Below are 1,098,470 nucleotides of genomic sequence, written 5' to 3'. Positions count from 1 at the left end.
GAGTTTCGATCGCCTGCTGTTGCCCCGGATCCGCCGCTCAGGCTGCCACTGAATGCCGACAGGGAGTTGCCGCGGCCACTGTCGTCGGCTGTGCCGCGAAGTCCGCCCAGTACTCCACCCATGCCAGAGCCGGATGCCATCTGGCTGAGCATGCCAGAGGCCGCTGAGGGCGGAGTCAGTGGGGCAAACGAGTGGAGACTCTCCTGGTCGGAGAGGCAGCCTGTGAGCTGGCGACGCGCCTCCTGAAGCTGCTCTTGAAGTCGCTGCAGCTGCAGGTCACGAGCCGAGAGCTGCTGGGCCAGGGCTAGTGAGCGCTCGGCCTCATCCCGGGCCTGCTTGAGCAGCTGGAAGCGCTCCCGATCTCGATCGCCCGAGATCTTGGCATTTGTAGTCTCCGACTCTCGCACCCGCTCCTGGAAGTTGCGGATAAAGTCGCGCAGCTCCTGTTCCTTCTCCTGCAGCGAGGCGCACAGCTGTTTCACCTGTCCCAGCAGATCGGATTTGTCAGTTCGCAGTTTCTTCCGCTCCAGCCGCATGGTCAGCAGCTGATTCTTGACCGTACGCAGCTCCGACTCCAGGCGTTCAATGCGATCCTGTGTGGCTGTTCCATTATTGCCACGAGCATCTGCCTCTGTGGGATCCACGCCGCCGACGGCCCCGTCTGTGGACAGCTCGAGCAGTCGACGCAAGCGAACCAGCTCCGCACTGAGACGATCGTTCTCCTCTCGCAGCTTCATGCCGGATTCTGTGAAATATTGCGTAAATATTTAAGCGGAGTTCCCTGTTGGTTTTGGCTTTCGTTTTTCTACAGCTACCAGAAGCTGCGGACAAGCGGTGTTCATATATGTACGTAACAGGGATGCAAATCTATGCAAAACGAGCCAATGTCGAAGTGCTTTGCACCCCTGCTGATCGATATTCTACTCAAAGGCACTACCGCTAGCTGAAGCCAGCCCACAATTAGTTACGTTCCCCGCGCCCGCTCATCAAACCACGCTCTCTTCTTGCCCAAAGAAATCGCACGCAAGCAACAAACGTAAAAGGAAACCAAAGAAAATAAGCTAAGAACTACATTGGCATACCCAAACCTGTACAGCTAAAGCTACTGGCCACAAAGTGGGAAGCTCCAGCACCAGCAGAACAGAGCCGTGCGCAAAAGTGTGGATGCATTGAATGGAAAGTTCTGCGAACAAACTAAAGTCCGTGTAATTATAACTAAAGCAGGCCAAGGCAACGAATCGACAGGCGGGTTGAATGAGGATCAAGTGCAACTACTTTCCCCACAGGGAACGGGACGGTGGGTGCAGAGGTGAGGGTGCAGTAAGAGGATTGAATGGATTTCGGCATGCGGGCTAATTGTGATGATGATGATGATGATGCTGCTGCTGCTTCAATTAAAAATACAGAGCGGAAATTGGGATGAAAGTGAAAAGAACCGAGCAGAACAGAGCAGAGAAAAGCTGAAAATTGATTGTGCAACTTACCTGAAGCTGGACCAGAGTCTGAGCCCCAGCCAGAGGCACCTCGGAGTCGGACCTTTGTCTCTTCGTTGCGATTGTCATCGCAGGACTCGAGCATGAGGAGGGCTGCCGAGGCAGCGGATGTCGGAGAATGCGGTGGCCCCAGAGTCAGGAAGCCAGATAATGATGGATTCATATTGGCGGATACTGCGGGTGGAGATGGAGCTGAAGCTGGAGCTGCTCTTGCGGTTGCCATTGACTTCGGTTCCATTAATTTCACAATTGGGCAAACATCATTGGCATTCCGCTTGTCGACTGGATATGGCATTGTTCAGATACATATATGTAGATAAAGATGGAGATATTTCGATGGGTGGGATGATTGGGTAGGATGTGGGATGGGGCAACTTGATTCAGGTTGATCCAATACGTACAGTCCAAATAAAACCAAACAACAGAAACCGCAAACAACAACAACAAGAACAACGACAACAGCAATACGAAGAACAAGAACAATAGCAAGAAATGATAGTGATGACGACGAGGATGAGATTGAGCATGAGCATGAGGACACGCTGATTCAAATTGGGCAGGCGGACAGGACAGTTCAGGGGTGGTTGGGAAAGTGCAGGACACGAAATTAGATTGCGACAAACAATGGAAGAGAGAGACCTCAAATACCAAACCGGACAAATAGTAGTATGTAGTAGGATTGAAAAGTAAACAAACAACAATTAAAACTGCTGTGCGGGGAAAAATAAATAAATATCGATTTTCGGCACATTTATCTAGATGCAAACGAACACGGGCAAACGAGTAATTTCAATTATAATGTATTCATAATAATACATTTACGGGATGAACAATTTGATTACCTATTCCCCATAGCACTCACTCCCCAAGCAAAACTCACCCATGTGAATAGCTGATGATGGGTCTAAATTGATTGCACACTCGCTCCTGCCACCGACCTGGCGATGGCGATTCATTCATTCCCCCAACTCACGCACAAACATGTCAACAAATTAATGAGAATGTTTTCCTTTCGCCCATTTCTCCATGTTGAAATTAGTAAAAATATATTTGGATTTATCGCTTGGCTAAGGACTTGAATGAACATTTAATAAGCTCTTAATGCGCGGCATTAAATCATAATTAAATGGCAAAAAACGAGTATATTTTTAGTATACATGTTAATAATCAAAATTGAATTGTTTGGATTGCAAAATAAACAACGTTAAACATTATTCCGTAATTCTCTAATTGCAGGACTCAGATTTTCCCCCTATTAAAAATCCATTTATGTATAGTACATTCCACTGCCGCCACTCTATCCACTCTATCCATGGGTAAATCCTCTGCTTAGTTTCGTATATTTAAGTTTTCAACTTAGCTCGACCGCATCCACTCTAGGATTCACTCCCCCTCAAACTTGTACACCTCCTGTGGGGTAAGGGTAACCCTGACTATGCGCTTCGTTGGCTTTTGAACTCCGCAACTCAAAGTGCTGGCCAGAGAGAATGAGAGAGCAGGGCAGGCCATTACCATCCATTTGTCCGATTTTTGAAGTGTTCATCACTTTGGCATTCTAATCTGATCCGATGCGTTGGGCTGGCCCTGGCCCTGGCCCCAATCTCAGTACAGCACGAAGCCAAAAAAAACTACACTTCACTTATGTACGAGGACATTCTGCAAATCCCGCAGCCCGCCCGCACTTTCCACCCTCTTCATGACTTCTTTCCCGCCCTTCGTTGATGTTGTGTCTGTGGTTTACCCAATATCTGTCGTTGTTGTTCTTCCCCACTGAGGTCCGCTTGACTCTGTGTGGCCTTTATCATCTACTTGCCACTTTCAACATGCATTTTGCCCCGGACAACATTAAATTTGTGTGCGGTCAGAGTGTTTTCCTCTTGGCTTCCGGACAAGACCAGACAAGATGCTCGCACGATATTTTGTTACAACTTTATTAAAAAGACAAACATTTTGTCAATTTTCTCAAAGTCAACTTGAATTTGTTGAATTTTAGAAATTAACTAGAAAATGTATCTATCAGCTTTTCAGAGATTATTTCTGCAATTCAAAAGAGAGAGGATAAATGTACATATATACGAGTATTTGCGGGTTTGCTCTCTGGTCACAAATCTTTACCCACAGATTGCGCCACTAACTTGGCTTTAATTAGAAAATACATGCTGCAACCATATGAATTCAACAATTTAAAAAAATAATAAGTTTCATATCCAACATTTTTAGTAGCTTTTATTGAACAATATGTATGGTATCTGTCGACATGTATGCGGAAAGGATTCAATCAGCGAACGTTGATTTAATTTCACTTTGAACACCGTTGCCATCCTTCTGGAATTTGCTGATTTAACCATTCCCTGCTTTCTCCCCATTGGTCTTCTGCCCGCAGCAATCTGCTGATTGCTCCCACGCTTCTGGCCATTACAAATGCATTTGCATGCATCTTCCCGTGTCCATGTCCATGTCCGTTCCCATTCCCTTTCGCCTTTCCATTCGACCACTCACACTCACACTCACTTGTACGCACACACCCACACTTACCCGCATTTAGTGCACTGCCGCCGGAGGAGCTGTTGGCGGTGGACGTCGAAGCGGAGCTGGAGGAGACGGCAACTCCCTGTGCCAGGTGACCAGCGGCAATTAAATTTGAGTTATTCGCATGGATCATGGCTGGGCCGGGGATAGAGTTCGCATTGGCCGTGCCTCCGAGGCCATTCGGCAATTGTGGCTGTGGCAGACCGACGACCTCGCTCTTCCCAGGATATGATGGTGGTCGATGCTGCTGTTGCTGCTGCTGCTGCTGGTTGTCGTTGGTCATGGGTGGCGTAAGTGTCTGATTGCTGCCATTCGAGCTGGCCGGCGAGGAGCTGCTGTCGTTGCTGGGCGTGAGGTCTCGTTTGCTGGTAAGTACCAGGGGCGATGGCTTGACAGGGGCTCCGCCTACTGCTCCAGCTCCAGCTGCTGCTGCTGCTGCTCCTGCTGCTGTCGCTGCGGCTGCCGCTGATGTGGAGGCGGTAACAGAGTTATCCAGAGAGAGCAGCGGCCGTATAGGCTTATTGTTGTTAACGGAGACGGACTTCTCCTTGATCAGACTCGAGTCCAGTGATTTAACAATTTTCTGCAAAGGAAATTGAAAAGATTTTATAACATCTACTTTAGATTCAATGAATCCGGCCAAAGGTAAATAGCAGATAAGAGAGAAAGAGCAAAAGCAGAGAGATAGCGACAGCGAGAGCCCAGAAGTTGTCAATTAGTCAATGGGTGGGAGATGCAGATGTGGGGAATTTGTTCTACAAAAGGAAGATGAAGTATTGTGCCAAGTAGGGAGAGTGGAAGTGGATGCTGAGGCATGCAATTGGAGAGCCCCCTCCTCGGTAGTGGCCCCACCCTCCTTTCTAACGAGCATTGAATGAGTCCAATTAGGTTCCGTTTTTATATTTTTTATAATTTTGCCTACATTGCGGGGTTTGAGTGGAGGAGGAGGAGGAGTATGGCGGTCCGAAGGGGGTGGCTATGGATTGCGGGGTTGCTTGTGGTACTTACGGATTCGCTGAGCTTGTGCAGTGAGGCATTTATGCGATCCGGATTGCGCGGCGGTGGCTCTGGTGGCTCTGATGCGGCCATCGTGGGTCCGGCAGCGACACCGTTTATTTGCATTCTTCAGAAACACGGAAAAAACCTACTCACACACACACACACACGCGAACGTACGCGCGCACACTACATTAAAAAAACACACACACTCACACCAGCAAAAAAAGTATCGTGTCACTGTGTGGTTGGATGGGTGTTTGTATGTGTATATGTGTGTGTGCGTGTGTGTGTGCTTTTCTTATTGCCGCGCTGGAAACGACTTTCAACTGCCACAAATCGGCTCTAATCGAGGCTCAAACATTCTGACTTAGCACTAGGCAGGACAGACAACACAGGACACAGGGGCACCAGGAAAATACGTACACGAAGCTGCCTAAGACTCGGTCTGGATCACGTTTCTAAGCGAGTTCGCTATCAATTATGAAGGGGGCCCTCTGTCAGCTCTTGACCTTGACCTGCAAATAAAGAAAATGCGAACTATTAGTGACCGCCTGTGATCTATACGTATTTATATTTATCTATGTATTTTATAATTGTTATGGAACGTTGAAGAGGAACAACATCTCTGAATGTCCTTCGTTTTCAAACTACATTTAGCCACATATTCCATCGGATATATGTACATACCTATATAATTAGTAGAATAAAATGAATAAAATCTTGGTAGAGGGTATTTTATAGTCCGGAATAGGTTAGTATTCAACTTTATTCTGCTTCTCCCAATTTTTTTGTCCTCTGGGAATCGGAACTAATTTGAGTTCAGAGTGGACTGTGGACTGCTCCACGTGTGTCACCATTGATGCCCATAAAAACAGAAAGCTTTGCGGTCCCTGTCCGCGAGCAAGCTTAGTGGTTGGTATGTAGGCCAGTGCTAGCCATAAACTTCCATTTGGGCTATTTTTTTGTTGTCAGAGGATTGCATGTCAACACCCAGTTTAACTGCACTGCGGCTTTAGTAAAAGTTGAGTTTCCCATTCAACCTTTTGGGTCAAAGAGAAGACCAGCAGAGAAGAAGAGAAGACTGACATCGTTCACACAGAGCACGAGGAGAAAGAGAGGGGGAGAGGGCTGGCTGGGGGCACTCAAAACTTGGGTCTCTGTTGAGAATCCTACAAGAAACGGAATGCAAAATGGGACTAATTATACATACAGTCCTGTGTCATGACATGACCCCCACACGAAGGCACTGGGGTTCACCAGTGCTTATTGGTAAGTGCCACTAATACATAACCAGCAGCTGAATTGGCAACGCTACCGTCTCTTAATGCTCTAGAAAGCTGGCTGCCCACTCCCCTCCTCTCCCCCACCCTAGAATTTCAATTTTAATCCGCTTTAAGGCTCAGACCAATGGCAACAAAGAGATGGACAGCAAAATATGTTGTGGTCATGTTTTGGTTTCCTGTTTTTATTTCATTTTTTTCCACTTTATCCCCAAAAAATTCATGATGTAAATGGCTGGCTTCTAGCGGGTGAAAAGGTAGAAATGGTGGACTGCCTCACATGCGATATGTCTGACCTAAGCCGCCAAGAGCTGCAGCCTCCACCTGAGCCAGCACTTTGGCAGAGACGCCACAAACATATAGGGATATGGGGTATGTTGTCTAGGGCTTGGGGCCTGTGGCAGGGGCAGGGGCAGGGGCAAGGAAGTAACACTAATGTGGTGCGGGCCACACAAGCAGAAACTTTAATCATAATAATAGCAAGTAACTTTTGTGTTATATCCGAGCCACGGACACGGATGAAGTTCTGTGGAGTTCCGCTTAGGGTAGGGTTGGGTTGGGTCAGTCCCGTGGCTTGCCTAATCGGAGTATTTATGGTGTTCATATGTACACTCATATAGTTTGCTATGTATAAGCATTAGACAGATGGAAAAATGTTTCAGATTATATAGGCTTACATGGAGAAATCTGTCTGACTTGGCAAGCTTTGGGGACTGGTCCACTCGGATTTAAGTTTCAAATCATTGAAGTAATCTATGGAAAATTTTAAGTATGTATCAATATTTTGGCAATCTGTATGCAGAGGAGTTTCGACGACCCGATAACGTGGCCTTTTATATTCATTGCAAGGAACCTGTGAGTGCAGAGCTGCCGGATTGCCTGCTCCGAAAACGCTACCAACCCACCCGCCAGCAACTGGAGATGAAGCAGCAGTTGGCAGCGGAGCGTCGCTCCTTGCTGGAGGATCGAAAAAACTACAAGCTGTCGATGCACTTGGCCAGGGTGTCGCTCATCGTCGATAGACACCGCCGGCACACCGCCAGCAGCTTGCGGGAAACCCAGGACCGCATCAAACGGGACATGAACGAGCATGTGCAGAGGCGCACGGAGCTACTCGACGCCCGTCTGAAGAGGCTCAGCCAGCATATCAGCAACGTGGGCGAGCGCTGCGATCTGGTCAGGCATGAGAAGTTCCTCAAGAATCTGACGAGCATCTACATGGCGAGCAGCTCAGAGACATCCAATTGAATGGGCGCAGAAACTTTCGAAATAAACTGAACTAAAAAAGCTTTTTGTGCCACTGCCACATGCCTTCAAACTTGTCCACTGTCGAGGGAAAACTTTTACACGCAGTTAGAGTCTGTGTCTGTCTTCGACAGGGTTCGACATAGTTGCAGCAAATCGCTTGTCAACTACTCAACAATTCAGAACTTGGGTTTCTAATACCCTCCTTTAGGTGTTCATCAGAATAATGGCAACAATCCAAATGGAAGTATAGGGGTGCACTATATTATTGACACTTTTCGAAGGGTATTTAAGATTTCGGCCATCGAAAAGAGGATTTCCATCTTCTCATAAATGTTTTTAACTGCTCGGAAATAAAGCAGCCACTCTCGTTGTCCGAACTTGGACGGCAGAAACTTCTCTGGCATGCCGTCAGTCGTAATTTGTTTGAGATCTTGGCAAATTAGCCTCCGCCTGAGAGCCACCCTCAGTGCCAGAGTGGTCAGCGTCAAAGGCAGGTCCGGTCCTGTCCCGCTTATGTGCACTCGACTGCCAGCTGATGCTGACGCTGATGCTGGAGTCTGAGTTCGAGTGTACCCACACATATCACAGTTCAAAGTACCTTGTTGGGCAACCAGAGCTCTGCAGAGTATCCTCCTTGTCCCTCTTGTCCTCATATTGTATCTGTGCGTCTCCTCGACCCGACCCGACCCGACTCCAAGTTCAGTTGGAGCACTTGACCTGTTTCTGCTTGGTTATTCGATTTGTGGCCTGCCAGTGACGAGTCTTATGCAGTTGCATTCTTATTCAATTAAACTCTAGGGCTTTTTGTACATCCCCCCTCCTGTGGCAGTACTCTTACCAAAGAGCTGCAAAGTAAGCTTCAAAATGGGTTCTAGTATGTCCCAGGCGGAGGAGTATAGTAGTTAGAGGCCCAAATGGGTTTATTGTACATTATATTCAACTATAAAGAGCTTAGGAGAAATATTTCTGTTTTCCTTTTTTTCCTTCTTTTTTAAAACCATTTTCCCAAATAGATTTCTCTCAATTATTTTATTAAAACTGTGAGCAGGCCAAAGTCAAAGCGAGAAGTATTCTTTTATTATTTAAGATTTTCCATGCATAGCTAAGTTAGTGATACAAGGTATCCAGACGTACCAATTTTAGCACCAAAAATACACAGCTCAATAGGAAAATGCAACTACTAAATCCATCAAAGCCGAATAAACTTTGTTCTGTCAGATTCATTTGGAATTTGCATGAGAGTCGCATCGCAAATGTATGCAAATTAATCCGTTTTTGAGTGCTGCTTTGAGGCAGGAGCAGTATTTTGGCCAGACTTGATTACACTTGCCGCAGCTCAACGAACTCTCGTTCGAAACATGAGGCAAGTGGAAAATGGGGCAGTGGAAATGTAATTGACATTGAGAGCGACAGTGACATCAACATCAACAGTTGGGGGCCAATTCAATTGCAAATTAATAAGTTAAATTAACAGATTTGTGCTGCGGGCGAACATTGAGTAGCGAGAATTTAATGGCTCACTGGCTGACTGATTGACTGACGGATGGATGGCCCGGAGGGGTCTGTCTGGCCTGGACTGGGCTCTGCTCTCTCCTGCCAATTCGGGAGTTGACGTGGAACCACTCAATTGGCTTGAACAAATCATTTTCACGCAGCTAACTTGATTTGTCCCTCAATCTCCGACTGTCTGCCTCATGGGCCAACTCCCGACTACAGTGTGAATTACTTTCTGCCCTTTAAATACATGTACATAGATCTAACTGTTTTTGAGTTTTGGTTGCACTCAGAACCCTTTTTCGCACAGTGTGGCATACATATTTTTCTCTTGACTCTTTCACACGTTGTTATTTCTCATATTACTCGCAATTTCCTGTATGACTCGTTCGAGTCAACAGTTTGATCCTTTCGCAGCCGGAAACTTTTTGATGCAACGGAATGGAATATGTGAGGACGAAACTTTTCCTTTTTATGTTCCAGATTCTTCCTTATCTGAGGAGTTGCCTAGACCAATGCGTAAGGCTTCTGTTGCACTTTCCCCTGGCCCCCCGTTCCCGCGGTAACGGCCAACAGGCAGCCATCAGCCTCTTGCTGTGGCACGGTACGGTACGGATAAAGTTTTGTTGCCGGGAAACTCATTTAGTTTGCAATTAATTAGTGGCAGCATCAGGCAGAGCAGAGTTAAATTTGTGTTTTTAATTTAACCAAATAGAGGCAGCTTAAGACTTTTAAGGGCGTGTACGTACAACATGGGGCATACTTTTCCAGGGAGGCGGAGGCAGAGGCAGAGGCATAGGCAGAGTATGCCTTTAGTATTCGCATCAGGCGCGAAATGTAAATGCTTGACCCAATTGGCAGTCGGGTCAGAGCGGCAGCAGCCACAAAATCATTTAAAATGTTCCTCCCCTGCTTCGACGGGTGGCTTTGGACAGGGGTTGGGGCTCGTTTTGGGGCCTAAAAGTTCGCTGCGAGAGGGGTTGGTGCTGGGGTTGGCAACGGCAACTTGAACACAATTTGATAACCTACATTTGAGGGCTACTGTGCTTGTTCTTGGCAACATTAAAAATTTACACACGAGAGGAGCTCCGGGCGCAGGGTGGGCGGTTGTCGGTTCTCGGTTCTCGGGAAAGTGGAACGGAGCGCTTCCTCGGTGTCCTTGAGCGTATGTTTTCATTTGGCATTAAGAGCATGTCAAGTGAGTCTGGACGGGACCAAGGAGCAAACGGGCAAAGGGGCAAGGAGCAAGGAGCAATGGAGAGAGTCTGCCTGCCAGATGGCAGGAGACTGCGGCTGCGGCTGCCTACTAAGTGAGTTTTCGTTGACGGCTTTGTTTTTGTTTTTTGCCTCTGGCTCTGCCTCTGCCTCTGCCGCTGCCGCTGCCGCTGCCTCTGGTACAGCCGCAGGAGTGGAACCGGAAACGGATGTGTGCGTTTGGGTGTGTCGGATGCCGTCTCCGACAGAACGGGGCTGGGTGGGTGGTATGGTAGCTGGAAAAGTCTTTAAGTCTTTTGCCTTAATAGCTACAGTTTTCCTTCAGTTTCCTGGCCACTGCTCGGCTGGTTCCACATCCTTCACCCTTGGCTGGCTCCTTGCGCTGCACCCTTTTGCTTGTTTCTCACCCTCTCCCCCTTTTTATTCTGAGTTATTGTCGTGCGATTTATTACGCGACGCACCGTTGGTGGCCCTTGCCGCGCCACATGGCGTATGCGTAACGAATAATCGTCATAAAACGCACGTAACATGGTCCCCTTGCACTGAACCGTTTACGCCCCGCTAGGATCTGCCTTTTAATTTATGTGGCATCTGTGATGCATGTATCCTGGGTCAGAGAATGCGTTGCATACATTCGTGCAATGTGCTGGAATTTTATCAGATTTCTGAAAATCGCCAAGCGAAGCTGTTTCCTCCGGATCGGATCTTTTGAATAGTATGTTATTCTGCTATATAACCCGTTGGCAGCATACACGAAACATTTAACGCATCCTGTAATGATTTCTTGATGGTTAACGTACCCGTCAAAAATGCCACACCATATTCTCCCCCTGCCATCAAAACGATTTGTGACACTAACGTAGGCTCCCCCCAAGAGACCGTTTCCGGTGTGTGCTGTCGTGTCTACTGACAGTTACATGTGTCCTGGTATGATTGCTAAAACACGCTGACATTAATCAGGATTCGTATAACCTGTAAGGGTATAAAGGTGGGCAGCAGCAGCAGCAGCAGCAATCAGAGCTCCACAAGCCAGTCAAAATGAGCTTAAAAATATGCTCACATATGTATATATTCATGCATGTATGTGGGTGTACTCTGCACTGTAGATGTATTTTAATATTCATTCACAAATCCCAGAAAGGCCCACAGCAGAAATTCCCCAACCAGCCAGTGGCACAGCAGCAGAATAGTGCGTAATTTATTTCCACACAGATTTTGCTCCCTTTGTTCTCGCTTTCACAAAAACAACATCAGCAAAAGGAACAACCACAACAACAGCAACATAAAATGGCAACAAAATTTCCCTCTTTTCAAACAGCGTACGCACTCAAATATTGACCGAATTTAGCCTGCGGCTCCTGCCTCTCACTGTTCGATTGTTTTCACTGTTTTTCACTGCCTTTCACTCCCATTTATGGTACAGCCTATATTCAGCGAGAGGTATTCCCGCTAGCCGGCAGCCAGCCGCATGGTTGAAACAATTTGTTTATTGAATATTCACGGTATTTATAAAGGAATATTCAATAGAAGGTAAGGCCAGCAGCAGTACGGCTCGGGGTACCCTTTTTTGATAAAGGAACTGTCTTTCCTTAGATTGAGAATATACCTTGCCGTAACTCTGGCATTTCTGTTATTTGTGTGTGTTTTTGTTTTCATCGTGCCTCGGCAGCACTAGCTCGCGTTGAATTTACCTCTGCCCCCGGGGCCCTGGCATGGACCTCTGGCCAAAAAAGCACACTCCACGTGGAACTTAAAGTCAATGTCTGTGTGTGTGTTTTTTTTTTTTTTTTTTTTTTTGTTTTTTTTGCCTAATTTGTTGGATGCTCTGGTGTTTTCATTGAGTTGGCCAAAAGTTTGTGTGGCTGGCTCGCCTGGTCGGGTCTGCACACCGCTCACCGTCTTTTCCTGATTTTATTGACACACACACACGAACGCCCACGCACAGCCACCCCTTTCCCGTCTCTATGTATGTATGTATGGTATGTATGTATTTATGGTATGTATGTATTTATGGTATGTACGTAGGTGTGTGTGCGCGTGTGGTGGAAAATATTTTCAACTGCTTTCTGCACTGCTTGGCACGTCTCACTTGGCGAATATCTCTAACGGCACTGAGCAGGCCGACAGCCTCAGCGGCGAGAGTCCTTGGCATTTGGCTCGAGTACCGTTCGGTTTTTGGCGGCCTGTGACGTCACACGAAGCTCCTTCATCTGCAGTGCAAATGCAGTGGGAGAGCCACACACACACAGAGAGAGAGAGAGAGAGAGAGAGAGAGAGCGTGCCCTTGCGCCTGCGTCTAGGAAAAGCTTTTACAGTGGGGGAAAACGAGACATACTCGCAATCGTAGCCCCGACCTAGCCTCGCCATGGACAAGTGTTTGTTTACGTTTTGCATGGGCATCCTCTTGGATGGGATCGGGATCCCTTGTTGCTCGCACCCCAGCCGAAGGTCAGAGGTTGGTTGCAATTGCCAACCCTCCCCCCGCCCACTGTAAACCCACTCAATTAATCAGCAAAATAAATTGTTCTTTGCAAATGCTACGACCGAAACCGCAAAACATTTTCTCAACAATTTAACTTTGTGGCAGCAATTTCCGTTCAGGTTGCCACAAAGCAAAACTTCTTCCTAATGAAATGCCCGAACAGCTGGTGGTGTGAGCGGAAAGAAAACATTGTCCGAGGGAAGTGCTTGCCCAAAATATTTGAGCTCAGGCTATTGCTAAACCTCCTTTAATCCGTCATCAAGTCAATCCGGAGATGTGGACATGTGTCAGCCTGCGGCTGGAACTCATACAATCCTCCATCCCTACACAAAGCGGTAACTTTTTTCCGACAACTCGGACAACTTACATTTCATTCATATTGTAATTCAATCTGCCGACTCAACACATTCGTTCGTACACTTGCTCATACCTAGTAAAACTATAGCTCTACATGACATGACAGGTCTAGCAGCAGAAGGAGAGACAGGACGATGGCAGTATGGTATGTGCCTATGTCTACGTGTGTCCGTGTGCTTCCTCCGATAGCTTGGCGAGGGGGAGCGACAGAGACTCCACCACAAAGCAGCAGACACGACACAGATGATGCACTCCCATCTATAGAAATCCAATTTATTGTACAAGAACATATTTAATAAGATTGTTGCACCACAAAGACTATACATATATCTGCATCGAATTGCAAGTGAATTATTTTGTGTTTTCAAATATTCCGTAAATCAAAAGGTCACGAAAGCCGCCATTTCCGAAACATAGACTTTTCGTTCGTTTCATTATCGCATCCTGCCATAGAAACTGCGTTCTAGAGCAGGTTTTCCCCCCTTTTCGTCCTCGTTTAATTGCAAATTAGAGACTCTTGTAATGCCTATAATTTGCCTATCTCTGTGATAACACATCCCAGCCAGTATTACGTGTATTAACATCATAATTAGGCCGCTAAGCCCGTCACTAGGACATCATTACGACCCATTCAGAGTCATCAAAGGCGGAAAGGTGAATTTCCATTACAATACGACCCATGATCGTAATGAAATAATCCGCATGAAGCCCATTGAAACGTAGTATCGTATTATCATTGGCTAAACATAGTAATTGCCCCTGCCCCCGATCCACTAAAACTATTTTGAAGCACAGGGAAGTGTCATTTATAAGCCGTGACTGTCACGAATGCCACACAACCGGCGATTGTACCTGACAGAACAGGTCCGATAACTCGTCCTGGCCACAGCCATCCTCCTCCGCCCAATACTGGCACAGCCAGGATGGGGCAACAGTTTGTGTTTATTGTGACTGACAATCATTGTCCTGTCGGTAACAGCCCAAGGCCCGGTCGCGGCTCGGACCCCGTCCCTCCTGCTGTCTGGGACAGGCAAAAGTGCATCCATGAGATAAGCGTGGTCCGATGCTAATAAAATGTTTTCAAATGAATGTCAAGCTGCTGCCTATTCTGGCTTATCCCGGTCGACGCCATCCGTGACAGGATATTCACATCACAAAGCAACACAAAGCCACTCATGGATGCACATGAAAATCGATGTAGAGCGAGTTCATTCAACTCCAACCTGAAGCCGCAGTAGGCCTGAAGATACGCCTCGCTCCGGGGGCAAACTGAAGCAAAGTGAACCCCCGTCCCCCGCGGTGAGAGCAGTATCTGCCACAGGTGACGCGTGAAAAATTTCCCGTGCTATGGAACAGAAGCCCCCGAAGGAGGAGACTTCCATCCTTACGCCTCAATTTCTGGCTTTGTCGTAACTCAAATGTTATTGACAGCAAAATGTCCCACAGACAGTCTTCTCACTCTGTCCTTTCTCCTTTACTCCCCTTTTCCATCCAGCAGAGTCCTTAAAACCTAACGAAGACGACCTCAACCTTAACCAAAAGCAAACACACGCCGGCACTGACATTCGAACGACTATGGTGCACTGGGAGCAGAGAATTCAAGATAAAATGACCTGCGGACGGATTGATTAGATTTGTTGAGATATCCTATGTGAATCTTTTCTACCATCACTAATAGCGAAGAGGCATACGTAGATCCATCAACACGACTACCAGAGGCCCTCTCAAAAGACAAATATCGCTGGCCGGGAGCTCATCCACTGTTCTCACAGTGTACGCCTTTTCTCTGCGGGTACTCTCCGTGTGACAGTCGCTTTGTCAAGCCAAGCAATTGTGGGCATGGCATTGTTATTGCCGTTGCCTGGCATCCGCTTCGTTCCTGGCAAACCAATCCCCCCCACTCACCACACCCCGTCCTTTGCAGAAGCTGCGTGTGGAGAGTAGAATATTGAAGTTGAGTTGGGGTGAGGGAAATCGGCCGTGCAGAGCTGTGGAGTCATCATGACGAAGTTTTGGAGTCATGGAGAGTGGGCATGTTTATCAATGTTTTGTCCTTATCGCCGGCGCGGGGGAGGCTGACAAGTGCAAAACTATATATATATATGGCCCCACTAAATAGAAGGGAGCGGAGGGGCAGTGGCAGGTGGCCAGGAGTAGGGGCATGCTCTGGCTTGACAACTTATTTCAACATCTGTGTCTGTAGCTGCTCTTCCTGTTCTTCGTTTCATACTTCGCATTTATTGGCGCAAACTTTTTCCACAGTTGATGCCACAAATAAGCGAATGGTAGGAGTGGCTGGGGGGCGGGGCAGCACGATGTCGGGAAAGTTTTCTCTATACTGTGTTGAAGCCATTGTTGTCGTACAGCCATTGTGTGTGCATATGAGGAAATATCTATCTTATTGTGAGGCAAAATATTGGAAAACATTTTCGTCTTATTTGAATACGAAATGCAAAACGGAAATCCAAGCCTTTAATGTGAAATTGTAAGCTGATTACTGCAAACTCGTCTTAGAACTGCATTGATTACCTCAATTGATATCCCAGCCCAGGGCACATTTGCCCACTCCTAATTAATCGAATTAGAATGAACATTTCGCTGCCAGAGGAGCAGAGTGGCGAGAGGATTTGAACAAGAAAATCCATTCCCATTCGAGTACTTATGTTTGCACTATTTCCTCGTCCTCCTCCTCGTCCACGCCCTCGCTCCCTCTGACTGTTCCTCAATTTCCACTCATTTTCTTCTCTTTTGTCTGCAGCCGGATGCTGCTAAACGGTTTATCGCACTTGTCCGGAATGAAAGAGAACGAGAGAGAGAGAGAGAGAGAGAGAGAGAGAGGGAGTGTGCGAAGCAGGGCCCACGCGGAAGCAGCGATATATTATTAATGGCCATTATAAGGCGAGCGAAGCCAGTGCGGCGTATGCGCAATATTTTCATTTCTTTTTAGTCCTCGCTTTTTATTACGGTCTGGCCCCAAGGGCAGCGACACATTTCTACCAAATGTTTTGCCATTTATCCTTTTCCTCTCTTGCTTTTCCTCGTTCTCTCTTTCTTTCGTTGTGCTTGCTCTGGACCCACGTCCCCAGCATCGCTTAATAAGTTTTTATTGCGCTCAGTCACGCCAGGAACGGGTATATGGGCTACGAACGTGTTCCCGTGGACTCAAAGCAGATCATCTTCGTCAGTTGCGGTTTCAATTTCAGTGACCCTCCGCCCTCCGCCCTACGCCCCACCTGACTCACAATTTCGGCAATTAAACTGGGGGGAAATTCCAGACATTCATTAAGGGTAAAGGATTTTCGAGTTGATTTGCGTGTATAATCGCGTGAAGTTATGCATCAAGGAATCGCTTTATAATCCCTGACCAAGTATTCAACCCCTTTCCTCCAATGACAAAACACTCGAAGGAATATTCACATCGAAATAAGTTTGAAAGTAGGGAGCTTTTCTGTAAGTAGATCCCAAAATGAACGCAAATCAAACGGAAGTACAGGCACAACATACAAATGTATTCTGCCTGGGGAATTTGCAGTTTGCTTCTGCCCCCCACTCATGCCCGAAATATTTCCTCTCATATTTTTATGGCAACGGGACGTGCCCTCGTAACCGGTTTATATACGAGTTGGCAGGACCATCGATAAATCTACATTCCAAATAAAAATGAAAAAAACGAAAAACATAAGCTACTTTTGTCAGGCACTACTAGGGGCTGATCGAAAGGGAGCTTGGCAAATAAAATTCAATGAAGGCAGCACAACAGACACAGATACAGATGAAGGCACAGATATAGCTACAGATAAAGACGGAAAGAGGGGGGAAAACAGGATAGAGTGGAACCCCCCTCCACCGAATGAACGGATAATAATTGAATGACTGGTTGGCCGTACGACTGCAGTCGGAGCACTCAGAAATGTGATTCCAAGCGCAGTTCTCCACTTAATTGGAGTCTGAATGATGCACAGAACATTTAATCACATGAAAACATTTCCAAATTTCAATGAATTCCAAATGAATTTCCATTTTCAACAGAAATACAAACGGACAGCAACAAAATGCAACTCAAACATAATTCAATTTGCAATGGATAAATTTATGGGTAAGCCGATCAATAACAAGTTTACAGACTTCGCCAGCTTGGGCTTGAAATATTTGACAGATATTTAATCAATCGACTGATTGATTTCAAACTTAAAGGATTTACAGCTACCTTTGTCCAAGCCTTTGTTGCATTTTTTGCATTTTTAAATTCCCATATTTCCTTAAGAGAAGAGAAATTTCCTTAGAAATCTTTAAACTCTTAGCCACGTCTTTCCCTTTTTTCAATATGTAATTTTCTTTTGTAAAATCATAAAATCCGTAAACAGGACATCCTCCTTGTAGTGCTCCTCCCCATCATAAAGTGCGGACCGAAATTAACACAAAAAGGGAAGGATAGAGACTCTCCAGGGAAAGATGTCTGTTGGCTTTGTCTGCTGCAAATTGCTGCCATAAAAGCGGATCCGCCAAAGCGGCAGCTCAACATTAGCCAGGAGCAAAATCCTGTTCCCTGTTCCGTTCCCTGTTCCGTTCCCTGTTCCCAGAGCAGAAACCTCTGTGCACCCGAATGCACTTAAGACGTCACACGAAACTGCAACCTCAGAGGCAACAAAAGCCACATGTGTTTGCCACCAGCTTCCTGCAGCAGCTGCCTTTCTTTTCCCATCTTTCTTCCCCCAGCTTTCCTTTTTTATGCTGGACCATTACTTTTCCAGATGCTGATGCCCCCTTTTATGGCTGGCCAGCGATTAGTTTTACCTCCTCTAGCACTTTATTGCCAAAAAAGGGTCGAGAGAAATGGGAAACGAGAGCGGCAGGACCTGGAACAGGGCTCAAAATGATATTGATCAAAGTTCAAGATAGCATTTCCATATTTTCCACTTTCACTAAAAGCTTTTCCACAAAGAAGGCCCGCATTTTCTCTCTAAGCAAGCACTTGGCCCAGGCTTGAGCCAGTAACCCACATGTCAACCTCCACTGAGGGCTCTCGAAAAGTTCAGTCGTGTCCCTTAAAGGACTCCAGTGCTTAAAGACACAGCAATGGAAACCATAAAACGTAATTGTTTCTGAGTTTATTGCTCGTTCCTAAATTTAAATTTTTAAATTTACAATTTTTCACTGCATATCCCAAGGATACGCGCCACAAACGATACCCAGGCCCACTCTACGCCCATCGCGCTACGCCCTGCGCCTGGCTGTGCACAGCTGGCTGCATCGGGACCGGAGATTATACTTGTCTGTGGGCATAGCCACAGCCACAGCCACAGCCCCTGCAATTATTTGATGATGCCTCCTTTTGTTGCCTGTGTTGTCGGCGTCTCTGGTGTTGTCTTGTGCAGCATTTTAATTGGGTTTTCTGCCATATTAGATTTCTGAGCCTGCCTCTTGCTCTTTGCCTGGCAACAGGCATATTTTGCAGGGAAGTCAAACGCAACACAGAAGGAAACGTAAGCTTGCCTGGCAAAATATTTAAGGTATTTCAACGGTGGGGCGAAAATAGTAGCTAGTATGTATTCCACTTTAACACTTTTCAGTGGGCATGGTCATTAAAGGAGAATAGGAAGTGCATACTCGGCCAGCAGAAATGAGTGAAAGAATCTCTTGAATTTTTCCATTTCCAGATACAGAAATTCACACACAGAAAGAGTGTGAGAAAGGGGGGTGGGGGGCTCTACTATAAAGTACTGCCATGCAAATTTCACGCAAAGCTCAATGGAGAGAGAGAGGGAGAGAGAGAGCAAGGCAGACGGCTGGCGATCCAACACAGTCTGGAATTTCTCCTCTTCGCAGCTCCCCATCTCCTCTGACAGCTTACGTATGCGTGTTCTGTATGCCGTTTAACCGCACTGAAATGCACTCACACACACACACACACACACACACACGTGACACAAGCCAGCATTCATTGGTATGAATATTTCGGGTAGGTGTGCCTTGATTTTTCCTGGATTTCCAGCCATCCATCCATCCATTCGTTCCTCCAGGCTCTGCTCGTTCCGGCCTTGCCTGTCAACATTTTGCTCTTTAATTATCTCCCTTCCACTCCCTACCTGTTGGCTCCATTTACCGTTCGGACGTATTTAATAAGAAGCTTGCCCGCTGCAGCACTATCGTTGCACCTGCCCCAACGCCCCACACTAACACTAATGGCAGTTTGTGAGCGGTTATTTAGCGTAAGTAATGCAATAAGTGTGTTACTTTCCCCATCTCTTTATAAGTGTTTCCTGCCATGTTGCTGCAACCGACTGCCTGCCGCATCGCCATGTCTGCTGCCAAAAAAAAAAGAAAGAGGAAAAAAACGCTTTCCGCGCAGGAAACTATCTTTCACAAAACGGATGACGAAGAAATGCGGACAAAAAACGAGTAAATAATGATGTTGGAATAGTGAATTAGGGCGTCAATGCAACGGTGTCCTACGGTGCCACACCCCCTGCCGCCAAGACTAAATACTTCAACTTATTCTACAGTTCCATAGAATTTTAATTAGCTGTATGCTGAAAGCCAACTGTAAGCAGGAGTTGCCCGTTACTTGGCCAGGTGTTTCCCAAATTGCTGACAACCGTAAAAGTCTCTTTTACATCTTGCCTTTCGTTGTTGCAACACTTTTTAGCAGAAAGTTCTGCAGAAAGTTTACTATGGCAACTGTTTAACTCCGCAGCGACTGACATCGCCAGTCCTTCAGCCCGATACCCATCAAGGACCTGTACTTCTGTGGCTATTTGTTGGGCCAAGTATTAGCTAATAAATATACGCAAATGAACTCCACACAAACACGCCAACAAATGCATCTGAAGGATGTATTATATTACATTTGACAATTATAATTGGCAGCCTAAGCTAACACTCTGGAGACACAACACCAAATCAATACTGATTGGTATGCCTGTAATTAAATGATTTTCAACGCTTTGGAAACGCTCCAACTCTGCCAGGCGGCCACCAATTATAGTAGCTGACATACTCGTATATCAAAATTCATAGGCTCTTCTGGTGCCTTTGAACAGCCTTTCAGGCGCGGGATAATTGATACAATTTTACAATTGAGAATTTGATGACAGCCTTTAGAAGAGTACCTTAAAACATTCACCAGGAAAACTTGCTCAGCACTCAGTGATGGTTTTCATACGGCACTGCCCATTATTGGTGATTTTCAGGAAGGAAGAAAGTTGGCAGCAGGGACGTGCCAAGGGGAGATGCAATATAGTTATATTAAGCCGATGACATCAATTATTTATTATTTAATCGGGAGCGACAGAGCGAGCCATTTTAAATCGATTCGGCTTAAATGGACATCGCCAGTCGACCACATCAGCCAGTGCATCAGCAAATTAATATTAATTTAGCTTAACTATTAGAATAAATAACATGTTAGTAACATTTTGTATAAGGAATTAGTATTATGTTAATCCGAAACTGTTCTATCTACTCTAGATCAGGATGATATAATGATGTCATCTCTCAGCGTATAAGCCAACTACTTTTGAAGGTTTTCTTCTTCGTCTTTGCCAGAGGGCCATCAATTACATCGGTTCGTATATAAAAATTCATACCGAAATGGCAGACATATTTGAAAGACGCAACACAAAACGATTCGCATTCATGGGCCACACCCAGTGAGTGCTAACAGCTCTCGACGTTCGATTCTGGCCTCCGACGAGACAACTGTAAACTGTCCGTATATGGGTCCATGTCAATAGACACCATTTGAAAGAACTCCAAATCGGTGGGAGTGGGATATGGGGAGGGTGGGGGGTGGCGACCGACACGGCACCGACCTACCATAAAAAGAAACTGCGAACCAAACGCGTACGTGACAATAAAATGAAATGTGTAAGAGTCGTCTACGTCGTGGTCGCCATCGCTGACTATGACTCTGCCACTGGCACTGCCTTTGCCACTGCCACTGCCGCTTACTGTGGTGTTCGTGGAGCGCAAAGCTGCTAACGATGTGTTTTCCACCGACTTCCACCAAAAAGAGCAACCTATGGATCGTGCAAACCCTGGAAAATATTCCGGAAATAAAAGAAAAATCCTTTTCAATCGGTTCGCGCCTATAGAGTCATTATTAAGGGTACTCCTGTTGTTGATTTTGTAAAAACAAATCCATTACTAAAAGGTCACAATTTCCTAGCAATACAGTAAAGTAGCATCGGTAGAAATCGTATCGTGTAGAGGCTGTGAAAGTGGCCAGCTGAGGAGAGGAGCCGCTGACAGCCTCACAACAGCTCTGTTTGCGGTGCACTGGGACTGTCGAGAGTGAGTTAGAGAGCAAAAACTGCAATGCAATGGCAACTGCAAGTTGACAAATTTATTTTCAATGACAGTGGCAGGCTGGCTGTCTGGCTGGCAGGCGGTGGGGCAACCGAACCGAACGCGACTTGAGTTCAGATGAGGCAAAAGGAAGCATAACAAACATTCCGTTTGTGCACCGAAGGAATGGTGAGGAGAGGAGAGTGGAGTGGAGTGGAGGATACGTGAAAGATGGGGAAACCTTCACCGCTCGGAATTTGTCGCATTGTGGCAATAAATTTACGAGTATGCTCGATACACTGGGAGAAATACATATGTATGTAGTTCAGAAGTTTGAAAAATACATTAAATGGATTACATTTTTAGTTCGTAATGAGACAATTAATCTCGTATCAATATATTTCTATAACAGCCCTGACATGAGATTCTTTAGTTTGGTTTTGTTTTCGCTTTGGCTGTTTGTTCTGTCTCTGTCTCTTCCGCTTCCGATTGACCTCTCTCTCTCTATGTCGCTTTGTCTGGTTCTCTTCCGAAGACAAGAAAAATGAAATGGAGCCCACGTTCCACTACTCTTGACTCTCCCTCCCTCCAGAGGGATCCACCAGCTGTAACTACCAGTCCTAGTCCCAGCCCCAGTAACAGACCCAGGCCAAGAGCCAGACCAAGAGCTGGCCAGGCAGACAGGCACGAATTTAATAAAAAGAGCGGGAAAATAAGTGAAAGAAAAAGCTGGAAGGAAAGATGAAGAATAATATATGCGAAACATACGAGCGGAAGCCGGGCAAGTATGCAGCCTCCAGGCTCCAGGCTCCAGGCTCCAGGTGTGTCCTCCGGCCCCACCTGTTGCTTGCCATCGCCGCCGCATTTCAATCCCATCGAAATTGCTTAGCGGAAGGCATATGGCATGGTGGGAAACCAACGGATGGCGGGAAAAGGTACAGAAATTTTCATTTAAAATGTCCCCCATAAGTACGCATTACACACACTCAATTTCCTTTTCCATTTTGCCACCCCCATCCCCACTCCAACCACTTTCAACTGCTCCTATGATACTGTAGGGGCTCCGACAGGAGCTGCGGTTCGCATGTGTGGCGCAGTTGCTTATCAAATTCCCCCCCCAGCATTCCACATGCCACACAACCACCCAGCACCAACGCATAACCAGCCAACTCACCAACCCACAGGCCCCCGTAATTTTGTCATTCTGTGCGTTCCTGGCATTCTGCGGCTTTGGCAGCTGCATCTGGACCTGCATCCATGCCATGCCCATGCCCCCATCCCCCAGATGTCTGCGTTAGTGCCGCCTCGCCCGGGGCCGCACTTAGTCGTCCATTTTGACAGCAGGCCTGCTGACTGCCGACGCGTTAGAGGTGTGCAATTCCCATTACATTATCCCGGCACATCCTGTTGTTACCGCACGGCTCCCGTTTTCTGCTGACACTCTTAAAAATCACTAAAATATCACCGGATATATCTTCTAGAACGAATCAATCCCCCTTTTGCCGCAGATACAGGGGACATTTTCGTGTCTGTCAATTGCAATTGCATTTCCAAATTATGGTCGAGAGACCGTTTGGAAGCGCCTAATTGGGAATAGAGAATGTTTCCCCAGGGTCTGGCCAGGGTCGTGTTTCCAGGGGGGCGGTCTAATAGGATTCCTGCCTCCCGCCGTACATTTCAATTAGAGGACACAATCATAAAGGGAATGTATATGTGTGTGTGTGTGTGGTGAGGTCAGATCGGGTTCCCTTCGGAGGTTTATATAGGAGAAAGTGTCATTAGGATGCAGCAATTCACATTCATTATGTGCTCAGAGAATGGAATAATTCATAAAGGTAATTTTGCCTGTAGCCAAAACATTTTCCCGAACACAGAAAAAAAAAGTACTTTAAAAGTGCTCAAGCCTGTATTCTTAGACATAAAAAAGTACCTTCTGCCGGCAAAAGTCAAGACGAAAAGCATGGCAAGAGAAAAGCAAGAGAAAGTGTAAGATAAAGATGAGTTTATGGCTTTTCAATCCACTTCCACTGGTTCCCGTTGGGTATTTTTGGTGCCATATCGACCATCCTCGACCACGGATACCAGAGGCTGGAGCGCATCCAATCATTTCTTGCTAATGGAATTGCTCCAATGCTGATGGAATTTTTATGATCCAACTCGGAGGAGGTGGGGCTGCTGGGGTTGGTGGCCTCATTGAAAAAACAACAACAGTCAGAGCCAGAGAAGCCTCGGGTTCGATGGGAATTTCAAAAATTTTCCATAACATAAAAACTATTTCATTGTAATTTGTCAATAACATTGAACGAATGAATCGAATAGCATACTTTGTCCGCAAATCAATGTTGTATATTTTAGTTTTTTTGTGAAATTAAATGGTTTTTGGGCGAGGCGGAAATTGTTTTTTTCTGTTATTCCTGTCAGGAATAATTTGCATGAATCTGCATAACGATATAAAATTCCGAATAGCAGTTTTTTCGCTCTGGAAAATGCCCTGTGCAAAGGTTGAAGGGTGCTCTAGGGTTGCTGGCACATCAAAAGAAATTAATATACGCAATACATTGAAGGGGAGGTCCTTTACATTGATGCCAGGTCAAGGAAAACCGACACCAAGCAAACATTTTCATATTTATGTACGTACCTTGGACCACTGTGCCCCGAGGCCCGAATTAATGAACACTCTCTCGCGATAGAAGAAGAGAGGCAGCGGAGCGGCAAACAGGCAGACAAGCAAACATGAGCGAACACGTCGACTGCCAACAGCACGTGTCGTCGCTGCGCTGCGTGGGCGGAGTGGGGGGCGAGGGCGGCGTCGGGGACGGGAGACCAGTCAGCCGAAATGTCACTCAAGGAAAACCAAATAAAAGTACGCAAACGAAAAAAAAAACAAATAGAACTAAAGCTAGAGCTTCCCTGGCCGTGTCCCGTGTCCCGTGTCCCGGGACAACCCTGCCAACTGGGCCAAAAGCAGACTGTTGCTTCTTCTGTCTCCCACCTCGCTCTCGCTGCAACTCGCTCTCTCCATTTACTTCTTTTCTGCTTCTTTACTTTGTTTCTGTTGTTGCTGCTCAATTTAGTCCATTGGCCCGCTCCAACAGACAATTACTCATGGGGTTACCACTGGGGGTGGAAGTGCATGACACACAATATCCCTTATATCCCCTCCATTAACATGCACATGGAGCTGGAGGTGAACCGAAATCGTTTTTGTGGCTATCCGGGTGGTGGGCGGTGCTCGGTTGCAGGTTCTCTGCCCTCACTTTTCAGCTCTCGCTCTCTCTAACAAATAAGCAGGGTCGTGTCCGTGTGTGCTGACCGCATTCAAAGAGCCAAGGAGCCTCTTGGCCCCAATATTCCACCAATTAAAGGATTCCAGCCGGATGGAGAGATCAGCAAGCGCAGAGCAGAGCAGAGCAGAGAGCTAGATCATCGTTAGATTTCCCCACACAGATGTCATGGAGATGGCATTTTAATTAATTTAATTAAAAGTTTAATTACATTTCTGTTTTGCGCCGGATTTCACAGCCATGAACTCTGGCCTATGACAAGCTCCGTGACATCTGCGAGGCCCATTAAAGCTGTAAGAATTTCATAATGCCAGTTCGCTGTCAGAAAAGTTTTTTGGTGGAGCCACGCATGAGGGGAAGGTGGGGGCTGATCTCTGACCAGCGAAACATTTTCATTTCTGCGCCGAGCTGCCGCGACCAACTAATTTAATTCTGATTTTGATTCGGATTCGGGTTTGCTTTAACATACATATACTGACCAACAAGCGGTGACAATTTAATTAATTTGAGATTTGTGGCCATCAAACAAAAGCTAAAACAATAGAAAGAGAGTCCAGCGGAGCGCAGATACAATGAAAATTTATTTGATTCGACTTCTACCAAAAACCACACCACCCACCACCCACACGGCAACGCGAACCCAGTCGCAGTTCCACTTCCACCACCCACTGGCCACTTGTATACGTATATGTAACCGCCGTGCCGTCTGGTGTCCATCCTCCCTCCCCTGAGAGGTCTGCTGTGAGCTGGGGTTTATCATTCTGATCACGTAACTTGTGTGTGCCACCAGCACTTTTTCATTTTCATTCACTTAGCTTAACTCTCAGAGAGCGAGAGAGACCGAGAGAGAGAAACAGAGAGACAACGAGCTACTGCTCTAGAAACTTATAGAGTCTCTTGTCTTATAATGATTTCTCTTGACGCTTCGGCGATTTGCGTGGGTTGTGATTTCTGCTCTGGCTTTCGCTTTCGCTTTTGCTTGGGTCTCGCATCATTAACCGGCGATGGCGGGGGCTGTCTCCCGAACCACGGCCCTCTACCCTCAACCCTCGACCCTCGGCCCCCGGACCATCGGCCAAAGTGGTTGGCCAACTGACTGACATTGAAATCGCCGTGGGACTGTCCGTACTCGTATGTGTGTATCTGTGTCTACGAGTATGTATCTGTATCTGTATCTGTAGTTGGGTCTGCTCTGGAATTTGATAAGTTGTAAATTAATTAAAGTTTAATTGGCCGGCAAGCAAGTTTCGTCAACTTATGTATGCAATGAATACTTTATCATTTTGAACATCGTTGAAATTCACCCGAGATTTCTGAGGAACTTGCGGCTTTGTAAAGTCAGTGAACTCTGCTAAATGGCTCAAAACCAAGTTCAATCTTCAAAGGGAATAAGTTTTACAATGAAACCAAAGACTTTTACTGGTAGATCTCAGTTGGTTTTGCGAAGAAATAAGGAATATGTTTGCATCGTTAAGGTATCTTAGGCTAGATCCTTTTGTTCCTGTTCCGACAAAATTTTTGGCTGAAAGATGCAACTGTATCTGTGGATCCCCCTTCACAATGAATCGGTATACCTGGAAGTTTCTTTTGTGTTTCATAAGCCCCACTTCAATTAGCGTTCAACCATTTTCCCCACCCATTCTAGGGGTCTATATTCATTTGTTTTTGCAGGATGTTATTAAATATTTTATTACAAACTTTCTCACCCACTAGGATAATGGGTTTTTTTCGCCTTTTCTTCGTCTGCCTCTGTCTCTGCGTCTGCCTCTTAGCCGGGCTAATCACCGAGCAACGGATGATAAAAGTTTTGCACCTCTCTGCCCGCTTTCATCAGCTTTCAGCCATATTGAAGCTCTAGCCAAGAATTTTTTCTGTTCTTGTGCTGATTCTGTCGGCGCTGGCAGGGAACATTATTAATTTGCACCAAAGAGGAGATTACGATCCCGTGCATAAGTTTTTAACTACTTTTGTGGCGGTGTGGGTCGAACGGGGTGGCTGGACGATGGAGTAACTTTGGAGCCAAAGCTGTCGACAGCGCAGTTTGCACCTGCCTTCTTCTGCCTTTTGGCAACGGGCTTCGGTTCGGTTCTGGCTCTGCACCTGTTTTGTTACCTCTGCCACATGCCACACGCAATCTAATTTAGTTGGAGAAATACGTGCAAAGCGTGAAAATGGGAAATGGAAAAAGACCAAAATGGGGGCAGGCCACACCCCCGCACTGGGCTGGAGGGTAGTGGCATGGGCCCGTCCGTTATAATTCGCCTAATTCTCTAATGTGCTAATGCTCAAAGCCGTCTAATCCGATAAAGCAGCTCTAAAATATATACTCGTATTCGTAGCACACAAAACGAGTGCTGTGCTCCCCTAATGATCAGCGAAGAGTGTGCAGTCGGTGTGCAGTGTGCACCTGTCAAAGGTGGGGCAATGCACGCAGCAATTATTCCAAGGGTAGTGCCACTCCCACTCCCACTCCGACCCTCTTTTGCCAACGTGTTTGCAGGGTCCTCTCAGGGATTTGTGCTCGTTATTTCTGAGGCTATAGCCTCGTTCCGGGTGCCTCTATGCATCTTCAAACTGTATTCTCCATTTGAATTATTCATTCCTTTTGTCGCTGCTGCATCTCCAGATGCCACGCTCGAGGGTTGTTGCGTCCTTCAGGGTTGTAGCAGGCAACAGGCGACGCAGAAACACCCCCCACTCTTCGTTGGCTTTGTGCATTTGGCAGCCAGGCCTGAAAGCCGCCTCAAAGCCAGCCCACGCTAAGCCCATTGTAGCTGTTGCTCTGTTGCTCGGTTGCTCCGTTGCTCGACAAATCCAAAAGCAATTTCAGCAGCATTAATCATTCCGCCAGAAAACACACACCCACACCCCCTCTATACACACTCCACACTCTCCTGTCACGCTTATCTCCCGTCCGGCCATTTCGGGTTAATGTTGACAAAACGCATTTTAAGCACTTCAGAATTTTCCATCTTTTGTTTTACTTTTGTTTTACCAACCGGACAGCGTCACAGAGCCTCTCCATCCACATGTGTGCTTGATTCTGATTTGAATGCTAGGGCTGGCAAATTTGCATTGGAAATACATACATATATGCATGAGCTGGGGGGACTGGAGGACCACAGGATCGCCCTCAATGCTATCCTGACCAAACCAGACCGAAGTGGAATCCAAGTGGCCAGCAGCACCACCACCACCACCATAAGCTTTTGTTTTCTGCGGCCCTTTTGCCACTACTATCATTGTGATTGTGTGTCCATCCCCAGGTCTGTTACTCCCCTTCACCCTGCTGATGAGTGTGTGCCTGTCTAACCTTTTGAAAATCTTCCACATGGGGCAGAAAGAGGCCATAATCGAAACTGGCAGAGGCAGAGATGTATGAGATTTGAAATGGACACTGTGAATGGATCCCCATCGCCACTGGAGGCTTGGGCTCAGCATATAAATTGAACATAGCCCAGAGGAGCATTCTGAAAGGTGACTTTTATTAATTGTTATGCGTTTGCAAATAAAAGCAGATCAATTTGCAATGGCGTATTGCCCCAAGGTAGAGAAAGACAATGAATTTCATGAAAAGGATGTAATTTCTCTCTGAAAGTCTCTAAGTGGATGTGTGTAACACCTAGAAGGAAGCGTCCCCGTCCCTTTAAGTAACATATGATCAGCATCCATAGCCGAGTCTACATATACATATAGCCATGTCTGTCAGCCCGTCTGTTCGTCTGCTCTCAGACGCTTGCTCATTCTCAATCTCCCACACACATTTCCCTTCCCTTCCCACTCTTACAATCATTCTATAAACTCCATAATTTCATGTATTATTGATGAGGATTTGGCACTACATTATCGCATCTGTATTATTTAGGAACTATGTTTATCTATGCATGTGCACACGCTTATCCCTGGAACAGATGCCTCACACAACTCAGCAGATGACACACACTGCTATCCCCCGAAAACAAACCCAATTAATATTCATTTAAGCCAGACTCACCCACAATACTCTCCACCATGCAGACAAATCCCTTAGTTAGTGAGAAAACTTTCGCGTTGGGGTTTTCCTCGTTTTTTATTCGGTTTTTTTCACTATTTTTTCCTCAATTTGTTGGTTTTGTTTTAGCTTGGTTTAGTTTGGTTTTGTTAGGGTTTGTTGTTCCCGAGTTTTCCACTGCTGCTGCTGCTGAAAATGCACGACAAATTAACAGAGCCCAGGGAGCGAGGGAGAGAGGCGGCGGCAGTCAGAGCGGGAGGGGGAAAAAAAAATAGAAAGAAAGAATAGAAAAGATGAAAATGAAATGCTTTCCGTGGCAGCCGTGGTATCCTTCTGTCGGGGCAAGCCACGCCCGCGGCTTGGACAGTAGAAACAACAAAATCGAAAAATACAAAATTTAACAAAATAAAAAAAATAAAAATGGGAAAACTGCGGGAAAACTAAAACTCTGTCACTTATTTTTTTTGCGGGGTGGTGGTTTGGGCTGTGAGAGAGTTTTGATTCGAGCATTTGTCTTTCATATCGACCCCCACGCACTCCTCATCCAGCCCCTCGCTGCAGTTATATTGGGAACCGTCGCACAGCGGGAAGCGTTTTTATTTTGCGGAATCCTATTCTCTTTAGGTAATTGTCTGCGGCACTGACACCTTTAGTCAAATATTTTTCGTCATTTCACCTTTTTTTGTTTCTTTTGCGTCTTAAGCCGTGTATTTTACGGTCTGTTGTTCGTTTCAACCCCCTTTCGGGTTCACTTCACCTCACGCCTACTCACACGCTGGGTGACCGTTCACTTGGCTTTTTGAATGGACTATGCGGACCTTTACCGCTGCCGACACCGCTACCGATACCGCTACCGTTATTTCGTTGAATGAACTGGCGAAAAAAAACAACACCGAAAACACACAATGGAGCTTTGTTACACCAACAACACAACTGTAAGGTGAGCAAAGCTTTTGCCAGCCGCTCTCTCGGCTTGGACTTAGTCTCTGTCTCTCTCTCATTTGCTTACTCTTTACCCCTAATTTGGCAAACAGCAGCCGGCGCAACAACGCCAACGCAACACATACCCTGCTTCGAGCTTCGTTTCCATCCCAAAAATGGCAAACAAGTCAAACCACCCCCCTTTATCCATAAACCTCGTCGATGTGCGCTGCTTCGCTCTCTAGCTGTACGCATGCTCGAAAGCTGCGCTCCAAAGCTCTGTGTGCTGCGAGAGAGAGTTGGGTGGTTGGGTGGGTGTGAGGTATGGCTCTGGGCAGGGTTGAAGCGGGCGTTGAGTGGGTTGTTTTCGTTTGCTGTCACATTGCTTTGATTCCCGTTACCGTTCCCCTCTGCTACTGTTGTTGTTGTTGTTGTTGTTTTTGCTGTTGTTGCTGTTGAATGTGCACTTTGTTGAATGTGCATTGCGCTTCCTCTGGCCGTGTGCTTTTGTTGCTACTGCAAATTGCCTCGTAGCATTTAAGTCGAATTATGAAAAAGACTGTGTGTGAGGGAGGCGGCGATGTCCCCCAGTACATGCCCCGTTCCGTCAGGGGGTTTGGGGGGGGACATGAATACGGCTGCATTTTAATTAATATTGATTGTGAGTTATTTTCGCAGGGGTGTGCAGGAGCAGGTGTGGTTTTAATTTAGTTTTCCAAATGCATATGTGTGTTTGTTTTGTGTGTGTGTGTTTGTGTGTCGGCCGGGGGCAACCCCATAACCCACTTGCAAGCTATGTGATTATGGATAAATGTTTGCCCATTACAGGGTACACAAAGTCAGCTTCATCATGGGGTATCATCATGCAAATGCAAATGAAGGGGGAAGCCGGCGCAGCGGAGATGCCAAATTTGCATTTCAATTCAACAGTCGCTTGGCGCACTCAGCCCTAGCCCCCATCGGCACTCTGCCACAACCATTGGAGGGTCTGTGTTTGCATTGCTTGAACAGCTCTTCGCCCCATCTAGGTCTTGGTATTTTTTCAGTTTTGCTTTAAGTGTGATTCGTTGTTACGCTTGACAGCGCGGTAAAATGTGCACGTGCTGCAAGAGCAACTTTCCCCTGGGGGTGGCTGGGTGGTTTTATTGAACCTGAAGATTATTAGAAATGGACTTCAGTGTATATTTAAATTTTCCACCTAGCGATAAATGGAGCCAAATAATCGAGGCAGAGAAACTGTCTCACGAAACTGGCATAGCTTTTCCCTAAATGAAATCATAATTAGTTTCTTGAACTCCGCGCTGAAATTTTACTTCACCAGCACTCTTTTCGAGTGCCACAGCAACCAGCCTGCCAACACTGATAGCAAGCTAGTGTTCAAAAATTAACTAATTCGTTCCAGGGACATTTATCGGTACTTGCTGTCTGTTTTGGGATTTGTTCTCTTTTTCGTGGAGGGAAATCCTCTCTTCGTGGAGCGATTCCATACATTCCATGTTTAATATAATTGTGTACTTTAATTACGGCTACTTTTAATTACCCAACAATTAAAAAGGTGAAGTGCAATTTCAAATATATCGGAAACTGTTTTGAAACGGAAACGACGGTATTTTTCATTTCAAGCAATGAAATCGTCGAAAATGTTTCTCAAACCGATATATCCCAAAAATATCGTTATCGTTTCAAAATTGCAAACTATATGGCAGAGCAGAGCTAAAAGTCTTAGTTAGTCAGCATTATTCAATGGAATGTCAAAATTGAGCAATAGAAACGATTGCTCACTTACGTTTTGTTCGTTTCACCTTTTTCGCTAAAACCTTTTTGTTTTTACAAATTCCAAAACAGGGAGTACTTAAAATTAGCCATTCATATAGAAAACTAATTCATCAATCGCATAAAATTATGTGTTCAAGGATGGGGGTCCTGCCTATTTATATCAAATCGCATATAAAAATCTAGGAATTTGGTTTCCATTCCTTTCCGGAAAACGATTAACCCATTGTCGACCAAGGGGTAATTTATTATCCAGCGATATATTGAAAATTGAATCGTTTTAGAGCTGTTCAGGTGAATGAATTTGTGTTTTTTTTTTAAGTTCAGAGAAGAGATGGCGTGGATCTACAAGAAAAATGTACAATCAGCAATATTTTACCTGAAGTAGTTGAACTGTTTTAAAACAGGGGGCCTAAGTGGGCTAAGCTTGATCTACGGTGAGGGCAGCACATAGTTTTTTTTGTTTATTCATAAGAAAAAAGTGAAAAATAATAGAATGGGAAAAAGGCGGACGCAATCCCTCATCGACTCGAACTCGAGCGATAGTGATAGCGGATCGGACACGAAATTGGAGTCGGTGAGTAAGCGATGGGGAGAAAACGCCCGTGCCATTGTCAAGGGGCCGAGTCCCAGGGCTGTGTGCAGCCATTGCGATGTAACAAATCAATGGCAATTTTTCTTTAAACACCAATTAAACATGATAACCGCCCCCGCAGGACCTCCTGTCGTTGGCCAAGAAGCGTAAGAAGCCACAAAATGCCAGCAAGGCGAGCTCACTATCCGATTCCGACTCGGATTGGGCAAACAACAAATCTGGTGCGCCTGCCACGAAGAAGAAGAAGCGTCCGAAGAAGGCCAGCAGGAACTCAAGTTCATCGGAGTCCAACTGGGACGATGAAAGTCAGGATGAGTCCGTGCAACCTCAGCCTGTGGAAAAGAAGCCCGAGGAGCCTCCGAAGACAGGCAACCACAGCGAGCATGAGGAGGGCGAGGTCTCCGACAGCGACTCGGACAATTCGAAGTCGAACTCCTCATCTGGCTCCGACTCGTCCAGCTCATCCTCGTCCAGCTCCGACGCCGAGTTCGATGATGGCTTCGACGACGACATGATGGGCGACGAGGAGGATCGCAAGCGCCTCAATGACCTGTCGGAAAAGGAGCGCGAAACGGAGATCTTTAAACGCATCGAACAACGCGAAATCAGGCGCACCCGATGGGAGATCGAGAGAAAGCTGAAGCTAGCCCGGCGCGGTGAAAGGAGCGAAAAATCCAGGTCAAAGGGGGAAAGGGCAAAAAAGAAGAAAGAGAAGAAGGCCAAAAAAAGCAAAGAATTGCCACCGTCCATGCCACAGCCACCGAACTCCGTGCTTTCTGAACTGGAGCCCAAACCGATTAGCGAAGTAGGGAGCAACAGTCCCCTGCCTCAGTCCTCCAATAGGGATGTGGCTTCAACTTCGGCGGCCGTGGCCAGCATTCTTAACGACCGAGAATCAGATGATCAGGCTGGCGCTGGCATGGGCGACTATTTCGATCACAAAGAACGGTCCAAGGAGCGAAAGAAGAATGTGGAGGCCAACAAAACCGATGACAAGCGAAGCAATGCCATGGCCCTACTGAAGGCCAAGCGGGAAGGCAAGGCTAAGAGAGGTAAGCATGTGTATTACTCCCTGCTCTGGAAATGGGGTTATTTGGAATATAATTAACTTATTGCAGAGGAAGAGGAAGCCAAGAGGCAAGCCGAACGCGATCGAGACGACAAAGAGGAACTTGAGAGCGTGTCAGGCTGCAAGTCGGCTGTGAAGCTGAAAGCCTCAGAGATTTACTCGGACGACTCGGGCAGCAGTGACTGGGACGAGGATGAGAAGCCAACGGGCAAACGGTCGCGTTCGATTAGTAGCAAGGCTTCCAGCGAGTCTGATGATGATGACAAGACCACCAAAAGTCCTGTGTTCATATCGAACCGCGAAGATCTGAACAAATTGCGTCTGTCGCGCCACAAGATGGAGCGTTTCGTCAATTTGCCCATTTTCGAGAGCACAGTTCTGAACTGTTTTGTGAGGATAAGCATTGGAAACAATGGCCAGAAGCCAGTCTATAGAGTCGCTGAGATTACCGGCGTAGTGGAGACGGGCAAGATTTACAGCCTAGGCACCACGAGAACCAATCGCGGCCTTCGCCTGAAGCACGGCACTCAGGAGCGCGTCTTCCGGCTGGAGTTCATCTCCAATCAGGAGTTCACAGAGAACGAGTTCAAGAAATGGCATGAGGTCTGCCAGCATGCGCACGTACAGATGCCCTCTATCGAACTCATTGAAATTAAGGCGAACGATATCAAGAAGGCCCTGAACTACGAGTTCAAGGACGAGGATGTGGACAAAATTGTGGAGGAGAAGAACCGCTTCCGCAACCGTCCCACCAACTATGCCATGAAGAAGACCTGCCTGATGAAGGAGAGAGACGCCGCCATGCTCCGGGGTGACTACGACATTGCCCAGGACCTGAGCCAGCAGATCGATGAACTGGAGAACCGAGCGTCTGAGCTGGACAAACGAAGATCGCACACACTGAATCTGATTTCATACATTAATGACCGTAACCGCAAGAAGAACGTTCAAGATGCCGAAAAGGCCATCATGGAGGAGGCCCGGGCCAACAAGGGCCAGAAGATATCAGATCCGTTCACACGTCGTATCACTCAACCGCGCATGGGCTTCAAAGGTGCTAAGAAGGAAGAAGAGGATCCGCAGCTAGCACCACTGCCTCCACCGCCGCCTGGCAAGAAAAGGCCAAACGAGGCCGGCTCCTCAAATGCGAAACCCACAGACGCAAAGGACTTTAGCCTGTACTCGCTGCACGACTTTGATATAGACTTGGATGTGCCTCTACCGGGTGAGTATTGGCTCCAGTAAGCATCGACTTAAATCTCTAAATCGTCGATTTATTTCCCTGCAGTTAACAGCACAAATTCAGTGCCAAAGCCGGCGAATAAGCCAGCCGAAACCGTCTCCAAGCGGTCGCTTAACCTGGAGGACTACAAGAAGAAGCGCGGCCTCATCTAGGGCTTCAGATTCAAACCATATTGACAAAGCTCTTGCGTTTTGCGTCCTAGTTAGTGTAGTTAAGCATACCGTGCATAAATGGACTAAAGTGACATTTGTTAACGGTCCGACAAACGAAAAACAAAACTAAAGTTAGTAAACGAATTCCAGTTCGTTGCAGTTTCTGTGTTGTATTAGATGGACAGAACACAAACCATACTGTTGCTGGAAAGAGGATGATTAGGGATATTTCAATTGTTATTATTTCATCGACTATCTTATCAGAAAATTTCCATTTGTGTTTGTCTCTGTTTATTACTTTTTTTATTAGAATTCAATACTTAGAAAAATGTACTATAACTCCACTCCTTATGTATTCAAATATCACAGTTATTTTACTAGTACTTAAGTTGAAAATTGTATTATATAGCTGCCACCTTCCCAATAATCATCCTCCATGCGATGTTCAATAAATTTATACGATGATGATGATGATAACTTATATAGAATTAGTTAATTAAACAGCAACAACTCAGGCATATGGCGAGATGGTTTATGAGATTCCAGGGACAAATATACACAGGCTGATTTAATGGGATTTATGCAGCAAGCATACTATCCTTTGGTTGTAATCGTTCAATGCTGTACTAGTTTAAGCTCAGTTCATCAATTTTAGCAGCATGCCTATACTATATACCTACTATACACATATACATTAATAACAATACAAATAAACAAAGAATTGTACTATTCAAATCGTTCTGTAATTATTCTTCGTTCTTGCAGAAAAGCCAAGATCTCGGGGTTACTTTTGAAAGATATTAAATACATGATAATTACTGAAACCATAATTCTCTGGCTCTCTTGGCGCCATTTTCAACATAAATTGAAAAGTAAACTTCTAGTGGCAGAGGCTTCCGCGGTCTCCTCTGTTTGGGTTAGGTTAAGGCTGGCTCAGTTGGTGGCTCTCTTAATTGGTTTGCTGGCTGTTTGTGCAGCTGTTGAACTCCTTTCATGTTCTCACATTTAATTCAATTAATTCGATGAAATTGTCTTTTAATTGAAACCGATCGCGTTTCGAGTGTTTTCGTCGGCAGCGAAATAACATTTTCAGCAGAATCCACGCATCAGTGAGGGAGGTTCCAAATTCAACGGTTGATAGCTTTAAAATTGTTCCTAAATGGGAAAGACGGAGATGTATATTTGTGGAACATTTAACTAACATCTTAAGTGCATTCTCTTAACGACTTTTGTAGAGATTTGTACAACTTTCTGTACTCAAATGACTATGTATTGTATGTGGATGGGAATAAACTTCAATTGAATGTTCTATAATGCATTTCCGCTTGAATATTTCCAACATTTCATTCATTCACTGTCAGGGAATTTCGGACGCTTCGGTCCCATCTTCCCATCTCCAGGCAACCAACGAGATCCCATCCCAGAACATATTGTTCCCAAAATGTTGAATGCGACTGATCCGATCAGAATCGGAATGGTGATGATGATGATGACGATGGGGGAGTTGGAGAATCAAGAGCCTGTCGGGTGGGAGGGGAATGGAGAGGCGGCTCTGCTTCCCATTGTGGCACAATGACATTTTATCTCAAAATATGCAACAGCAGCACGTTCTCTGAAGCGGAGAGTGTAATAGATCAGTAGCGGAATCTCAATTCAGAATTCGAAAAACTACCGATGCGTGGCCCATGCAAATGCTGTTCTGCTCTTGTTGTTGCCGCTGCTGCAGCCCATCTGTGTGTATGCGTGTGTGTGATTGGTGCATCTTACACTTACATCTGGAGCTGTTGCATATGTGGGGGGAGAATCCCCTTGAGGGCGACTAATCAACCGGCATACTACCCCAGGCAAGTGGCTTCATCGTCGCCTCTGTCTCTGTCACTGCCCCTCGGCTTTGGCGTCTTTCATTGTCTGCGCTTCGAATCTACAGCTACAGCTACAACTACAGCTCTGTGTGCGTGTGTCGGTTTTAGGGGACAGACAGACGCTTCCAGTGGCCCATGGCAGATCACAGCTCCAGCGATCAGTTCAAAGTTGACTTCGTCGCGGACCAGACCGGACCGAACCCATTCCGGCACGACACGCGACCCTGAATTAGAAAATTATCCAATCTCGGTATAATTTAATTAAAAAAATTAAACAACAAATGAAAATGTTACCCAAAAAGTGCGCCATTGATTGCTGGATATTTGTGGGCCTCGTCCTGGAATTAGTGCACGGCAAACTGGACTTCAACAACGATCTGGAGAACAGCCAGAAGTTCCAGAGTATTCCAACTACAGTGAAAACATTCGAAAACGATACAGTCCTGCTGCCCTGCAGTTTGAATAGTAAGTGGGAGGGCATCTAATCCTTGTTGACTGCTAACTGAAGAGAGCGATTTATGGGTAGATCTTAGACGATTAGCCTTGAAACGGTCAAAGAATTGTCCAGCCAGCGAAATTGGCCATAACAATGGCATTTAATTCGATTGAAGAAATGAGCACACAATGGAACAAATGAAGGTATTATTATCCGTGCATAATAGAGTCCGAGGGAGCGAGTCCAGAAGCGGGGATTCTGTTAATTGAACGCTACACACATAAACCGAACTCATGTCATTCCGGTGACCCCTCCCCGAACAGTAAGCCCAAGCCCTCATCTCCATTAAAGGATTATTGACAGCAACAATTATGTTTTGATGGGGTTAACAATATGAAAGAGATGCAACCATAAAGATGGAGAGAAAGAGCGAGAGCAATGCGGTATTTTGATTTAACAAGATACTCAATAGAGCAATACATGAAATGAAACTACAGATACTCTCATATTACGTGTGTAGTGTAGGATATGTTCAAAGCCGTTAAATTCTATTGCAGCTCCATTCCGATACGTGCGCTGGCACCGAGACGATGTGGCCCTAGTGGACTCCCGGCACCCGGAGATTCTGCCCCCAGACCGCATCATGCTCTGGCCCAATGGCAGCCTGCAGGTGGCGAACGTACAGTCGGAGGACACCGGGGACTACTACTGCGAGATGAACTCGGACTCGGGCCATGTGGTGCAGCAGCACGCCATCGAGGTGCAGCTGGCGCCCCGCGTCCTCATCGAACCCAGCGGATTGACGGAGCTGCAGATTGGAGCCACCTTCGAGGTGGTGTGCGAGGCTCAGGGCGTGCCCCAGCCGGTGATAAGCTGGCGACGGAATGGACATACCCTGGGTCTCCAAGGTAGCAGCACGGGCAACCGGCAGAGCCATATCACGGAGATCAAGTCGCGGAGTCAGTCGGGTCTGATCGAGTGCCTGGCCAGCAATGGCGTGGGGGAGCAGGCCGTCGCTTCCGTCTATCTGCATGTGCTGTGTGAGTCCCATCTGGAAGACGCTCTTTGCACTGAAATCATTGAATAATCGCTGAAATTCCAGTTACCCCCGAGGTGAATCTCCCCCAATCGGTGGTCTACACCAAGCTGGGGGCGCGTGCCCATCTTGAGTGCATTGTGGAGGCGGCGCCGGCGGCTACGGTAAAGTGGTTCCACCACGGCCTGCCCGTGGCCTTGGGCACACACTCGTCCAGCCACGAGACCGAGCTGCAGTCCAACCGCTCCCTAGACCACTACGTGAACGACGTTCGCCACCTGCTGGTGATCAAGAACGTGCGCAACGCGGACATGGGCCAGTACGAGTGCCGAGCAACCAACAGGATCGGTGCGAGGAGTGCCAGCATTGAGCTGACCGGCCGGCCTATGCCGTGCATCTTCAAGATTAATCCGGGCACTCAGAGCTCCACGTCGCATGTGCTGGTGTGGCAGACGGAGAGCCTGATGCCCATCATGGAGTTCAAGCTGAAGTTCCGCCAGATCCCGTCCAACAATGTCACCAGGCAGATACGAACCAACTGGACAGAGCTCACGATCCCTGCCCAGGCCACAAATGGTACTGCAAAAGAACTTCAACCGGCATCGCTCAAAATAACCCACTCCGATTCTTTCTTCCGTAGGACTCATCTACATCACCACGTATACGCTGCATGGCCTCCAGCCGGCCAGTCTCTACGAGGTCTCGGTCCTGGGGAGAAACAGTTTCGGATGGAGCGACAATAGCAAAATCGTACGCTTCGCCACGGGGGGAGAGGGTAAGTGTTTACCGGATATGGGCTTCAGCATTTCGTGTCCTCCATTAAGCTCCCTATTGTTCCGCCAACAGTCGAGCTGCCCAACTATTCAACGGAATCTGAGCTGCTGAACGATGTCACCGAGGAGGAAGACATCCAGAATGAAATTACCCAGAGATCGGATACTCTGCGGGCCAGCATGATGTTCAATTCGGGATCAGCTGAGGGCCGTGGGCTCAGTGGGGCCTTGATCTATTCCATATGCCTAATATTAGTCTTCAAATACCAGTAGGAATCCATAATTCAGAATGCTTTTGTACTGAACCAAATAAATGAGTATCACCAAATTCTTGAGAAGGAAATGCTTGCATCATTAAGGGGAAATGAATCAAGTATCTGCAGTGATAGACAGATAAGGTTCCATGTGATAGTGTGACTAAATACAAACAAAAATGACTAAGATGAGATTATTTACTGGTAGCATAGTCAAATAATCTATTGGCGGTACATTTTCACAAATACTTTCTGACGAATTCTTAATATGTATCTGTAATACTTCTTGATTTAGAATAATATCAGTACTTAGAAAAGAAACTGGTCACGAAGTCTGTTTTAAATTTCAAAAAATGTATTTTTATAACTTATGAACTCGGTATTAGGATTATGGTGGACTAGACCCATGCTCAAAATTAGGATCTATGACTTTAATGCCAAGGTGTCGGGGGAAGTGTTTTTCCCCTGTAAGGAAATCAATATTATGTAAATAATAAGTTTTAAATTGAATTTAAAGAAAGAATAGAAATATCAGATTCCGAGCATAACATGGGAAAATCGTTTGTATGACACCAAAGCCTGGACATCTGATATACTAGTATATATGGCTCTATGCCAGGGCTTCCTCTATGGACCGCTAACATCAATTGACAGTGACATTGCGGCGCAGCTAACGCATCTTTCTTGTTCCCCATCCGCATCTCCATCCCGCCCCAAAGCGCGGGCTTCGCTCGCCTTGGCCCCCGCTTCGTGCTCTATGCCGATGGATACTATGTAGCCCCATGGCTTTTGGCACCACAACGGAAACGGAACACTGTTTACCTGAAACAGCAGCAAACACACACGAGACACAGACAGAGACGTAGAGAGAGAAAGAGAGAAATAGCGAGGGCATTGGGAGAGTTGGCGCTCGCTGGCTCGTTTCCATCGTTTCTGGCAGTGGCGGCGGCAACGGCAGCGCTTTTGGCATCCCAGCACGCGCTCCACTGGCCAGTTCTCGTCTGAAAATCATCGCGTACGGGCACGAAAAGAATCTGAAGCGCAAAGGTCTCTATTAAGTCTCCATCTAACACCAGCAGGCCTTCGGCTTCGCCCTCGCACAACCTTAGACTTTAAGCAACCAAATCACAGCTGTGCCAAAGATGAACCACTCTCGCGGAAATCTGTAAAATTAAGCTCAAATAGCCTTTTAGCCGTGGCCAAAACTGGGCGAAAGCGTTGCAAGTGCAAGTGTTAAACGGTTTCGTGTTCACGTAAAAACGAAAATTCAAAGGAAAACCAAAAACAAAAAAAAACAAGAAACAAAATATAAAAAAAAGCACTACAATACATCGTCTTTTGCCTTTTTTAACGCTTTAACCGAATTTTGTTGTGGTTGTTGTTGCTGCTGCTGCTGCTGCTGGCCGCGGCTCTGCGGCAGCTCTCATCTCTCGTCGGTATCTGGGGGTACGGGACCAGCAAAACCAGTTTTCTTCCTCTAGGCCCAGGCTAAATAAATACAACAAAACCGAGACCAACAACAACATAAAAAAAAACAATCTTCTCATCGCATCCATTCTGTAACTGGCCGTGAAGCCTGCCCCAGACTCTACCCAATGAACCTCGACTCTGACTTCATCTTGTGGCCGTGCTCGGGCTCGGACTTGGGCCCGGTTCGATGATTCATAATAATTGCGCACAAATATGTGGCAAGTGTGACAGATGTGCCCCACATCCTCCGCTCCGCCTTAGAATGCATTTTGGCACTGCACTCAATCTGCAGCCAAAATTCAGATTCAGTTTCAGTTCTCTCTCTCTCTTTCTCTGTCTGCACTCTGCCACATTCTATAAATATGTACGAATATGTAAAATAGTTGTCGCTTTGCCGGCAAACTGGCAGCAGCAGAAATATATACCCGTACGTACTTACATACCTCAAGCAACACGAAAGCGAAGTGAAGCCAAGAAAATCGCCAAACGAAAGCGAAAATATCAGGAGGAGGAAGAGGAGGAGGAGCAGTGGCAGCGGCAGCGGAAGAAGGGCCAGCTGCTGCAGAGGATGTGCAGACGGTAGACGGTGGAGACAGGGTGGCAAAGGTAGAGAAGGGAGAACTGCAAACAAACGTTCAATGGAAAACAAATTTCTTACTTGTTTGGGGCTGATCCATCAGATACCCTTACAGATGGATCGATGCTACACTTCATTCGAGCAAATGAGAGATTGGATTCTTGTTGATATCAATGTGATGTAGTGAAAAAGGGTATATAAAACAAAGTTTTCAATTCATTTTTTCTGGCGGCAAAGTGCAAGTGCAGTACACTGCCCCCCAAAAAGCATTCCACACAGATTGAAGCCAGCTGCTGCAGCAGCCGCTGCTCTTCCGCTCACTCTCCAACGCCTGCACACACAAGTGCAGTAATTGTGCTTGTGTGTGGATGTGTGTGTGTGTAAACTTTCTGAGCGCAATGTAAATAAACAAAACGCCAAAGAAGAAACATCAACAAAAACAACAACAACAAAAAGAGGCACTGATTTGAAGAGAACGAAGAAGAAGAATAGAAGACAAAGCGACAAACAACAACAAAAAGAACTAAGTTTGCACCTTTCCCTATACTCTTCACGCTTCACCCAATCTCTCCCCACACCCAGTCTCTGTTTCTTTGATTTTCTTAATTGTTATACAGCCTGGATCCGTACGATGGCTGGGTGGTGCCAGGGCTGACGTCTGTTTGAGCGGTAAATCTTGTTTTAGTGATAGTCAAGAGCTTTTGTAGTCACGTCGTTAGAGGAAGGTGTCAACGGGTGTACTATATTTGAAATGGTTGACACTTCCAAATGTATGTACATATGTATGTACATGTGTTCGTTCTGTGTATAGTTGTGGGAAAATGAGTACTAGCATGTGAATGTGCGGAAATTACAGCTCGTCAGTTAGTTTTCGCTGTGGTGTGTGAAATGTAGGGGGTTATGTGCTACATGGGCGGGGAAATCTAATTTTGTAGATTCGATGAGGTAGAGATAGTTAGATACATTACTCGATAGCCGTGGCATATGAGATATTGTTTGATATTAACTCCATTGAATAGGTTTATTTTTTCAGACATTTCCTAATAGACATACATATGTATGTATATGTCCCCAGATAATATCTAAGAAAAATCTAATAAATAATTAAATTATCTTGGATGCTCTCTGTCTAATAACCTGATGGAATCATCAAACGAGTATTTCGATGTTGCAATTCTAACATCACAGGGTGTCTGAAGTGGTAGTATCGATGCTCTTATGAGGTTTATTGCGATCTGAATATAATATTTTTGTTTCTTAGATATTAGCCGAATAAAGCCATAGCATACATCTAGGAGAAAGACAACTAACAGTACGATGGCTGAAGTAGTGTAGAAGAGCTGGAAAATATTATTCATTTATAGACTTTTGCTGGCAAAAAGAGTGTCAGTAATTCGACTATACGTGCATTCAGTAGAAACTTTTTCAAATGTTGTTTTTCAAATATTTTTGCAAAATGCATCAGCTATGGATTATGATCGTCAGACATTGCGAAATTGTTTGTTTTATGAGTTGAGCACACGAACAAATATGTGCACACGGACACAGCAACAGACGGAGAGGAGTATTCATGTCGAATCGTGCACTGTGCCTGTGCGGCTCGTATGAGAGCTATGCAAGGCATCTGTATGCAAACAGCTTCTAAATTAGTGGCCCGAATTTGTAGTCTAGTGTTCACTACACGGTCTGTACAAGTGTGGCCTGACTGTATAGGCATTTTTTCATTGGCTTTTCTGGTTGTACAATTTTTTCGCATTTGCACATTAATTTATTTATATGCATAAACATTTGCATGCTATTCGACTTGGCACACCCCTGACCCAACAGAACCCCCTTCCCACTGCAGACCCCACTTCGACCCACTTTACTGGCATTGAGTCGGACCAAGAGAGGGAGAGAGCCTACCATGAGCTGTAAATTGGACAACAGCAGCAGCAACAGCAGCAGCAATAGCAAATGGCGATTTTTCGCATAGAGATCATAATATCTTCGAGATACGACTTATCGACGGAGAGCAAATGGCAAACAGACCAGACCACACCAGCCATGAGTGCGCCTTGCATAACCCGGCCAAGTGTTCGACTGCTCGACGCGACGGTTTACCAAACGATTGAAAATTTGTCCACTCCACGCCACGGCACGGCACGGCAGTAGTTGCGAAAATTCGTTTGTAGTCCGCGCTTTTCCATCAATTTTGTACAGCTCAATTAGATGTTTCCGGCCCGGAGCGCTTTTCGCATATAAAACGCATAAGCGAAATTAAGAAATCATAAAACCAAAAAAAATTATCAATGTCTTCGATTGTCTTGGCGGCTCCCGTTTTGGGGCCGCGCTTGTAGATTGTATTTTGGGTAGCAAATTAATTAAGTACCAACCAAACATATTAATTGCAGTTAACGACCTACCTCCGACAGCACCAAAACCAAACCAAACAGCAACAGAAACAGCCCATAAACCAACACAGAAAGTACAAAATCAAATCAAAAGCAAAAGCAATCAACATGATTAAGGCGAGAGATTCGACGTGGCTGTTGCTCATTTGTCTGTTAATTGGACAATTTTATGGTAAGTCAAGGACTCAGCTTAATGATCTATTTAATCAAATAACTAATTCGAACTAATTCCAAGGGATTGCCACCAAAGGGGGTTTGACATCACGAGCTAAGCGATTGATTGGGTAACCGAGAATCCAGGGGGAATTTTTGTAGTAATAGAAATAGGAATTTCCAGAAAAATGGGAATATACGTTTGGGAAATTTACTGCACTACTACTTTGCACCACTTCGTGTATAAATATACATATAGTGCTCTTTGTGCAAGTCACCTTTCACATATTATATTGCATCGACTCTTCAATTCTTATCTGTCACTTAACCAACTTAAGCCATATTGCACGATCCATAGGTAATGTTTATTTCGGGGATTTCATTCAACTAAACCCCGAGTAAATGATTTTCTTTGGTTGGCATTTATGTTCTCAAAGTGTCACGACCTTTTAATGTCTTCTGTTGAATGAATTTACGTAAGATTCCAGAAATTATGAATTGAATGCCGCCGACACATCTGACGAAAATAAGCATGAGCAATGCTGTTAGCCTACATACAATACCCACATACATATGTGAAAACTTTAGATACGATGGTGTAGGTGTAGTTGTAGCTGCGTGGAGCCCAGTAACCACGTGCGTACCTTAGCTTATCTTTTGCGTAAATTCCACTCACACACTCGAAGGTATCTACAATACATATACGAGTGTGTTTGTGTGTGTGCGTACCAGTGGAAAGAACAACAAGCATATCTTATCGCCAAAGAGGGGCAAGCACTTATCTCTTTCGCTTTCGGTGATATGGCGCAAATTGTTGATAACGGTGAACATTCCGCTTCTCGTACGTACCGGGGAATGCTTGTGGAACGGTGGCTTGGAAAGTTATTGCCTCTCCACACCGCTCTGCATTACCATTATGGGGGGAGTCTGCGGTTCTGGTGGGAGCCATGTGTTCTGTAAAAAGGGGAAGATCTCATGGCAGCACCCCGATTTTTCCATCCTCTGGCAGTACCTTTTAAAAGTTTATTCACTATTTAATGCCAGAACTTCATCTTTGCAAAATTAATTGAAAGTAATTTTGTTTATTTTTTAGGGAGTACCAAAATTGTAATACCCTCTGAAAGTGTATTCAAACTCCAATGAATAGAGTAAATATTTGTTGTGCACGAACGTTGTGCAAAGAATGGCATTTTGATGTCGAATATTTGCTCGTAAACTTCTCGCAGCCAACGTCTGTTGCTGGCTGGTGCTGGAGCTGGGGTACTGTGTCTCTATGTGGAACGCCCCCCACCCACAAATGTTCTATATAATCAGTTGTCTGTCCCGATGCCAGGCCAAAAGGCCATGTGATGTGTATTTCCCTTTGGTGCGACCACCGACAATGAAAAATATTTGGCTTTTTATTAATTTTTTGGTTTTAATTAAAAGTTCCTTTCTTCCAATTTTAGCCATGAGATAAGCCAACTGTTAGCAGCGGATAGCCAAAAATATTCCACAAACGCCAGTCTGTGGGCTGCCCCAAAATACAATATCAAAGAATATTGGGCCTAGAAAACACACACAAATTTGTAAAGACTGTAGGTAAATGTTTCATAACATTCCGAGCAGCCGAAACGAAAATATTTGTTCCTATGATGGATTCTCTGGCAGTTTCTAAATCCATAATTTGAGTTGATAAATACTTGCCCCTAATGGGAATTGTTTATTTACTACGCTGGCGGTCTGTCCAGGGTAACAAGTCCCATTCCAAGGGAACCCAATTAATGGGCTACGAATAACGAAAATAGAGTGCTTTGGTCGGTATATATGCAAAAAGTACATAAGTACTTTGGCTGATTTTTCATTGGATACGTTTCGGTATTTTCCAAACACACAACAACAGCAAAAATTAGAAAAAACATTCTCAAATTACTCATTCGCATGGGGAACGATCGAGGAGACGCTGGCTATCCAAAAATAAAGATCGCATAATAAATCAATGATTTGATCAATCAAAATGTTCCAGAGGGTGCGGAGTGAATGCGTGCCCCTCCCATGATCCCTCGGTTTTTTTGGTTGTTTTTTTTGTGTTGTTTTGGGGAGGGGAATTGATTTGCCGAATCAATTGATTTCATTTTCCATTTATTGTGTGTCTGGATTTTTCGGCGCTTGTTCCTCGTTTCATTTTGTGACTTTATGCAAATTCATGGAATCGAATTATGTACTATGTACATATAGATATATCGGCGTATATAGCCGTAGAACGGAGCCACCTTCTCCTACCCCTGGCATGTGGACTCGACTAGTTCTTGGCACTTTTATGACCTCCCCATCAAAAATCAGATATCCATGGACGTAGCACTGCCATAGCCTGACTATTGCTGACTTTGTCGAATCTGCTCCTCGATCTTTTCGATATTTTGGAAATTGTGCATTTTTGGATTGGCATCTGGGAGTATGCCATAATTTATTTATACACATCCTATTGACTCAGAGATGAACGTGGAGGTGGTCGTGGATGTGGGCCATTCTAGAACTGTTTACTCAGTGACCTCATAGCTCATACGATCCTAAACGGACCATATGTGGGACAGACAGACAATAACAACAAAAACAGCATGATCATGAAATTGCAATCAAACCTATACCGAAAACAGTCTTGAACTGAATCTGGAATCAGAGTTATCAATGAGCCAGTCGAAGCTATGGACTGTCCTCGCTGATATGACGATTGATGAGTGTGACTGGCGCCTGCCACAAGGAGTCTGTATGAGGTGCATATCAATGTACAATGTACACGCAAATGTATATCTGGGGCAATATAATGAATATGCACCCCACAATATGGTGATGCAAAAGTGGGGCTTTCCTTTTGAATTGAATCGGTTAAGCACATCATAGACTGATTCTTACCAATCACATCTGCAGATTTTATAGCACCTACACCAAGAAAGAAGACACATCCTTAGGGAATACCATATCGACAATTCTGATTTGAACCTTGCAGAAATTATAATCAATATAGCAAGAGGGTATTGACAACTGTCAAGCTCCGATTCGATCGAACATGACTTCATCTCGAAAGGAACGGAAAAATCATAAAAGTTGGTCATAGGAATGCGACATGCTCCAGACGACGCCCCAGGCGCAATGCAGGCCACAAAAGGCCATTCATTGTGTACGTATAGCACAAAATTGAACTTTTAAGACAAAGGGAGTGGCAGGCGCAGCAGCAACAGCGTTCGCTGGGGAGCAATAGAGATGAGGGACCAGAGTCTGGAGCTGGAGCTGGCGCCGCGACATCCCGACGCCATTGTTCCACTCAAAGCAGGATTACATACAGCGAGAGAAAGGGAGAGGGAGAGGGAGAGAGCGCCCAAAGTAGCATCCATCCAACCATCCATATGGATAAACTGGCTCTGAGTGGGGGCTGTGGCTGTTGTTCCGTTTTTTAACACATATTTTCAACCCCCAACATCGCTCCAAGGACAATGCGAGCTCAGGGAGCCGGATGACGCATGAGAGCAAGAGCGAGAGCGAAAAGCCAGTCACTTGCCTCTGCCTTGCACTTCTCCTGTGACTTTTGGCGCTGACCCACTTACGGACAACAATTGGGTACGCTGGGATGTGGAACCAAGTCTCTGGATATTGATATATACTACATATATGTACATATGTTTGTACAGTGTAGTTGTGGCCTTGACACGAGCGGAAACAGCGGGCGAAGGCTGCAGCTGAAGATTGCAATTTCGTCAGCTTCCCCCCGAATAGGATGGATCGGGCGGTGAAGGTCACTCCATCCTCTTGAGTTGAGACGATGGCAAGCTGTCCAGGCGGCCACTCCATAAAAGGGGCGTCTGGCTGTGCGTCAAGCGGATGCGACCAGGGGCAGCAATTGGATAAGATAGCTGGCTCCGAGTTTGGCTGCCGTGGCGACTCGACTCGACTCGATGACTCTTGCCGGCTTGAGACTAAGTGTTTACCTTAAAAAGCTTTTATCGGCAATTGATAACGACTTGCGCAATCCACCAATATCCATCGTAGCCAAACGAGTATAACCAAGATGATTATGATGATGATTTTAGCCATGAGTCAGCCCACTTTTACCCGTTAGAGACGCATATGGCATGCAAATAGTAATTGCTAAAACACACCGAGCTGCGGTTTGAAGTGTGACTCAAATGATTTGCATACGATCTGACAGGAGGAGTCACCATCACAACCATTGTATGTAATTCAAGGGGTAATTAACATTCCATAACCAAAGAACCCTCTGCTGACTGCCAATGCGTTTATGGCCGGGAAAATTTACTTAAGGCTTTGGCGAGGATTACCCTCATGGTATCTAGTTTGTTATCTGCATACGAGATTAGTTATTAAGGTGATGTGATGGAATTATTCCATGTATTTTCTATGTGCTGTGTGACACGCAGATGGGGCATGAGCAAAAAGAACCACAGATGATGAGGCATACCTTTAGGCGTTAGTCAGAGTGTCGAAAAAGATACTCACTTACTCACCACACCTTTAACATTACTAATCAATTTTCTGCAAGTTTCTGCAAATATGTGTATCTCCCCCTAGTTCCGGTCCAAAACTAATTTCCGCTTCTGAGCTGCACTCTCATAAATGAGTTCGCTTGTAGTCCTTCCCTTCCCTTCCCGTTCATTGGAAGCATTGCTCTGTTCTTGATGTTGTGTGATTTTTATCAGTTCCCATTAACAGAGGAACAAACATGCACTCATGCACTCCCTGCATATGTACCTTTCCCTACACCATCCAATGACGTAATGATCCACAATGCAACGCTTTCTTTTCTATCTGCAGTTCTCTGTCATGGCTCGCCCATTGAGGAGGAAACAGACTACCAGGGCGATGACTACGACTATGGCGATACGGATGGTGACGATGGTGATAATTTAGAAGGAGCAGATCCCCCCGAGAACCAAGATCTGTCCGGTTCACCGCCATACTTTGACCAAACCGAACTGAGGATCGAGGCCAAACCGGGCGATGATGTGATCCTCAATTGTGATGCACGCAATTTCCAGAGTGAGTTTACCCACAAAAGACTCGCCCAAAAGACCCGAATTGAATAAGTACTCCCTCTTTCGACAGTCAACAACGCGGTGATGTGGTACAAGGGCACGACGATCATTGCGAATGGCCAGAATTCGGTCAGCAACCGCGTGGAGGGCATGAAGAACAACTCGATCCTGTTGAGGGGTGTCACGTCTCACGACTCAGGCGAATATAATTGTGCCATACTTCCGCAGAACGTTCGACAGATAACGACACTGAGGGTGGGCGCCCGGCTGTCGATCCTCTGCGACGATCGCGATGTTACGGATCGCTCGCAGACGTTCAGGCAGGGCGACCACCACAAGCTCGAGTGTCGAACGTACCTGTCCGCAGAGACCAGCATCAAGTGGTCGTTTAATGTATGTTGACCAGGTCCCGAGATCATCCTTACCACATCCACTTACCCGTGCCCCTCCCCCACATTTCCCAACACCTACTTTCAGGGTCAGCGCGTGGAGTCATCCCCCGAGGACACGGCCGATGGGATCATTGTGCTGGACAACGTAGACGAGATGAACGCAGGCGTGTATCAGTGCCTCGGCGACGATGGGAGCCGCGATCCCCCTCACGGCATGGTCACCATCGATGTCCACTATAGCCCTAAGGTCTCCACGCACCGGCACCACGTGAACACGGAGCATGGCGGCACTGCCGAGATGTACTGCAATTATCGCGCCAATCCTATTGCCATCAGCTTCTTCATCAAGGATGGCAAGACGCTGCAGCTGTCCGAGAAGTATTCGATCAAGAACTCCTTCCACAACGGCCACAATCGTACCACACTAATTGTCAAGGATGTCGATGTCGGCGACCTGGGCGAGTATCTGTGCCACGTGGAGAACGCCATTGGCTCAAACGAGGCAAAGATCCACCTCAGCTATGACCCGGAGACGCCGCAATTCGAGGACATGACCATCGACGGCACTAAGGTCACCATGCACTGGCTGGTGCGCAGTCTACAGCCTCTGTCCGAGGCCATGCTCGACTACAAGCTGACAGGGGTAAGCAATCTGGTCCCTCTGGAGCGCTATCGGAGAGATCTGACTAATTCTTTCATCTCCCTGCAGTCGTACACTTGGAGCACTGTTTCGGTTCTGCAAACGCAGCGACATAATCAGACGGGAGGCATCTGGAAGATCACGCATCAGCTGGATCTGCCGGCACGAGGCCTTTGGCATGCCCGCGTCAAGACGAGGAACACCCAGGGCTGGTCCAACTTCTCGCCAGATCATGATTTCCGCCTAGCGGACGATGACGGTGAGTCATCTTCATATAAGTGCTCTCCTAGCCATGAACTCGTATTGCAACCCATTCCCATTTTTTTTCCGTAGCATCCAATGAGCTTATCGATATGAATCTTCCACCAGACCAGATCATGCGCGCCGGCATCGGGGGCTCAGTGGGAGGTGGAGCAGCATCAGCGTTACAGCAGTTGCCTGCTGGCTCGTTCTTCTTGGCAGGTCTCAGCGTGCTCTGGCTGCGGCTGCGGCTCTAAGGGGTGCCGCCACTCTGGGCCATCCGGTGGACTGTACATACGTATTTCCGGATCACTTAGCTGGCGAAAGCAGCGAAAGAAACCAGCATACACACACACACACGCACACACGAAACGCAAATAGGAAAAGAAACTAAAGTATTCTAATTATACAAAATGCTAATGCGCGCTGATCCACCATTGCTTGGGGTCAATGTTAATGCTAATCCCCATATTATAATGCACGCTGGAGCGATCGCCACTGAAACATTTGTGCCAAGCAGAGGATGGAATCAAAAATGGGAGGACTACGAGCGAATTAAAGTTAATTTAGTTTAGTTAAAGTAAAAATGTATACAGTGGATGGGAAGTGGATGTGAATGTGGATATGGATAAGGAAAGAAATCTGCGACGATCGGTTAAAAACCGCCCAAAAAGGATTAACTTTGGATTAACCTTAGCTGTAATATTTATTTGTTTTGTATGTTGTACGAGTATGCATGTGAGTAGTGGCAGTGAGGACGAGAGGGAGAAACTTCCTTGTTACCTGAATCCGAACCGTAAAACGAATATAAAACGAAAGCCCACTTTTTGGGGAGCGCTCACGCTGGTATAGATGTACGGTGTGTACCTCTTCCATGGATCTAGTCCAGTGTGAGCAGGTCGTCCCTTCCCAGGCGGTGGGTCATAGTGTAGATCAAAAATGGGTAAAGATCTAGTGAATTTTTAGGATTTGCCATATGTACACACAATATTTTTGGATAGCCAAGCGTACTTACAGCATTTTTGAGAGCGAATCAGTGGGTGACGGGTGACCGGAGGTCTAGAAGGAGAACGAAAAAGGGAGGCAGGGAGGCGGGTAGAGATCTATCGAATGGCACGCGAATTATTATATAAACTAGACCAAAGCTTAGACATACATATGTGTACCTACCATACCCATATATGTATATGATACCTATTTTTACGAAACCTACGCCACATCAACTCAATGGGAACCAGAAGAAACGATACGAACATTACACATCAGACAAAGGGATGCGTATGTACTTATACTTAAGAGATACTGAACAAATCGATGAGAGCTAAACAGCCATACATATAATTATTCATAATCAGGCCTCAATCAACAAACAAAACACCTTTGTCTTTGATTCTGCTACAATACCTGAGGGGAAATCGCCATAACATGCTGACCATGTACACTATATAGTACGTGCGTATCTATAATCAAATTGTGAGTGTAAGAATATATTTTATATATATTTTATTTAAGAATTATAACATTAAAGCTGATCAATAAACGTGCCAACTGAAGCAATCAAGCGAAATTGATTCTTCCCAGAAATCAATCAAAAGAAAGTTCCATAAACAAAGTTTTGAAAAACAGAACCTGATTTCGACAGCCGACCTTTAAGCATATATGTATACAGAATCATATATACTTACAAATATATATATATACAATACATACATGTGTATATCAAAAAGCCAGTGTCTTACATGGATATTGTAATTTCGTTGAATCCACAAAAAAGAGAAATGAAATATAACTAAACTAAACAAATTTGTAATTCTTTTAATCTCTTAGAGATCGCGATCCAATCGAAGGGAGAACTCAGACAAATATTGATTTCATGCCGCAGTTTCTGTATACTTTGGTTCCTTTTTTATTTAATAAATAAAGTTGATTTTGTCTTTACAAATACACAAATTTACAATCAACAAAGACTTCAAATGCTCATTTTCCTGTGAGAAGAGTGAAGAGTGGAGAGCGAAGAGTGTAGAGTGAAGGGGGGATTGGGCACATACATATCTCTGCAAATCTAATACTAGACTTAACTAACGTCTGCCGAACTTCAGCAGACAGACTCCAGTCAGGACTGGCCACAGAAGGGAGGCGGGAAGGCTGGGCAAACTGCTCGACGCGGAGGTGGAGCTCTCCGGTGCTATGGCATCGAGGGAATGTTCGGCGATGACCACCTTGGTGTTCAGGACGGAGCCCTGGGGCAGGGCCTTGCAGTAGTAGTCGCCGGCGTCCTGTGGACTTGCCTTCAGTATGGTTAGGTCGTAGTTTGCAGTGTCCAGCTTAAAGTTGGGCTGCACCAAAGTGCCGCCATTGGCGATGATGTTCTTCCCAAAGAACCACAAGATGCTCTCTGCAAGGTCAAAGCGGCGTCGTTAGAGGAGATAATGGGCAAGGTTTACTGGAACTTACGGGTGATGTCCAGGTCGCACTTAAGGACCACATCCTCGCCGCGGATGCCCGTTACGGTTACGGTTCTGTTTGGCTGCGCACTGTCGGTCTTGGCTGGAATTTGGCCTGTCTTGGCCTGTTGACTGGACGTACCCTGGTCATCCTGTTCGTACTCAAAGTCATCGTCCGCCATCATTTCGTCCTCATCAGTGCCGGACTGGGGGTATGAGAGCACTGAAACGATGATAAATTAAACGTTTAGACATAAAATTCCAGGATCCACCATTCCAAAACATAATTATAGCCCATTGCGAGCGATGATGCTTCTACTGTTTATAATAGCGGCTGTGGGGGGTCGGGTCCCAGTGGCAGTACCACCACATCTAGTCGGTGGGTTAATTAAGCGAAATTAAATGGAAATTGAAACCAACTCGAAATGCATTAGGCCCATCATCATCCGGCTATCAGCATCTGTGTTTTTTTTTTGTTTTTGTTTGCGTTCCCTCAATTTCGCAGCTCAATTTCGTTGACGAGACGGGAGAGGGGACGGGCCAGACAGCTGCGCTGATGATGGGTTAAAGGCGATTCGCATTCACCGTTTTCCATTCTTCATTATTTTCGTTCTTTTCGTTTTCCTCCGCACACATGCACATGCACACGCATGTACAAACATATTTTGTCGAAAACATTTCGGTAAAATGGGGTCACATGAAAAACGAAAATTAAAATGAGCGTACGGAAAGAGAAAACAACAAGAGTGTGCCTAGTGCCTAACACTAGCATACTCCCCCTCTTTGTCTGCCCAAGGTATATTAAATGGGAGGTGAGGCAGTGCAAAAGAGTGGTTGACTGCCACCCGCACTGCTTTACCTTCCATATAATCTACCTTGGGACTGCCTCTCCCTTCCATCCTCACCCACTTTCCGGGGTGTTGGTATTGGTATTGGTGTTGGTGCAACGGTGTCGGTCGGGCGATCGCCGCCGCACCCACATGTAACGTGCTGACGGGCATGGCAGCAGCAGAGGGACAGTGGGCTACTTTTGTTTTTGGTGGTGTCACCACCACCGAAGCAGAGCATTGAAAGCATTTCACAACAATGTCCATTTTCATAGTGCCAACTGCAGCACTCTCACAAGCACACACACTGGCACACACACCCTCGGAAAAGGGACAGTCTGATGATTGTGAAAAGTTTAAATTTACATTTTGTACATTTGCTTGTGCTCTTGTCTTGTCTTCCTGTGTGCGTTTATTTATTATGGCCACTGTTGTGTCGCTTTTCTGCTGCTCAGCGTTGCGTGGTTTAGTTTACAACGAAATCAAAAATAAAAGAACGCCAGCACGAAACTTTTGATACCCTGACAGATCGATCGTTACTATGGACCCGAAATGTCACTAGGAAGATTACTCTCCCCTCAAAGGCACGAGTACAGGGTGACTTCCAGTTCCAATTCCAGTTCCTGCCATTAAGTGCGAGAGAAAGGATTGAATAAAAGGAATGAATGGGAATTGGAAAGCAAACAGCGATCAACAGCAACTACAGCAGCGAAAGAGCTTGTCGGGCACTCTCTTTCTCTTCTACTTGCATTCCTACTGCGTGCCCTGAGCCATGGCCTCCCTCCCGCTCTCTCACTAAAAAAATGCACATTCACTCACGCATTGTCCGAGCGGGTTGGCTGCTCTTTTGTCGTAAACTTTGGCCATAAAAGAAATTTATTCTCGTATTTATGTACATTGAACCAAACAGCAGACACAGAAATCCCCAAAAAATTATTTTTTTTTTCCCCCATCTCCCACAAAACAATCCATTGAACCAGGAAGATAAGAAATAACAACAACCTTAAAGGGAATTCTCATTGCGGATTTGGGCTGAATGATCTGCTTGCCTTCCGCCCGGACGCGAAAAACTTCCGTAGTTCTAAGAAAAATGTATTTGGGAATGTACAAAAAAAAAACAAAAAACAATAAAAGCACTTCAACATGTAATAAAAAATTGTATTTTGAAAGTAATTTGTGGATTCAATGTATTTCTGTTTTGATAAGTGAAACGGGGGGCCCAATACGTTTAAAGAGAACTTGGGGAATCCTGATACATGCTTACATATAATTAAGGAGCATTTTTAAATTTGATTAAAACATAACTTTACGGTGTAATTTTCCACATGTCTGACTCTGCTATTACAAATTTGTACCCCTCGCATTTGAACTTTTTATAAACAATAATCCCAAAATTATATTTTCCCCGGATTATGTTCACGTCCATGTTTTTTCTATCTGTAGAGATACAAGTTTCCATCCTTCCATCCAACCCATGTTTCTGCCCAACTTTAATTGGTACTTAGAACTGGGCCAAAAGTAATTTATCATAACCATGATTCCGACAAAAAAGAAATAGAGGGAATAAAATGCAGTTCAGAGTCGGCTAATAACCCAAACAGTCGAGTTAGCTTTAATGCCAGTCACTCACTCCCTCCGGCCACTACATCTGGCCTTTGGGCCCTCTGCTGCTGACCGGGAATCATTCAAGTGCAGCATTTTTGTTGTCTTTACTACCTGTGATAAGGCCCGGGGAAATTAAGAGCCAGCTCTCTGATCTTTGATCTCCTTTCTGTGTGTGTGTGTATTCCAGCTTTGTCTGTCTGGTTCGCCCTGTCCCTTGTCCCCGAACGTGACTGACCAGACCCAGACACAGACCCAGCCAGACCCTGGCCCGGAGTGGAATGGAGTGCGTTATATGAGCCGAAAATTGTCTGTGCTGTGTGGCAGGAGGTGGTCTCTTTGCCTGCGTGTGCGAGTGTATCCGTGTGTGTGTGTGTGTGGCAGATAGAGACATGAGACAAGGCGGATAATGATAATGGCATTCTGGTTCTGTGAAAGCGATCAGGTTACGGCCACGAAGCGACAAAGAGAGGGAACATCATAAAACGACCCGAGACTACCTACGCACAGAGGATTCCCAATTGGCCAGGAGCAGAGGGACAGCCATAGAGGGGGTGGGGAGAGGTGGGAGGGTAGCATCGGATCGTTTCGCGCAGATGTACGGATCATTGACAGATGCCCAAAATAGCACACATTATTCGCATTCCGTTCGGGCGTGTGCCTGGAAGGGATTGAGGGATTGAATTGGCCAAAGAGTGCAGACTCTATCCAGGCAGATGCTGCCGTCGCGCCGGCTAGCCAAAAACTAATGGAGCATTTTCCATTTTCTAAATAGAGAAAATATGCAAATCCAGTGCGCATTTCAAATGAATGCTTTTCCCGGCTTCAATTTCTCTAATCGATTCATTTTCCTTTTTATTTTTTCGATGTGCTTGTAGCTATGGATGAGGTCTTTGGGGATGGTGGATATTCGAGGACCGGCATCAAGTGGCTTCAATAAATTTCGATTTTCAGTGATCCAAAACAAATATGTATGTATGTATGTATCCCATCCCATCCCATCCCATCCGAATAGAGAACTTTGATTTCACTTAAACGATTTTCCATTGTGCCCAGTGATCGTCCACTGACGCCTTCAACATACCATTCTGTATGTTCTTTCTGGCACACCAACGTAGACATGCCCCTCTCGGCTGTGCACGTGTCGGCAGCACTTAGATGGGGCAAGTGCCACGGATTGTGCGGGCACCCAGCCAACAGCAGAGAGGGTCGGTACGGCCATATAGACGGCTACTATATAGTCATTCAGCCAGAGTCAGTGCCATAGTCATACGAGTAGTAGTCGTAGATGAGCGCAAGGCGAGGCGCGACTCTGGCTACGCCTAGCGCATATTAAACTGCTCCGAGAGGCAGGGCTCGTGTTTTCCCCATTACCATTCCTATTCCTATTCTGAGTCCCATTCCCATTCAAGTGGCTCTCTCTGGCGGCTTGTAATTAATATGCGGCACTCCTTTCTTGTTCTTCCCCTAGCCAGAAACTATTTGGGCAAGGTTTGTTCTTCGATTTGGGTTATTTATTGCCATTTGGGATGGTTCGAAAACCCTTGGTTCGCCAAAGAGCCGAATCCAGAGGGAGACCCACTATGGGTTCCACAGACATTTTGGCACAAGACACAACAAAATTTGAGACTTTTTTGTGACCAAAATTTCAATTATTTCAAAGAAAATACCAATAAACATATGACGGAAACATAGCGATATAAATTTTAATATTTAAATTTCAGATAATTAAATAAATAACTAACTCGATGTGAAATGCGATACTATTCGGGAATTGGTATTTATTTTTGACAGATTTTTGGCAAATTGCGTGATTTTCTTTTGAAAATGTTGAGAAAATAAAAATAGATTATGGTGAATCATTGGAAATGCCACATTTGCTATAATCCTTTAATGGACTTAACCCACATAAAAGATATTTAAAGCTCAAAAATGGCTTGTATCGGCATATTTCTTTGTAATTTCGGTGAGTACTCTTACTCGTACAGCATGTACTGGGGATGTACTCTCCCCTCATAAGTTGCCACTTCTTCTGTATTGGTCATAAATTCTGAAAATATTTGTATCCCAAGCCGAGGCATCTGCGGCTTTGGGCTTCTGTTGCATCTGAATCAGCATTTCAGTTGAGTTCTTCATTATCGTTCTGATCATCCGAGTTTTATGTACACGTACGAGTTGCTACACATGTACATATATACCATATGTATATGTATATGTATATGATGCCCCACTTGAGTTGCAGCAGCACTCCCTCTTGGATGCGATGCCCGCACCCCGGCAACCCATTCAGCGGCAGCCAATTCGCCAGCAACGTTAAGTAAATTGATTCTTTAATTGTAGAGAATTGGTTACGAGTTTGTTTAACTCGCTTTTGCCGGCTGCCTTTGCCTCTGACTCTGTCGCTGTCGTTGACTCTGCCCCCTCTAGCCCACACCACAAAGCCCCCATCTGTGCTGCAGTGGATGCAGCCGCGTGGCAAGAGAACCCAGCACGAATACCAGGCCAGGGCAATGGAGTAGAGACACACACAGAACCGTGGCACGACCAGAACCGACAACCATCAATGAGTCACATATTCCAAAATAAATGCACCCGGGCCAGAGGCAGTGGAAGATGTGGAGGAGGAGGAGGTATATCTGCACAAGAAGACCCAGACAAGAGCAGGGCCCTCACTGCTCCTCACTCCCCCACATCCCGGGACATAACAAAATCTCTTTTCATGCTTTTCTGGGCTCCTCTTTCAATGTTCGCGGTCATTTGATGCCTCTTTTCAATTCGCACCAAGCCGACTACAAAATGCCATGTAATTCAATCCCCCAAGCGGGAAAGAGATGGCAGAGAGAGAGAGGGAAAGATATATGTGTGTATATGGCAATCCTCGGATCTGATGATCATCAGTTAGACTTGTTGTTTACCCATGTCAAGCATTCAGCAAGACAACTATGGAATATTAAGTAAATATGGTAAATATAGAGAGAAGGAAACACACACATAGCAGAATTCCTTGCGAAACTTGTGAGAAGATCAAGAAGGGATCGTCTTGAAAGAGAAACCCATCCTTAGCCGGGAACGGACTCTTACTCCTATTTGGCAATCCAATCACTCTGATCATAATCGCATTGTTTATGGCTCCAGGGTAAGCAAACAACACCCGGAGAGAAAAGGGTGTTCCAGGTGATCTACGGACACGATCAATAATGTTCTCACGCTTCTCCTTCAGACACGCTTCTTTAGCGGAAATCTTACCTACTGTCTTGCGGTGAGTCGAGGGCTAATTAATACGCGAGACCCCGAGAATCCGATGCCGATGCCGCTGCCTCTATCGCTGCTGATCGCAACCCCAGCCGGCTATCAATGGGATTGTTTTTGCCATTCCGCTGTTTGCTCATTTCCTGGGTCGTCTCGACAGGCACCGCCCGGGACCGCCTGACAATAAGAAGAGTCTGGAATAATTAACAGCCGTAACCATTTCGGAATCACAAATGCCAAATGGCAAATGGCACACACCTCTAGCCTTCGCTGTGCTATGGCTGTCCCCTCCCCAAATGCCATCCACACACACAACGCACACTCATTTCCTACTGAATGAATGAGCGGAGAAAACTTGAATGCATTCAACTACCATTCATCGGATCGGGTCGTGATAAATAACTGAATTAATGCGACAGCCTGCAGTCGATAAATTATTGCATTTACTGTTCGATGCAACTGGCTGTAAAATGTGCAGAAATTAATAATCAAACTACTATCAACAATAAATACACATACAGCTAAAAATATCATTTGTATAAGGCGGATTTTTATTTGCACAGTAGCAAAAATATCAGGAGATGAAAGATCATCATCATCAGCCATGAATCATTGTAATCTAACGAGTATTCCGGGGAACATCCATTGCTCATCCGCTCATCCAAAAGTCCGAAAGTTGAATCATCTAAATCATCCCAATCATGGAATGCCAAAAACCATAAAAAAGCTCAAAGTTCAGTCTAAGATCTTTGCTGGCAAGGGACAAATGTAGGTCAGAACTAGTTTGAAAAAGCAACTCAACAATCACATCGATTTATAGTAAATTCCTGCATTTCAAATCCGAATCTGATGCACTGCGATTAGTGGGCACGGGGTCGGACGGCCTCAAGCCTCAAGCACCCAGCCCCAAGCCCCAAGTCTGATTAGATAATGCCCTGAACACAGCCCACGATTGCATCAGGTCTAACTCTAACCCCACAAAGCCGCTTCACTTTGATTTCCCGCACTTACCCAGGGAGCTGCCCACGATCAGTAGGAGTCCGGCAATTAGCAGAGCTCTTCGGGACATCATTTTTGATGGGTTTTGATCTGCTGGCTCACTCACTACCAGGCGACGAATATGTATCCAATGGGTTGTGTATTTGGTTTTTGTCTAAATCAAAAACTGTGTCACTTGTAGAAGTTTGTTTTTGTTTTTTTGGGAATTATGCCGCGTAATTATGTTGACGGTGGATCGTACCAATTTCCGGCTAGCACTGTCAGCACTTTTCTCCTTGGGGAATTTTTATTGATTTCAGAACTATTATTTTTTTCCAGAATTTTTCCCCGAGCGCACACAAGAACACAGTGCTAACACGATCCACAACCTATTTTTTGTACTTTTCGAATTCGAACTCGAGCTTGAATCGAAATTCCGTTATTACCGTTCGGCACCAGAGCAGAAATACGAATGAACATGTCTGTGCCTGTCCGCTTATGCTTGCTTTGGGCCGCCGCCTGTCTGGTCTGCCATGTTGGCAAAGAGAGAGCGTAAGCAGCGCGCGCTCGCGAGAGAGAGAGGGCGCTCAGAGAGCGCTGACGGTGTGGCGGGAATACATTGTATTTTGAAAACATTCGTTTCAGTTTCAGGGGCTATATTTATAGAAGGAAAGCATTTCCTGGCCATAAATATGAAAGCGAAAGGGCTTTACGGATGTAGACAGAGGAAAATATGGATTAAAATTATGCCAGATTTGGGCCAAGGGCTTTACATAAAGCTCTCCCACGAGCCTTGTTTCATTTCCAATTAAAAACTTAATTATTACTTCATATGTGTAACAGAACTCCCTGGAATTATGCCACATGCTTGAGCTGCATTCCTGCAACTTCCCCTGCCCCTGCCCCTGCCACTGCCCCAAGCCTCAAGTTCCCCTCCAAGATGATTCGCGGAAACTTCTTTGCATCCCCCAAAGACAATTTGCTTAATGGAATCGCGAGTTCTCAGGCATCCATTGGATTCTGCTCCTCGGAGTGTTTGAGTCTGGGAATGGGGGCTGTGCTTGTTGATGGCACTAACAAAACTGTGATTTCCTTGCGGCAGACCAAAGCCATGGGGCTGGATGGGATGACTGGGAACTGTGTACACTTGGGGTGGCTGGATCTGGATATACCCGGTAGTCGTCGCGGCTCACAGGGGTATGTCGCACTCAAGGAGAAATAGAGGCCTTCAGGAATTTTAACTTAGAATTGATAGTCCATAATATTCCCAAATTGATCCCAATTGATCTTAAAATTGATTACTGTCATCTATTGTGTTTATTAATCAAAACTTTATTCTTTTTGTATGTATTCTCAGGCTTTTGCATCCCCAATGCTATGTATCTGCGTAATGGGTACTCTAAAGTCTTCTACCATCTAAAGTTGTCCTACTTGTTTGCTTATTTGTCAGTGTCTGATGACGCCTACATTGGAGACAGGCACATCCAGAGACACAGATACCGATACAGGCAATCCAACAGATGCAGATACAATTTATGCCCTGCCGGCCACAGAGTCAGGCCACAGCGTCAGCATTAAATGTATCTATGTACATGCATACATGCAACATTGGCACTACACAAATAAACAAACAAACAATTAAAATTAATCTACGAGCATAAAACAAAGTGCATTGCATTATGTGTTGTATCTGTATCTACGACTATATGTGTGTGTGAGTGTATGTGGTTATTTGTTTTGTCTTCTGTTGGGTGCCAAGCCTGTAAACATCCGCAAATCTAGAACCATTCATTTGGGGGAGCCAGCCCCCATTCGAGGGGCGTGGTTATTAATCAAATATTTATATTTACTCACACACACACAGAGCACAGCACATACAGAAAAGTGAGAGATTTCTTTTGGTGGCGGCGTTGCATCCCATCCACAGAATTTCCAAGAATTCCATTCTTCTAGAAACAAATTAATCAAACAAAAAGTAAAGGCTCTATAGACGACATTCCGACTTTAAGGTACCCGCTACGAGAGGAGAACTAGCCAATCGCGGAATTGTTAGATAATGTCTTAATTTAATCTTACATATCATCCAAAGTATGGCTCCATCACCTGTCTTAATTTGATTTATTTTCAATGATTTGTTTGAGATCTACGTACTCCAGCAGACAGATCGACTCGTTCAGTCTGATGCTGTCGATCAATGTCGATACAACACACCCCTCGGGCCCCTGCTAGTACAGGGTATACCAAGAGCGACAACAAAGTTAAAAGCCATCCGCAAGAACAACAATAAAAATATAAGAAAAACTATGGCTGTCAGCACAAAATTAGTTGAGAATCGAAATACCCGCCAAGAGCCGCGCAGACTCTCACGGCCCGCAGCGGCAAAGAGAGTGAGCTGCTATTTAAGAGAGCATTTAATTCGGTTTATGCTGGCTCTCAGCAAGACATAGTTGGCAACGCGGTGAAGCTGGAGTTGGCACTGCAATGGGATATTTTATGGGGGAGGTGTGGGCGGTAGAGCAAGCTGGTAGCTGCTGCAATAACTGCACAGTCCAAGGGAATGCTGGAAAGTGGAGCTGCACGAGTATTTGGAATGGAATTGACCTAGGGTCCCTCTCTCTCTTTGGCGTTCGTGACGTGCATGCCGAATGGGAAATTGAGTTCTTCACACTGCAGGAAGCCAGCCGAGCTCTCCCTCTCTCTCTCTCTCTGACACATTTCGGTTAGCTTTCGGTTTCCAATAGGGCACTCCTGCGGCTGTGCAATATATGAGTCATCTCCCCATGGACAACGACGCTTTGCGCTCGCGCCTTCTCCTGTTCATTCGGTTAATGCTGGTCGCTGTCGCTCTGCCTCTTCCCGCCGTGGAGTACATATCCAGATGGTTCGCTCTGGCGGCTCCGCAGTCCCAACGTCGACGGAGCAGGCAACACAACAACCCACGCAAAAAGCACACAAAAACAAATTTCAGTGTCTCGGCAACGCTTTTGTGGCATTGCCAACTTATCCTCCGCCGCAGCAGCAGTACGAACGGGTTTCGATTCGGGATTGTGACCAGAACAGAACATAAAAAACACAGAACAAAACAGAGCAGAATACACTCGTAAAAGTGAAAAGGATTCCAATAAAGTGTTATCGTAATTGGAATTTGCATACTTCTTTCGGAAAGCAACAAAAACAGCACCAACAAAATATGAGGCATATCTGGCTGCTGGCTCTTATCGCCTTTGGATCTTCCCGGTTTCCAGGTACGAATCGGTTGCATCTCCCCTCTTGAACATCTTACATCTTTGCCGCTATATAAACTGCATATATATACATACATACGCTCCTCTAAAAAAAAAAACCACACACAGAAACATATTAATTTGAATTCAATTTACAATCTTTATGAGTTCTGCTCTGAATGGTGCAGCTTGAACTCTGTGGGGGAAAAAACATAAGAACATACAAACATACGATTGATTATGCGGGTTCCACAAACTTCTTCAAATGAACTCTTTACAAGCACGATTCTATCGTCTCGTCAGAAATATTGAACAAAGAAATACTTATAATATTCTTCTTCTGCTTCATGCCCATGTAAATTTGCATAATCTTGAGATTATAATCCTTGGGGAAAATGTCTAGTGCACTTGCCACTGCCTTCGTTTCTATGTGACTAGTGTGGGTCTCGGTATGTGTGTGTGTGTCTGTGTGTATTGCAGGCGCTTAAGTAATCGATGGATTACCCTGCACTGCTTCTCTTCGCTGACCTAATAAGGAAAACCTTCTACAAAAGTTTCTAGTCCCTGAAAATATGAAATGATACAGGAATTGACTCATCGCTCATTACCATACCTGATGAACAACATAAAGTGTTTGATAGTTAGGTATGCATATAGGGTTACAAATTCGCCATCCGTTTATGGGGCCCCGTCCCGTAGACCCGGCACCAAACTCCATAAAACACTTGTCTATGACCCTAACCATCACCAGCTCCGAACATAAGTGCTCGGAAGGGTTTTCACTTTTATGGATAAGCTTTCCTTAAATATCATCTGGGTGTGGGGAGGGGAGTGTTGTCTGTTGTCAGGCAGAACGTGTGTCATTCATTGAATGGATGACAATTCGGGAACCACTTGTAACCAGGGCTTGCCTTGTCACTCTCTTTCTCTCCGATGTTCAGTGCCTACAAATAGACAAATTAGTGGTACTCGGATGTGGGGCATGGAAAGAATTGCGGGATGGGTTCCAGCGAGTACTGTGGAGAAGGAATGGAAGGAATGAGCACATTGTTAAAAATATCAACGTGATTAAAGTGGCTCTTGAATAATTAAGCAGTTGGCAGCGGAGCGGGCAAAGGGAGGCGGGAGCCATCAGATGATGATGGGAATGGCTGAGGGAGAAGTAATTGTCATATCATGGGCGTCTCTCCCTCTCTGTGTGTGTGTGTTTCAGGGTTATTAATGCGGTTTATCGATATTAATTATCATACAGATAAGACAGCAGAAGAGTGTGGCATAAGTGAGTTGACAATTTTCAATCCCAGTGGATTAAGAGAGGCATATCATGCTCATGCCCTGTGACTTTCTGCTTTATATTCATATGTTATATACAATTTTACATTTTTGTGAATTTTTCCTAAAAAAAATAGATGAACTATCCAAAAACTTAAATAATGAATTCTTCGGTGAATCTTTATACCAAATCGTTAAGGTATAGTTCGAATCATATTGAAGTATAGGATCACCATTTCAAATATTGTATTAATAACCATAACCATATATCCAAAACATCTTACATTATCCATGATTACATTGGATCGAAGATAAATAAACGCCTAACTCCATAAGGCTGACCTAATTCCTTGATTCGATTCCCACCGAAAGGTAAGCACAAAATCGCAAACTACGCCAAGGATAAGCAAGGTGTCTTGTCCTGTCTTGTTTCCTTTCCTAACGAGAGAGCAAACAAAACTAATAACTTTGGCACACACACGTCCACCCGCCTAAAAAAAAGCAAACCTCTAAATAATGTATGTATGTATGTATCTCTATAAAATACTGAGTAAAATTGGCACTTTTAGCTGGCATTAAGCAATGCGCTAAACTGGCGAATGACGCAACGCAAAGCGATGTACATCCTTGATCCAAATCTATACATGTACAACGAAAAAAACGTAGCGTATGTAAATGCATGTGTTCGTGCGGAAGGAGGGAGGAAGGAGCGTATACGTATTCCTGCTCAAGTCCCGAAATGAATTCCATTCCGTGATGATACTTTTGACGTCCTGACCTCAAAGCAATGGGAATTGTGGCACGTATGTGTGGCATACTCGCACATCCCGTCCCATTCCATTGCCTCAGTTCACTTGAGTCGGGTTCAGCTGGTTTCAGTCATCCAGAATGGGCGTTGACACGCTCCTCGGGAAAACAGAAAGGGGATTGGCCCGGTTCCGTTAATGGTTTTATGTTGCCAGGGCCTTGGGGCATAGGCAGAGGCATAGGCTCGAACTCAACTATCGCCAGACACGGAAATCTGTTGAGGAGCTTTCTTGGAGTGGTTTTTCAATGCATAATGTGCCCCGAAAATAATTAAAATCTATTCCAGGTGTGCTGACCTTGCCCGAGGCACACCCAGGCAAACCATCATCCGCCACAACCGCAGCTGGAGGCGGAAACGGAGGAGGTGCAGGCGGTGGCGGCGAGGCGAGTACAGACTACAGTGAGTACGATGAAGAGGAGCCGCAGCGGTCGCCTGGAAACCTGGCCAAGTCCACAGCAGGTCCCAAGCTGCCGCTTCCGTACTTCGACCAGCCGAAAGTGGACGTCTATGTGGGGCCCAATGACAGCAGTGTGAAGGTGGAGTGCCCCGTCAAGAACTACAATGGTAAGTGTGGCTAATCAATGCATAGACCGTACACGACTCTAATTGAATCTTCTCTTCTGCCAGCCCAACACCATGCCATACTCTGGTACAAGGATGACAGCGCCATCAGCAACGGCAACACCCTATTCAGCACAGTCTACGGCCTAGACACAAACTTTACATTGACCGTGCCCGTGGCGGCCAATGCCACGGACGGGCAGAAATACTCCTGCCATGTGATGCCACCCGATGTGCGTCGCGAGGTTACCATCCATCTTGGACTGGAGCCAAGCACCCCGGCTCCTGCTTCGGCCACCGCACAACCTACTTCCGCCGAAGGGTCGGCGCCGGTTTTGCAGGATTCTGGCCTATGGATGCTCCTGCTCTTGGCCGCCCTCCAGTTGGCAGTTCGCTACTAAATCTGAACCGGGCCAAGTTCAGTTAACGCAATTCTACCACCGGCACTGAACCTCCCAGCCCGGGTAATGTTTGGAGATGCGCACCAAAAAAAACGAGCTTGTTACTAAGATACAGTATGTCAAGAAAGTATTTTCACATTATTTTGTGTGTGTTTCCCCAATCTGCCTTGTGATTTCTTCTACTATTATCATATAGTTTCCCTAAAGAGATCAGTAATATTAAGATACGAGTATTTTAAACACTTACCAAACATATTCCTTGTAAAAACGCTTTCTTGAAACACTGTATGTTTGTCGGTATATCTAAGGAAGGAATCGATTTCTTGGCGAATTATGTTAGTTAGGTGTTGCTTTGTTATTGTATTATAGAATATACTACTATATTTATGTATGTGTAGATCTTGAGGAAGCAAATCTTCCTAGGGCTACGTTACTGATCAACAGATTTCTGAGTTATGCTTCCAACTTTTGCTTCCTCTTCTTCCAAACTTGCAGGACTACTATATCGCCTGTAGATCTGTATATGTAGATTCCTCAAAGTCGAATACTATTTTTATTTGTAACTAAATAGGTTTTAGTTTTAGCTGAAAAGCCAATTAGGTATCGAAATTTGAACTCTTAGAATGCTATTTAATCGTATAGGATCGAATTGCATATAGAATGCTGCTGGCTTTAGACGTGTGCTTAATGAATCGTATTATATTATAATTCTAATTATTAGTATATAATTGTTTTTTGAACTTAGCGGAACAAACAACGGACAGTTACCGATGCGATAACAAGTGGCTTAATGAATCGTTATAAAGGATATATGAAGGATATGATTGCTATGTGAATAATATTACTATATGTATACATATACAACTGAATGTAATTTTGTCGGATATAAAAGTGAAATAAACTAGAGCTGCTATAGACCCAGCTGAATCCATTCAAAATGTTGATAAAGAGAACGAAACGAAAACAAAATCCACCCCTATATATGTATGGATGTATGGGCAGGATTCCATAGCGCACTTTTCACGCGTAGGGAGGGATGGATTGCGGGAGGGTAGGCGAGACAGAGACAACAATGCGTTGTTGCCCCTGCAGCTGCAGCGCAGCGTGGAAGGAGGAGCAGGAGGAATTCCGCAATGTGCGCAGGGCATGCCTGCCATATGGTTCTCCAGGGTGGTGCTGGTGGTGGCAAGAACTTTAGTTTCCTGCTCAGTCGCGAACTGCATAGCGGACAGGACACACCACACACAGGACACTAGTCAGGAACATAAATCTGCTTCAAGCCGAAACAACAAAGTGAGTTCTTATCGATCAAAGCCAAGGATGCAATACAAATAGTATATTCCCGTTCCCCTAGATGATCCCACAGAGTGAGAGTCCAGCCCTGTTCGAGGACAATTTCGTTGCGGAGTCCCATACTGTCCCTGAGAATTGTGAGCATAGTCACTGTGGCCAGAGCCAGACTGCCCTAGAGGTATACGAGAGAATTCTAAGGCGTCTACAGTCACAGCAGGATGCCTATGCCTCAAGGGTCGACGAAGCCGCTTTGATAAAGCAAATTTGGATTGCCAGCTTTACAGGAAGCCGACTGCAATATCGAATGTAGGAGATCAAAGATCGATTGTTAAAGATTTAGGAAATAATATAGCCATATTTGTGAAAATCCAACTCGAGCGTGTTTAATTTCTTCCACTCCATAGCAACATAATATTTTCAATACAAGAAAAACACCCAAAATTCATTTTGGTTCACGTTTTGTTGTTTATTCAAGCTTCCAACATACATATTCTCGTATAGTTCACAACATACAGAATGGATATAATCAAATGTCGGATACTTACCCATCAATTCACCCGGAGTGAAGCAAAGTTTCTATAAACTTTGGGTATGGGGAAAATATGAAATATACAATACTTGACAAAATGTTGTTATGCAGCATTTTTAATAGTTTATTTAAACGGTTTTTCCTTTTTAGATTTATAAATTCATAATTTTTTATTTGCTTATTTTAAAGGCTGTTGATGTCTTTGATGTCACAAATGGAATTTTGATCTGTGATAATTCAATCAGTTTATAATATTGATTATTTTAATTATCGACTCTACTGCTACAGACTCGTGTAAATATAAAGTATATATTGTATATTGATTATGGGAGGATCAGCCGATTCATTAGATTCGATTAGATTAGATTATATGTAATTGGCTCTGATTGGACAATGCTTTCTTTATATTCGTTCATGATGTTTTTCAGTTTATTACACATTTATGGAGAAGAATAATTAATATATGTGGAAATCAGGAAATCATAATTCGAAACAGTAATTGTTATAGATAATTGATGGGGCGTCTGCTCCGGTCCGCTGACATAAGCAAACAGCTCGAATAGATTTATTGAAATTACGAAATAAGATTAAATTAATATTCTTCGAATTTTATAATTATTCATTATTCATTCATCATTCATCGTATATCATAATCTTGTCATCTTGTCAGGCCAAGAAGCATATCTCATTGATATTTCTTTTCGGATTTAGGTTTTATAAACATAAACATTGTCCTTAATTTTTCATTCATTTATGGAGTAGAGGTGGAATCAACTTGACTTGAGTTCAACTCGGGTTTATTTGAGTTGAATTTTGTGATATTATTTATATTTTTTGAGTATGGTATACGTATTGGGTTTATAGGACTTGATGGGCGGTTCGCGCATACGTTTCATGTCGGTTGGATATGGCTGTGGACGTTTATAAGCCGCTGCATTTGTCGGTATTATTGATGGACGTGCTATAAAATTGGTTCATTATTACTTTTAGTATGTTATGCGTGTTTCAAAAATGGTTTAGGTCGTTAAATATAAAACGTTTGATTGTTATTATAAAATTAGTCATTCTTTTTTATTTGCTTTAGAAGTTTCAGTTTCAATCACTTGTTGTGCTACAAACTACCCCAACGAAACCCATCGAAAGTGCGACCCCTAGAATTTAGAGTGAGGGAAAAGAGGCGATCTAATAGATCTAGTCTATACGAACTACGACTGTAAACAAAAGGCGTTATCAACTCCACTTACGTTTGCTGTACTCATAGCCGGTGGGTGGGCCACGCTTGGGAGGCATACGATGTGGATGCTCGTATGCGTAGACCGCCTCCTCTGCCTCTTCGGCTCTATAAACAACAACATTTTATATTAGCTATGATATGATCAATCTTTAGTCGGGGAGTAAGTTCTGCTCAGATGCAAGGCCGCTCCGGTTGGTTGGGTAATCCTGGTTGGTCAGTAAATTATACAAAATTATACTTTACAATTAACTTACTCGGGCGGATTTTCCGCGGCTCTCTTGATGAGGTTTATATACTTTGGAGCACTGCTGCTGCCAGCCCCAAACTTCTTATCGAATACAGATCTGCAATCAGATCAATAACATAACTGAGAAACCGATTCAATCATTATTAGTTTCAACAATTTACCTGTAAGCCTCAAGATTCGGTCCATGGATGCTTTTGGCTGACTCGGGATCCATTTCCATGAGTTCGCGCAGCTGTTCGTGCGACACTTCGTCATTTTTGTCTGGAATTAGATACTTACGGATCTCGGCCAGGGCGTAGGCAATGCGGGCATAGCACTCGGCCGGGGTAGCCACAGTGCTGACCTCCAGAAACAGATCCTTCTGTAGATGGGAATAACGCGGATCTCCGGAATTTCGCAGCTGCTCCTCCTTGTTGCGATCGCGAATAGAGCTGCGCCCCTTAATGGCGATCTTGCACTGCGTCTCCTCCTGCAGGCGGCGCAACGAGTTGCCCTTGGGGCCCAATATCTTGCCGGTGAAATTAAACTGCAAGTAACAGAGGGAGTCGGATATGGTAGCTGGTGACTGAAAGTTAGGTTATTCCCCCTTACCTTTGGATATTGCTTGACAGGCACAAACACCTTTTGTGTGATTTTCATTGGCTTCTGCTTGTACACATCGGCATAGAATTCTTTGCCAGGAATGCGACCCGTGCAGTAAACACGGTCCACAGCTGTAAAGTTCCAATTTATCGTTAAAGTACATTTTAATAGCTGCACACCTATGCTGCAATTGATTTTTAATCAAGAAGATTTGTACCTTCGTCAATTAGCAGAGCACATAAGGGAAATTCGGCGGACAAACGCTGACGCTCCTCATCTAAGTCGGCCAAAAACTTTTGAGCCACCTCATTCAGGCGCGGCTGATGATCATGCACAGGTGGCTTTTCAATGAATTTCTCTATAAATTCGCCTGAACCTTCCATATTTAAACAATTTGTATCAATTTTTGTGGCACTGGAAAATTATGTGTATAGTGCTAGAGATGATAGACTAATGAGCCAATATATCGATCAAGTTTAAAGGTGCAAGAGGTGATGAAAATATTAACATGGATATTGTTTTTGGGATATATCTTCAACGGAAATCTTATCTGAGTTAGGGCAAATCGGCGCAATTTCTCTGTTGTTTTATTGACGATTGAAATTTCTAGTCCCGCTACTTCTGATTCTAGTTACATGTTTCAATGCCGGGGCTCGATAGTTTTCTGCGATAAGCAGCTCTTAGGATTTTATTTTTATAGATTAACAGATCATTTGTTGTTTATCCTTATTTGGGATTCATTTTATATAGTTATAGATTATTCTATTAATACTTCCTGGAAATCTGGCATTATAAATATTGCAATTAGTTCAAATCGCTCTGAACTAGCTCCAGCAGGCCGATGTCTATCGATACTTATGGCGGCATACATACTGCAAATAAACAATAAACGAATATAAACAATAAAATGGCTAGCGAAGACATATTTCAGACTGAATACTCCGAAGAACCGGAGTTGGAGGTTGAACAAAGAATGGAGACAGAACCACTGGATGCAGCCGAAGCAGAGGATGAAACAGAGGATGTGAATCCAACAGAAGATACGACGCCTCCAGAAAACGCTGCCGCAGAAAAGCCTGGTAAAACAGCCAACTTTTAATAAAATGCGTTTCCACTTCATCAACTCTTTTATTTTAGTTGCCACCAAGTCAGCTGCCGATCACGAGCCTGAGGCAAAGCTAACCCAGTTGCCTTTGGGACGCGTGCGGAACATAATGAAGCTGGATCCCGATATGCATGTGGCCACGCATGAAGCGGTTTTTGCAGTGACCAAAGCTGTGGAATTGTTTATTGCCTCGTTGGCCCGGGAGTCCTACACCTATACTGCACAGTCCAAAAAGAAAACAGTTCAAAAGAGAGACGTAGAACTGGCCATTTCGGCGGTAGACAGCCTGATGTTTCTCGATGGCGCCATGAACTTTTAAGTGAACTGTGATAAACCCTTGGACTTGGGCAGCAGTGAACCCCAATAATGTTATTAAACTTAGTCTCAAAGATGTGAAATAAATATTGTATTCTTTTAATTTGTTATATCTGTATATCTGGGCTTCCTCCAGCCCAGACAAGACAGGATAACTCTGTCTGGGCGTAAAAGTGCACACCCCGAGAGAAAAACAAATAATGTACGTTTCTCTTTTTTTATTATAATTTGTTTTTATTTTAGGGTTGTGTTGCGGCAAACATATTCTGTTGTATTCAGCATAAGGGTTAAATTTTAAAAATAATATTAAAATTAATACAAAACAAACGTTGAATCGCATGAACAGAAAATAATAAAAGTATACTCATACATTGAAAGGACAACGTTGAACGTATCCGAATACTCGTTTCGGGGGGAATAGTAACGAAGCCGGCAAAATTGGTGTTTTTTTTTGTTTTCTTTAATTTGTTTTAATATTTGATGACGAAACTTGTTTTTTGTTGTTGGTTTTTGGGGCGGTCCGTGGAGGATACTTACTTGGTCGTTGGGTAACATGTGCCTGTCTCGACTTTATTTTTTGTTGGTTTATCTTATGGAACAATAATTGGAAAACTTAGACTAACATTTCGCTGTGATGGTTTTAGAAATGAATTCATTTGTTGGGGTTTTCTTGTTTTGTGTTCTGCTCTGCTCTCTTCTTTTGTTAATTGAATTGAATGCGTTTTTGACTATAATAAAATTAAGTTTTGTTTTGCTTTTCGCTTTTGTTGTACAAAGATTTAAGGTTGTATAAAATTTGATGCATTGATTTCTGTTTCGGATTTTCCTTTGATTGCTTTCGGATTTGAACACTATTCGAATATTGGAACAATTGCAATAAATAATTAGCTTTTTTTCATTTTATTTGTTTGTTGAAGGCAATATATTAAATATGTGTGTATGGTTGGATTATTGAAGTTTAACATTTTCTTTTCGATAATTTGTTTGGAATATTACTTTTATTCTTTATGCTTAACGTTGTTTTGTAGTAGTTGTTGTTCTTGTTGTTGTAGTTGTTGGGGTATTTTGGTTAAGCGATGGGTTAACGTATTTTCGGATATGGAGCCGAGCGGTAACGCACGCTTTCACGAGAACGTGATCCAGTTTCGTACTGAGCAGATGAATGTGATCCCGAGCCCGTGGTGGTCGGGCGATATGACGATGAGGAGCGACCGTTGCTTGGTTTTGCTATTTTGAAAAGAATTTTATTTGTTGTTTAGATTTTTCATTGTTTTTGTCTCTGTGGTGCTTTTCTTTTCTTGGTTTGTTTTCTGTATTATTCTCTCCTAAGATATACATATATACAATGGGTAAAACGAAAAAGAAATACATAAATAAATTGCTTAACCGGTTTTGAATGCACTACACCCTGGGAAATCTTTCCTTTAAATCTTTACCTCTGCGATTGCATTGAATTTACTTTGTTTTTGTTCGCGTTTAAAAAAAGTTTTCACAAACTTTGCATCAATTTTTGGATGAAAATTGAGACATATCACAGTTTGTACATATGTATTTTGAGCGTTAATTGCGGTTTCCTTGATGCTGTTTTATGGATTGGTTTTCTATATGTGAATTGAAACATTTGCTTTGGTTGTAGTTTGGTTTTTCGAACTGTTCTTTTCTGGACATACATGTTAGTAGTCTTTCAATTAATGAAGATGATTTCTGGCCGTTTTACTGTTTGGTTTTGTTGGCATAGTGCATTTAAAATCTTGTTAAATATGGTGGGATGGGTGTTTCCGTTGATCATAATTTTGAGACGCGGTTTAATGGCGGTTTCTGGTTTTCTTTTTTAAAATTTACTTTTCTTATGTTTGGATACTTTTGGTTTTCGGTTTTTTTTTTTTTTTTTTGCGCGAGTTTAGTTTAACATTTTAGTTTCCTTTCTATTTGTTACTTTTCGCAATCTCTGTTTTATCTTTGTCCTGCTGTGGGGAAAACATTAATATATCTTACGTAGAAGTCATCTTACCTGGATAGGCCGCCGCATACGATGAGGAGGAAGAGTGTGGATGGTACTCACGCCTGTAGTCACGCTCGTAGGAGGTGCTGTCGTACTGGGCATGGTGCTTCGACGACTGTGGCGGCGGTGTTGCATATCGGTCGTACTCCCCATGATGGTCGTACAGTTCATGGTCCCTTGATCTATTCAACGGATTTGATGTCATGGATTGGACAATCAGGATTTGGAAAATATATTCAGGCTAGCCTACCTATGGGTCTTAACTATGCCATAGTTTGGATCATCCATAACATACCGCGCCTTCTCCAGGATTGAGTAAACTTTCGGTTTGGACGACGCTGGTGGCGGTGTACTGTAAGAAAATTAATCCTCAATAATTGTTAAATCATCAATCGCTTAAAAAAGTCATACCGAGTACTATAGGCTCCGTGTTCCCCATATGATTTCGAATAATGGTGCGATTTCTTATATATCCGCTCCTTTCCATCCATTTCACGCAACTGTTCGAGGCGTATGTCGTCATTGGCATCAGGTATCATGAACTTACGTACTTCCCCAAGGGCATAGCTGATGCGATGGTAGGCCTCCGCTGGCGGGGCCACTGTGGATATTTCCACATGCAGATCACGGCTGAGATGTGCATATTTTGGATTGCCCGAGATCCGCAGCTCCTCCTCCTTGCCATGGTCACGCATCGAGTTGCGGCCCATAACGACCATTTTGCACATTGTCTCCTCCTGCAGTTGACGCAGTGTGTTGCCCTTGGGGCCCAGGATCTTGCCAACGAAATTGAACTTGGGATACTCCTTGATCGGGAAGAGGACCTTCTGGGCCACACGGATAGGCTTCTCGCTGTACACGTTGGCATAGATCTCCGGCTTGGGTATGCGGCCGCTAACCAAGATTTTCTCGACCTCTGCGAATGGATAATCAATCGATTATATGCGCTACTTTTCACGTGTCTTAGCTACGCTACTGACCATCGTCCAACAGACGCTTTGTTATGACATGCTTCTTCTCCAGTGTCTTTTTTTCCTGCAAGCACTCCTGCAGATAACCATTTGTCTTCTCATTCAACTGGGGTGTGTCCCGCAGTCCGGCGTGACTGGTGTTGTGGCTACCGTCCGCCTCGGAAGTCTCCGGAGCACCCCCGCCGGCTGCTGCTGGCTCATCCCTACGTTTCCGCTTGTAGTCTGCTGTGTCCTCGTTGTAGTCTCTATCGTAGTCACGCGGCATATTACTCAAATGTATGCTGCTTTAAGTGGAAGATCGGCCGTATTCCACTATTTGGAAAATTTTTGGAAAAATTGAAAAATATTTGTCTGAAAAAAGTATGTATGGGTAAACAGTGTGACCGGATTGATAAGATATACGGTCTCACCCTCAGAAATATACCAAAATATACCATCTCATTATGAAAATATACCGTAAATATACTGACGAATTCAAGTTATATTTTACATATTCCTCGATTTCTTTCTTCCGTCGAATATTCCCAGCTATATAGAACATTTAGCCGTGCCCACTCTATTTTGTACGATTAATGAATATATTTTCTACTCGACAAGCTTATTTTAAATACTTGACTTTGCTTATTTTTGAATCAATGTTGGTTCTCAACAACAATAGCGTCTAGTATGATGAAAAACCGACCTTAGCCCACTAAAGCCCCCCCTATTTAAATAGTTCAACTACTTGAGGTAAATGGCGGAAAATATTAACGATTGTAAATTCTTTTTGTAGATTCATGCCATCTTTCATCTGAACTTAAAAAAAAAACAATTATATTTCCACCTGAACTGCGCTAACATCATTAAATTTTCATTGTTTTCGGTGGAAAATTGAGATACCCACTTGGCTTTTAATAGGTTAATAGTTCTCCGTCAAGGATTGGACACCATATTGCTCAATTTAGAGATTCCGTCCAATATTCCCAGCTATATAGAACATTTAGCCGTGCCCACTCTATTTTGTACGATTGATGAAACAATTTTCTATTTAACTGGTGTATTCTTAATACTTGCTTTTATTGCATTTTGCGTTAAAAGAGGTTTTAGCGAAATAAGTCAAACAAAAAACTAGTAGCGCAATAGGTCAATCAAAACAAACGAAAAAGGAAATTGCTAAATTTTTATATTCCATTGAATAATGCTGACTAACTAAATCTCTCAGCAATGCCCACATAGTTTTATCCCATTGATGAATAAATGTTCTACAAGATTGGATAGTTTTTAATCCTTGCTTTTATTGTATTTATTGTAAAAAAAAGGCTTAAACGAAAAAGTTCAAAAAGAAAAAGAGTCGCTATATTGCGTGTAAGCCGTAGTATACGCTCTTTTATACCCTATTTTTTTAATTTTATATGAAAGTATATATATTGATCGAAGATAAAACCTAACTAATAAAGACCTTCTCTCAAATTGACATTTTTTAGACATATTCATTTATATGATGAGTGTTTTGTATATATATCTCGATCCTGATACCTATTCTTGGTCTCTGCAAGAAGACAATAAGCTTTAAAATATCGTTGAAATGTTAAAAATAATATGTAATAATATTAAATAATATTAAAATATATTGAAAATAAATTATTTTTGCCTGGGATGACAAACACATTCATAATTCTATAACATCCATTTCCCCCAGGGTATGTGTGCATGGAATGGGACTCATTGTTGTGAACCGGTTATGACGACTAATTCTTGGTTAATCTTTCTTCCGTCGAATATTCCCAGCTATATAGAACATTTAGCCATGCCCAGATAATTTAATCCGGTTAATGAATCAATTTTCTAATTGACTGGTTTCATTTAAACACTTGCCTTGTTTTCCTTTGATTGTTTTTGCATAAATTTTAGTGCATCAGAAGAAATAATTCATGTTTTACATGGTAACTACACGTTAACTACATTGAGATGTAAATATCAACAAAGCCACCTGACGACGAATAGTCACATATTCAACTAGTTCAACTATCGACGGCATGAACCAGGTTTGTCGTAAATATCGAATTAGGCCATGCCTAGGGCTGGTAAGCGAAGCTATGCTGACAGTGCTAAAAAATTAACAATGCCCGCCATATTTGATTTGAATTTAAAATAAAATTGTTTATTTAAACAACCATAAATTTGAATAGGAGAAGTTTTTCGCAATTAAGTAATTTATAGAAAAATGTATATAGAATACTGCTTAAAACGTGTTCACCTATTTTGTATTGTTAGTAGACATATTCCAGCTCTTAGAACTTATGCCGTATTAAATGATCAAAAATAAGTGAATGCATTGTTAATGAAAGTGATAATTGACAAGTTTGGCTGTCCTCGATGTCATTTTGGGCACAACAACACAATAACTCGTGCCCTAGGCCGCACTATCTCAATTTGATAAATGAATGTCGTCCCTCCCATTATCATCGCAGGCATCTAGCATAACATAACCCTTTCCTCCAAAACCAGCCACAACCCCTGCTCCTGCTCCTTTGCCACACACTCGCACACTCGCAGGATAACACAATACAGAACAACCAAACCAAACCGAAAAGAAGAACAATTTAATTAGCGATGACATGTTGCCATTTAATTTTCTTGTAAAAAGTGTAATTAAAAATGTTTTGTCTCGCAGCTGGATGGTGAAGGGGATGGGTATGGGTATGGGGAAGGGAATGTGTGGTTGTGGAAGGGTAGAGGCGGAGCCGAAGGCGAAGGCAAAACAAAGGGGGAACGATCATATATCGGTGGGCCGGTTATAAATCATACTGCGACTACCTCTGGGTGCATATTAGGCTCTAAACGATGAGATAATCTATGGTTAGAGCGAATACAAAATGCTGCCACCGGCAATAAATTTGGAAAATACAAAACATTTGACAATTTTCCAAACAAAGGTAGCTAGCTATGTGTGGTTGTGTGTGCCCCTTTTTGTGTGGTTATGTGTGCTATGTGTGTGTGTGTGTGTGTGTGTCTATCTGAAGGGTTTCTGGGGCCCGTCCAGCACACATCGAGGACACAGCAGTCACGTCAACACTTCCAACTCTTTCGGTCGCCTTTTGTTTCGCCTTTCGTATCCTTTCGGCAATAAAAATTCCGTTTGCTATTTATCTTGATTGTCCCCAAGTCGCCATTGCCAGGATATATTCAGGACATGCTCCGGACACTTCAATGTTGGTCGCAGTTGGCGTAGCCGTCGCCATCGCCATAGCCATCGCGATGCCTGGACATTTTTTGCTTAATGAAATGTACATAAAACTAAATGAAATTAAGTTTGTGGCGTGCTCGTGGAGCAAGTCCAAGTCCGTGCCCCATCTCCTGTGCTGCGAGCGCTGCGCTCGCTAGCTGCGTGTTTATTACCGCGTCGGGTATAAAATGCAAAACGCGTTCCCGAGTCCCGCTCCCATCAAATGGCACAAAATGGCCGCCACTGCCACTGGCACTGGCACTGTCCTCCCCCCAGCGAACCCTTTTCCAAGAACTCGTCCAAGTCCGATTCCCATTCAAATTTAAAGCCTCAAACAGCTGCTGTGGGGCGCACTGGGGTGAACTGAGCTGGCATGGAGAGGGGGAAAGCTCATAAAGTCGAAATTAAATAATTTGTCTTCTTAATTTTCAAATAAATTCTTCATCATACAAATAAAAGGAAAACCAAACCCCAAGCAGCAAAAACAATTGTCAGGCAGCCTTCAAGCCCCGCTCCTGCTCCGAAAAGTGAGCTCACTCAGCCAACCAGAAGCGTGGCGAAATCCCAACCAGCATCGCATCCCTCAGTGCCATCGCACCCCATCCCATCCCATCCCATCCCATCCCATGCCATCTCATACCCTTCAAGAGAAGACGGAGAACACTCAAGATGTTGCCGAGCAGGACCGTTTTATTAAATTCGACCTACGCCATGCCATGAATATGCGAGAGCAGCACCCCTGGTCTCATTCTCATCATTGTCCTCATCGTAGCCCATATCCTTATCCTGTTGCCGCTCTGGGTTCTGATACTGCCGCCCTCGCGACAGTTTTCGTATTGTATTTTTTAATATGTTTGTCTGTCTGTCTGGGTGTCCGTCCGTCCGTCCCTCTATCTGTCGCCCGGCACAAATAATCGTGTACACCATTAATCCTTATTTCACGGCATTGTCCTCCCCGCCCTTATCACGAGCATCCTTCCCCTCCTCAGCACCCCCCCTCAGCAGCCGGCCGCATGGCAAACACCCTCACACAAGGACAAGTGGCATGTAAGCGATTATCGCAAGGACATCACAGCAAGGGAAGAGGCGAGGATATGATATCAGAGGGGAAAAAACAATAAATGTAAAAATAAATAAAAGGGTGTCAATGACTTTTGATAATAGAAATGATTGTCCAAAAAATTCTCAAACAATATTCAATATGAGAATGCACTGCAAGAAAATGGCTTCACGAAAATGTATATATGATTTTTGAGAATTTAAATGTACAAAAGTTGATTTTGATGAAAGTAAATAGTTGATGCGATTAAGATTTCATACATATACATATCGGCACATATTTATTTCTTACTAATTGAAAATGATGGATCATATTATATATATTTGTTTAGTATAATTCATAAAAATGGGCTGATTGGGCTGATTGGGCTGATTCTACTAGGCCCATGATTTTTGTCAATAATACTATGTATAGTACTTGATAGGATCGAAAAATACTTATTCTGGATGTAAAATAGATTTCAGAAATTCCATCTCCATTGTACTCTCTGCTTAAATACCTACATTTCTATCGACTACTCCAAAAAGTTGTTAAGTCGCTCTGGAAGTCGCCACTCAATCAGTTTCCCCCACTGAGCCATACACTTTCTGACAGTGCAGATGAAATCTCGTTTCGGAAAACCAATAAAGTCCAAAGACAGCTTTTAGCAATCACAAAACGATTTGGAATACACGCACAGCCATTGCCATACCCGCACACCCTGCCCTGCTCATCCATCCCCTGGCTGCCTTTCACCACCCTCTCCACCCGCTGCCTGAGCGACTGACTTGTCCTTTTCTATAGTTTCAGCACGCTTTCCGCTTGGCCTAATTGCCGGATCCGGATCCGGATTCGGATCATCGGCGGCACTGAGGCTGCCTCTTCTTCCCCCCAGGAATGTTGGACTTTTCGACATATACAAATTTCGGGTGTGCGCAAAATGAAAAATGACAACACAGGCAGTAGGTAGGAGGCAGCAGGGTCGAGTGACGACCGCACGCACTTTTCCGAGCAGGGGAAGGAGCAGAAGCAGGAGCAGGACTTTGACTGCTTTGTCCTGTTTGTATGCTGTGCCATGTGCCATGCCTGTGGATCCTTTCATTGCATCCTTTTGATGCCGGGGGTGCGAAACGTTTGAATGCGAAATTAAATGATAAAAGATAGCAATGACACACGCACCGGCACACACATCCCCACCCAGACCAACCCACACCACACCACACCGCACCACACACAAGTTCCCCTTCCACTTCAACCGTCCGCACGCTGAAGGTCGAGCACCTGTTTTATTAAAAAGCAAATAAACGAATTTGTGGAACGACAGAGAAGGGTGAGTGCCCAGGCACCAAAGGACCACCGCAGACAACAGGGCAGAGGACAGGCAACAGGACCCCGAGCTACTGTTAATGGCCGGATGATGATGATGATGCCGGTGCGGACTGCAGTGGTGGTGGCTGCCCATTCCATCCTAGATGATCCGTGATCCAGCTGGGCAGGAGTCCTCGTGCTCTGGCTCTGGTTCTGGCTCATGGACTGTCAAGTGGTTGGCGTAGCATAATAATTGTGCATATTTGGCTTTTTAATAAAATCTAATCGTCATGGCATCGCTGTTAGGGTGGCAGAATGGGCCATAGCAGACCCAAACTGGACCAGAGCTCATGGGCGGCAATGAAATTTAATTAAATTTACCCAAACAAACTCCAACTGGCTCTCCGATTGTGTGCCCCAGCCGAGAATTGCGTGAGTTGGAGGAAATTGGGATGCGGGGAGTGGTGTGTGTTCATTGTTCGATATGCGAGTTCCATTGATTGAGCACCACAAATAGATGGTGCGTTATGGATATGGTTGAAATGGCCAATTACCTCTGCCAACAAATGGAAGATATTCCTCGCTGAATACGGAATGCGGAATGGGAGTGAGATATGAAGATGCAAGAGTTCGAGGTGCTCCAGAGAGCCAGAGCTGGAGGCAGAGGAAGAGGAAGAGCAGGGCAGGGGAATAAGCTAAATGAAATTAAATGCCAAACATGAAACTTTGCGAAATGAAATTCTGTTTTTCCTATCGCCTGCGGAAGACGACGGGGCAGTGGCAGTAGCAGCGACAGGGGCAGTGGCAGTGGCAGCGGCAGAGTCGATTCCCCGGCAAACCACACCGGATACTGAGGTAAACGTGAACGATGCATTTAAGATTCTTCCGATTGGTCATTATTGTCTGGCATTTAATGTTGGCCTCGTCTTCGGACGGCTTTTTTGATTGATCTACTCATTGACGTTGCTGGATCCACTCGCCTCCTGCCACATCGCCTGTTCCCCTCCTTACCCCTTCCACACCAGATACAAGAAGAACCCAAGAAGAGCCCAAGACGACGATGGCACAGATGGCGGCGGTCGATAAGCAAAAAGGGAAGAGAGAGGAAAAAAACTGCAATGGCGTTGACAAAATGGATGATGGGGATCCAAGGTTGTCGATGCGAATGTGTGTTCGCCGGCCCAACGCCGCCGCAGTGCCCCCGTTGAGGCCTGATAGAGTTGTATAGGAAAATAGATCATCAATCTGCGGCTGAAAATGCTGGTGAGAGATGTTCAAATTTTACGATTATTATCCACAAATTACTTTATTCCGGATCAATTCCAGTTATGCTGCTTGATCGGCTGAATGCCAGGTCTGGATGGAGAGATCATTATAAGATAGTCAATATCACATTCCAGATTGCTTTTTATTTAAACAGAATCGACTTATAGGCTCTACGGAATTCGAGAACTTTGAAAAAAGTTGAAAAAAGATTTGCGATTTACGAGTATTTCCTATCCCTATATCCCTATCCCTTTATCTTCTGCAAAATTAATCATTCCGAAGAGGCCATTCCAATTCGATGTTTCTTCCTTTTGTTTTTTATTTGAGTTGGAAATATTTATCCTTTAAGTAATTCATATTTCGCAACGATTATTATTTTCTTCTTTGATTTCAATGACTTTTGTCACCTTTGTGTTCAATTTCGTTAGCTTATCATAAAATTTATTTGTAGTTTCCCTGCTTGTCTCCCTCTTCGACTCTCTGTTGCCCTCTCTCTGCTCTCCTTGCTTCAATAGACGAAACTGATCATCAAAAATGCGCAACGTCAAAAGCGTTTTGCAACTTGCCGCAAAAGCAAGAGCCAACACCAACAACACCATCTTGCAGTTGCATGCCCCGGCGTACACAGGAGGCATGCTATGCTCTGCCCCCCACCCTCTCCAACCTCCTCAACTGCCCGCAGAGAAGGGGGAAAAAACGTTTCTCAAGCTGGGGATTGGGTCTGGGATCGATCGTGCGTCATATGAATGTTTCGTTTAGTTGTGGCCGGGCCCGGGCCCGGGCCCTCGTCCGTCGTTGTCAAGAAACAAATTTGGTTGCTACTCGTTCTCGTTCCTTTCATCGTTCGATCGTTCGATTGGGAGCGCACCAAAAGGGTCGAAAGGGTGGGCTGTGGCTGCGGCTATGGTTGTGAGGCAGGGGCAGGGACACAACTGCTAACAACTGCATTCGCGTTGCAAGTTGAGATGGCAGCAGCAGCCTCGAAGCAGGAGAGGAGAAACAAAAACGACTTAAAAGCATTTTGCAGTCGAGCCGACTGCCGCAAGACTTCATCATCTTCGGCGGCGGTAAGGGGAGGTAAGAGAGGGAGGAGGGCATTTAATTCTGAAGATCGGAGTCGTTTGCCCGTTTGGCCATTTGCCGCCGCAGGAGATAAGAAATTTCGCGATTTGCGGTGGTTCTGCAATTGGGAAAAACTAGAAAAGCAGCAATTTGATTATCCCAGATGCACTTCTTCTTCCCAGGAACTCCCCACTCCCTAGCTCGAACTTGCAACAGCGAGCGGCAAATGCCTTATCAGTGCGGGTCCAGGCAGTCGGCGGCGGATCGTGTTCGATACCGAGTCTTAGAAATTTCGTCCTGTTTTGCCTGGTCCAAGAGATTGCCCATCGCTGGCTTTGTCTTTGTGCCGCCCCAAGCGGCCTGGAGTTGGGCCTTGGTCTTGGTCTGGGGTTTTGGCCGGGTCTGGATCGGGATCGGGTGTGGTAGCTGGAACAGGTCCGAGTCCAGGGTTCGGTGTTCGGTGTTCGGTGGGGGCTGGAGGCTAGCAAAAACGCACCGAATATCAAAGTCAAAGCAGAGACTGCAAAACAGAAGCACGCACGGAATGTGAAAAGTTGGTTCCCATGACTCCATCTCCTTGGGACGAGGCGCTGTTCAAAGACACCGAAATTCGTCGTCTCTGTCGTCGTCGTCGTCGTCGTCGTCGTCGTTTCTCGTCTTCGTTGTCGTTCGTGGGTTTTGTCTCTTCCGTCTCTGCTTCGTTTTGTATTGTACGAGTATTTGTTGTTCCAGCTACCGCTCCCTGCCCCACGTCCCACGACCCAAGCCCCATTCCCCACCTGCCGCACACCGCACACCTCTTCCTCTGTTTATCAGCGATTTGAAGGCATTCAACATGCTGTTTGAACTTACATAAAAACATATTGAAACATTTGGCATTGTCGGAGATAAGAAGGTCCTTGGGTTCGGCATATGGAAGGGCCGGGTTTGTACCAGGAGAGAGGTTAGGAATATGTTGCCACCGACGCTATTTTACTGCCGCACTATTCGTATTCGATCCCATTTGGCTTTGGTGGCATGCTAGTGGCATGCCTATCAAAAAATATCAAATGTTCTCTGACGCTGTCTCGCCGATGGAAAAGCATCGGTGTAAAACGTTTCGTGTAACAGCAGCTTTTGTGGTGCTATCGGTGGCAGGGGCAGGCCGTGCCACTAGCATACTTCTGTGCGCATCCCGCTGATCCCGCACCACGCCAGAAGGCAACCATTCGCGATTACCTCAAAGTAAATACTTCGAAAACATTTTCATTACTCCAATTTGTCGTCGTCATCTTGGCTGCTTGGCGGGCGTCTGGTTCGTTGCCCGCCTGATTGTGCTTCAGCTATTCATAACTTCCACGTCCGGATGTGGAAGGCGGCGCGCTCGCCAGCGGCGGGAGGAGGATGTGGCCGGGTAAATAGCCAGGATAGAAATTACCAACGTTGCCATGGATTCGATGCCCCGCAACGTCCTGGCAGTTCATCAAACCATTTGCCGGCGGTGTCTCCTTTGGCACCTTTCTCTCTATTTTTTTTGTCATGCATTTCATTTGTGTGCCATTGAAAGTTCTGCTTGGCTCTTGAGGGGACCTGGTATGTGACCTTCGGCGGTATGTAGAAAAAAACATTCAAGTGGGAGGAATGCCTAAAATGGGTTTATTGATAGTAAATCGATTTAGCCGTCACACACAAAAGGCCAGTGTTGAAAGAGTGAATATGCGGCAGTGCAGTGCTGGAGGGAACACGTCGTGTTCCGCAAACCCCTACATTCCACCCAGGAATGCATTCTCCGCTGACATTTTTAAAGCAATCCAAAATGGACAGGGACGTCGCAGCAGTTTATTCAGGACCTCCAACAGTTAAAGCGCAAAAAGAGGGATACAAATGCGTAACAATCGACAATTATAGATAGTAAAAGTACTGAATACTCTGGCGAAAGAAAGCTTGCTGGACTCTCAAAAGGTAATATCTCACATAGAGGTTTATATCTGTTCCCCAGATAGGTTAATTTTTGTTGAACCCAATAGAAAACCAATCCCGACGTTGAGAGTCTTATAACCGATACTCAATTAAGATATGTATGTAATCCATTTACGTAATTTATACAATATATTTAGAGATTCCCTTGCTAAAGTGTGATATCACACTGGAGTCTGTAGACGGGCAGGCGTACGGGCAGACATGGCTATATCGACTTGGTTATTGATGTTGATCAAGAAGATCAAAAATATGTACATATGTATGGCGGTTGAAAGCGTTCCCTTCTGGGTTTTACATGGGAGTACATCTACACGAATCAGATATATACTCTTTTAGCAACGGGTATAAAAACCACAATAAGAAGGGGAAGCTAAAGGGAAGGATACAATATTTACATGTTTTTACCTATTACCTATTTTTTTTTACCTTTTGGCCAGGGTACTTTCCTTGCCGTTATCGCCCCTTGTTTGCAATCACAATCACATTCACGGAAACACTCTCAAAAAATTAATAAAATAAAAACAATGAATTTTATAATTTATTCATCTATTTCTTTCTTTTTTCGCTCGCGAATTTCCAGCTATTTATTTTTCATTTTTATTGTATAAATGGATTTGGAATGTGCGATTGCAATAAGAGCACATTTATTGGATATATTAATATAAGGTGAGTCTCGATACTTGTTATTTTGTATTGAGCCAGATTGAGAGAGAATCATATCATACACTTGTTACACTTCATATACCATTGCCGTACCTTTGATTGACGTTTTACATTTTTTATGTTTATATTTTTCACAGCCCGAACCCTGGAGCAGTCTACCGACGGAGAGCTGGATGAGCAGTGTAATTGCGTAGGAGGCTTATGTAGTTTAGGCTTCGCTCATTCCATGCTTATTTCATTTAATTTATGTTCATATTCGCTCCATCTCACCTACTAAAAATGAGTCCATTTTCATTGCCGTGCACACACAATTGCAGAGCCAACCGAACAGATGTGTCTAGGGTGCTCTCCATGGAAACGGTATCACGCGTATTTCGAATCCCATCCATTCTGCGTCGGGATATGTGAGAGCTTTTGCATAAATATATCAGATGGATGTGAAAAGGATGGACGGGCTGGATCATTAACAATTTTGTTTTGCGTGATCTATATCGGAATACGACTAGAAAATCTTGGCAATCTTAAAACGTGTCAAATCTGTATAGAATCCTCCGCAGACTAGTTCAATCCCGACCCTGGCCAGCGAATCCCCTGTCCTGTTTACTGAGAATTCCGGATATAATAATTTAATGAACATTCAATGGGCGGCATTTATTCAAACTTTCAGAATGCGAGAAAAGGATATTGCTACAAGGATTTTCATCTGCATGGTTTAGGAGTAAATCGTATATCTATAATGAGAGTATATGTAGATGCTATAGATTCAATAGCATAGTATTTCTATTTCTTTTATTAAGAATCTGTATAATGCGAAAATCAGCTTGAAGATTATTCCGTTTAATCGTATTCTGGGCATCCATTAGATTTGACAAGCGATGGCTAGGGTATCCCAGATTCGGGGGCAGTCCAGCTATAGTGTTCATTATCTTAACAAGCCCAGGAGTACTCGAGTATCCGCATCCCATGCCCGTCCGTGCTGCATATTCGACACAAATGCCGAACGCCAGGGCAGGCATCAATTTCAACAGCTGCTTCAGGGTAGTCGTAGTCCTCTGCGCTGGTGCAAACGAGGCGAGTGCTGAAAAATGCAAATCAAGTTTCAAATATTTGAGCAATAATATTTGTGGAATGCCACCGAAATTACTCAGGCAGTCCGAGAACCCCAAACAGGAGCCCAGCGCGATGGATGGAGGGCATCATACATATTTAAAATGTCGCGTGCCGTTAACTCTGAAATGCCAAAAAGTATAGGGGAGCGGGGAAGGAGGCAGGGGCAGGGGCTGGGGCACAGAGGCAACGGCCATACATTCTAATTAATAGTGAAGGAGCAGGAGAAGAGCTGAGCGGAGCGGAGCAGAGCATAGCCCGTAGGAAGTGCGGCACATTTGAAAGAGGCATTAGAAGCCATCCAGCCAGATGCTGATCCTCCGATCGGTGGTCGCGTCGCTTCGCCCCGGTCAGAGCTGTCAAATGAATGCATTATGCATATGGAATGAGGAGGATACCCTACCCATACCCCCGGGACAGTGTTCCATTTAGACCCAGTCCATGTCCCAGTCATCATCCATCGTTATCAGGGGCCGAAACGGCTACTGCTGTCCGTCGCTTGAGTGCGCCATACTCCATCCTCCATCCTCCATCCTCCATATGCGGCTCCTTCTGGATGGGGATGCTGATTTAACGGGCCACCGGGGCGCCGCACGACTTATCGACGACACATTGACAGGACATAATCGGCACACTTGTAAACGGCTTATCTTAATTGCTACTGACCTGCGCAACATACTGCGAGAACGAGTACGACTACGACTACGAGTATCCATGCCCGTCGACCATCTCAGACGGGGTCTGGGAGTCAGGTTCTTAGAGGCAGTGGTATTTTAAATGCGTTTCTCGAGACTCGAGTGCCCTGCAAAGAGCCCTCTCGCCGTGTGTGTCATAATATTTTGCATATTTGCTCGGGTTCGGATCGTTCCCGTGTTCCCGTGTTCCTTTTTGCTGTTTTCTGCTTTCTGTTCCGTGGTCATTGCTAATTAAAGATTATTCGCTGCGCGTGTCCCCAATGCATTCCCCGGATGGCTAACCAGTTGGGTGGGATTGTGATCAGGTTAGGATATTGGCAGTGCTGTAAATGGCCATACCGTCGAGGTGGATTGCCAGTGGCTCTGCGCTGGTCGCAGCTGAGCTCAGTTCAGTTCAGCTTCGGTTTGCTTTTGTTTTATTCCGCAGAAGTGTAAATTGCGGCTCAATGTGCGAAATTATCATTACCATATCGGGTTGTCAAGAATTTTAACGGCCATTTGTGTGAGTGTAAGCCGAACCAAAGTCATGTAAGTGCTTCTCTGCAGGATTTACGCAGAATTGCAATGCAGCTACTGGCTGACTGACGCTGACTCTATCTCTGACTCGGACTCTATCTCTGGCTCCTCCTGACGGATGGAGTTGCCACAGCAGCACACATACACGCCCGCTCATACAGTCACACACAGACAGTGTGTTACCCTCTAACTGACACACACAGGTGGACACCCAATATGGCTATTGAGTTATTCACTTTGACATGCCGGCAGCGACAGTGGCATTCCATTCCATTGTGAGTGGAGTGAAGTGGAGAGTGGATGATGGAGCCGAGCCCTGACTGAATGCGCTCCTGCGGGTCGGGCCGAGCCACGGGGGTACTACCACGCTGGGAGCCAGTGGCTAAAACTGCAGCTGGAATGCGTATTAGCAATAACAGTGCGCATATTTCATACACGTACACCCCGTACGTGTGTCATATTTTTTGGGCGTGTGGTAGATGGAAGAATTATGATATCATTGCATAGTTGGGGAAAGTATTTTGTATGCGGCAATTAGAAGAGAACAGTGCGCTCCCTCTCCCTTTCCCTCCCACCAAAGCCTTAGCCAAAACCTCCTCCACCTGGCGGTTGCATGCTGAGCCACCATTACCGTCCATGCCCGCTCACCCAAAATTTAATTACGCCCCTTTCGCAGGAGTACTCAACAGAATGCCCGTTCACGCACATTTTTGGCCAATTTTGTTCGTGTTAAGGTCAGGCGCTGGCGCTCTCCTGCAGCATTCGGAGTCGAGTCCTTTCGGCCGGGTCCAACCCTTGGAAAGATGTCTGCCACAGCCACTGCCACTGTTCACACACAAGCATGCACACACACAGGCTCACACTTGGTGTACGCACACAGCGGCATCAAACCGGTTTCAGACACAGACACAACGGGGTTCAACCTCTTTGCCTTTTGGGGCGGAGACTTGAGCGAGGCACTGTTTTGTTGCTTTTTACTTGCTCTTATCTGATGGCAATAAGGCTCTGCGCCTCTCTTTCGCTCTGTCCTCGCTACCCCCCTCTCCCTCTCCCTCTCTCCTCGGCCGATATGCTGCACGAAATGAATTGTGTTTGCGATGCGAATATACATATATATCACGCCAGCAGTTTGAAGTACACTACGGTCGTCTCGCTCCAACGCAGGCCCAGTGCACGTCTACGGATGGTTGGGTGGGAGCGGGAGTGCGAGTGCGAGTGGGAGTGGGAGTAGGAGGGCTGGACAACCGTAAAGTTTGCTTCTTTCGCAGCAAAAGTTTTGCCAAAATGTTGCAATTGTGTGTCCGAGGGTATGATGGGGTATAGTATAGACAGTGGGGTGGGTCGTGCGGAATAGTTTGGGGGGTGGCCATTACCCCACTCTCCCATCACGGCACTGAAATCGATTCAACGAAGTGCACTGCATTTGCGGCACTTGCACTTGGATGCATTTTAAGGCCCAAGAGCCATAGAGCCGTATCATACATACCATACATACAAACAACATACATATGTATGGACATATCTCATACAAAATTGTATTTTTCCAGCAACTTTCAACAATTTCAACAATTTTTATCCGCTTTTGCCTTGCATTGCATCGGGCATTTTCCGTTATGAACTGCATACGTACTCGTATGTGATTGCATATATATGTATGTATGTATGCATGTATGTGCGTGCATTTTTGTGCATGCAGAATCATGCCTGTGCGTGTTTCATTATTAACCAAATATTTTATATCCATCTCTGTTGCGCCTGTCTCTGTAGCCTTTTTTTTACCGCAATTCCGTGTGGGCGGGGCACTCTGGGAATCCCTTTTAATTAACTCAATTTCGTGGCATTTCCTCCTCTCTGCTTCTTCTTTTTTTAACACATATTTCATATCCTTTTTACCCCAGACCACCGCTCATCGGAACGATGATGTTCGGATCCGGCAATAAGTTGCATTCTTTCGGTACATTTGGAATAATTTCACGCAATTTGTTAATCAAACACTGCCGAGAGAGAGGAGAGACAGAGAGAGTCAATGTACAATAATTTATCAATGAAAAATCTGGAAATGCATTGTGTCTGAATCTGTATGGGTTCGACTATGTTCGACATGTACATGTGTACATATATATATACGCTTTTAAGTATCATTAAATGAAGTGCTTATAAATATTCGGTTAAAACGAGTGAAACCTCAGCGGATTCATTCATATTTGGAGAATTTTGGGATTATATTTATATGTATGTACACACATATGTACATATGTATATAATCTGACATACTTCTTGCACCTGGATCTCATATTTCGCTCATATTGGGGACATCTTATCTCTTTCGAAAACTATAACATTGGGAATCTGTTGACTAGACTTCTGTATATCATCGTGTCTATCTTTTCTGAAAATAACATCATTGGGTAGAACGGGCGCACGAAAGGCGATCGAATATAATCCACCGTATAACTATCTAAATGTATGCCACATAGCTGTGTACTCCTGTCTAACTCAAAGCTCCTAACTAAGTCCACGCCTCATTCACTAGCCGAAAGTTAACCAACTCCCGACCAGACCAGAAGTTTCCCTGCGCAAATTAGATCTGATTACGCGGAATATTCCTAATACAGTTTGTTCTCGGTTATCCCCTGCCTGCTTCAGTCAGGGCGGCCACCCTTCGAGGCTGGGGATCCAATGAAGTAGACAGGCCTAACCCGGACCCAGCCAGCATCCTTTGCCAGGTCAAACTAATAAACTTTCCTGGTGCTTTTTTCTGGGCCCCTTTATTCCGCAGAAACCTCAGCCAGGGTCTGCTTTGTCTTCGACTTGCGCCTCATCTAATTGCTGTTTAAAGGCCAGAGCCGGAACCGTAGCCAGAGGCAGAGGCAGAGGCAGACTACCGGAGGCGGAGACCTGGCGGCCCGGAGGCAGAGCAAGTGCAAATGCAGCTACAAACTTGGTGCTGAACATTTTTGTGAATTATTTTCCCATTATGAGCAGATTAAGTTTATTGTGCGGCCATTGGGAGAGGTTGAAAGTCTTGGCAACGCAGCCTGGGACTTGGCCTGTGACTGCGACTGTCAGTGGGGGGATAAAATCAACCCGACATCTTGGCTCTGGCACTGGAAAATGTACTCCAACAGGCATACAAACACACACACACACACATAGAAAGAGAGAGACAAACAGACAGAAGGGGCCTTTGAAAAGGAATCATGGCAAAGTCTGTTCCGCGGTCCTTGGGGCTGGGCGCCATTGTTGAAGGGAAAGCAAAAATGAAAAGCACAAAATGAGGAAGGAGCGGTACGCGAGGAAAAGTATTTTAACGCGGTCTGAATTTCAAAAGTTTTACCAAGGTATATGTATGCTCCTGGATCTTGAGATGTGAATGGGAAACCAGGGGCTGGGGAGTGACTTGAAATTCTTGCTTTGAGGCATTTTCTCTTTATACAAAATGTTATTTCATAATTTTCCGTTTTCTTTTGTTTTACGTGTAAATTAGAAAATGCCTCAAAGGAGGATTCAAAAGTAGCGCTGAGAGAGGGAGGGGCAAACAGATATTTACACACATTAATTAGAATATCAATGAAGCATTTGGTGCCATTGCCTTTGTCACCGATACAGGAAATGTCACCTTGCCACACAGGCACCGCTGCGGAGGGACACTGGGACCCAGGACATACATATACGCAGACGCAGACGCAGATGATGATGATGATGAGGCTGCCTGCCACAGACAAATAAATCACACATAAACGCCACTCCAAATGTGGCCCCGACATGACCGGACCAACCTACCAGCATCCAGTTCCACGGCCACATCCCGATCCAACCAAAAACAACCGGAGAGGAAAGTGGAAAGGAAACCGACCAGATGCACATGCAACCGCAGGCAGCACAAAATGAACCCGAAATGAGGGCAGCAGCGGCGTCGGGGCGGAGGGATTGGGATTTGGATTCGGATTCGGATTGCGATTGCGGGGCAGGAAAATGATGTATGGATTTTTTAACGCTGCTGATTGTCTGCGCAATCGCAGGAGCCACCGAACCACATGGAGCCATCGAACAGTAGGACTGACTGAGGACTGCCGTAATCAACGCCGCATGTGGGGATAAACGGACGGACGGGAGACCAGAACGCAACCAACATATGCTCGAAATGTGTTAATTCAACGTTAATTATAAAAATTGATTTCTGCTACTCGTATCTGTGGTGATGCTCTCATGCGGACTAACCAATATCTGTGGTTCCAGCACCGATCCCCCCATTCAGCATCCCCAATTAGCAGCCAATAGAGTTTGATCAAATTTACGAGACCCATTCGAGGTCCAAGTGTACGTGACGCAACGGGTCTTCCATCCATCCATCCATCCATCCACCCATCCACCGATCCATCCTCCTTCGTAGATGCCGTCCCCAAAGACTCTGGGAAAATTTATTTATTTATATTTTGCGGCCAGTCCTAAGGCACGAACATTCGATGGCCATAAAGTGTCGTCGAGCCAAGTCAAAGTTCCCCTAGAAGAGGCCAAACTCTCACCCTCCGCTCCGGCTAATGCTCCAAAAATATCCACGTGCCACACTTCGTCGTGCGACTTTTATTATTGTTTTTCCATCTTATTTATTATCCAACTTCGGTTCTTCGCGCTTTGTTAACATAATTTAACCGAATACCAAATTGGAAAATCTGTTTCCCCGCATTCTTGTTTATCTGGGGTAAAATTAATTTCCATTTAATGTGGCAAACAGTTTCGTTGACACTCAGTCGAATGGCCAGAGGGAGATCCATATATTAGCGGAACAACTGGTAAGGTCACGCCAAAGATATGTGGCAGAGCTATCCAAATAGACCTGATCAATTCCACTCGAATCCGTATGAATTTTTCTTATGCTTTATCCTTTTTTGCCTTACGTTTGAGAAACAATAGACTATCCACATAATCGAATCTCTCTAATCTATCACATGGCGATAATTGCATTAGAGTTTTCATAGATGTCTAATTTGAACTCATTTGTCGACTCCTAGTTCATATCGTATTCTCATATTTAGAGCTGGTTGCAGTCTTTCTTGGTAGACCCGATGTCAAGTGCAACTCTTCCTGGCTCCGCCCGCTCCTCCACTCCCATGCCGACTCCAGTCAAGCGTAAACCACGAATACGAGTACAACTCATTAGCACACAATGCCACAATAAACAGCCACAAATGCAACCGTTTGAGCTGGCTTTCGGCCACTGTCCACTCGTTCTCCGGTGTGTAGAAGGCAGGAAGGAAGTAGAGCCGCCAAAAACGGAACCATCTGTCCCAAAATGAAACTCGAGTGACAACAAAACGGAAAAAAGGGTAAATAAGAAGAGAGTGGCAGAGGGAGAGCAAAAAAGCGAATTGAAAAACTCAGAGGGAAGTTATTAAAAAGCGATAAACCCAGAGCAAAACGCATTTGGCGAATTGTTGAACACCTTGTTGAAGAGGGGTCTCCGCCGCAGCCCCTGCTGGCCTCCTCCCTGCTCTGGCCCCGTCTCGGAATTATGGAATTCTTATGCTAAAATAATGGACCCGCAACCGGCTTCTGTTCCCGTTCTCCGATCTGCCCAGCCAATGCAGCCACCACAAGTTGGTGGTTCATCGATCAGTAATAAATTTGTTGCGTACACAGCAGAGCCACAGAGGAGCGGGCCCCGCGACAGTGGGTAAAAAAAGTATGGAGCGGGAGCATGTCGCGCGTTTGTTTTATTTCTTTAATTCATGAGCAGGATCGGGGATCCGTTTGCTTTCGACTGGACCAACTGTTCATGGTTCATCGAGTGAGTGAATGAGTTAGGTGCGGTGCAGGGCGGTGCAGGGCGATGCAGGGCGGTGCGGTGCGGTGTGGTGACTGTGTGAGCGTTGGCCAACTGTGCGATCAGTCATTGAAAGTCAATAATATGTCGTCTCCCCCGCGCCCCTTTCAACTTTCATTGTACATCTACTCGTAATAGCGAAAAGGAGAAGAAAGAAGACAGCCCACAATCCTGTCCATCCGGTTGGGGCGAGAGCAGTCACCGTTCCCAGTCACGGTTGCAGTTGCAGCCGGAGTCGACGCTTATTTATGACTTGTGCCACCACTTGGCCACTATCTCAGATTTGTGCTTTCATTAATTATGCAAGATTCCTTTGGGATATTCGTTGTATATTTGTTTGTTTCGGTTTGGGTTCGGCGGGGGCCTTTCCTCTCCTTCTGTTCGGATGATAAATAGCCCGAGATTAATAAGGCGCCTGGCTAAATGGCGTGGAAAGCATTCACATTCGACGATTATGAAATTAGTGTTCTTCTTTTATGATTCTTATCTGATTTGAATTCGTTGGTTAATCAGTATGAAATCATTAGCCAGCAGATTTGAGATGCCTGGGTGGGATCCCTATGGCAGCGGCATCTTATTGTATTGATGTGGATTATACTGACTTCCAATTATTCTATTGACTGAAAGAAACCTATGACTATCAGCCTTAAGAATAAATGACTAATATTTCTGCCTCTTCATTTCCTGATGGATCGATAAGTCCGATAACTCCGACTGCGACCGATACTTACCCCCCCATTAATTAAATAAACGATAGCCAGGGGATTCAACAATTGAAACAAACTTTATTCTATGATTGTATTCAAATTTTGTTTGATTTCTTTTATTTTATTATCTCATTTTATTGCATTTTTTTGCTTTGTTCTTTTGTTGTTTTCCATTTGAATTTCGTTAGCCTAATTTGTGGAAATTGCAAAAATTGAAGTTTTAAACAAAATAAACTCTAACTTTGTTTTGTGGCTTTAAAGTTATGTTAAAGTTCACGTTAACTATACAAGAAATGTCGATTATTAAATGTTATCAACGCAGGCTTCGAGTACAGTAGCAATGCACCCGTGTATTTTTATACGTACATATATGTATTTGTATATTTATTTATGTATAGAGTGTATATGCATTATATATATGTATTTGTATATGTATATGTATAGGTATGTATGTTCTAACTTGCTGATATGGGATGCTAAACTTACAAAACCAAATTACTCTGAAAACCCTATGCTTAATGCGCGAAAAATTGTTTACAATTTGTGTGTAAAATGTACGAATTATATTTAAACGTTAAACATTATGGTAAATTTAAATTAAATTTCGATATCCCTTTGTATTGTTTTGCTCACACAGAAACACAGACTGCAGGCTGCTTAAGAAGCGGTTCCAAAGCCCGACTGAAAGTCTGGCTATTTTTGAGGGGCCTCCACCTCCCAATCCTTAAGATGAGAGAGAGAGCTGGATTCTTTCGATCGGAGTTTATACATTTGCTAGTCCACCTTCTTCGGTCCACCTAGAACCAGTAAAGATCCTTCGACGTCTCCTGCACTTGAGCCTCCAGACCTGTTGGGAAAATAGAGCAGAGCGTAAAGGGGATTACTAAACTTGGTCGAGGCGCGTCCTATTTCGATCCACTCACCTGCCATTGTGGGATAGCTGGAGTACTCGAGAGCATGGGCCGTCGGCTGGTCGTGGTGGAGTCTGCAAAGAGTTGGGAGGAAGATCAAGACAGAATGTTAGTCGCAGTTGCAACAGCCGCATCGATTAGGGGTCGCACCTTGAACCGTGGCTCGCGTACTGCTGGGGCAGCCTGAGCAGGCTACCGTATTGGGCCATATTGTGGTGGTAGGCGTGTGCGTGGGCTGCGTGCGCATGCGCCGCATGGGCATAGGAACCGTAGTGGGCCGCCGCTGCGTGCGGCACCCATGGATCTGTGGCATAGCCAGTGTCCGTCGCCGAGCCATACAAGTCGGTCACCTATGGCAGGGAAATAAGGGGAGATGGGAAATGGAGATCGAATTACAACTTATTTAGAGACAAAGCTGCGACTTCGGCCTCGGTTTCGGCCTGGAGCCCTTGAAGTTGTAATTGCATCACGTATTGCAGTTAATCGGTTTCGGCCTGGACCTGGGCCTGGGCCTCCTTCGCAATTCTAGCGCATTGTTCGGGAGCTTACCTGAGGATGTGTGGGCGCGGGTATGGGGTGCACGTAATTGCTGTTCCAGAACGATGGTGGGAAGTTGCGAGTCGACATGGGGCTCTGGCTTTCTGTAAGACACGAAACGAGTAACACAAATATTTATAGTTGTAGCTATTTTTTGTCTAACTTTCTACCAAAGTTCTTATTTAACATATCATATGATTTGGAAACCAGTTTTGAAAACAATAAGATGTGTATATTCAACCTGTTCAAACTAGAAGTGGTAGAAGAGTCCTACAAGAGATCTTTCTATAGGGGGCATAGCTTCTAGGATATCCCTCTAGTCCTCTATCACCCCGTCCTTTCAGTGCAATTTGAAAGAATCAAATATCTTAAACCCGTTTCTACTCGACTTTCAAGTAGCTTCAAGTCCTCTTGGGGCAATTTCCATTCACTTGCCGGAATGATTAACTGGCAAAGTGCGACAAAAGAAGTGGCAGCATCCCAGGCCCAAGGCAAGTCATGAGGGGATTCGGGATTGGTTGCCAGCTTCCTCGCCTCGACGACGGCGCCACGGCTTGTTGCAAATAACTGAGCGGAATGTTTTCGGTTGTCGCTCGTTGTCGTTGTCGCGTTGTTGTTCAGGATCATCACTTGTATTAAATGGTTGTAAATCTACGCGTTTATGAAATCGCACGACGCCAGCAGCCTCAGCCGCAGCAGCAACAGCAGCCAGGGACAGGCAGAAGAAAGACATCTCCATTATGTGTAATGGAGCTCCCTCTGGTCCCAGGCCACAGGCCCAAAATAGCTACCCAGGAGGGGAACGGAGCCGGCAAGGACTGCAATTGAAGAGAATCCGAGGGAGCCTGATACCAAAAACTTGCATAGGCGCATTTGCGTTGACAACATTCCAAACTCAATTCGAGAGAAAAATATACAACAACTGGAGGCGGAATCGAGTGGAGTGGAGGCTGGCTGCACTGAAGGATGTGGATGTGGATGTGTAATGTTTGTGCTTCGATGCCGTCGCGAGTCGACAACTCTGGCCGGCACGTCTGTGAGTGTGCCATGCATGCTGATGATGCGGCTGGATGCCGCGTGCCTCAGCTCCTGCCTCCGATTGCGACTGGCTCCCTTGCCAGAAGTCGTCATCAGTCCCACAGCGCTGTTGCCATTCACTCACTCGCTCAGCTGAAACCGAGGAATTCCCATTAATGTGCAAACAAGCAAACTGCTAAAGATATTTCAGCTATACTCGTATCTGCTGTTGCCTCGGTCTTAGTCTCAGTCTCAGTTTTGGTGAATCTTGGCTGGCTCTCCACTCGCCGTTAGCATTTCACTTTCATCTTCAAAAGCGAAAGCCGCTGCCTTGCTGCCCGGCTACCTCGCTGACTCTCTCACCTTTCACCTTTATCCTAATGAAGTCACCAGCGACATGGCCAGCAATTTATGGCCCGATAAGGACCGATCGCCAACGATGAACAGACAGAGACGGCTAGACAGATGGAAGGAAAGGAAAAGATTGTCCTAGAAGACAACCAAGTGGAAATAGCTGTGCGACCCCAGCACGGTCTTTGGGCCTCTCTTGCTGTTTCTGTTTCTGTATCGGTTTCGGTTTCTGTATCTGTTTTGTATCTGCGGCTGCTTCTGGGTCTTTTTCTGGTTGTGGTTCTCCTGCTGCAGCGGGTGCCAAGGAATTTTAAATCGAATTCTTGAGGCATCTAATTAAATACTCCTCGTAGCAGCCCAAGCACAAAACAGCCCCGAAAGGGAGCAGATGAATCGAGTGTTTTTGAAAAGCGATACGAAAACGAAAACCAGAGAGAGGCAGAGAAAAGTGCAAGCGTGCCACTCAGTCTCAGTCTCAGTCTCACTATCACTATCTCTCCTCATCTCTGTCTCTCTTTAGCACCCGTCCGTGTGCCGTGTGGCAGGGTGTGGTGTGTGCGGAGCAGTTAATTGAAATGCATTTTTAAATCGTAATGAGGAATCTATGCGGCATTCGGCATTGCCACCGCCAGACGAACCGCAGCACCGACAGCAGCAGCACCAGCAGCAGCAGCAGCAGCATCGACCGCATCGCATTCCGGCGACATTTCATAGCACATTCCAACCAGATACATATACATATCTGTGTATATATAGCAGCAGCACATTGCGATAAAAAATCTATATAAAATGCTGAATAGTTTCAAAAGTACAAATGCAAATGGGCATCGGTGTGCGTGTGTGCTCAAATAGACAAATGACCAAAATGAACTTTAAATACCATTCAGCAGCCTCGACTCGACAGAGAGCACTACTACCAAAGAGGACGCCAAATGAAAACAAAAGGCAAATGTGAAATCAGCGCAAAAGTAAACAACATTGTTTTTATATGTATATTTAACAACTTGAATTTTATTTAAGGGACCGTCTATAATCGGCAATGTGTGCCACTGTGCAGTGCAGAAGCACAGACAACGCGTATGCAAATGACAAGAGCACCCTGTTACGGGAAGAATTTATGGATCACCCTGCATAACGGTAATCCACGGACCAGCGACTAACGATATCGATTAGAGCTAAAGCTGCAGTGCAACTCGGTTTCGAGCTATAGATCTTCAAATTAAAATTATACATAGATCTACAAAAAGCAAACAAATTAATATAGATTTAAAAACCCCGACTGTACCTCTGAAAGGTTTTTTTTGCGTTTATTTTGTTGAATCACAGCTGAATATGTGTAGATATATTATCTGCCGATCTGTCAAATTGAATATCGTTGGGATTCATCTAAACTCACGAAAACAAATTGGCATTGAAATAATTCACTGGTTCTGTAGAATTTAAATATAAATTGTATATTTCAGCATTTAAACACTAAAATCTTATTAGACAAATAGTCGCTGGTGTGTCTCTGAATTTGATATGAATTTAGAAGGGAAGAAAACTCATTTACCGTCAATTAGCAGCCGAATGAGCACAAGAAATTGTCCAATTATCGCAAACCGAACGGTAATTGAATGGGAGCTGAAATTTGCACAATCAAAGTGGAAGTTGGAGAGGCGGTGGGTTGGAATGGCAGCCACAGAAAGTCAATAAAATGCCAGGTTTAAGAGCAATTCGCGGTGGGCGAAGGAATACACCGCAAACTGCTCGAATCGGGGGGATGGAGAAACGGTAAAGAGATGTAGAAATACTGTTAAGTGGGTGGAACACGTACGAAACATTAGCATAGGGACTGCCGACACCTGCTCGGCATTCAAATGAGAAGATAATTGATTGATTGAGCAGTGGAAATGTATTTGCCCAGAAGATATAGATACGAGTACATGTACATTGAATTTCAAAAGGAAGACGATCATAATGGAACTTCGCCTTGCCACTGACATCTGTCTCAAGGAAATCGCATTAAAGGGAAATAGCAGCACATATTAAAAACAAGCCGACAGGCAAAAAGTATACGTAAGTCAGAGAGGGGACATATGTATGTATGTACTTGTAGTATATGTATATGCATCGTATTTATAAGATAGACGGACAGGCAAAACAGACAGGCATGAACAAACGAAACGTTTATCTTCATTAAAGGAGGTAATTAATTTTGAAATCGAAAGAACAAGCGAGTGGCAAGTGGCAACTTGATTTATATGCTTTATTGTGCGCCTGTTCGGGTAGCACTCACATTCACAGACATCCCAAGGAGGGGAGAGGAGTGGAGAAGAGTGAGTGGATTCTTAAAGTGTTTATGTTTTGCTTTTATGCGACTATGCGTATGCCAGCATAAATTCAAATATTTAAAATAGCTTTCGCAGGAAAAAGATGGATGGAAATGGGAAGACCGTATGAGTTTTTAATCAAATTCAATATGAATTTCACTCACTCAAGCAAATCCCTCAGGCGTGCTGTGGAATGTATCGATAAATGGTCAAGCCCGCCGAAACATAAATCAAAGTTGTTATACCGTAGGACACTTAACAGCAGCACACATTGAGAGCGAATAACAGTGGTTTCAATTAGAGGGAGCACACCTGTACCAAGTTCACCTACTATTTAAACCCTTTTATATGCGTATCTTTTACATTTCAATGAAATATTCAAATGTGTACCAACACTCGTCAGAGGTCTTCCAGGCCCTCATCAACTTGGGTTTTAGCACTTGTCATATGTACTTTCAAGTGATGACAGGCCATTCCAAGTGCGTTTTGCTCTCATCTAATAAACTATTATACGGTTTGAGGTCTATCGTATAACAAGCTTTAAGTGAGTTTACCTACCTACTTTATTTTGTATACTCCAGCTGTTTAACACAATATTACTCGTACTTTAAAAATGTATGTGGATATAATATATAATTTCATCATGGTTATACCCCCATTATGCTTGGGCATCACTCAGAACTTGTTATACGGTAGACCACCAACCGTATGATAGTTTATTATATGAGACCAAACCGCAATAGAGAAAGCCTCGACTCTACCGAAGCTATCACATTTGGAATTTATAATTCTCTCTCTCTATTTGTACTGCTGTCGAGAATAATTGAATATTTTTTAATAAAATTTCACTCAACGCTTGTTATACGGTAGAACAATTATGGTAGATGATGAGAGCAAAGCGCAGTTAGTTGACATTAGCGAGAGCACTTGTGTGGGCTGATTAAATCTCTCGCCTCTCATTTCGCCCTACCTCCCACATTACAGTGGCATAATTTGCCCGCCGTAAATTTCCCGCGAACATTTTAATAACTTAGCTGAACTTTTTCCATTTTTTCTGCGGCTGCTCTGTTTTTCACCTAATTATACACGAGTGCCCCCATTGGGGGAGCAAGTGAGGCACGGCCGCCGCTCACATGCGGCAAATCGGGGCAAACACGCAAACTGACAGCCGAGACAAGTACATGACACGAGCGGGTCTTTTGATCAGAGCTACAGGCTCCCCCCACTGAGGCCGGAGATGGAGGAGTGAGAGCTGGGAGAGATGCTTGATGCTTCGTTCTCCTACCTTTAGTGTCCTTGTTGTTGTAGTTGAGGGCGCGGGAGAAATGCTCGTCGACCACGCTGGCCGTGTCGCCCGAGTAGTTGGTGAATACAACGCAGGTGGCCGACAGATACTGAGCTTGCCCCTGGCTATTGCCGCCGACCGGCTGTGGGGCATCCAGGGTCGGCAGTTCCTTGGGTATGGCGCCTGTGGCCGTTCCGCCCGCCGATGATGCACCCACTGGCGCACCGCCGCCGTGCAGCGAGTGGCTGTGCGCGTGCACGTGGCGGGGCGAGTCCGGGCCGGAGGAGCAGGATGATTCGTTGTGATGCTGGTGCTGTTGGGAGCCCACCAAACGTGCTGAAAAGCGAAATCGGAGAAATATTTCACAATCAGTACGGATAATCAAGGGGGTTTATAAAATTTGATATCATTTATTGAATGTTAACTGGTTTGGAATGCGAGTGCCCGTCCGCAATTCAAAGAATTTGTAAAGTAATTAGCGCGAGTGTGAAATGGTATCCACTGGTGCTTTCTCTCTCTCTTTCTATGAGTGACGTTGCCAAAAACTACTGCCATGATATATACATATATCGACATCTAGATATTGGCTTGCAGGCCTCCACTAAAGTACCAACATCAAATGAAATTTTTGAAATTCCAGCGTAATAGAAGAAAGTTTTGTGCTACTGGGGCTACTAGATCAGTTTTTTCAACGATCTTATAAGAATTATGAATACTGTTATCTGGACTATACCGGCAATTTCAGCCAGATACTAATGTAAACAAGCCACAGACAGAGATCGACAGAGAGAGAGAGAAACAATGCGTGTCTCTACTCTATCGATTCGATTCATTAGTTCTCCGATAGAATTTTTTTTTAATTTCCCATTTAGCTGCGTCGAGTGCCATTCAAATACTTTTAAATATCAATGAATCATCCACTCAAATAGGATGTAGCGCATTCGCATACATACTCGTAAATACATAGATTGCGAGCTTACTCACCTTCAGCTTCGCTGCGTGGCACGTTGAGATCCTCTTCTTTGGTTTGATGCGTATGCGTATGCGTATGCGGGTGCGGGTGTGATTGCGTGTGCGGATGCGAATGCGTGTGCGTCTGCGGGTGCGGATGCGGATGCGTGTGCGTCCGACTGTGCAGCGAGTGTCCGGCGGCTCCACTCAGGCCAGGACTCATGCCCAGCCCGACGCTGCCAACACTACTGCTCCCGGGCACATTACTACCCAGCAATCCACCGGCGGGACCACCGACTCCTCCGCCCAGCTGCAACCCGGAGGTGCCGACCTGATTCGCTGCCACGGCAACTGCCGCTGCCGCACTATTGTGCGCCGCCGCCGCAACCGCCGCTGCGGCGGCATTGGCGCTCACCGAGGGCGGAAGAATGGGACTACAGGGGGAGTGGGAGCTGCCAGAGGCACTCGATGAGGCGGCCAAATTAACGCCCGACGAGGAGTACAAATCCTGATTGAACTGCAAGCATAATATAGGGAGAAAGAGAGAGATGTTAGTGGGCTTTATACGTATTTTTCATAGAAGATATAAGAAGAAATATAAGAATTCGGCATTTCTTAAGTATCTATAACTATGTTTAATTGAATTAAGTACACGCTGTATATTCTATAGTACAACAAAAATAGAGATCTTTCGAGCAGAACATCATTTAAACAAAGGACAGTCCTAATGTCCCTAAGTTTAAGCCCCTAAACTCCTAATGTTCTCAAATTTCATGTATTGTATGTACCTATATTTCTAGCGTCAAAGGGTGGGGTGCCTCCCCGTTGACTGCCCCAACCTCTATCGTCGACCAGAGGTGGCAAGTAATGAGTTATGAGACGCGATGCAGCAAATTGAAAATGACACAATACGGAAATTTATGTTGATGGAAAATGCGAGTGAGGCCATTAAATTTACGACCGTACGGCGCATATTATCACGGAGTCATCCAAGGTTGCACCACAGCCCCGGAAGAGGGGGGCTGGGTTGGCCGAGTGGAGTCACGGCTAAGGCGATAATCACGCCGCAATCTTCCAGCTTAGCGGAGTGTCAAACATAATGCGGCGCTCCGAACGATTTACGAGCAGCACCTTTGGCTGTCGCCGTCCCTGTCTAATGAGCCCATTAGGGGCACTGGCACCCCTCCTCATAAGTGGCCGATATAACCCCTTGGTTATATCGGTGCCCTTGCTTCATGCAACATTTGCCGCCGAAAATGTTTCTAAATTTAACTGTGAACTACAATCCAAGCGAGAAGACCCTCCTGGCCCCAGTCGCACTACACTCTAGTGGCGGGGCACATGCCAATTATTATTGCGTCTAAGGGTTAATAATGGGTTAACCAGGCACGAACCATTTGGAAGAGTGCATCGGGGGCATTGACAGCCAGCGGAGGCATTGATTTATGTGCAGCAGCCAAGGGCGTGGGTTGGAGTGGGTGTATCGCAGTGTCTGGTGTCTTGGAGAGGGGCCAGAGCTACGACTTGCTGTATTGGAAAGTTTTCAACTTAATTAGATGAAAGCGCTGACTCACCAGAAGGCTAAGAAGCCCGAAGATACTTTTTGGTGGCTTGGAAATAGATACAATTTGAATTGAGACATCCCGACGCGCAACGATGGAGGGAAACACTTGATACACAGCAAATATGCCCCTCAGATCGTGTATCTGGATCTGTCACCTGGCTTAAGCACATAATCAATGCGTTCCGCCTTATCGCCCAACACTATCAGCGACGACACGACGGCAGCAGGAGCGGCCTGCCTGCCTGGCCAAATTGCCCAAGTGGGGCAGACGAGGATGCCCCAAGTGCAGTAGCCCCCGAGGCGAGGCAGAACAATGCCTGCGAGAGATACAGATACAGAGTGCGTATCTGTATGTGCTGCAATGACCGTCTGTTATTAGGTGCAACGATATTTCGATTATGCTGAGCGGTCAACCCACCGATCACACGGCATAAATCACCAAAAGAGAGCCCGTGGCCCAGACCCTACGGCACAGAACAGAGACGAACCAGCGAGGTTGACTTTTTGTTTTCAAATTTTTCGGGGTTCCTTGGGTCTCCTCTCGTTATCTGATCGCAGCTGTGTCGGTTGACAAAAGGCCCCAGGATCGGGATGCTTGTGGAGCTGGGCAAGAGCATGGGGATGGTGCCCAAAAGCGATCGGCAAGAACTAATGGCGATACACACAATAAATTAACAGAACGGGAACGAGATCGCCAAGGTTTTTGTTTGTTTTAGCTGCCCCAAGGAGTCGAAGGGGGAGTGGGGAACAAAGTGTCGACGGGAGGACAAAATTGTGCGTTGTCCGGCTGGGCCTGGAGGTAGCCCACAGCCAAATAAACCGGTCATCCAGCTCAGCTTGAAGCTGCTGACTCAATCTGCGATTGGCTGCAGAAGACCAGAGCCCAGTCCCGAACACAGACCCAGACCAAGACCCAGACCCTGGCACACAAATCCAGCTCGAGGGCCCGGGTTTATCTCTTATGGGCAACTCTTTATGGGCATGCAAAAGCATAGAATCAGAATCGTGTCGTATCGGTTACTTACATAAAAGGCCAATTTCGATTTGGTGCCGCGGCCTTGTATAATTGGAACTTGCGACACAAGAATTTCTTTGTGAACCAGCGACAGCAGCCAGAGCAAAGTCGGAGTCCGAGTCCGGCCAGACACTGACCAATAGCCCAGCCCGGGGCTCGGGTCGGCCCGAATCGCCTGGCCCCAGACTCCGCTCCGGCTCTGAGGGAGCCCTTTCTGGCATCGTGAGAACTTTTCTGTACTTGTCACAGAAATCACAGCGAAATCTTCGAAATCAATGTTAGCAAAAAATAATACGAACGAACAAAGCCCACATTGACCGATGGAATTCCATGAAATGTTTCTCTTTCTTTTACTCGTTTCTGCCTGTTGGATTTTTATTGTTTCGGGTGTCCCAAATCGATTTGCGTTCTGCGTGAATTCTTATGATTTGTTAGAAGCCTCTAATTATGCAGTTCGAGCAGGCCGAAACAAATTGATTGAAGTCGCGAAGCAGTTCCGTTGATTGGGTGAAGATCAATCAGGTCGAATCAGCTTTGAAGGGGGTACTTGTGTGGCCAAAATATGGCCCATCTCTTTTGATAGCCGATACTCAAAGAGTATAAGAGTAGATTGGTAAATACTTTTCAGAATTGTTTAAATTACATATATATTTCCATAATTAGCTAGAATACAACTTTGGAAAGTCTTTAGCTATAAAAGACACTTCTTAGGCTTGGTTTCTTAAGCAAGCAAAGAGAATACTAGAGAATGCATTCATAAGATAAAATCTACCGACTGTAACTATGCATTGTACAACCTGTTCAGTTATGTTCAATTTGTCTATGTTTATTTATTATGTTATTTGAAAATACTCACCCTCTCATACTGATAGAATGAACGACTTGGTCCAGCGCGCCCATACAGATATGGATAGTAGGCACCGTACATAACTTCGGGGCAGGACACTGCCATTGTCGCAACCGCAATTGCAACTGCGTCGAGTCACTCACAATACACCAATACACAGAGTTATCACAGTTTTTGTACCGATTCGAGTGGAAATTGATTTGGAATCACCAATTGTCAGGGTCGCAACGGGAACCGGAATCGGAATCGGATCAGAATCGAATTCGTCTCGTAATCGGAATCTGCGCCTAGGCCTCTGGGCCCGGCTTGAGCTTCCGTTAAGCTCGTCAAGACACAGAGATAGAGTCACGGAGAGAGAGAGAGAGAGAGAGAGAGAGAAAAGCTAGCTTGGAGTAATTATAAAACCGGCTCTGCTCTCGACAACGACTCAAAGCTGCCCGGTGGTGGCGTGTCTTGTTGTTGGCTGGCGAAATTCCAGGAATGAAAACTCCGCTCGGCTAATTATATTTACATATTGTAAAACACCATCGCGTTTGTATCCAGAGCTTTAATTGCTTTTCGTCTTTTTTGTTTAAACTTTTGTTATTTTTTTGCTTTTCCGCCACAGCTCCTGTTTGCCTCTTTTTCTTCTCTTTCTTTTTCTATTGCTATTTCATTTCTTTTGTTCACAAACTTCTTTTTCTTTGAATTTGCAATTCCCGTTCGTGAGTATTTTCTATCTTGGCTTTCCTTACGCCCCTCGTCTTCACTGCTTTTTGCTTTGTTTGCTCCGCCAGGCAATTGCAATTATCATTTCCACATTGTGGATTGTGGATGGATTGTGGACTGCTGATTGTTGATTGCTACTGCGTTTGTTTTCTATTTTACACGGCCACACCACTCCACGCCATTCCTTGTCATTCCCTTCGGCGTTGGAACTCCAGTTTTCTCTCTCATCCGCGTTTCCGTTGAACCATCGCATGCTGGGGGGGAAAAAGAGGGAAAATGCGTTAACAATTTGTTTAATTGTGCCCAACGTAAAAGTCTGCATTAATGTAAAGTTTTTAATTTTATGTAAAGCTTTCTGGGAGGGTCCGTTATATACTTAAATATTAACCATTGTACTGCAGCATTCCACAATGGGCGTTGAAGTAATGCATGCAGTAATGCATATCATAAATTCCTGAACCCTATATTAACATTTTCATAGAAATATTAATGAATATAATTATTTCAGAATGGGATAAGGCATGACCAAGGACTTTGGTGCCAAATTGACACCTTTAAAATCATGAAGAATTCCTAATTCCTAATTATACACAAACGAAATAAAACAACATAAGTACCTATGGACACAAGATGAATGGAATTCAAATTAAAGGGTTTCGTATATTTTAAAATAAACTACGGCCATTTGAAATAGTAAAAACTAGCTTTGAGATAGATCTTATAACTCCAGACGGTAAGTAAATATTCTTTTTGACTCATTATTTTCTAATCACTCATAGTCTGGCCACGTAAAAAACATGGAAATGTTACATGTTAACAATGCAAATATTTTAAGAGCGTAGTATGCAATACGTTTATATTAACTTAACTCAATTCTTGTCTACTAACAAATTTAAAAGAACACTTTCAGCATACGGTATGTTCTACGACTGGACTTTAAATCTTTTCTTAGAATTCTCAATCGTCAATGGAAATTTAAGCACAGTGTAGGGCGCTGGTTTAAGGTAGAGGGCTTAAGAGGGCTCCCCTCTTCACATCTTCAGGATTTGCATGATTGCATAGTAAAATTCAGTGCACTGAAACTACTCGCTTTTGTGCTTTGTGTGTGTGTCTGAAGACTGGATTTAAGAGGGGACATATAGATATTTGTCTATTGTTCAACTATACTATACGACTTTTATGGAATCCTGTTTCCGAGAACTTATGAATTCAACAATTTTAGCCCTTTATTTATCTATTAATGTATGTATTATTGCTATAAAAGCATATCCTCTGACAGCGTATATTGGCCCAGAAACAGCTCTTTACTACTAAACACAATAAAGACTTTACTCTGTTGTTCAAAAAGGATACGACGGGAATCCCTGAATGTGTTCAGGAGTCTGACTCACTACTCAAACCCTGAAGTGGATTTTATCTACTATGTCTAATATAAAGGTGTAATTTCCTTATCCTTAACAGTACAATTCCTATTCTATAAAAAGCAGTATTTGGGAGTAGTCATAAAAGTGTGCTCTTCATAATTTTTGCTCTAATTTTTCTTGAGTCGCTACAAAGACTTTTCCCGTCGGCTGATAATTAATTAGATATACTAAAAACCATATGTTCAATCCATTATTCATCCGACTAAAGTGTATGTCTCTTCTGAGGGCACACAATTAAAGAGGGATATTTGTGAAGAGGCAGCTAAATCCGTCCGACGGGATTTGAATCAGAGTACAAAACACGACATTTTTTATATAGTATAGTAGTGATTCAGTTACGTGATTCCGATTGGAATGGAATTAAATAATAAATGAAGGGTATACATTTGCAATTGGTTTCCAATTAAACTAGCAACAGATACCCCCTGCCTCCGTAGAGAATTGCTGACAGACTTACCAATGGAAAGTCGTATAATCCACAAAGATTTTCCAGGTTTTTAATACCGCAAGATTTACAGTATTTGTTTTATGATATATATCATGTGTTGTGCACTTTTGGAATATGTAAAAAATTCAACAATTTCACAAATCTGACATGGCTTTCTTTTATATTGTGGGGTAGATTAAAACTGATGCTTTTATGGGGTCGTTTTCCATTTTGTTGTTGCCGTTAATTTGAATAGTAATTAAAATTATACGCGCTGAGAATTTGCACGTGAATATTTGAGATTTTCGCGATACTTTTTGTGAATTTTATTTCTAGCCGAGAGACGACATAACACACAAAACATTTGCTGGGGGCACTCAATGAAAATATTTTCGCTAAATTCACAAAATGCCAAATTCCATAAATTCTTGGCGCAGGCGACGACAATGAAGGCGACGGCGACGGCAGCGGGAACACTGGCACTAGTGGCAATACATTAGTTTGACGCTTGACTTTGGCATTACGAGCCGCATCCGTTGAGCTTGACGGATCCGGAGAAATCTCTATTTTAATTGCACTGAAAAATGAACTGCACTTGCCGCAATCGCTCACTGGGATTCCGTTTCGGGTTTATTTCTTGTTAATTTTCACGTCGGAATAAACGTCGGGGCAACGAAACGACGGACGCGGGCAGCAGATGAGAATCGGAGAATCCGAGGAATCGGTGGAATCGGAGGAATCACGAGGCACGAGCTCCGCTGCCGCTCAATCGGAAGATACAAAACAAACTGGCTTGAGGAGCGCGCGCTGTAGCAGTGTTGCCAGCTGCTGCGCCGGAAGAGAAGGTCGAAAACAAAATGGCATTTGGAGAGAGTGCTCTCTCGCTCGTAGCATGCGAGATTGGTGTGTGCGCGAGCGGGACAACCGCTGTGCGCCATTCAGCTATTCACGGAGGCCCCGCCCATTTGATTGTGTTGAGGGTTATTACTGTTGTTGCCGTTGTTGCTGCTGCCGCCGCTGCTGCATGTTTGGTGTCTGAGCTAAAGATACCCGCATCGGTGTGAAAATAAAATGGAGTGCGTCTCAATTGTGTCTTGAAGTAGACGGAAACTCCTCCGCAACGCCACGGTCAATCGTATGCAGGGGTGTGTATACATACATATATGTGTACATACATACATACATTAAGTAGTATATCGTAAATGTCTGCGTGTTTCTTCTGCTCTATGGACTCGACCATGTTTGATTTTAAAGTCCGTTTCCCGATATCAGGAAGGCAGGCCGCACACACCAGATTGAAAGGAATTCGCATTCGTCCTTTTGTTCCCCAGCGTAAGTATGCGCCAACTGTGTCAACAGTGTTCTCGCAGTGCCCCATGCCCCACAGCTCGCAGCGTGACGTGTACGTATTGATAATAATCTGATTCCAAATGAATACAATTTATTGTGGCGATGGTTTGTGGCTGACAAGGTGCAGACGTTAAGTCCTGAGAGCCTTGAGATGTTCGGCTACTCTTTAATTGGTGTTTTAGATACTTCTAGGTACTCGTAGAAGTTGTACTCAAAATCTTGCTTTAATACAGTGAAATCCTTCAAAGGCCGGCATTATTTCGTTTCAGATTGCCAAGACTCGTCCTTTCCTGGGAGTTATGTATGTGCATATGTATGTATCTAATCATTCATTTAAGATTCACACGATTTTGTTCTTTTGTGGAAGTTTGAAGTTTACCACTATGAGAGGCTCCTTCTCTATGGGTTATATTGGAAAGCCTTATTGGAAAATTAATCATGAATTTCTGTTTTTTCTTAAAACGTTTTCTTCAAAACTTCCTCAAGGGGTTAGGAGTGACATTCATTTTAAATTTAATCCAATTAATTCGTTTAAATCATGATGTCTGTAAAGGATCTGATATGGACAGATGAAGACATTTTAGGAAAAATTTTCTGCCAACTCCCGTAAACGAAAAACTGCCCGTATCGGATTGGATTGAAATCAAATTAAAATATAAGGTGTTTTCGGTATTTTATAACAGTAAGCAGGATGATTCTACCAGGAGAGGCATCGCCCATGAAGTGTTACTTAAATAAATTTGGGAAGTGTCTTGGATGTTTGATTGATTCATGTTTGGGAAAACTTTCGTTGTGTAGCGTTAGATCTGATGGATAGTCCTTCTATGGAAAATGTAGTCGTTCTGAATTCTCCTTTGTACTATTCAGAATAGTAATCCTGGCTGCCGAAACTATTCAATTCTATGGATCAGCATAAGCCCTACGTAGAGTTTCTCGGTTTCTCAACTGAACAATACGTACGAATGAATATTCAATGCTTGTCCAATCGAAATTCTTGTTAGAAAAAACCAAAAACATTTAATTTTCAGTGAATGAAGTACAAAGACACGCGTACAGATTTATTTCCTTACGAATCATCCAATTAAATCTGACTCTAGGCAGTCTTCTCTTGCAGTGTTCGCGTTGTTTAACAACTCTGCAGCATGCTAGTCTTGGCGATGAAAAAGAGGCTGGTCACATAGGTAAGCGGGAATATGGGATCAGCGATTAAATAAAAATAACTGGAGGAAGATTGGAAAGTCACAGGGAAATTAAAACAATGCTTTTTCGAATTTAATTCAAATCGATAGAGTATCAGGGTGTGGTGATGTGTTTAAGGCGTTAGCCGCTTGGGATCGCGTGGGAACATGGAGGTCTTGCGAATGTTATCCAAGCCCAAGTACAGCATGACCACTCGCTCCATGCCAATGCCACCGCCGGCGTGCGGGGGGCAGCCATAGCGGAAGGACTCGATGTATGCCGCAATTTTGGTGGTATCTGAAACAAGAAAGATGAAGAATTGGTTTTCAACAGGAGCAGATAGGGAGCAGCTTCATTCAGAGATACTAACCGATACCATGGTGCTTGGCACGCTCGATTAAGTACTCCGGATCGTGTATACGTTGTGCCCCTGACAGGATCTCCTCGCCTCGCATGAACATGTCGTAGGAGTTGGAGTAAGTAGAGTTGCTGGGATCGGGCATCGTGTAGAAGGGGCGTATCGCCAGGGGGAACTTGTCCAAGATGTAGAAGTCAGTGTCGTACTTGGCCTTGACAAGACGACCCAGTAGCTTCTCATTTGGCGTCGACAAATCCTCCTCATCGCCCGTCTCCACGCCAGCCTCGCGCAACATAGCCACACCCTCGGAGAACTGCAGTATCAGTGGTGGCTCCAAGAACTTAAAGGCGTCCACCTTGTACTGCTGTCCCACTGACTCGATCTCACGGCTGTAATTGTCGCGCAATCCCTTGAAAATCGCCGTGAACGTGTTTCCAATTGTGTGGAGCACCTCGTGGTAGTGGTACTTGAAGGCCATCTCCAGATCAAGACCTACAAACTCTGTCAGATGCCTGTGCGTGTTCGAGTCCTCCGCACGGAACACGGCCCCCACGGTGTACACCTTGTCAAAGTCGGCGGCAATTGCCATTTGCTTGTAAAGCTGTGGCGACTGGGCGAGATAGGCAGAATCCTTGAAATAGCTGACGGTGAACACATTGGCTCCTCCTTCACTGGCTGCCGAAATGATTTTCGGCGTGTGGATCTCGGTGAAGCCCTGCTCGGTGAGAATATCACGGAACAGGCGGCAGACACCAGCCTCCAGGCGGAATATAGCCTGATTAGCCGGCGTTCTCAGATCCAGGACACGATTATCCAGTCTGGTGTCCTGATTGACGCGGATGTTGAGACCGTCATCATCGGCGTTCTCTGGACGCGAGGCATCCTCAATTTGCAAAGGCAGCTGAGCCTTGGCCTGGGAAATTACAAATATTTGTTCGACACACAGCTCCAGTGTTTGCTCCGTGCAAGATTCGATCTTGTTGGGCACTGAGACGGGCTTGGCCTGGATATCGATGATGCTCTCCTTGGGAATACTGCAAGAAGATGATTGGGATTAGAAATTAGTGATCATCCTCGAGCTATTTTATAGGACATACTTTCCCGCGAACTTCACCATCTGCTTGGAAATGATATCGCCCACAGCCAGTATGCACTGCACTGTACTGCTCTGCTGGCGCAGGATAAGGAAGCACTGTTTGCCCTTGGACCGCGAAGTATGGACGCGTCCTCGTACCCAGAGCAATCCCTTTTCCAAGTGGCTGCTCAGCTCGTGCACAGCCACGAAGTTACGCTCACTGCGTTTGTCCTTCGATTGAATCATCTCAGAGAGGCCGTAGCGGCCCAAGGCGCTGTCTTCGGCGCTGTCGCCAGCTGCATTGTTAGCGGCAATAGCTGTTGCCGTCTCCGCCTTCTGCTCGGCTTTCTGTGGAGATAAAGGTACAAGCATCAGAGCTGTTATCAACGCCAAACACTCACGCCACGTCCCCAGAATCACAAAATTACCTTGGCTGCCTTGGCCAGCTTCTTGGCTCCCTTCTTGGAGACCTGCTCCCCATTTGCCACGTTCTCCTTGTCTTCGACCATGTTGGAATGCACACAAATGGCTGTAAAATAAAACTTTATCGTTCAATACAATGCCACAAACAAACTCGTAAACCGCATAGATTCTGATAAGCAACAGGCGACTGGTGGAATGGCAAAAGCAGCGGGGGGGAGCGACGAGTTGCGTCACTATCTTTATAAATAGAACCTAGCGGATGAGATGTCCCATTTGCGAATTAAATGAAAGGGGCTTCCGGCTCTTTCTCAATGCAGGTCAGCAACCCGATCCCCACCTCCGCTTTCCATATGTCTGGAGATGGGCCCTTTGTTACAAGCGGCACGGCACGCACATAACCTAAACGTAAACGCTTGTCTTCGCTGGGACAATGGCTGCACTCGGTATGATTCACCGTCACTTATTGATTGTTCACATAGTTAAGACCTACCAGAAAATTCTCGCCCTTTTAATACAGAAACGAAAAGATTACACGAGCGTCGTGGACGATTGCAGCATGCGAGTCGGCCAAAAAATTCACTAAAATATACCAAACTGCATTGCTGGTATATTTTAGTGCTTTTTTCCGACTATCGATAGTTTCTATGCATTTGCAAGGTGTCGCAAGCCGATTCAGTTTATACTGACGTCATATTTTACAGATATCTATTACATAAAACCATATAAAAAAGTTTTCGGTGGTCGTCCGATATTTAGCTTTCTTTCTTTTCCCATCAAGTTTTTTATGTTTTCTTACTGCCTTCCTTAATTGAAAGTGTAGTGGAACAGTCGTTTTATCAGAATTTGCGCCACCTTTAATATTATACGTTTTTCCACCCTAATCGATAAGTCGATATTCGATAGCTCGCCTAGCACATCTCTAGGATAATTTCGTGAATAATCCATAAAAACAAAAAAAAAGTTTACTTGGTTAAAGCAGTTTTGTAAACAATCCAGAGGTAAATAAATTATCTTAAAGTGCTTAAATCAGTTCTTGGGGCTTGGCTTGTGGCAAGTAATTGCAATTCATGCTCCTTGTGGTGTTCCCTCCGGTATATTTGTGGATCTGTGGCTGAGTGAGTCACCGTTTTTCTGGCGGATACAAACAAACCGCTCGAGTATGTATTATTGATGTGTGTAGACTCCAGCTGCACCAATTTAAAAGCTACGACTAGAAAACAGTGTGTAGGTAAATTAATAAACGGCATTGCCTTTCAAGAGCACTCCCACGCTCACATAGCGTACACGTCACTTCTGCCACAACAAATCCATAAAGCGACCAGGAAGAGCCGAAATTAATTAATAATTGCATGCCACAGGATGGGGGTTTCAAAAAGAGCGGAACTTTTTCCCATTACTGTACTACATTTCATTGCTGCTAATTTAATTAGCCGAACGAACAAAGTGGCTGCGTTGTATCAGCACCTATTTTATGTTATCACTTTCCATTCCATCTCTGCTTGCAGGTAAATTCTCATCGAACTTAGTGCTACTCAGCGACCTCAACAATGCAAGGTGAGTGCCAAGGGGCAAGGCTTGACTAATCGAAAGTTTCTTGGGTCTACTTCACAGCAGCATCTATTAGAGATCTTTAGAGAGAAAGGCCGAGAGCAGAACCCACAGTGCAATGTCGTGGCAAAGTGTCCCTCAATATCCCCAGTACCAAGGTCTATTTTAATTGCAAATTTTTTATCTAAATTTATTGCTTTTTTGGGTTATTGCATGCTTCTGTTTTTGTAACCCGTCTCCTTGTCTCTTTGGAGGATTTCATCAAACCTGCTTCTATGGTGCAGTTTTTCCAGAACTACCCATAAAAAGTTGAATCATTGTAATGCCGTCTTTCCATTAAGAAGTTATATTTGTACTCCCTTATCATGGTTGAATGTGTTTACTCTAGAGAGTTGTTGGATGCTTGTTATCACTGTTCTCTCATTTTTTCGGTAAATACTTTGTGCAGCCCCTCCAAAGCGAATCATTCCGATTTCTCAGTTCTGGGTAGCGAATGCGAGGTTTTTTCCATCTTTTGGACCTGGCCTTGTGGAATGCTCTAGAAGAAAAGTTTGAAAGTTGTGAACGAAAAGAAAGCTAAGTTGAAATGTACTCAACAGATCCAAATCAGCAATACAATTACGGTGGCTATCCACCGCAAGGAGGCTACGGTGGCGGACCTCCGCAAGGCGGCTATCCGCCCTATGCCCAAGGAGGAGCTCAACCTTATCCACAGGGACCGTATGGCCAACCCTATGGACAAGGACCCCCACCAGGTGGCTATGCTCCGCAACCGGGATTCATTCAGCCACCACCTGCAGCAGGGGGCTACGGAGCCTACGATGATCCAGAGAGTCAGCCCAAGAACTTTTCCTTCGACGACCAGAGCATCCGTCGCGGATTCATACGCAAAGTTTATTTGATTCTAATGGTAAGTGGGGTGCAATAGCAGTTTCATTTAAGTTTATGTAAATTCTCAATTTGTTGTTCTTTTAGGGCCAACTGTTGGTTACTTTCGGAGCAGTTGCCTTGTTCGTCTTTCACCAGGGAACAAAAGACTTCGCTGCCAAGAACATGTGGCTCTTCTGGGTGGCTCTTGGCGTAATGCTGGTCACTATGCTGTGTATGGCCTGTTGCGATAGCGTACGCCGCCAGACACCGACAAATTTCATCTTCTTGGGATTATTTACAATAGCTCAGTCGTTCTTAATGGGAGTAACGGCCACTCGCTATGCCCCCAACGAGGTTTGTGCTCATTGAAACTAACGCTTTCACATACCAGCAGCCTGCTAATCGGTACTTTGATTTCAGGTTCTCTTGGCGGTGGGTATAACGGCGGCTGTTTGTCTAGCACTCACGCTCTTTGCAATGCAAACCAAATACGACTTCACGATGATGGGCGGCATTCTGATTGCCTGCATGGTGGTATTCTTGATCTTTGGCATTGTGGCCATGTTCATGAAGGGCAAAATCATCACGCTGGTCTACGCCTCGTTCGGAGCGCTTCTGTTCTCCGTCTACCTAATCTACGATACGCAGCTGATGATGGGCGGCGATCACAAGTACTCCATCAGTCCCGAGGAGTATATCTTCGCAGCCCTGAATCTCTATTTGGACATCATCAACATCTTCATGTACATTCTCACTATAATTGGAGCATCGCGCGACTAAGGATCCCGCGCGTAGACAATCGATTTATTTCCAAATATTCTTTACATTTTAACCGGCTCCAGCTTTAACCGGCTTACATATTGTTGTCGTCTAATCTCATTCGCCTCTAACCAGTTCTGACACTGAGAAACGAAACGGCGGCTATATTCAACTTAAAGATTACTCAAATATCTACTATAAATCTATATCTTTCCCTGTTGTGTTTGGCCAGTTTCCTTATATGTAGTTGGTAATATGTGTTTTAAGGTGAAGTGAATACAAAATTAACATTTTAATTTGCTTTTTGTTATGTAATTCGTATTTAAGCTGGTTTCCGACATGATTTTGAATGTCAAGAATTCCCCCTCAGCCTCTTCGGAGTATTATATAAATGCAGTTGCGAGGATAATTAAAAATACCAAATTGATATGCCATTCACATAAAAACAATAAATAGTCACGTATATACATGCATACATATACATATATACTATATTATATGCAACACGGCTTGCAATTGTTAAATACGTTTAACTTTGTAAAAACTACGGAATCCCGAACTATATTTGTAAATCTAATACCGAACGATGTAAACTCCGCAGCGACACTGAGTTTAAAGTCAACAATAAAGCGCGTCTATTTATTAAGGCTGGATTGTTCTGACTACAGAGAGCAGCCTTTGTAGGTCTTCTCCATGCCGATTTACCCTGGGGGCATTGCCACCGCCAGTGGCATTCAACATCATCAGTTTTCAGTCGACCAGCGTCGCTTGCGCACGGATTACACCAAAAGGCGAACTTTATCAATTAAAATACCTTTTCTTTATCATTTGTTAGTTAGTTGGCCTGACTTTCTTATCGCAGCCACACAACTGTGTGCGTGTGAGTTTTGGTGTCTTTCAAATTTGTGTGTGCAACCGGGTCACCGCCACCTGCGGCTCAGTAGTTCGTGTGTTTTCCACCGATATAGCCGCAATATACAAATAAAATGTATCACTACCAGCAAGGCAAGTACAGGATGTGATGGAAGCAGTGTCGATGGCGGCTAAGCCGAAAGAAGAGTTGTGGCGAGAAAGTGTTCCCGATAAGATAATCGTCGATTGCCAGAGCTCTCTCTCGCTCTCCCTCTGAGACCAACAATTGTATTGCAGGGGTTTATATGTGATTCACCTATTATTGAACATTTGTTGGGCCACAATATATAAATTACTCAACAGCACACACATGTGTGTACATTATCTGTTATCTGCATCTACTGTGCGTCGGCGATGTGTTCGTGTGCGTGTATGGGAGAGTCGATTTGATAAGAAACATGGCTAATCTGCAAATAGTCGGCCATATGGGATACTTTCTGGTAGGGCAAATGGGTTAGACCATCGTCACCTCCAAGCGGAAGAGCTCACACGACACGTAACTATAGCGGCACAGAGAGCGAGCGCATATATTGCATACTATCTATAACAATCCAGCCATGAGCAACCACTTTCAATACGGTTAGTCATCGATGAATTAATACCCAATTCCTTTGAACCTGTCTACATCCATAGGCGATGAAACTGGCGCCTACACAGATGCGGAGGCCGACAAGAACTTCGATTTTGATGACCAGAGCATCAGGAAGGGCTTCATTAGGAAGGTCTACCTCATTCTGATGGTGAGTGAAACATCACTTAATCACGGGATATCTCTAAATCTCACTTATGATGTATCTGACATCCTAGGTACAACTGCTGATTACTTTTGGTTTTGTCAGCGTGTTCACCTTCTCAAAGGGCACACAGGAATGGGTCCAGAAGAACCCATACCTCGTTTGGATCGCCCTGGTGAGTGGCTTCCTTTTACAGGATAGCATGGATATAAAATCTCTATTTTTTGCAGGTCGTTCTCATTGTGACTATGATCTCCATGGCCTGCTGCGAGAGCGTTCGTCGGAAAACGCCACTCAACTTTATATTCCTGTTCCTGTTCACAATCGCCGAGTCCTTCCTGCTGGGAATGGTGGCCGGCCAGTACGAGGCCAATGAGGTGCTGATGGCCGTGGGAATCACGGCAGCCGTGTCCTTGGGACTCACCATCTTCGCATTGCAAACCAAGTGGGACTTCACGATGTGCGGCGGAGTGCTAGTCGCCTGCCTGGTGGTCTTCATCATCTTTGGCATTATTGCCATCTTCATACCAGGCCAGGTGATCGGTCTAGTGTACGCCTCGCTGGGTGCCCTGCTCTTCTCCGTGTATCTGGTATACGACACGCAGCTGATGCTGGGCGGCAACCACAAGTACTCCATCAGTCCCGAGGAGTACATCTTCGCGGCCCTCAACCTCTACTTGGACATTGTCAACATCTTTATGTACATACTGACCATCATCGGATTGGCCCGCAGCTAGACGCCTCAGTGACCGTGTGTGCGGCAGTTCCCATACAAGTTCTAGAAATATGTAATTTAATTTTATGTACGCTATACGAAGAAATACAGATTTGACTATTAGCCCACCAGGTCCGAGTGCTCACTTTGGTTGGGTATTGCAGTGTGGATCGGTGCATCTGTGGCTCTGCTGCATCCACAAATCTCGAACCTTGCCCACGCCGCGGTGTCCAATTAATTAAAACAGATGAAAGGCCGTAATGTAATTATGTTCAATCAGCCCCTGCGGCGATTGCAGCGCGCCAATTCCTGGCGTGGAAGTGGACAAGGCCCCCAGCATCAGCTCTTTAGTTGTGCGCGCGCTTGGCTCGGATGCAGACGACATGGATTTCGATGAGGTACTTAAGGAGGTGGGATCTTTCGGCCTCTACCAGAAGGTCATCATATGCTCGGTGTTACTGCCGGCTGCTCTGCCCTGTGCCTTTCACGCCTACAGGTGAACGTGGCTGGATTCATTCTTCCATCCTTATAATCCTGTGTGCCATCCTTGCAGCCAGCTATTCATCGCGGCCACTCCACAGCACTGGTGTCGAGTGCCAGAGCTGGAGCCATGGACCCAGGACTATGTGCAGTTGGTGAAGAACCTGAGCATCCCGAGGAACCGTCATGGCGCCTACGCCGAGTGCTCCATGTATGCCCGCAACTACAGCGACATTGTCCGGTATCTGGAGTACCGACCGCCCATCGATCTGATCAGGCAAGAGGCTGAGAATCTGCTGAAGCTGCAGCCGGAGACAGCGCGGATAGTGCCCTGCCAGCATGGCTGGCACTACGACAAGTCCATTTACTCCAGCACAGTGGTCCAAGAGGTAGGTAAAACGATCTCAATCAGCTCCTCTCTGACTCCAGACTTTCTCCCTCCGATCGCAGTGGAGTTTGGTTTGCGACAGAAGCTACCTGGTGACCCTAGCACTGGTCATCTTCGGTGTGGGCGGACTGCTGGGGAACTACGTCTTTGGCTATCTGGTGGATATGTGGGGCCGGCGACCGTCCTTCTACGCCTACCTGCTGCTGGAGATTGCGGCATGTGCGGCAAGTGCCTTTGCCTGGAACTTCCCCGTCTGGCTGGGGCTCCGCTTCGTGGTGGGGCTGACAGTGCCGGCCATACTGGCGAGTCCCTACGTCCTGGCCATTGAACTGGTGGGCCCCGATCGCCGCGTCTTTTGCACAATCGTCTCGAACATTGCCTACTCGTTGGGACTGGTCATACTGGCCGGCGTTATATACATTGTGCGTGACTGGCGGGAGCTCAGTCTGGCTGTGTCCATGCCCCTGCTGATGCTGTTCTCCTGCTTCTTTTTGCTGCCCGAGTCTCCTCGCTGGCTGATGGCAGTGGGGCAGACGAAGCGGGCAACAAAGATCCTCAAAGTAATTGCACGCGTGAATGGAGTACGCATCACCAGGGACTTTGTGGAGCGGTTGCAGCATCGACTCGTGACAACGCAGGCCGTGGAGTCGTCGGCCTCCACGCACTATGGTATCTTGGATCTGTTCCGGGGCACTAACATGCGCCGCAAAACCCTGATTATCACCCTTATCTGGTTCGCCAACACCAGCGTGTATGTCGGCTTGAGCTACTACGCTCCTGCCTTGGGCGGCGACGAGATATGGAACTTCTTCTTGGCCGGGGCCGTGGAGCTGCCCACGTATCTGCTTCTATGGCCAGGACTCAGCTACTTTGGACGGCGCTGGATCCTCTTCATATCGATGCTCGTGGGCGGAGTGGCCTGCGTGGCCACGTTCCTATTTCCGAAGATCACGTTGCTGCTGTACTGCGTCGGAAAGATGGGCATCAGCTCGTCCTTTGTGGTGCTGCCGCTGTTGGCCTCCGAGCTGTATCCTACGGTGGTGCGGGGCCTGGGCATGAGTTTCAGCTCCGTGGTGGCTATGATCGGGCCTATTGTCATTCCCATTATTAATCACATGGTGAGTGTCCATTAGCCTTTCCAGATCCCGATCGGTTACCTTAGCATTTGTCTCGTTGCAGGGCCAGCAAATGCTGGCTTTGCCGCTGATTGTGATGGGAGCGCTGCTAATTGTTGGCGGATTCGCCAGCCTACTGCTGCCAGAGACGCGGAATAGGAATCTTCCCCAGACCCTGGAGGAGGGCGAGGCGGTGCCGCTCAGTATTCTGCTTTGCTGCTGTGTGGAGAGCGGAAACAAGAAGAGTCGCCCCGAAAATCGTCGCAGGGTGATTCCCGAGGTCGGTGCGGCAGTTTATCATCGCGTGGAGAGTCCCAGCTCTGGTCCTGCCACCTGCAAGGTTGTCTGCAGTATATGCAAGAAGGAAATGCGAACATTGTAATTGGTTCAAACTTTCAAAAATGATTGAAATTAGATCGTATCGTATTTTAAAATATTGTTTTGTTGTTTGGGCGGGAAAAAAAGATAGCCAGCTGGCAGCACTGTCGCCTTTCTTGCAAGGAAGCTGCCACTTAGTTCCATATCTACAGTAAAGGCAAAAATATTGGGTCAGGTCGCCGAAAGAAGATACGTTTATTGTTTGTTGCAGCCCAAATTAACACTAATTCTTCAATTAAACTATGTACAATTTTGCAACTTGATGTTTATGTACTTGCAATTATACATGTGCATTAACCTTTGCCCTATACATATGTTTTACTGGCGCAACTGATAAGAAAAGCACCCAACCGCAAATTGTAGCCTAGAAGGTTCAAGCCTATCAGCACACCGCAATCCGCGAATCGCAACATTTTAAACCATTTACAATTTGAGTTGGCCGTGACTCATGACAGAAATTTAAAACAAATCGCACCCATACTGCCAGGAACGCATGCCTAACACACACAGAACTGATGCATACAGGCAAACGTTGGGTTTTCGCTCTTTAGCTTTTGCATTTTGCCGCATATTTATGTTATTACGAGAACTCTTGCCAGGCAAAACCATTATTTAACTAATGAAACGCGCTAAAGTTCAGTTCTTGGGCCCAAAAACAGCTGCCGATTGCTTTCAAAGCCCGAATCTCAATGTCAACAAGTTTTGACTGCCGCGTGCTTTTTGCTACCCCCCTCGTCCAAAAGGCGTTGTCAGGCATACACACACATGCGCGCACACCAACGCAGATTATGCAAGAAAAAAAAATTAGAAACGCCAGAAATAAAATGTCCAGAAATATAAATGTTTTCTTTCCAGTTCTTTTAATGTATGTATGATGGTCTAAAAAATACGTTTACAAATTAGAAAAATGTTTTCAACAATTTTGGTTCAAGTTCGATTTAGCTTTGATAGGGACTCTCTTGTTTACATGAGTTTTTGAAGCCGGGGGGATACATCATCATTGGGTTGGGATTTGAATATAGAACAGAGCAGGTTAAGTATGAGCTAATGCTATAAATAAGTATATATTCATCCTTCTACTATCTGTCTCTCCATCAACCTGGCAATGACTTCTTCTGGAGTGTCTGTGTTGTCCCCTAAAATCAGTTTTCAAAATTCAATACCTCCTAAAAACCGTATAAACTGTATGTGTGTTTTTGTGGGGGAGGCGGAAACAATACGAGACGGCGGCGTTGCGGATGTGTGTGTTTTGTTTTTCGTATAGAGGGAAACGTGCTTTAATCGCATTGGAAAATACATTTTACCGTTGTACAATTCGTCGTTTCCAGCTACACTAAGAGTAGTTCTAAGATTGAAAGTTCCCTTATTATATTAGATATAATTATTATATTTAACGTGTTGTGTTTAGCGCTCGCTTGGATGCCGTTTTATTTGTGTTTAGTTTAGTGTATCATGACCCCCGAAATAGAAAAAGGAACCGGGCGGGCGGCGCATCCAGTGACAAACCACATGCCATCTGTCCTACTCCCATCCCACACAGCTATCCAGACGGGAGAAGAGGATCCGCTTGACGGTGTGTTCTGTATGCCAGCCGCTAGCCCCTTCTTTCCTTCTGTCGTCGTATGTTTTGTATGTGTGTTGTTTCTTGTTTAAAGTGTATGTGTGTGTATCTACGCCTCAACATCGTTGACTTATTAGGCCGAGGCCGCCACTTCACCAGCCTTCTCGTCAGCCTTGGCAGCGGCAATAGCCACCTCCTCGAAGTTCTCGACCAGATCGGGCACATCATCGTCACCGGCATCCGCTCCAGCAGCGCCGGCAGCACCACCGGCGGCGCTCTTGTTGGCGATTTCCGTGGCCAGCTTCTTCAACTGATTGATGTCCTGGGGTCCCAGTTGTGTGAGGATGCCAGGCACCATCTCGGTGATCGTCTTGTTCTCACCGTGTCCAGTGATGGCGAACGTGTTGGTTGGCAGCGAAGCCTGCGCCTTGGGGTTGTTGAAGTGGATGACGGTGCCATCATTCTTGATGATGTTCACCTCCTCAATGCCGGGAATGGTATTCACCGACAACTTCTTCAGCGACGACTGCAACTTCTTGTCGTCGGTTGCGGGGGTGGAGTGCACAATCTTCTTCTTGCGACGGGGGGTGCCCTTGCCGCCAATGCGCACCTGCGCTTGCAACTTCTTAAGCTTCTCCGGATTCATCTACACACACGAAAAGTTCAAGGTTTACAGATTAGTCCACGCTATTTTTAACGCCGATTCCAGTTCACTCAGATATTTACATTGCTTTTTACTAAAATTTACACAGAGCTATGCCCGAAAACACGTGCGCCCAGTGGATGTCAAAGTCAAAAGAAAATCGCCATGATAAAAACTAGAGCTGGAGAGACATCGATGTAATCGATGTTTTTTCTCAAATATCGATGTTTGAGTAGATTTACACTAGAAGAATCTCAAAATATTATTAATATGTTTGACGTAATGATTAGTTTAAAGTATTTGCTTGAAGGATTATTTTTTCTCCTTTTCCCTCAGTCATAGGCAGTACGAGCAAACGTAACTGAGACTCAATAACTCAACCTACTGTAAAAGGGGGATTTATAATTCATTAATTTCATGTTTTAGTGTTAACAATAATTCAAAAGTTTTTTTAACCTGGATACTTGTTATAAAATAGAAAATATATACAAAATTTGAAAAACATCGATGTTTCATCGATTTGCCTCAAAACATCGACGTTTCTCCACCTCTATGGCAAGGCATATACGCGGTCTTCCAGAAATATACCGAAATATTTCGACTCATTTAAAAAATATACCAATGACAAAAACGAACTTAGCTCACTTAGACCCCCTCTATTTAAACAGTTCACAGACTTGAGGTAAATGGAGGAAAATATTACCGATTGTAAATTTATTATACTCATTCTTGGTCTCTGTAAGAAGACAATAAGCTGGAAAATAGAGTTTCGATAGCTTTAAAAATGAAACTGACTATTGGAGCCAGATATTTTAAATGTTTTCTTTCGGTGAAATATTAAGTTACACCGTAGGTCTACAATGGGTTAAGGATTGGAAACCATATTCCTCGATTTTGATATTCGATGTAATATTACTAGCTAGCTAGGACTTGCATACGTTAACACTTAATTTATAATATAATATAATATATATATAATATATATATAATAATATAATATAATACCTATTAATGGGGTATTTCTTAAATAATGTTGGAACAAATGAAGTCAAAGCGCAAAAACCTGGAAGGTACAGGCAAGCAACACTGATATTAAGTGTTACTTATCGATAGGTGTTTGATTAGCCCGATGTGGTCTTAAACTGAAACATATAAGCATAGCTATTGAAAATAACATTTTCTAATCTGTTAAGAAAATATAAAAGTGTCTTTTTATTTATATTTATTTTGTTTCGATAGTGTGACGGAACAGCTGCTGCAGTACTGTTTGGCAGTACTGGAAAACACCTCAAGCTTTGCGAAACCTGGCAACACTAACCCGACCGTGCTAACAATTATTGCAAGCGGAGTTTCAGATTAGCGTTGATTAGATATTGTTATTTGAATTGATTAAAATAAAAGCGTGCTTTGTATCGCCAGTGAAATTGCTCAGAGGACTGAACAGTACACGTGTGTATAGAGAATTCTTAAGGCTCAGAGTGCATTTATCGCTGCGCCGCCGATTGCAACAAGTGGAATTTTCGCTTAATATTTAAGCCCAAGAATCTAAACAAACGTAAGTTCCCTTCCCCCATCAGCGCAATCTTTTCTCACATGTGAAATCCGCAGTGGACGACTTCGAGTTTGACGACCTGGACGATTTCGCCATGGATTTCTGGAGCGTTTTCATGTTCTTTGTCTTGACGTTCCTCATAATGAGCTGCTGCGGCTACTGCTGCACCAGCAGGCGCCAAGGCGCGGTGCTCTCCAGTGAGTATAGATCAAATTTCTTAATCAGATAAGAGCGCCGATGACTCATAGCCCCTACACTGGAGTCAGCAGACATGTGACGTCTGTGTTTTCGTTGTTTTCCGGATTAGTGAAAAAGTTAATTTTCTAAGAGATTGCAAAAAGAGGGGCATAATCGAAAAGCTCCCCCAAAAGTTTCTTTGTTTCTCTTTTTGTTTATGAATCAAGTGTGTTCTTCTACGCTGCTTCGTAAACAAAATCAATTATGTTTTCTGTCCTATAGCTCTATATTTGTATGTGTATATATAGGTAATTTGCTTTATCAGTGTATAAATAATTATCTAATTAACTTTATATATTCATATCTTATCGAGCGTATAGATTGGGATTCGCGTTGGAGCCTCAGGCTGTCCGGGAGTCTCCTACTATAAATCTACTACTATTCCCACTCTCTGAGCAGAGCATTTGCTACCTCTAAAAATCGATCTGTTCTATCAACGGTCGCTATCGCTGTCTTTGGGAAACCATTGCAAATATCCGTCAGATTCTATAGGCAGATTGACGCAAAGTCATTTGAAAGTTACCGCTGACTCAAACCCAGTAGCACCACCTTGATATCGCTTCGATTTACTTTAATAGATAACCACATACGTACATACCGTCCTTTGTATGTAGGTTCCATTAATATCTATGGCACATGTCTGGAACACATCGAAAGTAATTGCCTGCAGTACTCACTTGACTTTTAAAACCCACACGTCGCATAAAAAACCCAATCGAAATGATTTATATATACTTCGACATCTGGTTCCCCATTCTGATGGTGTTCTTCATAGTGATGTTGATCCTAGTTCTGATACGCATCCGTCGGGCCCGTCGAATGCGTCTGGCCAATGGTGCTATAGTCTCGAATGGTGAGCAAACAAAAGTGATTAAATTGTCATCATCAGATGATCGGATCGGTGCTCAATGTGGTTTGATTCTGGGAAGAACTTCAAACACAAGAGCCATTAAAATCTAATCGTAGTGCTCACAAGTGGCATAGACTTAAGACGCCATTTGCATTGGTAGAAAATGTATACATATATATTATCGCTCTAATTTACAAATTATAAATGTGGGTTCCCGTTTCGATTAGGGTGTGTTTTGTCCTGTTCGACAATCTGCCTTGAAAAACCTTTGACGTCAACTAACTCGTATGCGTACTAGTAGAGTCGATTTATGTATCTTCTTGATCTGGGAGGATTAAGTATGAAAGATAGCAAATGTATAATAAATTATACCAATAGTTGCTAATTTTAAGGAACATTTTTTTTTTGTTACCCTTTAATCCAAGAGTACAGAGGTACATTGAATTCGTAGATCGCATAAGGTATATACCATATTCTTGATTAGCATTATTAGCATTAAAGACGCAGAAACATGCTTCGATCGGATCATATTTATAGTCTGAATGAACAAAACAATTTCGCGTGGGCGAAAAAATATTTTCCATTGGCAAGGGACAAAATCAGAAGTATGAAAGGTCCATCGAAAACAGACAATATTTCAATGTGGTTAATTTCGGAATGTTGCGCATTGTGCATGTCCCTTTAAAATGGTTTTAATTTTACACAACAATCATTTATATATATGTATATATTTTTTTTTGTTTTTTAATTTAATACTAAGCAGTTTCGTGCGGGATACAAATTTCTTAGGTTAATAAAATTGAAATAATAGTTCGGCTATCGCTAGATTAGTAAATTTTTCTCGAATTTATCATGAGTCATTGGATAAATTATTTTAACTTCTACAAATTTAGAAAATATCGGGACAGAATTATAAGTCCATATGTATATAAAAACTGAGTACCTGGTGGTACTATAGTGTTGCCAACTTTTCGACTAGTTGTGATTAGATACTTGTTTAACACTTCAGATTACAATGTTTTGTAAGGTGGAAGCGAAAATCCTGAAGGGGATATTTTTTAAGTTTCAACCATTGTCAGGTATGGGAAAGCAGAAACGTTTCCTTCCGTGCAGATCACTTGCTTAGTACGTGATTCTTCCATTTATGAAGCTCTGATTTTAAATTCGCCTCAGACTTTCCTGATTCGATCGATGCACTCCTACAGAATTATTATTATTTTTCTTAAGACAACAATCGGTATTCCAAGAAAAATGGTCTGTGGGAAAGGGTAGGATGTCCGCACTCATGAGTATCAGTTTATTAACATAGAATGAGATACCAACAATGGGGTGTAAACAGAGTATTTGTTGTGTTAGCACTTTAGAAGACTTTATGAGACAAAGAATGCATAACATCGGGAATTGTGATGTTTTTCTGGCCTGGATCCCCCTCCACGTGTTGTGATAAGCGTAATTTAATTACTTGATTACTGCTGACGTCTAAGCCGATCGAAGATTTGTGGGAAGTAGACAGCGCACACTTTACTCACAAGAAGGTGATAATCGCTTCAACTTGAGGGTGGTTTCTGTTTACCAATGTATGTACATACGAAAAATGTACATATGTACATATCATTTTGGAATTCGAAATAAAACTCTTCTCTTTTGATTGATTCGAACAATTGACGTAGGTTTCAAGCTGTAAATACGTTGTACACTTGACAGTATTTATGATCCCCACGGCTCCATGCTCTCTTTCAGCTTGGTATCAGGAGAGTATAATCGCATTACGGGCTAAACGTCACAGCCAATGCGACGGCCCCATATCTTATCTGGTCCTCCGACCCCGAAACCCCTCTCAGTCGGGATACAAAGAGTCCGTCTGGGGAGTCTTACAAAAACCTATACGGTGGCCACACTGGTCACTCAGTCAATGTCCAACGTCTGCGCAATGAACAAGAGGAACGCTTTCGATATTCGCCATTCTGTGGAGTAGTTTGAATCCAAACGGACAATTCTGAAAGACTGAAAGATACCATAATCGAATATATCCCAAGCAAAAGATGCCGCATGTGCCCGGTGAAAAGGATCTGACGATCTCAACGATTGTCTTGTGCTCGATCTTCGTGATTGTTCTCTGTGCAATACTGACGGTCATAATACGCTCTGCCATCCGTAAAAGAAAGCAAAGGACAGAGGACAAGGGTGTCATTGCAGCAAGTTAGTATCTCCCCTACACGGCGGTTTCGTTCGACTTGAATTTGGATTACACTCAATGATGATTGTGAAGAATTGTAAAATAATAATAGACAATTGTACCTTTGAAGGGGTGGCTTGATTATCTGAAGAACTCTTGTTGGAAACCGATTCCGGTTCCTTAAATTCTCCTTAAAGTAACCTACAAGTCGAGAGTGTCAATTCCGCTGTTTGTTGTTCGATTAAAGCACTTCTTGTTCTATCAGTTAATATTTAACCAACAAAGAATAACAATATTTAATATACATATACATTATACGTAGGCTACATTTTATATACTTAGCGTATTACAAAAAGAACAACAACATAACATTAAAAGATAAATACCCATTTTAAAACGTTTTAAAATATGTTCGCAGCACTTTTGGCACTCAGAAGGTTGTATCTTCAATGCAAGGACTCATCAAGCTCTTTCGGCGTCGAAAAACATTTACCACTCAATTTAATTCTGCCATATATATGTAGGTACGAGTATGGGAAGTCCCCTTCCCGCTCGCGATTTGGATGATTTTCGACCGAGGCCCAAAAGCATGCTGTGAAATTGTTACTTGTTTTATTTTTAAATTTTCATTTGGGCTTTTAATTGATTCAAAAGTGATGGAGGTTCACCACAAAAAACAGTTGTTCAACTGTTTGCATAGTGGATTCCCTGACACTCTCGTAATTGTTGAAGTTATTGTTCATCAATCGATTGCCAGAGGGCAGGGGGCTTTGATGTTACCGGCGATGGATCATCCTTTTTGCACTTCTGGGAATGCTGCTGACGTGCCTCGAGCTCCTGGCACAAAATGTGCACTCCGACTGTGGCACAGCTGGAGTTTATTGGCAACTGTTTCTGCTTCCAGCTAATTTCCAAATCGGCCAGAAGTTGCAGTTGCTCTTGCACCTGCCTCTAAGAATGGCCTCATTTAATTTGCATTTGTGGCAACCAGTTTCGATTTGTAGATGCAATGGCTTGGACGACCCTCCTCCTGCTATTGGCAGTCGCGATGGTGTTCATCGCCGTTTGGATAGCTTGCTTGTGTCTACGTGGCTGCGTTGCCCTGCAAATCTACGAACAGATTCTGTGTCTTGCCAGTGAGTTTGTAATGTCGTGATTCCCCATTAAAAAGAGAGCGCGAAAGTGACTCGACTCCGAGCATGGGAACTCCCAGAGCCTAAGGCCTGAGCAGCAAATTCTTTTGAGACGAGAACTGACGCATCTACTATACTTCTTAAACTGCATGTTTAGTGCCTCAGCCCTGTTCAATCTCTAGAGAGTTGATCAGTCGCCAGTTTCAGTTCGTTGCATTCAAACGTGTTTTTTTTTTTAGTTTTTAGTTTCTGTTTCGTGTTGTACAGCATGACACATAGTGCTATTGAGAATTACATTCCCTTTCTACTTATCAATATAGTGGTAATCGTAATCATCTGTTCCGGCCTGCATTGCTGCAGGGTTTGGTGCAGACGGAAGAAGGAAGGTATGACAATGGACTATCACGTACATATAGGGACAACTAATCTTATCTTATCTAAAAATTGGGCAAAGATCTTGCTTATCTGAGCATTCAATGAGCTTCTTTCACTTAGTTTGATCTCGTTATTCTGTCGCATTAGAACGGGTTGTTCCGCCATGAACTTTTTCATTTTCGTTCCTTGGGATGATGATATTGTGGCTATAAATGTGGCGTACATTGGCGCTTTCGTGCCGTTTCTAGTGCTATTGGTCTGTGCTTCTTGCTGCTGCTGTGTCAAAAAATCCAAGGAAAGACGTCAAAAGACGGACCGTGAGTAGTGTGTTTTTGTTAGTCTCCGTTGTTATGTTTACAACAGTGTTCTGTCTTGCCAAGAAATTTAGGAGAATGGGTAAATAATTATATAATGTGCTTCTTGCTGCTGCTGTGTCAAAAAATCCAAAGAAAGACGTCAAAAGACGGACCGTGAGTAATTCAACCTGTAAAAACCTTGCAAATAATGGCACTTCAAGAAATATGTAAAACGGTTTAAAATATCTCCCCGATAATCATATAAAATTGCTTTTCAAAACCATCGTAATGTTATTTGTATGATCTTTCACGTGAATACAGAATATTTTCTTATATAAATATTCCTGAAAACTGAGATGTCCCCAGTGTATTAGTCACAACGTTTTCTGTGGATTATCTAAATGTGATACGGAGCAAAGCTACGGCGTTATTTCCCTTATCGAAATGAGATCCAGTAGCAAATGGAAAAAAGCTCTACGTCAGATAACCGGAATTGCATCTGGTCATGGCATGGCAATGCTCTTAAATGACGTCACTCAGCGTTTTCTTGTTAGCTTTTCATGCCTTCGATCATACGAGCGCCGCTTGCTTCTGGGGTGATTTCGGACTTTCCCACCATAAACATTCTTGGCTATCGGCTACCTGTATGACAATTAATTTATTGCCTAAGAAATACGATGGGAAGTGATTCTATTTGATAAAAGACTTTTTTTTTATAATAGAAACACCATATATGCCCGATATATGACGATCGAACATACGATCGTAACTGCATTTTGGTCATTTGGCTGTGCAAAAACCGACAACTAGACAGGACGAAGCTAAGACAATGGATTAAAATCCATACTTATAATGATAATTATCATTCACATACAGGGACAACTAAAGCCATCTCGTATCTTATCTATAAGTTGGGGAAAGATCTTGCATATCTGAGCATTCAGTGAGATTCTTTCACTTCGTTTGATCTCGTTATTCAGTCGCATTAGAACGGGTTATTCTGCCAAGAACTTTCGACATTTACACATATGAAGAGTCATTTTAATAATTGATATAATGAATCCTCTAATAAACCATAATTGTGCCGAAGCAATTAGGAAATTACCTGATAATATATGTTTATTATCCTTCACGATGAAGTAAATTATTTCATTAAATAGCAGAAACACATTAGCAATAATCATTGAGTGACCTTTTTGCATCGTCCGACCAATGTCGGACTAAAGAATATTTCTGGAAACGGTCCCACAGAGCTCTGACATGTATTCTATAACAGAGTATTCCTAAGCTATAAATATAAGCTTAAAGATTAAGGAAGTGTAATCCCCACTAGAGTGTAGACGATGACTCTGGGGTTGTATTGTATTTTCACACTGATAGCAGACTGTGATTGATAAATGACACTGCTGTACTCTTCCAATTGCTTCCAGTTCTACTATTTACCAACTCGAATCATTTTCTAATTATCAAATAGAACCTTAATGTGTTTCACTTAATCATCATATGGCTGGGCTGTCGAGACAATGATTAGGTGAACCATTCGGTTCAGTTGAACCCTGTCAACATGAACGCCACCATATTCGATGTAATCGAGAGAATTTCGCAGCGATTGCATCTGAATTGTAAGTTCCTGGCATTCGAGCTTGGAACTTTGTCTATTTTGGTGGCTCTGGTGGTGGTCTATGCCTGGATCGTGGCCAGAGACGTGATCTAAAACGAAATATGAGCAACCTAACGATGGAAGCCAACTACCAGACTGAAGGGTCCTACCACCACACCTACCTCTATGTGAACGTTATGTGATTTCTCATCAAGCTGAACTTATACTCCGTGAGCAGCTGTGTTCTGGTCAGTGCAGTGTATTTGGGACGTCGCCAACGTCGCATTCAGGCCCTCAACGATCTCCGTAAGTTCCGTGACGGGTAGTTTTACTGCGAGTGCGAGTGCGCGTTCTGATAAGATATCTTTATGATTGCGATTGCCCTTTTCTTTGGCCATTACGGGCACTTTTCCAACTGCGAATCTAGCGGCTTTAGCTTTGCAGTTTGGGTTTAGTCTTTGTGCACTGTTGAGGCCGTGAATGTCGCTCTAAAGTATTAAAATCATGGATGATTCGGGCCTATACTGGATACTCTTCTTCACATTCTCTGTCTTCTTCCTGACCTCAGTGGCGGCATTTCTCACCCGCGGACGCAATCAAAGGGCGCAGCTAACCAAATGTGCAGGTGGGTCTCAGGGGGTTCCCTCCCAAAATACGATTGATACGATCAATCAGCCAATTTCCGTATCAGTCAATTTTGCCATTAGGTTAGCGGCCATAAATACATTAATTCGTTTCGCGTGCTCCAACTGAAAGCATTGTATTTTTTTTTTTGTAACTCGAAATGGACTCCGTTTGGATTCCCATTATTTCATTTATTGTGTTTTTGTTAGTCTCCGTTGTTATGTTTACAACACTGTTCTGTCTGGCCAAGAAGTTTAGGAGAATGGGTAAATAATTATTACTACATTTTTTGCTGAAACTTATCCCTTGGAATCACAGAGCAGAGAAGAAATGTAAACATGTGTATGTCACCCCAAGGCGTAATCTCTTATCGCGTGGCCATAATCGGCCATTGATTAGACACGGTCTGGGTGTGGGAAACAATAGAGCTGTCATACGAGAGCTTTTCAGTTCGTTTCCTGACCTGACGGCAAGGTGTTTGTGTTCTCCGTCTCGCAATGTTGGCGTTTTTCATAGCTCTGTCTATCGCTTGCACGATATTTGTCATTACATCAATTGTGGTTTGCATACGGCGCAAGCAAAAGGCAAACCGAAATATTGGATACACAATCAATGACGGTAACAATCGAAGTGGGGGTTTCCCGTTCGGCTAACGAATTTCACCATGCCTTGATCGTAGCCAAAAACTATACGAAAGAAAGATAATATGTGCTCATGGATAGATCGTAGTCATCGTATTCGCTTATCGGTTCGGTTATACTCGGCCATTGATTAGACACTTTTCGCGTATTGAAAATATAGAGCTTTCATATGAGAGCTTTTCAGTTTCGTTCGTAAGGGATCGGAAGGTGTTTGTGTTTTCGTCCAGTCCTGTCCAGAAATCGGAAATGTCCGACTTATTGATTGGCCTGTCAATCGGCTTTGCTATATTCACCGTTACCACGGCTGTGGTTCTTATACGACGCAAGCAGAAGGCTGCCCGAAATGTTGGCTATACAATCAGTGAATGTGGTAAATTCAAAGCAATAGTCAGAGAATATTGTGGCATACAGATTACGAACATATGAGTCACCACTGAGTTCGCAATGGTTTATCTGGTAGCTTATCTTCGGGAATTGATTAGATACGATCCGTGTTGGGGACGAAAAGCTGTGCTTTCGTATTTATCGTATCGTTTTCCTGACCATGACGTTAATTATTTCCTCCTAGAAGCCAGGACACAACGTTGCAAACGCAATAGTTGGTTCTGGACGCTTCTCAGTCCGGGACTCCATCTGTGTTTTGTTGATAGAGCTTTCAGATTTTTTTGAGGTTTCTTATAGAGAGCGGTTTGTATTCCATCGGAATGCATAAGTCTTTATCAACACTTCGTTCGCTGAGAATGTCGTTTCTTAATTTCACAATTCTAATCTCTGCCGTTGCAGCTCCAGTAGTGGTGACTTCTGCTACACACACAGCCCCTGGAGGTTATCCTGTTACACAATTGCCCCCGCCTGGCTATCCGGCTGGAAATGCCTACGCCGCTCCATATCCGGCACAGACCACTGGGTAAGTGCAAAGAATTGCCAAAATCAAAATGCATATTCCATATCAGCATATCAATGTCTTTCTTCTACAGCAATGTGACTGTTCAGATGCCCATGCCGATGCAACAGCAGCATCAGCAGATGCCGATGCCAGGGTAGGTGCTATGCTCTAGGGCCGTGGTCTGGTCCTAGTCGTAGAAAAGTTCCAATTAAATGCAAATATTAATATTTTGTTTCTACATTTGCAGGATGCAAACGCATGGCGTGGCATATCCCCCGTATCCTGGGGCGGGAGCATCCAATATGAATCCGCCGACATACGATATGGCCGTTGCTAGTCCCGGGCCCAGTGTGATGCCCGCTGGCTATGAGAAGCAGTCGCCCTACAATCCCAACTTTGGGCAGTAACGATGGAGCCTGAGACCTCAGCTGAAAATGATTTAAGGAAAAGTTTTTGATACCATTTTTCTTTGTCGATATACGCTTTCATTAGTTCTGTATCTTTTTATACATCTCCTTATGTATCGTATGTACTCCGATTATCGAAAGTGAATTCCACATTAGTCAACGATTCGATTCTCTCCTCCCATGAGAAAACCAAAGTAAAAGCGACAGCAAAAAAAGCCATTTTTATATTCCTTGTGATGTATGTATCTGTACATATAGACTTATCAGGAGCCTAAGCTTAATATTAATTTATATATCTACATTAAGGAACTCTTACACAAATGAACACACACACAATTACGTGAAGTGCTAATGTTAAACATCATAAAAACAAAAAAAAATAATAAAAACGAAGTGCACATCAATTACACTCCACTGCGATTCTGTATATTCCGATGTGCACTATCGGGGAAAAAATGAAATAAAAACAGAAACAAACCAGAAGTGTGAACAAGTTTTAAATTATTCGATTTCCAAGAGTGATCTGCTGCTATAAAAATGAAATTGCAGTGGAGAGTAAAATATACCATTTTTTATCAGATAATAGGGAATGAATCTGATATTTTTTCCGGCTGAGTCGAGTGCTGGCCCAATTGCTGCTTTTGATATAATTTAATAAAGTGGTTTTAAAGGAATTTGGTTGCAATCTTAAATGGTTCTTTCAGTTTTCGTAGAATGAGAGGGTAAAAAGTGATAGAGTAAAATATTGTTTATATTTTTGATCTATTTATTTTAAAGTATTAGGATGTAATGATGTATTTATACTGTGATTGGAAACCCATTCGCAACTGAATGGGCCTGATTAGGTAGAAAATCGGTAGTCAAGGGTAAAAAAGGCATATGTATGTACATTGTTAGGGAACGACAGAGCGGTAGCTGGTTTTACCTGGTCCACTCCTTCAAGGCGTTACTCAATAAGAAGTGTTCTCTAGAGAGATGTACAGATGTTATACGCGATAATAACCGTGAGATATTTCTAAGGCCAAACGTTTTCACTTTGTTCACGCTTCTTTAAAGTACTTCAGTGTAATTTTCCGCTCAAGCGACCACAGTCTGGGATGCGTGGCCTTCATTTGAGCCAGATTCTTAACTCGAAATGTGGTTCAAGCTTAGCTTAGCGGTCTGTCTGTTCCTGATCAGCGATGGGGTGGGATCCACTGACTACTGCAGCAATGATCTCTGCCCGCCAATGAGTAAGCACATTGCCTGTGAGAATTATGGGGTAAGTTCGCATAGAATTTACTTATTCTGGCGGACAGTGGAAACTTTTTCTGTGGAAGGACTTTGACGAGAGCTGTGGAGCTGGAGCGGCCATCTTGAAGTTTTCCATGCATCTCCGGGCCCAGCTGCTGTCCAGCTTAAACTCATTCCGCAATGGCATAGCTCTGGGGAGATACCCGCCATTCCGCCCAGCCGCCAGGATGACCACCTTGCGATGGAGCGAGGAGCTGGCAGGCCTGGCCAAGTTCGCCCTTCGAGGCTGCGATAATTTGCAAGAGTACTGCAGCAATACGAACGCGTTCAAATATGTTTCCTACATATATGGAAGCACTCGATGGGTGCACCATGAGAAGACAGCAGAGTCGGTTCTGCAGTATGTGCTGAAGTTCTGGATTGACGACCACAAGAGCTGTACGACGGATCACATCAATGCCAAGAGGCCGCCGAAAGATGGGTAAGCCGGATGTGATGGGATGGACCGAATGATCTTAGACGAGCTTCGATTTCAGTAAATGCCGCGGCTACTTCACCCAGCTGGTTCAAGACCAGGCAGACCACATTGGCTGTGCGTTGATTGAGCGGCATGCCGGCAGCGGTAGCCAGCACTTTTACGCAGTACTCTGCCAGTTCTCGCGGGGAAAGATTGCCAGCCAGCGAGTGTACGAAGAGAGTTCGCATCCGGGCGTACGGTGCTCTTCTGGCACACATGCCACCTACCAGGGTCTCTGCTCGCCCGATGAGCATGTCAATGCGAATGCTCTGCAATTAGCCACCCTCCATTGAATCGGTCACACCGATAGCACTGAATAAAGTAAATAAATTAGCTTGATCCGCGATCTGAGTTATACGTGCCACGCTGGCGATGATAAACGGAAGGTGCTACCGAATGATTTGCCCCCTACTTCTGCTCTCAGTGCTGTTCCTCGCAGCAGAGGGATTTCTTGAAGAGAAGCCCACGGTGGCGAGCAAGAACCTGTGCAGACCCGATCTCTGCTCACCTCAGATGACCCATGTGGGCTGCATTGAGAGCAAGGTATGTCTATGTGTACGAGGGGACACACGTGGTGCAGCTCTCAAGTCATTCGCAGGAGTTCGCCCCGGCCTGTGGCAAGGGCAATCGTATCATCTTTGTGAACGGCGGCCTGAGGCAGAGCATTCTCCAGAGCATAAATATCATGCGGAACTACGTGGCCAGTGGTGTGGGCAATTTCTCGGTCGCTGGCCGCATGCCCACCATGAGGTGGGACACCACTCTGGAGAAGTTGGCCAGCCTGCTGGTGCGTCAGTGCAGCATAGAGGGCAAGTACTGCGCAAACACTGAGAAGTATCACTATGTGTCCACCACCCAGCTAAGCGCCACGATGGAGAGGCGCAGCAATGTCGCCCGTCGTGTGGTGAACAAGCTTCTGCCCACATTATACCATGATCTCTTAGGCTGCCACATGGACAAGGATCATAGGATTATGCCCCTGGCCGAAGGGTGAGTGAATGGATTCTCGGCTCGAGCAGTCTCATTTACCTTTCATCCATCCCATGCTCGCTCTAGAGTCTGTGTAGGCCACTACATACCCCTCCTCCAGGACAATGGGAATCGCATGGGCTGCGCCATTCGCTACAAGTCCGATCAGGGCGGCAATGACACCATTACCCTGACCCTTCTCTGTCACTTCTCGCGGGCCAACGTGAACAGCAATCCGCACTACGAGGTGGCCACCATTCCCGGAGAAAAGTGCAGCACCGGTAAGAGCAAGCTCTATGCGTTCCTATGCGATCGTATCGAAGTGGTCGACGCCAATAATGTGGGTGACATTGAAGGGACTGCGTTATTTTAATGACGTGAGGAATGAATAAAGTGAATAAAGTGGTGAAGAGCTGGCACTGCATTGGTCTTTGCTTCCAGAACGTGCTGTGTACCGAATCGGGGCTGGTGGGGTGTCGAATTGAGTCAAGTGATAGATCCGCCTGACCAGTAATCGATTTGGGGTCGAACTCTATAAAAGACCGCCCGCGAGGTCAGAGCTGGCTAAGTTGGCTGCCTCATCGAGATGTTGGACACAAAGTGGCTGCTGCTGCTGCTGTGGCAGCTCTGGAGCACTAGCACTCCAGTAGCGCAGGCCTTCGACTACTGCGATCCTGCCCTTTGTCCCGGCCCCGAGAAGCACATCGCATGCAACAATTTTGGCGTAAGAGTAGGGTAATGGCCAGTGGGTTCGATTCTTACAATGCCTTGACCGTTGCAGGAATTGGCGGACAGTTGCAGTCCGGATGCGCATGTGGTTCGCATCACGCCCACCCGTCGCAACATGATTCTTAACGAGCTGAACGAGTACCGCGATCGGATCGCCAGAGGAGATCTGCTGGGCTTCAGTCCGGCCACGCGCATGGCCACGCTCCAGTGGGACCCGGAGCTGGCCAGTTTTGCCGAGCTGAATGTGAAGCGGTGCGCCCTGGTCAACGATCATTGCCGCAACAGCGAGCAGTTCCGCAACGTCGCCCAGGTGGTGGCCGAGGGCGGCTGGCAGGGATCCCCCGAACGACCAGATCCTGCCTCAGCCACCGATCGTACGGTCGAATACCACACCGAGGACGAGGTGATCAAGGCCACGCTGGAGCAGATGTTTGCCGAGTACAAGGAGTGCACCATGCGCGATATCATAGCCTACAGTCCTCCCATCAGCAGGTAGGGGCTCTGTCGAATCCAACCTACCTCTCATTTGACTCTCACAGAATTCTCCACTTGCGCATCAGCAAGTGCATTGCCTACTTCACACAGCTCGTGCGTGACAGCACCACTCACGTGGGCTGCGGCATCCTGCGGGAGTCCCGCAACACCAGCAACGAGGCGGGTCGGTGGCTGATCAGTGTCCACCAGTACATGACCTGCAACTTTGTGCGGGCCAGCGATGTGAACGCCCCTGTCTACCAGAGCGGCGATAGGTCGGCCACCGATTGCCGCAGCGGCCGCAATCCGATCTTCATCAATCTGTGCTCGGTCAATGAAATCTACGACACTTCTTCGATCATGCAGGGCCTTGGTCTCTATTAAGTTATCAATTATAATACTTTCAAACCATTTGTCCAAGTTTATATGTGTAGGGGAAAATGAATAAGGGTTCTGATAAATTACCCAAATATAAAAGGGAAACTCCCCTTAGGTCTTAGAAGAAGTACGGCCACTCGGAATTCGTGTGCTGAGTAGCGCCGGTTAATGGAATCCTTATGGAAAGTCAACAGATCCAAACACTAGGGGCAGTTCTAAAAGAGCACGGATTTTTCATTGGTAAAGCATTTAAAGGATCCTTCGCCACTTTAGATAAATTTAATTCGAATACATAAAATATTTCTGTGGTGTAGCTTATCTGTTGTACTGTTCAACTTGTGCAGCACTGAATGAAAGTTTCTTTATCATTACGTAGATTTTAATGAACTTAATTCTCCTTTTGCGGAGTGCATTTTCCGCATTTCACCTGCACAGTGTCAAGCAAATTGAAATTTGCTTGCCTTCGGCTCCTTTGGCGCTCCTGCTCTTGCCCTCCGGCTGTCCGTGGCTGCATCCTGCTTGGCAGCTCTCGCACCTCGGCGACCTGTCAGCCAGCGGATGGCAGTCAAAAAAGTTCGTTGACAACTTTAGCAAACAAATTTTTTATCGCGCACGTTCCATGTCTTCTTCATCTTTCCTATTTGATTCCTGCTCTACCTGCTTTATACATTCATGGTATATATATTTTTAGTACTGGAAGAGAGTGTGAAAAAAGTGGCAAATGCAGCGTTAACCACAACGAAATGCAGAAAATGAAAGAGCACAAAAGCAGCGGGAGGTCTAGTCGTTATTACGACCATTAAGATACCCTTAGAGACTTAGAAGAGCTCTATTTCTGGCTGTAATTGCAGGAAAAATTTCACCTGAAATTAAAAGTGTTGGGGTCCCTGAAATGGTGGACGGTCGCTGAAGTGGTATTGACTTTATCGACTTTATGTGGTCAGATAAAATACAATATACCCTTGTACTCTTCAGATACCAGGTACAACAATTGAGTATAGCATGGCTATTTTTATTTGTAATATATATAAAATCGGTTTTTTTTTAACATGATTCATTCAATTGTGAAATGTGCGCAATTGTGAACGGAGTTTTCAATTCAAGTGATGCCCATTATATGTGCAATATGTGAACTAAATGAACAATCATGCATAAGTTGAATTATTTCCACAAGTTTATCCATAGACCCGTTTAAGGACCGTAAAAAATGTGTAAGTTGTGTTGAGTAGATTCTGGAACAGTTCCAAGGTAATGGGACGAACGTTTCCCAGCAATATCTGAAACATTAAAGGAGTCAAGGTCAAATAAAAGTAAATTTTTTATATTTGTTAGATCTCTCACAGAAGCCGGACGCTGGGCCCTCATTATCATGAACAGAATGTTCTTCCGCAGGGGAATTTCGAAGGTGTACCACTCCGTGTCGTACGCAGCCGTGGCCACGGCCAGACTCTGTTCCCTCAGCTCGTTAGCGTACCAGTAAAGCGCCAGGATTTGGGCCAGTATCATGTTGATGTAGAGGCAGATGATAATCAGTTGGCTGGTGGAGTCGACCTGTCAGAATGGGAACTACTATGTATTGGCTCATAGGTATCTAACGCGCTGCCTTCTTACAATGATAAGCATGAAGAGAAGCGCACAGAGTAGGACGGAAAAGGCCAGCAGTTCGAAGAGGAACATCATGGTGGTCAGGCCACTGATTTTGTCCACATACGCTATTATGCTCTGCTGATAGCGAATGCATTCCTTTATCTCGGCAGCCAGGCGCCTCGAATTGCGCTGCCCTGCCGGATGACGGACGGCCAGGAGGCGTAGGCGGTACTGCAGGGCCTTGCAGCGGACAATGCCGAACATAATGAAGGCCACAATGAGGCTCGTGTAGGGAATGTACATGCAACAGCCCATGGGGGTGATGAGCATCTGAAAGACGTACCACAGCTGGTAGTAGGGCGTTGTGTACTCATCGACACCAGGTATCCGGCTGCCAAAAGGGAGCACTGCGGGTGGATGTAAAAAGAAGCCTCTGGCCATTTCATCATTGCTAGTGATTTCCCACTCACCTCTTTCGCTGGAGCTTAGGGGGTAGAGGCCGAAGCCCACGGAGGTGAGCACACCAAAGAACAGATTGCCCCTGGCCATCAACATACCCTGTCGATTCAGGTCGTCCAGCAGGCCGGCGATATGCGGGTCCTTCTCGCTCGCCAGATCGTAGTAGGCGCTGGTCAGGCTCTGGATCAACCCCACATAGCCGTCCTGATCCTGCATTAGTAGGACGGCCCTCAGCACCGTATTGATCCACAGGACCAACATGTAGCCGTTGCGGATTATGCCAGTGATACCCTCTTTGGTGGTCACCATGTACACCACCTGCGTGAAGATGTGAAAAGAAGCCAGGCAGATGCAGACATACCGCTTCACATTTCGGTCGTAGAGCAAGGCCCAGAATCGCAATATGCAGACGTTCATGTAGATCAATTGGATGTCTTCAAACATTGCTTACAGTTGCTTGGGTGTGTGTTTCCAATGAAATGCCTTGCTGACTCGCCCAGCTAGGACCTTTTATAGATTTCACTAAAGGGCTTTGATGTTTGGCCTTTTATACACGGTATTCGGAGGCCAGAAGGATGTATAGCTTTTAGGCATTTGTTTGTGTAGATAGGGTCGCTTCGACCACTAATATAAGGAAAGGAAACAGAGTACAGGGTATGGCTATAGACATAGCTTTTCATTGAATTTTTGTTGTGGCACACGTCTTGCATCGACTCTCAGCTGAATGCAGTTTTTGCCTAAATTGCTGATGATATTGCAGAATTTTTTCCTGGTTTTGTGGATTTTAGTTGTATATTTGTTGCATTTAATTGGGAGCATATTGATTTCTTTTGAAACTTATTCGAATCAATGACGGTGTAGGGCTGGCGAGGGGTGGCCAGGATGGCCAGGATGAACGTTAGCCAAACATGTGTTATTTCAATTCATTTTTCATTGGGCAAATAGGGAATGCCACATGGAACCACATGCTTTTTAATTCATTTCATTCGAAAGCAATTTGTCTAATGGAATTTTTGATTATGTGATTGCCACTGCAGTCAACCGCCAAATAAAACAATGCCACTAATATTTCAGATCTAAGAGCAGATAAAACATTTCGTATTTCGATATGGGTAGTGACCGGAATCCACTCAAAGTCGATCGTGTGATAACACAACGAAGAAAGCTCAAGCTTTTCAGTGGAGCTTTTGATAGCTGAGCGGAGAGAGCTCCCCTCTCTATAACATCATCAGTATAATCGTATGTATCAGTTGATTTCCAGCGTTTCATTTGTGCGGTTCAATTAAGACTTTCTGACATCATGGAAAAATGGATCGTTGTGCTCTCGCTGGTCGCCGTGCTGCTCGTTCTGCTGTACAAGTGGTCCGTGGCCAAATACGGTATACTCACCGAGAGGGGCGTGCCTCACGCCCAGCCCAAGCCCCTTCTGGGCACTATTCCAATCAGGGGTATGTTTACGGGTCTGCCCGTGCTGAAGTATATGATCGAGCAGCACATGCAGTACCAGGGGAGCAGGGTCTATGGTGTGTACGCCCTGAGAGATCCCCTCATCTTCCTGCGCGATCCCGACCTGATCAAGCTGGTGGGCATCAAGGAGTTCGACCATTTCGTCAACCACCACAGCATGCACAACAACGTGCAGGAGTCGATTCTCTCGAAGAGCCTCATCTCGCTGAAGGATGCCCGCTGGAGGGAGATGCGCTACATTCTGACCCCCGCCTTCACTGGGACCAAAATGAGGGTCATGTACCAGCTAATCCAGTCGTGCAGCGAGGAGGCAGTTCGGCATATTGGGGAGCAGTTGGCACAATCGAATACCGGCGCCATTGAGCTGGAAATGAAGGATTACTTTACGCGTTTCGCCAACGATGTGATTGCCACCGTCGCCTTTGGTCTCAGCGTGAACTCATTCAGGCGGAAAGACAACGAATTCTTTCGAATCGGACAGGCCCTGTCAAAGATTAGCGTCTGGTCAATTGTCAAGGCTGTACTTCATGCCCTGGTGCCGCGGCTAATGAAGGTGAGTCTGTTATTCGTAATGAGTCTCTAAATTGGAGTTTCGTTCCCCCAGCTGCTGCGCATTCAGGTCCTGGACTTCGAGAAGATTGACTATTTCACAAGTCTAGTGAAGGTGGCCATGAGGTATCGCAAGGAGCACAATGTGCTGCGTCCCGACATGATCCATCTGCTGATGGAGGCCAAGCAGCTGAGGCATGCTGAGCTGGTGAACCAATCCAAGGACTCCAGTCGGTACGCAGATTTCACCGATGAGGATCTCCTGGCCCAGTGTCTACTTTTCTTCTTCGCGGGCTTCCAGATCATATCCTCGGCCCTCTGCTTCCTCTCCTACGAGCTCTGCATGAACCCCGAAGTGCAGTCTGAACTGTACAGTGAGATTCTGTCGGTCGACAGGGAACTGGATGGCAAGCTTCCCACCTTCGACAGACTGACGCGAATGAAGTACCTGGACATGGTTGTCCAAGAGGGGCTTCGGAAGTGGCCCCCATCCATAGCCACAGATCGCGAGTGCAACAACGACATCGACTTGTGTGACGAGAGCGGGGAGAAGTTGTTCTCCGCCAAGAAGGGCGATGTTCTGCAGATACCCATCTTTCCTCTACACCACGATCCCGAGAATTTTGCCGAGCCGGAACGCTTCGATCCCCAGCGCTTTTCGGATGAGCGCAGGGATGAGATTAGGCCCGGCACCTTCCTGCCCTTCGGATTGGGTCCTCGGAACTGCATTGGCAGCCGACTGGCCCTCATGGAGCTCAAGTCTATCGTCTACCAGCTGATTCTAGGCTTCAGGTTAGTGCCTGCTCAAAAGACATCGACAAATCTGCTCGACAATATCATGGGCCACAATCTGCAGCCGAAGGATGGCTTCTGGCTGAAATTCGAGTCGCGCAAGTAGTTGGATCCTATAGATTGCATTTGATCTGATTAATCGACTGCCGTTTTTCATTAAAACTTGTATGCAGCTCAAAGAGTTTTACATTAATCAACTGAGAAGGGGAGTCCGTGGGAGTTCAGGTTCTGCCGCGGATTTATTCAATTAATTTCTTTCTCCACATCGAGGTCGAGTCTCAAATTAATAGAGAGTAATTTCAAGACTGAAAGGATGGCGAGCCGAAGCGTTATATACCTTTTAAAATACATTACCCCGTAGAAATTATTACTTATAGAATATTGATCTAAATTTGTTGGTTTTCCGGGGTTGTATCCAACTCAGGTTTAGAAATAGACTAGAGAATAGAAGTTGATTCGATGTTGGTGATAATCAGTAATGTAATACCATCCCAATTAGGTGCCGAAAATCATAGAACCCCCTGCAAGAGTATAAGAACACGTTACGGAAGTGTCAGAGACAGGCGCCGTTCCCGTGCGAGAGCATTTGGCTTCTTGTCCAGTTCAGTTGTTGCTCAAGCAGGGCCGCTGACTCCTCCGGCCAGCAGAGAGAAGAAAAGTTTTTGACATTTTCCTTATTTATGTGCTTTGGTGGCAGTATTTAGGTAAAAGTTTGTGGCCCGCCTAAGCAGTTAATACGATATTGATTTATTCGCCAGTCAACAGCTGTGAGATAATAAATATTATGCACCCAAATACATACATATTCGAAATCTCCCGACTTGTCCAAGGCAAAACTTTTTGTTTTGATTTCAAGATTTGATTTATAAAGCGGCCGGCGATTAAGCCTTGATCCGCCCAGACTTTTGCCCAAGTTTTATAAGCTTAAAGTTGGTGGGGAAATGGCCAAAGGCTGTGTGTGGGTTCTGATTCTGGGTCGGATCGCATCGGAGTCTAGGGTGCAGTGAAACTTTCGTCCCCAAAGGCCGCACAAAAAGTTGGAAAGGCGCGAAAAAGTACAAAGTTTTTGTTTTTTTACTGCTGATAATTATTTTGTTTTGCTAGTGACGTTTGAAACTGTTCGCCCGGAAAAGCGCAATATTTTCTGCGTTTTAGTGCGGGTGGTTTGGTTTGAATGTCTGCTTAATTTAGCAGAATCTTGCAATTTGCAATGGGAACCAAGGGAGCCAAGGCAGATAAGGGATGGGGTAGCATACACAGCATCCATGGTCAAGGATTCGACTACTACCAAAGCAGCTTGACCAGAAGCCGGACAATTTGCATAATTATTCATTGCGCAGCATTATGAGCATAAATAAAGTGATGCTTCACTGCACACACCACACACACACACACATACACTCACACACACAGGACACAAGACCCACATGTGAGGATAATGCCTTGTACAGCATAATAAACTCATGAAAGCCCGAGTGCGTCTCGGAGGCTGCAACGCTTTTTGTTTCTTATTTATTGTTGAGCATTTTTTATGGCCCCTGCCACAAAAGCTTTTCTCTCTCTTCCTCTTCTTCTTGCCAGCTATTTTATGACCTGCATTACACTCCCATTGCACTCTACTGCATCGGAATACCAATTGAAATAATCATAGAAAAATGTTTACGTTTCGGTTTCGGATGAGAATATCCCATGGCAAAGAATGGCTCCTGAGTCGTACACTCGCAGAGATTAATATGGAATAGAGCAGGGCAAATTATAGTTTCGAGGGTTTCCAATTCCAGATAAAATGTCGAGTGGCTTGTGTGGTGCCGCCACTTCGCAAAATTAAAGACAAAGTTCCACAAAGCTCCGAAAGCCTCATCCAACTATTCTCATAAACCTGACATCTCTGTGGAGTGCCCGTGTGCATCTGTGTGTGCCGACGCCAACCTTAACACCCAAATACTCAATTAAATAAAGTTCAACTCGAAATTGCATTACATTTATGAACGTATGTAGGTGTGTCTCGCCCTTGTACCAATGCCAATCCCACTCTCCCTGCCGAAGCAAAAACCACAAGCTGCAGAAAGTTTTTGCCCTAAAATATTATACTAGAATGTACATATGTATATTACTCCCCTACATGTGCTACATATGAATAAGTATTTAAAATGGAATCCAGCATATTCCCTGCCAAGTTGGTGAAACATGTAAAACAGTGGAGATCCTGGCACATGAGAGACTCAACTGGAGCAGAGCTTCAACAAAGAAGTTTCAGATCCGGGGTTTGGCTCACGAAGGAATCATCGTGGTCATCGCGATATATTTTTTATATTTTTTGTTCTTAGACACCTGTCCAGACTTTTGACTCTAGTCTTCACTGCTGGGCCTGGGCTGGTGTACATCTTAGACAGTCCTTACTGTGTGCTTTGGATTATGTACATTTGTACTATTCCACTAGTTTACCATTTTTGCCGAAAACCTGAACGATCTTGGCGTGGCGTAAGTAGATTTGTGATTGGTTTATTGGTTGCAAATCCTTTTCTGATAAAATTCGATAATAATTTTCCACTCAATCAAACTACATAAACGGAAATTTAATTAACATCGAAGCGGGCTAATTACTCTAATTGCATTTAAGTCTTTAAACCACTTTGGGGATTTTTGAATTTGATCGGAGGGAGAGGAGGCTCCATGGACCACCTGCGGCCAACGCAATTAATGTAAATGCTCACCTCACTCTACCCTCTACACTTTGCTTAATATGTAGCTGTATGTACGAGAATTCGTAGTTATGTAAGTTTGAAATGTTTGCAGCTGCATTTCACAGTTAATATGCCGCCAATTGTTGGCATTTTGCGGTTTTTGCACAAATGCCGGACTGGGCTTACGGTCCCCGACCTGTGGCCATTCGCACTACTTTGCCAAATTGCCAACTGAGCCCTCTTCATGGCCTGTGGCCATTAAAATTGTATGCAAATAATTTATATCCATTTTGGGGCATCCACTGGGTGTTTGCGCTGGTCTAAATGTGAGATGCTGCAGAGAGTTTTCACGGAGTAATTTATGTCTATGTACAGGAATTATAATCGGATTAATACAAATTGATGAGTTATATAACTTTTGAATCCGCCATTCAATTTCTACTCTCAGGGCCTACGTTTATAAGGTCCTTAGAGCCTCTGCTTTCCAAGTCACTCAGCCCCGAAATGGCCAAACAACCTGAAAACAATCTGGTTGGGGCTTAGCCCGAGCTCTGTGGACCATTTTGGAGTTTTATTATTTCCCTTATTTTCCAAAAGCGGCTATAAATGCGCATACTAACGTACACATCCCGGCATTCCGTACATCCGTATTCCGGCACTTTTATGACAGCCCAAAGTGCCTACTTATAAAATCAAAATCATAAAAAATAATGTTAATTTCAATATTGTCTCATTAAATGCGTATAAAACTCCAGCCGGTGAGCATGTGTGCCTGTGCGCCTCTCTGTGTGTGATGAAAGAAATTCCAGGGTGGCTGTCCGGCGTGTGTGCGGAGGAATTTGTTCATTTAACCTGCCTCAACGTGGCCCAAGCACAGTGGGAGTATTATCTATAATTCTATATATAAATGGAGTGAACAATTTTTGGTGTTTCATCAATTGAGAACGACTTTTGTCGCACTTGCCAGGAGAAGGTTTCTATGTAAGAAAATGTTGAGACAAAAAACACTCCTGGCATTCCAAAAAAATCTCAGCCGAAGACGGCGAAAAGGCAATATAAACAGTCGGATATAAGTTGAGTGTAAGGGATATGTATGCAATTATGCATTTATGAACAGATACATCCATTTTATTCTTTGAAAATTAATAATAAAAAACTGTAAGTGATAGAAGAAAAGCTCGGCTATCGACGGTATAATATGTACATATGTTTGGATATATATATTTAATAATAGATTTATAGACTTGACTCGAGATTTTCATATGAAAATTTTCTCTCCGATTGCATGACGTATCTGAAAATTCATAAAAAACTGGTCTGGTGATGTATTTTTCTCTGCACTCAATTTGCTCAATTTGTCCCACTGTCAGGGTTTTTATTCTCGCTCAAGTATGGGTGCGTGAAATTTAAATAAAACGTGCGATTGTTGAGCAGCTGTTGCCACCTCCGCCTCCGCCTCCGCCCCTGCCTCCACCCCCACCTCCACCTCTTCCGTTTTCCCTTGCCGGAGTGACGTGGCTTATAGGCGGCAGGCACCAGGCAGACAATCCATACTGACGGACCGGCTAAAGAACTGGCAGCTGGGTGTCGCGTACCCACACACGTTTATATCTGTAGTTATATGTGGTGCAGGTTTCCGTACCCGCACGCACATAGGGACACTCACCATGTCCCTCCCACTCACACACGCACACACGCACACACACTCTCTTTCACACGCATAGCGGTGGGGAAATGTGACAGGATGTCATTTTGCAACGCATCCGAAACATAAACACGCCGCTGCCAGAGTCGCTTTTCTTTTGTACTCCGACACACTACGCCACGTATATTTTACAGGGTGGAGTCGCGTATACGCAGATACGTACATATAGAAATGTGAAAATTATGCTGCTAAAAGGCGGCAAATGTTTGCATTAGTCCCTCCCTGTCTTGGTTTGAGGGAAAGTTTTGGGAAAACAAGCGAAACTAGGAAATTTGCATAAGCGTTTGGTCGTTGGCAGGTTCCATTATCGGGATATGTGTGGGTTAGCGTCTGTTTTCAGTTATTTAAAATTCCCCTAATATTCATGGTATGACGCAAGTGCGTGTCACATTCGGGGAACTGAAAATGATGAGTAAAATGGGGAAAACTTGTTGATTTCAATGGACCTCACTCAAGAACTTAAATCAAAGAGCATCGAACATCCGGCAAGACGGAATTTGTAAAAGATTTATTTCGTTATATATGAATACAGTTAACTCGCATCTTATCTGCACCAATTTCCAGCCAGAATCGTAGAAAACAATTGTCATCGTTTAATATATTTTTGAGTAGCATTACTTATCGATACCGATACGATTTATATGTACATATGTATATGTTCTTGTACATTTTCCAGGGGATTGAACATTTATAAATCAATTTGTTTTCCAATTATATAACATGTTACTTTGCTATGCAAAGTATTTCAATGGATTTATTACTACCCATGTTTACTCCCCTCTTCCAATCGTATTTACATTTCTGTTACAAGAATGCCATTCAATATTCCGAATGTCTGTTCACGTAACTATATATTAATTTGCAGTTTTATTATGTGCTATTGATTGGAATTGCTTCCCCCGAGCATTTCTCCACCAAAGACCACCGAAAAAAAAGAACGGATACAAAAAATAATCTATTTTAATATTGCCTGTGCGGACAGTTGGCTTTTTACCAATTGGCCACAAATTCAAATATGCACACAATTAATTTATAGTTTACGGCTTTGTCTAAACAGAGGCGTGTGAATGACGGCTGATTGCATTTGGCCGGATGCAGTAATGCAATAAAGCAGAATTGGTTAGTTAATTGAATTTATATAGAGTCACGGCGGGAACAGAGTGGGTGGATTGTTATACACTGAGCAGAAGAGATAGCCAACCGATCTGATTTGCCCTTAGAATAGTATTCAAGTTGGGATAATAAAATATATATATAAATGCGAAAGCCACAAAATACTGCCTTAATAGACACCAGATCTTATCATGTACATTTTGGCCATTGTAATCCACCTGGATTATTGTACTTCATATTGTATAGATAAACATTAAACTCCTTCGAATTTAGAAAATATTTTTTAATATGTATATTTTCTCTGAAATAGGAATTGTGTGCTCATTGCAGTGCCTAATGTACCGTAACATTGGACAGGCTCACATTTACCACCACAGCTTGATCTGGGGTCAGGCGATGGATTTCTTACTTTGGATATCTTCATCTATAAGTGCATCAGATTTTCTGAAATGGAGCATCCATTTTCTTGATACTTGATGCATTGCAAAGAAAAGGAAATGAAGAGCCAAAATCAAGAATTTAGCTCAATCTTTCGGTTTTACAAAGAAACATGACTGTTTTTTCAGATATGTAGATTCTGAGTAGTATAGTAATGGTAGAGTAGGATTATATCATTGGCTCTACTTAGCACTCAAAACATAATAGATGATACCTGATACATTTTACATAATACATGATCATTGGCTGTGAAATGTAGTTTGAGGCCAATGAAATTTGGAATTTCAATTAACCAGTACCAGTATGTGTGACTGTCAGACAAGTTTGCCGATTTGTTGACATCTGCGCCGACACGTGCTTGGCTTTTAATGGAATTAGTTTATTTGGATCCTACATATTCAGCGATGACAGTGACAACTAAGTTGTGGGGGAAAGGTGTGGAGACAACACTTTGACATGCCCATTCAACAGTGGATACACCAACAAAATGAACTTCGAGGCCCCCCACCAAATGCACACAATTCGAGTAGTCCTTCGTGAGGGGACTGTACCTGTTTGTTTTTGGCAGACATAATTAGAGCAATATAAGCTGTAAAATGTAAAATCAAGTCAGACATCGGAAGTTTAGTCTCTGTAGTAAATACTAAGCTAAAATTGTACAAATACGAGCAATGATAGAGTTTGCCAACTTTTCCCCCAACCCCCAGCAGAGGCTTACCTCCTCACCGTAGCAGAGTCCACAGGGGGAGCGAGTTGGGGCAAACTGTTATTCAAAAGCCTGGGGTTTATTTGCCTCATGTTGTCGGGGCTCTGTCATTTGGCCTATTGATTTTTGCAGGTGGATAACCTTAAATTCGGTAACCAACAACTTTGCCCAAAGACTCGACGTGCAAGGGAGGGACAGGAGCAGGCAAAACACTTGAGGCAGCAGCCCAAGAGCCTAGAAGGGAAGTGCCAGCAGATGAGCAAGTGAGGGAACGGGAACGGGAACCCAGACAAAGTTTGTCTTTTTGAGGGCAAATAAATTTAATAAGCGCATTCAAGTTATGCCAAACTTTGGCCCGAGTTGAGCAATTTGATTATGACAGTAAGTGATTTCTTTTAGAGTGTGTTCGCTGAGTGTGTGTGCATGTGGCAGCCACATAATTAGCCGGCCCAGGCGTTGCATACTTCTCAGCTGCGGCCGACAGAAAGATACGAAAAAACGTTTGGCTTCCTTCTTTCGCTTTATTCTTCCCATATTTCATTAGCCCTATCGCTTCTCTGCCGGCCAGATCCAGACTTATTTATGGCCTTTTTATAGCCACATTGCAGACCTATTAACAATGTGCAGTCAAATTTAATTTCAGCTACAACACTGTCCAGCGGCAAAGTCGAAACTAAAACAAAAACCCCACAGAGAAACCAACAAAAAATCATTCGAATTTATGTGACAGCCTTTGAAATTTATTTGCTGCAACGATTACATGGCGCTCGCTATGGTGCTGGCTATGGCGATGGCGATGGCGATGGCCCTAGTCCGGGCGATTGGTGTCTGCAGCAGTCAGTACTCGTATAAAGTTCCATTGACCCATTTTCGCTTAGTATCAGACCCGGCTAAAGCATGCAAAGTTTTTAGCCAGCCAACAAAGAGAACGAGGGGAATGTTTCCATGAACGAAAACAGCTCCAAAGGCGCAGACGATTAGTACACCATTTGCTAGAGGCTTCGAGCGGGAGCGGTTATGCGGCATCAAAGAGTGTGATGTGATTTTGAACTGACATCGGCAATGGAACCCAGGGACCTATAGACTGCGGGATATCCAGCTCGAAAACAGCTGCCGAAGCATCCCAAAAATATCCTAAATCTGGGAATCGAAGTCGAAGGCGTACGAATGCCAATGGGGAAAATCACATTCTTCGAATGTATACACAAACTCTTTACGCATAAACCTCATTTTATGAGCTATTGTCTGCACAAAAACCCACTGCCACACATACACTAGTGCACTTGGTGCGGCTGCTGTTGTTTACTGTTATTTGTTTAGCCCGGGTCCCTGTTTATTTTCGGGCTTATTTGTTGCTACTGTTGGCTGTCATTGTTCTGGCCGAGACTTTTGTGCTAGCCTATTGGCTGAAATGGCTGGCTGGCTGGCTGGCTGGCTGGCTGGCTAGCTGGCTGCCGACGTCACAGAATGAAATATTCAAGTACGCATTAAGCCTGCATGCTCCAGATCCACGTTCAGTGGCAGTGGCAGTGGCTGCCCCAACCGAGCAGAAATACCGAGCATTGGAAGGCATTGGTAATTGCAAAATTACCACAAGAGTCTGCATGCGGCTGCATGGCAATCGGAACGGCAATGATTTTTGTTGTGCACACTCCCGTGGGGGCCACGTTGCCTCGACCATGGCGAGTCCCCCTATTCGTTCCCACAAACATGGCATATGTTGATTTCAATTGATTCCTGCTGTGTGGCAGCTCTGTGCTGAATCCGGTTTCCATTTTGGTTGCACAATGCCCAACTCTCCCCTCTCCCCTCTCCCTGTTTCTCTGAGTGTGGTCAGGTGCATGCTGCATGCTGCAAGGGGCAAAGGCACAAAGGCAGATTATATATACCGCACTTTAGTCAGTCTACTTCTGCTGCTTCCCATTTGAAATCGCTTACTTAAATGCAGCCATTGAAAGTTTAGCAATTGTTGTCCACTCTTCCATTCGTTCTGCCCCTTGACTCTGCAACATTTTCCAGTTTTTCAAAATCCTCTGGCAGCAATAAATACGCATTTTCAATGGAACGCTCAAGATATGCAAAACTCTATTCAATTTGTCAATTCTCGGCCATTTTCAAATTGTAAATAACATGAAAGAATATTTAGCTAGTTATGGAAGGATTCTTTAGCATAAGCCTTTCAAGGCTGCATAGGTTATGTATTGTGTATGTCAGAATTTGTGGTTTTTGCAGCAGAGAAATTCATATTGCCAGGAGCAGAATAAATCTATCATTCTTGCATATTCGATTTATTCGTACCAATTTGGATACAGTTGCTGAAGCTTAAATACGCGTAGGCATAGTTTTACGGCCCTACGGAATTCATCCCATCATATACCCCTGCCCCTCTATTTTAGTTTTTAAACCTGCTCGAGCTTCGAACGATCACTTTTCAAGTATTTCTATTCAGTTTAATAATTTGTACGTTTTTATACTAAGAACTATTCAAATAAAGATATTGCCCAAGGACTCTTGAGGATATGCAAAAGTATTTCACCATTAAATACCCTTAAACACGTATTGCAGGAACAAAGTCTTCCATCAAGTGTGAATTCATATAAGGTTGCATAAATGAAAGCTACTTAATGATAGTCATAGAGTGAGTGCTTTCACAAACTTTCAAGGGCTCAAAGGGTATGCCTACTGTGCACACCCTTTTCATACGAATTTGCTTTAAATAACTTCACCCAAGTTAATTTGTCTCTCCAATAGCTTCTTTTTGAAAACTAAGCAACTCCTAGAAAGGGAACAGCCCATACATATAACTAAGGATTGCGAACTCGGTCCTCAGCATGTGAGTGCACTACCAACAGCAAACAAATGAGGCATTGTTCCTGGCTGCTGGTCATTTTTTGTGGTGCAGCTCTATAAAGTTTTACACCCACCTCTACCAGCATGAACTATGTGCAATTACTCGGAAGTGAAGTTAACTTTTGCCACTTTCGAGGGGTTTTGTGGTTCGCTTTTTAATCTGCAGAGTTTGCAGTTACTAAAATATTAACTCTGGTAGCCTTTGTTCAATCAAACAACAATGACAAATGACTTGACTACATATTTTACCTTTTTTTTGCAAGCAAGATTTATTGACTCTGGGAGGATGTTGCTGAGAGAGAGAGTGAGAGGGTACGAGTATAAATTAAACTTTTATTAGTGCAAATAAACACAATTAAGTTGAAGGAGCTTACAGAGGCTTTTGGCTTGCTAAATGTTTTGCTATGCAAATTGAAATAGTTGGCGAAAATGTACTAAGTAGAAACATGTAATGGTTGTTGGGGGCCGAGGAGGGATGGGGTGGGTCACAGTAGACACACAGTAGGGGCGGTGGGGAGAGAAGAGTAGGGAGAGGGGGTCGCAATGCATATTTGGGCCAAAACTTGTTGGAGATGGAAGACTCTGTGGCATGAAAAAGGAATATTTAAGTTTTCCTCCCGGAATCTGTTGATGTTTATTAATTTTTTCGAAATTTAAATAGAAACATGGAGTAAATTGAAATATAGAGCAAATGGCAAAAAAGTATTTAGGATTCCAAAAACATATAAATTTAAAAAAAATAAATTATTTCATGGAACATGGACTTTCAGTGCACTGTTCAAGGACTCACCATCATAGCCATCATGGTGTAGTGATCCTAATTCCTCAATCTGCCATTTACACTGAAGCGTAAACACTAAAGCTCGGCATCGTTGAGTCATTGAGGCATTGCCATAACTGAAGTAAATGTTCCTTCCTTTTTGGGGGTTCCTTTTCCGCTTCTGCAACGACAGCCACAAAATATGAGTTTGTGTCCTGGACCTGTGTCTAGGGCTGAGGCCGGTGCTGGGGCCGGGACTGGAGCTGTTCCATGGGACTGTGGCCTGCTCATTGAAACGAAAATTGTGTATAATTGAAGTATACGAAATTTCCAACAGTTGACTGAACAAATCTAACGACGTTGGTCGGTCTCTAACAATGGAATATGCCATCGGGGGATAGTTTGCTGGGTTCTGCCTGAGCTGTACTTGGAATTCGGTGGCGGTGCAGCGAAAATTGATAAATATTGATGGAAATATCCTTCGCTCTCTGCTCTGCTCTGCTCTGCTCTGGTTGTATATTAAATAAAAATGGGGGAGCATTCGTGGCTTGTTTGCCACTTTCCGCTAAGTAGTTTACTTTGCTTTTGGCCATAATTGAAATGCCAACGCTGTGAAGTGTGAAGTGCTTGCACTGCACTGCGTAGTATTCAGGAGTTCATTGTTGTATCCGATTATCGGATATCCTGGGGGGCATATTGTGTTTGTTAACGTTTATGTAACGGGGGGAATCGTGAATAGTATACGATGGCAAGAGACTGTTTGAAGAAAGTGCATACCAGTCGGATACAGTTTTTGCGTTTCTATGTATGTGGGATGGTTCTACGAGGAAGAGACACAGCAACGATTTAAGGCTTGATATAATTCCTATGCCCTTATCAGAAACTGGACAGGGAACATTGGGTAATGGGTGTTCCATAGTCGCAGCCCATTGACACTATAGTTTTGGTTGCTCTATTTATTTTTCCGACTCGACTGCATTTATAAATTGCATTCATTGTTGCTGCTCCTTCTTCTTCCCTGCTCGCATCTTCAGCACCTCCCTTCATTCCTCCTCAATTTTTACTCGTTCTGGTCTCCGTTTTCTCCATCTACTTTTTTGTATCGCATTGCAATCGCATCAAGTAGAAAAACCAATTTGCAGCTATCAAAACGAGACTGAGAATGGGACGAGCGAAGTGGCACCGATTGATCGATTTGTTGCCCTTGTTGTTGTTGCCGTTTTTATACCCAATTCAGAGAGTATTCTGCGTTTAAGCAGCTGATTGCTGCTCAGAGGGAGACAGATGGAGAGAGAGAACTACCTTCGACTCTATAAATTGGTATATTTATTCCTGTTCGGCCCTGCCCATCTGTCTGTTTCCATTCAAATTATCTGCTCTCATATCATCTATTTGGCAATATTATTTGATCGAAATTCTATGACTATACGATAGAATCAACCGATTTGCAAGCGTGTTTGAATCTGGTCTGTTCTGGCCCCCGGGCCTTGTCTATACGTCGAGGAATTTGAGTTGGAGAGTTTGACTGCACAGCAATTTCAGCCCAGTTAATAATGCCATAAGCACAGGAACTGGTAGAGAGAGAGGAGACGATTATTTGATTCCACTTGGCATACTTGGATTCCACATGCTGCCACTGTTTGTGCTGCTTGTGCTGTCTCATTGCTGGCGCCATTTGCCCCAAACTTATGGCCGCATAAAGCTCAAAGACAAATGCACAGATTGAAGTCGATAGCACTTGATTAACGTGTGTGAAGAGGGCCCAGCGTTACGGTGGGAGGGGGCTATGTAAATGAGAGCCCACACATAGGGCTGGAAAGGTGTCGTGGTGGGGTGCTGTGGAGGGAACGGGTCTGCCTTGGCGGTGCTAATGAAGGCAGCGAAGAAACCGCCGATGCCAGCGCACAATCACGAAAGCAAATAAGCAAACAAGCGGCACATCCCACACGGTGGGGCAGATGCGGAGATATACGATATAGCAAGAGTGAGTCAGCCTTTTCTGATGCGGCAGATAGAGAGAGATATAGGGGGGGGGGGGGGGGGGGGGGGAGAGAGAGAGGGCGAAAGAGTGGTGCTGGCGTCCTGTTTACCGTTTAGCTTATCGCTGCTTAGCTTAATTAAAGCGCTTGACGATTGACGATTGGGCCAATTGGCAGTTGAACTTTGATTTTCCGACTATCTTTGGTCTCTGGGCAAAGCTCCAAATAAATATGTATTAACCGAGCTAGGTGTTGGATGGTTAATTAGGGTAGCGTTTCCACCTCCTGCCTCCCCAACAACCCAACTCAACCCAACCCAGCTTATGGAGCTATTCTCCCTTGAAAGCAGAGCATACTTTCCTGCGGGGACTGGCTATTTTTGAAATGGAATTCTCATTCAGAACTCGCCCATTGTTGATTTGAATGATGGAGCAGAGCAGAGTAGGGCAGAGCACAGCAGAGCAGAGCAGAGCAGAGCAGAGCAGACAAACATCCGGCTGGCCTCTTTTCGGCTTGGCTTTGTAATACTGCCACAACAGATACTCGTACAGTAGCGTAAAGTATCATTAATAAAAATAATTCCACAAGAAGAATAGAGCTCCTCGCACAAACGGCAAAGCAGAGCCGAGCCAGGAGTAGCTGGAGTAGGAGCACGAGTGTAAGCAGCAGCATCGGAACGTCTCTAATTGAATTTCTTATGGTCCATTAACTGTCAGGACGAAAATCCTGCTCCGGCCAAAACGACGACCCTCGGACAAGGGCAGGATAGGAGCCAAGGTGAAGTTGCTGCTTGAGGAACCAACGGAATGAGTAAGCAAGGAAAACCGTAAACGTGACAGTTTTTAACAATATTTAAGATGTCAGCATGATATATCGTTTAATTTATGTATTGTGTGTCTGTGTGTGTGAGTGTATTTGTATCTGTATATGGGCGTTGCTTCGTAACACGCCTTCGGCCTGCCATCATCCTGCCCTCTGATGACTCTCAGTCAATGGGAAAATCCAAGTGGAAAATTAAATAAAAACATTTTGCGAGCACTTTTGACGGACGTCGGCACAAACACAGCTTAAGCATTAAAATGTAATTAGTATACAGGTTGAGTGGAACAGAAGAAGGACGAGGAAGAGCGCAAGCCAAAGCTCATGCAGAATGTAAAAAAAAACCATAAAGGATCTGGAACGGGACGAGGAAGCTATGTTCCATAATAATAAACAACATTAATCAGTAGATAAAATAAATAGTAAGGCGGAACGGCATCTCGTTCAGGTTCCGATTTGCATTTTCCCATTTTCTCTTTCGACTATTCACACTATCGGAGGAAAGGGGAAACTGCAACGGGGAAGGGAATGGGTAAAAAGTCACCCAGGTAGAGCTTGAACTTCCTTTTCCTGTTTACGCTTTACTGCATTACTTATGCAAATTCCAGCTGGGACCAGCTTTAAAGACTCTTTAATGCGTTCGCTCCGACTCCGACTCCGACTCCGACTTGGGCTCTGGCTTCTACTCCGGTATTTGTGAATGAGTTTCAGGAAGTTTGTCGCTTCACTGCCTTCGAATAGGCTGGGAAATGTTCAAGCCATTTTCATTGAAACTACAGCTGGCCTAATCCTCACCGGCAACCAGGATTTGGGGCCAGCATCGGTTTTACGTCTCCCTTCCCATTTTCAATTCCATTTACATCGATTTGTGCCCCCCTCTTTTCTCCGAGCACTGCTCCCAAGCCACGAAATAATGAACAATTATGCCCAATTACGAAGGCAATCCGGTTAGCCTCTTTGCGTTTGGATTACACGGCGTATGTGTAATGTGCGTGAGTGTAAGTTGAAACGATAGAGAGCCATCGTCAAGGGCGTGCCAAATATATATCCGCCTTGCCGCTTGGAGCTGCATAATTAGGGTACCGCTTCAGGGGGAGTCACAGGGATCCTGCAGTTCGGCTTACCACTAGTTGCGCCTACAGCGACTATTCATGCCAGACACGTACGGCTGCCTGACCCGCATGCCGCGGGGACGGGAGCCCAATGTCAATGCCAGAGACAGAGCGAGGTTTACGGAAAAGAATGTCCTCCTGGGGGACTGCACCCTGGGGCATAGTTAATAATAATTGCTTGCCTGGCATTGAACATGATCCTTCATCAGTCCGGGGATTACTGCGGTCCGCGTTTGCTAAAGTTGTCACGTCGCCGCAAGTCAGTCCAAATAAATATCTACGAAGGTGTCAGTCGACCACTGGCCTATCCAATAAAGTTGGGTTTTTAAAAATGAAACCCCAGACCAACGAATCTAGCCCCCTACTTCCCCCCCTTCCTCTTGGCCCTGCTGATAATGTGCGGAAACTTTTGCTTTAATAAATTATTGCTTTAGTTTTCGTACACTCAAAGATCAAAGGACCCCAAACTGTTGACTGCGCAGAATTGCTCGAGCTTATGATGTGAAAGCAAATTTCGCCGAAACAAATGCAATTTTCCCGTGGCAATCAGCCATGACGCCAGGCCAAAAGCATACGCACTTAATTAATTTCAATTAGCATCACATACAAAGCTCTACTCATCACATCTCTGGTTCTAACTAACTTTTTGGTACCCTTGCAGAGAGTATCACTATTTTGGCCGTGAAACCGTGAACCCCGTGAGCTCTACCTACTCGTATTTCCGATCACCAGCAACAGTCTAGTCTAGTTGGTTTATATATCTAGACTATACATAAATTTAGTTTTAAAGCATTCAGAAGCTTTCCTCCTTTCAGAACTGCCAAGATTAGATGACTTTTTACTAGCCATTCGACCGATGAAGTGTATAAAATGCTTCGGTTCCGTTTGGGCTTTTCTTAGCCTGATGAGAATGAGAAAGAGAGTGAGCGTTGCTTGAGCGCAAATTGATTGTATTGTGCACGTGCTCGTGCCAGCTCTTCCATATGAAAATTCCTGCTGGGGAGGAAATTTTAAATACGAGTGTACCTATAGGTACATATATGGGTGAACAAACCCCACTTTATACTGGTGGGAGCCTCGTGGATGCCTCCATGTATGTCTGCCGCTAGTGCTTTCACTCGATTCTCCAAGGAGACTTGGCTCTGGCTTATTTTCATGTGCAAACAAATAACTCTGCGGCTTCAGACCCCTTTCCCTCCGCCCCTTTCTCACTGTCTCAATCCCTGCGGTCTCCCTGAGATGCTTTCCCCTTTCAAGTGCAATAAACTTTCCCCTGACTTTGATTGACAGCTCTGGGCTTTCACTTCACCAAAGGTGGTGGCAACAAAAATTGCCATTTTCATTCAATTTAAATGCATTAAAGAAATACCTGTTTCAGAAACACACATCCACATTGATGGACACATAAAGGAAGCACACAAAGAAAAGTTAAATAATTGTGTTTTGAAGCTTATAAAATTAAAATAAATAAATTGTTGAATGACACCAGGACAATAAAAATCAATTAAAATATGTTTAGAAATGAAATTGAAATATTTCCGACATTCAGCATGGCCAAAGGGCCATAGCAAGATGTGGCATGTGCTGATCGAGCAACAGTTCTTCCCTATATTCAGTTCGATAGATTTGCTGATTAATCAATTAGCGGTTGAGCGCTGTTTTCAAGTTACCCTAGCTGTCGAATGGAAACTTGTGCAGTTTCAATAATATTACATTTTCAGATCTCAACAGCCTTAAAGCTCTGACGCGGACTCAGCAATAACTCAGCAAAAATACACTTTAAGGCAAACAATTCCCAGAACGGGGTTTGATTACATTCACTGCACAAACGCAAACACTGCACAAACTGGGAAATAGATTCCGAATCGGTTTCCAGTTCGCACATCTAAACTCAAGCTTGGTAATAATATGCAAATTATAATTATGGCCCCACTCCCACGCTTCCTCGCTTCCACTTTGGGTGTACATCTATTGGAGGTCGGAAACGGCAGAAAGAGACCAGAAATTGCAATGTTTATGCTATGCAAATTTTGTTCCCTAATGTCGAGCCGAACTTCTGAGAATGCCCCACCGAAAGGAGTGTAATTCTAGTGTTTCGCCGGAGAATGAACATCGATCGACCGAAATCAACTCCGCTCTCATGAATAATATATGAACTTGCGCCTGGCACGTTTGCCTATTGAACAATTGGGTACAAATTAACTGAGGGCGTACATATGTGATGGATGGATATTTTAATTACTCATCTGGCTTACGATGTGGCAAATTGAATGTCCCATAGCTCTTGTTGCACTTGACCTGAAGTGCAAGAGCGTCGTCTTGCCAGTGGAAGACTGTCAAACTCTTGTTTGACTGGCAATTATTGTTATTTATTGTGACATGGACTCTGGCTGTCGTAGTCAGAGTACTTTGTGTGGACTGTGCAGAATTTTGATTGGATTTGTACTTTCCTCGTACTGGTGTGGGCCATGTGGTGCCACAGTACCCATGTACGAGTGTACGTTGATGGTGATGTACTCAGATTTGTCTTGCCTACTGCCACATGCATATGACACTCAATGGAATTAGCCATATTATGCTAAGCCAAGGCAGCACCAGGTCCAGTTCAGCACTGTGTGAGTCTGGTCTGGGCTTAAAGCATCTGGGCGTATTTGCAACAATAATTCAAATTTGCTCAGGTCTTGAGTCCGGACTCGACAACAATTGCAATCGCATCAAGAGTTACTCAAAGTTCAGAAGTTGGTCAAGCATTTTGCAAATAAGCCTCTGCCCCAGCTCCGTCCATTGCGGCCATTCATCTGCGGACCAGGCCAACGCATTTATTACTTATTCAAGTTTTCCTCGGCCTGGGTCTGGGCCTGGGTATCGAGCAGGATGCAGGCTCGAGGCGCGGCAAACTTTTCATTAGGCAGCTCGAGGGCCAGGTAAGTGTGCTAATTGTTCGGTTGAGAATGGTAAATTTTTTCAGCAGTTGCCCCTTCAGTGGCATTCTTGGCGGAGTCCCCAGACTGCGAAGAGATTTTCCATTATTGGCAGCGCTATCCAGAGATCGCATCGCACTAATTAATTACTACTTTCGAATGATATTTAAAGTCGAATTTGTTATTCAGGGGGGAACTCTGCTCTGCTCCGTCCTTTCTCAGTGTAATTTGGCGGGAATTTATTTAATTTATGCAAACAATCAATTATGTAGCTGCACGTTTGTAATTTCATTAAATGCGCGTTTATTAATGTCAACAGAAACAGCAACAGAAACAGCAACAGCAACACAAAAACAATATAAGCGGAAAGCGCATAATTAATGCCGTTAAATGTGAATAATTTTGCAAATCTACGGACAGAAACACCCAAACATTGTAGCAACTCCGGGTGCGGGACTTGTGGTGGGGGGGGGCCAGGTGACTGAGTAATAAATTCTTCCCACTGGCATATGCGTTCCTGTGTCTGGGTGTGTGTGCCAAAGGATTTAAGCTTTAAGCTCTTCGCTTTATTAATTCTCATATTTTGTTCAATATTTCAAGGCACCCCTCTCCGCATCGCACTCGACATAAATCATTCGCATTAAAAACTGGTTGATACACGGTACTCGTGGGAGCTCAGGGGTATGCCAAAGGCGGACGAAAGTGTTTTCGATCAACAGCTGGTATCGGATCTCGGATCTCGCAGTCTATAGTCTCTAGAACACTCCATCATACTCCTGGGAAGATCATTATGGAGAAATTCCAAGATAATTACTAATCAGTGGGTATCGCTTTGTCCGAATCTCAGATATAGAGTACTTATTTCGTTTTTGTTGTTTCAATTTAAATACTGAAACAATAATTTTGCATTTGTTGCAATCATAAAACAGCAACGGGGGCTCGAGCAGCAGCTGCTGGAGAAAATACATATTTGTCATATAATAAAATAGTTGAATGGGAATGTGTGTTTTCGCGTGTCGTTTGTCTGACAAGGTCTCTCATAAATGGCAACAGCAGTAGCTTGAATAACGTTTAAGGTTTAAGGTCGTTTTAAAAAAGCAAAGCTCTTAATTGGAGAAATTTGAGAAGGCACTAATTGGATTTGATTTACAGACATGCATAAATCATACAATTATAAATACTATATACTCTGTTTCAGGAAACGGGTATCCGTAGTTTTCCTGAATGTAAGCATATTGAACTTTAACTGTGAAACGGAAACATAACGCAGACAACAAATTGGTAGGGAAATCGGTTGAGTCGGGAAAAAAGATTTTCGGAAATAAGAATCAGCCTGGTTCCGGGATTTAATTAAAAAGTTCAATGGCCTCCGGCCGGGCTATGACCGGACAGTCCAATAGTTTCACTATGCATATACGTACTCGTTGGTTCGACACCCATTCCGTCTAGAGAGTACATGGAAAATCTTTCATGAACTTCACTTGCACACAGTGAATGCAAAATTCCAGTGAATCTCAATATTTAAGTAATTAATTTGAGTTATCCTCGGAGCCCGTTGCTAAATGAATCAATTTAAATAAAGCTGACCGCAAGATTTGCCAGTGAATTATATGAGGAGAGGCAAGCCCATCCATGCTGGCAGTTTCCTTAGTTCCTTAACGCAGTTCCAAGAATACCACCACGCCCGTTTACATTCATTTGGGGAGGCAACTGGCGTGCCGTTTACATGCTGAAAGCATTAAATTAGTACGCCCCGAAGTACACCTCGGTCTGTAATAGAGATTTAGAGCGGACAATAAAGCGGGTGGCACTGCTCAGCTCGTGACATCAAAAGAGATTGTTCCCCAGATACTTTAACAGGGCCAGGCAAATGCTGTCTATCCTGCCTTCCTCACTACCTACTCCCTCTCGTACGGTGGGGATATAGCCATGCTCCAGACTCTCATGTACGTATGTCTGTCTATCTTGTGCCCGTCATCAAAGTGAACCATAAAACTTCTGCAAGGCATTGAGTGAGGCCAGTCGGACAGGCGGAGGCTAATTACGGAGACCCTAATGAAAAATCCAACACTCATGGCCAAAAAACTTTTGCTTTTACATGCGTGCGGCATGAGGCATCAGGCATGCGGCAAGTTTTTAATTAAATAAAGTCGCTTTACATTTTTTTGGCTGTTCCCTTGTCAGGGCCAGAAGTTGGGCGCGTAGTGCGTTTGTGCAACGAAAAACTTAAACTGCAACTTCGAATCAAGTTGGGGCCCAACATTAATTTCCAGGCAGTCCTCTGATGCACATCCACTCTTAAGGAACGATTCGGAATGTCCTTTAGCTGGCTCTGGATTAACTTTGGCTTACTTCATCAAAATGCAAACATTTCTAGGCCAGGCCCAAAGAGAGTGGGGCGGGGCAGGGGGCCGAACTAATAACAAAATATAAACAATTTGCGGCCACATGAAAACTTCCTTTTTTTGGCGCGGGAGGAAAGTGGAAAAAGGGAAATGGCTGCAGGTGGAGTGTGGAATGTGGGGTGCGGTTCTGGCCACGCAGTTGGGGCTTGAAAAGATAGGTAAACAAAATCACGTTGGGCAAATATTATTCCGTTTGCTCGACTCATGAGTCCTGGACTCTCCTGGTGCTCGCCTTTCCCGGCCATCCCGCCTTTGCCGCCTTTGCCTCTGCCTGGGGGGGATTTACTGGAGTTTTCTGTTTTCATTTTTGTATCAGAAAACAAATTTAAATTTTGATATTTCCAGTGTCTCTGTTTGCTGTAGCCATTGTCAGACAGATAATGATGAAAACACAAAAATCTGTGCTCTTGTGGAGCAGGGACCAGGGAAAGGAGTGCCAGAGTTGATCCACATGAAAGTGAAAAACAATTGAAAGCAGAGGGAAAACTGTCCAGTTGCCACCGTAAAGAAACATTTCCAAGCCCATAGAAAATATTTAATTCTTGAGACTTAAATAATACCATAGGAACTGTGTGTGAGTTTTATATTTAGCCACTCTTTTGCCTCTTTTGCCGGTTTCTGTGGTATCCATTACTTTAAGGACATCAGCTTAAAACCCACTAAAAATTCTTCAAAATATCGCAATATAAAGCCTTCCAACTGGTTTAAAATTGGAAATTTGCTCGTCAAATTGGACAAATTATTGTGAATTCAGCAATCGGATTCCGTGCATAAGTCAGAAATCATAGACGAGCATTTTTATGTCATGTCAATAAGTTACCCGAGCACGTTCCACCAACACCGGGTCTTTCCCTCTCACTCTTGACCCGCCAACCTCTCTACCCGTTTGACAATGCGTAGAACGTACAATATTTTGTCGTATTTTCGATTTTTGCACAGCTCCGTGCTCACACAGAGCAGATGTCTGTCTGTGTGTGTGTGTGTATGTGCAGTAAGGACATCTTACTGTCCGGCCATGAGTTATATTTTTGGTATGCCAACTCGAAAATCCTGTCAAGCAGCTGTCAGAACGGGTTGGCGTTGGCAGTTCGGGCTGCTGCTGCTGCTACTGCAAGTCCTTCTGCCTCTGCTCCTGTTCGTGGTCCTCATTTTGCGCTGCATTCAACTGTCACTTGGATTTCCAGGCACAGGCACAGGCACACGTGTGCACTTTTCGTTCAATCTTCAGTTTTATCATGCGGCAGAGGCATAAAGCAGACGCAAATACGTTCAAAAATGGCTAAAGAGAAAAGGGCAAGACACAGATGACAGATTGCCAGCTTCAAATGCCAGCCCGTGAGTCGTTTAGTTCTGAAATGACCAACGTGGAACAAATGACCAAAATGTAGTTACTTGATGCTCTTTTGTAGGATCTTAAGAAGTTAAAATATTATTTCTCCATCTTAAACTAACAGATATGTATTTGTTTTACGACCACTTTATATCCTAAGAGGGGAAATAAGGTTGTTATATTCAAAAACAATTTGTTAAGATTCTGTGGAGAGGTATTACATTTTAGATACTTTAAGATATAAATTCGATTTAGAAAAGAATGTCTGTCTTCCCATTACCCATGAGCAGTTGTTTCACTTATTTTCTCACAACCTGATGTCATATTCCGAAGGGAGACACTTGCCACCCCGTGGTAAGCAATGCATTTGGCCATCCGGTGCCCCCTTTTGGCTTAACATCTCCGTTTCTAAGCGTCTAAGCGCATTACACATACGCACCGAATGCCAATGGACGCTGCATTGTAAAGAGCATTGATACTCGTACTGCTCAAAATCACATTCGTTTCAATTGCTTTCTATATATGTACGTCTCTCGACTATTCACTCAAACGGGGGTTTACTCCCCAAAGAACAGTCATACAGAACTAATGCCATGTAAAATGCTTTGAAACTGTATATTTCTCAGCAACTGCAACAGCATGAAAGGGTGGGGCATGGACTTCCACCAAGGGATAGCGGCAGCTAGTGGCAGAAACGTCTTCTAAGCTGTGGAAAATCCTTGGCGCTTTATTTTAATTTTGATTGCCTTTCAAAATGCCGTTCGTCGAATGGAGTGCAAAAGTGTGAAAGCGCAAACCAAAATGTTGCTACAATTAAGAAAGCCAGACAAAGAGAGAAGGAGAAAGCGATGGAGAAAAAGGGGAAGCACTGCGAGTGAGAGAGAGAAAAGAGGCGGTTAGCTTTCGGTTTGTAAGCTTGCTTTTAGCCCTATTCGAAGTCTATCCGTGCCTTTTACTTCTGGCCTGAGTAATTTAAAACTCGATGGCAGTTGACTGGTAATTTTAGTTTTCCTTGAAGTTTTCCCTTAAATATTTTATATCCTTGGTTTACCACGGTGGTAGCCTGAAGGGGCGAAGGGGAGGCCAGGGGCCGCCCGCCGTCATAAATCAGCAACTGCCTGTCTGCCTGGCGCGTAGAACACGATGGGCAACAAATTGTCGGTCTCTGCGGCTGGTTGATAAATTTGCTCGACAAACTGCATGGAGATCCGCGCCCGTCTTGGCCACGGCCACTGGTACCTCAGTCGGCTTAATTATGGCCAACTTGCCGTCAGCTTCAAGCCCAACCACAATGTAGCTCTGCCACGAATTGTCTCAGACACACGAAGAACTTGTCGGAGACATTCACCTGAGAGAAGGCCACCTAAAGTCACGAACACAGCCAAAACAGCCCACAGTCGGGCTGAAGTGCTACTCTCTCACTCACTCCACTGCCAACTAATACTAAAGCTACCGGAAGTGAGTAAGACAGGCAGATAGACAGACGGAAACATAAATTCGGTGAGGTTCGCCATGGAACCACTCCAAAGGCGGACTGAAACTTTGAATTAGTGCGAAAATCGCGGGCGGACAGGCCGCGGGGCTGCAAGGAAAGTGGAAAGCAGACTCCAAGTGCCACAGCGGCATTAAAAATTATGCAGCTCGGATGAAAGAAAAAATGCACTTTTATATCATTTTGTGGCGATGGCGCGAGTGAGGTAGGGCAAGTGCCAGGGCAAGAGAAGCTGCTGGGGGACGAGAGAAGTGATCTTCTTGTGCCCTCTCGATTCGAGTGCTAATTGCCGGAAATAAAAATGAAAATCGCATCCTGTGCTTCAGCTGGCGGAAACGACCACAGCCGCCGCCGCCATCATCGTCATCATCCTCGTCGTCGTCGTCGTCGTCCTCTCTGCGAATGAATTTTCAATGCGTCGCGAATGAATTTTCATTTTTTCATTCCATGTTCTTGTTGCTGGTTTACTGGCTGGTTCAGGCTTTCCTCCATTTGTTGTGCAGTTTTCCGGTACGTTTACGACGGCATTCGCAGTGCATAATACAAATAAAAATAATAATAATAATAATAATAGTCGGAGGCTGCCGCAATGGGGTTACCGCGTTGAGTGGTCGGGTAAAGCTCTTTAGTTATTTTTCGTTCTCGTTGTTTTGTTTGTGAATGCTGCCTGTGTGCTGTCGCCTAATTTATTTCGCTTCTGTTGGCTGCTATGCCACGTATTGCGTATCATTTTTCAATGTAAAATGCAAGGCCGGTCCTCTCAGTGTGCTTGCATAACAGAAAATCTTCTCTGACATTATTGGCTCACGCACAAACGAATCCGAAAAAGCAATGAAGGCTTTAAATACCTCTGGTTGTATGGAAAATTATAGACAATTAGGGCCTTGTAGATATAGAATATGGCAGTCACCTTTATCTGAAAACTTTTACAATTTTTGGTCATATGGCGATTCATTGAGAACTAATTGGAAACAAAAATAAATGTTGTGTTCCGAATTTTTCAATCGAAATTCAAAGCAATAAAAACTATTTTAGTTAAGTCTGCATTTAACGAGAGTACGAAATAACCTTTTTGCTACCCTCCTTTCGTGCCACCCACTGGCCGCTCCACAGCCCACACTCAGTTCAAAATTGCGTACACGCCGCGTTGCCCAATCCTTTTGGCAATCGACTCTCCATTTACGAATGCTGTCTGGGTTTTGCTCTGTGTTTACTCATTGCCTAATTGCATGAATATTTTTGTGCATGAGCGGCATTCGTTTATTATTATTCTTATTATTGCCATTGCCATTGCCGTTGCCATTGCCGTTGCTGTTGATTATTCGGCCAAAATACTATTTAAAGACCGAATACCAATGAACTGTGCGACGTTTTCAAATTTGCAATTGAGTTAAATATTTACACTTCATTTGGCTTACTGTTTGCTGTTAATTAAATATACATAGCGCCGTCCGCCGTTTAATGATGAGAATCAGTAACATGGTGGAGCTAGTTCAGAGCATTTATGTAAATTTAAAATTGATGACATATCCCCTTTTGCCTCTCTGGGCTAATCTCTTTGAGACTAGCTCCTGTTATTATGCCATAAAAGGAGAGCCAAATAGAGTTGGTTTAAGATAGACCCTGGCCTGTTGACAGCCTTTGAGCTCAAGTCGAGCGGACATCTGAGTGGCCTCTGCCTCTCTTAGCTACCATGCCCTGGCATCGACAGCTGGAGAGTGTCACTCTATACCTCCGGCTGTGCATCCCTCTCCACTTCTGCCTCTATCTGCGTCACTCCCCCTTTTTTTGTTCCCCTGGGGACTGGAAAGTGCATTTTCCGTATAAAAACACTGCACCGCACCGAGTTTGCTTCACTCACTCATGACCCTTGTTGGCTGAGGCCAACAAATTGCTTCTGATTTCCTGTTTGGCTCCTCTTCCATTCGTATTTTGCCATTTTATCCGGACCAACATCTTCTATCTGTCAGTAGGTGCATCTACAAATGTGCCCTTTTATTTAAATTAATGCCATTAAAGTGTTAAAAGCATTTGAAAATGTTGGCACGTCCACTGGCAAAAATTTGTTAAAGAATTAACTGTGCGTGAGATGATTTTTTGGTTCACAGCCAAAAGAATAAAAATAAATGAAATTCCTCACGTATTTAAGCTAATTTATATATGAGGCATATAACCTCATTAGAGCGTGCATGTGTTCCATAAAATTCAGTTTTCGGGTCGGCGTTTTTAATGGCTGTTTTTTGTGAGAGGAAATTACAGTAGAAATGAAATGATGATGCTGGAAATGAGGCTGAAAAGTGTTCACTCATCCAGCCCAGCCCCAGCCCCGGGGGTCCTGGCAATGTCATTTAATTGTTTTTTACTTTCCCTTTTCATTTCGCATCTGATCAGCATTCTCACTTAATTCCACCCAGAGCTCAACATTTTTATGGCATACTTTTCTGGGCGAATTTAAGGAGCCATGAAAAGGCAGAAGAAGAAGGATTTCTCTGTTTATATAAACGTGTGTGGCAACATGATGTGCAGCTGTCTCCGTGGCAAAAACGTGTCAGCTATTCGCATATGTATATATACGTACATATATATATGGCCTGCTCGAAGACGCCTTCATGTCTGTGTCAAGACAAAGCCATGCATAAAATATATATGGTAAAAAACATTCCAAACGAATATCCGCTAGATGACGAAACTCAAAATACCCTTTAACACATGAGGATATGAGTGGCAATATGGCAGGATTTTGTGCAGATTATAAAGTTTCAGAATACTCTCAAGAAGCCTATGAAATGTATTTAAAAAGTTTCCTAATGACTTTCATATCTGAACTGTAGTAGCGGGATAGTAAAGGAGTTTCTCTCTCGAGAAATTGCCTGGATTTTGCATCTGAACCATAGCAGTAGGGGAATATATAAAGGAGCAGTCATAAAGGGCTAGACTTACTCGTAATTTTTCAAAGGGTGGATTTTTCTGGTGTACTGCAAGCTCGTGGCTAAAATTAGAAAACCCCCTAATATGCCAGGGTATGGAAATATGCGTCGGAATACTCGCAAATACCCGCAAATAGATATAAGTACATATACACTTATATAATTCATTACAGGATTCTTTTGTCTACGATTGCGCTGACGAAGAGTCTGCCCCGGGCTTTCACTCCAGAAATTGCGCCGTAAGTGGCCTCGTCAGATGCATATCATATCATAACTCCCACACACTCGGATGGAATCTACTTTTGTATGTTACTTTCCACTGTGGCATGTCTCCTTGACCTTGATCCTTACCTTTCCTTCTTATACTTTTTACTCGTCCTTTGCCATTTCTTTCTGTTCAATTTGGAAAAATTTCATGGTCGTCTGTTTACTTTTCCTCCTACTTTTTGTTTTTGGCAACATTTCACGGCCCGCAACAGTTGAGTCTTTAAGTCAGGGAGCAAACAAAGCAAGTCGAAAACTTTCTCGCTGCTTAATGTAAAGGACTAATTGGGCATCTTACAAGAGTTTTCCGCTGTTCCTGTGTACCAGTTGGCTCCATTTTTTGGACTCATTACGGCCGTTAATTCAACAGCAGTGACTTCATTCTTTTCCGCCCATCCGACCCTGTCTGTCGACTAATTAAGCTTCGATTAACTTTGCCACGAGAACAATAGAGCACTCTGACAGCATCAGGGCCACGGCATCACCCCACCCAATCATTGTTGGGCATGGTTTTGGCCTACAGAAAGCGTCCAGGCAGGGGAAGAAATGTAGAATTCCGAATTGGAATCGCTTTGTATATAATCGAAATATGAGAAACACTTCAAGTGCTTTGGCCAGAAGTTTCCACCCCCCATAACCACACGAAGCGGTGTCATTTGAGTTGAAACTATGCCATGGCTATAGCCATATAGCCTCAAGTGCTCAAAAGTTTAAGATTGTGCACAATTTCAACAATCGAATAAAAGTTTCTATGTTAAATGGGAATTAGAGTAGAAAACGGCACTAGAAGCCTCGACAATGTTTGTGCCGTGGGCCAAGTCAATGAATTGCAGTATGGATCAAATATTAAAGAAAACTTTTGGGCGAAACCAAAAAGCGTTGAGTCCTTACAAATGAAATTGCACCGGTTGTATGTGTACCAAAAAATATGAATTTTTATTCTCTTTCGCTGAGAAAACTACTTTTAATCTTTAAATTATTCTGTGAATTTTGTAGGTCGACAAATATGCCGAATATCGTATCATTTTGTATTCAAGGTATATCCAACCAGAAGGGCACCAATGGACTGTACCATATCAGTTTGTTTAAAAAAAACATGGCACATTTATTTGTTTTGGGTGGGTGGGATGAGATGAGGCGGCGCTGCGGGGGCTTTCAGATCGTTTTGTCCACGACACCTATGCCAATTTCAATCAATTCAATTAATGCCTCAATTCATGGTTTTATCGACCAGCTCTCTGTCTGTGTAATGCGGGAGAAAAAAAGCAAAGCAAAAGAATACTGAACGGAAATCCCGAAACAAACCACACTGGCCGACGGCAGACAATGCAAATTGTTTGAGTGCTGCCACCCTCATTCAACCACCTTCACTCTCACTCTCACTCTCTGTATCCGTATCTGTTCTGTAGCTGGTGTATCTGTATCTGAATCTGCATCTGTATTCGTATCTGTATCTGTAACTGTGGTTTCCGTTTTGGTCTTATTTTTTTGTGTGCTTTTATTTGCATGTGAAGTATTTGAAGTATTTGCGCACTACGCTCGAATGTACTCATTCTCTTTGGGTCGGTGTTACGAAGCGTAGGGAAGGAGAGAATTTAATGTACTTGCAGTTCATTCCGTATTCATGCACTTTACAATTTCTTGTTTCCGAAGCCACTGCTGGCCACACTGGTCGACCCGGGGACCAGAAGGATGTGCTCATTCGGTTTCGTGTGGGCAATCATCTACTCTTGGGCGCTTGAGTGGTCTTTAAGCTATCTGCATGCTTATGATGGATACTCGTAGACTTGGGAATGGGGATTCGGCTGGGGGAACTGCAGCTGTAGCCATGATTTATGTGGACAACTTCTCAGAAGGCCACCGAAGCAAAGAATTGGGTTTCGTCCGATACAAATTTAAGCAGAGCTTTAAGCACATTTATGTGCAAACTCAGGGGGTACAATGCACGCCGTCGAAGGGGAAACACGTGCAGGCTGGCGACAATCATTACACGGACGATGAGCATAGGCGACACAACAGAAACATCATGGCGGACGGAAACGCAAGCACAGCACTCGCTCACACAATCTCGCAATGAACTGTCATCGGAGTGTCTGTGTGTGTCTGTGTGAGTGCGGCATTTACATACCGCAGCACGTGTCGCTGTATTTGTGTCACAATTTATAAAGAGGTCGGACACATACGACAGAAAAATCTCCCATTATGTCAAATGTTTTGTTTGCCTTTTATGGGACATGTCAACGCCCGTTGTTTCCGCTCTTCCACGCCATAAGTCTGCCTGCTGCAACTACCAGCACGTGCCTGTTGAATTGCTAGCGCCACGATTTTGATTTAGTCCGCATTTTTACGGGGCAATCGAGCACAAATTAAGCCCGGATCAAAGGCTTAAGGGTTCCACAAAGCCACTCCGTTCACCGTTCACCAATCGCTGGGCAAGCACTTCGGGCGACTCTTTTCTACTCGAACTTCTTTCTCTCTGGCTCAACTTGAAGCCAAAGTTTTTCTTTCGTCCATCTCTATCCCCCCTCCCTCTAGCGAGAGTAGTAAGAGCCAAGTAAGTAACAGAAGTGAGCACAATTAGGTCAATACTCTGCCAAATTGTTTGTGCTCGAGCAGTCGAGGAGGGGAGGACGTGGTGGCATCAAAAGGCCACCAACTAATCCTGGCCCAAGCCGAGATCTTAAAGCTTTGCAACTTTAATATTCGTTGCCTTCCATTAAATGTTGTCTTTGTCATTGGCCATAATCGATACACCGAAGTGGTTATTAGTCATCCAAATTGGTCGACCACTCCCGCATGGCACAGCTCCATTGTTCGGCAGTGTAATCAGCTTATTATTAAGGCTGCCTCCGTTCCGTTCAATTAAAATCGTACCACAACTTTTATCTCAATATTACTCATACGCAGTGTGTGTGGACCACTGTTGTACCTCCAATTATCTGCGTTTCGAATGGTTTAGAAGTGGATTGCGGCTTCGCTTACATATATGGAACATTCAAGGGAGTCTTTAACTCAGAGCAGGCCTTAAGTAAGGTCTTTGTTAATAATTTATCTGAACAATCTAGGCATACATTTTGAACCGAATTTTCGAGGAAAACTGCCAGACTGCCACCGAGGCAGCCATGTTGATGGCAATAAATCCTGAAGTTCATTAAAAAGTTTATTTAGATTTCACCTGCTGCGCGGGAAGTGTCATGAAAATGAGAGCCCGGATTGCCGACAAATCTTTGTTAGGCTTGACCTTGACTGATGGCATCCCATAAGAAGGGAACCAGAGAAGGGGAGTTCCCTCCAGAACGCTGTTAACGTTTCAACAGAGCAACATAAAGCAATTCACGATAAACAAGATACTCGTGCACAAATAGCAGTAGACTAGAGGGCGATTGGGAGTAGAGATATGTTACGAGTAGCCATCATTATTATGCAGCTGTTGGCAACAAACTCCGATGAAATTTTCCTGAAAAACAAACTGCATGCCCAAGTTCTACTCTTGGTTAATTAATACCAAAATAAGAGACAAAAACAAAATCGAGAGAGAGTGGTATCTATGCCCAAAAATGCATATCCGTTATCTGACTGCATTCAACTAAAAAGTGCTTCCCCATTGAAGTGACAACCAGAGCGACATCAGAAGGAAGCGCTCCAATAAATTTGAATAGCATCAGGACGAACAAACATACTAGTGCGAGTACGAGTCGTATCTGTGTGCATCCTATATTTTATTTGTATGTATAGCCAGAGACAGTGAGGACCCGACTGTTCTTGTGTTAATCCTTCAACCACAACCAGAGCTGCCGAGTGTTCAGCTCGGGCTTTAATTGATGTCCTGCACATTTTTGTAGGGATGTGAATGCAAATTGAGTGATAACAACATAATATGCAAATGGTTCAAGCTTTAATGGCTGCGAAATGATAATTTCATGACAATATTTACTTGCTGTTGTCAATCAATTCATGCCTCATTTATATTTTATTCATGCAGCTGCGGAAGACCGAAGACTCGAGTCAATTAAACATCAATGGACATGCATCCGGCCACTCACCCAGTACTGATTGGCTCCATTAGTCCTGTAGATTACATACAGGACTAAGAGGGAAATATAGGTGATGAGTACGAACAGGAGGGCTATGATGTATACGAATTTCCAACGTTGATCGATCTTGTGCCGCTCCAGGCTGATATTACGGCGCGGGAACATCTTGATTGGAATATTGCCAATTGATGTACGAGTATGTCAAATATCAAACTTCTTTGCCTCCTTTTTCACTTCGACTCTAAATCTTGCTTTGGAATCTGTGCTTTAATTGATTAGATTGTCTCGGCCAACCAGACGACTGGCAAAACAACAGAATGATAACATTTTATTGAAATTACTTAACCGACTCGCAAACAGATTCGTCTCAACGGCAAAAGTTTTGGCTAATTATTTAAGTTAATTGCCCTTTGTCCGCAAAGAGCCACTGCTGGGGTTGGGGTTGGTCTTGGGCTTGGGCTTGGGCTCGGGGTCAGGCCTAAAATATTTGCTAAGAGCCCACAAAATGTCTCGCAAATTTTGTACAAATTATTTCAAACACAACAAGAGTTGCCACAACTCTTCGACGTCCTTACGAGCGGGCAGTCGGGAGCTGGCAGCAGGCAGCAGACAGAAGGCAGCAGAATTCCATGCATAAATAAAGCCATCCCAAGGCCCACACGGAGAGGATGGGCGAGGAGGGTGAAGTCCATAGAAATTACTTTGTTTGCGGTTGAGAGATGAAAAGTCATTTCTCTCCATTATTTGGAAACTAATTGGTTGTAGGACTTTTGTGGAATGGCTTGCCCACAGAATATGGTATTTTGTAAGGTGCCAAAAGGTCGGCACTCTTGTCTGTGGTCTGAGTACTGGTGCATCCATTATATGCAAATGGGCCAAATGAAGAATGCAACTTATTAAGGCAGCTGCCACATTAAGTGCCACTCAATATACACAACAGATCTGACTGGCTGGCTGACTGCCTGGCGTGGGTGGGATTGTGATTGGTCTGGGGTTTGAGGATTGAGGCCGCTGTCCCATGTGGCTTGGCGCCTCTCTTTCCGATGCCGATGCCGCTTCAATTTCAGTTTCTGTTTGATGTTAATGAAAGTTTCCGTCGTGCAAAAAAGGCCAAAAGCATGGAAATCAGTGAAACAAATTGCAATCTGCTTTTTATCGCCCATCGCTGCATGACAAGCAGCGAATGGCTGCCGACTGCTGGCTGCCTCCTTGGGCCATCATCGATTGCCTTGGCTCGCTGCGTGTTTTTATCCTGCGCTCATTCCTTTCCCATTCCTTCCCTTCCCTGTCCCCCTTGCTATACGCTGGGCAGGCTATTGACTTGCTCATTATGGCCCAGTCTTGATGCTGACGGCTCTTACTCCTGCTTCTGCTCCTGCTCCTGCTGCGGACTGTCTGTCTCGCTGCTCGGTTCGGTTCGGTACGGTTCGCTTCACATGGCTTCGTTTCATTTTCGATTCATTTTCAATTTGCTGCGAACGGCACAAAGCATAGCACTTTTCATTCCATATCCGTATCCGCGTACGGAATACGCATCGTGGCAATCAGACTCAGAGACCATAAATTGTTAAAATATCTTAACGGATATTCAATTTCCCATGACTCCCCGGAATCGCCCCCCAAAATGCATTAAATTCATAACAAAAGCTAAGCCGCCTCAGCCCGACACTTCGCTCCTGCTAAAGATGACAGAACTGTTCGAGCTCGAGCATTCTATTATTAAAAATTCAAAGTCGCTATAGAATGGCAAACTTTCTCAGACGGTGGCTCCGGACATAATAATAGTATAGGGCAAAAAAGAATAAAAAAATAATAGAGCCAGAACAGTCAAGGCAGGGACAGCGAGGGGACAACCGGCAGAACTATGAGCCATAGCTATGAAGAAACTGAAAAGCTGGCAAACTCGGAACTGAGAAACTAAGAGACTGCGAAACTGAGAAGTTGAGCGACTGAGAGAGACTCAACTATGCCCAAGTTGTCTGTCCAACTGTTTATTTTCACTAGAGTTCGCCTTCCACTGGCTTCAGCCCTATTACGCTTGGTGGCGCAACCCATTATCTGCATGGCTGGCGGGGGGATGGGTGGATGGGCTCGGGGCAGCAGACAGGAGGCAAGTTGTCAACCAATTTTGCAACAATAATCGCCTACGCCAGAGAGGCAACAGCAGCAGCAGCAGCAGCAGAAGGAGCATCACAGCAATGACAGAACTGAAATAGCAGCTCGTAGATAAGGAAAAAAGCTCTACAGTCGCTATTCCGACAATTGAATACCCCCTGTACTCAGATGTATGTCCTTTTTAATTAAGAAAGATACCGTTGAATTGGAATTGGAACGTCTTTTGTATTATAGGTTGGGTCCTCTAAGACGACATGGACACGGCCAGTAATTGCTGAGTATCATCTGTTTAACGCACCATTTTTGTCCACGAATACTTCGTGTATACCCCTGTTGTACCCTATGCGTACGGGGAGTATGACCAGAAAACAATAAGACTTTAGGCTGACTTTCATTCTGCCAGCACCACCAATGCACTGCGACTTTTGCAACGTTTCCCCGAAAAAAAGAGAGAAAGGTCTTGAAAGGAGCAAAGGCTGTGCATATTGGCTGAGCGCGAGCCAAGGATCCCTTTAGAATATCAAGTGGCTCGGCACAAAGGCGTGATTACTTTCCTTTGTGTTTGGCCAGAGAGAACCAGAGGTGGCAAAGGAGTGGCTGAAGAGAGTGCATATGACATAGCTGGGATACCAGCAAGAGAGAGCGGAGGAAGCCAACTTCCTGGGTGAGATTACTTATGGAACTTAATTGCATTTGAAGATTTTTATCCATGGCCAACTTGCAGATTTAATAAACTCCTCGATTGGCTCTTAAAATGGCAGCCATTGTCTTTCCCCCAAGAGACACAAACATGGCAGTCAGAGATAGTGTGCTTGGCATATGTAGATTTCCTGCTAATTAAAATTAGCATACATATGATTCCCTCTCCCCGGATGAGCGTAAAAGGGGGGGTAGGGTCTGGTGTGGTTCGTTTGCTCCACAGTCACATTATCTGGCTTCCGCCCCAAGAAGACGGGGAAAAACTACGCGTCGAGAGCTGATTAAAACCGAAGGCTAACAAGCGTTCCACATCCACAATCCCCATATGGCACCCGGCGACCCCGGGTTCCCCCACTTCTGCCATTTGCTGCTGTGCCATTTCGGGCACCGACTTAAAGCCGTAAAATTTTATTATATGTAACTTTTTCTGAGCTGTAGAGCTCAAAAGGCATTACGCCTTTTAATTAAATAGCTGAAACGTGTATCAGACCTAAAATAAAATGGAAAATATTAAATAACTTACATATATATATGTATTTAAATTGAACATCCCTCGAGCCCGGAAAAGAAGAAGGGTCGATTACATGGTTTTATATTAATTACGATAATTATGTGCAAGCGTTGGCTGCTAGCGTTTTAATTGCTCATACGCCGCGTTGCACATTTAATATTAAAAATGAAAGGCAACGAAATATATATTTCATAATATAAAAATTAACAATAATACAAATTAAAATAAAAGCACAAGCTCCCATAGATCCCCAAGAATCAGTATGTATGCCTTCATACATTTTCGGAGCTTCAATTCCACTTGGCTTGTTTTTGGAGGATGCATTGTCCATGGCCAAGTCGAGTGGAGTCTGAGTCCGGTTCGGAGCCCTTTCTTAATTGCCGGAAATGCAAATGGGAGAGGCAGTGGCAGAGGGGCAGAATGTGGGAGGCAGCCATTTCGACCATAAATGATTTCCATTTTAAATGCGTGGGAAATGCTTTTCCTTTCTCCATTTATTTACTTTGGAGGTGAGCTGGCTTCTTTTTCGGGACCACTTTGTACGCAATTTCCTTTCCTCTCTCTTTGCCACTTTCCGTACCCTGGCAAAGGGTATTACGATTTCGACAAGATGTTCTGTAACGCTACAGATTTTGTTGTTGATATCGGACTAATCGCAATCGGTTAATGTATTAATTAAGCAATAAATCTGTTAGATGAGATGGTTTTTAAATACATATTACTTCCATTGAATGGATGGATCGGTAAGGGTATCTTAAGCTTCGGTCAGTTAGATCAGCTCTTGTTCTTCCTTTTTTGGGATGATTGCTAGTCTTCACTCCAAATTTGATTTCATTCGCAAGACGCTCTTAGGTTAAATGGTGCAGAAGCTCCTGTTGACAGTCCGAACAGCCGCCGACCCCAAGTTACATCTCGGAATGAATTTAAAAGCCACTTCCCGGGGCTCAACTCACTCAAGGAGCAGGGACACCCCCCCTCTTCATTCGTTTGTTGTCGGTCTATAAATAAATGTCACGAGTCTTACATTTCGATCCGAATGCCCTACGTACGCGTATCCTGTCAATTTGTATGTTCTCTGGCGCATTTGCATAACAAAATTGCCATGCATCTCTCATCCAGCTCTGATTTTTTCAAATATACGCTTTGAACTTTGCAGGAAACACCATCGCCATCGGAATCGAAGTCGAATGCGAGTGCGAGTGCGGAGATGGGGTCGCAGTCAGTTATCCATTTGGAGCTGGGGGAGTTTTGACTGCAGAATGTCAACAAAATAAATGCATAAATAAGGAGATCAGCGTGTCAGGGCATGGCCCTAGTACTTGCCCCTCAAAGCGGATTCAATATAACGAGAAGATGAAAAATGTCAGAGCTTTGCATTATTAAAGTTCTGCTTGGCTGGCGCCGGCACTGGCACTGGCACTGGCAGTTGGCAACTTTTCCCGTGCTGATAAATGGCCCCCAGCTCTCCAAAAGAAAACTATTCCATCTTACTCCGGGTGTGAACATCCTTCAATTGAAATATATCTCCCTTTCTAAGTATACACATGTGGATTTGGATGCGGATGTGGCTTTGGCTTTGGAAGCGAGTGTGTGTGTATGTGCATGACTAGGCAGAGCTCATGCAGCCAGTGTAGCATACTTTTCAGGGCCGATAGGGACTGGGCGAGGGCGGGAATGAAACCATCCCTCAGAGTCGATTACTTAGAATCGGCTCGGATTGAGTTCTTCCTGGTAGTTTAATTAATTACTCCATGCTCATGAAGTCTTCCTCCCGCTATGCTCACAAAATAAAACTCCCAAAGATTTATTCCGTAGTTTTTTCTGTTTTTTTGTCGAGTTTTTTCTTTCACATCAATTTATTTATTGTAAAATAGGGCCGTGCCTTCTGTTTTCTGTTTCCAATTCGAGTTTCTTAATGTACAGGACATAATGTTAATGTATACCATACATATGTATATAATATAGTTCATAACTTATGTTCTAAATGCAAGTTTTAGCTCGTATGGTTCGCCCTTCTTTCACTTCGTTTGTTTGGTTTTTTGGTATATGCAAAACTGCAGAAAATAGTTTCTTGTTTTTTTTTGTTTTGTTTTGTTTTTGTTTTTTGTTTTGTTTGTGTGTATAAATTTGCATACTTTCGTAGGTGTTTCGGTAACTATTTCTGACTTGATCTCTTTGGCATGCGACTCCGTTGGTTTGGGGGGTGGTTCGGGGGCTATAACTCTGAAGCAAACACTTAGAAAGCATTAATGGGGGATCCACATATGGTATATAGACCCAACATTATACATATGATACAACAATTACAATTAAAAGTACAGTTACCAATGCTATATATAGATATATGTATATGCATATATATATATACATATATATATGTATGTATATGTACTATGTATGACTGATATGGGGGGCCCTAAGCTTATCCTAAAACTGCCGCGAAAGTACATGTTTTCCAATTCTAGTATATTTATTATTTGTCTGAGATGAGCCTTAACTAGAGTAGATCGATAGCTGATGCTCTTAATGGTTATAACTAATTAGTGGCGATTATGTCTAGACATTCACTCGGCTTCTTCTCATATGATATTCCCGCACTCTCTCTCTACCTCTCTCTCCTTTTAGAGCTCCGTGGGACTAAAGCCTCTATGAGATCTGCTTGAAAGACCAAAGAATTGAATATTTATACGGTTTGCTTGGGTTGACGACTGATGGACCGACATTTTGACTACGGATACGTCTAGGGTAAGCTCCATTCGACAGATTAATGCTACAACTTAGGGCTGATCGACTATGTACAAGGACTCCACGTCCACTTTACACTAACATAATTCGGATTAGGATTAGGGATCTTTTAGAGCTCCAATTCCATTTCCGCCTCCGCCTCCGTCTCCGCTTCGGACTCTCACTCCCACTCCCACAAACGATCAGTGCACTCCCAACTATAGTAGGCCTGGCTCTGGTGGTTCACTGTAGCCGTTCCCGGTTCCCGTTAGCCCGGTTCACGGGTGGGGGGGTGTTACAGCTCACTTACGCCTGAGCGGCGGCAATGAACTGCACCACAGTACTGGGCGTACTGGTGGATGCCGTCAATGCCACCGACGCCTGAGCCTCTGGGGTTGTGGTTGAGGTTGCACTTGTCGCGGGCGCCGGGCCCGGGCCGCTCGTTCCTGCCTGGCACTCGGCGGCGGGCAGTCGCTTCACCAGCATCCGGCTGGACTTGACCGCTATCCATTCGTTGCGAGCGGCGTCGAACCAAGTCAGCCCCAGATTGTAGCGCCCATTCAGATTGGCGTGCTGGCAATGAGAGAACCACCAGCCCCCCTCATAGTTGGCAGCGCAGTGCGTCTGTGAGATGTCGCGGTCGTCGTCGATGGCCGAGAACTGCATGCCCTGCTGGTAGTTGAGCGCATCGGAGGCGTTCCCGCTGTACTCCCCGATCTGCAGGCGGAAGCCATCGGCCCGCGACGAGATGTAGAATCGGGCATATTCGGCCACCCACACGTTGTCGTAGATGTCCTGCATGTGCACCCGCAGTCGGCTGCAGTTGTCCAGCGTTAGGTGGTGCAGCTGCTCGTTGCCGATCCAGAACTCGCCACCGGGGGTCCCGAAGCCGTGGGCGTAGTCCGCCCACGTGCGGTTGAAGTCGGCACTGCCGTCGAAGCGACGCTGCACCGTGGTCCATCCGTCGGCGGTGCAGTGCGACATCAGGGGATGGTGCTGGCCGGCGGGCGCAATCAGGTGGAGGCCATCCGCCTGGGTGTGCACCTCGCTGCAGTCGTGGGGCAGCTTATTGATGATGGCCTCGTACTGTGCCTCGACGTTCTCCAGCTCGCTCACGAGGGTCTCCGCCAGGGCCGAGTCGATGCTGGCCTCCTGCTGCGTCTGCTGCTGCTGCTGGAGCTGATGGTGCGGACGCTTGTGGGGCTTGTTCAGGTGTGACAGCTGCAGAAGAGACAAGACGAGAGAGAGAGAGAGAGAGGTATATGTAGAGTGTGTGCATGGAAAGGCGGTCAATGTCCGTCTGAGAGATCCGGAGGAGGAGCAGGACTCACCTTATTCTTCAGTTCATCGTTCACCAGCGACTGCAGCCTGTCCACATTCGTCTGCAGACTCTCCACCGTGCTCACGAGCTTCCGTATGCCCTCACGCTCGTCCTGCAGCACGCTCACGCTGACGGCCATGGCCTGTAGGGAGCGGGCCGCATTCTTGCCCTCCTCCCGCACCAGGCTCTGCTCGGAGGTGATCTGGGCGTTGGCGAACTCCAGCTTGGAGATCTCGTGCCGCAGCTCCGGTATGCTCTTGTCCATCTTAGTCTGCAGCCCCTCCACGTCCTCGAGCAGCTCCAGCATGGAGGTGTGCAGCTTGTCCAGCGAGGCGATCTGGCTGCTCAAATTGAAGTTGGCGTTGGCGATGCGGTGCTGCTCCACCTCCAGACTGCGCACCCGCTCATCGATGTGGTGGAAGCGCAGCTCGTTCACCTGCCGCCGGAGTCCGCGATGGGCCAGCTGCAGGGCGTGGATCTGCTGGCTCTGGAACCGGCAGTGGCGGCGTTTGTGGTCGGCCAGAGTGACGCTGGAGCTGGAGCTGGAGCCGGAACTGGACCCAGAGAGCTGTAACGGATAGAGAATGCGTATGGAGATTAGGAGCTTGAAATCCCGAAATGGTTTTTAGTTTTTCTAAAGAGGAGTACTCCTAAGCTCTTCTAGCTCTTTTGTTGTCTGGGGAGGCGCTAGGGATTGGGCGTGTGTGTGTGCGTGTTTGTGTGTTCGGAGGCGTCGCTGGCGGGGATTATGTGCTGGGAATTGAATGCTAAATCCATTTATTATAAATGCATTTCATAACCAGGCACCAGCAGCGGTTGCCTGACAGCAGGTGGGCTTGGGTTACGTTGCGGATGAGGCAGCAGGATGGCGACTGAAAAGCTTGCAACAATAATGTCAGCCCCGTCACCGTCCCCGTCCCCAGCCACAGCAAAAGCGTGTAAGTCCCTGAAGCTGCTGCTGCTGCTGCTGCTGCTCCTCTGCGGAAAAAAGAAGCTGCATAAATTTCCACATACTCGTACCCGCAATACGAGTATGCATAGAAATAATTTCGCAGAGTGACAGTCTCGCGAGCAGCTGTAAACTAAGGTAATGCCATTTGGGTCACATTCTACCATCCTACCATCTCCGAGTATCTGCGACTGAGTGTCTGCGAGTGCAGTGAATGGATTTGCGTGGCCGTGATATGTATCTGTCTCATTCGTTTCGTTCTGCTTTCCTTTCATTAGATGGTTGCTTTTCTCCGCTTTCTCAATGGACGGCCATGATTAATAGAAAAGTCTCTCGTAATTGACTAATAAAGGACGACGCTGTTGGGGACAAAAACCGACTGTAAGTGTGCTGCTAATGAATGCAATGAATGTGTCAACCCTGGAGGGGTCCTACCTGAGCCAGAATTATGGTATATGTGGGGTGTCTGCTTTAAAAGGGTCCAAATCAAAAGAAAAACGAGTTCCTTTTCGCTTCTCCATTCAAGGATTTCCTCTGCTTTGACTTTGAAGATTATTTTCATGAAGAGTTTTCTCTGGGCCAACAATACGTACAAAAAAATTCGCATTTCTCTTCTTTATATTTTATACGTGAAAAAAGTGAAATTCCGGAAATATGAGCTTTTTCTGACTCCAAATGACTTTCTGACTGGAGAAGGAGCTCCACTGAAAGGAATTCTTTAATCGGAGAAAAGAGATTTTCAATATGAGAGAAAATAACTTTCTTCACTTGGAAGCCTTTTCTCGCCAAAAAAATTACTGGCACTCGTTTATCCTCCTCTTCATATTTTAATTAACAATAAATCCGTGCAGAACCCTTAATCAAGCAAATGACATTCATAGCCTTTAAATTGGGGCACTGTTTGACTCTTCCCGAAAGATATACAATGCCGGACTTTTAACACACATTTTATTTTCCGTAATTTGAAGGCATTTCTCTCCTCGAATTCAATTAGTCGCCGAGGCAAAAAAAAAAACGAACAGAAAGCTAACGAAAAATATGGAAAATATGTACGAATTCATGAATATTTATGCCAAAGTTGCGTTTGTGCCTCATCGGGGTTCGAACGATTCGCGGCAGCTCTGGAACGGGCGGCCACATTGCTGCCACTCGCACTCCAGACCGTGGGGCTTCTTCTCACTCTCCCTGCCCCCCTCCCTCCCTCCATCACTCCTTCTTTCTGTGTTTGCTTTGCCCTCACGCACGTGCCGCAGAGTGGTGGAGCAGCGGTGCTGCACTCGCTCTGGGCTGTGGGACGTGGAAGCGACGTTGTTTTATGCGAAAGGTCACGAACGCAGCTAATACGACACGTTCGCGTTTTATATGAACTCTGGACGAGACGGGAAGTGGCCATCAAAAAAGGAGAAATCCCCAATACATACATACATATATACCACATACATATACACGTATATATAGATGTCCGTGTCGGTGAGGTGGCATATAAATTCCGGCCATCAGCGCTATAATTAAATGTGATTTATGCAGCTCAAATTTCTCGCAAGGAGACAGGTTGTAAGCCCCGAGACTAGGAAATGATTTCTTTTCGCGATGGCTCGCCGATGGTCGCGTTAATTGAAATCGAAATTGAAGCATAAATATTTTAAATGGAAAGGGGGTGAGTGGTGGGCAAGAGTTGTGGGCGGGAGGAGCAGTCAACTAATTAATTTCCAGGCGCACACACAAAGCGAGGATGAGGGCGAGAGGCTAGAGCATGCCAGATCCCCAGCTCCTTTCGTGGGTTTGTTCAAGGATTAAAAGTGAAAATTTTACATGCTGTACTTAAGTGAAAGCTAACAAGGATTTGCTATTAGCGTGACAGCTATTCCAGTGGGGCTGATGGGGGGCGGGGGGGCGGTATATGTGCATTGCAAAAGGAAAAAGAGGAAAAATCTGCTCATGCTACTCCGCCTTCAGGCTCTGCTTCGGCTACGGTTTCGGCTTCTGCTCTACGGCGAATTGTCGTAAAAATTTAATAGGACTTTTGTGCGATGCTTGAAAAAGTTACGCTCGGTCGAGGAGGAGAGAAGGTGGAGCAGTTCTAGGGAAGCGGGTGCCACAAAATGCCATTAGGTTAATGCGCATTTGGGGGCCCGGTGCCAGGACGACCTCAACCTCCAGCCCGACCTCAAAGGCAACGTCAACGACAACCTTATCCTTGGCCAAAAAAAAATGGCAGACGTGTGCATAATTTTCCAACTAGAATTATTCCCACAAATATTTCGCTAAAAAGCACATTTAAATTTTCTGTGTAAAATACAAAGAGCACTCGCACTCTCAATGCAAAAAACTCTTTAGAAATTGAAAAGCAATTCGAGTCATGGAGATCCCCCGCTGGGATCATATTTCCATTCAGCCAGAACCAAGCCCCCAACACCAAGGCCCCCACCCACCCGAATCGAGTCCCAAATGCATGCCAAAAGTTTCAATAAAGATAATTCGACTCATGAAATAAATATCAAGTTTGTACAGCGTAGGTGTACATACATGTGTTGGGGGAGGGGGGACAGAAGCAGGGACAGAAGCAGGGGCAGGGGCAGGGGGCACCTTAGGAGCAGCAACAACCTCTTGAACAATCAAACAAATTGCCAACAGCAGCAGCACGAGGAGCAGAGGAAACAGAAGCAGAAACAGAAACAATAGAGGCTTCAGCCAGTGACAGGACGGCTACACTGAGAGAAAATAGCACCAATTGGCACCAAGTTTCAGTTGCAAAAGAGAGGTCTGCAAAAATCAAGCAATGAGGAATTGAGGATATAAACAAAATAGAGCTTATTGGAATATTTCAATGTTGGCTTTCCTTAGAACCTGCGCTGAATCTGAGAACAGGTTACATATTTGTTCGCAGTGTAGCGAAGGGGGAGAGCACGGAACGTATCATGAAACAAAAGCAAAACAAATATCAACATAAATAAGGTAAAAATGCCCGAGAGCGGAGTGTGCGGGGGTGGCAAACGCCGCATGCCTGTCGCCTGGAACCGAAACCGGATTCTCCGTGTCTCAGGCCTGCCATGGGGCTCTTTCTGACTCACTCCGGTCCTGCTGGTGCTTCTGGATGCTGCTGCTACTTATATATACACATGTCTGTCTGTCTGCCTGTCTGTCTGTCGGCCTGGCATTTGTTTGCCTTGCTAATTTAACAGCAAGTCCCTCCGACGAGCAGGAGCATGTACCAGATTCTATTCTTTCCGACTCCTTGTGGCAGTTATGGTAGCATCAATAACCAATGATAAACATTTGCGTTTTTTTCGGTTTCCTCCCTTGCCCCACAGACTCCCTGGCTATCTTGCCAACTGTTGCCAGTGACAGCTTTCATCAAAGCGATTTGTTATAGAACATATGTACATGGATGTAAATCGAAATAGCCGTGTGTGTGTGTGTGTGTGTGTGTGTGTGTGTGTGTGTGCTTAGACATATCTTTGGCAGAAATTTGCAATTAGAGTTGTTAGATTATAGTCAATGCCAGGCTGTCACCGGCAGATGTGTCCCTTGTTCGCGAGGCGTCGACTCCTGGCCAGGAGAATCGATTAGAGCTCAAACGGCATCAGCTCTAATGGCTAAATGGGTGCCGGGTTACGAGGTCGAGAGCTCCCAGAGATTGGGCTACCTCTCAGAGAAGTTGACTCCTATCGAAAGAGCAACCACAGACAATTCGAAGGGAATTTCATTTAATTAATTATGTATTAGATTGCTTCATAATCTGGCCCTTGGGTTACGACTGAAAGTGCCCTTTAATCTGCCGAGCTTTGGGTGCTTTCATCTTTTCAGCCACACACTTTCTGCCACTTATTGTTATTTCTATTATTTATGGCGCTTTTCTATTTATTTTCTCTTAACATCTGACTCCGTCCTTTCCCGCAATTATCCCACAGTGTGCCGCCCTAATCCAAAAAGGGTCTCTCCAGGCTTTGCATATTTTTCATAATTTGTTCTCTTCCGTAGTTTCTCTGGCTTCTCTGTCTGCCACATTTTCGATGTAATCAAATAAAGAAAAGTTGATTAAATTTAACCAGACACACAACGAATTTGTAGCTTTTTCCCCAGCCACCTGAGCAATTTTATTGTTTGCATTATTTTTATTTATTTTTTGTTGGTTCTCCTTGAGCTGCTTTCGGTTCTGCAGGTGCCATCCCATCCCATCGCATCGCATCCCATCGCATCCTCTTCTCTGGTTTCGTTTCTCCGTTCTTTGTGAGCTGTTGCCTGCTCTTTGTTCTAATTTAACCTAATTTCTGCTTTGTTGCGCTTCTATAATAACAGTTTCCAAAAAAATTTCTCGAGGTCCTTGGTTGTGTCTTGTGGAAAGTTTCAGGAACAGGTTTCGATGGTCGGGTCCTGCTCACTTCCACCGATATCGCTTTTGTTTCTGTTTTTTTTCTGTCAGTTTGTGGGACAAAATAAAGCAGACAAAAAGCGAAGCTATTGATACCCTTTTATGTCCATTTATTTGTGCGGTACATAAATGATATTGTAGTATAATTGCAGTCCTTATGGGTGCAGAGAGTGTCCCTCAAACACCTTTCGCTGGGCATACCCTTGTAAGGAAAAGGAAAAGGATCACATTGTGCTGAAGCATCGCTCACATCCCATCACCAGGGTATGGATGCTGGGGGAAAAATGAGGCAAGGCAGCGAGGGAGAGAACTGATTATCGGGGCATTTGAGAGCATCTGCCGTTGCTGCTTTCCCTCCTCCCAGTCTCTCTCTCTCTCCCTCTCTCTATCTGTCCTTCATTTTTTGCAACTCCCTGTCCTTCTTCTTCTGTCGGCTGCCAAAAGTTGGTAAGACAAAAGACGGCAACAACAAGAGTCGCCCCTCTGAAGCCAGTTTCTGGAGCAGCTGGCCGCTGGACCACTTGCCACTGGACCAGCGGGACCCCACGGTCCCTCATATATAGCCCCCCTCCACTCGCTGTTTCCCCCTCCCGCCCTCTGTGTTATCCCTGCGTTTCCATTGAAGGCGATTAAAAGGTGATTTCCTGCTTTTTGTTTTGCAATTTTCAGCAATTTCGTTTTATATTTTGGCAAAGGTTCCGGCCCCCACCCTATTAATGATACACATACACATCCACATCCACACACATACACATGTAGGCCATGTGAACAGCCGCATTGATGCGTGCGTGTGCGCTGAAGGTCCGACGAAAGCCGCTTAAGCTGCCTGGCTGAACATTTAATCCCCCATCGAATATACCTCGTGCTCGAGGAGATCCAGGGTATATGGGTTTCGATTTGATGCGTCCTTTTGGCGCGTTGTAGGTCAAACCTCAGAGTTTTCATAAGAGTTAGCGGGTATGCCGCGGGTTGTGCGTCGACCAAAAGTGTTCCATCTTGTTGTTTCGTTATTATTTGGCTTTAAAATTCTATTTCGCCTTTGAGTCACGGGTAATTGCTTCAGCTCAATGAAATTTCTCGGCTTTTGTGCGGGCGGACACAAAAGGAACACAAAGTATTCGTCTAAGCAAGCAAATTTCGTTTAAGCCCTACTTCAAAGTGAGGCGGGCTGGGGGGTTTAGCCACAACCACAACTGCCTGAGCCACAACAACACCAGAAGAGATGGCCAAAACAGGTGGCAGATAAACCAGTTTTAAGCTTTCCCCATGCGAGAAGGGCCCCACTGACATATTTTGCTGACGGTCGTACGACGCAACCGCATTCTCATATTGAGGCGGACCGACGCATAATCCTTTTAATGAAGCAACTTGGGGAGCTTGTTGCCCCGTTGCCTCGCTATCGTGCAGCAGCAGCAGCCAGGATGCCTGGCTGCCTGGCAGCCCCTTTACCTGTTAGCAGCTGCCTTTTTTGCTTTGCCATTGTTGTTCCCTCCGCGGAACTCCGTTGCCGTTTCTGTGGTCGATGCTGCCTGCTGCCTGCTGCTGATGTTGGCCCTTTATTGACATTAATTATAATTAACAAGGTGCAAGGAAATCGACTATTTGGAATCGCCAGCTCCATCGACGTAGATTTCCAGTTGCATCGATTCCCGCCCTCTGGTATATCGAGATTTATCGGTCTCCTGCTGACAGATCCCATACCCCTAGAAGGTGTGCAAAACGATCCCAAATGAAAGATCTCTAGTTCCAGGCATCTCTTTAAATGATTCACATGGCCAATAAGGCCTCATTGGCTTAGTGGGGAGGCTGAGTGCCAGGCATTAAATATTAAATACGACCACGTCCTGCGGTGCGTATGAGTAATTTGGGCAGCGTATGTGCCAGTGCCCCTGCCGAGCCATTAGAACGGAGGCAGAGGGCCGGGCCTCGGCTCTCGACCCCAGTCAATGCGAACCGTTAGCACATCGTGCCGCATGATGATGGGGCACGCCTCACGCCACACGCCACCCGCTCCACCCCACCCGAGCTGGCTCCGAGTATAAAATAAGGCATAAAACGGCAGATAATGCCCCACCAGGTTGGTGGCGGCTTTATGGGCCCGCACTTAAAGCAGGGCCCTAAACCAGGGCCCTTCACCTGGCCGAGCCCTGCGTGCTTATCTGATCATTAGCATAAAGTGTGCACCCACCTCCTGGCTGCTGCTGCTGCTGCTGCTGCTCTCCTCCTCGATGCTGGCGGAGTTCGGCGTGGAGTGTTCCTTCTGCTGCTGTTGTTGTTGGCGGCTAAGGGCGTGCTGGTAGTCCTCCTCCTGCTGGAGCATCTCCTCCCGCAGCTCTTGCACCAGCACCTCTGTCTGCTGCTGTCGCTCGTGCTGGGCGGCCAGCTCTAGCTTGATCTGCTGGAAGTCGCTGCGGATTGTGGCCAGATCCTCGTAGCCGGCGCTACGCTGCTGCACATCCTTGGCCACGTTGCCGGCGGTATGCTGCAGCTCCGCCAGCTGTTTGCGGATCTCGGAGATGGCCTGCTGCAGCCACTCGACGGTGAGGCGCTCCTTGTTTCCGCCCTGGGAGCCGCGCAGGCTGGCCACCTCCTCCCTGTGGAATACACAAAATCGAAAGTTCAAGCATTAAAATCTCTCTCTGAAAATACGTTTAATTAGCCACGGAGGCTGCAGCGTGGGCCATCTGCATAACGTTATAATTGGAGCTCTGTCTGGCCCCACACCCGAAAATCTAATTTAAATTGACATTTTCAAGCGGACAGGCGACCTAATTGCCTTGCGGTCCGCTAATGGGATTTTAGCCGCCATATAATCAAGCTCCAACACTCACTAAATCTCTCTGTACTCCCCCGATCGTTGCATTTTCATGCACATTTTCAATTTCCCATTGCGGAATAAATTCAGTCATGGGCAGACGGCGCCCCACCTCCGGTGCAAATGGAAATCACAGAAGTCATCTAACAGAAAAAAAGCAAACAAGCAAACAAACTTTAACCAAAAATCCACAAAACGAGCAGAGAGTGGCAGCCACAAATGGCGGCAAGTGCTGGGAAAAACGTTGTTTAAATTTTGATAACGAAAATGTTGTAGCACTTGTGGCAGTTGTAGGCGAAGAAAGAAAAGCTTGAACGCATTTTTGTGGCATTTCAGACAATTAAAGAAGTCAGCTGGAAGGAAGCGGAATGAGCAGCAGCAGCAGCCGGAGTCACCGCAGAAGAAGGGGCAGCAGCACAACAAATTCAAAAGTGTAGGAAAAAAGTTTTGTTTTGGGCACAAGCTGCAGCTTCCTTTCCGGCCTTTCCCTGTCCTTCCTGCTCCTCCCCCTGATCCTCTTGATTTCCTCTGTCAAAGAGCAAAGCTACATAAAATTTTCATCAAGAAACGCAGGACACAAGAACAGGGTAGGGGTGAAAAAAGAAAAGTTGGTCTGCCCTGCTCCCGTTCTCTGGTTTGTACATACGCACATCATATTTGGTTGGGATTTTATTTTCGCCTGCGTATACGCAATGTTTCAAATTGTTTCCGTGTGTGTGTGTCTGTTTTTGTTAATTTTATGACTTGCAAAACTTTTGCTATCCATGTGGTAAAAGTTCTGCTACCAATTTTGTATTATTTTTTATCATAATTAGTTGAGTATTTAATTAAAAAGCGGGCGGGAACGTGGAATAGTAGAGTGAAAGTGTACAAAAGTTTTACGGGAACGGTAATACGGCTTTAAAACTACCAATTTCCAATTTTGTGTAAAGTAAACCAAAAGCAGATTCGCTTTTTTAGCCCCCTCTGTACTCGAAAACAAAGGGTGGAAGTAGAAGAACCCTTACGAATGGAAACTGTTGTAATGTCAAACAAATGGGAACATGCATTGCTTTTTTCGCCTGACTGCCACACGGATTTTCCATCAGCCACATCAGACGGGATGAAGATGTAGAAAAACTCCCAAACAGGGCACGTCATTCAGGTGAAAATTGAAAATGCTGTCAGTGACAAGCGAGCAAATTGAAAACGCAAAATGCTCCACACAGCAGCACTGCTTGGCTGTGCATGTGTCTGCATCTGGGAATGATTTGATGATGGCTGATGGCATCCGCCTCCACATCCACATCCACATTGGATTTCGCATCAGCCTCGCGATTACTGGTCACAATTTAATTACCAAAAGTGAGGGCCCGACTCCGATGCAGGGCTCCAACCAGCCAACGGGGCGTATGCTATCAAATCTACTCAAGCCAACAGGACAGGACAGGACGCACAACATAAAGGACGCTCCACACAGTCGAATCAGATAATGATGTGTGGGGTGGGGGGGCGCTGCTAGGAACTGGCTTAGTGTGTGGCCAGTGGATCACATAAACCACAGTTGACATGACGTTTGACTGGCGGTTGTCCCGGGGAGCTCCTTCCCTCTCTAAATAGCTTATACGAGTACGTTTCGTATGTGTGTGTGTGTGCGCGTGTCCTGAATTATTTACGGTGTCACTGACAAAGTTTACGATGTCCACGACAGCAACAACCACGGACTAACCGTAGCTATTTGTACAGTAAATTAAGAGTGTGTTGTGTGCCGTCTTTACGTATTTTTTACGCCGTATACGGGCACCACCAGAGGACAAGAGAGAGTCCAGAGAGGTGGGGGACTGATGAATGTGTGTTCTGCTCGATGAGACAATCATTATTAGTCAGCCTCAGTCCCACGACAACGAAACAAATCACGAATACTACGCAAACTTGGGCTGGGCTTTTGGACAGGCACATGGCTCGTGGCTTGTGGCTCAGCTCTGATTAGATTTCCTAGCCCCTTCCCCACGACAAGATTTGTTTGCATTAGGAGGAGACAGTTCCCCGCATTCCTTTGGCATTTCGCCCAAGAAACAGACACAAACTTGGGCAACTGGAAAAATTTAAACTCAGCGCAACATGAAAACTGTTGCCTATTTTGGAGGGCCACTAATTCCCCCACTAGCTGCAGGTGGGGAAAAAGTTACCCGACGAAGTTCTGCGTGACTCCGAGTCTCGGGGACTCGCGGAAAGTTGGTTCAAAGTTCTCCCTCTGGGGCCACAAATTAATGGCAAGACATTGACCAACTGCACGGACTCCTAATTAACAATTCAAATGCAATTTAGAGTTCTCCCCTAGAACGGAGACATGGAATGGTTTTAATGATCATCCTACCTGAGTTTGTTCAGTTCCGTCCGCATATCGGCATCGGCGCTGGCCGCGTCCGTGGTGAGCCTCAGGGATTTGCGGAGATTGTGCTCGAGCATCTCGTAATCCTCGCGGCGCCGCATCATCAGGGCATTGAGCTGCTTGGAGAGCAGGCGCACCTGATCGCCCAGCTTGATGGGGGAGGTGGAGTCCGGGGTCTGGGGCAGGGTCTGTCCGCTGGAGAGCATTTCCAGGGAGCCGAGGCTCTCGTCCTCGCTATCCTCGCCCTCTTCGGCATCCTCCACGAAGCGCAGCAGCTCCACACTGGAGGGCACTGCCTGCTCCTTCTTGTCCTTTGCCCTCGCAGGGTTCTCCGAGGTGGCTCGGGCGGCATCACGCAACATGTTGTTCACGTCGCTGAGCACCACGCCGGCGGTGGCAGCTCCAACCGCGGGACAGCTCAGAGCCGCCGCCAATAGAATTAGCCGCAAAATGTTGGAGGCAGCCATTGTTGCAGGGGCAATTTAAATGCTTATTTATGCGAAACTTTCTCTTTCTTCTTGTGGTCTCTGAAATGCCTGGCAATTTCTCATTCACACCGCGAAAAAAACTCGGAGTCAGACGTGGAATTTATGCAAATGGCTCTCACGCATGCCGACACAAACGACTTTCGGTTGGGGTAGGGTTGGGGCCGGGGAGACGCTTCAGGAGGGGCGTGAAAGTTAAACACCCTATAAAGGCGCTGGCAAACAATGTTACAATTATTCCTGCCGCCTGGCCCGCACTTGTTTCGCTCTGCTTTGCACTATGGGACACCCGAATCGAGGCGCAACGAAGTCCACGGAAACCAAATTACTGTACTCTTCACTCGCTTCACTCTTAATGTGTACGGTGTGTGGTATGTGTGGTATGTGGGGTCTGCTCCAAGACAAACGAGGTTGACAGCGCGGCGGTCGTCGAAGGACTTGGGCGCCGCGTCGTCGGCTCTGCCTTTTATACGCGGCTGGTTCGTGCCCGAAGCGGGGCGCACGAAGCCAGGCTTCGGGTGAAGGCTAAGAGAGCCGAGCCCGAGAGAGAAGTTATGGTTGAAGAGCATGCAACAAGCAGCAGTGTTCGGTTCGTGCCAAGGTGTATTTAATCAAGGGCTGGCATTTGCACAGAGAGCGCCTGTTCCGGCTCAACGACAGTTGGCGACTCGAAGAGCGGAAATTTAGGAATACACCTTTTGAGTGCACGTCCCTGAACAGCCGATTCCATGAAGCGCGGCGAAGAGAGCAGCTGCTGGCACACTTAAGAGAGAGGCGAGAAGAGCAAAGCAATCTAACTGCGAAGAGGAGGATTCTCATCATGAGAATCATGATCTGTAGAGTATCTCCCGTGCGGATTCACCTTCAAGGCTTCCAGCCAGACCTAGCCAAAGCAAGCAAAAATGGCGTTTGCATATGGCCCGTTCCTGGTCGTCCTGCTGCTTCTCCTGTTCCTGCTTCTGACACATGGCGCCCTTGCGGTGAATCAACACTCGGACAGGACAGCAACTGCAGCCGCAGCAGCAAACGGCAGATGTTAGGCCCCTGCCCCATAGGCAGACGTAAAAGTGCGAAAACATGTTGGAGTGCGGCGTTGGAGTGCACGGGGGCAGGGGAATGGTCTTTGGCCAGGTCCAAGCAGAGCTGGGAACACAATGTGAAGTGGTAACACGAAATACCAGGCTGTGGCTGAAATGCTCGAGATCTTTATAATAAAGTTTGAAATAAAGATTTGTTGGGTCAGAGGTACGTGTCTTCGGGTCCTGTGCATCTGAATAGGACCTCTTGTGCTGACTCTGTTCAAGAATCTACTTATACACTCCCCTACTTTAGGGGGCTTTGAATACCAGCTTCAAAATCAAGAGATATTTCAATAATTCTCTATTGTTTTCTATCCCATACCTTGTCTCTCCAGTTTTGACCGCAACCATTTCTGATGTGCCCCAAGCTCTCTTTCATTCCTGCGGCAATCTCTATTTTTCTGGTTTTTCTTTTTTCGTAGTTGTCAGAATGGATTGTTATCCTGGCAAGGATTAGTGGATGGCCAGATGTTCTCTTTTTCTAGTCAGTTTCAGCCATAAAAGCCGGAAAAGCTTTAAAGTGCAAAATAGGAATGCAGTTGAAGTCATTCGACAAAAAAGCGAGCAAAATGCCCAAAATGATAGGCTCGGGGCAGCAACATTGTTGCAATGGAGCTGTGTCGTCGGAAGTGTTGCAAAAAATATGCCAGAAATGGTGCCCTACGCATTGAAAAAGCGTTGCGGGCTGTGCATTCTTTTATTTCTCCTACCTATAAATGGTGTAGGCATGGTATGGGGGGTCAGATGAATGGAATCCGCGCATCGCTGCGCACAGATAGGAGTCGGGTCGGGTCGCCTCGGATCGGGTTGACGCGAGTCCAGTAAGGGACTGCCATTTTTGCCACTTGCATGAGCTGCAAAGCAATTTGCAATATTTTTTCGCTTTCGTTTTTACTTTTTAATGTACTTGTATGGGTCACGGCATGGGGTAGGGCATGGGTACGGGTACGGGTACGGTACGTGCTCTTGGACAACCCCTTTTGTGGTGGCCATCATCAATGGATGCATAATCAAGCGCTGACCACATGGCTATCTGGTCGGTCCCCCTTCGGTCTCTTCGGAGCTGTTTGCATATTTTGAGTGGACGCAGTTTAGTTTTTAATTTGATGCCTTTGTTTACTGTCATTCTGTTCTAGCTTGTTGCACACTGCCACTGCCACTGGCAGGGGTGGGGAAGTTGCAGCAGGGTGGTTCACCTGGGAGTGGTTGCTGCCGCCATTTGCATGGCTCCCTTCTCGGCCGTTACCCCCACCCCTACCCCTTTCACATTTGTTTCATTGTCGCCCGTTATTGTTGGCTCCTATGCTCTCTCCGGCCTGGCTGAGAATGGCCTGGAATGGCTCGCTCTATGGTCAGCACATTAAGGTAATGGCCTGGAAAGTCGGACTGGTCTGTTGGCAAGAGTCGAGTCCCTCTAGCATTTGCACTCATATTCGATGGAGATCCTCAACCTTGTACCAATTGGATGGCACCGGGCACCTTTTATGCTGGTTCCACAATCAATGCCGCCTCGAGGTGGACGAGACAGTGGGGGCAGCAGGTGTCTCTGGCCGCTGACCAATCCATTCCATTCCACTCCACTCCTTTCCCTCCCAAATGATGAGGGCTCATCAAACGGCCCAGAGCCATTGTCAGTCAAGCTGCACACACGAGCCGAGTCGACTCGAGCCGTGGACAGGTTCCAGTTCTGTGGCATGCAAGCAAAACTCAAAAGCGAGCACGCGATTATTTAGTCCAGCGACAGTTTTGTTGAAGCAATTGAAAATGCACTGGAAGCTATCAATTATTTGTATCCTCAAGATGGGAAACAACGGAACTGCTGAGATCCATGAGGGATTAGAGACGGAACGGATGATTCTATAGTTAATAATTCCTAATGAGGTCTCCCTGCTTTCATAAGGATGATACTGCTTCGTCTGTTTTTCTGCCAGTGTACCCAAAAAATACAGAAATACGTGCATGTCTCTCTTAAAGGAGTCTCGAGAACGCTGCGCAGGCGCAGTTCCAGGCTGCGCACTAATCATCTGGCTGACAACTGCAACAAGAGCCAAAAACAACAACAGTTAAGGAAAGCAACAGCTGAGGATGAGGCACAAGCACAAGCAAAGGCAAACCGGCTGCCGTTGCTGCTGCCGCTGCTGCTGACGGCAGCAGACTAACGGCAGGTGCAAAACATTTACCACTCGAACGAAAATTTCCTACCTGATTTAATCTGCTGTTGTTGCTGCTTCTCGCGTTGCTTATTCTTCTCCCTCTTGTTCTTCCTTGCCTCCTTCTTACTGTTCCAGGCTGTTGCTGTTCCTTGCTTTTGCTGTTGTCTGCGTTGCCAAGGCTTCGTTACGTGTCGTTTCAACTAGTTGTACTCGGGGCATAGCGTGCCATGTTGCTCCATGCTCCACTGATCACACACACACACACACACACACACACGCAGGCACAAGCCTCAGAACAAGAACAGACACGTCGCTATCACTCAAGGCTGTTGCTGTTGATGCACGGCTGCCTTCACTTTTCGCCGTTTCTCTCCCACTTTGGTTTCTCTTTGCCTTTGACTTTTCCCAACAGCAACAAGCATTAAAACGAAGAGAGGAATGGCATCCCAACTACAAGACACCCTCTACCCAGAAACTGCATATCTATGCAAGAGCTAGATCTATTTCACAGCTCAATCTCCGTATATAAATGTTCATTCCGACGGACTATATACTACATTATACATTATGCATTATATATTATATTTATGTATCTGCTGCATCGGTTATGACCTTTACAAATTTGTACAAACCGCTCCAATAATTTGGTATACCCGTTTACTCAACGTGTACGGGGTCCACCGACGCACCAGTAGCAGAAGCGCAGCCTGTGGTCTCATCTTGGCTTTGCTTTCTGCGCTCTTTTTTTTTGTAAGAGAGACCGGCATCGAGCGGGCACGCATTGACGGGCCATAAAAACAATCCCTACGAGCAGTCCACAAACAGTGGGAGGGGAGCTAATGGTCACAAACAAAGACGAGGCTGGAGAAGGACAAGTAGAAGAAGCAGCGACAGCTGCAGGGACAGCTACATCTGCATCCCACAAGCAGCGCAGCACAAATGCAGTCCAGGCCAGAGCAGTGCAGAAATGGGCGGAACGGAACGGGACAAAGCAGTATCCTAGAATATTTTGTGACGTCGCAGCTGTCATCCCTCCGCCTGGCCTTTGTGACGATTCAACAGATTTTCGGTTTTCGGATTTCAGGCGGTGCCTCATAGTACTTCGGCAGTGCTTTCAAATTGGTTAATAGACAGGTCGAAGTAGAGCAGAGTGCTCGGCACGAAACTGTTGCCGTGCCGCTTGTGCCGTGCACTTCTCCCCTCCTCCCTACCACTGACTGAAGGACAAACAATGCAGGAGTCATATGAGTATGTGTGCGTGTGCGAGTGCGTAAGAGCATGGAAGATGCCAGGCCGTGCAGCTGTCAATACCGACACCCCTCTGGGATTCTCGTTTGGACCTACGGCAGACAATGATATCGAATTCTGAGATGTGTCAGATTTGGGAATGACGGCCTCAGTCCATTCAGGCAGGGCCTGAATCTGTGCACATACGAGTATGTACGTAGACGGTAGTTAGTAGAGACAGTAGAAGTTAAAGTAGACTTTAAACTAGCCTTCCGTTTGGTTTTGTGCTTTTACCAACACTCCTACACCTATTCTCGGATCTAAAGAAATATCTAAAAACAAGGCTATCCTCATGGTTCTATTCACAGACAGAATCACACAACAAATATTCTCCTTTGGGTTTCCTTTGTTGTCGCCAACAATGTAAAGATGTACATAACGTGTCTTTTAACTGCAGATTTGATATCCTTTTGCTTCCGTGAACGGTTTTCGCACTTCCAACACACTCTTTAAGACCTTAAGACCTTTAAGACAGCATCTATAACCTTACAGTCAAGTCGGGGCCAATGACAAAGCACTTAAGACCTGAACTTACTCAGGGGCACATTCCGTATAACAGATGAAGGGAGGTCAGATCCCTGGTATTTAAGCAATTAGCACTTTTACAGCTTTTTCCATTTAAATCACAAGCCTCGCTGCCACATCTGGGGTCAGCCGAAAACGAAAAACATTTCGAAAGAGTTAATAACAAGCTGTAAACAATGCCAAGTCCCTCAGCCCCCTGCAGCCCTTCAGAGTCCCTGCAATCGTCGTCGAAATATTGAAAAAAAGAGGAAAGAAAAACAACAAAAAACGTCCCTGTTGCTGTTTCTGATGCTGTGTGCAATGCACAGATGTCGCTCAGATTACGGACTTAATTGCCCCAGTGCAGGATATGAAAGCCCCGGCAGTCCCGCTCCCGCTCCCGGTCCCTGAAACCGACCAAACCCATCGCAAAAACTGCGCAGATAGAAGAGAACAAAAAAAGCAGCGCTTGGCTAGCCCAAAGCTTCAGGGCAGGCCAACAATCTGGCCAAAATGTCGGGGGCCAAACATTGAATGCGAAACATTTCAGTTCGAAGCGAAATAGTAAAGAGCCTGCGATAGGAGTTCCCTTAAAAATTCCAATGTATGAGCGTGTTTGTGCGGAAAGCGGCTTTTGAATTTTTTATGAGACAGCTTTAAGCCATTTAGATCGAGGCAATGCATGTGCGGCTATAACGGAGGCCCGTTATTCTCTTAAAATATTCCAGCGATCCCACACATGAACTGAATGGTACTTTGGTTAAAACTTTAAAATTTATATTATAGATTAGAGCACTCTTTAGTGGTAAGCCAAACCGCTTCGAGCTCGATTGAATTTCATCGGGACAGGGGAACCGATTTAATTCCCTATTTAATTTAGTATTATATGTGAATCTTTTCTCCAAAAATTACAGATTAAGCAAGTGTATAGTGTGTACTGTTCAAACATCATTTCGCTATCTCCTTGGAAAGGTTATTCACTTCAAGGAACTGAAAGCATAATTTCACATAATATCAGTGACCAGGGATTTCTGGGATTTTCCAAGTCCATGATTGTCCTTCGATTCTAAATTTAGTTCGCAAAAAATACACATAAGTAGAAATGTATATGCCTGAGCCCACTCGTACATTTAAAGACCTTCAGTTTGTGGCGGTCTTATCGGCATTTGCGAGTTGAGTGGTTGAATGGCTCCTTTGCAATGGAGCCTGCATTTATCCTTTGTTTCGCCTGCCATTCGGTCCACGTAAATCTTTTCAATTTGAATCAGCCAAAGCGTTTGTCATTTTGACTAATGGCTTATCAAACAAACACAAACAAACGGGCCGGAAGTCGAAAAGATGTTTGACAAAATTTATTGTATCGTAAATTACGTACAAGAAAAAGAAGCGGGCAAAAAGTGAGGCAGAACAAACTGAAAGTGAAAACTTTTCTGGCTTACAGCTCGTAAATTCCTTGGAAAATGTATGCAAACTTTTCGGTAACGGGCTGTTTTCCTTTGGCGGCTGCCCAGGACAATTGTTGGACCCTTTCTTGCTTCCGTTCAGTTTTTTCAGGTGATTCGATGTGTCTCGGACATGCAAGAATGCTTCAACTCCAGGCGTCTGCAGTCTAATGACTGGCAGCAGGACTTGGAGCAGGACCTGGAGCAGCACTCTGAGCAGGACAGGTCATGCACAGGAGCTTCCCCCGCCACCAGGAGATTGTATTTGTAACCTTTTTCGGGTGTCATTATAAATTAAGAATGGGACTGAGACCAGAGCAGCGCAAATATTTCAGCGTGCAACGACTCCAGACACGCTCCGTTCAACATTCTCCACCAAATGGTGGGGCATTCACCATTTACCGTTGCAGGAACAATAAAAGTCGCATGAGACGAAGAAGAAGGAGATGCTGGCCTAAGGATGACAAAAGTTTCCGCTGTTGTTTGTTCGTTCATTCATTCCATTGGCGGCAACTCCTACACTGAGCAAAAAAGTTGTCAGATTGAGAGAAATCTGAAATCCCATCCCCAAACCATGTCAGTTTTGAGACCACTTTTACAAATGTATTACATATGTTTTTCCTGTGAAAGCCTCTTGGTGGAGTGCTCCCTTGGGCAAACCCATATCTAGTTTCCAGCAATTTATTATGAAAAGCCTAAGAGCTTCCATCGAAGGACTGTTGAGCACTGCCTCAAGTCAGGTTCCACCTAATAGGATGTGAAATAAACTTATGGAAACGAGTTTCTATGGTAAAAATTAATTGATTTTGATTTCAAAGTCCTTCTTGCAAAAGGACAACAGAAAATGTTCCCTACATTTTTAAAATTTAAGATATCGGAGCTCTTAGCAAGGTTTTGATTCCTTTTCTCTGAGTGCACCACCGCCCACCTTGTTCCTGCATTGTGTCAACTGGTCTCTCCACTTAGTCCTGTTCCCCTGCCTGCCCCTGCTGTGCCTTTCGCCCCTCCCTCGTGGGCATATGAAACATTTTCTTTGGGACAAGGAAATATGAATTGCGTGCCAAAGAACAAAAAGCAGCTAAGGAGGAAAGAAAAGTTTCGCTTTGTTTTGTTCGTCTCTGTTATGCTCCCTTTATTTTTTTGCTCTCTTTATTTTCTTTTCGTGTGCTACCCGGTAATCGTGGAGGACAGGGGTAGATTTTGCTCGTGGACACAAGATCTTGGAGACTTTATGAAGTAGAGCCTTCCAATTTATTGGGCAGTTTACGACTAGAGGGTGTCCTTTAGTCGAGATGTCGGCTTAAAACTATGTCTTTTCTTGTTTTCTTATTTTTGGGCTCCTTTGAGCTCTTGTTGCTGCTGCTTTTTCGTGCGCTATTTTTGTGTTTTTCTGCTGGCGCTGCTTGTTGTTTGTGATTTATTTATTTTGTTGTTTGCCGCTTTGTTGTCACTTTACGCTTTTATTGTGCCACCCCTCAGTCCCACAACCATTCTTCCATCCGCATCCCCATCCACCATCCTCCACCCTCCCGGAGGAGTCACAGCCGCATCGAGTATACGCCTCGTTGTGCTTTGCTCTAAGCCAGAAATCATAAAGTTAAACTTTGCTGATTACCCCTGCCCCGCCCTGGCAGGCCACTAAGCCGTGAGGATAATGGGTTGTTGTCGGGGCAGCGGTTCGGGCCGGAGGATAAGCAGGTAACCGGATAGCCCGTACCCAGGCCCAGAAGCAAAAGCAGAAGCAGAACCAGGCATCAATTGAAAGTCAAATCATAAGCCGGAAATCGTTATACATATCACCTGCTGCTCCTGCTGCCGCTGCCACAAAAGAAGAAGGAAACAAATGCCAGGATCAGAGCGAAATGTGTTTTTGCTTGAGGTTTCCTGCACATCCGTTCGATTTTGCCTAAAAGAAATGCGGTCGGGGGATAACGACTCTCGACTGTCAGCTGCCGGTGCTGAGCATCTCGTTTCCGTTTGCAAATAAAACATATGCTTGTTCCTGGCCCGATTCCTGGCTCTCTCCCCGGGCCCTACTTGCGTGCCCCCATAAAAGGTAAATTGAACAGAAGGTAAGGCAGTCACAAGCGTTTCGCCGAACCTAATTTGATTGCCACTCGCTCCTTCGTTGTCAATACTTGGGCTCAGCACTAGGTGTCGTTTCAACTGACTGCCTCACCTCCTCGTTAACAGAGCTTGTCCCCTTGTGTGCTGGTTCCTCATTCATTTCGATGCCACATATTTCCTGTATTTATTTGAATAGCTAAAGGGCTTCACAAGGATACCGTCCACCGTCGAGTGGCTTGATTTTTATTTATTTTTAATTATGAACAATTTTCAGCAAAATATTGCCGTGGCAAAAAATAAACAGAGAGAGGTATAGGGCCAGATAGAAGGGAAAAGAGAGAGAGGTGGAGATAGAGGGAAATGACACAGAAATCACATATTTGTTGACTCTGAACTTTTGATTTATGCGTTCGGGGCAGAGCCTGAGGGAAGAGGCAGCAACTTCATCAGTTGGCATCCGGGTGTGGCAGCCACATATCCACACCCACACCCATCCATCCACCCATCCACCACACGCACTGCTGAGCATGCAAAGGATGCAGCCCGGCAGGCGGGCACTCGCTTACCGCATTGTCCTGTCAGCGTCATTGAGAATGAAATATGAACAGGAGCCGGAGCAGGAACAGTGGCTAGAGGAGGGGCTAGGGCTGGAGCTGGGGCCCGGGTGTGGGGTGGAGGCCATGTGAAAAGTGCGAACATTGAGCGGCAGTCTCTGTTGTTCATTTCCAGGATTGCCACAAACACAGAAGCACTGCTCCTCCTCTCTTTGCTGGGCAGTGTGTGTGGATTCAGTGTGTGTTTTGTGTGTGTGTGCCTGGCCAGAAGGTGGCACTGCAAGCGGCAAATTGCATGCGGTCCCAGTCATGGAAATCATTTAAAATGTTGCATCCGAAATGAATGGACCCCACCGCAGACCAGTCCGGCTCCACCTGCTGCATCCCCCTCATTTGTTTCGGTCACCGCAATTTAAACGTTGACAGCAGGACAGAAGGCGGAGCACGAGGACGAGCAGGAGCCACGAGGAGGCCGCCCCGGGGAAAAACCATCGAATTATGGTATGAACAGGCAGTGTAAATCGCTATTTAGCTCTGGCCTCAATTAGTCGGAAATCCAGACCAAAGATGATGCCCACTGGCCACTGCCTGGACGGGGGTTTCGCTTTCAGGTCGGTGGATATATGTATGTATACTCGTACTGGTATATTTTGTTCGCTTATTATGTTTCATTTTTTGCTTTCCTTCACATTTTATTGGCGGCCACACGCAAAAGTTCCACTTCGTTAAGCAAAAAAACGGCCAAGCGAACATTTTATTGGGGTGCCAAAAGGACTCTTGACTCGACTTGTCATGTCCGCATCTCCGCGAGGGATAGGGGGAGGCGGACAGACCCACGGACACACACAGGCACGCAGACAGCGTAAACTTGGCATTTGTCTAGCTGCCCTTCCCTTCCAGCCCAGTCAATTTCTGGTATGGTCTTCTCTACCACTCCTCCTTGTTCCGCTGCTTCCTCTACTCCTCTACTGCTCTGCGCCACTCATCTTCTGGTGTTATGTTTGCTTTGGGATAAGCAAAAGAATGATGGGAAGGAGCGGGGGCGAATCTCCTATAAATTCCATCAAATTGTAACAAAATAAAATCAATATAATGGGGGAGTAATGCTCATCAAATTTAAAGAGCTTGTTATTCAATTTGTGACTCTGGCGAATGATGGAACGAAATTAATTTGAAACTGGATGAATGGAAATATTTGTGGAGTAATATTCATAATTGAAAAATATAATTCAATTGCCTACAAAATATCCAAGTTTTACAACTATTCAACTTACATGAATGGAGAGAAGACTGGTTCCATTCAGTGAGTGATGTGAATCATGTGAAGACTGCCTTAAATTGGTATTTTGTGCTTCATTCAACTGTACTCCACTGTAATCTCTCTGCTCACATTCAGACCGTATACATCAATGTTTTCTCGAACTCCTTGGATCCAATTATACTGATAATCTTCCTTTTATTTCTGTCTATTCAAAGCTGTCGTTTGCCATCTGCTTTAGTAAGAGTTTCAGCTTGCTGAAAATCATTCCCGATCATCTTTTCTGGCTTGTCCATGGACCCAAGCCCTCAGATGTCTATCGCAGACACACATTTCGCCGTTTTCAGCGGGTATTCAATTAAAATGAAAGAAAAAAGGAGCCCAGTACCGGCAGATCGCATAACCAGGGACACTGAGACGCAGAGACAGGACCATTCAAGCAACCCCTAAGCGAGAAAAGGGAGCAGCTGCTGCCCGTGGCATTGCTTTGGTCCTGCTTGAATCCGTACAACAGTCTGTGGGGACTGTCGCCCCTCCTTGGGACTGGCAGATGCGGCAGGAGCTTCATTAAAATTAACAAAACTTAATTGCAGCTTTCGTGGCACGTAGCATGTTGCAAATGCGTGTTCCAATCCGTTTGATGGGCTGCCCAATCGAGGGAGCCCAGCCAGCACCTGCTGACGATCGGCGCGGCCGAGCTGCCAAAGAATTTTGATATATTGCTATTGGGGCCGATCCTGATACTGGGATCCTGGCTGATTGCAGCTGCAGTCGCTTCGGGCAGGATTATCCGGGCCTGGCAAGTCCTGCTTAGCCTGTCACCGCTTGTAATTCTGAAATGGAAATTGGCTAACTTTTGTCATGTCATTTGGCATTTGCATCCCCACACCCCCTCCACCCTGTTACTCTGGTAACCCTGGTAACCCTGGTAACCCGCCCTCAAACAATTACCCAAAAGTGTACCAAAAGTTCATTGTGCCTCGGCGGACATTCAATTCCTTTCAGCTCTGACATTTGTCTGGTTTTTGCGCCTGCCTGCCCCTCGGACAACTTTCCAAAACTGCCATCAATTTCTGTGGCCAGGCTGGTCATTAATTGAATGCCCCATGTCCTACGCTGCAGTGCCCTGAATAGCCCGCTGCTGGGCCTTCTCCTGCGGAATCATATCCATAAATTGTCGGGTCACACTTGTGGCCAACTATTTAACATAGCCGGCCGCATATGGCGGAGTGAGCTGACACCGACGCCGACGCTGACGCTATCGCTGTCCCTACCGCCCTGTGTGTGTGGTCGGTGGTCGGTGGTCTGCGGTATCGATGTCCTGGCAGCAGCTCCAACAGCAGCGGCAGCAGCGGCAGCACCAGCACCAACAGCAGAGCAACCGGCAACAGCAGGAGTGCGGCAGTTGGGGCTGGTATGGCAGTTGTTTGAAGTGTGCCTCGATAAGCGGCCAGTTGGTCAGCAGCACAATCGAGCGATCCGGTTTCAAAACAAAAGTTTATGGTTACACCCGAAGCGCATCCATGTGGATGATGATTAAATGTTGGAGGGAGTCGGAGAGAAGGAAAGCCACTCGGCCACTGCCACACCCCATTGTCTTACGACTCGCATAATTCCCGCATTAATGACGTCGATTTCAATAAAAACAGCCAACATTTTATGCCTGAGCGAGCGCGTTTTAATGCAAAAGTCAAACAGACACGAGATAAAATAAATATAACTCATACGCCCTGTCTGCAGCAGGAGCCAGGAGCCATGAGCCATGCGGCATGCGGTATGAGCCAGGGGCCAAAGCAGCCACAGAAAGAGCAACAGAAAGAGCAGCTGCCCAGCGTTATTTCCGGTCCCAAACGGAGCAGTGCGTGACCAATGTGGAAGGGCCGGGCCACATTTGCGGACCAACTCCCAGGGAACTGCAACAACTGCAAAAAGCCAGGGAATGCACTGGAAGAAAAAAGTTAGCTGCAAGCAGCCACTGAGAGGAACTAACATTTGTACACCAAGATGAAGCCTCCCGCACATCCGACCGAGAGGCGCTGCCGCATGACGAGCGACATTCGATTCAATTGAACTCTTAATGTACAATAAGATAACAATAAGCCTCAAAATGTCGCACAGTGTAGGGAAAGGGAGGGGTTAACACGGCGAACAGTGAAAAGTCCGTTGAGTCCATTACAATAATAGCGGTAAACTATGTCGCATACGCTCTCTCTCTCTCTCTCTCTGCCTCTTCCTGGCGACTATTTGCATGGAGCATTTTTCGCAGGGGGGCTCAGCGCAATGTAATTTAGATCGTCAGATAAACAGAACTAGAATAAACTAATTAAGGATAAAATGCCTGCCTGGCCACACGTGCAAATACATAGTACAAACATACGTATGTACCGATGGATGAATATTAATGGCAATTTTTCTGCTGGTAGGACTGCTGTCCAGACAATCCATCAATCAATCAATCAAAGTTTATCAATAAAGGAACATTAAATGAGCATTAATCATTAAAACGCTACCAAGCACTCCAAGTGTAGCGCATGGGTGGAAAAACGCACGTCTAACCTTATTTTTCTGTTAATTAAAATTCAATGGACAGCGAAAAACTCTTTGATGCAAGCAGCGAATAAATGTTTAAGCACTCGTACGAGTCTTTTCAGCATGCTCGTTCTTTATACCCTTGCAATAAAATGCTCCCATCTTTTTGAGACAGATCGGGACACCGTTAAATAGGATTAATTTTTGTATTTACTTATTTTGACTACTTAGCCAAATGTGCATATTACACAGTGGCACTTCAAACTGTACATCTACAAGGGATCCAAAGCCCCAGGCCTTATAACATAGCCATGACTCCTCGCTTGCTTCTGTCCACTCCTCTGCCTTCCGCTCTTCCGCGCTTCCGTGGGTGGCTGTAAATCAAACAGTGGCCACCCACGCGCCCAAACACCGCCAACCTGCGCGTGTGCCCCTTCGGTCTGGTCTGGCCTTTTGCATAAGCAAATACGCGCAATTCACAAACACGTGACGCCTCTCTTCCACGCTTTTCCATCTCCCTCTGTCGCCCGACTGGGCTGGCTGCCTGAAAGAGTGGTCGAGTGGGTGAGTGGATGAGTGGACGAGTGAATGAATGAGTGAGTGAGTGAGCGATGGCGATGGTGACCAGTTCATGGTTCAATGACAAGCAACTTTTCGTTGGTTCTGGTTCTGGTTCTGGTTCCTGGCCATTCCTCTACACTGCCCTTTCACTCTTCTCCACAGTTTTGCTTTGTTTTGCGTGTGCTAACTGTTGGATCTCCATCTCCCCTCTCCCGTCTCCACTCCCATGCCACTCCACGTCCGTGTGTCCAGCCATCGACTATTTGCCTGCGGTTTGGCACTCCCACTACTGCCACGCCCACCTGCATACACCCGACGGGCTCTTGTTACATTTCTGTCTTTCTTTATTTCTTTTTTTTTTGTGTGCGGCTTTTGTCTGGACAATCGTTTAATTATGCACAACATTTGGGCGGGCAGGGGGCGGTAGTTGGGGATTATGCATGTATGGGTATCGGCAGACCACTTTAAGTGATATAATTCTGTGATGTAATTTACTTTGGGGGGATATTTGAGCCAAGCACACAGCTCATAATTGTATGGGTAATTTTTGGGTATCATGGTAAATACCACTATTTAATGTTTTCTAAAGTGAAGTTAAGCAAAGATTAACAACCAAATGAAAAGCCTCATATCACATTAGCCAATAGACAACGTCCAGTGGATGGAAATCTAATCTGAATTAAGGGTAATGGGGCTTGAAAAAGGATTAAATGTGCTATCAGTAATATTTTCCCCCTTTTTCGCTCGAAATCAGTGTTCGCCGAGCTTAAATACCAAATGAATAGACTAATATCGCACCAGCCAATTCCAGCACTTTCGATAGCATTTCAAGCACACATTCAATCTAATCTAATAACCAATATTGACCCACAATTAGGCGCAAAGTAGTTTCCCCCGCTCCTGGCCCCACACACCGACGATTCCAACAACGATTTTGATGTTAGTTAAACACGCCAAGTTTGGTACTTCAACATTGATTTGTGCCCCGCAGGACAGGATCGCAAGATACCAGGATTCCGGGGGTAGCGCGCAGAATATTACCCGAATTGGATCATATAAACATAACACTACCGATTTATGGTCGATGCAATTGCCCCGCCTTCCTGCCAGAAAAGGCATTTGCATAACGAGCTGGCCATTTTATGTGCCATATAACCCACGACTATTTCCTGCTTTCCCAGCTATCCCGCTTGCCACGTGACAGAAAAGCGTTAAAAGCCATAAAGGACTATGAGTGCGAGGGGGGCGGCAGTCCAAAGTTAATTGAAAATGGCGGCGGAAAACAAACGGAGCAAATGGAAGAACCTGTTTAGATGCCTCAGAGCTCCAGCATCAGCTTTGGAATTTTATTTCCTTGGCATATTTGATTGCAGGCTCCGCTCTGATACGGCGCACGTACACACACCCATTCCCAAGCCTTTGAATATCAGGTGTCAAAGACTTTCCTATCAGAAATTTTTGCAGCAGTTCCATGTCAAAGCATTGAAGCGAGCGGAGCAAAGGAAATCATTGAAACGTATGTATATCGTATCAGGAGATATTGCTTCAGTTTTCTCGCAATAGTGCATCTCCTGGCCGTAGTATGTCTCTTGGATCAGGGAACACATCCCGGCACATCCCGGAAGGTCGCGTTCCTGTGGCGGACACGTGAAACCATCATCAATCTAGAAGCACTGGCAACGACACTTTTAACGACTTCTTGCGGATTACTTCAAACAAAATAACCACTTTGTAGTAGAAAATTTTATGTTGCCACGGTTGGTGTTGATGGCTTTCGGCTTCAGCTTCAGCTCCTGCTTCAGATACGTCTACGGCCACGGCTTTGGCTTCTGCTCATGATATTTCACTGCATTTTTGCCAAAGTTTTGCTGCGTGCCCCGAAAGTTTACACCTTCCCCCTCCCCCAACCAAAAACATACATATCTACGTGTCAGTGGGCAACCGCAGTGCAAATTGTTGGACTCCGCCTGGCTTAAAGGAGCAACAGCCGCAGAGTGCGGCAGATAAATATTTATTGATACTGCAGCAACGGTCCGTAATTTGCATACATTTATGGTTATGGTCCATTTAGATGCAGTAATTTTAGGCTGAGGACCTCCTGCAGAAGACGGCAATGGGTGGCATAAATGTTTTATATAGAGAAAGTTTCATGGGGGGAATCAACGGATTTATGCACAGCTGCAACTGCAAGTGGCTGTAAAATCTCGCATGAATGTTTATCCTGAGATAGTTATTAATTAGCTAATCATCCCCTCTCAAAAATGTATAGTCTATTACTCGTACTAAAAACATGAAGTGGATAAGTGTCTCCAAGGAAAAGGATAATATCTACATGATATCTTCATCATTGTGGCGCCGAAAGCTCTTTCGCGTGCACAGTTAAACAGGAGCTTTCTTTGTTTTCGTTTATGGAGCTTTTGAAACCCGTTACTCTTCACAATGTAAGCATTACAAGCATCGTTTGAATGTTCATCGGAATAAATATAAATTTATATATTTATTATTTTCTACAGCAGCCTATAAATCCGTATGTTCCCAGAGGTTTTCCATCGCCCGGACTAATGTTTAGTCGAAGATACCCTCCTCGGCGGCCTTGTTGACCAGACCCTTCAGGCCAGCCGCAACCTCGACACCGACCTCGGTGATCTGGTTGGAGGGCAGGAAGAAGCCGTAGGTGCCCTTGTCGCGCAGCTCTACGGTGCAGGTGAAGGGGATGTTCTTCACGCCGTAGGCCCAATCCTTGGCAGCGCCAGAGACGACATCTGAAGGTGAGTGTTGCGGTCAGTTGGGAAATCGAAGGGAAAGCAAATCGTAATACTCACAGTTCAGCAGACCGCTGGCGCCGTAGGTGAAGGCTGAGCCGTAGGGCTCAGACGCAGCATCGGAGAAGGCGGCGGCGATGCGCTTCATCTGTTCGTAGTTGGGGGGGAACTCGGTGTTGCTGTGGCCGTAGGGCAGGAGCACGTACTGGCCGTAGGCGTGGAAGGCCATGTAGGACCGGATGTAGCCGTCCTCGAAGGAGCTGACGAAGGACTGCAGGCTGAGGATCTCGATCTCGGTGTTGGGCTCGTGGCCGCCGAACCAGTGGTCGCAGGGCTCGTCGATGTTCCAGCCGGCACCGCCCCAGTGGTAGTCGAAGTTGCGGTTCATGTCGATGCCGTAGCAGGGGCCGGAGGAGTTTGTGGCGCCATTGGGACGTCGGTTCTTGCGCCACAGGCGCTCCACTTCGTGGGTGTAAACGAAACCGTCGGGGTTGACCATGGGCACTACAATCCAATCGTACTCCTCGCTCAGGCGCTGCATCTCAGGGTCTTCGGAGTTGATCAGCTCGTTGAGGAGGAAGGTGACGGTGGCCGAGGAGATCCACTCCATGGCATGGATGTTGCCCTCCAGGAAGATGGCCTTGTTGCCCTCGCGCTTCGACAGCCTGATGCTCTTGATGTCGCGGCCCTCGTATGACTGGCCGATCACCTTGCACTCCAGGTAGTCGTGGGCGGCGCACTCCTTGTCCACCCAGTCGTAGATCGTGTCCAGGGTGTGATACGACTCCCACTCCATCTGAGAGTCCTTATCCACAGCAGACTTATCCAGCAATCTTAAGAACAGAAGGTAGGTATTTTAGATATGATCCGAATGGAGATCAATTACACTTACTTTTGCAGATCATCGACAATCACTTTAAAGATAATCTTCAATTCATTCAGTTTACCCTCAACGTACTTTTGGAGCAGGGGACCCACAATGATGTTATAACTATGACCAGGACCAGCGAGCTCGTTGAGGACGTGCACCTGGAATGATATTCGGATTTCACTGAACTGTTCTCCTGTAGAACACACACGATGTTCTTACGGAAATGTCTTCGTAGATCTCCTTCAATTCCTCCAATTGCTGTTCGTTCTCGATGAACAAACTGTAGACCTTGAAGTAGTCGTAGCGAATGGCCAAACGGTCCGTTGCCGACGACTTGGGCGCGGCCATGGCCAGCGGCAGGATGGCGAGTAGGAGGAGGAGCAGTCTCATGTTGGTGTCTGGAACGGTCGAGCGTTCACTGTGTCGCCAGTAGATCCGGACAAGGCTTTTATTTGTCTCAGGAGTGGCCACTCCAGATGGCGTTATCTAAAACTGATAGGTGTATTGAATGTGGGAATAGTGGAAATAATTGATCAGTCATCTGGCGTGTGTCTCGCCCGTGCTTATCTGGTACCTTACCCTGTCCAACCTACCACAAAGTAAAGACTGAACTTTGCTACTCCCGGATACTTAGCAAACTGCGTTCTCCGCTCCGATGACGTCTCCTTCTACCCCCAGAGTCAAGTCTAGTTAAATAATAAAATGCACCAAACGGGAAGACAGACACTCTCGTTATCAGGAAGTGCCACTCGTCGCTAAATATGTCAATTTAATTGGATACTCACAGGCTCTGCTGATCGTCTGCGCGTGAAAGAGTACTCCTCATAGAATGCACTCGGCACTGGCACCGAAGAAATGAGAGAATTTATTTAATCAAAAATTGCAACTGTTTATGAAATAAGTGCATCCTATCACCAGCAATATAGTAGTTGCTTGCATTGGCCGATTTCCTTCATTTGAAATTGTCTTTTCACCGCGCCACACTTAGTGGTGATGCCCATTATGATGGACAGTCCATAGAGATGGCAAACATCTTGTCAATTGCATTGCCACTGTCCGTTTGCATTGAACTCGTATAGACTTTCTTTCAGTTCCGCTTTTTTGGTGTCAAGCTGATTTGTTTATAGATCAGTTTTCAGTAAAAGTGGTCAAAGGCGTAAGGCGTCAAAGTGATTAACAAATTTTTACAATGTGCTCGCGGGCGGTACAGAAGCCAGACTTTTTTACTGCCTCTGTGATAAAAACGGTGGCTGCACTATTTGAATTTGTGCCGCCCCGTTTCTCAGCACCGCAGCTACCTAGCCCAGGCTTCTAGTTCCCAAATTAACGTGCCGACACCTGGGTTTTTTTTTACCAAATAATTACTTTATTGGTTATTTATTCCCAAAGGTAGTCAGCTTCATTATATTTTATAATATCTATACATATTTACATCTCAGATCACTGTCTAGAATTGAATAAATTCATAAGTTAACCAAACGCAAGTAATGGCTATTTCAATATCTATTTCAGTTTCGCAAAGGTTGTTTTCTTGAAAATATCAATGACTTGCTGCTCCATCACCAGTGCCACCAGCCGTTCCAGCACCCAGCAGAATCAGAGCCGATGGACTCCTCAAGCAAGCCTAGCCATATCCGCTCTGCATAATTCCAGCCCTAGAGCACAGCCTGAAGATCGTTAATCGTTACTAAAAAGAATATGTGAAAAGCTTTGTAATGTTGCCAAAAGGGGACTAGTTTGCTCAGACTTTACTTGATCAATGAAATTATCCTCTTGGCATTCTCAAATTCTGGTAAACGTTCCTAGCTCATTGGTGTCCAGATGGCCCTGATCATTCAAGTCCAGTGTTGGATCCGTTTCTGCAATCCCAAACATACCCGCCAAGAGATAGCCGCCAGCCATTATGTCATCTGGCTCCAGTTTCTCCGGCGGAGCAATCAGGGCATCGTCGCCTTGATAGACATAGGGCAGTCGGAGGATCCAGTAGGCGCTCTGCGATAATCGGGGTGGGACCATGCTGCCTAAGGTGAATGTGTACTTGTCCTTTCCCATGCAGACTTTGGGGTCGACGATGATGTTGACGGGAGCCTTGGGAGTGACCACATGGATACGCATTAGCTGGGCCAAATAATTATTTTGGGATCGGCAAGGACAAGGATAGTACAATGGCATGTTGGTGTGCACCATCTTGCTGCAGGTGTCCCGCTCGATGTCTGCTCCGCCACGGAGCACACGGTCCGGACGGCACATCATAAAGCGATGTCCGCGAGAGCACTCGTACTCGAACCCCACGAAGATTTTCAGCACCATCCGATCGCCGTGCTTGCGATATCGTTGCTGTTTCTTACTCATATGCGGCTGGTGGGAATTGTGATAGTGCTTGGTGGCGTGTACAAGCCTAAGCTGGACGTCCCAGGGCAGGAGGAAGTTGGCGCCGGAGAGGAAGCCGCTTTGGAAATGCTCCTGTAGGCCCGTGTTGTGGCTGTATATGGAACTGGGGCCGACACAGGCCAGTGACCAGCTGGGGAACAGAGGCAGGAGTCCAACTTTACTCAAGGTGTGCACCAGGCCAGGGAGATATTCTGTGGTAGATGTCAAGCACATGCTGGGCAGAGGGGCGATCGAATCGGGATCACAGGATTCCTCATGCTTTTTGGCGGGTTCTTTTAGCTGCAGCACCAGCTCGTTATTTGACTCCTCGCTGGATGTGCCGCTACAGGTGGATTCCGCTTCAGAGCTGGAACTCTGATCGAAGCACGGTTCTGATTCGTTCAGCGAGACTCCGAAGCCGGCTATGGACATGTTCAGATCCGATCCAAATGTGGGGGACAAGGGCTGGGAACAGCCATTGCTCTGAGTGATGTGCTGCTCCTCCCGCTCTCCCGTTGGCAGTTCCTCATCCTCCTCGTCCGGGTCTAGTTCTGCGTCCTCGGCCAGACGATTCTTCCCGGCGTGCAGCAGGGGAAATGCAACCTCAAATGCCGCTGCCCGGTATTCATTGTTGGTCGGTTCGAAGATGGGAAACTTGAACTGCTTGACCTTCACACAAAGATTGCACATTTTGACCATGTGCTCGTAGAACTCATAGTTGGCCTGCCGCAGGCTGAAGGGGTCCTCTCTCCTTCCCTGAGTCCGGCCACAATTGCAGCTGGAAACGTGGATCACTCCACTGTTGTGCTTGTCATGCGGCATTTCCTTGGGCTGGGTACAGGGCTGGGATCGCAGGCTGAGCTGCTCACACTGCTGCCTACCATCCTGCCAGTGCCTGAGACAGGTGGCCGTCATCTTGGCTATGGACGCCTCAGCCGGTGGTCCGCGTCCCTCCTCCTCAAAGGCGAGGGTGGCTTCGGCCAGCAATTGCTGGTGCATTGAGCTGCCGTAGATGGCTGGGGCAGCCTTTTTGTAAGCCTCTATGCCCATCTTGAGGCCAATCTCGCACAGATGTTCCCAGAATCTGAAAAGCAATCAAGTAAACAGGAAAAATCCCGAGTTTAAAGGATTCCTGACTCACTTTTTTTCATAGTTTAGGCTCTCGTCGAAGGACTGCAAAAAGACCTGCTGCAAAGAACCAGAATGAATAATTACGCGCTTTACGCCGTCTTCCAGCCACCAACTCACATAATCCTCGTTTCGGATCTCGTTAAGTGATTCCTGTGTTCCTGCACTGCTCACCAGCAGCTTGTGCAATTCCGCAGTGCAATCGTGCCACTCCTGGGCATTGAGCAACTGAAGCTGTCCCCTTTGTGGTACCTGCTTGAAGGAGCCCTCGTCGAAGCAGCCTAGCAATGCGTCTTGGACGTGCCTCTGCAGAAAGTGCCAGGCGGTGTGCTCTGTCTTGTACTGCCGCTCCTCGTAATTTGTGTTTTCGAAGGACTCGCCAAAGGACTTGACGAACCCGTCGAAGGGGGCTAGTTCAAGGACTTCCAGATCATCGTCCTCTTCTTTGACATCTACCTTGCGCATGTCCAAGTTTAGGAATTCTATGGATTGCAGAAGTCTGTCCGCATGGAGCTGATCGTGGGCATTGTAGAAGACAAACTGCTTATTGTTGGGCAGAGCCAGCAGAGAGCTCGAACTGCTGTTGGTAATTATCTGGTGGTGGCGCAGGAGCTCATAGATGCTGTCCTCCGTTTGAAATTCGCAGGCAGACACGCATTCCCGGGTCTTGCCCTCCTCGTTGGTAAAGTTCTCGAAGAGGAACAGAATCCTGGGGGTACACAGGCGGCACTTTTCGCCAAGCAGTCTCCCAGCAGGGGTCTCCTTCAAGAGACTGGGCAGAAACTGTATCAGATGCTGTTCTCTGCCGAACTTCATGAGCTGAAAAATGGTCACCAAAGAGAGATCAAAGGTCTGACCTGTCTCCACGTAGACTAAAATGTGGCAGACGTGGAGGGCCAGTAGCATCATTCGCACGAACCGGCACTTCATCCGTTCGTAGAAGCCATCGAAGTCGAACGGGGCCCCGTCCTGTTCCATGGTTTCATCTATCTGCTGACCCAAAATCGCATCGTCGAAGGTCGTTTCGAAGTGCAGCAGCAAAGTAGAGGTGCCTGGTTTATAATAGCACTGCAACTGTCCGTCAGTCGGCTCATGGTCTACAGGTGGTTCCATCCCAAAGGCCCGCATTTTGTTGGCCAGCACACATCGTGATCGGCCAATAACTCCAACGACCACGAGGGACCGGCCCAGCTGGTCCAATTCTTGGCTAATTGAAGATAAGCAATTGTGTACAGTCGAAACTGGAAGATGCAGTACTCTTACGCCACATGCTCAGGTATGTTTGGAAATTTCCAGGTGTAGTAATCTTTCAATCCCATTTGAAAACAAAATTTGTAAATTGTGTTTGGAAATCAGCTGTTTGCTGTTGGAAACAACGATAGTAGCAGACTCTGCGATAGTATCGAAAGTTGGCGGCAGATAGTGGGCATTTTGAATTATCCTTCATATCAGCTTATAGCCACAGTGACTTATATGTCTTATTTCGTTCGTATACTTATGGAAAAATTTCTAAATGGGAACTAGGTGCGTGACTAATTTTATGATCGAATTTTTTAAGCATTAATGTGCTAGGACTGTTATTTATAGGGTATACAAATGGCCATACACCGGTTGCAACATTGACATGACAGCATTGCGACTGTTTTTTTGTTGAACTATTTTGTTTAAACCTTGTTTTAGTCAAAATACAATAAAAGCAAGGAATAAAAACTAACCAATTGTGTAGAAAATTTATTCATTAATCGTATAAAATTATGTGGGCATGGCTAAATGTGCTATATATATGGTAATATTCTACGGAAGATAAAAATCGAGGAAATTGGAAAACAGAACTTGAATTTGTCAGTATATTTACGGTATATTTTTAAAAAGAGACGGTATATATTTTTGAGGGTCAGACCGTATATTGATAGCAGCAAATAGTGATGTAAATTTGAATGAAAACATCGATGTTGATGTCCATCGATGTTGTCAAAATCAAACATCGATGTTGGATTGATACATCGGATTTATTCTTCGATGCATCGATGTATGACCGCGAAATTAGGATCTGAAGACACGGTGACAGCCTCTGATGATTGCGATGGGAAAATTAGTGACAGGCAGTTGTGGTACTGTTTCTGATACTGAGTTTTATTGAACAAATAGATCTTCTTATATAGCTAGCAGTGGTACACTTATTGTATGGGAAGGAACGCACAGGCTCCATGTGAGTTTATTTTTAGATAGGATAGACTTACTCTGTGCGGGGCTTACAGAGTAAATAGTTTATTGCTTCGCCCTTTTTGGTGGGTTCGAGTTTACAAGTGCAATTGTCTATTCTTAGTTGCTAATGTAATTTTCGTGTCGTCATATTCATTGACATGAAGTGACATGGACAATTGTATTTATGAGTATTTTTGTATGAGATTGTACTGTCTATTCTGTAATATTAATAAGGTATATGTCTGTGACTGAACAGTAATCTTCCCAAAACACACAACGGGCTGCCTTCGAATGATGTTAACGGCGTTCGCAGTTTCATATTTAAACAAACATCGGTAGCAGCAAAAACATCGGAAAACATCAGTAAACATAGGCAGAAAAACATCGATGTTCGAAGCATCGAGGTTTTTTTACATCACTAGTTCACACTCGATAGTATCGGGCTCATATATTAATATTGAAAAAGTCTTTTAACGGCTATTTTTCAAGCGAAATTAAATAAAAACTGTTCAAAATGAAACGTTTTATTCATATTATTCCTCAAAAACTATGAAATGTTTCATAAATAAGTCTGAAAATATAAATTCATGACGTTTACTTTCCAAGATAAGTTCATATTTGTAAGTTCAAATTAAAAAGTAAGCAACAAATGTTTCAAACATTAATCTTAGTCTATAGAGATAATTCGCTTATTATAAACCGCTTATTTGCTAAAATCAGGTTCATTGGTAATCACCAGTTGTTATTTAAAAACAAAAGTTTGTTTGAGAGCGGACCTGCGCTCCGAAATGATCTGCCCAGCTTTGGAAAACATGCGCTCTGATTCAGTCGATGTTGCGGGAACTTGTCCATTGTTAACGATTTCAGCTACCATATATATATACAATAGCCAAATTCAAAGTATAGATGGGCAAACGACAGCTACAAGCTCGATGGTATCATGAATAGTAGCAAAACCATCGATAGTAGCGAATGGCACCAAACCATCGATACTATCGATAGTGCCATTGATTGTTTGACACCTCTAATTCTCACATTTTTGCCCGACTCGCGAACAAATTTTTAATAGTTATTAAACGCTCCCGCACGCGCCTAACAGTTAGCAGTGAGATATTACATTACCTGGGATTGACAGAGTACGAAATAACAGCACAAACTGTGGAACAGATATGCATTTGGCATTACATAAGAAGCGAATGGCTAAGCGAAAATAATTGGGAATCGGACAAAGATTGACTGCAATTGAAGATATTTCATCAGCCATTTTGGAGCGCAGCCACAGCAAGAGTTTCGGACTGAAGAAAAGTCTTGTACACTGGGAAACAAATTAAGGGAAAATATGTGCTGGGCAACAATAAAGCTAAGGCAGGAGTGTTTCAACTGTAGCAGCAGCAGCAGTGAGGCCGCCAACAACAGCAACAACAGCAACAGCAGCAGCAACCAGAACCGCCGAGAGTGTGCGCCTAGCAACAAGATCGAATTGGCGAGCGAATTTCTTTGATTTGCGCCCATGTGTCCGCAGCATTTCTCAAGCCAAAGAGTGTAAATAGTAGTACATAGTTATAGCACAATTCACGCGCACAGTGAACTCTGCAAAAAGGAAAACTTAAGATTATAGCAGTAATACAAAGATACAAGAGAGATCGATCCCAAAATGAATCCCAGCGGACCAGCTGCCACAGGCAGTCCTAAGAAATTCAATGTTTTGGCCCACTTCAAGTACGAGCATCTGGTGGCCGGAGTGTCCGGAGGAGTAGCGTCTACAATTATACTCCATCCACTGGACCTTATCAAGATTCGATTTGCTGGTGAGTTACATTTCATTCATTTTAAGTAGTTTCCACTGTACTTGGGGCTGCCAGCTGCTGATACTGAACCCCACAGCACGTGCAGACGCCTCCACAGCGTCGCCAGCTTGGCTGGAGATTGCACTGTTGTGCCTCGGCGCCCCGTCCCGCCCCGTCTCTCGAATGTGGTTGCGCAGTGCATTTGGAAAATTTCCATGGAAAATTTGAAACGGTTGCTGCCTGAGGTTGCAGAAAGGCTTCGTCAGTAAACTGAGACGATGCCGGGTTTGGATGATTCTCATTTATTTAATGGTTCTTTTTCTTTGCTGACGCGTCCGATAGCTGGTCGAAATTTATTGATTTGTTGACAATTCCGTATGACTGATTATGGCCCACTCCACTCCACTGTTGGCTAAATTTACTCTAATCTAGAATTCTCGAGAAGCAAATAAAAACACGCCCTCAAACTGTTTTTCGTTGCCTGTCAAAGATCGATATTAACCCAACAGTTAACCTCAGTGGGTGCTATGGCCTGTAATTAGCAGATACAATTTCAGACGAAACGAACAGCTGATTGTCATTCTGAATCAGCTGATAGTCGTTTTTTTTCGCCTCCTTTGCTTGGCTTGTGGAAAAACATTCAATGAATCATTTCCCAACATACATGTATAAATGTAGTTGGCCTCGTTGGCGCTTCATGCGCAAAATATGTGTACACGAGCAATATTTCCGTATAGTTGGGTTCAAAACAACAACAACCGGAGCGGGTTTGTTAAATATTATTGTTTTGTTGCTGCTTGAGATCAGCGCTAAAAGGCGACCAGCGTAAGAGTCAATATGTAAATTCAGCGGAAAAATGTTGAGTAAACAATAACCACAATGGGAGTCCCAGCAAATTAGGTTGTTTATGCGAATAAAATCACACCATGCGAAATTTCGTAAACTGATAAAGCAGCTCAAAGACCCAGACATACGAGCACACTGGTAGATAGCAGCCCACAGCTTTCTGCTTTCTGTTCTTCTATTTCCATTAACAATGTGTCTCGGAGTAATTCCAGCTCGGAAACTCGTCGAATCTTATCCAGCTTCAACAGCTGTTTTCTATTGACTTGACTTGCGCAAGGCCTTCTACTTTTCTGCGATGACGCATTTGGCTTACACGCTCGAAACTTGTTTGCTTTTGCTCTTTTGCTCACGTGACCACGCTGCTGCCTGGTGCTGCTTGCTGCTGACTGTACATTCGCTTTGTTAACGGCAACTTTCGGCCGCTGACAGACGACAGCTTTGGACACTGTCCTGTCCGGTTTATGTGGCACAAGCAGCCGCAAAACGAGTTCCAGCCTGTTGCCAAGCGGGAAGTTCGCTGAATCAGCCCCCGCCACTTGTGACCTTATCGGGTGCTATCGAGTGCACCATCAAAAACTCATTACTTTGCCCTAAAACTCGATGTGTCAGCAGATAGGCGTTTACTTAATTTATAGATCATCATCCGGACTTGCCGAGCAGCAGCCAGTTAGTGCCATCGCTCAAGGTCACTCATGGGGCAACTAAAAATAGCTAAGAAATACAAAAATTGAGAATACTGAAAGTTCTGGCGAAAGACGAGCCCCCTTTCTGGCTTGTGGCGCTGTTGTCAGGCCAGCTCCAGCTACTACCGTGCTCGTACATACATATTTTCATATAAATAGATGCTAATGGACGCGTACAAATGTAGAGCTCATTTCGACTCTCCCTGCTTATCGCATCCGCTGGCAATTAACGCTATCTGTTGGGCGAAAACAACTTTGGCCAGGGCCTGTTAGAGTCAACAACTGATTTGCCGTCCATTCCGGGCCGTGCCGTACCGTACAGTTGCCTACGGTAAAGAACAAGCAATGGAATGACGTATCCTAGCCTTACCGTGCCCTCCTGCCCAATTATCCAACTATATGATGACACGATTTTTACTGCCCTGTCTAGACGTATTTATCACAGCGGGTTTTCCGTTTCGATTGTCTACTTTTAGTTAACGATGGACGGACAGCGACGGTGCCCCAGTATCGTGGATTGGGCAGCGCCTTTACCACCATATTCCGCCAAGAGGGCTTTCGAGGGCTCTACAAGGGCGTCACCCCCAATGTCTGGGGATCGGGCTCCTCCTGGGGGCTGTACTTCATGTTGTAAGTGGATCTGAACTTGCATTTGTCTCGAAGAAACCATCCATTAAAACTTCCCTTGTCACTTGCAGCTACAACACCATCAAAACATTCATCCAGGGCGGTAATACAACAATGCCACTGGGTCCCGCCATGCACATGCTGGCTGCCGCCGAGTCTGGAGCCCTCACCCTGCTCCTAACCAATCCCATTTGGGTGGTAAAGACGCGCCTGTGTCTGCAGTGTGACTCCTCGGCCAGTGCCGAGTACCGGGGAATGGTACATGCTCTGAGCCAGATCTACAAGGAGGAGGGTGTCCGGGGATTGTACAGAGGGTTCGTTCCCGGCATGCTGGGCGTCTCACACGGAGCCATTCAGTTCATGACCTACGAGGAGATGAAGAATGCCTACAACGAATACCGCAAGCTGCCCATCGATACGAAACTGGTGTGTATACAAATCAGTGGAGAACAGCATCACATGACCAGGTTGCTCGTGCCGTTGCCATCCAATATAATATATACATGCAGATATAGTATAGGCACATCCATATCTGTATATATCCGGCTGTGGCTGCTCTTTGGTGACGTCTGAGCGATTTGGCAGCTGTTCAAGAAAATTTCTTTTCGCTCGCATTTCTAACCGTTGATCGCTTTCCATCCACAGGCCACCACCGAGTACTTGGCCTTTGCAGCCGTCTCCAAGCTGATTGCGGCTGCAGCCACATACCCGTACCAGGTGGTGCGTGCCCGCCTGCAGGATCACCACCACCGCTACAGCGGCACCTGGGACTGCATTAAACAGACTTGGAGGTACGAACGCATGCGCGGTTTCTATAAGGGACTTGTGCCGTACCTGGTCCACGTCACGCCCAACATCTGCATGGTCATGCTGATCTGGGAGAAGCTGACCAGCTAGATAGAGTATTAACCAGAACCTAGGATCTAGCATCTAGGAATTATGATCTAGAATCTGGAACAGAATTTAAGCACCTAGAATACACGAATCTTTCTAGTTTCCTCCAATGTGCAGCAAACAGCAACAAAAATGACAACATGTTTTGTATTATTGTTATAATTCGATTAAGAACAACCTAAATACTAGCCCTAAGTTAAATCCATAACTAGTTTGTTTTATATTCTGCGCATCTTCACGTTGAAAGTTATTGTGATGGTATGTAAATTCAAAGATGAATTTCTTGCACACTTCACCGAAGCAACACACAGCCACACACACACATTTAGTTCATAGTTTAGTTAAATTATTTATTTTGTAATGGATTGGAATTGTAAACGCAGCTGAAACCAGTTTCTAGTTTAGTTGAGACAAAATTTCGTTTTGGCAAAAAGATTCTTCATAGTTTCGCAAATGGTTTACAATCTTAAGGATGAAATTAACCTTGACACTTATGTAAATAAGCATAAAACGCATTGTGAACCACCAACTAAGCTGCTGAAGCAGAACAATCCCAATCAAACCATAAAACCAAGAGAAGAAAATACAAAACTAGTTACTTACCTATATTAAAATGCCATGATGGCAATCCAAAAGGACACTAAAAAAAACAACAAACTGAAGAACGTCTCGGGTCCAACCAGAGTCTTTTAATTTGGCCAAGGGCTATGGGCTTCAGCTTCAGCCGTACGCTATGTTGTAAGTAGTCCGTGCTCCTCTCTTTCTATTTCCAATTCTCGTAACTTGTGCAGAATCTCTTTGCTAAACTGAAACAGCCAACGCGTTGTACTGTAAGTAATTGTAGCCACCTCATCACAGTCACTAACCCCCTATCCATGTTTCGTTTCATTACAGATTCGAAGGCCTCAAAGGCTTCTACAAGGGCCTGCAGCCTAACCTGACGCGTGTTATACCCGCGTGCATGATCACGTTCCTCGTGTACGAAAACGTATCGCATTACATGCTGGCCAAACGGAAAAGTGCCGAGGGTCAGACACAGGCCATAAAGAAGGACAATTAAATCGAAAACTTACGATTCAGGATTCCTCTAGTTTATAATTAAGAAGTGTACCTCTATATCGCATTACATTATACCAGTAGTCGCAGGGCAGCTGCACAAGTGTTGAGCACTGGAAGCAGTTCCCATTTCTAATGGTGTTGAACGATTCTTTAGTCTATTCGTACATCTGTTGTTCCTACGGTGTTTAGCCACTTGGCAGATTTGGCTACGTCTGACAAACCGTCAGTGATTGCTGATACCCAAACAAACTAATTATTTTGTAGTCCATTATTGAAATATAAATGTAAATAAATGTTGGAATAAGATCAAAATGCAACAGCCTCCATCAGGCATCGTATATTGTCAGGGTAAGCTAATAAAAACTAAAACAAAACCGTCTGTTTTGAGCTTCCGAATGTCAATCGGAAGCTTCGTTGGAATCGATAAACCCCAAAATAATCGCTATTTAGATTATCAATCGCTGTCAAATCGGCGGTTGTTTAACGGGTATTTGTATAGTGCTTACGAAAGCTTCGTGCGAAAGCTTTCGAAGTTGCCCATGCTTTCGATTTCGTTTGTCTCTCTTGCTTAACGTTCGCCCAGTTCATTTTTACCGTAAAAGTTGTGGCTGGCGGACGTTGACAGCTGCACTTTGTTATGTTCGTCGCTGTTTGGTTGTTTGCGTATTTTGTTCGTGTGTGAATTCCAATCCATTCCGTGATATAGAATTAGCGCCAAGAGCCCCATACCATAGCGCAATCCGAGCACAATCGAAACCGTTTAAGCTTATGCAAGAGACTAGTTGGTGGTGACCACCAAAACCAAAAGTGCTCCATTTCTTCCATTTGCATCGTCAACGAAACCAGTTTCGCCTGCACTCACGCCAAATACACAAATAAATTGTCCAAAAAAGTGCACAGTCGAGTTCAATAAACCTCCCCCTGCAGCGATAACGACAACCTCTGGCCCCATCAGGCCCGAAATTGCAGTGAAATCGAGTATAAATACCTGATAATTCTTATAAGTTCAAGTGCAGACATAGAGCTTTGTTTACCGTTGAAACAGAAGCGAAGCTTGCGACAAAGCGCGTGCGAGCAGGAGACGGGGGGCAATTAGAGCTAGGAGAAGAGAACCACATGTTGCCGCCGCCAGCTTGCTGATATGTGATACGTGTGTGAGTGAACGAGACAATCAAACAAAACACTCGAAAATCCACTGAATAGTTGAATAGACAGAGACGAGGCACAGAACGAGCGTGTGTGTGAGCGACCTTGACTGTAGAGGGAGTGCGATAAAAGTGCAAGAGCACGAGCAAGCGAGCCCGGTCATTTTCCAAAGTCTAAAGAGCATCTATCTGCATCTGGAGTTGCATGGCAACCAGCGTCATACGGAGCAGTGTTGTCTCAACCTCCGCCGGACGCCGCAACATCTGCGACTGCCTGGCCAAAGAGTCCTCCGGTCTTGGAACTCTTCCGCTCAAGTCCCAGTCGTACAGCCATCTCGGTGGGTGTGCCTGTCTACGTTGCCACTACCTGGCCAAAGAGGTAATCGTGACCAGCACCACCAACTTTTCTGACGACACGTTGCCCGTGGAGCATAAACATCATCCCCTCAGTGCCATTTCCCTGGGCACCCTGAGCACCAAGGAGTCGCCCATCTTTGTGCGCCGCCAGCACTTGATCCTGCCCCAGGAGGAACAGCAGCCGCCTGCGCCTGTCATCAGCTCCCCCCCGTTCTCGCTGCGCAGTGCGTCGCCCTCGTATATCGAGCGCCAGCCGGAGATCGATCTCTGCGCCGTCGAGGCGCTTCCTCTCGCATCGGACATTCCCGCGCCCACACGTACCAGCATGGACATCAACCGAAACAACGGCTACCTGCACAACGGAGTGAGTATCTCGATCAGGCGTACAGTAGTCATGCCGGGGCACGTTTATTTATGCGAACCACATTCAAAATGCACGCTTAAGCCCAGCGTTGGGGAATGGGGTATTGCCCAAAAATAAGTGGACCAAGTTTAGAAATGAATTGCTTTTTGCTTGGTCAGCCCGTAAGTTAGCGACGCAACTTATGGCTTGTACATTACTCTCATTTGGCACTTAGTAGTCCGGAGAACTCGGTAAACTCGTTAGCTGCCCCCCAGCTGGGACTTGTAACCGAAACAGATGCCTGGAATAAGGCGTCATCATGGTATTTCCCGCAGCTTGAGGGAATCGAATTGCTGCGTAGACAACAAGCTTATATCCAGTAATTGTAGGAAATTGTATGTAAATCAACCAAGCATTCTTCTGCATCGTTGAAAGTATCGTTGTTTATAAAACTGAAATATATCCTAAATATCTTATAAACTGTGTAAACATTCTATCCCTCAGAATTCAGTTCAGTGTTAATGTTGCCCACATCGCGTTTAGCCGCGTCGTTTTCGCAATCGCTTTGTGTCTTATCTTGGCCAATACAAATGCCGCCTCCCCCCAGCCATTAACCGACCAATTAAATGGAAATGAAATTGAATTCGTTGCCACATTTGAGACCGAACGTGGTATAAACAAAGCGATGAAATCAAAACAATACCGAGCTGAAAATTGTCGCCGGTACTGGGGGGCGAACCCAAAACGGAGCACCACAAAAATTTCACTCTCGTCATGGCATGCCCCATACGCAACATCGACGGACAAGCTGTGGCAGCGACAGACTCGAAGACGAAGAAGGGGGTGGGGTGACGGGGGCAAACCATGTGGGTGTGCTTGGCTACTTAAGTGATTGCTGGTTGTAGCTAGACATAGACATAGATATCCGCTGGCTGCTGATGAGAAACTATAATGGGAATCGGAATGAGAATGGGAAGGGCTATGGGTATGGGAATGAGTTGCTACCGTTTAACATATCGTCACGTTTTAAGGTCAATTATTGAACGAAGCAAGCGAAAGTGTGGAGGCGGAATCGCACGTGGAAGTGGATGGGGCAGTGGGGGAGTGGGGGAGAACCTTAATTAATGCAAGACATTCAAATTGTTTCAATTATACATTACACGCACACACACACAGAGACACACAGTTTTACGAGTATCCCAGTCCATGAATCACAAGGTTGCAATGCATTTTCGGTACAATCTAATCAGACGTTGCTCATATTTTTGCTGGTGACTCCTCCTCCGCCTGCCAGTGATAAGATATGGGCTGCCTGGCACTCCACGCCAACTGCGATGGGACTTGGAGCAGAGGGCTGCGTGTGCAGAGTCCATTGAGGAATGGGGCGGACGCGTGGTGTCCGGGGAGATATCATCTCCTTATGTAATCTCTCTCGCAGTCGCATCGCGGATCGCTGGCTAAGGCAATGCACTTTCTGTTGTGCTGCTGTGGCGGGCTGATTTCATTTACATGACAATTGCCAGAGCAATCGCGGCTGATAAGCAGCCTCCAGTATAATAATCCATAATGGCGGAGAGTCACATCAATATGTCTGACCTGAAATCACGCAAGGTGAAGCGCGCATTTCGAGCTATCTTTATATCTCCGGGTAATATTATACCGTAATTGAGATGCAGTTACCCTAGAGGTGTTAAACCCGCAACAAATTAATCTAATCAAACAGAAACGACTCTCGCTAAACGCCCGTTGTATATATAGCCTGTGAAATCGTGGTTTTTATAGACTTTGTAGACTTTATGCACTGTGTACATCGTTTTAGGTGACTTACGTGCTACATTTTTCATAAATCTGATAGACATACATTCAATTTATAATATAGTTAATTGCAAGATCATAAACTCTCACACACCCGCAAGCTAAGGGCGCAAATTTCTATGAATATTAGCTTTGGCTACACACAACATCTACATGAGAACTACATGGTACAGTACAAAAAATATCACAGCATACATTCAGGCTACCAAATCGGTGTAAAATTCGTGTAGATTTCATTTATATTTTCCATTTGGAGCCCATTTATGTGCCATTAATTAGTCCCCGAGGTTGGGGTTTATGAATGTGTCACTTGATTACAAACTTCATTTCAATCTTGAGCGCTAGCAAAGCTTCTGTTTAAAATTGTACATTTGTATCTGAAACATGGACATTAGACGACAAAGAAATGCTAATCCTAAGAAAATATTTCCATATCAAATCGATGTGGCAAAAGGTTTTCAAAAAGATTTAAAGAGTGTGTTTTGAATATTGTATAACAATTAATTGTTCTCACTTTGTAAACTATTCATAATAGTCTGCAGGAATTTATAATGAAACTCAGAAAGTAGGAAAATTTTAAGATATTCTGTACGTGCTCACGTGTCGTGCGGCATGCAACTGCCGCCCCTTGCAGAAACTTGCCCACGTGTTTAGTCCTTGTTTTATAATACAAAAGCATTTGATGGCTGAGCCCCTGGGGGCGGGGGCTCCTGGTTTGGTCTTTGATTTCGACGTTTAGCCGAGCTCAGCCCAACCATCGCCTCTGGCATCCGTGTGGCTTTTGTGCGGAATGGGGTCGTTGGGGTAATTGCAGACTCCTCACATGCCTATGCCCTGCTCCTGGAGCGGTCGATTGCGTGCAAACATTTGCATGGACAAAGGGGGACTCCGATCCCTCCTCGCCGTTCGACATTTATGTGGAAAGTGAATTTCTAATGCTTTCGGTTTCAATGGCCTGAAAAGCCGTAAAGAGGTGCCGTCGGATTCTCCCGACTCCATGCCATACCACGACCGGATCCCCATGAATTATGTAAGCTGTTGCCTGTGTGGGATTCGAGTGTTGAAATAGTTGTCCCCGATTTCAATATGTGCATATCGAGGAAGCTGTAGACAGACAGCACGAATCTACGCATTATGTATCCCATTTCCCATTTATTACACTGAGAGAAAGCTTTATTTTAGACTGAATCACACATGAGAACGATTTACATCGGAATATTTACATTTTTTGCCCCCAGTGAATACCTAATTGAACCGCAAAGGTGCCCAACACACGATAGAAGTCTGTCCTTCCATATAAGGAAGTGTTGTGACATCGGTCCCCAGTTCCGCATATCTGTCGGGGGAATATATGTAGATCTATCTCGATACGAGTTCCCCCATGTGTGCCATCCAGACTTCGCTTATGGGTTTATACTTGTGTAATCTTATATACCTGGGCCCCCTCTCTGCCTGCACTGCGGCTAACCACGTTTTGTAATAAGCGTAATTCTATATAGTCACGTAGCAGCAACAGCAATCATTCAAAGACGCCACCAACACCACCCACCCACCTCATTGATGTGTGTCTCCCACTTAATGCTGAGCGACTCTTTTGGGGCAAGTTGATGCGGCAAATCCTCAGCTTAAAGGAAGCCACCGAAGTGCGTGAATGAACACCTCTCGGTTGGGGCTGGCGTCTGGGCTAGGTCAGGTACGTCCACTCCGGAGCAGTCCATTCCATTTCGGCCCAGAAATGGACACTGTCATACAGTACGCTTGATCGACTGTGCTAGATGATTGAGCCCCCGCCCGGCACACATCGCCATAATTTCAATGATAGAGTCGATTGATTCGGGAGCATGGCCAGCCGGTGGACAGACAGGCGGCTTCATTCAGTCGGCCATTTGGTCGAGACGGACACAGACCTGGCTTTGTCCGAGGATTGCTTGATAAGCGGCTGCCCCAGACTCAATCGCGGCATTCAAAAGCCGCCGCTCTTCTCACGATCATTTCGCAATATTTCGACTGTCCCGGACCAGTGTTGGTAAGCGCACACACTTTGGCTGGTTTTTTTTTTTTGTGTATAACTGTAATGTAAAACCGACCACAAAACGGTGCTGTCGGGGGCAGGGGAAAGGGGAGAGGGACAGGCAGACGACTGGGCTTAATAAAATTTATAAAAGCCTAGACGTCAACAATTTGGATTTCAGTGCGCGATTGTTTTGACTGCATTGCGGTTGCTCAATTCGCTCAGGATATCGAGATCCCTTGCAGGATCCCAGGACAGACAGGATAGTACACGACACGACCCCATGGAAGTCTCCGTTTAGCCCCACGGCAGAGTCTCTCTTTGAAGAACAGGCCCCAGGTTTAGCCCTAGGTGAAAATATGCAAAACGTCGAAAAGCAGCGGGGAAAAGCCATACAGAAAGTGGAACCAGAAGCCGAATCAGAACAGTTGCCAGCGGAGAGCGAGCACTTGGTGGTAAGGAAGGACAGGGAGGAGGAGAAGGAGCAGAAAGAGGAGGAGGAGGACAACAGCTCCAAAATCAAGACCCGGTCACGCTTCTCGGCCGCCTTTCGTAGTCTCTCCAAGCCAAAGGCCAAGAAGGAAAAAGAACAAGAAGCCAAGAGCGAGGAGGAAGCCCCCACGCAGCTGGAGGACGTCGACAGCACCGACAGTGGAGCCGCTGGGAAGACGCTGAAGAAGAAGAGTCTGACCCGCCGCCTGCTGCTGGGCGGTCTGAAGAAGACCCCAAAGGTTCGACCACACAGCCTGGCCACCAGCGATGAGATCAGCGTGCTAGACAGCAGCCTCGAACGGGTGGAGACAGCTCCAGACGAAGACCCGGACCCAGGCACCAGTGCACCATCCGCCAGCAGCAGCGGCACCCTCCTCCAGATAACCATAAGCGGGAAGAAAGTCGAGCCGGCCAAAGCCAAGAGCCGCAGCAAGACTCGGGCCAAGAGCTCAGCCAGCGAGACGGATTACCTGACACCAACGGCAGAGGCGTCGACGGGCAAAGCCACAGCGGGTGGAAAGAAAAAGGCGACCACTACCACAACGGTGACTACCAAAGACACGAGCAGCACTCGGACGACAAAGCTGATTGTGGCCAAGAAGAAGCAACAGTCGACCCCCAAGCCAGCAGAGGCAAAGGCAGCGACAGCCGCAGCGACAGAACGACTCGCGACTGCTGCAGAGGCAGGAGGGAAAATCGCTATCACCGAGAGCACACGAGATACGCCGCCCAGAGAGCGGGCCCCGGCCAAGCCGAGTCGCGTTCAGGTTCAGTCTGCCAGCAGCACCGGAGCCGTTCGCAAGTCATCCTCCAGCAAGAAGCTGGAATTGCTGCAACAACAGCAGCAGCGCGGACACCGCCTTTCGAGACAAGTCGCCACCAACGCCACAACGGTGGCCACCCCAGAGAGCAACCAAGTGCCGGCCCTAGAGGCGCCACCCAGTCCAGAGCCGGAGCCGCCCACGTGCCCGCCCCCACCCCTGCCAGTCGTGAACGAGCAGTCTGCCGACGACGCCGTGTCCTCAGCGGAGAGCGCCCAGGCCGTCAATCCATCGCCCGTGGTCCGTTTCGCCGTAGGTAGCGCCGTGCGCAGTCCCCTCAGTGCATACGAGGCTGCCGTGGCCGCGTTAGCCAATCAGCCGCCCAGCTCCAGCGAAGAACCCAGCGACTCCAGTCTCCGGCGACTCAGCTTTGCCCAGCAGCAGCTCGTTCTGAGTGACCACGACAGCATCGAGGGCAGAAGGGAGACCCTGCACTATCACTCCGTGGCCAGCGAGTACTCGAACGAGGACTCCGTGTCCTCGGAGAGCGAGGAGCAGTCCGTCAAAGATCCAGCCCCTGCGAACCCCATGCCGGCCTTTGGTGACCTGACCATGGATCAGGAAATGGAACCGGTAAGGTGTCGCCCAACTGTTTACCTCGTTGATTTACAACCGAAGCCCCACAAGTGTCGTGTTGCCTCTGTGTGCCTGCCCTCGACGGCTGTTCATCGGCCCCCTTTTCGTGGGAGGCTCTGTTCGTGCGTGTGTGTGCGTGTCATTCAACTGCGCGGATGAGAGCTCTAGACAATCGACTATTAAATCACAGTGTTCATTTGAACGATAAAGAAACCGCTTTGCATAGCCCCACGAGGTTCGGATTGAAGTGAAAATACTCCGAAGATATTGTACATAGATTAATCCATAACATATGTAGAATAGGCTGTTCCGATCCGCTTGCTAAAAATCCATTTTTTTTCAATCTTTCCAGGCCATCATGACGTCAACCAGCGAGAAACGAGAACATCTGTACAAAATTCTAGTCATCGGCGAGCTAGGCACAGGAAAGACGTCCTTCATCAAGCGCTACGTGCACCAGTTCTTCAGCCAAAACTATCGGGCCACCATTGGCGTGGACTTCGCCCTGAAGGTGCTCCAGTGGGATGGCAACACGATAGTGCGCCTGCAGCTGTGGGACATCGCCGGCCAGGAGAGATTCGGCAATATGACGCGAGTCTACTACAAGGAGGCGGTGGGGGCGTTCATCGTGTTCGACGTGACACGCAGCGGAACGTTCGACTGTGTGAGCAAGTGGAAGGAGGATCTGGATTCGAAGGTGCAGCTGCCAGACGGGAGTCCCATACCCTGCATACTGCTGGCCAATAAGGTGAGTGGGGAGCGGGAAGCGGGGCTGAGGTGGGATGAGACTTTCCTAATTGACCCTTTGTGTTCGTAGTGCGATCAAGAGAAGCAGGGCATCATCACGAATCCGGAGAAGATGGATGAGTATGTGCGGGAGAACGGGTTCGCCGGCTGGTTCGAGACATCCGCCAAGGAGAACATCAACATCGATGAAGCGTCCCGCGCCCTTGTGAATAAGGTAAGAGATCTATGCTCCTGGATGCCCATACCCTGTGTAATGTGTCCGTGTCTCGTTTACAGATACTCATCAACGATAAGCTGATAACTGGCGACCTGGCCGACGGTGACAAGTTCAACCTGAACAGCACCAGCGATGCAACTGGCACGGAAACCAAAAACAAGTGTTCCTGCTGACCTGCCACCCAAAACACCAGAGGCCTGGCCAGCCATCTGCTATATTCAAATCATTCCAATTTCCCCTCCCAGTCTGAGCAACTTTTGTAAAGCTAAATGGAAATATGTTTATGTTCATTCCATGTTCGTGTTGTTGAAAGATAACCACGATATCTATGCTTAGGATTTCAACTTAACATTTGTCTAAGACTTAGCATCCTCATCGTGTTCCATCCATCCATCCACACGATCTTCTGTTTGTTTGCACCGAGTCCCTGTCAACACTTGTGTCCGTAAATTCTGGATAAGACGAGATCGGGGTCAGTGCGTGAATTTATATGGCCGCACCTTCGCATTCATACTCGTAACCTTATCATCAACATTATCTAGGTGGCGTGGAGATAGTGCAGCATCCCATGCTGCCCCTACCATTATAGACCCTATACATTTGTGTAAAATACGAATCGTTTTCTCGTTATTGTTTGCCTTATTTACTTTTGTTGGCGAGATTGTTTTATCTTGGAATTCTTATACACACACACACACACATTGCCATCTTTATTTGCATTTAATTTAGATAAAAATACGTACCGTACGTTTTATGCAATACGAAATGAAAAATAAAGTTTTAATTGTAGTTAAGCCAAAAGTTAGAAGTGTTTTTTTATTGCGATCATAGAAGTGGACGGATCAGGTGAGCTACGCTCGGGGTTTTGATCAAACACATCCATGTGCGTCCGGAAGTCCAATGTTTTCCTAGATGGAAATAAACGATTGTGTTTGAATTTATCGCAGGGCGCGAAAATTAGGGCCCTGTAAAGTGTTCGTCTGATTTGGTTCCTTTATTCTCTGGAACCACCGAACTGAACTGAACCGAACCATGTTGTAAGTGCGGCTGACTTGCGCCTAACAGCACCTAATTCTGAATATCATTAACTTTTGCTGCGGCATTTGGTATTTCTCGCAGTTAAGGCTACACCATCTCCAGTGTTGAAAAACGCCATCTTTTAAGTGCTGTGTTACCGATTACTGATAAATTGTTTATTGCAAAAATCTGCAAATAGAAATATTAGAACATTTAATTGGTTTTATAAGCGGAAATGTGCTAGATGTTTAAGGTGAGCCTCGAAAAACCCTGGAGCCGCACTCCAGAGCTCCATTTCACCAGCTGGGATCCATTTCCATGGCACATCGTCGTTTTACTCGTCACGTTAACTCCCCCTTTTCGGGTCTTTGTTGAGTGTAGTGCTCCGCGGCGTTGGCACTTCTGCTGGCTGATAAGTGGCAGGGCCAGGCGCAGTCAACTTAATTAATCAGTGCCCCGGCAATGGGCAAGTCAATTGGATATTTTGGACGCCGACCCGACCCGTGAACGAATCAGCTGAGCCGCGACGCCGCGCACCGACCGTCTATGCCAGAAATTCCAATTCAGACAAATTTTCCACACTCTCTCTCTTTCCCGCAGTTGGTGCAAAGCTGGAATTTAGTTGGATTCACTGGCGAGACAGCTGCAAGACACGATGTTGCCGCCCCGGGAAAACGTCGACCTGGAGTGCTTTCTGGTGACCAAGCACTCCTGGAAGGGCAAGTACAAGCGCATCCTCTCCATCGGCACAGCCGGCATCTCCACCTACAATCCAGATAAATTCGATTTAACGAATCGCTGGTCCTACTCGGATATTGTGGCGGCAGCCCCCAGCAAGACCTCAAATGTATGTACTGACTGGCCTATATGGCGATTTAAATGACCAAATCCACCAAAATCCGTTTTTCAGATACCCAATGAGTTCGTGCTGACCATCAAGAAAGACAAGAAGCTGGATACAATCAAATTATCTTCGGAATATCGCAATGACATACTCAGCTCTATATTGAAATACTACAAAGAGTTTGCCGATAAACCGAAAAACACTCAGGTTTGCCCAACTTCCGTTTATGACTCATGTCGTCAGTTATGGAAATGTTTCTTCACAGCGCTTCAGTGCGTACAAGTACCACTGGTCGGGCATCAGCCTGCCCACTGTGCTGGAGGTGACGCCTTGTTCTCTGGACCAGCTGGACCCCACCACAAACGATGTGCTCGCCAGCTACATGTACAAGGACATTGAGGGAATAATAGGTAGCTATACAGACTCGGCTCTCTTGCGTGATGTGCAGTTGTACTGTTTCGTTCTGTCGCCATGTTTCACAATTTTAATTCAATGTGTACGCTTTGTTTTCGGCTGTCCTTGCACTCATCTTTATGGTCTTTGTTTACGTTTGCGCACGTTTTAAGCAGGCATATCGGACTATGAGGGCGGCATTGTGATGGCCTACGGCGGCTTCAGTCGCCTGCACTTGTTCAAAGCCCTGAATCACCACGAAATCGTGCAGAATATTGCCCAGAGTTCGGCTCAGTTCCTGGGCATCGAAACCAAAATACTCAAGAGCCAGATAACACTCGAGCAGTTCGAGAGGCAGCGATTTGGCAAGTTCAGGTTAGACACAGGGAGTGGAGAAAGTGTGTTCATTTCAGTAAAGAAAGATTTTTCTGCTTCCTCCGTAGTGACGATCAATTTCAAACGTCGATGACCGAGTTCACAGTGCAAAAGATAACGTTACGCCATCCGGATCCCGTGAAGCGCATACTCTGTCTTACCGAAGTCACGCTTCTGGAGAGGGATCCCCAGACCTACAGTGTCTGCACTTTGCGCCCACTCACCGATGTGTTTGCTCTGGTTCGCGACAAGGACAGTCTGCAGCGCTTTAGCATCGAGTACAAGAACGGAATTGTGCGCAGTTATAGTACCAACGACCGAGACTCCCTGCTGGCCACTATGCTGGATGCGGTGCGCTCCAGCGGTAATCAGGATGTACACATACGCATCAGCAACACGCCCAGAGGCAAGAGATACGTCCCCCTCAGCAGCTCCGTGGACGAGGAAACGGAGGCCAACTTGTTGCGCTTGGTCATCAACAATTTCCAAAATCCCTCGAAGCGTTACGAGATCCTGGAGCGTTTCAATGCCAATGTGCCGCACAGTGGGCTCAACTACAGTGTGACGCAGGACGTGGGTAGCCCCAAAGGAATCGTTTGATCACCCTTCTCCAGCATTTTCATTTGCCATTTTAGAGTCTGTTTGCTGAGAACAAGGAGAAGCTCATATTGAGTGCGCTGCAGGCGTTGGCACAAAAGGAACTGGACAGTCCCACTGCACAGCTGAGCAATCTGGAGCTGGAGGCCATATTTCACGCCCTGACTCGTCTCCTGGCCAGCAAAGTCGGCTATGCAGCCTTCACCAATCTAACGGGGTCTGCATTCCACACAGAAAAGCGTCAATTTCCAGCTTTAATTTAATTTACTTTCATTTGGATGCGTTTCTAGATTTCGCGAGATCATTGGTACTAAGGTTGTGGCTGCTTTGCGACGCAAGGATCTGGCTGTTACATACTCTGCCATTGACATGATCAACTCCCTGATGCATTCGGTGAACACTGACCATGACCTGAAGCAGGAGCAGCTGAATAAATCCTCCATACTGTCATCGAAATCATTTCTGGAAACCCTGCTCAATATGTGGACAACACATGTGGTACTTTCAGCATGGCAATTCGCAACGTAAAACATTTCCTATCAACTCTTTTATTTCGCAGAGCCATGGCAGTGGAGCCCTTGTTCTGTCGGCCATGCTGGATTTCATGACCTTCGCGTTATGTGTGCCTTACAGCGAAACGACCGACGGCAAGCAGTTCGATACGCTGCTAGAGTTGGTCGCCGATCGTGGTCGCTACTTGTACAAATTGTTTCAGCACCCCTCGCTGGCGATCGTTAAGGGAGCTGGCCTGGTCTTGCGGGCCATCATCGAGGAGGGGGAGCTGCAGGTGGCTCAGCAGATGCAGGCCCTAGCCCTAGACGAGGCGGCCTTGTGCCGGCACCTGCTGGTGGCTCTGTATACGCCCTCCAATGATCCCACTCTGACTACGCATCGACAGCTGTCACGCCATCTGATTGGGTTATGGCTGACGGACAGCGAGGAGGCCCTGGAGCTGTTCAAGCGTATTTTCGTGAGTTGCTGTCTTCGAGGGTTCTGCCAAAATTATTTACATAAATCTATTTGCTTAGCCCGCTGGCCTCTTGACCTTCCTGGAGTCCGAGGACGGCGTGCCGGAGACGGATGTGGAGGAGGATAAGCTCAATTTCCGCGATAACCTCAAGTTTGCAATACAACATTCCAACAGAACACGCAAGAATGTGATAGAGAAGCATTTGCAAGGCATCAAGCATTGGGGCATGAATCTGATCGAACAGCAGGATGGGGCAGCACAGGCTCTGAAGAATCGTCCAGTGGTTCTGCGCAATCGCCGGCAGAAAAAAAAGACCTCCGATGCCATTGTGAATTTACCCTACTTCTTCTACAGCTTTGCCAAAGATCACAGTCTGCCAAATCTCATCTGGAACCACAAGGTGAGAGGAAAACCCATTCCCAATGTTTTTGTTCTTACAAGTCTCCTTTGCAGACGCGCGAGGAGCTGCGCATGTGCTTGGAAAATGAGCTAAGGCAGTTCCTAAACGATCGAGACTTGGCTGGTCAGATGATTGTGGCCTGGAACTACCAGGAATTCGAGGTAGCCTACCAATGTCTGGCAGATGAAATCAAAATTGGCGACTACTACATACGACTGATACTGGAGAAGGACGACTGGCCCCAGAATCTGGTGAAGGATCCGTAAGTATCCAGGTCTAATCGATCAGGAATCAGGGTAATAAGTGGCTCTCATTATTCTTTGTAGGATTGAGCTTTTCAATGCTTTATATCGGCGTGTTCTGTGCCGACAGCGAGTGAACGACGACCAGATGACCGTGTTCTCCCTGCAGGCGCTGGCCAAGGTCTACAGGCGCTACCACCAAGATATCGGAAAGTTCAACGACATGTCGTACATTCTGCAACTCAGCGACAGGGTGAGTAAATAAGTTATAGTTTTCATACGATATACTTCAACGATTGCCTCTACTCTAGTGCCTTTCCCCCTCAATGCGCGATGCACTGATAAACTTGATTTCCTGCCTGGTGCTGGAGAAATCCAACTGCCGAGCCCTCATCGATCACGTACAGTGCCTGGTGGATCTCATCACCCTCGCCCACCTGCACAAGGGACGCGCCCAGCTGAATACGAAAACAAATGTCATTGAGGCCGGTCCAAATATGGCGGCATACGAGGAGAAGGATTGGTATTACAACATCGAGAAGGACGGACAGAAGCCCGAGCGCCAGGGACCCATCACGTACTCGGAGCTGAAAGAGCTCTGGCACAAAGGACTAATCACACCGAAGACCCGTTGCTGGGCTATTGGCATGGATGGCTGGCGGTCTCTGCAGCAAATTCCCCAGCTCAAGTGGTGCCTTATAGCCAAGGGCACGCCGCTCTACGACGAAACGGAGCTATCCTCCAAGATACTCGACATTCTGATCAAGTGCACCAGCTTCTTTCCCAGCCGCACCCAGAACGGGGTGGCTGTGCTCATTCCAGGACCGAAACTGTCGCGAAAGCTCTCTGAGTTCATTTGCCTACCTCATGTGGTCCAAGTTTGCCTCACCCACGACCCCGGACTACTGGAGCGCGTGGCCACCCTGCTCTGCCAGATAATGGAGGACAATCCCGAGATGCCCAAGGTCTATCTGACCGGAGTTTTTTACTTTATGCTCATGTATACTGGCAGCAACATTCTGCCCATCACGAGATTCCTCAAGATGACGCACATGAAGCAGGGATTCCGCAGCGAGGAGGTAAGCAATAAAATACTTATTTGCGAATCAAACTGAATGGTTTCCCCACATTTCCAGACTTCGCAGTCGGGAATCATGCACCGCAGCATCCTGGGGCAGCTGCTGCCCGAAGCTATGGTCTGTTTCCTGGAGAACTACAGCGCCGAAAAGTTTGCGGAAATCTTCCTCGGCGAGTTCGACACGCCCGAGGTGATCTGGAGCTCAGAGATGCGACGGCTGCTCATTGAGAAGATTGCAGCCCACATTGCAGACTTCACGCCGCGTCTGCGAGGCCACACGATGGCCAGATATCCGTACCTGGCCATACCAGTCATCAGCTATCCGCAGCTGGAGAACGAGCTCTTCTGCCACATCTACTATCTGCGGCACCTGTGCGACACCCGGAAGTTCCCCAATTGGCCCATCTCGGACCCGGTGCAGCTGCTGAAGCACACTCTCGACGCCTGGCGCAAGGAAGTGGAGAAGAAGCCTCCTCAGATGACTATCCAGCAGGCATACCAGGATCTTGGCATTGACCTCAACAAAACGCCAAAGCCAGACGAGAGCATGATACGAAAGAGCTACTACAAGCTGGCCCAGATGTACCATCCAGATAAGAACCCGAACGGCCGCGAGATATTCGAGAAAGTCAATCAGGTAAGAGCCGAAGGAGTCTCAACGAGATCCTTATCCTAATCACTTTGCTCCTTTCACAGGCCTATGAATTCCTTTGCTCGCGGAACGTGTGGAGCTCAGGCGGACCGGACCCCAATAATATTGTGCTGATCCTGCGCACACAAAGCATTCTCTTCGAACGTTATCCGGATGGTGAGTGCTCCCATGCTCCCAGTAATCCATTGTCCCAGGGTCTCATCTTATCTGGTCACCTCTTCCAGTTCTGCGGCCGTACAAGTATGCTGGCTATCCGCAGCTGATCAAGACCATCCGACTGGAGACGCGCGACGATGAGCTTTTCTCCAAGGAGGCCCAGCTTCTGACAGCCGCCTCCGAGCTATGCTACCACACGGTCCACTGCTCCGCCCTGAATGCCGAAGAGTTGCGGCGGGAGGAGGGCATTGAGGCTCTGCTTGAAGCCTACACGCGCTGCGTGTCCATTCTGGGAGTCGATTCCAAGCCGGAATCGTTGCACTACCAGGTCATATCCAATGTGACGCGCTGCTTTGAGGTGGCATGCAACTTTGAGAAGTGCAAACAGAAGATCATCCAGCTGCCGCAGCTGCTGTCCGACGTGTGCCGCGTCGTGTACTTCAAGCACACGCTGTCTGTGAGCCTGGTGACTAGTCTGGCGGCGAACAACTACGACCTGCAGTGCAATCTGTCTCGGAACGGAGTGCTCTGGTCGCTGCTGCTGTTTATCTTCGAGTATGACTACACGCTGGACGAGAGTGGCGTGGACGTGAGCGACAAATCCAATCAACAGCAGTTGGCCAACAATCTGGCCAAGATGGCTGTCCTGGGGTGCATTTCCCTGGCCGGGTACAGCATGGAGTTACGCCAGAAGCCGATCACTGGCAGCGAGTCCAACTCGCCGGCGGCCAAGCCTCCACCAGCCATCAAGCCCAAACCAGTTGGGGGTGCCACCAGCTCGGCCTACACCCAGAACGCGCATAATCCGCTACAGAGCAAGCAGCTGGCTATCACAGGCGGAAAGGAAAAGGAGCCGGACACCTCATCCGGCAGCAGTGACACCTCCAGCTCCACGCCCACCGACAGCGATCAACAGAACCCGGCCAAGAGCAGCTCCAGTGCCATCCAGCAGAAGTACATCGTGGCGGGGGAGGCCAAGAATTCATTGGTAAAGCAAGTCCTCGACCGCCTTCTCACCCGCTACATTGCCAACCAGCTTGCCACTGCGCGAGACAGCGATGTGCTCAAGCTGCTCACGGCAAACACGAGGAATCCCTACCTCATCTGGGACAATGGAACCCGAGCTCAGCTCAAAGACTTCCTCGAGCAGCAGCGCACCTCCTCCGCCCGAGAGACCCATGAGGACATTGCCCAGGTCTACGAGCTCGTTTCCAGCTTCGAGTTCGATGCCCACAAGTGAGTCCCACCACTAGGTGAAGCAAATCAGCTTTCTTTTAACCATTTTGAACTCCTTCTTTAGAGAGGAACTGCAGATTGGCGGCATATTCATACGCATCTACAACGACATGCCCACCCACCCGATTGCGCAGCCCAAGCTGTTCATTATGGATCTGCTTGAGTACTTAAAGCACGCGTACCAGTTTCTGCAGTACAAGAGGAATCCGGCCGCCTCTGTTGCCGCTGCTAGCGCTGCTGCCGCACCCAAAATGGGCAGCGACGGCATCCTGACGCCCACACTGGCACCCAATCATCCGCAGCTGCAGATGCAGCAGCAGACGGCTAAGCCGGGCAGCACCTTTGACGATGTTCTCAATGCTTACAATCGGTCGAAGAGCCGAAAGAAGCTCGAGACTGATGCGCAGACGGAGCAGAAGCTGGCGCTGCAACAGAGCAAATATGACTTTGCCAGTGATGGGAAACTGGAACTGCACATAACCATGGTGCTCAAGGCACTGATAGCAGTAATCAAGGCGAACGCCGAGGTGGAAATTCAATGCATCGGAAATTTCGAGATGATCTTCGGCTTTCTGGCCAACAACATATTTTCCGACGTAAGAGCAGCGTATGGATTTCCCTAAAGCAGACGTAAATCTTCTTATTACCTTACAGAGCTCCACGGTTAAGTCGGTCGCCCTCGAGGTGGTCGCCCTGGTCTCCCGTAACAAGGAGTGCGTTTCCGAGGTGGCCTCCTGCGAGATTCTGGGCAACTATCTGGTGGCCCTCAAGGATCCGGAGCTGCGTGCCAGCCAGGTGAAGGTGCTGGAGACACTCTCGGGTCTGATGAATGTGCAGGAGATGATCAAGGAGGCCCAGGCCAAGGGCGCAGCCATATATCTCCTAGACATGTTCTGTAACTCGCGTAATCCGCAAATCCGAGAGATGTGCGCCGAGATTTTAGCCAAGATGACAGCCGATCGTTTAAGTGGTCCAAAAGTACGCATTACCATATCGAAATTCCTCCCCACATTGTTCATCGATGCCATGGTGGAGTCGCCGCCCACATCCGTGCAGCTCTTCGAGTCCATTCACGAGCATCCTGAGCTCATTTGGAACGACAATACGCGATCGAATGTGTGCGACGCGGTCTTGGAAGCCTGCGACAGGTGAGTGGCAGTTTCAGGTTTCAGCTTGGGAGCTATCCTGATATCCCCCTGTGCTTGCAGATTTTACCAGCTGCAAAAATCGAACCCTCGGCATGTGTGGAAAGACCCTGAAATACTTAAGGACATCGTATCCAATGAAATTGTTGTGGCAGGCGTTTACCTGCGCCTGTTTGTAAGCAATCCCGCTTGGACGCTGCGCAAGCCAAAGCAGTTCCTCTCCGATCTCCTCGACTTTGTCGTGGATCAGATAAGCAAGAGTTCCTCCGAGCAGGATGTCCTCGATCTGTCCACCACCGCGCTCGTGGAGCTGCTCCGCTCGCAGCCGAATCTGGCAGACGACATACCAGTGCTGGGCCACATACCAAAGCTGTTCAATCTACTCTCGGTGCAGCCAAAGAACACGCTATCAGTATTACATCAGCTCTCGCTGTCTGAGGTCAGTGGGGGGGGGCGGAAAATGTTGACAAGACAACCTCACTTATCTGTTCCCATTCCTTTGCAGTTCTGTGTGAGTGCCATCTCACAGACAGAATGCGTGGCGCCGTTGAAGAAGTGCATGGAACACAATCGGGACTGCATTGAGAAGGCCTGCGAGGCACTGAGTCGGCTTTTCAAACACCAGCACGTGAGTATTTGAGCCACCATTAATCAATCCATCAGTTTCGAGCAAGCATTCTCTGAATTTATCCCTAGGACTCATTGATCAGCCAGTCCTTGGAGGTGGGACTCATACCTTTTCTGCTTGGCTTGCTGGACAGTCGGCTGGAATTCGTTGACAATCCATCTGCGGTTAAAGCACAAATCGTTGCGGCCCTTAAAGGGATGACGCACAATCTCAATTATGGCGATCGGGTTACGCAAATCTTGCTCAAGCATCCTGTCTGGGCAGAGTTCAAGGATCAGCGCCACGATCTTTTCATTGCCGACACCAACATACGCGGCTATCTGACGGGTAAGTGGAGAATCACGAATCAAAAAGATTCACAGCTCTTGAGTGGATTTATATTCCAGGCATCAACCCAACGGCTGGCTACCTGACGGCAGGACCTGCGCAAAGCGTGGAAGTGCTCACCTCGCCGCCCCCTATCGATCGCGACGATCCTTCGGCTCGTCCTCCCATAGACTAGCGAGTTCTTCTTTGATATCGGTCTAAAGCTAAGCATCGCCTGTTTTTGATTAGCCCCGATTTCGGTTGGGGTGGCAACTGGACACGGACGACCATGCACGGGACTCCCCCATTATTGTATTAAACTTTTGCATATTTTGTATACACGCAGCAAGGAGCGTCGCGGCTGTCGTCAGCCAACATATTAACAAACTGTAACAAAGTTTCATTTTTTATATTTATAAAAGCTGTATAAATAATTAGAGAATAGTTTATACACATACACAAACACCCAACCTAACTTGAGCATGCATAAAGTGATTATATATATTATGGAATGAAGCATTAAAGATTCATTAAAAATGAAAGAAACTCTCATATGTACCCGTTTCTCTTCTTAAGGAAGTTTTTTTAATATAGCACTCATTTTCCGTTTACATATTAAGGGTATTCTATTGTATACCAAGTCATAAACCATGGTTAAGTTGAATTCATATATACATATATATAGTGTATACCGATATATATTCAACAAAAAACGTATACCACGGGGTGACCATTTACGGTTATTATTATGTATACATTATATACTTTTCTGTATATATTGACTTCGAAATTGAGTTGAAGGTATATTTAATGCATTTCTTTATATAAAATCAATTTCATTTGAAAAGATATATTAAAGAACATAAGGTATAAAAAACTATACGCAAGTTTGTTAAAGGCAATATCGAAATAGGGTATACAAATGTCCATACCACCGGTTGACAAGAAGTAAGTGTTCAAATAACGTACCATTCTATTCAAACTAACGTTGCATTTCTTTCCCGCTTACGTTTTATGATTTGACTTTATTTACTTAAGCCTTATTTTAGTAAATATAAAATAAAGGGAAGTATTTAAAGTTAGCCAATTTTGTAGAAAATTGATTCATCAATGGGATAAAATGATTTTTTTGGAGCTAAGAGGCCTAGCTAGCTAGTAATATTAAACCGAATATATAAATCGAGGAACATGATTTCCGATCAAGGGTAGAGAACGCAGTGCATTTTTGACCAGTGGTATTAAAATACTCTGCACGAAAATAATGAATCTTGAAGAATTTTAGCACAGTTCTACAAGAACAATTATTATTATTGGCATTATTTTCCGCAGCTTTAAATGGGCTATAAAAAGGGGTATGGACAACAGGAAAAAACAGCCGTGGAAAGTTGCAAGGTTCGTAGGAACCTCACCTTCCGTGCATGGATAATATACCTTGAAATCAAAAAGCCGATATTGTCTTCAAGGTATATTAGGCAAAAGAGGTAGATTTTACCTTGCATACTTTGAATTTTTTGGACCGTTTTGCCTGTTGTCCATACCCTCGTTTTCTTCCCATTATGTAGCAAATTTTTAGTAACCGCGTAGTTCTGCTTTTTCGGTCGCAAGCCCACACCCCCAAAAATTGTAAATATTGTTACCAGCTCGCGCACTAGCACAGTTGTTGTGTTTTATTTTCGTTTTTTCGCTGTCAATGTCGGCAAACAATGTCGCTTGTGGCAGATTATAGCGACTCCTCCGAATCCGACGAGGATAGCAGCAAAGAATCCGAAAGCGAACAGATAAATGGGTAACAAGATTCTATGACATATGTATATGGGAAGAAAAATAACAAAAACCTCGTACAGCACGCCGCCAACCGAGAAGCTGCCGCCAAAGTTGCCGAGCGCGAACCAGGCGCTGGGCCAAGCAGGCGCCAAGAAGACGGGCGAGGTGTTCTCCAATCCATTTCTAGAGGCGGAGCTGCAAAAGACAGCGTCCCTGGAGCGGCACGTTAAAATGGTCAACAACGACACACATTTGCAGCTGAAGAATGGACGCAAGATATGCTGGAACTTCAGGAAAGGACGATGTCGTTTTGGAACAAGCTGCCAATACGCCCATGACTCTGATTTGGCGATGACGGAAGAGACTCCTCCAAAAAATAGTTTTGAGCCAGTCCAGGCAGTCCAGGTGGTGAAAGATACTGGAAATACCAACACGCGCAAACGTCCCGGCCTGGGTGATGGCTTGGAGCCAGGCAAACGAGTAATGAAGTCGTACCAGAAGCAACACCCGTCTGGCCGCCGTTAAACCAGTCCAGCATCTGTGATCCGTAGCAAGCAAGTGTCTCCCGCAGGACCATAGGTGTTCGTCATTACATTTACCATTCGGAGGCCGTCGTCATCGCAGCTGTCGCCGCAGTCTGTACTCTCCGGTAGCTCCAGCGACAATCTCAGCGTACACACGGAACTCCAATATGAGCCTAGCATTGGTTTATTCGGCTGCCGCGTAGACCCATCACTGTTGCCATCCTCTAAGCCGTCATCGTCACAATTATCTTATAGTAGAACAAGCGTAGTATATAGAGTTATGTAAATAAATCTTCCTATAAACTAAAATGTACCTGAATCCTGAGAGAACGATATGTTGCCGATGACAAAAGCCACGCCCCTCACAGCTAACTTCCTCACTCTGCATGCAACCTCTGTCAGGAGGGAATCCCTCGTTCTTCGCATTTCCCTGCCTCGGTGGTCCACAAAGCAAGCGGCCAGGGAGTCGACCACAACGACTTTTGTTTTTAATGCAGCCTGGACATCGTCAGTCATTTGCTGATCGAAGGCTTTAAGTACTTCAATGAGCTCCTCTGATGTAAGGACTTCTACCACGTGAATGTCCGCCATAGCCTTCTCGCTTGTTTCCTGATCCACTTTACGCTCCATCAGCATGTCTTGGATCCTTTTGGTGGAGAAGTCTTGCTTGGTATCGATGAAAAGCACTTGCCGTTTGTGTTTCCATACAAAATTAAGAGCCAAGGTGTACATTAGTTGGGTCTTTCCCACGCCAGTCTGGCCACAGACTTCCCAGACTCTGCCTCGCCTGAACGGCTGCGCAATGGAGTCCAAAAACTTGTCCAATCTGAAACAGGCCGCTCAGTAAATACAACAACTCTGTTCATATTGGCCTTTGAACTACGCTACTCTTCTATGCCCGTTCCAAAGTCCAACTCATTAACAGTTTCCACAAATGTCTCCGACTGCCATGGCAGCATATCCAGCTCCTTCTTAATCTCTAGTACTGATTCCAGTTTGATGGCCAGCAGATTGTGCAGTTTCTGGTTCTCAGCATCGTGGAAGTCGAGCACAGTTTCGATATTGTTTTTTGTTAGTAAATTCAACTGATATTCGGATAATAATTTTTTGCCCGTCGGAGTTTGTAAAATCTTATTCTTCAGATCCATTCCGTGTTGTTTTTAGTGTGACCGGATTTATCGCCAAATATACGGTCTGACCAATGAAAACATATGTATGTACATATGTACATACATACATAGATTATAAGATGATTAGGGGCCAGTCACGCTTATTCCGGTTTCGGCCCGTAGAGGCACCGCTTGAAATCTTCCCAAGCGTTGTGAGATCCAGATGCTCTTACAAAGTTTGCCATCTTCGAGGGGCATAAAGTTGTAGCCTTCTTCTGCAGAGAACTGGAGGCGAGCCGAACAGATGTTCCACCGTCTCCTCCTCTTCATCGTCTCTGCAGCTCCGTCAAAATTCATTATATGAGGCAAGCATCCTGTTTTCGTGGGTGCCTATTAGCCAATGTCCTGTGAGGGAACGTACGATTGCGCTGGACCTTGCATGATTGGCGAGTTTCGCCACATCGTTACACAAATTGCCACTTATGGTCTATTAGTCGCTTGTATTGCTCTTTTGTGATATACGGCTGGCCATTGGCATACGGATATATTCCCTGTCGTCGCGAAGGGGTTTGTAGTAACAGATCTGGTAGGATAAATATTTGTTACACGAGCTCTTTTCGGAGCCTGGTCAAATACTGAGCAAACTCAGCAAATACCACGGAAAGCTTCATTGAGATTCGAAAGTTAGGAGGTGTATCACCTTATTTAATTTCATCACTGACCACACTGGAGAATCTGAGTCATGTGCGTCCTCTGGCGCAGGGGAGCCATATCATCGGGTATAAAGTAGATTCGCGGCAGTAGCAGCGACTCAAGCTTGAAGGTTAATCTTAATTTTAGATTTTCTGAACTTTTGCGAACTCCAAAAATGCCAATGTAAATGGTACATATGTATGTATGTATGTGAGCACAGAAACAAAAATCAAATAATCAACACATGCCAGCAACCGTAAAACATATATGTATGTATGTACATGCGGAATGTGATAATGCATGCATACATGAAAATACGCTGGACCTTCAAAAGAAAACAGAGACCAAATTCTGAAAACGAAATCGTTTTCGAAATGTTCGGTGACTGACCACATCTCTATACTGTATGGTCAGTGTCTGTACCCTCTCTCTAGATATGTTTAACGTAACGTAACAAAGAACCCAGTATTTAAATAATTTGCACAGTCAACATGTCGGGGCGCTATATTTTGGGCAATTAGGACCAGATCGCCGAAGGACCTGCTTTCCCAGGATCAAGACGATCCAGACTGTCGATCAAACCCTCGACAATGAAAATGAGGTCGATTCTTGGCAAAAATAATGATGCATCCCATCCCATATGTACTTTCGCAGACGCGCGAGGATTCAAAACTGAAAAATTAATTTGCAAAGATACAGAATGACAAGGCTAGATGTTAAGATCTTAAGTTGCACACTTCCGACCAATTGTTCTAACCAATTGACGTCACGTCAGTTGCTAACATTAAGCATTTAACATTGTGAATCTGCTGATATGCAACGAATACAAAAATGTTCATTTGTAATTAAAGCTTAGGCTAAAACTAATGAACAAATTATACAGAAATTAAGTATTTCAAAAGCCTAATGATTAAACTAGCACTCGATTACCCATTAATTAGTTGCACAATGGAATTAGTACTTAAATAGTTAAGTAAACAAATAGTTAAGTTAAATAATGAAGTCGTTTGTTGCTCAGAATACTCAACGAACGAGTGTGTGCATAAACTTCATTCAGATAAAGCACGTCGTCTCAATAAAAAAAGTCCCTCCAGATTGAATACAGAGCGGCGCTCTCTGTTTTCAAAGCTGACTCACGTGCGGGGATCACAGCGAAGACACAGAGATCGTTCGATATCAAGACTTTTTGTAACATAAATAAAGTAAAATAAATTGATAAATCGAATTAAATTTATCATTAGAAAATGAACGAAAGAATGCGAAACAGATGGTTGTATTTTATTAAAATTTTTTGATAGTTTTGGAATTCCCGCCCAGCTGTTTGGAGGAAACGTAATTTGCTAAAAGTTAAGTTCATTGAAGGAGTGAATACTTTTTCAGATTCATAAAATCGCAATGGAAAGCCCCTGCTAAGAGAGCAGCTGACACATATGAGAATATGTAAATGTCGTCACTTTATCTGAAATCGCGCCCACGCTCGTATCTGGGAACTCATTAAGTAATGAATAAAACAAAGTCTCAGTCGAGTGGCAGAAATGGACGAGGAACCGCATGCCTATGAAAAGCTGGTGGCCAAAGCAAGGCGACATGATCCTGAAACTACCAGCAGTAGCAGCGGTTCGAGCCAGATCAGTTCCATAGAGGCAACGATTGCGGCGGACCCTTCACCCGGCGTGTCATCAGTGGTCCAACCCTTGACTATCTATCTGCTGGAGCCCTTTATATTAATTCTTTTGTTCGCCTACAATTTTTCCTGTAAGTGTTCGTCTGCTTGGGAGGCTGTCTCATTGTATTTCCTTTATTGCAGCCACTGTATTGAAGAATCAAATAATCTATCAAAGTTGCACGGCTGGGTTCGGATACTCGGATAAGGTCTGCCTGCTTCTGGGCACCAAGAATGCCACCAACGAAACGAAGGTAAGACGAGGCCGATCCCTACAAACGTATACAATACTTTTTAGATCTTTGCCAGAGAATCGAAGAAGAGGTGCAGCCCTATGCAGCTCGGGTCGTTGTGGTCATGAGGATTGTGGAGTGCATTATTCCGGCATTCTGTGGGCTCTTTGCAGGAGCTTGGGCAGATCGCTACGGACGCAAGCCGCTCTTGATGTGCTCCTTTTTGGGTAAGTGCCTCAATCCACACAGATCTTCCAGTCTCATCTTTGGCGACAGGCTATGGCCTGCAGTATCTGATTTCAGCTGCCGTTGTCTATACAGCCATGCAGACTCATGGAATGGTCAGCCCCTGGTGGTACGTGCTGTCGATCGTCCCTCTATCGTGCCTGGGCAGCAGTGTCACCTACTCCTTGGCCGCCGTCTGCTTTATAGGGGATGTGTCCGAAGGAAAGGTTCGATCATACAGGTATCTAAGCAGTCTGACCAACGTATTGCCAGTATGAGTATGTGCTCCCTTTTAGGATGATTGCCTATGAGCTGGCAATATATGTGGGTCTCCTTCTGGGGAGCTTCGGCTCTGGCTACGCCTACGAGGCTACCAATGCATACGTTGTCCTGAGCATATCCGCTTGCTCCATTCTCGTTGCGCTCTTCCTGATGATCGCTCTCCTGCCAGAGAGTCTTCCCAGTACTGAGCAGAGCGCTTCACATAATCAGGCTGAAGACAGGGATGTCCTGGCATTGCTGAGGGATTTGTGGAGCAGTTGCTGTAGACACCGCGCTTATAAAGATCGTTCTATAGTGATCCTAATTATGTTGGTCTTGCTGCTAGCGGCCTTTGTCTCTGGTGAGTCTTTTTCCCAAACTGCTATTGCGATGACTCATCCGCCACATCCACATAAACCTCCACCATTCACAGACGGCAGCAACTCGGTGTTCTACATGTTCATGAGAGCCAAGTTCCATTGGACCGTGAAGGAGTTTACCGAGTACGAGTCGGTCAGCATCTTGGTGCCTGCTGTGGCTGGCTCTGGCGGAATGCTATTCATTTGGTCCCTGCGGAAGGTGAGATTAGCTCAAGTTTCAGCTGGAGGACAACTCATTTGGTAGTCATCTATCTTTGGCAGTGCACCAGCTCGGCGGTTCTCTGGCTGGCCATCGTCTCTCTCCTGAGTCATTCGACCAGCAGTCTGATGAAGTCCTTGGCTGCGGTGAGCTGGCAAATCTATGTCGCCATTGCCTTGGGCGTATTCAAGACTCTGGTGAATCCCATGTGCCGCACAATAATCACCAATCTCCTGCCGGCCGCAGAGAGAGGTATAAAGGTCTCCCTTCTGATTTTGTGATTAATGATTATCTCTTGGATTTCCGTTGCCAGGCAAAATCTTCGCTCTGCTGGGCATTCTGCAGACACTATCGCCCCTGATATCATCTAGCCTGTACTTTGCGATCTACACCCGGACATTGGACAGCGATCCGGGGATATTCAACCTGCTCAGTGCTGGCTTATACGCTCTTGGGATAGTACTCCTCATGTATGTTTTTTATATTTATCTTTCTTCATTAAGAGATATGTCTATCCCATATCGTTTTCAGTGTTGTGTGGCAAAAAAAGTCAACAAATCGGGAGTATTACAATCCGGTTTTCAAGTGAGTTAACGACTCTCTTGTGATTTTGGGCACCAGTGAAATAAGAAAAAATCTGCCTGTCATTCCAAACTTTCGAATATAAATTATACAGAGCTGCTAGCGCCGGGTACTCCCCCTACATTATAACCCTACAACAAATACTCATCCATACATAATTTCGTACTTGTTTAAGTATACGAGCTCAACAATTGAAATGTGCTAATTGGGGGGAGAGAGGTAGTATCATTCGACATCGAAACTGCTTTGGAAACTTTTTATAATTAAAAATAAAAAAAGCATGGAAAAGATTTTCCCATTGACAAAATGTGGGTTATTATAGCATCCAAATGTGGCGGCGTGTGCGCTGTTATTTGACAAATCTACACGGATCTATAAAAATATTAAGAATATATATAATTTGTGCACAATGTAGCAATAAAAAACATCCCATCGATTGGTGCTAACTCATACATATGTTCGTTGCTTTAATCAAATGCTAATTTCACTTGCTAATTTTAAACTAGTCGCCAAGTTTTTTACACCCTTGATTAAGATCGGTTGGGCGCCTCACCAAAAATATATACAAGAAATTACAAATTAAACTCTACTCATTTTATGGACCAACAGAGCGGAACGAAATCTCTGGAATTCTATATCATTGCCATCAAATGAATTTAAATTATTATTTAATAATCAGGCAAACATGATGGGCCAAAAAACTAGTAACGCTATAACCGATATTCCGACCAGTCTATAGACTTCCCCAAAGATAACCACCGCTATTATTGAAACTAAATCTATATTTGTGTATCCACCTATGCAATATAAATCTTCTTAATTACATGAAGGCATTACATTACATCATTACAGGCAGAGCAGAGAAAATAGGTTCCTCAGTGTTAGAATTTCAGACTCATTTTAAGATGATTTTTTGTTTGCGTAGATCCCGCAATTTTCCTTCCATTCTCTCTAAAGGGTTGCGAAATATCTCAATATATCTCTTATCATCAAGTAAATATTGAGTAAAAAACATAACATGAACACATTTGCAAAGTGTGTTATGTGAAGCAAGATCTGTTCTACATATCCGTAATTTTCCAGCCTCAGTTTTTGGGATTACCAAATTCCATGTCCAGATACATACATACATAAATCAAAAGTCTGGCGCTCGTGCTACTCATTTGCACGAATCAAAAATAGGTGAAAATAATAATTAATTAATGCAAAAAGAAAACAAACAACACTCTGAGACAGACCCCGAGACTAACTTAAATTTCAGTCAATACTCGGGTTGATAGCGAAACGAAAAACTTAAAATAAATCTGTCGCGCGTCGAACGGAGTCGAGTAGAGTCGCGTCGCGTCGCGTTTGGCTAAGTCGTTCTCTGGACCCGCAACACCTTTTCAATTGAAAGTGGAGTTCATGTAGTGCAATTTCATTTGAATCGTGCCGAGCTATCCCATTTTATTTTTGTAGACTTAGATGAACAACTGTTCATCTGTTTGACTGTTTCTCAGTGTACCTGTATACCTGTTGCGGCTGTTCTGTTTGTTGCTATTGCTTTTTCGAGAGTCTATATAAACCGACGGATTTTGCGGTAGCAGCTCATTTCGAGAATAAAACTCTAATTGTAATTTGCTTGCCGTCATCGGATTTGGATGTAGCTGCTGTCGTTGCCGTTGTCGTTGTCGTAGTCATTGCCCGGTTTCGTGTTGGTTCAGTGAATACAAACGTGTGATGGGTATCCGCATCCATAGCAATCAAAGCGATTGAATACTAATAATAGCATAATATTAACGTGATAATCTCATCGGAAGTGGCGCGGGTGGGGGTGTAAGCCCAGGGATTTTGCTCCCTAAAGCAGTTACGTGACAAGACTTGAAATGTGCAATAAGAGCCACTAAGCCAAGGCCTTAATAAAAAAAAACAAAACAAAAAACCCCATATCGAAATCAAAGAACGCATAAAACATTGAACTGTGAGGCCAAAATTTTGGCAATAACCGGACAAGCATGGTTGAGAAGGCCTCGAATGCGTTTACGCTGGAAAAGCTCCGCAATCTGCAGTGGGGCAAAGTGTTCCATCTGTTCTATATAGAACCGGTTGTCTTCATGCTGCTCTTCTCGCACACCCTCTCTGGTGAGTGGACGTGGACCCGACCCGGCACACAGATTAATCTAACTTTACAGCTATTTTGTTTCCAAATTGTGACCGGCTACAGGCACTATCCAGCGCAACCAGGTCATCTATCAGACGTGCACGGTGATATTCCACTACAACGAGTCCGATTGCAAGCAGCTGGACTCGAAGAACGCCAGCGCCGAGATAAATGTGTGTACAGCTCAGCTCTGGATCGGGGTATAGCGTTCATTTCCACATAACCACAGTGATTATCTGGAAACGAATCGCATTCCCAGCCAACTATTCGATATCTTATGACGCCTCCGCTCCCTTTGCAGGCCATTGAAACGGAGCTGCAGCCGTATGTGGCCAATCTATTCCTCTCCCGCACGCTCCTGGAAAGCATTGTGCCGGCCTTCTGTGGCCTGTTCATCGGCTCCTGGTCGGATCACTATGGACGCAAGCCGCTGCTGATTGTCTCGATGATTGGTAAGCAGGAAAACACTTGCTTTGAGCAATTCCACTTCATTTTTGGTCACATTTAGGATTTTCCGCCTCCTTCTTGATGATGGCCGCCATCTGCGAGCTGTCCAGCTACTACGTGGTCAATCCCTGGTGGTACATTATGGCCGCGGTGCCACATTCGCTGCTGGGCGGAAACTGTGTGTTCTCTGTGGCAGCCTTTTGCTTCATATCGGATATAACGGACTGTAAGACGCGGCCCTACCGAATGATCTTCATGGAGTCGCTTTTCTTCATCGGGCTGACCAGCGGCTCGCTGCTCTCCAGCTTCGTGTACGCCGCCACCGGGGCAGCGGCGACCATATGTCTCTCCGGCTGCATTTCCACCTTCGCCACGCTGTTCATCATCTTTTTTGTGCCTGAGAGCCTCCACATTCGCCAGGCGGAGGATGCGAAGAACGCCACTGCCCTCAAGGGCGACACGTCGAAGGATGTGCCGATGACAGCCTGCGATCTGCAACTGGACTGCGTCGCCATCGATTGCCCGCCGAACATCCTGAACGATGAGCATGAGGAGAAGAGAAGACCCTGCGAGCTGCCCACGCCGGCGACTCCTGCCATGAGCTTCGACGACGACATGCTGGCCAAGTACGTGGAGCGGCTGCCCGAGAAGGCCAAGATGGCCAGAGCCGAGTCGGAGGCGGCGGACCGGATCAAGAAGGCTGGCCTATTCAGTTTCATCCATATTAAAGATATGATTAACACTTGCTTCAAGCCCCGCGAAAATCATGCTCGCGCAATTATTTGGCTCGTCACAATGGCCATGTTCCTGTCAATTTTCGTCTTTGGTGAGTCTTCTCCGCAGTAATCCCAGAGCCTTATATAACCGAACGCTTGCTTCCAGATGGCGTGATGACTGTAATGTATTTATTTGTGCGCGAAAAGTTCCACTGGACGGTGAGGGATTACACATTCTACGAGACGGTCAGTCATCTGGTGCCCATGATTGGAGCGCTAATCGGTTTCCTTGTTCTGCGAAAGGTACATTTTACTTGATCTATGTACATATGTACATATGTAGTATTGGCTTCCATTGATCTGAGCTCTATTTTGGCCGTAGGTTTTTCGCCTGTCGGTGGTTACGCTTGGCCTGCTGGCCTTCTTCTCGGAAATACTCAACAATCTCGCCAAGGGCTTTGCCACAATGCCCTGGCACATGTACCTCTCAGTAACCCTGGGCGTCTTCCGCTCCATATCGGGACCCATGTGCCGGACCATTGTTTCGAATATCGTGCCACCATCGGACTTGGGTGAGTTTCGCTATTTACGAGCACATAATATCCCGCATCACAGCTGTTTTCAATTGTGAAAATATTTGAACACTCATTGCAGGCAAGATTTTCTCCATTAAGAATGTGTTGCAATCGTTTGCACCTTTTGGTAAGCCTCGTCACTGGTTTCTGGTCCAGTAATTTCGATTTCTAAGCGAGAGTAGTACTGAAATGTGTATAGCTTCTAATTATCATACATTATCACAGTTGCCGCTCCGCTCTACACGCTAATCTACAAGCGGTCCCTCACCACATACCCGGGACTATTCAACTTTGTCAGCGCTTTCCTGTACCTGCTCTCGTTCATGTTCATTGGGTGAGTGTCGCCGAATCCGTAGAGGGAAAGAAGAAAGCCCCTCGGGGGCCCGCTAATTGATATTGTACATTCCTCTAGATGTGTCTTGCGCATCAAGTTCAGGCACAAGCAGCACTACGCCAAGGTGCTAAAGTGAGGTGCTGCGGCGGATTTATGCCTAAATTAACATGTGATCATACCTAAGTAATAAAACTTTACGAGTCTACCGAATTTAATGATGCAAATCCAGCCAATTGCGTGTTTAATTTGTGTGAGAAGCGATCATCAAACATCAGTAATTCAGAAATACATATAACATTTTATTTAATTACTTTTCAATATATTTTCTGAGATATATGGCTTACAATTGATTTGGCTCACAGCATCACTTTAATTTTTATTAATACTCATGCTTCTTCAAAGATCGCTTCCTGCAAGAGGTATTTGCGGTACATTCATTGATCCTTGATCAACTTCCAAATGCCTGATAGGCGGTGTTGCTTTCCATTGATTTCTTCATACCAAAGACGGTGCTGCATGGAAAACCATAAAAGTATTCAATAAAGGATACCCGGAAGCTGGTATCAGATACTCACGCCGAAAAACAGTAACACAGAAAGTACAGAGCCACGCTGATGAAGTTGAAGGCTCCCGTATAGGACGACACAGTGGCCGCGTATACGGCCGTATAGAGCGGTGCAGCTCCCAGAGGAGAGAGCGATTGCAGCGACGTGGTCACGGAGAATATTTTACCTATTTCCGAGCTTGGCGTCAACTGCGAGAGAATGGCCTTGCACATGGGGCTCATGACACCGCGCATCATGCCCAGCACCAAAGCCAGATACATCTCCTGACCATACTGAGCCGTCGCCCGAACAGTCCCCTCCAGGACGCAGCAGGCAAACGCCAACATTGTCATGGTTATGATCGAGACTTTGAGCAGGCGGCGCAGTAGAACCATCGCAATGATGCTGCCCACCACTTGGATGACAATCCGCGAGGTATTGAACACGCTATAGTCCGTGACAGTCCAGTCGAACTGCTTTTGCATGAACATGTAGTTGACTGTTCCTTCGCCCTCTGAAAGATTAGGCAAAGAGTCAGATTCGAGGTGCTGGAGTGGTGTGCAGGCATGTGCAGTTATACTCTACCCATTGCGAAGATGCACATGGTCAGAGACATCATGACCATCCAGATGATGGCCCTATCGTAGTTCTCACGCTTCCTGCAGCACGTCATCACCAGATTCTTGACCAGGTCGAGGCGGAAGAACTCACGTATCCGCGACTAAAGGGGAGAGGAAGTCGGTGAAAATCTCAATTCAAACACTCAATATTCTTTATACGCACCTCGGATTGCAAGTCCTCCGGATTGAGGCTCTCTGGCACAAGGAAGATGACGTAGAGCAGGGCTACGGTTATGAGGGAGCCTACTAGGATGAAAAGCGTTCTGGCACCGACTGCGGCGTATATGTAGCCGCCGGCCATGCTTCCCGTCATCATGCCCAGCCCTAGGGCCGCCTCCATGGAAACCATCCTCATTGCTCGAGCGCTCTCCGTGGCCACATCGGATACGTGGCAGTACAGGACAGTGATGAGGGCGCAGGTTCCCCCGCTAAACACCGAAGGCACCGCGGAGAGCAGGAACCACCAGGGATTGATGTTTGTGATGGCCGATATCTGGGTTAGCACGATCAGAATGCTGGCACTTATCAGGAATCCTGTAGCCCAGCATAGTTATAGATTCTATTAGAAATAGATGCAGGTGATTCCGGCTTACCCGTGTATGTGGAGAGCAGTATGGGACGCCTGCCGAACTTGTCCGACCAGGGGCCCAGGAAGAGACTTACAATGGCAGGAATTGTGCTCTCGAGGATGGCGTTGATCATCATTATGGTAGCCGCATATCCCTGGACCTGCGGCTCGATATTCTGCAAGGGGAAATCAGTTTAGGCTGGTATTATCTACCATCGATAAGCATGGTAGGGGCGTCACGGTCCTATTAGTCATAGCTTTTGGGGGTCTTTGGCAGTGCACTCCTACAATCAACATACATATCTATTCCAGTCGATATTTTGTGATAAGTTAAGCCAATTACTCATAGGAGTTTCGTGTTTTCTTTTGTTTTTGACTACTGATAAGCAGAACCAGCCACCTGGCTTGTAAATATTATAAGTACATATGTATGTATATATATATAAGTACATATATGCATTCATATACAAAATTGTCACCTATGTTATCATTTTGAATACTTGAGAGTTATAAAACGCACATAAACATAGATGCGCATATCTTTCATATGCATATGTGTGCAATAGTAGTTTGATTAACAGATTAATTTGTTTTCCCATTCCATTCCACTCTGTAAAGCAATAGAAAACACGCCTTGTTTCGTCTCCCCATCATCGTAAAGTGCGACGCCATGAAAACTTACTTTGAAATCATCCGAATTTCCACGATCTCTGCCCAGAAACGGCTGGCATTCAGTGGTATTATGTTTCATTACAGTGACGCAGGTCTGGTAGAGGATCTGATTTTGATATGCCGCATCTGATGATTGCAAAATGTTTAATTTTGTATGCTATACACTGAAAACAGCAATCCGTACCGGTTAGAAATCTACCAAAGAATACCAGAAACACAGCGGGTTCCAGTATAAGGGACGGAAGACGTCTTGTCGTGGGTGGGGGCGATTCTCGAGACTCCAATGCCTCGGCATCATCACTGGCTAATACCAGGGGATCCTCGTCACCTCTAGACATGCTGATCAATCGAAGGTCACGGACGTATCGCACAAATGATCGTACCAATTATCGCTAAACAAAGGAATTAGCTATTCATTCAAAACAATATCGTAAACTTCCACAGTCAAGAACAGAACGATGAGCTTCGGCGTTCAAGCTTCTGCGCGCGGCAAACTCTAGCGATACACTAACAATGGCAACCAGCTGAAAAGTACAAAGCACGTCGGAGCGATACGAGCCGTCCCGTATCTCTCCCCGCCACCACACCCTACCTAAAGTGCGCATGGGCCCGGCCCCTCTATGTCTCGCACTAGCATTACGTATCAGAGGTGCTTCCGAAACAATCAAAACATCTTATGCTTAAATATGCTAAAAAGTTTATGTATTTACAATTTATTGTCGCGCTGCATTCTGCTGATACGATTCGTCTTTGTATTTGATACAATATACAATATAAAAATACTGTAATTTATTGTGTTTGCATTTCCCAAATACAGTCGAGATAGCAAGGGCACAGTTGTAGTATTCCCAAATGCACATGAACACAAACAAAAATATGGTAAAAAAAAAGATAAAAAACGTAATGCTACTTTCACAAGTCGTGGATAAACGACTTTCAAATACAGAAATATTTTCAAATTGTTCACATTGAGAACCGTCGCAGCAATCACACACGTACAGATTTAATTGGTCTTTGAGATACATTCAACTAAGCTGAGCGGGGAGCCGGCTAACTGCCAATAGCCTGATAAACACTGCTGTTGCCCATCGACTTCTGGATGCCGAAAATGATGCTGCAATTTCGGGAATTTAATAGGGAAAACGATTAAAGTAACCTTGCGGTAACTTACGCTATTAAAACGTAGCATAAGAAGTATAAGACGGCGCTGATGAAGTTGAATGCTCCGGGATAAAATTCCACCGTGGCTTTGTAAACGCTCGTGTACAGAGGAGCAGCTCCCAGCGGCGAAACAGACTCCATCGATGTGGTCAGTGCGAATATCTTGCCTAAATGGGGAATATTGTTTTAGTTAATCGTTCCTTCACGGTTCGCTGATTCGGGGGGATTCTAACTTACCCACTTCCGTGCTCGGCGCTACATGGGACAGAATGGCACGACACATGGGTCCCATTACGCCGCGCATCATGCCGAAGGCCATTCCGACATACATCTCCTGCCAGTACACGGCCGTGGCACGTACTGTGCTCTCAAGAACGCAGCAAGCGAGCGACAGCATTGCCATGGTTATGATTGACAGCTTAAGCACGCGTCGCAGAACTACCATTCCGACTATGCTGCCCACAATCTGGACGACAATTCGCGCGGCGTTGAATAGGCTGAAATCCTTGATAGTCCAGTCGAATTGTTCCCGCATGAACATGTAGTTGACAGTGCTCTCACCCTCTGGTATAAAGCAGAATGAAGTGAAGGCATGAAATCTTTAGAACGCAATTCAGTACTTTCTTACCCATATCAAAGATGGCTATGGTCAGAGCGATCATAGTCAGCCAGATAATGGCACGGTCAAAGTTTGGCCGCCTTTGGAAGCAGGTGCGAACCAGATCCTTGACCAAATCGAAACGGAAGAACTCGCGGATGCGTGACTAGGCGAAAGAGAACAAGTCTGTTAGATGGCTTATCTGGTGTCCCAAATAGATGTGACCTACTCCTGTGGGAAGATGATCGGGTATCAGGCTCTCGGGCACACAGAAATAGACATACATCAAGGACAAGGCCATCAGGCAGCTGGCTATGAAGAAGAGGGTGAAAGCATCCGTTGCTGCATAGATATACCCACTGGCCACGTTGCCCACCATCATGCCCGTGCAGAGGGAGGCCTCATTTAGAACCATTCTGGAATAGTCAAATAAATGCGTTTCGATTCACTGAAAGGATGCGCTACAGTACTCACCTCAGGGCTCGTTTGCGTTCCTTGGCCACGTCCGATATGTAGCAATAGATGCCCGTTATCAAGGCGCAAGTTCCTCCGCTCAGAACCGAGGGCACAGAGGAAAGCAGGAACCACCAAGGACTTATATTTGTGACCATTGTTATCCTGGTAATAATTATCAGTATGATTGAGCCCGTCAGGTAGCCTATAAGAAAAAAGCGTTAAAAAAGTAGAGGGTTTTATTCAGTGTAATACCACCCACCCGTGAAGGTTGTCAGGAGTATGGGCCGCCGGCCGAACTTGTCCGACCAGGGGCCCAGGAATAGACTCACAAAGGCTGGTATTATGCTCTCTAGAAGAGAGGTTGTCATCATTATGTTTGCCGAATACTCCTGCACTTGGACCTCTATTTTCTGAAAGAAACAAAGCGCAGCTGCTCATCACGTTTGCCTGACTCATTGCCGTGTATCGCGTATCTATGTATATATTGTTAATGTCCGCTTTAAGCTTGGTAGGTCGATATTGGGACGACGCCCAGACAGCCAAATTAGTCATAAAGGTTTTCAGTTTACTTCTGTTTCGCTCGCTGATAGGTTCTAGGACGCGTTCCACATATGTTGGCGCTTAGTGTTATCTCTAAGTTTCAAACAATGGGAACGATCGGCAAAGCTAAATGTTTTAATAGATAGATTTTGCTTTGTCTGGTTGATGCTGCACTCTTGCTTATGTGGGTCACGTCTTGCGAGCGTTTAGTAATCTTTTCGTACACTTGGAAAAGTGAGGATTGATAATGCCAAGCAATACGCCCCGCAGGGATGTATTTGAAGCAGAACAGCAGCAGATAAAAAGTTGCAAACCAGACAGAAACTGCGGCGCATTATCACAAAAGTTATTTTAGTTACTGTGTAATTCGCTTACTTTCGCCGCCTCCGATTCTCCCCTATCGATGCCCAGCAACGGTTCGCATTCGGTGGCGTTATACTTCATGATGGTGACGCAGGTTTGGTAGAGGATTTGATTCTGATAAACCGCCCCTAAAAAACACAAAAAGTCAATTGAACGATGCTCGGCCATTTCCTGTCTGTCTGTCCGTACCAATTAGATATCTGGCAAAGAAGATCAGAAATACTGCGGGCTCCAGGATGAACCAACGGTAGCTGTTGTAATCAAGCGCGGGCGGGTGGACGGGCACCTCCTCGTCAATGGAAGTGGTGCTCGGTGTGGTTGTGGCCGTTGCAGCAGCATCCAGAGTGCGTGGCGCATCATCATCGCTCACCAAGGGCTCCGTATCGATGCGAGGCATTTTTCCCAGCCTTTACTTTTTCGTTATCTTTCGGGTACAAAGAAACGAACTGCACAGACTTTTTTTTACTATAGAAGATAACGAAACTAGCAATTCATTCTGAACAATGCAGCAACGTATAGTATTTAATCAGTCAGACACGAAGACGACTTCTAAGCGCAACAGAGCGAAAACAATTACTGGAAGCCTCAGCTGCTGCGAAATGGCAACGTAAGCAATTTATCGACATGTGCGTAATGTGTTACGTTACTTAATACGAGTACATGGATGATTAAACATTAATCATACAAACAGATGTATAAATTGTTCACTACGATTAAAATTTCTTTCAACTTTCTAAAGGCCACAACAGCAGCAGCTGTTTCTGTTTACCACTTGCTGCGGAGGCGCTGCCAACTTGGGGCAAATAAAAATACCGAGGGTTTGGCGGTGTGGTGTTTTTTAGTGGTCAATATTTTAATTATTTTAAATTTATTTTAATGGCGACGTCGGTCCCGCTCGTTTCGCGGCTCCCTCTCCCGCTGGTCGTGGCGGGAGCCATTATCTCGCTCCCGTCTATCTCTTTCGCCATATCTCTCCCGCTCGCGCATTCTGTCCCGATCCTGGCGCTCCCTGTCCCGATTCTGGGGCTTTCTATCCCGGTCCTGGCGTTCTCTGTCCCGATCCTGTCGTTCTCTATCCCGATCCTGACGTGGTGCTGGCTGTCGGCGATCTTCGTGCTGATTGTCACGGTTGCGGGTGCGATTGCGCTGCCGCTCAAACTCCTCCAGTTCATCGTAGTAATCTCGAGAGCGACCATTGTTGTTTTGGGCAGGACGTCTGTCCCGCTCCCTGCTGCGCGATTTGGATTTTGAGCGAGCTCTTCGCGGGCGTCGTACAGTTGAAACGGAATTTTCGTTTGTCCGATTCGCTTCTCGCTCGTCTGGCTTCTCATCCTCACTGGGTAGCTCGTCGTCCAAGTCTTCATCCAGAACCGACACCTTCGGTTCAATCTCGTTGTTCTCCTCGAGAATGGTTCGCTTCTGTATTCGAGGCAGTATAATGTCGCAGACGCGATCGTTACGCAGCAATTCATCTATGTATTCGTCCATGTAGACAATTTCGAACTGCCCGGCTCGGTTTTGGCGTCTCAGCTTGCGGTTGTCGATGTACAAGGGCTCCAGATACTTGTAACAGTCGAGGGCGACTCCGGTCAGTCGCAGATAGAACGCCCCCAATGCACGGACGTACTTAAACTCCTCGTTCTTGATGAACTCCACCACAATGTCCTTCTCCGGCTGAATCTGCAGCATCTTCAGTGTGAGGCAGAGGAACTGCGTCGGCTTTATGTTTCCTCCATAAACGCCGCCGACGAATCGTAGCTCCATTGCTTTGTCCACGAGCAGTTCGGCTGTGAGGGCAAAACATTGCTCCTTCCAGTACTTGGAGTCGTAGATGCGGGAACGTATGATCTTTTCGATGAGATACTGCGGGTTGGTGCCATGCACGTTTTTGGCCTCCTTCACTGTCCGATTTGCCATTTTATTTAACAATTATTATTGTTTTTTCCGGCGTCGGCAAATTGTGCACAGCTGCACGGCGCAGATAGTATCGATAGTACATGCGATAGTGAGCAAACAACACGCTATCGGTATGTAATCGTGATGACGCATCGCTCATCGAACAAAACAACTCGCCAGACAGAAAAAGGAGACGCAAAAAATTGAAAAACTACACTTTCAAATAGGATTCCAGGAGTTTTGGGCGTGAAAACAGAAAAACAAAGATGAGTTTCTTTGGGAAAATGTTTGGTGGCAAGAAGGAGGTGGCCCCCACGACGGGGGAGGCAATACAAAAACTGAGGGAAACCGAAAACATGCTCATCAAGAAGCAGGAGTTTCTCGAGGCCAAAATCGAGGACGAGCTGAGTATTGCCCGAAAGAATGCATCAAAAAACAAAAGAGGTATGTACAGGTGGAACTGCCATCCTGGAGCTTCGCTGATGGAGACTCATTGTGGCCGCATATTAGTGCCATAAATATCCGGAGGAAAAATGACTCATTTTTGCTTTGCTTTTGTTTTGGTTGGGGCAGACATTCCCATCCCCTTCACCACTGCCATGCTAGACATGTACTTATGCTTGAATAGAATTATCTAGTAAAATGATTGTATTTCTTCGCCTTTCTCACCCGCATACCATTTGACGCCTGGATGTGTCCGCATATGCTCAGAACGTAATATGAACATTCCTTTCGATACTAAAACCAGACATTAGCCATGCCGTAGACTCTACGGCGTAGAGTAATTCGATTCAAAATAATCCAAAATTGGCCTTAACATCTTAGCGAAACGTGACGCTTTGCCCAAGACTCACCAGCAAACTTGTCGCCTTTTCAGTGGCCCTGCAAGCCCTCAAAAAGAAGAAGAGGCTGGAGAAACAATTGCAGCAGATCGATGGCACCCTGTCCACCATTGAGATGCAGCGCGAGGCCTTGGAGAGCGCCAATACGAACACTGCCGTCTTGACAACAATGAAGAATGCCGCGGATGCGCTCAAGAATGCCCACCAGCACATGTGAGTAATCGACCATCGCCAGATGAGTTCCAAAAACCAACTGATTGATTCACTTTATGCGCAGGGATGTGGACAAGGTCCATGACATGATGGATGATATTGCCGAGCAGCAGGATGTGGCCCGGGAGATTTCCGATGCCATTTCCAACCCAGTCGCCTTCGGGGCCGATCTGGATGACGAAGATCTCGAGCGGGAACTCGATGAGCTGGAACAGGAGAACTTTGATAAGGAAATCATTGGCATTCCCGAGCCAGCGCCCACATTGCCCGAGGCCCCAACAGAGGACTTGCCCGAGAAGGCCAAAGAGAAGAAAAAGGCCACAACGACTACAACTACAACTACGGCTGAAGTTGGCGATGATGGTATTGTCTTGTCATTACCTTAATTACAGCAAATTATAACTCGTTTCATTTAATTTTAGATGATCCCGTCATGAAGCAACTTTTGTCCTGGGCCAACTAAAACGAGCGCTAATAAAATCTCTTCAATATTCTGCAGATTAACCAAGACCCCCACGTTTCTGTTTCATTTAAATTTTCAATGATATTAATTAAGTCAAAGTTTGCGTTTGAAGCGAGCAAAAGTAACAAGAAGGCATTAATTCCTTTGGCAATCTATCAAATCAAATGGTACATACATATAATAGGAATGTGATTTAACAAATAATAAACGAAAAGAGCAAAGTCAGGCCTCACATCAACAAAAGTACACGAAAACTGAAGGATATAATTATAGTTATAACTTGATATTTTTAAAGTATTTTTGCACGAGCCTTGTGCTAAATTAATTGAATTTGTTTTGCTCCAAATGATGAAAATTGCAGAGAATCACGGTGACTTTGAATGCAGCTGGTTTCAATGCAAGTCGCTTGAGGCAAAGCTTATATATTGTATTTTAGCACTCATTTCCCGCAGGTTTAGTTTTTGAATTGAAATTTATACATACATAAATAAACAGTCAACAATCCACTCGGTTGCCCTATTTTCAATACCAGCGAGTGGTTCGGTTCGTTGCTAACAAAGACGATTCATTAAGATCTACTATCTACAGCGGGTCGCCCTCGAGTGATAAAATGTAAATGCTCGAAGCAGTGGCAGAGCCAACCCGAATCGGGGCGCATTGATTGGAACACGGCTGCTGATGCGACATGCATATCAATTAATTACCCGCCATGGCTGGGGCTGGGGCGGCTGTTACATTTGGCTGGGCAGCGGCGGACACTGTCTCATGTGGGATTGGGTAATGATTACAACAAAATACAAGAGCTGGCGACTGATTGCAAATCGCTGGACACTCTCCGTGGCTCGGCCTGGGCGCATGCAGTTGGCCGAATTTATTCAAATCAGTTTAGTTCCGTTTGAGGAAGAGTTGAGGTGTCGTCTCTGCGAGTGGATCTATCGTACCAGTTGCAATGTGCAAATACGTCTTAATTGCTGCACTGGCCGTAATGGTAAGTGTGTAATTATCCACTAATCACCGCATTAACATTGCCCTTGAATCCAGTGTCTGCAGGTGCCCGCCGTCCAAGCCACGCTGCACGACCTGCACGAGGCCTTTGATTTCTCGAACGTGGATCTGGTAAACTTTCAGTACTTCAAGAACCTGGCCTCACAAGATCCGCGCACTGCTGCCACCGCCAGTCCCCTTCTCGTGCACTTTCAGAAGAAGAAAGCCGTGCTGGACTACCTAGACCGCTTATTCTTCGGCAACTCACCCTTCCAGCAGGCCAGCGAGATCCCCTTCGACCCGCACTTTGGTCGCGCCTGGCGGCCACACTACGAGCGCAAGTTTGGTTTCCGCGGCGAACGCCTGATAGCCGCCCTGGGCTCAGGCTACTCCATACGGCAGTTGCGCCACTTTGGAGCTATTCCCCAAGAGTTCGGCACGCCACACTATCCCAGTTGAGCGTGCTACATAGTGTTCAGAAGGGAGTTTCGGTTGTATTTATGAAATAAACTTAAGTTCTACGACTAAACTCTCCGTTTCTGCGTGGATATGTAGAGCACGTTGTTGCCGCGGATGAATGCGTCGCCGTATTTGTTTTTCAGCTGCCCATTTACGTACTCCTCCGTCTGCTCCAGGCAAATGTTCATATAGCCATCCAAGCAAGCCAGCACACCTGCGGGGAAATCAAGGGAGAGAGAGTGAGGTGAGTGATTGTAAGTCACTTCAGCCGGCATTTTTGCTTGCGGTGCTTTTCTTTTGACAACACAGGACTCACCGCGATAGTCCACGCCATTGTTCAGCTTCACGGCCACGGGGCGACCATGGATCTGGTTGATAAACTGCGAGAGGGCCTCTTTGCGCGACATTTTAGAGGTTTATTCAGTTATATTTATTTTATTTATAAGGGAAATCAGTGTTGGTGGGACCGCGGATCTATCGATAAAATATACCGTCCGACCCTCAGAAATATACCGACTCATTTTCAAAATATACCGTAAATATACTGACGAATTCAAGTTCTATCTTACATATTCCTCGTTTTTGATATTCCGTCGAATATTACTAGCTACAAATTTAGATTTGAATGATAGACGATCAGAATTTCGATGGTGATCCCGAAATAGGCCCTAAATGGCATTTGGTGCATTGCACAAGAGTGTGGAAAATACTATGAAAAGTATACTATTTGCAGGGAAAGAGCAACGTTGCTTTTCAGCACTGGTCATCGTTAATTCATCAAAACGATATCAAAATTCAAAAATTTCGGTTAAGGAAAAATCTAAATTATACTTTATAAATGATGTCCATTTTGTGGATGCGCCGGCTGTTGACAAGTTTGGATGGATTTGGCAACCAGTTGATACGTCCAGCCTCTTCATTTAACAAAGTGATGAAGCCGCTGGACTGTTTCAAGCCAAAGCCTTCGCTTAAGATAACCGTGGTTGGATCGGGCCAGGTCGGAGCGGCAGTTGCAGCATTTCTTTTGGCGCGTAACCTTACCAAGCATCTGGTGATCCTTGATGTGAAATACGACTTGGCCACGGCGGAAGCGTTGGATTTCTCACATGGGTCTGCCTTCTTGGGCAATCCGATTGTCGAAGCCTGTGGTGATGGAAATCGTACCAAGAATTCGGATGTTATCATTATTACAGCGGGAGCGAGGCCATCAGGCAAAACCCGATCTCGTCTGGACGTTATGCATAAAACGGTTGTGATTCTGAAGTCTGTAGTACCCAAGCTGGTCGAATTGAGTCCCAAGGCGATTTTCATTATCATCTGCAATCCAGCCGATGTTATGACCTTTGCTGTGCAGCGCATCGGAAACCTGGAGAAGCATCGTTGCTTCACTACCGGCTGCCACCTGGACACTGCCCGCTTTCGCTACCTAATCGCGAAGCGTCTTAAGGTTCCCACATCGGCAGTCAACGCCTATATAATAGGAGAGCATGGTAGTAGTGCTGTGCCCGTTTGGTCTAGTGTCACGGTAGGTGGGATTCGACTGAGCGACGTCGTGAAGGATTTGGGCACGGACAAGGACCAGGAGAAGTGGTCCGATCTCATGGATGGCATCCTCAATGCAGGTGTGCACGTTAGTAAGGCCAAGGGCTATACTAACTGGGCCGTGGGGCTGACTGCCTCAGATGTTGTCAAATGCATGGTGGAGAATACCGGTCAAGTCTGTTGCGTGGGGACAGATGTGAAGGGACTCTACGGTCTAAAGGACAGTGTGGTACTCTCTGTACCTTGTCGAGTCACGGCCAGCGGAATTAGCCACATTTTGGAGCTGCCACTAAACGAAGATGAGCGTAAAAAGTTGTTGAAATCTGCTGATACTCTGCTGGAGGCCCAGTGCTCGTTGAAATGGTGATTCTCGATTCCGCCCTTTGCGATCATCATCCCATGAAGCAGAAATAGAACAGAAAAGAAACTGTGAGATAACAGAACGAGAAGTAAACAAATAAACAGCTCTCCCAAGCATTCCAAAGCGTGAGAGGAGAGAGGGAAAGAACTCACTTGCCATTGCCCTTTCCATTTTCCAGCGACGTCACAGCGATAAGAATGAGAGAGCAAGCGAGACGACCACAGAGTTACAGCTGTAAAAGTGCAGCAATCACTTGACCATACCATACCGCACGCCCGCGGCTACTCGTTCACGTTTCTGATGCCCTGTGCCCAGACATCTGATATTTTTGTAATTTCCATCAAAATTATGATTAATTTCTCGTGCCAAAGTGTCAACATTTTTGAGCGGGCGGAGAATCCAAGGTCTTGGGGAAGGTCTTCAACGAAATCGAAAGTCAAAGGTCTTGAAAACGATTAGGCAAGCAGAGAAAATGATAGGAAGACAGACAATGCGCCACACGAAAATTTAAATACATACTCCTAACCATAGACGATCTCAAGACGTTTTGGGGGCCGCCTCAATGCAGGGGCCCCTCCACGTCGTGAGTAAGATCGATTTGGAGCCAAGGTCTTGATTTGTAGCAGGCGCACACAAAACCCAGCAACGATCTCGTTCCGCTTCCAGCATTTCCCGCCACTAGTTCGCCCACGCGTACGCACTGCCATGCGGCGAAGCGAGACAACGACTGCCGCTGCTCGGTGACCTAGGGCCCTGCAGCATCCTACAGTTCCCATCGACCCCAGAGTGTAACCAAGTGTAACAGACGACTGGGCGAACAGACGCTGGCACCAGCCGATGCGTCGGAGCCGCGATTTTCAACGCCTCGTTGCATGGTCTGGGAAAATTTTCTTTTCTCTCGTTTTCGGGTCTATTGTTAAGTGAAAAGAAAGACACGATCGCAGCTGGCACGCCCACTCTGGCCACTCCACCCTAATGCTCTTTCTGGAAAGTCAATAATTTTGTAAAAGTGTGGTAAATGTTGAGCAACAATTTGTTTGTTTAACTAATTGAAATTCACTAGGCGCACAGTGCGTGCGGGCAGTAAACGCACAACACAACGCATGTTCCAACTTTCCACTTTCCCACCGACTACCTGCTAGATCGTTTTGGGATTTTCTTTCAGATTTACCACCATGGTTTCATGGCTCTTCTATTTCTGGTACCCTATTGAAATGCTACAGTTTTTCCCCCAAAATCACGATCGAGAACTGTTGGGAGAGTGAGTGCGAGAGAGGGGACCCCCATGGGGCATGACCAATTTCATTATTTGTTTAGTATTTTCTCGTTTGTTTTGGGTTTTGAGTTCGAGCCAGGGCCACAGAAGTTCTGTGATGGTAGAAGATGGTTGGTCTATGTGTAGATCGGGTGCTACCTGCTGCCTAGATTTGGTTACACTTAGCTGGAGGTGGCCTTCTGACACTGCTGTTGACCTGTTGAAATGCTACACATTTGCATGCAGACAACGCCAACCCTTTCGGGAATATGTACTTATGTACATATGCGGGATGGGATGCTATACCGATGCTGTACTTCCGCGAGTGAGTGTAGGCGCTTCTTCGGTTTCTGTTTGCCTGTTGAAGTGCTACACATTTGCATCATTCAACTCTTTTGCGAGCAGGAGTACGTACATCCGCGGGTGTTTCGTTGGGACTGGTGGCCATTGTATAAGCGTGTCTGTGTGGAGTGATCTTCATCAGGGCTGGCGCTTTTCATCTGCTCAGCTCCTCCCACACATGCAATGATCATCGTCGTGCATTGTCGAAGTGCATCCGAGTGTAACCTTTGAACAGGCGAACAGCAGAGTGCAGCCGCAACTCCGATGCATCCGATGCATCCGAGTGCAGTCTGAAGATTTTTCCCACTGCAGCTGCAGGTAGTTTTGGACCACAGCCCTTGGGCTTGGGTTATATTTAACAAATGGATGTGGGATTTTTATATGGATGCATGCATGTGTGCTTCGGGTTCGTTTCTATGATTGGCTGAGTGCGTTTTTGTGTGGGATGCTGGATGCAGTTTTCTCTCTACTGGTAAACATGCCAGCCTGTTCGGTTTGGCCACGCTCCAGTGATCTTCACAATGGAACCGGAAGAAATTAGACAGGTCACAGGCTGTGGGTCACCGGTTTTGGGATGCGGTTCTCTCCTACTATCAATTGTGTGAACCTGTTCGGATTGGCCACGCTTCAGTGATCTTCTGAATTGCATCTTCCATGGGATGCTGGTTGCGTTTTTCAAATGTTCTTTTGATCCCTATTGTGAATTTTGTCACCCTGTTCGGCTGGCTTACGCTCCAGTGATCTTAGAGGATGCTCTCTCACAGATTGCATTTTCTGGATGCTGTATGAAGTTCTCAGATGGTTGTTGGACCCCTACTGCGTGTATACGGGCTATATTTAACGGTTGATTGTGGGAATTCAATGGGTGCGTGTTTTGGGTGCGTTTCTATGATTGGTTGGCTGATTATTTTTGTTTCGATTTGGAATGCTGGCTGTAGTTTCCCTCCTACTGTTAGCGATGACAGCCTGTTCAAAATAGCCCACGCTCCAGTGATCTTATAAGTGGATTCCTGGTGCATTAGATCTCAGGCTCAATTCCCATTTGGGATGCTGGATGCAGTTTTTTTCTTTATCACCTACTCTAAACTTTGAGAGCCTGTTCAACTTGGTCACGCTCCAGTGATCTTCTGAATGGACTCGTAATAGAATTAGAAAATGATCACTCCCTGGGGATGCATTTTATTTTCTCTGAGATCAGGCTGCGGTTTCTGACATTCTGTTCGTTTGATCTCTTTGGTCATGCTTCATTGATTTTCCCCGGAACTGAGATCAATATTTTCCATGCCCTTTGGCCTTTTCGCTGTTTTCCCAAATGTCTCGCATCTGGTTTTGATGTTGGCCTGGTTTCTTAATCCGTTTTGGTCACGACTCACTGAATTTTCACGATTGGTTCTTAGGGATTAGCAGGTAGAAGGCCTGGTTCGCCCACATTTTTGAGGTACACACATTAGTTTTTCCAAGATTAGTTTCCTACTCAAAAATTCTGTGAGCCTGTTCGAATGCTACAGTTTCGTGACCTTTAACTCTTTTCCCATTGTTCTCTGGCATCATTGGATGACACTATTACATCATTCACCCATAAATACATAGACCTTTAGAATATAAAGGGTTAACATGCCTTAAACTGTAGCATTCGAATAGGGGAACAACGATTGTAATAGGTCGATTATTAATAGGTCAAGTCCTGCCCGAGACCTTCTGCCATAATGGCCCAGCTAGAACCTTTGAAACCCTGTTCGCTTGAACCAGTTCTTAACGCTTCACTGACCACAGGTGATGCTGCAGGTGATCTTCAGAAACAGTTTTACACTGCTTTTTCTTCCTGTCAACCTGTTGGTTTTTGTGATCTTGGTCACGCTTCATTGATTTTCATCTATCATTTTCACCTAATGATTTGTTCATATGGCCATTCTGCCTCTGACCTTTTGGGCAGCAGAGATCTCCAGCTGAGCCTGATCTTCCGCCTGAAATTATTGTAAGCCTGTTCCTTCGATACACATGGCTGCTCTTTAATGATTTCCTTTCATCAAGAGATGCCGCCTACCTGCCTGAGCATCACTTCACTCCTCTCCAGACTCCTCTCCGTGGATGCTGAGAACCTGTTCGAAAATTATGCATCGATGCGCATCAGTGGCAATCATGTAGAGAGGGAGAGAGATAATTGGATGCTCGATAATGATGCTGCTGCATGACTCGAATGGATGCTGCGAGTTCTTTGAGTTGGAACTGGAGTCGCGAGCGCCTTGCTCCCAGAACTGTTCACCTGTTCGTTTGCTACACTTTATGCATGATTCAGTGATTTTCTAATTATGATTTATGATCATTGGGATTAGGCAAACAATGGTCTAGCAGGGGCTTCCCACGCAGCTCTTCTCCTACTTCTTTCTATGCTGCCCTATTCGAATGCTTTAGTTTTGTGACCTTTAACTCTTTAGCGATCTGTGCGTGTCGATCCAGGGGTCTTGGTGACCGCAAATCCCTCGAAGACAAAAGCGCCAAAGGCTTAAATCTGTATCATTCGAATAGGGGAACAGAATCTACTAACTGTCGTCGCCTCATAACTCACCAACCGAACGCAGGTAGATATTTTCCCAGTCAGGTAGATGAGGACCCTAGTTCCATGCCGCAATCTCGGCTGAATAACTCGCCTGATCTGCTGCGTGTGCTGTTCTCCTAATCGAGTGGTTCGGCTTGATTGCACTTTAAACCGCAGGCGGTGCCCCAGGGATTTGTGTATTCCTGGAAGTCGGGCTGGCGAACAAAAGCCACTCGACAGGCGACCCAGGCAGCGTTTGATGGATGAGTTGTTTGTTTGCTTTGCTAATTGATTTTGAACAGGCCAGCAGAATGAACACGAAAGGGTCCTTGCTTCCTTAACATTCCAGAAGTTTGCTTAGGTCCTTCCTGTTTCGTCCTGCTCTCCTGTTCGTTTGCTATACTTTTTAAACTCTTTTTGTGCTGGGAAACGGGCAATTTGCATAACAATTTGTAACCATTTCCTGTTCATTTTAATACGGCGTGAAATTGGACTAGGGCCTCAGAGGCCACAAGGAGTGGTCGCCACTTCTCGTCGCTTCAATGGTTCTTGAGCTCAATCATAATTGTAATTCGATGCGTGTCTGAGTCCATTAAGACCCTCTTGGTCTTGGTCTTGGGCTGCGTCTGGATCTGGATCCGGACTTGGTGGTGGTTTCTCAGACTGTCTGTTCTCGGCCTGTCTTTGCTGCGAGCCTATTCAAAAACATGAAATTATCGTGACAAACATCAGGGTTCATTAAGTTGTTCAACATATGTACATACCCACAACGATCCCCGCGATGATCGTGTTTCTACTGTCAGTACCATTGCCCTGTCATCTTCCACTTTGGGGCACAGTTCGCTGCCGATCCATGCAACAGGCTGTCAGAGAGTGTCGGTCGTCGGTGGGCGTGTCTCTCGAGCACATTGTAATTTGAGACCCCATAATTTTCCAGTTGATAATCTTTGCTGATGATCGCTAATTGGCTGTCAAAGTGACAGGGTCGCAGGCAGCCGCAGCAAGTAACGCAGCAACGGAGTCGGGAACTATTTCTGAACAGTTCTTGGGGTTGCTTGTGTGGCACGTGCCGCACTTTCTTTAGGTCTCTCTTGTGTAATTTGATGCTTGTAAATGTCTTGAGGCTGAACAGGCCGGCAGGGCTTGGAGTAGGGTGAAAAGATGTTTTTTTTGGAAATGAAGTTACTTTGGTTTTCGTTCAGTTCTTATTGGTGGCGGTGGTTGAAGTCAAATTTGAATCAGTGTGGAAAGGGAAAGGGGCAGATGATTGCTGGTTTTTGTGGCTTCTTTGGTCTGGTGGTTGGGCAACACTTTTACTGCTATAAAAATCATATTTCCTTTAAAGAACTAAGATTGTTTGAAGTTTATGCATTCACCATAGAAAGATAGATAGATATATGGATAGTACCTCCAAATATGCATGACCTGCCAGAGTTTCAATGCATTGCAATACAACAACGACAGACAACCTTTATTCAAGTTCTGTTTGCCTGATGTTCATCTTTATGTCAACATGAAAAGTTCTCACGATCAATTCAACGTGCATTTTTTGTAGCTGAATTTCGCCTTGTAACGGCTTTGGGCCAAGAATTTCCCACCACGAAACCCTCAGCAGCAAATAAAACCCTCAAACACATGCTCACACAGAGACACACAGATGCAGTCCACATCCGTTTAACGTAACGATCAGTCGGCAGGCAGCCGAGGATCTCGTTAAGAGCAACAACAAAAGCAACGGCAAAGCATGAAGGCAAGAAAGAGAAAAGGAGGAGGAGAGAGAGAAAAAAACACTCCAGCGAAGCCGAAGAACTGGAATCCACTCGCTGCCGTTGCTGTTCGCCTGTTCCGTTTTCCAGTCGACGGCTGGAAAGTTCTCACGCGAGCACATGCCAAAACGGGAGAGGGACAGCAGACAATTAACAACTAATTTAAGCCTGTGCATATCATTTAGGTGCGAGCAAGCGAGAGGCAGCGATGGTGAAGGAGAGTGAGTGAGGGAGGGGGAATAGAGGGATCCCTTATTATACGTTACATTCTTGGCCAGTATTTATTCCCACGCGATCCTCGTGCAACTTTTTAGGTCTTTTTTTTCGGTTTATTTGTTCGTTTTTTTCTTGTGGGTCTCCGTTTCACACGCTCTGTGCGTAAAGCGAGAGGAGGGTGGGGAGGGAAGCATGCTGTCGTCTCTTCTGTTCGCCTGCTGAAAGATCAACAGAATTTGATTGAAATTCTCACGCTTGAGGGAAGGAATGTTACCTGCTGTGTAAGGATTCCCCAGCCTGGAACGCCCACCACACTAATGATGATGATGGCCCAGTGATCTTGAAGAGATCGCCGCAAGATCTTGCCTTGGCTTTTCTGTAAGCCGCTTAAAAACACTGACACTTTCAACCCTCTTGGGCACACAAACGACCTGAAGATGTTGGCATGCCAAACGCTGCCACGTCTCGCTGTTCGCCTAATAGAACCCGAGACATTTCACGACCTGGAGACTTCCATGTGTTCCTTTTGCATTTCATCTGAGAAACATCCCTCAGAGTAAGGAAAGCCCGCAATATCTTGGCTCCCTCTAGGATTGCTGTTGTCCTGGTAACGCTCAAGACAGTTTTTGTTTGGATAACTAATAACCTCAGGGTTGGAAACGTCTCATGGCACGATGTGCCTGTAACTCAATAGTTTGGTGGTAGTTTTTTTGTTTTTTCTTTTATTTTGGCAACCTCTTACCTTGCCGTTCCTCCACAGGTAGGAAGAAAGGTGGGGAAGCCTTGGAAAGGTAAGACGAAATTGTATGTGATTGCTTGCTGGCAAAACTGTGTGCCTGTTAGCAATTTTAATCGATAGGATGCTTGTTTGATCGAATTTGCATATCAGAATCCTTAAAGCATCCTGCAAAATATCATTCGCTTTCTCTACTGCTCTGCAGGCCTGATACCCAAAACTAATTTTGTATTCCACTATTCGACAATGTTCTCACGGCATCTTTTAGCACCAGGCAAGATCATCTTAAGAATAAAGAAAAAACTCCATGGAACGAACCCATACAAAAGTCAAAGATTTTGGTAAGGTTTCATATATCACGTGGCGTTTATCCTGTAAAAAGGAATACAAGGAATCATTGCTTTGAGGTTTCTGTTTCCCTAGTAGAAGCAGCCTAATTAAGCCGAAACATTCTCACGCCTGCCTGGGCGCGTCCTTCCAGGAAATCACATTAAAAAACGCCCAAAAAACATCGGTCAAATATCAATATTTATTTGTTGGAAAAAAGAACGGAAGCTGTACAGGAAATTGGAAATGTAAGATTATAAATCAATTTCCGGTTTGAGGAAATGCAATTTCGAGTGGCAACAAAATCAATTTCCTGCTAGGGATCGCCGTTTCCGGAGGAAATGAACCTGCTTCCGGTGGAGATCCTCGTAACAAGCAGGATCTCTGGTAAGAGAGCCTTATTTATATTTCTGTTTGCCCATTCGCTAATTGTCGAATTTTACAACCACTTGAGACAGTTTCCCACGTGATTTAATCCATGACATTTGAAACTCAATAGAACGTGCGCTTCAAAGATTTTCCCAGGCAACGCCGAATGCCTGTTGATCTCTTATTCTTGGTCTCCCAGGTAGAATCTGTGTTGGGTGCAGCATGCCAAGCACTCTTACTATATTTTCTGTTTTCCTGGTGGCATTTTCACTCATCCATGAAAGAGTTGACTGATTTTTCACACGCTTGAGATCTTTGAACTGCTTGAATATAAGATAATTTCCCACGTAGCTTTTGTGACGATCGGTTTCCCATGAAAATTGGGAGCAATGATCATGGTCTATAGAGCATTTTCCCAGGCTATCAACAGGTAGAGAATATTGGGAAAAGTTATCCTATGTAAATCCCTGTTCGCCTATTCCTTGAGTTTTCCCGATCTGCTAAGCGATGGAAAATTTCACACGACTCGAAGGAACTTCGGTTGCAGTTTTGAGCTGTTGGATCGGTTTTCACTTAAATAAAGGGACGATCCCTTTCCCAAGCCATTTATTATTCGTATTGTCCCGTGCTTCTTTCAGGCTGCATTTTTCAGACCCTTCCAGCAGGTAGAATCATTTTAGAGATCTTTGGCCACAACGGCGCATCCTTCTTAATTTTCTTTAAATAACAGATTTACAAGGAATGCATTTCATTATGAAAAAGGAGGAGGTTCCTTTTTTTAAGCCACAGGTTGTCGGAAAAGCGTGTGCTCTTTTCCAGCTGCATTTTCCCAGGCTTCGAGTACAGATAGGGACCTTTTAGGAAAATGCATTCGGTTTGCTACTGTTATTTCTGATTTCCTGATGAACAAATTCTCCATTTCCACGATTAGGCTGGAAAATTCACACGATCAGGACGATTTTCGAGAGGATCAGCAAGCAGAGCACAATTTTCCCACAGCCAGCTCGTCATTTCTCCAATGTTTTTAATGGATCGTTTTTTAAAACGAATTCTTGAAAAAAAGAGGAGGATCCTTTTCCCATGCCACAGGTTGCCGGAAAATTAAAATCCCTCCATCGTGCACTTCGTTCCAGCTGCATTTTCCCAGGCCCGACAGCAGGTAGAACCATTTTCGGAAAATTCTTTGTCGACATATACTCTGCTTCCTGCTGGCCTGGTATGTAAGTTTTTCATCTCCCCGATAATGCTGGAAAATTCACACGATCCTTGTGTAGAATCGACGGACAGAGGACATTTTCCCACGCAGCTGCTCCCGCTGAAATTCACAATTATTTTTGGATTTTTTAAGGAACCGTTTTTTGGAAAATGCATCTATGGGAAAGGGGAGGGGATCTCTTTTCAAAAGCAACAGGTTGCCGGAAAATGGTAATCGCTGTATCGTGTGCTCGGTTCCAGCTGCCGTTTCCCAGGCACTGTCTACAGGTAGAACGATCTTTTTGGAAAATTCTATGGCTTGTGCTGCTCTTCGTGCTGTTGGCCTGGTAGAAAAGTTTTCAATTTCCACAAGTGATCTGGAAAATTCACACGCTGCGGAGTGGCTTAGGATCAACAGGCAGATGGAGATTTTTCCCACACCTGCTCCGGCTGCAAACGACATTCTTTGTCCACGTTTTTTACGAATACCCAAGAATCACTTTTATGACTTCGTTTTTTATGTGGAAGATCGAATTCAATGGCTACGGCCTGCTGCATTTTCTAAGCCTACAAACAGGTAGAATTCTACAATTCTTTTCGGTTTCAGCTACTAAAACCGCTGATCACCTGTTCTGCGGTTCTACCGAGGTGGACAAATGCACACGTTCCAAAGACTTTTGAGCTCTTTCTCGCAGCTGCACTCTCGTCTTGAGCAAGGACATATTCTTCTGGGTCAGGATCCTTATTCTCCAATCTCACTGGCTCATGCTGACCTCCTCCTCCGAGCATTTCTGATCTCCTGGTCGTTATTTCAACAAATTTGACAAAGATTTCAACATTTTCACACGATAAAAAACGACTACAAGAAACCATCATCTCTCGAAATTTTCCCACAAAGAAAAGGATCGTTTTCCCATATCAAAGATTTCTCACGCATCTGCTCGTGGAACGACATGTGTTGACTACCTGCTCGTGCTGGTTTTCCACCGTTTTTCCGGCATCGCCTACTGCTTTTGCTGCAGGCCTGTTGACAATATTGGGGTGCTGCCATAACAGTTGGAATATTTCACACGGTCAGCCCGTGTCAAGCTGGCACCGACCCAAGAACCATCCACACAAAAGGATCGGTTTTCAATGCGTGGTCTGTGCCGATCTTTGATCTGTGCTCAGGCATTTACCCGGAGATAATGGAATGCATGAATAGAACATGTTCTTAGGAAAACACGCACAAAATGTGATCCCAGATCTGATGCGATACCAAATTCTGGGAATTGGATCTTTGAGAATGGTATGGGATGGAATGCGGTGCCTTTTGAGTGGATTAACATTCCTGAGTTAGTCTGTGCGGGTACCTGGAATCGGTTCTGACATTTTGTGTTGGTTCTCAAATGATCTACAGATCGTTGATGAGCTCCTGGTAGATCGTCTAGCTTGAGGCTACAAACAGATTGCGTTTTATTCTTCAATGGCGGTAATATTGAAAGGTCCCTTTTCCTTGATTCGACTAAGCAGCGAGTGGCACACACAAGAACGGTGGCAGATCAAAAGGGATTGTTGAAGTGGCGGCGGCAGAGAGCCCCAGAGAGCCCCAGAGAGAAGATCTATTCTTCGGCGGCTGGCCCGAACAGTACTTACTTATTATTATACTAAAACTATTAATACTATTAATAATAATAATGTATCTCAATTTTGGTTTAATCCGAGTGGACGAGGTGGACAGCAACCTTGTGAATGATTTATTCGGCGTATGTTGGGACCACCTACAAGAGTTTACGAGTTTGGTCCAACCGCAGTCATTAATTTATTTCGATCTGCAACGTAGCGGTAAGTAAATTAGTTAAATTTATGTAATATTCTTCTGAGATGTATTCCATTCAGCCGGGACGACGCTGCTGTACGTCGAGCAAACTTGACTTTAGATAAATCAGCCGGTATCGGTTTTGCTCAAGAGTGAAAATTATTTTATTTCCTAAACGAAAAGGTTACTTAACAAGGTTACTTTATGGGCGACACTTGAGTGGGGCAATATTGCAATTATCTAATAAAAAGATTCGGAAAAACAATACATGGAAAGACAGTCTACATAGCTGTCACACGAAGTGCCTTTTGTTGATCTCTGGGATTTGCTTGAGGGATTTACATTCTACAATCCAACAGATTGCAGGTTAAATGATTCATTGAATGTCCGATCAGACCAATAATCTTTCCTCATATTGATTACCCAAGAAGGCATTCAACACATGCTATAATTATGAAGGAAATTTGCAAACACGATCACAATAAATCGCCATAAAAGGCCACTTGAATATCTGGGAACGCCTACACCTACACAGCAGATCACTCTGAAGGTGATTGCACAACGGAACTTTCTAGCAATGATTTCAGTTTTTGCTTTGTTTATTAGGAGTACGAATAAATATCTATGTATAAAAATATAAAATACAACGAACGCTTATGTTAGAGTACAATGCAAAACCGAACCAAACAAATGGGGAATACGTATACTGATTGCAGAGTTAGTTTGTTTGCTCACGAAATAGAACGGGGATCGGGACCGGAATCGGAATCGGGATCTCTTCCTCTCTCAATGCTGGACCAGCTTGAAGCGACTCGCCTCGGCATAATCCCGGGCATCGGAAAAGTTTCTCTCCGGCTTGATGCGCACATCGTTGGGATCGGTGACAAATTCGCCGCTCCATGTCGTCGGCAGCACTGTCGGATCCGAGTTGTAATCGTAGTAGTCCTGATCGTCGGAGCGATTGCGCTCGGGCTTAATGCGCGTCTCGCCGCTCTTCACGAAAGTTCCATCCCAGGCGGTGGGCAGGACAATGGGTTCCGTGTTGCAGCCGTAGAAGTTGTTGGTGTTGGTCACATTCTGGTTGTGGCGTCGGACCTTGGACACATTGTTGACGGCTCCGTCCTGATAGACGAACTTGCCGTCCCAGCCCTCGCACTTGATGGGTATGTAGTCCTCTTTCCTGCGTAACGACATCTCTGTTCGATCTCTGTTTTCCGGTTTCGATGTGTTCACTGCGCGTTCCAATACACGATTGAGCTACCTCTGTGCTTGTCGTATTCTAAAATATGATTTCACCTTGTTTGAGCGCAAAACTCGTCATGTAAATGATTGTTTTCAGTCAGAGATCAGCCAGACCCCTGCCCCCACATTGTGTACGAGTATATAGTTGGCTTATTTGAATCGCTGACGTCAGGGGCAAGTCGCCGGTGAGCGGTTTCTTCCGTCTGTTTTTCGAACGGGTTTGCACCGTCAGTCTCCAGCCAGGTCGCCTCCTCCACAAGTTCGCACTCGGATCGGTGGCAGACAATGGCGCGTCGCTTGGCGATTTGCCATATAAAGCCATCTTGTCTAACAGCTCAATGGCACCCGACCCTCGCCGGAAAGTTATTGCGACCAAGCTGTCATAGGCGTCTTACATAAATATGCATATACCCACCCGTAAATTGATTGTCGCTAGATTAGCGTGATTCATTCGCATATGTATGTTCTCAATCTCGATCTCAATTAGAATGTTTCCCCATTGCCGCATTCGGTTTGTTGTTTGTTGTGCAGTTATTTTTGGAAGCTCTGTTCTGTAGATCGGTTGTACGAATAATTAAGACTCTATGGGTTTCTGATTACGAAAGTAGATTGCGGCCCTAGAAGGAAGTTCCTACTTAAGTGCAGTGTGTTTGGGAGAGCACCTTGTAGGGCGATTCATGGGTTGGAGTAAGTTTGAGGTTTGTGTGGGTTTCAGGTTGATCGAAAGACAGAGCTCTCCAGTCCTGACCAATGGCAGCTTTGTCTCTCCTTAATCATAACGTAATGGAATTCCAGCTAAATCAGACGTAAGGACCAACCTAACCTAATCAGACACACAAAATCTCACATACCGCATCCCTGACCTTACTCAACCGCAGACTGCGACATGCCACTGCTGGCTGCCCCATTCATCATTTCTGGTTCGTGTCCATGCTAATTGCTCGACTCATCGCGGCACTAATCAAGCCCCGGCCGCACAGACAACCAGCAGAAACTTTTTCCCACCGTGGTGAGGTGGTATCGGAGGCACCTCCCCGTCGCCCGTCGCCCGTGTCGTAGGCGAGGCGGGGCGATGCGTGGCTGGATTACCTGCTGGCTGGACTCCCTCGTCGGGAGTCTTCTCTTGCGCTGTTCCCTATACTCGGTTCTCTGCTGTGCCCTTGCCCCATGCCGCATGCCCCATGCCACCGTTGGGTAAGCTCCTGCGCCGCTGCCTCGTTAGAAGAAGCAACAACGACGACAACGACGATGAGGAGGCCAACAGTTTGAAACTTTCTCATTTCGGTTTTGTTGGCCTGGCAGAATTGCCAGCCTGTCGGCCCGGGCCGGGCCGGGCCGGGCCTGGCCTTGCCTCCGCCTGTTGCCAGTTGCCAGTTTCAACGTCTGCTCGTTTCTGTGCGCCTAGTCGAAAATCCAACTAATTGCTTATTTTAACCCCTTCAAAACTGGGTACAAACACACACACACACACCCAGTCACATCCACAATGGAAGGTACGGGGTCTCTCTGGGCTTTCGTGTTTATTAATTAACAACACAAAACCCCAAACCAACAAAAGGCCCAACACACACACACAGAGACAGAGAGAGAAAGAGAGAGAGCGCGGAGTCCGTGCCTTAATCCAAGTGCTGTCTCCCTGGCTGGCATTCATTAGTGTTCATTAGTGAAACAAAATGCTCATTTACTTAACTACCGGGAGTCCACCGCCGCCCCGTTCCCGGACTCTGGGGAGCGCCCCCCCTCCGCCCACCAGCTCTGTCGGTGGGTCGTCTCTGCAACACGCCTCCCCCACCCACCCCACAGACTCAATCTCTACGGCGTTGCACTTATCGGCACTCGGCAAGTCACTCGGCTCCCGGCCATCTCTCTCTCGTGTTGCCAATTAAAATTCCACTTATGCCAAGTTAACTCACTTGGCTCCCCGTTAATTGTCGTGGTTTTTTAATTGGACCCTTTTTTGCTGCGGGGCTGCCGGGCTGCCGAGCTGCCACTGCCTGTTGTCTACTCGAGTCCGCATCGAATAAAGCAACTACAACAACGTTTATAATGACTGGCAAAAAGCAGAACTTGTGGGTGCGATAGTACTCGTACTACAGCCCATTTAAGAGAAAGAGACAGAGAGAGCCTATCGTAGTGTATCCCCCTCCAACTGAGAGTCTGGCTGGGTGCACTCGCTGGTTGACCAAACTTTTTATACCCATTACTGGAGGAGTATAGGGGAATATTCGATTTGGGATGAAAGTTGATGTGTGCATCACCCAGAAGGAAGGGTTTTCGACCCCATAAAGTATATATAATCTTAATAGTCATCAGTAGCCGAGTCGATATAGCCATGTCCATCCGTCCGTCTTGTTTGACGCCAGCCTAGAGCAATCAAATTTTGTATCCAGACTCCTAAAATGTTCTCTAAAAATTTTGCCACGCCCATTTCTGGGCCTACAATTCACCATTTTGAAGATACGTAGAGAATAACTATATCTCTCTCTCTCTCTCACACACACAGTCTTCCTCCTGCAGGGTTCGCTCCTGGCGGAGGGACTCGAGATGAAACGGCGGTTTTTGGTGTGCGAATATGAAAAAAGAGACAGATCTGACATATAAAATATATTGTACAAATTACATAAATCATAAGCTCACATACTCGTAAATATACATATGTACATATACTGCCTGGGTACCGGGTATAAAGTAGAGTCGCGGACCTTGCCGCGACTCGCATTGTTCCCGCTCGTTTTCGCTTCTTTTTCAATGTCCCGTTGAGTCAATTCGACTAATGAATGAAACCCATTCCCCCCTCACCGACAAAATCAGACCAAAAGCACCAGCAGCAGAACAAAAATGAACTTAAAACAAAAGCCAACAAAACCCCTAATTAAAATGCATTTTCATTTGGGACGTCAGAGCTGCCACCCGACTGCTCCTCCCCTCTGCCCACAGCCGCTCCCTTTTCCTTCTCTTCGGTGGACTGAGGCGTCCGCTGAGAGGGGTTTGGTATGCTATTGTCTGCGTTCATTAGCTAAGTCAAGTAACCCCGGCAGAGACGCCGCTGTGCGTCACATGAACCATTATACCATTGTACGGGCCCACACACATATGTACGCACCCTCTCTACCTTTCCCTCTTTCGGCTACCACAACCAATGTGTGTGTGTGTGTGTGTGTTTGTGGTTGTATGGCTGCGGGCATATTTAATTACAAAAGCTGCTAATTAGGAAACGTACACACCCACGTTGGTTAATTTGTTTGCAAACCAATTAACTCGGCGCATAGTATCAGGCGCACAGAAAACCGCAGATAGTCGACAGGCAACTACGACGACGACGACGACGACGACAGCAGCAACAGCAGCAGCAGCGTCGGCGTTGGCAGCAGCGGGAGCAACGCCAGCAGCAGCAGCAGCAGCAAATGGAATATTGGTCGGACGGTCGGACGGGCGCTTGGCCTGGGCCAGTCGTCCCTCAATGATGGAGGGGGGTCGGTCGGAAGCCATACATGAAAATGGTCCCGTTGCAGGCGAGCAAAAGAAAGACCGAATGAAAGAAAGAACTTTCCAATCACAGTGTGTGCGTGGGTTGGGGGGGAGTTAGAACTAACTAACAACTGTTAACGCAGAGAAACCACAAAAGATAAGGCGCAGTGCCGGGTTTGGTGCTGTCCGGAAAGGGGCGAGAGAGAGAGAGTGCTGAAGGAGAAGAAAAATGTCTAATAAATGAAAGCGAAATTTTAATGAAAAAGTTCCTGCGTACGGTTTTGTGTGTGTGTGTGTGTGTGTGTGTATGTGCATGAGTTCGTGTGTGCGGATGGGGTTCGGTTCGGTTCTTAATAAATGAGCTAAAGTTTGAGCAAAAGTTTATGCTGCTGCTGCGGCTGATTCTCCCTTCCGCAGTCCGGACGGGACGGACGGACAGTTGTGCGTGCTAATGAGTAATAAACTTGGGTGATGGGGGTGTGTGCCCCCAGACACCCAAGCCGAGCCCCTACCCAACCAATGGACGCGGACCAGCAGCAGCCGCAGACGTGCATGTCAGGCGAACAGAACCGAAGAGACCGCACTCCCACTCACTCTCTTTGACCCAATGAACGCGCGACGGGAGAGAGAATGTGGAAAACGACCAAAACAGTGTGGGGAAGGAGTGCCGAAGGGGAGGGTAGACGATGCCTTCAGTTCCGGCTTTGCTTTTGCGCTAATTAGTTTTGAGCGTTTCCATTATGCAGGGCCATGTGGCGGCAAGCCGTGCATCATGATGGGAGGAGATTGGGCGAGAGAGAGAGAGTGAGAGAATAGGAAATTTGATATTCTGTATCGTCCCCTATATCTCGCTCACCTAGATTTGCTGCCACGGCCACTAATGAGATTTCTGATTCAATGCTAACGAAGTTTTAATGAAGATTGGAATTTAAAGATGCGGGGTATATGCGGGTTCCCTGAAGTTGGGGCACATTTTGATACTGTTGAATATCCCCAAATGAAAGTGAAATCTTATATCAAACACATAAATTCTTTAAAAAGGAATTATTGAAGAACAAAACATAGGGCAAACGGAAAGTCTGCACTCCCCTCTTGGAGGTCGCATCGAATTGTGCTGATAAGAGAAAAGCCAAATGCGATTGCAACGCCGCATTACACCCACATACACATGTTGGCCTGCGTGATTGTACACCAGCAGAGTACATTTTTACAAGGTGAGGCATTCCCGTTCTTTGAGTTGCCTATTTGGTAGCCCACTACTCTTCTCTTGCTCGCTTTTGTCCAACCAACATGCAAAATAAGTAACTATTGTCAGATCGCTCACTGGGAGTTCCTCACCTTGCTCAAAAAACCTTGTGCAGTAACGACCTCTGCCCATTTTCTGACTGCCTAAAGAGCTTTGAGCTACAACACATATGAGTGCTTATCACAAAAGAGTTAGCTGATGGCACCAACAACCACAAACAACGAAAAACCCAACAAAAACCAGTGTGCATGGCACGTTTGCTCCCCCCCACCCCCCACCAACCGTCGCGACTGTTCCCCTCTGGCGGCACACGTGTGCTGGCCCGTATTTTTCGGACTATCGCAGAGAACTCTTTTTTTTCGTATCTGCCACCTGTTGTCGACTGCTGAGCGCCTGTTGCGCTGACAAATAATCGATCGTATGTTATTTATTGATTTCTGATTGATGGGACCATCCGCCAACTGTCAAGCCAGTCAATACATTACGGGGCGATGCCATTGGGGGTTAAAATGGGATCTTCGGCCCTGTCCGAACGGATTAGCCAGCTTTGGGCATGCGGCCAACAGCAAAAGGCAATAGGCGGAGATCGACGATGTAGAAATTTGAATAAAATTAACATTACAACAACAGTAGCAGAAGCAGAAGCAGAAGCAGACCTGGAGCCAACGACCACAGCAACAAAATGTTGATAAGAGCACAGCTTATCACTGCATAAATTAACGCTTGATGGTATTGGTTTTTGGTTAAGTTAAGTTTATTCATTTTTGAAATGTCAATAACAGAGAACCCAAGAAAAACATATGTAACTTTCCTAAAAACATAAACACTTACGAATCTAAGGATTAAGAAGGGGAGGGAGTATACATATGTAGGTGATTATTATTATTATTTTTTTTTAAACCTTTTTTTGTAGTAAAACTTATTCTAGGGCCTTATAATATAATAAGCATGATAGCCGCATATCTGTTCGCGTTGTATCCAGGGCCGGATTTAGAGGACCACAGGTCCTTCGGCAACGAAGCTCATACTATTTTTTTGTATAAAATGGAAAATGGCAATCAGCGCTTTCTGATATATTGATGTACGGATTGAAGTAAGCAACTACATATATTAAACAACGATTACGTCCATAAAAAACCCTACAAACCTCTACAAGTAATTGCTGTTTTTCTACAAAATATCTACATGCCAAATACATATTTCTGGGGCGACACCTACATGATCTCTACATACACTCACTACATATAGTGGCGCCACTGTAATCAGCGATCACCTCCTGAACCAACGATTTTTTGTTTTTGGTCGAAAAAAAATGACTCCCAACGCCACGCCTACTTGCGACTACCGGTGCGACGAAGATGCTGCTTGGTGGTGGCCGCCGCTGTTGCCACCACCTGCGCTGCTGCCAACAAAGTGTTTTCGGCGCAGCGCCGGGGCCAATTCTAGGACTCGTAGAGCAGCCGCTGGTAATGAGGCAGGACCTCATGCATGGGCACATGCAGGCTGAACTCCAGGGCGACGAGCACCGCAAACTCTGACGATATCAGCTCCTTGCGATTCAGCCGAAACACACTCTCCGTCTTCTCAATGAGGCTCTTGAGGGCGTCGCCCTTGACATCGTTCATCTTGGCACTGAGCAACAGACAGGCGCCGGCGCACAGCTTGCGGTTGCTCTTGTTGATCAGATTGCCCAGGATGAGCTTCTCAAAGTAGACGTACGCCTGCGAAATGGTCACCAGATCGATGCGTGTGTCTAGTTTGTTGATCCTCCGCATCTCGCGCTTGATGCTGTGGGAGAAGCAAAACTATCAGTAGAGATTCATGGGAGTTGCCTCAGGATCATACCTCCTCAGCTTGCTCAGTGTCAGCTGTATGGTTGGGAACTTCTCGCGAAACTTATCGTTCAACTCCTTCTTCAGATCCGAAGGCCGCACATAGTCGATCACCGATGTCATGTACGATGTAAAGGTCAACAGAGTGCGATGCTTGCCGGCAATCAGCTCTGGATCATCCAAGATGTTGGCCGAGTACTGTGGATTCTGCAAGATATCAAAGGGAAGCGTTATGTTAACCAAGGATTCTTCCTAAGGAAAAAAAACCAACTTACGGGCTGGCCACGGGGTGTATCCCCACCCAGCACAATGCTGTCCATATCCAAATCCAGCTTGTTCTCGGGCGTGGGACTGGCCGCACTGTTCCTGTTGTTATTCTCATACGTAAAGCACCTGTGGAGGCGAAAGGAACATGATTATATATGTTCTCCAAGAAAAGTGTCTTAAGGCAGAGCGTGAGAGAAGGCGGAATAGGGTTAGTTGAAGCATTGTTCTTCTGTTGGATGTGTGTGTGCGAGAGTGGGTGTGTGTGTGGGTTTGCGGGTGTGAAGTTGGTTAGTGGACTAAAAGCTTTTGGCAGCCAAACCAGCCATGGGCCACAGCCCTCGGGTCTTTAGGATAGCGACATCATGGCTGGATTGGCTGGTATTTTTATTTTTTTTGTCATATTAGCTGCTTTCATAAATTTACCATTTGCCTTGACGTTTGGTTATGGTTTTTGTGCTGAAACGAAGTAGTGCAAAGCGTTAAATGAATTAGCAACAAGTTAATGCCACAAAATGTATTCAAATGTTTGGCAGGCGCGTACGAGGTGGGTCGATTAATACAAAGAAATACAAAATAAGCTGAGTATCGTATCGTATCGGATCGGATTACTATTTTCCTGCTCTTCAAATTGCAAGACTAGCAATACTTCTCATAAATTCAACATTATATGGTGTCTAGAAACATGCGGAGTTTGGATTTTACAAACACTGCGGATTATTGGGTTATATCAGACTCGGATTCGACTCATGATGACGCAGATATATGTATGGGTTTGGCTTGGCATTTTCTTTGGTTTGGTCAGCTACAAGCTACAAGCCCCATAAACACGAGCCAAAAATCGGAGTAGAATCCCATTGCAATGAAATTCGAGTAATGTTTTGTTTTTTTTTTCTTTTTGTGGACAGAGAGTATTCCGTCTAGCTTAAATTTTGAGTTTTTGGTTTATGATATAAATAAATCATTCGGTATGGCGGGCCATGCACAATGACGGTTGAGATGTATGGATGTGGCAATGGTACATGGGGTATGACGGAATGGAATTGAACGAATGTGTTCAACATAATTAATACTAAAGTAGATCCTAATGGTGGCAAGAGGGGGGTGACCGGAACCTGGCACGAACCTCGCTATGCCGTGATTCTTGAGCACAGCTGTGCTGGTGATTTCCATTTGATTCTCGAAGATGGAGGCATTCGCCGATGCATTGCCATACTTTTTGCGATCCTTTTCGTACTGGCGCGATGGTATCAACAGATGGCCATAGGATATATCCTGGGGACAAAGAAAACAGAGAGCCATGTTGGTAAGGAAATCTCCAGAGAATCCCTATTGATTGACTCACCTGACCACTCTCGGCCTTCTGAATGCCCAACAAATCAAATGGATCGAAGGGAGCATCATTGATAGAGCTCAAAGGACGCGATGTGGAAGGATTGCGCCGACGACGATCCTCCTTGCGGAACTCGGTTCTGTAAAAGCATAAAATGTAGACTCCATAGCCCCAGATTCCCTCCCATGTCCCTCCTTCTACTCACCTTCCGTTCTTGCCCTTGTAGTAGGGCAGGGCTGAGAATATGAAGAACGGTATCTTGCGGGACACCAGCACCATCCGCTCATCCCGCTGTCCCAGTCCCTGGACCGTTGTGCCCCTGCGGCTGTCCGTGATCTGCACCGACTTGCTCAGGCTGTTCCGGAAACTGCCCGAAAAGGTGCCTGCCGGCGCGAGGCTCTCCGTGCTGCTGTCATCCGTGATGTGGCTCACGCTCGATCCGCTCAGTATATACGTTCGCTTGAGGCCGCCGCCCACAACGATGCTGGAATTGGAGCCAGCCCGCATCCCAGGCGCCGTGTTCAAGCGTGCCCGACGCTCGGGCTGCATGTTCTGCTGATCACTAGCCCCATTGCTGAAGGTGCTGTGGAGACAGAAGACGAGGATCTGTTAGAATCGAAGTGATCTAAGGGGCAACAGGCGCACAAAATTGCAAGACAAGTGGAAAACGTGCGGACAAGAAACACGATAAAACTCAAAAACTCAGTTCGGATGGACCTTGAAGGCGTTTTATATACTCTATCAGAGAGTATGCAAACTATAGGTCGGAACCGCTTAGATGGGATTCGTACATCACATATCAAATAGTTTTCGTACAAAAATGGTTCGAAAAGCAAGTCTTTTGCAAGTTTCAGATACAATTTATTATTTATCATCTATAATTCGTAGTTTTCATAGGAAGGAAAGATCTGCAAGGGTATCTAAAGTGTCGTGCTCTAAAGCTATCTCTTTTCCACTCTTGTTATTTTATGTGTGGTTGTTTTTGGTATAAAAATACATTTATTTTTTTCCTCTGGTATTTATAAATTCAATGACAAACATGTGCTCGCTGGCTCTGGCCAGGCAGGGGGCCTCGTCACACCCCTCATGCAATGATCGATATTTTCACAGGGAAACAGAAAATTATGCTGCTGCACTCAAGAGATTTTCATTCATTTGGTTTTCGAAGGGCGATCAGGGTTGCTTATTGCGGGGGCTCCGGCCCCGAAGCATGGGTATTTTTGGAAAATAAATACACACGCACACACACTTATGCGGCTCCGGCTGCGTCGAAGGGCTAGCCAACAGAAGTCAACGTGAACGTCTTGCTGGTCTCTCTGAGCGCCTGGCATATTACCTTGGGATAATTGGTCTAGGTCGAGGTTACAGCTCGACAAATAAAGAGAGCCGAGCCACACAGAGAGGGGGCTGTGACGTGTGCGCCACAGGAGAAGTCAGAGAGGGAGAGAGTCAAATGAACTGTAAACTAATTGGGGATTATAAAAAGCCCTACTAGATGATGCTAATTAGTTTCAAGTTGTGCCGCCCCACACCCCAGCCAGCTCCCAGTGGAATTATGATGGAGGTGGCGCCAAGCCTGTCATAACCCGTTAATTAGTTGGAGCATTCTAACAGGCGCCCAGCAAACGAAACACGATTATTACCGCTTACAAGAAGCATGGGACGAAAGGGCAGGAGAGGCCAGAGACAGGAGAAGAAGCCTCCAAAATGTTTATGTAATATGGGCCCTTCGTCGGCCGCAACGCAACAAACATTTTTGTGCGTTTGCTTTTGTGTTTCTCTTTCGTCTAACTTATTGACTCGCTAATGAGTGTGTGCGTGCATGCGTGTGCGTGTTCGTGTGCGTGTGAGAGAGCTGATAACATTGCCCGATTAGGCCAGAGCGAGACGGAGCATAAGCTGCAGGTCTCGCACACAAATGCAACGGACGGTCAGACCTTGACTATGGATTTTGGATTTTTTCGGAAACTCCAACTATCCAGAGCTGGGCGCCTGTCATTTAAACAAACAAAATTTCAATATTTAACAATAGGGTTTGACGAATTCATAATGGGAATTTGAAGAATTGCCACGAAAATAATATCGGAAAAGTAGAGCAGAAAAAACTTACTGCAATAATGTGTTTCAGAACCTAAAACATGCACTCTCAATGAAAATGAATAGAGTATAAACGAATTGTGCAGCTATTTATAAGAAATCAAAGCATTGTATATTTTTCTCAAAAGAACATCCCCCATTAACAGTCACTTCTGAAAATAACATAATGTTAACATCGGCTAGAGCTAACAGTAGGTACGTAGAACATCTTTACAGTTCTGTTAATTCCCGAACACAACAGTGATGTCCGTACCTTAACAGCACTGTTTTCTGTTGTCTGCAGGGAATTAACAGAGCTGTACACAGCCTAACAGTTGCCGTTAACGGAGGGACTGTAAAGATCTTCTACATACATATGTACATACTGTTAACAGGTAACAGATAAAAACTTAAAACTTTCGAAATCTGTAAAACAAAACCGTCTTGCTCAACCCATTTGCTCGTATTTCATCCCACCCAACTGTCCGACGATGGGTTTTAATCTATCTCTGATTTGCAAATATTTACCGAAATACTACTAAACGCTTTCGTAAATATACTTTTCACATCTGTAGACGACCGAAGGCAAATAAAACATGCTCGAGAGCTGAGTTTACGTACATATAAGCACCAAGAATTGAAAGATTAATGTTTTAATTGCGCTATCTCTACCCTCGCCCCCTTCCTGTTCCCCTAAATGGCACTCAAATCATCTGAGTCAATTTCGCGTTTATCAGGCACAGGCACAGGGTATGGCTTTGTTCATTGTCATCGCTGACTGGATGGCTTTTGCGGCTATCAGCGAGCAAACAGATGGTAATGGAAGTACGCTCTTTATATAAGGCTCACCAACCCATTTGACTAGATCACGTGCCTCTGCTACAAAAATAATCAAATGGAATGCAAGTTTGTCCAAACAAGAGAACGGGTAGAAGGAGAGAGAAATAATAGACACATATGTATGCAAATATATGTATACTTTATTTGAAAACATGTTTTATCTGTAAAAAAAAAATACGCTTGCGAAAGAGAATTACATACTCGTATGTACATACATATGTACATATGTACAAATGATCATTCCTCCATGGGAATGACGCACATTGCTCGACTGTGAGACGAGACCATAATCAATCCCTCTCTCAGTTCGAAAAAAAAGGTGAGTTCTCGATAAGGCTGGAACCCAAAAACCCAAACGAGAGAGAGAGAGCGAGAGAGAGAAACGGAAAACAACAATAATAATAATCGTGTTAGGAAAGGCAGGCGAAGCAGAAATAGCAACAGAGAAACACCAACTTGTAAACAAATAATCAGCACAAAAGGTAGAGTGGAAGAACGATGGGGAGCTTTTTGGATCCGCAAAAAGAAAAAGCCGAAAGCTAATCGTTAATGGAGACCTCGAACAGTTTGTTTATGTTCTAGTTTACAATGGGAATAAAATAGGGCAAATAAATGCATTTTTGTATATGTACATATTTAAGAGACCCAAGTATTGAAGGTTGTTCATTGTATACAAATATTGAAGATGGAATGGATATTGTTCGGGAATTGGAATATGTCTTTAGCAGAGGTTTTTCGGGTACATTTCGGATAAGTTTTGAATGTATCGGAATCTATGTATCTATCGGAGACTCCCACAAACTTCCTTTCGCATACTTCCCCTTTCTTCTTTTTTTATAAAAAAACAACTTGGCAAAAAGTGGAAGAGTGAATAACGAAATAGCATAACCAAAGAGAACCCAACCAAACCGCTTGGAACCGCTTTGACTTTTAAAATGCAAAGAGACACAGAGGGGAAGAGGAAGAGGAGTTGAGGTGAAGATGGAGGTGGAGGTAGAGGGAAACAACAAGACGAACCGATTAAGCATTTCAAAGAGAGGGTCTGGTCGCAGTCTGTACCATCGCCATCGGGTGTTTCGAATGATAAGCACTGGGGGAGCTTTGCAAAGGGGGCCTTTGTTTTGGGTAGCTTGCGCCATGAACGTAGCTCGATGTGGGAATGGGGCATGTGGAATGGATAATGGGCGTGAGTGAGTGATAGGCAAACAAATAGTATACGCTCTTATCGTTCATTTCATTTCTTTGTTAACATCCATAAAATTGAGCTCTACGGACCGTCTGTGTTGATCTTTCGTTCGCTGAGGAGCTCTCCGTGGTGTTACAGATATGGAAACGGGTTCTTTTGAGAGCAGGTTTCCAAAGCAAATTGCATCCTTTGTGCATCGAAAGTTGTTGCACCACTGACACACTTATAATCAACCCCCCAATATACATATATGTACATATGTATATCCCGCAGAACAACCCCTATTTTTATGACCTTGAATGCAAGAGTCCGAGCTGCTGCTACTGCCTGTTTCAAGGACTAGAACTTGAGAGCGGCGTGCCACAAGTACCCCAAAAGCACAACGCAAACAAACATCGTCAGCCAGGAGGAGGGGGAGGGGGGAGAGCCGGTTCTTATTGCGTCTTCGATTGCATAAAACTCTTGCCTCAAGGTTACCCAGTTCGGAGGAGTGCCTCGCCTTGCCGCAGGGTTGCAGGGGGATAGGAAGGGGAGTAGCCTTCGGCTTGGACAGGTTTGCCGAACCCTGGCATTGACATTGACATTGCCATTGAAACGAAGGTCCAGGGGCAAGCGTTGCCAGATGCCCGCAGGATGGAACGCAAAGCTTTTGGCCTCTCAAGCTCAAAGCCTAAGCTTCAGATATGCCGGCTTTCTGGCTGTCCTTGAATTGCCTTCCGCCCGAGACAGAGACAGGGAGCTAGGGCACTAAATCAAATTAAGGGCATGACGCAATTTCTGAATGAGGGGCGAGCCTTCGAAGGTCTCGGGTCTCTGGCAAAACAAAAAATTGTTTACGTTTTTCGCCAAAGCATTTAGAAATTCTGCTTCTTGGCATCTTTTTGCCTGCGCAACTCTTTCATTCATCCATTCAACACATCATCAAACTCCACTCCGCTCCAAAAGTGGCTCTAATTTCAAAACAAAAACTGGACTTAAGTAGTTTGTTGTTGATTTTCAATTTGCGTCGTAGTTTCTGTGCTTGGCCTTTTGCCCATGCGCGACTTTTAGCAGCAAGAATGTTCCCACAGAGAGGCCACAACTGTGAGGGAGTCTCGCATAACACAATATTTTCGTTTTGCAAGAATTTGTGGATTGTGGCAATTCGCTGAGGCACACATTTCGGAGCGGAAATAATAATGTAATTGAAGATTTGTGGGTAAAAATCCGCTCTTTCACATAAACAGGAACCGAAATGAAGTTCTTTCCTCTTCGAAATGGAACGATTTGTTTAAAATGTTGCAATAGCATAATTTGTATGTTTATCATGTTACTAGAACGGAGAGATTCCAGGGTTTATATTCTTTGCTGGCCAACAAATTCGAATTATGAATCATGCCCCAACAAAAACGTATACGTATCACTTTCGTATCGCCTGACATCATACCTGGAGTACGTTCAGAGTATTTCCAAATTGTCTATCACGTCAATGCCTTATCTACAATCTAAAGTAATCTCAGAAGTTAAGATCGCTTTCAAGTACAGCAGGGTCTATATCTGGATGGATCTTTGGAAAGTAATCTAATCGCCAACACGATAAGTAGGCTGAAATTATGTGAAATTGATCAACATTTCTTTGTTTTAATGGATCCCGATGTTGTAATTAGCCTCAGCGGCAATGTAAGTTGTATGATTTAGCCGAACAAATGCTTTGACAGGTCGATGAAAAGCCAATTGGCTTGCGGCCAACTGCATATTTTGTGGGAAATTTGAACAAACAATAAAAGCCTAACCCAATTAGGGAGGCCTCCCCATTCTTCGCGGGGTGTGCCGACACCAGTTGACTGAGTCGGCGAAAAGAAACTGAAAAGAAGCAGAATGTCGAGCAGTCAGCCGAGCGGGACGGGGCTTAGGGGCGCTTGTGGGGCGGGGTGTGGGGCCAGAAACAAGGTCAGTTTGCCAAAGCGCAACGGGGTGCAACAGCAACAACAACAGCAAAAAGCACCTGCAGTCAGAGAGCGGCGGCGGGTTCAATGTAACTTGTCGCATGCGTTGGCATTGAAGTGAAAGCTTTGCCAAAGCTTTCCAAGGAGAGAATAAGAAATGCACCGGTTCAAGCTTTTGCAAGGGACCGCAAAGAGACTGTGTGCGTGAAGGCGAATGAATGAATGGATGCATGAAAGAGAGAGAGGGAGAGTGAGAGAGAGTGCGCGTGGGAGAGTGGGACCCAGAGAGAGAGAGTGCGTGTCCCTGCGAGAGCGGAAGTTCAAGGAAGTTTAAAGCCTGTTTTGTCAGCGTTTCATTGCCCCCCCACCCCCACCCCCACCCCCTTCAGCTTTGTCACGCTTCTCCCTTCATTATTTTTTGCACCTATTATTGCGTAATTATTTTGCGTGCCATTTTGTCAGGTAATATCGATGATTCACAGCTAAATGCTTCGTGTCGATGGGCGGGCAAAGACAAAGCCCAGTTACAACAAGAGCCGTTTAACTGTTGACAGACAGACCGTTTAAAGTGCGTGACGAAGCCGAAAAGCTGTTAGGGGCTGGACAGGCACGCCAATTGTGGCGCAACAAAAGCCTTAGATTAAATTTAAGTGAACGCCTCTCATGCGCAATTGTTGTGTGGACAATTTTGCGGGGCACGCTGTCTAATTTACGCTAATTGACCTGCCACACGTCTCTCAATGATGGGGGCGCCTCGGCCCCAACGTACAATCAACGAGCCACAAACACATCTTTAGATACATTCTATTTTTAGCCCCAGGCAACAGAGAGCCACCCAGCCACTGGTATTGTGCAAAATCAGGCGACGAAAACGTGAAACAAACCAAATACTCGTATGGTATATTTATAGTCTCTCTATAAATTATCTTTCCTAAGGATATCTGATGATTTTTTGCATCTTTCTTTGATTTTTTGTTAGTTTCTTACGGCTATCTGGCATTAAAAAGATGCTAGGATAGGATAAGAGTTATCAAAGATTTTTCGCAACTTTGTAGAATTCATCTATGTTTTATAATCAGGATTTACAAGTGGGGGACAGGCGGAACAACTTAAGATAACCATTGAAAAGCCTTCTTTCTTCCATTGTATAAGCACTTTTTGAACCTACTGTATATGCGCACAAATACATAAATACGTGCGTCACAAACGGAAGATGAGACAAAAATATTCTAAAAAAAAACATTTAAATTTCAGAAATTGAAAATTCACCTGCTGCTGGGATCATTGTTTCTATGAATGTTTGTTTGTTTGTTTTTTTGTTTGTTTCTATTCGCCGCATTTGAACAATTTGAGCCTTTTGTAAACTAATTAGATATAAAGCGCCAATTGGAGAGTGAAAACTTGAACGGATATCTCAATCATTTTCAAAGCATTAGTGCCCAAAAATAGCCCGACAGATGACAACACCAATTATGCCATATTGTAAATGATTGAATAAAACAAAGGTCTCCCTCCCCCCCTGCCTCTACTAGAATCTTAAAGTGCCCCAGCGATATGATTCATAAATGTGTATATTCCTAGGGAAGGAAATGTCTTAACAAAGAGAAATATGAATATGCGAACATACGAAAGTTTTTCGCAAAATGTATAGGAAATTTTCGTGACGTCAGCTGTCAATCAATGGTTGCCTTACAGGTGGAATACGTCCAATTTGATCAATATGAAAATTATTGGAAAACTTAATTAATTCTGAATAAGGAAATTTGGCTTTATGCATACATATGTAGATGCTCTGTAGGGGGTTTTGAGGGGGTTTTCCTTTTGATATTCACTTACCGTTCTCTGAGGGGCATTAGCTTTGCCCCTGCTCCGCCGACGCCACCGCCGCTGCCCAGATTGGACACCTTGAGCGGTATTTTGACGCTATCAGAATCACTGCCGCTTTCGGCACCAGATCCTCCGCTACCGGCGGGACATGCCCGCGCCTGCTGCTGATGCTGGTGCTGCTGCTGCTGCTGCCGAATGCTCATATTGCCACTGCCCGGAGCCTGGTGGGGCTGACGACCCGACGATGTCGGTCGCTTTATGTTGCGTCTTTCAACCGGCACAACGGGGCAGATGGTCGCTCCGCTGTGGTCGGTGGGCAGGACGTTCATCAAGTATTGACCCATATTTTCAGTTTCACTAAAATGCCCATCACCATCACTGCCGCCGCCAGCAGCGGCGGCGGTGGTGCACTCGTCCAGCAGCATGCCATAGTCCCCGACGCCCCCGATGTGAACGTCGATGGCGGTGCAGAGGATGGGTATGGATGTGCCACCATTCTGATGGGGCGCCTGCTGGTGTTGCTGATACTGGTGGTTCTGCTGCTGATGCTTCGGCTGCTGTTGCTGCTGCTGCTGGGCCGAATGACCGCGTTGCTGATGATGCTGCTGATAGTGCTGATGGTAGCCTCCGGCGCCCAGTCCCAACGCCGACGTGGCGTGGCCGTTGCTGTAGGTCGCGGTCGGGTTCTTATTCTGGTTGCAGATAATGCTGCTGCCGAATGTTGCGCCAAATTTTGTGTCCCGGTGTGTGCCATCTAATGAGATATTCGATAGGAACGAGATCGCAGCCAATCTGCGCCTGTGTCTCGTCTTATTAAGCGATGTTGCCATTAGGCAGTAAACCGATTTCTTCTCTTGCAAAATTGTAACCGACTAGAGGGCTTTTTTTTGGGGGGGGGCTGGAATGGGTGTTTTCTGGAATGTCTCCCTCTCGTGTGGAATTGTCAACTGCTGCTGCACTCTCTCTCTTTCTCTCTCTCTCGCTCGCTGTTTGTTGACTCTTCTGGAACAATCTCTTTCTCTCGCTCGCTCACAAACGGGTTTTTTGATACCTGAGTTTTCTTGTACTTTAACTTTTTTTTTACTTTGCGTGGTGTTTTTTTGTTGTGTTGTTGCTTTTCAACAATTACACTTTTTAGTCTCTAAATTCACCGACGAATTGAAAAACAAATTACTTGTACGCGACATGATGACAAATTGCAATTTTCGCACTGGTGTATGGGACAAAAGTTGTTTATGGAAGAACCAAGGTTTTTTTTAAATTATTATTAAAACTATAATGCACTTTTATTGGTTATCGCTGATGCGTTGGGACGTTGCTTTGGCTGCAAGAAAAGTAAGAGAATAACAGACAAATGGAATCAATAAATAAATCACTTTGACCAAAAGCAGAGTGGCAGAGTGCAAAGCTATTTTTTAGGTAAAGCAAAGCTTTGGCAGTGTGTTTGGATGTGTGGGAGGTACCATTGTTAATAAAACTCAGTTTTCTGGGAAAAAAGACTTCTCTGTTAAAGATTATTTGCATACTTAATCATATAAAAACTTAATAAAATCTCATTTTATGGGTAAACATGGTAAAAAAAACCCCTTTTTTCCAGAATTTTCAACTAACGACGATTGTGAACTCTATTCTGTGCAATCTTCGATATTCCCTTTAAAAACTGTATTAAATAATTTTGTGGCTAAAATAAAGAAGCCATCAAAAAAGCTTTTTAGTTGCTGCATGCAGCTGAAAGCTTCTTTTGCAGTCGCTGCTGCAGTCAGTGTGTCAAATTGTGTGGGTGGGTGGGAAACCGGCTCGCCGAAGGCCATCTAACACTTGCACGCGGCTTCAGGCCTCTGTTTACTCAAACTTACAAGGAAACGCCGAGCCCTAAAGGACCGGAAAATTTTCCGCTTACAGATCAAAACAAGAGCATGGAAAATTTCGAGACCAAAACAGCTGATGGACGGCGGAGTGCGCTGCGTTAGGGGGTGGAAGAGCGGCCGCAGCGGGGTTTAATTGGGAAATGTGATGTGTGGACCAATTGGAATGCCGCTCATAAGAACGGGTCTTTGCTCTCAGGGGAAAGCGGGAAAATCAATGCGAGGGGGGAACAAGTGTGTGTGTAATTTTCACTGTGTGGTTTTCGGAGTGCGAAAATATTTATGACACACGCACACACACACACAAATGTGCATGAATATTGATATTTACCACTAAAAAAATTTCCTTAGACTTCGTATTTTTTATTAACTTTTGTTAATGGTTAGAAATGTTTCAAGCGCGTCATTTTGAGCTATTTTTAGAATTTTCAACTAAATTTTTTACAGACTTTGATTTTTGCTTGCCAACGCGCCTCTTTTCTCTTCTCCTTCTCTCTCTTGCTCTTTCTCTTCGTCTCACTTCGCGACCGTAGCGTAGCAGCTGCTTCGTTGCGTAAATTATTGAAATTGAAAAGCGAGTGAAATAAAATATGTCAACACTTGGGGAACGAGTGTGACCTTTTCGGCAAGATATACGGTCTGATTGAACTTAGCCCACTCAAACACCCTCTGTTTAAATAGGTGAAGAGCTTGAGTTAAACCGCGGTAAACAATACTGATTTTAGTTTGTTCTTGTACATCCATTCTATCTTTCTTTTAACTTAACTTTTAACCCTACGATATCTTTCACCTGAAGTACGCTACAATTTGTCAAGATTCATAATTTTCGTTGGGGGTATTTTAATACCCACTAGTCAACAATGCGTTAATTCTACACTGTACATTATCGGAAGTCAACTTCCTCAATTCTGAAATTCAATCTAAAATTACTAGCTAGCGAGGACTCTCAGCCCTAAACTCATAGTTTTAAACGATTGACACATCAATTTCCTATAAAATGGGTTAACTTCAAGTTCTCATCTTTACTGGTTTGCTTATAAAATAAGGTTTAAGCAAACACGGTCGATAACAATTTTCACTAAATATATTTCCTTACATCGTAACTACACAGCTGCTACTTATTAACTACATTTTTATGTAATTACCAAAAGCGACACCTCAAGTGTTGACAATCTTGGCCGTTTTTGTTTCATATATGCCCCATGGAAGCACTAGTGTGAAAAACCTCTGGCATTCCCAAAAAAAAGAGGCATTTCTAGAAAATACTATATTCGCAAGAAGTGTGAGCACGACATGGTGGCAAGAATCAATAGCAGGTTATTTACGGCCCACTTTCTTTTTGCATTTTGGTATTTTTTTTGGTATTTTCTGACTCATACGTGGCAACTCTTTTCGAACAGCTGTTTTTGCGACGCTCAGAAAAACGTTTTGCGGCTTTTGGTGTTTTGTGAAAATTGCTAATTTCCGCCGCGAAAATGGTGGCAAAAACCGGCAAAACCTCAAATGCAGAACTCAATTTTGTAAGTATTTCGTAGTAAATACAGTTTGACGTTTGTTTGACACTCCTTTACGGCTTGGTGTTCTTTTTAGGAAGAGGAAGATGTGCCCTATGAGGAGGAAATTCTGAGGAATGCCTACTCCGTGAAGCACTGGCTTCGCTACATAGATCACAAGGCCAAGGCGCCCAATAATGGTGTGAATCTGGTGTACGAGCGCGCCCTGAAGGAGCTGCCCGGCAGCTACAAGATTTGGTACAACTATCTACGAACGCGAAGGAAGCAGGTTCGGGGCAAGATACCCACAGATCCCATGTACGAGCAGGTGAACAACACGTTCGAGCGGGCCCTCGTCTTCATGCACAAGATGCCGCGCATCTGGATCGACTATGGCGTCTTCATGACCACCCAATGCAAGGTGACTCGCACGCGGCACGTCTTCGACCGGGCGCTGAGGGCACTGCCCATCACACAGCACGGCAGGATCTGGCCGCTGTTCCTGAAGTTCGTGCAACGCTTCGACATGCCCGAGACGGCGCTGAGGGTGTATAGACGCTATCTGAAGCTGTTTCCGGAGGATGCCGAGGAGTATGTGGAGTACCTGCAGCAGGTGGAGAAGCTGGACGAGGCGGCCCAGCAGCTGGCCGACATAGTCGACAACGAGCATTTCGTGTCGAAGCACGGCAAGTCAAACCACCAGCTGTGGAACGAGCTTTGCGACCTCATCTCGAAGAACCCGCACAAGGTGCACTCCCTGAATGTGGACGCAATCATCAGAGGCGGCCTGCGGCGGTACACAGATCAGCTCGGACACCTGTGGAACTCCCTGGCCGACTACTATGTGCGCTCGGGGCTGTTCGACCGGGCCAGGGACATCTACGAGGAGGCCATTCAAACGGTGACCACAGTGCGGGACTTCACCCAAGTTTTTGACGAGTACGCGCAGTTCGAGGAGCTGTCGTTGAACAAGCGCATGGAGGAGGTGGCCAAGAACGAGGAGGCCACCGAGGAGGACGACATCGATGTGGAGCTGCGCCTGTCGCGCTTCGAATACCTCATGGAGAGGCGTCTGCTGCTGCTGAACAGTGTCCTGCTGCGCCAGAATCCGCACAACGTTCACGAGTGGCACAAGCGGGTCAACCTGTACGAGGACAAGCCCACGGAGATCATCAACACCTACACAGAGGCCGTGCAGACGGTCCAGCCCAAGCTGGCGGTGGGAAAGCTGCACACCCTCTGGGTGGAGTTTGCCAAGTTCTACGAGTCCAATGGCCAGGTGGAGGACGCCCGCGTGGTCTTCGAGCGGGGCACCGAGGTGGAGTACGTCAAGGTGGAGGATCTGGCCGCCGTGTGGTGCGAGTGGGCGGAGATGGAGCTGCGCCAGCAGCAGTTCGAGGCAGCCCTTAAGCTGATGCAACGTGCCACGGCCATGCCCAAGCGGAAGGTGGCGTATCACGACGACTCGGAGACAGTGCAGTCGCGCCTCCACAGATCCCTGAAGGTGTGGTCCATGTACGCCGATCTGGAGGAGTCCTTTGGCACCTTCAAGACCTGCAAGGCCGTCTACGAGCGCATCATCGACCTGAAGATCTGCACGCCGCAGGTGATCATCAACTATGGCATGTTCCTCGAGGAGCACAACTACTTCGAGGAGGCCTATCGGGCCTACGAGAAGGGCATTGCCCTGTTTAAGTGGCCGAATGTGTACGACATCTGGAACTCGTATCTGAGCAAGTTCCTCGCGCGCTACGGGGGCACAAAGCTGGAGCGGGCCCGAGATCTCTTCGAACAGTGCCTGGATCAGTGTCCCGCCGAGCATGCCAAGTACTTTTACCTGCTCTACGCGAAGCTGGAGGAGGAGCACGGCCTGGCCCGGCATGCCATGTCCGTCTACGATCGCGCCACGTCCGCCGTCAAGGAAGAGGAGATGTTCGACATGTACAACATATTCGTGAAGAAGGCCGCCGAGATCTACGGCCTGCCACGCACCAGGGAGATCTACGAGAAGGCCATCGAGGCCCTGCCCGAGCAGCATATGCGCCACATGTGCGTCAAATTCGCCGAGCTGGAGACGAAGCTGGGCGAGGTGGATCGAGCCAGAGCCATCTACGCCCATTGCTCACAGGTGAGTCGACATTTAACCGTTGGATCGTCAATATTCAAGGCTCTCTTCTGCTTTGTCCCAACAGGTGTGCGATCCCCGCATCACGGCTGACTTCTGGCAGACCTGGAAGGAGTTCGAGGTGCGTCATGGCAACGAGGATACGATGCGTGAAATGCTGCGGATCAAGCGCTCCATTCAGGCCACCTACAACACTCAGGTCAACATGATGGCTGCCCAGTTTGTCAACACGAACACGAATGGTGTGGCTGCCGATGCTGGTGCTGGCTCCGGACCGGATGCCATGCGGCTGCTCGAGGAGAAGGCCCGCCAGGCGGCGGCCGAGGCCAAGCAGAAGCCCGCCGAGAAGGCTGCCTCCAATATCACGTTTGTGCGTGGCGAGACCCAGGGCGGGGCCAAGGGCAAGGAAAATACAGTCGTCAATCCGGATGAGATTGATATTGGCGACAGCGAGGACGACGACGACGATGAGGAGGAGGAGCCGCAGCAGCCGAGTGGAGACCAGGCCGAGGCAGGCCAGGCCACAACCAAAACCGATGACGAGGGCCTCATCATGAAGAAACTGCGCTTCGAACAAAAGGCCATACCGGCCAAGGTCTTTGGCAGCCTCAAGCCGACAAATCAATCCGATTCCGATGAGGGATAAATCTTTTGTTTCTTTTGATTACGCGAAATATAAATGTATGTCTGTGTGGAATACTTCCCTCGATTTGAGACCTATTCTTCGTTCTGTTCGGAAATTCAATAATTCCTCGAATCTCAGCAGGCGTTGGCAATGTTTTCCTGCCGGAGTTTGAGCCTTGGGATATCTCATTCCTTTCGCATCAGCTGTTGGAAGCACATCTATTCTCTCTATTTTTTAGATTTACATTTTTTTTTATTCGGAAAAAAGCAAAATTTGTCTGAAACTGTCTGAAAAATAAGAAAACTTTCGTAACCTGTCGCGAGGGACTGTCACTGTCACTATCATTCAGCGATGAAGTCTGTACGCTTGATGCACGCCCTGTGCAGGCGTGTCAAGCACACATCCGTGGCCAGACTCAGCGTTGTGGAACAGCGACGGCAATACGCCGAGAAATGCGACTCGGTGATCAAAGGCGTTGTGGTGGGCGTGTACGCCAAGGAGGGCGACCGCCAGCCCAGGATGACACCATCCGGCGAGAAGTTTGACGATCGTGTCCAGGGTAAGGTCACTGATCTCATACGCGAGACGGGCCTGAGTGGCCAGCTGGGAAAAGGCCGTGTCTTCATGAACGTGGATGCGGAGTTCCGTGCGGTGGCCGTGGTCGGCGTGGGACAGGAGGGGGCCGGCTTCAACGACCTGGAGATGATCGACGAGGGAATGGAGAACGCTCGCGTCGCTGCCGGCGTGGGTGCTCGGGCCCTTCAAATGCAGGGCTGCACAGATGTCTTCGTGGAGTCGATGGAGTATGCGGAGCAGGCGGCCGAGGGAAGCGCCTTGGCCGTCTGGCGCTACAACACCAACAAGCGCCGTCAAGACCGCACACTCATTCCCAAACTGGAGCTGTACGACTCTCCCGACTCGGATGCCTGGATGCGGGGCCTGTTCAAGGCCGAATCGCAGAACCTGGCCCGTCGCCTGTCCGATACGCCGGCCAATCAGATGACGCCCACAATCTTCGCCCAGTCAACGGTGGATGCCCTGTGCCCCTGCGGGGTATCCGTGGAGGTGCGCAGCCTGGACTGGATCGAGTCCAAGAGCTTGAACAGCTTCTTGATGGTGGCCAAGGGCAGCTGCGAGCCGCCGATCATCTTGGAAATCGCCTACTGCGGCACCGCACCCGAGGACAAGCCCATCCTCCTGTTGGGCAAGGGGATCACATTCAACAGCGGGGGCATCTGCCTCCGTCCCAAGGACTGCTTGTCCATGTACCGCGGCTGCATGTCCGGTGCAGCCGCCTGCGTGGGCGTCATCCGAGCCGCCGCCGCCCTATCGCTGCCCCTAAACATAACGGCACTACTGCCTCTGTGTGAGAACATGCCCTCCGGAATGGCGGCCAAGCCAGGCGACGTGGTGGGCCTCCTCAATGGCAAAACTCTCGGCTTCGTGGACGTCAGCAAGGCCGGTGTGATGGCCTTGGCCGATCCCTTGCTCTACGCCCAGACGACATACAAGCCTCGCATGGTCGTGGACGTTGCTACAGTGGGCTACGCCGTCTGCCCAGCTCTGGGCGGAGCAGCAGCCGGGATTTTCAGCAATTCGAACTTCGTCTACAAGCAGTTCGAGAAGGCCGGTGGCCTTACGGGCGATCGCGTTTGGCGTCTGCCCCTGTGGCGCTACTTCAAGGAGCTGATCATGCCGAACGAGACCTTTGACATTAGCAACCGCGGGCGTGGCCCCGCCTCCAGCTGCATCGCTGCCGCCGTTCTGCACGAGCTGGTGCCGTGCGTCGACTGGGCCCACCTGGACATCCGCAACGTGGGCATGCTGACGCGCCACAATCCGCTCCCATATTTGCTGAAGGACCGCATGACTGGCCGTCCCACTCGCACTATCGTTCAGTTTCTGTATCAGATAGCTTGCCCCGACAGCAAGTAATCTGATAATGTTCGTTACACAATTTCTTTGTTAATGTTCCGCGTTCCAAATTTGTTGTTAATTGAAGTACCCCCACCACCACCCCCCCAACATATTAACACAAATTGCCAAGAGGTACACACCCCAAGAGGTTACACCCACACATTTTTATTATTGTTCAATTTTAATCCAGAGTTTTTAATTGAGCTTCCATGCTGATTAAAGGATCAAAAGAACTAGATCAAATATGCGAAAACGTCGCCATTTTATTGTTGAGATTCATTATAAATCGAGAATATACATGACATTTAGGGCAAATCTAGGCGAGGTCATTACAAATCGGGCTCGTTAAAAACCTCGAAAAACATTTTTGCAATACAAAAGGTGGAGAAATTAGCCGCTTTTACTTTTTTATAATTTCAGACGCACTCGTGCTCTCTTCTGTTCATCAAGCACCTATGCTTATGCTCATTATTGCGTTTCTATTTCTTACAGAGGCTTTACATATGTACATATGTACATATGTAGAGCTCTCACATGCACAGCCAAAAACCGCAACTGCCACACATGCACACGCATACAGCGATGCGTTCGGTTTTTTGCATTGGGAGCGACGCATCGCGTGATCTTCCTATTCTCTTTCACTCGCCTTCTTTTCGTTGAGGAGTTGCTCGGAAGTTTCAGTTGCCGTACCGCGCTAATCCCTACCCTAAACCACTAATTTAATAGGATTATAAATACAATCAAAAGGCGCTAAGAATACTTAGTTGGGTTTCAGCTTATATGAGTCAACGTGTCCCGTTTCTATTGTGATTTGTTGTTGTTATTCGACCAACATTTGTTGCCTTCTCGTTTCATTCGTTTTACCGTTGTAGCTGAGCGTCTTTGGTGCTAAGTGCGTCTTGCGGGAAAAATTAGTGGATTATTCGCGCACAAAAAGAGCAGATCGCGGAAAGAAAAATATGAATAAGTTATAAAATGCACTTGTGTTTTTGTTTGTTTTTTTTATAGTGCTTTTGTGTGTGTGTAAATATAACGACAGAATGGAAACGGCAAGGAAAGAACAGAAGAACAGAGAGAATGCAGCAAAAGCGGAAGAACCAGGAAGAAGGTAAAAAAAGTTGTTTATGTTTTTCTTTGCTGTACGATTATAGGCGATGTACAAAAAAGATAGAAAACAAAATAGATCAATAGAATTTTGTTAGCTCTATGTTTAGTATGGAGATCTATGGGGGTTCATCCAATTTTAAGTTCTCACAATGAGAGCTATAGATTTGTCGACTGCGCGAAACAGAACGGAATATTCAAAAGCGATTAATTTTTGTTGAATAGAAGATTAATGTGGGTTTCTATCGAGTAATTATACAATAAATTTCGCATGTTTCCTTTTTTTACTATCATTAAATTACTTAAATTCTCCCATAAATGATTTCTTAAAAGCCAACTAAGTTATTTATTAAGGAAAAAGGCAAATAAGGGAAAAACTTTTACCAAGAATAATCTTTCTTATAGAAGAAAATACTAAAGGAAAACATGACTATAAAAATAACGAAAAATACCGAAAAAGTGAACTTTGGCTTATCTTAAAAGGTTTTCAGTTCAAAGCTAATGTTGGTTTCGTTCAATTTAGAGAATAATATCGGGAGAAACGTATATGGAAATGGGTTTAATTATTTATTCTCGTATATTGTTCTTAGACAGTGTAAATGCCACAGTTTATGCCTCGCCCTGGCTCCCTTTATTATGGTGATTTTTGTTGTTGCTGTTGTTTTTGGTCAGGTGCTGTGAGGAGGTGGGGGGCATGAATGTTTATGTTTCCGACTAAAGTGCATCTTTTGTAAATCACTTTCGAGCTCCAGAGCCGTGCAAAGGCTGAGGTTGAAGGTTGAATTAAAAGTCCTGCACTTATAATTATCTCCTGCTGTTGTCCTTTACGGACCCACATGTACATACATGTACATACATACAGTACATGTGTACATATGTACTTCCTTTCACCGCATGTATTTTCAAATGTCAATTAGTTGAGTTAATTGAGCGAAAGTGCAAAATGTGAACCGCAATATCGTTTATTCACATTTACGGAATTCACTCGCCTCTCTCTCTCTCTCAATCTTTTGGCTCCTATTTTCCCCTTGCCCCCCCCCCCCCCTGCTTGTCGGTCTTTTGGCCTTTGTTGGGGCAGCAGAGCCCTTTTGCGAGGCCAGCTTATTAGGCTAATTGCGTGAAGTCGGCTTTAATGAGTCGAGAAACGGTGCCAAGTCGGGCCCGCAAAAGGCCACAAAGGGTTGTTGGGGGTCTGTTGTGGCTTTGAATTTATGAGGCGGCTTTAATGGGTTAACTGGGTTAATGCTCATCCCTCAGCCCATCAACTATCCGCCCAGTCCCCCACTCCTGTCATTGTCGTGCCTTTTCATAGTTCTCTGGCCTGCAGCTCTTTCTGTACATTTCTCTCTCTCTCTCTTGAATTTTTGACAATTAAGCAAACATTTTGCAACCAAAAATGGCTCAATTTTCGTAGCAGATAAAAGGGGGGACAGCCCCCTCAACGCCCGCCCCCTTTCTGGGAGTCGTAGTATCTTTCGACATTTTGCACAAGTCATTAGGCCCTGAAAAATGATAATTTTTTGAAGCATTTTTGACAGAATATTGGAGCCTTCCACTGGGACTTCAAGTGGGAAAAACTCAATCAACAACAAACCGAGTAGAGACTCTCTCCATTGGGAAATCGTCTTTGGCCCCTCCCTCGCTCCCACCGCACCAATCGAACAGACCAGAGAGAAAGAGCATGGACTCTTCGACTCTACTCGACACGACTCGACTCCTTCAATGTGAATGGCTCTTCCTACTGATAAGTCAGGGGCTAAGGGGAAATGGCCCTCCCCCCCCCCCCCCCCCACGGCCCCCTCCAGCACCACCACCAATCCCCGGCTGTTGGAGTGCAGCCAAATGAATTTGCTAATGAGCAATCGGGCTTGAAAACGAATGCAAGTTTTCTGGTGAGAGCTCTTTAAAGGGCCGCCCTTCCGGGGAGGGAGGGGCCCCGGAGGAGGACGCGTTAATCATCTACAGCTTCGGTGCAAGGGAGGCCACAAAAGACCAAATTGTGATTATTTAAGGCCAAAACGTGGAAATTAGAGGCGCAAATTTTTGGAGTTTCGGACAGTTGCCAGGGCAGCTGGCCAGCGTCGGAAATTATAGCCTACCCCCCATCCATAACGGTATTTCGGGGGTCGAAAAGATACGAATAAATGAAAATGAAATCCTTTTTGGCGGCGGGAAGGGGGGGTGGACGTGGCACAGGGGGCGTGGTGGGTGTTCTCGACTAGAAAGAATTGCAATTGTGATAAAATTCAGCGTAACTAATGCCGACCACAGCGAAATGCGATAAATCGCTGGTTGGGCTTCACCGCGATACCCTGTACAATGAAGGTCCATCAAAAGGGGTCCAATTTGATTGAAGTTGATCCTTGAAACCGGTATATCTTTGTATTAGACGAGTATTCCACTCTCTCTTCTTTTCGTTCATTCTCTGTCCATCATTTGAATGAATGCCTCTGTATATTCGATATTAATTCGCAGCTCAATCAAAGTTCTTCTAGAGCATCTCTGCAGTCGCTTAATGAGTCCACATCTTTTTCTGCCTGGCTATCGGCCGGAGAGGGGGGAGGATGGGGGGGGGGGGACTGCCTTCTGTTGCCTTTTGCGGTCGACCGGGACCGGGTTTGTCCCCGGCTAAACTTTTGTCCTCCCCCACATCCTCTCGTGTCTTTTCCTCTCTATCTTCGGCACTCTTTCTCGTCTGTTCGACTGGTGTTTTGGTGTGGTGTGTGTCTCTTGCTTTCTCTGTACATTTTTATGGCGTTGCCTTTTGCTTTGTTTCGTTTTTGCTGGTTTCAAGGGATCCGTGGACCAAGGACCAAGGACCAAGGCAATTTAGTTTCGCTGGAAATGATAATTTTCACTTGAGCGAGCACGTGAAAATGAGTAGAGGGGGAGGGCGGCGGTTGGGGGGTCTCTGCTATAAATTGCCAATTAATGGCAGAACCGCAGCGGTACTCGCTCGGCGGTATTCGCTTCGATTCGGATACGCAAAAAGTATTCCCCGTCACACATGGCGTATGGGTAATATTGACTTCTTTACCGATTTTGGCCCACTGTTCCACAGCTCTTTCTCTCTCTCTCTCTCGGTTGCCCCTGTCACGCTTCACTTGCCTGTCGAGCGCTGCATTCAAATGCACTCGATCTAGGCAAAACTCAACCCCAGACCCAGCCCCCAGCCCCCCGCCCCCACCCCCATTTGCTCCTCTTTTCGGTCAAGCTTCGTGCTAAATTCGTTGCGGTTTTTGTGGCTTCCTTCCGGTCCTTGCTCCTCCACTTCCTCCGCTGAGCTGGTTTTTCCTCCTTCACTCGCAAAGAAAAACAAATACGCCTCGAATTTTCGGCACAAACAAAAAAAAGAAGCGAATGAATAATTGAGCGTATGTGGTGAATAGGAATGAGTGTACTCATTGTTGATGCACACACAGAGAGATAGAGAGAGGAAGAGGGGGGTGCCTTGTGCCGGTAGTCCTTTAGAGACCAAACTATCAATAATCGAAATTAGATCCTGGATAAATTTCAATAAATACTATTATATTGGAGGTTGATCCCGCCTCGCTTTCCACACCCATTCTCTCCCTCTCTCTCTTTGTCTCTCTCTCTGTCTATCCCCTTTTAATGCTTTAATACTAATCACATTTCGTTTATCATCAGTTATATTGCTTTTTGCACAACCAGCGGCGAGGCAGACAAATAAATCAGACGCACATCTAACGTTCCATCGAAAATCGTTGGCCTATGCCTCGTCCTCCGATATCTGGCGGTACATAAAACTGTCTGGGCAAAATGCTAAAACAAACAAGCAGCCAGCAATAACAGCAATTCCAAGCACAGGCACTGCACAGGCATGGCATAATTTTAGTAGACCCCGCCCCCGCCCCCGCCCCCGTCCCCGCCACCAGCACCCCTTCCCCTTTTGAATTGGCAAAATCAAATTATGTTTATTATTTATTTATTTTTAATACTCCCCTACTCACGACTGGCAGGCCAATGGGATAGTTAGATTTATGCATAAAACGAATTTATTGACCAAATACTCGGACACGTACAGTGCAAGTCATCGGGGTATGGCTGGTATAGAAAACTATTATTATGCAAGGCACTCCCCCTACCTATCCTGGATATTTATATTATTATTATTTTTCACATTAACCAATGAAAATGGGCATAGACTGTACGCTGGTTTTCGTTCTTTGGCCAGAGGCTTTTTAAGATCTGTCTGCTCGTGCCTACAGCATTGAAACGGACTGTATATTGGCTGGTTTGCTTTAAATACAATTGGCAAATTAAAGTGCCCTGGCCACCAATCCCCCTGAATCCCCGGCCACCATTTCGCCGTAGCTCAATTGCATTTTTGGCATTTTCGTTTATTGTGCAAATTTCCTCGTTAAGGCCGAATGTGTTCCCAGAAACGATTTCGCTTGAAATAAATACAGTAATCATAGTTTCGTGTACGAAATTTTTTAATTTGAATTTCCACGAATTTTACACAAATATTTCTCTGGAAATTAAAAACAAAATTCACGGTTTTTAAATATAAAATATACATTGGAATATTACAATAAATACAGTAATCATAGTTTCGTGTTTTTTTAAATTTGTATTATTATTTAATATTATTTTTTTTATTTTATTTTGAATTTCCACAAATTTTGCAGAAATATTTCTCTGGAAATTAAAGTAAAAATTCATGGTTTTAAAATATAAAATATACGTTGGAATATTGGAATATATACAGTAATCATAGTTTCGTGTTTTTTAAAATTTTTATTATTATTTAATATTATTTTTTAAATTTTATTTTGAATTTCCACAAATTTTGCAAAATTATTTCTCTGGAAATTAAAGTAAAAATTCATGGTTTTAATATATAAAATATACATTGGAATATTGGAATAAATACAGTAATCATAGTTTCGTGTTTTTTTTTAAATTTTTATTATTATTTAATATTATTTTTAAAATTTTATTTTGAATTTCCACAAATTTTGCAGAAATATTTCTCTGGAAATTAAAGTAAAAATTCATGGTTTTAAAATATAAAATATACGTTGGAATATTGGAATATATACAGTAATCAAAGTTTTTATTTGTATTATTTATTATTATTATTTAATATTATTTTTTTTATTTTATTTTGAATTTCCACAAATTTTGCAGAAATATTTCTCTGGAAATTAAAGTAAAAATTCATGGTTTTAAAATAGAAAAAAATATACCTGGTATTAAAAACAAGAACTAAAATAGAGTGAATGGAATTCAATTGTCGACCAGGTACGATACCCTGTAATAAAGAAATATTATTTATTTTTCTACCACTGTACTTATTTTTTAGTGCTCGGTACAACATTTTTCTTGTTGAGATTCAAGTGTTAATATCCACCGGCATAACGGCATAATTTACAAATGGCCATTGCATTTTTTTTTGTGTACATTTTCATTTTGAATTGCAAATAAAAGCGAGAGAGAGAGAGAGGGAGAGAGACTGCGAGGCACGAATTCGAGTATAAATATATGCGAAAATGAAAAAAATAAATATGCGAATATCTTGTGCATATCAGGAGATGAAACCTCTCTACCTCTCTCCCCCTCTCCCCCTCCCTCTCGCTCCATCCGGCAGATGCAATTTACCAATGCCTGGCCCCACTCCTGGAATTCTCTGAAATTCTGTGCAGCTCCGAATCCTTGGATGCCACCAATTCGATGCCGATGCCGATGCTGCTGTCATTTGCATCCCAATTGAGCTGCATTGCGTGCTCTGGCCACAATGCAAGGCATTAAAATTAGTTTATTTGAGCCCCGGCTGTGCCCCAATGGGCATTGCCAATCTGTGGTGCCAGCAACCCCCCCATCTCTGGTTGGCATTGCTCATACGCAGTGTGTCCCATCAGCAACTGTGTCTGTGTCTGTGTGTGTGTGTGTGTGCGTGTTCTCTGGTGTTTCGTTTATCGCCTGCTATTGTTTACTCTCCCCCCCGCACCCCGCACCCCTCTCCCATCTACCGCTCCCAATTGGCCACTGGCTATTGGTCTATGATTATGGTATGCTTTCGGTTCGTGTCCGTGTCCGTGGCAGTATTTTGTTTGGATTTTGATTTACCACAGAATTTTATTATATTTTATTTATTTAAAATAATTACCGGATATAGCAGAAATGTGCTATGCAAAAAAGCTAATCGGATTTATGGAAAATTGTGCCTTAGACATGGATTTCATGCACAAATAAATTTGATTTAAGCAACTGACGAAAAGGATTCCAAGGAACCTCCCCCCCCCCCCCCCCGCACCCACTGGAATGCTATTTTCCAGTGCTCGGGACTGGAAATAATTTTCAATAATTTATACAATTTATTCCACTTTGATTTATGTGTAATTTTTAGTTTATTTATTAAAAAATAAAAAATAAACAAAGTTTTTATAGACAGCGGGCATCAGCGACGTCAGCAACGTCATTGTCATCATCAGCATTGCATTTGTGATTAATGGGCGGGCAAATAAATGATGGCACTTCATTTGGCCGCAGCGGTTGGCCTCAAAAATAAAAAAATGGCCATTAAAAACGGCCCATAATGAATGCCCATAAATTTCATGAAACTTGTCAAAATCAAAAAGTCCGGAAATGTCACATTACACACGTGGGGTGGGGGGGGGGGGAGGGGGGTGTCTCTCCCCGTGTCAAACTATTCGATATTTATTCAGCAATTGATAAACGTTGAGCAAACAGAGGGCCAGGCCCATTACATGCATCGATTGAGTGCCGGGAGAGCAGCCATTACAGGGTATCAGACCTACTCGGGAGGTGCACACACAGGCCTCGACCTGCATGCCAGTGGGATGGGCCTGTCGATAGCAGCCATTGCTGCTGTTCACCCTGGCGCACATGTACGTGATGTTCTGGACTGCAAAGAGGGAGCGGAGGAGGGGGGGGGGGGGGGGGAGGAATGGAGGCTATCACTGCACTTGGAGGAGGGCATACTCACTTCCGCCTTTGAATATGTAGGAGTACTTGACACACGAGAAGCCCGGCGACATTTGGCAAAGGAAGTTCTCGCGATCCTCGGTCATATTGTGCCACAGGGCCTTCACGTCCGGCACCGTGTCGTTGGCTGGGGGAGATTCCCTCAGAGACTCAGAGACATTGATTTGCCGCCACGGCCAGGGGTTCAGTACTCACCTGTCACGACCAGCGGCATTACGCAGGGTATATCGTTGAAGTCCCCGACCCTCGCCTCGCAGGTCTCTGTGTGGATATTCGAGTGATTCTCGTAGGCCCCCACCCACGTGAAGTGGAAGCACTGGGGCGCTGAAATTCGAACGGGGAGTGAGTCAGGGTTAATGCAGCCACTCGAGGAACTCGAGGAACTCGAGGAACTCTCTATTCACATTCGGCAGCCAGGTGACGGACGAACAGAAGCAACGGTAGCCACAATCTCCACGGTTCCAGTGGCATTTCCGATAAGGTGGTCTCTTTTTCGATCGTGATACACTGTTGCTGTTGTTGCCACTGCCGTAGAATGACTGATGTGGAAGATAGATGGCGAATCGATCGAGGGGCCCAGATTGCAGGGGTCTTATCATTAAGTCCCACACCCACTCTGGGGAGTAGTGATGTACAATTACTTGAAATGGCATTTAAAATAATGTCTATGTGGGGGGGCCCAGGCTTAGTATTTGATTGGTAGGATGCAAAGGGATGGCAGAATCAGGTGTATATCTTTCCTGCTGCCTTCTCCCCATCGATCGAGTGTGAATGATGTCCCTAGTGTGGTCAGCCGTTGGTTCTTCGCCATTCGTATAGTATTTCCGTGTGTCTGCCGCTTTGATTGCAATCAGCTTTGTCGATAAGCATTCTTATCTCTTCCTCTCTTTCCTTTTGTAGTGTTGGTAAACACAGAAAGTGTCATAAATGGTTTTTAATATTGTTTTTGTTTGAAAACACCCCCCCCCCCCCCTCCCCCCCGCCACATCATGGCCCTTATGCAAATGGCATTTAATTAAAATCTCACAATCGAGGGGGGAGCTCGGGGCTAGGGGCGGGGGCGGGTGCCTGTTGGCCGAAAATTGTTGTGAACGAAAGTCTGCAAATTGTATTTGTTGTTAATTGTTGAAATGTCCTCCTGTTCGGACGGCTCCTCCTTGGAGTTCCTCCTCTGGCAAAATGAGTTTGGAAACAAATAAAAATGTCAAACGAATGAATAAAAGTTGTCTAATTTAATTTGTTTAGCAGCAGCAGTGGCAGAAGTGGCAGAAGTGGCAGCACTGCCGGCAGGACAGTGCCTCTCGCCAGTGTGCGCACACACACTCACGTAGTTTGGCAAATATTTGCACAAATTGAATAAAACAGAGGTACAGCGTGTCTGTGTGTCTGTGTGTGTGTGTGTGTGTGTGTACTATTTTTTAAATTTAATTTTTAATGGTTGAAAACAATTAAAATTTATTTTTGCAATTTTGTTTGCCAAGCCAACCCCAATGACAACGGCAGCTGCCATCAAAGTACGTGTTCCAAAAACTTTGTCCGACGACGCTGCAGGAGAGAGCGAGAGGGGGAGAGGGGGAGCAGCACCCATTCATCCGTCCATTCCCTGATTCGTCTTTCAACTGCATTCGATCCATCAATTTTGAATGAGTTTTCTTCTTTTTTTTTGGATTCTCCATTAACCTACAACATGATAAGCGCATTTTCCAGGCGCTTTTCTTTGGCCCTTTGCTGATTGGGTTCTTTGTCCCGCCCCGTGATGGATCATATTTGTTGACACAAATCGGAAATTGGCTTTGTGAGCACTTTTCTTAGGCCCGGTAAAGGGAATACGAATATTAAAGGATAATCTTCGATAGACCGAAAGAAACCCCTTGCGAGGGAACAAAGCATAACTCAGAGCCCAGAATTCATTAATTATGCTAATACCTTGATTTGGCCATGTTTGTGGCCTTGGCTAACAATACGAAACACAAATTATGTCGCTGAAATGCAAATGTTACGCCGGCGGCTGAGCCGGCGAGCTCATAAAGAGTGCCATGTGATTAGCAAAAGTCCCCAAAAGTTAACAAAAACTAAACATACACTCATAAATATTTATGTGCACAGCTCCTTGAATGTAAGCAAATATCGCTTGGGTCTCATGGCGGAGCCTGCATAAAATTTCCATGCGATTAAAGTTGATAAATTGCCAGGGGGATGGAGTGGGGGGGAGGGATGTGTGAATGGAAATGGTCTTTGGGTCGAAGGTCTACCGGTGATGTACTTCGATAGGCATTTACTTCGATCTTTGTGCCCGATATTCGTACATTACTTTTCTGGTGTGTAACATCCCGAAGGCAGTGTTTCCGAGCCCATAAAGTACATACATATATTTTTGATCAGCAGCACTAGCCAAGTCAATATAGCCATGTCTGTCTGTCTTTCTGCCCGTCTCAGAGATTACAAGAGCTAAGGCAATCAATTTTGGTGTACAGACTTCTGTGATATCACACTGTTTCAACTGTTTTACAGAATAATAGAATTTAGCAGTCATGGTTACTGTTTCCCCCCTATGTTTTGTCCTTCTCTCAAGACAAGTGATGGCAAAATTTTACCCCAAAAAACAAATCGGCGCTTCTGCGAATCGGGATACCAAAAGGCAAGGAGGAAAAAACCCATTGGTTATGCAGTACTGACTGAGTACCAGGTTTAAGAGTAGAGCCGCGGCCCTTGCTGCAGCTGTTGGCAGTCCAGCTATGACGGACTGCAAGCTTTCGCTCTTACGATCCACACGACGCTCGGCCGGCCGCAGCTTACGTTCCTCCGTACCTCCGTACCTCCGTTTCAACCGACCGCGCAAAATACCCATGCATACCGACAACACGACGGGTACTCGGAGCTATTCTACAATCCGATGCTTCTCGTGGGATTCCCACGTCCCAGCCTTGATTTTCCTTGAATTCTTCCGTAAATTTGATGGGCTTTAATGCAGCTCAGATCCCGACAGATCCTCAATAGCTGGATCCCATGTGTAGGCCCGTATTTTGTGACGAAGGCCGTCTAGAGGGACTTTATTATGAATATTTCAACAGAGTGGAAAGAATCCCGTGTGGCTCTGCCTGCAACACGCCTCACCTTGTTCGAGTGCGGAGTAAGGGGGGGGTAATGTGTTGCACCTGGTATCGGCGTCTAATGAACGTCGCTTTCAAGTGAAAGTAAGAGGCTAATGCCGTCAGTAAATTTAATAAGGCAATTGTCAAGGGACGGTGGGTGTGGCTGCCTCTTGGTTTCCCCGATGACTTGCTAAACCGATTTGCTAAATTACCAAGTTGCCCGGGAACGAGGACACAGCACAGCACAGAGGAGGCTGTGCTGCCCCTCCGCTCCCTCTAATTACACCAGGCGAAGGCGAAGCGATGGCCGATTGCGGGTCCGGATCATTATGTCACCTGTACGAAAAACGTCTCGCACGTAAGCCGGAAACGAGGGGCCGGGCCAGAGTGTGCAGCACATTGTGCGGAAATGGCATTTGGGGCTGGTCGTTAGTTTGCCCCCGCAATTCCGAAACCAAGGACCTACATATCTCTGGCCCCTCCTTGTGTCCCGCTAATACGATTAGTGTCATAATCGGAGCTGGAGCTGGAGCCGGTCTGGGGGTCTGTGGGTCTTATTTGCAGTCTGCGTCCGCCTTCTGCTTCAGCAGAGAGATGATCATTTTCAAGTCGTAGTACGAGAACCGATGGTAGGCGAAGTACTCCTGATTCCTGCAGGCCTCGGGACCAGGCAGCTCGTCCTCGGCCAGTATCCTGAACAGCGATGCCGGCATGTAGGCGGGCAGTGTGAAGGCCTTCGTTAGCAGTACCCCCGGAGTGCAGCCCGGCGGGAAATCGCGCGTGTTCCTGGGACTAGGGCCCAGCCGGCCGAGCAGCTTCCATGGACAGTTGGGGCCGCATTTGCACTTGGCCCCGCCTCTACCCTGGCATCCACAGCCACAGACAGCGCCAGCCGTCCCAAAGCATCGCAGGCTGTGGCCTCCCGTCTGTGATCGTGCCACCAGGAGGCTCCGCAAACTGTGTGGCAAGCGCGGGCACATTGAAAATTTTGAAGAAATTTAAGCAAAAGTGGGTTTAAAAATAGTTAAAGATCAGACATGGATCACTGAGAAAATGTGACTGAATCCTGCAAGGGAAACCTCAACGAATGAAAGGAATATGTTTATTTGGCACTAAGCCTGTCATAAACCTAAGCTCTAAGCCGGGCCATAAACAAACCCCACATAAAGCCGAAGCCAAAGCCAAAGCCAAAGCCAAAGCATGTTGAATAATTTCGATCATTAAACTTTTGCCACTTAAAATCCATTCAGGATTTGCCAAAGCAAAAACTTTAAGGAGCCGAACAGCGGCAGAGATAAATGCTTCAACAACCCAAAATGTTAGCCCTCGACAATCAACCATCCGACCCAGAAGCATCCCCCCCACCACCCCCACCCACCCGCACACCCCTAAAGAGTGGGCAAAGTTTTTAAAACTAACAACAATGGCAATAAAAATCACCAACAACAACATGGAAACATGGGTTAAATAAACGTTGAAACGGTGTAGGAAGGGGGTTGGTGGCAGGGGGTTGGGGGGGGGGCACACTGTGCACCAGAATGGTTTTTAATACACTCTCAGGCCCACGCAACACCTAAACTTTCCCACACACACGCACACGCACACGCAGATACACAGATACTCGTACACACACACACACAAAGATGGCGCACATAACGGTAACTCGACATCGTCTCCATTGCGGCCATGATTGTGGCTTGTAAAATTTATAGTTTCACCAAGAAAATCGCGTTGGCAAAACTTTTTACAGCTATGTAGGTCTCTGCCACACCCACACACACTCATGCCACGCCCCCACCTGCCACCTGCCACCTGCCACATGCCACCTGCCACCTGCCACATACCACCTCCCCCACATACACAATCGCAATCCCAGTCAGCCAGTTGGCGACATCTAATTGCTTTTGTTTTGGGGCACACACGAACACGGCCAGAGACAGAGACAGAGAGACAGACGGGGTACAGTTGTGTCAAAGAGGTTACCACAGTTACGGAAGCCCTTTCGTTAAGGTAATTTTCCGCTATAATTTGTATGACTTTTTTTTTCTTTGCCCGTCCCACTTAGGGTTAAGAGTTGAAAGTGTTGTAAAAGTGTACTCCTACTCCTACTCCTACTCCTACTCCTACTCCTACTCCTACTCCTACTCCTACTCCTACTCCTACTCGTATTGCACGCTTGAATTGAGGTTAGTTCTTAGCAGGCAAGGAATGTGCTCCGATTTAATGGGGTACTAAAGATAAACCAATGAGGAAATTACCTTAAAGACAGGCTCCGGTTTATTTTTGAAAAATGCCAGAAGTCTTGCTCCCTTTATAGCAAAAAGCATTGCCAAACGACTTTTTAATTGCAAAAGAAAAATAATCGATGACTAATTGATGCCTTGACATTTAATTGACAGCAATACCAGGGCATTTTAGCTTTTCCCTATTTAATAAATAATCTTTTTTGCAACCCATCCTCAAGTTTTGCTTTGGAATAATTGGCTCCTCTATGTTCTCTAACACACAAACGTGAAGATTCTTCCAGATTTTGATGGATTGGATTTGTTTCGGATCTATTCGGAGAGTGCCCGGGAGAGCGCCCGATGTTTGACGATGTTTGTAAAAGTGTACTCCTACTCCTACTCCTACTCCTACTCCTACTCCTACTCCTACTCCTACTCCTACTCCTACTCCTACTCCTACTCCTACTCCTACTCCTACTCCTACTCGTATTGCACGCTTGAATTGAGGTTAGTTCTTAGCAGGCAAGGAATGTGCTCCGATTTAATGGGGTACTAAAGATAAACCAATGAGGAAATTACCTTAAAGACAGGCTCCGGTTTATTTTTGAAAAATGCCAGAAGTCTTGCTCCCTTTATAGCAAAAAGCATTGCCAAACGACTTTTTAATTGCAAAAGAAAAATAATCGATGACTAATTGATGCCTTGACATTTAATTGACAGCAATACCAGGGCATTTTAGCTTTTCCCTATTTAATAAATAATCTTTTTTGCAACCCATCCTCAAGTTTTGCTTTGGAATAATTGGCTCCTCTATGTTCTCTAACACACAAACGTGAAGATTCTTCCAGATTTTGATGGATTGGATTTGTTTCGGATCTATTCGGAGAGTGCCCGGGAGAGCGCCCGATGTTTGACGATGTGTGGATGCAGCTTATTCGATATATCGAATGTTAACCATAACAGAGGCTTTGGCGCGCCTAACAGACTCAGTTTCTTCGATCACTTGGGCAACTTCTCTTTCGATTGCTTACACTCCTCCCAACTTCGATTAAATGGTAATGATTTAAGGTCTTTTTACACACCTTATGAATACAGAAGTCCTCTAGATACTGGCCTGCCCAGATCATTATCGGAATTAATCGCCATCCCAAATGTTAAGCTGGTAGATTGGTTCTCATAAGGTCCATCGGTTTTGTCCTTGTAGGAAAGTAGGGGAAGGAAATGGAATAGTTTTAGTATCTTCTCCGCCTTCTAGGGTGTATATTTAGGGCTTATTCGCTCTACTTCCTCACCAAATGTTTTCTTAAGCCTGATGTAAATCGAATCAAATAAAACAGACCTACCTTCACCGTATCCTCTACTCCTCTACCTCCTTATAGATTGTGGGAATTTCTCAAGACATTTGTTCGACATTCGTGGTGGAAAACGAAACAAAGCTGCAGCTGCAGATGAACTTTATGCAAATGTTACGGGAATTTCTGCCGCATGCCCCAACCGCGCTACGCTGATTACTCATTGCCGAGTGGGTGGTGCCAGAAAGCCAGAAAGTCCTACCTTTTGATGCCCTTCCAGATGCCAGCAGCATAGAGAAGGCTTCCGCCTTGGAAAGGGTATACTAGGGGCGGGGCTGTGGACTATTTGGCTGCTTGCTTAATTAAAATGCGGAGGCAGTGCGAGCGCTTCATTTGGCCCGCTTAATCGTCCTGCCACAGATTCGCATCGGCTGAGGGCCGACTCCCCACAGCCAGGGCCCAAATCCAGACTCAGCTTCGTGGTGTTCCCTGTTGTTTCCGTTGTTTCCGCCGCTGTTGTTGCTTTGCTTTGCTTGTAAAGTGTCAAGTTTTTCATTATAATTTGCATATTTTTCGCCAAATATTCGTCTGCACCTCCATTGCCAGCGAGCCCCCCCCCGGTCCGTGGCAACAAGGCAAATGACAACAATAAGCATTATGGCATGAGGCCGCCTCGGCTGTGGTTCTAGACAACATTCCAGGGTGCGGGGCAGGCCGGGTACGGGGCAGGACGGGACAGGACAGGACCTAGGCTACATGCTCGCCTATCCTGCTGGATACACAGAATGTATCTCTTAAGCCATTTTCAAGTTTAATTCCTTGACTCCTCCTCCCCCTCCCCCTCCCCCTCCCCCTCCGAAGATGTTGCCGAGCCGCGGCGCATAATCACGCGAAATCTGAAAACGTGTCTGGTATAATAATGAGCACTGATTATAACTTGAAATTGTGTGTAAAAGTACAGTTGTGTGCACAAGTTATGCTACGTGCGACTGCAAAAAAAACAAAACAAAACAAAACAAAATTTGAAAATTCGCAAAACTTTGACGGGAAGCCGGGAAAAAAGGAAAAGACAATAAAGCGAGAGGCTTTCCTGGGAGAGAGTTTCTTTTTAGCCAAAATCTATAGGCGGCCAATGTACTCGTACAATTCTTAACCACTGTGCCACGTTTTTTTTTTCGTTCCTTTCTTCCGAGTCCTTTCCCTCTCTCTCTCCCCCCCCTCCCTCTCGCCACTCATTCGATTTGATGCGTATTTAAACTTAAAATGAACTCTTCTTAATCAACTTTCAGCAGGCAGGAGCTGAGCTGTGTGTCCAGGGCGGCAGGAACTAGCCTGCTCCCCACCTCCCGATGCCCCCCCCCCCCGGCGCCATTGTTATGTGGTATTGTGCCAACATGGCTGATGGCATGTCCTCTCTTCTCTCTCTCTCTCATCCTACACGTCCGCGTGCTCCATCCTGGAGTACGTGCGGAGAGCCTGCAGGATATTATATAATGTGTAGTAATTTGAATTTGAAGTGTGTGGCATGGAATGGAGCGACGACTGACGCGTCATGCCCTCTGTCGATTTTTCTTTCTTCTTCCTCTGCCCCCCCCCCCCCCCCCCCCCACCCGAACTCTGGCTCGTCCTGTGAGCCCTAAAGGAAACATCAAAAATATTCTCCCATCCCAAGGACCATGTGGGAGACGGGATTAATGAGATTTTCTTTTATGGATTTATGATGATTATTTTGCTGTTATTAGAGTCTAGAAGCGTGACAGTCGATTCTCCATTTTAAAGTAATCCTTTGATATATGACTCGGCCACGGGAAGGATCCCAGACCACTCCCCTCCCCTCCACTTTCAAAGCCCCACTAAATCACAAAAATTGCATGCAACCGCCGCCCCATTAGCCGCCTCTTATTTATGGCAACGCGACTTTCAATGACAATTCAATATATTTTTGGGATATTCCTTCACCAAAGAAAAAAACCAAAAAAAAAACTCAGAGGATATGGTCGGTCATTTTTGGTTGGTCCTCTGGCCTCTGGTCGGGGCCATTTTGGCCTGGCCGAAACAGACACAACAGCTATAAACCATTACAGACGATTAATTTCATTATCCGCGCCGCGAGAGGCAGATCAAAAACAGCAGCAGATTTATGCCCACGACCGCAAAAATATCGCCTGCAATTTTCCAAAAAACCCATCGTTTCTTATTTTTATTTTGTAATTTTTGTTTCTGATGATAATTTGGCTGTATTCCGCTTTTGTGCCGTATTCCAATGATGGATTGATCGAGGCGATAGAGCGTAAATGTTCTTTCATGGCATCACAACCTAAATCCCAGCCCCACCCCTTCCCCCCCCCCCCCCCCCCCCCCCAAAAAAATAGACAATGAAATGGCCTGGCCCCAAATCCCAAATCCATAAATTTGCATGCTTTTTCTTTGTTTTCTTTTTGTTTTATTGCCCTGAAAGATAGGGTTTTCTTGTATTTAATTATGATTTATTTAAAAAGGCTTTTATTAATTATTTGTAGCGGCAATTTTAGAGCAATTTTTATCTGTGGTGTCTGGGGTATTCCTTTTTTGGTTTTGAAGAAGTTTTATGTGGGAAAATGCAAAGAAAGAAAGAAAATACAAAGACTCCCGTTTCGTATTTGCTGAGAGCGCGCTGTGGAGAGCGAGAAATAAGAAATAAGATAGAGAGAGATAGGTAGAGCACTGCAACGAAGTCATAGGGAGAGCGTATGTATTGCACGCTTCGGGTCCACTCGCTCTCGCTCTCTTTCGCTTGCTGTTGTTTTTGCATGCTTGCACTTGAGAGCAAAGCTCGTAAACGAAGTGGAGATCCACAGATAAGACACTCTTCCTTTCACTCGCACTCATCGCGTGTCTACTCTTCTACGCTACCACCTGGAATGGAATACAAATTACAAGAATAGCGGATCATGCGGCGAAGTAGCAGAGAGCAAAGCACAGAGGAAAACGGAATAAACAGAGGAATAGATGAGCGTGTGTACACTGAGAACAATTGAGAACTCAGTCAAGGACAAAAAATGAACTGGGAATTTATGGAGCACGCTCTGATCGGTGACCAGCACCTGGAACGAGCGGATATTGTGGAGGCTCTGCTGATTCATTTGTTTTCTGTTTGCTCTGATTCACAAAATATCTGGATCTAGTAGTCCTGGATAAATACTCACCTCACATTTAATCGTTAAACATACCAGAATTTTCAGATCATTCAGTTGGTTCGAAAAGTCGGTGTGAATCGGACGTAAGTTGAGTTCAAAATTGAAATCCATTATTCGGATCGACAAAAAGTTGAAAGTTCGGAAGTGCAGAAATTATTTGCAATATTTTTTTTTGTGTTTTTTTTCAATCAGTGTTTCCTATTTTCTATTTTCCTTATTTTGAACAGGAAAAGAAGGAGAGATAATCATAAAGTGAAAGATAAAGTCCTTGAAAAGTATATACATAATTCCCTAATCATCTTTGGGTTTTCAATCAGTCACAATGGCAGAGAAAGCAGAAAAGAAAACATTGAAGCAGGCCATATCCGTATCCGTTGATGCCATTGTGAAAATTGAGGCCAAAAAGAGGAGCGCTAAGGAGGAAGCCGAGAAAGTGGCTGGAGAGGTGGGGGAGGCCAGGAAACGTCCTTTGAGCCAAATGAGAGAGAAACCCGCCGTACCATTGGCTGGGAGTTGCTCTTCCGGGGAGGGATCGGTGCGGCTAGCCCCTCACTCTGCCAAGGATGAGAAGAAGCCGGCCGAGCAGCAGGCCCCGCCGAAGAAACATCGCAAGCGAGAGTCGTCCAAAGTCAACCCGAGGGCTCCCTGCAGACAGGCGCCCAAAAAGCAGTCCCAGCTGGTCGAGGTGCCCATTGTGCCGCCGAATCTGGAGACGTTGCCCAAATACAGCCGCTACGCCCAGGAGAAGTTCCTGCTGCCGGTGGCCATTCGGGGCCGGGGCAAGAAGGACCTGGGCATCAACACGTTGGGCAGCAATCTGGCCAAGCTGAGGGTGTGGGTCTCCACGCGCCGACCCATCATTGTGGTGCCCCAGGCGGGGACCAGCCTGATCACGTTGCACAACGCGAAGGAAATGCTGCAGCATATGCACTTCGTGCAGCCGGACATGCAGGGTCCGTTGGATGCCCCACATCCGGAGGAGGTCGTCATTGAACGCGACTTTCCGGTGAGAAATTCGCCATCAATCTCCCGCCCGCTGCCTCTCGCTCATCCTCTGATTCTCTCTGGCAGAATGGCAAAACCCGGGAGTACCGGATCATCGATAACGTGTCGAGACTCTGCACCGACGAGTGGCAGCGTGTGATTGCGGTCTTCGCCCTGGGCCCCCACCGCCAGTTCCGGGGCTGGCCCTGGAAGGGCGATCCCGCCGTCATCTTCCGCAAGGTGTGCGTCTTTCACCTGCACTACCAGGACGTGGGCGTGCACAAGGATCTGCTGGAGATGGCGGTGCATCCGTTGGGAATCCCCAAGAACGAGCCGCACACGCACGGCGGCATATTGAAGGAGTTCTGGGGCACGTTGGACGAGTACGTTCGCACCCAGAGCCAGTTTTCGTTTCTGCTTGAGGAGGGGGCTTACTTTGCCGAATAACCACAGACTAGAGGCCGGTCCCTGGGGTGCATTCCATTCTAATTGTGTTTGCCTTGTTTGTAGTTCTAAAAATTGAAGCAAATAAATAGAAGATTCAGATTCAGATTGCAGTGCCCCCACGCTAGACGCATCTTCCATCCGCTTCCACTTCCACTTCCACTTCCACTTCCGTTTCCGTTTCTTCCCTCCATTTTGACGTATTTCTATTTGTATTTGCCACGCTTTTATTGTCGTGGTCGATGGCCGCCACAGAGAAGACATGAAAGGATTTGGCACTCGCTCGCATTTCTCTCTCTCTCTCTGCTAGGGGTCATGTTTAGCTTTTTTCACCCCTTTTGAATGGCTTCCACCCTTGAGGGGTTTTCCAGCATCGCTACGGTCTCTTTGGTCTCTTTGGGTGTTGCTTCTTGTTTGTTTGCGTCTCATTGAGCGTGGAACGTGGAGCCAGGAGCTCGAGAATGGGACCTGGGAAACGTTTTCGTTTGGATTTATTTGCTCAAAGCCAGAGCAAAAGTTGGCTTCTCCTTCGGGGGGCCGGGGAGGGAGGGTCGGGGCATGGCAGGCGGTAAACTGTAATTGTCATTATGGCCCTGGGCAGTCAGCCCCAGTTACTTACTAACCTCGAACCCCCTTACCAGACAGACGGGTATTACCATTTGTATCCGAGGTTGGGCCATGGCTCTGGCTCCACCCGTCATCTCGCGCGCTTGGGGAATGTTTGTCTTTGGCTTGAAAGTAAAGTGAAGGCGACTTGAGGCATTCACCCGCTCCCTTCTGGTGGCCCCCAGCCAAGAGCTTTTCATATTTAGACGTGCTACTTGCGGCCACGCCCACGCCCACGCCCACGCCTGCAATGATCATCATAATCATTTAGAAGGAACCCTGAACTACCCTGAACCCACTCCACTCCACTCCACAAAGTATCTATCAATATTTGCCTTTTCGGAGGAAGTTGGCTTTTGCCTTTTGGCGTATTTGTTGAGTTATTAACTGAAATTAAGAAAATTGAAATGCGTTTTCCGCATAAGAGCTTGAAATTAAGGTTATCTCCCTGTCTCCCTCTCTCTCCCTGTCTGGCCTGAACTTTTCTAATTATCAGACAAGATAATTAACTCAATTCTCAAGGCCTAAACCACAAATGGGTGGCAGCACGGAGCGGCAACAAAGGACACAGAAATGTTTTGAAATTTCTCTGCTGCAATGTGGCAATGGCCATGGCCCAAAACAATTGGCAAGCCGCCGAGAGTTGGCTGGAAAGTGCCATAAAAACCGCCACCGAATGATGCTGAAGTTTTCAAATAGCTGCCCAATGTGGCCAAGGGAGGGGGGGGGGGATGGGGCTAAATGCTTTTGTTTGATTTCATTTGCTTTAAAATGTCTCAAAATCCGCCATAGATACATTTTTTTGGTGGTTTTTAGTACCAAATGGTTCTGTTTCGAAGGGAATCTACACAGAAAACAGATATTTTGTGATATTTCAAGGCTCTTAGCCATCAAGGATGTATTAACTCAAGGAGCTACGCCCCTTTAATCAACGCCTGTGTGTTTGTGTTTGTGTTTGGGTGTACCTGAAGGAGATGTCATGCCAGATGTGCCCCCGAGTCATCCATGTATCATAGAACATCATATCATGATAATGCCCCCTGATTAAGGGCTGAATAAGGCACCCTCCCCCTCCCCCACCCCCATGATGGTGGTTGATCTGCTGACTTTCGCTTCCCATTGTGCGTGTGGGAATCTTCATCCTTGTCGTCATCATCAAAGTAATTGCAGATGCCACCGCCCCTTCCCCCCTTCCCCCCTTCCCTGGAGCACCATTGAAGCATGGCATCGTGACGTCGCTAATTTAAGATTTTGTTTCCTGTTTCGCTTGCCGCCACAATGGGTACAATAAACACAGTCCAAGTAATTCCATAATTTGCTCAATGCTCTCGACTCTCAAAGCAACTCTCAAAATTATAGAGGCCTATAGAGTCCTGCGACAAATGGAGCTTCCGTGACGAGACGCAACGGTATCGAATGAAGAGAAGCTCCTCGGTTTTCCTTGTGCCGTGTACTTAAAGAAGATTCAAAAGGGGGTGGGGTGGGGAGGGGAGGGGAGGGATATATCGCATCACAAAGAAGAGAAAATCCCCCCACCACCCCCTGAGAGAGAGAGAGAGAGCGAGAGAGGTGCCAGAAGAGCCCCCGAAGAAGCTGTCAAGCGTTGAATGTAAATGCCAGGCAGCCAAGAGATAAGCCCCCGCCAAGCCCAGGCCCAAGCCCAGGCACCAGGCACCAGGCACCAGGCACCAGGAACAGCAAACAAGCCCAAGTGTCGTCCTTCTTTCTTGCCTCTCGTTGTCTTCGTTGTGCCCCCTGCAGCAGGGCTTCACGATAATGTGGCAGGACCTGGCACAGATGGAAGTATGAAAGGAATGCAAGGGTATCCTTGGTCCTGGGAGCGACTAAAAATTAAAAGAAGGCAACAAAATGTGTACAAAAAATGATAAGGAATCGGCGCTGCCAACTTGACACAATGAACTTAATATTAATATGAAGTAAATAAAGGCCCCCCACCCCCCGCACCGCCGCACCACCGCACCACCGTCAAGTGTTGAAGCCAACCCCCCTCCCCCCCCGGCTTGTATGTGTTGAAAAGATTTACGAGCCACGAAAATTCGAACAAAACTTTAAGAGGGAGCCATAAATTAGCCGGCTAGGAGGACTCCCGTCTGTGGTGTTTTGACAAGGCCTGGCCACGCCTTGGCCGCCCTTCCGACCGCTTCCGGTTATCCTTTATGGCAGCCAGTCCTTTCACCTTTGCCTGCCCCGGCGCGGCGCGGCGCGGCGCTTATTGTTATTGATGTTGTTATCAGTTGCAATTATTTTTTGTGATTTACACAATTCGATGGCTGCCACCCCTTTCTCTTCGCTTTGTGACAATTTTCTCGCCTCGTTTGCGGTTTGCCAAGAGGCCAGAGAGGGGAAATGGCAGAGCGGGGAGGGGAGGGGTAAAATGGGAATATCGAGAGGACAGTGGCTGTGGCGGTGGCTGTGGCAAGCAGGTAGGCTCATTCATTCATCCGCTCATTTGGCCAGGGCTTATAGAACCAGGGTGAAAGTCCCTTTTTTTATTTCCCTGGGTTCTCTCCCTCTCTCTCTCCCTCCCTCTCTCTCTCTCTCTCTGTTTGCATTATTGACAGTTGTTGTGGAATAATCAGATTTAAAACGTTAAATGTCGTCGCTACTTGGGTGGGTCCTTGTCCTTGTCCTTTCTTCGCCTTCTCCTCCTTCTCCTTCTCCTCCTCCTCCTCCTCCTCCATTGCCATATTTTGCCTGCCATTGTTCCAGGGCCTTTATCTTTTGTATTTTCTGTTTTGGCTTTGAATTTAAGTAGCAATTTCCTGTTTCGTCGAGAGGTGGAAAATGTGGGAAATTGTTGCTCGGCAAACGCTGTACAGTAGTGATAATATGGGGCTTATCAAGTGGTAAAAGCCATCATCGGTCATATACAGAAAATGGGGGGCAGGAACATACAGGATTTCCCAAGTTATTTAAGTTTATTTATGTGGAGACCGAGGCCCCTGATGGAGCCCTGCAATACTCGTAAGCCGATTGTCTATGGAGCCCAAGATTTGCACATCTGCCCCCCCCCCAAATTCGTAGACTGCCATTACGTAATGCATTTTGTAGGGTGCCTGCTGAGGGGCTCCACATGGGACATCCTTGGAGCTGGCCCACTCTACTCCGCATAATCAAATTCAATTGCTCATTCAAAACATTAAACTGTTTATTTTTGGATGGAAGATGTGGCATTCGGTGGCACAGGCAGCTGCAGAGGCGGCGGGTTCAAGTGGCAAGGCACTTCATCATGCCGCCTAATCATTTGACCCACTTGAGAGTTGTGCAAATACTTTTTACGTCCTCGTCTACTGCTTACACACCCACACCCACCCACACCCACACCCACTCACGCCCTCTCTCATTCAGTGCCACTGTGCACCACTCTATTCGAATCTGCCCCCCACACACACACACACACACTCACACAGACACACTGAGGGACACATGAGCTGGTCTAATCCTTTCAACTGTCGGAGTCGGAGTCGGAGTCGCAGGCGGATATGGAGATGGAGATGGAGAGGGAGAGACCCGGACAGAGTCTCAGTCTCAGAGTACGGACGGAGTCGAGCAGTTTTGCATGCATGCAGCAATCGTTTGGTGGCAGGACAGGGAAGGAGTGACGGGGGGACGTTGCACACAAGTGAAGACAAGGAATTTGGAAAATCTCAGCTCAGTGTCAGGTTGCACGTTGAAAATTTGTCGTCATCGTGTCTCGCACACAAAAATGGCGTTAAGCATAGAATTTTGCCCAAGACAAGGTACAGGGCGAGGCAGATGTGGCAGGGAGGACAGAAGGGGATTGAATGGCGATGTTGTGGCAGGAGGGGGGGCGCTGAAGGACTATGGACTAGGGCCAAAGACAAACACATCAGAGAAAGAGAGAAAGAGAGAGCGAGAGCGAGAGAGAGAGAGTGGCGGAGGGGGATGCGTCTTGGCTGTGGCTCAAGGATAAGGCAAGAAATAATAAATTATATTTTCCGTGATTTGTGTGTCTCTCTCTCTCTCTCTCTTTGTCTCTTTTGTGCTTTTGGGATGTAATTTTCCAAAATTTAGTTTACTTAAAAGAAAAACCGCAACGAGAATGGTTTCCCCTCCCCCTCCCCCTCCCCAACCTTGAGTCTTGAATTTTGATTCTGAATGAAATGTTGTTTTTCCCACTCCCATTCGATGAAAGAAATGCAAAGAGAAAACTCTCTTCCACTGGAAATTTGTTGCGCAGAGAGAAGAGAGTCGCTCCCGCTCTCTTAGAGGGCTGGCCAGGGTTGCCAGCTGCATTTCGGACAAACTTCATTTCAATTAAGCGCTGATAAATGTTGTCGAAGGTGGATTGGCATCGAGGGCCGGGCCCCGGTTCAACCACCCCATCATCATCATCGTCATACTTCCACATGACTTGACACTATTGATTCCTTATTAGTTGCGCTTTTAAGAACGTTTAAACTGAATGCACACACATCCTACGGCGGGGTCAGGGTTCAACATGCGAGTAAACACTTTAGGAAAACCCCTTCCACCCCCCCGCCAAGCGCCGCACGCGCCAAATCTAATTTCGAATCCAAGTTTTTAGCCCCGTCATTGGGGTTTATCGTAGGACAGGGCGGGAGGGCCGGGGGGCCACACTGCTGCAAGTCATTGCGAAAGTGTGCGAAAAGTAAATAAAAATTGCATTCACACTCGCTGTCTTTCGCTCTCTCCCTCACGCTCTCACGCTCTCACGCTCTGTCCTTCTTCAGATCTCAACATCGAGATTAACCGAGAGAAAAAAAAAGAAAACAAAGCAAAACAAAAAAAAGAAACGGTAAATGGAAACAATTGTCAAGCAGCAGATGCAGCAGCAGCAGCAGCAGCACCAACAACCCCCGAGGAGAGCAATTGAACCCGAAATCCGAACCCTATTCGCCTTCTCTTTCTGTCTCACTCTCCGACCGCAACAAGAACCCAAGCAGCAGCAACAAAAGCAACAACAGCAACACCATTATGACAATCTGTGACTGCAATGGCAATGACATTCGGCTGGCCCGCTCCCCCCCTCCACTCCACCATTGCGTGGCTCATTTTTCATACATCCAATACATATGTACATATATATTTTTGCAAAGTTGAAACTATTTTTGGTAACGACGCACTCAGCGACAGAGAGACAGAGCGACAGAGCGAGAGAGCGAGCGGGGTGGTTCCTACTCATCCTCTCTGGCAGACGACAGGCACTCGAAACCGTTAATTGGTTTTATTTTTAATGATGTTTAGGCGAGACACAAGCTGAGAGTCCAGAGTGGCACTAGAACTAGGGGCATCCGTAGCAAATCTCTTTGTTCGCTTAACCCACGCCCTGCTCTCAGCGACGGGACATTATTTATGTAAATTCTGGGCTGTTGCACTGACGTGATTTATGTTGCATCGGATGCCCCCTCCCCGGTCTCTTCTGCTGTAAAAACAATTAAACAGCTAATTGACTTATGGATTTTGAGGATAGGAGATAGCCAAAGAAAGAGAAAGAAGCGGGTTTCCTGTAAGAGCTGCACTCAAAAGTGTTTTCTTTCCTAATGAAGTTGCGGAAGCGCGGTTACTGTATTTTCTCAAGTGGAATCTACATATGTTGAAAATATTATATTTGTGCCCAGCTGAACCTTTGGGAGTGAGCCACCCCCCCCCCCCCCCCCCCCCCCCCCCACGCCCCACCTTTTACCTGCACTCGTGGGAGGCACAACAGGTGGGCCCTTCAGCCAACCAAAAAAACCAGCAACATCTCAAAAAACTAGTCCTGCAGTCCCTCAGTCCGTCAATCTGTCAGTCGGTGTTGATACCGAAACGTCCTTCAGTCGCCTGGCGGGGGGGGGGAGGGCACATAATTTACAAAGAATTGCAGTTAAATTTCCTCTAGGGGATCTCGGGAGCCGGCAAAATGCCGACAAACAAACCAAAGCCGCCATCACAACAACAGAGCGCAGTGGATGGCCACTAAGAGCGGGAGTACGAGCCCAAGAGAGTCGGTCGCTCTCTTACTGGAAGCCGAAGGCGTGTTTTTGCCGAAGCACATGTTTTGTATGACAGTAGAACAGTTTCCACGGCAATCGAGAGAGCGTGCCACGACATATTTCGTATTCGGGTGGGTTTTGCCTTGCGTGCGTTGGATTTTTGGTGCCGTTTTGGCCTGCTGGCCCTACCCTTCGTTGTTTCTCGGCAACACACATTGGCTGCCGAGCAACATTTCGAGCCACCAGCAACATTTGAAAGAACGGCCTTGCGGCCCCTTGCCGGGTACAGCACATAACGGTTTTTTCCAGTTTTTCGTAAGGATCGGACGTGCGTCGCGGAACAGCCGAGGGCCCAGCGTGCGTAACATTTTCGTAGCCAAAAACCTGAGGGCAATCGTTTGTTCTTGAGTGAGTACCGTTGCTCGATTCTCTGGATAATCTTAAAGTGAACTAAAGCCGGAGAAAAAGCCCACAAAGAAAGGCAAAAAGCGATGCTGCGTGGTTTAAAGTCCAAAATAAATGCGAACCACAGTCGAGGCAAACAATAATTAATTGCACCGCCAGGAAGAGTGCGCGAACGCGTGTTTGTGCGTGTTTTTGCGTGTGTGTGTGTGTGTGTGTGTATGTGTGTGAATGTTAATTCAATAAATATCATTAAGGAGTCCTGTGGAAGTCTGCCCGGAGGAGCCCGGTTTTGAAGCGGTTTCAAGTGTGGCGTCGACTGGTCGTGCGCGCAATTTCCGGTTTCCGTTTCCGCCAAACGAACATCCTGGGACGCTGCCCACTCCAAACGGTTACCTAAAAGCGTTAATTATTTATACTCAATTAATTTCGCGTGTGGAAAAGCCCACACAAACAGTGAAAGAAAACTTCTGCAAAGTGAAAAATCTTGAATAAATAAATAAAAGACAACAACAGAACAGGTTAGTGAAGATCAAACGATCAAACGATCAAACGCATAGGATGGGCATCCCCGAGGGAGTTGCATGGCTCCTTATGCTCCTGGGGATTTTTGGCATTTAATTTTGTGTCCCGCGCTATTCCGTGGCGTGGCAGATTCTTGGCACGGAGGCAGAAACAAAAGGAAAACGAAATGGAATGACAATAAAACTGGCAGCAGCTCTCTCTCTCTCTCTCTCTCTACCACGTTCGCCTTCTGTGTGTGTGTGTGTGTGTGTGTTTGTGTGCGTAAGACAAGCAATAAAATGGCTCGAAAGCGCCAAGTTTTTGCGCGCCAAAAGGCGTGTGGCAGAGGCAGAGGTACAATGTTTATGTGGCACATAAAACTAGCGCGCGGCCATGTCGCATTGTTGGCTAAGACCCGGCGCCCCAGCCAGAGCCAAGCCGCCCGCCGAGTCGACGTTTCGATACCCTGCCAAGAGATGTTGAGCTCCGCAGAGGATATGTTTTCGATCAGACATTTCTGTCTTTTGTCCTTTTTAGGGGCAATTCATGAAGATAAAGATAGAGAGACTACAAGGATATCGGCCACACAAACGTATCCTTACAACCTTTATTCTCTTGTTACTTTTTTTTTTTGGGTTTTTTTTTAATGATTTTTGCTTTTACTTTGGCCGCTTTTCCCTTCTGGGCCACGCCTCGGTGCCCCGTTTGTTGGGCTAGACAATAATCGTAATAATCGCAATCACAGAGCGGCAGAGCAGCAGAGGGCCCGGAGAGGGGGGGGGAGCACCAGGGCCAGGGGGCAAACAATGGGGGCCCACCCAGTGGTTGGCCTTTTTGCGTTGCCTGTTTTTAGGCGCCGCTTTGCAGGTGTTTGTTCGCACCTATTCAGGCGCACACCTACACACCCACACACACACCCACACACACACACACACACACACACACTGAGTCTGGCCCTTTGCGTGGCTTTGTTGTCGCTCTGTCGCACTAAATTGCGCACAATTGAAAGCATACTTGCAGGCGCCCGAGCATTTAGTGTGCAGTTTTCCCCTCGCCCTCGCCCTCACCCTCACCCAAATTCCTGAATGTCCTGCACTCTGAGCCCTCTGCTCCCCCCTTCTCAGCCTTATTTATCGCACTTCCATTGTGCTGCTCTCTGTAGCATTTTTTCTTTCTTTTTCGGCTAAGCGGCGCCCAGGAGACGGTCTGTGGCAGCTGGCATTAAATATTTCTCGGGTTTTCTCAGGGCCTGTCAAGGCCTCCCCTGGGAGAAATACATATATTTGGATTTATTTTTGGAAAACTTTTGCATATCCTTTAACTCAATTATGGCCAGTTATTTTCAAAGAGTGCGCACACAATTGAATTTCCACTGGAAATTCAATTAAACAAAAGTTCAACACATCACCACATATGGCCACTAATTGACCTCAATTTTGTCGATCAATAATCTTTTGAGACCTGCATTCCGTCCGGGGCTTTGTCTCGAGCTTTCTTTGGCAATAATTTCTCCTGGCACCGCAAAAGGCTTTCTATCCCTAATTGGATTAATGAAAAATGGGATTAGGCCCCCCAGACAAAGACAAAAACAAAGACGAACCAAGCGGCTTATGCCAGTCTGGAGTGTGTGTGTGTGTGTGTGTGTGTGAAGTGCCTTCTGGGCGACGCTGGCGGCAGCCGCAGAAGGTCCCAAAGTCGAGGGTTCGAGTCCGTTCGAGTCCTCATTATGGCAGCCGTCGCTTAGCTGCCATTTGCCGGGGAATATGGCCCCCAGGAAGACTGGGGCCCGCCTCCGACTGGCCGTGACAGACGCAACAAATTCACAGCTATTTTTCTATCCCTCCCATCCTCCTATCCTCTTATTTTTTTCTATTTTCAAATTAATTTCAAGGAATTTTTCTCGTTTTTTTTAATAATTTCCTTTTTAAACTGGCTTCTCGGGGGCGGGGGCGTGTCACGGCTCGATAAGATCTCTCGCTTGGGAATGATTTCAAAATGTAAAAATATTAATTAATATTTATATGGGGTATGCCCTGGGATGCCCACCCACTCCAATCAGCGGGGGCGTGGCGACCCAATAAATCAACGAAAAATTCACAAAAAAAGTTACCTTCCCGAATCCATCCTAGGTGGCATCCAAGGTTGCGGTCCCACACGACTTTTGACAGTGACTTATTGAGGCATTTATTTATGTGTGTGTGTGCATCCGTGTGTGTGTGTGTGTGTGTGTGGGTGTCATAAATTTCATAAAACCAGAACTTAAGAACCTTTGAAAATCCGCGCGTGTTTGTTTCGAATGAAAAAGGTTTCTTTCAGGGTTTGGCTTTAAGTTTAAAATAAAATATACAAAACATTAGCTAAAGAAACTTTAAGCTGGGATATGGGACGATTATATTTAATTCAGAATTATTTGCTTATCATGGAACTTGGTTACAAAGGGAGAAAAGAAGCTATTAGCTAAAGGGATAGTTCAGGGGAGAAGGTATAACGCATAAATCTCTGGATTTATGGTACCTATGGTACCCCTTGCACTCGGTGTCTGCATCCTAAAAGTATGCACTGAAAGGTGTTCAACGAGCCAAGCGAGAGGTTGACTCCTCCTCCTCCTGCGACACACAACCTCTTCCACAAATAAATGTGATCACTTTTCACATTTGTTGTTTGATCCAACAGGCAGTCGGTTTTCTCGCATATCTTTATCAACAAATGTATCCATTTATTTCGTACCATTTTGTACCTATAATTGAGCCCCAAAAGGAGTTTATTTCCTACTTGTTTACGTGTTCCATCGACATTCATTTCATTTCAACAATTTTTGCGAAAATTCTTTTGGCCATGCCATACAAATATTTGCCATACAAAAAGTACATACATACATACATATGTACATATGTATGTATGTATTTGTTTTAGCAATATTTTTCAATATTTTTCGCCAACGAGAAGGACGAAACTCAATCTATTGTTGGCATACATATTTTCGGCAATTTCTTTGTTGTTCAAACCGAACTTTAACCCCTGCCACTCCCTCTGCCCCCCGCCCGACGCCCCACGCTCTTCACTGGTCACTGCCTCTTCGCTGTCCCTGTGTTAGCCATGGTCCTAATGCTTTTAGCTTAAAATTTTTGCCAGTTTCGGTGCCAAAAAATGCAAATTTAAAATGCGTTGGCATGTCAAAAATCCACAAGAACACACACAGTGGGGCAGGGTGCTTGCTGCAGACAGCGGTGGGCGGGGGAGGGTGTGGAAAATCGATAAACGACACATGAGTGTGGGTATGTGTGTGTGTCTATGTGTGTGTGTGTGTGTGTGAGCTTTTAGTATCATTTTGCAATGCAACTGCCATCCACGAAATCTTGCCAAGATTCTGACACACACACAGAGAGAAAAAATGGGGGAATAAAGATACACAGATAAACAGAGGGAGGGCGAAGAGACAGAGAGCGAGTAAGGGAGACTTAAAGCGATAAAAGGGAGCTAGCAACAAATAGCTTAATAGGAAATATCATAAAAGCGTCGCTATTCCACCTTCCCACCCCACCCCGCCCTCCACCGCTCCAAGCTTTTCTTTCGAGACAGAAAAAAGAAAATCTTTGCACGTATCGCACTCGAAAAAATCAGTAAACGCATTGGCATCTCCTTCCCAGAGACAGAGACAGAGCCAAGAGCCAAGAGCCAGGGCCATTGTTATTGTGTCTTTTTTTTTTTTTTCTTGTAAGGGTTGAGGAGGAGATTGAGGCGGTGGTGGGGTTACGCTTATCGGATGGCCCCGCTATAGCACCCGCTTTAGCTCCAGTCGTCTCTGAATATTTGGCATTAGTCAAATGCAAATTTTTATAGCTGCCTGCCAGCCAGCCCGTCTGTCTGTCTGTCTGTCTGTTTACTTGAAAGCGCCCGATAAGCCCTGCGCGCATCAGCATTCCATATACCAAATGGATTCGGGATGGCCGCGGGGGGTAGGAGGAGGAGGAGGTGGAGGTGGAGGTGGAGGTTATTCGAGCGCGAAATGGTGGCGAATTTGAGTTGATTTTTGCAAGGAAAAGCTGTATTTAAACTTAAGGACGATTGGAATACTATACTGTATCCTTTCACTCTCTAGAACGCAATGGAATTCCACTGGAACTCCACGGGGTGTAGGAGAATTTTTAAAGCAACAAAATTTAATACAGAGACGGAGGCGGAGGCAGAGGCGGAGGCGGAGGCAGCATCATCAGCATTAGCGCCTAACGGAAGTCGTAGCAAATGAACAGCCGCCCCCCCCCCCCCCCCCCCCCCCCCAGACACCGTCCCCACACACACAGATGCATGGAGATACAGTCCAAACTCTTATACAAGGCATATCTTCTCTCTGGTGCTGCTCCCGAAAGTAGGCAATACACATCGTGTTTATGTGTGTGATACACACATTTTAGCGTATTTTTATTACACACACACACACAGAGAAAGAGCGAGAGCTGCCGACAAGCTCGTTCCAGAATTTATGAAAATTTCTGCGATGTCTGATGCGGGAAGCAGAAAGCAGAAAGCAGGAAGCGGGAAGCGGCACGGGCTGATGGGGAAGAAAAAACATTAGCACCCAATAGAGTTTAATGCGTGCGTGTCTCTCTCTCTCTCTCTCTTTGTGTGTGTGTTTGTAACCCCCAAAGGATGTATATATCCTGTCTGCATTTTGGCCGACCCCCACCATCTGTGCTCTTTCTGGCCCGGCCACAGCCACTGCCTGCCACTGGCACTGCCTCTGGCTCCTGCCAATGCCAATTTGCGGCTTAACATCTTTGAATTATTGAGGCGCGCCGAGGTCGCAGCCCCCCAGATCTCTCTCCACATCCGGATACTCTGTCGGCTGGAGCTGGAGCTGGAACTGGAGCTGGGGCTGGGACTCTTGGCCAAATTAAAATTTTATCAAAATGAAATTTGCGGTTTTTGTGTGTTTAGTTTCACATTTTTGAAAGTGATTTTGTGTTGTGGGGTGCGTTTTGGGGCTTCCTGGAACCAAGCGGAAGTTCGGGACGGCTTTATCGAGAGTTTGAGCCTTAAAGTGGTCAGAATGGCTAAACAGGTAACGAAATACAGGATAAAAGCCATCACTGCTCGTACCCAAAACTATTCGTATTCCCATAAAGATTTGATCTTTGAGTAAAAAAGATTCAGTGACATATTTTCGTATAATCTTCTGAGACTTTTATTGTCTATCTGTTGGCTCTCTTTTGCACTCTTGCCCCCTCCCTTCTGGCATTTGTGCTGTTTACATTACACTTTAACTAAGCCGCTGAAAATTATGCAATAAACTTTTACGTTTACGTGTCTCCACAGCCACTTGCCGTTGTATGCTTCTCTTTCTCGCTCGCACTCTCTCTGCTTTTGCAATTATTTGTTGTACGAGTACTCTGGCGGCGGAGGGCATTCTGATTTGCATGAGATGTTTGTGTTCAGAGGAGGATACCGAATACGTATACCTTGATTTTCAAATAACAAAGCACTAATTGGTGGACAAAATAATTAAATTTGTATTCAAAAAAATTCCAACTTTGCGATCCAGCTGCAGCAGCAGCGGCCGAAAGCTTAGATCAACAAAGCGCAAGCTTTACAGGGAGAGAGAGCTTACAGAAATTCTAAGCACAGCAGAAAGCGTTTTCGACTGTTGTGAGAGAGCAAAGACTCGCTCAGAGAGCGGATCGTAGAAGCCGTGGCGACAGGCCACAGGCGAGCTGAGTGCGAGTGAGAGGGAAATGTAAGCATTTTGCAAAGGCAGAATGTCTTATCTCTCGACTCGATCTTTACTTCATTTTCACACAGTGCTCTCGCTCTCGCTCTCTCTCTCTGTGTCGCTCAATCTGTTAGGGTACTAAGACCTTCGTTGCCCTCAAAGCTGGCTTTTGCTTTTGTTTCCTTTCCTTTCGTGTTTTGCTTTGCTTTTTTCTTTTCCCAGCGATTTTTGATGTTAGCGCCATGTACATGGGGGGCAGCAGGAGGCAGCAGGGGCAGTGTTGCAAATCTTATTTGATGATGCCACGGCAAATACTTTAATTTATGCAGTAATCCTATTACAAAAACAACAACAGAAACGGAAACAGAAACAGAAACAGCAATGGCAGGCCCTGAAAGAGGGTCCCCGGACAAGGACGCCTGGGAAATGGCATCCATAAAACCAGGAAAAACAACAATGCATTTATTTTTTAGCATTTTCTTCGTGGCTCGTTGAGCATTTCTCTCTGTCCCTACCTCTCCCTCTCCCTCCACCTCTACCTCTTCATCTTCATCTTCGTTTTTCTTCCTCGTTTATTCCTTCGCTTTATTTTGTTTTCATTACGTGGGCCCGCGGAATCGCTCGGGAAAAATCAAGTGAACCTATCCCAAAATCGCCTCCATTTCTGCGACGCCCCCACAGAGTCTGTGTGCGACTCATTTGCATTTTCCTTTCCATTTCCAGGGCTTTTCCTTCGGCTCCGTCCTCGTCTTTGGCATTGTGGGGTGTTGGGTGGGTGTCTATGTATTGGTCTTAGCAGCAATTCAATTTATTTTAATTTCTCCTTTTAACACAAAAAATTACCAATTCAATTTTATGACTTTATTCTTTTGCTTCTCCCTTGCCACGTGCCGCACTTCACAGAGGAGGCAGCTGCTTGGAGCCGAGTGGCAAGATAGATCTGCACTTTCTTGACACAAAATCGAAATGCTGGCAAAACAAAAAGTGGCCACACCCCCTCCACCGCCCTCCCCCTAGATAGAGGAGGGCCCTGTCCTTGCTCTATTCTGGTATATATTCTATATATAGTACATATATCTATATGCAAACATTGAATGCATTGCCGTCTTGTTGCGGATTATGCAAATACATTTTCCCCAAGACTTTTTCCAGGGCTCTAGTATCTATGTATCTCCTCTTAAAACGATACGACAAATGTTTATTTTTATAATGAATATTTTCACCCAATTATATCCAAATTTATAGACTTTTTCGTCTTTATTAACTCTTTCCACAATCGAAGAATACGGTAATAAATTTCTGGGGAGAAATCTTCATGGTATTCAAGCCAATTTCCGTTTTCATTGGCTTAACGTTAGTTTTGGTTTTCTTTTCGTTTTCGGGTCGTAAAAGTCCACAGATTTTGTGTCACATAAAAATCGCATGCGAAGAAAACTGAACTAAAACTGTGCCAGGCCATTCTTGTATCTGTATTTGTATCTGTATCTGTATCTATAGCCAGCCATTTAACGTTGAGATACAATTTACATTTTCCTAGCGAAAGGAAGCTCCAGCAGGTGGACAGGGGGCAGCAGGGGGGGGGGGGGACAAAACGAAACTGGTTTTCTCTATTCGCTGGTCCCCTGGCATCCCTTTGGATAACCCCTGGTTATCGGGGATGGGAAATCCATCCCCATGGCTGGTTTTCCCCCCCCCGCACTAATGGGTATCCCTTAGTCGATACACCCCCTTGACTTGTTGTTTTGACTCTGGCTTTCTGTTGTGCTGTCGCGGTACGCCTCTGGGCATATTCAATTTTCTTTATTCTACATATTTCTCTTTTCGTTTTCCCCCCTCCATGTTTCTGTTTGTTGTTTGTTGTTTCCTTCGTGAGGGGGGGGGGGGGGGGGGTATACTCCAGGCGAGCTTTCAATTTTTATGACTTCTGGGGGTTCATTTTTACTGCGTTGTGGGGACCTGCGCGTCCTGTTACTCTGATAAACGCCTGCCAGCCGGCCCTCCCCCTCCCCCCCCCCCCCCTCTGTTTTGCTGCCCTGTGCCATGCGTTTTTTGTTGCGTCTTCAATGAAATGTTTATTGCCTGTGCTGCTGGGCGTCCCCCTATTTTATTGAACCCATGTCCCCCGTCATTCATGGAGGCAGGAGCTGCCTTTGCCTTGGCCCTTTCCCCTTTCCTCTTGTCCCCCCCTTTTGGCCCCTCAACTACTGCCTACTAGGCTACCGGGCTACCTGGGCTCAGAGGTAATGGCAGCTCTTTTTTGTGTGAAATTCTCCGTCCATTTGAGGGGCTTTTCCATAGCTTATTTGAGTGCCAATGGTAATCGCTTGTCCTTGTGCCTGTTTTTCTTTTGGAAAACCCTTAATGCCCTGCCGAAATCCATGGCCTCTGCATATGATTAGTTCTCTCTCTGTTGTCTTAAGAGGTTTTCCCTCCTACTCTTCGATGAGAAACTAATTCTTATACTCTTTACATTCCGTTCTCCATCTCAAAGGGGAAAATCCTCAAGCATCAATGATGTATTTTTTGTTGTTGCATTTAGTAGAGCAATTTCCTGCACAGGAAATTTAATTATATCAACAATACTGTGGATTTCATAGCTAAAACCAATCAAAGAGATGGCAGAAAACGGGTATATTGTGTGGGATGATCGATTTGGCATCAGAGAACTGACGCCCCCTGAGATCGAGCCTCCCACCGAAGAGCAATATGGGCCTTGAAGGATGGTTATTTATCGCTTTTATTTACCCCCGAAACGGATCTAACTCTATTCTCTGATGGGTACACAATAAGTCCTGTTATAACACACTGTAAAATGTCCTAGAAGACTTTATTCTTGCTCGGACCACATCTTCAGTTCTTTCTCTCTGAATTTCCAAATAAATACAGTACTTTAATATTTGCTCTTAATTAAATTCAAGCTCTCTCAAGCGGAAAGTAGAGAAAGAATAAGAGTGTTTTGCCAGAGGGGCAGAGGGGCAGATTGTGGGTGGGGGGGGGATGGGGAAACCTACTTAATCCAATTTAAGAATGCAGCCACTTGAGAGCATACACACACACACACACACACACACATGTGTGCCTTGGTATTTGTGTATATCTATGATGCACTGCTGCTGCGCTGCTTTGCCCCCTTTTTGCCCCCCAAAATAATGCTCCTTCCTGCTTCTCGCTAAGCCATAAAATAATGCTTGTTTTTCCTGCCTATTTATAGACCCCACAAAAACCCAAAAAAATGGCTCTTTTAAAATATTAGCAGCTACTGAAAATTGGGCTATCTATTTGCCAGAGAATGTATGTATGTGGAGGAGCGTGTGTGTGTGTGGGGGGGGGGGGGGAATTTCCCTCTCATAAATTAGAGGCAATTTCTTTATTTTTGTTGTATTTGTGTCCCTGCGACCCAGATAATGCGCTACGCAATGAGGAAGATATTTTACATGTTCCATTGTCCGCCCGAGACCTCCCTCCCTGGCCTCCCTGACCTCCCTGCCCCCTCCCCTGAATATCCTTATCAGCAAGGGATGTCCCTGTGCCTGTCCCTGTGCCTGAAATTTATATATTGGGTCATTAGGTCTGTAATAATTTGTTTGGGCCACATGTAAACTGTTCTTGTTCTGGCTGCTGTTTTGCTTATTGGCATCATTATTATGCGGAGCTTAATGGGGGAGTTAGGGGGGGCCCAAGTGGCCTATTTGTGGGAAATTCCATTTTAATTGAGTTTCGAAAACCACAACCGACCGCCAGGGGAGCAGGTGGCATGCATTTTTAATGCTCCTCTTTGGCTCAATTAGCAATTTGGCCTGAAGCACACCGCTTTCGGCCAAGTAGTTCTCAGCTAAACAATTTTCGAATTAAATCAAGCCCCGGCGCCTGAAAGTATGCCCAACTATTTCCAGACAAACATTCAATAGTTTTCCGTTCCTTTTGCCGAACTTTTGTTGCGGAATTTTCAACTCTTGACTCGAGAAGGCCCCCGGAAAAGTGGGCCCAATCTCTCTACGATCCGTTCCGTTCCGATCCGCTCCGCTCCGGATTCCCATTCGGTACGGTTTCGCTTCTGTTGAGCTCAGCACAAAATTTGTGCCAAGCGGAAATGTCTTCGGTTTCAGTGCGTAATTTTCTACACAAAAACACACAGACAGATGAAATGGGGGGTGGTGTGGGGGGTGTGTGGGAGGGGGGTGGTGTGTTCACATGTCCATGAGCGCATGACCTCCATATAAAATAAATTACTTTAGTTATCTAAATGCTGTGTATGTATAGGAGCTCCTATGTGTGTCTGTGTGTGTGTGTGTGCTCTATTCTGTTTTCAATCTTTCGACATTTCTCCGTTTCGTGTCCTTCTCCATGTCTCTGTGTTCTCTGTTGTCCTTTTCGCTCTTTATTCGTATACCCTGCCATAAAAAGGGAGTCTTCTTTTCTCTCTCACAACTATGCCGCGCTTTCCAACACTTTATTTCTTGCTGCCGCGCTTTCCAATACTTTATTTCTTGCTGCCGCGCTTTCCAACACTGTTTTTACCACATGGCTTTAATCAACGCAAGATTAATATATATATCCTCTCTATAGATATTCCCTCTACCTCGATTTGTACTCTTTTTTTTCTTAGCACTGCTTCTTTTCCAACACAGTGTCTGATTGTCCAACACTACCTTCCCTTTTTCGGGGGGATGAAAAGAGCATTCAATGGGCATCCATCCCTTTTGGCATTTCTGTGCGCTCCTTTCAACCCTGGGCCCGGCCTCCTGTGTCCTTTTTTTTTTGTTTTGCTGCTTTCCTTTTGCTTTTAGCCAAACAAATGATAACAATAAATTACACTCTCGAGATTTGGACGAGCTTAAGCATGAAGTGCAGCCCCAGTCGATGTCGATGCGCCTGGTCCGCAAATAATGAAGGCAGAATGGGGACCAGCAGGACGGAAGGGGGATGGGGATGGGGAGGGGGAGGAGCAGCCTCGGGTTTCTCTAGATGCCACATCAAGTGGCAAACGCACTTGGGGGAATTTTTTCTATTTTCTGCCTTCGGTAGGGTCTCCTTTTTTCCTCCGCTCTTTCTTGCCAGGGCCAAGAATAAATGTTCTAATTTAGCGACTCAATTTGTGTAGTAAATTTATCAAAGGGCGTCGTCCAGCCACGCCCCTCACTTAAGTATATGTATGTGTGTGTGTGTGTGTGTGTGTGTGCCCGTTGGCTGTATATTAATTTTTGGTCTGTTGCGGTCATCAGGTGATAAATCTGCTGAGAGGTGATAATAAGAAACATTTGCCAGCGATTTATTTGGCTTTTTATTGCATACATTTAGGCGTGCCACAGAAAGAGGGGCTCTCCTCCTCTGGCAATCAAAATATCGCCATTAAAACTAAGCCTGTGTAGATCTTGTGAAGGCCCCTTCTCTCAGCCACCGAAAAGTTCGCCTGGCTTTCAAAAATCCCACCGTAGCCGCTCAAAAAGAGGGCGGCACGGGGCTCAACAAGTGCACTTTGGAGCTGCTTAGCGCCTATTCCACTGCCGTGGCTTTAAAACCGCAGCCTGGCCTCAATAAAAAGTTTTGTTCTTCCTGAAGCAGTCCTTCGTTATATTGAATGGCTTTGCGATTCTGGCGAGGAGATGCTTTACTTGCAGCACGGCGTGCGAGTGTTACCCAATTCACACACACTATTGAGAATGGCATCATTTTTTCCAGGACTGGGACTGCGACTTGGGCTAATAAACTTTACCGTGGAGCCTGGCTATCTGGGTCAGCGGCTGCTCCGAAACGCCTGGCAGCCGCTTTGGCGCCACGTTTCCTGGTTTCCTGGTCCATTGTTCGCGCATATCAATGGATCTCCACCCCTCGACGTAGACGCATTCTTGCGATGCTTTCTTTTGCATTGTTTTCCGTGGGGGGGGGGGGGGGGAAAGTGGGTGGCGTCTCTCTCGCTCTCTATGGATAAAATATTATTTTTATTTGCTTCGCTGGGCACATTTGCAGCATCAGCGGTCGTCGAAAGAGGAAACTGCTGACTTCACCTTGATGCATGCACTTTTCATTGCAATTTCCCCAACCCCCCCCCCCCCCCCCCAACCCACACACACACCCACACCCACCCACACGCTCGCACATTCATGGACATGGAATTTTCTTTCTCTCTTTTTTTTTTTGGCAACGTTGGCAAAACATTTCCCGTCGCCACCATTTTCCCCCGTTTTCCACTGAAATCAATATGCTTTCGACGACGCCAGGGCACTCTTTTCGCCAGTTAGTAAACTGCCACAGTTGCACTTGCAGCATGCCCCCCCCCCCCCCACACACACACCCTTCCCCTCCCCTCCCTTCCACGACCTACTTGCTCCTGTTGAAGCGAATTTTCTTGTCATATTTTCAATTTGTGTCGAAAAATGGAAGAGCAAAGCGATTGTAGGTGTCAGAAGGATGCTGGCTGTGTGCTTTATGGCCCGGGTTGACAATTGCAATAAAAATGTTGCCAGGGATTATAACAAGCATATAATGTCGTGTCACCCCGTACCCCACCCCACCCCCCTCCTCCCTATGGGCCAGGGTCAGCTGGGTTTGAGCGGGGGGCAGCATCGGATTTCACCTTGCAATATTTCGCTTTTTCTTTGATTCCGTTTCTGTTTCGCTTTTTTCCCATTCGCCATGTCATGTGCGAAATGTCAATTGTGCTTAAGGGCCAAGGCAGTATTTGATTTCAGTTTCAGTACAAGGACCCCCCACCCCCACCCCCACCCCCACCCCCTGAGAGGGGCGGCCATGCATGGGATTTCCTCTTTTTTTCAACATTTGTTTGCTTATTTTCCAGTGCATTCAAGCTTTGCAGGCGTGTGCGTGTGCTTTGGGCGAGTAATCGTGGATAACTGTAGCGAGATGGAGTTGCAGCGAGAGCCAACAAACAACGAATGATGGCCATCGGTAAATAACGAGTGTCCCGAAGCGAGTAGTTATTTCTTCTTACTCGTTGCAGGTCTTCCCCTCTCTCTCGCTGCTTTTCTCACACTCGTTGTTCCTGCCTGACATTTATTTATGCATTTTTTGTTGGGAATTTTCTCACAAATATTCCGGAAATTCGTTTCGTGCCCGAAGATCCACTCAACGTGCCACATAATAAAGAGCTTCATGGCTAAATGAGCTTTCTCTGTGTTGTTGTGTGTGTGGCAGGAAAATGAGGAAAAATTCCAAGCCAAATGAAAGCGTGGGAAAAAATGAGAGAGAAAAAAATTTAACAAGCCAGGCACAAAATTAGAAACGTGCGTGCTGCACACACCCGTCTGCCGCCCACAACACAGGGGGGGAGGGAGGGGAGGCTGACAACTGGAGTGGCATGTTTTAGCCAGGCCAAAACAATTGCGTTGGGGCCTGGCAGGGGGAGGGGGGGATGGAATACCCCTTTCGGTGCACGTAGTGACCAACAAACTGTGCTGAATGCTGTCTGCCCCGCGGCAGCATCCCCCCCCCCCCCCCCACACACACACCACAAGGCACACACACACACACACACGCATACGTGGTGAAATAAATTGACACGAGAGAAAGAGAGGCAAAGCAAGGGGGAAAGGACGGGAACGAAGGCAACGCACCGCAGAATTCAATTACACGAACAATTCTGGTGTTTTTAGACCGCCGACCCCTCCACCACCTTCCCCCTGGGGTCCAAAAGAGACCCCCATCTGCTGCCTATGATTTCCCTGCCCTGCTCCGACTCCATTCTGGACTCCAAGACGGATCTCCCCACCTCCTGGTAATGGGATTACTGTCCCCCTCTTCCGACTGAACAGATCTGGCTATTATTAATATTCTGCGAGTCAATGCCATATGTACAATATGTATTTGCTGATGTGCTTTCCTCCTCTCTGCGCCTTCGACGTCGACTTAGCCGGGCTTACAGTCCAGTCGGAAAAGGGTTTAGACCGAGGCAACACTCTTATGGAATCAGGGCAGGCGCTTCGATTGTTCTCGACATCCTTAGACCCCCAATAAATATTTAGCCGGCATTATGCTTCGACTTATTCGACTTCGAATTTCATTTGAAACGACTGAATGAGAAATATGCTTTTTCCATTTGATTTCAATGGAAAATCTCTGTCGCAGATGCCCATCAATTTGCCATTCTGAAATACAAATTATTTAATTGGAAAAACTACAATTTACTATCTAAATAAATGGGCATGCCACACCAATCCTGCCCCACATTCCAAAAACAATAAAATGAAGACCATTCTATGCGAGTATTATTTTTGGGATTTTTTGCCATTTTATTTGTCGGCTCAAACTCTCAATTGAAGCCGCAACAAAAACTATGGCAATCAAAGACAAATTATACGTCCAGACAGGCCAAACAATTGAGTGTTCGAAAAGCCCTCGAACGCAATGTAATTTAAATACGAAACCAATTAAAATTAAACGCAACAGAACCAGAGATAGCCGCCCTTTAGATGCCCTTTAGATGAGGTGTTTTGGCGACTGTTTCGAGGAGTAAATGCTTGCAGAAAGGACTCTTTAAAGTCGTGAATACCCTGTGTATCGGGGGGGGGGGGGGGGGAGGGTGTTCTGGTGCCTGCGATCCTTGACCGAATGATTGTGTGGGTTGGTCAGCGGACGGGGGATCGTTGGGCAGCCCTACAAATGCAGTCAATTGAATTTGCGTGTCGCCGGATTCGGATTCGCATTTGCCTGTTTTCGACGAGGGTTTTTGTTTGATTGTTTGCTTTCGAGAGGCGGCGGCCCCAACGAGGAGTAAACGTGTCTGCATGCGGCGCTTTTGGCCCCGTTTGGCCCCGTTTGGTGCTTGCTCTAGTCATTAGCTCTGCAAACGAGTTGATTAAACAGTTCGATGGTGGCGTAGCCCTAGATGGCAGTGCACTGGACTATAATTTTCGAATTGGCAAATGTGCGAGGACCATAAAACAGAAATGCAAAAGGTTTCACAACAAAAGCAACGAGAGCGGCCAGCAAGGACCTGCCGAGCCCTGGCTAATGGGAAATATTTGCGTTGAAAAGGGTTTCCCCCCCGTCCCCCTCTCTCTTTGTGTGTGTGGCCAAAACAATAACAAGCCATGGGGAAAAAGAAAGAAAGAAAGACCCATCGGATTCCGCACGAACAAGCCACCAAGAAAAAAGTAGTAGAGAGTAGTGGAAAAAAATTCGTGGCATTCATAAAAATGTCGCAAAAAAAACGCAGCTAAAAATAAGAAGAACTTTATGTGTCATTCATTCAAAACCATGTGAATAGAATCAGCCACGGCTCCACAGCCCCACAGAGAGACTCGTTAGAGAAGGGCCAGACCATGGGGGGGGGGGGGGGGGTGGCCTGCAGAGTCCAGAATCCAGAGTCCAAAGTAGCCAACGGAAAAACTGGAATTGAAAAGCGAGTTCAGCGACACACAAAAAATGGCTCTGTGTGTGTGTGGAATGTGTGAAAATATATGAATAAAGTATGTCCCAGCACATACACAGCACCTCCCTCCCCTCCACGCCCCTGCCCAACCCTCCCCCACCCCACTCTATGCGGTTATTGTTATTCTATTCTGACAATAGAATTTTTAATAAATTAAAAGTGTGTGTGTGTGTGCGTGTGTGTGCGTTTCCCTTTGGCCACTATCGTATTTATATTTTCGAGTGCAATAATAAATTGATATTCCACTATTTTTATTCCACTTTTGTTCCATTTGCGGTCGGTTTGAAGAGTTTTTTGGTTGGGTTTTTGTTTTTTTTTGTTTTGTGTTTCTGTTTTGTGGGCGCCATAAATAATATGGTGACTGTTCCTGGCATTGGCCCAAAAAAATAAAAGAATTAGCAACAGAAGTGGCTGATGGATGCCCGGCGGTGGTGGTGCCTTCAAGGGCCATTTAAATGGGTCAAAATCCTGAACAGTTTCTGCGGTCGCATAATGCCTGGAAAATGAGTGAAAATGTGTGTGTATTTTTGCGGTGGGAAAGTGGCAAGGCATTGGCGAATATTTCATATTTGAATAGACTTCAAAGGAGCCTCCCGACTGCACTCGTTTTTCTCCTTTTTGCCGAATCAATAACTCATAAATACCAGAGACTGAAAGAGAGACAGAGAGAGAGAGAGAGAGAGTGAGAGAGAGAGAGAGAGCTCTGCTAATGCATTTCAATTAAAACACTCGTCAATGGCGACACATCAAATGGCTTAATGCAACACATTACGGCACTATGTGTGTCTCCCTCTCTTTCCCTCTCTCTCTGTCTCTCTCTCTCTTGCATGCCCCACATACTTGTATAAATCAGTTTTAATGCCTGCTGTGTGAGAAATCAAAAATCTGCAAAATGCCAAATGAAAATCCATCTGCCATTTGGCCCTGACACACGCACACACGCACACACACACACACAGCCATCCGCCTGCACATGTACATATACGGTTACTCGTTTAATTGGGTGCTGAAGTCAAAAACAAACACAAATTTTCTTATGCAAACATCAAACGGAAAGCAAATATCACAAAAAAAACACAAAGTAAACCCAACTCCAGGGCCGAGGCTTCAGATACCCTTGCAGGTCGATCGTTGCTATGGATTTTTCCTTGCAGTTTTCCTCTAGACTCTTTGAAGGACTCGATAAATGCATCTAAAAGCTCTCGCCAACACGTTTTAGTCCTGTAATCCCACCCGATCGTTGCTCGCTCGATCATGTTGGTTTTTGCCAGCACTTTTGGTCCCATAATGGAACGAATACTCGCTGGATCATTCCTGCCTGAAGTTCGCTGCTGGAAATGCCACCACATTGAATGCTGGCCCTCTCGCCAACACGTTTTGGTCCCGTCATACCACCCAATCGTTGCCTGATCGAACGAGCACTCGCTCGATCATGTCGGCGCTCGCCAGCACGTTTGGTCCCATAATGGAACGAATACTCGCTGGATCATTCCTGCCTGAAGTTTGCTGCTGGAAATGCCACCACATTGAATGCTGGCTCTCTCGCCAACACGTTTTGGTCCCGACATACCACCCAATCGTTGCCTGATCGAACGAGCACTCGCTCGATCATGTCGGCGCTCGCCAGCACCCTTGGAACGAGCACTCGCTCGATGAAGTTCCCGTTACCCCCATAGTAGGGCTACCCGCTTTCCGCAAGGGTATACGCGTTGGATGCTCAATCAGCGATGGCATTTATTTAATATTAAAATCGGCGCGATGCAGCAAAAACTATGCCATACAAAAAAGAAAAGGCAAATACATCTCTGTGCCCACACACATGGGTGTGTTTGCATTCGTAACTGGTGTGTGTGTGTGTGTGTGTGTGTGTGTGTGAATGTTGGTTTTGTGCACCAATCCAGCGACGAGTTGACGCCATTCTCGACACGTGATTTTCACACTGAACAACAACAAGATCTACACGAACACGAACACGGAAATGGCAAATGGGAAATGTGAAATGGAAAATGGAAAATTGCAAATGTTTTTGCATACATTGAGGCGCTTAATTAATCATTTAAGCCCCCCTCCCACCATGAAAAAGAGCCTCGAAAGTGCTGTTGTGTTTGCCTTGGACTCTGTCGGCTAATAAAATCTTAATTAGTCGAGTGTTTTAGTGCTGTTACTAATTCTGCTCCTTGCAGGTAAGCCATTAATGGACCAAGGATTTAGTGGATCTGCTGGCGCCTGACAGATGTCTTCGAATGACATCTAAATGGGAAATCTAACAGCCATTCAGGGCCCTCTAACACCTTTCTTTGGGATTGTCACATAATTAACATGGCACGCACTCGCAATCGCAATCGCAATCGCACTCGACCTGACCTGGCACTTGCCCCTGGCAACGCTGGGGCACGCAATGCTTCCACCCCGAGCCAGGCCGACAAAACATTTATGGCGCTAAATTGTAAATTATACTACAACTAGGACTGAGCACGCGTCCAGGTTAAATGCTGAGGGAACTTGGCCAACACAAGCCAGCGGAAGCGGAAACGGAAGTCGCCTGTCACGGCAGCGGTGGCGTCCACCCAGCCGCTAGCCGCCTGTTGCCTGCTGCCTGCTGTGTGTGGCATTTAAATATGTCATAATTTCATTTATGTGCCACACGGAGAGGCGACAGCGACGGGGGGGGAGAGACATGCCCGTGTGTGTTTTTGGGTTATTTTTATGGCATGCACGAAATGTTTGTTGAAACACCTGTCGCCATTTGCCGCCACTGATGAGACGTCGTATAGCAGGGCCTCCAGGGGCAGGGGCAGGAGTCCCCCCTCTGAAGGACATCCTGGCTGTGGCTGCGCTGCTTCTGTTTTGCCCTTTAATGAGTGCTTTTCCTCGTCTTTTCTAGTTGTTGCTTTTCGCTGCTTACCGCCACATGGCTGCAAATTATTTAATTAAGTGCCACCTAGCCACGTTAATTGTTTAATTGAAGCCACCCTCTAGCCCCCCCCCCCCCGCACGCCGCACACACACGATGCCTGCTCTGCAACAGGGTAATATTTTGTTTGGGAAAACTTTCAGCAAACTGTGTAAACTGTGCCATAATTGACAGCTTTCAACCGCTGAAGACGTCGTCAGTCGCAGCTTCCGGCGCTCGCCTGGTCTAAGCCTGGTCTAATTGCCGCATGCCACGGAGGGAACTATCGGATCGATGGTCTAGCTAGGGGGGCTAGGGGATGCCCGCCCACGGATTTATTGCATTTTCCGTGTCCGAAATTATGCAAAATGCAATTTTATCTAATTAAAACGGACGCCACACGATACGGCCCCAATGGGTGGGTTGGGGGGGGGGGGGGCTAAGCCTTTAATGAGCTTATATTTATAATTTTCCTCTATCCATCTATATTTTCTATCTCTTCTGTGTGTGTGGCGGGGGGGGGCGCCTCGCTTTTAATTAGCCTCGATGGCGGGTTAAACGATTCGACACGGCCCCAGCACCAAAAACAGCAACAATAAATGCGGATACATGGCCTAAGCTCTTCTGCTGCTGCTGCTGCTGCTGCTGTGGCATGCCACAGAGAGCTCTCAACCAGGCGAAAGCAAACATGCAACGTTTTTTTCCATTCGTATCCACTTAGCTTTATTAAAAAGCTATCCCCAATTGATGGGGCACCCAGCCCAGCACCTGCCACTGCCACTGCCCCAAATTGTGTGATGCAACAGAGGGAAGCGCAGAGAGGGCAGCCATGGGTCAGGGATCCCCGCTGGTCTGGCTGCATCTCAAGCAACCATTTGTGGCAAGTGGCGCTGCGTGGCATTATGGCTGGTGCCACATATAGAATTTCCGGTGTGATGTATTTAATGCTCTTTTAAATGTTTGTCGTTACGTTGCAACATCACGCTTCATGTGGCACGCCTCCACTTCTCGTGTGGCATGACATGACAGGCTTCGCTCTCGTGCCTTTGATTTTTGCCACCGTGACTTTTTGGCTTTCACATTTTCACCTGTTTCCCCACTCTCCCACTCTCCCTCTCTCCCTCTCTCTCTCTCTCTCTCTCTCTCTGTCTCTCTGTCTCTCGTGTGTTTTGTTTGGCACGCAAACTTTTGCCGCCTCGTGTTGCATGTGGCTTCCGCTCTGTTGTTGCTGTTGCCTACTTTTTGGCGTGGCCTGTTGCCTGCTGGCTTCTGTGTGCTTGACTCCAACTCTCTTGGCCATGTTATACAATATTTATGATGACAATCGTGTCGTTTCGTGTCATTTCCTGTCTTTCTGGGCCCTTCTGCCATCATAAGAATCGCACTTTAAGCGCCCTGATGAATCGCCTGAAATTTGGGGCATGTGCACTGAACCCCACCATTCCTAACTCTCCCTTCCCCTCCCTCTCTCTCCCTCTCTCTCTCTCTATCTCTCTCTATCTCTTTTGCACTTAATTGAAAACCCAAATGAGAAATTCTTGTTGCCAACAGAATTTCGCGCCCCAGAGTCGCCGGGACATGCATTTGGCCTCGTTTTCATTGTACGACTCGTACGTGAGAGGCCCACCCCCCCCCCCCCCCCCCGCACTCCCCCCAAAGTGGCCTGCATCAAATGTAATGCACTCACACACATGCAGCAGGCGCTGCCAGACACGGCGTGAAGCTGCGTCATTTGGTGTCCATTAAAGCGCTTCGCTCACACAATCCCCCGATGCTACGCTCCGCTTGAAGCACCCACGTTGAGTGGTTATTGATTAATCGCACTGTCGGTGCCCCCCCCCACCATTAGCTGTGTGCCTCTCTCCCGGAAGAGAGAGGGGGACACCGATTATCCACAGAACTTTGGGATCTGTAGATCAGATCCGAAAGACCCTTGTTTTTTGCTGATCATTTCCATTTCCACTCCCATTGTCGATTGGCGGCAATCTGCGAGGTTAGCCGCTCTGGCCGCTGGTGCAACTTGCAGCGTGTAGCATGCAACATGCATTTTTCACTCGCCACATAACCATGATTGCCATTGTTTTGCTGCATTGTTGATTTACTACTGACCCGATTTTCGGGCTTGTCAACACAATGGCAGCAGCCAGAGAGGTCCCTGTGCCACATGCCACACCATCCCCCCTCTACCCTCTACTCCTCTCTCACGTGGCTCGGCCGGGAATTTGCCGCCACTGGCCTCAACTATGTGCAACTAATGGTTACATTTTGTCGCCCACTCGCACTCCCCTCCCCTCCAAGCCACGCCCCGCCCCCCCTGCCTATCCATTTTCCGCATTGCATAACTTCAGGCGCTGCATATGCAAGGCATTGTTTTTAAAGGGGCGGAGGAGCGCAGAAGAGGCATGCAACAGACAGACATCCCCCACCCCGAAAGTTGAAAGGCATGTCAGGCGCAGGACCAGCACCAGGCGCAGGACCCGGCCCAGGACCCGGCCCAGGACCCGGCCCTGGCATGTGGCTAAAGTTATGCACCCACACATTTTTTGTGTGCTCGTTTTGCAACGCTTTTCCGCTTTTCCGCTTTTCCCCCACTTGTGCTGCGTTTTTTGTTGCTGTCTTTTTTTTCGGGGCATGTGTTGCCGTAATTTGGTTACATGGGGCACAATACGGCGTGCCCCAGCCGCCATCTATGCCGTCTATCCATCATTTCAAATCGAATATCAGTGGAAATACTTGCAGATCTGTCAAATATTGAAAGGCATTACGGAATCTTGAATGCCAATGCCCCACTGTCACTGTCACTGTCACTGTCACTCGAATCTCAAAGGGAGTACCCCCCAATCCCCTCATGGGGGGCATCTCTCGCCTTTGGATTCTGTGATTTTTCACTCTGCACAGCTTCCCACCTTCCGCTAGCCCTCTCTCTCTCTCTCTCTCTTTCGCTCCATGGACTCCATCGACTCCATCGACTCCATGGACCCTTCAGTGCGCTCCTCCACTCTTTGGCTTGATATTGAGTGCACTTTGTCAAAAGTTATTTTGCAACATTTGCTATTATGCGCTCGATAACAATTTTACAACATTTTCTTCCCCCTGCCCCGCCGGCTCCCACCCCTCCTCAATGGAGTGGCCCTTCCATCGCAATTTATTGTGTTACTTATATTATAATTGTGTACTGAAAAATGCATTTTTCATGACACAAACCAACGACCCGGCATCGGCATCGGCATCGGCCAGACCCTCCTCCTTCTCCTCCTTGGGCTCTGGCCAAACTTTTATTTTTTTTTTGGTTTAAAAAATAGCTTTTTCCCCAGCCACACGCTGGCTCTCCATGCTGGCTGTGGCATGCGTGTGGATGTACTCGTAAATTGTTTGCGACAGTAATTGGAACACAATGTTAAAGCATGCAATTTTAATTTGATTTTCGATCCCTTATGCCAAAAGTTCAGCCCCCTCGTGCAGACATATGTTCGAGCCTGAACGCCAGCCAGCACTTTTGGTGGAGTGCTGTGGATATGCCAGTAGCCAGAGGCTGGCAAAAGGCGACATTCTGCATACATTTACATCGTTTTTCGCCAGGCAGCACTGTACGCAAAGATCCCATCGGAGTAGGTCAATGTTAAACCCGGAAATGGATTAGTTTAAGGGGCTTTGAGAGATAGTTAGATCAGGCCCTAACAATGGGAAGCCCTACCGTCCGACCAGCGTCCTATGTGAGAGTCTTCTGCTGCTCACTAAAAACTAACGAATAAAAGCCTTGGTCCATGGACTAAGATCTACTGTTTAAAACAATCCTGCATGACTCGCCCGTTCGCTTCAAGCCAGTTCCAACCAATGGCAGCTGGCCGTAGTACCGAGTAGCGAGTGGCGAGTGGCGAGTAAAACTGTTGACTGCTTACAGCTCTCTGGGGCTTACCATCTATAAAGGTTTTTTTCGTCGTCGACAGCAACTGGTAGTTGGAGTCGAATTTCAGGCTCGTTTTTGTTGCTTGGCTTCGGGCCTTGGCCTTCGGTTTGGGTCTTCTGTGGCTTCCCGGCCACCAGGTATGGGTACATGGCACACTGCCAGTAGGTGTTCTTGTTGTTGTTGGCCATTGTCTCAAGACTCGACTTGGCCTTGTTTTGGCCACTTGAGGGCATTGGAGAAAATTACTTTTCTCTTAAATCTAATTAATCACAAATCCCCCATGGAAGGGAGGGGGTTAGCCTGGAACATCCATCAATTACGATGTGGGAGTGTTTATCGGACCTGCTTATCGATTAGAAAGTGAAAAGACACAGGTGTGTGTGTGTGTGTGTGTGTGTGTGTGTGTGTGTGAAAAGTTCCATGAAAATTTATAGGAAAACGTGAGGCATGTGAGGATGCTGGAGGACCCCCCGAGGGGCATAAAGAAGGGAAGGGGCCGCCTACCAATCATTATTCAATATGTTGACTTTTGCGCTTTACGCATTCGTTTCGCCCCCTGCCCCAGCTGCGGGGGGGGGGTGGGGCGAGCGGCAGCCCGGGAGTCTGGGCGTGTGGTGCAGGCATGCAAAAGACAATGAAAAATATTTGAAAGGGGCTTACAGTAGAAAGCCCCACCAACCAACCACCCAACGACCCAGCCATCCGCGGCGCGTCGATGTGGAAAGTGTGATAGTGAAAGAATGGAGCCACGCCCTCCTGCCAACACTTTGTCGTTGGGTTTTCCCTCCTAATATTGCAATATCCTTCGAAGTTGTTTAACTTTGCGTTTTTCGTGCTCGGCTCAGTGATCCGGTACTGGCTTTGTGAGGCCACCTAAAACCGTCCCTCTTCAGCGCCATAGTGTAGCCTTTGATGGCCAGTGCTATTCATGCACGCCCTGCAAACACCTAACAGAGACTAGCACCAAAGAGCAGCCCTAAAGAGCAGGCTTAAAGAGCAGCTCTGAAGACCAGCACTAAAGAGCAGACAGATGGGACCATGATGAAATTATGGTCTCTTTTCGGGTCTTATTTTGCTCAGTGCAACAGGAAACCACGTTCTTCTCTCTCTCTCTCTCTCAGCAAGCAGGGCATCAAAGGCTGATTGTGAAATAAGACCCGAGAGCGAGTAAGCGGACTGATCGAACATACTGGTTGGAATCAAACTTGTTCGGTCTCCGCCTTGGCCTCGGCTTCGGCTTTGGCTTCGGCATGCAGTTCGATCTCTCTTCCTTCTCCAGCTCTTCTTCACTCTCCAACATCCTCTCAAAGCGGTGGCCTGTGACGCTTAATGCCGCCCAATAAATGAGGCCAATAGTCGATCCTTGAAGGACGCTTTTCCGCATAAATCACGATGCTCGTGGTCGGCTCTGCTCTGCTCCGCTCCGACAAACTGTCATCAATTATGGGCCTTGGATTAGATTTGCCAGCGATGGAGATGAAGCAATTAAAATTTATGAAATTAAAAACAAATAAAAGCTACGAGAAATTTAATTATGCAAACAAATATAGTAGTGGCGCCTCTTAATGGCAAATGGGGGAAAAAAAGGAGAGAAAGGAGAGAAAGGAGGGAAAGAGAAAGAGGAGAGCAAAGCGTACGTTTCCCTCTCGCTCTGCTTAATTATCTGTATTTATTTTGCGTTGAGCGCTTTTCATTTTCCCGCGGCCACAGGAATCGATAAAACGACCGCAGATGAATAACGATTTTCCATCGTGCAACATTCACGTTGCAATATCATTGATGCGAAACTGCCAGTGTAATGTGTGCAACAAATGAACTTGCCCCAGCTCTCTCTCTTGTTTTGTAAATTTAATTTTCCCTGCCTCTGCCCCCTTCGCTCTCTCTCTCTCTCTGGGTCACTCCCTGGGTCTCTCTCTCTCTCTCTCTCTGTGTTGTTGTTGCTTGCCCCTGCTGTTTTGTGGCAAACCAAAACAATTTTTCGTATGCACAACCCAGCAATGATTTCATTTGTATCTGTATCTGCAGTCGCCAGTCGCCAGTCGCCAGTCGCTGCACCATTCCGACCCTCAGATACATGGTTTAGCATTGTTGCGGTAAATTGGTGAAATTTGCATATCATTGGCATTTATTGTTTATGCATTGCTGCCATCATCATCATCGTCGTTGTCGTTGTCGTCGTCATTTTGGTTGGTCGCCATCCAAATTGTGGCAATTACATTTTCGGATTTTTCCCGTACGCAGCCCCCCATGCCACACCTGCCACGACTGCCACACCTGCCACGACTAAGCACTGCTTTTATTTTAATTGGCATTTGAAGGCTAAGCGGGTGGCGCACATTAGTGGGGGAGCTCTTCCAAGTCCTTGCCCTGATCTGGCTGGAGTTTCTAGCGAGAGGCGGGATGGAAGAGCAATACTGATGAGGCTAATGAGGGCCGAGGACTCAAACGCGCCATGGGAGAGGTCTATGGAGAAAGAGACTATCCTGACATGTCCAACGGCTTTCAACTCAAGCATATCTTGAGGAGATACAGGTACAGGAAACATGTGGCACAGCAAGACGGTGTCGGTTCAAGACGTTGACGGTTTGATGGGCTATAGAGAAGGCTATAATGTATGACTTATTGGGAACATGGGGCCGCGTAAACCCAAAAACAGTGCAGTACTTGGTGAGATCCCTCTACAAGAGAGTTGAAATCCGCTCCAGAAACTCCATAAACAAATACGGTAATCAGTTATAATGTTTATTCTTGGCTCAAATATGTATCTTACGTCTTCTCGCTTCTCGCTTCTCGCTTCCGAAGTCGAACCCTTACTCCCTATCGATATCTCTTCAACCATCAGCTGGTTAGAGGGCTGCCAACCCGTAATATATTTCATCCGAATATAAATTAACTTAATAGAAATACTTTTTGGATGTTTTACTTCTTCGAAAACGACTTTAAGAAAATGATCGAGCGTCGATCTACATACTTTTCGTGTGGCCGTAGCTCCGGTATTTTCCTAGAGTGGCCGTACATTTATGGATTGTTGCCTTTAAAAGAAATATTTGTATATTTGCATCTGCCTTCAAAATGTAGCTGCCACGAGTATTCGCCTCCTAGTGCCTTGGTCAATCTTTAAAGGCCCCAACAAAGGGCACATCAGATATCTGAAGCATCCGCCCGTGAAGAAACTTTCAGCGGACTTCGTGTGCGGTCCTTTGGTCACTTTTGACCCGATTCACTGCCCAACAATTGGCTTGTAATAGTTTGTAGCTTGCATAATGACAGATTTGTGTACCCTGTTACATGTTACATGTCATAAGCTGCACAGACAACAGCCAACAGACAACAGACAACAGTCGACAGACAACAACAACTGTCACTAGACTGCGAGAGAGAGGGAGAGAGGGAGACGTCCCCCCGCACATATTGATGATGTGCGTCCAATGGTGTCCTTGTTGTTCGGCCACAATGCCGCCTGTCGTGTGCCTAGGCGGCCTCTTCCCTGCCTTGCTGCTGTGCCTCTTCCCTGCCCTGCTTCTGGGCCTCTTCCTTGCCCTGTTGTGCCTTTTCCCTGCCCTGCTTCTGTGCCTCTTCCCTGCCCTGCTTCTGTGCCTCTTCCTTGCCCTGTTATGCCTCTTCCCAGCCCTGCTTCTGTGCCTCTTCCCTGCCCCGCTGCTGTGCCTCTTCCCTGCCCCGCTGCTGTGCCTCTTCCCAGCCCTGCTTCTGCCTCTTCCCTGCCCCGCTGCTGTGCCTCTTGTCGCTGCCTCAGTTTGGCCATCCAGCGGCTCGCTTGCTTCATTTGCGAGTATTTGTCGCTGCTTTTTTGACAAATTGATCGCGTGATATGTTTGCCCAATGCTGGCATTGTTGTTGCATGGGGCATGTTCCTGCTACACGGCGGTGCACAGCCGTTACATGGCCACAGTTTTGGATATCTCTCTATGGTGACTCTGCGGCTACCTTGCCGGGAACTCTCGGCCCAGGAACGTAACAGTTATGACAGGGCAGGGCAGGGGAGAGGGGCGGAGAGGGGGAGCCTGGAACCTGGAGCCTGGAGGCGCCCTGGCAACGCCAATTCGTTAAAATCTACGTCAGCTTTGCTACTAATTTTGTTTGCGCACATGCAGGGGACACACTGTTTGAGAAAAGTATGCGCACATGTGTGTCCTGTGTGTGTGTGTGTGTGTGTGTGTGTGTGTGTGGCTGGAGTCCAAGTGCCACAATCCTCTCTGCCTGCCCCCCCCCTCTGGCGTGGTGCTCCTTCGCTTTGTGTTTGCTGTGCACTCCAAACACTGCAGACAAAATGCTGTCGAAATTTCTCATCGGTTGATGTCTCTATCCGGATCCGTATCCCCGTCCCTGCCCCCGTCCCCGTCCCTGCCCCCGTCTCCGGCCGTATCCCTGGCTCTGTTTCACAGTTAATCCGCCCAGCATTATGTAACAAAGTCTCCTCTGTGTGTGTGTGTGTGGAAAATTAATTAATTTCATGAGCAAACAATTGTACCTCTTCTTTATTTCTTTTTTGGAATGGGGGGCCTGCAGACCCCCAGCAGACTTGGACCAAAAAAGGGTTGAGCCAAAAGCCGGCTTTTCCGATTCTGGTACATCGCTTTAATTGGCTTAAGGCTAAGACTAAACCATTCCTCTCTAATCACAGCACAATTTCCATTCACAGATCTCCCTCCACCTCGCTCTCTCGACGTCCGTGCCAGCCCCAAAACAGATGTGCCAATTTGCGGGAAAACTCGCCAACGATTGACGGGAGGAATCGCAACGCCGCATAAGGAAAATCCATACCAAACACACAATTCCTTGGATAAGTGATGAAGTCATGAGACCGACGTTCGATCGACGCCTCTGGATATTATTGTTCATTATTTCAGTACAATGTAAGTATACTCTCCTGCTCCTGCTCCTGCTCCTGCTCCTGCTCCTGCTCCTGCCCCTCCTACAGGGGCTACAGAAATGAATGGCCCAAGTGGCCTTTGGAGGGCAAGCAGCTCGTATATTCCGGTAAAAGAATGGCGGCCACTTTGTATGCCGGCAACGTGTGAAAAATAGTTCACAGATAATCGCAGTCAGGCAGGTCACATTATTTATGCGCCGACACACACACACAGACACACAGACACCCGCCCCTTATCAGCCTTATATATTCTATGCCACATGCAGCAAACAAAGGCATTTCTTTTTGGCCAAAAACAGGGTCCGCATATCAATGGCAATGGTCTGTAAATAAGCAAAAGGACGTTGGAGAAGGACCCGCACCCGCACCCGTCTTATCCTTGAGTAATATGCGATTGTCAATGTCTATTAGGTCCATGCGGCGTATGAGTAATATGCGAGAGAGAGAGAGAGGAGAGGAGGCACACACATGTGCCGGATGTTGCGCCCTTCCTAGGGACTGACGGAGGGTCACTTGAAGGTTGCACTCGCAACACAAACCCGCGTTGCGATGCGTGCAACGAGCGCCGGGCAAAGTCGGAAGGAAAATGCCACAGAATGGAGGGAAAACTGAAACGGAAACGGAAATGCGCGTTCAAGAATTTTAATCTGAATGCGCAATTTCGCGTGTGAGCTGTATGCCAAAAAATGTGGGCGCACACACACACACACATGTCGGTGGCGACTCCTCTGACGTGCTCGCCCGCGGGGCATGCCCCACTGCGGTGCTCCTTGGAATTTCACGCGTTTATTTGCAAAGATTACGACCGGGGCTGCCGCTGCTCGCTTGCTAAAGTTTTTCGTATGCGTTTCCTGCGAGCTGCCGGCACTGGTGGCGCTGCCTTTTTCCGGCTACCCCCCTCCACCCCTCCACCACTCCTCTCTCTGTGTGTGTTTTTTTGGTGCCCCTGTTTGGTTTGTCCGTCCGCTGACTTGTTATGCATGCAAAAGTCTGTGGCAAATACACAAGCCGAGCCATGGGCTCCTTCAGCCACGTTGCACGTTTCCCGCAGATGGAAGTGACATGCAAAATATTTTTGCATAAAAATGTTTGTGCCCCTGCCACATTCTGGCAGCTGCATCTATCTGTACAAAAAAGGGAGAAAATTGTTAAATTTTTAAAGCATTTCAATTTTTGACACATGCAAGTGGAGCGTGAAAACACCTCCCCTCCCCTCCCCTCCACCCCGGTGAGTGAGGGACTTCCCCCTCCTGCTCCGACCAGGGCTTAATGTCCGGCATTTTATCTCGTGTATTTAAGCGTTGAGCGCTTGCTACGTGCCCCAAATGCTAAGCACGGCATTGCCTCTAATTCAAGGCGACAGCGAACATCATCATCGGCAGGAGCATATTTCATATTTAATAAAGTGGTGCTTTGGTCTCCTCTGATGATCCCTCCGCCCCATTCCGGGGATTATGCAGGTCTCGCTATCTCTCTCTTTGGGTCTATAACTTGTATATGACAATGTTCAAGGACATTCCCCCAAACACTGATATCATTTATGCTCTTCTGGCAGAGATTTTACGGCTCTGTTTTGCTTTCCCTTTGATCGAACATGAATATGGGAGCAATATGTGGCTTAAAGGGGGGGCAGCAAGTGATCGGGGCTTACCCGAAAACCCCCCCTCATTGTAGTTAAAGTTTCCGTAAATTCAAGAGCACGAATACCCACCCAAAGCGGAGGAGGAGGAGCCACTGGAGGAGGCACTGTCTGCTCGTGGATGGCCCTCAAGTCGGCCACTTGGTGGAAAACTGCAACGATGATGGGATGCGATGCCGAGTCTGTGACTTAGTTAGCCACTTTTCTTTTATATAAAATGCGGCTTTTGTGCCTCAAGTGGCGCCCCCCCACCCCCACCCCCCAACTCCGGTGCCTGACGCTGCCCCGTGCCCGAAAAAAAAGGGCAACAAAAATACTGGCGCTGGCTGCAAGTTTATTTTAAAAGTCGACTTTTGTGCGCTCAAGTTTACTTTTGTGGTGGAATTACTTTTGGGTTATTTTTGTGGCGCAGTCATCGCCTTTCGCCGCCCCATCAGTATCCTTTTGCAGAGAGACTGGATCTCTCTCCAGCGATTGTCCTGGCCCGAACTGGGGCCGAGACTCGTCTCTGAACGGAGTTTATTATGTCCGCCAGTTGGGAGTCGATGATGCCGCCGTCGCCGCTTCTTGGACGAAATGCAATTATTACAAGTTTTTCAAGTTGGCTCTCTCTTTCTCTCGGGCTTTTGTCCTGAACTGAAAATTATAGCCGGCGCGGCGCCACTTCGCTGTCCATAGTTCTTCCTCCTCCTCCTGGCGGTCGTCCTCCTGGCCCTCGTCCTCCTGGCCGTCGTCCTCCTGGCCGTCGTCCTCCTGGCCCTCATCCTCCTGGCCCTCATCCTCCTGGCCCTCATCCTCTGCTGTTCTTGGCCTTATTCTTTGTTTCTTTTTGCTGTTTAACATGGAATAGCAAATGTAGTCCATTGAAAAGTTACTGCTGGCCAAAGTTCTGCTCAAAGTTTTCGTTAAAGATATGGCACGAGTTTTGGTAAATTGAAAAATGTTGCCACTGCTTTAAGAGTGGGGTCCGGCTTTGGCCGGAAATGTGCCAGGCATACGGTGGAACGGAGAGCGGAGAGCGGAGAGCGGCGAGCGGAGTGCGGAAAGCGTGCCCCCAAAAACACGAAAGGCGGAAACGCAGCTAACAATAAAAGCCAAAAAGGGCATAAAACTCCAACTTCCGTTTAGAATTTCGCAACGTTCCGTTTTTAGACCCTCTTGGAGCTCTGTGGCCTGCCCCTGCCATGTGGTCACCGCCGAGGGGGGGGGGGGGGGCGTCCTCTGGCCGCACACTAAATTGCACACCTGGGAATTAATGCGGCGGGCACTCGAAAGGCGTTTTCCGAAGTTGAATTTCACGTGGAAATGGAAACGGAAAAGTGCTTGGAGTCTATAGAGTCTATAGGATGGCGGCTGCCAGTTGGGCGGGGAGGCAGCAACAAACTAGCAATAGGTGTGAAGGCCAACAAATTGAAAGAAGCAGAATGCTGCCTCTACTGCGGCCCCTTCCGCTGCCCCTGCTGCTGTTGCAAAGTTGAAAAGTCGACTGCCTTTTCAGACGGAGATGGAAGTAACAAAAAAAATAGAAAACGGAAAAATTACACTCCAACATGGCCAACAGTGGGCTTGTGCAGTTTTCGCACGGCTCTAGCGGGAGTTATCTTTAGGCCACAAAGAACTCTTTTAGCTTGGTTTTTCAAATGCAGGGCTGGTCAATATTTGCCTGGTTTTTGGCCCCACATCAAACAAACAAATACATAGTTAAGGCCATTAAATGGACAATCAGATGCCGATCACAAACACTCGCATTTCAAATGCAATGCAATTATTATAATCTTTCACTCGATTTGATGCCTCGAAGGCAGTGGATCAACCGACACTTTCTCGCTCCCTCTCTCTTTCTGTCTTCTTTTACCTAATTTCGACTGCCTGCCCAAGACTTTCTCGGGCTACAATCATCTAGAGGAGAACTGCAATTTCAACACTTGATTGATTGATTGTTGAATGGTGTTTTATTGAAATTATTGCGGGAGATAATCAATAGAGCGCAGAATTCCCAATAAATATCGCGAACAAGCGGATATCCTCCTTTTCCCATCCCATCCCATCAATTCCTTTACTAGTGTTGGGTTGTTCATCAAATAACTGGATCTAAAAGAACTACTTAGTTCAGGGAATACAAAAGAATGAACGAACTTTAGTTCGCTCACGAACATTGGTATTGTAGGCCGTCCAAACCCGGGTATGGTGATCACTAATATCGCTGTGTGGGTGAACTGTATCTATAAGACAAACACAAACCCGTCGATTTATGATAACTCTTCTGTAGTGGGTAGAATGTGGCCTGCCTCTCTCTCCTATCGATGTTTCTTGTGCCATAAATTTCCACAGTATATACTGTATGGTTTGCGGTATATCCCACCGAGTGTATCTTTGTTATTTAAATACTAAACGACTGCCTTGATAAGTATTGCCTTGCTACAGTATCGAACTTTGCAAAATACTGGCGCAAAGTCATAATGTTCCGTCTTAAAAACTTGTTTAAACTATCGAACACACATTTTCAGGATCATTCTAAACAGTCTAACAAAGAATTTGTTTCGAACAGAGGCGAATTTTCGTCGAACACAACAAATTCGACGAACAAGTTCGAACTAGTTCGTACAAGTTCGATGAAATGAATGGTGAATGTTGTTGAGAACCCCCGAAACCACAAAATAGAGAGCAAAAAAAAGGGGTAATCGGTTCAGCCTTCGGGTGCCTGATCGCCGATCAGATGAAAACGAGGGGGAAGGTAGTGAGATGCTGCTGCGACCGCAACTCTATATTTATGACCCATACAAAGTCAGTATGGCCACATTGAGCGACAAAGAGTGTGTGCGAGAGAGACAGAAAAGTGTCTGAACATGTCTGAGCGTGTCGTCGGGTGCTGCGTTTGAGTATAAAAATGATACCATTTGATCCAGATTCAGCAATCTGGTAGAAGCCTTCCTTGTGGACGCCACAGATCTTCGTCCTTTGTGGGGGCGGAAGTACACGGGCAATAGTGAGATCTAACAGGAGCGTGAAGGCCAAATTTGGTTGCTCAAGCTCTGAGCACTAGGCGCTCATAGGGACGGACGGACAGACAGGCAGGGCTCAATCGACTTTATATACTTAATGGGGTCGGAAACGCTTCCTTCTGGGCGTCGCCACAAATCGAATATACCCCTTTACTCATTTTGAGTATCGGGTATAAAAAATATACAAATAAATATATTCCTCTGTTTGCTGTGCGCCGACTTTATTGACCAACTGTGGGGCACACACACACACGCACACACACAAACAGTATTTTCGATTCATTCTTTTGGCCCTTTTGTCGGCTCTTGGCCTTGGCTTGTTGTCGCTCTTTCTGCTTTTGTTAAAAGCAACCGAAAATAAATTAAGTGGAAGTAAGTCGCAACGAAGTGATACATAATTCTTTTTGGTGTGCTTTTCGCGTGTCCTCCTTGGGGGGAAAACATTCTCAACGTTGAGTGCAACGCACTCTTCGGTTTAATCTGGGGATGGGACGGCCTTTTGGGGTTGGGGCTGCTAATTAGTCTGAGATTCCGATTATTGGCTGGAGGCCGACAACTCGGACATAAATCAATGCGAAACTTTAATGAACTTTCCTTCTTTGTGCGCGGGGTCGTTGGGGACCTTTGAAACTTTATACCCCCAAAACAGACAGTGAGCGACAGAGGGACAGGGAAATTTTCACCCCCCAACTAAAAGGTAACTTAATATACCGTAATTTGGCTTTAATGACCAGACCAAGGGGAAGGAGGGGCAGCGAGTGGAGTCCACTTGGCGCCTAAATAGCCTAAATAACTTAATATCAACCTGAAACGCCGTGATTGAGAGGACTACTCCTGGAGGCGGCGTTTTTCCAGCTTATTGCTACTTAACTAAGCCAACGATATCATTTTATTACAACCAACGAGGCCAGAACACGGGAGCTGCCAACTTGCCAAGGCCCGGCCGGGAATTTCACTTTCAACGCGAGGGCCGTAGAGCTCGGGCTTTAACAGCGGCGCTCCTTGGAGCTTACTCTGGTTTCTCTCTCTCTCTCTCTCTCTCTCTCTCTCTCTCTCTCTCTCTCGCCATCCAGGCAGACTCTCAGAGGCCATTAACGTGTTTCGTTTCATTTAACTTTTACGCTCTGCTTCCCCACTGTGCCCCAGGAATCCCCCTGGTCCCTGGGTCCATGCCGAGCTCTGCTATTTAGCACCGGGACGGTGGTGTCTCCCCCACTCGTATCTGTGGCACACGAAACTTTTACCTGCTGCACGCTTGACCCAACAAAGGACAGCGACAAGGGAATGGGGACAGGGGAATGGGAGAGTGCCAGTGGCAGCGTGTGGGTGGGGAGTGACCTTCGTCGCTGACAGCAGCCGTCATTAACCTTTCATGATGAGGGAGCCCGTGGCCGGGCAAGGTGGCAAGGTGGCAAGGTGGGGCTTTATACTTCTCGGGAAATCAGCAGCCATCGGAAGTGAAGCCAAAACTTTCTCAAGTGCTTCGAGACGATGTAACATCCCATGGCAGGGATCTCTGCTTGTTGTTTTCCCGAACTTTGACTGCTGTTTGGGGGGGCTTCCGACGGAGGAGGGGTGGGGCCTCCTCCTCCAGCGGTGTAAACTGTATTTTAGGTAAGTTGGCTTTAATGCGTCTGCTGGCACTGTGACAGTTTTCCGTGCACTGACCCAGTTTTCCCACAGCCACAGGATCTTTGTTCAACAAACCGCCGGCCGCAGCGGCATATAATTTTTTGGCAACCACAGCTGTGTCCGTGTCCGGGTCCCCGGCTGCGGTTCCGCTTATTGTGTAGAATTTTTGCCATTAGCCAAAACGAAAGCAGAGCAAATCGTGGCCAGAAATTTCACCTTACAGCCGATTCATAATCTGTGAACACCCAACCTTGAGGCCGCACAGTCCCCGCCCCCCTGCCGCAGTGCTGCTGGGGGCCCAAGGCCATACCTTGCTGCACTTAGGATCCGCATTCGAAGGCATTTCTTGGCGCAAAATCAATAGCCAACGCGGCGGTCCAGGGGGAAACGGCAGCCATGATGGCAATTTACTGTGGGTGGGGGTGGTGGGGGCAGGGGGTGGCGTTGTGTAAAGAAACGAGAAACGAGGAACAACTGTCGCTACACACTCATAAACGTAATCGTGATGAAGCAACGACTACAATGTCGACTGACTGCCCCCGAGTGTTTTATCCTTGACAAATCCTTGTGCAACAGCAGCAAATGGAAAAAGCGACAGACAGAGGAAGGGAGAAGGCAATGCCAAATGCGCAGCAGAATGTCTAAATGAGTGCAGGACCAGGGATTCTGGAAAGGGGATCCAGTGAATGAGCAAACTAAACTCTCTGGCTCTACCGACACCCCGACTGCTTTCTAGGTGCCACTGACAATGGCGTCCACAAATCGGTCGGGTGGTGGCTTCAAGACAGACCCCCAGCCGGAGCCCTTGGCTTGTCCCACCCTCGTGATGGATGACAATAAACCAGACAAGCGGTGACGACAATTGTTTGTTGCCATTCGCTCTCTCTCTCTCTCTCTCCCTCTCTGTCTCTCCCCATCATTATCTCCGCTTGTGCTCCAGCTCTACTTAGCGGAGCATTTGTTAGCCCCAAACAATAGTAGTGCTCGATGGACCCCCCGACTTTTCCCAGCATTAAGGTTTTGCTTTAAAATGTGCAAAGCAATGAGTTATTGGAGACGGGAAATCGATTATCCAATCCAATGGAAGTCGGATATTGCCCATATATTAAGATATTGATTATCTGCTGTAAAATGCACAAGGCTTTCGATTTCTACGGGGCTTTTTTTGTTTTCGCTGCTGCTGTGCACTGCTTTGCCATGACTTGCCCTGCTTAGCCTGTTAATGCTCTTTGGGATTGCTTATTTGCTCAATCTTCTGCTGTTATTTGAATTTACACTGCTTTGTGCTTGCATGAACTTTGAACTGCTTTCTATGCAGTCTAAACTGTGCTTTCTCACTGCTTCTTCTTGCGATCTTTTTAATAGCTGCCATTTGCGCTGCTTTATCTTTTCCTCCGCTGTCACTGCCTTGCCAGCTCATACGTATTGCACTGCTTGGACTGCCTCCGATCAATGCATATGCCCCTACTGCTTTGAACTGCTTAATGCTGCTACTCTTCATGGTCCCGCGAATCTTCTCCCTTTTCCTCAGTTTCTGGACACTTCTTAGCCCGTGGATCGGCATCGGGAGGCATGTTCTGTGCGGCACCGGCTGCGCATTTCATGTTTTGTGCTGCTTCTTCATGGTCTAGCCTTCTGTCGCGTGCCGCCGCCAATTTATCGAAGATTTTCCGCTCCTCGTGAGTGACGCAGGCCACCTTCACGCCGGTTACCATGCAGCTCAAGAGGCTTTCCATGGCATTCCAGTCCACTGGCTGTCTTATTGCGTTGGCTGACGGCGCCCCTTTGGCGATCTGGCTCTCGGTCTTTTGTTGTTGCAACGTTGCCACTTTGTCCGCCGCCGTCTCACAGGTTGGCGCCGGAGATTGCTTGGCCACCGATTTCCCACTGGTTGGTTCTTGAGTTTGCTTGCCCTTTTTCCCCTTGCCATCGCCCAAGAAGTTTTGGTATACGGCACAGGGGTCCTTCTTTGAAGATTTGTTCTCCTTCCCCTGGCCGCAAGAGTCCTCCTTCGAAGCCTTAGGCTTCGCCTGGCCGCAGGCACTCTCCTTCGAGGCCTTAGGCTTCGCCTGGCCGCAGGCACTCTCCTTCGAAGCCTTCTCCTCCTTCGGCTTGGCACAATGATCAGGCTCCTCCGGCGGCTCTTTCTTCGCCTTCTTTTTCTCCATCTCCGCCAAATACTTGCGCCTCCTGTCGAGCCTCGTATTGGATGGCTTTGTCGGGCAATCTTTCTCCATTTTCGGGGCCACAGAAGATTCATCGCAGGGGTCCTTCTTGTAGCTTGTGCATCCCGACGGCTCTTTTTCCGCTTTCGGCTTGGGAGGTCCGCAGTTCTTGTCCGACTTCTGGCAGAAGGTCTTTCGAAGCTGCAGCAACTGCGATCTGGGCTCCGGCATCAAATGCTTCCATCGTGATGGCTGCAACTGTGGCAACAGCAGCCGCACGGGCACGGGTACGCCACATATCATTGTAAATTTTTTATAAATTTTGGATAAGTTTTTGAGTTAAGTTTTGGCCGAAAGAAACGTTTTTGTCAGCGGTTACTTCGCCCCCGGGGGGGATCGCTCCAGTGACAATCAAATCAACATTTTCCACATGTGGCAGGTGGCAGGTGGCATTTGGCAGGCGGCTGGTGGCCCCATTAAAACATAACCGTGTCAAACACCTGCCCGACCTCTCGCTTAAAAATTAACAGCGACAACAGCGAAAACAAGTTGCCCAAATTTAAATATAAAATGTAACTCGTGCTCCCCCCATCCTCCCAGAGGGGGTGGGGCACAGCTACACACACTCGTAATTGCGGCGCAAGTTTCGCCAGGTGGAGTGGCCGGGGGGGGCACAACTCTCCTGCCTGTCTGCTGTTGTCTGCTTGGCGGCGCATGAAGTGAAAATTAATTTCTAAATGCGGGAAATTAACAAATTACAAACAACGGAATGGCGATGGGCGGCTGGCAGGCGGAAGCCGACATGCCATAATTTACCACACACTCCCCCCACCCCACACACACACACACACACTTGTGCCTCCTCGTGGCAGTCTGAAGACACTCGGGGGCGCATTCATGACGTGGCAAAGTTCGTACAGCCACTTCCTCGAGTAGTCGGGGCAGGGGATCGGGGACTGCCTCGGTGTGGAGCGGCAAGGTGTTGAAGCACAGGCGAGAGACGACGCATTGTCTTGTGCCACACCTCCCCCCCCTCACCCGCTTGACAGGTGACAGGTTTGCTAATTTCCACCCCACTCGCCCCCCGCCCCCCGCCCACCGCACCCGCCCAGCAATGAAGTTAGCGTGTGGCAGGGCCTGTCAGCATCCTGCTGTGTGATAAGAGCACTTGCACCTCACTCCTCCAGTGGCCACCCCGTTCACACCTTTGGCCTGCCACAGAGGCGCTGCGGTCGCGCTTTCCACATTTAATTAAGTTGTTGCTCCATTTTATGTTTGACAAAATGCCGTAGCGTTGCCACATGCCACATGCCACATGCCCCGCGTGGGGTGGTGTGTGTGGCTGCGCAGTGAGACTTCAGCAAAGATTGAAAAACAAAACCGAAGCCATTCCGTCACTGGAAATCATTTGTCAAAATTCTGTTTTTCGAAAATTGCTAGTCCAAAAATTACAGATATATCTCAAAATTAGACCCAGAACAGCAGGAGGAGGAGGAAAGGAGTCGCTGTGAGACCATGAGCATGAGAAGGATGGGCCCCCTGCACGGCCTCCTGCGGGACAAGACGCCGCGAGGGCCGTGTCCCTTGACCATGGCCCAGAGCCTGCAGCAGAACTACTGCAAGAATCCCGGGGAGGACATTTGCAAGCTCAAAAGGAAACTGGAGGAGGCCACCCAGAAGCGCAAGGAGGCCGAGGCGGCGGCGGAGGCCGAAAGGGAGGCGGCAATGATCAAGAATCGGGTGGACAAGTGCATCATCGAGAAGACGAAGGCGTTCCAGGAGTGCGTCGAGGGCTCCGCCGACAAGCAGCAGCAGGACATCCTGCGGATAATGATGGGCTGCCTGAAGACGGGCATCCGCAGGATCTGCGCCGACAGCGTCATGAGCGCGTTCTGCCGGGAAAAGGCGGAGGCAGGCGCGAATAAGATCCGGCAAATGTTGAAGCAATGCGGCGAAAAGTTACCGAAGGGCGCCGGCTCAAACAGAGAACCCAATGCGGTGGATCTCATCCAGAAGAAGTGCCGGGAAATGGCCGAAAGCAAGAAGCTACAGGCTCCAGGAGGGAATCAGGCAGAGCGCTCCCGATTCGCCCAGAAAGTGGATCAGTGCGTGGCCAGTGGGTGGAAGGAGGTGTGCTCTTCGCGCAGCAATCTCAGCGAGAAGGAGCAGGTGGAGCTGGACCGCATGCAGCAGTGCGTCTGCGACCAAATCAAGGAGAACTGCCGCCAGCAGGTCCTCAGGGAGATGTGCGCTGATGGCGGGCAGCAGCCCAAAAGGAAGGCCAACTCTGAAGTTCTTACCTTCAAGGCAAGGCCTACAGAAGTAGCCGAGGAAGTGCCCGAGGAAAAGCCTTCTCCCCCGCCAAAGGAATCCCTAAATCCTGAGGTGGAAAAGTGCGTGCAGGCCAAACTGCAGTGTGTTGAGGGCTTCATAAGGTCCTTGAGCGGTGATGAAGCCACGGCTCGCGAGAATATATCCGAATGTGCCAGGATCAAGCTGAGGGAACAGTGCGAGGCAGAGATTCAGCAAAGAAAACTCGAAGAAGAGATCCAGCGAAAGAAATGCTTGGAAAAGAGGGCCCGAAGGGAGGCAGAGATGCAGCAAAGGAAGCTCTCAGAAGAGAAAGCCCGAAAGGAAGCAGAGGCTTGGCGAGCAAAATGCATGGAGAACAGAAACCGCAAGGAGGCGGAAAAGAGAGCCCGCAAGGAAGCAGAGGCTCTGCGAAGAAAGTGCCAGGAGAAGAGAGCCGAAAAGGAAGCAGAGGCCCAGGCAAAGGACGACAAATGTCAGCCAGGGGGGCCAGGAGGCGGAGCCGAAGCTGTTGTCAATCAGGAACTGCTGAAGCACTTCCGGGAGTGTTTGTTCAAAAAGCTCGGCGGACCGCACGACACCCAGCCGGGCCGAAAGGTGACCATTGCGGGCGCCGGCGCTGTGGGCATGGCCTGTGCCATGGCCCTCCTCTGCAAGGGCGTCACCAACCATGTGGCGCTCTTCGATGATCAGAAGGAGTGGGCGGCGGCAGAGCGGCTGGACATGCTGCACGGCTCGATGTTCATCAACAATCCGCGGATCGAGCAGTGCAACGGCGTGGCGGCCACGAAGGACTCGCGGCTGGTGGTGCTGACGGCTGGGAACCGGCCCAAGCCGAACGAGACCCGCCTGGATGTGGCCCAGAAGACGGCGGACATTGTCAAGGCGGTGATGCCGGCCCTGCTGGAGCAGAGTCCCAAGGCCACCTTCATAGTGGTGTCCAATCACGCGGACGTGATGGCCTGGGTGGCCCGCAAGGTGACCAATCTGCCGTACGAGCGCTGCTTCAGCACTGGCTGCCACCTGGACACGGCCCGCTTTCGCCTGTTCATCGGCCAGCTGCTGGGGATCGCGGCCCGCTCCGTCCACGGCTACGTGATCGGGGAGCACGGCGGCAGCTCGGTGCCTCTGTGGTCGACGGTGAGCGTCGGCGGCGTGCGCCTGCAGGAGGTCCTGCCCGTCATCGGCACTGAGAACGACCCCATGTACTGGTCAGCGGTCCACAAGGATGTGGTGGAGGCGGCCTTCCGGGTGATCGCCGTCAAGGGCTACACCAACTGGGCCATCGGCCTCACCGTCGCCGACGTCGTCTCGGCGATATTCGAGGACAGCCATCGGGTGCTGACGCTGTCCACCAACGTCCAGGGCTTCTGCGCTGTGAAGGACGAGGTGTTCATGTCCGTGCCCTGCGTCGTCTCCGCCCACGGGATCTCGGCGATTTGCCGGCCGAAGCTGAGCGACTGGGAGAAGAACCGGTTCTTGAAGTCCGCACAGACACTGCTGGAGGCCCAATGCTCCATCAAAGTGTAATCATTTGTCGTGCTCCCCCCCAACGCCCCAACGCCCCAAGCCCCTCACCCAGGATCACCCAGTCGGCCCTGAGATCTCAATCACCGTGTGACTTCACTCTCAGTTTTTATTATTATTTTATTAAAATTCCCCGTTACTTGCCGCACGTTCATTAGGTGGTAGTTTTTATTCGATCACATACGAAAATTGGCCTCAAATGTTGCACCCGGGATGTGCCACAATCGCCTAAACTTTCAGGTACAGCGTTTTCTAGGAAGATTCAGACGTTGGCCCAGCACCGGCAAGGAGCCCGAACCCTCACACGCCGCCCCCACTGCCACTGTCCGCCGGATGAACATGGAGCTGCGATCCATGATGCCGTCGATCAGCGAATGCGAACTGGACCCGACCATGGCCTGTGACATACCCAACAGCGAAATAAACAAGCCGGACAGGCGCCAGTGGTCCACCCCTGGCCTCTCCTCGTCCGTCTGGAGTGCCTTTGTGGCACGGCCACTAGCCGAGGCACAGGAGGAGACCCAGCCCAAGGCGATCGGTGGCAGACTTCGCCGCTTCGCCAAGGAGCCGGAGATCAGGAGCTGCCTGCGAAGGCGCAACGAGTTGCTCAACCTCAAGATGAGGGGCCTGGACAAGACCCCCCTCTGGTTGCAGGAGCCGCCCGCTTCGAAGGGAGGCGTCTGCACGAAGGAGGGGGGCGCGAAGCCGGTCCCCAAGTACAGTTTCCCGAGCTTCATCTGCAATTCCGCGGAGACCAAGACGACAGAGCTGGCACCGAAACCATTGACCGAACAGAAGGACAAACCGCCAACAGCAGAAGGAGGTCCCATCTTTCCTCAAGCTGCATGTCTGTCCTCCAGCAACGCGGCGATGAGGAACCGCGAGGAGAAGCTGTTCGAGATTAGCAAGAGCCACTGGAGCCAGCTGAAGGAGCCAAGGCCCAGCAAGCAGTTCGAGGATGATTTCGACAATCTGCGGCAGTGGCGGAAGAGCCAGAGCACCTCCAAGCTGCAGCAGGGATACGTGCAGAAGCAGCAGCAGCAGGAGCAGCAGAAGCAGCAGCAGCAGGAGCAGGACCTTCGCAAGAAGTGCGAGGCCAAGCGAAGGGATCACCTCGCCGCCGAAAGCCGGGCCACCGTTCAACGGCCCGAGCTGTTGGGGGAAGTGAGAGACGCCCCTCAGGAGGCGCAGGATGTATCCTGGCCAGAAAAGAGCTGCCAGCACCTGAAGGAGAACCACATGTGCACGGTAAAGGCCAAGCAGGCGGTAGAGCGCCATCAGAAAGCAAATGAAAACCTACGAGAATCCTGCCCGATCGCAGCGGAGAAGAAGGCGGCTCGCAGGCAGCAGAAGCATCAGGAGGACATATGCAAGGACACTGCAAAGCAGAGAGAACAACAAATCTTCATGCTGGAGAAAAAGTGCAAGGATATCCTAGGGGAGGAGGCGCCACAGCGAGGCCTCGGCGAGGAGCTGCAGCTTCGAGAGGTGGAACGGCTGTCCAAGTGCCTGAATCTTCTCGAGCTGAAGATGCTCCTGCAAATGAAGAGCGAATGCAAAAGGACGCAGAGTTTCAGGACGGAGAATAGGCAGAAACAGCTGCCGCAGGTGAAAAAGTGCCTGGAGATCTGGGAGAAACAGGAGCTGGCGGAGAAGGGCGAAGAGGGAGGGTTCGACAGCGACTGCGATGGCTTTGTGCTGCAGCAGATCGAGGAAATCTCCAAGCTGTGCGCCGCCACGAAGGAAAAGTACGAGGGGCGGAGGAGAAGGCATTTGGAAAGCGAGGCCCGAAAGAAGGAAGAGGAGGAGCGCATCCGGAAAGAGGAAGCAGAGGCCGCTCTGAGAAAGAAGACAGCCGAGGCACTCCACAGGATATCGCTGATCTCCGATCTGAAGCAAAAGCGCCAGGATATCGCCACCAAACAGCAGCAATTGCAGCTCAAATACATGGAAAGGTCGATGGAGGAGAAGCTAAATGAAGAGAAGCACCGCAAGCGGGTGGAGCGGGACCAGACGAGGGCTGAGCACAAGCAGAGACTCAGGCAAATGAAGCGAATGGTGAGGCAGGGTCGCCTGAGCATTACACAGGACTCGAGCACCCACAGCCTCGTCATCACGCCCGCCATCTCCAAGTGGCGGCACATGTTGGCGGAACCGCGTGGCCTGGAGGACGCGTTCAGTGATCCTTACCCAGAACGTTTAGATGATAGCGCTAAACTTCTGGGTAAGGATGACTGCCGCACGCAGGCCCACCCACAGAGGCACTCTCCTCCGACACCACGAGCCTCCGCCTTCGGATCCACCATCATATCCCGCAAGCGCCTGGCCAACCTGAAGCGATATGGCATCAATGACGCTCTGGTGGTCTACTGGCTGCGAGAGGCAGCGTACCCGCTGGTGCAGCCAGCCGCTCGTTGTGGCACAAAGAAGCAGAGCACAACCCTGAACCTTGGCAACTGCCCTTGCCCATGCCCCTGCCCCAAAGGCGACAAGACTAGCAACGACGATGCGTCCGATATGTAGTTCCCACCTTTCAAATGTGATGCGATATCAAAATTAATGTTAAACAAATTAAATCAATTCAGTTTTTATTCGATACTTTTTTGTGGGTTTCTGTTTCAAAGTAAAAGTATCCACATCACAGCTATAATGCGTTCGATCTATATGATTCCTGAAAACCGAATGACGCTCACACACGGTCAAACAATGGCACTCAAAGGACTCGTCCGCTCAAAAGGAGGGCTTTCGGATCTGGCACAGTAAAAGTAACGAGATCGGTCCATGTTGGGCGAGTGATTCGAAGTAACGAGAAAGCGGAATCGCTGATTCCAATGAACTGAACGAAGCGGAGCCTGAATTCCGAATTGCAACGAATCGATTCGGCTGCTATGCTGGGTGCTGACTGTTGAGGGACTCGGCCCATACTTTATGGGGCTTCCGCCTTTTTGGAGCTAATGATTCAGGATTAGAAAACCTTACAAACTTACAGACAAACATCAAATGTACTGGATGAGGGGACGCCGCTTAACGCATCCAATGGGATGGGATATCAAAGGACATCAAAGTACACCTTCTGCGTGTGGAATGAAAAGACCGGGCACCGAGTCCACGGCGAAAACTGTTAATAAATACAATTTTTTGGCCGAAAGCAAAGTCCGCCAAAGGGCAGTTCCTATCAAAGCACTGCTCGGCGCAGGGATAACAGAGCCAAAGCAAACAAAAAGGACATGCATACATATATATATGTACATACATCTCTCCGATTGTATTATTGAAGTAATGAAATTGCCACCAAACACACACACACACACACACACGGGCATGGCTATGCTGCCACAAATACCCGTACGAGAGAAAGATTCATGGGGCAGGCAGCACTCAATGTCTGTCAGGGACTTGGTTATGAATTTTATGCCTTGATAACAAGAGAAATGCCAGCAAACAGACTGGAGGTGCCGCCCGGCTGTCCTTCTTACCTCCTTGTGTTTGATCAGGGCGGTATTTGGTTTTCATTTCGTATTGATTCCGAGTTAGCCTTTGCCCCACCCCAAAGTACACATTTGCAGATGCCTCATGTGTCCTGCTGTCCTGCTGTCCTGCCTCGGGGCCGGCCATCATCAACAGCCATCCGTTTAAATTATTAACGTATGAGTAATTTTTATGACATATAAACAAAAGTCCTGTGTTGGTGCCACGGCTGACTGGGTCCTGCAGCAGCAGCTCCCCCCTGCTCCTGCTCCTCCAGCTGCTGCTCCTGTTTTAGCTTTTTCTGTGTGCCATGTGTCGTCGTCTCTGGTTGCTGTCTGTCTCGTTGTTGGGTTTCCTATTTCAAGACAAGGACAGACAGCAGGACGCGGGCAGGGCAGGGCAGGGCAGGACGTGTCCGTGGGGAGGGGTTTTTGGGCGACAAATGAGTTGTGTGTGTAATTAAGTCCAGGCCAGGCCAGGCCAGGCCAGGCCAGGCCAGGACTCCGCTTCAATCCAATCCAACCCGAACCGCAAATTGATTTCCACTTTAATATTTCCTTAATATTCCCCCATCAAAATGCAGATTTTAATTAACACTTTCCTCTCTCTCTCTCTCGTCTCTCTCTTTGCAGGTAAGAAATCCTACTTGAAGAACAAAAACTCAATCACTAATAGTTGTGCCGGAACGGAGCGCAGAACTTTCCGCAGGCCAGTCGAGTCCGGTGCCTTTAATTTGAAAACTTTTTGGGGGCGATATCCAAAAGCCTGAAATATATGTACATATAGATCAGGCAAAAAGTGGAGGCACAAACAATTCGAACAGTGCATTCCACGCAACGCAACGGTCAAGCGCCGGAGCCGAAAATCAAAGCATATTTCCAGCAACCGCTAAGCTATCCGGAGAGAGAGAGTCCGTCCGTCCGTCCGTCCGTCCGTCCGTCCGTCCGTTCGTCCTTCCCCCTTCCTGGCCGCATAGTTTAAACAAACTTTCCTCCGTTTCAAAAGCATAAAAAAAGGGGCTGTGGCAGGGGCTGGGGCAGGGGCTGGGGCTGGGGCAGAGGCTGAGGCTGGGCCACTATTACATTAGAACAGAAAAATAATTGCGAAAACTTCTGTTGGAACTTTTTCAACTTTTTGCTGCGTTCATTCGATGCTTTTTTCGCTTTCTGTTCGTGCCACTTGGTGTTTTGGTGGCTTTGGCTTTTTTCGGGTTGCACGCATTTTTTGAATGCCACCCCCTACACCCCCTCCACCCTGCCAACCCCCCGAAAGCCGCTGACGACGCTCATTATGCGTACAACTAATAATCATTAATGTGCCGCATTCTGTTCTGTGATTATTTGAGGCAGGCTTCCAGCCGCGCCTTGTGGCGCACAAATTGCAAAAATTAAAATACTTTTCAAAACTAATTAAAATCGTGTTGCCGCCCCCTTTTCTTGCCCCCAAAAAGGCCAATCCGCTGACGACTCCAGCCATCGATTGTTGCGTCTTGTGCGGGAAACTTTTGCCCATTTCTTTTCACTTGTATTTCCCTCGGGGATGAACCGCGTGGACGCTGAATTCAACTTTTAAGGGCTTAAAGTATCCTTAAATCCATTCCATTCACTGGCCTGTATCTGAATCCTGTCGCGCCTCGCGCCTCGCTGCCTTCAAAGTTAAAGATTTCCCTGCGATTTTGCCCCTTTGTGGGTCGTGTGTCACCTCCTGTCCTGGGCTTATATCCCCCCCCCCCCCCCGTCACACTCGCTGCCTGCCAAAGGGGGAAAGGGGGGGGGGGAGGCAGGGACTGGCAGCAAACATCAAAAGCGTTAAGCAACTTAAAAGCCCAGCCAAGTGCATGAAATGCTCTCGCGCTCTCCCTTCGGAGCCGTCCAACCCATTCGGGGGGTCCTTCTGCCATTCAAAACGCGACGACGGCTTTTCCCAGCCAAAGCAAATCAAAGGGAAATAATGGCAGGGGGGGTGGGTGCTGGGGGGGGGGTAAAAGCTCTGGGGGCAAATGGCGCGCACGAAGTGCTCACATGCACCTGACAGAATGCATAGAGAGAAAGAGCCAGGACCCAGACACTCAGCTCCTGGATGCTGTTGCTGCAGCCTGAATGCTGATGCCGGATCCTGAATGCTGATTCCGATGTCGGCAATTAATTAGGATTATGTGTGTCGTCTGGGCGGAGCCTAAAAGCATGCAACACATGTGTTGTCGTCGCTCCTCCTCCCCCCCCCCCCCCCCCCCAGATCCACTAATGGCCCCCGCAAATGCACTGGCACTGGCAGTGGCAGTGGCAGCCTGACTTCCACTGCGTGACATCCATAGAGGTCTAAATAGTTTGATTAAGCAAATTTATGGCAGCGGCGAGCCCCGAGCCACACTTAATGGCAGCCGCAGCTCTGAGCTCCAACATTCGCTCCAAGGCGGAGCTTCAAACGCAGTCAAGCATTGGAAAACCGCTGCTTGCATATTTTTTTAATGATGAGGAGAGAGTGGGGAGAAAGAGAGAGAGAGGGGGGAGTGGGGAGTGTGGAGAGAGTGCTGCTCATTAAAATCGAACGATAAAATGTGGAATATTTGTGCATCTTTTGGCAGTTTCCATCCTATCAGCGGTTTTCCCTCTGGCCGTCCACTACTAACGACTTTTTAAGCACATATTTACACACAATTTGGCATCAAGTTTTATCGCAGCCTGCAAGCCAGAATTTTTCCACATTTTCTACAGTTTTCTCAGTTCAGTTTTCCTTCAAAGTTTACGCTTCATTATCTAAGAGAGAGTTCTGTTCGGGCTGTTTGTCATTTGTGAGAACTGCCAGTGGCAGGACACCACCAGGTCGAGGCAGTCTGATTACCCGCTCACATGTCCTGCGGCTCAATGCACTCATTTCAAGACTTTAAGTCGGAAAACCTCACTGAGACCGGGGCAAGGCAAGGCGAGGCGGGGCACTTTCCTGATAAGCCTCCTGCCTGTCGCTCACTTCTGTCTCTCAGTCTCTGTTTTGGGCACTCTCTGTGCCTCAAGGTGTTGCATGTGCAGCTCTTGTTATCGCAGAACTTCGAGACTGCCTGGGACAGTCGTGCCCGGCAGTCTTCTATGCAAATTTGTGCTCGGGTCTGCAGCATGAAGATCTTAAAGCAGGGTATGCAATGGCTACAAAAGCCAGGACTATCGCAGGACCTATGCAAACAGCGAATCATTTCGCGAGTGGAAAAAAAACTACGACATTCGTCTGACAGCAGGACGAATTTCTCCCTGCTGCTGCTGCTCCTGCTGGCACATCAAAGTGAAAGTCACGCGTTTTCCGTCTATTTACCACTTTGTCTGGCTTTTGGCTGAAACTGCTGAAAGCCCGAAGAGCCAGTAGTCGTCTCGCTGTCTCCTCAGTGTCTGGGCCCCCGTCGGGGCATCGACTGTGTGCTGTTGTCTGCCTCATTATATTTTGCCATCTTTTGGCCCTCGTCCTGGCTGTGTTTGTATGTAAACAAGCTCCAGACGAAATTGGCAAATCATTCGGAGAGACCAGACGCCCCGACAGATGCCCTAACGAAGCGAAAGTCCTTGCTGCTTCCTTTGGCTTTGTGCAATTATGGCGGGGGCAGAGATCTGGAAGAACCATCGAACCAAAAAACTAAAGCCGATGTCTTGCGGGGATCGGAATTTATTGGGGCTTGGCCACACCCTTGTGGGGGGGCCGGTTAGCTTACCTTTTGGGCCAGTCTCTCGGGGATGATCCTTTTTGCATAAAATGCACATAAAATTCTGCTACAGTCCTGCTAGCCCTTCGCGCAAGCCCACAGCCCAGGACTCGCTTGGAGAGGTCCTTGCTGGCATTTGTGCTTCTGCTGTTTGTTTATTTACGCACATGCGAGGCGAAAACTTATTTCATATTCATAGAAAAATCGCAAAACACATGTGCTTGCTCGAGGCAGGTCCTTGCCGCACACAGACACACTCGGGGCGGCGAGTAAATCAGCAGCTAAGTAAGTAAAATGCTTCATAAATTGCTTCAAGTGGCACAGCTGTACGCAGGCTCACAGCTGGGATCTAGGACCCAGCAAGGATACGTGGCCATCGCTCCTCTGTCGGCTTCCGCTTTAAAGTCTAGCATCCGGCATAAATCTAAATCAAAGCGCAAAATGAAGAAATACAAATGAGAATCAAAGACATCATCATCATCATCGTCATCATGCTGAGCATGCTGAGTCCTTACGCACATCCTTGGGCACATGTGACTCTACACACTGTGTGTCTGGGTGTGGCTGTGGCTCTGGGAATATCCAGGGAAGCGTTAAATTTACACACCAGCCTTGCTAAATATTTGTGCTTTGCTCCCAAAAATATTTCCACAATTTCGCAAAATCTTTTCCGCACTCTACGGGCCCTCGAGTCGCCCGTAACAATCCCCAAATGCTATTTATTTATTCACAACATTTTGGCAGGCATTTAATAAGCGGAACAGAAACTGTTGATAATTTTGCTACTACTGTGGCAGCCCTTTGTTCGGGCCTAATTGTTAGTAAAACATTTAATGGAAAATTAATAACTTGAGAAGTGTGCGACAGACCCAAAATGTATCTGGAAGTCTGTTTTTTTTCTGCCTGGCCTTTGGCCTCCGTTATCAATATTCGAATTACCTTAAATACAAATACTTGATCGGGTAAAAGGCCAAAAGTGCAAACATCTGTGTATTGCCTGTGAATTCCAATGCAATTACTATTATCTTTCACTTGATTTCTCTCCCTCTCTCTCGCCCCCCCTCTTACTGTCTCTTATTACATAATTGAGAGAGTCTGTGAGATTATTAATATGCAGGCCATGGGCGACAGTGTTTGACACTCGGACACTCGAGTGTGCGATGAGCGTCTGTGCAGTCTTAATGGATGTTTAATTGCCGAAATAATTGAGAACCCGAACAGGGGCAGGCCTGGTCTGGTCTGCCACAAACACCTGCTCCACCTCCTCTCTATTGATTAAAGGTTTTTTTTTGTATAAATTAATACCCCTTTCGGGAAAAGCAAAAGCACACTTTCTTCGATACAAATGTGTGGGTTTTGTACAACAGATTCCAAAAAAAGCAGACCACCAAATACAAAGTTCCTTTCGAATGCCTAATTTGTTGTTTCAATTAGTTTTTTTTTGCGGCTGCCAATGGAAAAACTGTGTCAAAAGCAAAAGAACTTTCCTGGCGCCCCGGCATTCGGCCAAGAATGAATGGACTGTGGGGCATCTTCTAATGTTTTTTTTTCGCACATGATTTATTATATTATTTTTGAGAACGAAAAAGGGACACTGCTTTCCCCTCCACTAATGTGCAAAATGACCCAGTGACAAATTGTGTGCGGCCAAGTTTCGGGACTCCAGTTTTTTGTGGCTCCATTGAGGAGGAAATTCCTGTAATACACTGGCGCGCTTTAACCGGACACTTGTCGAGGGAAATTTATGTGAAGTTTCAGCCTGATTTATGAGTCCTGCCACACCCAAGAGAATGTCCTTTGTGGCTATGCATACTATCGGTAAATTATTGCTCAAATTTGTTGAAAACCCACATATTGGGATGCTCCGTTTCCATTCCTAATGAATCCTACCAAGGAGCAGAGTCACCCCGAGCAGCATCTCGTTAAAAATCAATTTCCAGACCAAAATCAAAAATTCATCTCCCCATTTTTGTTGTTGTATATATTTTTTTTTTTGAATTTTTTCGCTCAACTTTTGATTGTAATTTTAATGCAAATACGTTCTGACGTCATTATTGAGGGCTTTGGCAGCCATTTAATCATGCCTTTCCACCAAAGAGTGGTGGGTGGGGGGGGGGGGGGTCTCTGGAAATATGCAGATGAGTTCCGAGAGCCTTCGTCCTGCGTCCTCTTTGGCTTTGCCGCAGTAATTTCTTTTGGGGTTTTGTGAGCGGGCGGGAATGCAAATGCCAAACAAAAGTAGTTTAGAATTTTGCGGCTCGTTCGAGGGATGTTTTCGCTGGCTCGCTCTGCCCGTCCTGCCCGTTCGCAGGACCTTCAAAGCAGCGGCAGTATCTCCCGAGTCGTATCTGTGGGGACTCTGTGTGCCGGCACGACATTAAAATTCAATATGTTAATGAGCGGCATGCTCCTGCCCCTGCGATCTCTGGATGCGAACGGTCGCCAGGTGTTCCCGGCCAGAGGACAGCCGCAAGGTCAGGCGGAGAGAATCGTTCGTTAAGCTCCCGGGATATTTAAATTTGTTTGCCGGAATTCTCGGAGAAAGTGTGTGCGAGAGAAGGCCAGAATAGCGGAATACCAGAAACCACTAATCTGCAATTTCTTTTTTCGTTTATTGTTGAATTTATACATTTTACTGTCTATTTGTTCCATAATTATGTATGCCAGATCCCTGCATTGCATTGTATTCCTGCTCGCGCTTTTTTCTGCCTCTCTTTACTTTGATAATTATTGCAAATCGAATAGCGATTGCTAATTGTGATTCATTTCACAGTTCACAGTTCATTGGAGTCGAACACGCTTAATTAATAAGCGACATAAATTGCCACGTGACCCCCGAGCAGCGGCAAAACAATTATTATTATTATATGATAAAGTAATCCGTTCTTTTGAAGCCCAAAAAAACTAGTGAAATGGCAATGGCCAATGGCAAAGAGCAGACTTCAAATGAAACAGAAAGCCAGTGGAAGCGCGGAAACGAGAGTGGCAGCACCCGTGACGCGACACTAAGATATCCCGAACACCACACCACATTGCATCGTTGATAAGTAGATAAATCTTTACTATTCAGAGCGCACAAAAATTAATTTAAAGATTCCAAACAAAGTTTCAAACATTGTTCCTTGAAAAACAATGGATATTGGAAAATCTGAAACAGGTTCCAAGTCTGAAACAGTGAATAGAATATTTAGGTATCTTTCGATTAATAAAAGGAAGCTCGAGGCGTAAAACTGTCATAAACTGCTTTGATTCTCTTTGAATAAAACATAAAAACAAATAGTTGAGCAGCAAAAAACGTGCAAAAAACAGAAACACTTGTCAATAAAAAGATCTAAATAGAGTGGAAAAACGTGAAGCGAATGAAAATGGAAATAGAAAATAGAAATCGAAATCAAATCGAATAGATTCCGTGTGGAGAGGTGGCGAGATGTGGGCAGCGCCGTGGCAGGGCCATTGCGGAAATGGCCTTTTGCGGAAATCCGTTTAATTTGCAAAATGCCAACAATGCCATGGCAATAAATGTGACAAAAGCAGAGCGACTAAAAAACGGATGACAGGCACCACCAGAGAGGGGGAGAGGGCTGTGGGGGGGCATGTCACGCTTTAAAGTGTGGCAAGAGCCTCCTATTTAGGTCGTATTTAAACGTATAAATCATCGGTGGAGGCCCGTATTTTTTTAGACGGCTCGTAATGACAACAGGCAGTGGCCAATAAAACAATCGCCGTGCGGAAACAGCCAATGAATTATTATTATTATAATTTATAGAAGGAATCGATCGGTGTTTGTATTTAATCTGTGTAAAATCTGAATACATTTCTTGACACTAGGAATTCGCTTTAATTCGTTCAGAATTGGATTCGGGATTTTGTCTCCTGCAAAAGTCATTTAAGGCGTGGGCGGGGGGCGGGGGACGGGGCACGGCGGAGACTCTGTTACCATTATTCATCAATAAATAATACGTACAAAAAGAAATCAGGGCCTGGATCTGGTTTTTGCAGGCTGTTGGACATTTTTAATGGCGGCTGCAACATCAGCAGGAGGGGCAGGGGGAGCAGGATGTGGCAACCACAACAACGGACCAGACCATGGAGAACAGTCGGTGGTCGGGCTGTGCCACACACACACACACACACACACACACACACACACACAGGCAGTTAGCCGCCTGAACGTTGCATCTTGTTTAATTTTTATGCACACACCCACCACACCGCGCGCGCGCCCCCCCCCCCCCCCCCCCCCACTCACACAGACATACATGCATAATATTTCATCGCAGTTCGTTTTCAATACCCCTTGCTGGAGGATCCTGCAGGGGTATATGGCATGCCACATGCCTCTGCTTTTGGGGGAAACCCCCCTGTCCATTTGCTCCTTAGACAGACACCGATTAGAGGGTATCCCTGTGGTCGTGACATCTGCCATGGCGTTTTTTTTTTTGTATTGTTTGTCAGGGGCGACATTTCCATGTTGTGTCTGTGCCGCCGTCGCTGCCACCGCCACCGCCGCCGCCTCGGCCTCGGCCTCGGCATCGGCCACGGCTTCGGCCGCCGTGTTGTTATTTCTGTGATTGCGCTGTCGCTGTGCTGTGCTGTGCTGTGCTCTGCTTTTTATTGTTATATAAATAAGCTATAAATTTCACTATGAAAGCAGTCCCATACATGTATGTATGTATGTACATATGTGCGTATGTATATCCAACAATATGCAGAATGCTGTATTTAAACATTGAATATTTATAGAAGATTCAACAAAAGAAGACATTTGATTATTCGTTTGCGTATTGAATGTTTGCAAATTGAATTTGCATGGCCAACGGAACGTAGCACGTGGCAAGTGGATTGAAAAGTCTGTTGCAACTCCGTTTCTGTTCCGCCGGCAACATTTTGGCCATAAATCAAAGGCGACATCCCAGCAGCTACGCCCCGTCCAAATCCGTCATATTAAATGCTTTGTCGGGTTGTGCAACTCAATTTCGTGCTTAATGGAAAGGGTCCTTGGGGTCCTTTTGCCGTAACTAATCCCGGAGACAGACACCGCACTCTCGGTGCAGCAGGAACCGAGTATGCCACCACCCAGTATGCCCCCCGGGCATTACGCAAGCAACACGTGGCACAGCCACCACCCCCCCCCCCCCCACCCCACTCCGCTAATAAAGGTAATTTTTGCACAGTGCCACGACAACTTTTCAATGTCAGGGTCCTGGGCACACTTTTGGGATGGCGTTGGGTGGAAGCTTGAGTCCTTTTGTTGGCACTGACATTTTTCTAATTACATGCGCGAACCCATTCAACAAGCAGGCGAATAAAGGGGTACGACACGTGTCACACGCCACCCATACATACACATGTACATCCTGCCTCCTGCCTCCTCCCTCCAGTTTATCTCTCCATCAATCAATGAACAGTATTTGCATTGCAAATGAATACTCCCCGAATGCAAATCGTGTTCTCTATTATATTGAATGGTACTCATTATTAACCCGATTCGCTGGAAAGGCAACAAAGAAAATGACTGCAACTTTTGTTCGTCGGAATATAATTGTTCGAACACGGCTATCCACACTCGAATACTCGTCGAACACCTGGTTCATACCCTCCCCTCCCATCAAACAAGTTCGAGGCGAACGCGAGGCCCGATCGCGTCACACGATCATGCATGATTGTTCATGTTCGTACGTTTTCGTTCAGGCAGAATGTCTGATGGAATCTGTCGGACCGCAGTGTGCCAACCAACGCCCCGCTTCGGGTTTGGTGTTCGGGCTCGAGCTCGAGCTCGGCTCTCACTGGCAGCAAGGTGGTCGCGTCGGCTGAAAGCTGTCGCTTAACGTATGCCAGCAAAAAGTGTGAGTGAAAGGCACATAGCAGTGGAGTGGTGAGTGTGTGAGTGCAACGGCATGTGTTGATGTTGATCCCAATCAACAAAAGGGTATCCCATAGCTGTGCAGCTCGTCCCTGGCGCTATTCGTTTTATTTATTTTACTATGCAATATGCAAATGCACCCATTTTTTCGTGCTTGTTTTCAATCAAACTGAAACATGCGGCAGACCTGTGTTTATTTATCTCTTTTTTTTTTTGCATTTTATTTGCTTTCTCTTTTGTCTATCCGGCCCCCTCTATCAGTATCCGACCGCAAATTTATTGCATAAATGCGGTGATTTAATTAATATGCGTATGCTTAATGAGCCCCAATTAAACGCGCATGAAAAACGGGGGAAAGTCAAAGAAAAATCAGCGAAAATGTATACACAATTAAGGCCATACTTGAGGATGGGGAAACACGATTCGAAGTCCCTCAAAGTAATGCAAACAATGTTTAATTTTAATTAAGCTAAGCCACAAAGGACATTTGGGAGTCCAACCATCGATTGACTGACAAAAACAACAAAAACGAGGAGGAACGTTGTGAGTTGCTGCGGACACCGCAACTCTAAAGTTATACCCGATACTAAATCAGTATGGCTCTCCTCCGGCAGACGCCGCTAATATTAAACGACACGACAAAGAGTGCGTGCGAGAGAGACAGAAAATCAGTCTGAGCGTGACGTCACGCGCTGCGTAGCCACTGCAAATTGATTTGTTTCCTTTGGCTATAAAAATGATCTGATCTGATCCAGATTCAGCGATCTGATAGATATGGTCATTATCTATGATTCTGCGTTTTTAGTTTTCTCGAATCTGCAATATTGTGGATGCAACAGATTTTCGTCTTTTGTGGGGGCGGAAAGGGGTGGGGCGAAATTCTGAGATATACGTTTTATAGTGAGATCTAACAGGAGTGAGGATACCAAATTTGGTTACTCTAGCCTTAATAGTCTCTGAGATTTATGAATATCCCCAGATCTGCATCCTTTGCGGGGGCGGAAGGGGGTGTGGCGAAATTTTGAAACAAACTCGTCTCGGTCCGATATATTAGGAGTGTGGATACCAAATTTGGTTGCTCTAGCTTTTATAGTCTCTGAGATCTAGGCGCTAATGTTTTACTCTAAGCAAAGCCGCCTGCTACTTGTGTGTTAGAGAGAGACAGGGCGAGAAAAAATGAAATTGTTTTCTTGATGCTGGCTATAATAGTAATACGATCCAATTCAGATTCTGCAGTCTAAAAGATATGGTCATGCTCTACGATTCTGCGTTTTTTGTTTTCTCGTATCTTTAAAATTGTGGATGCCACAGATTTTCGCCCTTTGTGGGGGCGGAAGTGGGCGGGGCAAAGTTTTGAAATATTTTTGGAGCAGTGACATATCACAGAAGTCTGGATCCAAAACATCGTTGCTCTAGCTCTTATAGTCTTTGAGCATTAGGCGCTGAAGGGGACGGACAGACGGACAGACGGACAGACGGACGGACGGACAGACGGACAGACAGACATGGCTCAATCGACTCGGCTATTGATGCTGATCAAGAATATATATACTTTATGGGGTCGGAAACGATTCCTTCTGGACGTTACACACATCTACTTTTACCACAAATCTAATATACCCCAATACTCATTTTGAGTATCGGGTATAAAAAAGAGCAGTCGATGGTGGATTTCCCAAACGATTTCCAAGTCAATTCGGCATCTGGCTTAATCAAACCTTTAGATGCAAATTCATTTGCCTGTTGTGGCCGGCTGGGTTTTTCCACCATATCCTTGGCCGCCAATCTGCGATGTGCGTAAGTCCTTCCAAGCCTCTGGCCGAGCCGAGCTTTGCATTTGGCAATCAAAAAAATTGATTAGAACTGAAATGGCAATCTCTGGCGGCTCACGCGGATGCTGGAGAGGATTTCCTCTCAAACACACACACACATTTGGTGGGGAGGAAACTGGACACTTGTGCAGCCAATTGGCAAAATTGTAGCCTCGCACAATCACCCCAATCTTCCCAGAGCCAGGACCCCCCCCCCCCGCCCCCGTTCGGGAAGGCCAACAAATGCTGGCAAAATAAACTCTACCGAAACCAGAACCAGAACCAGCCCCGAAACGAACCGAACGGAACCCAAACCCAAAACCAACCAAAAGCAAAACTATGCAACTCAATTGCAGGCTGGTGGCAAGAGGCAAGTTCCGAGCCACAGGACCGAAACTATTTTTTGGGGTTTATTTTCCCCAGAGATCCCCAGAGACGGGGGAATGTGGACGAAGGGACACTGTGGAACATCATCAATATGAAACAGGGGACATGCATAATCGGGCGGATGGAATGGCTATGGGATCCATAGCCACACCCATTCCCCTGACCCTGACCCTCACCCTCACCCTCACCCTCACCCTCCTGCTACCCAGTGCTGCCGCTGCAGCGCTGCATTTATGCGTTACGTTCGTAGGAAATCCCGTCCAGACAGGAATTTTCAAATGCCAGCACCCCCCTCCCCCCCGAATGGGTCTAGTTTCCCCTTCCCCCTTCCAGAGGCAGTCCAGTGGCAGGCAGTTCCCGTTGTTTTCGCCTAGTTTCGGCGCCTGCTAGACGATACATAATATCAAAAAAATGTTGCATCCGTCGGACAAAGCAATCCATTGAGGATACAAAAAAAAAAAACAAAAAGATTATGGAGCAAACAGAGTTGAGTGGACGGGGCAGATGAGTTTTATGTTCGATAAAGAAACCCTTTATAAATCAGGCGGTACTATAGATCTAGGAGAGGCTTCCTTAAACTTAATCACAGCCTGTTCTTCAAAGGAAATGCCCGAGGCCCTGCCATAGTCCTCATTTACCGAATATTTCGAGGATCCATCCACTGGTAAAGACTGGATGCTCCTGATTCATATTGGATACATATGCCTAGGGACGACTGTCTCGCAGATGATAGTGATGAAGGCCATACGTCTGTACTCAAAGGGCTCGAAGTGTAGCACATGCCCCAGTGCTGCATGAATGTGAATTGTGTGTGATGGCTGGAAGTTTCTCTGGGATTCCCCGTTGATTAAATCGTCCAAACACTTCCCGAAAGGCATGTGGGAATTTCGCCCTCAGATGCCGTCAAAGATTTGTGGGATTCTCGCCAGAAAGTTGGCCTCAAGTTAACGTATTCCAAGGATTTGACTATCAGAAACTTTGCGAATGTTGAACAGCAGTCGAATAAGTTGTCATTCCTCCACCTCCCTCTCTCTCTCCCTCTCTCTCTCTCTCTGAGTGAGGAGTGAATAACAGTTAATTATAAATAGATTTGTGTGTGGCAACGTGTTGCCGCCTCCTCCTCCCATTGGTGGCACAATTAGGCGGGGCTGTGGGGCGTTTCGATCAATGGAGAGGAGCTCCATGGCAGGGAGGGCAAAACTTCATCCAGATAATGCTGACAAAGTGCAGCTTTGGCACAAAATTGTTGCAGAAATTTATTATTGGCTTAAGGGAGCATCAATGGACAGCAGCAGCAGCAGAAGGGAAAGAAAAAAGGAGGCCAAGGATGGCCAAGGAGCCGGGCGATGGTGAAGTGCACTTTGGCGCTGAAAAGCGTGAGTTATGCCCCAGGCGCTGCACCGACTCGCCCCATCTACTACGTGTCCTGCGGCAAGTCCGTGTTCCATTGGCTCCACCAAAAATATACTTTACGACATTAAGCCGAAGAGCTAAAGCTCCAAAACGCCAGAGCTGCACAAAATATAGCCCCACACGGAATGCAAACTGATGGCAAAGTTAATCCACTAGAAGAATGCGATATGGAATCTACTGCCGCCCCCCTCGCGCCCCAATCGATTTGTGTACCCAAAAAGGTACCCAAATTCAGCCAGAATTTAATTATTTTAATGAAAAAAGTCATTTATAATTTGCCGGGCGACATGTGCGACAAATCTTAGGGGGGAATCTTTCTGGATGAGAGAAAATATCAGCAACAATTGCAATTAGCCGAAAAACAAAACAGCAACAACACCAACAACAACAGAATGCAGTACAAAATGTTAATAAAAGAGTGAGGTCGTTGTTGTTGCAACACATTGTGGCAAGTTGGCTGCCAACGCCACTTTAGCCAGTGACTTGTCCAATTACTATAACAACGGGAGAGAACAGAAAGCAGAGCAGAGCAGAGCAGTGAAAGGGCAGACGGCATTCAAATGGTGTGCCGCAGGACACACACGCGTAGAAGAGGAAGGCAGGTTGTCGTCGGGTGTCCTTGCAACCGAGAGCCAACTAAACGGAAGCGTCAACTACAAACTTTTTTCATATCCTGTGAAAATTATCCGACCAGCGACGACACACACACACACACAAACATTTCTGTGGCTGTGTGTCTATGTGTGTGTGTGTGTGGTGGCCATAATGGTAACTGCACTTTTGACCAGGATTCATGGAGGATGCAGTACAATGGCCCCCGTTCGACAGTTGCCTTTCTGCCATTCTTCCAAAGGGGAGGCAGAACTTTTGTCAAATTGCCTTTTTTACACAAAATATACTGGCACTCCTTTCACTGTAACTCTCTCTCTCTCTCTGTTCGTGCAACAGCTTGTGCAGCGTTGGTTTTAATGGTTAGAATATTGCCAGAACATTCCAGAAATTAAGAAAATCCAAAAGTTGGGCAAAGAATTTTATGGAAAATATATGAATCAAAACTATAGTCGAGTTCTGGCATAGAATATTCATTGGTATATCCTGCGATTATCATTGAGAGTAAGTTCAAAGTAGAATGCAGCCCAATTGTGCCACAAATCGATTGTACAATGTTCCCATAACCGAGCAGAGCAGAGATGACAAATCGAAGGATATCTACCTTTTTTTTGGCCTCCAACGACGGTTGGGAGCTGCCAAAAGGCTTCAATGTGGAAGCCCCTGTCAGAATGGAGTTGAATCATTTTTCAAAATGCATTTAATTTCATTCCATTTTGTCGCATTTCACTTTTGGAGGCTGTGTCTCTGCCTTTGCCTCAGACCTTTGACAAATCAAATGGAGGAAAAGTTATAAAACTTCATTTGTAAAAGTGCTGCGTCATGCCGGAAAGGAGCGAGACAGCGAGTGGAGAGGGACGAGTGGAGGCAGAGACAGAGACAGAGACAGAGCCATGACTGGGTGGATGTGTGAGTGAAAAGCACGAGTTAGACAAGTCATCAAATAAATCCCTTTTAGGTATAAAGTTCTTTACTTTACTTTTACTCCATTTTGGTTGGCTTACACCGCCCACCCCCCCCCCCCCCCCCCCCCCCCCCCCACCGCCCCATACCCCCTGCCCTTCTCGTTGGCCTTCTGTTTGAGCCGAGAATTTAGCAAGTTTTTTGTCTTGTTTGACAAACGCCAAGGACAATGACAAGCCATTGAGACAGAGAAAGAGATACACAAAAAAGGAGACAGAGAAAGAGATACAGAGAGAGACGAGAGGGAAACGGAAGTTGATTCTTTGACTGCAGGACTTGCCCCGCACCCTCCCGCCCCACCATTGATTAGTTGGCAAACATTGCAGTGGAGTTTAAAATTGTTAGATAATCATATCATGGCATGTCATCGCAGTGCTCTTTGCCTTTGTCCTTGTCTGTCGCATCTCTTTCGCCGTTTCTCCACCATTTAGCCTCCATGGCCATCAATCATGGCATTATGGCCATTTGAGCAAACACTGCGTGAATTTGTCATGGTTTAAGATCGTTTTGTTCACAGTTAATTCTGCTGCCATGACTTTTAATTGCCTTTCAGTGTTGCACAGTTCTCCGTTTCTCAGTTCTCCGTTTCTCTGTTGGATATCGATGCTTCTCGATGTCTGCAACAATCTCGTTTCCCTGTCAATTTCCATTTAAGCGGATGTGTGCCGAACAAACTCAATTGATTTCCCTGCCCCAAGGTGGGGCTTTTCCACCCCCCCGCACCCCCCGTTCGCCCTCCTCTTTCATAAGCCACAAAATGCATTTCTCTGGCAATTTCCTTGTTTGGCCTCATTTTTTGTACGCTGCATGCTGCATACTCTACGGCAAACTCCTTCAACCATACTCCTCCACTCCACATTTGCCACTTCTTGTGCTTAGTTTTTTTTTTTTTCCATTCGTTCATCCTCTCTGGCATCAGCCTTGAATCAAGCTCTGCAGGAAATCATTGCACCCAAGAGCGGATATATATGTGTGTGTGTGGGTGTGGGTGTGTATGCATGCTTGCCTCCTGCCACACACTGCCACACACTCCACACACTCCACACACTGCCACACACTCTCTTTGCCAGCTGTCTTCGCCACTTCAGCCGGCGCTTAAGTTGCACAAAATGTAATACATTTGATTGCACTCATGTTCAAGTTCTGTTGCCAAAGTGGCTGCCTCTGCCGTCTCTCTCGCTCTCCAAAAAACGAAGGGGAAAAAAAGAGTAAAGTGAAACGGACCTCCTCAGACCCCCCCAGACCATGATCATCCTTTCCTCTAACCCTTCAAAAAGCTCAGCATCGTGGCCATGTTTTCATGTGGCCATCAGGTTGCAGCACGCCCTCTCTCTCTCTCCCTCTCTATCTATATATTCTGAGTCCTCTGGAGTGTATGTGTGGCTTATATAAGCTTGAAAATGCTACAAATTGATAGATCCGCTAACACATTGGGCCACAGCAACAGCAACAGCAACAGGAACACCAAACTATCTGGCTATTATGCGGGGAAAAATACTCGTACAGGGACTGTCCGTCCTGGTCCTGCCAGCTTAAAGCGAATCATCATGCATCGACAATTGCAGGATATTCATAGCTGGGAATATCCACAGAGATTAACCACACTCTCCTCCATTCATTAGCAGAGCCCCGAGCCATTCCATTCCCTTTCATTAGCCGGCATTAATAACCATTAGACCTGTTCGATCCATCCACCGCACACTCGATTCCGCCGTGGTCCCTGCTCTTTCGCATTATTCACAATTAAATGGCATTACAGGGCGGTGCAGAGTGGACTGGTTCGGAGGCGTGGCATTCCATCCAGCTCAATCAAAACTGACATGCCAAGTGGCCTACGGGCCACCGAGAAGTTCGGCCTCGACGTCACGCAACAAAAATGGAATGGAAGGGCAGAGCACGGGCACGGGCCCGGGCCCGGTCCCGGTTCTGAGCACCGCTAATAGCTCCTAACTGTCCAACAGTTGCATCATTAGGCTGCTCGGAACGGGGCACGCCGGGGGATGCGTTACGGCAGAAGGAGGTGGAATTTCCGTCTCCGGCAAACGGAAAACGGAAAACGGGAAACGGCAATCCACAGCCACATGAACATCCACATTGATTCAGGTCGAAGCATCGACATGTTAATAGCTTTGAACTTTTCGCAAATTGCAGGCACTGCAACCCCGCCACAGCCCCCAGCCCCCAGCCCCCCGCCGCCACTCGGCTCGAACTGCATTTACCGTTGGACTGTTAATTACCGTTATTGAACTTGTTTGATTGGCACAAGTTGAAAAGTTGGACGAGCACTGACCGCACCAGCTCTACACTCCACACTCCATCCTCCACACTCCTTCTCCCCCTGCTCTTCATCCTCGCTTCCACTCTTCCTCCCCTCTTCCTTCTGCGAATGCCAGTCGTGAGTGCCAGTGCGAATGGCTGTGGATGCCACAGTTCTCCTGTGTGCGAAATATACGAGATATTTTCATGTTCGCTTGCCGCTTGCCGCTTGCCCTCCCTCCCCCCTTTACGCTCTTTGTTTATGCAGTTTTCATTAATGGCATTAAGTACTTAAAGAAACGCGATTCCGATGGAGATTCCCAGCCAGCCCCCCCCCCCCCCCCCCCACCCCTTGTTCTGCCGAAAAGCAGGGCACGTATGTGTGCCATGCTGTGGAAAGTGCATTCAGCGGACACAAGAAATGCATTCAATGCTGGCAGGCAATTGGCAGGCGAAAGAAGGAAGAAGAACAGAACAAATCCAAACAAAATGGCGGACATGGGAAAAGTTCTTAGCAATTGTCCTGGTTGTCCCTGTCAACGCAGTGCTTTTGCTGCTGTCCTTCGTCCTCTGTGCACTGTGTTCCCATTGGTTTTTCCACTTGGCTTCCCTGCTGCCGCCGCCGCTGCCGCCATATTGATGCCACACTCCCCCATGTGGCACTTGCATTTGATGTTCAAGTTGACTTTTAACTCTGCCACAACTCTGCTCCATCTCGGAGTTCTAGGGATTTATGCTGCACCAAACAAACTTTGTCCTGCCCTCTGCTCTGGTATCCCGGGCGCTTGCCAGCCCATCTGTAATCAGTTCTAAGACGCCCGTAATGCCACCAGATGACCGAGTATTTTCAAGGAAAATCTCAATAATGGAGGCAGTACTTTCCCTGGCATTGACAATTAATGCAAAGCTTTTCGCTGGACACTTAAATCAAACCGTTTGGCAGCCGACCTCTTGTTTTGGCCGGAAAATGCAAAATGGTGGAGAATTTATTGAAACGACTTTTCCTCGATTTATGGCCGCTGCATTTGCAGTTGCCAGACATGAAACAGAGTGCTGGCAAATGGCTTGTCTGAAGCAGAGAGAGCGAGAGAGCTCCTTAATTGTCGCGACAAAATCTCATCCATCTGCAGCTCTTACTTTTCCCTTCCCCCCTACCATCGCTCTTTCCACTCTCCACCCGAATTCAATTACGCCTTTACTTTTACTCTGGTTCAATTTATTAAATTGAATACTGCCAACGCAACTCGATTTTCCCACACATGTCCCCCCCCCCACTCTGCTGGGCGGGGCGGGGGGGGTCGCGGGACCTGCCTTTGTCTGTAAGCTGGGGCATTATCTGTTATCTGTTGGCCAGTCGGGCAGGCGGGAGAGCCGAAGGGAGGCTGACTGACTGACTGACTGACTGGATGCTGGAGCCAGTAAGTGGCTGAAGCAAGTAAGTAGCCTGACAGACAATGGGATGAAATGGCCCTCAAAGGGATGTCGAAAGTAGAGCAGTGTCCCAGTGTCCTAATCAAAGAAAGCAATATTAAAAGCAGTTTTTCCCACACTTTTCTGTCACTTTGCTCCACTGTGGGGCCATCATTTGTTGCAAACCTTCATCGCCTGTCAATTGCTTCATATCCCACCTTAAGCACACAGACTCACACCCTGCCTTGGCAGGCATTTTCATTTAAATACACACATATACACATGTATAAAAATTGCCATTTTCCCCCAGTGATTTTTATTGGGTTCCTCCCACCTTCCGCCCACCACCCACCACACGCCCAGCCTAAGCCACGGCCTTGCCTCCGTTGACAGTTTTACGGTTCACGTTGTGTGCGTGTGTGTGTGTGTGTGGGACTTACATAAGTGTGTGTACACTGGCAGCAACGGCTCCTTTGTGTGTCATTTAGCTTTCGTCCCACCCTGCCGCCCCCCTGCTGGCCCCCCTTTAATGACTGCTCTTCAGTTTCCCTCCTTTTTGTTTTGTGCCAAGTTTGCAGTTTTTTCAGCATTTTTATATGAATTTTATCGATACGTGATATATTTCTCTGATGCGCCCTCCCCGTTTCACATTTTATTATCGAAGTAATATCCTCCCACACACACAAACACACTCGCATATATACTCTTTTTCGGTGTACTGTAAGCCTTCTCCTTGAACCCACCGATGTGCGTGTGAGGCTCGTTACTCGTCACTTGCGGGGGGTTTTGCACGGGAACCAAGAGTGATTTTGTTGAGGAGAAAGTTCTCCAAAATCACTTTTGTATCAATTACTACGAGTACTATTCGCTCTCTGTCTCTCTCTCTCTCTCTCTCTCTATCCTTTGCTCTCTCTTTCTGTCTTCTTTCCTTGACTCTTTGGAGATATAAAAAACGCATAAATATTCAAACTTTTCCGATGCCATCGTTTGTTTTTACTCAAAGACATTATTTATTTTTATTGCCATGCTTTGGTCAGCTTCGCTGTGGCCCCCCCCTGCCCTTTGCCCCCCGCCTGCCCCCTGCCCCCTGCCGCTTTTTGATTATTTTTATTTTTCCGCCTCGAGTTGTTTTTATTTGTAAGCTATTTTCATTTGACAAAAAGTTTCCCCGCCCCCCTCAGCAGCCAAAGGAATGCCCTGCCCCCCGCCCACCGCCCCCCACCCTGTCGCTTTATGTTATTGACTTTAATAACATTTTAGCTGCAAGGCATGAAAATATTTTTATAGAGCGTGTTTTTCTTTCTGCATATTTTCCGCCCTTGAGGAGCACAATCGGGAGTTTATTCTGATTCAGTTTCACTTGGGTTTTTTTTTCGGCCGGCCTGTCGATACACAGGCTGAGGCCTGAAATTGATTTCCCTTTGCTCCCCATAATTTATGCAGCCCGCCAGACTCCAAAGCTATTAGCTGGCGGGGCCCTGTGGGCATCCCAGTATCCCAGGACAGTCGTAATTGCTCAAGCGAAATTTCATTACCAAAAAACGAGAGAAAACGAGACAAAATGCAGTCGGGGCGCAGAGGAGGGGCGCCAGAGACGGCCGGGCAGACGGCAGACAGGCAGACAGGCAGACATGCAGACGGGTGTTTCGCGTGTGATAAATTCCAAAAGAGGTCGAGTCCATGTCGCAAATTTTCATCCCAGACTTGTGCGGCAGCCATTTTGTTGGCGCTGCACTAGAAAATGGCGAAACGGCGAAATGGCAACTGGCAAACTGGCGGCCGTGACAGCGCTCTGTGGCATCGTTGTCGCCACTTTTGTTTATGGCCGAATTTGTCACGGAAAATTGTACTGCCAACTGGCAGAGTTTCACCATTCCCACCATGCCCCTTCCGCCCCTTTTTTCCACGTGAACAATGGGTGCATGCGAAGAATGCGAATGAACCGAGACCTCGCCACCTTTCGTCTGGCGGAAGAGGCAGGTCTTGTGGCATGTTAATGAAGATGCCCCAAAACGGATCGAATGGCAGGAGCGAAAGGCTGATTACTGCTTACCAGTCGAGTGGCCTAAGGCTTGCCACATCGAATTGAGTGGCGAAGAATCGTCTGCTCGGGGCGGGGCGTGGCGAGGGGGTAATCCATGAAATGCTCTAAAAAGAGAATGGAGGAATAGGAATTGATAACAAAAGCATAGCTGACACAGATATGGTAGTGCATTCCCATGAAACCCATTCGCATTCGCATTTTCATTTGCCATTCCTTTGTGTGTGTGTGGAAAGGCAGCGAAGCGAATGCCCAAAACGAATGCATAACTTCAGATTTCATCAGGGAAGAATGCAAAAACACGCATTGCCATTGCCATTGCCGCCAGCAGCGAGAAGGAAATGAAAATGACGGCTTTTCCCTGCCAGCGGGCACCACCACTGCCCATCGGCCGCAGTCGAGTGCAGAGAATTGGAAAAAGTCCCGGGCGGGTTAGTAGGGAAAAAGTTGCGAAAAAAACGCGTGAATTTCAAAGAAACTAATTCGCAGTCAGAGACAGGGACAGGGCCATAACAGGGGCCTCTCATTCTCCCTTTGTTTGGCTGAGCCAATTATTGTTTTGCGGCTCTTTCGTTTTTATTACGTAGCCGCAGCGTTGGCCCATTTACGCTACACGAGTCTCCGCGGAGAAGACACAGAGCCACGGAGAAAACCAGAGAGAGTGGGAGAGAGAGAAAACAATTTTGTCAGCTTATAAACAGTAAAAATGAAACGGCAGGCAAAACACACACACACATATTCGTATTCGTACGAAAAGTCTGCCGCCTGAAGGCGCCAGCCCACATCACAATAAAGCGCCATTGAGACACAAAACCACACACACACACACACATACAGAGCACATAAACACCTACACACAGGCTCACAACAATCACATGAGTGTATGTATGTGTAAGCCTGCCTTCAAGGCTGCCTCTTTATTACATTCACTGGCGTATTATTTTCATTATTTTTTTCCGAGCCTGAATCCAAGGCATGAGGCTGGACAATTTAATGAAAATCTGCTGGGGAAAAGACGGGGGCGGGGGAGGGCGGAGATGCCTGGCAAATATTTCAGTCTTAAAGCATTCGAAGAACATCACGAGGCCCCAGCACTGGCAGATCTCTGCCACAGTCCTTGTTGAACGTCTAATTTCATTGACCCACTCTCTGCCTGTCTCTTGTCTGCATTCACACTGCGGACTGGCATTTCCGATCGAGTTGTTTGGCCCAACATCGAAGCGTCTTCAAATGTGAATGACAGCGTGAATGGTCCGCAGAGCGGATATGAGATGCGCTGCAAGTGCACGATGGCCGTAGCAGTGTCCACAGCATTCCTGTTCCTCTTGTTGTGTCACGTTGATGAGCTTGTTGTCGAGTGTCCTGTGGCAGCCGAACTCCAGCCCTGCCCCAGCCCCAGCCCCAGCCCCAGCTTCAGCCTCTGGCCGACTGTTAACCTTCTGAAAGCTGTTCAAACCACTTGGCCAGCAGTGGCAGTGGAAGTGGGAGTCGGTTTCTTTTGCCATTCTTGGCGCGTCCACTTCCATGTCCCTCCATCATGTTTGCACTTTTGCGATGTCTCTTTGATGTTTGATGTGCAACAGTTGCACTTGAAGTGGCCATTCGAGTTGCAGTGGCAGGCATCTCTCGAGAGGCGAACTAATACACGAATAGAGAAAAGAGCGACCCCCGGCGAGGGTCTTGGCGAATGAGCGAATGCTGCCGCCAGCTGTTGCAGTTTTCTCGAGAGTTGCCATCAAAATTGAATGCCCAAAAGTGGGGAGGGTCCCGGGTCCGGGGTCCGGGATATTAAGCGGCAAATCTGCAGTTGATTTATAATATATTACACAATACTCTTATTTCTGTCGTTAGGGGAAAAATCAATAAGAAATAAGTGAGGATTCTTGAATCTATTTGCGAGAGATCCTGTAAGTAGGCCACTTGCCACATGTCTCCACGCTGCAACATGCTGCACACACGGCTTTTCCATTAAGCCGCCGAGCAGACCGAGAGCTCAGCTGCCACTAAGCGGGGCAGAGAGCGGAGCAGCTCTCCATCTCGGAGCTTATGAGGCCAATCAGCGAATGCTGATTCTTTTGACTGACGCACAGATGGTGGGGCCAGGGGCAGAGGCAGGGGCAGGTGCATGACATTTCGCCAGGAATGCCAGAAGCTGCTGCTCTTCAAACGGAAATTGCGACATACATATTGCCTTTTACAGTGCCATCCCTGCAGTCCCTGTTTCTGCCACTTTTCGCTGCCTTACAGCGTGTGGCACGCTCTCGCTCTCCCTCTCCCTCTCCCTCTCTAGTTTTTTGTCGGAGAACTAAGTGTTTTCTAAATTACCGTAATTTATTACAGAATGTGCCCTGCTCTGCTCTGCTCTGCTCTGCTCATCTTCAAATGCATTGCAATTGCCAAGTGTGTCAAAAGTTGCATCGCTTTTTGCCAGCTCCACCTGCCATTGTGCTACCCCGGGTACTCATCGTTGTTGCCACTTGGCTCGTTGTTGCACGCTTCATACTTTTGTGCGCAATTTGAGGAGCCCCAGACGGAGGGCAGAGGGGGCTGCGGGGAAAGCTACTAGCAGGCAGGCTGTCTACAAAATTGTTAGCTCTAAAATGCCACTAATTGTTTTGCCGCCAATTACGTGCAACGGAGTGTGCGAGTGTGTGTGTGTGTGTGTGTGCTTTCACTCTTTATTAAAATGTAGTTTTCTCCAGGCTTTCGACGCTCCTCGACACTCACCTTGAATGTAATTTGTGCACATTTCTCGACAGATTTTTGCCACATTTTGTGGCCTGCTCCTCGAAGGTTGAAACAGTATTTGTACAAAATCAAATAAATAAAGTCCTCGGCCCCGCACAAACACAAACACGCGCGTACGTGTACATAGTGGGAGGCACTGTGGGCATTAAGCAGCAAATGATTTACACATCTTATGGAATAACGCGCATACGCAGCGTTGTGCAGTGCAGAGCGAGAAAGGAACAGACGAAACCCATTTTTTTTTCCCTGTAAATAAATGATTATTTAATATTTATTTTTATGCTGTGGGCGGGGGGGAGGAGTCACCCTACTTGCATCATTTTTCATGCCACCTTTAGCCAAGAGCCGTAAGTGGCGCACAGGGCCGCACAGGCTATGGCCATTAATGCCAGTTGATTGGTCAGCAGAGGGTGCCAGACACAATGCACACAGATACACAGATACACAGCACACACATGTATTTATTATTTGGCCAACGTTTGTGATTATTTACGCCTGATAGGACAGGGCCGTGGGCCGGGCAGAGCCTGCTTTGTAGGGTGTAAAAATGATTGAATGCCCCGAACTGGACTCTCAGTCCGATTGGAATTGGATGTGGATGTGGATGTGTGCTCTCCTTATGGCTTTGTTCGCTCTTCTATAACCTTACATATATGTATGCGTTGTCTGTGTTTTGGTCTCCAAATGGATATTTTTCCTTAAATCTTGTGTGATTTATTTAGTGAAATGCCCAATGGATGGAGGGGGAAAGCCTTTTTGTTTTATTTTCTTCGATTTTCCACCGCTTTTCTTCCTGCACAAATAAAGGATAAGCTTTAAGTTCAAAATACGTAAAATGCGTACGTAAATCTGTATTTATTTTATCAATCATCCCACTAAGCCGCCGCCAAGTGCACCCCTCCCCCCCACGCACCACATTCCCAAAAAAAAAAGGGAAAGCAACAAAAAGAACCCATTGAACCGTAGAGACAATCAAAACACACACACACACACACATACCGCCCGCAATCACTCACCGGAGAAGAAGAGCCTCTCAACTTTCTCTCTCTCTGTCTCTCCTGTCGCTTTCCACATCAATGGAAAAGCGAAAAGGGCTGTCCACTCGAGGCGCTGGCGTGGCTCAGGGGATGGAGGGACGGGCGGATGGGGTTGAGTGGTCGGTTGGTCGGCTTGACGGCACGTTTAATGAATTGGAAGGTAATAAGCAAAGCATTACGGCTATTTCTTCATCATCTAACGTCCCCCCCCTCACCCTCCCCCTCAACCATCTCCATCGACGGCTGATGGCCGATAGCCGATGGCTGGCCTTCACTTTGATTATTGATTTTCATTGGAGGCGAGGAGTATTTCTTGTGCTGTTGGGACTCGCTGTCTTCTTGGATTTGTGTCCGTGAAGGCGAGCATCAGGCCGGGGGAGGGGAGGAGGCTGGAGCAGCCAAAGTTAATAAGATTTGCTTTTTGTGTGTGTTTTTGCTTAGTTCCCTTTCGTTTATTCTCGCTTCTTTTTTTTTTGGGAATTTTGGGAAGAGGGGGGGGGGGGGGTGAATTAATTAAAGCCCATAAAAAATGGTCGAGTGCCAGGAATGCAATAAAGTCAACGAGAATCGAGAACGGGGGGAGAGCGAGAGAGAGGCAGAGATGGTGGGTGTGGGCTTGTAGCCACAAAAACTATCCCATAGCCAAGTGGCAGGCAAGTCCCTCCCTCCGCGCAGGGCTCTGTGGCGCGGAGCACGCATCATTTAAGCGCTAAATTATAGCATACTTTTATGCGGCAGGTTATAATTCACAGTACGTGCGAAATGCACTTGCACGGGCGGACAGTGGAAAATTATCATTTTAATTGCGCATTTCCCGACGCCACAACAGCAAAAAAAAAATAGTGGGGAAAATCGCGGGAAAATCGCCGGGGAGCGGCAAAGTCAAAGCAAAAGTAAATAAATTATGCTGCAGCCAGAAACAACATTTTATTGCCCTGCGCTTCGTTTTATTTGCATTCATTTGCTGCCGCTGCCGCCGCTGCTACTGTGGCAGTGAAATTGTATAGGAAATGCCACGCCCCCCCCCCCTCCCTTCTCTGAACAGCCCCCGTTAAATGTGGAAAATTAAAAAGCCAGCGCCTCGAAATGAAAACATGATAAAGTCGCGCCATCCCTGCCACCCCGTTAAGAGATAGAGAGGCGAGAGGCGGGAGGAACAGGAAGTGGAAGTGGAAGCGTGCCCCACAAAGTTGCCATCGAAATTTGGTCACGTGCCTCGTTCCTTCACAGTCACTGGGGTACGCTTCTCTCTCTCTCTCTGTCTCCCCCTCCCCCTCTCCCGCTCTGTGTGGAGTTATTTACGTGCCGCGCACATTTTTTGGCGCTTAATTCATGTTGTTTGAGCGCTGGCTGAGGCAGTCAGAGAGAGAGGCAAGCAAACAGTGGGCAAGATAAAGAGATAGACATAGAGCGAGAGGGGAGAGAAAGAGAGAGCGAGCTAGAGAGATAGGCAAACAAACAGAATGAAATTTGTTCGCTGGCTGGCTTTTTGCCCTGGACCCTTTCGCTGCTTGTTGTCTCAGTATTTGTTTGTTGACTGTGGCGCAAAACTGCAGCCATGTTTCAGGAGTTCCACGGAGGAGGAGGAGCCACGCGACGTATACTTAATTTGCGGTTGGCACTGGTCACACAGCACGTCGGCGACGACTACGACGACGTCGCAAAGTGCGCTACGCCTAATGACCAGGAGAAACGAATGGTGCATAGAGCAAAGCACAAGCCACTGGGCAGGGGCTACCCTTTTGGCGGTAGCCAAGAGAACTCCATTCGGTCATACCCCTGGCCCCACTCTCCAAGGGGGTCGGTGTCTCTCTCTCTCTCTCTCGAATGATGATGGAACAAAGTGCCGACCTTTTTGGCAAAGTCGCCGGGCGACATAAATAATACGAAAGAAGTCACGGAGGCACCAGAGGCACCAGCCACCAGCCACCAGCCAGGAGCAGAGGCTCTTCCTTTTTTTTATAGATGGTAAATGACCTACGAAACGAGTTTCTTGCATTAAATGTACGAGTAGCCCACACCCGTAATGTTTTATCTAATTTTTGTAATGCTGTGCGTGCTGAAGTGAGAAGTATGGCCAAGGAACGTGGTCAACATGACGGATGAGCAATCGTGGCCCCCTCTCCAGGCTGGGAGACGGACCTAAGGCGGCTATCAATTTCTATTAGGCCCGTTCGCTCTTTTAAAGTGCAGCCGTCGCAAAAAAAAAACTTCCACATAGATGGGGAAGGGGCAGAGCAGAGTGGAAAACAAAACGACAGCGGCAGAGCAAAAATTGCTCTTAATTGGCGGCAGCCATTAAATGCAATTTATCAAACAGACGACAGACAACACACACAGAGAGAGAGAGAGAAAGAGGGAGAGAGAGAGGGAGAGAGGGAGAGGGACAACAGTTGACAATTAATTTGACACAATTGCAAAGCAGAGAGAGACACACAGAGACAGCAGTCGAGAGTCGAGAGTCGGTGGAGCGCTGCACCTGACCAAAGGTGTCCCCAATTGCAGCTGGCTCCTGGCTGCGCCTTCCCCCTGCCCCTGCCCCTGCCCCTGCCCCTTCCCCTTCCCCGTCGTGCGTTTGGCAATGCATTTATAGTTGACATTGTGTAAATGTCGCTGACATTCTTCCTCTTCCTCTCTGTGTGGCTGTGTGTGCGTGTGCGGGGTGCATGTGGCAGGGTGAAAGAAGGATGCCAGAAGGAGGCACAAAAACGAGTCATATGGGGCAAGACAAGCCCCAGGTCTGGCCAGGAAAAACATCTTCCACACTGCATTTAGTCAATGAATTAATTGGTAATCAGCAAAATCTATTCATGCCACTCAACCGAGTGGCTCCATGCGGTGGAATGTAGACTATTCAGAGTCGATTAAAAGGCTTTTAGTTTCCAATGGCAGTAATGAGGATGCCACACCGGCTGCTCCAGCTATTGCTCCTGCTGCTGTTGCTGTTTACTGGCTTGCCACGCAGAATTGCCACAAAAGCCGCACCCTTCACCGCCACCGCCACCGCCACCGCCACCGCCACCACCACCGCATGGCAGGCAAAGTGCAGCCCCTGCCTCTGCCACGCCTCGCGGCTCTTGCCACTCGACTCTTGCATTAAGTGGCGGTTGGCAAAGTTGTCGGCGTTCTGGAACTCGAACAATGCACACGACCAAGAGATTGCATGCCCTCGTATGTATGTACGTACACCCCCCTTCCCCCCAAGGTGTAGGCCCCCCCATCGTTCAGGTGCAAGTTGCGGGAGGAATTGCTCTCTGGGGCTCTCTGGGTGGATGTTGGCGCAGAGCTAAGAGACTTGCCAGCTGTTCGTATGCCTTAAGGACATTAACCTAATCAACGCTCAGTGCGTGGCACGCGGAGAGGGAAGGGGCCGTATGTTGACAGTTGACTACGGAGATGGGTGGAGCCGAGTATTGACTGTCCCTGTGAGTTATGGCTTAATGTTTGCACTGCAATGCCACGAGTACACTGTAAGGCGTAAGTTATGTATCTCAGAGTGGAGTCACGGGAGAGAGCCACTCCCAACCACTGCAGACTGCGTTGGAGGACGAGCCGGCTTTAAAACAGAAACAGGGGAATATGGATGCCAAGGATCTAATATCAGATTTATCCGAGATTATTCTGAATATTCTGGAATATTAAATATCTATTGGCCCGACCCGTCGACTGCAGGATGTGGCTTGCAATAATTATCAAAAATGGAATGTAATCCATTTACAAATTGCTAATGACCTGAATGGAGGCCACGAATATGATGCTCTCTAGCAACTAATTGACAAACAATGCCTGCCAGTTCTAGAGTCCTTTTTTGGTGTGTGTGTGTGTGTGTGTGTGTGTGTGTGTGTTCATTAAATTTACACGCACACACAGGCACAACCACACAAGTCGAGTGCAGTGGCGAGGGGTGGGCAGGTGGCTGGGTGGCTGGGTGGCTGGGGGGCCAAAGCCAACGTCAGTTTTGTGTAATTTCCGTCGCAATCTTCCATTTACAACTTAAGTTACAGCACAAACACAGCTACAGCTACAACTACACAGGCAAACAGAGCGCATCCACATGCACAGGCTGTGCGAAAAGTGCTGCATACTTTTAAGCTGTTGCGAAAACATTTCAGCGCCTATGCCTGTGCCTGGGCATCGGCGCATGTGTGTGTGTGTGTGTGTGCAGCCCTGGACTAGCCTCTAACTAACTCAAGGCTAGGGTTTCCCCCCCCCCCCCCCCCGGAACGGTGCAGGATATGCCGGGCAGAAATTTATTAGACCCATTGCATACTTTTGTGCGTTCACTTGAAAAATGACAACTTTAATTTAGAGAGATGAAGAGCAGTCGGTGCCCCAGCTGCCCCAGCCCCCGCCCCACAAAACAAGAAAAGGGCTGGAAGACAAAAGCGTCAGGCAGACAATGACATCGTGGAGTCTACTCCGAGCACTCCTCCGGCGCCCAGCCACACACAGACAGTGGCTCTGGCTACAGTTGACTCCTCCAGACACAGTTCTGGCACAGGCACTGGATGAGCTGAAGCTGCAAAGCTGGAGTTGGAGTTGGGGCTAGAGCCCGTGCTGTAGTTGTCCTTTGATGGGTTCCCCAACCCCCGCTCCTCGACTCTTCTGTCTCGTCTCAGATGAATATTAATTACCATTTGAAAGCTTGTCATACACTTGTGTAAATTTATCAACAACAGCAACAACCACAGCAATGGGAGTCGAGTGGAGTGGCGAGGAGTGCAGGACGAGGAGGACAAGAACCACACCACACGACAATAGGATTCAGGTCTGATAAGGGACAAGGGGGTGGGGGGGGGGACAGACAATCAGCAGAAGGGGCGGGCTAACAAGTCGCACAAAGTTGGGCATGAAAATAGCTTGGGAAGTGGGATGTGGGTGTGGGTGTGTGTGTGTGCCGATGGGATTACCAGGGGATTTGCATGCATGGAGAAAACATTCCGAAAGAGATTCATTCCTACCCCCCTCCTGCCACTCCCACGACTCTCTCGATCTCTCCCCCAAAAGTGTGCATAAATAAATGCATGAGTTCGGGGCCGCCTCCCTCGACTGAAGTCTGCAGGAGTGAATGCCATGTAATTGATACGCTCATTCCCATGGATCCCTAGCTTTTTTCCCCTTTGCACCATTGGAATCCACAAAACTGGCTCTCACACATGACTAATCGAATGGAATATCCTTTGTATCCCTTTGCAGGCACCACCTATACGCAACCACAGAATATCAATGGCAAGTCCATGCAGATGCAGATGCAGAAGCCAAAGCCCGCCGAGCATCGAGCAGTCAGCAAGTGGCTGAGCATATCCAGGCAGGAGCCGCACAGCTTCCAGCTGCACGAGCAGCGGCAGGACGAGGACGAGGACGTGCCAGTTGACCATAAGCCGAGCAGCAGATGCACCGCCGCCAAGAACTGCAGCAAGGCCAAGTCGAAGTGGGCCCGGTGGAAGGACCAGCTGAAGGTCCACCAGGCCCATCGGGCGGCCAGGCGACGGCAGCGACGCGAAACCGAGGAGGAGGAGCTCGAGCCGCCATCTAGGCCCACCTCGGCCGCCACGTCCGTGTCCACGTCGGCGGCCACCACAGCGGCAACGGCGGCAGCCACCTGGACGACCTCCACAAGGACCTCCTCCGCCTCCGCTTCCTATGGCAACGAGTCGGCCACGGGTCTGACCACGCCTAAGGCGAAGCGGGTGCGCTCCACGCTCCACCTGGCGCCCGAGGACCTCAAGCCCAAGCAGAAGGAGCCGGTCGTCATCATAGATGATGTCGAGGAGTTCGACAGCGGCACTGGGGTGCGGGACGTGTTCGGGCGCAAGAGTCCGCGCGAGGATGCGGACGACAGCGAGGACGAGGAGCCGCTCGAGCCGCGGGTGCTGCCGCTGCGGCCGGTGCCGCCGAATCCCTACGAGGACGAGGAGATGTCCGTGGTCTATGCCGAGCAGCACTCGGAGATCCGGCTGATGTGCGAGGTGGATCTGGACATTGCCTCCAGCATGTGGTACAAGAATGGCCAGGTGAGTGTACCACCACCATCTCTTCCTCTCAAGTGGAGCTGTTGGGACTGCCAACTTGTCCAGTGCCTTTTGACTTTAATTGCATTCTTAGCCTTTCACTTGAGCCCTTGTCCCCCCCCCCCCCCCCCACACCCCCTGCATCTGCATTCCTCTGCTTCCTCTGTTTGCTCTGTTTGTTCTCTTTGTTCTTTTACCATCCGGGGAATGTCTGACTGCTGGTGTCCTCCAGGGCCGTAGGTTCCTTCTGCCCGAGACGTCTCGAGTGGCAGTTTTTCCCGGCCTTCCTCTGGCTTTCCAGCCCTCAGTGTCTGCTGGCCATCCCATCTTAGCGCTTATTTGTCGCGCTAACTGCCGCATTATGCAAATGGGATAATCGCTATTATTCCGTAGTTTCTGATGTCAAAAGCTCGCGCGTTTGTGCTCCGGAGTTTGTCTTTCACTTTCCGAGTCGTTGGTCATGGCCGGTGGGGGTGGGGGGTGGCGCCCCCCTCTGAGGCTGGAGGCGGTCGAGCCACCATTGAGCACAAGTTATTGAGTTGCAATTGCAAGGGACAAACAAAGTGTAGGCCACCTTCGGGCGTCGTGCAATTATGACGCCACGGCCGGTGCGTTGATTGCTCCCCAAGGACATGGTGGCACGCCAGGATAACAGTTGTACAACTTTTAGCACGAAAAAACAGAAATAGAAGACTAGAGACACACACACACACACATACATAGTTTTTCCAGGGCCGTGCATCTGTTGCTGCTGCTGTGTGTGTGGCTCTCCCTCCCTCTCTCTCTCTCTCTCTCTCTCTCTTGTTGTTCTTGCACTTGTTTTCCTGTAAATACAACAAGTTGGCAGGCCAAGTTTTTGATGGGCAAATAATACTCGTAGCTGCAACACTTTGTGCACGTGCCCCTGTGTTGCCTGTGCGGTTGCACCTGCCCCCAGCCGGAGCGAGCAAAAAAGAGTGTGTGCGTTGCACACACTTGCGGCCAACACATGCCAACATTGTTGCTGCAGATGGAGTGGCAGCGTGGAGGAGTGCCAGAGTGGCAGCGTGGCAGAGTGGGAGCTGCTGTTGTTTGTCTACTCGTTGCGGTTGCATTTGCATTTGCATTCTATATTAGATTCCGTTTGCAGAACCTAAATTGCCTGTCAGCAAGACACGTCCTGCCCTGCCCTGCGCAGTCCCTGCCCTGCCCTGCCCCTTTCCGGGCAGTTCCCCATCTGCGTTTTATTTGATCGTCAACAACTTCGACAAGCACGCCGAAAATGATGCAATTGCTGCTTCGATTGCAGACCGTCAAATCTCTCGATTCCAAGGAGCCGAAGAGATCCCCTGGCCTTTGTTTTGCGGCAGTTTGTTGGCTTTATTCTGCGATATTTCTGTCGCCTGGCGAAAATTGCCAGACATAAACTTTAACGCCCTCCCCCCCACCCCACCAGCAACAACAGCAAGGCAGCGGCAGGGGCAGGGGCAGGGGCAGAGAGCCAACTGATACTATAGCGGTTTTATGGTTGCAGCTTGCTGCCGCTGCAGCGCGCTGATGCCGTGTTGTGCCGCATACTTTGTGGCGCTGCCAAACAGATTTATGGCCCTTGGCTCAGGTTTAAGTTCAACAAACTCGCACAGGGCTTCCTCTCCTTGCACCGCCCTGACTCTTGGTTGGTTACCATAAATTTCATCAGGCCCAGAGCCTGTCCTGTCAAAAGACCGCACTAAGCCTCCATTAGTCAATTAGGAGCGAACTTAAGATGCAACATTAATAGACAGCCGGCTCTCCCGGGAGGGGGGCGGTGCTGCAACTGCAGCTGCAGCTGTAAGTAAATCACATCAAGCCCGCAAATTAATCACTCGGCGACTCGGGTTGAAGAAAAGCCACCACTTAGGGGAGGAGCAGAGCAGCGGAGAGGAGAGGAAAAGGCGGCAAGTTGCCTACTACTTTGTACCTTTGACAAGTTTATTGAGTTACTAACATTGTCGAGCAGGGGGCACGAGGCACGAGGCACGAGGCTCATCTCTGCTGGTCGGACTCTGCGATGGCAAATAAAATCAGCGCCATTGCAGCGGCAGCGGCAGCGGCAGCGGCAGCCGCCATCGCGCTGAGCATTTCCCAACGGTGCAATTGTATTAGTTGTGTTAAAACAAAGGCCAGCCATGTGTGAGAGCAGCAGCCACGAGAAAGACAGATAGAGAGAGAGAGAGAGAGAGAGAGAGAGAGTCGTGGCAATTACAACAAAGGGGCAGAGGCAGGGACTGAGGCTGGGGCAGGGACTAGGGCTGGGGCAGGGACAAAAGCCAAAAGAAAAGGGAAGTAGATCCCTTACACGCCGCCAAGCGAATGCCCTGCTTATCTGCAGCTTGAAGGAAAACACACACTCTTTCCCTCCTCCTCTCTCAGCCTCTCTCTCTCTCTCTCTTTCTCTGTGCTAATGAAGATTTCTCAGAGGGACAGAGCATTGCTCCTCCCGCTACAGACATTATCCCCAGTTGTAGCTCTCTGCAGGACCAGGACCACGACCAGGACCAGGACCACGACCAGGACCCTCTTCCATTTCAGCTTCCAGTTCGCGTTGACTTTTGTCTGGTGTGTGCTTCCCCACACACGACTCCTGCATTCTATGGCATTCCTCTTGCTCTCCGCCCTCCATTCTGCTGCAAGTGCAACTGCGGCAGTGACATGCGACAAGTGTTGCACTGACAGCTTGCAACATGAGCGACTTTTGTTGTACTTTCTGGAGCGTTGCACAATGCATTAGAGAGTCCCCGGGAGCGCCAGGCAAGCCCCAGTCCCAGACTCTTCTCTCTCTGTGTCTGTGTGTGTGTCTGTGTGCGTGTGTGTGTGGCAAGGAATTTATTGTTGAAAATTATCAAGAGGCTAATATATTTGCCGAAAGCAATTTCAAGTTAGTGGCTTTGGGGCCAGCCATCAGCCCAGGAGCTGCCACGGGCTGGTTGCACCACCAAGGGGGGTAAGTGTTCGTTGGTGGGGGGTGGGTGGTGGCAGGGAGGAAGAGCAGTTGATGGGGAATATGTGCCCGAAAGAACGAAGCCAATTATGAGAGTACAGTCGCCGCTCTGAATGCGAAGCCTGCCCCAAAATGTGGCACATATCTGTGCCCGAATATCCCTTTAAACGTAATTTAATATTACCAATTTGCATTATTATGCCGAAGCGCAGGCAAAAATTCGATTTTGAAATGTAAATCGAAAATTGGCAAACAAAAAAGTTTTACCAAAAACGCAATGCAATTAGAATATTGCAAAAACCAATGGACAGAGCCGAGCCCCTTCGTGGCGCCGCAAATTATGCAAATTTATGCGTGCGCGCCTTCAAATATGCAACAATTTATGCGAATCAAGGCAGCTGACATCAGACAGATACCAGGGCCGAAAAACAAAAGAAGGAAAGGGAGGGGCGGGGAGGGGCAGGGGCAGGGGGCACCCGAACACCCCAGCGGGGGTGAGCAGTACAGATCGCCATTTGGCAATAAACGGCACAATGGACAATGGGACAATCGAGCGTGTAATCCGGCGGCAAGCGCTCGGCGCTGTAAACAAGGATTTGCCACGCTCATTTAACGCTTTTGTTCGCGTGGCCATGTTGGCAAGCCACACACACACACACACACACACACACATGCAGACAGGTGGTGGCTAGGACGGGTCTGAGCCGGGTTTGAGCCTCCGCCGGCGGCCAAAAACTCTCGGATCGACAGCGACATGGACCTCCGGCATCGACCTCATAAATTTCCAACTGAATGCCCCGCTGCACAGCCACAGCCACAGCCACAGCTACAGCCACAGCCACAGCAAAATCCAGTTTCCACTTTGCCAGTTGCCTGTTTTTCGCAGTTTTTCGCAGTTTTTCGCAGCTCCCAGCTTTCCAGTTGCCAGTCGTCGCTGGTTAATAAATTTCCAGCAAATGGCCGCCGCCGCCACGTCGACTGCGGCAAATGCTCAACGGAAGTAGCACACAACGGTGGCAGGGGGGGGGGGGGGGGATATCGCATACACGCATAAATATTTGCACTGCATTTGGGGGAAAGTGTCCATGGAAAAATCATAAAACAGAAATGGCCCAAAAACGCAACGGAAGCGGAAGTTCAGCAAACAAATACCCGCCTCGAATGTATATTTCGTGTATTTCTATATCCCTGATCTCCATTCTTTCCTGTTTGTTGTTGTTGGACGGTTTTTGGAGGGTCTGCGGATAAAGCCTCTCCCTTTCGAATGTGTTCCACGTTTTTGTTTTTTTTTTTGTAATCCGATGCCAAAAGTTAATCATTTCGACTCGAAATGGAATTAAAATTATGCCTGGACCACCTCATACTTTTGGCCAGACATTTAATTGGCACTTGAACGCATTAAGCCACATACTCGTATCTGTATCTGTATCTGTATCTGTATTCGAGTACTTTTTCACCATAAATTTATTTTTATGAAATTTCCCTTTTGTTGTTGGGTTTGAGGAGCATTTGAATGCGGCCATAAATTTCAGTTTGCATTAAGCTCCGACGGAGCACACACACGACTATTGGTTACAGTATTTAAGCCATCAGTTCATTGTTGCCACATTATCAGTGGATAACATCCCACCAGGGCAGGGCAGGGCAGGGCAGGGCAGGGCAGGCGGCCTCATTTAATTGTCATTATTGTGTTTGTTTCGAAACGAAACGAAACGAAATGAAATGGAATAAAAATCCAACGATGCCCGAGTGCAAATAAATGGATATGAAAATATTAAAAGCAATTGTTTGCCTCGGGGGTCGGACATGAAGGAGACAGCTAGTAGACAGGGTGAGACGGGGAGAGACGGTGAGTCGGGGGGTGGGGGGGAGAGCATCATATTTATGAGCATTTAATGCGCTGCATTAAAAGTTTCACAAAAGGCGTTCTGCATAATTCCGCCAGTGACATTAGTTTTTATGCCGCAAAGAAGTAAACGCAAACAGCTTATTTTCTCTCATCCGCTTCATCCAACTGCAGGTCGTCCACGCCATGGACCGCACCAGCCGAGTCACCGACTACCGCTTCATCAAGGAGGCTAATGGGGCGCTAACCATCACCAATGTCATGCTGGAGGACGACGGCAAGTGGCAGTGCGAGGCGGAGAACACGCGCCGCTACACGGAGAATGCCCGACCCGTCAAGCTGGTGGTTCTGGGTAAGTACCATGGCATTACCATGGGGGGGCCATAAAAGTTTAGACAAACACTAAAAGGGCTTCTTGCAGATCGCCCCAAGCCCCCGTATCTGCTCATCGACTCGCGTCGCCTCGACGCCGGCAACATCTTTGTGCCCGTCAAGGAGAACTCCGAACTGAATCTGGCCTGCATCAGCGAGGGCGGCAATCCGCGGCCCACGCTCACCTGGGAGGTGCTGCTCAGCCCGGGCGTGGATCGGCACGCCCAGAAGGTGTCCGCCGAGGTGCTCGAGCTGGAGGAGATCAAGAACGAGAAGGTAAGGGGTAAGGGGTAAGGGGTAAGGGCCATCTGGCATCCGAATCGATTAGACAAATTGAGTGGCAACTGTCGGCCGGACAAGTGGTGGTTGGTGTGGCAATGGCACAGCCACTGCACTGCTCAGAAACACACACATTAGGTGTGGATAACAGCGGCTCTTGGCTCAAATAATGGATCTTCCGGGCGGTTGCTCCGGCTGGCTGGCTGGCTGGCTCCAGGACTTGGCTTGGTCTTGCCTCTGGCTGCGGTTTGGGCCCAAAATTTGTTTATCTGGCACTCGGGCATAATGAAAAGCAGACATATTGGTCAAGCAATGCACATGCTCCCCCTCCCCCTCCCCCACCTGTCAGGCACATCGAAGTGTGTCTCTGTAGGGCTGAGGGTGGCGGTGGGGGTGGCTGTGTGTGTGTGTGTGTGTGTTTGTCGCTTAGACCCTAAATGCCACAAATTTGCGTGTTTTGCTGGTCGAACTGCAGGCCACACCAAACCACACGGCACCGTAACAGACCACCGCACACCCGAATGAACTGATGATTGATTGAAAACCTTGCCAACCCAACGGGGGAGGAGGTGTGGGAGTCACTTTAATTTAAATTAATGATGCCGCTGCCTGATAACAGGCCTGACTAATTGGCCATACCACCCACAATCCCCCCAGCCACCCCGCCATAGCCGGTTTAGCCCTAAAATGTGATGGAATTTTAATCATTCTCACCCACTTTTCCTCTCCCTCTCTCAGCAGGACAAGAATGGCTACAAAATCAACAGCGGCGCCAAGAGCGAGGCCCGTCTGGCGGCCGTGTATCGAGCACATCACAACGCCCGAATCCTGTGCGTGATGGAGCATCCCACCCTGAAGATACGCCAGAACGCCTCTCTCCTGCTGGACGTGCAATGTAAGTTCCACGACTAAAGATCCATGTGGAGACGGGAGATGGCCAAAGACAAAGGCATTGAGCTCTGATAGTCGTCGGTTCCCAGAGCTAGGGGAGAGAGAGAGCTTTCCCCTTTAATCAAGACTCAGGGGAGCCGAATTAAGTATTTCATAACTAAATTACATTTAACTTTGACCAACAAATGTCCAACAAGTCATTCAGTCAGTCACTGAGGCAGTCAGTCATTCATTTGTTCTGCTGGGGAAAAGTTTTGAATAAAAGTCAAACAAAGGGAATATCTCACCTTGTTTAATTAGCAGAAATAGAAGCAGAGCCAGAGCCAGAGGCAGTAGAATAGCAATGAGAGCGAGAGTGGACTGGACTGGACTGGTGGTGGCTGTAAATAAACGTAAAAACCAAAAAGCAAATGTTGATTAAAAAGTTAAATTGCTAAAGTTAACACACGCCAGCAGCCACCAGGTGGGCGGGTATTATTATGCAGCTGCAGCGAGACAAACAAAGGAAAGAAAGAAAGCAAAGGTGAAATTATATTAATTGAAAGTGCAGCAGGAAAACAGGCGGTGGATCTGGAGTGTGCGAGGTTTGATGAACAATCTATAAAGTGGTGTCAGGGTCAGAAATCAGGTAGATAACAGAGCGGAAAATAGAAAGAATAACAACAAGGGGACAAACGATGGATGCCCTTAATGAGTGCGAAAGGTGAGCACTTTGATGGCGATTTTAATGAAATTAACTTTCGAAACGCCTCTAAAAGCAATGAGAGCACCATTCAGCGTCCGAATTGGTAATAATCTGATTACATATATTTGAATACTCACTCATTAGACGGTGCCACAGACTGCACTGCACATCGTTGCACGTACGTTGTTTTTTCCCGGGACTCCGGGACTCCGGGCCGCCCCTGGCTGGCCCTCTCAATAAGCCATCAATCAATGCTTTGTACCATTCAGCAGCTATGCGCACATCGCATATGAAATCGAATCAAAACAGAAATCCAGCATTGCTCCCCCCTCCCAGCCAGCTGCTGCCATCGCAACTAGAAAAAAACAAAAAAACAAAAAAAACAGAGGAAAATCAATGGTCAATGGCAGTGGGATGACCGATGTCGATGTCGATGTCGATGAGGAGGTGAGGCGACAATTAGAAGGACTCACACTAATTGGCAGTAACAAAGCCACAGCCACGTCCCCATAGAGGTCCAGGCCAGGTCCAGACCAGGCACGATCGGGTCGAGTCACAGAACAAAGTGCCACAGTTATTTGCTTTATTAATGCCCGTCAAGCCGCATAATGCCATGACAAATGCCAAGGTACACGACTAGTTGAGGCTGTCGAGGGGCTGTTGGCCAGCAAAATGATTGGAAAATGTAGAAAAGCCGTATGGGATTTGTGTCTGTGTGTGTGTGTGTGTGTGTGGGTGTGTGGGTGTGGGGCTTTATCCAGGCATGAAAATTGTAAAAACCGCAATAACAACAGCAAAACGAGCCCAGGGCCCCGTTCTACCCCACCCCGACCACAATATTAAACAACAAAAGAAGGAACAAGTTCCCCGATTCATTCAGTTTTTGCCTTTTATGCAGATGGGGCGGGGCGGGGCGGGGGAGGGGGAGGTGGAGTGGCATTGCTGTTGGGGCCGGCCGTCGTATAAATTAAAATGCACACACATGAAAGCATTTTGCCAGCTGCTAGTCGAAGGAGGAGAGGTGGGTGGGCCACTGCCACTGCCACTGTATCTTTATTCATTTGTATCTGTATCTGTAGCTGTATCTGTAATTTGTGTAGCATTTTTATGCAGACAGTTGACAGACGAATAAAAAATCCCTGGGCGCAGTCCCACCGGCAAAAATGTTATCCGTTCAAAGGCCAGGGAAATATTGGGTTTTCCGGGTTTTTCCCCATTTAAATTTAGCTTCCATTTGGTGATGGGAATTCATCTCCATGGAGAGACAGGCATTCATTGATTGATTCATAAGATGGGTTTGAAATTTGTTTGAAAACAATCTGCCCGAAAAGGAACAACATCAAGGGCCTGCAAGCTGAGCAATGTTTGGCTCTCTTTTTGGAATATTTTTGGCCAACAAATTGGTAGACACACTTCTTCTGTGCTGCCCGTTTCCCCCTGGTTAACCACAGAAAAAGGCCGGCCATTCATACATACGAGTATGTATGATGTCTGACGACTGACGGCTGTCTGCATGTCACAGACACTGCCACAAAAACCAGACCTAGACACATAGACACAGGCATGGACACGAACCGAATCTCTATTGAATAGTTTGGCAAACAACCGGCAAACAAATTTCATTTGTCCTTTGCCCCTGCCCCCTCCTCTGCGGGAGGAGACCTAATCAAATTGTATTACTAACAAAAGCCCACAAAGGCGAGTGATGGCGCGCCGAAAAATTGAAAAGATTGAAATCAATGCGAGCCCAAACTCGTAGCAGGCTCTCTCTCTCTCTCTCTCTCTCTCAGACTCTAATTAAAAAACATTTGATTTATGCCCAATGCATATGCAATGAATTGAAACATACTCGAATCACACACGGGTGGGGAGGGGGGAGGAGGGGGAGGGGTAGATGTTGTCCTGCCGATGGATGGATTTTAGATTGGCATTTCGGGATGGAAATTTGTAGCTGCAATTCGGCTGGCATTACGGATTTCTCATTTGAAAGGCTGAAGCCTGCTGTAATTAACTTCTAGCATGACAGACAACACACAGGACACACACAGGACATACACAGGACACACTGTGCACACAGTACCTACTGTAACTACTCGCTCAGCAACGGCTCAGCCTTTGAATCCTCTTTGCACTCCATCTTGTGGTGTGTCTCCGGACTCCGGACTCCGGAGACCAGACATTTGCATTTAGTTTAATTATAAAAGTTTCTCCATCTTGGCAGTGCAATTTTTTTAATTAAAAAACTATTCTGTTGGTGTTGCCACAGAGTCTCCAAAGAATCAGCCCCAAAATCTTGAGCCAAACTGAAAGAACCAACCACCTGCCATCTGCCGTCTCCTATACTCTACTATACACCATATATATATATGTTATATCCTTTGCAGATACGCCATCCTTTGCCATCTCGCGCACACCTGGCTTTGGGTATCCGCTCCGCGAGGGCATCGAAGTTAGCCTCAAGTGCGACGTCGACTCGAATCCCCCGAGCACGCCGCGCTGGCAGAAGGACGACGGTGACACGCCGGTAAGTCTAGTCCGTAGGCCGGCCTCGGCCTCGGCCTCGTCCTCGTCCTCGTCCTTTTGTGTGATGATTTTTGGCAGAGGAGCAAGTTTTAAATGGATTTTCGTGGAGTTGACTAAACTTGGCCGCAACTATTTGCCTTGCCTTAATTACCAAAAATTGTTTACGCATAACGAGGCGACGCTCGTCCCATCATGCCACATCCCATCGGCCACCATCGTTTATGACGTTCTCTGATTCTCAAATATTTTCAGGTGCCGCAGACCGGCGATGGCTTCCTCAACTTCACATCGATACGGCGCGAGCATTCCGGCTGGTACAAGTGCACATCCCGTCATCTGAACTTCCAGTACTCCTCGATTGGCTATTACCTCAGCGTGCGATGTGAGTAGTCCTGGCGTCCTCCCCTTCTTTTTTCAGCACAAGTATAAATTAGATCGCGTATGCGTGAAATTGCCTTAAAAATGGCGCGTGATAATATTTTCCCCATTAGTTTCTCCCCACTCTCCGCCCTCTCTCTGCACTCTAGAAATCTACAAACTTTTTACGGCCCTCGCACATGGCGTTTGGGTTTTTCGTCGATTTTTTTCGGGGATGTTGCGGCGCTTGGGGCGCCACCCTCAGAGCCATATGCAAAATGTGGCAAATTTGTATTGGCATTGGCAGTGGCAGTGGCATTGAGTGGGTGCCTGAGAGTGCCGTTGCCTCGTGTCAACCCCCTGTCTGTGGCATCCCCCCCCCCCCCCCCCCCATCCTCGTACTATTTATGCTTACGCGCCATTTTGCTGTCAATATTTTCCCATTTTGCGAGGGGGGTGTTGGCGGACGGGGGGCCTGGGAGAGTGGAATTTTACGCGCCCAACGCGTGTTAATGCTTGTAAATATTTTTATTGAATTTTCGCCCGCTGACAGGCGCCACTTTGTTTGGAAAATATGCCTAAAAGCAGCCAAGATTTCCACCAAATCGAATCACCTTTCGGCACGAGGAAACTCATTTGCAGCCTCATTAGACGGCAAATGCAATCGGGCCCAAAAGCCGGGCATCAAAACTAACTTCAATCGAAGACGCCCCGCCCCCGCCTCCCAGCCACGCCCCTGGGACACATCTTCGAATCTTCCAAGAAAAAAACCGTCTCATCAATCAATCGGAATGCCGGGTGCGAAATCCCAACTAGACAAACGCCAAAAAATGGAATAAAATATTGGTAATACCGAATTGACAAAGTGCCGTTGCCAGCTTTTTTTTGTGTCTTTTGAACCCTGCCTCCCCTCCCCCTGGCGCTGTCCCAGGGGAGGGATCTTTTCTTCTCGCCTCCTTTTGTGGCACTCTTGACAGCCGCCTGTCGCTGCTCATTATGGGGAAAACAAATGCTTTATTAATAAAAAAAACAAAAAGAGCCCAAGGAGGCCAAGAAGTGACGGAGAGCGCCGTCGTCCGGCCTCCGCCATATCGACATTATCGATGATTGATGGCGGCGACGGCGGCCGGAAGAAGGAGCAACTTTTCTAGTGGATTTTCCAGCGAAATCTAATTGTGGGATCCCCAAAATCTGAGGGGGCAGCGGGGACAACGGGGGGCTGCTGAGCTGGCAGCATGTTAAGCACATAAATCAATTTGTAAAACGTTTTATCGAAGTCGAGCGCTGGAGGAGCGCTGAAGGAGCTCTGAAGGAGCGCAGACTGGTGGACTGGAGAAGGAACTGCCGAAATGGCAAATCCAACTGGCAACAGTCGGCATATAAACCCCATTTACAACACCGGTCGTCCTTCTAGAGTGTGTGTGAAGGGAATATCTATAAGATATAGTATTAAAGGGATGGGAGGGATGGTGGGATGGGGGGTAGAGGGGCGGTTGGCCTGTCATAAACTATAAAACAGCTGCCCGACCATGATAAATGGCTGCATGAAGAAATATTTTTGAAGAAAATTGCAAAGAATTTAAGGCGCTTTTCTACCTCTTACTCTATGGTTTTTCCATCCTCGGGAGAGCTGAAGTAGAGCCAGAGAAGAAAAACTGATAAATCTCATTCGAGACAGAGAGAGAGGAGGGGCGGGTCAAAACGACACCAAAATCCCAGACAGAAGTTTGAATGCTGGCTTAATTGCTGACGATATGTTCCTTCCCCACACACCTCCCTCCAATCAGGACCCCACCCGCCGGAAAAGCTGCATCCATTGAGCTGGAAAATGGAGGCGAAAACAGGTAGCTGGCGAAAAGAAAACTTTGCCGTCGACAAAAACCGGAGGACAACGCTGACAAAATGCAATGAAAAAGCAATCAGCGATGCCAAACCAAAAGCTGCAGGACACAGAGAGCGGTTGGGGATTGCCGATTGGCGATTGGCGACTGGCGATGGGTGGGGTGTGGTGGGGTGCCTGTAGGACATGACGTTCCACAAAAGTAGGCAATTCGAGGCAGTGGCTCGAACTTTTCTGTGCCTCGGCCGCGGCCACTTTCACGTGATTGATTTGGTCCGTCTGAAGGATGCAGGACGCACCGAGCTTGTTAAAACGTCGCTAATTTGACACGTACGTCAACATGGGGACGGACTCCAAGGGGCGAGGATCGATCCGTGGACGGCTGTTGACTTGGCCAACACACAGGTACACCCGTATGGCCATAAGCCAGAGTCGGAGGCAGAAAAAGAGCCAGAGAAAGAGCCAGAACCAGAAGCCGGGGAAGTTTTGTTTGCCAGCCTCATTAATGAGTTGAAGTTAACATTGAGGCTAATTAATGTTGAGTGAGCCACTCCTCCGTTCGGGCCCCAACAAAGTGCAATTAGTGAAAGTTTTGTGTCCTTGCCGTGGCAGGGGGTGGGGCGGGGATATCGATTTGCCAGGATCTCTGTATGTGGTACAAACGGTAGAAACTTTATTAATAGCCTTCAAGTGGCTGATACCTGACTCTGCCACAAGACGTTGCTCCGCTCAGTGCCTTCTGGGATGCCTGAAGCCTCCTCTGGAGAGTCCTTTGCGGCTAATCCCCCATCCAAAATGCATGTGGCAATTGCATTTTCCTCGCACTAAACTAATTTTCTCCGACAACTGCTATGAAAGTGCATTTCCCCCGAGAAAAGCAAACAAAACGACTTAAAGTCCCCAAATGTGGAAGGACATTTGTCCGACTCGACAGGAGGAGGAGCAGGAGCAGAAGCAGGACCATGAGAATTACAATAAAATTTAATTTTACACGCTATCGTAAGCATTTGCCAGGCCCGCCCCAGACACAGAGCGAGAGAGCGACAGAGCGGCTGAGCATTCCTTTGGCTAATCGGAAATGTCCTGGCTCGTATTGTACATTATCCTTTGTCGTGCCGGTTATCGCGGTTTAACTTTATTGTTTATTCCGCTGTTGCTGCCACAACGACAATGACAACGACAACGACAGCGATATGGGGCACGCATCCTCCCTTTTCCTGGTCCTATAAGTGGTCCTGCTTCTGGCCTCGTCCGAGCTTCGAATTCCAGTGTTTATCGGGGCGCACGATTATTAGTTTTTCTGTTTGCTCTGCCTTTGTTTTTATAGCCGGCGATTATGTTTTGGGTGATGTGCTGCGAGGCCTTGTCCGGAAGGACTTTCAATAAAATTTTATTTGTTGTTGGCTCAAATGAAACGCGAGAGAATCTCATTTGGGCGGCGGCCCCCCCAAAGAAACTCCCGTATTAAAAACTCATTGCGGACAAATGTCTTGGGGGGTAGAGCGTTTCTTTCGTATTTCTTTATGGCCGCAAGTTTTTGTGGAGTTTCGGATAAGCATGAATTTGTCAAGAGCTTATCTTTAATGGATAGGGTTTCGAGTACAAGCACCACTCCTCTCCCCTCTAATTTGCATTTCCTTGAGCCCCCATCTCTGGGCTTCCAATCAGTCCCATGCAGCGCCAGACTCTTGCATCCATCGCCTCCACTGCAATCATCTTCAATTTCAACTCATGGAAAATTAATCGCCTCATGCCATTGCTCCAAGGAAAATCCCCCCAAGATGACGGCGCCACGGCACAGAGAGCTGCATCGCGCCGGGAGGGGGGGGGGGGAAAAATTAAAATTTATAACCAAGACACAAACGCAATCAAAGCTGCTGCTACACAATCCCTCCACACTGCTCTCTGTTTATGGAGCTTGTAACTTAAGAGGATTGTTGCTAGAGATGATGATGCATGCAGCAGGGCTTCATATTCATGAGTAGCCAGGAGCAGTGGGGAAGGAGAAAAGTGGGGAAATTAAGCTGATTTCGCATTAAAATTCGCGGCCAAGTGAATGGGTTCAATCCGATTGATACAATCCGTCAATCCGCACTTTGAGGTGTAGTTTTTCGTGCAGCAGCCACCAAGCTCTTTTCGGCACTATGAATAGCACTCACCCTTCCACTCGCTGTCATATTCACACACTCACAGACTGGTGAATGGTGGGTCGGGGGGGGGGGGGGGGGGGGGGGGGGGGGAAGGGTATGGCCCTGACAACACACTGAGTGGGGTTCGGTGTCGAAGGGAAGTTCTTCCGAGTTCCCAGGAACTTGGGACTGTCCTGTTTATGGCAGGCGAATGCTCACCCACAATCCCCCTGCCCCTAGCCACCCCCCCGGCCCACCCCCCCTGCTTGGCTGATGATGATGCTTTATGATTAATGATTGGTGGCGAGAATCGAGCAGCCTCTTCAGCCTCTTGTCTGTGTGCGCCTCCGCTCTGTGGCATATTGATTCTTCTTGTTTGCCCTTCAGACTCGTATTTGTTGTTCTCATGGGTCGAGATTTATACGCCTGCTAGGCCTGCGCCTCTTCCTTTCTTCCCTCGAGAATCACTTTCTCCGGTCTGCGATTCGATACAGCGTCGCCATATGGGCGGTACTTGAGGCACATTTGTTTGCTTTTTCGTTATTTGTTTTTCCCTTCGGCAAGAACTTTTATGAATGGCCATTGAGTAAAATATGCGTGAAACAAGTGTTGGAAATTATGAATGTGTGGGTGAGTGCGTGTGCGTGTGCGTGAGGGGGGAAACATTGAAGGAGTTTGCTTTGGGGACAGACACTCCTTTTCTGGGGCATCGTTAGGCCAGAGACGCCCACTCATAGTTTGATTCCTGTCCTTGGGTGCATTTATCAAATGATAAACTTCCTCCTTTATGGAGAAGGATACGATACTCCCTCTCTCGCTCTCTGGAAATCCTTATCGCCTGGCCTCGAATTGACAAATCTCTGGCTAGAGCTGGGGCTGAGCTCTGGGCTCATTAGACATTTTCGTCCACCGACAGTTGGACAGGGACTTCGTTCTTGTGTCTGTCAAAGCGGCAGGACGCCCACCGCCTGTCCTTTGTCCGCCTTTGTTCGTGGGGGCAATAAAAAATTTTATAACTACGTGATTTTGACTAAGTAACACGCCCTCCGGTCGGGGGGTGAAATTTTGCGCTATTGTCAGCAATAAAATCCTCGACAGGGGTGGACTGCTGGCCTAGGGGATGCCTGAATGGCCTCGTCCTGCGTTGTCCTGGGCTTCCAGAGGCAGCTGATTGACATGCGACGAGGGGTCTCAGGGCCAAATGAGCTTACAATTAATTGTTGCCGACAGACTCTCTGCCCCCTCCCCGCCCCCCCACCCCTCTGCTGGAAAGCTCTCACTCTCTGCTGGAAATCTCAGTCGTGTTGTGGAACTTTAAGGGTTTCCCCCAACCACCCCAGCCCCCCTCCCTTCGATCAAAGGTCCTGGGCCTTTGGTAATTAGTAGTTTTTGTTAATTGTGCGGCTCACTTTTGGGTCTGCTAATTTGATGGTCGCCCTGAGAGCCGATTGGAGACGAGACGAGACGTTAGATTCTGAGGTTGCAACACTTTGTGGGGCTCACGGTGGCGACTCTGCCTTTTGTCATAGCCATCGCCATTCTTTCTGCCACACAGGAGCAGGAGCAGGGGCAGGGGCAGGAGCTCCTGTGGCACTTGGCAACTTATTGTTATGATATCCGGCCTCAGACAAAGCAGCGGCTGGCAGGGCCGCCCCATACTTTTGGGCACACGTCGGGGCAAATTGTTATTTATATCGTAATATGAACAGCGCCATAAAGTATGCGACACAAAGGGCGGACGGGAATTTAAAGCCACGTCCTGCCACAGCCACAGCCACAGCAGCACACGGGAGCACAGGGGACTGTGTGTGTGTGTGGCATAAATTCTGTGCTTTCGCTGAAATTAGAATGAAGCATCGTTACGGGCTTGCCTCGTAAAAAGTATATATTTATGAATTTGCGGCCAAGGAGATTGCAGCCAACTCAGACTGGGCCAATTTTCCAGCTGGCAGAGCAGCGATTTTCACTTTCCTGACGACACTCCCAGCGGAAGTGACAACTCATCGCACGGCAACTCAGGTGCTCCCTGCGCCTCGGCAATTTGTTAGCCCCCTTTCCCTCGTTGCCCCTGCTTTTCCCCGCTTTTCTGTCATTGAAATATCGTCACATTTGACAATTTCCCGACAGCCTGATCCTGATCCCCCCCCGGCTGATGTCGTTGCCACTTTTAAATCATGATTTCGCTTTTTCTCTTCCTCTTGCAGACGATTCGGTGGATGTGACCTCGGAGCCCGACGATCAGGATGTGTCCGTGGCAGCCGCCTCGCACAATCCCAAGGGCCAGCTGGAAGTGCAGCTCGGCGGCGCCGTCACCCTGCAGTGTCCGCAAGGTAAGACCCCCCCCCCCCCCCCCCCCCCGCCCCCTGTAGGCCCCAGAACCATCAAAGGGAACGGGGCAGAGACAAATGCCTCCGACCTGTAATTACATTTTACATTTTCCTCTGGCCGCTGACCGCTTCCCGCTCCCCGGCCACGGCCACGGCCACGGCCTCGCCATTAATTAGCGCAATAGAAAATTAATTATGCGTGCAATTTGCTTTGCCCGCTTTCGGCCAAGAGCGAAAATAGACAAATGGTGGGGCGTGCGGCGGGGGACGTGGAGCAGGTCAACCAGAGAACGCATCAATTAAAGAAATTAAAGCCTGCGTGCCATCGCCTGGCCCTGGGCTCCTGCCGCCTCCGGTGGAGTCAATTAATTAAATTACGAAATGACTTTCATCTTCCCCCCACCCCGCTGTCTCCCCGTTTCAGGTTCTTTGGGCTGCTGGTCGCACTTGGATCCCATTTCGGCACGTCTGCGCGGCCTCGGCTACGGGAGCAGCCAGCCGACGGGCCAGTTCTCGCTCAAGGACGTCATGTACCAGGATGCGGGCGTCTACAAGTGCGTGGGCCAGCCGCTGGCCAACAAGAAGAAGCTGGAGGTGCTGCAGAGTGTCACCGTCTCAGTGAAGGGTAAGTCTCAAGGATCGCCGCCAGTATATCTCGGATCTAGGCACCTCGACCGGAAATGGAGCTGCCATGCCGCCGGCTGCAGTGGGCGGACGGGCCGACACCTGCTCTGTCACCTGTGCGAGGAGTTTAAAACATTTAAAACTTTGACAGCAGTTTCGGGAACAGAGACAGAGACAGGGACATGGCAGTGCCAGTGGCAGTGGCAGTGCCAGTGCCAGAGAGAGGGAAAAACAAATGAAAAGTTTTATTTTCTTGCTGTCAGAAGTTCGACATTTTACTTTGCATGTGATTTCCCCACCCTACACCACCCCACAGCCCCCTGTCCCACTGTCTTCTCTTTTATATTCTCGCCGCTCGCTGCTCGCTGGCTTATCTCTCATTCTCTTGTCGCATTGACACTTGTCAAAAAATCTTTGCCTGGGCGTGTGGAAAAACGACGCATGATTGATGACATCGCAAAAGGCAATTCCAATCAGCTTGCTTCACTTGCTTTCCTTTCCTTTCCATTCCATGCCTTTTGGCACTCCCCAACCATTCATCCATTCATCCTTTTCGTTATTCGGCACGATATTACGTATACGACAAGTGTACGAAAATGTTTCGGCGAAAAATTGGAAATCATGCTCCCGGAAATTAAGGAAAATGCGTTAGCTTTGACTTTACATCACCTTCTGCTGCTGCTGCTGCTCCTTTTCTTCTTCTGCTTCTTGAAGTCCTCTCCTCATCCTCGGGCGCTTTAAGCTGTCTTGGGGCCAAAGCCAAGTGGACATTGAGACAATAAAACTTGCCAAGTGCTCTCTCCCAGTGGCAGTGGCCCGGAGAGGAGTGTCAGCTGACAAAGGCAGCCAGCGGAGGGCGTACAGATCTGGACAAGCTTACCCTTGAGTGCAATCCAAACATAGAGTAGTTCCCGGCCCCACAGCCCGGACAGGGCAGGCCAAGCCAAGAAAAGCCAAGCCAAGCAATCAAACAAAGTCGCTCAAGTCCAGGGTCCTGGGGTGTGTGTGTGTGTGCACACAGAGAAATATGTGTGTACGGAGGAAGGGACTCCCGTCCTGCATGCAATTTCAAGGTAAGACAGTTTGTCATTAAAACTGCGAAATTGAGTGCTGGATAAACAAAATACCAAATGGAGCTGGGAATGGGATCCACCACCCACCAGCCATCCTCCACCATCCGAGGCGTTGCGTCTCTAACACTTAACGCAAATATGCAACACGGAATACACAGGGAGAGGGATAGAGGGAGAGGTAGGAGCTGGGTGGCGTGGCGGCAGGAAGCGTGAAATAGTCATATTTATCAAGTGGCAGCCGGCAAAAGGATACCCAGGCATGCATTCGCAGTCAAAGCAGCGCCAAGAGGCACCACTCGAGTCTGATGGAGCTTCCTCAGACGCACAGTAGATTAGGTAGAGAGATAGAGACCGAGAGGTCTGAGAACTCCGCTGGAGTTAGGAGCTGTGTGTGTGCACTATTTGTGTTTGCTTCTGAAATTAAACAAAATTCAGGAGCAAGAGAACAGCTTCTCCCAAAAAGCAAAGGCGACTCCTCTCGGGCTGTCTGAAAAGTTTCCGCTTCTTTTGTGTGCATCGAGCGAAAAGAAACCCAAAGAATGAGCGGAAAGAAATCACATTTTAAAATAAATACACTCGCACTGGCACACAGGAGGAGTAATCTATGGTCTTATGCATGGCTGGAGTGCTCTGCAAACGGATTACTACCACCTGAAGGACCTCTCGGGGGAGAGGGAGAGCGGAGCTCAGCTCTCTGATTACCTGGCCACCACTTAATTATCAAGTCAAATGGGGCTGGCTTGGGCCAGAAAGCGATGATGACAAAGGTAAAATTAAGGACAGCGCGGCCCCCAATCATTTGCTTCGTTGACATTTTTGATTAGTTCGCCAAGAGAGAGAGAGAGAGAGAGAGAGAGAGGGGGAGAGGGAGGGAGAATATTTTCATTATGCATATGAAAGTTTTTTTTTGTTTGTACTTGTTTTGCTTTGTTTTCCAGTGTGCACTCCTAATGAACCCGTGCAGCCCTCCCCCTGTGTGTTGCCTTTACGCTTCGTTTAAGCGGGAGCGAGGGACTGGCGGGGGTGGGAGGTAAAATTATGCAACAAATAAGCAGAGAAGAGGCGGCAGAAGCACCTACTTGCATATGCAACTACTTGAGGCAGGGGGGCACGAGGCAGGAGGGGTGGCGTGCAGCTAAGAATAAAATAAATGTGCATATGAATTTTGAAGAAAGCCAAAAGGATTCGCGGCGGCCCCAATGCAAAGTGCACTTACTTACCCTCACATACAAAGACCGCTGTGCATGTGTGTGTGTGTGTGGGCGTGGGGGGCCAAAATTTATGCTTGTGTTAAAGTTTGGTGCGTGTGCTGCTGGCCAGAAAGTTTTCCCAGCAGAACTTGAGGAGCGGCAGCGGCGGCGGCAGCACGGCAGCAGCTGCAAAAATGTTCAGCACTCACACAAATTAAATAACAATTTTCCCTCACAATTTCGCTTTGGCTTCGGCTTTGGCTGGCTTTTTCCTGCTCTGCTCTGCTCTGCTCCGCTCACTCCCCCCCATCCCTCCATCCTTCGTCCTGTCGTTAACTTTATGTGGGCGTGTTCTTGTTGACAGTGCGTGGGAGTAGGGCGTCTCATGCTCTGCATATGTTAGCTGGAAGTTGGAAAAAGTGGCTCAGTAGTAGACCCCCCTTCCGTCCCTCCCCCGTACCTGATGATGTTCGGGGGGATTTACTATGCATTGCAATTTCTGTTTGCATTTTATTTTAAGTACTTTAAACAAATGCAGCGGAAAGACGACCCACACAGCGGGGCATTGAAGGATGTGCCTGAATGATGGCAGCACAATGAAAAGAGAGTGCCCTGGAAATGCGAGTAATACTCGCAGGCCCCGCACAGCTTACAAGTAATGATTATTTGCGGAATTTGTATTGCAAACCATGGACCACACAGCCCCCCAAGTACTTTGCCGAGAAGCAGCACTCTTTCATTAATAAAAACCATCTCCACGCATATTCCATGCTTAATTTGAAACGCAGAGCCCACCCAGAGAGGGAATTGGAGTGCTCTCCGCCTCCGGACAATACTTGAACATAAATATTGCTTTATGCCTGGGCACACTCTCGAAGTCTGCTTCCTGCCATCCTGCCATCCTGCCACCCTGCCACCCTGCCTTCCCTTCCTGCCTTCGACCCGGCCCACCGCTTTTCTTGGCCTTGTTTTATGCATGCTAATTTCTTATATGCATGTTCCTTTTCGCTTTTGATCAACATACGAGTGAGGGTTCCGCCTCCCCCGCCCCCCCCACTCCACTCCAGAGGAGAACGAAGCAGAAAAGCAAATATTTTACGCATTTTTTCCATTTTCCATGTGTAATTTTTCTTCTCGGCAAATTTTCCCTCGAAATTTGGCTGGCAAAAATATTGCTTTGTTTCTACTCATTAGGCGGGGGCTTGCGATTGGGGTTGGCGGCTGGGGGATGGCCAGGGGGGGGGGCAATTTTCGGGGTTCCGTTTCATAAAATATGCGAAAGAATTTTTTTATTTCATTCTTTTCATTTGTGCCTCATTTAAATGGCAATTTATAATGCCCTGCGACAAGGCTTTAAAGGGGAGTTGCCAGAGTCTGAGGGTGGGGGGTGGCCGGTGGAATTTTCACAGCAGCTGCGCCAAATTGCATGTTAAATGTTTGCCACAATCCTGCGCCACTCCCACATAGATCTTGAGCACTAGATAAACGCTTTCCAAATGTATTTTCCGAGGGTGGTTCCACACAAAAAACCGAAGCTCAGATGCAACTTCAAAGTCTGCCTTTAATTTGCTGAAGACCCCGGGGAATTTTCAATAATTTGGTAAATAGTTTAACCGATGTCTGGAGGGGGGTAGAGGGTGGCAGGATAAGCCCTCAAAATACTTTGAAGTCCAATTTAATTTTGAAGACCATCTTTAAATTTTTGCAGAGAGCTTCCTGCTTCCTGGGAAAATGCATTCAAAATGCGCAGCAAAAGAAAAACATTTGGCAAATGAATGGCCAGAACTTCGCCCCTTCTCCTGCCCCGCAAAAATCATTACCATTTGCCGTTTCCGACTTCTGTTGATCCTGGTTCCTTGTCAACTGTCCCTTCTGCTGGCCACTGCTTCCTCTGTGTGTTGTCTTTTCCACAAGATGCACTCGAGCATTAATTTTTCCGCTTCAATTTTCACACAAAACACACACAGAGTGAGAGAGAGAGAGAGAGAGGGAGAGGGACACGGCGATCCTGACAAATGGGAAGCGAGAGCAGGGGAAAAACTGTTGACTAAATTATAATTTTCCATATGTGTGTGTGCTCTCTTCATCTCTCTGTCTCGCTCTCTCTCTTTGTCTGTCTCCTTCTATGTGTCTACAGTCGTTAGTTAAAATATGAACTCAAAAACTTGTCAGCAGAAACACCCCATGATGCTGAAAAAGAAGCAGCCAAAACTTTTCAGACAGTTGTAGAAATCATTTTTGGCCATTCGCCTGAAAGGGATGGCTATACCCAACGATTGAGAGTGAGAGCGAGAGCGAGAGGGATGTGCTGACTTTTGTGGGCGCTGTGCGGGTGGGTCGCCTGTCTGCAACTGCAGCGGAAATGAGCTGAAAAAGTTGTGCAAATAGATGCCACCAGACGGCGCAGTGTCGCCAGCAGGGCGCAACCCTTTTGCGTCTCCTGCCCCCCCTGCCTCGAGCCCCTGGGCCAGCCCTAACCACTTGTCTGCCTCCGGACCGGATGCAAGCAGTAAAACAAGCTGACAGCCACGGACACGGCCACCCCTGACCCCCCAGCAGGGAGAAATCAAAACTAATTCCCGAGGCCCTGGACCAATGCGAATGGGGAACAAATCGTGTGCGTCCTTCAGTTACGAAAATATTAGCAAAATGCATTTGATTCAACGAACACTTGAACAGGCACAGGCCCAGGCCCAGGCCCAGCCACACTTTGAACGCCACAAGACATCGAGTGGTGCTGGCCAGGAGGGAAGGGGTGGCCACCAATTGTGCCCAGCGGCAGCCACATTTGCTGGTTTTGCAGCAGCCTACTAATAATCAGCTGCTGAGTGGCAACTCACTCAAAGCCCCGGGCCCTGGGAGGCAGGCGACCTCCCGCCGGAAACACAAATAATAACAGAGGCCGCAGAAAAAAGGGGTAAGAGAGCTTCTGAAGCTCCGAGGGGTCTTGATCTGGAACATACGTATCGGCAGAGTGCCAATGAAGAGTGCGATGAAGATCTCTCTCGCGTAGCAACCCCTGCCTCATGGGCCTGGACCGGGCTCGCTTAATGAGTTGGCCATGCATAAAATGTGTAATTTTTTCCCAGCTCCGGGACATGCAACATACAACTCAAATGCATAGTTTAATTGCATTTCGGTGCAGTGGCAGCTCCATCGTCCGGACATTGTTTGCAGCGCAAAAAGTAATTAAACGCCGTCGCCGCAGAGCTAATAAAAATGTCAAATGTCGGGCCATAAAGCATAGGCCTGGACACACACGAAACGACTACCAATATGCATGCGTGTGTGGGCGTGGCAGTGTGGGCTGGATGCCTGGAGGGCCATGCCATTCCCCTAACCGCAGACGTTCCATTGGCCGCAATTTGGTGAGGCGCCGCTTCGGCAGATCCGGCGCCGGCCAGAGTTCAGGTTTCAGCACTGGGCTCAAATATTGTTCGACAGGACACTGATTGCATCAATACCGTTTGCCCCCTCGATGTTGCTCTGATGGGGTACCTTTTTCTTGATGTTTTAGTTGTGTTTTACTCAACACTGTTCAGTGTTTGGCAGCACCAGCGCTTGTTTGCCCATAATTTTGTGTGTTTACCAACATCACTTGAAAAGTTTTCCAACATCTCACTTTCGCAGTAAACTGAAACGAACAAAAATACAGAAATTTATTAAATGCACAGGTAACCCAAAGAAAACAAAAAAAAAAGGACCATCCTGCAGGGGAAACTTGAAACTTGGCAAACTAGACGAGGACGAGGACGACGAGGACTAGAACGAGGACGAGGGCGATCCCAGTCAAACCGAAAACTTTAAGTGGCACATGTGAAGCAATTTTTGGCAACTTGTGCAATTTGCAACAGCAGCAGCAGCGGCAGCACCCGAAGGGGCAGGGAACAGAGAGGGAGCTTGGAGCTCAAATTGGGTTGCCGCTGCTCATCCAAAGTTTTGGTTCTATTAACAGCCACACACACACACACACACACAAACTTTGGTGGCGGGAACGAGAGTATCTACGGATCCGCATGTTGTGCGACTATCTGCATGCCGCATGCTGCAATCTTTGCGCGATGCCTGGCAAAAGTTGCCAACCAAACAGCCACTCATTTGGTATTGAAAGTGAAAGAGCATATTTAAATACGCTAACTAGGGCCGGGGCGGAGAGACATTCAACTTTACATGGCAGCTTAATTTGCGTTGACGACGAGGCAAAACAAGGACGAGGCCAGGACGGCAGGAGGCATGGCAGGGGGCAAGGGGTTAGCTGGGTCCAATGAAAGCGCACTTTGTAAATTTTCAAGATTTGGGTTAGAGATATTTACACACAGATACACACACACACACGTAGAGCGAGAGATAGCAGTCTGGTTGGGAAAACTTTGTCACTTTTTACAAGCCCTGGAACTGCACTTTACCTCTGCCGTGATGCTCGTCCTTTTATATCCATCTCTCGGATGGCACTTTAAGGTCACCGCAATACTCGTACTCATGCATGTGTGTGGTGTGTGTGTGTGTGTGTGTGTGTGTGTGTGCGGAGCAGCATCAAAGTTTGTTTGGCCAGTCCAACGAGTAATGGCTGTAGCTTTTCAGGCTTCCTGGGCAATCCATTTGAGCCGCAAGCAATTGACTTTGAAGTGGAAATACTCTTAAAGATTGCGCTTTGATGAGCGACACTTGTACATAAATCTGTGGCAAGTGGCAGGTCTGTGTCTCCATTTAAAACACACGCCTTAAGCCGCCACCGAAAACGCGTGCCTGGACTCACAAAGGAACCAAAAACCGAAAGCAAAGCAAACCGCAAAAGCGCGCCGCACCCTTTGGCCAAATGCCCTGCCCCCTCCTCATTAATATTTAAGCACTTTGGTCCGCTTAGCCTGGCCCAAAAGTTGGCCGAAAACCCAAGACGAAAATGTTGAAAGCCTCTTCGTTCGGGTTGGGCAGGGGCATTGGGTGGAAGTCGACCTGTCATCGCGGCCATCAATAATTCAGGGCAGCCCGCGCTGACAATAAATTCAATTAAAAGCGCCCAAAGGAGGAGCAAATCCAGTGCCAGTCGCAGATCCCGCTCCATAACCAATGAGCAGGTGACAAATGGGGGAACTAAGAGCTAAAACAAAACGAATCGCTAATCCCTCTTTGATTGCCCAGCCAGAGCACGTAATTTCAATTGGAGCGCTTCTGCAGGGGCTCCCCCAGCTCCCTCAGCTCCCCCCTTCCCCTGCCCCCCTCCGGTGGCGTGTCCTTTGTCTCGTTGGTAATTTTATTTGCAGCTTTTTGCATTAAGTGCACACAATGTTTATTAATTATTCAGCAGCACAACAAGGAGCGGGCACTCTGTTGCCCGTTCTCGGTTCTCGGCTCTGCTTCGAGAGCCGTCCGGCTTGGAAGGACGCCCCCGTGTGGGGCAGCCGTTGCATAATTGAATATTATGATTGTTATTTTCACTTGCTGCCTGTCGGATTGCCTGTTATCTCAGTGCCTCCTCCTTCTGCCGGACCCCCATTCGAGCCTTTGCATACCAAATAACGCTTAAAGGAGGCAACGGCCAGGGCGAGTCCTGGCCCCTGGGGCATGTTTTGCTCTTGTTTGCGTCTTTAAAAGCCGCTCACCTGTAATTGCCTGCTCTAATCTGCTCTCCGCCCGTTCTGTCCATGTCCTTGGCATTCCCATGCTGTGTCTGGGGCTCCTGCATTCCTCCGAGCTCAATGCCCGGCCACGTGCTGGAATTTGCATGGGCTTTGCTTCCATCAAAACGTACACCGATGTGGATGCCCACTTGTGGGAATCGAAGAGAGTCCCAGCGATCCCTCCTTGGCACGAATCCGCTGCAACGTTAATGACGGAGTGTGAATGGACTATTTGCCACGTTAATGGAGATCTTGTACCGACAGAAGGTCAGCCCCAAATTGAATTACACGGCGATGCAGTGTAGGTAAACACTCGAAGGAGAGCCATTGTGATGCCTTGTGCTGCCTCCTTCCTCCACCATTCCGACATTCTGCCATTCCGTGTTCTGTGTTTTGTGTTCTCTGCAGTTCTGAAGTTGGTCTCTTAATGTAATTACATGTTGCTTTGCTGGGCTGCCGCCTAAGGGGGCGGAGGGACGAACTCCTTGCCCTCCTTTCGCTTTCGCAATGAAATTTGCATGTTTTTGGCCACTTTTGAGCAGTCGAGAGCAAGTTTTGCTGGCAACATTTACAGCTGCAGCAGCTAAAAATAAATATTTAAACAATAGCAACAACTTTGCATGTTCTACAATGGTTGCAACAACCGTGGGCGGGGTGGGCTCCAAAATAATAAAGTTTTACGGCTGAAAATTACTCAATTCCCGTTGCCCGAAAAAGTTAACTTAATTTTTCGTACTCGTTGTTGCCTTTTGTGCGCAAACTTTGGCCAAGAGGTGAGGCGGCATCGGTGGCAACAGCAGAAAACGTTTTGGCGGCGCCCTGCCTCCTGCCCAAGGAGTAAGGCGAAAGGAGAAAGGAGACAATGAGCCTGGCCAGAGACCGAGTATTCAGAGCGGAACAACAGGGCGGACCCCGCGGACCTTGCCCCATTGATTGCATGGCACGGCACGTCTCCTCTCCGACAGTTGTCGTCCCCCGTCTCGGTGTTGGCTTGTTGTTGCATTCTGCACTGGGACTCGGGACAAGCAAACAGTATTTCTTCGGGAAAAACAGCAATAATAATGCCCAAAAGTAATTGAATTTTCGCCTTCATTTGGGTCCTTCAATTAGTTGAGAAGTACAGCTGCCCAGCTTCTTGCCTCTTTCCCTTGTTGTGGCGCGGAAATTGTGATTTTTCTCTGAGGCCTTTCATGTAGATAGTACGTACGTATGATCTCGAGGCCCCAGTCTGTAGCCTGTGGCCTGTAACCTTTGTTTTCATCTTTGGTCTGCTGTGATTTGCTTGCCCCTGATCCCCTGATCCCCTTCTCCCAAGGTAAGGCTCTCGCGCCCTTAGTCCCCTTAGTCCCCTGGGTGGAAATCAAATTAAAAGTCGCACCAATGACCAGAGCACTGACCTTGGGGGCACACAGCCACAGCCCCACCTGAGCTCTGGCTGTAGCTGTGGCTCTGGCTTTGGGCTAAAATGCTGGCACACGGCTCAGTGAGTGCAAATGAAAATAGAATTTAAATCTCTTTGAGAGCGATGGGCGGTGGGCGGCGGACTGGGTCGGGCCATGGCCTGGCCCATGCAAAAATCATTTTTAGCTGTCAAATAAATTACACTTTTTCCCCTGGTTGGGCGGTGGAGCGGGGCGGGAAGGGGAGGGGCTGGCACGGCCGAACAAAATGGCGTTGAACGCATAATTTGGCAGACAGTGCGGGGGGGGCGGGACAGAAGGGGAGAACTCACTTGCTTTAATTGATTTTACAGTTAGTCGCCCCAACGGTCCCCATTCCCCATTCCCCACTGCCCATCGCTCGTTCCCTTGTCGACCACCGGAAAGGGGTTTTTCGGGCTATAAATTTGCGAGTGTCGAACGAGTTCTTCGTTTTGGTTTTTTGTTTGTGTCTGCGCCGGGGTCTGTCCCCCTGCCACTCCAGCCACCTCTGCCACCCTCCAACACCCATTTGCACTTAACACTTTTCACCATTTTGTTTGTCTGGGTCGCCATTGCGTCCCAAGTTTATCTCCCCCTCTCTCTCTCTCTCTCTTTCTCTCTCGCTATGCGTATTTCCATCTCTGTCTCAAGGCAATGATGAGGAAAATTGCAAATTTTCGAGCCTCTCGATAATTAAATATTCTCACCCACAGAGAATAGATAAAGACGGAGATAGAGTATAGAAAGGGATAGACATAGAGAGAGTGCCGGCACATGGGACTAATTGGATTGCCAGTGCTAGGCTAGTGTTGGCTAACGTCGTCAGGCGGCTGCACTGCATCTCGGATACGATAATCCCCAGCGCTCTCTCAGCACACACATGGCCCATCCCATCGGCAAAAGATCCAGAGAATTTGCTTTGGCGTAAACTTTTTAATGAAGTTTCGGCGTTCTTAAAAAGTTTTCCCCTGGCCCCCTACGACATGTTGTTCTCTATTTATTTTGATTTTTCCAGCACTGCCAGCCGTTTGGTAAGGTGCTGATGGCAGGGAAGGGAAGCCACGGCAGTAAGTGGCACATTTGTCGGGTGATACGCTTTTAATTAGTGGCGAAGGCAATGGCTAAAGAGCTATAGAGCTATAGAGCTGTGGAGCTGTGGGGCTGTGGAGCAGTGGAGCTGTGGAGGTATGGAGATGGCGGTGGCAGGAAACTTTTCGCCAAGGCTTTAATTGCAGCTGATGCGAGCCGAAACAAACTTGAGATAAAAGTACAGTTGTGCAGGAGGGGAGGGGAGCACGGTGCGGGTGTCTCGGTTTGGGTACAGTTGCGCTCGAATTGGCTTAGCATGTGTGAAGTGCGACGGAGCCGGGGCTTAGGGAAGTTTACTTAACGAATCTCCGTGTGTCCTTGGGCCGAAAGTTCTTACAGAGGCTGGTGGGCTGCCTAACGAACTTAGATGAACAAAAGTTTGCTCTACTAATCCGGTACGGCTTCTCATTTCCCATTTTGCAGGCTCCCCCACAGCGACGGCCCTGAACGCCACGCCCGTCGCCTATCCGGGCTCCCCCTTGCACCTCAACGTGGAGTTCTGTGCCAATCCGCCGGCCCATGCCGCCCGCTGGCTGCACGGCGATCGCGTCTTCACGCCCGGCAACCAGTACGGCAGCACGGTCCTGGCCTATTCCGTGAAGGTGAGTCCGAGTCTCTCCGCGAGAGAGTGCCCCGACGGAACTAACCCGCTCTCTCCTCTGCCGCAGGATCTGCCCACGCCCTACTGCAAGGAGGCGCGCCTCACCTACGTCAGCATGCACGAGCGGGTGCCCCGCACCTTCTACTTCATTGTCTCGTCGCCGGGTGGCGTGGCCGAGGCCGTCTTCAATGTGAACTTCACCAAGCGCCACCGCACGATGTCCAATGCCATCGACGACGACGAGGAGGAGGAGCTCAACCGACCCGAGCAGATCCACTTTCCCGTGTTCAACAGCAACACCGCCACCCCCGCCACAGGCCGAGGCGTAGGACAAGCCCTAGCTGTGGCTCTGGCTCTGGCTTTGGCTCTGATCTGTTGCCATTAACTTTAAGTGGGGGAGTGATTGAGTGATTGGGTGTGTGTGTGAGTGAGTGAGTGAATGCGGATTGAATGCAGAGTAAGTGCTTTGTTTTTGGTGGGCCCTGACTCGTTCGTTCAACCAAATGCTCTATGTAATCTAACCCACTACCACTAAGCGTAGGCCCGTACTCGTATGTTACTCGACATTGCCACGTGGACTACTTAGGCCACGCAACTACTACTCTCTACCCTATACTATAGCTATACTATATGTACGTGTATCTGTAATTGTATCTGTATCTGTATCTGTAGCCGATCTAGCCAAGCATCTAAATTTCCCTAGGGTCCTCTAACTGTAGCAGCTGTAACTGTATCGGTGTATGTGTCAATGTGTATGCGTGTGCGTAAAAGTAAATGCCAAAAAACGAACGATAAATCAAGCCATTGTTACGAATAATTTAAGTTCCTTTTTGGAGGGAGAGATCATCGGAGTGCTCTTGCAAAGCGACTGATTTTGTTAAATATTTTGAAAATGTTTAGAGCCCATACATTGCATGCGAATGTGTATGTGTATGTGTATGTGTGAGTACGGATAAACCTATAGTTTAAAATTGTAAATGACGAAAGTTGGAGAATATACCAGGCACGAACAAATTCCTTCCATTTGAACTGTTTGCCCCAGCGCAACGAAACTGTAAGATACTTTGAGAAAGAAAATTAAGCGAACGATCAAAAACGAGTTATTATATTTAAAAAAAAAAAATAAAGGAGAAACACACACGTTACGATTCCCCCAACACTCATTTGTCTGTCTCAGTACTCCATTCATTTGATGCCGCAAATAGTTTGAAAGGACCAAAAACCTCTTCGTTTCTTAAGCCAGGGATATTTTTGTAACAAAAACCCAAAAACCAAAAACCATTTTTGTAATAAGAGACCCTCCACATAAGCGATAGTTGTACATAAGTGTTAAAGTAGCGATTGCTCAACCGAATAGGGGAATAGCCTAAGAAATATATAGTGTTGAATGGAATACTGTTTGAAGGCCAAAACGGATTCTACAAGTAGCAATAGAGCCCCATAGATATCCGCAGAAACAAAACATGGATGTATTATAAGAGAAAAGAGGAAGACACATTTCAATTATCCGCTATTGTAAAATATTTCAGTTAAGCCTCGTTCCGGGCCGGACTGGGGCCAAGGCTTTTGTAATTTATTTCATAGACGATCTAAGCCCCCAGAGCATTCATTATCCTATGCGCAAACTATATATCCCTACATATATATCTACAACACATATATTTACCGATATGTATAACCATAGGCTAAGAGATCAGTGTAAAGACAAGATACAAAAGAAATACTTAAAAGAACCTAACGCCAATTTAAGCCAGAACTTTGCAGAGTTCCAAGAATTCCAGCAAAGAGTAATTGGATAGAACATGAATATTAATATGAATATGAATATATATTATATGCCCATATGCCTAGAGCTGTATGTGTGCCATGTGTAAAGTTGAGTTAAGCGATATCATTATTTTTTGTTTTGGTTTTCATTTTTTCGTTTTGCGATAGCGAAAGCAAACGAAACACGTCGACATGTTAACTTACAAAAAAAATTACATACTTACTAACCAAATGAATGCACTCATTTGCGACTCATTACTCGTTAGGTAATATTTGAAAAATATTATTTAAAGCATTGCCAATAAGCAAACGTAAGGCGGGGTAAAAAACAGATCAAAACTAAATGGAAAAAATGGAAAAAACCACAACCTAGGGTGTAAGTGCAAAACGAAACAAAAACAAAACAAAACAATGTGGCAAATTAATTTTAACATTTAAAATAATGAGTAATTCAAAAACGAGGAATGTTGGGGCAAAAATACATAGAAAACAAACAAAAAAAAAAACAAATAAAAATAAAAAATACAAATAATATATATACATACACAATATGTACAAGAATACGTGTTACAATAAGCACAAATGGTTTAAACGAGTTATTTGGCCCAAGAGAAATGTAAGCAACCACCATCACCACCATCAACAGAACAGAACAGAACAGAACAAGACACTTTTAGCCCTAAAGCAAGGCCAGGATGGAGAGGGAGAGGGAGCCACCAGCTGCCAGATAAATGAATGCAGAATCAAAAGAGTATGCCCAGAGCCCGTAGAGTTGCGTAGCCCCTGAACCGTTTTCCTGGGGTCAGAACAAACTGTTACATTTAAGCCATCAAACCTGGAGCCCCCATCTCCAAGGACATTTACAAGTTTAAGTGACAAAGCAACAAGACAACATAGCCAATTTAGCATAAAACAAAACGAAGCAAAGCAAAGCGAAACGAAACGAAATGAAATGAAATGAAACGAAACAAATGACAAAGGGAAAACGCAAATGAAAATGCAAATGAAACTAAAATACTAAAAACCAAAAATAAAGAGCAAGACCCAACTCAAACAAAACAAAACACACAGAAACGAACATAAAAATAAAACGTTTAAATGGAGAAAATGCAACAAAACGGGAGTTTTCTTTAACGTGGGAGGGAGCTGCTTCAATATTATCGACAGTAACATCGCTCTCGCTCTCTCGGTTCGGTGCGCTCTCACGGTGCACACGTCAGTCACCGTTTTCTTAGCACGTAAGCTAGAATCAGTTTCGATTACATACTCGTACCTACTGTTATACTTTCATACAAGAAGAACAGCCTGACGTCTTCATTTGGATACATACATATTCCCATTCGTCGCCGGATAGCAACGTCTCGATGCGCCCCTCTGCAAACACATGCATATGTACATGGTCCACCTGGAAGTCCCTTCAGTGCCCAATTCAAAACATTTGGAACTGGCAAACAACACTCTGACCTATGATAAACAAAGTGCTCTGGAAGCTGGCAAGTGCATGCAGTGCTGCGGTTGGGGCCACTGCCACTGCAGACAGCACCTCCAGACAGCATCCAACCAAAGGCCAACGAAAGGGAAAGGCCAGCCAGCCAGTCGAGTGAGTGAGTGAAGCTATGGGTGACCGCAGGCTCGGCTCGGCTCGGCTCGTTTTGGGTGAAGGAAATTCCGGTTTGTCTCTCGTACGTTGGCCCAATCTGAGAGTTGCGTTGTCAACAGCAGCAGCAGCAGCAGTCTGTGGTTAATGTTTATTAGTTGGAAATCAAAAGTACATCGACACCGGAGGAGCGACACGGCCAGTATGGAGCTGGAGCTGGAGCTGGACCTGGACCTGGCTGCTACAGTTTTTGGCCTAAAGAGTCGCTCTCGAATGGCGCGAAATGGCAGCCAGGCAACCTGTTTTGGCGTTTGACAACATCACGGGCAACGCCAGGCCACAATCATCGATAACCAGGCCGGTTTCGCGATTTTGCGGGGCGCTAATGACAGCGAAATGCAGAGCGCGGGGGCGTACCGTACAGTGCGGCTCACACGATCCCCCCCCCCCTCCGTTCGGCCAGTGTATTTTATCAATCAAAATTCCCGAACGGCGATCGAGTGGAATAAACTCGTAATGTCCCTGGCCAATGTCGACGCACGCGCCAAAACGAAAGGTGCCCCGGCTAATGGACGCCCCCCGAAGAGCCCCCCTCCGCTCCCCTGATCGGAGTCCGAAAGCGGGACCGGCAGATATCCGCGATTGCCAATTGGCATTACTGTGCGCATTTCAGCTTTAATTGTTGCCTCAACGGCAACAACCAGTCCGCTGCCAATCGGAGACTCCACCCCGAGCCTCGAGACCACATATTTCACTTCGCTTATGATAGGCGCCATCGCCGACGTTGAGGAATCAAAGTCGGCCCCAGCCCCAGCGCCAGGCAAATTGCAGTGGGAAAGTGGGCGTGCCTCCTGTTGTGGTAGCCGATCGCGATGCAGGGAGATTGAGAGGGATTAGACGGATTTCCCTGGAATAATAGTGCCCCTGGAGTCTTGGATGATGTCTGTGGCATAGTGTTTTTCCGTGAAACATAAAAAGCACTTAATGAACAGCTCGTTGCTCTGTCGCAGATGGCCACAATCAATCAGTTAACGCGTTGGCTTATTGTAAGTCGACTGCTGCCTGCAGGTGCGGGCCATTCTTTAAAGGCGCAGAAAACGCTGACAATTAAAACCATTTTCATTGCACATCACTGGGCGCGGCCCCCCCATGCCCCGTCTTTATGAAATTTCACAGTTCAATTAATGCATTTTAATTTTAACTTTATTTTCCAATTTACTTCCACAGTCGAGCCGCTCTGAAGGCAGGATACGTGGCAGAAAAAAAAGAAAAAAAAAAACGCGAATCAGGAAAATTGTTAACGCAAAATTAAAAATTGTTTTTGATTGATTGTTGCATGAAATTGCCATTCGGTCTGTGGCCCTGCCGCCACACCGCGATGGAGGGCCGGGGCAGGGCCAGGGCAGAGCCCATTGCCCATTGATTGTAATTACCTTTCCCACTCATATTTCATTTGCTCTGTGCACTTAATTAGCAGTGGATCCCCAACAGTCCCGCCGTTCCCCCAGGCCCCAAACAAGTCCCGCTTTCCGCCTGAACGCACCGTCGGGGCAGCACAATACAGCGAATATGCGGAATGCCCGCATCGAAATTAAGCGAATTGCTTTTCATAGATTTTTCCGCAGTTTCTGGGGTTTCTTTTTTTTCCACCAATTCCAATTCCAATACCGATTTTCAGTGTTTTTGCCGCTGCCGCTGCGGTGGTCAAGGCATCTCAGCGATTTCCTTTGCCAAGTTTTCGACGATTTTGTAATGCGGTCGGAAGGAAGTCAATTGCTGGCCAATTGCGACCGGGCGGCCAACTAAATGTCGGCTTTTGTTACACTTTTGCAGCGAAAATTACACAGCATCGGGGGGGGGATGTCCAGGGGAGTTTAGCCCCAGTTTATGAATCGCATTTCCTTGTGTGTCGCCTTGGGATTTTCATTTGGCTCGTCTTGGCCCCCCCCCGTCCACGCCTCGCTTATGCAATCGCTGGCACTCCGTAATTGTCTCTGCGGAAAGCGTCAGTGGAAAGGCCATCCAAAAAAGATCAGAGCTCCAGCTCCAGCGCCAGCGCCAGCACCAAACGAGTGGTGAAAGCATGGGGCATGCCACATGTCTGTAATGAGATGCACGCAGATAAGGCAAGCGAGTGATCTGCGCTTTTCCATGGCTCTGCTCGGATAGAACGCCAGCTTTCCCTCATTCGAGTGAAATTTTAAATAATTATTTTGGTACATATTTTAAGCATCTTTTGCTTTTCTAAATTCCATCGATTAAGGCCCACTGCGGCCTCCTCTATTAACTCCAGCAACAGAGAAAAAACCGCCGATACGAAAGCATTAAATATGCAATAAATAAAATGGTAAAAATAAAAAATTGCATTTTAATAATTCAGAAAGAAGCGAAAGAAAAAGAGAAAAAAAACTCGATAGCAGCTGAATCGTTTTGCTTGCCACAAACCGCATCCACATTAATCAATCAGTAAGCGTCAAACGCTCCGCAGAAAAAGCCATCGAGTGCCATCGAAAAGCATCATTTAAGTTGAATGAAAAGCCGTGAAAACAATGCGATCGAAGGTGATCGAACCGACGCCACACAATCGACAGGTGCGATAATCGCCGTGCGGCAAGGAAACGGCTGTGGCAACGGCTATGGAAATTTGTGTCAACTGGGCGAGAGGAGTCCACAGCCAAGGGCTTTCTCCGGCGAGAGGCGCGGAATGCTAAGTGCTGAAAGGTCCCGTGCCCCAGGCTCATTTCCACACAATTGGCCGGGCCAAAAACCTGTTGTCAAGTTTTCCCGCTCATGGTTTTTGGCAGGGTCAACGCTGCTGTTGTTGTTGTAGAAAGCCATAAAAACCAAATTGTCATTGCCTTTAAGGGGATAGCGAGGGAGAGAAAGAGCCAGAGAGCGAGAGAGCGAAAGAGAGAGATGGCTGCGCTTGCGCAATCGCTGGCTGGACAAGTTTTATGCTACACTTTAAGGATCAGCAGCAGCCGCAGCAGCAGAGGCAACAACCAACAAGCAACATGCAACAACCCACGACGGGGCATCGACGAAAAGAAAACGAAATGCCCAGGCACCGACGGTTTCACTTTCATTCGCAACGCGCACGCGCAGCTGTCAGGGTCGCGCAGTCAGCAGTCAGCAGTCAGCCATCAGCCATCGAGAGATCACAGCAGACCGCAAACGCGATTCCCCCAAACTTTGGTGCCACTCGATGCCCATAGCAAAAACCAATTCCATTTGCCACACTAATTACAATAGTTTTAATCGAATAGAAAAGTGATTAAAAGTGCTTCTTAATTGGCCGGCAATCAATATAAATAATTGAGTGTTGCACTCCCGAACTCCCATCGCCCCCCCACCGCACTTCATGGATGCAGGTAAATGTGTATTCGAATAGAAGAAAACATTTTAAATGCCATTTAAACGGTGCCATGGCGGAAAATTAATATCGCGGCAGAAATGACACGCGCCGGAGTGCGATACGGGTAATCGGATGATTGACAGCAATTGAACATTTCGAGTATTTTGTTTGTGAACGAAAGGACTTTCCATATATATTTTGGGACCTCCTAAACGGGCCCCATGTAATGCCCGAGCTAAGATAATGATCCGTCCCCAATTAAACTAGAAATTGCCATGCAAAGCCGCCTACCCCTCCCTGGGATGCGGGGGGGCCAGGGAACGAAGCAGCTCGGGGCACTTAGGCCTGGAAAGCCATGAATATTACAAGTGAAATATGTTTTGGCATGCATATTTAATGCCCATCAAAATACGGCAACGGCAGAGGCAGTGGCAGAGGCAGCGGCCTGTATATGAAAACTATGTGAAAACCCGTACGAACCATTTTAAACGCCATCAATTTCAATTTTCCAAATTAAATGCGTGGCGAAGCGCAGGCCTGCCTGGAGGGGATGATTAATAATTCATTACGTTGCCAGAGCCAACGCTAGAGCCAGTGCCAGAGCCATGGCCAATGGCAGTAGCAATGACATAAGCCCAAAGCAAATGCCGCCAAGTTCAACAACTTGACTGCGACCGACGGACCACCAGCGACCAGCAGACGAGCGCCGCTTAGGGAAAATCTCACAGCGAAAGAGAAAGAAAACCGCCGAAATGAAAATGCCAAGGCAGGCGAAGCAGGCACTTAGGAAAAATCATCATACGACTCGGTTATCGGTTGAAATCAAACAGCCCCGACAAGCTGAAGTGCCTTTTGGAGGAGGCTAGGTGGCTGGGGGGCCTGCAGTGAGCCCCAAACAGGCTTGACGACTTCGGCATCCTCGGGGCCGTCAAATGTTTCGCTTGGCTTTTTATTTGTCGCTTGGAATTTGTCAGGCGGGGTTATTCACACTGCCAGACCATGCCAGACCACGGGAGACCCCCTCCCCCCACTCAACTCTTTCCATTTCCGCAACTTCCTTTCAGCAGCAGCGCCATGTGGCAGAAGCAACAACAGAAACCCCTGCTAGCAGCGACTCTCATTGGCATTTGCTCCGTGCTGGCCAGCATCCAGCCGACTAGCTCCACCGGCGACCTGCCACAGCCGCTCCAGCCACCCACGCAGCCCCCGCAGAATGTGGCAACGGCGACGGAGGGAGCGGGGCGGGTGGTGCGACTGGAGAACGATGACGAGGCCCTGAGTGACAGCGCCAAGGAGGTGAGTCCGTCCGAGCTTAGTGAAAGATTTTGACAGGCAATGAGCGTCGCTTTTGACAGCTTAATAAGCAGGCAGCCGGGACGGGCAGCGGCCTGGAGGTCATCGAGGATTTGAACTACGGCAGTGAGGTGGACATAGAGGAGGACACAGACTCGGCGGCAACCACTACGCCCCCTGAAAAGCAGGAGGAGTTCGTGGGGTAAGTCAGGGGTGGTGGACAGGTCTTGGGGGAGCGTCGTGATTCCCTTTCCCTTTCTCTACTCCGCACAGAGTGCCTGGCTTCCTGCCCACCGTCCTGCCACCGCCCACGAATGGGCATGGCTACATCCAGTTCGAGATCAACGACGAGATGCCAGTGGAGGCTGTCCGTCGCCGGAGACCCATCGAGCAGACCGTGACCCAGTCCAGGACGGAGACTGTCAACGAGGTCCTGTCCAATCTGTTCCCCAACGGCTTCTCGGACATCTTCCGCTTCAGCGGCAGGGACACGAGCACAAACACAGAGCCAGCGACCACCACAGCCACCACCACCAACAAGGCAGTGGTGCGGCCCACCGTTGACGCCGCAGCCGCAACCACAGAGGCCACAAGCCCAAGCACTGAGGCCGCAGCCACAGCCACAGAGCCCGTAACAGTCCCCGTCACCGCCATTCCAGAGGAGAGGAACCAAACGTACTTCAGCTACCAAACGACAGTCACCAAGGAGTACCGCCGGGAGCTGCGTCCGGGCCACACCGAGATCGTCGTGGAGAAGATCACCAGAAGCGAGCCGTCGGGTGGGGAGCATCCCTTCCGGGATGGCAGCAACCACATCTCGCGGGACGAGCTGCTCCGCATCAACCGGGCAGCGGTGGCGGCCCCCGTGCTGCCCAGCCTCCTGCTCCTCCCGGAGAGCGACGACAATGAGACGCTGGTGGCGGCCGAGAGCGCGCCCATCGTCATCCTTGGCGAGCACGAAACGGAGCTGGACGAGGGCCAGGACTTCGAGGACAACCAGATAGCAGAGACCCGTCATGCGGCAAGAGGCGTTTACCAGCAGCGGCTGCCCCCGCCGGCCTCCCACAACGGCATCGAGAGCTACACGAATCGAAAGGGACCCGGCCAGGAGCAGGAGATCAACGTGCACATCGTCCACGACGACACTCTGGCCAAGGCACAAGAAGGGGGGGAAAAGCCGCAGGCCCAGCAATCCCTGGACCATTACCAGAGATTCCCAGCTCCCACCCAGGAGGCACCCTCTCGACAGTTCCTCAAGAGCTTCAATCCGATCATATCGGGCAGCGGCGATGGCCCGATAGCCAAGGGAACATTCCACTACGAGGCCGGAAGTCCTCCGCAGTTGCCGAGCCCTCGGCCACAGCAGGAGGCGGACTACGCCGCCCACTTTGTGCGACCTGCTGGCCAGTTGTCCTATCAACAGGAATACAGTCATGGTATCCCACAGCTCCCACAGCTCCCACAGCTCCCGGAGTCTCCGCAGTTCCCAGAGCCACTGCAACAGCAGCACTATCAGCAGGAGCTGCACACACAGGCGATACCCTCGGCAGCGGCTCCTCCCCAGTCCCAGCCGCCCCCAGAGCTGCAGCACTACTCGGCTTACGGTGGGCCAACGCCCAATAGTCTGGTCTTTGTGACCCTCAACACTCCCCCACCACCAGCCCCCCCACAAGCCGCATCCTCGCCAGCTCCTGCTCAGGCGAGTGCGTCGCAGGATGCAGCCGTTGAGATCACAGTCCATCACCCGGCCCCACATGAGTACGAGGCGGCAGCCGAGCCTTCCCAGCAGCACGTCCGGCACGTCGCCCCCCCTCACCACAAGCCCGACCAGCGGGCCCCAGTCGAGAGCAAGCCGAATGGCTACACCTTCGTGGAGGTGCAGAAGTCCGTGAACATCCACAACAAGCTGATCACGGAGAAGGACGGCCGCCTCGTGGAGCAGCACGAGACCATCTACCACCAGCCCTATGAGCAGAATCAGAACCACCTGTCGCCCTTATCAGCCCCAGCCACGGCTCCGGGGAAAGGCTACCCCTCGCTGACCACCAACCCCATCAACGTGGAGCAGGCGGAGCACGAGAGTTCGCCGCAAGAGGTGGCCATCTCCCACGCCGAAATCAATCAGGAGACGGGTCACCATTCAGCGCCTGGCCATCAGTTCGAGGCCATTCACCCGCCATCCCACTCCGTGCCCGAGTTTCACCCCCCGCAGCACTATCACGAGCACCCTCCCCACGATGTGGCTGTTGTGGAGAAGGTCGTACCCCAGCCCTATCTGGTGGAGAAGCATGTCGATCGACCCGTCAAGCAGTTCGTGGAGAAACACATTCCCGTGCCGTACGCCGTGCACCAGCCGGTGCCGGTGCCTGTCCACGTCGAGCACTACGTGGATCGGCCCTACCCTGTGCCGACCATTGTCGAGCATCCCGTCCCCTACCCCGTGGAGACCGTGGTGGAGAAGATTGTGGAGAAGCACGTGCCGGTGGAGGTGGAGCGGATTGTGGAACGCCCCGTCGAGGTGGAGAAGATCGTGGAGAAGTTTGTGGATCGCCCCATGGCCATACCCATCCACGTGCCCGTCGCCATCCACATGCCCATGCCGCCGTCCCTCTCCCCGCACTCGTTTGGTGGGCACCACCATCCCAACGCCCTGCACCCCTGGTCGCACTCGGTGGCGGCCCACATTCCGCCCAAAGTGCTGCAGAACTACTACAACCGCATGCTGAAGAAACTCCTGCCCCAGATCACCCAGTCCCAGACCCAGTCTCAGTCCCAGTCCAAGGCCACCCAGTCCAAGTCTCCCGTGAAGCCTCCGGTGAAACCAGTGCGAGGCGAGGCTCCTCCGGTGGCGACCTTCAGCCTGGCGGATATGCGCTTCGATTTGCGTCCCCCGCCGCCGCCGCAGGGCTCGCCGTGGCTGCAGGGCGCCCGCTACATCTACAACACCCTGCCGGCAGATCTGGCCACTGCCGCCGCCTCGGCGCCCGCCCAAATGGTCAAGTCGTACATTGGACCCGTTCCAGGATCGGCGAATGCGGGCTCCGAACCGTCGACGGGTATCGAGTTCGACGAGTTCCAGCGCTGGCGAAATGGCCACTCGCTGAAGCGCAGCCCCGACTTCGGACGCAATCTGCACATGGAGTACGGGTTCAAGCCCCCGCTGGTGCCGTCCATGGAGATCGACGACAAGGGGAATCCCCTCAAGCAGGAGCCAGAGGCAGAGACGCGGTGAGGAGGAGGTGCGGAAGGTGCAGGAAGAGCAGAAATGCGGAAAAAGTGTGCCAAAACATATAGAGCTATAGTAATAGTAGTTATTATATATGTATTTATATCACGTATTTAAAATAACGCACTTAATAAAGTATATATACATTTTATTCTTCCTTTGAGGAGGGAAACCCCCCTTCTCGGCAATTTCTATTCGGTATGTTCGGTGAAAATTGCTGACAAACCCCAAAGACCCCTTAAGAACACATGTGTCTGCGCTTACTCCTACCACGAGGTGCAATATTAATTAAACAAATGACAGCGACAACCCTGGCACTCAAACGGAGCGAGAGGGAGCGACTGTACCAGTTGAGAGTGAGCCGTGGAGAAGAGTCCTAAGAAAAATTACGAATTTCCTTAAGTAGCTTTTATGTAAATGAAGAAAAATCCCCCACTGGCCCAAGCGAAAGGGTGCTCCATACATACATATGTATACCGATCCCTTATCTGCACGCAAACAGGCGGCCCTGCCACGCCCATTACTAGCTGGTGAAATGGCAAACACGTCCTGAAAGAAAGGCGGCCGAGTGCAAAGATTTATATGACAGCTAATAAATTTACAACACATGTAGCAGCGGCAGAGCAGATATTAGAAGATATTTTTCGGTGACAAGCCAAGGAGTATTGAGGGGCATGCCTCCTGGAGGGAAAGTAAGAAAGGAAAAGGCTGGGGCCTTGGCAAATGTTTGCGCAGCGGCTCGACAGGCACGTCACGGCAGCAGCAGGGACAACAACGGATGCTGCAGTTGACATTTGACATTTGCCATTGATGGAGCGGGCAGGGGGGGGGGTGGAGGGGGCAGACAAACCGTTTAGCGCACGTGTTGAGCGGAAACGGAAACTCTGGCGCGGAACTGACGGCATGTGAGGTGCCAGAAGAGTGCATGGCATCCTGCAAAGGGTACACGAAAGAAAGATGGCCACTCCAGCAGGATGCTTTTCGGGTTTGGGTTAGTCCCAACGACCAATATTTATGGGATAATTGTGTATAAATAAGCATTTCAACGGACTGTACTTGTTCAAAATGTACGAGTCCATAAATCACTGGGGAGACTTATGCGTTTCGAACACTCTTTAAGTTCGACTGCAGCTCCCACGCCGTGTCAGCAAATTTTATTCGGCTTTTGCCAAATTCCAGGGCATAAATCATAGATTGAACAGTGCCACGCCCACAGACAACCAAAAATCAATTGAAATTGCAATTGCAGCTGCAAATTCATCCAGCATTTTGATAGACTCCCCGAGGGGGCAGGGTGGGGGTCGGTCAGAGGCAGCCAACGGGAAAGATAAGCAAAGGAACAATTGAATAATTTATATGCAAATAAATAAGAGTACTTTTCGGCATTCGGGACTCGGCACGGCACGGCACGGCACGGCACAAAGAGCCGCAGAAGTTGTGGCCAAGAGTGTTCAGTGTCCCACAGTTGGCTGTGCATAAAAAGCGTGTGAAATAAATTCCCTGATCTGGCCACAAAAGGCGTAACACACACTGCCACGGGTCCGACGATATTCCGGCGGCTACAAGAACAAGAACAAGGACAACAAACGATTGCTGAGAGCTATTGGCGATGTCGACGATTTCGGGCTTGCTTCCCCCCCCCTCTTCCGTTGGCGGCCTCATCCAGAGGCTCCTCCAGAACCATCCCACGACCCCACGAGGCTGTCGGCCTTTTCTGGTTTGGCTGCTGCTCGCTGCATGTCATTGTCAGGGGCTGCCAACTCTGCATTTGATATACGATGTGTTGGCAGGCAGCCCAAGTTGGCGGACGGGCGGATGGGCGGATCGGGCGGCAGGGCCGATTCACGGGTCGGGTGCGGGGGCGTGGCATTGCGAGACAAATGCAGCTGAACCGAAAATTGCATTTCCGCTTTGGAAATTGCGCAAACTTCCGACCCAAGGGTGACGGAGAGGGAGAGGAGGAAAAACAGCTAACCACGAGTACGTCGGAGCGTCGCCAGACAATTGGCAAAAAATTTTCTATAAAAGTGTGAAATAGGCCGTCACCCCTTGGCCAGGGTGGAAGAAGGTGGAGAGTGGCGAGGGGAATGGGGAATGGGCGGTGGATGAGGCTGACATGCCACAAAGTGGCCCCAGTGAACCACAGAAAACTTGTCACACAAAAATGAACGCAAAAATGTCAAAAGCATTCAACGATATTGCACGGAGGGAGAGAGAGAGAGAGAGAGAGTCGGGGGGAGCAAGGCAAAGCAGCAAAACGGTGGCAAAATAGTTTTCTCTCCGACCAAAAAAAAAAATGGTAAAAAGTTCCACAGTGATGAATAAATTAAAAGAGAAACGAACCAGAGATACTCTACAAAATTCACCACCAACTACTAAGAAATGTTCTCCTTGCAGCGAACAACCTTTACAAAAGACCGGCCGCAAACCGCAGTTGCGGTTGATTTTGTTTCGATTGGCAATATTAAACTTGAAAAATACCTCACATATTCGTACGAGAAAATATTTGAGAAAATAATAATACCACAGAAATGTAAAAGGAAATCAAAATAGAACGTAAATTACAAATTACAGAGTCAAGCAAAACATAAAGAATTAAACAGTGGATAGGTGGATTGGCATATTACCTGCTGTTTCCTTTTGTTGCGTTAGGGTAGTTTGTTGTTTTCACAGATAAACACAAAGCACACAAAATCTATTATCACGCACGCCCTGCACGGTTTGCCGGCTTCTACTGTGTGCCGCCGTTTATAATATTCGTTTTTTTCTTTCTCAATATGCACCTATAGACACACGATTTAATTGTCCGCTTTTACGCTCACTTTGAATGAGGGACCGGGGGAACCGGCGAACTGTGATAAAAACAACGCACTGTCGACGGCTCAAAGCTTCTTCGAAGAACAAGACCGAACGAGCAAAGCGAACTAAACTGGGTGGGGAGTGGGGTGCAGTTGTGCAGTGTAAGCTCGGCCAGCAGATCGGCCCTTGTTTCTGCTTGTCTTATCTCTGCCCACCTCACTAATAAGTGCGAGAGCGAAAGCTAAACCCACCCAGTCACGAGAGCTGCGATTCCTCTCTCTCCAACATAATCTCTTTTTCTTTCGCTGTTAGCTCGCTGAACATTAACACTAACATGCCTCTGTAACGATAATAGAGAATTTGTTCTTCCTCTGTTAGCTCATGCTCTTATGATCTTTCTCTGTTAGCTCGCTGCTGAATGAACCTGCCTCTGTGACGGAATGCACCTGTAACTTTCCGTCACAATAACAATTTATCAGCTGTAAACATGGCTGCTATGACAATAAAATGTAGCTGTTATGAAACTACCAACAGTGGCTGCAATGAAACTACCTACAGTGGCTGCTATGAAACTACCATCAGTGGCTGCTATGAAACTATTTAATTTGGCTGTTACCAGATTTTCAACCTTTGAGGGGGTGGTAAGTGGCATGGCACAACTTATTTCTGCTAGCTTGGCAAATGGCTAAACTGTCCGTATAACATTTTTTGTCCTAATACATATGTACATATGAATATTTGAGTATATTTCTAGGGGTCAAACGATATGTATACTCTATCCAAAAGTCACACTTGTCACATGGCGACTAATGGGCGACAATTTTTGGGGAAGGCAAATTGCTCTCTTCCTCGTATGGAGCACATCAATTGAAGATGCGAGAAGTGATTGCGGGGTAGCGCTCTCCGCCACTTCCACTTGTCTGGACCGGACATTCCGTGGGCCAGAGACTCGTATTCCGTGCATGTCACGGGCGACGACAACTGCAAACAGGCATGGAAACCCTAGAATTCCTTTCAATCAATTCCGCAGCATCGGGCACTGACAGGCACAGGAAGCCGGCGGCAGGCAGCAGGCAGCCGCAACAAAGAGATGCCCGTGTATAAAAGAAGTCTGCCACGTGCTAACAGGGCAAACAATCATAACTTTGCTGCATTGGGAATTCGAAGGAGCATAGAGGAGATTCCTAAGCCCATCTCTGGAGAGGAAAAGGGGAGCCCAGCCCCAGACAATGGCAAACATTTTGTGGAAACCACAACAATGTGTGAGGAAAAGAGAATACAATAGAGCTTTAAAAACATTAGCAGACAAAGATCAAAGACTGTACAGTCCAAGTCTATGTATGCAGTTTTCGTTGCCACACAACAACAGACTTTAAAGTAAGCTCGATTGGCAGAGCTTTTAAAGCTGTTTTCGCTCTCCCAGCGACAAGTCCGCCCGAAAGTGTGCAGCAGAGGAGTGGGATGTAGCGCAGGTAAGCTTGAAGTAAAGTGCATGTAAAATTGGACAACCCACTCTCTTTCCATCCGCTCTTTTTAGCTGTGCAACAATGGAAGTACGCAATCAGTAGCCCCCCTCCGCAAGAGAGTAAAAACTAATCAAAATCCTCAATTGCAAAGCTGGAAGGCAGAAATATATTGGCAAGCTCCAATGAGAAAGGAAACTCAGAGGTAGCGGCAGCGGCAGCTGCAACCGATTTTATGAAATACCCAACTACAATAATTACGAGAAGAATAACCAGAGGGATAGGGCTTCTGGCAACCGACAATGATTCAGGGATGAGCGACGGCAAGCTGTCCAGGCAAGACCTGCAAAGAAAAGAAAGGGAGGACACGCATAGATGCATTCGAAGATAACAACAGCAACAATAATAATAATGACTACTACAATGAAAGCTAGCCCAGTCCAAGTTTGGAGCCTGAGCCTGATCCTCCTGCTGCTGCTGCTGCTGCTGCTGCTGCTGCTGCTGAGGGAGGAGCACGTGAAGATGGCGGTCCAAGGAATTTCAATCACTGACGAAGGCAGCAGCAACTTTGTGATTGCATAACTGCCGAAGCTGCCTGGGAAAATGCTCTCAGCGGGGGGCCCCTTCTCTACGCAGGTAACTTCCGCTGCAGGCCGGCATTCCTTGGGACAAGTGCATCTCTACGCTCCATCGCTCCACCGCTGCAGCGTTGGCCTGCAAAATATTCTGTCAAAAACAACAGCAGCACACCGACCGAACAACAAACTCCTGACTCAACTTTTCACATCCACATCCGCACCAGACCCCCCAAAGGCCGGGCTTTCGCTTAGCTGCTCTGGCCACACTTTTAGCATGCGTGCGGTTGTCGGGCAGCAGCAGCAGCAGCAGGAGCGCGGTCAGCAGGTCGACAATGGATCGACCTGGCGGGGGGCATTGGTTTTGCGGGGAGACTGCAAAACTGGCAACTGGAACTGCTGTCAGAATATTGGCAAAGTTTTCATGTTCGACTCTCAAGTGTGCGGCATCCGGGGAAGGGTTGAGGAAACAGAGTCAAGTAAAAGTGGCAACCAAGTGTTTATTTTGTGTGAGTGTGAGTGTGTTATACCACAAGAGGCAAGTGGTTGTTTGCCTGTGGTAAATTATTTAAATTGCAAAAAAACCGGCAAAGCAACAACGGGGTCTCTGCAGCTGCAGAAACATTGAATATCTTGGCTCTTTGTCTTTGGGCCACTAATTCAGTTTATTGGTCATCCCCAGACTCCAATCCAATCTTCTTGCCACGCATTATCTAGAGTCTGGAGTCTCATTACCAGAGTAATCCTATTTCTACACCAAAATAAGTAAAAGAACGGGGACCGGGGCCCCAAACGACCCCAAACGACCGACGCAATAGTTAAGCATTTAACGACCCTCCTCAAAGCGGGGCGTGTCAAGTGCAGTGCACCCCAAATCCGCAAAATCCGCAGAAGCCTGAACTCCAGCCCAGCCCGTCCCCAGCCCGTCCTCAGCCCGTCCCCACCGAGAAACCCATCTACTTATGGAAGCCAGATTTTCCAGAAATTACTTTAAACTGTTTACACTTTGTGTCACTGGCTGCCGGCGCCGAAATACCGTTCCCATCCCACATTTTTGGCAAAGGAAAACTTTGCTTTACATTTGCCAAGTAATTTTCACGAAAAATCATTTTCATTTCCGTTGAAATCTCTGTGTGAAAGCCCCTACAACGTGCATGTGGGTGTGTGCGCGCCATTTTGACACTTAATTATTTCAATTGAGGCTGCCGTCCTACGCGGGAGACAGGACAGGAGGCAGGGGACAGGGGACAGGGACAGGGAACTGGAACAGGATCCTTCTTCATCCAGAGAATTCCCAGTTCTCGTTGAGTGTCTTTTGTTATGTAGCCATCCAGGGGGAAAGGGAGAAGGGACAGGGAAAGCGGCATGCTTTTTATAGTAGCACATTTTACCTTTTTTTTCCATCGCTCCCATTTCCCATCCCCATCCCCAACCCCCTATCGTGTGTGCATCTCGTTAACAGCTTTTTACATTATATATATATACTCTGCCATAGACAATCCCGTACATGTGTGTGTGTGTAATCTATGGAGAGAGAGAGATGTGAAATGGTAGCGAGGCTTTGTCTCATTGCCGCTTTTGTCTGATGATTTTGTCGCAGTCTCATTTACAATATTTGCCTCCCTGCTAACGGGGCGAACAACAAATGAAATCAGCATTAGCTGCATTGGGCGTTTATTTGGGTTCAGCCGAAAGCCAGACCCGGACCAGGACCCGGACCCGGACCCTAGCCAGATGTAGACCCAAAGCCAGACGACAGCCGACACATCGTACAATGCCCCAGGACCGCAAACGATAAAGCAAATCACTGCAAACCATTACCATTCCAATCCAAACCTTTTCTCGCTCCACGACATGGTCGAAGCGCTGATGCGCTAACCAGAAATGAGCCCTCACAGACCTCCCTGATAATTAGGTTGATTTCATAGTGCAATTCCTCAGAGATAATGGGACTATATACTATCCGACATGAGTTGGTCCTTCAGCAGTGCAAGAGAGTATCCATCAAGCGATCCATTTAGTGGCCGGACGAGGTTTTTTAACAGTTTTAAATAAAATTGAATGCGATTGCGATGCGAATTACATTTTGCGGCATTGTTCCCCATCGAAATGGAGCCGAGTCCGACTAGGTAAAGGCCGGCAGACAATGGCTGGAAGCTGGAGGCTGGAGGCCGGAGACATGTCAGGCAAGGACGCAGGACTAAAGTGACATTTGTCCTACCCTCCCACCAGCAGATTGTCGGGGCAAATTTACAAGAACCCTAACCAAATTGAGGGCGTGGCCGCACACAAAAGACAATTGAAGTTAATGTGCGCCCAAACACTTGCCACGCCCGCTGCCGCACAACCACACAGCCACCGGCCACATCCTGGGTGGGTTGCGGGGGGCTGCTGGCCATTCGGTTTTGGTATTTTACTTTGGGATTATTTTGTGATTTATGCGGTCTTCGAGTTGACATGCAGATTTAGATTAGGAGCCCAGGCTCTGGTCGAAGGACATCTCTACTCAGCTCCCTGGCAAATGGAATGCAGCAGCACGCGCATAAATCTGCTCGGTTTCGGCTGGGGAGGGCGGCCTCTGTGGCGTATGAGTGATATTTTAGTTTCCTCGTTTTGCGGTTGCCATTTTGTGTGAGGCATTAAAAGATTTTGGACTTCCGTTGGTCTGCACTGGTTCTTCGTGCTGTGTTCTCTGCGTTTTCTCTCCCACCAAAGACGGATCATATACAACAGGGATTTACCATTAAAGCAAATTAAATGTCTCGTCTCAGCTCTGTCGAGGAGCGGAAGGAGGAGGGAGTGACTCCTGTGGCGACTAGCCGGACTGCTGGCGATAAAAGTTTAATTAATTATATGGCCACTGAGTGATTTTGGTTTATTGTATCCGCATTTGATTAGCCCCCATCGGCGGCCTGCATATTTATCATTCGGCCATTGGCTAATTAATTTGGCCAGGTCTAAGCTGGCCCTAGAAGAACTGACGTCAGCGCCTGCCTGCAGTGGCCCAGGCTTGGCAGGGACATGGACCTATTTGGTAGCTTGTTAACTTTCTTCTTCCAGCAGCAATTTGGTATAAATATTTGTAATGGTTTTTTCCTTCCGTCGCGACGTTGTCCCTCCGTCCCTCTCGAACGGGTCAATGAAAAGCAATCATTCGCACAATTAGAAATCGTACTTAATATCAAATTGCTTGCAATTACCAAGCATTTTAGTGCCACAACAGAGGACCCGGACAATATAATGGAACAACACATGAGACTCTCTCTCACACATGCAGGAACAGTGACACAGACACTGGTCTCCCAGCCTGGCCGGTTTAAGCCACAAGCCAGGCACCAGCACCATCACCAGCCACAACAATAACAACGATAACAGAATGTGCCACAACAAGAGAGACAAGAGCCAGGCCAAGGGAGACAGTCCGGACGGACCTCAACTCAACTCGAGTCGAGTCGAGTGGAGTCAAGGCATTTGCCATCGAATGAATTTGACTTAAAAATGGGCAAAAAATTGCGGCAATTAAAGTGGCAAATTGTCTCGAAGAGGCAGGCGTTCGATGTTCTCTGCCATTGTCATGCCACAGCCCTTATTCCCCTCTCCATTATCCTCCTCCTCCACCACATCTCCTGTTGCTGATATTTCTCATTGTGAAATGGAGCCTTAAATGAGTTTTCTGTTGACTTCGTATGGGGGTTTTCGGTGTCCGCTCTCCGGCAGTCTCCTATCTTCAAATCAATTTTGATTGAAAACCCTTTTAAATGCCGGGCCTTGGGTCATTAATGGGGAAAACAGAGAAATAAAATTAAATGCTTCGCTTTTATGCTGGAGATTTATAAAAGCATTCGTCTCTCCGTCTGTCTGCCTGTCGCCCCCATCTCCCGCATTTAAAGAATCTTTCTTCCGATGGGAAAATTTATGCTCTCAGTTCGGGCCAAGGCGAAGCACTCTCATAGAATTCGTTTCCCAGTTTGCATCTGTTATCTGGCTTGATTTTTATGTGCATCTTCCTGGCCAAGATTAGCCCCTGAAATATGGCCACGAAGCTCTTGGACCCAAAGTCAAAAGCAACCTTCAGCCAAGACGCAGCTGCATCTGCCGATTCTATCAGCACCCGAATCTCAATTAACATAATTCACCTAGTCCGAAAGGAAGCAGGGGCCTCCCCACTCCCCCACTCATAAACTAACAGTTTCTGGAGGAATTGTCGCCCCCAGATAGCAGGGAAGCGCAGGGCTACTTCCCCCTAAAACAGGAGCCGAATGAAGACCCGGACATGAGCCCAGGTCGGGCGACAGACAGAGGGCCGTGGTATAGTGACAGGGGATAGGGATAAAGAGGGGGCGCCCCAGCTCATCTGCTTGGGGAGCTATCGGTGAATGGAGTGGATGGAGTTCGCTCATTGTCAAAGTGGAAATTGTGTTCATAAATCAGAAACTGTCGCACATGTGTGACACCCTAAAAGTCCCCATATTCGCCCTCTCTTACCGGTTGTTACACCCTCTCTCTCACCCACTCTCTCACCCACTCTCTCTCTCTGTTCTCTGTGGCCCACTGTTTATTGTGTTGTCAATTTGCTGCGCTCGTTGGCTTTTGGGCTGCGATGGCGTAATTAGATTTCGGCCTGGCCTGGCCTGGTCGGAATGGTGCGGGAGATGGTTTTGGAGATGGTTTCTGGTCCGGTCTGGTCTGGTCTGGGATGGGATGGGATGGGTTTGGGGAAACAAACCACGAAACGGGAAGTGTCAGACAATTAAGGCAACGTTCGACCAGGAGGGAGATCCTGCTCTGGCCTGGCCTGGCCTGCCCGATAAAGGAAGCAACGAATGAGTCTATTAAAATTTACTCGCATCGATCGCTATCGATGCGGCAGCCACCTCGGGTAATTTCCTCAAAACCAAATGACCAACTGTCCAAGTTTTAAAACCGACCACAGAGTAAAACCAATTCAAAGGCAATTAACTGGCAGGCCTCATCGTAGGCTGGCCATTGTCAAAACTGGAACATCGGATTCATCGGATCCATCGGGCAACCAGTTGCCGGAGAGCGTCAACAGACACACATTTGGCCAAACAATTGTTGCCTCTGATTCAGGCCTAGACTGGAAGTCGAAGTCACTTAGTTTGTTGGTTAAACTTCCGCAAGAAATGCGACAACAACAACAGCGGGACTGCAGCCGGGGCTGGAGTTGCAGATGGAGATGGCGACTGCATCCGCAATGCAACTTTCGGTGTGAGATTTCCGCCTATTGCAACGGCAGTCCCCCCTCCCCCCTACCCACGGGGGCAGAGTGCGGGTGCAAGGCAACTTCTGGCGCATCTTCCCTCTGTGTGTGGCTCAATTTATTACGAGATTGTGAATCTCCGCCACGATTACAGCAATTATGTGGCTTTTGAGAGGGGGCTCCGACTATGTCTCCGTCTCTTGGCACAGTGCCCGACGAGGGAGGGCCCCAGGGGCGGAGCTTTAGCCTCGCTTACACCATTTTCCCCCTCTAATAACTCAATTTCAACACCAACCCAAACAGCGGCAGCCTGCCTGCAGCCCCACAAGTAAATGTGAAAGTGCCAAAGTCAGTCGCCGCCACTCATCGCCAAAAATTTCCTTTAATCGTCGCTGCCACACCATCGAATCGAGACTTGGGTAAAGCCAGAGATGTGGCCGAAGATAAAAGACCACAGATTCCACCGCGGATACAGCCTCAGCAGCAGTTCCATGTCTGATGCGATGCACTCGAATAGATATGCCCCAGCCTCAGCCGAAAGCGCAGCTTCCAGCTTCAACCTCAACCTCAGCCATGGAGCTAGAGCTGGAGCTAGAGCTGGAGCTAGAGCTGGAGCTGCCTGGGATTGGTGGCAATAAAAATAATTTGTCAGCTACTTCATCAGCCGCGGCGCGTGCGTGACAGTCGAGGAGCGCGTGCTGTGGATCCCGTGGTCTCTGTGGCTGCTGCCGCTGATGCTGCAGCCTGTTGCACAACGTCTCCAGTTGAACTTTCACATGGGGGCTCCCCGGATTGTCTAGCAGTTGGCCAAATTCTTCCTATAAATCACATAATCCCAGACCAGAGCCAGGCCCAGGCTGTGCGCTCTCATAGGAAATGCGTGGAAATGCATTTCGCTCGTTTGGCATTAATAAATTAATTATACAACCATGACGGGCCAGCCGGGCTCAGCCTCAGCCGCACGCACAAGATAATCAACTTAAATTAACACAAAAAACCAAAAACAAAAAACCAAAAAGACATAAAACACTTGAGCATTTTTGTCATGAGCCACAATAACAAATATTGTGCAAAAGTTGATGGTCAAAAGTTGGCGTCTGGTGAAGTGGCCAAAGCCATGGCCAAAAAAGCTGCTCCAAGAGGCAGACACGTTCAAAGGCAAACAGCAAACGAGAAGGGGAAAACCAACAGCTCGAGATGGTCGAAGATGGGATGCCCTCTTCGAACAGTCTCGAGAGCAGAGTCCATGTGGGTCTCGCCTTTGAACTTTCTCTGCGGAGAGTCTTTTCTATATTCGTTAATAGAATTTTCTATCTAACCTCGGGCCAGTCCCCGAATCGACTTCCTTCTGGGCGTTACAAACTGAATCGCCCGCTCACTATCCCCACCCTGCGCTCACACAACAGCAGTCGCCAGCGAAAAGAGAAATATGAGAAATGCAAGAGCCCCTGTCTGCCTGGCTCTGGCGGGAAATGCATGGGGAAAATGCAGGGAAAAGCAAACTGGCTGGATGTCGCTGCGAAAAACGGCGAGGCGAGCCCCGAGCCCGGAGTCCCAAACACACACAAAACTCAAGTGGCGCGAAAATTCGAGGCACAGTTGCAACAGCAGCGCGCAAGCGTGCGGTTTTCCCTCCACAGTTTTCCACAGCCGAAAATAAAAGCATTCAAAAGAAGCAGCAGCAGCAGGAAAAACCAACGAAAACTCAACTCAAATTAAAAGTCGCATTAAATAAATGAGAAACGGGCAAGGACGAGGACTACGGCGAGGACTACGACGGGAAGCAAGTTTAAACAAAACTCAAAGCAAAAGTTAAATTGAATAGACAAAAGTTTCTGTTTCCGTATTTTTTTGAATGCGTACTATGAAAACATATTTCACAAAGATCCTGGCAATCAATTATTTAAAAGTGCCTCCTAAATGGAATACTAAATGAATGTAAATTGATTCAAGGGTGTGAAACTACAGATACAAATCGAGGGGAAAGGGAACATGGTAGTTTTATATATTGAATAAAACAATATACACACATGCAGCAATAATTGAAAGCCATTCCGCAAACGCCTCGGCTCCGAGAGATTTCACGAGATATTTTTGCATAAAGAAACATCAGCCAGAGAAAGAAATTGAACAACAATTGCAAATTAAGCTGCCACATTTCGTGCTGCCACAGCGTGCAACGTGCCGCCTGCCAAGGGGCAACGGGACGCCTCATTTGCCTGACTCGCCTCACTCGAACTTCCGGCGACGCAACCGACCCGCAACCGAAGGAAAATGGCCATCTCTGATGGCACCACCGGCTCCACCTTAATGGTAAGTCCAAGAGTATGACCAGCTGGATGGGGGAGAGGGTCATCATTCAGATTCCGAAATTTTAATATAAATAACAGACAACTGCAAATTCAACCGAGGCGTGAAAACAACAAGCGCCAAAAGCCCCCGACAAGAGGAAAAGAGCGAAAAAGTGTCTGCCATTGAAGTGTGTTTCACGCCCTGGCCAGGAAATGGACCACTCCCAACCATACCATACCATACCCATTCATTCGCACTCACATTTCGTGAATAATTCGTGAATAATTCTCATTTATTTTCGGTTTCGTTGTACGTTTTTTACGAGCCTGCTCCCTGGCACTTGAACTTCAATTAGCAGCCGCCTTGCCGCCCCTCCGACAACATTTTAATTGCCGTTCATAAAAATCACCATTCGAATGCGAATACTTCAAATGTTTTCCACTGCATTTGATTGGATTTCATGCAGTTTTCGCTCGCTTGGAAAATATGTTACGCAATTCGGGGGCTTCGGCGTGCGGTTTGGGTGGTGCGGAAAGAAAGAGAAAACACACTCGCCATTGAAGTGGATATTATGATTTTTTATGACCTCTACTGCATGGAGAGCCTTCCATTTAACGGTTATCTAACAGTTAGTCAAAAGCGAAGACGGGGAGTCGGGGAATCGGGAAATCGGAATTGGAATCCGTATCCCACTGCCAAACGAAAGGAAAACACATTTGCCATCGAAACGGGAAATTTGCAATTTAAGTGGATGGAAAAAAGTTTGCGGCCATTTCTGGCATTTCTTTTGAGTGCGATGGTTTTCCTTGTGGCCAAGGAAGTTCCACTCTGCCACTGCCCCCCCTCACACTATTTCCACACTTTCACAGTCTCTTATTGCATGTGCATTGAACTTGACTCTTTCTTGGCTTGCCATATGCTGTAGTTGAAAAACCAAACTGGTTCTTACCTCCACTGCCACTGCTACTGCCATTGCCATTGCCGCTGCCACACCCCCGCCCAGTCACTGCCGTCGCATGCCAGCCAACAATTAGCTCAAGCTGTGCCTTTTTTGCCAGCTCCATTTTGCTGGCCTTGTGTCTTGACTTGCTCTCGGTCTCGGTCTTGGTCTTGGTCTCGGTCTTGGTCTTGGTCTGTCCGAGACTCCCCCATACCAAAAGTGTGCAACGTTTTTCCGCTTTGTTGCATGCAACAGCAGAAGAGGAAGCTGTAAGCGCATATTGAGGCCAACAATTATACAAACTTGTGGCCAAACAGCAATTACAGCCAGTTAATGAAGCCACCTGCTCGGATCGAAGGAAAAGCAGCAAGAAGAATCCTAGAGTAAGTCAAACCAGTGCGGGACGGCAGTTGTTTTTCCTAGAATTTATTTCATAATTATTCCTGCCCCAGAAAACAACAAATAAAATCCCACAGTAAATTTCAAAATAAATAGTCAAACTTTAATTGGGACTGCTGCTTCTGTTCAAATAAGGAATTTCAATTTAGAAACTGAAGGGGAAGCCGAAGTGGAATAGATAGAGGGCTTCGTGGGGAGAACTTTCCTTGGCTTGTGCCATACAAAAATTTTGTTAACTAGTTGCCAGAGCACTTTTAAAGCCATAAAATCCGCCAGAACAGCAGCACACCAGCACAACAGCACAGCACCAGGGAAAAACCAGGGAAAATAGCAACAAAATTTTATTGTAGTTTTCTATTGAATTTTAAAACGATTCTTGCGCGTGTCCCGCTGCAAAATGAAAAGACATTTCCAAGCGGAATAAAACGAACACCTCGACCCCCTCAAGTATCGCAGCACCCGCAGCCACCACCCAAGTGTTAAATAGAAAACACATAAAATTTTATGCACCACATAGTGGCAGGAGCCCGCGGGGTGGCAAGGGGGGTTACGTGGAGAATGAGGGCGTGCACGAGGAAACTGCAGTTCTCGCCTCATCCAACAAGTGGGGCAGCCACAGCAACGTGCCCCCCACATTTTTATCCCAGGCTCGTAGGCTCACAAGGAGCCCGGTGGGGGGTCGGGCGTGTAGTGGGCCTGGGCTCTGCCACCGGGTTAGGGGCACGATGGCCTGGTTGGCTGGCTGAGTACAGTTCATAAAAATTCACTCGGGCGCAGTTTTAACGGCCGTTAAATGTTTACGCGGTTGCATTTTTAACGACCGTTGACAGTTCATTTGGATTTAGCCGTAACTGGATGGCTGGATGGCTGGCTGGCTGGCTCTTGGCTGCTAAATGGCTGCTTCTGGTGCTGCTGCGGGGCAGGAGATAAGCCAGCTCCCAACTGCTGGGAGCTGGCCCCCTGCCGGTATGGATCACAAATTAAGCCATTTTGCCAAAGGGAATTGAATTACTTTATCAACTGCCAGAGGAGAAGGGAAACGTTTAGATGTTGAATCCAAGCCACATGGATATTAGTTCAAAATTTTATTTTTTTCTAAGAATTTAAGGACGCCCAGGAAGACAAGTTCTGAAGATCCGAGAAAAGAAGTTCTAAAAAGAAAGTGTTTGCACTTTTCATTTTGACATTAAAATGAAAAATATTTCATTTAAATATTTTCCATATACAAAATAGATGTAATTCCTATTTTAATTAATATTTCTATATTTATTTAAAATTTTTGTTTGCCCGCTTTATACAGACTTTTGAATACAGCTGTCTTTAAATTTAATGTGAATTTAATTTAATTTCCTATTCTATTTAAAAAGGAGTATTTAATTTAAATACGGGTGTCTGAGGCTATTATTTGGAATGGGAATTGTTCAAATAATTATAGTTTTTAGGCTGGAAAAGTTTAAATAAGTTTTAGACTGCTACTGACTTGAATATAAGAATAGCACCAAAGAGAAAAACCCCCTTTGGCACTCTTTCACAATTCCACAAGGTATGTTATGACATACTTCATCTACGGACCAGTCCATCAGCACAGTAGTACTTCGTTATTTTATCGCACACCCGAGAAGTAGCTTCCAGCGAAACTGCATTCTGTCTTGCAGAAAGCCTTGTAGCCTGCTGCTCCTTGCTGTTTTTCATTAAGCCCATACAACATCTCATTATCGCGGAATCCATCGCGAAATGTAAGCCAATGGATAATGGATAAGTTGCCGTTGCATCACCGTAGCCGAAGCCGAACCAATCCCAATACCCACACCATAATTGGAGTTACGTAAATCGAGAGAAGTGCAAGAGAAATGCAATTGAATTCGAGCAGAGGAGACGCTTGGCAATAAGTTTAATGGCCATAAAAGCCAAGCCACGGCACAAGTTCAACCTGTTGACGTGAAAGTGGTTGCATGAATGGCCAGAGAGACAGACAGAGAGGCACCCAGCTGAAGTGGCGACTCCGATGGGGCGTCCGACCAAGCGGCCGGGCGCGTGCGCAACTCGTTTTACTATGTCCGAACTGAGAATCGACCAGGGTCCAGTTCCAGTCGCTGTGGCTCTGGCAAAAGAGACTCTTTTTTTGGTTAGATGGAAAGTGAAAGTGTTGGCCGCAGCAGTTGGGGACGGCTGTATTATTTATGGGTCTGGGGGCGGTTCCCCGAGATCCTGCAGAGATGTTTCTCATGTAATTGATGGATCTTTGTCTTTCCAGCTACTGCTTGTGGTGGCAGGCCTTGGGTTGGCTAAGGCCATGGACACCTATCACCGCCTGCCCTCACTGGAAACCTTCTCCAGCTATGAGGTAACATGCCCTCCCTTTCACCCCTCCAACGAATGCCCCCATCTGATGGTCTCTCTTTTTGTGGTCTGTAGGACATGCAGCGCTACTTTGATCAGCGGAATCTGCGCAGCATGCGGCACATCGACAATCCCACAGACGACAGCTATCTGGCCGCCTTCAACCAGTACAACGATCAGTCGGAGGATCGGTCGCAGGTCCGTCACTCCCGCACCAAGCGGGAGGAGCGGGAGGAGCGGAAGCTGCCCAGCGCCCCCCGAATGCTGCGATTCGAGCTCTCCGACGCCGTGGAACCCAGCGACGAGGTGAAGCAGCTCCTGCGGCAGCATCATTCGAGGGCTCTCAAGGAGAGCCCCACCACAGAGGGCGCACCGCCAGCCGTCACCAGCCAAGCCCCAAAAAGCCAGCGCTCCAAGCGCAAGCCACGCCGCCAGAGACGCTCCACCATTGGGCAGCAGCCAGCGGACTTCAAGGCTATGATGATTCCCTTCCAAGAGACCGATGCCCGAGAACCCGATCCCATTACGGCGAAGCTGATTCGAGAGGCCAGGATCCTGGATCTCCAGATTCAGGCCACCAAGACAGAGCCTTCAAAGAAGTCCCAGAAGCATGGCTTCCAGGTGCGCATACGCAAGACAAAGCGCTCGAAGCGATCGGCTGCCGCCCCCCTGCAGATGTTCAAGTTCGAGATGTCGGACGCCAAGACCATGCCACAGCCACAGCCACAGCGGTCCGGGAAACAGCTGCAGGCCACGCCCACACTCCTCACCATGGAGACCCGTCCAGAGAACAGAACCCAGAGCCAGAGCCAGAGCCAGACGCCTACCACTCCCACCCCCAGGCAGGAGGATAATGCGATCCTCAATGGCGAGTCCACAGCGGAGACCAAGCGAATGTACGTGTACAAGGAGGCGCCACCCAGTCCGGTTCACGGGAAGAGCAAAAAGTCCCTGAGTGGCCTGCCCCACGAAGTGCAGAAGGTGATCGGCCAGCTAATGAAGGAGGGGCACGGCGGCAAGGCCTACATCAAGTATCTACCGGCCCAGAAATCGGAGTACGAACACTACAAGATAAAGCCCCTCTCCGCGCTCGCGGGCTACGGCCTCAAGCCCAGCTCCTACATGAAGTACATGCCCAGCACAGTGCAGACCAAGCTGGTGGAATCGTCGCCAGCCCCAGTCCATGTCCCGGCCCCCGTCCAGGTGCACATCCAGCCCGTGCCGGTGGTCGAGCAGCTGCGGTACTTCCACTACAAGCCGAGCTACGCGAATGTTTACCCTGCCCCACAGACCATCGCCCAGCACCCGATTGTGGTGCAAGAGGCCGTGCCCCAGGTTGAGGAAGTGCACCACCACACGTACACGGCGGAGCTGGCTGCCCCCGCCCCTGCCCCTGCGCCCGCTCCGACCCAAGCGATTGATGTAATTGTGCCCCAGTTCCGGCCCTCGAAGCCGGACCCGCTGCAGGAGGAGTACCATGCGGAGCCCCTCTACGGCAAGGCCCTGGAACCGTACCAATACGAGATCCAGCACGAGCCAGGTCCCTCGGCCGCGCCGCTGATCAAGATCGAGTACCATGCCCAGGCGGACAGCATCAAGGAGCACTACAAGCAGCTGCCCGAGTTCCAGCAGCTGTCGACGCTCGTTGGCAAGTCGCCGGACGACCAGATCCACGGCCTCACCTACCTCCTGGCCAAGGAGATGCAGGCCAAGCTGCAGCGCCAGGGCAAGCAGCTGATGATGGATCGTCCCCAGGACAGCACGGCCCCCATACTCTTCCATCCCGGCCAGGTGCAGGCTCCGGCTGCAGTTCCCACCCTCAAGACGCTGGCGGACCTGGGCGGCGGCTCCCTCGGAGTGCACCAGGGCCGACTGATTGGCATGGCCAAGACGAAGCAGTACGTGCCGATCATTGAGTCGGGCAACAACGATGTCAAGGAGCTGCCCGCCGTATCCAGCAGCGTGGCCCCAAAGCTGCCGACTCCCAGCTCTTTCATCGACTACACCCCCGGCCATGGCTTGTCGCACGGGTACGAGGGGGTGAGGGATGATGAGCGGCCCGTGACCACAGTGGAGCATGTGGTGCATCATCCCACGGTCACGAACTATCATCATCATCATCAGCAGCAGCAGCAGCATCATCCAGAGCAGCAGCAGCAGCATCCGGAGCAGCAGCAGCAACACCATCATTACCAGGCCACCTCTCTTCCGGCGGAGCTGGATGCGGAAAAGGGTGTCAATGGCCTGCACTTGGTGAACAGTCAGGAGGACAAGTCGGTGAGTCCCGCTTTGGATCTGATCCGACATCCACTTCCGTTTTAGTTTAGGCTTGCAGATGGATCCGATGCACCGGATAGAATGAATATTTAATATTGGAAAGTGGAAAGTGGAAAGTGGCTACCCAACCCCCATTGTCCGGGGGACTCAGTTCCCCCATCTTCCGTTGCATTAAATTAAAGCACACCTTGGGGCGTGCCACAAAAGGATTGTCGCTTTGGATAGCTCCATTGATTGGCATAGGCAAAAACACAATCAACATAATTAAGAGGAGCTGCCCCAGACATACACTTGCCTCTCCATCCCACACACACACACACACACACACACACACACAGACACGACAATGCGGCGGCAGTCACAACAATGGAATCCCCTGCAGGGGCATTTCTCTCTCTCTCACTCTTTGTGTGTGTGCAACTTCGTTCGATCCATGTCTCGCCGGTAATGCACTTAATCGAATAATTTTCAAGTTCGACAAGCATTTTCAATGTCGTTAGCCAGGCACGAGAGCCAGCCACCCAACCGCCCAGCACTCCCATCTTCTGGCCAATCCTGCCACAGATTGGCATCCGTCTGGCCCCCAGGTAGCCGCCACAGGAGCACTTCGTCCTTCATTACTATGCGCCCGACTACTGCAGACAGCAGTCGGCGGAGCGGCAGAGTCCCTTCCCTTTGGACTGCTTTTGGGCGCTGTCTGGAGCAATTGATATAGATATATAGCATCCCAGATACGCTGTAGATATAGATACGTATACGCTATTCATGGGTTCAACCTCAAGCACTTGAAGAGTTTCCTTACCCCAAAAGGAAATGCACTTCTCTCTGAGGCGGCAGATACATGCGTCCGTCGGAATTAACATTTTTCTTTCACTGGAGAATAGAAGTTTTTCCTCGTCTGGGCTTCTGGGATTCTGTGGAACGGGTGGATTGGGTGGAATGAGTGGAATGGGTGGGGGAGGGGGAGGGGCGAAAGGGTGTGCTTGCATTTAATTTATCCGTATTTCTATGGCAAGCCCCCCACAAAGTGAAGTCGTGGGCAATGGAACGCGTCTTTGTGCTCAGCCAGCCAAAAGGGCATGGAAAAGTATCTTAAGGACAGACACAAACCATACAAATCTTCTGCTGAACGGTGGGTCGAGGCATGAAGCATTTTAACCCGGAAAATTATCTTAAAGCAGTCAAAAAAATGTAATTTACTTAGAAAACTTTCAACCATAGAACATTCGCATTAGAATAGTCAGGATCGGAGGCCTCACTTCATGTCGGGGCACGCCATTTGGTACAAAAACTGTATTAGGGTTCGGGTGGGACGTCCGGTCATGCGCTTGGCCGTCAGGTACGCAATAAGACCGTATTTGGTGAGCAGTCCCGTGCCCCGCGTATCCAGGTGCACCCAGTCGGCGCACGGCACGAGCTCGTGGAGAATGGCCGCTGACAGGCAGGAGCTGGCAATCCCACGGCCATCGTTGCTCAGATCGTAGCCCAGCTCGTCGGTGACCTGCCTCCGGTAGTACTGCCAGAGCGGCAGGCGCCACACGCGGTCGCCAGTGAGGGATCCAGCGCGCTGGAACTGCTTCCAGATGTAGTGGGAGTTGGAGAAGACACCGGTGGCTCCGCCGCCGAAGGCCTTCTTCACGCCCGTCTCGAGGGTGGCCACGTCCACGACGAGGCGCGGATTGTAGGTGGTCTGTCCGTAGAGGAGGGCGTCGGACAAGACCACCACGCCCGCCCTGTCCAAGTCACGGATGGCCATCGTCTTGCCATTGAGCAGGCGGACAACGTCGCCGGGCTTGCAGGACATGCCCGAGGGCATGTTCTCGCACAGGGGTATCACGCAGGTCACGTTTATGGGCAGCGAGAGGGCGGCGCAGGCGCGCATCATGCCAACGCAGGCGGCCGCCGCCGACATGCTCCCGCGGTACTCGTCCATGCCCTTGCACGGACGCAGGTTGATGGCCCCCGAGTTGAAGGTGATGCCCTTGCCCACGAAAAGGATGGGCTTTTCCTCGGGCGCGGCGCCGCAGTAGCTCAGCTCCAGCATCACCGGTGGCTCGCAGCTGCCTTTGGCGATCATCAGGAAGGCTGTCAGCCGCTGCTGCTCGATCCAGTCCATGGTCCGCACCTCGACGTTGATTCCGCACGGGCACAGGGCATCCACAGTGGCCTGTGCGAACATGGTTGGGGTCATGCAGTTGGCAGGGGCGTCGCTGAGGCGGCGGGCGAGGTTTTGGGCATCGGCCTTGAAGATGCCACGCGTCCAGCCGTCGACGTCGGGCGAGTCAAACAGATTGACCTTCGCTATATTCGGTGCATTCTTGACGGCCAGGTTGTCCGGGAAGCGCCACACGGCCAGGGACGAACCCTCCGCCGCCTGCTCCGCATAGTCCATGCCGTCCAGAAAGATGGAGCCCACGCCCTCGTTCTGAAGGGAACGCGCACCGATTCCGGCCGCAATGCGCACGTTCTCCATGCCCTCGTCCAGCATCTCCAGCTCGTTGAAGGCAATGCCCTCTATGCCCAGGCCCACGACAGCCACCGAGTTGAACTCCGGATCGACGCCGTTGAAGACCCTGCCCCTGCCGAGGCGTCCGTCCAGCTTCGTCTCGCAGATCAGCTGCGCCAGTTTGCCGCTCGTGCGCCCGTCAATCTTCTGGGCCGTGGGCGTCAGCTTGGGGTCCGATTTCGCGTCCTCCTTCTGGTACAGCCCCACCACGAGTCCCTTCGTGTTGGTCTTGGAATCGCCGCAGCCAGACGACTGCTGGCGGACGACTGACCGCAGGACGTTTTGCGCGTAGAAGCCCATACTCCGCAGATGCATCCTCTTCATTTTGGATTATCGATTAGGGATGGTTCGAAATTTAAAATTTACAAAAACGCTTTTATAGAGAAAATGTCTGAAGGAATTTTAGCAAAGAATTTTACGCAATAATGTTACGGGGGAATTTTGCAGAAGAATTGCACGAAAAAATTTAAATAATTATAAAAGATTTTACCGGCTAAAAATATTTGAAAATTTGTGTTTTGTTTTTTAGAGAGAACTAAAATTTGTTCTGTTTCTTAGGAATGATCAAATACAACTGAAAGGAAATGAAAAAAAGGTCAGCTGGAAAACTGACGTGGGACATTTCAAGGCCATCGTGATTATCAGTTTATTTCTTTTCATTTCAAAAACACAAAAGAACTGACAGTTTTTTCGGAATAAATACCATTAGAACTGGGGAAACTGTGGGCCAATTCGGCCAGTTTTTGTAAACAAAAACAAGGCTATAAGGCGGATGCTTTTCGACGGAAACTTGCAGTTGGCTTTGCCTCTTCCACTGAATTTAGAAGAGCTCCGCTTCAAGGCCTGACACCATCAATTGCTCTTGGACATTTTAGCTGCAATATGCCATAAACAGGCCAAGAAGGAGTGCCACTGAAGGACTGCAAAATAATATTCCCTCTCCTAGGAGAGGGTCCCATTTTGCTGTCGCAAATAGACTTAAAATTGTTTTCGAGCTAAGTTTGCTGTGAGGTTCTCTTCCTCTATTTCGTAGCTGTTTTTCAGTGCACTTTTATTCGATTTCGAGGAAAAGCTTATTACATTTTATTTATTGGCAATTTGTCGTCTGAAAAAATGTGCTTTGGGGGGAGTCCGGTGCATCTACGGCCATCTGACATCCACCGTCCACTCTTCTCCTTTCTGCGTTAATGCGCATTAAGCAGGGAACGCAGTAAACAAGGACTCTTCCAACAACAGTCCTAACAGCAATCCCTGCAACTGGTCGTGCTCCTCCTCCTGCTCCTGCTCCTGTTCCTGCTACTGATCCGGCTGGTGCTGGTGCTGGTGCTTGATGCTGATGGAGCCGTAGGGTGGGGGCTGCCACACACACACACAAACACACACACACACACATTGTTTTACTGCCGTTTAGCATGATTTTTAATAGGCTTTTGCCTTGTCCCTGTCGGACTTGTCGTCATCCCGCACTGAGCCTCGTTGCTCGGTCTTGTTGTAAAACCCCAGAAACGACGCCTGACGACCATGATGGGAGATGAGAGCGTGGCAGGGCATGGCACGGCACGGCAGGGGAGGACACGGCTGGGAAAGGCACCCGCCTGGACATTGTCCTGCTCCTGTCTGACCGTCCGTCCGTCCGTCCGTCTGCCTGTCCATCTCTGACAGGCAAACGACACTTGTTAGGCTCAAGTTTAGGTGGAGTTTAGGCTGGGGTCCAGCAGCGGAAGTGGGTGTCAGAGCCGGAGAGGCTGTGGCACGACATGCCGTTGCAATGCTCGTCATGGGACTTGTTTGACAGCAGCTGCTGCTCTTGCTCTCCCTGCCACTGCCACTGCCACAGCCACTGCCACTGCCACTGGTAACGTGTGCGAACATGGTCGGATTTTTGGGGAATTTGTCATTTTATTGTGGCCGAAATGGTCGGTAATGGTCGTCACTCGCTCACTCTCCAAGCCTGAGCTGCCTATGTATAAGGAAGCTAGATGCTCGATGCTTGTGTCCTGTGTCCTGTGTCCTGTGTGCTGTGGGCTGGTCGGGGGTTCAACATCTGCAGGTGCAATATTTTCCGGCTCCCTCTCACATATTTTAATTTCATTTTTATTTCAACCCTTTTGCTGTTTGTGTTTGCCTATCCCTTCCCCTTTTTTATAATGTGGGAGCAAAGCATATTTTGGCAAGTGTTGAAAAGAGATTGTGTCGGGGAAGGATCTCTTCCTAAGCAGAGATTTAAGTTTTATTTAATGGAGCCTCCACCTCCACCTCCTCCGCCAGTGCCTCTCGGCAGCATATGGGTCTTGATTATTAGTTCGGTTCTGGCATTGAAAATAACTCCACAAAAGGGTTTCCCCAAACGAAATGTTCAACTACTTTACGAGCTGACGAAAGGGGGAGGGGTGGGGACAGCTTAATGCTGGGCATCCTTGATCCCTCCTGGGCCCAAACATGTGTGGCTAATGTCGTCGAGTTCTTAAGGCCTTTGTTCTGTACGGCAAAGGAGTCGTGCAATTGATGGGGTCCTTCCCGGTCCCCAGTTTTAAAGTACGAATAGGTTAAGGCCCAGAAAGGGTGTCTGGAATTTCAGGCATGCACTCGAAAAAACTATGCAGACTATCTATGATTTGCCTTGATTTTTTATCGATCAGTTGTGTGAGAAAAGAAGGCTGTGAGGGAAGTTCCAGACAGGTTCGTTGGCTGACTGCTGATTGATGAATCCATACATATTTATGGGATGGCTGCAGCTCGTTCTCTGCATTTGAAGCGTATTCTTTCGAGTGTATTTATTCAAATACTCAGAACTACCAGTGGCCATGGCTGACTCTGCTCGGACTCTGCCTCAGCACATATCTGACCCGGGGTTGGCTTTAAATTAGCTCCATTTCATCCGTTGGACGTAATAAACCGCAGCCAGTCCGGCATCCTGCCCAGTCCCGCCCAACTTGCCGGCTAATACGGCTCTCGGGGCGTGGCAATCCGTGGCAGAATAGATGAAAACTAAAAACTGTATGGTGGGGCATGGCATACGCCAGTCTCCCCCAGTCCCAGTCCCAATCCCAGTCCCAATCCCAGTCCCAGTCCCAGTCCTATTCCCATTCACATTCCGAATCCTATTGCCATTTCCAATGCTGTTGGCAACGTGCTATTGACAGCCACATTCGCATAAAAATCACGTAGTTTGACATTTTTCCTGCTGCTCTTCCATTTCGTTAGATGGATTTTTTCCTGCTGCTCCTGGTGCTGGTCCTGGTCCTGGTCGTGGTTCTGGCTCTTCTCGAGACGGATGCGGATGGGTTTTGGGCAGCAGGAGCAGCAGCAGCTGTCACGCAATCAGCCCGAGCGCATTGCCAGGGCAAAGCCAACAAACTGATAACTCAATTTTGGTTACAGATGCCCCTGCCCCTGCCCCTGCTGCTGCCGCTGCCACTGCCGCCACCCCTACCCCCTTGTTAGCCATAACTTGGATACGAAAATTGCTAACAAGCGAGCCATAAAAACTGTGGGTGGGTTGCATTTAAAATTTTCCCCGCCCTTTGCCTGCCTTTCCTACAACTTTGCTGTCGCTGTTGGGCGGATCCCACTCTGTAAATTATACAACAATTTCGTAGTCTAATCATCAGCGTTGGGGCACTGCGCCACCCACCTCCGTTCGCACCCCCTCATAATTGTGTGGCCAAAAGTTTCACAGCGACAATTGTGTCAATGGCTGCTGCCGTGTGGCATAAACGAGCCCAGGACATTCATTTGCCTGACGAACGCTGTTGAACACGTTCGCTCCACTCTTGGCCAGAACATGGTCAGCTGTGGGGGCAGGCGGGGCAGGACACTGCGATTGCTGAGCCCCACTGTGCCCCACACACACACACACACACATCCAAGCGGAGCGCTCTGGACGCATTACATTGTAAAATTGGTTTTTGTAAATTGTTTGGACACAACATTTATTTCCATTTAAATGCGATTTGCCTCGTCTCGGTTGCTGTTGCTTTTATTGTTCCTGCCCCCCACCCCCAGCCACACCCACACCCCCACAGCCTCAAATCCAACCTCGTTGCAAGCCCAACTCCTGTGCGGCCCGAAACTCAGTGCCACACTTGTTCAATTTTAAATGAGCATGCAGCACTGGGGCACTGCTGCACTTGCCACACTGAAGCCACTGAAGCCTGGATGTGCCTGCCCCCTCTGCCCAATCTCCCAATCTCTCTGCCTGTCTGTGTCCCTTGAGGTTTTGGGGTGTGGCACGAGGTGTTTGCAGCTCTTAAACGAATTGTGTGAATAATAAACGCACCACACTTTCAATGGAGAGTGGTGGCACGGGCAGCAGGAAAAGCAGGACGAGGCTTCCTTAGTTACCCAACAAGGATTAGTGTTATGGCATCGCATGGGGGAGCAGAATCTCTTCCGGCTGAGTGCAAATCATGAGATACTGGAAGAGGCTACAAAGTGCATGCCATGGCTTTGATTTAAGACTGTGGCAATGCCACATGCGTGCCCGCAGATCCTCCATTAACAGCTGTCTCCAAAGGCTGTGTTATCTCTATCCAGTTCAGAAAATTGATCAAAATAAATCAAAGACCAAATGCTGATTATGATTACGACCCTCCAGGGCGGAAGGGGGTTCGGTCAACCCCTGGATAGGCCCCAAGCGGGGCTCGAGAGTCAGGAAACATTTGAATGACTAAAAGACGGCACAACGCCGAGAGGCCGTTAACAATGCTGATTATATGCAAATTAAGGGCACTTCCAAAGGCATTTCCCTCGCAGCTCCTGGCCTGTTGTTGTTTGGCTCCTCAATTGGCCGAAACAAGTACAAGATGGGGTGGCCCAGGGAGCCTTCGCATTGAATTACCAAAAAAGTTGTTCCGCCCAATGGCTTTTCGCCATGAAAGAAAGTTCCGAGCGGGTCGGACCATGCCCATCCCCTGCCAGACGGCCAGCCAATCGCTCACACCGAACCAAACTAAACGAACTCACGTAGTTTTGGCTCAAATTGCATTTTGCACTCGACTCCTCGTCGCACAATTCGCTAAAAGCCAACGACAGGAAACGTGCTAAATGCAAAAATTCTCCCCCCGGCAAGGCCTTGTCTCCTCTAAACTTTTACCCCACCCCAAAGAAGGAGCTCCTTTGTCATATTTTGCACAAAACTATTCCCTCGCTGTTGACATTGACAACCAACTATATCCCTATATGAAAGATCCACGGCAATTCTTCTAAGAAAAGAAGACGCTCTAGACAGACAACAGACCAAATCTCTCAGCATAGTTTGGAGACTTCGAAGACTATAGCGACTGGCCTTGGCATCGAAGGATTCGGGCTGCTGCGGAGGTTCGGGATCTTTGATGAATATGGTGATGGAATCGCAAAACGCAGGAGGAAGTTTGTCTACAGCATCCCGTAGAAGCTGGACTGTGGGCCCATAAATCGTGAAGGAATTTTGGTTACGTTCCGATGAAACTGTGACCCCCGCCCTAGTCAATACTATGAAGCCTGACAACCCAATCCCCGCCTGAGTTGATGTCCCCCGACTGTCCCTTCGAACTCCCCAACTGATGGACACTCTTGGACAAAGCACGAAAATTGGGCAACGTCATTGGATTTACGGCAGATGCATTTTCTATTCAGGGAATGGCACGTGATCTGATTTTGGCTCTGATTTTGATGCTGATACCGTTTCCACTTCGATGGGTTTAATATTTTTGTTTTTTTAAAAGCAAACATTGACCCATCAGTGGATGAGTATGAGTCCAGCTGTCCACCTGACGACCTGAACATCCCTTGGACATGTTCCATCTGCATTGTAATTATGTTCACTTTAATCAAATCAATTTATAATGAAAATTCCCCGCTGCAGAGCCATGGGTACCCGTATCCCTTGGATTTGCATATTCCGCAGATATTCCCGTTTTTTTTTTCATGCAGCGGAAGAAGAATGGAAGCGGATCTGGGGCTGGTTTGCACGTTAAAATCTATTAACATTTTTGCATTCTCCTAATGAAGCTGCCGCTGCCGCTGCCGCTGCCCCTTGCAGCATCGCTGGACTGCGGAAAAATGCATATTTTCCTTTTGGATTCCATGAGGAGAATGGTGGGAAGGCATGAAAAAAAATACTGGCGAAAATGTTGGCAAATCGCTAGAGCAGAGAATTTATTAATTATGATTAAGAGAAGGGGAAAATGTTGGCGAGAAATTCTGCTGAGATTTATTTTAATTTAAAGGAAGAAATAATCTGCGGAAGGGTGAATGCCAATCAAACGAGCTCCGAGTGCTATGCAATCAGGTCTATAAATCTTCGAAAGCCCCAAAAACTTTTGTTTTCTCCGGCGGAATTACATTTCCCCCACCCCACACCACCCATTAGGAAAAGAGAAGCAAAGTAAAAATCTAGTCAACAATGTAACTTAATTAAACTTAATTTACAACTCATTAACATATCAGAAAGTTTGCCACGCCCCCCATATATACAGAGAGGCACACACACGCACACACACTGGTAGCATATCTTGGGTAGGCCATAAAAGCCGCAGAGAAACAGCCCGAAACATGTAGCAAAAGTTACCAACAGTTGTCGCCAACACAAAACAACAGAGAGGCAGTGAAACAGAGAGAGAGAGAGAGAGAGTTCTGTTCTGGCATTTGAATGAGCGGAAACGGAAGCGCACACCAACCCACACACGCACACGCACACACACAAGCTACTGCCACTCTCCCCGTCTCCCTGTCACATTTTGTTTCCATCTTTGCAGCGGGAATACTTACAATAAAAAGGCAAGCCCCAAATTGTAGACGACAGAACAATGGGGCGGTTGGGGCGAGGGGGTAAATCAACGCTGCATAGCAGAGTGTGTCAAAAGGGGGCGGGGTGTAGAATTTGTAGAATATATTGTTGGAAATTTCATTACACCCGCGCCTCCTGCCACGATAAACAATTTACAATCACATGCATAGCAAACACTGGCATACGAGTGTGAGTGACATTTTCCCCACGTCCCGCCCTTCCTTCCTTCAGGCCCCGCCGAATGCCACTCGGAATTCTGTGCTCCAATGCCCCTGGAGTTGTGCAAGGCAAATACTCTGGATGAAGGTGCAGAAGGACCGATCTATGGTAAAGCTATACTCATCCAAATCAGGCATTCAGGGACAATATTTACAAGCATCATGGAAAGATCCTTCGCTCCCGCTTGGCTGTCAGTCGCTCAGGGTGTTCACAGTTCCACCAGAGAACCATCCGACTAGAAATTATTGTTTGTTTGTTGTTGTCTCTGGAGCTGTCGCCTCGCATGGCAATGCCTGGCATCTGCCAGTTGTTCGCCATTCCCCGTTCGCTGCTCGCTGTCTTCACTGTACATGACAGCGTGCTTAATACATTTTCCACTGCATATTTTTCAGCATGCGCACGAATTGGGGGTGCGCCGAGGGGGGTGGGCTGCTGCATGCAACTTATCGGTTTACTGAGCAATCCATGCACACATGCCACGAGTATATACGATATATATGACTAACTTATTTCCCTCTCTGTTTCCCACGCCTTCAGCTGCAGCAGTACGCCTCGAAGTATGCCTTCGGCTATCGCATACGTGACTTCCACACCGGCAACGATTTTGGCCACAAACAGAACCGGGACTTCCATGGCGTGACACGCGGTCAATACCATATTCTTCTGCCGGACGGACGCATCCAGAATGTGATTTACCACGCCGACGACACGGGCTTCCATGCGGACGTCAGCTTCGAGGGCGGGACCAAGCACTGAGTCAGGATCTGTGCGCAGGAGGGGCCTAATGTGCAATCTATATATGTTCTAAGCTAGTTCTAAGAACTCCCATTACAAACCAAGCTATAGAGAAACGCCAGTTAAGTGGAGGCTCTCCGACACGAGAATGAGCCTTTGACATTGACTCCCTCACGATTAGTTTTCCCTCCCCTTTTGACTATTGATTTTCGCCAATAAGCGAAATGGTTGATTAGTCAGGAGTAAGACGAACAGACCATTCACCCAACCCATTGAATCCATTCATATTCTGAGTATCCATTGATGCGGAACTTGTCTTGATTGTTGCTAAACTGTTCAATTAAATGTGTATTAATTTACATCTCCGTTACTCGGAGATTCTCAAATAAGTTAAGGCCCATGAAAAATGTAATGTAGGTTAAGGAAACCAATTAAATACTGAATGCAAGCCAACCCGGCAAACAAATGTGCTCAATCGATGTGCAATAAAATTAAATCAATAAATTAACTGAAAACTGTTGGCAATCACTTTTCAGAATGCGTAAACGGATATGCAACGGTCGGTATCAGGTCTCAGGTCTCAGGCCTCAGGCCCCAGGTCCCAGGTCTCTGACAAATTGAACAACTTTTCCACAAGGCAATGCATATCGGATGCGAATCGATGGGATGCGATGCAATGCAATGCAATGCGATGCGATGGGGCGGGATGGGTTGGGAGGAAAACCTTCGAATTGGCAGATGCGCTACACTCCGTTTCGCAGCAGTTAGCCGCCGGGCATCGCTTTCCATCCATAATTGAGTTTTAAGTGTTCGTTATTGTGCGTTTAACGCACACAGACCCGTCGACAATTATTCAAGCCTTGCCAGTGACCTTTCGCTTCCGCTTGGCCTTTTTCGGTCATTGTTTCCGTCTCCAGCCGATGGGCGAGGGGCAAGTCTTCGAGCTGCTTGTGTTTCAACTTTAATTAAAATTGTAGCAAAAATTTCTCCTCTTGCGATCTTCGGCCCAAGCGTTCATTTATCTTCATCGCCGAAGGTCAAGGTGTTGTTCGCTGGCTCTCAACAACATTTTGTGTAGATTGTACTCCAAAAGCTTGTACTTTAATTAATTTGCCTGCTAGGAAAATCGATCGCAATGGTTCCTTTTTTATGCGCCATCATCGTCATTATCATCAGGGGCAGAAGCAGTGCCAGTGCCAGTGGCAGTGGCAGTGGATGGGGCTTGGGCAACGTGACGTACTTGGCCCGAGACGAGTTCGATGTCATCGCAGATACTTATGTATATGTTTGTACGCAAGAAATGCAATCGCACTCACATGTGGCTCTGGCTCCGACTCTGACTCTGGCTCGGTCTCTGCTACCATTTAAAGTTCAATGTTGCCAGCAATTGTAGAAACAGCAAAGATACAAAGATACTTCCACGAGTAGCAGCAGCAGCAGAAGCCAATTTGTTTGCCACTTTCCGACACCGACACCGACTCCGACTCCGCACCTTAACTTTTGCTTTTGCCATTATTCTCTGTACAATTATTGCATTGTATTTGCTCTGCGCGCAGCCATTGTCTTTGCATTTTTGTGTTTGTCAGATACCAGGTCTTTCTGGTGCTTAAGGCTTTGTGGCTATTCCACGACGAGCCGAACTCATGCAGAGCTCATTAACTAATTTTTACTGCCAAACACAGTGAGCGGCGCAAGTCTACGGCCTGCTGTAAGCATTTTATAGGTCATAAAAGCAAAGGAGCTATTAATGGAAAATATGTTATTTATTTGCTGATCTTCGAGGCGTTTGGTACTTCATTCCGCGGAACTATTGAATAATTTATGAATAGAAATCTTGCAGAATTTATGATAAAATATACCTTGGGGGAGTGCTAACACTTGGGCATGTATGCAGGTACTTCTGGTGCCCACTGTTCCCCCCGAAAATGGGCGAGCAATTAAGAACATGATCTTTTTAGTTTCTAATTTTCGATGGTTTAATTGTTTTGACATTCAGAAGGCAGGAAAAAATGATTTGTAAGAGACTCCTTCTATAGGCTCTGGCACTGGCTTTGGCCTGGCTGTGGCACTGGATCTGGGACTGGCTCTGGCTCGGGCCTGTCTTGCCAATTTGGCGACTCTCTCAGCGTGATTGACATTAATTGCCAACGCGACCAGGCCAAGAGATGCACACGTCGCTCACATCGCTCACATCGCCGCACTTCTGCAATTCTTGTGGCGTCGGTTTTTTCCCTCCGATAATTAAGCAATTCTTGAGTTAATTAAAAACAGAAGCCGGCGTTAAAGAATGCACTGTTTTGACAAGATTTATGATGGCCTGGCCCCAAAAACCCTATGAATTCTGTGAGCCAGGCCATGAGAACCAAGTGCATTATAATTATGGTATTATATATAAATCAGCGCATTAGTCGTGGCAAAAAAAAAGAGAAGAAAAAGAATAATCATAGGATGAAAATTATATTCCAAGCCACAAAACTCCCAGACCAAGCCCATTCTCGGGGCTGCATGTGAAGCCCCCGCAGAGATGGGGAGGGGAGGAGCATCGAATGCGCGTAAGTAGAAGTTTTTGGCGACGATAATAAAATCCCATTTAAGTTTGACGATAAGTTTTGACCATTAGTCGGCTGCCAGAGGGGCTCAGAGCGAGCGGGCCTGTCACTGGGAGTTAAATGCCTTGGATTTTCTTTTTACTTTTTTTACTTTTTGGAATAGATATATTTTTTTTTTCGAATTTTCTTCTTCCTTTTTCGTTTTTTTTTTTAAGGAGCAGCAAGTTATGAGCCAACTTTGGTGGGCCCACATTCCAATTGATAAGCAATGAGCGAGGCTTTGGTCGGGTCGGCTCGGGTCGTGGGCGTTGGCGTGGGCGTGGGCGTGGCTAATGTCTTGCCAAAACTTGGCTAAAGGTTGTCGCCGACTGTTTTTGATAAATGTGCAAGGGAATGGCTCTCTGTCAGAGGCAATTATAGTGGATGATAATGGCGAATAAAACAGATGAAGGAAACTCTGCGTTGGATAGGCATTTCCGAAAGCATTTACTGAAAACTTTCATATTCGAAGGCAGAAAGCCTGCAGAGGAATGTGTTTGTTTTTAATGAAATGATTTCTCCAAAATTTGCATTTCTACACTCAGAGAAAAATGATGCCAAACGAAGCATTTTAATTAATTATTCGGTTTTTAAACACACAAATATTGGGAAATATTTTCATATTCATTTCAAAATATAAATAAAAAACATTTTCTTCGTACAATTTTCATTCTCGGAGAAAATCATTGGTATAAAATGTTGAAACCTAAATGGAAATATATAAATTTCAATGCTTTTTGTTATTAGTTCCTGGACATGAGTGGATGGGTCCCTGCCACAGCAGTCGCCTCCGCAGTGTGTCGTGTCTCATTCGCTCGCTTAACTTGTTTGCCTGTCTGCTGCTGCAGTCTTCGAGCTGTCAGTTCCTGGGACAATGAGTCCGCACTCGCATCTGTGGGCCCCAGCGTGCGCTGAGTGCACTGGTAAACACGTAAACAACGTCAGTGCCGGTTACGGCTCAATCGCTCAGGGTCCTGGCTGAGATTTCGCCGTGGACCGGCTAAATAAAAATTAACAAGGATAAATGATGTGCGGAGGCAGCCGATGGCAGACAATGGGAGATGCATACCTCCCATCCTCACTCTCTCTCTCTCTGGCTAAATTGATTAAATGGGAAATTGGAATATGCAAATCCAGTGAATGCAGCCCTGGAACACACATACACACGCACACACGCACACACGACACTCTGATGCGACTCGGCAGGGGCGTGGGCCTGGGCGTGGTCGAGGGTCGAGGGGCGTGCGCTGAAATGTGATTTATGTTGGGTGCAAAGTTTTTCCACAACTTTCCTCCGGCTGCTGTCCTTTTTTGTGCAATTTGGGTGCAACGAACGGAAGTGCAGCGACTCAAGACGGCAAGGATATCATCACTCGCTCGCTCACTCTGGCAATGGGTGGGAAGGAGCAAAGTTTTTGGAAAGGTGCGAAACGGAGAAAAAATTCGCTTAATTTGTCTAAAGAAAAGCCAAGCGCATGGAAATTTCCATTAAGAAAAATGGTGGCAAGTGTGGCAAGTGACAGGGAAAGCTCAAGTTTAGTTGCAGCAGTGCTGGAAACAAAAACTTATCAGTGCTCCGCCCGGCAAAAAAAATGGGAGCAATCAAAAGGAAACTAAAGAAGAAAAAACTAATAAAAGAAAGATAAAATCAAACCTGAAGTGAGATAATGAAAGCAATCAAACGGAGAGACCAATACTTTTCCACGGAGCCTCCATCCAGGGAGCCTGAGCCCCCCGAAAGAAAGATATGATCTACGAGTATGCGAAATACCAAGCGAATCGAACGACATTTGATTCCCCTTCACCGGAGATCCCCAAGAAGAGAAGTCCGGTCTGAGACATTTGGTCTATAAATAGCAAATGCTAAGACTCCGCCAAGACTCCGCACCTCGCCGAAAAAATGCAAATCATTCGGCGCGTCTGGCGTCCAGACAACGCCAGCGCCACACTGCCGACCACTTCCCACCAGATTCAAAGGCGGAGGAGGAGGCAGCGGCAGACAGAGGGTGGCTGCAACACTGGCAACTGTTGCTGGTGGCAATAAAACGCGGCAATTACATTGTTGGCTATTCTAATTCACTCATTTTTAGCTCGGAAAGAGGTGCGGCAGCGCATCACCGAGGAATGTTTGTTGGTTCTACAGCAGCAGCAGCAACAACGGCAGCAACAACGGCAACATTCAACAGGTGATTCGCCAGAAATGTTGCACGAAATGCGCTAAACAAATTCGAGGAAAATCGATGAAAAAAAATCATTTTAAATGCTTCTGAGTCTGTTCTTTTAAATGTTAATTTTTTTCCATCTTTGTTTCTTTGATTTTTGTGGCTGCAACAATTCAATAAGCACTGCGGCAGCGGCAGCGGCAGCAGCAGCGGCATTGGCGGCAGCAGAAACAGCTTTAAAATGTCAACAGCTAAGGGGAAAAAATTCTGCTGCCAAGAAAAATGGATTCTGAATAGGTTCTGCTTCCGTTTTGGCTAGAGGCTCTCTCGAGTGGCCCGGCCAGTTGATGAATTAAGCGGGAAATGTTGCCAAAGTTTATTGCTCAAGACTTTTTGACAAATGATTAAAAGTCTGGCAGAAACTGCAACAGCAGCAAGTGGCAACAGCAGCAGCGGCAGTGACAAAAGTTTGGCCATCAAATGTTGACCAATTGATGTCAAGTTATTGTTGGAAGCGGATCAAAGGAAAATCTTCAAATAGCCATTACTTGCACTTGGTATTATATAAAAATTCGCCCCATCACATTGCTCTAATTATAAACATTTTAGGTCGAAATCTTTTCGTAATCGCAGCTACCACAAAATGCACTCGAAGCCCCGCCGAAATATTCAACTTACATTCGAGTGCGCTCAAAGAAATGATTACTTTTCAATGGAGTGTCGAGCGAGCGTACGAAATGCTGTTGGCCCCATTGTTAACGGGTATTATGTTGTTAAGACAGTTTCGGCCGGGTTAAGGTGGGTTCCCTCGGTGCCCTCCATGCGGAGATGTTCGGTCGGTGGCCGGCTCAAGTGTCACGGAAATCAAAAGTTAAAAGTACCAAAAAGTTGTTCAATTACTTGGCTTACCCTTCCCCCCCGAAGGCGGTCCATTGGGGACTCGAGCTGGCCGGCTGATGGCTGTCCGACGAGGGTGCAGACACGGCAGCACATCACCTCACAAGTGGTCGATAAAAATGTGAGGAAACTCGCTGAAATCAGTCATCAAAAATAGATTGCTTTTAATTGTTATTTAATCATATTTTTCAAGGTTAATTGGTTGGGGGGGGCTCTGATGCCTGACGGAAGGAAGGAGCCCCCAGTGCCCACAGAGCCCTCGACACACGTCGTACACGTCTCCAGGCTTGTGCAACAACGGCGCACAGAGGGGCAACATCAGCAGCCAATAGATAAGTTTATGTTTTTAGGTTTTTGGCATGAGCCTCACGTCATAGATTGCATTTTGGTTGGGGCAAGGGAAACGGGGAAATGGGTAACAGGAGACGCCACATGAACACGTCTGCAGCTTGTGCAATTTTCACTGGCAGCCGCATCACGTTTTTCTCGCCCTCTCTCACAAAAGTTCTGCTTCAGCTACGTTCTGCTGAGTTTCTACAAAACAAACAACAAATACATATACACACACATGTATCTATTAAAAGTAAAATAAAATAGAAGGGCTCTCAGCCGAAAGTTTGGATCGACCGTATCTATAGGCATCGCATCGCCCTACGCTCATCTGACATTCCCAGTGACATTTTCGGCCGTCTCGATTCCAGCTGCAGAGCCCGAGGGGACAGGCGAGGGCATCTCATAAAAACTTAAATATCAAATTTTGGTTTCGTTCCTTTTTTCTGTGGCTAAAAGATTTAATGAAGTCATTTTGGGGCGTTGCAGGCTTTGGTCTTGTTATACATACATCCGCTTCTATTGAAATACACCAACATCATCATCATGATCAACGTTCGAATCATCTATTCACTTGTTCATCATAATGATCATGATCATGATCGTGTTCAATTGTTTGCTGTTGCACGAGTGGTTGTAGCTATTGATGATCTGCAACATTTTTCACTTTTTCAACACTCCGAGACGCCACAACTTGCTGCTGCTGTGAGACTCCCTCTCGTCGTCTGAGCGCTCAATTGTTGACTCATTCTGAGAGAGCTCTGTCTATCTCCATAGAGACAGCCAGAGAGAGAGAGAGACCTGCAGAGACAGAGAGAGAGAGAGAGAGACGGAGAGGAAGATGATCTAGAAGTTAGACGGCGAGACCTGCCTCAATTGTTCAAACCACTTTTTCGTTACTTTTTAGGTGCAGTTGGCAACGCGGCAAACGCTGCCACCAGCTCTGCCACTGTCGGCGTCTCTGCCAGCGTCTCAGCCGGCGTCTCGAGCGTTTATTATAAAAAGGCAGCGCATCTCCATCGTCTAACCTAATTCAAAACGTTCGTGTACTTTGTGCGGTTGTCTTGGATACAACATACAACATATAAAGAAAATAATAAACACTCAAATAATCCAACAAAATAATAGTTTAAAAGAGGAACAACTGCCCCTCCGCCCACACGCACGCACGCCTCCCTCCCAGTGGAAAGTGAGAGTCCCTAAATATAAGCCGTGAACAAAAGGACTTTCGATCAAATTAAATTTGTGTGCGAAAAAAAAGAGCTTAATTGAATAATTCAACTAAAATCGAATCATCAAAAACCCAACACATCTAATCTATAAAATTCAATTATTTAGACGCGGATTCGAGGATACAAAACCATTCCAATCGAAGTTCAATCGAAGCTGAGAAACTCAACTAAAACTGCAGTCAATATGATGTCCTTCAAGTCGTTTATGCTGCTTGTAAGTACATAATAATATAATAAAATGTCCATACACTCGTAAGCCCACATAAATCAGTAAAACAAATCACATGAGACCTTCCTGGGATGTCCTTCAGCTTAAAACAAGAGCCACGAATGCGGAAAGGACAACAAGTTAAGCTTGTTATATGTCAAATTTGTATATGGCCGAGAGTCAGGCAAAGGACACATCATGGTCAGACGCTCTGCTCTCCTCCAATGTCATTTTTCTTATTTTTTTCGGATTTCGCAAAATGTTCGGTGAACTTTAAATGGGATTTGCTGGTGGTGGGGCAACCGTAGGAAGCTCTTCATCGAGTGGCGGGTTTCAAGTGGCACAGCAAACTGTTTCGTTTCGAGTTCGGGTTCGGGTTTTGGGTTTGGGGCAACACTTGCCGTCAATGGCAACGAAAACGATTGCATAACTTGCCACACGTCTGCCAACGAGGCTCTCATCATCATCCGATCAGCCTCAGCCTCCCACAAAACCGAACTTATTGCAAATAATCAAAGACACTTAAGTGCCTCTTCTCCCCTCCGTTCAGCTGGCAATACAATATTTGGAGTGTGGAGTGCCATCAAGCAGCATCTGTGCCTCGCCAGAGCCACGTAAAATATGCCCCCCAATCTGGGCAGAAGCAATATTATTTGATTGTGGCCCCGAACTAAACATTACTCTGGGAGGAGGGCAGGGGGAGGTAGGGTGACAGCAGCGCCAGCACACATGTTTGTAATACAGCGAAAGACATTTTTTCCTACAAGGGCATTTACAGGACTATAGAATAATACCCTACCGCTTTCCCAAAGCCATTCTATGGAACCGCCATTTTGTCAGTTGCCTTACAACTTTCACTTGCTTTCTTTCCGCCTGGAACGCCCCTTCAGGGAGGGGCCTCTTTCCACCTGGAACGCCCTAAAGCAGGCAACAAAATGAGATCCAGCAGAGATCCGCTGTTGTTGTAGCCGCTGTTGTGGCAGCCTGTGGCGCGTTAAACTGTTGGTTCGACACTTGGACGCAGTGCAGACACACAGCTCCACTCTGGATGTCTGGAAAGGCTTCCACTTTCCCAGCCTTTGTGTGTCTGGTGTTGCCAAGCAGATAACTACAGACATAGACACAGACACAGAGGCAGTCCAAGGTGAAGATGGGGCAGGACTCCCAGCCAGACGCGTGTAATTTGCCGCTTGTAACTTTTGGACTTTTTCGCCAGCGATTCCCGTTTCTCTATGCCTGCTTTTTTGGTCCCGCTTTGGCCCGTTTTTCTGTTGGCTAGACACCGTCCGACGAGCAGGTTGCCCCTGGGACAATACCTATGCAAAAAGGAGAGGTGGGGAGCCAGAGCCGGACCCAGACACTCGGTAGACAAATGGCTGCTGGCCAGCAGCAGCGGAAGAACAGAACGAGCATGTTTTACATGTTAATTTTCGCCTTTTCCTCCGTCAAACTGACTCGTCCTCCTCACCCTCCGCCTGCATATTAATTCCCCTGCTCCACAGCTGCTCATTTTCGCACGCAAAAGAAAAAAGGAACCCAAAATGGAAAACGACTGAATGAGACGGCGATGAGGCCCGACGGATGACTGCAGTTCGGGCACGCTTTTGAATTTCAAATGACAAACATAAAATATTCACGGTTTGGTATTTGACTTTGATGAAGCCTGAAATGCAACCTAATGCCGAGGCAGTGGCAGAATCGAAGGCACAGACAGAGGTTTCGGGTTTAGGTTCGGTTTCCCATCTGCATTCCATCTGTCGATGCTGAATTGTGGTAATTTTTGGCAATTCGAATTGTGAGTTTGTGGATGCAGCGAGGCGCAACTCTGCATTGTGCTGGCCTCTGATTAGAGACGCCTGATTATGGCCAATATATCGTAGGCCGGGCCGGGGCCAGAGCCCTATCCATCTGTTGACTGCTGACGATTCAAGTGTGAATGATTGCCCAATTGTGCGGCCAAAGCATGTTTGATATGGCTTTTCAAATAGAGAGATAGAGACGTGTATGTGGGGGTATACCCACTTCTATCCAATTTTCAGTGCTTCTTTAGGCCAAAGCCGATTCGCAATGGTTCCTCCACACGAAAGCGTATTTCGAGTTCGTTCATTTCCCTTTGGGTTTCCACTGCTGCATTACAAATGCAATTTTAATTGAAATAATTTGGCAGATTTGCCAGATTTCATGCCGACGGATGCCTCTGTGAGCTGATCAAAGCCTTCGGCAATTGAGCCGTGGGTCGTCGGTTCAGAGCTATTCTGCTTATACGCTTGGATGTATGCAATTTTTGTGGTTATACGATATTTGTGGTATCTTTGTGCGGTTTTTATTGTCTTTGGCAATGGCTTGCGAGGCCCAACAAGCAAAAAAAATAAAAAAGCCAAATGCAAAAAACAAAAACAAAAAACAAATAGCAAAAAATTAATGACGCTTGAGCAAGCGGCAAGTGCAGCGGCAGCATCGGAAAAGCTGAAAACCGGGCGGAATGGGGAGGCTGTGGCGGTGGTAACCAGCCAACCATCTGGGTCTGAGTGTATAGTGTGTGTGTGAGTGTGTGTGTGGTAATCTAATTAAATCGAAATTTCCACCGATTACAAAAGCAGAGCCACCGCCCGCCGGGCCCGCGCCTTTCCTCTCCCCACAGCCACCACTAATTGCCCAACCAGCGTCCAATGCGGCGTATGCGCAATGTCTGCCTCTCTTTCTCACGTATCGTTCCCCCTCGTTCTATGCTTTCAGGCCAGGCCTTTTTAATTGCATAGTTCTGGCTGCAAGTACAATTTGGCCAATGTCTTTTGGGAGCCGGATCCCCACCGCAGCTGGGAATTTGGAAAATTAGTTCATTGGGATTTTTTGCCTCATTTTACCCTTAGTTTTTCAATTGAAAAGGAAACAATTTCCCCAGTTAAATGCGACTTAAAATGTATATTTAAGTAATTCGAGAACAAAAACCACACATTGTGCATTTTTCCTTTAACATTTCCATTTTTGGCAATTTTCATGGAACAATTTGCAACTACTTGAGATATTCGCAGCGCCAACACAACAGATTGCAACGTAACATATAATTTGGTAGTTATTTAAAAGGTTAATATCTTCATGCGGTTGCCGGCGGCGGTTATGGGCCAATAAATTCGGGTTAAGTAGGGTTAATGTGGTGCACGAGAGGCAGGAGGCGTGTGATTTATGGGCTTCGAGTGGGTCCACTCATTTGCAGCCAAGTGAGGGAAATTAGGGGGAGCTACAATTAAATCGTCAAGAAGATCCCCCAAGGAGAGCCCACGAGGGGATCAGCTGCCCAAGCTTTGATCTTTGGCATTGTCCTTGGCTGTCGGAGGACTCCCTCCCGGCCATGTCTGGGGCACGTGACTGTTTGGGAATATTTGTGTTGCAGCAAGAGATATACATGCTTCTCGGCTGATTGAAATCGGGCGGGTTGCAACAAAAGATTCGAACAACGAACTGCAACGATCGGGGGCAATAAAAGTCAGTCCCCATTGCGGTGGCCTCCAGTACCCCGCTGGGGTCTCTTCTACTCCTCCTCCTCCTCCGAGCCCGCGCTTTTGCCATTCACATGGCCCATTAACTTTTATTTTGCCAAATTTGCATTTCAATGCCCCAAAGTGGGGGAGAGCAACTACAAAAAAACAGCACAGCACAGCACAGCGCTGCATGCAGCATGCAGCATGCAACAGAGCAGAGCAGTGCAGAGCAGGGCAGCGCTGGAGATGGCGTTGGCGATGAAAAGGTCAACCAAATGTTTGTTGTTCTACCGAACGAGTCGCAGAGTCGGCAGAGTCGGCAGAGTCGGCAGAGTCGTGTCGTGTGTTGCAAGTGCATGTTAATCTAACATCTATGTAGGGGACTTTTTTGTCAGATGATGCTGCTCTGGTAATTGCTGGGAACAGCTGCAGAAAAGCCGATAATAAAATAAGTACGAGAAAAAAACCACAAAAAATAGGTACATATACAAATTCCATAAATTAAGACGCTGCCGCACGTTGCAGCCCCAAGTAGGAAGCCCGGGCCGAACCTCGTTAGGCATCATCGTCAGCTGCCTCATCGGTGGCAGTGGCAGCAACAGCCACAGCAACTTTTTTGTGGGCGTTGCAGAATGTGTGGCGGTTGCTTGTCTAAGGTGCCGCCGCTCCAAAATGATGCAACAGAACAAAAATTCATATACATCCAGGTCTCTGCCTCTCCTTCTCTGCTGATGGCTTAATAACGGGTCCCAAACGATCCGAAGATGTAGCAAAATAACATCGAATGCACAGAATTCCTTGCCGAGCTTAGATGTCAGTTTCTTTTTGCCGAGTGCACAACCAATTAAATTAATTAAAATAAATGCAACACGCTAGACAGAAACGACAGAAGCAATGGCCGGCCACCTTCCCGTCCACAGCTTTATAAAGACATTTTAGCGTAAACATTTTTATTGGCTCCATAAAGTGCTTGGAAGTGCTCTGACTGCCCGATCCAATCCGATCCGATCCGCTTGAACATATTAAATGCTAAGCGTTAATAAATCAACTCCCAGGCGGCAGATCGAGACACTCGGATTTGCCATTTAGACTGCATTCAAAATGCAATTGTCATAAATTCTGCTCGCCCCAAGCCGCTTTTATAATTTGGCATCAGACGCTTTGTAAACTGGGTCGTGCTCTAATGCAAGAGGGGGACCGGGCACAGTGGACTCCACCACACAAATGTGAGCGTTTTTACAACCTATTTTTATATTCATTTTTTACGATTGTACCAAATGCTTGGCTGAGATACAGCCAGATATGTGATTTACAGTGTGTTGAGGCAAGGCTGTGTGATCTTTGGGCATTGATTCAAAGAGATCTTTATGTGGGTACTCAGTATCGAATATCATGGTATACCCATATCATGGCAGTCAGATTCTAGACAGATTCGTTCCGAGTAATTATCTTTACGGTCTTTATTTCCTGCTTTCCTCAAACATTACATTTTGAATAAGCTTTACAAAATATATCAAAAATAGTTACCACCTTGGGGCTACTCTGCCATTAAATTAAACCATTTTTGCGGTGTATTTTATGCTATATTTTGTGTAGCCTTCAACTTGAGTGGCATGTGGCATGTAGCAAGTGGGCGTATAGAGTCTATTCTTAGTTGAAGCACACAAATACTTGAAACATTTTCATTTATGTAGCTTTTATGGGCTTCCGCTTTAACTGCGATTCTTTGCTGATTAATTATGGTATCGAAATGCTTGAACAAAACTTGTTGATTGAATCGAACAAATCGAATTCAATTATTTGTATAATGCTCATTGATGTTCGGATAATTAACATCCCAGCAGACGGCCGGACGGACGGACGGACGGACGGACGGACGGACAGCAGCATAACAGCAGTAGCTGACAATAATAAGCCGGACAAAGCAAACAATTGTTAATTTATTAGATTATGCGCGATTAATGACGACGCTTCAATGCAATGTCCCCCTGGTGGCAGGAGTATTCCAGAGGCCAGCCTGCGTGCCGGCAGAAGCAATTACATATGTACACACATATTTGTAGCTTTATTTTGTATAGTTTAAAGTGTTGGCAAGATCAATGTCTGCCGAACTTCTGGCGAGCTGAGTGAAGCTGTTGAAGGTGACCACAGACCATGACAAAGGAGACCACACAGACCACAAAACCAAAGGAAAACCTTCAAACTAGAGAATAATTACAATGAGAACACAACCGAAACCACACACAACACTCGTATGTGATTTGCAGTTGAGTGTGATATATAATTAATGGAAAAAGCTGAACTATAAATTAAGTTTATGTCCATTAATATGGACTGATTAAATTAATTTCATTGAGTCGAGATTTTGCATCATATACGACGATATTTATATGAACACAGGCCACTCTTGTGGATTTCACAAACTGTGCCTGTCCTCAGCACCAATCTCCGTCTCCATCTTCCAACAAAGAGATGCAGCTCCACCATCTCCATCTCTTATCTTTATCTGTGTATGCATCTGTGTCCGTCTGCTCCATTGCTGCATTGTGGCAGCTCTTCTTTTCGGCTGTCGGCAAGTTGCCGCAAATTATTTGTAATTTAATTTACACGCGAATCGTTGGCCGTTATTTTATTGGAGCTAATGCTGTTGCCAGGCCAGCGGTAATTGCATTTGTTTAACACGGAAAATTACCGTTGACATGCTCATTGGTTCTCTCTTTTGCTCGTTATTTTCCATTGCAAGCTCTGTACTTGAAGATCTTGAAGGTTAGGACCCCCCTGCCAGAGTAATTGCGGAAATTTCGGTGAAGTTGATTAATTTCAATTTAACAGATAATTTACCAGATATACGAGTATATCAGATGTAGATGGATGGGAGTTTATCTGTGAAAACTGAACAAATATCTATTCGATTTATGAACATTTTCATGAATACATTTTCCCTCAATATAAATAACAATTTCAAGTTAATTTCTATTCATAAAAAAAAAAACAACTTTGAGAAAGCCTCGTATCATCTCCGGCAAAAATCCAGCTTTCCTTGACCCAATCGCATCCACGATCGGCCAACACGTCGTATGTGTAATTAACCAATGCAACTTCCACTGCCACTGCCACAGCAACTAATCAGCAAACAATGTAAAGCAGTTCCCCACAATCAATGACCCCCCAACAAACATAAGTCATCATAGAATATAGAATATATTCAAGCCACGAGTGATTTAGTGCTCTCGAAGAGACTGCAAATATTTCCGCAATCCGCAACGAGGAGGCTACACAAAAAAAAATAATAATAAACAAATGGCCAACAACAGACACGAGATGACAGTCAGCAGCCTACAGCCAAGTGGCTTTTGGTCAGTGGCTGTCCTACAGTTGATGGATGGATGGATGGATGGGTAGATGGATAGATGGCTGCAATGTGAACGCGTTGATGGGCTGCTGCCGTCATGTGCATGTGTCAATTAGCCGTGTCTAACGACGGGCCACTGCACTACCGCCTGCCACTTGCGGCGTAACCTCCGCCATTTGCTGCCCTTTTGTGGGGGCATCGAGCAGAAGACGCCTCTGGGGCACGTTCTAAATAAATTGCAGCCCAGTCATTGAGCTGGCGGTGCACCTGCTCTGGCCCCGGTTGAATGTCAGCCGCGATCTTATCGCAGTTTCTATTTCCATTTGCCACCGCTCACTTTTTGTGGTTTACTCTTCATTTAACCTTTAAGTCGACGTCACCGCAAGAATGTTGCACTAAATGCACTCCGCCTCTTCTGCCTCTTCTTTGCCTTTCAGAGTTTATCCCTCGCTGCCATCAGTGCCTATGTCTACGCCCAGGTCGCCCCGGGCTCGAATGCGTACCTGCCGCCCACGAAGAATGGCTACGACTACTCCGAGCCGCAGACCCCATTTGTAAGTAAAACATATTAAATATGTGTACATACGTATGTCAAATGAAGACCTATTGTCTGGCAAACCACTTCAAATTGAATCCAAGTCAACAGGCTAATTGCAGCCATCATTCTGGGGGCCCTTTCACTCCCATCGGCCTCTCTGTTGGCTTGTCGCCACATTTATCACTCCAGCTGCGGTTGGCAATCTGCAAAAGGCACAGCAGAGACGGCATCAGGCCGCAATAAATGTTGCCACCTCATCCACCTTTTGATGGGCATCTTGAATGTCGACCCACAATGATGTTGCACTTGTCGGCTGTGCAACATTTTCAAATGGTGAAGGGCCTGCGATGAGTTGCAGTTAACCTTTATTGATCGTTGAACCAAATGCTGAAAGATCCATCACCAAAAGGGATTCAAACAATCCTCAACTTTTGATCCTATACCGAAACGTATCCAGTACTATTTCAGTCGTTTTGAACAATTAAATTACCTTCAGCAATCCATAATTTTCCCAACACTTCGCAGAAACCTGGTCCACCTGGCAGACCGGCGCCCGGACCTCGTCCACCAGCACCTCCCGGCCAACCACGCAACATTCCCGGCCAGCCAGGCGATGTGAGTAACTTTCCTCCGAATAACGAACACCAACATAGTCCACTTCCGTGACGTATCATTCCATTCTTCTGCAGGATCACGTCCATATGCCAGGCATGCCCTACGAATTCGAGTACGCCGTTCAGGACCCGGAGACCGCCAATGACTACGCGCACAAAGCGTCCAGCGATGGGGATGTGGTGACAGGCGAATACCGCGTGCAGATGCCCGACGGACGCACCCAGGTGGTGCGCTACACGGCCGATTGGAAGACCGGCTACCATGCGGACGTCAGCTACGAGGGGGAGGCTACATTCCCCCAGGGACCGCAGCCGGGTGCGCGCGGGGGCGGTGGCGGTGGCGGCGGTGCCGGCGGTTACAAGTACTAGGAGTGGAGTGTGGATTTCTTGAGAAACGTGTAAACTTTACGATATACAAGAGTACCGTACCAATAAAAAGTATTGATAAACAAAAGCCGCCTCTAGCGTGTGTTTTTCCAAGCTTGTGAAAGCTTTTGCTGTACCCTCTAGCGTGTATTTTAAGCAAAGCTCTTTGGTTAATATAAGCATTTCTAATTCAAAGCTTTTGCAGCTTACGTAATTTCAGATCTTACGTTATTCGCGCCAGATGAAGGAATTCAATTTTGTATTTCTTTTGACAAATAAGCTCACAGAATAGAATTACTTAATTTTGCATAAGCGCCACAACCGATCTCGTTAAAAGTATGTTAGCGACTCTAAAGGAATTCGATTTTGGGATATATTTACATTTATTAAAGGTAAAGTTTTAATTTTATCTAGTGTTATCTACAATCAGTGAAGAGTATAATGGTAAGAGGATCAATTGTGTGAGTATAAACCAAGTAGAGGAGAACGTTAAAACACATATAATTGGTCAACATCTTAGGTTTATACGTTTCTCTTTGATACCAGCCCCAGTTCCTTGCCATATTGTCACTATATCTGTCAGCTGCAGCAACAGATGTTCGGCCAGCTGTCAATGCTCGCCTGTAAACAAAGCCACTGCGCAGTCGCTAACGAGGGTAAACAGACACCTGTAGGACTCCCGAGGAGGTAAACAAAGCTCGCGCGCAGAAGCGTCAACTGTCAGGGCAGGCGCAGTGGTAGCCCAGAGCAGTGCAGCTAGAGCTTAATGCTGGAACCCGGCTGTGGTCTCGCTCTGGCTAGTGGCAACTAGGCGATGAACTCATCGCTGACACAGAAACGCCACAGAAACGTCAGAACGGACATCGTCGACAGTGTAGAGAGAAAAGTTTTTGCTGCCAAACAACACGAAATTTTCACGCACACACACATCAGCAGCATAGTGCAGGCACGTTGAGAAAATTCGGGAAAAAACGTCTGCAGATCGTTTGTCGGAAAATGTTTTGAGCTTGAGCTTGGGTTAGGGACTCCGATTTCAAACGGTTGGACATACAGTGAGCTGGATATGTGTGTGGATGGCCAGGACAGGTGGCCTGAGCCGAGCTAACGGGCTAACGGGGAATGGTATGTGTGGTACATGTGCGGTGCCTGTGTGTGCGTGTGCGGTGCCCGTGTGTGCGTGCTGAAAAGTAGGCTACAAAATAAGTTCTGGCTCGTATTTATGTCGCGCTTCCGCCCGATCTTCAAGCACCACCGCCAGCAGGAGCAGGAGCAGCAGCAGCAGCAGCAGTCAGTACAAGTGGAGCAGCAGGAAGAAACATGACCTGGTCCTGGGCATGGCCCTGGTGGCGCCTCTGCCTGAGCCTCATTTCCATGCTCATCTGGCATGCCCCCAGCGCCCATCTGCAGCCTGCCGAGAACATCAACTACAATCTGTGAGTGGCATCCATCCTAGAAACCAGATATAGATAATCTGACCGCTATCCCCCATGCAGCGTTCACTCCTGGGCCGACAAACTGGGCATGGAACTGTTTCATCTGGGCGATTTTATCACCAGGCGCAAGGAGGTGCAGGAGGTGAGTGCCAGCGAGAATTTTATTGATTTTTCCCACTCGCCCGTCGTCTCTCGTTTTTTCCGCTCCGTTTGCCACATGCTCGGTTCCCCGCTCTCTGTTTTTGTGCTGCTCTTGTTTTTGTTGTTGTTGACGTCTCTCAGCCTCTGCCGAGAAGGTGGCGCCAACTTCGGCTTCGTATTTGGGTTAAAGGCTGCCCGAACACAACAATTATAAAGTAATACAAAAAGAGGAACAACGTGGCGCGAGTGTGGATCAGTAGGACGCTTTTTTGTTACCCTTTCTAGAAGTTTTGAGTGAATTAAAATTTGAATTAGGGGTTTCCAGATAGAAGTACTCTTCCAAATTATTAGTTCTCTGTTCTCGGTACCATCATAACACCTTTAAAAAGGGGTAGGTACCATTTGAGAAAGTGAGTCGATGTTTCGATACCCTTTTCAAGTATAGATATGTAGAAATACATCGTTTTATAGGGTTTAAAAGCCACTCCAAAAAATGTAAAAGGGAAACAAGCATAGATTGGTCTATGAAGACGGATTGATTTCCCTAGACTTAAATCAGTATCTGAGTTCCATAGCCCTTTGAAAGGGTATTCCATTCCAAAAGAATATTTGTCCGCCTCTGTGTCTGCCCTCCATATATGAGGTCAGATACTGGACACTGGTCGGGACAGCTGGTAATTTATTTTTAGGCAAAAGCAATTGGATGTACAAATGAAATTGTGTTGCTCATGAGTTACAAGCTCATTTGAGCCGCCAACTGTTTATTTATGTGCATTGTTCATAGCCTATGTGTACGAGTATGTGTAAATAGACACTTATATTCGGACAGATGGCCCCCCAGTGGGGCCTCATAATGGGCTTAGGACAGAAATGGAATCTATTTGAGGGAAAGAACTAATGCTCGTGTTCCGGGAGGGATTTCAGAGACCGTTTGACACATTCTGGCCACATTCCTAAGCACATTCATTCACATTCCCACAGAGTTTCAAGGATGCCAAAGTGGTTCAGCGCGTTGGAGCCTCCATAGTTGATTCGATGGCCAAGGAAATAGAAATGATGATGGACCTGAAGGTCAGCGCTGTGCGGGTAAGTGGTGTCCTGCTCCACGAAGAACATTTCTATAGATATTTTTGGAACTTTACTTTCAGCGCATTATGGACACAGCTGAGAACACGGCTCTGTCCCATCAGAACGATATGGCGGATAAGATGTTCTCCTACTACAATGCCAAGGAGATGTTAGAGCCGGGTGATCCCGTGCCCCCGATTCCAACGCCAGCCCCTGATATGGACAAGGACATCGGGGAGCCGTTGATCTACGTGCAACCCAAGGTGGTGGTGCTGGAGCCACGGCCGGAGTTCCACAATACACCGGTCAACTTCAGTGTTAGCTCGGTGCATGTGCCCGTGAATGTGTTCGATCGAGGTTTGGAACTATGCTCGATATAACGATATAATCCGTGTATCTCTTCTCTTTCCATCTCTCTCTATCTCTATCCACATATGTATATCTCCCTTTCCTTCTATGAAACTGTTACTCTACTTTTTTGGGCACACAGTGTGCCCGTCTTCTGTAAAGCTTCAAACACACGCGCATGAAAGGCAAAGCTTATCGAACACTGTGCGCCTCTCGCTCTCTCTTCCTCGCTCTGTCGCTCTACGCTTGCTTGCTTAACCGTATAACCGTTACCCGCTGTGCAATTACCCGCTCGTGCGCCTAATTTTTCCTTTTCAATATACAAATCGCTTAAGTCAATGCGCGCCCGAACGCGTGCGCGCAGCAAGCACCGCATTGCGCCGCCCGGCAAACACAACTGTACCTAATGCAACCAACCAACAGACAGTCGGCACAACAGTAACTGTACTCGATCGCCGTTGGTGGCGCATTGCGTACGTTGCCGACTCGCACGCGTGGGACGCAGAGAATGCTCGACAGCTGATACGCCGATACGTGTAATACTAGTAATAATCAATCATAATGCCAGAAACCGTATAACACCCAACCCAAAGCCACATAACACGGAGAGTCCAAGCACACCAAAAACACACTCCTACCTGTCTGTGCCTGCGCTTTCCTGTGCTATGTCCTGCCCGAACAGACAACACAACGAACTTACACTAGGATAAAGGATTGCCTACTAATCTGTGTTTCTGTACAAATTCTTCCCGTTTCTCTTGCCAAAAAAAAACCCCACCGAAACCCACTCAACCATACATACACACATATCCACGGATACACAGCACCGGATGTGATAAAGGCGATACAATGGTCGGAGAATTTGGATCAGATATTCCGCGATAATTACAAGAATGATCCGACATTGTCGTGGCAATTTTTTGGCAGTTCGACCGGCTTTATGCGTCAATTCCCTGCATCCAAATGGAAGAAGGACGTACCGGTCGATCTATACGATTGCCGGCTACGCTCCTGGTATATGGAGGCGGCGACGAGTCCAAAGGATATTGTCATCCTAATGGATGGATCCGGTTCAATGTTGGGACAGAGGCTAGATATCGCAAAGCATGTTGTCAATACGATACTCGATACATTAGGTACAAATGACTTTGTGAACATCTTCACCTTTGATAAGGAAGTGAGCCCAGTTGTCGGATGTTTCGAGGATACACTGATTCAAGTATATATCAATACAATCAATCATACTCTTTCTATATTCATTTCTGTCTGATTTCGATTTCAATTGGTTTCACATTAATTTCAATTTCAAATTCAATTTCAATTCCCCAACCCACCCACAACAATCCAAACCACAAAACACGCCCCCCAATCGATACCATCGATTCGATACACTACTATTTCGAAATCCATCCAGGCAACTTTGGGCAACATTCGTGAACTGAAAGAAGGGATCGAAAACTTTGGACCCAAATCGATCGCCAATTATACCGCTGCATTGACAAGAGCATTCGAGATATTGGAAGAGGCGAAGTCGACGTCGCGCGGTGCGCAATGCAATCAGGCGATCATGATCATTGGGGATGGGGCGCCGGAGAACAATCGCGAGGTCTTCGAGTTGCACAATTGGCGGGATCCGCCCTATAAGCCGGTGCGGGTCTTTACCTATCTGATTGGCAAAGAGGTGGCTAATTGGGATGATATACGGTGGATGGCATGCGAGAATCAGGGCTATTATGTGCATCTCAGCGACACCGCTGAGGTCCGCGAGATGGTCCTAAACTATATACCGGTTATGGCCCGGCCTCTTGTTTTGGGTAGGCACGATCATCCGGTCATTTGGACGCAGGTCTATGCGGACATTGAGGTGCGTAAATGCAACATTTTCTATGTGCTTGTGTGTGTGTGTGTGTGTGTGTGTGTGTGTAGAGGGACCGAGAACGAAAAAAAAAACAAAAAACACTCCTTTGGTCTATGCATCCAGGATACAAAGCTGTCCGACCATCTGTGGGAGATCAAGCAGTGCGAGGAGCAGAAGGCGGACGTCCTCGAGTACTGGCAGGTGCACGACCGGATGCTGGAGCCCAGCGAGATGCACAGACGCGAGTATCGGCGCATAAAGGAAGTGAGCTATCGTTTCACGAATACTCCAAAGAGAACTCCCTTTTAAAGCATTTTCCTCAACTCTCTTTGCATGCAGACCTGGAACCAGCCCGTCGACTCGAATGTCTATCAATTCATGACCACCGTTTCGATGCCCATTTACGATCGACGCGAGAATGCGGTAAGTGAATCCCAGACAATAAAGAGACCACAGACTCTATCAGCGACAAATCAGCACTGCAAAATTCTTAGCAAGAAACAGCAAAATAAATCAAAATCGACTCCGTGGCAGTCCCCCACTCAGCAGCCGCTCAGATCCAGGGCCGCCATTCATTTTGCCCTCGACTCATTTACAATTTACAATCGAAGCAAGATATACAGAAATACCCAAAACAAAAGAGAAAAAAATACCAAAAACCCCCCGTCAAAAGCCATGAAATCGAAATCTATCTATGTAACAAGTCACCTATACTACTACTACTACTACTACTACTACAACTATATTAATATTTTATGCGTTATATATATAACACACAACTACTACTACCTACTACTACTACTACTACTACTACTACCAAACTATACACAACTATACCACAGAATATCACCGAAGAAGTTTTAATAAATGAAGCACTCTGGGAATTGCAAACACGTGAGGTACAAACTATAATGCCAAATTCTAACAACAACCAAAAAAAAAAAAACAAAATCAAATTTCTAAATGAAATTATTGCGTAAATCGTATCCTACTGCTCTTGAGAAAAGTTTTATATACGCCAATTAATTGCATATCGTATTGAGCTCCTCCTACCTACTATATATATATATATATATATATAATTCTATATATATTATACCAATAAAGTAAACGATTTGTTATACTTTGCGCTACATACATGCATACCTAATCCATATTTAACCAAAATATATCCAATAACTAACTATTATAGTACTATAACTAGTATATAAAACTCTAGCTAAACATGGTCTAGGACCATGGGCATTCTTTAGCAACATTTTGACATTATAGTTGACCACGTTAAACCTTTTGGGTACCAATCAAATCAAATCAAATCAAATAAAATCGAATCCCCAAAAACCCAAACAAAACCAAAAACGAAACCCAATTCGATAAAAGTTCGAGTATAATACGTTTTACTATTCATTCGTATGTATACAGATACTGTACTGTAAATGTAACAACAAATTCAACTCGAATTGGTCCAAGTATTTAAAGATACGTACTTACATACATATCTGTATAACTAGATATTGATTTTCTTAATATATAACCGTACTCGTACCATTATAACAATTATCTAATTATCAAATTATCAAACTATCAAATAGCTATGCCTAGTTAATTACTCAACGTATAAATAGTACTCTTTTATCTAGCATTTTGAGTAGTAGAATTTAACATTTGTTGTTTTAACTAAGAAAGATTATGCCTACGGGTAGCGTAACGATCGCGATCGACTAGATACATATGTATATCCGACTCGTACATAGTGCCCATTGGTAACCCACAAACCGACAACCAACCCTCTTCCCCCCCCCCCAATTAATAAATGTTAGCGTACAACGTACACTCTTGATTGATGTTTAGTAAGTACAATCATTGACAAGAAGAACGACCAAAGTGAAATCCGAACTACTGCTAGGCTACTGCTGAGGACCTATATAGAGCACACCAGAACAACCCCACCCACCACAACAATATCTCCTCCAAAAATATGTATTACCCAAAAAAAAAATAGACACACCCACCCCCCCCCCCCCCATGTAATGGAATGGGAGGGCATCGATTCTGAATCAGTGATGGAGTTTTTATACCCTTCTTCGATTGAGCAGCAGGCTGGATAGGACAACCATGTAGGACCTTTCTCCGCCGCCGACACCAGCGACACCATACCGATACCGGTACTGCCGACACTGTACCCACTGCCACCAGCCACCCGCCACTGTCACTGCCACCACCGCCTTGACCTTTACCTCTACCTCTACCCCTCCCAGAACCCTAACCCCCTCTAGAATAAACCCTACTTAAGTTGCTTCCGTTCCTAGAGAATTGATTTATTAAATATGTACTACAAATACAAATTCACAGCTCATTAATCTAACGACCGATATAAATCCGGCTGCGAAAATAAACCTTCAAGTTGTGAGTAAATTGTTTCTAAATCAAATCCAACAACTGCAAAACAAACCAAAAAATCATACAAAAAATAAAAAACCAAAATCCAAAGCAAATCCCTATTAAATATTTTGCAAAATTTGCCAATTTCTTTTGATTTTTTTTTCTAAGCCGCATGTGAAGTGATCAAAATTCGTCTCTTTTAATTTGATTGGGGCACCGCCGATTCGATTTTCAGTTTCCACCTTGTCTTTTGTATTGTTTTCTGTATGCCTCTCCTACATGCACCCCTCCACCGCCACCAGAGCCATGCCACTTTATGATTTCGTAGCCAGTGGGATGGATCCAGAGCCGCACCCCACCACTTATGCCTTGATTTATTTTTGCAATCCTAGTCTAAGTTCTCTCTCACTCTTGCTCTCTCTTTCTCTCTGTCTCTCTCTCTCTCTCTGTATCGCTCTGTTACTCTGTATCGAATGGGCTTCCAGATCAGAGAAATATACATACGAGTATCCGTAATCGGATACTTTTTTGGGGCAATGGCATATGTATCTCTACTAAAACTGAAACTGTCTGTCTCACTCTCTATCCCTCACTCGCTGTGGCAAATGCTGTCTTGTACGAGTAGTACCCCTATTAAAAAACAAACAACCAAGAGCTCTGTGTTCACACTACAACTGTGAAGGGTATAAAAACTGTAAAAATATACACCAAAACGCCAACACCAACAGCAATACCAAATAAAAAATACCAAATACCAACATTAACAACGCAAACAGACACTCACAACTGTACATTCTGCCATCTGGCACCCCATTCCACCACATGCCATACCAACCAAGGAACCCCCAACCCCTCCATCAACACTCTGTAAACAGCTTCTTTCCGACACTTTTTTCAGTTGATTCTTTCCAGTAATACTCTCTATTACGTATCCTTGATTTCTACTCTACTACCCTCTCTGTTCATAATTTCGATTCACACCTTTCCACCACTCTACAACGCTCTCTCATACGCTCTTAGTACTACTCTGCCTAGTCATGTAATTAGCCGCTAAAAAACCGTCCAGAAACGCTTTACAAAATTCCAAAACAAACAAGACAAATCTTTGTAAACATCAAAATCAAACAAACAAACAAAAAAGAAACCATACAAATCCTTTGAAAAGAACTCTCTTGATCTTGACTGTACTCGTACTCGTACTCGTAAGTTCTTGCGTAGTAGACGATGCTTCTATCATATTTGCATTCAACATTCGTTACGATTTTGTTTTTACATCTTTGTATTTTCCTTTGAGATGCCTTTAAAATAAAATGCGTAAGCCGAATCGAAGTTTCGTTTTGTAATAGCAATGCCATTTATCAAGCTCAAATTTCAAATTCATTTTTCAGTATTTGATTAACATGCAAAAACCAAAAACCAAAAAACATTTAACTAAACCATTCTCTGTACTTGTAAACATTTAAAGTCCAACTTGTGTATATGTTTTCTGACCACTCCCTCGATCGGATCGACACTTTGCTAAACTTATCCCAAACCCTTCTTCCCCCCGATCCCGATCGTGCCACAGACAAGGATTGCAAACATACTGGGCGTGGCCGGCACCGACGTGCCCATCAATGAAATCAAAAAGCTGCTGTCGCCATTTATGGTAGGTCCCTTCCGCTGCGTACAGTCCTGCAAATAATCTCCTTTCTGTGTCCACAGCTGGGCGTGAATGGCTACGCGTTTATAGTAACCAACAACGGTTATGTACTATTCCATCCAGACTTTCGTCCAATTGTAAGTGTGCCTCGATGGTACTCGATTGTATTCTGAATTTCTAATGGTTTGGTGTGTTCCAGTTCCAAGGTTATATACTGAAACCAGCATACAATAGCGTGGACATGATTGAAGTCGAGCTGTTGGATGACGATCGACCCGCCAGAGACTTCAATCCAGTGCTGATGACGGTAAGAATCCCCTCTTTATCTGAACCGTAAAGATACTAAATGTATATTTCGATTCCTGAACAGATACGCGATTCTATAATCAATCAATCGACTGGCAGCAAATGGATGTTGGTCAAAAATCATTTCGATGAAATGGTAAGCAATCCCTACACTATATTACTCCCCAAAACTGCAAGACTTTAATCGGATTTTGGTTGACAGAAACGGGTGACTCGCATCAAGCGGCAGTATTACTGGACAGCCATCAAGAACACACCATTCACATTGGTCATCTCCTATCCGGAGCAGTACGGCGTCAGTCGCATAGATATACGGTCCGAGCAGGACATCCATCGCGTCAATATCAAGGGCACAAACATACGCAGCTTCTTCGATGGCAAGCGATGGAAAATACATCCAGATTGGTGCGTCTATCTACCTTCTAAAGGGGTATCACAATATAATCCTGTGTGCATTTGTAGGCTATTTTGCAAGCACAGCAACAGGACATTCAGAACGCCAGAGACAGAACTTTTGTACTTTCTCGAGCGTATGACTGAGCCTGGCTGGCGATGGCCAGCGAGTCGAAGCGCTATGCCCCCGGAGCATACAGCTGCCATGTTCTGTAAGTATAACCCCAGCCCCGTCCGCAGCCCCCACCGATTTCCGCTGCTCTCCAAAACAAACGCTTCGAAAACGCCGCGCCTCCCGTTATCTCCAAAATCTATCTCTGCTATGCCTATTTTGTGTGCTCGATGTTCTGTTCCTATGGCTAGACATACGAAAATTACGATTGCAATCTCAATATTCATGCAAATTCACAGCTAACAACTCATCAACTGGCCGCTATCCATCAATCAATGAAAAAGAAAGCTACTATTGTGAGTAACGAATGCCTCAAGCCATCAGTCACAGTTACAGTTACAGTCACAGTCACAGTCACAGTCACAGTCTGTTGTGCACCCACACGTACACACACGCACCCACCGTAGCACCGAACTCATTTCTCTCTATCTCTCACCTGCACATCATCCACTTCCTGTGGATATGCCCCGTAGATGTTTATGGTCCGTACTGTACTTGGCTGTGAACCGATGACATTTATTTGCAATACTCTCACCAATACATTTTCTGTACCCATTTCGTGTTAACTTTTTTCCAAATATGTTTATGTATAGTGCGTTTCAATGCTTTAAGACACTAAGCTCAATAGAAACCCCGCCCTGGGAAGGCTACACTCAGAGAAACCATATTCAGACTAAATATTCGGTTTTTAAATACATCTAATAAATATTAAAAAGTCGATCTAAATAAAAACCGCCTTACAATAAATAGCATACATACATTTTTGTAGGAAATATATTTAATCTAAATATGAAAAATGAAATATATTTAGATCAAGGAAAACACTTTTACAATTTCCATTCTCCTTGCGAATATAAATTCATAAATCCAAGTGTGTACTGAACGGAGTCATACTTGGTACAGATGCAAAACTGTGAAAATCTTGAAAATAAATTTTAAATTCTGATAGTGTCTTATGGTTTTGTAGCGCACTGTAGTTAGCTGAGGAATTTGCACCTTACAATCGTTGCATGTCACAGAGGATTCTGATAATACAGCTCCCATTTATGTCACAGATCTGTTCCAACACCAAGCCAATCCGCTGAAAATACGTGTAACTGGATAATAGAGGGGCAACACTGGCAACCCAATTATTCTCCAGATTACTCATATGTACAAGTGTTTTTTGTTTTGGTGGCTCCTTTTGACTCTCGTGTGGTTTTGTGTTGCAGGCGATAGGCAGCTGATGCAGGCCCTGGTCTTCGATGCCGGCGTCACCGAGTGGTTCTCCAAGAATAGCAGCTTCAACTCCAAGGAGGACAAGAGGTAAGTGGGGGGGACTGGGCTGCGTAGCGGAGAAGGGTATGAAATAGTGCCTAGGCTTGACACCTCAAGTACAGTCAACGCCCCGCCCCGTACAGATCCCTACAGATCGAAGGCAGCACAGCTCATACTCGTATTAACCATATTTTTATGTTTTATTTCTGTGTACGCCCTTTCTTTTTCTCACATTTATTTGCACTTTATTGTACGAATTCTTTCCGTCGTCTTTGTCGCTGTTTTTTGATATTTGATGTCTCTCTCATAATGAATTTTTTCGCACCCACAATATTGAAATATATCTATTGATTATTGAATATTGAATATACGTATCTCCTGAACTTGATATGCCACAAAAACATAATGCCTCTTCATAATGAATACCAAAAACATTAACAAATCTAGCACAAGCGCATCAAGCCCAATAGCCGTTCTAATGGGTTTGCTGCCAAGGTAAACGAATACTACAGTATACTTCAGTACTTCCTTATAATTAGTCATAAAATACATATATACCCTCTACCTTGAACAAGTCTCTAATGTAACCCTTTTATCTGTTGGCTTAGAAACGAATTCAAGCAGCGTTTTGGCGTCACCGTCGCCTTCCTGGCCACCCACAGCGGCCTCACACGCTGGCACGAGTTCAACTTGGCCGAGGAGCCAAGTGTCGGGTAAGATAACTACCACTCTAACTACAGATATGCATATGTAAGGACTTCTTTTTTGCAGTGAGACCTTCAGCCAGAAAAACAAACGCGCCATCGATGAGATCTGGTACAAGCGCGCCGTGGACCAACATTTTGTACGGGCGGAAAGCTTTGTCTACTCCGTGCCCTTCGATGCGGGCGGTATGTTGGGGGTACCAGCTATATTTTGGACTCCACATAATCGTCTCTTTGTCATTTAGAAAGCAACTCTGAGATCCTTGTAACTGCCAGTCATGCCATCTTCCATAATGAGGGCGGCAAATCCGCACCGGCGGCCGTTGTGGGCTTCCAGTTTCAGCACTCGGCGCTCTATAAGCTCTTCCACAATATCACCGGCAACGTGAGTGTACATTTACGATCTTTCCATATCTATCTGCCCTTGATTCTTTTCTCTTTATAGGCCTGTGCCGTGGATGACAAAGACTGCTATATACTGGACAACAATGGCTATGTGATCATCTCGACGAGAGTGCACGAAACGGGCAGATTCTTCGGCGAGGTCAATGGGGCGATTATGAAGCGTCTGCTGGAGGAGAACGTCTACAAGCGGGTCTTCGTCTACGACTACCAGGCAGTGTGCTTCGAGTCCAGGGGCGACAACAATGCCTCCAGCATGCTGCTATCGGTAGGCGCGCATCCTCTGGGATTCCTATACACAATCCATGCATATATGTATGTATCACTCGATATTGACTCACTTTCTGCCCCTTTCAGCCACTTTATCATGTTCTTCGACTGAGCAAATGGCTGCTGCATACGGCGCTGTGGTATATTGTGCAACTGATGCAACTGGCGCCCGGGGTGTCCGCCCACTACGCTGAAATGTACAGCGACATGAACGGCACTGAGCCGGAGCCAGAGCACCACCACAATGGCCATGGCAAGAAGTCGGAGACCGAGGAGCATTGGCTCCGCTATCTGACGCTCCACCGGACACGCCTCAAGTCCTGCGACATGCAGCGAGAGCTCTACACGCTCTACAACGAGAAGGACAACGTTGTCTACAATATGACAGCGCACGCATGCGAGCGGCCATTTGTCGTCCTGCCCATACCGTTCAGCAACCTCATACTACTGGTTGTCGACCAGCTCTGTCCGCGGGACGCTGCCCTCGTGCTGACGGTCAATCCGCAGACCATCGACTATCATCTGTCGGTGAACGATTCGCTGGCCTGCTACAAGCACGCCCGCGAGTTCAACCGCGTGCGGCCCCAGAGCTGCATCAGTCGGCATGCGAATGTGAGTGGACTAGGGGATTGTGTATAATGGATATCTAATAGTTCACTCCCTTTTCCAGGAGAGCAACATCAAGCTGTGCGGCAAGGCCTGCTCCCTCTATGCGAACCTCGCCCTCTTACTGCTCTGCCACATCCTGAGTCGCTGGCTGTAACGGCAATCGACCAGATTAGCTTAAATCTAGGCAATACGTTTTTGTATCATATTGTACGAGTATAGGACCCCCAGCCCCCCTCCCGCCCCACGACCCAACAGCAATCCCCAGAACAAAGTAATTTTTTTACTCTCAATGCTTGAGCGCAGTTAAATAATACTTAAAAATATTTTTGGTCACCTAGAGAAACTTTTCCAAATTAGTTCTTAAGTAGCTAAATATGTATCTGTTTTCGGTGGTTGAGAGGCGGAGGAGGAGGTGGAGGTGGGGAAGGAAACCAAATTGAATACCGGGAAAGTGCGTGCCGACTGTGAGAGGTGGACGGGTGACTGGGCGGAGCGCCAGGCTTAAGCTTGCATATATAGTATATATTGTGGACCTTCCAATAGACAAACTTAATTAGAAAATGTACACTTACGAGTATTACGTAGAGTATATGAGACTACACAAATCCAACAACGGCCTTAAACGACTTGCAAATACCACATATGTATGTATGTACATACATATGTATTATACGCTGAACGCCAAGCGCCGTCGAGGGCGCGATTCAAGTAATAGAACGCAATAGAACTCATGGCACGCACTGTACCAATGCCGACTACTGCCCATGGTTATGTAAGTGATTGAGTGAGTGAGGAGCGAGTGAGTGTTTTCAATGAGTGTTGTGTTCGAATGAAAGTGAATGTGAATGTTTGTTGTTAAATCTTAATTTAAGACGGCCACATTTGTAAGTAACACTTAGCTACAAAGATTTATGTTTAATGAGCGGATCAAGAACACTATCGATAAAGCGAATAATGGAACCATTAAAAGTATATAGACATATATATATAATGTATGTACACACCCACACACTTATACGATATACTACCTATATATAATACATACTATACATACATACAAACAAACAAACAAACAAACAATGCATACATACTACATCTAAGTAGCTTTTGTATATTTGCTTAGCTTAGCCCGCATTTGGGGGGAGAAACTGACCGAAATTTCTGCCTTGAAGAATTACATACATACTTTTGTAACAACAGATTCGTTAATGATGATCTAAGCCGAAACTGACCTACATAAATGCAATGTTTTTATATATATAGTTAATGCGAAATACGAATTAATGACGACGATGATGATACGTAGCATAACCCACAAGTACCTACATATATGGAAGACGGAAGGATAAATCAACTTTTTATTACTACTACTTGATACTTGAGCCACAGAACTGAGCCGCGGACAGCGCTGATTGGTGTTAGCAAAACAGCATCTAGTAACTAAAGTATGATATACTCGTACGAATATTAATTTTGAACATTGACTAGTTGAAATTTACCAAGAACTTGCGCTCTTAAGAATCTTATCTTACTAGCGTCTAGGCGAAAACAAATACACAAACAAAACCCTCGACAGAGAGGGATCTCACCTCAGATCGGATTGGAACTTACTAAGCTTTAGCCACCCACTTGTTCCCCCATTGGTAGTGTAATCGACTTGTGCCATTTGAACTGCCTAGAATTTGTTATTAGCTATTTCCTAATCGAAATGATCGTCATTCAATCATTCTAGCAAATATTCCCACGAAGTTTCCCATACGATCATCCTCGCCTCTCACAGGTTGTTACACACCAAAAACATTTGTAAATTCCGTTAGAATCCCAGCAAAACAATGAGAGACCGAGATAGGAAGAGTGAGAGATGCTTACAAATACTTCTCGAAGAAACTCCTTTTACACATTGCCTCGAATCTCGAATGCTACACTAGGATAGATCCATTCCTCAATCTCAAATTTCCAATATTAATTAGTACAACTTTTCACATACACATACACACACAGACACACACACACAACTCTCGCTAATGACAGCCACAATTGTATTACATTAAATAAACTACAAATAATAATAAAAAGAAAAACCAAAAAACATTTGTCTACTGTGCTAAAAGAAGAAAATGATAATAAAAACGAAATAATTTCACAATTATTCCCCTATGCGTCTCGTTTCTACGGTCAGACTCTGCTATTCCTTTTGCCAGCATAATAATAAGCAATAATTCTTTGAATCTGGATGCTCCTTGTGACGGCGCAGATATCTGGAGATACTTGTAACAGTGTGAAGTCCAAAGGACTGGATACCAAATTTGATCGCTGAGATGGCAATCACGAATAAATATATAAAATCTGGTATAAAAACCACAAGATGAAAAATACAAAAATTGGGGGGTAGAGGGAAGATATGTAGATGTACACACAAATTTTTTTTGGAAATGATGCAGACCGATAGGAGATCGATTCGAAAAGGACAGTTGGGATTGAAATTTTCGTTATACTTAACAATTTATTTTAACACAAGTTTTATATTATTTTACAGAACTTTCATGGTATTACAAAAAATGACCTTACGCTAGTAATTAAAATCTAATTTATCTAGATGACGTGTCTCGTTATGTGCAAGATTTCATTCAGCTGGTTCAATATGTGATCGTTTGTCGATTCAACCTTTAGCTCGTTCATATGTATAGTATGTGGGATACACTCTACTCTCTATTTTTAAATACATATGTTAAATAGCAGTAGATCATGTGTATCAGGGACTTCTGTGCAATTATGCCTATATGGTGTGTGCAAACGCAATGCTAAATGTATTTTACAAGACAAATGTGTAAAAAAAAATTAGTCGATTACAGTAAATTATAATAGCATATTACTCTTAAGAAGTCTCTCTCAGTTTGGAAATCTCAATTCACGAAAATAAACGTCAGGATTTAACGATTAATATGACAAAAAAAATCATAAAGTGCGCGCGACCCTTTTGAAAAAGTCCCTATTCCGCTTAGGTCGAGTAGTCCAAGGGCCCGGCACCGTTCTGCTGCATACGCACGGAGCGACGTCGCGTCGAGATGCGGGCAGGCCCCGCCACTACTCCCGCTTCAGTAGACTCGGGGCATACTGCTCCAGATTCCACGCTCGCTAATGTTGGCTGTGCAACAGCCGTCGCCTCTTCGCTGACCATTCCAGTAGCAGAATTATCGAGGATCAGTGGCGTTGCCACCGTAGCTGCTACCGTCGCTGCTGCATGTAGTTCTTCCTCCAACTGGGAGCTTCGTCGCGTCGGCATGCCTCGCAGCTTGGACTTCTTGGGCGGCAGTATTCTGGGTGTACTCACTTCCCTCACCGTGGTCATTTCCTCCACACTGTAGCTCACAGGAGTCGGGGTCGGTGTCACCATGTTCGTGGTCGTCTCCTCTTCGTAGTTCCTCTTGCGTGCCAATCGCGCGGCATTTCCATTCCCATTACCGTTGCTATTGCTGTTGTTCACATCATCGGGCAGAATATGCTCTCCGGGAACAGAGCTGGGCAAAATTTGTTCGTTGTTATTAACGCTCCTGGTATCTCCGTTCAGATAGTCGGGATGTGCGGCTTTGCTCTCTAGTGCGACGTTCTCGTCGATCGGCTCTAGTTTTCCTATCGTCGAGGGAGTCGGCGTCTGTGGCGGCGACATCTTGTTGGTGCCGTTGGTGGTGGGTGGTGCCATCGCGACGGTATCGTCCTTCGTGTGAGCCTGCTTCAGCTGAGCATTGTCTTTCTCCAGCGTTTGTATGCGATCGCGTGTGGTCTTCAGTTCCTGCTGCAGAAACAATATGGTGCTCTGCATGCCCTCCACATCCTCGTCGAGCTCTTGCAGAAAGTCATCCAGCTCTGAGAAGAAAAAGAAAGAGATGTCAGCCGAAGCCAAGGCAGCAAAATACGCCTCAACCTACCCGATTGCGATTTCTTAACCTCCTCGCTGAAGCTCTTCTGCATGGCCAGTTCAGTCTCTAGCTTTGCTAGCCTGCCGTTCGATGTCATCTTGCCCAGTTCCTCGTTCTCCTGGTAGAGCAGGCGGCACTTGGCCATCAGCCGCTTGCCTGTGTTGGAGTCCGGCGTAAATTTCCATGCAGACAGCTCGTTCTGGGTCTCCTCCAGCTTGGTCTTTGTGGCCTTTAGCTCTTTCTTGAGTCGCTCAAAGAGCAGATTGACAGCCGGATCCAAAAGAGCGGTGCGCAGCGCCAGGGCTGTCGGTGCCTGCTGTGCCTTGTACTCGGCAATTTGGCTCTGTACGGGAATCAGAATTAGGTGTGTCTACAACAAAGTTTGGGCTAACCTACCACATAGTCCTGAAACTCCTGCTCCTTGTTGGCCAGCCGCCGCATAAGGATCTTCTCGCGACGCTGGGCATCGGCACAGATCTGCCCCATGCGTACCTGCTCCAGCTTGAGGGTTTCGATCTCATCTGCAGGACGGAAAACAAAGTTAGGGTCTGTGTTAGCCAGAGCTTTTCGGAGCTATTCGTGAAAGCCATTCGCTTCACAGATCAGGCGGCCAATGCAATTCTTTTACACATATGCCATTGCATTGCCATTGTCTTTTTGAACAATTATACATGGTATTTTACAAGTTTTTGGGACAGAGTGTGTGTGTTTGATTAAAGGGAACTTAATGCGAGTTCATACCAATGCGTTGCAATCTTTCGTGTAAGTTCGTGACATTGTTGGTGGAAAAGGCCGCAGCCGCCGCCGCCGCCGTCCTTCGCTAGACTCTTGTTGGGCGCGGAGGGGGTTGTCACGAGTCACGGTTTTTTGGGAAACTTGAACACGATTCATTCTTTATCTTGCACTTATTCATATCATATCATATCATATCGGATCATATATTGCTTGCTTGCTTGGCTCTTGCTTTTACTTGCATTATTTCTTGATTCGATTTCGCTTTTCTTTCTTTTTGCAAACACTGTTGGAAACAGCAACAAACGGTTGAACAGATTTTATTGTGGCAGAACGGAAAATGATTTTGAAAAACACTTGCAAAAAACTCGATGCACGCACACATTTTTCTCAGAAAGCTCTCTAGGAAAGCTTTCCACTCTCTTCTCTTCATTCATTCAGTATTGCATTGCTTTTGCTTTGCGGCATTTTCGAACACTCTTTTGTGATATACAAAAAGTTTATTGACTTTGGTATTTTTGTTGTATTTGACTTTTTCTTGTTGTGCAAACACACTTTTGTATTTATTTATACAATTAATTTATTTATGCAAACAATTCTGCTTTGTAGAACTCGCCGAGGTGCCTACATGTATGCGTGCATTTGTGTGTGATTGCGGCCTGAATTACAGTTAATTAACTGCTTAAATGAGAGCATTCTATTTCGCTAGCAGATTTGTTGTAGCTATTATTTAATGACACTATGTGATTGCTTATCTTATCGAAACAGCAACAAAACCGAATCATGCACACCGAACACACACAATACAGAGGCTCAGCTCTTTGGCGCCTTTTTCATTTATTTATACAACTTTGAGAGTTCTTTGGCCATGATTTTACATATATATTTGGATTATATTTTCTCTTTCACTGTATACCGGGATAACACAAAACTTGAACAGAAAAATAATTGTGATTTATTTGTGCGACCTCTTGTGCTTTTTTTATATGTAATACACTCGCCTTTCATTGGCGCTTTATTCATTTATAATTTCTTTTCGTTTTAATGGAATCAAATGGGAGAGAGTATGGCAGAGAGACGAGAGTGGCAGATAGTAAAAGAGAGAGAGATATATATATATATATATGGATGGTGGGGGGCCAGAGACACGTTGGCGGCTCTGCTCTGGCACGTAGGCAAACGAAAAAGTGGTCGAAACAAAAACGAAAAACTAACTGTACACAGCGACGCCGAACGAGAGAACGCGAGAGATTTTCGAGGTTTTATTATATTTTGGTTTACATTTTGTTATCATTTTTATCAGATTTATATTTGATTGTTCTTTTGCACAACACTTTACAACACTTTTGCTTTATTTTATTCATGAAGTTCATTACATTTTTGTATTTTCAATGAATATATTTTTTAATGATTTATGCATTTATTAGCTATTATTGGGTTATATACTCGTTTAGCGTTCATTTCTCTGGCACTTTCACAATTTCTGAGTTTTATTTAAAAATAAAAATAACAAAAGGTTACTAAACGCTGTTGGAAACTGTTCTTCCGCAGAGAGTGTTCGCTTCGAGGATCATATCGTGGCACACACGTGGAGTTCTTTTCCGAGTGTTTTTCATAAACAATTTTTCTCCTGCGCACAAACCAAAAGAGAGTGCAGGTGAATCGATAGGGAATACTTACAGGGTATATTAAGAGAGAGAGAGAGAGAGAGTTCAAATCAAGAATGGGAACTAGGCAAATTATGAAATTATAGTACAGAATTTACACCAATTTTTACACTTTCGTTTCTGTTCTTCCCGCTCTTTTTTTGTATATAAAGATAGAGTATATAGGAGCTTTGATTACTGTTATGTATAATACCTTCGAGCAGACGCTGGCGCTGTTCGGCGGCTGCAACAGCCTCTGCAACAGCGGCATGCTGTTGTTCTTGCTGCTGCAGTTGTTGGCGCTGTTGCTCCTGGTTGGGGGTATGGTGCTGGTGGTGGTGCGAGTGGTGCGGATGATGCGGATGGTGGTGCGACTCCTCGGACCCGGAGGGTGTGGGCGATGCCGGGCCAGAGGGCGGCACGCCCCCTCCACCAACACCTCCCGCGCTGATGCCACTGCTGGCGCCACTGCTTATAAGGTTTATGTTTTGCTCGTATTTGGCTGTCGACATTTTGTCGTAACTGTTCATCAGCGGTCTCTGATCGTCCATAGTCATTGCAGCGACACTCATAACTCGGTTTCAAAAGGCTCTTGCTGTTCGTGTTGGGGGTCCTTTGCCAGCGTTGTTTTGCATATGGGGCAGAAAAAATTTACACACGGATGCACCACACTGCCAATGCGTACACACCAATGGCGACGCGGAGGCAAGAGCGAGAGAATTTCGTTGCCCACTTACAGATGCCAAAAACACGTACTTTTCACGTACTTGCAACGTTGAATTATTGATTACGTGGTGGATTGTTCATTTATTATCACTTTTTTTATATTTTGATGTGGTTATTTGCACTTTGACGTCGATATTTTACAATTTTTCACGCAACGACGCAGTCAAGCTGAAATTTTAAAACAACATGGCGTCCAGTGTGACCGCGCTCTGACCCCTTAGAAAAATACCGTCTCCTTTCAAGAATATACCGAAAAATATACCGATGACAAAAACGAACTTAACCCACTTAAGCCCCCTCTATTTAAGCAGTTCAACGATTTGTTGTAAATGGCGGAAAATATTCGTATTTGTTTGTTCTTCTCGTAGATTTTCTTAACAAAGCCACAATATTTTTTACCTCAACCTCATCATTTATTCCAAGAGATTTCATTTAAATCCTTGTCGCTCATTCGCTTTCAAACTCTGTTTAAAAGGTATTCCAACGATATTTTGCAATTAGTGGTTTTCTTACATAAATCAAAAATGCGTATCAGGATCAGGATGTACAGGAAATAAGAACACGTCTAAAACAAATCAATTTGAGAAAATTTCTTCAATTACGTTTTAAAAACAGTTTTATATTAATATTCAATTAACGAAGTAGGGTATACAAATGGCCATACACAAGCATTGAGTCTTTCAATACTTTTTTGTTTAAACAGTCTTTTAGTCAAAATACAATAAGATGGAGTACTGAAAATCAGATAATCTGGTATAACATTTATTAATCAATGAGATAAAATTATGTGGGCAGGGTTGACGGTTCTATCTAGCTAGTAATATTCAACGGAATATGAAAATCGAGGAATATGTATTATGGCATTTGGATAATACGTCAGTATATTTACGGTATATTTTGGTATAGTTCTTAGAGTCAGACGGCAATGGGTACGCGGTCACATTGTAAAAACCGTGCTGTTATACGCATCAGCTGATTCAGCTGGAATTTCTTGCAATTTTTTTTGAGCGCAATATGGAATCGATTCTACAGGTGAAATTGGAACAGCCCAATATCAAGGAACGTTTGAATTTGCATGTCAAGAGGCGGCTGCAACAGGATGCAGATACCCCAGCCGAGAGCACTGAGCTATTCCCTGATCTGTCTTGGCAAGGAAAGCGTGGCAAGGCGAAGGAACCTATGAAACAACGCAAACCGTATCAGAAACGAGCGGAAAAGACTAAAACGGAGACCACAAAGTGCAAGAAAGGTAGATTAGTGTAGAGTCCAGAAAGAAATAGGTAATATTTCACAATTTCAGCCACGCAAATCGCCAGCCCAGCGCTGGAAGCGGAGCCACTGGACGAGCAGGAGACTGAAGCAGTAGGCTCCCCAGAGGCGGCAGAGCATAAATCCACTAGCCGAGATCGCTATAAGAATGCGGACATACTCAATATGGTGCTAAGCTCCAAGAAGCGAGCCCTAATGCAGGATCCCGAGGTTCAGGCATTCTGGACTCGAATCATGGCAGCCATCAAGACCTAAGGAGGTGCGCCAGACTGTTAGCCGCCACTACATCTCTGTTAAGGGCCGAAACGGCTATTCAAAATGTATGTTAATGGGCATGCTCTGTTGGCAGCGTGGAGGGAATGGTTTTTCAAAAGTTTGTTAAGTTAAATAATTGTAGAACTGGAATTGAATGTTCCTTGTCTCAGTGCGCAGTCTCCGCTCTCCCATCTTGCCGGCCGATGCGGTGGCCTGCGTACAGCTGCAGATTTTGCGCTCAGAAGGAATTTCACCGTGTCTGGGGTTGCATCGCGTCGCGTGACCGCACAGAAAAGCAAACCAAATATAATAACACTTCAAAATATATAAAAAAAATCGTGTGTGTTTGTCGAACCCCAAAAAGGTAGCTGCCCCGACATCGATCAAGTGCACTTTTCAAACCACAAGCCTGCCGGCGATTCCGCAATCGAGGGCCCATCAGTTGGCCATTAAGCCGTACTATTAGATAATCCCGCTTGGGGCACGGGCTCCGGCGCGTTTTGCTATCGATTTAACTTTTTTCGCTTGGTTTCTTTTAGGGCGCTCATTCTCACGCTCTCTCGGTCGGTCTGCCAAAGCTCATGGGGACAGCAGGGTGTATATATATATGGTGAGGTACTTAGGTACTTCTCACACGCGAAAGCAGCTGAACCATACATATATGAGGGAACACTGTAGCTCTCTGTGAATGACTCACCCTGTATAAATACACCTTGGGTGACTGACTGACTAACGCTCTCTCTCTCTCTCGCTCTCTCTCTTTCCGTGCACGCTTTGACTTTGTGCTTCGTCCTTGCGAGAGAATTTGCACTGAAATCGTACTCACTCCACCCACCGACAAAGCCCTTCTTTTCGTTTTCAAGAGTTTCGGAACTTTCATTTCCATTCTGGTCGGACGTCAGCTTGAAATAGTTCGAAAGAAACCCCAACCCAAGGAAATTAATTCCGGACTCCCACATCATCATCCGCTCTTATGTAAATGAACACAACGACAAAAGATATACTCGACATATACTCGTAGAACATATCGTTATGGAAAGGCAGACATTTGAGAACTATATAAAATAGTGGTAAGGGCCTGGGCATTATATAACAGTGAGACAACACATAAATGTGAAAAGTGACTTCAAAACAAATCAGTGAAAAGTGAAAAGCGAAGAGCGACAAAATGATTATAAAACAGTTTGAAAAAATGAAAAAACCCTTACGTACATAGTATATGTATAAATGGAGTGTAATAAATCCTAATTGAATTGAATCTAAAGACCACAATCTTGTATAATCAAACCAAAAAAAAGAAGCTATATATTATTATATATATATATATCTATATATATTATTATATTATATTATTTTGATAAAAGAGTCATATCTAAAACAGCGAAAGCACTTCAAATAAGAACAAAAAAAAACGTATTGTCTGTTAATCCAAGAGTCCTTGCACCCTGTATATATACTTGTATATTTTATTATACAACCGAGAGTGCAGCAGATATGTACCTGCCGAACCGAACCCCATCTACCATCTACGAACCACCTGAACCACCACCTGAGCAACTATTTCGTTCCACTTATTCTGCCTAGTTCGTTGGGGCTTGCCTCCTTTTTTTAATGGCTAAATCGATAGGGTATGCCTTTATGCCAATTGTCTGACTATTACATAACAAAAGAAAAAATGCCAACCGAGAAAACGGTGGGAAACAGACCCTGACAGACCAGACGCAAGGCAGTAGATTACTTGAAGGAACATTTCCCGCAGGAAATGCCAAAAGACAGAGACACTTGACAACATGCAGCACAATGAGGTGCCACTGAGGGGGAGTCACGGTATGGTATGGTCTGAACTAGGTCATTCATTGAATTTTGTGAAGCCACAGAGCGGGAGGGAGGCAGGCAGGCTGGAAGGGAGATTCATATGAAGACGGATATGGAGCTTTGTGGAGTGTTGCATGCCACAGAGAATGCAATCTAATCGAAAAAGGCACATCCAATATTTAAGGGGAAGTGGCATAATGGACACACAGACACACTCGCCAAATGCCCCCTCCCGTATGGCGGGGGGTAATCTACCCTTCCGCCCGACAACAGCATTTTGTTGTGATTGACGGGTCCGACATGACAACAGCCCCTTGACTACCATATTGATTGGCTTTTCATTCGTTCAGCTGTCCATTTTTCATTTTTCTTCTCCACATGCTCTGTGTGTGTGTGTGTGTACTGTCTGAGTCTGTGTGTGCCAGAAACCCGAATTCGAGGCGTATGCGTAATATTTCCAACTCTGATCATATTCTCCTCTTCCGCTTCCCCAGCAGCTAAGCAATTGGAGTGGTGCTCTACTAAGGTTTCAGTGCATTGCACTTTTCTTGATTACGTATACGACCTGGTGCTTGTACAAGTTAATAGAGGAGGAGACAGAGTTGTCTGCTGTCAAAAGGGTGTCTGGTGTCTCCCTCACAGGAATGGCGGGAGTACTTTTGTAATTACTTTTGGCCAATAGAGACTTGACATAGAAAGGTAAAACAATGTACATTGACGTTTTTCTGCCCCATTCCAATATTTTAGTATATTGTTCCGTTTAAAGGAATTGGTTTATTTCTCATCTCATATCGGGTAATTCATAATTTAAGACCGCTTTGATCTTCCGTCTCAAAGGTAGTTCCAAAAATAAATCTCTTGAGCTTAAGTATCAGAGCTTTGAATGCTCAACAACTTTAACGGTAAATTGCTTTTCCCCCGTTAAATGTCCCGTAAATTGCTCCTGTATAGTGCACCACCCGTGTGGGCCGTGCCACAATCACAATTCACTCGAGGCGGCCCCCGAGGCCAACTCGACCAGGCCTGAGGGGAATGAAATGGCAACGGAAAAGCGCTTGCGATGACAAAACTATTAAAAGATTACCCCTATTGGCGGGTATGGGAGGGAATTGGGTGAGTGGGCGGTGGAATGGGTTGCCTAGCTACAGGACAGCAAATGCAATAGGTTCCTCATCCGTAACACCCACTCTACACGAAGGAAAATCAATGTTTAAGCCATTGGCCCACTAAATCGTAGATAGTAATCATGGAAATCCTATTAAGTGTCCATGCTTCCCATGAGAATCTCATAAAAAGCCACTGCACACATACCATTAGTGCTACAAGAAATTAATAATAAACCTTAACATTTAAATCATTTGAAATTCACTTTGAGCCAGGGCAGTGATCAAGCTCGACGCCATGAGCATTGGATTGGCTTCGACAGGCCCACTAATTGGGTCGCCCGAATGGGTTCCACACAGAGCGCGTCATTACAGTTTCGTTCCAATTCTCTTTGCTTCAGCGAGTGGAGTGCAAGAAGACAGAGCGAGAGAGAGAGAGAGCGCATCTGATGCATTGCGCCGTCGCATTTATTACCTCACACTTTCTTGCCTAACCCCCCCGCCCCCAGACCGTGCTGTCGAACTGCACTTCTTTCGTAGTTCTCGTTTCTTTTTTTTTGTCTTTCCTATTTGCGTCCCACTTTGCTCTGCCGTTATTCCCATTCCTCTTTGCCCTATTCCGCATAGCTTTCGGTTTATTTTTGCCCAATGGATTTTCACTTTTCATCGTCGGGGTGAAGAGATGAGAGCGAAGCGAGTGGCAGAATCGCGGCAGTTCGGCAGTTCTGTTTACACAGAATTAGCAAATGCATTCTCATTTTCCAGGCTAACATGATAATCTAACAGCAAAGGAAACCGCAAATTGTTCAACGAAAGCCAACAAATTGTTGGAGAAAGAAGAGTTTTAAAAGAGACTAAGAGCATAAGTAAATAAACGAAAAACCCAAGTGCAGAGAAAATGTCGCCGTTCATGGAGAAAGTGTTGTTGCTGTTAGGCGTGCTCTGCTGCATACAAGGTAAGCCCCCCAGTTTATGCAATGCAAAAAAGGCAACCCTGTCCCGACCGACACAAAAACAGCCCTGACAGTTGACAGCCCTGACATTTGGCGAACTGTACCTGTACCTGAACTATATAACGGTGTAACCCGCTGTTGCTTTTCTCTTCCCGTCCCCAGTGTCCACTGCCCTGATGTGCTACGACTGCAACAGCGAATTCGATCCTCGCTGCGGCGATCCCTTCGAGCCGTACTCCATTGGCGAGGTCAACTGCAGCAAACAGGAGCCCCTGGAGCATCTCAAGGACAGGTACAAGCCCACCTTGTGCCGCAAAACTGTGCAGAAGAGTGAGTCATAGTCCCAATACCCCAAGTCCGATCAATATAATGCTAATCCTTGTGCATTCCCATCCAAGTCTATGGCAAGACCCGCATTGTGCGCGGCTGCGGCTACATTCACGACGAGCGCACCGATGTGGAGTGCGTGCGGCGTTCGGGCACCCACGATGTGGCTGCCATCTACTGCTCCTGCACCAAGGACCTGTGCAACGGCGGCAACTCGCTGACAGCCCCGTGGATGATACTGCCTCTCGCCCTGGCCGCCGGCTGCGCGCTCCTGCTGACCTCCGGGCACACAATAAAAGTCCAGAGCTCATAAATTTAGCTGGGATCTAGCGCTTTCACACCTCCAATTGTATCCACTTATTTTTGCCTTACTTTCGATGGTTTTTCTTGGCCTGGTGCAGGTCCGGACTTGATGCTCATTTAGTTGCATAATTTAATTTAATTTAATGTGTTCGTAAGTGTAAAAGAACTAACAATAAATTGAAAATTATCTTATGGTCACGCATGATAAACAGCAAAAGAGCATAACCAAACAAAAAAACAACAAAAAAACAGCAGTTATTGGGGGCAGTAATACAAATAAATCCACATTATCCCTTAACATTATGTTCGAAATTAAAAAAAAAAAATACAGAGAAACTGCCAGTAAATGTCTCCGCCTGAAAAATTTCAAAACTTTAATCCAGAATAAAACTTGACAAAGCAAAAAATATAATTAATTAATCTTTGTTGCGGCGAAACATCTGAGAAGCCCAACAACAGAAGAAACCCAAAAAAATGTATAATTTAACACCACGACAGAATAGGGCAACGGCAACCCAACCCTAGAAGGTAACCCCTTCGTATAAGCTATGCGAAAAACCGAAGGTAAACTAATTGAGAACATCTATAGAGCATAGTATTTGAAATAATTAGGATTCCGAACTCATAGGAAGCCAGAATAATGATTTATATGTAACTCAAGAAAAGTATAGGAAGGAAAATTAATAAAAATATATATATACACATATATATACATACATTAAATAGAAAGAATGGGAAAACTATTTACAAATCAACCAGAGAATCCATAAAATTAGCAACTAAATTATGAAATCATATTTTGTCCATTTTGAGCTTCATACAAACAAAAACCAAAATAGAAAACTAACAAATAAATCTTCCTAAAATTTGTCAAAAGACAAAAGACTCATCAAACTTTATGTCGTATGCGCTATAATTTCCATTATCATCATTGATCCGATCCGGCAGGCCTCCCCCCAAAGACACACAGATACAGATACAGATACAGTAAAAGTACAGTCAACACAAAAACGGTAGCAAGAAAATGAGCAAGGTGGAAGGAAAACACTAGCCAACACATCACATGACACATTATATGACAGCCGTTAAGAACACATCATTTTGTGTAGGAAAAGCAAACAAACAAATTTAATTATATTTATATATCATCGTATACATAACAGAAATTGCATAAAATATATAAAATTATATTTATTTAGTTAAATATTATTAAGAATTATATGAAAAGCTAATAAAACTACAGAAAAAAAACAATAAAACAAAAAAAAAATAATGAGAAAAGCGTGAGAATATGTAGATAAACTTAACTAATTTTAATTTATAAAACAAAGAAAGAAAAAAAAACCAAAGACAAATAACAAAACACTTGCCGTTGTACCGTAATTTAAAAAAAAATGGAGGAAAGGAAACCAACCAGAGAATAAAAAGAAAACAAAATGCAATTCTCCAACAAGTTGAATAATCTCAGACACGTACATAATTTAGATTCGATATTCCAACTCTCAGAGCTCCATTTTATTCGTTTATCACTGCAATCCAATCCATGACAGATCGAAAAACTTTTCAACAAAATTCAAAAATAAATAAATATAATACAAAGTTTGAGAAACTCCAATACGCATTTGAGCACATTCACATTCACAGAGAAACAAAATATGAAAAACCACGCTGAAATTGATAATACTCGGATATAAAAAAGAAAAGATAACGACATAATAAAGACATGAATTGGCAGCGTGAATCATATCATTGAGCTTTGCTTTACCAGACACGGAGGCGGGAAGAGATTCTAAACTAACATTTAAACATTTAAATGGAATACGAGTATAGTATATGAAAGAGCAAAACAGATACTTCAAATTATTATATGCAATTGAGATGTAATAAAACAGAGTAATAATAACACCACAAAACGTTTGCAAAACAAGTTACTGCAACTGAAGGAAACAAAAATAAAAACAAAAAAATACAAAATATATCTACATAAATCCCAAAAGAAAGTTTCGAGAAGTCCAGCAACAACAAAAAGAAAGAACACACACCAACAAAATTATGCTTTTTGCTGCGTTGCCTGATTTGAATGTTCTCTATGTATATATATATATACCAAATATATATATGTATATATCGATTCCATTTCCATTTGTTTCTTAGGTTTTTCGAACAGCAGCACACAAAAGGAAATACATACATATTATGCAAACAGAAATATAACAGAACACAAAAGAAAAGACAAGACATTAAATGAAAATCGAACAAGATCTTTGAGAAAGAATAAAGCAAAAATTATGTGAACTTGTTAATTTTTAGCATTTAAGTCTGTAAAGCTCCGCTTGTAGATGAAAACTCAATAAATAAACTAAATACAAAGGGAAATCGAATAAAGCAATGGATTGAACAGTTGCAAACTATAACAAATAGCTTCGATTGGCTCTTAAATTCAACTTTATTTCGATATCTACGTCGATTATTATCTGAATCAACTGGCAACCCACCGTAACGTGTTACGAGAGACGAGTTACGAGTTGGGAAAAATGGCATTCTTGGTGATCGGCTGGCTGGCGCTGCGCACGATCCTGATGTAGCCCTGCTCGCCCCATCCCGTGCCGAAGGAGTTGAGGCACTTCCAGTAGTTCAGATTGGTGGCGGCATCGAAGCCGTAGCCCACCACCACCAGGAACTGAGAACTGGCGGCCGTGGCGGGTCGCGTGGGCGGCTGGTAGACCCCGCTCGAGTACTGCATGAAGCCGAAGGTCGCCGGATTGTACTCCACCACTACGGGTATGTCGTTGGACACGTAACGCATGAGGGCAGTATCGTCGCCGTCGGCCAGGACCGAGTAGCTGGTCAGCTGGACGCCCACCCCCACCGACGGGGCTGGCAGGCACATCCCCTGCTGCTTGAGAGCTGGCGTGTTTGGATAGTCCTCGGATGGATACAGAAGCGAGTACTGGGTGAGGTAGTCGAAGGCCGACTGCGGGGCCTGCGTGCTGCAGCCGGCGCCCATGCCAGCGCAGTCGATCAGCTGCTGAGCGGACAGCGATTGGGGGGAGAGATTTCCAGATCCAACGGCATTCATGATCTCCACGGCCTTGGCCGCGGCATAGGCCCAGCTGCTGCTGCAGTTCACGCCCTGGTCCTCCACCGTAATGGTCATGCCCAGGTCCGCGACGATGTCGTACTCGGCCGCCGGCGCCTGCGTGGCTACAGGAGGCACTGCATTCGAAACGGTGGGGTACACGGCCTTGGGCAACAGTGCAGCGAACTGGACCAGGCGTATGTCTGAGAATTGGTTCACTGCCTCGCGGTAGGTGGTGCGATTCCTGTCCGCCTGGGCATTGTTCTGCGTCACTTGGTTGCGGTTATAGATGAAGTAGTAGTTGGCAAAGGACCTCGCCGATGCGGTCGGGTAGGTCTTTGAATATTTGGCCTGGGAATACGATTTTCGTCTAATTGCAAGAGCAGATCGCGTGGGAAAATGGTTTCAACCTACCACATATGCTTCGAAATCGGCTAAATCCTGGCCGTGGTTGAAGGCCCATCCTGCGCCGGCGGCGAGTAGAACAAAACAGAGCACCAACTTGAGCATGACGAATTCCGATACTGATGCCCAAAAGAACCACTCGACGGGCCTTATATACGGACTGTTGTCGGTGGTAACTCTCCTTCTGATTGCAAACGCAAATACAATGGAAGTAAGTCACTTTCGCAAGAAAAGTGCAAATAGATTTCTATGCGCCTGCCCCTGCCCCTGCCCCATGCGGAACAGCCTCGAATTCGCACTTGCCCCACGGCAGATGGAAGCAGCAGAAGACACTCGTAACGTGACGATAAGCCCCGTTAGAGGAGAGCCTCAAGAAGCGTCCAGGGTGCGGCGCACTATTTGCCCAATAAACTTTTCAAATGAGCCCTCGTTCCGTTTCGATTCGCCAGGTTCTCGTATCGCTGTTAATTTGAAAACCCCACTGGCCTGGTTCCAGCCTGGCATCGTAAAAGCAGCCAGCTCTAATCACGCCCCGTTTAGGAGTTCTCTCCCTCTCTCTTTATGGGCAGGCATGATTAATCATATTCATGGGCCTCTTGTTCATGGGCCTCATAAATATTGCAACATTTATATGATTGTTTGTTTGTTGTCTTCTCTAAATTGTTGTATACCAAGTGTTAAATTATGTAATTCAGAGATTTTAGTCAGCGGAATCTGGCGATAAACTGTGCATCTTGAGACGAGACTTACTTACAGCCACATAAGTCGTTGAACTTTTTAGCATCTGCGTTTAGTAAATGGACCAAAAGACCTGTTAAATAGGAAGCTAGTGTGTATAAATACATTTGGCTAAATGAATGCGTCTGGCCTGTATTCTGAGTCGATTCAATTAGCATTTATTCAGTGCATATACCGAATATATATCGAATTCAATTATTAGTTGATTCGTGTACCCACAAGTCGAAGCGTTTAGGGACATATTAGATGTCTGTAGCACCCAGAATTCTCAGAGTAATTTTCCCTTTCTAATACTGTTATGCAAATCGTTCCCTATCTATAAAATTTTAAAAAAGATTACTCAGTAAACTTATAATATTCCAAGGTACGGAACGTGGAGAAAAAATGGACGGAAATTCACTCTCATTTGATATTTATTAAAAATCTGTATATTTTATTGTAAATAAACCATATAAATACATGTACATTTACAAATAACCATGCGATGGCACCAAACATAAGACACATCTTTACCTCATGCCAGATTCGTGTTCGAAAATGTTCACATTTGTGAACATCTGGTTTTGGCACAATCCAAGTTTGTATCAGAGTCCATGGCGGGGGGAGTCCCCTCCAACTATATAAATCTAAGCCCCATCGTCGAGCTTCGCTTATAACCTGTGCGGAGTCCGAGTCGTCAGCATCTTCGGTTGGATCTGTGCACGCGGAAGAGATATCTCTCGAATACGTATACGTTGTAAAAGGTGATTAGGCTCTTTTTGTGTCTTTATGTGTGTGTGTGAATCATAATTGCAAACAAATCAACTGGACAGACGGTTGCAATTAGGGCTTACATGTGGTCATAGATCGATGCCTTTCACCCGAGCCCAGCATGGGACGCCTGCAAAAGGGTACGAGTATCTCTGAATATTTACAGCATCGAAAGTGAAATTTTCGTTGGCCTATAATGCAGACTTGGCCACGACCAAAAGAAACCAAAGAGTCGTAAAACACTCATTTCAGGCTAATCAAATGCATTCGTGGGTTCACGTTTGTGTTTCGCTGAGACACAAGCCATATGTAAATCATATCCAAATGGGATTATTCAACCTTTAATGATATATCATCCATCAGGAAATTGGCCAATCGGATGCCGAACTCAAAGCAAACAACAAACATCGAATGCTCTCCAGTTAATAATTAAATCCGATAGATCATGGTAGACGGTAGGGAAGTGAAAGAGTCGATGTTACGGAATTTTAATGTCATTAATTACCTGTTTGGGCGACAGATGGAGCATGGCAGATGATCTGCAGAATGAATAATCGATTGTTCGTACAGTTACGGAATGGATATTCATCCACAAAGTGAAAACTTAAGTGTTTGTGTGCTGTTGAAATGATTTTCAGATGTTACATAATTTCTCTGGAAATCTTCCCTTTTTCAAGGGGTTTACGAGTGTCACAGATACTCGTATCTGAAAATGTGTATTACGTGGATAAGAGGGTTTGCCAAAAAATCAGCGATATCAAATCAACGATCAACCCAAATAGAATCGACCGAGGGTCAATGAACTATGGAGATGCGCGGCTGACGCATGTTGACACCTGTCTACCGCATATGGAGCTACGATAACTTATTTCCCAATACTTAACACTTGCCCTTTTTTTGTTTTTGCTTTCCATCATTGCAGATGTTGAAGTGCCCTTCGATGTGGCTGCAGCTGGTCTTGGGCTTGGCCTGCCTGGGCGCAGTGTCATTGCAGTCCCTCCAGTCGTTTCCCAAGCTGTGCGACGTTAATAACTTTGACGACTTCTTGGCCCAAACTGGCAAAATTTACGCGGACGAAGGCGAGCGGGCATACCGCGAGAGTATCTTTGCTGCTAAGAAGTCCCTGATCGACCTGAGCAATAAGAATGCGGACGGTGGCTTCTCCGGCTACCGCCTGTACCTCAATCCGCTGGCCGACTTGACCAAGAAGGAGATTGCCACGCTTCTTGGATCGAAGGTCTCCGAGAGTGGCGAGTATGTAGCACACAATTTATGACGCAATCAAAGCCCATAAAGGGGGAGCCCAGTGCTTGAATAATTAGCACCCATCTCATAAATATCGAACTGGTTTTCTGAGCATATTCCCCGTGCGTAAGCACAAGCATAGGCCAGAAGGAGGAGCAGCTTTATGTTTCTGCGGATCCAGTTCGGAGGTCTCTTGAATGAATTCTGTTCGCGTATTTCCGAGTCATTCACTTATCATTCGCTTATCAAGAGCGAAACAGCTACACAATTTTGGCAATGCTTGAAAGATAATCGTGTTAGCTATGAATCAGAGTAATTGTTTATTCGTTGCATATTCCTTTTCCCAGTACTCAATTTTGGCAGTCCATTGGAGTGTATTCCATAGTTCAAGTTTTTATACCCGATACTCAAAATGAGTATTCGGGTATATTAGATTTGTGGTGAAAGTGGATGTGTGTAACGCCCAAAAGGAATTGTTTCCGACCCCATAAAGTATATATATTCTTGATCAGCATCAATAGCCGAGTCGATTGAGCTCTGTCTGTCTGTCCGTCCGTCCGTCTGTCCGTCCCCTTCAGCGCCTAGTCTTCAAAGACTATAAGAGCTAGAGCAACGATGTTTTGGATCCAGACTTCTGTGATATGTCACTGCTACAAAAATATTTAAAAACTTCGCCCCGCCCACTTCCGCCACCACAAAGGACGTGGCATCCACAATTTTGAAGATACGAGAAAACTAAAAACACAGAATCATAGATAATGATCATATCTATCAGGTTTCTGAATCTGGATCAGATCAGATCATTTTTATAGCCAAAGGGAACAAATCAATTTGCAGTAGCTACGCAGCGCCCGACGTCATGCTTAGACTGATTTTCTGTCTCTCTCGCACGCACTCTTCGCCGTGTCGCTTAATATTAGCGGCGTCTGCCGGAGGAGAGCCATACTGACTTAGTATCGGGTATAACTGTAGAGTTGCGGTGTCCGCAGCAACTCACAACGTTCCCCCTCGTTCTTATTGCAGTATTTATTTAGAATAAAGCTCATGCACTTGACACATTTATAGGCAGGCCCATTCATCAGCGGTACTCATTCAGTTTATTCAAATTGCTTTCAGGAAATACACCAATGGCCACATCAATTTCGTGACTGCTCCCAATCCGGCCAGTGGCAACCTGCCCGAGTCCTTTGACTGGCGCGAGAAGGGGGGAGTGACGCCGCCAGGATTCCAGGGAATGGGTTGCGGCTCGTGCTGGTCGTTCGCCACGACGGGCGCCCTCGAGGGGCATCTCTTCCGGCGCACGGGTGTGCTGGCCTCGCTGTCCCAGCAGAATCTTGTTGACTGTGCCGACGACTACGGCAACATGGGCTGTGACGGCGGCTTCCAGGAATACGGCTTCGAGTACATACGCGATCACGGCATCACTCTGGCCAACAAGTATCCGTACACACAGTTCGAGATGCAGTGCAGGCAGAACGAGACGGCTGGCCAGCCCCCCAGGGAGAGCATCGTGAAGATCCGCGACTACGCCACCATCACACCAGGCGACGAGCAGAAGATGAAGGAGGTGGTGGCCACACTGGGCCCGTTGGCCTGCTCCATGAACGCTGCCCCCATCTCGTTCGAGCAGTACCAGGGCGGCATCTACGCGGACGAAGAGTGCAACCAGGACGAGGTGAACCACTCCGTTGTCGTCGTCGGCTATGGATCCGAGGGAGGACAAGATTACTGGATCATCAAGAACTCGTATTCCCAGAACTGGGGCGAGGGCGGCTTCATGCGAATCTTGCGCAATGCCGGCGGCTTCTGCGGCATCGCCAGCGAATGCAGTTACCCCATCCTATAATAAGTAGAAGCCCATTTAGTCTGTATTTCTAGATAGTCACTTAAGCAATAAATAAATTTACGAATTTTAAACGTAACGCTACTCAAGCTTTGCAATGCAATGATCTGCGGTGAGATCACGTACCGTACGGGATAATTGAATAAGCTTCTTATCGCTAAATTGTCGCACAAAACTCGCTGCCCGCTTTGAATTTGGATATTCAAAGATTACCTTCTTATCAGCCACCATGTTTTTAATCTGTTCACGATAATTAGAGTAAATATACTCTGATCTGATCTGGAACCCACAGAGCCCCTCTGTCCGAGTGCAAGCGATACCCTCTTCCAGCTTTGGAAAAAATTCTCGGAAATCATCAGTATGTTTCCACTTAATGACCCCAGCCCCAGCCCCAGGCCAGCGCCAGCTGCCTAGCAGCTGCCTGCCTTATATAGCTCATCCGCTGTGAGCGCAGCTCAGTACGCGAAAAACAATTGAAATGAGTACAGTTTCCCGGCCTTGTCTCTTCCTCTGTGTGTGCCTGATGGGTGTGACATGGGCTCTCGCACTCCCAGTCCAGACGTCTACTCCCGTGCCGAACATTAAGGTGGAGCCTGTGACAGATGGACGGTCGCTGGCAACTTCTGAAGCGTCTCAATCGGAGAGAACATCTGAGAGCAGCTCTACATCGCTCAGTCATTCGGAGACCTTCACATCGGAGAGAGCTCCTGAGATCGTTACATCAGAGGCAGCTATTTCTACCGCCTTCCCATTAGAGGCATCTACTACAGAAAAGTCCATTGCTAAGCCACCAACAAACAGTCAAGGAGAAGATTTGAAACTTGACTCAACAACAGAAGTCTCGAAAGAGCCAACTGATGAAGTACAATGTGTGACTGCCTGGGAAAAATTCTTGGTCAGTTCTGGTGACAAGCGAATTCTTGAAATTTTAATTTAATTGCTTTGTTTTAAATCGAAGATTGACTTTGGAGGCCGCTACCACAGTGAGATTGAGAAGGAGAAGCGCCGCAATGTGTTCTGCGACAACTGGCGATCGATCACGAAACACAACAAACTTTTCGAACAGCATATGGTACCTTACGAGATGGACGTCAATCAGTTCAGCGATCTTACCTTCGAGGAATGGCGACTAAAGCAAATGCCACGCCCCGGTGTGATGAGAGCTCCTGAGATCGTCTCATCTGAGGAAGCCATTTCTGGCGCCATCCCATTAGAGGCATCTACTACAGAAAAGTCCATTGCTAAGCAAAATAGTCAAGAAGAAGACTCGAAAGTTGACTCCACAACAGAGGTCTCGGAAGAGGCAAATGATCAAGTGCTATGTCGGATTACCTGGGAAAAATTCTTGGTCAGTTCTGGTGACAATCGAATGCTCATAACTTGAATTTAATTAAGTTATTTTATTTGAAGATTGACTTTGGGGGCCACTACCACAGTGAGATTGAGAAGGAGAAGCGCCGCACTGTGTTCTGCGACAACTGGCGAGCGATAAAGAAGCACAACAAACTTTTCGAGCAGCATATGGTACCTTACGAGATGGACATCAATCAGTTCAGCGATCTGACATTCGAGGAATGGAAGACTAAGCAAATGCCCCGCCCTGGTGTAATGAGAGCTCCTGAGGTCGTCACATCAGAGGACGCTGTTTCTACTGCCTTCCCATTAGAGGCATCTACTATAGCGGAGGAAAATCTCCAGTCCTCCACAGAAAAGTCCATAGTTAAGCCACCGACAAACAGTCAAGAAGAAGACTCGAAAGTTGACTCCACAACAGAGGTCTCGGAAGATGCAAATGATCAAGTGCTATGTCGGATTACCTGGGAAAAATTCTTGGTCAGTTCTGGTGACAATCGAATTCTCTTAATTTGTATTTACTTAAGTTATTTTATTTGAAGATTGACTTTGGGGGCCACTACCACAGTGAGATTGAGAAGGAGAAGCGCCGCAATGTGTTCTGCGACAACTGGCGATCGATAAAGAAGCACAATAAACTTTTCGAACAGCACATGGTACCTTACGAGATGGACATCAATCAGTTCAGCGATCTGACATTCGAGGAATGGAAGACTAAGCAAATGCCGCGCCCTGGTGTAATGAGAGCTCCTGAGGTCGTCACATCAGAGGACGCTGTTTCTACTGCCTTCCCATTAGAGGCATCTACTATAGCGGAGGAAAATCTCCAGTCCTCCACAGAAAAGTCCATAGTTAAGGCACCGACAAACAGACAAGAAGAAGACTCGAAAGATGACTCCACAACAGAGGTCTCGGAAGAGGCAAATGATCAAATGCTATGTCGGATTACCTGGGAAAAATTCTTGGTCAGTTCTGGTGACAATCGAATTCTCTTAATTTGTATTTACTTAAGTTATTTTATTTGAAGATTGACTTTGGGGGCCACTACCACAGTGAGATTGAGAAGGAGAAGCGCCGCAATGTGTTCTGCGACAACTGGCGATCGATAAAGAAGCACAACAAACTTTTCGAACAGCACATGGTACCTTACGAGATGGACATCAATCAGTTCAGCGATCTGACATTCGAGGAATGGAAGACTAAGCAAATGCCGCGCCCGGTTGTCATGGATCGGGATTTCTAAGGACTAATTAAATGATTGCAAATTCTACCGATAGTTTTTAAAAATATTTATATTTATTTGGGTTTGGTTTTTTCAGTTAAGAGGATTTGAGGATTTGCTCTGGTACAATATGGTTCACAAGTGTTCGGGGTCTTCGGGTTAGTTCCTCTTGCGGTTTGTGTTGTTCTTCATAGTTTGTTTTTTGTTTTCTTTCTAAATACGGGTATGAGTAATACGATAATTTGCTGTATTTCTATCATTTGAACGCACACGAATTCTACATGAATAATTTAGGTATATATATGTGTATAATTATATATAGTATAGTATAGTATAGTATATGTATACATGTTTACTGAGATTTCCTTTTGCTTGTGTTGCATTAACTGGTAATTTAATGTTCGCTTTACAAATACAATACAGAAATATATATAATATATTATATATGGTTTTGGTTTAACAAATATTTGTTGTAGTTTATTGCAAGTTGCATTAACTGAACATCTATTTTGTAATCAATATTCTTACGTTCTCCGACACACATATGCGTATATATACTCAAGTTAATTCATATGTATTTAGGTTTACTATACATATCGTTTGTTAGGGCACAAGCCTGGATGAAAGCAAGTCGCTCTAACAATTCTTTGCTTTATTCCTGCAGTTGTCTCAAGCTATGTTTCCGGTACAGCTCTCCACATAACAGTTCTACATTTTGTAGTTTAGAATTTACATTTGTTTTGGCGCTAATATTATAGTTATTGCATTTCTAACCAAGCGATGGCCCTGCCCTGGCCCTAAGACTACAATTCGAGTATATACATACCCGCGATGGCTATTGGATATGTGATTTGAGCAGTTCTCTTCCCTCTTCTTCTCGTAAGTTGCCTATCGTATTGCCTCTCTGATGCTGTCTCTCTCTGCTGTGGATCCGATTTGTATGTGTGTGTGTGTAAATTTATCTAAAATACCTCATGCCTTCCCTCTAGCTGAGGATATGGGGCTGTGGCTGTGGTTGTGGCTGTGGCTGTGGGGGACCAGGGCCTGGCACAACTGAAAGTCGTAATAAATACCGTATTCGAGTACAAGTACATGTAAACACTAAATAACTAACAACGTTGAAAGCATATCCGAGGATGTCCTAGGATATATACGGCAATAGCTATTTGTATATCTGTATACAGCAACAAATTTCCACTACAAAAAACTGCACACTCAACTTAGGGGGCTAGCTTATCAGTTATCATCTCAATCTCAAGTTATTCGTATTATTCAGATATACATATGTATGTATGCTTGTATATCTCCTGTTTCTTGTGGCTAAAGCAAATGCTGCTGTTGCTGCTGCTGCTGCTGCTGCTGTTGTTGTAATTTGTATTACTTGGTATCGTTATTGTTTCTGTTACTGGTTTTATATGTTCGTCATCGGTGTATTTGGTAAAAGCCAACGCTTTGTGTTTGCTAGTAGTCGTGTAAAACATTTGCCATTCGCGCTACAAAAAAACCCAAGTACTCTCAAGTGTGTGGACAACGGAGTAGGAGTGGGAGTAGGAGCAGGAGCAGGTGTGGAAATGCCTTAATAGGTGGGCTGCTGGTACTCCATGCCAGCCTGTTGCTGTGGCTCCATGCCGCCTGTAAAAAGGACCACCAGTCAGAATCAATTTATGATTATGAACAATCGTATTAAGTCGACTCACCCTGCTGCCCCTGGCCGAAGGGCGAGGCGCTGTATTGATCGTTGTCATTGTCCATGGCATATCCGTAGGCCTGCTGGTGCACGACGTTGGCGGGGTCTGTCTCGAAAGCCGAGGTGAATTCATCGCCGGCTCCAATCAGGAATCGTTTGTAGGCCATCAGAGCGCACAGGGCCTGGACAATAGAGAGGAATATTACATAACGCCTCCGATATACATTGATTTCAGGGACTGGGACCCACCCAAGTGGCAATCGAGAAGAGGCAGAACCAAATGGCCGTCTGCATGCTGCCGGCTCCAATGCCGAGAGGAGGTGGCGGCGACGAGCTCCACTGGGACCACAAGTACAAGAACGCCACGAAGTACATGAAAGCCCACAAGCCTGGAGAAGATACTCAAATGAAAAGTGCATTCCATGGTGGATTTTGACCCATATTGGATCCCTTACCGGAGAATCCCAAGTCGGCCATGACGTAGCGCTTTCTGCTCTTCACCGACGACATCCGCTCGAAGAGAAACTCGCCGCCCATAAAGCCCATGGAGGCCAAAAAACCAAATACGCCTACCATGTTGCCATACTTGCAGGCCATGCCATCGCCATTGTAGAGACAGTACTCCTTGCCCTCCTTCTCCGTCCAGCCTTCGGAGGAAATGCAGCCAAAGACCACAACTGAAAAGAGCTGCAGAATGGAAATTCCAAGAGGTTAAGAGATGCATGCCGCTCCCATTACACCAGTATCATCATCATCTAATATATGTGGGTCACTCCCATCTCCCACTCTGGCATCGATTTCCATAAGCAGGTGCAATAAATCCAAAAGTTCAAGTACACAGAAAAACAGACATATAGAAGAACGGACGGACCTATGTTTGTGACCCAATTTCCGCTGAAGGCCAAGTCAAGTTTGTTTGGCCAGGAGCAGGCCTTGGGGAATGGTGTGCCTTTACGGGGTTGGGGGTGTGTGCAAATATTACGTACACTTACAAGAAAAGCAAACTATCACTCACTGGCCCTCCCCCCGAGCCCTGGTTGCTTGTGACGTGTGTACATCAAGTCCGTGGGGGGAGGACCTTTATGGAATTTAATTATAAACTTTTTATGGGCGTGAGAGTTTTTATGACCATCCTGCAGCTGATCCAATAATCCCCCTTCAAAGTGTAAGCCAGTACGCCACTGACACTATAAACAAATCCACACAATCGGTGTGTAATGCGCGTGTGGGGACCCTCGCAATCCCAGCAATTCCCAGCACCACTAGTCACTTACCCAGCAGAGCGCCCTTATGACAACTTGGGGCTTCATGGCGAACGTGAGTGGATCGAAGGCTCCGCCAGCCTTGCCGCCCCCATAGGCGCCGCCATTATTAATGCTGAGTATCTGGTTGAGCATGTCCATGCTTGCGGCCTTTGCTTTTCCCACTGATGATGATGATGGCGGTGACGGCTCTTCAGTGGCGAGCTCTTTGCTCGCTTTTCACGGCCTGTTGTGAAAAATCGAATGCAGCCAAGGGCAAAGCGCGGGCGTCTCGGCCGATTGTATGTATACACGGAGATGTATGTGTATGTGTATGTCGTATATCTCGCAATAATGGATTACAGCACATCCGATTCGGACCACAATAAAAGATACTTGAAAAATGTCCTTCGCTTTTTCCTACAAATGCAAGCACTTTCTTTGAAATCTCTGCACGCGGCCTGTCCTTTGGGGCGCACACAAAATTATCCGTTTCTCTATATTTTATCAATGCATAATTAATGAACAAATTTCAAGGGCCAGATTTTCACTTTTACTTTTTTCTAGATTTTACTTCCCTCTCAACGGTCTTTCAACGCGCAGGACTGCATTTTGCAAATTAACATTTCACTACGGGAGGAACAGTCTGTAACATTTCACAGAGTGTGCGGTGCTGTTAAGTGCACAACCTATCGATACATATCGATAAGAAACAACGGAAATTTGGTTTAAACTTCGCTGTTGCCGTTTCAAAAGAGTAGTTCCATCATTAAACTTAAATAGAACTCCGTTGCTATCCTTGCTACATTTGTGAGCTGGCAGTTCCTGTCTGACGCAGATGGAGATGTCTACAAAGAAGCAGATCGAAGAGAGAAGACAAAAAGAATACAGTCAAGGCTCGACTGAGTAGTCAGCTAATGTTCAAGAGTGAAACAAGAGAGTTATGCAACGCACCAGGAAGCGTTTTGGCCACGAAGCAGGACAGGACGAGAAGGAAGAATACCCAAGGGGGGATCATTTCAATAACTCTCCGACACGTTGTGTGAATTTAAAATCAAAAATCATTGAATATATCTTTGTTTGCCTTAAAATTGTATGTTTGTACTAAGAAAAAGTTTTTTTTTTAAATGGACCGCTTTAGAGAGGTGCCAAAATGCTGCACTTACTCATTGTGCCCATGTCATAAGGACAAATCCAAACGGAGGCCAAAGCCAAAGTCGGTCACAGACGTCCACCCACAGGAATTGCCCTTTCCCATGCTGCTGAACAGGGAATGCCTGCACAAAGTGATTGACATCTACATGGACAAGTTGGCGCAGGAACATCCACGGGCAACAATGGGCCATGGTTCACCTTCCCCGCGCTTTCAGAGAGAATTCTCGACGCTGTGGTACTTGGACAACTTCTTTGACGATATAAAGCGTTGCTTCGTGGGGGGCATTATTCCCGAAGTAGAGGCCTATGCAGCGTGCTGCAAGAACAGAAAAAAGATGGCATCACAAATCAAGTCTCAGGACGACACCAAAGTGCACAAAGAACTCTCGATAAACCGGCCAAAGCGGCACCTCGAGCACGAACAAAGCCACAAAGATGAAGCAGAGGAACAGGAGATGCGAGATCAGCTGGACAGTGAGCAGAAGGACACTAGAAACCGACACCGCGTCAGTCGTCCATTCCACGCTAAACCAAAGTGGCGCCTCGAGTACGAACAAAGCCTCAAAGATGCGGCAGAGGAACGAAATCGAAGAGACCAGCAGGAAAATGAGCAGAAGGAAACTAGAAAAGACAATGGACTGGAAAAGTTTCGGACTACTTTGGAGCAAAACAAAAGGAAAAACCTTCGACGAAGACAGAAGCTTAGGCGAGAATCAGGAATCGCAAGAGGGATCCCAGACTCTGGACCATATCGTAATCCAACTCCAGAGCAGCCTCCCTTCCAGGAGCCGGAAGAGAACCAAGTGGAGAAAATATCTTATGAAAATAACTTAATGGGGATCTTTCCCAAACGTAAATCAGGTGCCTCCATACATACGCCCTTTGGAAAATACATAAAAGGCGAAGAAAGTAAAGACAGGAAGTCGTTCACAAAGCCCTTACATGAAATGCTGCACAACCAGACCGTGCCAGAGCTGACTTCTATGCTTCGAAGCTCGCACCGAATGCCGGTGATGTATCAAGAGGACTCTGAGGGGGAACAAGAGGATGCCCAGAAGAAGCGAACGTCTGCAGATGCCTCCAAAAAGGAACAGGACTCCAAGAGCAGGCGAACGACAGGACTTAAGAAAAGTGCTGTAGACAGCGCAAAAAATGAAAAGGACTCCAAGAGGAAGCGAACGACTGGCAAGAACAGATCCAAACATAAACTGGAAGGAATGGAAAGTTTTGACAAATCTGAGAAAGCCTATCGCAAGGAAAGAGCTGGAGAAACCTCCAAAAATGAACAGGACTCCAAGAGAAAGAAAACGAAAGTACTCAATAAAAGAGGTGCAGATAGCGAAAAATATGAACAGGACTCCAAGGGGAAGCGAACGACTGGCAAGAAAAGATCCAAGCGTGATCTGGAAGGAATGGAAAGTTTTGACAAATTTAAGAAAGCCTATCGCAAGGAGAGAGCCGAAGAAACCTCCAAAAATGAACAGGATTCCAAGAGAAAGCGAACGACAGGCAAGAAAACATCCAAGCGTGATCTGGAAGGAATGGAAAGTTTTGACAAATTTGAGAAAGCAAATCGCGAGGAAAAAGCCGGAGAAACCTCCAAAAATGAACAGGACTCCAAGAGAAGGCCAACGACAGAATTCAACACAAGAGCTGGAGAAACCTCCAGAAATGAACAGGGCTCCAAGAGGAAGCGAACGTCTGGTAGTCTGCGTCAGACAGCCACCAGCAAAAGTCGTGGGGAACACGCCAAAATTGACCAAGGAACACGGGACGGAAGAAAAAGCATTGACAGCTTTGCCAGCATCAATATAGATGTTTTCCTCAAGGAAAGAGAGAAAGCCGACTCCGTCCAGAGGAGGTCCCTACTAAATCATGGGAAGAAAGTCAATGTAATAGATCCAAAGTTTTCGAGCACCTTCGGGGAAATGCTAACAGGAAAAGCTGCAGCCATACCTGAGCTCCATCCGGCCCTGAAAAGTGTTCACCAAATGCCCACAGTCAATGATACCCCCCCAGGACCAAAGCGATCGCTTCGCTCGAAACATGGAAAAATCATTACAGGAATACCCGCACGCACTAACGCACCCAGGAGAAATAACTTTGCGAAAATGGGCGCATACTATCACTTACCCAAGAGGTGGAGGGAACCCAACGAGCTAAGTGCGGATGTGGCTAGCCTTCTTGAACCTTCCTACATGGAGCCAATCGGCTCGATCCTTAAGGAGTCATCGAAATTCAAGAGCAGGATTTCTGAGCACAACACCTGGTATAAGATAAATACGAAATTCAAATCGTCGGGGAAGAATATCCCCCGTCTAGGAAATAAAGTAAACGCTGACTACAAGCCGGAAGAATTGATACCCTACGTCGCCAAAACTCAGAATGGAATAGACTCCTCTTTGTTTGGCCATTTATATGTGGGTGAAACGTCCGGTCTCACAGACAATCCTGCTTCGAAAGAAACGCGATTGCAAAAGTTCACGAACTACATCAGAGGCTCAAGACCGGATCGTAAAATACTGAGAAGAGAGGGTTCGAAGCACTCCATCGGGTACCTGTCGCCCACGAAAAGCCTGATTAGCCGGGCTAGTTGGCTGAGCAAGAGAAGCGATGTTTTCCATCCTTTAAAAGGACACGGGTCAGTGGTCAGCATAATGGAAGTGAAAACGGAGCCTGTGCAAAAAGAAAAGGAGGAAGAGTTCGTAGAATTCGATGAATTCGACTTTATGTTCAAGAACATGCCAGACCCTTTCCTCAGCGACAACGATCGGAAGTCCCAGGCTCCCTCGCCAACACGCTCAGTGACCACATCCAGGCGACCCAGTTCCTTGCTCCGTACAGAGAACACAATGGATGAGCGCGCCGCCCTGGAGGCGAAAATCAAGAAGCTCATGGAGCACTGTGCCATACGGGAGATCGCTCAACCCAAGGCGAAGCGTAATTTTGTGTCCGAGGCCATTGGTCGTACCTATGTTCCTCCGCCAAACAAAAGACCAGATCACATCAAGGCCAAGCCGAAGCCGAAGGACAAGTTCCCCACTAGGATGGAGTTACTCCATGTGCCCGAGCCCATCATGGGGCCATCGTTCGCTGAGAGGACCCGTCAAAAATTCCAGGCCGAACTACAGTCCGAAGAGTGGAAATATCCCCTGCTGGAGCCGATAAAGCCTGTGAAGATACGTCGCTATTCAGAACCTCTTCGCATCCCATCTTCCGAATGGGTAGTTAAATTGCTGGAGGATACTCTCGAAGCACCTCCAAAACCGGCGTATGAGCGAGGAGCTGGAGATAGCCCAGCCGCGGATGGAGGTCATTGCACTATCTGCGATCAGCTTGAAAAGAGTACGGATACATATTCCCTTATATTTCAGCTAATGCAAGTCTTTCATTCTCATTAATTCGCCTATCCTCTAGATAAACCCGAGCCAGACTCTCCACTGATCAAGAGGTTAAAGGCCCAATCGCGACGTCTTGAACTCCGTGCCTACTACCGACTAATGATGCTTCGAGAGCGACAGAAAAACCTGCAAGCGACTCCTGTAGCTCCCTTTCCAGAAGGAACTACTCCTTTGCCAGCTCAGAAAGCGGACTGCTCCTAAAAACAAAATAAGCATCTAGAAAGAGCTTGGAAGAGTTTAGAACTGCAGTCACAAGCAGAGATTGTGTAACTTTTGGATAATATATCCATATGGCATCTCCAAGGAACGTATCATCTCCGCCTTGGACAAAGTTGCCTTCATACAAATTCTGTGTTTGGATGCCCAGAGGCAGACCGGAACTCTGATTGCCAGGTGGGAGTATATCATGTACCTCAGCTGGCAACCAGGTGGCCAGTCTGCCTCCGTCATCCAACGAATGTACATTTCATTTTTACAAATACAAATTAAAACGTTTTTATTTGCGTACAAATAACATACAAGAGATATAAATGCAATGCTGGCTGGGAAGATTTCAGATTTCAGAAACAGTTGAGTTTATTCGTTGGTGAAGTTGGCTGGGCGCTTCTCTGCAAAGGCGGTCATGCCCTCCTTACGATCGGCCTGCGGCAAACAGAGAAACGATAAGATTACAAAAATACATACGTGTATAGTAAAAGATGTCCACTTACCGTGGAGAACGTGGCGTGGAAGGTGCGACGCTCGAACTTCAGACCCTCCTGGAGTGTGGTCTCGTAGGCCGTGTTCACCGACTCCTTGCACAGCTGAACAATCAGGCTCGAGTGGGTGCCAATTTTCTCAGCAAGTTTGATGGCCTCGGCGAGCAGCTGATCAGCTGGAACGACCTTGCTGGCCAGACCCAGCTTCTCGGCCTCCTGGGCACTGATCATGTTGCCAGTGAGGCACATCTCCATGGCCTTGGACTTGCCCACGACGCGGGTGAGGCGTTGGGTGCCGCCAGCTCCGGGAATCGTGCCCAGAGCGATCTCAGGCTGGCCAAACTTGGCCTTGTCGCCAGCATAGATGATGTCACACATCATGGCTAGCTCACAGCCGCCACCTAGGGCATAGCCATTCACAGCAGCAATGATGGGCTTCTGGGTGCGTGCCACCTCAACCCAGTCATTGAGGAAGTTTCCTTGAATGCACTGCGAGTAGGTGTTTTCCACCATCTCCTTGATGTCAGCTCCGGCGGCGAAAGCCTTCTCACTGCCAGTCAGCACAATGGCGGCGATGCTCTTGTCCTTGGAAAACTGCTGCAGAGCGGTGGAGATTTCCTTCATGAGGCCGTTGCAGAGGGCATTCAGTGCCTTGGGACGGTTCAGTGTGATCACGGCCACATTTTTCTTCTCCCCCGTCACATCGGTCTTAATGAACTCCCAGTTACTGCCCGCTGTGGAGTGAAAGAGATGGCCTTATGAGGTGATCTGATTACGCAACGAAGAACGTTTGGGACCGGCCATGAAAAAAACCAGAAAATTCGCAAGTGCCGGCAAAAGAGAAGCTGGGAATGGTCGTTCTCTGCAGTTCGTTACAGCTGTGGACTTTGATCCCATGCAATTGATACTTACAGGAAACGCTGCGGCTGAATCTGGCGGCCACCTGTGGCTGTCTGCCGGCAGTCTGGAGCACGTTCTGGGCTCGGGAAGCGAAGATCTTAGCAAAATTGGCCATGTTGAAAGAAATTGTCGCCGGCTGCAAGTGCAATTGGTTATCTAATGACGCAGGAATCTAGTTTGAAACCAAATGATGATGCTTACGCTTGGAGCACTGGAACAATAATGTGGAGCTATAGGCACAGTGTGATTTGCTGGTATTTTAAGACATGATGCGCGCATAGACCTTTGTATACCCTATCTCTTTAACTTCATATGAAGATTACACGTAATTGATAGAGACCTTTTCTCAATTGATATGTTTTAGACATACTCATGTATACTATTAGTATCTTGTATATATGTATCTCGATCCTTATACCTACGGAGCCGTGGATGACAAACATTTTCTCAGTTCTATAATATTCTTTTCGCTAGGGTATGACAATTAGTGCTGCCGGGAATCATTGTTGTCAACCAGTTATTAAGACAAATTCCTGGTTTTTGATCTTCCATCAAATATTACTAGCTAAATTGACCATTTTGCCATGCCCACATATTTTTATAAGATTAATGAATCAATTTTCTACTTGACTGGCCTATTCTAAATACTGCTTTTTATTGGATTTCTATATAACGTTGAAAATAAAATGTAATAGATGGATGAAATTGCGATATACCGAGATAAACATGATGCTTTTGACTGACGTCTTACAACACTAAAGCTACCCGCACTTCCCAACACGAATCTTTTGCCGTTCTTTTTAAATTTGGTAAGCGTATAATACTTTTGTTTTAATAGTAGTTTAAATTGGAATAACGAGTTTCCTTTAGACCTTGGCTACATCCGGCGGCTTTGGAGGATTGGCTGTAGTGTCGACAAGCCAAATTTGCTCTTCACGCGGCCTATAGCGGTCGTCTCTGCGTACCTTGTAGACAAGCACCAACAGGACGAGGATCAGGAAGGCAAATATTGTTATGAACAGACTAGAAACGAATGATGTGGGAGCTGCAAGTGAGCGAATTAAATAATATTAATGTATATAAAACTTATGTTCGTCTTTCACTTACATTCACAGTATGGAAACTGATGCAGCCACTGGGGTGCATTGCAGATATTCTCGTAATCTCCTTTGAGCGAATGATCTGCTGGGCAGTCATAGTGAATCCTCGTGTCATTGGGTACTTTCGTGCCCGCATGTAGGACTGCACTGTTTGAATATTTTATTATTAGATTGGCTATCTGGGGTACCACGCACTTGTCGTCTTCCTGCCGAGGAGGCAGTTCTCCCATTGATATTGTCGATTTCATTAATACTAAGTTGTTCTCTGTACTTGTAGTTTGGTTGATAGTAGAGCTGGCTATGGTCACGCCCTCGCATAGGGTGGCCAGCTCATCATCCCCATCCAGACAATCGTTTTTTCCATCGCAAAGCTTTGAATAGGGTACGCATTGGCCGGATTGGCAGTACATTTCCCAGTTGTCGCAGTTGCCTTGCTGCATCTGTGCCCGGCACAGCCATCTTTCCTCATCGGATGCATCCACACAGTCATGCTGGCCATCGCACACTGCCGTGCTGGCCACACAAGCCCCATAACTGCAGCGGAAACTATAGCCCGGACACCAGACCTTCCCACACATCTCGACGGTCTCGTCGGAGGCATCCAAGCAATGGGCCCTGCCATCGCATAGCTGATCCAGTTGAATGCATTCGCCGCTACCGCAGCGATGCTTGTACGTTGTGGTGGTATTGAGCGCTCCAGAGAAAACTACACAGAGGAGAAGCAGCAGAAAAACAGATTGATTCTGATGCGCGGTGGTCATTCTGGCTGGCTTTCGATGTTGAGACTGCCGATTCGATTTGATATTCCGGGCTATTATGGCAGAATCTCCTACCAAGCGAAAAACTCGTTTGATGATGATATGACGATATCATGGCATGGGATTTTCCAAGCTGCTTTAGTGATTACGTTTCGAGTGTTTCCAGCGCCTGTTATAAGCGTAGCTTGTTCACGTATCAATTCATTTATCAGCTGGACTTCCCTCGGGCTATCACAATTTGTTTGACTCCAACAAGGTGGGTTTATATCGACTAGAACTGGGGCTGTGCCCACGACATGCTAATTTTAGCATTGATGGTAGAGAGTTCGATGACGTTTTTGATGCGTATTATACTTTATTGCTCATTTCGAGTAAGTATACTTATGTTAGTGTTAATAAAGTCTTCAATTTTATAATTGAAATGGTTAATTATAAAGAAAAACTTCTCTAGACAGTGTTAGTAGTGGAGTGCACATATAGCTAGAGCTCCTCTCGTATGGCTGGCCGGAAACAAAAACTGAAATACTTGTAGTAAACTTAAGTAACGTGTCAAGGACTTTCGGCGGGGAAAGACCCATGTTCATTTCTTGTGGGCAGACACGGGCGGCGTCCCGTAGAACTTGCGCTTCTTTATGGTCCCCTTGAAGGGAGTTGCTGTAAAAATACAAGAATTTTAATCATTGCAGTGCCTTTAAGGCATTCATCTACTCACCATATATTGATAACAAGTCCTTGTTGCTGCTGGGCACACGCTTGACAACAGTTGCTGGCGCACGGGGTGAGTCTATGGCAACATACTGCTCCCAAAATGCCACTGGTAGCTCGAGCAATGCTTTCATCACCAGCTTTTGCGTAAAGACCTCTGTGTAGATGGCATGTTGATCGGGATCCGGCGATGAATACCCTACAATGGTGGGTCCAAAGATAAGAGAGATGTTGTCGATCGGCATCTGTACCACAGGGCATTGAGCAATGCGCTGGAAATGCAGAATGAGGAAGGCTAGCGTATCCCGATTGGCTTGCGGCATCTGCTTTACAGACTTGTACAGCATCTCTTGGGACATTGAAGTGTCTGGATTTTGAACAGCGTTGGCAAAATCATTCCACTGGCCGGTGGGGATGAGAGGCTCGACGAGAGACCTCAGGAAATCCTTCACACAACAGCAAAGCACATAGATATCCGTGTTGCCCAAATGTGGGGTGGATTTGCCTCGCAAGAACTGCTCTTTGAGGGCTTTGTACTCCCGCTCCGAAGAGGACAAACGATAAAGGCCCACTTCGGTGAGGCCGCGCGCCTCAATCTCATTCACACAGTGCACAATCAGTGCTGGAATCATGGGCGCAATTGACGGGGCAAAATCACTGAGGTAGCCCGTCATTGTCTTTGTCGTTGGTGTTCCCGATTGGGGCACACAGCTGACTGTGAGCAGATACCGGCAGTCAATATGACAGCGCACTGGGCAGTCCCGACAACGCAAGCCAACAGCGCCGAACCGAATGCTGTAAAGAACAATATAGAGTATATAAACTTATATGGGGAAAATGGTTAAATTTATCCTACCGCTTCTGGCACTGCACACAATTGTCACCGCGCAAGAACGTCTTCTGGCTGAAGGTGTGATTCCTCATCAATGGACGGTGCTGACCGGGTGTCCCCGATTCGGCTAGCACATGCGGAGCCATGACATTCAGCGGAGTTAGTGGTGGAGCTGTGGCCTCTTTAAAGGCGGAGCGTCGAGGCGTCGATACCAAGCCATCGGCAATCCTCTCAGGGGCCTCATTCACTGGCAACGACTCAATGGTTGACTCTGCACGGATCACTCCCTGCCCATCCTGGGGTATGGTGACCTTGGTGGTAGCACAAAAGCGCTCAGCGCCCTGACCCACATTCACTGTATGCTGTTCCACGCCAATGCCAGCACCCGACCGCCGCATCTTACTCGTGGTTGGCGTGTGCGTCGACATGCTGCCATTCAATCCGGTACTTATCCGCGATCTCTTGTTGCCCACACTGGGGATCGGGTTCTTCGGTAACGAGGGTCGATGCTCGCGCCAGGACTTGGACCTGCGCACGTCTAGGAAGTCGTCCTCCGAATGTGTGATGGACATGTCCGACAGCATCGAGCCTGTGGAGTTGATATCTCCATAGGATTTGTCCTCCCTGTCAGCGTTTAGGGATTTGCGCTTCCGGGATGACGGCAATGTGTGAAGAAAAGCCAGCTTATTACGCGTCTCATTGTTTAGATTGCGCTCGTGCCGCAACAGATCTGCCGCAGCCATTATCTTGCTTTCCATGGAGTCTCTTTCATGCTCGGCCTGGCGGCGAGCCTTGATCTCCATATCGATGATGCGTCGGGCGTGAAACAGCTTGCCTTCCAGATCACCCATCTTGGTAAGCGACTTATCCAGCTCATTTTGTATCCTCGCGGTTTCCGCCGCATACCCCGCGCACTTTTCATGGTACTGATCAAACATCCGCAGGAACCGTAGAAACTCTGCAATATTAACCTATGGCTAGCGTTCGCTCCACACAGACTAGATTCGAGTAAATTACTCACCCTCTTCAGCGGTCCCGTCGGTCAGCACTTCCATGCAATGCTGCAGATCATCAAACGACGCCAAGGTCGAAAGCGTCATTTTCAGTGTATTCCTTTTAACCGTAGATAGAAATCTCTGTACTGGTGCTACTCACGCACTGATTTAGACTATTTTCATACAAATTTGTATTCGTATCTGTATTTGTTTTACAATAAGTGACAGGCACGCTGCAAGGGACGCTATAATTTTTTCCAAGTGCCGTTGTTTTCAATTCAATGCAGCTGTCTATCGATATCAGGCGGCAACAGGGTTGCATGCCATTTATTGGCAGTGTTGTACTGGACGATTTTATGTAGCGGCTTACAGCACTAGTACTGCGGGAAAACATTTGGCTTGAGTTCGATTCGTATATTTATTTATTTTAGGCACAAAAATGTCTGTTCCTTCTCCCAATCCCGGCCTCAGTTTGCACAGCAAGCGCTGGAATGGTCTGCGGCACATATTGGAGCGCGAGGGACCATTCTGCAAGGATGACTTCACAGCCTCTCCTGACAACTTGGATTTCTTGCAAACGAAATCAGAAGTCCTAATCATCGGTGCCGGCGGTCTGGGCTGTGAGCTGTTGAAGGACTTGGCTCTGATGGGCTTCGGTAATTTGCATGTGATTGACATGGACACCATTGAACTGTCTAATCTGAACAGACAGTTTCTGTTCCGACGAACGGACATTGGATCCTCGAAGGCGGAATGCGCTGCGCGTTTCATCAACGGAAGAGTTCCCACCTGCCGGGTCACGCCGCATTTCAAGAAAATCCAGGACTTTGACGATTCCTTCTATCAGCAGTTTCACCTGATTGTGTGTGGACTAGACTCAATTGTGGCCAGGAGATGGATCAATGGCATGCTGCTATCGATGCTGCGCTACGAGGATGACGGCACCATAGATGTCAGCTCAATTGTGCCCATGATTGATGGTGGTACCGAGGGCTTCAAGGGAAATGCTCGTGTTATATTGCCAGGCTTCACAGCCTGCATCGAGTGCACTCTTGACTTGTTTCCACCACAAGTGAATTATCCACTGTGTACCATAGCAAATACTCCCCGACTGCCGGAGCATTGCGTTGAGTACGTAAAGCTGATACAGTGGGATAAGGAGAATCCCTTCAATGTCCCCCTGGACGGAGACGATCCCCAGCACATTGGCTGGATTTACGAAAGAGCGGTGGAGAGGGCCAACGAATTTAACATAGCTGGAATCACTTATCGCCTCGTCCAAGGCGTCATTAAGCACATAATTCCTGCAGTAGCCAGCACCAATGCTGTCATTGCTGCTGCCTGTGCTATGGAGGTTTTCAAATTGGCCACCAGTTGCTACGACAGCATGTCGAACTACCTGAATTTCAACGATCTGGATGGTATTTACACGTATACCTATGAGCCAGAAAAGTCTGAGAACTGTCTGGCTTGTAGTAACAAGCCACAACTGCTGCCCATCGAGGATCCCAATACCACCACCCTGGATGACGTGATCAAGTCACTCTGCGACTCGCCTCGTTTCCAGCTCAAGAGCCCCGCTCTGACCACTGTGATGAAGGATGGCAAGCAGCGGACCCTCTACATGTCCACAGTAAAGAGTATTGAGGAGGCCACCAGGAAAAACCTTACACAATCCCTGGGCGAATTGGGACTGCAGGATGGACAGCAGCTGACGGTCACCGATCCCACATCCCCTTCGGCCATGACCCTACAGCTCAAATATCAAGCAAACGAGGTGGAAATGAACTGAATCATATTCAATCACAAGATACAACAAATTTGTTCCGCATATATACCACATAATGTGTATACAATAAAGCCAAAGGCTAAGAGCCTCAATTAATCTAATTATTCTCTCATGTTTAGGATGAATTTCTTGCCTGTGAATCCCTTGAAACTGAGAGCTGCTGCTGCGGCGTCCTTGAACTTCTCTAGGGGCACCATCTCATGGGTGGGAGCCACGAATTTTCCCTGTTCCATAAGCTCGAATAGTTCCTTGAACATTTGCTTGCGTTCGGGTGCATCGTAGTTCTCCTTGGACCAGCGAGTCATCCAGAAGCCTCTAAATGCAATGTCTTTGAAAATGAGTGGTCCAGTAGCCACCGTAACTGGCTCCCGGGACATGCCCCCGTAGGTAACCATAACACCGCGGTCATCCAGATGACGCGACACTTCCGTTGCGCTTTTGCCGCCCACACAGTTGAACGCCAGCTTTGGGCGCTTGACCTTCCCGGTTTTAAAGATGTCACTGGTGCGAATTTCCGCCTCTGTTAGCACCGCCGTGGCACCCAGGCACTCCAGCAGTTGCTTCAGCTCACAAATCTCCGGGCGGTCGCGGACAATGCCAATGCTATTGATGCCCCAGGCGCGGCACAGTTGGTGGACAGCCTGTCCAACAGCGCTGTTGGCTCCATTCTGTATGACTGTGTCCCCCGGCGACAGCTTTACAAAGTCCTTTAGCATCCGATACGCAGTGCACGGATTGACAGTGACAGTGGCCGCCTCTGCCAATCCAACTTTTTTGGGCACGGTCATAAGCTGATTCTGATTGTAGAGGCCATACGTGGTCCATGTCCCCAGACCTGTAGCCAGAGGTATAACGTGTTCCCCCGCTTGCAGGCCCTTGACATTCTCCCCGACACAGATAACCTCGCCTACGAATTCATTGCCGGCCACGGCTGGAAATTTTGGTTTGACGGGATATTTGCCTAGCGAATAGAGTAATTTAACTATAATCTGTCCACCAGCATACGCTGTATGTGTGTTTTGGCTCACCCTGAATGGTATTAATGTCCGCTGGGTTGATGGGAGCCGCCAAAATCCTCACCAGCACTTGCTTATCCTTGGGATCGGCCAGCTGGTCCTCGACCAGCTTCAAGACATCTTGTGGCTCTCCGTGTTGGGTGTACTTCAAGGACTTGGCCACCACGGACATTTGCCGGCACCAATGGGCGGCGTGACAAGGACGAAGCGTTTGACGCAACATTATTAATAACACAAAAAAATGCAATATGCCCTAGAATTTTATAACAGTGCTGGATAATTCCTGCTTGGAACGATTCGGCGCCTGTTGCACACTAGAATTCTGTTTTGGCGCTTGTGTGGTCTTTCAAAATCAATCCGCCCCAACTTCTGGAATTCGCTAGGACTGCATGCACGCAACTTCCGACGTGTACTTCCTGCTGCCCTTCACTGCAGGTGCTTAATTCACAAATGGGAAGCCACATAGGAAGCCGTCAAATTAGCGTTGAAGTGTATTCCAGGGAACCTGCCATATGTTAGGCTCGCTCTAAAATACGAGTAGCTAGATAATTCCCCCTACTAATGACACGAACGCGAAAACGTTTTAACTTTTTAGCTTGCTGCCATAATTTCCATAATAATTTCATTGCGTTTGCCATTGAGATATACTAATCAATAACTCTCCATGCAATGGAGTCCAAAACCCCACTCCCTAGGTGGAGGCCGCCGCACTACCCACACTGTGGTCATAATTATACACGTCGCCTGTCGTCGGCGTCGTTGTTTTTGTTTGTAGTGAAAGACGTTGCCGGGGCTCTCATAAAGCCGTCAAACATGGCAGGACACGGGGACCTCTCTGCACGGAAACGAAAAATCCAATAAACTAAATGTATGTGTGAATACTTTTTGAGGCTTGCGTGCCGTCGTCGCCGTCTTGGCTTAGTTTAGTTTAGATTCGACCCTTGCGTCTGGCAGTAGCCTTTAAACAATGTCCAATTTCAGTACGAAGCAGCACCAGCAGCTGAGTCCCCGTGCCAATGTCTTTATTTTGGTCAACCTTGGCTGCGAGATGCTCTATGTGATTGATCAGCGGCTGAAGGCGCAACAAATCGCCAAGGACAAGTCGGTACAAGGTGAGTGGGTGGCCATCCTTCAATGCGTTTGATCCCAAGCCTAAGTAACCGCTTCTGGCAGTTATCCACGATGTGACTTCAGTACTGCTGGATCCCAAGTTCATCGACTCCCTGCTGAACGGCTCCAAGCACAACAATGCCCAGCTCCTGACAGTCGAGCACTGCAAATTCATGCTGAACGATATAGCCACCTGCTCCGTGATGCGCATCGATGAACAGTCCATGGGCAAACTCTGGAACCTGATGACCATGCTATACAAATGGCAGCTGTTCGTTTCCAAGCACCAGCACCATTTGCTCGAGATAACCTTCCGACACCTGGAGGCCATCAACAAGATGTATCCGGACTCCAAGCGCCACATGCTGATTGACTTTACCAAGAACACTCTGCTGGACTTTTGGAACGCCAGTGGGGAGGAGGCGCAGCTGTCCATTTACAATACCAACAAGGCCTGGTTGGAATGCTTCAATACGAAAATATCGCTGCTGATTCGGCTAGGTTTCCAGGCCATGGACGGCAGCTTTTTCAAGGAGGTGGATCAGGAGTACTTCGGCGACTATGTCCAGACCATTGGTGACAACATGTACGTGAAGAGTGAGGAGGCGCATCAGCAGAGCGCGCGAGAGCCCAACAGCATGGACAAACTGGCTGCCCAGCTGAACATCAGTCCACTGCCTGCAGGCGAGGACCTGCAGCCCATAAATGCCCGCCAGTTCCAGGAGCAGTTTGAGCAGGCGTTTGGCAATGTTCTGTTCGATGAGGGCCATTCCTCCACCTCAACAGGTTGCGAGTTTGTGCAGCTCCAGACAGCTGCTCGGACAAACACGGAAGCCCCCCACAGCAGGAGGGACTCCATACTCAATCAAAATCTCATCGACTTGTACAGCAAGATGGCTTAGAAATTAAGGAGATATTTACAATTAAAAAATATTGTATTTCTCATTTAGTGGGTGTTTTGTAAAATAATTATAAAAACATGTGTCGGTTTTATGGATTCTGTTTTGTATCTCTTTTCGCATGCTTCGAATAAATGTTTTCTTCGAAGATATTCAAAGACGTGGACAAAATAAATCATCATTTGAAATTTTGAGCTTGCGACAACTGTGAAATGTGTGGTGTCTGGTCTGGTGTGCTGTTTTTTGTGTGTTGTGGTGCAAAGTAAAACAGAACCAAGGGTATCGGTCGAAATGTACAATTACAAATTACAATAAAAGTTAAGTGTGCTCCTGGTGGTTGCTGGCGTTGCCTTTGCCCTAGAGTCTAGACTTATGGCAACAAAATGTATCGTAATTAATTACTTGTTTGCTTTTGTTTTTAATACGCTTCTTTCAATCAATCAGCTCCGAAAGAGTTCGTCCGTATGTGGGGGATGCGAAAGGAGGATGCAGGATGCAGGATACGGGATGCAGGATACAGGATATAGGATGCAGGACGCAGGATGCAGGACACAGGATACAGGAGGAAGTGGGAGTTAAGTTAATGTCTAGTCAGATTACATTTTCGCCTTGAGCGGTACTGCATCCACCATGATATGCAGGGCCATTTTGAGGCACTCCTCGGCCGAGCTGATCTGCTCGCAGGGATAGGCGGCGCCGTATTGCGTAAGGAATTCACAGTACTTTGTGTAATTGCTCGTCGCAAAGTCATAGTTGTAGGCACCCAGCGACTTCATGTCCGTGTCGTCGGTGACCGAAGGAACTGTCGCCTTGTGCGGCATTCGACCGAAGGTCGGGTAGTCCAGTTCGCAGCCCTCGCACTTGCAATCGAATCTGTACTGCATGGAGAGAGTGTCTAGCCGCTGCTGCTTACTGAAGACCGCAAAGTGGGCGCTGCATTTGAGAAGACGAGTTAAAGCTAAGTCGTGCCAATGAGAGGTTTTATGGTTAATCACTCACCCATAGTTGTCGTAGAGAACATTCCCCGCCTTGATAGGCCTAAGGACGAACAGGTATGCCTTGGTTCCTTCGTAAATTCGGAGGGTGTTGGGCGCACAAGAGTGATTCAGCAGCGAAAGGAAGGCGTAGGCACCCGACGAGTGCGTTTGATCGTCCTTGGTCTCGTTCACCTGTTCCACAAGATCGATGCCATGCATATTCGAGGGTGATGTTTGCAGATGCCTGAAGAGTAGGTCCGTAAAGAAGTTCCTCCCATCCTCGCCGCCCAGAAAGTCCTTGAGCGGCGTATACTCGATGATGAAGTGCTTCAGCACGGCACAGACAACCGACCGCTGGAAGAGATCAGAGACGGATCGCAGATGCTGGTTAGTGACAAGTCCGTGGATAGCCCGGTAATGCTCCTGGGCAGACAGTTGGCTGTAATCCAAGTCGAAGGCGCACTTGTGCTGGTTCTGCGGCTGCTCACAGAAAGCCATCAGCTCCTCGATACTGGGATACAGGTCCAAGGCAGCCATGGTGGTCCGCAGGGCGATGCCGTGGATCTTGTTGAACATGCGGTGCAAGAAATCGATGATTGGACACTCGAAGCGATGAAAACTGGATGTGGCCCGAAGCTTGCACTCCTCGGAGCAGAACATGACGGAGCAACAGCTATCGCAGGGAATGAGGGTCAGGTAGTTCTCCCGCTTGCAGGTGGCACACCGAATATACCGCATCGGGGGCAACAGAGTCGAGCAGAACGGCTGCTCGACAGCAACCAGATCGCCAACCACCAGATCCCGGTTGGTCACAACGAAGCGCCCCTCGTCGGGCGATTCCCTCAGCTCCAGGCAGTCGGCAATGTACGGGACTTGGGCATGGGAATCGAAGCTCAGCTTGAACTCGTGAGGAACCACATCGGGGGGCTGCTGCTCTAAAAGCTGCTGGCAGTCACGTTCTCGCTTGTCCAACTTGTGGCTTAGTCTCGCCGGGTAATTCGCCTTCCGGGCCAGCTCAATATTGGCCAGGCAGTCCCTATAGCGCTTCCATTCGAAAAGAACAGCCGACCGATTGGCATAGCCTATGGAGAGATGCTCTGAGTTGGGTTCGGCAAAGCAAATGCTTTTGTTGTACAACTCCAAGGCCTGAAATGTAAGAGGCTGGAGGTTAGTTCAACTCGATTTGGGATGAGGATTGACTCACCTGAAAGTATTTCCTGTTCTTTAGGGAGAACTGCTCGTTTCCAAGCATGCGGAATTCGACACTCCTCTTGTTGCACTTGTCCTCTCGCAGGGTCACGTTCAGGAAGATCTTCTCCATGTACTTGAAGTCGATCAGAGCGTGCTCGACAAAGTTCACTTTTGAGTAGTTCTCCTTCAACTCGTTAAACTTTCCCGAAATTATGCCAATCAGCTTCCAGTCGTTGAGCTTCTTGACCAGGTCGTCGCTCACGTCGTACACGTCCATTGCTCTTTATTATTTATCCCCAGACGTTATGCACATATACCAGCTCCCGGCTCCTTCCTTCCTTCCGCGTGTTGACGCCGCCGCCTGTTTTTTCAGCCACAAAATCGGTTTATTCTCCCCTCTCCAGATGCCACGCAATTCTTGTGGCGCACGTGTGGACAGTTAATTTGCAATTTCACAGATGATTTAGATTTTCAAATATGGCAAATGGGTGCAATTCGCATTTTTATTTTATGTATTTTTTTTATTTATTTTTTTTTGGCCAATCTCCGCTAGCAGTGACCGTCCGACACTACGAATATACCGAAATATACCAAAATATACCGAAGAATAAAACGAACTTAACCCACCCAACCCCCCTTTTTAATTAAACAGATACGCAACTCACATTTCTCTTTACGTGTAAACAACGCTTCGCTACAATATCTTTCACACCAACTGCGATAAAATTCCTTCAGTTTTATTATTTTTGCGGAAATATATAAACACCCCCCTGCACGACATTGGATTAATCGATCGAAATCTACTCATCTCTGCGCCTGAAATGTCTGGAACACTATCGATAGCAACAACAACATTGCCATACTTTTTTATAAGCGGTAAACTATTTAATTATCAACAATAAACATTACGTTACCATATTTGCTCACTTGGGCATGGCAAAGGCTCCGGATTGCGTTGGCTTCACTTATCCTCGCACCACTCGTTCTCTTTACGCACCTGCTCCTCCTCAGATGGCGAGAAGTCGTTAGTTATACCAAATGTGTCCCGGATCTCTTGGGGAGACTTTCCCCCCTTGATCATATTGGCGACTGTTTTGCACGTCACATCCAGCAATCCCTGAATGTTCAGATAATTGGCAGCCAAAATCAGCTCAAACAAGGTACCCTGGTCCACTTTTAAAAAGTCCGCATCCCATGACGAAATGTCATCGGTGCGCTTCTCCTTGTTCTCGTCTTCTTCGGCCAATTCGGCGTCGTCCTTGTGGTAGGTGGCCCAATGAAGCACCTTCTTCAAAATTAGCGAGTTGACATTCGGCAAGGGCAGCACGCTATTGTCGCTCTCATCGCCCAGATCTTCGAGAGCAGTCTTGATGGTCTCCGAGCATTTTGCGGTCTCCTGGTCCGTGTCGAAAATTTCTTTATCAGATGATTCCAGCCGAATGATGGGCATTGTGATAGCTGCAATATTAACAATGTTATTCGAATTTTAATCTCAAAGGGCCTTTTTCTCCCATTTTCTTACATGTAAGTGTACTTTTTAGCCGCCAAAAATATATGAAAGAGCACCAGACACTGCCGACACCTTAGCTATGGCCTACTGGCTAAAAATAAGATTCCGTCGCCTTCAACTTGAACCAAAGAGGTGCTGCAAGGTTTGTCTTCTGCTAGACGGTGAAACTAGAAAATTTTACAATATATTTGTCACAATAATTTAGAAATTGCTGAAACTTCAGGCGACACGGAACTTGTGTTGTGTGAAAAAAAGTGGAAGTAACCTGCAAGTGAGTACTAACCTTAGACACTGATTTAAAATGAAGCGCCACGAAAAAGGGTTGTAGCTCGCTAGCTGTTCCCTTGTTTTTGTTCTTAACACACTCAACCCCCTAGATAATTGTGACAGTATGCCAAGACAACGATCAGAGATCTTTAATTACATTACATTATTATTATAAATTACAATGCAAAAATTACATATTAGTACACATTAACTGTTAAACCTTTAATTTAAAAAACTTAAACCAAACTCTAAGGTTCTACCCAAGATTGCCAATACCATATCTGCAACCACTACTACGGCCTGGAAAAACACGTCTATAAAGTCTGAGCCTTCAAATGTGGCAATGAAGCGGAATGTGAGCACGACTAGGACCACAATAACAACAGGCCAGAGCAGCGAAAACAAGAATCGCGCGGCCCAGATAATCAAATACCAAGTGATCACGAAGAACAGTATGTAGCCGATGAGCGTTCCCAGGTCCGGCGAAAGCGACGTGTTCTTTACAAAGTACTCATAGATAACCATGTGGAATGAAAGGTCTCGCCAGTCGCTAGTGTCCTGAGAACTGCGAGCGTTGCTGTACTCCATTTCAAACAATTTTTCTTTTTCCAGTTTATTTTCCTGAGATCTATGAAGACGCACACTGGCCGGGAGGCTTGCTTTTTGTACCGGCTTTTAATGTGATTCACAAAGTTTAAAATGAAAAAATGACAACAAAAACTTTGCAAAAATCAGCTGTTCTGCGATAGTGTGATCGGTGAGTCAAGGTGGTGAATTTTTGATTGCTGGAAAACTGGATGCTATGAAACTCTTGCTAATTTAATTATGAACGGTTGGTTTTTTGATTTTTTGATTTGATATATTAGATTCGAATACATAAAAACTAGACGCTACGAACTAGAGGCGACTGTCTAGCATGGGGCCAGGATTTGCCAAGGCGTTGCGTCGCTCCTGGATGGCAAAGGAGAGCTTCCTGAACGGTCCCAGCGGCAGGCCGAGTGACTTGATGTCCCCTTCTGTGAGCAGCATTAGTGTTTCCAGGTCAATCTCTTGCTTTTGAAATCTGAAAAACACCGCTCGATAGGTTAAATGAGAGCAGAAAGAGATGGAGAATATATTACTCACACTGGGAGGTACTCCTCCAAGGCCCAGACAGCCAGGAACCGCTGCAGGGCACTGCACATGGCCTCCTGATCGTCGTCCTCATCTTCGCTGTATATGTCGTTGCCACCGCCCTCGGAGTCCGTGTCGTCGGATAGATTCAGGTACATGCGCCCCTTGTTGCCGCCAGAGCGTTCCTTGACGTGATTGCCGTTGCCGTTGCTTCCGCCAGCGTTGCGCATTGTCGAGGTTGAGCTTGTGTCTGTGTGCAGCTGCAGTTGGCTGAGAGCCGCCGTCACCGAGCGCCTGAATGCAATGCTGCCCAGCATTGTGGGTCTGTCGAAGAGGCCGACGGGTCTCTGGCGACCCAAATCCTCGCTCAGCTCCTGCGTCAAGGGGTTATCGCCAAGAATGTCGGGCTGGGAAAAGGAGCGCGATAGCGCCGAACTGTAGCCTATTCGGTTCTCGTTGTGGTCTGGCTCGTCGATGCTTGACTCCACCTCAAACACGTCCGTGATTTTGCCGCGCTTGCCAACGCTCTCCTCGGTGGAGCTGAAGGTTCCCACGTACAGCACCTCGGAGTCGCGCTGCAGGCCCGTCAGCGAAGTTATGGTCCGCTTACCATCCGGCTCCAACTCACGCACTTTAAAGCCGCCGTCTCCGTCGCCAACCACCTTTGAGTGGGGACAGGCGCTGGTGTGTTGCCTCTGCAAGTGCGAGGGCCTCTTTTGTACTGTTCCCACTCGACTGGCTATGGTGGACCCACCACTGCTGCTGCTCCCGCTGCCCACCAGATCACTGAACTTTGTCGGCGCTGTAGCTGGGGCTGGTTCGCGTGGTGTCTTATTCAGGTTGCCCTGGCTGGACCAGATCTTTTGCTTGAGCGTGGACAGCATGTTACTGGGCTTGCTGGTGCCGTAGCTCGTTGCGTTTGGAGGACTGGCATCACAGTAGTCAGTGTCCTGCCGCTGCTGCTGACGCTTCATGTACTCACGGACACGTTTCTCGCAGTTCTTCTCGGCCAGCTCCCTCAAAGCCCGGGACTTCTTTCTAAAAAGGAAACACATGGATACACAGATGATTTTTGTATGATTTTATGTGAGCATACTTTTCATTGGCCTCGAATTGGGCTGTGGCCGCGTCCAGGTATCGCAGGATCTCGTCCCGTCCGTTAATAGCCGCCAGGTCCTTCGCACTGTGCTTATCGATGTCCAAGGCGTAAATGTTTACCCCAAATTTGACCAAAAAGTCGACGCAATGCAGATGCCCCTTGGCCGAGGACAAGTGAAGGGCTGTGTTGCCAAATTGGTCACATTTATCGGGGTCACCGCTATAAAGTCGAATAGGAAACCCGTTAAAACGAAATTTGTGATGGGACGGTGCCGATGCTTACCCTCTCCCACACAGCAGGCGAAGTGCATCCAGACGTCCCTCGAAGGCCGCCCACATTACCGGCGTCATGGAGTCACTGTCCTTGGCATTCGTGTCCTTGCGAGTGGCCACCGACAGCACGTCCAGCAGCCCATCTTTGGCGGCTCTACGGCCCAGGGGAGAGCAGATTTGAAAAGTTAATGAGTCTTGTGCATGACAAGGCGATAAGATAGAACGAAATTAATTGCATGTATGCTACGAACTACACTCACTTGTGAAACCGGTCTGAAGACATTCCCGGCTGTCTTATCAATCAGTTGTTCCGCTGATGGGACTTCTATAATCGAACTGGAAGGAAATACCTACATGTTAGGGGGTACTTTAATATATTTTCCATCCTTGATGCCCCACTTAAAACAGAACTGGATCAGACATCATTCGAAGTATCGTCCGCGATGCAGAAACTGAGAGTTTCCTCTGAGAAACAAGATGCTAAATACCAGGCACATGAGTGTACCAACTTTCACATTCAAGGGGATGCATTTAGACAGTGGCACAGGCCCTGGAGCAGATGCCGACTGAGGTGGGACAAAATTCGAATGATGTGAACGTCAACTAACAACGAACTTTCCTACACATTCCAACGAAATGTACGGCATTGGCCTATGGGATTTACACATGAATATGTTCCTTTTTATTATTAAACGTGAGCATGTATGGAAACTCTCTCTCGTTACAGGGCTAATTAAAACCAGTTAAAACAAAGATCATCCAAGCAGTCCGCAGAGCAGATTTCGTTTTACCTTTTCACAAATATACTAACATGGACTCATACGCGGACAAATGTTCACACGTTGTTGGCCAAAGAACAGACACACACATAACACATATACCAAGTCTTGGCTTACATACCCGAACAACCGACCCAACTACCAAGTTCAGTCAACCTTGCTGGCTGGTTTTGGAACTGCCCAAAAACCATCTATTGTGCAGTTCCGTCGAAGCAGTCAACCATTTACAACGAATACACACAGTAAGTACATATGTATGTACATACATATGTGCTGTTTCTTGGCAGAGTTCAAGACCGCTTTTCCCATGCACTGCACCGAAACAAGTGGGATTTTCCCGCTGAGCAACTAACACTTTTCTTTTCTTCTTATACTTGGCTAAAAGTTTTCTTTTACAATCGCTAGAATACACGATCACGACGCGCACGTACTTCCGGAAGCACTGCTGAAATGGTAACTGAAGATGGTAAGTGAAATTGGTAACTAGTTGGCTTAAACTTGAGAGCGCCTTTTGATTTTTGAGAGCGCGGCAGTGGCGTTGCCACTCTGGGCGACGAATTATTTTCAAATGTATATTTATGAAGAGATGGTATAGAAACTTATTTACGCGGGTTTGCAGTTTCGCACTCTCAAATCGTACTTATGTGTATAATTTATTAAAATAGTATGCATTTAAATTCTTTTCGCTCATTCACTTTCAAACAATTTCTAGTTGGCGCGCACCTCTCGGCCAAGAATATGTATCGCGATCGGGATATATATACAAGACACTAATCATATGCATGAATATGTCAAAAACATATCAATTTGAGAAAAGGTCTTTATAAATCACGTTTCATCACACATACCCTGTGGGAAATGGATGCTATAGAGTTATGAATACGTTTGTCTTCCAAGGCTCAGTAGGTATCAGGATCGAGATAAATATACACAATATACTAATAATGTACTTGAATATGTCTAAAGAATATCGATTTGAGAAAAGGTCTTTATAAATCACGTTTGATCTACATATAAAATTAGCAAAATAGGGTGTACTAAGGCCTATACACGCATCATGTCTTTAAATACCAGCAACATTGCGACAGATTTTTTGTTGAACTACTTTGTTCAAACCTTGTTTTAGCCAAAATGCAATAAAAGCAAGGATTAAAAACTAACCAATTGTGTAGAAAATTGATTCATTAATCGTACAAAATTGTGTGGGCATGGCTAAATGTTCCATATAGATAGTATTATTCAACGGAACAAATAATATGTGGAATTGGTCGTTTTTTTTTAATTCGCCGCAGTTCGCCGCAGTTCGCCCCAGTTCGCTTTAGCAACAATGAGTCTCGTTCCATACACAATGTTGCACATTCCATACACACTGTTGCAGCAACATTTTCTTGAAAACCGTTTTTTGGTCAAAATAAAATACATTAAGGTAATTAAAAGAAGCAATCTTGTAGAAAATGCATTTATCTATGGGATAAAGCTAAGTGGGCATCTATAGCTTGAAATATAGGCAATACCCGATTCGCCGCAGTTTCGCTTTTGCAACAATGAGTCTCATTCCAAACACAAACATGTTGCTAATTCCATGCACACATACCCTGGGGTAAATGGATGTTATAGAATTGTGACTACGTTTGTCTTCCAAGGCTCAGTAGGTATCAGGATCGAGATAAATATACACAATATACTAATAATGTACTTGAATATGTCTAAAGAATATCGATTTGAGAAAAGGTCTTTATAAATCACGTTTGATCTACATATAAAATTAGCAAAATAGGGTGTACTAAGGCCTATACACGCATCACGTCTTTAAATACCAGCAACATTGCGACTGATTTTTAGTTGAACTACTTTGTTCAAACCTTGTTTTAGCCAAAATGCAATAAAAGCAAGGATTAAAAACTAACCAATTGTGTAGAAAATTGATTCATTAATGGGCTAAAATTATGTGGGCATGGTTAAATGTTCTATATAGCTCGTAATATTCAACGGAAGAAAGAAAACGAGGAATATGTAAAATATAACTTGAATTTGTCAGTATATTTACGGTATACTATTTAAATGAAATGGTATGTTTCGGTATATTTCTGAGGGTCATACTGTATATCTTAACCGCGGCCACACTCATTTGCTATTCAACCTCAAAAAAAAAAATAAATAAATAAATAAAATCTTGCTGAAAGTCGACCCCTGAGATATGTGCCACAAAAAAGTAATGGTTGAGTGTGGGAAAAAATGAAACAAAGTAAGATGTGAAAAGTACTCAAATCGAGTATTTTTGTGGTAGTGATTACTGCAGCTGGATGTATATGCACGACGTGTGTCAATATATGTATGTATACACAGACACACGCAGTAGTGCGTTTGCGTAGGAGGCACCACCAAAATAACAACAGCAGAACAGCAAAGCAATATCCATACCCGTAGCCACAGCCGGAGCAACAAAGAAGTCTCACCATATGTTCGATGCGTCAGAGCGTCATTGGGCGAACTCGCAGTGCCAATGTTAAGCGATCCGCAGCTCCAGACGCCGTGAGAAACAAGTGTCAGCCATTTAGCCAGAGCTGGGGAAGCATATGCGAAGTGCAGGGCCAGGGCAAGTCGCGGAGGACACCAAACCGCCCGCACTATGGGCAATTGCCTGAAATGCTTCCAGTCTTCTGCCGAACAATCGTTGCCAACGTCCTCATCTCCTAACGCATCGCAATCGAACGCCTGCCAAACCACCAGCCTCGCCAACTGCTACGAATCGGTCGGCCCCAATCCCAATGCAAATGAGCGCTGTGCCATATACAACGACCGGCCACGCGGTATGTACATTGAAATAAAATCGCCCTTCACTTTTAAGTCAAAATTCTCTTGTTCATTACATTCCAGAAACAGACGAATTGCTCTCTAGCCGAACTCCACTCAAGCCAGTAAAAGCAAACAATTGTGATACTAAGCGTAATAGTTTTAAGTCTTTAGGTTTGCTTAATGGAAGTGCACCCACGATGAGCGATATCATAACAACTGGTGAGTCATTTTGTCTGCCAAAAGGGAGAGATTTATATTTGAATTCGTTTTAATTATGTATCGTTCGCACAGCTGTCAAGGAATCCATGGAGGTTTCACACCAAAATCTAATCAAACTGTTCGATGTGTACAAAGACCCGGACGATGAGGACATGATACTCACTGATGGCATCGAACGTTTGTGCAATGATCTGAACTATCAGCCCGATGAGTTCGCAATACTTGTATTGGCCTGGTGCCTGGATGCCTCTCAGATGTGCCGGTTCACCAAGACGGAATTTATTGATGGCCTGCACAAGATGCGTGCGGACACAATAGCTAACATTCGCCTGCGGCTGGAGCAAACAATTGAGATGCTTAAGGCGGATTCCGAGATGTTCAAGCAGCTATATCGTTTCACCTTTCGGTAATTTACTATACTGCTAATATTTTGTATATTTATATATGCCCGATAATCTCTTGCTATTTGCTTAATTTCAGCTTTGGCCTTGAACCCGATCAGCGTGTCCTCTCCCTGGAGATGGCAATAGATTTGTGGAAACTAGTGTTCACTGTACAATCACCTGATCTCTTTTCTAACTGGATAAACTTCCTCGAAAAGCACCCGAATATACGCCGCATACCGAAGGATACATGGAACATGTACCTCAACTTTACGGAACAATGTGATATAAACAATTACGATGACACCGAAGCGTGGCCCAGTCTCTTCGACGACTTTGTGGAATATGAAAAGAATCTTGCGCTGGAATTGTCAGGTATTCATGACGATGATAACAACAATGATGATCTCCTTCAGAGCCACGTCAAGGCTGGAGATCTGGATCACGTTTCGTAGTATCTGTCTTGAGTGCAAGGCAGCGTTCAACTCGCCAATATAACAACATAAAAAGAACTGTACATTTTCAAATTCAAAGTTCATTTGCTCTCTCTTTCGGTTGCCTATGTTTCCACAAAACACGCAAACCACACCACACCTGTGGTGTTGGGCAACTTTAGACAAACGTTGCGGTGCTGGCGCTGCTTAAGGATTCCAACACAACACTCATCACTCGGCAGTTAAAATAGAATAGCTTGCAAACCTTTCTCTGTGCTCGTAGCAGTAGCAAGTGCAACGGGCAATGGCATTTGTTTATATAATTAAAGACTTATCAAGAAGAATTTCGGAAAAGCTCAATCATCGGAAACCATGTGTATATAACTAAATGACTTGAAGGCAAACCGTATAATATTTAGAAATTTAAAAATGTATTATTTTAAACAAGTTTGAAACATTTTATGGCACTTAACTATTTAAATGCATATAATTAAATACTTAAATTTAAGTAGTGGATGTGAATTAAATAAAAACAGCTAAATACGAAACGAGTTAAATTTCTTTTGTTGTCGCTATGAAAAACTTTCATACGGAGGTTTTTTAACTTTTGCTTTCTCAAATCAAGAATCACCTGCATCAATCCGTCCAATGGATTGGCGCAGTTAAGGTGAAAGATATCGTGGTCGTTTTTATACAAAGATAAAAGATAGGATGGACCAACAAGAGTAATTATTATTATTATTGTAAGATATGAATATTAGTTTATAAGATTTGAATATTAGTTTAAGATTTACTCATCGATAGTATTATAAGAAATACCAATGTACACGATATATCGATACTTGTCGAGGACAAGTATCATTATGCCAACACACATTCATTCGAATACGACGATCAAGAAAGAAGAACATATAATAAAACCGTGCTATTAAATGTTTACATTATTGGTATTCTTTATCGAGCTTTGTTACAAGTTGTTATCCTGTTCGTTTTTTCATCGTTATATTTTGAAAATGACGTTATATTTCGGTATATTTCTGAGGGTCGATGTATTTTATCGATAAATTGTACTTCATCGGTCACACTGCCTGGCATATATTTATGTACATATTTATGTATATGTATATATATATTGCTTTGCCTGATAAAATTTATAAAAATCATTGCAAGCTTTATTGGTTACTAATGAGTAAGTGTTTGGCAGACTTTCTGCGTCCAAAAGCTATTGCAATCGACGGAGATATGATAAGGGCGCAAAAAGGCTCGATTATCCAGTGATTCAGAGAGTTGACATTGAAAAACAAATGCAATGCCAACACAGTGGGAGTGAGAAGGAAGGGCAAGGATAAAGTAAATGGTCGATTGGACTAGTACATACGCTCATAAACTACACACCCAATTATGCCCTGCGAGAGTTGTGGAGTAGAGTTCACCGTATTTCGTCGGAAGCGCGCCTGCTTTGATTGCAAGTAAGTACATATGTAGGTACATAATTACATCTGTTCAGACCAAAATGCATACATAAATACAATGCATACATAAGTAAATATATAGGTGTTTGGGGTACGAGAATAATTGTTTTCATTTGATTTATCCCAACCACAGGCGCTTTTATTGCGCCAACTGCATAGATGCCAGGCGCTGCCAGCGATGTGCGATATTTGCTCAACGACCGCTGCTGCGGACCGACTTGCTGAAGCTTAAGCCGAAGGATCTTATATTTTACTTGCAGTCTAAGCATATATCCACTGATGGCTGTTTGGGTGAGTCAGAACAGAGGCAATTTCAACAGATTCAAAGTTTACACAGATGCCCTTTACAGAGAAAGAGGAACTTGTCGGTCTGGTGCTGGCGCATGTGGCCCAAGTGGACACGGGACGTGCTAGCAATGCTCCTCACAGTCCTGGACGAGGACAGGCCAACCCCATTGATAGCATCAAACAATCGTGCCAAAATTTCTTTACTAATCTAACCGACAACTTAAGTGATTCCTTTGCTTCGTTCGATACAAAGGCAAGTTCTAAGCCGCCGGAAAATGGCCGTCAAGCCGGCGGGGGCACTGAAGCACCCTCGCACATATTTGAGCAGCCACGAGTGTCCACGCGGGAGATTCCCACATATGCCAGTGCCGTGAACGGCTCTAGTGGGCCCGAACGGGTTCATGTTCATGCCACTACGAACGGCAGCAGCCGTAGCAGCAATAGTCCGTCGACTTCCACACAGCCATCGAGTAGCCGCGATGCTGAGCCCACTCCACAAAACAGCCGAGAGCGTGGTAATCAAAGCGAGCAAACGATTGAAAAAGTCCATGACAACCGATCCGAGTGCGAGTGTTTTGATGATGAAATTATGGCCTCGTTCAGTGAACGCGTTACGGGTGGGCAAGCCAATCCAGCGCCAGAGCCAAGCTCAGCTGGATTGGGTCCGGGTCCATCCACAGCAATAAACAGAACTACTAACACGAGTCCAGGCTACTCGAATATACTGGAGGATACTGGCAAGGATGCCTGCGGGGCTGATGTTTCCTCACAGTCGAGTTTCGAGGAGCTAGGCGCTATAGGGGGCATATCCGACGAGAGCAAGACCACCACAGACACCAACAGCAGCAACCTCGACCAGTGGCAAGTGCTGGAGGTGAACAGGATCGACCCAGCAGCTGACACGCCAAGTACTAGCCACACGGAGGAAATTCTAGAAGTGACTCTACGCAGCCGACCATCCCGGGACGGAGACGAAGGGGCGGACACCACAGAGACCCTCAACATAGAGCAGCGCTCTGTTGCCCCAAACCATTGTCCCGCTGTGCCGCAACGCTCTAAGAAAGTCACCCGACGTCGTTCCGATGGCTACTTGAGTCGCACTCATCATTCCAGCGACGATGAATCGCCCGTGGCATCTGGGGGACGAGGGCTTACTTTGGGTCTCTCCACCTTGAGTGAACAGCCCGAGCCAGCCACTTACTCGCAGCGGCAAAGCTGTCAGCGATGTGGAAAGAACAAGACAAATATTCGTCGGCAAGTGGAGAAGATGCGGCGGCATCTGGAGAACTCGCAAATGTCTGAGGAGGATATCAAGAGAGAGCTGCAGTACTTTCTCACGTACCTGGAACAACGCACAAAGTCTGTAGACGGCTCTGAGGCAGGCAGCTACGGTGTATCTCCTCTGAGTGGAGAGGCCGTCAGCGTGGCCGCTGGGGGGAGATCTTCGGCTATGCCAATTACGCCCACAATTGAGTTCTCGCCAACGCAGGATGATGATATTCACTGGGACGATGACGAGGGCATTCATGTGTATGCAGCGCCTTCGGACTATGAGCCGGCGGCCTGCATTGATTCGCGATTTGTTAATTTGCAAGATTTTGAAGATTTGTATGTGTAGATGCTACATGCTCTATGTAAATGGGGTAAACGAAATATACTAATGTTCTTCGCTTGCTCCACAGAAATGATTTGGAGAGTCTGACGGTGAAACAATTGAAGGAGGTCCTCATGTTGCATCGCGTGGACTACAAAGGGTGCTGTGAGAAACAGGAACTGCTCGATCGAGTGAGCAGGCTCTGGAAGACAATGCGCTCGACACCAGGTGAGAGGAATCCTTGGCCTGCTAAACCAGGCGTAACTCTTCTAACATGTATCCACGACCCGTTGCAGCTGTCGAAAAACTGGCTACGGATGAGCTTTGTAAGATTTGCATGGATGCGCCCATTGAGTGCGTATTCCTGGAGTGCGGGCACATGGCCACGTGCACGAAATGTGGCAAAGTGCTAAACGAATGCCCCATTTGCCGACAATATATTGTACGAGTTGTAAGATTCTTTAGGGCATAATTTTGATTTCAATAAGGTTACTGGTATTGTTGTTAGTGGAGATGGGGCCTGGGGGCCGCCCCCCACCTTTGCAGGTCAAAGTGCATCGTCCAGAGATGTACGCCAAGCCCGGGTCCAGGCCCAAACCCAAGCCAAGCGGGAGGAATTTTTGTTTCCTTTGATTGTACATTGATGCAAGTGCAAGCAGAAATTTGTTTTTATGCTTTACGATTTAGTACGTTGCAAGTATATAGTATACTATATAGTATATACGTATGTATATGTATACACACCCCTACCACAGATACCGCTTTCAAAGTGTATTTATCTATTTGAAATTTGGAAATACTTTTGCTATATATTTAGTTTGTTCTTGTTGTTTGTATAAGAAACGGGCGGTTATCTAGATAAACTAACATTCCTATAAGATGAAAGAAGATTAAATCTATTATTAACAGTTGTGAAACACATCGACGGCTAGTTGCGCAATACATAATTTCAAATTCGATTGGCATTGAATAAAAAGGCATGCCACACCCCACACCAGAGATCGTTTCAGATAATCCACCATTATATAGAGCTTTTCGAAGACCGATTCTTCGGAAAGGCAAGCGATATCTCGGGCAAACAGGACCAGATCGGAAAGTAAGAGTCAGACGATCAGCATTCATCTCAATTAAAAAATATAATAGATCGAAAAGACTAAGAAAATGTGTTAAAATAATAAATAAAACCAAAAATGGTTCTTCGCCGTACGCGTTACGCTTTCTTATACATTAAGTCGTCATCTGTGCTGCAAAGAATTACTGACCAACTCTTTACGTAATGTATCTCCATCGTTTCGAATGGTATGAGTAGATTTTCAAATACAACAGTCTTTATTTTGCAGTTAAGCGGTAGTCTACGATTAATGACAAGAGCTAGGATAGCGCAGTGACTAGAGGGTAGGAAGAGAGACAGGTCCAATCAGCGTCAGTTGATTGGAAATTAAATTCGGTGCATGCGCAGATCGAGCGGGGAGTCCACCTCCATACTCATGTAGTAATCCTCGCTCTGCAGATACGTGTGTTGTCTCTCGTTCAGCCAATAGCTGGAGGAATACTCCGTCTCTGGCTTGTGCTTCAGCGAGTAGTCGCTGGGCTCATTGCTGGACACATCCAGGTAGTAGCGAGTGGAGGAAGAGGAGGACTCAACGCTGCCCGCGGGCAGACATGTGTAGGGTGCCGGGGCCTCACTGGCCTCGAGCAGGTAGGGGGCGCGGGTCTGAAGGGGCAGGGTCAGGGGCTGACTAGCAATAAGGTGGATGCTGTGCTTGAAGGTCTTCACGTGCTTGCGGAGCGAAGAGGGATCTGTGTAGCGCTTCTGGCAGCCAGCCACCTTGCACATATAGGGTTTCTGGGGCGGAAAAGAAGACGGCCGTTAGTATATTTCCTCGATGCCTTGCGGGCTGTGCGTGACTTACCTCCATCGAGTGTGTCCTTGTGTGCTTGAACCGATCGGAGGAGTTGGAGTAGGCCTTCTGGCAGCCCTCGAAGCTGCACTTGTATGGCTTCTCTCCAGAATGCGATCGTATGTGAATCTTTAGGTTTTCCGCCCTCGAAAACGACTTCTCGCACAGATGACAGCTGTGTGGCTTCTCCTTGGTGTGGGTGCGCGTGTGGACGAGCATCTTGTAGCGGGCGTTGAACCCCCGCTCGCTGCGCTGGCATCCCGCCCAGCGGCAGTAGTAGAGGCCGTCTGTCAGGGAGGCAATGGCATGCCTCTGCGTGACGTGTTGGGCCAGAGCTTCCAGTGTTTCGAATACCCTGGAAATTTCGAGAAGCGACAACCCAGCGTTAGTCCATGAAAACAGATCAACAGCAATAGATAAATGCTCACCTTTCACACTCCAGCCAGTTGCAAATGAAGTCGCTGCCGGCTCCACACTCGCTGCTGCTGCTGCAGGACTTGCTCTCGTCCTGGAACTCCACGGGACTGCGGCACAGGTCGCCTTGGCTGTGCACTTTCATGATGACGGAGTATGTGCGCTGTGTATGATGATACTGATCCTCGGCGTGGAAGTCCAAGAGGCCAGGAGCAGGACGTGGCGGTGTGACGGGCGGAGTGGGGAATCTGATGTGCTGCTGCATCTGCTGTTCCGCTAGCAAGCTGCCGTGGTCCGAATACGGCGCTATGTACGGCGGAGTGTTGTACGGTGTGTAGTAGCCAGCGGGCGGCTCGTATATCTCCCCGATTCGGCCGCTGTTGAAGATCGACTTTTGTACTACTATATCCATTCTGATGTCTGATTAGCTCTAGTAGGGGATAGCTATTCGTTTCTCGGGTTTTTCTTGCTATGTGGCTTGCTGGTGGCGAGGCGCTCGCTAACGCGTTTCCCAAACGAATGAGGCGCTCGCCTGCAGACATTCGTGTAATATTCGAAACTTGGCTCCCGATAAGGGCACCCAGACGGAGGCTCTTATCAGCCGAAGGCTGCAGACGGGCCAGGGGTGGGCTGGCCCGGGGGGTGGCGGTGGCAATCGGAACCAAAACAGCTCCGCGCCGCGCCGGGCTGCGGGGCAGGTGCGTTGTGCGTGGGGACATGTCGGCAAAAATCCATTGAGGCAAGTGGATCTGGGGCAAAGGCACACACTACGTGAGTGTAGCGTCGTGTCCAACAGTTCTGATTGGTCTGGAGGACGCATGAGAGGGGAGGAGCTCTGGGTTCGGTCCGCTTATCAACGCACAAGTGGAAACCCAGCGACGGGTCTGGTGGGCTACATGTGTGTGCCCGATGATCAGCCCGCAATGAGGCCCAAGCTCTTTGGGGGGCAAGCGTTATCGCCCCGACTCTACTCGGCTCGTCTGTCTGAGTTGCACTTCGTACCCGAAAGCGAATTCCCCGTCAGCCTGCCAGCAGCCCCAACCCACACCATCCTCCCACCCCGCACCCCCCATCACGAGTCCAGGTGCCAGCTGTGTCCGTGTGTGTAATACATGTGTGTGCACCACTCTGCTACGCTTTGATAAAGCTGGCGCAGTCACCGTCGCGTCGCACGGTTATCTCACGGCGAGTCAGCAAGTGCCGCCACATGCCGTTCCATATCTTTCGCCCGCTGGCGGAATCGGAATCGGCCAAGCTTCTGCGCCATGACGTGAATGGAACGACGCTCCGCTCGTGGCAAACGGGAATCGTCTGCGTCTATTCTTAAGGCCAAAACGTGTATGCAGGCAGGGGTGCCGACGGGCCGAGCGATACCGACGCTCTGCTGGGTGCAGGTTCTCTTATCACGCTATCAGGAGCTGTCTGGCGAGTTAGTGAATCACGGGCAACCTTCGGTCTACCTTACAGCTAACGTCCGCATCCCAAGGCCTGCACGGGCCAACGAGTGGGGTCTCTGCATTACATAAACTACACGATAAGCCCTTGCCACTATCAGCAATGTAACGACCGCTAATTCAGCAACAGGTGTACTCATTGCCACTCCTATACTCCCCACTCGATCGAAAATCAAACCCAAATGGGGGGCGATTCGAGGGGATCATGATTTATAAATAGATAGAGGCATCAGCCCACGGACTGCTTCTGCTTCCGCTGCTGGCTCGCGGAGAAAGTACGATTTAAGTACAGTTGCGCGCAATGAGACTAGTTCAGAGCTCGGCTCGGCCTTGGGGCTCGGATGTCTGTGTATAATCTATTCGCTTGCCAAAGACAGCAGCCGATGAAGGACCCCAGGCGCAACCTAATTTTATGTTTGGCATGCGTTTGACGGTCATATAATCGTCCAAGTATCATCAGAATGGAAGCGGCCCGGCGGTGACAAAACAAAAATCCGGATTTTCTGACTTCGATTCTGAACTTTGTATGGCGCGAGCGGCGGATGATAAGGAACGTTCGACGAGCAGTTGTTCCAGTCGTAGGTCGCCCAGTCCTCCCCTTCCCTCCACCTCCCCCCGGCACATATGTAGTAGGTACATAGTATGCACACACACCACTCACCCCCCCCGAGGACCCACCTAGAGTCCATCGACTAGGGGCGGGGCTGATAAGACTGCCGCTTTTGTAGTAAAAGGAACAAAACGAGGAGGAACGTTGTGAGTTGCTGCGGACACCGCAACTCTAAAGTTATACCCGATACTAAATCAGTATATCTCTCCTCCGGCAGACGCCGCTAATATTAAACGACACGACAAAGAGTGCGTGCGAGAGAGACAGAAAATCAGTCTGAGCGTGACGTCACGCGCTGCGTAGCCACTGCAAATTGATTTGTTTCCTTTGGCTATAAAAATGATCTGATCTGATCCAGATTCAGCGATCTGATAGATATGGTCATTATCTATGATTCTGCGTTTTTAGTTTTCTCGAATCTGCAATATTGTGGATGCAACAGATTTTCGTCCTTTGTGGGGGCGGAAAGGGGTGGGGCGAAATTCTGAGATATACGTTTTATAGTGAGATCTAACAGGAGTGAGGATACCAAATTTGGTTACTCTAGCCTTAATAGTCTCTGAGATTTATGAATATCCCCAGATCTGCATCCTTTGCGGGGGCGGAAGGGGGTGTGGCGAAATTTTGAAACAAACTCGTCTCGGTCCGATATATTAGGAGTGTGGATACCAAATTTGGTTGATCTAGCTTTTATAGTCTCTGAGATCTAGGCGCTAATGTTTTACTCTAAGCAAAGCCGCCTATGCTACGTGTGTGTTAGAGAGAGACAGGGCGAGAAAAAATGAAATTGTTTTCTTGATGCTAGCTATAATAGTAATACGATCCAATTCAGATTCTGCAGTCTAAAAGATATGGTCATTCTCTACGATTCTGCGTTTTTGGTTTTCTTGTATCTTTAAAATTGTGGATGCCACAGATTTTCGCCCTTTGTGGGGGCGGAAGTGGGCGGGGCAAAGTTTTGAAATATTTTTGGAGCAGTGACATATCACAGAAGTCTGGATCCAAAACATCGTTGCTCTAGCTCTTATAGTCTTTGAGCATTAGGCGCTGAAGGGGACGGACAGACGGACAGACGGACAGACGGACGGACGGACAGACGGACAGACAGACATGGCTCAATCGACTCGGCTATTGATGCTGATCAAGAATATATATACTTTATGGGGTCGGAAACGATTCCTTCTGGACGTTACACACATCCACTTTTACCACAAATCTAATATACCCCAATACTCATTTTGAGTATCGGGTATAAAAAAGCACACACACGTTTGCGAATTTCGGTTGGGGAGCGATTGCAGGAGCGTGTGTGGTGCGCCTGTTAATTTTCCGTGGTCCGAAACTGAACGTAAATAAAAACAAAATCGGAGCGCCAGAACGAATGGGTGGGGGGATAGGGGAGGGGCAGCCAGACACTCGAAGCCGGGATGCGGGACTGGATCCAGTTCGATCTGGTTGCGATTCCGGGCAACGGGATGATGGTCAATATTTCTATCAAATTAACAACACTCGACTGATAACGAACGGGATGGGGTCTGGAGGGCTGGCAAAGGTGATTTCGGGTGCCGATAAGCCCCATACAACGAGATCGGAACGAGCCGGGGATTGGTTCTAAGATTCCAATCGAGACGCTGGGGCGTGTGCTCAAGTCGGGTTTATCTTGAAGATGCACGTCCCGAGGCGTGCGAAGACAGCCGCTCCAATGCTCCAAGTCATGTGGACATTGTTGACTGCCATTATCTTGTCGCGACGGTGGCGGTGCTGGCGACGCTGGCAGCGATCAGGACCCACTGCGAGCTGATATGGTTACTGCAGAGTCCAATAGATGGCTAATTGCTTTGTTGCTGACAACGACAGACTTCCAAAGTCCATGATCCAGCCAGCTGCCCGGGACTCCAGCCCTCCAGACTCATCCAACTCCGAATGGGGGAAGTTTGCATGCAGTAGGAGCATGGAGATACGAGTATAGGCGATTCTGATCTATTATTTATATACCTTATCGACCAACAACATCACCAGACAGTCTGATATGGCGAAAAAGTTAGAAAAAAGCATTCCAGACATTCGTGGGAGCCCATAGCCAGCCGCCAGACCTTCCGGCAGTGGCGCTATTTATATATACAATTGGTGTTGCTATTTAGGTGCGATATGCTATTGTTTCTGCCGCTGATACGGCTGACAATATCTCGTCTAGACTGGGCCTTATGAAGTCCCCAATTGTTGAAATTTAACGGAAAAGTTTTAATAACACACACATTTGTATTTGTAGTACACCCCACCATAGCACATTGGGCCAGACGGTCGATATTCTGGCACAAATTTTGAAAAGTCAAAATCTTCTTGTTAACAAAATCTTATTTGAATGATGCGTTATCCCAATGCAGACCCTGGCTAGAAACGATTTGCAGCCTATCAAAGTCAGATGTTCGATCTTCTACGATCGGCAGGAGTTAAAAAAGCGGGAAACTTTTTTGTTTTTGTTAGTAGCAAAAGGCCGGAGTATGAAGAATGTATAAATGAAAAAGTATATATTAACTAATGCACATTATATTAACTGCTACTTCTACTGGTATCTGCATTTTGTAACTTGGCCAGAATTTTTTTAAGAAAAGCTGCTCGATATTTTATATTTTCGCTGTTGTGAGATCTATATATTAGTCGCTGCAGTTTAACTCAATACGGAGAAAAACGATGGAAAATTGTACATACAGGGTATGTATTGTACAGGGGTGGGCGTGGTCGGATCGGTCTGAAATTTATCTCAGTTCTCATACATAAAGATACAATCAAATGTACCTAGTTTCTGGTCTCTAAGCTAATTTTTTGAATTAATGCGAACATTTCGGCTGCCTGGCCCAATGTGCATGGCAGGAATGAATCCAACAACTACTACGCAAAGCCGCTGGGGTCTTTTATTTTTATATATTTTGTGGTAGGAATTCTTGAAGGGGGTAATTTAGCCACCAGGGCTTATCACACGACGCCGATTTCTGACAGTCAGGCAGGAAGTGAAACTTAAACTTTTCGTTGAGAGTGGATGATAGCTTATGTAGCTATCCAACCAAATCTATGCCTTTGTTGGACAGGTCACTAGCCACAGCCACTAGCAAGTATAGTAAAATGGACAATATGGGACTGCTGAATCACTTGGCAATCAACATAAACTGTGCAGACGAACTGGCCTTGACTTTGCACGGCGGCAACGAGATTCAACCGTGAACAGACCTGATCATGAGTACGGCATGCGACCGCGCACAGCCACAGCGTGTGAACTCGGCCTTACACAGAAACACTATCACGGCACAATTGATTGCAGAGTGGCCCACAGGCAGAATGAACGAATGTAAACTTACTTTTTGGGGTAATAAATTTATTAGACTAAATAATTCCGTTGTACTTTTAAAGTTCGCGCTCACTCGATCGACGCATGTCGCGCGGGCTGTGTTGTTGTCGTCGTCTGAGCGGAGAATGGAGTTCGGTTCGGCGAGAGAGCGGCGTCCGTGGGGTCGCCAGCAATCACCAAAATAAACGCACCCAACGCCTGTGACCCCCACACGGCGCAGTGTCATCAGTTGCCGTCTATGCCTATGAACCATAAATAAATATTGCTGCAGTTTAATTTTAATCACAGCCATACATACAGATACAGGCCTATACGAAATGATCCAGATGGCTCTGCATGTAGGTGACGAGCGATTTTTCGAACAACGGAGTCACTAGACGATCTCCTCCAATGTTTAAGCTCACGAAGAACTGGCGGCCGTAGCGCTTGCTCAGCTTGGCGGCCAGAACAGATGACTCAGTTTGGCCGTATCCGCCCATAAGGGTCGAGGAAAGTGCATCGCTTTTGGTGGAGTCGCGTGCGGGCATGCCCACAGCCAGCTCATCGAATACCTCATTTTCCTTTGAATTGACAATCAGCATTGTGCTGCCATTCATCTTGAGGGCCCGCAGTATAAACTGTGCAGTCCCATTCTCCAATACGGCCATGTGTGACGTGAACAATGCATTTTCACCGGCGTCCTGCTTATGACCATTCAGCTGGACATGACCGGCATCTCCGGCTGCTGCTGGGTCCGAAATATTAAGATTCTCCATTTCTCCAACTCCAACTTTCTGTGTTTGGCTATGTTTAAAATCAATTTATAATAAAAATGTCACTTTAAAAAAGGTAAACAGAATGAAATGCACATTTTGGCCACTAAAATATACCGTCCGACCGTCAGAAATATAAAAAAATATGCCGACTCATTTAAAAAATATACCGTAAAATACTGAAGAATTCAAGTTCTACTATACATATTCCTCGTTTTTGATATTCCGTCGAGTATTACTAGCTCGATAGATCTCTCAGCCTAGCCCACATAATTTTATCCAGTTAATAAACCTATTTTCTGCTTGACTGATTTAATTTAAATACTTGCTTTTATTGAATTTTGACTACAAAAAGGTTTTGGCGAAAAATGTCTAACAAAAACAAAAAAAAAACATAAGAGAGTAAACGTTTAAATGATATTCCGTTGAATAATGCTACATAGTTGTATTTTAAGTAGTTATTTTAAGTACTTCCATTTACTTTATTTTGACTATACAAAAAAGTTCAACAAGAAAAATGTCGCAATGTTATCACGTCAACGTTGCTGGTTATTGAATACTTGTTGCTTATCAACCGGAGTATGGGCATTTGTATACCCTATTTCGTTAATTTAATTTCCAAACTGTTTTTAAAACGTAATTAATACAGAAATTTTCTCAAATTGATATGCTTTCGACGTATTCATGCATTTGATTAGTTTCCTGTATATCCTGATCCCGATACTCATTGCAAAATATCGTTGAAATACCTTTAAAACAGGGACTGACTAGTTTCTGCATTAATTAGAGCCGCAATTCTATAAAATCATGTAGACATGTAGAGCAAAAATTAAAAAAACCTGCGTATGGAATTTTTATTACCCTTTGTCTATGAATTATTGATGAATTTAAAAATACCACACACATTTCGGAGTGGGCAAACAGTGCTGGAAAGCATTTGAAAGCTGACAGTTAAACCATTCGATAGGCCATCGCGTTGCAGTCACATTGGCGCCAAATGCCCAGTCCAGTTTAAATTTAATTTAAATGACGAAAAAGACAAAGTTTTGCCGTTCGCAGTGTCGGTTGCATTTTTATTAGAGCTCTTATTAATGTCGGCAGATTTTTATAGATTTTTTTGTTAGGTTAAAATACATATGTACGATATTTTGTTCACAATTACAATCAGATTTTTTAGTTCCGCATCTACTGCACATATCTACTGATTTTTATATTTTTAGCGTTGTTTGATTTGAACTACTTAAGGTGGATACAAAAACGTAGAGATGTGCGAGTGGCAATTGAATAGAGATAAAAAAACAAAAAAAAGGGGGAATATGTTATTCGATAGATCAGTTCTCAGTTCCGGTTGAGTCAAGATTTACTAATTGTAAATTAAAAATGTATTGTGTATATGCGTTCGTGACTTGAAATGTCAATTAAAATCTACTACTTTCGTTTGCGTTTATATTTCGTGGAATAATATTCTATACGTTTGCGTCTATTGCGTTTTATTTGTTGTTACTAAGTTGTTAATTGTTTGCATTTTTGGAATATCAAATAATTTTGATTAACTTGTGGGTTCTTCTACTATAATTTGACTAAGATTTGCAACCGCGATTCCAAGCTTTCATTTTCATCCTGCTGAATTTATCTTTTGTTTTGTTTTGTTTCTTTTTTTTTGTTGGGGCGTTTTCTTTGATCTTTTTTTCATGTAATCAATTTGTGAATATAAATTAATGTGATATACAATAGAGTTGTTGTTATACGGGGCGGTGCTTCTTAATCCTCATCGTCCTCGGACTCGGCTTCTTGTAGCCAAGTCAGCCAGGCGTTCACTTGGAACAGAGCGGATCCTTTGCCTGGATATTTGTCGGAAATCTCCTCCTTCCAAGAGACGAATGCTTCCTCCTCGATGATTTCAGACTCGTACAGATATTTGAACCAACGGCACAGCATGCCTAAAGCGGACAAAGCAAATGGTTAGGGGGCAACTCTTGGAGAAAATGGGAATGAAAGTAGTCAGTTCTGCATCGACTTACCTTTGGGGAAATTCTCTTTAAAGCAGAACGCCTGCAAGGCATACAACGCGATCAGTTGCAGTTCGTTTTGCCCAAGGAAGGTCTGCAGCATCTGACTATAGTTCTCCAGCAGTTGCTGCTCCTTCTGGGTAACGGACTTCTCCGGAGCTTCCTTTGGATCCAGATTGGGGGCCAGTGTCGTCTCCTTGGTTATATACTTCACCACTACGGTCATGAGGGACTGAATAAAGCCGGGGTCCTTGTAGTACTTGTTGTCCACATTCGATTTGATCCACTTGTAGAAGTTGGTCGGACTGGGATCGACCAGCAACTGCTTCATCATCTCGGCCTGCACTTTCAACAACGGATAAAGGAAGGAAAGATTGCGATCCTCGAGTATTTCGGCCAGTCTCTCCTTGTTACGATCAACCTCTGGCAGACTGTTCATCAGGTCAATTTTACTTGCTCGGAACTTCTCCTCCAAGGCCTCCTTGCCAATGCTCTTATGCAGCTGCTGCAGCACCAAGAGGAAAAGCGGGAAGTGCTGCCCATTGTCCGTGTAGTTGGCAATGTCGTTCAGCTTCAGCAGAGCTGGCTCGCATACGGCCTTGCTCAGGACACTCGCCACGAGGGCCGTGATCCTCGGATTGAGAGCTTCGCGCTCGTTCATCTTGTTGACCAACTGCTTGAAGACCTCCACCACAATGTTCGGCTTGATGCTCGACTGTTTGCGTAATGTCTGCAAGAAGCGCACGACGCGCTCCAAGTAGACATCATTCACACGGTCCAACACATCCATCAGCAAGTTCATGCACACATCCTTCAGGGACTTCTCGGGCAGTTTCAGCTCGAGGAATCCCTCAACTAGCTCAGTGAATCGGTCAGATTTGAGGGAGGGTATTGGTGTTTCCCCTTCCTGCTCTGCAGCTGGCGCTGGAGCTTCGACCTCTGTCTCCTCATCCTTTGGCTCCTCGTCGTAGAAGAACTTCTCCTTGAAGTAGAGGGTGGCTTTCTTGCCCTGTTCCTCCTTGCTGGTATACTTATCCTTCTTCTGTTGCTTGGCCGAGCCATTGCCTGATGGTGTGCTAGGTCTCTCCACGGAACCACTCTTCGCTTGTTGCTGTTCTTTGCCGTCGTTCGAAGACTTTGAGGATTGGGCGTCCGCGCTCTGCTCATCTAATTTCTCCCTCGAGCCACCCGAGCTGAAGTTGGGCGACGATGAGGTCGCCTTAAGGGTCCTCTCTTGCTGAACTCCGTGGAGTGTCTTGTTATCCGCGTATTCCGCAGACGGGGTGGACGATGGACGTGTGGGATTAATCAGATGGGATGTGGGAGTACCCAGCAATGGATAGTGGGAATTGGATAGCGGTCCCTGGTCCTTGCCCTGGCTGCTGTTGGGTGGCGTCGACATGGGCAACGTGGCTGGGAACTTCTGGTTTTGGTTGGCCGCTCGGAAAAGCAAGGAGTTGGCCGCCGGGCGCATTTGCAAGTTTTCCACCGCATCCTGGTTCGTGGTGATCAAATTGCGCTTGAAACGCGGCGCTAGCTCCTTGCTGCCCAGCAGCTGATTACCGCCATATTGTCCGTCGTTGCGGTCCCTGTCCCGGTCGTTGTTCCTGCGCGAATCATCCCGGTCTCGGTCCCGGTTACCAGATGACCCTCCTCCGCCATTTCCTCCACCGTTCTGGTTGTGCTTGTTGTAGCGATTGTTGTAGTTTCCGCCGCCGCCGCCACCGTTCTGGTCGCGATTGCGGTCGCCGCGATTGTTGTACTGGCGATTATCGCGATCTCGGTCCCGATTCGAGCTGGTGGCGAATCTGGAAGAGAGCATTTATTAGCATCCATCGAAAATAGCTGGAATGCTGGAAGTCGGAAAGTTTCTACTTACGGGGACACAATGGGAGAGGATCCGGTGACACTTAGCCCGCTGAACATATCATTATAGCCAGGCTGGATATTCAAGTGGAATCGGTTCATCCAGCTGTCGGAATCGCGATCGTTGTTGCGCATATCGCGATTGCGATTGGGGAAGGGGGTGCGTATGATAGAGTCGTCGTCCGAGCGTATTTGCTTTATGGGGACGGGTCCCTCGGCGGTGCCAACCTTGCGTGGAATCCAATGGTTCAGTCGCAGCTCGATGACATCCTTTAGCATGAAGCGTATCCTTGGTGGATATTCAGTTGACTTTGATCGACGTTCCAACGTCTCGAAGTACTGATTCATCAGCTCTTTGCCCTGTTCTGAATCCAGATTCTTGCCGCAAGTCTTGAGCAACTGAGCCAGGCATTCCATGTCCTCGCACATTTCCTGCGCACCGGCCGTACGCTTCTTCTTCTTGTCCAGTAGCTCCATGATGCACTGATGCAGCACGGTCTTCGACAGCATGTCGAGCTTGTTGAGCTCCCCAATAAATTTAACGTTGCCGAGCATGCGCTGCTTCGCCAGGTGGCGGCGTTCCTCCTCGTCGGCCTCATTTTCTGGCGGCGGTCTGCTGTTGTCGTTCTCGTCACGCTTCAGACGATTGTTAAACTTGTCGCGACAGACGGCGATCAGGAGTCGCAGGAAAGTGCAAGAGTTGTTTGGTTCCTTATCAAACGATGGTGCTTCCTCGGACAGGCGCTTGCACAGCTGTGCGTACATAGACGAGTACTTGGGCTCATCCAATGCCTTGTCAAAGATCAGCAAGATCACACCATTCAAAATGACAATCGAATTGAGGTCAAGTTGCAGCAGTTCATCGCTCAGCTCCTGGAATTTCTCGGGCGTTAGCTTGTTCAGTATTCCCCTTACGCGCCGGAACACGGCATCGTTCTTCTCGCTCTGCGTAAGTCCATGCTGCGGACGCAACGATGGTGGTATCCAACGACCAGTAATTGGCGGAGGAGTGTTTCCCTTGGTGCCTCCTGCTGCCTGTGATTGCTGCTGCTGTTGCTGTTGTTGTTGATGCTGCTGCTGCTGCTGTTGGTGTTGGTGCTGCTGTGACGACTGTGATTGCTGAGAAGTGGCTGCCGAGTGGGCAGAGTTGTTCAAAGAATGATTCGAAGAATTGGAAGTTGAAGCTGAAACCTGAGCAGGCGCATTTCCGTTACGAACGGCAGTAGGACGACTGGCGGCCGCACCACGATCGTAGCGATCCGTTTCGGGGGCCCTATTGTAGCCAGATCGGGGGCCTGCTGCTCCAGCACCTCCGTTTCGCTCTTGGCTGTTAGTATTGTTGTATCGTTGATGTGAGGGAGAGTCTTCGTAGCTGTCGCGGTAGTTGTTGGGGTATTCTTCGCGACGAACTCCGCTCACGACTCCATCGTTGCCACCACGCGAATGCCCGTACGACGACTTGTTAATTGAGTTAGATGCAGCTCCGTTGTAGTTGGACGAGGAGTTGCCGTTGCCGTAACGCGACTGTTGTCCGTTGCTTCCATTGCCGTTCTCGTAGTTGCGGGATGAGCGGTAATTACTGCCACCGCCGCCGCCGCCACTACTTCCGCCGCTTGCTCCGCCAGCAGGACCGCCGGTGGAGTTGGAGTTTATTGATCGATTATTATAGCTGCCATCGGAGTTGGAGTGATAGCTGCGACTACCACGATGCGCTCCGCCTTGCTGATCACTCGAAGAATATCGTCCAGAGCCGTTGTAGCTGTCGGAGCTGCCGAGCTGCTGGTTGTTGATGCTTTGACCCAAAATGTCACTATTCTTTTGATAGTAACGCGACGACGACGAGTCACCCTGGTAAGATCGTCGAGGTCTTGGGCTCACCTCACTATCGTGTTGACGAATTTTGGCGGAATTTTTACTATAGCCAGTGGAAAAGTGTCCAGTTGGGCCACCAGATGAACGGCTGCCGTTTCTACCACCCAAACCCTCGCTGCTGTTGCTTATGGCTGGGGATACTCCACCGCCGGACTTGTAGCTAGAACTGTTCGAGCCCTTGCGATAGTTGCCGCCTCCTTGGTTCGATGCGGGTGTTGAGCCCTTGTCGATCTTCACCAGATTCTTAAGATTGTTGAACGTATCTGTCGCTGTGGTAATCGGCAAAAGATTGGGACTGGTATTGAGCAGGGTTTTCCCGACCGTTGGTGTCGGTGGGGTTTGGCCACCGCAGCTGACGCCTATAACGCCACCGCCTCCGCCGCCACCACGATTGGTAAGCTGATCGTAATTGCGCTCGATCTCGCTGGGGTTCGCCGTTATTACCAGTCTTAAATCGCTGCCGCCGCCGATGCTCGTCGTATCACCGGTGCTGGTGCCTCCCTCAATGGTGATCGTTTTACCGCTCCGAAACTGATCTATGATGACGCCTGCCTGGTGCCCGTTGGTGTGCTCCCAACGTTGCGGACTGTCGTCGTAAGAGTGCAAAAGGGGAGCGGCGTCGTACGTTGATAGAGGAATGGTGATGATTTTTCTAGATCAACTCGGGGCGAAATATAAATTGCAGCTGTGAACACAGGTGCAACGAGCGAGCTCCGTCTAGTGTGTGGTGGTGGTCGGTCGTTTGGGGGATACCGCTGGCTGCTGGTTGCTCCTCCTGGTCGGATCTGGCCTGATCCTTCAATACAGAAACGGGACACACACACAAATCTGACAACACACACGTGCACGCACACAGAGACAGTAGGGTAGGTTGCGTTGAGACTCGAGTGGAGGCGTTCCTTCCGTTCGGTTGGGTTGCTTCTTCGTCTTCTTATTCTTGTTCAGCTGAGGCCTGCGTGGTAACTGGGGGATTAGTCTCTCAGTTCCGTTACACTTGGGCTGCCTTGCGTATATGGAAGTCCTGTGTCAAGCAATGAAAGAATTTGGGAACCAAAATCAAAACAAATTTATAACCGACTTGGGAGAAGGGATCAAATAGACTGTATTCAGAGCTTACGCTAGCACTAGCTCGTATTGTGACACAAATGTACAGGAAAACTAATCGCCTCACTTATAGGAGATATATAGTCTCCACACAGTAATTACAGTTATTTTCGCCACATAACTGTTGCACCTGCACTCGGCAATGGATAGTCAATGCAAACTGGAAGTACTTTATGGAAATAGCCTCGCCAAATAAAACAAATTCAAGTTCATTTCACTGCTTTTCCGTTCCGTTACGTTCTGTTCTTTCTCACTCTCTCTTCGTACTTGCTTTGTTTGCTGGCACGGCGTTGCCATCCGTTGGTAATTTAGCACAGTAATATTTAAGAATAATTAAACAATAATATACGAACGAGTTTTGTTGTGAAAAAATCAATATTTTCTAGATGTATCTCAACGACAGCATGTGTGGTTTAGTTCAAACAAATCCAAATTACTTTCGCTCGAATTGAATCATATGGTGGGCCTCACTACTTCTTTGTTCCAGCTTTCTTTGTTTGCTCTCACGCTCGTTCGTGCTACTCCCATACCCCACAATGGAAACTGGAAGAATGCGGCCCACGAAGCGAGCGGGATGGGGATACGAAAAGTAACCAAATTGCTAGAAGCTGATGCGCAAGAACGGCGCACCACAGCCACAGCCACAGCCAGTGTCAGTGTCCTTTCTTTGTGTGGAGGTTTATGGCCTCTGCTTTGGAGCTCGGTCGGTCGCCTGCTAGCTGTCTCGCTCGCTCGATGCTGGTCTTCTGCGCCATCGAATTAAAGTGCCTTGACCCCAAGAAATGAACAGACTCGCTCCCGATACGCATATACTAGGCATAGTCACAGACGAGGGGAGAACTGCGTTGATTAGCGTGTTTAGTCAACGGCAGAGTGGTAAAACATTCCCTCATTGCACACTTGGACATGAGTCACTTTGTTTATTTTTTCTGAATTTGCTAGCCTTGCCTTGCCTTAATTGATTGAAGTCTATCTATGTACTATATATGTATATTTATGTGAGTGTGTGTGTGTATATCGAAGCAGCTTGAACAACCCTGGCCCGTCTTTGGTCCTAAGCCTAGTCTCGAGTCTGTATATTTGTATGTATATCCGTATTCGACTCGCAAGTATTGCCTGCAATAGTGCCTTCTAAACATCCCCCCAAAATGTGGCCAATGTGAAAATCCACCCCGTGTCAGTCACTGCAACGAGGCGTCGACGACCCCGACCCGACCCGACCGCGCCTCGGGCCCTCCCTCCCCCACGACGTAAGACCCAGTTGTGGATGATTTTGACCTCAATTCCAGCGCGTGGCCCGTGTACAAGTGTTTGCTGGTCTGAGAGGTGCATATTTAACCAACCAAATGGCACACCCACGTTATAAAACTCTCTTGTGGTTGTGGGGGCTGTTGTATGATGGAATATCTCGTATCTTGAACCGATCCCAGAGGCCTTCGTCTCCTCCTACTTTCATTCCGCTAAGGCGCACTCAATTTTTACAATGACGAAAACAGGGCGAACAAAGTGCAACAATACAGACACAATTCGTAGGCATATGTGTGTGTGTTTGTTCACAGATCATCTAAGCGAGAAGATACGGCGCACACGGAAACACACAAAGTGAAGCTGGCCGAAGGAAAATCGAAAAACTCAAACTCACCCACCAGGGGTGGCGGGGTCTTCCAAAGGGGGAAGACACACTGTTAGAGCAACGTCAACAGCATTTGAGATTTTCCAATGTGCCTCCGCCATTTTGTTGCATGAATATGTGTACATACACACACACACAGGCAACTTTCTTTGTGCTTGTACTTCCGAGTGATTCATTTAGTTTGTCTTTTAAATGTTCTGTCCCCTATTGCCTTTTCCAGTTTAAACATTGTCAATTTTCACATCGAAAAGCAAATTGCACTAATCATTTTCCATCTCACTTTTATTGATTTCCCAGCATGACTTTTTCGCCATAAAGAAACGAGGACGTGCTACACAGACACATATGTACATACACAAAAAATCGGTTTTCTCTAAATCATCATGGCAAATTTTGAGGCTATAATTTTAAATTCACTTTTTAACCAAGTTCACTTTGCCTTTTCGATCAAAAGTAGGAGGAAAAAGGACGGCCTACCAAGTCCTTCCCAAATTCATTGTACTAACCTTTATTTTCACTAATTTCGTATTCCGTATGGCCAACACGCAAGCTGAAAATGTGAATTAGAGATGCGCATCAGTGTGGAATGAGAGGCTGGAAGAAGCAATTCGTCAGTATATTTACGGTATATTTTTAAAATGAGGCCGTATATTTCGGTATATCTTATCGATACATTTTATCAGCTGATAATCGATAAACCAATTTTAATTTCTTTAACTTTTTCTTTGTTTTTCTACAAATTTTATTTCAAAATACATACAAAATGTAAATTATATAAATCAAGGCATGCAAATCAGTTTGATACAAATAATCACATGCAATACAATACCGAAGTCTGAAATCGATAAAAGGATTATCTCAGCTGATGTGTAGCTCGATAAACAAATTCAAAAAACCACAAAAGGACTTGTTCCCCGTAAAAACCTGGTAATCATGTTTCTGGTGGAGAATGGGGCCAACATCAAGAGGCCAAATGTGAACGAGTGGAAAACGAGTGGAGGCTGAGAGCCCCTACAGCGGCAATCTAGTCGGAACACCCAGTGGCTTCCATTTACCAGCAGGTGCGTGGAATGACACGGGATCGCAACCATCGCTCGGGAGAAGAACGTCAGGAAGGACGTCTATTGGTAAGACAATAAAAATCTTTGATAGTATAGCTACCACCTAATAGTCTTTTCCAGACGGGACAACAACGAACCGGATAAGAAGTCTTTGATCACGTATATCTTGTCGGTGCACGAAGTGTTCCCGGAGCCGCCATGATCCATTCATTGCAGAGCTCATTTGTGCCATTTGCCAGCAATAGCTTGATGCTGTGACTTTTGGCTTCGATCTAAAGCTTTGACGCATTCGGCCCTACTTGCCGCTTGTTGTTGGGCTGCGGCTCTGGCCCGTCGTCTTGATCAATGGAGTCTATCCAGTACATGCAGCCGCGACGCGGCTCGAAGACCAGGGAACGCGATTAGTCAACCACCTTCCACAAAGTCACATGCCGACTTCATGCCAGTAAATGCTACTGTACATTTAGTCGACAGCGATGCCATCCGGCTCAATCAGATCAGATTCCCCGATCTGCTACACATATACACCCCCTTTATTTAAACAGGATAACAGCTTGAATTAATAATAGTTGTTCTTGTGCATCCATTTTCGATTTTACAATAGAAAACACCAGAGTTGACGGCTGCGATATAAGTTTGAAAATAACTATAGGGGATTAAAAATATGACTTAAGAATCCCCCTTGGTCGCTCTTTTTTCTTGGACACTTATCATCTTATCCCTATGCTTTTTTGATTTGAAGTGCCTGTGCATAGTTCCAATGATCGTATGATTACAGGTGTCGCAGTAGCTCACTTTTTCGGGTTTCTGGAATCTACACGGCTCCGAGCCAACAGCATCCTGTCGCTCGTTGGATTGTTCCAAGGAATCTTCTCTTTCCGCTTTAATTGCTTTTGATTTTGTATAATTTCGCTTATGCTTAATAGTCTGGAGATGCTGATTGATATCGCTTTTGAGTGTGACACCACACGGCGCACAGTGAACTGGAACATTTGGTTTCCGGATTTTGAAAGACTTTATCTCTAAGGTTTCGCCCCGGTCCTTGGCTTCTTGGCCCAACTTATCCAGGTGTCTCTGGCTCTGGCAGTGGCGCCTATAATTGCTCTTATCCTTGATGGTGAGATCACAGACCTTGCAGTGAATTTTCTTAGTCATTAGATGGACCGCTTTTCGGTGGACTTGCATCAAGCCCTGACTGTAGAATGCCAATCCACACATTTCGCATGAAAAATCGCGCCGGTGTAAATGCTTTTTATTCATGTGCACTTTCAGAAGGAAGTTGTTGCCAAACTCTTGCGAGCAGATGCTGCACACCGGTTTGGGCTGCTTTCTGTTCACCTTCGGGGGTCCACGCTGCAGGCGCAACTGCTCTCGATGCTTCTTGATGGCCTCACGGCACTCTTTGGCAGAGTGGGCGCAGCAACATCGACTCACTGTGGGCTTCTGGCATATCAGACATGGTTTCCTTCGCTGATGCAGCCTGTGCACATGGGCCCTCAGGGCAGACCATATTTGGAATCTCCAGCGGCAGCTGCGACAACTGAACGGCCGGTATCTCAGACGACATGCCATGCGAGCTCTTTTCTGATGCTTCAGAAGACAAAGACGCGTACGGAAAGACCGCCAACAGGTGGGGCAAGGTGTCATCGTATCCTTTCCCTGTTCTTGATGACGGCGCATGTGAAGCTGATGGCTGAAAGGAAAGTGATACTCGTGTTTACATCGCGGACATTTGCTAAGAGTGCAACGTTTACGTCTCAAAGGGCCCACTTTTAGTTCCTTTATGAAATCGAGATGGACGCCCTGCGGCATGCTGATTGTCATCTCCTGGATATTAGGAGGCGCCCGGCTCGATTGCCCTTCCTGTTGACGTTGGTCCTCCAGCAGCTGTTTGTAGGTTTCGTTCTCCATTAGCTGTCCGAAGCCGCCTCGCCTTACGCTCCTCCTAAGGTGGGAGCAGATCATGTGTTGAAGGTAGAAGCTTCGATAGCAGATCTGACAGTGCCAATTGTCGCCCATATTGTGCTCACGCTGATGCGCCTCCACCTGCTTAAGGGTTCGCCAGGGCCATTTCTCACAATCTAGGCAGCCGCAACGCAGACCTGGATAGAATGGGGCTACTGCCTTTGGTCGGAGCGCTGCATGGGCCTCGGTTCCAGCAAGAAGGCCCACCGCGCGTCGATAGCCAGTTGTAATGGTGTCCATAATTCCCACTAGCTTCCCAAGATCAACCTGTCTCCGCTTCGATGTAAAGGCATCACCAATCGCCTGATAATCTCCATGAAGATTGGCCTTGTAGAAATTATTGGTCCAGAAATTGTCGCGCGCCTGGGCCGACTGTAGCAACAGCATCATGTCCGCTGTGCTGAAGAGCATCATTTTCTGGACATCGCCAGCAGTAGAGGAGGGAGCAACAGGTTCTCCATTGAAGGCCACGTACTTTTGTATGAGTCCCCGACAGCATTTACAATTGCAGTCACAGCAGCTGGGACAGGGCGTTGCATTTTTCTCATTTGCCAAAGCTGCCAAGCCAGCGGTGAAGTTTTCAAACGTTATTAACAATTTTCCAGGCCATGACATGTTTGCGGCTGCGCAACGCCATTAGTGTTGGGTCATGAGCAACCCAGTTGGTCTCTGTCAAGAGCTCTTTATCAACGGGATTGCTTAATCCAGAGAGGATTAGAGAGAATTATAGAGAATATACAGAAATATACGGAATTCCAGATATAAAATTCAAATTTTATACAAATTTTTGTGTTTTTTGCAGTGTGACCGCGGATCTATCGATATATATAGAAATATACCGTCCGACCCTCAGAAATATACCGAAACATACCGCCTCATTTTCAAAATATACCGTAAATATACTGACGAATTCAAGTTCTATTTTACATATTCCTCGTTTTTGATATTCCGACGAATATTACTAGCTATATAGAACATTTAGCCATGCCATCATAATTTTATATGATTGATGAATCAATTTTCTAATTAACTGGTGTATTCTTAATACTTGCTTTTATTGCATTTTGCGTAAAAAGAGGTTTTAGCGAAAAAAGTCAAACAAAAAACAAGTAGCGAAATAGGTCAATCAAAACAAACGAAAAAGGAAATTGCTCAATTTTGATATTCCATTGAATAATGCTGACTAACTAAGCCTCTCAGCAATGCCCACATAGTTTTATCTTATTAATGAATAAATTTTCTACAAGAGTGGATAGTTTTTAATCCTTGCTTTTATTGTATTTATTGTAAAGAAAGGTTTAAACGAAAAAGTTCAACAAAAAAAGAGTCACTATATTGCGTGTAAGCCACAATATAGGGCTCAAAATTCTCGCAACCGTTGTTCTTCCTTAGACCTTGTCTCACATATAAAATATTTGAAACATTTCTATTCTTAAATCTATTTCTTGTATTTGTTTTTATTAAGTGCACTTCGGAGAAAAGTCTTTCACATGATGCATTCGAAACTGGCAATATAAGCAGTACTTGTGCAAATTTTGAAATTTTTTCATATTTTAATTCATTGTTGAAATCTTTTATTTGTCGTTGCTGCTCTTATAGTCTCTGAGCAGGGGACGGACAGACAGACACGGCTCTATCGAGTCGGCTATTGATGCTGATCAATGATCTATGTATATACATACATGTATACATATGCATATGTATGTACTTCTGGATGTTACATCCATTTTCACCACAAATCTAATATACCTCAATACTCATTTTGAGTATCGGGTATAAAAACACTTCGCTCGCTTCTCTATTCTCTCTTAAAATCCAGAGGTAACTCGTGATCAATAGACCTTAACTAAATATGTTTTTTTGAATGATCGTTGACCGAAATTGATTAATAATGAGTTCTATAAAAATAGTATTGAATATATAAAAAGCTTTAGATTGAATTTAGTCGTCGGGGCTTCATGTGCGTGATGTGTTCTACTCCCAATGTTTTGGTGTACCTCCTGGTTATGTCCTATTGTGTCGTAAAGGTAAAGATAAATTAACACGAATGTAAAATATTTGTACAACCAATTACAAACATCTCAAAGATCGCTTGTCGAGTGGAGTTCACGAACGTAAAGTGCAATTCTTTGGACAAGGAGTTCTCCGATTTTGAATATTGTTATCTGAAATCTGTGAACCGGACCTACAAGTATCTATCGCTGAAAGTCAATCTGTTTCAAGTTCCCGTTACCAATGTCTCGGTATGTTTATAAAGGTGAGCTCACCGAATTTTGGGTTGTAATTTTGTTGCATTTCAGACGAAAATAGGACTGTACAAGCGATTCAGTGGATATAAACCATTCCTTTACAATTTAACTGTGGATGCCTGCAAATTCCTCAAACATCAAAAAACCTTTCCCATTGTATCATATTTTTATGAGTTAATTAAAGATTTTTCAAATATGAATCATTCATGTCCCTACGATGTAAGTGAAGAGATGATTCTTTGATAATGTAAATATTAATGTATATTTTATAGCATGATCTACTATTGGATAAGCTTACCATCGAGCATATCAATAACCGATTCTCGAAAACTCTGGACTTTCCCTCGGGCGATTACTTGATCCACTTGCACTTTCTGGCCTACGGCATCAACCGTGCGGTGGTTAAAATATATTTCACCCTTTCGTGAATGCTCATGCTCTAGGAGCGAAAGACGTTCATTCAATATGCATTATTATCAATAAATGTTCTTATGTTTTGTCCAAACAAAAATCTGACTTAAAATACCATTTAAATGTACATAGCTGTCGGGTCAAGCAGCTTAAATATTGTAAATTATTTCCAGTGGTACGGCGCGAAAGAAATGGATTTGGTTGTTGGCTATCATTTGCAATGCCCTCTGTAAAGATCATTTTTTACGGAATTCTTTCATCTCTTTATATTGCCTCTATCAATCTTTCGTACTCGGCTTAGCAGCGGCCCCTAGTAGCTCTAAAGCGCTCGGGCTATCCTGCTCTCTCACTCGCCTATGCTTGCTACATAGGGCACGGCAATGGTGAATTATATACAAACTCTGGACTTTTATTAAATTCAAATCTCGCAACAGTTATTAAAAACGCTTAATAGCTTAACAGTAGAATTTCTACTATGCTTAGAATGTTAATGGATAATGGAAAGAGGATATTTATTTTCCGGTTTCGGCAAAATGGTATTAATGCTATGATTAAGCCGTTGATCAATAGACCACGACTAAATGTTATTTAAATTCTATTGGAATATTTTCTCAAATATAACAGTCACGTGTGGAGCTGGCGGGGATTGTGCTCATAGCCTACAGCTTATTTGGTATATGTAGTTTTGTTCAATTCCATTTTATCCAATTCTTATAGAATGTATAAATAATTCAATGTGAGGAAATATGTTACGGCAACTTGGAATACAGAAAACAATTTTTTCCCCAATTTTAATTGAAAAAACTGAAAATAACATTTATTTTTAATTTGTTGGAGAAGTCTTGATATAAAATTTGGTTGATCTAGCTTTTATTGTATCTGAGAACTAGGCATGAAAAATAAATGTAATTTTTGGATTTTTATTGAACAAAATATATTTACGCGTTTTTTAAATATTTTTCCACTCTGATCTACTGTAAAGTCCCATTCAATGTCGGAGTTTATTTGGTACGGGATTTTAATTCAATATTATTATACTTATTTTCGAATCCCTTACAGCAAGGGACACGTTTTTGTTGATTAAACAATTCTAGTCCCTCTCTCAGTTCCTTTAAGAAATCGAGGTGGACGCCCTAAGGTCAAGGTCCAAGGACCTAAGGTCAAGGTCCCCCAATGTCGGGGGGAAATTAAGAGAGCTGGAGCGACTCCGCAATGGTCAAAGGCGGGTCGCCCGTCCCTGCGAACCAGAGCCTCGCGGCAGTCCCGTAGGAAACTACTCAAGAACTTATTTTCCTTTGCTGTCTGGTCCAGTCTCTTAAAATCCAGAGCTAACTCTTGATCAATAGACCTTAACTAAATAGGTTTTTTTTAATGATCGTTGACCGAAATTGATTAATAATGAGTTCTATAAAAATAGTATTGGATACTATTCGATTGAATTTAGTCGTCGTGGCTTCATGTACGTGATGAGTTCTACTCCCAATGTTTTGGTGTACCTCCTGGTCATGTCCTATTGTGTCGTAAAGGTAAAGATAAATTAACACGAATGTAAAATATTTGTACAACCAATTACAAACATCTCAAAGATCGCTTGTCGAGTGGAGTTCACGAACATAAAGTGCAATTCTGAGGACAAGGAATTCTCCGATTTTGAATATTGTTACCTGAAATCTGTGAACCGGAGCTACAAATATCTATCGCTGAAAGTCAATCTGTTTCAAGTTCCCGTTACCAAATTCTCGGTATGGATGTAAAGGTGAGCTGAGCGAATTTTGTTGTAATTTTTTGCATTTCAGACAAAATTTGGACTGTACAAGCGATTCAGTGGATATAAACCTTTCCTTTACAATTTCACTGTGAATGGCTGCAATTTCCTTAAACGTCCAAAATCCTTCCCCGTCGTAAGTTATTTTTATGAGATCTTCAAAGACTATTCAAATATGAATCATTCATGTCCCTACGATGTAAGTAAAGAGACGATTCTTTGATGATGTAAATATTTATGTATATTCTATAGCATGATATAATAGTGGATAAGCTTACCATCGAGCGGATCAATAACCGATTCTCAAAAACACTGACCTTTCCCGAGGGCGATTACATGTTCGAGTTCCACTTTCTGGCCTACGGCATCAACCGTGCGGTGGTTAAAGTATATTTCACCCTTTCGTGAATGCTCCTTTTTTAAGAATGAAAGAAGTTTATTCAAAATGCATTATTATCAATAAATGTTCTTATGTTTTGTCCAAACAAAATTCTGACTTAAAATATCATTTAAATGTAGCTGTCGGGTCAAGCAGCTTATACGGCGTTCCGCCTTACAAAGGACGAAAATCTGTTGCATCCACAATATTGCAGATTCGAGCAAACTAAAGACGCATAATCATAGAGAATGACCATATATATCCTGTTGCTGAATCTGGATCAAATCGGATAATTTGTATAGCCAAAAGCTACAAATTAATTTGCAGTGGATACGCAGCGCCCGACGTCACGCTCAGCCTGATTTTCTGTCTCTCTCGCACGCACTCTTTGTCGTGTCGTTTAATATTCGCGCGTCTGCCGGAGGAGAGCCATACTGACTTAGTATCGGGTATAACTGTAGAGTTGCGATCTCCGCAGCAACTCACAACGTTCCCCATCGTTTTTTTTTTTAAAGGAGTCTACCAATATAAATTTTGACCATAAACGGTCTCCCATTCAAAGTCGGAATTTAGTTGGTACGGGATTTTTATTCAATATTGTTTATACTTATTTTCAAATCCCTCACAGCATCTCTCGTTTTTTTTTTGATTCAACAATTTTCATTTTAGAGGAGTTTAGAGGAAAAACTTTCGTACAAAGGTGAAAAAGTTCAGCCGTATTTGTTTGCGATCTATACAAATTGACCGAAACATGTCGCAAATTAGAAATTTACTCATGTTTGTGCTCTCAATTTTTAGGTATTTTCTGTGAGCTCTCTTTCCAAAGCGGTAGCTAAAAGTTTCGTTGGCTTTTAATTATGGAGAAAAGTTTGTTGTGGCTAGAAAATGACGGTAACTTGCAAGAACTTCAGGGTCCAGTCCACTATGAATGGACAAAGGAGAATGCAGAGTGCTAGTATTGGCAGCAAAAGGGCTGGCATAAACTCAGGTGGAAACGATTTTTAATTTCAGATAAACTGGCTGTTGACTATCCAATGGAGCAGTGATAAATGCATTTCCATTCTACCGGCGTGGTCGTTGTCGCCGTCGCCGTCGAGGCGAAGGCGCCATTTTTCAAATTTATTCAAACCGACAAAACGTCACACCAATTGGGATATTCAGGGAATAGCCCGCAGTGACCAGTAGTCGATTTAAATTCAAATTTAAATGTTTTGGAGCACAAAAGCTCGGGCAGCACCTGAAGCCACACCACCGACACCTGGCGATTAATTAAAATAACTGTTTATCAACACAAATTAATCATGCTGTAACATGCACCAAGCTCGTGTTACCTCCAAACAAAATGGCGTGCGGCCACGTTCCGGTCATGTTGGAGGCGCTGTTCCCCAGCGGCGGCTAAGCGGGAAGACCAGTCTTTTTCTTTCGCCGTGTGTTCCGCCAAACGTTGAGTTTATGGTTATTGTTTTTAACATTTCATGAGCTTCGGTGCTTCTGGATATTTAATATGATTTCAGAGAAATTTCGTTTTTAAGAACACCTTTTACAATCTCATCGCGGCGACCCAAAACAGTGGCCGGCAGCGTTAATTTTATCTCAAAACTTTAATGCGCGCGTGTGTGAGCAATTAGGAAAAGGGATGCGTGTATTTTCGGCCTATAGCGAGGGAGAGTAACTTAAATTACGATTGCGAGTACATTTGGTGGAACTTTTAAGCGTCTGCACAGGCACTGATTGGACCTGGAGGGGCCTGTGCTCCACTACGTAATACACACACTCCTCACATATTCTCTATTCTGAGCATTCCATCACGATGGAGCCATTAGCTGCATGGGGAATAGAACTCAATGGACGTTGACGCGCGTGTCTTGCCATCTGCATGCTAAATAAGCCAGCCCCAACAACCGAGAGCAACACCAGGCGACAGTTGCAGCAAGAGCAACAGCAACAGCAACAAATGGGTTGTAATTGTCAGCTGAACGGACATGTGAAGGGGGAGTGCCAGAGATGGGAACGATGTGCATTGAGCCACAATTTGAGGCAGTGGCGCGTGTCGCAGGAGACGTAAATAAAGTTAAACGTCAGACCAAGGCATACGAAAGAACGCAAGAAAAAAATATACGAATGTGTGGGCGAATTGCAGTGGTCGTGTGGCGGAACAGGAACTAAATACCAGGAAAACCATGCAAATTGGCATTAGAAAAACATTTGAGGGGGAAATAATCGCCTTTTGCCATGTGTTTCGATTGGGAATACGAGTTGGATGATGCTGGAAGAAGACGACCCACTGCAAATTCAAACACGCTAATACCTGACACGACTCTGTTTGGTCAGACTGTGATTTATGTCTGGGTACACCTATAAATTGGATTTCGTTTCGATTCTGGGGCCTGGGCAATGGCATAATGTTGTCACATGGCCACAAAGTTGCTATCAGCATAGCTGCCAGGAAAAGTGCCAGCATGACACTCGGGGTCAGGCCCATCTGAGGAGTGTGTCATCAATTGACAGCTCGGCTCACTGCTCACCTGTCCGTCTCTCCCTGTATGTGTTTTTCCTAACGGGACTCATAATTAGCAGCGCCTGAGCTGATCCCGGACCGTATCAGGGTATCTCTATATCTATCTTTCGGACCGTGACAATTGACAAGGTGGCGATTTATGGCTCCTGCGCCGGCACGGTAAAGAGTTTAGCTGGCAATGGGGAGTCCTTAAACCAATTTGATTCAACCTCTTCAATCGCCATGTTGCCAATGCAGCAACAATGTAAGAAAATAAATTTAGCACCGCGATTGCCGGCAATCGTCTTTTAACTCGTCTGCGCCAAATTCAATTATTTCTTCAGGCTATTGCCGCCAACAGCCACTAGCGGTAGTAATGATATACATATAAAGTGAATGGCAAGGCTGCGAGGACTGGAGCTGAGGTAAAAGCAAACCTGAAATTGCATTTAGGCAGACTGTCGCCAACTGTGAACGCATTTTATACAGCCATTGAGCAAAGGACCAGCAAAGGACCCCCACCTGCAGAGCTGGTCAGGGTGCGCAAAAGGTGTTGCATATCCTAGTACAAGTATGTACATATACAAGCACTAGATTAATGTTAGGACTGTGCCAGAGATTGGCGAGGAAATGGAATGGAATAAATGCGGGCATTAAATGCGGTTCCTTGGACTGACGCAACCCCCAAGGTACTTTCCTAGCCAATAAATATTCATAGAAATACCCGTACTTGATTCGCTTTGAACTATGAATATAAACCCACAAAAAACCGAACTGGTCGTTGCAAGAGTGCATCAAAGTGGTCCAGTCTAGAGTCTTTATTGTTCAAAGTCCCAGATATATCTGGAAGAAACCTAAGGGCTGTATTAAGTGCTTCTCTGGCGGATTTTAATATATTAATTTGTGAAAACGAGAGCCAGCGAGGAACATTTTGGTAACCTTAAATGCACAACGGGAGCTGCAGCTTGGCCAAGTCTAGTCTCACATATGTATCTCTGGAAGCAACCTTAGGGCTGTGTTGGTTTTTTGTCTCAAATAAAATGTTCGACGGAGCCATGGACACCTTGGCAGACGAAAGTTCACAGCATGCATCGACTTATGCTGCAATAAAAGACCAGACCAGACCAGACCAGTCCACAGCAGAACAGAGCAGACGAGGCCAGGTCCCATCCCTCAGGAGTCTGCTGGCAGCTGGATCAGCTGTGAGGGATGTACATACATAATGGAAATCCCTGATTCGTGTTTCTATTCTGACCAGAAGCAAGGACCATGCAGCGCGGTAGCTTCTTTCGTTGCCTTTTTGGGCAACAATTGAAAAACTCGCAAACTGTTTTCCAAATGGCATCCACTCAGACGGCCATGGCGTAGGCGCCTGCGCCGATTCGAGTGGAACGTATTGGGCGATGGCTTGGCCTCTTAAGCGCTATTCTTGTCTCGGCGCCTCAGTGCGATTTCGGGCCTCAAACCGGACGCTTCTGTCGGCTCCCTCAGCAGTGAACTGGGATAAATATCGACGAATCTTGTCGGCTACAATCCGAATCCAATCCAATTCAATCCCAACGGTCTTCTGAATAATTGAAGCAACGCGTGCTGAACATTATTGTAGAGTGAACTCGATGCAAATTGATTGCTCATACGACGCGTTGGCTGCAAAAAGAGCAGGAAAATAGAAATTGTTGCATGCTTCTAGGCGGCGCATTGTTGATTGATATTTGCTGGCGGTGCATCTGTTACTGTGTGTGTGTGTGATTGAAATCCTTTTTGATTAAAGCCCGCGCGTGAATCGCTTTCTATTTCTATGCAATCGGAAAATCTCCTTTTATGCATAAATGCTCCAAATCTCGCTAATTGCTCAATGGGGCTCGGCTCGGCCCGAATCTGGATCTGGATCTGGATCTGGCTTTTGTGATTCGCATACGGTAAGTGTGTAGAAGGGGAACAATGCGGTGGTTAAGCAAACATGCGATGATCATCGCTAAGTGGCCACATGAATCGAACACATACCGTGCGACCGTTTTCATAGTTGTCACAGTTGACTTTGAAGCGGCGACACATCTTTATTGCCAGGAAACTGGCTGCTGATTGGCCCACTCCACCTGCCACTCCACTCTCCGTACAGTTTATTCAAGAGAAATCTCTAGGCAATTTGTGGGGAATCCTTTTCAGACTTCCCCGGCTTCCTTTCTGCGGCTGTCATTGTGCAAGTCTGTTTAATTTCACAATTCATTTGATGTCAATCGAATTGTCCCTGGCTGTGGCTGTGGCTGAGGCATCCTCTGACAAGTGTCGCTATCTTCGGCACACAAAAGGCACCAGAGAAAAGAACTGGAACGCTCGCTGTCAAGGCGCTGGAATTTGATGTATTAACCGTTGGGCTTGTCTGCACTAACTTCAGACTTGGCTTGAAGCCTGAAATCGACCATAAAACTGTGGACGAGCCGCATTAAATTCGCCTATTTGGCTGCCGATAAACCTAATAGTAAACATCTCCTTTTGTTGACTCTATCTGTGGGATTAGGTTGTCTCCTACACGAAGCTTAACAGCTTGTGACTTGGACTAAAGGGAGGACTTGGGAGGAGAAATACTTAAAGCATTCCACACCTTCATCAGCAACCTAAAATAAAATGATTTTGGCAAGGAATATTGGAATGCCATGAACGTGGGTAGCTAACCCATTCAATCGATAAAGAAACGGCATTGAAAGATGATTTAAAAATTACATTTTAAAAAGGCTTCGCTTCTTGTTGTCAAAGTTTTGCGGAATTTCCTTTTCATCATGATTCACGTCTTGCGATTGATTTAGCTCAGAAAGAACGTGATATATTTTTGCTCAAGCTTATCCTTTCGCTAAGGGTTCAATCCGTAGCCGACAAATACTTATGCAAATACATCCAACTCTGCCCAGCTCGGGACCTCAGATTTTCCTCCCTGAAACGTGGAGTGTGCATAATTTTGATCATGTGTCGATTAACAATAATCATCTTCAACAAATTGCCTGGCACACTGCCGGACAAGTGAAATATGAGTGTATGTTAATTTATTACTCAGCTACCGCTTCGAGAGGGACACTTACGAATGGAATGCTTGAATGGACCGCACACCATGTCGTATACTTAATCGGTTTCCACGTATACAGCCTATACCGTCTGGCAGCGCCTGCTGCTGCTACTCCAATATGGAATATTCATATCTGGTGATAAACATACATCCAAACATAATCCATTGTGAAGTACTAGCAGTGGCAGTGCTTCAAACAAGTTGCTTACCTAACAAAAAGCAAATGGCAGGCTGCGAAGAGGAGACTGTTGGGATACGACGATGGTGAGTGGGAAAAACTTCTCGTGCCCTGATTTGCTCCTTGGGAAAGTTCGCGGCGCAACGCCTACTTTTTTTCTGGCGGCTTTTGGCCGGCTTTACTTTTGCTGACTGCTATTTTATGTTGGCCATTAAAGGAAATTGAATATAATTTTGTTTGCTAAGCTCTTCCATAAACTCCCAAAGGCCAAGTGGCTTGAGCTTCTGTTCTGGTGTTGCTGCATGAATTTCCACGCGGCCCCGGCCCCGGCCCCGCCCTCGCCATTTTCGGTGAGGTTTTTCATATTTTATCAAGTTCAGGGGCGAAAAAAAGGTCGATGGTTAAAGGTTCTAATAGGGATTGACGTTGCTGGGCTGCAGTCGGATTTGGCCCGCTGGCCAGTGCACAAAGATGATTGAGAAATTGTAGACGCAGTGGCAGACATTGGAGCTTAACCTTAGCTCCAGCAACCCCTTGTTGGCTGAGATGACGAAAGAGTGTCCGGAGAGACAGAGGGCGAACATTCACACCCCTTCGTTCGCTTTTCGTGGTCGATCTTTGGGCCATCTCTGGACCATCTCTGGGCAGAGTGACAGCCAGTCTACGAGTATATGAAATTGTTTGTGCTGGCTCGACTCCAGTCAATATTGCGGCCATTTGGCCAGAGAAAGCCAGAGCCTGGCCAAGTAAGTCCTAACTTGTGCCATCTTGGACCACTTGCTCACCGATTTCATTATTTATTCAAGTTCGTAAAAGCAAACTTGCATATTGCCACTTCCCTCTCCACCTTCCTGGGAGGGGAATCACCAAATAATAAATTGTTTCTGCGGTTGTTTCCCCCATCTCCATCTCCAGGCCTATTCCTTTGTTTGTTTGCTCTCAGTCCTTGAGATAGGCCAACCCCACCCATAGCCACACGCCCGTCTCCTTCTGCTGTTTGTTTATCCTTGGGCCTTCCGCATTTGCCTCTGCTATTCGAAGAGTTATCCTTGCAGATTTGCAATCGGATGGAAAAACATTGTTTTCATTTAATTTAAATGTTGATGTATCGTTCTGCAACAGAAGCTGTGGCTGGGCTCGTTTGTAAGGGTATTTGTCGGGGCATCTTATAATTTGTTGAACTTTTATTGGATTGCTTATACATTCTGAATACTTTTGAGAAATTTCGATAGGCCTTCAAGCGAACAATATGCGAACAACTCTGGTAAGTCTCGTCTGAAAAACAATGATAGAGTGCCTGTTAATTTAGCATTAAGCGTTAAGAAAACCTTCTCATTTTCTGACATTGATACCTGGAATATATATATTTTGGCTTTGGCTCTTGAGTAGTATTCCCCGATGACTTCCCTGTGCTGTCAAGCTGCGCTGGATTTTTTTGGCATGCCTGAGAGATAAAAATATAGGTAGAAAGAAGGAGCGGCTTAAGTAAATGATTCTTTTGATTTCCGTTGCCAGGTGTCTGCGTCTATATTTCATCCGATGTGGCACTCGCCATCAATCAATTTCTCAGATAATTCACCCGCACCCGAACATCGCATCGCCTCGCTGTAATTCGATGGCAGAAAGCCATCTAAATGTGGTTGTCAACGGGGTCAGTGGCATGCCCTCGCTTAAACAAATAAATTGCGGAATATTTTTTCGAGGGAAAACAAAAAAACAGCTCACATAATTAGGACAGACCCCAGTTTGTATTGACATTTCCGAGCGGATGAACAAAAAAGAAGCTGAAGTAAGAGAAAAAAAAACGATGTTCTGTCTACCCGCACCCGATGATGGATTGTGTGTTGATAGACGAAAATTTAACTGCTGACAGAGGGACACTTACCTGAACCCGAGGGCCGTCCTCACAATACAATGATGTGGTTGGAAGAGGTCTAGGGAGCTATGGGTTCACAGAGCATTACTTATACGACATGGGGACATGGAGAGAACATTGCGGTTAGATCTTATAGGCACTTCCGGCTTGATGCACGCATGAATGTTAATGTTGATTGTTCCCAACTTTTTGACTCGTGACGGCAGTCAGGGCCCCACCAGCCAGGCGGTGTAATGTCCTAGAAATTATGCCAAAGACCCCCCCGAAGGGGTCATGAAATATTTTGCTTGTTGCCTGTCTATACCGGGACACACAGATCCGTCTCTCTGGCTGTCTGGCTCTGGGCTGTGCAGCAGAATTTTCATAGCAGTTTACGAGCAGAATTTACGAAAGATAAATTTGCACCGAACTCCACTTGACTTGGAAGTTGGGCCATTTAGATGGAAGGAGATTTGAGACGGCATGTGGCAAACTTTGAAGTAGTTCCCATCTCAAAAGGGTTACTGGGCCAATCCAGAGCTGTGCCAGAGCCGCTGGCCATTTGCTTAAAATCAAATTAAGTAAACGAAAACCAGTATCTGAATGCCAGCCTAGGGCCAACACGCTTATGTCGGTAATTTTAAATCAGTAATTTGACTTGCGACTCCCAATTATCGCCCTGCCTCGAGTTAAAGTTTCCCTGGGCTGTTGCTGACTTATTGCACTTCCAAGACACCCAACTACACGTGTTCATGAACTTCAGCTAGTATGTGTGGCTAGTAACTGTGGGTTCGTTCGGTTTCCGTGCGCCTGACATCTGCGGCTTTCACAATTTTTCCGTGCCTTCATCGTCGTTGTTGCGTTGACGACATCCGGAGACATTTCTTTTCACTGCGTCTGCTCTGCCTTTCACAGGCATTTCACTCGTCTCCGCCGCACCAGATGGCACGTCAAAGCGGCACTGGCACTCACACTGGCACTGTGGGCGCATTGCATTTTAAAAGCAAATACATATACACATTCATACGTACATATGTTTGCTTTCAATTATAGAGAGCCATAAATGTAATTAAATTCTCTTCTCATTCTTCTTTCTGGTGCGTAACCAATGGCATCCACTGATTTTGTTCTTGTAATGGTGCCTTTAAGGTGGTTAAGAACTACATATCCACAGGACCTTTCTCCCAAAGGAATGTTAAAATAAATGACCAATTTGTACAGTCGTCTAATGGAAATCGGCAGGCTTCCCATCCCATCTGTAGGTATTGTATTCCTGGGATATGAGCTGAGTGTGGCGTGCCAGTTGGTGGTATATTTTGACCCATAGTGCAGAATGGGATGACAGTCAACCATTGTGATGTCAGTTTTTGCAACGCTTGGCTGCCCCTGTCTCTGTCCCTTTCCCTGTTCCGCCTGCTACCCCCACAGCCTTCGGGTATCCTAATGTCTATTTGGTTTCTTGGCACGACATGCCTTACGTCTTCTGATGAAAAACTTATCATAAAACTTTGGTAAAACTGCAAAGTTGTCAAGGTTTTTGTCATTTGCCTGTCTCTCCCTTCTGTATCTCTCTTCGAGCAGGGGTTGGCCAAAATAAATAATTATAAATAACTTAAAAGCAGGAAAATGGAAAACAACAAGCCGAAAAATCCAGCAAAAACAAATAAATAAATTCAAACCAATTCCTAGCAGAAAGTTGCTGCCCGTCAAAGTATGCAATGAAGAACACGCGATAACCGACTGCCTCCTTATGGCCTCCGATATCCGATATGATGTTTAATTTTGTATGCTTTAATTGGCACTATAAACAGCTAATAAAATCGGCAGTTCACGGAGAAAGACATTCCACTTCAAATGGCCAATCGATGTCTGAAGAGCCATGGCCCACTCCAAGCAGCAATAAAAACAGTTCGAATATACATATATATAGTACAGACATGTGCATATGTACCCGTGAATATCTATCCATATACATACATATATACGTATGGAGGTATAGTACTTGCTCATTGTATGTCGTATTATTTGTTTGCTTTCGCTGGTGCTGCCATTGACAGACTGCCATAAATATGAAACACACACAAAACGGCAGGCCAAAAACTATGTACCTACAAACACACTCGAATACGAGGGCTGCCGAAGGAATACATGAGTTGACATCACATCCAGGCTTCGAATCGTCGACTCGACCATCGACATAACAAACTGTTCAGCTACACGATACAGTCTGTCCCTCGTCAAGGCAACGTTTGATGGAATGTCTGTCTCTGAAACGTCTCTCTTGCTCATAACTTTTCCGCTTCGATTCATAGCGAGTGATGGCTTCAACTTGTTGTCCCCTGAAATACTGATATAATTAATTAGCCATCATTAAGAACAAAAATTGGGCTGAAGTTTGAGCTTCGCTTTTACATCAATTAAAAACCCATAATACTTATAGCTATGATATTTACAGCTCTACAAACAGCAAACAAAACGTTTAAATTTTAAAATTTACATTTGGATTTAAGAATATATGTATACCCCCGCCAATAATGTGTATTTGATCATCATACAAATTTCATATCTAAAATACATATTTAAATTTCGATTAAATTTATTTCCTAAAAATTCAATTTATTATATCTATATTAAAGTTTTTTTAATAGCTACATTTATCTTTGAATCAAAGTGAATTCTGTTTCATTTCCCCATGCTTTTATTTAAGAAAAAAATATTTTACTTTAATATTGTTGTTTCTTTTTACTATGCCACTTTTCTCTGAGTGTAGCAGTGGCCACGTGTATGCTTCCCACCTTTTTATTTTTATTTTATTATTCCCCAATTTATATGTAAATGTTTGACAATTGCAGGGCGATTAGAGTTAGCTAAGACTCGCTTAAGTTTGCTTCCAGAACAATTCAAGGTGGCATTTAGGCCCCCATTTCCGTGCTAGATACAAGTTCGGGGAATTCGGGGCATTCGGTGCACATTTGTGGGCTGTAAACTTTGGCTGTAAATTTTTACAGCCTTCAGTCTAAGGCGAGAAGGATCTGCCACCTTCCCCAGGATGCATCCCGTGGCAGACATTCGACGAGTGGCTCAAAAAAAAATCCACCTAAATGCCATTCATGCTAAATTGCGGGCAATCTGTTCGGACAGCAGAAGAATGCGGTCTAATTTATTTAAATAATTTAAAATTTAGGCGACCCCGCGCCCCAAGAATAAACAAAGCGAAATAATAGCAGCTGTGTCTAGTCAAGTCATTGCCGTAAGATAAGAACAGGGCCCTCCAGACAAAGGGACCGGGGCCAACAAAAGGCCAAAAGTTAATGTGTGCCTAAGTAGCAGCCACATGGACGACCCCTGGCACGGCTCCCACCCGTTGAGGGGAAGCCGCAGGCGTCCAAATGGCCCACATCCGCCAAGTGCCGACTACCAACTGCCGACTACCGACTGCCGACTGCCGGATCCTATCTCCTGTCGTCTCCTGCCTGGGTCCGGCCCTGTGCCGACCCTGTCCCATTCCGTCTCTTCCCGGATCGGTTGCTTTGTCTGCGGCCACTGTGTTGATTACTTTGGGGAAATGTGCGTTAAAGGTAAACGGTGTGTACCTGTGCTGTCATTTTCTGTTTGCCTCGACGTCTGATTTATATTCCCGTCCTCTCGGGCTTGCTCGTGCTCTGGCTCTGGCTCTGTCGTGATTCCTCCTCTTCAGTAAACTGTTTTCTATGATTTTCCGTTGCTATTACGTGGCCATAAATCATCGCATCCATTCAATATTAAACGTAAATTATAATAAACCAGCATGGACGGGGTTTTACCGAAAGTGGGGTCTCCCAGACGATTCTTAAATATATATTTAAATATACTGAGTCCAACGTTTAAAGCTTGTTCTTTTCGTAATCCCGATGAGAGCTCTCAACAAGTTATTTTACCGCAATAAATACCTTCATACTTAATGATTAATTCCATTAAAAATGCATCTTTGACACAACAATCACGTTCAAGAGGCCACTTTCCCGGACCCTAATGGCTAATGGATACTGAACAATCCTTTATTGATTAATTATTTATTATTTATTTATTATTTATCAAGGGTCAATAGCGCCAATACCCCGCAAAGGGAGCAGGAAAAGAGACTGTCTCTGTCCTACAAAGGTTTTCAATCAATTTAAATATTTTATAAATTGGGAAACGTACGATTTTGATAAGGAATCAAAAGAAATGTTTTTGGATTCCCTTTGCAGTCATATATTTTTTACATTATTTAAATATTTATCAGTCTATAATAAATAAATATCTGACACCAGAGCCACCAGGGTTACGCAATCAATGATATTTGTGAAACTGTGGAAATTATGGCTTTTAATTTCATTCCCGATTCGCTCAGTGCTAAATCACGGACTCTTTCGGACAAATGAATTGAAATTAAATTCAATAATGGTCGTGGCGGGACTCGTTCCGTTTCGGATCGATGGCTGTGTATATCAATTAACCATACGTGCTGTTGACGCGGCCATAATGTCCCATTATGTTTGACTTGCGCTGGAAAACAATGAAATTAAGCTGATACCGAAAGAGGACAGCAGAAAGCGGCTGTGCGGACCGAGGAACGGGGAGGCAGACAGCCAGCCAGGCAGGCACTCAAGCGACCACTTCAGCGGACAGCTCAAAGAGCTCACTGATGCTTCGCCTGTCTGCTGTGTGTGGATGTCCAAGTTTCGCCATTAAAAACGCATTAACATGGCACAATGGCTTGACAAATAACTCGAAATGCATTGCCTTTTCGCACGGGCGTTGCGCATACGCGCTGCTGTGCTCACGACAGAGAGAGCGAGTGTCTGTTCTGTTTGAAATGCCTTTTATCAGTGCAATTACGTACCCATGCTGCTTACAGAACAGAACAGAAGAGAAGAGAACAGAACAGACCAAAACAGGCCACATCCATCCCATTAAGGGCTGCCATCTTCATTAAGCTGACATCTGTGCAGGTGACGGCTCCTGTGGCGTTGGAAGACGACGACGAAGACGCCAAGGACCCAAAAATATAACTGCTTTCAGGTGTGTCGGTTTGCAGGCCAATGACGAACGATTCGCCATTGGTTATATCCTTCATCTTGGGTCTGTATTCGGGGAGAGCACTCTGTATCGTTTGTTAACTCGAAAGACCGGCTGCCATATCTGCTTATCTGCACAGCAGGCGCTCGGTCCTTCTCCTGCCCAAAGCCGTTGTTTCCTTGCTACAAATTTCTTTAATACTTTGCGCCCGCTGTTACGCGGAAGTGTTGTACAGCACGCACCCACAGGAGACACATTCACATTTCCCGGAATGTGGAACTTTTTCTTTCAATCATAAAATCACAACTTTTTACCCTTTATGGCATAATCAGTGCACACGAGCCAGAGCCAGAGACAGAGCCAGAGCCCGACCGGGAGTGTGTGGAGTACGGCTGGAGTACGAGGCAACAGCAACAGCAACATCCCCTCCGGCTGCAATTTTCTTGTCTTTTATCTTTTATAGTTCTGGCAGTTGCCAGCTGCAGGATAGAGATGCGAAGGCTGCTTTAGCAGTGGTACAATGGCATATTCATGGTTGCGACCAAATTAAATAACCGATATTTGATGGATATCCACTTTGGGGATTCATTGGAGTATTAGCCTTTGATAGGTCTATGATTTTGGTAACCTTTTGACCCATATAGAACAGATTTCGCATTCCTGTCACGTTGCCATCTCTGTTGGTGTTATGATAGCCTGAGGCCAACTACCAACTGCGATTTCATTTGGCACTTAAGCTGGGACTGGGACCGATTTTTATTATAAAAGGGTTGCGTTGTAGCTGCAGCTCTACAGCCCCAAGCACACATATACGCACACATCATAGCCTCGTAAAGCGACAGAGTCGGCGGCAGTCGGCAGGCGGCATTAAATGGTATATAGTTTTATTGCTAATTCAAAGCTAACCGAAGATATTGTCATAGATTTTGTGCCAGATACTGCTGCGCTGGAACATGGCGCTGGCCTGGCCCTCCTGTACGTACAGTTGGTACCGCTTGAGGGTGCCCGGGTCGGCGGGTCCCCAGTTGGGCAGTGGCTCAAAGGCTTTGCGGATGCGGGCCCAGAGGCTGAGATTAGGCGGTTGCCGCCGAACAGCGGGTATGGCCCAAAACAGCACTTGGCCCACGCCGAAGGCGCTCAGGCACCAGCCAAAGACTGTAAATGGATTCGATTAGCTGGGAAGGGCATGTGAAGAAGGTAATCTTAGGTACCGTAAACACCGGATTGATAGGTGTAATCCTTGTACTTTAGGGGCTCGTATTGAACCAGCGTGTAGATGAGAATGGTAAACATTAAGAGCGGCGTGATGACTCCCCAGCAGAGGCGGTAGTACAAGGAGGTCTTGATGCCCAGCATGAACTGCACATCGCGGCAGAGCCGCTTCACTCCGTAGATCCAGCCGATGGCGACCAGCTCGAAGATGGCCAGCACCAGAGCCACGAACGTGGCACCATAGAAGTCCAACAGGTTGAGGACGAACTGTCCGCCGGGTGTGATGTAGAGCAGACCCAGCAGATAGCCAATTACGGCAATGGCCACCACAATCATCCAGTTCTTGATGTGGCCAAACTGATCCTTGATCACCGTCGTGAGACAGGAGGCCATCCCCACATTGCTGCCGATGCCGAGCACAAAGAGCATGAGGAAGAACAGCACCGAGAAGAGCTGAGGCAGCACCTTGAACTTGGCTATCGCATCGGGGTACGAGATGAAGGCCAGCCCCGGCCCCCCATTCACCACGCTCGCAATGTCTGTCGTGTTGTTCTCGTAGGCCAGGTTGCCAAGGATCCCAAAGATAATGACACCCGACAGCAGCGACGTGAAGGTGTCCAAGGTGGTGACAATGTTGGCGTCCCTGCAGGTGAAATGATAAGCCCTGCGTTCCAGGATGTTGTTACTGTGTCCGCACTCACCTGTAAATGTTTTGGCCGAAGCGATTGTACGAGGAATACATAATAATGTTGCCAAAGCAAATGGCCAGAGAGAAGAAGACCTGCGTGACGGCTGCGTACCACACCTGGGCCTCGAGGAGCTTGTGCCACTGCGGCCGCAGGAAGTACAGCACTCCGTCGAAGGCGCCTGGCAGGGTGAGGGCGCGCACCAGCAATATGAGCATCACCACGTAGGGAAAGAGTGCGAGGAAATAGGAGGCTTTGCCGGAGCTCTTCACACCCTTGAACATGATGCCGGCTATAATCACCCAGGCAATGGCCAGAGCCAAAGCCAGGCTCCAGCTGGGATAGCCAATGCCGTCATCGATGCTCGCCTTTTCGCGCAGAATGATATTCCTGCCGAAAAAATGATGAATAGGAGGGTCACTCTCGTGCACAGAGAGGCAGAGGTAACTCACGTAAAATAAAACTCCGCAGAGGTGGTCCGAACAGCGTCCTGAGCCGCGTGGGTGAGGCTCGCTTCCTGCGGGCCCGAGTCCAGACAATTCGCACCCCATTCTGGCCGGCAATAGCTCCATGGCAGCGTGGGGTAAAACGAGTCCACAAAGTAGCGCAGCGTGAGAGCCATTAGTGTGGCATAGTAGGTGGTCACAATCCCCGTGGCCAGCACCTGTCCGTACCCTATGCCTGAAACGATAGATAGGCTTAGAGATTATTTTGCTACCAGGAATGGTGGATGGTGGATTAATTGAATTCTCATTACCCTAAAGCTGATCAATTGCTCATCGATAGCGATAATTCCACTCTGTTCTTCGTCAGAAGTCAATAGGGACTCACACTCACCTCTCATAATCGGTGAAAAGTCGTACACTTTAACGCTGCCGCGACTGGAGAACTGTCCCAGCAGCATCTCCATATAGTAAACTGGCTTGCCCACCAATATGAGCACAATCAGATACGGAATCACAAAAGCGCCACCGCCGTTCTCCAGGGCAGTGAAAGGGAAGCGCCACACGTTGCCCAGGCCTACGCTCAGGGCTATGCAGGACATGAGGAACTCAATATCATTGTTCCAGCTGGCGCGCTGTTTCCCCTGCTGGCCCCCACCCGCTTCCGCCTCGGGCTGGTTGTCTGCAGCTCCTGCTCCTGCTCCTGCCGCTGGCGCAACTGGATCTGGCATGCTGCCATTTGTGAGATCTTTCGATTTGTACGCCCCAGGTATAGATATGGTCGAGGCATTCAGTGAGCCAACGAATGACTGGTTGACGAAGCCATTATTATTGTTGTTGTTGTTGTTTCTGCTCTCCATGGCAGCTGCAAATCAATCAAAAATGCGGTTGCACTAACCTTCAACAAGCCGCAGTTGACTGACAAGGCTTCAGATTAAGGTTAGCACGATTGGTGGTCAAGTTTTGCGGCTTACTTCCCAATTATGCCGTTGATAGAAAAAATGTGCGGTGCCAAGTGCCAGCCCGTCCGTGCGATTACCGGTTCATAGCCAAGCCAGCCGCAGCTCCACTGGCTCGGGAAGTCACTGACCCACTGACTTAGACACTTACGTAATGCACGTAAAGAAACAATACAATGGAGAGGTGCCGCCGCGCCACTGAGTCAGCGAAAACTGCATCGAACTGGTAAATGCAACGTGGACACCCCGCAACTGGGGTCGTCGTGGCCAGAAACCAGTTTCTGGCCCATTCAGGGAAAGGTCTCGTCTCCATTGTCTGCCTGACGTTTTGCTTAAGGCCCTCTGGTATTTCGACTCTGTCCATGCCCACCCATTGATTTGTATGCCTGTGCCTAGGTGCATATTTCTTCATCTGTTGACAAGATCGTATCGCAAAGATACTTAAGGCAATATCCTTCCCGATATATGAGCGTTTGCGAGGCTTTGAATACTTCAAATGGTAGTGCTAGAGAAAGCAGGAAAACTGAGAGCTCGCTGAAGACCTCGGACTACCCGATAAGGCCATTCGATTCGAGTGCTACTCGATTTGATTAATCATTGCTAATAATACCTGGTATATGAAGCTGATTAGTTATTACAACTCTATTGAAAACCAGTCGTCGCGGCAGTACAAGATACTTGGCCTTGCTGGCATTGTAAAACAGGAAAAATGAATAGGAAATTGTTTATGGTCTCGTTTTTATAGACCGTTTCTGTAGTTCACTGATATCGAAGTAATGTGTGTCGTGTCACTTATCAAAATGTATGCCAGAAGCTGAAAGATTTCCCCATCCCACCAGATGCCCGTACAGGAATTCCCAGAGATAATTCCGTGTGTATAAGAAATGCCTCGTGTCATTGTAAGATAAGATCCAACAGATATGCGTTCATTGAAGTCTTTTGTACGACAGGTGTCAAACAAGGTAACAATCTAGGGCATCTGCCCATCATTACTTATTTATTCATGCTAAATATTTTGGGAGAGCGTATACAGCCGTCGTCACTGGCACATGAGAGCTCCTCAAGGCTCTGTCGCATGTTGCGCATGCGCAGCTGCCTCAATGTTGCCTGATTGTTCTCGTAACTATTGGAAAGTGAAGGTGTATCTGCTGTTGTTGCAACAAAGCGTTGCCTGAAAATGTCAGAGCAACGTGCAGCCTGTAATTTTACACGCTTCGCCAACTTGGGCCCGGACAAAAAGACCCGATAGCGCACATTCTCCACCTCTTTGTGTGGCATTGGAGGTGCTATAAAGCCTGGCTGCCAGCGCCAGGCGAGCTAAATGAGTTTTGATTATTTTATATTGGCAAGAGTCAATTATTTAATTGCACCCGGAGCCCGCTTGCAGTTTCCTTTGTTCTAGTGCAGTCTTTTTATTGCTCAAAAACGTGTCACAGATGATAAAATATTTCACGCTAGTTATTCGACAGAAGATGAAAGTTTCCTTTCTTTGCTTTCGGTGTTATCTTGCAGACAAAGAACCGTCTAATTATACTTCCAAACCTTTTACGGCATGCATAAAGATATCAAGAGTATAAGTTCCATCAGTCCCGCTGCTCGTTGCGAAAAGTACAGGTGCCGATTTCACCTGTTACTTTGACAATTAAATAGATAAGCTGGTGCTCTAATATGTTCTATCATCTATCTCCATAGATGCAAAACTATGAATACTATGGACGATTAGCCAGCTGTGGCTGTACAAAATATCCATTAAATATGATTGTAGCCCGATCATAAATTATGTTTAGGCTTTGCGCACGCGATCTGTTTTACGTTTTGTTTATCTGTGGGATTACAGTGTCGTCAGCACATGGGAACTTTGTTAAGCTTAATTCTAGTTGTTGTTATTACATTATTATTTTTTTCACTTTCTGCCGATCACTCTATCTCGTTGCTCAGGACTGTGACCGCAGCGTTTTATGGGCAGTTCTCATTTTCAGATACACTTGTGTGCTATTGCAATAAATGTATTCGTGTATTCTATTAAATTTCTTGTTTTTTCTTTATAGCACGCTGGGAACGTAAACAATTGATTTAGTTCCGCAAAACGATAAAGTACTCCAGCGAACCGCTCACCGCGAATGTCAAAAGCTCACTGAGGTAGGCTCTCAGGCCCATCGGCGTCTGTACTCCGACTCGCACTCGTAGACGGGACCAAAAACAAAGAAAGAAGCAAAACAAAACTGCCAAAAACAAAAAAAACACAGAAACGTGTAAAAGGTGTTTTTTTGGGTATTAGGGGGGGAACCGGCGCTTGGACTTGACATAAGACAAGGTAGGTGAAAAATTACAATATGTATAATCGTTATGGTAGTGCCTGCGCGTCGCACTTATGTAGGTAGCCCTGCCTGTAGATGTAGACGTGCCTGCGGACAAAGAAGGCAATGACATAACAGATTGTTTATAGATGTTTCAAGCTCTTGTTTGGCTTGTTTGAGAAGTTTTATTAATTGCTTTGGCTGGGCTTTCCCTTGTTTTAAGTTTCGTAAGTTATGCGCCGCGCTGTTCGATGCCAAAAAACACTTTACGCTGTTGACATGCCGTTCCTTGCCCTCTGTCTCAATCGCTTCTCTGCGGCTGCTCATGCGCACGTGCTTTGGAATTTCTCTCATCTGCTTTGCCCTCATTCTGCCTTGCATTCGCGCCGGGCTTAGGCCTAGGCATGCTCTCACAATTACTCTCACTTTCTGCCTTGCATTTTCGCCGCAACTTAGACTTGCTCTCAGCAATTTCGCTGCTCCCATCAATTCGTTCTCACCAAATTCGCCTGATCGTACTGCTCTTGCACTATCCAAAACCCCAAATTGGCTCTCTCAGTCTCTCTTTTTTTTCCCCTCGAACCGGTGCATGCTTTAATTCGCCGCCTATTCACTTTAATTTCGCTTTGCTTGTTTTGCCTTTGACGATGCTTAACTCTGCTCTCTTTTTGTATAATCTGCACCAATTGCTTATCATTCAGTTACTGCTAGCGGCTTAGAGGGGCTGATCAAACATCAGATTCTCAGAAAAACTAAAAACATGGTATAGGTACTGTTTATCAGGGCAATTCTACGAAAAGAAGCGAATGAATTGATAATTGATAATGAATTGGTAGCAATAAAAAATTTTACAATTGTTTTTCTGCCCTTTCGGAGACACAATATTTATTATTATTCGTTTATTATTGTGATACGGTGGACTTAGTTAAATGCAATTTGCGTTGAAAAGTGTAGCAAAGCTGGCAGCCCCATCCAAAATGTTGGCTATGAAAGTAAAAGCGTTGTGGCTGTGAGTCCACATACTACATTCATGCAGATATGTGTGGCAGAGCAAACATTTTAATTGGATGCAAATTTTCGACACTTGGCTGCAGCCGTTTGCGGTTCGTTTGCCAACTGCGGCTCAGAGGAGACAGCGAGCGTGCGAGAAAGTAGCGGGGGGGGGGGCGTAATGTACTCAGAGTGGCAGCAAATTTTGGTTTTGCTGGGGATAACGTTAACCCACACAGAATTGACCGCAACAAAGCCCCGAAATACCGCCGGTGAGCAGCAGGGGGCGGGTGCGCATGCGGCAGCGGGGTGCTGCAAACAATTCAATTAAAAATTCCAGTCCCAAAGGTGCTTCACAATTTAATAGCAAATGTGCGCTCAAATCGGATTCGTGCATAAATGAATTTTTGCTTTTCACTTATCTGCAGTGATAGCAGAGGAGACTCCCTCCAATGCTGTCATCCTGTGAAAACACATATGTATTTGTCACATTTAAAATGTAATTAATTTTTAATGGCACCCACAGGGAGGAATGACATTGTTGTGTTTCATCCTTCTGTTTATGGATGATTTTCCTCTCGCCTATCTGCTTTCGACTGTGTTTCTGTGGCTTATTTATTCGCCCACCGGTAATTGTTCGGCTGAAAGGCTTAGCGGCAATGTTTCAATATAAAATGTGCTGTAAACTCAATCAATAAAATACTGTGTGGGTGCATACTCGATTGATTGCCTTTAAAATGCATGAATTGGTTTGATTTTTGATATGCGATCGCGTCAAATTTTGCAGTAGGAAGTATGTCAAATTAGCTGGTACCAAAAGGTTCAAGGCAGTTATGCATAGAGTATATTTTTGATTGTCTGGCCCGGGCTTAATTCCATGCCAAATTACAGCAATTACACCAAAGATCCCCAATTTTGTAATTTTCTGTACTAATTTACTATTTTAATGAGCCACACTGGGAACAGAGAGAAGAGAGAGCAACGAACTGTAAATTTATGGCCCAAGAGCAGTTCGGATTCGAGTTGACAAAAAGTAAAAGCCACTTACAAATTTTCCCAGTCATTTATCAAGCGCTAGCGGGGCATAAATCTTGTCTAAGCAAATCGCAATGACAACACACAAATGTTCTGGGCCCAGAGGTAAGCGGAACTAGCGAAGAGGAAGGGGCTTGGCTAAGAGTCAAATCCAGGCCGTAACCAAAATGCTTCGCGGCACGCAATTGTCTCTGGCTGAAAGGCAGGAAGGCGGTCTTTGCCAGGCATTAAATTTTATGGCATTTGGCTTTTGGCTGTTGGACATTAAAAACAAGAGACAACAAATGTCGCACAAGCGGAGAGGACAAAGGACAATGAGCCAGGTTAATGTTGCTATTGCTGTTGTGGGTCAGTGTTTGCGGCATATGGCACGTGGCAGGCTGGCAGGTTGGCTGATTGGCAGCTTGGCAACACGGCATCCTGGCATTCTGGCACATTGTCAGCCCTCGGCATTTGATTTATGCTGTTCAGAAAGATGCAAAATTCATCAATTAAATCCCAGCTCAATCTGAGGAGGTGAAGCCTTCTTTCAAATGCCTCTTCCGGGTGCCATTCCGAGCGTGAAGTGTGTTGGATTTGATTTGATTTGATGATTGTCGGTGGCCAGCCACTGGCCTGCCCCGGCACCTGGATCGTGTTTACTTGATTAAAACTCCTGCAACTAACCGAGCGAGCATCCATTCAGGCTTAATTAAATCTACCCGCAGTTCTGTGGAACCTTAGCCACTTTCCCAATTGGATTAGTTTACAGATGGGTTAGATAGGGCAGCTTGTGTTGCAATTGGCCATCGCTTCTCTTCTCCATTTTCCTTGGAATGCCTAGGAAATTCAATTTATTTTCAATTCTATAGATCTGCGAGGCCCACAATTTTGCTGGAATAGAAAATACTAATTTTAATTGCATCTTCTTTGGCTGCATTCCAAATTGTGTGAATATGCACGCTGCTCTCGACATGCCACAAGTGTTTGAGGCATTTTTTGTTGCATACTTTCGGGCGGCGACTAATTTGAATATAAACAATATTAATCATACGCCATGTGTGCGACTTGCAATTTAATTGAGCTGTGTGCTGCGGCCACTGCTCTTTCTTCTCCCCCTCCTCCGCATTCCTGGCATATCACGCTACGTCGCATTGTCCACATATCAGCGTTGCAGTATATTAAGTCATTCTGTCGTGCTGTATCGCTTGGAGAGAAGGCGGGTCGCAGCATGGACTCACGCAGCTTGTTAAAGTCACATTTCTGGCAAATTCTATTATATTGTAAAGCATTTTTTCCCATACTTGACGCCAAGTGCCAGACGGCAGCTGCCATCTGACTCTGGCTGTTACAGTGCATGGCCATAAAAATAACTACAGCACACGCAACTCGACTTCGGGAGGGAGTACGGGTCCGGAATCAAGTCCCGGCCCCCATTCCGAGTCCATTTCGGAGCGCATTTCGTGCGTATGGAAAAAGAAAGGCAAGAAAATCTGCAATTCATGCAATTTTCATGGAAAATTTGCTTCGCCAGAAGAGAGAGAGGAGCAAACACAACACAACTGACACATGGGTTCACTCCTCTCCGTGCATATGCATATGCATGTGTGAGTGTTGTATCTGTGCTTTGAATGTCAAAATATTTGTGTGTTTGGCATTTTAAGCGTTAAATTTTGGCTGTCAACGTACCCTCATTCGGCTCACTCCTCTGCGAGAGTGCGAGTACATTGTCTGTTGCTCCTGCTCTCGACTACCGGCTTCCAGTTTCCTGCTTCCGGCTACAGGGATATTTTGGTGTTTTCCCTTTTTTCTGCTCTTCTGGAAAATCCACTGCCGGAATCCAAATTAATTTCCCTAGCACGTGGGCCCCAGTGATTATGCCTGTGTGTGTGTTGTGTGCTTGTTTGCATTTGTCTTAAGTGGTAGAGTCCTTGACTTGATGCTTTAGAGATTACGGCTTACGTGCCGTGCCGTGCCCTGCTGGCTGACTGCTCCGTTTTATTTGAAATACGGAGGGATGAGTTGCTGGAACCCATTGCGACACTGTATATGGCATTTAAGGAATATTCTTAGCAAATTATAGCAATTACTCTTCGACTGCTAGAGAACTGAAGAGACGAGAAGTGCCGTGAAATATTCCCTCAGAATGTGAGAAACAGCGGCTTCCCTTTTATTCTAATTGCAACTAATACTTTCCATCAATCGGGCTTGGATACTAGTTTGTAATTAAGAAACAATTTCAATGCAATTTTCTACATAACATTTTGATTTGTTAAGTGGCTCGCCCGCCGCTAGGCTGTTTTCTGCTCCTCCCTCTTTCGATTCCCTCCTGCAATCTGGATGAATCAATTGGGAGATGGCTTTTGCTGATTCTGATTGGCTTGACTCGAGGTGCAGGGAAGCTCCTCGTCAGTTGCCTTGCCCAGAGTCCTAGGGATCGGCTGCTTCCAAATTCCGTCGACTTTTTCCGATTCATCCTCAGGCACTTCAATTTTCACGGTCTTCCCCGTCGGGGTTATCACTATTATGTGCATATTTGGCGGTCTCTGGGGAGCCTTTGCCTGTGGGTGTGCCAAACTTAATGTGGGCCAAAATAAAATGTTTAAAATGTTGAATTTTGTCTAAATGCTAAATGAATTCTAAAATGAAAACCATATTTGGAAAGCCCTCAAAAAGTTGGAGCCTACTTGGCTCTGTGTTTGTGTGTGTCCGAAATGCACTTTACTTTAACCTTTAAGCGGTTTCTCTCCCTCTCTCTCTCTTTTACTGTCTGCCTCTTCCATTCATTAGCTTGAATGCTCGCCAGAAGCAAGCCACGGAAACAAGAAAGATAAATGAAGACGAAAGCAGCCACCAGGCAGACAGACGACTTTGCCTCCGTTCCCCCTTTTTATCCTTCCGCTTGGCGGCAGATTTGTGGCTCTGGCCGAGTCAAAAAATATGCCGCAAGCCACACCCCCACGCCGCCCACACGTGATGTTTGTCTGGGGGCCCGGCCGGGACTGTTTGCCTTGGTAGCTGAACCTGCATGTGGAAAGTGGAACATAATTAATTCAAATTAATTACAATTTGTGTGAAAATAGTGCTTGGGGCAGGGCCCAGACCCCGGTTTAGTCCCAGTCCCCAACTCTCGAATCCCATCTCCAGCCCAAGACGGGTCGATGCTGTCGACGATGCTCGGCCTACATTTCGAGAGAGATTTTGTTGGGTGGCCTCTGTCTGTGTCTGTGGCTGTGTCTGTCCTCTTCAATTCCTATTTTAACGAAATGCTAATTCTGCTCGAATTATGCGAGCTGCCAGAGCTGATGCTCAGATCGAGCCATCCAACCATCCATTGTGTTTGCCTGACCCAATTAGTCGAAATTTGCAACAGCGTCATAAACTCAAGTGGCAAATGACAGCAGGGGGCGGGGCCGTGACACGATGGTCCGCCATTTATAAATCAATTATGCAGCGATTGCACGCTCATTAGTGTCAAACTCAATTAACGCTTTGACAGTTTTGCAGGGCCAAAATGGAAGTCTGTCGATGTCACTGTCCGTCCGGCCACTGTTCGACACCGGCAAGGGATTGGGGCCAGCGAATGCGGGTGCAGGTCAGCGGTCAACTCAAGTTCAGAAAACGTTTTGATGTCGAGCAATGGAGGTGCAGTGGAGGTGCAATTGTTAGAGTAGAGAATGGGTTGCATTTGATTATCGATAATGGAATTATCTACTGCAGTCGATGGACATATGTATATGTATTCTTTTCAGGGATCCTAAAGTACGGATTAGTTGTGAGGCAAGCAATGTTGGAAGCCTTTATTCATTTATTTAGCTCGATAATTTTCTTGTGTAACTACACACAGAGAAAAAATGAAACAGAACCAAATTGAAATAGTCAAATTATATCGAAAGCACTTCGTTTTACACGTAAATATGTTTATAATATATATATATAAATTAATGAATATTTATTTAAAATATGAAATACATTCAGATCAAATATTTTCATAAATTAATGGAATGGTCTACATTTTTAAATCCAAGTTCGATTCTCAGGTATTTTTTCTCTGGGTGTACGAGTTCTTTGGGAAATATTTCAAGAAATTTGAATCTTTAACGACCTTCAGCCAAAGCAAATCCTCAACTATGCTCTTTGGGTCGTGGCTGGACAGGCTTGCGGCTCTGGGGCATGGCATTCAATGTGGACCTCGGACAATGGACGAGCATCCATTCAGAAGAGCTCACCTCTGCCCCTGCCTCCATCTCACCATCGCTCGCTCTCTGTGCGAGTATCTGTGTGTTTTATCGTGCCAACCGGTGGTTTATATCATAATTGCAATCTTGCATAAATGCGTGCGCCCGAGTTTTTGATGCACAATTACGCAGAGCACGAAATGAGTGAGTCGGTATGTGTGTGTGTGTGTGTGTGTATTGGGCATGTTTGTTTGTCCTTCGAATCGCCATTTTAGTGTGCGTCTTTTTTACAGCATCAACAGTAAAAGCAATCCCAGGCAGCCATCTCCATCGCCATCGCCATCGCCATCCTGGCCATCATCATCATCGTTGTCATCATCGTTGTCGTTGTCGTTGCCGTTGCCGTTGCTGGTGGAACATGTGTTCCTCGTCGTCTCCTCCTCTTCCAACAGTCTCGCCGTGTCCATGACACACTTGCTCGGGAATCTGTGTGCTAGTGCCAACAAGTCTATCTGTGTGCGTGAGTGTGCTTTCCGTTGCATATCTGAGTGTTTGCATCTGTGACCACTGCAGCCGCCCCTCTGCAAACATGTGTTGCCTCCTCCACGGCCGCCGTAGCAGCGCATTGAAAGCCCATTCCGACTGGACAGCCCAACCCCCAGCAGCATTGGGGTCGCTCGGTTTGCACTATGGAATACCATATCCCTTACATACCCAGCGGGGTGGGGGGGCCTGTCGATTTTCTCGATTTCTTTTCTTGAGCCACACGTTTGCTCCATTAGCACCCAGTCAATAGGCGGCGGAGTGGCCACTCGTGCATCAAATTAATACGCAATACAAAACGGGAATGACATCAATAACACTTGTCTGCCGTCCCGAGGACCTGAGTGGCCGGCCGCAAGGAGCCGCCTTGTCCACAGTGTCGGCGGCAACGTGACCGTGCCAAGTCAATTTGCCGTTCTAGCCACAAAACAATTAGTAAGCAAAACAAGGCAATTACAATGCCACCACCAGGAGTGTGGGCGGGCAGCCGGAGGACAACACTTGCTAACAGGAAATCGATTACACTTGCGATGAAGTTCGATGAACTTGTCGGAAGCGGGGACTGCCAGTGTTCTATGTAATTATTAAGTATTTCCCTTTGAGCAGCAGGACAGCATTTTATTCACACGCAAAACGTAATTAACTTGACTGTTTCCAGGAAGAGCCACCAAAGAGAGGGGCCGCAGTAAACCACATACTTAGCTCTCTTTAGTTCCACTGTAAACTCCGTTTTTGTTGTCTGTGCGGTGTTTGTGGTTGGCCAGCAGTAATAGTGGCAACACCACAGACACGCACCCTGCAACTTGCCGCGAAATCCGGCCGCATGACACATGACAGCGATAGTTGGCTCCGTTGAAGAGACCCACACCCCACCCCTCGCTGGTCAGCCACAGCTGTAGGATTCCCACATCCATGCACGAGCATATATCCCTTCATATCCATGCAAATCGCAATGACACTCGGTATATCATGGGATTAGCTGCGAAATGGGAATGTTTTTAATGATAGCGAGACCCTGAGACAAAGTGCGCATAAAGTGCATTCAAAATGGCATTATCAGAGCCCCTACCCCACACACAGACAGACACGTGGGGTCTGGCGCAGGACCCCAAGCTGAGTACGTGCTCCGGGAGCTTTTATGCAAATTTTAACCGGCAACCTTTTCATGCATTTTATGCATGCCCCTACCCCTTCCACCAACCATTGGTTTTTTCTTTTTCGGGTTTTTTGTTTGGTCTTTATCCCCCGTTCGATTGGATAACAATTCGATTTTATTTGATTTAATTCCGCTGCTCCTTTTTGTCTCTTTCGGGGGATGAAAACTTTTTGCTTCTGCTGCTTGGGAAAGTCAATTAGGCCAACTGTTCAAATATTTGTTTACACACTCACACGTTGGCCGCAACAGAAAAGTGGCAGGAGTCGACGAGTCCCAATCGAGTTCACAGCCAGCGGAAAACGGCATTGGCAACGTTCTGCTTAATTAACATTAAATTGTCGTGTACTCGTACCACAGAGTACATCCCCTCGCTGTGCTGTTGCCAGGCGGGTGCCCTGCAGCAGTCCGAAAAGTGTTAAGACAAAGGCAAATTGCCACTAAATTGGCACTTAAGAAATTTTGTGCTGAGCTGGCCTTTAGGCCACGACGTGGTTCTGCTCAGCCGGACTCCTCTGACTCCTCGGACTGCGACTACTGTCAATTAAAGCCCAACTGATGTTTAACAATTTAATTATGAAAGTTAACGAGTTTAAGTTGAACTACAGCCCAAAGGCAACGGCCAAGGGCAGAATCTCCTTTGCCAGTCGAGTGGGAAAACCAAAAACCGCCCTGGGCCACTTTAAGTTGCTTTTTTCGTATATTCATATACCTTTCAACAGACCAATATTTGTGGCTCCTCGAGTGGAATACTTGTGGCTCGGACTCCGTCAACTGTTGGCCTGCTTGGGCTTGAGTTTTGTTAGCTTAGAAATATTCAAAATAATTCATAAATATTCGTTTTCAAATACTTTTGAAAGAATTAAAGAGTTGTGCATACTTTCGTTTATTCCTTAAACTTTTCCGAGTTGTTAATGTCATAAATTAAAGGTAAGTACCCCTTACTTTCGGCCACAGTTGAAGGCTAGTGATGATTTTATATATGTGAACGTGAAATTACAATTACCGCAAGGGGAATTTTGAAGTTTTCTCAGAATTCATTGTGGGTCTCTTTATGGCTGGCATCTTTGCAACTAAAACCATCGCCTTGTTGTTGCTCGCCATTAAGTTTTGGGCCACAAAGGAGGCCTTCATTAGCAGCCAAAATGAGCTTAAAATTTGCGTCTAATTATTGTGCATTTGTTGGCCAGTTTTGCATTTTCCTGCTTGACTTGGCCTGACCTTCCCGGCCAGATCTTGTTCTGCTGCCCACCGCTGCTGCTCTGTATTTATGGGGCAAGCTCCGCTGCAGTTGTGCTATTTTTAATGAGTTTTTGTTGTTTTCCCAGGCAGTTTGGAGAAGTTTGCACGTTCCCTTCTTAGAGCTGCTGCTGCTCCTTCTGCTCCTGGTACTGTTGAAGCTCCAGCGACTGACTCGATGACAGACTGAGGGAAAACGCTTGACTGGCTGACTTGCACTTGAGGCACTCGAAAAACTAATCAGCGTTGGCCAACTTTTCCTTTTCCCCATTCTTTTTGCAGATGCCGGGCAGTTTTACGTCTCCCTGCAGTGGCCAAAGGAGTTTACAACATAATTAAGAATGTTGCAAGAAACTTGAGTGCGTTTAATGAGGAACCGACCAAGAAATCCAGCCCAGCCCGTGCCTGTGCCTGTGCCACTGCCTCTCAGCCTCCTGCCGGAGCATCGTTTGTTTTGTGGAAACTTTTCCGAGGTGCCGGGGAGGTGCAGCTGAAGAATTTTCGGGCTCGTTACTTATCTTGCTCATTTCCTTTCAGTGCACTTTTGTGTTGGGCATTAACATGGTCATTATGTGTATCCTGCCTTCCTGGTGGCTGCATCTAATGTCCGTGGCGTTGGCCTGCATCTGCCAGCCACTTTCTTTGGGGCTCCTGGCTCCTGGCCCCTGGCCCCTCGCTCCCTTGCTCTTTGTTCTAGCTCCTTTATGAATTATGTCCGCCACTCTCTCAAGTGGTATCCTTCCTTTCATACTGCCCTCAATTGCATAATCATGTGCATGGCTGTCGAGGGCTCCGTGCGGATATCCCACTGCATCCATATCTGCATCTGCATCTGTTTATCTGTAACTCTCCCCTTGTTTCGCACCTCCGGCTTAGGAACTATAATACTTACTCTCTACTCCCATTCGTAATCGTCTGGCTCTAATGTGCTAAAACTTCTCTGCTGCACGCTCCACTGCCTTTATGGCCACCCGGCAGTGGAAGCTGCCAGCACGCAGACCCACCCACAGCCCCCTCTAATAGTGGCGCATTTAATTTTCATTATCGTCACTTGACTGCGCAATTGTTTGTTGTTGCTCTTTGTATTCTGTTACTTATGAATATTGTTTAGCTTATTAGCGAGTGTTTTCCCTCTGTTTTCTGATTTATTTTTTCCCCTCTTAGTATCTTCAAATTCATTTAAATTAACGTTCATTGAGTATTCATTGAAATATTCGCGTCAACGCTTTTGGTTTTTGTCCAAGTTTTATTTAGTTTAGTGACGTTTTAAATCACTTTGTATAAGTATTATTATGGAAAACAATTTGGAATAGAATGCCATTAAATTGAGCGGAAAATTGTGTCAAAGGCCTTGTGTTTTGATGCATACGGTTCATTTTGGCAGCAGCTTTCTATCGCCAGCTTTAAACCAATTCAAAAATGTCGATTGTCGGGCGGCAGGGGATTGTATAGCTGGCCAGAACTACAAATAAGAGTGGCTTTAATTACCAAAACCATCTAACAAATATTATTTGGTCCAAGGAGGAGGCGGACAAAAAATCTGCCCCTGAAGCAGTCGTCCTTTTTTCCATCCGCTCATTTACCATTTTGTCCTGTTTTTCCTTACTTTTTTTTAAATGGGATTTCTGCGCAGGGTGCTAAATGTCAGCAATGCAATTAAATCGGGAATGACCAACGATGAGAGCCAGGCTGGCTGACAGCGAGCTGGCCAAGGCAGCTGGATCAGGAGCTGGAGTTGTGGCAGGAGCAGGCGGAGCTATAAAATTATGAAGCGAAATTGGATTTAAGAACAGCCCCTGGCTCCCCTGATCCCAAAGGGCCGAGAAGGAAATGCTAGTGCCATTAGCGCCATTTTGCTTGGATGTCCCCGTTGTCCTGTTCTTCACTTCCGCTTCAGCCAGCACCAGCACCACCTCCGTCTGTGGCTGGGGCTGTTGCTGGTGCTGCATTTGATGACTTGAAAATTGTAATTAAACTGCGTTTGTTGTCATTGCATTTAAAAATAATCATCATAAATATTGCATAATAGGGAAAGGCAGGACAAAGGCGGTGAGGAAATGAATGGAAAGGCAAGAAAAGCTGCCAGCAGCAGCCACCAAGTTGTTATATTTAACTATTAAAAACTTTTGCAGGGAGCTTCATAAAAAGGCGTGCGAAGAGCGGATAAGCGAAATGAATGAAAGAGACTAAGACAAGCTAAGGTACGGGAGGGAGAGAGAGAGAGAGAGAGCCCATCGCTAGTGTCCTGGCCCTGAAAGGGTTTTTGCCAGTTGGAATCGTAGGCTGGAGGAACGCTTTAATTAAAGTGAAATGCAAACATTTCAATTAAGCAGCGACTCCAAGCTGATTTCAATCTGGCTAAAAGGATAACTTCCGGTAGACACTTTGCCCTCATCTGTGCCTCGGCTTTCCCCGTCCTCGTGTGGTCTTTTTGTGTGTATGTGTGTGTGTGTGTGTTTGTGCGTGTCTCCATCGGAGTTCAAATGTCGGCCAGGGCACAACTAAGAGGGCATTGGCATTTCCAGGAGGCGGGCGTAATCGGCGATTGACATTATTTTTGCATTAGTCTGCCGGCCGTCCTGTTAGCCCCCTTCGGTACGTCGCTCATACGCCCGGCTATCCACCGAATTAAATTATGCGCGCAACCCATAAAAAGAAGGCAACTCAAGAGGCTATTGTTTCAGTGGCCAAACAGTTTCCGGTTTGACTCCCCCAGCTCCAGCTCCAGCTCCAATCCCAGTCCCAATCTCAGTCCAAGGCCCAGACCCTGCTTTGGCTTATTTTATTTTCCAATTAAGTAAATTGCGTGAGTCGGACAAAGATGGAGACGCCTCTGCTTTTGTGGCATACATCACAGGCGGGTGGCGAGGAAAAAGAATGTGTTTCGTTTCACCTACACTGCGAAAAATTATGCCACAGAATAAAGTTTGAAATACAAATGGGAGCTCCTTTCAATCCCGGTGATCCGCTCTTCTCTAATCTGCTAGGGTTTGCCATTCATCGCCATTCATCTCAGATTTTTCTCAGTGTATGTACGTACGTATTTGTGTGCTCTTGGCGCTGAACATCGATAAATGTTGCGTGTGGCGGCCTACCACGGCAACCACGTCAACCACGAGGGCTACAATAACTAATCGCCGAGTCTGTGGCTCGGTTTTAATTGATTCAATGTCGAGCCCATTATCCAGCAGCCCACACGAAGTCGACTTGATTACCATTATGGACTTTGATGTGTGAAAGCTGGATGTAGATGAAAATTGAGGACGCAGTCGGGAACTTCAATTTGACAGTCTGTCTGTCACTGCTCTTGCCAGACGCTCATCCAATTTGTATAGCATAATGCCCCTGTGGTCTTGGGACTGGGAGCATTGTTATCATTTTTATGGGCTTAATCGATGGGCTGCGATAATGAGATTATTGTGGCTGAGGCTGGTTAAATGAACCGCGAACAATATGTGTGAATCGACATTCAAATGGAGTAGAAGCCGAGCCAATTAGCTTCAGGGAAATGCTAGGATGGGAAGATTTGTATGGAGTCGCCATTCTATATAGAAAAGGGAAATCAATTCAATCAGCACATGTTTGAGTAAACTATGAGAGAAGGGACAACCAGTAGTAGAGTGATTTGCCATACAAATCACAAATTAGAAAAAAAATAAAAAACAAACTCTTACTAGCCATGCTAGAGGGTCCTTAACCATTGCTTTAACTTATTCGATTAACATTTTAGTAGTTAATCATTCAGATTAGATATATGGTATTTCCTCTTTGCTATTTTATTTTACATTTATCAATATTATCTCCTTTTTTTGTGGCTATGATAATTCAAATGCTGCAGTCACGTATGGAATTCACATTAATTGAATACAAATACAAATTATAATTGTAATTTAATTAAGACACATTATTGGCTTACTTTTGATTTTGTTTGCCTCTCCAGAACCAATAAACAATTGTTGGCATTTTTAATGAGTTTATAGGCATAATCAACTTTACGATAAATTTGTTGCCTGACTGATTGCCCCACAGAAACACACATTGGGGCTCTCACACATGCATACGTAGTATACAGTAGAGCGACAGATGTCCAACAATGGCTAGTGGCTTAAAGAGCTGCTAATTAGATTAAGTGAAGTGTCAAATTTAGTACGAAGTACGTTTTCCCTTTTGGTCGAGGCAGTTGTGTGCGCTTAACCTACTCCCAAGTGCACTTCAACAGAGGCAGCCAGGCGGCAACACGGGCAACTGTGAGCGGGGTATGGGCAGCGGGGAACTATGTAACATGATGAATACTGCAACAACTACAGCGTACAAATGTTTTCACTTACAGGCGGCAGCAGCAGCAGGAGCTGGTGGAGCTGGTGGAGCAGGCGTGGCAGGCAATACAACAGAACGGAGGGGAATAAACTGGGCCAACAACTTTAAAAGTACAAGCGGAGGAAGAGCCATCATGAGAAGTGCATAGACCAGGAACAATAGCAAATGCCACGTCAGCAGCAGCACCAGAAGCGGCAACAACCACAGCCGCAGCAGCAGCAACAGCAACAGCAAGAACGTGCAACAACGACCGTAAAAACGAGTCAACAACAGCTTAAAACATAATCCGCTGTCTAAAGGCAACAAGCGGATAGAGAGACGGCGAGACAGCACGAAAGAGGAGAAACCAGAGAGTGAAAGAGCCACACAGAGAAACAAAGAAGGAGAAGGACACGACTGAGTCGAACGGAGACCGCTACCCAGTGATGGGTAGAGAAGAAAGCGACATTGGGAGTGACGAGAAATCGTTGGTGTAATTAGTGCTGCCAAAGCGCGTATGAATCAAAAGCCTGGCCCGCAGCGGAACCGGAAATGCAGGCGACAGACGGCCCACTCAGCGGAGACGGAGGAGGCCACTAATGGAACGGCGCGCGATCATGTCCGACGTTGAGAAGGCGATTCAGATTAGGGGCAAGCAGCGCCTGCCAGAGGATGACGGAGATGTGGCTGATGAGGCGGGGTCAGGGCCAGGCACAGGGCCGTGCTCGGCCATGGGGGTAAAGACCACGGCCACATTGATGGCCAAGAAGAAGAGCTGCCCGCGACGCTGCCTCGGACAGCTGCTGAAGCTGGTGCTCTCGACGCCCGGCCTGATGTTGCTGGTGACGGCCTACTCCGTTCTGGGCGCCCTGATCTTCCCGCTGCTGGAGGCGCCCCAGGACCTGAGCAAGTCGGCGGCCATAGCCAAGAGCCGCGAGGACTGTCTCCGTGAGCTCTGGATAATAACGGGTGAGTCCCCCCCCCTTTAGCATTCCATGCGGCATTCTGACGCATTATCCAAAAATTGCTTAAATAGCCAAAAGGTTTAATGTAGGTAAATGGTAATTGTAAAGCGACACCGTTTGCCCATTAGTGCCGAGCAAATAGAGCCAATGCAAATATTTTAATTAGAATAAACCACAAACCAAACCCCACTCCACGCCATTCCACTCCGCTCGGCTGAATAGCATAAAACTGCATTTTCTAGTCGTATTCCCGAAATTGAATAATGCCCAAATATTTGCATAGCCAAATGTTTGGTCAGGCGCCAAATTTCAATAATTCTTCCACCCATTTGCGTTCTGCTATCGTGTTGCTTATTGCGGCTTATTTGTTGCACGGAATTGATTTACTCGAAACTAATTACTTTGTCGCACCTGCCATTGGCACGCGATGCTGGTTTTGAGCAGCTCTGCTCATGAGCACTAGAGCTTATATTTGTTTAATTAAAATTCCACATCATAAATAAGCCAATTAACCTTAGCTCCAAGGCATTAGTCTCCGTGGAGAGTACCACCTGGCGTATGATTAATTTGACGAGCCCTCTGCCGAGCTTAATAATGTGCAGCATCCATCCATCTGCCTACCCATCTCATAGTTCATTTATCTTTCGCGCGAGCATGAGCTGGGGATTTTTCAGGATTTGCTGTTCCCAACACAGAATTTGTTAAATGAATCCTCATTTAATCAGACGCCATCTCTTGGGAATGGAATGCATTTCGTCAATAATAAGGAAAGAAATCCAATCGCAAATTCTTTGATACGAGTGCATTAATGAAATTCCCGTAATCCGTTCTTGAGGGAAGCTGGCAGAGCGCGGAACATGAATTAAATTCAACACTTTCTAAAGAATCTGCTATGCAAGGAAAAGGTAGAAGCATTTCCAGAGGCCAAAGGCACTTGATCCTGTGGAAATGCTCCTAATAGGTGCTCTTTGCTCTGAATGTTTTCCTCACAGTGTGTAACAGTGTGTTCGATTGGAGAGGGCCCATGGATGGGCGGGAGGCTCTGTGTCCTCGAGGTATGCCTGAAAAACGCCCCTTCAAGGCCAGAGGGCGTCAGCACACAGCACACAGCAACCAGCACACGAGTCTCGGAACTGTTATCGTTGTTGTTAACAAGCGACCCTGCAATTTGCCAGGCCCGAACACGACATCAAATGCTAGTCTCAAATGCCTCAAGACATTTGGCCCATTTGGGTGGGGAAAGGTGAGCAAGGGATAAGGGATTTGCAAGCACTTGTCGGCCGTGTCGATGGGGGGTCGAAGGCTGACAGAGGTTATCACTGCACTTGGCATGAAATTGCATAATTGCCACAAGGGTTTCGGCTTGTCCTCGACATCCTTTCGATGACACTTAACATTTTCTTCTCTTCGTCTTGCAGAGAAACTAAACGTTCTGTACGAACGCAACTGGACGATGCTGGTCCACGAGCAGCTGCGCCGCTTCGAGGGATCCATTGTGGCAGCCACGCGCCAAGGAGCCACTGGAGTCGGTGGCGGAGCCGGCTTCCAGGCAGCCAGCGCCAGTGCCCTGGGACACTTTGGCTACGATGCAGGCGATACCCAGATCTGGACCTTCAGCGAAGCCCTGCTCTACTCGGTCACTGTGATAACGACAATTGGTAAGTTACGCTTTCCCTTTCAGCGTGTCCCCTCCAAGGCGACGACTAAGATTTAGATTTATGTTTGATGTTCATCTTAGGGGAACGTCCAAGCAGGAGCTGGAGCTGCTTATTATGATTTGGGGCATCCTGAGGGAGGGCGGGACTGCAAACATTTACACTGCGGGCAATGAGGGCAAATAGACAACATTCCGACGCCTTCGAGTGCAAACTACAGCGGCAGCAGAAGCAGAAGCAGACACATTGTGTATACGCCCCGTAGGCCCATTCCAAATATTTGCATATGCCGAACGATGTGAAGGGCGCGTGCGGCATGGCATGGGCTTGTTGTTACAAATTAACTGTATCTAGTGGCCATTTGCTGCGTCCGTTGTCAGGGACAGAGGAGAAGGAGGCGTAAATCAACTGTGAGAAATGATTAAGCAAGGATTAACCGTGAGAATTGTTATGCCCACAATTAAAGTGGTTGAAGATTGAAATTCAAAGCGAACCCCGGGATATAAATTTACATTTTCTAAATCTGAATTTTTAATGTGCATCGTGTGCAAAATACTTAATTGAACGAGAATTTAAGCATTTGATTAGTCAGTGAATCCTCTTACTTATCCTAAGTATTCCTTATCATTTCGTTGACTCATAATTCTACGGTTATTGATATTCCTGGAATTGCAAAAGAATCACACTTCGCCGCTCAGGATCGTGGGGGTATAAATGTATATACATATCACAGCTCGCTCGTGCTCCCCATTTTTATAAGTAAAGTAAATATTTTATCTCCATCACACACACAACACTTTCTGTCGCTGCCACAGGTCATGGCAGTCTTACGCCCCGCACAGCCGCTGGAAAGCTGGCCACCATTTTCTACGCCCTCATCGGAGTGCCCCTGATGCTCATGTGCCTGTCCAGTCTGGGCACGCAGCTTGCCGAGGCATTGCAGTGCACGTACATGCGACTCTGCTGCCAGCTGCAAAAGCATCGTCAGAAGAAGCCGCCAGCTCAAAGGGGAACAGCGTCGACAGCTACGAAAGCGTCAGCGACACCAACAGCAACGACGATGGCAGCTACAACGACAGCGACAGCGACAAAACGGCGTCAGGCAGCGGCAGCTGGCAATGGGGTAAGTCAAACATGGCGTATGATTGATATTATTTAAGTGCATGCAACAGCTGCAGTTTATAAAAGCAGTGGCAAAGTTGACTGCAACTTCATCATGCTGACATTTTTATGGATTTTAATTCGATGGCTGGAAGGATTCGCCACCCACTCAGAACAGGAGCCGGAGCAGGAGCAGCAGCAACTGTTGCTGGTCGTCGACGTCGATCCACCCAGGAAATCAAGCTATTTGCCAGCCATTCCATTGCAAAGCAAACTTCCGACATTGTTTCGTGTGTCCAGAGTTGCAGGGCCAAAAGTTTAGCTGGCTGTTATTTTCTGGCACCAACTTTTCCCACTACTTACCAAGTGTTTTTCCTTGCTCTGCTTGTAGTTCTGCCTCCCAAACTTATCCAGCAATAAAGTTGCGATAGCGTGGATTGGTCGTAGCATTGCTCTCTGCTCTGCTCTACTCTGCACAGTTTGGCGATGTATGGTAGTCCTAATCCTAACAGGATGTGATAGGGATCTTTGAACACTCAAAGAAATGGTGGCCTTGTTGTGGCGGGGGAAGGGAGTCTGATTACAAATTCCCTAAATGCTGCGATTATGCCTTTTCTTCCCTATGCCCATTTCCGGAACTGTTCCCTTCGATTTCTTTCTCCCAGTTTTCCCCATGATTAAGTTCTCAGCGCCAGTATCCTTGGAAAATCAAACTGCATTTCGGGTTTCCTATTACGACTTTTAATTACGACACCAGAAGCCTTTTAAGTGGATCGCGGTCCCCAGATTGGGTTTCTGCGTTGTAAGCCCGGGTTCTATTAACGGCAAACTGAAAGTTTGTAATTGATTTTCGGCAAAAACAACATAACTTTTTTTGCTTTTTCTTGTTGCGTATTGTGTTTGTTATACTTTTTCAGCAGAGTGCTGCGGACTGTTTTTGTTTTCCGTTCCGGTCGGGACTGAGCTTTGATTTTTCCCCAGTTTCGTTGCGTTCTATTTGCTGTGCTAACAGAGCTCCTTATCGCTGTATAGAGTATAGAAATATATATTTTTTAGGGTGCCCCGAGCCTTTTTGTGTTTGCGTGTTCTGTGCATTCGTGCATAAGTTTTGTAAGTGATTTGCTGGCCTCCCGTAATGACATTTCTGCCAGAGCCCCCAGTTAGAAGTTCCAGTATTTCCATGTTCACTATCAGCTTTCACTCTTTAAGGCTTTAAGAACGAATGTATTTTGCATTCACAGGTCTTTCAATTATTCGTCCCGGTCCCGGTCCCGGTTTTCCTGTGCAAATTTCTGTTTAATTGCCACATTATGGTCGTGTGGCAAAAACGAATGGCAAAACAGAAAAACAGAACGCTGGAAAAAAGGTCATCACAATTTGGTTAAATAAATAAATAAGTGTGTTTGCGGTCGCCAGAGTAAATTTGATCGCGATGCCAGTCGCCTGATTGTCATCTGACGACGGACGCGCACGGCACGGACAAACAAAAAGTTCATTTCATAACTTAACATTTTGAAAGCAAACTCTGCCGATTTTAATGAACTGCAAACTTTAGCTCGGCCCCGAATTTCGGAAGCTCTTGGCCCCAGAAAACTTCATTCGACACTTTAAGAGTTGGCCAAAACTTTGGCGCCTGTTGCAGTTTGAGTTGGGTCAAATGCCTGCCGAATAAATTTAAAGTTTCCTCCTTTCAGGGCTCGTGCTAAGTAAATTGAAATGAGTGCGAGTCACTTTAATGCCACGAGGGTAAAACTTTTTCCGCCACATAAACAATTACACGCCAGTCGCTGAAAGCTACTTAAATTCTACTTACTTATATATGTCCAAGACATACATATACGCTCGTATATATAGGACTCTGTTAAAGTGGAGTTGGGCCATGGAATGTCTCAATTTTTGGCCAAGTAAAAGACACAAACAACCACTACGGAACTGTAAAGTGGCATCCGGTGAACAGAATAGTTTTCAAGACTTTTTGCATTTGCCACGGAAGCCACTCGAGCCTGTCAAGTGCCACTCCTTCCGGCTTTTTTTTGAGACTTGTTGAACAAGATTTTTGCATTTGTCAGGCTCGCTAGAAGTTGGGCCTCCGATGTTCTGTTTTAGAATGCATTTAGCGACTCATTAGGGCGTAATCCCACCTGGGAAAATCACAAATGTGGTTCGTTTGGAGTGCGGTGGAGTGGGGTGTTTTTGGGCGGGGGTCGCATTTTGAGGCGATAAGACTTGAGCCGGACCTTGTGGTTTGTTCTGGGGATGCGTCCCAAGGGCTGAATTATTATCGTCATCGTGTTGGCTGTTGCCACTCTCCATTTTGGCATTTGGCTTTCGTCTTTTGCAATTATCAGCATGCGTCATGCTGTAGCCGGTCGCCGTCCAACCACAAGCCAAAGGACAGAGACGTTTCGTTTGTGTGTGTCCATCAGATTGGTCTGGCAAATCATGATGATGCCACAGAACCGCAACGAACATGATGGCTGGCATCAGCCGCAAACAGCTTTGTGGGCGGACCACGACTATGACATCAGTCGTCTGGGAAGGGGCACGGGGCGTTGCGTTGCGGTGCTCTGCAGGCATACGTCATTCAGGCCTCCGAAGTCGCCAGGGACAGGGACAGGGACTGGGACAAGGCATACAAATTACGGGTTTTATTGATATTCCATCAAAACCGAAAACCGACTTGAAAGGCAGCCGCAATGAACACTTGCACAATCAAGGGAACAATATCCTTTCCCTGATTACTATGCCACTCGGCCTTATTTTCCTCCGATGAATACGGACAATTAATAAAGCCATGTCCCACCCAATTACAGGCCAATTGCAGGAGCTGCAAATACGATGCGGCCAACACGGAGACGAGTCTCAACGAGAGCTACGAATACGGGCAAGGACAGGCGGCGGCCATGGGCAAGCTGCCCCCGGATAAGGGAGAAGGTAAGTGAAGGACTCAACGCATGCAAAGTGTACTGTCAGCTTAACAATTGGCCTGTCGTTAATCATCTTTTAACACATTCGCTCCTGTTTGCACTCCTTTCGGTCACCAGATGCCTGTCAATTGTTGCACAACTTGAATCAGCAGCAGCAGCAGCAGCATTTTTACCAGCCACAGCAGCAGCAGCAGCAGCATCCGGATGTTATGGTAATGACAACAACAACAACGGGTAGCGCAATGTTGAAATATGCACCGCAACAACAGCAGCAGCAACAGCAGCAGCAACAACAGCAGCAGCAGCAATTATCGACAGCGACTCTACCGCGGCAACATCACCAACATCTACATCCCCAGCAGCAACTGCAACAGAATTTTGTCGCCGTGCCGAGCAGCATGCTGCGGTCAATGCCTCTGACTATGCCGCCCAATTGTTATGGGCCAGCCACCGCCACGATTTACTTTCCATTTGCACCGTCTGCAGCGGGCAGTCCACAGCACTCGCAGCATCTGGTTGGGACGGCAGAGCCGGCCAACGGGCCTGGCTCTGGGCCTGGTCTTGGCCAGCAGCCGCTGGTCAAGTATCACACGATTCACTTGCAGCCTGCCTCCGCGAAGCACCGACTGCTGGCACCGGCTCGGGACGAGCCACCCATTGCGGGCCAAGGCACTGAATCAACGGTCACACTGGAGGGCATAACATTGCCACCGCCGCCTGCCTACCAAACAGCCAGCATTCATGGTGAGTATTGTTCCATTCTTATAGCTCCAAGGCTTACGCTTTACGGTTTACGGTTTACGGTTTACCTCAATATGCTTCGATTCCGCCGGAATAGGCTGGAGAACAGCTAATGAACGATAATGATAGTCGGGCGGAAAATTTGCATAAATCGAACAATGAAAACTGAATTTAATTGGATCAACAATTTGTGCCAGAGCCGTGCACATGGCAATGGAAAACCCGCAAAATGTTTTTCCTGACAGCTTTTAGCCCTAACCTGAGACCAGAAACAAACCGAACTGTAATCAATCAATCATACGCCCAGTTGTCCCCAGCAATGCTGTGCACTTTTGCCCCTCTACGTATCCCTCCCTGCGCTCATTTACGCGTTCAATTATATAACAATTTGTTGCCAGCATCATCATCAGCAGCAGCAGCCACAGGAGCAGCAGCAGCAGCGTGTTAAAATGACAGACTTAAGCAGACATACTTCACCCACTGTGGCATTAAAAGTTTTCAACTTAAGCCGCTTGACACGCCGAGAAAAGACGGCGACAAGGACAACATGCACTTGAGGCAACTTTCGACATGTGCGACAGTTTTATTGACGATAATGATGACTTGGCACTTGGCATAAAGACGATGACGCCGACAGCAGCAACGACAACAATGCCAACGACTGTGGAGTGAATGTGGGGGGTGTCCACGGTCTGCTCGTCTTCAGCTTGTGCGACGCATGCAAAACTCATTAAATTTAACAGCTCTTGTTGTTGGTCCTGTTCGTGTCCCACTCGCTGCGGCACGTGACGCTGTTGGGCAAGCACTCCTCCTCGGAGAATACCGTTTAATTCCGCAACAAATTGCAGCGTGAGATTCGGCCATTTGTCAACGGAGTGTTCCATTGATTCCATTATGCATGTTAATTGTCCTCAACTGGCACCCGGACACAGATCAAAAGGGATAGCCATCCCCAGAGCACAGTGCATCCTGCCGCCCCCCTCCCGACACCGACACCAGCACCCGCTGCAACACCAACACCAACGCCAACAACGACCCTCCGTGGCAGACCACACCATTAAAGCACTGCCAAAGTTGCTGCAGCCATGCCACATGACCAAAGTCACTTTCAGGCGCCTCGTTCCATGCACTCTAATGAATCTTTGTGAGCGTACTAGTGTGGCACCCTTCCTAGCATGGTGGGTGGTGTGGGTGTGTGTGTACGTGTGGGGGCCAGAGTGCTGCGAGTGCCATCCAAGTTAAAGTAAATATTTTCAAATTGGCCATGTCCGGACCCGAGACCGCATCGCGTTTTGCCAGCGTCCTGCTGACAGATCCACAGTGAAAGATGTCCCAAGGGTTCCTTCCGTTCGTTCGCTCCTTGGTGCCAAATGGGAGTCAGGCACAGTGGTTTCCATGTCCTTGAAGGAGCAAGGTGGCAATGTGGTTGTGGCAATGAATCTTCGGGCTGAAAAGTTAGTTCCCGATTAGTCCTTCTCTTTTGGCCTTCTAGATTTGCCAGAGAGCCTTGGAACACACAATTTTCCTCATAGCCCAGAAAGGATTTAATTTGATTGTGCGTATTTATCAAATACATTCAATACGTGGACTGCCATTGGAAGTTCATGCCTCCGATGATTGCCCCACTGTATGCACCGCCAGATGTTAATATAGCCTCTGACATCCTGCCTGCCACTGCCACTGCCACTACCAGCCGCTAATGAAAGTCAACGCCAAACTTTTGCAGGGCGGTGGAAAAGTGGAAGTGGCATCCAAAACCGTCGGCCACATTGTTGCATTGTTCGGCGAACTTTGCAAATGCAAAGCAAATAATTTTTGTTGTGCATCCTCGGTGTGCCTCCGCTAACTGCAGCTAAACTTACACCATCGCATCTGCCACTCCCACTCCCACTCCCTTTCCCCACTCCCAATGCCACTCCCAATGCCACTTCCAGTGGGCGAAACTGCCGGCTAACGGGGTTAACCGTGTGTGGCAGTTGTCGGAAGTTGCTTTGCCAATTTGTGCTCCAACTTTTTGGCCAGCTTTGTGTGGAGCTTTATATATTTTGGTTAATTCTAATGATATTGTTCCCTCTGTGTGGCCCGAATCAAATTTAAATGTGTTTAATTTAGCTTTAATTGTAATCCCTGCAGCTGTGCGTCGTGGAAAGTTCGTGACCAAGCCGTTGCCGCACGAGATCAATGCTCTGATGGACTCTGGAACCGCTTCGGGAGCGGTGGATTTATCCAGCAGGCATGATTTATTGCCACATGCATTCACAACGGCAGCAACAAGCACCGCAGCAGCTGCAGCGGCGTCAGGAGCCTCCTCTCCTGCATTGTTGACCTACACGGCAGCAGCAATGGCGGCGACGAGCCCACAACTGTCAGGCGGCATTAAAACTGCCACAGGAGGTGGAGGTGGGCCCGCAACAATGTCCGATAACAGTTTTATAGCCGCAGGTGTCTGTGGCATGGCTGCACCAGCACCAGCATCAGCAGCAGCAGCAGGAACTGCAACAACACCATCAACAACCTCGAGTGCTGCGGGCACATTGTCTACCCTGCTCTGCCCTAGCGCCACTGGAAACGTGGACATCATGGAGGACGAGGATGAGCAGGAGCGAGAGCGCCTGAGGTATGTATCACGTGGCAGACCGCCGGTATAATGGCCACATAAATGAGTTGGTCAGAGGTTAAGTGCCGCTGTCGCCAGCCGGAAATAGACTTTGGCTAATTCCTAAATCGCTTTTGCTGTATAAATTTAAACACTCCTTCAAGGCCTCTCGTAGGCCGACTCTTTGCTCTGTTGCATCCAGCAATCGGAAGCGAAATGTTGTGGCAAGCTGGTAATTTAATTCCGTAAACAAACTTTTCGTGTGCCAGCAACGCTTTAAATCAACACTTCAGAGCCAGAACGCGGCACGGTGCACCTCATCCCTGCTTCCGCTTCCCTTTCCGTCTCTGCGCTGTGGTGGCTGTGGGGGTGCCGAGCACCTCGCCTCGGATGATGGTGCTCTCCTTCGCTCTTTTGAGCGTGCATTTTGAGGATTTTATTTAATAAAAACCAGCGGGAGGAGTGTCAGCTGGTAATTAATTTTGGCAGTGAACCTGTGCCCGCGGCATTGCAGATGCGACTACTCCAGTTTCAGCCCTGTCTGTAATTAATTGTAAGCCGAGCAGCGCACTCACTCGCACTGAAGCGGGTCAATTAATCTCGACCCCCCCCCCAGATTTGTGATGTAATTCCTATTGAATCCCGTTTGCTGTCAAATTCAAAATACATTCATGTTTACCGGCCGGAAAAGCCACCAAGCCGTCTCCGCTTCGGGTGCGCCTTCTGGCAGGAGTTGAAGTGCAGCTCGAGCAAGTGTTTGGCAGAGATGAGGCCAGACCAATAAATGTTTGGCTAAATTGATTCGACAAAGTAAACTCCAGAGGCCGAGTGCAGCTTATCGAGTGTTCTCTGGAGACTGTTGCTTTAACAGATTATTGGATTGACAGTCAGACTGGAATCAAATTCAGTTTGGCATCCGCCCATTGAATGTGGGCTAACTTGGGCAAGTAGATACCAAAATAAGTGCTGATATTTTTCCAAGGAAAAGGCTACTTGTGTGGCCCTCATGGCAATACGTATACGCCGTGTGTGCCCAATGTTGCACGTATAGAGGACGTTTTATGCCTTATTGATTGGCCCCGTCCAGGCAAACGACTTTTCCCCAGGATTCCGGCTTTTTACGGCTTGAGGATGGCTTGGGGATTGTTTTTTATACCTAATTGATTTATTTTATGGTCAGCTGCAGCGTAAAAATAATATATATATTTCCTACCATTTTTTATTTCGTTTCCTCGCCAACAGCAACTGCCCGCATGGGACGCCCTCTCGGGTGCCGCTGATAGCCAGCCCCCTGAGTGTGCCCCAGGACTCGGGCGAAAGGTCTGGAGGCAGTGGGGGCAGTGGCTCGAGGGGCCTGTTGAATGCCACGGCAGCCTCGTTCCACCGCCACACGATGCAGCCACTGAACCGCAAGAAGATGCTGCTCACGCGTCGCTGCCAGCGGCATGCCACGGCCGCCCTCTACGATGGCACGGCCACCACTACGGAGACCTCCGACGACGAGGAGTACATGCAGCAGGGCAGCGGCAGCGAGCAGTTCGTGCTGCGGAAGCTGCGCTACCACAGCGAGTCCGAGGACGGGCTGGACGAGGAGACGGAGGATGAGTGCGAGGAGCGGCAACACCGGGTGCCCATTAGTCTGGTGCTGCTCATCCTCATGTGCTACATCAGTGCAGGCACCGTGATCTTCGCACTTTGGGAGGACTGGTCCCTGGTGGACGGGGCCTACTTCTGCTTCGTGACGCTCTCGACGATCGGCTACGGGGATTTCGTGCCCGCCCGCAGCTTCAACGGACCGGCGCTTCAGCTGTACGCCTGCTGCGCCTACCTCTTGCTCGGCCTCGTCCTGGTGGCCATGTCCTTTAGCATCCTCGAAACGCAGCTGATGTGGAAGTGCAGGAGGATAGCGGTGCGACTGAAGCTGGCCCGAACCGATTGAAACTGAGCTCCCACACTGGACCCAAAATGCTGCTCCAATCACTAATTAATAGCAATTCCCATGGTACTCCCCCAGCTGCTTGTGCTTGAACCATTGTAGGATAAGTTTACTGTACAATTGGGCATCAACTAGCCCCGTCTCTGTGTAAATGTAAATTCGTCTGCCTAGAAAAATAATGCGTACTCGTATGTTGTCTGAGATTCAAATGAATTTTTGTAAATAAATAAATGGAATTTTGCAAATTTGGAATTGTCTTCCCTGCGCTCTCGTAGGTAACTCAATAGCTTCTTGTGGACACTTCTTGCATGCGAAATAGCCATTCCGGATAGCTGGCAAGGCATTTGTCGCAATAAGACGCTACCTGGACATCTCTTGGACTCTTGAGGAAACAAAGTTGACAAAGTTTTCCGTATTCGGCTAGCGACTCGGCATAATGAGTAACGTAACCTAATCACATTAACATAAAGTACTTTATTGCCCTATATTGGACCGTTTCGATGTCATAAAAAGCAAGGGCAAAATGACATTTATATTTATCTTAATTTGCCCCAAGAAACTCGAAATGTGGCATCAAGAAGGAAGAAAGAATAATAATACTCATAATACCTGCGCTTATCCCCCGTGAATGTCAGACGAAAAGCATCAAGTTTCAAGCCAAATTCCCAACACAAACACTGGGCAAAGGAGAAAAACATTTTCTCCAGGAAAAACAATCCACCATACACACGTACTCGTAGGGCCCTCTCGAACTTGAAACGTTCATCATCTTTCCAAGGCATTGGGCGCATACAAAGTGTGTTTAGAGTGGCGCATAAATTTCAAAGTGCCACGCATCATCAAAATCAAATGCCAGCCGCAGCCACCCCAGAGCCCCAGCCCCAGCTCCCGATCCGTTCAGACCAAAAGTCAGTCAAGGACCTTAGCTCAGCCCCAATCCCATCAGAATCCCCAAAGCAACCAAGTCACAATGTCAGAGCCTGCCGAGGAAGGCGACTTGTCAGCAGCCATGGAGTGGAGGATGATGTAGCACAAAATCAATTGATATGACATCAAATTGAATTTATAATTCTTTCACATTTTTCCCCCGAAATTCAGGGAACGTTTAGCCGGCGACTTGTTTATGTTGGTATCTCAATTGCCTTTGATGCTTCCGGCTCACGAATTTACGCACGTTTTCCCCAGAAAGCTCTGGACAGGACAAGGACAGGCCCCTAAGGCCCAAGGGTCCGCCATGTCTGTTCACGCTTCATTGGGTGTATGTAAATGGCATTATCAGACATAGTCAGGGGGATTATAAACGGGGGTATACTCCAGTTTAATCGAAGATTGCAGCCAGGTATACCAAAGAAAATGAAGGATCGATCCGGTAATTACCTTAAGGAATATTCAGTTAACTTCAAAATTTATATTATTATCAAATTGGTTACAAACTTGGCTCGAACTGGAAGTTAACAAGGTTATTTTGATGGAGTTCCACAGTATTTAGCTGGAAAGAGTACATAATGCACTTAATTCAAAGATATATTAAATGCATCGAAAAAGGGTATTACCTACTTCGACTGGTCCTAGTTTATTTAAGCCTATTCACGGCCATTCATGTGAATTCTGTGTGAATAAATTCGCTCCATTCGTATTGAATTACAATGAACAAGTAGCATTTCAATTGAATTTGCCTAAATAATTTTATTGTTTGCCGAGTGTACTCGTAAGTGAAGTATTTGTAGATATGTAGATTTGTGAGGCATCTGCTGGCCCCATTTGGAGGGAGACTTATCACCAGAGCCAGTGTCCGTGCCACAATCACATTTAGTTTCGTTTCATTGGCCGCTGGGGACTCGTGCTGGCAATGGAGCTAATATCGGATACATTATCCCCGCCGAGGCGCCTACTCCTCTCATCCAGATCGACCACGTGGATGTCGAAGGAGTTTGGATTGCCCGCCTGCACACCATCTGAGATATGGCCTCGCTCCTTCCGCTCCACGGAAAAGGGAGTGCGTGAGGATGTAGCCGTAGCTAAGGGTGCTGATTTCTTGAGGAGGGTGGCAGCGGGAGCTGGAGCAGTTGTCACTAGTTTGCTTGGGCACAAGGGCAGCTCTCGTGACCGATTGCTAGCCAGGTGAGAAATGGCAGTTTTAGTAGGAGCTGCAGCTGGTGCTGGGGCTGGTGCTGGGGCTGGTGGCGGCGCTGGCAAGGACTTCCTGCTGATCTTCAGCTCGGGCGCCGTGTAAGATCTGACCTTATTGGCTGCCAAGGCCCGGGTGGCCACGGATTTCAGCGGAGGCCGCCAGGTGGGTTTGATTCTCGGACGCTCGCGTTCGCTGATCTCTTCGCTGATATGGTTGAGCAGCTCCAGCAAGGTGCTCGACTTCTCATCCTCGAACTCGATGCGGATGGGCGACTCACGACCCGAGGAACAGCCTGGATTGAGCATGATAAGCCTGAAGGGGAACACCTTGAAATACGAGACCCACAACATATAATTAGACCCACCTTTTGGCCTCTTCGATGGCCCTGCTTAGATTTTGCAGGTTCTTGCGCTCGTTCTTGGTGCAGCGTCCGATCTGGGAGTTTGGCAGCGTGCCCTGGAGCACCACGTTCCACTTGTGGGTGGTGGACTGGAGCAGCACTGTGCGCGCCACTCGCTGGAATCTCTCACGGGCCGTCTCCTTGGCTGGCCTGGAGGGTATGCTCTCGACCTTGATCTCCCGCATTTCGCCCTCGCCGTTGACATTGCAGAAAGCATCCCCGCAAGATTCCCCGCTTGTTTGAACCGGAGCCACCTGGAAGCCCTTCATCAGGCGACGCTCCCAGACCTTGATGCGTCGGGGTCGTGGATCTGCAAAAGCTCCGCACATGAGAGATCAAAGAAGGACCCAGCAAGGCAGGGAAATCCGAGCTTCTACTTACGCCGCTCCTTTTTGTTCGCCGAGGACACGTCCATGCCGCTGTTCTCAAATATCTCCAGCATTTCGTATCGCATCGTGTTGATTTCGCTCTTCACCTCGTTGATGTCATCCTCGGAGACAGGATTCTGTTCAAACTTGCGGTGCATAGCCGCCACATAGCGCCACACCAGGGAGCGCATGATGGTGTCGTACTTGTTGAACTCCTCCTGCTCCTGTCGCTTCTGCTGGGAGGGGGGCCAAGAAATCGAAAATCGAATCAGAATGTGCATCGCAGGCACTGAAAGCCATTCCAAGAACTACCTTTGAGCGCTGCCGATCGATGGCCTTGCTGGACTTGCGAAACAGCCTAATGAGCCACTTCACCGAGGGCAGCACATTGAAGGGCGGCGGCAGGGTGGCGCTGTCCTCGAAATAGCTCATCCACAGCTTGGTCCGGGCAAACTTCCACTCGGTGTCCGAGTGCTCCTGCAAACACCAGACCAAACTATGCTGAACGGGATGCGGAGTGGGAGCGGCGGAGCTACTTACATCAATCATGGCATACGAATTGGACATCATGGCGATGAGCAGATTCAGGAGCACAATCACATTGATGACGCTATACGAGCCGAACATGAGGAGGCCCCAGAAGCGGGTGTACGACTTGATGCCGCTCAGCTCGAAGTCGTCCAGGCCCACCATGCCAAAGCTGGCCCAAAACAAGGACTGCGAGGACTCGAACAGGCTGACACATGAAACGAAAGGAAAGGTAAGACGTTGAGAAAGCGGTAGTAGACTATGGGATGCTCACGAAAAAGGGATCTTAAACGACGAGGAGAAGAGAAAACAATGATGATAGGGAAGATTAAGAGTATTTAAAAATAGTTTCGATTGGTCTTATAGCCTCTGAAATTCAGGAATAATGGAGTAATTCCTTCTTCCTGTTACAAGAAACCGATATACTCTTGGCCACGAAGAGTACCGACCATAATTAGCTGAATGAATGGACAAGCCTATGAAGGCTGGCCGGCTAATTGGCTTGGTGACTGGACTTACTTGCCAAAGCGGCGCCACTTCATGCAGGAGTCGCCGTGAGAGCCCCAGTCCGCCTCGCCGCCCGGCAGGACATAGCACTTGCTCTTCTCCAGGGCCGCAAAGTACCAGAGCAGCTGATTGAGGCCACAGGCGAAGGCAAACAGCACCAGGGAGTAGATGAAGAAGAACTTGACAATGTCGATGACCATGCGGCCCAGCGAGATCTGCAGCGGGCCCAAATGGGGATTGATGCTGAACAGATGCACCAGCTTCAGGGCGGAGAAGACATTGGCGGCGGCAAAGAGGCCCTCGGCTATGAGCTGCGGATCGAAGTCGTGCCACTTCTCGCGCGGAATGTAGGCCATTTGTGGATCCCTGGCTATTTCCGTGGCCTGCTGGATGTAGGCGAAGGCCCTGCGAGTGAAATCAAAGCAGTTAACTAAAGTGGGAGGTTCTGGGCAGACCGGGACTCACCTCAGACACATGACACTCACATAGAGGGTGTTGCGTAGGAAGTCGATAAAGTTCCACATGTTGCGAAGGTAGTTCTTCATGCCCACGGCGAATATCTCCTGCACTTCCTCCCACATAAAACCCGCCACGTATAGGACCACGACCAGCTCCAGCTTGCTGGGCACCTGACCTCGCTGACGCAGCTCCTGCTCCACCAGATCCGCCTTCATCCGCGTCGTGCCGAAGATGCGCACAAAGTCATCGTCCGCTCGCTGCGAGACCAGGATGAGGATGACTGAAAGGCAAACAGCAATGAGCGAGCGTCCAGGCCAATGAATCTATATTAATTTTAGCTCTTGATGTTTGCTTTGGACAATTGCCAGGGCCAGGGCCAGGGCCAGGACGCACAATCGAAGTACTCACAAAGAAAGAACAAATACGAGGAGGCATGGATGAGAAACTTCATAAATGGCTTCCGCATCAGCCGTCCCGTCCGGCAGTTGGGGGCAAACATGTAGATAAAACAGTACACAGGAAAGAGCACGGCCACCTGTGCGATGCAGATGATTTTATCCACGATGCTCTTGCGCCGGAACCCTGGCAACCCGTCGTACCAAATGGAGGAGAGCAATTGCTGGATGTTTGAGTGGGCCACAAACTGCCAAAGGGAACAAAGAAGGTTAGTGCCCACCCAATCTGCAAACTGTATAGCGACCAACCTTCTTCTGCTTGTAGGATATGGCCTGGACGAGACGTGTCAGACTCATGCGGTCCCCTGGCTCGTAGCTGGACATCTGCGGATCGTAGTTGAGGATGATGGCCAGCTCGTTGGAGGTACGCGTCTGGTCAAGCAGATCCACCGCAAAGTTCTGGCACTGCCGCCGCAGCTCCATGTACTCCGCCTTGCACTCCTGCTCTGTCAGCGCTAGGTTCCGCAGATCCCAGGAGAGCTGAAAGGCGGTCAGGATGGGATCGTTAGAGGTGAGGCAGATCAGCGAGGGGCTGCACAGGGCCCGATATATGTTGACCCGCGACAGGGAGTGCCTCAGCGAGTCCTCGCCCATGAGGCGCATGCACTCCTCACAGCCACAACTATTGGGAGGGCAAAAATGTTATACACAATCCCACAGAAAGTGTCTCTAACGTACCGAATGTCGTGGGGCACTGGCACAGCCGCTCCCCGATCCAAGAGAATGCGCAGTATCTCAAAGTTGTTCTTGTGAGCCGCCAGCATCAGGGGCGTTATATCCGGGGCAAACATAGCCGTATTGATGTCCACCTTCTGCCAGCTCTGCGGTGAGAAATGGTTGCTAAGTGGTTAGATCGCAAGGTATCCATTCTTGCAGAGAAATCAAGTTTTTTTTGGTTCAGAGAATATAGTGTGACCTTCTTTCACAATAGTTCTAGGGTTGTCATATTCCTCAAAAGACATAATTAATATGGCGGTTATTTCAAACAGTTTGAAGAATATCAATTAGGTTTATCAGAATCAGAAATATCAACTAAAAGATTAGGATCAGATATAATACGACAATAGATGTTTGGGATAGAACTATATAATACAATTAAATTGTAGATGATTTCGGAAATGATTCAAAATCTGCGCCGCACTGTTCTGATCAAAACTTCCTTTCCATGGGTATAAACAACAGGAAATGAAATTATCAAATTGCTCATCTCCATTGAGACTGTCAATTTCAATCAGAAACGAAACTCTCGATTTCTGCGTAAGTCCCTGGACAACAACTGTTGTTGAGAAACTTCCGAGAACTGTCGAGTCGCGTCGCTTCATTTGAGGATGGCATTAAGCCTGTTAAACGTTTTATTGCATATGCGTTACAACAGTAATTTTCACGCTCCAATAGCGCCCAATGGTTGCCTAATGAAGCGTGCTCGTGTGCATAAATATGAGCCGGCAGAACCAGGACTTGGGGGCCCAGACAACTCCATTTGGATGGAGCATAAACGAAAAGGAGGCGGCAGTGGGAGCCATTGGCCGCTTATCGTGCACTCCCAATCACTTGAGCCTGGAGAAGATGTCGGTACGTGATCCGAGTGTGGGTCGGCGACACACGGAAACTGATTAAAATCGTGTTAGCCCCGTTTTACTGTGCCTAAGCTGGCACCCACTCTGGCTAGGGGTCCCGCTCCGACCACAAATTAGCTGAGCACAGCAGTCGAGCAGGGGATGACTTACATATTGCTCGCCCTCCTTGTAGATGAGCTCCTCGTGCTCGAGCAGCAACTCCACGGCCTCGACAAACTCCGCATTGATGGCGTGCAGCAGGGCGTCCTTTGTCTCCACTCCCATGACGACGAGCAGTTCCACCATCTCGAGATTCTCGTTGTCGATGGCCAGAGTGAGGGCTCTCCGGCCCAGCGGATCCATGCAGTTGATGTTGATGTGGTGATGGCGCAGCGCCTTCTGCAGGATTCTGAATGAGAATAGATATCCCGTTTCTCAGTTATTGAAAATTACATTGAAGGGGGAGGGGAGTGGCTAATAAAGGAAATTTCGGCCTCCTGCCAAAATAAATATGGAAAAAACCTCTTCCTCTTTTTTCGCGTCCCACCATTTTTAAACTTTTTTTTTCTTTTCGTTGCAAAGTTGAAGCCAAAATTTCTAATTAGCACGGCCCTGAGGCTGAGCTCTCGACATTGGTCCAGGAACAAAAATAAACTTTGCCAATCAATGGAGTGCCAAAAAATCAGCTCAGTTCCCATCAGCTCTAGGCGGGCCCCAGGGCAAAGAACCAGCGAAGGAATCGATATGGGTATGTGGAAATTCAGTCCCTCCCATTTCCATTCAAAGTTTGCCGCCGACACTGTTGGCAGAGACCATTTTTCCGAAATCGAAATCGAAGTTAGCCACGATTCTGGACTGTCAAAATTTGAGTCTACCCTTCAGGCTGTGGAGACGAAAATTTTCAGTTTACGTTCGTTTGTCAACATAAATTGTTGTAAAAAATTCAGAGGAACTAAAAAAGAAAATTAATTTCTACGAAATTAAAAAAAAAAAAACACCCTTTTGCGATTAAATTAGTTGTAAACCATTTTTCCAAATTGATTTTAAGATGGAAGTGGACGAGGGTAAAGCACTAGTCATTAGGATGACCCAGAAGAACAAGGGTAAGCTACAGGCAAGGACAGCAGTAGGTGCCCAGGCTCGCCTCACCCACAGTCTCATCTTCCATTCCAAACAGAGACGCAGACCTCGACCGCGAAGCCTGGCCCCATCAACTGGTTGCCCCAGGTAGCAGCCTATCCGACTGTGAGTCCGCGCCACACCGGTCAGCCCTTAGGGCCTATCCAGGCCTTCATGCCCCGTCAATCATCGTCGTCGAGCCAGTTTTACATGCACCGCGAGCAGGAGCTCTACCGCCGGGCCTGCTACTTGAAGGGACTCCGTCTGGGATGCTTGAAGCTGCGCGAGCACTTTTTGACGGGGCCATCCGATGAGGAGGAACTTCAGCCATCCTACCGCTACACTCTAGAGGAGATGAAGAGCCTCAATCCCTATCGTTTAGACAATTACGAAAATTAAACCGATACTCAACATCTCCATACAGAAGCACACCGCAACCACACCACACAGCCATACCACGCTTGACCAGAGATCAGCGCACCACAGCACACGTATGCTGGCACTACACACAGCAAACTGTGCTATTTCGCTGTCAACCAATGCCATATAGAAAATGCATAGTTTCCCTTTCGATTAAATAATAATAATAATAATAATAATGACAACCAATTCAATTAATCGATAGGAATCTGAGTGTGGCAGCCCTGGCTGACAGGAGCACAACAAATATTTTCACACGCTTCTCGTTTTTTAGTTTTGTATTGAATTGAATAATATGTGGCAAGCGCGAGACTCCTGCTTTTATGCGATTCTTGCACCTTCATAAAGCTGGAGGTAGACCCTGAAGTAGGAGCAACGAAAAGTGACTGGCTGGCTGGCCCATCACGTAGAGAGGTCCACGCTTTTAAAATAACTTTCATTGAATACATTGGGAGAAACGACATTAATTGTGAATGTAATAATGGTGTAAACGAACAAGCGTACATACTTATGAATGCTTGTACATATGTACATATGTATGTGCTGGAACCCCATCGTATTACTTTTTAAGTGGCATGTACCCGTTTGAGGCCCTCAGGCAGGAGGCTATGCAAATAATTGAAACCACCCCGCTATGCCTCAGCGGCAGCAATTGATGCGATTTATGTTGCCCCACCCACATGGCCGGCCCGGCCAAGTCGACACCTGTTATACCCACGGCAAGAGCAGCTATCGAGCGGGCGATACCTCCCATGGAGAATAGCGGTTTGGAAGAGAGAAAACGAGGCTAATATTCCTATGGAATACCCTGTAGGAGGCATAAAAGCGAGCTGCTCACCTGCGTACATTCGGCATATCGCCGCGCTCCACAGCCAGCAGGAATTTCTTCTCCTCGAGCAGCAAAGGTTGCGGTAATCCCAGTGGAATACAGCAGCCGCCCACCATTGTTGTGGGGGCTGGAGTGCGGCTGCTCCCACTGCGTGTGGCGCCTCCAGACGATACCTGGCATATTTTAAACAGATACAGGTGTGAGTGCGGAGGGTAAGTAGGGTAGGTGCTGTTCGTGTGCGTGCGTGCAAACGGAATTGCAAATAAATAAAAAATAAACACACTTGTACAAGAAAATTAAGTGCAAAGTGGCGGCTGCTCGGCGGCTGATTGTCTCTGGCTCGAGAGTCGGCCGACTAAATGGCATGGAAATGAATTGCGCCATTTCCGACATTTAAGCTTAGCGCCTTCTAATGCCAAGGCGACTTTAAAAGGCGACTGGCAGGCAGTAGTATTTGATCGGCTGCTGGTACTTACACCTGTCGGCAGCTTCTTCTTCATGCGACCCATGCTGGATCGGACTCTCTGTCTTTATTTCTGTGTGATTTTTGGCTTATAATTCACTTAACAAAAAGCTGATTGTAATTAATATTCCATACGGTGCATGTGTGCAGCCTGAATGTTTTCTGTCGTCGGCAAAGTTCCAGATCCGAGACTGCAGCTCCAGCCAAATGTCAGGGGGCTTACCACACAGCCATTCAAAGCTAAATACATATATTTAAATACACAATGGCTAAGCCAAAAAACTCCAGCACTAAGCCCCGGCAAATGCAACTTTCAAGTTGATTTTGCCTTTATAGTTATGTCCGACTGTGTCGGGCATGTGTGTGTGTCCCTGTCCGAGGGTTTTTGTCTTGGTTTATGGTTTCTGGTTGCTGGCAAAAAGTTTCGATTTAAGCTGTTTATAATGTTTTTCTCGTTGGCCGCCTCGACTAAGCCCTTTTTGAGTTCGGCACTGCAACTTTTCAGGAATTTGCAAACTTAATTACAAAACTCTCCGGATCAGATCGGACTCCGCACTCGTCGTGCCCCCGACAGCATCAATCGCGGAACTACTCGGAAGAGCAAACATCAGAATGTATTTCAGCTAAGAACTTATTTCACTCATTTCCAGAAGAGGTACACACGAATTATTATTATTTTTCATACAAGCGGAATTATTTTCATTTGCTTTCATTGAAATTTTCTCACTCTCGACGATTTTCTCTTGCATTTCCCGCTGCTGTAATTTTTATTGATATTTCTTTTGGCTTTCATTTGATTGTTTACAGCCCCTTCAATCGGTTGGCCATTAGAAATAATTTCTATAATTCATTGTCGGATTTTTCCCCACTTCCTGTTCCCTCCTGCCATCACGCGATCACAGCGAAATGAATGTTTAATGAGGCTTTTTCCATCAGAGCGAAAATAAAGTGTTTCCAATGCCGCAATCGGAAAAAATGCCATTCGCACTACATGTTTTTGCTTTAAAATGTTCAGACGCATTTAAAAGTGCTTGTAGTCCGGTCCGCATAAAAAATGCATACGCGTTGCATATTCCGCCGGACTTAAGGCAGCAGAAAAAAAAGCACTGACCCGTCCCGACCCGACCCGATCGAGAGGGCTGTGGCACAAAAACACTTCCCTTCCTGTGCGGTCTACCATTGTGTACAGCGGACAAAGAGGGAATTGTTTAATTAACTTGATAGAAATATAAGTGCGTAGGGTGGCGTTTGGCGCTTAACAGATAAATACGAGTATACATTTATATTCGGACATAAAAGTGTCGCCATAAATTCGGTTTTATCATGCCAGTTGATGGAAGGAAGGGTAGGAAAAAATACACAGCGTTTAAATTTGAATTAATAGTGGTTCGCTTTTCAGGATATATAAATACAGATGCGTCAGATCCGTTGAGGCAGAGTGTTGAGTTTAACTTTACTAATAAAAAAATACAAAAAATAAACTAATATCTGGAGACTAAGTGCTAATCTTGATTGTAGCCAAGTTCCACGGACAACTCTCAGTGGGAGGAAGCCCTGGCATAACTTTGCAGCCATTCCCGAACGGAAGGAGCACAATGAATGCCACTGTCTCCTCTCCCCCCCAGATCCTATCCTTCGGGCAGTGCGATATAGCCACATAATTCAGTTGGCTTCTCGGACTGCTCTTAAGCCACTTACTTCTTGCATTCCAGCGCATAAAAACGTGTGCAATTGTTCAGCACGGTCGCACAATGGACGCTGGGGTTTCATACGTACGAGTATACGAATGTGCCGCGGCTTAGTCAGGGTACTCTGAATATGAATTTATATATTTTATAACAATCGCTCGTTGCATACGTTCAGGCAAAGCGCACTGCTCGTTCTTTATGCTCTTTGTGTACGAGTGTAATATTTTGTATTAGTATTCCATTTTTGGGGACGAACACGGCGGGGCACAGCGCGACAATGTCGAGACGGGAACCGCGACCGAGAACGTGCCACTTGCGGAATTCACACGCTGCGACTGCCACATGGAAATTTATACCTTTCCCGAGGGCCAGGCCGGGCAGCGGCGTTGTGGCTAATTTAATTAGACTAAAACGTCAAATATTTGTCAGCGCATGGATACACCTGGAGGTTGTCCACACCAGTAGCAGGCCAGCCCCCTGTCCGCTGTTTTTATGAATTGCAGAACTGTTCAACAGTCGTCGCTGCCCCTTGTTGGGGGTCGCATGGCTATCAACAAGTTTTTGCCTTTTGGTGGCATGGCTCTCTAAGGGGATTAGGACCCAAACATGTGGAAAGTTGCGGTCAATGACTAGGACAGGGGCGCGCGACTGTTGCCAATTGAATTAGAACTAATTTTGCTGTGATTTGATTTGTGCTGCGTTGTCCATAAATTTAATTTTGTGCCCCCATCTAATGTTTATAATTTAATTTTGAAAAATACAATGTTTTTAGTTTTATATAATTTTGTTTTCGTGCCACACTGTTTTTGTTTCCTATTGCATTTTGCCCAATTTGATTTCAAAAATACGTTACGCCGCAGTGCACTGTTGGAAAAACCTATGATGTCATTATCACTTTATGGTCCCTTAAATTCTCATTACTAATTTACTCTGTATTAGAGTCATTTGCAAAATATTAATAGAAGTATGTCTTTTTTTTATTTTACATGATTTCATATAGTGTCTTTAATTAATTTCTTTGCATTTTATTTGTCATATACTGCCAAAAACTTTTGATTTGCCACAAACTTTCAATTTGGGTTTCATTCGGACATTTCACTGGACTGCACTGCTCCGAGTCCATTTGTAAATTGCTGGACAGAGCACACAGCCGGTGGGTGTGGCTCGTATGCGTTTATGTCTCTGGCAGAGTGCGCCTTTTGACAGGCGTAAACAGTACCAGCAACAGGACCAAAAGCCAGACCACCACCAACGTAAGCTAAACAAAACGTAAGCTCTGTCTGCATCCGGTATGAGCAGTAAAAACAAGCCAAATTAAATCAAAAATCTCAAACTGGATTTTGATGAGATATTCGTACAAAGAAACAGGACCAAACGGCGGAAGGGGAATGGCAGGGGTAAGAGCGAACAATCGGAGCAGCTACCAGCGTCATATGGAGGCGGGGTTGGGGCAGGAGCTTCGCATGACTGCACGAAAACATGGAAAGCCAAACAAACAAATATCTGCAGTGGCGCTGGTGCGGGTGCGGTGCCAGACTTTCCTGCCACAAGCCAACTCATTTAGTGGCAGGTGGGTTGCCATGACTGTGTCTTTTATCAAACTGCATGTGGTTGCCAAAGCGATGGACCTCAGGTGGAGAGGAGGAATGGATCTGGAAAAAGATACTCGTAAATGTGTGTTGGAATGTCATTGTTTGCCCTAAAAGTCGCGGCTGGCTCCCGCGATGCCCTGGCTGCGGTGGAACGCTGGATTTTCCTCTCCTGTATAGTATCTCTTCAGGCCAAGAACAGAATGTTTGCCACGTGGCTGTCTAGAGTGGTTTTGTGTGTGCGTGTGTGTGTGTGTGTTTGTCTGTGGAATTCCCTTATGCAAACATAATCAGACAGACAGACAGTAAGTAGCATAGTTACACGCACGCTCTCACACACTCCCCCATGTAGTATTATCCAGGAACAGGAGTAGCAGCAGAAGCAGCAGGATAATATGATACATTTACATAATTCACCCAGCAGTTCGCCAAGCGGTCTGCTGCAGTTGCTCCAAAGCACAGCAGCAGTGTGTGGCAAATAAAATTGCATTCAATATTTCTTCCCGTTTTGCTCTCCTTGTTGATGAGATTTTTTCCCCTGGCACGAGGCTGCTGCATCGCCGCGCTAAAATTGTTTTCCTTGCATTATATTCATGGCTCCGCTGCTGTCTGCTTTCTGCTGCACTGCCGCACTGGCCTTAAACTGTGTGCTGCTTCTATTATTTCAAGTATGCTGCCGCAGAATAATGGTCCTGCGAAGGAGAAACGCAGACGAATATCAGATGGAAATACCATTTTCACGTCATAAAAGGTTGTGCTGTCTTCTGGTCTTTACATTTGTGTATTCATTTAATTATATGTGAAAATTGTTTAACCATTCCAATTGAAATCATCCATCCTTCAATTTGTTGTGCAAAGCAATCCTTATAAAATGTTGCATTCCATATTAAACGCGCCCGCCGAAAAGTATGCAGTGCCCTTTGGCAGCACTGTTTAATGGCAATCCATTCTTTGCTGCATACTTTTGTGCGTCGTTTCCGCTTTATCTCGCTCGCTCTAGTGCTCTCTCACTCTCCTTGTTCTCTCTGGCTCTCATATATTCCGTACGCCATGCCAACCAAGGCCCGTGCGTGGGAGTGTGGGTGGGGAGTTACGTCATCAACTGGCATGTGGGCAATCTTTAAATATTTATTTCTCCCTGTTTGCGTACACAGCAGCCGGGAGAAGATAGCATGCCAATACATTGAGCCGTTTTCCCTTTAAACAATGCGAAATTTTCATCAATGAAATGCTTGGACCGCCTTTTAGTTAAATCGAAACAAAGCTGTGTTGGTGTCTGTGTTGGCGCAATCCCTACCAACCGCAGCCACAACAGGCCAAAACTGGGGCAGGAAGGAGAACAGGAGCAGAAGGAGCAGCAGCATCAAACAGCAATCCTTGTGGTAAAATAAATTTTGTGCAACTCATGACAGCTCCAGCAGCGCAGCTGGGTCTGAGGTGTCCGGGAGAGCTGTGGGACCAGTGGATGGGAGCGGAGCGTACGTGCCGAGATACAAAACTTGCCAAAAGGATTAGGAAGTCGAGGGCTGAGGATGTAACCCCACCTCAACCCCATCCTGCGACGCACGTTCCAACCTCTCAAAGGGTTTAAAAGGCAATCAAATTTAATTGTTTTGCGGTTAGCCGCAACAGTACTTCATCTTCTCCATTTTCTCCACAAGTCTGTCCCGCTGCCTGGTCAGCGTTTCACAGTTGAAATGTCAAAGAAGCTGAGCAGAAATACATGTTTGTGTATTTTTAAATTTGATGATAGACGAGTGCCCAGCTGCCGCACAGAAATGTCAATTAAATGTATTTACAAGTGGCGGAACAACACTCACTACACTGACGCCATGAAATCAGGTCCAATCGGATCCAAATTGGCCAGAGTCTGGCTATAAATAGGACTCACCTGTGCATTTGTTTACGCGACCAGTCAGTTAGACGTAAACAAGTCTCGCCGGAAGTGGGCCAAACATCGGTCTCAGCATCATCTAATCAGCATGAATGTTCATGTATTTGTTTAGGAGAGGCACCAGTCTTCGGTCTTCAACTGTTTAATCATCGCATCTCATCAGCGGCATTGTCATTGTTCCACTTTGACACAAGTTCAAGCGGCAAGGCCTGCGACTATAAATTCTCACTTTCCGCCACTCTCTAACATTGATCTCCGGTTGTCAACGAGCCGTGTAAAGGCCAAATTCCGCTTATTTTTAATAATAAATAAAAACCATCTCCAAGCAGAGATATACATACATACTTGTGCACACATATATTTGGGAAATGTCATAAAATGTGGCGCCAGCCACGGCAGAAGCGACAGTCAACGACACCGCAACGACCTTAGAAGCAGCTTCGACATATCAAGAGCCAAGTCAGAAAAGAGCCAGAAATACTTACCACATAGCGGATAATTAAGGCGAACTATGTTTTGTACGAATTAAATAATTTATACCGCCATTTGTCTACGCATTCTGCATCTTTTCCATTAATGACCCAGAAAATAGAACTGCCTCAAGCTCAAGCAGCTGAAAAATGGAATGTCTAAAAGCACAGAGATGAAAGGCAAGCTAATTGATTTGGAAGGATGGCTAAATGCTAGACAGCGCGATCGCAGCTAGCGATCCGCGATCGTTCTGTCTGTGTGTGGGTGGAATGTGCAGAGCAAGGTCGATGGCTACAAGAGAAAGCGGAATACCAGTGAGAAATCGAATCATATAGACAATGTCTGCATATGTTTATTAAAGGATCGATGCGGTTTATCAGTTGTTACAAGATCAAGTACCTCGATCTACAAGATCCATCACCACTGTAAGGCCACCAACTACTTTGCCATTTCTCTTAATAGAAACACACCATTTGTTCAAACCTCGGTTGATAAATATTGACCAGCTTTCAGTGTTGAGCTCAACATTCTTCACGTAGTATTCACCCTTTCGGAACGGACACTTGTCGTCGCCTTTGGGCACGTTCGAGTCAAGCAGGGATGGCTCGAAATACGACGCAAAAATGTTCTTCATAAAGTGGCAGGGCTTGTGGCGCAAACTGATATTGTTTGGTGTCCAATTTCCGTTCTTTAATATCCAGATATCTATCCATATTTCATAGTCCTCGTCGAGATCAACATGGTGGATTATCGTTCCATTTACCAACCGCTGGCGTCCCACCAGCTTTAGGTTATATTCAAATAATGTTTCTTCGTCTCCATGAACGGTCTCCATCGACTCGAACTTCCCTTTGTAGGGGCTTTGTGCTTTAAAGTACTGGCAGGCAATAGGGCTTAGCTTCGTATTTATATGTTATAAATTATAAATATTTATCTACCAATGTGGGCAAGAGCACAAGAGCCTGTAGCCAGAACGAGAACATCTTTTGATAGGTTTGAAAATAATGATCTACAACTTTCAATACTTCTTTCGGTGTCTCTTTTTATACAAATCTCCACTGGGAACTAAGGTAGCATGTTCTGCGCTCATTAACATGGTTTTTGTGTATCACATCTAATAGATTCTAGATTAAAATTGATGGTATCGGAGTAATGGTGTGACTGTACTTACAACCCGACATTTGATTTAGAAAACAAACCCGGATACAGTGCTCCGAACCAAATTGTTGCGCATTATTTATTCCCTGTAGCTAAAGAGAAGAGCAGGGTCAGGCAGATATTTTTGAAAAACAAATACTCTTGGGACTTAAGTATTAGTTTGGATATATAAAACGCACTAATGAACATTTACAATGCTCTAGTCATTTTTTGTATCATTATTTATCATCATATTTAGATTACAATTTTAATTGCCGTAAAAAGAGTAGTTTTTCGATCATGTCATCGGGTTTAGATTAAAAAATTATAATTGTGCTCTCCCTCTGGCCAGCAACAACCTGTGGCAATAACCCCGAGCTCTTTGCTCGCCTGCCTGCCTCTCCTCACGTACGGCCACCGCCACTCCCATTAGCTCCCACATTCCCAGCAAATTGGGGCTAATGGACCAATGCTGTGTTGCAGTTGGAATGGAATGAGGGTGTATGCCGGTTCCTGGCTGCTGATGCTGCTGTCTGCTGGCTTCTGGCCTCTGCCGGCCGGACAACATGGTTTATTATTAGCCCGCAAAGAAGTTTAGCGAGGTAAACACACAGACTTCATGTTGCGCCTGCAGCCGTAGTAAAACTCGGCGGAAAACGGGAAAAATAATTTCGAAAATTGTGCTCGGAGGCAACAAAACGTAACGAAAATAGCGCACAACGAGGCGTTGTCAGAGGCGGACAATGCCGAGAGCCCAAAGTTTTCCCCGAAACTTGATTGAAATTGAAAAATATTTTCGAACGTGCCGAAACAGTTGCGCGTGCAATGAGCGAGCGGAGAGACGGGTCGAGTCGGATCGGGCATCGTGCATCGTGCATCAGACATCGGAGTGCCACAATTTGTCAAAATATTCCCCGAAAAAACTGGGAATTCGCAGTGATGTGTAAACATTTATAAGGTGAAAAGCGTGCAAACAGAGCCAAAAATAAAAAAATAATAGTTTCAAACAATACAAAATTCAGCAGCAGACGGGGGAGGGCTAAACGATTCCGTGAACACTAAATAACAAACAGACTTTGCGTCCCACCAGAGACAGAGGATGATCTGGGGTACAGGCCATTCCTGAATGCAGCTGCCACTGGCGTGGCAAGGTGTGCAGGCGGAAGAGCAACAACAATAGTCCCAGCAACAGCAACAGCAACAGCCACAGCAACAGCGACAGCAATGAAAACGACAACCAAAGCAACTGCAAATCAAACGAAACAAAGCAAAACATTTATCTCTAACAATTAACAGCACTTTGGATGCCCTTTCCAGAGCAGAGCATAGAGGATTCTTTTGGGGACTCTGTAAACTAAAATAAGAATGATTCAGGATTAGTCCTTTGGGGTATTGCAACAACACTTACACTTGGTATTCCTTACAGAATACCATATGTATGTGTATTTTCCTCGACTGCAGTCAAAAGTTGATGCAGCCCGAGTTAGGGTACAATCTAAAAACAAAACGTGCCTGCCGCCATTTTCCATTGGAGTGAATAACGCACGCGAAGAGACCGCCAGCAGCGTTAGGCGCATTTATAGGATTTGCATTATTCGAGGCAAAGCCGCGAGCGGAAGCGGTCAGCGGGCGCCGTGACATCAAAGCAGACAGCACTTGGGAGCCAGTCCAGTTGCAGGTGCAAGTACAGGTCCAGCATAGCCATTCAGTCCCTGCCCAAAATCAAAATGCAGCTTAGTTCGGCAGCCAGTCTGTTTGCTTTGGACTCTGGCTGAAAACTTTAAAGCCAGCCTTGGTTTGGGAATGGACTTGCATGGGATGCGATGGTAAGGGAAGGTGGTTTACACCGAATCCGGCACCAGACCACACCATTGTCGGGGCACGTTCGCATCAAGTGGCACTGCCCTGGGGCGCCTGGCCTGGCCTGGGAGGCGTTTTGTTTATTTGCTTTTGCTGCCTGCTGGCTTAACGTGCAGCAGCTGACCAGCGGAGGGGGAATTAAGTGGACCGAGGATAGTAGAATAGGTGGAGTGGCAAGTTGTATGGCTGCAGCTGCCAGCGGCGCGTATAAGTAATTTTATGGCCAAGGCTTCGGTTTGTACGTTTTCGGCATTTTTAAAGCCATTTAAGTTCTGCCCCCGCCACACTCTATCCACAGACCAATTAGACAGTCAGGCTGACTGCCCGACAGCCAAATCAGTGCACCCCTCTCGGAACCTTCTTCTTATGCGGTTCTGCCCATGACGCATGGCCTTTTATAACGTCGTTGTCGTTATAGTCGCGTCCGGCTGTTAGACTCTCTTCCGTTTGATAAGATACGGCTCAGCGAACACGGCCACGAGCGTGGAGCGGAGGAGGCGTGTCTGCTTATCGGATACGCGGTGCCGGTAACCCATATAAAAATAGAAGAGAGTAATTTAATAACCAGTGTTTGCCTAGCAAGTATTTATAGTTCACACATTCCCTGAATTTATACACTTGTTTCTGGAATGCTTTTGAGATTACACAGAGATCAGGGAATGCGAGAGCAAACAGATTTATTAGGTAAGATTTATAATGGTTCCGAGTGTAAGTTGAATGGAAGTGCTAGGATTGACTGAGAGAGAATCGAATGACTTCTTCTAAGAATTGAGTTGGAAATGAATTTAAATGGGAACTTTCCCCTGTTTGGAACATATAATTCCAACTCGTTTGCCAGAATTGCACCCAACGATAGGCTTTGTTTTTCTCTAATACGATTTACGAGTATTTCCCTTCATATCAGTCAGGTCCCAGTATCAGCGATGGTCGACTATGTGATTGTGTGATGCAACGAGCAGTTAATCGCCGCATGGCCCCGTGACTGGCCGAGAGAACAGACTGAGGTCCTAGCCAAAAACGTGACACAATCGGTGCGGCAACAAGTTGCGAAAAAGTGACAGACTGTGAATAGGAAGAGGCGACCATAATATGGCAGGGAATACGGCACCAACAGATCTGCAGACATACATACGAGTACGTAGTGCATATATTGGTGCTGGCTGTTGCCAAAAGCGAGGCGGGATAGAAAACTACATTGAATGTGCTAAACGACGGCGGGGAAAATGATTTTCACTCGCTTGCAAACACATGCCGAAAGCTGAGCGGAAAACCAGAGAGAAAACATATAGATGGGGGAGCAAACAAATTGCTTTGCCATTTATTTTTATACAAACCAAAAGAGAACAGACAAAACACAGATACTCGTGCAAATGCATACAGCTTTTGGAAGCGGATTCGAGTGAAGTTTGGCTGTATCTGTGCGTTCTTATTTATAGATACATATTGAATGCTCGCGAGAGTCGATCGGCGACAAGTCGTGCCAACCGCAGCCCCGTGCCTCTGCCAGTTATCAGCCAAAAACACATTTATAATGGAGCGCCAAGAGCGGCCACAAAGGAAACACACATATACGAGTATTGGCAAATGGCTGAAGAAGCAGCAGCCGCGGCGAAAATGGCTCAAATCAAATAATGTGCGGCCAGGCCAAAACAGTTTGAGGCAAGGCGCTCGCTCGCGATGACACAATAGCACGCTGAGGCGCAGGCGAACGAATTTCGCGCTAATATCAAGCATACGCAACGTGGTGCGCCACCGCTGCCGTCGGCTATAAATAAACAAAAGGCAAAAAGCAAAAGGCAAACAATTCTTTTGTGCCATTTTTTAAGTGCGCAGAAAATACAAGAATCACCTAAAAGAAAGAAATATCGCAAATATATATTTTGATTTCCATTCAAAAGTGAAGTGAAGTTGATTTGAAAAGCTGAAACGCAAAAGCGAAAAAGTTCTAAGTAAAATAAAATAATTACCATTAAATATTGTAGATAAAAGCAAACGCATAAACAAGCAAAACCCACAGACATTTACGCCCGGGGAATACTCACAAATATTTGTTCGTAGCCAACGGAAAAGTGCAACAGCTTCAGCACGGGTCAACGTCTGCGGGAAGCCAGCGCCAGGGGACGCAGCAGCATGATCTACATTGATGACTCAGAGCCGGAAGGCGGTAAGTCCCAATGGCAGTCGACTAATTGGTTAGGTACGGCCACAAAAAGGCCACCTAACGGAGCACTCCGATATCAGGCGAACAGAAAACCGGCCGCTGTCAACGCTGCGTATACGTGTTGTGTATCACCGTTGATAAGGGTCGCCTACTCCTACTGCGCTCGATTGCCAGCTGCTATCTACATATATACTATATAAGAGTATATATTTCAGGGGCTTTATCTTAGTAAACTCGTGTATATAGCCTCCGATAAATGCACCCAGAGATAGAAGCCAGGGGACTTTTGTAATTATTGTAAATTGTATTGTATTTTCAAGAGCTCAACTCTATGACTCTTTCAATCAGGCTTCGAATGGTTGTTCTTTTTCATTAGTTCCTTTTCTGCACTGCCTTGCCAAAAACCAAACAAAAATCCCTTTACAGCCAAACTGCAAATAGACAAATCAAATCAATACAAGTCTATGGCTTAGCAGATGTCCCTGTTGTCTGTTCCCGCCCCAGCTATCAGTATCAGCGGATAACTACGCTTTAATAAAGGGCCAAAACAATAAACATTTTCGGCCCATGATGCTGATACTGATGCAAGACATTAACTTTTATGCACAGATAAAAACCCAACCGAACCGTACTGAACCGAACGGATCTGTTAAAATCAAGCTGTGAATGGTGAAAACAAATGCTTAAACGATTTAGCGCCGCATCCCAATGGGCAAGGAGGCTTTTAAAAATACATGAATTTCAATAAAATACGACAATGCCCGACACTGAATTCTGGGCCCCGTATTCTGGTTGGGGGAGGCATGGCATCCATCCGTTCCCCAAAAGGGTGTCCAGATAAGGCGGGACTGTGATCAGGAAACATTTGCGCCGCCGTTTCCATTGTCAGAAACAATAAATTTCACGCATAAAACAAAAGAGAGGCCAAATAATTTCTCTCTTATTTTTTCTTTTGCTTTCACTTTTTTGCCATATTAAAGCTGAAATAAAAGCCAAAGGGAAGTACGAAAAAAGAGGCGATGAAGGATAAATGTCACACCAGATGAACGTTAAGAGAGGGCCACAGATCTGAGAGGGTGGCTTGTTAGTCAGTGGTAACAGTATCTGCCGTGGAGCCAAAGACAAAAGCAAGCCCAAAATCCCAAACTCCTAAAAAACGGAAACGGAAGTGTCAAGTAGTTGGACGAAGCGGGAAATGGTTAAAAGGGAAACGGCCCAAAGAGTGGGCAAAAGCATGTAGCTTGAAAAATGGCGAGCGGCGGGCAATTCCAGAAATGAAAGAACCCAAAAAAAAAGAACTTCGACAGACAGGCAAAGAAAGACAAAACCAAACGCGTAACACGAGGAGAGCGACTTCAGTAAAGGGAAGCGGTATGGATGGTATACCGCACTCAGAGGCGTCCTGATTTAGTGCCGCCAACTCACGCCACAAGCCAGAAAGAAAAAAGCAAAGGGTTACGCGTCTCGTTTTCCCAGGCAGTTTCCCCCAAATTGGCAAATAACAACAAACGGAAATACTTGTCTACCTGCAGCAAAGGTGGCAGCAGGTGCCTGAAGGCGGCGGCAGGTGGAAACCTGACCGATTGGCCAACCTTTTCTGGCAAATTATCACAGTTTCTTGTCACCCTTAGACATGCCTACATACATACACATACTATAGTGAGTGTTTCTAGGGTTTTTCTCGGCTAAATTATGTGCTAATGACACATAAGCTGATTTCTCAATTTCCTTTCTCCAACCTCTCTACGTAATTATGGGAAATCTTGTGTACTCGAATCTTCCCGGAGCTCCAGAAAAAAAAGGCGCTTTAATCAGACAGGAAATGAAAGCATTCGCAGCGGAAATTACCAAACCGCAGAGAAATTCAAATCGCTTGCACATATTTATAATGAAAATATATTGGATATTTTTCCCCATTCTGTTTTTACTCAGATACATCGCAAATCGAGCAAGAAAGACTTGAAACTATGCATTATTTTCTTGTATACTATTTTTAAAAAATACATTCGATTATTATAACAAAATTTTCCATCGCCTGTTTGGGGGAGGGCGAGGAATCGATATTGTATAAACATAAAAACGAAATCTGCATAAAAATGCTGGCCAGCCACCGATGTTCTGGCGTCATTAAGCGAACAGAATATACATATTTCTACATAAAGAAACAGCAACAGGGTGCACCCGCTAACAGAGAAGAATAGCACATGGGAATATATGTAGTTAGAAATTCAGCGATCATTCACTGTTCGAATAGGGGAAACATTTCTCATTTCTTTTTTACGCCGCCACTGAAAACATTCAAAATTAAATTTATATTTTGCCTTTAATTTTTCGTACTGCGCTGCCAAGGTGAGTGTAAAACAAACAGTCGAAAACCGAAAGAATTTTCACATGCTGTCTTGAAGTTACTCACACTCACACCCCATGTCTCCCTCGGACCACAAACGAACATCGAGAGACTTTTATATATACCTATCTCGAGATACATATACATATATAATTGAGATAAATTTATTTTACGTCGCATTTCATGTTGAAGGTCGTTCGTTGCTATTCACTTCAGTTGACGTTGCAAATTCCTCGGCCCTGCCTCATCGTAGCCGGCGCGGCGGGGTCTCTGTACTCTACTTTGTACGAGCACATACTATATAGGGACTGAGTAACGGGATCTAGACCATCAGCAATAGCCCCGATTTGATAATTTATCTACATATTTGTCAAGTAATTATGTAAATATTCCGAGTTTCCTGCTTTTCTTCTCTACCAGAAGCCAAATTGTGTGATTCTTCTTTAAGTATTCTCAAGTTGTGTGGTTTTTCTTCGAATTCCTCAGATATAGCTTTCTGTATATCGAGAGTGTCAGTGTGAGTCTAAGTGTGAGTGCCAGTATGCGTGTGTTGAGTACTGAATGAATGAGAATGAATGCGGTTATGTTTTTGCGATTTTGGCTTGTAACCAAAATTTCCGAATTTATGTTTGTCTCTCTCTCAGGCAGCGATAATTTATTGAATGTGCTGGGACTGGGACTGGGACTGAGACTGGGACCAGGCAAATTAAAAGACATTTTATATGCATATATCTGGGGATTATAACAATTTATAGAATTGAATACATATCCAGCCGCAGGGCATGGCAAAGCAATTCGCCATAAAAGGAGCTGGCCAGCCATAGAACACTTGTCTGTTTCTCTGGCCCTAACCATGTACAATATCAGTTCGGAATCATACCATTCTTTGTTCCCGGGACATGCCTGCAATGTTGTTTAAATTTTTAATGCAAAAGTATCTCTGGCTGTTTTTGCGGCCGCAGCTGCAGGTAGAACTGGGGCAGCAGGGACAGCATTAAAAATGCACATACGAGCGTGAGAACGAGTACGAATGGGTATGATTATAACGCATACGCCATGTGGCGTAGGAATGCCAGACGCAAAGGCAGAGGCAGATGCAGATGGGGCGTGGACTGCCGCATGCTAAACAAATTAAAATTGCAATTTAATGTATTGGCAGGGCAGACAGGCAGACAGGAAGCCTTGTTAAGATTGCATTTGCCAAATGCAAAACCAAACAAACACCCTCTCCACAGAGAGGCGGCTCAATTTGCATGTATGTATGTGTGTATTTATGTGTATATGTATGAATGTAGAGACTCTTACTTCGCGCCCGAAATGACAAACGGAAATTTCCATAATACAAAGCAGTTCCATCACTAACAGTTTCCTCCCAACCAAAATTCCACTGAAAATGTTATGCATGCGGTGAGGACGCTGCTCTGCGAATATAGGAGTATCCCTCATCCACACAAAATAATCAAAATTATGTAAATGCTTTTGGTCGCATCGTATGCTTTTATTTACTAGCAGCCTTACATTACGGCTCTGCACGCCGGACAGGTCATTCCGCTTGCATTCCACGTCATCAGCCTCATCATCGGCTACTGTTATTCCCCATGGTGTTCTGTGTTCTGTAATTCCCATGTTGCCTGTTGGATGATTTATGGCCTCGCCGAGGTGCCACAGTTGCATTCATCAAAAATTCTACCCGTCATCGGCTGCCATGGAAATCAAGAGCCATAATCAAATGTGCCAAGTTAATGCATTGCGTATGCGACATGGGGTTCGACCTTTTATTCTATCGATAGTCGAATTTTTGGGTCCAGTTGCGAGTTCTGTGCGATATTTAATTAAAGACCAGTAACTACATTTGAAATGCATTAACTTGCCGAGTGATAGCCCCCATTCCCCAATGGTATCTCTCCTGGTAATCGCCTTTACGCAACCAAACAGATCGTTATTCTCGAGCTTTGGCCCAATCCGGCTGAAATTAAATGAAACGCAATAAACTGTAACTGCGTTGGGGCCGAGCCAAGAGTAATGCGTCGGTTGGCGGCCAGCACAGAGCTGCTTCCCAATGCAGCGCAGAGGAGCACAGGAACAGAGTGGAGCACTCCCAGAGAATTATGGCTTACCTCTGCTGATAATTACTGGGAAAATGGTGCTCGACATCAACAAACGCTAAAGCATATCTCCACATTTGGATCCGCTTTAATATGTGCGAATATGTTATTCTGCGCACAATATCCTTGTAGGCAGCGGGCAAGCAGCTCCCATTCATGCTTTTCCATCGATAGCCTACCAATTTGCACCCATAGCCAGAGCTTAGCTCTGATGTTCTTCATTTCACGCACATGAAACATTTCTGTATGGGAATTCGAAATCATCTGATTAAGTTTCAATCAAAAGGACCTACAGCACTTGCAATTATGTGTTGCACTGTTCTCCACTGTAACTGTTGAAATGTGTTTATCAAATGTTATTGTATAAAAAGATTTGCTGTAAGTAGATTGATTCATTACGAAAAATATAAATTTTTAATTTTTTCTGTTTTAAAATCACAGATTCTTAATTTTTGTTAACCTAAAAAAAATCAACTTTCAATCAAATACTGCAACAACTATTATTGTTATATGTATTCAGCACATGTTTATATTTCAAAGAAGTGTTGGACTTATTCCTTAATCTATTAAAAGTAAATTGAAGCTCTGAATGGCCCCTTCTCTTCCTTGCCCTGGGGGGTTGTGTAAGAACCTATGGCTGGACATGTCATTGGCTTCAATCCACTGAATATTTGAGCACCGGCAGCGTATTGTATAAATAACCTCAACACCATTAAATTGTCAAACGTGCTGAGCTCTCTCTGTGGGTGGGTGGCTGCCCATCTAGATGTCTCTTTCCCTACTTGGCTGGCTCGCGTTTCCCTCTCTTTCCGTATGTGTGCGGGGTCTCTCAGTATCTCTCTGCATGTGGCAGATCCGCCCACGTAGCTGGCAAGTGCAAACTTTATTTAGAGATGTCAAACTGTCGCTCAACATGGACACGATACATTGTGCAGGAGCAGGTCCGTTGTTGCCTTTGCAGTTTTACAATACGTGTCGAGGCCACTAGACAACTGCGGAGCGGGTCCCACATGCCGACAGTCCAGCTCCAGGAGCAGTAAATAAAGCGTTAAATTTTAACAAATTGTTGTCCGAAGCGCGTTTTAGCTCCCAGCCCCGGCACGGGCTCCGTGTCATTGAATGGATGACCTTTCAATTAGCTCTCATTTCCGTTGCGCTCTCGCCACTAACCATTGGATTGGTAACATTCGATATACCTAACTAAAAACCTGCATCTTGATTAATCGTTTTGTTTGTGGCGCGGAGCGTTAATTGATTTATCTTGCTGCCTGCCGTAACTAATTCCCACAGCTGGCAAATTATTTATGGGCGCCCGCAGTTCCCCCACCCAAATACCCAAATATCGATGTAGCCGGATGTGGCATCCGTTGGATGCACTTCCGCTTCATTTTCGGCAGCCTTTCTGGCCGAGCCTTTGCGTTCTGCACTTTACGGCTGTTATTCAATTATGTGCCCCCGAAAACAAATTCAATTCGATTTGAGTGCAAATATGTGTTCTCACTGTCATGGCACTGAATATTCGCTGGTGCTTCTGCCGGCATTGTTGTAGCTGTTCTCTATTGTTGTTTAAAGCATCCACAGACAACAATTCGCCGCACTCGTGGCTCTGTCCTCCGCCCACCAAAAATGAGTGTCTGGCCTCGCCTTTGATTCATGCGACCATTGGCCTACACATACACACACTCTCGATAATACCTCGCAACAGAAGTGAGCACCATGAGAGCTATATAATTTTGTTGTAGACAAAATAGAGCAATGGGAAACACCTTTCGCATGAACACTGTTGTGATGCCTTTCCGATCGAGAACATTAAGATTCTTTCTTCTGATTAAAGCGTGTCGAATAGTCCGGAATACGCCTCAATAGTGCTGTTCTTCGTGTTCCCCTATGAAATTTGTTTTCGCAGCTGTTTCGAATTCAACTGTTTGTGCTCTTGGCTTCAAAGTGCTTTGCTGTTTTTGGGTCAACTTAAAGAAGTACTTAGCGTAGTGTCAGAAAATGTGTTTGACAGATTTTATAGGCACAATTTTCAGTAAAATTAGCCACAACTAAGTTAACCAAATAGACCTTCCAAAAGAGTCACAATTCAGGCTTAATTTGATGCATCCCTTATGCTATTGGCGCCAAAACCCATCGAAAAACCGCATCAAAATAACCGCAACGATGCATGGTGTGGCCCTTGTGGCCTTTGAGCACAACACTGCGTATACGCTATAAATTAATAGACTTTGCAGGAGCTGCCAGCGCGAGCCAATAATTAACTAAGAGCCATCTCTAGCCCCATCACCATGGGACGCCTCGTTCATTCACAAAATGTTTGGGATTCTATGCTAACGAGTCGCCCTTAGATTACACGTATGTATGAGTCATTAAGAGCAGGGAACTGGGAAATGGAACACACACATGAATACATGCCGGGGTATATACAGTATATCTAGCAGATGTATCTGGCAGGAGAGGGACAGGAAACAGGTTGGCGTTGCTCATTAAATTAATTAAATGCTGATAAAAATGCCCCGAATGCTCCTGAGCCTGAGACATTCGCACAATTTTGAATTTTCATCGCAGTCTGCGGTAAATGGTTGCACTTTTAATATCATTTTGTTGCAGAGCCGGGTAGAAAGTTTTAATGAGTTCATTGCGGTGTGCATCGTTAGTCTGGCTTAAAATTGTTTTGCATTTTGTAGCGGCTTATGCTATTGCTGTGGCTGCCACGCCTGCTGATGCTGCTGCTGCTACGCCACCTCTTCCTTTCATTCCCAGACAAAGCAGAACAACGAGGAAAAAATCCTTGGAAGAAGCTAGGATTTTGCAGCAGAACGAGCCTTTCTTTGGCCCAACTCTGCCCTCTATTTATCTTGGCGTCTGTCTGCAGTCTACATCTGCATTGGTCTCAGCCTCCCCAGGCATTGTACTCTGGCCCATTGTTGAACTTTGGAATTGGCTTGAAATTGCTGTGCTCACATCGATCAATTAGCATCGTATCTGCTGATGTCTGCCCCTGCATGCTGTGCTGCCTTTCATGCAGCTCGAAATACGTTTGAATTTAGCACTTAAAGCGTTGCTCCTGCTGCTCAACTTTCGGTGATTAAAACTGACAGCAGAACGGAAAAATTTCCACACACATCACGAATAGCGGCGTTGATTATAAGCGCGAAAGGAGCTCACCCACACAGTGGGAGGAGGCGGAGATTATGTGTGTGCCCACAAAAGCCAGCGTAATGAATGTGTAAAGGGATAACCAGAGAACGAATGGCAAGCATAGAGAGCGCATGAATGGGCGAGGACAACCACAAAGCGTTGGTAAGAAACAATTTAAGAAATGCGAGAGAGGCACACATCGGCGACACACATGGCGTATGCGTGTTGTGGCCATGATAATTGAAATGCATAGAAATAACTCGCTTAAAAAGCGAAATGAAAACCCCAATTGAAAGAGGAATTGAGGCTGCCACCCTACCCTCATGACCCTTGCATACAAATTTCGAATGCTAATTTCATTGTGCAAAAGCAGCGAAAATTAAATGAAATAAAATAAAATTGCCACTTCCAAGGAAAATGACATTCAAGCTATAAAAAAATTCTTCAAAATGAGAGAGGAAAAGAGGGTCGACATCAGTCTCTCGCATAAATTTTGAATGGCAATTGCCCAATTAAAGAGTGTGCCACAAAAGTGCGCTGCATAAACTGGAAATTGGCTGCGAGTAGGACTCTCACCGAGCTGCTAGTAGTGTCGTGGTGGCACCACTTGTCACTGCATTAGAGGAGAGCTTAACGCAGGAGGAGGGGGTGAGCCAACCACCCACCACCCAGCCTGCCACTGAAACAGTGCTTCCCCTCTCTCCCCGTGCTCCTCTTGATAGCTTGTACGAGTAGGTGGTGTTCTCAGAATTTCCTCCCTACTGATTATTACTTTTCAGTTTTCCATAACGATTTTCATTTTCCCTCCATCCGCGCCACGAGTTGTCGCAGCGGATTTACGCATGGCATGCGAACCACAGGCACGCAAAAAAAAATGTAAATGATGAAGATGAATTGCCTCGTTGTCAAAATGGAGCCCAAACAGGGGATACAGAACGTATTAATACGAATTCGAGTATATGTGACAGGACAGGGATATATTCCCGATATTGATTTGGGTCCCCTTTCTGTTCGCTGTTGGTTTGTTTTTGTATTTAAATAAAAAATTCAGCATTTAATTTGGCAACTTTTTCGTGTCATTTATCATTTATTGAGTTTGTTTTATCTGCAAACATTTCACGCATCTAAGGCATCCATTCGATTGTGAGAAATAAATTGTCTGTTGCCTTCGCTTTTCACTAATCGAAGGCGGTTCCAGAGGAGGAGAAGAGATGGCACAGATAGCAGCGTATCGTACTTATATACTAATGTACATATATATTTACCTGTGTGACAAAATCACAGAAAATTCAGCAAACATTGACTTCAGTTTTAAACTATAATATCAATTTATGTAAATTCTTGAGGTTTTAAGACAAGTTCGTTCTGTGCATCTGCTTTCCATGGCTTGAAGCCACTCTCATTTTCACATTGTGGGGAGGCAAACAATAAGTGCGGATACATGAAAAGCACTTCCGTCTCTATCCCTTTCATTTATGCATGACCATTTGATGTGCCATGTGCATATGTGACTGTGTGGCAAGTTCCGTGTAATAACCAATTTGAAATGGCACCATATTCACAGTCACAGTCGGCTGGAAGCCTTCAGCAGGATTCTATGCAAACTTTTGCCATTTTTTTAATTTTTCCACCACATACCATCTCTCTCTATCTCTCTCATTTTGGCTGTTCCCTACTCTCTCGCTCTTGGCAGGCACTTAGGCTGATTAAAGTGCAGAGACATGCCCGCAGTAGCAGCCCCAGTACCAGCCCCAGCAGCAGCAGCAGCAACAATAACCGGGCGAATATCTGTTAGCAACTGTACAAACACATTCGCAACAGTTTTCGCCATTAGTCAGGGAAACGTCATCAGCCATTACGAGTATATGTAGCCTGGTCGAAGTTCACAAGGCATCCACAAAAAGAAGTACTACGAGTAGTTGAGGAATGGAAGGAAGGCTGCCTTCGGGAGACGGTACGCCAGATTTTATGTTGCAATTGCAGCGAGCAGAAATGAAAAAAGGCTTATAATGGCGTATATATTTAATTAATTTGCAGAAGATTTTTCCACACCATTATTTAGAAGGATGTTACTTGCATTTCACATTGAATTAAAACTAAAAAGTTTTCATTACGATATAAACAACTTGCAATTCCTTGGAGAGTGCAATGAGAACTAATTTGAATTTAACTTTGACGAATTCGTCCCTGTAGTAAAATATCAAACAAAAGCTGCCCGAACAAAGCAGACATGCAGTACTTCAAAGACCTTTCCAGAGAGTGCAGCCTGTAGCTAAAAGCATCTCTCAAGTTGATTTTGCATATTATTTATGTTGGGAAACACTCGTAGGGAAACACACCTCTGCGGGGCGATCTTTGGCCTCCATTTACGGGTATATGGTCATGGGTGCGGTGCGGTGATTCGCAAAAGCCTGGCCATTAAATGCGTGGCATGCCTCCGCAGATTGCTTTGGGTCTGGTGGTCTTTCCGAATACGAATGAATTGCCAGACGAGCAGGACGCTTAAGTTGTTCGCATAAAAGTGTTATTAAAAGCAAATGGAAACAATGAAGAAATGCCATCCTCAAACTTGGCTCGTTCTCGTGCCCCGGCCGGCACTCATATTAAAATGCCAAGGCGTCTGGCTCGTGGTTTTGTGGCATGCGCGCACGCGGCGTATGCGTAGTGTGTGGCACATTGACATCAAACGTTTGATGTGCAACAGTTTGCCATTGTTCGACATGTTTTTTCATTGCTAAACTCAAGAATAGCGCCTTCAAATTGTGTTATTAAAAAATTTTCATTACGCGCATTACTCAAAATAATGGCGGCAACAAATTGCAGCCACAAATCGATGGCGCAGAAGGAGGACCACCAAAGGGAAGACATTTTCCGTTTGGTTCCATTCTTTTTTCCATTTTAATCTCAAAGTCAAGGCAACAGTTGCCAAAATGAGAAGAGCGAAAATAGATGGGGGATATCGTGGGAGGACTCGTGGGACATGACAACCGGAGCGAGGGCAAATCAAAGAAAAATTTGCTGATTTTCATATCAGAAAAAATTGCCATCGTTGGCACAAAAAATCGTTTGCCATTTGCCTCCGCAGAAGCTGTGGCAGTGGCAGTGGAAGTGGTACTCTATTGAATGAGAAGTGCACATATACCATCTCATTCCCTCCCCTCTCCCTATCTATCTGGCATTTTTATTGATATTGTGCATAAATTAAGTTTATAAAGTTTTTTGAATTGAATTTGCAACGAGTTGCACTTCCGAAAGCCACCCAAACATTGATGCATGTAGGGGAAAAAAGACAGAGCGAGAGAAAAGGAGAGTGCTTTGTAGACAGAAACGCTTAACAGTAATAAGCTGGTTAAGAGTTAAGTGTTGTCTGCCACACAGCTCAAGCTTCAGATAAAAGCCATGTGCGAATTCCCATTGGGGAAATATAATACACTGAGATCTCTCTATCTAATGGAGATAAGCATACCATGAGTCACCCATATGAATAGTTCCGAAGTTCTCGATTTCATACCTTTTTTCTCAGTATATCGCTCAGATTCGTCCTGGTCGCGCAATATTATATGCAGATCGAGAACATTTCGCAGCTTAATGGATGGCTGTGGCGATGCTTTGGCAACTGAAATTGATTTACGAAAAAAACACTTCAAACGGCTCGGGTCCAATTTCGATTGCATTCGGGCTTGAGCGCTGGCTAGACGGGCCACTGCCACTGCCACTGCCGCCCCTTTCGCCTCCTTGCCCATTTCGGCGTGTCGCATATGGGTTGCCCCATGTTCAGCCCCGCCTTGATGGTAAGCGGTGGCAAGTACAGTGCAGTGCAGTGCCATTGCCAGACGGGAGTCGATATAAATTCATTTATTCATGAGCTCGAACCAGGAAATGAATGTGAGCCACCTGCCCCTGGTGCGATCCCCCCCTCCACCGCAGCGAGTGTGAGTGTCTGAATGTGAACGTATGAGTCAGTGTTTGTGCATAATATATGAGTGCTTGTCTACGGCTATGGTGAAATTTCATGAGGGTCGCGGAGCGATTTATGAAATACGTATTTCGTTTCAACTAAATGCAATGAATTATGAGTCCAAAGAGTTCTCAACTTTCCTCAAAACTTTCGTTCAATGGCAGCTGCTGATTGGGGGGTGGAGTGAGGGGTGAGTGTTGGAGACTGGGCTCTAAAGGACCTCTTCAATTTTCTTCTCTAATGCAAGTGTTTGGGCGTGTTTGCCGAAACTTAAATTGTGCGCATTATTGGCAGAGTGCACTCAAATGCACTCACATGCACATGCACATGCACACACACTCGCTCTTGGGCCGCAGCAGCATGCATAAATTTGTGCCCAAAACCGTTTAAACGAAATGCAGAAAGGAGCAGAAAGGAGTGGCGAGGCGAGGCGTGGCGTCAAGTCTCAGCAATCGCTGCATACACATCCGAGAGACTCAATGCAGACAAACAGCAATGACAGTCACACACACACGCACACACACACACATGCCTCTGCCTCATCCTCCATTTCTATTCACAGTAGACCCTCAACTTTCACTTTGAATTTGCAAAGTTTCTTCTCGAGAAAACGGCATTCACATTCCACAGCCAGCACCCCCAGCCATGCCATGCATTTGCTTCGATTTTGAAAAGTCTTTTGCCTTTGACTTTTCCCCTGCCTTCTCCAGCCTGCTCCAGCCTGGTCCTGCCATGCTGCTGCCTTTGATTTTAAGGATTTATCGTGTTTTCCAAAGCATACTTATGTGCGCCATTTACATATTAATGGGACAGGACAGACAGCCATCATAAGTGCATCGTGCATCGTGCATCGTCCCTCGAGCAACAGCAAGTGCTTAACTGACTTTTCTTATTCTGCGTGCCGCCTACCGACTGCTGCCCCCGACACCAAAGGATTATCAATAATTCAAATTGCACATTTCTGAACTCGACTGATTTCTGCTTTCCTTCTTGTGGACGCAGAGCTCCGGGAAATCCCCATAGATTACCAGTATTCTGGCCAAATGTCAAGAGAGAAAGTCTGGGGCTTGTGATGGCAAAATATGACAAAATTTATACTGTTCGCTGGCCACACTCACACTCCACTCCACTCACATATTCGTCACTGTATTCTCAGTTATTCACACACACACACATCCGATGTGTGCTCGTCACTTTTGTTGTCCTCGTTTCGTAGGATACTCCTGGTCCTCCGCAAAACTCAATTGAATAAAGTCATTTTTATTTGTTTGGCAACTTGCAGACAAGCAGCAAAAACAACAATAAGTAACGAATTGAGTTTTGAAAAGGGTTTCCTCCAGAGCACAGTAAGCTCTCTGCAATATGTCCTGCGAAATATATGACAAGCACAATCGGTTGTTCAGTTTTTCAGTTGTCAGACAGGCCCACTGCCATTCCGCCATAAAGGCCGATATGAAATGCACTCTGGAAAAGACGAACAATGAAAATGATTGAAATGCTTGAAATACGGGTAACCTTACCCACATGTCCTTAGCCACTCATAACATATTAGGTAGGGCATGAGCGAGGGAAACGCAAAAGCGAACAACAAATCTTATCTAAATCCGCAAACTAAGTGCAAGCAATCAAATCAGACAGTTGAAGACCTTATCTAACCAAAACATTTCCGACCAGAGCCATAAGCCATCCACGAATGCGAGTATAGTCTGTCAATCTATGGCATTCTGTTGATAAAGCACTGATAATGGATATTGGAATGGTCTGTTGGTCTGATGAAATGTCCTCTTTGCCAGATAGAAATGGCTCAAGTGTCAAGGAAAACTAACCTAATTCCATGTCCGAGTCAGTCGTAATTGAAATCAAAAAGTTCACTCAATCATTGAACTTTTGCTCACGGTTGCTGGATAGGGTAGACATCAAAGAGGTTACTCGGGCTAGCTTCTGTACAACTTGTCTTTAATATGTATTCCCATGATCCTGGCAAATATCTGATTATCATATATTGATTGCTTGATTTGTATTAACCTAAGACTGAAACCCATACTCTCTTTTGCAGTTCTGGAGCCGGTGTTTCCTATGCGCGATGTGACCATAAATCGCAATGTCGATGCCCATAAACTGTTCGATGTGCTGGGCGAAGTGGGACGGTGAGTACTTAGGTGCCAAGGATCGGGACGCTGGACGCTGGTCGATAACTAATCCCTCTCCCCTCTCTGTGTGCAGGGGAAAGTTCGGTACGGTGTACAAGTGCAGGGACAAGACGAATGGCCTGCAATTGGCCGCCAAGTTTGTGCCCATCCCGAAGCGCGAGGACAAGCGGAATGTGGAGCGAGAAGTGGAGATTATGAATTCGTTGCAGCATCATCTCATTATACAATTGTATGCGGCATACGAATATCAGAAAATGATGTGCGTCGTCCTGGAACTGTAAGGAAGCGCGCCGAAGGGTGACCAAGCCGTTGAAATATGGCTTTATGAATGTGTTGATTTTGTCTTGTTTGTCGCTCGTTTCGTGTGCGTGTGTGTGTGTATATATATATATCTCTCCCTTTCTGTGCCTCTATGTTTCTGTCACTTTCTGTTTGTCATTCAGTGTTCCCCAAGTTTGTTGTTTTGTTGGTATCCCGAAGGGGACCTGCGGCTGTTGGCCACATTGTTGCCGGCACACAATATCTTGCAATCAGTGGGAATGTGCATAAAATGCGATTTACACGTACGCACATTATCGTAAACTAGTAAACTTCTCACCCACACAAACACACTTGCCAATACACTCTACGCACACACCAACGCGCCCAGAGAGCGAGAAAACCTTGAGCAACAGGTTGCCCCTTTCTAGCATTTATATGAATTTATAACAACTTTTATTGGGCCCGCGACTTTGGTCCGGACAAAGTTTCTTTCTCTTTTCTTGGGTTGTTTCTTTGTCTGACACGGGTTGAGGGTCCGTTCGGGTCTCCAATGGCCCATAAAAACATTTGAGCCAGGTGGGTGTGGCTGTGGGTGTGGGGCACTGATTAGTCCACGGCCTTGACCCACATTCCCCCGCCCACAACATAAATTGGGAAGAACAATGGCCAAACGAAACAATTTCATTTTCATAGACATCTCACTAGCACCAAAGACAATGCCCCGAAAATGTCTTTGTCAAGTTAAATTAATTTCGAGCAGCACTGCAATTGTTCAGGATTTTGTTGTCTCAGCTGCTGTTGTTCGCCCCGACGTCTTTTGCAAAAGCCAATTGTTGACTTGCACTGTTTGTCCTGGCATATTCATAGCATGGACTCGTTTATAATATACACATATTTGGGCAAGACAGGGCAAAACTTCTTCAAGCGTTGACTTGCAGCCAGTCCGAACATTGTTTATTCATCTGGGCCTTGATGAAATGCACAGTTTATGACAGAGTCCGGCTCGGTTTCCATTAGGCTAATGTCTGCCGAAAACTCTGCAGCAAAAAAGGGACAGAAAGGGAAAACATAAACTGAAACAATCTCAATTTAACTAGATTCGAGTGTCAGTGCCATTGCTACTTTGTAAATATTTAAACATGTAGTCTGGCAAATATTCTGTACATTCATCCTGACAGCCATTCAGATCGGTCTGGCAAATTTCGACACAAAGCCAACCGAACATCATACGCATAAGAGTCTTAACGGATTTTCTCGATTGGCTCGCATCAGATTTTCCACAGAGAAAGTACACAAAGAAGAATATCAACCATTTAAAAATTGCAATAGGATAAAAACCTGTTAGATTAATAATACTCCCTATCAGGCATGAGTGTTCCTTACCCATTCAAATTTAATTTACTCGATTTCTGATTGAAGAGCATCAACTAACCAAAACAATACTCGACAAATACTGGGGGGAGTCGAATGCAATTTGGGCATTGAAGCATCTGATGGGTGGGTTTTGTGTTACAGTAGAAAGAAAATGCAAATTTAAAATGGAATTTGGGGAGCGCCCGAACACAATTCCCTCCGAATCAGATCCGTCTGCTGTTAGTTGATGCCCTTCACTCGTGTCCATATCGGATGGATGTTCATGTATTATCTGATTTTCGTGTTCTGGCAGGGCAATCGATACTCTTGTAAATAACATATCTAGAGACTAGAGTGTGCCAGGTAAGGCGAATGATTATAACCGGACTATAGCCTAAACACTTCCGATAAGGTGGGGACACTAAACAAAAGACCCTAATCTCTGCATGAGTTAATCAGTAATCAATGCATGTATCTCGTTTTGTCATCTGCTAGTCCGTAAAGATGGCCTTTATCCTGAAATTTCTCTATCTCTGCAGCATTGAAGGCGGCGAGCTCTTTGACCGCGTGGTGGACGATGAGTTCGTCCTCACAGAACGCGTCTGTCGCGTCTTCATCCGTCAGGTGTGCGAGGCCATGGCCTTTATTCACGGCAATGGCATTGTCCATCTGGACCTGAAGCCCGAGAACATCCTGGTGCTTACACAGAAGGGTAACCGCATCAAGATCATTGACTTTGGCCTGGCACGCAAATTCGATCCGGACAAGCGTCTCAGGGTGAGTCCTTATAATCCCACACTATACCCCCCAACCACTCAATAGTAAACTTTTCCCCTCTTAGGTGCTCTTTGGCACACCCGAGTTTGTGGCTCCGGAAGTTGTGAACTTTGATTGCATCTCCTACGGAACGGACATGTGGAGCGTCGGGGTCATTTGCTATGTGCTGTAAGTTGAAAAAGATGTATAGACTCATGTTAAGGCAATGTTAGAAGTAGAAGGAATCAGATCTCTATTGCATGTAGATTGTAAAACTAAGTCATGTTTCTCTTCGTCAACATTTTCACTCTCAATTATTTAAAAATGTAAATCTTACACTTCCTCCGATTCCATTAATATTCCTAAACTCTTGGCAAATATTTTTGAAACATTTATCGCCAGTGAAGCAATTACAAAATTTAATCAAAGACTTGTCCCTGTATCTTAGGGGTTTGTACGGGAACTAATTAAAAATTTGTACCAGCGAAAAGTGGAATAATCAAATGGGGGGAGTCCTAACCCAACACTCACTCACTTTGCCGACACCCCACCCCAGTGCAGTGGAAGAAAATTTAATTTAGTTAATTAAGTGTTGGGTCTGGTGTTTTTTTATGCGTTTATTTATTTAACTTACCCTGCTTTTACATTTCATGTTTATTGACTTTGCCACACCCATCCCGGCACACACATGATGGTACAGCATCTCGGGTCTGTCGCCATTCATGGGCGAGAACGACATTGAAACAATGTCAAATGTAACCATCGCGAAATACGATTTCGAGGATGAATGCTTCAATGGAATATCCCCGGAGTGTCTGGATTTCATAGCCAAGCTGTTGGTAAAAGACTTGAGGTGGGTACACTTTTCCCTACTCCTAATTAGAGTCTAGTCATAACCGGGAAATCCCCTACCTATCTCTGTCTCGCCATCCGCAGTACCCGCATGACAGCCGCAGATTGCATGAAGCACAAATGGCTCCAGCAGCGGGCGACCGCGACAGCCACACCAATAGCGAAGGGAGCCTCATCGGCGTCAAAGACACGTCTGAAGTCGCAGTCACCGACACCAGCCGCCTCTGAGTCCTCCGAGGAGTCCACAGAGACCATCGAGGACGACGACGACGACGTAGTGGAAGAAGTGAAGGCAGCTGTGGAAACGGGGGAGGGCGTAGGGAAGCTGGAACAGGACCAGGACCAGGACGAAGAGTGCGAAGAGCTTGCCAAGCTCTGCAGTACCGTGGACCTGGAGGTAAGTAATGGCATAGCGCAAAACCATGTGTCATATTCCACATGCTATTCCTTTTACCACAGAACAAAGAGCTGGATGCCACCAAGGATAACCTCAAGAATTTCATTGTGCGCTGGGAGACGCATCCCAACAGTCCGTACGTCTTCGATGTGGAGGGCAATGTGATTGCGCCCCTGAACGAGACGAGCTATCCGCACCCGCGACGACCCCATGGCCAGGACAGCATCTCCTCGTCCCGAGGTGAGTACTGCCGTGGCGGCGGCTCTCAGCGGCAGCGCGACCGGCATGCCCTCATCCATGGCAAATGATGGCTGCGTCCACAGCCGCAAATTCAACTGCACCTGCATCCTGCATCTGGATCTACTTTGTAAATTACATGATTAACTTGTCAAACACTAATTGTTGTTCTTAACGTGAATGTGAACCGAGTTGGCTCGCTGAGAAGCGCATACAGAGGCGCCCTGCCTTCTCTTCTCTTCTCTTCTCTTCTCTTCTCTTCTCTTCTCTTCTCTTCTATGTATATCTCTTACTTTCTGTCACTCTACATCCTTCTCTGTGTTAACCCAACGTCTATTCTGTGTGCAAGAGAGGGAGGGCCAGCATGCCAGCCAGAACTGTTGTTAATCTTTAAGTAACTGTAGAATTAAGCGAAGGTCTGGCATCCTTGTAGCGGATACCACCTGTATTAACCATTTTGACACTGTGATAATGACAGCCATTGACAAAACCAACCAAAATATGTCCAAAATATACTTCAATTTGAATACAGAAAACCAACATTAAGCACTACTATACTTCTCTATACTTTGTTCGAGCCTCGAAGCCATATGCCAATCTCCCAATTCCACTCCACCCCAATCCTATCCAATCCCAACCAAATCCCCCAAAAACCTACCCCGATCCTAGGTCAGACATAGATCAACACACTCGTACATAGCCACAGTTTCTGGTCTGCCAACCAGGTAAGCCATCATCCACAGAGATCGCAGTTCAGTTTATTCCAAAGTCTGTCTCATGTTCATTCGTTTTCTTGTCCGTTAGGGAAAGGGTCTTTCTTTTTGAATACACAAACTAACCCCATTTGCTGTCTCAACGAGTTGTGTAAAACGGATATTAAACCCATTACATTTGAACAGAATACCATAATGATCATTGGGATTACTTTATACAACTCTCTTAACCCAAATGCATGAACTAATTCCGTGTCTAAGCACTTCATGTACAAATTAAACGTAAACTTTCTTTGACAATAATCGTATCCTAACCATCTATGTGTGTCACTCGTAACCACACACTCGACCAACGATTCCAACGAATCTAAAACTCTCCTCCATTTCCAGTGTGTTCGCCCTCGCCCTGTGAGTCGATAGCCACGATGACGGACGACGAGCAAGGCGAGGATGATGCCCAGCAGCCGAATGAGGAGGAGTCGCCTTGTGGCGACAACGAGAGCCCCAGCTCCGTGTCGACGCCCATCAATGAGTCGCGAGAGAAACTCTTCCCGGTCATGGGCTCCTCCAACCCCTCCACGCCCACGCCCCAGCACCTGTTCAACGAGAACTTCGACGAGTTCTCCGGCAGCGAGTCGACGGCCCAGCAGCAAAGGAGCATGAAGAGCTATCTGCACACATTCGATCGCCGAAACTCGGACACCACCTACCTGCTGGGGCGCCGCAGCTCCGGGGAGCGCGTCAATCTGGCTGACGAGATCCGCAAGCTCTCTGACCATCTGCTCATGCTAGCTGATATCAACACGAAGCTAGGGGACGCCAACCACAACAGTAGCAACAGCGGCACCAATGAAGCACCTACCCCAGCATCGCCCCAGCCTACTCCAGCTGGTGCTGAGAGCAGTACAAGCCGCACCTCCGAGACTAGCCAGGAGGGTAACAAGTGGACCAGTCGCGCGACCAGCAGTAGCAGCTGGAACCGGCCCACGCCCAGGGGCGGACTCCTCAGTGCCGCCAGCAGCAGCAGCCAGAGTCACACCAGCTCCGACGATGGACAGGGCCAGACCAAGGTCAGTTCGCTGTCCGTGCGCCTGCAGCAGTCAATCGAGGAGACTCCCAAGCTGAGCAACGGCAATGGTAGCGGGAGCACCTGGTCCAAGTCCCAGGTGCAGTCCTTACGCAACCAGTCCACGGTGAGCACGATGAGCAGCTCCAATACCCGGAGCAGCACCTCAAGCCAGCAAGTACAAAAGTCCTCAGTGGCCACCACCTCGAAGGTAATCTCCAGCAGCAGCACCACCAGCAGCAGCAGCAATAGCCATCACATGGTCACTGAATCAGCCAGCAGTCGACGGGCCAAGTTCCGCATCAATCAGATGAGCCGCGACGTGCCCGTTGGACTGCCCGACACGCACCAGACGGTGAATCTAGAGGAGGCGGCTAACACCACCAAGGACTGCCTGCTGCATCTCCTGGAGAAGTACAATGAGACAAAGATACGCAACCCCATGGGCAGGCATCAGAGCATCAGCGTGGACTGGCATATGAGCGACAATCTGGAGTACCGATCAATGAGCTCCATTAATGCCTTCTTCCAGCGGCACAACCAAACCAATGCCGGTGGCCATAATGTGAAGAACATACAGGCCCAGCTGGAGGAGAAGGCGGCGGGGAAGTAGACGCAGACACACTGCATACTGCAGACTCCACTGTGTATATATATGATGTATATGTACTATATCTATACAAATATCGGCTAAAGCGAGTGCTCATCTAGTTAAACGAATCTAGTTAAAATTACTACACTGCAAATTAAACAAAGATTAATATTTATGTATTTGTTGTAAGTAATCAAATCAAATAAAACTATTGAAATAAATGGAAAAGTAAATTATGAAAAGTTTGTGTTCTTTAGCATAAACAAAGAAAACTTTTCTTAGAGAAGATACTTTCTTTAGGGATACCTTTCTGTCGAACTGATTCTAAGTGTGATAGTCACAAGATAAACAAAGGAATACGTGATTTAATCTTATTAGTTAGTGAATTGAATGATATGAATGGCTATTCATACAAAAAGTCTGCAATATCTGTATCTGCTTTAAGAACACATAACACTTCGCGTATTAAAACAAAGTTGATTTATCCCAATCTATGTAGCAGCAGTAGGACATAATTCCATATTTCGTTAATGTGTTCTTTAAATATTAACAATTTAAGGCTTACAGCGAACAGTGAAAATGAATATTAAAAAAATAAAAAATATTCTTTCTACCGACTAAAAATCAAAAACAATTTATTGCGATCAAAAAAACAAATATCAACTTATAAATTGTACAATGGTCTATAAATATACTACACTACATAATACGGCTACCACTACAACCAAAACGATGAATTGGAATTATAATCAATAACAAGCAACAACATGTAAATGATTTTGTGGATTTGCGGACTGTCGGATTTGTCACTTTCTGCAAAAATAACATTTTCTGTATTTTATATTCTTGTTCCGTGATTGTTTTCCTGTTTTTCGATTTTGTTTTCTGCTTTTTCTTTTTATTGAAGTATGAGTTGTGTATATGGTAATTATACAGCTATACATATAAATATTAGGAGAATACTTTGGATTTTGTTCTTAGTTAGGCCTTAGGAGTAGGTGGTTATGAATAAATGTTATGAAGAATAGGCTCTGCCTATGTGTATAATAGGTTCTATTTAGTATCTAATTTTTGTACATAATAGTTGTAGGCAAAACTGTTTTCATAATTTGCCCCAGAGATCATGGCAAATCATAAAGACATTTTACCATTGGTTAAGAAGTTACAGCTTTGAAAATTTGTGGAAATTTGGCCGCAATCAAAATGAAGAACGGCCAAAAGCCCAGAAATTTACGGACTTAATCAAAGTTTGTTGGCTTTTCCACTGGTCGAATTAAGGACAATGTTAGTTGGTCGAACAAAAGCAAGACAGCATTGAGCCAAGTCCGAAGACCCCTGCTCAATGTGGCCCCGTTTTAGTGGCTTTTAAAGTTAGTCAAAAGTCATTTTTGCTCTGGTCCGGGGTTTAGTTTCAATAAATTGCCGGATCCGAGCAAAAATGAGTTTTCTATCTAAGGAAATTTCGAAAGCACATGTTGCTAACGAAATTTAAACGAATTTCAGGATTTTCAGGTTATTAAAAGTTAGAATTTCATCGATAGAAAGGTTAAATTTCGGTTCGTTTCAATTAAGGTAAGGATAATTCCATATAGCTAGCGGTCTCTTGATTTTCCTCTTATCTTGTTGTTGGTTCAATAGTTTGTTTAGTTTTGTTGGTTGTTAAGAACTAATCACTTAGTTTATGGCATTTCCCACTAGGGAAATCTAAAAAGTTTCATTTAGCTCGAACTTATTGGCTTACAACTAGTTACTGGTTACGGGTTAGGAGTAGTTGAAGACTATCAATTAATATTCGCAACTGTCGCCCTTGCACTGCATAAAATGTTTGTAAAAAATAAGAAGAATACTACAAATCGCAGTGGCTTATAAAAAATCAAATAAAATTATACAATTGCAGATTGCAAGTCTCGATTCGGTGGGGCAGTGGTGGAACCCGGGCGCCCTAATTGTGACGCGGCCGCTTCAGCATTGCCCCAAAGTGCGCTCCCAGTCCGAATCCGCTGGAGGAAGATGATGATGGTGAGGTGGTGCGCAGGCGTTTCGCGGGCGACAGTTTCTTGGGAGCCTGGGCCAGTCGCTTGCGCTCCTTCATGAACTCTGCAAATTGAATAAGAGAAAACAGGGATATTAGTTGCATGAAATTTGTAAATATCAAATCAAAGTCAGCTGCTGCACATCCCATGGTGTGGCCTGTTTCCTGCTCCCCCTGTCATTGATCCCGGCAGCAGGATGGAACAGCAGGCGCCGCCTGTTTTTGCACATTTTGATTTCGGATTGTGGCACGTGGCTGGCAACAGCCCCTACACACGAGGGTTGCAACACACCCTACCCCCTGTCCAAGGGTAGCAAATAATGCCAGACGGCAGCTAGACAGGTTGGCCAGTTCAGGTAGAGACGCAAGTGAAAGCAAGAGTGGAGGTTTCCTCAGTTGCACGAGATGCCTAAGCCGCATAAATTACACGCCCAGCTAGGTCGCCACCAAAACTACAGCCAGTCAAGGCTTGGCTTCTCTTCCCAACTGGCCAGCAACTCCACACTGCCCAAATGCGGGTGCGTATAGAATGCCCCGAACAGACACTTTTTATTATTATAGTCATTACACATTCATATGCGAGTGGCATATAAAAAACCAAACGAACGAACACAAAGCAATCAAAGGGAGGCTTGATAAGGCTACCAGCCATGGACTTGCCATGGTGGTGCATTGAAAGCTGATCCCCCTCGCGTTCTCTCGTAATGAGGTCAGGCAATAGACAAAGCAGAGTCAGAGCCAGAGCCACGCACAGCTGTTGGCATTTATAGACGAGATGCAGCGAGCAGAGCAGAGCCCGCATGCGATCGATCTGAAATCAACCCCCGGGTGGACGAGGATCAGATCAGTTCCATTCTGTTCCGTGGATAAAGAGATGAAAGGCTGAAAGATCTGAAACAGCTGCAGACAGCGCCAGAGTTCGTAACCCTTTCGAAAATCTCCCATAAAGCAAACTCTAATTGCATAGCAAGTCTATAATTTTGGTTTAAGTCGTTCCCCAGCAACGCCCACCACTAAAAGTCCTCCTCCACCCATGGGAAACGAAACTAAACAGTGGGGGGAACAATATGGGAAACCAATTTGTAACGTATATCGAAAGTGCAATCAAGCCTGACTCTGGGAATGGTCAACCTCTGCTGGGCATTGCACACCCTCGTCCTGGTTCTTGTCCGGCACTCACCTGTGATTTTTGGCTGTCGCTTGCGCAGCGCCTGAGCGGATGTTGTGCTGCTCAGGCTTTGACTCAGGCTGGACGGCGTGAATCGCACGGTAAGCGACTCATCCTGGGAGTCGTAGCAAGAGTCGTTGTCTGTGTTGGACTCCAGCGACGAGTTCGCCACATTCACTGTAAAGTTCTCGCGCTCAGCACGCTCATTGATCAGCGCATCCACGTCGCTGGCGCCGGACTCCTCGCTGGGACGTACGTGGGCCGCACGAGTCAGGGTGTACATTTCGGGGGCAAAGCTGGACTCCTGAAAGCTGACAAGCTCCCAGATGAACGAGGAGCTATCCGCCAACGGCGTGCCAGCGCGGAAGTTGAATCCCCACTTCTGTGTGGCCATTTCCTGGTGTCTTTCCAGCTCGGCATTGAAGGGCCTGGGCACAGAGGAAAAGAGGATTTGGTTATTAAATCAATCTTGAGAGAGGAAAATCAGCAGCAGACTTACGCTTTGTTGGTGCTGGCCTCCGTGGTACTGGGGCTGCCGAAGAGATTGCGCTTGATGCGATTCACCTGACGGCCGCAGGGCAAATTGCGACTGATCGACGGACTGGCACTTATCTTGCAGAACTCACTGAGCATGACGGGATTTAGCACGCGTGCACTGACCATGTTTGCTGTTTGTGGGTATATCTGGTGTCTGGATGTGGCACTGGGGGCAGCTCTGTTTTGGCTGCTTTGGCTGTTTTGACTGTGCGACGCAGTTTTGTCGTTTCTGCTTTGGACCACTTGTTTGCGAATTGCACGACAAAGCGAACTGTCAAAGTTTTGGCGCCAAAACTTTTGTTTTCGGAGGGGCAGTCTCCACGTTCACGCACACACACAAACACACACGTTAACTGGGGAGAGCACTGGTCTCCACAAGGTCTGTCGGAGCGAGAGCGAGTAAAACGTTTCTGTATGTGTAGCGCTATGGCAAGGTCTTTTTTGCGTTGTCTTTTACACTTTTTTTACTCCAAAAAATTGTTGCCTGGCAATTTGTTTATAAATTAATTATAAACAATATAATCACCTTCGCTTGCACTGAGACTAAATATTCCACTCAACGCACGAACTGTCGTTGCCAGCGAGTTGTGTTGTTGTCTCCGAGAGTAAGAGAGCACGATGCGTACAGTTGCTTTCTGGTTCGATATGTTCGCAGCACAATTGTTGTTAAATATTTGTTTATACAACTATAAGATGTTGTAATACTACAGCTCCGTTGAAATTTTATTAAAGTTATGAGTAATTTCTAGCGCACTGCGCATGGGAATATGCGCCACCGACTTGCTTGCACTTCTTCTGTACCTCTCTCGACGAACTCACTCAACAGAATAAAAACACAGATAAACAGCCAGAGCAAAGCAAAACGTCAAACAACCACCAAAGAGCGAACCGAACGCGTTGGCAGCGCTGCGGCGCGCTCTCTGCGTAGCAACCCTCGTTTTCAAAAACACGATCCAAGACGAAGCACCACGTTAGCGGTTGGGTTGCTCTCGCTTGCGCTTTTTCAGCGTTGAGCATAGCGCCAATGTGATGCGCTTTCCAATGCAGCAAAACAGCAAATAAATATTCCAATGGGATGCGTTTTCCCAAGTAAAAATGATAAGCCTGAAATGTGAATATATTTCATCGCATATTGTATCCGAGTTAATTGATTGTTAAAGTGCAGCAATAAGATGTTCCATGGGGCGATTTCTTTCGCAGAGTGCATCCAGTATTCGACTTGCCTACCGTTCCGCCTCTCTCGATTTCTGTCTGCATCTCTCTTTCGTGTACTCTGTTGTGTGTTGTTGCTGCGCCGCCACCTCTGGTGGAGCTGTACTTTTGCCTGCATGCGATGAGTAGATAAAAATGCTTGGTCTCGGTTTTGGTTTGGTTGGAAACAAACTGGATTTGGTGCAGTCGCAGAGGAGCGAAAGGCGAGCACTCGAATTGGATTCGGGGCACAGTTTCTTTTCACTTTCCTCGGATCTCTGGGGGGCAAACGAAGGGGACTATATGGGGCAAGAGTATTCGATTCGATAGACCGTCAAAAATAGAGTTTCCTTGACAATGAGGGTGTTTAAATTTCCGTTACATCATTTTTTTAGGTTCCCAAAGTTTGAGGCGAGACTTTACAAAGTTTTCCCACCTCTCTATTTGAGTGCAAAATCGTAAAAAATTAAATTACACTACCAAGGCAATAAAATGCGATTTATATTGTTTGCACAAATCCAATTACGGGACAAAAAACAAAGAACTTACCGATGCCGGGGAAGTCAGATTCGGAAACTAAAGACATAATTTGCTTTGTCCCTTTGCACTCGACGAAATAATGGGAAAACCTCTTGGCTTTTCCACACAAAAACTGTGAAGAAAATGAGTAGAAAAAACAGAGTCCTGGCCCCTGGAGTGCAATCACCCCAAAAAAAGGCAGAGATCGTTTGTCGATCGTTCGATTAGGCAGCATCGCCTGTCTGTCCTCCCTCCACTGGACTGTCCCTTGTGGTTCGGTTTTCTGTTTATGGGACACACCCTCCCCGACGAAGAAAAAAGACGGAAAATATAAAGAAACGTACATTTACACACTTCATAACAAATTTGAGAATTCTGGTGGCGTTCGGTTGCAGTCATGCCTGCAACATAAACAACTCAAGCCGCTGAAAAGAGGGAAAGAGTTCGTGATCCCTTTAAGTAATTTCCTCCTCGAGTGGACGAAATATCTACAGGATATCCTGGCGGCAACACATCTATATGGGTTGTGTAAACACACGCGGAAAAAAGGCGTAGAAAAGAGGTGGAAAAATACTTCATTGCCATATAGTCGATGTGGGGTGAGGAGCCGAGCCCATTATAAGGGCAGATCTTAAAGGATTGCTTAAATAAGGAACGTGCGGGTACTCGATACAAGGTGTTCCATCGATTAGAGAACTTAATGCTGGTTGGAGAACTCACAGAAATAGGATCTAACCACTCTCAAACCTCCCGTAACCTATCTAATATTCATACGAGACACACGAGAGTCCCTGACCTGATAAGGCCTTGGAAAAACATCATCAGCAGATACCAGACGAAGGTCGCGGTCTGTAAAACATTATCTCGTCTCATGTCTATAAAAACCTCAACGCAGCGCAGTCCAGTCCTGTATAAAATATACGTTACACTCATTTCAAATGCAACGCGTCTTATCGCCTCAACGCATAGCCTCACAATCAACACTCCAGCAGAGCCCCGAGCAGCCCAGAGCCAACCCCCGAACTAGAAGGTGGCCCAAGATAGTCATACTAAAACCTCCTCGACTCGACCCTGCGCTAAGCCCAGCTCTACGTGCCACGTGTTCTCCAGCGTTCAGTTCTTGCAGCGGGTGTTCAAATGCCCATCGAGCATGACCAGGAGGCGAAGTAACGTACCAAATTGCCGTAAGATACATTTCATACAGACAAAGACTGCATATTGTATTCTCGGTTCCGTAAATTACCATAAAAACTGTTTAGCTCACGGAACTGTGACCGCAACTCCAAACATTTTGCTAGGCAGGTGCGCTATGGTTAAGGATACTTTCTGCAGGGGTTCGAGTATATTTTGTGGGAGTGTTTGCCCGAAAATAATAACCGATAATGAGAAAGGAAACCAACGAAACTGGAAAAATGAGTGTGTATGTCCATAAACGATTCCCATAAAATATAGAAAATATTTCAGAATTAATAAATGATCTCTTGAGTGAAAATCCAGACCATTCATTGTATTTAGCTCTCTCTGACTAAGAACAAACCCCTTTGCTGTCCAGAAACCAAACCCATTGCCTAAGAAGGAAAACCATTTATATTTCCCAACCGAAAAGCGATCCCTATCAAAACATAAACAGCAACAGTCAGTGGTACAAAACATTTCTAAGCGTGATCCTTGGCAAATGACCGATCATTAATATAACAAAATCTCAGTGCAGGACATTTACAAATGACTCTGACTTATCTTCCATCTTTTGATGGGACAAATTGCTGCGGTCAGATCGAGAAGTAATTGATGAATTGCCTTGGAGTGGAATGCAAATAGCTGGGCAAGTATGCAAATGTTTGGACTGGCTACTGGGTACTGGCTAATCCTTTGCTGATCCTGCGGCTACTGTGCTACTTCCCATCCAATCATTCCATCAATCAGCCAGACAGACACTTGTGTTCACCACATAGATGGAGAGGGAGAGCGAGGGCAATAGCAGGAGATACTGTCATGACGACTCTTTTATTGGAACAGTCACTGGATAAACACACACACACACACACACACACACACACACACACAGAAAAACAGAGCCCAATGCCCTGGAGGTTGTGTGAAAAGGTTCCTCTTCCTGGTAAACGCGTGGAAAACGTGTTTTCGAATTTCGTTGGGCGCAGCACGATGCCAGGAGAACTCGTTTTATCAGCCAAGAAATTATAAATATTTATGGAAAACCATTTGAAGAGCAAACCCAAGAAAAAACGCAGACGAAAGAAAAACAAACAAACGAATAAAGTCAAGAAGTTGTCAAATCCTATGGGATACCGTAGGTCAGGAGAAAAGCAGATCACTTTCTATGTGTGTGAGCAGTGCACCCATGGCGAGGCTGCAAATGAATCTTTCTATCTGTTTTGGTTTCTGTATCTTTGCTTAGCGCTGTTTGCCCCGACTATCTGTGGCTCAACTACCCCAAAAAAGTGGATGCGCACTTTTGGATCCAGGCCCAATAAAACCATCGCCGGGCCGAAGGGACTCAAAGGTAACGCAAACGCTCCCCGCCCGTCCGGATAATAATAAAACGCATTTATGACTATGATTGGTGAGAAAAGCCATAAAGCAGCGATACAATCAGCGATCGCTTGGATATCTCCACGGAATAAAAGTAACAGAAATAACAGAAATCCTTTCGAAAACAGGTTGAGAGAGCGGCGGGACAGAGCGACAATCAAGTGATGTTAGGTCCCATAGTTAGCCGGCAGGTAGATGAGGATTGTGTTTGGGATTGGGGATGGGGATGGGGTTTCCAATCACAACGACGCAGTGCAGGCGACGCAGACGAATTTATTATAGAGAAGACCACAGCATTGCATTGCAGGGCATGAACCTTTAAGAGTATTTTGTGATGATTGAGTGTAGAATAACATTAAAGAAAACCAAAACGAACAGCAGCAACAACAGCAGGGTATGGTTGGTGTACAGTTGTGTAGTGGATTGAATTATTGGCTATTTAGCTCTAATCGTAGTCTTCTTGTTCACTGTATCCATCGCCCTCGTCCAGGAAGTCGTCTCTACTGTCAGAACTGTACGAAGCAATGGAGTCCTCATCACTATTTTGGTTCCCAGATGTCTGCGACCAGAATGTGATCTGGCCATCGGTCGACGAGCTGACATACATCTCGCCGTCGGGACTGTACTTGATGCCGCTAATGTTGTGCCCCATTTGCACGTGGGCCCTAAATCGATCTTCTTGCTCGCCTGTGTCGTAATTAAACTTTAGAATCTTTCCTTCCAAGCTGGCACACACAAAGCTCTTCTTCTGTGGATGCAGCGATGCGCCTATCACCTTGAACGGTATCTTATGATGACCGTGTATGCTGAATGTATCCGCGTCGAAAAAGACAACGCTTTCGCCATAGCCGATGGTCACCGTCTTCCCATCGGCACACAGCTCCACACTCTTGGCGTGATGGGGCAGCGAGATCTTGTGGCTGCTCTGGCCACTCAAAATGTCCCACAGCTCGATGGTGCGGTCGTAGGACGAGGCGAGAAACGAGCGATCGTCACGGCAGAAGATCACGTTGCGCACACCTCTTAATTTCTTTTGGTAAACGCACAGGACCTCCCTGCTTTGATTCACGTCATACAAACAGATATTGCTTTCGCGCTCCTGGCTGCAGGTAAGCATGCGCTCCGATCCAGTGTCCAGCGCCAAACTTGACACCTTCTGGGTATGCCGGAACTTCGCCAGTTCATTGCCACTTGAGACACTCCAAATGCGGGCGGTGCAATCATCACTGCCAGTCGCCACAATCGTGGCATTCTCACTCATGTACACTCCGCGCACTGCCCTCTGGTGGCCCAAGAGGCTTGTGAATATTTCTCCAGTGTCACCGCGACGTACAATCCCCTGGCCATCCCGTCCGACGGAGGCCAAGTAGAAGCCGCTATCGCAAACCTTGCTGAAGCTCAGATCCAGCACAGAGTCCATGTGGCCCACGAGTGGGGTTCCAAACGGAAAATTCAAGTCCATTTTGTTTGACTTTGCTTGGATTTCGTTTCGATTTAAAGCAAAAATTTAAAAATACATATAACAAAAATTACTGAGAATTATTGTAGACCTTCTAGACAGAGGGATAACAGGGTAATGCCAATTTGAGGCTAATGCCAATACAAAATAAAAACTACAGGCTACTATGTTTCGATGTACGAGCGGAAAATATAGATCGCATACAACCTCAAAGAATCCTATACATATGCTTATTAGTCATCCTCCAAAAAAAAGGGACTCGACTCGACTCACTTAAAGCCGCGCATCTAGACTCGTCTCCCCATAAAGCAGCAGAGTGCTACCATTTTGCACTTCCATTTGATTTTCCCACTTTTAATTTAATAGAAAGCACACAAGTCCGGGGATAAGGCAGAGCTCTCGGTATCTCCGTGTGCCAGAGTCTGGGTATCAGTCATCACTTGTTAATCTCTCTTAAACGTTTCAGCGGATATTATATGACTCACGCCCTCACAGACTCATTTTTTTTGGCAAACAGCGGAAGCGGAAGATGAAACAGGATGGCGGAATGAAGGCAAACTACTGGCAACTTTGTCGGCAAGGAGCGTCAGGATATTGGCAAGGTGGAGGGAAGAGGGTGCCGCACAAAGGCCTTGACAGCGGCTGAGATAGGGGGGAGGGGGCGTAATGTATATTAAATGCACTCGAGAAGATTCAATTCATATTTCAGAACGTTTTGCTTTCATTAGGCGCCGAACAAAAGAGATTTCCAGTGCTGACTTGCCCTCCGGTGGCTCTGGTGGCTCTGGTGGCATGCGCGTGCTCTGCTCTCGAGTGCCGACACCGGTGAGGCTCGGGATAAATTTATACTCTCAGTGTGGGTTTCCCGGTGCGGGTGTGTGTCGAAGGATGACACCTGTGCATACAAAAACAGGCACAAGGACAGGCAGACAATGCTTCAGATATGCTCTGCCCCGCCCCTGCCACAGCTCAGCTCAGCTCTCAACACCTTTTGGCAATCTTTGACTTTGTACCTGAACCAATTGTGATGCAGGCGGCACAGGACAAGGAGCTGTGGCAGTGGCAGTGGTAGTGGCAGGAGTAACCGCAAGACTAACAAAAACACGCCCGCAATTGACTCGATTTCACTTTCACGCGCACACAAAGTCCTCAGAGTCCTTCCGAGTCATCTCAAGGAGCTGCTGGATGTGGGCGCAACGAAAACTGCCACTGGAGCTGGGGAAATTAAACGGATTTCCTCGAGAGCTTGACTTGACAATGTGCATATATGCTGATGTTCTCGAAGCTGGCTCAGGGCATTGTCAGGGCAAGAGCTAATTAGATTGCTTTGGATCGGGATCCACAGAAGGAGTTCGCGAAAGTTACAAAAAGGTTAACGAATTATGAAAATCAAAAAGGAACAAAGACCTTTTTTAAGATAGGATATCAAACATTTTTCAACGAATGTTTATTTCTACGTTGTGCATCATTTGATTTCATTCTCAATACTTGGACTGTTTGTTCCCATAACCTACTGTCCCGCATTGGAGGCTGGCCCACAAACAGACAATTCATTGAGCGTTTTCCGCTTCCCCTTTCCCTTTTCGAATTTCAATTTTCATTTTCTTTTTGGTTTTGAAAATGCATTAATAATAATTAGTACAAACATGGAAGAGCTTCAAAGGCAGCGGGGCTAGCGAGGAAATGCAACTCATCTCAGTAATGATGACTTTGAGATGGAAAGCGACAGCATTAGGGCGTGGTCAAAGATGGTCTTGGACCAGCAGAAAGTCTCGATTCATTTGTCATCAGAAGCAGAAGCGGAAGCAGAGGCATCATCACAAATGTTCCCAATGTCAGCGAAAATTTTGGAAATGAATTTCGTTTTAGCGATATTTGGCCATCAAAATATTTACTGGGCTCATAAAATAGTACACTTTATGGACAAGAACGACGGGAATTCTTTGTATGTAATTGCATATAATTTTTATAGAACATCAGGAGTAGCAAAGGTAGGGAGTGGGAACAGCAAGGGGTAAGGGTATGGGATAGGAAAGGAAAGGAGCAGCCACGGCCACTCCCATCGATAATGCGAAAGCATCAGACATCAATCTGTCCCAGAGTGCCAGAGTGTCCCGTCCCAGAGTTTTTCATTTTCGTATTTCGTTTCCGTTCCTCCGCCAAGACAGAAGTGTCAAGACAAATCAATAAACTTCTAATTTTATTACGGTGCCGTCTTTAGGAACAGAATGTTACAGATACATATACAGATACCGATCTGTCAATTTCCATTGTCGATTTGACAATTGATATCTCACACATCATTTGGTTCGAGTGCGTACAATGAGATTGTTTATGCCATTTTTGGGTAAGCGACTGGCGAATTCCTTCCCTCGTAGGTAGTCCCTGCCCTGCGGAGCGCAAGAATCCTCGCAGGGGCTTGGGTTCTGGGCCAGGCATCGGCTTTCTTTCTTTCATACCTTTCGCTACTGCCCTGCCGAGCCGCCTTTCCCCGATCTCTAGGGGTTGTCTCAACTTGCGGTTTTCCTTGAGAAATTGCCATGATTTTTCCGCATTTTCTGCTGGCATTTTGTCCACTTAACGCTGCTCGCTCTCTCTCTCTGCCTTTAGTTCTGTGTCTGGTCAGAGTTCAAATATGGGTCCATTGACTAATGACATTTGTCCGCAAATGCTTGCATAATCCTCTTAGATCTGATCTGTTGTTGTGGGTCAATGTGCTGGTCGATTGTGCGGTCGAGCCAGGAGAAAGCAGGCGGAGGAGAAGGTGAAGAGGTCCTTCGTTAATTGTGAGGCTTATAGCCCTATTTGCCTATGAAATCTGGCAATGGATCTTTCGATTCAATAGATTTCTATTCGAATACTTACTAATATTTATATTTTATTACAACTGCACATACTCATCATCTGTTACTATTTATCTGTAATATTTTTCTTATAAAGGTGCCTTCTACCCCCTTACTCTTTTGCAGGAAAAAACGATGCGATACCTCTCATGATCCCAACTTTCCCATAACTTTGCCACTTTCCCATAAATCCCCTTGTAAGACTCTTGTAAACCCAAACGAAATTATGCAAAAAGCAACGCTCTACATCATGTTAAGGACTCGAGTGATCAATCCCAAATAATTCTGACACTTCTGCAGGGCGCTGCAGATACTTTACAAAGAGAAAGCGAGAACTTGTACCAGTTTTGGCATTCGCCATGGCTGTCGCATCTGATGCTACTTTCGCCGATCGCCGGGAGAGGCGCAGATCAATCAAATTTGGTCACGCTGTCGGGAATTATGTCACTCGGTTACTCAAATTGCAAAAGGCTGAACATCAGGATGATGAACTGGCTCTGGCAGCTTGACGGTTACTCTGATTTGCATATGAGGAGCAGAGGCAGTATCAGCAGCAGCAGCAGCAGCAAAGAGTTTTCCTCGGCAGCTGCGGCCGAGTTTTCCCATTAACCCCCAAAGTGGTTGCCTCAAAAAACTTTCATTGACAAAGGTCCAAAGTTTTTCTGGGTATTTTTTCCAGAGTTTTTCCTCTTTTTTTTTTGTCTGTGCTGTCAGCGCATCAATCATGAATTTTATGTTTGTGTCTTTTAGGCAGGCGATTTCCTAAAATATCTTTTGTAATTCTGTTTTGCAATTAGGTAAAGCGGTTTAATTGGAATTCGTGTAATATGATACTATTCTTTTGGTGGAAGGATAAACCCTTTTTAGACATATGGTAATCCTGGAAAGAGCAGAGAGAGAGGGACAGATCCGAGGGACTGAGCATAGAGGTTTTTCATGTTGCGCCTGCGCAGATGCAAGCCCCGCTCCTGCCCCATAAATTGAGACGTATATGAGGGGAAATCTTGCCAAATTTTTAGCCACCACCCCTCCCTTCCATATATCAATCAATTGTCAGGGTCCATAAACGATTTTATAATGGGATTCGGTGGCCAGCTGCTCGAAGTGATATAAAATCATCGGATACTCTCACGATGGGCACGGCATACCGAAATCGCACTTTATGGCCATACAAAATTGCTTCATTTGAGTCACAGCCACAAGCCGAATGTCGAATTAAATCCAAGACTCATGTAAGTCCAAGAAATATGGGAGATGTCTGCTGATTGTTGTCTGGCAGGGCTCTGGCTCTGGCTACCACTTCCTGTCTGTGCGTCTATCGTTGCTCCACTAATTGCTGGAAGGATATGACAATGCTAAAACAGGAAGCGGAAGCAAAAGTAAAATGGGAGCGACAGCGAAGCAGAGGGAAGGGGAACATCTTCTAACTAAGCGTTTAGCCAGGGGGCACTACACCAAAAACCAAGAACCAAACAAGCAACAACAAAACCAAAAAAACACACGCAATCTCACTAAGCAAATTTAAATGACGCTTCGCTCCGGGTGCATTCATTAAGGGTCTGCTCTGCTCGATAATTAACGCCCTTATGTCCAGGGAACAACATCAGAGCAGTAGCATTGCATGGCATGGCATGGAATGGAATGCCAGCGAGAATGTACATGTGTAAGAGAAATGAGCCAAGGAATTCCCCAGTCAGCAATGAGAAATGTCGCGACTAAGGGACGGCTCTGTCCCTAGCCCTGTGTCCGGTACTCGTTGTCCTCTGTCCTCTATCCTCTTTCCATTGTATTGTCCTGTGTCCGTGGGCCATTGTGACTAATTGATTTGCTCAACTGAATGTGCCATGCTTAATTTGCAGTTTCAATAGCTGGCCAAAAGTATCTGAATTTGCGGCGTCTAGTTAATAGGATTCTAATGCCATTTCGAGGGGATTTTCGGCAAAGACAAAAGTCAATTTGTTATGGGAAGCACTGCTTGTAAGGCGTTTCATTAGAGTGCACAATACGAATGTAAACTCAAAAAGGTATTAATGCTGCAAACAGTACCATACAAAGCCTAAGACAACAAGCTTCGTTTAAGCATATCCTAAAATTTTCTTTGATATTCATTTGATTTGGTCTATTGAACCACTTCGAACTTCATTAAATTTTTGCTGAGGAAACTTTCAATTTGCTTCAGTATTTAAGTAAAGAAAATCTCTATTCCATGACAAGACAAATCCTGGCAGCACATTTTTGTTTAGTAAAAGAATATCTCGATATTTCTCTGCTGACAGCAGAATCAGAATCAGGTTTCAATTTGCTTTGGCCGAGAACATTTCCTTAAAATTGTGGCATCGAATAAATTTTAATTTCATTTATTTTTAAATCAAGAAAATCACAGGGAAGCCACAAAATTAATTTTCATTTTAAGTAAAGAAAATCTCCGAGTTTCCTGCTCGACAAACAGCATCTAAGCGGATAAGGGAACAGATTTGTAATAAAGTTTTGCCTGGTCAAAGCCTCGATACAACGTCCAAGCTGATTTCTACCTGATGCTGGGCAGATTTTTCCCTCCTGCAAGGACAACCCCTTCAGGCTGACCATCGAACGTGGAGTTTTCTCTCTGGTTTCCCATAAATATCCACAGCGAAAGTTATGAAAACAAAAGGGCCTGCAATCGGGAAAAGTTCTCAATGCCAGATCGCGCAAGGGAGCTCTTTTTTCCCCGATTCTCTGACGTGAGGTGCCCGAACCCTTTTGTTTTTCCCACATGACACATAAATAACAGCCACTGGTCAGCCAGCTTCTGTTGCAGCCTCGGCTTCCACCTCTGAGCTTCAACTTCAGCTTCAGCTGTTCTGTTAATTGAATCATTTGGGATGAGCAGAACGGACTGGAGTTTGAGACAATGGCACCATAATCATTATGAGTGATTGGAGAGGCACACAAAGACAAAAGGGGCCAAGGAAGCCCTTTAAATCAATTTGAATAAGTCACACAACACAGCTGGCCAGCAGACACAGCTCATGTAACTCCATAGTTGATGGACTGACTCTCTCTCTCTGACGACGACGACGACGACTCATCCTCATCCCCTTGTAATCCCCGACAGTTGGATGTGCAGCCGTGGCAAGGGTTTGTCTAAAACGGGAACCACTTGAGAAGCGGGTTCCTTACGGAGGATGTGACTCGAGGATTTTCCAAACCGATACACACTCGAGTGCCCCCCGCCCTAGCACGGGTCAATAACTTTCCTCATCCGAGTGTCATTTCAATGATATTATTTCTGCGATTGCATAAGGTCGTTGAAGAAATAACGTTTTGGCTGGAAATTAGGTTATTTTGTTGTTGCAGTAGCAATTCCACCTGGAAGCTAGATGTATCCTCCTAGTTTTGTGTCTTTAATGACTACCCATGAGGCTGCTCATCTCTTAGAGTATGATTCCCACTCCACACAACTTTCCTCACCTTCATTATAATGATGAGCCTCAACAGAAACTTACTTAATATTGTGTCCCAGGGGACCGACCAGCTGCTGTCGAAGCTCGGTTCGTTCCTGCTCGACTTAGTTTCAGTTACAGTTTCATCTGAGAGTCGTCTCACAGTATTGCAGGCCCAGAGCGGCAGTCGTGTCGGCTTACTCGGCTGCGGCGGGATATCATGTCAACGCTTTGACTGACAGTTAACTTGCCCTTGTCGCCTTGTTTTATCCCGTCTGCAACATTTAAAAGGCTTAAAACTTTAATTAAAAGGAGTGAGGGACCCCGGGACTGCGACTGAGACTTGGCACAGCTGTGCCTGCTCCTGTTCCTGCTCCTGCTGTTATGCATTTGATCTATGCGCTGACAGGACGGGACACGGGACGAGGTTCCCACTGTTTCAGCGGAGTGCATTCCGTAATCGGATACTTTTATTACTGAAAGGATAAACCACAAAATGCTTTGTATGCCCATCACATAATACATTCTACAAAAGAGTTTTTTCCTGCTCTCTCTCTCTCTCTCTCTCTCTCTCTTTCTGGGCACATTGCATAAGCAGCTTAAAGTCGCTCTGCCAGCAGCGGAAACTTTACGACAGTTGTAACGATTCCTTCTTGATTTTTTCGTATTTTCCGGGAATCTCTCCTTTTGTTTCAGGAAGTGTCGTCAATGCCTGGCGCTGATCTGAAATAAAAATATTCCGCGTTGGCAATAAAATTGATGGATTCGTTGCGCGCAGCGCTCAATAAAAATGTTGCCAAAAAGATGGAACCCAAAATGAAGGGAAATCGGAACTGCAGCGGGAACAGAGAATGGGGCAGCGGCACACAAAGTGAGCATCGGAGTCAGAGGTTCGTCCCAGACAGGAAGTGTTTAACACACGTTTAGTTGCTCCTTTTGGGACCGGACCCGGACCGGGACCCGCCGGGAGCTAAGCACATTAAAGCGTTAACTGAGCATTATTCAAATCCCGGCCACAGCAAGCCCATTAGCCGGGATTAGGCATGGGCAATAACACGCAACGGAACTCTGGAGACAGAGCCATTACATATGCAAAGCACGGAGCCAGGGATCTCCGTCTCATGCGATCCTTGTGTCGGGGTTGGTGATGCCACAGAAGGGTTAACATCTACACTCCTGTGTCCTGGGTCCTGCATTTTGCGAATTCCCATTGTCTTCTGTCTGCTGCAGTTCAGCGCATCTTAAGTAGGGTTCGATGAGGCCCTGTCCTGTGCTGAAGGGTGGGCCTTGGAGTTGTAATAAAATGTTTACAAATTTCTGCAAAATGATTTTGCATGTGCCAAATGCAGTGCTGAAAAGTTTCAGTTGATTTATTGCTCAATGGGAACTGGTGAAAATCCGTTTATTACTTGATGGCTTGATCAAATGATCGAAGGTCTCAGGGAATCTGTGGAGGGAGTGAGAGAATTTTCTTCGCATAAAAAACTAGATGCATAAATCACATGATTTATGGTTGTTTCAGATACTTGGAAAAAGTAAATAAATTTATTTGTGATAAGAACTAATATTAGAACGCAACATATCTTAGTATTTGTATTTATTATTACTTTCCCTAAAGCACAATATATCTCTCTCTCTTTGCTTCTTTTTTTTTTGCTAGGTATATAAATTATCAACTTTTTCCCAAACAAAATTGCTGAACCCATTAATCTATGTTGAATAAAATTTGAATAGCAAAACCCCCTTTCGGGTATAATGAAAAATGACTCCCGATTGAAAAATGACTCCTCCTGTCCTGGCGATCGTCAGAATCATATGCAAATTTTCCGAAAGACAGAAGGGAATACGAGGAATGGAATCTGTTCTCTCGATATTCGCGCATTAATTACAAACGCAATATTTACAAAACAAATGTGTCGCTTTATGCGGAAAATACAGGGAGGACGAAGGACCTACATATACGATAGGAGTATGAGTATGAGGAGGATTGGATGGTCTGGGGAGTGAGCAGCTGCCCCTTGTCAACCCCTTTCGCAGGACCCGAGGGGAAGTGAGTGACAAAATTACAAAGATTACAACTTAATTTCGACTTTCAGCCCTCGTCTGAGTGGTGGACTCGCATTTACATACATAAATCTAAGATCTTGGCTGCCTGGGTCGGGGTCCTGCAAAAGACACTCGAAATTGTTGAAAATATTTTGTCGTGCCCTGCATTGTCTTGGCCCCGCCAGTGTCAACCCCTTCTCTTAGAAGGACCAGGCCCAGACCCAGGTACATGCTTCAGCATTTGCATTTCTTTGACAGCTCTCTAGGAGCGCCGCATTGTCCTTTCACACCTCGAGAGGACTTTCCATTTGGAAATGGAAGATATAATGCTTACTGTGCATATCTCTCTCCGTCTCTCCTCTGTCCATCGCTCACACTCGAGTGCATCCGTAAATATTTTGATTGCATTCGGTGGGATTTTTGACATCGTAAAGAAAGTTGGTCTACGTTTTTGTCTTCGAAAGAGATATGAGACTAAATTTTAGATGCAAAGGTAGGCGCCTTCCAAGCTGGAGACCCCCTTCAACTGCATTTAGAAACTTCAGGCAAAATTAAGACTAGACTTACTTCCTTTCTCGAGCAAAGTGGCCTAAGAGTTCCTTTTAAATGTAAGGGAAAACTCCTTCCCAAGTGGACCTCAATTTAACCTGCAGTTCCCCCATGGACTCTGCTACCAATTAGCAGTTACCTAGCCCTCATCCAGGCATCAGAACGCACTCACCTGTGGCCGGCTCGTAACAATGCCAGCGCTGCGGGGCCAAAATCAAAATTGCACCCAGGCCGGAGACGGCGGACACTTCCTCTTCTGGAGGTGCGCTCCCCTCCTTGATTCACACGTTACTCAGTGAGCATAAAGCGGCGCAAATTTAGGCCAGCAACAGGGGAAAGACGGTAGCAACAAAAACAAACACTTGACCAGGCCAAGTCGTCCAAGCGTTGGATTTGTAACGTATTTCTCCGTTTAGAGGGTGAGAGGGTGACAGGAACTACCGCCAGCAGTTCTCCCTGTGATGGAGATGGAGACGGAGATGGAGATGGAGGAGACACTTCTGTAATTGTTTCGACTGTTAAAATTTACGCTGTGTCCTCTCCTTGTCCCACTTCGTTGCGGGTCTCTTGCTTAAAGATTGTCGGGTGACGATAAAATGCATTTTCCCAGACAATTAAAAGAAAAAAAAAGAAGAAGGCAAACGCTGCTAAAGTCATTTGAGAGGCAATACAATGATGTTGCTGATCGCATCAAAAGATAGATTTTCTTTTTGATAAACGCAATATGAGACAGTGGGTTAGGAGAGCTCTTTAGATATGTACTATGGGTGGACAGGCAGCAGTAAATGCGGTTACTTTGGGATGGTTTTAAGAATTATGGGACTAATAGGTGGTAAAGAACGTCCATAAATTTCCATAAGTAAAGTCCATAAGTAAAGATATAGAAGATCAAAGATGTAGGATTCTAAAGTTATTTTCAGGCAAAATACAATAACAGATGATAGTAAGAAACTTCGTGATGAATGGATAAAGAATCATAGCTCTATAATGCCTTCTTAAACACATAAGATCTTCCACTCCAATTCGAATGGCCCACTCTTATGTGAGGAATAATACCATCCATATACCATACCATACACTAAATATGTACCATTATTAATCGGTTTGCGGATAGAAACAGTTAAAGACAGACCCCTGGACCACGTTAGACTATAACTTGAATATTTCATCCCTCTGGCTTTCCAAACATCTCCATTTAGGTGCATCTACGAGTATTTTTTTGGAAGTCTATTTCAATCATCGTGACATAATGTATATTTCCTTTGATCTTCACCGTATTTCTGTGGCTTTTCCTCCCAGAGATATTATTATATAAATATTTTAAATTCCATATTTCCATTTCCAAAAGCATTTCAACTAAATATATTTTTATAGTTTTAGTCTGGATGCATTTGGGTTCCTGCCCTCATGTGATGACAGCCCGGAAAATAATATTATCGGACAGGCAGCCATTTTCCCCCGAATCGAAATACCAGAATTCCTGAGTATTCAAATTACATTCCAAAATTGATTAATGGGTAAAAATTTGCATGCGAGGGATGCGAGGAGGCCATATGGGATGTGATGTGAGGCTTAATTAAGCCTGGGATGGTCTGGGTAGGGGTCGGATCGGATGGGGATGGGTTGGGCACGCGATACAGGACATCTGGTCGCAGGACACCCCCGCTTCGGGAGCACCCGCAACCAGGATCAGTATGCTAATTTGTAATGTTTTTCGGGCCTGTCCACGCGACACAAGGACACACCGCACACGCGATAAAGTCCGCGGCTAGTTCGGCCAGATCCTATCGCGAACTGCACGCCGATCGCATTGACTAAAATTAGAGCAGAACTTCGGGCAGGGATGCGATGGAAGGGGAAGGGTAGGGGATGGTTGCATTTCGCGCAGCTGTAGCTGTAAATTAAAATGCATTTTACGCAACTGTTCCGTTGATCCTCGATGCTCGGATCCTGCAGCTGTTGCCGCTCGTGCTACCCCCTCTAATGGCACGCACTCAACACTTGAAAAGGGACTCCCCCACAGAGGAAAACGGAACTGTTTTTCGTGGAAATTTACGCATTTTCATGCTCGACTACCGTTGAACAGAGAGCCCGAGGCCGAAAATAGATTAGCTGCACTCTAAGGATATTGAACTCTGGGCCCAGGAAACCTAGGAAAAAAGGGACAAAACAGGACAACTTCACTGTGGGTCACTTAGTAGAGGACTGTCCTGTCCATTGATGAAAGGCGCGTGCCATGATCGACTGGGGGCGAAGGATGGGCAATTAACTTCCCAAACAGATTGATGAAAGGAAATATTTAATCATTTTTGGAAAAAACAATGATTTGGAATATGATTTAGAATCAATTATAACTCTTTGACTACTGATCTGCGAATTGGAAGTACAATTTAATTGGAATTAGATCACGGAGATCACTTTAGAAACTTAATCATGATATTCATGATTTTTAAATTATTTATATGGACCAAAAACAACCTTAGGTTATATTAGAAAACAGTTTTTGATATATTAGGTCTTGTTATAAACAGAAAAATATACATACAAAATATATTTTCGCTATTGTTGAAAATATGTGATAATATTTCATATATTTTATCCACATACATATATAACAACAGCATTGCATAGGATAAGACAAATCTTAGATTTCTTCCTTATGCCCGTAGTTTTATATCATTACTTTTCCCCATTCTATTTGGGCGCCTAATTTAAATATTCAAATAAATACAATTTACAGCACTGCTTGCTATGCAGGGCTGCCAGACGGTAAAAAAAAGAACAAGTCAAGAAGAATTTATTTGTTTGACCCTTTTCGCTAAAACCTTATTTCAGTCACAATCCTGTAAAAAAAGAGTATTTAAAACAAGCCAATCAAGTAGAAAATTGATTCAATAACCGGATAAAATTATGTGGGCAGGGCTGAGGATCCTAGCTAGCTAGCAATGTTTAACCGAAAATAAAAATCGAGGAATATGAATACGAATACGTATATCTTGGTATATTTTCAAATTGTGGCGTAGTTTTCGGTATTTTTCTGAGAGTCTGACCGTACATCTTGTCGATAAACCCTAGGTCACACTTACATGCACATCCACGCAACGTAAAATTTAAATTTTCTTTTGAAAATAAACACGTTGATGGAAAATGGAGTATAGTACTTAAGGGCACACTGCGGGGCAATGCTGTCCGGAGAGGAACTGCCTACTTTGGCCAGCATTCGTGGTTGAAGTATGTGCCAGAGCCGTAGAGACCTGCGCCCACATATACCGTCTTGCTGCCGTCAGTGGTACCTCAGGTCTTTAGCGATTGCTTTGCTGGAGTCTACTTCTCAACTCAATTCTTTGGAAGAAAAAAAAAATTATAAAATTGTAAGGAGCCTTAAGAGCAGACGACAATGTGGCCGAGACTGGTGCTGGGAGTCACTGCTGGGATTCTTCTGGGATGAGTGGCGAAGGACAACGCCATCGATGCTTGAAAAACCGTTGAAAATCCGTATGTAACAAGAGAACAATTGCAGGGAAAGTAAAATTTAGAAAGAGATGATGCTTATACGGTTAGTAGGAGGTTTCTTCGGTTTCTCTGGAAATTCATTCGACTGGCTAATGTGGGATGCATTATTTAAAATATTGGCAAGCTCTGGTGCATAGTATGGTTGGAAGATTTTTGCGGAAAATGTGTAACGCCAATAAGGAAACGTTTCCGCCCCATAAGGAATATATTCGAGTCGATTGAGTCATGTCTGTCTGTTCGTTCGCCCGTCAATCTTGTTTGACGCCTAGTTCTCAGAAACTATAAAAGCTGGAGTAATACTCCTGTAATACCGCACTGTTAGAAGTGCATTTTATAATTTTATATACAATCTGTCCGAAAATAAGAGTTTTTTTCAAACACCCTATAAATTTGAAACGTTATTTGAGGGAGCTGTTTTTTTGTTTAAAGTGTCAATGGACCATGTCAGAAATTGCTTGCTATCTCGATTCAGCAAAATGGTATTAAAGCCAGTGAGCTCTCTATGCAAAGCTGATATCCAGAGATAACCCTTGATCAGTAGACCTGAACAAAAATCTGATTTTAAATGACCATTGAATATAAGAAGAATAAGTTTTCTATAAAAATAGTATTGGTATATAAAAAAGCATTACATCGAACTTAGTCGTCGTGGCTTCATGTGCGTGATGTGTTCCACCCTCAATGTGTTGGTGTACCTCCTGGTCATATCCCATTTTGTCGTAGAGGTAAGGATAAATTAACACAAGTGGAAACTATTTGTATGACCAATTACCAACACCTCGAAGATCGCTTGTCGAGTGGAGTTCACGAACGTAAAGTGCAATTCTTTGGACAAGGAGTTCTCCGATTTTGAATATTGTTATCTGAAATCTGTGAACCGGACCTACAAATATGCATCGCTGAAAGTCAATCTGTTTCAAGTTCCCGTTACCAATGTCTCGGTATGTATGCAAAGGTGAGCGAGCGAATTTTGTTTTAATTTTTTTGCATTTCAGACAAAACTTGGACTGTACAAGCGATTCAGTGGATATAAACCATTCCTTTACAATTTAACTGTGGATGCCTGCAAATACCTTAAACATCAAAAATCCTTCCCCGTCGCTAGTTATTTTTATGAGATCATCAAAGATTATTCAAATTTGAATCATTCATGTCCCTTCGATGTAAGTAAAGAGATGATTCTTTGATGATGTAAATATTTATGTATATTTTATAGCATGATCTAATATTGGATAAGCTTACCACCGAGCAGGTTAATAACCGATTCTCAAAAACACTGACATTTCCCGAGGGCGATTACATGGTCGAGTTGCACTTTCTGGCCTACGGCATCAACCGTGCGGTGGTTAAAGCATATTTCACCCTTTCATGAATGCTCCATCTCTAAGAAGAAAGAAGTTTATACAATATGCATTAATATCATGTTCTTATGTTTTTTTAAACAAATGTTATTTAAATGTAGCACTTATAGTATGTTTATAATGTTAATGGAAAATGGCAAGAGGATAATTGTTTTCCGGTTTTAGCAAAATGGCATTAAAGCTATATTTTATGGCAACTTGGAAATACACTAAAATTCATATTTTTGTCGGAAAAACTTCTTCAATGAATAAAAGTTAAATTGAATATCTCATGAACCAAGAGGTGTATTACCATACACTTTAACATATTCTTGATGTATAAATCAATGCTTTTCATTAGTCCTTCAAGGAAAAATGTTGAGGAGCCTACTATTTTATTTTATATTCTATTTTTATAACCGATACTCAAAATGATTACTGGGGTATATTCGATTTTTTCGGAAAATGGATGGAGGAAGTATTTCCGAACTCATAAAGTCTATATATTCTTGATCAGCATCAATAGCCGAGTCGATTGAGCCATGTCTGTCTGTTCGTTCGCCCGTCAATCTTGTTTGACGCCTAGTTCTCAGAAACTACAAAAGCTGGAGTAATACTCCTGTAATACCGCACTGTTAGAAGTGCATTTTAAAATTTTATATACAATCTGTCCGAAAATAAGGGTTTTTTTCAAACACCCTATAAATTTGAAACGTTATTTGAGGGAGCTGTTTTTTTGTTTAAAGTGTCAATGGACCATGGCAGAAATTGCTTGCTATCTCGATTCAGCAAAATGGTATTAAAGCCAGTGAGCTCTCTATGCAAAGCTGATATCCAGAGATAACCCTTGATCAGTAGACCTGAACAAAAATCTGATTTTAAATGACCATTGAATATAAGAAGAATAAGTTTTCTATAAAAATAGTATTGGTATATAAAAAAGCATTACATCGAACTTAGTCGTCGTGGCTTCATGTGCGTGATGTGTTCCACCCTCAATGTGTTGGTGTACCTCCTGGTCATATCCCATTTTGTCGTAGAGGTAAGGATAAATTAACACAAGTGGAAACTATTTGTATGACCAATTACCAACACCTCGTAGATCGCTTGTCGAGTGGAGTTCACGAACGTAAAGTGCAATTCTTTGGACAAGGAGTTCTCCGATTTTGAATATTGTTATCTGAAGTCTGTGAACCGGAGCTACAAATATCTATCGCTGAAAGTCAATCTGTTTCAAGTTCCCATTACCAAATTCTCGGTATGGATGTAAAGGTAAGCTGAGCGAATTTTGTTTTAATTTTTTTGCATTTCAGACAAAACTTGGACTGTACAAGCGATTTAGTGGATATAAACCTTTCCTTTACAATTTCACTGTGAATGGCTGCAATTTCCTTAAACGTCCAAAATCATTCCCCGTCGTAAGTTATTTTTATGAGATCTTCAAAGATTTTTCAAATATGAATCATTCATGTCCCTACGATGTAAGTAAAGAGATGATTTTTTGATGATGCAAATATTTATATATATTCTACAGCATGATCTAATAGTGGATAAGCTTACCATCGAGCAGATTAATAACCGATTCTCAAAAACACTGACATTTCCCGAGGGCGATTACTTGATCGAGTTGCACTTTCTGGCCTACGGCATCAACCGTGCGGTGGTTAAAGTATATTTCACCCTTTCATGAATGCTCCATCTCTCAGAAGAAAGAAGTTTATAATATATGCATTAATATCATGTTCTTATGTTTTTTTAAACAAATGTTATTTAAATGTAGCACTTCTAGTATGTTTATAATGTTAATGGACAAGGGCAAGAGAATAATTGTTATCCGGATTTAGCAAAATGGTATTAAAGCTACATGTGTAGTTCTTTATGCAAATCTGATGTCCAATAAGAGTTATAAACTTATATTTTAGCTAAATAAAACAATGTGAGGAAATATTTTATGGCAACTTGGAAATACACTAAAATTCATATTTTTGTCGGAAAAACTTCTTCTATGAATAAAAGTTAAATTGAATATCTCATGAACCAAGAGGTGTATTACCATACACTTTAACATATTCTTGATGTATAAATCAATGCTTTTCATTAGTCCTTCAAGGAAAAATGTTGAGGAGCCTACTATTTTATTTTATATTCTATTTTTATAACCGATACTCAAAATGATTACATGTATATTTTGTATGTATAATTCAATGCTTTTCATTAGTCCTTCAAGCTAAAATATTGAGGACCCTACTATTTTCTTTTATATTTCATTTTTATAACCGATACTCAAAATGATTACTGGGGTATATTAGATTTTTGCTGAAAATGGATGTGTGTAACGCCTAGAAGGAAGCGTTTCCGAACTCATAAAGTCTATATATCTTGATCAGCATCAATAGCCAAGTCGATAGAGCCACTTCTGTCTGTCCGTCCGTCCGTCAAGACCAGATATGTACCAGGTCAACATGTCAGGTTTTTTTTCTGACTTCAAAATAGCAATATGGGTGGTGAAAAATTCATCAGATTCGCTTAAAACTCGCCATATGATTTTGGGTTCTCTTTCAGGATCCGAAAAACAACAGTTTTACCGATCATGTTGCGCACCGTGAAATGAATATTCTTTCGCATTTGAATCTTCCCTATTGTTGATTTTTCGTTCACATTGGTCGGGCTGTCGGACATACCGACAAGGTCTAGAAAGTTGGCACGAAAACAGAGTACAGAAAACAAACAGGTCCTGCTGCATGGCTTGGGGGCTGGCATAACGCGACAGGGCTATGCCTTTGCCAGGAGTTCTTGAATGCCATTGACATCCTCAGCTTGTATGTGAGAAACAGTTCGTCAAACCTGTGGAGTGGCTCGAGATGAACATCAACGATATGATCGCGTCAAACATCTTGTGCTGTCCGACCAATGGGGATTCCCCGAGAAACAACAACACCAAACAGATTCCCCGGTGGGTTAATGCTATAGCCAGAGTGCAGTTGGACCCTTTGACCAGTGTGTGGTGCAGAAGACGCTGCTAGACATAATGCTTTGTGTACATAGCTGGGTGTCCTGGACATCCTTGGCAACTGTGTTCGCGACTGTGGATGCTGTTTCGGCCCCCACCGAATATAATGAAAATTTAATCATTTTAGCGCACTTCAGATGAAAGATATCGGGATCTTTTTAAGTTCAAAATGGAAAAACGGCATGAATCCTCAATGTGATATACAGTCGTTAATATTTTCCGCCGTTTACCTCAAGTGGTTGAATTATTTAAATAAAGGGGTCTTAAGCGGGCTAAGTTATGTTTTTCATCATACGACACGCTATATTGTTGTTGAGGAACCAAAAATTGAGGCAAAAGCAATCAAAGTGGAGTATTCAAAATAAGCCAGTCAGGTAGAAAATAGATTTATTAATTGGATAAAATTATGTGGGCATAGATAAAGGCCCGGTTGAAAACATTTAAATCCTTGTCGCTCACATTCAAAAAAGTTCGATTTGGCGCGCACCACTCGGTATATTTTTCAAATGAGACCGTATATTTTGGTGCTGTTCTGAGGGTCATACTGTAGAAATACTGGTTTTCGCCGCGCTCCAGTGGTATTTTTGTAAATTTCATCAATCTATTAATTTAATTTTCAATGTTATATAAAAATCCAATAAATGCAAGTATTTCGAATAGGCCAATCATGTATAGAATTGGTTCATCAATCGTACAAAATTGAGTGGGCATGGCTAAATGTTCCATATAGGTAGTATTATTCAACGGAACAAAGAATATGAGGAATTGGTCGTTTTTTTTTAATTCGCCGCAGTTCGCCGCAGTTCGCTTTAGCAACAATGAGTCTCGTTCCATACACAATGTTGCACATTCCATACACACTGTTGCAGCAACATTTACTTGAAAACCGTTTTTTGGTCAAAATAAAATACTTACAAGCAATTAAAAGAAGCAATCTTGTAGAAAATGCATTTATCTATGGGATAAAGCTAAGTGGGCATCTATAGCTTGAAATATAGGCAATACCCGATTCGCCGCAGTTTCGCTTTTGCAACAATGAGTCTCATTCCAAACACAAACATGTTGCTAATTCCATGCACACATACCCTGGGGGAATGGATGTTATAGAATTAAGAATATGCTTGTCATCGAAGACTCCGTAGGTATCAGGATCGAGATAAATATACACAAGATACTAATAATGTACTTTAATATGTCTAAGGAATATCAATTTGAGAAAATTTCTTTATAAATCACGTTTGATCTACATATAAAATTAGCGAAATAGGGTGTACAAAGGCCTATACACGCATCATGTCTTCGAATACCAGCAACATTGCGACTGATTTTTTGTTGAACTATTTCGTTTAACCCTTTTTTAGCCAAAATACAATAAAAACAAGGATTAAAAACTATCCAATCTTGTAGAAAATTGATTTATTAATCGTATAAAATTATGTGGGCATGGCTAATTGTGCTATATATATAGTAATATTCAACGGAATATCAAAATCGAGGAATATGTAAAAAGAACTTGGATTCGTCAGTATATTTACGGTATATTTATAAAATGAGACTGTATATTTTGGTATATTTCTGAGGTATATTTTATCGATAAATCCACGGTCACACTGATCGCGAATTTTGCAATTTCCATGATTTTTGTTCTGATCAATTGTGAATTATTGGCTTTTAAACGGACATAGAAGAGATTAGAAGCTAGGAGGACAGCGTGTCGTCGAAAGAGTAGTAAATACAAAGGAATTCGTACAACAGACGTCTCGAACTTCTTGAGGTCGCGCGTGTGTGCGTGCCTGGGCCTGTGTTGTGCTGCGTGTGTGTTTGTGTGAGCGTGCGAGTAGTGCAAAAGAGACAAAACCGCATCAGACGGAACGAGGTTTTGGTTTTGGGCAAGCATTTTGGACGAAAGCATAAACCCGGGCAGCAGAAATGTCATCGATTGGTGACCAATTGATGGCCGATTCGGCATCCAGCAGCAGCTCGGATGCCCCATTGTGCAAAAAGCGAAGAGTTGAGGGAAAGGCTTCTGCCGATGGTGCCGGGCGAGCATCGAGCAGCGGCAACAACAACTACGAAAATCACGACAAAGCAGCAGGCGCCGTTGACATTTCAAACAAGAGCGAGACAACAACAGAGCAGCAGCTGGAATTGTGTGTATCGTCGTCTACCTCTGACACATGTGTTGTGAATACGATGGCGAAGTGTGCAAACGAAACCGGCAGAGCCGACGACGTCAGTACATCGTCAGCAGTTCAGAAAGAAAGTAGTGGCAGTCAGAAGGAGAGTAAGAATTGTGTGGAAAACAACGACATCGTAGCTTCCTCAGCAGCAGCAGCAGCCGCGGCCCGCACAGTCAGCTCCACCAACAACTCCAACGTCAGTTCCAGCAATAACAGCAACAACACCACCCCCAGCAACAGTAACAGTAATCGGCCTACAGCAGGAGGTAGTATGGCTGCTAGCAACTCCAACGCCGCCGCCGCCGGTGGAGATATCGATGAGTCTCTGTACTCGCGCCAGCTATATGTTCTTGGACACGATGCAATGCGCCGCATGGCCAACTCCGATATACTCCTCTCCGGGCTTGGCGGCCTGGGTCTGGAGACGGCCAAGAATGTGATCTTGGGCGGTGTGAAATCGATCACCCTCCATGACACAGCAACTTGTGGGGTAAGTCTCAATGCAAAATGCTGAACGAGCGGGGGGCGCAGAGAACAGCATAGAAAATCGATATTTGGCCTTTAGAGTGCGCGGGAAAAGCCATGGCCAACCCCTCCGCTGCCTTCCCTAGACGAAAAACGCTGCATGATTCATAATTATTTCCCAGAATCCTTCCTTTGTGCAGTTTTCATTGAAAAGTGCTCCTCCAGCGGAGGCAAGCAGTGCTCCAACTAGGAATTAGGTTAGGTTATAGTGTTCTTCTGTTTCTTTTCACTTACATTAGTAAGCGAAAAATATATTTGTGTAATTTTTTTTCTTCTTTTTTGTCTATTTGCGTCAAAATGTCTGCGCCAAGCGAAAAGTGTGCGAGCGGGACAACTCTATGGCACACGCACACACACACGACTGGCGCTGCAAATGTTCTTGCATTCCGTTTTGTGTCGACATTCGCTTTTGTTTTACTTGAGAACTGGACAAAAATTTTACTTTTGTGTGCAGTTCATTCAAGGCTTAGTCACCTTCCTGTCCTGTCCCTGTCCACCTTCTCCACCGCGTGTGCTCCTCCACCTTCTGTTCTTTTTCAATTTCACCATAAAAATGCTCCAACTAATGCGAAATTTTCTTCAATACAGCCCAATGACTTGTCCTCGCAGTTCTACTTGTCAGAGGCGGACATTGGCAAGAACCGTGCCGAGGCCTCGTGCGCACAGCTGGCGGAGCTGAATAGCTATGTGCGTACCGTGTCCCACACTGGACCCCTAACCGAGGAGTTTCTGCGGCAGTTCCGCGTTGTGGTGCTCACCAATTCGGACACAGCCGAGCAGGAGAGAATTGGCAAGTTTGCCCACGAGAATGGCATTGCCCTGATCATAGCCGACACCCGGGGCCTGTTCGCCAAGGTGTTCTGTGACTTTGGCGAGTCGTTCACCATCTACGACCAGGATGGCGCCCAGCCAGTGTCGACCATGATCGCCAGCATCACACACGATGCCCAGGGAGTGGTGACCTGCCTGGATGAGACCCGTCACGGCTTCAACGACGGCGACTATGTAACCTTCTCCGAGGTCCAGGGCATGCAGCAGTTGAACGGCTGCCAACCGATCAAGATAACCGTCCTGGGACCCTACACCTTCAGCATCGGCGACACCAGCAGCTATGGAGAATACAAGAGCGGAGGCGTGGCCACCCAGGTGAAGATGCCCAAGTCGATTAGCTTCAAGTCCCTGGAGCAGGCCAGCAAAGAGCCAGAGTTCCTGATCTCGGACTTTGCCAAACTGGAATCCCCAGCCACCCTGCACGTGGCCTTCAATGCCCTCTCCGTCTACCAGAAGGTCAACGACGGCGCTCTGCCGCGTCCCTGGAACGAGGCGGATGCCAACTGCTTCCTGCAGTTCTGCAAGGAGATCAAGAGCGACGTGGACGAGAAGCTGGTGCTGCAGTTCGCCAAGATCTGTGCGGGCAACACGTGCCCCATGGATGCGGCAGTTGGCGGGATTGTGGCCCAGGAAGTGCTCAAGGCTTGCAGCGGCAAGTTCACGCCCATCTATCAGTGGCTCTACTACGATGCATTGGAATGCCTGCCGGTTGCTGGCGTTACCGAGGCCGATGCCCAGCCTCTGGGCTCCCGGTATGATGCACAGATTGCCATCTTTGGACGCAAGTTCCAGGAGCAGCTGGCCGACGCCAAGTGGTTCATTGTCGGAGCCGGCGCCATTGGTTGTGAGCTGCTGAAGAACTTTGGCATGCTCGGCCTGGGCGTTGGCAAGGGACAGATTTTCGTCACCGACATGGATCTCATAGAGAAATCGAATCTGAATCGCCAGTTCCTGTTCCGTCCGCATGACGTGCAGAAGCCCAAAGCACTCACAGCCGCGGCGGCCATTAAGCGTATGAATCCCGACGTGAAGGTCACCGCATATGAGCTGCGCGTGGGCGCCGAGACGGAGAAGGTCTTCTCCGAGAGCTTCTTTGGCAAGTTGCACGGCGTGGCCAATGCCCTGGACAATGTGGATGCCCGCATTTACATGGACCGCAAATGCATCTTCAATCGCATACCGCTGGTCGAGACCGGCACACTCGGCACCATGGGCAATGTCCAAGTGATCGTGCCATTTGCCACAGAGTCGTACAGCTCCTCGCAGGATCCGCCCGAGAAGAGCATACCCATCTGCACGCTGAAGAACTTCCCGAATGCCATCGAGCATACGCTCCAGTGGGCCCGCGACGCCTTCGAGGGCGTCTTCAAGCAGTCCGCCGAGAATGCGGCCCAGTACATTGCTGATCCGCAGTTCACCGAGCGCATCATTAAGCTGCCCGGCATTCAGCCCCTGGAGATTCTCGACTCTATCAAGGTGAGTTAGACATGGGGGATTACTTTGTAATGGATTTTGATCCTAATTCTAATCCGAATCATCTCTTTTTCGTTTGCAGAAAGCCCTCATTGATGACAAGCCCAAGAGCTTTGCGGATTGCGTGGAGTGGGCCCGCCTCTACTGGGAGGACCAGTACGCGAATCAGATCAAACAACTGCTCTTCAACTTCCCACCCGATCAGGTCACCTCCAGTGGCCAGCCTTTCTGGTCCGGGCCCAAGCGCTGTCCCGATCCCCTTGTCTTCGACGTAAACGATTCGATGCACTTGGATTTTATCTATGCCGCAGCCAATCTGCGTGCCGAGGTCTATGGCTTGGATCAAGTGCGCGATCGCCAAGCCATTGCTGAGCTGGTGAAGAAAGTTCACGTAAGCTAAATGAAGGATATCCAACCAGGCACATTCCCCCAATACTCATATGTATTTGATTTGTTTTCGTTTAGGTGCCAGTGTTTGTGCCACGCTCTGGTGTAAAGATTGAGACCAATGAGGCAGCCGCTGCCGCCTCGGCCAATCACTATGACGACAATGAGGTCGATCAGGATCGTGTGGACAAGATCATAACGGATCTGCTGAAGAAGGCCGAAAAGCAATCGAAGATCACACCGCTGGAGTTCGAGAAGGACGACGACAATAACTTGCACATGGACTTCATTGTCGCCTGCTCGAATCTGCGTGCCTCAAACTACAAAATCCCACCGGCCGATCGTCACAAGTCGAAGCTGATTGCCGGCAAGATAATACCGGCCATTGCCACCACAACATCGGTGCTGTCCGGCCTCGCTGTGCTCGAGGTGATCAAACTGATTGGCGGCCACTCCGATTTGCCCAGCTTCAAGAATGCATTCGTTAATTTGGCACTGCCATTCATGGCCTTTTCGGAGCCGCTGCCCGCCGCCAAGCTGTCGTACTACGGCAACGAGTGGACGCTGTGGGATCGCTTCGAGGTCACCGGCGAGTTGACGCTGCAGGAGTTCCTCAACTACTTCGAGGAGAAGGAAAAACTGAAGATCACCATGCTGTCGCAGGGCGTCTCCATGCTGTATTCCTTCTTTATGCCCAAGGCCAAGTGCTCGGAACGCCTGCCGCTGCCCATGTCCGAGGTGGTGCGCCGTGTCTCCAAGCGCCGCATCGAGTCCCACGAGCGCTCCCTGGTCTTTGAGATCTGCTGCAACGATGTCGATGGCGAGGATGTGGAGGTGCCCTATGTCCGCTACACCCTGCCCTAAGATGTTCCGGCCCTCATAGTAGCTGTCGAACCACCCCACATATAATTTTAATTTATAACGTAAATTATTTCTATTATTTACTCCCGTTAACGAGGCCTGGCGTCCCTAAACAAAAGCAAAGCAAAACAACAAGCAATTCGTGTAGCCTATGTGCATTTTAATGTTGGTTTATTTCACAAGCACACCATCAAACGAAAAGAAGGAGGAAAACGGAGAGGAATTACAAGAGCAAACCGGAGAAGATCTATAAATTACCTATATATATATATATATAAATATTATGTGCGTGTGCATCCTCTAAGGAACGGCAAAAGAATTCGCAAACATACGATAAATACAAAGACTCGACTTAAAGCAAAAATACACACCACTTAATGGGGAAAACTGAAGAAACTCTCTGCTCAGCATAGTTATAAAGATGGAAAAACTGAAACTGAAACTGAACGAAAGAAGGATTTTATTTAAGAGTATTTTGAAATTTGGCATCTGTACGAAACGGAAATTGGGGGGAAAAATGTAGCAATGAGTGAATTTCACTTATACACATTTTTCTCTCATACAAATCGAGATATATATATTTTTTTTTGTATATGAACGTAACAACTAATTAAATTACATCATTGTATTCGAAGAGGAGAAAAGTGAAATGAATAAAGCTGTATATTTCATATGGTAAATGGAGCAGCGATGCTGATTCGATGGGAATATACATTTCGTGCAACACTTGACATTTGTAATCTCATTTCCCATGCCACTCCCACAACAGCCGAATTGTAATGCATACTGTATATACCCTTACCCGTACTATCCGTACCCTTGCCGTCAGTTTGGCAGAAAGTTACGTGACACAATTAAATATTTTATGCCCTCTCTCTCTCTCAGGACGTTTATGGAAGGAGGCTGCCACTGAAGTGCAATTGGCAAGTGCCGTAAAGTTGCGCTGCAACTTGCAGGACGACGGTTCCTGGTTCCTGGATGCTGCCTGACTGCCTGCCTGCCTGGATGGATGGATGGCGCTGGGTGGCTTCTTATAATTAAATATTACACGCAATGCAGCTGAAGTATAGCCAAAGTTATGCCTCCTTCCCTTCGTCTTCGCCTTGGTCTTCTGCTGCTGCTGCGGCTTTTGGGGCGAAAGTTGCTCAAATTATGCTCTTAATGAAACAAACAGGCAAAATGCGTGAGCAGGAACGTGGCACGTGGACGAACTGCCAAGACGATTCAGTATCTCCTCTCCTCCCTGTTGGCTGGGAGTCTGTTCCGGACAGCATAATCAAAGTTTTGGGCTCAACCTTTGGCTGGAAACTAAATTTGATAATGAAAATTATTATGATCTTAAGCAGAATTTGTGGCTTAAGTGAAATTAAGTTACATTAAACCATGGCAAGAGTGTTAAAGTCTGCTTACGACTTTTGAACTGTTAGTTTATTAGTGGTTCGACTTCGACAGACTTTGATTCCTCTACCCACATCATAGTGCCGCTAAAAAAACAGCCCGTAATGCTGCAATATCGTATATATAGGTCTCATAGGAAAAACCTTCACATTCACAACAGCCTCGGACCCCTGACAGGATATGCAATTTTAGACTCTGAAGACTTCTAGAGAGCCCTATGACTCCTTCAATTCTTTGGATTTAAGATAAACTGAACTTGGATTGCTATATGGAAATTTCATTAACGTAATACCCGCTTTTCTTTTCTTTATGGTATATTGCGGCCAGTGCAGCACAGATACGTATTTGCATGATCCACTTTCATGTAGTTTGTTGAATGTCGTTCTTTGTTGTTGGGGACTGGCCAGTGGCTTCTGCGTATTGTGATGAACCACTACCAGCAGCAGATACTTGGGTAAAAAATTCTCTGATTTTTTTATGTGCGTCAGCGTTTTGGATGATGATCAGCCACTAACCCAAAGGCTGTTGACTCATGGGGAATGGGGAACGAAACGCCGCGCGAGCGCTGGGGAAAGCACCCAGCCATAGAGCCGCTCTGCTCTCCGCTTCTCTCAGGTGAGAAAGATCGCGAAATGTGTGCGAGCAGAGGAGCTATAAATTTCCAAACGAATTTCGAAAGTGTCGAGGCGTGAGATTATCTTGAGTGGTCGTCAAACTGAACACACAGCTAATGGCAAGGGCATTGGTGGTAGAATCTGTTGTATTCCAAGGAAGAGCATTGAAAATTCGACCAAGAATCGGGGGGGATGGCAGTCTTTTGTCTTCGGGCAACCTGTTTGGCTAATATCCAAAATATGCTATCATACAGACATTTCTGGCAATTTCTCATGCAAATCGGATATGGAATTTTAATTTGCTTTAAATTAATGGTTTGTTTTCCTTTGAAATGTATTGCATTCAATAAATTGTCACTCGGCCGTGAGACACTTTCCGTGCGATAACGAGCCGAATTTGATTAATTAACATGTTGAGCGGAAAATCGGAATCAGAATCAGCCAAGGAAAGCCTCTCTCTCTGACATGGACAGGGACACACGGCAAGGCAAGGCAAGGCAAGGCAAGGCAAGGCAAGGCGAGTGCAATGCACGATGCATCGGAGCAGATGGACATGGGAGCAATTGTTGTGACAGAGTGCATTAAATGCATATTTTAATTAATTACTCGGATACTCGGAAAGACGGCGCCGCATCGGGCACAGTGGGACAAATCACATGTTCAAACATGACACTTTCGGATGCACTGGGGATCACTTTAAATGGGAAAGGGAATGGAAGGTCAATTGGTTTGGCATTTCCTGTCCAGAGCCATCTCTATGCCCTCTATAAAGCAACATGCTCGTCCATATTTGTGTGCAATCATGAATTTCGGCTATAAAGACGGCGAACGTGTGCGTCATGCGAGAAAGTCTCTGTCTTTTTTACAACAGAATTAGTAATTTCTTTGATTTCCTGCCTGTTGTCTGTCTGTCACCGGGGGAACGTGTTCGATTTTGCGCACTTGGAAAACGGTAGTATGTTAATCGCGTGTACCACCCCATTCGGTGGAGTATGTACATGCTACCACTTCCATTTTAGATCGGGCGGGTGAGCGGGGTTTCAATTGAGTCATAAACACTATTTTGCTTGCACAACGGACTCCATCCGCAGGAACTACTTACACATATGACATCGAAAACACACAACGTTTCGCCATATCGGTCAGACGTCCGTGCCACCCACCCACGCAGAAAGCCCGCCAGGCAGCCAGGCAGCCAGGCAGACAGCCGGACTGGCTGTCAGAAGATGCATATGCCCCGGAGGCATTACCATACGACACTTTGCCATAAATGATATATGTCACGAACTGAAGAATCGAGGCCTGTTCGGGGTTGGCGAGGCCCGTTCTGTAACTATAAGATAGGGGTACAAATATATATTTATATATATGTACACATATATATATTTATCTGTTTTGTGTGCACTTGTCGAGAAATGCAATAAACAAGATATCCGCCCCACTGAGTCATTGACTCCGAAAGTTACTAACCTTCCACTTATAATGCTGGGGCGCCTATACCGTATCTGCATGCCACTTCGCCAGGCAGGAAATGGTACGATAGAGAGTACGATCCTGACCCTGGCAGCCAAAGACCAACAGTTCTGGGACAGTTCTGATGCATCGGGTGTATCGATTTCCGGCTAAAGTTGCGCAACGCACCGTCCATTGAGTAATAATTTGGGAGGTGACTGATCTGATAATACATTGATAACATAGTACTCGTAGTGAGCACGGCTACGTATGTATGTACAAATGTATTTCCCAGGGCTCGACCATGTGTCACTTATTTATTTTGGTTCTCATTTTGTGGGTCAACTGCAGAGCGAGCTACACATACGTAAAATCCGTTTTGCATTCAATTTCGTGTTCAATTAGCGCTTGAACCCAAGACCTCCGTCTACAGAACTACAGAAATTGCCGGCAAACAGCTTCGGATACTTCTCTGAAGAGACAGTGCGTTTCAGAGGCATAGATGTTATCTAAAATGATATTAAGATTGTGGTGTTTATCGCTAGATATGTATATCATTAAAGACATCTGATTCAAAGACATCTTCTTAAGGGTTTCACAGAACTAAGTTCCGATATGGAACGCACTGTACACAAATGGGACTATACATGCATACATTTATGATCGAATCATCAATACATTGAAGTTCGAGTAGATCAACGTGTATCTCTTCTAGATTGGCTATGATTAAGTGGTAACAAATTGAATTTAAATGGGCATTGATCATGATCATCAAATTTTAAACATATAGAAATATATGTACATATCCATATGCAGACGCTTACGGAGGTTATATTGATCGAATATTTATGAATTATTTATTGGGTTTCCCCAAACGATTGGATTGTGGTGTGAGTAAGTAGTACGAAATACGTATGTGACGATGAGTCGACAATTAACAGGTTTGTCGTTTCATTCATAAATCCAACTGCTACACGGTACATCTGAAAAAATCATTCATCATTTTGAATTCACGGTAAGTTAATACTCAACAAATGGTATTCATATTTGAAGATCAACTGGATATTATAGGAGAATATTTTCGAGCTGACAAAGTTGATATCTTGAGAGTTACAATGTAACTTTTTCCTCAGTGTATACGATTTTCAATTACCTACGCCTTGTGGTGCGAGAGAGATAGATAGAGAACTGCCTTTCCAGTCAACTGGAATCCTCTTTTGGCGTTCGCTTGCCGACTTCTTTTTGGGCATTATCTCATATGTACATCGCCACACGCTTTATTCGGCCATTCAAAGAACTGTCAAATCAATCATTATTATTATTATTATCATTACTAACCCGCAGCAGCAGGGCGATCAAAATTGGCCATCATCTGCTTTGTGCTTCGGGCTCCGGGCTCCCGGCTCCGGGCTCCAGGCTCCGGCCTCTGTTCATTGTGCAATCCACAAGTGGCGCCAGGTCTTAGCATAAACGTGTTAAGACTCGCACCGCTACGGACTTCCAAGTGGGTTTGAAAATCACCCAGGGCGTGTTAAATTGAGGTGAGGACTTCCTCCAGATAGTCTCTTATTTGAGTTCAGTGCAGGCAGAGAAACAGATCACACGCAGAGCGAGAGCGGGAAGTCCACACCTGGTACACCTACACCCACATCGAGAGAGTAAGAGAGAGAGAGAGAGAGTCCCAACAGTTGCACTAAGAGTTTTGCCTTATCCTTAGTTAATCAGCGCATTACAGCATGCTCTCTGGTCTGTGGGCTGTGGTCTCTGATCTCCAACGCTCTCTCTTTCTCTCTTGCCGACTCTGTCTCTCCGCTCGATTAATTGAGAAAGAGTGGGGGCCGTCAGGCAGGCAGCCGAACCAGCGGCGTTGTTTCCAGTCAAGAGTCACAGTCACTCTTTCCCGACGGTTTGCGCGGAGCGGTACCCGCCGCACTGTAACGCGAAATAAATATTTTAAACGCGATTTTGATATACATAAGACTTACATTAAATGCAGGGCAGGAATAATAAACCTATACCGAAACACGAATAAAGACGCATCGAAAGAGAGGCGTATGTTGTCGTTGTTCTCGCTGCAGTGAGTGCCGCCGCCTACTTATCGTCTTTTGTGAGGGAAACAAAAGCCATCCGTCAACGTGTGCGTGTGTTGTGCGTGTGTGAGAGCGAGTGGGTTTCGGCACTGGAATCCGCATCGGGATCGGATCGGAACGAAACGGAACGGGGCTGGCTAAGAACAACAAAGGCTTCCTCCTCCTTTGTAAATGCGTCGCGTGCCAAATTAATTGTGTTGTTGTTGTTTTTGTGGCAATAGAAAGGAGGAATGGAATAGCATAAGCTAATGTGTATTTAATAGTGCGTCGTCTCGTGTGTATTTTCAAAGTTTAAATTTAATCCATTATTCCAACACATACAAGGCTCCCCACCACGCGACGCCACACCAGCCACCAGCCACCAGTAACACTCCTAATAGGGCGGCCACCAGCAAGGCACCCCCGGTTCTCCTTCCACGCTGCCCCCTCCCAAAGGCACGCATTGTGTGCGTCATATGTAAAAGAGGAGCGGGAGTTAAGGACAGAGAAGCAGAGAGAGCTGAGGAACGAGACGAGCTCCAGGAACGGAACAAAAGGAAAGAACAGCTGGAGAGGAGCAAACAGAACACTCGCGGGTCCAAGACGCAGAACTTGGCCACAACAAACCCGAAAGAGGAAGAAACACGAAACAAAACAAAGCATACCCCCCACCCTTGTAGTCTCTGCCACTGCCACTGCGCTTAGTTTCTGCTTCCGTTGTTGCTTCTGCAGCTGTTTCTGCCACTGGCGCCGGTGCCACTGCGCGTGTGTCAACCCTCGCGGTCGCGTCCAAACGAAAAATTAACAAACAAAAAAGTGGCAAAAGTTCAATTTCCAATTACGAATCGTCAGTCCAACACCGAAACTAATTCCAGTCCGAAAAAAGGGCTCCGAAAAGCGAGTGAATCTCATATTTAGTGAAGTAAAGTGAAACGTTTTTGTTTCAACAAAATAAAAGAGATAACAAAACAAAACGACAAAGAAATGTGTTCCACATGTGTCGGTGGCCTGCTGCTGCTGGCTCTCTTTGTTGCACAGACAAATGCCATCCAGGATCTGCCGCACGAGCATCATAAGCATGTAGGAGAGAAGCAGCAGAAGCAGCATCACCCGCCCACCGCAGACCACATGGAGTTGCAGAGCGGGCGGGCCGGCAAGCCGAAGAGCGTCATTTCCGAGGATCTTATGGTGAGTGTGGGCAGTGGACCTCAAGTGGATTGTGTTTCCTGTACGAGTACGGAGGGGATCCAGTCGAAACTTAAGAACTTGTTCCACTTCCCATAGAGCGTTCTCTTTCGGATAAAAACCCATTTTAATAAAGCTTAAACGAAACCATTCAATTGGTGTATGAATGATGAGTGGCTGTAATAACATTTGACACAATTCCCAATCAATGCAAAAACATTCAATATTTATTCCGAATGTGGAAAACTTAATAAAAATCAACCATTGTCGTGGCTGCAATCGCCGCAGTGCAGTCACATAAATAATTGACGATTATGGATCTGCATGGAAAATAAACCAAAATTAAATTCCCCAACTCAAGAGAGAGATAGAGAGAGAGAGAGCGAAAGAGAGGGAGAGGAGTGCCTGCAGCCGGAGGTCAGGAGAAACAACAGCAGCCACACAACAGCTGAGAATGCAACAGCGAGCAGGCAAATGCTCATTGGTGCTGCAATTGCAGTTGCGGTGGCAGTGGCAGTGGCACATCCAGTGGCAGTTGCAGTTGCAGTTGCAGTGGCAGACATTCATTCATTCCGCGCTCTCCCTCGTGTCCGTATACGGAATGTACATATGCATATTCCGAGCAGAGCGGTTGCACACCATCAAGATAAGGCGAATCCAAAGGCGGCGGACGCCGTGCCCCCACCGACTGCTTCTGCTTCTGCCTCAGCGGCCTCTCATAGGCCTGACCCCAAAATCCCAAAATGGTCTATACATGCCACGTACAGTGCGTGTCGGAAGTGTAAGGCTCCCAAAAATGTTGCACAAATTATTCGTTGTGGCTATTTTTCGGTATTTAATCCAAAAAAAAAATACCAATTTGCTCCTGGTTGTGCTGACCGTTTACTTATGGGAATTTTGTACAGCAAATGCACATCTTTCGCTGTAGGACCAGTGGTACTTCGCCACTGTAACGCACTGTCCGCTGTGTGTGCACTCATTTGGTGCAAGAAATGAGGGCCAGACCCCCTATCCGATCCAGCCCCTACCGTCCGATCCCCAGTCTGGTGGCGAGTGTGTGGAGGCCCCCATCCCCAAGCACAATGCACGCTTATTGTTTCGGCGGGGCCTGCATCCCAGTGGCCCTCGATGCACGAGCATGTGGCTCCACGATAGGACATTTGCTTGAGCTCTTGTGTGTGGATAGAGTTAATGAGCGCGGGCGCCTTTTTAATCAAAATAACAAAATATGAGCAATTTATTCTTGGATTTTCCTTCCTTTCTTTCTTTCGCTCGCCCGTTCCTGCCTGCCTGCCTGCCTGACTGCCTGCCAAGGAGTCGCCGGGGCAAGTTCTTAAAGGCGCGCCAGGACGTTGAACTCCTCGCCGATGAGTCAGCAGCAGGGGCACCAGACAGAGGCCTGGGCGGACAGGATGTGGAACTACTGTTTACGTATTCGAGGCAGTCGGTTCGAAAGTTGGCATTTATTAAAGTGCGAAAATGGTAATTGGAAGGCAGAGAATAAAAAGATGTAAAGAAAGCGGGAGAAATGCTAGGGAGAGCTCGACCTCCTCCGTCTGGTGCCCGCATATTGTTTATTTAGTAAGGACATCGAAGCCAATGGATGGATGTCCCAGCCGCCGCTTCAATGTGCAAACATATGTACATATGTGGCATATAAAGAGGGGTATATGCAGCGCACACACATACATACATACCGGGTATATGCAGCGACATATATGGAGCATTGTATGGAGGAGGCGTATGTATGTATAGAGAGAGCGAAAAAAGAGAGTGAAACTGAGAACACAACGTCTGGCGGCTATGTGTCGCCGTCGCCAGCTAGGCGCTGCCGTATGCGCCGTAGCCTCTCGGTTCAATAAACGCACCAATACACACACACACACACACACTGCCAACGAATTGTCCGCATACACTCACGCACTGGCAGTCGCAGTGACAGTCACAGTCGCTGTCGCGCTTATGAGTGGCGTGTAATCAAATGAAATGATGAAAACGAGTGGCAAAAGACAAGAGGGCCGGGGCGCGTAAGACGTTGCGGGGTGCAGCAGGGTCACGGCATTGCTGCATGCCCCAGCGGAAGTTGTCCGGAAAATACTGTACTAGAAAGTGAAGTTAGCTTTATCTCTCTCTCTCTCTGTCTCTGCCCACACGAGTCGACCATAAAATACACATTTGCATATCCACACGCACTTCAGTTCTATATGTATGTCTTGCTGCCACTGACACTGAGACACTGCCACAGGACAGCGGAGGGGCAGGGGGGGTGCCCTAACAAACTGTTGCAAATTTGCTTTCAAGTTTTCGCAAAATTCTAATTGGCAAAACTCATGGAAATGGAAATGGGAATGGAAATGGAAATGGAGCAGGAAACTCCACAAGGAAGTCGTCTTGTCATCAACAGACTTTTGTGGGCAGCCAAACTTTTATATTTTGTATTTTGTACTTATGCATACATCAATTATTGTTGATTGCTGTGTGCGTGGGAGGATCTCCGCCAGATCTCAGATGGAATGGAAGCGGTTGAACAGGTGGATGCTATTCCTCTTTCAGAGAACTTTTGATGATCGAAGCTATTAATAAGGAATTCTTTGGTCTTTTTATTGGAAAACAAAGTAATTATATATTCGAGTACATATATTTTTTCTGTTGAAAAAAGATTCAAAATCTTGAAATTATTTATTCCAACACTTCACCGTGTTTGCATTCTTATCAATGCTCATAAAATTCTGTTGAATGTAATCTTTGTGGAAGTGTGAAATGTATTCTTTAATGTTGATATTTTTATAGAGAGATTATCAAAAAGTTCTTTGAATTTAAGAGACTATTATTCAGAGACATCTCGGAGAGGAGTGTGCCTGCCGGTCAATCCCAATCCCGTTCCCATTTACCCAAAAAAGGAAAACCATAAACAGTATTGAAATTATTCGTAAACATTCCCCGCATTACTCATATTTAATGGCTCCATTGTCAGGGGGCCTACAAAAGTGTCAGAATCGACGGCAGTTCCTCAGTTCCTCCATAATTCCCTCACATCCCTCCTCCTCCTTCGCCTCCGCCTCCATCTCTTTGGGAATGCAATTAATGCAGTTGATGCCGCATTCGAGTGAAATTTCGTTGATTGTTTTATGGCTTCCTGGTAGGCGGAGCCAGGCAGAAGTTCCAATTCGATCGGTTTTATGGGCAGCACTCAAAAACACAATTCGTAAGAGCATGCCTCTTAAATAGGGCTCATGCGACAGTTCTTGGAGCGCCAGTTGAATGCACCAGGCGGACAGTCATAAAGTGGGAAGAGAGAGGGAGACTCCAGAGAGAGATCTGATCGTGTAGTTATTCGTATAAATGTCAACTCCATATGCCATAATCAGAGACAGGAAAAGAGTGGCAGCTCCCCGAGACTTGGAACAGATTAAATGTGCTGTTATTAATTAACTCAAAATGCTGCTGATTCACTGTTGCAACAGAGACAGGGGCTGGGACAGGGGCAGCAGTACGGGTGTAAGGCGTTAATAAATTGAGTAGCACATTAACGTGATTATCAATTACAATAAAAGATATTTCCGTTGGGAGAGTGCTGACTGTTTGCTTTCGAATAAATTAGCATTATTTTAAGGCACAAGTAATTTGTCTGTCAGTCAGCCAGAGGTGTACAAATAATGACAATCTGTTTATCTGTTTATCCCAGTGACAAATGCCGCTTGACACACAACTGTGTGTGTGTGTGTGTGTGTGTGTGCCACATGCGTTAATGAGACTCGGATTCGATTGGAGAGCAGGAAATCCCAAAACCCCCCCAGCTACCAATTTGTGACTAATAATTTAGTACGATTTGGCTTTTGTTTAACATTTAGCATATGATTAACATAATTATTAATAAAATTAACAATATCCTTGACTCATCTTTCGTGGTATTTCTACTCAAGCAAACAATTTGATTTTTTTGGCAAGAAACATAAATAAATATTCATAGGATTATACATAATTTTGTATAATCTTATTTATATTCTCTAGGAAATTATGCTCTTTTTATTTTTGGTTATAAAACTCCAATTTAATGTCCATTATTCGGACAACCCTTTTCCTAATTAGAGCATTTTTCAAAAGGGTAAACCACTTTTCAACAACAACTTTAATCAAAGGACCTTTCTGGTCAGCCATGCAACAGGATGCATGCTTTTACCTGTCGTCAGAAGAGCTTTTTATTTTTTGTATTTTAATTTTTATTAAATTTCGCTTTCCATACAAAACAAGCGACGATGTGGCAGTGGTGGCACAGGTGGCACAGGTGGCACAGGTGGGCGAAGCGTTAGATACCCTTGCAGATCCCATCGCTTAGCCATATGGCGACTATATTTGGATTGTGATTCAGAGTGTTTTTTGTGCCAGAGCCATGACAATAATCACGATACCCTTCCTTCCTCCGGCTCCCTGGAAAGTGTATGGATAAAGTGGAGTTTTATTTTCTATTTATTTTTTTAATTGTGTCACGTAGGCAACTGCATTGGGCCATAGAAAAATCCTGCATCCTTTTTAGCGGCAGCTGCAGTGGCAGCAAAATGAAAAACCAGCCAGTAGTCGTACCTGGAATTGTGTGTGCCGCTGTGCCGCTGTTGTTGCCACGCATTGAAATTCAAAGAGCGGAAATATTTTCGAGCCGAGCACAAGAACAAATAATTCCCAATTTGCATTGGCCAAAAGAGTGCGCGGAATGCACAAAAACCCCGCCGCGAATACCAATGAATAGTGCCACAAAAAGCAGGTAAAAACCAGATGAAATCGAGACGGCTATTATCCTGTAAGTGGCAGAGAGATGGAGAGATTTCCCTAGATTTGTGGCGGTCAGCACGTTCCCTGTGTGACGTGTATACCCCGTGGGGCACGTGGTATCTCCATGGAAACGTGCTGGTTTCATCTAAACCAGCAAATCGAAGTAAATAGGAAGTATTGTCGTTTGTTTATGTACACGATTCATATTCTTAATTAAAAGCTGATAACAGCAGCAGCATTTCCACAAACCCCAGAGAAAACACTCAGCGGACAGCCCCAGATAAGCCCCCAGCAAAATCCCAGACAGGCTCGCGTTCTCATTATCATTATTGTTGCTTGTTGTATTTATAGTATATTTCATTAATTTGTAAGTGCCATTGATTGATTTTTAATGTCATTGTGGCAGCAAACAAAAAAAGAAAGGGGGACAGGAGAGGAATCGTGGAGTGGCATCGTCTGGGCAACCCACGCAGCGTATGATTGATGCATTTATGCTGATTTTCCTCTCTCTCTCTCTCGCCATCTCTTCTCGCTGTTTTATGCACTTTCGGTATCCCCATCATTATGGTGTCGCGTACTCAAATATGAGACATTTGTTGTGCATGCAACATTTTGACAGTCTGCACACGGGAACTGGAGACAGAGACGGCGACTGAGACTGGGTCTGCATGCACATTAGCCCTCTCTTGCTCTCTTCCTGTATGTCCCGCCGTACGCCAGCGCCAGCGCCAGCGCCCACGCGGATACGCGGACAGCAATCTCAGTCATCACGAATGCGAATGCGAATGCGAATGTGAATACACTCGTGGTTGCACAATTTTTTGGGCTACGAATGACAATGATTCATGCCAGCAAGGGCCAAGAGAGGTGGCAGCGCCTGATGATGCTATCTATCTGCTTAGGTGAAGTCCCTGGATAAATTTGTGGGGAACAAACTCATGAAAACCTAAGAAAGAAAAGAGGAAAATGGCAATACAGATGTTTAAAGGAAGGAATCCAAGAATCAATCAAATTTCTCTCCTTTTCTCTCTCTCTCGCTGCCGCATATAATATGATGTGGTACTAGGATATCGATAGGATCTACTATCATATGTACATATGGTATATGGTAGTGAGAATCAAATCTTTCGAATGCAACAACCAATGTGATTTTCCCGTTTATATTTCTAACTCTCTCTTCGCAAATATTTGTCGATAGATTTATCAAAGGATAGAGTGTTCTTTAAGTAACAATACAGACTGTAGATACATATGTATGTATGTATGTATGTATGTATGTATGTATGTATGTACGTGTGGCATACAACATATCATTCATGAAGTGACTGCTGACAAAAAAAATAAAGAAAAAAGAATAATGCATTATCGGAATTGCACAATCGGTTACTGTTATTCTCTGTGTGTGTTTGTGGGTGTGTGTGTGTGTGTGTGTGTTCTTGTGGAAAGTTTTCCGCTTTATCTGTGGCAAGCGGCAAGCGGCAAGGGGCACTTCACTGGGGAAGTGCAACCAAGAAAAGGATGGGTAGGGGAGGGGCGAGAATGGGACAGCCGGACGTCCAGCCATTAGCAGAAATAGATTCACACCCACACACACACACACACACAACCACACACACACTCACACGCTGACACTCTTGCATGCAGATTTTCGTTCGCCTTGGCTTTCGGCTAACGGTTTTAAATGGCTCCGCGCGAGCCAGGGGAGTGGGAGGGAGAGAGAGAATGAATAAAAGTGCAATAAATCCGAGAGAATTTCGAAGAAAACAAATACGAAGCAGAGAGCCGAGTGGCACCGACCAGCCGATACCCAGCACTCACAGGGTGCTCTGTTATTCGATCATTCCATTATCTATAAAAATATACAAATATGTATTCCAATCTCCTGGATTAATGTGGTTCCAGAAGGGAAGGTTGCATGCGGCTTCCCTCGGCGGACATACCCCACAGGTCATTGCAGGGCATAAAAACGTCCGGTGGAAGTGCATAAATAAATGTACAGCTTCGAGATTCAAGATTCTAGGGAGAGGGAGTGGGAGTGGGAGTGGGGGAGGGAGGGGCAGTGAGGGAGAACAATTTGTTGGATATATTCTAAGGTCTCGCGTAATGTGAAAAAGGGCGACTGCCGCCGCGGCTGCTGCACAAAAGAATTATAAACAAAAACAAAATATAAAAAGCAATTGGATTTGACCCAGATTCATTGCCTTCGTTCCATTTTTCCCCTCCGGGTTTTCCTCTGTTTTCGGGTTGTGTTTTTTCTGCTTTCTGTTTTCTGTGTTTTGTATTAATTATCACATTTTCGTGCTTCGACGCGCGCTTTTGATTGCAGCAGAAGGCAGCAGAAAACAACAGAAACAAAAACAAATATGTATATAAAAACCATTCTGCTTCGATTTATTTATTTTCGGGGAGTGTGTGGCAGCTAACGGCAGTTTGTTGAGCCCCCCCCAGCAGCAGCAGCAGCAGGGGCCCGTCAGAGAGAGAGGGAGAGAGAGAAAGGGAGAGGAAATGAAAAATCTTTGACATTTTGGCAAGAATCTGAGTTGATTTTAATGATGCCACATGATGCAGCAGCAGCAGGAGGCAGACCTTTTCCAGCGAAATGTTGATGTCGATTCTTGCAATGTGTTGCAACAGCCACAAACAATGACAACAGCAACAACAACAACAACAACACAACAACGATGACAACGCCTTTTTTGGGACACATTTGTGCCGCAGCGAGCAGCAAGTTTCCTTTTAAGCGTGTATGCTGCCTGTGCCATCAATTATGCTATGCGGCGGCATGTTGCCCCAAACGAGAGTCAGCCTCAGCCTCAGCCTCAGCTTCAGCTTCAGCTTCAAGCCCAAAGATGGCATCTATGTAGGTGCATGTATCTGTGTGCTGCGTGTTGCCGTCACTCAAAAGATCCAGCAACGCCTTTCGGCTTCAGGCTTCGCCGTACCTGTTTCTGGCAGACCAACATCTCCTGACTCACACCAACATTCCTGTGCCCCCCCCCTCTCTATCTCTCATTCTCTCGGAAGCTGCGGTTCAAAGTGCACAAATATTGACCAACTCATTTGGCCATTTAGCGGGAATTTTGCCACTTGGCCACTTTGCTACACTCATCCCACGATTGAAGCACAATTTCATCGAAACACTAGCCACAGAAACGAAACCGAAACGAAGCCGAAACGGGTTTTTAGCCACAAGATATAATAATTGGAATCTACTACATAATCTACTACTAGTAGCAGCAGGAGAGTGGTATCCCAAGGAGAGTGGAGCTGGTAGATCGTTAGATACCATAACCAGAGCTATAACAGTGGCAGCAGCAGCACAGAGCAGAGCAGAGCAGGTTATTTCTTTATTAAAAATGTGAATTTCATTGGATTGTAAATCATTTAAATATCTACAAAAAATACCTTTGGTTTACCTTGACAAAAACCCGCTGGAGAATCTTTTGAAAGTGCAACAACTTTCTGTCGCCCCCTTCCACCCTCTGGATGGAGCCACAAGGGCATAAAATGTATGAGAATATGGCTTAATCAATTGAATTATTAAGCGAATTTATGCCTTGAGCGGCAAAGAAGTGACTGGGGCAGGGGCAGGGGCAGGCGGCCATATCGGGTTGCTGCTGCTGCTGCAAATGGTCATAATGTCGAAAGTTAAGCCAAAGCACCTTCTACACTGATTTCCTGATTGCAGCAAGACACAGCCCAGAGAGACAGAGAATGAGATCGGGTGAGAGCGGTTTCTGTTTGTGGCATATGGTCTACGTTGCAGGGGCACTTGCATCTGTCCGCACTTCTGATTTCTGTTTGTTTAACTGTCGCCTCGCGACCCGTCAAGTCATTGAACGCATTGAACGAGTGCAGATCGTTAAATATTGTATATATGCATTGTAAATAATGATTTATTTGTTTATTGCGAAATGCGGAATGCCCACGCGGGAGTTAATCAACGGCTGAGCCTCCCAGGGGGGGACCTTGGACCGAGGTCTCATCGGCTGGATCACAATGCTCCTCCTGAGTTTTCATTCAGACTGTAATCACTGAAAGTGTGGTGTGTTCTCTGTTACCTTAACAGGGTCCTATTCGCAGGCTTGTCGCTTGCACGAACACAGTCCGTGTTTTCCATTTACCCCGTTTTCCACAGTCTATATATTCTTCCCATTTCTGCCACTGACGCAAATTGTTCGCAGAGAACCCATTGATTGTCTGGTGGGTGGACTGATTGAAAGACGGTGGCGAGTAGGCGGCATGGGGCGTGCGGCATGCGGCAGGATGACTTGTTGCTTTCGCTGTGAGACAAAGTAAATGCCTGGTAAAAAACCTGGGCCGCGTGTTCCCTAGTCCCCAGTATCTCATCACTTTCCCATAAAAAAACCGTTCGAACCTCCCTTCCGGTGGGGTGGCGGGAGGTGGGAGCCGTGGGGTCCCGCGATACTGCAATTTACGTTCGTTCTGCGGTCTAATTAAAGTGCAACGAAAGACGGGGAACTTGTGGCAGTGTCAGCGTCAGTGCCACGGACCGAACGTTGCGTGTTGCGAAGCGGTCCGGAGGTCCATCCGATGGCCCAGGGCCGCCGCCTTTCTTTGGCTTCGCTGGTCTCTGGTTCTGTTCCTTATCCCACATTAATCAATGTTGATTTCAATTAATTTAACCATCTCTTCCATCTCTTCACTCGCCTGTCACTCCCCCTGCTGTATGCCCGTGTGCCCCGACTTTTATTAAATGTTCGCCGATTGAGGGCGGGACCTGTCCTCCTCAGAAACATTCAGTTTGTTGTCCAACGCGACGCGAGAGACCTTTTTATTGCAAAATTTCTAGTCTATAAATTTGTGCTGCCACCAGATGAGTGTGTGTGTGTGTGCGGGAGTGGCACGTGTTTCCTGAAGAATTTCAAGAATTTTATGAGACAGCCACAGGAAATGCATGGAAATGGTAATCGAAATGGAAATGCTCTGGGTTCGAAATACTCCAAATTGAATTACGAAGGAAAAAGTCCATCAAGAGGATGTCCAGTAGACTGGACTTTCTGTGAGGATATCTGCTAATGTTTACCTTTTACCAGGAAGCACCACAGCCCGCAAAGGTCACGAAAAGATCCCATTTCCTGTGCTTTTGCATTGCATATTTTGGCATTTTACGCCTTTTTTGGTGCTCGCTTTCCCAGCTTTCTCGTCACCGCCTCAATGCAATTTATTTTCCATTCGAATTTTGTCCATTTTCTGGCCCTACAGGTGTTTGCCCCGTTTCCTGTTAATTCTCGAAGAGTTTTGTGGCTTTTGTGGCCTTGGGCAGGCACCCTTTCCACCAAGTTTTGCAATTACTGACCTTGGATTAGTGTTTTCCTTAGCAGTTGGCATTAGAAATACATTTACACATTAATTTCCTTGAAATTTTCCCACTACTTTCCTCTGCAGTTGCAATTGCAGTTGTTGACGTGTTTGTGCCATCAATTACTCTTGAGGCAGGCGCATACGGAGGAGTACCTGTTGTTGGGCGAGGCATTCAGGCATTCAGGCATTCAGGCAGGAGACCCCATCAAGGTCCCATATCCTGTCAACTTGGCCCCAATTTTATGCTCTTTGTGGTTTGCTTTACATCCTGCTGCCGCATGCCGCATGCTGCCTGCTGCCTGCTGCATTTGGGATGGCGAGTGTTTTTCCTTTTTGCGCATTTGCCCAGAATTTGTTGCCACTTCTCCGTGTGCCACATGTGGAAAGGAAATTGTGTGTGTGCGGCTTAGATGGATGCCCTCGTTGGTTGCAGTTGCTTGTCATTTTTATAGGTTTGTTTGCCGAACCCCAGGAGGACATTTGCCCGGTGGTCGGGTCGGTCGGTCGGTCCTTCGGTCGCCTTCATTTTTATTAGCCCTCTGCCGCATGTGGAGCAGAGAATTATGGCTGGGAGATAAACCAATTTGATTTGTTTGTGCGGGTCCTAAACTCTTGATTAACTGAGGATTTTCCAATACCTTAGGGTGAGTCCACCAGTTTTAGTAATTAACTAAGGATTCCTTGCAAGGGGACTATCAGGACCTTGGGAATGGAAAAATACTGCAAGAAAGGGATAAATTTATGAAGGTGTCAGAGCAACGAATGGCAAATCCATAAAATGATGGCACACCCAGAGAAAAAATAAATTTAATATTTAATATTATAATATTTAGACTAGGAAAAATGTTTGATCATTTATATTTCACATTTAAAATAAATAAATTTTTTACTACTTTAAAATATTGATATAAAAATCAAAGCATAAGAAAAACCACGAATATTTAACTTTAATCTGTTAGCGTTTTTTTTTCTCTGAGTGTAGTACAGATTTCCCCTAAGCAAACGGATACGTACATTGCCTGTAAGGAGGGTATCTACATCTCTGAGGCTTGTCTTGTCTTTGTTTTCCCTTTTATGTGGCATGCCCCACCTACCTGCTTAATTGTGATTATAATCCAATAAAATAATAGACATATCGCCCTTGTTTATCGTTCAATTTACTTTCACACTTTCACCGAAGGCCGAGAACTTTTTCCTACTGCCACAGAAAAAACTTAACGAAATTAAGCCCAAAAAACAATTAGCGAAAGAGTGTGTGGCAGGGGGGTAGAGGAGGGGTCTCAGAGTGGCCGATAAAAGCCATATACAATATACAATATATACTTTCCCCAAGCCCCGTAGCCCGTAAACCGTAAACCGTAACCCCTTTCGCGTCGGGCGGCACTCGCACTTGTCTCAATTGTTTCTCCTGTTATTGGTTTCTGTTATTATATTTTGATAAGATGATTTTGTTTACACGACAAATACTCACGTAGCCATGTTTTACTGTTATTGTTTTTCATACCCCATCCCCAGCAGCAATCCCGCCTCGGAGCTGCACTCTCCGCTCTGTTTGCGAAACATTTTCCATTTTTTTGTCCAGTTTTTTTTCCCAGCTTTTCTATTTTTCTATTAGTCGGAATCATGGCTTGGCCACGTACGACAACTGGGCTGTGGCTGTGACTTGGACTGGGACTGGGACTGGGACTGTGTTCCCCCGCACTTCTTTCGGATTTTCAAACACGTAGCTTTGGCCAACAGCGTTTCCCATTAAAAACGCAAAGGCCAATGCATAAATGATTGCCACTGGCCCTGGCCACCACCCAGGTGGAAAGCAGGGGCCGTGGGGGGCGATGGGGACCTGTGCAATTCATTCACTCATTCGAAGCACTCGACGCACTCATCCAGCCATTCATTCATTCACTCACTCATTCACTCATTCATAACTTTGAATTGTAGTTTATTCGTGGTCGTAAAATGTTTGGGCCATCATCGTGATCATCAGGCGGCTGGGGGCACACCTTGCCAAAGAGATATATTTATAGTCGGCAGAGTCTTCGATTAGCCAAATTGCCAATACACTGAGCGAAAAATATGTATAAAGTACAGAAGAACCCCAAACCCCCTGGGAGAAATATTGCAATATTTGAATATCTTTGAATGCATTGTATGCTAATTTCGTTCAGTGTACAGTGTACAAGTGGAGTGCCTTTTGCCAATCGTCGGTTCTCTTCCATTCATTAAGAAACTTTATGCGTCGCTCTCTCTCTCTCTGCGACAGACAGACACTCGGCTTCCGCTATATGCCACATTATACATCGTGCGTTTACCCTGCCCCTGCCCCTGCCCCTCATCGATTTGGTTTTTGCATTTCAACACACATATCTTTTAATTGATATTGTTTTCGTGTAGCTAAAAGGGAGAGAGAGAGAGAGAGAGACCCCACAAGGCAGTATTGGAACCCATGCTGATCCATGGCCGGGGGCATGCGGCATGGCTCTGCCGGGGGCACGTTATATGAATTTCAATTTGTTGCTTGCGGTGTGTTGGGGGATTTCTTACGTTTTACTTTGCGTTACGTAGAGACTCTTCTGCTGCTGCTGCTGCTGCTGCTGCTGCTGCTGCTGCTGACGCACTCCCAGCAACGTGACAGCCCATAAGGGAGTGGGTTATAACTTTTTGCTTGTCTGTGACGCACATTTGCCACTGCAATCTGTGCCACATACGTACCCTGATCCCGCTCCTCTGTGGCTGTGTACCTGTGGGATACATCTGCACTGGACTCGGTGTCAGGTTTATTTCCATTGCTGCTCCTTCCTCTTCTGCTGTTGCTTCCATGCTGTGAGGGTTACATCGTCAAAGCCAGTAATGGTTTAGTAAAATAACAAATAAAATGCAAAACGCAAAGCGCAAAGCGCACCAAGAAGCACTGCAGAGGTTGCCACTGGCCCCAAGGACTAACAACGGAAACGGCTACAGCAACGGCAACAACAATGGCCATCAAATAAAAAATAAAATAAACTTTTTGTACATCTTGTACATCGATGTTGAAAGAAAGTCACTTGATAAGCTTCATTTCCAGCGCAGAAGATGTCCTGTTGCTGGGCGTTGAGTGTTACGCTTAAGCGTTATACAACGCTTGAGTCGCCCACAAAACCCACCCACCCACACAAAAGAGCTAACAAAATAAAGTGAATTCAATTGCATCGCGTCCTGGAACGAACCCAAGGCTGAGCTCGCTCTCAGTGCTTCAGTGTTTAACCGTTTCTTGGAACAATCGTAAAGAGTAAAAAACTGTAAGCTGTAAGCAGCAACGTGCACTCTTTTCGGATCTAATTTTGCCCAGTACAACATCACACGTCGTTCTTCTCTTTCTCTCTCACCAAACACGGCGCCAAAGCGCTCTCAGTTGTGCGGTATAATTTCATCATGAGTAGAGCTTTCGAGTGTGGCTTTTGCCGAAGCTATAGCTTCGATCGACATGATCGGCTGTGTGTCGCGGAGCTTGGCTGCTGGCAGCGGTTATCGGCAGCGGACAGCGGGCAGAGACATCACAGACATCGCGGATAGGCTTCCAGATCCCGACTATTGCAGCACCTTCGGGGAGAGGCCTGGGCGCTGGGTCCACCACCGCAGAGAAATCACTCCGGCCACCTTGTATAAGCTTAAACTCTCTTACGACTCCGTTAAGCTCTCTTTGCTCTTCAACAAAGACACGAAAGGAAAGAGAAAATTAGCAAAAGATAACTGATCCCGTTAGATGCGAGCACTGTAATATGCTTATCTCCCTCTTACTATAGCATTCTTCCATTCTGGCGTTTTGAATATTTGAATAGTAAATAGGTAACAAAAATCGAAAGTCAAGTTTTAAGGATATTTTCCAAAATCTTTCATCTTCTTTCACATAAAGTAAATGAAATTGCCTGTCAATTGGTTAAATTAGTTAACTTTCAATCAATTTAGAAAGTAATATCGGTAAAGAAATATTTTTGCATGTTTTTGCCATCAGGGTGGACCTTTTTGCGGAAGTTCCGATGTGCTTCTTGCATTATTTACCAGCTTTTTGCAATGCGGTTTTTCCACTAAAATAATTTCCATTTACGTTGGCCGAAAAACTTTTAACTTTCGAATGCCACACACGAGAACGACAACGAGCACGGGCAGACAAGTTTTCAGCAGAGTCAAACGATGAAACCCAAAAGTGGATAAGCCATTCATCAGGTCGATAAATCTCAACTACATAATCGCCCCCCCACACATCACGTACTCGCATACATACATACATATAAGAATGACACCCATTCATATTCCTGAGCTCTTCTCTGCCCGGAATATTGGCTAACGATTCTTTTCATGAAATTTGCAAATCGTTTGGTCGATTCAAAAGTTTGCTTTCTTCTGGGGAATCGACTGACAATAACAAGTAAGCCAAAAATCGAATATTTTTTCCATCATGGTGTCGGGAAAATGGCGTGAGTGTGACAATTTTCTCATCTGTGCGGGGGAGAATGTGAAGAGTGGAAAATTTAATTTGCAGGTCACGTAATTTGCTGGTGTATGTGTCAAGTTGTTGTCCCCCGCCCCCCGGCTCCCAGAGAGAAGGGGACCCACACGAGCACTGGAGGGAGGGCGGGCGGGGGTGTGTTTCGGCTGGTGAATAAATACAGAGTGTGCGAGCCCGCACGCAATGGACAAAAATATGTAAATCGAGAGGCAGCGCACAACACATATGGCCAGGGAATCGAGTCGAATCGAGTGGAGTCGAGTTCTATTTGTGTTTTGTATTTTCTAGTGTCACAGTTTACAGTTATGCGACTGTGGCCCAATACATATGCAGATAAACCATATGTGAGAGAGAATATAATCCCTCAAGGCATGGCCGAAGGTTTTTCTCATTGAATTTATTGATTCGATAACAGCATAATTCTCAAAAGAGAAATCATAATAACAAAGATTACAAATCGTGGAGTTAGAAACTGGTTTTATAAAGGATTGGATTAAACCCCATAGTACGAGTGTAATCTCGTACCTCTAACTATATTGCTGTCTCCTCGCAGAAAAGGACCTCTCCCTCACTTCCACTACTTCTGCGATCCGTTGATCGTGGGGTCGACTGCCAAGCCCCATACAGCGTGTATTTAAAGTCCAACAGATAAGAAAGTGCCCCAGAAGGGCACTCGCCCACCCCACGCTCTGCCTCTGCCTCTGCCTCAGCCTCTTACTCTTTCCATCGGCATTTTCCTGTGGCATACTTTTTGGCTTATTAATGTTAAAGTTTTTTTTGTTGCTGCTGCTGTATCTGGCGTTGCTTTTATCATTAACTTTATGCAAAAAGTTTTTCTTCTCGTTTTTGGTAGGCGTTTTTCCATTGGCCGGGGGGTATTTGTTTTTTTTTCCCCTTCTGTACCATTTGCAAACGACAAACAGTTTGGCTCACAAAACCGGCCATATGGCCAGACATCTGCATTGTTGTTGCCGCTGAGACACTAGTGCTCGGTCTGCCTTTGGCACACTTCCCTAATGTATCTATCCATCTAAGCATCTCCACCAACCTGTCCTATCCTCCGTTCTCCTTGCAGTACAATTACCTCATGCAGTTTGATTATCTGCCCAAGTCGGACCTGGAAACGGGAGCCCTGCGCACCGCCGAGCAGCTGGTAGATGCAGTACGGAGTCTCCAGGTATGTGCACACCCTCCCCTTGTCCATTATACGAGCAACATTACTGTGTTCTACTTGCCACTGCTGCCTGCCCGCCTACCTTCTACCCCTATCCAAACAATCGCACAACTTGTGTCTACTCCTGTGGCGACGGTGGCGGCAGTTTTTTGGCAACATTCCAGTTACGGGCGAAATCGACGAGGCTACGGCCAGGCTAATACAGCAGCCCCGCTGCGGTGTGGGCGACAAGAGGTACGCGTATAATTTCTCTCCCGACAATCTGGATCATGACAGTGGCATTAGTATACGTGTGCGGCGCTACGTTCTCCAGGGACCCAAATGGTCCAAAACGGATCTAACATGGAGGTGAGTCACAGTCGTCTGCATACTATTTACAAACAAATGAAAAATCAGCCCAAAATTACTTTTTAATTTGTGCTTTAATTATAATCCGATCCATAGATCCACCATTAATTTATTTCTTAAATTCGTTTAAATTTTAATAAATATTACAAAAACTCCCTTAATTTTAACCTTAACTTGAACAGAAAAACAGAAGAAATGTATGAATTTTCGCCTGATTAAATCGCGGCATTCATTATGAAAAGCATCGTTCCTTTTGAGGGTTCTGCTGCACTCTCCAACGGGTATTTTCCCCTATTTTCCCTGCTTTCTCCCCCATGAATGTTCATTTCAATTAAACTGCATGCAGTTCATTAATTTTTCAGCATTCATTTAGATGCGAATTTATAATTTTACGGAACTCTGGCGACCGGAGAGAGAGCCTGGGGTTGTTTTCCCTGTTGTGAGGGCCCGCGTATACGCGCTTTCAATTAATTCAAAACTCAAACGTTGCGTAGCTTGTTAATTTTTCTCACAGCCATTGCACTTTCCCAACCTTGTCTTCTTGTATTGCATAATTTGCTGTCTAAAGCGTGTTTTTATGTAAAACAATTCAGAGCTTTTCCTCCGATTCTCTCACATTCCACGCACAGTTGGTGGGTGCTTGGGTGTTTTTTTTCGTTGCCTGGTTCTTTCCTTCTCCCTGAATTGTTAATGGCCTCGAGATGACCTGCTGTGCAGCGAAAAAGTTGGCTCCTAGCTGGAAATCTGCGACCGAGGTCCGACTCCAACTCCGAGTCCGAGTCCGAGTCCGGCGGGGTCTGGAACCAAGCTGACGCTTTCATTAAACACTTTGCGCCAAATTGAATTTTATGATGAGCCAAAAACGATGTTGGGAGCATGAGGCATGAAGCATCTTCAGCTCCGTAGCTCCGCAGGTCCGCAGCTCTGATTGCAGCTGTCACTTTTTAGTGTTGTATTTGATTTTTGATGCGCAGCTGCATAATTGCGCCTGAAATATTAAGCCAGTGACCTTCCACTTTGCACTTTGATAATGAGTAGAAGTAGCTCTGAAGCAGGGCAATCGATACGGGTGTCTCTGTAATCACAGATACCCTGTATTCGTATATAAATTCTCCTGTTCTATACGTTTGATTCTCATATAAATCTCTTATTTATGGTAAATCACGATGACCATTGCATATTTTTTCAGTCATTTTTAAGAGTTATCAGTATTTTGTAGTATTTTTTTTGTATTTACAGGATTTTTTAGTATTTACAATATTTTCCGTATAGTATTTAGAGTATTTGTTTTTGTATTTTCAGTATTTACAGTAGTTTTTTTTGCTATATTTACAGTTAACTTTTTTTTATTATTTTGTCAGAATATTGATAATTTTTGGTATTTAAATCGAAGATTAAACATGAGAAATAGACGGAAAGTCTCTTAATTGTGGTATTTCGTCTCAAACTCGTGAAATATTCTCTCGTTTGTTTTTCAAGGAAAAGAAATTAATATTTTGGGGTGCTATTCAATCATCTTACAAAGGCGGAAAACATCCAAGTTTCTAGGCAGGCATACCTCTGTATATACCCCATAAAGTCCTCGATTGTTGGGTATCAGAATAGCAGTAGCTGGAGAGAAAAGGAGCATCCTATGTATCCATCTGTAACGGAGAAAAAGTGGAAAGCGTTTCCTTCTATTTAGATGCTGTCCGTGCATATAGCTGCAGCCCATTATGAAATTTCCAATTAAATTTGCATAGCTCAAGGGGCAACTGGCGGATTGTGTTGCATACTTTCGGGCGGCAGCGTAAAGCGCGCGCTGTCCCGGAGATTACACATACGCCATGGTGGCACTTTAAGAGCAAAGCTCCATGCAGCGCCTGGCTATTTAATTATTTCTTGTATCGTCGTCTACCCTTAATTGGCTATTAAGTGGATGGCGACCGACAAGGAGCGGCGTGGAGGCAGTGGAAGTACAATATTGTGACTAAATTAAAGCATTACGCATCGGGGTCCAGCCCCAAGGATCACAGCGGTGGGTGCTGGCATCAAATTGAGTTAACATCAAATATATATAGTATATCGATGAGGGTCGTTCGTGGACGTTATTGACCTGCTTTTGGGCTCCTAGCTGCATGTGTTCCCGTTAATTGCAGCGCCACAATCGTAGGGTGGGCGCAGTGTGTGGTTTTGTCAGAACAAAATGGGGATTGTGTCTGCAAGTGTTTTTCCATTTCCGCTCAGCATGGAAATTCTCGTGGCGGAAGTCGATTTCTAGCAGTTTTTCGCTTTCCTCTAATACACACACCCGCACAAAGAGGGTGACAACATCCTGGCAACATAGTTTGCCACATTCCTTGAGACATTAACTGTGGAAATTGTCCCACGAGAACTCCGGACACAAATCAACTGACAGCATCAGCAGTGGCCGGCAGCGTGGCAGCTGCAACAACGGAGCGCAACGGAAGTGACCGAAAAACTTGCACTTGACGCAAATATTTAAACCAAATTGGCAATTGTTGTACAGTGTCCGGGCAGCGGATGCCATTCCCCCGTAATGTGGCATTTACTTGGCTGCAAATGAAGTTGCCACAGCCCCCTCTCCCTTCCCCCATTCCCCCTACAACTGTTGCGTTTCAATGAGATGCAACTCCTTTCTACTTTCTACTTTCCACTTTCCACTTGCTATCTTAATTAAGTTCTCTTAACCAGATTCAAAGCCCAAAAGGTTATTGCTTTTGGGAAAGAAGAAAATCAACATTTGCACCAGAGAATGGCTTTCTGGCTCGACTTTGACTTCCTTTCTGTCAGAAATTTTCCATTTCCTCGCCTAATGCATGGGCAAACAATTGGAAAAGCTGGCAAATGGTGTCGATAAACCGAGAATCAGGGGCAAGCAAGACCTGTTGCAATTGGGCCCTCGGACCCCCAACTTGAAGTGGATTTTCGGTTTATATTTTGTGTGGGAAAATTCTTCAAATATTCCAAAGGAAAAAATTCACTTGGGAGTGAATTTAGGTACATTTTTGGGGCAGAGTTTATTTATGCTCGGGAGCTGGCTTTAAAAATACTCGAGCATGCTGAGTCCTCGAGCCACACATTGTTGCCCCCATTAATTGCCCCTTTTTGTGGCATTAATAAACCGCTGTGCATTGGCATGGGCGGGCGGCCAGCAGCTCCCTGGACCATGTCCGGAGTGCTGGGTATTTGTTAGAATTTTTAATAACATTAATAAAGTGCACAATGAAGTCAAAGGCGACACGCACATCCTTCGAATGGCAGCGAAGCGCAGACTCCTTGAGGAGGCTGCCGTTTATGCTTATTAGCGTGCAAGCGAGCCATTAATACAATGCAACAAGAGGCAAGAGGCCAAGACAGAGTGGAGCGAGTCGAGTCGAGTCGAGTCGAGAGGAGGCGGAAGGGGTAACAGCATCAGCATCCTTTTAGTCGCATGCCACATAAAGAAGTAACGTGCGCGTCGCCGCCTTGCGGCGAATGTCATAAAAACTACTCATACTCGTACTTGTCGGTGTACTACGAGTATATGTGCCACATCAGGAGGCAGAATGCTAGCTGTCCATGTTACAATGATAAAAAGTAATTTTATGACTCGCACAAAAGGAATGCCGCCCCGCCCTGCCCCACCCTGCTCCGAAGGAATGCACTTATTTGTCCGTCAGCCATGGCATCCCGTTCCCCTCCCCTTGGCCCTCGTTCTGCCACACAACAGATGAAGCTTTTAACCAGCGTCCCGGCAGCAGCAGCAGTAGCCCGAAACTTCACCCCAAAATTGACTGAATTTTGCTGTCTTTAAGCTCCCAATTTCTATTTATATTTCGAATTTAAAGAACTTGAATGGAATTTTCCGTGCAGCATTCAAGAGCTCTTTGGAGGACAAAAACCCAACCAAGATTTGAATGCCATTTGCTGCAGCTGCTGCAAACAGCACAGAACTTCCGTTGAGGGGCAGCGACGGATGGGTATCCGGAGTTTAGCTCTGCGGCAGTGGATGTGGCTGTGGCTGTGGAAGGGTCATCCAATGCTAAATCAATTGGTGGCTGTGGCGGCTGGGTTCTCTGACTGGATGGCAGCGCAACCAACATGTGGTCACGATAATGGCTGACCTGACCCTCCGACTGCCCCGAAAGAGTATGCTAGATGTGCTCCCCTCTACACTTTCTATTTATTTCCCCTTAAAATCCGCTTATTCCGTTTATATTTTCTTTAACATTTTTTGGGTATATTTTTCTTGTTGCTTGCATAAAATAATTTGCTGATCAACGCGCGGCCGGGACAGTTTTTCTCATCGTAATTTATGCGGCAAGCGGAGTAAATCACACGAGTACTGAAAGGCTGAAAGAGAAGGTCGAAACGGGGAGTGTCAGAGAGGGTTATACTGTACAAAGAGGGGGTGGGGGAGGGGGATTCAGAGAAGCATTTAATGCCGTAAACAGAACATGGCAATAGTTTAATGCTTCGCACAGCACAGCACAGCTTCTGTTGCAGTTGCAGTTGCAGTTGCTGTTTATTTTCCAGCAGTCATTTGCAGAGTTGCCCCTTCCCGTCCTTCCTTGTCGGTGGGTGGGTGTTTTCGGTGCGGGGACGGGGTGGCTAATGGCCGTCCATTGGCCATAGTTTTCTGACTTTTCGTATGCTGTCAAGTGCTCGGCACTCGAAATTATTATCTGCCATTAATCATGGCCATAATGTTTGCCAGCTATAAAATGGAGCAAGTGCAACCAGAAACAGGGAGCACAGAAAGCGGAGCGTGGCGGGAGCGTGCTCCCCAGCCAAGGGGCACCCGAGGGCAGCTCCATGCGGATGGCGGGTGTCCGTGGAGATGCAAGGACGCTGATGAAGATGCCAGAAAGTCAGCGAAAGACATGGAGTTCAGGGGAGAAAAAAACATAGAGGAATCTATCGAAAAAGAGAGTTTTTGAATAAGATTCGTTCCGAAGGGCGCTGTCGCATGACGCGTGAGCTCTTTCTTAAGACCATTTTCCATTGAATTGATTGTAAAACAGCTATCCCCATGGTTCTATGATCACTATTGCGATATAAATCAAGGAAAGGTATTGATCCTGGTGTGAAGAAGATCTTAGATATTATGCCCTTCATCTAAAGGGACCTGCTGCTCTATGAACTCTTTAAACCACCCTCTCGTATGCGGATGAGATATAATTTTGTGCATTGCAATCGCTTTATTACTGTGACAATTATTTTAACTGCTGGAGATTTTTATGATGATATTTTTTGTAGTTGAAAATTTCGGTATCTGTTTTACTTTCTGGTTGCCTTTTTGAGTCATTTGGCCATTGTCTGTGCATTTTGTATGGCCCAGACCACACGACCACACGGAGAGCCATGCCACACACAAATGGCAGTACAGTAGGGTACAAAAAGGTGGTGCTGGCGGTGGTGGTGGTCTGGTGTCGGTTCCTTGAGGCACGAGAGCTGTACGAGGTACGAACTGTATTGTAAACTAAACTCGTGCATAAATAAAAACCCCAATTTGGGTTCATATTAAAATAGACAGACATTTTTGTGCTGAGCTCAAGGAAAAGTGTGTCAACATCTGTCTGTGTGTGTGTGTGTGTGTGTGTGTGTGGGATTGTGCGCTCGTGAAAGGATTGCCACAGCCACAGTATATATACATATAGTAAATGTGTACAGAATTTATGATGTGGCATATTTTCTTATGCTGGCTCTTGGGCCTTTGAATTTTGCATGAATTTCGATAGCATGCAGGGAGGGCGAGTGGGCGAGTGGAGTGGCCCTTTGTCTTAGGCTCTCGCCTCGTTGAATGGGCAATCCGATACCGCACAAGGTGTAGCATTTCAAAATTTAATAACCAGCCAAGGAGAAGGAGAAAAAGCAGAGGCCCGTCCCCCACACGTATAGGCCTCTCTTATAAGCTTCATTTTCTGCTTCCAAACTGCGGGCGGATTGCGAATTTGAGCCAAAAGATTGCAGGAAGCAGAGCTACTGTATGTGAGGGATCCATTGAAAACCCATTTGGTATCCGGTCCCCGATGATGACGTTGACATAGCCATAATATCAAAGGGCACAGTGCCTGTTTGGACGTGTTCCGCCCAAAACGGGCCTTTGGTTTTCGTGCCCCAACACCACAGAATCATTACGAGGAGCAGCAGCAGCAGCATATTGCACAGTTGCAGAACGGCAATTTTTGAGGTAACTCAACACTCGACGAGCCCCAGGCAGCAGTGGCACCGAGCCACGTCAGTGCATCAGTTTTGTGTGCTAATTTGCCGTCTAATTTGTGATGGACAGCAAATGAGCGGAATCTTCATGTGACCCATAGGCTTTTTCTTGTTTCTGCTCCTGCTCTGGTTGCCACTCTGGCTCCTGCCTCTGGCCTATAGACGTGTCAAACGCATCAAAATTGCGATGATGTTGCAACAGGAGATGCAATCGCATCCACAATGGCATTTCGTCAGCTTTTGTGATATTGCAGAGAAAAGCAAAAGCAAAGCAAAATGTTCATTAAGCCCGAAACGAATTTTAAGAGGAATTTTGAACTAAAAAGTACTGAGAATCCACAGTAACAAATGACTTTAGGCCTCTAAAAATCCACAGCTCTTGGCCATTAAATATTGATAATCATCTGTATTTCTATCGGAAAGGGAGTCGAGTTTCCTTTCATTCATGTGCTTATCTTATATGGAACTTCGCGCAAGGCCAAACATATAGCAGAGTGGCGCAGTGGAAGCGTGCTGGGCCCATAACCCAGAGGTCCGAGGATCGAAACCTTGCTCTGCTATGGGGCTCGTTGTCGCCAATTGGATTTTTTTTTCTTTTTTTTTAAATTTTTTCTTTTATTTATTTTGCTTTAAATAAGTAGACAGTTATTGGGTTACACAAACGCATAGGTGGAACAATTTTAGCCATCAAGCAGTTCACTGTTGCTCGGCAAGCAGTTCATGTGTAAGCCAAAGCAGGGCAAGCAGTATTGTCCGCTTTCCACCCGTAGGGAAAAACCGACTTTTAACGTATATCTTCCATATATCCTGCCGAATAACGCATATGATACATACTTTTATTATGTACATCATAAGTATATACCTCTGTGTGTGTTTGTATGTGCTCCACTGGCATTGGCGTAATTATGTTTGCTTACGTGGCCCCAGACGCCGGTGGCACCAGGCACGGACACGGCCAGTAGTAGCCGCGGACAGACACCGAACGAGGAGGCAGCAGCAACAATGTGTGGCTTGAAATTTGACACTTTCACAGTTGGTCAGTGTTTTGTCCTGGGGGGCTGGCCTGCGATGGGCTGAGCTGTCTGCATTTCGTTAGATTAATGTCCTGCTCAATCATCAATAGGTTCCAGCGTTCCAGTGCTGCCATTTTTGTTTGTATAGCACTTGTTTATCGCCTGCCCCTGGACCCTGGATATCTCGGAACCGTAGATGGTGGGGAGAGGGAGAGAAACGGAAGGTACAACTGGAGAATACACTGAGAAAAAGTCGAGAATAGGTTTTATATATTTTTCTTCCTGTCTCATTCGTTGCGCTCTTCGCGGCAATCACTTGTTGGCCAAAAACACCGCCAATCAAGGTAATGGCCCTTACCTCTGGTCTTTTGTTTATTCTATAATCTTTGGATATTCACGTGTTTGTTTTTACGTTTTTAAGTTTTTATGGATGGCTAAGAATTCCGCTGCTATTTGCCTCCGGCACTCCGTAGTATTCCCGCAGTGCAATCTCTCTCTCTTTTTGGTTTCTGGCTGTTTGTTCAGTTGCCTTTTTTTTTGTTAGTTTCCTTTTCTTTTTGGCCCGTTTTTCCGTTCATTTGCTGCGCTTCGGTTTTTCCTTCTCTTCGTTCTGTTTATTGTGTTTGTGGCGCTTCTCATTCCGTTTCGGTTCTGTTCGGTTCGTCCTGTGCATTCATCCTTTGCTTTGTTCTTTCGTTTGCTTTTAATTCATTTAGGTTTTTCCGCCTGTTCATTTTGATTGATTACCACTTTAATTGCGGATATTAAATGACAAGCCCAGCCCCCAGCCCCCAGCCCCCTAGTGGGAGGACATAGAATATATCCCCTTCCCCCCATTTGATTCCTGCATGATTTGTAGTTATTCAATGACACAGACATGGATTTGCACAGCGACTTAATGAAAGACCAGTCGTCGCTTCAAATTACGAGTGAATATTGTTTTTGGGGCGTGCTTCAAAGGACAAAGGAAATAAATCTATGGAAAATAAATTAGGGCTTAAGGAATTTGAAAATTGCTGCACAAATAGTAAATATATTTATTTGTTTGAAAACCCACAAAAAATTTATATTTAAAAATTCCTTTGGTCGTCTTAAAGGAATGTGGAATGCCGCAGCATGCTGCAAATAGATATATGTATCTATAGTTATTGAAGGCCAAGAAAGGACTGTACTTACTTTTTATTTCGCAGCGTACAGATTAGCAAATAACGCACCAGAAGCCTAATTGGCCATTTTTAAAATCGAATGATCCTTTGAAGTGGAAAGGTTTAATTTTGCAGAAATTCGTTAGATTACGGCTTACCACATCCTGGCCTGGCGTCTGCTGCCCCATCGTCTTTTATGGACCCCTCCGAAGGATCATTATAAGAACTCAAATCAGTGGATGTGGAAGATTCATCATGTTCTTTTTGAGAGCACCCCTCAGCCATGAAATACTCAGAGTCTTCCGAAGTATTGGAGCTGGAGGAGTAGGTATCCTCATAGATAAGATTCGGTTCGGCCATCACTCGGAATCTTCGATTATATTTAAGATTTTCGAAAATAGAAGCACCAACGAAAATATCACACAATTTTTGAGACTGTGATTCGTTTTTCCGGAGTGTTTCGGAAAATGCTACTTAGATGTGGATTTTTTTGTTCTCAATTCTCAGAAAACCATTCTCATGGCCATGCATCATATCTACTACTCCCCTTCTGATAAGATAGAGGGGGATTCCTTGATTAAAGGTCTCTTGTCCAAGCAATTTTACGCCTTTGATGTGGGCGCTATAAATAATGTTCTGTGGGCGCACTGCGTGGGGGGCCGCCGCTGCAGTCGGAACTTGTAACTATATAATAATTCTAATGAAAAATGTCGAGCAGCAAATTTGATTACTTGCTTTGATTGTCAATTAAAGGCACAACAACAATTTGCCAAGCGGTGGAATCTAGTTAGACGACGAAGACGACAGCGACGGCGACTTCGACTACGTCACCAAAGATGCCTGTCTAAACATCTTTACGAGTGTACATACAGCATAGTGTTGGCTATGCTAGGTGTCAGAGTTTGTTGACGAGCGAATCCTAATTAATTTTGCACAGGGAAGGGTCCTGTCCTGCATTTAGTGACACTGGGATCTAGCAGTCGGCCTGCTCATTAGTCCTATTAATTGATAAATTGATGAGGCGGTGTTGGGCCTCACTCACCCTCTCTCTAGAGGGTGGAACATGAATATGAACTTATGCCATGGTTTCTGCTGCATTGGCCAGGCCAAAAGTTGAGGCCACTTCTCAAGGCGGAAACTTTGCCTGAAAGAAAAACACCATCCAGGCGGAAAGGAGAGGAGAGGAGAGGAGAGTATCATTTTTGTCTGTCTGTCTGGCTGTCATATCAAACTTTGATTTGATTCGATATTCAGTATCTTCTGTGTGTGTCTTTGAACTAAACTTTTATTCAAACTGACAAGTTTTGGCTGGCTTTGAGCTGCTGGCCAACAGCACAACAATCAGTTAATGCAGAAGGCAACTTCTGTTTTGGGTACGGTTCCTTTTCTGTTGATTAATTGCTGGCGGAGTTTTAGTGTCACAACTGTCTTGATTAATGCCTTGTCCAGAAAATTGTGTTTGCTTCACACCTATCCCTCGTGCCACCAGTGCGCCTGGTGGCACCTCTCTTTTGCCGACTGCCGACTGCCGCCTGCCGAATGCCGAATGCAGCCTCGGCCAATTGTTAATTGTTGTTAAGCGCTTTTAATTTTCATATGTGCGGAAAAACCTATAGAAAAAGCAGCAGAAGGGGAGCAGAGGCACGAGGTTAAATGCCAGAGCCGAGCAAAAGCCGAAGCGAAAGCCAAGCCGAAGGCCGACGGCCGAAATCCGTTAAGGATGCGCCTGCGCACAAGCCGAACGCCCTCTCTTATACTCACACGACACGCAAAGCTGTCCCCGAAAGCTTTGGATCGGGGCAAAGCTCTGGCAAAAGCCAGCGGCGTTTCATTGAAATACGGACGCACAACTGGCGCAGAGCTCAGTCACTGGCCAGCGAGGGTCGGTGCAAGTGGTGCCCCAACAGACAGGAAAAAAAAAGCTGAGCCAAAAAGGTGATGGTGAAAGTTCAAATATCCAGCCAGCAGCAGCAGCAGCAGCAACTGTGACCCTGTGAACCTGTGATCGCTTCCAACTGACACTCAACTGTCTGGCTGTCTGGCTGTCCGTCTGTCTGTCAGAATGTGCATACGAAGGAAGGAAGGAAGCCAACGGCAGAGCACCAGGCCACTCGAATCCTCTGAATCAGAATCAGCGGCGCATTCAACGTCAGCACATAATCCCAGGCACTTGAGCAACAGCAGAAGAAGCGGCAGAAGGACAGAATGGAAGACGAAGAGGCATCGTAATAATGCCCCCGATTAAAGAACAAAAAGCCAGGCTGAAGTGCTCCAAGTCATTTGTGTGCTCATTGTGCGGCGACCCAGGGCAAACAGCCAGGCGAATGGAGCCACAGCCACAGCCAAAGCCAGTGACAGTGCCAGTGCCAGCTCCTAGCCGACTGGATGGATGGATGGATGGATGGATGGATGGTTGCTCGGCGGAAGTGCTCGAAGAGGCAGCCCCAGGGCTCAGTCAAGACAGCGCACATAATGTCTGCTAATATTTGAAGAGTGCGTCGCATTAATTGACATGAAAGAGTCACGAAAAAGTGGAAGAAGAATGCATCAGCAGCGGCAACGGCAACGGCAGCAGAAGCGGAGCAAATGCAGCGAACATAAAGGATGGGCCCTAATGAGTGCGACAGACAGAGACACTGAGACACTCTAGACGATGGGGTAAGTGCCGTTGGCTTTGGCTTCCCTCTAAGCCTTCTTCAGCATTGTTTTTCCCCCCCTCCCATCACCCAACACTCAACACCCTTCAACCAGTGCCCCTGCCTCCTGTGTGTATTGTGTATCTGTGATTTGGTGGCCAGGCCAAGTGATTTATATGCCAATAAATGCAGGCGGCTTGGGCATTAATATTAGATTGCATTATCCCGTCTCTCTCCCGTCTCTCTCCCTCACCTCCTCCCTGGCTGCACCATGGACACCATCTGTTTGGATGGCTCGATGGCTGGGTGGAGGGGAGTCATATATTTTATGCCAAATTATCCCCAGTCCTAGTCCTGGCCCCTGCCACTGGACTACCGTGTTAATTTACTGCGGTTCAGCTAGTTAGCAGATTCTCTCTTCATAAATTACACAATTCTCATTCCAACCCCCCCCCCCCCCCACTCCGCTCTTACAGCCATTAGCCTCATTGGCATCTGCCAGCAATCAATTTGAAATTATATTCCACAATTTGTTGTTGTCCGAACTGCCAATTAGGGGCATGCAACACATACAAATAACCAATTGAAATGCAAATATTTAAATAGAGCACTTTTTCCCTATCACACTCGCACTGGCAATCCCTGCAATCAGTTTTCAATTGTCAAACCGAGTGGATTTTCTTTTTTTTTCCTAAAATGATTTTCTTTTGTGCTTCACATCGGTTTTGGCTGGGGTTTTTTTTGATTGCCGAATAATTAATTTCCGTACGATATAGCGGAATGCATTAATTAAAAGTCCTTCCACTGTCTGGAAGCCATTCAAAGCATTTTGATGACTCTATTTGATGTCCAACATTGATGGCTACATAAATAAATAAATAAATGCAAATTTGTGTTTTTTTTTTTCTCTAATTATTTTCTATATATTTTGTTTGTATTCTAAAACCGCAAAGCAAATATAAAAATGGCATAATTTATAAATATTACCACAAAATATATTTATAATGTAATTAAATTTTATAAATAGAATATTCAGAGAAAGGTAAGATCCCATACCGCTCGGAGAGTGGTATTGGCTGGTAAGTTCTGGTAAGAGTTGTAATCCCCCATTAGCCCCCTCCGCCAGGGCCGCCAGTTAAAACTTTTATCCCAAAATGTCTCTATCTCTCACCCTCTCTCACCCTCAATTCCCTGTTAATTTGTGACTTTGTCTTTGTTTACGGCGGCTGCTCACAAACAAAGCCAAAGTTCTACAAAGATTTTAAGCCAAAAAAACAAAAACGAGAGCATCTTTTCGTTGATTTTTGCCACAGAGACAAAGACTGGCCTCAAAAATTCAATTAAACAAAAAGGAAGTGAAAATCGCTTGTCGCTGCCACAAAATGTTCCATATAATATTTAAATGGAATTAGTTTTAATTAAGTCCCCGGCTAGGTTATGAGGCAGCCACAAAAGGAAATTTCCTTTTTTCCCTTTTGCCTTTTGCCTTTCCCCTGGCCTCTGATGAGGTTGAGGTCCATGTCCGAAAACCAAAAAGCAGCCCAAAAAAAGAGCAACGTTAACAGACTCAAATTACCAAAGGCTCAAAAAAAAAAAAAGAAGCAACCAAGTGAGACCAAAAATGTTGCTCCTGAAGGAAGTGATTAAAGTTTTACCTAAACCCCTAGAGAACCGAAGGCCTGCTGCCCCTTCTTCCTGCTGCTTTGCCTTTTTTTCGCCGTAATAAGTATTAATTAATGCAAAAATGAAGACAAGCGACCGCTGAGGAGGCATAAGTAGGGCTTCTCCTGCCTCTCCTGGTGCTCCTGCCGCTCCTGCCTTTTGCTTCTTGTTTTACAAATGAGCAGAAACCGTCGCTGCGTTGGAGTTCCTTTCTGTTTTTACCTTATTTTTTGCTGTAGATTTTCGCCCGCTGAAATTTGAGTCTCGTTTGGTCAAGCAAAGTGACGCAAATTAAGAGAGGACCTAGCCAAGCAGAAGCAACTTAATGAAAATGAAATTGACACCTGGCCTCTACCTGGAGTTCATGCGGGGTACCCGTCCTTTAACGGGAAGCCGCGTCATCTGCCCCCTGCTCCCCCCTCACTCCCTTGAGTGACCGCAGCGTAAGATTATACGCCCGTCTGAAGTTACCACGATATATACAGTAGATGATGATGGCAATGGGTTGTGGGGTTGCGGGGCGGAGCGGAGTCGTGTGTGTGAAAAGAGGACATGTCGTGTCAATAGTCGCCTGCCTGGCACTTCCGGTGACATTCGGTTCTGCCCATCAGAGAACGACACAACGACACAATCCCTATGTCCTGTGCCCCATAAATCTTCTCATAGTGCAGCCTGCCCCTTCCCCCACATATGTGTATGTGTCGTATGTTGTTTTATCTTTACGCCTCCGAGCCCCAGACCAAAAAACCCCAAACACTGTCTCCAGTTATTCGAGTTTCGTTGTTTAGCTCATAAATCTGCTTATCTGCCAGAGGGGTGGGGGAGGGGAGGGGAGTCCCCTTTGCTGGAAAAGGGCTCCAAGCTCTTTTGGTTTTTCCAACTTTTCTCCTTTCGGAGAGCAGCTGCGTGGCATTAGAGGCTAAAGCCTTCTGCAACCAAAAACTTGACCCTGTTGCAGTCATGCATAAATTTCTTAGATTTCTGGCCTATTGAAGGGTCGCCGCACAAACACAGAGCAGGGAAAATACACAGGAAAATGTGTACCGGGAGTGCGACAGTATTTTTGTGGTCCCAAAAGTTATAAATATTTTTGTGGAATTAATTAAGGGCCTCCGGGGTTGGGCTGTGTGGGCCCGTTTCTACGAATTGAAATATGCACAAAATGAAATTAGTTGCCGAAACAAGATAAAAACGTAATGAAATGAAATGCGGCAGGGCCTAAATGTTGCAGGGACCTCAAAAGGGAAGGAAAAGCAAGCAGCAGCCCCAAAAACAATGAAGAGGCAATAAAATGTGCTACCAGAAGGGAAGGGAAGGTAAGGGAACGGAAATTGAAATATGTCCAGCCCATAAATGGGTTAAAAGGCAATGATGGCAACGCCCACACCCCATCCCCGCCCATCCCCCAATTCTGTAAAGGCTAAGGGGAACATTTAAAAGATTATAGCTGCCGATGGAGCCTCAGATGATCCATTGTCATCGACACAAATTGCTGGAATGATAAATGAGAAAGAACACGGATTGGCAGATACGAAAAAGTCATGCCACAGACCAAAGGCAACAGATTATCCGGCATATCTTCCATCAAGAGCATTGTGGCAGAGAAACCTTCGCCACTTCTTCACTCCTTTTTACAACCGCAAACATCCCGATGTTGTCATCCGTTAAAACGTCTCGTCTCTGGCATAAAATGGCAAAAGCAGAAGTGGAAATAGAAATATTTCTACGACCGAGAGAACGACACCTAACCGAGGAGATGCCTGGGGATTTAATTTGAATTCTTATGTGCACTCAAAATTCTTTCATATTTCATTGTTATTTTATTTATCTTGATATTTCTGTGGCACTGCCGCTCCCAGCACCCACTCCTAGCGGCAGGATGGGGCTACCCCTTTTTTTGGACACTGCAGGACACTGCAGGACCCTGTGGTAGTCTGCATACGTCATCGAACTGTTGACCGAGTTGGCGCTGGGCCAACATGTTGCCTGTTGCCTGTCAGCAGAATCTGCGGAGATAACACTGGGGCCAGCAGCAGGAGCAGCAGCAGGACACGCAGCTAGGACACACTGTTTTATGCATTGCATGCATAAAGGACACATCGTGTTGATGGGATAGGGCCTTCTGTCCTTGCAGTTTTCTGCTGAGGCAGCAACGGGGTGGCACAGAATGGATGCAGCTGCCTCTGACCCTGGCTCGACAAAAGTCGTATATGTACTGCAGGCGGATCTGACCACGGAAAACTTATGGAACTCCTCGTTGCTCCTGCTGCTTCGTGCGGATACGGGCAGGCTCTTGTTCCAGGTCCTTTTCCTTTCACTGACTTTCGCCTCGCCGGCCTCCTCGCTGGCCTCCTCGCTGGCCTCCTCTCTGGCCTCCTCTCTGGCCTATTACCTGTTGTGGTCGCTGATTTTTCCTCTGCCTTTGACTGTGGGCATCCATCAACCGACGCCATATTGAATCAACGCAAAATAATTGCTTTTTAAATGGGTTTTTATACGAGAACCAGCCGCGTTCCCTGCCTCTGGAAGCTCCCTCCCACAGTAGCTGGATGAGGATGTGGAAGCAACACTCATAAATTCAAGGCACTTCCAACTAGCCACCACCCTTGCTTCCTGCTACCCTCCACCCCCCACACCCCCCAGGCCATGGGCTAAGTTTAAACCGTGTTTCGGGATCTCTTTCTGGTTTCTTTTCGATTTGTGAGCTTTAATTCTCAGATTTATGCTTCAGCCGCAAGGACATTTTTAATGAGATTTTGCTTGGCCAGCACGTAGCCAGAGGATGAGAAATGGAAAGGAGAAGAGGCGGAGGAAGAGGGAGTTTCGAGGCGTTGACAGACACAGATTATGAGAGATATGCCAAAAAGTCAGTGCGGTTAAGCAGCTGCCGCTCGGATGGGCCCTGGAGTGGAGCGAATTCCTGGAAGGGAATAGAAGTGCCAAGCGGATAATAGGGGGGTTGGAGCCGCTGTGAAAGCAGACTTAAGTTCTCCATGGGACGATGCTGATGTTGATGTTCATGTTGATGATAGTATCCACATTTTCCCCCCAGAAAAGTTTTCGTTTAGAGCTGGGCTACTCCTCTCTCTTCGTGGCTGATGGCTGGGAATGCTTCGAAATAATTAACTCATTTATCAAGGGGAATTCGTTCCAGTGAACAATTCAGACCGAATTCTCCACTGCAAAGATTGTCGAAAGCGAAAAGTTGATTAAACTAAAGTTTAGCTTCGGAGATCATTGAGTAGACTAGTGTGGATAAAAGCTTAAAAGTGGAAGTAGAAAGTGTGTAAGACGGAGAGAACAGCCTTACCGACTGTTGATCAACTGCTTATCGACTGCTTGTTCAACTGCTTGCGCTCTAAATTGAACTGCTTGCTGAGGGAAAATCGCTTAAAGACAATCTAAGTTCAAACATGAGAAAAAACCTCGGGTATAAGCGAAGATCTGTTCGGAGATGAGTTGAGTTGAGTAACGATGTATCATTTCAGAGGGTAATAAAGATAACAATAGAATATAAAGTTACATCATATATTAGGATTGTATTTTAAGACTCTATTCCCAAGTGTCTAGACTTTTCTTTCAAGGTCTAGATTTGATTGAAAATGTCTTCTTTTTTTGAGAGCTGGTCTGACATTGTACGATATTGCAGTGTCTTTTTTATTTGCACCCAATTAATAGACTTTTAAGCGTAAGTCTTGTTAGTTTTCAATCGATTATGTTTGTTGTTTTACATACAGAAATGCCGATGGCGACAAGGTGTGAGTGACGTCGATTTAGAGATGCCCAAAAATCACATCACTTTTTTGTTGAGCGACACATTTCATGTGGCATTCGGGCCGAATTTGCATTCAAAATCAAAAATAGCGATAGATGCCAGAGAGATGTTTGGACAGAGATAGAAACCGACTAGAAATGGCTAGTCATCGGCGTTGTTTTTGCCCGGGACTTAATTGAGTTCAACTGAAAGTGTCAATTCAAATGACAGAATCTCAATGCGAGATGCATATGTATGTGTATCTACATGTGGCTACGCAAATGCAAAACAGACATAAGCCGTAGACGAGCTACACTGAGCAGAAAGATGAGTAAAATCATGGAAAGAAAACAACAACAAAATCTCGGAAAAATCTCTTTAAAACGAGTCAAAAGAAACAACAAGTTATCGGCTAGATTTTCCCTCAGTGTATGTTCACATTCACACAACTCATGGATAGTTGGCGCTTCATCAACCGTTACGAATTATCATCAGGTGGCAGGCAGCTTTTGTGAAGCTTTTGATTAGCAATTTGTAGGCATTTGTGTTCGAGTTGTATCACTGTATGCCACATAATTGCTGTCGTCAGGAGGACGACCCACGGGGAGGATCCTGGGAGCCCTGAGGGGGCGGTGCCACAAAAACGCTGCGTTTTAGCATTTCCGCTTGCTGGCACAACGACAAGCGCTGACGTTGGCAACGGAAACGGAAGTGTAACTGCCGCAGCAACACACACACACACACACACACACATCCATGTGTGGGGATGGCAAGATCTGGCCTGTCTGTCTCTGGGTCTGTCTCAGTCTTTGAGTCAAGGCGTAGCCGGGGCGCATTTATAATTAACATAATGATGGCATTTTGCTAAACACCGTTTTCCGCATGTAACACACACTCCCTATCCCTCTCTCTCTCGCACACAATGCAGAGTGGAACGCGTGGGGAGGGGGGTGTAAGAGGGGCAGACACAGAGGACACTTAACAAGGGCTGCATAGTTGACATGAAATGCCAACTTAATGTCAGAAAGTTAACATGCCACTTGAAATTAACAAGCCGCTCACACACGGTGCAGTCCTCCACACACACACACCTCTGCAACCCTTTTGGCCAGGGTCTTTTGCATTTCTCCCACCCGTTTCGGCAGGCCCTCTTAGGTCCTCTTCCATCTGATTCGGAATCCTTTCTGCATTGTTACGTATACGATGGCCCAAACCCAAGCGACCCCAGAGCGGACCTAACCGTCGTGTCAGGTGAGCCGCATTAAAAATGTAGAATTTCATCTTTTAGTCAGCAATTGTTACGTTCTTTAGACAAGCCCCTCCCCCACCCCCAACTAAAACCACTTTTGGTAGAGTGGCTGCCTGCCTGCTGTCTAAGTTTCAGGTTCTCGAGTGTGGCCAGGCTTTGTTTTTCAACTGTCGCGCTATTAAAAACCACATACGGAGAGAGAGAGAGAGGCCGAGAGCAGAGCCCTTTCTTTACTTTTTTGGTCCCATTATTAATGCACACATACACACACACACACACTAGACACACAGACAGACACAGATAGCCACATTTTACATAACTAATGAAAGCGAATGATACGACTAAGGAAATGTTATGTAAGGATATTCCCCTGAAATGAACATGGCCTGCTGCCCACGCCCACGCCCACGCCGACGCCCACACCCCCCGATTCTTGGCTTCGCTCCATTTTCCATTGATTGGCTGGAATATGTATTTTCCGGGCATTAATTCCATATTCGGTTCGGGAAAAATTACCCAGGGAATGGGAAATTTCACAGAATTTATATAATTTAATATTTAATAGGGCTTTAAGGTTACCTCAAATAAAAACATATAAATATCTTTTATTAAAAGGTATCTAAGGAGAGTTTGAGATACTTACGAAGGATGGTTATTCCAGAGAAACAGAATGAGATTTATTACTGAATAAGGGCTACTTCTCAAATATATAGATACATATAGTGGCAATTATGTTGAAAATATGGGAGCTCTGAGGACCACTTCAGACATTTTGTAGCGCACTTTTCAGCGTATAAAAAGTATCTATAAAATAAAAAAGTATTTTAATTAAAATCTAGCGCATTCCTTAATCAAGCGGTCGGCTGTTTTTGTTTTTTTTTTGCCAACGTACTTTTAAATACATTTAATTTAATATTTAAAAAGAATACACAAAAAAGTCGCAAAAATGGAGAGGGAAAGAGGGAGTGAGAGATATTTTAGGCCCGTTTCGCTTGGGGGCTGCCCCCAAATTGGTCGTTAGCACATTTGACGACACAGCCTTACGGGGGAGGATGGTTCGAAAAGGTCTCTGCAAATTACACGTGACAGGCTAAATGTTGGACAGGGAGGGGGGCAAGGAAGGAAGATGTTTTCTGGCTTGACAGAGCTACACTCCCCCCTCGTGGGCTGTCGGGGGCAAAATGATCATAAAATTAGCGCACAAAAGTAAAACATATGAGACGCGATTTGAATTTGACGCCATTACCTTCATTTCGGGTACAGTCTGCCCCCGAAAGCAGAAGAAGAAGAGAGAGTGGGAGTGGGATACGCATAATGACGCACCAGGCGCCAAAGTCATTTGCATATGCCAGCCTAACGGTAAAGAACAGAAGGAAGGCGACGGCAAAGGCAAAACTCCATAAAACTTGGAAGCTGGTGGGGAGGGGGAAGGCAAGGGATGGAGGAGTGTGAGTACACTCTGTATGTGTGTATTTTTTTATTGGCAGCTGTCTGGCATACTAAGTGAGCTTTTATGCCACCGAAACGAAGCTCTCTCCCACTCCCACTCTCTCTCTCTCCCCCTCTCCGCTAATAATCGTACATAATAATGTGCTTGCTCACTGATACCGTTAATTATGCAGTGCAGTGCAGTGCGGGGCAGGCCGCCTCTAATTATGATTTGTGCTGCCCACTTGCTGTCGCTGTGTGTACTTTTAATGAACACGTACTCGCTGTACGATGGGGAGCGGGGGGGCGGCCAATCAATGGGGTCCATTGTGCTGGCCTCGCAAATCACTCGAAACTTTTGCTCGCTAAAATGTGCGCAATCTACCATCGTTCTTGATGTGGGAAGGTGTGGAGGTACTGGTTAAAACGCCACTTGAGGGCAAACAAAAGATGCAGGCGGCAAACAGAATGTATCTGCCGGATGCGGCAGTACCACAATTATGCTACAAAACGTTGCAATTAAGCAAACTGTAACAAAGGCATGACCGTCGCAGACACGCCCCCGTCCCCGCCCCTTCAAGCACAAACTGTAACTGAATATGTCTGACAAAAACGAAAGAAAAAGAAAAAGGAAGAGCGAAGAGCGGAGAGCGGAGAGCGAAGGAGAATCAGCACAAAAACTTCCGTTGTGTCCCGCTGTCAACGTTGTCGCTCTCTGTCTCTCTCTTTGTCTGTCTGTCGCTTTATCTTTGCTGGTCACACTCGCACTTGCAATCAGTCCTACCCGCCGCTCTCTCACTCTCTCTCTCCCTCTTCTGGCGCTGCTTTCAACTCTCTCAAGTGCACTCTTCATATTTTTTGCCTTGCAAGCGTGTGAGTGTGTGTGTGTGTGTGTGTGTGGAAACGTGTTCAATTGATATTTCTGAGCGCGCTAAGAAAAAGTTATAAATACCAAGAGGAAGAACACGAACGAGGATGAGAGGCAAAAGGATAAGGGGAGCAGCAGCAACTTGAGCCAAAACTGCAATATTGCTGGTGCCGCACCCGCTCGCCAAGCCGCAGACTTTGATACTCTATGGCATCGATCGTTACTACCTTATAAGATATGATATACGGCTCTGGAATGCCGTTGAACCCTCCGAAGGTGCATAAAAAAGCAGACTACACACGACAATACGCCAAAGTGTGGGTGCGAGTGCCACTTGAGGCGGCAGCAGCCTCTTACAGAGAGTGAAGAGTGAAGCAGCAGCTACTTTCGCCACAAGTCTTGTCCCGGGGCCAAGAAAGCCAAACAAGTGGCTGACTTGCTCGCATATTGATTGCGCTTAGCCAATGCCGCTCCAGGGTGCAAGTCTAGTCACTTTGTACCCACTCCAGTCGACCAAACTTTCATTTAGGTGTCACACCACCCTCACAGTGGAGAGAACTCCAAAAAACACACACACACCGTAGCTGGGGGGTGTTGCCAGGTGAGGCACAGCCTTTGCGTCATCCCCGTGCCCGGACATGACTTTGCCAAGTTGCATATTGAAATTTTATTGCATTGCAGCTAGAATGGGGGATGTGCAGGAGGCGTCAAACGGAAAACGGAGCGGGTGGAGCGGCTGGAGCAGCCAGACAGCAGGCACTGAGGAACAGACCTAGTCAAGCGGCGCAAATTCAAACATTTGTATTGCTGAAATTGAAAAAGGTGTCGGGATGAAAATGAAAAATTATATCCGGATTGCAGGATTGTCCCATAGGGTTCTGCGTGAATCGGGGCCGAGCCACGGGCCGCATGGTCAGCCTCGATAGCGGCCATGTTTTTGTCTTCATTTTTTGTTTGGCCCTGGCCCTGGCCCTGGCTCTGGCTCTGCCCTGTTGATGGGTTGCTGTCCGATGTCTGATGATGTCTGGCCGGGATTGTTTCTCTCTCCCTCTCTCTCTTCCGCTGGGACAACACAATGCAGCTGGATGACGGGAGAAATCCGCTGCCCTGCCAATTAATGCAAAAATATTGGCGGAAAAAACTTGAAACGTTGATTGGTCGCCGGTTTAATTGGATTGTATGCAGACGGCAAACATTGCCAGGATTATTAATGTATCAAACTGCAGTGCTATCGATAATTGATCGATTACACAAGCTTACAGCAGTTTATTATGCACCAGCCATCATAAATCATTGCTTCATTTCGCGCCCAACTAAAAAAAAACCAAAGATAAACTCGCATTACCAATTTATGACCTTAAAAACAAACTATTAAAATTGGTTATTATCATTTGATGATTTATCGATATGAAGCCTGCGAGGCCATGCTTTAAGCAAATTAATTTGTCATTGAGGGCTCCATTTATGATCAATCATCCAGGAATCCAGCAAAAAACCAGATCCAAAAATTCCTTCGAATTTTATGTTGAACATAAAAAAGTATATCCCCCCCTTAGGGATTATCTAGCTGTCTGTCTATTGCTCTGGCCGGATCTCCGCGTATCCGCATATCTGTGGGTGTGCGAAATTTATCTTTCATTCCGACGGTTTTTCGGGGTTTTTCGGGGTTTTTCTGCTGTGGCTGCTGCCCCGCCTGGTGTTGCATGCATTTATGCAAACATATGCCGCGCGAAAGGCCAAAAGTCGTGACGTCAACATTGGGCTAGCAGCGTAGAAACATGCCAAAAAGTTTTTGCCAGCCGCACTACCATTCCCAGACCATGCCCCAGTGCCTCTGCCCAGACAGCTGTCAACAGTCAAATATGCAGGCAGCAGACAATGCGAGAAAGGCCCAAAAAGCCAGCAAAATCCTGGATGAGGATGACATGTGCACGACTCTGGCGGATAAGACCCAGCCCAGCCAGAGCCACAGATACAGATACATTCCACTCGAGGAGGCTGCAGCTGTCTGGCGATGCTTTTTCGCACCTTTTGTGCCAAAGCACTTAATCATTCGCTGGATTTATTGCTCGAGCAGAATAGACCAATAAAAACAGCTGACTCCGATGCCAGACTCGCAAAGTAAATTTCAATAATTCTAATTTAACAACAAAAAGGCACACCAAATGATGATGGGGCAAGCGATGGGGCAGGGCTAAAAATGTTTACCAAACGTAAACAGAGCTCGTAGTACAGAGCTCCTCCACACCATAAGAACGTGCCACATCACTTGGTCCTCTTTGTTATTTTGGCTTTTTCATGCACCATTTATATAACCAGTGTTGGCGGCTGCTGCTGCTGCTTCCACTGTTTTGGCAGCTGTTCTGCTGCTGCCCCTCACTCTGGCCAAAGAATTTGACGTGTGCTCGTTTATCATTCATTTTGCGCTCGCTTACATTACGAGTATTTGACCCCCAACCCCAACCAGGAGCTGAACCTCAACCTGAAGCCGAAGCTGTAGCTGTAGCTGAAGCATTAAATTTAAGCACGTCCTGGTCTAACGTGCGCTCATTTTAACTCTGGGCATTACGCACGCCATAAAGCTTAGCCTTTTCTCCGCCTTTCTTTACTTTCTCCTTGGCCATCAGCCTTTAGCCGTTAGCCTTTAGCCCTCAGCCTTCAGCCATAATGAAGTTAGGTGAAGGCAGCCGGCGGCTTAACAGTCTGCCTGTCAACTCCAAATTTTTAACAACAATAGCCTCAATAAACAATAATGTCATGTTCGACTGCTTTGGGGGGGAAACGGAAATGGAATTAGGACGAAAACTGACAGCTTTAAAGTACAGTTGTGTCTGCAAGTGGTGCACTAATGGCCGAAGCTTAAAGCTGCAGTCAAAGCTTTCGCAGATCACCTGCACCGAAGGGGCAACCGCATGTAGAATTTAAATTGAATTCAATTGTTTCCGAAGGTCCCATACAAATATCAATCAATGCTCTTGACTGTACAAATTCGTTATGAAAATTTATTATCTCGTTGTAAATATATGGACAGCGGCGCTCTTTTAGCCATCATTGAACGGAATACTACGATACATTATGCTAGGGTTTACCTATAAACTTGTCCTCTGGCATTAATTAATAGTCTATTCCACTCGATGGCATGCACTTTTTCGGTTAACGATTATTTATTGATTTACTTTGGTTATTTGTCGCTTATTGCATTTTGTTTTTATGCTGTTAGCATTTCCATTAGCTGCAATTTAATTAGAGCACAACGAAAGCATCGCTGCTCGGATATTGTCTGTGTATATTTATTTATGAATTTATTCTTTGCTGGGGAAAAAAACGGAAGTAGCGTAGGGGAAAAGCTTTTAAGTAATTACGGGGACAGGTAAAATATGCTGAACATTTCCGCTTCGTCCACTCGACCCTCTCCCTCTCTCTCGCAAACAAATCGCTAACATTTTAAATTCAATAATCATAATTAAATGGTCAAAGCCAAAAAGCAGTTAAATCCCATTCCATTCCATTCCATTCCATTTCTTCTCCTCCGAGAAGGCGGGGGAAAAATCAAAAATATGAACGCAACACAGCAGAAGCATAACTTTTAATGTTTCTAACTACTCGCCAAAGGAAAGTTGGCCCCCAATGCCCCTCCCCATGCTCTCTGCGTGTGGCCGTATAATGGAAAACTTGCTTAAAAACTTTTAAATTAATTTTATTTTCGACCAACTACGAGAGAGAGCGATTCGCAAGAGGCGCAACGACATGGGGCGACAGGGGGCCACAGGGGCAACTTTAACTTCAGTTCTTCAGCTGAGTTCAGCATTAGTTTTAGTTCCAAAATGCCAGCTCCCATACTTGCTCTGTTTCTTTTCATTATTTGTTGTTTCATCTGCAATCCGTCGGGGTCCATGTCCTTGTCCATGTCCGAGGCAGCAATTAAAATAAAACAATTGCATACAAGTTTTGGGGCGCACATCTCTATCTGCATCGCCTGCCCGACTGCACGACGTTGTATCTCTCCGGCGGCATCTCCATCTCAATCTTGCCCCATCCCCTAGCTGCCATTGTAATTGCAGTTGACTCTCGACTCGACTTGAGTTTGGAGTTTGCTGCTTGCTGTTTGCCATTCCGGCTCTAAGCCAATTGCCTGGAGTGCTGGCCATCTGGGAATTAGTTTTGGCCCGAAACGAATGGCTTGATCTTTGCAGGGATTTCCATTTCCATTTTCGATTTCGATTATTTACAATTTAATAAACACTTATTTTGGGGCAATTCTGAAAGAGTAATTGAACTTTCGCTGAAAGCTCTCTTTGCAATTTCATAAGTGCACTAGAGAACATTGTTTAAGCCCAGTTAAGCTCCTCTCCAGCTACAGGTAATGCCTCTGCTGATTAATTTTCCACACTTTTCAATGGAAATATTGTGTAATTTATGTGCCTTCCAATTTGTTGTTCATAATTCATGGTATCGCCCTTTTGGAGTCGTGAAAAGCCACCGAATGGGAGGCCGTGCAATGCTCGAACGATTGACGCTGATTGGAGCCAGTCTGGATCAATATTGTCAAAGGTTCGCTTTCAAAGTGTTAGACACGCAAACAGGCCAGGACACAACAGCAGTTAACCGGATCCGGGCACCCACCCGGGGCGTGGCTGTCCGACCAGAGCGACACCCACCCCCCGCATAGTGGTGTCCGGGCACTTTTAATGTTTCCTTTGTTTGCCGTCGCTGTGTGAGTGTGTCATGTCCTAGCCCACCGATTGACACCACAGCACAACACCACAGGATACTCAGGGATACACAGCTCGGGGCCAAAGGCAGTAAGTGGTGACGGATAAAACACGCCAAACTTTGATCGATTTGGGGTGGATTGGGGGTACACAATTTTTTCTATGGATTCCTGAATACCTATATATGGGAGTCCTGCTGTTATAAATTACGAATTTATTGTAAAATTAAGCAACTTTTTTCACCCAAACAAGCAGAACCTTTATTAATGCAACCATCTCTCTTCCGTTCTCATTGCAGGTATGTATCTATCTATCTATTGAACCATCGAGGGGGCGGGCAACGGGTGACAGTTTCCGTTGCCACAGCAGACTTTAACTTGTCCTCCGCTATCGTTGCTGTCGGAGAGAGGAGAGACGAGAGGGCGGTATAGAAGTTTGCAACATGCTGTCATTATGGGTGGCCAGGCGACAGTTTGCCTCCGCTGCATCAGACGTTGCCACTGCCACTGCCACTGCCACTCGTAACTGTAATTTCTTGGCGTTTATTTTTGTGCTTTTTGTGGTAAGTTTTTCGCCTGCCCTGCCGCTTCGCAAAGTTTTCAAGTGTTTGCTTTCTAATGTAATTAAAATGCTAACAAATGTTTGCCAACAGCCATAAAATAATCATTTCAAGTAAACTGAGAGAGAGAAAAGATGGTGGGAGTACCAAAAATGAAACAGAAAATAGAATTAAAGTTCAAGTGGGGAGTGGGAGTGTGGAAGGAGTGGGGATAACGCTATCAGCATCTAATTTGTAGCATCAAATAAAAATCAAATAAAATTATCAGTGCAACGTGTGAATGCTTAACAAATGATGAAGGTGGCCCCCCCACACAGGCACACACATGCACACACACACACACCATACGAAGAGAGAACGGAAGCTCACTTGAGCTTACAGCTCACGTAGGCGATAATGTTTGCCTGCCAAGTGAGACCCACGCCCCGGGAGTCCACCCGCTCTGCCCTTCGGCCTGGCACATGTGCCGTTAAAAAACAGCTGCAAAATAGTACGACATGTCGTGTCGTGTCTGCAGCAGGCCTAAGCTGAGGTACGCCGCGCCGTCATCTCCATCTCCGTTTTCATACCGTTTGCCTCGCGCATACATTTTGCCGTTAAACATATGCCATGCGCCAGGAGCATGATTTAAATATGAATAAAATAAAAATCCTTGCTTGTCCGTTTTTGCTGATGCATGCTGTTGATTGTCACTGTTGATTCAGTGGCATATAAATAGCCTGCAATGTAATTAAACCAATTTGTAATTGACCTTTATTTATAAATGGCTCAACATTTCAATTAATTATTGACTTTATTACGTGACCCGCAGAGTTTCATGCACAAATAATGAGAGACAGAGCTTAACTCAATTGGCAAACAGTGGTAACCCGATAGAGTGATTTGCTTGACTTCAAGCTCCCCCTTTCCTTGCTGAGAGAGAGAGAGAGAAGCATGCCCTCTATCGTGACAGGCCGTGTTCATTTAGCGACATCTCACTGTCTGTGGCCGCAGTGTGGTGTCAGCCTGTTCCATCTCTCGTCGCCCCACCCCCTCTGTCCACTGTCACGCAACCGCAAAACAATGAGAAAAACGAATAACGAATATCGGAGGGAGGGAAAAAGCCCATAAAGCCGCTACAATGCCAGATATTTATCTGGCTTTATTGACAAAAGCGTTTTGTCGATTGTTCAAATAAATTATGCCTTTATCAATAAAGTCTAGTTCCCGTCCATTGCCTTGTGCCTCCCCTCCCCTCCTCCCTGTCAAGGCTGTGGCTACGTGACGTCGGCTTTAGCCGTGCCAAAGATTTGTTATGGCCATAATTCACACCAAAGAGACAGAGAGAGACAGAAGAGAGAGCGACCAAAAGCGGAAAATCAAAATCAGTTCGGATTTATGCGTATTTATGAACTGTTCTGCGGTGCAAAGGAGATGGGGGTCCTGGGAGGATGGCGGCGAAATTCTGATAACAACTCTATAAATCTTTAACCAAGACATCCCCCTCTGGCTGGGGGCTTTCTCTGGCAGCGACAGGCAAATCAAATATCAAATTGTTTAAGTGATTTTTCATCTTTTGCTTTTACCTTGTTAACGGTAACATCATTTCACGGGGGTGGTGGGTTGGGCGTGCACCACTTCAAACAAAACGCGGAGTAAACGCAGGAACAGCAACAACAACTTCATCATAAGTGATTTCGCCTCCTACTGCTTATTTTTTTTGTTTTACTTGACGGCGAGGTATTGTGTGTTTGAATACCCTAGAGGCGGGTATCCACGCCAGAGAGACACTTGGAAGTGGGAGTATTTCGGTATTAGCATGGGCGTACGTACATACAAACATCGGGATCGTCGTTCGTCGTCTATTTTCGCGACTCTAACCTTTTCGTCGGAGGCTGGACTGAAACTCTCCCCGCACCACGCCAACCGCCTTCGTGCGCTCAATTATTAACACTCGCTCTCGCTTTGCGCTCTCAACTGTAAGCTCTCCTGTAGCGACCGAAAGATCGATCTACTAGGGCATTAAAAGCTTCGCTCACGCTCTTTTACTGCTTTCCCAGCACCGACACTCTCTCTCTCACTCTCTCTTTGTATCTCTTGCTGTTTTCCTTGATATAGATTGTTTTGGATGGCGAAGTGAAGTCAAGAGAAACAGCAAAGCAGAGCAGCGCAGACCAGCCGTCATTTAATTTTATCGTGCGGAAGTTCTAAGTGCAATGCTGTTGTTGTTGTTGTTCTTTGACAGCTGTGTGTGTGAGCAGAGGAGGGTGAAAACGTGGCACTGCGAACATTGTGTGTGATGTAAAAAAAAAACATAGCTTAAAAGCGCGCTAAAATGTTCAATTTACGTTTACTTTTCACTTTGCTCCTGTCGGTCCTCTTGCTTTTTTATTATTTAAAAACATTGGAAATAAATTGAAACTGTTGGCTGCCATGTTTTGCCGATGCGTCCATCAGCCCACACTCCGCCCGTCACCCCTCGTAAAAGCTTCATTGACAACGGGAGCAACGAGAAATGCTGGTTCGCGCGTGTGTGTGTGTGTGTATGTCCCACAACATGCTATGAAAAATTGTATTTATTTATTATGAATTTCATTCTGTTCAAACAGAGAAGAAAATAAAAAAAATAATAATGCCACTGAAAATTGGCACAAAATGTTGCCCCTGGCAATTTTCCATTTTGCTTTACATTTCCCAACGCCCCTCCGCCTATGAAAACAATTTGTGTTATTCCGTTTAATAATGCAAAAACAAACGAAGACACAACAACAACAAAATGGTGTTTGCCGCCTGTTAATATACACGCATTTAAAAACAAAAATAAAATATGGAAAAGTAGAAAACAAAGAAATAAAAAAAAAACAAATATGCCCTCGGGGCAGGAAATGCAAGAAAATAAATCCAACGAAAATGGAAGAAAAACTGTGCAAATATTGGTTAAACCAAAGGCACCCGACCATGATGCAGGGTATTGCTAATGATGAATGATGTTGATGATGATGACGAAATTACGGGAGACTCATGTAAATGACGATGGATGCCGTCAAGGGGCAACGACTGTTTTGGGTGAATTGTGGGCGGCCCAGCAGATGAGAAGTAAATAAAAAAAAATAAAATAGGCGCTTAAAAAGGTATCCGAAAAGCTATAGATATCGTTTCGACTGTGGTCTAGGTCGAGAGGAATCGAATAGGTGTCCAAGAGAAGCTCAATCTTTCCATTGTCTTACGAAAGGCATTTAAAGATCCTACAACCAGAGAAAAAAGGCCTGAGAACCGAATCGTTACACTTGGATGTAAAAATGTAGTAAAAAGATTTTATCTAAATATATGTTTTACATTTAAATTAAATATATTTCCTACTTCATTTATATAATAATTTTTTAAAATTAAAATTAAAAGAAATTCTATTTATTTTCACTACTATTTAATTTACAAGCCGATTGTTTAATTGAAATATGGGTGTATTGGTTTTTCCTAATGCTATTTTTCTCTCAGTGTACATATTCTTTTCCGTGCTTTAAGCTTGATCTTTCCAATAGATGCAATATCGATACTGTGCATTATCGATAAACGATCAATTGCAGCGCTGACTCACAATCTATCGGCCACAATTGTGGACCTGGTTCATTGCAGTCCCTGCATAAATTCGTATATGCTTCTCTTGCCCTTCAAAGAAACAGACGAGCTGCTTGTAAAATGTAAATTTGTGTACAGCTTTCGTGAAAGCCCCCGTTAAAATATCTGCTCGGGAATTTCTTGCCACTCGCAAGCCATATATCAAGCAATTTTTCAGGCACTTGTTCAAGTATAAAGTCAGTTCAGCAGCAGCTGAAGCGCCTCCTCCAGCCCCAAACATTTATGGACGTGTCCGCAGCAGCAGAGGCAACTCAATAAGCCTTGCCACAAGTTTCGCAACAACAGAAAAAAGCGCACAAAAAAGTGTATATAAATATAGCCGCGCGAACGAGAAAAACTTTCAGAGCAAATTTTGCTCGCATAGAGCCGGAACAGAGGAACATTTTGAGCGCATATTTTAACTACAGCGCATTATGTTTTGAGTGATTTACGGGGCAGAAAAAAAGAGATGGAGCGAGAGCCGGAGGTGGAGGCGGAGGCGGCGGAAGCAAACGACTACACAGCGGATGATGGGGGAGAGAAGGCAGAAACAATAGGTAAAGAAAATATAGGAGTGCGAGTATATATAAAAAATATGGCATCACTTAAGCGTCGTCATTACTATAGTTATACCGCTCCCCCGCCACTCCCCGTCGAGAGGGGTATGCTAATGCTGCAGCAACAAAAAAGAAGATGTTTTCGAGTGTACACTTGCATACAGATGTACTGTATGTATGTACATGTATGTAAGAAGGCTGTGCTGTCTGTATGCTCGCGTCCCCTAGCGCGATAGCGAGAGAGCAGAGAGCGGATCACTTGAGCGCGAGAGCGATCGTCACGAGAGCCGTCAAGCGCCCGAGAGAGGACTCAAAAACTCAGTTGTCCGTCGCTAACGTCGTAAACAAGCAATTATTATTAAAAAACTCAAAAACAACTCAATATCAATAAGCGTTATATTATTTAACATTCCTACATGTACATATTGTCTATAGCAGTCTAAACTCAATAGGGTAGGGTATCTTGAGCTTCGGTCATTGATTTGTATAAGCTTTCTTTCTTGTTTTTGATGATTTGTGCTAGTGCCAGAGCCAGACCCCGACCCCGACCCCGACACCAGGCGATATGCATGTGTCTGTGTGTGTGTGTGTGTAGGTGGCAACAAAGCAAAAAGTCAGAGCCAGCGACGCAATGCTAATGCAGCAAAGTACGGGAAAGTATGCTACACAAGTTTCGTGGCAACATAGCCGAGTGTTTGTTTCGCTTCTGCACTTCCACTGCCATTAGTGTCGCCAACTAACTTTAGATAACTAATTAGAGACGGTGTCCTGGCCCTGGTCCTGGTCCTGGCTCTGGGCCTTAGTAGCGTAGAACTTCTGGGCGAACCTTACGCGCGGCTAATTACATTTAATGTGTCGGTTAAGCAACTCGGAAAAAGGAGTTATGTTTTGGGGCCAGCGCTGAGCTGCCAGCTTAAGGGGAGCCTGTGCTACGTGTGCTTCAACTTAATTATAACTAATTTGTAGCATATGTAGAGCTAAGCAGGAAGAGAGAGAGAGAGAGCGAAACTAGACTCAACTTTTGCGATTCAAGTGGCCATTAAAGCATTAAAGCTCTCTCCCACACACATGGGCAGGCACAAGCACACGCACACAAATGATAAAGCAATTAGCCGTGTGTGTGTGCGTGTGCGTGATATTATTAGGGAGCAAGAGGGAGCAAGAGGGAGGCCAGCGTAACTATGCATTCGGTCGGTAATCGTATTTGTGCGAGCATCGCCATCGCATTTGCATATTTATTAACGTTGATTTTAGAGCACCATTACCAGGACTCCCCCGCTAACCGCTTCAACCAGAGCTGGCCAAAAGCAACCAACTAACCGACCGACCGACCGACCGACCGACCAGGCCAGCGTGGAACCAGCCAAATGATTGAAATTAAAACCACAGGCGTACATAAAAAATCGCTTACGCTGAAAGCCCCAAACAACGCCACTACCATCAGCAGAAGAGAGAGAGAGAGAGAGAGAGAGATACGGCACGAGAGTGGAGTGGTTGGTGCGGAAATGCGAAGGGGCAACTGCGGGGGGAGTGGGGCTGTCCGGCAGCAGCAGCACTCGAATGAATTCACGTAACCGCATAAAATCAAACGAAATAAGCCAAACGGCAGGGCAAAAAATGGCAACAAAATGCACTTAAAGCCCCATCTACAAATGGAGCCCGAGGTGGCCCGAGGACCCAGCAATCCCACACCCACCCACACCGCCTGTCCGATCAGCAGAGAGGTGTAAAAATGGCCAGCGGCACGCACATGGACCCGAGCTGACCTTCCCTCCATGTTTCGCTGGCAAACGTGCAAGTGCAGCAGAGTGGCAGAGTGCAGCAGAGAGTCCTGGCAAAATGGAGTAAAAACTTGCAGGAACAGCACACCACCCCCCTTCCCCCTGGAAAACGGGAGAGCAAATACGAAAATCAAGTTAAAATTTGTTGAGGTCGAATCCCATCAGCCAGCGCCAACGCCACAGCCAGAGATAGCAAAAATGCAAGTGGCAGCAGCAGGTAGCAGGTAGAAGGTGGCAGGTAGCACAGCAGAAAATATTTAATTGTCGATCGAAGCTAGTGAACCGAGATTTCATTAGAGCTCCCATCACCATCTACCCCCACTTAATGGATGGATGAGTACTCGCACTCGTGCAGTGCCCAATTTCGAGCATGGAACTCATTAGAGGGGCGGCAGGATGGCGACTTCTGCCACAAATTGGTGGCAATATGAAAGCTCTCGAACCGAACACCAATTAAATATTTAATGAGTTCAAAGAAGGAGCAGCAGGCGTGTGGCTGCCATTGGTAACAGGTGCAGCGGCATTTGAGTATCGATAACGCTGTCAAGCATCCACTTCCGGTCGGGCGGATATCTTGGGGGGTTTAGACTTCAAATCCTGCAACAGGCGGGTAGCTGATTTGCTAATCAATTGTCGTCTGCAGTCTAGAACTTGGACAGAAGTTTGTGGAGGAGTTGCCTGAAACGAGCAGATATCCGACTTGATTGCATTTCATGAAAATTAAACAATGATTTGCATCGACAGAGCTGCTCAGTCTTGCCTCCACGTCATAAATGTCTCGGTTCAGAGCTCGAATCATATTATCTTCGATTCCGATTACCAATGGGTAGTGCCCCCAGCAGCTGAATGCCACACAGAACACAGAACAGTAATGCAATCAAAACTGCTACTGACTAATGGCAGATTGCCACATGTGGCAGATGCACCTTAGATGACTACAGACGGCCACAGGCTGCATCTTCCGACCTCCGAACTCCTACTCGTTTGAGCAGCATGCCCACCGGGGCATTGTACAGATTTGCGTGCATGCAACATTCATTGGCCGGCTGTGGCAGGGGATTGCAACATCAAATATAACAATATTTACGCCTGGCAACAGCCTGACTCGGCCTGAATACAAAATCGGAAATGTTCAATGGATTTGCTGCTGCACTGAGAGAAAAAGCACAAATCCGGGTTCCTGCACATCTGCTGGATGGCGTTGCCTCTTCTCAGTGTGGAATCGGGGAGCGGGGGGAGCTAACGACCTAAACGACAGATACGTGCCCCAATCGCAGCACAAAAGGCGCACAAAACTTTGCACCCTTATCCGATGGCTTACCGCCTGAACGGTTGGAGGCTGGGGGCTGGGGGCTGGGGGCTGGGGGCTAGGGGGCCGGAAGACAGGAAACCGTCAAAAAGTAAATATGCAGCAAACAATGGCATTATGTAAGTTAAAGTGCACAACAGCAGAAGCAGCAGCAGCCACAATGGTCCCGGAATCGGATTAATGCAACTGCTGTTCTCTCTCTCTCCTCTTTGCCCATTATACCACATTGTGGATCCATTCAGGATGGAGTTGCAGCATGTTCTATACACAGAGAAAGGGAGATAGGGGGAGAGAGAGCGCTCACTCATCCATATGGCCAATAAACAAAAGGACAAATGCGACGAGTCGCACCGCCCCAGAGCCAATCAATCGCTACGGCACTCCTGGGAGTCCTGGAACCGAAACCGAAACTTAAACCGAACCACACAGAACACGGAACACGGAACGGAGAACGGAGAGCAGCGACTCGGGGCGATTGAACGCAACCTGACACGCGACCAGTTCAATGCACGCTGCTCCCTAGCATCTCGCATAGAGCTGCGAGTCCCCAAAGCAAACTAATAGATTTTTGTGTTGTACAAGAACCAGGGATAACGAGAGAGGAGTCAAAGTCAGAGACGACGATTGGAATACCCTTTTTCTGAACCGAAACGCTCATCAGATGTGGATAGACGATCCCGTAGAGACTCCTGGTACCCTGTACACCCGTTTGGGTCGTTGTCAGAGCCCGCTTCAGTCATCTAATTCAATTACATAAACCGAAACCCCAACGGAAGGAGCCGCAGGAGCAGCCACAGTGCGGATTGGGAAACTTTAATTTGTATGCAAAGTCAATGCGGCGATGGTGGCGATGGTGGGAGGGAAATCGGGTATGAATATATCCATATGGAGATGCAATGCAATGCTGTCATGTCCTGGCGCACTCAAGCGCTTAATCCTTTGAAATGCAGCACCAGCCAGCAGGAGCCACAACCAGAGCCAGTGGTGGAGCTACTGGAATGATTGCGAGACCAAGGGGAAAATGAATATTACGCATACGCCGCATGTTGCAGCCACTCATAAATAAACTAGACAGCGCAAAACAGCATTAAATTTGTATGCAAAAATGTTGCATAATAAGATTATCAAACGCCAATGGGTGTGGGAAGGGGTGGGAAAATCAGTTGATAGACAAAAAAACACAAACAGACACACACACACGCTCCCATGGCGTTCCCGGCTCCCTGTTTCGTTTCGTTTCGACTCCCTGTGGCCAAACCCGTCGCTTTCTGTGCAAATTCATTTACAAATAATATTCGCCATTAAAATTGCATGGCATAAGCGGCAGGACAGGACACAACAAGACCGGACAGGACAGAACAGAACAGGACAGGACAGGACAGGACTCTCTGCCCAGTGCTGCGTACAGGCTGGTCCTGGCTCCCCCACGGACGTGGCTGGAGGGCGTAAAATATTTTTCTCATTTCCGTGCCGAGCACGAAACATTTTTGCGATTTCCGCAGGACCCCAGAGCGGGCTGGAAACAGGCAACAGGCAACGCCTGCCTCACGGATCCCCGCACAGCATGAAATATAAATACAATACAAATAAACGCGAGCACATCGGACGGACGATCCAGATCCAGATCCAGATCCACAATGTTGTATTTATTTACGCGGCCAACAGCGCCAAATGTGACTGTGGCAGTGGCAAACAACAGCAGCCCCATTCCCTCTCTCTTTCGCAAACCCCCCTCTCTCTGTCTCTCTGTGGACATGCCGACAATTTGTCAGGCAACCATTTAGCCAAGTTAGCGGCCAAAAGCGGAGCGTGTTTGCAAATTTTCTGTTGCATGTTGCGTTACATTTAGAGGCAGCACGCAGCAGTGGCAACAATAATAAAATAGAACACTAAACAATGCAATGCAGCTGCAAACAAGACAAAATACATAGGGCAGTGGGGGAGCGGGGTACTATGTGGCCATAATCCGATGCCAGCCATTCGATATTCCTTCGTTGGGCTAAAGGAGAAGACCGGAAGAAGGATCCCTTAAGACCTCCCTACGTTCTTTGTATTTGTATTCAATTTAAAGCAAATTCCCCAAACCCTGATTTTTAATTTGTGGAAATATTGAAATTGTGGAATATTCTTTGATATATTCCATTCGATTGCCAATCAAAATGAATGAATGAATTTGTGGAATATTTTCTATTTATTTGATTTCCATACCAATGGACCGTCCTATGGTATCCAATGGTATCCCCGTCTGATGGGATATCAGCATAGAAATGTCCGAAAAAAATTAAATGCATATTTCCATAGGAGCACCGCGTACCGGAAAACAAATTCGCCTAACCCCTTCATCAGCCCACGCTCTCTCTCTCTCTCTCACTCTCTCTGGCTAAAAAGCATGTCCTCCATCCGGCAAGCAGTGCAAAAGGCAAAATGCAAAAAGCGTTGAAGCAATGAAACGAATTTGCACGCGCTCATAAATATTTTACATATGCATATTGGCCAAAACCCCAGCCCCAACGCCAACGCCAGCCCCGGGCCGTGGGGTTGAGGGAGAACCCCGTTCCGACGCCGTTCTCGAAACGCGAAGATGTTTGCGCTTCTGCTGGGGGGAACGGGCACGTGGAATGAATTCATATATACCCGGCGCTGCAAAATTATTGTGACATAAAGTGCTTTGACAGCGACACCATCCAAAGCTCCCAGAGATCCCAGACTCCATCTGCAGGCCTCTCTCTCACTCTCTGTAGAGGCTGGCTCTGACATTTAAGCTGAATGTCGCTGCTGGGTGTGACATTCATGCGCTACATATTTCATTGCATACTTGGAGGCGCCTCCACTACTCCACTCCATCCTGCGCCTGGCATTGGAAATTCAAATGCCGCGCGTCATATGATTAGTCGGTGGCAGGGGAATAGGAGTTCATATGACATATCTAAGTGGGTTATGTTGAAAGCCATTGCCAGGGACAGTGACAGGCCCAGAGACAGAGCAAGAGCTGCCATCGCACAGTATGAACCATTTTGCTCATTAAACCCATATGGCGGTGCCGGTGGCGGTGGAGGAGGTGGGTCCCTGCCAAAGAAGGAAAAAGCTCATAAGTCTTCTGTAAATGCAACACATACTCGTAAGCAATTACTGTCTGCGAAAGCGCCTTAACTCCAGACGCCATATTGGTCTCCGGCATTATTGGAGCCGGCTCGGCTATGGAGCCATCTACGAATATGCAAATTTATCTGCCGACTGCTGCGTCTTCTGCTGCTTTAATTAATTTGCGATGACATTGTCATCCTCTTAACTTGAGCCCACATTTAAGTACAGTTGTGTGTATTTATTGTGCTTCTCCGATGCGTTTCAAAGTGTAAAACTAATTACAATTTTGCCGAAATTATTGAATTAGCCACGAAACGATGGCAGGATGCGAGATTCAATTTAATTAGCAAAATGTTGGGTACGTGTAATGGTCAAAATCTGGGCTTAAGTGAACGCTCTGTCGGCCAATTGCCAATCAAAATGCAGGCCTGGCCTTTTTCCATTCATACGGAAAACCACCTCAATTAGGACTTTCATTAGAACGCATTCAAGCGGCCCTAAAACGGATGTACATGACTGATAGATCAACCAGGAAAAGCTATTAATAACCAACCAACAACATGTGCCTATGGCCATGTCGTCTGCTGAGCTGCTGAGCTTCTTCAGCAGCGTAGATTCGATAATCACGCACGATTCCGTTAAAATAGCAACTGAATTAATTTTTTGTTGTGTGTTTGTGGTATATATATAAAGCGATAGCGATAGAGTTGGATATAAAACGACAGCACGACTTCGATTGAAGACGGTTCGGTGTTCGGTGTGGGCTTGACGAACTAGAATCCAAGCCGAAGTCCAAGGGCAGGCGGTCCGAATCGCCTGTGCAATGCAAGCGAGGCTTCGGCAAGATCGAGAGAGCACGAGAGCGAGAACGAGAGCGAGAAGGAGAGCGAAAGAGAACGAAATAAAAAAAAGCGCGAGAGGAAGACAAGGGAGAACTGCTGCGTAGGCTGCTGCCGTATGGGAGATTATATATATTTACATATGTATGTATGTATATTTATATACTTCTGCGTATGCGGTAAAGTGTTAGGATTTTACTCTGCTACTGCACCACTGGCTACATGGATGGGTGAACCAACAGGGTTTTAGTTTTTGTTGGTTGTTGTTTTTGTTGGACGGCACCTGCTCTCAAATGGAAAAGGCCTGCCCAACGCTTAAATAGAGATTAGTTGATCAAATTAGGTCTCACTTTGATACGCTATGCAGCAAAAGCAACAACAAATCCGTTTGCTTATCTCATTTCATATTCAAAATCCCGTTACCCTCCACTTGAGCTAATCAGATCAACAGTTCGGCTCTCTCTCTTACTCTTAAAACCTCAACGCGCCGCGGGAGAGGCTGCCTGCCTTTATCCCCTCTCTCTCTCATTCGCTTCGCTTTGCCTTCTCCCTGGAGGCGCTTACAAGACACTTCTCGCTTCGTGCGGGGCTTAATTTTTTGTTATTTCTTTCACTTTGCCTTATCCAAAAGTAATTATTTTCCATTAAACGTAATAATGATGCCGCCAGCGCGATAGCTGCCGTCCCCGTCCCCGACCCCATTCCCATTCCCTGTTTTCGGTTCCTTCGCTGACTCTGTGGGAAATTAAATTATGCGCCGTTTTTGTTTCTGCCTCTCGCGTTTGCCTGCCGCCGGCGTGAACAGCAGCAACAGTGACAACTGTCGGTGGCAAGCACCAGCGCCAGTGCCAGCGCCAGGAGGATGCCACGACCAGAGAGAGAGAAATGGCGAGAATTGACAGCAGCAAGTGCCGCAGGACAGGACGGAACGGGACAGAACGGAACGGGACAGGACAGAACAGGACGTGGCCGGGACGTTGTTAGGGTTTGTTAAATGCCGACGCCATGAAACGGCTCAATGGAGTTGATCGACGCATCAAATGACTTTGGCCCGTCGTTGGCAGGGCAGGGGCCGGAGCCCCCGGGGAGTCCTGCCACGGCTCGCTGATTCTTTATGCGTTTATCGAAATCCTGCCTAATATATGTGTGTGGGACATTTTGTGCCGCCTCGAAAGAAGCTGCGCCCCGCACACTTTCCACTGCACGGCCCTCCTGCCCTGCACATTATGGCACAAATTTCTCGCTTGCATAAGCATCGTATCATATGCACGCACGTGTGCTCGGTGTGCAAAAGTGTAGGTGCCCATATTAGAGATGAGCGCGTGAGCTGATCGCAAGAAATGCCATCTTCTGTTCAGGGGAACAGCTGTAACAGGACAACAGCGCTGTTAGCAGCGCAGGTTAACAGCGTGCTATTACTGCTGGGTACCGCGCTCTGTTAACAGCCAGTTACATCGCCCTCAACATCGCTCTCGCTGTCTTGCTTTTGTGCTCTCCTAAGAACCGAACGACGCTCACCGTTTTCTTACGGTGAATACGAATAACAGAAATATACGACATACGAGTATATGCAAATATCGACAGGTGGTGTCGATTCATTTCTTCGATCTGCTCTCCTACAAACATCTTCAAAAAAAAACTCCTAGAAGGCAATGTCCGAAAGCTGGAATAAGCTTTCATTTCTATGTGACTGTAAATATTCCGACAAAACGGCGGCCATTGAATCAGATCCTAGTTTTTTTTTTGGCAATCTGTCATATCGCGTCTGGCTTATCACGCACCCATCTCTAATGGGATTGCTATGTAAATCATAAAATGCTACAGAGCTGAGCTCTAGGGCTAGCTGACGCTATATCACTGAATAACAAATGGCCGACGCACACACACAGACGGCGACGAGTGGTGGAAACCATGATGGCGGCGGCAGTCCATAAAAATGGAACGGAACTGCAAGTAAATTAACAGGCAGGGCAGGACATGAGCAGGGACAGGGCAGGGGCTGAAGAAGATGAGGTCGGCCACACATCATACAAGCGAAAAAGGGACACTCGATGTGGGACCAAAGTGTGTCCCATGTAAAGACTCACATACGCGTACATAGATAAATACATACATATGAGTGTGAAAGGGATGTTTTACATAGGCAACCCCGCACCCGACATCCCGACATCCCGCTCCAGAACCGCCTACATAGTCGCACAGTCTCCATTTCCATTTTGTATGGCTCTGGCTACTTAAGTTACACAATGACATTTTTCAATGTGTCAGAATTTTATTGTTGCAACTTGGGGCATTGTTGCTGACAACTGACATCTTTCTTTCTTTCTGCAGCTGTCAGTTCGCCATGAAGCTGCTTCGCTGCTGTTGCTGTTGCTGTTGCTGCTGTTTTTGCTGTTTTGTCTCGAAATGTTGACAACTGTGTTTTGCCACTTTTGCCGTAATTGAAAAAATCTATTCAAATATTCTACGCTCTGGAACAAAAGAATCAACAAATATGGAAAACTGCCAGCAGGATCCAAGAACAACAAACGTTTTATTAAAGAAGCCATCGAGACGAGACGTGGCAAAGATGTACTGAAGATGTAATTAAGAGAAAGCAAGTCTTAATATCGAAGGTGCGTTTAAATGTTGATTGAAAATACTACTTGCAACAGCACTCTTTGCAAAAAGCTCTGGTTTCTCTGGATTGAAAGCTACATTTATTTTCTCATATTTCATCATGGAACTCGCCTTCATTCGGCCCTTCAATTATTTTAAAGGCATCCGAAGATGATATTCCGTGTGCCTTGTAATTTACCATGAAATCCCCATCCACTCGCGCGGGGGGGAAGGGGGAGGAGGCTGGGTTTGGGTTCGTTAATGGATTAACGTCCATGGATGAGTCGCACGCTGAATAAATTGTCAGATGTCATGGCACACAAAAAACCAACCCACTGTTTCATGCGGCTCCATGGCCAAGCCGCTGTGAAAGACAAGCGATGAAGCGACCTCCACCGCACAAGAGTGTGGCGTGTGGGCTGTGGGCTGTGGGCTGTGGGGTTTCGGGTTTCAGGCAGAACAACTCAATATGTCGGCCACTCTTGACATTTTGCTCAACTCTCTCCTAAACTATGTGGCAAATGCCAAGACAGTCAGCTTTTTGTGTGCGGTTTTCTCTGTTTCGCAACTTTATTTTTGGACCCCGAAAGTATTCCCCAATTCGGTCTGGGGCTGGCTTTAAGGCCACATTCAGGCTAATAACGAATTTTGCAAATCAGCGTACAAATTACCCGAAATGGTGCTGGAAATCAGCAACAGCAGCATCCAAATTATCCACCACCCCCCCGCCGTCTCTGCGTTATGCTCCATGGAGCTTGCAACCCGTATTAAGTTCATTTTTCATCTGCCTCATGCATTAAGCAGGCAGAAGTAAGTTGTTGCTTGACCCAACAGCGCCACACAGTACCGTAAAGTCATCCATATCCTTGTGTTCGTCCCTACATACAGTTATTTTTTCACTTTGTGTGTGTGTGTGTGTGTGTGTGCGTTGCCTTTTGGCATGCAAATAAAGCGGAACAAGGCAGCAGCGAGCGCTCCGAGGGGTTGTTTCCACAAAGGGAGGGGGGAGGGGGAGGGGCCAGCAAAAAGCGGGACCAAAAACCATGCCAACTTGAGTCCAACACGTTAGAGAGAACACGATTTGCGTTGGCTCTCCGTTTCACTGCCCCCTCCCTCTCGCCTCCCCACCAAGTTCCAGTAATTCTCCGCCACATACCGCCGGTTCATGAACCACCTCCCGTTCCCAGTTGGAGCGCACACAATAAGAAAAATGTTCAAGTGCCAGAATGTGTGCAAAGAACTCAAGTTTTTCCACCAACGAAACCCGCACCGACCCACCGACCCACCGACCCACCGGCTCCAACTCCAGCTACAGCTCCCATTGTGGGTCCAAGTCCTTCGACATCTCCTTGCTATTCGCTTCTTGCAGATAATTTGAATTTTTTTCATTTGTTTGGTTTGGCTGCCGCTGCTCTTTGGGCGCTTGGTGGCAGGTCACTTTCTGTAGTTGCATGGCGCTGCTCTTTGGCTGTTTTAAGAACTGTAAATTGCTTCAGTTGGCGCACATTTTCATCGCGCTTTTCCAACCAAGAGCGCCAAGAGTGCCACCTTTATGGATCCAAGGGTGCCGCGTGCCTGCCTTTTGTTCGCTCCAGCGCCAGTTAGACACGAAACTTATAGAGAAAGCAATCTATGCTTATCTATGCCCTGGAACGGCACTGCACTGCCCATTTCCCCTGGTTGTCTCCTTTTACTTATTTCTGAGAGGGAGAGCGGGAGAGTAGCATTCCTCAGTCTTGGCATTTTCGACTGGCACTTGAAGAATGTTTTTTGCAGACGAAAAAACTAATTTTCACTCTACAATTCTACAATTAAATAGGAGTAACGTTTCGTTTGTTTTTTTTAAATAAAAAAATCTATGATTCCAGTTCCACTGGAGATTTCAGTCCCGCCCACGGCGCATTGTCTTGCCTACTTTTTGGGGCAAACGCACATTACCCCCTTGAAAGTGGTGCTGTTTAGCTTCTGCCTGACAGCCAATGCACTTAAAACTTCAGAAATGTCTTGTCAATGTTTGAATATGGCACCAAACGCCATTAGCAGCAGTCGCACCACCCGCCAGCTGCACCACCCAACAGTTGCAGCAGCAGTTGCAGCAGCGCCTGCCACAACGTCAGCGTCAACGACGACTTGAGTGCAAAATTCAATTAACTTGCTTAAGCACGGGGCTACATGCAACCAGCATTTGCATGTGTGTGTGCGAGGGTGGGGGATGGGGAATGGGGGAGCTATCAATTTCATGTCCAATCAAGCAGCCAGACAGCCAAGAGGAGGAGCAGGTGCTGGGACTGGGACTGGGACTGGGACACGGACAACAGCCGGTAAAAGCCATGTGCATTGCCCGAAACCCCGAGCCACTTAAGCAGATGTCAACTTCATTTCGCATATGTGACAGGCACCTCCAGCGCGCGGGAGAGGAGGCCGCTGGAAGCACCTGGCAACCAATTTTTCCTTTAAATGCCACTGCCTTGGATTGACCCGACCCAAAGTTGAGGCAGCTGCGGCCTGGCTGCCCCATGGCTTCCTGGCTTGTAATGCCAGCTAATTGCATTGCGGTTCGCTGTTTACACGGCGCGTAACTTGTCTGAATGGGATAGTACACACACACACACACACACACACACACACACACACACAGCCTTGACCAAAACTCTAATTAAAGGCCTTTGCATAATAAATTAAACACGGAATGCGACTAACCCTGTGACCGCTGCCGCCGCTGCCGCCGGTGCCGCCGGTGCTGCTGTGTGGTCGCAGCTGTTCATTGTAGCGTCGTGTCACTGCCAAATCGCCTGTCAAATATGAAAGCATTTTGTCCAAATGTTGCCGCTGTCTCTCGGTCGTTGCGGGTGGTGGCGGCAGCAAACAGCTTTGACATTTTATGATATAACCACACCCCCCACCCATCAGTGATACTCGTCTCCGTCCCCCTCCACCATTCCCTGGCTGTCAATTACATCAAAATTGTGAATTTCTCTCGTTATGCGTTTGACATTTTCGACTCAATATACAACAAATAACTCACGCACACACGCACACGAAGCCATAGATGGAGACTCATATATAAAAATATATATATTTACAATTGTAGATACATATATACTCGTCCAATTGAATCTGTCAAACAATGCTCTATACACCTTTTGCATGCCATAAATATATAATCAATGGGCCACCGTTGGCTGACGGGCTGACGGGCTGGCTGGCTGGGTGGCAGGGCCCTCGTATACGTAACATGTTCAGCAATTCGTATGCCTTTTGAAAGGATAATTCCACTTTGTTCTGATTCATATACGAGTGGCCCAGAAAGTGGAGACCGAATTCCGGAATGGAAAAGCAATTGGCATTCTTAGAATTATATTCGAATGGAGTGGATCGCAATGGAGAGGGAAATCGAATGGTGTGGAGCGGAGTGGAGTGAAGTGGAATGGAATGGAAATTGCCTGATAAGCCGCTAAGCTCTGAAGAATGCCAAAAGTTAACAAACGAGTGAATATTAATGAAAGCCTCCCCTAGTCAGTTCAGGATAGTTCTGGATCTGATTGAAAGTGTAGTGTGTGTGTGTGCGTGACACGTGACAGGGCAGAGTCCCTGTGCTGGTTCTGCTTTGAAATTAATACGGACTGCGGACAGGGGATTGCACATGTTACTGCCTAATTAATCTCTTCTCTTGGCCAGTTGTGAAACCCGCTTATGTTCTGGGACCAAACGTACAATAAAAACAAACCCCAGGAGTAAACGTAAAAAAATATTTAAAGAAAAAATCCAGAGTCCCCTTCGCTCATAAATTGAGGCAAGAAAAAAAATATATATATATAAATGTGGAGCCCAAATACTATTATTCTGGGTTTCCTTTTTTAGTTCGGTCTATATTTTAGGCGGTGTTTCCTTTCTATTGCTCTCTCCCTGCAGCTGTGTTGCCCAAGCCAGTTCACTTTTTGGTTCTCTCACGATTTACATTGGTTACAAAGTTAGTTCCTACTATTTACTCTTTTCTAGCTCACTTTTGAACTAGTTCCCTTAGTGCCGTTGTTCGATTTCGAACGTTCTCCTTCCTTTTCGTTTACATTTTCCTTGTCAGATCTCTTTCCAGTTCCATTCCGAGTTACCTTTCCAGCTCCCTTTCCTGTTCCATTCCGCGTTCCCTTTCCAGTTCACTTCCCAGTTCCTTTTCCAGTTCCCTTTCCAGTTCCCTTAGTACTTTTTTATGGACGAGTTCACTCAATGTTCACTTTCGACATACCCAACGATACCTCTAACCGTGTCGGTCCAGTCCAGTCCCCGCTTCAAAGGGCACTACTCTACTTCTCTTCGTACTGCCCCCACAAATACACAAAAGCAAACAAAACGATGGAAAGAAAGAAGAACAGACAAAACAAAGGCAACAGAAACTCGTGCTAACTACACATTTGGGTATTTGTGTATTAACACTTTGGCAGGGACCCCGGGAGCTGCACCACCACCAGAGCTGGCCCAAGCAGATATTGACCAGGTCCAGGAAAGGACAGGACCAAGGGGGAGGGGGGCTAAAGTTTAATTGGCTAGTTTAATTGTCAGTGGGGAAGCACTAGGACTGCCACTGCCACAGACATAAAAAACAACAAAGAAATTTAATCAAGCGTCGAACAATTGCTGGAGAGCATAAATAAAAAGTGCAAACGTTTATTGAGTTTAACGAGCACTGTCTGCACTCGATCTCCCTCTCTCTCGCTCTCTGGAGTGGTGTGTGTGTGTGAATGGGGAACATGAAAGCACTTTTAGTAACGGAGGAGCAGAGCTTAATTTAAATGTCACCTGCACTAAACAAACACGCAAAGCGGGGGAGCAGGGTATGATATTGTTAGTGACACTCTTTCAGCATTAAGTGTGTACATGACACACACACCACTCCACACACCACACCACACACAGATACAGATACAGATGCAGATACAGATACAGAGGCCCCGACCAGAAGCCCGGGCGGCTATGCACTTCAGAAGCCACTCGAAACATCAATGAACCAAAGGGAAAAGGGGTAAAAGGGAAACGGCTTTTGGGATACGCTGATTGCGAATAATGATTGCGACTCGAATAATCAATAATATTCGATAAGCAAATAGAACTGAAATTGATCCTATGAGGGAGATCGATAAAAAGAAGCGTCCTCTGCTACTGGGAGATTTTCCAGACCCTCTGACAGCTGCTTAGATACATATTTGGATGGAATGAAATTAAAATAAACACAATTTCCGTTGGAGTATTCAGACCCCTCCCCCGGCTTCGGCTTCGGCTGCCATCATCGTTAGCGCAGCCAGAAATCATAATGAGGCCAATAAAAATAAATAATTGACAAGTCGGCAAACAGTGTGATGCTGCTGCTGCTGCTGCTGCTGCTGCTGTGATGACATTGGGCCATTTGGCCATTTGGCTAAGAAGAAACTTTTCGAAGAGGGATGATGATGTCCTGCCACGGCTCGGATCGGTCCTGCGTGTGGGTAATGGGCCGCATCGCGTCCCATATCATTATGCATCATTAAGTTGATGGTGAGCCCGTCCCCGTGCCCGTCCCCCGTCTTGAAACACTTCGATTTTATGGATGTAGCATATGGATGGCTGGACCCAACACTGCCCCTCCTCCAGCCGTCTCCGCCATTGCCATTAACCGCATATTACTCATCGAACAGTATTTTGTGTGGCCTCTTTTCGATTGCCCATAGTTTTATGTGCAAAAACTACATTAAGGCTAATATTTTGATGGGCTTTGGTGGTTCGACAGGCCTTTTACAGCCCAAAACACAGCCTAAGGGATGGTCGGATGGCTGGGATATCTATTTCAATATTGAGCTATTCAAAAAGTGTACTAAAAACAAGGGAAACCCCCGCTCCGCTCTTCTGTGGCACCGCTAACAAGCACTAAACGACAAGCTGTTGCGTCATACACGTACATGCTTTGGCCCGACTGTACCTTCGCCTAGTTGCTGTCCTAACGAGCAACTGAAATAATGAGCAAAATGCACAAGGAGCCGCAACGTTATCCGAGTTACATCTAACTTAAGGACAGGACGACCAGGCTGACTCGTGTTTCAACCGCTTACTGCTTACGTCAGCTGCAGCAGGCGAGCACAACTGTACTTCATTGGTGGATGGGTGGCCTGGCCTTCATCGCATAGTGTTTTCTTTTCCTTCCGCTGGCTGACTGGCTTTGTTTATTCGTGGGTTTGTTTGCTATAAGTTATACCCATTCGATGGCATCAACTTTTTGGCACATTTCTTTGACAAATTGTTTTGTTTTGTTAGGGCGGTTGGGGGAGGGTGTTAGAGGGTAATCGATATATGAGCGAAGGAACGAACGAATGAAGGGATCCCCGAAAGACTGACGTACGCCCCCGCGAATAGTTGTCACAGCAACCAAAAAGCGAGCTCCAGCTGTCACCTAAATAAACATAAATCAGTATATATGTACATATACAGTGTATATATATAGTATATAGTAGCATATGTATAAGTCTGTATCCTTATGTACCACTGACTAAAATTTCAATTTCTTTCTCTTGTTTCTTTGCAGGTGAGTTGTGACTTGTTTAGGCACTTCGTTTGCCCTTTGGTGGGTTGTAAAATCAAAGTACACACGTCGTTCGACACCTCTCGATACACTTGCAACACAATGGGGCAGCCATGGCACTGTCGAAGTGAAAGAAACGGCAAAAAGAGAGAGCCAGAGGTAGATGAAATCAATAAAGTTGAAGGTATCCATCTGATAGCTGTTTAATGCTCCTACAATATGTCTTTATCTGCCACACAGACACACCCGTCCCTCCCTTAGCTTCCCGTTGTCCCCACATAGATTTGCCTTTGACTTTACCTTGAGTAACCCCAGTGGCTGGGGATGTGGATGTGAATGTGGATGCCCCCAACAATTGACTCTGCCCCTGCTCCTGCTGGATTTTGCTATGCAAAACGATTCGATACGTAGGAAGCGTTATGGCCTGCAGCTGCAGTGGCAGTTGTTGTGATAGCCAAGGGAGCAGGACCTCTTATAATGCCAAACAATTTAGTGCAGTGTCAGGGCACAAGGTACTCGCTTCTCGCTTCTCGCCTCTCGCCCATTATCCGATTTGCATTTGGGTGAACGCACTTAAATGTGCAATTCAATTTGATCAAACTTCAGCAAAGCAGTGCAAAAAGCAGCTTAAAACGATGGCCAAAACCAAAACCAGAAACAGAAATAGAGCCCCTGCCCCCCGACTGGCGGTCGACTTAGTGGATAAAAAATTCAAAGTCAGTGGAACACAGCAGCTTAAGCGGTGTTTTTTTCTGCACAGAGGACGAACGAGGGGCTCACAAGGGGCGCACAAAGTCGGGATAAACACACATGTACAACACAGCCGTCGCCGTGTCTCCTGTTCGCGCGGCTGTGGTGGCAGGATGTGGATGTGGATGTGGCTCCCGGCGAATGGCGAACGGAAACGGGAAGCGGGAAGCGGGAAACGGGAAACGAGGCAAAACGGAAAGCCGAGGCATAAGCAAAGTAAAGTAGATTAAACACCGCAAAGCAGCCGGCGTCCAATGAGTCGCTTTAGAGCAGGTCGCTCGGTGAATGTGGGGCTCTGTCCATTGGCCAAAAACCAAAGGCAAAAGCCAACAGGGCGCGCTTAAAAATGTCCAGCAAACGAGTTCAGCCAGCACCTAGTCTCCACTGCACTCTCCAATCTCCACTGCCTGCGGTTGGCCGACCGATGGATCAACTGACACAAACATGGAACTTTTTTGTCCTGTCAGATATGATAACCCCCTTTCGGACAAGCGTAATTAAATGAAGCACTCGTTGAAAGTTTCCCCCGAATGTTTCTAACATAATTTGTTGGATAAACTGTAAACTATTGTATCTGCGAGTACGCATGGCATCTACTGCGTGCAACATCAAATGCCATTCAGCCTGTGGCATGCAGAGTAGCCCCCAATGAAAATCACAAAAGTTTCAAATGAGTTTTCAGCAAAAGCCACAAACTAAAACCTTCAAAAATAACTAGCTGGTAATACAAATTGTTTTCAGATAAAAACTTTTGCCAGGGACCGCCAATGAGATTTATGAATGGAAATTGTACCCTAAATAAATCAATGTGAAGGAATTATGGTATACACAAAAATTCATATTTTAATCGTATTTAGCTGTATTTGATATATTCCAAAAATTACATTGAATACTCCAAGTGGAGTCTTTGAGGGACAGGCGATGTATCATATGAAAGGTATGGAATCATAGATCAGGAATATGTGGAAATGTATGGTAATACACAACTTGGCTCAAAAAAGTATATTAAATTAAAATTTTATTTTTGGTTATTAAAATAAAAGCTACGGAGTATCTCTTAATTCTAACTTTTAAAATAAAAATTAAAAATGCAAAATATATTTTGCATTAAAATAATATTTTTTTTATTGTTTTTTTTTTATAATCAGAATTTCATATTTTTGAGTTTTTATTGGTACAATAAAAATAGGTGTTATTTCTCATTTTTATTCAAAAAAATCAGAAATCAATGTTTATTTTTTATTTTTACAATAAAAATGGAGAAATATACCTTTTTTGATACCACTAAACATGATTAAAATATGAATTTTGGTGCATAATATTTAAACTTAAAAAAATGAAGGTCCTTGATTTTTACAAAGCAAAACCCAATTTGGGTACAGTTGTGCCTGGAGTGATTGTCTGCCGGGGTTTCTGCTTGCTATTCATCTGATATTCTGATATTCATATTCATAATCAATTCATTTGCGGCGCTCGAATGTACATTAAAATAGAATCTTCGAGGGCCTGAAGCCGGAGACTTTTTAATTGTAAATATTGATTGCCCCCCAAGTGATGAAAATTTATTCATACAGACATTCGTGTGGCATATTAAATATGCATTAACCCGGGCAGAGGTTCACTTCCCTGGCTCCTTCCTGGTGGCAGTTTCTACTCGGATGTGTCCCCAATTTGCTTGCAACATTTTCCTCACCTGCCTGCCGCTCTACTTGCTCCTTCTGGTAATGTGTTAAATTTTCACAGTTGAATTTGTGGTGTACATTTGTCTGTGTGTGTGTGTGTGTGTGTGTGTGGAAAAGCTGAGTAAATTTGAATTTGATTGAAAAGCATGTGACAAGCGCGCTCCGTTTCACTCCAACATTTGTGCAGGGGCCGCCCGCCCCACCAGCCCCGCAATAACAAGCGGGTCCTTTACCAGGTATACCGTACTCAGAGATCCATCCATTTGTGGTCCTGGCCCTGCGACCAGGTTTAGATAACGTTGCGCATCATTTGGCGCCCGGGCTTGACTGCTTACTTTGCCGCAAGGATGCGGTACGCCTTTGCCTGTCGAATGGTCTTGTATAGGTTTTCCCCCCATCCCCCCACCAATCTGTGGGTGCACGGGTGTGTATAGATTTCCCCGCTTTCGGCGCCTTTGTGTGAATCTTTTGCGATGGGTTTTTGTGACAGCTTGTTAGACGTATCCTTTCAGGAGCTGCTGTGCATTGAGTCCTGGGAGGCATTGTGCACCCTGACAACGATGAATGTAAGCGATTTATTTTATGATTTATTGCGTACACTTATTGTATGTGCGGGTCCAAGGATTCACTATTGCAAACCCACGCAAAGGGAGTGGAAGATACATTTATTTGTCGCTTTTCCATTCAGAGGGCCCTCCATTGTTAGCACTTGCAAATTGTGAGAAAACTGCGGAAAATTCTAGAGGAAAGTGGAGAGAGATGCTGCCATTTTTAAGTATTTAAAAATTTCAATTCACTCAAGTGTCAAATTAGTGCCGACTCGACTCTTAATCCAAGCTTCCAGTTGGAAGCCATGTTTTATTCTGCATGCAACGTCTCATAAATAAAACATGAGGCAGCCCCTGCCAGTCAATTAGGGACCAAAGCCCCCTTCCCCCACCCCCCCGACCAAGTGCCAACTGACTTACGAGTCCAAAATGTATAAAACATGCAATTTGTTTGCCAAAAGTCATGCGTAAAGTGGTCCGGCCTCGGTCCCTTTTCTGGTTCCCCCGCACTCCACTCCGCACTCCGCAGCGATTCCAAATCTCAGCTCCTGGCAAAAGTTCTGCAAATGAAGTGCTAAAAGTTGACTGTCTAGACTCTGGACAAAAGCAAAAAAAAGAACAAGTGAAAACTGAAAACTGAGAAAAAGTTCGGGTCGCATTTTGTCTTGCTTTGACTCACTCAACCTGGGTGTGATGTTATTTCGATATGGTATCCATCACAACCTCCTTGAGTGAGCGATAGCAGGATAGAATATCCACAAAGCCGGACAAAAGAATAGTGATTCAATATCCAAGCGTGTATTCGAAAAGTGTATGTCTATTAAAAAACACCCTTTTGCAACACTAAACCAATCTAGATTCGAATTTCCGTATTAGCTAAAGTGTTTCTTTAAAAGTGTGACTTAAATCTAAAGTGAAATGAAAAACCAAAGTGAAAAATCAACGTAATAAATCAATAGATTGTAGTTTAGTATACAGAACTAACTATAGCCCGTCTCTGCTGTGTTTTACAACACTGCAAAAAGTCAACAATTTCTGTATTTCCGTTAAAAGCCACGAAAATAATGAAATAACGGGCCTAATATAATTCAGAATAATGAAAATTTAATAATACCTAATGGCAAGAATCATTTTCGATTATAAATGGAAGGGAAGGAATGTGGAAGGAATCTGCCACCCTCCCCCGGGGGGGACAGGCACAACTGTGGCACACTTATGTGGCAACTTCTTGTGGCAAATATTTACCTACTGTGGCCCTGTGGCATCCATCCATCCCACATCTCTGCCTCTATGAGCAAAATAACATTTGCAATTTTAAGCACTTGAGACTGGTAGTCATCCACTTGTGGAAGGACTCGTGTGTGTGTCCCTGGCCCTGTCAATGTCTCGGAATGTCTCAGGCTAATGACAAATTTCCATTTATTACTCTCGTATGTACTTTTTCGTTATTTCTCTTGTGGGTTACATTCTGATTATTTATTAATTAAATTAGTTATGACACGACAGGATGCAAAGTCATTTGTTGCCTTCTTTGGCTTGCTTTTTTTGCCTTCCCGTTTGTCCTGTTTGTGTTTGCGTGTGGCTTATGGCTGCGACCCAACCAGGAAAACGGCCCCAGTCTATGGGGCCATTATTCCAGGGCTTAGGCCAGGACTTTGACCTGTTTTTAAGCTATTTCATTGAGATTCGTGCCCTTGTCAAACCCTTTTTGCACACAAGGGCTTACATTTTTAATGTCGAGCAGACGGTTAAGCATAATTATGTTTGCAGATGTTCGGGGACCTGCGGCCGCCCCTCCGGCTGGTGGGGATTTCCGTTTCCCGGTCAGGTAGGGGACCCTCTTATTAGCCGCCGCACAATGCCTCGACGATATCCTCGCTCACATGGAGTGCCACTTGGGTGTGTCCTTGGAACAGATGTCCCGGCGCGCTCTTGTCATATCTCGAGTGTCGCAGGTGTAATTCACTCGATGCTCAATATCTGTTCAATAAATTAAGGACATCGTACGGGTGTGGGACAGAGGATGGGGCGTGGGAGACAGAGTTTGGAGAAATATTTCTGGGGGAAAGTTTTGTGCCACGACAACGAAAAATTGCGACAAAAATACATTTTTTTATTCTCCCCTCTCCGCCCTCCCCCCTCCTCTAGCATCGTTTTAATTTGTGCGAAATTAAGCAAAAAAAACAAGAAAGAAAAAATAAACTCATTTTGTTGGGCGAAACTTTTTCGATAGCTGTCTGACAACAAAACCAACAAACAAACAAACAAAAAAAAAAAAAAACGGAAGTGCATCGAAGAGGCAGATACCCTTGTTGTGTCCTGTGGGATCCTCTTATGCCCACATCGATTCCAAATCGAAATACCCCTCTGAAGAGGGCTTAGAGGGCGCTGGCTGCTGGGAAAACTTTCAGCGGAAGTTGATGGCAGGAAAAGTCGAGTAAAATGTGCATGAAATTGTGTCTGCGAGAAGAAAAATCTATGCGATTGAGGAAAAATTGGAAAACGCCGCCTACACCCGCGAGCCACCTTGTCTGAGCCTCTGGGCTTTTCTATTACGCCACATCTCGGAACGAAAATACTCTCATTCCAGCCCATTTATTCGCCGGGTTTCTCTGCTTTTTGGGGCACCCAAGGACTTGAGGCTGTCTTGAGGGAGCGGAGGAAAGGGCATGCAAAGCGCGGCTGCCATCGGTGATTTAGTTGTTAGCCTGCGGACAAACATTTCATGGGTCGATGTGTGCCCGATTCAATCAACTGGCAGTGACAGACGGCAGACAGGAGCAGGGACGAGAGTGTAGTGCAAGGATGCCATGCCTTTGGTTACCCGTGTGCAATTTTAATCAAAAATCGCATGTGTGCTCCGCTCTGATATATTGCGACTCGACTGCGTTGGCATAATGGTGACAGTTCCGCAAATGAGCATTGAAAACGTCCAAAGTCTACTCGATTGGAAGCGGAAATGCTCGTACTCGGGCATGTAACATTTTGGGGCAAGGGGGCCGGCCTGGTTCCACCTGGTGATGACACGGAAGAGAGCTTAGTGTTGTAGAGTCTTCGACCAGCCGTGGACTAGTGACTGACGTCCATGGCAAGCCACTGATTCGATTTCGCAATCGCCCAGGCATTGCCAGGGAGGGGGGCATCTCCTCTCCTCTCCACTCGCCTCTGTTCCCGTTTTCCATCCATTTGCCTAATTGTTCAGTTTGTTTTACGTGTAAGGCTACAAATTGGCCCAGACACACGTTTCCCCCAGACAGTGGAAAACGGACAGGAGTGCCTGACGGAGTCCAGGTATCCACATGCACGTTCCCCAGTCCCTGCCTCGCCCTGCTCTCTCTCCACTCTCTCGGTGGATCTCTCTTTGCATTGAGGGCTCATAATAATTTAAATGCTCGGCACACAGAGTGACATGGCAAAGACAAACAGAGGTCAAACCGAAGCTCCACTGCTGCTGTTTCTGTTGCAACTGTAAATGGCTACGTGACCGGATGCAGGGCAATGGTTTGCATATAAATCCGAACGCAGTGGCAACGAAATTAGCACGACAAAGGCACACGGACTGCTGGGGACTGCGACTGCGACTGGGACTCCGCAGCCTGAGGATTAGACAGTTGGGCGCTGGCATGCCTTGAGTTAATTTACCCCTTGGCCGGCCGGCAACAAGCGCTGTGCAAATAGGAGACTGGGACCTGCCGGACCGAAAGGCTTGAGCCGGCCCTGCCGCCCGACCAGACGGGCGGATCAACAACCAGGCAAACAAATGGCGTTGCAATTGAGCACGTTTCTGGTGAGTCCAGGACGAGGACGAGGACGAGGACGAGACCGAGAACATGGAAATGAACTGCGACACTGTTTCGGAGTCGCAGTCAGAGTCAGAGTCAGAGGTCGAGGGGGTGTCCAGGTCAAGTGGCATGCAGCAGTTGTCAGTACGTGCGCCTAATGATGTTGCAGAGGATGAATGTCGAAAACTAGAAGGGAAGGAGGCCAGACGTACACACGAGTGTGTGGCATATGTGGCATGTGGCAGCTTTATTCAATTATCACCCCCGATAGCTCGATAGCAAATAGTGCAATCAATCGATTCTCGAAAGCGATATCATCTATCGAAAGCGGTGAAAAACTCTATTAGCTGAGCGGCAATTTGCATGGAAATATCCGAACTCGTAGGACGTTGCACGTTCCCGGCTCCTGGCTCAATGGCCTGACTAAATTTGATTGGAAGCACAGCAGTAGTTAGCAGTCGAAAGCCAGGCCAAAAGAAACGGGGAAACGGGCCAATTTGGGGGCAGGCGATCAATGATACGGCAGCAAATGCCGTAATGGCTGAAGAAGAAGAAGACCCGAACCCCGGCCACGCACGCAAAGCCAAAAGCCTCTACCCGACAACAACAAAAAAAGGGAACAGGGAAAACCAAACTAGAAAAAATACAATGGAAATTAAGGGCACACGCAGCATACGGGCAGGGCATGCATCTGGTCCGAGTCCTGGTCCTGGTCCTGGTCCTGGCCCTGGTCCTGGGGCTTTAGGTAAACCACAAATAGGATCAACTTGGCTGGCCTGCCGTCGCCGTCGCCGTCTCCTCCTCCTCCGTTTCTGTCTCTGTTTCTCGAGCAACAACAGAAGCATCAGCAGACGCGCTCCGACATAAAAGAAACATAACTAATTTGCATAAAATGCGGAAACCCAGCCCGAAAACACAGAGATAGAAAGGGCTCCATCTCTGGGCTGGGGCCAAACTTTGCTGACGGAAATCGAGTAAAGTCGTAAGTGGAGCGGCTGCCGGTCCAGGTCCAGGTCCAGGACCAGGACCAGGTCCAGCTTCAGCTTCAGGTACGGTTACGCGTTTTGTGTGTTTGCCAAAAACTTTGGCACAGAATTTACAAAACACCAAACTAAGTGAAAACCACCTTCGTCCTTAGACATTATGGAAACTTTTAGCATGACAAAGTGAAAGTGAGGCAGGGGGAAAGTGAGCTCTGACCACCATATTAGTGGTTTCTCGTCCTGGCTTCCACGGGGCGGCCACGGCCACGGCAGCGTCAGATAAGCGATAAAGTTTGGGTCCGACTACGGGAAACATTCGCATAGCGGAAGGTTTTTCCCCTGGAAACGAGACGCAAATTATGCAAGGTCCTGCCCCATTGTTGTGGGCCCTTTTATGCTGGAAAGGAAGAGTGTTTCGAACTGTAACTGATGTGATATCTGTGCGAATTCTTTCTCGTTTTAGCCTGGTCAACCAAACGATGCCCGATGCGGGCAAGATTCGAATGATGGTCTCCCGCGCCCTGAACGTGTGGGAGAACAACTCCAAGCTGACGTTCCGCGAGGTGTACAGCGATCAGGCGGACATCCAAGTGCTCTTTGCTCGGTACGTATTGGGGATGGGATGGGCTGGATATCATAAAAAACGCGCTTCTTTATTGCCATAAACATGGGCCACCAGCCAAAGAGGCCATAAAACTGCACTTAAAACCCAGGCAAACGATAAATAAGCCACGTATTAAACCATGGAGCTGGAACAGGACCACCAGGCGTTGTAGCCAATCACGATGTACCGATGATGAAATGCCAGCAATGGCAGCAATGACAATGTCCAAGAACATGCCTCCTGCTGCATGGCAGTGGAATCAAAGAGTTTATGTGGCAGCTGCTTGTTCTTAGATAAGCTGTGAATATGCGTTCCCCTTAGCTTTGGTCGTAATGTTTATGAGACTCTGAGACACATGGACTAATCCTGAACGATGTCTCACTGGCTCTCTGTTTTTTTGCAGTCTCCAGCACGGCGATGGCTATAAATTCGACGGTCCCGGCCAGGTGCTGGCCCATGCCTTCTATCCCGGCGAAGGACGCGGCGGCGATGCCCACTTCGATGCGGACGAGATCTGGAACTTTGACGGCAACGCGGACGACAGTCGAGGTGTGTGTTCTACAGTTTGTAAATTTCCATCATAATTGCATTCACCTTTTGACGTAAACTAATTAAATTAGGTAATAATCATGTTTCGCGGTCATGTGGAGCCTGTTGTGGCAGGCCACACGTCGGGCAAAATCAATAAAAATTGCATTCGCGGCGACCGCATCAGCCATGACTGGCGACGCGTTGCCTGCCGCATGGCTCATGTCCCATGGCTCATGGCTCATGGCTCATGCCTCGTGCAGCATGCCGCATGCCGCCACTGGCGTTTTGTAATTTAGCACAATAAATTCTCTGCCCCTTGCACCGCCCCGCCCCGCACCGCACCGCACCACGCCCTCGTGCGCTGTGCTTCGGCATTTTTAATGGTTTTTAATGCCAATAAAAAATTGTCAGCATGACGCGTGACGTTGGCAGCCATTTTAAAATGTTGCAAGCGTCGCCATTTTTATGCCACTTACAAAGTCGTCAAGGCGACGACGGCGATGCCCTGCCCTTGGCCCTACCCCTGCCTGTGCCTGTGCCTGGGCCCCTTTCACTCCTTGCCATTAACCAGTCATCCGTATTTATGTTGCATTTCATTTCATTTGCTGCCATTCCGTGCCTCTTGCAGGAACCAACTTTCTGAATGTGGCGCTGCACGAACTGGGTCACTCCCTGGGGCTGGGCCACTCCTCGGACTCGGATGCGGTCATGTTCCCATGGTACCAGAACAACGAGGTGGACGGCAAGCTGCCGGACGACGATCGCACTGGCATTCAGGAGCTGTACGGCTCCAAGGAGAAGACCTGGGGACCCTACCGGCCGCGCACCACCCCGAGCACCACCACCACCAGCACCACCATGCGAACGCTCAGCTACTATCCCCAGTCCAACTATCCCAACTATCGGCCGCGATATCCCCCCAGCTACGATCCCAACAGAGATCGAGAGCGGGAGCGGGAGCGGGAACGGGAACGCGAACAGGAACGGGCGCGGCAGAGACAGCAACGGGAGCGGGAGGAGGAACGGGCACGTGAACGGGAGCGGGAGCTGGAGCGCGAACGAGAGCGGGAGGAGAGGGAGAGGAACAGACAGCGAGACCGGGAGAGAGAGCGGCTGAGCACGAGCACAACCACATCGAGGACGCCCACAACGCGGCGGCCGTATCCAACCACGGGACAGCGGCAGCACCAGCCCCACCACCACCCCCGGCAGCACAAGCCCCGCAAGCCGAAGCCCGACAGCTGCCTGACCAGCTACGATGCCATTTCCATGATCCGCGGCGAGCTGTTCATCTTCAGGGGACAGGTACTGGGAACACAAGTGTACAAGCATTGCAATCGGGGACTCAACTCTTCTTCCTTTTGCAGTTCCTTTGGCGCATCGGGGCACGCGGCATGTATCCTGGCTACCCCACGGAAACGCGCCGCCATTGGGCAGCCCTGCCCGAGAACTTCACCCGAGTGGATGCGGTGTACGAGAACAAGCAGCGCCAGATCGTGTTCTTCATTGGTGAGCCATCAGCGCACAAATGACATTGGTCCTTGCCTCTGAGCTAACATGGGTTTCCTCTTGCTCTTCCTTAGGTCGACAGTACTATGTGTTCAATTCGGTGAACTTGGCCAGCGGCTATCCCAAGCCACTGGCCAGCCTGGGGCTGCCTCCGACCTTGTCCCACATCGATGCCTCGTTCGTGTGGGGCCACAACAACCGCACGTATCTGACCAGCGGCACCCTCTACTGGCGCATCGACGACTACACGGGCCAGGTGGAGCTGGACTATCCGCGGGACATGAGCATTTGGTCGGGAGTGGGCTACAACATCGATGCCGCCTTCCAGTACAGCGACGGCAAGACGTACTTCTTCAAGAACCTGGGCTACTGGGAGTTCAACGACGATCGCATGAAGGTAGCCCACGCCAAGGCGAAGCTATCGTCGCGCAAATGGATGCAGTGCGCACGCAGCGTCAACGAAGTGGACGACGAGCAGCGCTACACGGCGCCCCTGGTCTCCGGCGAGGAGCAGACAACGGAGGCGAGCGGCGCAAGGGAACGTCGCATCAGTCTCTATCTGCTTTGTGCCCTACTACTCGCCACAGCTTGGAGCAGTTAAGACTCAGCGGAGGGCTTAGGTTTAGCCATACATAGCGATAAGCGCCACGATTCGCCTCATTCGGACTCGAATCCCTCATTTTCCACAACCACAACCAGCACTTACATATGCATAAACACATAAATATATATACGAAATACGATTATATCTAGATGTAAAGTTGAGCAGAGCGCAACTGTGTGACAGTCTGGCGCTTGATTGCCCCCAAAGACGACACCCGAGCGGCCTTTTATAGAATTAAGGGCACAAAAATCAGCAGCCAAGTGGCAGTCATCCATAGACGCAGAAGTCTAGGGCTCGCCACTTGCTGCCTCATCCTTGGACACTTGCCAATCCTGGACACTGGGCGCCAATAGCACCAATAGCAGGGCTGTTTTACCAGATCTATACACGATGCATAAGATATATAGAATACAAGTTTGATTTGATACCTTAGCAATACGAGTATGTACGAGTAGGTGTAGCACGCATGCCCGAAAAGTCGACCATTTAGGATAACCCACGATGGAAATTTCGGAGCCACAACTGCCTTATAATTAAGTACAGTATTGCTTCTGAGTGACGGAACAGGCACGGATCCAGCTGTTAGCTGTTAGCTGTGAGCTGAATGCTGTCCTGTCTGCGTCTCTACATTTCTTTTGACCGAACCTTTCTAACTATTTATATATAAATGTGATATTATCATAAATTCGCGATGGTAAACGCGCGATTGTAAACGAAACAAAAACTGGAATAAACACCCACAAAAGCCAAGTTAAACTATTGCATTTTTGGTAAGAATTTAGTTTATGGTACCCTTGCATAAGATATACTTACTTAAAGGAAGAGTAAATAAATAAAATTCATTCAGTAAAAGCGTTCTCGTCTTTCATTTGAGTGGTGATAAAAGCCTTCGTCTGAGTTCCATATCTTTCCGATTATATGTATATGTATCCTAAACTTAGTTATGGCCTGCTATAAAATTAACGTAGTCACAATGAGTTGGATATTTTGATTTGGTCGTTTGGCCCTCAGTGACAAGGGCAAAAGAGACCCCAGAAGCGAGCCCACGCTGATAGAGAAATCATCGTGTTTGTCTAGCTCCAACGAAGCAACAAAAAGGGAATAAAAGCTGGAAACAGATGTATCATTTTCAGCGATAATATCGTTATCTCTGGGTAGACAGTGCTCTATATAGTCTAGTAATGAGGAGGTGGACTTATTGATATCAGCACCGGTTCAGGTGTACGCATTGGAGCCCGTATCTTTCCAGCATGTATATAGAACTCCATATATGTACAATGGACTTGCTCATGGAAATTTTATATAGAAAGTCTTAGTAACAACTTCCTGTCGGGTCAATGATTGCCAGCCACTCTGATGAACAGGAGATTCCCCATCGACTGTAATGAATAATCACCGTAGTGAGTGGCCTCCGATCAGCTTGTGTTCTATCTTATCTCCAGGTGTCGGCTGCCGGTGGGCAAAAGGTGTTAGTTTATTGCAACAGTACTCTCTCCCGTACGCGCCCTCAATCTCTCCCTATGTCGATTCGTTCAACTGTCATCAGGCTATGCGTCACTGGTCGTGACGTCCACCAGTTTCTCCATATGCCATATACCATATACCATAACCAACCTGAACCAGAACCAAAATCGGCTTTTCCATGCCGAGGCGGTGGCAGTCGCGCGCCCACAGTCAAAGTCAGCGGTTCAGCTTTCAAATTTTGCGACGAGGTGCGCATACACACTATATATAGACGAGCAGTCCAATTTATTTGTATATATAACTGCTATATTAAATTAAAGACAATTGTGAGTAGAGGTCGGACAATGTGGAAATTTAGAAAGCCAGTCACAAGCTTTATGCTAAATACGAAGGCACGACGAACCGATGTCAAGTCTTTGGGCGAGCAGTTCTCCAAAAAGATTGGAGATCTCCGATGATAAGCGATATCTTGACTTGGGGCGTGAAGATTGTCTGATTGTGTCGGTGCATCTACGATGCTTAACTAACCCAAAATACGACTATCTCTTAGTCGCTGTTTAACTACAAAGCCACTAATCTAATCGAAAACTTCGTCAATTATCGGTTGTAGCCATATGGCTACTACAATCTAATCAACCAGAAGAGACACCACTTACCAGCCAACAACTTGGCTAGAGGCAGAAATGGGGCAGGCTGACTAATAAGACCTCGAAAAAATTTCAATAAATCAAACTCTATGCCATTGCATTGAACAGGTAGGTGGTGATAAGGAGCGCGTTGCCATGTCCGACCAAAATTCCATACGCAGCCTGAGCCCAGAGCTGGCCAGCAAAGCCCAGAAGGAGCTGGGAGAGGTGCCCGATCGGATCGAAGAGGACATTGACACCCTGCGCACTTGGATCTCAAAGCAGCCACATCTGAAGGCCCGCCAGGATGCCCAGTTCCTGATAGCCTTCCTGCGCGGCTGTAAGTACAGCCTGGAGAAGACCAAGCTCAAGCTGGACAACTTCTATGCCATGCGAGGCGTCGTTCCTGAGTTATACAAGAATCGCTTTGTGGGAGAGAAGCAAATGGGAATACTCGAAACAGGGTAAGCACGATTCGATCACATAGTACAGCAGAATGTTCCCAATGTGAAATATTATTATTTCAGATGCCTCCTCCGCTTGCCCCAGCCCCTGGGCGCAGATGGGCCCCGCATTCACATCTCCCGCTATGGCCTATACGACTCCAAGAAGTACTCCATCGCAGAGGTTGTCCAAGTCAGCACCATGATTGGAGAGATTCAGATACGGGAGGACGACAATGCCATGATTTCCGGCTTCGTTGAGATCATCGACATGAAGGGCGTTGGGGCAGGTCATATATTCCAGTTCGATGCGGTGCTGGTCAAGAAGCTGGCCGTTCTTGGTGACAAGGCACTCCCCTACAGGCCCAAGGGCTTCCACTTTGTCAATGCACCAGCCAGTGCCGAGACGTTTATGTCCATTGCAAAGAGTTTGATGAGTGAGAAGATTCGAAAGCGAGTGAGTTCTAGCCCACTCTCCCGGTATTTAATATAGCTAACCAATCCTCCGCTTCTACTCATAGTTTCACATACACACCAAGCTGGAGAGCCTCTACAAATATGTCCCCAAAGAATGCCTGCCGGCCGAGTACGGTGGAAGCAATGGAACCATAGATGATGTGGTCACCACGTGGAGGGAAAAACTCTTGTCTTATCAGAACTTCTTCGAGGAGGAGGTGTCGTACGGCACAAATGAGAAGCTGAGGCGAGGGGACGCCGTCAACGTCGAATCCCTCTTTGGAATTGAGGGATCTTTTAGAAAGCTCGACATCGACTAGGATAAGCAGTTAGCAAATAGTTATTTAATAATGAATTCTAATGAATACAGAACAAAGGAAAAACACTCTTTAAAGGCACATGGCAGGGACTGACAAAAACCTTAAAACATTAACAAATGCAATTGCGACTGGTACGATTCGCAGAATTTTATACCTTGGCACTGACTGCCTGCTTGCTCTTTTGGTACACAAAATTGTGGGCCTCATCGAAGTAGGGATTAGAGGATTCTCGCACACGTTCCAGCCACTTGACTACCTTGGGAAATTGTTTCGCGCTTACATTGTACTGACAGAGCTCTGTAAATAATGTGAATCAGCAAATTAAATTAGTTGAACAAATTCGGCTTGACTTACTAATTTGATTTATTTCGGAAGCACCGAAAAGATCGGCCACAGTCAGCTGATCCCCAATTAGAAAGTCCTTCTCCAGCCACAGACGCTCCAAGAGACCCAAATTGGCTTCCACTTCCTTAGTCATCTTTTGAATCTGCTCGGTCTTTGGCATTGGGGCAATACCGTTTACGGGATATAGCCACGCATTCCGAAAGAAGAGTCCGCAGGCCAGTCGAATGCTCAAATGCTGCCACTCCAGAAACTCATCGACGCGGGCACGTCCCTCCAAAGACTTGGGATAGAGCTGCTCGCTGAATTGACCTTTGTCTGATAGATAGCTGAAAGAGGAGGGCAATGTTCGGTTATTTGAGAGCTGCTTTAGCAGGTTCACAGGCGTTGCTGGCTTACCGCACAATCGCCACACTTTCGGCCAACTGAAATTTGCCATCTACAATAGCTGGAACCTTCTGGAAACGATTGATCTTCTTGTACTCGTCCGTCAATTGCTCGCCTGCAAGAAGAGGTAAACAAATTTATTCAATTAGCCGGCAAGTTTGTTTGGCTCGTTCTTGCTTACGTTTTCGAAGGGCCACCGGACAGCCCTCAAATGGGGTCTTGCCCAATTTCATTCCAATCCATAACGCCCGGGATGGCTGCGACAAGAAATCATAATAATACTTAATTGACTTGGACATTTTAATACAATTATTGGCGAGGGCACGAAAATCGGGCAAATTATTTTTGGAAAGCTGAACGAACGCAGCTGACAGAAAAAGCTCAGGTACAAAGTTCAAGCGGCGCTACACAACACTAGACTGGGCGCGCACGCAAGGTATACATATTTTATATTTGAAAAAGAATCTTCACGAAAAACTTTTAATACATACAAATGTAGGTATATAAATACATTGAAAATATTCAGTCTCACAACTTGGCGGAAGCCGCCTGTTTGGCCTTTTTGTACACAAAAGTAAGGGCTTCGTCGTGGTAAGGATTAGTAGCATTACGGACACGTTCCAGCCACTTGGCTACCTTCGGAAATTGTTTCTCATTCACATTATATTGGCAAAGCTCTGAAAGATATGCGGTTGCGTATTCAATTGAAAGAGCAGAAAACTCAATTTGTCTTACTAATTTGATTGATTTCGGTAGCACCAAAAAGGTCAGCCAGAGTCAAATGATCCCCAATCAGGTAGTCCTTTTCCAGCCATAGAACCTCCAAGAGGCCCAAATTGATTTCCACGTCTTTTATGAGCTGTTGAATCTGCTCTGGTTTTGGCACTGGGGCAAGACCATTTATGGGAAAAAGCCAGGCTTCGCGGAAGAAAACTGAGCAGGCCAATCGAATGTTCAAATGCTGCCACTCCAGATATTCATCAACACGGGCCCGTTCCTCCACAGACCTGGGATATAGCTGGTTGCTGAATTGACCTTTGTCTGAGAGATAACTGATGGTGCGTTGGTAAGGTGCATTTCTGATTAAAACAGTATTAGGGCATACCGCACAATTGCCACAGTTTCGGCCAAATGAAAGTTTCCGTCCACTATGGCTGGGACCTTCTGAAAACGGCTGTAAGTACAGCCTGGAGAAGACCAAGCTCAAGCTGGACAACTTCTATGCCATGCGAGGCGTCGTTCCTGAGTTATACAAGAATCGCTTTGTGGGAGAGAAGCAAATGGGAATACTCGAAACAGGGTAAGCACGATTCGATCACATAGTACAGCAGAATGTTCCCAATGTGAAATATTATTATTTCAGATGCCTCCTCCGCTTGCCCCAGCCCCTGGGCGCAGATGGGCCCCGCATTCACATCTCCCGCTATGGCCTATACGACTCCAAGAAGTACTCCATCGCAGAGGTTGTCCAAGTCAGCACCATGATTGGAGAGATTCAGATACGGGAGGACGACAATGCCATGATTTCCGGCTTCGTTGAGATCATCGACATGAAGGGCGTTGGGGCAGGTCATATATTCCAGTTCGATGCGGTGCTGGTCAAGAAGCTGGCCGTTCTTGGTGACAAGGCACTCCCCTACAGGCCCAAGGGCTTCCACTTTGTCAATGCACCAGCCAGTGCCGAGACGTTTATGTCCATTGCAAAGAGTTTGATGAGTGAGAAGATTCGAAAGCGAGTGAGTTCTAGCCCACTCTCCCGGTATTTAATATAGCTAACCAATCCTCCGCTTCTACTCATAGTTTCACATACACACCAAGCTGGAGAGCCTCTACAAATATGTCCCCAAAGAATGCCTGCCGGCCGAGTACGGTGGAAGCAATGGAACCATAGATGATGTGGTCACCACGTGGAGGGAAAAACTCTTGTCTTATCAGAACTTCTTCGAGGAGGAGGTGTCGTACGGCACAAATGAGAAGCTGAGGCGAGGGGACGCCGTCAACGTCGAATCCCTCTTTGGAATTGAGGGATCTTTTAGAAAGCTCGACATCGACTAGGATAAGCAGTTAGCAAATAGTTATTTAATAATGAATTCTAATGAATACAGAACAAAGGAAAAACACTCTTTAAAGGCACATGGCAGGGACTGACAAAAACCTTAAAACATTAACAAATGCAATTGCGACTGGTACGATTCGCAGAATTTTATACCTTGGCACTGACTGCCTGCTTGCTCTTTTGGTACACAAAATTGTGGGCCTCATCGAAGTAGGGATTAGAGGATTCTCGCACACGTTCCAGCCACTTGACTACCTTGGGAAATTGTTTCGCGCTTACATTGTACTGACAGAGCTCTGTAAATAATGTGAATCAGCAAATTAAATTAGTTGAACAAATTCGGCTTGACTTACTAATTTGATTTATTTCGGAAGCACCGAAAAGATCGGCCACAGTCAGCTGATCCCCAATTAGAAAGTCCTTCTCCAGCCACAGACGCTCCAAGAGACCCAAATTGGCTTCCACTTCCTTAGTCATCTTTTGAATCTGCTCGGTCTTTGGCATTGGGGCAATACCGTTTACGGGATATAGCCACGCATTCCGAAAGAAGAGTCCGCAGGCCAGTCGAATGCTCAAATGCTGCCACTCCAGAAACTCATCGACGCGGGCACGTCCCTCCAAAGACTTGGGATAGAGCTGCTCGCTGAATTGACCTTTGTCTGATAGATAGCTGAAAGAGGAGGGCAATGTTCGGTTATTTGAGAGCTGCTTTAGCAGGTTCACAGGCGTTGCTGGCTTACCGCACAATCGCCACACTTTCGGCCAACTGAAATTTGCCATCTACAATAGCTGGAACCTTCTGGAAACGATTGATCTTCTTGTACTCGTCCGTCAATTGCTCGCCTGCAAGAAGAGGTAAACAAATTTATTCAATTAGCCGGCAAGTTTGTTTGGCTCGTTCTTGCTTACGTTTTCGAAGGGCCACCGGACAGCCCTCAAATGGGGTCTTGCCCAATTTCATTCCAATCCATAACGCCCGGGATGGCTGCGACAAGAAATCATAATAATACTTAATTGACTTGGACATTTTAATACAATTATTGGCGAGGGCACGAAAATCGGGCAAATTATTTTTGGAAAGCTGAACGAACGCAGCTGACAGAAAAAGCTCAGGTACAAAGTTCAAGCGGCGCTACACAACACTAGACTGGGCGCGCACGCAAGGTATACATATTTTATATTTGAAAAAGAATCTTCACGAAAAACTTTTAATACATACAAATGTAGGTATATAAATACATTGAAAATATTCAGTCTCACAACTTGGCGGAAGCCGCCTGTTTGGCCTTTTTGTACACAAAAGTAAGGGCTTCGTCGTGGTAAGGATTAGTAGCATTACGGACACGTTCCAGCCACTTGGCTACCTTCGGAAATTGTTTCTCATTCACATTATATTGGCAAAGCTCTGAAAGATATGCGGTTGCGTATTCAATTGAAAGAGCAGAAAACTCAATTTGTCTTACTAATTTGATTGATTTCGGTAGCACCAAAAAGGTCAGCCAGAGTCAAATGATCCCCAATCAGGTAGTCCTTTTCCAGCCATAGAACCTCCAAGAGGCCCAAATTGATTTCCACGTCTTTTATGAGCTGTTGAATCTGCTCTGGTTTTGGCACTGGGGCAAGACCATTTATGGGAAAAAGCCAGGCTTCGCGGAAGAAAACTGAGCAGGCCAATCGAATGTTCAAATGCTGCCACTCCAGATATTCATCAACACGGGCCCGTTCCTCCACAGACCTGGGATATAGCTGGTTGCTGAATTGACCTTTGTCTGAGAGATAACTGATGGTGCGTTGGTAAGGTGCATTTCTGATTAAAACAGTATTAGGGCATACCGCACAATTGCCACAGTTTCGGCCAAATGAAAGTTTCCGTCCACTATGGCTGGGACCTTCTGAAAACGATTTATATTCTTGTATTCATCCGTCAACTGCTCGACTGCAACACAAGGGTTAAATAACTACATAAATAAACAGTATGAAGAATACTTAGATTGTCGTTTCTCACATTTACGCAGGGCAATGGGGCAATCTTCGAAAGGGGTCCTGCCCCACTTCAGTGCAATCCAAAGGGCACGGGAAGGGGGCGACAGGAAATCGTAATATAGCTGTATTGGCTTGGGCATATTGAATATTCACCGATATTGTTTATAATCCGCGCAACAAGTCTCTCTGCTTTCGGCCACCAGCTGATAAGACGCTGAAAAAGCTCTGGCCGAAGCTCAAACAAAAATCGCTTCACAACACTCGTTCGAGCATATATAGTTGTCCCGCTTTAGCAGATTTGGCGCCAGCAATTTTAAAGTTAAACTGAAATAAAGACATATTGCTGGCTCCAGCTTATCATATTTAACGTACTGTCCAAAGTTCGCTACGTCATCGCAGTCAATCAGAATGTATAGGTTTTATCTATGCAAGCAAGATAATTACCACATAAATCAAAAAAGGGTCCCTCTACAAGTAATGCATCACTTTCGCGGTGACTTTGCACCTCTAGTCTTTTTCGACATTTAAACAAATTATTTTTAATTTATTAACGCACTCAACAGGGGGACTCTACAATACGCTGTCATTTATAAACTGTATGTTTGTATTTCGACTTTATATTATAGGTATATGCATCTATACATACGATATACTATATGTGTACATGTACATGTGTAAACTAGTATCAAAAATTAGTAGAAACGACACTTAACTAGTTAAGCAAAAATTATCGAAAATATATATGTTCCCATGAACTCAAGCATGTATGTATGTATATAAATGTATGCGTTTAAACTTTAAAGTAAAACCCAACAAGAACTTAGCACGTAAGTAAAAGACGAGAAGACGACATTCATCGTGAGGTGAGCGAAATGCGTTATGGGGCGGATAAATTGTCGAGGCAAAGCCGTGCACGGGCCGCACCGCACCGCATCCGGCTGGATGTTAGCATGTTAGAATGTATGTATGGAAGTGTGTGTTATGCGTGTGCGTTGATAAGGACAACAATAAATTATAATCGACATTCATGTGAGGTTTTTATACCATTTGATGGCGTTTCATATTCTTCTTCTTGTTTTGCTTTTGGGGTTCGCTTTTAGTGTGGACTTGTATAGAATATTGTTGAATTTGCTTATAGGTTCCATGCTGCTCTAGTAGATTTCTTTTATAAAATATCAGGTTTTGCTTTGACCAAGGATCGCTATAGCGCTGTGGAATTTTTACATTTGTGTGTACATATCGGGATGTCTGTATATATATAGAGGGGGTGTAAATAGTAGTATGTGCATCTGAATATACAACTAACTGCCCCACGACATGCCGCCAGGACGCCTCAATCGAAGTTCAGCTTGCGAAAGGAGCCCTCGTTGGCGACACCAGCCCCCAGAGCCGGGGTCTTCTCCTGCTCCTTCTCGCTGGCCTCACGTAGCTTCTCATCCACGCCGTAGCGTTCCTCCTCCTTGAAGTACGGGACGAAGCTGGTCAACTGGGTCTCGTACCGTGTCATTGCATCGCTCAGAGTGCCGTTATCCCCACCCAACTCCGCGGGCAGATACTCCTTGCCGATGACGCGCTGCAGCGACTCGAGGTTGGAGTGGATGTGCAGCTGCAATTGGATTGGAAATGAAAGCAAGGGAAAGTCAGATACACAGGCGCACGTCTGGGCAAAAAGAAGGACTCACCAGCTCCTTCTGCTTCATCGCATTGCGCACGAGGCCGAGCACGAACTGTGTCTCACGCGACGCGTTCACGATGTGGGTGGCAACTAAATTCGTGGGTATGCCGTGCTCGAGGAAGGCGTTCATGCGCCGGAACATGCCCGGGTCGAACTGGAGTAGCAAGGAGTAGGGAATCTTGGTGAAATCAATTATCTCGACCACCCCGGCAATGTTCCAGTTGTCGTCCGTGTTGATCTCGATTTCGGCGCGGAAGGCATGGAAGCGGAAAATGTCGCTCACGCTGTGCTTCGAGGGCTCTATGTGGCCCATACGTGTGTAGTGGATGCGGGGGCCACCGGGACCGATCGGACTGGGCAACGTGGCAAAGATTCTGCAATCAAAGCCATCACAATTACCGAATGGTGTGCATTTCAGGGGATATTGGGGATTCCCCTACTTACCCAGAGCGAGCCATCTCCAGAAGCTTGTCGTCCACAAGGCGACTCTTGAAAAGCTCCTTCTCTTTGGACTTGTATGTGTAATAGAACAATACACGCTTCTTGGCCTCATCCACGTTCCAGTGGCAGTGGCGCAGGAAGGCGACCAGAAACTGATCGTCGGTTCGCGCCTGCAGGTAATTAAGTTCAGTGATCCAGGCGCGCAACGCCTCGATGCAGTCCGCCCTGGTCGTCTCGTCCTCCTTGAGCTTGATGCGAGCCTGTTCCGCCAGCTCCGGCACCAGCGATCGGATATTGGTCATTGTCTTGGGGTGCTGTAATATTTGCTATTGTAAAATTTGGAAATAGGTACCAAAACAGTGGTGTATGTGCGGAGGTGTGCGTGTGTGTGTGTGTTCTCTGTTCAGGTGTGTACACGACTAATTGGACTCTCGATGCCTGCTTCGATTGAACACCCGAACCGAACTGAAACCGCCTGGCGCTCCCCCAAAGTGCGCGGGCCCAGCACCGTGGTGCGAAAGTGATGGAACCAGCCAAACTGTGAACCAACAGATTCCTAGGCAAGATTAGTAGATAACAATGACCGTTAGGTAGTGTTATTAATACATACATATGTACTTGTACTGATAGTGCTGCCACTTTTCCGTTTAAAACGTTTTAAAAATAGTCAGAGAGTTTATTCTTTCGAGCATGCACTTTAAATCACAATAGCTCGTGCTTCAGTTAATCCCTCTTAAGGGTGCACCGGAGAAGAAATACCCAATTAAAAACGAATTCCCTTAGATTGGTATTTCCAGCCAACTGTGCCGCTTTAAGATACGGCGATAAGATAGTGGCCTGCAAACAATTTAGTGTGTTGCGAGGTTCGATCCATGGACATTATCTAAATATGGGTATGGGTATACCATTTACAGCTGCATAGAGTCCAATCGCCCTTTTATCTGCCAAAAAGAGAGAGTCTTCTAACACCCGCCCGGCCGAACACACGAGAGCGAGTTCGGCCAAAAGAGAGCGAGTTCGGCCAAAAGCACGTCTCACTATCAGTTTGGCCTTTAGCCAATAGATTAGCATTTTTTTTTAAACTCGGTAACGGTCTGTGGTGTAGATTCGGCTTTTGGGTTTTCACTTGACTGAAGACACGTTTCAGTAGCCGCACAGCTGCCAGGGAGCACAGCCACTCATCATGGCCGAGCTACGTCCGTTGACCGCCGAGCTGCGTCACATTGCCGAGACGGAGCTGAACGAAGTGAAGGAGCGGCTGCCAGCCGACTTGGATGCCCTGCGCGAGTGGCTCTCCAAGCAACCGCATCTGCGGGCGCGCCAGGAGGACCAGTTCCTGGTGGGATTCCTGCGGGGCTGCAAATTTAGCCTGGAGAAGTCCAAGTCCAAGATAGAGCACTTCTACACGATCAAGACATTGATGCCGGAGCTCTTTGCCAATCGGGTGGTGGACGACAAGATCCTGGCACTCTGTCGTACGGGGTGAGTGCAGGGCTGGATCAATCAATGTGCAGGTGCAGGAGAATAATGGGGATCCCCTTTTCAGCACCTATGTGCGGCTACCCAATGCCTGGGGACCCAGCGGACCTCGCATCCAGATCACCAACTACGAGAAATTCGATCCCAAAGTCTATAAGCTGGTGGACCTGTTTCGCTACCAGACGATGCTGTCGGAGCAGGCTATATGGGAGGACGACCACACCAACGTGAGCGGATTCATTGAGATTATCGACATGGGCAAGATGAGCCTCAGTTTCCTGGCCCAACTGGACTTTACCCTCATCAAGCGAATGGGCGTCTTTGCCGAGAAGGCGCAGCCCACCCGCCTGAAGGGGATTCACCTTATCAACTGCCCCAAGGAGGCGGTGGCGCTTCTCAATCTGGCCAAGGGCCTCATGCCCAGCAAGCTGCAGCAACGAGTGAGTGTGTTCGGTCGAAACAAGGGCGTATACGTATCCATGAATAGCTCAAGTGCTGAGTAATTCTCCCGCCATTCATTTATTTTCGTCGCTTATCGCGCCCTTATCTTGGATTATCAGCCAAGTACCTAAAACTTGATAAACATTGAAGCACCCCTTCAACTGTACTGTCTGTAGATTTGAGCTATTTCGAGCGATACAGGGCTCAGTGTCAAAGCGTGGGAGGGGGTTGCGAAACGTGCTAGAACATTGGCTAGGTCAGTGGCCAATCCAGGAAAAGGAAGATTTATCCCTGATTCATCCGTACTGAGCGTACTCATACAGAGCTGTCATCCGCAGTACACTCTCTTTATAGCTTTTATCTTTTCTCCTCTCTCCACAGTTTTACGTGTATAAGAATCTAGAGCAATTAAACAAAGTCATACCACGCGAATACCTGCCCGAGGAGTATGGTGGCAGCAATGGACGTATATCCGACATCCAGGCGGAGACGGAGAAGCAGCTGCTGGCCTACAGCGACTATTTTAAGGAGGATTCTCAGTATGGGGTGAACGAGCAGCTGCGACCGGGGAAACGAGTCAATGCCGATTCTATCTTTGGCTCAGAGGGCTCTTTCCGCAAGCTGGACATCGACTAGGGATTTGCAGATTAGTTGTACAATGATAGTAGAAATGGTTTCAATTAAAAGTGCTCAATTTAAACGTAGATTCAATGTGCAACAGATGGCCACCCACTCGAGCGACGTGCGCGTGTTTCATTAGCTTTCACTGTGCATTATCAGCAACAACTGTTAATGGTTTTGTCAATCAGGCTGAATATGAATTATGTCGGATCAAAGGTTGTCATGTTAATTTAGCTGTAAACGAAAGCAGTCTCCCTACGGAAGCCTGCAGCGAAGGACGCGACACCACAGAAATGACTGCCACAAACGCAAGCAGTTCTGAAGTGAGTGAGAGCTAATGTCCCGAAAAGTAACCCACTTTAAAACCATCTTCAAACGTAGTTCGACTTCAGCCAGTGGGACTTTCCCGCTGAGCGAATTTGGCTGCACAAGTCCAACGAGGAAATAGCCTGGAAGATCTGCACGTTTCTTCCGTTGATTGCTTTTGGTCTGTATGGAAACCTTATCATGATATACCTGATAGCCATGAACCGATCGCTGCGATCGGCCACCAACCTCATCATAGCCAACATGGCCATCGCCGACTTGCTGACGCTCGCCATATGCCCGGCCATGTTCATGGTGAACGATTTCTACCAGAACTATCAGCTCGGATGCGTGGGCTGCAAGATGGAGGGCTTCCTGGTGGTGGTCTTCCTGATCACGGCCGTGCTCAATCTTTCGGTGGTAAGCTATGATCGCCTCACGGCCATTGTCCTGCCCAGAGAGACGCGACTGACCGTGCGGGGAGCCCAAATCGTGATCGTCTGCACCTGGATTGGGGGAGTCCTCTTAGCCTCGCCCTTGGCCCTTTATCGGGCATATCGCGTTCGAGTCTGGAAGAACTTCACAGAGCGCTACTGCAAGGAGAACACTGTATTTCTGCCCAAATATTGGTACGTCCTCATAACCATATTGGTCTGGCTGCCATTGGGCATCATGCTGATCTGCTACATTGCCATATTCTACAAGGTAAGACAACAATAGTCCTCAGAGCTCCCCCAGAACTGATAGACTTCTATCCATCTGCTTCCCAGCTCGATCGGTATGAGAAGCGGTTGCAGAACCGTGAAAATCCCCTCATCGTTAGCTACAAGCGCAGCGTGGCCAAGACCCTCTTCATCGTGGTAGTGGTCTTCGCCGTGCTCCGGCTGCCCTTCACCATTATGATTGTGCTCCGCGAAAAGTACTACGACGCCGACAACACTATGGACAGCGGAATGCAGCTCTTCTGGTACCTATCGCAGTATCTAATGTTCCTCAATGCCGCCGTCAATCCGCTCATCTACGGCTTCAATAATGAGAACTTTAGACGCGCCTACTCCCAAATCTCATTCGTTCGGCGCTGCAGAGAGGCAGCCAAGCTCAACGAGAGTTCGAGCCGTTCACATCAGTGCTGTTATTGCGCCTTCATGAAGAAGGGGAGGCAGCTGGAGCAGCAGCAGCAGCAGGAGGAAGAGCAACAACACCAGACAGAGAATGTGGAGGTGGACGTGGACTTGAGCAAAGAGATAACCACATCGGAGCCGATGGCCCAGATAGGTGATAATTCGGACGATGTGGTTGTGGCCGCAATCGAGGCAGATGGATTTATATAAAGGGGAGCAGAATACACTAAAATAAAATTCAAAATATACTAGATATATATACTGTACAATAAATAAATCAATGCTACTCTTCGACTTGCAGGGTAGCCATAAAGCTGACAGTGAAAATACATCTCTGCCTCGCACGCAACTTTCGAAACAGTTAGGAAGCTCAGCTTAGAGCACAGTGAAAAGCTCCATTTGTGGATTGCAGCACGTGTTGCATTTTGTGTGTGTTTCGTTTATGCATATATATTCAAGAATATATGCCTCAAATGTGTCGTCTTATATTTCTGTTGATTTTCCTGAGTGCCTGGCCCCCCGGCAAAGCCTTCGAGGTGCACTTCCGGGAGAGCTATCCCAGCGAACGGCTGGCCTCGGACCAGGAATCGGATCTGCACAAGCGATCGACCGATGTCCCACAGTTTTTCGACAAAGGTCTTAACCAAAATCAAATAACAACTTTTATTAATTATTAGCAACGTAGACTTTTGTGTGCCCCACACTCAGGCTAAACCAAACAATTCAGATTTCATGTAGCCAAAGCCATGGGCCTCCAGGAACTTGATGAACTGTCCCATGTTCATGATGCCCTCTTCCTCGTTGAACAGCTGCTCGGTGAAGGTGTCGAATCCACGCCTGCGCTGCCTCGGCTCTGTCCGTACCACGCTGATCTTCTGCCAGCGCAGGGACTTGATGGTGCGCCAGAATTGCTGCACCTGTTCCGCCAGGCCCTCCACGCAGATGATGCCCGGCTTGCCGGGCCTGCTGAAGCCGGTCAGGTCCAGCTGGCGGGCCTGGCGAATCAGCTCCTGTCGCTTGGCACTCGACTTGATGTGGTGCGAGTAGATCCACAGCCGCTCCAGATGGGTAGCTGTCTGTGGCGGTTCCGGCGGTTTCAGTTGTGGCTGCTCGAACTCGCTGGCCGGGCGTTGGAGCAGTGTCTCTATCTTCTCCTGCAGCCAACTGAGAAGTTGAAAGATGTACGGCTCTGGCTCCTCCTCCCTCCTCTCGCTCAGATATCCCTCTATCTCGATCTTCAGATGCTGCTCCTTGGCCTTGCCTAGCAGGGGGCTGTGTACACTGACGCGAGGCTGCTCCAGCACTGGATACAAGTGGGGCAGTTCTATGCGCACATCCTGTCGCTGATTGGCGTTAATACTCAACTTCACTATGTACTCCAGATGCGAGGGAAGGATGTTTCGAGGTGTGGCTGCCCCGAGGAACTCGTTGAAATCGGCCACGACGCCAGCATCGAGCATCTGCAGCTCGCCGGGTCCGCAATATATCGAGCTGAGCATCTCCAGCTCCTCCAGCTGCTGTCCAATGCAGCGGCGATAGGTTTGCAGCTCTTCCTCGGCCATGGCTGACGGAGAATCAGGGGAAATCGTTTGGTTTAGTCGGCGGCAGTCTAGAACCCAGAGATAGAAGTACTGTATTGTATTGTATTCTTATTTCTAGCCAGCTTCAGCTTCGATGGTCTGACCCGTGTAGCGTCCGTGCCAGTTCTGTTTCCCCTCGACATTTGCATTCTACAGCTCCCGGCAGTGAAATACGCTTCGGCTCTGCACAAGGATGCGGCTGGACTGCGTCACTTTGCCGTATACGCCTGGCGTCCGGCGGAACAGAGCTACGAGTTGCTGCTGGAGCTACCAACGCCCAAGGCTGTGGCTATGGATTGCCTGGCCCATGCGGGACGCGGCTACGTGGCACTCAGCTATAATCTCACGGAGCCAGTGCAGCTGGCCCGCGAGGGCTCTCCCATCTATGAGCTGTCCCCCGAGACGGGTATACGGGCCGTGCAGTACTTTGGCGGTCTGCGGCTGCGGGGGATGTACTTGAGGATCAGCAGCCAAGAACTGACGCTGCTGCAGGCCTTCGACTCGATGGAGGGCCAAGCCCCTGTGCAGCAGGACTGTCCCTACTTCAAGTGGACGGGCGGGACGTTCCAGCGCCTAGGAGCGATCCCCTGCAGCAATGCCCGCAGGATGGAGGCTTTTGGCATAGACTATGCCGACTATGTGGCCGTGGCCAACTACGCGAATGCCCAGGGACGCACTGCCACCCGCTCGGACATCTACAAGTACAATCCAAAGAATCGCCGGTTCCAACTCTTTCAGCGACTGCGCAGCAACGGGGCCGTGGACGTGAAGTACTTCAGTCTCCCGGTGAACGAAGTGAGTCGCAGGCACTTCCTCATTCTGGGCAACACGATCGGAGGATCGAGTGCCGCAGCGGGCGAGGCCGATACCGTCATCTATGTCTACGAGAAGGGTCAGTTCGTGCCCTACCAGCGACTGAGTTTCTATGCCCTGGAACGCTTCCTGCCCGTCCAGGTAGCTGAATATCTTTTAAATTAGTTCCCCGCAGATTCACACAGGAAATTATATTCCTCAGCACTCCATATCGGAGAAGTTTCTGCTTCTGGTCGCCTGCAGCAAGCAGGATGTGAAGATCTACAACCTAAACGACTGGAAATTCGAAGAGTCCAAGGTGCAGTTCACCGAAGGTGCTTTGAGTCGGGGAGTGGCCCGCATGCGCAGCTACGAGGAGCAACAGCAGAGCTACCTAGGCAAGTCCTCGCACGTGCTAATGATTCCCCCGTTTACAGTGTTCTGTGCTCTTTCAGTGATTGCCAACGAGAATATGGCCGCCAATGAGACGAACATTTTCCAACCGCTCTACAAGCAGGACGAGCATGCCAACATCCTTCGCCAGCAGATCATCGACTGGGCCCGGGAGCAGCAAAAGCGGTTGGAGGAGACCAACGTGGAGCAGCTGCTGCAGGGATTGCAGGTGAGTGTACCAGCAGAAGTAATATGCAGGGTCAACCCAAGATAATGCTCTAAAAAAACACACAGAAAAGAGTGAAGCAGCGAGCGGAGATGATGCTGCGATCCCTCATCAAGCGGGTCAAAGCGAAATCGGTGAGTGAACGATCAGGGGCATAGCCAAAGCATCCTTGTACATCCATCTCTTGTAATCCAGCTTGTAGATGAGCATATGAAGCTGACCTCCAACTACTGGGATGCCTTGCAGTATGCCAAGCAGGCCTTGGATGTGATCGAGCAGGATGCCACAGCAGCACGCACCCGACAGCCCCGGAAACGAGCAGCCGAACAGCACGAATTCGATGAGATTACTGTAGATACCCTGGTGGTCGAGGGCAGCATGCAAGCCAGCAATATCAACGGCTTGGATACGAAGCAGCCTGTATACGAATCGGTGACTGCCAAGAAGGTGTATGTCAGCGAGGAATACAAGGAGCCGGCCAGGGAGCAGAACAAACCCTACTTGCAGGAGCTCTCGGTGCAGGACCTTCAGCTCGGCGGAAATCTCAACGGCCTCAACTGGACACAGCTGCTGGAGCAGACTATCAAACGGAACAACGTGGACGTGCAGTTCGTCAAGTCCTCCGCTGACATCACGCATCTCAGTGCGGAGGCTGTGGTGGTAAACAGCAACGAGATCAACGACCACTCCCTGGGCCACCTTGTGCCGGTGGATGGCGGCGACTTTATTGTCCAGCAGGATGTGCAGTTCTCCCAGCCCATACAAGTGAATCGCTTGCTCATCAATCAACGACTCAATCACATCCACGTGGACCGCCAGCGCTTCGACCTGCTGCTCCGCGAAGCCAATCACACCCAGGTGATCGAGGGATCCAAGAGGCTAGAGAATCTTCGCGTTATGGAACCCATTACCATTGCGGTGAGTGATCGTCGCTTTGTCCGATGTAAAATAAAATCATTTCGTGTGGGTTTCTCTTTAGGGCCAGCTGGTGGGTGCAGAACTTCGGGCCATGTCGCCTGTAAAGATAACCCATCAATCGCTCCAACTTCAAGGGGACTTTGTAATTGATGGCGATGTGACGATTGGACGGCTGCTGCAGGTGGAGGATTTGCTGGAGGAACCAACACAGAGGTCTGCTGCAGAGGCGTTGAGGCAAGGTCTGCGGCTGGACCAGACTCTCCAGGATGTGAATGTGAAGTTTGAGCAACCTCTCGTGGCCAACAACACAGAACTGAGTTTCATAAATGCTGAGGACCTGCAGAAACTGGTCAAGTTAAATGTGGATGCAGAGCAGGTGGTGGAGGGCAGCAAGACATTGCCTCAGGGGCTGGAGATTAGCGAGGGCTTCGGTGAAGTCGGATGGCTCAATGGCATTGATGTGCAGAAGCTGCCGGAAGTGCTGCTCACTAAAAGTGGCAGCCAGACTATCCCGATCGCGGTTCAGTTACAGGGATTGGAGTTGGAAGAAGTTAAGGCGAAGCAGCTTGTAATGAATGGCTTGGAATTGGACCACTATTTGCAGGTAAGCAAGGATCAGCACTCAAATAGCACGCTGTATGTGGACCAGGCGGATGGGGAGGAGGTGAACCTCGAAGAATTGCATATGAATGGTCTGCTGTTTAGCCAGCCACTGGGGTCCATCTACTCACACGGTAGTCAATCTTTGGACGGCTGGAAACTGCCGGCCAATTTCAATGGCAGCATTCGTGCCCGAAACTTGTGGCTCAAGGGCAGCATTAACCAAGTCAATGTGGCCCAGTTGGAGCAGCAACTTCAGCAGCTGGCGGGCAACATCAAGTATGTGGGCGACTTCAGCTTCAGGCATGCGGTAAACATAAGCAGTCTGAGCTTTGGCCACTCCCTGAATGGCATCCAAGCCGCACATTTCGGGGGCAGCTGGCTGGAGGCCAGCGGCGACCAAAATTTCACGGCTCCGCAAGTGCTGGCCGCGCTGGAGAGCAGCAAGGGTGTGCAGCTCCAGGGAAAGCTGAACAATTACACCCTGGAAGAGCTGGTGAGCCGTAGCTACAGGCTGAATGCGTCGGAGCATCTGCAATCAGTGCGATTTGGTAAGAAAATTTAATTGAAAATCAAATTTTGTGACTGCAAACCTTCATGAGAAGCATTACCTGACAGAGAATCCCATTGTATTGCAATCGGAGCTGATAGTTGGCCGCGTAAACGGATTACGCGTCCCCGAGGACATGCTGTGTACAGATGCCGGAGGCTCCATGACGGCACCTGTTACCATCAATGGTAGCCTGGAGGTTGTAGAGCTCTGCAACGTAACAAGACTGAATGGCTATCATCTGCAGGCGCTGAGCCAGTACCTGAACGGAGAGCAACGTGACACCTTCCACGCGGAGAGTGTGAAGTTCGAGCGGCCGCCCACCTACAATTATCTGAACGGCCACAAGCTGCAGCAGCTGTTGGATCAAGTCTGGCTTGACAGTGAGAGAATTGAGCTGGGTGGAAGAGAGCAGAGGCTGGAGTTTGCCTCCACCGCTTACGAGGGTCTTCTGGACTTCCGTGTAAGTGTCAGCATCCGACATGGGATGGATATCCCAACCCTAACTAACTCCCAAGCAATCACACATTTATGACCATCTTGCAGGGCCCCATCAATGGCTTCCAGGTGGAACACATCAAGCGGAACTACTTCAGTCGGACGCGCGGCCAACCGGTCAGCACTCCATTGGGCTTCAAGCATGACGTCACTTTCGCACAGCCTCTGACAGCACGCGTGGTAGTGCTACGTGGCAGCGTCAGTAATGGAAGCGACGCACTTGTTGAGGGCATAGGGTACGTGTTACCATTTTGTTTAAAACGGTTTCGGGTATCAAGTTTCACTTTTCAATTGTTTACGCGCTTTCAAACCCACAGTTTGATCAGCACTGGCCTGGCCGTATCATCTATTTCCCAGAAAAATCAGCTGTGTGCTGTGTACAGCAGGTGAAATTTCTGTACACGTTTGCAAATGGCTGCAGATGGGGTATACAGAGTGGAGTGCATTTAATTACCTCGTGTGCTGCTGATTTGGTTTGGTTTAAATGCACTTTTAATAGTCCGGTCAGGCAGTTTTCAAGAATGATTCATTAACTTCGCGACTAGCAAACAAAAGGGCTGAAAGGCATTTTATTGGGACGAAGACACTCTACAGCGGTTCTTAGCAATCGCTGGAACGTTTTTTTTATACAATTTATTTATTATTATTATTATTTTTTGTATAGAGTGAGTGTACGTTTTTTGTTGTTGGCGAACAGTGTGGCCGCGGACTATCGATAGCATATACGGTCAGACCCTTAGCCCACTTGAGCCCCCTTTATTTACGCAGGAACACAATTTGAGTTAAACCGCAGAAAATAGTAGGGATAATATTAATAATAATAATTATACTTGTAGCTCCATTACATCCTTAATCTATGCTTAAAAAAAGACCATGATATATTGCGAAGTTCTATCTATATCTATAAGTTTCATAATTTGCGGCAATAGGTTAATCTCTCTGTCTATGAAACGAAATCATATTCCACGGTGTTGATTTTATGTTAAATATTACCAGCTAGCTAACTCACTCAGCCCCAAGCACATAATTTTATCCCATTAATTCATTAATTTTCTACATGTGTTGGAAACTTGAAGTACTCCACTTATCGCATTGTATATAAAATATGGTTTAAACAAAAAAGGTCAAAGCATAGCACGTAGTGCGAACGTAATGAAACGACTATTGATAGTTTCGCGAGTACTCACGAGTACTACTATCGGCGCGAATTGCATATTTTCAAATTTTACTCATTCTTTCAGCAACTTCTCGCTGGATTTTGATGATTTTGTGGCAAACACACTAAAAACAGCCGGAGTGCATAAGATAACTGCTCATTGGACCCTACCGGAGGCCTATGTAGAAGGCAATCTTAATAATGTGCTAATAAATCAGCTAAATTTAGTTGACGACGTTCTACGTCCAAGCGAAAATAATGTCAGCACCCAAACCACGACCATAGAAGCCCTGAAAACCATTGGCAAGGCCACCATCACGCGCCTTTATGCTAGTCCCACAAGCCTGGTGGCTAATGTTTCCATAGCGACTTGGATTAATGATGCGGCTTACATATACGGAAATCACAGCATTGCGGGTACCACTAGCCTAGAGAACATCAACCTATACAACGACCTTAGCGTCGAAGGACCTGTGAATGGCATCCTCTGGCAACCAGACAAATTGTTGCTGCGAGACAAGGATCAGTACGTGCCAGGATCACTACTGGTGGACAACAGTCTGCCCGAACAGCAGCAGATCCTCAGCAATAACATTGAGAGCCTCTGGGTAGATTATGTTAATGGTCTTGCCGTAAACGAGTTGCTGGAGAACAAAGCGAGCAACCGACCTAATCTCCATGTGCAGAGCCAGTTAATTTTCGCTCAGCCGCTGACCGTGGACAACTACGAGGTGGTCACTGGCAATGGCAACTCGGAGCCTGGCTATAAGTCTAAGCGAGGAGTGGATAGGAATGCGTTGGAGGATTGGCAGCAGCTGCAACAAAATGTAGCTGCAGTGCAGCACCGACTGGAGGGTGAGTGCAGTAAACTCTCGCCAAAGGTGGATTCAAAATATATTGCGTCTACTTCTCAGAGCCTCCAAAAGTGTTGGAGAACTTTGCCGTGCTGCAGCAGCTGCCCCATAAAGGAGTTTCCGACATGGAAACATTGACGATGGGAAATGACGACTTTCTGGCCATACGGCAAGGTCCGGACCTGGTGGACTACTACTCGTGGCAACCAGAAATGCACATGTTCAGGCACAAGAACATTTCAAGTGAGTCCCATATGTATTTTTATTAGAGTATAAACTTATTTGAAAATGAAGTGGAACATGGGGTCATAAAATCGTACTGCGGGTAAATTTAAGTTTTAAATTATTTTAAAATATCCAATTGAATCGACTTTGAAGGATGAAACCAATTTCCAACTCAATATCGAGGGTAATGGCTGGAAATGCCCTTGTAGAAGTGATTTCACGCATCACCTCAACGCAGGCTCCAAATAGAAATATAAATTATACGGAAGTAGGGAATCCGCCCTACATTAATACCTTCTAGTACTTCTAATAATTAAGTTGACTTAAATAGGTCATATATTACTCATATTATCTGGAACTACTGGTCCAGCTCGTCACTCTGAACATCGAGAATGGTGCGCAAGATACCCAACTCTAGTTTGGCGGCGGCACGTGTCGAGATTCGGTTCATCACATTGGCAACATATAATCCAAGGGCCTCGTGGCGCGAAGAGTTGCACAAATTCTTGAAAAATGTCGGCGGCAGCGACTGGTCAAAGTTACCCAAGTTGATAATTTCTGGGGCGTTGGAGTTTGTGTTTAGCTTTGAATCAAAGATAATGTCGTTCTTGAAGTCCAGTTCTTCGATGTGTGGCGAGTAGCCGTTGGTGGAGGCCACTGAATTGGAGGCAACGGTGGCAGCTGTCGAGGATGTTGGGCCAGCGCCGTTGATCTGCTGTGACGCCGGCACGGTGATGATGTTGATGCCGGGTGGTGGCGAGTGGCTGTTTTCCCGTTCCTTCTTTACCTGCATAAGCTGAGCAGTGGTTGTGTGGACGACGTTTGAAGTGACTGTGGGGTCGGGGACGCTAGCAGCGGCTAAAGCAGCAGCCACCGTGTTAGCAGTCTGTTTTGTGCTCTGGGTCTTCGCCACCTTCTTCTGCGATAATCCTGAATATTCCTCCGACAGCTTTCGCTTCAAAGAGTCTGGCAACTGGATGGTGGTGCGCGACGATGACGTTGCTCTGTTGCTGTTACTCTGTGGCTGGGTCGGCGCCGATTTCAGTGCAGCTCCAGTCGAACTGGGAGTCTTCTTCACGGTAATTCCCTTTTTCTGCAATACTGCGGCGGCCATAGAAACGGGATTGTTTGTCGTGGCCCTTGGAGTGTTATTGGCCATTGTGTTGAGCAACTTTTTCTCTTCGAAAGCCGGACGCGGTGTGTCAATTATAGTCTTGGAGTACACCTTTTCATCCTTCTCCGGCGAGCCGGTGCTATGCGATTTGCCTGGGCTTTCCCCATCTGAAGAAGCAGAGCCAGTGGAGTTGGTCGGATGATGAGCGGAAGATTCGTCGTCCTCCTCTTGCTCCTGCACTTCCAGCATCTCATACTCCTCCACATCGTCCATGGGCATCTGGTCACTAAAGGCAAAACGAAATATTACCTAACCCGCCATTTTCAGCATTCCTCTAACTCACTCTTCTTCTTTCTCGGCCGCTTTGGTTTCCTGATGTATTTGGTGCATCACATTGAATAGCTTCCAGGTCGAATTTCCCTTGATCTTCTCCTGCTCGTACTTCTTCTGCAGCACAATAAAAATGGAGCGCGACTCGTGCACAGAAAGCTTGTTGAGCCGCCCAATCCTGCCCCAAGCGTCTTCTTGCTCCTGTTTGGACGCTCCGCCATTGTTTGGATGTAACGCTTTCTCCTTGGCAATGTCTGCCAGAATTTTATCAAGTTGTATAGCCATTTTAGTCAACGACTTGCGGCCAGCTGATTGCGCGTTTTTATTAATTTTGAAGGCTTTTAAATATTTCGATATTAGAAATAAAATCTGCTCGACGCCGCTTTTTTTTGCACTTTTTTCTTCTTCTGTATGCAGACGCCGATTTGGCGGAATATGTGACCACAGCGCGTCAGAATACCAAAAAAAAACCCCTAACTGCATGCAGACCAGTGTGACCGCGGGCCTATCGATCAAATATACCGTCTGACCCTAAGAAAAATACCTGAGGCAATGCAAGGGAATTTTTTGAAAGTAAAGTTTGAAGCACGATTTATACAGTGTGTCTGGAATGGGCAACATAATTGTATCTGGAATGAGTCTCATTGTTGCTGCCGATTCAAATAGAGTGAAAAAAGACAGTCAACCGATTTCAAGACAGCAAAACGAGTATTTTTTAAAAATACCGTAATCTGTGAAATACCAAATAAGACACAGTAATCGACCACTATGCAACACTTGGAACTAATTCATGTAGCAAATGTGTAGTTACCATGTAAAAATGAATTTAGTGGTTATTTTTATTAAACCTTGTTTTTTAAACAATCTCATAAAAAAGAGTACTAAGACTATCCAATCTTGTAGATGTATATTTATTTAGTTCGTCTGCAGTGAGTAGTTGTTACGATCATGTTTAAAAATGCAATGTCCAATTACAATCAAACCACGTTCACAGCCTCCTTGCCCGTTATACACTTGACACTCTCCTGGCGCGACGGTATATCTGTCTTGGATGGGTTGCTGACCACAAATGGAAACTCGGTCATGCCATAGCAGGCTGCCCCATATTGGCCCAAGCGATCGACAGCGATGACCGCTCCCGAGAAGTCCTTGTAATGCTTACTGATCCGTCGAATGCCCACCTCAGCTGCCTCCGCAGGCTTCTTGCCCGCCCGCATGGCTTCCACAGCCAGAAGAGTGGGCAGGAAACGCATCATAATATCGCCATCTCCGGTAGCCACGGCAGCGCCGACCTCATTGTCCGCATACGCGCCAGCCCCGGGTATTGGCGAATCTCCAACTCGTCCAGGGATCTTATGGCGAGCTCCATTGCTTGAGGTCCCAGCATGGATGTTATTTGCAGCATCAATGGCTATCATGCCAATCGTGTCATGATTCAGGTGCCCAATCGAGTACTCTGTGCGCGCACGGTCTTCCTTCCAGCGAGTTAGCGGCGTGGCTTTGGGTTTGTACGGACCGCAGGAGATGGATGGATCTGGATGAACATTCCTCCAGAAATTTGGCTGACAATTTGCCGCTGTCCATTCCATCCACATAGCCTTTGATTCTGGCGTAGCCAGGGATTCGGAACGAAATCCCATAGCCTGGGCGAATTGAGAGGCTAAATCACCTACCAGCATAGAGTGCTTTGTGTGCTCCAGAACATGCCGAGCCACTCTAATGGCATCCTTGATGCCTCTCAGGCCTGCTACAGCCCCCACATCCATGCTGCTGCCATCCATGATCATTGCATCCAACGTTGTCTCCCCCAACTCATCGGGAGAACCACCATAGCCAACAGTTCGGTCGCACTGTTGCTGCTCGCACCTGGTACATCCCTCCACTACGGCATTACGCGTCTGGCGAAGACCACCCTGAGTTACATTCAGAATCCGCCAGGCCAGAAAATTGGCATCTGTGAAGTTCCATGTATTTATAACCATAGGCAGTGAGCCACCTAGAGAGGAAGCAGAGGAACTGCGCATCGCAGGAGTGGTCTTTAAGCTGTGAAGGGGTAGTGAGATATTAGTAATTTGTTGTTATTCCATCGGCATGCGCCTCTGCTCACCCAACCACCGTAGTGAAGTTTATTTTGGGCGTGGTACGCTCGGTGACCGATCCTGATATTAGGACCAAGCCAAAGAGCCAAAGGTATTGCGCCTCGTACATTTTCGCCAATAAATTTTGGCTGTTTTCTAACAAGGGGCGACTTTCAGGCTTCTGTGTCTATCAACTGTCGATGTGCAACTGCAGTTGCTCTTTTGCTGCTTCTATTTAAGTGCTCGTCGGCCCAAACCTCACTCTCCGTCAGCGTTATCAATTTTGTTTTGAAATACCCTATACTTGAAGAAGCTCTATGACTTTTTCTTCCGATTGTCTCTAAGTTCTTTGATTATGTGCAGCTACAGAAAGAATTTCTTAAAGACTCTAAGGAATTGGAAAGAATCGACCAAGGGCGCAATTAAATAAATAAATTATAAAGAATAAATTATGTATATAATATGGAAAGAAAGTGTGGTCACCAGTCGACATACAACTTCAAACAAAATTTTTTGTTTCAGACTTATCAACACTGTTACAGCCCAACAACAATACGGAATTTGGTATAATTAGCGAGGATTCATTGGTGACCAACAAAAAACTGATGTTTAACCTAGGAACGATTCAGTGCCAGGCAGTGCAGGGAGTCAACGAACTAATCGTCAAATGCCTCGATAAAAATGGCACCAGCTGGCTGTCCGTTGTGGACAGGTGGGATGCAAAACAGCTGCTGGCCGTGGCAGCCACCAACGAATCTCCGATTTTGCTGCTAACTTCAAAAGCCGTGGAACTTTGGAAAATTAGTGAAAAGCGAAAACACACTTTAATCCGTCACCTGCTGGACATACAGGCAGAGCAAATGGCGCTGATCCGGCGTGGCGTGGGCATGCAGAGCAGCTATGTGGCTTTTCTCACGTCGTCGCCGGCAGCAGACATTATGATTTACAGGCAGGTCTTGGTCCATTCCGCACTCAAAACTTGACTAAAATATTTCAAAATCGTTTCACAGCTTTAACAGCGAGGACATGAGCGACTTTCAGCTGGACCAAGTTCTGGAGCTGCGAGATTCACATCAGCCGCGTGAAATGCGCTTCATGCATCTGCCTGAATCGGAGGACCTGTTGCTCTGCGTGTCCAATGCCTTGCCCGAGCAGCCGCTGACAATCTACCAGCATCAAGGCGCAGCGGGATTCCAGAAAATCCTTGGTGACAGCGCCTTGCCAGAAGTGCAGTCACTGGAGGTGTTGCAGCTTCCCCACAAACAACTTCACTTCTTAGCAGTTGCCACAAGCAACTCCGTCTACTTGGTGCTGCCGCAGATTACTCCACTTTGAAATCACAGTTTCGTCACATTTTGTTAACACTCGTTTCGTTTTTTTTTTTCTAAATAAAAATTTACTTTTTATTAACCGTATTTTGGGCTTTCAATTACTTTGCTTAGTCGTCGCTGGACTCAACGTTCTCCGTTTGCAAATTCTTGAATGTGGACACCGGCACATAGGTCACGTAGGTGTACAGTTTGTTGGGAGAATCCTCATCATCGTTGCGACGACGCGCCAGACGCACACGCACGCGGAATGGAGTGGATCTAAAAGCGAGTCAAAGTTTTAGAATGCGTTCTCCCATTGCAATGGATGCACCACTTACCGGATACCCTTCGACCAGATGTGCTTGTTCAGACGGGTGTCGATCCTGACGTCAGTGGTTCCCATCTCCCGCTCGGCAAACTTGCGGATCTCCTTGATGGCACGCGGCGCACGCTTCTTGAAGCCAATGTTGTGGACACGCTTCGCCAAGTGAATAGTGCACTCGCGGGTCACAACTTCGTTGATCGCCGATTTGTTGATTTTCTCGCCCTTGGTCTTAGTCATTGTTCCTGATTAGGCCGCAGCACTGCTATTCAATATCCTAAAATGATAGAGAAAGCGGTTTAATAATATTGAAGAATATTTATTCATAAACAATCAAGCCAAGACAAGGCAATATCCAGATACCCAATTTACACACAAAACATCTTGAATTTGGCAACATTTTAATTTTCGCCGATAGCATTGCAGGTTCATATTTGAATGTCGGTCGTTTAGCGGCATTTGTTTTGGCGTATATTCGGATGTTTCTTGATTAAATTGGAAGAAAATTGCCTAAAACCCACCTATCCGGAAATGAAAGCTGACGTAAAAGAATTGTCAAAATGCCAGGGAGTCGCAAATGTCAAAATCTCTTCCAGGGCTACAGAAATACTCAGGGTTGCTTAGACAAAAAAAAGCAACTCTTATCAACAGCTGATTCCATGTAAACAATACAAAATGCTAGAAACCGCTGGTAAATTACTGAAATATTTAAGTGTTTAAATTATAATCGTTGTTTGTCTTGCTCAGTGCAATTGCTTGCAGTGGGACTGCTTTGGGGTGTGACTAACCCATTTATCCGCCTTGGCAGTCAGGGCATCGAGTCTGTCAAAGACACGGGCTCCAAGTGGAGAAATTTGTTACTGGAAGTATGTACAGTTGGATCCCGTTGGCGGTACTGGATTCCATTTGGACTCAATCAGTGCGGTAGTGCTTTGTATGTGTGGACATTGCAAAGTGCCAGCATCACAGTTGCGGTTCCAGTCGCCAATTCTCTCAGTTTTGCTTTTACCGCAATAACTGGTTATGCGCTGGGGGAAAAGTTGCCTGGAAAAAGTGAGTAAACAGAAGAGTTGGGGAGTTTGAGCATATTTAAATATGACTTTAATATTGCAGAAGTTATCCTGGGAACGTTCCTAATCTGCTGCGGCAGCACGCTCATGATATACGACAAACTGGTACAGGAACAGAAGCAAGAAAACCACAGTATACCATTCCAATGATCTAACCCTAACCCAAAGGCGTACTTGTCTTTATTGCATTCGATAAAAAAAGGCATAATTGCTAATAAAAATCACCTACAATGCCTTGTGGACCGCCTCCACCAGTACATCCATGCTGGTGATGGGAGTTTGAGGCGTTATCCCATGACCCAGATTGGCAATATAGCGCGATTTGCCAAATTTGTGAACCATTTCAGTGGTCAAGGCCCGCAGCTCGTCGGCATCACGGTACATGTCCTGTGGATCCAAATTACCCTGCAGCGTTATGTTCGGTCCCACTAGGGCACGTGCCTCAATGGGATCTACAGTCCAGTCCAGTCCAATTACATCGTAGCCCAGTTCGCTTTGCTCTTTCAGCGAGTGTCCAGCGCCCTTGGCGAACAGCGTCTGCGGAGAAGAGCTCAGATGAATTGTATTAAAAGTTTTGTCGATATTACTTACAATCGGAACCAATGGGACTGCTTTCTTGGTCAGCCGGTCCACAAGCTCATCGCGTATCCTACGCAAATAGGGCACAGCCCATAGCAAGAAGTCCTCCTTGGTCAAATGCTCGGCAGACGACTCAAAGACTTGCAGCATTTGAGCTCCAGCCTTTACTTGCATCTCCAAGTAGTCCACAATTGCGTCCGTAAGCAGGTTGAGAAACAGTTTAGTGTCCTCCGGGTGATCCGAGAGCCAAGCCTTGGCCTTGGACATAGTCTTGCTGCCGCCGCCTTCGATCATGTAGCCCATAAGCGTCCAGGGTGCTCCAGTAAAACCAATGAGGGGCACTCGACCTTCCAACTTGTGTCGCATCATAGTGATGGCATCTCCCACATAGGTCAGTCGAGACAATGCGCCATCTGGAGTCAACCGCTTAAGGTCCTCTGGTGTGTTTATTGGCTGGGGCAGCACCGGACCCACGCCGGCGTGCATTTCTACGGTCAAGCCAAGGGCTTGTGGAATAACCAGGATATCCGAGAATATAATGGAGGCATCCAGATCGAAGCGCCGCAACGGCTGCATGGTCACCTCACAGGCCAGCTCTGGGGTGCGGCAAACGGTGAAGAAGTCGTGTTGCTTGCGGAGCTCCTGGAATTCGGGAAGATAGCGACCGGCCTGACGCATTACCCAGACGGGAACCCGGTCGACGACTTCGCCGCGAGCGGCCCGCAGGAGGTTGTCATTCTTGAGAACCGGGAATGGCTGTAATGATTCGATGGTGGTCGTTTTCATTAGCGACAGAAAAAGTAGCACAAACGACCACATCAGCCGAAGTTCAATTGCAGCCGGTGACATGATGTAACTGTGGAATGCAGCATCTATTAAAAGTAAAAACTCACCTTTGTGTCTTTCATATTGACAGTTAACTACCTGTAATGTTCTGATTTTCAATGTTTATTTCACTACTTAGTGATTTTGACGAAATTCTTTATAAAAACTGCAGTGTCTGCATGAGTATGCTTTCCAAAAAGATTTGCAATGCAGCCCTGCGTGCTTTGTTTATGGCTATATGACACTTAAATTTGCTCATATCGTATGACATTAAACTTATGGGAAGAGCATGCAGTGAGAGCTAGAGATATAGGCTTTCCAGTTGAGCTGAGAGCATCGCTGCGGCAGATATTATAAATTGCTATACACTGAGATCCCATTTTGCCGACTGGCTGCTTGTGTTGGAAAATATTATTTTTTCACAAATAGTGAAATAGTCTGAGACGGCTATGAAGACTACTCTTGCGTTTTGTCTCTCATGCCATCTCCCTCTCTTCGTAGCAAAGTTGGGAAAGTTTAATGTCATAACACCATTACGTTTTAGCACTAACCACATAGTATACTGTATAGAATACCGGAACTGTTTGCCATCCCATGATCTAATGAATGAAGAATACAGTCTTTTTACAGAGACCAAGAATGAGTATCCAGATCAGAATGTACATACATATTAATTACTCTTTTAAAACAGTTTGTATAGGGTACACATGGCCACACTCCGGTAGATAAGCAACAGGTCTTTAAATACCAGCAAAATGTGACAACACTGCGACTGTTTTTTGCTGAACTTTTTTGTTTAAACCTTGTTTTAGTCGAGATACAATAAAAGCAAGGACTAAAAACATGCCAATCCAGCCTCATCAGTATCCATCGGAATATCCAAATTGAGCAATAGGAACGATTACTCTCGTACACTTTCTTGTTTGAAACCTCTTTCGCTAAGCCCTTTTTTGGGCAAAATCCAATAAAAGCAAATATTTAAAATAAGCCAGTCAAGTAGAAAATAGTTTCATGAATTGGATAAAATTATGTGGGCAGGGCTGTGGGTTCTATCTAGCCAGTAATATTCCATGGAATATCAAATTGGAGTAATTAGTAATTAGTAATTAATGGAAATTGAATTCGTCAGTATATTGCAGGGCTGCCAGATTTTGAGCGTCAAAATAAGCTAGATTTCACAAAAACACAAGCTAAAACAAGCTAAAAATTGTAAAAATAACAGGAAAAAATAGGCTAAAAATAAAAAAAACACATAGATATAGAGTGAAATTAAAAAAGGCTAGATTTAAGGCTATAAGCTTTTTCATAATTTTTCAAGCTTTTCCGTTTTCAAATCAGCTAGATCTAGCCTTAAATAGGCTAAAATGGCAACACTGTATCGTTGTACGTGTTAAACAAAAGCTTATTACGCCGAAAACCGCAACCGCGCATTTAGAAGAGGTAGGTCGGAAGTTCTGTTTTTCTGATTAATGGTAGTAATTTATTTAAATATTGGTGCATTCCAGCTTATAACCTACTGAAAATGTCTGATGAACAACCCAATCTCGTGGCTGGACACCCACCTGCTTGTAAGTGTAATTGCATAGGTATTCTCCATGCGCTTTGATGTATTTGTGTGCTTGTGTGTGAATGTGTAGGAGGTAAAAAGTATTAAAATGGCTATGGAGGTGCTCCGCTGACAATTGATTGTGCACCGAATTCACAACAATAGCCACCAATATCTATTGCCTTATCAGTATCTTAGCCTGCTTCGGCAGATGCTGATAAGCAATAAGAAAACGAAGCAACACGCTCTCACACATGCACTCAGCAAGCGGTACTCACGCACACTCTTGCGGAGCTTTAGTTATTGCGACGGTGCTGTCCAAAATCACATATTTTTTACATTCTGCTGACGTCATGTGCATTTCGATTCTTCTATAATGTTCCTTTTGACTTTCAGTGAAGGCAGGCGGCATGCGTATTGTCCAGCACAAGCCCACTGCATCGGAGCGTGCCCCCAAGGATGCCGAGGATTGCACTGGTCTGACAGTAAGCGCGCCCACTATATGGGGAAACTGTATATATTATTCAATTCATTGCACATTGTAATTACAGCAACCCGTTAGCGTGAACTCGGCTGTGGTGAGCGGTGCTCCCGTGAAGGGACACACGGACTTTACGCCAGCTTCTGCCCAGGTGGCACACTTGCCTAAGCCCCCAATGTCTGTTCAGCAGAAGACTCAGAATCACATTCAACAGCCCCGCAAGTGAGGTCTTCCCTATCCTACTAAATAATTACTTTGATCTTTCGTTGAAATTCTTCAAATCCAAATGGTATTGAAATCGTCTTTGTAAGTGATTTAAGTTAACACAATCCTTATATTTTTGCTACTGCATTCCAAATGAGTTTAAATGTTTTGCTAATTTCATGCTTTAAATAAAGTTTTTCCTTTTGTAAATATTCGGATAATGGCGGCTTGTAAAACCCAACTCAATATTAGGATAAGCTATTTTAAGTATTTTGTTTTATCATCGATCTGCATTTACTCGTAGGATAGCTATATCATTCTCTTCTGAATCACTTGTGTAGCTAGCCTTATCTAGATATCTAAATAGATAATGGAAATCTGGGTAGATTGGAAGATGTAGGAAAAGTGACCAATGCCCTTGTAATTCCCAAGTGCTTTTTCGGGACAATCGGCATATAAAAGCGGCAGCTCGGGCTGCAATGTTGCCTCACTGAGCTTCGGTGGTCCGGGGTGCGGACTTCAAATCCGTAGTCGATTAGCGTCGAAGTGGTTCGATTCCACCTGTGGGGCGACTTACAGAAGAGGAGAAACTATTCAAGTCGAAAACTTGAAAAATGTGTAGAAGTGTGCTTTATTTTTCTTCCATAACAATTTAAATTGCATTTGCTGCGTTAACTATCCAAGGTCTTAGAACGGCCACATCTGCATACACACCCGGGTAGTTATCAAGCGCACACTTGTATCCCCAGGAGACGATGCCCACCAGCAAGTGGTTCGCTACCAGTGGACCACCAGAGTCTCCCGTGCAGGCATCCCTTTCAGCGTAGGCGGCGCAGATCGTTTCCTCCCCAACATAGTCCCAGCCGTAGCCATACGCGCTGGAGGCGCATTGTCCTCGCTCGATGATCTGCAGCTGGACCGTCTGGAGGTTGCCGGCGTAGCTACCGTCCTGCTCTGTGTAGCCCCAACCGCTAACGGTGGCATTTGTTCCGCCTGAGGGACTTACTCTGGCCAAATTGATGGCCTTTATGGAGAGGCCGAAGCTGAGAGGTGCGGACAGACGCATCACTGCAATATCGTAGTGGAGATATTTCAAGTCGAACTTCTCGTGTACCTTGTAGGCCGCTACAGGTACCAAAGTTCCGCCGTAGTTGTGGTGTTCGGCACCCACGCGCACCTTCATCAGAGTAACGGATTTCCCGTCCAAGCAGTGCCCCGCCGTGATAATAATATCCTTGCTGTAGATGACGCCGCCGCATTCGTGACGTGCACTGATCTGTATGGACACCTGCCAGGGCGCATTGTGAATGGCCTGCTCGGCTCCGCCCACAATGCGTCCCTTGGTCTCGTTGGCTGTGGTTACTCCAAGAATGAGGAGGACGAGCAGCAAAACTATCCCAGTGGCGGTCATGTCTACGAACACGTCGAAAGCCAAGTACAAACTGCTCTAGTAATGCATGGATCCCGATCATATCGGAGCTCTTCGAAGGGTTGTAAAATTAATCGCCGGCTATTAGCGGCTTATCGGCGACCGCAATAGAGAGATTCCTGAGTTTCTTTGGCTCCGTAATTCGATGGGTAATGTACATACGTACTACACTCTACATGAAATACCCAACAAATTTTAGCCCTCACTCCACCTGAGTTGGCTGTTTGTTACCCAGGCAACAATCGGAAAACATATGGGGAAACAACTCGATTGATTTAGCCATATTTGAAAACGACTGGAGCAGCATGGACGACTTGAAGATAACGCAGGATGATCTGCGACGGTTGCGGGAGAGCTGTCTACAGGGAATCCGCGAGAGTGAACTCTACCAGCTGCGGAACGACGCCAAGCTTCGGGCTGTCCACAGCACCCAGAGCTACGAGGAGTTCAAGTAAGTTTGCCTCTGCCTTCTCCACTTGAATCCTATTCAACCCCAATACTTTCAGGGACATTGTAGATGCAGCTCACCTGCGTCCCGTCACCAAGGCGGACAAGAGTAATGCACAGACGAAGAGTCGCTTGTGGAACTCTGCCACACGTGAATGAAACTAATGATCCCCAATAAATACATTTGCACAGAGTAGTCTTCAGCATGTTATTTAATTTCGCAATAGTTCTTAGACCGAGCTGGCGGCGCTGACCACCCAGGAGCGGAGAGCAGCAACATCGGCGTATACACCGGGGTAGTTGGCGTAGGCGCAGCCATAGCCCCAGGACACAACACCAACGAGGACACCGCCGGATACCAATGGGCCGCCGGAATCACCCTGGCAGGCATCCTTGCCGCTGGAATAAGCGCAGATCATGGTGGACTTGATCTCACTGCCATAACCGTAGGTGGAGGAAGCGCACTGCGACTGGCTGACGATGTTCACGTTCACGTACTGCAGGGTGGTGGGGATGGAGCTGGAGCCGTACGACAGGGTACCCCATCCGGAGACGGAAGCAGCAGCACCGTTAGCGGGAGCAGAACTGGCCAGACCGATAGCCTTGATGGTGGAGCTGAGGCCCAGGGCAGAGCTCAGCCTGATGACAGCGATGTCGTTGACCATGGTGTTGGCGTTGTAGCCCTCGTGGTTCTTGAAGGATGCAACCTTGACGACGGTGCCGCCGGAGCTCCAGTAGGTGGAACCGGCACGGACCTGGAGGGTCGAGGCGGACACGGACTGCAGGCAGTGAGCAGCGGTCACAACGATGCTGGCGGAGTAGACCGAGCCACCGCAGGAGTGGGAGCCACTGCGCTGCAGGGAGATCTGCCAGGGGAAGCTGCTAATGGTGGTGGCGGTGCCTCCAACAATGCGGCCATCCAGCTGGGGCAGGAGACCCTCTGGGATGGTGCCTCCCAGGGCGCAGGCGACAGCAGACAACAAGATCACGAACTTCAACATATTGCGAATATAATGAGTTGTTTGAGAACTGGCAGGCTCTTTTATAGGTGCTTACTATCTCCTCAAAGAAAATTAATCAGAGTTTCCAATTAATTTTATCACGTGTACGAGGGGCTAAATTAGGACCAGCAAAATGGCCAATGACTTACCCATATGTATCTGGGTGCTATCTCTGATAATAGTCCAGTATATAATTCATAAGCAAGTATGGCTTAGTCTATAGATGTACATATGCATGCATATACATTGCATACATTTATAAAGCTGTATGGTGTGATGTATGTGTTCCCTGTTTCAGGGGTGTGGTGTGCCGTTCTCATACTATATATTCCCACCTTGTGATAAGAGTACGATCGTACGGACGCCTGCATCTCGAAAAACACAACAAAAGAAGTTGTGACTTTGTGAGTCGTGGCACACGGGCCGCGACACTATTTTACCCGGTACTTAGTTTATATACCTATACATATGTAATCTTATGATATATCGAAATATTTGACTTATGTGCAGTGATATATTTTAGCGATCTACTACAATTTAATTTATATTTAAATATGGTATTGACCATATTCTTATTGACAGTGCCGGAATAACTCAAAAATGTGAAAACTAGTCCTTAAATCAAATAAATAATTAACTAAGGACATATTTTTACTTATTATAAAAAATATATAGTTTAATAACTAACTATACATATCTATAGCATCTATCTATAGCATATCTATACATATCTATAGCTAATGAACACCGAAGAGTATACCAAAAATTCCGAAACAAGAGTTGCTCCAAAGGTCATTGATTAGAAATGTGCCTCAGTAAATAAATATGCTTTATAAAAAAAACATCTAAATGGAGCTATCAAAATCGAAAGGTGCGCTAGCATTATGTCAATGCTGACAGCCACTCCACAAACTTAGTTTCCGTATCAGTATTTCGGAAAATCCCATTTCAATCACTATCTCTCAAAGGACTATGCCTGCTCTGGAATCAGAGTTTCGGCATTTGGGAAAAGCCCATTTCAATCACTATCTTTGGAAGGAAAATATCAGCCTTTCGAATCAGAGTTTCGCAAGATATTCCACATTTAGATGAATACAAAGCCGAACCGAATGACAACTTGTGAGGGATCTTGCAGCAATCAGTTCTTTTTCATATAAAACAACAAACCATAGCTGATTATTATATATGACTGATTAAATAGGCTTAAAGAAGAACTCTACTTGTGAATGGCGCTGAACGGAAAATTATTATATACCATTTCTTTTTGCAGCTGATATGGAAGTGATTGATCCCCAAAGTTCCATGACACAGCTCTTTACATGACACATCATACATATATCACTAAAGTTATCATTGATTTCCAATCTTCAAAGCTCTAGCAACATTACGGCAACATTGAAGGGCAAATTCTTAAGAGGTACTCTTATTCCTAGCGAAGAATAGATAATACTTATTTAGAGAACTTCCATTCCAAATTCGAAAGAAGTATCATCCACATCCCTTAAGAAAAGGTTTAACCAAACCATTCCCAGAATGATGTATGATGAATATAATAAAAGAGATATTAAGTGTGTTCAGATATTTTTTAATTTCGCAATAGTTCTTAGACCGAGTTGGCGGCGTTGACCACCCACGAGCGGAGGGCAGCAACATCGGCGTACACTCCGGGGTAGTTGGACAGGGCGCATCCATAGCCCCAGGACACAACACCAACGAGGACACCGCCGGAGACCAATGGGCCGCCGGAATCACCCTGGCAGGCATCCTTGCCGCTGGAAGCAGCGCAGATCATGGAGGACTTGATCTGGCTACCATAGCTGTAGCTGGAGGAAGCGCACTGCGACTGGCCGACGATGTTCACGTTCACGTACTGCAGGGTGGTGGGGATGGAGCTGGAGCCGGAGGACTGGGTACCCCAGCCGGAGACGGAAGCAGCAGCACCGTTAGCGGGAGCAGAGCTGGCCAGACCGATAGCCTTGATGGTGGAGCTGAAGCCCAGGGAAGAGCTCAACCTGATGACAGCGATGTCGTTGACCATGGTGTTGGCGTTGTAGCCCTCGTGGTTCTTGAAGGACGCAACCTTGACGGCGGTGCCGCCGGAGCTCCAGTAGGTGGAACCGGCACGGACCTGGAGGGTCGAGGCGGACACGGACTGCAGGCAGTGAGCAGCGGTCACAATGATGTTGGCGGAGTAGACCGAGCCACCGCAGGAGTGGGAGCCACTGCGCTGCAGGGAGATCTGCCAGGGGAAGCTGCTGATGGTGGTGGCGGAGCCTCCAACAATGCGGCCATCCAGCTGGGGCAGGAGACCCTCTGGGATGGTGCCTCCCAGGGCGCAGGCGACAGCAGACAACAAGATCACGAACTTCAACATATTGCGAAATGAATACGTTGTCTGCAGAACTGGGTGTCGCTTTTATAGGTGTTTGGCAGCCTATTCCTATCTTTTCGCTGCCCAAACCGCAGTAATCATATCGCGGATATGACGGCGTAAAGTCAATTCGAGTGGGCAGTGTCTGATAAGGTGATAGGATGATAAGATGATTGAATTCTGGGCGCTTTTGGGCGATTGACTCGCAGCGAAAGTGACGCAGCATCTATGGTAAAGATATAGGTGTCAATCAAGTTACAGATCTGTGTTCCTGGACACCTATATAAGCCTGAGCTAATCCGAAGGTAGTCATACAACTGAGAAACATGTTGAGATTTGTAGTACTTCTGTCGGCTATTGCCTGCGCTTTGGGCGGAACCATCCCCGAGGGTCTCCTGCCCCAGCTGGATGGCCGCATTGTCGGTGGCTACGAGACCAGCATCGAGGCTCACCCTTACCAGGTGTCCCTGCAGCGCAGCGGATCCCACTTCTGCGGTGGCTCCATCTACTCCCACGACATCGTCATCACTGCTGCTCACTGCCTGCAGTCGATTGAGGCCAAGGATCTGAAGGTCCGCGTGGGCAGCACCTACTGGCGTTCCGGCGGCAGCGTGCACTCGGTGCGTGCTTTCAGGAACCACGAGGGATACGACGCCAGCACCATGGTCAACGACATTGCCATCATCCGCATCGAGTCCGACCTGAGCTTCCGCTCGAGCATTAGGGAAATCCGCATTGCCAGCTCCAACCCACGCGAAGGAGCCAAGGCTGTTGTCTCCGGCTGGGGCACCACCGAGTCCGGCGGCAGCACCATTCCCGACCATCTATTGGCCGTCGACCTCAAGATCGTTGATCGCGAGAAGTGCGCCTCCGACGAGTTCAGCTATGGCAGCAAGATCAAGGACACCATGATCTGCGCCTACGCCGAGCACAAGGATGCCTGCCAGGGCGATTCTGGCGGTCCCCTGGTCTCCGGCAGCCGTCTCGTTGGCGTTGTCTCCTGGGGCTATGGCTGCGGCGATGTGAGGTATCCCGGTGTCTATGCTGACGTCGCCCACTTCCACGAGTGGATCGAGAAGACCGCCGACGATGTCTAAGGCTCTCACTGTGTAGTCCCTAGACAGAAAATACTTCAATAAACCGCAATCAAAAAAGATTTGGTATCTCTTCATTCCGTCATTTTGCGTCGTGGCTGTAATTCTATTCATAGGGTCCGTCCACTCACCAGATAACGCCATGTCAGTGGGGGTCTATAAAAGGGTCGGTGTGCGTTTTGTAACCAACCATTCGCTAGCAACGCTCAACATGCTGAAGTTCGTGATCTTGTTGTCGGCTGTCGCCTGCGCCCTGGGAGGCACCATCCCAGAGGGTCTCCTGCCCCAGCTGGATGGCCGCATTGTTGGAGGCTCCGCCACCACCATCAGCAGCTTCCCCTGGCAGATCTCCCTGCAGCGCAGTGGCTCCCACTCCTGCGGTGGCTCGGTCTACTCCGCCAACATCATTGTGACCGCTGCTCACTGCCTGCAGTCCGTGTCCGCCTCGACCCTCCAGGTCCGTGCCGGTTCCACCTACTGGAACTCCGGCGGCACCGTCGTCAAGGTTGCATCCTTCAAGAACCACGAGGGCTACAACGCCAACACCATGGTCAACGACATCGCTGTCATCAGGCTGAGCTCTTCCCTGGGCCTCAGCTCTAACATCAAGGCCATTGCCCTCGCTACCTACAACCCAGCCAATGGAGCCTCTGCCGCCGTTTCTGGATGGGGCACCCAGTCCTCGGGCTCCAGCTCCATCCCCACCACCCTGCAGTATGTGAACGTGAACATCGTCAGCCAGTCGCAGTGCGCTTCCTCCACCTACGGTTATGGCAGCCAAATCAAGTCCACCATGATCTGCGCTTATGCCAGCGGCAAGGATGCCTGTCAAGGCGATTCCGGCGGCCCATTGGTTTCCGGCGGAAATCTGGTCGGTGTTGTGTCCTGGGGCTATGGCTGCGCCTACGCCAACTACCCCGGTGTCTACGCCGATGTTGCTGTCCTCCGCACCTGGGTTGTCAGTGCTGCCAACTCGATCTAACTGAATAAATTATCCCTTCAGGAAATTCAATAAAGTTTTGCAAACACTATTTCGAAACTCTCTCTCTGTTTGGGATTTAAGGAAACCAAAGGTTATACTCCCCTTAAATGATTATCGAAGGAATAAGGATAAGGCGTGCTTAGGCGGAAGTTGATTTTTCTTACAGATTCCTATCACATCAAACGTTAGGAGTATCTTTCGAGGGTTTCGAGGGAATTCACCCGAATTACGTCGGTCATTATGGTACGCGGTATTCGTATAGTCCAAGGGTATTTTGTATTCGGGTATAAATACGTTGCATTCATACGGCATGTAGCAAGGAAGATGCATATTCTGATTTATATTTTCAAAGCGATTTCAATAGACAGAAAAAAGATTAAGAATGGTGAGTATTGGCGGGACACAACTAGGTACATATATCTGTGTAGAGGGTATCTTCTAGTCGGAATGTGGCTTTTTTTCTTAGTTCTAACTGATATCCGTGGTTTTAAGTGTTCTCGAGAATGGGGTAAACATTTGCCTGTCGGCACTCAAGTGGTGTATCTAATCAATCCTTGAGTGCATCGCGTGGCTAGGTTTCCACTCCATCTTGACTGTCTGGACGGCTACGTCATTCGTAAATCAAGATAAATTGACCGCAACATAACAGAACAGATAAGTTTTGATTGATTTAGACAGCAAAAATATAATTTTTCTGTATTTTATTTTATTTTTATTGTTTTATTATTTTTTGATTGAGTTTACTCAGATGATAATCGATTGTACAAAGCATATAAAGATCGTTCTCAAGAAGACTATCTTTGCAGATAAAACAAAAGAAATGTTCATCAAATACAAAAAATAAAAATAAATGTATTTTTATAATGAAAGTCCCTTTTAGCCGATAAATAATTTAATACATTTCACCATTTATTCTGGGAACTCTTGGCAGATAATTTTGTTTATAAAGTCTTTTTGCAATCTGATAATTTTCAATTTAATTTAAAGAGCCTGTTCTGTTTTTATTGACGATTGCAGCACCTGGGTGTGGTTTGATGAGCGCCAATCGGCTTGTCTAAATATTTAATACTGAATGGACGACTGCGATAGAGAAATTTGGGGTATCTTCGTTATATCATTGATTAGGTAACTTTTGAGGGTAATTATTTGAAGTAATGACTTTTTGATGACCTTATGGGAAATTCTACTCGTATATTGGGGGCACAGGTACACTATTAGATCGTAAACCCCAAAACGAAAAAAATAAGGTGTGCTTTTTGCGACAAAAACGCGAGTACTCAACCAACTCATCCACTCAAACGATGTACAACCCATTATAACACATGCCGATGAACAATCAAAGTGTACCATGTTTACGAGTATATCTTTAAGACAATAAGTCCATAAAAGGTGTTCAAGTGTGTACTTCCGAAATGCGGCAACAGTTCTTCTGATTTCGTGCGGTGGGTGCCTTTGGCAGATAAGAAGTCGTGGCGATAACGATTGGGCCGACCGGATTACGCTGAAGAGCCTCTTCAGGCACGCGGATGCTAATTCTCGAACTTTAATGATTGCTCGATACTGTCACACGGAACACTCGATCACTCCAGTGGTGCTCGATGGAAAGCTACAAATAGGACTGCATGGATCAGCACATGGCTTAGTTTTCTCCGAAAATGCACGGATTAGTAGCACTGTTGGCCTGCCTGGCTGTGGGCAGTGCCTGGGCAGGGACTGTCAGCGTCGCTCGCAGTCCCTTCGCGCGAGAGGGTCGCATAGTGGGCGGCGAGGACACCACTATACAGGCCCATCCCTACCAGGTGTCGCTGCAGACAAAGCGTGGCTCCCACTTTTGCGGAGGCAGCTTGGTCAACAAGAACACCGTGGTGACTGCGGCTCATTGTCTGCAGGGCCGCACGGCCTCCAAGGTCTATGTCCGCCTCGGTTCCACGCTGTACAATGAGGGGGGACTGGTGGTGTCGGTCCGAGTGCTGGCATACAACGAGAAATACAGCTCCAGCACCATGGAGTTTGATGTGGGAATCTTGAAGCTGGCCGAGGACGTTGAGGAGACAGAAGATATCCGGTACATAGAGCTGGCCAAAGAGACGCCAGCCACGGGCACGCCAGCCATTGTCACTGGGTGGGGATCTAAGTGCTACTTCTGGTGCATGACCCTGCCAAAGGTTCTTCAGGCAGTGACCGTATACATCGTGGACTGGCAGTTGTGTGCCTCGGATGAGTACAAGTACGGCGAGATCATCTACGACACCATGGTATGTGCCTACGAAAAGAAGAAGGATGCCTGCCAGGGCGACTCCGGTGGTCCTCTGGTGGCCGAGAACAAGCTCGTGGGCATTGTGTCCTGGGGCTATGGCTGCGCCTCAAATCTGCTGCCCGGCGTCTATGCCAGTGTGCCCGCTCTGCGTGATTGGATCGTTGAGAATGCCGAAAGTCTGTAGTTCTTTCAATAGCTCATTGTTTGGTATAGTTCGTTCCGAATCATGTATACTTTCAGGGGTTCCACAGAATTCCAGTACCTAAGAGATTAAAAATCAATCAGAAAGCTCTCTAAAGCTAAGTAAGTGTCTGTATTTGTATTGAAACCCTACCAAAACCAAACTGTTTCGAGGGTGCTTATCGCCAATAGTCTCTTAGTCAGCCATGGTATTCTCATGCCCTTGGGTGGCTATAAGCAATTAGTTTGCCATTTGCCATCTTATCGGGGTAATACCCAATCCAATTTATTGACCAATTCGAGATAGTCCCAAAGCTTTTCGCTGATTGCAACGATCCATTCCAAAGAAATTTTAGTAACTCCCAGAACAACAAAATGAACAAAGCTCGATCCGCGTTCGCCGCCGCCCTTCTTTTGCTGGCCATCTGCGCCGCGAATGCTGACCTGGAAGGCCGCATTGTGGGTGGCGTGGACACCTCCAATTACTTTGCCAAATATGTGGTACAGCTACGCAGACGCAGCTCCACCAGCAGCGCCTATGCGCAGACCTGCGGCGGAAGCGTTCTGGACAGCCGGACGATTGTGACCGCTGCCCATTGCGTATACAACCGACAGGCGGAGAACTTCCTGGTGGTGGCCGGGACCGACAACCGGGCTGGAATGGATGGCCTGGTGGTGCGCGTGGAGCAGCTGATCCCTCACGAGAACTACAATGCCACCACAACGGATAACGACATCGCTCTGGTGATCGTCTCGCCACCGCTGCCGCTGACGGACGCCAGCAGGATTGGAGCGATTCAGGCAGCCACAGAGCAGCCGCCAGTGGGCGCAGTGGCCACTGTCAGCGGATGGGGCTACACCCAGGAGAGCGGCCTGTCCTCCAATAAGCTGCAGCAGGTGCAGGTACCGCTTGTGGACAGCGTTCAATGCCAGGATACTTACTACTGGCGACCCATCAGCGAGGCCATGCTCTGTGCAGGACTGCCAGACGGGGGCAAGGATGCCTGCCAGGGCGACTCCGGCGGACCGCTGGTCGTCAACAATCAGCTCGTCGGAATCGTGTCCTGGGGCGAGGGCTGTGCCCGTCCCAATACTCCCGGTGTCTATGCGAATGTGGCCCACTTCAAGAACTGGATCGCCCAGCAACGGGCCACTTATGCATAGGTTAACATGCAAGGGGTGCGACATGCGACCTTTGCTCCTATATGATACTCGTACTAAAATATTTAAATAAATAAAAGTGTAATTTAACTAGTGAATGTGGACATTTTAAAATACACTTGTAACAATGAGATATCACAGGAGTGTGGATACTTAACTTGGTTTCTGTAGCTCTTATAGGCTCTGAGAACTGGGCACTCATCGGGACGGACAGACATCTATGGCTCTATCTATTCGGCTATTGATGCTGATCAAGAATATATACATATACTTTATAGGGTCGGAAACGCTTCCTTCTGGGCACTACACACATCCATTTTTACCACACATCTAATATACTATAATATAATATAATTTTGAGTATCGGGTATAAAAATTCTGTAGTGTAGGTTGAGAGGAATGTTATAATGTGTTGGATTTAATCGGAGTTGATTTCTTGATTGTCTATTGCACTCTGTAGGTCACGGAATGTGTTTAGAGCGGATGTTTGCAAAAAATGTTAATGCAATTTTAAATATTTTACTCAATTTTAATTCATTTATGAAACTTTTCAATTGCCAATTGATCCAAAAGCAAAAACCAATGGTATACGCTGGATGCAGGAGAAATATGTATACAGTAACTTAAGGGAACACCTCTTTATGCGGTTCGTAAATGTGGCACTCTTTGAAAGATTTAAATATCCGATTCTAGTGCTATTCGAACTTATTTTTTATTCAATTTGAATGATTTAGTTTTCAATAACAAGTGCTAGGGCAAATATATCATATTCTTCATATCTCTCTCTTCATTTGGAATTGTCTGACATGCAATATATTTTAGATATTTTCGTAGATAGTTTTCAATAAATGAAGCTCGTGGAAAATTCGTTCACATGATGCACTGGAAGCTGGCAACATAAGCATCGTCTGGCTCTAGCATCTCATCAGCAGTACTGAATCCTCCAGTTACGGATGTGGAGGACAGATCAGCAGCACCGTAATCTGCGCTGCTACCGGCTATACCGGCTGTACCGGCTGTGTACTTTCATGAGGATAGTATGTAAAATGTTTAATGGGAATGTTTGGTACGAATTCCGTATGTACGTGTATTTGCTAAGAGATTTTTAAGGTTGTACTGTCTGGACTTTAAGAACGGTTTCTATGGTTTTTGTCGTCCAGTGTTATATACGCTCATAAAGCGTATCGCCCGGAGTATTGCTCTACAAGTGCTAAAGGTATCCAGAATACAATTTATGGTACGAATATAGTTGACCGACTGCTTGATAAGCCTTACAATAGTCGGTACCGCCGCTGGGACTATCAGTCCTCGATTCTCCGCCAACTGTCGAACATGTCGCGCTCATTGCTGTCCAGCCTTTGTGCCCTGCTCTGTCTAGTGGCAGTGGCCAGGTCTATGCCCGTGCACGAGGATGAGGCGACCAGCCAGGGCCCACGCATTGTGGGCGGCTACGTGACGGATGTGTCCCAAACGCCCTACCAGATCTCGCTGCGGTACAAGGGGATTACGACGCCAACGAATCCCTTCCGCCACAGGTGCGGAGGCTCCATCATCAGCAGTACGATGGTCGTGACTGCGGCCCACTGCATCATTGGCACGGTGGCCAGTCAGTTCAAGGTGGTGGCCGGGACCAACCTGCTCAGCGGCACCGACGGCATCATCGTCTCCGTGTCGAAGATCATCATGCACGAAGAGTACTTCTCTGGAGCTGCCTATAACAACGATATTGCCCTGCTGATTGTGGATCCGCCGCTGCCGATCAACAACTTCACCATCAAGGCCATCGAGTTGGCCTCGGAGCCCCCGCTGGCCGGTGCCGTCAGCAAGATCAGCGGTTGGGGAACCACTTCCTCGGGTGGCGTTGCCTCCAACGTGCTGCTCGCCGTTGATGTCCCAATCGTGAGCAACGAGGACTGCAACAAGGACTACGAAGACTTTGGCGATGATACCTACCAGATCACACCAGCCATGCTGTGCGCTGGCGTACGTGGAGTGGGTGGCAAGGATGCCTGTCAGGGTGACTCCGGCGGCCCGCTGGTCGTCCGCGATCAGCTCCACGGCGTTGTTTCCTGGGGCAACGCCTGTGCCCTGGCCAACTATCCCGGTGTCTACGCCAGTGTCGCGAACCTGAGGCCCTGGCTTGATTCCAAGATAGCGGAAGAAGCAAATCTCTGAAACATAAAACATCATGTAATCTGTAAGCACCGCTTAATCTTATGTCACATGAGGTTATATCAATAAATGGGTATTTTATTGGCCATGAAGTTTCCAATTCAAAAGAATTGTTTCTAAAGATTGCCCCAATCGCATTTGGATTACATCCACATAGCAGCGATTAGATCAACGTGGGTGTCACTCGTTTGATCAAGACATCAAATCCGTTCAGTTTTGTTTGCCAAATACATATATGTGGCATGCATTTAGGTTTAGTACAAATTTGGTTTGCAAAATGTGTGGCATACTTCTCGGCTATCCATAGAAATTATACCATTATCCCTCTATTTTGCGGAAAATGAGTCCAAAGTTCAATCTCAATCTTTTCAATGGGAAAATCTACGCTAAGCCGTGAGCAGAGAATGTTCATTTGTATATCTGATTAGGGTTGAAACGATAAGGTTTAACATTGATCTCATTTCGCATTGGTTGCCAAATCATAAAGATATAGATTACAAATCGATATTCACTAGTGAATCATGGGGAAGTTTACTCTGAAAACCATTTGAGAGACCATATCTCGGAATCCAAACAAGGGTCGATATAAAATTCGATTGTAGAGGCTTCATAGATAGATGGAGCTTACGTCTCAAATACCATAAGATTAACCGAAAGCAGTCCGCAAACAACGTAATCGTCTTTATCTCGGTAGTATTCTTCGGTACGCGTTTCTAAATGAAGCTATCTAGAGCACCTCCCATTAAGATTAGCGATATGCCGCCGCCGCCTGGAAAAGTGCAACTTCGCGCTCCGCCCAGTCATAATTTATAATCAGTTCGATTCGAACCAGTTGCCTGTGCAAATCGACCGCCAGTCCACATCCCCAGCGGAACAATGTGCATCCGAGAGCTTCAGATGATGGGGCCGCTCCTGCTGCTGCTGCTGGCAGCAACAGGCTCCTCCGCCTCCGCCTCGGCCTTGGCCCAGCCGGAAGCGCGAATCATCAACGGCACCACAGTGGACATTGGACGGCATCCATACCTGGTCTCCTTGCGGTATCGTCGCACCGAGACGTCCAGCTACATGCACGAGTGTGGCGCAGTGATATACTCTGAGCAGGCCGTGGTCACCACTGCCCAGTGTTTGTGGAACCTGCCGGAGGGCACCAAAGTACTGGCCGTGGCCGCCGCAAACACCCGCAATGGCAGCGACGGACTTGTGGTCCCAGTCTCCAACTGGACGCTTCACCCCAGCTTCGACTACATCACCGTCGACTACGACATCGCCGTTTTGATCCTGGATTCGCCCTTGAATCTAACCCGATTCGGCGTTCGCTCCATAGGCATTCGACCGCAGCGTCCGGCCGTGGGGCGGCTGGCCACAATCGCCGGCTGGGGCTATCGCGAAGAGGGGGGCCCCTCCAGCTACCGGCTGGAGCAGGCTCAAGTGCCCATCGTCAGCTCGGAGCAGTGCAACCAGATCTACGGCACTGGTGAAGTCACCGATCGAATGGTCTGCGCGGGAAATGTGGCTCAGGGTGGTATTGATGCCTGCCAAGGCGACACCGGCGGTCCACTGGTCATCGACGACCAGCTGGTTGGCCTCGTGTCCTGGGGGCGCGGCTGTGCCCGTCCTGGCTACCCCTCAGTCTACACCTACGTGGGCAGCCTGAAGAGTTGGATCGATGAAACCCTGGCGGCCAGTGGGGCGCAGTAAACTAAGGAATTTTCTAGTTATCCGCTGATTGCTGGCCGCAATCGACGTTATCTTCAAGTGGCTACTGCCCACTATCGGCCCAGCTAGAGCTACCAATGTACACGGCTAATTCAATAATAAAACTGTAATAAAACTAACAAAATAATTAGGAACTGTATCGCCAGTGCCTCGCTTTAGCTTCGAGTCAAACTGTTTTATGTAACATGTTAAATGATTCGCAAGATATATTCCAGTAAAACAATCCTCCGATTTCCAAAGATTTACAGAAAGTCGATTTTCCCCACATTTTCGTAGGATTCGATAGTCTCCAACAGCCAGCTGCGCAGCTCTGGCACGGAGGCATACACGCCCGGGTAGTTCTCTCGCGCACAGCCCGTGCCCCAGGAGACGATGCCCAGCAGTTGATTGTTGTAGATCAGGGGGCCACCGGAATCGCCCTGGCAGGCGTCCTTGCCACCGCCGGTCACGCCGGCGCAGAGCATGCGACTGGTGAGCATTATCGAGTAGGCTTTCTTGCACTGACTGTTCTCGACCACGTTCACTTCCACCTCCTGCAGGACGTTGGACAAATAGCCGTTTTCAGTGGTGGTGCCCCAGCCGGTGACTATCACTGCTGAGCCATGCTCCGGACGCTCTTGGGCGAGTGGAATGGGATGGGCCAATTCGTTGAAGATGAAGTCTCCGTCGGTGATGAGAATGGCCGCATCGTAGTCGTTGTTGAGAGTCCTGTAGTTTGGATGAATGATAATCTTGCGGACCGGCAGCTCCTGCGTCTTTATGCTGATCCTCGTGGAACCGGCCACAATGGTGAGGTCTGCTGGGCTGTCCAAAGTGCTCACGCAATGGGCGGCACTGATGATTATGTTGGTCGAATAGAGGCTGCCGCCACAGCGATGATTGCCCCTGTAGCGCATCGAGATCTGATGTGGATAATTGATGACATCCGTATCCTGTCCGCCCACGATGCGGCCATCGGGCAGCGGCACTTGCACCTCAGCGTTGAGGTGGACGGGATCTGCCAGAGAGGCTCCAACTCCGAGCAAACAGAACGCGACCAAAATCCGTAGCATTTTCAATCAACTGACGGCAAGGCGAGAATCGCACCTAGATTTATAGATTCGCCTTATCGACTGGCTATAGATTGCGATTGGATTGACCATTATACCATTATCAAACATCTTGATAGCCGCGAAATCATGAAATAGACACGAAGAGTCGTAAATATAGGCGTCAGAAAGCGTCCAGGGCTATTTCCAGACAAAATAGCAAAATAGTACTAACTGGCGAAAAGATATATTCTAAATGGAAAACCTATCAATAGAAATAACTGTTCCATTTTTGAGTCTTTTGGTATTACTTCTATATATATTTTCGCTCTTGGAATCCATCAAAACATCTATAATTTCACCGCTCAAAATAATCAAATCAAATTCATATAAAACTACATATTAAAATATTTATTATAGATAATTATAGGTATATACCATATACATAAAACTGAGACTAACATTAAGATTGCACATTTCCGGCCCAAGACTGCTGACATTTATCACAATATACGCATCGATGCCTCTTCGATGCGATACGCTACGATTCGATAAACGATACGATAATATACGTTATAATATAATTATTGCACTTATATATCTTAGGGCTTGGCTTGGGTCTGTTGGTAGCTACATACATACTTATTGCACGTTGCATTTGAGATGCAGTTTCCAAGGAGTTCCATTTCTTATAGCTATCTTATTTCGATTAAAATTGCACCTTGTGGTTTGGCAAGAATTATTTGCGAAGTTATTGCACTGATTACTTCGGGTTAGCTTTAACCTAGTCTAGATGGAAGTCTTTCCTCTGTTCCAGATATTGCACGTTCCTAAGTCGAACTTAACCCTACTTTCCACTAACCTAACCTCACTTATCCTAACCTAGCTCTTTCTGATCATTTTGTAGAGAACAGAGTGGGTCTCTATGCTCTCCGCCCCGGACTCCCACATGTCCTCTGCATTGGTCTCTTCGTCCGTCTCGGATGATCCACAGCAAGTGCTGTGGCCCCGCCCGGCCTCTTCCTCCGAGGAGTAGGATGACATCGTGGTTGTGCTTCCGCGGACATTCAGCTCCTGGGAGTTTGCCTGCGAGTGGGAGCGCGAGTGGGAGCGAGTCAAGGTCTTGTCGGAGTCGGCATCGCTCAGATCGTCGCCGGCAACGTTATCTGGAGAGCGGCGGCTGTGGCCAGGCGAGACCATATGCTCCAGATCCTCGAAGCGACTGTCATTGGGCCCGCTCTCCTCCTCGTTGTCCTCTATGGTGTCCACCCGGATGATCTGGCCGCGCCCCGTCATCATCTTGAAGTTGTACCGATCGTAGACATTGCGCTTGTAGAGCTCTGTGGAGTCCGTGCTCATGTAGCCGCTATCCAGCTGCCCGAATCGCTGCTCATAGTAGTTCTGACTGCCAGGCCCGTGTCCCATGCCAGCGGACTGCGCCGCGTTCTCAATGATGGTGGCGATGCCCTCATCTCGATCCAGGGCCTCCAGGAAGCCCGCAGCATTCTTGGTGCCGTATGTGGGGGCCGGGCTCTGGCTGGGGCTGAACTTGTTGGCCGCCATGGTAACGAACTTGCGCCACGCATTCTTCAGATCCTTGGCCTTCTTAGCCCGATCCTTCAGGCCGATGGCGATCTGCATGCCCGCCGTCAGCTGAGCCGGCTCTATCTCGCACCGGTAGACGGTCTGCACACTGCTCTGGTTGGCGTTTCCAGAGCTGTTGGCCGCCGCCCGCTGGGGATAGGCTATGCCCACGGGCACTCCCGCATTGCGGTACATCTCCTTGGTACGTTCCGACAGGTGACCGCTGCTCCGGTTCGAGCGCGAGCTGATCGACAAGGCATCAAACTGGTTGAGATCCACGTCCTTCAGGCTCTTGGCATTGTTGCTGCTGGTGAACTCCGGTTCCGGGTTGTCCTTGCGCTCCTGCGCTGGCTCAGAGGCTTCCTCGCGCTGGTGACTCTTGCGGCGATTGAGATACTTTGTCAGGCTGTAGTCGTTGCGCAGGCTGTTGATCTTCTTGTTGTACATCGCGTCGTAGTCGGCCTCCAGGTGGGACTGCTTGTGGGACTGAGACTTGCCGTGGATCTCCTTGGACTGCTTGGCATAGCCTCGCTCCTCAGTTGTGGCCGATATCGCGCTGGACATGGTGTTGTTGCAGGAGTTCTCGAACTCCGAAGTGACCCCGGTCACCTCCGTGACCTCGCTGTGCATGCTGTAAGCATCCTCATCCTGTGTCTGGCTCTCCCCCGCCGTTTGGGAGGGCGGCGGCGGCGGCAGTGGCCGCTTGCTCTGCACCAGTGGAGGACAATAGTGCTGATTGGCCTTTGAGGGATTCCTGTGCCCCAGTGCCCTACTCTTGTCCTGCTGCTTCTCCACCGGCTTGGGCGAGGATATCGTGATGGTTGTCTTGTTCACCTTGGCCACATCCACCACTGAGTGGGTGGGCGAGGACTGCATGCCCCGCTGTCGCCGCGAGTGCTTCGCCTCAAGGGTGAGGATGCGGCCCTCCTCCTCGGCTGTCGGCTTCCTCTCGCACTTGCAGCTCTCCTGTGCCACCAGCGGGGACTCGTAGATCTCTCGCAGATTACGGAACGAGTGGCTAGACTTCAGAATAAAGGAAGCCGTTCGCGGCTTGATGGCCTGACTGCTCACCGGACTCCCGCGACTCAAATCTGGCAGTGAGTTGATCTGGTTGTAGTCCGAATCTACGTAGGAATCGCTGCTCATCTGCTGCTGCTGGCGCCCATGGCCATCCCAGGCGTTGATGTCGCAAAAGCTCTGCTTCTTGGGCTTTCGATCGAGAGTGTCCGGCTCGAACTGGTCGCTGTCCGTACGCTCCAGATCGGAGGGGGGCTCGTGTTCCACCTCGATGGTCATGCTGCCCCGAAAAGGTGTGTCGTACTTGATGCGGGCCGCGGCCTCCTTCTGCCGCTGCTGCACCAACTGCGGATTCTTGCCGGCCAGGCGCTTCTTCAGATCACCCTCCTTGCGAAAGCCGTTCAGACGATCGTAGACCGTGTGGCTGATCTCCAGCTCCTCCTCCAGGGGCAGGGCGGTGCTCAGGCTGGGGCTCAACTGGGAGCTGACGTCGGATGAGGGCGAACTGGAGGAGTGGGAACTCTTGCGCTTGCTCGGCTCGAGCCGTTCCAGGCTGTCCGTCTCGTAGTCCACGATCAGATACTGCGGCGACTTGCGCCTATAGATGGGAGAGTCTGGCTGGAATTGCTTCAGGGACTTGCGGCTGAGGGAGCTGTAGTCCGGCGTGGGCACCGAGGGAATGCTGCTCTGGGTGCTGCTGTATATGTCCTTGATCTTCTTCTCAATGGTGCTGTCGTAGTCGGGCGTGGGTATATGAGCCCCGTACTCCCGCTTCAGCGAGTCGTAGATGATCTCCGCCGGCTTCATGTTCCGCAGCATGTTGTAGTGCTGCCGGTCAAAGGATGTCAGTGAGGTGGGCGTGGAGTTGGCGGCTGCAAACTGGTCCAGTACATCGCTCCGCTTACGCAACGATTTGGAGCGACTGGAGCTGCTCCTCATGGAGCCGGCCGGAGAGTCCGCCAGCATGAACTTTGGATTGTTGTAGATCTCCCCGCCCGTCTCCGCGAATCCGTACACATTGGCGGCCATCGAGTAGGAGGAGAAGCTCTCGTAGGAGTTGGCATTGGTCTTTCCCGGCTCTGGCTCTGGACCGGACCTGCTTGATGCTGGCTTTGGAGAGGGTGAGGATGTGGGGCCTTCCTCCGCCTTGACTGCCTTTTGCATGGGCGGCGGTGGCGGCCGTTCCTTGGGCGCTGTTATCTCTCTCCTTAGGGAGCCTTTTGTGGGCGAGCCCTTTGTGGGCGAGCCCGAGTTCTTCTTGGCCGCTGTCGGAGTGGGTCTGTCGAGGGTCTTTTGTTGCTGCGGAGAGTCCGAATTCGGGACACTCTGCAGCCACTGCTCGATGCTGTTTCGCTTGTCTCCCATTCCGCTCTTGGTCGAGAGATTCTGCTGGAGGGAAAGCTGGTACATGGACGGAGAGCTGCTGGACTCGGGCTGCTGCTCCTCGGGAATGATGTTGAGTGAGGGCTGGTAGCGCTTGGCGGCCATCTTGTACTTAGCGATGGCGATGACCTCGCGGATCTTCTGCAGAAACTCAATGGCAGCTTGTGGCGGCTCCTGGGGAACAGATGTAGATGTAGATGGATATAGAGATGCGGTCTTCCCCAAAGGCACTATGACTTACCGCCAGCAGATGTGGCTCAAAGTAGGCCGGATTGAAGTAGAGTTTCTTGCGCACATTTCCATTGACCATGGCCCGAAGGTTCTCCATCTTCTCTTCGCTCATCAGATCCTCAATGACGGCCACGTTCTCGGTGGGCAGGCACTCTTTGTCCTGAAGAAAGTCATCAGACTCCTGGGAGGCGTTCTCCTGTCCACTATTGCAGCTATTGGGCGTCTTGGGCGACTTTCCCAGCTGCGGATGCACCAGGACCGAGGTCTGGAGTAAGGAAACCTTCGTTTGAGGCATGCTAGCGGTAACAGAGAAGGTACTGAAACCCACCTTGATCTTCTCCTCCATCTCGCACTCGGAATTGGAGTTGGATATGTCGCTGGCGAAGCCCGACTGGTGCTCCCTCTCGCCCAGCTGGGGAAAGTGCTGCAGCAGGGGATTGTTCTTGACGATGCCCAGATCCTCCTTCAGGCCGGCGATGTTGGGACGGCCATTGGAGTCGTTTCCGTTGCCCAGACCCATGCTGTTTGCGGAATAGATACTGCCGACTCGGCTGAAGGGTGCTCCGTAGGTGACCTGGTCGTTCTTCGGGTAATTGATCTCGTTGGCCAGGTTGTCCAGTGAGTGACGGGAGCTGTGGCGCTTGCGCTTCTTCATGTACAGGTAGAGGAACACGGAGGCCACGTAGATGAGGCCCAGCAGCAGGCTGCAGATCCCAATCACCACATACTCCCGCATGGTCATTCCGTCCGAGATGGAGGCCAAAGTCGTGGAGTTGGCTGGCTGGAAGAAGACCTCTGGCACATCTGTGGGTCGCATGGAATGGGTAAACCTGTTGCTAGGTGCCTTTGCTTCGCCCGGGGAATACTTACTGTGCGCATACTTCACCGGACTGCCATTCACCCGGAAAGCCACACAGGGCGAGTGAACGTTGCGGGGCGGCATCAGAGGCTCTCCCTTGCCGTGGCTGGTGGTGGCATTCAGCGCCAACGTCATGTCCCGACACACCAGATGCACCACAATGAGGCGGCCCTGCATCTTCTGGCGCAGCTCCGGCTCGCCCAGCCACTGCACGAAGCTCCGTCCCTCGTCGCGGAACATGCGGAACGGATAGTCCGTGTCGATGGGATTGCGCAGATCCGACCAGCCATTGGAGCCCAGGTACTGGGCCCCCGTCACCGCGCACACGGGAGTGTGAATGTCTGCAAGAGGACAGGGACAGAACAGTATATCTTTCAAGTGGCAACCGATGCTGCAACATTCGACTCACTGGCAAAGCTGATCTCTCGACTGGGGTAGATGATCTGTCCGCGGAGGGGCAGGAACACGAATGGGATCTTTTCCGACGAGGCGCCGCTGACGAACGGCGACAGGGAGCACTCTGCAAGGCAACGGGGAAGAGAGAGAGAGAGACAGGGGAGAGTAGGAAAGTTTCGTCAGTGGCTGCGATAACATCGGAATCGCTTATCAATAAGAGAAAATATTTCTGTTTACTTTTCCGCAAAGCTCTTACTTTCCGTCCGATGGGGGGACTCCGACTCCGACTCTGACTCCAAGTCCGAGACTCTAAAATGGAATCGGAATTGGAATTGGAATCGGTGGCACAGCAGCGCGACTGTGTTTTTATGGTGGCAGACGGCGAAAGTTTCCTTTCATTCATTAGCCAGGCGCAGAAGAAAGATAGCAGCGAAACGATTTGTTCAATAATAATAGCATTTTTCCCTCTTTGCGTCACGTTTCGTTTTCATTTCATTCTGCAGGGCCCTGCCAACAATTTCTGCTGTTATTACAGCATTTCTTTCTTCTGGTTAATACTCGTCGACTGCCGACTGTCGGCTGTCGGTTGACTGGCGGTTGAGCAACCATTGTGCTCCCTTCCATGTGACAAAACAATGGATGGATGAGTCCCACACGACTGGGTGGGAACGACAACGAATCCCACTCCCACCGCGAAATGGAGCACACAATTTCGATACGATACGAATTAGCCACGAAATCCAGAAATGAAACCAGCTTCCGCATACGGACTTACCATGGATGTCGTCCACACAGATGCCCAGGTCCTCGCGGTAGGCCCTCAGGTAGGGCAGGCAGCGGCAAGTGCAGCCCCCATCCTCGTTGCCCTCCGCCTCCGGCTGGGGACCCCTGCCTCGGTTCTGCTGCATCTTGAGGCGTCGGGCGAGCAGCTCCAGCTGACCGCCAGCCAACGAGGCCGTGGCCGTGTCTTGACCCAGTCCATCTATGGTTTGGGGATATACTTGGATTATGACAGGCTCAATCTCCATGGTAATCTGTTAGTTACCGTTGGCATGTCCATTCCCGTCGTTCGAGAGACGCAGCAGACCCGCCGTCCCGCTGGAGAGTCCAATGCAGGTGTCCGCATTGCACGCACTGCTGATGCCTGTACGGGAGGTGGAGGAAGCGAAAGAGAAACGTTAAGATGGATTGACTCTGGCCATCACAACAGAATCCCCGAGCCATGGATTGACGTCTAATAAGCCTGGCCGGGCCTTACTGGCGAAATTAATGCTGCTGTCAACGCATCATCTTGGCTCAGCCTCGAACCGCAGCAAAAACACCAAGAAATCAAGGGAGAAAGCCTAGCTTCGGGGACCGAAACTTCAAATACCCTTGCAGACCGGTTCTTCCTACACGTTTTGGTAATCGTGCTTGAAAATTATTCAAAAGGATTATGTATCTATCCATTTCCTGGACTCTCTCAAAGAAAGCTCAATTTGGGACATTTCAAAGACTTGGATAGATACTTCCGATTGATGTTGGTTAGCAAATAATTCTAAATATCTGTAGAACTATGGAAGGCATTGACAGACAGACGAGAATGCTTATAGAGAATTTACGGACTTTTTCAAGGGTATCAAAAAACACAAAACTGGGCATGGCACTGACATCGGCATCGGCATCGGGACTGGCACTCACCGCTCGTATGGAAGACATCTCCGTCGTGATGCCTTGTCAGATTGATCAGCTGGCCGTGGGGTTGCTGCAGATCCTCTAACAGTAAACTTTCGGGCACCAGATCGCCAGCGGATGGGGGGTGTCTGGTAAAACTGTTGCCGCTGTTCCCATTGAAGTTCCGCATCCGCTGCGGCGTGGGTGATCGCGGCGTCGAGGCGGGCGTGGCCGATGGGCAGAGGGAGGCGAGCAGGAGGAGCAGCGGTAAGGATTTGGTGAGCCACATCTCAGCAACAGCAACATAGCTGATCCGGGGAACACTCTGGGGGATTGTCTGGGTCCGCTCCGGCTGAAAGTGGAGAGCAGAAAAGACCAGGCCACTAATTAATTACAAAGAAATCCTAATTTGTAGTCTAGAGCAAGGCGAAACCAGCCCGCGGTTGACATTCTTTTGGGGGCCCCGGCCCGGCCTGCCCGGCTAATGAGGCAGAAATTGTTGTGCCCCGTCCGTGGCTGGAAATGGAGCAACATCTACATCCAGTTGCTGTTGTGTTGCCTCCCTGTGTCGTTAGCTGCTAACGGACAACATTTAAACAAATGTTGCAATTAAAACTCGTTCTGCCAGCAAATGTATACTTATAGAAAGAGAGACATAGAGCGAGAGAGGGGGCAAGGTGCAGCAGAGGTGGAATTATGTTGCACTGGCACTGGAGCAAGTGCGTCGCAGTGAGAAAATGTTGCTTCTGCCTCTGCTGATGCGGCGGCTGCTGTACCGCTGCGTGCCGCTGTGAGTGCTGTGCCGTTTACCGTTACCAAATGCTGCTGCACTTGGCTTAGAACACCCCGTTTATACCGCTAATCAGTTGCACTTTAGCGCCTTAGCTGCTTTCGGCCAGCCAATTTACATAAATATTTCACACACACAGTGGCGTCGGCAGAAGCAGCGGCGCGCGAGAACAACAAAAATCAGGCAAGAAAAGCTTGCGTCGGGTCTCAAGTCTTTCGATACCTTTTCCAAAAGTCCACGGCCAAAGCAGCACGATGCATGCAGCAAAGAGAAAGGCCTGTCAGATTGTGTTTTGTATAAAAACAGACAGACAGCAATGGCTGATTAAGACAGATCAAGAATATCGAATACGAATTATGGGTTTGCTTCCCACTCTGCGTGGCAAACAGCTGGCTTAAACCGGAATACCCGTCCCCTGCAGAGAGTATACAAAAAATAAGCACCACAGAGAAAAATATTGGGGACTTCTAACTGTTCATATCCAAGTTCTGCTTATCTCCCTCTCTCCCTCTTAGTGCGTATGCGTGTGTGTGTGTGTTGTGTGTTGCGCTGCTCAAAAGAAGAACAACAGTAATAGACAATGGCAAAGGTAGTGAGCGGGAGCGGGAGCGAGAACGAGAGGGCAGATGGTGGGTAATGTGCGAGAGAATGAATGAGAGAAGAAAGCGATAAAAAGCAACAGTTTGCGGCCTAATTTGAAAGTAAAATTTCTTTACAAAACGCACTAAAAAGAACAACAACAGCAACGGGCCCCAGTCTTTTGATTGACCAGTCACCAGACGCCAGACTCAGTAATAATCACCATCCATCTATCCACACGGGCTAGCTCAGCTCCATGTCCATCTATCACCCAACGTGCTGTACAGTTATGGCATTTAAACATAACAACAATATCATTTCTATTATTTCTCTTTCTTTTCGATTTGTTTACGACTTTGCCTCAGTTTCATTTCGTTTGATTTTCGGTCATCGGTTCGGCTTTCAGCAGTTTATCTTATTTTTAGCGTTGCCTCTGCCTTTGCCTTTACCCCTGCCGCTGCCTCCTCATGCATTTTCGAAACGAATTTAATGGCAGTAATGACCTGGATTTTGGGGTACGACTGCAACATCAGCAGTAGTCCCAGCAACGCCACTGAAACTGATGCGATTTTGATGATGCTGGGAAAAAAAAATCGAGCCAAGAGAGGAAAACCTTCTGCTAAAACCTAACCCAGTCGTACGGTGTCGGTTCTGCGGGTTTCTGTGTCTCTGTCTAGTGTGCATGTTCCGCATGTTCTATGCGGTCTCTCTATGGGGTGCACAGTGCGCAGGGTCTTGACTCTTGCGCACTCGGCTAAACTCAATTAACAGGTAATTGAACCCAACTGCATATATTAGCCATATTCCATCTGCTCCATCTCTCATCTCATCTCACACCACTCCAGTGCGATTCCATGCCATTCCATACCATACCATACCATTCCGTCCGCAGCCCAGTCCAACCCATCATCCGCATCCATGTACATGATCATTAATTATTGGGCAACACGAAAGAGCGTGTGCGCATTGTTCTAAGTCTGTGCATAAATTTAGCCATAATAACCACAAGTGGTAACAGGCAACAGGCGAAGCTGATCGACTCGTGGCATACCCCTATCCTGCCCAGCGGACCGTTAACTGTTGCAGGTCCATCGGCATGGAGTGTGTCTCAGAACGGTCAAGAACAGAAGAAAGTGACCGATGATTGGATTAGTGGAAAGATGTTCCAAAAAACTCTGAAAGAATTCATCGACGGCTGGCGAAAAAGTAGATTCTTTTAGGAATAGATCATGTTTCCATTTCCGCTATATGAATATCCATATTCGAGTCCTTTTCTCTAACGGGGTGGTGTCTATGATCCTCTAATATTGCTCCACTTCCTCTTAGTTTGGTACACCCCATGTTCTAGGCAATCAGGGGGTATAGAAATTACCACAACGCATTCTAACCTGGCCATCATTGCAATTCACATGAACATGCACTGGTGCTGGTGGTGGTGCTGCTACAGATGGGGGGGCTGGGCCGTACCATTGTCTGGCTGGAGCAGCCGCTACACTTCCGAGTGCAGCCGACGTCACACTCGGAGTACTCTTAACACTTAGAACATGCCACGGCAGGCGCTGCGGCAGAAGCCACTCCGAGTGGAGCTCCCCGATCCCAGCATAACAAATTTCAAATTTATTCCTCTGTTATTTTTATTATTTTGTGTTAGCGGCGCCGCCGCTCCTACAGGTCCATTGTGTGGCCAGAGGAGCGCATCATTTGCTCGCCGCCTTAATGTGCTTTAATATGTACTTATGGCCGTGCTCTTCTCTTGGCTCTTCTCCAGCATAGGGCTGCTGCTCTGGCTAACTGGCCAACGGTTTCGGCTAGTTGTTAAAGCCAAATTACGACAGTGCACTGAACGGAGGCGACGGCGATTCGGCTCTAAGTGTGGGCAATGGCCGGCGTTTGCATGGCTCTGTGACTGGAGTTCGGCAAATTACTTTCTCCAAAAAAAAATAAAATAATAATAATAAGAGCCCCAGAAATCCAAAAAACAGAAAGATTTTCAATTTGGGAGAGTGCCCAGTGACCTAAACTCAATTGGCAATGGTCTGATAAGCCCGACCAAGGGCAACACAGCACAGCCCTTCCTTTTCCGAGATCTAGATCGAGAGGGAGCATGCATCCCACTCTTACTTACAGCAGAGCCCAGACGAGGTGGCGAATAAATTAACACCTTGGGGCTATAAATTTCCCGATTCTCCAGATGGGCTTTCGTTTGCGAAGGACTGCTAGCCGGCGGCGGGCTTTCCTTATTTTCTTTTCAGTCTGCTCGTTGCCTCGTTGGCTCGTTTGCTTGTTAAATTCACTTTGCATTTGCTGGCATTTTCACACATTTCTCTTGCAGCACATTTTGCACATTTGCCATCATTTGTGGCCACATTTTTGAAACATCTCGTGCCGCGCAAAACAACACAAAAACAGCACTAGCCCCCGCTTACGGTTATTGTTTTAAGAAATGGTTTTTCTTTTCTTTTGCAACAAAGAAAGCGAAGACCGCGGCACCTTTGCGACTTTTCTTCGCGACTCTTTGCGGCTCTGGGCTTTTCTTTAGATTTTCTTTAAGTTGGCTGGAACCGCGCAGACGTCTATCAAGGTCGCCGTCGTAGAAGCGACTGCCAATGGAGCCAGTTGCCGGAGCTGCCGAGCCAAGCGGCTCGAGGCAGACCCAAAGCCGGAGCCAAAGCCAAAGCTAGCGACATCGACAGAGAAAACTTTTCGCTCTTAAACGAGTTTTCTTTTCTGCTTTCCGCTCTTATATCTCGAAAGTATAAGTTGGAATTGTGTTTTGACAAATTGTAGTATAAGGAACTGCAAATGTGCTGTGATGTGTGAAGGCGAAGATCTCCCACTGCCGACTAATTAAACAGGGGGTATGCCATAGCACCTGGACTGGGACTGGGACTGTGCCTAGGACAGGTTCTTCCATCAAGTATGCGCCGTGTGTACGGGCCATGAGAAATGGGTACCGTTCGAAGTTCTCCGCTTGAACCCGTGTCGCGGGACATGCTCCAATTCGATAAAGGCCCATCCTCCGCCGATTCGGAGCAGCTTCATTTGTCATTGGTTCACCATAATTTGTGACAATCTACTCATTTTAGTCACACTCGAGTGCAGCTGCATAGTCCATCTTCATTTGGATAGATGGATGGCAGGAGATCTTGGAGAGGCTCGAGAACAAGTGAAAACTTTTGAAAATACGATCATCTAAGCAGGTGGGAATGGGGCGGGGCTGGGCTGTGCTGTGTGCTGGCTGTGCTGTGGGGCTGCTCAAATTACACAGACAATCTGTTTGACATAAGCGAGTTATAACATATAAGGCAGCGGGGCCAACTCTTACCCGGCGATGCCAAAAAAACAATTACAGCAAACTGGTTTCAATTAAAGACAGTTAGAGCCACTGGATGGGGAAGCACACAAAACAAATAACTATAGAAATATATAGAGAAATATTGGCATCTCCTTGTGCCGCTGCGTACGTGCCGCCGCCTCTCTGCCCCACAGAGTCTGATCCGATCCGCTTCAGCACCAGCGCCAGTATCAGCCCCGTTTGCCTCTGCATCTGCGTCTGCGTCTGGGGCAGTCTCTGTCTCTGTCTCTGTCTCCGTCTCCATTCCCATCTCGTCTAGGCAATAATTATACTTTAGTTGGCGACGCCGCTGCGAATGCATCCAACAACTATTTGCTTTAGCTGCATTTACAGTTTTGGTTTTTTGCTGCCGTTGCAGTTGCCCCGGTGCCGCCCGTCATTTAGAAAGTTTGAGTTTTGTAGATCTCCATCTAATGATATCTACCCCCCGCCCCGATTGGTATTTACTTCACATTATCTCGATCCATATACAGTTCTGGAAAAATGGGCCTTCGATTTTCTGTTTCTGTTTCTGTTTCTTTTGTTTTTCTGCTCTGCACTTTTATGACGAGGCTCGATGCCTTGGCCTATCTGCATTTTATGACTCCACTCTCGATGTTCGAATTAGTTTTTTGTGTTCTCGTAACCGTTACGATTTCAATCGGAATCTTTGAATCTGAAATCGACTCTGATACTTGTGTTGCTGCCCCTGAATGCCCCTGGACCTGGATCTGCATCTGGATCTGGATCTGGATCGTCTGTGCTCCGTTTATCTGTCTGACTGGAATAAATTTGGTGGACCAGTTAGCAATGCGTTACCCACACACAATTACCCGCGTATCTCGTTGCCATTTACCCATACATCATCCATAAATCTTTAACTGTAAAACAAAGTCAGGTTCAGGTCCACGTCCATGTCCACGTCCATGTCCATGTCGAGGTCCAGCCAGCCTCAACTTATGCAAACTTTGGGCACACGTCGCTGCCCGGCCTGGGGCTGCGGCGCATCGTCTGATCTGCCTGCTGCCGCGGACAGCCGGGAAACCAGTTCAAGTCTGGGATGTGCAGCAGGACTGTGCAACTGTCCGCTGCTATACGAGTAGTATATTGTAATCTGGCTAGTTATTGATACGCTCCAAGCGGGTCGGTACTCACACCACTCGCTCGGGCTGAGGAAAAAACTTGCAATTGTATTCATAAATAACGATTGAGAAATGTGTTCTTCTTTTCTCCATGTCTGCGGTCATCGGGCACTTACTACGAGTACGAGTACGAGTACGAGTACTCGTACCAATTGCTTCTGCAATGAACATGAAAATCTGCTCATCGAATGCCCGGTCTACATTGGCTACGAGTCCATAACGGTTAATGGAAGATGCAAGTACCTCCGCTGTGGTTCTCCTTGACATTAGGCATTCGACTAGACCCAGAGGCTGGGTCTCTGGACTTTGATAAGGAGTCGGCTTGGCTGTAAATGTTTCGTGGCTCCCATGAAACTGCTTAAGCCTTCGTGATCTGTGAACATTGCATAAATATTTCCTTATGATTTGGATAGAATCATTATCGAGGCACCCCCTGGCGTATGGAGTGGACAGTGGATCTCTGGCATAGCTACTACATAGATGGTTCGGCAAAGTGGCGTATGACAGCGCAATGGGGTGTTGCGTGCCACCTGAACGATGGCTTTATTACCCTTTGGGCTTCCTTCTTCGGGAACGATCTTCGGGAACAATTCCGCTCCATGGCCTACCATCCATCTCAGCCCCTGATTGACAGCAAACAAGCCAAATGCATTTCAATTAAACGCTAACCGCTACAAATATTTCCATTTGTGTGCAGGTTTCTGTGCGGCTGTGTGGCTGTGTGCCTCTGGTCAGGTGTGCTCCATGTTGGAGCCACTTTTTTCGTGACCAAAGCATAGCACAGCAAACCGAAACTGAACCGAACCCGAACCCGAATCCAAACCCGTAGGAGAACAATTCCAGAACGGCGGTCAACTCATCAGTATGCTGTATAAATTAGAGCATCAAACGGCGCTTTGCCAACTCGGAACTGGTCTATACTGTTACTGCTCTGTTGCCGTTGCTGCCCCATCAGAATTCAACCGGCTGTGTGGACGTGCCTCCGTGTGTGCATGTGCATGTGCATGTGCAAGTGGTGCAATCGCTCCCAGCACTTGAATCCCGCACAGAGTTCAATGGCGAGTCATCGACGCAACTTGTGCATATATTGTTGTTAAATTGATATCAATTTGTTATAATGGCTCTGCCATTATGGGCCGATTATATGGTCAAGCCAGCGGCCAATGCTGGTGGTTGCAATAAAAAACACTTTATTACGAACACACCTATTAGCCAAGGCTTGTGCCAAGACTGGACTGGGAATGGGAATGGTGCTCGGACTCGGACTCGGACTCGGACTGGAAGTCAATAGCCCACAATCAGTTGGTTCGTCATGGGTAATCCTAGATTGAATCCAATGGCCTTGCTAAATGCAGCTGAGGAGCGCCAGACAGCAGTGGAAATACCGTTTAAAACGGATGTTAAGTTGTCCGTACAAAACACGACACCCGAGTGGCCTGCCTGCCCCTGCCCCTGCCCCGGTTCCCCGCACTGCCAGCCCGTTGCCAGAACCAGTACCAATCATTGCATCCCACTAAATGATCACGGGGACTGCGACTGCGACTGCGACTGCGACTGGGACGAAAAGTGTGCTGGAGAAATTTGAATAAAGACCGAGGCCGCGGACATGTGGAACTGGATTTATGTTGTGTGTTCAATTCTCGTTATGGATGTCTCCTGGCCGCCTGCGGGATGTTGGTGTCTTTCCTGATTGAGTCATAAATCATCCACGGTACATTTATGCAAATCTGTCCACTGGAAGTGTGAATCCACAGGAAGTTAATGACTCAAGTTGATTGAACTCAAGTCTAAGCTTTCGCCACCTTTTATTTGTTTAGAAGATCATTTCTGCTCTGCGATGCAGAGCTCTCCGTTGTAGCAGAACTTTTTGCCATGAATGTGGGCCCATCGTATACCAATCCACAATGGCAGTGCGATTTTCTGCAGATGTTCTGTTTATTTACATTGTGGGCGTTGCTCACAAAATGTTTCCATATTAACATTATAATTAGACCCGTTCTGTGAGCCGTATAAAAAGGACCTGACCAGCCGCCAGGAGCACAGTCCAACCACCTCCGATGGCAGAGCCTGACTACACATCATATCTTCGCCTGCTTCGCGACTTCTGGGGAGAGTTCCGGTCTGTGCAGCGCCAGCAGACCCCAGGCCGAATCCCTCGTCTCCTCATGCACACCCAACGCGCCGCCCTGGTGTATGCCAGCAGCCAGCACCATCCACCATCCACCTTAGATTGTAATCTGAACTATTCTTGCAGCGCGCTGTGTCACTACCCCAACAAGAAGATGTCCTCGAAACCTGTGTACCGACGGATCAACTGGATCCTCCTATTCAACCAGACTCTGATGTTCATTTCAATGGTCTGTGGCGTGCACGAGTCCTCAAGTATCATCGACATGGGTGACGACTTTGTGTGGCTCATTGGGGTAGGCCACGACTTTCATGCAGAAACTCCCTCAATCTCAATACTCGTACCTTTCAGCTTGGTCTGATCAGCACCAAGTCATACTGCATGCATGCGCGGGCCACTGAGATCGACGAGGTCATAAGGGATATGGCCTACTACGACGAAGTGGTCAGGCCGATTCATGATGATGAGGAAATTTTGATGTGGCAGCGTTACTGCTACATGGGAGAGGCGTACTTTGGCATCGGGATCTTCTCACTAGTGAACGCCTTTGGCCTGGCCATTTTGTTACAGCCGCTGTTGGGCGAGGGCCGACTGCCGTATCATTCGCTCCTGCCCTTCGGCTGGCATCGGCAGGACCTCCATCCGTGGACTTACCGGATTGCCTTTGGGTGGCTGAGCGTCAATTCGCTCCACAACTTGTCAACCATTCTGTTTGTGGATCTCCTGGGCATCAGCACGATTCTCCAGACGGCCCTCAATCTCAAACTCCTCAGCATTGAGCTCCGAAAGCTGGGGGATCTGGGGTCCGTTAGCGATAACCAGTTCCATGTGGAGTTCTGTCGGGTGGTTCGCTACCACCAGCATATTATCAGGTGAGTGCAGGGCAGATGCGGGTCTTCTGCTAATGCAGTGCGTCTCCACTAACAGACTGGTGGACAAGAGCAATCGTGCTTTCTACGTCACCTTCATTGCCCAGATGATAGCCAGTTTCGCCATGATATCGATCTCCACCTTCGAGACCATGGTAGCCGCTGCAGACGATCCCAAGATGGCCGCGAAATTCGTGCTCTTTGTTATGGTTGGATTCGTCCAGTTGTCCGCTTGGTGCGTGGCCGGAAACCTCGTCCTCTATCTGGTATGTCTTTGGAGTACCCTCCTCTTGACTTGCCTTGATTCTCACTTTATTTTTCAGTCCGGGGAGGTCGGCCAGGCAGCGTTCGAAATCTCAGACTGGCACACCAAGTCCGTGTCCATTCAGCGCGACATCGCCTTCATCATGCTACGCGCCCAAAAACCATTATTCTACGTGGCCAGACCTTTTAAGCCCTTATCTCTGGGCACCTACATGATTGTAAGGGTATTCTCCAGCTACACCCAATACTAGTAGGCATTACCTTTCCCCCTTTCCAGGTGCTCAAGCAGTGCTATAGACTACTGGCCTTACTGCGGGAGTCCATGTAGTGGATGTTTGGAAAAATTATAACCTGTTGCCCCTCCATAATTGGAATTTGCATGAGTAGTTCGTGCACCCTCTTCACCCGAAAGTAATAAATAAATGTGCTGATAGTTGTCTCTCTAGGGACTAATTAGAAATTTGCAGGTTTCCCTTCCTTGACTTGACTCCTGGTAGATTGTGTGTCACAGGGCGAATTCGCAGGGATTTTATGACTCAAGTTGATTGAACTCTTCTACGGTTAGATGGTGTTCGGTTTGTCTATAATTTTGGATGATAATGTTTAGCTATACGCTTCAAAAATTGTGAATAAACAGAAGCGGAGCTGAATTTAACATGAATTTATATGATATTATTCATTGTTCTTAATGATGCTGATGATCTAATGGGGCACCCGAGCAGTCACGCGAATTTCGAGCTGGGTTCATTGAACGATCCAAACACTCACAGAGACTAACCAGAAGGTCCATCGCATTACAATTTAATCGCGGCATAGCCGTGACAGGTATGGCAATCGATCGATGCAGTGCGAGCTGCTCAAAGCAGGAGGAAGTGTCCCCACAAGCGTGGGCCTTGGGTCTTGAGCGTCGGCCTAGAGTACAAATTACTCTCACTGCACCTCCAATGCATCCTGTATCCTGCAGTACCATGGTACGTAGGGAGAGCCAGTGCTATTCTGGCTCCATGCAGACGATGACCATATGTGCAAGTGGTTTGTGAAAACAAAAGTTGGGGCAGCGGAGTGACATTTGCATTTGCATGGCTCGTTTGGCCGCTGCCGCGCCCAATGACACTCAGCGTCGCAACAATGGGGGCGGCCCACGCACACCCAGCGGCGACAGGTGCACCTGTTGAGGAGGAGGAGATGCTGAGTGTCTCTGGCTGTTAGCTGCAGCCAGCCTCGAACTTATTCAAACGTGACACGCATTGTCATGATCTGACCCAACGCGGTACAATGAAGAGCGGCGATCGTTTAGCTGGACATGTGGCAGGGGCAGAGCCAGAGCCAGAGGCAGAGCATAGCAGTGCAGATCAGAGCAGACGCTGCTGTTGCATGCCCTTCAGAGCTGGGAAAGTCGCCCATGTCCATGAAACGTTCACCAGCCAAAGTGTCATTCGGCCAGAACGGAGAGGCTGAGCGCCCCCTCAAACCAGCACGGGGCTCCAACACACCCAACACACCCAATTCGGCTGCGATGGTCGGGAATATGGAGTTGGGGAGAGGTTGGGTGGCTTTTGTCAACCCCGGTCTGGTCCGGTCTGGTCTCGTCTGTTCGCCGCACTGATTAACATTTGAATGGCAATCCCCACGTATGTGTGTATGTATGCATGTATGGGAGCATTTAGAACATTGTCCAATCCGCTCTTTGTTGTCGTCTCCACATCTAATTAATTCCCCTTTCTGCCCATTGTTGCCATGGAGTTGTTGCCACGACTGCGGCCCCCGCTAATGGTAATCGCAATGGGCCAGCTCTGGCAATGGTAATGGTAATGGTAATCGTAATGGTCCAACCACCGATCCCAGTGCAGACCAATGCGGAGTTCAATTTCTGAATTCAGTTTGTCGCGCCATATTCTAACGATCGGTCGGGTCTGGTCCCCAAAATTAAAATAATCATTACCCGCCAGTAGCATTCGGTTCAGAGCTCCATCAAATTGCTTTATTTTCAATATTATCCTTGCGGCTTTAAAGGGTATATATCTACATAAGTACAATTTAAGCTGTAGATTGTTTTACTTGATTAGTTATGTGCTTGATTTAATGAGAACGAAGGAAACTTCAATAAGGATATTGAGATCTAAGGACTTACGCGAACGAAAGTATTTTTAAATTGAATTTCTAAGGTGATCCACGTGGCAAGGACTTTAGAGAACAAATTATAAAGGATGTGTGTGATCCCCAAATAGTGTCCAAAAGAAAGTTCGAATAATAAGCAATTTCTGATTGGATTATGAATCGATGTTTGTGTTGAAATGATCCTTAAAATATGTTTATCAAAGGATAGCGGCAAGTGCTGTGTCCTTTCCATCGTATGCCACAGAATACCCATCACTTCAGCCTTCCGTAGATCCTTCACATGAGATACTCTCTTTTGCGATGAATTTCACCAAAGTTGGAAAGTATTCAGTGTAAATTCGAGTCTTTTCAAGTAAGAGTACAGCCACCGCTCTGAGGTCAATAGCTAACACTTTTCCACAAAAAAAAGAGTACCCCACACCGCGCCTTTGTGTTCTGGGTAGAGCATAAATAGAAGCGTGGACAATAAGCCGGAAGCGACATCCGGAGTTGTGGATCGATATGAGTATGAGTCGAGCGACACGTAGCATGGTTAGATTTTAGTTTAATGATCCAAATTCACGTTACGCATTGTGCACATAATGCCAGCAGCAGCAGCAGAAACTTTTTTAACTCTGTGATTTTCCCATTTTTCCCCCAACACCACTTTTCTGGGGGGTTCGGAGTGAAATTCTGCTTATTGAGGTCGCATATTTCGTGTCATTTTGTCAGCCAATGAACTAATTAGATCATGTCGGATAAAGCAGCGCGACTAACCACGAGTTCTGTTGAAAACTGTAGGTGGAAAACACGCAGCAGAAACGAGACCCCACAGATCGAGGCCAATAATGCCGCGATCCAGCTAGGAAACCCCCACAGAGCAGAGACCGTAATCGAAACGATTATAGAATGAGACCCAAACTGGGACTCGACACGCTACTGACGACCCTTCTGGTCAGCCTCAGCCTGACAGCAATCCAAGGTGAGTGAAACAGCGAGACTGATCGTGGGGCTTGGTCTAAGATGCTCTCTCCTGGCTAGGCCAAACCACCTGCAAGAATGGCCTGGGGCGCGTGCTCTACGAGCGCCTGCCCAACCAGCAGCTCCAGGGTTACGATGACGATGTGGTGCGAGACACAGCTCCCCCCTTCCGGGTACTGGAGAAGTGCCAGGATCTGTGCCTGCGCGACCGAACGGGCACGAACAATATGGTGCGGACCTGCACCAGCTTCGACTTCCAGCCGGGCAGTCGTATCACCTCCTTTGGCGGCAACTCCGAGTACGAGGAGTCGCTGTGCTATCTCACCTCGGAGCAGGCGGGTCCCGAGGGCATTGGCAGCCTGATGCTGGTGCCCAACAGCGTCCACTTCAACGAGATCTGTCTGACATGTGAGTGGCCAAAGCCGAATGGTTTTGGTTATGGATTTGACTGGAAGTGACCTAATGTTCCCCGTTCTACTGCAGCCAGTCGACCGGAGCGGGAGTGTCCCAGTAGGAGGTACGTGTTCGAGCGGCATCCGAGGAAGAAGCTAAAGCTTCCGATAAGCGACATCAAGGAGATCACGGCCGCCAATCGGTCCGACTGCGAGGACAAGTGCCTCAACGAGTTTTCGTTTGTCTGCCGCTCGGCGAACTTTGACTCTACCATGCGCTCCTGCACGCTCAGCCGATTCACCCGACGCACCCATCCCGAGCTGATGGAAGATGATCCCAACTCGGACTACCTGGAGAATACCTGCCTGAATGGTGAGATCCGCTCTGATCAGCTTCTTCATGTAGGTCTAATCCACTCTAATCCCATCCATGGAACAGCTGAGAGGCGCTGCGATGGCCTGGCCGTGTTCGTTAAGGAGGAGAACAAGCGACTGGGTGGCCCCTTCGAGGTGGACATCTTCAACAACATGACGCTGGAGGAGTGCCAGACCATGTGCCTGCGTGCCGAGAAGTATGATCTGGCCTAATGCCTCTATTCCATTGTCATTTGGCTAATAACACCAATTGCAGATACTTTTGCCGCTCCGTGGAGTTCGACGATCAGAGCAAGCAGTGCATTCTCTCCGAGGAGGACTCCATCTCGCAGAAGGATGACATTAGCATCAGCTCCAGTCCAACACATCATTTCTATGATCTTGTGTGCCTAGATAATCGTAAGTGGCTCCCGTGCAAAGACACCACTTCTACTTCTACTCCCACTCCAGCCGAGGCTCACTTGGAGCCAACGACAACGGCGACAACAAGATTATAGTGGAGCCTCGCAACGGTTGCTTCTTCTGTGCCATTTCCACTTCCATTTCAATGTCTTTTCTATGTTGCTATGTTATGTTGTATGTTGTATTCCCGTTGCAGAACGAGCCAATGATTATCCAGACAACTCCGTCACCTCGCACCTCTTCTCGAGCGGCCGTCGGCCAGATACAGCATTCCAGCGTTACCGCAACTCGCGTCTCGGCGGCGAGTTTCACTCGGAGATCACCGGCCGTTCTCTGAGCGAGTGCCTGGACGAGTGTCTTCGCCAGACGAGCTTCCAATGCAGGTGCGTTTCATGCCGTTGTCTTGGCCTTAACCGTTGTATTTCTTGCTGTACCCTCTACTCTTCAAACAGACGGGTATATGGTACTAGAGTTGGTCTATGTAACAGGCAAAAGACTACAGATATTCTAACTTATGATCAATGGTCCTGTACGTCCGTATGAACACCTTGAGACCCATCCAATTGACACACATTTTTAAAGCTCTTGTATTTGATAAAATCAGATCAGTTTATGCCACTATTTCTTATACACCATACATGTATCACAATATTATCATCAGGTACTCGTATAATGAACCTAAACAGCTGCCAGGGCATTCAATAGTCGGAGAGTAGACTCGACTAGAGAGCACTTACTTAGAGTCTTACTTGTTTTACTGTTGCTTTTGCCGTCTTCTGCCTTACTACCCAACGACGTACCGCGTATCCGTCCCGCTTCCTGGCTCCTCTCACTCTCCGATTGCACAAAATTGCAGGTCTGCGGTGTATAGCGATCGTTTTCGTACTTGTCGCCTCAGTCGGTACAATCAAAAGGACGGCATGCGCATTATATACGATGCTGATTATGATTACTACGAGAATCTAATGCGTAAGTGGCTACGAGGAGGTGCTAATGGACTGGCTAGTAATCTTTGGCTCCGGCTGCTTCTGCTGCGGCTTCTCCTGTCTATCTTTCAGTGAATGTGGTGGGCGGAGGCGGCGCCGATGGCGATGCTGGCCACAGTGGCAGCGGCGGCGACGGCAAGCGACCTGGAGATCAGTCGGGCAGCAACTGGAGACAGCCTAATAAGCACGACGATCGCTATGGGTCAGCTGGTTCAACTGCCGGTGGAGGCGGATCGCATGGCGTAGCGGTTACTGGGGCAGGCGGTTCCCGACTGCCTGCGGGCGAGGGCATTGACTATGGCCGCCCGTACGATCGCTATCCAGACTTTGCAGCCAATGAATATGGTATGCATATATCCACCTAGTTCTTCTCTTCTATCCAGATGATATTCTATAACTCGTTCTTCAGCAGATCGATATCCGTATGGAGGTGCTGGTGCTGGCGTTGGTGTTGGCGGTGATCGTGATCGTGATCGAGATCGTGATCGTTATCCCCCTGATCGCTACGGCCAAGCGGGAGGCTCCCGCTATCCCAGCGGTGGAGGCGATGGCATGGGATATGGCCGACCCTACGATCGCTATCCCGACGATTACGGTAAGTGACCTCCCTCTTTACCATATGGCACCCTAAAAATCAATTAATGACACCTAAAACAATGAATTGAGATCACCTCGCCATACTGACAACTAATTTACTAACCCCACGTCAGATCGGTACCCAACGGGTGCCAGTGGTGATCGAGACCGTGATCGAGACCGCGACCGAGACCGTTATCCAGGCGATCGGGAACGTGATCGTGAGCGTTATCCAGGTGATCGGGAACGTGATCGTGATCGAGATCGTTTCGCTGATCGTTATCCGCCTCCGGATCGTTATGCAGATAGGTATGGAGATCGACGCTATCCGGACAGGGACAGAGAGAGGGACCGAGATAGATTGCCCTTCCGTCCGCTGCCGTATCCGGGAATCAATGACAACACTCTGCCCAGCGATTTGCCACACACAAGGCCCTATCCTACGGATGACGATGCTCCCTTCAGACCCTACGGCTATGGCGGGAGCCGCTATGGAGACAACAGATATGACAGTCGCTATCCCCCACGTTACCCGCCACCAAGCAGGGAGCGAGATCCAATCGGTGGCTACACTGGGCGGGATGCCCCAGACAGCATATTTCCGGACAGACGATATCGGCCCTCCTCCATGGACCCGGCCAGATATCCATACGTGCCGGACTCGAGAGGACCACCAGGGCGATACGATGATATTGTGCACAGCGCCAGGCGGCCGGAGCCGGAGTCAGCAAAGCGCTATCCACCGGCCCCCATTGCACCCACGGGCAGCGCCAGCAAATACGCCTCGACTCCGAACCGATTCCCGGTAGGTAACGATCGCTATCCCATGGACATCTACAAGTACGGCAATCGTCTGGGACCCAGCGATCTAGGCAGACGCCCGGGTAAGTACTCGGGACTAACCAACTACCAACCCAAACACCATTAACACCCCCATGTGGAAAGGCAAAGCCGTCCCGGGAAAGATCAGCACTGACACAGACTCTTCATTTAGGACTGGATCGCCCGCCCCCTTTCTACGACTACGACTATGAGGAGCGCTATGGGGATAGGTACGGGCCGTATGATCGCGAGTACGATGGTCCCCCGGGTCGACGACCCCCTGTGGGTGGTCCCTACGGACGCTATGACACTCCCTTTAATCGCCCATATGGAGGTGGGATCGGCAACGGTCTCGATGATCGTCCCATTCCGCTGCCCGGCATCGGTCTGTCCCATCCGCCCACAGCTTACGGGGGAAGTGGTGGTCATGTGGGTGGTGTGGGCGTTGGCATTGCTGCGGGGCCGCCACGGCCGCCGATCACCCGCTGCGAGGAAAGCGACAATTTTAAGCAGATAGCCGCCAGGCACAAGATGCGCCGCCACTTCGTACGTCGCACACTAGTCGTGCCCAGCCTGATCCAGTGCGAGCGCGAGTGCATCGAGAGCCGCGACTTTGTGTGCCGCAGCTTCAACTACAGGTATGTGTGTGTTAGGGTGTGGAGGTGTGGAGGATGGGGGATTGGAGATGGAATGATGGGAGATACATGACACCGATACAAGAGCGACTACAAATAAGCGAACGCGAATTCAATTTGCAGAGACACAGCCGCCTCCAGCTATGAGGATCGCGATCGCGATAGGGAGTCCTCCAATTGCGAGCTGAGCGACAGAGACTCGCGGGAGCTGGACATCCACGATCCGGGCACCTTCGACGCTTCCAACTATGATTTCTATGAGCGCAGTATTGGACGCAGCGACGGCGAATGCATGGACGGTACGAGTATAATATTTAATTGAATAAAGAGCTCACAGATGATTGAATGACCCCACCTCCACCCCGCAGTGACGCAGACTTGCAACGAGGAGGGCATGGAGTTCACTATCCGTACGCCAGAGGGCTTTTTGGGACGCATCTACACCTACGGCTTCTACGATCGCTGCTTCTTCCGTGGCAACGGGGGCACCGTCAATGTCCTGAGGATCAGTGGCCCCCAAGGCTATCCCGATTGCGGCACTCAACGCGTGAGTCGAACACTGGTCAGAGCTCAGCATCAGGCCTTCAATCATTGATCTTGTCTTGCAGTACGGCGACACTCTAACTAACATCGTGGTGGTCCAGTTCTCGGACAATGTTCAAACGAGCCGCGACAAACGCTATAATCTCACCTGCATCTTCAGAGGACCCGGTGAAGCCGTTGTGAGCTCCGGCTACATTGGAGCAGGGTAAGGAATGCCGATTTCGACTAATATCATAGCATTGCCCCGTGGTCTCTTATATGTACGATCCCTATGGGCTTGCAGATCCGGCAGTCCTATTCCCATAGAGTATCTTCCAGCCGAGAATACGCTAAGCTCCAAGGTTCGCCTCAGCATTCTGTACCAAGGCAGACCAACCACCACAATAGCCGTGGGGGATCCCCTAACGTTCCGACTGGAGGCCCAGGATGGATACAATCATGTTACGGACATTTTCGCTACCAATGTGGTGGCCAGAGACCCTTATTCGGGTCGGAGCATTCAGCTTATAGACCGTTTTGGGTAAGTCAGCCCATCATTATGCTCAATCTTTGCTAACCTTTGAAAATTCAGCTGCCCGGTGGATCCCTTCGTCTTTCCGGAGCTGGACAAACTGCGCGATGGCGACACCCTGGAGGCTCGTTTCAATGCGTTCAAGATACCCGAATCGAACTTCTTGGTCTTCGAGGCCACAGTCCGATCATGTCGCGAGGGGTGCCAGCCGGCATACTGCCCAGGGCCAGCGGGTCGACAGGAGCCCTCGTTTGGGCGCCGCAGACGGTCGCTGAACATCACCGACATGGCCGAACTCGAACCTGTCTCCGAAGACGGGTCCGGAGCTCAGGCCCTGGCTCTGGAAGGAATCAAGCAGCTGGAGGATGCCGCCAGCTCGGAGGATGTGATCATAGTGAACAGCACCACGGTAAGCGCCACACTGGGGCAGAGCCAGCTAAATGAGACGCAGACGGGAGAGAAGTCCAAGGAGAATGAGGAACCGGAGCAAGTGCGGGAAATGATTGAAGTGAGCATTTGGAGAGATGGAGCGATTGCCTGATTGACTGATTACTAAATGATCGTTTGTAGGTTTTTGAGACGCGCGAGGAGATCGAGAAGGAGTCCTATCCCCGCAAACTTGTGGCTCCCGTGGAGACGGTGTGCATGACACCGGCAGAGTACCATGGTCTGATCACGGCCATCATTCTGCTGATGATCCTGCTCTTCAGCATCACGCTGGTTGCCGGCCTGGGCTACAGGTGAGATCGGAGGAGCAAAGACATTTGTCAGTACTCAACTATGACCTTCCCTCAGACGCTACTGGAAGTCCATCTCGAAGAATCGCCTGGTGGACCGCCACTCGCCGATCCACTCGCTGGGCCACTCCCACTCTTCCATACGCACACACGAGCGCTTCACAGAGATCGGACACATGCCCAACATGACTGGAGGAGGTGGAGGCGCTGGGGGCGGAGCCAATCAGAGTGCATCGAATCGGGCCTCGAACGCCTTTCGCACAAACATGTCCATGTTCGGCGGCTCATTACACAAGACATTTGCCACGGGGTGAGGATCACTATCTGCCGGTCTGCCTGTCTGTCAGCCAGCCGAACCGGTCCACTTATGAGGTGTTTAATGTCTTTACAGCAACTTGGCGCGCATGTGTCAGCTGCCAGTAATAAATCCCCTGCGTTCGACGGGACAGAGCAGTCACCAGTTCGAGGATCCCAGCGAGCCCATCTACACTGATCCTTCGCTCTTTGAGCGCTCCAGGCAAGTCGGGCTCCAGACCACTCCCATTCCTAGGAAACCTGAATCGAACAAAGCGTCATCATCCACCACAGCCGTACGCAATTGTAAATATTTTCAAGATCCTGGCCTCTTTTATTTCGATGTGTCACTACAATCACACAATCACAAGGGATGACAAGTGCAGAGTCCAGCCGGGTTGCAAATGCCATCCCGTCCGCCTGCTATCTGGCACCTGGTGGAGCACCAGTCTCCCTGCAGGTGGCACACGTTCGGGATCGTAGGCAAATCGCCTAAAACTAAACAAAACAAAAATTAACTCTCATTCACTTCCGAAAGGCGCGACTTACAGTTTTGGGCACTGGCTAACCAGACTAATAATAAAACGAGAAAGAGGCGCAAGTGTTTCATGCTGATGTGCGCTTATATTGGCGGACAAATCGAGACTAAAGTCAAGCTGAGGTCCGAGATGCGATAAGCCCTATCAGGGCAACGAATCTTGTGCGCAACTCTCACTCTATCACGAATACTAAATTGCTTTAAATTATTTTAAATTGCTGATTAAAGTTGGCTTTCATTCTCATTCCATGCTTATCCCACAGATCGCTGCGAAGTCTGACCATGGTGGACGAGTCAGAAGACAATCAGGAGGTCTAAAAGTGCACAAGAATATCTGAAATTGGAAATCTGATCGTCCTCTTGTGATTAGTTGTAAATAAGCTAACAGTTTTAAAACTCCACTTAATCCAACAATCAGAAATATGATCACTCAATATACATATGTATTTATACGCTAGCTAAATGCGTCGGGGACCCTGGAATATTCTTGGGTCCAACAACTAGCCTAAGAAGTGCACTACAGCCCTACGATATGGTCCGAATATTATCGTATATATAATATCAAACATTCTTCTTATGAACGTATGCTATTAAGGCGTTTATCTAAGGCTAATAACAGAACAAGCAACACAAATAAACAATTATTCTTTATACGAGCTAAGATATATTAAATGCAATAAAGCCCAAACATATCCATATAAAATATTATCTCGACTTTGCCCCTCCAAAGGAATGCAGAGGCATCAATTAATCAGGGCCCAAACAGAGGCTGGATGTCCGCCAGTGGCAACAGTAAGCAGCTTTGCAACTTCTCGCTTTGGGTTAACGAGCGGGCCAAGCTGCATTTGCGGACAGTAGCCAATGGGCCACTGCTTGAAGATATGATCTCTGGCCCAGCATGATGTTTTCCAGCAATCAATAGAGCAGAAGGGGAATCAGGATCGGTCAGAGGCCGGCGTATAAATCAAACAGCAGGACAGATGCCAAAATGCGAATCACGCAAACGGAGAGAGAGTCTCATGAACTGCACAACCAACTATATGTTAAATGCGGATCTCAAAAGTACACTTCTTAGATTCAGAGTTGTATAATTCGTACACAGTTTAATAAACATTTCAGAATAAATTAAATCCTTTTCTTAGATACACGAACATAAATTAATGCATACACGGGATCGATCCCATTTAGTATCAATGGGTAGGGCCTGGTGTTGGTCATGACTAGTACAGATGGAAAGTGTTCGACCGGACAGCTTTGCAAATGCCTTCTTGGTGGGATGCAGACCAGCCCGACACAGTATTGTGGGCCCTTGAAGAGAATGTGAGCCCCGACGCTCTTACCGGATAATATAAATTATAGATTAGACTATTTACAAAGATATAAGCGGCTAGTCTGACTAATCATCAAAGAATAGTATCTCCAGGATTCTCTTCTGCGCGCTTTTTTTGCGCTCCTTGTTCATCTTTAGCAGCTCGGTGGTGACCAGCTCACCTAGAAGGTGCTCTGACAGTCGCTGCACGCCTGGAAGACTTTGTGGGGCCTGGAACTTGCCGAAGTTCGAGGGATGTGAGGAGTTGCCCTGGTGTGGGAATTGTTGATAAAGCTGCAACAGGAAGTCCGTATTCGATGGAAACATGTTCTGGTGCTGTTGATGTTGTTGCTGCTGCTGGTTGTTGTTGCTGTGGTGTCCAGCGTTGGAATTATTCGGATTTCCATTGCTATTTGCATTGCCATTGCCATTGCCGTTGCCATTGCCGTTGCTATGGCCATTGGTGCGCTGCATGGCCATAGAGTTGTTGTAGTGGTTGCCGTGCTGCATCATAGCCTGGGGTTCCATAAGGTCATGACTATTGTCATCGGAATCCTCATCGGAGTCGTTGATAAAGTGGGGCCCATTGCCTCCATTGCTTGACATTTGGCTATGAGCACTGCCGTTAAGCTGCACGCGAGGCTTTTTCAAGTGGAAGTTGCTGGATGCTGACGAGTCCAAATCTTCGTTTCCCTTGGGATTATAGACATGGCCTTGCATCTGAATATTGGAGCTGGTGTTTGTGGAGCTGCCTGCCGCACTTGATGAGGAATGTACCACCGGAAGCTGCTGTGCAGACGCCGGCGACTGTTGATGCTGATTCTGCTGCTGGGTGCCAGCACTAATACCCTGTAACGGCGAGGACAGCGGCGATTTCATCGAAGATGACGTTGAGGCAAGACTGCCTCCACTGTTTTGTGGGCCAGCTAGGCCAACTGAACTGTCTCGATACTGCTCCTGGTAGCCCTGCGAGGAGTCAGCCATAACAGCAGCAACGGCAGCCGCCTGTTGCTGCATCTGCGACTGGGAGATTTGCTGGAGTTGCTGGGAGGCCACAGCCGCAGCAAACTCTCTGAATGCCTGATCAGCCTCGATCTTTACCGGATTAGCATTTTCAAGAGCTGAGGTCGCAACGGTGCTCAGTGCATTCATGGCTTGTTGCTGATCTGGCTGATGGTAGTGATGGTTTTGGCCCGAGCCCGAGTTAAACTGGGACATGTTCTTGTTGGAACTGTTTGATTTATCCACGATGTATTCGTTGTAACTAGAGCTGTTAGCCGACTGTGGAGACGTGAGGAAACTCGGCACATTGCGATAGGATTTTCGTGGCTGAATGTGTTGGTCCAGGAACTTCATCTTCTCCAGGTAGGGGCGTGACAGGTGCTCGTAAATTGGAGTATCGCCCTGCTTCCGCTGCGATACGTAACGCTCCCGCAGATACTTCCAGCGTTTCTTGCACGTGTCCACTGCAAGGGGGAAAACATTTGTATTCATCGTTAAATATCAAAGTCTGTATAAAGTCGAATCTTCCTCTCACCGTCCGTTCGCAGCTTCATGGCAATCACTTGCCAGGCGTCATCCTTTGTCTCATACTTTACACCGTTGGCGCTGCCGTTAAGGTAGTACTTCTGCCTGTTGTAAATGACCCCATGTTGCGCCACTTCATCAATTAGTTGTTCGTCCATCATTTTCGCACCTTTATTATTTTATTGGCGATTCTTCGCTTTCCGTGTGCATCAGGCCATTTTCAGCACTGTGCTTGAACGTTTTGCAGCACTTAGGAGACTCAGTGCTGCCAAGATTTCAGAACAATACAGGCTAGATTAACACAAAACATAAAAAAATATGGTAAAACCGGAAAAAATGTGCCAAAAATGAGGCTAAGAAAAAGTAAACCCCAAAAATAAAAAGGGCGTGGCTTTGATCTATTTATTTAAATTAGCGATATATTATAAACAGAGTCAACTTCACCGTAAATTTTCTAGTAATTTACATTTAAAGCTAAAACAAGCTGCTCCATTGAAAAAATGCTAGATATAGCCCGAAATATGCTGAAATGGCAGCACTGCTTTGCATCTCTGAGTCTGCTATCGATAATCTGTGCTGTTTACCAGTATTTGAAAACGTTAGGAAATTATAAGTTAAATTTTGGTCAAGGGGCGGAAGGGAAGCTGTCGTTAACGGAGAGAATTCTGATAATATTGTGAATAAAAATGTTTAAACTAGCTCGTCGGATTCTTCCCCAGCAGCGGATATTTCCAAATCCGCTGCGTCTTCACCGACTAATCTCCACCAGCGACGAAGTCAACGCGGAGCCTATTATCAAATCCATGGAAACGATTGGCGGCCTGTCCACGGAACTTGTTAACGAGCAGAAGCTGAAGAAGACCAGCAGGTAATCTACCGGTTTCTGCACTTGAACTTTGTCTATTTTTGTTTACATTGGCTTTGGGGGCACTTGTGCACTTGCTCTGCTCTGCGTAGTTGGTGATGGGCGTGGAGTCTGTGGGAGAAAGCTGTTTGTACGAGTACTAACGGAGTCACGTAGGCCAAAGATACACCCATATTGTGTTCAGCCGTGTGTGTATGTGTTTGTATTGCATTCTATTGTTTGCGTTTTTGTTTCCCTCCAGAACATTATCAACGCTTCAAAATCACTCTGTTCCAATTGCGGCGCGCGTCACAGTGTCAAAAGATGAAAGTCGCGACTTTATGGCTGTGTTCCCCGGTGAGCTCCACCTTTGTTTCCCCCAATTAGCATAATAGTACTAATTTTTATTCTAATGCGTTTGCAGATCTTGTGCGTGACATCACTACCGTGACGAAGACCTATAATTGCAATGATGCCGCTAAGTGGTTTGCCAAGGTGCTGCAATACAATGTACCGCGGGGTAAAAAGAATCGCGGCATACTCACAGTGCTCACCTACAAGAATCTGGTGCCCGCCGAAGATCTGACCCCAGAAAACATAAAGCTGGCCCAGTACCTGGGATGGTGTGTGGAAATGGTACGTTTTGTTCGTATATTGTTAAGAACACCGAACATAATCAGAGTCACATAATCATTGCAGCTTCAGAGCTTCTTCATAATCTCTGACGACGTGATGGACAACAGCACAACACGACGCGGACAGCCGTGCTGGCACAAGGTTGAGAACGTTGGCTTGACGGCCATCAATGATGCTCTAATGATTGAGAATGCCATGTATGCCATATTGAAGATGCATTTCAGCCACCTAGACTGCTATGTGGCGCTCATGGAGCTCTTCCATGAGATTACCTACATAACAACTTGTGGCCAGTCCCTAGATCAGCTCAACTCGCATCGCAGTGTTTCCGAGTTCACTATGGACAACTACAAAGCAATTGTGGACAACAAAACTGCCTACTATTCATTCTATCTGCCGTTTGCTGTTGCTTTACACTTGGCTGGGTGCGTAGTTATACTGCAATTGTCAGGATATTCTGTGTAATAGGTCCTTTCTTCGTGTAGATATAAGGACGCCGAAGCTTTCCGACAATCGAAGACCATTCTCCTGGAAATGGGTCACTTTTTCCAAGTGCAAGACGATTTCCTTGACTGCTTCGGGAATCCGGAGGTGACTGGCAAAATCGGCACCGACATACAGGACAACAAATGCTCCTGGCTAGCCGTGGTGGCCATGCAGCGAGCCAATGCCGAACAAAAGAAAATCATGGTTGATTGCTATGGAAACAATGGTGAGACGATCGGAACTACTTAGCTAGTGAAATCCGTTGGTAATAATTGAAACTTTCCAATGCAGATCCAGTCAAGGTGGAGCGTGTTAAGGAGCTTTACAAGGAAATCGGCTTACCAACTACTTTTGCCACATTCGAAGAGGAGTCGTACAACATGATTAAAACGCACATACAGCAAACATCGCGCGGTGTTCCCCACCAAACTTTCCTGCAAATCCTCAACAAAATCTACCAGCGAGACTCCTAAACTATTCATATCCATCAATTTGAGACGAGAACGTTTTTTCTTAAATTATAGCTTTAGAATTTATACAAGGGTCAATACTATACAATGCATAAAATGAATGGGTTAAGCAATTACAAACGATATTATAACTTTATTATACCTACATTCTTTTAATATAAACACTTAGACAGTGAAGTCAAATGGGGCAAACCCCTTCCGGAAGTCTGAAACATAAGTCGTCTCTTCGTCTTTCTCGAGAAGGCATTCCTTCCAGTTGACTTTTTCGTCACAATTAAGAAGATTCTCCGAACAGAAAACGTCCCTGGAAAATAGATTAATCAAATAACAATGTTAATAAACTTTAAACTTCAACGCACCTTGCGAAATGCAGCGGGAAGTGATTCATCTGCCGCGTAATGAGCGTGCTGTCATCAGGGAGCTCGGCCAGAAAATAAGGTCCAATTTCTGGTAACATTTTCGGAGAATCTAATGCCGGTAGCGTCTCAAATTGAAGATTGAATTCCTCCGCTTTGTCCTTAATGATTAAAGCGAATAATTAGCAGGGTTCATAGAGGATCTTGTGGAGATTTGCATACCTCAAAACTATGCTTTATCTTCCATGCATAACCCTCCTCGAAACCGAGCACATTGATCTGTAGGTGGAACGACTTGTAATGGCGTTCCGTAAAGCACACCACTTGACCGATGGTTTTGAAGAACTTCCGCAAGGCGTTTTTAAATTTGTCCAGCTCCTCCCAATCCTCAGTGGTTAGTTGTGCTGCGCAGGGCAGATGCTTTGTGGACAATATCATGACATGGAATCTATTGATTGGGCCCTTGGCCAGGGCCAGATAGAAACGTTCCCCGATAGTAATAATGAGATGCTTTTCTACATCGGGCGATGATAAACAGAACCAGCATTTTTCTGAAATTGTATGAAATATGAGAAACGACAATACGAGCTACTGACTATTGGCTTACCCTGGTTCAATTCTTGCATACGCCGCTTTTTCCCATACCCACGCTGTCCTTTTGATTTCTTTTTTTCCATATCGTAAAAATATTGGCGGGTTTCCGACTGAAAAGTTTATGTCTTTAATAACACTGATAAACGCAATACGAGGAATACCCACTGTGTCATTCTTGTCGACGGTTCCGCACAAATCTAGCCCAGCATAGGGACACGGAATTTCATTGGTTGTCTTCTGCACCAGATCAAGCAGTCGGGACTTGTCGACAGGTTTTAGGCTGAGCGCGTATATATATTTTGCCTTTTCACTGTTTCCCACATCAGCTAGTGAGATGAATCGGGTACAGAGCTCAAACTGCGTGGTCTCGTCTTTCGGCATACGAAATGGCGGGCACTCAAAGTAGGTGCCGTTGATGGCACAAAAATGATAGCGTGGCTTGATCTCCCGACAGAGGAACGATATCAACTTGGATGCTGTTTCCTGAAATAGATCATTGATAAGCAGACCCACATACTGGTTAATAAGCACCTACATTCGCATTCTCCTGCATCCCGTATGGCCATTGCGATGTGAGAAGTACGTCCACTCCTCTGTACTCGGTGGAGCAGTTCTTCGACACCAAGCACGAATTTCTGACAGCAAAAATATCAGATTTAGTGAACTCGTGGTTTGACTTAGCTGAATCTGCAGCACCAGCTGATTCCACGCCACTTAAATATGCTATTTTAACGCCACTAGTAAGCGTGTACACCCCTCGTTTGCCAAGGTATGTGAGGTTTGTGCATATTTCACCATCCGCCAGATCCTCAAAATGCTTTTCATGCTCCTTCTGGTTTGGACCGAGTATGTAGGTGGGCACTGTGACTGCAGATTGACCATGTAAACATATAAATCGACACTAAACGTAGTACTTACTGTGCTTGAATCCATTCTTGTAGGCAATCAGCTCCTCGTTCTGTTTATCATCGCCAAAAAAGTCTCCGACGCAGCACAGTATCTCAAAGGGTCCCGCTTTTTTGTTGACCGTTTCCACCCGCTGGAATAACTGCTTGAAACGGCCCCGCACATCGCCCACAACTAATCTGTGAGTTGAAAAACATTGCACTAATAAATCAATCAATTATAAATAATATAATTATATTTAACTTACATTTTGGTGCCCGCGTCCATTGGTTCCGATAGGTGGTTCAGTTCAGATTAGTGGTTCGCAAAGAGTGCTGCCAACTGGCTGCGAATAATTGCGCTGTTTGAGCGAACCGTTGAATATGTTTAAAATCGCCCACAACTAATCTGTGAGTTGAAAAACATTGCATTAATAAATCAATCAATTATAAATAATATAATTATATTTAACTTACATTTTGGTGCCCGCGTCCATTGGTTCCGATAGTTGGTTCAGTTCAGATTAGTGGTTCGCAAAGAGTGCTGCCAACAGGCTGCGATTAATTGCGCTGTTTGAGCGAACCGTTGAATATGTTTAAAATAACCAATTTACACGTGCCACAAATCGGCTAATCAAAGCATTACCATTAAGAAATAATATATAGTTTATGGTTATGTAAATTTATATCATTATGTAATTCATGTATCTAAGCCATAATTATCGCAACCATAGCGATCATTTGGGAATTTCACGTTAAAAGTTCTAGCAATTGCTGTTTAATTGCCCGATCAGTAGTCTATATTTGAATATACAACTAAACTTTAACCTTAGTGCAGTGTCAATGGCCCAAAATATGAAATTAGATATGACATTGGCCCCAAACAGCATTCGATTGCAACAATGAACCTTTGCTAGGTTTTCTGGTCATGCGTGGCTGGCACAATTAAGTGGATGGATTGCTCTTTGCGTTCCATTAGAGTATGCCAAGCTGCGTGGGACATATAAAATGGACAGTCTGTCTCCAATCCAATCATTCGGTTAACCACAGCAATGTCCCCAAGTCAGATGTTGTTAATTTCTGTAGTGCTCGGTGTGGCGTTGAGCACTCAAAGCGTGCTAGGTCAGACAATCGACTGTCAAAGACCACCCCAACTTGTGGTATGTGTGGTTATGGAAAATATTTAATTGGAGACAGCATTAAAGTCTTTCGCGTTAATAGGATCCAGCATTGTGCTGCAGGGACGGTGGTCAGGACCAGGTTGCAGAGAAATGCGCCCAGAGGATTATAGGAGGAGGAAATGGACAGGCTAGGAAAGGCCTGCCATCGCTGGAAACTGCCACAGTGAGTACTCATTGCCAAAAATTCTAAACACATAGAGATTAAATATTACACTTGCAATCCAGTGTCTGGCTGAGTGCATCCTCACAACGTCACAGTACATTCAGGATCCACAGAAGCTTAACTTGGACAACATCCGCAGTGATCTCTCCAGAAAGTTTTCCAATGACACCATTTATGTGGATGCGATGACAACAGCGTTTACCAAATGTGAGCCCCAATCACAACGTCGGCTGGCAGCCATCCAGCAATCCCAGCAACAGCACAAATGCAGTCCCTTTTCGGCGATTCTTCTCGGTTGCACATACATGGAGTACTTTAAGAATTGCCCCGAACATCGGTGGACGCAGAATGCGGATTGCGCCTTAGCTAAGACTTATGTTACTCAATGTGGACTGGGGGCTTAGATTCTTGATGTTACAAAATTTATATAAAGAGTTCATATAATTTAAACTAGAAACAGTTCTGGGCCTGTCCACCTAACAACACTGTTCTTGCAGCCCTGATTTGTAATCGTTCTAGAGCATGCATTCTCATAGAAGCTTATTTTCTACGGTATATAGAAATCCAATAAAAGCGAGTATTTAGAATAAATCAGTTAAGTAGAAAATTGATTCATTAATCGTTCTAAATGTTCTATATAGCTGATATTGGACGGAATATTAAAATTGAGGGAATCGTCGTATTTGTTGAATCGGTAATGGCCCGGTTGACAACATTTAAATCCTTGTCGCTCACATTCAAAAAAGTTAGATTTGGCGCGCACCACTCGGTATTTTTTGTATTTTGGCGCTGTTCTGAGGGTCATACTGTAGAAACTGGTTTTCGCCGCGCTCCCATGTGGTGTTTTTTAGTGCTAAATGGTCAATTTCATAAATCTATTAATTTAATTTTCAATGTTATATAGAAATCCAATAAAAGCAAGTATTTCGAATAGGCCAATCATGAATAGAATTGATTCATCAATCGTATAAAATTGAGTGGGCATGGCTAAATTTTCTATATAAATAGTATTATTCAACGGAACAAAGAATATGCGAAATTTTGAATTCGCCGCAGTTCGCCGCATTTCACCCCAATTCGCTTTGGACACAATGAGTCTCATTCCATACACAAAAGTTGCGGCAACATTTACTTAAAAACCGTTTTTTGGTCAAAATAAAATACATAAAGGTAATTAAAAGAAGCAATCTTGTAGAAAATACATTTATCTATGGGATAAAGCCAAGTGGGCAAATCTATATAGCTTGAAATATAGGCAATACCCGATTCGCCGCAGTTTCGCTATTGCAACAATGAGTCCCATTCCATACACAAATGTTGCTAACTCCATGCACAAATGTTGCTTATTCCATGCACACATACCCTGGGGTAAATGGATGTTATAGAATTGTGAACACGTTTGTCTTCTAAGGATCAGTAGGTATCAGGATCGAGATAAATATATACAAGATACTAGTAATGTACTTGAATATGTCTAAAGAATATCAATTTGAGAAAAGGTCTTAATAAATTACGTTTGATCTTCATATAAAAATTAGCGACATAGGGTGTACAAAGGGCTATACACGCATCACGTCTTCAAATACCAGCAACATTGCAACTGTTTTTTTGTTGAACTTTTTCGTTTAACCCTTTTTTACAATAAATACAATAAAAGCAAGGACTAAAAACTAACCAATTGTGTAGAAAATTGATTAATTAATCGTATAAAATTATGTGGGCATGGCTAAATATTTTATATAGCTAGTAATATTCGTCGGAATATGAAAAACGAGGAATATGTAAATAGAACTTGAATTCGTCAGTATACTTACGGTATATTTTTTAAATGAGGTGGTATGTTTCGGTATATTTCGGACAGTCAGGCCGTATATCTGACTGACGCGTTCATATCAATGGCCGCGCGCAAAATCAACAAAAAAAAATTCTTTTAAAAATGGCACACTCTGATAAAATTGAGGCATTTAAAGCATGGGCTACAAGTCTTGGATGTGCGCCCAGTGTCATACCAGCCGATGATGATCTGAGAAAGTAAGTTCGAAGCCATAGGCGCTGGACATTCATGATTGTCAAATATCCGATCGCAGCATCTTCAAATCGGGCTCCCACCAGCTTTTTGCGCAACTGCAGAGACGTGTTCGACCTCGGGAAGAGGTGGAGGAGGTAAGGGCAAATCTGCTCATCGCCCAGGTGGAGCGTCATAAGGGCAAGGTGGTGCCCCTAGCCTCGCGCAGCCTTCTACCACCGCAGCTTCAAAGGCTCCAACAAATGAAGGAGCTGACGAAGGAGAAGGAGACTGCAGAACAAACTCTGAAGGAGGCCAGACAGGAGTATAATAAACTTTCCGCCAGCATCAAATCAAAGAGTGAGCAATGCACAGAGAAAATGTCATCTTCTAACCTCCTACCTTATTCGCAGACATACAAACCATTAGGGCCAAGAACAAGCGAGATCTTCTGGAGTCAAAGTGCAATATGCTGGAGCTGAAACTGGAGTCTATGAAAAAATCGTATGAGCAGGAGCTGAGGAACAAGGCCCAAATCTTGGCGAGCACACCAGTCAAATTGAGTTCGGAGAACGCTAGCGAGAAGCGGGCCACCAAGGTAGTGGAACAGGCGCTCAAGGAGCTAGATACATTTTATGGTGTCTGCAATGACGAGACAAACAGTGCAGACGTATTGGCCCAGGCCAAGGAACGGCTTTGGAACGAAATGCGGAGCATCTTTTCTAAAACTCCTAGTGCTCCACTTTTCAATGTAATAATGAAGATCAAGGAGAAACAGCTGCAGTATATAACGCAACTAAGTACGGCGAATAAGGGAAACACCCCAAAAGCCAAGCCCCTTTTGACCAACTACGAGGTAAAACTTCTGAAGACCAAAGCGGAGATGCTCGGACTGGCGGCCAGGTACCTTTCTGCTGATAAGGAGTTGGTCAAGCTGGAGGCTCGCTTCTGCGAGGACTATACTCCTTTTGTTGACGAGCTGCAAAAGAAGGTGAACAGCTTCAATGCGATTGCCAGTACCGACGAGGACAGCACGGACGAGCTAATCAGCGACTTTCTTGTGCAGTTTACCATGCGGACTTTCAATATGGCCCGCAACGAATTCCTCGTCGAGCAAATTGAGCAGCTGCGCCAGGAGCATAAGGCAGGCGCCAAGCAGCTGGAAAATCACGATCTAATTCTAAGCTCCGTGAAGCAGGTGTACAGCGCAGTAAGCACCTCCATCAATCGCATACAGGAAGATATGGGCCAGCTTTCGCAGATAAAGGAGAAGATCCTCTACTCGAGGAACATGATGAAGAACTTGCTCGATGACATGCATGCAGCCACCCAGAGCCAGAATGCCAAATCTCAGCTGATCAGCACCAAGCTAAAGGTCAACAACATGTCGATGCTGAGCTCGGAAAGCTTCTACATGGCCAACGACAGTGTGTTCTGTAGCACCAAGCTTGAGTTCGATGGCAACAACAGCATTGCCAACTCCACTCTGGTGCCAGGAGCAGCCGGCTCGGCAGTTACTCACACATCTGGGCCCGGCACCCTTGTGCCCTGCCACCTTCTCGAACTAAACACGTTCGCTGAAATGCCGCTGGTAAAGTTTAGCTGCGTACCCCGATCCTGGTAAGTGGGGATCAGAGTCGTAGCCCCCAACAAGAATGCAATTAATATTTAATATTTCTCTTCTCTGGTAGCGCCGATTTGCTGTCGGCCAATCCGCTCATCGTTGAAGTCCAGGAGCTGGCCTCCACCGTTCAACTGGTGCCGGGCCATCTGCTGACACCCTTCAGGGCCCTGCAGGAAGTCCGTAAACGCATTTTGTGGGCGTCGGCAATTGCCGCACACACGTCTGACTTGAAATTGAATTTGCAGCCATTAATTGGTAAGCTCGCATTCTCGACCCTTCCGAGTAGACATTTTGTATCATTTCCGTGTCTGACCCCGTGGTTACCCCTTCTCCACAGTGGATCCGCACGATTTGAAGCTGAAGGCACGTCGGCAGCAGGAGGAAATCGAACAAAAGCTGGACAGCTTAACGGGCATCGCCGTGAAGTCCAGACTTCAGTTGCAAAAGGCTGAGCGCATCTATCACTTCATACTCGAGAATCCGTTGAATCGCTACGTGCCTCCCACAAAGGTCTTCAGCAACGGCACCTTTTCCGACTACGAATCAGAGTTCAATCTGTATTATCGCATGGCCACCATGGAGGGCTCGTTTATGGCCACTAAATAATTCAAGCAATTCTTAGAATGCATAAGCTCAAAATAGATAGATACATCCCTCGAAGGGAAAATAAATTATAAATCTTACTTTTATATATTTTTATTCATTTTTTTTCGTTTTGTTTTGGATTTTATATTTTAGTACAAAGTCGAAATTGATTTTTTGTTGCGCCCTCATTACAAATTGGGCATACAATATGTCGGTATTCAATAGAATTTCGAGTTGCGCTTAGGAGCTAATGATGTACACAACGATGTTGCTTGCCTTCATTCGGATATGAATTTTGCCGCGATTCCAATGCAGATTTTGAGGTTTTGGGTCTATCATGTTTTGCAGAACGAAAATACTTTAATATTTATTAAATAAACATAAAATACTCTCATAATTCTGAGATGTGTTGTGTAATTGGAATGCTGTGATGTGTCGTCGTCGTCGTCGTCGTCATTGTCTTTAGCTTAGAATAAAATACATATTTAAAACATATACAGAGCCAGATCAGAAAACAAAGCGGACGAATGTGGTGGCTGGGCTTGATTCGGCTTTTGGGTTCGGTTCTAAAAAACTATATCGTAGTTATCGTGGGCCCTTTCACTTAGCGTACTTAACTTAAGACATAATGTTGGACGTTTGAAGATTGGACAGGGCGAAACGGAAACGGCAGCAAAAGGAAACAGAAACAGAAACTACAAAACATAGTCAGGAACAGAGGGAAAGGGAATCGAATCATTTTGCGACGTCTGTTGGATTGATTTGTATATGATGTAGGTTACTATATATTATATCTATGTATAGTATATATTTATGTATTCGAGGGCTGATTGATGGTTTGGACTTGGAGCGTTTGTAGTCAGAGTCAGTGGGGGGACCATTGGCTTATCTGGTGAAGAGCAGCGCCAGCAAGATGCCCACCAGGGCAAAGGAGGTGGCAGCCACATCCTCGGCTCCGGCAAAGTACGCCTGGCCACAGGCCGGCGGGCACACGGGGATGATCGTCTCGAACAGATTCACACGAGCCTCGGCCTCGCCAAAGCGATTGGTGGCCTTGCACACATAATCTCCGTACTGGCGCTTCTCGATGGTGATCACGCGCAGCGTCGAGTCGGTGTACTCGTCGGCGGTGGCAAAGTGCGAGATGCTGTAGTGCTGGTTGTTGGCCAGCTGGATGTCATCCTTGGTCCAGACAATGGCCGGCGGTGGGTAGGCCTCGATGTGGCACTCCAGATCCATGTCATACTGCAGCGCCTGGCCGAGACGGGGCCGTGGCACGGTTATCACTGGCGAAAACTCCACCTCAATGTTGATGTTGCGGCGATCTCCCCTGCTGACCCCGTTGTCGGCCACACAGTAGTAGGTGCCGCGGTCCTCCTTCTTCACCGACTTGATGCGCAGTATGTTGCCCACATAGGTGGCACTATCTGGAATGGATCAAAGACAACAGAGAGGCGATCATGAGTAAGGTTTATACATCTATTATATTGCATATTTATATATCTCATTCAGCGGGCGCGTTCAAGTGAGAACAAGCCACTATTAGTGCATGTATTAATGAAGCGGCTCTAAGCGGGTCGGGCCTCAGCCTTTTGTGTTTGTGCAGTGAAAATAGAGTCAAAAATCTGATTTTAATGAGCCAGCCGGGGCCACATCCGTTAGCACTTTGTGTGTGGGTGACCTTTTCTCTGCCTTTAACGCTCTTCCCGCTTCCCACTTCGCACTCCCCACTCCCGTCTCCGCCATTCGCTCCACTAACAATGGCAACGTTAATGACCTCTAACAAGTAAACCATTTTGTTGCTGGTGTGCCTATGACTCTACTGCCTTTGGCTTTGGCTTCGGCTTCGGCTTCTGCTTGTTTTTGCTGCCAACTAATTTTGAAAAACGTAGAGCGCGGCTGCACTTAGGCATAAGTGCACCAAAGGATAGCACGAGAGGGGCCTGGTGGAGAGTGGAGGGCGGAGGGTGGTGAGGCGCCTGCATTGCAACAAGCAACTGAAGCGTAAACGGGAATACGAATGGGAATAGGAATTGCAGTGCGAGAGGTGCGCTCAGCCTCAGTGTTGGCTGGGCTCATAACCGGAAGTTGGCTCAGCGCAAAGAGAGAGAGAGAGAGAGAGAGATGCAGATGCAGAGGGAGAGGGAGAGCAACGAGTGCAATGAGCCCAGGGATCTCCCAGTCCCCTCTCAACCGCACAGAGAGATGTACGAGTACTCGTAGATGGTATACATATGAGTCTGTGGCTGTGGCTGCTCTTCAAACATTTGCCAAAACAATTCAGGCTCAAACAATTGACACAAACTACACAGAAAGTCCGGGGAGGGACTGCCAAGCAGCAGGAGAGAGACAGAGAGAGAGCATTGACCAAAACTCCGGAATGCCCTGGAAATATTGTATGTTTCATGCGAATTGCATTCCAAATGCGGGCAAAGGGTTTGAGCGGGGGGACAGGGCGGCATGCCTACTCGACTGAAACATTTCAAATTAATTGCGCCTGGGAATCGAAGTAACACATTTCATTAAAATTGGATTGACAGTCTGTCCCCGACTCCCTACACCTCCCCCCTCCCACCCTCTGTAGCCATAGTAATCGACATGGCAATGGGTTAAGGCGGCCTCCTCACAATTGCAGCAAATTGAACGAACGAAGCTCTTCTGCTGGCGGGGGGGCAACATCGTGATGCGGGCATTGGAGGAAACAACGCAACAAACTCATTTCAATATTAGAAAAACACACACATGTCATGGCATGGCAGATATCCCTTGAAGACTCCAGAGAGCGACACAGTCGTGGGCTTTGTTTAATTAGTCCAATGGAGCAGCAGCAGCATGACCAGAAAGCATTTGTCGCCACCCATTGGACACAAGCCCAAGACAAACACTCCAGCAATATAGTAGCGTGTCGAATGTGGGGTAGAAATGGCTATCAAGTGCCCCATTTCCAGGGGATCACACTGGAATGGGAGGATGGGAGGAGCACCCATCCCTTTCAGAGCTCCAGGATCTAGTAGTGAAATCTTGTGGATGGAATATTAAGTATCTATCGGGGATGTTTAATTATGATACAAATAAGGAGAGTCACAAAAATGCGTAATGCAAGTGATGTTTATGTTCCCATAAAAAGCACAACAAAGTGCGAGCCGTAAAAGATAATTTTTCCCTCTGGCAAACAAATGAAATTTGTTGCGTTTGTAATTTACGAGCGTTTACTGTGCCTGCCAATGGGCTGTCATGTCATGAGCACTCGGCTAGGCCCAAAACAGGTTCTTTCTCTATCCCTCAATCCCAATGGCTGTTTCTGTTTCTCTTTCTGTTTCTGCTGCTGTTTTCTGCCTCTCAGCGAACTTTAAGTGCAGCAGCGTGACTCTGGGCCTGGTCTTGGTCTGGGCCAAAAGCGCAGCTGCAGTGGCAAATGCTTGGGGTTCAACGGGGAAGGGCTGGGGGGAGGGAACGCACTCAAAATGACAAATGTCTAAGCATAGTAAAGAGTTTTGAGTTTTTCGACTGTTTTTTGTTTTATTTTGTTGTATTATTATACGAGCATTTGCTTTGATGGACGCCCGCGTGTCTGCTGGAGCACGAAATGATATGCGAGTCAGGTGTGGAGGCATTCCAGAGCTTCCCAGAACATTTGTCGCCTGTAAACCGTTTTACCGTTAGCATGTAAACTATATTTCCCTCCTGCCCCCTCGTTCTCGGGCTTTGGGCTGTGCAGACGCGTAATTGGGGCGTGTCAGAAAGCGGCAAATAATTAATTGCTAATTAGTTATGCGACAGAAGAGAGATCGCAGGGAACGCTAGAGAGAGAGAGAGAGTGCACAGATGGCTCTTTCTTGGGAGTGAAGAAATTCCGAGTCTGTTTATAATTAAACCCCATATAAATGCTCTCCGAATTGACTCCAGATCTGGTTCATTCTGAAGGGTCAAATGGATCGTATAGTAGAGCAGAAAGTCATTGAAACGGAACACCCCTCACGAATAGGAATTGTAAACGGAATTCGAGATATTTTAGATTTAGGATTGTATTCAGGAATCGAAAAACATTGTAATGCATCTAATTACAAACGAGACTCATATATCACTCGACTTCGAAACAAGAGCCAGGAAAAGGGTTGGCCTACGAAAGATCTTACAATGCAGACTGTACCTCTGCCGCTGCCGCTGCCTCTGCCTCTGCATCTAGCTGATCCGGTCAAACATTAAATATTGACAAATTATGAAGAACATTTCTGTACAATCAAACTAATGAGAGAGTGATGCTGTAAGGAACCCGCATGTCATCAGGGACCAATAAAAGCGAACCAAAACAGAACCGGAAACACACAGATCTGTGGAGTCTGCAGAGTACATATCATATCCACAATCAAGCACCATCCATCATCCATAATACAGAATCTTGGCTGTGTGTGTGGAGTAATTTCAGTTACTAATGAGAGAATTAAAAACACTTTGCCCGACAGGATGACGCGGTGCCTCGCTTCAGGGGCGGAGTGCGAGTGCACTCTCTGACAACTAATGAAAGGAAAACAGAATCAGAAAGGAAAAAACAGAGACGGAGACGGAGACGGAGACAGACCCCGAAGAGGCGAGTCGGCACAGAGTAATGAAAAATCAGACAGGCAGAGAGAGGAGTAACCATTTGTTTTGGACCAGGCCTGGGCAGGAACCGAACCTGTCTGGGACTGTCTCCGCCTGCCATCAAACAAAATGAAAACAACGTTGGTAACACCCCTGCCACCATCCCAGGCCTAGTCTCTCCCCTAGGCAAACAGCCAGAGATAAATTGTCAGTTAAAGGCAAACGAAAACAAGGCCCAAAGAAAATGAAAATTGTGCAAAGTGCAAAGGCAAAGGCAAAGACAGCGGCAAAGGTAAAGGTACAGGTAAAGGTAAAGGTGAGAAGTGATGCAGACAAAGTGCAGGCAGGTACATATCTGGAGCTAGAATGGTATGGTCTGGTCTGGTTCTGAAAGGATCCCAGCCATAACCGGGAACGCAGCGATGACTCTCGAAAAGCCGGCGCACGAGGAAACGGAAAATGCATTGAAAACCCTGACAGGGTTACCCCTAACTGTGGCAGGTGTAGACGAAGGTGGGAGCTCTGCAGCTGTAGCTGTTTGTGTTTTGGGTCCGGGTCTGTGGCCCGTCAACGGTTAAATGCGTCAGCGTTATGAGGCGGGCGCGCTCGCTTGGAAAATTTGTGACAAGTTCGGTGGAAAGGGTTACTCGATTGCCGCCACCGATTCTAATGGTCTTAAACTATTCGGAAGCCGGCTGCCGCCGTGAACGCCATTTTGTCAGCAGGAAACCACCACCGAGGCATCCTGGAAGTGGAAATCGAATTTGGCATGCAAAAAAGTATGTGCACCAATCAGAGGGCAGGGCCAGACAACATAAGGGAAACAAGCGACACGGCAGTCGAAACAACAACTAAGTGGGAAAAAAATAAAACATTGATGCAACCGCTTTCCCTTTCCCTTTTCCCAACCCCGAGCTGTGTTGTTTTTTTTTTGGGGGGTGCGGAGCGGTGAGGGGTGTGCCGGTCCGGGCCCGTCTGGGCCTGCAGCCATATTTGAATTTTCCTTTTTCCCATTTCAATTTCCTGCTATTTGGCAAGGAAAGCGCAGGAAAAGCCCCAGACAGCACCTTCTTCTTCGACCTCAACTTGAAATGTCAACAGATTCTGAGGAACAGTTGCCAGAACCGAGCCGCGTGGAAATTATGAATGTTAATGCCAGTTGCGACACGTGTGACTCATCGCCATAATCCAGTGGCAGAACGGGTGCGCTTTTAATGACGCTTCGCCCACTGCACAGCACACTCACAAAGCGCCAGGCACGAGCCCTAGTGTACACCCGCACCCGCACCCAACCTAACCCATTCCAGTCCAGTCCAGACCAGTCCAATCCAATCCGATCCGATCCATCATGGCTCTGGGCGAGTCACAGATGGGTCATGTCTCTCGTTCCCACACACACACACACCTCTCAGTTCTGTGCCCTGCGTATGGCCTGGCAAAAATCCAATTAAAAAGTGCACACAATGTTTTTTCCCCAATATGATTTTCACATTTCTTCTTTTTGTCGTAATAGGATTGACCAAATTGTTCCATTTCATTGACTTGATAATGATTTTTCCCGGCGTGATTTCATTAATTGGAGCACTCTGCTTCGGTTCTAATAGCTAAATTGATGTGGAAGGAAACAGGCTGTTCAGAGGATGCATGGATCCCGAGTGGAGACCCAACTGCATTTTCAAATCCTCAATTAACCGCCCAGTTCTGTCTTGCCCCAGAAGTCAAGTGTGGACAGAGTTGATTAAACCCACGACGGGGAGCGTTTCTTGAACCAACACCTGGCAGATGTAGTCCCATCCCCATCGCTAACATCAACATCATCGTCATCATCATTATAATCATAATCATCATCATTCTCATAGTCATGGTTGTATTTTATGGAAAGAAATTGCATGCCTGTGCAAATTTGTCGCCTCTTCCTGTTTTGTCACCCAAACTCATCAAGGAACATCCATCCACATGAAGTAAGGGCTTCCCTTGTGTTGGTGTTGGTGTTGGGGGGAACACACACACACATGCATACACATAGATACTCGTATATCGAGCCTATAACAAGCTCTTGAGACATGTGAATGCACCCACTTTGGCGGGTAGCGCGCCTCAGACACTGCCTTCGCCTTGAAACCGCACACAGCGACATGGAGACACCCTCCCCAGTGACCCCCCACCCATCCCATCCCATAGACAGAGAGAGAGAGAGCCACGTCCCAGGTCCACCACCCGAGAGACGACAGACTCTGTTGTTGACTTTTCAAAAGTGATTTTCTTCTTTCGAGTAGTACATTATAGCTACCCGAGTTATGCGGCCTGGCATGCCATTTATTGGATTACACTCAGCTCTCTCTCTCTCTCTCTCGCTCTCTCCCTCAACTCAATTGATGTTTGCTTCTTGTTTGGATTCTCTTTGGATGTGGCCGAGTGCAGACTGTACCGTAGTGGCCGCTTACAAAGCATAAATCATGGCATGAAAAGAAAACTATTAAAATAGCAATTACGCCAAAAAATGAAAAAGGAAGATTGTTGCACAATGTCCGTGTGTGCCGCCGAGTGCCTAAACAAATATTGACTAAGTACCACAGCAAACAATGCGATGGGATTGCCGATTGCAGAGGAGAGAGAGGAAAACGAAAGTCGTGTATCCTTTGTGAGTGTGATAAGGATTAAAAAGCCGGTCGCTCCGGTCGCTCGGTCGCTCCGAAGGTGAAACATGCAGCTAAAAGTGCTAAATAAATACAGGAATTGCCACACAAAGAGCGCTACATGAATTGAAATGAATTCTATTTCTCTCACTTTTCCTCCTCCCCCTTCCCTTTCTCCTTTTTTTGGTGTGATAAGCTCTGGTGGTGGTGAGGGGAGGGTAGCGGAACGGACAAAATGGCTTCAGTCAGGCCCAAAAGAAAACTGGGACGATCGAGGCCTGAGAGACGAGACCAGTTCAGCTATTAACTAACAAGTTATTACCACTAAGGGCCACTGAGACATCTAAATCCCCGGCCAGACGATAGATCTCTAAAACATGCTCATTAAAAGCAGAATCTGGCATCTTTTACGGCCTCTTAAAGAGTGAGTATCTAAGCACACACTTTCCCTGGAACTAGAAATGCTTGCCTTAGTTGTTATTGAATTTTTCGCAGTGTACGGTGGCGGACAGTGGTTGCCCCATGTTGACCAGGTGGTCGTTGCCCCAGCAACCAACATTTATAAACAAGTTTTCCATGGCAGTACGTCATCAGCAGCGTTTATCGTTGTCGTTCTTGGTCTCGTTTCGCTGTACTTTGACTTTGCAACAAAGAGGATGCAGCAAGGCAATTGCGGCTGCAAACAGGAAGAGGAAACGGCAGAAGGGGACCTATAAAAACATGACCATCGTCATCAAAGGACTCCCTCTACCTCGCAAAAACCTAATTACTTGCAAATACTTTTCAAACTCATTCCCAGCTGCTGCCTCCGGCATTTGAAGAATGTTTTTTCCATTATTCATTAAATGGGAATCTGGGCTGCACTCTCGGGCAACTAATTTGGGCTTTGGGCACACGCCCTGTTGAGATCTCGAGAGGAGCATCAATTGCGCATCGAAATGTTTAAGCGTAAATATTATTAAATTTAAGATTTGCACCCTTCTAAAGGGACTACAGAGAGCGAGGGAGTGGGCGAAATTGCATTTGTATTTAAGGGCGCGATTGGAGTACTTGATAATGCTCACTTGAGTTTAATTCGCAATTTGCCATACAACAATTTGCATAAAAGTTAATCAACAGCAGCAGAAGGGCGTCATAGAGGGACTGGGGATGGTCCGAACAGATCTTGCCAAGACTGGAATTTACGTAGAAGCTTCTGTATATCTCACAGAACTCTCGCTGGATCACACATAATGGAACAATTAAAGTTAATTGAGCATGATCCGAGGATCTGCATCCCTCGATCAGATCCCAGATAAGTATCATCTGCTCACTTCCTGTGCCGAAACTAAGCCAAACAATAACCCAATTTTCGACAGCTGTCTGCTGTCGATTGCGATTGCTATTTAGGCTTCAGCAAATTCAGCATTCTTAGCAGAAAACAAACTCCTCACGTGAGCAGTAGCTCAAGGTGAGGTTTATTATGGAAATACGAGTGTGATTTCGCTGGGGCAAGCACGAATTTGAATGGGAGCCAGGTGCAAGTCGATGCACATGTCTCTGTTTACTCATACTCTCTCTCTCCCTCTCCCTTTCTCTCTGTTTATCTCTTCCAAAGTGCTGTTTGGGTGTTCAATAAAAAAAGGAGAATAACCAATTGATTTGCATGGCAACGCACAAATTGGCATGCACTCTCGACTCCCCGACGGAGTCCAGCCCAACACCCCGAAAACTGCTGGCAAAACGGAAATGGCTGATTAGGGGTTCCTCCGGCTTGGTCCCTGGGCGGGACGCTGGTACTGGGTGCTGGGTACTGCGTACCCTTTTCGCCTGGGGGGTTAGGGTTGCTTAGACAAGGGATCGGCTCGGATCGCTGCGGCTTGTTTGTTTGCACTTTACACAACACACACACACACACGCACACCCATTGTTTGGGTTACCTTTTTAGCTTGTAATTTATATATTTTGTATATTTTGTATTCTTCGATTGTATTCGCCGGCTATCAAAATAAAAATTATGTAGCCAGGCGAGCACGGTAGGGCGGGGTGGGGCAGGGACTGGTCTGGCCAGGGGTGTGACAGGGGCAGAAACCATGCTCTCAGGCTCTAGCATTGTTTGTTGTTTACTCTTTCTTTCATTCACGGTTCCCTGTTTTTTGCTGCACCGTGCCCCCTCCCCTGCTGCCCACCCATTGCCGGGAGCCGAGAGCAAAGCCTAGACCGTGTCTGATACGTACGTAAGAAACAGCCCTCCAGAGCAAAAAGCATTTGCACGGGCCGTTGTTCCCGATGTTTGCTTAAGCCCATACCTTTGCCCATTTGCCCATGCCCAGGACCTCGGCCCGGGGACCATCAAACGTTCCGTGGAACGTTTTCAAGTTGCGGAAGCAATTGCGCGTGCTGAAGTTGTCGAATGCCTCAAAAACTCGGAATGGCAAATGGGAGCGGGAACGGGAACGGGAACGGGCATGTGCATGGAAATGGAAATGGGAATGCTGTATGAAGCACAAAAGGCAACAACTCCTCCAGTTCTCTTCAGAGCACGCCTTCTGCACTCGCATCTCTCCACCCTTGCAGTCCCTGGATGGTTCCTGGATGGATGGACGGATGACTGCATGGATCGGCTCGTTGGCGCATTTCAAAGCCTGGGTTTGTTTGCTTAAGCTCTTTAAATTAGAGCGTAAAAAAGTGTGAAACTCCACACAGAAACCTCCTGGCAAACACTGGACACCCAGACCCAGACCCAGACCCGTATCGTACCGAACCGGGGACCCACCCTAGGCCTTTGATTTATGGGAACAGCAGGAAAAAGTTAAGCCATTTCTGACTTGCCATCAAGCGTATCCACGTTATTGTGGTTCACTTTATTGCTTTCCAGTTCCATTTTTGAGCATGCTACTCCAGTATGGTATTGGATCCCCTACACCCCAATTAAAGATTGCACAAGTTCAGATACGACGCCCAACGAGCAGAGCAGCGCAGTGTAGTGTGGTGTGGTATAGGGTGTGCCCGGCCCACCATTTCTTTCCAGGTATTAGACATTAAGTATCTATCGGATTAGTTACACTAATTGCTTTTTTGTTGCCGCTGCCGATGACGCTGCGATCTTGTTAAGAAACCATTACGGAGGGTTCGGTGCGCAGGGTCATAGTTCAGGTAGAACAGCAGCTAGCACCTGTACGGGATTAACCTTGTACAAGAACGGTGCATTCTACCTGTGGACCAAATTATTTTATTAGCTTTTCCCTTCTTTTCGGGAAAGGAAAGGCTCTCTACAAGAAATACAAAGAAACGGAAAACACAAAGCATTTGGCACTTGTCCAGCGTGGAATTTCCAATGAAATTTCACAGTGTGCGAGCCAGTGTACATGGCAATAAAATCAAGGGCCTAGAACTGGCACCGCTCCCTTAAAGAAACAATTGCAAAATATGGCCACCGAACAGGTTGCGCTGGGGTGGCTTGTGGGGGAGAAAGAAGGTGAAAGAAGACAGCAGGCAAACGGCATAATAGCAACAACTAAATAAACAAAGCTTGAGAGGTGACGCCTGAGTGAGTCACGGTCACTCTCACACATACACCTACACAAAAGCACTCACACTCTCTCTCTCCCAACTATGGTCGAAGCGGGACAGACAGACAGACAAGCAGCGAGAGAGGAGAGCGCCAGAACAGAGCACCCATCAAACGCTATGTTGTACATGTAATACATGGCATGGGTTAAACGCCCCACAACCCACATCCCGCACGGAAAACGGTAAATAGTAATTTCGAAACATTGAAGTTTGTGGAAGAAAGACTCACCCGTTGGCAGAATGGCATTGTTCTCGCGACGCCATGTGATGGTCGGGGTCGGGTAACCGCTGGCAAAGCACTCCATTTGGACCTCGCTGCCCTCGCTGGCCACAATCGATTGCGTGGAATTGTCGGAGATAACGGGCGGGCGGCGCACAGAGAGCTTGACTTCGGCGCTCACCTTGTGCACGGTGGAGATCACCACCTGGCAGGTGTAGGTGCCAGCGTCCGTCTCCTGGATGTCCTTTATTTGCAGTTTGTAGGTGGAAGAACTGGGGTCGTAGCGCAGCGAGAAGCGCGAGTCTTTGATGACGAGCGTGGAGCCCGTGGAGAGGAAGACCGGATCCGAGTCGGTCTTGAGGAAGAGCACATTGTACTCCTTGGCATACTGAACGGAGCAGTCGAACTCGACAGTGCCGCCGATGTCCTTGATCTGTTCCTGTGTGATGTATGAAATGGTTGGCGTCCTCTGCGCCTCTGCCTGCGTGGCGAGGAGGGCAAGTCCCAGCAAAAGGGAGCCAGCTAACGTGCTTCCCACGTTATTTACCATCTTGGGGCGCCACATATTATTGGGAAAACTGTTGATGAATCTGCCTGAGTTTCGCGTGCGCCAAATGTGAAAACGCGCCCAGCACCACACCCTACACAATCGAGAGCTGTTAATAACGCGCGAGCGGAGCTGAGAGCGTGGGGAATGATTTCTTGGCTGAAGAAAAGACGGTCGCCAAGCTACGCTCCACGTAGAAGAGAGAAGCAAGAGAAGACGACTCCAAAATAACACAGCTAGTGCTGTTTCGCTTACTTGCACGGGCAAGAGCGGATGCTGTCTGCGAGACACACTTGTCGGCTCGCTCTAAGCTGGTTTTGAGACTCTTTGGTCTCTCTCAGTGCCTCTTAACTGGTTGAGTATGTATGCATATGCATGTAAGCCGAGTTTGATCAACTAAATTACTTTTCACACACGACGCAAGAAACAACTGAACTCTTCGAATGGCGCGGGACGAATAAAACTGTCGCTTTGAAAATTGCGCCTCTACAGCTTTGGAGGACTAGAGCTGGAAGAACACCGATATCACTGTACCGATGATTTCCCGATAGGTGAAGTGCTGTAAAACACATCAGTAAGAGGAATGTCAGTGCTGTAAAGAGTATAAAATATATCGATAAGACCCGATTAATTGGGCGCGCATTCAAACACACTTAGATTTTTAAAATTTTAAAATTATTTATTACCTTGGACTCATAACTTTTCCCCTTCACGCTTAAACGAAATTAAATTGGTTCGGCCAGCATAGTGAACAATCTATTCCGTCTGTGTTGAATATCGAAGGAGGACAAGATGCGCCATTGATTGCATTAATAAGGAATTTAAAAAATTGTTTGTTTGATTGTTTAAAATGTGGTTTTATTTAGTTTTCTCATTTTGTAATATTTTTCAGTATTTAATGTATACTTTCTATAAATTTCTGTGGTTTTTGTTTTCGTTTTCTATCTCGTGATCTATGCTTTATATGATTATATTGTATAACATTTTGTATGAATGAATATTATAAAGTGATAATAATAGAAATTAAATCGAAATGGATCGCGATGCTGTTCATGCTCCTAGTTTCGGTTTAGTGTTCAACATTGGATTGGAATTTATTTTCTTTTCTTTTAAATAGTTATTGGCTTTACCGTATATCAAAGTGTATATTTCATATTCATTATATTGGATTGCCGATCTGGACCTACCACGAATCAGGCGCTTAGATTTGTTTTTGATTTCTCAACAAATATCAAGTATCTAGTATTAAGTACATTTTTAAATGTCTATATCGTATTTGTATTTGCATTACGTGTTTGATTTTCACTTTGTTAATAAATATCCGCTTACGGAGGCGCTTAAAAGTCTAAAAGCCAAATACGAAATCGTAAAAACCTAAATTAAAAAAACCCTCGATCTATCCATTCTCCTATCGAAAGTTTCCACGAGATTCAAGAGATTTGCGACTTAAAAGTGCAGTGCAACTGCGAGTCTTATTCATTGCTTCTTTACTGTCTACCGTGTGTTTGCATAAAATAATCATATAAATATATGTGTGTATTATACCACTCCGCAAAAGTATAAATTGTAGGGATTAAGGTAGTGTAGGCTACGACTACTCCATAAAATAATCAATAAATAAATTGCTCTAAGTCAACATAAGAATTAGGGTAAAAAGCTAAGCGAGAGTCGTCTTCTTCGTATCGTCGTATCAGCTGCCTCGTATTCCTGCACTCCAGTGTACTCCATGACTGCATGTCTGCATTGCATTCCTGCTGCTGCTGTTACCCATCCGGCTCTGCCCTCACTGGTCCACTGAGACGAATTAGTTATTTTGTGAATTAAGACTCCATTGTGCAAACTGCTCCTGCCATTGGCTATTCGCATTTGCCTGCGGGGAGGAGGGGAGAAATTTCGATTAAATATGATGAACTGAAATGTTAAACATACGATATAGCCGTATTCAAGTAAACTCTGGCATGCAAAGACAATCGAAAAGGGGAACTCAACTACACTAGCTACAGGATATACATAGAGAGATATATATATGTTGATAGATCAAATATACGAGTATGATTGTTGAATCGAGTGCATAGTACGAGTAGTAATAGGAGTACAAATCATAAGTAAAGATATACGGCGACAAGAACAACGTCAATAATCAGTTTGAGGAGGATTTCGAAGCGAAATCCTTTACCTTTTCGGTCCACTCTTGGTTATATGATTGAGATTCGTCGAAATCTGAAATTGTATCAAGTTTGCGGTAAACATAAGTGTCATTTATAAGACCAGAACGAACCAAAACAAAGATAATTCATTCGATTCCTCTTTCAGATTTTCAGACAAGCAGCCAACACATGAAACACGAATACGAGTGTATCTAAACTAACGAGAATGGGCTGACGGAGAGCTAGATAGATATATATGTATAGAGATACGATTGATAGTGCATCCGTAATGAGATCTAAACAGAATAGAGTAGAATAGAGTGGAGTGGAGTGGAACCTAGACAGCTACCTGCGAGCGGGTTGAGGGTGAGTGAGCGATTCAAGATGACTCTAGAGCAAAGGCTAAGAATATTTTGTGGCTATATTTTACCTGAACGACGGTTATATCTTGTAACCTACGACGAACGGATTATATATTCAAACTATACTTCATGATATAAGCGTGCATTATCAACTGCAGTTCATCGATTGTCTCACCGATCTCGTGCAGGGCCGGGAACCCCGCCTGGTCATCGTCGATGAAGAGTTCGGGATGGTTGCGATAGCCCAGAATGCGGTTCACCTGCGACTGCTCGTCGCCGAGGCCGAAGGTGTAATCGAAATGAACCGGCGACAGGCGGGTATCATCCATATCTGAATCGGAGTCAGGTGGCGCCCCTTGGCACTCGTACTCCCCGTCGGTGCGAAAGATCTCCTCATACACCTGGCACTCGCACTCGTTGCACTCGCACTGACTCGAGCCCGAGGACTCGGCGCCCTCGATGTGTCGATATTCTTGAAGGTTTTATTTATATTTTCAGTTTAATGATTTTTTTTTTGAATTTTTTGGGTTTCCCGTTTAGTTGACATACAAGAAATGAGGGAAAATGATAAAAGAAATGAAACCACGGAACAGAGAAGAAGTAGAGCGGTGGATTCAACTCAATGTTTGCAGCATTTTTTCTTATGCCGTCTATTTGGGAAATAATCTAAAATCAAAAGCAAACAAAAAGTAAAAAAACAGAATTGAGTTCAGGCTCAAAGAAGGAGGCCTCGAAGAAGGTGGAGCAGAAGGAGCAGGAGGAGGGCAAGGCAACGACGTTGGCAGCGACGACAGCGACCAGGACAACTTACCCAACGGCATTATGAAACGAGCCTGGGGCAGGGAGCTTCCGCCTTGTCCATGTCCCGTTGCCCGTCCTGCAAAAGCGATAGACAAACACAAAGAGAGAGAGAGAGAGACCCAAAAACATACGCACACAGAAACAGAGAAAAGCATTCCATTCGAGGCGGGGGTGGGTGGGTGGGTGAGTGATTGTGGAGTGAGAGGAGAGCAGGTGGCTAGTGGCGGGTTTTGGCTCTAGAAGCTACTAAGTGCTACTAATTATCATTCCATTTTGGGTGCTTCTAATTGCGGTGCAAGAGCAGTCCAGGCAACTGCCGGTAACAGCAAATCTTCATCAGCAGAGAAGCTTTAGCGGGGGATCAGCACAGACACAGACACAGAGAGAGAGCGAGTGAGAAGAGTGAGGCGGAGAGCGGGGGCGTGGGCGTGGGCGGATCCAACGATTTACCTGCATTCAGGTCGCTGACCATATGGGATATGGCCGAGGTTATGTTATCGGCGGCTTCATTGAGCTCGGCATCGGCTGGACTGGGACTGGTGCTGCGCATTGGCGGTGGCGCTGCGAAGGCGAAGCATTCAAAGAATTTGTGGTGTGTACGGTGTGTGTGTGTTGTGGTGGGTGTGCCACAGTGGGGTGGTGTTGCCCCTCCCCGATTGCGGAGGAGGGGCCATTGAGTGAAGAATACATATTAATATCTATCCGACTGTTTGACCTTAACAAAAACCGTCGCGTGAACCAATTCTGCCATCAGCTTTCAATCAATTTTGCACAAAACGCCACCTAAATCCTTTCCCATCCTTCCCTACTCACTTGCACTGCCATTGGCCGCAAAGGCGCTGCGCATGTCGCTGCTGATCAGATTGAGCTGCTCCAGCTGGCTCTGGCTGAAGGGTCCGTGGCCATGTCCCTGCTGCTGCTGTTGTTGCTGCTGCTGCTGCTGCTGGGCCTGCATCATCTGCTGCTGGGTGACCCTCACTCCGGGCCCCCCCATGGGGTGCTGCATTTGCTGGGCATGCAGGGCACTCATCGGCGAGGTGCCCAGGATGCCGGCTCCTCCGCCGCCCGGCATGGGTGGCGACTTGCCCGACCTGGGACTCGAATTTGGCGTGGACCGGGGCGAGGCAGTCTGTTGGTTCTTCAGCATCCGCATCAGTCCCTCCAGCTGCTCCATTAGCTGGCGGCGCGAGTCCTGCAAGGCACCCAAGTGGCCCTCCAGTTCCCCCTTGCGCTGGCGCAGGGCACGCAGCTCGTTGATCAGAGCCGGATTCTCGGGGGCCATCTGCTCGGTCTCCTGCTGGCGACGCAGGCGAGCTATCTCCCGCATAATCTCCTTGTTCTTCGACTCCAGCTGGGCGATCAGCTCGCGCTGGGCCCGCGAGTTGTCCGTGCCGATGGGCGTGGCGCTCTCGGACATATTCGAGGGCTGCGGGAATAACAGATTGGCTGAGTGGATGCTTTGAAGATCAATGGATAGTGCTACTTACGGCTCGGTTCTCCTGGGCCAGACGGGCCGCATAGCGGGCAATCAGGCGATGCTCCTCATCGTTGGCCGAGGCGGCGGCTAGCCGGGAGATGGTGGTGCCGCCTCCGCCACCGCCGCCGGTACAGTTGGCACTGTCTATGCTGCGGCCGGTGGCCCGCGAGTCGAGGGTGCTGGAGCGGTCGAAGATGCCGGGCGGGAGGTGGCCGTGGTGGACGCCGGCGAGGGCCAGCGTGGGATCGTTGAAACCGTTGTGCGAGGGCAAGGGCGAGGGCGGCACGATGTGCGACAGGTTGAGGGTCTTTTCGGGCTGGTCCGGGAACCGTGGCAACACTTGCGTCGTCTTCTCGGGCACACAGCGGAAGCTCTTGCGCAGCGAGTGACCAATCTGTTTGCTGGGCGACTTGTAGCTCGAGTACTCCTTGACCTCGTGATCGTTTTGGTGATTCAGCGATGTCTTGCCGTGCCAAAAGCACTCCTGGCACAATTGGTAGGCGTGGCACCGCTGACAACGGTAACGAAATCCGGTGAAGTTTTCCTTGTGGCAAACAGAGCAGATCGTCGGGTGCACAATCGTCTCCACGGTGGCCAGCCTGTGCAGCAGTGGCAGCCACACGAGGCACGAGGGGCCCGGTTCGGACATAAGTGTTGCCATAAAATCGTTCACCGTCACCTTGTTCTCCGCCGGAAAGATCTCCTCCTCGAGCCCCTCCTTGTAGTGGAATGTGGGCGACTCGTAGACGGCCGCCGGCAGTGCCAGCACCTCCCGCAGGAACTCCCCCAGCTTCCAGGCCACCAGCTGTCCGGCTCCATCCGAAATCTGTGAAAAGATATCTGCAGCAAACGCAATAGATGAGATCTGATCTCTCTTTGAGGGAAGCTGAAGCCTACTCACATCTGAGCTTGTCCACCAGCTTGCCAGAGCACATGGTGGCCAGGGCCACCTTGATGGAGAACACACGTATCTTTCCCGAGTTATCACTGCAGAAAAGGAGGAGAACAATGAGAATCATGGAGCCATGGGACTATGGTGACGACCCACCTTGTATAGGCAGCCAGCAGCCAGTTGAGCAAGAGACCCGCCTTGGAGTCCACCGGCACCTGCTGGGCGGTGGGCAGGCGTTTGTTCAGATTGTGATAGAGCGACGAGACAAGGGTCTCCAGACGGGCCACGCTGACCTCGCTCTGCGGCTCCAGGGTGTTCAGTCCGTTCTCGCGGAACGCCTCGATCACGTTCCATATGTCCACCAAATGGAGATTGGTCGACTTCTGTATGTAGCGCAGCTTCGAGGCCGTCCTGTACGAGGCGAAGCGTATGGAATCGAAGGTCTGTAGACGCAGATCCTGCAGGATGGCCACCCGCGGCTCCAGCTCCATTCTGATGTGCCTGTGGATTTAATTAAAAAGTATGCCACATACATTACTTATTATAATATAACACAATAATAATAATAGTTGCCCCCCTTTCCCCCCAACAAACTGGGTCATCGGTTGGGCGCGGGGCGGGTGGCGGGGGGGTCGGGGCCCAGGACACATACAGCTCCCGCTGCCGCCTCTATTTTTTATTACATGTTCCATTGTGTTTGGCGTCTGCCTTCGACATCCTCCAATGGGGGCTGTCGTTGTCGTTGTCGTTATCGTCTGGCTGGCGGCAGCCACAGCATCGCCGGGCGCTGTGGCACGCGTCGGCTCCCTTGTGGCATTCGCCGGAAGTGGAAGTGAGCAATCCACAGAGGCAGGGCTCCCCTTCGTCGCCCCTTTCTCCAGGCAGTGATTGGAACAATGAAAAATTTAATAATCCAGCCACCCACGCAAAAGTTGTGCCGCCATAAACCGCTTTGCCAGTCCAATTAATCGACAAGAGGATCCCACTTTTTCTCCCTCCTCCACTCTTCCTCCGTCCCTTGGCATGTCCGAAGGATGCGAGTGAATGGGGAGCATAATTCATGCAACGAAGAACTTCAGAAGTTGCTGTCGCATCACGCCTCCCGTTCCATGACTTGCAATTGATTTTCCATCTCACAGGGCGGAAAAAAGGATATGGACAGGCATTTCGAATTGCAAAATACCCGGTAATCAGATTAGGACTAAGCCAAACAGCAATCAGGCATCATTCAATCGCTGCACGACTCATTAGAGTGGTGCCAAAGTAGAGGCCCTGCAACTACAGAGTTTCATGTGCCAGAGTAGGGTCCAGTCCCAGTTGCCTGCCCCTCAAAAAGTAACTTGAAATGTCCTTGACAAAAGGAGAAAAACACCGCCTGTGAGTCATCGTGCTCGTTCGAAAAATAAATGAAGAGCAACGAGTAATCGGAGAACTTTTCTTTGCAGATCTGGTTTCAGTTTCTGTCTCACAAAACGCACATATGTACATACATCTGGTGCTATGCTATGCTGTGATGTCCTTTGCCGGCCAATTTAAAGAAGTCCTTCCATTTAAATGCTGCTTCCTTTTCCTGCCCGCCATCCAGATGGGGGGCGACCAAAAACGGAATTCAATTTCCAAAACTGCAAACTTTTTGTGTGAAAGATGAGGAGTTGATGAGGCCGACCAAGGACGAGGAGCAGGAGGCCCAGGATGCCACTGGTGATGGTGATGATGATGATGATGAAAATGACTCAGAAGGCGCTCTTCTTTCCCACCACTTGGGCATACGAAATAGGAACACATAACAAACACTGAACGAAATAAAAATACAAGTTTTTATTCTTCAAATGAAAAATGATACAAAAATAGCTCAAGCCGCACTTTTAGAGTGTACAGTACCTGTTTTTTTTCTCAGTGTACACATATGCACCCACATACACACACACAATCACGTATTCGCCGGGCACGAAGCGAGTGCTGGGGAGCTTTGCAAATATTTGCGCACGAAAGTATGCAACAAGAAAGACCTGGCTGAATAATTTCGAGTTTTGGTCAGGAAGGAAAGACCAAGAGCGAGGGAGAGAGAGAGAGAGCGAAAGAGTGCACAAAGAGAGGGAAGGAGAGCGTTGCGTGGTGAGGGAATTCCGCATTGCCAGGGGCTGCTGCTGCTGCTGCTGCTGCTGCAGCTGGGACTCCTGCCACTGCTCCTGATCCCGTTCACGCCGCTTCTCCTAGCCCCAGAGCGATGACATCCTGCTCCTCTCGGACGAGTTTGTGCCAAGTGGCCGCCCTCCGATTACACACAGAGGGCAAAGGAGGACCCCTATTTGTGTCATTCAGAGAACCCTGCACTAAAAAATTCTCTTTTTCTGTCGTTGTCAGCATATGCATACATACTAAATAGCACACACACACACACATACATATATGCATATAAATTCCAGTGCAAAATGTTCTCATGACACCTCAGCGTACCCCCACGTTTCCCCCCTTTAAATGGGATTTCCCCAATTGCCACTTTTGTGCCCTCCCAACCGCAATTGTTTCCAGGTCTTTGGCTGTGGCTGTGGCTGTGGCTGCTTTTGGGCCACAATTCATGCAGATTTCTTGCCTGTTTTATTTAGTCGCCATTTAAGTGGATTTAATCTGGACAGCATGCCGCAAAACTTTTCTGCTCTGCAGACGACACTTTGACGAGAACTTTTGCTGCAACTTTCAGCCAGCAAACGTTGCGTCGATGGCCACAGATTCGAATTTCATTACCGGAGGAAATTGCAATTGGATCTTGCTCCATGGAAATGGGGTGATGTGCGTGGCGGGGCGGGGAGTAAATATCGTATATAAATCAGGAGGAAATATCAAAGAGACCTTCGCTCAAAATCTATCAAGCTGTCAGTACCTTCCATTACGATAGCAAAAGAGCAGCAAAATAGAGAGGCTATCAAGCAACGAATACAGTCGAACTTCCATAAGGCTTCAAGGCTGTTAAGGGAAGCCAATACATCTCCAATCATCTTGCCATCCAACCACTTGCCTCAAACTCCGAGTGTCCCTATGCCACAGCGAATTCCCTTGCCTTCTCCCTCGTACGCTTCGAAACTTAGCTGGCTATCACCTCTGCCTCTGCCTCTACCTTTGCCTCTACAAACTGAAAACTTATGGCTTCACATTTATAGTTCGGGAAGTTTGGTAGGAAACGAACAATTAAAATAATTTCAGTAGGGAGATCGTACAGGCGTAGGGCCAACGAGAGGGAACATTGTGAGTAGCTGCTACGGCCGGAACTGTACATTTATAACCGCAACAGGCACAGCAGACCAGGTAACGAGTGTTTTAGAGAGCGAGAGAGAATGAAATGGCCTTCTTCATTCTGACTATAATAATGATCCAATCCGATCCAGATTCGGAAAGCTGGTAGATATGGTCATTTTGTATGCTTTAAAGTACACTTTTAATAGTGTCATATCACAGAAGTCTCGATAGAGAATGTCGTTGCTCTAGCTCGTATAGTCTCTGAGAACTAGTCGCTCATAGGGACAGACGGACGGATACTATACTCATTTTGAGTACAAATATATTCGCTATGAGGAAATTGGTTGTAAGGAGATCAAAACCTACTGAAAACCGAAAAAAATTGCCGTGTTTTGGAAATAGATTCGTTATATAGAAAACTTCACTGTACGGAAGTTCGTTATGGAGAAGTTCGACTTTACTCTGCCTTTGCTCTACTTTACTGACTTACCTTTACTCTTAATATACAAAGATTTAAACGAGATTACGAAAAGTTATAATTAACTTTAGCTGTCAAAGCGGATTCCTTTTTCCCGAATAGCAGGGGACATTGAAGGATTCGTCATTAAATAAGCATTCATCCATGCACTGCATGAGTGACCCCAAATGAACCCGACTGCGAGGGGGGGGGCCGAGCAGGTAGCAGCAGCAGGAGCAGGAGCTCACGTAGATGCTCAATTTACTAACGGAGCAGAAAAACGTAGCAAAAACCGGAGCAAAAACCGCATAGATGAACTATGTGGTGGGGGGGGGGGGGGGAGGGAGGGGTTATGGGGGACAACACGGACGATGGCGTGTCCAGGGACCTGCATCAAAAGATTTCAAAGTTCTTCCCTCTGCATTGCCTTTGCTTTGTTTTTGCGCTTTTTCCCGCAACAGAAATTAAACAAGTTTCGGTAGAAAGTTGTCCGTGTCCGTGTCCGGATCTGGGTGTCCTGTTCGTCCTGGCTGTGTTCCATTTGCGTGCCAGAGAAATCAAAGCGGCGAACAGAACCCCACCGATGATAACCGGGCACATAATTTGCAATTTCAGTCGCACACAGAGAGCCACCGGAGGACGGGTGGCACGGGGGAAAGGCATTTCGTTTCGTTTCATTTCATTCCGTGAAAAATTCCTGATTTTCCGTTCTGGAACGAGGCAACAGGCAGACAGAACAGAGCTCGTGCCAGAAGTGGATTGCATGTCTGGCAAAAATGATGATCGACTGAAATCGCAGGCCGTGCAATAACCTTTCTGTTTTCAGGCGGCAAGCCAAAGGAGACCGAAGGCTGGAGCAGCCAGATACTAACTGGTAGTGCTACGGTCTTAATTGAAAAATTTAGCCAAACTTCGATATACACAAGCACAGTGTACTCTCGATAGATGAACCACAGGGCCCATCTGCCTGTGCTCGTGGTGAATCAGTCCTTGGTTTTCGGGGATGCACTGTACGGGGATGTGCCTGTAATTTTGCACACAGGCATGCAGGTACATATGCTCCAAAAGTCATAATTGATTGCTTTTCCACAGCCAGTCCCAGACCCACCTCTGGATCCCATGCTAGCCAGGAAAAACCAACTGAAATTAGTTCATGAACACAACAAAAACTCTTCAAACAAAACGAAGGAGAGATGACGGAGACGGTGACGGTGACGATGACGATGTGCCACGTCACAAAAAAAAAAGAACAAACAAGAAAACAGAATCAGAAGCACAAGCTGGAAGGAAGTTGTGTCCCAGTTAGAGGCTAAGAACTGTCATCATCCTCGTCAGAATGCACACGGAGTAATTATGTGTGCAGTGCACAAATGGGAGCATTCACTGTAGGGAGCCCCAAGGGGGGGAGGGAGGTGCGCTGCCTGTGCCACTTACAACAACTCAAATGGTAAATGCGAAATGCAAATGCACATTCCCGAACGCCACAAAGCCCCATTAGTCGTCGGATGCCGCTGTTGCTGCCTCTCAAGGATTACCAAAGGGACTCAGAAAACAAGCACTATGGGGATTTCGTGGGAATGAGCCCCCCCCGCCGTGGCATTAGGCCTTGAGCCCCAGTTGGGGCGTTGCTTGTTTGATGTTTTTGTTGCAGCCGGGCGTCCATCGCTGCAAGAGTTTACTTTATCTATGGATCTCTAAAAGATTCGACTGGTGCAAAACCGCAGCGCAGTCGATCGGCCGCCAGCCAAGGTCATGGGCGAGTGAGTGAGCGAAAGCGGGACAGAGGCATATGCAAAATGCGATAAGCTCCGTCTTGCGCACACTGTGTGAGAAAAGAGAGTGCAAGGCGTGATGCCCTGCAGTCTGCCAGATCGGTGTTGGGTTACTTTATTTGCGCAGTGTGCGGCTCTCTTCGCCAAACTTTAAAGGCGCTCTCTCGTTCGCTTTGGCAAAGCTTTGGCTTTGGCTCTCTTGGCTTTACCGCTACTCCTCCTGTTGGGAGAGGCTGTTTGCTGGCATTGCCAGAAGCAGACGAAGTGATGGATAAAATCTAAATTTCCACTTTGAATAAATACATTTTCCAAGCTACAAACTGAATAAGCAAATTAGCACGTCTATTGGTTCAAGGCCCGCACCTGCAGCCACCCGCCCACGCCGTAAATCAACCAGTTACACATTCCTCTCGAAATATGCAAATAATATCTGGGTAAGCAATTTAGCAAGCGAGATAGGAGGAGATTGAGTTGGCTTTGGACAGATATAGATCTCTCGGGGTGTGACAACTGCCCCTCAGACAATGAATGATCCATCCAATCCAACCGATGACAATCCCTTGTATAATTAGCACAGATGAGTGAACGATTCTAACAATTCTATCTAACAATTTGTGACCCAGTCAGAGGAGTCACGCCCCATTTTTGGCATAAACAAACCTCAGATATTGTGCGTGGAAAACCCATAGAAAATTCAAGCTGCAACCTTTTGTAAATGGTCAGCTAATTGCCCAAACGAGTCCAACAACAAAATGTATGCCAAAGTATTTTACACAGACACTCGAAAAGAAAACAACAGAGGGCCGGAATGAAGGGTGGGTGGCGGGTAGGGGTGACCGCATGGGCTTTTCCCACTCGAAACTTTGCCCACGCGGGGCGCACACACAAAATGTCTTACGAAATGGAACATCCAAATAAACAGCATTCCGTGTGGGCAGTTTTTCTCATTTCACGATCTATTTGGAGGCCCGAGCCAGTCAGGCAGGCAGACGGCCAGTGATAACGATCTGCAAAGCAAATAGACCGCAGACGATAAGATATACAGTACTTCGTTTCAATGTCTGTCTCTCGCTGTCTGTCTGTGCCTTGGGGGCAGAGATAATTGTGCAATTTCTGTGCAATCTTTTGGCATCGGGCCGCTCTCTGCCGCTCACCCGCTCACCCGCTCTCCCGCTCTCTGCTGCTCACGTCAGCGACCACAGGCAAGTCAATCAACTGTAATCGGAATGGGAATAGGAATGGGAATGGGAATGGAAATGGAATTTGAAACCGAATTCGAAGAGGTTGCGGCAAAGAAAACTGACAAGCACAAGCCGCAGCTGAAACGTAGAACAAATCAATGCGGGCCAGGGCTAAAGTGGACACGAGTGGTTAGACCAAGACCCACCTCTACTACCCAATCGTCTGGCATTCCGTTTCGCTTATTTGACGTTCATTCTTACATTCTTTTTTTTCTTCTTAGTTTTTGCATAAATCCATAATGAGATTTAAAATGCAAACTGTCGCAGATAATGGAATTGTCCGAGATTTTCAATAATCAATGCAGCTTATGACATAAGATTCCAAAAAAGAAATCAGAGAAAGAAAGAAATTATTTCTGAATTCTCTTCTGGGAGAAATATTAATGATTTAAATTGCTCATAAAACGATTTTCAATAGGCGTTTCACCATTTAATATTGATTCGATTTCAGCCCCATTCAAATTCCTCAATAACCAATAAACAGCAATAAATATCGTACTGTAAACAATAAATTCAATTATTGGCACGTTTTTCTAAAGCGGAAGTTCATTTTCTAAATATTTGTGGTTTTCCCACAAATATGTTTACAAACAAAAGCAAAAGATGAAACGATTTAGATGGATATTTCCCTGTTTCCGTGAGTTTTTGTTTTGTATATGGAAATCATCAAGTAGACATTGAAATCTACAACTAACAATAGTTTCGGGCCAGTCTGACTTTCCCAATTTCCGCCCACAGTAGAGCCCATAAGGTGAGTCCTGGATGGTAGTCCCTCCGATTGATTGACGTTATACCCCTGATTAGCCAAAGATCATGCCCTGCTGCAGACGCTTCTGTCGAGCCTGTCGTCGCTGGTACTGCACCAGAAGCCTGAAGTCGAGCTGTGGGGCCTATCGTGGCCCCTGTTCCGGACCGTGCGGGGGCCCCTGCTATGGCGAAAGCTGTGGAACCTGCTGTGGCAACTGCTCCTGCTGCTGTGTGATTTGCTCTAGTGGCCTCGGAACGTGTGGCCAGCCCTGCTGTAGATCCTACATCTGATGGATCTATAAGGAGTTTGGACTTTACTGTGTGTGCAAATTGGGACTCTTGTGAAAATGTAATCTGAAAATGTTTGTGAAACGAGTATTGGTGTGGATTCCGGGAAAGGTGTACTCGGTTCTGTCTAAAAATAACCATCCTCCTGATCCATCCGGGGCCTGCTTCAGGCGGGGAGGCTTCACGCTCCACTTGTCTGCAATCTCGTTTAGCCAGCGCCTGTAATGGAAATCCCTCTCGCCATACATGAATGGCTCTTGGATATGGCCTCGGAACAGTCCGGGAGGGCGAAGGAGAGCAGAGTAAATGCGATTACGGGCATAAACGATTAATTTTTATTGCATTTAGCTCGGTCTCTTGTTTTATAAACTAATTAAAGCACACAGAGTGGACAGGCGCCAGTTCTGTGACCCTGTTGCCCCCCCGTTTGGCCCATCCTCCCATTGCACGACTTGAACGACTTCAAAGCAAGACAAAACAGCAGACAAAAAAAGGGTTAATTGTCTATTCCATCCTCTCACTCTCTGATGGCCCCTCTCATAAATCCCCTTGCACTCCCACTTTTCCTTTCTTCACGCTCTCGTGGTCGCGATGGAGGTTGCACTTTCAACTCGTATACTCTTCCACGGCGGTATTCCAATTTTCGTCAGATGTTTGCAGCAGGAACAAGACTGAACGAAAGACCCGGCAAGGGTATCAACTGCTGCGACTCCCGGAGCCTTGACTTTCTTTGTGTTTCATTTGCTTCTTTGGTTTTGGGGACAAGTTGTGGCAGAGCAGAGCAATGTTTCTAGGCCGAAATTACTCCGTGGCGTGGCCCTCTTGTTTCGGTTTCGGTTCCCTTTGTTCTCTTTCTCTTCCCATTGTTGTTGTCATGTTGTGGGTGGTTTGCTCTCTCACTCTCGCTCTATGTTGTGTATGTGTGCTTTATTTTTTCATGTCACGCCTCATTTAGCTTCTCACAACATTTCCACCAAACCAACACCGAACTCAAGCAACCGCCAACGTGTGCCGCACTCACTCAGAAATAGTATCTGGGAATCTGGAGCACTGCTCGTCGCTCTCAAAATTAACCAAAAGAAACTAGGCTATCCCATCCGTGTGTTTGGGAGCGTATCAACGAGCTAGATCAAACTGGAGGAATGTTTCCCAATGCATTGGGCGCCCGCCCCAGCCCCCGCCCCCGCCAACGCATCCGCCATTCCACCAAATATGTTGAAGCTAATTGAATTCAACGGAAGGTCAAAGGATGCTATCAAGAAAACAATTTGTAATCAGAGAACGGAATCAATTAAGTAACAAACAATAGAAGACTAACATCGAATAGCTGTGGGTAACCATCGTTCATCGAGTATTCATATGTATAGCCACATTTTGTTTGTTTGTTTACCCATTTACCGCGTACAATCATTAATTCCATACTAATTCCACTTTTGATTTATTATAATTGATATAAATAGTGCCTACGTTTCATTTGATGCGAATTCCGATAGTGAAATAATCTATGCAATTCTGTGAAAGTGAAATTTTCTACTATCAAGTGACACGCACACCCTCAAACGATCTATTTATTGCTTGTTTATAGATGTACAACGTACGCTTCTGGGTGTAGGTGTTGGAATTCCAACGCTCGGCTCGTGTCGGCTGGGCTTGATTCTACATTTCGTCGGCGCCTTCGGCTTAGCACCTGCTCTTCGTGTGAGCCGAGGGCCCCGCTCTCGTTGCCTCTCACCTCTCCACCCGCCGAGACTGTCTCTTTCTGGCCAGTGGAGATGGGTGCTGAGCAGCAGCCGCCGTTTTTCAAATGCTAAAATTGGCGATTAGTCAAAATGATGTCACCGAGTTATTTTGATTGTTTTGTTTTTTTTTGTATATTTATTTTGCTTGACTTTTGCATTTTGGCGACATCTTGCCCATAAATTCGATACGATTGTTTTCCTTTTCAATATTGACGAATGGATATTGTGGCTCAAGGTGAGGAAATGCGCTCTGCAGCCGATAAGCGCTGGAATGTTCCGATGGGTGCCCTATCGGACGATGGGGGGGCCAGCCCCAATTAAAAATGACATTTCATCCACAACTTTATGACGAAATCGAATTATTTATCATACTCTTTTCGGGGGGTCCTACGGTATTTCTCATAAGTTTGAAACGCAGAGAACCTTCTCGTACTTACGAGAACTCAGCATTTTTAGTGATCAAGCAGCAGTGGATACAGAAAACCATATTACATTTCTTAGTGGAGGTACGATAGAATATGGTAGGAGTTATAAAAGTGCTGCACAGCCCTTACTTTGGCTGAAAAACAATAAGGACAATTCTGTCGCATAATACCCGTTTATTTTTACATTCAAATCAAATCCGAACCATTAAATAATTATACCTGGTTTTCCATGGTTTCTATTCGCCCTGTAAGCCATTATATCTGCAAGGGTATTTCCAGGTTCGACCCCCAAAGCGATGATATCTTTCTCGCCTAATTAATCACCAGACCGACAGTCTGCCATATGGCAACGGGGCCAATATCTGATCTAATCGCCTTTGAAAATCTTTCGTGCCTAATGAAAATTTCGCAAAAATAAGTTAAAGCTCAATTTAGCTTCCCCTGCCACGATAAACCCAATTGAATAACGAAATGGAAACGATGGGAAGGCAGGCGGAGGCTCCGGGGCGTGGCATGACAATTTATTCGGTACAAATATTTCTGAACTATTTCCAGACAAAAGCAACTGCACAGACAAGGGGGAGGGGGGGCGTGTGAGGGGTGGACTGTTTTTTATGAATGAACATTTTCGCTGCGTCGCACACAATAACGGGAAAACTCTACTACGCAGCCTGCGTCAAAGGAGGAATGAAAATTGAGCAATTTGCGCTAAATGAAGAACGCGGGAGTTTGCCATTACTATTGTTGTGTCTTCTGTTTTTTGTTGTTTACCTTTTGTAATTAGCAACGTTTCTTATGCGTCACTTTTTGCCCCGCGCGTCGTCGATGGAGTTGCTGCTGAGCTGCTTCTTCTTCACTTCTTGTAACTCGCTCTCTTATTTTGTTGGGAATTAATTTTCACCTGCTGTTCAGTCTGCAAAAACTTCACTTGTCAGAGAGGCTGCGCCCTTTGGCCCTTTGTAAAATATGTTAAGCCAATAAACTTCTTTTTACACACACACACGAACACGCACGTACGCGGGAGAGCGGGGGAGCAGAGCCGAGTTTTAATCCGCGCTGGAACACATATACACTTTCGGATGAGATAAGAAAGGGGGGGAGAGGCAGATAGACTTTCGCACGAGAATTGACGTCGGCCAGCGAATATATCTTATCAACGAATTTGTTTACCAAGTTTTGCTTAAAAACATCGCGCTGCACCACCGCTCGCTCTCTTGGATTTTTGGTTTTGGCAGCGCAGCGACGTCGACGTCGGAAAAACAACAACAACAATTCTGACACACCAGTGTGACCGCGGACCCATTAATAAGTATATTTTATACTTACTTTTATACTTACCGTCTGATACCAAAATATACCGTCTCATTTTCAAAATATACCGCAAATATATTAACGAGTTATCAAAATTTGTGAATTATTCTTTTCCATCATACATATTCCTTGTTTATGATATTCGGTTTAATATTACTAGCTAGGACTAGTATTAGCCGATAAATGAATCAATAATTTTTTTGTCTATAATATTGGCTAATTTTAAATACTCCCTTTATTTTTTTGGGTTGTGTCTAAAACAAGGATTGAACAAAAAACGTCAACAAAAAATGTAAGAAATTGAGCCAATTTTGTTATTGTTGTTTTGAAACACAACCGCGAAAGAGCAACGTTTGAAGAGAGCAAAAAGAGCCGAGTGGTGCGCGCCAAATAGAAATTGTTTGAAAGTAATGAACGACAAGAATTTAAATGCAATCCATTGGAATGAATGATGCACGGAAGCACGATTTGAGATAGCGAAAATTCAAAAAAACTACGTATAGAAGTTTCTATATCTTTTCTTCTTAAATATACCTAAAAAAAAATTAAATTTAATAGATTTATGAAATTGGTCACCCTGACGCTCGCTCTCTTGGATTTTTGGTTTTGGCGCAGCGCAGCGACGTCGACGTCGTCAAGACAACAACAATTCTGACATACGTTACTCGTTACTGGTTATAATGTGGTATATAAGAGGTATTAATGGGTGGAAGAAGATGGTAAGGAAAAACAGACCGAAAAATGCAACGAGTGCAAGGTAAAATCCACCCATTTTGCTTAATATGTCCTAAACATGAGGTGAGGTTTAATTGCAATTTTTCTTGGCTGTTTTTGACTGTTATCCGTACCCGTTTTTTAAAGCCCATTCAAAATTACAACTCATTTTTTCGTTGCAGGAGAGAGTAGCAGTGTGCCCGGCTAGCCCTTAGAAATACCATAAATATACCGATGAAAAAACAAACTTAGCTCTTTTTACCGCCCTCTATTTAAACAGATAAACAGCTGGAGTAAATTTGCGCCAAATCCTGTTTGTGAATTCTTCTTGTAGATTCATCCTATTCTTCCTCTTTACTTACAAAGAAAAACCACGATATATTTCCCTGAACTGCGCTAAAGTTCTTGAAGATTCGTAATTTTTGTGGAGAGTATTTCAATACACAAACAAACAACGTCAACAAAAATATTCCTTTTATACGCTGTACTAAAAATGAGAAAGGAGTACAGTTGATTTTTCCCTTTTCTGTAACTTGAATTTTCTATATTTCAAACTTAAACGGGGGGCAACAGCGTTTAGGAAGCAATTACGTTAAAATTTACTGAACTGGAACTTCCAAAAATCGAATTTCTTCATAATTCGAATGAAAATATTGGCGCCGTCATCTTGCAAGGGTTATATTGGGGTCTACAATGAGGTTTTTGAACACAGTTTCCTTCAGATGACGACATCATGGACACTTATACCTCCCAGTAGGAAGCGTTTCCGACCCCATAAAGTATATATATTTTTGATCAGCATAAATAGCCTAGTCGATATAGCCATGTCAATCAAATATTTTTAAGATAATAAAAAACTAAAAACGCAAATTGACGAATCTGGATCAGATATGATTATTAATAGAGCCAGAATACATAAATCAACTTTCGGTTGCTACACAACGCCGTCCATGCCCTCATTTTCTGTCTCTCTCACACACTCTTTGTCGGGAATTACGTGCGTAGCTGCGAAACTGCGTGGATATTAGTTCAAGTCACTAATATCTGATCGAAAGGCAGTTAGTGACAGTTCAACGATCAAATTAGGAGGTAATGATTTTACTGTGCAAAAACGAATTCCTCCCTGCGATCGAAAAAAAATTCATTTTGAGAATAAACCTTCACCCATGAAGTTCTCAGTAATATCGGTGCTCCTGGCATGTGCCATAATGGCGACTATCGGAGACATTCGGACTCAACATAAAAACATTACATGCGAAACACTGGATCCATCGTATGCGGTGATTCCTGTATGTCGCCTGAAGGAGCTGCGGCCTGGCATTATCGGAGCTAATCTCCACATGAAAATCCTTAAACTACCAATTCGGAAGGTGTCAGTCAACTTCAGCGTCTGGAGGAAACTCACCGGCTACCATCCTTTCCTGTTTAACGTTACCTTGAACTTTTGCCACTACATGAAGCACCCGAATCCCCTTCATGTCTTCTACTACTTCTATGGGGCCATGTTGCCCTTCATCAATATGAATCACACTTGCCCCATCAATGTGAGTGCTCCGATTGAATTATCCTCATGTTTGACTCTCCTTTTGCTCTGGCTCTTTGCAGCACGATGTTATTCTGAAAGACTTTGTTTTGGATGATCAAATGTTCTCCAAAGTGCCCGTACCCAAAGGGAGCTACATGTTCATTATCAAATTCATCACCGAGGGTGTGTGGAGAGGCACAGTTCACTCCTACTTGGACATTAATGTGGACGACTAAAATCAAATTAAGCCTGATTAAAATTGTGTTTTGGAAAATTATAAATTTTTCATCACATCTGGATGCTGAACAGGCTTTGAGTGTTGCATCTTTCCCCGCTAAAAATGTATTCAAATTTCATTAAGATCAGTAGTAAATACAATAGAATCTATCGTGCGACACCGCAAGGCTAGCAGAGATCAGTGACGTCCCATTTGTGATCGAAAAGAGAGTTACAGGTGGGGGTATGACAGAATTTGGGAAATATTAGTGACACTTGACTGCCTTCTGAAAGGTGCGCTGTGGACTATCGCCGCGACTACATTTATACCCGATAATCAGTCAGTATGGCTCCACTCCGCCAGGGGGCCCACATCATGCATGACAATGAATGTGTAAGGGAGAGAGACGGACATGGCTCAATCGACTCAATCGATATTGATGACGGTCCGCACAAATGTGGTTCCATTTTAAGGCATCCGCTTTGAAGCTGTCCTAATTCCGCTGGACGCCACTGTTGCTTCCGCCGCTTCTAATGATGCCAAGCGCCACCTGGTGAACAAAAAATGAGCCACAATCGACTAGTAATCGACATTCACAAAAATGAGCGGGAGAAAAATAAACTTAAAATGTATTTGGTTTTTACAGCTCTTTCAAATTGTATATGACAATTCTGTTAAATGCTATTCCGCCTTGAGGCGTTGCGCATCCGGTGGGTTCCTGTGCTGCTGTCGCACGCGCTCCTTTATTTGGGCCGTCTTCAGAACGACCATCAGTTGTGTGGAATTATATAGCCATGTGCCCTAAAAATATACTCTATAGAAGACATTTCGTGGCTTTCTAGTAATCCTCTGCACTCACAATTATCAGCATGCAATTCAGCAAAATGGGAATGGAGAAAACCGTCGATATAAACAGGCCATTGCTGTCAAAGTACTGCTGTCTGAAGAAGGAGCTCCAGTTACGTGCCGCATACTCATTGATACTTTCGCTGAAATAGACCGCCGACACTGAAAAACGAAACAGAAGTTAAGTTGCAGATTGTGCGGGAATCGGGTGACGCGACGTGTACATCGCACAGGGAAATTAAATGGAAATCTCAACGTACAAAGTACCAGGAAAAGAACAACTTGAATATTGTTGTGGCTCCTGCTGAGTAGGGCCGTAGTGGTGGTGAGCAGGTGCAACAAAATCAATCCAATAAGCCAGGGATCCCTCCAATCGATCTGAAACAAAAATATTCCACCCAAAGAGTCGGCAAGTTGTATGCGAAAGTAGAGCCACCAGAAAATCTTACTCACGCTCAACAGGAAGTTCCAATACCCGGTGATTTCGCTAACTTCAAAATGTCCTGGATGCATTTTGGCGAATGATTCTCCGTACCAAATTTAGAAACTCCGAAGAAATTTAAAGCAAATACAGCTCGAGCTTGACAGTCACAAGGCGACGCCTGTGTTGCTGGCAGTCACACGTTCAAGCCGAAACACGATCGAATTATCAAATTCACTTACACTTGTCACCACTTTTCTTGGAGATTCTATTTGATTTTTCGTTTTAGAATAACAAGAGAAAAAATATTCCATTTGCCAGCTCACAACAGAAAAATTTATTTACATTTAATTTCTTGTGAGGTGCCAATCGATAGCTAGTGCAGCCCTGGTGCGTCGCGCCCGCTGACACATCAAAAATATAATAACGCGTTTCGAGACCAGATGCAAATAGGTAAAAATTTCACCAATCTATTAAATTTTTTTCAACGGTATATAGAAATCCAATAAAAGCAAGTATTTAGAATAGGCTAGTCAAGTTGAAAATTGATTCATTAATCGTAAAAAATTATGTGGGCATGGCTAAATGTGCTATATAGCTGGGAATATTCGACGGAATATCAAAATCGAGTAATATGGTTACCAATCCGTGAAGGAGAACGATTAACCCATTATAAGCCAAGGGGGTATTTTTATATTCCATCGAAAATAATGAAAATTTAATAATTGTAGCGTAGCTCAGGTGACGTGTTTATCTTTTTAATTCTGAAGAAAGATGGCATGGATCTATAAGAGGAATTCACAATCAGTACTATTTACCTTAACATATACCTCATGTCGTTGAACTGTCTAAATAGGTGGGCTGAGTGGGCTAAGTTCGATTTGTCATCGACATACGGTATTTCTGAGTATCAGACGGGTGAAACTATCGAAGTCACAAAGAAAATAATCCAAATTGTAGTTAAATCGGGAGAAAATAGCGTCATAAACTTGTGTGCCGTTAAACTAACGTCTTACAATCCAATATAAAGGAAACAAGATTCGGGAACAAAAACGGGCCGCAAAGAAAATAGCGAGGCGAAGCGAGTGCGTCTATCAGGCACTTCACTCGGATGTTGCACGGTCTACAAAATTTCTTGTGCATCACGGTCTGTGGCAGGCGCCGTCGATCAGCAGTGACAGTGGCAATTTCTGCGACGTTGAAGTTTTCCAGCCCCCAAATCACAGAGACGACATTTCTGTCCGCCTAAGGCGTTGCTCCTCCGCTCGGACCTGCGGATTGGACTCTTGGCGACTCGATGAGTGCTTGTTGTGGTTGAAAGGTCACTCAGTAACAACGACACGTAACGCCGAGAGGTTCAAGGACACGCGGCGCAGACGTCGCGCAGAGTGTCGACGGCCTCGAAACAGCCGCAGCGCCCGCGAAAAGCAGAAGTCGAAGACCAACGCCCGCTGGGGGCTGAGAAGTTGCTCCAGGCATTCGAATCGGGTATCCATCTGGACAAAAGCCCAAACGAGGTTCCTGTTCACAGCCGCGGCCATGGCTGTCAAGCAGAACAACAGCGAGCCCAACGAAGCCACCGATGGGGTCAACTCTGCCTCCGGCGGTGCCTCAAACGGCGCCATGCCAGCCAATGGTAAGCAACCAGCAGCCAACAACATAAAGATCTCCGACGATGGTGGCGGCGCCGCTGGCGCCGAGAGCATGGACACGAATGGCACCAGCCCCAGCGAGACAAGCGAGGATGCCGGCCAACTGAACACAGTCACCAAGCGAGACATACAGGCGCTGCTCAGCACTCTGCAGAGCCTCGATCAGTCGGACAGGGGGCATATGCTGAACGTATACGAGCGGATTATCATCAAGCTGGGGCGCATGAAGCCGGGCAGTAAGAGCGACGATCTCCTGCGCTTCAAGGAGGAGGCGGTGAATTTGGGCAACATCCTTGCCAGTGCAAGTGAGAAGAACTACCTCATGTTCTTCCTTCGCGTCGTCTACGAACTGATCACAAAGTCCGGCGAGGCGGGCCCCTCCTATGCGGTGGCCGTTGTCTTTCAGCTGTTCAGTACTCCGCTCATCAGTGAGGCTGTGCAATCGCTGCTGGACACGAATGTCCACGACTCGAGCATACGCAAGACGGTGGTCCTGCTGTGTGAATGGATCTGTGTGTGCAACTTCTGCCCGAACCTCAATATGTGGGTCATGGCCCTGTTGACAGGCCTTCGCAATCAGGGCAAGCATGTGCTCCTCGATGACATTTCCCTGGACGCCATCGAAAAGCTCTTCAAAGCGCTAATACTACCCGCCATGCGCCCCAAGGCGGCTCCGATAGTGTTCCACATGCTGTCGACCATCAATCAGACACCCGAAATATTCCGCAAGGTAATGTCATGGATCATGGATCACGGATCACGGATAAACAATTCCTTTTATCATACCCTCTCCTGTAGATATTGCCACGTGTACCCCAGGTGCTGAACTTTCTGAAGCAGCAGTCCAACAGCACGGACGAATTCGGAGCGGAGACTCGCCAGTGCATGCAGCAGCTGGTCGATCTAACCAGTGCCCTAATGCTGCGCTTCAACGAAAACAGCGATCTCTATGCATCCGTGAGGATTGCCATGCAGATGTATGAGCCGTCGCCAAACTGCGGGGCTATGGCCCGGGCCATGCAGGAGAACGCCATGCCCGCGGGACGACGCAATGCAAGGGTGGGACTGGTGAATCTCGGCAACACGTGCTACATGAACAGCGTACTCCAGGCCCTGGCCATGACCAGCGAGTAAGTTCATCGTTCATCTAGAAATCCATGTTCCCTGGGATTCTGTTGATCCTCTGTTTCTCTCTCAGTTTCAGCCGCCAGATACTGCTGGTCCAGAGCGATTCTTTGCTGCTGCTGAAGGTGCAGCAACAGATAGCCCTTATGCACCACTCGATGCGGTGTGAGCTGACACCAACGCGCGTGTTGAACGCCGCAAGGCCGCCGGGCTTCACACAGGGTCTGCAGCAGGACAGCTCCGAGTTCCTAGGCTATTTGCTCGACCTGCTGCACGAACAGGAGATCAACAAAGTTGGAGGCCACAGTCTGCATGGCAATGACGTCGATGCCCCGGGCGAGCTAAACGATGAGATTCTGTCCAGCGGAGTCATACCCTACAACAGCCATGACCGCGAGCTCGCCGGCAGCAGCACCAGTGCCAGTCACAAGCCCACTTCGACACCCACCAAAGGCACAAATAGCTCACAGCAACAGCAGCCAAAGAAGCCAAAATCAACCATTGACAAGACGTTCACCGGCAAGCTGTCGACGACGTACAATTGTTCGGACTGCAGCTGGGAGAGCCACAACGAGGACAGCTTCCGTGAGCTGCAGCTATCGTTTCCGGACGACAAGGACGACTGCAGTGCCACCAATTATTCGGTGCAGGACCTGATCGAGTACTACTGCTCGCCGGAGAAGCTTGACGGGGAGAATCAGTACTTCTGTCCCCGCTGCGAGAAGCTCTGCGATGCCGATCGCCGCATCGGGGTGACAGAGGCGCCACGCAATCTCGTCCTGACTCTCAAGCAGTTCAAGTACGATCAGAAGTACCATTTTCGCACCAAGCTAATGCACAAGGTGTTTCACGATGAGAGTGTGAGTACACGCATGGGCATGCGGAATTGCCACGAGACTGCAGAACTGTACACTAACTTGCTTTGCCCTCCACAGCTCGTGGTTAAGATATGCTCAACCGATTCGCTGCAGGAGCAGTCAGCAGTTTACTATGAGATGTACGCAGGCGTGGTGCATTCGGGCTACCACATGGACTCCGGCCATTACTTCACCTTCGCCGCTGACCAGTCCAGGAACTGGTACAAGTTCAACGACAGCATTGTGACCTCTTCGCAGTCCGAGGAATTGCACAACCTCACCTCGCCCAACACCCCCTACATACTCTTCTACAAGATGTGCGGCCGCTCGCACGAGTCCGAGATGGTGTCGGTGCCCCAAGTCCCACCGCTCACCCTGGAGGAGCTGCCGAGCCCACTTCGCGACTATGTGAAGAAGGACAATCGGGCGTACAGCGAGGAAGTGCGCTCACAGCGCTTCCAGGGCAGCAACGGAACCAACGGGCATGGACTCCTGACGCGCAACGACTATGACGGCGACGATGAGGATGATCGTGCCCCACCGCCCTCAGGCGGCTGTGGTGGCAACGACCTGGGCATGAATGTGAATCGCTTCGTCTACTGAGGCGGGAGCGGAGGAGGAGGAGCAGGAAGTGGTGCGGACGCCGGCGCAGCTGGAGTCGTGGAGGAGGGGAGGAAGGCAGGCAACTGGAGCAAAAACATATATGTCTAATTTATAATCACGCGCATGCTAAACTTAATGTTATATATATACATATATTCCCAGTACATATATTGATATATACCGATGTATATATCTTGCCACAGACGCGGTACAACAGTGAGTGTGTGTGTGTGTGTAAGAGTGTGTATGTGTATTTATGTATAAGCTATCTCCTTCCCCCTCGCTTCTTTCTGGAAGCCTGCGGTTCCATTGTTGTCCATGTTCCTTAAACCGTAGGGCTGTCCTCCTCAAACGACCCCAACCCAACCCAACCCGACCCCCATCCGACACACACAAACTACTACGTACGAAGTATTTCATTTACATTTACAAAATTGTTATGATTTTTTTTGTTTTTGTTAACACAAACCTAGCTTTAGGACGGAGCATATATGCGTACGCGAAGAAAACCGAACATATAAAACATACACAGATGACTATGAAATCCATCTGAATTAGCCAGAGAAGAATTATATACACATACCAGAGCGCGGAAGCTGCAACCAAAACCAAACCCAACCCAACGCGACCTCCATCTCTGGCCAGAAGAATCTATTAAACCAACCCATCCTGTATGCACTTTTCCTTAGTTTCCTTAGTTATCTCGAGATTTGGAATTGAGAGGATGGAATGATCCGAGCAGGTGCAGGGGCTGGGCTGACTGGCAGCTGCAGCTATAGGATTTGTATAAATAGTTTGGCGGGAGTGCATTGAATCCTATCCAAATTGTATTACCGTTTGTTCTTGAACTTTAATTTAAAACGAATTATGCATCTCCTTAAGATCTGGTGAGCAGAGAAAAACGATTTTAGTTTCTTGAATATTATTGCAATTAAATTGGAATAATTTCAATGACGATAACCAAAATCTATACTATACTATATGTTATAAGTGTATTAATAAAAAAAAAAAGAAAAACCCAAAAGAAACGAGGGGGAACGTTGTGAGTTGCTGCGGACACCGCAACTCTACGGTTATACCCGATACTAAGTCAGTATGGCTCTCCTCCGGCAGACGCCGCTAATATTTAACGACACGACAAAGAGTGCGTGCGAGAGAGACAGAAAATCAGTCTGAGCGTGACGTCGGGCGCTGCGTAGCCACTGCAAATTGATTTGTTCCTTTTGGCTATAAAAATGATCTGACCTGATCCAGAATCAGCAATCTGATAGATATGGTCGTTATCTATGATTCTGCGTTTTTAGTTTTCTCAAATCTGAAATATTGTGGATGCAACAGATTTTCGTCCTTTGTGTGGGCGGAAGGGGGTGGGGCGAAATTTTGAGATACACGTTTTATAGTGAGATCCAAGAGGAGTGCGGATTCCAAATTTGGTTACTCTAGCGTTAATAGTCTCTGAGATTTGTGAATATCCCCAGATTTGCATCCTTTGCGGGGGCGGAAGGGGGTGTGGCGAAATTTTGAAACAAACTCGTCTCGGTCTGATATATTAGGAGTGTGGATACCAAATTTGGTTGCTCTAGCTTTTATAGTCTCTGAGATCTAGGCGCTAATGTTTTACTCTAAGCAAAGCCGCCTATGCTACGTGTGTGTTAGAGAGAGACAGGGCGAGAAAAAATGAAATTGTTTTCTTGATGCTGGCTATAATAATAATACGATCCAATTCAGATTCTGCAGTCTAAAAGATATGGTCATTCTCTACGATTCTGCGTTTTTGGTTTTATCGTATCTTGAAAATTGTGGATGCTACAGATTTTCGCCCTTTTTGGGGGCGGAAGTGGGCGGGGCAAAGTTTTGAAATATTTTTGTAGCAGTGACATATCACAGAAGTCTGGATCCAAAACATCGTTGCTCTAGCTCTTATAGTCTTTGAGCATTAGGCGCTGAAGGGGACGGACAGACGGACAGACGGACAGACGGACGGACGGACAGACGGACAGACAGACATGGCTCAATCGACTCGGCTATTGATGCTGATCAAGAATATATATACTTTATGGGGTCGGAAACGATTCCTTCTGGACGTTACACACATCCACTTTTACCACAAATCTAATATACCCCAATACTCATTTTGAGTATCGGGTATAAAAATGGAAATGTAAATTATTACTAAAACTACAGCAGCGCGGGGACCTAAATTAACATAATGTAACAATATGTCACCGATATTATTATATGTCACCGATGCCATACCTCTTAAATAATTATACCATGCTGCTGAATTCGAGAGCTTTTGCGCCGGGTTCATTTGAGTCGGAACTGGTTCATGGTGTATTTACGGTATATCGGTGGTATTTTTGTCAATTTCATCAATCTATTAATTTAATTTTCAATTTTATATAGAATTCCAATAAATGCAAGTATTTCGAATAGGCCAATCATGTATAGAATTGATTCATCAATCGAACAAAATTAAGTGGGCGTGGCTAAATGTTCTATATAGATAGTATTATTCAACGGAACAAAGAATATGAGGAATTGGTCGTTTTTTTTAATTCGCCGCAGTTCGCCGCAGTTCGCCCCAGTTCGCTTTAGCAACAATGAGTCTCGTTCCATACACAATGTTGCACCAACATTTTCTTGCAAACCGTTTTTTGGTCAAAATAAAATACATACAGGTAATTAAAAGAAGCAATCTTGTAGAAAATGCATTTATCTATGGGATAAAGCTAAGTGGGCATCTATAGCTTGAAATATAGGCAATACCCGATTCGCCGCAGTTTCGCTATTGCAACAATGAGTCTCATTCCATACACAAACATGTTGCTAATTCCATGCACACATACCCTGGGGGAAATGGATGTTATAGAATTGTGAATACGTTTGTCTTCCAAGGCTCAATAGGTATCAGGATCGAGATAAATATACACAAGATACTAATAATACACATGAATAAGTCAAAAACATATCAATTTGAGAAAAGGTCTTAATAAATTGCGTTTGATCTACATATAAAATTAACGAAATAGGGTGCACAAAGGCCTATACACGCATCATGTCTTTAAATACCAGCAACATTGCGACTGATTTTTTGTTGAACTATTTTGTTCAAACCTTTTTTTACAATAAATACAATAAAAGCAAGGACTAAAAACTAACCAATTGTATAGAAAATTGATGCTTTAATTGGATAAAATTATGTGGGCATGGCTAAATGTTCTATATAGCTAGTAATATTCGACGGAATATCAAAAACGAGGAATATGTAAATAGAACTTGAATTCGTCAGTATATTCACGGTATATTTTGAAAATAAGGCGGTATATTTTGGTATATTTCTGAGGGTCGGACCGTATATTTTAACGATAAATGGGGGCTGTGGGGCTCGAATTCACAACGTTGGGGCCCAGCTGTAGCAGACAAAATAGTCAATCGTGAGAAGTGTTCAGTACGCGCGCCGCACAATAAACATTGCAAATACCGTACAAAACATCTCTCCGCATCCCGCGCTTATAATTACTTTTATGGCGCATCAGCGGCAACAAAGACGACGCCCCACCACGGCCCCCACAGCCATCAAAAGCCATCAGCAGGAAAGCCGCAGCCACTGTATTAGCAGCTAACACTGGCACACATCATTGCGTTTAAACAAATATTTTGCCACCATTTTGCACCGTCTTGGAGCTAAAGCTCCCCATTGATTTATTGGACCAAGCTGAGGAAGTACCGCAAGACATTGCCAGCTGTTGTGAGAGCAGAGAGAAGGAGAACGAGAGAGAGAGAGATAGAGAGGAAAGTGAATTTTTTGCCGGTCAACGTCCTGCGGTGAGGTGAAGGTGAGCGAAAGGACATTGCGCCTACATACCGGCTTGCCTCCCACGCGCTGAAACACAAACACTCTCACACACGCTCGGTGGTCTACATTGGGGCAAAAACAAAGTTGTTAAAGATAAGCGAAGACCGGTAAACACCCACAACAGCGTAATCGGACTACGCGCCTCCCGCAACCGACAACCAGTAAACACTCACCCCCCCGCGAAGCAACAACACACACGATATGCGCCTGTTCCCGGTACGCCTCTCGGCCGCCTCGTCCTCGATGGCGAGCTTGACCAAAATGCTCGACTTCTACTCGGGCTTCAACCCATCGCCGCTATCCATCAAACAGTTTATGGACTTTGGTGAGTCTGATTAAATATTAATTATTCAATGTGATTTGTACAGGCTATAGTTTGACACGTTCTGCTTTGATCTTATCCGATTTCCCTTTCCGCCATTGCATAATCGATAAGCTACTGGCTCGCAAATGGAAAATGTGTATTGGAGGTGGAAAATGCCCTCAAAAGAGTATCAATCGGTAGATTGCGTCAGAATCATATATAGTATTTCCTCTATAGCACGGAATAAATATAAAATTTCACTATACTCGTAGACTTATACTTTTAGAGCTTACAGAAGCACAATTAAGAACAATTTGTTCGATTATCTCCAGAAATGATTCCTCTCAGAGGATTGACGCTACGCGGCTAAACTGCGCAACATTCCCGTTATCTAATGCCCAATTGAATTTTCAATTAAGCAGCTTTTTTCCGTCCCAGCAAACTGTTGATTGTTCACGGGGGGAGCGGGCTTGGGAGAGAGCAGCTCAAACAATTGAATGCCCCGCTCCCGCCCCCGTCGCCTGTTGAACGGAACGGAAGTTGGAATGAGTCAAGTCGTTGTCTCTGAATATATAAACATGTTTTGGCAATGAAATTCTATATGAGTGCTGGGAAAACGGCTTTCCTGCCACCCCACCCCCACAAATTGGACGGCACGTGGCCTTCAATGACGTTTCAATGTCAGCCGACTCTGCTATCCCTGCACAATATTGTTACTCCCATCTAAGCCCCACCACAAACCTGCCCCAATAAGCGAAAGAGCCCAGAAAGCGCTCGAACACACTGACACACACACGCGCGCACACTTACACTGCGTCAGAGCCAGCAGCTGGAGTGCCTTTCATAGCATTCAGGCCTTGTACGCCTCGCGTGCTTAAGGTTCTTTCTACACTGTTCTTGGGGGCTCTGCTCTCTGCTGGTTTGGCTACCGGCTGCTGCCTCGACATAAATGGCAACTGACTTGCACAGACACAAAAGTTAAGCCAAGTGGCAAGTGGCTGGAAACTGAAAATAGCTAAAAGGAGGGCCCAGGCTCTGGAGTACGAGGCCTAAAATACCCTTGCAGATGGCACACATAAATTGAAATTGAGGGCAGAATATGTCATATTCTTGTTTTGTCGATTTTAATCAGACTAAAAGGTATTAAACTACTACTGGAAAAGTCTTCCAAGTCGTCTTCGCAGTCCCTCTGCTGCAAAAATTAAGGTGTTCTGGAACGTTGTGGCAAAATGATATTACCCTGCCTATGCAAGGGTATAAAAATATCTTTTGACGGGCCGAGGGCTTGGGTTGTTTTGGGTTCAGGATACTGTGCTATTATCATCTATATTTAGACTCAAACAAGAGGGTTTTTGTTTTTTTTTTAACTCTTTTCGCTGGTATTCTTTTAAAGGCTTTGTTTGGACTGAATAAACCCCATGACAGGATTCCTTCCTTCCTTCTTCTTTCATAAATTATTAAGTACTCGTACAACCACGTTGGGGTCTCCGACCAACGGCCTTTCACTAGTAAAATAAATACCTAATGTGTGCCGCCTGGGCCCCACTTGAACTTTGATGCCAGGCGCCACAGATAAGGCCTGTTTTGTTTCAATTTGTTTTTGTCGTCAACTGTACCCCGTACTTAATTGTTGTGTACTTTAATGGCTTTACTGCCAGTCTCATATAATTTTGTTAATTTGTGCGGTATATCTATAGATTGGGTATTGTTATTAGTTTATGCCTGAATCACTAACTACTAACATAGTTAGTATACATGTACAATACATGTACGTTTACGTGTGATTCAGGTGAGCCATCGATTAGCGCCTACCGGGCCTGGGGGGCTCCGTTTTCGGTTTTCACGAGCCTGATCTAAGTGTACTGAAGCAGGTATGATCTTAGGGGCTCAATTTAGACAAGGGTACGAAAATTCACGTCTGCTGACGGGCCCCATTTACACTGCCCCTTTTTTGTAGAGGGAGGTGCTGTTTATAGTATTTTTTGTGGCTAATATCTGAAGGTTAGCTTGTGCTATCAATGGAAAATCTTAACAAAAACATAGGTATATTATAATGGGGGCCCGATTCGGGTCTATCTATTGGCACGGCCCAAGTTGATCATGAGCCAATTTTGTGCGTGGGCAGCACAACATTTTTTCTGTGACAAAATACAATATTTTTTATATTTTTTGTCATGTGCTTAAACGTCTAGGGTATACAAGGTATAATGGAAAAATTCTGATGGATCAGATCATACAGTGACCGTATTGGGCAAAGTCCAGGACTCTGTCGGCTCTTCTTAACCCACCCACAATTTGGACTTTGTTTTGGCCAGACCCAAAGACCACACATATGTACATATCTTTCGGCTAGGACTTTGAACCTGCCAGAGAAAAAATAGCAAAAATACATAAACAGCAGACGTCAACAGTTACCGAAAAAGTGGAAAGAACCGCAAAGACGTAGACGCTTCCACACGCGCCGCATTTTGTCCGGTCCGGGGCGAATGTGAGTCAAGTATACTCGAAAGAGGATGGGGGGGAGAGGACAGAGGAGGATAGGGAGAGGGGCTCACACAAAATTGATCCAAATTGAATGCGGAATGACGATGATGATGAGTAGGAGCTGATGCAATAGATGATAGGGATTACAAGGCAAAATAAGTGTTTAGAAGGCGCTGTAGAACAGCTGTTGAGAGGGGGCAGAGTGCAAGCGCGAGGTGTGTCGTCCTCAGCTGTTCTAACAAGTTGCTTTCTTCCTCCATTCCTAATGTAATTGCATTTATCGGCTTGGTAAAGTGTCAAGAGGGGAAGTGGGTGGAAAGCAGGGACAAATGGAATTGCATTCCTTAACGTAATTTCTTCTATTGCGTTCCGAGCGAAGGACGAACATCCGTTTTAATAATTTAATGCGCCACTTGCTATAGAATTCCATCAAAGCAACAACGTTTCCAACCGATAATGCGAGATTCAATTTAAGCTTAATTTCAATTCCATTCAATTCCACCTGGACTGAATGCGTGTGGTGCTAAGCTTTCAATTTACCGGTGCCAACACGCAACCATTTCTCGAGTGGGAAGCTTCTGATTTGTATGGCGGCACTCTGGACTGCGGCAATTATCCAAGTGTGCATTCATATAGTATAAATGATTAGTTCGCTTAATACGTTTTCGATTTATCGCCAATGAAAGTGAGGGCGAGGAGGTCTTATCATCGGCACTGAAGTGAGCGATTCATCAAAGTGTTGGCCAGTGCCCAGACGGAGCAGACAACCCGATCGAGCGAGTTTTGTCTGGTGTTTTCTTTGGCTTTGACGACAACAATCAAGAACGTGTTAAAGATTACAGGCCAGCAGATACAGATATAGAAGGCTAAAAACAAACAAACAACTCAGATGGTGGGAGAAATAGCTCACCGCAAACAAACATCTACGAAAGAGAGCGGAGAAATATGGCAAACAAGCAAACAAAAACAATTCAACGAAAAGCTTTATTTTGAGGTCATATCAGCAATCGGTAACTAGAGGGGCGGACTAGTGGAAGCGAGGGGAGTGTGCGCGTGTGTTCGCTCGCTCTCCAACACAACTTTTTTTTCTCTCTCTCTCTCTTGTTGTGAATCTCGCCCCCTCTGCCAGCGGTTCTGGCAGCTTCTGGCAGGTTCTTTCAAGTGGAATCTTACTTTGTTTTTTCTACTCTCTGAACAGAGAGTACATTGAATTTTACGAGATGTTTGCAACGCATATATTTACATAGATCAGCCTCCATCGATAAATAAGATCAAAATCGAGTGCCTACTAGAGCATCTAGAGCGTTGGCCCCCTAATCTAGCCGGTTTCTTGTTGTTTCCGATTTGATTTTCGGCCCTGTCCATCAGGTTATCGCCTCTCTTTCCGTATTTCTCGGCTAACGATTAGTAACTCGTTTTATTGATTCTGTTTTGTTGGCCCCTTCGTTACAATTGCCTCATAAACAGGGCGGCTCGAGTCTAATTTATGCTTTATACCCATATGTGTGTATATCCAATCTTATATAGTATATCCTTTGTTTTGTTTTCGCTTCGTGACTGGAATTTCAATTAACTGCGACTAATTTTCTGAAAGTGCCCCCTCACCCTCGCACCATCTGGGGTAATTATCAGTATAAATTTTGTGGACTCGGCGGCATAATAATCATTAATGAAACGAAAATACCAAATTTCAGTACAAAAACCTGCCCACAGAAATGGGGGCGTGTTCGACTGGCAGCCGGTCAAGGCCCACGCCCAGGCCCAGGCCCCTTCGATGAGTTCGTTTCGATGGAACGTTATCAGTCGTCTGTACGTGCGCCACAATCGGCTGTTTCTTTCGTTTCTTTTTGTTACGAAACTGTTGACAATGGACAAACAAGCAGAAACAGAGAGAGACACACACACACGCACACAGAGAGAGATACAAAATTGAAAACAAATAAGCGCAAAAGCGAATGCAAAAAACTTGACGGGGGCAAAGTTTTCTGGGGTTTATTTTGTTAATTTCTTCTGCCTCAAGAGCTTTGAACTTAGGAGGAGCTGACACCATACATATACTAAATATATACATATGTATGTATGTAAATATGTATGTATGGATTAGTACATTTGTACCCAAATTGTACGAATATTTAGCTCAAGTACACTCGAGGACTTTGATGATTTATTCAATTGTTTTTAAGTTCAGTCTGAGAACTGAACTGTATTTTTTCTATACGAGAAAGTCTTAAACCGGTTCAAGGGTAATAATGTTTAGTACAATAGAAAAGGAATTCCAATTTGAAAGATTATAATAGTTAGAGAACTATTTATATACATATGTACAGTAAAAACTAATGTATAATGTTTATGTAAATAGATTATAAATACTATGTATCTTATAGACTGATTGCTCGTTTCGTTTCGGCGTGATAGACATAGACTGAGGCATGAGGCTTTCCTTTGTCTGCTCGTGATCGATGCATTTGAGGCGTGACTGCATTGATAAGCCTTCGTCAAACTAATCTAGAGAAACCAATACTAAAAATTAAATAAGATCTTTCCCATTTCTAATCGCAATTCTTGTTTACTTTCCCAATTAGGGCAAAATGCCTGCGAGAAAAAGTCGTACATATTTCTGCGAAAGGAGCTGCCGGTGCGATTGGCCAACATCATGAAGGAGATTGCCCTGCTGCCGGACAATCTGCTGCACACCAGATCCGTCAGCGAGGTGAGCTCCTGGTACGTAAAGAGCTTCGAGGAGGTGCTGGAGTACGAGAAGGCCGATCCCACACACGACAATTTGCACAAGTGAGTCAACAGAGCTTCGAATCGATGCAGGCAATGATTTTAATGGCCCGACTGGCTTTTACAGGTTTGTGCATCATCTGGATCTCATTAGGAATCGGCACAACGATGTGGTGCAGACGATGGCACAGGGCGTCATTGAAATGAAGGAGAACGAGGGCGGCACGGTAGATGCGCCCACCGAGAGCTCCATACAGTACTTTCTCGATCGGCTGTACATGTCGCGCATCAGCATCCGGATGCTGATCAATCAGCACAGTGAGTAGTCGAGGTCTCCCTCAAGATGATCGATCCACTCAGCCATATCCATCCGTTTCCGTTTCAGCTCTGCTCTTTGGAGCGAATCCCCACTCGGGTGGTCGGCACATCGGCTGCCTGGACCCAGCCTGTGACCTGTCGGACGTGGTGCGCGATGCGTATGAGAACGCCCGCTTCCTCTGTGATCAATATTATCTGACGAGTCCAGCGCTGGAAATTCAGGAGTATTGCCGCGAGCCAGAGGGCAACCTGCCCATCCGCACTGTCTACGTGCCCTCGCATTTGTATTACATGCTCTTCGAGCTCTTCAAGAACTCCATGAGAGCTGTGGTGGAGCACCACAATAATGACAACTGCGACACCCTGCCGCCCCTCAAGGTGGCCATCTGCCGCGGCCAGGAAGACATCTGCGTGAAGATCTCCGATCAAGGTGGCGGCATTCCGCGCTCCCAAACTGACCAGCTTTTCAAGTACATGTACAGCACGGCTCCGCAGCCATCCAAGTCGGATCTGCACACGGTTCCTTTGGCCGGCTATGGGTACGGTCTGCCTATATCGCGGCTCTACGCTCGCTACTTCCATGGCGACATAGTGCTGCTCTCGTGCGAGGGCTTCGGCACGGATGCCATAATCTACCTAAAGGTTTGTACAGGAATGTTCTTTGTTCTTGTCGAATGTATACTTAAAAAATCTGTATTTTATTGTCAGGCTCTGTCCGATGAGGCCAACGAGCTGCTGCCCATCTTCAACAAGACGAGCTCCAAGTTCTATCGCGCCACGGTGCCTACGGGCGACTGGTCCAATCAGGTAAAATACGCTAAAAAGAAGAAGACGAGCGCCGTCGTCAGCCAATAGGCGCGTGAGAATGCCAAAAGAAACCGCCTGGCTGTGTAAAGAGTTTGCCCCCATCCCGCATCAATAAAGTCCAATCAAAACCAAACCAAACCGAACCGAACCCAGCAAGCACCCGCAATCGCCTCCAATCCCAGACCCTATCAAGTGAAAAGTGTTTATTTATTCTGTATGTTAATGTTAATGTTAAATACGACTTTTGTTTGTATGTGCCACACCAACCACGTCCCCACCTTTCCCCCAATTGTAATTTTAAACTTTTAATCAGTTTTTGTCATTTAACATTTGACATTCCACAAACATTTTAAACACTCCGAAGCGGGGCCCAAGTTCTGTTTGTTTTTCGAGGCGACGATTGGAGCGGCTACGGCTAAATTGGCTTTAATAATTACGTTTTTAGCAATTAAACACGATCTACAAACATATTTATATATACACTACATATATACACACACACACTCAAATAGCAACAGATGTTTTGAGAAAATTTATGAAAGTAGCTATGTATAATTTGTGGATTTTATTTAGGCTAGAGCCCCAAAACTGCATGCAATAACAAACCACACAATACATTTCTCTTTTTGAGCACACTATTTAAATTTATATATTAAGTGATAAAAGTTTTAAGCAAATAAACTGTTGAAATTATATTTACACACAAAAAAGCAACAAACAAAAAAACACCGATTCTTTATATTTCTGTTTTTATTCATTATTTTTGGTTTATTATGGACTAAATGATACAGCCCCTAGCCACCATAGGATAGCTGTATGATATTATGGGTTCATGTTGATTATATTTGAGATTATTGTAAGGTTTCCGAATGTAATAGACTGTCGGGAAATGCCATTTCTGGAAACTGTTCCGTATTTTACATGCATTTTTCCCATCTTAATTAACTCCCGTCTTTCATTATTTCCCTTAATAACAACTTGTTCCGAACTAAAGCCTTTGTCTGCTTTGATTTTGTTTAATCTGATTTCGTTTTTTAGTTTACCTATACTCTATTTATTTTTCTGCTCTCTAATGATTTATTTCTTTTAGAACTTTTCCAATCGGTGGCGGTATATCTATGGTTTCTTAAAAAATCTATAAGACTGCTTGGAATCAAACCACAACCGAACTATATGGCCGGTTTTGTTTCATTTAGAACACCCTTCTGCCTGCCCTTAGGATCAATATTCGTTGGCCTTATGAAACTCTCTGATTTTCTAGAGCTCCGATATGAATGCCCGACAGCTGTCGGCCACCACACCGAAACGCTACAACGACTTGGTGCAGGATGCCTAAGGCCGATTCCGCGCACGCAGCTGTTAACTGCTACTCAGGTTAAGGACTTACATATGACGATTCAGGAACAACAGCAACAGTTGGATATACAAGGACACACATCACTAGCTCTAGGCAAAGACATTCCCAAACAGCAGCAGTCGCCACTCGTATTCATGGCAGCAACGTTAGTGAACTAAGTTTTCGTGTTGTTATTGAAAATGAAAATCGATGGTAGAAATACATAATGATAATTGTTAAAGATCAACTGGCGACGCGATGGTGTTTTCTTTTAGGCACTACATTTTATTCTTTACATACACAATAATAATAATAATAATAATTTTCTATATTGCATCGATAACATTAAATATTGTTCATTTTGCTGGTGGTGCTATACAATAATCGGTTCTCATTCGTTTTGGGCTTCTCTTTACAATTATTTTATACAAGTTCTCACATTTAGTTTTAGTTTTGTTTAGCATTGCTTTTTTTTGTTTTTTCTCACATTATCACTTGTTAACATTGTTCGCTCGACATTCGTTTAGACTATTTTCAGACAACAGCAACAAATTGGATGATGTTTAAACAAAGAGTGCATTACATTATGGATTGCTGTTGTTCTTTGATTTCCTTTGATCTCGATCCGATCTCAGATAATAATCATATGTATTTATAATTATAATAATAATAGTGGGGGAATCATCATAATAATATGCAATATAAAATCGACAAAAAATCAATGATAATAAATACAATACAATACAATACAATAGAATAGAATATATATATAAACAATAATACACATTCATTCAATAATTCGAATTGCAATTGGAATGCGTGCGATTTGGAGAAACGTCGGGGGAAAACGTTCAAACGGATAAAGGATAACGTTTAACGGATAGATATCCATACAGTGGGATGAATCTGAAAATTGCTTTCCCAGCTGAAATGGCCTTGATAGCACTTCCTTGATATCTACTTTCGCAGCGGATCCAAGCTCTCCAGCGTAAAGTCATCGATGTTCAGCTGATTCTGCTGTAAAATGGAAGGAGTAAAACATTTCCATATGAATTTCGTGTATTGTGATAGGTTGTGGTATATCAGGTATATCACTCACCTTAAAGATGGTCGGACCATTGCTCATCTCGAAAGGATCCGAGCCGAATAGATCTGTGTTGCCATTCAGCCCATTGCTCGTTGTCACCGACGTGCTGCGTCTGGGTGCAGCAATCTTTGGCGGCGGCGCCACTGCAATGACAAAATAACCAACCATTATCAATGACACTTTAGCTTATGGAATATTTCAACCTACATAGAGGCGGCGTTATGTTCAGCTCGCTGGAGAAGCCACTGCTGTTTATGCTGATGCTGTTGCTGCTGTTGATCAATAAGCTGCTATTGGTAATGTTGTTGTTGGTGCTGTTGCTGTTGGTGTTGTTGTTCTGCAACTTGTGATCGTTGTTGTTGAAGAAGAGCTGCTGGCCAAAGCTCTTGGGTGGCTCGAAGCCGAACAGATCATTGCTGATGGCATTGCGGCCATTGCTGCCATTGTCCTGGGTGGCCTCTTCGGCACGTGGATCGAAATCGCTGTCCGAATCGGAGTTCAGCAGCAGCTCATCCATCTTCTGGCTGTTGCTCTTGCCGCTGATGCTGATCTGGCTCGACAGAGTGTTCCGCGGCGGCACAATGGGCAAGAAGGAGCTAGGCGACGCTGAGTGGACCGAGGCCGTCGTGGAAATGGTGTCAATCAGCAGCTTATCCTCGTCTGCAATACAGTTGGGCAATCAATTGAAAGGATACCGCCGCATTTGATTTAATCTTACCCAGCTTGCCGTTGCTCAGGGCCTCGCCGCTGGCATCGATTCCATTCTGCAGCTCACTGGTGGGTGGCGCCTCCAGAATGTCCTTGATGCCCAGTTTAAAGAGCATGGCATCCAGCTCGGCCTTTGGCAATTTTGCGGACAATTCGCTCAGTCGCTCCTTGTACTGGGTAACTGTTTGCTGCAGATGATTGATCTGCTGTTGCGCCTTGCTCAGATTTGTCTTCTCGGTGCTGTCCATGTACTTTCTACAGTCAAAAACAAATCTCAGTTCAGTTGAAGCTAACTATTTCAAGCTAATTGCTCTCCCTCACCTGTAGGCCAAATCGAAGGCTTGGCCAATGGTCAGCGTTATGTCCGAAGCCAATTTGTTCGAAATAAAGACAAAGCACTCGTGGGTCTCCTCGGTTTTGGGGCTGCCGTTGCCGCTGCCATTGGTATGGCCATTCGTCGTTATCGTCGACTCGCCCTCCCGCGTCTTGACCGTCTTGGCAATGAAGCTAAAGAACTTCTTGACACCCTTCTCGTCCGCACAATACGAGATATTGTACAGCGGGAACTGATGCAGAATCTTGTGGGTGCGCGGCTCCTGGATGGCCACCCCCTTGATGCTGATTGTTATCTCGAGCTTCGTGAACTTCTCCTGGGTGCCCGTGGCCGCCTTCTTCATTTGCTGGGCAAACTGTAGCTTCCGTATGGCTTCCTTGACCACCTCGATGCCCTTGGGCTGGTCCACGCTCAGGTTACCAAAGAACTGCGCCAAATAGAGGGACAGAGAGACAATGGCTGGGTCGTCACACTTGCATCTCGGATCACACTCACCTTGACTAGATAGACCGCATGTCCGCTGATGAGCTGCTCGGGCGTATGCAGCCAGTTGCGCTTGCCGCTCTTTGACTCGCTCTTGGAGTCGCCACCGTTGCTGCTGCCGCCGCCGCTGTTGTTGTTGCCGCTGCTGATGTTACCCTCGTTGGCCGAGTCCTTGTCCTTGTCCTGCTGTAGCTGTTTGTTGTTATTTTGCTTATTCCAGAACTTCAGCTGCGCCATCTTGGCAGCCGTTTTGCTGCCCCCGGTGCTCCCACTGCTGTTTGCTGGCTGATAAGGCATCGTCGTCGTTGGCGTCTTCTTTGTCTTTCGAGGCTGCAATCGGAATCGGAATTTAAATGAGAAATGAGATTCAATTTGAACTTTGGCCAGCGGGGTTTTTCCCCATTCATCCCATCCAACCCATCAATCCCTCTCTGATTGCAAATACAAATGAATTCCAGCTGTCGCCAGAGCTGGATGCTGGCTGCTGTATTGCTATACTGCTAATTATTGTTATACAACCAACTGAATCTAAATGTATTCTTTTGGCTAATTGCAAATCGTGTTCGCGGTACACACAGAGACAGAGAGACAGAGAGAACCCTCTAGGGGGTACTGAGAGGCTGAGAAAGACACGACGGGGTGGGAGGTATCTGTGGTTCAGGTGCAGCCTCATGTAAGCCAATCCCCACACTGTCATCTACGTCAGCGGCAAACCTGTTGCTGGGAGGCACTACCAGGCAGCAGGCAGCAGCTATCAGCCATCATTGCACTTGGACCTGGATATAACCCATATATACATATGTAGGTACATAAGTACTTGTACAGTGTGTCTACAGTGCGTTTCAGCATATGCGTTTTAGTTTTAGTCTCAGAATGAGGTCACGGATCGCCACCATTCGATGGCTCCGGAGTGAGAACGCTTTGGGATATCTTTTGTTATTGAATATGGATGCTAATCGCAGTGAGTCATGAACTGGCTGGCAATCACGTGAAAGCGTATGGCTTCTACTAAAATGTTAATTTGAAATGTGTCGAATATAATTATTATGAAGCCCGAGGGGATTTATGCATTAATTTCCGAGAAGAAGAATAATAATAAAGGTCCATTTCAATTGAATCTTATTGTAGAATTATTTCCGGTTTATCGAGAGTACTCGTAAAATTGAATGATTGATTTTTGAATTAAAACGAGAATGGAATGGAATATCTATTTTTTTACTGTCGTAACTTTTCCCACAGCCATATGGGTTGTCGTACAGTGTCGAAACGCACTGTCCGCACGTACAGGTAAGTACATTTGGACGTCATTGTGTCTGACACCGCCAAGACAGACAATAAGACAAAAGTTTCTCAGGAAAAAAAGCAACCCAACCAAAATTAGAACAAAGTCGCCAAGCTGGCTTTTGGATCAAAGTCACACCTTGGGGACGGACGCGGGACCTTTTGTGGGTTCTCTCGTGCAATTCTCACATTTCGTGCCGTCTCATAATTAAGAAAAATCTTGCAAAATTTAATGAGGCTTTGGTTGTTTTTGTTTTTTTTCTGTGATTGTTTCATGCAAGCTCACATTCGGTTTTGTGTGTGTGTACACATGTATTTCTTAAGTTTGATTTATTTTGGAGTTGCCAGCGGCATTGAGGAGGGGCAGGCAGAGCAGAGTGTGGATAGTGGTGGTGGCATTAGGCAATCGCACAAAAGCGAAAGCTAAATTGGCCAAAAACGGACAGAGACGACTACGACTGAGACTGCGGCTCTACGATGACGACAGCGACAGCGACCGACCGATGGCGGGCTATAAAATACAAAAATTCGAAAATAGCACAGTGCCACTGTAAAAACAAAACGATTTGAATCGAATCGAGTACCGGGGGCACCCTGTGTGGAGGCAATTATGGGGAGAGGCACACCGCACACAAAAAATTAACTAAACAACTAAACAGCAGCAACATTTTCAAACGACGTACAAAAGATAATGTCGACAACTAAACCGCAAAAGCATACATACACACACATACATATGTACATATGTACTTATCTACACACACACAATCTACAAGTGTACAAATTTACATATACTATATTTAAGAGATGTCGCGGAAGTCGTTCTCGACGTCGCACTTGTAGATGCTTCTGATGCTGCTCCTCCCCGCCACCACATCAATCCTTCCCGTCCCGCATCATTTGGAATGCAGACAGCGTAGGCAAAACACAAAAATAAAAACACATCAATAAGTGAGTGCTGGAATTAGCTGAATTGCTGCTGCTGATAATGTAACAAGAGCTGCTTGACACTAATCCCCCACATTTATGGGGATACATTACAGAATGGGAAATGCTCGGTGCAACAATGAGCTCCAAATTGTCAAGACTGTCTAAATGCCTGACAAATCCAATTCCAAGTCAAATTTTAACTAATTTCCGCAATTCTAATTCCCTTTTATCCCATATTTCTAAGAAAGCTAGATTTAAGTTTCAAAAAGCTATGCAGTCATCACTGGATACCGCAGAGGGAGATTAGACGAACGGCAGAGAGTCGTTAAGTACATCCAATATGTAAATGGCGGTACGAGAATATGCCCGAACATGCTCTGAAGTGGGAGCAGTGGGGAGGCGGGAGCGGGGCGAACGGCGGCAGGTGGAGGCGGTTTGTACTCAGATCCAAGTGGACCTGCGCTGTGCACTGACTGTGAAATGATTGTGAACCATTTTCGTTTCTCTCCAGCGTTTCAATCGTTTGTCAGTCATATATTTTATGCCCAGCTCTCTGCTGACGTCGTGTTTCCCTGTGTTTATGGGTATTTTCTTTCCTCCCCTGCTGAGCAGACACTTTCTTTGGAGATGGGCAACACACACTGGTGGCACAAGCACGCTTCACTCTTCAACAGGTGTGTGCTTTTGGTGGACAGCGACTGTAGAGCATTGCACAAGGCCAGTCAGCCAGTCAGGCAGCCAGCCAGCAGAAACAACAAACAGAAGAGAGCGGCTTTTTTATGGCAAACTTTCATAATTAGCAGAAGGGGGAAGCGGGGTGGGCTCTGCGTGATGTTTGCTTTTGTGCGTGACTATTTGTTTGCGGCAATTACGGGAATGTGTTGCAAGATGGCCATGCAGAAAGCACACACAAGAGATTTCATTGAGCAGCACACTGACACACAAATGCTAATTTTTTAATGCCCATTGTATTTGGAGACTAAGTACATGAGCACTTTTGCTTTTCTTTTTACAGTTAACCGCAGCATCAGATCAGCCACAACACGCATACCGTAAATCCCGACAGTCGGCGAGGAGGAGAGAGGCGAGGAGCACAGTTACAAAAGTGTTTCACCGCTATTTCTAGAGCGCCACGGCGCCAATCACATACGTACACGACGGGAGACAGCTGCGGACTACACAACAAAAAAGCCCAGCTCCAACTTTTTCAAGTCGTTTCGTTTAATTCACTTGCACTCGCACACACACACACTCTCAAAAAGGGGGGAACGTGGTACAACTATATAAGGTAAGGTCATACCACGACATAAGCATCCAAACCAACGCTACTAAACGAGGCCGCCTTACCTTATAATGGTATACCATGGGGGAGAGCAAAAGAGAGCCAGTGAGATAAACAATTGTTCAGATGAGATTATGGAGAAATACTGTGAGAGAAACAGGGAGCAGATGAGTGATTGTTTTTTTTTTGTTGTAGTTTTAATGGTTTTAAGTACTTTTAAACAAATTTCAAGCCAAACAAAGACATCAGTATTGCAATCTGCAGTCTCTTGCTCTCCAGGTCTCTCTTCCACCCACTCACTGATCGGGCGCTCTCTCTTCTCTCTTTTTCTCTCATGACCTGCCTTTCGTTAATGACTCTGCAGAAAATGACGTGTAAGACAAACAAACGTTTAATTTTTTGCAGACACAAAATCCCAGGGAAATTTATCTTTTAAGCGCGGATTTAGTTGCTGGTAATCGCACACTTACTTTAGTTACTTGTTAAACAATTTTCGCTAGTTTCACTCGTTTAAAATCTGGAAATCTTGATTTCGTTATGGTTTGCCTTGTCCGTTGATTGAAGAAATTAGTGCAATTGATGCGATGATGGTGCTCTGCGGCGGCACAGATTTTTATAGTTACACGCGACGGACGCTCACGGCGGGGGCAAGGATGCTGCGGGATGCTGGAAAGGTGGCTGGCACGGCAGGCAATAAGGTGCGGCGACGCAGGCGGCTTGTCGTCTCGTTGTAATTCAAAAAAAATACAGTTTAGTTTTTGCGCGCGCTCTCTAGTCGCTGTCCCTCTCCTCTCATTTTTTTCTATTAGCGAACGAACTGCGCAAATTTACGATAACAGCAGCCGCAGCAGCAACAGCAACAACAACCACCTCTACTACAACAACCATGCGATGTGGAATATCCTCAGCACCTTCACGGTCCGATGGTTTGTTTTCGATCGCGCCGTCTGCCAAGAGACTGCGGGACTTGATTTGACCAAAATACTTACGGGGCTCTTTCGCTTTGCACCGACATGGCTTGCCAGGGCTGCACACCGCTGGCTCTCCTCGGGCACGGCAGACTTGCGTGCAGCTTACCACCCAGAGAACCCAGATCGAAGCACTAGTCGTTTTTACCATGAGAGCGGATCGTTTTACACCAGCCCTGGTAGGCAATGTAAAACTAGTTATTGAGCCAGAGGATCGGCTAGGTGTTTCATCAAATTCTCTACATCAAATGGAACTTGGATGATGGACATTGAAGCCTGCTGTTCCTTTTTAAATAAGGTATTCCCCATTCCATATTTTATTTTATTTAATATAATTACGAAGGAGGAAATTATATGTACTGCGTAAACTAGAGATAAAAGAGCCTCTGCAGATCAAATATACAAACATATGCACGCACTCACATACCCACCAGTTTCCAGCGTAGGAGATTAAGCGTAGTTTTCTCTTTTGTGGTCGGAGTTGCGGACTCACTCACACACACAGTAACAGCTTGGAGCGAACATATGTCCGCCTAGGTGTGTGTATGTGTGGTTATTTCTGCTTGTTTACCTGTTGCTGCTCCTCAATTGTTTTTACATTTAGCCAGAAAAATGTTTTCCTTCCACAATTGCGAGAACATATGGACCCAACTCCAGATCCTCTATTTAAATGGTTTCGACAAATTAAAATTACAACGACAGGTGGGCACAATTAGGAATGCACAAATAACACACACAAACAAACAGAAATGACAGTCTACATTAGTATTTATGTGCATATGTATGTATATATGTGTATGTAACTTTAGCTCGACGCAAAGACAAAGACCAGGCTCAAAGACAATATTGTCGTTGTTATTGCTGCTGCTGGCAGCCGCAAAAGAAGAAGAAGCAACACAAAAGCAAGAAAGTGAAGACAAGCTTTCTGAGCCGAAGCTTTATATACACTTTTGATTGATCTCTCCGATGGCTTTTATATAAAAAATAACCACACGATTCGAATGATTTGTTTAGATTATTTACCGGCTGTTGATGCTGTCCATAAGCATGGTAAACAACTGCCCAAAATTACAGCACTTCTTGCTAGAGTATAAAAATATTTATTTTCGTGATACGTAATTTCTGGTGCTGTTTGATCGGTTGGAATTGCAATGGAACTGGTTTCCTCAGTCAACCGTATAATGTACGACGAGAGGATTTTGATTATTTGTTAGCCATATAGTTAGCTATCGCTGTAGCTTTTGTTGCCGCTGCTCTTGCTATTGTTTTGTTGCATGCCGTGCATTTTTCCAGCACACATTTTTCCTTTTCTACGTTTTGCCACATTTTGACTGCTGTTGGGTTAAGGCTCCCCAAAAAACCGGCTTCGTATGCAAGAGTGTGCGTACTTGTGCCTGTGTGTGTGTGTGCCAACGGCATCCGACTGCAGTCGGCGGCGGAGTACGGAGTAATGTAATGGAGCTGAGAGCAATGGAGCAAGCACGGTGGAACGGGTGTCATTTCAGAATGGAAATGTAGCCAACAAAAATTATAAGATCTGGGCAATGTCGAAATTTTCTGCAGATTTCTAAAGCCAAGGCCCTCCATGTTCGTTCTAGGAAATGATCTCCACCTGCTTGTCTTCTCTCCCACTGTGCGCTCTCCTGGTCTTACATGGCCTGTGTCTTATCGCCTCCATCTACATACCTGCGATTTTTGCACTGATTCACACACTCTCTCATACTACTCTCTCTCTCTCTCTCTCTCTAACTCTATTACTCTCAAGCTGAACGCATTACAAAAAAAGCAACAACTACACACATACCTATTGGCCATTTACAGTTAGAGGCCGCTCACTGCGATGTGGCTGCTGCAGCTACTGATTTTATTGGTATTTTCTCTCTCGCTGCATTTTTATTACCAGTTGCCTTTCCGCCGGCCAAAAAAAACCTGCATTTTGTTTTCATTGAGCTATTTCCTAACTCTGTTGCCACAGTTCACAAGGTGACTCAGATCCTGATCATGTGGGGGCGGCCATCTCCATCCCGTACACCATACGCCCCCTGAAAAGAATGTGAGATTATTGGTATAATTAATATATGGATATTTCATATTGCAATTGCATTTTGATTGGCGTGTTTTTATTTTCATTATCTTCGCCCGCCGTCGCCAAGGGGGCGTTGACAGCGTCTCGGCCCTCTCCGTAGGGGGTGTTGGTCTGGAGGGGATTCGCGGGGATCCGCTTTGTTTTAAATCAAGTTTCGTCGCGCATGACTTTATCTCTGCTTCGTTTTCATCATCGTCTCTCTGTTTTCGTCTTTGGCGACGAGTTCAAAGGCCCAATTAACCAAATAAATGCATAAAACCAGAAAAAGTCATTGCGATCCGTCTTGGTGCGGGAGGTGTGGTGGGGCGGAGCTGATACCCGGTACTCGCTGTATACAAGGGTAGGCAGAACCCTTCGGAGTCTAAAAGAGAAGCAAGAAAGCTCTGGTATCCAGAATTTATAGATATGGGAGTGTGACTATGTTCTATTTCAAATAAATTCCTATTGTTACCAGAGTTTATCTCTCTAAATTTAAGAGGTATCCAACAGTCAAGTACTGATTTTTTACAGATCAGATTATTTTTGTGGCAAAATGTCATTAAATGGTATTGTAAATATTTGTGTGCAGCGATCAAATGGCAGCCGAAGCCAGTTACCAGCAATTCTTTCGGGTCTGGCTGGTAGAAACGTGCTGGTATTTTTCAATACCGCAGCAATCATTGGAATTGTGAGCTTGAGCCTGCCCTGCCTGCCTGGCCGGGCGGAGTGGCAGATACAGCCCCGTGTCATCAGCATAATTTACGTGCCGATGCTCGAGCGGAGGGACAGTCACGTTTTCGATTCACGCTTAATTCCAAATGCGGCTCTTATCATACGTAAGAAGACGAGTGAGGCGAGACGAGAGGCACCCTGTGCTGACAAACGAAACGATCTCTGGCGCGCTTTAGCATTGATGGAGCTTGCTTATCAGTACCCGCCACCCTGAACGCCCCTTACTCATACATTTGCATATGTACATGCACACACCACATTTCGAGTAATTCAATTATTTTGTATATTATTTTCAATGTGCAACAAAAGCGACAACAACGACAAATAGATAGCCAGCCTGGAACACTGGCACCGACTGGCACTGCCAATTACACTAGTCAACAGCCAGAAAAAAACCCTGACATCAGACCCACTTTTTCTGATAGACCACAATTGATTAATGAGTTATGATTTTTTTGTTTAATGTACGATTAATGTATTTTTATAACATTGTTTTTTTTTATGAAAATTCGCTTGGATGCCAGTATTTTGGTGTATTTCGTCGTGTTTGTTGACTAGTGTCATTCTGCTTCGTCGCCGCCCGCCCATTGAGAAAGCGGGATAGTGATACTTCCGCTTCGCCGTTCAGCAACGGAAAAGGGAAGGCTGCACAGGAAAATGTGGCGAAAGTTTTTGCTTTATTAGGAAAATGGATTTTATGGATTTTCTGTAATAAAAACAAAAACATTTAGCGAAGAGCTTTAAAAAGCAACTTAAACGGAAATAAAGTTACTATGCGAACAGAAAAAAATTTCAAATTAGCAAATTTAGGCGCCACAATGCTTGTAACTAGGTGGCAGCACACTCCCAACAGCTGTGGATTAATCGATTAATTTTAGTGCTGTGAAGTGGAAACTCTGGTGCATTTAACAGCACTAGTTTTGGAGTAACCAAATATTTTCGCTAGTTTTTTTTTTAATAATTTCGTGTGTGAAAAAGGAATATTATTGATTTTTTATTGCATTAAATGCATCTGCAGACAAGGACACATCACAACCCCCATAAAACGTGCACGCCCCCCGTAGCAAGACAAAAAGTCGTGGACAAGTTTTGTTTACCTTTTTTCGATATCTATCCCCAGAGTTCTGCTCCTACACCTGTGTTCGTGTGCACGCTTGCGAGTGTGTGTGTGTGTAAGGTGTTGTGTGTGCAAAAATGCATCCGAAAATCTAGTAGATGTCCCGCTGCGAGGTTATTGTTCGTTCTAAAATTGTGAAAAAGCCAGGCACATGGAAAATGTGTCCGATGCCAGCTGCAGCGCCTCTTCCCTGAAACTCCAACGGCAGCAAAGTAAGTGTCAATAGCCCTAGCCCCTCACCTCCTACAGACCCCCTTCCCCTGCCCCAGTGTGTGCCACAATCTGTGTTTTTTTTTGCCGACCTGATAACCGTTTAGTGCTTCGATTACGCTGTTAACGTATTGGTTTTCCAATTAGTTTTGTTTTACTTTGCTTTGCTTTGTAGGCTCAGCGGAGGGGAGGTTGGCGTGCCTTAACCCACTGATGGCTGGTGGGACGGTCCGAATTTCGCTTTTGTTTTCATTCGGACAGAATGTGTGTCATTACTAGCCAGTGTTTATTTATGATTCCCTCTCTCTCATAATTTAGATTAAAAGTTTGTACTTTATTGGAAAATTCCTTTAGTTCCATCAGCTGTTTGATGTTGCATGATCTGGCAACCTTTTGGTATGCGAAAATAGCGCCACGACATTCGCCCGTTAAATTTATGGCCTGCGATCAATTAAGATGATAATACTCATCGAAAGCAAGAACTAAATACAGAGTTTGGTGCTTAAGTGGATAGATTGGGAAAATAACCAGACACTGAATCACTGAGAGTGCTGAAATCTAGATCAAACCATTGATAATTTAAAATATAATAGTATTTTTGGCTTCCATTCACTGCTAGGCACCTCCTCATCAACGCCCGCCTATCGCCAGACGACACAGTGTCGTTTTCTTTTTCTTAACCCTCACTTTGCTGCTGGCCATCTCTGGACAAACATCTATTTGACATATTTATCGAACCCCTGCCCAAAACGTTGTCCGGCAGATCTAACGCTCTTTTGATTTATGCTTCTAATAAAAATTCAATAGACTTGCAATTTGTCGTGTTGCACAGCCACCACTCAAGGCACATTGGAACAGACCGCAGATTTGTCGGCGATTCTAAACAAAAGTTAGACCTCCCCACATTTCGGGGCCACCTTGCACCACTGTGCGCCAGTGCCCATCAAAAGCCGCGACGAACGCAAAAATATGCGAAACTTCAGCACAACGGAAAAGTGTTTTATGTGTTACGCGGACTCTCTGGGCCTATCCTATGCTCTCTGCTGTTCTGGTTGTTGGTGTGGTTCGCATTTGGCTGGTCTATGGGTGCCTGCCATACATTACAATGAAGTATGTGCGCCTGGATGAATGGGCCACTACTCCGGTGTCCGGGTCCGGGTCGGAGTCCGGGTCTGGGTCTGGCACTGCCACTGCCACTGACTCTGGCGACCTTTCCACACAGACGCAGAGACGGGGGATGGCTGGAGACAGACACTCGTCCACTTGGGTCGCATATGTCCGTGTCTGTGTGTATGTGTGGCAGGAGGGAGCAGGACGTCGGAGGGCAGCAGCAGGAACAGCAGCTGAAGGCGGCTAATTATGACCCGCACGTTTTTTCGAAAACAAACAGTCACACAGTGGGTTAGCTGGTGGGGGGGTGGTGTGCCGGACACGGGTATAAAGGCCGGACAAGTGTTTAGGCTACATTTTCAAATGTTTCCGGCGCGCACTTTACGTTTCGTGTCTGTTGTCGCCTTTCAGCCTTGAGCGGAGTCTATATTTGGCAACGCATGTAAGCCTCTGCCAGCCCTTGCCCCCCTCCCTACTCAGCGTCAGCCCCGCCATTACTTTCTCCCCCTGTGTGCTCTGTTTTGTTTGTTTGTTTGTTGCACTTTTATTGCGTTTTGGCTGGGGCCTGTGCTAAGTAGTCCTCTTACGTAGTCGGCAAGTCCTTCGTACCAGCCATAAACATGTCGTCTTTCGCTTGATTTAGCGCCAGTAGCCCCACCCCTCTAGCCAGCCCACCACTCATTGTTGGCCAAACAAAATGGTGTGTGTGTGTGTGTGTTCGTGTCTAAGCCACTGACCGCTCAACATTTGCTGGACTCCTCTACTGGCGGCCCTGGGAAAGTGCAACAATGGCCCAACTCTTGGCCACGACGCCGTCTGTCGTCCGTCGTCCGTCATATTTGTCGCCCGTCCCCACCCTCCGTGTGTGTGTGTGCTTGTGTCGATTTCTAATGCCATATTTCTCCAGCTTTCGATCCCCGAAACCGATCCCTTTGACTGGCCATCGAGATGCGAGTCATAAATCTTGTTTGCGGTTATGAAGTTCTCAGTTTCCATTGAATCTGCATACAATAGATGCTTGTTTGCCATTTCCGGGGGGCTTGGCAGCTTTTGGGGTCAGCGAGTGGACAGCGGACGGCGGAAAATGACATCCCAAATCGCATTTTAACCTTTTGTTTCTTCTGCTTTCAGCTCAAATCAAAGCCAAAAATGTCCTAATCAGATCCCAGAGCAGCGGCAAGCTTAGCAGAAATGAGGCTGAATCCACAACAACAGCAACAACAACAGCAACAGCGAAAACCACAAAAGCCACAACGAGGACTCTCAAGATCGGGGCCATGCAACAGAAGCAGCTACAGCCACCAAATGGAGTCAACGCTAGCAACATCATCCTGCTGCGGGGCACACGCAACGAGAACGGCCAGATCATTATCCAGAACAAGCAGGACATCCTCACCCTGCTCAACGAGCAGCAGCAGCACCAGGAGAAGGCAGCCCAGGCGGCCCAGGCGTCCACAGCCATCACACTCAATCAACTGCCAACGACCACCACAGTGGCTCGCAAGACGATTGTCCAGAGCTCGGGGAGCAGCACCACCAGCACCAGCTCCACCATATCCATCGTGGCCAGCAGCAGCAGCGGCAGCAGTAGCGGTGTTGGTGCCAAGGATGCCGCTAGCAACACGATCCTCCTGCAGACGCCCATCAATGCCAGCCAGCTGGAGAGCGTGCTGAAGGCCCAGGAGCGAACGAAACAGGCGAACGGCACGGCACAGACCAAGCTCATAGAGAGGCCCTTCCTGCTGAAGCACGTAAGTAGAGATCACTCTCCCACGAAATGAAGATCTTTCACACTTTTACCCACTCCGTAGGCCACGCGGAGCCTCAGCTCGGAGAGCAATTGTGACAGCAAATCGCCGTTCGTGCTGCAGACACTCAAGCGACTGGAGAAATCGCAATCCATTCTGGTCATACGCAACTCCACATCAGGCAGCACTTCCTCAATGGCCGTTTCTCCGCCTGTGAATGTTTCGGCCTCCGTATCATCGAATGTTTTAAGCGTGACACGCACTTCAAAGGCGGCCAAGGGCATGGCAGGTGCGCTGCACAAGCTCAAGGCGGCCGCAACGGCAGCAGCCGCAGCGGGAGCAGGAGCAGGGGCAGCACCATCCGCATCATCGACAGGCACAACCATACTGAGGCTAGGCAAAAGCGCCACCACATTGGCCATTAACGGAGCTGGGGGCAGCAGCAAACTGGAGGTCGCCGCCGCCGCCGCAACAGCAACCACAACGTCAACAGCAAATAAATTGTCCAACACGGTGACATCGGAGCAGCAGCAACAGCAACAATCGACAACAACGCAAACGAATGTGCCACTTGGGAACGGTAAGTCTCTGGGATTTGCCAGCTGGAGAGCGTTTCCTCAATGAATTTCAAATGCGGTGCATAAATTGTTAGGGAGGATGTCCAGCAGGTGCTGGGGCAGGCGCAGATGCAGGTGGGCATTTGCATCCAGGCCAAAACGAGATCCTGACGCAGTCTCTTTTGGGAAGATATCCACGCTTTTGTTTGGACAAAATTCCACCACCAGCCATTGCTTTAAAGGGTCAGGCGAAATTTTCGCTGATTTAGGGGGAGGTCTCTCTCTGCTCCGCGCTCTCGGTTGTACGTGGCATGCCTAACAATTATTCAATTAAATCGTGAAACGTCTTAGGCGGCCCTAAGGGCCGGACTGCACTCAGCTGTGAATGGGCGATGCTCATTGCCCATTGATTTTCACACCCGTCATCAGCTCTAGCTCTGGCCCCAATAGACTGAATGATTTTTAGGGGTCCCCGAGCCCTGGACCACCGCTCTGTTTGTTTCGTTTCTGGCCGGGCAGGACGAACAAACACCGAACAACATATTCTCCCCGCCGCCGCCGCCGCCCCGCCCCAGAGACTCCAGGGTCCAGTGTTCATTAGCGATGTGTGCGCTGAGTAACAAGTTACAAGTTATCGTAGCAAGTTTCACGAGTATCCTGGCCAGTGGTGGTGGTAGTGGGCCCACTGATTTCCTTTGCGTTGGCAAAATAAGTATATCCAAGAGGGAACAAATCAATTCGCTTGAGCGTAAAGTGCTTAAGACTCTCAACGACTTCGAATTGGAAGCAATTGAAAGTTTTAACTTAACTTGAGGGGAAATTAAGAAATTTTTATTTTTACAAATTCAGTTTTCTCCTTTGTTTACCTAATTCTGATCTTCCTTGCAATAGATGGCGCCTTTGTTGTCTATCGATTGCCGTCGATCGATTGGGAAGCTTTTTGTAGTGTCTGCGTGACCATCGCCCATCGATATGTATATCGATCTGTAATTGCATCCCTGGGACACATCCTAGCTAGCTAGCTGAGCCCTGTCCACGCATTTTGGCAGCGCCTTAGAACGATTCTTCTTCTGAGATCCCCTGTGCCGATTAGCCAAGTGACAACTTGACAACGACGGCCGGGCCAAGTCAAGCCAGCCATTGCCTGGGGGCCATCGAGCAAATGTGCTGATGTCACAGAAATCCGGTAGTTCGCCCGCCTCGAGGAGGAGTAGGAGATGTTGATTATTGCACTCGATACATGAGTGTCCGCCATTTGTGCTGACGGGGTCGGAATGTCGGGAGACACAGAAGCAGCACCAGCGGCAGCAGCCAAGAAGAAGTGGCCAAGGCGTAAGTGATTTTTCAACCAGATTTTTAAGGCGTCAGAGTCGCTTGTCCTCGGTCCTCGGTGTGGGGGTGTCGGCATATTGCAAAGCTCAAGTATTGCTGATGTTTCAATTGCTCGGGAGAGACCCCAGAGCCGTCGCTCCCCCCTCCTCTCTCTCTCTCTCTAGCTTCCTCTCTCACCGACCCACCCATACGTGTGGTATGTGTTGAATGCAGACATTTGAAAGATCCTTATCTGATTTGCCCGTTAAACAAATCCAAAAGCAAAGCACACAAAAAATAAAGAGGGAGAGACAGAGACAGGGCATTTTATTGATAAAACTTTTGCCAGCTCTGAATTTAAAATATTTTAATTTAGTTTGGCTTTAGTTTTTCGCTATATCACGGCCATTAGCTAAAAGGCGGCCAACCTTCAACAAAAATGCAAAAAATACAAAAAATAAAATGAAAAAGCCACGAAATTTGCCTTTGGTTGAGTTATTCTCTATCTCTATCAGTATAATGTTGTTTTGATGCCTATTTTTTGTTGTTTTCTTTGAAAGGAAAGAAAATTAAACAAATTACCCCCCACACACACATGGATGGGGGATCTGTGAGATACTTTTGCATGCAAGTCCCGTCATGTGTTGAATCCCAATCGCTTCAGGGCACAACAGCTCGACCATAATATACCGACTGATACAGATTCCAATTGGCATATGGCGTGAAAAATATTCTACATTTTTTTAATGGACATAATTGTACAATTTGCCAGATCGGTAGATGGCTTGTAAATGTATTTAGGGCGAGATGGATTTATTTTTGTATTATTTGGTGACTGCGGAATTTTGTAATTTTTACACGGCATTTGCAGGGCCGACATCCAAAAACAGTGAATGGCTTTCCATGGGATTTTTTACTCGTGTCGATACAATGTCTAGATCGGCTTAGCCCCTATATATCCTGGCACTCCACGTTTTCCTGGGTACAACGAAAAAAAACCCCGTTACAATTTGTTCACTTCTTTTTGGGCGCTTTTCTTCGAAAATCCTTTCTGGCCGGGCCGGGCAGCGCCGTGTGTGCCTTGTGTGCTTCATTATCATTATTTGGCTGTGCCACTGCTCCGCTCCTATCTCTCACTCTCTCTCTGGGTCTCCCTCCTCCTGCTCCTGTACTGTCTGTCTCCCTCTCTTGCGTCTATCTCCTTCCTTGAGCACATAATTGCCAAGAGAAATAAAAAAGTTTGACGCTTTGTTTTGCACAAAACTTTTGCATTTCCGTTGTTATGAAACTTGAGCGCGTCCAAAAAGAATACAAAGAGAAGACCCAAAAAAAGAGTGTTCAAAAAAGTGAAGAAAAACGAGGCAAAAAACCTTCTTTTCGTGTGAGTTAAATTGCAAAATATGATGGCCGGCGCCTAGCACCACTTCACACACACGCACACAGCCGTGATAGAGGGGCGGGGGGTGCTGGGTCCTTGGTCCTGTAGGTGGCTAATTAGATAACACTGTGCCTAATTTGACGCTGCCACGCCTACTGCATACTGCCTTTCTTTTCCCTTGTTTTTAACTTTGCCAGAACAGCCCATACCGCCCATCACACCCATCCCACATTTCCTTCCACAGTCCTCTTTTCGTGTGATTATTGTGTCAAAGTTCTGTGTTTTTTGTTTTGTTTCCCCGTCCGGTTTTAGGCCGTATTTGCCATGCCCTGATTTGCTTTGACCATTTGTGCCGCACAAAGATAGTTTTACACTGGTTTTATCACTCTAATCACACATTAAAATGTCTAAATTGTGTGCATAATTGTTCAACATTAGTTCCATCGAGCACACATAATTATGTGCTTGTGCATATAAATGAGCTTTCAATCAACAGATTTGCTTTGCAATTAAGAGATCAACGATTACGAATATACCATTTGCCAATCAGTTATGTATGTTGTGTGGGCCATCCAAATAGTGTGTTAGAAGAGCTTTTGCGCAGCCTCTCTTTCTGATCGTCTTTTACAAAGCGCCCTCTTTGCCTTATCGATATTTACCGATATATCTATTGGTATCTCCCACAGAGGGTATCGATGGTGTGGTAGATACCAACGCGAGCTCTTTGTTATTTGCATGCTACTCGTAATTATATGCGTTATTTATTTTTTATAATATACTATTGCCTTGCTAGTTTTTAGCTGTTGAACGATTTACTTAAGCTTTCAAAAGTGATTTCATGCGAGTATTATATCTATTCGTTATATGTATTTAGATTTTATCCGATTCTATCATCTCACTGAATTGGCTTAATAGTGGCCCATACGTTTAATCATATTTTTTGTCGTTTTGCATCTGGCACTATAATTGGGAATTTCGGAACAGATGGGACTGCAAGATTAAGTGTAAAAATAAATCAGTACTTATAAAACTTTTAAATTTTTTATAATTTCCACATTTGTGAGATATGTACATATATGCGATTTTGCAACACCAACAATTTGGAATCTGAGATAAGATTGAATTGAGAACTGAATTTCGTAAAGCTTGTTAACTCTTTTATTTAGCGCTTTTTGTAGTTTGAGTACACCATGGAGCCATTGAACCTTAGGATCTTTTTGTAATACAAACTGAATTGGGCAGCATAATCGCCCGTCTCAATAGGGAAACGTTCGCGCAACTTAGTGATATCGCTGTCTAGGTTCACGATCTCCACAGTTTAATTGACCTACAGAATGGAATGAAACTAGATCAAAAATCATGGATATATATGTCCAGGCTACTCACAGGGAAGGGACACGTCCAGGCCCTGTTTCGATACGGATTAATATAGGAGAAGGCGTGGGTAAAAAGAATGCCGTTGGGGGTGTTCTTGTTCTTAACACTGCCCAAGAATTCGCACAGGTTCAGAGTGATATTATAAAGAAAGGAATGCCAGACATTGGCCCGGTTGCAGAGCTCTAACCGAACCAGTGGGAAGAGTACAAAGAGCGTGTCGTTGCCGTCATTCGCCAATACTTTCTCAGTGCTGTCACCACTCGATTATTCCTGATTAATAGCTTATTTCGATACCCAATACTGATCGAGTTTTTGTACCGATTGAGAGTACAAGTTGAGAGACTTGGACTTGTCCTCCACCTGCCAAGAGCCCAACAGCAATGATCCAAGGAACCATACGAAAAACATGTTTGCTCAGTCGATTGAGAACTAATAATATACTGTTTCCAGTGGGCTTTTTAATCGTGTTTCAGTGTGTGCATGTGTGCTCGTAATGGTGGTTCAATGACGAGTAACGCGACCAAATTTTGTGGAAAAACGTTTAGAACGTGCCAGGCAATAGATAAGTTTAAGTGGTATTACACAGGACAGAACTCCAATCGAAGCTGAGGGAGGAGCTGTAAGGAGTCTGGGACGAGTCCCTACTGATCTGATCGAGTTCCTGTACCGATTGATGGTTACTCCTATCACTAAAAAATTGAAAACCTTCTCCGACCCAAAGGGACTGTAAAGCAGTTCTTTGAAGGGCTCAAATTTGTATTCCTTCGGGGTTCAAGGTACGATAAACGATCAACGATAAACGATGATTTCATGCCATATCTATTTTCTCTAACAATATGGATAATTAAACTAACTACTAAACCGTAACAGTATTTATTCATTTATTCTAGCAGTTGGTGGAATATGCGGATTATGTTCCATATTCAACGTTTTTATATAATCAATAGATTGTTTCAATACTTGATTCGATGCTGGCATCACTCCGCCCAACTAGCCGTGTAATTATTTGGGCTCCTAGGGTCTTTAAAACCTATCAGCGGATCGAGTTTCAAAATAATATAATGCTTAAATTTCAAATGGCCCCCTTAAATCCCCAAAAGAATTTGTTCATCAATAACCCAAATATTTGCCTGATATTAATCTCCAACTAATGAAATATATTATTATTTGCTATATAAAATATATTTAATTATTTAGCGAATCTCGTGTGTTCGCCACATGTTGCAAGTGCATAGTTGCACGTTGGCGTTCAGTTCAGGCTTCAGTTTTGATTAAAAATTCCAGCGCTGCACCGGTATGCTCCTCCACCTCGTGTCTTCTTCTGGTTGGGGGGCTTGAAAAGGTGTCCAAAAGGCTTGCCAGGCACGTGTAATTTTTGTTTTTGCCCTCTCTTCATGTCTTTCTGCTCTTTGTTATTGTTCTTGCTTCGGGGCTTTTGTTTTTGTTCTTTTTTTTGGGGTAGGACCAAATGGAGCCGACGAGCCTCGAAAGTTTTAGGCTCTCGTCGGAGGTAGTGGCGGTTGGGGGGATACAAATCTATTGCGCAGGTCTCTAACAGTCGGGGCACCAACCCCTAAAATATGTTGTGCAATAGAAATGCCTCTGTGTGCGTGTGTGTGTGTGCTTGTAGGTGCTGTTGTCGACCAACCCACACAAAGTACCTTGATCATCCCAACAAACGCAGGGAAAGGGAAATTAGGCTAATACCGATTGTTGATGGTCCAAATGTGTGTTTGTCTAAGGAATATTTAAGCCATAATTGCGTTCAAAACAATAGTAGGTGCATCCATCATAATTATGATTATTTCTTGTTATTCGGAGGACAATCTAGAGTTCTGGAATTGACGGGAGTTCCCTTGAATCACTTTTCCGATGGATGATGCTACTGTCTTGACCAAGGCTGTACATAAGACGCACTTGATGTACGTTCCACATCAAACCAATTGGAGAGAAACACACCCACACAACTATTGAAACCTCCTACACTATCCCCCCTATGCCCCCTCTCCAGTTCTCCGACTGAGCCACTGCCAAAACAACACCCCCACCCCCACCCACACCCCTTTCTCGTATCCATCATCTCGCAACACAGAAGCCATGCTCCATCTCTGTTGCTCTCGTGGAGGCGCCGGGGCACAGCCAACCGACGAATCCTGGCGCTCGGATTGTCCCGTTAGCCGACGGCAGCCAGCTCGCGAGCCGAATGGCCTTGTCTGTGGCGCTGGACTCCGTTATTTCCGTTTCAGCTTTCAGTTCTCAGACCTTGGCCAAGCACGTCGCACGTGGGTCGCGCTCGCTCTATCTCTCTCTTGTCTCGCTCTCCGTTACGTTACGTGTTACGTGTATTTCGCGTGCTTCCACTACGTGGAGGACGACGGGCAGCGCGTCGAGGATGTCAGCGATAAGCCAATATTTGGCCATCAGCATTAACGCACTTCCTTCTCCGGCCTGATCTCTCGCTCGGGCAGGAGCAACAAGGTTCCTCTTCTGTCCCCACCACATCCACATTCACATCCACAGCCACACGATGATGGTTTTCTGAGCGGGGGAAAGACATGTTTCAATCTTCCAATTTCCCCCAATTTGTTTATGTAATTTGCTTACACTTCGCCTCTGTTTGTTTGTTGGTTTATTTGTCGTTGTCGTTGTCGTTTTCGATGTTGTGTCCATGTTAATGTGATTCAATTTAATTGGTGTACTTAAGATCTCTGTCTGGACTCTATAGCAACTATATCAATATCCCATATCTTATATCCTATATCCCATATCCCATATCCCATATCCATTGTATATGTACTATGTGTGTGTTTTATGTAGTTTTTTATTGATGTTGTCAATTGGTGTTTTAGCTAAATAATCCTATTGATTCTTCTTGTGGAAATTTTAGGAATTTTGCGATTAAGATTTAAGAGATTCTTGTATTTCCCCATAATTTGTGACTCATAAAATTCTTGTACATACATTGTTTATGGACACGAGACCGGCCGGGGCTTATCTCGGTCTAGTTTCGGCCCTCTGACAGTCTGTCAGTTGATGGCCCGGACGAATACCGTGCCTAGGCCACGCCACAGAACCACCTTCTTGGGCAACTTGCTTAAGGTCGAACTTTAGTTCAAGGTTCCCACCCACAACGAATGTAAACAAATGTAATACGAAAACCAAAGAAAAATAGCTACAGATTTCAACTCGAAAACAATAAATATTTAAACATTAGATGCTGCTGTCCAGGAAATTTTGTGAAATTTTTCAGTGTGTCTAAATTTGATGTTGACACACGACTCGACACGGGAGAGACTGGAGACTCGAGATTCGAGACTCGGGATGGGTGGAAGGTAGAAGGTATATTGAGATGTCAAGATAATAAGCGGGGCGGACCTTATCATCGTCACGGAGTGACATTATCAACCCCGAACTAAGCCTAAAATCTACTCTCCCGCCAGGAAAATTTATTCAACTTACAAATTAATCGTACGAAAAATTGTAGGAAATAATCTCGTGGAGGGTTCGGACACTTAGTCGACCCTCGGATTCGCAAGCGAAAAGACGCTCAACGCGGCAGCGAAAAAAAAAACAACAGCAAGCAATAAATGAAAGAGATCGGATCGGATCGGATCAGATCTGCGTGTGAGAACAGTGTGAATCAGTGCGAACAGTGAACAATAAATTAGAGAGAGTTTGAGGATAGATCTATGGCCGGTTATCGCTCGTTGCCGCTGGCCCCCGTTTCGGCCGGCAGTATGGCAGCGGCGGCGGCCGCCGTTCCGGCCCAAAATGTGGGTCATGCCGGACCCACGATGGCCTATGCCCACCACCAGTCGATGACGGCCATGTCATCGAATAACGGTATTATCTATCAGTCGGCGGTGCACGCCTCCATACACAGCCTTCCGAGCCAGCATCGCTCATCCACCACGCATCATCACATTCTAGCCACGGCCACCGCCACAGCAACGGCCGCAGCAGCAGCAGCGGCAGCCACAGCCGCCGCAGCAATGGTGTCCCTGCCGGCGACAGCAGCAGCAGCAGCACAGCAACACGGAACCTATGGACACCAGCAGCAGCCACACCACCCACAACAGCAGCAGCAGCAGCATCTTCCTCAGCAATCCCATCAGCAGCAGCAGCAGCAGCAGCAGCATCAGCAACAACTGATGTCCCATCAGCAGCATTCCGCGTTGCAGCAGCAGCAGCAACAACATCACCATCTACAGCAATCCCATCAGCAACAGCAACAGCTCCATCAGCAGCAACAGCAACAGCAGCAGCAGCAGCATCTCTCTGCCGTGCACCACCACCATCATCACCACCACCAGCAGCTGTCGCTGCACCAGAACCACTTGTACTTCAGCGGTGGGAGTCTGGGGCACCATCACCACCATCGACAGATCTTCAGCCACCTGCAGAGCGCCCTAATGCCGCTCAGTGTCAGTAAGTATGCCAAGACCTATGTGGGCGTGGTGGTGGCCATTGAAAAGCTGAAAAAAGGGAGCCCCGGAAACAAGTTTGTACCGAAAATTATGCCCTTGGTTGGTGGCTATTCAAATTGGAAGCTCAATCTCTGATTGAATGCGAAGAAGAGTATTCTTTTCCCATTTAAATAGCCACTGATTTGTTGTGTTTTTGGTGTCGCATGTTCTGTCTATAATCAAGTCTCATTTGTTACTCTGGATGTTGTGATTTATACGAATATCTATAACTATATATGTGTATCTATAGGATAACCATTGGTGTTGTTGAGTAACGATTAAGGGAATCTTGGGGATTATAAACTACAAACATCCTACTAGCCCAAGAATCCTTGATGTGTCTCTGATCTTTTCTGTTCTTGGTGTCGCATGTACTATCCATAATCGTTTCTATAGCTTTTATCGATGTTGTATTTCCTGTATTTTAGCAAAGGATTAGTTGATTAAGCCACACACTCGTTTTGATCATTTCAACCTGCTTTTTCAGGCTCTATAGTATCGTATCGTATCCCCTCAACAGAACCTTGTGTGTTTCACAGTATATCATGAAGTTGTAGCTTTAAAATGCCTTTTAAAGGATTTCTGGGAGAGTAGCCCACTAAAGTATTCGATTTACGCTCAAGTGAAACCCCTATTTCGAAACATATCCAACGAAAGGGGACAACCGGGACCCGAACCGAGCCGTGAATGGGGTTTTTGCATTTTCTAAGCATTTCATTAAATTTTATTTCATATCTTCCGTGGGCAATAATTCGCACGCCATTCCAGAGACGCGTGCACGTTGCACAGGAGTGGAGTCGAGGAGCGTCGCGCATATGTTGACAGTCGTTTATTGTCCTTTACACACACACACACACACACACACATACACATGGGGCTATACAGTTACAGTTACAGTTACCTATAACGAGGCTCGCACACGCCTAAAACCAAAACTACAGACAATTGAAACAAAAGGCCGCCGCTGAAGAGCCCACCAAGAGGGGGAAAAGGGAGGGGGGGGGGAGGGGAGAGCCCTATCTTGAGTGCGTGTGTGTTTGTGTGTGTGTGGCCAACAACACTGCAAAATATGCCCAACATTTGGCGTTTTCTTTTAACCATTTCCATTTGGAATTCTGCTTTTGTGTTGGCTTAGTTTTTTGTCACCTTCTCTCTCTCTCTCTCTCTCTCTCTCTCTGTTTGTTGCCCTGTTTCTTCCTTGTCTTTTGTTGCACATTGTGAAATATGTCAGCAATTGTTGCAACGCTTGCTGTTGTTGTTGTGGCAGGCCTTTGTCACATTAGATTTTGTTGCTGCCCGGCGGCCGCTTAACTTTATTATTTTAACTTAACGGCATTTTAAGTGTTTTTTATGCCCCATGCGAGAACAATGGCTCCTCTGGGCAGAAGGGGGGCGTGTGCTTGGGCGTGGGCGTGGGTGGGGAGGTGTGTGCCGTCGCAAGTAAACATTTCACACACTCCGAGACACACACACACACACACACATCCTGGAAATCAGGGGGCTTTCATTCTGCCTCGTTTAGCATACTTTTTAGCATACTTTTTTGGGGTCGTGCGGGTGTTGCAAAAACAACTCAATGAAAAACCCAACAAGTGTGTGTGCGTTTGCTGGTATTGTGTGCCTGTGGCAGAGTGTTTTTGTTGCTGTAGAGCCCCAAAGTGGTCGGTTCGCTGTCTTCTTAGGGAGTTTAACTGGAAAATGCCTTAAAGAACTGCATTAAAATTCCCTGAAATCGAAAATAAGCCTTTTCAAAGGTCGAACTGAGCAACGATTATAATGAATGGCTTCTGGTGGGACCAGTAATAAGAATAGATTGATTTTTGGGATAGATGGTAGGGAAATATATTCTGTATTGGCTTTACTTATTTTATTTAAAGAAATCCTTTAAGTCGTTGAAAATTGCATTGGAAATAATTCCAGCTGGACTTTAATGATGCCTGGGGTGGCCGAAACCTCTGGCATCTTTGGCTAATATATATGCATAGGCCAAGTTGAGTGTGAAAAAGTCATAAAAAAGTGCTCCTGCCTCGTGCTCCGGCTCCGGCTCCGGCTCCTGCTCCCGCTCCAGGGGGAAGGCTGAGAAAAGGAGTTGCAAGTTGACAAAATTTTTAATAAGCCACTTCGCCTGTCCGCCTTTTGCATGCCAAAAGGAAGCCAGAAGTTGGCAGCTGTCAGGACTCGCACACACACAGACACAGACACATGCACATGTATGTTCATGGAGCGGAGGACATTTCAATGGTGTGTCCGTGCGTCCGGCATCCCGGGGCGCAATAAAAAATTCAAAACTCTCCGCTTACATTCGGATTTGGTCAGGAGATCACGTACTCAATAAATATTGCTCAAGCTTCCCCCAAATGCGCCCCCCCCCCCCCCCCCCCCCCCAAGCACAGTTGGCTACACTTTGTCCTTTGGCCTGGCCTAATGTCCTGGCCCTTATAGGTTTCTGCCTTTAATTTCGATGTCAGCTGGTGGGCGTTCTTTTTACTATTTTCCCCCTTTCCCCCTTTTTGCGGCTGGGTCGCTTTTGATGTGCGCCTATTAATTTCGAGTTTGTTTCGTTTTCAGCGGCAGCAATTCAATTAGTTCTATCCCCGGCAGATCCGTCCTGGTCCTGATCCGTCACGTAATATATTTGCTCATATTACTAAAAGCCACATAAATCGTGCCAAGGGCTTTGTACAAGCATTTATAGATACGGGACACACTCTTGAAGGGGAAGACGCCTTCTCGAAGGGACTTTAAGCTGCAGCAAGTGGAGTGTGAGCCTTGTTTTAGCCTGATCGATGGCCAAACGTTGACAAAATGCAGCCCGGCAGAGCCCCACCTGCGGCAGCAGACTTTTTGGGGCCGGTTTACAAGCAGCAGCAGCAATGGCCTCCTCATGGCCGGAAAAGTGGAAAAGTGTTTGCCAACGCTGAAATTCCAAGCAATTAAATCACTTTGATGCTAATTTGGATTAATATGTTGTTGTTGCCTGCCATCCTGCCTACCATCCTGCCTGCCTGCCTGATGCCGGTCTTGTGCGTATCCTATCCCTGGCAATTTGTTGCCTCTGCCAGGTACTACTATTCCCTGCCCCTGCCCCTTCCCCTTCCCCCCTCTGTGTTTGTGTGTGCGTTTCGATTAGAGGCCAAATAGATTTATTGAACAATGCATCCAACGTTGTGGCATGATGTGGCTGGCCCTACGTTGCATGCTGCCGGCTGCCTGCTGCCTGCTGCGTTATTTATTTGGCTTATCGCTCCAAAGGTTCCAAGCCCTGAATTGGTCCTGGGGTTGGGTATCATGAGGGGGCCACAGGAGGATGCATTGCCGAAAATTGTGCTACATTTTGTCGTTTGTTTTTGGTTGGACAAACAGTTTTTGCGACACCCGCGTCTCCCACTCGGTGTCTCTATTTGGCTTACAAACCATATTAATTTTGTTAGATAAATATTAGTTTTCCAGTTCGATCAAGGCGGCGGGGCAGGGGCAGTGGCAGAGGCTGTGGACCGACCGTGTGCCCATTTTATGTATTTTTAATGAACCATTACCCCGGACATTACCTGGGGGCATCCATGTGTTTTTGGGGTGCCCGGCATTGCCAATTTCATGGCACTTTAAATGTTTAATTTACAATTTATGTAAAAACAAAATACGTATAAAATAATCCACATAGAAAGCAGCGCTTTTTTTTGCTGCTTTTTGTTGGTGTGTCCAACCTGGAGGGAAACGTATGTGTATCATGATAAATACCCAGCATTAAAATAAATTACAGCTCCTGGCCTCCAGCTCTATGCAAAAACCCCCTGCCATACGGCGAGGGGTATGCATATATAGAAAAAAGTATTTTTAATATACTCCAAACGAAAAAGAAGCAACATTTTTGGGGTAAACTTATACAAAGTTTGCATGCAAACGGAATGGCAGGAAAAAATGGAAGGAAACCGAAAAAAATATATGATATGAAGAGCCCCAATATTAATATAATTTGCAGGCAGCTTAACTGGTTGCTCCCCATTCCCGGAACCCCAGGGACCCTCAGAGTTAAGAGAGAAAGAGCAGACATATGTACATCCGTAGGGGAGGCGGTGCACCTTCCTTCTACCACTAATGTGCATTAAATTCATTCTTTTCGTGGCACATGCCAAGGCGCTGTAGCCCCCAAAAACAGGGAATCCTCAAATGAAGTATAGTCGAAGTCAGGCATTCCCTAAATTGATTCTACAAAGTACATTTGTGGCGATTCTTTCAATAGTATCTGTGCATACAAAAGAGCCTTCGAAGTGCTTTTTGCACTAGAATCCTACTAGCGGAGAGTCAGAGTGCTCCTGTCATAGAGTATCCTTACCTATGAAACGAAAGGTAATGAAATCCGCACGTAATTGCATTGCTCGTAGACACAAAAGACGATGACAATTGTGGACCCCCCCTTAGGTCACACTGTAGCCACATTCCCACCATTTGCCCCTTTGTGCCATAACTTGTAAATAATTTATAACATTTTTGCCAACTTTTATTCGGCTTCGGCTTTGTTCTTCGTATTTTCTGTTTCTGTTTAGATTTCATTCATTAATAGGACTTTTATGACTTGCAGAGCCTGCCCGCCTCTCTCTATCTCTCTCTCGCTCTTTGCGACTGGGTTTTGTTGCATTTTTATGTTAATCGCTGTTTGTGCTCAGTTCTGTTGTATTTCTGTTGTTCTGTTTGTAGCACTCCTCTACCTTCTCTCTGTTTAAGCTTTCACATTTGTTTGTTTCCTTGTGGTTCTTCATTTAGCTCAAAATTGCATTTTCCCTTCTGTTTTGGGGCTAATTATTACCTTTTTCCTGCCCCACTCCGCTCCGTTCCGTTCCGCCCCGACATGCATATTTGCTGTTATGTGTCTTTTAATTGCTGTTCTTTGCCGAGCGGCAGTGGCGGAATATGCAAAACCAGATGAGAAATGTTTCCTTGTAATGGCATTGACGACGGCCCATTGCCTGTGGTGGTGGAGTGCAATAGAAGCGGGAGGGAGAGGGAGTGAGACACAGAAATGAGTGACTTTTGCCTTTGCCAAAATGTGATTTTTATCAACCGCAACGTTTTGTCTGTGCTATTTGTGTGTGTATGTGAGAGAGACGGGCGCGTGTGTTTACTTACGTTATAAATCATCCGCACATCTGTCATTTATGGAGAGCAAAGCAAAAAGTAAGAGCGGGAGAGTGAGAGAGCAGAAGGAAGCTTTTATCTAGTCTGCAGAGGCGTGTGTTCGTGGAGGGGTGTCGTCTCAATGAACTTATTCCCGTTGATGTGCCAAGTAGGAGCTTTTCCTTCTAGCAGATCTCTTAAGAAAATCTTCACAGAAAATGCAGTTTATTCTTCATCATAAATATATCGAAATTAACTTCTCTCGTCTTCAAACGCTCACTCTCTCCATCTGTCATGCCCCCCGCTGCTGCCCCTGTCTAGTTGCACCGGTTTCTTTTACACTTAAACATATATTTGTATTTATTATCTAGAAAAACTTTTACTTCTCGGTATTGCTTTTTATGTTTGGTTTAACCATGACGTCTTTTGTGGCCTTCTTTCTTACACACTCCCACTCTCTCCGGCTATCTGTTCTTTGTTTTTGCATTCGTATTCCATGTGTCGGCGACGTCATCGTACATTATCTTTCGAAAACCCGCCGGCCAGATATTTATATTCGAGTTTCTTTCGGGCCATCCATCCCTCTCATGCGAGATAAAGAATTGCGTAGAGAACTCTTCTATATATTGTAGTTTTGGTTCTGGTTTTAGTTGTTGTTTTGGTGTCGTTTCGCAGACACTTTTAATGGCTTTTAATTGTGGCAAGAGCAAGAAATATATACAGAGAGAGAGAGAGAGAGAGAGAGTTCGGACTCTAAACAAAAGTAATTTCACACTCGCTGACTTTTCGGCGACGACCGACCAAAGTGCAAAACAATTTTTCTTTTGTATGTTTTATAGGACCCAAAGAGCCCCAACCTACCCTACTCCACCCATTTTGGAATGGCCCCGTTCCTGTTGCCATTTTTGGTGGGATATTTATTAGCCACAATTTGGCAGGCAGCAAAAATTGGCAGGTCTCATTCGCTCCCCGGCCACCTGGCCACCTGGCTAGGCCTTTAAACGAAATCATAAAACGAAAATTTATTATTTATGTCAACTCTTTTGTGCTATTTGCCGTGTCAATTCGTGACTGTCCAGGACCAGGACATGGGCGAGGCCATCCATCGTCCAGCCCTCCCCAGAGTCCGCCTGCTGCCCCACCCTCCTCTTAAACTCTCTGCCAAATTATGAGAAAATCTTATGTAGCAAAGCGCATTTGTCACAATTAAGCGTTGGATAAAATTATGACTGGGGCTGGGAGGGAGACTCTTTCACTCCCTTCCTCTGCTAAAGTTTTTTTTTCGGTGCTTAAAATAATACAGTAACCAAAAGGTGGGCGCCAGCTTGTAATACTCTTATACATAGATAGATGAAGGGTATGTACTAGAAGTAATTTGCATAGAAAAAGGCTCTTGATATAGGTCTACCGATTCAACCCGCTCTTCTTTAAGTCGGCAAAGCATCTTATGAAGTGAATACTATCCCCTGGCAGGGTATTACAAAGGGAAGCAAAAAGATGAAAGAGTCCCTGCCACGTTGACGTCGCCATCGACATAGTCGACATGGGACCGACTCTCTCTCTCTCTCTCTCTCCAGGCTCTGCCTTCATCTCCTCTCTCACCTGAGCGCTGAGCTGTGGCTGTGGTTTCGGTTTATCTTCTCTTTTTTTGGCACTGCTCTGGCCCCTGGCTCTCAGTCTCTGGCGCCCCTCCCGCAGGGCAGTCTATTATGATGGCGGGGCAACCGTCAGTTTTTGAAGCTTTTTGCCATGAAATATGCAAAGAGCAGTTAAAAAAACTTTTTATTTGTATTAATCAAACAGAGTTATTCCTTCCCCAGTCTCACTTCTTTCTCACTTTTGGAAACAATGGCAGCAACTGCATTATAAATAGGTGCAAAGGGTAGACTGTCGGAGGGAGACGGGACGGGATGGGACGGGCTGCCTGTGATTGTTTCGACATTTTTGACAATTATCGCTTGAGCATTTTTCAAAAGAGTGCACGTAAGTGTGGGGTGGGAGCGGGCGGCGACGGGGACCGAAGGCAGCGATGACAAATTAGTGTGGCCATAAAACTTGAGTGTGCGATCAAAGCAAACAATTTGTCGCCGATTCCCAGCCCCAGCCGCTGTGTCCTTTGGGTTCTCTGCCAAAACGTGAGCCATATACAAGAAATCGCATAAAGAACTACATACCAGTACTGCCACTACAATAACGACAACAAAATGCCCTGAAAAAGTAACTACATCAACGTCATCATTGTGTCCAAAGGGCAGAAAAGGAGAAGGAGGAGTGCCGCCTTAAATTCTTCTCTCGCTAGAGATGTGTGCGTGATTTTAGACAATTTATGTGCGTGAAACGTGAGTGCAGTGGATCACAACTACGTTGTGTCCATAACACGTGACTCTCTTGCTTTTATCTCAAATGCGAACAAGCTTGGGAAGAAGAATCTGAGAGAGGAATCTTTGCAGTGATGCAATGGGAGTAAAGAGCATGATCAAATTATACAAGGTGGTCCGCTTACTCTCTTTCGGGTCTTGTTTTAAGCTCAGTGCTACTGAGAGTGCTTTGGCGTGATGTTCGAAGAGAGAGATCAAAAAAGACCCGAAAAGAGAGCGTGTTTCGGTAGTGGACCAGAAGAGCCATCTCTTTGATTTTTTGTACATTTTCACCCTGACCTGTGCCGCTCATCTCTAGTTCGTAGCTCGTATGTGTGTGTGTGTGTACGCTCACCTCTCGAAAAGGGGCGCCACGCCAACCCCACGCACTGTCTGTGCCCTTCTCCGAGTGGAGCTCCTGTGCCCCTTCCTTTCCCGCCCACCGACAGCGTCTGGCGGCTTGCAATTTGGCAACACATTTTGGTTACGCGGCTCTGATCCGCCCCGTGTCGCTCCGCTGTGCACCGCTCTGGTCCGGGCCAAGAGTCGCTTCGAGCACTTTATATAAATTGTGTACAAATACTTTTTTATGGCTCTTCGAGTGCAACCTATTGGCTCGTTGATATACGACGAGTGAGCGGTGGAGAGAGAGAGAAAGCGTAATGGAGAGAGATGTCGCGTAGATGTGTCCGCTTTTATTACACATTTTTGCTAAATTACAGTTTGGCCGCAAAGTTTATGTACCCCACACCACACCACACCACTCTCCTGCCCCTGCCCCCTGCCCCTTGCCACTTGCCACTTGCCACCCCTTTGCCTAACCGAGTTGCGTGGCGTGGCATTTTAATAAACCAAAAGTTGGTTTCGATTCGATTTACGGTTGCAAGCTCCATTAAGTGTGGGTAATTATTCAATGACGACTCAAAATCGGCAAACTTTTCCACGCATTCTCATAGACCATGCGAGAGGTGAGTGGGGACAGGGGAGAGGATTGCCGGGAGAGAAGTTTCTTGGGATTTTGATAAATGGACAAATGGAGAAACTCGTTTATTAACGTTGACATTATAAGATTTCTTTTCGCATTTTTTTTTTGTGTGTCTCCGTCTCCACTATAAATCATCGCTGCTGCTCTCTAAACTGATTTACATTTTTGTCGCATTTATGAATGTCCGACAGTTGCACCTGTTGGGCGTCCCCAAAACAGGACAAGCGGAGGAAGAGATATGCAAAATTGATTTATAAAAGCCAAGTCGAGTGGAGTCCCGAGTCCGGAGTCCCGTGCCCGGAGACCGTGTCGCCTCTACTTACGCTTTCAGTGCATTTTCCACATCTTGTACTTATTTTTTTTCCCCCAAACATTTTACAGATGGCGAACCTATCAAACTACCCGACAATTTGGAGAGCCTGCCAAGAGCTGACAGTTTTCCATCACAGCGTCATCGTTGGAATACAAATGAGGTCAGTTCTAGTCCTAAATAAGTTGGTATTTGTGTTGTCTGTTCACTGTTTTCTGTTTTCTGCTTTCTGTTTCCTCCTTTTCCGTTTCTATTTGCATTTGATTGCACATAAAATTGTCGAAATGGGGGAAGCCAAGTGAAAGCCAGAAGGAAGTCCATGACTTGGCCGGGGCGGCACCCAAACGATCCGATCCAATCCGAGTGGACTTGGACGGAGACAGTTGACAGAGGCGGATGAGCCTGCCAGTCGTGGGCCTGGACACTTTGACAGCCTTCGAGGACGGTTTCCCCTTTTACTCTTGGGGCCCACAGTGAAAGGTCTCTTGGGTGGAACGTCTTGGATCATTACTCCCGCCCTAGGGCTTCCATTCAAGGCAGTTTTCACTGTATTTCTATATGCAGATTAATGAGATGGCTTGCCAGTCTATTAGGGAGCCGTTCGCGAAGTTTTTATTGCGCCACAAACTATAATACAAACACGAGTTGAACGTGGATAGGACCAGGACCCCCTCTGACCCCCTCTTACCCCCTCTGACCGCTGCACGTGCGATACACGCGTCGCCGAAAGTTCGCTTTCGCGTTTGTCCTTTTTCTGCGCGTTCCGTTCGGCTTGCAATAAAAGTTTTCACGGAAAATGGAAAACAGAAAATGCCTTGGGATGAGCTTGGCTTGTTGTTTTACTTGTGAATTAAGCGCAACCGCAAATATTCATTTGGACAGTTGTAAAGTTCCCGCTGTGGAGTGCTGGAAGCGGCATTTTACACACTCGCCCGACAAAGTTGACTAAATTAAAGGAAGCTGCCCAGGCGGCACAAAAGGAGGTTCGTAGCGAACCGAAATGTCGAATACCCTGGAGCAGAAAGAGTCTGGAGGCTGCAGAAAACCCATTCTAGAACCCTGAAAGCAAATAACCCATGAATATCTGATATTATTATGATGTGTGTAGACAGTTGGACAGCTGGACAGGATGACCAAGAGATGTGCCATATTTCTAAAGTTGAAGATGAATATAGAAGGAAGACAACTATTTACAAATTTATTGTTAGTCCGTTTACTACTTCTATATATCCTCATCCATCTTTAGGCTCTTAATGCCAGTAAGGATTCGCTTCGCTCCTTTGCTAATGAACTAAAGAACTTCTTCTCGGAAAAAGAGCATTTTCAAGTTGATTAAAATAAAGTTTGCCAGCCAAAAACGGGAACAATCCCTGGCCAAACATCTGGACATGGACATGGCCAACTCCAGCACCAGTAGACCACCTCATGGACCCATGAACCCATGAACCCACCACCACCACCCTTACTGCATCAGCATGCAAAAATTACAAAATGTGGCCGTGTACCGGGCATAAATAAAATTACGCACGCTTATTTTAGTCCTGCTTACAGGCAAACGAGGAGGCCCACAGCAAACGGCAGTCAGGGCCCAAACCCTCCTCGGACTGTCGCTTTAACCACACAGTTTTAATTTGGCATTTAAGTAGCAGCCAGGGTGGGGGACACAGAGCCACTCGACCCCGGCTCATAAAGCAACTGCAAAAAATAATACGAGCAGCAACAACCACGCCACCAATGAGCCGTACTCTCTGTCCTGCCGTCCCTCCGTCCGAGTGTGTGTCTGTGTGTGGTCGGAAAAGGCGCAGCTTAAAAATCAAAAAGTTAAATTGATAATGAGTCGCAATTTTATTTGCATTTTTCTGTGTGACCCCCAGATGTACATACTGGTACACTTCTGCATCGGTCAGCCCCGGGGGCCAGGACTCTGACTGGAAGTGATTAAGTGGCTGTTCCTAAGGCTTACCTTTTGGAGAGTTAGTAAGAGATCCTTTTAGGGGGCTCCATGGTGTTCCACTTTGTTATTTTTAGGCTGTTATTTAAAAAGTGGTCGCACTTTATTCAATCCAAGCTTACGTTTTAATCGATAGTTGCATACATCGATACATTGCTGTGCTATCATATCGGTGTTCTGTATTAAAAGTTTAACGATCAAGCTTTTAAAGAGCAATATCCTACAAGGGGTTTTCCACCTTGGGGAAATGTTCTTAGATTTCAAAACCTTCAAACAGCATTAAGTATTGTGTTATTTGCTTTTTTTTTTGATTCTGCTTTAACTATTGAACCCCTTTCTTTCCCTTTCTAATTGTTTTCCTGTGCGATTCGATGGATGCTTCGTTTGGGTTCTCCACTCGGGTGAAAGTGTTGAAAGGTCGCCTGAGTAGCGCCCATGGCCACGCCCATATGTACATGTCTAGGTTTGCGGGGGGCATCAATTTTTAATGCTTCGCCTCCTCAAAGTTCCGAGGCCTGTTCCTCCGCGTATGTGCCTGGAATTCATCATAAAAAGCAGAGAGATGCCAGAGTTTGGGAAGCAGTTTGGAGTAGGTCGCTGGAGCCATGCATAAATAACCAACACACACATCCATCTATATCTACGAGTATCTTTCTATCTTTGCCTTATGGCAACCAAAAGGGCCAAGTCAGAGGCAATTTTGGCCAAAATGCAAACGTTTGCCACTTGACAAACACGCGCCTGTGATTTGCCCCAACTCCGCCCTAGCCTTGGGGGTTCCCCCTTCGTGTGTGTGTGTGTGTGTGTGCATACAATTTTTATGACACTCGCAAATGTTGCGATTTCTTCCGCCAACTGACATATGGAAAATGTTTTGCTGCACAGCTGAGGATGGCTCCAGAGGAGCCCCAGCCTGCTCGAAGGATGGATGAATGAATGAATGAATAGATGGATGGCCACTTTGCATTATTCATGCAACGTCAAGGGAAGCAAACAAATTGATAACTTTATCGGCAAAACATGCAATGAAAAGTCAAGTCCAAATGGTCCAAAAAATCCAAATTCCCTGTGAACTTTCGCTGGCTGTTGTGTGATTTGCATTTGAATGGCATCCTCTCCTGCCTTCCTCCAGCTTCTGTCTCCGCGTCCATGGCCTTTCAGCGACTCCTTTCATTCCTTCCTGCTTATCAGGGCAGAGGGAGGGGGCAGGCAGAGCATTTCAAATATGCACACAAATTGCACTCGGGATGCGTCTGTGCCACTTGGTGGTTCCTGGCCTGGCCAGCTCGGTTAAGTGTCAACTGCCGGGGCGACACCTGTAAATTGTGGTTAACACTATGCACCCTTCCTCCGGGTACTCCTGGTACTCCTGGTGCTCCTGCTCCTCTTCCTGCCTTGTGGCAGTGTCCGCTTTGCGGTCAAATGAAATTTCTAAAATGTTTTCCTTTGTTTTATGGCGCAGAAATCCCTTCTGCTCTTTTTCTAGAGTTTAACGGAGGAAATGCCGCGAGTGCCGTGACTGGGCAGCGTAGCATTTTGGCCATTAAGTCAGGAAATTGTTAGCACGTTAGTCAACGCGGCCAGTTCAGGCGGTTAGCGGTTAGTGGATAACTTTTACCCTGAGGTGATAAGACTCGTGTCTCGTATCTCTGGATATTTCCATTAACGTACCATATTCGAGATCAGCAAATAAATACACTGTATATTTTCCAGGAAATTGCTGCGATTCTTATCAGCTTTGACAAGCACTGCGAGTGGCAGTCCAAGGAGGTCCGAACCAGGTGAGTCACTGGCCATTGGACCCCATCGCCCCGCTTCATCTTTGAACACCTTTTATCGCAGACCCAAGAGCGGATCCCTGCTGCTGTACTCGCGGAAGAAGGTGCGCTATCGCCGCGACGGCTATTGCTGGAAGAAGCGCAAGGATGGCAAGACGACGCGCGAGGATCACATGAAACTGAAAGTACAAGGCACGGAGGTGAGTCGCCAGTCACCAGGGGCGCACAATTAGGCAATTAGTCGCAGTCATTGGCATCGTTTGTCAAAGGGCAGCAGCAAGGGCAGTCCACGGGTGGTCCTCCTTCTGGGTGACCGTATGAGTTATGATTTCCCGCCGGAAGTAGACAGAAAACTGACGGTGTCCGTCGTCGCTCCCGTTGCAAGGATTGCCCAAAGGCGTCGCCCGCTGCCTGCTAATGAAATAAGCCCTGCCAAGGGTTAAGCTTATTTATAATGTCTGAAGGATGTCCGTCCGTCCGTCTATCGTCTATCGCTATCTCATTCGACTTTCCCCCTATTAGAGAAACATAAAAACATTTGGCAATTTCACGCCAATTTTTTCCTCCACTTTTCTTGAGTTTTTCTTCGTTTTTTTTTTTGGGTTTTTGGTTCTCTGCTGTTTGTTTTAATTTTTATTCTTAAAACATTTGCTAGTAAACGTGGCAGGGCTGAGATTTATGCAGTTGGCAGAGCTAGCGGGGGGCCGTCTCCTTACATGATAACCGAAGCGAAGCCCAGGCGTTGGGGCAGGGTCGGGGGGGGGCACAAGAAATTCCGCCGCCAAGAGAAAACAGAAGAAGTCAGCGGCATATCGCGGACAACGAGAGCCAACAAATTTATCAGCGGGAATAGAAAAAAAAAGTTTACAAAAACTAAAAAAAAACAACAAAGAATAAATAGACAAAAAATTAAGAGGCAAGGGGAACCCCAGAGAACAAGAAAAATGCGCAACGAAGTGCTTCGGGGAGTCGGGGAAACCCTTTTCCTTTGGGGCTCTGATTTTTGGCACTTACCGAATCCGTATCCGTATCCGTATCCGAGTCGAAGTGGAAGACATGGCAACGCTGTGGCGCCCCCCCGCTATCGTGGGCGGTTGGTAATTTAATTTGAGCTCCGTTTTTATGTTTTCCAATTAAATGGATTCGCTCCCAGCAGGGGGCATGTTTTATGCTCTTGTTTTGATAAATTGAATTCCCTTCGATCTGCCTCACGAATCTCCGCTGCTCCTCCCCTCGTCCACAGTGCATCTACGGCTGTTATGTACACTCGGCCATATTGCCCACGTTCCATCGCAGATGTTACTGGCTGTTGCAGGTAAGTGGGGGAGTGCTCCCAACATCCCCGTTACCATTCCCATTTCCCAACTAAAACCCTTCGTTTGCTGCCTTCGGTTCTACACAAAACAGAATCCGGACATTGTTTTGGTGCACTATCTGAATGTGCCGTATCCGGATGATAATAAAATGGCAGTGATTGCCCCCAGCATCACCCTGTGGGGCGACAAGAAAGAGTGGACCAAGGAGGAACTGGTCAGCCAGCTGAAGCCGATGCGTGAGTAGAGGCAATGCTTAGTCTTTCGATTGGTAATCTATTCCCCACCCTTCCAGTCTCCACAGTCAACTCCGATGATGACTCCGACTCGGGCAACGACATTGAGATATCGGTGAGTAGATCACAGGCTAGATTGGAGTTCCAGCTCAATTGTTCCTCCCCGTAGACGGCCGAGACCGTGGAATCGATTGTGTGCCAGCTGATGGAGAAGCAGCGCTTGTCCCGCCAGGCGGCCCTCGTCAAGCAGCTCGACTGCGGCTGCGGGGACTCGGGCTGTGCCGACGGCAAGACCTGCACGCATCCCGTGATGCGGCGCACGGGCGGTATCATCAAGTCCGCGGTGGCCACATCGGCCTCAGAGAAGCGACTCAATGAGGGGGCCTTCAACGGCGGCACGCCCAATGTGGTGGTGGCCAGCAAGCTATACTCCCGCTGGGCGGAGCGGCCGCGCCAGCGCAACGATGGCATGCACCTGGACAACCCGCACGCACAGTTCCACAATGCCACGCAACAGCTGCCCCAGGAATCGGCCATCAAGTTTCAGATCATTCCTCCTCAACAGCAGCAGCAGCAGCAACAACAGCAACAACAGACGGGACATGGCGATGGCAGCTATCAGCAGCAATATCGTGGTGCCAATCAGATGCTGGCCGCAAGAAGCAATCTGGTGATGCAGCAGCAACAGCAACAGCAGCAGCAATATCACCAGCAACAGCAGCAACACTTGAGTCTGCAACGATTCGTGGCCAGTCAGAGCCAGAATTCGGCTCATTTGAATCAGCATCATCATCGCCTGCAAATTGCCAATACAACAATCACGGCCACAGCCAGAGATCCTTCCACAACAGTAGCAGCAGCAGCAACAGCAGCATCGGCATCAGCAGCAGGAGGAGGCTCCGTCTTAAATGGAATGGATACGGAACTAATTGAAATCCAAAGCCACATGACTGCAAACAAAATCACTAGCTCCGTCAGCAGCAATGGAAATGGCAGCGGCAGCAATCCCAGTGCCAGTGCCAAGCAATTAGCAGCTCAAACGAACAACGAATTAAATGTCGTAAATAATAACGACCCCAGCAACAATAACTTTATGTACAATCAACAACAGCAGCAACTGAATACTTCCAGCAACAGCAACAACACACAGCAGCAGCAGCAGCAACATTATTATAAATTGCAACAGACATCAGCAACCCCAAACAGTGGCCAACTCCAACTCCAAAATCAAACCCAAACACAAACACAAACCCCAACCCTTGTCCAACCCCCTGTTGAGGCCATGTGTATGTCACCTGAGCATCGCAGCGGCAGCAGCAGCAGCAGCAACAACAATACGGCCTCAACGTCTTCCGCTGTCAACAGTCATAACACCTCCCCCTCCACAGCCATAGCCACAACCACGTCCATGGCCGCATCTATATCTATATCCACATCTACGTCCGGCACATCGTCCACCTCGAGTTCCTTACAATCGATTATCGATGGCAATCAGCAGCAACAAATTACAACGACATCGACGGCAGCAACTTGTGATAATTTAATGAGCGCCAATGCGCTCACTGAGGTGAGTACAAACCGCAAAATCGCCTGCACTCAGTGTATTTATGTTGATTAAATTCAAACTTATTTGACAGCTGAATGGAGGGAGCAGCAGCAGCAGCAACAATCAGGCCACAGATGGCCACAACAAGAGTCAATCCCAATCGCAGTCTCAGCCTCAAACTCTGAGCCAAAATGGTTGTGCAACATTCAGTGCTTCCAGTGATAATAGCAGCCAAATTAGCGCCAGCGACGAGAGTAGCAGCTTTGGGGCCAACAATCAGAACAACAGCATACACAGCATCCACAGCAGCCACAGCAGCAGCAGTAACAGCAGCGAGGACGAGCCCCAGGCGGGCAATGCTGCCGAGACCCTGAGCTTCTTCAACGAAACCCTGGATCTATCCCATGAGGATATTCAACGTACACTGATAGCCAATATGCAGCCGTACAATACGGCTGCAGGCGAAGCAGCAGCGACAACGATAGAACCTTTGGCAACAAACGGCAGCCACAGTAGCAGCAACAGCAATGGCAATCCTCAAGAAGTGGAGAAGAAACCTTCAGTCGGCCAGGAAGTCGAAGCCGAACCTGAGGAGGATGACACAGACGATGTGTTTGCCAACCTGGATGCCTTCGATATGCTCGTGGAGTTCCCCGAGCTGGATCTGGATGATAAGCAGGCCCTGAACAACACGGCCTTGGAGCAGGGCTCCTATCTGGGACAGGCGGCCGCCCAAACGCAGCAGCCCCGCAAGATCCACAACATCTGCGACTTCAGTCCGGAGTGGTCGTACACCGAGGGCGGAGTCAAGGTACTTGTGGCCGGACCCTGGACGAGCAGCAATGGTGCTGGTGCCTACACGGTGCTCTTCGATGCCCAGCCCGTGCCCACGCAGATGGTGCAGGAGGGAGTGCTCCGTTGCTACTGTCCTGCCCACGAGGCCGGCTTTGTGACGCTCCAGGTGGCCTGCGGCGGCTTTCTCGTGTCCAATTCGGTCATGTTCGAGTACAAGCTGTCGCTGCTGGCCGATGCCCCGTTCGATGCGAGCAGCTCCAACGATTGCCTGTACAAATTCACGCTGCTCAATCGCCTCTCGACCATCGACGACAAGTTGCAGCTGAAGACGGAGCAGGAGCCGACGGTGTGTTCGATCTACAGATGGTTTTACAACTGTATTCCAACTGAACTCCTCTATTCTTTGCAGACGGACCACACGGCTCTCTATCTGGAGCCGAACTTTGAGGAGAAGCTGGTCGCGTACTGCCACAGGCTGACGAAGCATGCCTGGAGCATGCCCAGCACAGTGGCCAGCTGGAGCGTGGGCCTGCGGGGCATGACGCTGCTGCATCTGGCCGCCGCCCTGGGCTATGCCAAGCTGGTAGGCGCCATGCTCAATTGGCGGGCGGAGAATCCACATATCATACTCGAAACGGAGCTGGACGCCCTCAGTCAGGATGTGTACGGTTTCACGCCGCTCGCCTGGTCCTGTGTGCGCGGCCATGTGGAGTGTTCCCTGCTGCTCTACAAGTGGAATCACAATGCGCTGAAGATCAAGACGCAGAGCCAGCAAACGGCCCTGGATTTGGCCAACCTGAAGGGGCACAAACATCTCCTGGCCCAGATATTTCGACTGGAGAAGGAGCGCTGCCGCAAGCCGCACTTGCGCGGCGGCCTGGCCAATCTTTCAATGAACCTAGGCGTTGAAACGGAAGCGGAGGAGTCGCCGCCGCAGACCTACAACAGCTTTGACCTGGAGATACTCCAAAGAAAGCACGATGGCGTCTTCCTCAGACCTGGGGCAGTGCATAGGTGAGTCGTCCAGCCTCTTAAATTTCAGTCAGCGTCACGTCAACCATTTCTCTGTGCTTCTCCAGCAATCAAAGTCCTCCCAACAATGGCAGCAGGTACTCCAAGCGCTCTTCCATAGACAGCGGCATCAACATGGACATACGCAGCAAGTCAGGCAAGTCCCTGGCCAGGCTGCACAGGTAAAGTAGCCGCAATGTACCCTTGCATTCACTGGCCTCATCGCCTTTCATCGCAGCAACTTTGAGGGGCACGACAGCTATGCATTGGGAGTGGACTCGCCGCTGGATACGCTGACTGGGACCAATTGCCTGCTCTCACCGCTACGTAAAATGGATTTCGCCCTGTGTAAGTTTCTGGGATCCCCATGATCCCGTGCATGATCAAACGATCCGATGTGGTGCTTGGTTGATACTTGCAAAAACAGAAATGCTCAATGTGAAAATGTTTTCGGTAAATTCTAAAACTAGGCGAGGTATCCACGGGCGAGTCGAGCCCCATACACGACAAAGACATCGATGGCGATGACACCTCGACGAGCGCCACCGATGTGACCATAGGCAATGACCTGGCCCTGGCCCTGGCCGATGCAGTTGTAGGTCAGTGATGGCAGAGAGGCTTCTGCTTCTCTCCGGCTTTCTCTCGCTCTCTCCCACTCACCCGTACTTAATCCGTATCGTATTGTAGCTAAAACGTACTAACCAAAACCATGTGGGGATGGGTATGGGGGATGGGGGATGGGAATCTATGGGGCTATCGATGTTGTTCATATTGTTGTTGCTGTTTGTTGTTGCATAGGTGTATCTATAAATATATATGTATTTGTATATGTGTATGTATTGTGGAGCTCGTTTAATCAATGTACTCGTAAATGTTCGTTATTAATATTGGTTTCTGGTTGCTGGTTTCTGGTTGCCTTTGCTGGTGCACACGTCCATGCGTCGCGCTCTAGCGGACTAGAACTGAACCCTTAACTAAATGTGCGTTTATATCGATGTCTATATAATATAATCAACCAATTACAAACTATGAACTGATAAACTGACAAACTGACAAGCTGAATAGCTCACAAACACTCGCTCGCCTTCCGCATAATCAGCCACGAATTGATCGTTGTAAATATTACTACTACATCTATCGAAATGTGTTTGTATGTATGTAAATAGCTAGACATTAACACACACAAACACAGACACACACACAACGGATTGCTTGTCGGTGTATATTATAATAAATATTAATAATACTATTAATGTACTTAAATATTGTCCAAGCATTTGGAAATAGAGTTGGGTCCTCTGCTTAGCATAGTATAGTATTTTATGTACTTGGCGAATAGGGCCCAACTCTGTTCAGTAGACTCGTTTGCCATGTCTCTGCATTTGTATATATTCGAGTAAACTGCCAACAAGTATTGATAACTGGATACTGGAATGCTTTCAGGGGACTCGGATGCCAAAGTGCTGACCCTGGCCGAACACATTATAGCAGCAATGCCAGAGCGCATCAAAGTGAGTTTAAGCCAGCGGATTACCTATCAGCTTCGATTGAGAAAAACGATCCAAAAACATTTACAGAATGAAGCCGATGAAATGATGGTGCTGGGCAGCCCCTTGACTGAGCCACTGACCTCGGAGTCCTCGGCCCTGACAGACAGCTTTATGGATCCCCTGCTGGACTCGCTGCCCAATACGCATTTCGACAGCGACTTCAACTTCGACTTCCACGACCACAGCTATCGGTACCACGATGTGAGCACTCCCTGCTCCAGCCTGAGTCCCGCCAGCTCGGGGCCGCTGCAGTCGCCGGCCAGCTACTCCATACTGGGCACAGATCCGTCTGTCAGCTCGCCCAGTCCGCCGCCGTCGACCAAGCAGCTGACCGAGTTCCTGCACGCCTCCAGCCTGTCGCAGTATCCGTTCGAGGCGGACTTCTCCAAGCTGACGCTGACCGACACGGAGCAGCGGGAGCTGTACGAGGCGGCCAAGTGCATACAGAAGGCCTACCGCTCGTACAAGGGCCGGCAGAAGCTCGAGGAGCAGAACAAAGAGCGCACTGCCGCCATTGTCATCCAGAACTATTACAGGCGGTACAAGCAGTACGCCTATTACAGGCAGATGACCAACGCCGCCCTGGTCATCCAGCATGGCTATCGTTCCTATCGAAAGAACAAACGCTTCAAGAAGAGCGGCCTGGGCCAGGGCATGGCAGGGGGCAGCGATCACGGCAGCGTCAGCAGCAACTCTCAGTGCCTGTCCAGCTTCTACGACCACTACAAGCAGGATCAGCAGCAGCTGCAGCAGCAGCATGAGATGGGCTCGCAGCCGAGCACGCCCAAGGAAACCAGTCCCTCGGGTCCCTTGAAGTGAGTGTGGAGCCACAAATTGAATCATTCTGTACTCATTCGAATGGCATTTTGCAGACGAACCTACTCGCAGTCCACCCAGAATCAAGCTGCCAGGAAGATCCAACAGTTCATGAGACAATCACGCATCAAGTAAGTTAATCAATTAGCCGCTAGATATCGTACTATATAGTAGATGTAGGATAACCATAAGCTAACTCTTGGGTACTGTAATTGCACGCAAGCATTTGGGATGCCAATTTGACGACTTTGGTAAGACGGCGCTAAGACGAGTATTATTTAACGAACAGTATTATTTTTAAACACATTTTATTTGTTATTTAACATTGTTAGTATGTTGTCAGGCTTACTAATGGCTTTTCTCCTTTCCCACACGCACACAGACTACAGAGAGAGCGAGCCGAAAAAGAGAAGCTGGTGCACCAACGCAGGGCGGAATACCTTCAAAACTTGCAGTATCAAGGGCAGCAGGAAATCTTGGCTTGCCTAGAAAATAAGTGAGTCCCATCCCCATCCAGTATGACCATCCAGTAATGTCTCTTAATCTCTAAACCCTTTGCAGCAGTTCTGCCCAGAGCAGTGGCAGCAACACCTATACGAACAGCATCAACAATCTACAATCCAATCAGTGAGGGTAAACTGAGTGAATTTTTAACATAGGAACGGGCCACAACAGGCCACCGCGTTCCATAAGAATTTATGAATAGCTTTAACAACTGAGTGAAACGTTTCTACTTTCGTATTTATTTTCGATTAGACTACAATCCCGAGCACCTCTGTAGTAGAACTCTGCTTCCAGCTCAACTCTCTCTCTCTTTCTCTCTCTATCTAAGACTCTATCACTGAATTATTAGAAAGAACTACCTGCACTTTGATTCATTTGCGTAACGAATTTTAAACTTTGAAAAACTGATTTCGAAATGAACTTAGACTAGGTTAGTGGTTTTTACATAAGAGTACTACGTATTACTTAACATAATCTTAACTGAAAATCCAAAATCGAACCGAACTCCAGGGAGATGATGAGAGCACACAATTTTTCCATTTGTCAACTCGAAAGAACTTATTACCGAAGCCTTTGAAAAACTTTTTAACTCCAATTGTAGTGGAAACCGTAGTCTACAGTATATATATACACACATACATACATACATATTATATACAATGAACCTAAATCAATATAACTATTAGCAAGTGTATGCGCCTATATAGTTACATTTTGTATATACTATAGATACGCCCAACTAACTAAATTCTAGTCTATTTTATCGTACTACTACCAAGCTAAGCTATGCAATGTCTTTGAAGGCAAACAGCGTACCCGAACCCGAACCCGAACCCGAACCCAAGCCCCAATCCAGATTAATCCAACATTAATCATCGACTAAACTACGTTAGATAGCCAGTTAACTAGTCGCTACGCTAACTGCTCTTTAGGTCTAAGACTATGGACTCCACCGTAGAGTTCGCAAATGTTGTTGCTGATTTCTAAAATCAGAGTAGAGTTTGGAGTGCGCAGCAGCTGCAAATCTACGCGCCTACGGCCGTATATATATCATGTTTCAAACAAAGCAAAACTAATCTTATTTCCCTCACGCAAGTACTTAAAGCTATGTCCTAATTTATGTGACTACTTCGCTTAGTCTAAGCCTAGTAAATGATAGAATAGAACAAACTTAGAGATAACCTTGTTAAGCTCCTTGGATGATGACTTAAGCTGACCCAGACTCGATCCGGCAAACACGGAAGGAGGAGGGACTGGACGGGACGTCCTGTGGGTATGGTTGAAATCTCAGTCTCAACTTTCTGCTGCCTCAACTGGTTGATCCTCGATCTATAATTGCTTGAAGACGACACAGCCAAAAACCCAACACCGAAAACCGAAAAACCAAAAGCAAGAGAGAAAAGTTTTTAAACTAAATGTAACAATAAATGAATTTTTGTAAATTATTTTTGTCCGTCCACATTGTTAGCTTTCATAACATACCAACAAAAGCATATATACTTACAAATATACACCAAACAAATATATACATACCTATATAGAGAATGAACCGATACTGATCTGAAAGGCGGCAATCTGATGCAATGAAACAATTTTTAAGAACCGTTCAAGTTTGAATAATTAACCAATAAACCAAGAACAAAAACTAATCTAATGTACAGACACCAAATGTAAAACTACGGAAGGAAGAGCAGAAGACCTCCGAAAAGCCCGACTTGCTGCAACACAATTTTCAACAGCGAATGCCACTGCCACTGCGAGAGTCTGCAGGGCAGGGCAGGGCAGGGCTGGGTCTACTCTACCACATTGTTAACTATTCAACTAAAAAAAACTATTATACTTAATTCGCACTCTAACAACTACTCAACGGAACTTTGATTGCATTTTTCTCTTACTTAACTTAACCTTTACATAGATCTGATCAACTCAACTGATTCGGAAACTGAAATGAAGACTAAATACGATTTCACTACTCAACTGACTTAAGAATTGCAATCAATTTTGTTAACTTGCTTAGGCAGTGTGTTAGACATGTGACAAAACAGCAGCTAAAAACGAAACTACAAATGAAATCGATATCTAATTAAATGCAATATTTGCACTTACACACATACACTCTTAAACTCTCACCAACACACCTACACCAACACACACACACACACTCATGTAGACGAAACCTGAGTGTGTTTAAATGGAAAAAAGTCTTTTTAGGTAGAGAAGGAGCGGCCAAAGGGCAAAGAAAAACTTAAGTACCTTAAGCCAATTGGCACTAAAACTAAAAAAACTAGAAACTAATCTAAACTAAACTAAAATCTAACAACAAATTATATACAAACATATGTATGTCTAAAACGCAATACCAATACCACACTATGTATATCTTCTATCGAACAGATCGTAGGATATAGGCATTTCGCCCTCGCCTAGTTTCGTTTGAAGCGTTTTTTCTTTCAACTGAACTAATTCTAATGCAACACCAAAATTGTTGATATTTAACGAAAACTTTATACAACCGAAAACCGAAAAACAAAAAAAAAAACACAAAAAGTATATACATATATACAGTATATAGAATATTGTAGCTAATATATTTGGTACTCACATATCTGTTAGATAATTTCTACCTTCGTCCTAATAGAACTTCACTTCCAAAGTGCGGCGCATGTACCAGGCAAACATTCTTCTCCAATTAAGTAATCCTAAACCTAATCCTAGTCCCTAACTAATCGAAATCGAAATCTAAATTGTTTGTTTCTGCTTAGTAGGGCAAATATTGGAGGGGAGGGTAATGTGAAACTGTTAACTAAACTTTTAAGTAAATTATTGTATACATAGAGTGTACGCTCTTTTTAAATATTATACCTACTTGTATGGGATATTCATCATGAACTATAGTACATATATGTATACATACTATATCGACATGCAAGTAATATATGCAAACTAAACAAATCTTTAACGAATCAACGTATTATACATATATATACATATACATACATGTATGTACAGACACAGACACTGATACACACACACACACAAAAGAACACAAAGCATAGAGTTATATATACACAAATTTATAAATTGTATAACGACTTTCCAGTTTCTGTAAAATTGTAATTAATTCAATAAAGTTTAATTCAACACTTTAATCCTCCCACGATCCGCCGACCGGCCTGACATCCGTCCGACATACCAATTAGCGATCAATTTGTCCAACTGGCGCCAGTCATTATCAATGGCTTGTCCTTGGCCCTAACCCTATCAGCCCGGCCCCGGCTCGGTCCCGGGGAAAGTGTCGGTTATCTGCAGGTAAAAGAGACGAAAAAACACCAAACCCTAAACGAAACGAAACGAAAGACCTTCTCCTGGCAGCTGCCTGGGTCAGCAGCATTTCCTTTTCTATCTCTTCTTTTTTTTTCCTCTTTTTGGTTGAGCTCAATTAACACTTGCCGGTGGTGCTGCTGCCTCGCAGCGTGATGGGACGGGGCTGAGGATGAGCTAATGGGGCGTAGATACATCTGTATCTTTTCGGAGGTGTCGGCCGTTGTTTCGTAATTACGAGCACAATGCAAAATGCCACAGCACTCGCAGTCTCTTGTTAATAAATCGCTCCTCCTCATCGCTCCACTCATTCACTCGCTCCGCCTCGACCTTTTGCCAGCGGATGAAATCGGATGCGTTGGCCATCGCCAGAGCAGAGTCTTCCTGCCGCCGCTTTTCCAGCTCAGTTTACACTTGTTTATGGGCAATCGCTGTTTAGCCCGAAACAGCATTTTCCCAATGCGATTTTCCGCACTTCTACTCCTCGGACCTGATCGCTTCACTGGCTGCCATGCCCCCTCCCCTCCCCCCTTTCCTCGTTGGGCGTTCGACGGGCAGCGGAAGCTGCTCTGCTCCGTGGGGAAATGTGAAACCGAGCGTTGAGCCATAACAAATAACAATAAACCGAAAGCAATTCTCTCTCTCCCTCTCTAACTCCAGCTTTTTGTGTGTTTTTATTTTTATTTTTGGTAATGCTGTTGTTAAAATGGAACTTTTCGGGCTATTCATGATTATTTCATGGCTGCTGTGCCTTGTTTTTTGTGTGTTTATATATTGTTTTATGGTCAGCCGGCAGTGGAGCGATACACGCTGGCTTTGGGGCAAAGGTAGCCAATTATTCTGATGGAGAAGGGAACTTTGAGCTACGAAATTTCAATGGAATCCAATGGGAGACAGTAGAAGTCATCTAAAAAGGACAGATTCTGCTCTTCAACTGTTGCCAAACAAAAGACTTGGCTCAGAGCAGTCTCAATAAAGCCCAGACAATGGATCGATATGGATTAGCCAGCCCAGTACCCGATCCTCGAGATCCGGTGAGGCACAACAATGTTGCAGCGACATTTTTGAGTTGCAGCTAATCAACAATCGATTGCCGGCCATAAAGAGTGGCTGAGGCTCCATAAAACAATTACCTCAAGCTAAAAATTAAAAGTCTTGACACACAATAAACTACGAGTGCTCTGTGGGTACGGGTACTTGGGCAAGACACTACTGGCTGTCCCTGTCCCGGTATCTGGGTCAGCCAAGACTCTGATTGTGCTCACACACGGGGTTTTTACCTCAGAGTCGCAGACAGACCCAGAGCCAGGTGCTGACAATGCATTGGGGCAGAGATTGGCAGTAATTGACGTCAACTATTATTGGGATTAACAGCTCATCATCATCATCATTCTAATCATCAGAATGAGGATGACGACGGGGATGGTGACTCAGGCGGCGGCTAACTAAAGTCAAGTAAACAACAATGGATTTTCAATTGTTTTTTTTTCGAGCTGGAACAGCGGGCACCTGCTGGCTCTTGGCTGTTACCTGTCAACGGCTGGCTTTCCACCAAACTGTTTAAATTAACTTAATTGCATTTAATAGGCTGCCAGCAGAACACGTCTTGTATCCAGATCCAGTCATCAAGAGCGTCAACAGCGAAAGAGATATATATAGTCGTACGTCTGTGGCGACTGCTCCGGGTCCAGGCCGCCGCTGGGCCCCAGGCCTGGGCAGGAATTAGCATAAATGACATATCAATTAAGACGACACAAGTATCCGAGAAATGCATTAGATGCTGCAGCTCCTGCACAGCCACTGTCCCACAGTCCCAGAGACCCTCCTCCCGGCTACCGTACGCCTGCAGATGTCATTGAAGAGGCGCGTGAAAAATAAAATATCGAGGCTTAAAACATTTCCCAACGTAACCGAGAGGCGGCCTGCAAATAACCGACAATAAATCACTTTGAACAAATGTTCAAAAACAATTTGTAAAACTGCAGACTGCAGAGATCGCTGCTGAAGCTGAAGTCGGAGTCGAAGTCAACACAAGTTATAAATTTTCGCGGGGAAAAGCAGCAACAAAATCTCGGAAAAATCTGTAAAATACACATTTGTAGCCACACTTTGATGAACATGATTTGTGTTTTGTTCGACACGCTGACAAATAGCCCAGGCAGGTTGTTAGGGGGAGACGCAGGGGGGGCATGGACGGAGCATGCGGCATTCAGATTCGATCAATTGTCGAAGGGGAGCCCAGACCAGCCGTTTAGCCTGTCCCGAAAATTCTCAGACGCGAAAACACGACTTTTAACCGCATAATTGAATTGATTGCCGAAGAAAGTTTTTCCCCCAACAATCATTAAATCGAGGCCTTCGTCATTATCTTTTTTAAAATGGCAAAAGAGACCCCAGTCGCGTGCAGGATCGGCAGCCAATCGCAGTCTCAAGTGGGGAACGAACATGTTGCGCCTGCAGCTTCGTCGAACAGGGCTTAAACTCCAGTTGGCTCTTGCGGCATGTTTAAAGCGAGCCAGGTTCGATGCAATTCGTGATCAATTGATCAATTACAGTGGAAAAACAAGAAGGAACACTAAGGAAGAGCCACACCGATCCACACCGAATCGAGTCACAGATACGAATCCATTCTTTCATCTAGTTATCTATACACCTGAGAGGGGGTTGAACTAGCTCATAGCTCATGGATCATAGCCCAAGAATGACTCAGTAATTTCCGACTGACTATTCATTCGTTCATTCATTATTCAAGCCTCACATCGGACTCGAACATGTTGGCTGCCCGCTGTTTCGGTGGTGTCTGAATATTTTTCGGGCCGCTCAAACTCAAACCATAGCTCGCGCGCGACGGTCGGTCGAGCGGGATACGACACCGTACATATATAGCGATATAGCGCATTCTGGCAGATCGGGTTCGTGCAGCGATCTGCCATCAGCCATCAGTGTCTCCATCCTCCTTCTCGCGGACAATCGATCGGTGTTCCTGGCTCCGTTTGTCGTTTGTCGGCTCGGGTCTTTAATTGCGTCACTAATGAGCTGCATTTATGTTAATCTCTGCACCCGGGACGTCTAAGCATTTCAAGCGACACTCAGGGATCCAAGATCCAGCGCTCCAGCATTCGGCACTTCTTCTCTTCTTTTCTTTTCATTTTTGGTAGTTTTCACCTGCTGAGCCGTTTATGGTTATTGCCGCAATTCCGTTGTGACAGTCGGAGGCGCTTTATCATAAATTAAAAAATCGTGTAGTCGGACAGAGCCCGGACCCCGGGATCCCCGGCCCGTCCCGCGGCCCAACTGATGGATGATGGTGCCGCCGCTGATGCCAGTTTCGGCTCTGAGTTATGGCCGGGCCAAGGCGGAGATTTGCATGAATGAAACGCACGCGCTGATAAACGAGCTGCTGGCCACAACAGCACCATCAGTGCCGGCCCCAGCCCCAGCCTCAGCCGCGGCTCCAGTCGCAGTCCCACTCCCAGTCCCAGCATCATCTCGAAAACTGTTTTGTGATCCGATCTTGGTGCTCTCGCGATGACTTAATTGAAACGCCGCTGGCAGAAGCAGAAGGTGTTAATTAGCATATGAACAACTGGACAAAAAAGACGGCGGTCTTGTGTATTTTGTGTTTCGATTTTCGGCTTTCGGCTTTCGGACTCCGATTCGGTATTGGTCATTGGCTGGTCCTCCTCCTAATACAAGTGTGTATTTGTGTAGTATTATTGACTGCTGCCGTCTGCGTTTTCGGATCATTAATAACAACCAGACATTGAGGCATTGGCTTACATCCCATAGAAGTTCTGTATCCGCTCGGTTTCCTATGGCAGTGGAGCCATAGGAAAGGGTCGCGTCGCTCGAATAACAGCCGCATCAGCGAACGGGACTCCCGCCTCTCAGTGCGAATGGGATATGATGATAGTGGCAATTGTTGCGCCTGTATTCGTGTTGTGTGCCGCCTCGGATCTGCATCGTCATGTGGAAAACACATAACAAGCTCTTAATCTACATACTCTGGATTATGGAAATAAGGTATAGTAGCTCCCATAATCGGTGTGCCATTAGCATGTAGTGCCAAACAATTCGGTTTAGGTTTAGGTTTCGTGCCGTGTCGTGTCGTTTGCCAGGGGAGAGGAGAGTGCCAGTTGGTTGGGGTTTTCCTTTTATCGCTGACAGATCTGCTCGGGTTGACAACTCTTTCGTGGCGTCCTCCTATCGCGCACATCGCTGGACACGATCGCTAATTTTTATCTGCAAAAACCACCGCGAGATGTATGTAAATTGTTATTCCTTATCGAACGCCCAAACAGTGTGCGACGCCTCAATCCTCAAGAGACTCGTGTTCGGATAGCATCCCATTCTATGGTTGGGAAATGTCGGCAGGCGTTGCCATAAATCGGTCGGACGACTGGGGGAAAAGGCGCTGGAAAAAAATCTCATTAAAATTGGCAATTAAATGGCAGGCAGCAACTAAAACACAAAACTGACAGAAAGACAGCCGACTCGTCATCAAGGCGACTGCCATTTGTACCCAAAGCGAATACAGCGAGGAGCAGCTCTATTCGCGGTACGGAAGGCGGGACTGAGGGGATGGGGATGCAGAAGGAGGAGGAGGAGGAGCACCAACGACAACTTGAAATCAATTTTTGCCATAAACTCATCAACGTTGCCTTGTCCGTGTGCCGTGTGTCCGTCCGTATCTGTGGCTGTTTCGACTGCTATCTAATTGCCCCGATGCAGTTGCAGTTGCAATGAGTGGAGTGTATCTTTAAGATACGCGGCCCCACTCGGTTCCTCTCCCTCTCCCCCTCTCTCTTCTCCATCCTTGCGGCAGTGGGCTGAACTGGACTGGTGGGCCGACCCGATGCCGAGCCTGTGTACACAATGCATGCCACAGCCAGAGAGCATCTCCGACCGGGCCATGGCCCAGAGTTCGGACCAAGAGAGCAACGAAAAAAGGGTCTTAACCCAGAAATGCTTAGCTCATGTAATTGAGGTTACTGCAATTTTAAGGCGCATGCCTCCGCACCAAGCAGGAAACAACTTCCAGCTGCAGCCCCGACCCCAACCCCAGCTCCCCCTCCGCGGCCACATCTCCTGCTCTGCTCTGCTCGGCTCGCGTACATGGACAATTGGAACGCATGAACGTGCAGACAAACGCTCAAATTGCGATCAAGATCACTCTGTGCCGAGACTTGTTGGCCAACCCGCTGCATTTACAAGCCCAAAATGGCATAAACTCTTGTTGCAAGTTCCCTGTTCCCAGTTGTCGGTTGTCGGTTGTCGGTTGACTGTTGCTTTTTGCCTGTTGCCAATTTCCCAGGCCAACCTGCAGAGCTGTGCGGGAGCCGTCGGCGGCAGCGGCAACGGTGGTCGAGGAATCTTTTCTGTGGCTGCGGCAGTCATTGGTGGGGTTCTTTTACTACTCGTGGAGTCGTAGCTCCAGCTATGGATGAGTGATCGACTGCAAACCTCAAAGCACAAACAAAACTATCTGCCGTTGATCTGTTTGTCTGGCCGTGATGGCAAGGGCGGGCGGAGCCAAGAGCCACAGGGAGAGCCAGGCGGATGGCTGAGTGGCCATTCGACCACTTGGTCTCTGCCAATTGTCCATGACGAACGATCCGTTTTGGCTTTTACCTGTTACATGGACACGGCAAACATACACTGAGCGAAACAATCGTAGGCAAACAAAGAGAGTGGTTCGCTGATGGCGATGCCACTTCAAAGTGCTCCAAGCTCGGGTTACGTTACCCTTTGGATATATTGGGTTTTTGTTCTTCTCTCTGCTTTCAAGATTTCCTATAGCTATGTTTAGTGTACTCCCAATACCTCTTTACATTTTCTATAACGTATTATTGTGAAATCAAAATGGAAGGATTTGAATTTATTCTCCAGAATTCGGTAGGACTCTGCCTAAGATTTCTTGCCTTCTTGCAACTCTTTGGACTGCCTTTTTTCTGTCAGTGCATCTATGGTACATATGTCTTTCTCTGGTCAATTACGTCGTCGTTTTTGTGGCCAGGATGGGGCTGCAATTGTTGCTGGCCGTTTGTCTGACCGTGGCAGCGACATTTTTCTTGGCCATGACCATGGTCTGCTTCGCTTCAATGCTCCTTTGGGCCGCTCGCCACGCTCCCTCCTCTCTGCAGCGGCCCCTGCAGCCACCCATCCGCTCCGTGGTCTTGGAATATTTGTATTTTATTGATGGCATGTTGAACAGCCTTTATGGGTTTTCGGTTTGTTCGCTGCTCCCCTCCGTCCCCATTGGGCCCCTCCGTTGACCACTCCCTCCCGGCACCGCCCACTTTACATGCAGCTGTAGAGCAAAGTTGTGGCTTTTATCAGCGCCACAAAACTTTCAAATGCCCCTACAGAGAGAACAGAGAGAGAGAGGGAGAGAGAGAGAGACAGAGGGAAGACTGCGGACCCAAGGCATTGCATTGTTTTGTCTGGATTAAAGCGCCTTTGTTGCTTCCGCCTCCAATTGGTGCTAAAAGAGCCATAGGAGATGGGGGTGGGCAGGGACAGCGACAGGGACAGGGACAGGGGCAGGCAGGTCCAGGGAGAGCCATGAACATGTCAGCAAGCCATGTAATTACCGGCGAGAGCGCCAGTCATATATTTCTGCCTGCTCTTGGAGGCGCTACTGGTGTAGTACTCGCACCACAGCCGCCTTCGCTCGAGTCGCAGTCCCTGTCCCACTCCCAGGTCTCGACACAGCGGTGGGTCGAAACTATGCGGCGGACTAGATTCGCACAATTATGACAGGGCCCTAACCAGATCGGGCGCAGATCGGGCCCAGCGTATGCGGCAGTCGAGAAGTCGAGGAGTCGAGGATCGCCGGGCCACAGCCAGTGTCTGGCCTGTGCAGTGCCGTGGTGAGCAGAGGGAAGAGGAGATCGGGCTCGGGTTCGGGTGCGGGTTCGGTTTCGGATCGGGCTTCTACGCCTGCGCGTGAAAATATTAAAGTCATATTTTTATGAGGCTCCAAAGTGCGCATTAAGTCGGCCTCTCTCGGACTTGGCTGTTGCTGCTGCGGCTTGTGGCGAGTATTGACTCGGTCTGGGTTCGGGCATTTATGCTTTGGTCAGCATATAAGTGGCCTGTCCCCCATTCCCCGGCCTGGTCAAGCTGCCGGCGTTGAGTTATGCCCCTGGCTTAATCCATTTTTAATGATTCCGCGTTGTCGTGGCAAATATTTTTGTGCAAATTAGTGGCTGAGGAATCACCAATTTGTTGCAGAGCAGAAGCCATAAGACTGTCAATGGAACTAGTTTTGTTTTTCTTAATGCGAAACTCTATTTGGGATACTCGTAGATGAGAGGGCAAGGCAGTGGTTGAGGCTGAGGCTGAGGCGGAGGCGGAAATGGTATCAAGTTCATGACAGGTCCTTGCTCTCACGCAGCAGAAAGGGTCACGAAACCAAACCGAACCGTTCTCGATATAGAACCAGAGATAAAACTCCACTACGAGTGAACCACACAACAAAAAGTGAAGCAGTCTAAGGACAAAACAGAAGAAGGGATCCGAAACAAAGCACAAATCAAGCACACACGTGACTTGGACTCTTCAAGAGGATGGAGATCATTAAAGGGGATGGCACTGGGGATGGGAATGGAGATGGAGATGGGCTGGGCAGGGCCTGGGCACGGCGGAAGGTAATGGCGATGATGATGATGATGAAATTGTCGGCGTTGACATGCAACAGGCGGAGGCAGCCGCAGAGGCAGGCAAATAAAGCAGCTAAAAACAAAAGGGTTGAGGAGAGATGGTTGCCTTGATTGTTCGGCTGGAGGTTGGAGTTGCTATAGAAGAAGGGCAGGGCCCGGGGCAGGGGGCACGACGGTCACGCTGAACGAACGCACGTAAAAGCTATTGACAGACTGACTGGCTGACTGACTGACTGACTGTCAGAACGGATGCACCACCGACAGATTGATCAGCTTGTTTTCGGGCCAACTAAAAAGTTGAAGGTTTGTGGTTGAGCCCTTAGCCAGTCGCCAGTTACCAGTTGCCAGGTCGTGCCGTTTAAACGAGCCTAATTATTAGTTTTGCCACCAATTTTCATCGTTCATCGATCGTCCCGGATCGCTCAAGTCATGTTAACAGCATGTTTAACAAGCCAACAACAACATCAACATCAGCATGAACCAGAAAGAAAGGACAGCCACGAGGGTCGACTATTAAAGTACCCTTGTATATTATACCAAAAGCAGATCGTTTATAGGACAGCTATACGGCATTCAGGACTATGTGAAGAGATGGGACTACAGCATACCAATAAGTACACATTCTATAGGATGGAACAGGCATTGGAAACTACTGAGAATGGTGTATACTCGTGAGGTATACCTTTGGGAGGGTATAGCATCAACGACTTCGATCGCATATCAACCAGCGACTATCATCGTTCACAATCGATCGGCCGAAGGTTCGCTCAGATATTGGGGAGGAGACGACTCCGTGCTCTTCTGCGGTTGGTAAAATGTGTAATTTCTGTAAATTGATTTAATTGCCGCAATTAAAAATGTCTTGTAAGAGTTGGAGCTCAAGCTGGAGTGGCAGCGAAAGCAATTTACATTTGTCTACAGACGTGGCATGGCCATGTGGCAACCAGTCGGAGTCGGAGTTGGAGTCGGAGCTGGAGTTGGATTTGCCCACCCAATTGTTTTTTGGCCCGAGGATGTGTTTGGCACGGCAACAGTCCCAGTTTCAGCCACCCTCCCCACCCCCGTCTGGTGCGGACAAAAGGCGATCGATCTACGACTTGATTATGGAACCAGCTGTTTGATGCTGATTGGTTTGGCAGCCGCAAATCGACAGGTTAGACAGTCGGACACGTCTCAAGAGTGGGCCGGAGAGTGGGCCGCATGAAAGGAGAGAGAACGGGAGACGCCCCCGCCTGGCTCTGGCTCTGGCTCTGGCAATTTGCAACTCATTGTCAAAACTCATTAATCCCATTTGCCATTTTTGACTGTTAGCATTAATTTGGCCATTTAACTCAACAACTGAGATCAGCTCTGCTGAGATCAACGTGGCTCGAACGGAGTTGATTGGACACTCCATCGAGCCACGATGGCTGCCTGCCCGAGCTTCTCCATCGCCATCTCCATATCCATGTAATTATGGCTAATAATACAGCTGGCGGCAAAGATTTGACTAAAACTGACAGAATAACGCCCCGTAAGCCCCCTCTGCACTGCCAGCCCTCCCACAGCCACCTGACAGAGTCAGCAAACAACTGCAACGCATTAATCTTGGCCAGACTCGACTTGGCCTGGCTTTAATACGTTTGTCTTCGATTGGCCGAGATGTGGGGCTGAAGTCTCCAATGGCAAACGAAATGGAAAATGAAAATCGAGCCGCAGCTCCAGTGCTGGCGGCGTTTTCTGTGCACGACTTTTCAGCCATTGCCAATCGAACGATCCCAGCAGCGATCGATTGAACGATCCAACGACCCAACGGTCCAACTGTCCAACGATCGATCGGCGTTTGTTTGTAATATTTTATTCGATGTCGCTTGGTGGTCTACAGGGTGTTATTTATGGTTCTGTTTGCTTTGATTTCTCGTCAGATTAGTGTCCAGCTTTACATCCGCCATGCTCTGCGGCCGCATACCGGGCCTGACCTTGCCGCAGCGCCAGCTGTGCGGGGAGATGCCGGACGCCCTGATCGCCCTGGGCGAGGGCCATCAGCTGGGGGCCCAGGAGTGCCAGCAGCAGTTTCGAGGCCACCGCTGGAACTGCTCGGAGGTGTGGCAGCGCAACGTCTTCGCCCATGTCATACCCATAGGTGAGCGTCCACGAAACCCCCTTTGATAGCCCTCTAATCACGGCTTCTATTCGTTTCTTAGCTTCGCGGGAGGCCGCGTTTACGTATGCCATAGCTAGCGCTGGGGCCGCCTATGCAGTCACCGCTGCCTGTGCCCGCGGCAACATCTCCACCTGCGGCTGCGATGTGCGCCACAAAGCTAGCCCCTCCTCCGATGGTGCTCCGGCAGAGCCCTGGAAATGGGGCGGCTGTTCTGCGGATGTGGACTTTGGCATGCGATATGCGCGCAAGTTCCTCGATGCCCGAGAGCTGGAGCGCGACTCCCGCACGCTGATGAATCTCCATAACAATCGAGCCGGGCGAACGGTGCGTATTATCATCCATGTTTTCCCTGTTCTTGAATCTCCGTTCTCTTCCCTATCAGCTGGTGAAGAAACTGCTTCGCACGGACTGCAAGTGCCATGGCGTGAGCGGGTCCTGCGTGATGAAGACCTGCTGGAAGAGCCTGCCACCGTTCCGCCTGATCGGCGACAAGCTCATGCAGAAATATCATAAAGCCAAAACTGTTCAAGCCGTTCGAGGCAAACGTGGACTGAGATTAGTAATAAGCAGGTGAGTGAGTGAGCCATCTGATCTGATCATACGAAGGACTTAAAGCCCATTATAATGCAAACTTACTCATTCATTCTTCTCCATCCCGAACAGGAAAAAGCATGGCAGTGCCGGAGCCCGCCCACCGAAGCCTGCTTTGGTATGGCCAAAGCGCATGGAGCTGATCTACCTGGAGGCGTCGCCTAACTACTGCGAGCGCAGCCTCCAGTCGGGCACGCTTGGCACGGCGGGTCGTCTCTGCCATCGGAATGAACGCGGACCCCAGAGCTGTGACCTGTTGTGCTGCGGGCGTGGCCATAACACGCAGCACATCCGACGCAGCAAGCAGTGCCGCTGCCAGTTCCGATGGTGCTGCCAGGTGGAGTGCGAGCTGTGCGACGAGAGCTACGAGGAGTTCACCTGTAAATAGTGGCGGACCCGCCCGAATCCACAAGTTGACATATAACCCTCAATGTTGATAGGCTTAGAAATAGGATTATTGCATAACTAAAGCTAAAGTTAATTAAGTATTATCAGAAATGTATTACACTCAGACAAGACAAGAAAAGAACACATTCCAGTTTACAATAAAACCATTGAAGATCTACCTATAATCCCCGAGACTATGGGCAGATCGGTAGAGAATGGCCATTAATAAAACTGTTCAAAATGGATCGTTATATAGAGATCAACTATTTAAAGATATTCTATCTGAAATCTCTGCTACATGGCATCTACACATATGTACAATGTACATTTTACATAATGAATCCCAAAAGACACCCGTTGATCGACAGCTCAAATCTTCAGTTATCAGAAATTGTACTTTTCTTTTGGTAATATTTGAAAATAAGTAGGTATCTGTTAGGATTTCGATTCAAGCCACAAAAATGGTCTGTTGAAACGAAATTTAACGGCAATTCTACACGATACATACTTTCAATACATATGCTTCCACAATATAGCACATAAATCGTTGCATACTTTTGGGTTGCAATGGATAATGGAGATATTCCACACTGCCACTGAAAGACATTCCTCGTCTCAATCGGCCGATATGTAACTAAAATATAAGGACGAAGAAAGTTCAGAACGCGGCACCAAGCTAACGGCGAAATTCTGATCTGGGTTCACATCGGTTAGGCCCCAAGAATTGCAAATGTGATAGAATCCTCTGATCAAAACTGAAGGCCTTCGTGAAGCAATTATTCAACGTGGTGCACTGCCTGGCTATCGCGACTTGCTCATACTCTTAAACACATCCAACCACAACGAAGTTGCTGAGGAGTTCTTATTGTGGCAGTAAAGTACAATCCGATCCGTATTTGTAGGATGGGTTCAATCGTATGGGATCCAATGAAAACACACCTTTTTTTAAAGACGAGGTGATCATGAAACATCGTATTGACGGACGTCATACTAATCTCCAAGAATGACATGACTAATTGCTCATTTATTTCTCTCACAGCATCAGAGGGACATGACCCTTCGGCCTTGTTAACGCTATCGAATCATTTAAGCTTTCCTTTTCCTTCGAGAAATCCTGGGTTCACGTTGTCATGGGCTGGTGTAGAGGCACAAGCGCCGCCGTAATTGAAGTGCATGGAATTCGAACTCAAAATAAAAGATTCAAGGGGTAAGCATAGTATTATAGAATTTATTCATCAAATTCGTTGCTAGACTCATCGTTGCTGCCGTCTTCGTTACCCCTTATCGCATCGTCCGTAGACTGCATTTGCATCTGCATCGTGTCCAAAAGAGATTTCAAGAGACGTCTGTTCAGATGATCCGTTTGGGTTAATTCACGGGCAGCCTGGTGTGGGTGTGGATCGTCTGTTTCGGTTGCCATCGAGGTGGCAGCGGGTGCTGGGGTAGAAGCCATGGCCTCAATGTGTTCCAAACCGGGCATACTTTCGTAAAAGAACAACTTTTGCTTCTTACGGATGACTCACGCGGTTGTAATGGTTGCTACACTTTTTGCTAGGTTTAGGTTTTTGCACTTAATTAACTTGGTTTTGATTGCTAATTCTGGTTTAATTGCTGCGCTCACCTCGTAATCCGACCTTTAAAAGTTTTTCCTTCGATTCAGCTCTCGGATTTTGTCGCAAAATATTTTTGTTTTTATTTACAATAAAAAAATTGAAAAACATTGGCAAATGCAACCCTGTCGATATCCCACTAAAGCCCCCTCTATTTAAATAGTTGAACTACTGGAGGTAAATGGCGGAAAATATTACTGATTGTAAATTCTTCTTGAGGATTCATGCCATCTCTACTATGAACTTAAAAAAACCACGATATTTTTCAGCTGAACTGCGCTAAAATGATTCAATTTTCATAATTTTCAGTGGAAAATTGAAATACCCCCTTGGCCTGTAATAGGTTAATCGTTCTCTGTCAAGGATTGGAAACCATATTCCTCGATTTTGATATTCCGTCGAATATTACCAGTTAAATAGAACATTTAGCCATGCCCACTTAATTTTGTACGATTGATGAATCAATTCTATACATGATTGGCTTATTCGAAATACTTGCTTTTATTGGACTTTGCGTAAAAAAAGGTTTAAACGAAAAAGTTCAACAAAAAAGAGTCGCAATGTTGCTGGTATTTGAAGACAAATTGCATGTCACCCGGATTATGGGCATTTGTATACCCTATTTACATTAGTATCTTTAAAATTCTGCTACTAAAAGAATTAGCAAGGTATGTTATTTTATTTATTATTATTATTATTATTTATTATTTTATTTATATTTATCTATTTTATTGTGTACATCTGGCAGCACTGTGTTTGTGCTCGAAAAAAATCTCCCGCTCGAATTTAATTTTGTAAACAAACCGTAAACCATAAATAAAATAACATTTAAAATGTTTGCGCCTGAAACGGAGGACATGTTGCCGCGCTCAGCGCCCAGACCCAGTGCATCGGCACCATTGGGTCTTGCCGCCGATCAAATTGTCAGGCCAACAGTGCCTGAAGTTTCAATATTGTTTGGACAACCTCCATCGCAACCGCAGCCGGAGCCGATCCCGCAGCAACCAGCGCCAGAGTCCGACTCTCGGCCCAGCTTTGCTTCATGGAAGAAGCAAATGCTGCCCCGAGTGAACTTTTCCCCGATTCTGGCAACAGAACTTGGCCCGCGGCCTGTGCCAGCCAGCGCCAATTTTCCGAGCAGCCCCTCCGCTTCATCCAATGATTATTATATTACTCCTCGAGAGCGGGTTTACGCGAATGAGGCACCATCGAGTAAATACCAGTCACCCAGACATTCTGGTTCTGGTTACGCAGAGCCCGTGAGGCACTACCATCAGTCGATGCGCCCACCCGTCCAGGTAGCAACGGATGTGCTGACGATTTGTGCTGGAACGCAAACAGAAGCTGTACATATACCGCCCTCTAAAACGACTTTGCCGTCCGTTGTGTACTCCGACATCGACATAAGCAACTTGGTCAATAAGAACGACTTGGCAGCAGTAGTTGATCTTTTAGAGTCCATGCATCAGGAGCAGCAACAGCTGAGGAGCCTCTGCGAGGCGTTATTGAAGAACCAACAAGCAAAGGTAGGGTCCAGCGCAATGCCTTGTAGGACAGTTGCCTCCCAGTGTGATATTTTAGCGACCAACAACAGTAAGTAAACCAAACGAAAAGAAATTAAACCCTAAACTAAAACCCGTCCAAATCACCTACAGCAAAGCGGGTAGCACCTGTTATTCATGATTACATAGTGGAAGAGGATGAGCCATCGCCTGCACCACGTTCGCGAGGCCTCGTACAATTCCAGTCGCCTCGGGACACACCACCAAGAGCCCAGTCGACTGAATACCGCGCCAACACACCCAAGACTACCCGAATGCCAAGTGCCGGTGTCGTGTCCAAGCCGAATACGGAGAAGAGCATGGTCATGAAGGAGCTCGCCCTAAAATACTTGCGACAGCCTGTGGACGATCTGATGCAAGAAATGAGCTTGTCCCCGTCGCCTGCGGATGTTACTTGCATTCAAAAATCCCCGCAAGCGGAACCGCTTCGGCAGATAGACAATATAAATGTAGTCCACTCGCAGAGTCCCAACGACATGTCGAATGCATCTTACAAGTATCTTAAAAAATATCGCCTATTACCGGAAGAGCAATTGGACTATGGAGCTCATGAACAAGAACGCAACCCACCGCCCTTCAAGGGTGGGCGTGCGGCTTCCGCTTCGCCCCAGATGCAGCTTGATCTGGATAACATTAGGAATCAGCCAAAGCTGCTGTAGGCCGAAGATCAATGCAATTGTCATTTGTAACGCAATTCTGTTTTGTTATGCATGCACATGTCCATTCTTCGTCTTGTGCGGAAATATAATTCATTACACGTTTGACATATACCAGACAGAATCCAGGAATACATTGACAGAAAACAGATACAGAAACGATAGTAGACATTTAAAGACACAATAAGTAGACGTTGAAGCGGCCCGACTGAGGCGGGTACTTTCGAACACGTAACGTATGTAGTATAAGGTTTAGCGCAAGACCAGCTGCATCTCGGATGCCGACTGCAACAGGACCTTCAATCCCTGCATGAAGCCTGCACACTGAGCAAAGTCCGTGCCGAATGCGATTCGTGTGTGTATTTCCAGGGCATTGGCGTAGTCGGATATTTGAATGTACTGTATTATTTGATTAAGATATTGTACGGTCGTGGGTGTGAGCTGACGTGAGAAACGTAAAGTTATTAACAAATGCGAATGATCTGATCCATGGCCGAGACTTACCTTTCCATCGCGCAAGCAATCGTAGAGATTTTCCAACCGTTTGACGACATCCACAAACTTGCGTTTGGTGCGCTGTTATTGGGACGAATATTAATAGGGTTGGCCATAAAATAAGTGCAGATTCCGTGTCTACTTACCGGATCATTGGTTGCGCTCAAGCAACGGTTCTTCAGCTCCTCCAGTACCGTCTGCAAGTAGATGTATTCCTCTGGAAGTGGTGGCTTCTCCTTTGGCAATTCCGGCTGGCGCTGTTGCTGAATCGGTGCTGGCTGTTCGGTGTACCCAATGGTCTGCTGCTGCTGTTGCCCCTGCCAGTTCTGCTGCTGAGGTGGTCCCTGATTGGGAATCACCTGTTGCTGGGGCTGGAGGTATGACTGCTGTTGCTGTTGTGGATTGTTGTTGAATGCAGCTGGATTATAGTACGCATTGGTTGCCCCGCCAGCGGGTGGTGCATTCTAAAAACGTGTTTTAAAATTACAATAAAGCTTCATTTGGTTACTTTGCGGCATTATACCTGATATTGAGCAGGATCCATATAACCATTCGGGTTTTGATTGGGATCGACAGGGAAAATCGGATGAAATATGGGCGCAGCACTATTATCTGCGACTGGCTTTGGCTTTGGCTGTACAAATAAAAAATAACATTATTAAGACATTTCCTTCCAAGTGGCTGACTATGATTATGGCTCTCACCGCACGTGATGACTTTAATGCGGGTGGATCGTTCCAGCCCGGTGGCGGTGTGGGATTGCGTTGTACATTCTGAATAATAGGTGGCTGAGCAGCTTGTGGCATGGTCTCAATGGGATTAACCCCCGGTAAGTAAGAGTTTTGCGGTGCTCCGGAGAAGGGTGTTGGATTGTACCCTTGGGCTGACGACAGAGGATTGGTATTGAATGCATTACTGTTGTATGTGGGCACACTGGCCGCTTGTGGAAGAGCTCCAGGTCCTGCTCCTCCCGTGAAAGGCGCCGCGGATGGGGCTGGGGCAGGAACTGGATTGTATGGCATGCCATAGGCACTGGTGGGAGCTGCTACAGATGGATCCAATAGATATTTAGAGCGAGCATGTAGCCCTAATCCACCAGACGGGCCACTTGATGATGGTGGAGGCCCTCCTGTGGAGCTGGCGTTGCTGAGAGGCCGGGGTGGGTGATTCAGAGGTTCTTGCTTAACTGGCTGCGGATTGAATATCTGTGGAGCCGGCTGGGACACTGGATACGTTGCTGGTGCGGGTGGCGCAGGCGTAGGCCAGCCAGTGTTGGCGGGGTTTCCATACTGATTGGCTGGTTGGCCATAGGACATTGGAGCCACAGGATGCTGCTGTGAGAACGAGCCTCTACCCCGTTGCTGTGGGCCAGTCCCTGGGTAGCCAAATGGAGCTGGAGCTGCAGCTGCTGTCGGCTGGGTATGTTCCAAATTCACGGCGTTGTTGATTCGATCTCGCAAACCATGCAGAATTTCATTTTCACACGCTGCTCCACCACCTAACGTGGTTATGTACTGGAGAGCTGCCGTGAGGGCTCCTTGGGAGGCTAAGAGGCCGCCATATTCAGTGAGAAAGCCAGCAAATCGACCAGCCAAGTCTACGGAGATTCCCTGCTGCTCGAGGGACTTGCACATAAGCATCACAACCTCGGCCAGGTCCTGCAGCTCGGTGGTGTTCAGCTTGTAGCTCTGGCTCTGCTGCTCCAGCTGCTTCAGTTGATACCAAGCGCTCACTAACTTGTCAATGCTCCCCGCACAGATGTAGCACAACATGGCGTTGCGCGTAAACTCCACGCTGTTGGCGCACTCGGTCAACAAGCGATCCCCCAGGCGCTCACAGATATCGACCACTTTGCGCTCGCTGTGCTTGAGGGCAGCCACCAGGGCTTCCTTCCAGGAATCCACAGTGCAGCGGTTGACGAAGTCAAGCCAATCCCGGGTAACCAAGGCCGAGATCACGTGCGACAGCTCGCTCTTCTGCTGCACTAGGTACCGGGTTTGGATTCGAGTAAGGGTCTCAATGCCGGCTGTCGAGGCTATGATGAGGGCCTCTGGTATGCGGTGGGCTTCAAGACACAGCTCCACGGCAGCCTCTACGTTGCCGGTGAGTATTGCCTCGGCAATTAAACTATCAGAGTCTGCAAATATCAAATCAGTTAGCAGGCATCTAGTCACTGGCTAAATTAGTTGGTTCTACTTACGTTCTCCGCTGGGAACTTTAAACTGTGGCCTTGAAAGCGTGGCATAGTCGTGATTTTGAGAATCGGTTCCATTTCCATCAAATTTGTTGTCCAAAGTTGCCTATATACACAAACAAGAAGAAAATTTAGATGAGGCTACTACGATTTCATCGAAGATGTTCACTATTTAGCTGCATTTTCTCTTTCTGTTTCAGATTCTGTCTAATCTTTTCTATTCTTTGCTAATCTTAAATCTCTAGTCTTACCGAATTATCGGTGCTATAATTTGTACTCTGATCGCACTCAACTTCAGAAGAGTCGCTCTACAGCCACAGCAACAGAAACAGCATAGCCCCACGATGTTTGGCAATGCATGGAGTATGTTATCGAATAGAAATAAGTACACAAAGCAAGATGAGCATATGTATGTATGTACGTGGAGATGGTGGGTCGGAATTGATAGTGCGTGGCTCAATGTTGCTTTTGGAAATGGCGTTGAACTGATAAGGGCTTCTTGTCGCGTCACAGCGGGGCGGAAACTTACATGGGTGAGTGTGGAAATGCGGGTCGTGAGTGTATCCACATCTGATTGCGAGTTCGTCTCAGTTTCCTTGATAAACTTGCTGAACTTGATATCAATATCATCTTTGTTATAGCCTAAAGAGAGAGACAGTCAAAATTAACATGAACTATTTGTGTCATCGATAGGCTACGTGGCCTAACATACCCAAGAGATTGAGCATTTCCTCCTTTGGGTTCAGCTCAAAGTTGGCCTTGATGAAGTACCAAAGGTAGCGACCGTGCTGATCCGGTGTGTCATCTGCTCTCTGTCGGCAATAATCTGCATAGTTGGCATCGGCCAGCGAACGCTCCAGGGCATTGGCACGTTCCACGAGAGCTGCTTCGGTGGTTAACTGAGATACCTTCACCCTTTTAGAGGTACCATCAAAGCTGATCAGCTTCCCACCAAACTGTTGAAAGGAAAAGACCACTCATTTGTATAGAAAATTTCTACACTGTTTGTTGAAGCGAAACTTACCCCAAAGGCAACGCCACAGGGGCGCTTCATCCACTTGGGTGCGTGCGTCAGGTCATGGTAAACCACCTGCGTGGCCTGCTGAGGAATCGGCTCTTGGGCGAACTGATCCATTCCCGGGAAGGAGTCTGCAATCTTGTTTGCCGTCTGCACCAGATGGTGGGTGCCTCCGTGGAGGGAGTATATAGACACAGCCCCTTCCAAGCTGGCACTGGCAATTAGTGCCGGGTTGCGTGGACAGAACTGCACATCGGAGTACCAGGATGACGTGGTGGCTACTTCCGAGAGAATTTCACCTTCGGGTATTTTAGTATTGGGATTCCAGCAGTAAATGCGATTGTCCTTGCCGCAGGACACCATCAGGTCGTTGTCCTGAAGGCACCACGACATGCCCAGTACTCCGCGCTCATGGATTTGATATGTTTTCGCCGGGGCGGTGGCATACCTCAGGTCCCACAGCTGCACAACCGGCGCCTGGTCATCTTCCGAGGCCAGCCACACCTGAGTCGCTGCCTCTGGATGCCACTCGATGGCGTGCCACCGCACACGGGATTGCGAATCAGAGAGCTTAATAATCTGCTGGCTCTTGCGCAGATCCCAGATAACGCAGCGGGTGCTGAAAACAGAGGCCAGAATGTGCTGCACTTGTCGATTCCAGGCCACATTTTTGACGTCCTCCAGCGGCTGGGTCTTGGCGCCCGGGTTCATGTGCGTGGCTGGGTTGTTGAGGTCCCAAATAAAAATCTCCGATTCGGAAGCACACGAGGCGAGCAGATTGTTTTGGAATGGATTGAAGTCCAGTCCGCTGACAGCCCCAGTGTGCTTATCCTGCCGAGCCAGCAGGGGTTCCTCGTTGCCATTGGCGAGTAGCTTGGCAGCTGAATATATATTGATTTGGCCCGCCTCACATCCGCCCACGATGAGGCCGCTTGGGTGAGGACCTATGGGGCTCCATATAAGTTTCTGGAACCTGCAAACGAAAACGGATTAAATTGAATCCGATCCCATGCATGAATATATCCAAAACTCACTTGTACTGACTGGCCACGCCGGCCTTAAGCTCCAGGTCGTAGGTTGCATCACTGAAGTTTGGCGAGTATATTTCCAAGGTGGAGCTTGCATTTGAATCAAACTGCTGGGCAGCCGTGCCGGCAGCCAAGAATATTTGCTGCTGCTGTGCCGGTGACCAAGCAATGTTAACCGTCTTCTGCAGTTCCTTGATTTTCATGTTGCAAATGTTTTTAGTCCTGTAACAGAAATAACAATATATATTTCGCTAGATTTTTGTCTTTTCTTGGACTGCTGCAAATGTAATTGTGTCACGTCCAATTGGAGTGCGCCCCGTCATCACTTTTTTTTAGGCATCTCCGCTGCCGATGCGGCCGCAACTCGACTGCACTCTGGACAGCATCAAATTTTGTAAAAGCCGAAACTCACTTAGACTTGTAGATACAATCAACATTCGCCAACACTTTAACCAATTTAAATTTTTTTTAGTTTTTAATTGGAACTGTGGATACGTTTAAGACAGTGTGACCGCGGATTTTACAATAAAATATACCGTCCGACCCTCAGAATTATACCGAAAAACCGTCTCATTTGAAAAATATACCGTAAAAATACTGACGAATTAAAGTTCTATATGCCGTCGAATATAGATATTTGAATAAATTGGAACTGTGGATACGTTTAAGACAGTGTGACCGCGGATTTAACAATGAAGTATACCGTCCGACCCTCAGAATTATACCGAAAAACCGTCTCATTTTAAAAATATACCGTAAAAATACTGACGAATTTGATTTTTGCCAACAAATATTTGAATAAATTGATTACAAGATTAATTACTTTTCAGTACTCCCATTTATTTTATTTCAACAAAAGAACAGTCGCAATGTTGTCATGTCAATGTTGCTGGTATTTGAAGACTTGTTGCTTATCAACTGAGTATGGCCATTTTTATACCCTATTTTTCCATACTGTTTTAAAAAGTAATTAATAAATACATTTTCTCATAGTAATATGATTTAGATTTATTCATGCGTTTGAATATCAATTTGCGATATCAATTCTTTGTCTCTGTAAGAAGACCACCACTTTCAATGCGTTTTCAAATCCAAATCGACTGTGACCCTAATCTGATGCATTTTGATTACTTTTTAAAAAAGACTTGAATGTTTATTGTTGATTAATAAATATAAGGTATATTATAATGGAAATACATATTTCGTGTGCTGTGCATCCGCTTATTTAGCTGTCGAAATGGCCGTAACGCGCTGCTCAACTTTAGCCACTTTGTTGGTGATGGTCTCCAGATTTTGAGCAAAGGTCTCCTGTACGGAGTGCAGCAGTTCCTTGTTATTGACCAGACTGGTTGTTATAGTACCCTGCTTCTGCTCAATTTCGGCTATAATCTTAGCAAAGTTGTTCGCTGAAATGCATTGATGGCAATTAATGAAGTGTTAATTATGAAACTAATGTCTACTTTACCATATTTATGTAGGGACTCTAGAGCTTGCATACGCTCAATGACATGCGGCAGTATTTCAACCACTGGCTCCGTACGCTTAGCAATATCATAGAGCTCCGAAATTTTCTGGTCGCGTTTGGCGTCCTGAGAGCTTCCGCTGGATTTCTCGGCAATAGAGTCCATTTTTCCGGCCAGAGTCGTTAGGCGCTGCTCAATGGTGTCCAGCTTGTCTGGTTGCAGCAGTGCAGCCTTGGTGCTGAGTTGTCGGACGGCTTCCAAGACATTGGTCGTGTTGGTGGCAGCGTTCAGACGGCTTAGCTTTTCTGGTTGCGCTCCCACAGTCTTCTCCAATTGGTATAGCCGTTGTTCGAGACTAGCCACACGAGCTGTGGATGCCAAATCGGTGCCTGGCGTTGGTATGGCCGTAAGCACTCCGGACTGCTTGAATTCCTCCACTTGACTGATGAGTGCTTTCACTTGCTTGCTATTGGGCACCTGCTCTTTGCCAAGAACCTGTTCCAGCTTCAAAGTGTCCAATACTTTCTTTGCTGTGCTTATAACAGTGGCCACAGCATCGTAAGATTGCTTCTCCTCGTCAGCAATTTTGCGATCCACTTGCAGAGCGGCCACCTCATTCAAAAGTTCGTTCATTTCAATCTGCAGCCGCTGACACTTCTGCACGGGAGTCTCCTTTTCACCCTGCCCCACAAGCTCATATTCGCCAGCGCCTCGCATATCGTAACCTCGGCCTGCGCGGCGGCCAATGCGGTCCGTGAAGTCCACGCTTCCCTCGAGTGTTGCTCCGCTAAAGCGTTTATGGGCAGCGCTTGCCGAAATGTGCATTCGCTCTATGGCCTCATTCTCGGGCTCTTCTTCATAATAATCAGAGGTGTCCGTCTCAGGATCGTCGGGCGTTTCGTACACATCAGGTTGATCATAGGCCTGTGAAAGGGACAAATCTGCAGGTGACGATTTGGAGGCCAGCCCTTTTGCTAAACTTACGATTCCTGGAAGGTTTTGAAACTTTGGATCGGCCATAGCTGTGGGTACGGTGACAACAATCTCCTGGTTTCCTGGCGCAAGGAAATTTAATGTTTTTCAGCGAAAAATAGTTTTTGCAAAAATCTGATGTCATAAACAGTGTGGCAGTGTGCCCAAATTGTAGCTGCATTCTGGAAAATACTAAAATACTAAACAGAACTCTAAAAATACTACTGTCTTGCAAGGTGTATGTCCTAGAGAGGGACAGCCCTTAAAGACCCATTAAAATTAGACAGCACTAGTTTCAGGGGGGTGGCAGTTGTTGTGTGGGTGGTGAATCGCTGCAGGCTGGTCAAATTTCAGTTATAGATTCTTGCTAGTATCTGCATAAATATAATGTCGTCTTTGGAATATTCTTCCGCTAGATATGACGAGCTACCGTTAGAGGTAAGTCAACTGCTGCTGGTAGTCCCGTGACTGTCGTTCCAATTAGATTCGTATCTCCTCCTTTTATGGTTGTTATGGGCGACAAAACAGTCACCTGATTGATTACATTTCCCTTTCTTTCCGCAGATTGTTTTGAAAATATTTAGCTATCTGGAATACTCGGATCTGCTGGTAGCTGGATCGACCTGCAGCAGATGGCATTCTGCTTTAGATCAACCCGAGTTTAAAGCGCGCACCCGGGTCTGTTTTTCGAAAGTATTGCTCTCGGATCAGCAGAGTCCAGCCGTCGATTTGCTGAGATGCGAAAGACGCTTCAACCACTTTATGCTCGAAGATGTGACGCTAGGCCAGGTGAGGGAGCTTCTGAAGTTCATAGGTCAAACGGCCCAGTCTCTGGCTCTGGATAATGTCGATCTGAACGACAAGCAGTTCTACGGCATGTTGGGGGTGCTGCCGCACCTCCATTCGCTTTCCCTGAAGCGTTGCCTCCCGTTGTTCATGTCTGGCTCCTTCCTCGAAAGCTATACCAATTCCTGCTCAAACCTCAACGAATTGGCCAATAACTTGGCAGGCTTGCGGGAGCTGGCGCTATGCGATAACCAATATCTCACTGACGCCATTCTTATGCGACTTACGTCGTTCATGCCTCGCCTGAAGGTGATCAATATGTCTGGCTGTCAAATAGCCTTCCACAACGCGCTGCAGCGACGCTTCTACCCCAATGCGAACGCTTCGGACAGTCTGCTGCCCAGCGAATCGGTGCTTACATTCAACTTTATTCTGACCATTCTCAACCTACAGCGCAGAACGCTGCGCGAGTTGGACTTTAGCCACACCCTGATCGGGCAATCTCTGATGTCTCTGTGCGATTTAGATCTCCAGCTGCAACGCCTCTATCTGGGCGGCTGCAGACAGCTAAATGCCATGACTGTGAAAACCTTCCTCGCCACTCAACCGCTTTTGACAGCTTTGGACTTGTCGGCGACTACGTGCGTGACAGATGATAACTTGGCCTGCATTGCGCAGACTAATTCCCAGCTAGAGCATTTGAAGATTAACGGATGCACGGGCGTCACCAACGCTGGAGCGATCCATCTCCACAAGCTGCGGCGCCTGAAAAGCCTGGACCTCTCCAGCTGTGATGGCATAACCAGCGATGGCATCACCGGGGGGGTGGCAAGCGAAGAGAACCACGTGCTGCTGGAGCTAAATGTGTCCCACTTGCAAATCTGCGAGGAGTGCATCAAGTCCATTGCAAGCAATTTGCGCTCCCTGCGATCGCTTCATCTGAACAACTGTGTCAATGGGGTCACGGATGAAGCTATACAGTTCGTGATTGGTCAGCTGCGTTGGCTGCGCGACCTGTCCCTCGAGCACTGCTCTGGCGTAAGTCCAGTTCTATATTCCCAATCTCATGCTGAAATCTGAATCTTTATTTTTTGTACCTATGTAGTTGACAGATGCAGCTCTCACCGGCTTGAACATATCTAAGCTGGAGCTGAGTCGAAAGCAATCGGGCTCTCAAGCGTCTACGATGGAGAACTTCTACCCGCCGTATAGCCACAGCCTGGGGGAGCGGGACAGCTCGCTGCAGTCCATTAAGATATCGCTGAGGAGCAAAGCCGAGGACGAGATCGTGCGCGACGCCAGACGCAAGCAGGTCATGCTGGCTGCCTACGAAATGAACCTGATACATAAGGAGGACTTCGAGGGGCATAACATTCAGCAGCTGCGAGGTCTGCGCTCCCTGAATTTGCGTGGATGCAACAGGATCAGCGATGTCTCCCTGAAGTACGGCCTGAAGCATGTCGAGCTTCGGCGACTACTGCTCTCGAATTGTCAGCAAATATCCTTGCTGGGCATGGAGGCTCTGGTCAATAGCTGCCCCTCCATTGAAGAGCTGGATCTGTCCGATTGCTACAACATCACAGATAGGACTATGCAGGTGGTCACAGGCAAATTGCCTCGCCTGCGCGCGCTGCATATCAGTGGCTGCAGCCAGCTGACGGAGCACACCCTAGACGCCATCATCGTTAACTGCACTGGCTTGCAGACTCTGTCCGTCTACCGTTGCCGCAGCATGTACGCGGACATCGAGGAGCGTTTGTCCGGCGTACACACGCTGCGTAACCTCAATATGGACAATATGACGAGCATCGACAATGCCGATTTCTTCCGCTTAAAGAAACGTCTCGATTACTGATATTTTGCCGCCGTTTTGATTGTTCTGGTACTGTATTATTTTCAATTGTACAATTTTCGCTAGTCACAGGTCTCCGGCCCCCAGTGGTCACAGTTCCATACGGCACGGGAATCCTATTTTTATCACATGACCTACGGAAGCTGTCTTTAGATACGAAATCTTTAGCAAAATATATATATATATATATATATATATATATATATATATATATATATATATAAGTATGCTCACATACCTATAAGTATGTACATTTACAGCACAAAACATAATAGGAAAATGAATATGATAAATTTTAATTGTAAATCAGTTAATTTTTATAAGCCAACATCTGTCCACATGTATATTGTAGGAATGTATGTGTGTATGTAGCTGTGATTTTTTTATCAAATACAATTCGTATTATACATATATTATACGAATACGAATATATTTAATATGTATGTAATTGTTGTAATTTAATACCAGTCCATATTTTGTGGGAACTCTAAATGCAATTGTTTTTTTTTGTTTGTTTGTTATTTTTAAGTGTTGGAAATAAAATAAATAACTTGACTTACCAAACCTGGGTTCTGCCTATTGTCAATGCGAATAAAAACATTTCTGCCAAGAAGGGTATTGTATTCGTTAAAAATGAATAGATTTATTTTAAAATGAGTTAAGAACATGTTGTTTTATACGTGCTAGAATCGTCATCATTATCTTTTGGAAAAAGGTCGTCTCCCACCTACATACGTACACATAGATAGTTGTACATTTATGTATTACTCGTATGTTCAAATAATTGTGTGGGGGTACATTGCATATGCGCATATGTGTATGCAAGTCTTAAATTACATCTATAAAGTTGACTAGGTAACAAATTCCAGATGATATCAAAGTACCAAACGAATCAGTAGAGTAGTAAGTAGTAGATACAAATTAGATGCCGAGTCCTTGGACCGACTTGGGCCCAGAAAGCGATCAGATAGTTGGTAGGAATGCTGGCGACAGCGGCTAACCGCCACCGCCGCCGCCAGATAATTCGTCCTCGTATTGCTTGCGGAAACAGTCACCCACCGGGAAGAAGTCCCAGCTGCGCTGCTGGTACATATTCCACACGTACGTCTCCTGGCCGGTGTACTCGGTGTCCGGTTTGTTGATCAAATGCATCAGGAAGAACATGTAGTTGGCCAGGTTGTGTTCCTTCTGGACGTGTGTGTCGAAGCCATGCGGCACTATGTCGAAGAAGTCCTTTCCCATGCCACATATAAAGCAGTTGGACTCCATGTTGTCCTTGACCGACTCCAGCTGGTCACGGAGCTCGCCGAAGGCGTCAATGATCAGACCCTGGATGATGGCCAGCAGGATAATGATGACGAAGAAGAAGAAGGTGATGTCAAAGATGATGCGATACACCTCGTACTCGTCCCCGACAGGATCGCCAATCTCGTCTCCAATACCTCCGCCCGCTCGCACTCCCTTGTACAAATGGAAGACGAAGCAGGTCAGCATGTCGTGGCACTTCTTGTCCACCATCTCGTCCTCCTCCTGGATGTAGAATTTGCGGAAGAAGTTAAACGCTATTACCGTATAGATGTAGACGATAATGGTCAGCAGCATCACGGTCAGGACCAGCTGCTTGCCGTTGTGCGTGACCGACTGGAGGATCGTGCGCAGTGTCTTGAAGCCGACGGCCACATCCAGAAGATGGGCAGCGAAGAAGAAGTTGTTGAAGTTGCCCATCACCGAGAAGCTGAAGTACCACAGCGAGTAGAGGAAGGCGTTGTCCGTGAATGTGACGCCCGCCTTCCACACCTGGTAGCGCCAGTCAATGTTCATGATGTACTTAAAGATGCCCGTCTCCTCGCTCTCCTGCGCCGTGAATGCGCTCTTCTCCATGCCCAGCAGATTCGAGATGGAGTCGAATTCGTACGTCTCGCTGTACTTTTGTCGCACCTTCTTCTTGACGAACTTGTCCCAATAGTTGACCGGGAAGCTCTTGGCCGATATGACCAGCTTGTCCCAGTGCGACTTGAAGTCATCGTCCTCCGGCTGCTCGGCAATGAAGAGGCCATCGAACTCCAGTCGTCGGGCGATCTCCTTCTCACGCTTGAAAATAGCCAGCGGCACCTTCAGGTGGTAATAGGCGATCAGCATGGCCAGAGACACGAGCGAGTGGAGACACGCGGCAATGCGCAGTACGTGCGCCATATAGAAGAAGTCCTCGTTCACGTGCACAAGCTCTGGTATCTCATCCTCCATTTCCCCGTCCCCGGATCCGCCGTCGCCAGAGCCTCCAAATCCAGATCCATTCATGTCCACACCTGCCCCCGAACCGGAGCCCAGAATCAGCTCCTCCTCGGCAGAGCCCTCGGATTCACTCTCGAATGAGGTGACCTTGTAGAAGAGCAGCATAAAGTTAATGCTGAAGGCAAGCACCAAGGCGACGTATTTCAGATTGTAGAAGTTCCTCGCCAGGAAGCTGACGGCCCTGTGCGTGTACTGCGAGAAGTCGATCTGGTGCACCGCGGGTGTTTCCTGTGGGGCTGCCGAAGACTTCTTGGCCTCGGCCTCAATGGATGCCATCGCCGCCTCTTGGGCCTTTTGCGCCTCCTGTCGCTCCTGAGCCGCCTTCTTGGCCGCATCTCCGCCCAGCAGATCGACAATGCTGATTGGCTCCTGGTAGGGCTCGCCCTCGGCCAGTTCCCCGGCAATGGCTGCACCATCCTCGGGGCTAGATTCGCCACCTTCCTCCACCGAGGAGTTGCCAGGGGATTCATGAACCACCACCTTGTACACGCCGTTGTCCTCTTTGTTTATGTCCAAGCCAAATGCCTGAACGGTCCCAGGCGGCTCTTCCAACGGTAGCGGCGGCAGTGCTCTGCCAAACGTCTCCTCCTCGACCACCGGCAGCTGATCCTCCTGCTCAGGGGCGGGTCCGCGCATCAGGTTCAGGAGTATGCCAAAAATGTAGCGCACCACGCAGAAGTGGGCATAGCCAGTGTAGTAGAACATGTAGAAGATCATCTTGAAGAAGCCGACAATCAGCTCTGGGATGGACTTGGTCTGCATGACGCCAATCTGGTGCTTGATGTTCGCCGGACTTAACATGTGGATGCCGAACTTGAGACCCTCCTTGACGGCGGTGATGGTGCGTCTGATGGGGTCCCGAGCGGCGCGCTCCTCCTCCTCCTCGCTCATGTACGAACTGTAGGCGGTATCGCGCCTCACGTTGCCGCCGCCGTCGTCGGTGGCCATCAGGCCAGAGGCATGGGTCATCTCAAAGATGGCATCCTCGCAGAAGTTGACGAAGGCCTCGAGCTTCTCCTTGTCGCCGCCCTCGGTGACGATGGAATAGAAGAAGGCACGCTTTGATTCGCGGATCTGCGGCTTCTCCCACTGCTCGATGTTCGAGTCCTTGATCTCGAAGTAGACCCGCTCGATGCGCTTCGAGCTGCCCAAGATCTCGATGCGACCCAGGAACGGCTCGAAGTAGTTCAGCACCGAGCCGGCCGTCTCCAGGAAGCGCGCCAGGCGCGGCTCATTCGGCATATGCTCGCTTAGGTTTGTCAGCAGAACGGCCAGGTTGAAACCGATCTCCTTTGATGGTTCGTGGAAGCGTTCCACGAAGGCTCTGTAGTCGATCTTTCCCTCGTGATTGCGTTCGCAACAAGCCAAAAGGAAATCCATTTCTTCCCTGCAAAATTTCAATTGGGAAAGACATTAATTCGATAGTTAGTCAAGGATTCCCTCTCCTTACAGTGAGTAGTTCTTGGATTGCTCCATTTTCTCCCTAAAGTCCTTGGGCGTGACCCAGCCTTCGTTCTTTATGTCGATCTCATGGAAACTGGGCGATTCAATGAGGTCGGCCAGTTTAAGGAACATATCAAAGTACTTGAGGATCAGCTCCACATTCGATGCGGACTCCACCAGAGTGTCCACCATCTGTTTGCCAATAGTACCTGAAAATGAAAGATATATTATTTAAGAGTGGATCTACTTTGACTTGAGTCCCCTTTTGATGCGACAGTACCATTGACGACATTTCCTTCCAGCATAGACAGCATCATGGTGATCATATCCTTTTGCAAATTGAGCAGCTCCTTCAGCAGATCCACCTGACTGGAGTGCTTCGATAGCTTGTCCTGCATGTGGGAAAAGAGAAAGAGGAAGCCTCCGACTGCATCCCACAGACGGGAGTGGGCCAGTGCCTGCTGATTGAGGGTGCAGGGACCCTGGATGACCTCGGTGAGCGTGTTAAACACCTGGCTGGCCACACCGATGGCCTTGAAGAAGTTTGCCTTGCCGGCGGGATCGATGATCTCCTTGCTAGAGTAGTGCCAGTAGAAGTCCATGATGGACTCCTGCAGCCGCAGCAGATAGTCCACAGTGCAGATGACCACGTTGACGGTTGTCGTGTTGCCGGCCTGTGTTCTCAGATAGTTCTGCCATTCTGCAAGGGGATAAAGGTTCGGGGTATGGCCTGGGGGTAAATGGTTGTGAACTCACCCAAATTGTGGCCCTCGCAGGTGAGCTGGATGAACCGGAAGAGTGCGCACGTGAACTCGGCATCGTGCATGTTCTTCTCGCCTGCCGCCCCCTCGGAACCTACACCAAGACCTGCACCCGCACTCGGAATATACTCTTTGTTTTTTTTGTGTTTTGTACAACGATACACGATTCGGGGATATATCGGGATGGTTTGGTTTTGATTTTGGTTGTGGTTGTGGTTGTGGTTGGCATGCGAAACATGGTGGTGGGTGGGGGAATAGTTGGTTGAAAGGAAGTAGAGTAGACACAAATCAATATCGAAAACTAAGAAGAATATGTGGTGGCACCAGCGAGAGCGGCGATCCCAGCAGTAAAACAAAAGTCACAGAAAGAGCAGGCGAAAGAGGACGAAGGATGGCAGGAGGCAGGCCAGATGCTGTGGAACTTACCCTCTGCTTTGGTGTTGCGCTCAAAGGCGTCCAGATCGAGGACACTGCACGAGTTCATCAGGCCAGCAATCGACGTGAAAAAGCCTACATCCTTCTTCTCCTTCAGATGATTGAGCATGCCCATTTGGATGTCGATGTTGCCGCCGCGCAATATGGCGATGCCGAGATTGAGTGTCGTCATTACCATCTCCGAAGGTATACCTTTGGAGGCGGAAATGTGCAACAGCACCATTTCGGCAACGCCACGATTCGAGAGGCGGGCCTGATGGAAGAGCAGCTTCTGCTTTTCCATCTCTTGTTCCTATCGAATGATGGGTATCGAAGCAAAGAGATTAGCCCAAACAACAAAAGTTGTAGTGTTAGTAAGATCTCCCCAGTCCCATTCCCATTCCCTTACCATTAATTCCCTCATTCGCCACTTGGTTAGACATGTCCCAAGGGGTTAGTTTTATTGTTAGTGAAGAGGATCGGTTAGTTAGTACTTACATGGATGCTGGTGCCCTCCCCCTCTTCGGCACCCTCACCGCCCTCCTCTTCGCCGCCCTCCTCCTCCTCCTCGCCACAGGACTTGGCCGTAATCTGGGCATACGACATATAGAGCAGATCCTCCTGCAGAGCGCCACTACGTTCGGTCATGGCACCGCGACAGAATGTGGTCACCAATTGGGTGAGTGGATCGGGCTTGCTGTCGGTCTCCTCCTCATCCTTTTTGGACTTCTCCGAGTCCTCGAATGACTGCGTCAGATCCTCCACCATCACCTCCTGGCCGACATTCTCCTCGTTCAGCCATTGCTCGTGGTAGGTGCGGGCAAAGATGTTGCAAGCGCGATGTCTGCCGAAATATAGAGCTCATTAGCTGGATGGATCAATCAATCATAGATGGACCAAACATGCATGCCTTTAATGAAATCAAATTAGTAAACGAACGACAAATAAAGAACAATTAAACCAATAAAGGAAGAACCGAAGAAAGGAAGAACGGAACAAGTGATCCTCTGCCTCTGCTCTCAGCAGATCTCTGGGAATGTTGGGAAAGGAAATTATAGAGATTGAAAAGAGAGATAGAGAGAGATCGAAATAAATGAAACACTTATTTTGATGTGCGACTAGTCTACCACCTGCTCATGCGATATAGATGCTTGGCGCGTAAGCTTGAAATGACCGCCTGGCGACGCGCCACCGAAATCTTTGAACTCCAGCGTTTGGTTCTGTTCTTGGAGGCGGCTGCCTAAACGTGCAGAGTGGAGCGGAGGAGTGGTTGGAGCGAGCGTTTGGTTTGATTTTTGTTTTTGAGACAAGCATTTGGTCAAGCATTTTTCATAAAAATATACAATAATACAAATGGATTTTAGAGAAGAGCAGCGCGTACACATTAGTCAAGTTGTTATTGTTGTTGTTAGTGGTGTAAAAACAGTACGAAACAAAAAGATGATTGAGAATGATAGACGAATGGATGATGGTAGGTAGCGTAGGGCTTTGGACAGATCCAACTCAAGGCTCTGGTTAGTACTATTATAATATATAGAGACATGTAGCAACAGTCTCGCGGGTCGAGCATTCAAGGAGTTAATCAATCGGCAATCGGCCATTTATCGCCTGGGCATTAACCTGGGTAGAGAGTGTAGCGATGTCTGACGGAAACATGCGATGACGGCACGCTTCCTTTGGATCGACACAACGCTCCTGTACACATTCTTGCTCTGCTGTTGCGGATGGTCGATCTGTAAATGTCGATTCGTTCACGGATACGGTCATCATTTGGGTTAAATGAGAGAGAGAGATTGATTGTGTAGTTGATGTTGCGAAAGGAAAATAAAAATAGAATGATTAAAAGTTTGTCGTTGAGAGAGAGAGAGAGAGGGATTTCAAGAGACCAAGGATGAGATACACTGGAGAGCCTAATGGACCTGCACTTACCATATGAAGGCCAAACAGAACCTTGGCCATGGCCACTATGCGATCCACTGTCTCCTGGGTCTTGTCTTTGCCCTTCTCGTTTGAGTTGACGTTCGCCTTCTCCAGTGCCTGCTCGTCCACGGTCTCCTCGCTCTTGCCCAGCTTCGAGTAGAGATAGTGCTGCCAGGACATCTCGTCGGAGGGATCCAGCTTGTCGGGCAGCGTCAGCTGGTTGCGCGCAAACTCGATCACATCGTACTCGGTCATCTTCTTCAGGTACCGATCCTTGCAGTGCTGCACCAGCTCCTGCTCCCGTCCAGCAAACAGATTGAGGCCGACGGGCAGCAGGCGCTTCAAACACGCCACCATCAGACTCGCCTGCACCTCCTTGTCCTTGTCGCGCTTCTTGTCCCTGTTCTTCTTCTTCTTCTTCACCTTGCCACCGACTGCGGGAGCGCCCTCCGATATGGCGGAGCGACGCGTGGCCGTGGGCATGATCAGGGCCATGTTGTCGATCTCATTCGCAGAGATAAAGTTCTGCTCCTCCTTGAGGAAGTACTGGCTCTTGGACCAGATGTTGAAGATCTCTGCCACATGGTTGTAGAGCTCCTCGGCCTCGGGGATGTTGTCCTTTAGCCAGTGGTTGCGCTGCAGATCTACGTACTTGATGAGCAACGGATAGAAAGAGTAAATGTCGCGCACGAGCAGATTCCAGTCCTCTTGCAGTTGCGTCTCCACCTGGGAGGTGTCGTCGGTGGCCGACTTGATGAAGCCCCGCATGCTGTCCTCCTTGTGGAGCATGTTCTCGGTGCGCTTCTTCACGCGCTCCGCCAGAGGCAGGAACGGATCCTTCAGTAGCTCCTCGGACGTGTTGATGATTATCTGCTGCGTGTAGGCCGCAATGCGGGTCATCCAGGGGGCATTGTCGTTGCCAATGTTCTTCTTGATCATCTTGAGCACATTGCGCAGCAAGGGGTTCATGTGATCCGCCGTGACCATGGTCACATGATTGCCACTGGTGGGGCTCACATTGTCCGGACCCTGCGACCACCAGAAGGGGAGGTAGGCGCACAGCAGCGGCAGGATGACGTCGATAATGTGTGGTGCATCGTTGTACGTCTTGTCCGACTCTACGAACTGGTCCACCTCGCTGAGAATAGTCTCCAGATTGGGCATGCACTGCTCCATCTTCACCATGATGTCCTGCGCCTCTAGCGAGTGGTCCGCGATGCGGTTTAGCAGCGAGTACTGGTTGTGCTTGTTCAGGTGAGGCTCCAGATAGGCCACAGGGAAGCAGGAGCTGTAAGCGCCCAGGCACGAGCCCAGGGCCGGACGGTGCCGCTCGATCTCTGTCTTTAGATACTTCCGGTCGTGCGTGAGGGTCCCGTCCGTGCCCAGGTGGTAGAGTGCGGCCAGTATCTTGTATGAGGCCACCTGGATCTCGTCGAGCAGCAGATCGCTGCCGTAATCGCAGGCCGCCAGGTGATCGAACATCGCCGTCAGCACGGGCAAGACCACCTGATTGACATAGCCCAGCGACGTGGAGGTCTTCAGGTGCGTGCCTCTCAGGTGGCTGTACTTTCCGTCCTGCAGATTGAGGATGGTATTGCCCAGATCGTCGGACGTCTGGTTGAAGAACGTCAGCATGGAGGTGCGTATGAATTCGGGGCAGTTCTTGGTCAGCGTCCTGGCATCGATGCCCTTGACCAGCACCTGGAGGCAGCGCACAGTGATGCGCACATCCGGCCCGAAGGCGCTCAGGCGGTTACGCAGCAGGGCCGCCAGTTTACAGAATATGGAGGCAACCATTTCCTTCTCCTTGAGCGAGGCAGCTCCAATGTTGTTCGTGGCCGTGGCAATGGCAATGAAGTAGTTGCGGTGCGTCGAGAAGTACTTCTCCATCAGTGGCAGGACCACCTTCGAGAAGAACTTGATGTCGCGCGTGGCCGTCTTGAAGGAGGTGCGACGACTAAAGGTGGTCGATGGCTTCAGCAGCTTCATGTTAATGGTGGCCCTATCCAGATAGGCGATGAGCTTCTCGAGCAGCGAGTACGAGAATCTCAGCTCAACGGCCGCCTGTGTGGCTCCACCCTCCTCTACAGCGCCGCCCTTGGATGGTCTACAACGAGGTTAGAGATTGTGGCTGGTATTATGGTAATCTAAATGGATCTCCTGCTGGTGGTGACTCACTTGTGCAGCTTGTATCCCTGGTACTGCATGTACTTTAGGAACTCCTGCGATCGTTCGCGATCCTTCTTTTTCTCCTTGTCCGTGAGCAGATCGTACGGCACCAGCTGTGGATGGATGACACCTCCGCAGCCATTGAGCTCCTCGTTCTTCTTCTTGGCCCAAATGTCGTGGGAGTTCTCCGCCAAACGTTCGGCCATATTCTGCATCTCCCTGCTGAGCGTTAGGTTGCTCATATCAACCGGATGGGGGTTGTAGTTGAAGGGACTGCCCTCGTTCTGAAAATCGTGCTATCGTTGTTAACGCAGTGGTCAGCAGAGGGGGCGGGGTTGAAGTTGCGGATTCGAAATAAATGATGAAATGTTGGAAATATGGAAAAGGCGTTAGAAAGATTGGAGTTGGATTGGAGCCAGATGGGCGAATGGATTAGTCGGGTAAACGCTGACAAACTGCTACATACAATCTGAGGCTTCGATTGGCGACGCGTCGATCCACGATGATTGAGTGGGACATCCACCTCCGAGTGTTCCACGGTCCAGCCAATGGCCAATAGACCCTTCAGGCACTCACGCACTGGATCACGGTAACGCTCCCGTTCCTGCGAAAGCAGATTATTTCATTATTCAATATTTCTACACAGGAAAAAATGGATTTTAAAGAAGTCTGTGAAAGTATTACATGATTATATAAATATATATTAGAGATTAGATTATTAGATGATTATAGATCGGATCTATTTATATATATTATATGAGTTTTTAGATGATTAATAGAATCGATCAGTGGATCGACAGTTTAGATGATAATGAATAGTCAATAGATTTGATTTAATTCGTTTCCAACACGTACATATTCGGTGAGCATGTTGTAGGGCTTGAGGCGGGGATGCTTGCGATCGTTCTCGGACCGGATTTCGCCATAGGTCCAGCTACCCTCCAGGCGGCGACTGGCCCAGGCGTCGTGATAGTGCTCGCTGAACTTCTGTACCAGAGAGTTCAGATCATTGTCCAAATGGACGCTGTTCGTGTCGATTGGATGGGGCACGTATTGCGGCTGGTCCGGGGCACCCATCTGGCGGCCGTAGTAGTCCTCGTCCGTGTTCTTGGACAGACTGTAGTCGGGCGGTAGGGCGCAGCCGATGGCGATGAGGCAGGGCAGTGCTTTACCGAACAGTTCCGGGTCATAGTCCATGTTGCTGAGCGAGTCAAAAATGTTGGAGAACAGGAGCATGGTCAGGCGCTTCTCCTCGTCCGACGACGCCCCGTACGAACCCTGGCCTTGAGTCGACCCATAGTACTTGGCGCAGCGATCGAAGTGAAGGGTGAGCAGCTGTAAAGGCAGAGGGAAACCGTATAAGCATATGGAATATCTCTATTTACCGAACCAAGTCCTGAACCTACCCTCAGTGCCACAGTGGTGTACTCGGACAGCTTGGACACATCCACAGTCAACTTGCGCAGCAGCTTGAGCAGCATGGCAGGTTGCATTTGGGATGTGAGGGCCACCAGAAAGTCGGAGACGGCCTCCCGCTGCCCCTTGGTTAGCATACGGTTCTTCGATAGCCGGTAGACCGTGTGCAGAGTGGCATCCAAGAGGCTGGCGTAGTTCTCGGCCTCGTTGTAGAATTTGGAGTGCTTGATGAGGAGGGGTAGAATGGAGTTGCCGATGTAGCGATTCATGGCCAGGGCCATGTCGCTCTCGGAGCCGTCGCTCTTATCGAGAATGGTGGCCGTGCGCAGATCGGGCAGGAAGGCGTCCTCCAGCAGGCGATAGAACAGATCCTGTGTCTCGATGCCGTATACGCGCTCCAGGAAGAGCACAATGCTCTGCTTGTTGTTGGGCAGTAGGCCGGAGGGCATGTCCGTTTTGGCCTTCTCCTCGCCGGGCCCCGTCTGGGTGAGAGTGAACTTAAGGCTGAGCACACCCTGCAGGTCCTCCAGCGGCACCAGAGATCTCAAAATAGCTCTAGCTCTCAGCGACTCGTTCTTGCCCTGCTCGATGACAGAGGCGTCAGGGGCACAGCGGCCCAGCAGGTCGACGAGCGTACAATAGAAATTGAGTATGGCGGCACCCGTGTCGATGTAGTCCTCGTCCTCTTCGCTCTCGGGCAGCGGATGCGTAAAATTCAGACCGGCTATGGTGGTGCCCTCGGCCTCGTCCTGCATTTTACAGCGATCCGAGATGCGCTCCGACATGCGATTGGCCTCAACGATGGCCCGGAAAAGACCTTCCCCTTCTCCTCTTAGAGCCGGTCCCAAGCACTCTGGACGACGGATAAGAAGACGAATGACAAGGTTTGCATTCTCCTCGACACTCTCGCCATTGACCCACACGCAATAGCGCAAAAAGTCCAGGTAACGCTCGCCCTCAACGGGATCCCAGCCGAGATCGGGATACCCCTTCTCGATCAGTTCCGAATTGCTCTGCAAGCCGCACCTGGACAGATACACGGCGATCTTCTCCAGGTAGTGTTCCCTAAGCGCCAGAGCTAATTCTGTGTTCTCCATCAGACTCGAATATGCCACGTCCAGGGGTGTGGAGCCTCGCAGGCTCGGCCGTGCCAGCAGAATGTTGGCGTTGTCCAGCAGGAAGTCAAAATGATCGAACATGGCCTTCTGGTTCTGGCGGCCGGTGCGGCAGAAGTAGCACAGGAAGCGACAGCAGGCCACGACCATCTCGTGGGACGTGTCCTTTTCCTTCGAGGGCACACCCTCGCCTCCCTCGGGCTGGGCGGGTGCGTCGCTCTGTGCCTGGGCCCGCCGTCCCAGCGTGTTCATCATCACGGCCATGACGTTCTCGTGTACGCGCAAGATGCGTATCAGATCGGGGTGCTGGAAGAAGGTAGCGTTGTTCACCAGCTTCCAGAGACGTTTGCGCATCAGTTCCTCCTCTTCCTGACTCATTTGGACGGGCAGCAGGGCGCGTATCTGGCTGAGCCCCACCCACATTTCGGCCACATCCTCCCGCGCTCGATTGTTGATCACATATGTCTTCTCCAGCGCCCGCACCAACTCACCAACGGTGTCGTATTGGCGCAGCAGGAGGCTGAACATTTCACGAACCAACTTGGGGTTCTCGATGGGCGACTCCTCTGCCCAGCTGACGATTTGCTTGATGAGAACCTTGCGGAACACCTCCTCGGGTGTCTTCTTTTCCGGCTCCTCTACCTCCTTGGGCCCCTCCTCCAGCTCCTTGACCGTATTGATGAAGTTATAGATCTTCGTGATGGGCCCTGTTTTGATCTCCTCGATCGCTGTACCGCTCTCGGTACCGTCGGGCTCCTGCAGCGCATTGAGCGACACCTTCTGCATGAGGCTGTCGTGAAAGTCGCCCAGTCGGCCGCGCAACTCAAGGCCACAGGTGCAGTTGTCCTGGTCATCGGACTCGAGGTTCTTGAAGCACAGTATCTGATTCATTTGCTCGCGCGGCGGACACCGGAACTCCTTGGTCTTTTTGGCCGCCACAGCACTGGGAAGATCCGATTGTTTGATCTCGATATAACGACGCAACTGATCGGTTTGCAGATCGCCCACAAAGTCGTGCGAGAATGCAATGATGCTTTCCACCCGATGCCGTAGCTGGGTATCGTACAGATGATGCAGCAGATAGCACATCTGCAGTTTGGCACCCTCGGCCATCTTCATGGTCAGCAGTCCCTTGCGGTGTTCGTCTTTGCCCTCTGAAAGGGATCATATCGGATCAGATCATATCATAAATGATCAAGTCGAAACGAATAGACGTTCCGGGACGTTGTCTTACCTTTCTCGAATTTAGCATCCCATGTCTCGGGATCGACCATTACCAACAGCTTCTGTACATCTTCGTCGGTGAGGACACCGACCAAGAGCAAGCGATCTGTGAGCTTAATGAGGGGTCTACAATCATCAGAAGCAATCGTTTCATGAGGCAGTTCGTATCTGGAGCTATGGCAGCTTCTATGGGGAATATACTTACAGGAACAGGTTCTCGTTGGTCCAACCGATCGGATCACGATTGTGCACCTGATTGATCTCCACGGCGTCTTTGAGGGCCTCCATCACGAACTGCCTGACTACTTCTAGGGGGAACTTCGGGGAGTACAATTGGTCGATGTCGGGGATCGGTTCGCTGGAAACACTTGGCATACTAGATGTTGCAATCACAGGGGGTCTGGACGGATCGGATCAGATGCACGGATTTTGTTGTTGTTGTTGTTGTTGGTTTTGTAGTGATTGTAGTGGTTCGTTGGTGCAGAGTGTGTTGGATGCAGGAGCAGGATATTTTGTTGATTGAAAGAAGAATGTTTGATGCAAAGTTGAATGAGGCATGAAAAAAATCGAATGCAATGCAAGGTATATTCTATGGGCAGGGAGAAACTACGGGTAAGAACTCACGTGATTTCCGTCATACGCAGCTGGGGACGCACCGACTCTGTGACCAAGGATCGCAGCGAGTGCTGCATCTCTTCATCGGCATAAAGCTCCTTCAGTTCGGTACCCAAGGGCGTGATATACTCATTCTTGCACACCTCCATCGTAGTGGCATGCGACTCCAAATGCAGGGCGATCAGCAGATCGTAGAAGCCCTGCCGCAGCGGACCGCTCATGTACTCCGACCGGATGGCATAGAGCAGCTGCTTCTGGTCCACGTGCTGGCAGAGGGCATGCGCTGCACGGTAGTTGGACTGATAGCACAACGCCGCATACAGGGTGAGGGTGTGCGCATGGAAGGAGAGCAGCTTGTCCATCTCGATCAGCTCCAGTATGTCGATGCAACGATCCTCCTCGGGTATGTGCAGAGCCAGCATGGATACAGGGTCCTCGCACAGCATAGACCAGCCGCGGATATCGGACAGCTTCAGGGCGTGCACCTGCAGCGAAGTGTTGGGCACTCGGGCCCATTGATGCGGACGCAGGCACTGCACCTTGAGGCGCGGCGGCGACTGGGGATTGATGTGCTTGTCGCTGGTAGGAAGCACGGCTGCCGACAGTGGCAGGGTGGTGGGTGTGCGACCCAGCTCGATCTGTAGGATCTCCTTACTGGTGGCCTCCACAAAAATGGCCGGAAAGAGCTTGGTGTCCGGCTCCATCATCCAGCGGTGCGAGGTCTCCTTGCCCTCGCACGTAAACCGAATAATGCCCGTGGCCGTGTCCACGAAGCAACCCACGAACATGCCCTGGGAGGCACCCTTGCCGGAGGCGTCTTGGGTCACCTCGTTGAACAGTTCATCGGCTCGCACCACATAGCAGCTCTGGCGATCGATTCGCTCGATGGGCACCTCGTAATCGTCCTCGATGTAGACGGATCCCCGGCGCACCTTGTTCTTGTTGAACTCCCGGCTGTGCAGATGATACTGCGTCGTCACCCAGCCAACGTACACGTGCGTGGGGTCCTGGCCGGGGAATATGCGTACGCCGTAAAAGTATTCGTTGATCAGTTTGAGGCAATCGGCGTCGAACATCTCGTTGCCTGACGACTCCACCGGCGGTTGTCCCAGATTCGAGGAGCTCAACTGCTTGGGTCCCTGCTGGGCCTGTTGCTGGACCGGACTGGATGGGATCTCCGCCTAAAAGGAAATTCCTTCAGATTGTCTTTATCCTTACATTCCATTCTCGATACTCACATTGTTCAGCCGCAGGGTTGGGGCGCGGGTTGTCATTTGCTGGTTGACCACATTCCGGCCATGGGCCACCGTGTTGCGACGCTCCAGCGAAGTGTCCAACGTTCTGGAGCCCATTTTCTCGCGACTCTGATCGCGCGACTTCTTGGAGAAGAACTTAAAAGGACTGCGGCCGCGCTTCTTCTTGTCGTCGATCTCCTCGCCCAATCCGTTCATATCCAGCACCGATGTCGATCGCTGCATTTCGTCTAGGGCGGCTGACATGTCGCTCTCGAAGGTGATGTTGCGAGTGAGGCTGCCCTTGCGCGGCGTCCGGGGTGGACGCATCATGTGCTCTGCCTCGGCCTCCGCGTGATCGTCAAAGTTCCCCCGCGTCAGCCCCTTGATGTCGTTCATGTTGAAACCGCCTGTGAGCATATGGTCCATGTGGGCGGCCGTTTGGGCGTTTTGCGCCTGGGCAGCCGCCGCCTGGGCCTCGCGCATCAAGCGATACTGACGGATCTTAATCTCCTCCCACCGGCGCGCCTTCTCCTGCTCGCTGATGAACTCCCCCATGCAGGTGACGGGCAGGGAAAGGCGCAAAAACTCCCAGTTGGCCTTCTCCATGGTCTCGAACGTGTTGTGGGAGATTTTCAGGTGCGGTGGGGTGTCTGCCCCCCCAGGAATACGCGTCACATCGATGCGGCAGTCGGGCATCTCCTCGGTGTTCTCGAAAATGGGCTGGTCCTTCGTATACCAATGGGTCACTGGCCGCCGCATGTTACTGTTTGAATGTATGGAATGCGAAAATGTAGAGCTACACGGGTGCAGGGTTCGATTTTACTCACACACAGAATGGCTCATAGCCCTCTTGGAGACCGCACGTTGTGAAGAACTTCAGGGAGTCCACGTCCTGGCCATAGATGAGGCGCGCCTTCTGGCCCACGCCCAGTGTGCAGGCGGGCACAAAGCCCACCCCCTCGGCGGTGACCTCGGCAAAGGTTGTCTCCCCACCCAGGGCATCCATGAGGAGCTCTCCGTTCAGCGAGAAGCCTGCACAGCACACAGATTGATTTTAAATAATGGATGGATGCAGGGGGCTAGCATATCTAAACGTATCTAAGCCAAGAAGCAGGCAGCGTTCTATTTCGAATTCCAAGGGGGAATGGAATCCATCAAGCAATTAAAATTCCTCTAGCATATTCGTGCGGATTAATTTGCATTTGCATTTGGATTTGGGTTTGGACTTGCCTTGCAGTATTCAAATGTTATGTACGTCTGGACTGATGCGTTTAGCTTGGGTTAACTTTTTTTTTGGATTAAAGCTAGTAGTAGTACAATATATAAAATCACAAGCAGGCTATACTATATGATAAATGTACGAGTGAGTATTACGGTGTTAGCTCTCATGCTAATTACATATTGTACATTTAATTTTTGATTAGTAATTACAGGCAGTTTAATTGAGAGAGAGAGACGAGTGAGTAAAAAGCTTTAGATGGGCTGATGTGTCGTCACCTTCTTTTCAGGCCTTCGGCCACTCAGGCCCTTTCCTCTCACGCTTTGAGTTTCTGGTGTTCAAAGGTAACAACATTTTTTTCATATGTATGTACTGAACGTTAGAGCTTGGGTTTGGTTTTCTGGGATCAAAAATATGTACTATAAAAAAGCGCTGCCTATAAAAGGTAATGAACTAATGCATTGAGGGCAGAGCTCCAGCAAATAACCAATAACACTTTCAGGATGTTAGAAAAAAACCATTCTTAACGGACAAAATGGGAAGACATCTTCGATTCAGTTTTTGACCAGTTGGTCCGTTGTGAGCCGCGGCAAGGGACGCCGCTCTACTTACATATATACCCGATGCTGAATCAGTGTATATTTGATCATATGATTTATTTTATGTTAACTATTCACTTCATTTATCCTCTTTTTAGATAGCGGTACATTTATACGTTCAATCTTCCCTTAATAATGATCCGATCTGATCCAGATTCTGCAAGATTCTATAGATATGTTTACTCTATCTTCGAAATTGCGGATGCCACCGATTCTCGTACTTTGTGGGGGAAAAATACTGGTAAAAGTGTGATATCACAGGACACAGATACAGAATTTGGTAGCTCCAGATTTTATAGTATCTGAGAACTAGGCGCTCATGAAGCCGGACATGCGGACGGATACACAGACACAGCCATATCGAACGGGTTCGGAAACATATCCACACAAAACTATATACTCTATGAGTAGCGGGTAAAAAAATTTTTTAGAGGTTATTTGCGAGCTCTGATTGGTGTGTGGGGGGGCACCTTTTCTTTAATGATTTCAATGTTGATCTAATGGAGCTAATTGCAGGGGTTTTGCTAGGGGCAAAGGGGGGATAGGCTATTGATTGTCCTTCCACATCGCTGGCAACGTGCTGGGCCGTCAGCACTCGGCTCGTTCTGTTTCTTGTTCTGGTTGCACGTTCTGTTTCACGTTTAGTAGATATCAAAAGCACGGAATAGTACATAATACATTCTTTAGAAAGTGGGAGTCGGGTGTGGGAGGTTTCTTTCACATTACAAAAGTACAGACAGAGGGAAAGAGAGAGAGCCTTAGTGGTTCGGTTCTTACTAATTGTGTGATCGGCTAGGTCGAGAAAGACCCCAACTATGTCACCGGGTCCGCACTGTTTACCAAAGGATTCACTGTTGCCACCATAGACTTTTTCTTCCTAAAAAGGTTTCGGAATGAATTTCAGAATAGAATCTTCATGGGTGATTGTTTTCCCTGTTTGAATGTTGGGTTTTAGTTAATGATCAAATGTGAGAGTGTCGCTAAATGAACAAAATTAAGAAGAGAACGTAAGAGTCTTCGATTAAGTAAGAAAATAGAGTTAAACAAAATGCGAAAAAATAAATCAACGTTGGATATGCGCACGCGCACACGTTGGCAGTGCGTCTATGGGTCCTTACTGATGGTTTGCTCCTTGACATCGATAAAACAACCAATGACATCGCCAGCCTCATACCGCACCCCGAAGTGCTCAATGGATCCGGCGTGCATTTTAGTCACCTATAATCATGTGGGGGTTTCAGAGGAGGGTTTTGAATCGATCATTGCATTAATGCCCGCATCCCGCATTAACCCGCACTAGTATTAAGGCAGCAGATCCCTGCATCCTGCCCTAAAAACAAGCTTACACCGATGCCATACCGATCCTGATCCCCCCACTGGGGGAGGGGCCATACTCACATTGTGTCCATCGAAGGCCCAGCTGGTGTCCTCGCTGCCCAGCATGGCACCCGGATAGCAGTCGGCCCGCGCCCATCCCACGCGCATAGGTCCCGCGGTGAGGACCTCAAACTCGAAATACCACTTGCCAGAAGTCACCGCATAGTTGCGCTCCACGCGGTACGTCCGGAAGGCGGAAAACTTCAGGCGCTGGGCCTCGGCCAGCAGGGCTTCGGTGCCCTCGCCTGTGGGCGGATCTAACACATAGCCGTAGACGAGCAGAGTGCGCACCGTCTCCGAGGCGGTGTCCCGATTGGCCTTCTTGATGGCCTCGTCCACCTTGCTGTACGGCACCAGATGGGGGCTGCGATGGTTGTCCGAGTCCTCGTTGAGGCCATATGTCCAGCCCTGCTGGATGCGCTCCCTGGCCCAAAGGTTGTGCGTATTCTCGGCCAGCTGATCGACGAGCTCCTCCAGCTTAGGCGTGAGGGTGACGGCACTGAGGTCCAGTGGTGCTGGCTTGTAGCCATTGCCCTGCATGAAGATCTCGTTGGGCAGACGCACCGGACGAATGCGGGCGGGTGGCTTGTCCATGGTTATGTAGTAGCCCAACGAAATGATTGTCCTGCGGGGGGGAAATAAAGCAAACTGTTAGCGAAGGTCGACCATCTCTGTAGTGATTTCTTCCTCACTTGAGTGTTTGAACAGCCAATTGATTGTCGTAACGCTTCTCGGCTGCCGGCAGCTTCTCGAACTGCGTAAGGCACGGGTGAATGCGATGGTAGTCGTCGCGATGTTCGCCCCACGACCACCCCGCTTCGATCTTGTTGAGGGCCCACATTTCGTGAATGTTCTCCGCCAGTTTCTCTTTGATTTGGTCCACAGAGCTGGGCAGGGTCACGCCCGAGGTGTCCACGGGCTTGGGCACAAACGCCGTGTCGTCCTCGATGAGCCAAGGACCGGCCAAGACGTTCTTGTTGAGATTTCCAAAGTAGAAGCACGGATCCAGGCTGAGGATCTGATGCGGCATCAGACACTGCACCAGCGCTGAGAAGCCCATGGGTGGAGCATACTTCAGGCGGCCATGATCGCCGCCAAACAGGAAGCGACAGCTCAGCTTCGAGGAGCAGCTCATCACCGGAAAGAACATGCCGTCCAGATTGAAGTCCCGGAAGCAGCCGCGCACCTTGACTCCATTGAAAGTGAACGTGATGACGGGCACCGACAGATCTATGGCCACGCCAATGACATCGCCCTTTCGGATGTACGGCTCCTCGGTTATGGCATCCACCACCAAAGACTTGCGCCCGCCGGTCCACAAGTAGGCGCCATCGAAGCCAAACGAGTACAGATCATCGCCCACTCCGTTGCCGCCCCACTTCTTGCCACCGCCCGGATACGGCACATAGCCTGAGGTGTTGGCCCACCCAATCCGCAGATGGGGCATCATATGGGTCGTTTGCTCAATGTGGTCCATGGTGATCTCAAAGTACCACTTCTGGTACATGGACGACCCGTCCACGCGTCCGACAAATATGTTCGGCCGAATGCTGGCCACATGGTCCACCAGGAGCGTCTGCAGCAGCAGGTTCTTGCCTGGCAGCAGGAAGTCGCAGATGTTGTTCTGGGAGGAGCGCACGGCCACGCCATTGCCGACGCACAGGGAGCACAGGACATCCAGGACCTTAGGGTCACGTCCATGCTTCTCCAGCAGGGAGATAATCACCTTGATGTGCTCATCCCGCATCATATTCAGCGCCTCGGGCGAATCAATGAGCACACAGTGCAGCACATCCAGCATTCCAGAGCCCTCGCTGGAGGCCTGGGAGCCCAGACGCGAGAACAACCAGTTCAGGCGGTTGCTATTCGCGAACTGAGCGCAATTCGTGTGATTGCCCTTGATGATGGCGGCCAGCAGTTGATAGAGGTACGTGGAGATGAGGTCCCAGCTTTGGCCGGTCTCGTCGCCAGCGAGAAAGCTGGCCAGGAAGCCCTGCGACGTGATGATATTAATCTTGTCAATGGCCTCCAGTATAAGATTGAGAACGCCCTCCTCTTGGAACAGATCCTGACGATTGCGCAAGGCACGGAAGCGATTCTGCTTCTCCTCGTGTTCTAGGGATAATCGGAGAGATTAGGGGAGCCATCAGCTAAGAAACGGTTCAACATACCCATATCGTCCTCTGGTTGGGAGAAATAATTGATCAAATCCTCCAGGCACATGACCATCTCGTTGAGGTTCACCTTCTGGAAGAATACCGAGTGCCGGCGATTCGATTGCAGCGTCTCCAATGCCCTAAGAAAATGATTAAACAGGCAATTATATTGGCTCTAACAGTTTTCTCTGATATCTTTGGGATATTTACGTAATAAACTGAGTGAATAGACTGCTGCACTTGCGGATGACACGCGCCGTTTTCGACTCCTCCTCTTGGGAGCGCGAAAAGTCCAGGCAATCGTCCATTTTGCCCTCCTCGTGGAGAATGGCCTGCTTCTCCTCGACTTTGCCGACGCCCTTCTTCTTCGTCTCGTAGCTCTTGTAGCTGAGCCACAGGCTCGTCTCGCAGTGCTGGACAATGACGGTGGTGTCACCGTACTTGATGATCGGCGACCCGATCACCTCCAGATCCTTGTCCTCGAGCACCTTCTTCTCGTCGTCCTTTTCCTGCCTGAGGCAGAAAGTCGTCGTGGCAATCGAAGCCTCCTCCTTCTTCACTAGAATCAGTTCGTTGCTATCGTTGACGCCCAAGTAGCGTCCAGTGGTGATGTGGCGGATGCGCATGGGATGGTACCAGTTGATAAAGCCGCCCGTCCACTTGGTACGCGCCAATTCTAGGCGCCACAGCGAACGGGCCTGGGCCATGACCACGCCGCCCTCGTAAACGACAATGCTGGGGGACAAGGGGTATAATTAAAGTCTGGTAGTCTACGCATATTTTGTGATTAGATCCTTACTTTTGACCCGCTTCACGACCCCAAGTGCTTGGTATGGTCAGGCACTCATCGCCGCCGTGAAAGAAGCGCAACACGTCGCCGCCAAAGACATAGCCGACGTACTTCATGCGGGAGATGCCAGTGCCGTAGGGCTGGACGGACCAGTGGGTGACATGGAAGCTGGCATTCACAATCGACTGCTCGTTCTCCTTGGTCGTGTGCAGGTACCGCTCCGTGGCTACGGACACCAGGATCAGATCATCACCGACGCGCACCTTCTCACCCTCGGAGCGCTGTTTGCTCGCCGGATGCACTGTCCACCAGCAGGCCTCGCCTTGGCTGTGCTCCTGCAGACCCACATCGAAGGATAGCTTATCGTTGGACGACGAGGTCGACAGACAGGCCAAGTACTGGAAGTATTCAAAGGTTACCATGGGTATGCTTTAACCAGGAATGGCATCGCACTGGCGGCACTTACCATATCACTGTTGTGATGTCTGAGCAAAATGGCATTGCCGTAGAGCAATGTCCTATGTCCCGATCCGGTACCTTTGCCCTATCGAATATCGGAAATGATTGATTAATGACTGAAGATCCTCTCGTATATGGGTACAGCTTGGGGGATTGGCCGAAAATACAATCTGCTTTCTATTTTCTACAGCATAACAGTGAGCAAGGGGTAAGGGCCATTCCAAAGGCGTTTACTCGTGGGTTAGACTGGGTATTAAGGATGTGATTGCCTAGTGGGGTTACGGGGTTAGCGAAACACGTGGTAGTACAAGCAGAGAAATGATACCATCTTTCTCGGGTATTACTCTTCAACATGATCTATTTCTTATCGTACCACATTTGCAATAGCAGTAGCGACATTCGTCGAATGATACGAATGTTGCGCTTTACGGACATGTTTAACCATTCACCACGAACGCTTCGGGGTGGTACAGTTGTGAATTTTATTGCTAAAGGAAATGTGCTACTACATGATCTACATATTCTTGTTTCTTTTAGAGAGTGAAAGAGACAGACAGAGCGCTTAATGATTATTCTCGTAAAGAGAAGCAGTAGCAGCGAGCGATAATAGGCCTACAGACATTACACGGACAAAAGTGACACAGATAGAAAGTCAAACAGAGAGAGAGAGAGTCAGAGAAAAGAAAGAAAAAGAAGCGCGAAAGAAGAAGGAGAATTTAACGGTATACTTACAACTTGACTATCCTGTTTTTGTGGGGTTTTTTTAGAACAAATTTTGAAAAAACAACGAAAAATTGATAGGTTACAAATGTGTAGAAGAATAGGTAGAATAGGGAACAGAGAGAGAGAGGGAGAGCATGCAATAGGATATTTCCGTAATACACCAAAGTATTATATTATAATGTGTGGGGGGGTGGAACAGGTAGGAGAACAAGCGACATGAATCTCTGAGCACAACATAAAATAAGTTCGGATAAAGTAAAAATTTGGAGGTTTATTGTGGAAGAGTCCCTAATGAAATATCTGTATACACCGCGTACAAGTGGATGGATGTTTACTTACAGTCTCGGATCCCGCCGCCGTCACCAGCTCCTGCAGGGCACGCACCGACAGGGCCTGTTCGATGACGAACACACACTGGGATAGATCCGGCGGCACATTCTTATCGGCAATGTTCTCGAGGAAACAATGCCGGTTACCAAATCCCTCGGCGGCCAAGCAGACACGTTCTCCCGTCGCTGTGCACGAGAGTGTGACCATGTCCTCCTGTAATTGTATTCAGATGTAAGTGCAGAAAATAATGGAAACTCGGTAAAAGGAAGAATGGAATGGAGAATGGAAGGCTGGTGGCTGGCGGTTGCTAGGTAACAATTAAGTCGTTAAGAGGCCTAAAGTTCTGATCCAATTTTAATGAGACTTTGGCAGCAATTCCAACCGGCAAGCAACCACAATACCAATTGGTATTTTCCCCCTCACACACACACATACACGTGAGCCCTTTGGGGACAAGTTCCAATGCCAGATCAAGCAAAGGCAATGCACACGCAAATTGAGGGAATTGTTACAGGACTCTGAATGTGCAAATGAATGGACAGGGCAGGGAGCGACAGGACTCCCGGACTCCCGGACTCCCGGACTACGGACTCCGGACATGGACACGGATGCTCCCTGAACCACGGCCCTCCTTGGATGTGATTTGCGTTGCTCTTGGGTTATGTGATGTGTGGATGTGATGTTGTGTGTAGTAGTCGAAGTTAAATGAACGGTAATGGATTTCGAATCGAGCAATTTGCATAATTTAAATCCGAATGAAGTGCCTGCCGAGCGAGTCCCTGACACAGCAGCTTCCACTACTGTCCTGTGTCCCCTGTCCTCCCTGATCGGGATGATAAAACTGTTTAAAATTTAAACTTTACCACATCCACACACGCCCACAATGCCCACAGCGAAGGACTTGGCCCCAAAAACTGCAGCTCATTGACGAAATTTGCATTTGACTTCATTTCGATTCCGAGAAATGTTTTTGCAACCTTGCACTTTTCCGGTCAATGGTTTTGTGGAACCGCAAATTGTCTCCAACAACAAGGAGGCGGACACAAACACATCTTAGGGACACCATTCCCCTGGCATCCATATTTATTGAATTACTGCTGTGGGTCTGGGATTCAGGGACTGATATACGGAAATGTGTGTCTGCGGATACTTTCATCTCAACAACTTTTGCTCTTAAACATATTTATTTATTGCGGCAAGGTGTCGTTGCTTCTGCTGACCCTTACAGAAGGGGTGTGGGCAGCTCTGCTACTACGACAGGGGGAGCAGGAACGGGAAGTATCACTATTTACTTATACCCCATAATGACTGTCATTTGGAGCACCAGCTGTGGGCATTGATATATAGGAGCATTTGTCAGCTGAAGATGTGTTCATCGCCGACCGCTCCGACCTCCGGCTCCTCCCGACATCTGGGGAGAAATCTATGTAAAGTGGGGAATGAGCCCCAACGAAAGCTACATCCGAAATTGAGGCCCCCTTTTGGTGACTGTGATTGAATTTGTGACTCGAGTTTTGTATTTATTGCGTGCCATAAACAAAAGTTAGGGGCGCCCATAAATATGCATTACAGATACACTGAGGGACGGAACATCTTTTATGGATTGGCCCATCGGTCGGCACTTCTTCCTCCCTTCCTCCCTTCCGCCGATGATGCCCCCGCTCTGTCGTATATTTTATGATACCAATTGTGAAAAATCCCCATGGATTTTATTGAGTGGACGTAATTGATTTTAGATGATCTCCCTTAAGGCCAGATTGTCTGTCAGTGGCAGTGTCCGCATAACCTCCGGATGCCCAATCGCCTCCCCGCCCCGTTACTTACCGTTCTAAGGAATGAGACATCATCCTGCTCGGAGCCACCTTCCGCTTCAGCCATTTCGTTTGGTTAACGACAACGACTGCAGCGCCTCCAGGCAAACAAGTTCAACCTAGCAGCGTAGTGTATTTAATTTGGTTGGGAATTTCCCTTTCAGCCACTCGTATCGCTATTCTTTTCCTTGAAGAAAATTAAAATTGAGTTTGTTTTGTTTTGTTAGTTACTCTCTCGTTGCATTATTTAAACACTCTCGTCATGACGCCGCCGAAGAATTCGTTGTGTGGATTTTTGCATGGGATGTCAGGATTTGAGGGAAACGTGCGCGCACATTTTTATGTTTTTCATAGTTTGTTACTTTCTCCCGCTTCGTTTTTGCACTCACACATACACACCTACACATACGCATACACGCAATGCAGAGAGCTCTATCTTTCGTTTGTTTTCTCACTCGCTCTCGCAACCACTAGTCGGCTCTTCGACACTTTGTTTTGGTTTCGCTCCACGAACAGCTGATGTTCTCGCTCTGCTCTCTTTGCATTTTTTCGCCGCATTTTTTCCTCGTGTCTCACTTTTACCGTTATGTGTGTGTGTGTCACGATTTCCGAAAGACGAACATATACATATAAATATGTATGAATTTAGGGTAAGATATGCCATTGTAGCAATTGAGACTTTACTTTATTGCCGATCGTGTTATTTTGTCTAATTTCTTCGACTAAACGATATTCAAAGCTCAGTGTATCGATAGATTCAGCCAAATAAGGAATCGTTAGTGATCCAAAAACTAAAAAGTGTTTCTAAATACACAATATGCTGATAAAGTGTTTCTAAATACACAATTTGCTGATAAATATGTACAATTGATTCGTTTTTTAAGCTACTAGTACTATAACAATAATTCTGTAACAATCAAAAGCTCCACTCTTATCGAAAGTGCCTTCACAAGAAGGTGGTGCGATCAGGCGATAAAAAGAAAAAGGCGCGCACTCAGACAAGAAAGTCCGCGAAATCAAGAGATGTTTTCAAAAATGAAAAGAGTGTCCGGAAATTAAGCATGTACAGTGTATATTAGCTGCGGCTAATCGAAATCCATTCCATCTAGTGTTTTTTCTTTTTGGGTAAGTGCCAAAGTTACTTTGTCGGAATGGCGTGGTCGACATGGCTAATCTTTAGATATATTTTGTTCAGGTGCTTGTTATTTGTGCAACATGTTGCCGTTTGACAACTATTCTAACATCGAATTCCCGACTGACATGACGATGGGGCTTGGGGGTATATCAGATATAATTGCTTGATTGTGCGTGGGCTATTTTATCCTTGGACCAAGGACTTTCTTTCACTCGTTTTACTGGCGACATAGAGTCTGCAAGACGAAACGCGACGATACGACATACGCGTCGGGACGCCCCCACTGCGTGGCCATTGGTAATCCAAGGGTCCGGATGACAACGCAGTGAACGCGGAGCCCCGAAACAGCTGCCGCCATTTTGCCAGACCGGCGGCTCCCACACCCACGTCCCAACCCGGCGCGCCACTTGGGATTTCGTTATAGTAGAGGCGGTTTTTTTTTTGTTTTTCAGAAAAGATTCTTTAGTTTTCTTGTAGAATTTGAATTTTCCCAACGAATTGTTCGCGTTCAGCGGTGTCGTGTGTTTATTTTTGGTTTCACCGCCACACGAACACCGCCCGAAGGCGCACAGAGCCGACGAGGAGCGCACACATATCCAAAAATATCACACGCAAAGGCCTGGGCAGCGCACAAAACTAGAACACTTTTCAGAATTTTCCTCAAATTTTCATATTTTTACTTATTCGATACGGAAAAATGATAATTGCAAAGCTTATGCAATTGGAATCAATCGAATGTCCGCACTGGAGACCGGCTCTGGCATGCGGCAAACGGATGCGCAGGGGCCAGGCGAAAGGAAAGCATGGATTTTCCACGTTTTTCCCACAGTTTCACAGCACCACACAGAACGCACATATAGATTCTATACTCGATGCTGGGGGCCCAGTACGGGGACAGCAGAACCACGGCGAACTTACTTTTCGTGTCGATATTACTCTCTAGACTGACGACGAGCCCCAAACGACGGCGACTACGAGTGCAGAATGCTGAAGACGAACGAACGAACGGACTGCGGCACGCAACACGCAGCCAGCCTCCGCAGTCGGGAGGCAGAGCGAAACAGTGGGTCGAGTATGTGAATTTCAATTAATTATAAATGGGATGCTGTAATTTCCATGTGCAATTTGTGGAAAATGGCATATTACATTAAAAACCTGACTATCTATAGACAAAAAGCGTATATGCCCTGCTCTGTCCTAGATCGATTGATAACAGGCACTTCTATGTTTTGCCCCACTGTGCAAGATATTCGCCCGAAGCACTTTCTCGCCGACTTTGCCGTTTTGGCCGTGATTTTGTTCGCCTCATCGCTTGTTGCTTGTTTGCTGCTGCACACACTCACACACACCACACTCGCACGTACACTCTTTATTTCGCTCCAATTGCTCTCCGGTATTTTGATGCTTTGGGGCTAGGAATCAGCTGTTGGAGGCTCGAGGAAATGCCGAAGACGAGTGCCCTCCCGCACCCCACCGAGAAAACAAAATAAAAACACATTTTTAAAAGGTTTTTCGGTTTTCTTGTATAATTGTCAGCACATCGCTGTCTTTGGCGTCTCCTCTGTGTGGGCCACCGCTTCCTCGCTGCTAAACGACGGCCTGCCAAGACGACGAGTCGTTGATGATGATGATGCTGTAATAGTTGTGCTAAAAATAAATCATATGTCGACTATATTCGTGCATCTATCGTATACACTCATTCAACTTGAACTTGTCAGCTTTTAATGAATGAAATCATATTTTTGTCGCCAAACTCATTCGTTCTTCGAGTCTCTTTTTGGCTTGACAGCGATGCGTTCAGGCGGAACAATTTTAGACTTTCGTCTACGGGGTATCAAAACAGCATTCGGTTTGACAGACGATTGGGAAGATAGCTCCCAAGCAGCCTAGTTCTAGTAATAGTAGGGGGGCTTGGAAAAGGGTTTGGTTAGAGCTCTTGCTTTGTGTACCATGCGGCGGATGCGTAATTTGAATTATTGCGCATTTCATTGCAATTCCTTCCAAGGCATGCACTTGAGTCACTAGCAGGGCAGAGGCACAGCCAGATGGGGGCTAGGCCCCAAATTAGCCAAGTGTAAGGCTTCTTCCTGCTACTGTTTCTGCTGTGTCTGCTGTTTCTGCTGTTCAAAGATAAAACTGGCACGCCCTCTCAAATGAGTTTTATGAAAAACAATACGGATGAGCAGAAATCGGAGCTTTCTGGTGCATTGAAGCCGCAACAAAAAGGATGTTGATGCAACTGCATGCGTGATCCTTGCAAGGAAGGATCCAAAGAATTGTGCAGGCAACCGGAAAGGGGAAGATATACTTGTACTCGCACTCGTACCCGTACCCGTACTCGTATGCAAACTGCCTCCCATCATTTCCCACTGTGTCTCTCTGTGTATCTCTCTAAGTGTGTTTTGGCATTATGGGTTTTCGGGTTCGCCACAATTCATTACGATGGACGGGGAGAGCGATGGGGCACGGGCACGGGCACGGGCACTCCCCCAGCTGCCATTTGCGGTTCCTATGGAGCGGAATCCGTAATGCCTGCGGCTTCGACCTCAGCTCTCCGGGCTGTTTATGGGTGCGGCTTCTTTGATTGTCAGCTGGCTATTCCACCAAAGGCGTAATTGCTTTCTATGCCAGCTCCAGACCCAGCCGCCACCTCAGCCTCCGGCCCATTGCTGCGGTCCAGACACTGGGGCTACCTTCTCTCCGGTTTCCCTGCCCTCTGACCCAGCCGAATATTAAATTAAATGATGGAATTTCACAGTTGTTCTCCCACGGCAGCGATTGGCCCACGTGGTTGCCATGTCGTCGCACATGGGTCCCGGGTCCAAGTTGTTTCCCTGATAATTTGCAAATCCTTGCGTCAATGGCCATGACAATGATTATGCCACCGACAAAAAGTTTTTCGGTCGTCATTGTTTCCTTAGTGACTCTGCGGACTCTGGACTGTGGACTTCAGACTTGCACCTTCCTCTCCATCCGCTGTCGTGCTGCCCCAAAAGTTTAGCAAACAAAACTTTTCCATTTACTCGGCCAGATGAACTGTTCGAGTACTTGTGACGTGCATTTCCACGCTGTCGCCATTGAGGTTTGTTCCTTTTGACGGCCATCGCTGCCATCTGGAAAGAACAGTCTCGTCTCTCTCAGGTACGGCCCGGAGGGGGGTACTTGTGTCACCTGCATTCATAAAGAAAGCTAAAAAAGAATGTCGAACAAATTGAATGATAGTCCCATTGGTCGAAGTTCGAATACCCTTGAAATGCAATGGGAATGCCTTAATGATTGATAATTTGATTTTGTATGCATTTTATGTAAGCATTTTAGAATGGAGTAAACAATTCATCAATTGACAACGGCTGGGGCGATTTGTCTCAAATTCAGTTGTTCGTATTTGCCAGGAAATGATTTTTACAAAAGAAAACTTTGGGAAAAGCGAACAAAATAGATTTTTTTTATTTTTTTTTAAATCTCAACCATAGGTGGCGAAGATGCAACTGATATGGACGTAAAAACAATTGGCGAAACAATCAATGGGGTTATCCTTATTTAGTGTCCGTGCATCAAAATGTGCGCCATAGCGAAACGTATAAATAAATGAATATGATACAAATTGAAGTCAGCCATATTTTCAAATTTTATAATGTGGTAAAAAAAGATTAGTTTTCTGAATATAAAATATAATAATAATAAAAGCAAGCAGCTTCTATAGTTTCATAGCACACAGCTTTAGGTGTCTCATAGCAAACAGCTCTAGGGGTCACATAGCAAACACCTTTGGGAGTTTCATAGCAATCAGCCTAAAAGGTTCAATTCAGACAGCATTAAAACTTTCGTGTTAAACAAATGATATTATGGGTTTCATAGCAAACAGTTTTTCCAGTTTCACAGCGGTTAGCTTTACGAAATCTTTTATAGCCTCACGGCAGACAACACTTTAATGGCTGCAAAGTGACTGAAACTCCTTCGCCAATAAAAAAACTTATTCGTGCTGTCTCTAGTTTGAAGAGTATTTTTGTATGCCACACGGTAGCTGCCTTGTGAGCTGCCAGAAGTTTCGTGTCCTGCAGGTTTTATTCGTACTTACTTGCAAGGTCGGTTCGCCGACCATCCCACCCATTAATTGAAGGCCCATCACGGGCAGGCTTGGCTTGTTTGCCCCCGTTTGTTGAATCAATTTGCGGCAACAACTGATGGAGCAATAGTAGCAGCAGTAGCGGAAGTAGAAACTGAAGTGGAGGTGGCAATGAAAGCCAAAGTTTTCGTGGAAGTCCCAAGCAGAACAGGAAGCCTGGCAAGTGGATGTCGAAAGGGAATAAATCAATCAATTTCAGCCAAAGAATACTTTTGACCACGCCCTGTTTCGGCAGAGGTACATTTTATTTTCCCTTTATTCGGGCTTCATTCTATTGTTCTTTTTTTGGTTTGGCGGAACTAATTAACTTCCATTTAAATGAAAAACGAGCTGCTATTTGTGCAGCCCATCGAATGAGCGTCATAAAGTCAGTCAGGAGAGAATAATGGACCACCCATCCCCACCCGGTGGTGTTTCCTTCACGCACCACGCACCCACATGTCCGCTCAATGGGCCGTATACGTAATTTGAAGGAGGCGAACGACGGACGGCGTCCTGCCACCGGCTGAGATGCTGTTAAAATTAATGCCAGCTCGTAAGTTTTACAAGGAATTCAATTTTTTCTTTTTGTTTCTGCCACACCGGATAGCAAGACGGATAGTGGTGTGGCTCTGCTCTGCCGTTATTGGAGACGAAGTCCTGCCTGTCAATGGAAAGTTTTGCCATTAAATTGTCTTTTGTGAACCGTAATCGGCTCTGTCTTTTGTCCCACGCAGTCGGGACTAGGTATGTACATATCTGCTTCTGGAGACAACAAAAGAAAATGCATTTTGGATTATTTTTGGTATTCATTGTTCGTTTTTCGTTTTTTATATTATTCATTTATTAACAGATCTTGGTTTAAAAATGCATTAGGTTTCATATGCATTACATTCCATATTTTTGTCGGTATCTTCCCTTACGAGAGTGTTTTTCTTTTTCTTTTTTATACAATTTATCAGAGATGGCGATTGCGTCTACAAACTATGCATTTTGTGTGTCATTTCTTATGAATCTTACGCTTTTTTTAATTATTGTTTTGCCCCCTGGCGGCTACTGTACAATGCTTTAGCCTTTGTGTATATTTAATCTCAGAGCTTAGACATACATACATACATACATACACAAATACAGACTAAGTAAAACTCAATAACCACTCGTTTCACATTCACCTGTTACTCTTTAAGTTTAAGTTCGAATTAACATTTAGAATTAAACATTACTCATTCATCTTTATCCCCCTGTTACTATTTAAGTTCAAGGTTGAATTAACATTTAGCATTAATCATTCATCTTTAATCTAGCTTCTGGTATTTCAAGTCTTGTGTGTCTTCTGTTCGAATTTTACTCTCCGTTTACTCTGTTACTCTGTTGTATATTAAACGATAGATTGGGGATAGAATAGATGGGCTTAATCGTACGTGTACAACAATTGAAAATTGATTTAATTATTTAAAGAGTGAGAGAGAAAGAGAGTGAAACAATCAGCAAGCAAGCAGCACATCGATGTTTTTTCTTTGTTTAACAAATATATCTCTTTGGCAAAAACGTACAAATCGAACAACTTGATTTTCGTTAATTGTTTGTAACATAATAATTATCTACAATAAGTCTTATTTCGTTAAATGTAAGTCCTAAACTATACATAGGTACTATAAATATAAATACGTATTCAGATCGAAATCAATGACAAACACAGAAACACAATCGTCAGAGTTACTCTCCTTCAGAAGCTGGCGGGGGAAGACATACAAGATTCGGGCGCCCCGGGCGGCAAGAATGCAAATAGATATATTTACTTTTACCAGATACTTTCCATTCAGTAATTGCAGTGAGTTATCCCTAAGAAAACAGCGCGTTATTCGACCTGTTCCACTAGGGCACACGGGCACAACATTCGCTGCACAAGTTTCCCATAAGCGAGCGGACACATTTGTTTCGAATGCCACGATTCGGGAAGTGCTGCTAGTGGAGCTGCGGTATTAGTTATAGCTATATATCTAAATATATATTATATAGTGTGTTCTGTCGTACGTCCTAAAGTACATATATTGCCTGTCAAGCACCAAAACTTTAGGTTCGGGTTGAGAGCGGGTTTCTAAGAGAAACATTCTTGAGAGTTTCGAGTCGAGATTCTATTCTACGTTTTACATCTGTGAAATCGGTTCTTTTTGTATGTGTGTGTGTGTGTGTGTGTGTGTATTGATATACCTGCATTTATCCTTTCTTTATCGTTAATCGTTTATAGTTAATCGTTAATCGTTTATATTTAATCGTTAATCGCTCGTAGTATGTTACAATTGGAAAAATGTGTTCTTTTTTTTTTTTTTGTTGTCGTGTTTTTTGGCTTGCTGATTGGATGAGAGTAGTTCTGACATTGAATTCGGTTTCTTCTGCGGTTCTTAGCTACTTAGATATATGTATATAAATCCTAATCGTTTCACACACACGTACACGAGTTGCGAGTAAATGCTAATTGTTAATGCAATTTTGGCCGCACTAAGAGATGGGTAATAAGCTATACAATACACGTATCTATAAGTTGTAGAGAGAGTCGCGATGTCCCAAGTCCTCCCAAGCCCCTGGCTCTGGGTCTGTCTCTGTCTCTGTCTCTGGTTGGCGGCAGCATATGGTTCCATATTCATTTTTCCTTGTGCTCAAAAATTGAATTCCTGACCTTAACAACAGGTAATGACCTCACCCACCCACCATTATAATTCCCCGAATTTTCCTGCTCATTTAACTTTTATCTGCGGCAACTGCAATCACAATTATTCAATAGCGGAAATCCCCACCAGAAATGAATATACGTACAATGTGTGGGCGTGGTGGATACACAGATACACACACACGCACACAGAGAGACTCATACAATAGCGGCTTCATTTTAATTCTTAATTCCATTTGCAGCATTTCGCACATTTTTCTTCATTTCTTTTTCTGGGTCTCTTTTTCTTTCGTTTTTCAGCAACTTTTGGAAGATTCCCCCTTTGTCTTTGTGGGGGTTTTCTTTTCCCTTTGTCTATGCGTTAATTTCAAAGATAATTTCACTTTTAATTACACACTCAAGCGAGTTTTCCTTGGGTCTCCTTCTTCTCTTCTGGCCCACCATCTTGAAATTCCCCCAAATCAGAGCAGAGAGCAGTTATTCATTTGTGATAATCCACCGCAGAAGTGGGAGGAGCTGCATTGAGATCCCGCTCCAGCAATTACATCTAAATGAATATTAAAATCCACACACACTCGCTCTATCTCTATGTTTCAAGGAGTTGGAATTGGAACTGGAGCTGGAGCTGGAGCTGGAGCTGAAGCAATTATCCCCGATGCTTGGAGATCTCGAGAGCTACAAAGCCAAAGCCAAAGTCAAAGCCAAAGCAACTGGCATTCAAGAAGGAAGAGCAGACAGCGTGTGTTTTATGCTTTCGCCTCAACAAGGCTTCAAACGGGTCCTAGAAATTCTCAGATTGTCTTCAATGCCACAGCTAATGGGCGTCGTTGTGCACATTCCCATCCCCATTCCGATTCCGATTCTCAGTTCTAATTCTAGTTTCCCCTTCCCCATTCCCAATTCCACTTCCCACTTCCACTCCCACATCCACATCCAAGGATTCTCCCCATGTCACGCTCGCTGAACTGCGACGAGTGGCAAATGAAAACTGTTTATGTGCGGCAAAAGCCACTCCACTCCACTCCGACTAGTACTCGATGAATGCCTTCTGAAGGATAGACCCAGAGAATGCTTCTGTATGCGACTGAAGGCGTGGCAGAGGAGCCTTTCCATCTGGGTATCTGGGATATAAGTATCTTTTGCCATGAATGTGTTTACAGAAGAGTCTGAATAATGAATTTCAAGGCTCCTACACTCCTACAACCTTCTTCAACATTTCTTCAACGGCAATTGGATAAAAGAGGAATATACCTTTTACCTTTTATATATGAACTGATAATAATGGAATATCAAAATATAGAGAAAGATATTAAATCTTTATTTTTCTTTATATTTCAGAAGATGAATAGAGGGAAGCCGCCTTGTTGTCTAGGATTTTGAACCAGAAACTTTTACTACAAACAACATTCCTGTTCAACATAACTCTGTGAATCCTGTTTCGCCAGGGTGTCCGTCTAGTCAAGAGAGGCGGCCTGTCAATATTTTTCAGGAGCTGGGGAGCAGCCCAGCTAGCGGCTGTCAACCTTCAACTTTTGGCGACCATGGCCGGCACCGGTGCCGATGCCGATGCCGATGCCGATGCTGCTTCTGCTGTGCTGTTTGCCGTTCGTCCAGGGCAATCACGTGCCCAGTCGACTTGAGCCCCGAGCACGCCCCAGGGAGCTGTCAAACGGCTTTGGACCGTTTCGCGTTCCACTAAAGAAAATTTCAAATTATTTTCACTTCCCTCCTGCCCCTTTGGTGCTGCCACTACCACTGCCACTGCCTTTGCGCCTCTCTGTTGAGAGTTTTTGTTATTCCTGCTGCCGGCTAATTAGTAAAACTCTCTGCAAAATTATGCTCACTCCCAAATGCCACCCCCACCCATGCTGCCGCCGCTTTCCTTATCTAAATAAACACCCAACCATTGAGTGGGCGGGTTGTTGGGGCTGGTCTGGGCTGCTGGGGCTTTAACGAAGAAAGAGAGTAACAAAAATTTGGATAAAATTTACATAAACTAATTCGTTGGCTGATTTGAATAAGGTAATGGAAGGAACGTTAGAGCTGTCCTGGCCTCTAGGATGGACAGGGATGGACAACCGCTGCCTGGAGCCAGGGACTATGCGGAGACACTGGACCCCACCCGAAGAGAAAGCTCCTAAACTACATCGCTTAGATATATATTCTGTATATGTTAGGTAGGTTGACGATAGGTTAACTTCAAAGCTGTGTGCCCGTGCCCCCGTTCCTCGTTTGGGGCACTAGTACCGGGACTCAGGGGGACTGCCGCTGCCGCTCCTGCTGGTGGCGATTGTGACACCAGCCCCAGCCTACAGCTATACGAGATGCCCGTCCGCATCCGTGTAGGCCACTGGGATGCCACTGGCGGAGGCAGCAGAGACGGCGGCTCCCCCGTTGAAGCTGCTCATGGCCGCTCCCGTGGGGTCGTAGGTGGCGCTGGTGGTCATCAGCAGGTTGCTGCCCATTCCACCACCCTGCGCTGGCAGATTGAGTATCTGCAGGCTGCCCATGGGCGCGGAGACGGGCACACCCACGCCCACTAGGCTGGCGTTCAGAAGCTGCTGATGCTGGTGCTGTTGATGTTGCTGCTGCAGATGGTGCTGCTGCTGGAGCTGCTGCTGCTGCTGATGCTGCTGCTGCTTGCTGCGGTTCGGATCCTTGAGGATGCCGTGGGGCTGGCGGGGCAGCGTGCTCGTGGCCGCAGCCGTCGTCATGCTGCCGTTGAGCATGGTGCTCGTGGTGAGGGTGGTGGCGCTCAGATTGACAGGATGCAGGTCGTGCAGCATCTGCATGGGACTGCCGCTGACCGCCGTCGTGTGGTGGGTGACATCCGGCTGGGGTACACCGCGCAGTATGCCCCGTCTCAGTGTGCCCGAGCCTCCGGCCGTTCCGTTACCGATGAGCGTCGCTCCGCCATTGCTGGACAGGAGCGCCGCCGCCTGTGACGTCACTGTAATGGGCTGCAGATGGGCCATGGACATCGGTGGGGCGGCGCTGAAGTCCAGGGCTGCTGGATATTCCTACAAAAAAATTAACAAAGCACAGCTTTAGCTAGGATGCATTAAGTGTGGCACAAGGGGGGGACTTAGGCTTAGGGCGCAAAGCTCTCTCTTTCTCTCTCTCCTTGTTGGCTTAACGGCTTGCGAAAGGAGTGGAGAGAGAGACAGAGAGAGAGAGAGATAGAGTGAGAGGGCAAAAGTTTTCCCATTAAACTGTCGCCCGAGATATGAAACAATGAAAAGCGCAAACAAGAACAGTTTTTCCGCCTAAGTAGAAGCTCAAATACGTTGCAATACTCGGAGTGTATCGAAATGAGTAAACAAAACACATTCCCTGAAGCGGAAAATACGTATGTTGAAAATAAAACCACTTATGCACTAACATTACCATATGAATATATGTGTATTTTAATCTATTAATGCCCGCCATAAATTAATCAATTTGAATAAATAATAACACACTTTTCGAAATTATTATAATTTTATGCAGATGCTTTCAATTTCTATCATAAATAGAACCCAAATGCTCTTCCCACATTGAATCAAAGCGGCTATGGAAAAAGAGAGACGAGAGCTTCTGGTTTTAATTGATTTTTCGTTATTGCATCAAAATGATTTTGTTATTGAAGGTATCATAAAGATTTGTTCAAGTTTTCTTTTGTAAGAAAACAAGGTAAAGATCGAGTAGAGATAAGCGGTGGTCCGCCAACTCTCCTTCGGGTCTTATTTTACGCTGAGTTCTACTACGAGCGCTTTTAGGTGTTTGATGCGAGAAAGAACGAAGTATTCTGTTGAGCTGAGAAAAATTAGACCATAAAAGAGAGTTATTTGCGGGGGCGGACCACCTCTTGCTGAGAGCACAAGCTGCGGGAGTACTAAGAGTGCCGGGAGAGCACCAGAATACGAAGAGAGCAGCGAGTGATCGGACTGGAGTCAGTCCAGCTATGCCTGTAATGTGCACGAGCTATGGGAGCACACAATTCCTTCTATCGTTAGAGTATCCATCCACTGACTAGTGCCTGCCCCGTGTTATTTTGTTTGCTTTTGTATGATTCAAAAGTCCGTGAATTCAGGCAAAGATTGACTCTAACGATGCCATAATTATGACAGCTTTTCAGCCCAACACTAAGAATTGTGGAAAGCATAACTTCCTGCAAACTTTTCCGAGGAAAAACTAGGAGACTTGTTGGCTTGCCTGTTTGGCTGTGGGCGGGAGAGGGGCAGAAGCATGAAAAAGATAGAAATGAACTGTCTACGAGTGGATTTCTAGTTCAATTGACATGACACTTTGTCATGTTGGCAGCAGCACCTTCCTCCAGGACCCTGACCGACAAGCAGCCGTGCAAGAAGTTTTCCCCCACGCGAGGCCACGTAGCAGTTTTCAAGTTTCCAGTTGCAAAACTCTCTCAACTTGTGCACCTAATTGGAATATTAACAAGAGTAAAGTGAATCGAACACCCTTGCGTGGCACCTTCAATTGTAGTATCTATTGAAGAACGGAAGCCGCTAGCCGCCAGCCGCCAGCCACCAGCCGCCAGGGCAAGGATTATCCTGGAGGGAGGAGCAGCGGTACCGCGGTGCTGCGCTCTAAACAACACATTAGAGCCACATTCAGCACTGATTAACATGGCGCAGGGCTGGAGGGACCTACGGGCGGACATTTTGTATCAGTTTGCAAAGTTAAATTGTCTTTAACGAAAACTTTGAGCCGAGGCTGGAGTTGGGAGGACGGGTTTTCTTATGTCCTGTGGGTAGTTTGGGGACAGGGACCCTGCCACTGTAAAGGGGTTTTGGCCGAAACTTTTGGCCACTTAAAGGCTTTTGTATGCCGCGTTCGCTAATTCTCCATGTTTGTAGGGCGGCTGCCAGGCTCCGGGGTGGTTTGTGTCCGTGTCCGTGCCTCATTATTGCTGTTGCTATTGTGGGCTCTGGCGAGAAGTTCATTTTGTGTAAATAGAATAACCAATTGGCATCGGGGGCACTCGACACACTCTCGAGCACAAGCGCCACATAAAAAGAGCGCAAAACTTTCCGCATTAAGCCCCTAAACTCGAGCGGCGCCAAACTCTATGAAGAATATCCACAGATACAGCTCCAGCTTCAGATACAGATACAGCTACAGCTACAGTTACAAATGCAGAGCGGGTGTGGGGCGTTGGGTGGAAATTAAATTATGGTACAGAGAGCCCTGGCAGGGAAGTGGATGTGGGATCCCCTTATTTATTTAATCGTCGCATCAGCTGCTGTGCCACTTACTCGCTCCTCCATGAATTTTAAAGCAGAACAAAAAAAAGAACCCAAACAATTTTGTATCTCGAATGCGTAAAGTATCTGACGAATGTCGGATGGTTGGTTGGAAACTGCTGCTGCTACTGCTGCTGCTGTAGCTGACATTTCCCAGATTCCACAGTCACAGAATTTCAGACAATGGGTGCTGTCTGGCAGGGGCGGGTGGGGGAGTGGCACGCAACAACTAATTGAATTTAAAACTGTGCAAAACTCAACTTAACAAAGTGAACCGTAGTTAAGTTGTCCAACGAGAGTCAGGGACAGAGCCCAGACCCGGACACAGACCCTTCAGGGTGCTGACCCGTGCTGCTCATCCTTGCTCCTCGTACTCCCCGTACCCCGACAGCGGCTGTGTGCTCCTCCACATGTGAATGCACGTACTACGCACTACTACAGATGAAGTCCACGTCCACGTCTGGAGCCAGCATTTAACTTATCAACGATAAAGGCCAGCTAAATGAAAGCCGAGAATTTTCGGAATGATATGGATGTGAAAAACTGCAGATGGAGGAGACGGCTGAGTCGGAGTCAGAGTCCAAAGTTGGCAATAAAATACAAATTGCCGCTTAAATAGTTACAAGATGGTTTGAAACACAATACTCCTCCCAACAACTGGATGGGTGTCCAGGGGGTGCCCTGAAAGACGGGGGGGTGTGACCACAACTTGTTTTAAATTGCATTTAGTTTCGGGGGCCAATTTTTGTGACCTCTCACGCCCTGTTGCCGTCTGATTGTGGGATTGAAATGGAAACTAAGACGGAAGATGGAAAATGTAAACGCCCAGAATAAAATATTTATGCCATTTAATTTTGCAACGAGAGAGAAAATATTTTATCGAAATATAATACATATTTAAAATAAATATATTTCGTATTAAAATTGATTATTTTGTGCATATTAATTATATAAATTTCCCAAAAAATATTTACTTTATTATTTATTGATTATTATTTAAAGTGTTTCATATTTAGATGGTTTTATGCTTAGAATCTAAGCGATGCCTTTGGATGGAACACAGATATTTCGGACCTATTCCAAACCAAACCAGGGGTTGTGTCAAAATATGTTACATTCAAACCACTGGTGGGGATGGCCTCTAAACCGCAATAAGTTGATCCCCACGGGACAGGCAGAGGAAAGGAGTGGCACCACAAGGGATCAACAGGCCCAACAGCAGGCCCAAGTGATCTGTGGGGTCTTGACCTCAGTTCAAAGATGGACCATATTTAAGGGACTGTTTATTTAAATCAAAGTTAATTCTATTTAATGCCACTATATTAATATTTATGAACCGAATATTGGGCTTCTTTTTACTATGCCATTTTTTGCTCAGTGTAAAACGTGCCTATGGGAATGGACTATGCTGCCAGGAAGTGTAAAGTTTAGCATTGATCGATGGCACAGTCTTTGAATATCTATATCCATTGCTGAGTCCGGAATATATGCAATGTTTCATTGGTAATTCAATCTCTGTCAGCAGTCAGTAGTCAGTGGCATTCTTCGACAGTTAATTAAGGACTCACTTGCTTTAGGACCCGTTCATTCCTTCATTCATTTGGCCATCATAAATGGAAAATTCAGTTGAAAGGAGGAGGCTCTCAATCAAACGATGAAATTGATACGATTGATACGAATAATTCGATTGCGGTCTCCCGGGCAATGGATGGGCACGGCTCCCAGCTGCCTCCCTCCCTCCCCCTTGTCGTGTGGAAAACAATTCTCAAAACATTTGTTGGATTGCCATTTGGGGGGCTTTTCTTTTGTTTTTCCCGCTCTCTGTGTGTGTGTGTGGGGGGGGGGGGGGTGTATTTTGTCAAGTTTTCCAATTGAAATTTAATTTGATTTACTGTTATAAATTGTCCTTATTCATTTACTGGCCATACGACAGGGATACACACAGAAAAGACAGCTGCTCTTCGAAAAGTAATTTAGTTCTGGGCCAAATGTTTTTGGCCAAACCGCTGGCTGGCTGCCCCCCCTCTCGGCACCATGCTGCCACTCTCTCTCTCCCTCTCTAGTATATTTTGTAATTTTTCTAATGATGTTTATCAAATAATTCAATTTGGCTTCCACACAAAGCATTTCTTATGTGCGGAAGGACCTTCCAGCTATTTGAAGTGGCCCACACACAGAGAAATACACACACATACACACACATATATATATATATATATATAGTGGAGTGTCATTGTTGACCAAACTAAACCGAAATTGAATTTTTCTCCCTCGTTGACTAAAAACCGCAAACAAAAGGTTTAGAGTCCCCATACAGTCCCGCAAGTCCGTTGGCCGAAAAGGAAGGGCCACTGAAAGGACACTTTTGGCCACATCATTTAATAGTGCGATCTCTCGCTCTGGGACAGGATGGGGGCAGGGGGATCCCGAATGGGAATTGAAACTGAAACTGGGACACAATTGAATAACAAATCGTAGAAGGCCCATAAATTCGAGTGTGGTCGACTGCTAAAGCATAAATATTATTATATTAGCCAAGTTAAAGCGTGTGCAATGTGTGTGTCCCATGTGGCATGCCACTGCTGCCATCTGCCATGTGGCATCTGCAGTTTTCCCCCTCTGCTTCTCCGTCATCTAATTTATACAATTATTGAGCGCCAGAGCCAGCGACAGCGACAGAGACAGTGCCACAGTTGATACGACACATAAATGGAAACGACCACGCAGGACATAGCAGGACATCCCAGGACATCGCAGGACAGCGGCTGACTGTCATCCCCCCATCGCGTGTCGTCTTATGCTGTCGCATTTGCACCCCTTTAGTGCCAGAAGTCATCATCATGAGAGAAAAATGGGCGGCGGGCGAAGTAGAAATCTTTGGGGCCAGGAAAAGGCAATACATAAATTCCTAAAATTGATTTTCTCATGTTTATTGTGAAATTTTCTGTGGAATTTATATTGGCTTGCAATGCGACAGCAGGACCCAAAGAAGGTATCGAATGTGTGGACATAACATGTGGGTGTTCATGTCCCTTTGGCTGATGGTTGCTGACATACCGCCGGCCCTCTATGGCATGCCTTATCCTTTGACTGCCACACGCTGCGTATGCGCAATATTAAATTATCTTTGGGAAATGCTGTTTACTTTTTGGCCGTCGTGGGCTGGAGCTGAGCTCCGGCGGGAAAGAGCTTACTTATAATGCTTTTAAGTTTGTCATTTGTCTTTACACTGTTGCTGCTGCTGCTGCTGCTGCTGTTGCTGTTGCAGAGAAGATGAATCTGAAGCTGGGGATTATAAAAGTCGAAGCGCGTTAAATGCCACAGCAAGCGAGATGGTGTGGCAGATGCCTCCCCATGCCACAGCAGTGGCACACTCCCTGATCGATACCATGCATTTATGGACACCCCCACCCCCTTCGCAAGGCATCGCATGGCAGGATGCAAAATGCCAAGTCTTCCTCTATAAAACTTGGGTTAATTGAGCGAAATAATCCACGGGTGGGGCGTGGTGGGGGGAAGATGGCCACGGATCATAGAAGGTAGCTGCAGATGCGGGCAATTAAGCTTTCCGCTGCTGATGCCACTGCCACTGCCACTGCAGCAGCTGTTTGGCTAAGCTTGGGTCTTAGCCAACTCCTACCCGCCGCACCCCGTTTGGGGTGCCACTCCGCCCCATGGGCGGTTCATTGATCCCTGTATCGAGGGGGAGTAGGAGGAGCATAGGTTCTGTGGTACTCACCATCGGCGGATAGGACAGATATCTGTCGCTGTTCATGTTATAGTAGGAGCCATCTGGCGGCGGCGCTGGCGACGGGGACGGTATATAAATGCCCTTGCTGATTAGCATCTGATCATCCCGGCTCATGTGGATGGCGGTGGCGTTGCCATTGTTGTGCCTCGGATGTGGCAAAGTGCAGGCATTCACTGGAAACAGAAAAACACAGAGTAAAGGGATAAAGAGAATGTATTTCCAGTTAATATAGGGCTTAAAAACTACTTTTAAAATTAATTTCTGTCAGTTTTTTGTACTCCACTTGTCGGAGGGAGCATTTCAACCCCCCCTCGAATGGGGCTGTTGATTATTTTTTGTATATTTTCCTCCCCCCACCCACATCGTTTTTGCTGGCCGAGTACTTAAGCTTTGATTGCGGCCTTAAGCGGTGCACGGACCCTCTCTATCTCTGGACCGCAAATGCTGGCAAGAGGCAAAACGAAAATTCAATTTCCAATTTTTAAAACTGCCAATGACAGATTTTATGTATTGGCATTCGGAGGAGATATGCCGGAAGATTGCACATTCAAAAGTACACCCCGGCACGTACTCGTACTCGTAAATATCTACACTGAGTAAAAAAATGTTTCTAAACCCTGAAATAGTGAAGAGGTGAAAATGTATCAAATGCGACCTAATTATCGGTTCTAAGAGGTTTATTTCCATTATAATCATTATAAATTCGGATTATAAGAACTTAAGATTGAGATCTGCCTGAAAATGTTCCCTTTTTCATTAATTTCCCTTAAAAACTAATAGATTTACATAGATCAGCGGTGAGCAGGCTTTTTTTAGTACTTTTCACACGCAATGTATGTTGTTTTTGAAACTATTGAGCTTTCGCTTTCGAAGCATTCGCTTGTGTGTCTCGAGTCCAGCACCAACGAGCCGTGTCATGTGCCAGGCTTACCCATTGAATTCAAAAATTTCTTTCAATGGCAAGATGCTCCATCGTAGTCGTACTTTAGCACAGCAGTGTACACATATCCAATGTAGATGCAACACTTTGCTGCTTGGTTCTGCCCGATTTCATGTGCAAACGTTTGGAAAGAAACTGAAAGCGAAGGCCATTAATTGCAATGGATACGAGTGGGGGCTGCGAGTGTGGGTGCATGGGTGTAGGCCACTGCCTGATAAGCCTTCCCAATAAATATGCAAATGTCAATGGAGTCTTTCTGGCTGGCCATGACTGCTGGCTGCTGTGGCGGCTGCTGCCACCTTTTTCTGGGGCGTGACAAATTGCTCCGACATACACACATATTCCCACGTCGCCCTGCCGCACAACACATCGTTCCACTAGGAGTTGTAGCCACATCACGGAGATGCTGCTGCTGCCTGCCTGCCACCGCAAGTGAGATGCTGTCATACGGATGGGCGTTTAACCCGCAAACGTAACAAATTTGATTGTAATTTTCCAAAATAGAACAAGGCACACTCCACTTCCAAGGGGGGACGGGGGGAGGGTGGACTCCTGTAGATAGGGAACTGAATTTCCTGTTGTTCGGGCTGCCCGCAAAAGTAGGCAACAATAATTTCGTTTGCCAAAAGTTCGAGCAGAAGCTGCGGTGGCGGCGACAAATCGAAGGGAGGACCCGACCGTAAGCTCCTTTTGGGCCATGTTCATCTTGTGGCTTGCTTACTTTTGCATATGTGCATGTGTGCGTGTATGTGTGAGCCATGAATTATTGATTTTTCGATCAGCGCAAAACAAACGAATACGAAACAAAGCAATGGATCTCTTCTTTTCCCCCAAGATGCCAGCTTTTGTTGGATAATTGTTGCGAGGGTCAGGGACGCGATGGGGAATAGCCCCACATTTCATACTTTTCGTTCATTTGTTATTAATAACATTCTGGGAAAACCAGAAAACCCAGAATAACAAAAGCAGAGGCACTCCTTAGAGATAGCGAGGCGGAAGGCGCAAGGTCACAACGGAGTCACAGATTTAGTTGACTTGTTGCCTCGCCCAACACCACCCACCCCCTACCCCCGTTCTCGTTGCCACATCTGACGGCACGTTCGTGTCTGCTCATTAACAAGGCAGCGCGTGGAAAAGTATCTCATTAAAAGTGCGGTGCAACTGCCTCGGTTTTCCATTTTCTCTTCCCTTTTTGTTTTGTTTTTGGATAAATGCATTTGCAGCTCCCCGTTTCTGGGGCAAAGGAGGAGAGGGCGGGGGCAGCCGCTCAGCGGCTTCCCAAAATTTATATTCACAAAAATATCCCATCCAACAAAAACAACGATGGCAGATAAAAAAAAAAGATATTTGACGCCAACTAACAAAAACAATTTCCGCTTGCCCCCCCCGCCCACACCCAGCCAGCCACCGACCGACCGGCACGCCCCCTTAAGCTTATGTGCCTGGCATGCCACAGCGGCAGCTCCTGCTCCTCCACCCCCTCCTACTCCTGTACCCTCGTTTTCCCGCTCCCCAATCTGCACGCTTGAAACAACAGCCTTGGGCGCTCTCTTGTTTGAGATTCAGCTTCCGGCAAGCATTTTAATTTTTTGTGCCACGTGGGGGATTCTTTTGCACTTCCCTCGCTATCCTCCACCCCCCCTTTGCCCCTCTCTCTCTCTCTCTATCTCCCCTTCTGTCTATCTGCTTTTTTTGGTGCTTTTTATGCTTCTTTCTTTCATTCTGTTTTGTTTTTGCAGTGGTTTATACCCTCGCAAAGAGTATTATGCTTTTTACCAACACAAAATCCGATTTCTATCGATTTTGTGGTTATAATTTGTAGAGATCTGATTGAAATCGGGCTTCCATAGTCCAGTCTTAGGTTGACTATTCAGGATTCAATATCAGTAATATCACAATTCCCTGTTCCAGCCACCATGAACAACGTGACTCTCAATTTTACCAATCAGTTGTATTTTTCTGCGAAATATATATCTTGCCAGGTTTTTGGGTATTTTTTTCCATTGTAAAGAATTAAATTATTCAAAGAGAATGCAAACGTAACGTTCTTTGGTTAGTAAATATTTCATATATTTATAGTATTCATATTCATTTAAACAGATGTAAAGAAACATTCGAATCGCTGTTTTACCAATGAATTGATATATTTAAGCATTTTTCTGTAAATCTATCGGCCAATACATGGTACATACTTATGTATCCCTTCGCTTATGGGAAATTTCGAAGAACCTGATCAATCAGCAATGCATATATGTACATATCAAGGATGAGAAGCTACATACATATGTATATCAATTACATAGCACAGGGATGTAGCTCACCTAAGTACACATGTAGTACATAGATATCCATCAAAGAGACATTGGAACTGGCAAGGGTATCAAATGCATCGAGGACACAAAAAAAGTTGCTCTCGCACTTTCTCCCTTGTTCTATTTTGCTTTCCTTTTTTGTGCGTGTGTGTGTGTGTGAGTCTGATTTCTCCTATGGCGTGTTTTCCTTTCTTTCTGTTCTTCGCCTGCCCTGTTTTTCTCTTTTTTGCAAGAAGAAAGAGCGCACACACATACATAATTATGCGTGTCGCCTCAGAAAGTTTTCGTGAGAAGAGGTGTACCGCACGCACTTCGGCTATCTATTTGCGGGAATTTCCTAGCGACTGCTCGGAAAGTATCTCTCTTATTCTCCTCCAGTTGTACCGTTCTCTGGCCAGGGAAATTTCTTTTCCATTTCGTTGACATAAGGTAATTGTGTTTTGTACGCCACCCCGCCCCAAACACATCCGCCCTTGGCTTACGGCATGGGGTCTCCCGTTGGGGATAAGTTTTTCTGCAGCTAATGTATTTTTATTATTTCTACGCTTTTGCATTTCAAATGCATTCAATTCTTGCTACTTCTTGTGGCACCCGCCGAGATGTCTATCTTTGTCTTTACTTTCCGTCGTCTTTTGCTCTGCTCCCTGCTCCCTGCCCCTGGCCCCTCTGCTTTTCCATTGATTTTACATGCAGAATGTGCGGGGATCTTTCTTCGATGGGTAGGTGTCTGTCTGCTGGCTCTTCGGCTATTATTCTTTCATTTCCATTTGTGCTTTTCTTAAATTCCCGAACTTTGAAAGATGTGTGTTGCTTTTTCCTTAAATTAGCGCAGACATGAACGTGATTTGGTAGCATCTGCCTGCGAGGCATGTGGCCGAGACCCACACACACACACACACACACACACTCTCAGAGAGAGCGAGCGAGAGAGAGAGAAGAGGCATACATCAATTGAAAATCAAGACTCTGACAAAAACTTTGCTGCTCAATTACAATTAAGATGGAGATGCTGTGCTGAAATTGAATTTTCATCATACCCCCCTTCCCATCCCCCTCCCCACCCAGCACACTCTGGCCCAACTCTTTCTTCGATTCCTCGGTCCTGTTTCGGTTTCGGTTTATTTATCTGTATTTTTTTTGGTATTTTGGTATTTCATCCTATTCAGTTTTTGCGATTTTCGTTTCAGACGGATACCCTTTCAAAAAGTTGTGCGCTTTGGCTGAAGGTAACACCCAAGAAATATATATTTCGGATCCTCGGAATGCAGTCCATGCGTCCTTCGAGCTTAAAACTGAAGAAAAAGGAGCTACGGCTCCGATTGACATTCAACTTTTGCACAAATTTCTATTAAATATATTTAATATATTAAATATAAAATATATTTTATTTTAAGATTAAGCCTTTCATATTTACCACATTAAAAAGACTTTTAAATACATTTATATTTAAAAACCGAATATTTAAGAGATATATGGGTATGTTTCTTGTTACCATGCCCTTTTTTCTCTCAGTGCATGTCTCCTATGTATATGGAGGAGTTCTAAGAACTGGATCCTTTGATTCCTGCTATTTTTCAATACTTCGGCAAAGGGCATCTGGCCATCGCCGCTCCCATCCTGCCCCTTTTTTCACTCTCTTACATTTGCTTTGATTGCGCTGCAATCATGGCATAAAAATCAAGCGGAAACGAGTGGTCGGTCGGAATGAGCGGGGGGTGGTTGGAGGGGTCAGGGGTCAGGGGCTCTGCATTGATGTGCACAACTCACGAACTTTGTTTTGCTCAAAAGTTAATTATCTACAGCGTATTTTTTTTCGCTGGCGGTATTTCCATTGACTTACCAATATTGTTCGGATATAATACTGGCAGGGTGCCATCCTTTTGATATCTGGGCGGTGGCATATCCGCACCCTCCACCAGATATGTTGATGCAGCCTTCTTGCGTGCCTCATCCTGAACAGAGAGAGAGAGAGCGAGAGAGAAGAGAAATATAGAGTGTGAGAGATGTATTGTATGTGTGGTATATAGATATATTATATTCCCATTCCCCGTTTGAGTAATGCCCCGTAATTACTCCACACATTTTGCCTTGTGGCATTTAGTTTCTGGGCAAAAAGGCGTTGAAAGTCGTTGGCCCGTAATTGACAGCCGCAATGACAGCGGCGACACACGGGACAGCAGCAAGGACGACGGCGGAGGATACTCAGGGATCGGGCATGGCATTCGGCCGGGATCTGTCTGATTTATAACACGCGCGGTCGCAGTTAACGCAGTTTGCATACTTTTCAGGCGCCAAATAGGGCCCAAATCGTAGACCCCCATTCCGCCATTCCGCCAGACCCCCAGTCTCAAGCTCTTTTGCTTTAGCTTTTGGCGGTGGGTTTTCGAGGCAGTTTCTGCGGTTTTCCTGCCGCTGCAAGATTACGGGCGATAATAAATGATTTTAATAATTTGAAACGATTTGTTTGGAGCAGCCGAAAGCTGCGTCGTTGTCTGGTTCTTCACGGAGTTGGTCCACTCTCGGGGGGCTCATCATTATCATCATCATCAGCGTCGCGTAATTAATCACGACGTCTTAGCGCCGACGACGTCGAGGCATGCCGCTTCCGTTTCCGGCTCGCTGGGCTCTCTTTCTCTGGCTCTCTGGCTCTCTGGCCTGCCACTTCCTGCCGTTGGTCCTTGAATCTTTCATCTCGAGCATTGGTAATAGCTTAAAAGCCAGTGGCGCAACCAACTCGAAAGATGGCACTCCTTTAACCCCTTTTAAGGCACGCTCCTGCCTCTCAGCAGGACATCCATTTCGGCATCATGGAGAAACTGCCTAAAAATGACAGAATTCTTTTTCATTTTTTGCTTTTCCCCTTTTTTTTGTTCCATTCACAAATTGCATATTCATGCATCCCCTCCCTCCCCCCGCCCGTTGGAAAAAATGGAACTAAAAAATAGTTTTGTGGGCTGGGTCTGGGTCTATATATATGTATACGGTGGAGGGGACTCCGGTGGTGTACTCACAATATATTCCGGCTGGCTGCCGCCCTCATTCGAGTAGGACTCGCTCTTCTCCGAAACGCTGGACAGCGTCTCGCCGGTGACGGTGTCATTATACGAGCTGGGCGCGTACATCTCGATGGTTGCCGTTTTTCCTGGTTGATTTGTAGTTTCCGACACTGCCAGCAGCAAAAATTCGGACGAAAAAAGGTTGGAAAAAACGTGAAGCAAAAAGTTCAACCGTTGATGGCGGCGGCGACGGCGACGGCGGCGGCGGCAGTGCACAAATATTGAAAAGGTGTAATTGGCAGTGACATTCCGAAAATTGATGATTGGGAACGACATCATGGAGCAATGGAGGTAACAAAAGCAAAGGTGGAACACCGTCCAGAGACAGAGACAGAGCCAGAGCCGGGTCCAGGTCCAGGTCCAGAGTCCAGGTCCAATTGAAAGGCGATGGAGTTTTGAGGTGGCGTTGGGGCCAATTGTATGTTGGTTCCAGGCAATGCAAATCAAATGCAAATAGCCAAGAATGCCATTGAACCAGACGAGTCGAGGGGATGAGAGTGGTTTAAAGGGGGTTCAATCGGGTTAATGGGAGCAGTGCCGTGGGACAGGGATTGATGGGGTGGTGGGGGCGGGTGTGGTGCAAGCATGGAGTGCGGGCATTGTTTTAAATTATTCACATTTGTTGTGCATTTCGTTGCAGTTCGATGAGAGAGAGAGACAGAAATGAGAACAGAGATGAAGGGTATAATAAAAAGAGCGAGTGGGCCAAAAAAATAACATCGTAATGAGATCCAGGCGGCATTTCGACGAAAAGAGTAAATTTCCAATTAAATCATTTATGACACAATTTCCGCAATGATTAACAATTTTTGTGTGTGTTTGTGTGTGCCACATGCCACAGATTGTGTTGTTGTTGTTCCATTCCATTACAGCGTTGCAGGATATGAAAAAGAGTTGTAAGAAATTCATATGATATAGTAAATATTATTAACAATTTTCATTTGGAAACTGCCATTGTTACTGTTGTTTGCTGTTCCTGCTGTTTTTCAATTCCGAGAAAAAGCCATTGACACGTGTGCCCCATACTACATGCCCCAATGTAAGGGAGAGGCCCCACTGTGCTGCCGATAGGTAAATGGGCACTACTCTGTCGCCTATCGCCATAATCAGCATCATCGTTGTCGTTGTCCTGGCCATTCCAGGCAAAGATTATAGCCAAATGGTTTCTTAATAATACATTCTCCGGCGCGAGGGAGAGGGGACACGTTCTCCCTTCTCCCTTTTCCGTTTACGTGACATTCGGGGACTATTAGGCCCATCTCGTCCGGAATTGTTTTAGGTATTTTGTTAATTTGAGAGCACTAGGCACCACAGAGAGGAGAGCCATTTCGGCTACACGTGTGTTGCACGAGTGTAATAAATATTTAACAAATTGAAAATGAAATTCGTTTCGCTTTTTTTGTTCAGTGTTTTTTTTCAGTTGTGTTTCAGTTTACCAAATCCCATGACATTTGCACATATGTACATGCACATATCGCATTTTCCAAAGAGCTGTTTTCCCCCTCTCCAGTTACCCGTTTTTGGTTGTTTGTTGGCGGCTTTCATCTGCATTTTTTATGATTTTAACAACGTTTGCCTGCATTGAATTATGTACAAATGTACATACATACATACATATACGAGTATATGGAAATGTATAACAAAGGAAAAACTATATGCCGCAGGAAAACTATCTGCGGGAAAAAACTTTTGACGAATACCCTTCGTGCTGTAGTAGCTATAGTCGGTATTGATATTGCTTGTGGATTGTTTATAGTGGATAAGGCTTATCTTCAGAAGCTAACAAGTTTTTCCTTCAAAGATCTGTTGCATAAAGAATCGTCTAACTATACCGCCTTTAGGTGTAATATACATTAAATACTACTAGCGGGTACTGATGAAAATCAATATGTATGGGTTTTGTATGGGTTGTTTGGATATTGTTCATAAAAAAATACTAAAGTCCCGATTAAAAAATGGGAAGGAAAAATTGAAAAATACTTAATAGCCTATTCTGAAACCTACTAAACGGTCGATTCGTTTTGGGAGAAATTATTTATGTATTAAAAGATATAGAATCCTTGCCTACCGCAGATGTTAATATAGATGATCTTCGGTTCCCTGTGTGTACATACGAGTAGTATTTTCTTGTATATCCGTTACTTTGATGACCTTTATTCTTTATAATAATATTTAGCTTTATCTCGGTACCGATCCCAGAAGAGCCGAGAGAGAGGAAGGTAGCCGAACATAGCCGAAGCGCAACTGAGCATCTCTCTCCGTCCTTCTCTCAACCGCGAGAGAGCAACACCAGGGAGGAACTCACTCTTTGCTTTCTCTGTATAAAGGAAAACCAATAACGGTTGAAACTTCAAACTGAATGCTGACAAATGACCATTTAAAACCGACATATGTATAAATACATACATATGTATTTTTGTGTATTTTATTTATGATGGTGAAATGTGCGGTTTCCTGAAGGGAAGGGAAAAACAATAGACCTGGCTTTAATCAATTAATGCAATTAAAGCCAAAAAACCGCTTACCTTGGCCCCAGAGAGAAGGTGAGTGAGAGAGAGAGACAGAGATATAAAGAATCAACAACATAAAACAACAAAAGCCGAATGGTTGCTAAGCTCCCTTTTTGAATATAAATACTGTAGTAACTGTAGGCATACGACCAGGCGGATACCCTGTAAGGAGTTGCTCTATTCGTTTATGGGTTACAAAACTTTGTTCTTTACGGAAGCTAAGCACTAGCAAGAATATTTGCTATCATAATTCTTGAAGCCGTCGAACGATTGAGGATGTACCTCCCCGCGAGTATACACTGGCTGATAGGTCCTCTTTACAGGTAAATCCCAGATGTGACAGACGGACAGACAGATGTGGGCAGACCTCTGCAAATCCTCTGGGAGGACAAACGGCCCAGCACATTGGTAAAACGGCGCGCACAGATGTGCCAAATAATCCGCCTCCGCATCAGCGTCTGGCAACACTGGCCCGCTGCACACCGCCCGCATAGAGATTACATATTTTGCACTTGTTGTTGCACTGTTTTTGTATGTGTGTGTGGGCCACGGCTTACGGAAGATCCTGTGGTTGCTAATGACGCCGCCGTCAGCGGCAGGAAAACGTCTGCTTTGAAGGTCTTTTCATTTAATCTCGTGTTCGTCCTTGGAAGCAGTCGCCAGCAGTCGCCAGAAGTCCTCGCAGAAACTTCTATTATTCGCTGTTTTTCCTCTTCTGCCATTTTCCATTCGGTCATTTGAATGGCAGAGTGCATTGCAATCGACTTGAGTTATTTCTTGCTTTTGTCTCTGCTCTTCAGAAATTTATGATTTCCCTCCTCGAATGGATGGAATGGAGAATGCCGCCTTGAAGGTGGCGGTGGAGGTGGCTCCTCCGTGCAGAAGGTGTCCACGGACAATGTCCTAAGCGGCAAACTTTTCGACATTGCTGACCCAGCCCTCTGCTTCTGCTTGTGCTTTTGCTCTGCTCTCGGCCCGAGCGCTTATCTCTTCAGATTCGATGTCACAGCTCTCCCTCTCTCTCTCTTACGCACGCCCCAAACCCACTTCCACTTCCGCTCCCCAAGCCCCCCCCCCCCGTCAATTGTTTAAAGAGTGTCAAAGTCAAGTGCTTTCCAGTGCTGGACTTTGGGGCGGTCCATCGGATTGAATAGAGTTTCGAAGTTGGGGCTGAGGGATGCCTTATCGCTAGGAGCAACGTTGGCATAAAAGTTTCGACTCGCCAAGTCGTAAAAGTGTCGCACACTTTCCCAAACTCTCAAAATCCACGGATCGGGTTGTTTGCAATTTTATTTTTGCGCCACTCAACCGACACTCTCCGCCAAATGGGGCTTTTTACCTTTTTGCGCAGCCAAAAACCCTAAAAGAAAGTGAGTTTTCCCAAAGATAATACTCGAACTCGAAGCTGTGTGGAAATTCGAGTACTCGGACAATTTTTTAGTTTGATTAGCTTACACCAGGCAGGAATAGGCACACCAAAGAGGCTTGGCTTGCACATATTCCGGGTCTGACGAGCATCTTTCATTCTGAATTTTTTCCCAAAATATAGGTCAGCATTCTGCACTGAAGAGGGCCCTTTTTTTGCACCCTCCAGAAACCACACTGAGGGACACGTCTAGCTAAATAATCTTAGAACCTCCCGTTTCTGCCAGTGCAGATGCCTATAGATTTGAGAGGCCCCGCGAATGGCCATAAACATTAGAAATGACGCTGTTCAGGATGGGCCAGGCTCATGCTCAGGCTCAGGATCAGGGTCCAGCACATACGAAAATGAAATATGTGGCAGTGGGCACCGGCAGCGGCACCGACACTGACACCGACACCGACACTAACTCCGATTGGGGGGCTGTGGCTGTGTGGCAGTGTGGCAGCGTGTGTTCACTTGTTCGCGGCGGCCATGGCGCGGTGGCAGTGGTCGATGACCGGACCACTGGACCAGCTGCCAACCGCAGACTTTTGGCATAGTTTATCGGGACACGACGAGAGAGAGTGAGAGAGATGGAAGAGAGAGCGACAAGTACAGTGAAAGGCTTCTTAGCCTAGGCAGCCATTGCGGTCAGTCGTTTGGTCGTTTGGTCGTTTGGAGATGGCCTGAGGCCGCCCCCCAGATGAGATGAGATTGGACCAAAGAAGAGCCGTTGCTGGAGCTGGAGTAGGAGGATGAATTTTCGACACAAAAGCACGAATGCACATTAAAAATGCACATCCAAGGGGATGCAAACACCAGTCAAGTTTTTCGCCAGCGAATAATACATTGAAATATGCAAAGAGAAATATTCTCAACGAAAGACCTTGCCTTTGCCGCCCACACCCGATGGCTGGCTGGCTGGCCAACGCACCAACAGTTTTCTCTCTGACAGCTCCACAGAATATACAAAAAATATGACAAAACTGGAACAGGGAAAAGTAAAAAAAATCCTTTTGGGCATTGTCAGTTATCGGCTTTTGAGAGAGACAGCGAGAGAGAGAGGGTTGTGGGATCTGGGCTCTGCCTAGGGGTTGAGCGCCACTACTCCACTCTTCGTGCATTGTCACAAAAATGTTTGTTGGGAGGAGAAACCCCCTCCGTTTGTATACCCTTACATCAGTAGGATTATTATTATATTTCAGAGCTTACAGAGTCGACTGATAGTGCACACTGATAAAGTAGACGAGAAAAAACCAAGCATGCACGAACAAGTGCACTCTCTTTCGGCTGACTGGGCCGAGCGCACACCCGAATGTGTCTCGTCTCACAACAACAACTTAAACAGATGCATGTGTGTCTGAGCGAGAGAGAGACACAAGCCGCTCGATCAAACCAGCTTTATCTCTTTGCAGAGCTTTTCTCTCAAGCACAAGCACACACAGGCTTACGCAAAAGCTGAGAGTGATCGAAAAGAAAACGAAACAAAAACAGAGTCGAATGTGTCTTTTTCTTCCACTTTTAATTCTTTGGATACCCTTAAAGGGCATCTAAAGCCTCGGCTAGTTCCTTTCATGTTTTGTTTTTGTAGCATTTGTGAAATATGAATTTTACTTTTCTGTGGATTGTCGGGAGTGTGCATTCGTGCCCCTCAGCAGCTGCAGCAGCAACATTTCCATTGTGCCACACACACACTGACGCTACTGGAAATGAAAGACAGAAATAATGGAGTCTATGCCTGGGACTGGTCCTCGTCTGAGCGGGAGAAGAAGAGCTGGGCTGTGCTGTGCTTGGGGATTCTTAGGGAAAATATCTTATTTATGCCCTGCAGCCTCAGCTGCAACTGCAGCACTCTCTCTCGTGCGTTGCCTATTCGTTTGTAAATGTCAAAAAATTGTTGGCCCACATTTTCCACTGCTGCCTACGATTAAGTCTATTTCGGGTTGGGGCATGCCACCCCTCTGTACCACTCCTCTCTCCCCACTTAATGAATCAAAAGTTTGACTAAAAGTCAAACGTTTGCATAAACTCTATGTCTTTGGGGGTGACAAATATGTATGTATGTATGTATCTTTTCTCAAGCGGGAAAGACACACAAAAACTAACAAAATTTTGGTGGAAAGGACTTTCATTTGCAGCTGCAACGCACACATATGTATACTAAACGAACACGTGCATGTGCATAATGTTGCCTCATTCTTTGTGCGTCTTGCCCCTTTCTGGCTGGGGAAATAATTTGGTTAGCGATGTTGCGTGCTGGCATGCGGCACGTCTTACCGGTTCGTAGCCTGGCATATCGCGTATACGCCAGGCATGCCACATCAGCCAAGGAATTGGGTCGAATTTGGTGTGTGCCTCTGCTTTAAGGGATTGGCATTGGCCCGCTTGAAATATAATTTCATATTAATAAACAATCCTCAACTCAAGACTAGGCAAACATGTCCAACACTTGTCGACACGTGCTCCTTGCTGTATGGTCTCTGCCCCACCGCTCACTCTTTCTCTGTCTGTCTTTCCTGCTGTCTGCAGAGAAAGCAATCTGATTTCCGAAAGATTGTGCATTCAGCTAAGAAAACGATGCACATTTGTCTTGCTCCCGGATTGAAACAGTGGAGTGGCAAGGAACTTCTTCGGTCTAAGCTACTGTTCAAACCTCCTTTCCTTGTCTGTCTGGGGGACCAGGATGCATCATTATTTTCTGTCATCATTATATTCTTGTCTTGCGTTGTCTGTTCGAAGAAGCAGGGCAAAGCAGAGCAGACTTCTTGCCACGCTCTCGGCCATGGTTTCCCCCACGGAAATTACAAGACTTCTCTCTGGCATATGCGGCGGTATGAGCGGGTATGAGCCGCCTTATCCCTTTGACCCTCAGCAGAAAGGATTGTGTGCAGGAAATTGTTTAGTGCATGCATATCTGCGTATCCTTAGTCGGCCATCGGAAGCTGCACAACGCGCTCGCATTCCCATCTCATCCGCATCCGGCGGTGTCACGGAACTGCTGCCGTCTGCCGGGGAAGCTGCAACATGGCATGGATGATGTTTCAGCCAAGCCCAAGTGGCAAGTGCCTCTCCTCTCTCTTTGTCTCTCTCTCTCTCGTAGGAACCCAAATTAAACGGAATATAATATAATCAAGAGGCAACAACAGGCAACAGCAAATACATATATAAATAACACAAATTATATAAGAAAAAGGAATGAAACGAACCTTTCTTGCGACGCTGGTGCACAAAGAACCAGGCAACCAGTGCGGCGTTCACCAGAAGAAACCCAAAGGCCGCCAGAGAGATGCCAATTATGACCAGGTTCGGTATATTTCCCGTCGCCGAGTTCTCGGTTAACTCCGCTGGCATCAGTTCAAGTCCTTGGGACCAAACAAAAAACCATGAAAATAATCAAAAGTACAAAAAACAAATAAAAGAGATGCTTGCAAAAATAAAATAAAACAATAAATAAATACAAAATGAAAAATTGTAATACAGAAAACAAAAAAAGTAAATAAAAGAGAAAAATATAATAGTATATGAAAGGGAATAAAAAAAGAAATGAATGCGACATCGTACATGGTTTCAAATGGATGCCCATCGGACTTCCATTTCCCGCATCTCGGATTTGGGATCTGGTTGCCATGGCGAGGCGCACGCAGCGGCAGCGGCAGCGAAATCAAATAAAGAAGTCCACGAGTGACGCAAATCACGTAGTAGATGCCCCCCCCATCCTCTTTCGTACATGTGATGGCAAATGAAATTAGCGACGCCATCGCCATCGTCATCGCAATGGCCGGGCCAACGTTTGACCACGAGGGGGCGCACGTGTACGCATCCCGGGCAACGCCCACAAAATTAAAAGGAGTGCCCGTGCACCGACAAAGGAGCGGCATCGGGTCGCGGCTATTATAAATTCTAATTTTCCCTAACCCTATCCTCCAGAACAGAAAAAACAGCAACAACAGCAGCAAGGAGCAGGCTACTCCTCTGTTCATCCGCATACCACGTTTGAGCCGCTTCTCGTTCCGTTTGTGCAGACAACAGCCGATGACAAACACGTTGAGCAGCACAACAACAATGCCGGCACCGACTCCGACCAGCAGCATGGCCGATGTACCGCCCAATGGGGTCTGACTGGTGGTAGGTGGCCCGCCACCCAACGAGGATGCTGGCTGTGAGGGCGGTGGCGCCTCTGCTCGTTGATGTCCATTTTCCAGTTTCCAGCGGTGACCATCGGATGTTGTCGTCGTTGTTGTTGTTGTAGATTACAATTAAGTGCAGCAAATGGGTTAAATGGAGATCGTTCGTTGAGTGCAATGCGGGAATAATGGCAAAAAATAGCAAGGCAAAGAATCACGAGTCCCTACGACTATACGGGTGGGATAATGTTCCATTCTGTGAGGTCCCTTTGAGCTCATTCTAAGAACTGTATTCATTTGATTCTAAGAACTTCCTTTCATTCAGAGGTACATATTATATACATATTATGTACATATGTACGTATCTAAGCAGTCTAATCTGTATCGTTCTTTTCGTCTGTTTACCTCGCCCTTTTCGCTCGCTTTCTGCTGGCAGCAGCTTTCGTTCGCTCTCGCGCTCTAGCTCTCTGTATATTTCGGTTGCTTTCTGTTTCCACTGACTCATCGCGAACTTAGGGCTCGCGCCTACTGTTGCTAAAATCGGAGCTCTGAAAAAACAAACACACTGCAGCGGTGCATGCTGAAAGCTTAAAAAGCTCGCTGACATCAGCTCAGCTTTGATCGATCAAGCATGTTTGTTTTTTCAGCAAGTTGATTGCTGATATTTACCATCCATATTTCTTTACTATGGCAGATATATTATAAAGTGGCCTGGCTTGGCTTTAAGCTTGCGATAGTTCTAACTTGTATATTGGTTTGTTGGTTCCTTCTGGTTTTACATGTTAGACGGCCAGCATCTATTCACATTTCAATCAAATTAGGGGAGTTCTGTGGCATCCTATTGTCATTCTCAGATAACACAATTCCAGGGGCTAACACATAAATATGTATGCTTCCTGGCAACTAATTAGGCTGATTGCTGACTATCTCCCTTGTGGGATACCTAATTGATTCCTCGGCTGAATCTGGTGAACCATTTCATGACAACAGACCGGACCTAAACCATGGGATAACCGTGCGGTGGCCTATTCCTAGAGCCTAGAGCCAGCGAAAATCAGCTGCCATAAAAGCCGAATGGCGGACTTGCATAAATCAATGTCAGCATCAGGACAGGACTTCGAGCACAGGACTCGCGGCTAATTTGAATAGCACTCCTCGTAGTCCCAGTGGGGCGGCGCTTACCTTTGGTTTGGGCCCGCGTCAGGTCCGGCAGGTAGGCGCTCTGGCCGAGCTCGTTCCATGCCATCACCGAGAACAGATAGAGCGTATCCATGCGTAGTCCTGCGATGGTCAGTTTGTGGCTATTCGGCAGCCCATCAATGTACTTGTACTGCTCTCGGTCGACGATTCTGCAAATGAGAAATGAGATGTTGTTGCAGTGGCCGTTTCCGTTGCAGTTGCAGTTGCAGTTGCAGCATGCGGAATGGATGGTATGCAGAGTAGAGTGCAATTTCATTTGGGCACAGACCTATAGCGCACACGATAGGAGGCCTTTAGACCGCCATCGAAGCCAGGCGTCCAGGCCACAGTGACGGCATCATGGGTCACATTCAGTATGTTGAGGCTGAGCGGTGGATCCGGCTGGGAGGTGATTTCCAGTCGCACCGTCTCGATGGTCTCGCCCAGCTCGTTGCGGGCAATGCACTCGTAGGCCCCATAGTCGGCGGGGGCCACCTTGTCGACGATGAGGGTGGACTCGTAGGTCAGGGAGTCTATCTTTCGCTCTTCCACCTCGTACTTGTAGGTGCGATTGATGGGCAGATCCTTCTTGTCCTGCCGCCAGATGAACTGCGGCTTTGGCGATGCCTGGGCACGGCACGGCAGCCTGCCCCGCTCCCCCGTGCCGCTGGCCGCCCGCATCATGGTCGGTGACTTGGTAATCTCCGGTGCGACTGCAACGCAAGATTGAGGGGGGGAGTGAAAAGTGCACCCGGTGGCATTGATTCGACCACTACTTACACTTGACCACGAGCAGGACATCGCGGTTGGTGGGATTGGCCACGCGATTGTCGGCCACACAACGAAAATTGCCCACATCCTCGCGCTGGGCATCCTTGAGGTGCAGGTAGGAGGTGCCGTTGGCAAAGGTCGTCGATGTCTTGACGGTCATGTCGTAGCCCACGCGCTCCCACTTGACATGCTCCTCGGTGAGCGGCTTGCCCTCGACGCTGCACGAGAGCATCGCCTCCTCGCCGGGATTCACGATGATGTTCTCCGACACCGTCTTGATGCTGGTGCCATCTGTTGGTACAATGGAGAGCGCGATTATTGAGGGGAATCCCCAATCGCTCGTTGGAGAGCCGGACAACTCACATTCCACCACCACGGTGATGTTCAGCATGGCCTTGCCCTGCGTATTGCTGGCGCTGCAGGAGTAGACCCCCGCATCGTCGCGATGGAGGCGCGAGAAATTGAGACTGCCGCCGTCCGCAAAGATGCGGTGCTCGCCGCCCTGCGGGATCGTGGCTCCATCTTTGGTCCACTTGTACTCCACCGCCGTCGGATTGGCCTTCGTCTGGAGCGCCACCTGCAGCGACTCGCCCTCCACGCCGACGGCTGTCGATGAGGGCGGCGGCACGAACTTGGGTCGATCTAGGGGGAGGGTCAGATTTGGATCTCGCTCTCATCTAATTGCTTAATTAGCGAACTTACACAGGACATCCAGGCTGACGGCCTCGTGGACGCTCCGCTGCAACGCCTCGTTGGCGCTCTGGCAAGTGTAGACCACGCCGTTCATTTCCTGTGTGATGTTTACCCTGAACTCCAGTGTGGATACTGTGCCGCCCCAGAGGCCCGGCTTGGACGTGTTATTAATGCCTGTGTGTCGGTGGATGGGCAGATAGAGCACGGGCACAGGTCAAAGGGCACAGGGCGCATTGTTACAACCGAGAAGCGAACAGAAATGGGCGTAATTTTAGTGACTGGCAAGCGAACCGGATGCTGTCTCGTGGCAACGCCTCACAGCGGCAGCAGAAGCAGCAAAAACAGACAGACAGGGAGTGGAAAGTGCATTATAGGCGCCGCCAAGTCCGTGGCGGATGGGCAAACTTCCAATTGCCAAAATCGCCATAGTACACAGCGCATCGTACATACCTTCAATGGGTATGCCATCCTTCCACCAGGACAGCTTTGCAGGCGGATTGCTGGAGCTGGAGTCACAGATGATGGCCGCCTGCATGCCAGGTCGCAGCTCTTCCGGTTCAATGCGTATTTTGACCGTCTCGGGGGCAACTGCAAGAGGGGATGGATATGGAGACAGGAATAATAATAGGAGCGGCATAATGGATTGGGCATGGGAGCCCCACAATCTACTCACAATGAACGCTTAGCGTGGTCGACTGAAAGAGCGGAATTTCTGTGGCGCTGTTGGAGGCCTCACATCGGTACTGCGCCTGATTGTCCGTCACATTCGCCAGGATGGTGATTTCCGCCGAAACGGACTTGTCTGCCGCGCGTATTACGGAATTGATCTGCAAATCGGACATAACGGGCAAAACGGTACAGGTACGGCAGAGTCTCTCTTTGGGGAATGCATTTTCCATTTTGTGGCTAAAATACAATCTTATCTGTGGCTGTGGTCTGCGAGAGCAGCAAACAGCAGGACACTGGGCACAGATGAATCCCCAAGGGCGGCTTACAATAACAGGAAGCCGCACCTGCAACTGCCGCACACAAAAGTATACAAAAGTATGCGACAGCAGCAGTAGCAGCTGGTGCTTTGAAAGGATATGCTCTGCGCTTGGGGCAGACATGATAGCTATGATAACAAGATATGAAAAGTGTAACGATTTTTGATAAAGATTTAACCAGTCACAGCACATTGAAATGATTTTTCTCATTAAATATGAGTACAGAGCACTTAAGGCCACAGTTTGAGGTGGAAATAATCGATTATTCTCATGGAAATCGATTTATTTCGTTAGGCTACCAAAAAACCGACCAAAGCTTACAGATTTCGGTATTGGTACAAATACATGTCCTGTGCATGACGCGGCACATTGATGCTTAACTCGAGCTTCAATCTTTGATGGAGCCTACAGGATTAGCTATTTGGTTACAATTCTCATTAGATAAGAATAAAGATTGGATTAATACAAAATCGATTCACATATATTATGTATTAGAAACAGACTGCATTTAAAGGTTCGACTTTTTCTCTCCTTCCTCTATCCATCATGCTACTCTCTCTTTTTTTCTATTTCGCTTTGTATCTGATAACTACATACGTACACCATGATAGTTTGCCCTGATAGTTTGTGCCCCGCTTTCATTGGATACAGATAGAGATAGAGATGGAAGGTGTGAAACCCCCAATGGATGCCGTGGTTCTGCTGGCATACAGAACCGTACAAAGAGCCCAGGGGCCCACAGATAGAATGTGGCGCGGTCGCAGGGTGGCCTCATTAGCACTTTAAGCCCATAAAGCGGAAGCGGAAATGGTCAACAAAAGCGCCATTATTGTTTTGCGGATGTTTGCTGTGGCCTGGTGTTGATAGTGCTTTCGTGCTGCTGCGACTGGTCCGTGTGTGGGTGTATATTTGTGTGCTGCAGTAAAAGGGGGGAAAACAAAGGGAAAACACTCACCCTCTTGTCGTTTTTGTACCACGTGAGCGTCGCCAACGGATTGCCGCCTGATGAAACGCAAAGGAGTTTTTGCACAGAGCCAGCCGGGATAATTTGTCCCTCTATATAGCCGGAAATTAATGGCGGTGCGGGAGGATCTGCAGAAGACAAACACAAAAAAAAAGTGACATAAGAAAAACGTTTGCTGCCGCCGAAAGAGAGACAGCGACAAAAAGCCAAACAAAAGAGCAGAATGTGGTGGAACGAACAAATTGTGGCTACACCCCCGTCCGCGCAAAAAGAAAAACTTGGCCACGAGGCCAGGAAATTATGGCCTACAACAAGAGCAAAGGACTAGGCGCCCAGGAACCACCGCTGTGTCCTGCTTGTGCTTGAAGCTGAAGGGGGGGGGGGGGGGGGGGGTCTGCCAAGCGGCCAAACAATAAAAATTAAAATTATTTAATTTGCCGCGCATAAAGTACAAATATCTGCAGGGTGTCCGCATCCTCAAGGCGTCCTTGAATGTGCCTTGTGAGTCCGCTGTCCGAGGCAGGACAGGCTCGGCCATGGGGTCCTTTGCTCATTACCTTCGGGGCCTGTTAGTCATTTTCACAGTGCTTTTGTGTATGGGAATGGGCAATAAATGTAAATCTCTCCCTCTCTTTCTTGCTGCCACTCTGTGATGTTGGCCAGTGAAATTAATTAGCGCTGCAGGAGGGCCGAGAGCGCTCACAAAGGCTGTGCCGGGGACCAGCAACGGCACGGGGCGGGGGACTGGACTCGGATGACTGGCTGACTGGATAAGCCGAAACTAGAAATCGCAATTATTAATAAGCCACGTCACCCCCCGCCCATAAGCGCTGTACCACTCCCCACTCACCCCGCTCATTCCAGGTACCCTCCGATCCCTCACTCCATCTCGTATTTTCTATCTCTTTTCCGTATGTTTTCCTTTACAAATGCCGCACATAATTGAGCCAAATAAAGATTGACATCGAACATTGGATAATGGAGTCGCAGGACACTTGCATTTGTTGCGTGGCGACGGCCGTGTCAGGTTTGGGGCCTGTCATCTAATTGGACCTTTATTTGTGTCCTTCGAAGCATGAAGAGTGTCTATGTTTGTGTGTGCACTTGAAGGATTTATTATACAAACGATTTCGTAAAGAGAGCGACACGAGCGAAAGACATACACAGAGAGAGTTTGGGGGGATCCCGAAAGTCAGCCCTAAAGCAGCCCACAGCTGGTGAAGAGGAGACCACGGCTGAGCTTCCCGTTCTTGGTGCCGTAGCTCTGGATGCACTCACAGATTTTGCTGCCCTTGACAATGCGTCCGAACCCCACGCGCGTGCCATTTACGACCGTGAGCGGCTTGAAGGATATGGTAAAGGACAGGCGCTCGGGAAAGCCCGAGCAGTGCGTTTTGCTGAAGGACAGCACATGATGGTATTGGCCATGATCCATGACCTTGGCGTCGTACTCGATCGGCTGATGGAGCAGCGAGTCCTCCGTGAGCTGGAGTTCCGCCTCTAGCCAGAGATTGGGAAAGAGACGCCTCACGAGGAACTTGCTGGGCTGATTGCACATGCAGGAGCGAACTATCTGGAGGACCACGAGGGGGGCGGCCTCCGTGTACAGCTGCACCACGATCCTGCCCAGCGGTCGGGCATCCTTCAGGTACATGTCTAGGTAGATGCGTGGCCGGAAGAGGCGCTTGCGTTCCGCATCCGTTTCCGGCAGTTTGATCTCAAAGTCCTTGTACTTGGCCAGCGCCTCCACCGGAAGTTGCAGCGGTATCTCTTCGATTTTCTTACGCTTATGGCCGCGCGGCATCTCCGTGCCGAGGCCCGTGTCCACAATGCTATGCACGTCCAGCAGGCGCTTGCCAAGATCCTTGTTCTCGCGCTCCAGACGCTCCAAATTGGCAATGGCCACCGGAAGGCCAGACATGGCGTACACCTTCTCGTAGCGGAAGGGATTGACGGCGCCGTGGGTGCGCATGATGCGCGATATCTCCACCAGCAGCTGGATATTCTGTTTGGTGCGGTTCATGAACACATACGCCTCGTCCCGCAGTCCGTTGATGCCGGTGACGCGGGCGGCCTGGAACGTGGGCGGCTCTGCGTCCAGCTTGCTAATGGCATTCTTCACCCGCTCCCTGTGCGTTCTCCACATCTTCTTGTGCATGGCCAATTCATGCGGCACATGCTGCGCCTTCACCGCCTTCCTGACCGCCTTCTTCTTCTTGCTGGCCTCCAGATCGGCGGCCTGCTTCACCTCCTGGGTCATTTTCATCAGCTGCCGTGTCGAGTCGGACAAGCAGAGCGGAAACTCGGAATATTGCGGATGCTCTGATGTCATTGCAAAAAATCGAAACAAAACTCAAAATAGCAAAAAAGAAAAACTAAACGAAAGAAAAGTTTACGCCAAATAAGTTACACGAATAAAAGTGAAGTGTGGGGAAAACACAATCTGATTTCATCCTGTTGAAAGGCATTAAACAGGACAAAACAACAATAACAGCAACAGCGACTAGAAATGCAGATAGTTTTGGCTGTAAGCTGGGGATTTTTGTGGGGGGACTTACACAGAACATTGATCGTGTGGGTGGAAACCACGTTTTCCGTCAGCTGCATATTGAGGCCGTGGCAGATGACGACCAGGGACCGTTTATGGGGCTCCACGATGGCGGTGATGTTGGAGGTGCTCGTCCAGCCGCCTGCAATGACAGAGGGCGACAGCGACAACGACAGAGACAGATACAGATACAGAGATGTAGATAAATGGTTATATGAGAACAGGGGGGCCAGCTGTTGCCACTTACCTTCGGGGCTGATAGTCTTGCTGAAGGTGGTGTTGCGCACCTGCCGTCCGCCCACCATCCATTTGATCTCAGCGGGTGGATTCGATGGCGCTGTGGTGCATGTTAGTGGCACAATATCGCCGACGCGCGCCTCTGTGGGTCCCATCACGGTGACATGGGTGGGTGCAACTGTGTGTGTGTGTGGGATGGGAGAATGGGATAATGAAGAAGGCTTCCACAACGCGTCGCATAAATATTTCACAAGTAGATGTGCCACAGAAGCGCTGCCTCAGACACTTCTACTTATGGAGAGTATCCTTGGCAAATCAGACGCCCCTTAGTGCTCTCTCTATACTTCCTCAGGGTATTATGAACCTAACTATAAGGATGTTTTCAGTGCCTCTTCGGAGACAACTAACTCTGGTGCTGCACAGACAGACCTCTTCCCAGCCCATTTTTTGTATATCTTTTGAGGTCAGGCCCAGTATCTCTATATCTTTATCTCTGTATTAAATATTAAGGGTATGCAACTCTTCGTTACTTTCGTACCACTAAGCCTTTCTTTGCTGTTTCTCTAATAGCTTTTGAAGGGGCAGGGAGATTGCTGCTGCTGCGGCTGCTGCTACTTCTCCTGTATGCAAATTATGACTGAGTGACTGACAGGTGTCCGTCCTTCCGTCCGTCCGTACTGCGGGAGTGTTTCCGTGTCCCTACCCTGCTGTGCCGCGCCGGTTTGCGTCGAGCAGCTATTACCTAATGCCAGTCTCGAAATGGAGAAGTGCCAGCTGCAGCATCTGCTGCTGCCTCCGCTCTTGATGGATAAGTGCATATATTACGCATACGCAGCGTTTGCCGTTCGTTGTCTTCAAAGAGAGAGATGGTGGGGAGGTTCCTCCTGGACTCTCGATAGATGTTCCGCATATAAATAAACATTATGAATTCTTAACTTCTCGCATCCTTCGTCAGTCCGCGATGCTCCATACATCTTCATTCTAGACAGAGATATCGTGTGGGCTGGGGGACGCTAGTGGGAGGTGTGGCAGCAGGATTGCTGATGCCGAATGTGTGTGTCTTGCTGCCACGTCTTCGGTTTTTTGTTGTTTTGTCGAGGAGTTGTGTGCCACATTCGTTATACATAAATAATGCGTGTGTGTGCGCTAGAAGCCAGAAGTGAGCCATCCGCTATCTGATGCTGGCTACCGGATCTCTGCCACCAAATGTGGCATACTTATTGGGGCAAGATGGGGGAGGCCTGACCTGCTTCCACACTCTGATTGGTATGCGCATAACCAGAAACTGGACAAGTTTTCGCTTCCCTCGAGTTGGCCACTTAAAGAAGGGTAGCGTTGATAAGCGAAGCACACACATATGCCATATGCCATATGCCACATGCCGCATGCCGCATGTGCTTAAAGACCCTGTTCTTCAGGTAAAAGATGCCAATTTCAGTGGCGACTGCCGGAGATACTTGAGATTTGAATATCGCGGCACCCGTTGAGCGGTTGCTTGGGCCCCCAAGTGCCTCCAGTCTTCGGTGTTCAGTCTCCTCATTCATTTACATGTTAGAAAGCACTCACACACACGCGCATACATATGCATAAGCAGAAGTAGCAGCAGTAGCAGCAGCAGGAAGAAGATGCAGATGCATATGTGCTTGAGGACGGGGCATGCAAATGCATGCATGGGTTGGAGAGACTTTTGTCTGTCCGAAGTGTCGCTAACGACTTTGGCAACGCGTCTTCCCACCACCCCACCACCCCACTCTACCCATTGCCTGGCTTTGTGTCGCCTGATTGCAATTGTTGTAACTCTAACAAGCTGCTGGAGCAGCCAGGGTTGCCAACGCTATTTGGCACTTGAAAAGAATTTGCATTGCTTGATTTGACAAAGCCAAGTGGCGAAGGGAGACAGAGAGAGAGGGAGAGAGAGGCTTTCAAAGTGCAAACTTAAGCTTAATTGCAAAAGAAAGCAACAGCGGAACGGAGCGGAGTGGTGCAGGCTGTTGCCAGGCTTATTTCAGTCATCCATCCACCTCTCCTGCCTGCCTCTCTTTGTGTGTGTGTGTGTGTGTGTGTCGCGTGCCAAAATGCTGTACGGGGTCTTGGGCTTGGGCTCTTGTGGAATTTAGAGGATGTTGCAGTCATCCCAGGCTGTTGACAGACACACACACACATACATATACACAGGCGAGTCCTCCTTTCCTGTCGGTCTGTACAAATATGCATGAAGAGTGGGGTGGGGAGCTTTGAGAGCCTGTGAACTATCAGATATCCTGTGTACACGATCCCCTGGTATTTGATTGCCTCCCCCGCCTCGCTTCGCGTTTTCTGTGCGTATAAATATGAGCCGAGCCCCATGTGCAATTAGGCATTTAGCCCCGTAGCCGCCTGCAGGAGACGACATCCTTTGATGGCTCCATTACAGCGTTACGCGGGTCTCTACTTACACAAAACAGAGAGATCCACTTCCGCCTTGAGCGGCGTCTGCGACATTACGTTGCTCGCCTCGCAACGGAAGCGGGCCTTGTTATCGCCAGCCTCAGCGGTAAACGCATATATATTCTCCGACAATCGGCCAGCGGTTCTAGGAGAGGGGGGATTTACGTACATACCACATATATAGATATCTACATCGCAGGGAATTCCTGCTACTCACCTGTAGGCCATGCGTATCTGGGATCCGTTCTTGTACCAAATGAGCTGGGCGGGCGGATTGCCACCGCGACTGCGGCACATAAGCTCCACGCTCTGGCCACGCCTCAGTGTGTCGCCCTGCGAATAGCCCTCGATATAGGGCGGCCCAGGGGGATCTACAAAATTGAAATCGAAATCGAAATGGATTGCTGTGTTTACAGTTGGCATATTAAATTGCAACTGCTGCTGCTGCTGCTGTCCCGCAAATAAATTCAATTTACACCAAATGTAAAAAGCAAAATGTGGTCAGAGGCGAGAGAGAACAGAATTTGTGTGCAATTTTTAATTGCTGTGTTTGCATGTAATCCGCTTGTGCGGTCATATGCATTATATTCCGATTTCCCTCGTTTATATTTTACTCTTTATAAAAGAGTACTACGATTTGTGGAAGATTTTGGCAAAACGGAGCCTCGAAAATAATCCAACAATCCGAATATACTTGAATAGTTTTCATACTCTCCCTCCTATTCATATGTACATCATAGTACTTGCATGCTGAAGCACCTATTTTTATGCTCACAATTGTGTTGTTATTGCCGTCCGAAAACTAACTGTAAAGCTCTCGCATGCATAGCCTAAACCGCAGCTGCCTACGAATACAGCAATGGCTTTGCTTTTTGCATTCGGACCGTCGCTCGCCTGATCTTCCGATTCCCTTTTGCTCGACTTCGTTTCTTGGAGTTGAGTTGCTTGAAAGAGCAAACAACTTTTCATTGTTTGCTCTTCGGCGTCTCTCGCCTCTGCAGTCGTGCACATGCAGATTTCTCCCTAGATTCGCATGTGTTGAATTTATCTGATTGCAATCTGCCGGGGGCTCGCATTGAGACTCGAAGAAATCACTCTTTGCGTAAGAGCATCAAAAGCTTCGGCCATTGAATGGTGGTCTTTTTCTCTGTGGTTTTTTCTTTGTTCTGGGGGGCGTCTGTAATTTCACTTGTAGTGGGGGCGTCACGCTGGGCGGTTAATAATAGTGTAAAATGCCGCAAAACAGTGCAGTAATACAGGGACACCGACAGGGGGACGGACGGACAAGTTGGAGGGAGCAGCAGGCTGTATCTGGCCGAAGGGAAATTTGTGTGTGTCACGGGGAAATTCTATGTAGATAAATTCCGTTATCAATACGCTCCGTGGGGTCGAATATTTTCCCAAAACTGCCAGCTCTTATCCGGCGGTTTACGGAAAATGGCAATCAGCTTTCCGCACAATTCTCTTAATACATATTTTTCGCTACAGGTGTCCTTTATCAGAATTTGACAGGCGGTCAACCGTGTTGAATCAACAGCAGAAGCCCAAACAGCAGCAGCAGCAATCAGGTGAGGCATATAAGCTGCCACACAACTACACAGCCGCGTAGAGGCGGACACATGGGGCAGATGCAGTTATGCAGCGGAAAATTAAATTAAAATCACTTGAAATATTGCAGGACGGAAGGGAAGGACAGGAAGGATGGGTAGCAAGGAAAGCAGACCACACCAGACCAGACCAAACCAGACCGGTCCGAGAGATGCAATAATAGCGGCATAATTAAGGCCCAAAACGAGAGAGAGAGAGAGAGAGAATATAAAGCTCCGCTGTGCACCCTGCGCCCCCACTCCACCGGCCGATGCAGATAGCGTGAAGCGATTTCTTTCCGGGGTTTTTTTCCCCCCTCCAATTACAACGTGCGACGCACGGAGGCACGAGGCACATTCGAAACGGCCGAAAGGATGGCAGGAGTGGAATGGGGGGGGGGGGGGGGGGGGGTCAGCAGTGCCATTTGCCATTTGCCAGCTGGCTATGCATAAATAACAAAACATAATTAATTTGAATGTACGTTTGGGCGGGCTGTGCAGGTGGAGGCAACAATCAATAAGAGAACTCCTGGCAGCCCCACAATGCGTGAGATTGTGTGTGTGTGTATGTGTGCCGTGCTGTGGCACAGCTGTGAGGCACATTAGAATTTAAAAACTAATTAATACGCGTGCCAATTGCGCAATTAGCGGCCTTGATGGCAAAATGGCAGCCGCATGGGGTACCGTGTCCGTGTCCGTGTCCGCGTCAGGCCCGAGGTGGAGCAAAAAATCACCATGGAGCACAGCCTGCCGCTGCCACACACACACACACACACACACACAAACATAGGCATGCACGTTTGTTCAATTGTATCTCAAATCGAGACAGCTAATGAGGTCGCAACCCCAGGACACTCCAGGACTCCACTCCAACCCCACTAAAATCGTTAGATGCGGAAGCTGTGGCGGCTACTCACACAACACGGACAGTTGCACGGTGGCACGCATGGGCATGTCCGGGGAGAGGGCCTTGTGCTTGGCCTGGCACGTGTACTCCGTGTAGTCATCATCGGGTCCCGGCTTCAGCTTCAGGCTGGACGTAGTTGTCCAACGTTTCGGTATGGCTTCCTCCACCAGATCGTCGCGTTTTTCTGCAAGCACAAGACACAAGAGACAATTTTTAAGTCACAGATCATCATCAGGGCTGCCCCCCTTTGGGTTTGCGGCTTAACATACGAGTACATACAATATTTCTGACATCATTTTTTTCATTTCAGTTATAAATTGTGAATGTGGGCCGCATCTGAGCTGGAAAATATTGGCCCTCAAAAATGAGTGTGTCCCCAACCAAACTATCGTCGTGGATGTGCCACTGTCCGTGCCCCTGTCTGGGGGTAATCACCACAAAGATGGCCGTCTGCCCACATTAACCGCCATTTACGCGTCTCCCTGCCACACACACACACGCACACCCACCCACCCAGAGGCACATGACCCACCATTCTCTGACAGCTTGCAAATGATACAAGAACCAGAACCCCCCACCGTACAAAACTGCCCATTGTCGTAAACCCTCGTTTGCGTAGCGGGAGAATGGAGTCCTGTTGCAGGACTCGGGTTCAGTACGGTCCGGTCCGGTTGGAGATCCTGCCTTCCTGCCTGTCTGCCTGCCTGCCGCAACATATTGCGTCATAAACATAATTCATCATGCAGCTTCCTCGGCTTCCTTCCGCTGCCCACATTTCCTTGCGGATTTTCCTACATTTTAACGCCGTTTTGCGAATTTTCTTCTTTTATTTTGTTGTTGTTTTGTCCGGGCCCTTTGTTTTTTATATGTTTTGCCCAAAAAAAAAAGAAGAAGAAAATTCCATCATCATCATCATCCTCTTATGGCGGCCATCGTTGTCTACGCTTCACATTTTGGAGCGTTTTTAACGCGCCAGTTGTGCTAAAATGATTTCGTTAGTCGCCAAATGACAGTCGCCCCTGGCCTCCACCTCCGCCTCCACCTCCGCCTCCAGCCACCCGCAAAAAGGGGCATCAACCACATGTAGGGGGCCACATACCCATAATCATTATGAAAATTAAAAGTCGTGAAGGCGGCGGCTAAACGCCGTGTGATGGTGCCCCAAACACTGGTGGCGTCGGTGGCGTCGGCGGCGGATCCTTCAGCCATGCTGACATTTGCATTTTTCCATATTTTCCGAGGCAGCCAGGCTCTCTGTTTTCCAATTTGCCAACTGCCCGGCAGCGGCTAAATGACAAGGCAGAAAAACACGGGTATCCCCATGCCACTGAGCCGCACAGCCGTACAGCTGCACAGCCGCAGAGCCGCACAGCAGATAAGGGCAAAACATCGACAGTCGACGCTTTGTTGGAGTATAAAATTATTATTTAAGCACCGTCATCAAGCCGAAAGTCAACGTCCATTTCCCTGACTCTCTGCCCCTGTCAGACCCTACCCTCATCGCCTCCACATGTGGCATGGCCGAGCGGTTGACAGCCTGACAGCATTTGCCCCACCTTCACGGGGAATCCGGTTCATCCGCACTTATACCTAACAGATGGCGGAGAGGGTGGAGAAAGGGGCAGGACATGCCCCAAAAACCCATTTACAAATTTCGTATTCTGTATTCCATATTCTATATCCCTGCCCGCGCTAATAGAAGTTGCCCCCTCCCACGCCACACATATAATCCCGCCCCTTGTTTTCCGTGTTCGGTGCGAAATTAGCATCCGGAACAATGCCATTGTTGTTGTCCGATTAAATTTCATTTTCCACTTATTTTTAAGCATAATCCCTTATTCTTAGAAACTGCGTGGTAGAGGGAAAACCGTAGGAATATATCTTTAAGATTTAAGATATATATTATCTACCTGATAATCGGCTATCATCGGCTCCGATGCGGCTTCCGGTGCGATTACTTATAAAATATATATCTTTTTTTACTGAGTAGCGGGTCTAAAGGTAGAGCCGCAGCCCTTGCCGCGGAGTCCAGTCTTTCGCATTTCTGGCGGTGACACATTCTATTAGTTGTCCCCGTGGGTACACCATCGGGGAGTAGTACTAACCTGGCTTGTATTCCACATTGCCGCGATACCAGACAATTTGAGCCGCCGGCTTTGCATTGGCCACAATGCACTTGAGCTGCAGGTCCTGATTCTCACGCACCTCCACCTTGGAATTATGGGCGTAACCTTTGATCTCGATCGAGGCGGGTGCAGCTGCAAGCGGAAAGAGAGAGTGGGAGTGAGAACAATTAGAGGTTGCAACAACAGGCTGTACCAAGTATATAAGAGTGTGTATGTAAGAGTATTGTATATGTATTGGAACCAAAACAAAGGACTACAGAGCTTTGCTTATTATGGTCACAATGGCATTGCCACGGGAATGGCAATGGGAATGGGCATGGGCGTGGCAGTGCCTAATGCATTGTCCGTGTATGTGTGTGTGTGTGTGTGTGTTGCGGGAACATAGACGACATTGTTGTTGAAAGCCCAGGTTGAATGGCCGTGTGGCAGCCTGTGACTGGAACATGTCATAGAGGACCCAGAGGAAAGCCAGCCAAGTCTCGCTCTGCCATGCTCTGCCCTGCCCTCCTCCCCTGGCCTCCTCGTTAATGTGTTCAAATATGAGTTTCAATATTTGCACACCCGAAGAGGAGTGGGGTCCCCGAGTGGGAGCCTTGGCAAACTGTTGAAATATACACGACGAGGCGACGAGGCAGCGAAACAATGCCCCGAGTCGAGTCGTTGGCTCGGAGAGTGGGTGGTTGCACGCGTACGAATGCAGCACAGATCCAGAAACAAACAAACGAACGAATGAACGAGGGGGTTAGGTGGTGGCGGGATGGGGGGATGGAAACACAAACACGGAGGGAACGTGGATAAAGTTAAGTGCACGTGTGCATTATTTTAATGCCACCTGAAGGAGTTTTGGGTACCAGGACGCAGGACGCAGGACTCAGGACCTGGCCATTGCCATTGCATTTCCTTGTGCAGCACTAAGCAAGGGCCTACGCCGCCGCCGCCGCCGCCGCCCCCACACTCCTCCTTCCAGCAGCTCGTACACTGGCAGCCACAGAAACGTTGTTTTTGGAGCATTTTTTAGCCCCTAAACGAAGGAGGGGCTTCGCTCAGTGTAAGGCAAGCCAGGCTGCTGCTGTTTGCCTCAAGTGAAGCAAGTCCTACATTTGACATGCAACATATGTTGCCGTCTGTTGCCTCCGCGAACTCCGCTCCAGAAGTTGTTGCATGCTAGATGAATGCTTAATGTCGCACGAGAAGTGGGTAGCGAAGACTGTACTCCTGGCTGGGAATGGGGCTTGGAACATGGGAATAGAGAGTGTAGGGTGCTTTACTCGGTCTGGTGTCTGAAGCGTTGCCATGCGTCGAGGTAATTGCTTTTGTGGGAGCCGCAAATGAAATCAACACCGCCAAAAGGGACCAACCTTATGCCTTTGATTTGTTTACGGATCGCCAGCGGCGGCTTTTGTACACAAAATTATTATGCACAAATCAAATAGATAAATGAAATTCCGCAATCAAGGGACCCACACACACGTAGACAAATGCGGATTCTTGGAGCACAACATTCCGCTCTCATAAGCATAATTTGTGTCGCTCTACCGTGGTTTTTGGGGTCCTTTTCCGAGGACTGTTTGCTGATTGTACACTCACATACCGTACCGCACCGCACTAGGGTGTCCCTTGAGGACACCCAAAAGGTGGAATGTACATATTTAATAAGCTTTACATAGTTTTCCGTTCAAGGGGCGGCCATCTGCTGCACCTCCACAACTTTTGGGGGCGCCTAAAGACAGTTTTGTTTACGAAGGAATTGTGCGGGGGAAGGGGCAAAGATAGTTGATTGATTTGATTAAAGTTTCTCTAATAAAATTAGCTCTATCACTAGATGAAGGAACTTTCCAATCATACCAAAAAAATATATCTTTCAGCATCGAAAGCAAGAAAGTCTCTCTCTTTATTTTGAAGCATTCCTCACACGCTTTTCTTGTGTACAGGAAAGCCAGCTTTCATTTCCAATTATCTCGCACTCCCTTGCAAGTACTCCTGCATCCCTGCTGCAGAGTTCAGCAGGATATGGGGATGCACTCCTCTGGTTATTCTGCTGTCTGCCTGAGGTAATGCCAGTGGCAACATGAGATGATCAGAGAGGCATCTCCAGGCAGCCCTGACTAAAGGCTTTGTGCCACCAAAATTGGTGTCGCCTCACCAGGGTACGGGTACGGGTACGGATACCAACCCCCGCGGGCGTGGGATGGGGTTACGTGCATTGAAAATTCATATTTGGCACATCGGCGAAGGGGTGAAGGAGGATGTGGCGGTACAGCGGTGTGTGTTGCATAGTTAAAAAGCAAAATGTATGCACAATATATGATTTTTCCGTGCACCTAGTCCCGGCAAATGCAACTCGATTTATGCCAGGGAGCGTGTCCTGCACTCCTGAGGAGGCGCTGCAAGGTAACAAAACCTGGGGCAGGGTCACGGATATACATACACATTGGTGTGTGTGCACTTTTGATTGGTATGCAAATAGTATTTGATTATTGACATATGCATGACTACGGCTGGGGTGTGTTTGGGTGCGTGGCGGGGCGGGGCTGCGGTGCAGTGTGGAACAGGACTGTTAGGAGTTTTGCTAAAGGACAATAGAAATAAAAATACGGACAATACGTAGGTGCTATCTACCCTCTGCAGACCATCATTCGATGGAGAACTTGTCCCTGCCCCGAGGCAATGCTCTGGAGGAGTCCAGTTGTAGCTTCCACAGATCCTATTAGCCAGTAGTGCATGCTATTGGCTCCAGGTAGCTGTTTTTTAGTCAGCCCTTGTTTCCGGTCTTTGATGGCTGATAAAGTGGGATCCTTTGTTTATATTTGATCGGATGTGGGCAGGTCCAGAGACTCCCTAAGGCTTTCTAAGTCACGGCCCATTGCTAGTGGCAGTGCCAGGGCTTGCCAGCACCGCCTCTGCTGCTGGCTCTGACTCTGGCTCTGCTTCTGGTGTTGATTGTTGCCCAGGTGGCAAGGCAATGTAGACTCTAGTGTCGCCCGGCTGTGATGGCCTTTTATTCAATCCGAGCTTACGTGCTATTAGATAGTGGCACACATCGAAACCATTGAGCCATTGAGTCCTTTGTGCCCTCCTATTGGATCGCCAGTGGGCAGTCCAGACAGCAGGGCATCAAATAATTTATGCAACAATGGATGCAAGAACGCTTCTAGCTTCTAGCTACTAGAGCACCATCACCGCCGGGTTCCTGCCTGGGAAGGAGGTACACAAAGTGCAATTTGCCATGAACATTGGACTCTCACTCTACCCTCTCCCCCAGGGGGAGGACACACCAGCGCTAACCCACTAATAGTACGCCTCATAAAAGTTTTATGCGCTGAAATACTTTCCAAGCCCTGCTCCATGTCCTCCGCCAATCCACGTTTAACCCGGTCCCAGTCCATCGCCCGAAAGGAAAGCCAGAGCTGGCCATTTTTTTCGTTTGACGTCAACTTTTGAAGGCAACAGCTTGAGGCGGGAGGTGGGAGGTGGGTGGCGTGTGGCGGGTGGCGGAAGGGCGGGTGGCTAGCCAATGCTGCTTGAGCCATTGCGGGACACAGTCACACCCGAAGTGCGGGCCCCAAGACGGCTGCGTCCGTGGAGTGGACTGGCTTTAAGGTCAGCTTCACATAACAAATGCCGGGCGATATTTCTTCGGGAAAGCTGAGAGATGAAAACTTTCCTCATTTGCACTTCAATTACAAGACAGGGGACAGCCCTCGGAGGGCAGGCAGGAGGGTGAGAGTGTGTGTGTGTGTGAAAAATGTGCAGACATTTGAGAATCAATGAAGTGCGTCTATTGGCCAAAATCCGCATTCGGTAGAACTCCTCCGAGTGGGTCTTAAATTTGTGCAGCTTTGTATTCAAAAATATATAACTTTCAAGAGGCAGAGAGCGGTTTGAATTGGGGTGGTGGCTCTGGATCTCGTAGAAGTATCCATTCTTTGCCTGGATTTCGCATTGCCATTGTGTGGCTCGGAGCCCACCCCTGCCACCCGTACCACCCACTGCAGTAAAAAGTTTTAACTCTTCCCTGGACTACAGGTCTCCTCGCACTGGACATGGACGTGGACCTGGGCCGTAGAGAGGAGAGCCTTGCGGCATATGTGTTTTTGGCTCCATTATTTCACTGGCTTTTTTTCCTTTTTCTTTTTTTGTGGGTCTTCTGTTATTTTTTGAATTTTTTATTTTAAAATTAATGGCATGCGAAAATGTTCTGTAAATTTCCATAAATTTGCAGGTGGACTTTTGTGTGCAAAAGTTCTTTACTTTGCCAAACTTATAATCTAATTGCACCCTCACGTACATACATACATATACACTATATATACCATGTGCGGGTATACATATGTACATATGTGTGTGTGCGTGGGCAGAATAATTTCAAAACTTTTACATAAGCACGGGACCAGGTTACATCCAAATTGGCTCCCACAGAAGCTTTATAACTTCGTCTACAAATTAAATTTTGGTCAGGGACAAAAGGTGAATGAATTTAAATATTAATGCAGCATCTGGGCAAAAATTGTAATGAAACAAAGAATGAACTGACTAATTATGGGAACCGAATATGGGTAATAGCAGAACAAATAAATTCGAAATTCTCTCTAATTGGTAGAAATCAATCGGAGCTTCTGCAGTACTAAACACATTTTTCCATCCACATGATATTTTACAAATATTTTTTGCATTTTTCGGTCACCTTGTTGGGCACTTTTTCTACAATAAATGGAATATATTCCCATATAAAACTCAGAGTCTTGTCTCACAGCTGCATTGCGGACTCGATGGAATGAAAAATTCTTGCGGTTACTTCGTGTGGCCGGAGGAAATTCACTTAGAGTCCCCACCAGACCACCCCGTTCGGTTACAGAAATGAATGAAATTCACCTTTGGGGATAAATCAAATAAATCTAATTCGAACTTAATTGAATTATTACGCATTTGTCCCCATTTCCCTTTGGCTAATTGCTGCAATAATGTAGCACGTGCCCCATGCCACATATTCGCCTACTTTGTAGGACCGAATGCCCTCCCCGGGAGGGGAGGACAGACTCATGTCATCTCCACTGTGACCCAGGAGCAGGGGCTGGAGCCAGAGCCAGAGCCAGACAAGCATTCCTTCCATTACAAAGCAAAGGCGAAAGGGTGTGGCAAAGGGAGGGGTTGCCGGGGTCACAAGTATCCACAATTATGACAAACATTCCGTGTGAGGATGCAGGAGGAGGCGACCTTTTGCCGCAACAACACCAGCAGCACAATTACTAACAAGCCCAAGACACATCAACCAACGACACCCAAACTTCCTCTTCCCATCGTCTACGAAGGGAGTATACCCTAGCAGAGGGGCACTACTTTTCTGGTCATCTGGTAGACATTCGGTTTTCGTTGTACAGATATTCAAGGGAAGGGTGTACGAACTTCGGCGCAATCGAGATAAATGTGAGTAACGTTTTTCTTGATTTCTTTTACTCTCCTTCGAGGCTTCTTGGGCTGCTATTACACACACACACATTGTCACAGCTCATGGCGCGTAATTACCCAGTGGACCAAAAAGCGATAGTAAAACGGAACTATCATAAAATGTCCGGAAACGGACTTAGAAATGATAAAAATCCGGGAGCGATGAGTGAAGTCTCGCAAAATGCTCGCAGACGGACTTAGAAAAGAGCATTTACCGGACAAAAACCGAGTGACGACAAAGTCTCGCAAAACTATCACAAACGGACTTAAAAACGGGTGAAAAATGGACAGAAAAGTTAAACATAACGGAAAAAATAGCTAGGTACGGGTGAAGTCTCACAAAATGCTCGCAGACGGACTCAGAAAAGAGCATTTACCGGACGAAAACCGTGCGACGACCAAAGTCTCGCAAAACTATCACAAACGGACTTAAAAACGGGCACAATACGCAAGAAACGCCGGATCACGTAATAGAACATGAACGAACATGTCAAACTGCGGCCCGGCACAACGCCGCCGTTTTTTCGTTTTCTGTTATTTTGTGATTAAAAACCGCAGCAGAAGGACGTAAACGGGGAGTTAAATCATAAAAATAGTGAAAAAAAGGAAAAATCGGTAAGTAAATTATTATTTATTTAATAGTATAGTATCGTGCACAAAATTTGAGTTTGGGAGCAGTATAAGACCCCAAAAAGACAACAATCTACACATTCTGTGTATATATTTTTTCTAGCCATCTTCTTGTGCATCAGGCGACCTGCGTCAACGAATATGTATAACAATTTTCGCTGGAACTGACTTTGCGCACCATTTTTGGTGTTACTTGCGGGTTACTCTAGCCATCCGTAGTAAGTATTATTTTCAAATTTATATATATGTTTATTGTAATATAATAGATTTTCGTTAGAAGACGCCGATTTCGACCGAATCACGCAAACATTTTTCCAGTACGCCCAGGACAGAGTGTCGAAGGAGAAAAAACAAATTAAATTTAATTCACTAATATAATTTTTTAATCTATTTATGTACAACCAAAATTAAAAATTTAAATTAATTAAAATAAAATTAAAAATTATAAAAAACAAAAAAAAATTGTGTGTCCCTTTTCATATTACTTTCGGCTCGCAAAAGATATCATAAACGGCTCGCAAAAGGCCCGCAAGAGATATCATAAACGGCTCGCAAAAGGTCCGCAAGAGATATCATAAACGGCTCGCAAGAGATATCATAAACGGCTCGCAAAAGGCCCGCAAAAGATATCATTAAAGGCTCGCAAAAGATCCGTTTTTGAGCTACCGAAAATGAAACTTTCACTGCCACAAACTGAGCGACTAGTGATTCATTTTCGTATCGTTTTCGGATCTCAAATCGGTAGTTTTACACGGCTGAGTTCCGCTTAGCTCTCGTTTGCGATATCTTTTACGAAGTTTTGGTCCACTGGGTAACTAAACAAACGTCATTAGGCATGCGCCTGTATGCGTGAGTGGGTGGCTGGGTGGCTGTTAGGTCGAGTGTGTTGTGTGATAGCGAGCCTTGGGCTGGATACGTCCTCGTAGTACATGTGTCACCTCTCTCTCCGTCTCACTCTCTCTCTGTCTTTCAAAGAAATTCTTTAGAATAAGACAAACGAGGCGCAGCAAATGAGTATCGCTGTCATCAAATGTAGCGCAATTTCTTGAGTGATTACAACAACAGCGCAGCAATAACAACAACACCAAGACAGGTGGGGATGTGTACATTCCAAGTGATTACTCGACAATGCAACAACAAGGCCCAAAAAAACTAACAAACAAAATTAAACAGGAACAGCGAGACAGCGAGACAGAACACCCAAAAACATAAAAATTAATTTCAATTCAGTTTCGCGATTGCATTCAAGGCTTCTTAAATAAAAGGTAAGGCAATCCTGTATTTCTTCAATTACGTTTCAGAATTTGGGAAGTGCGGAAGCTTTCAGACAACAGAAGGTAAAGAACAAGGACGAAAAGAAGAAATGCGTGCATTCTTGCGGTACTGCCAGCGGGTCGTTTAAGACCACTCCATTTGTGCGGTATCTCTGCCCCTCCATTTCTCTCAATTTCCGCATTATCTCTGGTGCAAAACCACACATCCTTGAGGTGTAGTGTTCACGGGATACCATTTTGCTTATGAGGTTGCCGGCGTTTAGCGTGTCTCCCACCAATCTTGTGCAGGCTCTGCGGTCTCTTGTAAACCGCACGTCGGGCAGTCCCTTAGGAGTTGGGTTGGACAATAGTTGACTTCTCCATTCCTACCGATGTCTGGTAGGCCCTTCTGTGCCCTTCTGTGAGTTGGCCCTACGCTCCTGCCCTCTAGCAGGGCTACGCAACTGCCTTACCTTCTATTAGATGTACCTTGCCTGCACCCAGAGAGCGCTATCTTGCTGGTACTCTCTCACTCGCTCGCCCCACCGCACCTCAGTTCTGTTCCGTACAGTTTTCGTCTTCCCTTTCCTCCTTGATTCGTTAGCTCCTTGGAGCAATAAACTGCGCTAAATTCCATTCCTCTCGTCTCCTCTCCTCCCGTGACGTTGTTGCTGTTGCTTTCGCAAATTGCTGACAATAAATGCTGCTGGCATCGCAGCCAGCAACAGCCCCGTGTGTTGGAGCGGGAAAGGTGGAAAAGGGAGCAGAGCATCGTATTTAAATTTCACAAGCGACAATTCTCTCTAGGTGCAATGAGCAGGAAAGAGCACGACGCGCGCGCCCTTGTGTGTGTGTGTGTGTGCTGGTGTGGCGCCCCCTGGTGACAAATTCATTTGTATTTATTACTTAAATTAATTGCAGATCCAGAAAACAGTCGAATGGAAGGGGACAGAGAGAGAGAAAAAGAGAGAGAGAGATGTAAAGAGTGACCCAGAAAGAAAAGTTACGGACTCTGCTGCTGCGAGCTCTCATCTTTATTGAAATTAATTTTGGATGTTAAAATACCCGAAATCTATGAATCAGGTGAGATCAGGCAACCCTCTAACAATGAAAACAGGAGTGGAAGGATACATATCGTACCGGAAAGGAATTTACTTTCCAGAATAAGCCTGGGCTGAAAAATGTTCGGATTGTGACCACTTTTGGATCTTTCATGGGACAATCAGGATAAACGCGTAGCCCGAGTGATCTGGAGGCCTGCCTTCACGGCCTCGATGTTTCAGTAAGTTTTTCCTCAGTGTAGAAGGCAATTAGCGTACTTACATATGACAGTCAGCTTGGCATTCGCTCTGATGGCGGAGTTGAGGCGCGCGGGTCCCACCTGGCACTGGTACTCCGCGTCGTCGTTGATGGAGGCATTCGAGATGCGGAGATTGTAGACGCCCTGCTTCCGGTCGCCGAGCACAGAGTAGCGCGGAAAGCCCGGGATCACGGCGGAGAAGCCCAGGGCGAAGCCGTCCTTTGTCCATTGCACGGCTCCGGCCAAATTGGTCACCTCGCAACGCATCATGGCCTCGGCGCCCTCCAGTACTTGCAGATCGTGGGGCGTGGTGCGGAACTTTTGCTGCTGGGCATGGCAGGGGGCAGGGCCGGGGCCGGTCAGGGACAGGGCGATGACAGCTGAAACGCACACAGAGAGCAAGAGAGAGAGAGAGAGAGAGATTCATTAGAGATGCAGCTAATTAATTGTCCTTGGGGTCATTTGTTGTCTTTGGTCCGTGGTCGGCTATTCAGGACTCCGGTCCGGACTGGGTTCCGTTCTGTGCTCTATTAAAAACGTGACTTTCTATCACGACGACTCCGTCGCCTGATGAATTATGAAATATATGTTTACTCAAAGAACGAGACCAGGCAATGGAGTCCCGCTCAAAGCGTATCCTGACCGCAATAAAACGGGATATTCTTCTGTCCTCCCTCAGACAAGACTACGAAGGCCCAGCCCCCTGCAACCACATACCCTATTCAGCGCATACACTCTCCCAAAAGTCCCGAGGCCCCAGCCCCAGCCTCAGCCGAACTTTGACCATTTTCCCACAATGGTGAAGTTTTTCCTCTATCGCCCCACGGACAGGGGGTCCCGGGGTCCGTTTTTTTTAATGAAAAACAAACACAAAAACCGTTTGCCGTTCCACAAAAGCCAATTGTGGGTGTGGTCCGTGTCCGCGTCCGTGTCCGCGTCCGTGTCCGTTGTCTGTTTGCCAAGACACATTGCAGTCTGCAGTTTTGGAGTTCATTTCTTCTGGCCGCCGCCGAAACTATTAAATTGTGCGCGGGGCAGGGTTGCAGCATGAGGGAGGGGCAGGACAGGGGCAGGGGCAGGTGCAGGATTGCGGTTCTAGTCGCGCATCTAGAGTCAACAAAAGCATTTAACGCCGGGCCTGACGCTGCAGTGGCAGTTGTTTTTAGTGTCCTGACAAAAAGTCCCCTAAAACGACGTTGCCCACTACCCACCCCCTGTCAGCACCCACTTTTCCTGGCCATATTCCTACAGGGGACTGGCTGGGGGGAACCCGTAAGCCATTCTTTGGAGCGAGCATTTCATTCGCGTTTTCATAAATTTTCCAGCAGAGACCATAGTTTTCTGTATTGCTCTCTCCCGTTCGCTGTGTCTCTGGCCATCTCTTTCTTTGTTTATTTATAAGCTACAAAATGCAGTACTATTAAATCTGGCCAACACTCTAGTACTTCCCCCCCTTCGCCTACTACGCCTTCCCACCATCTGGCAGGCCCCTCGGAGGGGGGGAAAAAAAAACTAAACTCTGGCAATGATTAATATGGTCCACAATTTGCATACGCATCATGTCTGAATGGTGGGTTTGTGTGGGAGGAGGAGGGAACCCAGAGAGACAGAGGGAGAGAGAGAGAGAGGGTGTGTGTGTGCGTGGGAGAGACAGTGATGAGTTACCACTGGAGAATGGAGGGCAGAGAGCGGAGAGCGGACATAAATGAATTTTAAATAAGGAAAATATCTTCCAGGACGTCAGGCCTTCCCCCACCCACCCGTAGTCTGGCGTTACCCCAACTCCCCTCTTTCGTTGCCAACCTCTTTACGATTTCATTATTTTCCCTTTTTTTCACTCCCTACCCGCCCAACATAATTTGTTTGGCAAAAGAATGTGGCAAGAACAAGTTCGGGGAATCAACAACAACTTTCGCCCCATCCCCACCGCACTCCCACCCCACCCCCACGCTCAAGACCCCCGCACGAGTCTGTGCCCCACGATAGATGTTGTCGAACCAGCCAGCAGCATTACGGGCAATTTATATAAATTTTCTACGAATGGGTGTTGCAGAGGAGGGCGGTGGGCGGGAGGTATGTCAAACACAGACAGAGAGCAAACTGAAGGACCCGGGAACCCTTCCCAGGAGCAGCAACAGCGGCAGACAAGGATCAACATAACCTTTGGCCTGTCGCAAATTTTTGCCTATTTCACAGACACACACACACATGAGAGGGGGGAGCGAGAGTTCATAGTTGAGTAAATTTTTACCTCGTTCTTGGCAGAATACTTCCCAACCCCTCCGCCCCCTTCCCCCACCAGCACCACCGCACCAAACATTGTTCCATGGCGCCCTTGGGTCCATGAGTGCGAATTTGCTACGCTCCTTATTTTGGCTTTCTTCTGCGTCGTCATTGTCTCTCTCTCATATTTTTCAAGCGAAATATTTTAATAAAGCAAATTCCTATTTTACGGCCTTGTGCCCCTCTAAAAGAAGAGGTTCCATTCCCCACCATAAACTTGAAATTAAAGCGAGACGGTCCCCCCAACTCCTGATTTATCCATGCAACTCCATTCCATACGTCATACGCAGTGTTGTCCCCCGGAAATAGTCGAAATGGAAATTCGCACGCAACAAGCCAGAAGGAAGAGTAGGAGGAGGAGCAGGAGGAGCAGGAGTGCCCTCCAGAAGAACGCTTCAGACAGCCGAATGTGCGAAAAGGATTTAAATGCTTTAGGCGCCGCCCTTTGACCTGCCTCCCTGACACCTCCTGTTTCTGTTGCTGTTGCTGTTGCTGCTGCTACCTCCTTCTCCCGGGCAACGTCAAGTGCCATTGTCGAATTTCTCTGACTCTCGAGCGTGTGTTTGTGTGAGTGTGTGGGGGTGGGGGGCGGGAGGTGCTTGGGCAGGACGTGCGTGGTTTTTAGTGTCGCGTTCTCTTGATTGTTTCCCAGGCTGGGGCTAAAACAACAGCACATGCGAACGAAAGGAGGCCCGAGCGCAGCCATAGAGAATGGGGCCACACACGCTTGGCCGAAGACAAATCCCGGCCAGAGCCCCCATTCCCCGCCCTTTCCGCCAAAAAAAGGGTTTGCTGGCTTGGGTCTTGTTTTACGAGCAAAGGACTATCAGTGTTATTGTTATGACTGAAATTTGATGGCCCCAACCACTCTCTGGGCCCCAGCCCCAGCCCCAGCTACAGCCCCAGCCCGAGTCGAGAGTGATGTGTGAACGGACCCAGCCCTCCACATATATCCTGGTCCCTTGATAAGATTCGTTCCAGGCAGTTATCTGGGCATGGCCTGTGCTGATTAAGCCGCCCGGGATCGGATTAACCAGAGTGACACCTGAGTGGCCTTGCACCATATCCGGTTGCCACACGCACAGAGGCACACGCGGGGATCTTTAGCCGCCTCTCTGCCACACACTTTCACACATTTTAGCACTTGAGTTTTATTTGCTTTTTGCTTTTTGCGTTTGGCTTTAAATGGTCTCACGTTTGCCGGATTTTGGTGGATATGACGATGACAACCCTAGAGGGTTGCCAAGCACCGTTTTGGAGCATGGCGAAAATTCCCGACGCGTATTAATTTGACGATTATGATTTTCCCAGAGAGAGGAGAGGAGAGAACAGATAAAGATAGAGATAGAGATAGACATAGCCATGGACATTATTTGTATAGATATTCCCTCTCATTCCGGGTCTTTTTCTTGTGTGCGCTGTGGGCGTGGCCACACGTAGGCTGCCAAGAAGAAAAAATACAACAAAAAAATAATAGCGCTGCCTCAGCATATTGTCGCAGTACATCCGCTTGGCTCCTCCATCATCAATCGAACGTAGCAGCGTGGCTGCGGAGTCTTTTGGGGGCTGCCACCTTTTGGCTGGCGCTTCCTTTTTGGCTTTGGGGCTGCTTGCGGCACGCCCCCTTGTCAGCAACGTGCTTGGCATTTGCATGGGGAGTCGCACAAGGAGTCGTGCTCCAGCGCCGCATTTGTTCAAATACGATATAACAATAGACGGAGCGACATTTCCGTTCTAATGGTGCATGCTGCATGCTGCATGCTGCATGACGCATTCTGCTCCATGCCAGCAGAAGCATTGGCTACGTGGAACGTGCCACTCCCTATCAGCATCATCATCGATCTCCCTGCCACACGACAATTGCGGCAAGAGGCGAATCGAATCTTGAATCGAGTTTAAAGTCCTTTGGATCGAAGGAGATCCCCCATCAATCCCCTCTCGTCTGCTTAATTTCGAGTAGACTTTTTCTTGTTTTCAAGATCTTAAATCGTGATATATCCCCTCGCTCTTTGCGGGTACTGGGGTGGTCTCTGAATGACAAGACTGACAGGAACTGCATCCTACTTGGCTCCTCCTCGATTGAGGGTTGAGCTGCGGCATCGCGTTACAGAGAGGGAGAAGGTGCGATTCGAAATGATTTGTCTGTGGGTCCTAATGGAAATCCAAGTTAGATTGTTTTCAGTTGTACTGCTGCTACTGCTACTGCGGCGGCGGCAGTGGCAAGCAACAAATTGCAATTACTGGCAACACTTTGCCGCACCGCAGGCAGCAGGCTTCGGTCTCTCTCTCGCCCTTTCCCGCTTTATCACCGTTAACAATGCGGCAGGACGAGGAGGAGCCACCACCAGCAAGCGCATTATTAACATCATCAACGATGGAGCGTTTATTAAAAGTGAGTAAAAGGAGCTACGCGCCACCTGCTGGTCGAGCGCAGTGGATCGTGCACCTGCAGCCTCTCGACCCTCAGACACCCAAGGACACCAGCAGGAGCAGCGACCAGCGAGAAACAACGACCTATGTACAACAGTTGTAGTGTAGGACTACGAGTGGAGGCAGATAATTTGCAACTTGCTGCGTGGAGCGGCAACAGTTTTGTTAATAATGCTGCAGCCCAGTTTTGCGAGTGTTTATTACCTGCCACGTGTACAGCTGGAGAGGGGGGCTGTGGGGATGTTTTTCGTAATTCAAATATGATTCCGTGTTCTGTGGTGCAAAATCCGCGGCTGACAAACTTTCCCCCACAACAAAACAATCTCCCAGTGGTTATATCATGACCAAAATCCGTTGAGCTTTACGCAGACTTGGCGTACTGATGAAAATGATAATTGGGCTTTAGAGAAAACCAATACGAATAGTATTCGGAGAAGTTTTAATTGGATACTGTCGTAGAGTCACCCGCAGGAAGCGGTTGTTCTGGGCACCATCCTGTTTCCATAATCGCAAGGAATTACCCACCAAGGACCTTTTTGATTATCTCTATATTTCAGCAGCCGCAGTCCCACCATATAGAGAGGTTCGACGCTTTAGATAACCTTGAAAATCCACGAAAAATGTGGCCAAATCTGGAGAACTTTTGGCTACTCACAACATTCCATATATTCTAACCATTCCATTCGATGGCAAGCTCTTGGCCCTCTTCCTATTGATTACTCTTCCATCTTCTAATTGGCGAATTGTAGGCGCTACGGTGGGGAGCTCAAAAATTGCTGTGAGAACTACTGCGAAACTTGTTGAAGAGTTGAAGTGTGGCCGTGTGGCAGTGGCAAGTGGTTTTGTTGGTGGTCATCGCGTTGACTCGTTAGGTTTTTTAGACAGTGCTGTTTGTACCTGTTGCAAGTCAGGAGCGCGGTGCAGGGCCCTTGTTCTGGCCTCTAATTGTGGCAGAGGGTTCTCACACAGCAGCCGCACGCAATGCCTGCTGCTGGCAGGTTGGGAATAGCGATAGCGATGGGGACAGGGATGGGGGTAAAGGTGGTGCAGTTGCGTTGCAATTAGCTGTAACGTTTGGGGGAGATTTCCCTCTCTCTTGACTTGCGGTTTCTGGTGGGAAGCTTTCTGGCATTGTTTGTTTGTACCTCCGTTGACCCGACCTCCCACAAACACACAAAGATACACAGAGATTACGATATGCGTTGGACGCATGTTGCAATGTAATTTACTTAATATGCAGACAGTCCCCCAACTGATTCGCTCTCTATTACAGTTCTTCTTCATCTTACCACTGTCCCAAGAGATTCATTTCCACTCTCCATTACCCATAACCAAATATCACGAATTCCCAGACTGTCCAACACTACATTGCGCTATCCAACACTGCATTCCGCTATCCAATACTACTCAGGTACAGACCTGCTACATTTAAATCTCCCTAACCACATTAGACGACTTTTGTCATTGTTCTACACCCATCTACTCCCAACACTGCATTACGCTCTCCAACACTGTTTAAAAGTGACCATCCCTCCAGTCTACTGCTTGGTTACCCAGGGGACAGTCCACTGCTCCAATCAATTCTAAGCACCATTTGAATTAAATGACAATTCCAGAGAAAACCAAACAGAAAGATAAAAACCTCAGGGGAGAGGACTATGGTGAATGGAGCTTCCCTGGCAGCGAATTTCTAAGAGATTGCCACCCAGAATGCTTGATTTATTTATAACACATGCTACGCATCGCATCAACTTATGAAATTCACAGAATCTCAAGGAAACGCCAACCAAAGATGGGGGTACAATGTCGGACGGGGGGGATGAGCACAAACGACATAAAAAGCGACATCATCCAATCAATTTATGCGGCACTGTCTCCTGTCTGCTGTCTCCTCCAGCGGCTGCAGGCTTCGGGCCCAAGTGGGTTTAGATATTGGAAAATGGATAATTGGAAGTGGGGCAAAGGATGAGGCTCTGGGGCTGAAGTGGTGGAGGAGGTGGAAGCAGGGAATGGCTCGGCAGGATTTTCTTTTACTTTGATGGGTTTTTCCTAATATTATCTTTAAAAAATCATTTCAGTAAAAATCGAAATTGAAGCGAAAATGGCACATACACACGCACACAGACTCAAAAAAAAAGGAAAGGATAGGAAAGGAATGGAACGGAAAGGATTCGTTCTGTCAGAATGGGACCGAGGAGCTGGAGGTAATTGGAAGGCATTCTTATGGTAGGTAGGTAGTCAACGCATTCATATCCCACCCATCACTGGACCGAACGGGCTACAAAATGGTTAAGGAAACCATCATCATCATCAGGAGGGTCATTATGAAATAGAGGCAGGTCCTGGGACACAGGGACAATTCCCCTGCCGTGTTGTTATTGTAAACGCTCTTCTCCAAAGTTATTTGCTGTCCATTTCCAAACATTAAACCAGAGTGACTTGAATAAATTTCATATTTGAAGGCCCCCCCCCCCCCCCCCTACACCGCACAGAAAGCGGCCACATTCCGGCCAGGACCAAAAATATCCAAGGCCAAAATAAACCTACATGGCTAATACGAGTGTGGATCCTCCAGTCCTCCAGTCTTGAGGTGGGTTGGTCCCGGTGTCCTTCTGGCCGAGCGGCGGGTGCTGTGCTGGGAATGTGTGTATGTGTACGTGTATGTGGGAGGACATAAACCAAAAATTCCTATACGCTGATGCAGCAAATATCCGGCTACTCGAATGGTATCTCTTTGAGCACTGTATCCAGCATTGGACACTCAAAAATCCGGCTTTTCCCCATTCGGCTTTCCCGCATCTGACATTCACAGAAGAGAAAATTGCCATCCGTCCACTCTTCTCCCGCATATTCATACATTTTCTTGGGCTTCTCTCTGGCATTTTCCTCTTTTTTTTTTTGTTTGCCTCCTAGATAGGAAGTTTCTCTGAAGTCGGACTCTGAGTGCGAGTATGCGACAGTTGCTTCATTACACGCACACGCACACTCAGGCATAAAGCCAAACTATTACTGTATATAAGGTGGAGGGGAGGGGGGAGGTTGGGAAGCCCCAAAGTTATGGCCCCACAGATAAACGAGTGAGTGGGCGGCGGGAGACATAAAGTTGCATTCAACTTGAAAATGCAGTTTGCCCGAACATCATCAATACTTTGAATCAGAAACAAAATAAAGCGAATAAATTCTATATTTTATTGTATTCAATAAAATGATGTGTATCCCCAACAACAGAGGATGGACGTTTGCTGCCCCCCCTTTGTGTGAGAGAAATAGATATATCCATTCTGATTCAGAAATTGCCCAATTTCATCCAAACAAAATACTTCAATAATCCTACGAAAACCTAATGTGTTTATGTATAGAAACGAATTTCGAGAGAACATTAATTAATTGAATTAATTGTTATGTTTAATTCTGATTTTGACCATTGATAGACATAGATTTCAATGGATTACCTGAGGAGTTCTTTTTTCTTAAAAGATCCCCCTAATAAAGCTTCTAAAATGTACATTTCAAAAGATCTTTTTGCTCTTATTTTATGTGTATTTGATTTCGAAAGGACGAACTACATTCTCTGGGAGGACATTATTTTAAATCCCTTCCTAATTTTGTCGACCTCCAAAGCCTAGTTTGGCTTTAGAATATGGTTATTTTTGGATCCTTTTCGTTGATGGAGATGCAGTCTCTTCATTCGCTATGTTTTCGGGACTTAGGGGGATCCTTTTTCGTTAGTTTTCCCTATCGTGAGATGTCCCTGGAGGATCACTAAATACAGCACCATAATCCTTTCATTCGATATATTTTCGGAATGAATCCCGCACTTTGTTACCCCTGGTTTTCGTAGAGTAGAGAGTGTTGTATAAATGTAAATAAAGTACAGCCAAAACAAATTAGAAGTTGAGACATGGACGGGCAGCTCCTGGCTCCTGTACATCCCGCAGCCTCGTCCACATCCACTTTTGCCAGCCCCTAGTGTTTGTCAGCTTATTGTTTGGCTTAATTGCCGTTTGTGCTGCAAAAGCGTGTGTGGTGGGGCACACACACTCGTTCACACACATCTTCAGCTTCATCTCCAGCTCCAGCCTCAAGTCTTTTCGCATTCGCATTGGCAGTGGGAGTGAGGCATTGTTCGTCCAAATTGTACAGCCAGGGGTAGCCTTCCAGAAGTAGCCGTCGAGTAGGGGGTGAACAATGCCTCGATGCTGCTGGTTGGATAAGGGTTAAGTGTTACCCTAACCTGCTCTACCCTCCCGCCTGGATGCTGCAGGCTGGAGGCCTGGGGCATGTGGAATGCAAAATGCTTTCTCGTTCATGAAATAATGTTTGCGCAATCGAATGACAATGCGATGAGGATTGGACAGGTTCCAGCTGCTCGGGGGGGATGGCCTGAACCAATGAGGCATGTCTGCGTATGAAACCTGATCTGCTGAGGGGGTTGTACGGTGAGGGGGTGGGGCAGGGGAGTGAGGCAGCGCAACGAATGGTTCCCAGCAGAATGTTGCAAGGGAAAACGAATTTTTCTCTCTGTCGCAATTAAACGAAGTGGAGTCGTTAAAGTTAAAGTTTTCCCAGCCAAATGCCGCGTCACAGATTTCCACACACTCACACGACGGGGGAGCGAATGAGAGAGAGAGAGAGTGAGAACCGTCGAAGCGGAACCACACGTCAACCGGGCAACTGGACAACCCGCCCCCTCACTGTGCCCCAATCCTATCCCCATCCCCATCCACACAAAAGGTGTGCAAGTGACTCGGACAAGACGAGGGCCGCCTGGCTGGTCGATGAGAGAGAGAGAGAGAACGGGGATTACTGAAGCGTGCAATGGACATGGACCGACCGCGAACGGTTCACACGTTAAAGCCAAGAAGTCATCAGCCATACACACACACACACACACACCCACAATACACACACACACATACAGACAGGCTTTGATGCGACAGTTGCACAGGTTGCAGCTGTCGAAGCTGCCGCTGCCGCAGCCACAGCCACGAGCTAGTGGCACATCCAACCGGTTGAACACGCGACTGACTTGAAAGGGAATTTTGGCCAGAATTAGGCAAGGCAGATGCTGAGATGCTGCTGTTCCTGTTCGTGCTGCAGCAGCTGCCAGGAACACACTACAATTAAGTGCCGCATGAATGATGCATGCCACAAAAGCCTGCTCTGGGAGGCACTGCCACTACTTCTCAACATGCTCGTAAATATAAACATTTGCCCGATCAAATATTCATTTTTCAATATCGTTATATCAACAGCCTCAAAATATGCAAGTCTTTCTGCCTGCCTGCCACATGACCCGTGCCACACCCACTGCACACACACGCCACACAGACAATGAAGCCACTTGCCGCTTACCGAAGTGAAAATTCATCCAAACTTTCTTTGAATTTGATTTGCTGAAACCGAAACAGTGTCTCAACTCAAGTAAAACTGGGACTGCTGGGACTGGGGAAGGCTCTCCCCAGGCCCATCCTCTGTTGGCCTACATATCGGTATCAGTCTTGCCACACACACACTCCCCCCTCCCGCACAAAAACACACACACAAAGTGATGGCTGGCGCACAAACACAAAAGGAAATCGACTCTCTTTGAGGCAGAATGATGCAATTATTCACACTTGATTAAATACTCAAGAAAAGTGAAAGTGCGTGGAAGGACGGCTCCCCGGCATCGATGTGGCTGTGGCTGTGGCTATATATGTATAGATTGATATACATATATCCCTCTTATATTGAGATGTTTTTCTAAAATTCATAAATTTAAATTAGCAGCCAGCCCGGAGAGGGCTCGTGGAGATGGCCTGCGATGAAGCCATCCGTCCATTGGGTCTCTCACCTTGAAATGGTTTTTCAATTACTCAACTGAACCGCAAGGAACTGAAGTGAGCCCGAAGTGAGCCCGAAGAAAGCCGGCGAAGCAGCAGGACCCCAGCAGGGATGGGAGGGCCATTAAATTTATTCCCCTCTAAAAAAGAAAAGTGCCAACCATCGTATCAACCGCAGGAAGGCTCTGTCTCTGTCTCTGTGTCTGTCTCCTTCATCTATCGGTTCTGTCTATGACGAGCCTCATTTGGCATCTTGCTTGATTTGCCCCATTTTTATTTATTCATTGAACTGCCTGCAGTCCCCTGCCACCCCTGGTCTCCACGACTGTCCGTCATCTGACTAACCAAATCAATTCGTATCAATGTCGGTGGCAAACCCATCAAAGCCAGTCGTCGGCGGGCGGCAGTGAAGGGAGCAATCATCTATGTGGCAGCCCCATCCTTCTGGGGTCTGCGGATATTCTGCGTAGGAAGCACGCCAGGCTGCACATTGCTAATATCCTGCCACGGCCGCTGCCCCTGGACCCTTACCCTGCCGCTCTGTACACAATTGATATCCCGATAATTGAAATTCTGAGCCAATTCTCATCGAGAATAGTTTTTCCCCGCCGTTTGCCGTTTGCAGCTCTTGAAAACAGACAAACAGTTACAACAATTTCACGTGTGTGAGAGCTGAACCGTAGCAAGGGGCCATCTAATGGTGGCATGTGTTGAGAACCACATAAATCTGTGGTGTGGCAGGGGCATCTAGAAGACGCAGCCTCGGGGCCAATTACCACATGCTACGATATGCGACCGAGGGCGGACGCAGCGGGAGGGACTTCTCTGCCATCCACTTGGTGTGGCGACTTCAAGTGCAACTGTATGACAACTGCCCCTGCCACTGGCACTGGCACTGGCACTGGCTGCACTGGCTGCACCTTTGCCACATGCTGGCGTTTGTATTTATAAACATATGGGTATTTTTATGGCCTATGCTAAACAAGATTCAGTTTCAGTTGTCAGCTTTCCCCTTCCACAAATATTTTCGTTTGTTTTTGGTTCTTTGGCCAATGCAATGTCTATCTGTCTATTTTTGGGTCCAGCCAACACTGCGAGAAAGAACAGGCATAAGGGAAGAAAATGTTCCTAGAACTAGAGTCCGGAAAACATTCTAAGAGCATGAATATGATCTCCAACTGAAGCAGAAGGCAGAAATTTCAGGAGGTTTATTACAGGACTAGGTATAAGGAAGAAAATTAGATGGTTTCCAGTATTTAAAAGGGTTTTAGAATGACTAGGAAAACAACAATCTGACCTAAGTCAAGGTATCATTCATAGCTGGACTTACAGAAAAAACCTCAAAAACTTCAAAAAACTGGAATCCCTCTATGGAAATGCCATGCGCCTTAGATTTTGATTTGCAAACGGTTGTGGATGACTTGTTCGATTTCCAATTTGATCTGATAAATCTGATACGTAAACTGGATTCGTTTCCCTTTTGCCGCTCCAGTGTCCCCCGTGCAACAGCTTTAGATATTTGCTTTATAATTACGTAAGTTATCAGACGCGTCTTAAGCCCACGCTCCTTCTGGGCCAGCCCCCCTCCCCGCTGTTCTCCACTTGAGACTGAGCTTCCACTTGCGGTGGCTTCCACTTGTGGCCAGTGTGTCAATCGGCTTCGAGCAGACCGCGTGGGTGGCTGGCTGCCGCTGAACTGGTTGGAGCCATCGTCTCAAGGTGCCCGCAGGGGCGTTGCACGGCCAAAGGGGGGCCGCACAAAATTATAAACTGTCGTTGCCTCTGGCTATGGCTATGGCTTTGGCTATGGCTCTGTTTTTGTTTCTGGCTCTGGCTCTGGCTCTCGTTAAGCCATCGACAAGTAGTAGCTGCAAGTCAGTGTTGGCCAAACATGGGCGTTTCTTTTACTGCTTTTTTTTTGTTTTTTGCCAAGCGTTTCTTTCAGTTTCAGCTGCCCACACAGATACACCACACTCACACACAGATACAGAGACGGAAACAGAGAGTGCCGCACTATGGAGGGCGTTTTAGCCGTGGAGCAATCTCTCAAAAGATTCGCTTTCTGGCTCTCTGGATCCGCAATTAACTTTTGCCAGCCAGAGACCAGGGAATGACAGCGTGCCGCACACAAAGTCAGTTGCAGTCAGTGTGGCAAAGAGAGAGAGAGAAAGAGAGAGAGAGAGAGAGAGAGAGGGGTAGAATGCCCTGAAGATACTGCCTGCAGATTGTGCCCCCGGACTCGAGTGTGGGGCAAGATTATCTATCGAGATATGCTGCCAGTCCGCACTCGCACTCGCACTCGCTCTCTCCGTTCTTTGTGTGTGCCTAACACTTTGCCCCCTTGAATGGAGGGGCAAGCAGTGCGCTTTCTCTGGTTCTGCGCTTCAAGTGGCAAGTGGCCCCATCCCGCTCCCCCACAGCCCTTATCCTTTCTGTTCCTTTTCGCTTCTGCTATTGGTTTTGGTTGGTCAAGCGCTGTACTTGGTTCGTGGTATTGTCAATGCACTTCAGCACATTTGCCCAACTGTCAAAGACACAAAAACGACAAGTCGCGACGCGTCGACTTTTGCAGGGGGGGTGGGGGGCCCACATGCCCCCATGCCCCCATATCTACCACCTCCTCTACGGCTGTCCGCTATATCTATTACGGAATGTTTGTCCTACACTTTTCCTGCTGCTGCTGCTGCTGCCGCTGCCTCAGATTCTGGCTTCAGTTTGCTGCTGCTGCTCTGGTGGCACACATTTCTATGCTTTCACCCACACACATGGACACACACACACACACAAAGCACTTTGACATACGCAACTTTTCTGCGTTTGGGGTGTCCTTGTGCTTGTTTTTTTTGGTCCTGTCCTGGTCCTATGCTGTCCTCCTGTCCTCAGACTCGGATTCTGTGTCTCTGCCTCTGCCGCTGCCTCTGTCGCTGCCTGTCTGTTTGTTGACATATTATGATCCTTGATTATTTTGTGCTGACAAATACATGCTTTTCCTTTTCGCACAAACACATCCACGCATACACACACACACTCAGACAACTATACATAGATCTATGTAGATATATTGATGGACTTCCGTTTCTGATTTTGATTCTGTTTTTTGATTTACTTGTTTTCCTTTTTTATGTTTTTTTTGTGGTTCCATTCCGCTGTGGGCTTTACAGCAGGTGCTTTCCTCTTCAACTAATTGGTCTAGAACCCTCCTATGATGCCCTCCCTCGATGGGCCCTATCAGTAAAGCTTTTAATGATGGGCGTTCTCTTTGGCACACGCCCACAAATGTCGAGGCAAAAAACCACAAAAAAACCGAACAGTGGGCGTTATCAAAATATTTTGTAAATTATTTTTGATTGTTGATTGTTGGTTTTTCGTTTGGATTTACTCTGGGTTTCGGTTTTGGTTTTGGTTTTGCTGTGAGGCAAAAAAGCAGCAGATTGGGGATTGGGAATTGGTGATTGGGGATTTGGGGGGCGGAAGCTCTCGATAAGACCACAAGTGCATGACATGCACACAAGAACCGATTCTCAGTCCCAGTCCCAGTCAATTCCCGTTCCCTATGCCAGTTCCAATACCAGTTCCAACCTGTCCGGCGATAATGCGTCTGATTGCAGCGGAAGTCGAGCGCTGGGGCCGATTGCTGGACTGCTGTACGTGTGTCCGGTTTGTGGTGCCGGGTTCTTGCTCCTCATAGTATTGTATAATTATTAATTAGTTTCCAATTCTACGCTAGCCCTAAGGCAAGCTTTGGCTGGCTGTTCGTTCCTACTAGAGGCGCTTGGCTGCTGACCACCGAGGGAGGAGTTCCAGATGCCATCCACGTAACCACACCCATTAGCTGGTGGACAGGGGTCCGGGGGGAGGGAGCCGAATGATCTCTCATCAATGCATTCCCTTTTGGACATCTCGGACCGCAAACGTCTATTAGGCGCATGTTTGGGCTCGTCAATTCGAAATGGGACGCATGCAACTGGCATGCAATATGCAATATGAAATGGTGCAACAGCTGTTGCCTTGGTTACCCTCCTATGGTTGTCCTGCCGCTCTCCTGACTGCTTGAAGACTTACCCATTCCCAGAATTTGAAGATTTTTAATCCAATGTTGATGGCATCGTCGACGTTTCGTTGCATGTTGCTGCCATTTGGTTTGTTGCTGCTGCTGCAATTGAAGTTGTTGAAACTCCTGGTGTTGCAGATGTTGCTGTTGCTGTTGCTGGTGTGCCTCTTCTTGTGTTAATACCGGATTCAAAGCCATGTTGCAGGCCATTTATTCTAACACTAGTGGTGGCTTCTTTTGTTGTCTCTACAGATGTTGCTGCTGTTGTCGTCGCTGCACTTGGAACTAGAAGCTATAACTAGCAGCAGTCACCGCTGTTGCCACTGCCACACATTTATTTTGGTTTCTCGGCGTGTTACACTCGCACCACTTTGCCTTTGCCTTTGCCTTTGCCACAACAATTTCGAATTTCAATTCTCGCGCAAGAGTCTCTGGGCCTAACGCCACATTATCCCGGCTGCCGCCCCGAAACGGTGGCGGCGGCGTCAGAGGCACAGGACAGCAGCGGGAGCCACCAGGACATGTGACATGACCCCCGACGACCACGACCACGACCACGACGACGACGATGGCGATGGCGATGGAGGTACCGACAGCGGACGACGAGGGGCACCGAACCCGTAACCGAAATGGTGTGCGTGTGACGGAGGGGGCACGGGCACGGGCACGGGCACGAGCACTGGCGGGGACAGTTCTTTCCACTTTTTTTTTTTTGGGCGGTTTTTAGGGATAAGCGGGAACCTCTTTAAGATTCGCAATTGCCATCACTTTTGGCGCAGACTCGATAATTTGGCGTTGTTGTCGCTGTCGCTGTCGCGGCTGCTGCTGCCGACTCCACTGTGCATACACTCTATCTGTGTGCGGGTGTGCGTGTGTGCGTGTGCGTATTCGGATATATGTATGCGGGGCTCCATGCGACGCGCAAATCGAAGAAACGGACCGATACGGATACTAGACGCTGGTCGAGGGCGAAGCGTCCACACGGAATCAGAGCTAAAACCGAACTAAAACCTCGATTCCGGCAACGCAGCAGCCAAACGACGACAACGACAACAGACGACGGCAAAGACGAAGACAAAGAACGATGCGATGCCCACTGTTCGGTGGCATGCAGCATGTGGCAACATAGAGAGTAAGAGAGCGACAGCGAGAGGGAGCGAGAGAGAGCCCATGTGGCTGTCTGTAAACAGTTGGAGCACATTGTTTATTGCTGCTACTACTACAGCCAGTCGTACTGCTACCACTTGGCACTTCACTGCTGCAGGTGCGTTGGCTGGAGTCCCCCAGTCGATCAAAAGCCGGTTTTCGATGGCTCCAAGACCTACTTATACGCGAACAAGCTCTCTCACTCGCTCAGGTATAAGTATAAGCTGACTAGTAGGAGTATACGTATGTACATTAAATGAGAGCGCACACAACGCGTGGTAGAAGTAAGAGTATAAGTACACTCATATACTAGTATAATGTTGATCTGAGCGCATACAACGCGTGGTAGAAGTAAAGAGCGTACGTAGCGCATACAACGTGGGGTGGAAATAATGCAAGAATACCAAGTTGGGGTGGTATAAGTGCGAGTATACTCTCACTCTCTCACAGTATAATCTCTCACGGTATGCTAGAGCGCATACAAAGCGTGGTAGAAGTACAAGCTAAATACCAAGCAGAGCAGCCTGCATGGTATAAGTTCGTATACGTATACGAGAGCAAGTCTACTACAAGCAGTATGCGTACGCTACTACTACTGCTACAATATAAGTACTGGGTAGAAGCAATCACACAGCAGTAGAAGTGCCATCATCAGTCTTCTATTTGTTGCTCATACTGCGTTTCTCAGTGAAACTGTTATACACCTCCTACTATGTGTATAAGTTCGAAGCCAACTCCAAGGTTCGAAGCATTTTTGTTTGTTTTGTTTAAAATTTAATTTCAGATTCCGTCTATGTATTCCGTAATTTTGGGGTATGTTGGGCCAAATGTCTTTCGTCATACTTAGAACGCAGTTCAAATAAAAATCTACATATCCTTGTTTCCGTGTGCACCATTCCGCCATATAATTTTTTCAGAGTATTACCTTTTAAAAGACTCCATATGTGCCCCTCAGGGGGTGGAAGCTCCGTTGCGCCACAAACACTTGTTACACGCCACACTGTGAATCCCCTTGGGGTCGCTTGGCCTGCAATTTTCCAGGTAAATGCCAATTGGGAGCGAAAAATGTGAATTTTAAGGAATTCCTTTTCGTTGTAATTTCCACGTTACCTGTTTTTTTCCTCTAAGGAGGGGACCTTATTTTACTTGAGAGCGAGAAGCGTAATTAAATATAATTCTGCACAATATTGTGCGAATTCAAAGGAAGACAAACTCAACGATTTCCCCGTCATTTCCAGGCCCAGAGCCCCACGCGAATCATTTCATAACATTTGCCCTAATTCTCGAGGAATCAGTCTACCAATTTCCGATTTCCAGATGTTTTTACCGAACAGATGTAGAGAGTGAAATCTATTTATAAACAGGAAAAAAGGTTTATCGGGAAACACTGCAGGATGCAAGAATTTATTTAAATGCTCTTCATAAAAATCGAAACAAATAAGGAAAATACGGAAGACAGCGAGAGACCGTAACCGAGGCTAAGATAACATCGTTTTCTAATTTCATTTAGGCCATCATTCCGTGTCCTCGAGAAACTTTTCTTTCGTTCGTCGAGTGCAACGTGAGCGGCGGGAGCAGATGGGAGCAGAAGGGAGCTACGTGAGCGAGTCCACAGCCCCAGTTTTCCCCAAATAAAAAAAACTTCTCTTTGATGAACTTTATTAGTCGGCACCTAGAGGCAGTCCCTTTTCGCCTATCCTGCCGCTTCTTTTCACTCTCTTCCTCTGCATCTGCCCCTGCCCCTGTCGCTTGTGCAGCTGGGGAAAGCTGTTGAAGGCAAAACAAATCAATAAAATACAACAAGAGCTATGTACCCTCACCCCCGGCCGATTGAAAGCTTCGAGCTTAAGCTACATTGCTTCTAGACTAAGCCTCCAACCATCCATCCATCCATCCATCCATCCATCAAGGCTCCAATGCTGCGCCTCTTCCGCTCGTCCTCTGGGGCGACCATTCACACTCGCAGGATCCGCCACATCAATCGTGAATCGAGTCTGCCAGGCACCTCCGACCACGCTCCTACCACCTTCATCTCTCTCTCTCACAGCTCGTCTATTTCCTTACTAAGTACATAGTACAGGGTGGCAAAGGGTGTATGCATATTCCTGGGTTTTGTAGGGTATCTTGAAGTGAGAAATTTAGGAGAGCGATTCATTCGCAGAGTGCAAGTGGAGGGTATCCTACAGTCGAAGCGTAGCGTTCATAGTATGTATTGTACTCTTATTTTGAAGATGTACCAGACATTCGTAATCTTTAGATTCATTTGCCTTCCCCCCACCCTCCTTGAGCTCTCCTCCCCCCATGGTGTTTGTTGTGTGAATGGGGATGGGGATGGGGATGGGGATGGGAATGGGGATGTTGTGGGTGTTTCCGTATTTCCTTGAGGATGTTTTCGTTTCTGGTTTAACTAGAGTTTTCTCGCACACATTGTTGATGTTGATTCTCTTCAGAGTTCTTATGCTGCCGTTGCCCCTACTACAGCCCCTACTACAGCCCCTACTTCATGCCACTTCGTACCTAAAAGTGCAGCACTTGCTTCTTGGGCAACACTTTTCAAAAAATTAAATACAAATATTTCCATACAATCGTATCATAAATATTTGCATGCAAAGAGAGCCAGTCCAAATTTGAGCTCATAAATAAGATGGAAAACAAGAGAACTCAGCCCCGAAAATTCCCCATTCCCCCGCATGGCACTTAGACATTTTTGGAAGATTAATTTGCAAGACAATGTTCGGTATAGAATTCAGGATTCAGCCAGGATTGGCCAGGCACGCAATCTCCGGTGGGACTGACCAGAGGACGGGTACAGTAGGATATGGTTCCCCTGTCCCGAGACGACTCTATTCGATTCCGGTCCACGTTTTTGAATAAAATTTCTCTCTCTCTCTCTCTGTATCTATCTAACTCTGTGTGTCTCTTTTTTTTAATTATATTTTAATTTATTTCGGGGTCGGGCGAAATGGGGAAAACTCAAGGAGACATTTTTGCGGTGTTTTCTTTTCATTTTCTTTTGTATTTTTGTCACTTTTGCATCATAGATGGAAGGGGGGTTGGCAGGAAGAGCAGGGCACAACAATATTAACACATTCGCATTGGGACTTCAAGGACCTGCTGCTTAACGTCCCACCCCACTTTTCAGACAACTTCGACCGTCCTCTCCCTAGCTCCCAGTTGCGGCACAAACAATTGCAAGTTATTTGTGAAAATTTTATTGTAATTACAAAAGTTTTCCCTGGCTGCTCCGCCACGCTTTTCCCGTCTGCCTGGCCCTTCTAAAAGGTTGTGTGTGTGTGTGTGTGTGTGTGTACGCACGCCTCACGATGCCATGATACCTTTGAATAATACAGGAAAATAGCATTCCCCCCTCATTCCACTGCTTTTCCGTTACTTCTGCTCTATTCTCATGGCTTACAGTCTCTCTCTCTCTCTGTCTCCTTCGCCCACTGTTCAATTTTGTATTTGGATTTCGGTTCGAAAACTCAATGTTTCAACAAAGTTTATCCACTTCATTATTTGCTCGTTTCCATTGCGCTGTTTCGCTGTTTCGCTGTTTTCGCCTTTTGGTCTGTGTTTGTGTTGGCTGCCCCGCCCTTCGTTTCCCCCGATTTTAATTGTGTCTGCGTGCGAGGCCTGCTCCCCACCTCCCCTCCCACTGTGGCCCCTACCCCAACTTCAGGGGTATATTAAATACCAAAAAGTTCGCTCAGGTCATTGAAGGGCTACGGGCCCAGGGGAAAACAGTGTACTAGCAGGTGAATAAATGAGAGAAGAGAACAGTGGGAGAGCTGCTGGCGTCGGACAAGCAGTACGTAAGAACTATCTGGCAAGCAGTAGATCTCTGAGCCTACTGATAGAATTTTATAAACAGCAATGGCCATCAGGCAAGCAGTTAATAGAAACCTACTATGACAAGCAATAGGAAAAGCAGTCAGGCAAGCAGTTTGAAGAACCAACTGACTGACCCTAAGACGTTTTGAACTATTAAGCTGTTAAATTCATTCTGGCAAGCAGCTATCCCACCTATACGTGAAAGTTCTTCCACTCAAGTACAGCACATGTACAGCCTTCGGTTGCCAAATATTTATTGAGTTGCAGCTCAGTAGATTTGAATTTAGTTGTAGTAAAAGTTTCCGCAATACCGCTGGCCCTTCTGCACACGTTGGAACTGCTTTTTCGAGGGCACCCCGTACGGCTCTGTTCCGAGTACGAACCGCAGTGTCCTGGGCATGGTCTGTTTGTCGTTAAAGTCCTCCTGCTGGCGCAGCTGCGACTGGAGCATGAGTGCGTGCTGATCCTGATATTCGGGTTGCTGGTAGAGCTGCTCCTGCCGCAGCTGTGTCTCCTTGGACGACGGACAGGGCATGCCCATGATCAGGCTGGGTCGACCGCACAGCGGAATCCCATACCACTTCCTCGAAATGACCGGCCCGATCTTCAGCCGCGGACGACGATTGTGCTTGATCATCGAGCTTGAATCGCCCTCGTCGGTGGGTGTCGTTGGGGTGTCCCATAGCCCCGTTCTGGCATCTAAGAATTTTATCTTCGTGAAATCAATGGACCTGCGGGGCGACTGCCTTCGGTGTGCCGAGAATGGACTCCTCGACGGCCGGTTCCTATCCAGGGGCTTCTTCTTAGTTTGCTTTGCATCCCCAATGGACTCCTGCTCATCCTGCGACTTGTGCTCCAGATCATCGCTCGGCCTGCGCTCCAGCTCGTCCCACGACTTGGGCTCCTGCTTATCCTTTGGCTTCATCTTGGACTTCTCCTTAGGCTCGGCCTGATCTATCTTATCGGCCTCCTCTGGACTGGAAGCACAAAGATTGGCGGGATCGGTGGCCATTTGCCAGCACTTGTTAAGCTTAAGTTTCGCTGGACGTGCGGGTTTTCTGGATTGTAGACTAGAAGTTGCGGACTTGATCGGTTTTCTGGAGAGCAGACTAGACTTAGGGCAGTTCGAAGTGGCTGCCACAGATCTGGTTGGATGGGTGGGACAAAGGAACTTCCTTAGGGCATGGTTGGACCCCAGTATTTTCGCCCAATTGGGTTTCTTCAACTCTCGTTGATGCCACATTTCGCTGCCTTAAGTATTACTTCAATTTATACAATTTCAAATACATTTTCCTCGATTTAGACTGGTTTTTCTGTGTATTCCCCTACCTTTACAAAAATATGTGAGTGAATTAAAAGTACAAACGAAAAGAAGGCAAAAGCACTGTTGTCCCAGTTCCCCAATCAAAATTCATACTCGTACGCGTACTCGTATGTATGTATTTATTTATTTATTGGCTTGACCCCTTCGAAGGAGAGCACTCTGCTCCCACCCGCACAGCGGAATTGGTTCAGTCTGCTCGGGCTTATGTGCCCCGAAATCCACCCACAGATAGACAGACAGATGGAGAGACAGTAAATCGGTTCGTGGCATTAATGCAAATAAGTGGAAACACAAATATTTTCAACGTTTTTGTGGCCGAAAGTCAGCAGCAACAACGAACGAGAGACCTTTTTTATGCCCTTCCAGAGGGTATAACCTATTCTGATAAAAGGCTTTGCAAAGCAGAGCGATTGAAGCATCTCAGAGGCTCCTAAAATATTGATATTTATTCATTCTGGTTTGATATTTTTGATGAGCAGGAATCGGCGGATTTCCCTCTTCAATTTCAGACAATTTTCAGTGTATTTTCAAAGTGTATATCAAGCATCGGCTAGTGCTTCTTTTTGGTTCTAATTTTTTTTTTTTTTGGGAGTCCAACCCATGACCAATGCCCGAAAACTGGATGGGACCGTTTTGGGACAGCAACACGAGCGTCGATGGATCATTTCCGCTCTCCTGCCCGTCCTTCCCGTCCTGCCCGTCCCGCTCGTCCGGCTGCCACCGTTTTCCTCTTCCGCTGCTACCATCGCTCGTTGGCTGTTGGCTGTTGGCCTGGCAACCGTTTCCTGTCGGCGAACGCAGTTAAATATTGAAATTTATATTTAAAATATTTCAAATATACAGTTAAATGCTGAGTTTTTCCACCACCAAGCCCTCTTCCCCCCATTGGCGTTTTTATGCGGCACTGCTCTGGCATTTTTCACGTTAGTTTATGTGTGGGGCCATGTTTAATTTATGAGAATTTGCTGGTACCCAGCATCTGCCCTGCCCTGAAATCCTCCCCCATCCCATTGCCAATGAATACCTAAAATCAATTTTGAGTATGGCCCAGTCTGTGAAGGTCATGGGGGAGGTCTTCTCGTTTTCCCCACCTTTTGAATCGTGTAACGATTCGTGGCGAATCGGTTTCGGAGCGGTTCGTACGGATGGGTTCTTGGGCTCTGTTCCTTAGAGCCTAATTCGATTGTTACGTTTCGCATTAATTTCCTTCAAAATGGGCAAACATTTTGCGACGCTTTCCTGAGCACTGACCAACGTTGAGCCTTTTCCTGGTGGTGGGAGGAGTGTCTTTGCTTCCGGTTTCCTTGTGGCGCAAGTCTTTCCCTTGATTTCCATCTGGCTGCACTCGCCCGCGATGTCTTTCTTCCGTTTACTCCCCTCGATTTCCAATTAGCAACAGAAATTACCTTTTCGTCCTTTTTTATCCCCCACCCGCGTCTGTCCTGCGATTGGTTTCGTTTTGTTTTCGTGTTAATTGAGGATTAGAACAGGCCTCCATTTGTATGTCCGTTTTGTGCAATACAGTGGGATTTCAACGAGCGTAGGCCGGGGCTTGGGGCATCTTTAATATCGTGCAAACTTCTTCGATTAAATGCGCAGATGAGGAGTCAGCCAAGGGCCTTTACACGCGCCGAATAATCGTTAGATTCGATGGATGGATGAAACCAGAAGACGGCAGGGACTGGCTGGATGTCCGATGGTGGGATGCTGGGTGCTGGGATGCTGGGACGTCTTGAGGGAGAGACTGGGGCTTGTTCGTTGGAGGGAACAAGGCCGAGAGACCCTTTTGCCCATTTGCCTTGGGCCGGGGCCCAAGAATTTGGACAAGTTTTATGGATGCTAAGGATTGCATTTCCTGTTTGGCAGGCACAAATGCAGGAACAGGAAACTGAGAAATGGGGTGGGGTGTTGTGGTGCGGTGCGGTGCGGTGCGGTGGAGCGATGGAAATCCACGAATCCACTTAGAGGCGCATAAATTTCGCTCGGTACATAAAGTACAAGTGTACAAACAAAAGGACTTTTGGCGCACGGCATTAAAAAACATAAAGAAAACCGCATCCCAGGACCCAGGACCCAGGACCCAAGTCCAAGACGCAGCAGCAGCAGCAGCTGAAGCAGCACCAGCCTCCTCCAACGAGTGACGGACGAGGTGCAACCGGGTGTGGGGGCTATACGGAGGTTCCGGGTCAGGAGAACGCGGCAGAGGCACGGGCAGGGGCCACACATAAACCGCGGAGAGTGAATAAAATCGCAGCTTGTAGATGGGGCAGAGACTGCGGCAGAGGAAGAGGTGGAGTCCTGGAAAACGATGAGAAAATCCCAGTACAGGCCAAGCCAAGCCAAGCCTCTGTGCCGGGGCACGGCATTGCTATTTACAAAATGTCCTCGACCAAAAAGGAGCCACCGAGTGAATCATAAAGAGTCCTTGCATCTCCAGCCCTTGCTGCCTGCCTCTGCCCCTGCGTCATGCTCCTGTTGGAGCTGAAGATGGCAACAGAGAGAACTGCACGTAAAATAATAAACAAGGCTTTGCAAACAATAAATGTTGCGCCTCACCACCCGCCTCGCCACCCGCCCCCCGCCTGCCACATCTCTATTCCTGCCACATCTGGCAGCTGCAATGCCACGAGTTGTTAGCGACGCTGGCGACGAGATTTCTGGCCCAGTGTCCATTGTTGTCGCATTCTCTTCAGAACCTCTTGGTTTTGGTTCTTCTTCTGCTTCTGCTTCTGCTTCTGCTTCTGCTCCTCCTACCGGCCATGCCCCTTCTTCTGCATCTCCTCTGCGTTGCATGTTCATCTTTTGCCTCGTTATTGTTGTTGCTGCTGCTGCTGCAGCGATAAATGCGAAATTCTTGTAACTGCAATGCAAATGTAATGTGCAAAGGACATTTCACGGTCTTTCCCTCCCCCTCCTCTTGTGTGGCAGGAGAAATACTGGGGTCAGTCAGTGGGGCAGCCCCCCGACGAGTGGCTGCCTGCCGCCCGACCAAGTGGCAACGCACGGCAGACGCCGCTTGCTTTTTGCCCGCTGGCGACATCCTTATTAATTGCAACAATAACTGGGGCCCCGGCGACTCTGGCACGGCTTCTATAGGTGTAGGTGCACTCCCGGCTACACTGAGGAAAATATCCTCATATGTGTACATACATATGTATATATTCGTTATATTTTCACAGATCTAGCTCTAGCTTACAAGCTAAGGCCGTGCGGATCGCGAGAGCTAGCACGATCCCACTCTCCGAGTGCTAACAGTGAGCTGTAACCGAGAACTGGCACAGACTGTTACCCTGGGGTCTTGGATGTTAACAGAGCTTTTTCCCTTTTAGAGCTGCAGCCATGAACAGCTCTCTCACGCAATGTGTTTTGTTTTTTGATTCTCGGGCATTTTCTTTAGCAGCATTCGCTTGTGTGGCTGGCATTGCGTGTGTATCGGTTGACGATCTAGAAGTATCGGAGGAATGGGAGCGCTAACAGTGAGCTGTAGCCGTGAGCGGGCTCTGCCTGTTAACCTGTGGTCAAGGCTGTTAACGCGCTGTTGCGCTGTTAGACCTGCAGCCATGAACAGCACAGCTCTCTCGGGGCCTAGCTGCAGCTTTTTTTCGGGCGTTCTCTTTGCCGAATCACCTGGGGGGGGAGATTCAAGGTTAAAGGATACTTAGGGTAAGATATCATTTCTTGGTGAAATTCTCAGATCAGTCAAGGCTTCTTCAAATATCTCTGAATTTCTCTCAGTTCATTCCAAATAAGTTGCGCATCTGGCGGATGGCCGAGGGCAGCAGCGTAAGTCTTTCGCCTTTTTGCCTGCAAATTTATGGCCCCGGGCTCGGACCTGCCGCTTTTTGTGGACCAACGAGCAACGACCACCGGAAGCGGCACTTAGCTCTTGGCACAGCACTGAACTGCACTCCACGGAACTCCACGCTGTCCTCTCCTGTCCACGTCCGGTTCATCATAAGTAGTAGCGCAGGTCAGGCCCCGTGGTGCCCAGGAGAAGGCGTGGGTGGTGCACTCGGCACCATGATGCATATCCTGCCGCCCTCCCACTCGCCCCTGCCGCCGATGGGTAATTGTGGGGAGTCGAAAGGGTTTGGATAGTCTATCAGGCGAAATTTGGAGCGTTTCCTGCGGCTGTAAAAACAATTCCTATATCAAAATTTCTACGCTCCCACCCGCCCTAACGTTCCTTCAAGTCTAGGTTTTATGGCAAAAGGCTTTCGCGGGAGGCTAAAAAACATTTAAAAGCAATAAAGAGCGATGCAAACGTTATCGGGAAACCTCTCTGGAGCAGCGCAAAAACCAGAAGCAGCGCCAGAAATTACCAAACAGATTCTCATTCTCAGCCAGGTATTCAAATTAGAGAGACTGGAGCTGGAGCTGGAGCTAGAGAGAGTGAAGTGTGGTGTGGTGAGGTGAGGTGAGGGGATCCCGCGCTCAGGAGTGAAATGAGGCAAATGCTGTTCTGCTTCTGGTGGCTATAAAAAGCGCCGACGACCATAAAAACCAAGCCAATTCAAAGAGAGAGAGGGAGGGGAGGGGTTCGGCTGGTGGTGGCCTTTGAGGGGTTGGGGTGGATAAAGGGACCAAAGTGCCCTAGCCGTGATTTCGCTTCGGTTTTTTTTTCCTTCGCTGTCGTTTTTCCAGGGCCAAATAAAACGAAAATGTACTCTCGCGTTTTTGTAGAAAAAGTTTATTTTAATGAAATTCGCACCGACATTTGATGCGGCAGGAGTGGGTGTGGGGTGGGGTTTTGCCCCTCATGTTTGATTGTTGCCCCACAAGGCAAAACCCCGTTCGACTTGGGCTAAGACCTATGGGATAAGCACTTTTGTGCCATGACCAAAAGTTAACTCTTGCCAGCAATTGTCTTAACATTTATTCAATTTGACTACCTGGCAAATCGTAAACTTTACTCGCCTTCCCGGGCGGCTCTGTGCGGGCTGGTAGGCCCTGGAACTGAAGAAGTTTTCCCTTTTCTTGGCCCCTTTTTTGCCGGGCTTGGCCATAAATCTGTGACACAACAGCAACTACAGCAAACATGGCCCAACATTTAGAACGGAGGTGGGGCCCAAGTGGGGGCGGGGGATGCGGTGGAGTCAAGTTTGAGTTAAACATTTTTAAAAGCCATAAATTTATTGTTCTTGTTGCCGGCTCTCTTACTCTCTCTCCTCTCTCGGATGTTGGAGCTGTTTTTGCGGTGCAGTCAAGTTGAAAAACGCACAAGTAGGTCGTGTTTATGGCTGTTTGGTATTGCCACTGCCACTGCCACTGCCCCCGCCACTGCCCCCGCCACTGCTCCTGTTCATTCGCGTATTTCATTCGATTCTTAAGCTAATTTCTCAAATACTATCACAGATTGCAGGCCGCCACCAGTATATTCAACTTGTGATTAAATTTAAAGTCATTCCTGTTTACCTTATTCAATATATTCAAATGAAAGCCATACCTCGGAGAACAGAAGGATATCAATGCCTTAGGGATGGGGCATTCAGGCGAACGTATGAATCGATCTGCTTCGATAATTGTGCAGTGTACATATCATTAATTAATTGAAGGATTGATATGAATACCAACTCTTGGGCCCCATAGGTACGCCAATAGATTGTTTCATTGTTTGACAGCTAGAGGAGCTTATTGATTCAAGTAGAATGCATGTAATTCACGTGAAATTCAGTTATTTACTGTCTACTCCTGAAGCATCCTTGCGGCGCTTGTAACCTGATGCTCGTTTCGGGGTAAACCATGAGTTTTCGTCTATTTCGGTGAGTGCCCGAAGAGAGAAAAGCTGAGACCGGAAATCAATAAATATGCTCTGGCACATTTGCACCATAATATTACGAGTATTACCTGATTTTTCTTTACATTTTTTCAAGGTAATGTGCATCTTTTCTTTCGATTTGGTTCGGTTCGGTTCGGTTTTTTTCTGTTCTGCTTTTCTTTCTCTCTGTTTTTCTAATTCAAAGGAAAAGACAAAAGCTCAACAGAAATAAGATGAAAACGAGACGCCCCGTGGTGTAAGCTACTTTAGTTTGATGGCAAGTTTAGTGGGCATGGGGGGCAGGTGGCAGGTGGTAAGAGGGAGAGAACCCACTGCTGCCTTTTTTCGAAGCGCTCATTCATTCATTCGGAAAGGCTTTAGCAGTAAAATAAACGCGCATTGATGCGGAAAATGTGCTACGCACGACGGTGACGCCTCCATCACGGCACACGCCCACGCCCACCCCACAAAGGGGGCGGGGGACAGCGGTAGGGACGCTTTAGGCTGTGGCTGTGGTGGTGTGGTGGGACAAACTCAGAAGCGATACATTTCCTTTGCTCTTTTTTTGTTCCTTATTGGAAACTTTTCAAGTTGCACTTGAGTGCCTTAAGTTGACGTACAAAAGGGGGTAAGACTCACCTAAAGGGATGAGACCTCCCCGCCACTCCCTTTTCTGTGCGGCAAGTGGGTGCTGGGGCTGGGGGAGCCAGTCAGGTGGCGGCACTTCATCATTCGATGGTGAATGTCCAACTACGCAAATACGCGTAAATCTTTGTCGTTGAAGGCGATGCTGACCGCCTGGTGACCGCCCAAAATGCCTCCCGCCTCCCCATCCGGTGCCCGCCTCGATCGTGTTTCATATTTATGGGCCGCAGCAGCCAAAGCCATGAAATTCAATAAACCTGCCTCACTTACTCCACATCATTGGCTTTACGCTCTGCCACTTGGACTCGTGTTGCGAGGCAGGACCAGCGTTGGCCCCAGGGCATTTAAGAGCATGTACCTGCGAGAGAAGGAGGAGGAGGAGGCGGAGTGGTCGCTACCCAGGGTCAATGGTTCATCCTATGCCTACCCTCTCTTCTCCCCCTACTCTCCTTACGTAACTCTATAGCCTTAGGACTTGCCCTCTATATAAAGCTACAGACACTCCAACGATCCGTCATGGTAACTATCTCTGGATACAAAGATACTATATCCTACATATACATATGTATCTGCCAAAGTATTCATAGATTGTCCAGGGTATAAACAGCGTCTGTACTCTAATCTACAATTTCATTCGTCTTGCTTGCTGGAGAAACTTCCTTAACTCAATTCAGCACGTCTTTTGGGGCTGCTACTGGGTGCTGATGATTCTTGCTAATTACGGCCCAGAGACCAACTGTGCGGGACCCAATGGATCATAAATAATATATGTAATTCTACTCAAGACGCATATGCATTGAGGGCGTGGCCCCTCGCCCCTCGCCCTCGCTCCGAAAAGTTCTCATCCCCAACGTCTGAGTGGGAAATAATTGATTAGCATCGAACGTGATTGCTAACTTTTTGCATATGTAATTTCGATTAGGGCTTGTCAGGCAGGCCTGCCGCCCGCCGCCCTCTTCTACTTAATCCACCCCAGCCCTTCCATTTGCCACTCCTTTCCAGCCCCCGCTCTTTTTGCTGCCTCCTTTTTCAAGTGCGTGCAACAGTGCGTATGGAAAATGTGTATGGCTTTGTCTGGGGGTTCGGGTTCCAGGACTCAGATTGAGATTCAGATATGTGGCTGCTGCCGCTCCTGCTGCTGCCTAAGCAACATTTACTCGCTCTCTCTCTCGCAGCCACTCTGTTACCATCACAATGCAAATTTACAGTTACATGCTTCGATTGGCAATTTAATAAAGGTAACTTTTTCACACACACAGAGCGAGGGAGAGGGAGACCCCGGCAGAGCCCTGTCCAAGAGGCACCCACAAACCCTTTCACAGACAAACCGCATGGCACACGGTTGAGGAGGGGAGAGGGACAGCGGGCTGGTGTAAATGAGTACGTGGGTTGTCAAGGGGTAAAGGGGGGAAACGCGTTCACACAGAAACTGACGTGCTTTACATATTTAATGTTTAACTGTAAATTAGGTTAAAATGTGTTTGCGTACTGAAGTTTTTTCCTCCTGCTACACAGCAAACTAGCAGAGTTTTCACCGTGGAAAACTGCGGCATACATCATGACACACCACACACACCACAGGCCACACGTCACACCATTACCCCGCCAGAGTCCTGCTCCTTTGGCTCTCGTTTCCTGTTGCGGCTTCAAGTGTTTGCCTTCCATTTGCGTCTGAGGCTCCTCAATTCGCTGCTGCTGCTGTTGCCGGAGGATGCTGGCATCCAGTCTTTGTGCTGTCCTGTCCTCCCCCTAACCCGCTTTGACCCCTAGATGACGGCCATGTGACCTTTGTCCGCGCAACGAATGCACAGTTCAATCCACAGTGGTAGCCCCCTGGGGTGGTTGGGCGGTGCAGATCGGGGGAAAACTGTTCACGCATTAATTAACAATTTATGATTGTGCCTGTGGGTGGACGTCGACGTGGACGTGGTGGAGGATGGATGGTGGATGGTGGATGCTTCCGTTCGCCTGCGTTTGAGTGCATTTGCAAACGCATTAAAAATAATTTCATTTGCTGACGCCAGCCGTCGGCCGCCCCTCCCTGCTGGGATATTCCTGGCACCGCATCGCATGCTAATGAACAGGACCTTAATCGGTCGGATTTCAGGCATTTAAAGGGGACTTCCTGCAAATTTAAGTATCCCATAGATGGGTATATGCACTTTCAGGCAGTGGGCGAGAGCTCAGAGGCCCCCCATGGCTTTATTTCGGGCTGGAGCTGCTGGGAATTGTTTGTCCATTTTTGGGGATATAAAATTGAACAAATTTTATGTACAAATTTGTATATTTTTATTAGCACTTTCTCTACATGCAAAGCTCAGCAGCAGCGGATTAGAACGGACTCGAGTCCCGCAGCTAAAGATACCCTCGACAAGAAATCATTTCTTCAAATTAAGAAAACAACGGTTCTTATCGCATTAAAACAAAACGATTAGGGCGCTAAGTGCTGCGTAACAAGAGAGAGGGACTTTTGTAAGGATACAGCCAGTGATATCGTTTCCATGGAAACGGATAAGTCAGGAATCTGCTCCATCTTCAAGGGTATCCAGAAGCGGCAGCGTCAATAGGACTAAAGAATGTCGAGAAATTGTTCTCTCGTAAAGGAATAAAATGAATGAAATTCTTCATTTTACTTTTCAATACGAGGATGCTCCCCGATGCTCGTATTTATAGACTTTAAGGATAAGCCAGAGCCGAAACATGAAAATGCATTTACATAACAGTTGTGGAACGAGAACGGGACTGGGAATGGGAATGGGAGCCAGAAGAGATGTTCCTGTGCCCCTCCTTCCTCACAGAATGTGTATCTGGACAAAACAGAGGCCAGCAGAAGAAGAAGGAGAAGGAGAAGAAGCAGGAGAAGACGAAAACGAAGACAAGGCAAGTAAGCAGGAAAATGTAATCCCAGCCAAGCGGAGCAAACTTCCGGCAAACGTTGGAAACGGACGCTTCAATGTATTGGGTACGGGAAATGGCAACAATTGGCAACAGCAGTGCAGCAGTGTGCACCAGGAGAGGACGGGGGCCCGGCACCTAGCACGTATGCAGCAGTGGGGAATTGAGGCGCTGGCGAGGGCGTGGCACTAAACCCAAATCTAGAAGCTGTATCCAAGACTCTGCATTCAAATCATAAGCTGTATAATCACTGGGCCTGAACCGAACGATAGACAGACAGGAACAGACATAGGAACAGACACAGGCACACAAAGCTGTCAACAATAGACTTTACCCAGAACCCCCTACGGTGGGCGTGGCACAGGGAAAGGCACAGAGCTAAACAGTCAAAATAAATAGCGTTTTAGATGATCATATCTGCCTACAATTTTCACACGTCAAAGGTGTTGCAAGAACAATGGACAGCTTAAAGCTGATTGGTTAATATCTGGCTAGTGGAAAGTCAATAGTCAGAAGGGTAGGCAATACTCTGTAGTGCAACAAATTCTATGGATCTGTAATGCCCCAACGACTAAATACGATTTGCTATTGGCCTGAACAAAAGGAGCAGTCTTAAAGTGTCGCCCATATCCCCTGCGGAGAACTGTTAAACAACTTTCCCTCCCCGGCAGTGTTTTCCGGGTTTTTGGGTATTTCATAATTTCCCTTTATAGAGTTCTGCCTACGCGTTGGGAAAACTTTGCCCCCTCTTCGGCCTTGGGGCCTTCTGTTCTAATACAATTTGCATTTTTTGCTATTGAGGCAAATTTGATGGGCTCTTGGCTCGTCCTTTTTTATATTTCGGATAAAGTTGTTGAAGGTCTTTTTTAATTGAATAACTGACATGCAGCTGCCAGTGGCAGTGCCACAGCTACTGCCGGTAGTGCCGGCTAGTTCTGCCCCTGTTGTTGGTGTTTTTTTCCGCGCGGTGCACACGCACATGTGCTCGGCTTTTACGGTTTTTTTGCGCACATTTTTGCTCTGAGCCTGCTTTTATTTTGATAAACAAATGGCAGCCCAATTAACCCACGCGATTGGTGGCACAACAAACAAAGCTCTAGGCCATTAATACTCGTATTTTCATTTATGCACTGTGTATGGTATTGATGTGCATATCGATAGGGTACTATTAGTACTAAGCATGCCAATCAGTTTCGATTATTTGTATTAAAATTTCTCAAATATCTTGCGGCTCTGTAAAATGAAAATATATGCACGAAGCGAGTTTAAGCCCATAAAAGAGTGTCAAGCCTTTCGTTATCGTAAGTAACATATATAATATTCAACAACAGGACCTACTGTTGAATGAGCTTAAACCATCAATCAACTGATGATACTCGTAATTCTCGGGGACTACAAAGCTTTAGTCGACTCTACTCATCCAAGCTATGGGAATTTTCATATCTACACATCACTTACTTTTGCGTTTTCATTTTCAGGTGCAACGTTTTGAGTGCATTAAAAGTAAAATTGAGCACAAAAGACCCAAAGAAACAGAAACAGAAAGGGGCTTTTAAAAGGGCTTTTAAAGGGCTTTTAAAGGGGCTGCGAAAAGGGCTGCGATAGCTGTTAGCACGAAACAGAACAGTGTTGTTGCCCTGCTCTTCTTCGTGCATTTCGTTGAGCCGCCAGTTGCAGTCGCGATTGTCTTATCTGCTGATCTACGAGCTTTGCTCCTCTCACGCCATACCCGCCACTCGTTCATGCTCTCGCAATTGGTTTATTATCTTGCTCTCTCAGCAATTCCAACAACAATATTAATGCGCCCCTCCTCGGCTGAGACGACTCTCACTCTTGCTCTCAGCAAGTACGAACCAAAGCCTGATGAAATTAAACAGGCTAGTCCGCAACCGGTACGCGCTCTCTTTTCGGGTCTTGTTCTGCTTAGTACAGCAGCCAACTTCGTTCGTAACGGGACTGCACAGTTTCTATCTTTGTATAGATGTTGCTCCTCCTATTGCTACACATTTGGACTTGACGACTGTTCATACCCTTTATTCTCCATAATATTCTGTTATTTTGAATCTATTAAAACTGTGTTCTCAATCATCCTGAATACACAAATTCATTGCGTAAGCTACTTGTGCGTATATGTATATTTATGTATGTAGTATTTACATACTTTGCTCTTCGTTTATCGTTCATCGTTATTCTGCTCACTTGCCCTACCCAGGCCAAATAGTACATAAACCTAATTTATATTGAAATTACCAAAGTTGGGATTGACGTTATAGCCAGGCACTAAAATGCGAACACACACAGGCACACTACTGCCACAGGTCCCTCCCTACCCTTTCAATGGGGGCCCATCCCCCCAGTGTCCTTGCCCCACGAAAATGGACCCCTAAATGTGTGCCAGAGTTTAAAGAAGCTAATAAATTATTAATAGCTCTGGCATTGATTGGAAAACTTTTCAAATATGTTGCCACTTTTCTACACGAATAATTTGCGAGAATTTTCTTAAACACACACACACAGCCAAATGCATACACTATCACACACAGACACACATTCATGACGCCAGTGAGGGAAAACCAATCATTCGGTTTATTATGAAACTCAAGTTTTCCAGCATGCCATTTTCCAGCAGCTTATTTGCCCGCCATTCCCGCCCGCTCCCTCTACCAGTCTATCAAATCGAATTTTGTAAATATTTATTTGTTTATTCTGCGGCTGCATTTTCCTTCTGCTTTATAGGATAGCCGACACACTCGTACCTGAATTTATGATTGGATATACCGAACAATATATGTATGGTGTCTATCCGTGTACTTTGTTGTCGACCGCCGCTGACCCTTGGCCATCCGTCTGCCATAAAGTGTAATTTATTGCTAGCAGTTTTCTACAAGGATTCTCTGCTCTATCCCTCAACTCCCAATACAATCTACTCGTTATTTCAGCTTTATGTTTGGTAATTGGCAGAAGCCACACCTACTGAAAAGACAGACTTCAAGTGGTAAAATTATGAAACCTAATTCGCATTGTTCCATCGATCTTTTCTAGAAAGTTGTTGCACGAAACGGAAAAATGCCGGAACACTCGCTCGACTTTCAAGTTGCCCTGAAAGTGCAACAAATTTGCTTACGACATTGTCGGCAATTTGCATTCCTTTACCGGCTGTCATCTCTCGCACAGACACAGACGTGGCTCGTATGTATTCCGTTTCGTCTTGGGTTTCCTCTCGGGTGAAGTGGGTCCTGCCTCAACCTTTCCTTTGTTGACGCCTCCATACCGACACTGACGAGTCGAGTCGAGTCGATTACCAATTTATGTATATATATATGTACATGTGTCCCCAAGCCAATCTGCATGCTGTTCCCCCGTGGCCTTGCCTCACCTTGCGGCTATTCAGAGACACCCATTCGCGTGGTGGCGTGCGGCTTGTGGGTATCCACGTCATATGTCAGCTGTCAGACTGCGTTTTCCTCTTAAATCGTTTGCGGCCAATACACTCGAAGGTGAATGCATAGAATCTACTGCTATTTAAAGTCCCACTGAAGTGAAAAATTCCACAAATTCAATAGAATTCAATGACAGAATGCAAGGGAATGCCAGGTGTATCAGTAGGGATCACGAGTGATGCTTCCCCTCCAGCACTATTTCGTTTTCTCTCAGTGTAGCGAAATATAAGTTGGAATTTTTCGTGCGTCCCGTCCCTGCCACGCCCAGTCCCATAAAAACGGATGTGACATTTCGGTTTGCCAAATGTACGAGTATGTACGAGTATGTACGTATGTGTGTATGTGTGTCGTTGCCCCCTGGCATAGCTGGTGTACCCGTGTCTCCTACTCGCATCCGTATCCGTAACCGGGCCCGTGTGCCGTGTGCCGCTTTTGTCGTAGTTAATTATTCGAGCACTTAAGTCCATTATCTGGCCCCCCACACACATCGGAATCGGATCGAATCGTTGGGGGTCCAGTATATCGAAATGCAATTAGCGTTTGTCTCCCTATTCCATCACTGGACGGGCTGGATAGATGGAATGCGAACTGACAGATGACGTATGGCCTGGCAGTGCCCGGGGGCGGAGGACGTCACGTGCTGCATGCGGCAGACAGCAACAAAATCAACAGCAGACAATCGGTCTGTCTAATTGTATCACTAGGTTGCATCCACATTATCCCAATAAAATTGTCCCCCAAAAAAAGTTGCAAATTGAAATTGTGTTTTTTAGTTTTTGTGGCTTATGCCGGAATGGTGATGCATATAAATCTTGCTTGACCATTACCGAACCAATGGGTTAACAAAGCATGACACACTCAACAGAAGTGACATGGACAAATGTGGCAAAAAAAAAAGGAATTGAGCAGCGGGCAAACAATTATTGTCAAAAGCAGAGAAGGACATTCGTGCATGCGTTGACAATTTAGACGAGTGGAGGTCCTTATCGTGGCTTGTTACAAGTCCTTTTAGCCACCCGCCCCTCTCCCTGATGGGGCTCTGGTTGCCAGAGGAACGCTTTTAGTGTCACATAATGTCGTCCTGGGTCTGGTATTAGTTTTAGGTTCATTAGGAGACTGCCACACACAGACACTCCCTCGCCCAAAAACACTTAACTAGGATTAGGATAAAGACGAGAATGAGGTGGGGTTCCAGTTGGCTATGGCCTGGCCCACTGTTGATATCATTAACTTATTGCATTTTCATTTTACACGCTGCTCCGTACGCCCCAGAGCCACCTTCCTCGGAACGCGAACCGGAACGGAACGGCCATACTTATGCATAGCATCATCATCATCACAAAATATTCATCCATCATAGTCGTATGGGTCCAAGGCGGGTGTGGGGGTGGCGACATCCACCTGGGCGGGGAGTATATAGCGATGGGGCATATAATAAATATAATTTATGCACGTAACTAGTTTGTCATGTTATCCTTTTGGCCAGGGAACAAGGGAACGAGCCCTGTTTCGTTTCAGCACGAGGATGCCCTCCATTGGGCCCTGACGTCACGGACTCTAGGCCCAAACAAAAGTTACACTCAAACCCTTAGATGCTCCATAGCACTCTTCTATCGCCGAAGCAGCGGCAACCGTACTCTTATACGCCAGGGAAAAGCAAGTTGCTGAATACGAGAGCGAAAAAGGAGTCGTTCGAAGAGAAGGTCCATGTTGACCATGAAAACTGTTTGGCCAAAACACCGGTGGACGGTGGCTGGAACGGACAGTTGGGTGGGGGGGGGTTGTGAATCCACTCTAGACCATAACCCTAATCAGTGTCCAGAGCGGGCAGCAGTGTAGCGAAGCATAAAGTCCACTTTTGGTGGGTGCCTCATCAAAATCACTTTATGCTAATGGCCCAGACATTTGCATAATTTGCCAATCCCCATCCCCATCCCCAGCCAAAAGAATTCCCACGCAGCCATTCACTAAATAAACTATAAATATATATATATTTATTTATGTATATCTCTGTGTCATATGTGGCATAAAAAAGCAACTGAAAACTTTTCCAATGATTCGGAAACGTGGCTTTAAATGTAAAATTATTTGTGAACATAAATTTCGTCCAGGCCACGGGAACAACAATTATTGACATTTTCATTGCATGTGAATTATTATAAACGGACATGTATGCAGGCCCCCCTGGGCCCTGCTGGAGGGGAGGCACGGCATCCACCTGCCCAGGCAGTCGCAGTTCCCCGCCACGGAAACTGTTGGTTATACGTTTAAGTTCCGGTAATTATTTGATATAGGCCGACAGCAGGGCCCGTAGACTCCTGGGTGTTGGTTGGGGCGGGGAGGGATTGTTGTGGCAGTTTATGGGAGTTTCTTCACAACTTTGTATGGTCACGTAAAGCACGTAAAAACCTGTTACGTTTCAGTGGGATCCACAGTCACAGTCACAGCCAAATCGGAATCCGAATCCAGACCGTGATTCATTCGGGCATTGATTCATGGCAAAGTTCCTCCTGTGGTCTCGCTCTGTGGCTCACATTTAATCTATGGCTCAATTAGTGGGTGGTCGTCGTCTTGGTCGAAATATGAAGTGTACTCCTCCGATGATGTCGTCCTCACAATTAGACCAGATTTATGCATGGCCATCAAATCCAGTTCATTTGGGTGTTGCCTTGTTGGCATCCCATAAAAACTGTCCTGTGGCTCGTTTTTATGGCTTTTAATTTGATATACACCCATTTACATAAACAGCTCATTTGGTTGCTCTAAGCGAGTGGTCAAATCACTCTTAGCCCTGGCCCCTGGCCCAGGTCCTTGGGTGTTTGGCTCTTTGGCTCTTTGTGTCCTGGAAGTTGGCTTTCGACAGAGATTTGGTTATTTGAGCGGGCAAACATCAAGCTTTCGGCACCTTTTGAGAGCTGGCAATTATTAATTACTCACCGCCGCCCCTCTCCATGGCAGTGATTGCCTCTTCGCTTCACTTGAGCTTAATGCGTTGCTTTCAACTGGGATTCGAGCCGAAGCCGGGCTTTGGCTGGCAACATTTCCTGCTAATTACAGGGAGCTTTTGAGCTTCTAAGCCACCCCACACCCAGTGGCAGTCATTACCACCTGTGTCTATATGTAATGTGGAATTGCATTTGGCATTTCCACACAATCACACATCCATCCTCGCCATCACCCCCGCATTCCGAGAGAGAAAGACCATTGAAGTGGCTGGGAGTCATGTGGCATCTGCAGCAAACTGAATATGCAATGAAGTCGAATGTTGAGGAGAGTATTGGTACGTTCTCGTGTGGTGGCAAGGATACGATTGGCAGGGCAGGGGGCAGAGACTAGAACATACGAATGGGAATGGAATGGGGTGGAATGGATGTGGAATGGATGTGGAACGGATGTGGAGTGCACTCCAGAGTGTAGTTGATGTGGCTTCTGCTCTCTCGTTATCATTCGGTAAATGGTAAATTGCCTACAACTGCCAGAGCAATTACCCAGCATAAAAGGCAAAAATTATTAATTATATGAGAGTGTTTTCGGTCGGATGGGGGGTTGCATTTTCCAGGACACAGAGTGGAGTAATTGGCAGCATTGTCTGCAATTGATTGCATCTGCCCCGGGGGCGCCAATATAAACAAACCAATTAAAGTCCAAGTGTACAGCAGCTCCACAGAGGTTCCGCATCTCCACCTCCATCTCCATCTCCAGACCCCACATTCCATCACTGGAGCGGCAGCAGCTCCATGTGTCACTAGGAGACGAGGCAGGGTCATCCCAGGGCGCAAACACACAGACACACACACAGAGACGCCAGCCCCAGTCCCAGTCCCAGCCCCTGTCCGAGTTCTAGCCCGATCATGAGCCCTAGCCCGAGGGCCCCTGGTCATCGCAGGTCACACAAAATGGCAGGCAATGAAAATCAGAGCAAATGGAGCCAATTGTTTTATGAACTTATAGCTTCCTCTCCCCTCTCTCTCTCTCTCTCTGTCTCTCTCTCCCCTGTGCTTGGTCTTTTTGCAGCCATAATAGTTTCACTTGAGAGTCGGGAGTCCAAGACGAAGGCGAGCCAAAGCGAAATAAAAAATTATCGAGCTGAGAAAAATGCTGATGCTGCAGGGAACAGCCAAGGGAGGAGAAGCAGATGTCGTCGCTGGCGGAGGGTGTGAGGAGTGGAGGCGCAGCAGTTTGGAGCGGAAAATGTATTGCAAACAAATTGTCAAGTATTTTTGTGGCTTACATCTTTGGTTTTGCCGCCACGGGAGGTTTTGGTGCTGGTGTGCTCTGACATTTTCCAGACATTGCTCGGCACAGCTGGGCATTGACTTGACACACACATGGCATGGCCAGCATGCAGTCAAGACGTGCGATGGAGATGGAGATACAAAGAGAGATAGATAGATAGATGCAGAGGGCGGCAGATTGCTCTACAAATTATGGCCAAACGATGGCCCAAACTTTGAGTGAAAGTGCAAAGAGAATCAACCCTCACCCCTTTGAGGGACTGAAAGGATTGCTCATAATTGCATTTGAGAAATTAATTGCAAAGCAGCCCAAAATTAATTACACCTCTGTCTCTCTGCCACACACTCACACACTCTATGTCTCTCTCTCTCCTACTCCCTCACTCGGGTATTGCTCATACGCCAGGTGTGCTGTGAGGCCCTGTGTTCTCGCTGGGGAAAATTATCTTGTGTGTGTGTGTGTGTGTGCGTCTGCTTAATTATTTGTGTACACGTAAAGGTGGAGGAAGGACCGGTAAGGGGAGCGCTGTGGGGTGTGTGCGGCTAATCAAACTTTAAATAGAATTTGGGGCTACCCCACTGGCACTGGCACTGGCACCGGCACCATTCCCCTCTCACGTGCACATCAGAAATGTTTTACAAAGTGAAAATGCATGAAACGTGCTTCTTTCCCTTCCATTCCCATACAAAAACTTACTTTTCGGGACTGCCCAACTTGCTTACTTTCCCATTTCACTTATTTTTCCTTGTTGCTGCCGCTGTTGTCTGCACTGAAAGAAAAACGGGTGCGTAATGATGCAGAAGCACAGCTATGATACGAAAACACAGTGAAAAAAAAACCCACCGAGAGTGAAAACATTAAAAGAATCAAAGTGAATTTTTTTTATAATCTTTTTTACCATTTATCTCTCAGTAAATGATTGAATATAGTGTATATTTATTTGCTATTATATCCCCCTTGGAAAGAGGACTCTTTGGAATTTTTGGACAGTACAAAGTGGCATTTCCTTTGACTTTTCCTGCAGTGTAGTGTAGTGTGCTGTGGCATCCACGAAATAGCATTTTGTATCTACTCGCAGTCCGGTGGGAGAAGAGGGGTGGCGGAAAGTCAGGCAAAGATTCCTATTTCTTAGGTGATGCCTGCCACACATTGTACAACAAGTTTTCGCAGCTCACCCTCTGATGCAGGGTGCAGGTCGCAGGTTGCAGGTTGCACATGGCGCAAGTTTTGTTTTGGGGAGCTGCAAGAACAATAACCGAGGCAGCAGCAACAATCGGGGCAACTACAAGTGACGACACATTTCTGACATTTACAAACACATCTCAGCATGCCCCTCTGCCACCGTACCACCATGCCCCCCATTTATTCTCATCCGCTATCACAACTGTTTTGAGAGTTCTTCGTAGAACCTAGAAGCCTGCAACATTCGACAGAGGCCGCAGAGCCACCGAGCGATGGTTGGAGTTGGTGGTACCCCGGAAAAGAGGCTCATAAGCATTAAGCTGCTTAGAAAATGCACAGATGGTAATGCAGGAAGGAGACAGAGAGAGAGAGAGAGAGAGCGAGAAAGAGTGGTGTTGACAAAGTGGACTGGAAAGGAGAGTCCATGCCTTGGCATACTTTTCGCTTTTATATCAATTTAAAAGTGAAAAACCTTTTTAACACCAAATCCCTTAAGTCCCAACGTACCCTGCCCCCAGAGCACCGCGACCCATGCCCGAAGCGAGAAGCCCCAACTCTATCCCTATCCCAGCCGGAAGTAAGGAAAGGGACAATATTTACTTTAAAGCAAATAAGCTCATAAATGCGAAGCGCGACAGAGCACCAGACAGAGAGGACTGCTCCTCCTCGTCCTGCCAACCCCCTTGTGACAGACGATTAAGCTGTGCGTATGCATAGGGGATGAAAGCTAGGAAACAGGAGACGAGAGCAGGCAATAGGTAGAACTCGTACCAGTCTATGTGTATCTCTGTGGCGGAATGGGCCTGGGGTGTGTGCGGATATCTGAGACAGCTTCATGATTCCCGCTAATTGCCTAGTGGGCTTTTGGGTAAGCCGCGCATGCCTCTGCATTTGTTAGGAGCGTGGCTATGGGTGGCCCATTATGCAGTGCACATGCCCCCACCGCCGCCAGAAATCAACTTTGAGATAAACTCAACAGTTCCACAGAGGATCTTTCATAAATCACGCATATCAACTCTCCCGGCAATCAAGTAATTTGTTTAAACAAAACACTTTGCCTCTCGCCATTCATTTATCAAGTGCTGGAATGCATCAATGATGATGAACAACAGGCGGCAGGCACCCTTCACCAAGGCGGCCAAGGCAGCCCAGGAGTAGAGGCTGTAGGTAGGAGTAGCAGCACCACCAAGAACCAAGAACCCTGACAACTGTCAGCTGTCAGCGGGAAGAACAAGCGGGACCCGACCAGGAGACAGGCAAACAGGCAAGTCGTGTCCGTCGTGGCGCTGAAAAATTGTTGAGCATTTGTTTTGACAGCGCGTTTTGACAATTCAACAAAGGAATTGCCAGACGACAAATAGCAAACGATGTAATGACAGTGCCACTGGCGGAGGGGGGCGGGTGGGGTTGGATAGCGGTGGCCAGGTAGAGTGGTGGAGCACATTAATTGTGTCATGTGAATTGAGCAAAGATGAAAGGGATAACAGAAATACCACATCATTCAAGGGAAATCCATTTCACTGCCACGGCGATATCTGGCACGATTTTCAGCTGCTAAGTGTGGTTATTTGTACATTAGAGATCTGTTCATACGCTCTGTAAGGGTATGGAGAGATAAAACACTTGACCGCTTCATTGGAATTGCCTTTGGACATTGAACAAAGTTTCAGGCACAAGCGATTCCGAGTAGCCACGCAATAGCTAACTGAAATCACATCAAGGAGGAGGTGGATAAACACAGAGATTTTTAACTGGAAATTGAAGGCAATCAAAGCGGCTAACAAGCCTTGGGCCCTTGTCAATAGAAGGCAAGGGCGAAATCAAATTGATGATCTCTGAATATTGCAAGTTGTTGCCCGTTTCATTCCTCATTCTCAAAAGCAATCAAAAGTGCATGAAAAAGAAATGAATTGGAGTGAGAAAAAGATATATATCTACTCGTATGCACATCCCCAGGACTCGGTACCCAGTACCCAGTACACAGTACCCAGTAACCAGTCGCACGTCTTGTTTGCGCAAATTTCAATTTGTATATTACCTCATATCATATCGTATATTGGGGCGCATTACTTATGCACAATGCAGACAGAACTTGCTCCATTCCTCCGCCATTCAGGCACTTGGGTGTGCGTGCGAGAGTGCAGACAATGAAATTTATGGAATAGATTGGATGTGTATGGGGATGTGGATGGGGATGTGGATGCGGAGGATGCCGGCAACAGTTGCTGGCAGAAGAAGAATATGCTGCAAATTTGCTTTATTTCACATGCGAAAAAGTTGTAAAGTTTTTTGCTCACACTAGCTCCGACACGAGATACAAATACAGATCCAGATACACGGGTACGACTCTGCGAAGGGCACACGGGGCGTATACTTTTCAGGAAAGTTTATGGACCGACAAGGTGAACAAAGTGAGCTCTGGCACAGATTCTAGATGGTGGTGTGCCGCCAATTGAATCAATTTCTGGATCAGTTAGTCAGCTGTCGAGAACTTTGTCGATGGGTAATGTCAAGGTCGAGCAGCGGCGGCGGGACGTACGTAATGTGCTTGCCTGTGATGTAATTTCCGCGCTCTCCTACAATTTGGAGTGACAGGAGCGTGCTCCAGCATAACCATATTCCCTGCAACGTTTATCCTTCTGGCCAACAGCTTTAAGTTGTGACCTCTGCCCCTGCCTGGTCCTGGTCCTGGCCCTGGCTCGGGCCAGCTGTCATTCCGCCCCCCACATTGACGGTCTTGGCCAGCATTGACCAGCAGCAATTTGTTGTGCAATTTGCTCTGAATTTGGCATCGCACGTTGCACAAGCCAGGAGCACCCGGGGCAGCATCAGCAGCAGCAGCAACAAGGAAAAAGGAGTGAAACGAAACAGACGAATGTGGCGAACAAGGATGTGGCAGTATGTGTCCCGTCCTGTGTGTGTCTGTGCGGCAGTAGTCGGGCAACGCTGCAACGCTGACAGGCAACAGGGACAATGTGTCCTTATTATTGTCGTAATTATCTCCCCGGCGTGCATCTCCGAGCGTGAGGCAAATGTAAATATAATAAAAATAAAAGCAGTTAAGTGAACAAATTGAGTTGAGACATGGCAACAGGCGAGTATGGGATGGGGCAGAGGCCCTTGGAATTCCCTCCCTCGTTTCCACTTTCTTTTTAATTGCGTTCTTTATTTATTTCCCCTTTCTTTTTATATTTGCTTGTGTGTGTGTGTGTGTGTGTGTGTGTCTTCAGTGACCCAAAACCGAGTGGACGACAAACGACAGTTGACAATTATTTCCCGCCCTGTTTGCCAGACGGACAGATGAGCACATACGTCGTATGCGCAATGTCGGATAGCAGACAGGCGGGCGTGTGGCGTATGCGTAATAGCTGAAACCCTTAAAGCTGTAATTATACCTTAAAATGTCTTTCAATTAATCGGGTATTGATTTTCTCGACTGAGAATCTGTTTAAATAAAAGCAGCATCCTCTTCATTCGCCTCAAAGGAGCAAAGAAATATTGAAAATCAACAGTCGGCATTTGTCCATTCCCATTCTCACAGACACCCAACAGCCAGCAGTTTTGGAATTTGTTTAGGGCCCTGCCCACCACCGACTTGGTGGCTATTTTATGGTCAGTTTAGTGGCCATGTCACAAAATTTAATTAGTTTACAGCAGCAGCAACAGCAGTAGCCGCCCATCCATGGGCACTCCATTTTATGCGAGTTGGTTTCTCTCGGCTTAAAAACACTCACGCACACAGACACACACAGACAGAGCCTTATTTTATTTGTCCGCATTTGTCAGAGTGGAAACCGCAAAAGCCAAACTGGTGAGAGAACACCACGGAGGACAGGGACAGGTGCCGCAGGACATTTTATGAATCATTTATAACTCAATAATCCCGTTGAGTTGATTTTAACCAATAATTGATTATTGTTTCCGTTTCCTCCCGTGGCCTCCCTGCCCGTCTTCCTGTCTTTCCCTCTCTTTCTGTGGGAAATATGCAGGACATATATTTTTGTAAATTCATTTTAATATGAACTTTTTATGGAGCTTTTTTAATAGCTGACAGCCAAGCCAAAAATAAAACTGGGCTTGTTTTTCGCTGTATTTGCTCGTAAAGTAGCCGCCCGCAAGAGGGGGGTGCGGGTGGGTCGGTGGCTCCGGGGTTGAACCCCAGACCGAAAGAAATTTATGCAAATATTCTCAGAGGCTGCCTTCTCTCCAGTTCAGTCTGGCATGAGCGATTCCCATGAATATTAATGAGAGACAACACATGGAAATTAGAGAGAGTCACAAGTGTCTGTATGTCTGTATCTGTGGGAGGACTTTAAGCACGTTTCGTGTCTGTATGCACTGCCACTCTATTTCCGATCAAAATCAAAATTCCACAATAGCAGCCGCCACGGCACGAAGAAAGCACCAGCCCACATACCGCCCGCAAGTCATCATCCCGGCAGAGGTGTTGGAGCAATGAAAATATATACAAAACCGGCAGGGAAGAAGGGCCACCTTTTGAGCACCGAAGCTGTGGGATAGACTAGCAGGTCCACATTTTCGAGAGATTGTTTCCACTTCTCTACTGCAGAGGTGTACAGTATGTCTTTGGGTATTTTAAAACCAGAAAAGACACACCAGGCAGCTATTCTGATGAGGAATTACATTCTGTTGCAGGGGGATAAAATAGTAATAGTGCCCCCTGCAGGGCCAAACTCGTACAATGTTACACACATATATGTATATGTACATGTATATGCTTATGGACAACAGCCAGCAGGATAGGCTGTGCTGTGCTGTGGGGTTGCAGTTGCAATTAATGATACGCCCGAAAGTAGGCAACGCATTGTAGCAGGTCCTGCCTTTGCATTCAGGAACGGCAACAGGAGCAGCAGCTGCTTGCATGCATAATTAACAAAGCCAGGGAAAAAATAGAAGGTAAATTTAATGTTGCTGCGGAATGAAATGAGTATTATGCCCCAGCAACGGACTCTGCAAGAGAGAGAGAGAGAGAGCGTGAGCGAGAGGGAACTCTCAGCCCGGCCTCTTGCCCCCTGCGAGTAGTTGTGGCACATTATAAACTTTTTCCGACTCTTAAATAACGCTTACCACCAGCTGTTGCAGCTGCACGAGCCGGCCACAGATTCAGCCCGACTCAGGTGTGGCCGGGAATGCACAGGAACAGGTGTAACCTCCACAAGGAATGTATTTTCATGTTAAATGAAAAGAAATCATACAAAATAATGCAAACTATGTTTTTATTGTGTCTGGCAATCGTTTCTTAGTTCTCTACCATTCTGTAGACATTATTTTACTTGGATGTTGCGTTTATTGGCAAGTAAAAGCAAGTAAGTTCGTTCTTCATGAATGCCTGCCATTAAGGATTCTCTGCGGCCTTTGCACAACCACCTCAATCTGACTTATTCCTTTTGTGCCGTTGTTGTGCCAGTAGTTCCGAGTTAAACAACACCACACAAACTACAAAACAAACATTAAGAAGTCCTACACAACTTGGAATTTTGGTAATAAGTATTATTGCCGGCCACGTCTGGAGTACAGTACGTGCAGTGGTAGCAGAATAATGGACATTCCCGGGCAGATGGAAGACCAAACAATACATATTTCTGGGCAACTTCTGCTGTCTTCTTCTGTCTGCAATTTGATGTTTTTGAAAATGTGTTGATAATTGAAAGAGCAGTGCCGAGCGGGTGGCAGAGGCTCTGTGAAATGATAATAGGTCATGACTGCGACAGCAACTCCAACACAAAACAGACGAAAATGCCAGACCAGAAACTCTGACCACTCTGCTCGGGTCGACTCTGTCGGTGGCAAAAGTTTTCAACCCAAATATTCGATACCCAAAGACATTTGAAAGCGACATTGGCCGGGCACTTAACTTGAGTCAAACTCCTCTCCAACAACCGGGTACACACACCCAGGCAGACAGGCAGACAGACAGATAGATTGACGGACGGACATCTGTTCGGGTGACATCTGATATATTTGCCTAACATTTGCCTGTTCGAGGGCATAGTAGTGATGGTGGGGGGAGGTGAGGGTTGGGGATTAGCCAACCCTTCTACTGGCCTTCGACGGGGACCCCGGACAAAGGGCTGGAAACATGCAATCTTTTATTTAATGAGTGCGAGAGTCAACAGCTCAACTTCAAACTGACACTTTGCACCGCAATCTTTGGGGGTCATGTAGCAGTGGCAGTGGCAGTAGCAGTGCCAGATTCGGGTCGACGTTGGCAAATAGTTGCTGCCATTGACTGCTTTATTGGAGAATTGGGGACACGCACACACGCACAAGCGTACACTTGGAGGAAGGACACACACAAACACACACACACACACGCATAGTCTCGGATGAGTTATTAAGCCATGTTTGTGCTTGTCTCTGGCTGCCACACATTTTCATTGAGGAAGTATTTGCAGCCGCCCGGGGCCTTTCAGCATCTGGCTTTTCAGGCGTGATTTAGAAACTTTTCAAATATGTTGCCATTGCCACTGCTTTGACCGACACACGTTCTGGATGAGGTCCGGGGTGTGCTGTAAGAAATCTTTGGGGCCAGGAACTGTTGAATCTTTCGATTTTTAGAGATTAAGTTTTGAGAGGGGGTTGCAAAATGTCAATCTTCGTAATTAATATGAGAAACCATCAGTGCTCTTACCTTTGGGTAAGAGAAAACCACAATCTTTTCTCCCTGTGCATGGCTTAGCTTCCGTATGGTCGGGTCTCTTCGCCTGTGATCTTTGGCTGGCCAAAGGCTGTGCATTTGATTGAAAAACCCAGTGGAGCAGAAGGACATCGCGTGGCGCTACAGGTCCATGTGCTGGTTGGTCAACAGATGTGCAATGGCAATGGCAACCATCTGATAACCATAGCTGCTGACTGCCCCCCCTGGAGTCGCCATAAGAGTTTGGTGTGAAGAGTTCACTGGAGTTTTCCTTCCATTGGATCAGCTTCAATCAGGTGAACGCGCTGACCCATTGACACGTTATACATAAATAAAAGCACACAGATAGATATACTATTCGTTGTCGTTTTCCTTTTCGTTCCCGTGCATGTTACAGAACCGTTCAGTCGACCGCAAATTAGTTTCGAATCCCTGGACATTCGCTCCTGCGGTAGGAGGGCATAAATAAATTCATGGAAAATCGTCCATTCGCTCTGTTCATATTTGCTCGGACCTCTCTGTTGTTTATATGTTTATTTTTGCGTTTAATGGTTGCCAATTGCAGCTGCTCGAAAGCAAACAAATATTCCGGCACGTTGGCGGGATTATCAAATCATGTATACCACGCGTTGGCCCCACCTCAAGGTTAACCGAGCCAATCCAAATATCTACCGATTCCTGACCATGGTCAATGCTGACATGCAGCAGGCACATCCCTTCCTACTTTCCATCCCTCATCCAAGGCGGTGCTGGCAGAGCGCG

General features: G+C 46.7%; 140 protein-coding genes, 10 long non-coding RNA genes and 1 other non-coding gene across 259 annotated transcripts in view; 78 read left to right on the top strand and 73 right to left on the bottom strand.

The window, feature by feature from the left end:
* Window positions 1–29,557, bottom strand: part of Liprin-gamma (liprin protein kazrin) — a 36,412-nt gene extending 6,855 nt beyond the window's left edge. For 5 of the 11 annotated variants that reach the window (XM_033378768.1, XM_033378771.1, XM_015185004.2 and 2 more), the window contains exons 1-6: window positions 29,431–29,557; window positions 28,662–28,847; window positions 5,031–5,536; window positions 4,029–4,605; window positions 1,485–1,775; window positions 1–745 (exon numbers count right to left, since the gene is read on the bottom strand). The exon at window positions 1–745 is cut by the window's left edge and continues 152 nt beyond it. In XM_033378768.1, the coding sequence (XP_033234659.1) occupies window positions 1–745; window positions 1,485–1,775; window positions 4,029–4,605; window positions 5,031–5,144 (1,727 nt within the window). In that variant the 5' untranslated portion in view covers window positions 5,145–5,536; window positions 28,662–28,847; window positions 29,431–29,557. Of the gene's footprint in view, window positions 746–1,484; window positions 1,776–3,234; window positions 3,508–4,028; window positions 4,606–5,030; window positions 5,537–12,154; window positions 12,395–28,661; window positions 28,848–29,334 lie in introns of those variants that run through there. The other 6 variants (XM_033378769.1, XM_001361616.4, XM_033378770.1 and 3 more) reach the window with 6 other exon arrangements.
* On the top strand, window positions 6,952–7,607 carry LOC4805211 (uncharacterized). 2 transcript variants are annotated; one of them, XM_015185005.2, is made up of 2 exons: window positions 6,952–7,070; window positions 7,151–7,607. In XM_015185005.2, exon 2 carries the CDS (start codon window positions 7,223–7,225, stop codon window positions 7,547–7,549), a length of 327 nt encoding a protein of 108 aa, XP_015040491.1. In that variant the 5' UTR covers window positions 6,952–7,070; window positions 7,151–7,222; the 3' UTR covers window positions 7,550–7,607. The 2 variants fall into 2 exon arrangements, with proteins under 2 accessions (XP_015040491.1, XP_001361652.4); XM_001361615.4 differs by having other exon boundaries at window positions 7,001–7,607.
* Window positions 29,558–31,739: 2,182 nt separating the features above from the next.
* Rtf1 (RNA polymerase-associated protein Rtf1) lies at window positions 31,740–34,892 on the top strand. Its single transcript, XM_001361614.4, has 4 exons — window positions 31,740–31,929; window positions 32,069–32,999; window positions 33,066–34,241; window positions 34,305–34,892. The coding sequence occupies exons 1-4, from the start codon at window positions 31,849–31,851 to the stop codon at window positions 34,409–34,411; spliced, it is 2,295 nt and encodes a 764-aa protein (XP_001361651.1). The 5' UTR covers window positions 31,740–31,848; the 3' UTR covers window positions 34,412–34,892.
* Window positions 34,893–36,403: 1,511 nt separating this feature from the next.
* Window positions 36,404–38,859, top strand: wrapper. The gene is made up of 5 exons (XM_001361613.5): window positions 36,404–36,738; window positions 37,267–37,749; window positions 37,812–38,321; window positions 38,386–38,520; window positions 38,592–38,859. The coding sequence occupies exons 1-5, from the start codon at window positions 36,555–36,557 to the stop codon at window positions 38,789–38,791; spliced, it is 1,512 nt and encodes a 503-aa protein (XP_001361650.4). The 5' UTR covers window positions 36,404–36,554; the 3' UTR covers window positions 38,792–38,859.
* Window positions 38,860–39,349: 490 nt separating this feature from the next.
* Window positions 39,350–51,467, top strand: LOC4805208 (protein amalgam). The gene is made up of 7 exons (XM_001361612.4): window positions 39,350–39,819; window positions 43,213–43,384; window positions 48,172–48,396; window positions 48,463–48,785; window positions 48,870–49,427; window positions 49,494–49,683; window positions 49,758–51,467. The coding sequence occupies exons 2-7, from the start codon at window positions 43,321–43,323 to the stop codon at window positions 49,919–49,921; spliced, it is 1,524 nt and encodes a 507-aa protein (XP_001361649.1). The 5' UTR covers window positions 39,350–39,819; window positions 43,213–43,320; the 3' UTR covers window positions 49,922–51,467.
* A 62-nt stretch (window positions 51,468–51,529) lies between these two features.
* On the bottom strand, window positions 51,530–59,242 carry babos. The gene is made up of 3 exons (XM_001361611.4): window positions 58,798–59,242; window positions 52,119–52,331; window positions 51,530–52,059 (listed from the first exon to the last, which is right to left on the bottom strand). The coding sequence occupies exons 1-3, from the start codon at window positions 58,856–58,858 to the stop codon at window positions 51,743–51,745; spliced, it is 591 nt and encodes a 196-aa protein (XP_001361648.2). The 5' UTR covers window positions 58,859–59,242; the 3' UTR covers window positions 51,530–51,742.
* Window positions 59,243–61,644: 2,402 nt separating this feature from the next.
* On the top strand, window positions 61,645–65,968 carry LOC4805206 (uncharacterized). Its single transcript, XM_001361610.4, has 3 exons — window positions 61,645–62,009; window positions 64,354–64,632; window positions 64,696–65,968. The coding sequence occupies exons 1-3, from the start codon at window positions 61,955–61,957 to the stop codon at window positions 65,028–65,030; spliced, it is 669 nt and encodes a 222-aa protein (XP_001361647.2). The 5' UTR covers window positions 61,645–61,954; the 3' UTR covers window positions 65,031–65,968.
* A 37-nt stretch (window positions 65,969–66,005) lies between these two features.
* Window positions 66,006–66,695, top strand: VepD (Ventrally-expressed protein D). The gene is made up of 2 exons (XM_002138754.3): window positions 66,006–66,323; window positions 66,385–66,695. The coding sequence occupies exons 1-2, from the start codon at window positions 66,021–66,023 to the stop codon at window positions 66,631–66,633; spliced, it is 552 nt and encodes a 183-aa protein (XP_002138790.2). The 5' UTR covers window positions 66,006–66,020; the 3' UTR covers window positions 66,634–66,695.
* A 255-nt stretch (window positions 66,696–66,950) lies between these two features.
* Window positions 66,951–69,377, bottom strand: qkr58E-3 (quaking related 58E-3). Its single transcript, XM_001361608.5, has 6 exons — window positions 69,133–69,377; window positions 68,925–69,046; window positions 68,495–68,859; window positions 68,341–68,430; window positions 68,097–68,191; window positions 66,951–67,813 (listed from the first exon to the last, which is right to left on the bottom strand). The coding sequence occupies exons 1-6, from the start codon at window positions 69,296–69,298 to the stop codon at window positions 67,674–67,676; spliced, it is 978 nt and encodes a 325-aa protein (XP_001361645.2). The 5' UTR covers window positions 69,299–69,377; the 3' UTR covers window positions 66,951–67,673.
* A 349-nt stretch (window positions 69,378–69,726) lies between these two features.
* On the top strand, window positions 69,727–70,438 carry PolE4 (DNA polymerase epsilon subunit 4). Its single transcript, XM_001361609.4, has 2 exons — window positions 69,727–69,994; window positions 70,053–70,438. The coding sequence occupies exons 1-2, from the start codon at window positions 69,823–69,825 to the stop codon at window positions 70,337–70,339; spliced, it is 459 nt and encodes a 152-aa protein (XP_001361646.1). The 5' UTR covers window positions 69,727–69,822; the 3' UTR covers window positions 70,340–70,438.
* Window positions 70,439–70,799: 361 nt separating this feature from the next.
* On the bottom strand, window positions 70,800–73,687 carry qkr58E-1 (quaking related 58E-1). Its single transcript, XM_001361607.4, has 5 exons — window positions 73,318–73,687; window positions 72,749–73,253; window positions 72,588–72,689; window positions 72,347–72,519; window positions 70,800–71,562 (listed from the first exon to the last, which is right to left on the bottom strand). Exons 1-5 carry the CDS (start codon window positions 73,571–73,573, stop codon window positions 71,417–71,419), a joined length of 1,182 nt encoding a protein of 393 aa, XP_001361644.1. The 5' UTR covers window positions 73,574–73,687; the 3' UTR covers window positions 70,800–71,416.
* Window positions 73,688–84,443: 10,756 nt separating this feature from the next.
* On the bottom strand, window positions 84,444–85,444 carry LOC26533567 (uncharacterized). The gene is made up of 3 exons (XR_001452349.2): window positions 85,327–85,444; window positions 84,955–85,273; window positions 84,444–84,888 (listed from the first exon to the last, which is right to left on the bottom strand). It is a non-coding gene; the product is annotated as an uncharacterized lncRNA (long non-coding RNA).
* Window positions 85,445–92,824: 7,380 nt separating this feature from the next.
* Window positions 92,825–106,807, bottom strand: vg (transcription factor vestigial). The gene is made up of 8 exons (XM_001361606.4): window positions 106,039–106,807; window positions 103,459–104,411; window positions 100,057–100,540; window positions 99,073–99,408; window positions 94,120–94,211; window positions 93,721–93,920; window positions 93,583–93,644; window positions 92,825–93,506 (listed from the first exon to the last, which is right to left on the bottom strand). The coding sequence occupies exons 2-8, from the start codon at window positions 103,552–103,554 to the stop codon at window positions 93,457–93,459; spliced, it is 1,320 nt and encodes a 439-aa protein (XP_001361643.2). The 5' UTR covers window positions 103,555–104,411; window positions 106,039–106,807; the 3' UTR covers window positions 92,825–93,456.
* A 173-nt stretch (window positions 106,808–106,980) lies between these two features.
* On the top strand, window positions 106,981–108,667 carry LOC117183777 (uncharacterized). The gene is made up of 2 exons (XR_004468943.1): window positions 106,981–107,340; window positions 107,628–108,667. It is a non-coding gene; the product is annotated as an uncharacterized lncRNA (long non-coding RNA).
* AspRS (aspartyl-tRNA synthetase) lies at window positions 108,605–111,014 on the bottom strand. 2 transcript variants are annotated; one of them, XM_015185000.2, is made up of 5 exons: window positions 110,884–111,014; window positions 110,399–110,499; window positions 109,993–110,318; window positions 108,908–109,929; window positions 108,605–108,834 (listed from the first exon to the last, which is right to left on the bottom strand). In XM_015185000.2, the coding sequence occupies exons 2-5, from the start codon at window positions 110,477–110,479 to the stop codon at window positions 108,671–108,673; spliced, it is 1,593 nt and encodes a 530-aa protein (XP_015040486.1). In that variant the 5' UTR covers window positions 110,480–110,499; window positions 110,884–111,014; the 3' UTR covers window positions 108,605–108,670. The 2 variants fall into 2 exon arrangements, with proteins under 2 accessions (XP_015040486.1, XP_001361642.2); XM_001361605.5 differs by having other exon boundaries at window positions 110,731–110,952.
* A 249-nt stretch (window positions 111,015–111,263) lies between these two features.
* On the top strand, window positions 111,264–114,096 carry Nmda1 (N-methyl-D-aspartate receptor-associated protein). Of its 4 annotated transcripts, none has more exons than XM_004444364.3 (5): window positions 111,264–111,391; window positions 111,899–111,947; window positions 112,541–112,851; window positions 112,917–113,165; window positions 113,232–113,591. In XM_004444364.3, the coding sequence occupies exons 2-5, from the start codon at window positions 111,941–111,943 to the stop codon at window positions 113,589–113,591; spliced, it is 927 nt and encodes a 308-aa protein (XP_004444421.1). In that variant the 5' UTR covers window positions 111,264–111,391; window positions 111,899–111,940. The 4 variants fall into 4 exon arrangements, with proteins under 4 accessions (XP_004444421.1, XP_001361641.2, XP_004444420.2 ...); XM_001361604.4 differs by lacking the exon at window positions 111,899–111,947 and adding an exon at window positions 112,008–112,099 and having other exon boundaries at window positions 111,270–111,391; XM_004444363.3 differs by lacking the exon at window positions 111,899–111,947 and adding an exon at window positions 112,005–112,099 and having other exon boundaries at window positions 111,275–111,391.
* Window positions 114,097–114,354: 258 nt separating this feature from the next.
* Window positions 114,355–116,059, top strand: Lfg (Glutamate NMDA receptor-associated protein 1 lifeguard). Of its 3 annotated transcripts, none has more exons than XM_015184999.2 (4): window positions 114,355–114,575; window positions 115,116–115,222; window positions 115,290–115,391; window positions 115,447–116,059. In XM_015184999.2, the coding sequence occupies exons 1-4, from the start codon at window positions 114,557–114,559 to the stop codon at window positions 115,951–115,953; spliced, it is 735 nt and encodes a 244-aa protein (XP_015040485.1). In that variant the 5' UTR covers window positions 114,355–114,556; the 3' UTR covers window positions 115,954–116,059. The 3 variants fall into 3 exon arrangements, with proteins under 3 accessions (XP_015040485.1, XP_004444419.1, XP_001361640.1); XM_004444362.3 differs by having other exon boundaries at window positions 114,355–115,061; window positions 115,140–115,222; XM_001361603.3 differs by having other exon boundaries at window positions 114,355–115,061.
* Window positions 116,060–116,202: 143 nt separating this feature from the next.
* Balat (Beta-alanine transporter) lies at window positions 116,203–119,318 on the top strand. The gene is made up of 4 exons (XM_001361602.4): window positions 116,203–116,427; window positions 116,485–116,800; window positions 116,862–117,917; window positions 117,979–119,318. The coding sequence occupies exons 1-4, from the start codon at window positions 116,315–116,317 to the stop codon at window positions 118,294–118,296; spliced, it is 1,803 nt and encodes a 600-aa protein (XP_001361639.2). The 5' UTR covers window positions 116,203–116,314; the 3' UTR covers window positions 118,297–119,318.
* A 217-nt stretch (window positions 119,319–119,535) lies between these two features.
* On the bottom strand, window positions 119,536–120,738 carry bic (bicaudal). The gene is made up of 2 exons (XM_001361601.5): window positions 120,580–120,738; window positions 119,536–120,499 (listed from the first exon to the last, which is right to left on the bottom strand). Exon 2 carries the CDS (start codon window positions 120,497–120,499, stop codon window positions 119,987–119,989), a length of 513 nt encoding a protein of 170 aa, XP_001361638.1. The 5' UTR covers window positions 120,580–120,738; the 3' UTR covers window positions 119,536–119,986.
* A 1,050-nt stretch (window positions 120,739–121,788) lies between these two features.
* LOC4805192 (protein shisa-5) lies at window positions 121,789–131,756 on the top strand. Of its 11 annotated transcripts, XM_001361600.4 has the most exons (5): window positions 121,789–122,051; window positions 122,105–122,245; window positions 130,764–130,887; window positions 130,958–131,020; window positions 131,114–131,756. In XM_001361600.4, the coding sequence occupies exons 2-5, from the start codon at window positions 122,143–122,145 to the stop codon at window positions 131,271–131,273; spliced, it is 450 nt and encodes a 149-aa protein (XP_001361637.2). In that variant the 5' UTR covers window positions 121,789–122,051; window positions 122,105–122,142; the 3' UTR covers window positions 131,274–131,756. The 11 variants fall into 11 exon arrangements, with proteins under 11 accessions (XP_001361637.2, XP_015040483.2, XP_004444417.2 ...); XM_015184997.2 differs by lacking the exons at window positions 121,789–122,051; window positions 122,105–122,245 and adding an exon at window positions 123,009–123,138; XM_004444360.3 differs by lacking the exons at window positions 121,789–122,051; window positions 122,105–122,245 and adding an exon at window positions 125,079–125,334.
* A 573-nt stretch (window positions 131,757–132,329) lies between these two features.
* Window positions 132,330–133,362, top strand: LOC6898815 (antigen 5 like allergen Cul n 1). The gene is made up of 3 exons (XM_002138753.3): window positions 132,330–132,534; window positions 132,593–132,987; window positions 133,043–133,362. Exons 1-3 carry the CDS (start codon window positions 132,409–132,411, stop codon window positions 133,314–133,316), a joined length of 795 nt encoding a protein of 264 aa, XP_002138789.1. The 5' UTR covers window positions 132,330–132,408; the 3' UTR covers window positions 133,317–133,362.
* A 7-nt stretch (window positions 133,363–133,369) lies between these two features.
* On the top strand, window positions 133,370–134,416 carry antr (antares). Its single transcript, XM_002138752.3, has 3 exons — window positions 133,370–133,566; window positions 133,622–134,013; window positions 134,080–134,416. The coding sequence occupies exons 1-3, from the start codon at window positions 133,396–133,398 to the stop codon at window positions 134,363–134,365; spliced, it is 849 nt and encodes a 282-aa protein (XP_002138788.2). The 5' UTR covers window positions 133,370–133,395; the 3' UTR covers window positions 134,366–134,416.
* Window positions 134,417–134,549: 133 nt separating this feature from the next.
* LOC4805191 (antigen 5 like allergen Cul n 1) lies at window positions 134,550–135,608 on the top strand. Of its 2 annotated transcripts, none has more exons than XM_004444356.3 (3): window positions 134,550–134,716; window positions 134,774–135,213; window positions 135,261–135,608. In XM_004444356.3, exons 1-3 carry the CDS (start codon window positions 134,579–134,581, stop codon window positions 135,577–135,579), a joined length of 897 nt encoding a protein of 298 aa, XP_004444413.1. In that variant the 5' UTR covers window positions 134,550–134,578; the 3' UTR covers window positions 135,580–135,608. The 2 variants fall into 2 exon arrangements, with proteins under 2 accessions (XP_004444413.1, XP_001361636.2); XM_001361599.4 differs by having other exon boundaries at window positions 134,552–134,716; window positions 135,282–135,608.
* A 1,003-nt stretch (window positions 135,609–136,611) lies between these two features.
* Window positions 136,612–138,193, bottom strand: Or49b (Odorant receptor 49b). Its single transcript, XM_001361598.4, has 4 exons — window positions 137,631–138,193; window positions 137,185–137,567; window positions 136,915–137,124; window positions 136,612–136,850 (listed from the first exon to the last, which is right to left on the bottom strand). Exons 1-4 carry the CDS (start codon window positions 138,061–138,063, stop codon window positions 136,749–136,751), a joined length of 1,128 nt encoding a protein of 375 aa, XP_001361635.2. The 5' UTR covers window positions 138,064–138,193; the 3' UTR covers window positions 136,612–136,748.
* A 667-nt stretch (window positions 138,194–138,860) lies between these two features.
* On the top strand, window positions 138,861–140,606 carry Cyp9h1 (Cytochrome P450 9h1). The gene is made up of 2 exons (XM_001361597.4): window positions 138,861–139,639; window positions 139,691–140,606. Exons 1-2 carry the CDS (start codon window positions 138,920–138,922, stop codon window positions 140,531–140,533), a joined length of 1,563 nt encoding a protein of 520 aa, XP_001361634.2. The 5' UTR covers window positions 138,861–138,919; the 3' UTR covers window positions 140,534–140,606.
* Window positions 140,607–175,317: 34,711 nt separating this feature from the next.
* sca (scabrous) lies at window positions 175,318–188,803 on the bottom strand. The gene is made up of 4 exons (XM_001361596.4): window positions 187,829–188,803; window positions 184,846–185,251; window positions 177,347–177,904; window positions 175,318–177,236 (listed from the first exon to the last, which is right to left on the bottom strand). Exons 1-4 carry the CDS (start codon window positions 188,308–188,310, stop codon window positions 176,322–176,324), a joined length of 2,361 nt encoding a protein of 786 aa, XP_001361633.3. The 5' UTR covers window positions 188,311–188,803; the 3' UTR covers window positions 175,318–176,321.
* A 15,437-nt stretch (window positions 188,804–204,240) lies between these two features.
* LOC4805185 (zinc carboxypeptidase) lies at window positions 204,241–205,828 on the bottom strand. The gene is made up of 4 exons (XM_001361595.4): window positions 205,615–205,828; window positions 205,417–205,553; window positions 204,585–205,357; window positions 204,241–204,524 (listed from the first exon to the last, which is right to left on the bottom strand). Exons 1-4 carry the CDS (start codon window positions 205,783–205,785, stop codon window positions 204,328–204,330), a joined length of 1,278 nt encoding a protein of 425 aa, XP_001361632.1. The 5' UTR covers window positions 205,786–205,828; the 3' UTR covers window positions 204,241–204,327.
* A 1,055-nt stretch (window positions 205,829–206,883) lies between these two features.
* LOC6898813 (protein SMG8) lies at window positions 206,884–210,291 on the bottom strand. 2 transcript variants are annotated; one of them, XM_002138751.3, is made up of 5 exons: window positions 210,157–210,291; window positions 209,014–210,100; window positions 208,907–208,953; window positions 207,148–208,849; window positions 206,884–207,082 (listed from the first exon to the last, which is right to left on the bottom strand). In XM_002138751.3, the coding sequence occupies exons 1-4, from the start codon at window positions 210,210–210,212 to the stop codon at window positions 207,178–207,180; spliced, it is 2,862 nt and encodes a 953-aa protein (XP_002138787.2). In that variant the 5' UTR covers window positions 210,213–210,291; the 3' UTR covers window positions 206,884–207,082; window positions 207,148–207,177. The 2 variants fall into 2 exon arrangements, with proteins under 2 accessions (XP_002138787.2, XP_015040476.2); XM_015184990.2 differs by having other exon boundaries at window positions 208,907–208,950.
* Window positions 210,292–212,095: 1,804 nt separating this feature from the next.
* LOC4805184 (mitochondrial folate transporter/carrier) lies at window positions 212,096–217,307 on the top strand. The gene is made up of 5 exons (XM_001361594.5): window positions 212,096–212,906; window positions 214,891–215,044; window positions 215,113–215,467; window positions 215,687–215,832; window positions 216,830–217,307. The coding sequence occupies exons 1-5, from the start codon at window positions 212,753–212,755 to the stop codon at window positions 216,993–216,995; spliced, it is 975 nt and encodes a 324-aa protein (XP_001361631.5). The 5' UTR covers window positions 212,096–212,752; the 3' UTR covers window positions 216,996–217,307.
* Window positions 217,308–217,579: 272 nt separating this feature from the next.
* Window positions 217,580–226,319, top strand: Rab32 (RAS oncogene family member Rab32). 2 transcript variants are annotated; one of them, XM_004444353.3, is made up of 4 exons: window positions 217,580–218,860; window positions 224,907–225,302; window positions 225,372–225,515; window positions 225,578–226,319. In XM_004444353.3, exons 1-4 carry the CDS (start codon window positions 218,345–218,347, stop codon window positions 225,689–225,691), a joined length of 1,170 nt encoding a protein of 389 aa, XP_004444410.2. In that variant the 5' UTR covers window positions 217,580–218,344; the 3' UTR covers window positions 225,692–226,319. The 2 variants fall into 2 exon arrangements, with proteins under 2 accessions (XP_004444410.2, XP_001361630.4); XM_001361593.5 differs by lacking the exon at window positions 217,580–218,860 and adding an exon at window positions 222,840–224,551.
* Window positions 226,320–226,633: 314 nt separating this feature from the next.
* Rme-8 (receptor mediated endocytosis 8) lies at window positions 226,634–236,103 on the top strand. Of its 2 annotated transcripts, none has more exons than XM_001361592.4 (22): window positions 226,634–226,788; window positions 227,136–227,382; window positions 227,446–227,586; window positions 227,645–227,789; window positions 227,949–228,147; window positions 228,216–228,720; window positions 228,783–228,961; window positions 229,035–229,242; window positions 229,304–229,714; window positions 229,773–230,114; window positions 230,168–230,376; window positions 230,441–230,609; window positions 230,668–231,435; window positions 231,493–232,071; window positions 232,131–232,242; window positions 232,311–233,478; window positions 233,543–234,074; window positions 234,133–234,626; window positions 234,687–235,062; window positions 235,129–235,251; window positions 235,320–235,578; window positions 235,638–236,103. In XM_001361592.4, exons 2-22 carry the CDS (start codon window positions 227,191–227,193, stop codon window positions 235,751–235,753), a joined length of 7,227 nt encoding a protein of 2,408 aa, XP_001361629.3. In that variant the 5' UTR covers window positions 226,634–226,788; window positions 227,136–227,190; the 3' UTR covers window positions 235,754–236,103. The 2 variants fall into 2 exon arrangements, with proteins under 2 accessions (XP_001361629.3, XP_015040475.2); XM_015184989.2 differs by having other exon boundaries at window positions 227,946–228,147.
* Window positions 236,104–237,240: 1,137 nt separating this feature from the next.
* Window positions 237,241–239,015, bottom strand: Rad51D (Rad51 recombinase D). The gene is made up of 3 exons (XM_001361590.5): window positions 238,734–239,015; window positions 238,160–238,671; window positions 237,241–238,093 (listed from the first exon to the last, which is right to left on the bottom strand). The coding sequence occupies exons 1-3, from the start codon at window positions 238,991–238,993 to the stop codon at window positions 237,843–237,845; spliced, it is 1,023 nt and encodes a 340-aa protein (XP_001361627.4). The 5' UTR covers window positions 238,994–239,015; the 3' UTR covers window positions 237,241–237,842.
* A 2,140-nt stretch (window positions 239,016–241,155) lies between these two features.
* LOC4805178 (proton-coupled folate transporter) lies at window positions 241,156–244,359 on the top strand. The gene is made up of 9 exons (XM_001361589.4): window positions 241,156–241,402; window positions 241,455–241,564; window positions 241,620–241,770; window positions 241,820–242,009; window positions 242,065–242,390; window positions 242,463–242,608; window positions 242,671–242,860; window positions 242,922–243,078; window positions 243,140–244,359. The coding sequence occupies exons 1-9, from the start codon at window positions 241,183–241,185 to the stop codon at window positions 243,195–243,197; spliced, it is 1,548 nt and encodes a 515-aa protein (XP_001361626.2). The 5' UTR covers window positions 241,156–241,182; the 3' UTR covers window positions 243,198–244,359.
* Window positions 244,360–244,529: 170 nt separating this feature from the next.
* Window positions 244,530–247,630, top strand: LOC4805179 (uncharacterized). Its single transcript, XM_001361588.4, has 9 exons — window positions 244,530–245,311; window positions 245,394–245,503; window positions 245,632–245,782; window positions 245,839–246,603; window positions 246,660–246,796; window positions 246,876–247,065; window positions 247,148–247,195; window positions 247,294–247,402; window positions 247,481–247,630. Exons 1-9 carry the CDS (start codon window positions 245,185–245,187, stop codon window positions 247,536–247,538), a joined length of 1,695 nt encoding a protein of 564 aa, XP_001361625.2. The 5' UTR covers window positions 244,530–245,184; the 3' UTR covers window positions 247,539–247,630.
* A 118-nt stretch (window positions 247,631–247,748) lies between these two features.
* Window positions 247,749–250,343, bottom strand: LOC4805177 (proton-coupled folate transporter). The gene is made up of 7 exons (XM_001361587.4): window positions 249,992–250,343; window positions 249,818–249,933; window positions 249,161–249,311; window positions 248,731–249,101; window positions 248,533–248,668; window positions 247,978–248,461; window positions 247,749–247,914 (listed from the first exon to the last, which is right to left on the bottom strand). Exons 1-7 carry the CDS (start codon window positions 250,143–250,145, stop codon window positions 247,851–247,853), a joined length of 1,476 nt encoding a protein of 491 aa, XP_001361624.2. The 5' UTR covers window positions 250,146–250,343; the 3' UTR covers window positions 247,749–247,850.
* A 230-nt stretch (window positions 250,344–250,573) lies between these two features.
* LOC5495504 (proton-coupled folate transporter) lies at window positions 250,574–253,322 on the bottom strand. The gene is made up of 9 exons (XM_001361586.4): window positions 253,115–253,322; window positions 252,938–253,053; window positions 252,282–252,432; window positions 252,041–252,224; window positions 251,796–251,982; window positions 251,597–251,732; window positions 251,206–251,532; window positions 250,979–251,135; window positions 250,574–250,921 (listed from the first exon to the last, which is right to left on the bottom strand). Exons 1-9 carry the CDS (start codon window positions 253,320–253,322, stop codon window positions 250,858–250,860), a joined length of 1,530 nt encoding a protein of 509 aa, XP_001361623.2. The 3' UTR covers window positions 250,574–250,857.
* A 93-nt stretch (window positions 253,323–253,415) lies between these two features.
* On the bottom strand, window positions 253,416–254,901 carry Prp38 (pre-mRNA processing factor 38). The gene has a single exon (XM_001361585.5). It carries the CDS (start codon window positions 254,840–254,842, stop codon window positions 253,799–253,801), a length of 1,044 nt encoding a protein of 347 aa, XP_001361622.3. The 5' UTR covers window positions 254,843–254,901; the 3' UTR covers window positions 253,416–253,798.
* Window positions 254,902–255,059: 158 nt separating this feature from the next.
* shrb (charged multivesicular body protein shrub) lies at window positions 255,060–256,582 on the top strand. The gene is made up of 4 exons (XM_001361584.5): window positions 255,060–255,265; window positions 255,699–255,876; window positions 255,941–256,239; window positions 256,299–256,582. Exons 1-4 carry the CDS (start codon window positions 255,088–255,090, stop codon window positions 256,337–256,339), a joined length of 696 nt encoding a protein of 231 aa, XP_001361621.2. The 5' UTR covers window positions 255,060–255,087; the 3' UTR covers window positions 256,340–256,582.
* A 227-nt stretch (window positions 256,583–256,809) lies between these two features.
* LOC4805174 (uncharacterized) lies at window positions 256,810–257,852 on the top strand. The gene is made up of 2 exons (XM_001361583.4): window positions 256,810–257,327; window positions 257,381–257,852. Exons 1-2 carry the CDS (start codon window positions 257,289–257,291, stop codon window positions 257,780–257,782), a joined length of 441 nt encoding a protein of 146 aa, XP_001361620.1. The 5' UTR covers window positions 256,810–257,288; the 3' UTR covers window positions 257,783–257,852.
* Window positions 257,798–258,293, bottom strand: LOC4805173 (U6 snRNA-associated Sm-like protein LSm6). The gene is made up of 2 exons (XM_001361582.4): window positions 258,099–258,293; window positions 257,798–257,996 (listed from the first exon to the last, which is right to left on the bottom strand). The coding sequence occupies exons 1-2, from the start codon at window positions 258,187–258,189 to the stop codon at window positions 257,848–257,850; spliced, it is 240 nt and encodes a 79-aa protein (XP_001361619.1). The 5' UTR covers window positions 258,190–258,293; the 3' UTR covers window positions 257,798–257,847.
* A 119-nt stretch (window positions 258,294–258,412) lies between these two features.
* On the top strand, window positions 258,413–260,055 carry LOC6898812 (L-lactate dehydrogenase B chain). The gene has a single exon (XM_002138750.4). The coding sequence runs from the start codon at window positions 258,621–258,623 to the stop codon at window positions 259,689–259,691; it is 1,071 nt and encodes a 356-aa protein (XP_002138786.2). The 5' UTR covers window positions 258,413–258,620; the 3' UTR covers window positions 259,692–260,055.
* Window positions 260,056–270,805: 10,750 nt separating this feature from the next.
* Window positions 270,806–271,488, bottom strand: LOC4805171 (uncharacterized). Its single transcript, XM_001361581.4, has one exon. The coding sequence runs from the start codon at window positions 271,416–271,418 to the stop codon at window positions 271,011–271,013; it is 408 nt and encodes a 135-aa protein (XP_001361618.2). The 5' UTR covers window positions 271,419–271,488; the 3' UTR covers window positions 270,806–271,010.
* Window positions 271,489–277,068: 5,580 nt separating this feature from the next.
* LOC4805170 (CDK5 and ABL1 enzyme substrate 1) lies at window positions 277,069–289,969 on the bottom strand. Of its 3 annotated transcripts, none has more exons than XM_001361580.4 (9): window positions 289,660–289,969; window positions 287,473–288,787; window positions 279,815–280,192; window positions 279,622–279,748; window positions 279,403–279,551; window positions 278,703–278,735; window positions 278,288–278,405; window positions 278,026–278,219; window positions 277,069–277,968 (listed from the first exon to the last, which is right to left on the bottom strand). In XM_001361580.4, the coding sequence occupies exons 2-9, from the start codon at window positions 288,291–288,293 to the stop codon at window positions 277,623–277,625; spliced, it is 2,166 nt and encodes a 721-aa protein (XP_001361617.4). In that variant the 5' UTR covers window positions 288,294–288,787; window positions 289,660–289,969; the 3' UTR covers window positions 277,069–277,622. The 3 variants fall into 3 exon arrangements, with proteins under 3 accessions (XP_001361617.4, XP_033234301.1, XP_033234302.1); XM_033378410.1 differs by having other exon boundaries at window positions 289,778–289,969; XM_033378411.1 differs by lacking the exon at window positions 278,703–278,735.
* Window positions 289,970–290,696: 727 nt separating this feature from the next.
* fand (Pre-mRNA-splicing factor SYF1 fand) lies at window positions 290,697–293,672 on the top strand. The gene is made up of 3 exons (XM_001361579.4): window positions 290,697–290,848; window positions 290,919–292,949; window positions 293,014–293,672. The coding sequence occupies exons 1-3, from the start codon at window positions 290,804–290,806 to the stop codon at window positions 293,590–293,592; spliced, it is 2,655 nt and encodes an 884-aa protein (XP_001361616.1). The 5' UTR covers window positions 290,697–290,803; the 3' UTR covers window positions 293,593–293,672.
* An 88-nt stretch (window positions 293,673–293,760) lies between these two features.
* Window positions 293,761–295,741, top strand: S-Lap5 (Sperm-Leucylaminopeptidase 5). Its single transcript, XM_001361578.4, has one exon. It carries the CDS (start codon window positions 293,923–293,925, stop codon window positions 295,504–295,506), a length of 1,584 nt encoding a protein of 527 aa, XP_001361615.3. The 5' UTR covers window positions 293,761–293,922; the 3' UTR covers window positions 295,507–295,741.
* Window positions 295,742–296,047: 306 nt separating this feature from the next.
* Window positions 296,048–424,995, top strand: tei (irregular chiasm C-roughest protein teiresias). 8 transcript variants are annotated; one of them, XM_015184985.2, is made up of 12 exons: window positions 296,048–296,596; window positions 348,823–349,036; window positions 394,216–395,033; window positions 400,010–400,187; window positions 400,257–400,483; window positions 401,225–401,381; window positions 404,447–404,586; window positions 404,838–404,967; window positions 411,116–411,241; window positions 411,663–411,863; window positions 422,677–422,855; window positions 422,922–424,995. In XM_015184985.2, exons 2-12 carry the CDS (start codon window positions 348,979–348,981, stop codon window positions 423,237–423,239), a joined length of 2,532 nt encoding a protein of 843 aa, XP_015040471.2. In that variant the 5' UTR covers window positions 296,048–296,596; window positions 348,823–348,978; the 3' UTR covers window positions 423,240–424,995. The 8 variants fall into 8 exon arrangements, with proteins under 8 accessions (XP_015040471.2, XP_001361613.5, XP_015040468.2 ...); XM_001361576.5 differs by lacking the exon at window positions 296,048–296,596 and adding an exon at window positions 321,621–321,769; XM_015184982.2 differs by lacking the exon at window positions 296,048–296,596 and adding an exon at window positions 321,621–322,284 and having other exon boundaries at window positions 401,228–401,381.
* Window positions 302,966–304,460, bottom strand: LOC6898811 (uncharacterized). Of its 2 annotated transcripts, none has more exons than XM_033378413.1 (4): window positions 303,969–304,460; window positions 303,760–303,888; window positions 303,566–303,691; window positions 302,966–303,116 (listed from the first exon to the last, which is right to left on the bottom strand). In XM_033378413.1, the coding sequence occupies exons 1-4, from the start codon at window positions 304,033–304,035 to the stop codon at window positions 303,001–303,003; spliced, it is 438 nt and encodes a 145-aa protein (XP_033234304.1). In that variant the 5' UTR covers window positions 304,036–304,460; the 3' UTR covers window positions 302,966–303,000. The 2 variants fall into 2 exon arrangements, with proteins under 2 accessions (XP_033234304.1, XP_002138785.2); XM_002138749.3 differs by lacking the exon at window positions 302,966–303,116 and adding an exon at window positions 303,226–303,484 and having other exon boundaries at window positions 303,969–304,443.
* On the top strand, window positions 313,306–314,885 carry LOC6898809 (uncharacterized). The gene is made up of 3 exons (XM_002138747.3): window positions 313,306–313,432; window positions 313,577–314,355; window positions 314,421–314,885. Exons 2-3 carry the CDS (start codon window positions 313,672–313,674, stop codon window positions 314,778–314,780), a joined length of 1,044 nt encoding a protein of 347 aa, XP_002138783.2. The 5' UTR covers window positions 313,306–313,432; window positions 313,577–313,671; the 3' UTR covers window positions 314,781–314,885.
* On the top strand, window positions 358,866–361,482 carry LOC117183676 (uncharacterized). Its single transcript, XM_033378409.1, has one exon. The coding sequence runs from the start codon at window positions 359,007–359,009 to the stop codon at window positions 361,329–361,331; it is 2,325 nt and encodes a 774-aa protein (XP_033234300.1). The 5' UTR covers window positions 358,866–359,006; the 3' UTR covers window positions 361,332–361,482.
* LOC117183677 (uncharacterized) lies at window positions 402,199–437,137 on the bottom strand. Its single transcript, XR_004468816.1, has 3 exons — window positions 436,720–437,137; window positions 417,624–417,759; window positions 402,199–402,417 (listed from the first exon to the last, which is right to left on the bottom strand). It is a non-coding gene; the product is annotated as an uncharacterized lncRNA (long non-coding RNA).
* LOC4805163 (inactive histone-lysine N-methyltransferase 2E) lies at window positions 429,284–434,237 on the top strand. 3 transcript variants are annotated; one of them, XM_033378404.1, is made up of 4 exons: window positions 429,284–429,589; window positions 430,641–430,869; window positions 430,929–431,068; window positions 431,140–434,237. In XM_033378404.1, the coding sequence occupies exons 2-4, from the start codon at window positions 430,648–430,650 to the stop codon at window positions 434,096–434,098; spliced, it is 3,321 nt and encodes a 1,106-aa protein (XP_033234295.1). In that variant the 5' UTR covers window positions 429,284–429,589; window positions 430,641–430,647; the 3' UTR covers window positions 434,099–434,237. The 3 variants fall into 3 exon arrangements, with proteins under 3 accessions (XP_033234295.1, XP_033234296.1, XP_001361612.3); XM_033378405.1 differs by having other exon boundaries at window positions 430,638–430,869; XM_001361575.4 differs by lacking the exon at window positions 429,284–429,589 and having other exon boundaries at window positions 429,616–430,869.
* Window positions 437,138–445,801: 8,664 nt separating the features above from the next.
* Window positions 445,802–463,145, top strand: Cpr50Ca (Cuticular protein 50Ca). The gene is made up of 4 exons (XM_033378225.1): window positions 445,802–446,463; window positions 450,036–450,125; window positions 450,197–452,398; window positions 462,430–463,145. The coding sequence occupies exons 1-4, from the start codon at window positions 446,425–446,427 to the stop codon at window positions 462,646–462,648; spliced, it is 2,550 nt and encodes an 849-aa protein (XP_033234116.1). The 5' UTR covers window positions 445,802–446,424; the 3' UTR covers window positions 462,649–463,145.
* On the bottom strand, window positions 453,569–455,472 carry S-Lap7 (Sperm-Leucylaminopeptidase 7). The gene has a single exon (XM_001361574.4). It carries the CDS (start codon window positions 455,226–455,228, stop codon window positions 453,654–453,656), a length of 1,575 nt encoding a protein of 524 aa, XP_001361611.2. The 5' UTR covers window positions 455,229–455,472; the 3' UTR covers window positions 453,569–453,653.
* Window positions 463,146–469,600: 6,455 nt separating the features above from the next.
* Window positions 469,601–478,481, top strand: Cpr50Cb (Cuticular protein 50Cb). Its single transcript, XM_033378593.1, has 5 exons — window positions 469,601–469,793; window positions 469,943–470,050; window positions 477,313–477,429; window positions 477,939–478,028; window positions 478,103–478,481. Exons 2-5 carry the CDS (start codon window positions 470,021–470,023, stop codon window positions 478,394–478,396), a joined length of 531 nt encoding a protein of 176 aa, XP_033234484.1. The 5' UTR covers window positions 469,601–469,793; window positions 469,943–470,020; the 3' UTR covers window positions 478,397–478,481.
* Window positions 478,482–479,227: 746 nt separating this feature from the next.
* On the top strand, window positions 479,228–493,233 carry stj (voltage-dependent calcium channel subunit straightjacket). 8 transcript variants are annotated; one of them, XM_004444348.3, is made up of 24 exons: window positions 479,228–479,826; window positions 479,887–479,968; window positions 480,949–481,053; window positions 481,116–481,392; window positions 482,208–482,602; window positions 482,798–483,247; window positions 483,365–483,505; window positions 483,581–483,664; window positions 485,594–485,647; window positions 487,191–487,271; window positions 487,328–487,402; window positions 487,465–487,572; window positions 487,636–487,707; window positions 487,774–487,976; window positions 488,034–488,176; window positions 488,376–488,432; window positions 489,348–489,441; window positions 489,841–489,888; window positions 490,002–490,106; window positions 490,165–490,283; window positions 490,343–490,482; window positions 490,543–490,767; window positions 490,857–491,381; window positions 491,440–493,233. In XM_004444348.3, the coding sequence occupies exons 1-24, from the start codon at window positions 479,711–479,713 to the stop codon at window positions 491,530–491,532; spliced, it is 3,792 nt and encodes a 1,263-aa protein (XP_004444405.1). In that variant the 5' UTR covers window positions 479,228–479,710; the 3' UTR covers window positions 491,533–493,233. The 8 variants fall into 8 exon arrangements, with proteins under 8 accessions (XP_004444405.1, XP_033233463.1, XP_033233465.1 ...); XM_033377572.1 differs by lacking the exon at window positions 485,594–485,647 and adding an exon at window positions 484,084–484,140; XM_033377574.1 differs by lacking the exon at window positions 485,594–485,647.
* A 622-nt stretch (window positions 493,234–493,855) lies between these two features.
* On the bottom strand, window positions 493,856–498,641 carry fl(2)d (female lethal d). 2 transcript variants are annotated; one of them, XM_004444347.3, is made up of 5 exons: window positions 498,411–498,641; window positions 496,037–496,313; window positions 495,692–495,816; window positions 495,305–495,638; window positions 493,856–495,242 (listed from the first exon to the last, which is right to left on the bottom strand). In XM_004444347.3, the coding sequence occupies exons 3-5, from the start codon at window positions 495,779–495,781 to the stop codon at window positions 494,377–494,379; spliced, it is 1,290 nt and encodes a 429-aa protein (XP_004444404.1). In that variant the 5' UTR covers window positions 495,782–495,816; window positions 496,037–496,313; window positions 498,411–498,641; the 3' UTR covers window positions 493,856–494,376. The 2 variants fall into 2 exon arrangements, with proteins under 2 accessions (XP_004444404.1, XP_001361607.3); XM_001361570.5 differs by lacking the exon at window positions 496,037–496,313 and having other exon boundaries at window positions 497,888–498,641.
* Window positions 498,642–499,318: 677 nt separating this feature from the next.
* LOC4805157 (uncharacterized) lies at window positions 499,319–503,701 on the top strand. Of its 3 annotated transcripts, none has more exons than XM_001361569.4 (3): window positions 499,322–499,648; window positions 499,700–499,988; window positions 503,607–503,701. In XM_001361569.4, the coding sequence occupies exons 1-2, from the start codon at window positions 499,414–499,416 to the stop codon at window positions 499,921–499,923; spliced, it is 459 nt and encodes a 152-aa protein (XP_001361606.3). In that variant the 5' UTR covers window positions 499,322–499,413; the 3' UTR covers window positions 499,924–499,988; window positions 503,607–503,701. The 3 variants fall into 3 exon arrangements, with proteins under 3 accessions (XP_015040463.1, XP_001361606.3, XP_033233681.1); XM_033377790.1 differs by having other exon boundaries at window positions 499,700–500,287; XM_015184977.2 differs by lacking the exon at window positions 503,607–503,701 and having other exon boundaries at window positions 499,319–499,648; window positions 499,716–499,855.
* On the top strand, window positions 503,657–504,824 carry LOC4805155 (uncharacterized). Its single transcript, XM_001361568.5, has 3 exons — window positions 503,657–503,797; window positions 503,957–504,124; window positions 504,193–504,824. Exons 1-3 carry the CDS (start codon window positions 503,740–503,742, stop codon window positions 504,432–504,434), a joined length of 468 nt encoding a protein of 155 aa, XP_001361605.1. The 5' UTR covers window positions 503,657–503,739; the 3' UTR covers window positions 504,435–504,824.
* Window positions 504,825–505,686: 862 nt separating this feature from the next.
* On the bottom strand, window positions 505,687–508,062 carry LOC4805156 (zingipain-2). Its single transcript, XM_001361567.4, has 2 exons — window positions 507,918–508,062; window positions 505,687–507,854 (listed from the first exon to the last, which is right to left on the bottom strand). Exons 1-2 carry the CDS (start codon window positions 508,011–508,013, stop codon window positions 506,943–506,945), a joined length of 1,008 nt encoding a protein of 335 aa, XP_001361604.2. The 5' UTR covers window positions 508,014–508,062; the 3' UTR covers window positions 505,687–506,942.
* Window positions 508,063–509,276: 1,214 nt separating this feature from the next.
* Window positions 509,277–512,563, top strand: CtsL2 (Cathepsin L2). Its single transcript, XM_002138744.4, has 3 exons — window positions 509,277–509,389; window positions 510,319–510,650; window positions 511,758–512,563. The coding sequence occupies exons 2-3, from the start codon at window positions 510,319–510,321 to the stop codon at window positions 512,485–512,487; spliced, it is 1,062 nt and encodes a 353-aa protein (XP_002138780.1). The 5' UTR covers window positions 509,277–509,389; the 3' UTR covers window positions 512,488–512,563.
* Window positions 512,564–512,936: 373 nt separating this feature from the next.
* Window positions 512,937–515,113, top strand: LOC6898805 (uncharacterized). Of its 2 annotated transcripts, XM_002138743.4 has the most exons (5): window positions 512,939–513,379; window positions 513,443–513,832; window positions 513,895–514,317; window positions 514,380–514,802; window positions 514,865–515,113. In XM_002138743.4, the coding sequence occupies exons 1-5, from the start codon at window positions 512,963–512,965 to the stop codon at window positions 515,078–515,080; spliced, it is 1,869 nt and encodes a 622-aa protein (XP_002138779.3). In that variant the 5' UTR covers window positions 512,939–512,962; the 3' UTR covers window positions 515,081–515,113. The 2 variants fall into 2 exon arrangements, with proteins under 2 accessions (XP_033233679.1, XP_002138779.3); XM_033377788.1 differs by lacking the exon at window positions 513,443–513,832 and having other exon boundaries at window positions 512,937–513,379.
* Window positions 515,112–518,149, bottom strand: Syngr (synaptogyrin). The gene is made up of 5 exons (XM_001361566.4): window positions 518,021–518,149; window positions 517,202–517,433; window positions 516,996–517,135; window positions 516,757–516,928; window positions 515,112–516,691 (listed from the first exon to the last, which is right to left on the bottom strand). The coding sequence occupies exons 1-5, from the start codon at window positions 518,147–518,149 to the stop codon at window positions 516,636–516,638; spliced, it is 729 nt and encodes a 242-aa protein (XP_001361603.1). The 3' UTR covers window positions 515,112–516,635.
* An 897-nt stretch (window positions 518,150–519,046) lies between these two features.
* Window positions 519,047–523,104, top strand: LOC4805151 (uncharacterized). The gene is made up of 2 exons (XM_001361565.4): window positions 519,047–522,487; window positions 522,560–523,104. Exons 1-2 carry the CDS (start codon window positions 519,115–519,117, stop codon window positions 522,742–522,744), a joined length of 3,558 nt encoding a protein of 1,185 aa, XP_001361602.4. The 5' UTR covers window positions 519,047–519,114; the 3' UTR covers window positions 522,745–523,104.
* Window positions 523,010–524,482, bottom strand: Echs1 (Enoyl-CoA hydratase, short chain 1). The gene is made up of 4 exons (XM_004444346.3): window positions 524,343–524,482; window positions 524,154–524,277; window positions 523,254–523,975; window positions 523,010–523,185 (listed from the first exon to the last, which is right to left on the bottom strand). Exons 1-4 carry the CDS (start codon window positions 524,418–524,420, stop codon window positions 523,120–523,122), a joined length of 990 nt encoding a protein of 329 aa, XP_004444403.3. The 5' UTR covers window positions 524,421–524,482; the 3' UTR covers window positions 523,010–523,119.
* A 461-nt stretch (window positions 524,483–524,943) lies between these two features.
* LOC4805149 (low-density lipoprotein receptor-related protein 1) lies at window positions 524,944–526,235 on the bottom strand. Its single transcript, XM_001361563.4, has 2 exons — window positions 525,249–526,235; window positions 524,944–525,186 (listed from the first exon to the last, which is right to left on the bottom strand). Exons 1-2 carry the CDS (start codon window positions 526,000–526,002, stop codon window positions 525,008–525,010), a joined length of 933 nt encoding a protein of 310 aa, XP_001361600.2. The 5' UTR covers window positions 526,003–526,235; the 3' UTR covers window positions 524,944–525,007.
* Window positions 526,236–526,329: 94 nt separating this feature from the next.
* Window positions 526,330–528,792, bottom strand: tum (Rac GTPase activating protein tumbleweed). Its single transcript, XM_001361562.5, has 4 exons — window positions 528,558–528,792; window positions 527,561–528,494; window positions 526,712–527,499; window positions 526,330–526,653 (listed from the first exon to the last, which is right to left on the bottom strand). Exons 1-4 carry the CDS (start codon window positions 528,634–528,636, stop codon window positions 526,580–526,582), a joined length of 1,875 nt encoding a protein of 624 aa, XP_001361599.2. The 5' UTR covers window positions 528,637–528,792; the 3' UTR covers window positions 526,330–526,579.
* A 76-nt stretch (window positions 528,793–528,868) lies between these two features.
* Uba3 (Ubiquitin-like activating enzyme 3) lies at window positions 528,869–530,421 on the top strand. Its single transcript, XM_001361561.5, has one exon. The coding sequence runs from the start codon at window positions 528,971–528,973 to the stop codon at window positions 530,321–530,323; it is 1,353 nt and encodes a 450-aa protein (XP_001361598.3). The 5' UTR covers window positions 528,869–528,970; the 3' UTR covers window positions 530,324–530,421.
* Window positions 530,330–531,793, bottom strand: LOC6898804 (enoyl-[acyl-carrier-protein] reductase, mitochondrial). The gene is made up of 2 exons (XM_002138742.3): window positions 531,349–531,793; window positions 530,330–531,281 (listed from the first exon to the last, which is right to left on the bottom strand). The coding sequence occupies exons 1-2, from the start codon at window positions 531,557–531,559 to the stop codon at window positions 530,422–530,424; spliced, it is 1,071 nt and encodes a 356-aa protein (XP_002138778.2). The 5' UTR covers window positions 531,560–531,793; the 3' UTR covers window positions 530,330–530,421.
* A 171-nt stretch (window positions 531,794–531,964) lies between these two features.
* OSCP1 (Organic solute carrier partner 1) lies at window positions 531,965–533,853 on the top strand. 2 transcript variants are annotated; one of them, XM_015184976.2, is made up of 3 exons: window positions 531,965–532,204; window positions 532,318–532,448; window positions 532,510–533,853. In XM_015184976.2, exons 2-3 carry the CDS (start codon window positions 532,385–532,387, stop codon window positions 533,346–533,348), a joined length of 903 nt encoding a protein of 300 aa, XP_015040462.2. In that variant the 5' UTR covers window positions 531,965–532,204; window positions 532,318–532,384; the 3' UTR covers window positions 533,349–533,853. The 2 variants fall into 2 exon arrangements, with proteins under 2 accessions (XP_015040462.2, XP_001361597.3); XM_001361560.4 differs by having other exon boundaries at window positions 531,965–532,448.
* Smyd4-4 (SET and MYND domain containing, class 4, member 4) lies at window positions 533,744–536,107 on the bottom strand. The gene is made up of 3 exons (XM_001361559.5): window positions 535,527–536,107; window positions 534,345–535,468; window positions 533,744–534,278 (listed from the first exon to the last, which is right to left on the bottom strand). The coding sequence occupies exons 1-3, from the start codon at window positions 535,788–535,790 to the stop codon at window positions 533,942–533,944; spliced, it is 1,725 nt and encodes a 574-aa protein (XP_001361596.1). The 5' UTR covers window positions 535,791–536,107; the 3' UTR covers window positions 533,744–533,941.
* Window positions 535,869–537,248, bottom strand: SkpB (SKP1-related B). The gene is made up of 3 exons (XM_001361558.4): window positions 537,036–537,248; window positions 536,428–536,971; window positions 535,869–536,346 (listed from the first exon to the last, which is right to left on the bottom strand). Exon 2 carries the CDS (start codon window positions 536,961–536,963, stop codon window positions 536,475–536,477), a length of 489 nt encoding a protein of 162 aa, XP_001361595.2. The 5' UTR covers window positions 536,964–536,971; window positions 537,036–537,248; the 3' UTR covers window positions 535,869–536,346; window positions 536,428–536,474.
* Window positions 537,249–537,480: 232 nt separating this feature from the next.
* Window positions 537,481–540,999, bottom strand: Sans (SAM_USH1G_HARP domain-containing protein Sans). 2 transcript variants are annotated; one of them, XM_015184974.2, is made up of 6 exons: window positions 540,675–540,999; window positions 540,035–540,124; window positions 539,785–539,928; window positions 539,500–539,721; window positions 538,416–539,441; window positions 537,481–538,353 (listed from the first exon to the last, which is right to left on the bottom strand). In XM_015184974.2, exons 2-6 carry the CDS (start codon window positions 540,055–540,057, stop codon window positions 538,188–538,190), a joined length of 1,581 nt encoding a protein of 526 aa, XP_015040460.2. In that variant the 5' UTR covers window positions 540,058–540,124; window positions 540,675–540,999; the 3' UTR covers window positions 537,481–538,187. The 2 variants fall into 2 exon arrangements, with proteins under 2 accessions (XP_015040460.2, XP_001361594.2); XM_001361557.5 differs by having other exon boundaries at window positions 540,035–540,110.
* A 1,692-nt stretch (window positions 541,000–542,691) lies between these two features.
* On the top strand, window positions 542,692–544,893 carry SCCRO3 (defective in cullin neddylation 1 domain containing SCCRO3). Its single transcript, XM_001361556.4, has 4 exons — window positions 542,692–543,363; window positions 543,431–543,568; window positions 543,641–543,974; window positions 544,049–544,893. The coding sequence occupies exons 1-4, from the start codon at window positions 543,183–543,185 to the stop codon at window positions 544,404–544,406; spliced, it is 1,011 nt and encodes a 336-aa protein (XP_001361593.3). The 5' UTR covers window positions 542,692–543,182; the 3' UTR covers window positions 544,407–544,893.
* Window positions 544,894–545,441: 548 nt separating this feature from the next.
* LOC4805140 (uncharacterized) lies at window positions 545,442–548,731 on the top strand. Its single transcript, XM_001361555.4, has 5 exons — window positions 545,442–545,854; window positions 545,991–546,148; window positions 546,208–547,753; window positions 547,828–547,967; window positions 548,036–548,731. The coding sequence occupies exons 1-5, from the start codon at window positions 545,787–545,789 to the stop codon at window positions 548,209–548,211; spliced, it is 2,088 nt and encodes a 695-aa protein (XP_001361592.2). The 5' UTR covers window positions 545,442–545,786; the 3' UTR covers window positions 548,212–548,731.
* A 314-nt stretch (window positions 548,732–549,045) lies between these two features.
* On the bottom strand, window positions 549,046–550,601 carry sug (sugarbabe). Its single transcript, XM_001361554.5, has 3 exons — window positions 550,069–550,601; window positions 549,653–549,995; window positions 549,046–549,585 (listed from the first exon to the last, which is right to left on the bottom strand). Exons 1-3 carry the CDS (start codon window positions 550,464–550,466, stop codon window positions 549,178–549,180), a joined length of 1,149 nt encoding a protein of 382 aa, XP_001361591.1. The 5' UTR covers window positions 550,467–550,601; the 3' UTR covers window positions 549,046–549,177.
* A 4,866-nt stretch (window positions 550,602–555,467) lies between these two features.
* LOC4805138 (uncharacterized) lies at window positions 555,468–556,316 on the bottom strand. The gene is made up of 2 exons (XM_033378975.1): window positions 555,760–556,316; window positions 555,468–555,703 (listed from the first exon to the last, which is right to left on the bottom strand). Exon 1 carries the CDS (start codon window positions 556,214–556,216, stop codon window positions 555,770–555,772), a length of 447 nt encoding a protein of 148 aa, XP_033234866.1. The 5' UTR covers window positions 556,217–556,316; the 3' UTR covers window positions 555,468–555,703; window positions 555,760–555,769.
* A 941-nt stretch (window positions 556,317–557,257) lies between these two features.
* On the bottom strand, window positions 557,258–565,324 carry NAT1 (N-acetyltransferase 1). The gene is made up of 4 exons (XM_033378973.1): window positions 565,204–565,324; window positions 560,102–562,981; window positions 558,235–560,030; window positions 557,258–558,153 (listed from the first exon to the last, which is right to left on the bottom strand). Exons 2-4 carry the CDS (start codon window positions 560,851–560,853, stop codon window positions 557,975–557,977), a joined length of 2,727 nt encoding a protein of 908 aa, XP_033234864.1. The 5' UTR covers window positions 560,854–562,981; window positions 565,204–565,324; the 3' UTR covers window positions 557,258–557,974.
* A 949-nt stretch (window positions 565,325–566,273) lies between these two features.
* Window positions 566,274–568,509, bottom strand: LOC6898802 (zinc finger protein 60). Its single transcript, XM_002138740.3, has one exon. The coding sequence runs from the start codon at window positions 568,336–568,338 to the stop codon at window positions 566,428–566,430; it is 1,911 nt and encodes a 636-aa protein (XP_002138776.2). The 5' UTR covers window positions 568,339–568,509; the 3' UTR covers window positions 566,274–566,427.
* Window positions 568,510–569,780: 1,271 nt separating this feature from the next.
* LOC6898801 (uncharacterized) lies at window positions 569,781–570,473 on the top strand (the record flags this gene model as incomplete). Its single annotated transcript, XM_033378976.1, has 3 exons — window positions 569,781–569,966; window positions 570,024–570,191; window positions 570,245–570,473. Coding segments are annotated over 3 exons (510 nt in total), but the record flags the coding sequence as incomplete, so codon positions are not given.
* A 1,367-nt stretch (window positions 570,474–571,840) lies between these two features.
* LOC117183537 (uncharacterized) lies at window positions 571,841–572,556 on the top strand. Its single transcript, XM_033377629.1, has 4 exons — window positions 571,841–571,909; window positions 571,970–572,125; window positions 572,180–572,347; window positions 572,401–572,556. The coding sequence occupies exons 1-4, from the start codon at window positions 571,841–571,843 to the stop codon at window positions 572,554–572,556; spliced, it is 549 nt and encodes a 182-aa protein (XP_033233520.1).
* Window positions 572,557–576,463: 3,907 nt separating this feature from the next.
* LOC4805134 (negative elongation factor A) lies at window positions 576,464–616,333 on the top strand. The gene is made up of 9 exons (XM_001361551.5): window positions 576,464–576,943; window positions 590,504–590,769; window positions 604,200–605,134; window positions 606,549–606,788; window positions 607,601–607,908; window positions 610,700–610,820; window positions 610,931–611,557; window positions 613,688–614,171; window positions 615,393–616,333. The coding sequence occupies exons 3-9, from the start codon at window positions 604,765–604,767 to the stop codon at window positions 616,087–616,089; spliced, it is 2,847 nt and encodes a 948-aa protein (XP_001361588.5). The 5' UTR covers window positions 576,464–576,943; window positions 590,504–590,769; window positions 604,200–604,764; the 3' UTR covers window positions 616,090–616,333.
* LOC4805135 (sodium-dependent nutrient amino acid transporter 1) lies at window positions 586,023–590,506 on the bottom strand. Its single transcript, XM_015184973.2, has 6 exons — window positions 590,346–590,506; window positions 587,891–588,361; window positions 587,506–587,734; window positions 587,069–587,443; window positions 586,367–587,010; window positions 586,023–586,310 (listed from the first exon to the last, which is right to left on the bottom strand). The coding sequence occupies exons 2-6, from the start codon at window positions 588,354–588,356 to the stop codon at window positions 586,057–586,059; spliced, it is 1,968 nt and encodes a 655-aa protein (XP_015040459.2). The 5' UTR covers window positions 588,357–588,361; window positions 590,346–590,506; the 3' UTR covers window positions 586,023–586,056.
* A 1,126-nt stretch (window positions 616,334–617,459) lies between the features above and the next one.
* trpl (transient receptor potential-like) lies at window positions 617,460–627,348 on the bottom strand. 6 transcript variants are annotated; one of them, XM_015184969.2, is made up of 15 exons: window positions 627,020–627,348; window positions 625,335–625,561; window positions 624,868–625,031; window positions 622,662–622,899; window positions 621,613–621,755; window positions 621,184–621,556; window positions 620,888–621,122; window positions 620,486–620,759; window positions 620,033–620,425; window positions 619,526–619,721; window positions 619,298–619,462; window positions 618,999–619,221; window positions 618,582–618,927; window positions 617,640–618,529; window positions 617,460–617,575 (listed from the first exon to the last, which is right to left on the bottom strand). In XM_015184969.2, exons 2-14 carry the CDS (start codon window positions 625,365–625,367, stop codon window positions 617,896–617,898), a joined length of 3,417 nt encoding a protein of 1,138 aa, XP_015040455.2. In that variant the 5' UTR covers window positions 625,368–625,561; window positions 627,020–627,348; the 3' UTR covers window positions 617,460–617,575; window positions 617,640–617,895. The 6 variants fall into 6 exon arrangements, with proteins under 6 accessions (XP_015040455.2, XP_033233583.1, XP_033233581.1 ...); XM_033377692.1 differs by having other exon boundaries at window positions 618,999–619,218; window positions 627,020–627,347; XM_033377690.1 differs by lacking the exon at window positions 625,335–625,561.
* LOC4805133 (uncharacterized) lies at window positions 623,395–624,199 on the top strand. The gene is made up of 2 exons (XM_001361550.4): window positions 623,395–623,593; window positions 623,668–624,199. Exons 1-2 carry the CDS (start codon window positions 623,539–623,541, stop codon window positions 624,006–624,008), a joined length of 396 nt encoding a protein of 131 aa, XP_001361587.2. The 5' UTR covers window positions 623,395–623,538; the 3' UTR covers window positions 624,009–624,199.
* A 3,881-nt stretch (window positions 627,349–631,229) lies between the features above and the next one.
* Window positions 631,230–632,958, bottom strand: CheA46a (Chemosensory protein A 46a). Its single transcript, XM_033377631.1, has 2 exons — window positions 631,902–632,958; window positions 631,230–631,840 (listed from the first exon to the last, which is right to left on the bottom strand). The coding sequence occupies exons 1-2, from the start codon at window positions 631,944–631,946 to the stop codon at window positions 631,355–631,357; spliced, it is 531 nt and encodes a 176-aa protein (XP_033233522.1). The 5' UTR covers window positions 631,947–632,958; the 3' UTR covers window positions 631,230–631,354.
* Window positions 632,959–635,575: 2,617 nt separating this feature from the next.
* Window positions 635,576–656,291, top strand: sqa (spaghetti-squash activator). The gene is made up of 9 exons (XM_033377630.1): window positions 635,576–636,124; window positions 649,729–649,819; window positions 649,896–650,099; window positions 651,976–652,213; window positions 652,278–652,381; window positions 652,893–653,045; window positions 653,129–653,441; window positions 653,504–653,681; window positions 654,782–656,291. The coding sequence occupies exons 1-9, from the start codon at window positions 636,091–636,093 to the stop codon at window positions 656,068–656,070; spliced, it is 2,604 nt and encodes an 867-aa protein (XP_033233521.1). The 5' UTR covers window positions 635,576–636,090; the 3' UTR covers window positions 656,071–656,291.
* A 376-nt stretch (window positions 656,292–656,667) lies between these two features.
* dap (cyclin-dependent kinase inhibitor dacapo) lies at window positions 656,668–660,641 on the bottom strand. Its single transcript, XM_001361546.5, has 3 exons — window positions 659,749–660,641; window positions 659,262–659,677; window positions 656,668–658,146 (listed from the first exon to the last, which is right to left on the bottom strand). Exons 1-3 carry the CDS (start codon window positions 659,910–659,912, stop codon window positions 657,992–657,994), a joined length of 735 nt encoding a protein of 244 aa, XP_001361583.1. The 5' UTR covers window positions 659,913–660,641; the 3' UTR covers window positions 656,668–657,991.
* A 3,850-nt stretch (window positions 660,642–664,491) lies between these two features.
* LOC117183536 (serine-threonine kinase receptor-associated protein) lies at window positions 664,492–665,508 on the bottom strand. The gene has a single exon (XM_033377628.1). It carries the CDS (start codon window positions 665,506–665,508, stop codon window positions 664,492–664,494), a length of 1,017 nt encoding a protein of 338 aa, XP_033233519.1.
* A 5,181-nt stretch (window positions 665,509–670,689) lies between these two features.
* On the bottom strand, window positions 670,690–671,134 carry LOC117183713 (uncharacterized). The gene is made up of 2 exons (XR_004468858.1): window positions 670,880–671,134; window positions 670,690–670,800 (listed from the first exon to the last, which is right to left on the bottom strand). It is a non-coding gene; the product is annotated as an uncharacterized lncRNA (long non-coding RNA).
* A 7,045-nt stretch (window positions 671,135–678,179) lies between these two features.
* LOC117183751 (uncharacterized) lies at window positions 678,180–679,470 on the top strand. The gene is made up of 4 exons (XM_033378767.1): window positions 678,180–678,603; window positions 678,664–678,819; window positions 678,874–679,041; window positions 679,095–679,470. The coding sequence occupies exons 1-4, from the start codon at window positions 678,535–678,537 to the stop codon at window positions 679,248–679,250; spliced, it is 549 nt and encodes a 182-aa protein (XP_033234658.1). The 5' UTR covers window positions 678,180–678,534; the 3' UTR covers window positions 679,251–679,470.
* Window positions 679,471–679,908: 438 nt separating this feature from the next.
* LOC6898794 (uncharacterized) lies at window positions 679,909–680,909 on the top strand. The gene is made up of 4 exons (XM_033378395.1): window positions 679,909–680,260; window positions 680,321–680,476; window positions 680,532–680,699; window positions 680,753–680,909. Exons 1-4 carry the CDS (start codon window positions 680,192–680,194, stop codon window positions 680,906–680,908), a joined length of 549 nt encoding a protein of 182 aa, XP_033234286.1. The 5' UTR covers window positions 679,909–680,191; the 3' UTR covers window position 680,909.
* Window positions 680,910–683,810: 2,901 nt separating this feature from the next.
* On the top strand, window positions 683,811–689,165 carry Uba1 (ubiquitin-like activating enzyme 1). Its single transcript, XM_001361545.5, has 4 exons — window positions 683,811–684,898; window positions 685,522–687,240; window positions 687,320–687,628; window positions 687,703–689,165. The coding sequence occupies exons 1-4, from the start codon at window positions 684,158–684,160 to the stop codon at window positions 688,486–688,488; spliced, it is 3,555 nt and encodes a 1,184-aa protein (XP_001361582.2). The 5' UTR covers window positions 683,811–684,157; the 3' UTR covers window positions 688,489–689,165.
* LOC26533217 (uncharacterized) lies at window positions 688,755–692,465 on the bottom strand. The gene is made up of 2 exons (XR_001452345.2): window positions 691,600–692,465; window positions 688,755–689,793 (listed from the first exon to the last, which is right to left on the bottom strand). It is a non-coding gene; the product is annotated as an uncharacterized lncRNA (long non-coding RNA).
* A 1,357-nt stretch (window positions 692,466–693,822) lies between these two features.
* Window positions 693,823–768,681, top strand: Mmp2 (Matrix metalloproteinase 2). 2 transcript variants are annotated; one of them, XM_002138731.4, is made up of 8 exons: window positions 693,823–695,206; window positions 710,854–710,955; window positions 711,098–711,300; window positions 765,045–765,185; window positions 765,589–765,734; window positions 766,345–767,021; window positions 767,084–767,225; window positions 767,300–768,681. In XM_002138731.4, the coding sequence occupies exons 1-8, from the start codon at window positions 695,003–695,005 to the stop codon at window positions 767,824–767,826; spliced, it is 2,142 nt and encodes a 713-aa protein (XP_002138767.3). In that variant the 5' UTR covers window positions 693,823–695,002; the 3' UTR covers window positions 767,827–768,681. The 2 variants fall into 2 exon arrangements, with proteins under 2 accessions (XP_002138767.3, XP_015040452.1); XM_015184966.2 differs by lacking the exons at window positions 693,823–695,206; window positions 710,854–710,955; window positions 711,098–711,300 and adding an exon at window positions 721,519–722,320.
* Window positions 717,993–718,064, top strand: TRNAM-CAU (transfer RNA methionine (anticodon CAU)). Its single transcript has one exon. It is a non-coding gene; the product is annotated as a tRNA-Met (tRNA).
* LOC26532359 (uncharacterized) lies at window positions 719,523–720,118 on the bottom strand. Its single transcript, XR_001452344.2, has 3 exons — window positions 719,821–720,118; window positions 719,694–719,768; window positions 719,523–719,636 (listed from the first exon to the last, which is right to left on the bottom strand). It is a non-coding gene; the product is annotated as an uncharacterized lncRNA (long non-coding RNA).
* A 719-nt stretch (window positions 768,682–769,400) lies between the features above and the next one.
* Window positions 769,401–773,987, top strand: LOC4805121 (alpha-tocopherol transfer protein-like). Of its 4 annotated transcripts, XM_033379216.1 has the most exons (5): window positions 769,477–769,619; window positions 770,049–770,263; window positions 773,048–773,167; window positions 773,231–773,603; window positions 773,668–773,987. In XM_033379216.1, exons 2-5 carry the CDS (start codon window positions 770,076–770,078, stop codon window positions 773,920–773,922), a joined length of 936 nt encoding a protein of 311 aa, XP_033235107.1. In that variant the 5' UTR covers window positions 769,477–769,619; window positions 770,049–770,075; the 3' UTR covers window positions 773,923–773,987. The 4 variants fall into 4 exon arrangements, with proteins under 4 accessions (XP_015040451.2, XP_033235107.1, XP_001361579.2 ...); XM_015184965.2 differs by lacking the exons at window positions 773,048–773,167; window positions 773,231–773,603; window positions 773,668–773,987 and adding exons at window positions 770,447–770,819; window positions 770,884–771,203 and having other exon boundaries at window positions 769,401–769,541; window positions 770,049–770,383; XM_001361542.4 differs by lacking the exons at window positions 773,048–773,167; window positions 773,231–773,603; window positions 773,668–773,987 and adding exons at window positions 770,447–770,819; window positions 770,884–771,203 and having other exon boundaries at window positions 770,049–770,383.
* Window positions 771,271–772,231, bottom strand: LOC117183789 (glutathione S-transferase theta-1-like). Its single transcript, XM_033379220.1, has 4 exons — window positions 772,049–772,231; window positions 771,880–771,982; window positions 771,493–771,809; window positions 771,271–771,435 (listed from the first exon to the last, which is right to left on the bottom strand). Exons 1-4 carry the CDS (start codon window positions 772,164–772,166, stop codon window positions 771,287–771,289), a joined length of 687 nt encoding a protein of 228 aa, XP_033235111.1. The 5' UTR covers window positions 772,167–772,231; the 3' UTR covers window positions 771,271–771,286.
* Window positions 772,296–776,127, bottom strand: LOC6898790 (glutathione S-transferase theta-1-like). Of its 2 annotated transcripts, XM_033379221.1 has the most exons (5): window positions 775,929–776,127; window positions 775,813–775,859; window positions 772,973–773,028; window positions 772,603–772,919; window positions 772,296–772,544 (listed from the first exon to the last, which is right to left on the bottom strand). In XM_033379221.1, exons 1-5 carry the CDS (start codon window positions 776,044–776,046, stop codon window positions 772,396–772,398), a joined length of 687 nt encoding a protein of 228 aa, XP_033235112.1. In that variant the 5' UTR covers window positions 776,047–776,127; the 3' UTR covers window positions 772,296–772,395. The 2 variants fall into 2 exon arrangements, with proteins under 2 accessions (XP_033235112.1, XP_002138766.2); XM_002138730.3 differs by lacking the exons at window positions 772,296–772,544; window positions 772,603–772,919; window positions 772,973–773,028 and adding exons at window positions 775,084–775,328; window positions 775,387–775,703 and having other exon boundaries at window positions 775,757–775,859; window positions 775,929–776,125.
* Window positions 774,055–775,015, bottom strand: GstT1 (Glutathione S transferase T1). Its single transcript, XM_001361544.4, has 4 exons — window positions 774,833–775,015; window positions 774,664–774,766; window positions 774,277–774,593; window positions 774,055–774,219 (listed from the first exon to the last, which is right to left on the bottom strand). Exons 1-4 carry the CDS (start codon window positions 774,948–774,950, stop codon window positions 774,071–774,073), a joined length of 687 nt encoding a protein of 228 aa, XP_001361581.2. The 5' UTR covers window positions 774,951–775,015; the 3' UTR covers window positions 774,055–774,070.
* An 809-nt stretch (window positions 776,128–776,936) lies between the features above and the next one.
* LOC4805123 (uncharacterized) lies at window positions 776,937–788,206 on the bottom strand. Its single transcript, XM_001361543.5, has 4 exons — window positions 788,002–788,206; window positions 778,026–778,336; window positions 777,589–777,955; window positions 776,937–777,512 (listed from the first exon to the last, which is right to left on the bottom strand). Exons 2-4 carry the CDS (start codon window positions 778,322–778,324, stop codon window positions 777,240–777,242), a joined length of 939 nt encoding a protein of 312 aa, XP_001361580.1. The 5' UTR covers window positions 778,325–778,336; window positions 788,002–788,206; the 3' UTR covers window positions 776,937–777,239.
* LOC4805122 (alpha-tocopherol transfer protein) lies at window positions 779,072–780,646 on the top strand. The gene is made up of 3 exons (XM_001361541.4): window positions 779,072–779,504; window positions 779,569–779,941; window positions 780,324–780,646. The coding sequence occupies exons 1-3, from the start codon at window positions 779,206–779,208 to the stop codon at window positions 780,576–780,578; spliced, it is 927 nt and encodes a 308-aa protein (XP_001361578.1). The 5' UTR covers window positions 779,072–779,205; the 3' UTR covers window positions 780,579–780,646.
* LOC6898789 (neuropeptide Y receptor type 2) lies at window positions 780,622–782,308 on the top strand. Its single transcript, XM_002138729.3, has 3 exons — window positions 780,622–780,886; window positions 780,945–781,574; window positions 781,640–782,308. The coding sequence occupies exons 1-3, from the start codon at window positions 780,653–780,655 to the stop codon at window positions 782,198–782,200; spliced, it is 1,425 nt and encodes a 474-aa protein (XP_002138765.3). The 5' UTR covers window positions 780,622–780,652; the 3' UTR covers window positions 782,201–782,308.
* Window positions 782,342–794,719, top strand: clos (closca). Its single transcript, XM_002138728.4, has 13 exons — window positions 782,342–782,626; window positions 783,650–784,524; window positions 784,586–784,760; window positions 784,818–784,984; window positions 785,050–785,115; window positions 785,177–785,899; window positions 785,961–787,050; window positions 787,118–787,512; window positions 787,596–787,783; window positions 788,789–789,558; window positions 789,618–789,800; window positions 793,827–794,253; window positions 794,315–794,719. The coding sequence occupies exons 1-13, from the start codon at window positions 782,455–782,457 to the stop codon at window positions 794,637–794,639; spliced, it is 5,556 nt and encodes a 1,851-aa protein (XP_002138764.3). The 5' UTR covers window positions 782,342–782,454; the 3' UTR covers window positions 794,640–794,719.
* LOC4805120 (RWD domain-containing protein 2A) lies at window positions 782,630–788,140 on the bottom strand. 2 transcript variants are annotated; one of them, XM_001361540.4, is made up of 2 exons: window positions 788,002–788,140; window positions 782,630–783,554 (listed from the first exon to the last, which is right to left on the bottom strand). In XM_001361540.4, the coding sequence occupies exon 2, from the start codon at window positions 783,550–783,552 to the stop codon at window positions 782,695–782,697; it is 858 nt and encodes a 285-aa protein (XP_001361577.2). In that variant the 5' UTR covers window positions 783,553–783,554; window positions 788,002–788,140; the 3' UTR covers window positions 782,630–782,694. The 2 variants fall into 2 exon arrangements, with proteins under 2 accessions (XP_001361577.2, XP_033235110.1); XM_033379219.1 differs by having other exon boundaries at window positions 782,630–783,599; window positions 788,002–788,139.
* On the bottom strand, window positions 789,802–791,690 carry Map60 (Microtubule-associated protein 60). The gene is made up of 2 exons (XM_001361537.4): window positions 791,240–791,690; window positions 789,802–791,182 (listed from the first exon to the last, which is right to left on the bottom strand). Exons 1-2 carry the CDS (start codon window positions 791,509–791,511, stop codon window positions 790,141–790,143), a joined length of 1,314 nt encoding a protein of 437 aa, XP_001361574.3. The 5' UTR covers window positions 791,512–791,690; the 3' UTR covers window positions 789,802–790,140.
* Window positions 792,170–793,576, bottom strand: LOC4805115 (putative N(4)-(beta-N-acetylglucosaminyl)-L-asparaginase GA14866). The gene is made up of 2 exons (XM_001361536.4): window positions 793,334–793,576; window positions 792,170–793,269 (listed from the first exon to the last, which is right to left on the bottom strand). Exons 1-2 carry the CDS (start codon window positions 793,432–793,434, stop codon window positions 792,204–792,206), a joined length of 1,167 nt encoding a protein of 388 aa, XP_001361573.3. The 5' UTR covers window positions 793,435–793,576; the 3' UTR covers window positions 792,170–792,203.
* On the bottom strand, window positions 794,690–795,557 carry RpL31 (ribosomal protein L31). The gene is made up of 3 exons (XM_001361534.5): window positions 795,458–795,557; window positions 794,953–795,213; window positions 794,690–794,893 (listed from the first exon to the last, which is right to left on the bottom strand). Exons 2-3 carry the CDS (start codon window positions 795,174–795,176, stop codon window positions 794,743–794,745), a joined length of 375 nt encoding a protein of 124 aa, XP_001361571.1. The 5' UTR covers window positions 795,177–795,213; window positions 795,458–795,557; the 3' UTR covers window positions 794,690–794,742.
* LOC4805112 (transmembrane protein 234 homolog) lies at window positions 795,497–796,230 on the top strand. The gene is made up of 3 exons (XM_003736916.3): window positions 795,497–795,627; window positions 795,684–795,989; window positions 796,050–796,230. The coding sequence occupies exons 1-3, from the start codon at window positions 795,612–795,614 to the stop codon at window positions 796,154–796,156; spliced, it is 429 nt and encodes a 142-aa protein (XP_003736964.1). The 5' UTR covers window positions 795,497–795,611; the 3' UTR covers window positions 796,157–796,230.
* Urod (uroporphyrinogen decarboxylase) lies at window positions 796,148–797,638 on the bottom strand. Its single transcript, XM_001361532.4, has 3 exons — window positions 797,479–797,638; window positions 796,598–797,341; window positions 796,148–796,543 (listed from the first exon to the last, which is right to left on the bottom strand). The coding sequence occupies exons 1-3, from the start codon at window positions 797,491–797,493 to the stop codon at window positions 796,232–796,234; spliced, it is 1,071 nt and encodes a 356-aa protein (XP_001361569.2). The 5' UTR covers window positions 797,494–797,638; the 3' UTR covers window positions 796,148–796,231.
* A 1,059-nt stretch (window positions 797,639–798,697) lies between these two features.
* On the top strand, window positions 798,698–799,816 carry LOC4805110 (death-associated protein 1). Its single transcript, XM_001361531.4, has 4 exons — window positions 798,698–798,850; window positions 798,916–798,978; window positions 799,353–799,441; window positions 799,508–799,816. The coding sequence occupies exons 2-4, from the start codon at window positions 798,933–798,935 to the stop codon at window positions 799,661–799,663; spliced, it is 291 nt and encodes a 96-aa protein (XP_001361568.1). The 5' UTR covers window positions 798,698–798,850; window positions 798,916–798,932; the 3' UTR covers window positions 799,664–799,816.
* A 437-nt stretch (window positions 799,817–800,253) lies between these two features.
* On the bottom strand, window positions 800,254–801,114 carry LOC4805104 (trypsin iota-like). The gene has a single exon (XM_001361524.4). It carries the CDS (start codon window positions 801,050–801,052, stop codon window positions 800,294–800,296), a length of 759 nt encoding a protein of 252 aa, XP_001361561.2. The 5' UTR covers window positions 801,053–801,114; the 3' UTR covers window positions 800,254–800,293.
* Window positions 801,115–801,278: 164 nt separating this feature from the next.
* LOC4805109 (coiled-coil domain-containing protein 103) lies at window positions 801,279–801,713 on the top strand. Its single transcript, XM_001361530.4, has 2 exons — window positions 801,279–801,521; window positions 801,577–801,713. Exons 1-2 carry the CDS (start codon window positions 801,376–801,378, stop codon window positions 801,674–801,676), a joined length of 246 nt encoding a protein of 81 aa, XP_001361567.2. The 5' UTR covers window positions 801,279–801,375; the 3' UTR covers window positions 801,677–801,713.
* On the bottom strand, window positions 801,712–802,543 carry LOC6898786 (trypsin delta). Its single transcript, XM_002138727.3, has one exon. It carries the CDS (start codon window positions 802,516–802,518, stop codon window positions 801,748–801,750), a length of 771 nt encoding a protein of 256 aa, XP_002138763.2. The 5' UTR covers window positions 802,519–802,543; the 3' UTR covers window positions 801,712–801,747.
* A 1,539-nt stretch (window positions 802,544–804,082) lies between these two features.
* On the bottom strand, window positions 804,083–804,917 carry LOC6898785 (trypsin alpha-like). The gene has a single exon (XM_002138726.3). It carries the CDS (start codon window positions 804,890–804,892, stop codon window positions 804,122–804,124), a length of 771 nt encoding a protein of 256 aa, XP_002138762.1. The 5' UTR covers window positions 804,893–804,917; the 3' UTR covers window positions 804,083–804,121.
* A 271-nt stretch (window positions 804,918–805,188) lies between these two features.
* Window positions 805,189–806,045, top strand: epsilonTry (epsilonTrypsin). The gene has a single exon (XM_001361527.4). It carries the CDS (start codon window positions 805,216–805,218, stop codon window positions 805,984–805,986), a length of 771 nt encoding a protein of 256 aa, XP_001361564.1. The 5' UTR covers window positions 805,189–805,215; the 3' UTR covers window positions 805,987–806,045.
* A 116-nt stretch (window positions 806,046–806,161) lies between these two features.
* alphaTry (alphaTrypsin) lies at window positions 806,162–807,014 on the top strand. Its single transcript, XM_001361526.4, has one exon. The coding sequence runs from the start codon at window positions 806,195–806,197 to the stop codon at window positions 806,963–806,965; it is 771 nt and encodes a 256-aa protein (XP_001361563.3). The 5' UTR covers window positions 806,162–806,194; the 3' UTR covers window positions 806,966–807,014.
* Window positions 807,015–808,603: 1,589 nt separating this feature from the next.
* Window positions 808,604–809,525, top strand: thetaTry (thetaTrypsin). Its single transcript, XM_001361529.4, has one exon. It carries the CDS (start codon window positions 808,621–808,623, stop codon window positions 809,404–809,406), a length of 786 nt encoding a protein of 261 aa, XP_001361566.2. The 5' UTR covers window positions 808,604–808,620; the 3' UTR covers window positions 809,407–809,525.
* A 129-nt stretch (window positions 809,526–809,654) lies between these two features.
* Window positions 809,655–814,578, top strand: LOC6898784 (transmembrane protease serine 9-like). Its single transcript, XM_002138725.3, has 3 exons — window positions 809,655–810,555; window positions 811,696–812,735; window positions 813,552–814,578. Exons 1-3 carry the CDS (start codon window positions 809,778–809,780, stop codon window positions 814,431–814,433), a joined length of 2,700 nt encoding a protein of 899 aa, XP_002138761.2. The 5' UTR covers window positions 809,655–809,777; the 3' UTR covers window positions 814,434–814,578.
* On the bottom strand, window positions 814,579–815,528 carry LOC4805102 (trypsin-7-like). Its single transcript, XM_001361523.4, has one exon. The coding sequence runs from the start codon at window positions 815,501–815,503 to the stop codon at window positions 814,694–814,696; it is 810 nt and encodes a 269-aa protein (XP_001361560.2). The 5' UTR covers window positions 815,504–815,528; the 3' UTR covers window positions 814,579–814,693.
* Window positions 815,529–816,361: 833 nt separating this feature from the next.
* On the bottom strand, window positions 816,362–826,606 carry sha (shavenoid). The gene is made up of 9 exons (XM_033378347.1): window positions 826,097–826,606; window positions 822,630–822,954; window positions 821,995–822,093; window positions 821,725–821,931; window positions 820,963–821,073; window positions 820,565–820,894; window positions 820,023–820,498; window positions 819,705–819,959; window positions 816,362–819,637 (listed from the first exon to the last, which is right to left on the bottom strand). The coding sequence occupies exons 2-9, from the start codon at window positions 822,889–822,891 to the stop codon at window positions 816,362–816,364; spliced, it is 5,016 nt and encodes a 1,671-aa protein (XP_033234238.1). The 5' UTR covers window positions 822,892–822,954; window positions 826,097–826,606.
* A 3,876-nt stretch (window positions 826,607–830,482) lies between these two features.
* Or47b (Odorant receptor 47b) lies at window positions 830,483–832,309 on the top strand. The gene is made up of 6 exons (XM_001361521.4): window positions 830,483–830,638; window positions 830,702–830,870; window positions 830,927–831,447; window positions 831,503–831,710; window positions 831,768–831,926; window positions 831,986–832,309. Exons 1-6 carry the CDS (start codon window positions 830,505–830,507, stop codon window positions 832,034–832,036), a joined length of 1,242 nt encoding a protein of 413 aa, XP_001361558.3. The 5' UTR covers window positions 830,483–830,504; the 3' UTR covers window positions 832,037–832,309.
* A 1,243-nt stretch (window positions 832,310–833,552) lies between these two features.
* Window positions 833,553–842,302, top strand: nompA (no mechanoreceptor potential A). Of its 4 annotated transcripts, none has more exons than XM_033377672.1 (21): window positions 833,553–833,722; window positions 834,607–834,787; window positions 834,847–835,194; window positions 835,270–835,551; window positions 835,618–835,750; window positions 835,810–835,952; window positions 836,152–836,338; window positions 836,812–836,924; window positions 837,014–837,286; window positions 837,354–837,536; window positions 837,652–838,401; window positions 838,512–838,977; window positions 839,098–839,273; window positions 839,343–839,521; window positions 839,583–839,722; window positions 839,801–840,037; window positions 840,089–840,536; window positions 840,599–840,768; window positions 840,824–841,075; window positions 841,157–841,282; window positions 841,861–842,302. In XM_033377672.1, exons 2-21 carry the CDS (start codon window positions 834,715–834,717, stop codon window positions 841,913–841,915), a joined length of 4,734 nt encoding a protein of 1,577 aa, XP_033233563.1. In that variant the 5' UTR covers window positions 833,553–833,722; window positions 834,607–834,714; the 3' UTR covers window positions 841,916–842,302. The 4 variants fall into 4 exon arrangements, with proteins under 4 accessions (XP_033233563.1, XP_033233562.1, XP_033233565.1 ...); XM_033377671.1 differs by having other exon boundaries at window positions 837,351–837,536; XM_033377674.1 differs by lacking the exon at window positions 837,652–838,401 and having other exon boundaries at window positions 833,554–833,722.
* LOC26532188 (uncharacterized) lies at window positions 841,371–841,829 on the bottom strand. Of its 2 annotated transcripts, none has more exons than XM_033377675.1 (2): window positions 841,609–841,712; window positions 841,371–841,551 (listed from the first exon to the last, which is right to left on the bottom strand). In XM_033377675.1, exons 1-2 carry the CDS (start codon window positions 841,667–841,669, stop codon window positions 841,424–841,426), a joined length of 189 nt encoding a protein of 62 aa, XP_033233566.1. In that variant the 5' UTR covers window positions 841,670–841,712; the 3' UTR covers window positions 841,371–841,423. The 2 variants fall into 2 exon arrangements, 1 of the variants encoding a protein (XP_033233566.1); XR_001452342.2 differs by having other exon boundaries at window positions 841,417–841,557; window positions 841,609–841,829.
* Window positions 842,303–842,668: 366 nt separating the features above from the next.
* LOC4805097 (putative uncharacterized protein DDB_G0286901) lies at window positions 842,669–844,694 on the bottom strand. Its single transcript, XM_001361520.4, has 2 exons — window positions 844,444–844,694; window positions 842,669–844,372 (listed from the first exon to the last, which is right to left on the bottom strand). The coding sequence occupies exons 1-2, from the start codon at window positions 844,592–844,594 to the stop codon at window positions 842,994–842,996; spliced, it is 1,530 nt and encodes a 509-aa protein (XP_001361557.3). The 5' UTR covers window positions 844,595–844,694; the 3' UTR covers window positions 842,669–842,993.
* Window positions 844,695–845,042: 348 nt separating this feature from the next.
* Window positions 845,043–847,008, top strand: Fpps (Farnesyl pyrophosphate synthase). The gene is made up of 6 exons (XM_001361519.5): window positions 845,043–845,301; window positions 845,540–845,634; window positions 845,702–845,913; window positions 845,977–846,338; window positions 846,399–846,625; window positions 846,691–847,008. Exons 1-6 carry the CDS (start codon window positions 845,120–845,122, stop codon window positions 846,870–846,872), a joined length of 1,260 nt encoding a protein of 419 aa, XP_001361556.2. The 5' UTR covers window positions 845,043–845,119; the 3' UTR covers window positions 846,873–847,008.
* LOC6898782 (CWF19-like protein 1 homolog) lies at window positions 846,975–849,288 on the bottom strand. 2 transcript variants are annotated; one of them, XM_015184962.2, is made up of 8 exons: window positions 849,181–849,288; window positions 848,738–848,904; window positions 848,355–848,686; window positions 847,985–848,302; window positions 847,833–847,929; window positions 847,448–847,776; window positions 847,229–847,386; window positions 846,975–847,173 (listed from the first exon to the last, which is right to left on the bottom strand). In XM_015184962.2, the coding sequence occupies exons 1-8, from the start codon at window positions 849,198–849,200 to the stop codon at window positions 847,035–847,037; spliced, it is 1,560 nt and encodes a 519-aa protein (XP_015040448.2). In that variant the 5' UTR covers window positions 849,201–849,288; the 3' UTR covers window positions 846,975–847,034. The 2 variants fall into 2 exon arrangements, with proteins under 2 accessions (XP_015040448.2, XP_002138759.2); XM_002138723.4 differs by lacking the exon at window positions 849,181–849,288 and adding an exon at window positions 848,973–849,111.
* Window positions 849,289–849,318: 30 nt separating this feature from the next.
* Obp47b (Odorant-binding protein 47b) lies at window positions 849,319–850,618 on the top strand. The gene is made up of 3 exons (XM_001361518.4): window positions 849,319–849,863; window positions 849,925–850,047; window positions 850,110–850,618. The coding sequence occupies exons 1-3, from the start codon at window positions 849,756–849,758 to the stop codon at window positions 850,449–850,451; spliced, it is 573 nt and encodes a 190-aa protein (XP_001361555.2). The 5' UTR covers window positions 849,319–849,755; the 3' UTR covers window positions 850,452–850,618.
* Window positions 850,619–851,903: 1,285 nt separating this feature from the next.
* On the top strand, window positions 851,904–854,359 carry dgt5 (dim gamma-tubulin 5). Its single transcript, XM_001361517.5, has 5 exons — window positions 851,904–852,078; window positions 852,135–852,412; window positions 852,466–853,672; window positions 853,744–853,931; window positions 854,014–854,359. The coding sequence occupies exons 1-5, from the start codon at window positions 851,984–851,986 to the stop codon at window positions 854,280–854,282; spliced, it is 2,037 nt and encodes a 678-aa protein (XP_001361554.3). The 5' UTR covers window positions 851,904–851,983; the 3' UTR covers window positions 854,283–854,359.
* A 29-nt stretch (window positions 854,360–854,388) lies between these two features.
* Window positions 854,389–866,274, bottom strand: Lac (septate junction protein lachesin). Its single transcript, XM_001361516.5, has 2 exons — window positions 865,260–866,274; window positions 854,389–855,688 (listed from the first exon to the last, which is right to left on the bottom strand). The coding sequence occupies exons 1-2, from the start codon at window positions 865,813–865,815 to the stop codon at window positions 855,147–855,149; spliced, it is 1,098 nt and encodes a 365-aa protein (XP_001361553.4). The 5' UTR covers window positions 865,816–866,274; the 3' UTR covers window positions 854,389–855,146.
* Window positions 866,275–866,865: 591 nt separating this feature from the next.
* Window positions 866,866–882,668, bottom strand: Dyb (Dystrobrevin). Of its 10 annotated transcripts, XR_004468939.1 has the most exons (11): window positions 882,151–882,668; window positions 871,633–871,977; window positions 871,486–871,571; window positions 870,595–871,424; window positions 869,921–870,533; window positions 869,558–869,668; window positions 869,118–869,183; window positions 868,482–868,778; window positions 868,375–868,399; window positions 867,974–868,017; window positions 866,866–867,667 (listed from the first exon to the last, which is right to left on the bottom strand). XR_004468939.1 is itself a non-coding variant. In XM_015184959.2 (10 exons), exons 2-10 carry the CDS (start codon window positions 871,965–871,967, stop codon window positions 867,602–867,604), a joined length of 2,448 nt encoding a protein of 815 aa, XP_015040445.2. In that variant the 5' UTR covers window positions 871,968–871,977; window positions 882,151–882,668; the 3' UTR covers window positions 866,866–867,601. The 10 variants fall into 10 exon arrangements, 8 of the variants coding, with proteins under 8 accessions (XP_015040445.2, XP_015040444.2, XP_015040441.2 ...); XM_015184959.2 differs by lacking the exon at window positions 868,375–868,399; XR_004468938.1 differs by having other exon boundaries at window positions 867,590–867,667; window positions 868,375–868,778.
* LOC26532988 (uncharacterized) lies at window positions 878,821–879,303 on the top strand. The gene is made up of 2 exons (XR_001452341.2): window positions 878,821–878,931; window positions 878,985–879,303. It is a non-coding gene; the product is annotated as an uncharacterized lncRNA (long non-coding RNA).
* A 1,841-nt stretch (window positions 882,669–884,509) lies between the features above and the next one.
* Window positions 884,510–885,393, top strand: LOC6898781 (uncharacterized). Its single transcript, XM_002138722.3, has 2 exons — window positions 884,510–884,948; window positions 885,010–885,393. The coding sequence occupies exons 1-2, from the start codon at window positions 884,571–884,573 to the stop codon at window positions 885,163–885,165; spliced, it is 534 nt and encodes a 177-aa protein (XP_002138758.2). The 5' UTR covers window positions 884,510–884,570; the 3' UTR covers window positions 885,166–885,393.
* Window positions 885,394–885,763: 370 nt separating this feature from the next.
* Tmem18 (transmembrane protein 18) lies at window positions 885,764–886,748 on the bottom strand. Its single transcript, XM_001361514.4, has 4 exons — window positions 886,446–886,748; window positions 886,253–886,370; window positions 886,006–886,154; window positions 885,764–885,947 (listed from the first exon to the last, which is right to left on the bottom strand). The coding sequence occupies exons 1-4, from the start codon at window positions 886,503–886,505 to the stop codon at window positions 885,828–885,830; spliced, it is 447 nt and encodes a 148-aa protein (XP_001361551.2). The 5' UTR covers window positions 886,506–886,748; the 3' UTR covers window positions 885,764–885,827.
* A 521-nt stretch (window positions 886,749–887,269) lies between these two features.
* DUBAI (Deubiquitinating apoptotic inhibitor) lies at window positions 887,270–891,328 on the top strand. The gene is made up of 4 exons (XM_001361513.4): window positions 887,270–888,795; window positions 888,864–889,195; window positions 889,264–890,050; window positions 890,126–891,328. The coding sequence occupies exons 1-4, from the start codon at window positions 887,953–887,955 to the stop codon at window positions 890,648–890,650; spliced, it is 2,487 nt and encodes an 828-aa protein (XP_001361550.2). The 5' UTR covers window positions 887,270–887,952; the 3' UTR covers window positions 890,651–891,328.
* Window positions 891,329–893,994: 2,666 nt separating this feature from the next.
* On the top strand, window positions 893,995–902,732 carry Pdk (pyruvate dehydrogenase kinase). Of its 2 annotated transcripts, none has more exons than XM_004444335.3 (6): window positions 893,995–894,834; window positions 899,880–900,087; window positions 900,152–900,342; window positions 900,410–900,984; window positions 901,051–901,149; window positions 902,411–902,732. In XM_004444335.3, exons 1-6 carry the CDS (start codon window positions 894,711–894,713, stop codon window positions 902,483–902,485), a joined length of 1,272 nt encoding a protein of 423 aa, XP_004444392.3. In that variant the 5' UTR covers window positions 893,995–894,710; the 3' UTR covers window positions 902,486–902,732. The 2 variants fall into 2 exon arrangements, with proteins under 2 accessions (XP_004444392.3, XP_033234285.1); XM_033378394.1 differs by lacking the exon at window positions 902,411–902,732 and adding an exon at window positions 902,240–902,381 and having other exon boundaries at window positions 893,996–894,834.
* A 185-nt stretch (window positions 902,733–902,917) lies between these two features.
* Window positions 902,918–909,475, bottom strand: ced-6 (PTB domain-containing adapter protein ced-6). 3 transcript variants are annotated; one of them, XM_015184954.2, is made up of 7 exons: window positions 909,061–909,475; window positions 905,110–905,427; window positions 904,602–905,041; window positions 904,291–904,535; window positions 903,780–904,232; window positions 903,585–903,715; window positions 902,918–903,502 (listed from the first exon to the last, which is right to left on the bottom strand). In XM_015184954.2, exons 2-7 carry the CDS (start codon window positions 905,392–905,394, stop codon window positions 903,443–903,445), a joined length of 1,614 nt encoding a protein of 537 aa, XP_015040440.2. In that variant the 5' UTR covers window positions 905,395–905,427; window positions 909,061–909,475; the 3' UTR covers window positions 902,918–903,442. The 3 variants fall into 3 exon arrangements, with proteins under 3 accessions (XP_015040440.2, XP_001361549.3, XP_015040439.2); XM_001361512.4 differs by lacking the exon at window positions 909,061–909,475 and adding an exon at window positions 908,360–908,507; XM_015184953.2 differs by lacking the exon at window positions 909,061–909,475 and adding an exon at window positions 908,360–908,506 and having other exon boundaries at window positions 902,918–903,499.
* Window positions 905,427–906,301, top strand: LOC26533738 (uncharacterized). 2 transcript variants are annotated; one of them, XR_001452340.2, is made up of 2 exons: window positions 905,427–905,898; window positions 905,958–906,301. It is a non-coding gene; the product is annotated as an uncharacterized lncRNA (long non-coding RNA). The 2 variants fall into 2 exon arrangements; XR_004468812.1 differs by having other exon boundaries at window positions 905,427–905,902.
* Window positions 909,476–911,612: 2,137 nt separating the features above from the next.
* Window positions 911,613–913,545, bottom strand: LOC117183675 (uncharacterized). The gene is made up of 3 exons (XR_004468811.1): window positions 913,453–913,545; window positions 912,096–913,061; window positions 911,613–912,005 (listed from the first exon to the last, which is right to left on the bottom strand). It is a non-coding gene; the product is annotated as an uncharacterized lncRNA (long non-coding RNA).
* Window positions 913,213–949,042, top strand: Camta (Calmodulin-binding transcription activator). 9 transcript variants are annotated; one of them, XM_015184951.2, is made up of 21 exons: window positions 913,214–913,684; window positions 915,924–916,543; window positions 916,604–917,120; window positions 934,465–934,556; window positions 938,058–938,125; window positions 938,187–938,322; window positions 939,366–939,437; window positions 939,530–939,674; window positions 939,731–939,786; window positions 939,841–941,238; window positions 941,309–942,358; window positions 942,422–943,026; window positions 943,092–943,205; window positions 943,262–943,371; window positions 943,494–943,622; window positions 944,467–944,534; window positions 944,601–945,388; window positions 945,446–945,520; window positions 945,613–945,640; window positions 945,772–945,885; window positions 945,954–949,042. In XM_015184951.2, the coding sequence occupies exons 1-20, from the start codon at window positions 913,624–913,626 to the stop codon at window positions 945,883–945,885; spliced, it is 6,246 nt and encodes a 2,081-aa protein (XP_015040437.2). In that variant the 5' UTR covers window positions 913,214–913,623; the 3' UTR covers window positions 945,954–949,042. The 9 variants fall into 9 exon arrangements, with proteins under 9 accessions (XP_033234283.1, XP_015040437.2, XP_015040436.2 ...); XM_015184950.2 differs by having other exon boundaries at window positions 945,951–949,042; XM_033378392.1 differs by lacking the exon at window positions 943,494–943,622 and having other exon boundaries at window positions 913,213–913,684; window positions 945,951–949,042.
* Window positions 949,043–952,027: 2,985 nt separating this feature from the next.
* Wnt2 (Wnt oncogene analog 2) lies at window positions 952,028–960,244 on the top strand. Of its 2 annotated transcripts, none has more exons than XM_015184946.2 (5): window positions 952,028–953,237; window positions 958,788–959,000; window positions 959,062–959,345; window positions 959,404–959,591; window positions 959,685–960,244. In XM_015184946.2, the coding sequence occupies exons 2-5, from the start codon at window positions 958,808–958,810 to the stop codon at window positions 959,998–960,000; spliced, it is 981 nt and encodes a 326-aa protein (XP_015040432.1). In that variant the 5' UTR covers window positions 952,028–953,237; window positions 958,788–958,807; the 3' UTR covers window positions 960,001–960,244. The 2 variants fall into 2 exon arrangements, with proteins under 2 accessions (XP_015040432.1, XP_001361546.1); XM_001361509.4 differs by having other exon boundaries at window positions 958,783–959,000.
* A 963-nt stretch (window positions 960,245–961,207) lies between these two features.
* Window positions 961,208–961,754, bottom strand: LOC4805082 (uncharacterized). Its single transcript, XM_001361507.5, has 2 exons — window positions 961,621–961,754; window positions 961,208–961,550 (listed from the first exon to the last, which is right to left on the bottom strand). The coding sequence occupies exon 2, from the start codon at window positions 961,477–961,479 to the stop codon at window positions 961,228–961,230; it is 252 nt and encodes an 83-aa protein (XP_001361544.1). The 5' UTR covers window positions 961,480–961,550; window positions 961,621–961,754; the 3' UTR covers window positions 961,208–961,227.
* A 586-nt stretch (window positions 961,755–962,340) lies between these two features.
* On the top strand, window positions 962,341–963,935 carry ana2 (anastral spindle 2). The gene is made up of 2 exons (XM_001361506.5): window positions 962,341–963,202; window positions 963,265–963,935. Exons 1-2 carry the CDS (start codon window positions 962,443–962,445, stop codon window positions 963,828–963,830), a joined length of 1,326 nt encoding a protein of 441 aa, XP_001361543.2. The 5' UTR covers window positions 962,341–962,442; the 3' UTR covers window positions 963,831–963,935.
* On the bottom strand, window positions 963,871–969,110 carry Sec31 (secretory 31). The gene is made up of 11 exons (XM_001361505.4): window positions 968,975–969,110; window positions 968,569–968,784; window positions 967,541–968,507; window positions 967,229–967,472; window positions 967,046–967,158; window positions 966,523–966,622; window positions 965,027–966,459; window positions 964,846–964,956; window positions 964,469–964,786; window positions 964,332–964,403; window positions 963,871–964,268 (listed from the first exon to the last, which is right to left on the bottom strand). The coding sequence occupies exons 2-11, from the start codon at window positions 968,763–968,765 to the stop codon at window positions 964,080–964,082; spliced, it is 3,744 nt and encodes a 1,247-aa protein (XP_001361542.2). The 5' UTR covers window positions 968,766–968,784; window positions 968,975–969,110; the 3' UTR covers window positions 963,871–964,079.
* A 588-nt stretch (window positions 969,111–969,698) lies between these two features.
* Window positions 969,699–971,165, bottom strand: DCTN2-p50 (dynactin subunit 2). Its single transcript, XM_001361504.4, has 3 exons — window positions 971,010–971,165; window positions 970,028–970,949; window positions 969,699–969,968 (listed from the first exon to the last, which is right to left on the bottom strand). Exons 1-3 carry the CDS (start codon window positions 971,043–971,045, stop codon window positions 969,784–969,786), a joined length of 1,143 nt encoding a protein of 380 aa, XP_001361541.2. The 5' UTR covers window positions 971,046–971,165; the 3' UTR covers window positions 969,699–969,783.
* A 111-nt stretch (window positions 971,166–971,276) lies between these two features.
* Window positions 971,277–974,190, top strand: LOC4805078 (SCF E3 ubiquitin ligase complex F-box protein pof2). The gene is made up of 3 exons (XM_001361503.4): window positions 971,277–971,435; window positions 971,562–972,821; window positions 972,889–974,190. The coding sequence occupies exons 1-3, from the start codon at window positions 971,385–971,387 to the stop codon at window positions 973,636–973,638; spliced, it is 2,061 nt and encodes a 686-aa protein (XP_001361540.3). The 5' UTR covers window positions 971,277–971,384; the 3' UTR covers window positions 973,639–974,190.
* A 68-nt stretch (window positions 974,191–974,258) lies between these two features.
* Window positions 974,259–999,849, bottom strand: RyR (Ryanodine receptor). 11 transcript variants are annotated; one of them, XM_015184936.2, is made up of 28 exons: window positions 999,757–999,849; window positions 997,717–997,890; window positions 995,902–996,105; window positions 995,572–995,583; window positions 994,847–994,924; window positions 994,390–994,778; window positions 993,801–994,325; window positions 993,606–993,730; window positions 992,127–993,549; window positions 991,456–992,059; window positions 991,176–991,275; window positions 989,067–989,271; window positions 988,243–989,002; window positions 987,014–988,185; window positions 986,595–986,789; window positions 986,400–986,515; window positions 984,041–986,319; window positions 983,490–983,969; window positions 983,101–983,238; window positions 982,644–982,930; window positions 980,475–982,572; window positions 979,676–979,785; window positions 979,044–979,389; window positions 978,558–978,858; window positions 978,127–978,237; window positions 977,651–978,070; window positions 977,378–977,579; window positions 974,259–977,314 (listed from the first exon to the last, which is right to left on the bottom strand). In XM_015184936.2, exons 2-28 carry the CDS (start codon window positions 997,768–997,770, stop codon window positions 974,632–974,634), a joined length of 15,417 nt encoding a protein of 5,138 aa, XP_015040422.2. In that variant the 5' UTR covers window positions 997,771–997,890; window positions 999,757–999,849; the 3' UTR covers window positions 974,259–974,631. The 11 variants fall into 11 exon arrangements, with proteins under 11 accessions (XP_015040422.2, XP_015040423.2, XP_015040426.2 ...); XM_015184937.2 differs by lacking the exon at window positions 979,676–979,785 and adding an exon at window positions 980,166–980,278 and having other exon boundaries at window positions 982,644–982,918; window positions 986,595–986,747; XM_015184940.2 differs by lacking the exons at window positions 979,676–979,785; window positions 991,176–991,275 and adding exons at window positions 980,166–980,278; window positions 990,835–990,934 and having other exon boundaries at window positions 986,595–986,747.
* On the top strand, window positions 998,375–1,007,560 carry LOC117183680 (uncharacterized). Its single transcript, XR_004468820.1, has 2 exons — window positions 998,375–998,828; window positions 1,006,950–1,007,560. It is a non-coding gene; the product is annotated as an uncharacterized lncRNA (long non-coding RNA).
* Window positions 1,005,124–1,067,706, bottom strand: sns (sticks and stones). 5 transcript variants are annotated; one of them, XM_004444329.3, is made up of 22 exons: window positions 1,066,605–1,067,706; window positions 1,052,028–1,052,384; window positions 1,043,356–1,043,508; window positions 1,041,261–1,041,434; window positions 1,038,975–1,039,128; window positions 1,038,766–1,038,902; window positions 1,036,341–1,036,508; window positions 1,036,104–1,036,235; window positions 1,033,537–1,033,673; window positions 1,032,269–1,032,422; window positions 1,032,046–1,032,183; window positions 1,031,605–1,031,769; window positions 1,031,266–1,031,544; window positions 1,030,912–1,031,193; window positions 1,030,421–1,030,844; window positions 1,030,135–1,030,301; window positions 1,028,817–1,029,005; window positions 1,028,035–1,028,190; window positions 1,020,869–1,021,023; window positions 1,019,698–1,019,809; window positions 1,014,594–1,014,778; window positions 1,005,124–1,008,631 (listed from the first exon to the last, which is right to left on the bottom strand). In XM_004444329.3, exons 1-22 carry the CDS (start codon window positions 1,066,801–1,066,803, stop codon window positions 1,007,927–1,007,929), a joined length of 4,722 nt encoding a protein of 1,573 aa, XP_004444386.2. In that variant the 5' UTR covers window positions 1,066,804–1,067,706; the 3' UTR covers window positions 1,005,124–1,007,926. The 5 variants fall into 5 exon arrangements, with proteins under 5 accessions (XP_004444386.2, XP_001361536.4, XP_004444387.2 ...); XM_001361499.4 differs by lacking the exon at window positions 1,028,035–1,028,190; XM_004444330.3 differs by lacking the exon at window positions 1,028,817–1,029,005 and having other exon boundaries at window positions 1,066,605–1,067,704.
* LOC4805076 (uncharacterized) lies at window positions 1,034,637–1,035,976 on the bottom strand. Its single transcript, XM_003736915.3, has one exon. The coding sequence runs from the start codon at window positions 1,035,875–1,035,877 to the stop codon at window positions 1,034,744–1,034,746; it is 1,134 nt and encodes a 377-aa protein (XP_003736963.2). The 5' UTR covers window positions 1,035,878–1,035,976; the 3' UTR covers window positions 1,034,637–1,034,743.
* A 4,094-nt stretch (window positions 1,067,707–1,071,800) lies between the features above and the next one.
* Window positions 1,071,801–1,072,930, bottom strand: LOC4805073 (uncharacterized). The gene has a single exon (XM_001361498.3). The coding sequence runs from the start codon at window positions 1,072,811–1,072,813 to the stop codon at window positions 1,071,854–1,071,856; it is 960 nt and encodes a 319-aa protein (XP_001361535.1). The 5' UTR covers window positions 1,072,814–1,072,930; the 3' UTR covers window positions 1,071,801–1,071,853.
* Between the last annotated feature and the right edge of the window lie 25,540 nt (window positions 1,072,931–1,098,470).

The sequence above is a fragment of the Drosophila pseudoobscura genome, chromosome 3 (assembly GCF_009870125.1).
Source record: "Drosophila pseudoobscura strain MV-25-SWS-2005 chromosome 3, UCI_Dpse_MV25, whole genome shotgun sequence".
Classification (NCBI taxonomy): Eukaryota; Metazoa; Arthropoda; class Insecta; order Diptera; family Drosophilidae; genus Drosophila; species Drosophila pseudoobscura.
Note: the sequence above shows the minus strand (reverse complement) of the source record. Positions and strands in the feature narration are given on the sequence as shown.

Coding starts and splice junctions, on each gene's coding strand:
- LOC4805211 (XM_001361615.4), top strand. CDS start 7,073: ATGTATCAATATTTTGGCAATCTGTATGCAGAGGAGTTTCGACGACCC.
- Rtf1 (XM_001361614.4), top strand. CDS start 31,849: ATGGGAAAAAGGCGGACGCAATCCCTCATCGACTCGAACTCGAGCGAT. Junction 33,000..33,065: donor GGAAGGCAAGGCTAAGAGAG/GTAAGCATGTGT, acceptor AACTTATTGCAG/AGGAAGAGGAAGCCAAGAGG. Junction 34,242..34,304: donor CTTGGATGTGCCTCTACCGG/GTGAGTATTGGC, acceptor ATTTCCCTGCAG/TTAACAGCACAAATTCAGTG.
- wrapper (XM_001361613.5), top strand. CDS start 36,555: ATGAAAATGTTACCCAAAAAGTGCGCCATTGATTGCTGGATATTTGTG. Junction 36,739..37,266: donor GCTGCCCTGCAGTTTGAATA/GTAAGTGGGAGG, acceptor ATTCTATTGCAG/CTCCATTCCGATACGTGCGC. Junction 38,521..38,591: donor CTTCGCCACGGGGGGAGAGG/GTAAGTGTTTAC, acceptor TTCCGCCAACAG/TCGAGCTGCCCAACTATTCA.
- LOC4805208 (XM_001361612.4), top strand. CDS start 43,321: ATGATTAAGGCGAGAGATTCGACGTGGCTGTTGCTCATTTGTCTGTTA. Junction 48,397..48,462: donor TGATGCACGCAATTTCCAGA/GTGAGTTTACCC, acceptor CTCTTTCGACAG/TCAACAACGCGGTGATGTGG. Junction 48,786..48,869: donor GCATCAAGTGGTCGTTTAAT/GTATGTTGACCA, acceptor ACCTACTTTCAG/GGTCAGCGCGTGGAGTCATC.
- babos (XM_001361611.4), bottom strand. CDS start 58,858: ATGATGTCCCGAAGAGCTCTGCTAATTGCCGGACTCCTACTGATCGTG. Junction 52,332..58,797: donor GATCGTGGGCAGCTCCCTGG/GTAAGTGCGGGA, acceptor TCATCGTTTCAG/TGCTCTCATACCCCCAGTCC. Junction 52,060..52,118: donor GTGCGACCTGGACATCACCC/GTAAGTTCCAGT, acceptor TTGACCTTGCAG/AGAGCATCTTGTGGTTCTTT.
- LOC4805206 (XM_001361610.4), top strand. CDS start 61,955: ATGAGGCATATCTGGCTGCTGGCTCTTATCGCCTTTGGATCTTCCCGG. Junction 62,010..64,353: donor TGGATCTTCCCGGTTTCCAG/GTACGAATCGGT, acceptor AATCTATTCCAG/GTGTGCTGACCTTGCCCGAG. Junction 64,633..64,695: donor CCCCGTCAAGAACTACAATG/GTAAGTGTGGCT, acceptor CTCTTCTGCCAG/CCCAACACCATGCCATACTC.
- VepD (XM_002138754.3), top strand. CDS start 66,021: ATGTATGGGCAGGATTCCATAGCGCACTTTTCACGCGTAGGGAGGGAT. Junction 66,324..66,384: donor CTTCAAGCCGAAACAACAAA/GTGAGTTCTTAT, acceptor CCGTTCCCCTAG/ATGATCCCACAGAGTGAGAG.
- qkr58E-3 (XM_001361608.5), bottom strand. CDS start 69,298: ATGGAAGGTTCAGGCGAATTTATAGAGAAATTCATTGAAAAGCCACCT. Junction 68,860..68,924: donor CTGTCAAGCAATATCCAAAG/GTAAGGGGGAAT, acceptor TGTTACTTGCAG/TTTAATTTCACCGGCAAGAT. Junction 68,192..68,340: donor GCCGCGGAAAATCCGCCCGA/GTAAGTTAATTG, acceptor TGTTGTTTATAG/AGCCGAAGAGGCAGAGGAGG.
- PolE4 (XM_001361609.4), top strand. CDS start 69,823: ATGGCTAGCGAAGACATATTTCAGACTGAATACTCCGAAGAACCGGAG. Junction 69,995..70,052: donor CGCTGCCGCAGAAAAGCCTG/GTAAAACAGCCA, acceptor CTTTTATTTTAG/TTGCCACCAAGTCAGCTGCC.
- qkr58E-1 (XM_001361607.4), bottom strand. CDS start 73,573: ATGCCGCGTGACTACGATAGAGACTACAACGAGGACACAGCAGACTAC. Junction 72,520..72,587: donor GGCATAGTTAAGACCCATAG/GTAGGCTAGCCT, acceptor TCCGTTGAATAG/ATCAAGGGACCATGAACTGT. Junction 71,563..72,346: donor GTATGCGGCGGCCTATCCAG/GTAAGATGACTT, acceptor TTTTCAAAATAG/CAAAACCAAGCAACGGTCGC.
- vg (XM_001361606.4), bottom strand. CDS start 103,554: ATGGCAGTGTCCTGCCCCGAAGTTATGTACGGTGCCTACTATCCATAT. Junction 93,921..94,119: donor CCGCGCCCACACATCCTCAG/GTAAGCTCCCGA, acceptor TCCCTGCCATAG/GTGACCGACTTGTATGGCTC. Junction 93,507..93,582: donor CAGCTATCCCACAATGGCAG/GTGAGTGGATCG, acceptor TTTTCCCAACAG/GTCTGGAGGCTCAAGTGCAG.
- AspRS (XM_001361605.5), bottom strand. Junction 110,319..110,398: donor AGCTGGCCAAGGCAGCCAAG/GTAATTTTGTGA, acceptor TTATCTCCACAG/AAAGCCGAGCAGAAGGCGGA. Junction 108,835..108,907: donor TGCCAAGCACCATGGTATCG/GTTAGTATCTCT, acceptor TTCTTGTTTCAG/ATACCACCAAAATTGCGGCA.
- Nmda1 (XM_033379046.1), top strand. CDS start 112,060: ATGTCGTGGCAAAGTGTCCCTCAATATCCCCAGTACCAAG. Junction 112,100..112,540: donor TCAATATCCCCAGTACCAAG/GTCTATTTTAAT, acceptor TGTACTCAACAG/ATCCAAATCAGCAATACAAT. Junction 113,166..113,231: donor CTCGCTATGCCCCCAACGAG/GTTTGTGCTCAT, acceptor CTTTGATTTCAG/GTTCTCTTGGCGGTGGGTAT.
- Lfg (XM_001361603.3), top strand. CDS start 115,040: ATGAGCAACCACTTTCAATACG. Junction 115,062..115,115: donor GAGCAACCACTTTCAATACG/GTTAGTCATCGA, acceptor CTACATCCATAG/GCGATGAAACTGGCGCCTAC. Junction 115,223..115,289: donor AGGTCTACCTCATTCTGATG/GTGAGTGAAACA, acceptor CTGACATCCTAG/GTACAACTGCTGATTACTTT.
- Balat (XM_001361602.4), top strand. CDS start 116,315: ATGGATTTCGATGAGGTACTTAAGGAGGTGGGATCTTTCGGCCTCTAC. Junction 116,428..116,484: donor TGTGCCTTTCACGCCTACAG/GTGAACGTGGCT, acceptor CCATCCTTGCAG/CCAGCTATTCATCGCGGCCA. Junction 117,918..117,978: donor TTCCCATTATTAATCACATG/GTGAGTGTCCAT, acceptor GTCTCGTTGCAG/GGCCAGCAAATGCTGGCTTT.
- bic (XM_001361601.5), bottom strand. CDS start 120,499: ATGAATCCGGAGAAGCTTAAGAAGTTGCAAGCGCAGGTGCGCATTGGC.
- LOC4805192 (XM_004444360.3), top strand. CDS start 125,178: ATGCCGCATGTGCCCGGTGAAAAGGATCTGACGATCTCAACGATTGTC. Junction 130,888..130,957: donor TATCCGGCACAGACCACTGG/GTAAGTGCAAAG, acceptor TTTCTTCTACAG/CAATGTGACTGTTCAGATGC. Junction 131,021..131,113: donor CAGCAGATGCCGATGCCAGG/GTAGGTGCTATG, acceptor CTACATTTGCAG/GATGCAAACGCATGGCGTGG.
- LOC6898815 (XM_002138753.3), top strand. CDS start 132,409: ATGTGGTTCAAGCTTAGCTTAGCGGTCTGTCTGTTCCTGATCAGCGAT. Junction 132,535..132,592: donor TTGCCTGTGAGAATTATGGG/GTAAGTTCGCAT, acceptor TTTCTGTGGAAG/GACTTTGACGAGAGCTGTGG. Junction 132,988..133,042: donor AAGAGGCCGCCGAAAGATGG/GTAAGCCGGATG, acceptor CTTCGATTTCAG/TAAATGCCGCGGCTACTTCA.
- antr (XM_002138752.3), top strand. CDS start 133,396: ATGATAAACGGAAGGTGCTACCGAATGATTTGCCCCCTACTTCTGCTC. Junction 133,567..133,621: donor TGGGCTGCATTGAGAGCAAG/GTATGTCTATGT, acceptor AGTCATTCGCAG/GAGTTCGCCCCGGCCTGTGG. Junction 134,014..134,079: donor ATTATGCCCCTGGCCGAAGG/GTGAGTGAATGG, acceptor TGCTCGCTCTAG/AGTCTGTGTAGGCCACTACA.
- LOC4805191 (XM_004444356.3), top strand. CDS start 134,579: ATGTTGGACACAAAGTGGCTGCTGCTGCTGCTGTGGCAGCTCTGGAGC. Junction 134,717..134,773: donor TCGCATGCAACAATTTTGGC/GTAAGAGTAGGG, acceptor TGACCGTTGCAG/GAATTGGCGGACAGTTGCAG. Junction 135,214..135,260: donor TACAGTCCTCCCATCAGCAG/GTAGGGGCTCTG, acceptor TGACTCTCACAG/AATTCTCCACTTGCGCATCA.
- Or49b (XM_001361598.4), bottom strand. CDS start 138,063: ATGTTTGAAGACATCCAATTGATCTACATGAACGTCTGCATATTGCGA. Junction 137,568..137,630: donor CCTAAGCTCCAGCGAAAGAG/GTGAGTGGGAAA, acceptor ATCCACCCGCAG/TGCTCCCTTTTGGCAGCCGG. Junction 137,125..137,184: donor TTCTCTTCATGCTTATCATT/GTAAGAAGGCAG, acceptor CCATTCTGACAG/GTCGACTCCACCAGCCAACT.
- Cyp9h1 (XM_001361597.4), top strand. CDS start 138,920: ATGGAAAAATGGATCGTTGTGCTCTCGCTGGTCGCCGTGCTGCTCGTT. Junction 139,640..139,690: donor TGGTGCCGCGGCTAATGAAG/GTGAGTCTGTTA, acceptor TCGTTCCCCCAG/CTGCTGCGCATTCAGGTCCT.
- sca (XM_001361596.4), bottom strand. CDS start 188,310: ATGGCTGCCTCCAACATTTTGCGGCTAATTCTATTGGCGGCGGCTCTG. Junction 177,905..184,845: donor GCAGCAGCAGCAGCCAGGAG/GTGGGTGCACAC, acceptor TATCCGTTACAG/CTCTCTGGGTCCAGTTCCGG. Junction 177,237..177,346: donor ACGATGAACTGAAGAATAAG/GTGAGTCCTGCT, acceptor TCTCTTCTGCAG/CTGTCACACCTGAACAAGCC.
- LOC4805185 (XM_001361595.4), bottom strand. CDS start 205,785: ATGAGACTGCTCCTCCTCCTACTCGCCATCCTGCCGCTGGCCATGGCC. Junction 205,554..205,614: donor AGATCTACGAAGACATTTCC/GTAAGAACATCG, acceptor ATATCATTCCAG/GTGCACGTCCTCAACGAGCT. Junction 205,358..205,416: donor ATTGTCGATGATCTGCAAAA/GTAAGTGTAATT, acceptor TCTGTTCTTAAG/ATTGCTGGATAAGTCTGCTG.
- LOC6898813 (XM_002138751.3), bottom strand. CDS start 210,212: ATGGGATTGAAAGATTACTACACCTGGAAATTTCCAAACATACCTGAG. Junction 210,101..210,156: donor AACATACCTGAGCATGTGGC/GTAAGAGTACTG, acceptor ATCTTCAATTAG/CCAAGAATTGGACCAGCTGG. Junction 208,850..208,906: donor AGCCTAAACTATGAAAAAAA/GTGAGTCAGGAA, acceptor ATTGCTTTTCAG/ATTCTGGGAACATCTGTGCG.
- LOC4805184 (XM_001361594.5), top strand. CDS start 212,753: ATGAATCCCAGCGGACCAGCTGCCACAGGCAGTCCTAAGAAATTCAAT. Junction 212,907..214,890: donor TATCAAGATTCGATTTGCTG/GTGAGTTACATT, acceptor GTCTACTTTTAG/TTAACGATGGACGGACAGCG. Junction 215,468..215,686: donor TGCCCATCGATACGAAACTG/GTGTGTATACAA, acceptor TTCCATCCACAG/GCCACCACCGAGTACTTGGC.
- Rab32 (XM_001361593.5), top strand. CDS start 223,025: ATGCAAAACGTCGAAAAGCAGCGGGGAAAAGCCATACAGAAAGTGGAA. Junction 225,303..225,371: donor GCATACTGCTGGCCAATAAG/GTGAGTGGGGAG, acceptor TTGTGTTCGTAG/TGCGATCAAGAGAAGCAGGG. Junction 225,516..225,577: donor CCCGCGCCCTTGTGAATAAG/GTAAGAGATCTA, acceptor TCTCGTTTACAG/ATACTCATCAACGATAAGCT.
- Rme-8 (XM_015184989.2), top strand. CDS start 227,191: ATGTTGCCGCCCCGGGAAAACGTCGACCTGGAGTGCTTTCTGGTGACC. Junction 228,962..229,034: donor GCCTTCACCAATCTAACGGG/GTCTGCATTCCA, acceptor ATGCGTTTCTAG/ATTTCGCGAGATCATTGGTA. Junction 230,115..230,167: donor ATCTCATCTGGAACCACAAG/GTGAGAGGAAAA, acceptor TCTCCTTTGCAG/ACGCGCGAGGAGCTGCGCAT.
- Rad51D (XM_001361590.5), bottom strand. CDS start 238,993: ATGGATCTGAAGAATAAGATTTTACAAACTCCGACGGGCAAAAAATTA. Junction 238,672..238,733: donor TTTGGAACGGGCATAGAAGA/GTAGCGTAGTTC, acceptor GGCCTGTTTCAG/ATTGGACAAGTTTTTGGACT. Junction 238,094..238,159: donor ATCGTTCTCTCAGGATTCAG/GTACATTTTAGT, acceptor TTCTACTATAAG/ATAATTGTGACGATGACGGC.
- LOC4805178 (XM_001361589.4), top strand. CDS start 241,183: ATGGACGAGGAACCGCATGCCTATGAAAAGCTGGTGGCCAAAGCAAGG. Junction 241,403..241,454: donor GTTCGCCTACAATTTTTCCT/GTAAGTGTTCGT, acceptor CCTTTATTGCAG/CCACTGTATTGAAGAATCAA. Junction 242,861..242,921: donor CCTGCCGGCCGCAGAGAGAG/GTATAAAGGTCT, acceptor TTCCGTTGCCAG/GCAAAATCTTCGCTCTGCTG.
- LOC4805179 (XM_001361588.4), top strand. CDS start 245,185: ATGGTTGAGAAGGCCTCGAATGCGTTTACGCTGGAAAAGCTCCGCAAT. Junction 245,783..245,838: donor GCTGATTGTCTCGATGATTG/GTAAGCAGGAAA, acceptor GGTCACATTTAG/GATTTTCCGCCTCCTTCTTG. Junction 247,066..247,147: donor CGTGCCACCATCGGACTTGG/GTGAGTTTCGCT, acceptor CACTCATTGCAG/GCAAGATTTTCTCCATTAAG.
- LOC4805177 (XM_001361587.4), bottom strand. CDS start 250,145: ATGTCTAGAGGTGACGAGGATCCCCTGGTATTAGCCAGTGATGATGCC. Junction 249,934..249,991: donor CTTTGGTAGATTTCTAACCG/GTACGGATTGCT, acceptor TGCAATCATCAG/ATGCGGCATATCAAAATCAG. Junction 248,462..248,532: donor CATGTGCATCTTCGCAATGG/GTAGAGTATAAC, acceptor CTAATCTTTCAG/AGGGCGAAGGAACAGTCAAC.
- LOC5495504 (XM_001361586.4), bottom strand. CDS start 253,322: ATGCCTCGCATCGATACGGAGCCCTTGGTGAGCGATGATGATGCGCCA. Junction 252,433..252,937: donor GAGAATCGGAGGCGGCGAAA/GTAAGCGAATTA, acceptor TGTTTCTTTCAG/AAAATAGAGGTCCAAGTGCA. Junction 251,533..251,596: donor CATAGCCATCTTTGATATGG/GTAAGAAAGTAC, acceptor GCTTTATACCAG/AGGGTGAGAGCACTGTCAAC.
- Prp38 (XM_001361585.5), bottom strand. CDS start 254,842: ATGGCAAATCGGACAGTGAAGGAGGCCAAAAACGTGCATGGCACCAAC.
- shrb (XM_001361584.5), top strand. CDS start 255,088: ATGAGTTTCTTTGGGAAAATGTTTGGTGGCAAGAAGGAGGTGGCCCCC. Junction 255,877..255,940: donor AAGAATGCCCACCAGCACAT/GTGAGTAATCGA, acceptor CTTTATGCGCAG/GGATGTGGACAAGGTCCATG. Junction 256,240..256,298: donor GGCTGAAGTTGGCGATGATG/GTATTGTCTTGT, acceptor ATTTAATTTTAG/ATGATCCCGTCATGAAGCAA.
- LOC4805174 (XM_001361583.4), top strand. CDS start 257,289: ATGTGCAAATACGTCTTAATTGCTGCACTGGCCGTAATG. Junction 257,328..257,380: donor TTGCTGCACTGGCCGTAATG/GTAAGTGTGTAA, acceptor CCTTGAATCCAG/TGTCTGCAGGTGCCCGCCGT.
- LOC4805173 (XM_001361582.4), bottom strand. CDS start 258,189: ATGTCGCGCAAAGAGGCCCTCTCGCAGTTTATCAACCAGATCCATGGT. Junction 257,997..258,098: donor CAATGGCGTGGACTATCGCG/GTGAGTCCTGTG, acceptor ATTTCCCCGCAG/GTGTGCTGGCTTGCTTGGAT.
- LOC6898812 (XM_002138750.4), top strand. CDS start 258,621: ATGATGTCCATTTTGTGGATGCGCCGGCTGTTGACAAGTTTGGATGGA.
- LOC4805171 (XM_001361581.4), bottom strand. CDS start 271,418: ATGTCGTTACGCAGGAAAGAGGACTACATACCCATCAAGTGCGAGGGC.
- LOC4805170 (XM_001361580.4), bottom strand. CDS start 288,293: ATGGCAACATCGCTTAATAAGACGAGACACAGGCGCAGATTGGCTGCG. Junction 280,193..287,472: donor CTAATGCCCCTCAGAGAACG/GTAAGTGAATAT, acceptor CTGTCTCCACAG/CACCTTCAGCAATGGGGCTA. Junction 279,552..279,621: donor AGAAGGCCGAGAGTGGTCAG/GTGAGTCAATCA, acceptor CTTTGTCCCCAG/GATATATCCTATGGCCATCT.
- fand (XM_001361579.4), top strand. CDS start 290,804: ATGGTGGCAAAAACCGGCAAAACCTCAAATGCAGAACTCAATTTT. Junction 290,849..290,918: donor CAAATGCAGAACTCAATTTT/GTAAGTATTTCG, acceptor TGTTCTTTTTAG/GAAGAGGAAGATGTGCCCTA. Junction 292,950..293,013: donor TCTACGCCCATTGCTCACAG/GTGAGTCGACAT, acceptor TTGTCCCAACAG/GTGTGCGATCCCCGCATCAC.
- S-Lap5 (XM_001361578.4), top strand. CDS start 293,923: ATGAAGTCTGTACGCTTGATGCACGCCCTGTGCAGGCGTGTCAAGCAC.
- LOC6898811 (XM_002138749.3), bottom strand. CDS start 304,035: ATGCCACTGGAACCGTGGAGATTGTGGCTACCGTTGCTTCTGTTCGTC. Junction 303,889..303,968: donor CCGTCACCTGGCTGCCGAAT/GTGAATAGAGAG, acceptor TTCGAATTTCAG/CGCCCCAGTGCTTCCACTTC. Junction 303,692..303,759: donor AATGCCGCTGGTCGTGACAG/GTGAGTACTGAA, acceptor AATCTCCCCCAG/CCAACGACACGGTGCCGGAC.
- LOC6898809 (XM_002138747.3), top strand. CDS start 313,672: ATGGCAGAGAAAGCAGAAAAGAAAACATTGAAGCAGGCCATATCCGTA. Junction 314,356..314,420: donor TCATTGAACGCGACTTTCCG/GTGAGAAATTCG, acceptor TCTCTCTGGCAG/AATGGCAAAACCCGGGAGTA.
- tei (XM_015184985.2), top strand. CDS start 348,979: ATGAGACCGACGTTCGATCGACGCCTCTGGATATTATTGTTCATTATT. Junction 395,034..400,009: donor TGTGGTACAAGAATGGCCAG/GTGAGTGTACCA, acceptor ATCCAACTGCAG/GTCGTCCACGCCATGGACCG. Junction 404,968..411,115: donor CTATTACCTCAGCGTGCGAT/GTGAGTAGTCCT, acceptor TTCCTCTTGCAG/ACGATTCGGTGGATGTGACC.
- LOC117183676 (XM_033378409.1), top strand. CDS start 359,007: ATGAGCATGAGAAGGATGGGCCCCCTGCACGGCCTCCTGCGGGACAAG.
- LOC4805163 (XM_001361575.4), top strand. CDS start 430,573: ATGCCAGACCACGGGAGACCCCCTCCCCCCACTCAACTCTTTCCATTT. Junction 430,870..430,928: donor TGAGTGACAGCGCCAAGGAG/GTGAGTCCGTCC, acceptor CGCTTTTGACAG/CTTAATAAGCAGGCAGCCGG. Junction 431,069..431,139: donor AAGCAGGAGGAGTTCGTGGG/GTAAGTCAGGGG, acceptor TACTCCGCACAG/AGTGCCTGGCTTCCTGCCCA.
- Cpr50Ca (XM_033378225.1), top strand. CDS start 446,425: ATGGCCATCTCTGATGGCACCACCGGCTCCACCTTAATG. Junction 446,464..450,035: donor CCACCGGCTCCACCTTAATG/GTAAGTCCAAGA, acceptor TTGTCTTTCCAG/CTACTGCTTGTGGTGGCAGG. Junction 450,126..450,196: donor AAACCTTCTCCAGCTATGAG/GTAACATGCCCT, acceptor TGTGGTCTGTAG/GACATGCAGCGCTACTTTGA.
- S-Lap7 (XM_001361574.4), bottom strand. CDS start 455,228: ATGAAGAGGATGCATCTGCGGAGTATGGGCTTCTACGCGCAAAACGTC.
- Cpr50Cb (XM_033378593.1), top strand. CDS start 470,021: ATGATGTCCTTCAAGTCGTTTATGCTGCTT. Junction 470,051..477,312: donor TCAAGTCGTTTATGCTGCTT/GTAAGTACATAA, acceptor TTTGCCTTTCAG/AGTTTATCCCTCGCTGCCAT. Junction 478,029..478,102: donor TTCCCGGCCAGCCAGGCGAT/GTGAGTAACTTT, acceptor ATTCTTCTGCAG/GATCACGTCCATATGCCAGG.
- stj (XM_033377572.1), top strand. CDS start 479,711: ATGACCTGGTCCTGGGCATGGCCCTGGTGGCGCCTCTGCCTGAGCCTC. Junction 487,403..487,464: donor ATCCAGACTTTCGTCCAATT/GTAAGTGTGCCT, acceptor GGTGTGTTCCAG/TTCCAAGGTTATATACTGAA. Junction 487,708..487,773: donor AAAATCATTTCGATGAAATG/GTAAGCAATCCC, acceptor TTTGGTTGACAG/AAACGGGTGACTCGCATCAA.
- LOC4805157 (XM_001361569.4), top strand. CDS start 499,414: ATGGAATCGATTCTACAGGTGAAATTGGAACAGCCCAATATCAAGGAA. Junction 499,649..499,699: donor GACCACAAAGTGCAAGAAAG/GTAGATTAGTGT, acceptor TCACAATTTCAG/CCACGCAAATCGCCAGCCCA.
- LOC4805155 (XM_001361568.5), top strand. CDS start 503,740: ATGTCGCCGTTCATGGAGAAAGTGTTGTTGCTGTTAGGCGTGCTCTGC. Junction 503,798..503,956: donor CGTGCTCTGCTGCATACAAG/GTAAGCCCCCCA, acceptor TCCCGTCCCCAG/TGTCCACTGCCCTGATGTGC. Junction 504,125..504,192: donor CCGCAAAACTGTGCAGAAGA/GTGAGTCATAGT, acceptor TTCCCATCCAAG/TCTATGGCAAGACCCGCATT.
- LOC4805156 (XM_001361567.4), bottom strand. CDS start 508,013: ATGCTCAAGTTGGTGCTCTGTTTTGTTCTACTCGCCGCCGGCGCAGGA. Junction 507,855..507,917: donor CCGATTTCGAAGCATATGTG/GTAGGTTGAAAC, acceptor TCGTATTCCCAG/GCCAAATATTCAAAGACCTA.
- CtsL2 (XM_002138744.4), top strand. CDS start 510,319: ATGTTGAAGTGCCCTTCGATGTGGCTGCAGCTGGTCTTGGGCTTGGCC. Junction 510,651..511,757: donor AAGGTCTCCGAGAGTGGCGA/GTATGTAGCACA, acceptor AATTGCTTTCAG/GAAATACACCAATGGCCACA.
- LOC6898805 (XM_002138743.4), top strand. CDS start 512,963: ATGAGTACAGTTTCCCGGCCTTGTCTCTTCCTCTGTGTGTGCCTGATG. Junction 513,833..513,894: donor TTACCTGGGAAAAATTCTTG/GTCAGTTCTGGT, acceptor TTTTATTTGAAG/ATTGACTTTGGGGGCCACTA. Junction 514,803..514,864: donor TTACCTGGGAAAAATTCTTG/GTCAGTTCTGGT, acceptor TTTTATTTGAAG/ATTGACTTTGGGGGCCACTA.
- Syngr (XM_001361566.4), bottom strand. CDS start 518,149: ATGGACATGCTCAACCAGATACTCAGCATTAATAATGGCGGCGCCTAT. Junction 516,929..516,995: donor TCTTCTCGATTGCCACTTGG/GTGGGTCCCAGT, acceptor TCTATTGTCCAG/GCCCTGTGCGCTCTGATGGC. Junction 516,692..516,756: donor CTTCGGCCAGGGGCAGCAGG/GTGAGTCGACTT, acceptor TCCTTTTTACAG/GCGGCATGGAGCCACAGCAA.
- LOC4805151 (XM_001361565.4), top strand. CDS start 519,115: ATGGACCGCTTTAGAGAGGTGCCAAAATGCTGCACTTACTCATTGTGC. Junction 522,488..522,559: donor CTGCGATCAGCTTGAAAAGA/GTACGGATACAT, acceptor CCTATCCTCTAG/ATAAACCCGAGCCAGACTCT.
- Echs1 (XM_004444346.3), bottom strand. CDS start 524,420: ATGCGCGCATCATGTCTTAAAATACCAGCAAATCACACTGTGCCTATA. Junction 523,976..524,153: donor ATTCAGCCGCAGCGTTTCCT/GTAAGTATCAAT, acceptor TTCACTCCACAG/CGGGCAGTAACTGGGAGTTC. Junction 523,186..523,253: donor TCCACGCCACGTTCTCCACG/GTAAGTGGACAT, acceptor TGTTTGCCGCAG/GCCGATCGTAAGGAGGGCAT.
- LOC4805149 (XM_001361563.4), bottom strand. CDS start 526,002: ATGACCACCGCGCATCAGAATCAATCTGTTTTTCTGCTGCTTCTCCTC. Junction 525,187..525,248: donor TCAGTTTCCATACTGTGAAT/GTAAGTGAAAGA, acceptor GCTCACTTGCAG/CTCCCACATCATTCGTTTCT.
- tum (XM_001361562.5), bottom strand. CDS start 528,636: ATGACGCTTTCGACCTTGGCGTCGTTTGATGATCTGCAGCATTGCATG. Junction 528,495..528,557: donor CGACGGGACCGCTGAAGAGG/GTGAGTAATTTA, acceptor TTAATATTGCAG/AGTTTCTACGGTTCCTGCGG. Junction 526,654..526,711: donor GGACTTGTTATCAATATATG/GTGAGTAGATGA, acceptor GTATTTTTACAG/CAACTCCCTTCAAGGGGACC.
- Uba3 (XM_001361561.5), top strand. CDS start 528,971: ATGTCTGTTCCTTCTCCCAATCCCGGCCTCAGTTTGCACAGCAAGCGC.
- LOC6898804 (XM_002138742.3), bottom strand. CDS start 531,559: ATGTTGCGTCAAACGCTTCGTCCTTGTCACGCCGCCCATTGGTGCCGG. Junction 531,282..531,348: donor GGACATTAATACCATTCAGG/GTGAGCCAAAAC, acceptor TCTATTCGCTAG/GCAAATATCCCGTCAAACCA.
- OSCP1 (XM_001361560.4), top strand. CDS start 532,304: ATGTCCAATTTCAGTACGAAGCAGCACCAGCAGCTGAGTCCCCGTGCC. Junction 532,449..532,509: donor CAAGGACAAGTCGGTACAAG/GTGAGTGGGTGG, acceptor CGCTTCTGGCAG/TTATCCACGATGTGACTTCA.
- Smyd4-4 (XM_001361559.5), bottom strand. CDS start 535,790: ATGGACGTGTACGACGTGAGCGACGACCTGGTCAAGAAGCTCAACGAC. Junction 535,469..535,526: donor AGAACAGGAAATACTTTCAG/GTGAGTCAATCC, acceptor CTTACATTTCAG/GCCTTGGAGTTGTACAACAA. Junction 534,279..534,344: donor GTTCTCTACGACAACTATGG/GTGAGTGATTAA, acceptor TCTCAAATGCAG/CGCCCACTTTGCGGTCTTCA.
- SkpB (XM_001361558.4), bottom strand. CDS start 536,963: ATGCCCATCATTCGGCTGGAATCATCTGATAAAGAAATTTTCGACACG.
- Sans (XM_015184974.2), bottom strand. CDS start 540,057: ATGTCTTCAGACCGGTTTCACAA. Junction 539,929..540,034: donor TCTTCAGACCGGTTTCACAA/GTGAGTGTAGTT, acceptor CCTGGGCCGTAG/AGCCGCCAAAGATGGGCTGC. Junction 538,354..538,415: donor TTGGAGGAGTACCTCCCAGT/GTGAGTAATATA, acceptor GGTGTTTTTCAG/ATTTCAAAAGCAAGAGATTG.
- SCCRO3 (XM_001361556.4), top strand. CDS start 543,183: ATGGGCAATTGCCTGAAATGCTTCCAGTCTTCTGCCGAACAATCGTTG. Junction 543,364..543,430: donor ATACAACGACCGGCCACGCG/GTATGTACATTG, acceptor ATTACATTCCAG/AAACAGACGAATTGCTCTCT. Junction 543,975..544,048: donor CTATATCGTTTCACCTTTCG/GTAATTTACTAT, acceptor GCTTAATTTCAG/CTTTGGCCTTGAACCCGATC.
- LOC4805140 (XM_001361555.4), top strand. CDS start 545,787: ATGCCCTGCGAGAGTTGTGGAGTAGAGTTCACCGTATTTCGTCGGAAG. Junction 545,855..545,990: donor CGCGCCTGCTTTGATTGCAA/GTAAGTACATAT, acceptor TCCCAACCACAG/GCGCTTTTATTGCGCCAACT. Junction 547,968..548,035: donor GACAATGCGCTCGACACCAG/GTGAGAGGAATC, acceptor GACCCGTTGCAG/CTGTCGAAAAACTGGCTACG.
- sug (XM_001361554.5), bottom strand. CDS start 550,466: ATGGATATAGTAGTACAAAAGTCGATCTTCAACAGCGGCCGAATCGGG. Junction 549,996..550,068: donor AACTGGCTGGAGTGTGAAAG/GTGAGCATTTAT, acceptor CGAAATTTCCAG/GGTATTCGAAACACTGGAAG. Junction 549,586..549,652: donor CAAGGACACACTCGATGGAG/GTAAGTCACGCA, acceptor TTTCCGCCCCAG/AAACCCTATATGTGCAAGGT.
- LOC4805138 (XM_033378975.1), bottom strand. CDS start 556,216: ATGGAGAATCTTAATATTTCGGACCCAGCAGCAGCCGGAGATGCCGGT.
- NAT1 (XM_033378973.1), bottom strand. CDS start 560,853: ATGTACGCACAGCTGTGCAAGCGCCTGTCCGAGGAAGCACCATCGTTT. Junction 560,031..560,101: donor TCCTCTCCCATTGTGTCCCC/GTAAGTAGAAAC, acceptor GCTCTCTTCCAG/ATTCGCCACCAGCTCGAATC. Junction 558,154..558,234: donor TAAAGAGAATTTCCCCAAAG/GTAAGTCGATGC, acceptor TGTCCGCTTTAG/GCATGCTGTGCCGTTGGTTC.
- LOC6898802 (XM_002138740.3), bottom strand. CDS start 568,338: ATGTCATGGCCTGGAAAATTGTTAATAACGTTTGAAAACTTCACCGCT.
- LOC117183537 (XM_033377629.1), top strand. CDS start 571,841: ATGTACGTGATGAGTTCTACTCCCAATGTTTTGGTGTACCTCCTGGTC. Junction 572,126..572,179: donor TTCCCGTTACCAAATTCTCG/GTATGGATGTAA, acceptor TTTGCATTTCAG/ACAAAATTTGGACTGTACAA. Junction 572,348..572,400: donor ATCATTCATGTCCCTACGAT/GTAAGTAAAGAG, acceptor TATATTCTATAG/CATGATATAATAGTGGATAA.
- LOC4805135 (XM_015184973.2), bottom strand. CDS start 588,356: ATGGAGAGCAGAAACAACAACAACAACAATAATAATGGCTTCGTCAAC. Junction 587,444..587,505: donor TCTGCGGAGTTTTATTTTAC/GTGAGTTACCTC, acceptor TTTTTTCGGCAG/GAATATCATTCTGCGCGAAA. Junction 586,311..586,366: donor CTATCAATCCGGTGTTTACG/GTACCTAAGATT, acceptor ATCCATTTACAG/TCTTTGGCTGGTGCCTGAGC.
- LOC4805134 (XM_001361551.5), top strand. CDS start 604,765: ATGGAACGGCGCGCGATCATGTCCGACGTTGAGAAGGCGATTCAGATT. Junction 605,135..606,548: donor TGAGCTCTGGATAATAACGG/GTGAGTCCCCCC, acceptor TTCGTCTTGCAG/AGAAACTAAACGTTCTGTAC. Junction 606,789..607,600: donor CACTGTGATAACGACAATTG/GTAAGTTACGCT, acceptor TCGCTGCCACAG/GTCATGGCAGTCTTACGCCC.
- LOC4805133 (XM_001361550.4), top strand. CDS start 623,539: ATGGAAGTGGACGAGGGTAAAGCACTAGTCATTAGGATGACCCAGAAG. Junction 623,594..623,667: donor GATGACCCAGAAGAACAAGG/GTAAGCTACAGG, acceptor CATTCCAAACAG/AGACGCAGACCTCGACCGCG.
- trpl (XM_033377690.1), bottom strand. CDS start 627,091: ATGAAACCCCAGCGTCCATTGTGCGACCGTGCTGAACAATTGCACACG. Junction 619,463..619,525: donor ATTCGTATGCCATGATTGAT/GTAAGTAGCTCC, acceptor TGGTGTTTGCAG/GAGCACTCGGACACCGAGTG. Junction 618,928..618,998: donor GGCGAACAAAAAGGAGCGGC/GTAAGTAGAAGC, acceptor GAGCTTTTGCAG/ATCCACGACCCCGACGCATC.
- CheA46a (XM_033377631.1), bottom strand. CDS start 631,946: ATGTTCTCGTTCTGGCTACAGGCTCTTGTGCTCTTGCCCACATTG. Junction 631,841..631,901: donor TTGTGCTCTTGCCCACATTG/GTAGATAAATAT, acceptor ATTGCCTGCCAG/TACTTTAAAGCACAAAGCCC.
- sqa (XM_033377630.1), top strand. CDS start 636,091: ATGATCTACATTGATGACTCAGAGCCGGAAGGCG. Junction 650,100..651,975: donor ATGTGCGTCGTCCTGGAACT/GTAAGGAAGCGC, acceptor CTATCTCTGCAG/CATTGAAGGCGGCGAGCTCT. Junction 652,382..652,892: donor GGGGTCATTTGCTATGTGCT/GTAAGTTGAAAA, acceptor ATGATGGTACAG/CATCTCGGGTCTGTCGCCAT.
- dap (XM_001361546.5), bottom strand. CDS start 659,912: ATGGTCAGTGCACGCGTGCTAAATCCCGTCATGCTCAGTGAGTTCTGC. Junction 659,678..659,748: donor GAGGCCAGCACCAACAAAGC/GTAAGTCTGCTG, acceptor CTCTGTGCCCAG/GCCCTTCAATGCCGAGCTGG. Junction 658,147..659,261: donor GCGACAGCCAAAAATCACAG/GTGAGTGCCGGA, acceptor TTCAATTTGCAG/AGTTCATGAAGGAGCGCAAG.
- LOC117183536 (XM_033377628.1), bottom strand. CDS start 665,508: ATGGACTTGAATTTTCCGTTTGGAACCCCACTCGTGGGCCACATGGAC.
- LOC117183751 (XM_033378767.1), top strand. CDS start 678,535: ATGTGCGTGATGTGTTCCACCCTCAATGTGTTGGTGTACCTCCTGGTC. Junction 678,820..678,873: donor TTCCCGTTACCAATGTCTCG/GTATGTATGCAA, acceptor TTTGCATTTCAG/ACAAAACTTGGACTGTACAA. Junction 679,042..679,094: donor ATCATTCATGTCCCTTCGAT/GTAAGTAAAGAG, acceptor TATATTTTATAG/CATGATCTAATATTGGATAA.
- LOC6898794 (XM_033378395.1), top strand. CDS start 680,192: ATGTGCGTGATGTGTTCCACCCTCAATGTGTTGGTGTACCTCCTGGTC. Junction 680,477..680,531: donor TTCCCATTACCAAATTCTCG/GTATGGATGTAA, acceptor TTTGCATTTCAG/ACAAAACTTGGACTGTACAA. Junction 680,700..680,752: donor ATCATTCATGTCCCTACGAT/GTAAGTAAAGAG, acceptor TATATTCTACAG/CATGATCTAATAGTGGATAA.
- Uba1 (XM_001361545.5), top strand. CDS start 684,158: ATGTCATCGATTGGTGACCAATTGATGGCCGATTCGGCATCCAGCAGC. Junction 684,899..685,521: donor ATGACACAGCAACTTGTGGG/GTAAGTCTCAAT, acceptor TCTTCAATACAG/CCCAATGACTTGTCCTCGCA. Junction 687,241..687,319: donor AGATTCTCGACTCTATCAAG/GTGAGTTAGACA, acceptor TTTCGTTTGCAG/AAAGCCCTCATTGATGACAA.
- Mmp2 (XM_002138731.4), top strand. CDS start 695,003: ATGTGTTCCACATGTGTCGGTGGCCTGCTGCTGCTGGCTCTCTTTGTT. Junction 711,301..765,044: donor AAAACGGATCTAACATGGAG/GTGAGTCACAGT, acceptor TTCTCGTTTTAG/CCTGGTCAACCAAACGATGC. Junction 765,735..766,344: donor CAACGCGGACGACAGTCGAG/GTGTGTGTTCTA, acceptor TGCCTCTTGCAG/GAACCAACTTTCTGAATGTG.
- LOC4805121 (XM_015184965.2), top strand. CDS start 769,416: ATGCCATATACCATATACCATAACCAACCTGAACCAGAACCAAAATCG. Junction 769,542..770,048: donor CTTTCAAATTTTGCGACGAG/GTGCGCATACAC, acceptor TGCATTGAACAG/GTAGGTGGTGATAAGGAGCG. Junction 770,820..770,883: donor GTGAGAAGATTCGAAAGCGA/GTGAGTTCTAGC, acceptor TTCTACTCATAG/TTTCACATACACACCAAGCT.
- LOC117183789 (XM_033379220.1), bottom strand. CDS start 772,166: ATGTCCAAGTCAATTAAGTATTATTATGATTTCTTGTCGCAGCCATCC. Junction 771,983..772,048: donor TCCGGTGGCCCTTCGAAAAC/GTAAGCAAGAAC, acceptor CTCTTCTTGCAG/GCGAGCAATTGACGGACGAG. Junction 771,810..771,879: donor GAAAGTGTGGCGATTGTGCG/GTAAGCCAGCAA, acceptor CTCCTCTTTCAG/CTATCTATCAGACAAAGGTC.
- GstT1 (XM_001361544.4), bottom strand. CDS start 774,950: ATGTCCAAGTCAATTAAGTATTATTATGATTTCTTGTCGCAGCCATCC. Junction 774,767..774,832: donor TCCGGTGGCCCTTCGAAAAC/GTAAGCAAGAAC, acceptor CTCTTCTTGCAG/GCGAGCAATTGACGGACGAG. Junction 774,220..774,276: donor TTCCGAAATAAATCAAATTA/GTAAGTCAAGCC, acceptor CATTATTTACAG/AGCTCTGTCAGTACAATGTA.
- LOC6898790 (XM_033379221.1), bottom strand. CDS start 776,046: ATGCCCAAGCCAATACAGCTATATTACGATTTCCTGTCGCCCCCTTCC. Junction 773,029..775,812: donor ATATAAATCGTTTTCAGAAG/GTCCCAGCCATA, acceptor CGTTTTCAGAAG/GTCCCAGCCATAGTGGACGG. Junction 772,545..772,602: donor TACCGAAATCAATCAAATTA/GTAAGACAAATT, acceptor CATATCTTTCAG/AGCTTTGCCAATATAATGTG.
- LOC4805123 (XM_001361543.5), bottom strand. CDS start 778,324: ATGACCAATATCCGATCGCTGGTGCCGGAGCTGGCGGAACAGGCTCGC. Junction 777,956..778,025: donor CTGGAGATGGCTCGCTCTGG/GTAAGTAGGGGA, acceptor CTTTGATTGCAG/AATCTTTGCCACGTTGCCCA. Junction 777,513..777,588: donor CGATGAAGCAGAAGGAGCTG/GTGAGTCCTTCT, acceptor ATCCAATTGCAG/CTGCACATCCACTCCAACCT.
- LOC4805122 (XM_001361541.4), top strand. CDS start 779,206: ATGGCCGAGCTACGTCCGTTGACCGCCGAGCTGCGTCACATTGCCGAG. Junction 779,505..779,568: donor CTGGCACTCTGTCGTACGGG/GTGAGTGCAGGG, acceptor TCCCCTTTTCAG/CACCTATGTGCGGCTACCCA. Junction 779,942..780,323: donor CCAGCAAGCTGCAGCAACGA/GTGAGTGTGTTC, acceptor CTCTCTCCACAG/TTTTACGTGTATAAGAATCT.
- LOC6898789 (XM_002138729.3), top strand. CDS start 780,653: ATGTGCAACAGATGGCCACCCACTCGAGCGACGTGCGCGTGTTTCATT. Junction 780,887..780,944: donor CAAACGCAAGCAGTTCTGAA/GTGAGTGAGAGC, acceptor CTTCAAACGTAG/TTCGACTTCAGCCAGTGGGA. Junction 781,575..781,639: donor ACATTGCCATATTCTACAAG/GTAAGACAACAA, acceptor TCTGCTTCCCAG/CTCGATCGGTATGAGAAGCG.
- clos (XM_002138728.4), top strand. CDS start 782,455: ATGCCTCAAATGTGTCGTCTTATATTTCTGTTGATTTTCCTGAGTGCC. Junction 787,051..787,117: donor TCTGCAATCAGTGCGATTTG/GTAAGAAAATTT, acceptor ATTACCTGACAG/AGAATCCCATTGTATTGCAA. Junction 789,559..789,617: donor AGTGCAGCACCGACTGGAGG/GTGAGTGCAGTA, acceptor TCTACTTCTCAG/AGCCTCCAAAAGTGTTGGAG.
- LOC4805120 (XM_001361540.4), bottom strand. CDS start 783,552: ATGGCCGAGGAAGAGCTGCAAACCTATCGCCGCTGCATTGGACAGCAG.
- Map60 (XM_001361537.4), bottom strand. CDS start 791,511: ATGGCTATACAACTTGATAAAATTCTGGCAGACATTGCCAAGGAGAAA. Junction 791,183..791,239: donor GCGGCCGAGAAAGAAGAAGA/GTGAGTTAGAGG, acceptor TTTTGCCTTTAG/TGACCAGATGCCCATGGACG.
- LOC4805115 (XM_001361536.4), bottom strand. CDS start 793,434: ATGTACGAGGCGCAATACCTTTGGCTCTTTGGCTTGGTCCTAATATCA. Junction 793,270..793,333: donor AACTTCACTACGGTGGTTGG/GTGAGCAGAGGC, acceptor ACCCCTTCACAG/CTTAAAGACCACTCCTGCGA.
- RpL31 (XM_001361534.5), bottom strand. CDS start 795,176: ATGACTAAGACCAAGGGCGAGAAAATCAACAAATCGGCGATCAACGAA. Junction 794,894..794,952: donor ATCTGGTCGAAGGGTATCCG/GTAAGTGGTGCA, acceptor ACTCGCTTTTAG/ATCCACTCCATTCCGCGTGC.
- LOC4805112 (XM_003736916.3), top strand. Junction 795,990..796,049: donor GGAAAAGTTGCCTGGAAAAA/GTGAGTAAACAG, acceptor TTAATATTGCAG/AAGTTATCCTGGGAACGTTC.
- Urod (XM_001361532.4), bottom strand. Junction 796,544..796,597: donor CAGTCCCATTGGTTCCGATT/GTAAGTAATATC, acceptor TCTTCTCCGCAG/ACGCTGTTCGCCAAGGGCGC.
- LOC4805110 (XM_001361531.4), top strand. CDS start 798,933: ATGTCTGATGAACAACCCAATCTCGTGGCTGGACACCCACCTGCTT. Junction 798,979..799,352: donor GGCTGGACACCCACCTGCTT/GTAAGTGTAATT, acceptor TTTGACTTTCAG/TGAAGGCAGGCGGCATGCGT. Junction 799,442..799,507: donor AGGATTGCACTGGTCTGACA/GTAAGCGCGCCC, acceptor TTGTAATTACAG/CAACCCGTTAGCGTGAACTC.
- LOC4805104 (XM_001361524.4), bottom strand. CDS start 801,052: ATGACCGCCACTGGGATAGTTTTGCTGCTCGTCCTCCTCATTCTTGGA.
- LOC4805109 (XM_001361530.4), top strand. CDS start 801,376: ATGGACGACTTGAAGATAACGCAGGATGATCTGCGACGGTTGCGGGAG. Junction 801,522..801,576: donor CAGAGCTACGAGGAGTTCAA/GTAAGTTTGCCT, acceptor CAATACTTTCAG/GGACATTGTAGATGCAGCTC.
- LOC6898786 (XM_002138727.3), bottom strand. CDS start 802,518: ATGTTGAAGTTCGTGATCTTGTTGTCTGCTGTCGCCTGCGCCCTGGGA.
- LOC6898785 (XM_002138726.3), bottom strand. CDS start 804,892: ATGTTGAAGTTCGTGATCTTGTTGTCTGCTGTCGCCTGCGCCCTGGGA.
- epsilonTry (XM_001361527.4), top strand. CDS start 805,216: ATGTTGAGATTTGTAGTACTTCTGTCGGCTATTGCCTGCGCTTTGGGC.
- alphaTry (XM_001361526.4), top strand. CDS start 806,195: ATGCTGAAGTTCGTGATCTTGTTGTCGGCTGTCGCCTGCGCCCTGGGA.
- thetaTry (XM_001361529.4), top strand. CDS start 808,621: ATGCACGGATTAGTAGCACTGTTGGCCTGCCTGGCTGTGGGCAGTGCC.
- LOC6898784 (XM_002138725.3), top strand. CDS start 809,778: ATGAACAAAGCTCGATCCGCGTTCGCCGCCGCCCTTCTTTTGCTGGCC. Junction 810,556..811,695: donor GATCGCCCAGCAACGGGCCA/CTTATGCATAGG, acceptor CTGGACTTTAAG/AACGGTTTCTATGGTTTTTG. Junction 812,736..813,551: donor TAGCGGAAGAAGCAAATCTC/TGAAACATAAAA, acceptor AATTTATAATCA/GTTCGATTCGAACCAGTTGC.
- LOC4805102 (XM_001361523.4), bottom strand. CDS start 815,503: ATGCTACGGATTTTGGTCGCGTTCTGTTTGCTCGGAGTTGGAGCCTCT.
- sha (XM_033378347.1), bottom strand. CDS start 822,891: ATGTGGCTCACCAAATCCTTACCGCTGCTCCTCCTGCTCGCCTCCCTC. Junction 820,895..820,962: donor TCGAGAGATCAGCTTTGCCA/GTGAGTCGAATG, acceptor GTCCTCTTGCAG/ACATTCACACTCCCGTGTGC. Junction 819,960..820,022: donor AGATGGAGGAGAAGATCAAG/GTGGGTTTCAGT, acceptor TCCTTACTCCAG/ACCTCGGTCCTGGTGCATCC.
- Or47b (XM_001361521.4), top strand. CDS start 830,505: ATGGCAGAGCCTGACTACACATCATATCTTCGCCTGCTTCGCGACTTC. Junction 831,448..831,502: donor TACCACCAGCATATTATCAG/GTGAGTGCAGGG, acceptor CTCCACTAACAG/ACTGGTGGACAAGAGCAATC. Junction 831,927..831,985: donor CTCTGGGCACCTACATGATT/GTAAGGGTATTC, acceptor CCCCCTTTCCAG/GTGCTCAAGCAGTGCTATAG.
- nompA (XM_033377671.1), top strand. CDS start 834,715: ATGAGACCCAAACTGGGACTCGACACGCTACTGACGACCCTTCTGGTC. Junction 835,751..835,809: donor ATGTGCCTGCGTGCCGAGAA/GTATGATCTGGC, acceptor CACCAATTGCAG/ATACTTTTGCCGCTCCGTGG. Junction 839,522..839,582: donor CCGATTGCGGCACTCAACGC/GTGAGTCGAACA, acceptor CTTGTCTTGCAG/TACGGCGACACTCTAACTAA.
- LOC26532188 (XM_033377675.1), bottom strand. CDS start 841,669: ATGAAACACTTGCGCCTCTTTCTCGTTTTATTATTAGTCTGGTTAGCC. Junction 841,552..841,608: donor GTTAGCCAGTGCCCAAAACT/GTAAGTCGCGCC, acceptor GTTTAGTTTTAG/GCGATTTGCCTACGATCCCG.
- LOC4805097 (XM_001361520.4), bottom strand. CDS start 844,594: ATGATGGACGAACAACTAATTGATGAAGTGGCGCAACATGGGGTCATT. Junction 844,373..844,443: donor CATGAAGCTGCGAACGGACG/GTGAGAGGAAGA, acceptor TCCCCCTTGCAG/TGGACACGTGCAAGAAACGC.
- Fpps (XM_001361519.5), top strand. CDS start 845,120: ATGTTTAAACTAGCTCGTCGGATTCTTCCCCAGCAGCGGATATTTCCA. Junction 845,302..845,539: donor AAGCTGAAGAAGACCAGCAG/GTAATCTACCGG, acceptor GTTTCCCTCCAG/AACATTATCAACGCTTCAAA. Junction 846,626..846,690: donor TGATTGCTATGGAAACAATG/GTGAGACGATCG, acceptor TTTCCAATGCAG/ATCCAGTCAAGGTGGAGCGT.
- LOC6898782 (XM_015184962.2), bottom strand. CDS start 849,200: ATGGACGCGGGCACCAAAAT. Junction 848,905..849,180: donor ATGGACGCGGGCACCAAAAT/GTAAGTTAAATA, acceptor TTCAACTCACAG/ATTAGTTGTGGGCGATGTGC. Junction 848,687..848,737: donor CAAGAATGGATTCAAGCACA/GTAAGTACTACG, acceptor GTCAATCTGCAG/TCACAGTGCCCACCTACATA.
- Obp47b (XM_001361518.4), top strand. CDS start 849,756: ATGTCCCCAAGTCAGATGTTGTTAATTTCTGTAGTGCTCGGTGTGGCG. Junction 849,864..849,924: donor AAAGACCACCCCAACTTGTG/GTATGTGTGGTT, acceptor TCGCGTTAATAG/GATCCAGCATTGTGCTGCAG. Junction 850,048..850,109: donor CATCGCTGGAAACTGCCACA/GTGAGTACTCAT, acceptor CTTGCAATCCAG/TGTCTGGCTGAGTGCATCCT.
- dgt5 (XM_001361517.5), top strand. CDS start 851,984: ATGGCACACTCTGATAAAATTGAGGCATTTAAAGCATGGGCTACAAGT. Junction 853,673..853,743: donor AGCTGCGTACCCCGATCCTG/GTAAGTGGGGAT, acceptor CTTCTCTGGTAG/CGCCGATTTGCTGTCGGCCA. Junction 853,932..854,013: donor GAATTTGCAGCCATTAATTG/GTAAGCTCGCAT, acceptor CCTTCTCCACAG/TGGATCCGCACGATTTGAAG.
- Lac (XM_001361516.5), bottom strand. CDS start 865,815: ATGTGGCGCCCCAAGATGGTAAATAACGTGGGAAGCACGTTAGCTGGC. Junction 855,689..865,259: donor CAATGCCATTCTGCCAACGG/GTGAGTCTTTCT, acceptor GATCCATTCCAG/ATAGTGCCACCTATGTGGGC.
- Dyb (XM_015184959.2), bottom strand. CDS start 871,967: ATGGAGCTGGAGCCGCGGGTGGCCATCCTGCAGGATCTGCGTCTACAG. Junction 869,184..869,557: donor GGTCAGCGACCTGAATGCAG/GTAAATCGTTGG, acceptor TCGCTTTTGCAG/GACGGGCAACGGGACATGGA. Junction 868,018..868,481: donor CCCGGCCCTGCACGAGATCG/GTGAGACAATCG, acceptor ATACAATTTCAG/ATTTCGACGAATCTCAATCA.
- LOC6898781 (XM_002138722.3), top strand. CDS start 884,571: ATGAAGTTCTCAGTAATATCGGTGCTCCTGGCATGTGCCATAATGGCG. Junction 884,949..885,009: donor ATCACACTTGCCCCATCAAT/GTGAGTGCTCCG, acceptor GGCTCTTTGCAG/CACGATGTTATTCTGAAAGA.
- Tmem18 (XM_001361514.4), bottom strand. CDS start 886,505: ATGCATCCAGGACATTTTGAAGTTAGCGAAATCACCGGGTATTGGAAC. Junction 886,371..886,445: donor ATTGGAACTTCCTGTTGAGC/GTGAGTAAGATT, acceptor TTTTTGTTTCAG/ATCGATTGGAGGGATCCCTG. Junction 886,155..886,252: donor TGTTCTTTTCCTGGTACTTT/GTACGTTGAGAT, acceptor TTCGTTTTTCAG/TGTCGGCGGTCTATTTCAGC.
- DUBAI (XM_001361513.4), top strand. CDS start 887,953: ATGGCTGTCAAGCAGAACAACAGCGAGCCCAACGAAGCCACCGATGGG. Junction 889,196..889,263: donor GCCCTGGCCATGACCAGCGA/GTAAGTTCATCG, acceptor TTTCTCTCTCAG/TTTCAGCCGCCAGATACTGC. Junction 890,051..890,125: donor AGGTGTTTCACGATGAGAGT/GTGAGTACACGC, acceptor TGCCCTCCACAG/CTCGTGGTTAAGATATGCTC.
- Pdk (XM_004444335.3), top strand. CDS start 894,711: ATGCGCCTGTTCCCGGTACGCCTCTCGGCCGCCTCGTCCTCGATGGCG. Junction 900,343..900,409: donor GATGCTGATCAATCAGCACA/GTGAGTAGTCGA, acceptor TTTCCGTTTCAG/CTCTGCTCTTTGGAGCGAAT. Junction 900,985..901,050: donor ATGCCATAATCTACCTAAAG/GTTTGTACAGGA, acceptor TTTTATTGTCAG/GCTCTGTCCGATGAGGCCAA.
- ced-6 (XM_015184954.2), bottom strand. CDS start 905,394: ATGCCTTATCAGCCAGCAAACAGCAGTGGGAGCACCGGGGGCAGCAAA. Junction 905,042..905,109: donor ATGCGGTCTATCTAGTCAAG/GTGAGTGTGATC, acceptor TATTTGGCGCAG/TTCTTTGGTAACCTGAGCGT. Junction 903,716..903,779: donor GAACATAACGCCGCCTCTAT/GTAGGTTGAAAT, acceptor TTGTCATTGCAG/TGGCGCCGCCGCCAAAGATT.
- Camta (XM_004444334.3), top strand. CDS start 913,624: ATGGAAAATGTGTCCGATGCCAGCTGCAGCGCCTCTTCCCTGAAACTC. Junction 939,787..939,840: donor GCAACGACATTGAGATATCG/GTGAGTAGATCA, acceptor TCCTCCCCGTAG/ACGGCCGAGACCGTGGAATC. Junction 944,535..944,600: donor CAATGCCAGAGCGCATCAAA/GTGAGTTTAAGC, acceptor AAACATTTACAG/AATGAAGCCGATGAAATGAT.
- Wnt2 (XM_001361509.4), top strand. CDS start 953,182: ATGTGGAAAACACATAACAAGCTCTTAATCTACATACTCTGGATTATG. Junction 953,238..958,782: donor CTCTGGATTATGGAAATAAG/GTATAGTAGCTC, acceptor ATTTCTCGTCAG/ATTAGTGTCCAGCTTTACAT. Junction 959,346..959,403: donor ACAATCGAGCCGGGCGAACG/GTGCGTATTATC, acceptor CTTCCCTATCAG/CTGGTGAAGAAACTGCTTCG.
- LOC4805082 (XM_001361507.5), bottom strand. CDS start 961,479: ATGCCCGGTTTGGAACACATTGAGGCCATGGCTTCTACCCCAGCACCC.
- ana2 (XM_001361506.5), top strand. CDS start 962,443: ATGTTTGCGCCTGAAACGGAGGACATGTTGCCGCGCTCAGCGCCCAGA. Junction 963,203..963,264: donor TATTTTAGCGACCAACAACA/GTAAGTAAACCA, acceptor AATCACCTACAG/CAAAGCGGGTAGCACCTGTT.
- Sec31 (XM_001361505.4), bottom strand. CDS start 968,765: ATGAAAATCAAGGAACTGCAGAAGACGGTTAACATTGCTTGGTCACCG. Junction 964,787..964,845: donor TGGATCCTGCTCAATATCAG/GTATAATGCCGC, acceptor ACACGTTTTTAG/AATGCACCACCCGCTGGCGG. Junction 964,269..964,331: donor ATTGCTTGCGCGATGGAAAG/GTAAGTCTCGGC, acceptor TTCTCACGTCAG/CTCACACCCACGACCGTACA.
- DCTN2-p50 (XM_001361504.4), bottom strand. CDS start 971,045: ATGGCCGATCCAAAGTTTCAAAACCTTCCAGGAATC. Junction 970,950..971,009: donor TTCAAAACCTTCCAGGAATC/GTAAGTTTAGCA, acceptor TCCCTTTCACAG/GCCTATGATCAACCTGATGT. Junction 969,969..970,027: donor AGAGTCCCTACATAAATATG/GTAAAGTAGACA, acceptor AATGCATTTCAG/CGAACAACTTTGCTAAGATT.
- LOC4805078 (XM_001361503.4), top strand. CDS start 971,385: ATGTCGTCTTTGGAATATTCTTCCGCTAGATATGACGAGCTACCGTTA. Junction 971,436..971,561: donor ATGACGAGCTACCGTTAGAG/GTAAGTCAACTG, acceptor TTCTTTCCGCAG/ATTGTTTTGAAAATATTTAG. Junction 972,822..972,888: donor CCCTCGAGCACTGCTCTGGC/GTAAGTCCAGTT, acceptor GTACCTATGTAG/TTGACAGATGCAGCTCTCAC.
- RyR (XM_033378419.1), bottom strand. CDS start 997,770: ATGGCTGAAGCGGAAGGTGGCTCCGAGCAGGATGATGTCTCATTCCTT. Junction 982,931..983,100: donor GCCAATCGAAGCCTCAGATT/GTATGTAGCAGT, acceptor TAACAACGATAG/CACGATTTTCAGAACGAGGG. Junction 978,071..978,126: donor CTGCGAGGGCCACAATTTGG/GTGAGTTCACAA, acceptor ATCCCCTTGCAG/AATGGCAGAACTATCTGAGA.
- LOC4805076 (XM_003736915.3), bottom strand. CDS start 1,035,877: ATGACATCAGAGCATCCGCAATATTCCGAGTTTCCGCTCTGCTTGTCC.
- sns (XM_004444329.3), bottom strand. CDS start 1,066,803: ATGGCCTGCAACATGGCTTTGAATCCGGTATTAACACAAGAAGAGGCA. Junction 1,052,385..1,066,604: donor TCTTCAAATTCTGGGAATGG/GTAAGTCTTCAA, acceptor TGTGCGTTTCAG/CTGTCATCGCCCTGTCCCTG. Junction 1,014,779..1,019,697: donor ATTATATCCGAACAATATTG/GTAAGTCAATGG, acceptor TTCTGTTTCCAG/TGAATGCCTGCACTTTGCCA.
- LOC4805073 (XM_001361498.3), bottom strand. CDS start 1,072,813: ATGTGGCATCAACGAGAGTTGAAGAAACCCAATTGGGCGAAAATACTG.